The 1,131,931-nt window shown below is 47.9% G+C and overlaps 25 protein-coding genes and 5 long non-coding RNA genes across 125 annotated transcripts; 16 read left to right on the top strand and 14 right to left on the bottom strand.

The window, feature by feature from the left end:
• The first annotated feature begins 16,226 nt into the window (after positions 1–16,226).
• On the top strand, positions 16,227–23,718 carry RER1 (retention in endoplasmic reticulum sorting receptor 1). 7 transcript variants are annotated; one of them, XM_080564492.1, is made up of 8 exons: positions 16,227–16,365; positions 18,564–18,730; positions 18,959–18,985; positions 19,613–19,717; positions 20,904–21,003; positions 21,463–21,541; positions 21,648–21,783; positions 22,630–23,718. In XM_080564492.1, exons 2-8 carry the CDS (start codon positions 18,614–18,616, stop codon positions 22,717–22,719), a joined length of 654 nt encoding a protein of 217 aa, XP_080420618.1. In that variant the 5' UTR covers positions 16,227–16,365; positions 18,564–18,613; the 3' UTR covers positions 22,720–23,718. The 7 variants fall into 7 exon arrangements, with proteins under 7 accessions (XP_080420618.1, XP_080420620.1, XP_080420623.1 ...); XM_080564494.1 differs by having other exon boundaries at positions 18,564–18,679; XM_080564497.1 differs by having other exon boundaries at positions 18,564–18,643.
• Positions 23,719–26,084: 2,366 nt separating this feature from the next.
• PEX10 (peroxisomal biogenesis factor 10) lies at positions 26,085–31,629 on the bottom strand. The gene is made up of 6 exons (XM_080564504.1): positions 31,472–31,629; positions 31,220–31,300; positions 30,302–30,708; positions 29,317–29,489; positions 28,880–29,015; positions 26,085–26,323 (listed from the first exon to the last, which is right to left on the bottom strand). Exons 1-6 carry the CDS (start codon positions 31,581–31,583, stop codon positions 26,252–26,254), a joined length of 981 nt encoding a protein of 326 aa, XP_080420630.1. The 5' UTR covers positions 31,584–31,629; the 3' UTR covers positions 26,085–26,251.
• An 18-nt stretch (positions 31,630–31,647) lies between these two features.
• On the top strand, positions 31,648–117,132 carry PLCH2 (phospholipase C eta 2). Of its 14 annotated transcripts, none has more exons than XM_080564431.1 (26): positions 31,648–31,851; positions 32,864–33,004; positions 34,397–34,526; positions 34,962–46,489; positions 47,298–47,770; positions 84,334–84,480; positions 85,963–86,206; positions 86,761–86,890; positions 90,177–90,347; positions 92,441–92,534; positions 93,345–93,548; positions 93,697–93,817; positions 94,634–94,805; positions 95,098–95,205; positions 95,635–95,793; positions 97,073–97,165; positions 98,163–98,263; positions 99,012–99,109; positions 99,946–100,128; positions 100,574–100,681; positions 100,867–100,991; positions 101,983–102,067; positions 102,566–102,712; positions 102,842–102,921; positions 108,868–109,204; positions 113,998–117,132. In XM_080564431.1, the coding sequence occupies exons 5-26, from the start codon at positions 47,662–47,664 to the stop codon at positions 115,728–115,730; spliced, it is 4,749 nt and encodes a 1,582-aa protein (XP_080420557.1). In that variant the 5' UTR covers positions 31,648–31,851; positions 32,864–33,004; positions 34,397–34,526; positions 34,962–46,489; positions 47,298–47,661; the 3' UTR covers positions 115,731–117,132. The 14 variants fall into 14 exon arrangements, with proteins under 14 accessions (XP_080420557.1, XP_080420545.1, XP_080420550.1 ...); XM_080564419.1 differs by having other exon boundaries at positions 31,762–33,004; positions 47,298–47,503; positions 47,597–47,770; XM_080564424.1 differs by having other exon boundaries at positions 31,762–33,004; positions 34,962–35,349; positions 36,529–46,489.
• Positions 117,133–118,230: 1,098 nt separating this feature from the next.
• Positions 118,231–131,317, top strand: LOC308181326 (putative glutamate receptor). Of its 4 annotated transcripts, none has more exons than XM_080564464.1 (13): positions 118,231–118,876; positions 119,105–119,184; positions 121,265–121,465; positions 123,018–123,124; positions 124,997–125,028; positions 125,665–125,724; positions 126,255–126,434; positions 127,294–127,520; positions 128,231–128,328; positions 128,854–129,071; positions 129,375–129,600; positions 130,044–130,291; positions 130,825–131,317. In XM_080564464.1, exons 4-13 carry the CDS (start codon positions 123,052–123,054, stop codon positions 130,924–130,926), a joined length of 1,464 nt encoding a protein of 487 aa, XP_080420590.1. In that variant the 5' UTR covers positions 118,231–118,876; positions 119,105–119,184; positions 121,265–121,465; positions 123,018–123,051; the 3' UTR covers positions 130,927–131,317. The 4 variants fall into 4 exon arrangements, with proteins under 4 accessions (XP_080420590.1, XP_080420589.1, XP_080420588.1 ...); XM_080564463.1 differs by lacking the exons at positions 118,231–118,876; positions 119,105–119,184 and adding exons at positions 119,970–120,294; positions 120,449–120,527; XM_080564462.1 differs by lacking the exons at positions 118,231–118,876; positions 119,105–119,184 and adding an exon at positions 119,970–120,527.
• Positions 131,318–132,548: 1,231 nt separating this feature from the next.
• PANK4 (pantothenate kinase 4 (inactive)) lies at positions 132,549–154,825 on the bottom strand. Its single transcript, XM_080564446.1, has 19 exons — positions 154,692–154,825; positions 152,123–152,205; positions 151,159–151,367; positions 148,985–149,168; positions 148,364–148,456; positions 146,424–146,577; positions 145,275–145,456; positions 143,707–143,788; positions 142,430–142,530; positions 141,397–141,552; positions 141,140–141,252; positions 140,532–140,619; positions 138,437–138,588; positions 136,882–136,937; positions 136,264–136,313; positions 134,729–134,836; positions 134,172–134,272; positions 133,529–133,597; positions 132,549–132,962 (listed from the first exon to the last, which is right to left on the bottom strand). The coding sequence occupies exons 1-19, from the start codon at positions 154,810–154,812 to the stop codon at positions 132,749–132,751; spliced, it is 2,316 nt and encodes a 771-aa protein (XP_080420572.1). The 5' UTR covers positions 154,813–154,825; the 3' UTR covers positions 132,549–132,748.
• Positions 154,714–184,662, top strand: LOC308181336 (transcription factor HES-5-like). Of its 14 annotated transcripts, none has more exons than XR_013941417.1 (6): positions 154,839–154,849; positions 164,602–164,725; positions 177,889–178,000; positions 178,847–178,920; positions 180,343–180,494; positions 184,207–184,662. XR_013941417.1 is itself a non-coding variant. In XM_080564507.1 (5 exons), exons 1-5 carry the CDS (start codon positions 157,701–157,703, stop codon positions 174,598–174,600), a joined length of 699 nt encoding a protein of 232 aa, XP_080420633.1. In that variant the 5' UTR covers positions 157,634–157,700; the 3' UTR covers positions 174,601–175,480. The 14 variants fall into 14 exon arrangements, 8 of the variants coding, with proteins under 8 accessions (XP_080420634.1, XP_080420633.1, XP_080420632.1 ...); XR_013941418.1 differs by lacking the exons at positions 154,839–154,849; positions 164,602–164,725 and adding exons at positions 176,188–177,183; positions 177,273–177,370; XR_013941416.1 differs by lacking the exon at positions 164,602–164,725 and having other exon boundaries at positions 154,744–154,849.
• HES5 (hes family bHLH transcription factor 5) lies at positions 156,154–156,882 on the bottom strand. The gene is made up of 3 exons (XM_080564532.1): positions 156,808–156,882; positions 156,516–156,681; positions 156,154–156,425 (listed from the first exon to the last, which is right to left on the bottom strand). Exons 1-3 carry the CDS (start codon positions 156,859–156,861, stop codon positions 156,172–156,174), a joined length of 474 nt encoding a protein of 157 aa, XP_080420658.1. The 5' UTR covers positions 156,862–156,882; the 3' UTR covers positions 156,154–156,171.
• On the bottom strand, positions 162,235–163,693 carry LOC308181343 (transcription factor HES-5-like). Of its 2 annotated transcripts, XM_080564531.1 has the most exons (3): positions 163,605–163,693; positions 163,104–163,284; positions 162,235–162,940 (listed from the first exon to the last, which is right to left on the bottom strand). In XM_080564531.1, exons 1-3 carry the CDS (start codon positions 163,668–163,670, stop codon positions 162,681–162,683), a joined length of 507 nt encoding a protein of 168 aa, XP_080420657.1. In that variant the 5' UTR covers positions 163,671–163,693; the 3' UTR covers positions 162,235–162,680. The 2 variants fall into 2 exon arrangements, with proteins under 2 accessions (XP_080420657.1, XP_080420656.1); XM_080564530.1 differs by having other exon boundaries at positions 163,104–163,618.
• MMEL1 (membrane metalloendopeptidase like 1) lies at positions 181,278–210,300 on the bottom strand. Of its 2 annotated transcripts, none has more exons than XM_080564445.1 (23): positions 209,812–210,300; positions 209,449–209,612; positions 202,942–203,001; positions 201,955–202,116; positions 201,486–201,566; positions 200,982–201,077; positions 200,268–200,386; positions 199,548–199,613; positions 197,324–197,458; positions 196,706–196,795; positions 195,979–196,115; positions 195,393–195,486; positions 195,024–195,152; positions 194,648–194,746; positions 193,976–194,059; positions 193,610–193,713; positions 191,080–191,138; positions 188,867–188,986; positions 187,642–187,775; positions 187,290–187,355; positions 185,003–185,098; positions 184,669–184,745; positions 181,278–184,280 (listed from the first exon to the last, which is right to left on the bottom strand). In XM_080564445.1, exons 2-23 carry the CDS (start codon positions 209,600–209,602, stop codon positions 184,181–184,183), a joined length of 2,262 nt encoding a protein of 753 aa, XP_080420571.1. In that variant the 5' UTR covers positions 209,603–209,612; positions 209,812–210,300; the 3' UTR covers positions 181,278–184,180. The 2 variants fall into 2 exon arrangements, with proteins under 2 accessions (XP_080420571.1, XP_080420570.1); XM_080564444.1 differs by having other exon boundaries at positions 209,749–210,299.
• Positions 210,301–210,947: 647 nt separating this feature from the next.
• TTC34 (tetratricopeptide repeat domain 34) lies at positions 210,948–237,818 on the bottom strand. Of its 12 annotated transcripts, none has more exons than XM_080564441.1 (13): positions 237,699–237,818; positions 235,442–237,028; positions 234,447–234,672; positions 233,068–233,260; positions 229,626–229,792; positions 229,121–229,391; positions 228,638–228,852; positions 223,581–224,827; positions 221,106–221,623; positions 219,963–220,120; positions 217,356–217,491; positions 216,343–216,398; positions 210,948–211,141 (listed from the first exon to the last, which is right to left on the bottom strand). In XM_080564441.1, the coding sequence occupies exons 2-8, from the start codon at positions 236,971–236,973 to the stop codon at positions 224,306–224,308; spliced, it is 3,126 nt and encodes a 1,041-aa protein (XP_080420567.1). In that variant the 5' UTR covers positions 236,974–237,028; positions 237,699–237,818; the 3' UTR covers positions 210,948–211,141; positions 216,343–216,398; positions 217,356–217,491; positions 219,963–220,120; positions 221,106–221,623; positions 223,581–224,305. The 12 variants fall into 12 exon arrangements, with proteins under 12 accessions (XP_080420567.1, XP_080420558.1, XP_080420563.1 ...); XM_080564432.1 differs by having other exon boundaries at positions 221,106–221,679; XM_080564437.1 differs by having other exon boundaries at positions 217,356–217,571; positions 221,106–221,679.
• LOC308181331 (actin-1-like) lies at positions 237,035–368,963 on the top strand (the record flags this gene model as incomplete). Of its 6 annotated transcripts, XM_080564485.1 has the most annotated exons (18): positions 237,035–237,751; positions 271,612–271,687; positions 282,848–282,892; positions 284,018–284,097; positions 285,061–285,136; positions 285,938–286,070; positions 286,153–286,545; positions 289,192–290,746; positions 291,898–292,031; positions 293,819–293,896; positions 293,985–294,146; positions 300,792–301,115; positions 301,966–302,092; positions 305,411–305,571; positions 306,224–306,311; positions 314,322–314,394; positions 363,475–363,624; positions 365,604–368,963. In XM_080564485.1, exon 18 carries the CDS (start codon positions 367,830–367,832, stop codon positions 368,961–368,963), a length of 1,134 nt encoding a protein of 377 aa, XP_080420611.1. In that variant the 5' UTR covers positions 237,035–237,751; positions 271,612–271,687; positions 282,848–282,892; positions 284,018–284,097; positions 285,061–285,136; positions 285,938–286,070; positions 286,153–286,545; positions 289,192–290,746; positions 291,898–292,031; positions 293,819–293,896; positions 293,985–294,146; positions 300,792–301,115; positions 301,966–302,092; positions 305,411–305,571; positions 306,224–306,311; positions 314,322–314,394; positions 363,475–363,624; positions 365,604–367,829. The 6 variants fall into 6 exon arrangements, with proteins under 6 accessions (XP_080420611.1, XP_080420612.1, XP_080420614.1 ...); XM_080564486.1 differs by lacking the exons at positions 237,035–237,751; positions 271,612–271,687; positions 282,848–282,892; ... (7 more) ...; positions 293,985–294,146; positions 300,792–301,115 and adding an exon at positions 301,140–301,504; XM_080564488.1 differs by lacking the exons at positions 237,035–237,751; positions 271,612–271,687; positions 282,848–282,892; ... (8 more) ...; positions 300,792–301,115; positions 301,966–302,092 and adding an exon at positions 303,454–304,030.
• A 1,069-nt stretch (positions 368,964–370,032) lies between these two features.
• On the top strand, positions 370,033–376,580 carry LOC308181330 (actin-5-like; the record flags this gene model as incomplete). Its single annotated transcript, XM_080564484.1, has 1 exon — positions 370,033–376,580. One exon carries the CDS (start codon positions 370,033–370,035, stop codon positions 371,236–371,238), a length of 1,206 nt encoding a protein of 401 aa, XP_080420610.1. The 3' UTR covers positions 371,239–376,580.
• Positions 376,581–380,550: 3,970 nt separating this feature from the next.
• On the top strand, positions 380,551–693,955 carry PRDM16 (PR/SET domain 16). Of its 10 annotated transcripts, XM_080564619.1 has the most exons (18): positions 382,802–382,838; positions 383,244–383,345; positions 506,424–506,773; positions 548,905–548,955; positions 640,358–640,492; positions 649,333–649,435; positions 656,375–656,573; positions 659,223–659,370; positions 659,527–659,680; positions 663,853–665,254; positions 669,014–669,101; positions 673,018–673,187; positions 675,093–675,170; positions 681,176–681,345; positions 682,152–682,326; positions 683,578–683,808; positions 684,732–684,906; positions 686,791–693,955. In XM_080564619.1, the coding sequence occupies exons 3-18, from the start codon at positions 506,447–506,449 to the stop codon at positions 686,923–686,925; spliced, it is 3,741 nt and encodes a 1,246-aa protein (XP_080420745.1). In that variant the 5' UTR covers positions 382,802–382,838; positions 383,244–383,345; positions 506,424–506,446; the 3' UTR covers positions 686,926–693,955. The 10 variants fall into 10 exon arrangements, with proteins under 10 accessions (XP_080420748.1, XP_080420745.1, XP_080420742.1 ...); XM_080564622.1 differs by lacking the exon at positions 506,424–506,773 and having other exon boundaries at positions 380,551–382,838; XM_080564616.1 differs by lacking the exons at positions 382,802–382,838; positions 383,244–383,345 and adding an exon at positions 396,671–396,788.
• On the bottom strand, positions 387,901–396,505 carry LOC308181391. Its single transcript, XR_013941451.1, has 2 exons — positions 396,388–396,505; positions 387,901–388,248 (listed from the first exon to the last, which is right to left on the bottom strand). It is a non-coding gene; the product is annotated as an uncharacterized lncRNA (long non-coding RNA).
• Positions 693,956–694,228: 273 nt separating the features above from the next.
• ARHGEF16 (Rho guanine nucleotide exchange factor 16) lies at positions 694,229–704,669 on the top strand. 3 transcript variants are annotated; one of them, XM_080564634.1, is made up of 16 exons: positions 694,412–694,429; positions 694,475–694,570; positions 695,300–695,867; positions 696,559–696,610; positions 697,013–697,182; positions 697,821–697,877; positions 698,244–698,404; positions 699,580–699,732; positions 700,227–700,356; positions 700,720–700,794; positions 701,566–701,658; positions 701,889–702,043; positions 702,361–702,570; positions 703,018–703,091; positions 703,405–703,506; positions 703,847–704,669. In XM_080564634.1, exons 3-16 carry the CDS (start codon positions 695,325–695,327, stop codon positions 703,984–703,986), a joined length of 2,115 nt encoding a protein of 704 aa, XP_080420760.1. In that variant the 5' UTR covers positions 694,412–694,429; positions 694,475–694,570; positions 695,300–695,324; the 3' UTR covers positions 703,987–704,669. The 3 variants fall into 3 exon arrangements, with proteins under 3 accessions (XP_080420762.1, XP_080420760.1, XP_080420761.1); XM_080564636.1 differs by lacking the exons at positions 694,412–694,429; positions 694,475–694,570 and adding an exon at positions 694,229–694,382; XM_080564635.1 differs by lacking the exon at positions 700,720–700,794.
• An 879-nt stretch (positions 704,670–705,548) lies between these two features.
• MEGF6 (multiple EGF like domains 6) lies at positions 705,549–783,746 on the bottom strand. Of its 5 annotated transcripts, XM_080564611.1 has the most exons (37): positions 782,901–783,746; positions 781,108–781,242; positions 778,162–778,271; positions 772,010–772,114; positions 738,414–738,536; positions 730,541–730,666; positions 729,529–729,651; positions 729,026–729,148; positions 727,031–727,168; positions 725,953–726,075; positions 725,066–725,188; positions 723,816–723,983; positions 723,440–723,571; positions 722,609–722,737; positions 721,329–721,457; positions 721,026–721,160; positions 720,597–720,731; positions 717,777–717,902; positions 716,511–716,642; positions 716,282–716,410; positions 715,883–716,014; positions 715,458–715,586; positions 714,960–715,088; positions 713,388–713,516; positions 712,105–712,233; positions 711,861–711,986; positions 710,816–710,944; positions 710,425–710,553; positions 709,693–709,824; positions 709,342–709,470; positions 708,700–708,828; positions 708,451–708,579; positions 708,203–708,331; positions 707,693–707,821; positions 707,472–707,600; positions 706,895–707,026; positions 705,549–706,717 (listed from the first exon to the last, which is right to left on the bottom strand). In XM_080564611.1, the coding sequence occupies exons 1-37, from the start codon at positions 782,978–782,980 to the stop codon at positions 706,650–706,652; spliced, it is 4,662 nt and encodes a 1,553-aa protein (XP_080420737.1). In that variant the 5' UTR covers positions 782,981–783,746; the 3' UTR covers positions 705,549–706,649. The 5 variants fall into 5 exon arrangements, with proteins under 5 accessions (XP_080420737.1, XP_080420740.1, XP_080420738.1 ...); XM_080564614.1 differs by lacking the exons at positions 772,010–772,114; positions 778,162–778,271; positions 781,108–781,242; positions 782,901–783,746 and adding exons at positions 765,646–765,750; positions 766,056–766,159; positions 766,275–766,306; XM_080564612.1 differs by lacking the exons at positions 778,162–778,271; positions 781,108–781,242 and having other exon boundaries at positions 782,901–783,744.
• LOC308181388 lies at positions 725,184–733,281 on the top strand. 2 transcript variants are annotated; one of them, XR_013941445.1, is made up of 3 exons: positions 725,184–725,548; positions 730,446–730,735; positions 730,887–733,281. It is a non-coding gene; the product is annotated as an uncharacterized lncRNA (long non-coding RNA). The 2 variants fall into 2 exon arrangements; XR_013941446.1 differs by having other exon boundaries at positions 731,553–733,281.
• Positions 783,747–786,412: 2,666 nt separating the features above from the next.
• On the top strand, positions 786,413–790,641 carry TPRG1L (tumor protein p63 regulated 1 like). Its single transcript, XM_080564647.1, has 5 exons — positions 786,413–786,614; positions 786,710–786,801; positions 787,898–788,074; positions 788,681–788,834; positions 789,161–790,641. Exons 1-5 carry the CDS (start codon positions 786,432–786,434, stop codon positions 789,353–789,355), a joined length of 801 nt encoding a protein of 266 aa, XP_080420773.1. The 5' UTR covers positions 786,413–786,431; the 3' UTR covers positions 789,356–790,641.
• A 286-nt stretch (positions 790,642–790,927) lies between these two features.
• Positions 790,928–806,389, bottom strand: WRAP73 (WD repeat containing, antisense to TP73). The gene is made up of 12 exons (XM_080564644.1): positions 806,231–806,389; positions 805,651–805,803; positions 804,969–805,085; positions 797,955–798,027; positions 796,968–797,071; positions 796,145–796,231; positions 795,497–795,631; positions 795,332–795,409; positions 794,255–794,360; positions 793,114–793,239; positions 792,278–792,469; positions 790,928–791,366 (listed from the first exon to the last, which is right to left on the bottom strand). The coding sequence occupies exons 1-12, from the start codon at positions 806,297–806,299 to the stop codon at positions 791,257–791,259; spliced, it is 1,350 nt and encodes a 449-aa protein (XP_080420770.1). The 5' UTR covers positions 806,300–806,389; the 3' UTR covers positions 790,928–791,256.
• Positions 806,390–806,515: 126 nt separating this feature from the next.
• On the top strand, positions 806,516–844,113 carry TP73 (tumor protein p73). Of its 5 annotated transcripts, none has more exons than XM_080564639.1 (14): positions 806,516–807,985; positions 813,303–813,398; positions 814,123–814,246; positions 821,500–821,745; positions 835,170–835,356; positions 835,599–835,714; positions 836,157–836,266; positions 836,489–836,631; positions 837,360–837,448; positions 837,751–837,875; positions 838,546–838,703; positions 838,895–839,027; positions 840,005–840,098; positions 841,966–844,113. In XM_080564639.1, the coding sequence occupies exons 2-14, from the start codon at positions 813,340–813,342 to the stop codon at positions 842,284–842,286; spliced, it is 1,905 nt and encodes a 634-aa protein (XP_080420765.1). In that variant the 5' UTR covers positions 806,516–807,985; positions 813,303–813,339; the 3' UTR covers positions 842,287–844,113. The 5 variants fall into 5 exon arrangements, with proteins under 5 accessions (XP_080420765.1, XP_080420767.1, XP_080420763.1 ...); XM_080564637.1 differs by lacking the exon at positions 806,516–807,985 and adding an exon at positions 810,286–810,746; XM_080564638.1 differs by lacking the exon at positions 806,516–807,985 and adding an exon at positions 810,293–810,746 and having other exon boundaries at positions 838,549–838,703.
• Positions 844,114–844,631: 518 nt separating this feature from the next.
• On the bottom strand, positions 844,632–853,600 carry LOC308181382 (myo-inositol 2-dehydrogenase-like; the record flags this gene model as incomplete). Of its 2 annotated transcripts, XM_080564643.1 has the most annotated exons (9): positions 844,632–846,084; positions 846,722–846,878; positions 847,596–847,714; positions 848,641–848,748; positions 849,018–849,148; positions 850,999–851,107; positions 851,868–851,938; positions 852,546–853,013; positions 853,368–853,600. In XM_080564643.1, the coding sequence occupies 9 exons, from the start codon at positions 853,598–853,600 to the stop codon at positions 845,936–845,938; spliced, it is 1,545 nt and encodes a 514-aa protein (XP_080420769.1). In that variant the 3' UTR covers positions 844,632–845,935. The 2 variants fall into 2 exon arrangements, 1 of the variants encoding a protein (XP_080420769.1); XR_013941442.1 differs by lacking the exon at positions 847,596–847,714 and having other exon boundaries at positions 845,947–846,084.
• A 4,082-nt stretch (positions 853,601–857,682) lies between these two features.
• Positions 857,683–865,132, bottom strand: LRRC47 (leucine rich repeat containing 47). The gene is made up of 7 exons (XM_080564642.1): positions 864,427–865,132; positions 863,903–864,349; positions 863,306–863,422; positions 861,573–861,688; positions 860,579–860,681; positions 860,048–860,137; positions 857,683–859,105 (listed from the first exon to the last, which is right to left on the bottom strand). Exons 1-7 carry the CDS (start codon positions 865,066–865,068, stop codon positions 858,863–858,865), a joined length of 1,758 nt encoding a protein of 585 aa, XP_080420768.1. The 5' UTR covers positions 865,069–865,132; the 3' UTR covers positions 857,683–858,862.
• Positions 865,133–866,037: 905 nt separating this feature from the next.
• On the bottom strand, positions 866,038–885,073 carry CEP104 (centrosomal protein 104). Of its 4 annotated transcripts, none has more exons than XM_080564632.1 (22): positions 884,984–885,073; positions 884,012–884,158; positions 883,323–883,496; positions 882,868–883,006; positions 881,611–881,676; positions 881,160–881,236; positions 880,838–881,006; positions 880,464–880,622; positions 879,566–879,814; positions 878,533–878,736; positions 877,822–877,989; positions 876,483–876,656; positions 875,053–875,229; positions 874,552–874,758; positions 873,940–874,056; positions 873,498–873,534; positions 872,933–873,014; positions 872,212–872,320; positions 871,766–871,904; positions 871,218–871,285; positions 870,035–870,125; positions 866,038–868,776 (listed from the first exon to the last, which is right to left on the bottom strand). In XM_080564632.1, the coding sequence occupies exons 2-22, from the start codon at positions 884,044–884,046 to the stop codon at positions 868,640–868,642; spliced, it is 2,778 nt and encodes a 925-aa protein (XP_080420758.1). In that variant the 5' UTR covers positions 884,047–884,158; positions 884,984–885,073; the 3' UTR covers positions 866,038–868,639. The 4 variants fall into 4 exon arrangements, with proteins under 4 accessions (XP_080420758.1, XP_080420757.1, XP_080420756.1 ...); XM_080564631.1 differs by having other exon boundaries at positions 877,855–877,989; positions 884,032–884,158; positions 884,984–885,067; XM_080564630.1 differs by having other exon boundaries at positions 884,032–884,158; positions 884,984–885,067.
• On the top strand, positions 885,044–889,363 carry DFFB (DNA fragmentation factor subunit beta). 2 transcript variants are annotated; one of them, XM_080564645.1, is made up of 7 exons: positions 885,044–885,419; positions 885,659–885,847; positions 886,438–886,517; positions 886,670–886,840; positions 887,092–887,192; positions 887,426–887,680; positions 888,104–889,363. In XM_080564645.1, exons 1-6 carry the CDS (start codon positions 885,059–885,061, stop codon positions 887,640–887,642), a joined length of 1,119 nt encoding a protein of 372 aa, XP_080420771.1. In that variant the 5' UTR covers positions 885,044–885,058; the 3' UTR covers positions 887,643–887,680; positions 888,104–889,363. The 2 variants fall into 2 exon arrangements, with proteins under 2 accessions (XP_080420771.1, XP_080420772.1); XM_080564646.1 differs by having other exon boundaries at positions 885,066–885,224; positions 885,293–885,419; positions 887,426–889,363.
• An 837-nt stretch (positions 889,364–890,200) lies between these two features.
• On the bottom strand, positions 890,201–893,000 carry LOC308181386 (UPF0688 protein C1orf174 homolog). The gene is given in 4 exon segments (XM_080564648.1): positions 890,201–890,564; positions 891,352–891,852; positions 892,877–892,957; positions 892,959–893,000. Coding segments are annotated over 4 exon segments (717 nt in total). The 5' UTR covers positions 892,986–893,000; the 3' UTR covers positions 890,201–890,456.
• Positions 893,001–893,144: 144 nt separating this feature from the next.
• Positions 893,145–895,965, top strand: LOC308181389. 3 transcript variants are annotated; one of them, XR_013941447.1, is made up of 2 exons: positions 893,145–893,781; positions 893,875–895,965. It is a non-coding gene; the product is annotated as an uncharacterized lncRNA (long non-coding RNA). The 3 variants fall into 3 exon arrangements; XR_013941448.1 differs by having other exon boundaries at positions 894,013–895,965; XR_013941449.1 differs by having other exon boundaries at positions 894,040–895,965.
• A 16,360-nt stretch (positions 895,966–912,325) lies between these two features.
• Positions 912,326–921,532, bottom strand: LOC308181387. Of its 2 annotated transcripts, none has more exons than XR_013941443.1 (4): positions 921,413–921,532; positions 920,712–920,809; positions 919,357–919,449; positions 912,326–912,962 (listed from the first exon to the last, which is right to left on the bottom strand). It is a non-coding gene; the product is annotated as an uncharacterized lncRNA (long non-coding RNA). The 2 variants fall into 2 exon arrangements; XR_013941444.1 differs by lacking the exon at positions 912,326–912,962 and adding an exon at positions 916,963–918,353.
• A 19,891-nt stretch (positions 921,533–941,423) lies between these two features.
• On the top strand, positions 941,424–950,983 carry LOC308181119. Its single transcript, XR_013941327.1, has 2 exons — positions 941,424–943,073; positions 943,915–950,983. It is a non-coding gene; the product is annotated as an uncharacterized lncRNA (long non-coding RNA).
• Positions 950,984–973,494: 22,511 nt separating this feature from the next.
• Positions 973,495–1,045,100, top strand: AJAP1 (adherens junctions associated protein 1). 4 transcript variants are annotated; one of them, XM_080564163.1, is made up of 6 exons: positions 973,495–974,192; positions 1,016,243–1,016,841; positions 1,031,064–1,031,151; positions 1,033,180–1,033,422; positions 1,034,754–1,034,884; positions 1,039,675–1,045,100. In XM_080564163.1, exons 1-5 carry the CDS (start codon positions 974,062–974,064, stop codon positions 1,034,824–1,034,826), a joined length of 1,134 nt encoding a protein of 377 aa, XP_080420289.1. In that variant the 5' UTR covers positions 973,495–974,061; the 3' UTR covers positions 1,034,827–1,034,884; positions 1,039,675–1,045,100. The 4 variants fall into 4 exon arrangements, with proteins under 4 accessions (XP_080420289.1, XP_080420291.1, XP_080420290.1 ...); XM_080564165.1 differs by lacking the exon at positions 973,495–974,192 and adding an exon at positions 995,699–996,095; XM_080564162.1 differs by lacking the exon at positions 973,495–974,192 and adding an exon at positions 996,314–1,010,328.
• Positions 1,045,101–1,078,433: 33,333 nt separating this feature from the next.
• Positions 1,078,434–1,126,303, top strand: LOC308181231 (uncharacterized protein). Of its 12 annotated transcripts, none has more exons than XM_080564173.1 (13): positions 1,078,434–1,080,077; positions 1,094,888–1,095,040; positions 1,095,931–1,098,615; positions 1,101,165–1,101,378; positions 1,101,989–1,102,155; positions 1,102,912–1,103,035; positions 1,105,126–1,105,252; positions 1,106,812–1,107,023; positions 1,107,846–1,108,309; positions 1,109,698–1,109,873; positions 1,110,260–1,110,595; positions 1,110,696–1,119,875; positions 1,122,896–1,126,303. In XM_080564173.1, coding segments are annotated over exons 4-9 (681 nt in total). In that variant the 5' UTR covers positions 1,078,434–1,080,077; positions 1,094,888–1,095,040; positions 1,095,931–1,098,615; positions 1,101,165–1,101,377; the 3' UTR covers positions 1,107,896–1,108,309; positions 1,109,698–1,109,873; positions 1,110,260–1,110,595; positions 1,110,696–1,119,875; positions 1,122,896–1,126,303. The 12 variants fall into 12 exon arrangements, 10 of the variants coding, with proteins under 10 accessions (XP_080420299.1, XP_080420296.1, XP_080420292.1 ...); XM_080564170.1 differs by lacking the exon at positions 1,122,896–1,126,303 and having other exon boundaries at positions 1,101,165–1,101,374; positions 1,107,846–1,107,993; positions 1,108,190–1,108,309; positions 1,109,702–1,109,873; XM_080564166.1 differs by lacking the exon at positions 1,122,896–1,126,303 and having other exon boundaries at positions 1,101,165–1,101,374.
• The last annotated feature ends 5,628 nt before the right edge of the window (positions 1,126,304–1,131,931 follow it).

Genomic DNA, 1,131,931 nt, shown 5'->3' on the forward strand with positions numbered 1-1,131,931 from the left:
CATGTTTAGGACTAGCCCAGGGTTTCTAATTGCAAAATCAGCAAACATGTTAATCATCACTTTGTTGCCCTGTTGTTATGAAATAAGGTTACAGATGTGTATTAGAACTTACATATAGGAGAGTCACATAGCTACTATTTCAGCATGGTACTGTAAGATGCTTTTCCTTCTCACTTTTTTTAGATATACTTCAGTAAGGTTCCAAGTATACTGACACATACCTAAAAGGTGAGCCAAGTTACCAACTTTTACACACATCCCTGAACAGTTTCTGTACGAAGAGGACTTCCTTTCAATTTGTCTTCATTTTGGACAGGCTGCTTGCCTGCTATACAGATTTCTTAATATTAAAACATACTTGTTTTTAATGAATATTAAGACTGAGAAAAGCCTAGTTGAAGAAGGACCTCCTAACTGCAAAATCCTTAAGGGGAAAAAAAAGTGTGTGTATTGTGGGGGAGATATAAGGATAGTGGGAAAGAAGTGTTTGCCCTCTCAGTTCAGGACCTGTCATTACCCAGACATTTTCACCAGTGAAAAAAAAATGCCTGGAGAATATATAGTTGGGACTACTCCATAGTGATCACTGAATAGTTTTCAGGAGTTACTGGGGATGTTAACATGCACTGAGCCTTGAGCTCTTCTGTGTTCTTGCAGAATGCTTCCCTTCAACTACTGCATGCACTGGTTCTTCAGTGCTACCAAAAGGTTATGGGTGTGAATGCATACATCCAGCTCATTTCATTTGCCATAAGCAATCATTGATAATTGTTTCAAAAGTTCAGACAAAACAGAATAAATTGTTTGCAAAGACATTTTTATCAAAGGTTTTAATTCACTGTAAATACAAGCTTAAGAAAACGTACTACACTGCAAAAGGTTCACAATGCATTTGTAAAGAAGTTTAAAAAGATGCAAGATGTATGACTGAATGGAACACATTTAATTCAATCAAGTAAAAGACAAGGGTTTCTGTTTCTGTTTACCTTCTTCGTATATAAAATGCTTGAAACAATCAACCACCATCTCCACCAATAAAAGAAGAAATAGGTAGAAATATGCAAAGGTACAATATGCAAAATCACTTAACAGCTGTTCTCCTTAGTATCTTACCTCCAGCTAGGCTACACCTTCCTCTATAAATGGTTTATACTCTTTTTCATTGTTCTCCCTATGGAAATAAAAGAAAGTGTACTCCACCTTAACTTAAAAAAAATATTCTTTGCAATATAAACCTTGAATAAGATAAAATCTTGAGATTATTCATCCACACAAGCCAACACAAAACGTATAAAAATATGCTTAAAACTCTTTTAAAACACTTTAGATGGTTTATGAAAGTCTTTGCTGAACTGAGATCAAGGAGCCAATGCAGCTGAGCTTGACTGCAATGGAACTCACACCTTAAAGACTAAAATCCCTGGGTAAAGAACTGCTTAATACCAGGACGTGTTGCAGCCCACCTTATGGTACAATTCTGTGACTAAAATATTCAGTGAGACATGTCTCACAGCTGCACTGAAAGTGCACCAACAGAAACTTAAGTTCTACCTGCCAAAGGACAATCTATGAAACCTGATCATATAAATCCACATTCACATGAATTATCGCAGACTTGAAATTATTGAATCCTAGAAAATTTTTTTTTTTTTTGTAAAGTTTCACAGGCATTTAAATAAGAGTTTAGAAGACCATGGCTTTGCTTTTTTGAATTGATTTTTTTCTGCCAAGGTAGCAGCCAACTGAAGGTCCCAGCTTTTGTATTCCTTTCTCCCCATTCTCCACCTATTAGGACATGTGTCAATAAAGCAAGTTTCACTTGCTGGTCTTGTTGGTCTCTCTCCTCAAAGCCAAAAAATAATTATAGATGGTGGTGGTGGTTTTTATGTCTATTCCTATTTTAGGGATATGTACAGTAATTGTTTTGACATCTGGAAATAACACATTTTTCCAGCAGAGTGAAAGGTCCATGAGAAGTGAGAAAAGAAAGCAGACAAACACATACCTAAAAAGGATGATATTAAAGACAGACCTGTGTGAAGCACAGGGAAGTTGGTTCAGATTATATACAGTTGTGCAGAAGACCACAGCAAAGTCAGTGGACCCTTATACCTGTTCTTGTCAAACATGCAAAGTATGCACACTTTTACCTCCAGTGTTATTAAATTTATTTTTTGCAGTTTTCACATAGATTATGCCTCAAATTTGTCAAGATTATTGTGCACATACAACAAATAAAGGCTCAAACTAACAGTGTAATTTCTGTAGGTAGCTATAACAGTGCTTCTGACGCCAAAGATTTTTTTTTTTTTTTTTTTTTTTTTACTGTTCACATAAAACCCTGGCAATACAACAAAGATCTGGGATAAGCACTAGTAATATTTTGTTCCAGCTGCTACAGAGGCAGCTGAGGAAACATTCAACTTTTTTTTTTTTTTTAATTCCATTACAATAATCTTTTCATTATTGAGTAGTAGAGTTTAAAATGTATGTAGATAGATATTTAGAATGCAAATTAGGCCCTTTACTTTTAAAATATTAAGTCAATTTGTGGACTTATAAATCTGAACAGTATCCTTTTCAGTAATATTAAATGAAACTGCAGTGGAAAACACAGATGTTGCATTCCACTTACTGGTGTCACTTCAAAATCTTGAGATGAACAGCAACCTATTACACATTTTGTTCCAGCGAGTACAACGGATCTCAAGATACTACAGATAGTTAGTTATAAGACACCGTGCTCTGGCCATGGGATTATGTGGTATCCCTTGTCTGCCTTGTGGTGCTGGGATGGGAAGCAGGGATTCCCAAAAAGGGCTGCACATCAATGAAATGTGTAACTGTGGGCTCAAACGAATACTCATTCTTGTACCCTAACTAAGGTTAACTGCCTTTTCAAAACTTTAAGAGAAAAGAGAAACTGCTCAGAAAATAAAATTGTTGTAGACAGTTTAGATACTGTATTTATGTATGGATGATAAACTTCTTTCCCTAGATGACTAATTTACGCGAATCTAAAACCCAATAGTTCTTTTTCCATATCACATGGAAAAGTCAAGCTGTTAACTTTTGAAATATACTATTTCAGTGACAGGTTCACATGAAATTCCAGATAAAATGATCAAAATGACAATAAATATCCATAGGCTAAAAAGTAGAAATTGCTAGTTGAAACAGGTCAGATAATAAAATTAAACAATAAAATAGAGGAGAAACCTAATTATACCTGCAGTTTCCCCTTGCTGTCCACCCAACGGGACATATGAAATACCAGATTTATAATAATCTAGCTTCTCAGAAATTCTTTATTTATCAGTGCCCACAGGAAACAGTGGGTAGAGTCAAAAGCTTTTTTCAGCAGAATATTTGTCTGTAGTGGAAATTAATAACAAGTCTTCAAAGAAGTCTTTGACAATCCTCAGGCTACCTCTATTGATCATGTCAAGAGTTTTAGCACTTAGGGCTTCAGTGAAGAAGGAGGGAACACGGATGGGGGAAGTGGGCTTTGAAGTTAACTCAGAGAAGCTGACAAAATATAAAATGAATCATGTTAAGGCTTGATCATGCAAAAACAATTGTCAAAGGTAGAACTTCTATTGACTTCAAGCATGAACAGAATCAGGCTCTCAACAGTGAACGAAAAATAGATTGTTCTGAGTCTTTGAGATTAAAAAAAATAAGTAAGGCAAAAAAAGGCTCCTGATAGTGTTGCTACTCCATTTGTTAACACAAATACTGTCTGGTCAGCTGTCCAGACAGAAGACTATCTAAAATTACTAGAAATTAAATATTCAGAGTTCTTGTTGACTTTAAATAGACCTACTTGCTTCTGCTTCTAATAAGGGTCATAATTATCCCAGAAGCATGATCTTATTTTTGTTATCAAAACCTTACCTGAATAAGAAAATAAATCTTATTGTCCATGAAAAAATGTTTCTTTTTCTACATGCATTTTCACTGAAAACACTACTAAGATGCATGTGACTGACCTATTACATTTTCGATTATGATATTTTCTCTCAGAAATACAATCGGTGAGTCAGTTGTTATGGTAACTATTTTTTTTTAATTTTTTTAAACTAACATATGACAGCCTGTGTGTCATCTGATGCTGTTCCTGAATTAAGTTACACATTCATTTTTGTCAAATAGTCTAAAAAAGGCTTCTTAGATGAAGAAATAGTGGCCAGAAAGCAGGACATTTTTCCCAGGCACCCTGCCTTGGCAGGTATAAAACAGCTCCCAACTACATATAAATCCAACTACATCTGAAAACACGAAGGCTTAGCCTGACTCTACTGCATGCTCTGAGGAAATTAAGCTTACCCTCCCACTTCTGTGCAAGTTTCAGTGTATAAATGCCTATAAAAGAATCTCTCACCACATCAGCTAATATCTAACGCTACTTTAAGCAGTCATTATTATCCTGTCTGAAGAGTGCCTCTGAAAGTAATACTGAAAGAAAAATGTTGTAAAAATACATTGCTAGTAGAAAGAAAAAACCAGAGCTTCACAAAGCTTATTTGCTTGGCCAACATCATGAAACAAATAGAAACAAACTTTTACAGTGCATGATATACATTACTAAATAGTGACTAAAGAGACCTCCCAGTGAAATTGCATCTAATATGAGTTTCACGGGTGTGGATCTCATTACCTATCTGAAATATGGAAAAACATCCATACTTGAATGACAGTTACACAGATGCTATTATTAAACAACTAAACCTTTTGAAACTATTTCACTGACAGTTCATCAATACTGGACAAGACTGGCTGATTTTCCATCACTGCATTATTACATCCATACAATGTACTGTGACACTTGAAAGCCTCAAGGATATCATAATTTACTCATCAGAAGTTATTCCTGAGGCCTTGAGAGTCAGCCAACATTTCTCTCCAAAAGCAAAGATGAGCAGAATCAGAAAAATCATTAAAAAAAAAGACTAGAAAAAAAGAATCTTTCAATAGCTCTTCAGGCATTCTTCATTTTCTTTCTTCCTTCCCTTCCTCCTTCCAGTTTCCCAGGCATTTTTTCCCACCCCTTCTACCCCATCTACCTTACTTCATCTAACTTCCTTCTAGTACCAGCCCTTCTAATGTACCTGCCCAAACACAAATCCATCTGTTGCAATCAATGACAATTAGTTAATTCTGAAGAGTCCCACTCTATGGCTGCCACAAACACCTGTAAAGTCAACACTATCTTATGAAAAAATCACTCTGGACAAGACCTCAACAGAAGACTTAAAATTTCAATTAAAATATTCAAACATAAAGCCTAATTCTTCAAAATGCCAGCACCATAAAAATGTATCCTTAAGTACCATTCAGGTAATAAGAGAAGTGGGGTCCCGCTTACATGTTTGTTATCAATGTAAAATGGCTTTTACATGGAGATAAAAGCCTATCTGTCTGAGTACCTGTTTTATTTATTTATTTTTTTCTGTGTTTTTCTTTTGTTTGTTTGTTCCTTTTTTCCTGAAGCTAGTGTTCCCACAGTTTAAGGTACTGTAACTGTTCTATTTATGGTACCAACTTTACCTGCCAAAGTTGTTGCTGGAAGTATGTGAATTAACAGCAACACTTCTGAGCATAAATTGAAGGGTAAAAAAAAAAATCTTGACTCCAGTGCATTTCCACTTTTAGGCCCCATTTAATACTTGGTAAATGAATTGAGACTATAGGAATTATTGCTTGAATTCTCTTGACCTTACTGCACAGCAGTATGTTTTACCTGATTAAAAATAACTGAAAAGAAACACTAGGAGAGGTAGCTTTCCCTTACAAAGTGGAATATGTTGTCATGAATTTGTTTTTATTTATTAGAAATACAACACTGTGCTTAAAAAAAATCGCTTAAGAACCACCTGTTTGTGTTACAAAGGCAATTTCCTACACTCTCAAGTTATTTTAATGCTATGCAAAGATACTTTGTCATTTTTCAGTTAACTAAAATGTTGAGTAGTCAACTAATCCATTATCTTAAAAATATAACTACTTTGAGATTGAAAGCAATCATATGTTCAAGGTAAAGTAATATCAAAGCAGCTCAACAACTAAAAAGTTCACTTATATAGATAAAAATCACTGGAAGTTTTGGTACAAAAATTTCTTGAAAAATTCCAACAGAAAGCTAGCAAACACATATAGGTGAATTGCTGTCCAGAATATCCAGTCCTTGTGATGGTGAATGTCTTGCAAAGTGCAAACAATATCATCTGTATTTGGCTTGGGCAATCACAACATGAAAGCTGACTTGTCTTCCCAGAAGGATGAAAAGAACATATACATTCATTCCTTTTCATGAAGAAAGTTTCTTCACTTTTCTACTCAAATTGTCAGGAAAAAAACAGCCTTTTTTTTTTACTGTTCCAGATACTGCATTGTAAATAATCTTTCCCTTTTTGTTTTTGAAAAGCCGAACTCTCATTCTGCTTGGAATACTTATCTAGACATTTATTTTAAACTGAAATACTGCAAATAACCTTGACTTCCACATAAATGCACTTTAAATAGGTTAAAAAAACAATTAAGTTTTAAAGATAAACAGGAATACCATGCTTTCTTAATACAGAATGTAAATGATTGCATTGCTGAGAAAAGGGAAAATTGTCTTCTAACTACCCAATGAACAGGAGTGGAACAAATTTTCTCTCTTCAAATGTATCCTTATAGTAATCTGAAGAGAATACTTCCATGATTGTGTAGAGATTTCTTCAAGACCTATTCAATTCCTTATTGTTCAGCTTACAGTGCCAGAAAAAAGGCCTGTTAAAGTTAACATCTGCTAACTAATCATGAAACAGACCATCACAACATTTTATATGGTTTGAACATAGCTATGAATTTTGATTACTACCAACTTTGACTGGATTAAAGAAGTACTTTACTGTGAGACTCCTAAGAAACCTACCAAAACTTACTCACTTATAGGAAATGCTTCTAAAAATAAACATTTTTGTTTCATGTTCTGAAAATATGAATTTAGAATTACAAGTATATTTAATATTAAAGATAGAAATAAATGAGATTCATGATATTCTTCTGTTTTTTTCTTGAAATACTTCATTTTTAGGGTGCTAGCCTCCGACGAGTAAAGATTTTGACATACAAGTATTTTTAGGTAGGCCACTGCACAGTTCTGTTCTTCAGAGCTGTACTCCATACGTGTTGCTGCTTGACACGGAGGAGACATACATATACGCTGTATTTCAAGTTTTTCAGATCATATCCTCGGATGTGATCTGAGTACCTTCAGCTGCACTGAAGGTGTAACTACTTCTGTGTCTGTGTGTCTGTCTTCTGTGTATAGTACCCTCACGCAGAAGTCAATTGGATTGGAAAGGACCTCTAGTGAGCCGTCAAGTTCATATCTTTGCTTTATGAAAAGATTAATTTCTGTTCTGCAATTAACAAATTATAACCTACTGAGCGATTCTTTATATTTCCAATGACAATTTAAACTGGGACTACTCTTGCACACACACCTACCACGCATGCACATACAAAGTTGTGTTTTTTTCTATCTTTCCAACTTTTAAATTCCAAAATAATTCACCTTAAAATGAAAAATCCACAAGATCCCTCATCACAACAATAAAAAAATTACAAAAACATTTGATACCTCACTGTCGTTCTGCATTTAATTTGAATGAACAGTTCCCTCCCTTCAGCAAGGGTCTTGCTTAAACAGCTATTCCCCTTGCTCCAAAGAACTATGCATTCTAGAAGGAATACTCAGAGGATACTAAACACTATAGTCAGATCATATGAATCAAAAGAAGGACAACCAAAGCATTATGTCGAAGTCTTGTTAATAACTGGAGAGCATAATGAATGTACTTACCAGCAGGGCAGCCATTGATCCACAGTCTATCACAGATGTCACTGGAACAATGAATTATAGTGCCCTATACATTGAATACGTCATTTCTCCACTGCCCCTTTAAACAGAAATACACACAGATTTTAAATTTTGACTACAACACAGCTACATTATAAAGAAGGGATTATTTCAGCAGATTTTCAATAGCAAAGTGGGTGGTCCTCAAGGCTCTTTATATACCCTTCCAACATTTTTGTGAAAAGTTGAATGGGAGACCACACAACTACCAAGGATTATGTGGCACTCCTCTAAAAGGGATAGGGGGGAGAATCAAACATTTCTTGCCCAAGGTTTGTTACTGTGGGATACTATTATGTGAGGTCCTTCAGTTCATATATTACATGGCATTAATTTACACAGCAAGAATGAATAACTGCTTTGTCACATGCAGAATCATGCATTATTTTTGCTTTTAAAGATTGTGAAGGTGAAAAAGTATACCAAATAATTCCGAAAAGTTTCTGTGATTTAAATCTGGTCTGCATTTGACCCAAGATTCATGCTTCATGTAAAATATAAGTTTAAAGATTCCTAAGGCTGCAAAGCCAAATACTAAAACAGCTAAGGTCTGACCAAATTAAGGTTTCTAGCAACCTTACGTTTGGACGTCATCATGTAGTCTAGTACAACATCACGATGAACATGTTTATCCAGTGGATCCCTTCCTACCCAACACTGTAATGTTGAGATGACCAATTCACCGCCACAGTTTCACTGATGTTAACTAATAGCAGTCAGTGGTCCCAACAGAAAATGGTGAAAGTACAGTCAAGGGTCCAGGTCCAGGAAGTAGAAATCTCAGTAATAAATGACACTTAGTCTATGTGGCACTAATCCTGTTTAGCTATCAGACAACAATTCTTTCAATGTTAAAGCAAATAAGGAACTGTAGAACAAGGATATTTAAAATCTAAAGAGCTCCTTCTATTAGGTTGGATTTCTACTTGTGTGATCATAGCAGACGTACAAAACAAAGTGCTACTATAATTCTAAAACTTGCATGAACTCAGTTTAAATTCCAGTTAGTGGCTAAAATTCCAACACTTTGTTTACACCCTCTGCATTTATAGACTTAAGCTAGAAGATAAAATCACGGATAAAGAAGTTCTTTGGAAATACGCTTCTGTTACTATTTGCTTTGGTCTACTCTTTCCACCACTATTTAAACCACATGATGCTATCTTCAGCAGTTATCCCAACAGCAGCTGCACTGTTGGTAGCTCTAATGTACAGAAGTGTCAAGCTCCATTGGCATTTTCACAATCTTCTCTGTCTATTGGAAGAGACCTTCCAAAGAGCAGTCAGCTAGTCACGCTCCTGAATGCAGGCAACTGGAAAAAGGAGTCAAAACCCGCACTGTAACTGGAATTGTATAAAATGAGATACTAAAATCATATGGGCTTTCATCTTGCATCACCGTACATAAAAAAACATGCAGTAGGATTCAGCTGTGTGCTGCTTTCTCTGGGGAAGGAAAAGGCAGCAGGGGAATAAAATATGCTACCTTTCTCAACAGCTCCTTATCCCTACCTGTAAAGGCATTGTGCTCACTTTCAATCAATTCTGATGATTGCCTACTATTAATGTCACTCATTCTCTTAAGTAATTAAGCCAGCTCTTACTTAGATTTGCCTTTGTCTCTCTCTGGCACATTTCCTTGTCTAATCCTTTTTTTCCAGATGGCATAAGGACGAGAGATAAGTGTTGCTAAAAGTTGCTTAGCAATGCAACACATGCAAGGTTTGGAAATGCTGACGTCCACATAAGCTCTATCTATACATCACACATTTATGCAGAGAAACAAAGGCGTGAACAACCAGAGTGACATAGAGGCCTCCAGAAAAAGAGCTACCAGTTAGTACACAAACAGAGGAGAGCAGAAAATGGAGAAAAAGGTTCCAGTGATGGGCTGTATTATGCTGTGGATTTTATTGTTAGGAAAAAAAAAACAACAACACATACACACAAAAACCTACAACAGGAAATTCTGCTTTAAACAAAACAAAAGCCTTTGAGTTTTAGTAAGGCCCTGTATTGTCTGATTCAAAGACATACAATGGACTGGACAAATGCACTACAATCCACTGATTGAGACCAAAACAGACAAAGAAGTTCTTGAAAAATAATAAATGATGAAGGCAAAGTTGTTTATTATCAGTTAGGTATCAAACAAAGAAATCCTCCCATCCTAAGACTCAGTGGTAAGCAATTTATTCCAGTATATGCACAGCATAATTGTGAATTGTTTCTAGACTCAAAAGAAATATGGAATTTATTTAAACCACATTTAAATATTATGGGTGATAAATAAGAACGTAGTATATCAACAGCAATAGTTTTACAGGGTCATATTAACTCATTTCTGCGACAGCCTTCTTAAACACGTTAGTTTGACTCATTCTGTGTTAAAAAACAGAGATGTTGGGAATTTCTTCATCGTGGTTACAACTTTGGAACAACTAGTTCTTAGAAAATAGCTAAACAGTAAATTTTAGAAATTCACTGTCAGCTTCACTTGTGGTAGTCTATTACTAAGCGAGATTTTCAAATACTAGCTATATTAACTAGCTTTGATGGGTACGAATTTCACTATTTTTCAGGAATTAAAAGCACTAATAATGTTAGTTACGCCCAGCACTGTATGGCAGGGCAAATTGTTCAAAGACATCTGTTTATGAACAAAGAAAAGGTTTTGGAAATGGATTCCTACCACTTGTTATTTCAGGAAGCAATTTCTAGTTTATTGGCGTGACTTCCATTTCCCAGTTAGTGGCTATTACATGTTTTACTACGATTAATTTTATTTCAAACTCAATCCGCCTGCCTCTAACACTCACCTTGCCCACTTCTAACAGTATATGATTTCTCTGTGATCTAATTTGGGCTTTTATCAATCATTTTCAATATCAGGCTTCAACCATTTATCAATCTTATTTGAATGGTCCTGATCATAAATAACTTGTTACAATTACTTAACAGATTCAAGTAATGACTGGAACATGCTTAGATTTATAAAAAATTATAGGGTGCAGCCTCAGCTGATGTTAGTTTAAACTGTATATTACAGCAAAATCTAGGTAAACTACAGGCATAAGATTGTGGGTAAGATTGTGAGGTGGGTTTTTTTGTTTTGTTTTGTTTTTCTTGCATCACTAGTCTTTATTCTTACATGAATAGTTACATCTAATTACATCCTCCCACTGTCTTGTCACATCTTATTACCAAGCATCAGAACTACTTTTTGGCTAAAGATCATTAAGAAAAACACTCAAAAACAAGTGCACAGATTATACATTCAGAAGCATGTTGAGCACACTTCCAGGCCAATACCAAGACACAGGAACTTCTAAAAATTAGCCGAGCTATGAGTGATGCAGTAGCCAGTCATCCTATCCACAAACAATTAAAATAGAGCTCGTCGTTTACTAATGCAGAGACTCATTCCTGGTCTTTACATCAGCAATAGCTTCATATTTTTATATCATGTTATATTGTAATTGTAATGAAAATGTGGGCATGGAGATTTATTTTACCTTCAAATTACATACTATCTGCTAGTATAAAGTATAATTCTGATCAATTTAAATTCCAATCATTTAAATAATTCACGCAATGACTGTAACTATGACTTCCAAACAGGTAACAAAACTCAAATGGATTCTAGGGCAGACCAGAAACCCAAAAGCCTGCAGGTGAAAAAGCCCATAAGGCTAGCCACCTGTTTAGTGTTGTTAACAGGTGTATCAAACAGCAGGCCTTCCTCTGGGAAAGAAGACAAACTAAACACAGCCAAAACACACAAAGAAGTAGCAACAGGGACAGAATGGAACACAGCATCTGCTTACTGGGACTTATGCAGCAGCCAGAAATGAGAAATCGTAGAAAGGAAACACTTTTGAGGAAAACGAGTGTTGTTTTTTCTTTTTACTTCATTAACCTCTGCAACCTTCTTTAACATTTCATTGTTTACTTTTATTTTCTCTGTCTGTGTAAGCATGCCTACAAACACACTAAAACCAGACAGAATTTATTTATTTATTTAAGTGAGCAGCTTTCATGGGCTTTGTTATAGGTTTCCTAGAGTCCAGCTACAGTTTCTACCTTGCATCTCATATTTTTCCTCAATATGAAATGAGTTTAATGATTAAGCAGTGAATAAAACCGAGTTATTTTTATTATTGGGCTCAGTTCTGATAGAGCTATAACTGCTGCTTGTTTACTGGACATTGAATCAACATGAATCTTGACAATATGCAATTCACTGACAGCATCCACTTATTAGTAATTTATCACTTGCAAAAGATTGAACTAATGGGATATTTTTATGTAAAACTGAGAGGAAAATTGGACAAATTCAACACACATGCCATTACTAAATATATTCTATACCTCAGCAGAAACAATACTAAAATATCCTAAAGCTTGAAACATTTGTCCATGTTCTTTTTGCTCCAAGAAATTACTTCAGTATGACTGGGTTTGCGTCCCCCATGCTGCCCGGGCATTACTTCCCTAATTAGTTTTCACATATTTCCTGTTTTCTTCCATATTTTGTAGACTCGTATTTTGTTGGAACTGTGCCTTGATCTTTGTTAGAATTCAGTGAATACTGGCCTAGTACCGCATCTACCTGTCAGGAACATACTGGTGTAAATTTAATAAATACGGAGTATGCAAATCCAATGGCTAACCAATCTGAGCTTTTCTCATTTGTTCATCAACAGATCATTAAAGCAGGTGCTAGATTCTGCTAGGTGCATCTACTGTACCAAAACTAGCTGTCAACAGAGAAAACAAGCAGTATCGACAACTTTATATCCGTTACGTTCATGATTACTATTCTAAAATATATTGTTGTTAGTATTCTTATCTAAAATGAAAGCAGTGATCAGGCATACTAAAAATGTTGTCAGAGAATGACAGTGCCATAGAAGACAGCTAAGATCCTAGAGTTCTGTGCAGAAAGGAGCATAATACACTAACACCACTTATGGGAATTGCTCTAGAATCAGCATGCTGAAAAAAATCCCATTTTCAGAAAGCCTTGGCTACTTTGTCCATGTGAAGGTCGAGGTGACGAGAAGGTCTACTAGAACCTTTCCACAAGGCTAGTTAGCTCTTTTGTAATTCTACAGCAACAGGTTAAAAAAGAACACTAACCTATTATTTTATCTAAGAAAAAGTATTTATATGTTTTTATTGTTTTATGTTTAATTAATCATTTGAAAGCAGCATGTATTGAGTGAGTACTTGTATTAAATGGCTTCCTTTAAGCTTGTTTTCTGAATAATTAAACATGAAATAAATCAACAAGATACTTTTGTCAGGGATTTTCAAAGGATTTTCTTTTCTAAACCAAAGTATCTCGTCACTTTTAAGTATGCATCCAGTGTAAAGTTAAACCTAGTTCTTTATGCTTACAACACTAGAGACAGACCAGCTTCTAAACAAGTGTAAGCCTGAAGAATTAACGAATTCGGTCTCAAAACAGGTGCTAGAGAGACACCCAGTGGCACAAAACTGCGTGTGCACACATGCGCACAGAAATATACATACATCACTATTCCTGGCTTCAATGTCTCAGGAAGTGAGAGGCTGCTGTAACAGCACCATTTCTCTTGATCAGTTTACAGGTTATAACAGAACAATCAAATGCACAGAGTCCCTGCCTATTTTTATGATATTTGTGTCTTTATCTATGAAGTATTTATTAGCTTGTCCTATTGATTTTAATCCCAAACTTTCATGCATACATGGAATAATATACAAAGATTTTAAAACTCTATTCAATAATTAAGTTTAGATTACCGGATATAACTACAAACTTTTATTGTATATTTAACAGAAATTTGGAGGTGAGGTGTGGGGTGTTGAGAGGTGCAAAGCAATGTTAAAGTTTTATTTAAAAACAAAAAAAACATTTCTCAAGACAAGTACAGATTTGACCATTTAGTTTCTCAGAATTTCAGAGAATTTCTCAGAATGAAGCTTGGAATTTATTTTTCTAAATCCTCAGATGCTGATTGCAATGGTAGAATTCTATGCTTGACTTATCGTACAGTAATTGATATCTACATGCTACAATCATACTTGGTCCTTAAATCCCAGCCCTCAGACCACCTCACTGAATTAATATGAAGTAGTCTAAACCACATCTTATCCTGTTGTTTGGTTTATGCTGATTTATTATTTTTTTTTAATACATAAGGTTCATCAGTAAGTGGTATTTTACTTATAGACCATGAATAGAAGACACTCTAAAAGTAACTACCAACTACTTTTTTAATTTTTATTAATATTATTAATGCTGTCTAATGAAGACTAAACGTGCTTATTCAGTCTGTATTTTCAAGCTAATGAACTTTAACTCTCTGGTCTTCAAAACTGCCAATGATCTTCTATGAAAAGGCTTGTGCCGTGATCTTTTATGGTTAAGGAACATACAAAATAAGGTGACTATGAAATTAAGTATTTAACAGCTTTTTGATGGCTTGTACTCATCCAAACCTTTTGCATTAAAGCCTGAAAAAATAACTGCTTAGCACTAGAATTACTGTACTCTGAATTTCCTAATGTATATGTTATCTTAGAATGACAAGTAGCTATTTTTCTTTCAAGTATTTACCCAATTTATTTATATTATACAACATATTCTGTGTGGTCACCCTTTATTTTCTATGTCGGCCCTACAGATCGTTGACCAGAGTGATTAGGCAGATGGAGAAGTCACCAACTTATTGTACACGAATAAACAGAAACAGGAAATTTTGGTGCAACTTGATGGGACAGAGCTTTGAGTTTGCTTCTTTCTGCTCGGGATACCAGGAGAGAGATGAATTAATTAAAATATTCTCTTGGTAAGTCATACAGGAGATGTCCCTACATAACAGATAGTTTATTCAAGTTCTTTAAATCCTTTGATAGCTTTGGCCTGGTGTTGTGGAGCACTTCATATGAGCATGTCTGCATCTGTATACATCTTTGAAGGACTGAGACTTATCAAAAATTGACGATACATGTGACTGGTTTCTACCGTTAATACATTTGATTAACTTTCTGAGGTAATTGAATTCAGCCTAAGTTGAGAAGCCAGCAAGAATATCTGAAAAACATGACTTTTCAACAAGTGTCATGAAAGACCATCAGCGTAGAATAAATCAGCTTGGCAGCTTTGGGTATGCATTAAAATTTAAGGGGATAAGGACCTATTTAATAAAAAGATACATAATGTTTAACAAGTAAAAAGGCTCACATGTTGATGTCCTGTATTGAAATCTGTTCCCTGTAATTTCTGCACTGAGAAACTTGCCCTCACAGTCACTTCTATCCTTGGAGAACAGCTGGTCACGGCCTAGAAAATATCACAATATATTGTACAATTGCAATTTCCAACCATTCTCCACATACAAATGTCCACCTCTGTTTTTGACAAGTGTTGGAACTGTCTCATATTTTTCTCCTTTATATTATTAAATTTAGACCATGTTTTAAGCACCTTCACATGCTTTGGACTCACCTACTCAACATCTTAGCATCTAAACATCGACACCCAAAGGGATTTACAAAGTATACGAAGGCAGAAACCCTCCACTGATGAAACCAAACTTCTCCCTACTGCCTCTCCCAGATTAGAGTCAGCTTTTAGAAACTCTTGAAACCAAGGATTTGACTTCCACAGCAGTCTGCAAGTTCCACTGCTGCATTCGCTTTACAGCTGATTTATTACACTGTTTAAAAAGATATAAGCAAGGGGTGCTACGTTTGCCTTCCTGTTGTTATAGCATAACAGGTTTAGAGACTATAAAGGACACTGTATTTTAAAAAAGAGGAAAATGAACGTACTGGTGAGAGCTGAGCTTGTTCATACTCTGCCGGGATGCCCTGTGCTGAAGGAGAGGCTGGCTGAAACCCCTCCAGCTGTACAGAAGGAGCAGATGGAAAACCAAGCAACTGCCCTTAGAAAAGTGGTAAGAATCATAGAGTAAGAGCCCCAGGAGTACTGCTTTTACTCAGGGATATGCATTTCAGAGTTTCACTACGAAACGCTCTGACGGGGCTAACTGACAGGAGCCCGCTGCGGGCGGGAAAGGCGGGAAGCGCGAGCCCCTCAGCGCCCCTCAGGGCGTGGTCACGTGCCACCGCCCCCAACGCCCCGCAGGCACCGCCTTCCCGCCCGCTCCGTGACCCCGCCCCCAGCCCCACCCGCCCAGCGCTCATTGGCTCGGCAGCGGGAAGGGCGTGGCGTGCCTGCCCCTCGGGCCTCCCCGCGCCATTTGCGCATGCGCCGCCGCCCCTCGCGGCGTCCTCCCGCCTTCCCCCGGTGGCCGCCAATGGCGGGTTGGCAGCTAGCCCCGCCCCGCCCCTCCCGGCGTGTCCCGGAAGCGGAAGCGGGCCGGCTGCCCTCCTGCCGCCATCTTGCGGCGGCGGAGGCGGGGGGCGGGGGCGAAAGGCAGGGCCCGGCGCGGCCGCCGGTGAGTAGCGGGGACGGGCGGAGGGGAGCGGGGTGGCGACTCCGACATGGGCACGGGCAGCACAGGGGGCAGCCCCAGCGACGCCCCCGGGCCCGGTCCTGGTCCTGGTCCTGGTCCTGGGGCCCCCGGGCCCGCTCCGCCCTCCCAGCGACCGTTGCCGCACCCCGGGCCGGGCCGCTCCCGGTGGCGGGGCCGCTCCCGGCCCCGCTCTGCCCCTCCCCGCCCCTCCCCGCACCGCTTGTCTCTTTTATTTTTTTCCTTTTTTTCCCCGCTTGGTTTCTTTTGGGGCCGTTGTTCGGCTGCTTTGGTTACGGCGGTGTCCGGGGCGCCGGGTCCGCGGTGACAGAGCCGGGGGTCGCTGCCCGGTGCCCGTCTCCCGGCCCGTTCCGTGCCCGTCACCTCGGGCGCTGCTGGGCAAGGAAGCTTCCCTCACGAGATGAGGGAACTCGTATAAACTGCAGCGCTGCTTTTCCCAGTCACCTTCTTCATTTCTGCGTTAAGGAAATCCGCGTTCTGGTCAGAGGTTTCCCTGAGAACCCGGCAGCTCTCAGGGTAGCGTTGCACCAGCTGAGTTAAATGACTTCTGGCCCCAGGTCATGGCATTTTTGACAACTCCACGGTGCAGTGACATTCGTAATGATGTTGCCATAATAACTGCGGTTGAAAACACGTAATAGTTGGAGAGCTTGTGTTCACCCTCTCGGTATTTCTCATCAGAGAAAAACTTTTTGATACAGTTTAGTTTGGGTACGGTTCTGCTTCCTGCTTGTAGCAACCCGTTCGTTTGTTTCTTGTGTTAATCTCTGCGTGTCTTTCTGATCCTTGGCATTGCTGGTCTGGCCGGAGGGTTGGCACTGCTCCTTGTGCCGAACAGTGAAGTTTTGTGCCACATTCTGAAAGAGGAATTGCTATTGTTTGGGTTTAATTGTGCCCCTACACCACTGAGATCTGGCTTGGGTCCTTAACTGTAAGCCAGCTCTAATGCCAAAGATCGCTCTCCTTGGTTCTTGTTTTATTACAGGTCTTCTTTAAGTAAATATTGTAAAGCGGTGAGAAATAGTAAGTTAAATTCTTCAGCTCTGTCATGTGATGCTTTACTCTGTGCTGCTGAAACTGAGCCAGTGGGGGCTCTTCTGGGACACAGCACTAGCTGCTTGTGCTCCTTGGGCTGCTGGGGAAGAACTGCCCGCAGGATAAGCCGGCACATGTAATCCAATGTGTTACAACTTTTTACACCAAGCAAAGTGTCTGCCCCCTCAGGAAGCCATGGGTAGACTCGCATACCTAATCTGTCACTGGGTTTGCGTAGGTTAACGTTTGCAGGATTGGCATGTCAGGTCTGCTGCTGGCACAGATTTGGGGTGTGCGTAGCTGTAAAATGACCGGTGGGAATATGAGCGGTTTGATGTTTGACATCGTTAGAGAATTGTCGTCTGATCAATTGATCAGATGTTTTTTATTATGCCCTTATATTCCTGGACGTTTCAAACCCACCCCAAATAAAGCACAAAGTGCTGCTCAGCTCATAGTGCTGAATAATTTCTTTCCTCTGCAGTGCAGGGGATGGGGAGCATAATAATTACTACCTTTTTGCCTGTAATGAAAGTGTCCATATCTGTTCTGTGTGAGTTTCTACTTGATTTTTTTTTTCCGTAGTAATGTTTCAGAGATCTGTATGGTCACGTGAAGCACTCCGGCTATCCCAGAGTTGTAGTCCCACCCACAGAAGGGGACTCCAGGAAGTAATGTCAGGGATTACTTCTGATGATGTGGCAAAAATGTTTCTGTTTAAGATCCAGTTTATTTTGCTTGCTTTATATATTCAAGTGAGTGATAAAGCTTTGTTGAGCTTAACTGAAGTGAAAGGTCAAGATCTTAAATTGGTAGCAGAAGCACATACTTAAAAATAATTCCCTAGGTATTTTTTTTTTTTTTTACCCAAATCCAGAATCCTGCCCCTGGCTTTTATGATTACAACTTTACTTACACATAAAACTTTTCTGTGTCTGCTAAGCTGCTTGTATTCTTTAGATAAACCGGTGTGTTTTGATGATGTAGGTGCTTATGGTGAAGGTTTGTGTCTCTAACCACTGGTGTGCAGTTTGAAGTTAAAAACCGCTGTCTAGTTACTCATGTTTGAAAATCCAAAGCAGCTTTTAAAAATATGTATTTATTTTGGTTTTGTTCTTTGCCTTTAGACTCTGAGGTGACAGGAGGGTGGTGCTGCAGTACATATCTCAATGCTTAGATGTTAGAACTCAGCTCCTGCCTTACCAAGGTGAAGATGTCTAACGAGGCTCATTCCTGCATTTCTGTATGGACTTTTTTCCCCTCCCTAAAATGGATTGGATCCTCTCTGGCCTTTGTAAAAATATCCTTTTCTTTACTTTTTTGACAATTTCTTCTGGAAATTAATTTCTTTTGGAGTAAATGCCCTCTCTGTAAGAATACTTCAGTAAAAATAATTTTTCAAACAGGGTTATCCAAAAGAATGTCATAAGTAATTGTTAGTTCAGTTAATGTGCTGTGAAGTTTCACTGAGCTTAGGTAACGTTTAAAACAAAAATCTGTGTGTTGTGTTTTATTTCTACAGCAACCATGTCAGAAGGGGACAGTATTGGTGAGTCTGTTCATGGAAAGCCTTCTGTGGTCTATAGATTTTTCACAAGACTTGGACAGGTTGGTTTTCTGTAGGGTTTCTGTGACTACATCAGAAGAAAGTCTCAATGCAACTTCTTAACCGCGTTACTTTTTGGATCAATTGTTGAAATGCTACAGTTTGTACAGATTTCTTTTGAAATGTTTTAGAAATAGACGAGATATTACAATATGTAGCTTAATGGAATACTGAATGTTGGGGGGGGTGACACTGCACAGCGATAATGCATTGCTGTCCTCAACAATGAGGAGTTACCTTAGATTCCCTGCTAGAATGGTCTTAAGGAAAGTAAACTTAAGGAAAATAAACAATGAAATGCTGAGGACCTAAGTCTCTTTATGATGTCCCAAGCATTAGGAGTTGTTGGTTTTTTTCGTTGTTTTGTTTTTTTGGCCTTTGTGGAAACAGCGAACTTGTATTTTCAAATGCTCATAAGCATGTTTATAATAAAGAAGAATAATGCTTCATGTTTTTCTCCTTCCCAAAGTGTCTTTACAAATGCTTGCAATTTCTAATGCTACCCTGTAATATACACTATTCGTTGCTCATGATGTATTTTACTGATGTATACTTTGTATTTTTTCCTAGATTTATCAATCGTGGTTAGACAAGTCTACTCCATATACTGCAGTGCGATGGATTGTAACTTTGGGTCTGAGTTTTATCTACATGATTAGAGTTTATTTACTGCAGGTAGGGAAACTGGATTTACTGCTCAGATAGGAGTAGGTATCATTACTGTTCTATTTATTGTGTTAAGAGTATTTATAAAGTATACTACTTTGGAATTACTGTATCATTAAAACACACTAAATTAGATAGTCTGAAGTGACACCTTGTCTTGCTGGTGTTAAACTTGCAGCCTCAGACTGAAGAGCTTGTGAATGCTTAAGAATTTGATGGTAGCAGAAGGCAGAAACACTCCAGTAATTCTGATGAAATTACATAATAAAATTCTGAAAACTCTTTTGCAATTAAGGTTTTATTTTTAAAGCTGTGTAGCTCGTTCAGGAGCCAGTGGTTACCTTCTGTCATGCAAACCATAAAGAACTGCTTGTTCGGCACTTCTGTCACTGCAGGCCATCAGCAAACTATTTCTCCACTAATCAGATGCCTCTATTTCACGCCAATCTCCGATTCAGTTAAGAGCTTGAGAATTATTATTCCTGAAAACTGAAGATTACAAATTGAATGTGAAAATCATACAGATGGTAGTAATAGGAACATTTAAGTGATGGAAGCCTGCAGAGATTATTTTAAAAATTGTTGCTTTTATGCTGTTTACTTCTTTTATGCTGCTTTTATGATATCTACATCTTGAACGTAGAAACCAGACGCTTGAGAAAAGTTTTAATTAAATCCATTAATACATCAGAGATCTGCACTACTCATATTTTAAGGCTTGTATTAATTACTATATTAGGATTACTGTTATAAAACTTAGAAATTGTTTAGCTTACAAAGGGTGATAGATTTTTCATCTTTGTTTGTTTGTCTTCCAGCAAGTTTAGTTAATATTTAAGTAGCTTTTAATGAAAACTGTTATATATGTTAGCTGTCAGTATACAAATATCAGAAAACATCTTAATTAAAAGACAGGCCAAGAACTCTCACAGGGTAGATTCATAAAGGTGATTTCATCTATTCCTAGAGTCTGAATGTTTATTTTATGCAGTGAGAATATTGTCTTTTTTAGACAAATATAGAAAACTCATTTCTATATCTTCTATATAACTTCACATTTCACGTGAATGTGAGGATATAGAAAAGTGCTTCTTTGGGAAGAGGAAGAAAAAACAGTTTCATCTTGAAAAATCAGTATCTGAAAGTAGTTTTCAGTAATTCTTTAATCTTAGTTCTTTTTTCCTCTTTTCTTCAGGGTTGGTACATTGTGACATATGCCTTGGGAATCTACCATCTAAATCTCTTCATAGCTTTCTTGTCGCCAAAGGTAGACCCCTCTTTAATGGAAGATTCAGGTATGATGAACAGTTCATTCCGCAATAATTCTGAACTTAGTCAAACTGCCAGCTCATTTTGTCTGACCGAGTAATGTTTAATATGTGTAATTTCAGCCTGACCGTTGCATTTTTGAGCTTACAAAAACTTTATACTACTAGATATTAGGAGTTGTTAAAAGGTTTGTCTTTAAAATGTTTTTCTTTTTGAGGTTTGAACATATTCCATATTATTTAAGTGTTATGTATGTATACAGAAGTTTTATGTTGCTTAAATTCTCCCTATAATGACTCAAATGACCTTGCACTGATTTTTGTTATCTTTCTCTTATGGGAAATGAACCCTGTTATATTAACGCAGAAGCTGCAGTGGGATCTTTGCATACAATGAAAGTTCTTTTTTTAAAGATTAAAAAAAGTCTGTGAGGGAGGTTGATCTTTTTTTTTCTTTTTTTTTTTTCATTTTTATGTTTTCTTCAGATGATGGTCCTTCCTTACCTACAAGGCAAAATGAAGAATTTCGGCCTTTCATTAGAAGGCTCCCAGAGTTTAAATTCTGGTGAGTGGATCTATCTCTGTAAACTTTGTTTCTGAAATGTTTAAGTATCTGCATCAAATTAACGGTGACTGGGGTTGAAGGATTAATTGTTAACGTTATTTTTAAGGCACTCTGCCACTAAAGGCATCCTGGTTGCTATGGCATGTACGTTCTTTGAGGCTTTCAACGTTCCAGTTTTTTGGCCAATCCTCGTGATGTACTTCATTATGCTGTTTTGTATCACTATGAAGAGGCAAATCAAGGTAACTTGCCAAGAACAGATAGTAGCACTTGATGTCAAAATGTATAGTATTGTAACAAACTATCCATCCATCCGCTTAAGCACATTACAATTATTACATGTGTATATTTCTTTCACTTGAACGCCTTATGCATGAGCATTAGTTGTATATTTGCAAGTTTGAGCAAATATGGATAGCAAGAAACAAAAATACTTGGAAAAAGCTTCATACACTACATATACAACATTTGATACTTACTTCCAAACAGTTCTGGTCTTAAATTTCAGTCAGTTTTTTATACAGGATGTCTCAAAATGTCTGATTCACTTCCTTTCTTCAGTTACCTATGGCTGCTTTTAATGAAGAAGTCTTTTAGGGTCTCTGTTGGAGTAAAAGGGGTATTGTGACAAGTTTGCTCAAGCCAAGTGGATGGAGAGACGGGGAAGAAAAACATAGGCAAATCATTCAGACACATTTTTAAGAAACTACTTAAAATTTGTTGGGATTTTAAAAGGAGAAGCAATTTTTTTCCAGACACGCAGGATTTTGACTAAGTACCAGTACTCAAAGTTGTAAAGTGAAGGGTAGGAAATTAATATCTTTATATTATATCCAGTTTTCTGCAATCCCCTAATCAGTAAACTTCACTGTACTGTATATGTCGTTGGCTAGAACCAAATTTTATATTTAGAAGACTGAGCTCATGGCATTATTTAAATGTAAATTGGTTCATGATTTGCTATTACAATACTGAAGAACTGTTTGCATAGAGGACTTTGTAATTTATTTTGCATATTATGAAACATGTTTGTAAACATTATCTAAGTTTCTTGCCCCTAAAAATTGTTTTTTTTTTTTTCTTTACAGCATATGATAAAGTACAGATATATACCCTTCACACATGGCAAGAGGAAATACAAAGGGAAAGAAGATGTGGGAAAGACCTTTGCTAGCTAGAACATGCAATCAACCTGTTGACCAATTCTACTTATAACTAAAGGAACGATTTTGAGCCATTGTAACAATGCCTTTTTTCTTCATAAAATGATTGAGTGGTGAAAAAGCAGTTGAAGTTTCATTTTAAGAGGATCTTGCTATTTTTATCTGAAATATCAGTTTCTTGAAGAAACTGGCATTCTAACCAAATTGCATTGAGTTTGTCTTTTGTAAGAAGTTGGAGAAACTTTGGATAATCCCATGGATTTGGGATAACGGATTTCTTTCAGGATCCATTGCACTGGAGAGATTAATGGCTTTGAGTTGGATATTTTTACATAGTTCTCCTCACTGTCACCCTGAAGTGCTGTGCACGTATGTGGAGGAAGAAAAAGGTGGCACGCACACATGATGCTGTTTTCTGCTTCATGGCCATGTGCTATTTTCATACAAAAATTCAATAGACCTAAGTAGATGCAGAACTTAAGCCAGTTTGCTAAATGCATGGTATTACTGAGTCATAAATATAAATAGGAGTAATAAATCTACAAAATCATGGGTTTTTCAGTAGGGAAAAAAAAATGTATAGCTTCTAAAGTAACTCATTTCTGTTAGGTTTTAATGCCAGTTTCACCATTGCATCTCCTAGCAGATGCTAAAATTGGGCTCTTTCATGATGACTCAAAACTTTGTTCAAAATCTATGACCATTTCCTTTGAGGACCTGGAATTATAAATATATATATATATATATATATATATATTAATTGTTATTAGTTGAAATTTCTTTCATACCCAAGGGTTGCTTGATTACCTTAAGCTGACTTCATGCAGCCCCTTCGGAATATACCCAAACTGGCCGTAGGAGACAACTTTGTGGGTTTTAACAAAGGTTTTCATTTTCTACGGGAAAAAAAATCAGAGATAAATGACCTGCATGTAAACTTTTTCATGTGATACAACTGCAGTTTTATTAAGTGACTTTTTAATTCCAAAATTTATTAAAAGACAGTGTCCCCCTTTGCTTGTTCTCTATTATCTTTATATATTTATATGTATAGATAGATAGATGACAGTATTTATGGATTCTTTTCAGTAGTGATTACCCTCAGCATTTATCTTCATGTGATGCCTATTATAGTTCTTCAGGGAACATTCACTGGTAGAAAGGAAAAAAAGATTAGCTCTTTGAATATTCTGAATGGAGAATAGTGGCAATTTCAACAGATGTCTAATTGGCAAATGTATGTAAAGAACCCTTTTATCTGATTTTGTCAAATGAAGTCATTATGGAGCCCTGGAATTTAGTATTTGGTAAACCTGGAAAAGTTAAAGGTAGTTTAAGTTGACATTGGCCTGTTGTTGTTTTTCGGTTTTTTATGTGTATGTAATGTCAAACTTTAAGTTACAGAAACACTGTATCCAGAAAGGGCCTTACAAAAGTACCAGTCATGGATGTTTGCAGTTCATTGCCTCAAAACCTGAAAGTCTTGATTTGGAGGAGCTGCCTTCAGGTTTCCTGGAGTCTCTGAATATGAGGGCAAATCAGGGAGAAAAGTATGGTGTTTTTTCTATTTATTAATGTTAAAATTAGTAACTGGGATGATTCCTGCTAAACAATGGGGTATTAAAGACAGTCATTGCAAATTAGAAATTTCTACCTCCACTTAATTTCTAACTTAAGTGGCAGCATAAAGAATGAATGGCTTCTCATTCTTAGGTGACAGCTGTTCTTCCTTTGTCGGATTAGCACTTTTCAAATATGTATTGTAGATGACATCGAGACAACTGTATAGTTCCCTAGCTGAATCTCAGCTTGCAAAGGCCAGACAAGTTTGATGACACTTTGTTAAACTGCTCTATTTTTACCACTTACAAGTGCTAAAAATAAGTTACCCTTACAGAATGCTTGAAAAACTTGACAACTTCACAGTTACTTCAGTCATCAATTGCTTCCTACTTGTTTCTGTGCAATTAATTATCTTTCCTTGCTGTTTTCCTTTGTAAGGAGATGACTATAAGGTAGTCATTTCCTTAGCTGGTCACGTTTTGAGTCATATGGACCATTTTTCTGCCACTCTTTACAGTTTTAAGCAGGTGGGGCATGCCTGGAAGTTTTTTGGTGTAAGAAAAGGATGGTATCGAGACTGAAAACCAGCTTTTGTAAAGTAATGCTGAAGTGTTGGCATTATTTTTTACTGGCAACTCTTTTCATTCCATATATAGATACAATGAAATGTTCGACTAACTTTATTGGAGGATTTATAACACTTGAAGACTTAATTATTAACTAGCTAACCAGGATCTCTACGGTGTGAATAACTATCTTAAAAGTGCTTACTGTAGCATGCCTCCTCCCCACCCCACGTCCATATTCAGTGCTGTTTGTGAAAGACTTAATTAAACTAACTCATGATCCACAGAGGGGATCATTTGGATTTCCCTCTCCATTTGTATTTAAGAACTACAAATAAGTTAATCTTGTGTACTTTCAATCATGAAATCAGAAGATGCATTAACAATTACCTAGTTTTTTTCTCTGCTGCTCTACCTGTATAACTGAACGAGTAATAGCTTAAGGGAATGAACCTTGAAGAGGTGATGCTGCTGAAACCCTCCTCGTTTATACTGCAACATACTGGCTTAGCTTAATTAACCCCTGTTGCCATACAGAGGGGTAGGGGGCTTGTGGCTGAAGTCAGCTTCTTCCCTGTGTTAGGCTGTAGAAAATGCCACACAGACAAAACTTAAGCTGTGTTATAAAATTAACACTTTATAGTTGAGCAGTTTGCTATTAGTATGCATACTAGGGCTTTTTGAAACAACACTTCTATAGACTAAATGTCTGGAATACTTGATGAAAAGCCTTGATATCAATAATGGTAGAAGAGTGTTGAGTTTGGAAGCTCCACGTTAATTCATCAGTGTGCAGAATTATCTGTACTCTGCATTACTTTGGCCTCGCATCTGTTGCTTCTGTTGATCTTAGGGAAAGACAGTTTGTAAATCAAGGCAACCTGCCTCACTGTTAACCTTGGTAGGAAAACGTATAGTATGTGACATACATTTATCATCAGAAATTCCACTGCAGTTAAACTAAGGATCTGTGTACAGCTTGTTTTCCCTCTGAAGTCTACAGCAAAGAGCAGGACTACTGTAATGCAACAAGAGAAAGGGAGTCTTAGATACAGTAGAATTTTACTGATGCCTTAAGCATGTTATAAAAGGTTGGAAGACTTGTTATTCAGACTTTCTAAATGTAAGTGAGAAGATGACTTAAATTTTTCATTGTCCAAAGTGAAGAACAGTATTACATTTGTGGTAAGCACTTTTTAGATAGACATATTTTTGATATAGTCAAGAACCATGTCGCAAGAAACAGGAAAGTAGAGGCAGAAATAGATTTATTTTGTAAAACAGGAATGAAGTGCCACCTTGTACAGGCAGTTACCAGTTTTACAATAAAGCCTTGTTCTTGGACTAATTCAAGCTGTATGACCACTTTGTAAAGGGTATGAGAGTGAAGACCCTTGTCATGAAATGAAATTTTTCCTTTACATTTGGTAGTGACGTAGGTAGATCAGTTTCTGAGGATGAAACTTCTCTCTGCACAGTGGACATTCTGTCTACAAGAAAAGAAATTCGTATTAAATTGCTGTATTTAAAAGATTAAAAATAAAACTTAAAAAAAAATCCAAATACTGACTGCTTCTAGAAAATAGTGAGCTCCTGTAATTAAAACTATTTTTTTTAGTCTAGTTTGTGATACAAGCTTAACCATGAAAAGTCTTGTAAGCTAGCCTAACTTAAAGAGCAATTTGAGGTGCTGTTTAAAATATACCCTTAAGCCTTTGGCTATTGCACACAACATACAACATCTTACCTTGAAGCAACTTCATAACCTTAGAGAAAAGAAACCTTTTGGATTTTCACCTACAAGGAAGCCTGTCTAGCAAAACCCCTCAAATAGTCACTGCAATTTTATTCACATGTTCTGTTACCCTTGAATATTGACAAGTAATGCTGCCATATACTCTTTTCAGATGCAGGTTTTTTTCCCCTCTTTGTACTTAAAATAATTCCCGACTTTTATTTGCAGCTGAGCTAGTAGACTGCTAGTCTCTTTATTGCCATTCTTCACCCAAAATATCTATACTACATTATACACGTTTTTACTCAAGGTGTATTACAGTCCAGCGTCATTGCAAAGTTTGTTACAGAATTTCAGGCAGTCTTTCTCAGTTGTATTGTCCTGAGTTTTCCCAACAAATGCTGTGCTTTTACTTGCTATTTAACAGGCATTTCCTGAAGCAGTAAGTCAAAACAAAATGGATAGATTCTTAACAATTCTTCTGGTGTCTTTTTTTTTTTTTTTTAATTCTAGGAAGAAATACTACTACTTCAGTTAATTTTGCTATTATGTGAAGAAAAATGACAGGGCCACTATAAGGAAACATTCATATATGACAGAAGTATTATTTAAAGATATTAGCTGTGTGTTAAAAACTATTCTTAGCTCTCTAAGATCTCTTAAATTTGTGTATCTTTGCTTGGTGAATCCAGTAGGAGAGTCAAAGGATTTCATGTTGGCACATTTGAAAAGACTAAAACTTATCATTTTATAAGTGTTGTCAATGTTAAGAAAAATGTCACTATACCTGAAACAAACACACAAAAAAAGCTGTACCACTGACTTTGAACTGCTCTGGGTAAATTAGTTACCAAGTCTTTAGGGCAAAGAATAATGTAAAGATGCAATTATAGTGAAAGGATGCTTTCAAGTATGGAAAGTCACTGCATAATGGATTTTTAATACTTCTACCTACAGCTATGTGCATCTGGGACACCTTTAGAATAGGCAACAATGCAAAAAATAAGTCCTCTAACAGATTTGGCTCTATTCCCAGCTAGTACTCACACTGAAAACTGACAGCTGAAATTGTCAGTAGCCTTCTGTGTACTTCTATACTCAAACTTTAAAGCCTGGGCTTCAGTTGACACAACTTCATGCAGGGCAATTTTGAATGCGAACTTGTGAAGTTCTTCATTAATTTTGCAGTTAGAGTTGTTATGGGAAGTGAATACTGATCTTCATTCTAGATTACAGGAACAACTTTAAGATGCACAGTCCTCTAAGGGACCAAATAAGATTGAGTAAAGCCACAATGCAGAAGGATCATTACCTAAATTATTCTAATCTTTCCCTGCAATTAGATGGAACCATTTCTACCACAGCTTCAGGCAGCATTCACGCCAGACTGATGAACACTGGCTACATCTTTACAAACAAATTTGAAAAGACTCTGGATGTTTCCTGATGTGCATCAGGATGTTGTTTGTTTACAGGCTGCATTCTATTTTGTTTTCAAATCATCTATATATTGTAGAGCTTAAGAACTTGTGTAAGTATAATCTTGGTGGATGTAAATACAGGTCTTTCATAGTGATACTTTGACTATAGTGATTTTAGTGTCAAGATTCATACGGGATCCTTGGGAAGTACTCTGACGAGTAATATTTGTCTGATTCTACCACAGCTATACTAGTAGCAGTGTCAGAAAATTTAAGTAGGTTATACATTTCTAAAACAGCCACAGTGATGCATCAGACTTATAGCACAGACATAGCCTCTGAGGCAAAGATTTTATTTCTAAGTGGTAGTTGTATTTTTTTTCTGTTGAACATTGTTTATTCAGAGAATAAATGAATAACACCTTATTCCAAGATATCCATAAAATCCTTAATGGATGAACATTCTGTTTTATTTCATTAATCCAGAGCAAAACCCGAGTCTTTTCATGTGTAAGAGCTAGCTCAGTTCAGCTGTAGCTTACTTCTTTTTACTGGAAATAAGAACACTATTAAATTTGTTGTTTTTAGCCAGAATTATAACCAAGGTCTTCAGATAAAGGAATTACATTTGTGTCTGACTTCTGCAGTACGTCCAATTGCATTTCAGTGGCTGGATCAGAAAAGGGCTTACCTTATTTACCTAATCTATGTAACCCATAGTCATCCTAATTTAATAAAATATATGGGTCCTGGTAAAGTCTTGTGTGGGGATTTTGAGTGCCTTAGTGAGGGAAAAGGTATTACTTCAATAACCAGCCTGACAGGTATTTTCAAGTAGAAATTTCATAATGTTTACTCCTTCCAGCCTCTATCTGTCCCTCTGTACTTACTCTGGTGTTACACCATTCTGTGATGCATTCCCAGCAGAACAGATGGCCGCAAGGTGTGGCTGTTGTGTGTCTCCGTTCTTCCAAACACAAAGTGCAGCGGGAGTGGCGCCCAGTAGCTTTTTCCTTGGTCATATTTCTAATTAACATAGGTATGTATTACTTAATTTTGTGTAGCCTGTTTGCAAGAAAGAGTTGTTAACTTAGAATCCTAAAGTAACCCCCACTTTAAGTATTTAACCCTTTTTGTGAAAGTCTCATACATAAAAGCAAAGCATGAAACGTAATGCTTAGAACAATGAGGCAAGTGTCAGATGTTACATTACCTCAGGTTCTAACTCAAGTCCCAATGTAATTGCAGTGCTCTCCCTGTTCATGAAAGCTATTACATTTCCAACAATTGCTTCTACCACTTTTCTAGTAAGCAAAGATCATCATACTTCTGAGGAACCAGGCTGCGGTGTAGTTTCCATTCCTGCTTCGCTCTTTGCTTTTGTTTGAAGCTGTACATCTGAACACCGATTGTCAGAAGAAGATGAAACAGTGAAATTATTCCAAGAAACTTGTAACTTGATCGAATACTCTGATCTTCTTGCAGTCCTCCAAAGCGCAGCTGCATAATGCACACAAAGAGGGATGTTTAGTTGCTGAAGTTTTATGAAGCTACGCCTCTCCCTCCTCCGTATCAATAAATTACTGATTTGGGATTTTCATTTCTGTCAAAAGAATGACATGTTTCTAGGAGTGATCGACTTGCCAGTCAGCTGTTTCTTTGTATGTCTAATGTGTCTTGGATGCATCTCGTTCAGTTAGGCTACACTTAACTGCTGTTCGGGCAAGGATCGTTTGTCTTGAGTTGTCTGTCTGTCCATGTAAAGCTATTGCTTTAATCAGATTGCTGTTAGGTAGCTCTGAGCCAACAGTCAAACACTTCATTTCCACGCTGACAGGGTATTTTGACCAGGGAATTATTGAGAAGTCTTGTGTCTATGTGTTTCTAGGCCAGTGGCTGGGGCTGCCTTTCAGAAAGACACTCCTTGAAAAAAATGTGAAATTAAGCTCATCATACAGAAAAATACTATCTAAATGTGTACTTATTTTTGTTCAAAACTATAAGTATTTCCCATGGATTTATTAAGCTGCTTTTTGTCTATCTGTAGAAGACAGGCCGGATTAGACAGTATTCTAAGGTTATACAGGGTATTAACTTGTAACAGTGCATTCACGTTCATTAGTCATAACCCTTAACTGGAAGGAATAACCATTCTATAAGGTATTAAAAATTTCCCTGTCACCCAGTCTGCACTGCTTATATCATAATCAGATATAGCCAAGTTCTGTATCCCTTTTAAACATGCTGCATCCCAAAAGAAGCCAAAATACTGCAGTGGATATCATCTTCAAACAATAAATAGATCCACTTACGTATCTGATTCCTGCAATTCTTTTAGATAGGTGATAAAAAGTGCCATGGATGTAGAATACTGCCAGATGTAGTCGATGAAGCAAAGGAAAGGATTGTTTAAGAACATACACAATTTGTAAGAGTGTTTTCTTCTGCTGTTCTGTAAGCTCCCTGACTTGTCTCTGTATCCAGTTTCGTATTAAGGTCCTACTGGATAAGCCAAGCGCTGCGTTGCTCTGTAAGGTTCTTGCCCCATCAGCTTCAAGCTGCAGCTCGTGTTCCAGATGCAGCAATCCCTTTTCTAAGCAATAAGGTACTACAGTATGAAGAGAAATGAAGACGGCCCGTCGAAGAAAAGAAGGTACCCTTTTCTTGGTTGAGTCAACTTGGACAATGTTAACATATTCTTCACCCAGAGTTTGGTAACCTAAATAACGCGTGTAACAGAAAACAAGCAGGGTAAGACAGCAATCGTAATACCATTCTCTGTACGGCTGGGCAGTGCTGACAGGCTGCTCAGATCAGAACAGCTACTAGGTTTTGGATTTCAGAAGTAGCTGCGTTTTCTGTGTTGAATGAGGTGAGCACTGTATTTACATCAGCATTCGATATCTGCAATAGTTTAGGCTTAAAGCAGGGATACATTTTCATAATGTCATCCTCCCTTTTTTAAAAATAACTTTTGCTTTTAAAATAACATGTACATATCTGGATTGCTAAACTGAATTTGAACTCAAATTTCTGACAATTCAGTGGTTAGCATATTTAATAAAAGGCATTTACGGAAAATCAACTAAAAAGTCTCATTAAAAGAAATCACTGTCAAGCCATCTCATGCTAGTTGGTGGTCACCAAAACATAGCTCATATCCGGGGCAGAAAGCTCCTTTTTTACGCAGAAGAAACGCTAGATACTAAATAAATTGCTGGGCCCGTTACCTGACAGAGTGGTGAGGACGAAGTAGGCCACATCAGAAAGCAGTTCGATCTCTCTCCTCCACTCCAGCCACTTCTTCGCACCTAAGAGCAGAGCACCGTTACACTTATTTTACATAAATTCACGCTAAGCCCTCCTTCGGCAGTGACTCTCACAGAACCCTCCGCACCCGACCCCACAGAAGCCGCACGGAGCCGGGTGAGGGGGATCCGGCCCCGGGCCCGGCAGCACCCCCAGGCCGCCCCGGGCGGTACCCGCGAGGCCGTGCAGGGCGGCGCCGGCCCCGCTCCGCAGCCCGCTGCGGTACAGCTCGTCCTTCTGCCCGCTCCGCACCACCCGCGCCGGGCCGGCCTCGGCCAGCGCCATGACGGCGGCGGCGAGGGCGGGAAGCCGAGAGGAAGGCGGGGGCCACGGCAGCCACCGCCCCCTGACGGCTGCCCCGCCTCAGCCGGCGGCCGGTGCCCCCTCGGGGGTCGGTTCTCCCCCTCGGGGGTCGGAACGGCGCCGGTTCCCCCTCAGAGGCTGCCCTGGAAGCGGGTCCCCCCTCAGGGGTCTGTCCGAGTCCCGCCGCCATCCTCTCCTCAGCGCACCGCCATTACAAGATGCTGCCTATCTGCCTCCTGCCGTCTGAAATGTTTGTTTTTATTAAAACGGTTTTTTTTTTTCCCTTGGTGTCTTATTAATTGTAAACTCAGTTTTGCAAAACGTGTAGGCAGCGGGGAAGCTCAGCGCTTCGGCGGTGGAAGGGGTTTATCTGAGAACATCGCTGCCCTGGGTGGGTCCCAGCCGGCGTTTGCCAGCAGGGCTCGCGGATGGCGGTGCCGCAGGTTGCTCCCTCTGGCTGTGAAATGGTGCAAGGAGGGGAAATGTGAGGACATTCCTTCCAGCACGGCGGCAGGGGGAGCGCCTGCGTTAGGAAACACCCGCAGTTTCCCTCGGTTCTCCCAGGCACCGTGCGCCTTCTTCTGAGGCCTCGGTGCAGCGCCATGACCCGAGCTGTGCTGAGGTAACAGGCTGCAAGCTGCTGCCCCAGCCGACCGCGTCCTTAAAAATTCGAACCTAAACCTTCTGGCAAACCTTTCGATTATTTTGTATAAAATTCTAGTTTGCTTCATACTCCCGGGTGTTTTGATCTTGTTTCAAGTGAGGGCTGTGATTCCCCCCGTCTCACGTATTTAGCAGCTCTGTCGTCAACAAAAATAACAAATGTGGGAAGATACTGGTTAAAATTACAAGCCTTGGTAACCTCATCTTAAAAAATACTGGTTGCCACTTCAACATTGCATAGGCAGTGCAGCAAGTACATCTAAATTACAGTTTAATCTTCCTACTCTCTGTGGTAGGTTCTGTAGTCTCATATATTAAGATTTCCTCAAGCAGTCGAGGTTAATCTCTCTTGAATCGCTTGCACATGAGGGAATCTGAACATGAGAATTCTCGGGGGAGTTGGGAACAAACGGCGGCATCTTGGTAGTGCTGTTAGCTCAGCCTCGGGTGACACCTGAGAGGTTGGCTCGAGTGCTCGGTAAAATTTCTCTTGTGCTCTGTATGAGATGTGTTTTATTAAGTCTACAGGGTAAATGTTTGTTGCTATTTTACTGAACTTGGTAAATACAGTTTTTGTTTTGTTTCGTTTTGTTTTTTAGGTCAAGAAACGAAAGAAAGCTCGAGAGGTGTGGTGATGTTATTTATTTTTTTTGCAAAGCTGCTGAAGGTTGGCTAACAGGCACTTAATTATTAGACTGAAAACCATTTGTACAGCTGAAGATAAAGCTAGGATTCTGAAGGTCAGATTATCTTCCCTTAAAAAATGTTATGGGGGGGGATTATGGCAAATAGTATTCTTTCTTTTTAATATAGTTATTTTTAATATAGCTTTAAATAAACAGCATAGTCAAAGATTATCCAAAAGCTGTAAGAAAAATGATGTAATGAACCCTTACGGGCCGGTGCAAGGTTGTGCGAATGATTACAGGCTCTATTCCTACTTTGTGGGAAATAGCAATTTTTGTTATGGACAACAGAAACCAACCTTAATAACACTTAAAAATTCAAATTGTCAACCATTTTAAATGATTTATGGTCATTTCATTGTTTTTGTGTCTATTCAGTCTGTTCTTTGCAGTAAAGTTTTATGGAGCCAATTTGTTAATTATTTACTGATTTTCAATTCCCACATTAACTATTTCTTATCATCACCTGGGGTTTTAGGCTGCCAAAACTCTGTTCCTGTAAACATTAAAATGTGTTTAACTTCTCTGTGCGTCACTGCACTCAACAAATTGAATGGATTTTATTATATTCCAGAAGTTAGGTTGATTTGTGCTGTGACAAGCTCCTGAGTGCTCTCAGGAAAAAGGAAACAATTCACATCCACGTTACAGCCACTCAAATATGCTTTTGGGCAGTTAATTGTTATTGTAACATCATGAAGAAATGTACATTTGTGTATGAATGCTTTGCAAAGTGTGCAATATTCTCCAGAGTTACCTACGAGGTACCATTGACTTTTAGAATGTATATACTATAATAGGCTCTGAAATGTTGTGTAAAAAGCATCTCAAATACTTTTTGTTTCCTTTCTTTATGTTGTTGTCTGTAATAAGTTTAGATCTGAATGTAGGCCTCTGTTTCACACTGAGATTTTTTACTCCCTGTTTACTTGACAGAGTTTGCTAAGCACAGAATTTGGCGTAGCGCATAATGCACCAGCTCTAGGCAGTGGCATTTTGTACAGTGGGGAACACACACTCTGCCAATCTGTCTGGGGACACAACCCCAGACAACATCTCCCCCCAAAATTACTGTTGGGACTAAAAATACAAAACCAAACGAAGGTAGTTCGTATGACCTGGGATTATTCCTTGTTGTTCTGGGCCAAACCTGCTTCTCCCATAAAATCCATCCTTTGGCAAAACCGAAATCGTGAGTTAGAAGATTCAGAGTGAGAGAAGTGGCTGATCTGAATGCAGACTGCACAGGTGGTGTGCTTGTTTTAAGGAAAAGAAATGTGTAATGTCTTACCAGGAATGACAAACCAGCACTTTTTCCTAGCCCAATACTAAGCAGCTAAGTGCATTAAACTGAAAAAACAAGCTAGCCGTGCCTTAGGGACTCTAGGGCCTTTCAAACACTGCCTGCTGAACCTCTGACAGTCTCTTGAATGTGCTCTGTCATAGGAATGGTTGCAGAGACTACCGACCCCTGGGATCTTTTTACTGATGTGATGGTTCAACTGATAGTGAAGAGAAATGGTGCAGGCAGCCTGGTGTTGCCCCGGCCAGCTGTTCCCTCTGTCATGGTTACACAGTGAGTATCTCCGTTCTCGGTGGCAGCTGCCTGGACGCAGTCCTGGGCAACCTCCTGTGGGGGGCTTGGACCAGATGATCTCCAGAGGTCCCTGCCAACCTCAGCTGTGCTGTAACTCTCAAGAAAAATCTGTTTCTTCCATTTTGTATTCTGATTGATGTCTGTGATTGTAGGAAACTGCCATATCTCTTACAATTTATCTGCTGTGTTTGAGTTAAGCTTTTGCAAGATAGAAATTTCTGTGCAGATTTCATTTTTGTTGCATGCTTCTCTGCTGTTCCTTATAACAGACCTGATAAAGGGAGTGACTTGCTTTACTGACATTAACACAAGGAAGTCCAAAATGTAAAACAAACTTGGTGCACAGTAATGATTAACTTGCCCTCCCACATGATGCTTGTCTGTGCATTATTAAATATGGTTTTGCCTCTACAGACCTGTTAGTATAGAAGAGGTTTGGAGTGCAACTTTCAAACGGCAATAAGCAGATGTTTCAGCTTCCAACCTGAAGAACAGGTTCTGCAGATATAAAAGCAGCTAAGTGTCTGTTCAAGATTGTTACCACCCTCTGCCTTCTTTTGCCTCCTCCCACTTTGAACTTGTTACCCTGGAGCTGAACTGTTTGAATAAGGACTGTAAGAGCTGCTTTGTGATCAGTTAGCTGAGAGCCCTCAGCATGTAGAATGCAGGGGAGGAGCCTTCACCCTCAGATTTTGCAGTTCCCTCCTCTCTACTTTTTTTTGTTATGCTTATGAAGGTTTGGATGTACTGTGTGAAGAAGCTGGGACAGATTGACTGCACTGTCCAGAGAGAAGAGGCAAAGGTTTGTGTTTTTTTTGGTTTGTTTCATTTTAATTTGCTACTTTCTGTATCAGGAATAGTTCTGGTGTACTTTCAATGGTTCTGCTCACTCTTAGAAGTTAGCTGCAAATTTTATAATACGCTACCACAGGAACGTATATAGCTTTATGATGGCAACAGCGTTTGCTGCTTCTTTTGCTTTCCTCTATTTTAAGGGAGAGAAAGAATAGAAAGAACACGATGTCTAGTACTTGTTTGATTTTGGTCATGCGCTCTCCTGTTCACAAAAATGTGTAGGACCTTAGAATGCTGTTTGCCCTAAATTTATGGATTTTTCAGAGCTTGTAGGGATGAAAGGTATTGCACTTGTAATTGACAGTTTAGCCTTTTCTAACTGGCAGCTGCATGCTTCAGCACAAGAGACTAGGGCATTCATTCTGAAATGATAACTTGCGCTTTTACCGGTATACTGAGCCAAAAGTAAAACTGACTTGGATGAGAGAAGTTTATTGTAAAATAAACTTTAGATATTTAAATAAAATACCGGTTAAAAGTAAGTAATATATCCTGTCTGATTCCATGACTGAGCAGTTAGTAATTCTTGACTTGGAAAGGCACACATGACCTTTCAAAAGGGTAGGCATGGTTTGGATTATTTTTGTCATTGATTTGGGCTATGGATGAGGAATTTTCAGTTCTTTTCTGGCATAAAAATGTAGGTTAGGATTGCAGAGATATGGGCAATAATAAGGATGGCCAAACTGCTAGTGATGTGCATGCTGTAAATGCCTCAGGCTCCAGAGTTTAGATGTAGATCTTAAGCATACCTGAAATCCTCAGGGCAAGAAGTTCTAGAAACCTGTTTTGTTTCATGGTAGAGGTAGGTTCCATTGCTAAATAATAAAATAGAAGGAGAGTAAGATTCACAGCCTGCTTTGGAAAGCTTGGGCTAAGAAATAAATGCTGTCTTCATAATGTAGCTCAAAGTGAAGTTGTCTATTGTTTAAAATAAAGTGGTCAAAGTTTTGTCTATTAAGAGATTTTCTGTTCTTACTGAGGGGGGAAAAATGTTAGCTGTGGAGGTTTTTTTTTGCCTATTAAGATTAGGTACGAAGGAACTGTTCATTCCAAATGAAGGACGGATGGGTTGTGAGGGAAGGTCAGCGACTACTGATGAGATATACTGGTTATCTAATTGCAGGCAAGATTATACGTATCCCAGTTATTGCATCCTCACCAAAACTGCATTGTAATAACCTCAGTACCAGCGTGTGAAGAGCAGATGAAGAAATGCCACCTCATCCGTGAGCTCCTCAGGAGGTGGACTACTGGTGTTAGGTCGGCTGCTGCTGGGTGCTGAGGGCTGTCAGTGTAGACTGGAGACCATGAGCAGATGCAGGTAGATCTGACAAGACAGAGCAGTTAACAGTGGGCTTTTGTGTTTCATTTCGTAAGCAAACCTCCTGGAGATCCTCACCTAATGGAACCACAAGACTTTTAGGACTGCAGACTACAAAGCTTGTTTATTAACTCATGCCTTGTCACTGGTAAATGCAACTTACTAATGGAACGTCTTGCCTGTGAATTTGTGTAAAACTGTTAAATTCATGCCCTAGAGACCACTGCATAGTTTTCAGTTATTCCTTGCTTTTTTTTTATTTATGTTCTGGCTTTGTAAATGCGATTAAAAACTCTCTAGTGTATGGCCAGCCTCTTTTTACATGATCTGAAAAGGCTTTTGTTTTCTTATGGGGCATTCACCATTTCTGTAGATGAGGCTGAATTAAAAACTACTCTATCCTTACCCTGAATTGTTTAAGAGAGCATCTAAGTGAATGTTGCTGCAGGAAGTCCTTCCTCCTGTGGGAGCTCATTGATAACATTAAGAAATTGTGAAAAGCTGCAGGAGACTGAAATTCTTCTTTTAAAGAGTCTTTACTCTTGGTTAGGGATGAAGGATGCAGAGCGTATGCTTCTTTGTAAGTTCTGTGCTCAGTTTCAGAACACCAGAAAGGTACTTTTCTTACAGCTGGGTATAATCACACTGTTTGCTGCAGTATTGACTCTGTTTTTAAAGTAAGATATACAGAATGCATTCCTAAATCTAATGCAAAGGGGCCAACTTCTTTGTGAACATCACTGGAATTTGTTCCTGTTAGTCCTGTTAATTAATCCAGAGCTGAGAAAATGACTGTCTAAGTACATTTGAGTGGGTAATAGGATGAGGCTGAAGAGATTTTCAGTAAGAGTCTCTCAGTAAGGATCATCTGAATTTACTGCAACTCATTTGTCATGCTCCAAGACGCGTGGCAGATTAACATGGAGCCAGATAACTGAATGGAAAAACTCCTTAGGGATCCGCTTGGGTAGGGTTTGATTTCTTCTAAGCAGGCTTTTTGGGTAGCTGAATTTGTTTTGTATTTTTCCTGAAAGATTATTTGGGGTTTGAACTCTGTTCTAACCTCATCAGCCTATAAACACCCTCTCAATTGAGAGAAGTGCAGTAACGTGCAGCAGGGCATGTGGTGCATTAGTGGACAGCACAGGGCAAGTTTTCTGCTTGGTTGTAGTTACAAGCTCAGAACAGCTGAGTTCTAAGAGGCAGACAACACAACAACCTTTGGGTTGTCACCTGGTCTTGGTAACAGCTTTCTAATGTATTTTCATGTGTTTTAAAATTGTGATCCGAGTTGAACAGCACTCCTTTGCCCAATGAAGAAAGTAATTTAAATCAGATTTCGTAATTCAGAGAAGTTGTGTTCCAGGGTCTGATTCTCTGTTATCTTGCACTATGTGACAGTGCAGCTGGAATGTAGAGGAAAAATTTTAATACATGGTATGGTGGTTTGTACTGGTGGATATAATAATGCTGGTTCTCCAAGTTCTACTACTTGATAGTGAACAAAACTGTTTGTGAATTAGTTTCACATGGAAAATTATTAGATCAAAGTATTATAGGAAGAGAAGCTGGTGGAATGGAATACAAAAATTTGAATTTATTTTTTTAGACTCTGTCTGCCTTCATTTCCTTTATCAGCTTTGTTCTGTAAGCTGTCCAAGACCGTGGTTTTGGGGTTTTTCCTTTTTTTTCTTTGTAGTTTCAAAGTCATGCATTTTTATCCTCAGCTTCATGTGTGTGGTTGGGGGAGATGTATGCAACTATATGGGGGGGACTGTTTATAAAGAATGAAGAAATATGTATGTAGGTGTGTGAAGCTAGAAGTATTTCAGCAACAAATGAAACTTTCTTGAAAAGAAAGGGCCCGCATTGCTGTAGCTGGAAGGCAGTGGCAATTTTACATAGAAAATTATGGCAGTAATTAACATATGAATACACAAATTACCTTAAAGGAAAGAAACTTTCTGGGATATGCAAAATTGAATCAAAGATGGATCTTTTTTTTTCTTTTTTTACAGTTGATTGGATGTGGCTAGATGATTTCCATCCAAGGCATTTATTACTGCTTCTCTGATGGAAATAAAAATGTCTGTTTTACTTGTAATGATTCAAAGAGGTTTATTGGAATAGCACTCACCTACTTTTTCCAAGCATCCTTATTTTTATCAAGCCATCTAACAATACAAAAAATAGCCTAAATTCTAATTTCATCCATTGTTCCTGTTTCTAAAGGAAATGATTGAAGTCTGGAAGCTTGTTATAGTGCGTTATAGGTGGGAACAGTTCTTTCTATAGTCAAGGTAGACCTAATAAATAGCTATGTGGGGAAGTGGAGAACCCTTTTTATAAAGTGTAGGATCATCTGATGCGAAGTCCACGTCACTGCTTAGAACCCAGACCTTAAATCTGTAGGGAATTTCCAACCCTTTTATGCATCGTGTAATCTGTCTGTTCTGTTGGGGTGGAGCACTTGCCTTCAGCACATGCAAGTGTAGTGAAGGCATTGGATAGCTACATGGAAAACGGCAGGCTGTGACAAATCTTTACGCATGCTTAGACAAAGTTCTGACTTCCTTTTCTGTCGGGTGTCTGTACGCCGCTATCGGGCAGCCTGCACGAGCGTTCGCAGGCGTTATTTTGAGCGCAGACATCCAAACGATCAGGGCTAATGCTTCACGACAGTTTTTAGGTTCTTGGTTTCTGTTGTGCTGCAGGAGGCGTAATGGCTCACGGAAGAGCAGTGGTAGCTGAAGTCCATGCTTGATTCTTTTCTTTTCTTTTTTTCCAGATAGAAATTGAGCCAGAATGTTGAAGTTTTCACTTGAGAGATTGATTTTTGTATGCCTGCTTCTGAGCTGGCCCTGCATTCTTTTGTTTGTCACAGCCTCACCTGTTTCCATTTAATAAAAAAACAGCTCCTGGAGAATCTTCTGACATCTTCATAGCTGTCATGGAGCTCTGGACTGCCTCAGAAATTAAGAGGGAAATCAGGTGGGAAGGTGAAGGAGCTTTACATGTTAATGATCCTGGGAGAGTGCAGAAACCGTGCAGTTCCCATCTCTTCCAGGTGGCGTTTGCCAAGGGCCCTTGCACAGAAACTTGCAGTACCACTTTTTGTGTTGAATCTGAAGTTAAGAGGATGTGCCCTCCTTGCAGGACTAGTTACTATAAAATCACTTAAAAGAAGCTCCTGCCCCCCTCCTCTCCTTCAGCCCCCACCCCATACCATGCACGCTCCACAAGCTTGTTCTTCCAGAATTTCCTAGTGTCCTCCCGCAGTAGCAAAATCAAGTGTAGGAAGACAGTGTGTAGATGCTAGAACATATTTTCTAGATGTTTTCTCTGTCTTTAACTGAAGGCATGCAACTTATTTAAAAAAAAAAATAGCAAGGAATGGAGTCTGACCAACCAGTGGAAGGCTACAGTGGAGCATGTAACTGAGGTACCTCGAAGATGAAGCCCTAGAGCCTGCAGAGGTGGAGAGTGAAAAACACAGGACTCTGAACTCTGGAAACGTGTTAAATGCTGGTATTGTTTAGTGGGGTTGGTGCAAGAACTGAATGAAATATATTCTACTTGATTTGGTGTGTCAGGGATGTGACTGCACCGGACTCTATAAGGGTAGCTGGCTAAGAGTGGAGCTGTGCCAGATACTGAACAGAAAGCATAAACCAGGTTGTCGGGTGGCTGAGATGGCCAGAAAGGCTTGTGTAAGCTCCTCTGGCTTTGGAGTGAGTCTTTGGTAGAGATGGGGTTTGCCAGTTGTTGTAATGCCCACTTGGAAATCACTTAGTGGACTGGGCGCTGTTGGCTTTGGATGAGATTGTGGTCTGTGACTGGTTTGGGGGCATCCTTAGTTAAATCACTCAATAGTTTTGTGTCTTCTGCAGCGTACAGGATCCTACCCCCTTTCTTTCTTCCTATTCTATGAATTCAGAGAGATACTGAGTGAGACAAGAGGTGACTGATGTATGTTATTTATTGACTAACACAGTACTAAAGTCCAGGAAAAGGTTGTGAGCAAAGCAGAGCTGCCCTTTGACATGTATTTGATTAGGACCTAAAGGCATATTACATTGTGGCAAGTTCATTAGTCAGTGTTTGTGTGTGTCACTGCCCTGTAGTTCTCAAAGTGGAAATGGATCCAGTGGTTCCTAGGCCCCTTCCTGCTAATGGGGAGTGAAATTCTTTAATGAAAGAAAGAAATTTGGATGTTTGGGGAGGGGGGGAGGCCTTCCCTTTGAGCTGCCAAGTGTGAGCATGTTTTTCTTGTTTGCAGCATACAAATCTAGCAGTCACTTTCACCAGCTCAATTTCTGTCTTATAGTAGGGTGGTGCAAAGAAAGACCTGCTTGAAAAGAGCCCATGCTTTTGATTCTGTTTGGGTTCCTTACTTTGATGAATGAAAATGTTGTTGACTGTGCAAATCTGATGGAACCCTTTGCCCAGCCTTACATCCAAGATGAAGACTTACTGAACTTCTGTAAATGTCTGAAAGATCGTCTTTATAGATGATGGCATTAGGAGAACGCACACAGAACAATATTTTATCAGTATTTTATAAGTACATTTAATATATGTACTGAAAGATGGATGGAATCACCTTTGCTTTCAGTCAGTTTGATATCATAATTTCACTAGCAGTAGTTACCATAAATTGTTACTTTTTGCTTCTCCAGTTAACCAAATGTATTTATTTTATTATTTCCTGTCCTCCTCTCTCACCACCCTTCTGCTGCTTAGGGTTTGTATCCAGTCCTACTAAGCACCCTCAGGAGAAAGCTGAACAGTCACACAGACTTGCAAAAGGAAAACATGTATCACTACCTCCTTTTTACCTCCTCCAGCATGAGTTGCTCCATAATATCTACAAGGTGGATCACTACGGCAATAAACTTGTGTACAGAGCTGAAGGAGTTTGATTAAAGGTCACATGCGCTGTTCTTTAAAGAAACTCCTTTCTTTTTAGATGAAGTTTTACAGTATTTTTTGTAGGGCTTCTGGAAAGTGGCCAGGACTGCTAACATAATTAGGAGGATTAAGATTATCAGTATTATAAATCTCTTGAATACAAATGGCATCAGAGCCCATAATCTGTTTCTCTTCTTTTAATGTGACTCACAAATTCCCAAGTGCAGCAAAAGCTTAGTCGTCCCAGCAGGAGTCACTTCCTGCCCGTCTCCTAACAAGGAGATCTTCCTCTCCCCAATCCTTCTCCAAGGCTTTTTTGTCCTTTGCGGTATATAGTGTGAAACTTGCTGCTTCAAAGTACTCGTGAGCCAAGCTATTGGATGAGATTGAGATCCTTGTTAATTAGTTCTTTGGTCTATAATAAAAATTTTCAGTTCTCCCTTGCTAATATGAAATGCAGATGTTCCTTAGGACAGAATAGGTTGCCGTGTGCTGTTTCCATTGCCTTTTCCAATAGGTTTGGGAACTGGCTAGTGACAAGTAAAGCCTATAAGACAGTTTTTTGGCAGCTCTGGATAAATAGGTAAGATTACAAATTAGTCTGCCCTCTACATATCTTCTTAGAGAATTTGTTTCAATTTTAAGTTTAGCTTTGTAAAGTAAATGCTCAGGTCATATGACACAGTCAATATAAGCCTAGAATAAATATCCTTTGGTTTTAATAATGTCTCCTTACTTGCATAAGGAATATGCAGTTACATCATTCAGCAAAAATGCTGGGCTCTCCTGCATATGCAGCTCTAATTCAAGCTTTAAGGAGGAAAAACAGCTGACAAATGTTAAGTGTTCCTTTTAAGTAGGATGACGGTGTTTTGGGTATAAGGTGAGTTCATCCGGCTGCCAGGAAGATGTTCCAGTGTCCTTTTTTCTCGATGGCCTTTTCTTTGCTCCCCCTTATATTTTTAACTGTTTTGTTTTTGCCAGAGAGCTCTATCTGATGCCAGTTTGTTCTGTGCATGCTCTGTCCCTTGCGAAAAAGAATGGTGTATCACACCCTAAGGTGTGGGCTTACCCCCTTGTTCCATAGTACTGAAACAGACTTCTTTCCTTTTGCAGTTGCTTTGGATGTGAAGTAACTTGCCTGGGCGTGCAAGTTATCTCGAGTGGAATTGCCCAGTGAATGGAATTGCATTCTTTAAGATGAACAGCATTTCTTAGTGAACTGCTGTAGAGTTGAAAAGCAAACCCCAAGCATCGGATTTTAATGTTTCATTTTTTCTCCCGTCTGATAACATATTTTGGTCTTCTATCTTTTGATCTGCTTCCTGATAAAACTATTCAGGTCGAATCGATGACTTAGTTTTTCCGTGTTTCATCATCAGCATTGGTGCATCTGGTCGGGAGGACATTAGAGCTCATCTGAATTCTGGGGGGTGTCGCACGATGCCTTTCTGAGCAGCAAAACATGTCTTTGGAGCTGGAACCTTAAATATTACAGTGATAGGAAAATGGCTAAAGGATTGTTCATGGCATATACAGTTGTGTTTATTTTATTGTCTCCAAGTGCTATCTCTCCTGCCTCTGGGCTGAAGTCCTGTTGTCTAGGGGAATATGGAATCTGACACAGTACTTTGGTAGAGCTCTTAAACTGAGTTGTCAGTTTCAGTCTTGTTCATGCACCCTGACCAGATGCAATGGATCTCTCTGGGCTGTTTCAGGGACCAGAGTGTTTCCTAGTATAACGGAGAAGAAACGTTCTCAGAGAATGTGACTGGTGCTTTTCATCAGATGATTGTCACCAGAAGTTTTCCTAAGAAGCCAACTGACAGTTTCTCCTTTACCTTCATAGAAAGTTTGGCCCAAGAATCTTGTTTTGAGATACCAGGTTGCCTCCTGTTGCATTTATTAAGGATGAATTACGTGCCTAGGGCTTCCTAGAATTTATGGGAACATTCAGTTTGCTGTTTTGGGAGGAGGGAGCTGGGTTTTTTCTTTTTTAAAAAAAAGAAAGGACAGATATGCTGAAGACACATAGGGAAAAAGTCTCAGAGGACCTGGACAGAAGCTTTAGAAGGTGGGACTGAGTAAAGAAAACATCTTTTGCATGAAAGCAAGACATGTAGAGATCAGCTGAGTCACAAAAGTTTCACTTCCAAATCAGAGGAGAGCAAAGAATGTGAATTTGACATGAGTCAAGACATTAAAATACCCAGAAAGCCACATCCTCGTAAATGTGAAGTATTGTGGAGTGATTGCTTTCATTGAAATGATGTCAGTATATACCAGCACGAACGTCTGTGCCCGTTAAATCTTCCTCACTCGTGGATGTACATTTTGGTGTGTAGTGAGTCACAGTGATTGAACTTCCTGCACAGGAGATGACCTCTCAAATAACCCCTGAAGAAAGAGGTGAGAGCCTGGCAAAATAACCACCAACCAGTTAAGCTTTCCGAAAAGGAAGCCTATAGATCTTGTCTGTGTTACAGCAGCTTCATCTGGCCGACCAGCTGTGGCTTCCCTGCTGAATCCCAAGGTTAAAGAGGTGGTGTGGATGCACCAGGATGGGTGCTTTCAGAAATGCAATTGGGTGCTGCATGGGCCTTTTCAGGGAACACTTCAGTGTGTTCACTGCTGATTTAACTCCTGAGATACCTCGTAATGTCAGGTTTTGGTTCTGTCTTGAAGTTCTAAAGACTTCTTAGGTCTTTTCTGATTCACTGTAAATCAGGGCCAGGTGAAGTGAAAGCAATCTACAGAACAAATGCACATTTATCTATCTTACTATAGCTACTTCACTTCCTCCCTGTGTTTGACCAACCTTTCTTGATGCTATGCATTTTGTAACGCTCAGGAAATTTGGAAGATGCTATTTGAGCAGGATGGGTAAGTTAGATAAGGAACATCTGTCACCTTCCAAAACCAAAGCTAGGTGTAAGAAGCAGCTACAGGAGAGAGTGAGCAAGGCAGGATCACATGTTAAGACCTTTCCTCAGCTAAGCTCTGTCTCAGCACATTTTCTGTCTTCAGCGAAAGTTTATGCGAGTGCAAAGTATAAACAATGTATGGGAATAGCAGCCGCAGCAAATATAATAACAAAGGTTTAGTCTTAAGCAAGCGTTGCTCGCTATCAGAGAACAACTGCTTTATTGTTATAGCATTTGTATGCTTTAATGACATCACTGCTGGATAAGATGGTGCCGTTAAAGCAGTCTGATAACTGTGCTTTGTTAGCTTTCGGACATTTGAGATTTCAACAGAAGCCATTAACAGAATATATTTCTCTTGAATTTTAATCCCTATAAGGGCCTGGTGGTTATAGGATCATTAATTCTTATGATGAGTGTTCTATGCTATTTCTACTTCAAGTAATAAATTGATTTCAGTTCCTAGAATAATTCAGGTGTGAGGGGACCTCAGGAGGTAGGCTGTCTAGGACAAGCTTCTGCTTAAAGTAGGATCAGCACTGAACGCAGAGCAGGCTTTCACTTCAGGTGAGGAGCCTGACTTTTGCTAAATTGTTTGCACAACTGAATATTGAGTTTCAGACCTGTGTTTGCAGATATTTCCTAATCACTGACAGAAGTGGCACAGAGCAGACACAGAAATAACAGATATGCAGTGACTGTTTTCTGGCTGCGTAGGGTTTTGTTTGGTTTAACGTTGCTGTAATGCTGTTTGTGTGTATAAAAAGCAGTGCAATTCTCTTGCTGAGGTTCGTTATATTCTTTAACGTGTCCTAACTGAACACAGGCCACTGTGCCATTCCTATTATACTCATTGTAGAAGTTAGATATAGTACACAAAAAAACATTTATTTATTTTTTAAACAGATCAATAAGAATTGAAAGAAACGGTTCTAATTTCATGAAAACCTCCCCAAATGAATTACAGCAAGAGACACGCCCCCAGTGATAAGGTGTCTTGCCATGGAGGAGTTACAAATGCTCACTTTTTTCCTGCACTGGGATCAATTAATCCGATAAGCCAAAGAATTGCAGCTGGACTTCAAAAAGTATCAGAATAACAAATGTGCCTATGTAAAGGGTCTAGTGTAAAGTATACACAGGAGAGAAAAGCTTAGAATGAGCCTTGGCAAATCAGCTCTCTGTGTATATGTAAATATATTTTTGGTATTCATTTAAGGATTTAACTTAAAATATTCACATTGGGATGCACAAAGAAATGCATGAAATGTTTTTTTCAGTTTACAGCAGAATGTTCTGGATTCTTTTAACTACACACAGACAATGAGGAAGGGATACAACTGAAGACAGATGACATGGACAAGGATGTTTATTTTGGGGGCACGGAATATCTATTACATCTCCCCCTGCGACCCAGTTGGTTTGTGGAATCCATTCTCAGTGTTACTTTGGTTTTGGTTTCCGGCTGTGCTTTGTAGCTAATATATTCTTCATCAAATGAATTTCACCCACTTATATGCCTAAAATTATTTCAGAGCCACAGGATACCCGTTAAGATACTCCCCATGTAAATGTGGAAACAAGTGATTTTAGTGATAGTGGATTTCCACAGGGTTAATATTGCTAATCGCTGCTGTCCCATATACGAAGTTGCTGTGCGTTTGGCTCGGTGTGTGGGTATTACTTCACTGACTGACAGGCTCCCTCTCAAAAGAGGAGATTCTGACAAGATAGAGAATGGGGAAGGTGGAGCTTGGTGAAAAGACAGTCCTAGAGAGGAAATGACTTCCCAAAGCAGCTGCATGAGGGGCCAAGGAGAAGAAGAGAGGTACAACTCTCAGCTGGCAGGTGCTGTAACGGGGACATCGCTTTGGGCATCTTTTCCTGCAAAGCTCCCCCCTCACCTTCTCCCCCTGTTTCTACTTACTGTAAGTTACTAGTGATGCCTCACTGCCCTCTCTCTTCTAAAGTAACGTCAAACTGGATCTGTGCTTTCACAACAAAACATGTTAGGGCAATGTTTCAGAGCTCAACTGGTAATTACACACTGAAGGAGACTCCCATAGATTCAAACAGTTACCGGCATAAGGAAGGATCCCAGGTTTGTGCCTTGTGTGATTGCTCTTGGTGGAGGGAGTCTTTGACCTCCTTTCTCCGAGGAAGTTACTGATCTGAACGTTTTGGAAAGGTGAGTCCTCTGTAGCCAGTGGGCGAGAGAGAATTAGGTGGGAAAAGGGAAGATGGATGCCAGACGACTGAAGAGGTACAAGTATGGAGGCAGTTGACAGCGTGTAAGAGCGGAAAAGAGCTGTTAAGGGTAAGAGACGGAGCTGAATGAAGAAGCCAGCATCACAGCAAAGAGCTCACAAAGCTGTGCTTTGGGAGTTTAGCTGAAACTTTCCCTTATTCTAGAAAATGTCTGAATTAAGTATGTGTGTGTATGTATATATTATCTGCATGTATATATGTGTAAATACGTGTGTGTATAATTAAACCCAGCAGGAGTAATTTGATTTCTGGAGCAGTTACTGCAACAGCGTAATTTTGTCTGATTATAGGAAGTACCAGGGTGAGGGAAAGAGGAGTCAGTGCTTCTCTTGTGCAAGGAGCTATCTGGTTATAAGCAGCTATAAACAGGTCGCTCCATTGTATGCAATCCAGCTATGTCTCTGTAGTAAATGTTATATAATGAAGAGTTAAAGCAACTTCCATTATTAAAAATCTTGTCTTCTCCAGGTCTGTGGCGTGCAAGAGATCCTGGGAAGAAACACAGAGTGCTTGTAATGCTCGTGCTGCTGGGAAGGGCTGTCACATCCATTCTACAAAGACCGAGCTGAGCGGTAGTTCTTTCTCCTCACTGTAACTTCTACTCATCAATGTGTGGAATATGTGTCAGCAGGATTAAACCAGGACAGTCTCCTGACGGTGGAATTCTAGATAAGGTACTTGCTGCGATTTCTTACCTAAGCCAACAACACCCTCTGAAATTTTTCATTTTTCTCCGATTTTTATTACTTGACTGAATCTTCCTGCAGACGTACGTTCTGAAATACTTTGACTTAGAGCAAGCACTGTTGCTAGGTTGCTCTGAAAGCTTGAGATGGCTCTGACTTCTCCAAAATCTGTATCAGAGGATTTAACACAAAGAGAACTCATGCTCCATAATGAAAGCTGTTTCCATTTCCTCTCTGCAAACGTCATCACAGTAGGTAAGTGAAAGGTTACAATTCTTTCACCTGATGGTTTGGTATAGAAAATGTTTTCTTTTATCCCAAATTTATTTTTTTGGTATTGACATTTCATATGGTACTTCTACATTTCCTTAAATATGTTTGAAGGAATTGTACTTGTAAATCAGGGGGCTGAATTAATTCCTCAATTCCTTTTTTACTGTGTAGCTCATGTGGTGAAGAGAATTTGGTTGAAGAGCCTAGAAACTGGCCTGGTTTGGATCTGTTCCAGTAGTGTCCAGGATTTGGTGGTATATATGAGACTACAAACACCTGACATAGTCTGGGAATTAAATGAAGTGATGCCAGAGGGCAGAAATTGTAGCAAGTTTAGATTAAAAAAAAAAAAAAAGGAATGTTGCCCTCTATAGTATAGATTTGTCTGAATCAGTCCTTTCGGTCTCACTTACACGTGGTCTGTGATGTTTCAGAGACAAGTGGAAGGACTTTATTTGTAGAATCACTAAACTTTTCCCATCACGCATTCTTGGAGTTGATGTCTTGCGTGATGGACTTTACACGTGCAGTCTTTGGAAAGTTAAAACTGCTTTGATTTGTTTGTCAGCGCAGTGCTGTGTTCGCCCATCAGTAGCAAACCCTCTAATATGCAGGAAAATTGAGGTACTTTGAAGTTGTAGTCCATCCATTTGCAGGCATGATTAGAACCCAGCTATTGTTAGGCTCAGTGTTTTAAGCTGACCCCTGGACTAACCCCCCGATCCCTGACCTCCTGTCTCCATTGAAAAGAGTTGTTTCCATGGTGATTTTCATGGATGGTGAAATTAATATCTGGTTTTGTAATATATTTTGCATGAAGGAATGAATTGCTTTTTCAGTGTTTGTAGGTAGGCTGCAAATTGTGCTATGAGCTCTTTTTGCTGCATGATAACAAAAAACAACTGTAATGTTACCAGTGTTTCCCAAGACATGCTAGGCAGCCTGGTAGCTTTGTGTAAATGGTTTATTCTTGAATAAATGATTGGAGTCCTTTTGAGATGCCAGTTTCCCAGCTCTTCAAGCGCTTCCATTCCAGACTAAAGGAAAATCGTCTTCTGCGGCTGTAAATTATAATGGTGTAGCAATAAACTGGGACCTGGCAAAACTCACAGGTAGATGGAAGGAGAGCTCTCCACTTGCTTACCAGATCTTCAAGCAATGTGGGTTTGTGTCAATAACGAACTGGCTCTGAATCATTGTCTGACTTGTGGCTTAAGCAGGATAGAAATTTTATGGGCAGTGTGTATATGATCTCTTCTCATCTGCAACTGATCCCTCACGATAGGGAATGTTTGAGGAAGCTATTGGGGTGAAGAATTCAGCAAGATTAAATAAAAGGAGTTGGACACTAATATGCATAGCAGCAATTAAGAGTGTTTATAACCAACAGTGATGAATTTTGGGAGGTATTTTTAAGCCTTGTGCTTTAGGGCTTAAGCCAGGAACCAGCAGAGATCAGGACTACTTCTAGCAGGAGGAAAGACATACACATTCTCAAATCTGATATTGCAAGTGTTATTCCCACAGATCTCTGAGGCATCTCATGTTGGTAATTAATATATAAAGATCCCAAATAGGAGAGTCCTTAGTTTGAAATCATATTCTTAAGAACAATGAATTTGAGAGGGAAGAGGACTGGGGGGAAAAGCACAATTTGTAAGAACTGGAGAACTTGGTCTATACAGCTTTGCTAGAGCAAATATTGGTTTCTGACTGCAGTCAGAAGGCAGTGAGGTATGCTGAGGCTTTTTCTGAGACAAAACAATTATTTTTCTTGTCTGAGTAATTTTCCTTAAGCAAGAAATTCTTGTAGTCCTGTAACTTCATTGAGAATACAGCATTAGCCTTTTCTGTGAATGACACTGGTGTAGTTGCTTATCAACTATTTCTGGCTTTCAACCAGGCTCCTTTATTCAGCAGCACCAGGTGCTCCTAAATATTTTATTCTTTAATCTTTAACAGATGAATTCCAGAGGGAACACTGAATGCTGGGAAAACAAGGGGGAATCGTCGTGGTAGAATGCAGCTCCGAAGGCCATAAGAACAAGGAGAACCCAAATTGTTTCTCAGAGCAAAACATTTGGGGCCAGATATTTTTAAAATGTAAATTAGCATCATAGGCCGAGACTGTCAAAACTGATCGCAGCTTTTGTTCCTTGATTCGAGCGCTTCTGGAAAATCCTCCTTGAATTGGATTGGGGGGGGAGATTTCTAGCGCCTCGGGTTGTGGCTCTGTGCCATGAAGCTGTCTGAGTTGAGCTGCGAGTTGCAGAGCTCAAAGAATAACTATTGTTGGCTGTTGGTCTTTTCTGAGTGTTGACAGCTTGCTCAGAGGAAAGAGTTCTTATCTTAGGAAGCTCTGGAGATTACAGATGTGATTTTGCACATCAGGTGTTGATTGGAGATTGAGTAGGAGGAAGGGAATTGTGTAACTGATGTCTGTGGCAGATGAATTTGTGCTATAGGAGGGTTCCAAAGAAGGAGGAGCTGGCTCATTGCATTGAAAATACAATAGATTTAGCCCAAGTCTTTAATTGCTACTTAATGTATTCAATTCAGGACTCATTTGCTTGAAATATGACTGTAGGCAGTAAAGGAGAACATGAAGTAGACAACACTTTTTTTAGCTGGGCTCTCAAAGGAACTAATTCCATCATTTTAGCCGAATTTCCAGCAATTGAGATCGATTTTGTCTTCTGCTGGCTTACTGTTTGAACTGCCATGTATAGTTTTTACTAGCACTAATGAGGTTGAATATATTTGTTTTGTATTAAAAATAGCTCGCCTGTGCAAATGCACCCCATAAGTGATTGCCCGCATATTAGTTCTTAGCTTTATCTTCTCGTATATTTGTGCTTCACCAAATTGGGCCCTTTCCTAAGAGGTGCTCTTTATAGCGGATGAATCTCTTGAAGAATACCTAAGGCCTGATCTTTAGTGTTCCACTGTAGTCTTTTGCATTCAGTTCATCTTCACGTGCTGACGAACTGCAAGATCGAAGCTTGCCTGCATGCTCTGGGGAAGGTTGCCCCAGTCCTGCTGTATTACAGTGCAAAAGACATAGAGCGAAATATTTACTGCAGCTTGTGTTACCTGCCTCTCATCTGCAGATCCCCCCAGCTGTAGTGACGTTTCTTTCTTCTCGCTCTTTCTCATAAATTGTTTTGCAAGGGGTGTGAAAGAGAATTGCGGAGACCGAGGTGAAGCAGGTGCGTCACATCGGAGTGCTTTCTGGCGGTGCCGCAGTGCGATGGCAGGTTCCAGTTATTACTGCAGCATGGAGACAGACTTCTAGGGAACTACTTTTGATTTGTAGGATGAATTGTTTTAGTGCCTCTCGAACAAGAACTGCCCGTTATATAAATCAGGACATAAAGCTCTGTCAGTGGGTATGTAGGACAAAGTGCAAAGGGATGGCAGAACTGGCTGGAGGGGGAGAAAGTCATCTTTGTGCCTGTGCAGCACTTCCAGCATTCCAGCGCGAGTGGGTCGGAACCCAACAAAAGCTGGGCTCCTGCTCAGGAATCTGAGCGTTGCAGACGTGCTCAGAACACCCACTGGAGTTTGGTTTCCTCTTATCTCCCTAAGTACCTCCGAAATGACTCAGTTTAAACGCTGTGTATTGCAGTGACAGCTCTTCTCTTCGCTTATTTCACTTTTGTATTAAAATAAATGCTAAACAGTGTATACAGAAGTGCTAATACTACTGTTGAACTGCTTGATTGAGTAGTCTCTGCTTTCAAAAATGACACTTCAGCTTTATCAAGCATATGTTTTCAAGGGTTGACGTTTCAGCTTTCTCATTTGAGTGAATATACCTGCAAGAAAGCTTGGGAAGGGTGGAGCTAGCAAGTGAGAATCCTGGTTGGTGTAAATCTGTGTGGAGGATGTGTGGTTAAATCCTCCTCAGCTACCTACAATCTACTTCGGTCAGTACTGATTAATCTTAGATGGCTTGAAACTTACCATTCGTCTGTGCTTTCCTGGTTTGTCTAATCACTTGAGACAAGAACAGTTCTCAAAACTTATTGCTTCTTTTGGAATCAGGACTCCCTTTGTGTAGGCTGTGTCTGGATGAGGAATGCATGGAGTGGAATGCATTTAACTTGTACATCATTTTGCTGTATAATAGTGATTCAAGATTATTACAGCGGCATCGGGAAAGTCCAAAATCAAGGAGATGCGTGGCAAATTCAGTAATCCTCTATTTTTTAAATATGTTCTGGCATGTCTAGACTCAGTTTTCCGTTCTAAACTGATGAAAGAGTGCTATGCACAGACATGCAAAATCCTGTTTGCTTAGGTATATGGTACATCAGATTAGCCTGGAGAAGCACTTAAGATCGCCTTCAACGTGTGGCTCTAACATGCTGCCTGTTTGCGCGATCAGTGCTGCTGCCACGGAAATCTCCAGCGTGCAGGTTTAGCTGAGCAGACACAAGTGAGGTTGGGAGTTAGCATCAGCTGCCCGAAAGTAACTTTGAGTCGAGCTACAATGCTGTGAACTTGCCCGTCAGCTGAGGATGAAAAGTGAACTGATGCTCTACTAGTTTTGCTTGTATTAGTGAGTGACCAAAAAAAGACTTTTTCTTTTTGTTGATGCAGTTTGAATAAAATCTGAAAAGACACGCTGTTTATTCCAAGTGTTTCAACTTGAGCACGGCGGTCTCCTTGATTTGGTACAACGTAGACAGTGGATAGTACAGAATTCTGACATGAAATCCCGAAGTATTTGTACAGTCTCAATTTCAAGAATTGTTTTCAACATTTTTTCTTGCTCAATGGAGACTAAAGTGTAATGAACGCTGCACGCTGCCGTTTGTCCCACTTTGTGCTGCAGAGGCAGAAATGAACAAGTGAGGCTGTTAGAATGTGCTATTGTCTCCTTTGGCGATGTCAGTTTACAGTGATTAAAAGCTATCACGAGTCTGTGGACTGTTGGAAAAAAGACTTGACTCCAAGGATATCTAAAGATAGTTCTGATTCTGTCACCAACTTATTTTTTGACTGTTTTGGGCAACTTCACTTCCTCCTCTGTCATCTGTCTTATTTTGATAGTAGGTGGGATCTGCTACTCCTGCACAGCAGGCAGGTTCCAGTCATGTTTGGATCTCTTATCACCAGTGCTGAAACAAATAATAATGCTCCACCTACATTATTCAGTAATGAAATAACCATGGTAAGCTCTTCTAGACAGGGGCACTTGTGTGTACTTGATAGCAGCTGCCTGGGAACTGTCCTGCAAAATACCATCTCTAGAATCCAAGAGTCCGAGCCTTGGAAGTTTTGTGTGGCCACCCCATCTAGATAGCGGAGTTTATTCAAAATTGTTCAAATTAGCTTGCTTTTTATTTAAAAACAAACAAACGAAAAGGTCTTTTGTGAACAAAATTTGTTCTTTTTGCAAGAATATACATTGAAATCAGCAGCCAAACGTTTAGGTAGATGTTTTACTTGAGAGATCGCAAACTGATGTATTTTCACCTCGTGCATTGGTCTGGATCAGAAGGATCAGAGGACTGATGAAACAGCCTTCTTCACAAGCTGAAAATTGATTGTTTTCCTGTTTCTACCTTCTATTGCCCATGCTCATACAGCGTTCTTCATACTGTCAAAAACTTCAAATAAAAATCTTTTGAAGGAATTCAGCCTTTGAGCTGTTTCATGTCCCCTTACAAGGTGACAAAGTTGTAAGAAATTGTGCCATTTATGTAACGTACTATGTTGTCAAGGAGAAAGGTTCTTGTACTGATGGCAGTAACTTTGGTCCTCAGGTCATATTTGATGGTAATTTAACACTAGAGGGCAGCGGTGGTCTTCCTTTTATCCATCCGTTCATTACGTGTATGCATGTTCCTTCCGAAAGAAGGCAGGCTGAACCACTTGGTCCCAGGTTCAGAAATCTTTCTTGAGGTCGCTAATGTGCATGGTGAATTCCTTAAAACTCACCTGACTAAGCCCTACAAGTTTGCGACAGAATAAATCTGGAATGTTTCAGTCCAATGATCTTGATCGATGGTGCCATGATACAAAGCAACACAGTCTCTGAACTTTCTTGCTTGTGTTTAGCCTGATACAAGCACTCCACAACCTGGATTCCTTCTTAGCTGTTATCTTCCTTTACCTAGAGTGCCCTCACAACACTCCTCATATGTATTTATTTCTTTTTCCAATCCTTTGTTCTGAAGTATAAACGGTGATACAAGACACAGCTCAGCAGTAAATCTGGACCAAGCAGGGTCTGGGGACTTTGCGTTTTATTTTTACTGCTGAACGTTTGTGTCATCTTTCAGCTGGTATAATCCATGTACTCCTTTCTGATCTCTTTGAGAAATTGATATTTGTTTCCATAAGGATATTGGTTTGGATTAAGTGAGCTTTTTAAGCCTTGCCATCCCAAATAGTTTTTCATTGCCTGTTGAATGTATCAAGCCTCCTAGATTAATTTATTTCCTGGTTTTGTTTGATTGGGGTTTTTGCCTGCTTGCTTTAGTAAAGAGTTGTTGCCTGCCTGTTTTAGTACAGAGTATTGTGTTTCTCAGAGGCTCTGTGCCAAGATGCATAAAGGTGTTCAGTCTCCTCACTCGTTTCAGCTCCGACATCCCCGCTGAGATGCCTTGGCAGCTGGGAGTCTAACCGCGATTGAATTTGACACCTGCAGTGGAGCAGAGAGGCGTGCAGTTTGTTGCCTCCAATTCAGACATCCCTTGACCTGGTAGCAACCTTACTTTGTGAGTTTCGTGAGGACAAATGCCTGGGAGGTCGTGAAACTGCCAGAATAGCAATGGGAGCCGCAAGGGTACATTAAGCAGAGGTCAGGATTCTTGGTTCTTCTCCATTGCCGGTCGGGACATTGCGGCTTGGCCTCGCCTTTCCGTGCCGGGCAGTCAATTCAAGCACCAGCTCTGTTTCTTCTGTAGCAGTTATCAAGCGAAAGCAAACTAAAAACTACTCAGTGAATTATGTTGCGGAATTGGGGTCTTTTCCATGCTGGCAGAAACCATTGTACTGCACGCATAAGCGTAGCAGTCTGCTAACGTGATAGGAGAGACTTTTGTTATTGTAACTTAGATTTCTCGGTAGATTTATTTTTGTGTCACTTACAAGAGAAGTGAAGTAAAGCCTTAAGCACGGTAAATTTATGATGTGTTGATGTTAAGAGGGGGCTTTATGGTTGGGCACGGATTAGGAAACTCGATCACCTGAATGTTACCTTCTGTTTCCTCTCCAAAATCTCCTTCCTCAGCGATTTCGTCACTTTCTCCCTTCCTCCCACTCCCTCATTCTTTCTCCTGTGTATCTGTTGCTGCATGCAGAGATTTGGTAAGTGTGTGGAGGGAAGTGGGACACTTGAAGCACAGTACATAGTAGTGTTTATGCCCACATTCCAGAGAATGTTGCGGATCTGAGGGGCTGCGTGCGTCGCTGTTGCCATCTGCTGGATGGAAGCACAAACCCAGCCCAGAAGGAGAGAGACGGACAGACTTTGGAACAAGGGGATGTACGTGCCATTTCCACGGGTACTAGGCAGTTCCTAGGAACAGTACCATGACAAAGGTGATGCAGAAATATGGTTCTTGTACAGTATACGACCAGTACTGCACAAGTAGCCCCAGAATACTGCACGGCGTGCGTGCTTGTGTGTGCATAGCTGCAGGAACGGTTGCAAGAGGCTATTTGCTGCTGCCATGCAGGAGGAGAGATGTAGAACTGCTTGTTCTGGCTACGTAGTGGTTGTAGTTCGATTCTTAGAAACTAGTGAAATAGGGAAAAATAGTGCTCAGATGGTCAGAATAAGCGCAGTATGTTTAGAGGGAGTAAGCTGAGTGCTGGGTTGAGTGAAGCAGTGCTGGAGCAATCAAAGACCAAGTCTTTATAATGCTGCGAGAGGAAAATGTTCCTTTCATTCATCTGCGTGAGGCTTAGCCTCTGTGGCTGTTGAAGATGGGGGTGTGTGGGGGAAATGCAGTATTCCTTAACAAAGTTCCATGATATTGGCATTATCTGTGGGAAGTTCTTAAGATCTGGCTATTAAATCTGTCAGTCAAGCCAGCTCACAAAAGGATGCAGCTCTTGTAAACACTGTAAATGAAATCTCTCCCTCCTACACGTTCTCATAAGTGAATTATTTGTATCTGCTGATAGTTACAGTAAATTTAATCCCTCTAAAAATGAATGCAGATATAGCCAAGCTACTCTTAGCCATTGTGTCTTAAAACATGCGCTATTGCCTGGCTTTGATTTGCATTTAGAGTTGGGTAATTGGCTTTTTAAAATCCAAGCCATACCTATCTGTGTGATAATGTGAAACCTGCCTGGCTCTAGAAAGTGCTTACATTCTCAAACATTTAAATGCTTGTCAACTGCAAGGAAGAATTCTCTTTTTATCATTGTTTTTATCTTCTCTGCAAATTAGATCTGAGGTCAAATACCTCATATTTGAGAGAGGAACGCTTTGTTTCTTGAGAGAACAAAAAACTTTGACTGGTTGTCTTCTGAAGCAGCTCACAGTGGTTTTCTGCAGATAGTGGTAACAGCCCTTGCAAATAGTGGAGCTAAGGAGCCCTGTAAAGGAACATATATGGCGTGCACATGTGGTAATTCCGGAGCTGGAAGTTGCCTCTACAAACACTTGGCTTTTCTGGTAATGTCTCAAATGTGTGGGGTATTTTTTTTTATCCGTAGTCCTTATCTCAAATAACAAATAAGGCTTCCATTACCCCGACTGCGAGTGGTGTTTGGCATGCATTTTAAGTACAGAAACATTAACAGGTTTAGTCTTTTATTTTGTTCTACCCTAACAACTTCCTTTTTCCCTTCGGAATTGGGAGGAATTCAGGAGGTTCCTCTCTGAATGGAGATGAAGAAGCAAGGTTCAGGCAATAAGCTCACCAAGGATCTGAATATATTAAAATACGCCTTGGCGTTTTCCTGAATTTTATATGATAATGTCACCTTGTCACTCTGCCTGCGTACCTTCTCCCTGTATTTAAAGCTTCTTTCATTTCATGTTTTTAACTATGTGAGTATTGTTAATTAAGTACTGTATTGTGCTGCATTATATAATTGTGAAAGTTAGATAAGCATCAGATCTTCAAATACTGAGTTTTGACCATTTCCATAAGGATATGATCAGTAGAGTTGTTTCTGAATAATGCTTGCTTAACCACGCTTAGGGCTAACATGCCAAAATTTTAATAGAGAATTGAGACCAAGTGTTTGAACCATTCGGAAGGTATGAAATGCTGCTCCCTGAAATGCTGAAGTTCCAGACAATTGACTCCATGAAGGAGGAGAAAGCAAATGATTTTGCACCTGTTTCGAGACCATCTTCATCCCCTTGACTCTGGTGCATCCTGTACTGAACTTGAAGAGGCTCAACTTTTTTCTTCCTTTTTTTTTTTTTTTTTCTCATGCAGCTCTAGATAAAAATTACATTGTAGTAGTGTTACTGTGGTCAGGGATAAAAAGTTAAAACTCTCTCCTGGTCCCAGGTGATTAAGAAAAGGGAGCAAAACCCTCCATTTTTACATGAGCATAAATTCAGAGCAAGGGAACAAAAGTGATTCTCAGGTCAAAAAGTTAAGAGCTTTGTGATAAAGGTGGTAGAAAGGTACATTTCTTTGCAAATAATTTTGATCTGTTATTTTTGCTGTTCAGGGTTAGAGGCTTAAAAGAACTTTAACTGAAGACTAACCCAAATTAGTCATTTATTTTCCACCAACTAATAGAGATCTCTAGAATTTTTAGCTGTTAGTGACTAAGGATCACAGTAGACTTAGAAAGTCCATGGAATTTGGGATCCTTACTCCCTCTGGCATAATTGAAAAGGGACGCCTCGTAGGGTTGTAAGAAGTCACGGCTGCGGTGGTATCGGGTACCACTCCTTGATAAGCAGGGGAAGAGAAAAGCAGAGGCAATCTGAAAAGGAGCATGAGGATTAAACAGCTGTCATAAGGAATTTCCTATTGCCACGGAGGACCTGACACTGAAGATACCAGGAAAGGAGATGCCAGGCAGGGAAGTGTTAATTGTTCCAGCCAAAGTAGTTCAGATAAAATCTTACCTTTTCTCTCTCCCCCATTTCCTTGGGTGTTCTCTACAAGTAGAGGAGCTTGTACCATCGGAAAACTGACAGAGATTCCTCAGTGGCTGAGCTAATAAATGGGATGAAACTTAAACTGCCTTCTCACACAAACAGAAAGAGACTTGCAGAAGAGGGAGCATGACGGAGGGAAAATGCTGAGTATTTTTACGTTCTGATAGAGGCAAATGGGGAAAAAATAATCTTATCTTTAGAAGACAATGGATTTAGGAAGCCCACAGCAGAAGCACAGTAGGTGAATTTATTCTTTTTACCATATACATTGGAATTTTAGCTAGAGGATAAATTGCACTTGTGCTTATGGGCACAGTTGTTTTCTAGTTGTACTCTGATAACATAAGATAACTCTTCCTTTTCTCACTTGTCCAGAGATATTAATTTAGCTGTCGGTGACTGTGTTTAGAGGATATTATTTCTTAAAAATCTTACCAGTACACTGTCATTCAGAAGCTCTTTTATCTCTGATGGCATGTTTTATTAATTATGGCCACGGTATCCAGATGAATAAAAAGAGTGTTAAGTAAATTAAAATCCATTCCACTTACTGGAAATGAAATACGAACCACGTCAGGGAAATGGTAATGCTCAAGGTATAGCAATTCCTAATTCCCTGAGATTTGTTTACAGCAGAGCAGTTTCATTAGCTACAGACCCTACATTTACGTGTGCCTTGCAGACTGCTGGTGGAGGGAACAGAGGTTGCCTTTTAAATTAGAGGGACCACCCCACAATGCGGTGCACTGTATTTTACATATCCCTTCAAACTGTCGTTAATCATTGCTGTCTAGAATAGAAACCTTTATGCTAATTGCCACAGGGGTCTGACGTACCTGCATCCTCTCGGTGGTTATACAGGAGCTTTGCTGTGTAGGTTCTGCTGACCAGATTTGCTTGTGTTGTCCCTCTTGGCTTTGGCTGCGGTACATCGTTCATTTAAGCCATTAGCAAACATTTAAATTGGAAACTTATTCTCCAGCATTGTGTGTTTTTGTGGTTCTCTATATGCACGTGCCAGTTACATGTTTTATGACGAAGCATATATGTACAGAGGATGGCGTTACTTGTGTCTTCTGTTTGAGGGCAAATCTATCGCATCTTTAATGGTGGTTGTTACACTTCAGGTATCGTGTGTGATGAACCACTTTGAGTAGGCAATTAGTCAAATAAATGACTGACAAGTAAATTACAGCTAATACATGGAACACATCTAACTGTCGAAAGCACCTGCAGGCATTCAGGTGCTGTGCACTGCCAGGTCCTCAGCAAATGCAGAAGGGAGACCAGGGTTTGTTCTGAGCTCTGCGGAACGTGCACTTGCTGCTTGCGGGGTGGAACACTACCTTCTTTTTCTTTCTGTGTCCACAAAACCAGTGACCTTAGGGATATTCTTCCAGAGAAACAGTTCTATTCTTGTGTTTTATTTCTCTCTGTAGGCTTTATATAATCTTCCCTAGTCTTCTAGCATCCATTTGCCACAGTACTATTGTGATGCTTATAATTAGTCCTCCACTGGGAGAGATGTGCAAGTACCAGATGTTAGATCCTACAGACATCTTACAGACACGTAGGACATGGATAAAGCCTGTATTCTCTGGGTATTGCAGCCGTGATGGCTCGTAAATACAGTTTTGGTATCAGAATGATTTTGCCAGTAAATATCAACAAAGAGTCTGTGCTGGTTTGCTATCTGGTTTAGACCATAATTTTATTTGTTACAGTGAATTCAGGTAACTTGACTGATAGCACTGCGTGCAGTTTGCTCTTTGCTTCTCAGTAAAAGTTGTTAGCTGATTCCAAGTAACATCCAAGCTATGCAGCTTTCCCACTTCAATCAGAACAAAAAAAATCAAGGCAGTAATAAAAGTCAGAGGCTGGAGTGAGCTGTGTGACCGTCCCGTGCTATTTTTTCTGTTGTGAAACACGTGGCATAGCTAGGTAATTTAGGGACAGCAGGTTGTGCAGTGACAAATTGTTCCACTTCATTTCTACAACAGAGAAATAAATGATGTCTGTTTTCCCCAGCACCTGAACAGGTGATGCTTATGCTCTCGGTGGATGGGGCGTACTGAAAAAGGAGGCCTTAGCAATTACCTGGACACACTGTCCTGCATCGGATGTAATGGCAATGAAGCTCGCATGCATCCACAGGACGGAACTAAAAGTAGCACTGCCAAGATCAACCTACCTCCATGGAGGAAGAAAAATTATGTGTGTAATGCTGGTAGGGAATTCAACAGGCCGGCTAATGATCAGATATCTTTAGCAACACATCAGAGATTGTGCCCAGGGAACCAAAGTAGCCAGTATAATCCATGACTACTTGATTTAGACAGAGTTTAATCAGATAGGGCGTGTAAGAATGAGCCTAATTCCCCTTACCTTCTCTTTGTGACATAAGAATGCTTTTTTCATCCTTTGATCTCTTAGGGAAATTTTGGTTCATTTCAAATCCATTCAAATGTTGGTCTAACAAGCTTTAATTGGATGTTCTAGGAATGTACCTCAGGGTCGTTTTATGTGGAGATGCAGCCTAGTGCAGTATAGCGTTCACTTTCTCCCCTTTGCAAAGACATTGTTTTGAAATACAGATTTGAAGATGTATTTTAATGTGGATTCTTTTTGCCTGAAGCAGCAGTAAGATCTCTGCATAACAGAAATTATAAATTATTTGCACATGTGTTTAGAAATTTATGACATCTCATAACAAACTACTAAGAATAACAAAGTTTGTGCTTTTACTGGGCATAGCTGCGTGGTTGGCTTGACTGGGTGAATATTGTCAAGGACTGTTTGTGTCTTTAGAATAAGCTTAGAATTACTGAAAATTAGAATGAACTTAGAAGCTTCCTTGAGTAGCCATTTTCCACCTTTGGTTTTATGGCAGGCTTTGTGTGTTCAGATTGCATCACTTCTTTCTTCTTTCTACCCACTTTCTTCATTTAGGGTTTCATTCTCTCCCTCTATTTCTTCCATATATTTTCTGGGCAAGCTTTCATGCCATGCCCCTGCTGGTTAGCCATTCATGTTCATGGAGCTCAGTTCTAACCCTTTTAAAAAACAAAACCCAGCTGAGGTCAAACCTGATAGTAACGCTTTGATGCTTGCTGCTGTAGCACATCGTTCAAAGTTTGGTCCCCCACAGCTCTCTCCCCTAAGAGGAGTCTCTTCATTTATTCATATATTATTTAGCTGGTGATTTGAGTAACAGATGTGTATAGGGGGTATTCATAATTTATTACCAAGAACGAACAAACCATGGCCTGTGGATAGTGAGGACAGACTGAATTCGTTGGGTTGTTGCGGGCAGTGGTTACCCTTAAATAGATGGCTGGAGAAGCTTGAACAAAACCATTTACTTTGGATCTCTACAGTTTCACCAAACGTGAAATGTTACATGAAGTTGCATTTTACTGATTTTTATTTTGGATTATACTACAGAAGTATTTCACAATGTTGAAGTAAACCTATTTCTTCCCTTTTGGAACTAAATGTGTTTATTTTTTGTTGTTCTGAAACATCTCATTTAAGGTTATTTTGCTTAGTATATGTTGTAATCTCATGTGCTTTTAAAGTCAGTAACTATTTTGATTTATTAAACCAAATTTTAGCCTAAAATACACACGATCTTGGGCACTTGCTGTTGTAGAAATCATGAAAGAAAACCTTTCCAATCTTTTCAAAATTCTCTGCTGCAATGCTCTTCACTGATATTTCCAATATCTAAAAAGTGCTGAGAGATATTCTAGGCAAATACCTTTGTTATAAGGAAGAAGACTTGTAACAGGAGTAGAATAAACCACTAATTTGTCTCACTGTAGCATTTTATCTAATCTCTTGTGGTGTTAGTCTGAATTTTGGCTTTGGAGGCTGGTTAATCTTCAGGAATACAGCAACTGATGCTGATTTTTTTTTTTTATTTTAGTTGGGGGCTCTCTGTGGTTTGAGAATTATTGTGTTTTCAACTCATCCAGTGGCGTGATGATAAATCAAACTGCGGATTGCCGAAGCACTGTTATTTGGCGAGGCATGGTGTTACATAAAACCAGCATAATGAGATGATATTAAATATTGGAATTTGTGGTTTTATTGTACCATTCTAATTGTGCCCTGTAGCTTAAGCAGGATGCAGTAAAACATCATCAAGGTGAATTTCATTATCATCTTTCAGTGTGTTTTTCTTCATTGACATGCTACCTAGTTTTAAGCAGAAAAAATAAGAAACCCCAAGAAGTAGACAGAGAAGCAGCCCCGCTGGTTTGGACCAGGAGTATCCTGGGGTATTCAGACCCAAAGCAACAGCTACGTGCTGTTAGCAGGCATTTTAGCAGTCACCAGCATGTCGAGTTTGGGGATGCAAAGTGGATGTAGTCAGTCGGCAGGGAGGGGTTCATCCTCTTCAAAAGGCCAAGCTCGCTCCAAGGTAGTGAAAGCGGCATGGGAAACTCAACCTATTTCCATTCATATGATAAAAAAGTACCCGCTGTTTCCCTGTGGGGTGGCTGCAGCTTTGTGTGGGGTGCTGGGGGAGCTGCATTGCCGCAGGGCGCGATAGGAAACGTCAGGGTAGTGTAGCATATAAAGCTGTCTGGGAGTAAAAACTACTCCTAGCACGTATTTTCACTTGGGTCAGATATGCAACAAAGTGCATCAGACTTTAAAAATAGCTGGCTGCTATCACAGATCTCGGATATTTTATTTACATCGTTGAGAGCATCTCAGAGGCTTCTGTGCACTTATGGCACAGTGAGGCATAAAAATGCTGTCATCTATTTTACATGTGGGAAACAGGTATGGAGAAAATCAGGCTAGCTAAACACTTCGCTCTCCTACTGGTGTAGCTCTGGCTCGGGAATTGGAAGAGGTCTGGGACCTGAAGTGACGTTGTTGTGCTTGATTAAGTACTTATGTTACTCCTGTGAAGTGGCTTTGTTCTGAAAAAGACCCACAATAAAGAATGTTTTAGTATATAGCTTGTAGCGTAGGGACAGCCTGGGGGGTTAATGCAAGGTTATCACGGCAAAAGCAGATAACTGTAATTTCCAAGTTACGGTGCAAACTGTTAGAATGCTTTTCTAACTCCCTTCTCCTCAGCACCTTGTATTCATCCCCATTTCCTAATTCAGAGAGGTAAGGCAAAGATCTCTTCCTCTGGCAGTGACGTGCTTGGAGCTGCAGGAAGCGTTGCCTTAGTGGGTCACTGTTACACCGCCCCGCACGTCCTGCAGCCCGCCTGCCATTAGGTGCAGTTATATTTAAACCAGAATTGGGGCCATTGAACTCCTTCCTGGCAAAGCTGTTGCACGGTCATGGCTACGGGACATGTTGGCTGTGCACAACTGAAGTCTAGAGAGGAAAAAAAACACAATGCTCTCATTCTGTCATTCAACGTGATAAAATGCCAGCCTCTAGAGCAGCGGCTGCTTGTTGTGCTGCTCCACAAATGATTAATCTTTTTCAGTATTTTTCCCTGTTGGTGATACTTGGGAGCAAGTTTGGAGAGAATTCCTTTTGTCTTCTGGGATGTATTTTGAGTTTATACAAAGAAATAAGTCTCCTTCAACGCGTGTGCCTCCAAACATGCCTGCAGATAAAAGGCCTCACTTTGTGACATTGGTTCTCAGCAGATCCAGTAACTGGGAAGATTGCTCGCAGAGCACTTCCATACAGCTTGCTTTTATTTTTAATACAGCATTGCTGATTCTGGAGATAAAGAAGTATTGCATATTTTGCATATATATTTTGCATATTAATAGAGGGCTGTTTTTTTTTTATAACAAAGATCAAAATGTCACTTAATTCTGCTTGCGTGACAGAATGTGTATTTAAAATCAGTGTCACTTTATGTAATTCTACTTCGGAATCAGAATTAGTACAGTAACGGCCGTGTCTGCATGTGCATATCTAAGACAGCAATTACTGAACCGCAGCAGCTTCTTTTATGAATGCTTACCTTCTGAAGGCTGAGGAAGGACATAACACGTTGTCTGAGCAGGGCCTACCTGATTCCTGAGGACCAAACGACACGGGAGAGCACACCGTGAGCTGGAATCCTCGCCGTTCCTTTTCGGCTGCACAGCAGGAGTGACCTGTAAAAGGGAGCAAGTCTGCCACTTTGTAGGCAAGCTGGCGTGGAAGATGTTATGGAGCTGCTTGCGGATGACAGGGCAAATGAATACAATTACTTTCTATAAAATGGACCTGACATTTTGTGGTAATAGTCCCTGACTGACAGCTGGGAGCAGAGAGGAAAGAAGGAAGGCGAACTAGTTTTCTGCTATAAAACAGAGCTTAAGATGTGAGCCGTATAACAGTTTAAATTCCACATCTCTCTGCATCTTGCAGAGAAACCTAATTTTTTAAATCTCCACAGGCTTCTCAGAGGCAGAAGATGCTAATTTTAGAAATGTGGCAGCTCGTCTTCCTCCCCACCCCCTTCTATTTGCTGCCAGAATGTTTAACAATCCAGTAAACAAGCTGTAGGGAGGAAAAAAATAAAAGGGAAAAAACTCCAGAGCTTAGGGTATTGGCCGCTTGTCGATGGCGTTTCTGGGGAAGGGTCTGCTCCCTGCTCCCCACTCCCTTCATACGTCTTGAGTTTGAAAGCTATTTAAAACCAAGGAGTAGCAGTTCAGCTGACAGCAAAAAGGAGCATTTAAAGGGGGAGTAGCCAGGACTAGCAGCCTCCTCCCAGTGACCTGTTTAATTCCGCACCAGTGTTCAGGGTAATTTAAATTAAAGCATTGCAGAAAGAGTTCTTGGTAGTGAAGAATCAAGCCCTACGTTTTCAAGTAGGACTTGGATATCTTATTTGGGGTGTTCATCTGTACTCTCACTCTGCAAATTGCAGCCTTCTCCCCACGTTATCTGTTGAACTCTATACTTTCATTTCTGTGATATCAAAATGCACTGAGACTTTGTGCTCAAAGTCCCTGTCTCTGTTACAAGTAGTTGTAGGTATCTGTAGGCTCCTATGTTCACCTCTACTATATACAAGTCACGGAGTAATGTAGGTAAGGAATGCATGAGACCATCTCCCTTTTGGTCTTGTTCTAATTCTGCAGCTGGTGCTGCTTTACTGGACTCCATTAATATATTCACGTTATTCCATTTACCTCAAAATTTCCTTTCTCTGGCCAAGGTTTTAACATTTTTTTATTAAGTTGTGAGAAGTTTTTGCCACCCAAGTAATAGGAAGATGTTTCTTTTGTACAGACACCTGGTATGTTCTCTAGCAGAATTTGTCCATGGTTTGTTCCTGCTGTCACAAAGATTTTGTCATTACCAAAGGTCTATCAATTCATGTACAACTGATCGCACATACTTAAGTTAGTACCATTGCTGCAAAACTTTATCTCAAGTTTGTCAGTTCAGCAAAAGGGAGCTCATCCCGAGAAAGAACGTGGTTGGAAGCTGGCTTACTACTTGAGCTGTTGAACTGAAAGAAGGCAATGACAAAAGGAGTGTAAGTAAATTTGGGACGTGAATGCCTTGGAATTCATGGATCCACATTCAGTTGCCACAGGCTGTTTTTCTTGAGCCAACTCATCTCCCCTCCTTATATGCCAAAAGAATCTGAGCTGGAAGCCAGGTTTGGAGACTTCTCTTTAAATCTTGCCTAAGTGTTCCATGTAGAAACCAGGTACTGAGAAAAGTCAGATTAATTTGGCCTGTCTGCTTTTAATAAGCTGACAAATATGCACATTGAGTTAAACTGGTGGGAAGTAAATGTGGAATGCTGATACTTCTCTCATTTAGATACATGAATATGCATTGCTATCTGCATCTTCTACTGATTCAATATTTAATGGTATTACGTTGCAATACTAGAAATGGTATTGGCATATCAGGAAAAAATTGTGTAGAAAGTTTCTCAACAAGAAATTCTGCCATTGTCAGTGGAGCTGCTTTGCTGTAGATAATGTCAGTTCCAGACTGTTCTTCACATTAGCAAAGACAGTGAATTTATTATTCCATGGGACCTGTTAACACTTCCCACAAAGTACTTTAAATGAAATCTTTGGCCTTTTCATATTTGTGCTGTTATATTTCTGTATTTGTACTTCCATATATCAAGTTGTGCATATTTCATGTATGTGCTCATTGCCCTGCTCCAAATATACTGGCACGGAAATCTGCGTTGTAATAGCTGTTCCTCACGTCGCTTTCTTTATTCTAACAACAAAAGCTGGATTCTCTAACTAAGGAGCTTAGAATTGTTTGCCTTTCACCTGTAATGTAAAAATGCAAATTCTGTTGGAGTTTCCTTATCTTCCATTTTAGTAGAGCTGGCTGTGGCAGTTTGTAGTGGATAATTTCAGTTTCAAAACAAAATCTCACGTGCTCACAAATTCCTAATGCTTCAGGAACTGTTTTATTCTGACCACTGTTGTGGGCACTTGGATTTGTATATGCGTAAACAAAAGAAAGCTTTAGGAAAACATTTAAAATTACGCATTTGTTGCTACAGATATAATCAATGTGACTAAAGGATTTCTGTTTTTTTCTGAAACAAGATATAGGTGCATTTTCTCCTTAGGAAGGTTTTTGTATTTAAGCAGAAAATGCAAGACAGTGAAGTGTTCGTTACATTCAGAGCACATGGATAATAAATCTGCTCAAATTAACATGCATCATAATCTTAAACACCCTCAAGTGTCTGGGAAGTTTAACAAAGCGTGAAAGCTGTACCTACTTAGCTCTTTCACAGAGCAATGTGTTTCTCTTTTTCAATTTATTTAGAACAGTGGAGGTGAGTGCCACACAGCTGCTTTTATATATAAGAACACAGGTTGTCTTCTACTCTTAATTAGTCATTGAGACTACCCCACTACGTGTTTTTTTCAGCCCTTCCTGGCTCGACTACCTGAAAACTGCAGTGTTCAGAAATCCAGGCCATAGGTGTGACGGAGTGAATTACAGGTTTTGATGCTGCAAGGAGAACTAGCTCAGAATAGGTTTTACTTCCAAAAACTGCTTATTACACAACTTTTCATCTGTGTTATGCATTCTGTCTGTCTTCTTTTCTGAAAACTGCAAAGATTAACTTGTTGTGTCGTTCTGATCCTGACTTTGGGTATCTTCTCCCTGGCATATGAAAATGATTCAGTTTATTAGGAGGTGTGGTATTACTTAAGGCCTATTCATGCCGTTCAGGCAGTCATGATTCTTTTCTGATTGTCTTGTTTGCTCCTTCTCCACAGCACTGTCACAACGCTGATATTAGCTTCTTAGAGGAAACGGAGCTTTGCAGAAGATAGGCTGCTAGGGTAAAAGGGTGTCAAAAGCAGTAATGCGAGCAGGCACAGCGAAGAGAGCGATAACCATGTTCCCTTCCATTACCACCAGAATTAAAATGGAATAAAAGAGTCGTGCCGGGTTGCACGACTCCATCCTAGTATTCCTTAAAGATCTGCCATCCCCCGGGTGCCTGGTTCCTAAAGGCAGACAGAGGTTTGCCTGACAATTGCTGTTACAGACCCGGTGCATTTTAGGACCACCTACAAATGGAGGTGAGGCGTCTGCATAGTCACACTCCAAGATACTTTTTGCTGTTGAACGTGGGCTGTTTGTAGTTTGTTAGATATTTCATGATACTTCACTGAAAGTAATTGTACAGCAAGGTACAACACATTTGACTTCTTAATTATAAAACTGGAAGGGGTGTCTGAAACACAAAGAGGAAGAGCAAGCCAAGGGGGGTTTGTGTTTTGCTCTTAATGGCCTTAAAATAAGTAGCGCGCATTCTGGCGGAAAACAGCCTAAGCCTTGTATCTGTCTGTCTGCAGCTGTCCCAGGAGCAGCTGCAGATTTTGCTTCAACTCCTGCAAAAAGTGTAAACTATCCCCCCAAAATGTTTTTGCTTAAGCGAGGTGGAGCAGATGATGTGTCTCTCACTTCCAGGTTCTTACTCATAACTCTGCGAGCATATTGGACACTTGTTTATAGCACACGGCAGGGAGCAGAAAGGCAGCGTACAGGCGTACCGGCTGTGTTGCTGGGGCTGTAACGCCACGGAGTACTCAGCAAGGTGGTTGAGAGCTCAGCAGGATTGGATAAGTGGGGTAGGTAGCTTGGTTCTTAAGGCTAAGACCTGAGGTCCATCTGAATCCGTCCTTTTCGTTTTCCTCTATCGTCTCTCCCCCTTTTTGGTTAGGCATAAGCATCTTCTGACTTTGGCCAATACAGATTTTCTCAGATGAACGTGGGTTCCCTGAAAACGTTGAATGGGCAGATCGATTTGTGGGTCTTTGGTGAAGAAAATCTGCCAATGAAGTATTTAAATTCTTCTCATCTCTAAATTAGAAAAGGAACTAAGATGAAATTATAGAGCCAGCTCTTGCTGGCTCCTCAACAGCCATTTCTCTTCCCAGGCTGGGAGGCCCAGGGGCGCAGGGCAGCCGGGAGGGCAGAGCAGTGAGCCTGCCACGGCTGCTGCTGGAAGGAGCGAGCTCTGCTGTCAGTACCCATTATGGGAAGATTGTGCATTAGGTTAGTAGTTCACTTTTTTGCCTGAAAAATGACACGGGCTGTTCTTGAACCTACAGAACATCGCATCAGTAATTTGTGTTCCTCCTGATCTCCAGCATGGTGCTGTTGATGGTTACGATACAATGTGAATTATTAGTATGACACTAAGACAATATCTTTCTCTATTTTGAAAACCTCTTTCACTTAACGGGCTTTCACCCCTGCTAGCCCCTTGCATCAGAGTATTTCTCCCTTCCCTGTCCCAGCAGCTGACCCCAGCCTGTGCTGTCTCCTTTCTGTGCACTTCTCCTGCAGCATCCAGCAGCCGCTGCCAGCCCAGCAGGGGTCTGGGATGCTGCAGGAGATGGAGTGGTTTCAGCAAGAGCACCGCTCTGCTGGCAAATGTGGGTTTTACTAGGGACCCTGGGCTAAATTTGAAAGATGCTCTGTGGCCTACAGTAAGCAACATGGGTTTTAGAAAGATTTTGGAGCAGAGCCCGTTATCAGAGAATCCTGTAGGATTCTGGGACCTTTGAACAAGAGGTGTTGTCTTTAAAACTGATATAAAAGTTGCACAAAGCCAAAATATAGATGGATGAAGCTTCACAGCACTCCAGCCACACTGATTACGTTCTGGTGCGTGCACAAGCTGTTCCAAACCTTTCATTTGCTTTTGATAGAAAAGTGCAGAGCACCGTGCCATGACCTTAGGAGCCAGGTATCTAGGAGAATCAGGGAAATTGCAAATCGAATCTGTTCCAGATTAAGTCAAGACCAAATGGAGATTGATTTAAAAGTATATATATACTGTTGCCTTATCAGCAGTGCCAGAGGGAGAGGATTATTACCTGTGAGGAATTATTATAGGACAAGAAATGAATGGCTGCCTGGCAAGCTGGCAGATACTGGCTTTATTTATCTTTGCTCTTCTCAAGACTACATGGTTAGCACAACAAAATCAAGGGAAATGTGTACGTCAAATTAAAACAAAACTATTTCTGTACTGGCTTTGCAACCCCATGGCATCATCAGATACAAGGGCAGAACGTCACTTTTCTGCGGGTGGTTGGATTTCCTGTTGACTGAGTAATAAATGTATGGAAGGATCCTGAGGTTTGCTGATCTGATCGTGTTAGTCTTCATAACTATCTGTAAGCATTTGGCAATAAAACCTTTATTTGAAACTTCCCAACTCTTCATATGATAAAAGAATGGAGATTTTATTCTGTCTTAGCCACCTGCTGTTTCCTCCTGTGGTAAAGTACATTCGTAGCTATGGGAACAAAAACTGAAGAACTCTGACACCCACATGTGCTGAAGTTGATTTATAGAAGGGCTTGAAGTGGTGCCATGAATTGTGAGGTATGGAACTCGCTGCCGTGGAGTTTGATGGCTCTCAGTGAGCGCTCGGTGCCATGCTGTCAGAAGTTACTTAGAAGATCCGTGACGTTGTGGATGTTACGTTCCCCACTTAGTCTTAATTGCACAAAAGCAATTTAAAAAACAAAATAAACAAACAAAAACAAACCAAACCTGATGAATTGTGAATGCATTCAAATGCTTTTCTGATGCTTGTTCTGTGACCCTGTTCTAACTGCATAGTGAAACTTCCAGAGATAAAGTATTTTATTAAATAGGGATGACGTATGTTCAGAATCAGTATTTAGTTACTGTTTTCTAGGCTCACATTTGGGTAGTTAACATTAAAAATCAAAACTGAAACCGAAAAGCAACAAACTTTGATTGAAATTGAGTGGCTGATGAATTAATTAGCCTTTTTAAAGAAAGGCAAGATCATTTGTAACATTTACATGGATTATTTTCCAACACGCCAACAAATCAGATACAAATTTCGTCACGTTTGTGCTCTTCTCAATGGATGTTGATTCATAGTCATCATTAATTTTCAAGCTGCCTCTCTTGCGGACTTTAAAATAATTGTCACATAGAAATCTGTTAGCTTTGAAAGATGAACTGTTACCTCCTGAATACTTATTTTCTTGCTGTTTTACTTTGAATAATGCTTCAGTTATTGAAAGCCAGGTGCCCTCGTGGGCACAGGAGAACTAAATGTGATGTCCCTCATAAATGTGTTTGTATCTGGAATGCACTGTAGGAAGAGTGGCTCCCGTGAGGATTTGATGTGTTCATTCGGAATATACACAGCTGCTACACGTACTTTGCCTTTAAAATATTCCAGTCTGATCTAGTTTTTGACTTGCTTTTGCTGAGGATTGGTGTATTTTAATAGCAAATAATTCACCAGTGCATGAAACGTGCACTGCTTTCTGGATAGGGACTTAGCACCGCTTATCCTGGAGTAACTGGTGCCTCAGCAGTCAAGCAGGCTGTGTCTGAAATGATCGTCTCGTTCAGGAGCTTGGAGGACGTCTGCCAAACCTCAGCCTGGTGCGCAGCGTATGGTTTTTTGTATGTAAAGTTTCATGGTGATGTGTGCAGTATCTTTGTGCCTCCTGCCCCGCCACTGTCTTGTGTGTTGTCAGCCTGGGTTTGCGTGGTGCGGGACGGCAGCGAGGGTCCTGGGTGTTTGCCCTGCGAAGCACGCATTAAAAATGCAGTGGACGCAACAGAAAGCAAACGAATGCAGTGTGATGTAAATACAGGGTGCCCCAGGGGGCTCCTGCAGCAAACGCTCCTGAAGTGCACCTGAACCGGGTTGCTCTGGAGATGGCATCCCAGGGGATATACAGTTAGTGGTGAAAAAGAGTAAGCAAACGGGAATGTTTTGCTGAGCATAGGCTCGGGCCAAATCCTGGAATTGTTTATTAGATGGCGAGGACAGCGGAATTCACGCCTAAAAGAAAGGTGTAGGGTTTTCGTGTCAGGTCCTGCAGACTATCGATCCGTCTGGAACGCTGACTGGTGCCTAAGGTGCGAAGATGAGATAGCATCGAGGCTGAGCAGGACAGTCTGGCTCTCACAACTGGAAACTATGAACGAGACCTGACATTTCTGCTGCGGAAAGCCTGAATCAGAGGAAAGGTAACTGTAAGCATTGCACAGCCACTCAGGTACTTCAGCAGACTGAGACTGGAGCCTGACGCTTGCAGGGCAGCACTGCGATGTCAAACGGCAGAAATGCATCGACCTCGCTTGCTGTGGTCGGCGTGGAGGGGCGAAGAAGAACAGCCGTGTCTGACAGCTGCGGGGTGAAGGGCGGCAGCTTCTCCAGCAGCTGTGCTCTGCATTTTGAGCTGCGGACACATCCCTGTCATCCTGCTCCTTTGCATCAGTTTTCCTTATCTAAAGAAAACTACTTTTTCCATTCATTTGTCAGGCTTGTTTGTTTAGATTTCAAGTTCTCAAAGGCACAAATTGTCTTACCCTGTGTATTTCAATGGCACATAAGCAGGCAGGTGCTGTTCTGGTTGGGATTTCTTAGGCAGAACCCTCATACTTAGATGCACCTTGAGAATTCTCTCTAGAATTTAGGCAGACCTGAAGGCGTTGCTGTCTTGTGTCTGGGGACACAGCATGCAGTGATGTGCATCGCTTGCTGGCCATTTTCCCTAATTCTTCATTAATCTTCCCCTGCGAGTTAACGAGGGGAAATGCATTGTCTTTGCCAAGAAAAGGAATCAGAAGTCTGAAGACAACAGCTTGCATATTTTTAATCGGCAACTGTAGACTTATTTCTCAACCTAAGCAAGCATGGGAGTATACCTTAGCAGTATGTAGGATGCTGTTTGGACACAGGGGAGGCATTCAAACAAACAGGAGATTTTTTTTTTTTCCTTCTCAAATGAAGTAGCTCCCCATTAATGTTGGTTGCCTACTGAATGAAAACCATCCCTAAGGAATTACAAGTGAGTTATCTTTTTTACTTATTTCCTAACATACACAAGCATTTCCTTGAGTGCTTTTTTTTTTTTTTGAAGGAGTAAAACAAAATAGGTGCATGTATCCTATCTGAGAGAGGGGAAGCAAAGAGTTAATAAAAGATTATCCCAGGTGGCTGAACACTTGAGTTGCAGTGAAAGGCTGGTAACATTCATTTAGCTCCTGTGCTGGTTTCTACCTGTCAGCAGCTCCTGATACACTACTATACAGGGAATAAAAAATGAGCTTGCTCAGACCAGAAGCAGCAAGCATCCTTAGGAACTTTCTGATGTTGCATTAAAGACCAACCTGCAACGTTATTTTTTATTATTTAAAAGAGGCTTTGGAAATATCAGTGATGTACATATGGTCTTTGCTGCTTCCTCTGGTATTTTGTTCACTTGATTCTCTCACTGGAATATGGATGATGCAAGCACCATTAAATGCCTCAGCCCAGATAAAGGTAAGGAGAAATGTTATTTTAACCGCCTTAATATTACCTTAAACCACCTCTAGAGTGAGTTACACTATGGAGAAAAATAGAGTTAAGAGCTTTTTTTGGACGCTTGTTTTGTAATTCAAACTTAAACCCTTAAAACAAATACGTAGCAGTTTCTTAAGGCAGCCTTTTGCTGTACCATACCTTTGCCTCCTGTTACCTCCAAACCTTAAATAATACATGTATTTCCAATGGCTGCTGCTTCCTGCATGAGTGCAAAGAGGCACCAGGTATATTTATGTCCCTTTTCTGCTCGCTGAAGTAGCTAGCTGTCACCATAAAGAAAGGCTTTCTATTTTTAACTATAGACCTTCTGCTACCCACATTAGAAGAAAGAAAAGAGACTTCGTTATTATTGTGAGTCAGCTGTATTGTGTTTAATATGTGATTTGCTTCTAATTAGATAGCTTCTTTACACCCAGCAAATGAGTGCATAATATCAATTTGGATTGAAGTTGTCCCCGGTGGAGTTATACCGGGGATGAATTCAGTCCTCCAGTCCTCTCTGTGAACTGCCTCAGGCTCTTATAACTCTGCTGCAGAAGTTATCTGCAGCTGGAACTCGGAGGTCAAACCTCTGGCTTCTGAAGAAATTTGCAGTAATTCAAGACCAATTCTCTAAACCCTGCTTTTATTTATGAAAAGCTTTATCTTCTAGTTGATTTATTTAGGCAAATATTGGCGAAATCCTTAACTGCGGTATATTTTAATTTAATCAAGTGTCTACTTGCTTGTCTGTGCGCATTTTGTATTTTATGCCTATTAAGCTTGTGGTTTTGTGATAGTTACACAACAAGCCCTGTGACTCTGGTGTGTTGAGAAAAGCTGCTCCGTGTGTGCTGGGTGCTGTTCTTCCAACACCTGCACGGCTGGGGGAGAGCCGAGCCGTAACTGCCTCCCTGTGTTTTCAGCTAGTAGAGTACACCCTGACACGCTCGTGAGTATCCTGCCGTATCTGCTGGAGGACACGCTCACTCCAGTTTGCTTTCCTTTTGTAATGTTTGCTTAAGGATCTTCACCAATGCTGTGCTGCTGCCAGGTGGTGTCGTTGTAAGCTGGGTGCTGGAAGCACGCTGAAAAGAAGTGGGGTGGCTTAAATGAACAGAGCTTCAAGGAGCTGAAGCTGCAGGCAAGACCTTTAATAGAGTTACTTTTTGAAGGGTGGCCTCCTTCCCACCATTCGTGGTCTCAAGAGGAGATGCGGTTCCCCTCTCACTTAGGTATGAAGCGGTGGTGGTGCAGTGTGGTTGCTCTACTTGGGGTGAAAGTGGTCTCCTCCTCCCCTATACGAGGAGGCCTGTGTTTGTGGTGAGCTGGCATTTGGTTACGAAACATCTCTTCCCATTGCCTTAGTTGGATCTGGAGCTGAGATCTGACGTCTGTCTCCTGGAAAACACAAGTATTCTGCCTTCGGATCATCTGCTTGACATCAGGGTGACCTTATGAAAGCGACAGGATCCACATCATTTTAAAATTAGCTTACGTGTTGGTGGGTGACCGTATTGCATCACCCTGGGACGGCCTCAGTGCATTCATTGTCTGTTGGTGCTCCTATTTATGAGGGAGAGGAACAGCTCTTCTTTCATTGATTTAGCAAGAGATTTAGGTTAGATATAATTAGGTCTGGAAGATGAAAATGTGGCCAGAACTCAGCTGAAGAAGCTAATACATCCAGCCTTCTTTGCTCCACGTGCATGAGTGCAGTGGAGTGAGAGGAACAGTGCACATCGTATATTTGTTATGTAAAGGAAGGATCAGTGAACCAATTAGGTTAAAAAGGTTTATTTTTGTCTTTAGAAAACACTTCAAGCCTGATTTCTTACTGACTTGCACCTTGTGATGTCAATTGCACTCGTAAAAAGCAATTGAAAGATGTTTCTGAAGCTTAGTTCTTGATTCGTGTCAGTGGAAGAGCTCATCAAGCCCACTTCTCACAAGCAGAAATGACGACACAGTTGTGCTTTGCAATAGAGATTTGAAATTTGCTGGAATGTGCCCTTGGCTTTCCTTATGCAGTCCTACCCGTTTGTTACTGAAGAAATGACATCAAGTAACTAACATGAGTCTAAAAGTATTAAACACTGGGAAGTAGAAAATAGGGTTTCTTACTGAAAGTGCAGTGATTTGCCGTACTTCTCATTTAGAGAGGCATTTATCCAATTAATTAGAGGCCTTTAGCATATGAAATGATGAACGTCCCACTTCTAAGACACTTCTAACAGGGAACGTTTTAGTGGTGTGTTTAGCTGCCGTGAGTCCTTGTCTAACTCTAGGTATGTAAATTGGGAATTCTCAGTTGAGGAATTGCATTGTCCTTGGTATAAATCAAAAGCAGCTTCTATCTACGGCAAGGCATGTGAGAGGAAGGTGTTGCTACGGCTTGATGTACGTGCCAGTTCTTTTCAGGACTTCAGGAGGTGAATGTGAACCTAGCTCAGCTAGCAGGGCCGGCTTTCTGGCTCAGGGACTTACAGAAGGTGTTAAACAGCGCTGGCCTCTGCGGACCGAAAGCCGTTAGGTGGCAGAGCACAGCTCAGTTCTCTGGCATGACGTGGCCAGACACAGAGGGCGGGTGGGCCAGCCCTGTACACAGCAAAGTTCAGAAACACCATTAAACGTGGATCTCTGTAAAACGTTTTCCCAGGAGCCCGCTTTCAGAGGTGAGCCTGTAAGCCGGCTCCTTTCCAGCCTTGCAATGCCTGCTCGCCTCCTGGTTCTGCGCCCCGGGGGGAGCGAGGCTGGCAGGCTGCTTTGGGTCAGGAGGGAGGGGATAGAGAGACCACAGCTAAAAATAGAAATAACCTTTTCTATAAGAGCCCAGAAGCAATCACGTCCTGTATCTTTGCCCTATCTACAGAGTCCAAGACTAAAAAACACCAGGCAATGAGCGGCGTTGCTGACCTGCAGCCCTGGGTAGCCCTCGGCTCGCCAGCCCTGTGCGGGTGCTCCCTGGGCACTGCTTTTCAGCTTCCCCCTTGGGAATTTCAGCGGTTGGTTCCTGCTTAAGGACAGAACATAATTATGATCATCTTCCAAGCCTGCAGAAGGACTTGCAATTAGTTTCTAAGATGTGCAGATGCTAGGTTCTGTAGAGTGATGTATTTTTGAAAGGAAGATGAGAAGCCGATGAGTGAACATGCTTTCTCGATAATAGTCACAAATGTTAAAAATGTTTAAAACAAAAAATGAAATCAAACCAATCCCCCCCCCCCCCCCCCCCCAAAAAAAAAAAAAAAGCCCACAACTCCAAAGTAATTGGAGTGGAGCTTGAGGCAGGGATCTCACATGAAAGTGCATTTGCCTGATTTCAGCCTCCAGAAGACTGTTAACCTCCACCCTGCGCAGCCTGCACTGCAGTAACAGCACCGCTGGAAATGTCAGTGCCCTCCGTCGCTCTAAAATCAGGTTTCTGTCTTCATGGCTCAGAGCACTTCACGCTCCTGTTCAGAAGAGGCCGACTGCGTGTTGTGAACTGTGGCGTATGTTCGGGTAACGTAGTGATTGCTTTGCCCGTTCGTTTCAGTTTAATGAGCAATCATGTTTTCTTACAAGGCAGGAACAAGAAAAAAAAGCTTTATTTTCTGAGAATAGCTAGTAGTTAATGAAAAGGATGTTGTCACCTCCCCACCACTCCTGCTAGTCCAAAGAAAATGTCCAAAACCATTTAAGGCCCTACAAAAGTGTTTCCTTGTTAACAAAGTTGAAAGCCAAAACGTGGCTCTGAGCTAAATCTCATTTTCTTCAAGTCAGTGCGATATTGAAACGTTAGATAAATAATTCTTGTTCGTCATGCCTGTCAGTAGAGGCTGGAGCTCTGCCATGGCCCCCGTGATAGGGAAGGGCTGTGCCTGATCATCCTGATTCCCAGGAAGAAGTCACAAGGATGGGAGGCCGATACGTTCCTTTACTGAACTTGCTGGGCACAGGACTTCTGGGCTCCCAGGTCGTTTAAATACAAGCCATCTGCTTTCTCATTTTACACTGACGATTCTGATATCTGGCTTTCAGCAACGGATGGGCTGACCGAGGGGCTGCAGAGGAAGCTGGCCACTCTCACCGGTTTGGGAGAAGTTTGGGAGTTAGAATGAACTCCTTGTGAAAATACATCTTGGTAGCAGGTCTTTTCTTAACGCCTCTCAGTCTGTCTGGTTTTCCTGCACCACCCTGCTTCGAATTCTGGATTCTTAAAGGTATTTTCTTAGAAGGTGCTCAATAATACTGATGGATATCTTCCCTCCCAACGTGCCTTAATCTCCCTTTCAGTGTTTATGACCCATGGCACTGAACAGATGGTAAAGTGCTGAAAGATCTTTAAATGTAAAGAGTTTAAGCTCTTACTTCAGTCAGTGTGTGGGGGTATTTTCTTGTAGCCAGAGGTTGGAAGCGATGGCTTTAGAGTAACATTAAGTCTATCTCCAGAAGAAACTTAAAATCTTTATTTTACACTGACATTTGTCTACAGATGTACAAAATGTCATTATTACAGCTCTGCAAGAAAAAAAAATCAGTTTTTTCCCATGAGCTCAAGAGAACCGAACACCATGGAGGGAGATGGGCTGGCTGCTGCGATTACACGGGTGTGGGTGTTGCTAACAAATACTTATTCACACAAATAAAATAAGAGATTTGGGGATCAGTTCATTTTAATAATGCAGATTTCTAAGGAGCATTGGAAGGCTCTGGATGTGTCCGTGGTTGCTGAGCCAAGGCAGCTGTGTTGGGGCTGGCCCCTCGGGATCCGTGGCCTCGCACACCTGAACAGAGAGGTATTTAGGTAACACCTGATAGCTCGGCTCCGTTCAGAGCCCGTGCCGAAACGCTGCACTTTGAAGCACGCAGGGTGGGAAGCAGAAGGCAGTAAACAACCGTGCTTCCACCTGCTGCCGCGCGGCTTTAATCCCGGCGGTGGATTACTGCGCTTAGCGGGCTGCCCAGATGGCCTGGGCTGGCTGCCGCGGCCCCGTGCCCACGCCAAAGGTCAGTGGAGCGCTCCCCGGAGAGGCGAGGAGCCGGCCGCTCGCCTCGCTCGGGGTAGTGGCGTGGGGCGGCCGCCGCTCTGAGCGGCCGCGGGGAGCGTGGTTCTGACCCCGCACCCGTCCCGGTTTTTCCTGCCTTGGAAGTCAGCGGCACCAGCCCACAGGGATTGTTTGGGGAATTCTTAATGCGGCCGATGCAGGGTTTAGTCGCCTGATGAAAATAGAAATGATGACAGATGTGGTGTGTGCGCCGGCAGAGTGTACTCGCTGCATCCCTCGTGCTGGGAGGCGGGCGGTCTTCACCCAGCGGCGATGTCTGTGCCCCCTGTTGGGGTGTGTTGGGCTCGGAGCCGTACCCCAGCTCAGGTGTTGGTCTAGGCTGTGCTGAGTGATGTGCCTCTCGACCAGATGTTTGCTTTTGTTGTCGGCCTTCTGAAGCATCCCAGCACGTAGCGCTTCGGTGCCAGGAGCAGGCATACCAAGATGAAGATGAAGACCTCAGGCAGAGGTACCCAAGGTGCAGCGGTTCTGTGATTGCTGCAGGTTTTCCAGGCCTTTTGCCCAGTGTTTGCAGGAAGTACAACGGTGAGGAGAGAAGGAAGTGGGGAAAGAGCACACGGATAAATGGCACCGCACCAGATGGCATCGGGAGCTTTTCTTTCCTCCTTTAATTTTAGTACTTCTGCTGTGGGATTGCAATCGTTTTCTTGTTACTCTGCGACCATTAGGAGGAAGATTTCCCTGGATGGGAAATAGCGATGCCTGTATTAGAGCCCGTATCTGTGTCACTAATTGCTGCCAGTGTGTCTCTAAGTACTTTAGAGTCAGCCCTGGTGATGAGGTCAGGTCGGTAATCTGGCGAAGTGGGTCTGTAGTGTGAAGCATGCCCGTGCGAGGCCAGGCGGAGTGCAGAGCTGTGAAGTGACAAGCCTAATCCGTGCGGATTTGCCGGTCAGTTACAGCACCAGGCTGCAATGTTCAATGTTCCGGCAGTCAATATACTGAACGTTAAAAACCAATTCATTACGTACACCTGAGGTATCTTTTATGCGAGCCTCAGTAGCTGGCCGAAGGAGAGCAGTTGGCTGTGCACGCTGAGACCTGACGTGCACCAGCTTCTTGCTGCACTCAGATCTGAATTTACCTCTCATGTTGCTTCTCTTTCAGTGCCTTGTGCTTGAATCCTGGTGTGTAGGAGGCACTAGAGAGATCAGAGGCTGGACTAGGTATTGACATTTCCTTTACTGCAATTTTTAGTCTTTTCTACTCTAAGGACTACACCTGTTTCCCTATGTATTAAGCACTTTTTAATATGTTTCCCTTTCCTCAGCAGTAAATCATGCGTGTTGGAAAGGCATCCACCCGTCCTGGTGGGTTGCATTAATCATAAACCCATGGCTTGGTGAGGACGTTCATTTTACTCGCTTCCCTCTCCCAAACCATAGCTTTGGCAAGATGCTGTGTCTGTCTGATGGAGCCTGGCTCTCCTGCCACTGTTAACGTGAATAAGTTCTTTGACGAGGCCTTTGTCATTCCAGCATTGTTCTCCAGGTCTTCTGAATTCCCCTTTTAGCTAAGCCACGGGGCAGCCTGCAGGCTCGAACACTGTTGGTCTTCAAATCTTTTTGTGCCATGAAAACCCTTTGGTACGTTTGGAGAATAATAAGTTTTTAAAGTGCCATGGGGAAACGTCTTTCATCTGCACATTTTGTCAGGTGAGCAAGACTTTTCTGGGGATGTCAAGTGAGGCAAGGATAGAAACCCGTTTCAATAGGCTTATATCCTAAGTACTCGGCGCAGTATCTTAGGAGCTGGGAGAGGGATTAAGTCACGTTTAACCCTTTGTTATTTCCTGTTCCTTTCCCCAGCGGTTACCACTGTCCAGCCACAATCAGTACATGGAAGGGCTTGTTAGAACATTTCATTTTTCTCTGTTTGTGATCATCTTAACAGGCCTGAAGGATGGACTGATCGTGTCAGCTGAAAGGATTTACATTAACCTTCTCTTGGTAGGCCTCAGATTGCAAATCTGCCTTTAACTTGAGTGCCAGCTGCTGACATTTTGTTGCGTGTATAACCTGGAAGGCTGCAAGCAAGCTTTCTGATCAGGTTGCAGGAGGAAACAAAAGGAGCTAAACAAGCACAGTACTTCTGGCTTATTGCAGAAAGTTGCCTTAATTCTGTCTCCTTGTAACTGAGACCTTGGAGCTGAGTTGTATCTGCTCCCCTGTGAGGTACGACAGTGCCATCCTCCCTTTTTACCAGCAAAGTTCTCCTGTCTGCAGCAGGGAGGCTGCACACAGATACTTGCTGATTGAAGAAAGGCAGAGAAGTGTGTGGTGGAGCAGGTAATTAGGCTGACCTTTGTCAGGTCTCGTTCTGGCCCGTGCTAGACCTGGCTTCCTGCACCAGAGGGTTGGGATCTGCAGGGGCTCGTGCCTGTGGCATAGCGGTTTGCAGCCCCCCGTTTACATGCGGCTCAGCGCTGCACAGAAGGTGCTCCTCCTCCGATGGCAGGAGGGTGATGGGCTTGCAGTTGTCTCACCGAACTCCTCTTGAGAGAGACATTAGGGGAATGGAAGGCTATTTCCCCAGCGTTGGAACAAAGCTGAAAGCAACAGGGGTGTACACAGGCATGTTGCTGCCTTTGACCCTTAGCCCAGACCCGCTTTGTTTTTTCTTCAGGGTAAATCTCTGGCTGAGCTCTGCGGCCAGCCTAACATGCGACCGTCGGACACAGGTGGTGAAATAAACATCTTGTACTTGGGAGTCAGGCATCTCCACAATTAACTGCGATACAGCTTTCTCACACTGCGAAAGGAGGAGTGGGAAGCACTTAATGAGTATGTTTTAAACGGGCAATTTGTGCTCAGCTCGTCGAGCTAGAAGCATGTTGGGCTCCTTGTACAGATCACAGATGGCAAGAGCAATTGTATATTGTACTTAATGCAGATTAAGAGGTTGTGATAACATAAATGACAGATTTCTGTATCTGGAGTGTATTGGATGCATTTCAAAGGGAATGAGATAGTGACTTAGTGCTTTTTAAAAATTAATACTTACCTGCTTTTCTCTCTGCCAGTTTTCAAGTACTGTGTTCCTGGTTTCTGTGAGCAGCAGTTGTTCTGTACAGGGTAGCTGCCTGCCTTGTGTCCTAGGAGAGCATCCTCTATGGCGTTGTCTCAGTTTGCAGAGACATTTCTACACGGATTGTGAGATGGGAAGATGCCGCTAACTAAGGCAAAAAAAAAAAAAAAAATTTTTTTTTAACCTTCTTATTTTTCTACAGCTGCAACATGTGTCACCTAAATCCCTTGACTGGATAGGGCAGAACACGGCTTTAGGATTAGTGCATACGGTGGATTTAGGATTTCAAGCAAACATGTTGCTGTGTTCCCAGCGTATCTAGTTTTTCCTGCCTGGAGAGAAGTATTCCTTCTTTTATCAGGCATGCCCATTAAAATATTGAGGAGAACCTTCTGAGAAAAGATGAAGATTTGTACAGTGATATTTTGAAGAGCTGGATGAGAAGAGGATGTGATCATTCTTTTGTTTCAGAACTGGAAAGAGAGAGACCGAAGAGCTTAAGCACCTCGACAGATTCACAGCGCAAGGCAAGGGTGACTTGGGAGGGCAGGGAGGGAATGGACTGTGCTGTTAACTTTGCACTTATTTACTGCGATGGATATTGCTGTTTGTTTCTGAAGAACAAGTAAAGCCACCAGCAAGAGTGGGACTTGCAAAGCCGTCAGTCGTCAGATGTCGGAGAGGGGTCCGGCCCGCTGTGGAGCCGCCGCCGCCAGGAGGAAGCAGCATGGAGAAGGCAACAACTGTGAGCAGGTTCGGTGGCCTGGTGGCTGCTCAGCAGCTGGTAATGTAGCACAGGAAAAGAACGTCGTCGGGAGGCCTTTCTGTCCAGAAGTGGGTTCGTCTGCATGCCAGCTTGCCTCAGGGGCCTGCGTCCAGCCTGGGTCGTCTTTAAAATGCTGAACTGAAACCGACCCCGTCCTCCAAGCTGGACACATGGGTATGTCACCCCGAATGAAAGGATTTTGCTGGTTTTTTAATAGTCTGTACCTGAACTAGGAGGCCTGAATTTATTGTGAAACTGCTCTGTAACAGCCTGAACAATACCACTGGAGTTTGGAAATCAACGATTATCCTGAAATGTTTTTTCCTGACACTATTCCTATACCATTACACTGAAAAAATTGCAACTACAGGACCTTGATCTCTGCTAAGGCCTGCAGTGCTTGTGTTCACTTCTGAAGCTGCCTTTTGTCTTAGAAATGGATGCTCCAAAAAGTCCCTTGCTTCAAAATAAGTTTTCGGTTGCCCGCCTGGCTGAAGAGTTTTTCTGGGTTGGTGGCAGCATCGTCGCTTCTCCTCGATGGAAAATCGGCCATCTTGGTAAGATGCAGGCTGAGCGCCTGCTGCTTAATTGCTCAAGACACTATCATCTGGAAGGCTTTTATGCTTAAGTCTTGTTTAGTGACAACTTGGTCTAGCACTGGTGGAGAGGAAAATAAGAACTTGAGACACAACCCCGCTCCCGTGTTATTTTACAGCATTTGATTCATTGCCAGGGCGCTTCTTGGTCTTCGAGAATCTCTCAGTTATGTTTCCGTTATTGTTTTATTTTTATTTCTCTGGAAGTGTAGCTGCAGTGTTGTACCCTTTGGCTTGTGTGGACTTCTGAAATTTTCCATCCTCTCCCTCTCTCTCTGTACCCAGGAAGACAGGTTTGCCCTCTGGTCATAGTTGGAGAATTTGTACAACTCTTCACTCTGTTTTTTCGTGCAATATTTGTCTTGTTTTCCATCTTTGAAGTAAGCATTTGGAAGTATTCCTGTTGTCTTCTTCCATAGTAGGCCACTGAAGTCTTGTAAGGTTATTTTTATATATACTGGCATGTAGTTGCAATGTCCTTAAGCTTCACAACTGTCTGAGAAAGGTCACTTTTTTCTTCCTAGCAGAATTTCTTCTCCAAAGTTAATAAAAGCAGTACAGCTAGCTGGGAATGGCTAGAGAAATACTATATCTCCTGTTCCAGTAGATGGATTTTAATAAAAGTCTTCCTGTGACACTCGTGCCCAGTGAGGCCATCTGCAGTGGCCTCAATCAGGAACACCTGTTGGGTTGGAAGCACTTTCTGTCCCACTTGTCACCACCAGATATTTTCTCAGCAAGACAGTTGCAGGCATAGACGGCTTAGAAACTAACGGGAACTTCTGCAGAGGCTCAGAGACGCCGCAGCGCTCTGTTTCTGCGTTTCCTCGATCCAGATGGCTGAGGGACTCCAGCTCAGGAGCGATGGAGGGCTGACAGGCTGACCTCAAATTAAGACTTCAATTCCAGCAGGATTTACAGGATCTCTTCCCTCATTAACGTCTCCTTTGGTAGGGGCTGTGCATTTTTGTGACGTGTTCAGTCTTGCATTCTCTCTGGTGTGCAGCAAAAACACGGTCCCAACCATTGCTGGCAGAATTATCCAGATACCTGTTCTTTCAAAGATATTGTGAGATTATTATGATACTTTTATTTTAATTTTTTGGCCAATTAAAAGAATATTAGAGAGTCCTGAAATTTAGTGAGTCTTGAGTCAGTGAGAGCAAGCAGAGGAGTGAAAGTTCTGGCACTAACACTAAGATGGTTGATTTAAAGGAGAGAAAAGACCTGCTCACAAGGCTTTAGGAATGCAAAAGTCTGTGTATAGACAGGAAACACCTTTGGCTGACTCTTGACTATGCCACTGCTGCGTGACAGTGTCCTGTTGTCTGGGGTGTTTTGGGTTGGTTGGGGGGTTTCTGTTGTTTGGTTGGGTTTTGATTTTTCTGTGTGTGTGTGTGTACTGGACCTTGGTCGTGAATCTTTTGACAAAGCTGATCCGTGTTTAAAAATACTCAAGTGACTCAATCCCTCTAACTTCTCTTCATTTTCACATGCTAAAGTACTCCCACACCTCCCCACATGTACACCAACTCCCCAAAACTCCAAAAGGACAATAATGCTACTGAACCATAAATAAGTAACAGAGGTTAGAACATCTTTCTAACAATACGTGTGAAATGGGGCTTTTTTTCCATGTATCAGGATAAATTGTAGGGATTTATGATCTGCATAGTTCTGTTATTTCTCATTACTTTGAAAGTTTTAATAGTAACTATAAATGTTACTGTAAACTGTGAAAAACCACTCTGAATCTCTGCTGTATCAGTCCAGTGTCACTCAGAAAGAACACAAGAAAGGGAGCTCAGCACGCTAGGTTCCACCTTGCCCTGTCTGTATTTTGTCCAGATGCAAATTGAGGAGTGCAAATTGTGTGTCCAGCAAGGCTTCTACATATTGCAGCAGCTCAAATTAAGCACTTGGAATGGGAATGGAAGGGTATGTACCTTGTGCCAATTCTGACCTAGGACTTCATACTTATTGATATGAGAACGGAAACTTTCACGTTTACAGGTTAGTTCATGGATGCCAAGAGTCTGCTTGATTTCGTGATCACATCACATAACCTCTTCTAGCAGACAGTACAGGAAAGCTTACCCGTTGAGCTGAATTGGTAATTGAGCAGCTTCTTGCTATGTTTTCTTCCTGTAAAGGTGATTTTAAGGGGAACAAGATCTGACTGACTGATATCACTTTATTTTCTTTTCAGTGGAAAGATGTATGAGTTCCATGCAAGCTGGCACACAAATGATCAAGCTCCGTGGCAGTTCCAAGGGACTGGTCCGTTTCTATTACCTGGATGAGCACAAGTCATGTATTCGCTGGAGACCGTCTCGAAAGAATGAGAAAGCCAAAAGTGAGTGTCAGCCACAGAGCCTTTCTTCTGATCCCTCCTAAGATCTTGCCCTCTTTTAAACAAGCCAGCATGAAAGGTTCGGTGCAGGTGATCCAGTGAAATGTGCTTGGATTTAAAGAATGTATTTTATGATGATTAACGGTTGATGATTTACTTTCCCTATTCCAGAAGTATGACCTAGTGCAAAAGCAGGAGAAAGCTGCATTTGTTTACGGCTTGTTCACACTTATTTCTTTACATTAAGTTGTCCATTATTTTTATTTCCAGTGCAGTGCAGCTAGGGTTTTGTTGTGCTTTGGGAAGAGGTGATGAGAGACAGTACTGGAAGTTGTGTATGAGGAGGTGTTGGTTCATTATGATCCCAGTAAGAAATGCTCTCAGACTGCAGTTATGAAGCTGTTTAAGATGCGTGAAACTGCACGGGCAAAGAAGCAGTACAGGGGAGATGGCATGTCTGGGTGTAACATCAGCTGAAAATTGGTTTGGGGAGAGGGCCTGTTACCGCTCTCTTCCTTGCAACTGCTAGTTACCTGCTTTCAGCATAGAGACGTTCAATAATGCAATCTTTGTTCTATTAGTAAGTTTTTCCTTTTAAACTCTAGCCATTTGTCTGTGTATCATATTGTGTCCAGCTGCACAGTAGCCATACCATAGCAAACAGATGTCTGTTCCTTATAATCTCCAGAGAACAATGGAACAAAGCAAAACAAAATTTGTCCCTTTTTTTTTTTTAATTATTATTATGATTAGAATTTCTCTTCTCTCAGCTTGGGAACAGGAACATTACAAGAGAAATAAATTGTTCATGCAATTATAACATACCCAGTCTGTGAATGTTTATCATCTGCACATCTCTACATTAAACCAAAAAGTAGAAAAACTGGAATTTACTGATAAGATGAATCACTGTTCTGACCAACTGCAGTCTTTTTTTATGCTCTGTTTGACCTCTCGAAGAGGTAGAAATTTTGATCTTAGAGGGATGCATGGAACCGAATTCTCATCTGTTTTGTTCTTGTACCTAGGGAGGAAGTAAAGTGCCTGTCAGATAAAAGCACCCTGCCTGGACTGGGCATGCCTGATCCTCTCTGCCCTTAGCATGAATTAGAGCAGGGATGGTATTCACAGCGTGGTGGACTTTGACTGTGGCCCATTCTGAAGGAAATCTACAAGAAAATGGAAGCTAGAAATATTATCCTGTTGTATTAATTGCAGGTTGTTTCATGTCTCAGTTTTCTCAGGCTCAAGTAAAATCTGAATCTTACCTAGGCTAATTTTGTTATAGATGATTTTTCTCTTTGTTTGAATTGGAAGGTAGGCTCATTTGTTATGTTCATGGCTAGGCACCAGTGTGATTAAGAGAGATAACTTGCATCAAGACAAACAAAAAGGGATTTCTTTCTAGGACAGTCACACTGTAAGCCAGCCTTCATGGATATTCTCCGACAGTCACTAACGAGCTACACATTTTTGTCATTCTAGTTTCCATCGACTCTATTCAGGAGGTTTGCGAGGGGAAGCAATCAGAGATCTTTCAACGCTATGCTGATGGCAGTTTTGATCCGAACTGCTGCTTCAGCATCTACTATGGAGATCATATGGAATCTCTTGACCTGGTGTCTTCCAGTGGAGAGGAAGCACGCACCTGGATCACAGGGCTAAAGTATCTGATGGCAGGAATCAGTGATGAAGACAGCCTCGCAAAACGCCAAAGGACCAGAGACCAATATCCTTTCTATACTGCTTGAAAGAGTATCTCCCAGTGGCGGGGAACAATCAGCAGCATAGGGATTCCCTTAAGTATTTGTTTTACTAAAAACAAGCTCTAGGCTCAAAGCTTCAAAGTGGTTTCTGTTGCACTCCCTGTTTCCAGAGACAGAAGTCCTTGAAGAGGGTTGGTCTGGGAAAGAGAGTGGACTGAAAAAGGTGACTGGGCAAGAATGGACTGGAAAATGTACAGGTATATTCCTTCATCTGTTGCTCCCTGTGTAAAGTTGTCCCTTTTATTTGGTTGTACAAGACAAAATATGATGCAATGCTTCAATTTGCTCAGAATTGAATGTTCTGTGCAACGTTCTTAGTGTGGGTGAATAGCATGTGTTGAATAATGAGCGCAGCAAATCTAGAAACTGCTACAGATATAACACAAGTGGAATTATTTTGTGTGTTACCTTGAACTTTCTTTTATCCCTAGCCTCATTTACATGAAGAAATTCCTATATACATAATGTTCTGTAACATGCCTTGATATTCCGTTATGGTCCTTAACTCCAGTCCAATGTGGTTGAAGCAGACATTTGATGAGGCAGATAAAAATGGGGATGGCAGTCTGAGTATTAACGAAGTGCTCCAGCTGATGCACAAACTGAATGTGAACCTACCCCGACAAAAAGTCAAGCAAATGTTTAAGGTAAGAAATGAAAAGGTTGTGTTTTTTTTGTTTTTTTTTTTTTTTTTTCCTAAGAGAACAGTGCTTAAGCTGCTGGAGATTTAACATGAAGCCTTAATAGGAGAGATTGTAAATACCTCAGCAGCTGGTTCGTTTCCACGCTACTGAGAGATGCTATATCGTGCATTTGGTAAATTGAACAAAGTTCCAGAAACACGTCATAAATAAATTGTTATTCATAGAAAAAGGCATTATACCAGGTACTTTGTAGTGTTATGTAACACAAAGACAGTGCAAACGTTGCTTTTTGCTGTATCTGTTGATCTGAAATTCAGTCACGTATCCTCCTCTGATTACATTCTCTCTAGTGAAGTATCCAGTATCCTCCAGTAACCGGTACTAATGAAACACCCTGTATGCAGTCTTCCATGCCCGTCATGCTTTTTACACTGCTAAAACCTATTTGTTTGACATTAGGTTTTCTGCTGGCCTTGACCCAGTTTGTTGTGCAACTGAACTGTGAAGTTCTGTGTGCTTTCAAAATCAAAAAGTCTGGTGTGTGAAGGACCCAAGCAGAAGTTGAATCAATAGTTCTCAGTGAACTACGATGGCTTCTGTGTCTGAGTCGGGAACATCTTAGCACAGTTTTCCAGCAGCTCTCTATTAAAAAAAATGTATTGGATGTGCTGTGAGAGATTGCTTTAGAGAGAACTAAATACTAGAATTTCAGTAGAACTGAAAGGAATCAAACACATATCTGTCGATGGGATCTGGGTTTGTTGGTGTTTTGTTGGTTTTTCGAAGTCACAGTCTAAGTCTATCTAAGGCATTGTACGTAGCTGAATACATAATTTTGGCTTAATTATTTGAACGGTAGAGAGATGTTATAATCCCAATTCACAAAGTTGAAGCAGAAGTAAGTGATTTGCCCAAAGTCACACAAAGATCTGTGGCACAGCAAAGGTAATTCTGTTCTCTGCAGGTGCCTGAAGACTGAGCTGTCTTTTATTTTAAACACTTATTGTGGTTGTACAGGTCCTCTGCAGTTTGCAATTGATCTAAGACTGATTAAAGGTTTCTGTAAAGTTTACACCTTCATTTTTACTTGCTATTGGGATGAATGGTTGTAATCTCTGCAGGAGTACTTGCTGATGTGTTAGCTCCTGGTTGTTTCCACACCCAACTTTGTTACCTCCAGGGTGCGGGCTGTACCCTGTGGAAGAGTATGGGACGTGATGACATTGCAGCTATTTCAGTTTTTCTGATGCAATGTACGGACAGTGTGTACGTATCTTAAGAAACATAATGTACGTTTAGGTGCCTGAAGTCTCACAGATGGAAAGGCAACTGTTGGAGCACTGCTTCATGTTTACTACGAAGTCATGCTAGTTTAGTGATCATGTGAATTTAAATAATTAGATCTGGGACACGTTCCAGGCTCAAAAGCCATTGAGAATTGTGCATGTAATGCCTGAGAAAAACAACGTTTTTTTGCCTGTTACTTTTTATTCCTTTTTTTCTTTCATACCAGCAAATTCTACACTTATGGATGTAGCTCAGTGAAGAAAGTAAATTAAAAACTCATTAAAATCAGTAGATTATAGTGACTCTCTTTCCAGTAGGAGCCATTAGGCTTGCTAACTTTTGACTAATTTTTCTATTAATCAAATAGAAGAAAGCAGGTAAAACTTTTCTGCATAAAAAAATTCACTCATTGTATGCTGTGTTCTGGCTTTACTGCTTGTAATCAATGATAACTATTATTCATATCAAGTGCTTCGGAAAACATATTAGCAAGGAAGAATGGATTTGCTTTGTCTCCGTGCAGTGCATAATTGAACTCAACTGGTCTCAGCTGAAGGCATAATTGCTATTTGATGGCTTAGAATCAGAATATTAAGCAGCCTTGAACTGAAAAATCAAATCTTCCTGTTAATGAAATAGCTACTCCAAGTATTTTAAGATTAAAAAGGGTATATTATACGTAGGCCCTTAAAAAAGTTACCTTGAATATTAATTTTCTAGTTAAAAATAAAAGTAAGTGGTTAAAAAGTCTTGCCATAATTACAATGGGAAAAGTGGATTTTATTAGCTAATTCTTGCTCACGAGCGCTTTCATATTTTCACGTGGGGCTCTTTTCTAAAGGAGCTCCACGATTCCTCATTCTTCCAGCCACATCCTCCGTAGCAATGGCAGTTTCAGCCTTGTAGCTGATAGAGGCTCTGAAACTGCTGAACTGGGAGGCTGGAGAGGGGACAAAATAGTGAGGTCCGTCGAGGTGAAAGAGGGGGGCAGGTGTGGGGCGTGCTTTGGGAACGAGGAGGCTGCATAAGGTTTTAAAAATCTCTCTGGGTCCATTAGAATAAATTGCAGGGCTGCAGTAATACTTTGTGTTTGGGCAAATAACTGTGAAATGCTGTTAGCAAACCAGGGCAGAACTGCGCTGTGAGGGCTGCTCAGCGTTTTTGTCCATGGTTGTGAGAGCTTAGCGTCAGCCTTTTCCTCAGCTGATCCGCCTGCCCTTGCACGGCAGTACATGAAGGAAATTCAGTGAAAAATATGAAGATTTAGTCAGTAAGAAGGTGCCTTAATCTACTTTTAATTTTCTGGCCTGAAATGTGTTTTAACTTGTCTCCAGTGAGGCTGAGGAAAGCAAAATGCTGACAGCTCATTTACTGAGAGCACACGGGAATGCTGGCAAAGCGTTTTCAGAAAATATGCGAGTATTGGATATCCTGTTTGGGAAAGTTGCATCTTTCGTTTTCATACTTGTCCCCTGGCAGAATTTCCCATTCATTTTTTCATGCTTTTAGGAAATTTTGCAGATTGTTAGTTTACAGCCATGAATTTAACAGAGATCCTCCCAAATCCTGGAAATAAAATTCATTTTAGAATGAATGCGTTCTGATGATCCTAAGAAAATATGAATGGGTAAATCTGCCAGCCATATGCATGCTCCCTTCTGTGTTCCAGGGTACCCTACCCTGTCTTATTTCATTGCCACAGACAGAAGAAACCCTTCTGGGTGCCCTGTGGAACAAGAAAGACCTTAAAAGTGGTTTCTTGGCTCATGCACTACTGCATACATTTAAAAAGTTCAAAGGGGAAAGCGTTTGTATGACAAACATCAGTCTGTAAATCAGTCCGTCCTATCAGACCCTGCAGTGAGTAGCCATGCCAGGCAGCAACAACCTGCATTTAATTTCAGTATTGCTTACCCTCGTGCAGGGGTTTGTTTATTTGAAGTTTGCTCAGGCTGCAGCTGGGCAGTCGGGGATCTCACTGCCGTGTTGCTGTGTGATGCAGGAGGCCGACACAGATGACAACCAAGGCATGCTGGGCTTTGATGAGTTCTGCACCTTCTACAAGATGATGTCAACACGACGCGATTTGTACTTGCTAATGCTCACCTACAGCAACCACAAGGACTACTTGGATGCGGACGATCTGAGGCGCTTTCTGGAGAATGAGCAGAAGGTAGGCCTGGCCCAGGAAAAGCACTGCAGTCCGCATGCCTGCCTGTCTGCCCCTGGGCGTGCCTTGCCTTTCTAAAAGGCTGGGAACTTCAGTCACGTATGCGAACAGTGAGCAGCTGCTTTTATTTTAGCAGCTTCAGTCTGGAGAGTGTGAATGTTAAAAATAGCCAGTTAGATGCCTCTTGGTTCTCACCTTGTAGGCTGGGAAGACTGTTTCTTGAATCTTCGTGCCCTCACTACTTCGTTCTCCTTGTAGGCTCTTTGACTGTGCCCAGAACTACAATGTCTGCAGTTTCTTTATTTCTCTTGTATTCTTTTAGGACAGTCACATCAATATCTTTCTCCAATGTTAAACGTCCTAGTCCAAAGATGTTGCTTCTGGCTCTGCTTTTGTCTTAGGGCACAGTCCGTGATGAGACACTGAACTACGTTGTCACCCTTTCTCAGTTTGCAAAGTAGGAGATTATGTTCCCTGGAGCTGCTGAGAGGATTATTCATGTCTGGGGAAGTGTTTTGAGGATATGTAGTACTGCATATTAGGTTATCTCTTAGTGCTTTAACGTTGCATGGCTGGAGTGAGTCTTAAAGACTCTCCTCATTGCACTGATCTTGATAGGAGTGGGAATCTTTGTAAACCAAGCTGCCTGGAAGTCTGACACACTTACTCCTATCCCAGATAGCCCTTGGTCAGAACAAGTTTGGTTTTTTTTCTCAAACATGGTAACTTGGGGGGCCAGAAAGTGGCAAAGCGTGTGGTATCTGTATTCTGAGAAATGAATGACTGATAAAGCCACATCTCCCTGGCAGTTATCATTTTAGATAGAGGAGTGTGTCTCTGTTTCATTGGTCAGTTGATCCTACACATGGCGAGAGGAAAATGAGAGCTAGCCAGAGGACACAAATCAGCTCAGCTAGTCACTGACATGGATAGCACATGCCTCTAGGGTTTCTCTCCCTTGTCTAGTTCTGCCCTTTCTTATACAGTACATGCAGGGAAAACAAGTGTTCATTCTGTATGTTTGAAGCTGTACCAGAAAAACCTTCTGTTGCTTCAGAGCTTTTTCTTCTGAACCCAGCAAGCCTATAATGTATGGACAGATAAAGGGTTGGTTGGGTTTTATTTTGTTTTGTTCTTTCCTCATCTTTCACTTTTGTTTGTTAGGTTTTAAATTACTCCCAGAAAAGGCATTGATCTTGTAGCAAACACGTTGTGGTTTAATTTCCCCCCCCAAGGAAAAATTTCATGTTGCCAAAACCATCAACGTGGCCACTTGGCTCTGGTGTCCAGGGCTGTATTTTCATGTGTCGTGTAAAGCATCCGATGGAATGGATCTGCTTCATCGCTCAGGACAGGAACATTAAGTAATAGCAGGGATAATAATTTGATGATGAATCAACAGTAAATAGCAGGAATATTAAATAATACTGTTTATCTTCCAATGTTTTTATAATTCAACTTTAAAGTACAGATAAAAATACAGCTTATCATAAATGGCCTTTTTTTGTAAATGCTAACACTTATAAACATACATTTCCCATTGTACCCTTTTCTTTTTTTCAACTGAGCATGCAAAGAGACCTTGAACTTAGCAGATTTCCTCCAGCTTTGTGAGAGCAGTATGTCCTGATTTCCTTTCACCCTGCTAGTTAAAACTGATTTTTCTGCTCACTGCATAAAGATATGAGCTGTTTTCTTTTTTTCTTTTAAAGTAAAACTATTTTGGTAATGAAAATTTTGATAAGGCAAATCAATCATTAATTCTACAAAAGAAGAAATCCCATTGGTTTGTGACAGCGTGTTCAGTTTGGGTGCTCCGTGTGGCTAACAATGCTAATCAGATTTGACCTAGAAAGTAGACCTCTGTCCTTATTGGATGTGATCAGGCAGCTGCCAATAGGACAAAAACTTTTCACAAAGCAGTTTAGTTCTTATCTGACCTGACACTGACTGGCAGGAGTGAGAATCTCCCCTCCTAACTGGAAATCTTTAGTGCCACTATGGGTAATCTGGCCAGTTGATAAACCGTATACAGAGAAAAGAGCTAAGAGAAGCTGTGATTACTAGTTAACACCTCATTTTTGCTACTTCTACAGATGACAAATGTGACTAAAGAACACTGCTTGGAAATCATCAGCAAGTTTGAACCATGCCCAGAGAACAAGAAGGAGGGAGCTCTGGGGATTGATGGTAAGCTGGCTGGTGTAGCTGTTGAAGGAGAGGGTTAACAGTGTTTAAATTATTATGAGAATATCACATTTGTTTGGATAATAGGAAGTCATAGAATTTTATTATGTTGTACAGAGTAGTAGTTTGTTTTTTGTTGTTTTGTGTTTGTTTTTTTTTAATATCGTTCGCTGAGTTGAAATTGGAAGATTTTAGAGGGATGTATATGATGAAGCAGCAGTCATTACAGGTCGGCTGAAGCTGTGTGTGTCTTTATTTGTGCGTTTAGAAAATACAATAGAATTGAGTTTTATGATTCCTGCAGGTATTTTTGGAAATCCCTTAGACTTTAATAAGAGGAGCAGTCTGATCCCTTCCTTCAAACTGTGTTCGGCCACTGGAAACTGTCTCTAGGCAGCGCAATAGCGTACATCTTTCAACTCATTTCACTGAGGAGCGATGCCAGGATACGACCACAGATGTCAGGGGGCTTTTATTCACTATTCCACCTAATGTCCCACCATAATCCTTTGAATTGTAAACCTAAAGGTTTAGGTGAAGAAGGGATACAGATGAAGGGTAGATTAAATACAGACATGGTTTTTAGGAAAGTCAGAGTGGGGAATTGTACAAAACACCTGGAATGTTTTTGAAAGCAATAATCACAGTTGGTCTTTGTGACAGTTAGAATACTGTGGTTTTATTTACTTATTTTACTTGCCATGTTCGTGAATATGTTGGTAAAATGTCAGGATGCATTTTTAGGCTGGTTTTAGGAAGGCTACAGCAACAAAAAGGACAAATTGTATTATTTATGGTATTGTTTATTTACAGGTTTCACCAATTACATGCGGAGTCCATCAGGGGACATATTCAACCCAGAACACTACCAAGTGAATCAGGACATGAGTTATCCTTTGAGTCACTATTTCATTACCTCTTCACATAATACCTACCTCATGGGAGATCAGCTGATGTCCCAGTCTAGGGTGGACATGTATGCGTGGGTGCTACAGTCTGGCTGTCGTTGTGTAGAAGGTAAAGATCAAAAAGGAATCATCACTACTCTCCATACTTTTGTTTCTCTTCTGTAAAGGAAGACTTGTGACCTCTGCAGAAGACTTAAGTCCCGTGGTCTTCCACAGATACTATTTGTTTGATGGGTGTCATTGTTTCTATTCTACAGTTGACTGCTGGGATGGGCCAGACGGGGAACCAATTGTCCATCATGGATACACTTTGACTTCCAAAATTCTCTTCAAAGATGTGATTGAAACTATCAACAAATATGCCTTTATCAAGAATGAGTATGTATACAGTCTGCCAACTTTTGCAATCAAGCTCTAAGCTGGAGTAATCTCAGGCATCCTTGTAAAGCAAATGATTGAAAATCTAACCTGTTCCTGCATATGACAGACAGGCATTAGAATTCTGAGTTTTCTGTGGGGAAAAGGCTTTTAGAAAGAAATAACAAGACAAAACTGGCTGAGAAGGGGCATTCTGTGCAAAGTTTTGACTCAATTTTTCTAGCAAATAGATGACAATTTGGCCATGTATCTCTGGATGTGTATTCCAGTGATGCCATGGTCACACTTAGCCAGGATAAGGCTGGAGGCATAGCAGTTGGTTGGCTGTGAATTCATTGTCTGGCTCAAAATTTTGTTTTTCCTGATGAGGAGCTAATCAAGGCCAGATGTCAGGATAGATCTCTCTTTATTAATAATTAGTTTTTAATTAATGAATCCCTCATAATTCATACTTAAAATACATTGTATAGTAGTTCTTGTTCTCATTCTAAAATATATCCTTCTCTTCCTAGAATCTCTCTGACAAGAAGTGGAGGTCAGGACTGGGTAGTGTAGGAAAGTGAGAAGTGTGTTCTAGAAAAAAATGCATCAAATCTGATAGCAGAAATTTAATTATCCTGTGACTGTCAAAAATGTGTGGTTTGGAGTGAGTAGTGGGGTATCAGTTCTCTGCCCACACTGATAAATATAACCCCTGTGGATTTCATTGGTGCTGATTCCCCTTATGGGAATAGATCTGACAGTAATAACCCTTATCCTCTTAATGCTATAAAAGCTACATTTGTGGTTGATAATACTTGCTTATATCTCTGCCAGGTACCCTGTTATCTTGTCAATTGAGAACCATTGCAGTGTAATTCAGCAGAAGAAGATGGCTCAGTATCTTACAGAAATTCTGGGAGACAAACTGGATCTGTCTTCTGTGCACAACGATGATTCTACCAGACTCCCTTCACCAGCAAGTCTTAAAGGGAAGATACTGGTTAAGGTAAAAACATGTTCAGTTTATACCATCCCTCCTTTTTTGTGATGATTACAATCTCTGCCTGGTTATCACTTATACACGAATTTAAATCAGGTCATGAGAAGCCTTCACCTCCTTGACCTTCAATGAACATGGATGAGTCCAGAGAATTTTAGTGTTTGCTTGGAATATTACGATTTTCACTTCTGTAGGAATTAATTTTTATTTCACATTGGTAATGAGTTTTTGTTTTGTTTTAATATGTCATAGCATGAGCTGCGTGTTAACCTGCCTGTGTAATCATTTCATCCTCTAGGGGAAGAAACTTCCAGCCAACATTAGTGATGATGCAGAGGAAGGTGAAGTTTCTGATGAAGACAGTGCTGATGAGATAGATGATGACTGCAAACTAATGAATGGAGATGTAAGTTCAGTGATCGTTTGAATGTAAATGTATGTTCAGTTTTCCTGTCCCAGGGAGAACAAACCTTGCGTGAGTTCTCTGGAATGTGGATGTGGTCTAATCTTTGCATTAATTAGTTTTACTCTCTCATGACCTCAGACACTCTGTTTGCACTTCAGATCTAACATCTACTTCAGGGCTTCACATGCTTGCATGTCTTGCATGAAGTCTGATATTGAGCTGCAGGTAACTGCTTCACATTATGTAAATGATGAGATTGTTTAGCGTGCTCCGAAGCAGTTACTAGTAGTCAATTACGGCAAATCCTTTGGCTATATTTTTCTCTTCCCTCTTTTTTTCTTTCAAATAAAAATTTAGTTTTCATTAGTCCTGGTTATTAAGACTTTTTTTTTGTCAATACCTTGTTTAATAATTCTGTTTTGTTTGTAGGCATCTACTAATAGAAAAAGAGTGGAGAATATAGCAAAGAAAAAGCTCGACTCACTGATAAAAGAATCCAAAATTCGTGACTGTGAAGATCCAAACAACTTTACAGTTACCACTCTGCCATCATCAGGAAAGGCTGGTCAGAAATCAGATAGTAAGAAGGTGAACATGTCTTATTGTGCTTCACTCACCCCTTAGGCCTGACTGTTGTTTTGCTTGTCTCTGTAGCCACTTAGTACTATTATTTCATAACAACGTTTGTTCTTTCAAAGGCTGTCTAAGGTTGGGTTTATCAATCTGTTTTGAGACTCTAAATGAAATTGTATTAGCTTACTGAATAAATTATATATTATAGACTTCAGATTTCATAGCTGAATTAATTCAATTAATGGTGATGCCGGGTGAGCATCACTGTCAGATATGCAAAGCTTTTTTTTTCACTCAGCAATTAGAGCATGAAATGTACACAAGAAATGACTTTTCAACAGAAAGAGTTTGTTTCCCATTATATAAAAAAGTGAATATGAAAGTTGGGCTTTTTTTCCTCAGTTCTCTATGTTCTATGCATTTATATTTGTATTTTTATACTAACAGTTATTTATAAAAATGTACTCAGCCCACAGAGCACACTTCATGAACTTGAGGCATTGTCAGTTTAGAATTTGTGATAAGCCACAAAAAGCTTAGGAAGGTTGCTGCATACAAATGAAAAACATTGGAGTCCTGCCAATAAGCAGGTGTACTAACTGGGGATTAAAACTAGAGAGCTAAAACTCAGCTTTCCAAAACTTTCTGTTTCTATTGAGTTTTGTATGTACTTTTAAGCTTCATGATTTATGTGGTATAACAGACAGTATTCCTGTAAGATCTGCTACAATGCTGAGACTTCTGTGTGTTAGCCAGAACAATCTGTGTTCTATTAGACTGGAAAACAATGAAACTGTAAGGTCCTATTAAAGACTAGAGGCACCAATGAATTATATAAATTTTTAGGGTTTGCAAGAATTTTGTTTCTTTCCTACCATGGAGTATCCACATAAAACCATGTAATCGAGGTCACATCTCATGGCAGAATTAAGTCCTGTTAAACTAGACTTTTTAAATATTAAGCTACAAAACAGTCTGCTGTCAGTGAATGTACGTGTCTTGGCACTCAAACCTTGCGTGGATGAAAATAAACTTTCCTGGTGCGTGGTATTGGGTATTTTGGGGATTTCTGTCTGTTCTGAATGTTTCTGTGGACAAAAGTGATGTCAGTTATTGCTGGGATAAAAGGTCTTGTGCTCAGCTTGTGTTTAAAAACAACTGCGCTGGTCTGGTGAAGTTCTGTTGATGCTTTAGGGTGGGTTGCTTCACAAACTATTTTCGATTATGTTTAAATACAACGTCTGTAGCACCCTATTTGGTCTACTGCATTATTCTTTCTGTTTGGTTACTTCAGAATAAACTTGAGGATGATGCGGAATCCGGAGAAGATTTCAGTACCAATAAAAGGCATAGTCGAACGTTGATGGGCAGCTTTTCTAAACGCAAGGTGAGCCACTTTAGAAGATTAGGTCTACACTAAAGATTGCATTCTTGGATAGATTCTTTATTTGCTCACAGTGGTGGAGAGGAATATCATAGCTGCATTGCCTGGCAGAGGCTTGCCTTCAGACTCACAGAATAAACAGGGTGGATAACTGGTTGTAATTGTGCATAACAGGTAGTTTCAATTTACATCAAAGAATAAAGCATCCAAGATCTAATCTGAAAAACATTAAAACTGGTTTGCACTTTTTATGTGAGGATCTGCACTTCCTTAATAAAAAAACTTAGATGTTGGGCTGAGCCATCCTCATGTGCATGCATATCATTCTGCAATACTGCAGATAAATGGATACTCAAAATCAATAGTACCTTCAAAATGCTAAAGGTTTTGCAGAATCACAATGTGGCTGAGGTTGGAAGAGACCTCTCGAGGTCATCTTGTCTGCCCCCCATGCTCAAACAGGGCTGCTTAGAGCAGGCTGCCTGGGACCACATCCAGGCACCTTTTGAATGTGTCCAAGGAAGAGGACCCTACAGCCTCTCTGAGCAGCCTGTCCCAGTGTTCAGTCACTTTCACAATAAAAAAGTGTTTCCTGATGTTCAGATGTAACCTCACATGTTTGAGTTTGTGCCCGCTGCCTCTTGAAAGGCAAGTTTGCTGATGCATATTTACTGACACATTCATTTGTACCACCAATATGGAAGTGGTTAGTGTCATAACAGCTGCTGTGTGCTACCACAAAGCCGTCCACATATATGTAACTCGTGTTGCTTTTTTTAACACCATAGAACTTGTTAGTAGTTTCTTTGATTGCCTTATTCAAAACAGTTCCTCAGAACGAGCACAGAAAATTTTCTCCTCAATTTTTATTACAGACTGTTTTAAGTGTCTTGAGTTTATTTTTCTTGTCAATTGTTCCACATCATTTGTAGAAAAGGGTGAGTCTCTCTTGAATATTGATATCCATTGAATACAATGGTTTTATTTCATTCTGGCACAGAAAAAAGGAAGCAAATTGAAAAAGGCAACCAGTCTGGAGGAGGGTGAAGATGACATGGATTCTCAAGGAAATGTAGCCAGAGGCTCTGTACATTGCACCAGGTTTGTTACAAGTGGTTTTGTCTCTAAAAAGAAGATGCCTACATAAATGTGCCCACTGAATAGACATGCTTCAGCTCTAGAAGCCAATTTGTTGAAGGCTGTCTGTAGTTGTGTGACAGGAATCTGATATAAGGGTAGATCCAGTGTCTGCCACAACATTATCACAATGATCTCTTGGTGCCATTTGGCCTAATTAGCAAAGTACTGTGGACCTAATGTGTCTTTTGAGCTCTTACCATCTCATCCAGCTGACATACAGACCGTTTGATTGGTAGCCCAGTGAATTCATTAAGGTTGATTTGCATAGTGCATCAGCTCCGCAGCAGATTTTTGGTTTCTAATTTGCCACATGCATCAAGGTTCATGTGATGTTTTTGAGTTTGCTTTTGAAACAGCCTTTTCAAAAATCCTGACATCAAAGGTCCTTTGTGGAATGGCTGCATAAGATTCAGGCTATAAAAAAAAAGAAATCAGATCAAGCAGTTCTCTAGGATACTTTGGGAGGTTAGTTGTTAGTGATATAACCTGAAGCAAGTAAGGAGGATCAGAGACTTGTTCTGTATACTTTAATGTGGTTGTTTCCATAACTTCTGTGCTTTGACAATGAAGCTCTGTGGTACAAAACTGTTAAATACTTCCTTGGTGTAAGAAAAACTTCTTATTTGTCTTTACCCTTATTTATTTTTAAATATGAAAAGGAAAGTTTATCTCTTAATTCACAGAAAATTGATTTGCTTTATCGTCCTAGGATAAACCGACAGAAGAAAACAATGAAGCTGTCTCGGGCACTCTCAGACCTGGTGAAATATACAAAGTCTGTTGGCATCCATGATGTTGAAACTGAAAGTAAGTTGAACTAAAAGTATCCTATAAGTAATTGCTTTGTAAAGAAGTTGAAAGGTTTATGTTAACATACCTATCCGTATTAAAAGCTGTGTTTATCTGTTTGTTTCTCCCCTGCCCTAAGAAGAGTTTAACAGAAGAGCTGCGCACAATAAAGCTATACTATTTCAAAGTGGTTCTCCACTTGCTATTCAGAATCCACAAAATGAGTCTAGAATTGTGTGACAGCTTCCATAAAGGAGGTAAAGCTATTACAGGTAGTAGTAACACATGTAGTCTTCAGTAGCTTTTTATAAAGGTTGCTCCACACTATTTACATCCTGGGAAATATCAGAGGACTTAGTTATTTTCTTGGGAGGAAAGGTCTGAAGAGCATTTCAAATCAATAGAGGTGTCTCCAGAGTTTGGATTTTACTTCAAACCTGGTGAAATGTCCAGATTAAATTTCTGGGATATTTCAGTCCTCTTTCTAAGTTTTCTGCATCTGATTTTGACAGGAATCAAGATTTAGCTAAAAGTGTCAGAAAAAGAGAATTGCTTGCCAGAAATCATACTTTCTTTGAGCAAATTCAAAACATCTTAGAGAGTGTTTTTTTTAAACTTCTTAATAAAGATTCAGGTCATTCATTACATTCAGCTTCATTTTCCCAGCTATAACTTCTCCAATTAGCACAATTATTCTTCTGTAGTATAAGAAAAAGATAGTACCTTCTGAGTCGGAATTATTCAAATTATCATAGATCATTATAAGTAATTAGTGCTGTCTTGGTTTGACTGCTTTATTTAGATAATAAATAAATAACAAGATGACCTCTAATCACCTCCTGTCTTCTTTGTAGTCTCTTCTAGCTGGCAGGTTTCGTCTTTCAGTGAAACAAAAGCCCACCAGATACTGCAGCAAAAGCCTGCACAGTATCTACGTTTCAACCAGCACCAGTTATCCCGCATCTACCCATCTTCTTACCGTGTAGACTCTAGCAACTACAATCCCCAGCCATTCTGGAATGCTGGCTGCCAACTTGGTGAGCAGAAAGAAAGCTTATTTATTTTTTGCTTTATTTTGGAAGGAACTTTTTAATGGGAGCTGCAGAATTAACCCTAAAATACTTATGAGTTCTCTGCTCATCCAACTGTACTGACATTTGAGTCCTTCTTGCTATTTTCTATATTGTTACCTAGATAGATTACCTCAAAAATGTCTTACATACAGGCAATTGTCTGATAAATGAACATCCTTTTCAAATGCAAAAAGACTTCAGAGTTCAGACTCTTTCAAGGAGCTTCTCTCCCTGAAGCTGTGATGTATGCTATATAAGAGAAATCTTTTTCAGAAAAATATTTGAGTCTTTGCATCCAAGAAGTCAAATGTCAAAATATATTTAGGTCTTCTGCCTTTAACTTGTTTCTACAAACAGAAATGTTGTCAATGTACTTTGTTAGTAATATCACTTTTTCTTTTTTTAACAGTGGCATTAAACTACCAGTCAGAGGGGAGAATGCTGCAACTAAACCGGGCCAAATTTAGTGCCAATGGGAACTGTGGCTATGTCCTCAAACCAAACTGCATGTGTCAAGGTAAGAAAAATCAGTAGAATAAGTGGATTACTTATTGCCTGAGAAGAGTTTATGTGGATCCTTATTATAGTTTGTTGAAAAATACATTTCTGATGCTAGAAGCAAATAAGCCAGAAGGTATCTGCAACTAAAGCTATCCGCAGAATTGCTGCTCTTTCATATTCTATGGCTTCTCGTTCTTTCAGGTGTCTTTAATCCAAATTCAGAAGACCCATTGCCTGGTCAGTTGAAGAAACAGCTGATTCTACGAATTATCAGTGGTCAACAGCTCCCAAAACCAAAGGATTCCATGTTGGGAGACAGAGGAGAGGTATTGAGCTATTGGTGACTGTTCTTACATTGGTGAAGGCTTATTTCCAAATTAGCAGAGCTAAGTGTGAGGATTTAACTTCCTGCAGTTATCTGTTGGGAGACATTAAGCATTAATAAATAAGCACTTATTATCCTAGATCTTTAGGTGGTTTTCATGTCTACTAGGCATCACAGCAATAGTTTGAATTTTTTTCCTCCAATTGTCAATACAGTTCCTCCAGGACGAGCAAAAACGGGCCAATAAGCTCATCATTCTACTCACAACAGTACTTTAAATACCCTCCAAACCCCTCTGCTTGCATGAATCTGCTCCCAGTCCTTCATTTAGCACAGTATTACACATTTTCTTTCTGTCCGTCCTTTGGCTTTCTGGTGTATGATTTTTTAAAATTGTTATTATTTATTTTGTTTTGTGATGACCTTTTTTTTTGTTTTTGTTTTATAATGACCCTGGCAACTCCACTTAAGGAAATACCAGGCTGAAATGAGTCAAATTTGCAACTCCTTGGCAGCTTTTTTAACACTTCTGTTGATTTCTTGTGTTGTTTATCGGTGTTGCAATATCATTCACATGACTTTATTAGTCATTAACAAATGATAGGATGAGGCAATTTTGTCAAATTAAAATTTCCTTTTAGCCTTTTGCCTCTTAGAATCAAACCTCTCAAATGAGTTCCTTACATGCTTGGTTTTTATGTGGATGTTGCAATCAGCTTCTAAATATTCTTTCTCCACAGAACTGTTTTAGGTAAAATACCATAAAAAATAAATGTGGTAGAGTCATACTAAAGGTTTGGTGAACCTGCTTGGTTTTGATAATTTATTTCTTATTTTTGTTAATATCACATATGCAACAATATGGAATTTGTCCTAATTCAGTTTACACTCAGATTTCAGAAGATGAAGAATAATCTTTTAAACTGCCATTTTATCCTGAACAGCAGGGGAATTTCTTCTTATCTTTTCAATATTTATTTTCTGTTTTCCAGATCATAGATCCATTTGTTGAAGTAGAAGTTATAGGTCTGCCTGTTGATTGCTTCAAAGAACAAACTAGAGTAGTTGATGATAATGGTAAGATCACGTGTGTGTTTGTTGTTGTTTTTTTTTTTTTTATGGCTGAAACATCCTCTTTCAGGCAAGCTGTTCGTCAGGAGACAAACAGATGAAATTTGGTGCCTTATTATAGAAGAAAATGAGAAATTGATTTTTAATCATTCTTGCTGTTGATCAGTCTTGGGTCTTGAATTGTTCAAATGAGTTGGTATGATGGTGTGAAGGTCTTGGTGTAACAAGAGCCATTTGTCTGACTTCTCATTGTGTATGAGAAAAGGCTATTACAAGCTAGCGGTTGTCAAAGTCAAAAGAAATTCATCTTGTTCAAACACAACTTCTTGTGCTGTTGCACCTCCTACTGAAGTGAGTAGGGGTACTGGATTTTCAAAGAACAATGATTAAACTATTAGGAAAACTAGAATGTCATTGCAGTTTAGGCATTCCTTATATAGGCAGTCTTCTTTCTTCCTCTATCTTGTGAACAAAATACGTAAAAGCTAATTTTTTCATTCCTAGGTTTTAACCCAATGTGGGAAGAAACGTTGGTGTTCACACTGCACATGCCAGAGATTGCACTGATTAGGTTCCTCGTGTGGGATCACGATCCAATTGGACGTGATTTTATTGGACAAAGAACAATAGCTTTCAGCAGTATGATGCCAGGTAAGACAGAAATGGGGAATTACCAAATCAGTTGGCTAGGATTTTTGTTTGCAGTTTACAAAAGGAAAGTCTTTAGATGCTTTTTCTATCATCTGTTTCTCCTTGTCAGCTTTGCTCACTCTGTTTCAGGTTACCGTCACGTATACCTAGAAGGTATAGAAGAGGCATCCATCTTTGTTCATGTGGCTATTAATGACATCTGTGGTAAGGTGAGTGCTGTCAGCGCAATGCAATTTGGTCTGCATACGTAAATGAACTGACAAGATTTTGTATCACACTAGGGAAGCCTAGTGGGTGAGGGTCCAAGCTAACTTATTTATTTTAACTTCATCTTTGTGATTGTCATGGTAGCCTGAGATCTGTCTGAAACAGACAAAGGTTACATTATAAAAAGAGATTCTTGCAGCACATTTTAGAGGGAGCCACAGGGGGCACGTTATTTCATTGCAGTATATGCACATTGATATGATTAAGTGTGGTTATGTCCAGTACAGTCAGTGCACCTTGCTGAACAAAAGGTTATAGCCCTGAACCACGTGTGCTTTCTGTCTGGAAAGCTTATTCTTTGAAGGCTCTGTCTGCCTGATGTTCTTGCATTTTAAATTTAACTAAATTGTTAGACATTATTTGCTTAGGGTGTTTTTCCATAATAACACTTCAAGTGCAGAGGAAAGATGACCCTCATAATCATTGCTGGGCTTATTCTTCCCTGCTTATGTGTTAGTAATAGTGTGTTTGCTTCATGTGCAGGAAAAATACAACTTGATGGGTGCTGTGCCTAAATTTGTGTGAATAACTACCAAGCTTAAAATAAAGCCCTAACTTTTCCTTCGCCAGATGGCAGTGACATGGCTTATTTCCTCTTGGTGCACTGGAGTTAGTTACTTCCATGGGATTCATTCCAATGAGATTCAGGTAGCTAAGTATGTTGTAGTGCCTTGAGAACCTCAAAACCAGTTTATATCCACTCACAATGTAAGACTGAGCCCTCTTTCAGCAAGTTGAAATTTCAGTATCCTGACAGCAGAAGGCACCATTGAATAGGCCAGGAGCTCTCAGTTCTTTTTCTTGTGGTGTGGCTCATGTAAGAGGAATTAAAGTAATTCTTAAAAAGGAGAATAGCTCTTTAAACTGCTAGGTTTTAATGGGGTGAAACTAAAATAACTACAAGGAAAACATTTTCTTTTTATAGAAAGAAGGGCTTTTTCTGGAAAGAAGGTCACTTCAGATATTTCAGTTAATGTCTGTAAAAGGAATGAGATATTAAGCTCTGTTCCTGCTTTTTTTGTCTGATGTCTAACACAAAAGCCTTAGGGCAGATATAGCTTCATCAGGATAGGGATGGGAGTACTGCCTGAAACTCTGTGTGATGGTATTATGTATCTGTTTGAAGGTAGCTCTATGGAGCAAGAGGCTTTAAAAGCTTTGGGTAAAAGAGAGACAGTGCTGGTCTGAGTAAGACAGAAAAAAATTTTAATTTCTGACTGTAGGGTCTGTCAGAAATAAAAGGCTAACATGGAGGTCATGGTTAAAAGGCCAGTCCAAATCTTCAGGGAAGAGTGATGGCAATCTGAGTATTTCAATGCTAAGATCTTTCCTGACGTTATTTTTGGTCTCAAGGGAAGTATATCGTGTGTAAGTCATGCCCTTTATTGACAGTGGGTAGGGATGTGATTTGTCAGTAACCTTGCAGACGCTTGCTGGATGTGTGCATTTGCACAGATTCAAACAGCTTTAAATTTTATTATGAACTTCTTTGGAGTTCCTGAGTTCAGGCCTACTGCTCTTTCTTGAACAGCTCTACCAAACTCTCCAGGCTTGTTACGAGAAGGTCAGGTAGCTCATCCTTGCGCACAAGGCCAGTAGGAATTGATCTGATCTGATTAGTGGCGGTGTCCTTCACCTCTGTCCTTTAATGAAAACAGGCATCTGTTTGCTGTGTGGCTCCAGCAGAGAGGCTGACTGCCCTTACCAACCCTACTCATCCTTTTGTGAATTCTTCTTCTTAGTCAAAATGACGGAGAACATACAGATTCTCTTCTACCTCCCAGTGCTGTATGCAGTCTTTATGCTCCAGTTGTGCACTGCTTTCAGGTGATGTCCTCTGTGCTGATATTGTAAGGATAGCAGATATTTGAGTATTCTTCATTAGCAATCGAAGCCGGGAGTTTAGTATCCACTGTCAAATGGGGCAAAGACAAGCTGGGTCTGCCTGCCGTAGTGACTGATAACTGCATCAGCTTCCAAGTCACTGCTCTTGACTGCAGTGCTTTGTGAAAGAGATCATGTTCACAGTCATGTGAAAATATGAAGAAAATATTGAAGAAGCACTACATGGCCCTTTCTGCTTTGGTCTCCGGATCGAGTTCTGCTGTGAATTTCAGGCAACAGAGTTTTGCTAAAATAAGAACTGTTTCCCCTCTTCTAATTATTGGCAGAAAAATCACCACAGTTATCAGTCTGATTTTACCCATCCTTTATTAACGCAGACATTCTACTTCAAGCATTAACCTTTGGGGGCTTTTTTTTCTAGATGTAGATATTCCACCCTCAGTAGCTTAACATCACAAAAGCACAGACTTAGATTTCCTTCACCTTAACTAGTGTTTAACTGGTTTTTTTTCTAGATTGCACTGTTTTCTTGGAGACACTCCTCTTTGTCTGTGTCTCTTCTGTAGTCTATTCATGTATTGTGGAATTTCTTGTGTTTTTCTAGATGTGCATATCTTTGAGATTCTCTCTCACTGCTGTTTTGTGTCTTATTTGCCTTTACTCTGTCTGTTTGTGATTTCAGTGGGCTTCTCTATGTCAAAAAAAGTCTACTTTTAGAAGCAGAACATTTTTAGACGCCTTGAAGGTACCCCTCCTGCCACAGGGAGGTGTAGTGACCACCACCACACACCTGCATGCCTCTAACTCTGTTAGCATCAGTGTTCCCTTAGTAGCATTTTGAAGCTCTTCAACTCATGTAACGTGGATTGTGACATTTGGCTTGGTCAGTTCTATTGGGTCATTGATCAACCAGAGAGCCCTCCATTTATGAAGTAGATCCAGGATAAAAGTCCTTCTAGATCCTCTCTTTCTCTCTTCTTCAAGTCTCTACTTACTGTCTTTTCTCTTATATGCTGTAATTCTTTCACGTGGAAAAGAACATTCAACAGTGAATTGTTTGCTAAATTGTGGGAAAGCCTCATGCTGCTTTTTAAGTCTCCTGAAGAATTAAATAGGCCAGTGAAAGCTGGAGTAGAGGCTGAAAGCACATATTCTGGATCTCCGTCAAAATGGCTCTCTTTTTTCCTTTTTTTTTTTTGTAAGTTAACCAAATTTGTCTTTGCATTCTTGAATCAGTCCATTGATTCAAGCAATAGTGGCTAACTTAACAAAGATGCACCAAAGGAACTAGAACGATACCTGAGGTCCTGCACTGTGTGTCACCCATTTCATCAGTGCTTTTCTTTCTTTTGTTTTTGGGGATATTGTTTGTATGTGTGTATGACAATTTTTGTTCTGGATTTTGCAAACATTTATATTGTGTGATTTTTATAGCAATAAATATGTGTACTTGCCAACTTGCAGCAATTGGAGCAGAAGATTTTTTTGCTTCGCTCCTTAACAAATGCTGAATCTCATTTTGAAGCTTTCTAGTGGAAGCTGAATCCACCATGGTCCAAGCAGACTGCTCAATAGCCTGGCTCTCACAGGGCACGTATTAATATTTCAGTTACATTTTCTCTGCCATGTATTATTGGCACTGTTTCCTCCACAAATGGGAAAAAAAAGCACTCCCTAACTTCTTTATCTTACCCTGTATATATTTGTAAAGTCCATTTTATGTCTCCTTTTAGCCATCTCTTTCTCACACTGGATCTTGGCATGTGGTAGCTAAACTTCAATCAGAAACTGCTAAACTTCCAGCCTGAAATAATATTCTGAATGCTTTCACTCGGGTTCATCTCAGGCGAATAAATCATGATTCCACATGCTGGATTGCACAGGACACTTATGAATAAAAGCAGCTTTTAAGCTAGTGCAGCTTACTGTACGGTGCAGCTGATTCTATTCATGAGGTCCTACAAAGCAAAACTTGAAATATGTGAGCATGTACTCGAATATTTTGGGGGTGAATGATAGACCATTGTAATTTAAATGAGGTATTTCCGACCTGTTGTTTAGCACTGCAGAAAAGTGGCCTCACGTGGGACATCTCGGGGTAACGGAGTTGAACGGACAGCAGGTGCCAACAAGCACTGATGCTGATCACATTTATCATGGGTTTCTTACAATGCTTGTGTGCTGTATTTTTGTTCATTGTTTACGCTTGAGGAAGAGAACTACTGATACTAAAGAGTCTGATCTAACTGGGAAATGAAGGGAACAAAGGAGGAGAAGATTAGAAGGGAAATGCTTTCTCTTTAACTGATTTTTATGTATGGGGCTCTGTGCACAGAGCAAACCCCATCTACCCTTTATCATACATCAGCTTTAAAAGTTGGCAAGTACACCTGGAATGTTTACAGGAATGCTGAGACTCTTTCAGTTTCACTGAAATGTAAATCAGCCGGATGAAGGTGGGAGATCCTTAACAGTTAGTGGTTATATATATTCAATGCTTAAATAAGAGCCAAAGTGTGGGAAGTATTCTCTTACCAACCCGACTAACTTCCTTTGTTTATAATGTGTTTCTTCAGCGATGAAAACATACATGAGTGTCTTTGGATGTGTGGTGTGGTAGGAAATGATCAAATGTAATCACACAGGAGAAAAAAGAGAACTCTTTGAAGATCCTGTGCCACACACATAGTTGTCACACGTAACTGCTGCTCGTGGTAGTGCTCGATGCAAGTGCAGTGCCAATCTCGTTTATGCTGAAAGCCAAAATATGATACTTTAATGTCCACTGTGTATTTCCTGACAGCTTCTAAAGAATGTAAAGCTCCATTTGAACATCCAATTTGTTATTATCTGTATTAAGTCAAGAATATTCTTTAGCCTAAAAGGTCACTATCATTTAAATTCTGTAACTGCCCAATGTTGCATGAAAATTAAAATTGAAATGATTTAAAAATATCTTTTTAATTGCTGCCATTCTACAGCCTGTTTTGTGTGTGTGTGTGTACTGTGGTTTTTTTTTCTTTCCTTTTTTAGTTTTATTTTTGTGCTTCCTCCTGTCATTTATTCAGAGCATTCTTTTTGTTCCTGCTCGGACCTTGGTTGCATGCTACAAAGTCCTTGTCTAAAGTATGAGTGCTAGTTGGTATCTCCAGTATAAGAGACAGGAAAAGTTGGATTTGGCAGGATTTAATGTGCAGTTCTGCCCAAGTATTGTGTCCTGCACAAGTTGGGTAATTCAGCTCTGTGTTTCCAATTAATTTAATTCTTTTGCAATTCTAATTGGCCCTATCCTAACATTTTAAAGTCTACAAAATTGCATTTTTTAAAATTGAAAAACATGCTCAATTTTTCAAAACTGTTCTGTTTTCCTGGATTACTGTGGTGACTTGATTTCCTGTGCCTCCTCCATGTTCTGCTGTGTATCCACATGATGAATCTGTTGGGACAGAACTGTTTTAAACATGCACGTTGTGTTGGGAAAATGGCCCATACCTCACAGAGCTTTGTGTTTAAAAACAAAAAAACAACAAAACCAGAAAGCTGTATTGCTTGAAAGGAAACCCTTCAACTTTAATCTTAGAGTCTGAGTTGTGTGGCATTACGAATACCTGAGTTTTGTTACTTTCCACATGCACTGAGAAACTCTTCAGCTTTGAGAACTAGGCCCTTATACATGGAAGTATTTCCTTTTTCACTTTTTCTCTTCAATATTTTGTGATTGTGTTTTTGTTGTAAGTAGCTATAAGCTAGTAAGAAAATAATGGCAAGATAAGGCTGGTTGGAAAATTTTATGTAAACACGGTTCAACAAAAAAGGTGTGAAATTTTTGCAAAACTGTTGCTACTGATCTCCTCCATTTTTAATTCTTGTCCTATTTTTGGCTACGTTCTCATGCTGATGGTAGGCATATGGCAGAGGACTCCATGTGCATGCGTGTGTGTAGTGCATGAGTCTGTGTGATTTGATCATCGAACTTGAGCTCCTGTGCCCAAAGGAGGAGACTTGCACTTCCTAGTAAGTTTTTCTTTTTCTTGAATTTCCAGGTCAAACAAGCTCTAGGCCTAAAGGGCCTGTTTCTCAGAAATCCAAAGCAGGCCTCTCTGGACAGTCATGCTGCTGGTCAGCTCCACCGCAAACACTCCTTTAGCAGCCACATCTTGAGACGGACAGCAAGTGCCCCCACCAAAAGCCAGAAGAAGAAGAAGGGCTTTCCCGAAATTGCTTTTGACACAAAAGACAACAGCTCTGAAGGGGCCAGCGAAGACCGTGAAGCAGAAGCTGCCTCACAGCCTCGCTTTGAGCAAGAGGCAGAAAATGCTCCTCTGTCACCAGCTCCCAGAGATGGTGCCAGTGGGGAGGTACATGGCAAAGGGTTGAAAGGTAAGGCCTATAGTTCTCGTAAAGCCAAAAGCCACGGTTGTGCTCGAGGGGGTGCTGCTTTCAGTGAACCCATACAGAGGTCTAACAGGGTCCGGCTTCAGGAGCACCAGAGCGAGAAGCAAAGCGTCTTTGCACGCTGCGCCATCAACAGCTCTGGTAGGATTGGAGTGGCCACCAATTGCATGAAATGCATGATTGGTTCCAAAGAAAGCCCAGATCTAGAAAGCAAGTGGAGCGACCATCCTACCAGGCCTCTCGCTAAAGATACGCTTCACCATGAGCAGTATAGCAGTATAACTGGAGAAGAGAGGTTAGAGCTAAAAGACTGGGGTGTTAAAGGCCAGCCCAGACCGCAGTCAGATTTGCAGTCTTGCAGCAGCCCTGGAAATGCCGATGACCTAACAAGGAGCACCCAGTCTTTTGTGACCCCAGGGAAGAAAAATGTTGAATCTAAATGCCACGGAATAAAGGCTCATTCCCGGCAGCGGTGGCAGTGCCAGTCAGGTGGCAAGTACGGAAGCACTGTCAACTTGGTTCCAGCCAGCAATGGCTCTATATCCTCCAACTCCAGCAGTCTAGAAAGCCTTGGAAGCCCAGAATTCCCCAAGCGCTGGTCTGAAACTTCTCGAAGGCAAGTGGGCACCCTACAGAGGGAAATGAATGCCTTGTTCGTTCAAAAATTGGAGGAAATTCGAAGTAAATCCCCTATATTCTTTGCTGGTAAGACTAGATTTTCTTCACCCTTCTCCACCTTAGATCACATCATTGTCTCAGCTGCTACGTAGCGTCTTAGAACCTGCTCTATGTTGTTTTGCTAGCAAGAGCGCTTTTTCTTTATTTTTTGCAATGACAAGAAAGAAATTGCATAAATATTTTTATTTTACTTTTTTTGTAGATGTGTCTGGTTTAGATTAGTCCTTCCCACACCTAGCTGACCATCTGCAGTAGTAAAACTGTCAGTAGTCCATGAATGTTTGGATTGCTTGTTCAAGGTTTTTTTGTTTCCTTGTTATTTTGTGTTTTGTTTTTATTTTTTAGCGAATGTGGTATGATACTAAGTAAATTTTAAGATCCAAACCAGAGCATTAAGTAGAGATTGAATATGGGAAAACCATGTTAACAAACATTATTTCCACTACCAGTGTTTGTGTTTTATTGAGCAATAACCACAGCAGAGCTGCTATTTAATGTGCACTCCTCTAACAACAAACCAGTCCCTTCCTCAAAGAACTTGCAGTTTCGTGTGTAAGTTACTGAGATCAACTCGGGGATCAGTGGACGGAATTCTCTGGTCTGGGTTATTCAAGAGATCACACTTGACCATTCTGGCCCTACACATATTAATTCTCAGTATGCAAATACTTAGATGTGCTAAATGTTGTTTGCGTGATTTGACTGTGACCCGAGGGCACACAGTTACATAATATAAAGCAAGCAAGGTATGTGACCTGATGTCACTTGACATCAGCCAAGCTATGTGGACTGTTAACGTTTCCCAATTGCAAAGTAAAATCTGTGCGTTTAAAGGAAGGCTGCTTAAGCTACAGCATTTTATTTTAGAGTTGTTTCAAGCCAGGGATACGCATGTGCTCACTGGGATCGTGTGGCTGTATCTTTAGAAATGAACTGTACGTTTGTGAAAATGGAAAATAGGAACAGAGGTTACCGAAGTATACTGGCTTTTTTTTTTTTTTCCCTGATTTGGTAGGGAGGGGAAGAAATGGAAGAGATTTTGACAAGAAGAGATTTGACAAAATTTCCTCTCTTTAACAGAGCTGTGAAAAGGAAATAAAGAAATACAGCTTTTGCCTATGACTTCAGGAGTGTCTCTTCAGATTCCTTCCACTTAGTTGTCTAAGGAATTTGGGCATCGATGGTTACATTTTCAGGAACCCTTAAGTGACTTCGGTGCTTCTCAAAACATAATCCCTTTTTCAGTAATACATTCTTGTCCGTCTATAGTGGGCTTCTTTGAAAGCCTCATACAGAAATCTAAAATATTCTATTCCTGTGATCAAATTTCTTTCTTCTTTCTTTTTTAATTTTTCCCAGTATCTGCTTTGAGGTTTCAGGAAAATACCAGGGCAACAGGGGGAAGGAAGAAGTTTGCCAATTCCTGTCACTTGAAATTAATCCAAAACAGCAGAACCCTTCCTATGCCTAAGTTATTGGCATTGGGCTTTTCATAAGCTCTGAGTAGCGTGACATATGGAACCGCTTCCCATTGTCAGTGCCAGCTCCCCTGCTAGCCCCCTAAGTTACTAAACAAATATTGTGATACGCTTGAAATTTGATTAAATCCATCTGACTTCTCACGCATGGACTCAGCAAACCTTTAAAATTGTGCAATAGTCACTTGGCCTGGACGCTGACGGTCCGGTGACAAGCACTGTTGCACAAACAGCGTGCTTTCCCCATCCGCCCGCTCCTTTAGTGCCCTGGGCCAAGGCACCAAGGAAACCACTAACAGCAGCCTAACACGGCTGCATTTCATAATTCACATTCTGCTGATGGGAAGCGCCACAAGGGCGAGGCAGGAAAGTGTAGTCTCGTCTGTCCCCTTTATGGCAACAGCATTACAGATTCCAGTGTTTTGCCTTGTAAGCGCGTCTTGATCTTTGTAGACGACCTAGCCTGGATGGGGAGAAGGGGGTTTTATCAGTCTGACCAGCTCTGGACTCCTGCAGATCCCCCAAACTTGGCCATGTTGTGACTGGTGGATGCTTATGTACGTGTATGCCTTCAACAGTCAAGGTGCCTTCATGCCTTTTAAGACTCCCGACTAATGAAGTACCAGCTGTTCAGCGGCTGTCTCTCGTTCAGTTTCTTGTCACTTGGAAAAACTGCTGCTGAAAAGAAAAGACCTAGTATGCTCTTGGCATTTCCTGGCAATGCAGATTATTTTGTCTGTAGCATCGGGGAGCGGGTTTAGTGCTCGCTTCCTTCCCCTGGACCAGTGGAGTGCATTGCTCCTCAGTGTTTTCTGCTCTGGGGTTCGGCAAGCAGGAGGCCAAATGAACAAGTAAATGCACACATTTGGTTCTGAAGCAGTGCTGCCTGTGGAAGCTTTCTCATTACTTTCAGTGGAGGAAGAGTTTTACCTGAGCGAAAAAGAGCTGGAAAAGAGAAGACAAAGCTCTTTTGGATACTTAATTTTTTTTAATAGTCATCAAGTCCGAATCTGGTTGGGCCATAAAGCTTTTGGGCTCATGCTGGGGTCCTCCAGCCTGGTCTTACTTGAAGTGAACATGGGCTATCAGTTCCTGGGAAGCAGGTGTCGTTATATTTATGCCTCGTCTGACTTAGGAACGTGCTGTAAATGCGTGTCTCTTCTGTGGGGTCTCCATTTTGTCTCATTGCAGTGGTACGGCTTTATGCTGCACTGATGCCTTCCAAGCTCCAGTGATGACAGATGTCTTTTGGCCATTTTATTTGCACCCAGTGTAAATGTAGGCTTTATACCAAATTCTGTGTGGCAGGTGGGAATAAACTCATATTATGTTACTAAAGCTTTCTTCAGGGGTAGCAAAAATTGCTTTTTTTTCTATAGCAAAAGAAGTGGACTTAATATCTGTCCATTTATGGATTCCACTGAGTGCTCTGGTTGGTCAGAAATTCTTAGGATCCTACAAAAATGTGTGAATATTTGTTTCCCTTCCCTCCCTCAGCACTAATTTATCCTGTTATGTGCACCTGCCTTCCCTACATTAACTGGATTTTTCCTCTGTTCTGTCCCATTATTCTACATGCACACTCTCCCTGTCTAGTTAAGAACTGAAAGGACAAGCAAGTTAAAGGTAACTGTCAACCGAGTGTCACTGATTCGAGCACCTTGTTGCCTGTACTCCTGGTTTTTATTTGCTTCCTGCCTTAAAATGATCTGCTCCGATACTCCTGAGGTTGTTGTCTGCCTCGGTGCATCGCTAGTTCTTGCAGCATGTTCGTGTTGTGGTTTGGAGATGTGGGAGCAGTCTTTTTGGCATGATTGCTTGGCTTGTGGGATACAGGGTAGAAACACTGCAGGTGGAGTGGGGTTTTTTCAGGTAACTGGTGGATGTAGTGAGTCTTCAGGGTCGTGCTGTTGGCCTGGTGTTCATGAAGCATGCTTCTGTGTGTGAAAAAGAAACCGAAGACTTTTAGGAAAACAAAGTTACTGTTTCAAGTTTTTGGTCGGTTGGTTTGGCTTGGTTTTAAAAGGCGTATTGACCACATTTCATTGTACATACACAGATCGTTTTACTGCTAACCTGCTTCAGAAGTCCTATGGTGCTTCTCTTTTGAGTAACCGATAATTAGAATCACATCTATCGGTCGGGCAACGATGTTCTGATTATTGTATATGGTTTGGTTATGATCGGAGGTGCTGTCGTGTTTGAGTGCTGGGAAGAAGGAAAAGAGCAATTCAGCTGGTGCTGGATGGTGGAGGACGAAAGGTTGGATTCTAAGAGGGGATACAAAGGCAAAAAGAAATGGATGCATACAGTTACGCTCTGAATAAGACAACAAAAAATAGTATGTTGCCAGTATGCACAGACTGAGATTTTTCAAAAGCAAGAGGCTTTTGGGGCAGCTCAAATTGAATAAATAGAAATTTTTGCTTCCTTTAGCTAGGCATTTGAAATCTTAAGTTATTTTAAAAAATTATTATTACTGTATGCAACTGCTACCTTAAATGCAAAAGGATACCACATAAAGAATAGATCTGCAGCTAAACTGGTCTTCATAATGGCTAATTAACCATGTGTCTGTTTTTCTTGTTTCTTTCTTTTTCCTCTCTTTCATATCTCCGATAGATGTCTGCCACTTCTCAATGCAGAGGTCAGTCACTTCTTTATGCAGCCTAGAAACTATCACTGAAGAGCCTGTTGTTGCCAATGAAAACCATCATGCCAGCCTCTTCTTCCCCCTGCCCGTTACTTACAGTGATTCTGAAGAAGGGTCTGTGTCTGATCATTCCACTGAGTCTCAGTCCAAAGGAAGAAGCCCATCCAACCAGCCTCAAGAAGTTCTTCTCACTAGACAACAAAGACCAAATCTGGCTGCGGAAGACCAAGTGCAGGCAGCCATGAGAGCAGCTGACACAAGTATATCCGTCCAAGAAGATGAGAGGACAAGCATGGCAGGACCTCTCAAAGAAGAAAATGGTTGGACACAGGTATGCAGTGAAGCTGAAGGTCAGCCTAGTTTGGCAGTGCATCCTCAAAAAGCCCGGCCGGTAGTGGCAGCAGGTAAGGCTACTGGCCAACCTGTTGAAAACTGCCAGAAGCAAAATGACCAGACAGTTCAGGTATTAACAGACTTGAAAAACACCATTGAATTGAAAGGTCAAAAACTTGGTGCAGCGGCTGTCCTGCAGCAAAACAAAGTGATTAACGGCACACAGACAACTTTGCCTCCAGATGTTTTCCAGAAAGCCCAGGCTGTACAGGCGCTACCTTCTCAGACGAGCTCTTACGTGTTAGTAAGGAAGTCAAAGAGTGAAGGGATGAAGATGTCGGACTCCTCAGCTTTAACAAAAAACCCAAGTAGCATATCTCCAGCAGCAGAAGTATACTTTGATGCCACAGTTAATGACCGGATCTGGAGCAAGCTAGATTGCAGCAGTCATCGTGACAGCATGTCTTCCTCTTCCAGCATGTCCTCCAATGACACTGTGATAGATCTCTCTCTACCCAATCTAGCTCGCAAAAGCCTCCCAGATCTTGGCATCCGTCACGAGAATTTTGAGCCCCTTGCAGCTAGAAGGGGTATGCGCCCACGGTCTGCTACAACATCAGCTAACGAAATGCCAATGGTGAGCAAGAGCAAATCCAATCCTAACCTGAGGTCTGACCAGCTGCCGGCGGATGAGCTCTGCCCCCGTCCTCTTGCCAGGAGTCCTCAAGATGCGTTCTCATCCATTCCTAGGAGGCATACCTGGAGCAGGCTGTACATTGAAAGTCTCAGGCAATCTTCTAACAAATCCAAAGCCCAGGATATGGTTGGGAACAACCAGGCAAAATCCAAGAGTCTTGGAGACCTTACCTCGGATGATATCGTGTGCACTTTCGAAAGCAAATACCGTAGCATCAGCAGGAGTTTTGTCACTCGATCGATGCGGGAGCAGCGCCGCTCTTCAGGCCTGAGGTCCTCTGTCAAATCCCAGGATGAACTGACTGAGCAGCTAAAGAAGCTGACGGCCTTTCAGCAGGAAAATGATATCACTTCCCCCATCAGTCTTGATCCAACTGAATCTGAAGAGGAAGGGGAGAGCCTGGGACTCCTGCGCAGGTCCTCCTCCCGCAGCCAGAGCAGGGTGCGGTACATCGCCAACCGGGCCAAGCAGGCTCAGGAGAGGCAGCGGCTGCAAAGCCTCGGCCAGCTGGGTGGGAGCCCCATTGAGGAGAGGGGGAATCCAGAGGGAGCCTGCAGCGTTGCAAAAGCAGTTTGTATGGATATAGCTTCTCCTACCGTGTTTACAACCCAGCCTAAGAACCAAACTGATTATAACACTGACACAGAAGTCTTCTTTATGCTGAAACTGTAATTCTGGTGAGCACTGAGTAAGGTGATGTTTACATTTCTGTCAAAACAAAACAGGGACCTGAGAGGCACAAAATATCCTCGTACGGCTTAGTGCTTCCTGGCCCTCCCTTGATGGTAAAGGTACTTTAGACCACAACTCCAAAAGAATAAATGAGTGCTAAATTTGTCATCAGTCTGTGGAATTAGAACAACCGAGTTTAATCAGAGACTTACATTTTTAGTCTTAATGACCTGACCTCGCTTTTTTATTACACTTTCTCCAGCCTCAAATCTGGCCTCCTTTGTGTGTGAGCACTGCTTGGCACTTACAGTTCGCTCTGCGCAAAACTCACGTTCCGTGCTAATTTCAGTAATTGCTTTGTATAACAGCTAACCATCAACGTGATGTCAATGACTGCTAAGGTAAATGTTGCTCTTACGAGTTAGGGATCCATGAAAGGAGGCTGGATTTAAAATCATGTCCCTTGTTCTGTTTCTTTGAAAAGTTTGAGGCATCTGGGAAATGGTCAAAACTGCAGTGGAATTGTTTCCGTATTAACGCAGTAGATAAAGCCTATCTTCCATCATGGACTTGTTTATTTCAGTGAAAATCCATATTGCCTCACTCTTTGAAGAATTCTCACCATGTTCCAAAGCAATTCCTTTTTTTTTTTTTTAACTAAGCTTGTTTATATATATATAAATATATATATATATACATCTGTGTGTATGTAGGTATGTATGTCTGCCTATATATGTACACATGCACATAAACTGAACTGTGACTGTTCCTTGTCTCAAAGCATAATCTTTGGGAATGAGACAAGAGAAGGGAATTAGAAAAAAGAAACAGGAAATATCTTCTGACGCTAATTCAGAAATGGCTAAAAAGCACACTAATCTTTCCTTGAAAACAGAACCATTCCTTCTTTATGGTATTTTAACAATGCTGCTGTACATAGCACTTTTTGGATGAATTTTACTACTTCTGTATTGCACTGCCACGCAAAATTTTCAATGATATGTTTTAAAAAAAGATATATTTAATTTTTTTAGATGAACATATTTAGAGTTATATAGCAAGCTGAAGAGAATAATCATTTTTCCTCCCTTTTTTTTTTTTTTTTTACGTTTTATTTTTAGGGTATGTCCCCCTATTCTAACCCTCCCCTTCCTTCCCACTCCCCCCCCAAAAGTCATTTATTCTAGATGTACGTTTTATCAGTGATGGAGAGGAATGTTTACTGAGATGCATTTTAAAGAGAAACAGAGATTTAATTTTATTTTCAGGCTGCATAGAGTCCCTATTATTGAGAAGATATTTTGCTTTTGTTTGTAATGATTCTTCTGTGTATATTGCAAAACCTAAAAAATTGTTTGTAAAACCACCTTATACTACTAAAATAAACATATTTAATCTTCCAGCTGTTGACTATTTAGCTGTAACGTAATGCTCTTTTTTAATGCTGTCCAGAATTTGTGGTATGCAAACACGGTTAATTCTGTTTGTTTTGCTTTAAAAATTCCTTAGTGGATGACATTTAATTTTACTCTTTTTCAGAGCGGTAACCATTTCAGGTCCTGCTAAAATTTTCTCAGGTCCAGCAAAGCACCTGCAAGTTCTGGTACAGAGTGGTGTTCTGCTGTGGGACACGCAGCGCGTGGCTTGTGTGGGAGCAGTGTCTGGCAGCCAGTAGTGGCTGTGTAGATGAAAATTCTGGGAAGACTCATGTAATTGGTAGTCAAACAGACAATCCAAGGACCTGATCTATTCTGTCACAGCCAAAGCAGTGAATGTTGTATAGACCAATACAAAGATAAACTCTACGGTTTTCCATGTGAGATAGATAGCCCTGTTTCGTTACTGAGGTTGTTAAAGTCTGACTGAAAATACTGCAGGAAAAATTTTCTCTTTGCCAATTTCATTCAAAAATCTTTTCTCTTCCTATCCCAGCAAAGTACACAGCAAAAATGTGCATTACTTAGTTCATGCTCTCTCCTGGAAAGGTCTTGGGTTTACTTGTGTGGGTTGCAGGGCTAGAAAGGAGTTCTTGGTTCTAATTTTAGCATCATTCGGTTACGAGCGTTTCAACTCTGAGATATCAAAATGTGAGGCTAAATGTAGTTAATGATTTCATCTTGATATGGAGGTGGGGGCTGGGAGGGGTTAAATTCTCTGATTAAATCTTTTTAAATGATCTTCAGTGTGCTTTGTCTAAACATGCTCCCTCAGCTTTCCATCCTGGCTCTGATCTTCATTGCTTGTCTTCATAATTTGGAGGAGAGGCCCTTGAGGTTTGTGTAACAAAGGTTTGGAACATGCACTGAAGTAACCCTACAATATCTTTGCAGCCTTTGAAGAAAAAAAGGTAAATCAACAGCAGAATGTGTGATCTGCCAAGATTAGTCTTGCATTGTATCTTAACACAAAGCGAATTTCATTAACATTCTCGAGACGGAAAGTCAGCCTGTAATACTTCAGTTTTGAGCTGAAGAGCTGCAGGGAGTTGCTGCTTTTTTATCTTGAAAGCAAAAAAGTACATGCAAATTGACAGCTTTAGAAAGTTAACGTTTAAAAAGCCTATTTGTGTCTTTTCGAAGACCAAGTTTCACATATTTTTTTTTAAACCTTTTATCGATTAAGCAATACTTGTTAAATTAATGCACCTCACAGAAGGCAGCATCATGCAGCACTTCAAAACATCTTTCTTTGTTCACATTTTAAAAAAGCCGTGCTTGGATTTAACTTACTAGGGCACATGTGAATGTTGTCCTGCCTGCAAACTCATAGTAACTGCCTTGACAAGTTGTTTTGTTGCACTACATAAGACCATTAATGATGTATCCATTTATTTGTCTGAGTGGAATGTATTTCATGGCACCTACACCGCAGGAGTTTACTGTGCAGTTTTGCTCTTCATCTGTTCTTCTTCAGGGAAGAGGGAACACTCTCAGATCTGCTCAGCAGGCAGGGCATTGTCTAAAAAGGTACGGAAAGTGATAAAGATTCAGCCACAGCAGAGGGAGTCTGGAGTCAAGGTTCTTAGCAGCACTGATTTTCCTTTTAGGACTGCCTCTCTGCTCTTATTCTCTTGACAGTCTTCTCCACCATTCATATGATGACCAAGATGAAGAAGCAGATTCTCCATCTCCCTCGTGAAACTGCAGGTAGATTCAGCGTAGATACAGGTTGAGCATGAAACCACAGTGGGCTGTGAATGCCAGCTGCTCCGCTGGCAGCATTTACTTTGCAGTAATCACTGCTTGCCATGTAGTAGCTGCAAATATTTACTACAATCACACACCTTGGTACAGCAGGGTTGAGAATTCATCCAAGATTGAGGCCAGAAGCACTTGCAAATGCTGCACAGTCACTGGTATTTGTTCTCCCTTCAGGATGTCATGTAACAACAAAAGCCTGGCTGCAGGTGTGAAGGAATTCAGAAAGGCAGGTGAAAACAGTATTCTTCAAGAAGGTCAGTAACTGAGTAAAAAGCTACTGAGATGTTTAGAAGTGTCATTTTGCTCTGAAGAATAATTAGCAAAGTGATAATTTAACCAATAAGTTTATTTTATATTTTTGTTGCTGTTGTGCTTACAAATGGAAAGATTCATGCTGATTCTGGTATTATCATCAGATTTTTAAGTGCATAGATCTTTTAGGATTTGGGGTGGATTTTTCTTGTTGCCCTGCTCCACCCCCTGCCAAATAAATGAAAACTCCAAAGCCTCGAGCAAAATCGTTTTTAGCAACTCTGTTCTTAATATTTTTTCCTGTTGCTGGAATAGTCTCAAAGTCAAACTGCTGAAAGGATACAGAGGAGGAAAAGGCATTATGGCTGGTAGGGAGGTCCTACTAACATGTGAAAACACTTGCTTGGCTGTACCTCATCCAAAGCTGCAGGTAAGAACTCAGTGAGGTTTGCATAATGAACACAGGTTTTTAATGCCAAGGTATTTGGTTGTCATAAACATGTTTGGGGGGTAAAAGTAACCATCATAACTGTCTAGAGAAAGCTCATTTTATATTTTTTTCTGCTGGTTTGTAGAGTAACAGCAAGTATCTTCCCTTGACCAGAACTCATCCTGTGAGGTCTCAGCTTCCTGCCCTGTGTTTTTCAGCTCATTATGGTGTAAGATTAAGAGTCCAAAGTTTCCAAATGACAAACAGTACGTGGTTGGCCTTGTGATTTTATGGTCCGTATTTCTCCAATTTAGCATTTAAGAACACTGATGCTGAATGTTTGTTTGTGTCTTTAAAAACTCATTTTGTCAGAGCTGAGATGCTTTCAGCTGCTTGGAGTTGAGCTTATTAGTGGCTTAGCCCTCATTAGCTGCCAGCTGTGACAAATCACATACCATAATGTGCATCCTACAAAAGCCTAGAAAAATATTCATGAGAAGCAGCTGGGAACCTCAGCTTTATCTGCTTTTTGCTCACCTCTGTCCACATGCAGCCCTTTGCCAGACTCTCTAGGGTGAAGCTATCTCGCAGGAAAGTGAAAAACAAATGACGTGCTGGCTGCCAAAGGTAGTACCTGGCAATGCAGCTGTAAGCAGCCCACGGCATCTAAGAGAAAGCCGAGGTGACTGGATCTTACAGGATTCTTTTTGGTTTGGCTGAATAGAGAGCATGTAGTTACCGTTTATAACCTGCATGAGCATCTTGCCATGTTGTGGGGATGATTTGCACCAGCTGGTGTCTGACGTGCATTAAAAGTGAGCTCCCCTTAATTGCAGCGAGCTGTGAGTCAAGCCCTTTCACTCCGTTAAGGCAGACATCACCAAATGCATTATTGTAAGCACTTTTTATTGAAAGGTAAGTGGTTTTCATTGGCAGAAGACCAGTTGTGGTGATGTTTAATGATTGATTTGCTTAGTGGCATATCTAGGAGAAGCTTAGGGAAGAAGGCACAAGCAGCTGGAGTGTTTTCCATCTTGGACAGTGATGAAAGTCAAGTGGGAAGTAATTTTTTGTTTCTTACTCAAGTGTGGACATGTTCCAACTCCCCTGCAGGATGGGTTGTAATAATTTACTCTCTTCTGAATTCCTGTCAAAGCCCTCCTTTGTAATTGCAGTGCCTTGGTGTGTGTATTTATAAATGACCTGGCCCAGTGGAAGCGGCCGCTTGGCAGGGCTGTCCTGTAGCTCGTGTCTGACGTGGAACTAGTAACTGGAAGGGTGAAGGGAACAGGAATTTCACTTATTTGCCTGTGTCTTAAATGGTTGTGTGCAAGCCAGAATGTGTGGTTTACCTTGAAGCTCAGGCCTTTCCTCAGTGCTCTGGGCATTGGGAAGAAAAACACAGAACAGGTCTGAGAGGGTTTCGGTGTTACACCTGAGTCCCGCAGCTGATCTGAGACACTTAGAGTGAAGAAAGCTTTGAGCTTGCAGGACCAATAGACAGGGGAGATGGGCACAGCTGAAAGGACAAGGTTCAGTAGAAAGAAGGCTTTTACAGGGCCAAGTAGTAGCAGTCAGCTTTTCTGACCCTTGATGTGGCATCGAGCTGCTGGACTAAACTGCTTCCAAACGTCCTCCTCCTCTTTCCCCAGCCCCAGGTGCCCTTGGAGCCTGCGGTGCCAGCTGGCAGTGGGCATCCTGCAGGAGCCCCCCCGGCTCCTCCCTCAGTCCTTATAACAGCCCAGCGCTGCCACGCCGCCCGCTCCAGCAGTCCCACGGTGCCTGCTGCTCATCGGTGTTCCTGCTGGTGCCCAGCCAGCCAAGCCAAGCTGGGAGAGGCTGAAGGAGTTGCTGTAAGTGAGATGCTGCCTTCGCTCGCTGCTCTGCTTGTTCCAGCCTGCCTGCAGCAGGCTGTCTCCTTCCTAGCTGGTGGCTGCCCAGCTTTTCCATCCTGTTAATGCCTTCCTCCAGCACTGCGTGCGCAAGGATGGCTGAGGAGTGGTGGTGTCTCTTTTTTGTTTAGTTCTTGAAAGGATGAAAAGCTTCTGAGGAGTGAGAGCTGCTTCTAGCAAAGTAGCATCTTAAATCCTTAGTTTGATTTGCTGTAAAACTTGAGAAGGTTTTGTAGTACCTCGCCAGGTGGATGTGGTGAGTGGATGCTGCGGTTTAATTTAAGCAGTAGCTAAAGAACTCAGCACAGGCTGGAAGGTGCTGAAGCCCTCTGTGCTCCTGTTCTCTTTGTAACTGATTCTGTTTGTCCTTAAATCATTCCAGTACTAGATTAAAGGAAGTGTATTTGCCTTTGCAAAAATGCTTTTTTTTTTTTTCACATATTTAGACTTTGTTCTTTCAGTCAGTCAGTAGCCAGTGTGTTAACAACTCTTTCATTTTTATTACCAGTTCTGAATACCTTTTTTTTCTTTATTGAAGGAGGCTGCCTGAAGTAAAGATCACTTTATAGTGTATACCTAAGTGCAAGAAAAGATAGCAAAAATTTAGAGGTTAAATCTAAAGATTTAAAAAGAGAAACCAGAGAAAAAGAAAAAAGGAATTCCTCAGTGGCTCAACCAGAATCTCTGCTGCTTTCTCCTCTCTGTGCCTTGGTGGCTGATTTGGCTGTCCATGTGCTGCTCTCCCAACAGCTATGAGTATCTAGCATTTTGTCTGTATTCTATAATTACTTTCAGAAAATTTAGGTTGCTCCATAACTCGAATGTCAGTCCTCTCCTTTGATTCTTTAACACTAATCCCATTTTGAAGTATTTTTAACAATAACAAAAAGAGACAGCATTTAAATTTAACCCAAATAATCCTCTGTGTAAATTTTATTCACTTCTTATTCTTGGTATGAAAGTGAAAAATGTAGAGAGAATGAATGAGGAAAACCACTGAGCCTTTGTAATGTCAAGAGTTCTCACAGGTGTGCAGGTTTGGGGAAAAATTCATAAAAGCTGATGAGGTAAAATTAACTGAAGCAACCTTTCTCTCTTTGAGCACATCAGTCAGAAGCAGGTAATACCACACTGTAGCACCTTTTTCACCTGCATAGTCTCCTAAATGGTGACTTTTTTCTGGGCACTTTTTCAGTATGTCTTTTGTAGTTTCTGTGGTAATGGTATCCTGACCCTTTGTTGGCGCTGTGGTTACAAATACAGTCAAAAATACAGCAGAAGCTTGAGATGGAGTATAACATGGCATTGGCTGTCTTTCATAATTCAGTTGCTGTTTTTCAACGACACATGTACAATTATTTTAAGTCATGCAGAAATTTTGTTGCAGCGTTTGAAATGAAAAACAATTGGGACTCTTCCAAATGTGATGCAGAAAATCCAAGATAAACTGATTTAACTCAACTTTGAGGAACCCTAACACCAGCCTTAACTACTTGTCTTTCATCTCGAGCAGGAATTTCCTCTAGACAGTGACTGTTTCTGCTCCGATGGACAAAGGACTTCACTTTATGTTCTGTGTGCTTACAACCGTGCTGCTCCTGAGAGAATCAAGCCACGCAGGTGAGAATATTTGGCCAACAATGCTGGCTGCATCCAAATCTGATTCTGTTCTTCTTCACAGTCTTTGAATTCTCTCATTCTTTGATGACTAGTGCTGGATTAAGTCTGTATCTTAATCTAGCTGCAAAAAGGGAAATATGGGCGGAGGACACAAAGGCACGGGTATTAGCCTAGACAGGGAGGACAGAGTAGAAAATCGGGCTGAGGCAGTTCTTAACAGTGTTACAAGCCCTTTCTCGTGAAGTCAGGCAGTCATCTCCCATTAGAAGGCTGTTCGTGCTCAGAATAGAAGGGGTAAGGGCAAGGCTGATTTTTGCAGCCGCAGCAGCTTCCTGCCTTCAGGGCAGTAGTTTCAAGCCTTTAGGGGACAAGATTTGGAGGGATGAGTCCCTTTTATTTGTGTTATGTTTTTGTAGATCCTCACAAGGAGGACCTGGCTGCTGAGAAGTGTCACTGCCATGAACTTTGAGTTAGCGCTGCGACTCGATTACTTATGGTCCTTTCAGGAGCCCTTACAATGGGGCTTTGAACAGCTGCATCCAGTGCCGCTGTGGGGGAGCTGAAGCCCTCAGTACAGGCTGTTTTCTTCCAAGAAACCCTAGCAGGTCTTCAAAAAGGAGCCTCAAACGGCTTTTACTGGCTCTAATGAGTTTCTGAAGGGAGACAAAGAGAACTCCTTTGTGAAGATTTCCAGCTCCCGTGGAGAACTGTAGTGGAGAGGGAAAAAGCAGTTTTTGTTTTAACAATAATGCAGAGTTCAGCACAAGGCAAGAAAATGCAAAACCAGAGAATGAATAATACATAATGAATGAATATGTTGTTATATTTAATGAAAAACTTGCAGCTTTTGCTTGGAAGAGCAAGAACACCCTCAATTTTTGTTTTCTCTTGAGGGATTTTTGGCCTTTGTACTGTGTATTCTTTGATTGCAAGGAGCGATGTGCACATTCCAGAAAAACATCCTGGGCAATTAATAAGCCATATAGTGGCTGTGGTTTTAATTCTGCATCTCAATTATTACAGTGTTCTTCTGAGTGTTGTGAGAAAGGAGGCTGTGGATCAAATAATTTAACAGGATTTATTAAAAGAGCAGGGAGCAGAACCAGAAGCTCAATTAACCCCATTAATAATACTTCTACAGGTGGATTTTTACCAAATGGGAAAGTATCGGTGCCTTTGTTTTACAAATGGGGCGCAGAGAAGAGGCAAAACAAGGCAGGCTTCCAGACCCTTCTCTAGTGCTGTCCCTGTTGGTTCCTGGGTTTGGTCCTGATCCTTGTGGAGGTCTGAATTTTCACAGGAAAGAAAGAGTCAGAGTGCTGCTAATTCTGGGGGGGAATGCAAGAGGACGAGGTGGAGAAGGGTTTCTACCCCTGTGGTCGCAAGACGGTCTGCTTTGGCTGCTTTGACAAGAAGAACCTCTCATTAATAGGGGAAGGGAAGAATTAGAAACCCCGGTGCCTTGGAATGTAATGCTGATGAGCTTCTGCTTTTCCTTAGGGTTACGGGCAAGGGGGGGAATCTTGGCTGTGTGAAGTAGCAGGGCTCCTGGCTTTTCTACTTGTCAGGAGGGCAGTTCTGAAAAATCCACTCTTCAGAGTGTAAAAACCAGAATAATAAAGTTACAGTCAGAATCCTCTGAAGCCTGAGCCTGGCTGAGTACATTTCTGCTTCTGTTTGCTTCACACTAATACTGTGCTGTGAAAGAGGAAACAAAGTCAGCAAAATTGGTGCGAGTCAGCTGCGCTGTGAGCTTCTGAGCTAAGGGTAGTCATTCTGTGTAAGTGCAACGTGAAATGAGTTTTTGAAACGTCACTCTTAAGGAACCGTGAAATATAAATGCTGCAAGGAGTTGATTTTGTTGTTTTTCAGGAGCGATGAGGAATGATGATGCTGCGAGTAAGGTACGTTCAGTTCACTGGTGCAGAGCTACGAGTGAAGCTCTTTGTGAGAAAGGATTTTAAATCCAGAAATAGATGTGATAGTGTGCAAGGCTTTTCATCTGTGAGGGGAAGGTGGCTTTACCGGCAAAAGCTTGAGGTGTTCTGAAGTGGTACCGATCAGAAAGCACCTCGAGTTGTGTAAGGCTGGGAGACGCACTCCTGAATTCAGCGTGTCCACGCAGAAGTGAATTTATGTTTCCTCTCCCCAACATCTCAGGTTTCCTACTGTTCTGTCTCCTGCAATTACTCTCTAATGAGGCCTTAATTGGCTGCTAGCTGTTTTGTCAGCAACAAACATTGATCTCTTTTTCGGAAGACTGTATGCGCCGTGTATCTGAAGAATTGTGACAGCATCTAAAGTGATTTTTTTATTTGCACAGAGTATGCTGATAACATGCAATAACGCAAAACACTTGTGATTTATTAATTACTGTCACGGAACAGCGATTCCTGAAGGAGGTAGAGTAGTGGTGAGGTGACCTGCTGCAGCTTGGGGGGGGCAGATTTCTAGCTGCTTTAACTCACACACTAATGTAAACCCTAGCTGAGTGGGGCCAGTTCTGGAAAATCCAATTAATTCTTCACTTTTATTTGTAGGACACTGACTTGATGGGACCGGAAGAGAATCTTCCAACTTTGACTGTCACAACAATCCTGGTAAGGCAGTAACACGGTACTTACAGTGGCTGGGAGGTAGCTGGAATTATATCATTATTATATATATTATACATATCACATATTTGCCCGAATTAAAAACATGATATTAAAAAAAGAAAAGGGAAAAAAAAAAAAGGAAAGAAGATTCATTGCCACAATCAGGATCATTCAGAAGCAGCAACACCAGCAGATTTTCTGATTCTGCTGTCAGGCACCAGCAGGTAACCCTCAACTGGTGGGCCAAAGGAAATGTATTTGGGTGTTTAGATTGTGAAGAGGGTGTCACTTGCTTATGTAGTACATGTGCCTTGCAAAATGCGGCTGCCCTTCCTGGAGCTGTATGCTTTTACTAGTGGTGGCACATGACTCCTGTGAATATCTTTCAGGACTGGAAATGTTATCCTCCCGATAATGTGGGCAGAGGTCTTTGTGGAGGGTTTTTTTTGGGGAAAAAAAGGGTTAATTCATAGTCAATTGCATGCTGCAGACTGTGGTGGCATGTAATTGTGTGCATTTCCCTCTCTATGCAGGAAGATCCCTACGTCATGGTGAGAAGGGCAGAGCTGGAGGGATACTGCATTGACCTGCTGAAAGCCCTTGCTTCAATGCTTCACTTCAGCTACAAGGTGAAGGTGGTGGGAGATGGGAAGTACGGCGCCGTCTCTTCCAATGGGAGCTGGACAGGGATGATTGGAGAGATTTTGAGAAAGGTAATTTTCTTTGTATGTTTGAGAAAACTGCAGCTCTAACAGGAAAGAGGCCAAAGGGCTGGGCTGGCGCAGCTCTTCATTAGAATTTCCTCGGGGACTGAGCAACTTGGAGTTATTCTGCCTGTTGTGTAGGACTGATGAACAGAAAGACTTGTGGTTGGTTTTGTCCTACAGATAGGGACACTACAAAACAAGGAGACAATGGCCATAGCAGAAATCATTGTTACAAGGCTCTCCTGGCACAGTGCTTGTTTCAGAGACTGCCCAGTGCCTTTGTAATCTGAGAGGCTGCACAGACATCGTAGCTCTGTAATGAAACAAAGACTTTAAGGAAAAGTTACCTTGTACTTAAGCTCTAGGCCAAACCTGTGTCTTCTGAAATGTAACCCCTCAGACTATTCAAATAGGTGCTTGAACCTGCTTTTTATCCATGGCGTACCACTCCCTCCAGCCAGCATTCTGCCAGCTGTTGGGAACACTTGAATCGAATTCTCTCTGCTCCTCTGAACTCAGTAACGTGTCCTGTCAGTCATGTAGGTGCTGCAGCCAGAAAAAGAAAGGAACGTGCCTTCTGTTTTTTGTAAACAAACACAATGTGGTTCATGGTGCACAGCCTCAGCTTGTTTGGATGGTAGGAAACCAGAGGCCCCAGACACCAGCCAGCCAGCCCCCCCTATGAACAATGCAAAATGGAAAGCTGTCCTCTGGAGCTCGCAGCCTAAGCCCACAGCCGTCTAGTGAGACAGGGAAGCTGTTTGCCATGTAGATATCTGCCCACTCGGCCTGGGAAGTGTTCTATTTGAGTGCAGAAATCATCAGGTAGGCTGGGTGGTTGATAATATTTTTTTTCATCTTATAGGAAGCAGACATTGCAGTGGCTCCCCTGACAGTCACATCAGCCAGGGAAGAGGTGGTCTCCTTCACCACGCCATTCCTGCAGACTGGGATTGGAATCTTGCTTCGAAAGGACACCATGTCACAGGAGATGTCTTTCTTCCACTTCCTGGCTCCTTTCAGTAAGGAGACCTGGACTGGTCTCCTATTTGCTTATGTTCTAACGTGCTTCTGCCTCTTTCTTGTTGCCAGGTATAAACACGTTTCACAGGTTTTGCTCAAAAGTCGACTGTTTTCCCAGCTATGAGCAGATCTCGGTTTTAAAGAAAGTACAAGGGTTGCTAAAGGCCCGTGTGTTTGTACTTCAGCTTTTCTTTCTCACTTTTTTCAAAGTTTTTTTTTTTTTTTTTTTACTGTGACCACATTCCTACGTGCAGTTCTCTCTCCTGGTGTTTTTGTGCACTCAGTTCTGCACTGACTTTGGTGGAAGGAATTCTTCCCCTCCCTCTTCTTCCGAGGAGATTCAGCTTTCTCCCCCCTTTATTGATTAGGCTGCACTAAGGCTCTCAGCAGCTGCAGTCTTGAACAGAAGCTCTGGTGCTGCTTTTCAAGTTCTATGCATAGTCTTTTATAGATAAGCATTCCTTCCAAGGAGCGGCCTTCTTCTTATGCTAAAGAACAGAGCCAGTGTTGCCTCTTAGGTGTGCCAGGGAGACTAGGTGCAGTGGTTCAAGAAGAAGGGATCTGGCAAACCTGTAAGAGGAGCCTCCTGAGTCTTTACTGTTGTGAAATACTTGAGGCATTGAGCAGGAACATTATTCTCTGTACTAGTTGAACTGGACCACAGGTGGAGGAGGACCTACCATGGAAGGAAAGGGCATTTCTGGGCTAGCCGCACTGCTGCATGTCATGCGGCAGGGTTGTTTTTTCCTGACTGGTTTTATCCCGCCATTTCCCCGCAGGCTGAGCCCCTGCGAATGGAACGAGCCCAAGAATGAGGAGAATCACTTCACCTTCTTAAACAGCCTCTGGTTTGGAGCGGGAGCTCTCGCACTGCAAGGTGAGCTGGGAGGACTGCGGCAGAGGAACTCCGGGAGCAGAATGGTTTTGTAAGCTGCTTGCTTATCCAGCCCTCATCTGTCCGCAACACTGGGTGCTGGATGGCTGGGTGCTGCTGAGGGGAAAGACGTTGCAGTAGGGACACTCAGCAGTATTCAAACTCTCAGCTGGGGTTTGGGACTTGTTGGAGCTGTACAGGTGGCTGGCTGCAACTGAGGACTGCTTTTTCTGCTGTAACACTTACTCTGGGGAAAGTCAAGCTAGCTTTTGCGCTGATGCTTTAGAGTGGAGCCTTTTTATTGCCTCTGGCCACTAATGGTGCTTCAGCTCTCTGTGCAGCGCGCGGTATTGGTGCTGTTCAGCCACTGAGGGCTTTTCAGGCCTGTGCGTTTCCTAGGTAGCTGCAGGGCAAGTTTTGCAGTTTGGCCTTTATTAAAAAAGAAGTCTTGTGCCGGCTTTAACTCGAGCTGTCTCTCTCACTGTACATCACCTCCCTTGCTTTTTATCGGCTCCTCTGGTCATGCAGGTGTCACCCCTCGGCCCAAAGCGCTTTCTGTGCGGGTCATTGCCGCCATCTGGTGGCTCTTCACCATAGCCTTGCTGGCTGCCTACATCGCCAACTTCACCGCGCTGCTGAGCTCCGGCAGCGAGCAGCTCCCAATCCAGACCTTTGAAGATCTCGTGAAGCAAAGAAAGCTCGAGTTTGGGACGTTGGACGGCTCCTCCACCTTCTACTTCTTCAAGGTGCAGAGAATCTGATTGCACACACACACACGTGCCTTAGGGCTGCTAAGCTGGTGCCGAGATATCTGTAAAAGTTATTTTCGAGGGGTGGTGGTGGGAAATAATTAATGCTTATATCCCTGTAACACTCGAGAGGAAATCTGTGCCAGCTAGATGCTAATTTTCATTACAGAGAGGGCCCAAAAGGGGAATGATTTATGTGCTCTTATTCTCCAAATTGTTTCACAATCTTTGCATGTTTATCCAGAAATGCTGCACATTTGTTTTACTCTTCAGTCTAACACTTGGCTTTTTGGGCTGCAGAACTCCAAGAATCCCATCCATCAGATGATCTATGAATATATGGACAAGAGACGAGACCACGTTTTAGTCAAAACCTACCAGGAAGCAGTTCAACGCGTGATGGACTCGAACTACGCCTTCATTGGTGAATCAATCTCTCAAGACCTTGCAGCTGCCAGGCACTGCAATTTGATCAGAGCCCCTGAAGTTATTGGAGCCAGAGGATTTGGCATTGCCACAGCCCAGGGTTAGTCACGGTGCACCATTTCTGCCCCACTTCTCCACTTGGATTTCACGGGTTTGAAATAGCGGACTGAGAGCAAACAGCCTGGCACAGCTAAGTCCTGAAACTCAGGAACATTGGTTCCTTTAGGTAGTTAGTTTTTGGTTTTAAGCCTTGGCTCCAGGAATGATGCAGAAAAGATCCTAAACAATTTTTTCTTGTGAGCATGACTGCTTGTATTTATCAAAGAACCTTCACTCTGTTACTGTTCTGCAAGCGAACATGACAGGAATCGTTGCTATCTAAAAAAGCACTCAGCTTAGTCTGTGGCATTCTGCACAATGACCATTTGATAGTTGGGAATCAGCACCCAGCCAACCCTGCTTGGGAGGGTAGCAGCAGGCTGCTTTAAAATGTTGTAATATTCGTTATCTGTCTTATACTCTTTTTCATTCTACTGCTGCTAGCGTCCTCGTGGACTAAGAAGCTCTCCATTGCGGTCCTCAAACTGCGCGAATTGGGTGACCTTGACTACTTGCGTAACAAGTGGTGGGAGACCAGCTGCCTTCACAAAAGCAGAGAGAGATGGAGCCCTCTGCAGCCCCAAGCCCTCGGTGGACTCTTCCTTACTCTTGCAATTGGCCTCGCACTGGGAGTGATTGCAGCTGTGGTGGAGCTGTCGAATAAGAGCAGACACGCTGCTGGACATGTCAAGGTAGGTGATGGTCATCATCTCCTGTCCTCCCTCCTTGGATCCCTGCTGTTTAGCATGGACAGGTAGGTACCATTCCGCCCCACTGGGCAGAATGCCATTGTGATCTTGCTTTGTCTAAGGAAAGGAATGTAACGGGATTGAGGAGACATGCCAAGTATTCACTCTTTACAGCTTTGAAACGTTGTAGCTTGGACTGTGTGATAGATAGGTAGCCAAAACAGTGTAAAAATAATAAAATGAAGCCTAAAATATTACGTAGAAATATTTACTGTAATGCAGCCAAACTGCATTCCAACACTCTGAGTGTACAGAGGACAGTAAATCATCAATAACAAGTTTATTCTCGAGTATGGCTGTTTTCAAGTCATTTGACAAGCAGGAAACCACATGTAAGTAAAACTGCACTGGTATCTGAATGTGCAGCTTGGTGTTCTTGTTCTCCATCCGTTCCAGTGGATGGGTAGCACACGTTTTAAAGGTGGATTTTATGATGCAGAACTCACCCCCTTGTTTTCTCCCCTTTTGTTTTTCAGAAGTCTTGTTGCTCCATTTTCACAGAAGAAATGTGCACTCGTCTACGTATAAAAGAAAATGCAAGACAAAGCCAGGAGACTTCAGGAAGGGCTAATGCTTAAAAAACATGTTAAGGAATGGGCATGTCTTAGGGTTCTACCATATGTATTTCATAGGAACTACATCATTGTAGAAAGGTATTTTTCTGCAAGTCTAGAGTGTTAGCTTCCTAATCACAAACACACAGCACTTCTGGATTGGTGGTGGAGCTGGATTCAAAAGAAAACTAAGCAGCTGGGAGGAATTTAAGTTGATGAAGGATGGAGTGCAACTGTTAAAATCAAGGAAGGTTAAGATGGGGGATCACACCTAGATTTAGTTTAGAAGTTTACTATGTAAGTGCATGAATGCCTGTAGGAGTAAGGGACTTGGGATAGGTTAACGTGATGCCTCTGTTTACTAATTACAGTATGAGGAACAATCTTGAAAATTAAAGCTCTCATCTGACTTTTCTAATCACGAACAACTGCTTCTTAAATATTTTAGTTATAGACTACTTTTCCCCTCTTCTAGGCAGATGATGGTCACTGTGAAGGTAATTTCTGAATCAGAAAGGACAGTACTGTTGCATAATCCCCCAAAATGCAGGACTTTACTGCATTCTCTGCAGTGGCCTAAAATCCAACAAAGGGGATGATGCAATTAGGGAACTAGATTTAAGAAATGTCTGTTTCCCAGCAGATGTTTCCTAGTCTGTCTTAGTTAACCTGACCGGGAAGTATTTAGGAATAACATAATTAAAATCCACCAGCATGAAATTTGGAACCAGTCAATTAAAGAAAGTACAAATTCACTAGGCAAGGGTAAGTGAGTAATGGGTATTTTACATTATTCTCTTGCTGTCAAAGAAAAATTGTTGAACTTCATGGGGAAGTTACTTCAGTTGCATATTTAACAGTTTCCTAATCAAGCTGGTTTTCTTTTCAGAGGTGGAATGACTGATGCATGCACATGCTGGTTTGTAAATTCACAGTTAAATGACTGCATTTATGTACTGCACATCTGATGGGGTGGGAGGGGGCAAATTCACTTACTTGGAAGTGTTTTTTTAAGTGTACTGCATGAACAAAGAGACAAATTCAGATCAGCTCCAGCATTAAATAACTGAAGAAAGCAGACACTGATGTGCCTGTGACAGGGAAATAGCTGGGTGTTCCTGAATAAAGCATTACACAGTCACTTGGAGCATAGTGTAGACTTTAAACTTCTGATGGCTGCCCATAATTTAGTATAGGTGCAGCTTGCCACCCCTCAGTGGTAACAAGAGCACCAGTGGAAGCAGCAGGAGTTATGAGTTCTTCAAACTGCTGTAGTGCTGTTCAGTTATCGGCTATGTGCTCTCACACCACGACAGTTCTATTTTACATACAGCTTAAGCAATGGTGGTTAGATTAGGAGGTGGATCAGTCCTTCAACCAACTTAACTGCAAAGAGCATGAAACAGGTTGGGTAAGTTTAAAAGCTGACATGGAAAAATACAATGTCAGATTCACTTAGCACTTTAAAAACTATTTGGTATGTGCCATGGCATTGCTGGCAGAGTAGGCAGAGATGTATAAAAAAAGGTTTCATTGACATTTAAATATATTTCTATATGAATGTCTCACAGAACAAAAAAATAAAGTCTCTTCATCACAAATACTGCAGCATTAAAATAAACACTTACCAAAATAAACAATGAGTGAGATATACATATATATATTTGAGTGTGTATACTATAGAGTGAATCATATTGTTGCTTTAAGTCACAAAAGCACAATATAAATATGGAATTTCCTGTGACCTCTTTTCCCTGTTGTAATAAAAATACATTCTTTACAGTTAAAGTAAAACTAGTGCAAGTCCATTCTGCTGCTCCTGTTCACCCCGATGACCGGATCCATATCATTTACATGGCACTTCATACTTAAAAATGACACTGAAGATTTTCCCTCCGAGACGATCGGCAAGCCAGGAGTTTTTGATAACGGCAAGCTTGAGGCTCTCACACTTCAAAGCCGCGTAATAATTCGTGTGGATGGCACGACCCATGCCTTCAATGATAACCAAGTCCGTCTTCCGTTCTCTGACCAGCACAGCCAGACCTTTATCGAGGCGGCTGAAATGAGAGGTCTGCTTAGAAACAGTCATCCCTACACATGCTACAAATAAAGACAAGATGTTCTACGGGCTTTAGCTTTTATAGAAAAGGTGGTGGGGTATGGAATTTCTGATGCCATTAAACAAGGAACATCTTAATCAAAGGAAATGGGAATGAGATGTAGTTTTGAAAGCTTCATTAAATGCATACAGAATTGGGATTTCCCAGAAAACACAGGTTAAGTTCTCTCTGCCATAGAGATATATAAATAAAAAATAAATAGATTAACAACATGAAATGCTTCTTATGCTCAAGTTGATGTCTTGGTCGCACACAGTATTTTGCATCACCAATAATTAAGTTGCCTATGAAACTGATAACATATAATTGCTGAACACCAAAATGAAACAAGCTATAGAACAACTAGGAAGGCTTGATCAATATCACAAGTCTGCAAATCCAGACTGAGCAACTCTTAATGATTTCTGTGAAGTGTGGCTGAGATACTCCAGAGCACATACGAAGTCTCTGGTTATACATCACCTGATGAAAACAAATAACAATTGGGTACTTTGTCAATATACCTTAGGTCTAGACACGGAGAACTTGAACCTGTCTGGACCAACAGCAGCTTCTCTTCCTGCAGTGCAGATCTTTATTTAAAAAATATAAAAATAAAAAGAGTTACAAGATGGTCTGTCAAACATAGTCATACAACGCCGGTAATAAGCCAGACAGCGAATAGGTGAGTGTACTTTGCAAAGGTTTCTTTTCCTGCTAGGACTCAGAAACATGTTTCCTTGAGAAACAGGTTATTTAGTTTTATATATCTATCTATCTATCTATCTATCTATATATATGTATCTCTGTGTGTGTATGTGTATTTTATATATATATATATATATATATATATATATATATCCTCTACATAGGCTAGTCTGTGCATGATGTATATTTTCCTCTCTTCATTTTTAACATAGAAAGCACAGTGGTTTAGTAGCTTGAGTCCTTATCAGGGATGACACTAACAAGAGATAATGCTGTACCACAAGAACCACTTTCTAGATTTTTCACCTCAAGCTGATCAGCCTCTGTATCTTACTTCCAGGTTGCAGAGTTCAGACAGCAATAAACACAAATAACTATGTGTGTTAGAAGGCGAAGGAACTGGTTTCTTTTCCTTTCATGTTTTGTATGATATGTAATGAAGATGGGTTATATGCTTACTGAATAACTGGATCCATCGCTGCTATCCGCTCAGCAACAATCAGGGATTCACTGTAGGTGACATCATTCAGGGCAGGGCCAGAGTTACAAGCCAATATAACCTGAGGCAAAGATGTCAGAATAGTTCACTGATTAATGCAGTCCATACATGGTGTTAGAGCTGCTTGTTTGTTTAAAGACTGTCATTGCCTGGTTTATAAAATAAGAGAGGAATTGAGAGACGAGAAGGCCTAAGAGGCCCAGTCCTTATTTCCCCCCACCCCTCCCAAGTTAACCAGCTACTTCAGGTCTTTTGACATCATAAACCCTGGTTTAGCAAACTTAGATCTGACAGAGTCCCCCTTTGCTCTGTTACTTTTTGCAGTCTACTTACTTAAAGTTAGACCTCAGAGTACCAGGGATTTTGGGACTGAAGCTCATTGCCCTAAACTGGATCATTCCCAATTTAGGTGTGCTGAGCTGGTCTCACAAAGTGCACTGCTAGTAGATATTTAACAAACCTTTAACCAATTACAGAAGCTCCGTTACATGCTGACTCTACAACAAAAACCACTTACCTCTGTCCCTCTAGAGAGGAGCTCTCTCACAAAAGGAAAGACTCCTAAAATTATGTCTATTCCACTGTTATCTGCGAAAATTAAGGCACATTTATGAGGGGGACCCTCCTGCAAGAGAAAAAACAATGCATTCAGAATTTAGTTCATAATTTAGTTCACTGAATAGTTCATGTTATTTAGAAACACTCACTTTAAGACCCCAGGTTTTATACCCCTAAATGATTGGCAATTTTCATTACCTAGCAGCAGCATAACACTTCACTTACCCCTGATCTTAAGCAAAATCAGTTTCCCTAGGATTGTCTTTGCACAGTTATTTAAAACAGCCTATAGTTATTTCGCTTTATTTGAGAGCTGTCTCAAACTCTGTTAATTAACCTACAGCTGCCAAAGATGTGTCTGACTCCAGCAGCTGGGAACAGGAGCTTACTTCAGAGGGTTCTGAAGGGTGGGCAGTCACACCTATAATCCTACCATTGGGAGGCTAGATTAGAAATCCCATTTTGTTACTCCATGCAGCTGGAGAATAACCTTCCCTAAAACAGACGCAGCAGCATGGACAGCTGCCTACACGAACATGTTGGTTATCAGGGTGAACCTACCTTTGTGGACGTTTTAAGCTAGCATGCTGTAAGGTGAACAGGATTTCCTTCTGCCAGGAAAGGGCAGGATGGACTGCTGGGGGCAGTGACATCCTAAAATAAAGAAATATTTCCTATTCTCCATTAACCTTTTGATTTGTTCTAAATCTGATGTTATGAAGTTTAGTTCACTGCAGTTTGTACCAGCAGAAGAATTCCTACTGTAACTAATGCTCAATTCCTAAGAAAAAAAAAATGGTCAGGACAGTGCTTGAACTTCCTTAATTAGCACTGTCATGAAGGATTAGATCTTAGAGGTCTTTTCCAACCTAAATGATTCTATGATTAGATGATACTTTCAAGACACAATATGCAATGATTTGGAGCAGTCTACTTATACCAAACTTTTGTCTATCATTTCCAACATAGATCTACAGAGAGAACCAAAAAACATTTACGCTTTTCAGCGAACCTTAATTAAATAGTAATAAACATCACACAGAGCCAAAAAGCTTTGCTAATTGATTAATTACTTTCAGAAAGCTCCTTAATTAATGCAGGTTTTAGCTTGATTACTGAGATGGAGGAGCAATGCAGACATTATATTTGGGTTCAAGTTTTCAAAATTACAGGTCTAGCTGTGTAGAAATAAGTGCCCTGATAAAGAAGGGAACTATGGGTATGCTGGAAGAGCTCTGAAAGCAGCCGGGTTACAAACATTGCAGTTCCTGCAGGAATTCAGCTAAGAAACTTGGTAAGTAATGAGGTGTCAAATTCCTTTTAGTCCTTTCTTTATGGTAAGGCTGCTGAATTACTGGTACTGTATTGACAGAGTTTATTTTGAGTTGCCTGAACGGGGTTCTGTTAAATCTGTTAAAAACAAGCTAACAAGGTTTTTTTTCAAGATTAATGTATTAAATTACTCAATGGTTAGTAACAATTGTGGCATCGTACCTTCAGTCGCTCTAGCCACTGACTGTAGGAGTCTTCTAACCAGGGACGTTCTGCGTCACAAACAAAATCGTGTTAGTGTTACTTTTAGGCAATGAGTAAATCTGTATGTTAGGTCTTTTTAAAGATGCTGAAGCAGTTGAGCTCAGGTTTTGAATGTTAAAACTGTATATTCAAAGAGTTCTTAAGCTCTTAATTATGGGAATACCTCAATTACAGTGCTCTTGAAATGGAATTTTCATAATAAAGCAATGGAGTCACGTGAGCTAAATACCATTAGGGCTCATCCTAAGATGGATGGTGTTGTACTTGAGGGGACGCTACTGCTTTGACAGGATTAGAACAGTACAAAAATAGCACAGCCAAGATATTCCAAACACCTGTGCAGCTAAGACTTCTGTGCAAGGAGATAGGCTTTCAGGTTCCAGTTCCTTTGGAATACAAAGAGCAACGTTGCCCTGAAACTCTGTAACCTGTATTTCAGACAAACCCAGCAAGTACGAATGGGTCCTCATCATCTGGGCAGCACAACTGTCACAACAAACACCTTCCCGCTCTCCTCCACTCACATTAACACAACATCCAGTTCCAACCACCACCACCACACGTCTCCCCCTGTACCTTGCAGTTTTGATTTGGCTTCTTCAAATCCAAATTGTGGCTCAGATTCCAGAACGCTGTATCACGAGAGAAATAAAGGGTACACATTAAGCAACTTAATCACATAAAAACACAATTCAAACATTCCTCTAGCAGGTGGTCAGCAATTTTATTGCACTGATTATCATATGGAGTGTGGGTAGGTCCAATGACTGAGAAACAGACACATTGTTCTGATGTTAAACACAAAAAGCTCAGATGTGTGTTAAATTAGAGCGTTATTATGCTAAAAGGAAAAAGCTACAGCAATATACAAACGTTTGCAGAAACTACTCTGCAGGCAAAAAAAGAAACCTTCTGGTCTGCAGACTACCATAAATGTAGTCAGGGTCTAAAATATCTGCATAGGAAACCAGTGCTATACAAAGTCTGATTTGAAGATTAGTTCACAGAAGGTATTTTAAAGTTGTACCTGTGTAGGCAGGGGAAAAAAAAAAAAAAAAAGAACTAGGTACAGGATCTAAAAGCTATTGACTGTACGTACAGCAAAGTAGCTCCAAACACTTAGGTGGTGATGAGCATACAGGTAATGAGGCTAGATTCCAAGCTGCCAGTTAAAATGTTACACCGTGCAGGCAGTGCTTGCCAGTCATGTCTCAAAGTTCCTTACATCTAGTACTGACGCGTAACTCAGCCTGTACATCTCTTAGTTCCTTCCTCAAAGGGAGGGAGAGCTACACTTACCACAAGTAGCAACTAGACTATCTGCTCTGACAGGTGGCAGCTCAAGTTTCTGTGGCTGTGGGCAGCATCAGAAGTACCCCAAGTCTAAGAGCGCCAAGGCAGCCTTGAATCACCTTGTTTTGAGTGGACTTTTTTTTGGTTTACTCAGAGGGGAAAACTCCTTAAAGATGCAGAAAGGGAAAGGAAGAGCTGAATGTCAGCTGTGAGGCAGTGACTCTCTCCCATGTTACTGGATCTATGTTATCAACCCCACAAAAACAGCTGTAAAATTGAGAGCTTCAAAATCAAAAATGTTTTAAGACAGCTGGCATTTATATCCTCACGTGAATTCATAGCTGCTGAAAGCATGTGAGGAAAAAAGCTCTCAAAACAGCAATAGAAATGTATGTTGATCAAAAATACTTAGTATTTAGTCATCAGAAGAGACCACCCAACCTAGCTTACAGCCCATTGAACGAGTGATATCAGGACAACTGTGGGTTGCAGAAAAACAGCGTATTTTCTACTAGAGGCACGTAGTATCAGATTAAGTACAACACATACCCAATTAATTATTAACCATGCTACAAGCAAAGCAGCCAGGCTGGAATATTAAATGCTCTATCACTTAACTCAAACACTCACAGCAACGTGTCTGCCAGGTTTTTAAGGGTGGAAATGTAAACTTTGCTGCACCACAACAACGCTTGCAAATAAACAACCAACATATGATTACGGTAAAATACAAACTATAATTAAAGTTAGATGGGCGCACTTTATTTACTTATTTTTAAAATGAACAATTGGATATTCTGTATCTTAAAAGGGTGCTTTTAAAATATTTAACACCTACTCTGAGACTGCTTTTGCTCCCCAGTCAAAGACATTCCCCGCAAGAAGTCCTTTCACCAGAGCAAACTGCCTCTCCTCCCAGCCTAATGAATCCAAAGATTCGATTACGCTTTGAAAACATTTTAAGGCTATGCCATTTTCTTTCTGCTTTACCTGTAAGAAAGACATGAAACATCGGATTTATAGACAAAAAATTCTTACCCATCATTGGTTGTCTCAGTCCCAAGACCGCGTTCAAGCATTCTCCTCTACGTTCATGGCCTCTAATGGACCAACAAGTTACTGTTATCAGCATGCTTAGTATCAGCAAGAAAAAAGTTTCCTGGGATTCTAATAAAAATCTTTATTAGCGCTAGTATATGTTCTGTAGCCTAAGAATTACTTTAAAAAAAAAAATAGATTAGAGGTATGATAGATCTTGGGCAGACTGGGGAATGGAAGAACAGACACACAAAAAAGACACTTAAGCAGCAACATGATCCACCAAAACCAGGTAATCTGCACGAGGAGGCTTACCACTAGCAGTTTTACAAAAACTGGAGGTGTTTTTTTGTGTTTAATTTTTGCTTCAAGAGGTTCATCATTCTAGATGCCTAGAAGCTCTTGACTTTTTTTTCCTCCACTTCTACCTCCAGAGAGATCAGTGTTACACAGCTAGTTCTACTTAAAAATGTAGGAGTGGTATTAAGTACCATCTTTACATCATCTTTTTTTGCCACTATCTTGTCTGAATTACAAAAAAAAAAAGAGCAAACATACATAAAAGCCACCTCATACAGTTTTAACTCTTTCTTAGAGTGAATGTGACATCTGACAGTGCAGCTATGGAGAAGCTTCTATGTACTTTGTAGAAACAGAGCAACAGTCAAAAAAGTCTCTAACCAGACACTGTCACTGCTATTGTTCCTGTGTCCACACAAAAGTGGTGAGGATCAGACCTACGGAAAGCTATTTTTGAGAAATGATGACTTCACACGTCCTCTCCCCCAGCAAAATAAACCCCAAAGAGTGAACAGCTGCAGAATAGCAACAAATTCTTTTAAGAGCTTCAGGTTATGCATTTGTATTATATACACTCCAACCCAACTCAGCAAAGTATCTCAACAGTTACAAAAGCAATCAAGAAACTTTTTACAGCACAGCAGGAAATTAACCCAGAGACAAGATGCAGGAAAGTGGCACAGTTTGGTTTAAGGAGAGACTGCCTCAGCAATTAAGGAACACAGTGAACAGATTTGTTTTGTTTTTCCAGGCCTTTTTGGGGAGCGATGGTGTTGGGGAGGATGATTTTGCTTGTGAGACACTTCCTCCCTGCCCCCAATTTCCTTTTCTTTCCTTTTTGGGTCAGGAGAAGGAAAGAAAACACACTTTAAGGTAACTAAAAGAACACAGAAATTAACTTCATACCATTAGTGACTTTTGCATGGAGCTCTTGAGATTGTTAACTGCTCTACAAGGTAATACTGCCAATTGCCTTTTACAACTGTCTGAAAGTCTCACATTTATTCAGAAGTACTTACACAGCTACACGTAACTTTCCTTAATTTTGAAAATGGTTTTCGTACCATGAGGAGAAAAACAGGAAAGAAAAAAATTCCTGAAGTCAGCTAGACTGCAGTAGTAGCCTCAGTATAAGAGGAAGTAAACTGATTACTCAGAACTGAAGTTCTCAGGTCATTTATAAGGTTATCCATGAGCAGAAGTGGAGCCTCTCCATGTAGTCTCCTTACTTCTAAACTGAAGGAAACACCTCCTCACTGAAGGAGCAAGTTACAATAGCATCTGATGAAGGACACCATGTACTCATCAGGAGCGGGATGGACACCACCAGTTCCCTTCTCAGAAGCACAACACAACCAACTTTGTGTTAGCACTATCCTCACCACGACTGCATTCAGCAGGTTACAGGTCAAAGGCTTTACATCCCACCAGCAACTGCTGTTTCTCCTCAGAGCAGCAACCACCAACCAGTTACAGCTGCTGCAAGGTAGTTACTAATCTCCCTATATAAACCATTACTTATACAACGTTTTAGAGTATGGAAAAAGTGTCTTGAACTTACACGTTGTCCACCCTGTAAAACAAGAACAACTTACCTTTGAATAGGGATCCGGAAAATTGAACTCGTTTAAACAGTGTTCCCTTGTATCCAAAAGACTTCTAACTGTTAAGGTACCATATGCACTTTAAAAAGGGAGAGGGGAAAACAGATCAACTACTTCAAACAGAAAAAAGGTATTTTCTCCTGTTTCCTCCATAATTAGGATGAATTCCAGTAAGTCACGGCATGTAAGACAAACGTTTCAGTTAAAAGTCTTCACATGCCACATGTGCTAAAACAGTCTCTAAGTGGTGAATCTACTAAACAGACTACTTAAATAGAGAGGGAAAATGTTCAGAGCAAAGTTGCCAGACAATTGAACTAACACATTACTGCTTTTATTAACTTCTAGACCATTAGTCATTTTTCTGCTGAGACAGAATTTAACTGAGAAATTCTAATAGGGAAATCCCATGGTTCTGTTCAGAGGACCTGACATTTGGCACATCAACTTGCTCCAGCCTACGTAGCTTTCAGTTTGCTCTGCTTAATATTTAATAAAAGCTTTTATTTAGCTTTTAGTTAGTTTATAGCTTGCTTTTAATTTGCTCTGCTCAACAGAAGCAGCCAGGTGATGAAAGCAGGAAAATGAAAGACACTTACAAAGGCTGCTGTCTGAGCGTCTGGAGCTTGTTCCAGTATTTCTGTCGGAACTTTTCAGCTCTCTCAGGTGCATCAACAGAATCTGGTTGACTGGCTGCAGCACGCTTTGCCACCTGGTAGAGAAGAGGAAAAACTGAAGTTACCGATCAAATTACTCTTCTTTTTAACTGACCTAAAGTTCAGGCTGAAAAACAACCCCTCCATTTGCTTTACTCTTCAGTCATCACTCACACACACAACTCCTTTGTGACATTTACCCCATCCAGTGCCTCCTCAAAACAGGTAAGCCAGTATTTTCTGGCCATGGCATCATCCGTGAGGTCAACAGTGTCTGGAATATAGGTCGATGGGTCCTTTAGCAGTGGCAGGTTAACAAGTGGTCTCTCCAGCCTATCCATTTCAAACATGTCAAACTAGGTGAAAAATGAAAGATTTATTAGAGCTTTTTCAGAAATTGATTCATAACAAGTTAAACTAGCACAAGGCCTACACAAATCTGTAAGAGTTTTATACATCATCTTTGGGTCTAAAAATGCCTAGTAACAAACAGGAAATAACCAACCAAAGCCAAGTTTTCCCCCAAGTACATGAAGCTACTTTCTGAAGACTGGGAGGAGATAAACCAATGAGGGAGGAAATAAAAAAAAAAAAAAAAAAAAAACTTGACATGAAAAACACTGGCGTGCTGATCAACAGAAGACAGTAAAACATGCTGAGCTCCACCACAGTGCCTTCTTTTCAAAAGCACTTTTCAGCAGATCCAGACTTAGAATAATTTAAGAACCTTAAGGTATTTTCTAATTGCTTACTGTATGCCAGTTTCACTGTGAAATTGGAGTTACTGTATTTAAGAGATGACTGGGATCATGCTCTTCTGTGCAGTTATATATTTCTCTCTTCGTAGGAAGTAAATAAATGATGCTTAAAGACATGGAACATCAGACTCAAAATTCTCAAGCACAGTATTTCAATGATAGCAAATCCAAGCTACTTCAAAGAAAGGGCAGGAGACTAATATTTTCTCCCACCTTTGGTGAGGCAGAACAAGACAAAGTAGCAGCCGTGATCTGCTTTTATGAAGCATTACATCAAACCATCACAGATGACACAAGACATCATTGCGCACAACACGACACCATCACACATGATACAGGACGCTGTGTTAGTCACTTCTTTCGGTAAGCAGCACAGCCCCAGGGACAAGAAGCAACTAGTTTTAGAATAACTGTCTAGGCTCAAAGCACCACTGCCAAGAGAAAGCACGTAGTTCTAGGAAAGACAACCACATACTGTACCACTCCTGGTTCTCTGCATGGGGTAAACATCAGGTGATGTGCTCATGAGACCAGAACTCCCAGCGTAATTCTCTCCCCAGCTATACTGGTTTGGATCTAGAAAAGAGAAAGAGAGAGAGACACATAATCTGAAAATAAAACTGAAAATACTCCCATGCGCGAGTCTAGAGTCAGCACCCCTTCAGAGAAGCTGTTTCACTGCAAAAGCCATTTCTCCTTGACTTTATACATAAATCAGATTTTTTCCCTCTAGGCCCCAGTAGGTATGTTTTAACTTCTTGCTGACTTACCTACCTCTAAAGAGCTTCAAATTAAACTGAATGAGACACAAGACAACTGGAATTCTAACATCATTTTTTAAACCACTTTTTTTTTTTATCATTAATGGCTATAAAGAGCAGGATGTCTTCAAAGCATTATAGACGGCTACTTTTTCTGTCATCAGAGAACTACTTTCTTATTTCTGAATATAAATCCATTATTAACAGAATATACTGCAAAACTCTCAAAGCATAGTGTAAATTTCATATAAACACTAGTTATTTCTAGAATTTTTCTAGGAGTTTAATTAAGTTCAGATGTACAGAACATGCTACAGAAGTAATGTCTTTAATTCCTTAGTAGCTGGTTCCCTGCCCACATCTATAAAGTGGGTATGAAATGACTTCCACATCCATTGCTCTGAGGTACATTTGATATTTACTGAAACTAAGTATCGTTAACCACCTCATTCTTTTTTCCACTATTAGTAAGGTACTGAATGGCTTGCTAGTACATCAACAAGAAATTAAAGGAAAGAAAAAATACAAATGGCAAAATTCAACCAAAGCATCCTATACCCAAAGAATGCTGGAAAGAAGTGTCTCATCCTTCATAAATATCTGTGAGGCTTTTCACTCAAATGAGTAAGTTTTGAGATGCCGGTCTTCTGCAGTACATTAACTGAATTCAGAAGCTGGCCTCTTAAAGAGGAGGAAAGTTCTCAGAAACTCAATTTCCCCAATTTGATTTTGAGGTATGACTGCTCTTTGCAGAAATGCAGAAAAGAGAAGAGCCAAATCCTGCTGGATTCTCAAAGGTGAGCAGGAAAACAGTGAGAAATTAACGTGTTCTTGCCAGAATATATAAAAGCAAAGCCCAGCATCTGTGTTTATTAGTGCCAAATGTATTTATTTAGGCAACAACTTACATGCAGCCTCTTAAGAGAAACTTGGACATTACACTGACATTTCAGAACACAGCATATACAGAACATAGCAATGCTGTACTTACTGTCTTGTTCAGCTCCTTTTAAAAATGCCCCAATGGCTCCCAGGTAGCCTTCATGTCTCAGGAACAATGCCTGAACCTCTCCCTGCCACAATATGAAACATTGCAATTGGATGGTCCCTGATGGCTAACATGTACTTCTTCGTCACTAGATTTACACTTAAATTTAATAGAAACAACTGAAGATGATAATATTCATTTGTGCTACATTCTAACACATTCAGTAATTTTAATGGTGCTCCAAAAATGGTGTTTCTGAAACACAGCTTCAGGAGGACCTGCTTACATACATCATTCCACAATTCTAAGACAGCTGGAAAAAAATACATGCAGAAATGGCGCGTATTCTAAGCCTGCGCAACCACAGAAGCAGAGGGAAGCGAATGCTTCGCCAGGAAAGACCACTGCATCATTCCCTGAATATTCAACTCCTCTTGCTTGAACAGGCTGGAAATATAAGGTCAGCTGATCTCTAGGTCATCAACGTGTGTGCCACTGCGCATCCACCACATTCAAGCCACTCTTCATTTTCTTTATTTCATTACACTGCTGTTTAACATGCAACAATATACAGTCACCCTGTACATTCTCCATAGGCATTTGCCCCACCAGGTTAGTTAGCTTAAATGTTAACGTATAAAAGAATGCCAGGGAGAACAGGACCACCACCCACCCTAGCACCCGTAGCTTTCCTAGACAAGGCTGAGTGAGACCTCCTCTGAAGGATAGTAAGCCAGGTCTACAGCAGATAATATCAGAAAAGTTAACGCTGGGTTTAACTATAGTGGAGGGGGAAAAAAATAATTTACAGTGAGATTTTTGTACAGACTGAATCGCTGATAAGGTTGTGCTTACAAGAATCTAGAGCTGCAGTTTTGTGGTAGTTTTCTTGAAATGCAACCAAGGTTTTACAGAAAGACTGCAATGGTGAAACAAAGGAAAATAAAGCGGCATATAGGAGTCTCTTGCTTGAAGCACTGAGATGAGGTAAAAATAGCATCAGTGGTTCTACGAAACTGCGACATGCATTGCGAAGGTGCAGGAACCGATCTACCCGTACCAAGCATTAAGTGAGCTTTTGGACTGCACCGGTTTTCTACTGAAATATCGTTAGTATTTGCCACAGCCTCAAAACCTGGAAAGGATTACAGCTTTTTTTTTTTTTTAATAAAACCACCAACAAAAGCCCAAGCTACCACCACCAATATTAGCTGCTAATTATCTCAGCAGAACAATCCCACATTGCATAGCCTGGGGGGTGAAAAGAAATAGTTGAAGTCAGCAAGAGGAATTGAATAACAGTGGCAGCTATCTAAGAAAATAGTGAAAATTACTGTCAATCAAAAATAAATAGAGAGAGAGAGAAAGAGAGGCTAGAGAGAATTCCTAGGCAATTCACATTTATTTCACCCCTCCCACAACAGATCCTTCTAGCCCTGCCTTACCTACCTAAGAGCAGTCCTTTAAGCTGATTTAAGGTGGGAATCTATTTATTTTAAGTCCCCCAAACTCCTAGAAGAAGATACCTAGACACATGAATTTGCTATTAGGAGAATCTCTGTTTTCGTTACCTTTGAGAAGAAGTTGATACTGTAGGTTATTGTGCGCATGGTAACTGGGTGACCCCGAATAAAGAATCCTCCAAAATATATTTTATCTAAATTATGGAGTTTGGCATAGAGGCAGGCAAGTTGACCAATGTCATTGCTGATCATGTGTAGTAAGCTTTTCGCCATATCTTCTTTGGAAAACTCTTAAAAGAAGGAAATAGCAAGAAAAATTAAACACAGCTGAAGAATGCTCAAAGGAACCATACAGATTTTTTAAAACAAAGAACCTACAGCTAGAGAAAAAATATCCCTTTGTTTGACCAGGCTCTATGTGTGTAGAACAAAGGTGTTACCCCCCAACCCAAAATCTTGTTATTAACCAAGTACCAAACAACAAGCAGCATGTATTTGACTGAAAACACTGTGGAAAAGCACTGAGCTGCTGTGAAATATTGCTTGAAAGAAGTCTGCTTGAAAGGTCAATAGCAAATGGCACGAACTCCATTTCATCTCTAGGAAACATGGATAACGGTTCATCCATCCACCTCGATGTGTGATGTGCTGCAAGCATTTTATTAGAACACCGCAAATAAAGTCGCAGGTTACAGTAAATCACTGCCATAGGTGTTTTTCTGGACCAACACAGCCAATTGTATTTTCCACATAAACAGTGGGCTATCTAGACAGTTATCTTTGTTGTTTGCCTAGACTTATGGAATCCCAAACTGAAAAACTGAATGCCTGCTTGCAAGGCAGTACTGGATAGTATCTTTAATCAATAAAGTATCGTGCAGGCAAAATAAACCTAGGCAAGATCATGAGAAACACTGGTAGTTATTTTCCAGCTCTACTTGCCTGGAGAACGTTACAAACATCAGATTCCCAAGGGCTGGAGGACATGGTTGAATTTCTTCTCCTCATTAGTTTCAAAGAGCAACTCTAAATAACTGGAGCGACTCAGGCAGTGTTCAGTGCCCCCTCTCAGCCCACACACATAACATAGGGAAATGGATAAGGCAGCATCCATTTACGCTGATGAAATTGGCAACTGTTTCTCCATCCTGATAAGCGTTCACAGGAAGCTTGTACAAGTAGCAAATCCACGCTGACAGGCAATCTAAAGTATTAATTGTATAGCAAATCTTGGGAAGATCTTTTCTATACTGATACCTTTATCTGCTGTAGTAGATTTCCCAAAGCTGCTAGCTATCAGATTTCCACTTAGCCCCAGGGTCTGGCAGGCGCCTCCGTACACATCTTTCACCAACATGTCTACATTTGTGTGCTGTCCCTTTGAAGCGAGCTGCAGCAATTCATCAAATTTCTGAGGATGAGAAGCAGAGTTACTCTAGGTTTTTGGGACAGCCAGAAAACCTTGCCCACAAACTGAGTTCTGCAGCATCCTTACTGACAAAAATAAAAATAAATAAATAAACAAACACAACAAACCAAAACAGGGGCTTTGGCTTGGAACCAACCCTGCCAGTAAAAGAGACAGCATTTCTAATAACAAGGATTTATCCCAAGCCCACATCTTATCAAACAGACTGAGATTAAGTTGGGCCCCTTCCAACCTCAATCATTCTGTGATTCTGTTATCTACAAATAATTAGGTGAAGTTCCGCATAAAAGTAGAAGTGGAGTGCACAATTAATCGCTTTGTCTATCTTGCAGTATTCTGGAGAACTGAAAAGTCTCTGGCAGAATTATGCCATTGAAAACTTGAGCAGTACGAAATAAGGCAAAATTTGCCAAATTCTGCTCTCCGTGCAACTCCAGTGAGTATGGAATTGACAGTACGTTGTACAGGCATAAATAAAAAGGGCTTTATCCAGCATCACCAACAGGATTGGATTTTATAATATTTTGGCAAGTAAATTACCAAATGGTTCTCCTAGTCTAGCACCTTTAATCTCCTCCAGATTAGAGCATATTAAAGTCAGAACCCTCGTATATCTCTTGTCTTGGAATGAAGTCAGGAACACAGTAGCTAACAGCAAGCAGAATTATGTCTTCATGAGGCATATAAAAAAAAAAAGCTTAAAAACAAACAGTTGTCTGTCTTTACAAGTGAAGAAATGCATTAATGTCCCTGAAATTAAAACTTGCACAAAATCTGCATGATCCCAATAATCAATATTTATAGATCTGTTAATGCTAATTTCCACTTCTACAAAACCATAAAAAAATAGGAGCTGACATTGTCATATTCTACAATTTGTTTTTAAATGCATCAGACAAAAATATTTTAAGTATGGGTCTTCCCTTTGACATTTTCTTATTTGGTGCATATGTAACTCTAGCTTTTTCTACATTGGTGACATTTAGGAGCACGTATTTAAGTCACATGGATCTCTGAGACAGGAAAAAACAGCATGATTTAAGAGCTGAGTTAGGCAGAGTAGTACTAGATCAGGCCTTACTCTGGCAGATGACCAACCTGGGATTTAAGTGTTGAACCCCTGGAAGCGTGAAGTGTAATGTAAGAGAGGTGTAACTCCTCCCTACTTCCAGATATTTTGCAATAATTAGGAGCTCTCTCTTTTGCTTCTGTGGATCCTATTCCAGGTACTATGCAGGCATTTCATATTGAAAAAGGGTACAGAAAATTAGCAGGCCACTTAGAGCAGGCTATTCTTTGCATCATAGCCATTATTCATCCTTGTTGACCAACTCCTTGACTCAAGCAGGATCATTATTTTGCCACTGCTGAGCATCTTAATGTTTTTGCCTCTGTTCTACTAGCACTTTTTGCATTTAAAGCTTCCCTTTATACATCAGAAGCACAGAAAATGCAAACACAAGTCAAGGACTCAGCCTTTTTCTAACAGTTTACGACCACATGCACCTAATGGAGAGGTATTAAAATCGCCCTGAGCACTGCAGAACTGCCTGTTCCATGTCTGTACAAGGCCAGCAGCTCTCTGAATAAAACATAACGCCCCACAAGAGATATTTTTTCATTTTCTAGTGCAGTCATATTGGGTTTCTAGTTCCTTATACAAATATCACTTAAAATTGTTATTTCTCCTTATTTAAAGAGTTTTAGCAGTCCACCTCTTAGCACATCTTTTATCACCCCATGTCCCTTAAAACCGATGCTCTGATACCTTTGTTTTTGTGAGCAGTGCTCCAAGACCCCAGAAGGTTCCACCTCCAATTGAGCTCCCTCCTATCCATTCAAATTTGTCTTCTGTTTCTACCTGTCAATAAAACAAGGCAGATTTGTCTAGAAAGTCATATTGTAGCTATACACACACACAGTAAAATATGAGAAGATGTGGGGTTTTTGAGAAGTGGAACTGGTGCAGGCAGAACTATTTAACTGTATAAACATCAGGTGAGTTCTCCAGAGCTACATGTTCCACACACCTACAACACAAGTAGTATTCGAAATCTTTGTATTTAATTCTAGACCAAATATCCTACTTATGGACATTACATTTAATCCCCTAAACAGTGTATTAAAAGAAAAAAATAGTTCTGATCTGACAGCCTTTGTCCCGTCAGTTAATATAACAACTTCTCTAAACACCAAGTTAAATTTTATTTAAAAAGATCCCATTCACTATTGCAGGAAAACATTCATAACTATGTAAGAAAAGAAAAAAATATGTATTTTCTTTCTCAACATTGTATTACCCATGAAGAAACAACTACAAATCTAAAATAGTAATGTTTCAGACCATCTCTGTCAAATTCTACAACAAAACATTTTAGCAACCACTCACCTTCACTATAGAAACCCCAGAGCCAATATTCACCAGTAAATAAGGGAAAATATTTGGGTGGTTTGTCTGAAATCGGAATTCTGTATCTGAATCTTTCTGGTATGCAAACACTTCATGGGGTATGTTCCTTAGCACAAAGTTACATCCTTTAATGAGGCAGGTCATTACGTCTTCTTTATCTACTCTGAAGGGGAAAGAGAGAAAACCTTATTATAAATTTCACAGCCCTGCTGATAAGCAAGTATCCTTTGCATTAACTTTTAAGACTTTGTAAGTAGGAGATACCAACCCACACTATATGGCAAAAGCCCAGATCTCTTAAACCACAAAACCGAGATCTGCATATGTACTGACGTTCAACTTCAGTGGCAGAACACAGCCCAACACTGGACTGCAGTTACACAGTAACTTTGATCTTACATTAATCATGCTGTCAGTAAAAATAAGTCTGCTCCTGTTTGCTTGGTTCTATTGCCTCTCTAGTGTGCTAGTGCTAGCACAACTCTATGTGCACCCATGCAATAACGTAGGTCAGAAACTTATCTGGCAATTAATGGAACAAACTCATTTTCTAACACAGCATAATATTCTATTGCTCTTCTGCTGCCTTCTTCAAAAAGGACAAAAGGCCACCTCAACATTTCAGCGCTCATTTAGAGCAGATTATAACAACTGCAAGGAGCTTACTGCTGGCATTACCAAACACAAGAAAAGAGACTTCACAGGAATAATGGGCTTCACAACTGTACATATCCTGAGCAGGAACACTAGGAACATGACACGTAACTTAGATAAGTGACTTCTGTGAACTTCTGTATTATGTATTGTTGCTGACATGTGCTGAATTTCTGAAAGGAAATATCATAAGCCCTTTTTTGAAAGCACATAAGCAAAGCAAAACATACATCTCTATTAATACAGAGTACTTTAACTTTGTCAGGAAAGAGAAGCTGCTTCTACGGGAAAAAAAAAAAATCAGCACATGCCCCATAGTACTAGAGAAGAAGGGAACTGCAATCTAGTCTCGATTAACTGGCACTTAGTAACAGCCAATAAGGCACTGATTGAGGCTGGTTTGAAAAAAAAATGTTAATAGAATCCTACCTATCGGAAAAGAAAGATATTGAAAAAGCAGTGTAAAAAGAGATGAACGGAGTACTTCAGAAACTGAGGAATATGCTGTATGAGAGGTGCTCTGAAGTTCTCCCCCAGTAGCAGCAGGTAATGTTTTATGTTGGTGTAAGTGAATGATATGTTTATCTATATTTACAGTGGCTTTTTTTAGCATATGGCTTTTGATAAAGTTTTTGAACGGTAAACTTATGAGGCTGTAAATTCAGGAAACTACCATTCTGTCTCCTACAAGGCTATGCTGCATGAAGTTGAGGCATGATCTATGCAATAAATTACTATGTTGCCTCAATTATTTACTTCCGGGCATGCATGGAAAAACGTTAGAAGCTTCGTAACTTGAGAACCAGGCAACTGTAGCTATTAGGTACACACAGAATAAAAAGCATTTGCCAACAATACTTTGGCTTTTAATAACACAGTCTGCCTTTTGTAGATTTCACCTTTAGATCTTAAATACTGACTCATAATTAAAAAAACACAACTCAAGAGTAACAGATCAAAAGTTCTCAATTAAAATTGTTAGTAACAAGCTCACTCCCTACTTGCTGTAGTTCAAATGTTATTGCACTTTATATATTATTGTAGGTTTTGTGTAGTTGGGTGTTGACCAAGAGTTCAGAAGCATGCTACTGACATCTAGGATACCACCATTGAAATGCTGCTAGTTGAGAAGAGTAAAAAAATAATCACTGTAATTACGATACAGAGGAGTTTAAGTTTAAAAATAGAATGGGTGCAAGCCAAATCCTTTATACAAAAAGCTGTGATAATACCATGCTTTCTTCCTTGTTACTGCCTTTCTCCTAGCCCCCAGCTTCCTTCCTGTTGGCTCTGTTACTGGACCCCTGCTGCGTCAGTTCACGATACAGTACCTTTCTACAACTTATGTTCAGTCTGATCTGACCAAGGTGCACACACAAATTCTCCTGCCTCAACTTTGCTATGTATACGGCTTTTAAGGGTAAAAGGGAAAGTCAGTCTACTAAAACGCACTTCAAAGAAACACATTCCCATAACTAAATTTAAACAGTTTCACTTACTTCAACCCCAACTTCTTTTCAATAAGATCTTTGAATTTATAGGCGCCACCACCTGTAGCTTTGATGACTTTAGTCTCTGTATTGACAAGATGGTCTTTGATGAAATCTAGACAAGTCTCAATGTAAGTGTTCTCAAACTTAATGAAGTGAAGCCGAGCTGTAATCTCCTCCTGAACCGATATTTCATACAAAGGTTCATTTTCTATGTCCTTTAAAAGAAAACAATTTCTTACAGATTATTCAAAATCCTTCCTGAAGAAACAAGGATATATGTTGAATTATTAAACATCAATACTTGTGCTTCCTAGGCCTTATAACTCTGTTAATGCTACTAAACATAGTTTCACAAACTACTTTCAAAAAGAAATACCATTTAAACACATCTTAGTATTATTTAAGCTGGGAATATAATCAATTTTTTTGCATGTATTAGACATGCCTGAAATCTATGTATGAAACAGTTATGTTTACTTGTTTTTTCACAAGTGTCATACTAATTGGTCTAGCAAATAACTATTTCAAACATTAACTGTGCCATCCGTATGTATCTATGGTGCAAACAAGGAACATAACTGAGTTTGCTCATGTATGGGCTGTACAACATTGAAGCCTTGCAATTTCAGCAAAGAACATGTATGATGAACGTATAATCACGTGGATTTGTATCTAGAGATAGACTGAACTTGCAAAGCAAAAGTAACCACCAAACCCATGCTAAGGGTTGGTTTCCTGTGAAATACGCTAAAAGGTTTTTAACCAAAGCCACACTCTGAGCTGCTGTACGAATGCTTAAGGATATTGTGAGCTCTGTCAGTAGAAACTAGAATGTGTATTTTAAAGAGCATTGCAGTTTCAGATAAGATTTCTATTGTACTATGAAAAGCCAGCCTAGTACTTCACTTCCAGTCCTGGCTGTACCTTTCTTATGAGTCTATCATATGCAATTGACTGATGCAGTTCTCACCTTTCCAGAATGATCAAAGGATCTCACTCTTGCCACTTTGTGCTGCACAGTCGAATAATAAGCCAACTTGGTTAATGAACCACCTGTTAAGAAGATGACAAGTAATGATGAATGCCTCACCTTAGAGCAAACAATCTCACTTATGTTTATGTATACTTTGCCTACGAGTTCTTGTTTAGCTGAGTTCTCCTCTAGTAAAGCCAGATATAATTAAGCTAAGCGCCTACTGTAGTGACCCAAAGAACCCTTGACTGGAAAACTGATTTTGCCTAGTTAACTCCAAATGAACTACTCTACGGGTAAAGCTCCCCAGGATGAGCATGTGCCTACCTCATGTTGGAGACTGCTGAAGATGAGCAGAAATAAGAAACCTGAAGTTCTGCTCTATAGCTAAGTGAGAACTGAAGGTAAAGCATGGATTCATATAGCACCTACTTGCTTACCTTGTTAGTAAGATTTCTAGAACCCCCCAAATTTGCTGCTCGTAAGAGGATTTTATTTGTATGTTTGCAGTGATTGCATAACGTATGAAGTCAGACTGAGTAATTTCGTTAAGTCATTTTTCTTAGGGCAAAACAGTACCTGGTGGTAACTTACTCAAGTAGGTATTTGACCATGAAAGTCAAAGTCATGAAGCCATTAATTTCTTCAGAAAAGAGGGGGAAGCCTGTTAACCACTTCTGTGTTAAGGTATCAGTATGTTTCATAAAACTCTCAGCTGCTGTGGCTGTTTGAGGAAAACCTTAATTTTTAAATCCGAATAAAAGTAGCCTGGACTGCAGAACCACTCTTCTTATACAGAAAGTCAGCTCTGACTTGGTACCCATGTTGAGAACACGAGTACAAGGCAGGCAGAAGGTCCATACTTCTCAGTGCTACAGCTCTAGCATGTGAATTTAAATCTGTGTGCATAATTGGCTTCTTGACAAAGATTTGGCATGTTACCCCCCTCGGTAACTTTACCATGCAATCTCATAGAACATGCTGTAAGAAAGACCAACCAAATAATTATAATCAGCTTCTGGGTTAAAACTTAAGTCTTGACAGTAAGTAAAAATCTGTCTGTTAGGTCATAATGACTAAATGCAGTGGCCCTACACTCTGCCTTATGAGCAAATAAAATCAAGAAATGCAGTTTAGGCAAGTGGAAAAAATAATCGGTTAGTGCTTGTAGCTTTGCCTACATAGCAGTACTCTCAATTCTTCCATAGTGCTGAATAAACAAGGAATTTTTTGCAGCCTCTAAGAAAATGAAAGGCTTTCTCCAGCAAAATTCAAGTGAGGTCAATTCGGAGCAATCACTGGCAGACACTTATAGCAACAAAAGCAGTAAAGCTTGCCTGCCCTCAGATCTTGTTTCAGGTCACTAGCCAATGCTTTAAAGTTTCTGGTAAACAAAATCCAAACTGTTCTGCTGGCTTACTGCATAAAGGTGAGTTTTTTTTTCCCTTTTTTGTAAATATATATATATATATCTGCTAGGAGGAAAAGCTTCCTTTAAACCAATTGCAAAGATTGTTTTCAAATGCAATAGTTTGTATGGCACTGAGAGATGAATTACGTAGCATTTAGCTAGTGCTGCTAATGTAGGTACATTGGTAAATGTTCACCTAGTGATGCTTATACCTCCTTCCCTTCCTCAATCATTTTTTAAAGACTTAAATCCACTCGGAACACCAGCTGAGCCACGCAGCCAGGCTTTGTAACTAATCCTGCAGCTCTAATTCTGCTCTGACCCTCAGGAAGTGCCCATTCCAGCTGTTATTTTAACGGGAAACAAACAGCTACCTTCTGAGGGTGCAGAGAGCCTTGTGGTGTGGTAAAAGCCCTTGTATTACGGTGTGTTCTCCCCCTGCAAGCCCCCAGCACCCAGAGCAGGGCAGGACCCAGAGGATTAAGGGAGCAGTGTGACCGCATGGTGCCGTGATGGCAGAACGTTTCATTTTCGGTGTTTTTACGCCCTTTTACTCACTAGAACTTATGGAATGGAAGCAAAACGCGTGCCCGGGCTCTCCCCAGGGGGCACCCCCTCGGTGCGCTGGGGCCTGGGGCCAGCCCTCAGGCCCCGCCACGGGCTGTGGGGAGGAGCAGCCCCTGTTTGTGGGCCCCGCTGCTCCGGAGGCACCGAGGGGAAGGGAATCGGGACAGGGCAGGCCCCGGCCGCCGCCTCAGCCCGCCGGGCTCTCCTCGCCCCCCTCGGCCGCCAAGGGCAGCCCCGCGCTGTCCCTCAGAGCGCTCCCCCCGCCGCCCGTTAAGGGCCGCGCACGGCACGCCGGGACTTGTAGTGCCACTCCCCGCCCGCGCCCTGTACCCGCCAGGTGACGGGACTTCAACTCCCGCCGTGCCCCGCGCAGCCCCCCTCGCCGCGCCTTCTGCCGGGAGCTGTAGTCCCCCTCTGGCACCCCTCGCCCGGCGAGACCCCTCAGGTGACTACATTTCCCAGCGAGCCCCGCGCCGCGGTGGGCCGCCGGGCCCCGGTGAGTCCCCTCAGCGGAGCGAGAGCCGCCGCCCGTTCCTCCGCCGCCGCCCCCTCCTTGCCGCGGCCCCCCCGCGGCTCCGGCCCGGTTACCGATGTCGATGGCGAAGCGCTTGGCGTTCTCCAGGTTGCGGAAGATCTCGTCGGGCGGCAGGGTGATGCTCTTGTCCAAACTGCCGTGACCGCCGCTCCCTCGCCCGCCCCGCTCCGCCATTTTGAGCGCAGCCCGCTCCTCGCCGGGGGCTTATTCGGTATGCAAATGTATGCGCATAGATTTGCATGGCAATGAGGCGGGGCGCGTGCATTATGCCATGAGGCGGCGGGCGGCGTGCGCATGCGCGGGGGCGGCCGCGGGTCACCTCAGCGGGCTCAGGGAGAGGGCAGCGGCGCTGTCGGCGACTATCGGGCGGTATCGGGCGTTATCGGAAGATATCGAGCGCTATCGGGGGCCTCACACCTGCCCTGCCTGAATCCCCCCGCGTCAGGCTGATGGCGGACGCGGGTCGCTGAGCGCCCCGAGGCTGCTTCCCGAGCGCGATCGTGCCCGGGGTGGGCTCGGGGCCCTGAGGTGCTGAGGCCCCGGGCGGTGTGGTGCTGCCCTCCCCGAGCCCGGCCTCTCCTGCTCCACCCCCCAAAGCCCGGCACCGCGGGGAAACAATCCCTGCAAACCACACGATAAAGCCAGCAAGCCGTTCTTAGCCAGATTTTTATTTATTTTCGTGCCAGTGAAAGTTTGTGCAACTTCTGAAGGTCACAGCGGTTTCTGTCGTGGGTTACGCGGTTGGTGCGTCTCACATACAACGTGTCAGAGCATCCGCGGGTTGTACTGAATTTACATCCTGCCCTGGGGGTAGGGTACCCAACAGTAAATATAATTTGTACACCTGCCTTTCATAAAAGACTTGGATAAATATTTATTGCAAAATCGACAGCACAGCCGTAACTTCCTTTCCTATAAGGACATAAACATGAGCTGTTGCCTTTATAAAAGGCGTACGCATCCTGCACCTCACAAGCAGTACCCTGGCTTTGTGAGCAAGACATCCCGAGGAATTTCCTCTACGTCGTTTGGGTGATGGTTCGACCATTTTCAGAGCACGCTCGGTACGGTCTACAAATATCATAGAACCCTCACGGCACCCCGAGAGAGCTAGGTTTTCAGAGGTGTCTGGTGGACCTCAGGGGTCTCAGGGGGCAGGGAAGGGCTCCCGCTGGGCGGACACCCCTGAAAACGCTAGCCCGAGCGTCTCGGGAGGCACAGCTTTCTGACCAGAAGTACCCGGGCAACCTCACTAAGGTTAAGAACCGGCGGCGTTCCTCTCTGAACCGCTCGCTCCTCCTAGCAGGAGGGTTACGTCTCGCATTCCTGCAGAATTACTTTCTCTCCACGTGGTGGGATCGTTGCAGTCCTTCTGGAAGAAGGGAGGGGGGCATCCAAGCACCGTAATGCTCTGTGAAAGGAAAACATTCTTCCCTACTCATAGGAGAGGAGCTGGGGGACTTCTACAGCAAGTCACGGTCTCCTCTGGAAAATGAGCCAACGTCCAGGCCGGGTGGTAAGCGTGCTCTCGGCCTACCAAGGCCTCCAGAGGTTGCAGGAGGGTTTCGCCGGTGCTTGTTTTGCAGAGGGCTGGTGGCTGGAAGCAGGTGCAGAAGAAGAACCCGAGTCCTTGGGCACTGCTTGTGACCTCTGGAAATGGCAGATCAGCTTCATCTGGGTCTCTGTGTTTGCCGAATGGAGAGAGAGGAATTGCAGGGCTTCCTTGAGGCACCAGGCGTACCCTTCGCAATAGTCCTGCTGAAGGCTTTTGGCAGATGCTGCAAAAGCTGAACGAGTGGAAGAGACGTGTTAGACAGGCACGCTCAGGCTGGTGGTTTGCTGAAAAGTAAGGGCAGGTGATCAGGGAGCGTACTGACCTCGGCTGTACTTCAGGTAGCTGACGGTCATCTCCAGGATGTCGGCTTTCTCCAGCTTGGAGTTGGGCTGGTGCCTCTGGAACTCCTTCTCCAGGAGCAGCTTCAGCTGCTCGATGCTGCTGTTAATCCGATCGCGGCGCAGCTTCTCTACGATGGGTTTCCTGAGCTGTAACACAAAACAGGAGGACGGTTAGCAACAGGACTTTCCCCTTCCATCTGTGTATAACCCGCTGCTGAAGCGGTTCAGCCCTTCTCATCTACAAGCCCTTGTGGTCAGAGAGCGGCTACTTACCCTGTTCTTCTCTTTGGGTGTTAGGATTTCCAGGGAGAGAGCGCTGGGTGCCATGACCCCGCGTGGCTGGCTGCAGGGCCGCTGGGGAAGGCAGGGAGAGCTCCTCTATTTATACGCGATAGCTGCATACAAATGTCTGGGGCCGAAGCTTCTCCGAGTTTCCCACAGTCGATAGCCAATCCAGGCATGCCGCGGGACAATAGGGCCAGCATCTATTACAGCATGGTAAATTGACTGTGAATTGCCTGGGGATAATACCCTGCTCCCAAAGGAGCAGGTGGACTGGGGAGCGTGCGACACAATAGGGCTTGGCATGACGGCGCTGGGGTAAGGACGTGGGAAAGCGTTTGCCGGCATTATAAGCCAGCTTCTGCCTGATGTTGGGAGCGGCGACATCTCAATGCGCTGCCTTTTCCCAGGCCGTGGTGAAATTAAGCACAGAAGACTGATCCCAGGAAGAGATAATGCTCTGTCCCCATGACCGAAAGAGAGGCTGAAAAGGAAAAGATGCCGAACTAGAGGGGCTAAAGCCTCTCATTGACATTAAACCGTGCTTAGATGAATACAGTACCAGATAATTTTCAGGCAACAAGTGACTAAAATCAAGGGAAGAACCCTTAAAACAACTTGCTCTAATCAGCGAGCTTGAAATATTTCCCTCTCCCTTGTCTAAATGAGTGAAGTCCCTGCAAAGGCTGCATGAAGAGCTCTTCCTCGCTTTTGTTCGGCGGGCTGGGCTCCCCCGTGGCAGCCCGTGCCGTGTAACGATTACGATGCCTTCCCCAAACACGTCCTGTCTGATTTCGTGCCGCCCTGCAAACGCCTTGCCGTTCCCTTGGTTCGGAGCCTCCGAGTAAAGCCCTGCAAGGAGTTTCCCCGTACCCACAGCTGAGATGCAGCTGAAGGTTGGCTCTTGTCTCTCTCTTAGCTTGCGTTACCCCTGTTTGGTGAGTGGGAATAACCACAGGTGCTGGGATGTCCCGGGGCTCGCTGTGGGTGTGATCCCACAAAGTCTGTAGCTAGCCGTCAGGCTGGCACTCGCAGAGCCCCTTGGAACTTCCCGGCTTCCCGTGGCCGTGATTTCTGTTCTCCTTTCCTAGCCCAGAGCCACGTTACGTTTACTGGGCCACAGTTGTCGTTGGTGGTGCTTGGCAAAAAACCTGTCACTGAACACGGGGCACGAGCCCCGCTCGGAAAATCACCTCCCGGATTTATTCTGCCTGCTCGTCACCGGCGGCATCACCAGTGGCCGGAGCACCTCCGTCGGGCACGGGGCCTCATGCAGGACCCGCGGCGAAGGGCCCGGCCCGGTGGGAGCGCAGCTTCGGCCCCGTTTTCAGCTCTGGAGCTATGAAACGAGCGCTTTTAGTGCCGCCAGCCTGGCGCAGCGCCCCTGGGCCCGGGAAGGCTGCAGCAGCCCGCGCCGATTAAGGCTTTATCCCTCGCTCGGCGCGGGCAGATGGCGCAGCAGGCGCTGCCTTTCTGCTCGGCCCCGCGGAGGCACACGCCTTTTGTTGGCAGTTTAACACCGTGAACGGGACAATGCGGGAAGCCCTCGGCACCGCGGGCTCGCGCCGTCCGGCGTGAATGGTGAACCAGGCGAGCTGCCTGGCGGCCCTCTGGGGCTGCGGCCCCCGGCTTCTCTCCCCCCGCTGTTGGCTGAAGGGCAGCAAGCCCATAGCGCCTCCCAAGCCAGCCTCCCACCCTCCAGTGCCTTTTTTTTTTTTCCTTTTCTCCAATTTTATTCTGATTATTGAGGGCTGGGAACGTAGTGGCGACAAGATATCTCCCAGCTGATGTTTCAGGGTCATAAATTCTCCATCTGTTAGGGAGCTGGGTGCGGCACGAGACCAGGTGTGAGGAGAGGGAGGTCTCCCAGCCTCGCCCGGTGCAGATGTCGGAGGGTTTAGGGAGTCAGAAATCTGCAGGTAGTGCTCGTGGGTGCTGCGTGTCAGGCTCCAGCCCCAGCTCCCCCAAGGTGAGAGCTCATTATTTGGAGGAGCTCGGGGCCAGGAGCTTTCAGGCACTGTGTGGCAGGTGCCCATTTCAGCCCCTCCTGGGCTCTCAGGTGGCTTTGGAAAGCGGCCCTCCATACATCTGGGGCTGGGCTTTCCTTTCCCTGTCGCTTGCAGAGCGTTTTTATTCCAGGCCGTTTCCTACACCGATGTCAGCCCGTCTCACGAGCGCTTTTGATGGCGTTGTTGAAGAAATAATTACGATTTTTATTTTTTTTTTTTCTGGCCCTTCCTTAAATGGTTTAAAATCTTTCTGACAGGCCCTCTCAAGACACCTATTTAGTGTCAAAGAGCATAACGTTCCCAAGTTCTAAAAGGGCTCGCAGAATGCTGATCGATCAATGTGCTCCTTGGGAAAAGAGCTCTCCAGATGGTCCATCGGGACAGGAATTGCTGGTCGCCACAATGCGGAGCCAAAAAGCGTCACTAATGCGGGCTGTTGTGAGGCACGCTTCCTTTGTGGGCCCTTTGAATGTCATAAATGGGGAAGAAAGTGTGGGAAACTCTGCGAAACTCAGGCCCACACTCTGAGGTTAATAGGGGCTTTGTCGGGATTGTCCTCCCGGGCTGTGGGATCAGCATAATGAACAACATCTTCCCCAAGGGTGGGAATGTGTCGGGGCAGGGGAGCGTCACCCCAGGGGACGGAGCAGCAATAAGCAGCTTTGCGTCCAATTATTAGAAGTGATAATAATTAATAAACTGTAAACATAACCTTCGCTTCGCAGGGACCGCTGAGACCGGAGGTCTGCCTCTCAGCGCGCGAGTCACTGGGGAGCCCGAGCCCGGAGGGAGGCAGCTTTGGCTGGCAAAAAGCTGCACTTGTATGGCGGTGCTGAGCCCCTGGAGGGGCTGGGATCCACCCGCGGAGCAGGAGCTCACCCTCTCTCCCTTGCCCTGCCCTCCAGCAGCAGGTCTGGATCTCGCTTTTCTGCTTTCCCCGCGCGTTTCAAACAAGGCAGGGTGCAGAACAGCAGCGCCGGCCCCGTGCCACCGCTCCTGGTCAGGGTGCTGTGGGCCTCGGGGCCCTTCGCCTGAGTCCCGACTGCCCCAGCCTGCCTGTCAATCTGCTGCCTTAATTAGGCTTAATTTAAAAACAGAGGCGTAGGTGAACAGCTTGAATGTTGCTGGGATTCAGAAGCTTGTACTAATTGGCAAAGACAAGTTGAGCACAGCAAGGTGAAGCGACTTTTTCAAGATCACCAAGCAACCCGTAGATCTATAAATATCTCCTCTGAATTATTTAGGAGCTCGTTAGAAGGAACAAATCTGTCTGCAGCGCGGGTGGCAGCTCCCGACGGATTGCAGAGCTGTACAAAGAGCCCACCTCGCGCTGCGTTGGCAGACAGGTGAACAGCACTCAACCAGCTTGGACATTCAGGGTAAAATGAGAACCAGAGGGATCCGTGCAATCGTAGTGAGGCAGGGGAAGAGGCTCAGTGTGCCCAGGTGGTGGCTTTTGGGCCCTTTCTGCCTGTCTGACAAAGGGCTGCATCCCAAACCAGCTGAGGACTGGCCAGGTGCAGGTGGTGACGGGTGCATCCGCTCTGATCTGGTGACCCTAGGAGATCTGAGTTTGTCTGATCCCTAAATAAGCAGCCACTTGATGAGATCAGCTATTTTAGGTTTCACTGTGTTCAGGGAAAAAAAGCACGTGCTAGAACTGAAGTTTTTCAAGGGCATCCCTCCCAGGCAGTCTGGTTGGGGGTGGAGGTGTTGACCAGTGGAGTTCCGTGCCACCGTTGCGTCTTTGAAAGAGCGAGAGAATTGTCGTATATCCAAATCATCGCGTTATTGTGATTAGGTAATAGCAGTGTGAGCTGACGATTTGTGCAGGTTTAGTTTGCTTCGAAGAGAAGGGAAAACAAAAGGTGAAGAGTCCCAACCGTGCACGAAATGGGAACTCCTCTAAGGAGAAGTGAGTGACTGTTGCCGTGGGGAGCGCTGTTTTGGCGAGGCTGCTGGTGTTCAGGTGCTCTGGGGCGACTCGAGGAGCCCCTTCTCGGGCTTTTCTTCCTGCTTCTACCTTCTGAACCTGTTTGCTCACTCACCTTGCCCGGTCTCTCTGTGTAGCTGTGTGGGAGGAGGACAAGCGCATCCTTTTGGACAGGTGCTCATCTTGCTCACCTCACCAGCGTGCAGCTCTCACCGCCCTCAGGAGAGAGGAATCGTGCTGCTGCAAATCAAATCCCTTGCCATGGGTCGCCCAGCTGGTGCGAGCCGCGTAGGCAGCCTCTGGTAAATCTCCCCTTAAGAGGATATGGCAGGTTTGTGTTCTGGATTGGGCTGGGGTGAAAACATCAGGGGAGGATGATGTAAAAGTGGCGGAGAAGCCACCTCTTTAACAGGCTGGGTAGAAACCCTCTGAAGCCTGATGGAGCTTCTCGGCTCCGAGGTGTGTTTTGGACCCTTAGGTGGGTGTCAGAGGAAGAGAGCAACGTCCCTGAAGAAAGGATTATGGGGAAATAACTTGGGAGAGGAAATGCTGTTTTAATCTGTGATCGCTATCAAATCGTGTGTTCTTTTAGCCATATGTGGGTAGCTTTCACTTCAGCTTAAAAAAAAATCCACGTTTAGGTAGCAGAAGGTGCTTGCTGAGACAACAACTAGCTCACCCCGCTGTGGATTCAAGGAGAAGGGTAGGATCCCCAAGTACGGTCAGGTACCAAACGTACCAAACCGTGGAAGTCATTAGGAGCTTTGCACGTTATCACCTCTTAATTGGACAGAAAACGTAAGGCTGGGCTCAGGTTGGTGAGCAGATCAGTGGGGAATGGGGGAAATGAGCTGGTTGTGAAAGCAGTGATTTGCTGCAGTCTGAACGGGCTGCTGTTAAGTACCTGGGGCCACACCGCTCAGTGTGCCGCTTCACCTCCATCTTTATTTTTGTTAGCTTTTCCAGGGGTTGCTTCTTTGCAGGATCTGAAACCCTGTTCTGCCAAGTGAATTTCACAAATACTGGGGTGAGGGGCTCAAGAAATGACCTCTCCTGCTAGCTGCCCCACTGCGGGGTCTACGTGCAGGTCCTAGTCCCGGGACCTTATCCATTTTAATCATTTCAAACCAAAGGCTTAAGGACTCAAACTGTTTTTATTGTATTGTACAGCAAAGACACCAAAGTTGAGCATCACACAGGATGAACACATCACAACTTTATAAAAGCTTTTTAAGCTCGTTAGCATGTTCAGTGAATGCTTACACAGGACTTACTGCCTGCCTTCCTCCCCAGCCCTCACCTAAGATATATCCCAGGTATTTCCTTTACAAAAGGCATCAATTATCCCTCAAGGAGAGAGCACATCCTGGCCATGAAGAGATTTTTCCCTATGGCTATCTGTTATCGTAATAACGATCTGTGAGGAGGCATACTAAAAATAGCACAGGAACTTCAGAGGAATCAGGTTCTGAATGCCATCGTTCACTCAAAAGGTAAAGGCTCAATACTCTCTTTATGGTACACAGTACGTTCTCCAAAGTGCTCCTGCTTTAGGAAGGCCGGCACATTGTCCGGAGACAATGGAACACTTGAACCGGTGACCCGGGGAGTTCATAGAAAGATCTCCACTGACAGCCACGGGCTCAATAGCCAAGGGAAGGGGTGGTGGGAACTGGAGGGCATTTTGCTCCGCGTCCCCGCAGCGCTCGGCCCTCTCTTTGGCAAGGAGCCACCACCAGGAGCAGCAGCTTTGCTGCCAGATACAAGCACACTCCTTCACTGTGAAGGGAAACTACTGAGCGACCTCCCACCTCTGGAAAGCAATGTTTCCTACTGTAAAGAGGGACTGTTAAATCACAGCTCCCTCTATTTTTTTTTTTTTGTAGCAAAATACAGGAATAAAGCAAAGTTCATCAGCGGGTCTACCAGGGTCTCCAGATGGTAGGAGCCGGGGTCTTCTGGGCAGGCTGCTTTCTGGCGAGCAGACAGGGTGACAGAGGTGGCCTGCGCGGAGCAGGAGAGTACGTGACATCCGCACCCGTCTGGGCTTTGCAGAAATGCTTGATGAGCTGGGCCTGAGTTTCCCTCTTGGGTTCATAGTAGGACAGAAAATGCATCGCTTCCTTGAGGCACCGCAGGTATCCGCTGTTAAAGTCCTGCTCTGGATTCTTGTGGACGAATGCTAGAAAAGAGAGAGAGAGAGAAGCACGTTCAGGGGGTTACGGTTCGTGCCTGAAGCTTCTTTCAAGAGCCCGAGTCCACGAGCCTTGCTCGTGGGAGCAGGCCTGGCGTGGTGCTGCCCAGGGGAGTGGGCTGTGGGTTGTGATCAATGCGCCTGTGCTCACCTGGGTCCTGCAGCTGGCTCTGCTGTTTGAGGTAGCTGACAGCCACCTCCAGGATGTCGGCTTTCTCCAGCTTGGAGTTGGGCTGGTGCCTCTGGAACTCCTTCTCCAGGAGCAGCTTCAGCTGCTCGATGCTGCTGTTAATCCGGTCCCGGCGCATTTTCTCCACCACCGGCTTCCTGAGCTGTAAGAGACGGGGCAGGGTGTTCAGGGTTTTCTGAGGCCTGGCCCGCCGGCCCCTCCTGACCCAGGCCATGACATGCACAAAGTTCCAGGACGCTTTCTCTTGGAGACCTTTGCCATGCTGCCTACCTGTCGTCTCATTTTAAACAATCTCTGTATTTCCCTTTCTCTCTCCTTACCCTATTTTATGCCCCAAGAGCACCTTCCCCTCCTCATCTCATCTTTTCCCGTGTCATTCTTGTTTGATAGAGGCAGCGCCTTGCACGGGGCACGGGCCAGTCCTGACCATGTCTGACCGCTCCCGTTAGGGGCTCTACTTACTTTATTCTTTTCTTTTGGCAGCAGTTTCTCCTCCACGTGGATCATGAGGGCGTTACTGGGAGCCATGCCTGGTGCTCTCCAGCCTGGGCGCTGAGCACGCGGCTGTGCTCTGGCAGCGACCGGCCGCCTCTATTTATACCTCGGAGCATTTTGGCAGCTATGTGAGTCTCGGGGTCGCTGGTGTTTCCCACAGCCCTCCAGCCAATCCAGGCAAGCAGCCGAACAATAGGGGAAGCATCCATCAGTGCACGGTGCATTGATCCTAAATGCCCCGGAGAGAATAACCTTCTGCCCACGCCGACTGGTGGAGCGTGCAGCCTGGCTCTCCGGGGCTGCCCGGGGATCTGGGAAAGCACCGAGCCTCCAGCTGGTTGTCTGGGGGCGGTGGCATTCCGCAGGCCCTGCATGTGCCAGGCACATTCGTGGCGTGGAGGAGGCACGCTTTTGGGGGGAAGGCAGGAAAAAAAAGAGAGGGAAATGCCGTTTAGGGTGAAAATCAACAGCACCAGGGACATCTCGCTGCTCTTTCTGGAGAGGGCGCTTTGCAGCCAGCCTGCCCGCTGCAGTTTGCTGGGGGCTGTGCCTGTGTTTGTGCTGCTCCATATGGTTCTTACACTTTTTTTTGCAGCAGCAACAGGTGAGCTGAGGTGGTGGAACAACAGGTTTGTTGGCCCAACGTGTGCCAGTCAGGGTGGTGGGCAGGGTTAATAAATAAGGAATGGGAAGCCAGTGGAAATTGTGACCTCTGTCTCTTCCCCATTAACACACGGGGCAGTGAGCCCATCGCACCGGTGTTCCCTTTGCTTTCGTTAAGGGCAGCCAAGCACCCCCTGGCACGCCACGTTCTCGTCCCAGCCAGGAGCATCGCCCTGCTCCGCTGCAGGCTGGGCTAAAAATTAAGCCAACGTTACCTATTTTGTAGGAAAGGCAAGAAAAAGAGTGAATCCGTGTGGACACTTGAGTCAGCTCTGGTTTCTGTCTCTGGTTTCTGTCCCAGGGCAGCACTGAAAGCCAGCCGGGAGGCTCTGGAGCAAAGCTGCATGGAGGTGGGCTCGTCTGCTCCCTGCACACCTGGAAGGGTCTGGAAATGGAAACGCCCGGGAGGGGAAGCGTGCGGCGAGGTAAGACAGCCAAAGACACGTTCTCGCTTGGAAATCCCGCGAAGCCCGCTGAAGGGGCAGTTGACAGGAAGGAGGGAGGTGTCACCGCAATAGCCAGCTTCGTGGCTCGCATTGTGTGGCCTGAATGGGCTTAGCTCTTTGTTAAGGGCAGATGTTGTCCCCCGAGCCCTTTATCCCGGTGTTGTGGGAAAGCCAGGAGACAAGTCATCTCAGGAAGACTTTGAACCGGTCGAAAGATTATGATGCAAGATAAGATACGGCTCAGAGACCGTGCCCTAGGTTTTGCCAGCCACAATAAGGTGTTGCCCTTTCTTCTGTAGTCTTTGACTGGCCTTCCTCCGGCACTGGGCGTCCTGTGCTCACTCTCTCCTCGCAAGGGAGCAGCGGTGTCAGGCCTGGAAGCTAGGAGGTGACAGGTAGGCATGCACCAAGCTGGTTAAAGAGACACTTTGGTGTCAAAGAACATCTTTCTCCCAACTCCTGAGAAGCAGCCCTGACCTTTATTGCTGTATTATAACTGATAGCCAGATGGTCTTTTGGGAGTTGGATCCTTTCCCTTTAAATCATTCGGGTTCAAGCACCGTCACTAATGTTGTGAGTAGTTGCAAGGCACACTTCTATTGTCCCAACAAGAAATGTTATCAATAGGGGAAAAGTATGGGAAACGCAGAGAAATTCAAACCCACACAGCCTGGTGCTAATAACTCCTTTGTGCAGCCCGCGCTGCCGGCAGGGCACTCTGAACCCGCATGGCTTTTCCACTCAGCGAGGCTGAAAAGCGCGCGTTTGGCCGTGCGAGCAGGAGTTTCTCAGGGATTTGTGTTCCCCGGGAGAAAGGGGCAGCGTGGGGCAAGGGGGCAGGGACGCGGGTTCGCGCACGGGGTGGCCAGCCGCGGTGCTGGGGCGCCCCTCTGTCACCACTGCTGCAAAGCAGGGCCGGGCAGGATCTGTCCTGCGTGCAGCCTGACCCCTAGGGAGCTCCTCTCCCTCAGGCCAGCCCCCGGTTAGCACTGCTGGAGAGGTTTGTGGGCACAGGTAAAGGAGGAGAGATTCAGGACTGCACTAGCTCTGCCCTAGCTTTCACGGGTACCGTGATAGCAACAGTATCGCTGAGGAATACAGCGGTGAGAACACGTAGAACACGTAGACCGGTGCTGATAGATCTCTGCTGACGTTATCTTTGAATGCTCGGTGTAACTGAAGGGTCTGTCTGTTGGGCCACACTCGTGTGCAGACATGACCTAGGGTTCAGGGTTCCTAGGTTTTGGCACTAGGGGTTCAAATCCCCGCAGTGTCACCACGTCCCTTCAGCTCGATCCTCCTGTGATTCGCTTCACGGTGTTTTCTGGGATAAAGCTTGAGAAGACAGGGTGCTGTCTGTTGGAGGGGAACCCTAATAATTCTTTGACACTTTTTTTATTTATGAGCCACTGCTTGCTGTTGTGTCACAGAGGAAGATCCCTTCTCCCAGCCCTCCGGGTGCACCTCACCCTGCCTGCAAGAAATTACCTTGCAGAGCTTGCTATTCAGGATTGGCTTCTTCCACTAGCAGCAGCTGAGCATAATTCTGCTGTCTGAACCAACAGGGTGGAAGTGTAGTGAAATCTGCCTCTTCCAGGGGAAAAGGTTATGTTGCTGTTAGACCGAATGTTTAAAATATTCCATTAAACGTCATTAGCATGGTATCATCCTGCCTTCTTTAGACATCAGAACCTTGGCCAAAAATGCCTTTAATTACTGTAAAGCACATTCTTTACATGTTTAACCTTTAAAATTAGTTTTTCTTTGGATTCGGAATGCGTAATATGCTGCCATTCCCAGGTGCATAAGGGGAGGAAAGTGGACTTTGATCATTAAGAAACATATGAGACAACTCGATCCGCATTTTCAGGGTTGTTAGAGGCAAAAGCAATTTCCATAGCTGCTTGTGTGGGTGACCCTGAAATAGCCATGCCCCAATGACATAGTCTTACTACAGTGAGTATTACAAATAATTAAAAATTAAGGAGAATTTATTATTTTTCTGCCCAGCTGAAATTCCCACAAGTCCCCTCTCAGCATATTCAAGAGCGCACAAGAGGGATTTATTATTTCCTGGTATATTGACTCTGAAAGGTCTGGGGATTACAGCTGCTTTGCACATGAATAGCTGGAGTGTGTTGTACAAAAGGCATGGTCTGGGGGATAATGGGGTTGGATGTGGGAAAGCGCTGACCCTGGGGGAGAGCAGGCTGGTGCCTGATGGCAGGAATCAATTATGTCTCAAAGGAACACATTGCCCTGGGAGCAGGCTTTGCGGGAGCCACCATGTTATGTGTTTACCACCCTCCTCCTTCCAAAACCCATATAAAACAGTCACAGAAAATATCCTCTCCTCCCGCCCCTGCCGGGGACCCAGCCACGCCGGTTGGTGCTGCGTTAGGGTCTCGGTACCGCAGCTGGTCCCGGCTCAGGGGCAGCGCCGAGACCCAGCAGTTGTCTCGCACGTGCTGCCAGTTTGGAGAGCCTAAACCCCCCCCAAATACTGGTGACTCCAGTGGGGGCACACGCTCCCAAAGCCCTCCGAAATTCCCAGAGCCCATCAGTCACCGGCTGGGCTCCGGCCAGGGGAGGGGAGCAGCCTGGCACTGCCAGGGGGATGCACTTCCTTCCTTGTGTTTTATTTATTTTTTTATGACGGTGGTATTCAGTTTTTACACCGATCTGGTGTTAATGCCGACCTCTCAAATGTCAAAATTTGGGCTTCAGCAAATCAAGAAATGAGCTGAAAATCGTAGGGGTTTAACAAACCTTTTTGACATGAGTTCCTACTGAAGGCCGTAAGTATCACATAGCTCGTGATAAACTTACAGGACTTAGCAGGCGGCCTTGCCAAACGTTTTGGGGAGGAGGAGTTCTCCTGCAGAGAGCACATTTCAGAGGAGCAGCTTTAGGATTGGGAGGGTGGTTTCTGGGTCTGGTCCCAAGGCCCACTTGGTGTGGCAGGCAAGGTGGGCTGAGCTGGCAGCAGAATGAGGATGGATCTGCCTGGCAAGGGGGGGGTTCAGAAGTGAGATGACCTGGTGCAGAGCCGGGCAGAGGACTAGCAGAGGGACACACGCAGGAACTCACGGCACGTGGTAAGGCAGGGTTGGATGCCCTCACCATCATGCCCCAGGCAAGGCACGTTGTCAGATGTCAGTGTCAAGGGAACGTGGTGCAACAAACAGAGCCCAGCTCTAAACAAAACAGCGTAGAGAGGCGGTGAGTAGGACCACGACCCCCAGAAGATCCCCTGGGTAGCTGGCAGCATGAAGCGTGCCTACGAGCGTTTGCAGCACTAGGTTCTGGGGGGGAAACTGTTAGCTAAAGCAGCGTGGATCCTTTCTCATTTCTAAGCCCTGGTTTTAACCAGCCTCAGTGTCTAGGGCCTGAAATTCCCTTATAAACTCATTCCAGCTTCTGACAGAGTTGGTGTAATTCAGGGAACACCACATCCTCTCCTCCCAGGAGCCCCAGTCCCAGAACTGTGAGTGCTGGGAGGCAGCTGACTGGCGCTGGGTGGTGCTGACAGCCAGACCTGCACAAGGACTAGGGACAGCTGCAGCTTAGCGCTGAGGCTTGGTGGGTCCCCAGGAGCAAGAATAAACAAACCAAGTCTTGGTTTACTTTTCCAAGAGATCAAGTTCATTTCTTTTGATGAGGTTATCAAGTATTTCCTGATGGAGCATTTGAGTGCATCTTCCTTTTCAGCCAGTTCATGGACTTGAAAAAATTGTGCTGAACACCGTTCTCGAAACCCACTGCTGAACCTGAGTGCAAAGGAGAATTTTTGCGTCTGCTCATCTAGGAGAGGCACGACTCCAAGTGTGGTCTGGGCAGGTAATCCAAGTTCTCCCCCATGCTGGTGAGTTGGCTGCTTTTCAGAGCTGACAAAGCTAATTAAAACAAAAGTGAGCGCTGAGCATCTTTGCAAAAGTCCCGAATGGACCGCTTGGGTATAGAAGCACTGCAACCACGAGGCTGTTTGAAATATTGGGTTCCTCCTTTCTGCCTCATTTTCTTCCTTTGTAAAACATCGCTAATAATACATCCTCATCTTGCAGAGGAGGTTGCTGAGAATTCATTAGCTGGTATTTGTAAAGCACTTTGAAAATGCAAAGCCAGTGCATTATTCCTGGTCTTCTGGATGCTTTCCATGTTATTAAAAACAGGATTTCAGAAAGGCTTATAGGGGATCAAAACAGCATCCCAAACTTGAAAGGAAGCACGACTGTTAAACCATCAACTGTCGCCTCCCCCTCCAGCCAGATGTTAAGCCCTAAAGAAGTGAAGTGGCACAAGGAATTACTTTCCCAAGTTCCCCCAGCTGGGCTGACAGGCCTTGATCAATGGTTTTCTCCGCAGTGAGTGCTATGCAGATGGTCTACCCAGAGCAAGGTTTCTGTGAAGTACAAAGGGAAGTCAAACACCATTTCTAATTCAGCTTGTAGCATGGCACACTTCCTTTATCCTCCGCCTGAATGCAGTGAATAGGGGAGCAGTGTGGGAAACTGGAAGGGACTCCAAACTCACACGGTCTGAGGGGCTGTAAGACACTCCTGTGCTCAGGCCACATCTGCCTGTGACACGGAGGGAACAAGAGTGACAGAACGAAAAATCAGATTATAGAAACCTGCGTGATGCCCGAGGAAAAGGAAAGAGGTTAAGGAAGCTATGCAGGGAAAATGAAATCGTGCCAGGCTCAAAGAGGGGACTGCCAACAGCAGCGTGAGGCAGGGCCAGGAGGAAACAGCAGAGGAATGAGCTGCAGGAGCAGAATCCTTGCTCTTCCACCAGTGAGGCCAAAGAAAATTGCCCCACTGAAGGCAGCAGAGCGGGTGTCAGCCCACACCAAGGCCCCTGAGCCACATACTCTGTCGTGCTTCTTTAATTCCCCAGGTTTGTTTAATATGTCCCTGGAAACACAGACCCTTGCTATCAGCTGAGCTGCTCCCGAGCTTGTGCAAACTGTTGGAAACAGACCGAGAAGCTCGTCTGGTCCTGAAGTGCCCCGGTGTGTTACTCTGACCTGCTGCTTGTTGTAACGTACCCGTAGGGTGTCATTACAGGGTGGATTCCCCCCTGCCAGCCTGGGGATCCTGCTGCAGGTGAGGCGTTGCCACAGTTCAGCTTTGCCCTGAAGAGTAACGCGGTTTTGTTTTGCTGGGACCATCCACAGGGTCCCTGGCGGACACCAAGCCTCTGCTGCCGTGTCACAGGCACGCTGCCCCTTTCCAGCACTGCTCAGTCCTCTGTCTTGCTGGTTTTTACCAAAACCTGGCCTGCGCAAACACGACGGCAAACATCAGAGCACGTCACGGGTAGGGATATGGCAGGGCATGGACCCCTAGCTCCATGTGCCAGCCCGCGGGCTTTCCCTGAACAAAGGTGGAAACGCCCAGCTCTGGAACACCCCCAGGGCAGGCAGCATCACCGCACCTGGTGGTGGGATTCTCCCATCTCTATGCGCAGTGCTAAGGACAAAAAGTGACTCTTTTATGGAGCGTGAGGATGTGGTGATAGCTGTGTATGGCCCCTGTACGCTCACCCAGCCTCCTGTTCCTGAGGGGTTGGTGCCTGCCGTCTGGGCGGGCTCGTTACAGGTGGGCCAGGGAACTGCCCCTCGGCCCCGAGGCGTGCTCAGGTGTTGGCCAGGAGCTGCAGGAGCCGGGCTTGGCTTTTAAGAAAATTAGCTCAGATTTTATACCAGTAATACTGCGGGGAAGCTCTTCTCTTCGTTAATGCTGCTGTGGTGTTTAAAGGAAAGAAATGGGAAACAGTAACTGGTGCTGGTAATAATAACAAGATTCTGGTACTGGTATTTGGCAGGGGAAAATTTGGATAAATCCCCCTGTAGAGGTGATTTGTGTACCCAGAGACCCGAAAGCAGCCCTGGAGGTACAGACCCTGCAGGCCAGAAGTAGCAGCCTGCTCCCTGGAGGCCGGAGTGCCTGCTGGCTCCAGCGAGGACCTCCACCCACACAGGGCTGTTAGGACGGGACCCGTTTTATTTTCTACCTCGGTGTGGTGTGTAGGACGGAGCACTTAGCTGAGCCCCCTACATTTCGTCCTCCCGGTTCTCTGGGGCATTGCTCCCCAGCACCTTGGCGTTCCCAATGCCCCTGACATACGGCTGGGGAAGTTGGCGTACCTTGGAGTTTCCCACACCATTTCTTAACTGCATTCATGCCCGCCACAAAGGAAGTGTGCCTGGCTACAAACCGCATTAGCAACGCTGCTTGCCTCTGCATTGTGTTCAGTGGGAAACCCTGCTCCCAAAAGGCCATCTGGGCAGCACGGAGCAGGAGAGAGGCAACGGGGGCAAGGAGCGGCCCTCCAGACCTGGGAAAGCAGCAGCATCCTTAGGTCGTCCTACAGAGCTAACATCTGGCCGAGTTTCGGGGGGAAGGCTCTTGCTAAGGCCCTATTTCAAACACCCAGACCCAGCACCTCGGGATCCTAGTAACTTTTCTGTCCAATATTCTCTATGGGACCATAGTAGATGTGGGTAATTCAGAATTCATTACCCTTAGTGCAACGTCCACAGGCTCAATTAACTTTATACCAGGGGTGATTTCTATTACTGTTTTTCTTCGGGATTTCCATCCAAAGCAGAAGCAGAGCATCCATTTTGGGTAACCGGGCATCTCATTTGAGTTACTCTTCCAAGATGGTCAGTAATTGGCAGATTTCACCCCTCACAGCCTGTGAAACTACAGAGAAAAGTAAAAGCTATTTTAAATATATGCTTTTATTTGAGATACTTTAAAATCAACGTGTGACACAGAGCAAGGATGTAGGAACCTCCGTGGGACCACCTGGGGGGAGATCTTGTATCTCGAAAGATACAGGGCCGCCAGGCTTTGTGGTAAAGTGAGTTTCTCAAGGCTGCAGGAGATTTAAATAAGCATTCAGCCTGCTCAGCGGCAGGCTTCGGGTCAGTCTGGATCCTAATGGGGAAGGAACTTGGAGCACTGGCCCCTCTCGTGCCAAGGGCATGACCGCTGCTGCCCTGCGATCTGGCGAGGCGCTGGCACAGGCATCTCCTCGTTGCTGCTTGCCTTCGGACTGGCCACATGTGGGGAGCTGAGCTGCTAGGAAAGCTGAGACAGGGAAGGCATCTGACACTTGTAACGCCTTTGTTAGACTAAAACCTGCGCTGCAAGGGGAAATTAGGACTTCAAGCTGCTTCCTAGCGAGTTAGTCTGGGAAACAGAAATTGTCCCTAGCAAAGTTGCCAGCGGACCCTGCCGATTTTGGCGTTGCCACATTTCTTCTTCGTGCGCTTGATTAATGAGCTCGAGCAATGAGTTACTGCTCAGGAGTTTCTGTTTCAGGGAATCTCCCCAAGAGGGATGCACAGAGGGGAAGATTGGTTTCAGGGGTGGCATTACATGGGCTCAGAGATAATCCACCAGCTTTGAGGAGAACATGTGAAATGGTGTCACAAAAACTTTCCCACAACTTGACATAAAAGCCTCGGAGCCCAACAGCTGCTGCTCTGTACGGCACGAAGGGAGCCTATTCAGCAGCAGCACAATGGGGACGGAGCAGCAGAGCCTGGAGGAGGGCACTGAAGCCTTACCTGGACCTAGAAATAAGTAAGTTGCAGGGTGAGAGAGAAACGTAGGCATGTGTGTGTGCATTCACGTTAAAATCTATCAGTATATAGATGACCACACGTAAATTAATGTAAGCACAAACAGGATTTACTTAGAACCTTTTCCATTTCATTAAGAGACCCCCAACCAAACCCCAGCATTACTTTACGGACTTTATCTGACAATTACCACTCCTGTATTGGTTCTTGCAGAGGGGGTGCCGAAGCTCACAGGAAGGTGAGCTGCACCGATGGGGTCTCAGAGCACACGGGGAGTGAATCTGGGACCAGCACGGCTCTGACACACACACTGCTGGCAGCTTTCTCCAGGTCATGGGTGTAGGGGATGCAGGGAACACGCTGCTGCTGTTCCCTTCTCCAGCTGTTCGTGTGGCTGCAGCTTGTAAAAGCAAGCAGCACTCGCATGGGCAGGGGGCAGGATAGGTGCAGGCAGATCTGGTTCGAGTTTTGCAGCGTGAATCTCCGGGGGTGTTTATGGGACGCAGAGAGCAGCACCGTTAACACCCCCAGCTGCAGGCACTGCTGGAGCAGAGGCTGCATCTCAGTACAGAAACCGACCCCCTGCAAAACAACGAGGAGTCAGCAACTTGATTTCTAACAATTTGTTCTGTGCATAGATGAAATAAAGTACTTAGAGCAAAACAAGCTTTGGGGAAGAAGTGCGAAGGCAGCACGTGAGGCTGACCTGAGCCCCAGGCTCAGATCTTCCTCCTCTCGGATTGATCGTGCAGGTGTTTGGAGACAGCAACATCACGTGCCTGCTGCAGGGCTTGAGAGCGTTCCAAAGAGGTGCCTGAGATCTTGAGGAAAGAGACCAAAGGTCAAAATAGGAACTTTTTGGATAACGGCGTGTATGTACAGTTAGATGTATTGCTGTGCAGTGAGGCAAGCCAGAAAAGCAGTTTTCTGTTTCACTTGTGCAAAGCGGGTGCCGCGCTCACCTAGAGCAGCACAACCGAGTGCCTTGCAGTGAGAACAAGGCAGAGGGGCTTACAGAAACCGCTCGTGTGTGCGTGTGCATCCACGCACGTGTACGCGTGTGCCTCGGAGCGTCCCCGGAGGGACCTGCACGGAGCTCTCGGGGTCCTGCCACCGGCCTCCGCGCCCCGGCATGCGGGGAACGCCGCCGATGTGCAGCGGTGCTCAGCAGCCTCTGCCCCGGCTCTTTCCCAGCTTCTGAGACGTGATTCGGATCCCGCTCTTTCACGCCCCACGCACTCCCCACCTGCTCATCTGGGAGAAGGTCATTATCCCCGGGCTATTCACTGCCAGCCGAGCATGCAGGAACAGCAGCTTCTCCCTTTGTGCTGCCCATTTCTCTGATTGGCCCCGCAGTGTGGGAAACTCCGCCGAGCCGCAGACCCACAGGCTCTCGGGGAGGCTGCGGGGTATAAATAGGGGGCAGAGGCAGCTTCCAGCACCACGTTTCTCCTGGACTCCCACTCTGAGACCTTCCCTCCCCTCGGGACGGATGGCTCCCAGCGCTGTGTTCCTGGAGCCCGACAACCTGCTGACGCCGAAGGAGAAAAACAAAGTAAGTCCAGCCGCAGCAAGGCAGCTCGGAGCCACGCTCTCAGCTGTTCTCGTAGCAAGTTACAGCAGCTGAGAAACTGGCCCAGGTTGTTTGGGAACAGCGTGAGGTGGCAGAGAGATCTAACCGTGGGTCTCTTTTCCTTTGCTTTTTACAGCTCAGGAAGCCGGTGGTGGAGAAAATGCGCCGAGACCGGATTAACAGCAGCATCGAGCAGCTGAAGCTGCTCCTGGAGAAGGAGTTCCAGAGGCACCAGCCCAACTCCAAGCTGGAGAAAGCCGACATCCTGGAGATGACCGTCAGCTACCTGAAACAGCAGAGCCAGCTGCAGCTGAAGAGTGAGTATCAAGTTTACTTCAGTCTCTAGCTTACTATAAAGCTGTTACAGTTTTATGAATCTCTAGCCATGAACAACTGCTTTAAACTTCTCTTTCTTTCCCCTCCCTCTTTTCTCTTCTAGCTGTAGCATCCTTCCATAAAAGCTCTCAGTTTGACTTCAGAGAGGGCTACTCTAGGTGTTTGCAAGAAGCTTTCCATTTCCTCTCTCTTCATAAAGTCCGAACTGAGACACAGAGCAAGCTCTTAAGTCACTTCCAGAAGAGCCAGGCAGCAGCTCCAGAGGTCGCCTTTTCCCCCGGCAAGCCCAGCGCCCTGAAGCAAGCATCTCCAAAAGACGCCGGTACTCTCTGGAGGCCCTGGTAGTCAGGGGAGTCCTCGCTCCACGGACCTTTGCCTTTAGAGTCCAGAGGAAGGATCTGACTGCATCTGGTAGTCCAGCTCTGATCCTCTCTCCAGTAGGGAATATGATTTCCCCGTGTATTTTATTTATGTTTGAAAAGAATGGCAGACTTCTGACTTTCACGGGAGCCTTTGGCAAAAGTTGAGGCATTCTGCTGAGTGGCACTGAAGCTGTGGGTGCTGGTGGCACGGCACCCAGCGCGTTGCCCGGTCAGGGGGCGATGTCTTCAGACTGAAGGAGGGCGTTTTGTAGATGTCACAGTTGTGACGGACGAGAATTGCTGTAGGAGAGATTTCTCTAATGTGACGTGTACGAGCCGTCGGCTTTGCTCTGGCTTGACTAGCAGCGCCTGTTTGCTCAGTCATGCTGGAGGATAAATGTACCACCCTTCTGTTCACCCACACTTGGTTAAATGTCATTTCCCCCTGTTTGTTTATAACTTGTCCTGCATCACAGGTGGCTTTGTTCTGCCTTGGATTTCTCTCTATTGACCCTCTGATAGTCCTAGTATATAAAGTGTGATGGATGAGCAGGAGGCAGGAAACTATGTGGAATATTTCTACTGTTCTGCTGCTTTTTTCGATTTAGGAAAAGAGTGCGTTACTGCTTTATGTTAAAGAAAAGTGGTAGATAAGAAGCTTGATTGGTCAATGTTATACATTTTGGGTGTAAGCTATGCTTTTTCTATCATTTTCATTATAATAATGATTGCTGTCTGTACGAAGTGGTGTAATTCATGGTGGATGGTGTTTCTCCCACTATTGGGACAGCCCTATGGCATGCGTGCATACTGTGTATGCGTCTCTGGGTTTGTAGAGAGCAATAAAATGCATTTGTGTGCAACTTCTGGCTGGGTCCTGACTCTGTGGGATGTGCAGCCCCCTGAAAACACCACAATGTCAGCCTTCCAAAGAAGTGGGGCTTCCTGTAAAGTGAAAAGGAGCTTACATTCTTGTCTACTGTCTACATTCTCATGACTCCATCACCTTTACACCTTGAACCCCCTGAGGTAAGCAGGTGCTGCTCACACGTTGTCCTGGCTGAATCACACAGAGCTCCTCCCTAGGCACTGTGCCTCCCAGCCGCCCACAACCTCCTCACCTGGGTGGTAAAGCCTCCCGCCTGCCCGTCGGGTGGCCCCACGGGCAGCAGCTGGGATCCGAGTCCTCCTTTCACCTGATTTCTTTCACCTGGCATTGAGAGGAAGCAGCCTCAGTCGCTGCAGTGCTGGGCACCCTCTAATGCCTTCCTGTCATTTCTTCTCTGAGAGCTCAGAGAGTGCTTTTGTTGTGCTTTGTCATTTTTGTTTTGCCATGAGCTTGCTTCCTTGCCTAGCAGTGACAGTGTGCTGGTAACGCTTGGTGGCGGTCTGGGAGCTGTAAAAGGCAGGACCTGGATTCGGGTGAGAGGACCCAGCGAGGGGAGCAGATCCCTCCCCACATCGGTAAGCAGCTCTGGAGGAGGCACGGGGTCACCGGGGTTTCTTCTTTCCTAATAATTGTGACAACAGCCCGACCACGGCAACGAGCTGCCTTTGTGCAAGCTCATATTTAGGTGCAAAGCATTAAAAACAGGTAAAACAGATGTGGTAGTTCTGCAGCTTGCATGTGAACACGGGATGTTTCAGCTAGGAACCCCTCATCGTGTCAGCCAACAATTTTATCAAGGTAAAGCTCTTGAAAAGTTTGTAAGTATTTAATTTTTAGCCACCAGAGGGCACAGCTCCTGTAAAACCACCTTCCCCTGGGTGTGTTTCACATGACTTTGTTTTGTTTTAGTCATCAGTGTCAGCCAGTGCTGGAAAATCTCTTCCACCTTCCAGCTTCTCTCTATATGATGCTGTGATTGCTTGTATGTGGACAGAAGACTAGGGTAAGGCATAAAGCACATTTAGAGAGTGTATTTTTTCTAGCAGTGCTTCCAGTTACACTGAAGGGTTTTGCTTATGAGATGCCCACGCAAAATGTGTATGACTTACTGAATACATCACAAAAAAAATACATAGAAACACTCATTGGGTGGACAATTTTTTTTCCTTTTTTTTTTTTTTTCCTCTGAATTAATTCTTTGGAAGCTGGCTTATGCTTCATGGGGTTGGACGTTTGATGTTTTCCACCAAAGCCACATGGCCGGCTGTAAAACCTGCCAGTTGTTTATTCCTGCTTGTTCTGCAATGCACACGTATGAAGGGTCACGTCCATCGCTTAGTCAAAAGCTCTCGTGAACAAACTTTGAAACCAAAGCCCCAAATGGCAAGAAGTCGGAGAACTGCCCGGAGAGGAGCCGAGTAGCACTCGGTCAGCGCTGTCACCTGGAGGAGGGATTCGTCACAGCCTTCAGGCAGCAACTGTTGCTTTGTTTTTGCAAAGAACTGTGTCCTCCAGCCCAGACATTGTTTGGCGACCAGCAGCTGGGGATGACTAATGTAAGACAGGAATTTCCTGTGCTTCCTCTTCCCTGTCGTCCCCAGCACCTTATTTCCTAGGCACATACAGAGAGCTCGTGTTGGGAATCAGCTGAAGTGCAAAAAGTGCCACAGAAGCGGTGTGGGTGACATCTACAGCGGGTGTGGGTTTCATGTACTGGAGTTTGAAAAATCTTGCTGATGTTTGATGCGACTTTTGGTCTGTTGTAGGAGTTGGAGCCTGCTTTGTCGCCAGGTGGCAGCATGGGAGCAGGAAAGGGTTCCTTTCCTCTCCTGGAAAACATCAGAAGGGAATCTGCTCTTCCTGGGTGTGTAACAGAGCCTCTGTGATGCTTAAATACCCAGGAATGTAAAACAAAATCAGCTCTGCAGCAAAACGCCTCTGTGAACAGAATTTTCCACTAGGATGAAGTATTTTCTGCAGGAGCTTCTGATTTCTGCCCCGTTATGTGTATTTGTTCACTCTTGTGGTTGAGGTGCTGTGGAGGGGCTGGCCTGGGGGCTGTTCACCCAAGTCTCTGAGGACAGACACAAACAGATCTTACAGGCAGTGTAGCCTGGAAGCAACTGTAAATGACAGAAGTAGTACGGTGTGTGAGTGGCTGGCAGGCTTTGTTGGTTTTGGTAGGGCACAACGCGTGGGGTAAAATCCATCTGAAAGCTCTGCAGGTTGAACATGCATCTTGTTACTTCCTGGCATGCGTAAGCCCTGTTTCAGTAGCGAAAGCTCCGGGTTGTTGGGCGTTCCTTTAAAAAATATTGTAGACCTTGGTTTTGGGATAGTTTCTTTCTTAACTAGTGCAAAATGCATTATTTATTTGTGCAGGTAGAGGAAAAAGATGGTCGTGCACTGAGCTCCCCGGGTGACTACATTCCTTTGAAAATACCTGAAAAGTCATCACAGCTCTACAGCTGCTGAGGGAAGCGCGAAACCTCGGGTAGGAGCACCACGAGTTACTTGGTCAGGTCTCTGTGTGCTGGCTCCTTGCTCTTGCTGGCTCACACCCTGCTGCTTATGCTCTGTAAAACCGTTGTGTGAACGATAACTTTTTTTTTCCCAACCTTGTCTCAAGACTGCCAGCCAGACACTACCTCAGTCGTGTGTTCAGACTTATCTGTCCAAAACACTGTGGTATGCCAGGCTTCAGATTAGGAGAAGTTGTTGAAACTGCTGCAGCAATGCTCTCCAAACTTAGAGGGGGAAAATAGCAGCTTGTTGGACTCGAGCAGCAGCTTTCTAAACAAGGAAAGCTATCTGCAGTTCTTAGATGCTTACTCACACATGCATTTGCTTCCTGAGACCTGAGAGGTGGGAATGGAACAGTCAAAAAAAAATTCAACAAAAGTCACTGCTGCTTTTCCTATGGAGAAGGCAAGTTTTCTTAGGTTAACCAAGATGCTTAATTTGAGAGGCAGATGAATCAGTTTCTTAGTATGAGCACTAAATCTTTGCAAGTGTCCATGGGAGAATAGGGTGTACCCTACAAAGGAACTTTTTTTTTCCCCTTGGAAGGGTGCCCTTTCACTGTCCAGTTTTGATTTGAAAAACCTTGGCTGAGGTCTGGCTCACACTACAAAAAGTTTCTTCCTTCTAGCTTCTTCTTCTGTTTCTTAAGATGTAACTCAAAATAGTAAATTTGTTGTTTTAGTTATGTCCGCTTTGCCTCACAAAATTATAAACCCTTTTGATGTACTGTGTTGACCATGGACTTCTCAAATACTCTTGTAAGAGACAGGTGTGGGCCCCACAGTTTGAGGTGATTTGGGGTGTTATTCCTCTGCAGGTGGGACTTCTTCAACACACCATTCTCAGAGAAGACACCGTTGCTGCGGTCTCAGTGGAGTATGCTGCACAGAGGTGAGTAAGGGAAACGCTTTTGCTTTGCAGTAACTACTGGGGCCCTGGGGAAATGAAATAAGAGCCAAATTTGCTATCTGTAAGAATGTCTCCGGGGCAGAAAACAAATGAACAAAAGGTTCCTGCACCACAAGGTGCAGGAGTTTCTTGTATCTGTCTAAATACCTCTGTGTGTAGGCGCAATATTTAATTTTATGAATGCTTTTTTATTTTCCCCCTTCAGGCTGCTGTGTGGCTGGGATCCTAGCTTTTTGTGCGTTTCAGTTTTGGAAAAACTCGAACCCTCAGTCTGCCAAGTGCCAGAGCCCCCTGCCAATTTGTGTGGTGCCCTGGGGCAGCTGGGCTACCATCAAACCCACCCGCGGGGACCCCCCTGGTGACGGGGTGCCCCTAGGACAGCGAGATGCCCCCTTGCAGCCAAGTTGCTCTGTGAGCCACTAAGCACCGAAGTCTGACCAGGCTTCAGAAAGGCAACCTGCTGCAGAGCAGCAACTTACTCTGAGCTTTTATCTCTTCTCATGTCATCGAGGCCACTGGTAGCTATCGTGACATAGGGGCTGTAACTGCAGAGAGGATTTATGACTGCAATAGGGGTGAAATAAGAGGGCACGTGTGGGGCTGTAATGGGTGGTTGTAGCTTATGCACTTGGGCTGTGCTGGCAAAGGCAGAAAGCAACAGATGGAAAGATTCTTCTGCAGGTGGGAGGCATAATAAACTTAGAAGAAAAAAATCAAGTAACTTCCATGTGCTGTAATAATAACTTGGAATAAAACCTCCCAGGCACATTTTAATTATCCCTTTAGCAGTTGCATGTGCCAGAACTTCTAATGGCACATCTCCAGAGCTTAATGATTTTGCAGAGTAATTAAATTGTCAGCCGTGCGAACCTCCTCCACCTGACCTCTGCACGGTTGTGTGCTGTTTCCCTTGCTTGGCATATATATACTGTTGTCACTTGCCTGAGTTTCCCAGCAGTAGGCAACGACTGCCTAGCAGTCGGGTATCAGACAGTTTCACAGTCCCTCTGCTAAGACTTAGGTGAATGAATATAAAACAGTTCTCTAGGCCAGAACTGCCCTGTGAGTGCAGTAACAAAGGACAATAGCTTGTGCTTTCAGACAAGGATTATATGCAAATCTGACCAGCCCCAGGACCATTTCTAGTAATGATATAGTACCTAAGTTAATACCGCTGTAATATCTGTAGCATACTTATAGCTCTGATAGTCCAGTTAAAACTGTTTATAGCACGGTATTACTGGTCACAACTTTGGCAGACTCTTCTTTGTAACTGCATGGTTTTGTTCTTGTGCGTAACTCTGAATTGTCTTGTGAGTAAGGGACCTTTCCAGCAGGTTGGGAATGTGCTGGGGTATATAAACTGCTCCCCAGCCATCACCATTGCTCTTGTGTTTCTTACAGTGCAGACAGGAAGTCACCAGATAATGAAAAAAGCATGAAAAAAGAAGCAAAAATGAAGCCACAAGGACTCTGTTCTCTTACTGCCAATGTGTGGTAAACTTGTCTTCGTGCATTAGTAGTCCTGTATGTTAGCTGCACCACTGCAAACACGAGTACGTAAATATGCATCAAGATACCGTGCCAGATTCTGTCCTTGAGTTTGTGATATTGTTCGTGTTGGCAATTAACAGAACGTGTTGGTTTTGTGTGTGTTGGTTTTGTTTATTTCCATATATTGTCTCTTGGATTTTACATCAAAAGCTTTTCAAGTTCTTCCTCAGATTTGCTTCTCCGTACTGTCCCTTAAGAAGTATTCCAATTGCATGTTATCCAGAGGTACAGTTACCAGTGACTTAGCAGACAAATTACTGCTCAGTGTAGTATCTAAAATGTCACTCTCTTTGTAATAACCCTGGAATGAAAACGTTTTCATGATGATAAGTAAACTACCAAAACCTGTTATGAAATCTGTATTTGCCAGATTAATCTAGACCTAACTGTTATTGTTCAGCTCTGAGCAGAAGCTGGCAAAAGGAACATAATGTTCAGAGCATAGCAGGGCTCCCTTTAGAGCCCTAGGGAGAACTCCTTTCTCTCAGAACAAACTGGGAAAATGGGTGTCTATTACTGTGGTATGCAGGGGGCAAAAATTGAAGGCATCTCAAGGCCAGGATGCTTTTCTTGGAGAGTCTTGATGCACTGTGAACAGCAGGCTCTTAAAGGTACACGAGGACAGAGGAAAGAAACACACTTTGGCCAACGTAGCTTACTGGAAGAGTCATGTGAAGGTGTTAGATACACAAGGGAAACCTTTTTATTGCCTGAAAAAGAAATTTAGCTTTACTATGAGCATGCAGCATGGCGTGGAAAATCTGAGTAAGTGAAGATAGACAAAATGCAGTTAAATACAGTTTATTTTGCCTGCCACCATACACAAATAATCAAGTTACAAAAGCTGATTTGTCAGAGCACTTGACTATCTTGTGACCAGTCATTTAATGCTAAAATAAATTAAACTTCTTCAAATAGGAAACAGTAGTCAAATGATCTATCAGTAAGAATCAGTTTTAGATGTGGTAAGAAAGGTTAACCTCACTTAATGGCCAGGACAAAGCTTGGACAGCATTTCATTCTACAGAGGACTTTAGGTCGTGTTGGTAGCTATATAGGTAACACCTCAGAAACAATAAAGTTCCTAGCCTATTACATGCATAATCCAATCCAGAAGCAAATGCAAACCTAGTCTGTATGACAGTCTTAACAAGATGTGGGCCGAGAGCATTTGGATAATTCAAGAGCAAAACTACTTTGTTGTTGTTGTTGTTGCAGTGGATAAAAAACAAAATGGAAATTAGGCTTGCTTTCAACATCCAGTTGCAAGTACCTTGAAGCACTGTTGTCATGCAGGACTTAGTTGTCAGAATTCTCACTAGCCGGTTGGTATGCTGGCCTCTTACCTCCCTAATGATGGCCGGCATAAGGTAATGTAATACGCAGAAAGCCTTTTAGGACATTAGAATCCCAAGAGTCTCCTGCTACTTCTCCAGTCTCACGGCACGGTTCTGGTTCTGGATGGAGTCAGAAGCCAGCAGATAAGTCAATTTGAACTGAAACTTCATTAATGTCTAAGCCAGCTGCTTATTTGTGGACAGTCTGTTATTTCCTAGCTTTAACTTGCATCCTTTCTGCTAAAGGACACCAAGCAACGTCTAAGATAGGGGTCAAATAAACGTAACTGGGCAGAAATTGGAAGCTCCTGCAGAAAATACTTCACCCTATTGGAAAAATTCTGCTCATCGAGGTGTTTTGCTGCAGAGCTGATCCCATTTTTCCTAGGTAGAGGAATACGTGCCCGGTTCTGTAAAGGTTTCCTTTGAGAGCTTTCGAGCCATTTAAGTGAGCTTAATCCTGGTGTAGAATAACAATTTTTTTTGTTTGTTTTGGAAAGGGCCCAAGTGCAATTCTCCCCAGTTAATAGACACAGCTTTAACATAAAACCAAATGCAATTTAGGCTGCGTTTCCTTGAAGAGGCCTGTGTATGTAGTCATCTGAGGTGCAGCACAGAAGCGAATTAGATGTGAAACAATTTTCCTCTATTAGCTGAGGTGAAAGCCAAATTCTGTGCTTTGTGTAATACTTGTTTGCAGTAGGCAACTTTAGTGGTGGGTGCTGAACAGTCTGTTCTTAATCTTTTGAAGAGAGATTAAAGGAATAAACCTGCAACTCAACCCTATGTAAGTACTTATTCTCTCTTCTATACTGAACTCTCACACTTTGAAGGGCACAGATGAGTGGTTAATCCCTGAGGTAGCACTGATTCTCTGACAAAGTAATCTTCTAAGATTACTTTGAAGATAGAAGTAAGATGCCATTGAACTATATATTCCCAGCTACAGTAAAAGCTGCAATTTATCTACAACTTGATTTCACTGTAGCAGATAAAACATTCACAAAAAAATTTTAGAGGGCTTCATTCAGTGATCTAGCCAGCTCTTATTGTCAAATAGGCCAGAATACTTCAATGGGTCATCTCTGTTGGGCAAAGCTTTTTCTCTTAAGTGATTTTCACTTCCTTCCCTGTTGTTTAGGTGATCAAACCTCTTGTTAGTGGTGTGCAAACAAAATAAGTGAAGTGAATGAGCAGTGTGATTTGGCACTTCATAAGCTAAGTACTGGCAGTTACTATCTTGCTTTCCAGCGATTTCTGTGCTAGAAAGAAAAGCATTTGCTGGAAGAGTATTTAAAATGCACTACTAAGTGTTGGCAGTTTAAAATAGTATCATCATATTAGAAAAGTTACTTAAGAAAGCCAACCTAATGTTTCTATAGCAAAATCCTTGCTGAATTGGCTACTGTGACTTTGTTTTAATTAAAATTTAACATTTGTCACATTTTCAAGTGTAAATACTGAAAAATAGACTATGGCAAAATGAACAGGCTTGGGATTAAGAACTACTTAATTGTTTCCATTCAATTATTTGCCCAAAATAATTTTATACACTTCTACAAGAATAAGCATCTTTTAAAATATATCTTTGAAGGAAAAGACCCTGTAGTTTTATCCGTAACAACAGAATTTTGACTCCTAAAAGTTGATCTTTCTATCTAGTAATACCTCACTTTAAGGTCATGATACAGTTGCTCTTTGGAGCAGAAAAACTCAAATAGAAGAGTGCAGTTCTGCATTAAGTCAGCAGCTGACAGGCGTTTTAACATACAGCTCATTTTGTAACATATCAAGACAAATAGCAATCTCTTACATCAAAGCAGTAATCAAAGTGCAAGTAGACAGATAACATGAGAATTTCAACTAGCTCTAACCTGAACTTGGGAAGAATGCACCAGAAACTGAATTGGAATACTAGAAAACAGTTCAGTGAAACGCCTCAAACAGGTTTGCTGAATCTCAGAAGGCGCAGTTGTAGGACATATTAAAAGTATTGTTCCTTTCTGAAAAATAGATCTGTAGTTGCTTGTTGGTTTGTCTTTTATTTTTAAGAATTAGTCTTTGTAACCCTGATGTGGTATCTTAGTAACAGTCAGGATGTCATTTCAAACAGTCATGGCTGTTCTGGAGCATACTGTGGCTTTCAGCACAGCCCCTCAGTCACTGAGATTCTTGCGCGCTTCCCAGTGGAACCGTGAGAGCTTGAGTGCTGTAGTTTCCTTGATTCAAACTACAGTAGCTGCACCATTGGCCTTGGCTGTGACTGAACAGGAAAACATCAGGCACGTCATTGGCAAAAACTGTTCACTGTGTCACCAGAGTATCTGTCATTCTTGCCAGTATTCCTTTGGTTACCAAACTCTGCATTTCTCTGCAGGATGCATGGATGTGCCTTTTTTACAGTGGAACACCTCTGAGAAGGCTTCAAAGTTCTGCAGAGACCCCATCACCCTGAACAAAGAGAAGGAACTTATTTACACAGATGCAGTGCACGGAGCCCATTGCTCTGGAAAACAGAAAGCTATGTCCGTGATGTGATTTACAGTCAGATAACCCAGTTACAGTCTCAGAGCATGAGGCACCAGCTCTGCAAGAACAACACAGCTCATGCAGCTAATTAAGTGTTACAACAAGTATTCTGTATAAGTTGGCAAACTCACCAGGCTAAGTAAAGGAATGTACTCTTCCGTAGTGTCCTACTATGGCAGGACTTCTGAAAGTTAGCCTACATTTATCTTGCCTGTCAGCAGCCAGCTACTAGCAAGGAGCCGCTCTCTCCTTTTGTGCTGTATTGGTGCAAGGCGTTGAACCAAGCGACGCTATCAGTAAATAAACCCACCTGTATTTCAGAGGGCTGTGAACATCTGTCTTTATTGACTGGCTGGCATATTCTGGTCTGTAGGAACCACACCAAACCTAGACAAGGAAAATTGACAATTAGTGGGTCGCTATTAAAGGGAATTCAATTCCGATACCTTCTCCCTGTTTTTCAAAGCTTTTTCCTAAGAGCCATCCCATTTATGACAATATAATTGGGAGTATGTTTTACAGAGGAAGCAGAATAGCTACAACAGCTTTCCAAGCAGAACTCAAGACTGATTTTCTCCCTAAACTCTAGACTACCACAATTTATACTTTCACATAGCATGTAGTGGGTATCCAAGGGTTATTACCTGGGCAAAGTTGAGGAAGAAAAGCTGTTTGTGGGACAGATTCAGTCCAGGCAACTTCGGTTCCTTCCCTTCCCGTTCCAGCCATTTTAAATAAGCCTACAAATTATCACAGATTCAGTTCAGAGAAGGGCCTATTCAAACATGACGAGTATTTTGAACGTTACTTTAGGGCTGGAGATTTCAGTCACAATGTATGTAAACCCAGCATGTCTTCCGTTCTGTATTTTCCTAGTTTTCATCTTTCTGATACAAGAGAATGATTAATTTTATGGGGGGAAAAAAAGTCGTAAGTATTCTGTTGACTTCTCTATACAAACAAATACATCAAGATAATTTGCACTCAGCTTCTGAAGCAACCTTCGAACTGAAAGCTGTTCATGAAAAAGGGAAAAATATCATACTCTCACATGGAAATAAGAGTTTCAAATTAGTAGTTGTTACCGGCCAGAAGCTCTGTGCGTTCTTTAGGGAGATGCCTGGAGCTGTCTTCTGAGTTTCTTCAGCAAGGTGGTGTACACCATTTTACTGCTCTGATGGACTGCTGGTTTGCTGCTGTGTCTCAGAAAGCAAGCCTGACAACGTGTGACAGCTACCGTGCTGAAGTGTAGCTGGTGACAGATACTAGATCAATAAAGCAACTCAGACCGAATGCCTGTGACTGCAGTTTGAAGTAAAATCACCAGGTTTTGTCTGACTTTTTCTGTTGGAATTTTTGAATCTGGAAATAAAGCGTTAAGGCTTCTCCACACTTCTGTGCTGATGATTTCTATGTCTTCAGGTAACTGCTTATAAAATATCAGGTAATAATCTTGCTCAATGTTAAATCCATTACCTCTTATTGTTACACATTAATTGGCCAATTTTCTTTTTTTAGCTATATTGACATAATGGAGACAAGTTAATGTGTCCTCATGCTGGTTAATTTCAAAGGCTCTATTACCTTATCCCCGTAGATGCTGAGGTAGTTCCAAAGCACACAAAATATAAAAGGTAGAGCTGAGGGTAAAAATACATCCAGCTCCCCAAAGCCTCTGAAGATCTGTATGCAGGACATTATGTCATACCACACCACTCTTCCACGTTTGTAATACCTTTCAGAACCAAGTAAATATTCGCTTTAACGAAGTAGTTAATTCTAATGGTAATCCTCAAGAGTCAGAATTGTCAGTTTAGATTTCTAAAAACTCAGAATATTCTTCCATAAACACCCTTAACTATTACCATATTCAAAACACTGGAGAGGAAAAGTTTTCCCATGACAGCTGTTAGGATCAGTCTTAGAAAAGAACATTCCATGCTCACACCTGAGCTCCACATGGAAAGAGCCTTTGGGCCGATAAATACCGTGCTCCTGTTCGTGACGATGGTTTGTGAACCTGGAAGATGGTTCATCAGCATTACCTGATGCTAGACACTGTCTTCCCCTCATGTAGCGGGAGAAATAGGGTGATTATGCAATGGTGTTTTTAACAGATAATACCATGCTGAACAACGTTGGTTTTCAGCCACGGCATGGAAGTCGTGCCCTGCAATACCAGCTGCATTCCTCTTATTTTCAAAATAACTGAATGACTGACACAACCTTTTTACCTTGGAAATAGGCAGGCAGTTCTGAGACTAAATACTCTTGCATTTTTATTCTACTGACTAGCAGAATAAATAGCAGCAAGGTAGAAGAAACTTCTGTGCGTTATCTTCCTAAAGCTCGTAAAACCAAGAAAGCAACAAAAGGAGCTAGAATTTTAGAGACACATAGTTTGGTAGATATGCTCTGTATCCCTCTCAGGAAGGAGACGGTATATCTAAGTATTCTTTTCACATCCTACCTGACGTGTCGCTTTTGAGATCAAAGATGAAAAGTGTGAGAAAGAAATCTGGAAAAAAAACAGTTGCTCTGCTTCATAATATCACAAAATGGTACTGCCACGAAATTAGTGCTCTGTTGCTGTGTGACAAGCTGTTTGAAGTTGTAGCTGCCATTTTCAGATTAGAAGCTTTAGAAAACGGAGGGCGCTTTACCTTTTTCCTACCTAACACTGTGGCTATTTATGAACACAGCCCTTGTTTACCTGAGACCAAAGTATGCAGCATCAAGCATCGTGGTACATCAAATTGTGGCTGGGATAATTAGGTGGTGTTCTCCATAAGCTTCCAGATATGTAACTGAGGCTTTAAGTTTTAGAATAGGGCAGTAACATGTCAGTTGTCAAATTGTCTGTGCTATAAGAAGCAACCCCATTGCTGGATCTCAGGGGTAAAATTAACTCACAGTATATTTGAGAGTTACCTTATAAGCCTGTCGGACTCCTCCATTATCTGCAATGTTTTCTCCTAACGTGCTTATTCCACTGACCTGTAAAAGAACAATCATTTGTTTCCTCTACAGTCAGTGACATCAGTAACCCTAAGAACCACAAGCTGAAGCACAGTCATAAAGCACAGATAGAAAGTCATGTCTGGAACAGAAGGTAGCAGTGACTTTGTGCTAGGACAAAGAAATTAAAATTAAAAAATTAATAGGGTAAAAGCCATAGATTAGAAGAATTTGAACCAAGTCCTTGAGCTTGCTGTTCCAATATCCATTTCCTCCAAAGAACCAAAAGATCCTAAATATGCCTGTTCCTAGGAACCATACTTACATTTTGTCCTCCAGCCAGCTCCCACGTGTAGTTTCCATACTGATAAACCATACAGCGAGACTGCTCCTTGAAATGCATGGCTGAGAAATTGCTCCACCAGTCAAACATATTTCCATCTTTATCAAAATTCCTACCTATGTGAAAAATCCAAGGAAAAAGGATAGCTTTGAGCCAGAGTTTGTTAATCACAGCAACTGCTCTTCCAGTGCAGCACCTGTTGCTTCTTAATGCTTGAGTAACGCCACCTCCCCTTCTTTCCTCCTTTGATTTAGGACTGTGCGCTAGAGATTTATCAGAAATGTTGATTCTCCTCTGGCACAAGAGTACAGATAAAACTTACCGTGTTCCTTTCTTCTATTCTCTGTTATTCTACGGTATGTTGTTCAGCCAGCAGCCCTGACTTCAGTTATGACAGTAAGGTCCAGTTTTATTTCAAACTGGATTACCCAGACATCATAGAACAAAACTTACTACCTTCTTTTGAGGTGTCTAAGGTGTTTATTCTGTGTGTCCATGTGATTATACAAACTAAGGTTCATAAAGAATTAATTACTTTACCACAACAGAAGAAAGATAGAATTACAGTTCTGGAGTTGGTGTTCTCAGCTCTCTTGCTAAAGCATTCTTTTTATTTGCTAGATTACTGAGGCTCTATTGTATGCTTATGTGCACAAGCTTAATTAACATCAAAAACAAATTGAAGAAAACCCTTGTATAAGAACTTACTGGCTTACGGTATCACAAGTTTTTGCTCAAAACTATTTTATATAGCATCAAAGAAAGATAATAAGGTAAATTTATTTCAAAAGTTTATGTTGGAAAAAAAGTCTCCTGTTTTCAAGACACTACCAGCAGCTCTTTCATCAGAATGAATGAATGAGGAATGTAGTTCTCAGATTTCATTTTCATTTAGAAGCCAGAATATCTGCTTGTTCTGACAGTATTTCTGATGTGATGATGCTGTAAAAGTAAAAGGTTTTCCTGAGAATTGTGATTGACTCAATTCATTTTTAAAATCCTCTTACACCCTGAATGACCCGCTAAGTTCATGAAACATTCACTGCAAAATGTTCAACAGAACGGTTATAGTGTGCCTGTGTGGGTCCCAGATAGTTACTGAGCAGGTACGTATGCATGGATCCTTCAGTCACAGCAGTGTGTAACTTTAATTTTTTATAACGTAATGAGTGCAACTGAAAGAATGTTTTCTGAGTTATCTTCTCACCATTGTCATCAAAGCCATGAGTAATCTCATGCCCAATAACCATCCCAATTCCTCCGAAGTTCAGGGCTTGAGGTTGGTGTTTGCTGAAGAATGGAGGCTGTAGAATCCCAGCTGGAAAAACTGCAAGGAGGGGAAGAGAGAAAGAGATGCTATAAAGTAGCTTTTATTTTTGCATATTTCGCAAACTGAATGGTTATTTAGTTTAAGGGTCAGGAAAGAACCTAAAATATAAAATTATTAGAAACACCATCTTGCCTCCCCATGTGAATTTACTTCTCTCTAGATAAATGGAAAATGACAAGTTAATAAAGGTTTAATTTAGCACATCTGAAATGACAGTATCTCCTTGTTTGAGAACCAACCATCATTTACATTTCAACGTTAGCCTGATTTGGTCTATAATGTATGCTCCCACGAGTCAAGAACAAAATGTTTAGCAACTGAAGTTTGGAGATAGGTACAGTTTGTGCTTTAGAGACATTTTACAGGGGAACTAACGGTTATTTCATTGCTTTATTTTTGTTGAAGAAAGGTTAGCAATCATATGCTGATTACTGACAACGCTCAGTGTGTAAAATATGCACAGCAGTAACCTACAAACCTCTGAGTGTGCTTAGATCTGGGGGGGAGGAGAGGGAGGGCAGCTGGAGATATATCTTCAGTCTACTGAAGCCTTATATAGAATCAGTAGATTTAGTCTTTTTCCCATGCATGTAAAATGAAAGACATACATGCTTCTAGAAGAATTAAGACTGTAAGCACTTCATTCTAGTGAGACATTCTCTAAAAACTGAAATACTGTAATTATATAGCAAACACTTCATTCAAAGTCATGAGCCTTTTTGACCACATAGAATTTTCTATCCATGCGTTTTTGAGGAGAAATATATAGGACAGGCTGTAGTAAGACAGAAGCAGGAGACTGAAAATAGTGTGGAAAATTAGTTTCCTCGAACTAGAGATATAAAGAAATAGGATTTAATGGACATCTACACTATTGCAGGCAGCTGTGCTGGGATTTTGGCTTGAATATTCATCTTCAATTTAAGCCAGTTACTTCCACATTGTTTACAAGAGCAAAGCTGTAGAGGAAATAGACTTCTTCAAGGCCTGAGTTCACTGAGGGAAAGCTGGCTCACAGCTGATTACTATCAGAATAAAAACAGTATGGATAAATGGGGAGCCTGAGAGTAAATACACCTTTAGGTCTCAGAGGGTTTGGATCAGCAGGCTGCAGGAGTGTGCTACTGAGGCTGAAGGACTGACTGGTGATAGCTTTACTGTGCCACAACGTGGAGGTAAGCGGAAGCTGTGTAACTAGGAAATAGTCCTTTCTGATGAGGCTAGAGGACTAAACAATGGCCGCTTCGGGTGTTTCTACCTCTAGAAATTATCTAAATCTTTCCTTTTGACTGTGGTTTTATCCTGTCCTGCAAAAAAGATAGAGTTATGTCTGCTCAAGAAAGACACAGATGTGTTTCTTTTACAGTATTTGACAGTACTTAACAGTAGAAGCTCTTGGTGCCCTGGAAAATCAAATAAACGCTACATAACAGAAGTGACCGGGCTCCTCGCCTGTTTGAGGTGCTCAGAGTTCAGCAAAGACTGCTGTGTCTCTAGGCTTAACCTGGACTTCTGGTCATCTGCAGGGATTGGGGAGTACGTGGAGCCAGACAGGTTCATTAAGTCTTATAGCTGAGGATCTTCTTGTCTGCTAAGAACAAGAGAAGTCAGGCTAGCGACTCTCCAGAGTATCTCAGACCTAATATCACGTTAAGCTGAGGCAGCTTTCTTTAGTCTATTATACTCCTTAGCAAAATTATTTCTGTACCATCTGTACAGAAAACAAACTGGAAAGCTGCCCTTGTGTTTATCAGGAATGTGGAAACATGAGTAGAAACAGCCCAGAATACGCTATGAGCACTGGTTGCTGAAGCTGGCACTCACATAGTAGCAGTTACTGTCTCAGGCTTTCAAACATAAGGCTGTTCCAACTACAGTATATGAACTATGCCTGCCAAGTGTGTGTGTGTGGTGGGGAGTTGAATATTCATCAACAAAACAACATTTTGAAAAGAACAGCCTGTCTATCTTGCTCAGAATTTCCTCAAAGGCAGAGGCAGGTTTACCTCTAGACAGCTGACTTGCACTGTTGTGGTGCAATAAATGGTTAATTAGTTCCATACGGCTGTGTAAAATTGTTGTAAACCTACCTATCTGGTTCCGATTCGGGGAATAGAAAGCATTGACCACCGCAGCCCCGATTATCCATCTAAAAATAAATGTTGCAGACAAAGTTAGTCATCAATTATAAACATTCTTCTTACTGATTAATCTTATTCAAAAATGCAGACTGCAGATAAGGAAGGGATTGAGGTAGGGAAGAAGGCTGCCACTGCATACAGTTGTCAAGAAATAATTATATGAGGAAATACCTGATCTCTCACTCATTGGAATCTTTCATTCAAAAGAATAACAAGTTAAAGTGAGAAATGCATTTGCTCTGGAACGTTGAACAGCTACACTGGGGTGAAGTGTGGTGGCTGTTTACCAGGTCACTTTATATGAGTTTAAGAGGAAATGAGAAGTATTGCATTAAAAAGAAAATTAGCATCTAGATGGCGTTTTAAGCAGCAGAAGGCAGATACTCCAAATTAGAAGTTAAGACCAAACTTATATGTTGAAACACCTTAATTAAAACTGAACAATCACTCTCATTGCATATCTGACTCCAGATTTGCAAATGTTTGCATTTGGAGTCCAATATTTTATAGATAATGAGTACTAACTTTAAGTAATTCTTGTTTGAAGTAAGCTGCTCCTGGAAAATATTCCCAATAGCTTGACAACTTTTTTATTCTTTATATTTCTTCCCTTCTGTCCATCCCTCCATCTCTTCTACCTGACATACACTTCTAGTCAGCCTGTTTTACTGAACAATGCAGTTAACAGTTGGATCCATGAGCTCGTGAAAAGTGTTTAGCAGCATCAGCCTCAGACATTCCTCTTTCCACATCTCTCATCCCTACAGTTTCTTGTGGTGCCAATAGTTGCTGTATTTACCATTATCTTGATGTAACTACTTCTGGGCTGCTCTGAAAATGAAATCTAACTATGAGCAATGACTTACTAGCTGATCATTACATTTAAGAAAGTAGCATCAACATTGTCAGTTATACACACTCCTTTGGTTTAAATGAACGGTGAGCTGGAGTGGAAGTAGTTTTGTCTCCTTGGGAAAACCTTTCAAGACTCCGGGTTGATGTCACTCGAAAACTGTAGGTCATTGGGTAAAAAAGTGCAAATTACTGGTATTTTGTATATTGCCAAACAGAGGCAAAGAAGGCCCAATGCATTAATTGTTGAAAAGGCTCCCACAAATGTGTCTTCAACAACACTTAGAATGAGCAGGGGTATGGGGAATTCTTGCTGAAGGGCTATCAACGGTCTCTGCCTGCAAAAGGCAGCAGTGATCTGTAACACAGTTTGTGGATGAAGAAAACCAGTCCTCTGCAAGAATTCTTGCTATGAAGAGCCCCAGGATTGATGCAATCAAGTAATGAGGAAGCATTAAAAAAAGTTCCATTTAGCTGACTGATCAGAAAACATCCTTGGTGAATTATTCATCAGTAATTCACTTCTAAGTGTCTGCATTGTGTACTCTTGTTTTGAGTTATAAACTACCTCATAGGAAGAGCGATAGGAAAAGTATTAATAGACTTTGCGATGATTAACTTGACCTGGGCTTCCCTTTGGAGAGAGTCTTTTGTTTGCTTATTAATAACAAATAACTGTTGTTTTTACGTTTGGTCAAGATGTGTTGTTTCCTTTTCCCTTCCAGCATCATGCAGGCTGGAAGCCCACTAGTGCACAACACATCAAGTTGGTATTAGCTTCCTTTCTTCAGCCTTCCGTTACAATTGTCTCTGTCACTAATGCATTCGGCAGCAGCTTTGCCAAGTAACTGTATTGGAGCTGTGTAGCTCAGGAAGCCAAATGGGCTATTAAAAGTTCAAATTGGTTAGCTCATAGCGCTGGAAATTGGGTCATATTCTGGTGCATTTGTTGCTGCAAATAATATATAAGTAGCAAGTTTATAAATTATTATATATATTTGATTTTTTTGAGATGAGCACTGGTCTGAGGATTTGTCTAAGACTAGAGAACTATGAGGTAACAGCCAGGGTAATATAGGCACGAGACCTGAGATTTACTTGGATGCCTTCATGAGTCAAAGAAGGAATCACAAAGCAGCCAAGCCTGTACTTATGACAGGAAGTATCTGAAAAATACACTTTTACCTTACTAAGTGTAGTGTGAAGTTATCAGCTTGGAAGTAGGCGTTAACTGGATCTGGTGTTCAACTTCCTTAAGACTGAGCATATTTCCAACAGAATTCTGGCCAGAATACTTCAAGCTTCGTTTTCCTCTAATTATTTATTTTGGAGATTCCAACACTACTGATCTCCTCTCCTCCTTGCTGAGTCACCAGAAAGATCTGTTACTGCTTTTGTGTTAAGTAGCTTTAATCCTTCATCAAGCTGCTCTGCATTCAGATTCATTAGTGAGATTCCAAGAGAACTGAATGAACTCCTACTACAAGAAGCAATGAACTACTTGTTTAATTCCAGGAAATAACTTATAAGATCTCAAATATAAGCATTTTCGCTTATCCACAGCATATGACTAAAACATAACTGTTATTCCAGGACTTAAGATTGTGTATGTAGTCTTGAAACTTACATATCTTGGTCAACTCTCTCTCGAAGTTTTCTCAAGCTCTTTTGGGCTCCAGCTCTCAGATTTTCTAGGATGTTTTCAAAGTAACTGTGCTCACTGAAGTTTAGCTGAAGAAACAGATCTCTGTATCAGTAAACTGTGCTGAATGAGGAACTTCTTGTGCCAATGAATGTATCTTCTAAAATGTTTTGAATGCAAATTATCACTTCACTGCATGCAAAGAGCTAACAATTACAAAATGCTCAACACAATCAATGCTTTCTAGCCACTTGGAAATAAGTTACATAGGTACAAGTACACCAAATGGTGAGAAAATAAGTGTAGGCTTTTATATTGAGGTATTTACTGAGGTATGTACAGCATACTTACATTAGCATATTCCTGATCTAGTTTTTCATTGTGATCTTCCAAAATATAATCCGGGTAGCCAATCTGTTCTTTAATTGCCATTGCCTAAAAGAAAAGAGTTTACTTTTTCCTCATTTGATTCAAATTCATTTTTGCATTGCCCCCATGTGTGTAAGAATTTGGATGCAAATGGCTGAAGACAGTCTTCAGATACATCCTTTTGCCTAATGAGGTGTTTTTTTTTTTTTTTAAATGTGAAACAAAGCCTCCCGCTCCTCCAGCCACTGTAGTAGACTTGCAGACCCTATAGCACTATCTGACAGGGATCGAGCTTAACCCTCACCTAGTGCCTCTTTCTTAGTATTGCAACAGCACTGATAGTCTTAAAATCAATGAAAAGTTTCCTTTGGGGTCTGCATTGTATTCAGTTGTCACTGTAGCTGATGCATTGGGTGTTATCTTCTCTCCTTACTTATAATGTGGTTCACAAGACTTGTTGAAGGAAACAAAATGTGTGTGAACTAATAAGTCTTTAAAAAGAAAGGGACAATGTAACAGGATAATGGATAACAGGATAGTGAACAGTAAAGTTTTTCTCCTCTCATTTGCAGAGGAACTGGGAATAGTGATACAACAAAATTCCAAAGACTTCATATTCATGAAGGGATACTGAAGTTTCTTGTTTTCTCTGACCTTCTCACGAGCTTTCTCTTTAGATGCCTCGTCCATCCACTGTAACTCATCTAATGTCTCAATGAACACTTCACGAATCTTATCTATTAAATCTCGGACCTAAAAGAAGCAGTAAAAAAAAAAAAAGAATTATTTACATCCTATTTTTCCTAGCCACAGCAAAGGTGATGAAAGGCTTCCTACTGAAAGCTGACTTCTCCCAAATTCTGTGTTCTAAATTATGATACTTTGCATTTAAAAGAGCATTACAATTGAGTTCTTATGCTTTCTAATCCTTGGCTGATGGATCACTTTACCAGATAAATCAAACTGGGAGATCACATGGAGGGGAATGGTCACTGGGGGGTACAATAGTACAAAGGGTAAAACTACATACCATCCTCTTGCTCTCACCAGCAAATGTCTCCCTGACATACATTGCTCCCACTGCGTTCTCCATGTTGTTGTTGACATAACTCACACATTCCCTCCAGCGGGCTTCTTCCAGTGTTGTCCCATAAAGTGCCTAGAATGTAAAACACCACAGGATCAGTTCTGCCTACACATCTTTAATTCAAAATCCTCTGCCAAATTGCTGCCTAATGAGGAGGCTAACCTGAGACAAAGGTTTCTATCGTGATTGTTCTCAGATTTTTGTGTTTTATATGATATTACAATGTCTTTGTGTTGGCAGACTGTACGTGGTGACTGGGGGACTCTCTGCCAGTACTATGCTCTACAGTCTCTTTAGGAAGAGAGGAAATACCTTCCTGTAGTTTGCCCGTGCATCCTTGAAACGCCGACTCAAGCTGCTGACTCGGTCAATTATGAGTCGCCAAATGAGGTAGTTCTGGATGGTGCTGTACAGGGAAAGCAAAGCTGAAGTTAATCTCTTGTAAAAAGTAACAAAGTTCCCCTCCGACTGCACTAAATTTTGATGAGAAAGCTAGTGATTGCCAGTCATCAGTTTCACAGCATCTACAAGTGACTGTTATTATTTAACAGGCTGGCTAACTCTAGAAGCATCCAGACTGAGCACTGTGCTCTCTGGTCTGTTCAGGTATTTATTTTTCTTCTCTCCCTGCCCCATCCTCCCAACAAGAGTGTAACAAGCTAAAGCCCATGTCATATTTCTTCCCATTTAAACCCTCTCCCAAGCACATGAGCCAATGAGACACCTAGTACTGCAGTACTTTGGGACCCTTGGACCTTAGACGACGCTTCTCATGTTTCACAGTGAAGCCCTCTGAATCTTCTAAGAGCAGCTCTGGCAGAACTAGTAAGTGGGCCCAATAATCTGTTTCCACAGAATTTCTGTCACTGTTGTCTTGGGTATTTCCATTTCTTTTTACCTTGCTGAGTACTTTGAGATAATTGCCTTTAGCTCTTGTAGGTAGGGCATGCCATATACAACCACCTCTTCTTCAGGGTCAACCTGAACACTTACTGAAGACATGACACCTTGGATGAAGAAGGTCCAGTTAAATTCCTAGGCAGAGAGGAAGACATACTCATGCCAGGTGTTTACGTGCCTTAGTAACTGTCCAGAGTTTCTACAGTCCATGGTATGGAATGTTCTAGTGTTGGCAGTAGAGCTAACAAAATCACAAGAAAGGGTCTGCTGAATATACAGATCCTTGTTTCCTGCTCCAGCAATGCTGAGGTCCAGTTGCTGTTAGTAAATTTTTCTAGTAGATAGTCTAGGTTTAACCTTATTTTGACTGATTGTTTGGGGCTTGATCATGTTGTTATTATTTTTTTTTCCAGAACTCGGTTTGGAATGTCTGAACCAAAGATGCAGCTCACTTTTGTATATGACGGACTTTGAGGCACTTGTTTTTATCTTTACACCAAGTAGGTAATAACCATTATTAATCTAGAGACAGAAAATACAGTAAATACTTCAGCTGTAGTGTTGATCAGGAGAAAAATGCTTTTTAAGACTCTGAAGACAACATTAAGAATGGAAATAATTTTATACTTCTTGTTGCATCACTCTGACAAATTTACAAAGCTATTTCCAGTTTACATAGTAATAATAGGAGGCTGAAAGTTGTAGACTGCCTGTTAAACACTTACATTCAATGCAAACTTATCCTGTAGTTCTTTTAATGTCATTTTGTTGTATAACAAGGTTACATCGTGCCTTTCTTCTGCTGGGGTAGTTGCCTGAAGACAATCACAAGATTATTACTAGAATCAACTGACAGAAGTGTCAATGGTTGAAGTCACATGTATGCACGTGCATATAGACACACTTAAATAGTACTGAGAATAAAAACAAATTTCTTTTGGAAATGAATGCTTCTACACTTCAGTACAGCAACTCAGGCCCCTCTAAATAATGCGTCATTAGTACGGACAACCAAGCTTTTATGAGTCTACAACACCAAGGAAGATAGTTCTGGGGTTATCTTAGTGCATGCTTAGCAGGACATAGATTATCCTGCTTTAGGAGATTTCCAAAAATAAGTATGGTTAGGGTTAGAGCAGGCAGAATAGCAGTGTCTACAGTGGATGAATTATACACACAGAGGCTCTGATTTCTGGGCTGCTCACAGCACAAAGTCTCTTGCCCCCTCCTTTTCCTCTTGGCCATGAGTTCTGTGCTGTGTCAAGCTGCTACAAAAAACGGTGAGACACTTCTGCCTCACCCCAACCCAAACATCTTGAGAAATTCTTGATTTCTGTACTCACGTTTGCAATCTCTGTTTCAAGCTCCATAACCTTTGCCATTTCCTCCTGGACAAACAAATCATCTTTAGATACGTTCTTGTCTTCTCGGATCATTTTAGCAATAGTGATCATGAACTGCAGGTAAGCTTCTCTCACCTGCAAGAAATAGTTTTGTGTATAGAGTCATAAAGAAGAGGTTTGCTGTCTGTTGTTCCTCATTCAGCAAACAATTGCTTTAGCTTTACACAGTCTGCTGTGGAAGACGTTTGGCCCAGTGGCCACAGCCTCTGCCTTGGTCTCCAAAGCAACCCTCTACGCATTTTTTTCTTTAATGTAATGGATACTACTGCAATACCTAGGACCTTACTTCCCCCTGGAATACCTTGCAGTGCAGTTGATTCTCAGAACACATAAAAGCAGCACTTTTTGCTTCCCTATATGCTGTAACTCTAGAGTTTGAGGTTAGAATTTCTACCTGAGCAAGAAGAAAGCCCTGTGCTTTGAGTCACAATATGGGAATTAGTGATCCCTAACTAGACAAAGCACTAGGTAAAGGTAAACACGGAAGATTTAAGTTCTCTGGAAGTAACACTGTAAATTCTCCAAACTCTGGTTTTACTGCCTGAAAGAAAAGCTCTCTCAGATGGTTCCCAGTGATACCTTTACTTTATTTGTAATAGGAAGGTCTAGCTGTGAGTTATTTCTCAGAGTGGTCCCAATAAAGATATTTGACTGCTGAGTACTTATCTTTGATGGAGGAAAGCTTAACATTACCTGTTATTCTTGCATACTTTTCTTCCTACATAGACCTTGGAAACCAGATAAATAACTGTTGTGAAACTGAGTCTGGGCACTTACATGATAATGGCTTGTGTTTTTAGGCTGAATGCTGAGGCCTTAATCAGGCTGGACTCCCACAGGCCTCAGTAGGAGTCTTGCCAAAAGATGCTGGACTAAGCAGAGAGGGAGTTTGGGTCATCAGTTTGGTTCATTGTTTGTGGGAAGTGAGCTGTTAAATAGCAAATAAAAAGGGGTTGTCTCTCTTCCTTATTCATAAAAATTAAAAATACAGCTGTAGTCCTTCTTTATAGCCTCAAATTAAAGCTTCTTTAAATATTGTTTTCTTTTGCTAAATTAAGATTATCAGTGTATTATACCTGTTTTTCTACCCCAAGTTGTTTCAAGTCCTAATTTTGTGTAGTGATGCATAAATATTCTTTTCTAATGTAACTGTTACTACATAGGTGAAACCTGTAGAACAGAATCCTAGTTCCAAAAGCTACCAGTGAAATTCAAAGCAGCCCTCTATAGTTCCCAACACAACCGTGTGGGAATTGTATGTTTTGTATTACAAGACAGATTAACAGAAGTTGACAGTTTATAAAGCTGGCCAGAAGGTGTGGAAAAACAACCCCATGAAAATTTTACAGGGCTGTGTTTTCGACTATATTATGTATGGAAATATATTCCAGTACAATGAAGTCAGAAGAAAACTACTCAAACTGATTTTGTTTATCTGTCTTTTGAGCCACTAGCCAGAGCCTGAAATGCTGATTATTTTTTTCTCTGTATTCCCTTCCATTCATGTTAAGAAAACTAGTTTGATGTTAGGTTGCGAATCCTAGGGAAGAGTAGCTAGAATTTAGTCTCTCACAACTTTAATGTAATTTTGGGGAATGGTGGGAGGGAGGGGAGGAAGTAAGTGGCAGCAGATTCTTACCAGATGAGTATCCATTAATACTGCTGTTGCTGTAAAAAACTGTTTTTTTTCCTCAATGAACATGTGAACTTTTGAATATTTTGGTGTTGAATAACAGTCATTTTGTGGCATTGTATGCTCAAATATGGGAGAATTGTCACACTAGATCATATTTATAATCCACTTTCTAGTACCTTCTTTAATAGTAGGCAGAACCAGTGGTTTTAGAAGATACAAGCACTAAAATGTGAACCTATCTTTCAAAATTAGAGACTTTAAAGTTATAAAACACAATTGTATTTTGTTCATACAGACCAGAAGAAGGCTACGTGAGTTAGCCGGTTCTGGGGAGGCTTGGTGTTTATGTAATTGTTCAGTACTTCTGTAAACTTAATGGAACTTTGGCATAAATAGAAAAAAAGTAGCAGTGAATGTCAGTCTGTTGCAAGACATGAAGATTCATATATTTGAGTTTTCCGAAATATGGGAATAATTAATGATATTACTTTAGTAGCACATAGTAAATAAATCACAAGGAGTACTTACCCTTTGATAGTTGCCTCCATTAAAGTAGTAATCTCGTGATGGCATTCCTAAACTAGGTTGGTCAATCTGAAAGAAATCATACATTTCTTTAGTTAGGGATGAAATGGAACTGGTGTTGTCCTTGAAAGACAACATGAAATGCTGCACATGTCATACAATGTTGGAATAGCCAACAATATGCTTCTACCAAACAGTAAAGAACTTCAGTTTTCTAGAAACTGGGGTGGGATGGAAGACCCAACTTCTGTCTCTGAATTTCTAAATGACAACAGGATGGATACTTAACAAGGGTTATTAAGCAAAATCTTTAAGTAGTCATTGATATATAAGTTTAAACGACTTAGAAAAAAAGCTGCTTGACTTGGGGGCTAGAATTCATGCGTAAGAATACTCAAATGAGTTCTGAAATATTATTTACGTATCTACCTTAAAAACATGGTTTCCTGCTTTATATTAAACCTCATAATCATTTTGCAAGTCACAAGCATTTTCAGTTCTTAAGTGTTGTAAATCAGCAAAGGTCCATTGACTTAGCTGAAACAAAAACAAATTATGGTACCACAAAATGTTTCCCAATATAACTTTGAGACATATCAGCCACTTGAGAGTACAGAACCACTGCATAAATTTTGTCAGTTGAGTGCATGACTTATGGAAAGCTAATCTGTACGTATTACAATTCTGCTGTACATAAATAATTCCCCGAAATATTTTTCTTACATAAATAATGTGTCTGCTGGAATCCCGGTCATCATTCCATACAAACATGTCAATGAGGACACGTTTGTTAAATCTGGAGTTCATTATGGAGAGTTTCTCTTCCATGCTCCAGCCCGGTTCTGTGACATGAAAGGGAAAATGTACATTATTTATCAATATATTAGGACTGATAAAATTGTAGAGTCTGCAAGGCTACTGCTGAAATAGTTTAGAAACAGACTAGACATCAAGTGAGAATATTTGCACAGGACATCCCTTCAGTGGCTAGGAATAGCTAGACAGTGTTCTCACTGGTCCTACCTATCTTGATGATATTAATCAGCAGCTGATTAATTTATATATTGCAATATATGCATAATATAAATCACCATGACCTTGAATAATTAGGGTGTTATGCTTCAAACTCTAATTAGTATGCAAGTATTAGAACACATTGGTTATATAGCTTTTCTTGTTTTCAGTTTTCATGTTGGTCCTCTAGGTTTCCTAACTGTGCCTTAAAATGTCCAGTGTTCATGAATGAGATATTACAATATGGGTATTTTAATTTAAAGTACTTTACAGATCACTGCATGCCAAATGTGTATGCATTGCATCCTACATTTTAATCTTTTCTTTGTGAGCAAAAGTCAGGATATCAAGGACAGGCTGTCACCTTAGTGCAGTATCTAATTCAGACTTAGTGCTACTGAACTCTTTTGGGCTCAGCATTACCTTTGGTGTCGTTCCAGTCTGCAGAAGCCACTGGCCAATCTCCAACCATTGTTAAGACCTCTAGCAGAGGCAATGAATCTCGCTGCTCTATAAGACCTGAGACAGGAAAAACAAATACTGCATTGTTTTGGAGAGCCGTGGGAGGAGGGACGGAGAAAGGACTATTACCTATTTTTCTTCTACCAGTTTAAATCTGAAACTGAATCTGCCATAGTAGCAAATAAGAGATACCAAAAATCTGTTTTCTATATTAGTCTTCATAAAAGTAGCAGAAATATGTACAGATTCTGATTGAATGGCTTTGGAAAGAATGAAATAAGATGCACTTGTGCACTCAGAAGGAAAGGCTTTGCATATGAGAAGTTGGTAACCAGCATCTGTGCAACGTACGAAGACGTCCGTATTCATTTGAATGAAGATTAACTATCCAGGCAAGGACACTGGACTTTTGCTCCAGTTGTATGTTTGGTATTGAACAGGAGAACAGAAGAAAAAGGGACTCACTCTCATTCATGCATGACTTGTAAAGTATCTTAGCTTTCTGAAATGCTTCTCTGTCCCCTTGATCTGAAGTCTCCAACACACCTGTGGAAGGAACCACTGCAGTAAGATTTCTGCCCTGGAGAACTTTGATCTTTTCATAGAAATCACTGAGAATTCAGGGCTATGATAAATATCTGTTACCTTAGGCTTCGATTAGTGTTAAACTAGAGTGCTCTTTAAAGGAGCTATTAAAGGAAAAAAGCGTCAGGAAGAAGGACATGCACACAGCTTGTCCGTCTCCCTTTGAAGTTAGTACCAAATCACCTATGGCCATTTTTTTAATGGGAACAGCATGTTATCACAAAATGGATGTAGTCAGAGACAGATTAAAGGACTAGAGCGGAAAAAATCACAATCAACGCTTCTCTCCATGGTGTACTGTAAACAATATCTGAAGTGAAACACAAGGGTAGAGAAGGCTCACTCCTACCTTTTAAGATGATCTCCAGCTCGTCTCTCAAGATGTCAAAAATGCTGTATCTGGAGCTAGTTTCTGGGATAACGTGCCGGTTCAGCCAGCCCCCACAAGCATACTGATAGAAATCCTTACAAGGGTCAGCTGTGGTGTCCATATTCTGAAGTATTCTAGCAGCTAGGTATCAAAATAAGAGAGCTGAGTTCCACAGACTGCTCAGTAATCTCTGGGACTACCAAAGATTGGCAGAGAGGCATCTTTCTTATGCTGCTTATCATGGATAAGACTTATGCTCATGTATTATGACTCAAAGGATCCTATTCTCTATTTAAAAATGCGAAGAAGCATCTGATGGCAGACATCTGCACTGCAATTATAGTGCTTTACAGAAGGAGCCTCTGAATGACAGACTGATAATTCTCCTACAGCACAGTGCCTTACAACAGGCATGTAGAGCCTGAAGCCCTAGGTAAGGTTTCTACCTATGAAGCCAGCCTTTCCAGGGGATAACTGAACATCTATATTGTGGTCTTACCTCTCCTTGATTGTATATAATGGAGGTATATCAGTAGATGTTCAAGATAATAAGGTGAAGAGCCCCATGTGTACAATACACTCCCTTTCAGAGAGAATTAGATCTAAGGGAATTTTTGATATGTCATAGATACAGGCTATGTTGGTAAATCCACATCTTTGTGGCCAGAGAACTGTTGACCACAATGGAAATCTTGCTGTACTACTACCTTATAAATGATATTAAGTGATGATGAAGCATACAATGGAAAAAGAACAATAGTTGTGTTCCTTCTGCCCCTACCTTACAAGCCTTTACACATGGAACTGTTTGAGGACACTGTACTCGCTGCCTTTGACAGAAAGAGTTTCATTCCTTTTAAACTCCTCTGGTCTTAAAGCCTGCACTACTGTTTATTCAGATTGGGTAGAGTTAACAATTTGTAGAACACCACTTCTGCAAGAGTTATTCACAGTACCGATCATTACCTGCTGTAACACATCCAGGTGTGGTACATATGTTGCCTGAATTGGTGCCATAGTGAGTGCCTGGAGGAAAGAGGAATAAGAAAGCAGACACAATTAGTTGGAAATCGCTACCAATGCCATTCGCCAGCAGCCCAACCTTAATGCCAGGTCTGTTTAGTTTTAGAGCAAGTGAACATTACGTGTCAGCAAAAGATATCAACTGTAAAGACACTTCTTAGTGAAGACCTCTTCAGTGGAGATCCCCAAAAACCTATGCACTGCTGATGTCAGTGAGCAGGAACTGGAGCAGTGCCTAGCTCTCGCTGATTGCTGCTCTGTAATAAATGTACTGCTATGAGTCTTACGGCAGTGATACAGAGCATCTTGATGTGAAAACAAAAACCTGACACCCTGACTTTCCAACAAAATTTGCAATGTTTTAAAACTTTTTTTTATCCTTACACTAGGTTGTTTGCAGAAAAGTTACTCAAATTCCTTCCAAGGAAAACAAGTGTTTTACATGAGAGCAAACAAGATTACAGTAATTCAGATAGAAATAAAACAGTAGGGAAGAAAAGAGGGCTTTGAAGTTCATCAGTGGAAGCAACATAAAAAGCACCCACTGTGATCGGGAATGTAATATTCAGGGTTCAGCTGAGTGCTGTCGTGCTGCGTGGGAGTAGATCTGCATTAGAATAACTGCATGCCTTGTAATAGTTTAGTGTCTACCAATCTGAACATGGGATGAGAAAATACGTGTAACAATATGAAGCTTCACATGGAGGGGTTTAGCACTTTGGCACCAGAGGAGGCAAGCAGAATTTCTGGAGTTTCCTAAACTCTCTAATAAAATATATATTTAAAAGCCCAGGGTACTTCCAGGGGGGAAGGATATCTCTAGGGAAAAGCTAGTAGTTCAAAGCCATTCTGAAATTCTCCTAGAGGAGAAATACTACTGGGCAAGGTGGGAAGGAGAACTGCATTGAGTATGCTGTATTTCTTCCATCGTTTCTCAAGGATGGGATAGGACAGGACTCAGCTGAAGCCTGTTTTTAATTGAAGTTTCTCCCTTTAATATAACCTCACAATGTCTAACTTCAGTTTCTGGAATCCAGCTGCTTTCAGCAAGATTCTAACTCCCCTCATTCAAGAAGCTCTTGTGATTGTGAAAATGTAATTGAGATACATAAGCAGTGAAGCCAAATCTGGTTTTGAAGCCTTGGTTACGCACACAGAGCTCTGAAACTCGGCCATGAAAACAGATAATTAGAAATGGCTGGTGAGGGGCTCTCAGCTTACTTCTAAAAGTGGTTCCTTTGTTGTTTTATCAATTGTCTCTTATGCCTCGCTACCATTCCTGACAAAGAACCAAGCCAGCCTGACTCTGAGATATGACCAACGCTGCCCTGTTTTCATCCACAAGATATTTGTGGAGCCTTTGCTCACTTGGCTCTGGCAATTGCACCTCTCAAACCTCAAATAACTAGAAACAAATGTAAAAAGCACCTCCTAACACCTCATTTTCTCAACATGCTTTGTTTGAGAAAACCACAAGCAACAAACCTTTTGGTTGACAAAACCACAAGCAACCAACTGCTCAAGTTTTCAGTATAAATATAGGCATCAGGAGTTGGACTCGATGATCCTATTGGGTCCCTTCCAACTCAGAGATTCTACGATTTCTCTATGTATTTTTCTGGTTAAACATTAGTGCGAAGTTGAGCCATGACAGAGCCCCCTGTTCCCATGATGACAAAGCCTGCTGCGAGCACAGAGGTGGGAAGGGCAGCTTGCAGGTTCATGTTCTACAGAGCCTAGAAGCTGTAACAAAAGGAGCAGCTGGAAGGATTTAAAGAGCTGGGATAGGAAACTTCTGAACAGAAAATCCTACCAGTGGGGTGTGAACTCACGTTTGATGCTAATTTAAGGCATGAAGACAGTGATTTGTAGCAGAGGAAAATCGGTATGCTGAGCTCTGAATCCCACGTTCCCTCCGCTGCACGGAAAGTACACGCATCACTGGAAGGGCTTGTGGGGAATCAACGCTCGGCTCTTCTATCAAACCTTAACTCCCATTTGGCTTTCCTCCAGCCAACTTTGTCTAGGATCCAATTTCTTACAACTTCTTAAAAAATTAATCATTCCAATTTACCACTTTTTTTCTTCTGAGATGCCCTTCGTTGGGCATTCCTTCTAAAACAATCCAAGAGGGAAGTCAGACGAACATAAATGGGACAAAGATTTCAGCACTGCAACTGCTCTGTACAGTACCGGGTTCTTCAATGGCTGACAGAATTCAGCATTACCCCTGCCTTTGCTTCATGAAGTCACGCTCATGCCCTGTAAATAGTATTCTTTTTGGCAGAGAAGAGCCAGAGATCCTGCTGCAGACTGAAGGCATTCCTCACCTCCAGGCTGGCAGAGCACCATCGGAGAACTGATAAGGGAGGGTAAGCTAAATAAAAGGAACTTAGCTGCGGGGCTGCTCCAGAAAGAAGAAAATAGGGGGGAAAATAAGTACTCCAGACAACTTCAGAGGCAACTGCTCACCAGAAAAATGTCAGAGCTGGGGCATGCTTCAGACCCCACTGAATTCACTGTGAAGAATCCCATTATCTTAACGTGACTTTACAGGAAGCCACAGAGCAGTACTACATTTAGTGGTAAGCAGCAGGCTATAAAAATAATTTCTGAGACCTGTAGAGCACTGTAGTTCTTTTCAGCAGTTCATCTTCTGAGTGATGACTTTTTTTTAAAAAAAAAAGTTACTTTTTGCTGCCTTATTGAAGTTTCTTTCTAGACAACCAAACCCAAGCAAATAATTCTCTGAAGCCTCTGAAGCGTACAGTCTGTGTTTAGTGGTTTGCCACTGTGCTTTCTGAGGACCACAGATGGCTGGGGATGGCACACATTGAAACAATTTAGATCCACAGTTGTCATCAGGCAGTTGAGCGTGAGCTTTACCTTTCAGCACCTTATCTCTTCCTAACAGTTCTCACCTGTCAGCACTGCAGACTGCCTTTGTTGCTATATAACAGCACATTGTTTGCAACAAATAATGTCATTGTCAAATTTAGCTTCTGTTTCTCTGAAAGCATCATCTGTGCCACACGTTGGTGTCTTCAGATGGGCTCCATAACCCAGATGTTTTTTCTCTCCAATCTTCTCATGACTTTTTTTTTTTTACCTACACTCTATCTGTAAGCATGGCTGAGGCAAATTTAGGTGGGGATCAGTAGGCTGAAAAATTGCCCACATTGTGTGCGGCCTGTCACTCCTTAGTGGAATTGAGTCTTGCCACCCAAATGTCATTTCCTCATGACTTTTGTGTTAGCTACTACTTTAAATTCTCCATCTCCTTGACTAGATGACTCACTAATGAACATCCATGGAGCCAAAGAATGACGACACATCAGTCTAGGAGACGAGCCAGATCTCAGCCTTTCCTTGCTGTGCTAGCATTGAGTTTAGATGTCGCTCCTAGTCAGCAGGCTCTTGCAAACCCATTATTTAAATGCACATTAATTCCATTCACAGCACAGGAAATGCAGGGGCATAGTATGGTCTTCTGAAATCCACTCCCAGAACAAGGTGCTCCTTACTCCGAGGACTGCATTTCTTTGTTTGTAAACTGCCTAGGAGGTGTGTGAGTAGGCCCACTAGCTCCATGACAGCCTGTATAATAAATGTGAATAGTGAAAACCTGTAGGGAGGCAAACACAAACAAAAGATCTGCAAACCTTACCTGAGAAACCCTACAAGCTTGGCAGCCAGAAAGTGAATAAAATATCAAACTGATAATATATTTGAGTGGTTGGGACTGGCAATTAGGTGAGAATGCAAGTTGTTTGGAGAAGTCACTGACTATGACTTGACGTGCCAGCTACAATAAATGTTGAAATATTCTTCAAAATGTAACCTCTACAACAAGTGATGAGATTTGGAGGTTGGTAAATATTTGTGGAACATAGCTGAGAGAGAGCTGTGAAAAGGCTGCAAAGATGTGTGGGTGGTGATGGAAAGATGTAATTGAGAGCGTGCTGCAGTCAGATTCAAAAATGAATGACTTCACTTCTGTCTGCCTGCCTTCTGTGTTCACCCAAATATTACTCTGCTATTCTTACTATACTTTTAGCTTATTTAGAGAAGATTTTATGAGTGTGAAAACTACTTGGGATGTCAAAAATCCCCAAAGAGCTTCTAGAACTATATAACAACTGCTGTGTGAGCTTCAACGTGGCTTTTTTTTTTTTTGTCTGGGTATATAGATAAAATCACAGTCAGTATTCACGTGTATTACATATAGTATTGCTTTAGCCAGAGGCTCATTTCATGCACCACAACGCTTTTCTGCAGGATACATACAAGAAGAACGAAAATATGCTCCCTGAACCAAAGCCTATAAATACATTCATGTATTTAAAAGGAAAAGACAGATAAGCCTCTTAATTTTCCGTTAGCTAAATAGAATTATTTTTTAAAAGCCTGTCTGGGTAGTGTTAGTCTGATAAAGGATGTAAAAAGATGAAACAAAGAGTTCTGAACTGAATAGGCTTTTAGTGGTTTGTTTACTATCCCATACAGATTTAAGAATTCATATTTGAGTGAAATTAAAAAAAAAAAAAAGTAATTTAAAAAAAAAGGGTAGTACTCCTGGTTCTATCACAAAAATACTGTTCAGCTGCATTTTTTTCTGTTGCAACGTAGGATTTATTCTCATGTTATCCAGCTTTGAGCAATACATACTTTTCACTTGGTAAGTCAACGACAGACTTTTTGACTGGGCACGGATGCAGGCCTAGATATCAGAACAGAACCAAGTGGAGTATTTGGGCAAAACTTCTCAAGAAACAAAAACTGTTCCTGTCCTGCATTTGAACTTCCACTGGTTGCACTGAAGAGCTCTTGCTTCATCTGAAAGCTCATGCAGACTGAAGCTCCTGCTGCCCAGGTCCTACCTGTCACTTACACAAAGCTGATTGCTGCTCTGGGGTATGACGGCGTCTTGGCATCTCCTATTGTAGTAGGTCGACTGTGTATACTTAAACTCCACTGAAGACAGGGAGAAACCTACTCTAGGTCAGTGCTGAAAACACTCATTGAGAGCAGGAGAAAAGAGCAGGGAGTAGCTGCACAGAGCACAGGACAAGCAGCATATCAGCTCTGCTATCATTTTGCACTCACGTTCTGCTCAGGAATGTCTGGATCTGGGAAACATTTGGAATGAAAGCGTAATTGCTGACACAAGCCTGCAAAATATTTAGATTTTGGAATTCCTTTTCCCCAAACAAGCTTGCTATTTTTTTTTTCCCTCCCTAGTTCACACTAGCTTTGTGTGCACAGGCTCTTTGCATGGATCCTGATGTGAGACTGACATTTGGGCAAATATTAATAATGCCTAAATTCTGATTTGCCTGAACCCAAGAAGCAACATGTACAGCAGACTTCTCAAATCTTTTATACACCCAAGCAACAAAATTCTTCATAACCCAATGTTCTGATACAGAAATTCCTACTCTGGGGAGTTGTTTTCCTACCCAGCTCTGGGTAGTTTTGTTTTTTTCCTGTCTCCTGAGGTAACAGAATATGACCAACTTAGTGCTGAGTATTATGAATACCAAATACTCAGGGATCTCATCTAGCACTGGAACAAATGCTGGTAACATTCAATTGCTGGCAGTGAAGGAGTAAACAATAAGGCTTTTCTCATGAATTATTACTCAGCAATGCAGAGTGTTGATGTACTTACAAATACTGAAGAAAGCAGTTCACTGCAGGCGGGGGATACAGAGACAATGTAAGGAGAAAACAGTGCCTTGCTTTAGTTTTGCTATTCATGCTTAGGAGGTTTTGTCTCTAGCAGCTTAACAAAGCTCTGAAACCAAGAGGCATTGACGGAATTGATAAACACGAGGCAGGTGCTGCTACCAATCCTGGTTATTGCTTCACAGAATTTTTAAACAGGACTTTGCATGTGGTGTGCTAGTAGAAAAACTTGGTTTTGGGAGTAAGCATGCTCTGCAATTAATATATTGAGGTAAAGCACATCAAAGTAACATGCTTCTTTGTCAGGTTCCTGGCAAGTCATTCTCATGAAAGTCACTGAACCACATCTCATCTAGAGCTCAAACTGCCTGATGTAATATTAAAAAGTCTCTCTCTCTCCAGCAGTACCCTGACTTTTTAAAAAGCTCTCACATTGTACTATAAAATATGGAAATGTCAAGACACATAAATGTACACTTCCCCTCTAAAAACAGTGCAACTATTTTGACCTTTGTCAAAATAATGTTAAACTCAATAAAATGCACAGAATTGCTTAAAAACATCTTACTTCACATAATTAAATAATCAAATAAAATCCAACATAATCCTCTCTCTGCGTGAGCTTGGAACAAGGCAGAAATGGTGAAGTCCCTCACAGAGGTGAGCTCACCTTCTTCCTGCATTTTTGTTTTCATTTAGCTCTGCAGAAAAGACTTATGTTGCTTGCAGGGGAAAGAAGCAAATTATTCACAGGTTACTTACCTCTGCTGCTGGCATACAGGATTACCAGGGTGACCACAGAACAAGTCATGAGGAGCAGCAAGACAGCCAGACCAATTGCCACAAAGCGCCAGGATTTCTTTCCAGGTTTTGTTGATTTTTCCACAATATCCATCTGACTTTCTGATTTCCCCATTATTGTAACTCTAAATTGAGGAGGGGAGGGTAAGAAAAAATTAACAGCACAGCTAAATGAAAATGGGGTAAATGCATGTCAAATCAGGGAGAAAAAGGAAGCAGAATAAAAGCAAGGATAGGTAAAGAAAACTTCCAAATTATTACATGTATTTGTCCATTTGATTGTCCACAGATTTGCCAACCTCATTCTCCATTTTCCGTGCCTACCAGATTGCCTGCACTCAGGATGTGCTGCTGGGGGCTGCCCGGGGCTACGCTACCCCAGACTCAGCGGTGCAGTGTCATAACTTCAGAAGCCTGCTTTGGGAAGCGTGGAAAAGTCTCATGACTAGGTTGGGTAACTCCTTTCTCCCAAAAGGGGGGAAGGAGGGGAAAAACTGCCTCCTTCCACTCCCCACTTCAGAAAGTGTCTCGCTGCTTCAAAGAATTTTCCTCTCTTCCTCCGTGGATGTGAGTAGCTCTGCTGGGCTCTGTTTGCAGCAGTAGAATCCAAACAGAAATCCTTCCAGGTGTGAGTGTCTTTGAGCCGTGTCTGCTCTGTCCTTAGCAGAGACGAAGGGTTTGGGAAGCAGAAGGCTCCGAGAACACTTGTCGGCTCCCAGGCTTGCAGGAGCTTCTGACCTCCGGCTTCTCGGTCTTCTCAGAGCCATGCCCAAAGTTCTGAGCTCAGCTGTTTGCAGTTCCCAGCTTCAGGCAAATGCTCCTGAGCAGCAGGGGGAGGAGGGCTTGCATCACACAAGCAGGCTGAGGGCTCCGCGCTCGGAGCGGCAGGCAGCACAAGCAACACCCTCTGCTGTAGCTGCTGCTAAGTTTCCTCTAGCTTTCCCGAAATCTGCCACCAGGTTATTTGGCTGCTGGGCTCGGAGGAGGAATGAGAAGTTAGAGAGGTGCAAACCTATCGAAAGCTTCTGGCTCCGAGAGCGCTGGCAGCTTTTCAGTGTAATACAGGGAAACAGCTTCTAGTTTGAAACACGCTGATTTATAGAGAGGTGCGGGCTAGGCACACAACTTCTCTTATGCTGCTCCTTGGAAATCTATGTAACAGCTGGATAAGACAGTAAAAGGGTGGTTACGTGATTTCCCTTGGGTTTTATGTTACACTTTTCCAGAACTGAATGGAGGAAGAAGCAGGTTCTTTTTCACTACATTTTTTTTCCCCCCTTGGTCCTGCCAAAGTTAGTGCTACCCAAATGAAGGTTGGTACCTCTTGACCGGAGGGGTGTGCGTTGAGAAGGAAGGAGGAAGTGCTGAGGGCAGAGCAGGGATTTCTTTGAGGCAGTCCTGTTTGCTGGGAATGTACAAGCGAAATGTTCCAAGAATAAGAGCACAGACCTGTCTCCCTGAATGGGGTAGGAAACAATGAATGCCAGTTTCTTCTGCCAGGGGTCTAAGCCTCCTCTTCTAGTCAGTGCTCTGCCTTAAAACCTGTCTGAGAATGTGCCTTTCTTTCAGAGTCAAGTTATCTTACGCTTCTGTCAAGTGTGAAGGCAGCTATTCTCATCCCTCCATCTGAAGAGGAGTCTAAGAACACAAGGATCTGGGAAGAAAAAAAAAAATAAAACATTGCACTTGCAGATCCTGGGTGGCCATATGTGAAAAGGAGCTACAGAAGGGAAGGTTGCTTAGAAGAACAGAGCTAGAAATTTAATTGTGACTAAAGTGATCTCTTATTTCTGTTTGAAGGGGGTTCCACATCCAGTAAAAGATTAGTTTCTTGTGTATGTGAATCTTCCATCTCCTTACCGTGTAGTTTTACTGTTACCATGAGATGCTCTGGCCTTGAGGAAGGTCTGGGTAGTTCAGGTCCGTAACACTGCAGTAGACAAGCGCCTCACAGCTTCAACGTAGTTATTTTTGTAACGCGGCAGTACTATACCAAAGGGCATTATTTTGCCCGTTTGACAGATGGAGAATCAAGATGCCAAGAATAAGATCTCCATGCCTACTGCTTGCTGTGCACGCCTATCATAAGCACGGTGATTAACGTGGTGTCTGAGGCTGGGAATGCTGTGGGGGATTCAGACTGCCTGCTATTTGGGTGCAGACACTAGCTCCCCATATAATCAAGGGACAGAGGAATTACAAAGACCCAAAAACCAGCTCTAACGAATGACCTGATCGAGGCCAAAAGTGACTTAATTGAGGTTATGCGTGAGCCCCAAAGACACAGATCCCTTCGGTCCCTAGATAACTCATAGATTCCATTGAAAAATATTGCCCTAGTCATAAACAAAACCCTGCAGTTCCTTTTTATTTTATTTTTGGATGAAGTGGGAACTATATCAAAAATCTTTTCCTGTATCTCTACTGGCTTCGCTTGAGCTGAGAAAAAGGTATCCTGTTTCCAGTAGGAAATACAAGGAACTTTGGGTGTAGCAGATGGCACTGGCTTTCATTTCCTAAAGGTTATCTTAGGCCAATCTGAACTTTAGATTGGGAAGTCAACAGTGACGAGTATTTTCTATTTCTCTTACTTGTGCAGCTTAGCTCTGAAACTACTTAGTATTTGTACAGAAAATGCTTCCATTATCAGTCTTCAGGCAGGTACCAGGCTGGATGAGGCCCTGGGCAACCTGATCTAGTGGGTGGCATCCCTGGTTTAGGTAGCTCTGAGCCTTCTAACTTTTGGGTTAGAGAATGTGAAAAAAGGGAGGAAATTGATTAGTAAGTTTAGAATAAGACCTGAGAGAATGTGATAAATTATTTTTTAATGTTCTTCTATAGTAAGTCTGCACCTGGGTAAGCAATAGCAGTACACTACCCCAAGCAGTCATCCAGAAGTTGGCAGTTGTTGCAGAGATGTTAAGGTGGTATCTGACTATCGGTATCATTTTCCTATTGGGAAAAGTTGTTTCTACCTTCTTATGATTCAAATTTGCGCTAATTTGGCAAACACAGCTTATACTTTAAGTGTCTTAGGTATATACACACTGTATTTTCCAGGCAAGTATAACCAAGTCAGCTGGAAGCCCTAATACTGCTTGGCAGGGAGTGAGAGCCAGCAGAGGCTGTGAATACAACCGAAAGGCTCACAGGCTTAGGAGCAATCATTGCAACGAACGAGCACCCCGCCATTGCATGCTTTCAGATAATTAAATTATACAGCAGGGCAACAAAAATCATGTGCTGAACCTAAAAGTGAAATTGATTGTTGTTCTTAACATATCAGTGAAATAACCCCCTGAGCACTTTTGCAGATGAAATACACTGGGAATATCTGATGTTGACAGTCCTGGGGAGAATCCTTTCGTATCTTTAAACTCAGGGGAAATATTTATCACTTTCTTCTACTTGATGCATCTGTGGGCAAATTCCCCCCTTAGGAGAGGCAAGCAGAGCTACTCTTAAAGGCAGACAAGGGAGCTGTGAGTATGTGTGAGAGCAGGGTTATGTCCTTAATATAGACACGCTGAGGGTGGGGAGATGAATAATTTTTAAAGGTCCTTGGGTGGGAAAGGATCTTGTCATTGTTTGCATTATTGATTAGGACATGATACACTTCTGGTTGGTGATTAAGCTTTCAAGGGCAGACATGAGCTATAAAACATTTGTCTGTAGCTACAGAGACAGCAATACTAGACAGTAGGAGGGGTTTTGATTTACTGCTGATGTATCTTGTTTTTATTAGATGTTTCTGTTCATGATGGGAAAGCTGGAAACTAGCATTTAGGTTCCTGCGCTGTAAGAAAGTCCTTCTCTTCTGCATGAGGAGAAGTACCAGCAATTCTAAAGGGGGGAACATCAATCTGGGGATTTCTTTTTCCAGAAATTGAGAAACAGGAAGGTTTTCAATTGTTGGGATACATGCTGTCTTTTCCCCAAAGCAATTTAGTTTCAAAACACATGAAGTAATAAGGCATTTGCTGTTTACATTGGGCTACTTTGAAAGGATTTTTCCCTTTTTGCTTGCTTTAACTTCTTTTTTTTTTTTATTTAATATTTTCCACTTGGACCCTGAAGGGCTGGGGCCTAAGTAGACAATCTGGACGACTGCCTCCTCTTAGGGTGTTTTTTACTGTGAATGTTAAGACCCCACATAAGACTGTTTATTTAAGAGGTACTTCCTCGGGCATAAGACATCCCAAACAATACAGAACTGTTGCAAGACTGGTAGAGAGGGAGGAACCTAGTCTGGAGGTTTTATTAAAGGTTGTTTTTTTTCTTGGGAAAGTTTCTCAAGTCTGTGAGGAATTTATAGTCAGAGAGCTCAAGCCCAGACAGCACAGGCTAGCTCTTACCTCACTTGCTGGGAAGACTGTACTTGATTCAGGGTTATGAGTATTTTTGTTTTCATATTTTCCTTGGGGAATCTGTAATAACCATGGCTATACCTGGGACACTGTGCTGGGAGTAAGATAGATGGTTGTAGTATCCTTGAATGCTTTCTCAGAAGTTTGGTTGCTATGTCTTGCCCACCGTGTGAAATTGACCTTCGACTCTTGGTTTAAGAAGCATTTTTTCTAAAGATAAAAAATTGTGGGGGGTTCTGCACTTTTTTCTCCGTGCATACATTCACTTTACCATCAGTGACACGTTTGTCAAAACTCCTGTGGTAGGACTGTATGAGAATACATCACCTAATTCATTTTCTCCCATCCTGGGGTTTTGCAGTCATTCCTCAACGCCCTGACTATGACCTTCTCCCGACACTTACTCAGGTTATACTACAACCATTTGTTGTGTTTAGTATCGATGTAACTGAATGGGCTGAGTCATCTGAATAGATCTTCTCATGGTTGCTGCTCTCCATATACTCTAGGAAGCAGGGACTGCATGAATAATACGACAGCTGGTGCTTGGGGGTTCTCCCGCAGGCACTAAACAGCTACACCAAATGTACAAGCACTGCAACCTCCTAAAGTGATCAAACCCAAGCAGGACGTGGTGCTGACATCATCCTTAGTATGATGTGGCTTAAGTATTGTTCCCATGGAAACAAGGTATCCAACTCTATCACATTTTGTATCTCCTTATAAACCGATGCACACTGAGATGTCAGAGAAAATCCCATACCTCTCGATGCCAGGCTTCTGGGCTTTGCCCTGAATGCATGCAAAAGGTCACGTGTAAATCTTCATCTTTTAGGCAGCCATCCAAAGCCTTTACAGTGAAGTGGGCGTGCAACACCTCTCGTGCCATCACTCCTGTACGAGGTGGTCAATGCAGAGACTTTTGGGAAGCTGCAATGGGCTGGCCTTGGCAGCTACTTGCAATGTAATTCACATCCTTGGGTAACATCTTTAATGCTTAGAGATGCTAAAACAACCCTGGCCGAGCCTCCCGTGGGAATGTGGAAACACTGAGGAACTTTTGGCTTTATGGTGCAGTCTGTAGTTATTCTATGCAGTCGCTCAGCACCAAGCAACCGCTGACTTCTGGAGTTCCTTAAAGGCTTCCCTTCGGCATGAGCTGCTTGTAGCTAGCGGCAGGGGAAAAGCTATTCCTTCGAGTTGCATCAAACAGATGAGTAATCCAACACTGCTCTCCACCCAAAGGCATGTTCCACAGGAATTCAGGGCAACTTCTAGTGGACTATGATGATGCTCTGATGTGTGACTTTTTTGTACATCTAATCTCCTGAACTGGCCAAATGCTCTGTTCTGTGTTTCGCTGGGACGTTAAAGCATGCAGAGCTGCAGGGTGTGCAGTCAGAGGACAAGGGGGAATGGTTTTAAACTAAAAGAATCACTTGCATGTGAAATATTTTTAATTTCTTTTTTAGTTACCACCTCCAGCGTATGTGTGAGAGAGAAAGGTAGGGGTATGGAGAGTACTGTAAAACTTCCAAGAAACTGCTTTAAAACTCTCGTTACTTTTCTGTTTGTCTTCAGGACAATAAGGAACCGGAACTGATAGCTCATTTAATGATAGCTCATTTCTGTTGTGACTCGGGTTTTAATGTTCAGGTTACACAGGTACTCAGATGTATATATTTTTCTCTGTATGTGAATTAATGTAAATAAGAAAGCTCCCATGACCCAAGGCGTATACAACTGATAGATTTACTATCCACATCGCTATTTTGCTTAGTAACCGAAGCAGTATGCAACAGTACAATACTGCAGAATGTTAGCAAATATCTTCCTTAACCTCACAGTCTCAGTCTATGCTGTTGCATTCGGAAGAGTGAAAGGAGTATTTAAGAAACTGGCAGAAATTAGTCTAGTATATACACTTTCCTTAAATACAGCAGACAGTCTGAAGCTATAGGGTGATATTAAAAAACAAACAAAAAACCCCACAACAGCCTAATCCTCCGCAAATCAGCACAATTAATGACTCTAGGACAATGGCTACCCTTTGATTTATTGTAGCAGGGATGCAAACTACAGAGGATAACTCATTGTGCTCAAAATGATGGGTTTGTCTTTGAGAGCCAGCCTAACCCTGTTATCTGTCAACTAACAGAAAAAAAAAAAACACAACACAAAACAACAACAGAAAAAAAACAGTGCTCAAATATCTTCTCATAGCTGGTTGGCTACCAGTTGTGTGTAGAGTAAATAACCCCCAGTAGATGCACATCTGAAACAGATTAGAATCAGTAAAACCTCCAAGTTTAGATGCTGTTTCAAAACTCTTCCCTCACGAGACAATGATCTTTTGAACATCATCAAAATAAAAAAAATAAATCAGACATTAGTGGTATTAGGTATAAAAGGCAATGGCTTCTGCAATTAATTTCTAATTGCATGCATTCTGCAGAGAGAAACAGGTAAAAATAAGAACTTGTCTTACCTCTGCTTGGTGGAGAATGTTTTTCAGCTGGAGAAGGCAGGTAGTTTGTGTAGCTTCTGCAATATAATTAGAATATTTACATTTTTTGGCAATCAGAAACAAACACTTATTCTTGTTATTAGCACTGATCTCTTTAACAAGGCTTTTCTCAAGAAATGGTCTTGCAAACTACTGTGCCTACATCTCTCTCTCTTCCCTCGTACATTCACTCACACAGAGGTGGATTAGAATGCCCAACGAATTAAATGCTCTGCTTGGAGACTTATCAGGGAGAATTAACCCTTTCCACCATATTTGAAATCACTTGATTTTATATCTAGACTGGAGAAAACAGACCGTGCAGCAGGCACTACCAGTGGTGTCCCTAATGGGACAAGATGATTTACTAGCTCGTTAGCATTTAGAAAAGTCTCTCCTATTACAGTAATTCTTAGGACAGTTCTCAGTTTAACTTGACATGCTTTAATTCTTTCCCAAGAGATTTGAAAGTATCTATTGCAGGAGGACTTGTTCTGGAAGGCAATGACTAATTTTCCATACATTTAATTTCCATGTAGTGCTTAATATTGCAATTAGAATTTTAGAATGTTGTGTCATTAAAAATAGATGTGCATGACTTAAAAGGCACGTCTTTGCTTTATTTTGATACATGGAAAGACAGACTGCAAACAAAACGAATTTATTTTACTTGAAATGATTTCCAGCTACAAGACACACAAAATTTCAGCAGTAATATCCACTAACCATGCATTGTTTGTATCTTTCAAATTAAATAAGATAGTTCTGTTTTCAAAGGCAAGATATCAAGACCAACTGAAAAATGTAGAGTATACAACCAGTCATATGTATTCATATACCACATACGTATCATTTAATTAAACACAAAAGACCAACTTTTCAATAAATTCTTACACTTATTTTCAGCAAGACTATCCATAGTGTGAAGTTCTGGATTATCAAAATGCTCATATGTGTGCCTTTTAGCAAACATCCCATTTTCACCTACACCTCACCTTCCTGCATGCCCACTCATGGTTAGGACACCCGTGGAAGCTGGATGACTTGCATCGTTCAGGCTGAGGATGGACTGAGCTTGTGTTCTCAATGAACAACTGGTGCTTGTGTGGAAGGTGGCTGTAGTATCGGGAGCTGCAGCATAGAAGGTAGAGAGATCTGGTCAGTTCTTTCACAGAGTAACTGCTGGAGGTGCCATACATCAGGAATGGACCCTGGCAGCGAAGCAGAGAGGTACCTCAGTGCCCAGTAGGAAAGGATTTGGATTCTAGATGCACCTCTGCGGTTAGTTTCCCATTTGGTACTACAGGGTTGGCATATGGCTCGCTCTGAGAAACAAACTTAGGTAGTGCCATGCCTGTAAGATGGTACCAAAATGTTCTTATTGTTCCCCTTGCCATTGTCTACAACGTAAACACAAAATCTGTCCCAGCAGGCTGCATACTGTGGGATGCTCAGGGACACGTTCTTGTTCCCACTGAGGGCTGAGGCTCTGAATTTACTGTTGCCAAAGAGCTGTGCAAATAAACAAGGGGGTGTGCAGTACCAGAGACAGAACAGAGGGGTGACCTCTACTAGCATCACTGACTGGGGAATGGGTTTGATGAGAATCTGTAGCTCTTTTGCAGTAGCATGTCATCTTCAAAGTATTTTGTACCCAGAACTGAGAGATGCGGACAAACATCTGAAATAGAAGATTATCCCCATTTTACAGATGAAACGAAGTCACACAGAGAATCAAAGTCAAGATTAGATTAATAGGTGTTGATGCCAGAGGAACCATTATGTCTTGTCTGGCATCTGGCAAAATAGAGCAGAGAATTTCACACAAATTACTCCATTAAATCTACAATCTCTGAGCCTAGAAAAAGACCTCCAGAGCTGTCATAAAGACACCATGCCATCTTTAGGTGAGCTGCCTGCAGGGCGCTGTTGGAAGTGTATATCCTATTTTTAGTATGAGTTTATTTCACTTACATCTGCCTCATCTAGTGTTGTTTATTTACAAGCAAATAAAAATTAAAAAAAATATATTTCTAAATATCCCCTTTACCTTTTTGCTACCTAGTGCTAATTACAAACACTTTACCTTCTTCAGGGTAATATATTTCACATATTTGTTGAATACAACCCTATGACAGTTAAAAAAGTCTAGGAAAGAAATAATTTCAAAAATAAATTTTTAATAGAATGTTATGGAAGGGAGAAGACAAGTATAGGGGAAGTTCTTGGGAGGAACCCAAGTCAGCAACAAACAAAAATGTTCTGTAGATAGGAACAGACTTAAGCATGTGCTTGAAAGGTGTGTTGAATCGGGTCTTGGATACCAGATCTGCTGCCAGTTATTGTCAATTAGAAGCTTCACTGTTGAGAAGTGATTTGGGTCTTTCAAAATAACACAGTCTATTCTAAACTGTCAGTTCTGTGGCATTTCCCCCTACATCTCTACTTGATGTGTGATTATATTGCAGTTCATCAGCCAGGTTTATTAGGAGGCTTAATTGGATGGCATTAGCTGGCATTTTAGCTATCCAAAGCAGTCGAGAATGCAATCAATTAAAACATCCAAACACATTAATGATGTGGATACAGGGCAATTTATGTAGATGGCTAATTACCTGTTTTCTTCAGTAAGTAGACTTTATTGCCCAAGAATGGACAAATGATGCATGAGAAAAAAAGAAACAGCATTGCAAATATAATGTTGGCAAGGTTGCAGAAAATAGAAAGCAAATGGTGAAGTATAAATGTTTCTGTTGTTAAAACTCTATATTGAAAGAACTAACCCTACGTTGTTACCAGTACTCAAAGATGTTCCTATAATTGTAAGATTTTAATGTGATTTTTAGAGAATGTAGTGAGTATATTGCCAGTGTTTGAATCTTATATGACATCTGAGGTTTCTAAGCAATCAAGATGCTCCATAAAATGGTCATTTTAAGTAGGAAAACAATAATCAGTCTGTTTTTCATTTCATCCACTACTGATCTGGATCTAAAACTGTGGCTCTCCTGTGACTTCAGATCCCTATGCATCATGTTACGTGACACCCGTGTAGTATATCCACTAGGTCGCATTAGGCATATAAAACACTGACCTGGAGACAAAAATACAACTGAGGGGCATAACAAAATGCAGAACTGGAATGGAACAGAATCCTCCTCCTCCTCCTGTGTTTCCTGCTCCCTCCTATACTCCCCCTCTGGCTTTACTGCTAGATTTTCTCATTTACTGTGATGCAGTTCAGGACTGAGACATGTAAACCTACCTGATACTGTTCTTAATTTCCTTTACAATCTGTGGGAAATCCTTACGCTAGTTTACTTTCTATAGCACTTGATTTTCTGGAATCATGTGGGGAATGCACAAGTACAAAAATGATCGGGCTGAATGGTGAGACACCCACACCCACAGCTCATCTGGGAAGTGAAACGTGGCCTTGCATTGCACGCCGAACAAGTACTCAGTGCTCCTCAGGACCGCAGAGTAGACTTGTCAAGGTCTGTGGTAGGTCTTGGCCATGCATCATTTGTCCAAAGTAAAATTTCTGAAACAAACTGTAAATGAAACAGTTACATGGCAATTTGTTCCCAACCTGTCCTCACCGCTTCTCAGCTGCTGAATGCTACAAACGGTGATATCATCCTCGTCTTCTGCCCTCCAGGCACTTCAGTGACTAAACAAACCACTGGTCCTGTACTCGGGGTGTCAGAGATGTACATATCTGTGAGGCAGGTGCAGGTCCGCAGTATTCTTTGGCGTCCTACAGAACAAATTAATATGGAACAGTCATTCATGGAAGCCACAGCAGGTGCAGGAGAGCAGAGGAAGAGCATCCTGAACCCCACAGCTCTGGAGTGCTGTGCCTTCAAAGTAATCCTTAAGGTGTCATTGAGTAATGGCTGACTGAAGCAATGGGTTCTGACATAGACTAGTTTAGCTGAAATATGATTGAAATAGCCAAGACTCCAAAGGCAGGCTACAATGCCAGTGATAATTTCATGTAACACATTAAATTAATGATGGCAGTGACTCCTCAGAGCCCTGGCAAATTAGAAATTGCTTGATGCAGAAGCAGTACAATGATAACACAGTTAATCTTCCGCAGAGAAATGATAGTAAAAGAAATGGCTTTTAGATTAGCTGTCATTAAAGTGAAACATCTGCCTCTGCAAGTCAAGTGGAATGTCCTCACTTATAAACACAGAAACTCATTAAAAGTTACTGGGTCTGTGTGGCTGTAAGCCAGAGCCACATTGCCACCATGATGTAAATCTGGGAAGCTCAATGGATTAAACTGAAATTCAGGAAGATGACTTCCGAGGCAATATGTCAGCTTCAAAAATGCATTTGATCAGTTGCTGATGTTTTTCGATTCTCTTAGTATCTAGGAGCACTTAAGTAACTGAAATTGAAAAAACAATGGGGGTGATATGAGTTTAAAGGAAAAAAAAAATCTTTCGAAATCAGAAAAGTTCAGTTTAGCTCTGTCTGAGCTCTGAGAAAAGCTTCCAGTTGAATATTTAATCCCAACCAATCATTTCTAAACTGTTCCTTGCCTGCTCGACTGCGGCATATGAAGTCAGGAAACTTTACTTGTATAACCATGTGTGTGAGACAAATATTCTCACATCTGATATCCCTTTTATGTGTTTGTAAGAAATCCTGAATATTTTATAAAGCCAACGCTGGCAAGCGATCATTTGTGCAGAAACCATCAAGCTTTCAAAGCCTCCCTTGTTCATTACCTGGTGACAATGTGCAGCACGGTAGTCTTCTTTCAGCTTCTCTGCCTCCCCACGTAGATGAGTTGCAATTATTACAGCCTAGCTGGTGCATTGCTGAGGTTGAAGAAAACTTCAAAGGAATGAAATTCAGAGGGAGCAAAGGGATATTTGGTAGTGTCTGCATACAGCTCGGAGTTGCATAAACTACAGGTGTTTAAGCTTTCCTTGGGATGAATGTAGGTTTCAAATAAACTGGTATCCAGTTCCACTGTTGACACAGGTTGGTCAGGCCATATTCCCTTCCTGATTATGCATGCGTTGACTCATAAATATGCTTGAATTCTTTGTAGTTATCCAACGTTTACACCAGCATGCTGTAAGAATGTCTCAATGTGTGCTGCATAAGAGACTTTCACGGAACAGGTATTACAATAGTTTTTTCTGTAAACAATTTCAGCCATCAGCTGCAGGCACAGAATGAGTAACGCCTCTCAAAGCAGTTGGAAACAGCTCCATAATCTTCCAAATTGCAGCTTAACCTTAAAGAAACATGTAGAAGTGATCACTGCAGTTTCTTCTATCCAGATTCTTCAATCTGGAAGTGGAAAAAATGTCCTGTTAGCGAATGGCACGTATATAATGAGATGGTTGGCGATTCCACCGAACGGTCCCAGGCCCTGAGAGAGGCATGGCATCAGATAACAATGAGACTTATCGGCCTGCACTGGAAGGGAGATGTTTGTTGAGAAGTATTGATGGATTTCTGGTGCATAACTGTTGCTGGCGGGGGAGACTGGGCTGAAAGGAAAGCAGCCAAGGCTAGCTCCCTAGTGAGAGCAATGCCCTCTCTGATGGCTGCTGTGATAGCTTGTTTAACATTGCAGCAGTCTGGCCAGAGCCAGACTCAAGAGCAGTGATGCTATTAAGGCATCTCAAATGGTCCTCACGGCCTCCCTTGCGCTGCCTGAAGGATCACAATTAGCCTCAGAGTTATATCCACAGCCAGTAATGATGACTGTCTATTAGAAAATGCCCGGTACTCTGGAAGGACTCCAGTGGTTTCTGATTTTTTTTTTGAAAGATAGTGTCTTGTGGCAAAGCACAGCAGCAGAGCGGTGGAGGTACGTGAATGTGAAGGCACGGGCATGCTTTTGGCCGTTAGGTGCATGGGCTGGGCAGTAGCTGAAATAAATGGGTCACATTTAATCCTGCCTGCTCCTCAGGAGTCCGGGAAATGAGTGTCAGAATGGGTTGTGCTGACTGTGAAATTGTGCTAGGCATGCATAATGCAGCGATGCTGCTAATCAAACCCCTCTCACTGTGACTAATCAGAAAGATCTATTTGATATTCCAAGAAATTAGTTGGAAGAGCAAGCCTATAACGGAGAAATAAAGAACAAATCAGAAGCCTAGGCACAAACAGAGATAAGGCTTTGATCGCAGTGGTTTAATGTGCACAGAAAGGGGACAGAGAAGATAAAAGAAACAAATAAAAATGCTGATGAGAACAGTTTGGATCCACTGAGAGAAGCAGCCATTAATCTAGACCATGACTAACAGATAAGAAGTTATATGCCTTCCTGGTGCTTGAAAAAATAGCAGTCTTAGGCACCTGAAAGCAATTTTTTCCTCAGCATAGCTCTATAGCAGTCTTATAGGGGGGAATTTGGAAAACTAAGCTAACCTATTTTTACATAACGTGAAGACCTGGGTCTATATGAAAATCTCAGTTCACTATGAACGACATACTAAAATCCAGAAAGTTGGTTCCGCTTCTCTTGGCAGATTAATCCAGTAGGCTACTGTTTTCTTCTCTTTTTGATTTCAGCCCTGACTCTTTCTTCAGTTCTTGTACTGATATTCCTAACTGCCAGCATGGATAACTCGGAGGAGAACCCGATTTTTGGTCTCTCTGTAATGAAATTACTTTACTCGAGTGCAACCGAGTGTCTGTGTGTCTAGACTTGCATGCTCTCAGTGTTGTCTGTACAACATCTGCAATACTAACTGTGGCAAAGGAGAGACTAAACAGTGTGAGCATGTTATTTGGACAGTGTAAAAGCCACTGAAGGATCAAACTGCTCAAGAGAAAAAGATCAGCCAACTGGTATTGAATCAAACTTGCCAGTAAAAGAGGAAATGGTAGCACAACAGCAAACATGAAGCTCTAAAGAGGCTTATTATTCCAGTCAATCAAAAACCCAAAACAAAAATAAAGCTAAAAAATCCCAAAGCCCCAAAAAACTATCAAAACAGTTCAGTATGAGACGGAGAAATTCCTATCTAAATTACTATTTGAAAAAAAAAAATCAGCAGTTCTTTCTTTCAGCTTGCGTGTGTAGCTGAAAGTTGTTTAAGGACATAATTTCACACTTGGAAAGAAACTTTCCTATAGCATCTTGATGCCAATTAGGAACAAAAAGTACTCATCAACATCAGTAGGAATAGAATCAGAGTAACTTTTCTTGACTTTGAAAGAAAGAAGCCCACACTTACCTGTCCGTAGTACAGCTGTCTCTGCCCCACGAAAAGCAAGGTATTAGTCATTAGGTTGGATGTTTCATCTGTGCTGGATCTCATCCTTCATCTTATGTTGCCTGGGACATTAGAACAGTTTGCTTTGCATTTGTACTGCCCCACTTCCTTACGTTGGTGCTGATTATTGCAAATCCATTAGAATATGACAGCAGTTCCTTCCATTGAGGAGTGGGACATTTAACTGGTGTAGCACGTGATGCTTCACAACTTAAAAACACATTACAAATGTTACTTTTGAGCAAACTTTTTGGTCTACAAAAATAATGCTACCTAGCTGAGCAGTCTGTGTTTAAGCTAACCAGATAAGTAGCAAGGAAATATGTGGTTATTATTTCATAAACTGCAAGCTACTTGACTGCTTTCCTTTGCTATGATTGGAATCAATGTGTTAGGGAATGAATTATTCAGTTTAGCCAGCCAAACACATTCTTCACAAGGCTTATGCACATCCACAGTAATTTAAAAGAATTCTGAATAAAGATTGTCATTTGCCTTTTTCTCATAGCTCCCTTGGTCAGTTTTGTTTCACTATCTGAAATTTTCTACTTCCAGTCTTGCTGTGCTATGTTCAGTGCCATGTTCCATTCCATATTTATCATGAGCTCCTCGTCCTTCCCTTATTCTTGCAGCCTTACAAACAAATGAGAAAAAAACAGTCACTGGAAAATTCCCAAATGGATAAATTAATGTATGCTACAGCCTGATGCCTCTCGCTTGAGTCTTGTTTTCAGTTTCTTAAGTTCAGGATTATTTTTATCAATTTTAAGGCCATAATCGGTGATTTTCCAGGCCTCTTCATAATGCTGCATTTCAAAATTGTATTGTGCAGTCTTATGAAAAGCTCTGGCTAAAGTTTCACTGCCAGGGCCATTCATGATGCTGCACAATGCTGTAGATTCATCCAACTGCAGTGCTTCAATATACTGCTTAACTGCTGCTTCTTCCTCTGACACTGACAACAGCAGGAGTCCTTTTGAACAGTGGTCCTGAACTCGCGTTCTCAGACTGTTAGAGCCATGGTTCTGGATTACTTTCTCCATATCTTTTAAAGCTTTGTCATATTTTTTCAGGTGCATAAGGCAAGCAGCCCTCTGTCGGAGGTATCTTGGATTATCTTTGCTTGTCAAGATAGCCAGGGTAAAATAACCAAGAGCCTTCTCATAGCGATATTCTTTAATCAGCACATTTCCTTCTTGCACTGCTATCTGTGGACATAAAGTTGGTTAATATTAGTTATTAGAAGTTGGGGTGTATGTGTGTAAATTTCTGCCACAGCCTGCTCTAACAGGTGACTACAGGGAAATTGTGTTTTCTGGTCAGTAAAGAGTTAGCCCCATGCACTGCCCCACAAATATTTGCACCTGCTAATAATGAAAGATGGTTCCTACTGAAAAGGTTCCCCAAGCTACAGGAAAACAAACAAACAAAAAATAGCCAACTGGTGGCTTAGCTCATCAATAATCTCAAGTGCTAGTGAACTATCTGCTATTACCTGAAGGGAAAAACAACAACATGAAAATAGAGAAGGCTGAGCGAGCCACATAATTTTTAGGCTTATAAAAGTCAATAAAGAAAACTCCATTAGAACTATTTGCCTCAAATGGATTTCTCATTATTTCCCTTTATTGGTAATAAACAAAGCTTTTAACATGCTGCAGCGGATTGAATATTTAAGTTATAAACAAGACTGCCACCAGCAGCTTAGGTCTTACAGAGCGCTGAGCCAAACAAGCCGAGATAAAGCACAGGATAAATGTTTTCATCAGTCCCATTCCAGGGGATATCACGCATTGCTCTTGGATGCTGGTGGCTGCCCAAACTTCAGTTAGCCCAGCCACTGTCTCAGGAGCCACACTTGAGCACTCTCCAGAAGCCACATCTCAGGTCTTCTTCCAGTCTGCCCGTTTGCCTTGTCTTTGTGTTTTAATTGCTTAGATTAGCACTGCCTGATGTTTAATGCAACAAAGGAAAAACAGGTTCTCGGTGAAATGGAATAGTATTGCAGGTCAGTCTGAGAAACTCATCTCAGACCTGTGGTATGAAATAATTTAGCCACTCCTAACAATTTAGGAAGAACTCTACCCCAATTTGCCACAAAATGACAAATATGAATACATAAATGAGTTTTTATTAGAGAATCTCTCAGCTTCCACATGTCCAAATAGACAGGACCTCTCCTCAAATAGTGTAAATCGTTGGCTTTAATAATTCTGGCCATAAATTGTAAGGCAGCCTGTCCAAAACCATCAGATCTCTGAATATACATTTAAAAAGTAGCAAATTTAGTTTGTACTTTCAAGTGTTTTTACGGCAACTAGTCAGTGCAAGTGTTTTCTTAGTGGTGGGACTTTAACGAGGCTTGAGAAGGAACTAACTGCATCTGCATGTTCTCTGACAAGGGAACAACAGCTCTTGCCTAGAAAGTCTGGAGTTCTAGATCACGTTGTTCAAAGGAGTTCTGCAGTTCCTCAAAATACCTTCTGCTGAGGGCTTAATTTAGACAAGGGCTATATCATTTTTAAGACTGTTTCTGTAGGAATCAGCTCTGTACATCCTATGGCATGTCAACAGAATCTGCAGCTCCGAGGATCGGGGCAAGGAGCTGGCAATCAGTCCCACATCTAACCTCTGACATAGGAAACCGAAGGGTTGAAGCCGCACTAGCAGCAAGCAAACTCCCTTCCTCTGACCTTTTGGAGTTTAATAAATCTTTCAGATTCCTATTCCCATGTGGCTCTCCCCGTTGTTTACAGATTCCTTAGCATGGGACCCCTTGGACTATAAATAATGCAAGAATTTTATTACTTTGTTTTCATGAAAAAAAAAGTAGTACATCAAGGAGCTCTCCTTCCTCCACCCTTTCCTATGCAGCTCACGTCGGATTATTTTTAGCTTTTCAGACCAGACTCCAGGATAATGATGATACATTTCTATAATACCCTTAATCTCCAAGCGCTGTTCTGCTCGAGACACGCTGTGGGACACTGGGTAAATCCCTGAACTCTTCTGTGCTTGTCTCCTTATTTGTGAAATGGAGGTAAGAGAAAGAACACTCTCCCCCTGCAGTGTAGTTAGGAGCCATGGCACAGTAAGGACACTGTCGTTTTTTGACACAAATTCTCTCTAAGCGTTTTGCTTTTATGAGATCTTCCTTTCACACAAACTGGAATAACCTTGTGGGCAAAAGAAAGTCCTCCCAGAAAGATCCTTTGTGATGTTGTCCAGGTGAATTAGCCAATTCCTTCCCCACCCAAGCAAAGTACATATTTATCCCCTTCGTCACAAAATGCGTATCAAAAAAACCCCACAACAACCATTACTGATTCCAGGCTAATCAGTAATAAAAGCAATCATGCTCAGTAATCTTTGCAGATTAGAGAATATAGAAAGAGACCCCAGGTGCTTGAGTTCAAATGTTTACTTTGCACAAAAAGCCTAAGATTAAAGATTAAAAAATTACTCTTATTTTACTTGCAACACAGGTATTCAGTTCCAATCTTTAAATCAGTCCAGCCACCCCCACACCCCCATTCTCTCGCGTGGTGGAGAAATCTTTCATGATAAATAAGCCACAAGTAAGGGGTTTAATGCCAGACCATTCCACAGCTGATAAAAAAAAAAGTGCCTCTCCTCTTTTAAAGGTTTCACTAATCTGTACCACCAGTGAGTTCCTAATACATCAGTTTAAACTGTGCACATTTTTTTTTATTTTATTGACAGCAAAACAATCCCTCTGCATTTTCTCAGAAAGCAGCATGGACAGACTTAGCTGTGAGACTTCCACACAGGAAGAGCGATGTAGCAGCAAGGGAAATTCAGCTGTAAAACTTATCTTCATTTGTAGACGCCTCCTCAGGGCCTTCATAGACACATTCTTGAATGTACCTTTATCAACTTTATATAGTGAAAGATTGCAAATTGGCTCTGAAATCTCCAAACTCTTCCCCAGAAGACTGAACTTTCTACATTATTCTGAAGAGAGGGGCTCTTTTCTCTGTAATGGTGTATATCTAGGGACTGGTAAATTAATACTTGTTTACTTATATCCTCCTGCTGTTTTGCTAAAATACATACAAAGTACTCTTCTCTAGATGCATTTAGTATATCAGCATGTTGTTTGTTTTATAACCTGGGAGAAAGCATAACAATATAGCTTCTCACCAGGGTACACGGAATCTACAAATTGAATAAAAGGAAGCAAACTGATTCTCAGAACACAGAGCTTCTGGGTAATCAGAATTGCAGATGCCTGAGTGAATGTTAAAACTCCTCACCATCAATCTGACCTTGTCCTTTCTTATTGTTGGAGATGCTTTCTCAGAGCTGGATGCAATTTGGGGGAGAAATGTGGAGAAAAAAAAAAAGGAAAAATAAATACCCCATGGGACTGGAGCAACATGCTACTTTTGTGTCAAACAGTTGTAGCTAGGAAAACCAATACCAAACCTCCCCAACCTCGAAGGCATTTCATAAAAATGTGAATATATTTACAATTCTGAAGTTACATGAGTAAAAAGGATTGAAGCGTTTTATGTGATTGAATCAGAGCCTTCAGTTTCATCTCAGCAGGAAAATGAACAAAACATGAATTCCCTTTCCCCATTAGTCAGCTACGTGCACCATGTAACTCATACAGAGTACAATATTAACAACGATCTTGTTAAATCTCTAGCTCTCCCTCACATCCCCTGCATATTAGTGGTGGGATTAAATGGGCTGCGTGCTAGGGAGACCAGCAAGAAATTCCCCCAAGTGGTAAGAAGTGGTAGTGATGAATTATTAGAGACTGAACCAAGGTCACTGCAATGGAAGAAGCTGAATCCAAATTCTCAAATCTACTCTGACTGGCTGGAGAGAAGGATGGAGGAAGAAGCCAGTTTGTGTGTCATTCTTCTGATAAATGGCCTTCCCACATACCTCTGTACACTTCCTGTAAAAAATACTTCTGTACTTCTGTTACTCCCTTTTTCTTTCCCTGCTGAATGTACCAATGAGGCAACAAAAAAGGGTTGTACCTGAGAGAGATGCTGCTGTTGCTTAGCATCTACGAAGTTCAGGAGAAACCTCAGCTCCCTTTCATCCTTCCTAGCTAGGATGCTGAATGAGTGAGCTGCCACTGGCATGTTCCTCTTCTTCAGCTGCAACACAGCCAGTCTTGCATTAGCAAACTCATCAGCACGAGAGTGGTCAAATGCTTCCTGAAGGTGAACCAGGGCCTCTTCATACCTTCCTGTTGGTTAACACCAGTACAAGGTATGTAACCCATTCCACGGGGAGAAAGAGACATCAACAAAATTTACTAAAGCAGACTATCCGCAGTTCAAATCTAAGGGTATTATAATTACTTCATACCCTCTCCTGAAACTTTTGCAAACTTCTTTCTCTTGAGAAATGCTATAAAATAAATACATGCTCCCATTGCCACGGAACATTCACTTTTTGTGAATTCACTAATTATTCACTTATTCTGATGAGCTATGTAAAGAATTAGTGCTTACCATTTGCAGTCAAAACATCTGTATAGAAGATGTGATATTGTGCATCCTTGCAAATTTTGATTAGTGCTCCTGCAATCACGAGGAGGTCCCTGAGGGTCCTTCGTTCCTTTGAAAGGTCTTTAGTAGCAACAAGCTCAGCTAACACGGTCCTGCCATGCTGAAGAAGCCACTGAGCGATCAGCTCCCGGGCTTCATGCTTTAAAGACAAGATTGCTGGGATCACTGCTCCTGCCTCTGCCTTCAGTGCCGAGATCAAATCTTGTACTGCCTCCTAGGCAGAAACAAGACCCAAAATGAAATGGTGACAATAGCTATGCATTGATTATTTTTTTTCTCATTCTCTCAGTTGCCAGCTGTTCCACAACCAAAGCAAGGGCATTCACTGAGCAAATTCTACAGGAAACTCTTGACTCCAGTGAGTCCACGACACAGCCTGTGGTATCTTACACTGATATTGCTCAATACTGCCAGAAAATTCACCAGCAAATCAATACAGTGGTAATACCTTCTGCTGCTTCAGAGCAAGGTAAACGAATCCTCGTCCACTCAGAGCTTGAACATTCCCAGGGTCCTCCTTTAGGACAGCATTAAAATCAAAAATAGCAGTTTTCTTCTGACCAAGGCGCCCATAACACTGAGCCCTGATGAGGAGACAGTCTTCAGCAGAGCCACCTGGAAGAGAAATGTAGCTGTGCTTACTTGAAAGGTCTCCAGTCTAACGGTCTTAAGTAAGGTGCAGTAAAATCCCACTGTGTGCAGACTGCTAAGCCCCACCAAAGGGCTTCAAAAAGGCTGAGTGAAAATGATGCAGGAGATATACAGGTTGTGGAGTGCTGACTGCAGGGCTGAAAAGTAACCATTTTATTCAGGTCTGTGGCAAGGGTGGAATAAGAGGTGGAATTCTGCCAAAGAATGAATTTTCACTGGTGGAGCCTTGGATGTGTTTTCTGGAGTGCCTTACAAAGACAAGGCTGCTCTGATGTTCTGAGTCTTGTGGTGTACATTTCTCACTTACAGATAGATGGCTGACAGTAGAAACCAGTGCACCTTTATAGGCCAATAAGCGACAGGCAAGTCTGGAATAATAATAATAATAATAATAATAAATGTCTGGGCTGCCATATGGGCAAAAATCCTAGTCAGGGCATATATTTTGCCACTAAGATAATTTTTTTCAAAAAATAAAAATTCTGCATGCTATAAACAGAAGAATCAGTTCTGGAAAAAGCTAAAAAGATGTGTGTATATAATATTTATATACAAAGGAATTAAAAAGCATTCTAACAGGGTTTACAGAAAGCCAGGGCACTTTGCTGAGAGTAGATGTATGGCTGCAATAATTTGATTTATAACTGTAACTGTCCTACTGTGACTGAACTCTAACTTTCCAGACAGGAACAGGGACCACACTGTGCCAGGCACACCACAAACACAGGCCTTACTTCAAAGAGTCTTCAGTCTAATTAAACAAGTCAAAAGAACATTGCAATAAAAAAATGAGTGGAAAAGAGAATCAAAATCATAAAATCACACTGCTAAACTAGTTCAAAAGCTTCCTGGTTTCTAATAAAACAAATACACATGTCAATAAACATTATCTCTCCTCAAACAGCCACAACTGCTTTTCTGATTGCCTCAAGGTCTCAGCAAGAGTGTGCCTCCTCAGAAACAGTGAAAGGAAGCAAAAGGAGTGGCCTGCAATTATTAAACACTCAACCACCCCATGCAGGCGATTTTTTTCTGCCTTCTCTGGAATACCTAGACTCACACAGCTGATAGTACAGAGAAATTATACATTTTCCAGGTGTAATGAAACAACTTCTGTCAATTTTTGAGGAAGTCTGGAGAGTTTTGCCATTTGTTATTCTTGAGGACCTCTAAAAACAGCACTGTAACGCTGCTATGGAATGCAGTAAAAGTAAGATGAGGCTATTTATTGTAAAAGGGCATGTCTTCATATCTCCGCATCTATCCCACTATCACAACTGTCTCCATAGACATCATTAATGTGCCACAAATGGAGGCAACCTACCAATAACAGCCACTGCATAAGGATCTGAGCTGGATTAGGATCCAATTCATTAGAAGTAATCCTTGGAGATTTTGGTATGTTGGAGTAGGAGCAGCACAAATGAGAGAAGAGAGCTCTAAGAGGAAGGTACGTGAGGATGGAAGCACAAAGCCATTTGGCTGTTTTAATTAAGTGGAGTCAGAAGGTACACGCTGTTTTGGATAAAACAGTAATCCAGATGGGACTGTCTAATTTACTTCCACACTTCATTTGCACTGGAATTTGCATCTAAGATTATTTTTCTCTGCTTTCAAATACGTGCTGCCCAAATGAAAAAACATATAGCTGTCGATAACAAGTATGGTCCGTTCATCCACTGGATGCAAAGCGTGCATCCCTCCCCCATCCAGATGCCCCTTCCTTTCAAGGCATTTTTGATGAGGATCTTAATTTGCCCAGGACTGCAATCAATAAACGTGGCATCTCAATACTGGATGATAAATTATCAGTGCCACTGTAAATATTTTTTTATCAGGCAAATGCAGCATCTTGCACAGCTGCCTGCAGAGATGAGCCAGCAGACAGGCCCCTAGCAATTCTTTTACAGTAATGAGGCTTTTTCTCCCTCCTGATATGCTCCAAAACTTCTGTACTAAAGGTTATTATCGCTCTGGAGCTCTATCAATTGGCTCCCATAAAGACAATGTCTATTTCTTAACAAGCATCTGTTCTAGCAGGTGGGGGGTTGATAAGCTGGAATGCACAGGCTGTGAAATGGAACCATCTCAAAGCAATTAACAGTTTTCTTTTCCATTTTCATAAACCAATGTCTCTTCTTCTCAATGCTGCTGTCATAACATTTGCTCAGAGTGAAAGGCAGATTACCATAAAAATATGGTTTTGCTTGGAACATGCCAGAAGCATTTCCATATCAGCCTAATCTCTCTCCTTAGGAAAAGCTGGGATAATGATGCATGTAAGTGGGTGCATTCACTCTTTTGCACTGGAACCACACATTCATTGGTGTGTTGGAACAAGAAGGCAGGTTGTTTGCTGCAATGACTTATCTACAGCACGCTCATTATGAGGAACAGGAGGTACCAAGTCAATTTCATTGGTAGGAAGATTTTCAGGGTACTAACTGACATAACACACTACAGCTAAACAGGACCTTGCTACCACGAAACTGCTGATCTAAAATGGGCTGAAGCCGAACCTGTTTCAGCAGCCTTTCCAAATTGCTTACCAGCTAGCACTTCCCCTAAAAGTTACACAAAATAAATGGGATGAGGGCTTCCTCTTTCTTCTGAATCAGGGACTTCCTTCATTTAGATGACTTTGTGAAGTGCCGCCTCATTCAGAGTCTTTTAAGGACTAACTGCTCACAGGGACCAAATTCCCCTTTCATTTATCAGAAGTTTGGCTTTAACCTCTCTAAGAAAAAATTGTGTTTTAGAAGAAGCTCTCATCTCTTTCTAGATCAAGTTTGATTTTCTGGGAAAACTATGTTTTTAGACAACAATAGGATCAAAAAGCTCCGGCTTTTCTTGCAAGTACCAGCTTTCTGCCTTGCTTCAGTCACCTGTGTGCAGTTACTTGATGAAAATCACATTTATGGAAGGGAAAGCAATTCTGCAGGATTTCCTTGAGACATTTCCCTGTGTTTTGAGCATGTATATGTCGCTGTGCTGAAACTACATCCCTGAATCAAGTACAGAAAAATCCCTCTGCTACTTTGCTTTTCCTTTACCATCAAAGAACAGTATTACACTGCTAATCCTAAAAAGGTCTTTTTTTATTTTTACCTTCTTAAGTCTACTGTTTCAGTCTTCTCATCGGGGAAATGATGGATGGGAATTGTTTGGACATTCTTGCCTACCCACTGATGTGATTTCCCATAGAAGTACATCTCCTACCCATAGCTTTATAATCTTACCTGAAGCAATGATGGCAAAAGAAAGATAGGCAATGGCCTCTCTGATGTCAGCATCCTTCTGCTTGTTCTTCAAGATGGTCAGTGCTCTGAAACGGCAGTGAGTTTCCATCAGCTTCCGATCTTCATCTTTGAAAATGTCCATGATTGGCAGGAGGCAGGAGGTATCGCCAATTTTGATCACTTTCTTCAGCAGCTTAACAATGGGAGAGAAAAAGATGGGAGAAATTGACATGAAAAGATAAATGAAGCTAAGAGCTGCTAAAGCTTGAAATACTTCTGTCTAGGGATACAAGGATGCTCTTTCCCAATGCTTCCCCATGTTTTACTGGGGTGCTGGCTATGGTCTAGCCATAGACCATGAATCTCTTTTATTATGTGGAATTATTCTCTCTTTTATAATGTGGAAATCATTTTAGGGGATATAGTAATGCTGCTTTGGTTACTTTGGAAGCAGCTGTTCAGACTGCCAGTTAATGTGCTATAAATACAGCTGAACCACAGGACAACTGCTCCAAAAAGAGAAAGTTTCTGTGGAACAGGACTTTGCAGAAACTTTTTGGTTGTAAAATTGAAACTAGTGAGTTCAGTGAAGTGCTTCACCTTTCTTTCAGTACTGCTGATAAATGTACAGATTCAAATCCACAAACTACTGTCCTGGAGAAGAATCTTGCCTGACATATGGTATCTTTGCCTCCATTCACTAGAGTGAAAATCACCAAGCAGTTTTTACTAAAATTAATAAGGAAAAGAATCAAAAGGTGTTTCCTCCAGTCAAGCAAACGAGCTTAAGCAGGTAGTCAACATTCAAATCTAGGCCAGAGAAGCCAGAACGACAAGAACAGTTATGCTGATGCACCAGACGTATACATAGAACTTATTTATCTCTCTATTTTGGATGCTAGCAAGCAGGTTGAACAAAAATGTTTTGTTGAGAAAATTTTGGTGAGATATATTCCATACAGAAGTTGTAGCAGAAGCTGCAGATAAGAATCTAACTTCCAGGACCTACCTGCTGACTCTAATAAAGTCATGACATTCATGAGTAGCTTCCCAAAGGCTGCATATTATACAAAACCTTTATTTTTCACAAGAAATGGTGACAACAAAACCTGAGAACTTTTTTGGCTAGCAAAATTTATCTGGCATTTTAAAAAATGCAATAGTTCCCTCTGATGGCAGAACCTGGTAATTCAACTTTGTAATCCTTGGTAGGAGAATCAACACGTTGGAATTTCATCCATGGTTTCAAGCACAAGAAAGAAAACTGCAGACTGTTATTTGAGCTGCTGTTTTCTTGTTTGTTTGTTTTTGTTTATCCCCATTCACCATACCATCACCGATCAGTCTCTCATTCTCCCTGCTAGCCAGGTGCTCTTTACCTGGTTGCCATCATACAAGAAACCCTTCTTCAATTGCAGAAGTGCGAGTCTAGCCAGGATGGGAGATCTTTGTGGATTTCTGGAGAGTGCTAGTAAGAGCAGTTTGTGAGCTTCTTCTACCCAGCCCATCTGGTACAGAGCATCAGCACAAAGGATCTGTGATGCTTCATCAGAAAGATCCAGTTCCACCAAGAGAGAAGCCAGCTGGTAAACCCCAAGGGCATCCCTGAAGGAAAAAAAAAAAAAAGATAGAAGTAAAGAAAGAAAAAGACCAAAAAGACCACGTTCAGGGAAAATGCTAACAACAATAACAGAGCCTCTTTGTCTCATCTGGAAGCTAAGACACAGTCTAGTATCAAAATTGTTAATACATTTTACCACACACAGCACCACATAAATCTCTTGCCACTTAATTCTATAATTACTACACCCCTTTATAAAAATATGTTCTTAAGCAGCTGCGGATCTAAAGAAAGGCTGATAACACGTGATTCATACCTGTGGTTGCTGCTGATACTGCAATGGGAAAGGAAAACCTGAGTGGTAGTGAAATCTATCTAGTGGCCCACTACGTCCTTCAGTTCAGAGCTGAGACTGAAAGGAGCCAGCTAGCACTAACAAATCTGTTTTATTTTGGGTGTATTGACTCCTTTAGAGGAGAAATCTCTGTCATATTCCATCTAGCATTTTGCTCACTCCTAGCTTAGGCCAATTGGTGTATCATGGATTAACTTCCATATAAAGATTGAGCTGATTTGGCTATGTAGATCCTCTCACTTTACACCATACCAGCAGAAAGGTATTTTGCTGGAATAGCCTCACCTATGAAGTTTTATTTCAACCAGTTCTGTTAATCAGGAGCACTTGCAAAGGGTCTAAATCCTATTCTCAGTTATCTGAAGCAAGTACCCTCCCTACTACTCAAGCCACTCTGTTGGGAATCTGATCAGCTGTGTTTGTTTTTCTGTCCCCAGGCTGAGCTGCCTCCAGGGTACCTCTTCTTCTGGAGCATCTTCTGTCCCTCTTCTTGGAGAACCTTTAGCAGCAGTCCTCTTTGGTTCCACGGCACATAGGACTTGATTGTGAAGATGGTTTCTTCCAGCTTTAACTGGCAAGCCGTGATATAATCCAGGGCTGTCAAGTAGTGGCTGCCACCAGAAATCCGGATAAGTCCACGCCCACATAAGGCTTTAATACAACTGCTGGGATGTGGGGAATCATGCTCAATGACTTTTTGAAAGTCCTGCAGAGCTTGCTGCTGGTTCTGATTGTGGAGGCAGCAGAATCCTCGCAATGCTAGCAGAGTATTGTAATAAGTTTTCTGCTCTGCTGCTAAGAGGTGGTCACAGATTTCCAGTGCAGTTGTGATGTGTCCATGCAGGAGATGGCAGTCTGCCAGCCGAACACTGAGCTCACGTTTGGACCCTGGGGAGATGTGCAGGAGGAACTGGACTGTCTGGATTACGGAAGGGAGAAGTTCAGTACCATGATTGCTTCTGAGTTCAGGCCGAGCACGCACAGCCTCCCTGTATGCTGCAAACTTCACCTCCAGGACAATTCTAGCCTGTTCTTCTATCTTCTCAGTATCAGGTGGTGAGAAAAGCTCTTCAAAGTGCTTCATTGCCTGGGCAGGGGTAGCTGCAAAGGCTTCTGCTAAATCCTGGATCATTTCCTGCATCCGTCCACCCAAGAAGAAATATGCAGCAGCCCGTTCCAAGAGCAGACCCAAAGCTTTCTCATCTCTGAGATTATTACCTGCTGACAAGCCCTTAAGGGCCTTGCTACAAACTGCCACGCACTCCTCAAATTTGCTTTTCTTAAACAGGTAATCTGCCTGCATCCTGCAAATGCAGATATCATCTGGTGCCACTGCAGACAGGAAGTCATAGCAGTTGCCCAGCCATTGCTCCAAGGATCTACAATCTGGGCTTTCTTTCTGACATGTTGAGAGAAAATTAGAGAAGGCCTGGATGATCTGTGGCAGGTGTTCTCTTTGCCTGGTACACACATGGGCCACTGCCTCAGCGCGATGCATCACAAATGCTTCGAGATAGTCCACAACTCCCTTCCTTGTTTGTGCCCCTGACAGCACCCATGCCAACGCCCTCAGCAGCAGCAGTTCCATCGAGTGCTTTGGGTTAGCCTTGAGCAGAGTACTGCATTTACTCACCACCTCCTCTGAGCATCCTCGTCTGAGCAGGGTCTCCAGTTTATATACCGAGGACACCACATTGTCAGGACTTATGGTGGAGAGAAAGGCGGCAGCTATTTCTACTTTGAGGGACACAATGTCCAAGTTCTTGTTCTGGATCTTGGGAATCTGACTCTTGTCTTTGCACCACATCTCCAAGGTGGCTACCACTTTCTCCCAGAGCTCTTTGTCTAGGGAATTCACTTTCTGTACGGCCGTGGGGGCACTGCAGCTGAAGGCAGCCAAATAGAAAGCAGTGGCTTCTGGCAACTCCTGCTGGGCTAGATGGCGGTCCCCTTCTTCACATAGCAGTGTGGCAAGCCTCTGAGGTGACATTTTCAGCACCTGTATCTTCACCAAGGAGCATCACATTAGCATTTACAAGTAGAGCCTGTGAAACAGAGAATCGGCAGCATGAGGGGCTGTTGAGCACAATTTCTTTTTGCTTGGGGCAGTGGAGGGGGGGAGGAAGCTTTCCAACTGACAGATACCAGCAAGACCAAGTCCTGTGAAAAGCCAGTGTTTTGTCATTGACACCTTTACTGGGGAGCAAAGCCGAGAGCAGAAACAGGCTACAGAGGTTAATTAATAGTCCACACCCGCAAGTTAATTGCTGTTAATCAGAAAGCACCACACAAAACCTGCCAGTATGCACGACCCCCTTGGCTGCCCAGGCTGTGGGGCCTACTGGGTTTTGTCTCCCTGGCCGAGATGCCAGTTTGGTAAAGTTTTAATCATCAGATGTTTTGTTAGTCCTGGTGGCGGTCAGGGAGGGGGCAGCTTAACGCCCTGCTGCTCTGCCCTCCGTTTGCCTTTTGAGAGGCTGGAAAGGGAGAAGGGAACTTGCACTGAATTTACGCCTTCCCCCTGTAAGCCAGGAGTGAGCGGGGAGGGCGAGGGTTAGGGCAGAGGGCGAGGGTTAGGGCAGAGGACGGAGTCGCGGAGCCCCTTGCTCAGCCCCACGCACCCGCTGGGGTCTCGCCATCCCGCAGAGGGACCCTCGGGGCGTCTCGCCCGGAGAGAACAACTACCCGAGGGCACAAACCTGAGGACATAAATACCTGACGGCGGGCGTCCGACGGAGCTGCTGGCCTCTCGCTTCCCCTGATGCGAGGTAAGGGAAGGCGGCCGGGGCCGGGCCGAGCGCGCTGTTGCCTGGAGACTGCAAACATGGCCGGGGCCGGGCCTGAGGGCCCCGGGGCGGCCCCTCGGAGCGGAGCCCGGCCTGGGCTGTCCGCCGGCGGTGCGGGGAGGGACGGGGAGGGGGTTTTCCGTCCTGGTTTCCACTCGTTGTCGCCTCCCGGGAGGTGACAAAGATGCTACGATTGTATGACCCGCGAGGGGGTGGCCGGGGAAAGCAGCTGGTAGCTGAGGAGCAGTGAACGGGGCCCGCTGACCCTCAGCGTGACTGGGGCCTGAGTTACTCGCCCAAGCTGTCTGTGGGGCACCCTGCCTACCCTATCAAGGGTAAAACCCTTGATTTTTAGTAACCCAGGATGTTTTTAAGTGCGTTTAAACTGACGGCAAGCCTTTAAGCCAGGGCCAGCTCTGAAGTTCAGCCTTTTTCTTACATCCTTGTTATTTCTCATTCAAATGAGAGTGAAAAAAATCCTCTGTGATTAATAGAGATTTTTTGACATTTTATTAAGAGTTTGCCTGTTACTTTGATTTGATTACTTTCACTTTAATTACCCTAATTAGCCGTCGAGATATAATTTAGCATTGCTGTCACATCAGGCCACAGGTGATATTGCCAAGAAAGACTTGAGGGTATAAAAAGAAACGGTTCTGAAATAGAAATCACATTAAAAGGAGCTGCGTTGATCAAACGCGTGTGCCTCTTTGCCCCTCCACTGAGGTTCAAGCACGGCTTGTGGGAATAGAAACAAGACCGGTGCCTTCAATGGATCGTGGCCCAGGCTGCAAAAATCATTACCCATAATTTGACTTTGCTGCATGACTGAGTGGTGTGCAAGTTGCTTCCAGCCACGTTTTGCCTTGTAGATGTGAAGAATATGGAGGATGCTAGTATCCTCCATTCATCATTTCTAGCATAAAGATTCCCAGTTTAGTTAAAGATCCAGTGTGTTCACTGCATGGGTGTTGTGAGAGATGCTGCTGTGATCTCGATGTACAAGGCTGGCCAGAAAGGTAGCAGTAACTTGAAGAGATGGTTTTATTTGCTGAAGGTCAAATACCAAGTGTTATGAATGCAGCCGATTTTATGTTATGCATCAAACTTAAGCTCAGGTTCCTAACTGCAGTACTCAAAGGAGTAAGGGCAACAGCATCTACAAGAACTCAAAGATGATGGGAGAAGAGGGTATTTTTCTCATGGAAAGCACTGTGGTCCGGTATGATATGTGAGGTGTATGAGTAGAGGCTGGTGTGAAAACTCCTCAGTACAAGTGGCAGAACCAGCAATGCAACAGCTCCCAATCCTGGCTCCTAATGTTTTTCCCAAGTCACCGGACAATTTTCTGCTTGTCCTGTGGGGCAGATATGGCAAGCTCTGTTTCTAAGATCATTAAAAAAAAGCGAGAAAAGGAAAAAACAAGTATGGAGATGTTTATCTAAACATTCATTAAATATTAAGTATGCCACACGTTCATTAAATATTAAGTATAATACAATAGCTCCTCATAATGTCTTGACTAGTGATTAATTTTTAAAGGGAGGCGAGTGGGAAGCGAGTAAAGACACCACAACAAGTGGCTTTGTAAAGCAGGAGATGCAGTAACCCTTTTCAAGGAGATGTCTGAGAAATCTTGCACTTACTTTTTTTTTTTACAGTTCTCAGTGCCTGCAGCATGTGTAACGGGTTCCTCCCCTATGGGCTTTTACGTGCTAGACGTAGCTTGGTCTGAAAGTGAGAGACCAGAAATGCTTGCACTTGGTACCTGAGATTGGGCTTAGAAAATGAACTTTCTTTGATAGGATTGTAATGGGTTGGGGCACTAGCAACATAAAAAAAGGTATTTGATTTACTTGACTAATGTTCTTCATGCTAGGCTGTACGTTGTTTGGAGAGCAAACCCCAAATTCCGTTCTCATTTAGCCTGGTGTAAGCATAGGGTAGGGAATGAAGATGGCTTGTACTAAATTATACAGGCTGGGCGACTGAATGCCCACAGCACTGAAGTCAAGAAGCTCTCTGCTGATGTACTAAGCTGTTAAGCCACACGATGAAATTTCATCCCTGTACGTATTTAGTTCCACACCCACAGTCTGCCAGGAGCATTAGGCTGCTGGTAACTCTGTTGTCAAACAGAGTCAGGATATTCTTCTCTCGTGAAGGAAATCTGCACCCCGGCATTGTATCCCCATGACTGCAGCTGCTGCTATTCCTTTGAGTTAGACCAGCAGATTCCAAACGCAGACCTCTAAGCTTTGCTATTGACAGAGCTGCTTCCTAACGTTGTCTGGAAGAAAAATGTACACAAAACCTCTCTTTTCAGGTTGTTCAAATTCTCAGTTAGCCTTATATATGTTTCTGTTTATATGATATGATAGCCTGCTGTTCGGTCAAATCTTTCTGAACCCCAGGTAATCACAGAAGTATAACATATTCTAGGAAAACTGTAAGGTGATTAAATCGGTGATTGCGAAGAGCTCTGAAAAGTGTGAGTGAAAGGTGGCATGGGTCAGAGAAGTTGTAGTCTTGTTTTATAGTCCAACCCCATTACTCTGGATCTGGATGAATTTTTGTAAAATTTACCCATTTATTCAAGCTTATTAGTAAGGTCTTGAAGAAGTGACTATCCTAAATCTTCTCTTGGCTTTGCTATATATATATATATACACGCACACACACACACACGTACATATATATATATATATATAAAAGATATCCTAGAATTGTCTGTGATTGCAAACTTTTATATGCTCAGAAAGCAGCATGCTGTCTTTTATGCACTGGGCTATTTTCATCCGTTTACCCCAACGAGAATGACAATGCGAAGGATTGCAGGGCTCCCTGATGAACGGCAGGATTAAGATGCACTTGAGCAAGATTACAAGAAAAGTAGTTGTTGCTCTACTAGAGAAAAACAAAAGGATTATTTCTGTATTCCAGAGATTAAAGCAGGAAACCCCCAAAGGTCACCACGCACATACTTTGCTCTCGGTTATTGTCTCTGATTTAACTGCGGGATTCGGCAGTGGAATCGCATGGATTAATCAATTCTGGAAGCCCTTGCTCTGGGGGTCCTGAAGCAGCCCTCTGTATGAGGGAGTAAGGCAGGTCTGTGTACCCTGCAGACAGATAGGTGTGCTTGGGACTGAACAGAGGTCCATGATGTGAATGAAATGTTTCAGAGGAGTAATGGCAACTTTGAAGTAACAGGGTTTCTTGTTTGCTGAAGCCACACGTGGGTCTTGAATGCCTGGGAAGGGCTCGTCCTTCTGCACGGCTCCTGTTTTCCTCGTCTACTCTGCTACAGGTGTGATGTGCATGACCCTCAGCAGGAATTACCTTCAATAAGCCTGTGTTAATTGGATAGCAGTTGGCATAACCAAAGAGGACAAGCCTCTTGCATTGTCTGAGATTTGGGCATGATTTTTTCAAGGAGCTCAGCACCTCTGTGTCCAGTGAGGAAGCCATCAGAATAAGCTGGAGTGCACTGGAAGAGTCCTAAATGTGGCAAGCAAGTAGCAAGTCCTTCCAGTAGCGTGTCCTTCCTAATGGCCATTATCAAATCTTGTTTCTGCGGTGTGCTGTTTACAGTGTTTATTTAGGATACAAGCTTTTGAGGCTAGAGATACTGCCTGCTACGTTGAGTATGATGGGCTGAATCTCTTCAGAGATCTGCCAGCACTGATAAAACATGAGGAATAACAAACAGTGAGGGATAAAAAAGGATGCTGTTACAGCATCTTGGTAGATATGCTGCCAACTCAAATTAAACAGGCGGTGCTAACCAGCCCACTTTATTTCTCCTTTGTTAGTGTTGAAATGTACTGCTTTTATTTCCCCTTGTTCCTCCCCTGCTTTACAGAGAAACGGGGATCAGAGCGCATTGTTAAGGGATAACTTATTTGGCTGCGCCAAGTTTCCAAATCATATTGGTTGGAACTAAGTTTATCAACCAGGCATGGAAACATTAATCACCCAGAAAAATAACACACAGTGAAATGACTTTTCAAAATGTCGTTGGTATAATTATCATCTTGGCCATTACATTAAATGCCACAATTTATAACTGTTATGTTTAAGTATGCAAACAGTAATTAACTTGGTAATGAACTGAGGACCCCTGTGCCTCTCTTCCCTCAGCTAATTTGCATGTTAATTATCATTAGCAACCAGGGAAACAAGTTATAAACAGCTTAATTAGCAGCTTAATCATTTTTACAAGAAAACGCGCTGCACTTTGATACATGAGCAAGAGTTAGATTAATGAAGTCAGATGAGCGTGTTTTTTCGGTGCTGTTCCCTGCTGCAGCCTTGCACTTGTGCTCAGGCCCACGGATGTGTGCACGCTCGTGTTTCGGGGCTCTGTGCCTCGTTTTTACAACTAGGCAGTGTTTCCACAGCAGGCTCTATCAGTGTTTTAGGAGGAATTGCTTTCCTCTTCCATGCCTGGATGCATGTAGTTGGGTTAAATGGGCGCTACAATAGCTAGTACTCCAGCTCAACCAGGACGCTGTGAGGCTAGCTCTCGTCGCAGTCCTCACTCAGCCCTGTTGTTTCCAGGCCCTTTTTGCTACGATTTGACCCATTCCGCTTGTTTTCACTGCAGTGGGTGCCTGGCCACGCAGTGCTGTCCTGTTGTCTGTGCTGCAGCCCCCGGTGTGCGTGGTTGGGAGCAAGCTCTGGGCTTGGTGCTGGGGAGCCCTGTAGGGCTTTTGTGCTTGGGGCTCACAGCTGAGGGCTGAGCTTGGCTTCCTCACCAGCACTGTGAATGCCTTCAGCAGTTCTGAATTTATAGAAAAAATTATTTGCTGGTTTCCTCTTTTTTTTTTTTTAACTAACATTCAGAAGTAAAATGGAGAGCTGGAGGTGCGTCTTGTTGCTACAGAGGAGATAATGATGAAAGAGATGAAAACTTTATTAGGGAGGAGAAATGCTAGTGACGGTTTATGGCTGGTGCTGCCCACTATGTCTGACAGCAGCCGTGTGCTGTAAACAGGCACTGATCTGTGTGAAGTTTGGGTTTCTGTGCGTGTACTGAAATCCTTGATGGGTAAAATACCCAGATGAGGCTCCCTCTGTTGCTTATACAATGGATAAAATGTCTTTCTGGGAATTACTCCACATCAGATTGCGAAGAACACTTCTCATTCGATCAAGAATCAATCACCTGATAAAAGGCAACAAAAATCTTCTCATGACATGAGAAGATGTTGTCTGAGGAGGCTGTAGAATGGCTGTCAGCAGAGATCTTGGGAACGGGTTACAAAAACACCTGCAAGGGATGGCTTGGGTACTGATCCTGCTACAGGGTGGCGGGTAGACCTGAGGTCCGAAGCCAGGCAGGTTTATCTCCAGGGATTATCTCCATCATAAAGAAGATGTTGCATAAAGAAATAGCAGCTTGTACAAAATTAAAGGGCGTTACAACATTGATGCTGCTCGTTATTGGCAGTGCAGTTCCCATCCTTGTGCTATGACAAGCCGGTACCAGCAGAGGATGCCAGCACACCGTTTGTAAGGGTAACAACTGTCAGCCAGAAACCTTGAATTTCTTAGTTTTTTAGTTGCTGGGCTAGCACAAAAGGAGGAAGCTGCTACCTTGTGAGGCTCCGAAGTTCAGCTTGCAGAGTTTTCCCCGGGCAGCTGGCTGCAAAATCCTGCACAGACGGAGGGAAGGAGTTAGTGGTGGGGACTTCGGGCGGTTAGCAGCTTGCTGCTAGAGGTGCTCTGCATAGGTCTGGGCTTACCTGAGAAGGGGGAGGCTTGTTGAAGCGTTCACCAATTACCTAATAGCTTAATAGGCTGTTCTCAGGTACCTTGGGAAGCGCTGTCCCGTACTTCACAAATGCGCACACACAAGACAACCGTCCGGGTACTATCACAGCAGAAGGGTACAGCGGGGAGACATCAATTCTTGTAGGCTCATCTCTGTAAATTTATCAAAGAACAGACAGTAAATGCTGAAAGGGGAATAAATCATTGCACGAGCCCAGGAGTGGCAAGCCAGCCCTGTGGCCCAGCACAGCTCGGGCAGTGGCCCAGTCCGGGAAGCACAGCTGACTTACACCAGCTGAGGATCCAGCCCGTTTTCTCTCTTCTGCCACTGGCCCCCATCATTTCCTCACGAGGGGCACTGCCCTGCGGAATGGCAACCAGTAAAGAGAGCTTCCTGTGCTATGTTCCATAAATTCTTTATCAGCTCGTGTAATCAGATAGCATAGCTGGATGTTGACTTTGTTACGGTACCTGGAGCAAATCTCTATATGTTAATTTAAAGCCATAAAACTACAGCTTAGGGTTTCAGCATCCTAATTGAAACTTCCTCTTCTTGGAGGCATTCATGCTACAGCAGAATAATAATCATCATAAAAAAGCAAGATGCAGATAAAATGAAAGTGCATTGTTTCAAGTAACCCATAAATGCCAGGAAAGCTCTGACACCTGATGCCGAGCGTGCCGCGGCGTTGAAGGATCTCCACTGGACTTTCTGCTCTCCTTTACCAGCAGTCTAGTAGAAGCTCCACACTGTCGTTGTGGGGTACTTAGGAGCAGAGATAAAATGGATGGAATCGGTAGAAGAATCTCATTGATTTTTTCCTGGGAGAAACCAGCCCTTAGGTGGGTCTGAACGCCAGGGTCCTGTCTCCAAAAGCCCTTCGGTGCACAGGCAGGAGCACGGGAGCTTGTGCTGAGAAGTGCTGCAGGAAGGATAAGATGGCACCAGGCTGCTGGCTAGGCTGTGCACCAAATGCTGTCACAGATCAAAGGGAAAACTAAATTATAGATTGATACGTGCTTTAGTTTATAAGTTATTAAGCACCAGGTAACAGGTTAGATTAATATTGTGCCTGGAGGTTTCTTTTTTCCCCTTCATTCCCTTTTTTTCTTCTTTTCTTCTTTTCTCTTTTTTTTTTTTGAATTGGAGAAAACAAAATATTTTTCTAATTAAGTAAATCTACAGTGCTTGCTAATGGGGCCCGTCTGTGTGCTTGTCACAGGGCACAGGGAGAACTGGAATAATGATTTTATTTTTTCATTAAATAGAATTATAGGCAGTTACTCAAAGCAACTGTGAGTCTAATTGAAAGAAAACCATTTCTTCTTAATTTACTTTCACGGTTCTGGATGATAAAAGAGTGTGTTCGCTGGAAAATTAAATAAAAAACACAACATGAGGAAGCTTGGAATAATGTTGCTCAGGCACAGGTGGGCAGGGAGAGCCCCGTGGTGTTCCTGGCGGTGACCGGCGAGCTCGGAGCCGCCTCGCACCCCCTGCGCTTCTCCTCTCTGAGCCCTTCCCAAGCTCTGCTCCCTCTCAACTGGGGTACAAAGGGATGCCCTGAGGCCTGTCATCCACACCGTAACTGCTTCAAGGTGCCTCCTGCAGGGCTGTGCTCTTCCTCCCCGTCCCTCTCCGAGCACGGATCCAAACTTCAGCGCCAAACCGCGGCACTGTGCATGGGTATGGGAGAAGCACGGCACGAAATACAGCTTGGGGGTGCATGCAGGGCTCCCCAGGGATTGCTCTTGATGCGGTGGGGGAGATGAAGCGTGCCCGAGGGCATGCACATGGAAAGAGGGCACGGAGCTACCATCTGAGCAGGGCCTGGGGCTCTGGATTGTCCTCCACAGGTGTGCTGCTCCGGCCCCTCCTGGCCGCCCTTCTCTTCTCCTGCTAGGGCTGTGCTGGGCAGCTGAGGTTTGCCCTGATTTTTTTCAGGCCCCAGCAATCTTTAGGTCCCGCACAGGCGTGTGAGGGGTTAAGAAAATGGGAACTGATTAATTCCGTGGCGAGGGTCCTTATCTGGCCCTGGTGCTGCCTCTGAACGGACACATCTGGTAGGGTCACAGCGTCGAGGACTGGCTGCAGCACCGAGGCAAGGGTCTGTTTCCACTAACCATTTCTGCTACTTCTTACACTAAGTACTTCCTAAAAAAGGCACGGGATAATGTTTCACTGTGGCTGCCATTAGATTTACGGGGATACCATTTGCTCCGACTCTTGGATTCACTCAGCCCAGGACAAGATTAAAACCAACCCCTCAATTTCCTTTTTTTCTTTAGGAAATTAATTGTGGCTTTTCTGCTAATGAAAGTCCAGAGATACGAGCTTATTCAGGCTCTCTGCTGGCTCTGTGCTTGCTTGATATATCTTCAAGGCGCACCTGAAGGAAACAAGAGGCTCAGGCAGCGAGGCTGCTATTGGCAGCAGACACTAAGTCTTTACCCTAAAATCCACGTCATCCCAGTTTCGCCTCCATTTCTCCGTGTTGCGTAATAGAAACCGAAGGAGTCATTTCAAAAGAACTTTGGAAGCTTCTCTTCTCCTTAGAGTGAAATCCTTCCGAGAAATGCTTTTGGAACCAGCTGGGTTTAAAGGAGCTTCTTGCAAACAGCTCAGCTGCCGGTGATGCTCGAGGGAAGAAGTTTCCTGTAGCCCCCCGATGAGCTGCGGTGGGGCGGGACAGGGCAGCCGGGCAGGGTGGCTGGGAGCACTGGGACAAGATACCTGTATTTTCTCATCAGTGGACTCACTTGAGAATTTTCTGACAAGAAGGGTTTTCACTGGAAAATGCCGGTTCAGCCAAAATTAGTTTTCTTCCATCTCATTCCCGGCAAACACTAGCTTCTTTGTTCCTCCTGCTGCTGGAGAACCTGGGCCTCTGGGATCGGTGGTCCCAGCGCTGTCCCAGCTCGGCCCTATCAGCTCCTCCCTCCGGAAAATAGGAAGCCTTCCAGGCCGGCTGGAGAGCTGGAGACACCACGAAAATCCCCGTGGAGGCCGGCGAGCTGTGACTCCGGGATTCAGCTGAACCCTGGCTCGTGTTGGGTTTGCAAAGGATGTGCCAAAGGAAGGTTGTTGAGGTTTTCTGTTTGTTTTTCATCGGTATCTGCGCTGATGGGCTCAGTTAAAGAGAATCCCTGGTCAATGGATGCTCTTCTTTACTGACAGCTAATGCACTGGGAGGGCTGGCCAGGCCCTTTAGGTTAGTTTTAGGTCTGGAAACGTTCTCCAGCTCCATTTGGTCGAGTGAATAAAAGCAAAGGGAAAATGTTGCTGAATCTCCTGTTCTCACTAATGGGGAGCCTTCCCCCCTGCCGAACATCCTGCCCAAGGGCTCTGACAAGTAAACAGCATCCTGTGAGCTACCTGATAAATGCTGCTTTCAAAATAAAGATTTTTTCCAAACTCTTTAATACCTTCCTAATCTGAAGTACAATTTTTCTCCTGTATAATCACTATATTAAAATTTAATGCCAAGTATTAATACAGCATATTTAATGGCAACCTGCATATTATTCTGAGCATAGCTGCCTTGCAAAAGAGCTCTGTGAGCTCGAGCAGGAGAGTATTTAACCCTTCCCAGGCACTCGGTGGGTAGCAAAGGCACCTGGAGTCTGCTGCTACCACACAGAGCAAAGCTCGGCGCTGGGAAGCGTGCTGGCAGGTTGCAGGCAGCGAACACATCCTCCTCATTTGTCTGCTGGGTAACTTCTGCTTAAAAAAATGTTTATTCTGAGTCCGTTCTAGCAGGGAAAGTTGGACTGGAAAGGTGAAGGAGAACCCATTATGAAGGGAAGGCTGTTACTTAGGGGTGTGTGTTTAAATAGCAGGGTGTAGGAGGAATGAGGGAAGGAAGCTAGACCCTTCTGAACAAGAGAGCTGGAGAAGCAGGAAAGGAAGCTTGAGCTTGTTTTCTCAACCCTTCTCCTTGTGTGCCACATCTTCCCGGGCTCTTCAGCGAGCAGAGGCTGCGGGTCTTGGGCTCTGTGCTTGCTGGGGATGCTGCAGCCCCTGCACAAAAAGCTCCTGTGCTCAGCTCTGTTCAACACCAGGACCAAGGTACCTCCTTCTTATCCCAAGCCCGTGGGGCAGGAGTTGACCCATCAAGTTTCACTGGTGTGTCTAGGAAATCTGGATACCTGGCTTCTGGAGTCTGATATTTTGTAGTATTGGAGCATCACACACAGTATAATTACCAGGCAAGAAGCCTTGAAAAGTGGGTGTGCCACAGCGCGATCAGGTTGGCTTCTAAATGCAAGCTTCTTGTTGGAAGTTATGGTTGTACATTTTGGCTTTGAAAGGCGTGCATCTTTTGGTGTTCTAGCTTTCCTCCACAACATGGGAGGACAGCGGCACGTAAACACGGACGTGCAAAAGCAGCAGCTCAGTGCAAAACGCTGAAACTCCTGACAAAATCTGTGTGGTTGACAAAGCCGTAAAACCTCAGGTCCGCTTAGAGGAAAGAACAGAGGAAACAAGTATTCCTGAGCAGCTCTGGTTCTGCTGGTGCCCCGGCCCTTTTGCTCGATGGCTTTATGTGAGAGCGGCCTGAGGAGGCGAAAGCAGCAGGAGCTGCTCCTTTTACAATGTTTTCTTAAATAGAATCACCGAGTAAAATATTCTCACCTGGAAAGAAGTCTGTGCTGAGGTGGAGGGAGGGGGAAGAAATTAGAAAAAGAAAATAAAGAAATAGGCAGTGGGTGGCAAAAGGGAGAGAGGTACACAGTGGTGAGTGTGAAGGATGACTTGGAAAGTAGAGGGATGCTATTGAGGAACAGCACTAGGAAGGAAAAGGGGGGCTGAGGGGAAAAGCAGGAGACATGGTAAGTTAAGTAAATTCACATTTATTTCTGCAAGAATTTGCTTCAAACGCTCTTCCTGCCCTCGCTGAACATTTGCTGTTTGGACGCTCTCCACTCCGGGGAGGAACAAAACGGCTCTGTTAGAGCACCAGCGGCGGAGGTGAATGCCAGGTCAGCGGCAGGCGGCTGTGCTGGGGTCTGCCTTGCTCCACCTGGGGCACCGCCGCGCACGGGGCTGAGCTGGGGCCGAAGCCCCCCCAAACCTCCCCTGGGTCCACCCCGTGCCCACGGTCTGGTGCTGGAAGCCAAACTCCGCTGCGAATTATTAGTCATCTCCCCCAAACTCCTTGGCTTTTAGGGTAGCAGGCTGTGATCCCTGGGGGGCGGTGGTCGGGGTAAGGTTTATTAGCATCGTCTTGACAGTGTTTAAATGCGTAATGGACAAGCTAGACCATACAGCTGTAACTCTATCCTGCACTGCCAGTCAGATGTGTTCGGCAAGAGATGGTCCCTGTTTAAATTAGGGCCTTGAATATCAGTACAAATGAAAGGGTTTTCATCACCGAGGAGGACAGAATTATTTTTACCCTTAGCTAACCTCGCTGCTGCCTGCGCACCAGATAGCAGATACGTTCCAGCTTATTGGGACTACAACCAACCTATTGTTTCGGGCCAGCGTGAGCCGAAGGGAACAATTGGAGACATTGTCGAGGATCTGTTGCTGAAGGTTTTTAAATGCATGTTATGCTGTGAAGGCGTAGGGCATCCGCAGTGCGACTGTCTGGAGACGTTGCCGTACGGTCTCGGGGAGTCTCCTGTCCGCACAAATCACGCTTCTAATGAGGACGTCCCATTTCCTAGGCAGTCCGACATGACTTCAGCTTTCATTGCTGTAAGTTTAGGGGCTCCTCCAGTTTACCGATCTCATCCTAATCTGTTATTTCTTATATTGTCCAGTCGTGGTCGTGCTGCCTTGCAGTTGCTGTTCGCACCTCCCGTAGGCGAGGGATGTTAGCGCAGGACAGCTGTCCGGGCAGGAACTGCCCTTGTAATTAGAACCGGCGTGCTTCTGCTGGGCCAGCCTAGTTCAGCCCTCATTTATAAGTGTGAGGTCTTCCTTGCTTTCAAGGTATGGTGCATAATGGTATTCGAGGGAAGAGCTGATTCACGTCCCCTGTCCATTAAAACATCTCATTTCATTGAAATGCACCATTTAGTCCTTCATGCACGAGATCTCTCGCTTTAAAGAGAGTTTAGAAGTTAAATTTGAAATTCCCTGCAGAATTTGTTTGGCTTCTGCACCCACAGAGAAGGGCTCTTGCAGCTGAACACTGAATTGCTTTTGGAGCATACCTTGCTTCTTGCTTTCAGGGAATACCTTCCCTGCCACGTGAGCTAGAAGGGGACGTTTTGTGTAGACCAGCGTGGCTGGCTGATGGTCTGACAATTGAGCAAACCTAATATTTCATCCAGTGCAAGTCTCAGCGCCTGTAACAGGCTGTTCAACACGCTCCTTCCACGAGGTAACTTTCCTTTTGGATGTAGGATTTGCTGGCTCTTCAAACGAGACACTGCTACCCTGTATGCTACCCTGTATCTCTGGCATTTACAGTAATGCTGCAGTTATGACAGTTTGCTAGCAGAGTTCAGTCATGTTCTGCCATGAGAGCATTAGAAACAAGGACAAGATTTTAGAATATGACCAGTAATTTCTATTTTTATTATTTTGCAGCTGGGTTATCCAAGTTTCCCACTGACAATCAGGGTTCCGTAGCCAGCATGCTCTGAATCTCCGTAAGGAAACTGGTCCAGGTATCAGAACTCGGTGCCTGACTTTCATTGATCAGTTACTGAAGGTGGAGGGTGGAAGAGGCTGGAGCACGGGGTGCTGCTGCTCGTGCCGTTCATCTGCTCCCTCTGCAGAGTTGCTGCTGAGCCCCGAAGCCCTGATAAGTAGCAGCCAGTCGAGGACAGAACGCAGCTTACAGCTGGATGACATTTTACACACGTTTAGAGTGTCTCACAAGATGTTCTCCAATTAGTCATCATCACTCACAATATGTTTTACATATTACCACACAGTTTACAGTCAGTCAGACTAATACAATTGCCGTGCAGCTGCTCACAGCAAGACACAAAGGTTATGGCACTGTGTACATAAGCAAGCTGTGAAAGTTACAGCCATCCAGCTCCTTTACCCTCTCGTGCTTTTAAAAGCCAACAGAAGCAGAAACAAATAGCGAGTGCGCCTCTCATTTCAGCCCTGGAAAAACATTTGAAAGCATGGAGTGAAAGGAGGGATTTTGTTTTTATAATTTGATTCCCATTGCTGCAGCTGCAGCCAAAACCTTTGGATTTTGGAAAAAGTTCAGAAAGTGCTGCTTTTTGGAAGAGGCGGTGTTTATTGGAAAATTACATCTTGCCCAGTAAAAGCTGACAGTATAAGTACTCTAGTCTATTAAAAGCTACAGAAGACACCGTTAAGAGTTTATTTAATGATTGCTACAGATGGGCTTTGGGAACTTGGAGCCTGGCATTGGTGTATGGGCTCTGAGGTTCAGTTCTGAGAACACAGAAACCATCCTTGTCGTATTGGTGACCCCTCTCATCCTCCTACATGGTTACACCAGAGCTGGCTGCCGCAACTGGACTCTGCCCAGTAATTTGGCACGTTTTCCTACAGAAAAAGCATCAGAGGTCAGCACGGCAGCTGAGGGAGAAGAGCTGAGGCGCTGCGACCAAGAGCCTGCGGCTGGCAGACTCGGGATCCTAGCCCGAAAGCAGGCTCTGGCTCAGACCTGGGTTTGACCCTGTGAAGTTTCCTGGAACTCTTTGGATTACGGAACAAAAATACCTTGTGGAAAGAGAGGAGCCACCGCCTCAGAAATGTTAGGCCTGATCTAAACGCCATTAAAACATAACAAGTGCCACGGCCATTGGCAGACTTTGAGCTGAGCCCTTAAAACATAAGCCACGCTTGCCTCTAAGAGGGCTCAGTGTGGGGAGAGGAAGCAAACGTCGCCACCTGAGTACCAGGAAACACAGGAATCCATTTCTTAGAGCCTGGGAAAGGGAAAGGCCTTCCCCTTAGCTTGGGGAAGCCTCCTATTCCTTTTCTGCCAGCTGTCCAGTCTCAGCCTGCAGATGATGAGAAAACCTAGGTACATCAGATTGGGTCGGGTGGCTTCTGTCTCTGTGTTATTGGATGCCAATCTTAGCTGTTAGCCTGTACAATGAGGGGTTGGTGGGGCACTGCTCTGCTTTGTTGGCTCCTCTGCTCATCTCCCTGGAATCTGGGGGCTTTCCTGTAGTCCTTTTAGGAAGCAGCAATAATATATTTCACGTGTTTGTCGCATTTTTTTCTAGGAAATACTGTTATGACTTTGGAGCTGTTTTGGTAGGTATATGCACACATTGCACTTTCATTGAAGAAAAGAGGATGAAATAGTGGCCTTGGTCTTTATGACTTTTACTACAGAAAGAGATGAGCACTGTGAGGTCCTCACATCTTGCGGGACAGCTGTAGTCACAAGCACATCTTTTCCTCCTCTGGGGCTGTGTAGCGATGGCAGTGCAGAAGGGTGAGTGCAATGCAAACATCCCTGCATCATCTTGCGTCCTGCAAAGATCTTGCATCAGCCTCAATTCTGTCCAAAAACATCCAAGTCTTCAGCCAAGTGGACGCCTCTTCAGCAAGTCCAGGCCAGCCCTGCTGATTTCCTCTTTAAATTCCATCTGCTTCAGTGGTGCCCACTGTCCTGGGGCTGTGTGTGCTGACCATTAGCACTAAATTCTTGTGCCACAGGAGTGGCAGTGTTTGGGAACTCAACATTTTGCTTTGGGGCTGGGGTCTGGAGGCTGGATGAGATTCCAATGACCCCTGCAGGTTCTGCTCCTTGCCTCTGTGACTGACCTGGTGTGATCTACAGCTGTCTGAAGGCATACTGTCCTATGAATCCTCTCTTCTTGTTTGCTTCGCTGGCTCCTGTGACCCGGATTGAGTGGTGACTTCAGTGCTGTTGCAAGGAGCTGCCTCTCCCCGAGCATCAGCTGCTCCTTTGCCATAGCCAGCAGCGCGCGCGTGTTATAAAGATGCCGATGTCACAGCCGTTTAGAGCGAATTCAGTGTAATTCAGTTTTACAAGAAGTGCTAGGCTAAATCCAAATCAACATTGCTTTCAGCAAAATACAGTTATAATTCTTTTGGCCTGCTAACAACGTGTGTGTTGCCATATTTGTCTTTCGGAAGCAAAATAAAATATGACATTTACTGACAGCCTGCTTCAAACGTGGAAAGGCATGATCTCTCTTACGTGTCGAGGCTCTGGAGGAAATCCATTATTGCTCCTGTTTCCACGGGTAGAGCTGCCACCAGAACGGAGCCGCTGCAGAGGGGGAACTCGTGTAAGAGGAGGGGCTGTAGTCTCTTGCAAATAGACGACCTGCTCTGCTGGGCTGTGTTTCTTTCAGGAGCAATGTTTTCAGCATTTAGTTCATGTGATGGAGCCAATTTTGAAACTCAGCTTTGAGGATTTCTGGTAGCTGGCACTGAAGTCGAGCAGAGTGCTAGTGCTCGGCTCAAAGTTGATGCAGGGGCAGAAAGGCTGTGGATTTTTGTCCTTATGTGCTGGGCGCAGGCTACTTTATGAACCTGGAAAGTGTCAATGGCAGCTGTAATTCTGATTTTTAGAATTTTACAACTGAAAACAGGAGGGAACAGTGTGAGTTCAATGCCATGAAGAATGCCGTGTGACTCCTAGGACATCCTCAGGAGCATCCCCCAGATCCCAAGTATTCACTGCTCACATAGCACTCCTGTTACTGTTTGTAACAGTTCCTTCTGCTCTTGGCAATGTCTCTAGGGTCTTGTTTAGTCATCCCTTAGAGGGGTTCATCCTCCCCTGAAAACAGCCTTGTTAGCCTGCAATTTTAGATACTGTCTTGTGGATCTATTTCCCTCCCCATTTTTAAGCCTGGAGAGAAAAAAAAGCTGTGCATGTGCACATAGCTATGTTTTCTGCACCTCTTCCCTTGGTGATATTCACCTGGCATACGTACCTCCTTGGATTCCAGACCTCCTGTCCCTTCTGCACATGTGCTCGGAGGCAGGCACCCTCCTTTGCTCGCCCCACTTCGGCTCTGCAGTATTTGGGAAAGCTCACAGCTAAGACAATGTTGGCTGCTCTCCTAGCGTTATTCCGTGCCTCTTCAAATCTTGTTATGTTACTTTGGTGATAAATAGTCATAATAAATTCTTTAATAGTGTGAAGATAGGTCATTACTCATCATCGCCAGGCTGTGAAAAGATCATAAATCTGGAATAAAAGCCATTCATTTGGTTGGAGAATCCAAAGCTTCACTGTTTAGAAGGATTCATTTCCACCATCCCCCTCAGTTAATCATTCTCCAAGTCCTCATAAATATCACAGGCAAAGGAAAAGAATGACCTATTCTTGCCGTGCCATAAAATGTACGATGTTATGCTATGAGTTTTTACTTCTCAGCTCACATGTGAAAAATTCAGCAGCAGACCAGAGGTTGCAATGTGAAGTTTCTTGCTGACTCTGCTTGCTAGGCCAAAGAGGGAGGTGGGCAGAAATGGATTCAAAGACAATATAGTTTCCCAGAAGAAAAAGAAAAGAGACAGAAAAAGGATCCCGTGCGTACATACTTATGTGTTGATGTATTTTCTCTTGCTATTTTATAAAATCCGTATCAGTTGTACAAATTTTAAAATTACTGGGCCGGACTCCTCTGCCCCAGAGCCTCTAGACTGAAACCAGGCTGGATTGCTTCATAATTCTGTAAGCTTCTCTTTCTGGACTTTGTGGGGGAGGAAGAGGACATTTTCAGGCTTGCTCTCAAGTATAGAAGGCAGAAACAGATTTTTGCTAATTAAGCATAAGATTTTCAGGAATTTATGCAAAGTGTCTTATGAAAGACACTGAACTAATGACAAATGAGTCATGAAGATTTCCATACTGGAAGAACAACAAAACAAAATAAAAACCACTGGGCGAAAGCACATATTGTATCGCCATCACGAAGAAAGATTAGGAGCACTTAAAGCCAAAGTGTGAGCAGGCTTCACGCAAGAGTAACTGAAATAGCTGTAGTGCCTACTCCGTGGCTGAGCCCTTGAGGATCTGAGCAGGAGGCTGCTACAGGTGGGACCGCTGCTAACTAGACCACAGTTCACGAGTTAGTGTTGGCCAAGAATTCGTTATCCAGATGTACAAGTTATTTCATCTCAAAAATGCCAGTTTTCCTTGCGGGAAAGGTTTCTGACAAATTCTTAACTTGGATTGTGCTTTGGAAAAATGCTTTGAGTTTGTCAAAATATGCTACTTTGATATTTTAAAAAAAGAATTTGTCATTTTTCTGGTTTAAATGACTTTCTGCTTTGCAACTTGAGTGAACCGAATTAAATATACTTGTGTTGCAAATCAAATGTTTGAGTACAAAATGTTTTGAAATGATAGAAAAGATCTTATGGTTGACAGAGCGGTAAGTTTTTTTTTTTTTTTTCAAGTGTTTACTCCAGGAATTTCTAAATTTCTAGTTTTTAGTGCGTTTAGTCTAAGACTTTTTTTTCTTGGGGAAAAAAAATAATTCTGCCTGTAGAGCTAAAATCCAGAGCTTTTACAGCATTCTCCCCTTCCTGGCCCACGTGAAATTCCCCATAATTTAGGTCCCCCGACTCAGATGGATGAGAACCACAGGGCTTCCCTGGGCTTCTGTAAGAAGCCCTTGTGTAGGGAGGCTCCAGACCTGGAGGCTGACTTGTCTCCAGGTGGGAAAGGAGCCTCTCCTTCTGCAAAGCGGGAGAGAATCCCAAGGGCTGTATGAGCTACACTAGCTAACGAAGCTGGGCACGCAAAGCTGTGATATAACTTCTCCTAGGTGAGATGTCATTTGTGTTTGCCACAACGTGATTGTGCCCTTCGCTTTTTTTCCTTTTTCTCCAAAGGGAAATATATATATATATATGTAAAAAATGATATAAGGAGATACTGCTGGTCTTTAGGCAACTGAATAACCCAGATGGTTGCGGTGCTGCGTAATTTAGTTAGAGAAAGGCCTGACTGAACTGCCATCCGCTCGGAATGGGAAATGGACAGGTCTGTGTTTCCAGATCTGGGTTATCCCTTGGTGACACCAAGATCTGCTCCAGCCTCTGGTTACTGACAGCTATTGGTGGTTTTGGTTGCTTGTAGGCTAAATGACAGAACTGATGATGATCGTTAAGAGCATGGCAGCTGCTCGAGGAGACCGCCTCTGTCTTCCCTTCGTTTGTGCACGCCACTGAATGCCCTGCGTCTGCAGGGCCGGTTCCGCGGAGGAGGCCCCTGCCCTTGTGCAGCCGCTGTCCCGCTGGGGAAGGGGGCGGACGAGGCTGGGGGGGCCTCACTGGGACGCGAGCCGCTGCTCGGAGAGGTCCCGAGGGCTGGGGATGGGACGGGACGGAGCGAGGCGGCTGTGGTGGTGCTGAGCAGCCTTTCCCAGGCTGCAGCAGAGGAGTTCAAATGAATGTATTCAGGGGAGCAACCACCGTGATTGATTTATGCGCTAGCTTTGAACCAGAAACTATATAAGCAAGCAATAAATCATGGCACTGGAGGAACACAGAAGCTATTGCCTGGGACTCGGCAAGTTATGAGAAGGAAGTAGGAAAAAAAAAAACCAGCAAAAAGGAAGAGAAAGAAAATTGTCTATTTTCAATAAATTGTTTGAGCTCCAGCATTAGCGGGCTGGGCTTTGCCTTGGGATTAGGAGCCAGCTTGGGAACCAGCGAGCGCTATCTCTGCCTTCACGTAACCTCATTAACTCCGTAATGTTAAACACATTCCCCAGCCGGGCTCCGTGGTCGTGTCTCCGGCCCGCTCCCTCCCAGGGCCGCGGCCCATCTCGAAGGCATCTCTGTGAAACCCTTGTAGTAAACGTTAGCGATCCCTTCTGAGCTGTTATTGTCTCTGCCTTCAGATAACTAAGCAGGTATACGCTTAAGTCCAAGATAAACACTTCCTTGGCCTCTCATTTATTGCAGATATAAACTCCCATAAAGCTCGCCACTGTGCTAGCTATCATGCCCTCTATCGCCTTTTTGCAAAATGTAATCCATAAAATGCTTTCATGGTAACCTTATACATCGGCAACCAGTGATAACATCTCTAGGCCCCCGTGACAGACAGGAACTCGCAAGCATGGAGTTAATAATGCAAACTTTCAAAAAATGAAACTGGCAGAAAGAGACGAGGAGGGGAATAAAAGGGGCCGGTGTGGCTGTAATTGGGACCATGTGAGCTTCCTTAGAGAGGGATTAAGGGAAAGAGACAGGCCTCGCCCGCGAAGATTAGTTTCAATTAGACGGGCTGGAGGCGAAAGTCAGGACTTGGTGAAAGATTAAAACAAGAAGGGAGAAAGTTTCCATTGCTTTTGCTCCAGGCCTACACAAGAGGGTTCAGTGAGATCATGCTAATTGAAGGCAAAGCTCGCATGGAAGTTAGGAAGAACTCGCATTAATTGATTCGATGCTGCGATTTTTTTCTTTATCCGCAGTGTTCTTTGGGGTTGTTCTTTTTTTTTTTCTGTCTTTTTTTTTTTTCTTCCCCCTTTTCAAAACATAAAGAGGGAAAAATCATCCACAACGCCCGCCGCGGTTGTGCGGAGCCATGCGGGCAAGCGGCGGGCCCTCACCTGGTGCCACCCCGGCACGGCCGCGCCGCGGTCCCCGCTCGGTTTAGCATCAAGCCCTAGAACCAAATTGGCGGTGTCACTGCTACTACCGTACAGCTGAGCTCCTCGTTGCACAAATTAAGGAGCCCGTTCCCTTGACAGATTTGTTTTTCCTGCAAGAAGGTGCAATTTAGAGCATTAATTAAACGTACTCTCTGGAATCTACTGTATGGGAATCACCCAGGCTCGCGTTTTCCAGCCCTGGGGTTGAGCAGAGATAACACGTGGTTTCCTTCTGGCTACCATAAAGAGGAGCTCTTCGGGAAATGGCAAATGAGGTACTGTCGTCCGTCCCTGACTGGGAGAATAAAGCACTGGTGTAACTGTGGTGCTGGCGAGGGAATTGCATTGCTTTTCTCCTCCTGCCTCCCTCCCTGGCTTCTAGTTTGAGTGAAAATGGAAATTGGGGAATCACAGAAATTAGAAGTGGAGAAGATGGGTCCGTGCCGTCACCCAGAGCAGAGCTCCTCTCAGTGGTGTAGTCCTCAGAGCTTTGTCTGCTTTGCAGCGGAGTGAGTGCTGAAATTACAATTACACCATTTCCTTTAAGAGGAAACTATTCCAAATATGAATAGGTTTCCATGTTAAGAATTCTCTCCTCTGCCCCCTTGATAATACAGAGAGCTATAGCAAAATGTATATCCAATCTTTCTATATTAGATCAATATTTTTATTCCATTAAACTTGTCTCTGAGGGGCGAGATACATCATCTTTCGCCAGATTTTTGTATCAGATTGTCACTCTGTGGATTTTTGTTTCATAAAGCTTTGGAATTACAATGCCTAGTCAATTATAGTTAAATGCATTTTCACAGCCGGCCAGAAAAACATTAGCACTAATCAAAAACATCACACCAACAGGGATTCCCAAAGAGGTTTTTTTGTTTTGTTTTGTTTTATAAAAATGTTCTCTCAGCTAGAAACATCAAAAGACAACCATGGACGTGATCGGCTAAAATATGAGAAAGAGAATTTGTGCTCTAGCTGCAGCGAGATCCGTCTCTCTTGCAGATGACAGCTGATGCAAAATTTTTGCATTTAAGCTAATATCAATACCCAGCAGGGGAGGTCACTCCTGACAGCTCCAGCGCTCTAATAATGGCTTGCAACCATCCTCTGTCTTTGGCTTCACATACACGCATTATTTCATTTCGGTTTCTTGCTTCCTGTTGCATTTTTCAAATTCACAATGAAATTAGATACCGGGGGCTAATTGCTCGCTACCTTTTCATTTTTCATGTTAGAAAATGGCAACACTCCCTTGTAGGATCTCTCTTGGCCACTAGATGACTCTGTGTGATGTTCTGGTCACCAGTGAACCCAAGGCACAGCGCTGGGGCTGCGTGGAAAGCTGTGTCTGCAGCGGTGACTTCTCTCACAGGTATCGCGTCCCTTGCTTAATACAAGATGTGGTTTCAGTACGTCCCACAAACCTGGGGATAAATGCCCTGATGCTCCAGATGGAGCTTGGAGCACCTTTGCTGTCCCCATGTGCAGCAGGACCTGCCGATGTCAGCTGGGCTTTTCCAGCTATCAGAGTGACACCGTGGACATTGAGATGAATACGGTCGCGTCTGGGGTCTGGGGGCTGCAGCTGACTGAACATGAAATCTTAAAAGTTCTCAGACTGGACTCGTTCAGGTGTGGAACTGCTGAGCAGAACGAATTGACCTCATCTGCTACCTCGGAATGGCACCTAGACACAAACATCGCTTTGTCATTACGATATTTCTTTTAAATGGAAACATTGACAACATTCCAGTTTTTCCCAGTTAAAACCTGGTATCCCTGATTTCCTCTCCCCACCTCCCTCTGCCCTTCAGGCTTTTTTATTTTTATTTTTTTTGACCTGGAGTTATTGCATGGAAGCCTGATAAATGGATGCTATGAATGAACGTTTTCCAAACATTGTAGGAACTATTAAGAAAGTGGTTTTCCTTCTTCCCCTTTTTCCTTCCCACACTCCTCCCTCTCCCACCCCACAACTAATAGCACACAAATAGCACTTCATGTAAGTTTGGCTACTCTCCACTATTCCAGGCAGACTTCAGGAAATCTCTTGATTTATAGTTGGGGCATCCAAAGGCAGCATGCTGCCTGCTTCCTTAAGGGGTGCCTATTGGTGACATTTAGTAAGTTTGAGGTGCAGTATTTCAAATAGGGAAAATCCATATTTTAGCCAGATAACTATATGTTTATACTTATAAATTGATTTAGTAATGAAATGAGCTCCTTTCATGGTCCTTGCTGGCTTTAGGGTCTTTGTTATGGTATACTCAGACTGTTCTTGAAATTTAGTTTACCAAAGCAGAGCCAAAATTTTCTATCCGTATTCCCATGAGCAGTCCGATTGAATTGAATAGGGCTATTCACATTAATAGGTAAAGCAGGATCTGGGACGCAGTTCAGAAAAGCCACTGAGCACGTACTTGAGGCCTGCTGTCCCTCGGTCCCCTCCTGCTGCTGTTGGCTGCTCGAGGCCTACCAGCTCCGTAGCGCTCTGTTCGCCCCGCGGGTATGGGAGTCCTATGTCTGGTTTCCTGCGGGTGGGGTGCTTGGGATGGGTGTTGTTCAGGCCAAAGTTAGACCTACAGCCGAGCGATTTGCCCTTGTATTTGGGTTTAGTCCTCTATGGCTCGGTGATGTTTCGCTTACCAATAAATTCCTGTCCCCTGCCCTGGGGGCAGCTGCTGCCTGGCGGACCTAGGTGCTGCCTGAGGATCGCCAGAGAAAACGTGAAGAAACTTGTCGACAGTTGGAACTTTCTAATTTCCAGCGCTACATCGCTAGGTTCATATGTTAGAGGCATTTTGGAAAACGGCCTCGCTGATACACCGTGCTGGAACACAGCGGAGGTTTGCCAGGTTAGCACTGTGCTTAACTCAGGCTCATTTTCAGTGGGGACCTGTAAAATCTTTCCATAGGAAATGCTGGAATAAGTAGGACTTCAGTTTAGACTCCTTCACGTGAGACAGGGCTGTCGTTGTGCTTGGAAGGAGTTTCTCATGACAGCTGCTTTGTGCTGGCCCGGATCCGGCTGCACGAGAAACACGTTTGCAGAAGGCAGGCATTGTTTAACGCCGCGGAAGAGAGGTGTCATTGCAAGCAAAAAGGCACAGGTTTGGACTTCTCTATCCAGCTTCTTGCGTTGAATGAAATGTTAATTGAAGGATGCAGCTGGATCTTGCCTGAACCCCCGCAGTCCCAAGCTTAGCAGATAGGGCGATGGCTTGTGACCAAGGATCGGGGTGTTCGTCTCATTGGAAGCTTTACTCTGTTTGGCAGCGTTTTGGGGGAAGAGTTATTTTTCCTGTTGTTCTGCATATGAATGGTGCTGATAGCAATGAGGTCCTGTCCCTTGCTTTTTGGCTCTGATGAAACCAAATTCGTTTTTAAGGTTAAGAATAACTTCTGCAGTAATAATGGGTCATCACCATGATGCGCTCACCTGGCATGAAATTACCATTTTATAACAAGTGAAAACTTGCACGATTTTCTCACAGCATCACCTGAAAGAGGAGCAGGGTAGTGGCGAGCTCAGGGATCCAGGTGCTGTTCCAGTTTTAGTCCATTTTACAGATTTGACAGGTAAGCTGTGGCATTCACTTCTGAAGATGTTCTGGTTTTCCACCTGTAGAAAGGGGAAGCAGCTGTCTGTGAAAAGTGTCTGGAAGACGAGCACCACACAGCCTTGTTTCTAGCCAGTGCTTTTTAGAAGGTGCTCAACTTTGGGTAAAATAAAGGTTTTTACTGTGAAAGCATTATTATGCATTAGGCCAAACCGTGGCATCTTTGGACAATGCTGGGCCATCAGCTCCCCCTGAGAGCTGGGGATTTGCCTGGTCCAGAATGTGTCTGGAATTCTGCCCAGAGTTAAGGACATTTTGTTAGTTTAGGTTCGTCTTTGAAGGGAAAAGCACAACTGTGCTCACAGATACCTGAAACTCTCTTGGGGGTAGGACTTCAGGTTTCCCACTGTATGTGAAAAATGTGCCTATCAATAGGTAATATTTCTTCCTCCGTTTGTAATATATTTCTCTTTATGTTATTTCTCTTCTCCTTTACGATTTTTTCTTTATCTTATATGGGAAAACATGAAGCAATGCTAACTGGGAAACAAAAGAGTTAATCCTTTTCTGCAGCACTCTGATATTTCGTTTATCTGCCTTGCTTCTTCCTGGATTACGACAACAGGTAAATCTTCTCCCAAGAATAAAATAAACCCTGCTCACAGAGTTACAGAAATCCAAAAGTCTTTGAATTCAATTTGCAGTCCCGAAGTAGGCAAAACTCCCTGCCTGTTGTGCTCCCGAAAGCATAACGTGAAGATACCCAGTTGAAATTTCTTCTAGACAGTTTAATGAAGAGGAGAATTAAGTGAAGAAAGAGAATGCAACAAGGACGCTGTTCGAGCAGTCTCTTTGCAGAGGCCTTTGTCTATTGAAAACCTGGACCAAAAAGCCCCTGCTCCTGTCCCGCTCCTCCCACGGCTTCACTTAAATTCTCCGATCGTGAGGGCATGCAGGGAACAGCTGCTTATGATCTCTTCACAAGTGCTGGGTCATTGGTAAACAACCATCCCTCCACCCTCCCGGAGAAAAAAAAAATTATACAAAAAATGTATTCATTTTCCCTGATGATGAAGAGTAATGAAGAGCACGTGCATGCTGCACTAAGAGAGAGAGAGAAAAAAATGACAAATTAAATCATGTCTCGTTTGACAACCCTTTAAGTGTAACAGATCTGCACTTGTGCTGTCTGACAGGCATGATTGATACCACGGAGCACTCGTCAATTTTTAAACACACAGACCGAACAAAGAGTCACTTCATCCCGGTGCTTGTAGTTTACAGGCAGCCCAGTGCTACGCAGGGTAAGCACCCCTTCATGCGGCGGTGTTTTACTTGGCAATACACTGCATCTCACTGTTTGGACAACTATATTTATTTTTATGATCCTTAAAATATTGTAACCCAGTCAACTCAACAGTCATTTAAGGTAATTTCTGGTCTGAACAGCATCTATTTTCTGGACAACTTTACAATAATATATGTTTGCTATGGGCCAAATTCTTTGTGTAGGTACCTCTGTTTCTGTGCTTATTCATAGCTGTTAACTGGGAGGGAGGCGCAGTATCCAGTAATTTCTAATAACTTGGAATTTAAACCTCCCAGTTGTTTTTGACCGTGCATTTTGTAGGCGACGTTTAGCAAGGCAAAACAATATGCTTTTCTTTAACTTTATTTGTGTACAAGCAAGTGGAACAAAACCAGAGGTGGCCTTTTAAAATGATGTTTAGATGATGGTTTTAGATGAAAATTTATGTCAGAACAGCTCAAAATGGCAAATGTAAAATAAGGTCCTGCTGTAAAGAGTCAGACTTTAATTATCAGAGCTTTGCTATTGCACCAGAGTAACAGAGTTACTGGGAGGCTTTTAAAGGCACTGATAGGAACCGGAGGATAACGCCCTGTTGAATTTTGCATTTCCTTCTGAAATGTTGTAAACGTCTACACCTGGACATCTTTCATTCTGCCATGACTATACAACATCACCTGATTGTTTTTTCCATGTTGAATCATCCCTCAGTAGTGTTCATACACCCCCGTGGCAGGACGTGTCACAATATAAAGCCCTGCTCGGCACTTTAGAGCAGCCAGGGAAGCATTCTTTATGGCAGAGAAGTGCAAAGGAGAGCCTAAGCAACACCCCTGTAAATAGACCGGGGTGTATGTGATCCTGTGGGATCAGAGAGGTGTGTAATAACCTCTGTTTTCAGGGATTTTCATGGAGCAACATGCCATCTTTACCTGGGCAAGGAGCTCTGAAGTTGCAGGCAGCAGCGATGCTCTCTCTCATCTCTAGACGTCCTTGACTCATGTTTTTGGGTGAAATTATTTATTAGCAGGAAAAAAAGAATCAGGAAAGCCTTGGAGCATTCAGTGGGTGTTACGAACTAAACCTGTAGTCTCTGTAAATCCAAGGCCCTCTTTAGACTGGGATTTAAGAGATGCTTACATGCATATCAGCCGTGTCTGCGCAGGGATGAATTCCATCATCTAGGCTTTCATTCTGTGTATCTTTACTACTTGTCCTGGGCCCTTAACTCCATTAAGGGTAGATGCACAACTCTGTTTATTTAGACCTTTTTAACCTGACAGTTCCAATCAAGCTAATTCATCCGAGAGAGACCAACCATCCTTTTATTTATTTTAAACTATTTTACCAAGGTAACCCAATCCAGACCATCTCCATATCTTGTTTACAAGAGCAGCCTTGGTGACAACATCTGTCCTGTGTAAAATGTCAAAAAAAAAAAGAAAGGAAAAAGGAAAACCTAGCAAAAATCATAAAGCTATCAGAAATGTTATTCAGATGCATGCACCAGAGTGAGCTTCCAGCATCATTGCCTATGCTATCCAGAGAAGAAAAAAAGGTCAGAAGGAGGTATCAGGGCCATGAAAGCCCTTGTTGGGGCTGGGAGTCAGGCTGCAATAAGTGTGCTCAGGGAGGCTGTGACCCCCTCTGGGTAGTGGCCACCCCTACCTGCCGGTCTCTGGCAGGAGGTGGTAGCACTGCCAGCCAGGTGTAAAATTGCGGAGCGTATCACAGTAAGCTGTGTCTTCTGTCTTTCTCTGATGCAATTTCTTTGAAGGTTTAATGTTGATTTTATATATATATATATATATATTTGACTTTTAGAAATGTACACGTCTTCTACACAAAACGGAATGCTTTAGCAGATATCTGCACATGCGCAGGTAGAGTAAGCTGTGGCTGTTTGGTACTTGTAAAGGTGAATTGTTTAAGAGGCAATAGGAGACAGTCAGTTCCTGATGTAACTGGTCAGATACAGCAGCAAGAGAGGGTTAAAAGGCAGCAAAAGATGCTGTAAAATTCAGAATCTTTGGGCCTTGTACTGTCCGAACAGTCGGAAGGGGCTTTGCGCCGTGCTTGTGATTGTTTGGCTTTTAAACTACACTCAGTTTCTGGACTGCACGGGGGGAATTTTTTCATTTTTAAGTGGAAACCTACTTATTTCAAATGAAGGTATGAATACCAATATCCAATAAAGCAGGGAAAGTCTTACATATTTCCACTCTAAAAAGTCAGCTTATGCTAGAACGACAATTGCAGCACAACATTTAAAAGTCCCGCAGCGGTTCGAAGGAGATAGCTGGCTGACAAGTGTGACAATGCTTTGGGGTCCGCAGAGGCGGGGGAAAGCTGAGCAGCTCCCATTGCTGAGATGCTTTGGCAGTACTCGATGGCTTGTCTTGATCCATGCTGATCCCTGCAAGCTCTTGTATTTCAGGAAGAGGTGGGAGCCTGTGGAATTTATTTGTCACTTGAGCTAGCGATGACCATCAGGAATGAGACCTGTGTAGTCCATTATTGCTCGCCATTGTGCGGTGAGCTCTTGCTTAAGTTCGCTGCCGCACGATGTGTGGTTTGAAGTGGATTTCATGCTGGTGGAATGCTCCGCATCGGCAGACTGCAGAAAACATCTTCTGCCTGTGCACGGAGCAGGTACGGTGCAGATGGCAGGAGCACGTCCTGCCCCTGAGCCTTCCTTGGCTCAGCCTGGGGCTGGCAGCGCACCTCTGCTGTGTCTGAGAAGGGGCCCCGTGGGTAGAGCTGGCAGAAATGCAGTATCCCTGCACGTTGGGGAGCTCCATCACACCCTCAAGCCGAGCAGGAGTGAAATCATTACTTTACAAATCAAAATTAACATGTTTATTTTGGTCGAAAAAACACTTCTTACAGAAAAGGTAAATTTTCACATGAGCCGTTGAATATCTGACAAATATCTTTGCTACTAAAACTGCAAAATGGATGTTAAATTAGAGAGAGGGGGGAAAAACTACCCAGCTGATCCTTCCAGTTTCAATGAAACCTGCCAGAAATAAATCTAATGAAAAACATTGTCTGCCTGTTGTAGAAGCCAAACAAACATACCTGAGAAAGCTCTTTAAATTTATTATGACTGAGCCTTGCTATACACAGAAATGAGCCACATCTGCTCTTGGTATTGCACTCACATCCACGTGAAAGAAAAGATTAAAACAAGATACCAACATAAAAATAGATTGATACAGGAGAAGTGAGTGGGAACTCCTGGAAGGAGATTGTTAGATAGTGACTGCTTGGAATTAGTCCAGCCCCAATTGCGGCCGAGAGAAATTGGCTTTCTGCTGGGCCGTGTTTGCTGTAATGCAAACCAGTGTGCGCGGGGGGGTAGGTGACTGTCGTTACGACAAGCTTTTGCCAGCACAGTAGCTGAGACACCAGGGGATAATGCGTTACACTGTGATGCTTTCCAGGACATCAGTTCTGGTGGGTTGTTCCTGTCGGAGGCTGCGGGTTCCCGGGGCACGGTTTCCCACGGGGTGTTATCTCGGCGGCCCAAGGTTGAGATCCTTCGTGTGGCACTTTTGGGGAAATGCCCCCACCTCCCCGTAGTCTTCTGGTTTCAGCACCTTTCGGATCCGGCGTAAACGGAGGGCCCTTGGTCACTCGTGTGGAAACCCTGGGATGCCAGCTTTGCTTTGAGTAGCGGTGAGATCAACAATTGCGTTGAAAATGAGTACTCACATGCTGCCAAGCCCTGACCTTCCTTAGTTTCAGATTAATGCAGTATATTTAGCTTCCTGTCCTCAGCTAGTTTGCTGCGTGCCGCTGGACACTGCTGCGTGCCACGGCAGAGGTGGCAGGTGCTGATTGTGGGGTAACTCGATCCCTGTATCAGTTGTAACACATCTTAAAAAATTTAACTTACAAAAATATAAAAGGCAGTTAGCAGAATGAGATTTTCGTCCTTCAGACCTGGAAAACCTGGTGGTGTCTGTGGTTTTGTAAAAACCTCTCATACGGTATTTATTTTTATTTCTCTGCTAGCCCTTGGGTAAAGATTACTTTCAAACAAGCTGGTTTACTGTTTGCATAACACGGGCTTAAATTCAGTTAGAAATAGATCATTTTTCAAGTAAAATTCCCCAGAAAATAATTATAAGTATTTGGGGGTGTCGGGGAAACCATCAGAAAACTTTATTTTTAAGGTCTGGTGACACCTGGCAATTAAAAGTAAAAATCCATTTCTCAATCCAGACCTTCCTCCCTCTCCTTGGGGATAAATTAAACCGACCTGCAGGAGTTTCAAACGTGCTCCTAAATCCAGCATCGTTTGCTTCTGGGTAGATCCTACACTCTGCAAATTATTTCTTCCCGGGAAAGTGTCTCGGATTCATATTAATGAGGATTCCACGTTTGCGGTTAGGAGAAATTTGGTCTTGTGGCTTAAGCGGCCTCAGGACTCTCATTAAGGACAAGAGGTTAATAATCTAAACTAGCAGTTAACTAGCTCTGGTCAGCAGAACCTTGTTGCTTTTGGCTCAACCCGCGGAGCGGGTCCCCCGTCCGCTGCGGTGCTGAGGTGCGGGTGAACACGGGGAGACCAAAGGAGGCTGGCTGAGGACGAGCCGGTTCTGACTTAGCGCTGGGGGAGGTGTTCTGAGATGTTATGGCTGGGAATAAGATACTGGAGGAAAAACTAGAGTGCAAAACTAAACGTGCCCCCTGCGCAGGGAGAAGTGGTAGGGGAAAACACGGAGCTCCCGATGGGGGGGCATTTCTTGTAGGGTGGCTCCAGCACGTCAGAGACTCGTACCCGGACATCCACTGAAAGAAATGACGGAATTACAGAATAACCATCGGAATGGATCTCTGCAGCTCATCTGGTCCAACCTGCCGTAGTTAGATCAGGTTGCTCAGGGTTATATCAAGTTGTGTCTCAAACACCTCCAAGGACGCGGGCTCCAGAACTCCTCTGGGCAACCCATTGCAGAGATTTCCTCGGGTCTATTTGGAGATTTCCGTCTTCCAGCTTGTGTCTGTTGCCCCCATCCTACTGCCATGCACCTCCAAGAAGAACCCGGCCCTGTCTTCTCTGTGTTTATCAGGCAACAGCAGTCGGCAGAGAGGTTCCCCCTTTTCTTTCTCTTCTCTGGGCTGAACAGAGTCGCCCCTCGCAGGGTCTCGCTGTAAGATGTGCTTCTGTCCTGACCAGCTTGGTGGCCCGGGGCTGGACTCGCTGCTCCCTGCCGATGGCTTTCCTCTACCAGGTGGCCCCAGAGTGGACACGGTGCCCCAGGTGCAGGAGCAATACAGGGCAAGGATCACTTGCCTGGACCTGCTGGCTGCGTTCTTGCCTGGTTCATCCAGCTATCAGCGGGATTAAGTTTCTTTCTTGGTCAAGAGCTTGCAAGAAAGAGTGCAGGTATTCCTGACATTGAGGAATTGCTGCTGGAACTAGAGGGCAGTCACAAATTAGCTCTATCCTTCTACAGCCGGTGGAAACTTTAGTTTTAATTGCACAGACTCCAAGCAAATTAAAAAAGAAGCAACCAAATCAGTTATCAGGCTGGCTTCCTGCAGTGTCCTGACAGTTCAAGGTCCCAGAGGCCTCTGCAGAGACTAGAGGTTTGGCTGGCTTCTTCTACATCCTCCCTGCTTAAGTAGAAGAGAAATAAAAACAATTTTAATCTGGAAGTGATCTTTGTGCAGTTATGGATCAAACTCTGTTCCCAGTGGAAAAAAATAGGGCATGATCAGATATCATAAAATTACCCTCCTCTTTTTCTAACATGTTTTATTTCAAGGATGCAATTTATTTCACAGGATATCTCTTGTTGGAGCATCCACAGATTTATCTTCTGGTATGTTTAAAAAGATATCCCAGAATATCCAGAGAAATACATTTAGTCTCAACTTTTGGCTGGGAACGAGTATCCAAGACGTTGTCTAGAAATCCAAAATACCGGTCCACGAAACCCAGCAGAAGCATGGTCTGCCTGAACAGACGGACTTGAAAGACACGCCGTCTGTCATCCAGGCAGCATCACGTGCTGTCCATCCCACGCTAGCATCAGCCTACACACTGAAAAGCTTTGCAGCGTGCTCTCGATTTACTTCCAGAGGAGGCACCTGCTGTAAAAGAGGAAGGAGCTTCGTTACCTATTGTTTTGCAGGAGAACATGGTGCTCTCGCCGTCTGCAGTTCCCCTGGGACCGCGGTGTCCAGGACGAGTGGGCTCCCTCCGGTTTTATCATCAGGCAGCCCAAGTTGCCTTGGTGGCTGGTTGCAGGAAGGAGAAGTGCTCTAAATGCACGGGAGCCCCCAAGTTAATGCCGCTCGGGCCCGTTTCTGACGCCTCTCTCTTCTTGTGTCAGGAAAGCCGCCTCTGCACTCGCAGTTCCCCTTGGGAAGAAGTGCCTGGGACTCTAGCCTAGCCATACATCTCTGTCAAAATCTCTATGAATAAATTAACCTTTCTAAAGATTAGTGCACCCTAATACCTCAGGGTTTTTTTCTTGTTTTTTTAACAGAACAAATGCTAAAAATGCCTTGACAGACCTTGCTAGGTTTTGTGCTGTGGATCATCTACAAGGGATTATGCTGGGGCTAGCTTTAAAGGCACAGCCGTGAGATTCTGGAGAGTACCAACATGTCTCCTCCCTTGGAGAAGGGCTTTAATGCATGGCAAACATATGATTATGAGCAGGAAATCCTCGTTAGGGCAAATAATAAAGAAGCTAATGAAAATCCTCATGCTTCCCCTTCTGCAACACCTCAGATTCAGTCATCTCCCAGCGTTTCACAACTGTTAGTGCACCGGAGCAAAGAAATGGTCTGACTCGGGTGACTTTGAAGACTTTGGTGGCTGCACTTAACACTCAAACAGCTCCAGCACGGGCTGCCCGCTACGGCTGGGAAACAATGGGCTCAGTGTCAGCAGCCCAGCTGGCCCTTCTCCTGGAGACTTTTGCCCGTCCTTCCTTACTCGAGCCCTTGTTTGGTGGAGCGGGCTGCGGGGAGGTCAGGTATCTGCTGCTCTGTTCTCTTGCCGTTGAGTTGCTGGAATTGATCTGATCCTTTCCAGGCGGCTGGGGGCAGGGGAGCCATTCCAAAGATGGTAGGGAGTGTTTTGATTTTTGATCCTTTTGAGATGAATTATGGGGAGGAAGCTGTCTGCTATCAGAGGAATTAGTCAAATTCCTTGTCAGATGTGCAATCCCATTAAAAATGCATTATCTGTTTTCAAAGCTTAAGCATGGGTGTTGGTTGAGAGTCTTTAAAATATTATTGTAAACTTTCACTGAGAAGAAGTATTCCTGAGTCTTTCATGAAGGCTAATCCCACTTCAACTACCTTAAACCATCAACTTCTGGGGTGGCCTTCCCAAGCAACACTAGGCGAGAGCATGCAATTATTCTGGGAAAATCCCCCTGGAAGATGCGTACATTTGTTTTACCACATTGTTAGCAGCGCTCAGCATTCAGCTGATTTGTTCTGATAACGATTCTGTATCTGCTTGCCTCCTCAAATTCTCCCTTTGCTTTTCTGTCTGGCCTCTAGAGTTCAAATAGCTCTCTGAAGCCGGGTCTGAATGTGTCCTGAAGGAGACACCTAACAGATCATAAATGGTGCGCTCTGGCTGGCTGCATTCTGTTCTGTAGGGCATTTGCCTAGACCTTTGCTCAGGTGAGTTGTTAGTGCCAGAGAACAATGGGGTTTCCAGCATTTCTGTTTGCAGCTAACCTTTCAATCTCAAGCTTTCTGACAAGGCGCAGTTTAACTCACACACTGAACTTCCGAAGGAGATGGGGTGATTGATGGCAGCCCAGCCGCTTTGCTCGCCTCTGCAGTGCAAACGGGAGAAAAACGCTCTCGTTCTGTATGGTCTCTTTAACACCCTTGTCACTGCATCATCTGAGCACCGCTGGACTAGCTGAGAACCTGCTAATCGGTCTGTATAATTAAGCCATGCATTTTAGTGATTACAAAATCGGGTGATCACCTTTTGGAAGGAAAGAAGCAGCCTTGGCTAGCAAAGGATTCTTGCTAGGCCAGGACCGTGCCGGCACAGAGGGACATGTTTCGTGCTACTTTGTTTTTCTGTTCCATCAGAGGAGTTGGCAAAAAAATAGGCAAATTCCTCTGGTCTGGCTGAAGGCTCTGGCACCAGGCAGTGTCCGTGTTTCCTGCCTGGTTCTCTGGCAGGAGCATTAGTTTCTGTAACAACTCCGGGCCTCTGTGTCCCCGCCGGCAAACGAAACACAGCTTGGTGCTTATCTCTTGACATACCAGTGAAGTTACGGGTTCAATCACCATTAGGCATCATTGCCAATCCACCTGTTAAAATATTTTCCAGACAACAAAGTATGAAAGTAGTGCATGCACATCATAAATATTTGGGATAATGTGTTATGTTTGAAAGCTTTTAAGGAGCTCTGATTTTATTTTGATGGTGGCTGAACTCCCAAGAGACCGCACTGGGACTTGCGAACAAACGCTGCGGATTGAAATAAATTGTGCGGGAAGGTGAAAACCAGCTTCGCTCTCGCTCCAGCCAATCCAGCTAAAAACTCAGCCCAAAGTTTTCGGAGAGTTTCAAGAGCTCCCCTCTCTCTTCTGCTTGGTTAACGGAGGAGCACCAGCGATTATTCTCGTGCTCCCTTCCAGGGTTGGTAAGCAGTGAATCTTGAGATCCTCACCTGGTCTTTGCCTTGCAAAGCTTCTGCTCCCCGTGCTCTCGGATCGGAGAGTTCAGTTTGCTGCAGACATGCAGCTGTGATGCAGCTTATTTTAATGCTCTGAAGCAGAGACGGTGGTGGCACTTTAATGTTTTCTTTGCCAAAATAGGTTTATCTCAAAAGTTTGTTATTTCAACAACGTGCAGTGTTTACCATAAATAGTGGGGCCTGCAGAAAGCCTGTTGCAACCCTGTTCCTACTATGAATCAGCAGTACCTCAAGCCTGAACCAATTTAGGAGGGTATTGGCCATATGATTTTAATATTAACAAGCAGAGCAAATTTGTGAGTGGGTTGTTGGCCAGTTTCATAGTGAGGGGCACCTGCAATCCATCAACACGGCTCCTACAACAAGGTGTCGATGCACAGGCAGAATAATAACAGGAATCCGCTGCGTGCGGGGATCACTCAGCTCGTGGGGAGGTGTTAACATGAAGGAGAAAAGAAAACATTATGGTGAAACGTTTTTATTTGTTGGTGAGTCTTGCTCGGAGATGTGAAAGAAGCAGGGCAAGGGATGGAACGTGGCAAGGAAAAAGAGAAAAAGGGGGAAAAAAGGCATTACAATTGTGAGACCCAATCCAAGGGTTGGCAAAAGGACCCAAGTCCCAGGCTCCTTCTCCTTGGGAAGCTCAGGTGGCACTTCCCAGCCTTCAGAAACACCAAATGGTTGGCTAACATGGGTCAAGGAAACCCATCTGTGGGTAACATGGAGCTGTCGTGTCCTGCTTTAGTCGCTTTGTCTCTGCCTTTACCTCTGTTTCTTTATTTCTACATCATGTAGCGAGTCTTGACTTAGCAGAATACGTCTACTCTAATTCAGGCTGCCCATACATGCTATTGGCAACATGTGCTGGCTTTATTGTGTTAATGGCATGCGTTTCTGCAGATCTGAACTAACACCAATCTTTTTTTCTCCCTCCAGATGAAAAAGCCCTGAGCCTACATTCTGTTTTGCCAGTCGCTGTTTCCTGTCACTCGCAGTGGCCTCTTCCCAGGAGGTAAGAAAATAATCTTGTGTATTTTTTACCAACGGTAATCTGTTGTTTTGGCATTCTGTGAATGACTGGTTTCAGGCGATTCTGTCAGCGTACCTAGCCAGCAACCAGGTTTTGGATGTTTGCTTTGGGAACATTTTGTGGTTGAATGGCTGTGTTCCATTCCACATGTAAACATGGGCAAAAACTCATATTTAACAGTTCTAAACAGTTGGACACTGGTCAAAGAGGCTACCCCCCCCTTCTCTTTAATACACTGAAATTTTGCATGAAGTACAGAACAATTTAGTAGCAGGAATGCCCAGGTCCTGCCAAACGTATGATTTTGTTTTATTTTATTTTTAAAAATGCCTAGCACAAAGACCGAGCCTGTATTTGGAAGGAGATGTCAGGAAAGCAAAACTTAATTGAATCTCAGACTGTACAATTGGAGTCATGTCTAAAAGGAAAGCTGTCTTTTCCCTCAGCGTGCACTTGTACTGGAGGCCAGTTTCCACTCTCATCTGCATGAGTTTAAGCCACAGTAACTCCGCATGTGCCTGCACCAGTGGGGCTTGAGATCAGCATTGGGTCCTCAGCTATTTCAAGCTTTGTTTTTACTTGCTTAGACATCTGATTGATCCCAGCGATGCCAATCTAGTTACTTGCCTTGGCCACTCGGAAGAGTCTGGCCTCGGCAACAGGGCCTGGTGTGTGTTCAGCACTTTCCAAAATCCAGCTCTGTGTTACCAAGCGCTGTGTGCTGTGCTCCAGTGGGAGCCGGAGACCTCTGCATCCCGTAAGAAACAGTAACCGCTGTGGTGTGAGGAGCTTGTGACAGCCCTTTGCCTATGGGCAGCTTTATCTTCTGGGGGTTTTCAAAGCATCTGGTGGAGGCATCTCCCTCAGGTCCTCAGATGGTGGAGCCCGTTTTCCCCACACAGAGTTGCTTCTCCCGTGCTGCAGGGCTGGAGCCCGCCTGCAGCACCTCAGAGCATCTCGGCTCCCTCGTTCCCAGAAGAGGTCCCCGGTCCTTGCACCAGGCTCTCGGTGCCTACAGAAAGGATCCCTGCAGAGGGCTGCGTTAGTTCCTGGGGGAGATGTTCGCTGTACAGCAAGCATGAAAAGCATTTGGAAAGAGAGGGCTCCTTCGGTCTGACGACAGAGAGTCCTGTGCAGAGGGCTGTTTGAAGGGTGGTGAGGATAAAAAGGCCTTTGTTCGAAATCAAGCTTAGCCCTGGTCAAAATGGAGAAGGAAATGGATCTTTTCCTGTCTCATTTGGGCATGAGGCAGAAGATGAATATTTTGGGCCCGGTGTGCTTGGGCTACTAGTTTTATATGCTAGATCATTTGTTCAGAACCGGCCCTAAAACGTCTACTTCATGCTCCTTTTACACACTCACTGACGGTCACAGGAGTGCAAGCTGTACTACGTATGTCCTCACGTATATTTATGATGAGCTGACAGTCACTGTGTAATAAAACCCGCCATTTCCGCACCTCCTTTAGCTCCAAACGTGCCATTGAGGTCTCTGAAAATAGGCTCGTTTCTAGCAAGTGATCCAGGAATAGCAGAGCTCGGCCTCTCAGGCGTTTGCAGTGCCGGGGCACCCCCTGGCCTGCTGGATGTCCCCAGTGTATTCTGTCGGGGGGGTTCGTGCACAGCCTGTGGAGCACCAGTGATCTCTGGTAGCACTTGTTGGTGCTGCACAGATTGTCTGATCACATGCTGCTGGCACACTGCCTTATTTCCAGCTGCTAAATTGCATTCAAAGGCCATTTAAAATACTTTCCTAATAAAACTTGCCTATAAAAATAGTTACTATAGCTGCTGCAGGGATGTTCTAGGAGCTGATCCAAAAGACAGTCCCTACTGAGATGAGATCCACCCTACTAAAAAAAGCTGAGAAATTTCAGCCCTAGCAGAAATTCAGCAGAAATTAATGGCAGGGGAAGTGTTAATCAAACCATGTGCTTTCTTAGTTAATGCACGGTCAGTCCTGCAGCTGATGAATAAGATAGGGAGCGCGGCTTGTCGGGCAGAGTTTCTAAGCTGTTTAAATGTGCTACAGCTCTGCTATTAAAGTAGAAGAGTTTGGATTAATTGAGTAAGTGGCACTTAAGAGACTGCAGGTTAGGAGGATGCAGAGTGTGGCTACACGCAGCTTGGGTGTTCGCCCTCTTCTCTTTACGTCTGCGGTTGCACTTTCCCTGTAGCTGTGGGGTTAGGACAAAGCCGATCAACTGCAGGTTTTACTGCCAGCGAGCTGAGACATGCAGCTGTTTCAATTCTTTGATCACAGAAGATAGCAGCACAAGCAAACTTTTTTATTTGAAAACCCCTGGGTAGGAGCTCAGCGCAGCTGCTGGGGCTCCCAGGAGGTGGCCGAGGGGAGGGCAGGGGAGGGCTTGCAACCCTTGCTGGCCACGTCCCTGCAGCAGCAGGTACGCTGAGTCTTCCTTGTGGCCAGGTGTAACCCGTGCTCTGTTTGCCATTCCATGGCAGTGCCCAGGAGGGCTGGAAATGGAGCTTTTTAGGAGTGATTCCTCCATCTCCAGAGGAAGAAGCTAGCACGCTCGGTCTCAGTTTGCACGTCTTGTTTCCTTTCTCTTAGACAGGAAGCATATGTGTCTACCTCAGCCTTATCTCACCAGCTCGCTCGATGCTTGAACTTATCCTTCCGTTATCATTAGTTTGTCAAGGCAAACCCTTCCAGGACTTTCTGACTCATATCCTGGAAACCTTTTTTATTTATTTTTTTCTTAGCAGTTTGGTCCAAGATAGAGATTTTTGTTTTCTCTGCATATTTGGACATGCCTGGTGCATATGCCAGATACTACAAATAGCCCAATCTCCCCTCTTCGTCAGGCAGCATCTGGACTTTTTCCTTCTATGTCATTGCCGTGGTAGACATTGACCTGGATTCTCTGCTACATAACGGGTAAGAAAGAAGTGGCAGGGAGCTAGTCCCACTGCATAGCTTGCTTTTTTTTTTTTCATTTTTTTTTTTTCTTGTTTTGCAATGGGGATTGAAGGGCTAGCATTAAGGAACTCAAGTTTATTTCAAGACCTAAGTCCATACCAAGGATGTAAGCCGTAGAGGAGGCGGTAATTTTGAGAAGCAGAAGAGAATTTTCCCTCCGACAGCAGATTGAACTACTTCAGCAAGACTTAAGTTGTATAAATGGTCTCTAAAATGGTATTCTTTATTTTTGTTTTTAAGGGAAAGCTGGAATACAGGAAGGGATGGGATTTTTTTTGTAGTAAACTCTAACTGAAGTATAAGAACTACTTTCAAGGTTGTCTAATTCAGGTGTGGGTATTTGGAACTATATTTTTCCATCATGTTTAAGTTGTTACTCTCTTAATTTTTCATCTTCCATCAGTGGCCTAACATAGTGGAACGTTATTTCATCACTGTGCATTACCTGAGTGTGATACTTTGAACTTGTGGAACCGTTGTCTAAGTAAGGGCTGTGTAGGGCTGATTTGTTCTCAAGTATCAAAATAAAGGCCAAAATTACTTTTCTAAAGCTGAAACTTTCTAAAGTACCATATGAACTGGAAGCACAAGTCAGCTCTTAAGCAATTTTTGTGCCTTTCCTTGTGCCTTTCAGTGCAATTTGACATTTTTGATTTTACAAGTGCTGAGCACCGAGGTGCCCATAGTGGCTTCAGCGGTGCTCAGCCTGCATGGATCTCAGACCACAGGGTTAGGAGCCCCGCTGAAGGCGTGGAGTTTCCAGGCAGGGAATGAGCCCTGTATGGGTTCTTGTCCTGACATCACTATAACAGTCTTTGCCAGTAGGTGGGGTTCCAGTCCTATTAAAAAAACCTGGGAAACCTCTTGTCTATAAACGCTCGCTCCTCTTGCACTTCCATCCACAAGCTGGCCACATCTGGAAATGTTTGATTTGATATAGTGTCGTTTTACATTGCAGAAATGAGCGTAAGCGGTTTTTTAACCCACCAAGTGAGAAATGTGATCTGGGTTTTACTACCGACCCTTTAAATAAAAAACAGATCACTTATTAAACCATTATCTATCAAGGATATGGAGAGAGTTAGAAATATCCCAGGATCAGAATCAAAATTGAAACGGACACATTTCTGTCTACTATCCGGTCCTGACAGCGTGGTCCGGTCGTGCAGGAGCAGAGCTGAAATACCTCACGTGGGGAAAAACAAGCGCAGAGAGACAGGAGAAAGGAACAAGCTCACATCCTACCCCCGGGATCTGTGTTTGCTGTGACCATTCCCATTCAAGTACGGGGCAGTGCTCGTAGGAAATCACTGAAACGTATTATCATGTGTTACTTGTTGTCAGGATTGGATAAAATCTTCTCGTACGAGCCCCTTGTGCAGCAGTAGATGAGGGGATGCCAGCTGGGCTCCTTGCAAGTGCCAGTGTGTTCACCACTGCCTCCTCTGTGCGAGCAAAAGACTCTCGGTGGAGCAAACTCCTGGCTCGTGAAACACAATTCCGAGATACTGTGCTCTGTTCTGCCAGTTTTGACTCCTCATGTGTCTTTGCTTGAAAAGGACCTGCAGCTGATGCAGGGCTCTCTGGGTTCCAGCTTAAAGGATGCGTGCTAGGTTTGCTCACACGCTCTCACCCCTGTTTGATCAAATGCTGCTTCCTCGCTGGTCCGGGCACAACCCACTGCTCTGATAGAGCAGCTCACGTGAGTAAAACCAGAAGGATTTGACTCTCTGTGAATTATGACAGTTGGCATCTGAAATGAAACAAAGATCAGATCTGAGATGGATTTTTGCCATCATGTTGCATTTAAAAGCTCGTATTACTTTGGTTGTATTACATTGCATCACACTCGACCGAGTCAATGTGTCATAAAGCTGCCTAATGTAATTGTACACTGCATAAATGCAACAGAATGCCTCCGAAAAGTGATATTTCATGCTTGCTAGCTAACGCCTCGGCAAAGATTAAATCCATGAAAAGTAGGTATGTCCAATTGTTAGTTTGGATCAGCAAATAATTCATTACCCACATTATCTTTTTTTGAAATGTCACTCCGTGTTGTAAATCACGAAGGTCCTGCCTAAAATGCCAACGCGGGGATTTTTTTTAAAGAGCAAATTAAATTTGAGGGCCAGTTGGCAGAGTGCTTTTCCCCTTGAGCGGAGCTGCCCCATCTCCAAAGCTGACCCCGAGCACTCGCCTCCCTCTGTCCGTGGTGGTTCAGGACGGGCGCTGCTCGTTCACCCCAGCGCCTCCCTCCCAGGCACTGGCCTCCCCCTGGATGCTTTCAGGAGAGGAACCTCCACACTGGGCACCGTGATTCGGGGTCCCAAGAGCCCTCGCTCTGCTCTTTTTGGGGGAAGAGGAGCATTCGCCTCCTCGTGCCTCAGTTTGCAGGGCTACAAATGCTCAGGAGGCCTAAGTCATAGGGAAGGATACAAAGTCAGGCTTTCAGAGCTCATTCCCAGCAGCTTTGGGTTGTGGGTGCCAAGCTGGGGACAGGGAGGGCTGAGCTAAAGCGCTGGAGCTGCCGGCAGGTCTCCTCCCGAGAGGGCAGCGGCTCGGTGATGCTGTTGAGGCCGGAGATGGGCAGACCTGTGCACCCCAGCAGGGACCTGCAGGCCCCTTCCATTGATGCAGGGACAGAGGCTCCAAAAGGCATGAAAAAGCTGTGTAAATCTGAGGCAGTTGCAAAGGTGTTAGGCAGGAGGAAGGGCACACGCTTGTGCATCCGGAGGATTGCTCTGGAGCGCATGGCGAAGCGGTTACCTCCCAGCAGAGGAGGCTCCCCTGGCCCCAAGGAGCTGGGATTGTGCGGTGGGAAGGTTTTTGGTCCTGGCTGTCACCTTGTGAGCAGTGATCGCAGTGAGGGTGCCCCTCGCCTTCAGTTCGGAGAGCATGGAGCAGGGCGAAGGTGGTGTCCGGAGGGAGCCCAGGTGCCCAGGGAGGAGGGTTTGATCGCCAGGCTAAGGGCAGGTGATGGACGTGTGGAATCAGCTTTGGGATGTGCTTCTCACACGCCTCCGGGGAGCAGGTTCGCTCAGAAGGGGAGCTGGGGACGGGCACCTGTACCATTTAATGCCTCCCTGCAGGCCGGGTCCAAGCGCCCTGACAGTGGAAAGCGAACATCTCTGCTCGCCTCGTTGTTAGGGCGTCATTCAAACGAACGGGGGGTTGTTCTCAGGAATGTCAAGGAGCCACATTTGTGGCAGACAAAGCAGGATTTATTTCCTGCATTAGTTAATAGTACTTCCTTTCCCCAGTCGGCGTTCAGACTTGAGGGTATGAATCTCAAACGGAGCAGCAAAGCCCTTAGTAACATTTTAACAGGATTTATTAACTTTATTTGCTTGAATAAACATTGGGATCCTCGAGCACTTTCTTTTTTGAAGATTAACAAACAACCTGGCTGCCTGACGCTGGGCTTGCCATGTGTTGTGGGTGTCCTTCCCCTCAAGTTCCTTTACGGATCTCAACCTAAATCTTTTATTGGGTGGCACGAGGGACATCAGCCCCAAAGTACACACCTGTATTGGTTACTAAGCTCATGGGTAACACAATATTTCCACAGCTGGTTTGTAAGCCATTTGCTGTCAAGTAGGTTCAAAAGATTCCACGTGCGCGTAAATCTCTGTGTCACCAATATACACCAGGACAAATTTGCAAGATATTTGTACAGCACAAATACTGTTACATTACTAATTTTATGAGTCATTTTTATATCACAGAGAGGAGAAAACAACACGCGCCGTTACCGTGAGCATCAGTTTGGATGAAATAATATTGTAATTCATGTACATGCATAAAATTTTATAGCTATTATTTAATGCTTGTTACACCTCAGTTCCTATCTGTGTGTGGAACTTGTTTGCTCTTTATGTTCCTACTCGTACTTTGCGTTCAGTTTCTGACATCTCTCTCGAGCTATTTGCCTTGCCCAGGTAATGAGCTGTTTCACATTTGGTGCCAATTAGGAGACATTCCAGGCTACTGATACAGTTACAAATGCTGATTCCCAGAAATGTGTGAAACGTGTGGACCAGATTCTGATCCATTCGTTCTAACGCACAGCAACACCACTAACTTCAGATGAGTCACTTGTGATTTATAGATCTGATTTATACACAATAAAAGAGCCTGGCCCTAGCTATTTCCCTCTTACAGTTATGTTTGCTTTGGGGGACTAATTATACTGCAGGCTGCTGCTTGCGTAGGGTTGATTGTGAGCTCGTGGCCCAAACTCAAATCTGAATATGCTCTAGTATTTATGAGAAAGCCCCCTTGGGACTGGGCTTGGAGCTTGGGATTCCTAGGTTCCTTTCCTACTTGCTTAGGCAAGCTGGTAAATCTCCTTTGCTCTGAACCTCTCTATTCCATTTCTACAACAGGTATAATGTTGTTTACTTTTTCCACAGCACACAGGGATTGCCCAAGAATTCTAATTTTTGAAGCAATCTGAACGCCTTGGTTGAAACCTTTTCATTTTGGACAATCTTTTATGCCTATGTTGAAAATATCAACAGACTGTTTGTGAAAAAGCATTTCCAGTTCCATATGGAAAATGACTGAAGGGTACGCACAAAATTAAGACTTGCCTGTTGAAACATTAGCAGATTTGTCACACTGTTAGTCTCAGAGCTGGGCTATGCAAAGATGAGAAGAAAGCAATTCAGTGTGGGTTTGGAAGCTCTTGCTGTCTGCCGGGCTGTTAGGGTGCTGAGCAGGGATGTTCCTTGTGCCTTCTATATTGTCTTAGATGCTTTTTTGCAGCTAAAAAGTCACCTGGTAGGGAAATGTACTGTGTCTACTTATTACCAGACAACTGTTGTAGGCGATACACTTCAACATTCAACCTGTGAGGGGTATCTGGCTTTTAAGCCTGCCTCTGTTCAGCTCATCACAGAGAGTACCAGAATGTGCCAAAGGTGCCAGGATCCCTAGGAAAAGGGGTGCAAAGTGCTCCAGCGACCTGGAAACTTGAGAAAGGAAAACAGGTGAAATAATGCATTCGCACTTGGGTATTCACTCCTGGTGCCCTGCCATTCCTAGCAGCTGAACGGTCATATTCAAACAGGTTTTAATGACATAATCAGACTGAAATATTGTCCAAGTTGCCATCTGTCTTTGTCCCAGCTGACAATGAGGGAGACCCCAAAGCAGTGCATGTTTAATCTGCTCTAGATAAGTACTCAAGAGACCCAGTGCTCCGTAGTACCTTGTTCAGCAGTGATCAGGATGGAAAATGGAGTAGTAATCGGGAAGAAAAGTTCTCTGCCATGAAAACAGTCCTCCAATTCAATCAAAATGAAAGTTGACACAAAGAAATATCATGCACAAAGATTTGCAATTTCCCCATTCATATGTTGGAGCTGCAATCATGAAAACTTCTTAACGTGGTCTAGATTTGGGTAGACCCTGGTGCCTTGTGCTCCATCCCTGCTTTGCCGTTCTCTTTAATTACATTCAAGTAGGCAAAGAGAGCTAGCAGGGTCAAATCTGCTTGACAGATCCTCTTAGCCATCTGCTGTCCAAGCCACCTGCAAAAGGTTCAGGTTTGCCTTGATAAATGTGGTAGGCAATCCAGCAAAGTAAGTAGCCCTGTATGCTGAGATTACTGTAACCTCAGAGGGGGAAAACGAGGAAATCGGTGCATTTCGGTGCATACCCCACTGCATATGCATGACTAAAGATAGCAACGGTATTCCGTGCTGTACTTTGATCTCAGGGTATTCCATTTTAATTTCTGTTTTCTTAGCTTTTATCCCAAAATCTGCCTGGAAACTGGTTTTTTTTTTTCCTGCACACACCATAGTTTGTGTGTGCAGCATAGGCCAAAAGGGACAAAGGCTGAAATTTACAGGCTGCAGGCTGCTATCATTTTTCTTTTGTTTTGGGTGCCCTTTTTTTTTCTTTCTTTGTGTCGCATTCCAGTTCTGATCCTATCTGCTAATATCATCGTTTGGCTTCACTCCCTCATAGTTTGATGCCCCAACTTTTCCTTGTTAGCACAGGGAAATGGTAAGCTTGTAGTGAGTGATAGCCAGTAGGTCTGGGATTGATTACAAACAAGAATCCTAGATAAGATCATAAATTTAACCCATCCCTGTGATGTGATCGTATCAGGATTCAAGAACGTCTAAAAAGTTGTTTCCGATTTTCAGCCACTTCATCTGGTTTCCATACAGCCCAGCTGGGAGCGAAGCTCTCTCGCGGTGGACTCTAATCCATGCCAGCCTGGCTTGGAAGAAGCCCTTGTTTCTGTTGTTATTGTATTATAAAAGTGGATAGAAATGATTTAGACAAGATGGCCATTTCAAGGAGGATCAGTTCAAGCACTGCCGAGATAAAACTGACCTGATAATAAAACAGGGCTGCTTTCCCACCCTGTTGCCTTCCTTCCCTTTCCCTCCCCGAAGTTTAGCTGCATTTAAGCAAATTCAGAATGGTGCTTTAACACCCTGAAAGCCAACGGGGAACCATTAGTGAGAAAACCAGCACTTGATAAAGAAAAGAAGGTCAGCTGAACCGAAACATGGCCAGTCTCAGCAAAGCCAAACACGAGGGTGTTTAGTGCCTGTTCCTTCATTGTGGGCAGAGATACTTGTGCTCAGCTCACCACCCTTCTGGAGCCAGAGCCTGCCTGTGTTTGTCCACGTCCTACATCTGAGCCGCCTGCTTTCCCCGCTGTAAATGACCACTGGGATGCAGTCCCGTTGCCTGAAAGCAGATTGAGCTTTACACCCTCCGCAGCCGATGCTCTCCCATCCATCCCCTCGCCCCGTGGTACCAGGTGATTTAATGTTACTGTGGCTTTAACGGCCTCGTCGCTGCTCTGCCTACACAGTGGTTGTCTCCTCTGTGACTGTGCCTGGGAAAATCTATTACTGGAGTGCCATTAATCTGAGGCTGCCGCCTCTGGCACTTTCTGACTCTTCTATTTAATGGGCCTCTGCTTCCGGAGCTCTGGAGACATGCTGTTTTCCTCTCTTGATCAGCTTTGTTTAATTATCAAAATATTTGATGCAGAAAATTGACATTAGTTGTGAAGGTTCCTGCCTTCCTCCTCCTCGCGGCCTCCCTCCCTGCTTTGTAGTGACATTGAGATCTTCCGCGTGTACCACCTTCACCTTAAAATAGCAAACGGCTTGAACAATCATTCGCTCGTCCGGGCACAAGCCGCATCAGCGAGCCAGGGATAGGGCAGCTGCGAGCCCCCGGCTGCAGCGTGGTGCTGAGCACGAGCTGGCCCCGTGCACGGCTGCACCCCGCTCTGCCTCCCGCACGTGGAGCAGCGAGGGCAGCCAGCACCCTGGTCCTGGGGTGGCTTCAGGGTGAGCTCGTCAGCAAGGCTCAGAATGGCAAAAGTCCCTCCGGAGCTGAGATTTCCACTCCTGCATCCTGCTCCTGTCCTCAAAGCAGCCAGCTGGAGGTGGTGCAGGTGTTCCAGTTGCCCCAGTGCATTTTGCTTCAGTAACCACATTGCTCACTCCAGGACTTGGGATGGGCGCGTATAAACCAATATTTATTGCCGGAATGAATATCCAGTTGCAGTAAGGTTCCCACATACAAGGGTCTTCACAGTTAGGGAAGCTGAAGTCCTGAAAAAGTCCTCCCATTAGCAGGCAAAAAGCACGGTAAGACCACCGGTGGGGAGACAAATCTCAACAAGGTACGTTATTCTCAATGCTAAAAGTCCTTAGCTGCTGGAGCAGCTGTCAAAGGGAAGCAGTAAGTTTTCTGTGCCTGAAATCGTTCAGTTGAGACTGGATGCTGTTCTGGAAACTCCACTTTTCCCAAGGATAACATAACTAGGTTTAGTGCAGGGCAAGAGGGTGAAAGTGTCAGGGCTCCTGTCCTGGTCGGGCAGAGGAGCTGGCGTTCCCTGCAGGACTTGGAGCCTCTGCCACGCTCTCCCCAGCGCTGCCTTGTCCCAGAGGAAGAGGAACCTTAAAGATGGTCTGAAATTCGCGTCCTCCTTTTGGCAAGCCACCTCTCTTATTTCTGCTGCCTATCTGTAAAATGCAATGAAACGTGAATTACTGAGATTTGGGGCTACTGGGAGACAGAGCAGGGGAGCGATTTGTGTAACCCTGAAAGACATGAGTACCGTCGTTGTATTCCTCCCTCACACGGTGCCTGTCTGCTCCGCCGGGCTTATCCCTTCCCACTAACATTTACTGCCCTCTCTTTCTCCATTAGGCACGCCGTGCTTCCCTCACAAGACACAGGCAGGCTGTAAGGAAGGTGAGTAAAGTACAGATGGGGCCCATAAAAGTTATCCAGCTTGCTGTTACAGTGACTTTCAACAAGTAAATCACTTCCCAGCAAGAGTTATCCTCTTTTACCAGCACCACCTTAGATGCTGCTGTCACGATCAGACTGGGAATAATTGCTGTTTGGTGTTCGTATGGTTTGTTTGGGTCTTGCTATGTATATAAATATTTTCAATTCTGCTTAATAATTCATATTAAATTATATTTACTAATTAATTCATATAAGAAGGGTATCTGTGGTATTCAAACAAAACAATTTACAGTGAAAAATAACATTTAATTGAAGTCAGAGCATTTTGAAGATGGACATGGATTTTGATGAGGAATCTTGTCAGCAGCAGGGTACATTCCTCAGCCAAAGACAAAGGGACACACTGGAAGCTGCAGCACAGATGATCTGACAGCACTGAATTTTGCAAAACAGTTCAGATGCTTTATTGTCAACCCACGGAAATGGAAGCAATGTCCACGATCTCACAACGTGCTGTATCACAGTATTGCTTTCCAGCCTGTTCTTGTGCTCAGTGACCCCTGGCAAGAAAAGGAAAGTGTCTGGGCTACGTTCTTACCTATTGGGATGCTTAAGTGGCAAATATGGTTGCTTCTGCAGTCTTAGCCACTTTGAAGAGTTGTTTCTCCTTTATGGTGTATAAGAAACACATTCAGGAACAGTGAGATGTGCAGGCAAAGATCCTACCCTGTGCATACACCTGCTGAATGCCCAACAGCTTTTCTCACCAGCATGTCTGTGTTGCCATCGTTGTGTCCCCTCCCTTTGGTTTAGGGTACAAACACGCAAAGTGAGATGAGCACTGCCCCCAGACCCCCAGCCTGACCTGTGTGTAGCAAGCAACCCAAATGCATCCTTTTGGGCTCAGGTTTGTTAGCAGACTTTTCATTAAAGTTCCAACACTTCCTTAAATAAAGGGGCAGATTGGCAATTCATGCAAAGCCTGACCAATTTCACTAGCTAGTCCATAGCTGCATAATTTAAAAAAAAAATGTTTTTTTTTTCCCCCTTCTGTTTGCATGGTTTAATCTTGATGGTTTATCTTTTTCAACCTCTTATCTCTCTCTTGCATTACTTTTGTATTAGGAATATTTCTGGTGAAGTCAGTGGAGTTACCCGTGTGTAATTCTGGAATAATCAATTGGAGGCAACTACGGACTGCTCTGGTAAGTAATGAGCGCACCGCGAGAGGTAATCAGATTCAGACTCTGCTTGTGAATATCCACTGTTAAAAGATCGGTTATAAGTCTCCATGCTGTTTGGGACTCAGAAATGCAAAGCCAGTCTAGTAATAGGTGTTCATTGCATCACAGATTTGGGCGTAAGGAAAAGGAATATCTTCAGCTTCATTTATACTGCAAATGAAAATAATCAGAAAGATACAAACCACCAAGGTGCAAAATGAGTTTTCCAATTCATAAACACAAGCCACCAGGAGTTAAAACCTCTTGGTTTCTTCCCATAGTGCCCCAGGCAATAGTTTTCATATATATTTCTCCATGGTCAGAAGTCAGAGCAGACCACTGCTATCTAAGACCTTGACTTTTTTTCCCTGACAGTTACAATTATTACAGCCCGGGGGACTCATTTTCTCAGTCTGGCCACCCGCTGACCTAGCCTGCAACCAGAATACACTTTAAAACAAACAAACAACAGCTAGGCTCCCTTCTCCTCGCTTCTCCTCCCCCAGCTCTGGAATATTTTTACACCGCACCCCTTGCAAAAGGATATTAGCCACTTTTGCTGAAGGCACAATCACATTATCAGCACCATTCTCTCTCTCTTTCTCCCTCTCCTCCCCCAAAGATAAATTTTTTATGTTGCTATTTTCTTCTCTTTTGTATTTGGCATTCGATATTTACTTGATAAACTGCAGAGCTGCTACTAAATGGGCCCTGATACAACTTAATAAATACATAACAACATCCAGACTGCGCTGTATTACTTCGCTGTGTCCTGGGCTGCTAAGGAACCTTGGAGATAATGTCAGCTAAATAAAAGTTATACCTTAGCACAGGGGGAAAAAAAGATACTTACTTATTCTGGAATAATTATTTGTGCATTAAATGACTGCTGTTGTTGCTGTTGAAATGAGCTGCCTGATAATCTTTCCCCGTGTCTTTCTGAAGTGCACACACGCTCGGTGTTTCTCGTATACAGAGAACCTTGCTGTGTTGGAGCATCTATCCTTCTCTGGAGGAATACGTAAGTAATACACAACTAACAAATTTTTACTGGGAGACTTTCCACTGTTCTAGCCAGGAAATATCCACAAGCAAAACCTTGACATCTGCAGGTTAAACTTTTAGAAAGAAGCCTGTGTTTAGGTGCACTGCTGAACTGAGGTGTGATTCAGTGAGTGAGTGTGGCAAGACCCAAATACAGGGGCTGGGCCTCGTTAAATACAGATATGAAAGAAGGAGATACAGTAAACAGTTACAGATCAAAGCTGAAATGGAGGTTACTCACTCTCCTCTAAAGTGCACAAAGTTTTCTCTATTCTCATTGTCATATTATAACACTTCCAATTTTTTAACGAGTTTTTCACATCTTTAGATTATTATTTTTTATTACAGAAACCAATTTAAACCAGGTAATTGATAATCACCCAATGTACAAAATATTATTCCCACATCTGCCAAGCACTGACCAGTGAATATTCCCAGGTGTGGCTGAGTGATAGGAACCATCACTCGGTGTCCTGGAGAAGCACAGCATTCCACATCTCAGAGATCCTGTTAGACCCAGATTTAGAAACTATTCATAAAGCCCTGTTTCTCTGGGGGAAGGTACCCAGGAATTTCTTTAGCCTTAGCCAATGCTGGGAGGCCTTTTTGGGGAAGTAGAAGTTCCTTGTTTGATGGTAAGCCCTTCCTTATAATAAGACTAGCCAGAGAGGTGGAAAAATTTGAATGGAGATAACGTATGAGAACTGTACACCTATGATTTACATGAGGGAACGTCACTTCCTATACAGCACGTACTGGTGTTTTGTTACCTTTCCAGGAAGAAAGCAGAGATCATTCCAAAGTCTGTATTTAACGCAAAAGAGCATTGAACAAAATACCTCAGCAAACCCTGAACCACCTGTGGTTTTGAGATGACCTGTTTTGCCTTTAATAACATGGATGAAGAAGATGTATGCATGCATAAATGCGGACACACACACAGGTACATTCAGGAGTCATTCCTCTGACCTTCACTGTACTTTCCTTTTCCAGGAGGGCTGGATTTTCTTTACTAGTCTTTTCCAACTGTGTTCTAATTGCTGAAAGCATCAGCATAAAGTGCCATCAACCAAAATGAAGTGAGGCAGACTCCCACAAGCTGCAAAACTTTGCAACACAAAGCCACAGTACAAAGAGTTTAGCTCTATAGAAACCACAGTGAATGCTATGAAGAATCCCAGAAAACTTTGCACGATGCTTCAAAATGCGCCACAGGGATCCAGCGCTTGTTACCTCCTGACACCATCTCTCTGTAAAGCAAAAAGCGTGCAGCGCTCTGTGCAGCGATTACCCCGAGGTCCTACGCATTCAGTGCTGATGTTGGAAAGTTTCAGATCTCACAAAGAAGACAACAAGGAGCTTTGATTGCCCCCGTTGAAGCTCCTGGTAAGGAACAGGTCACTTCCCTCCAAGCCTCTGAGCCTCGCTGTGTGGATATTTTCATGCCCGCTTGACAGGTGACTGGTTTACCAGACAGGGTTGTCAGTGCTGCTGGGGGTTATCTGGATTTAGCTGTAGGCAGGAACTGGACCACAATGAGCATTAAAAAAGCTCGCTGTTCTTCGTTTGTTTAGAGACAAGCCATCTCAAACTTGTTTGAAGCCTTTTTTATTGAATTCACACTCTTGTGCCAAGCACTGAAAGATTTACTTTGGCTATTGCTGCAAGATGGAAAGCATATGAATGCGTGGCTGGCTGCCAGCCGTGGGTGCGCAGTGAAAGCTCTGGTACAATGGCCGGTTACATGGAACAAATGTGAATGCGCTGGGCAGACGTGACTAAAGAAAGGCCTTGGCATTCAAAGAACCGTTTGAGGTTTTATCCAAGTGACTGAAGTAGGGTCAAGAGATAACACTTCCAACCAGCAAAGCAGCTGAAAATTAGCGAGCTACAGGTACGTGTGCGTGTCACCTGAAGTCGCAGCTGCCTGCCTGTCCTTGCAGGCTCCAGCTCTTCCACAGATGCCATCTGCGAAGGCAAAGACCCACTTGGACTCACCCAGCGCGAGGCACCCCAACTGCTGTTGTATATTTCTTGCAGATGTTGCCATAATTTTGTTGTGGTACAATTTGACATACGACTCCCTGCTGCATCCGAAAGGGGCACATTATCTCAATTAATGTTTCACAGCAAACGTGGCACTGATAGTATTCATGGGACTAAAGACTATTACCATTTGCATGGTGACTAGAACAAGAATTATGACTATGTGTGTTTTCTGCAGCAAAATTTGCCCTTGGGCTCTTTTTTTTTTTTTTTTTCCTTTTTGGCTTGTGACAATGTTCTCTTTTTCTTCCTCCTTCTGTTTTGATTTCTACTTAAAGTTTTATGGCTCTGTCCCCTCCAGGGTGCTATTATCTTGTATGCTAATAGGGCTATGCATATTCTATTAGCGTTGTCAGTGTGAGATAAGAGGCACATTCTGTAAGGAGCACTCAGGGGGTAATAATCACAGCAAGGGGTCTCAATGTTAGTACATTATCAGTCATCTTCACATTTCAGTGGAGCCTGTTTATGCACCTCTTCAGCTGCGCAACTCAGACACTGAAAATTGCTGAATGTTTACGGAAGCTGTTGTAGAGGAACATAATGAGATTTGAGATTGACTTGATAAAGGAGCCTTCTCCCTTGTTGCTTCCAGATACAAGATGTTTGGAACTGCATGCAGTAAGTAGGATAATATGTTATAGGGCAGTTAGCAGCTAAAAGCAGGCTCGGATCTGTATTTCAAGCAATAGTGCGGCTATCTAGGAAAAGATTTCACAAGGGTCCGCATCGTTGTGCTTTCTTCAGAAATTTCTCTTTCCGTCTCACTTTTCTACGTGGTAACACATAAATGAGCGCACCTGGTTCACATCAATAGGAAGGCTGACAATTTTTACACCCCTTAGTCATGAACTTGAATGATTTTAAGTCGGTCCACAGCAAGAAAATCAGCGACAGGATGTGAAGGGCAAACGAGTGACCATATGCAGTGCTTAGTTAAATAACAGTCCTTGGTTGCAGCAATGGCCACTGGCATATGAAATAGGTGTCGTGCGAGTGTTTTTGCCAGCTATTGATGATGCTATGGGCTGGTGAGGCAGAGGCTTTGCTGCTGCTGGAAATGTCTGTTGTTTCTCCCAGCTGACTTGTGCTCCCACCAAATCGGGGACTTTGTAATAAATTCAGCGCCTGGTTTTGCAGACCATGGGAAAATAGCCTAATGAGGAATGACACAAAATATAGAGGTGAGGAACTAATCACGTATTCAGAACGAAGGAGCAGACAGTTCTTGGGGACAGATAGGGAACTTTTGCTGTAAAACTTTTTCTTTCTGCAAATAAAAATCTAAACATCCTGCGATGGGCAAAGCTTTTAGGAGAGTCTTAAAATGTTGCTCAGTATAAATATGCAAATTCCTAAATGCATAGATGCCTAGTTAGATGGTCTAAAATTAATTCCTGGGAAGCAGCAGCTATATGGTGGCTACAGTTGAACAGCCATAGCAAGAAGGAAAGTGCTATGTTTTGGATCACTTCTGTAGTACTTAAAATTACACATGGATATGAACACTCCTTACTTTAAAAATATTTGTCCTTGACATTTCCAGACACATGGCTCACACCAAATGTATTCAGCTCCATCTCCTGAGGGTCTTGAGATTAAAACCCCTGCTTTCTCACCTTGTGATCTGGCATTAATAGCTGATAGAAAAATCACATACATGACTGACATCTTCCTAGAAATGTGAGACTGTGGAATTAATGAATGCCATGCTGGAAAGCAGGGGTCAGTTTGGAAATAGGATTTCTGTTGCCAGCCATCCAGTCATGAACTGGACAATCTGCCGTTCATTTTTTTTCTTCAGCATTGAGGAAAATTGGTCTGGAGAATAAAGCAGCCAGAAAATAAGTAGCTATGTTTCTTTGGCCACTGGAGGTTGATGGACTTTCACGGCTTGTGGAAATCGGGCTGACTTCTGGTTTACAGAAGAGCTGTTAGCACATTCTTCCTGCCTTGCTAAGTTCTTTATCCCGCTGTTATCCACAGGAAAAAAACCTGCAAATCTGTAAATCTGCAACTTCTAGAAGCTTGGGTGGCCCAAGGAACTGATGGCCAGACACCGTGGTACTGTTAGACCAATGCCAGCGATACAGCAGTGCTAGCCGGCTGCGCTCCCAACCTCTGGATGGTTGGTGAAAGGTCAGGGGAAAAGATATCCCTGCCCTCTTTGGGGGAGAGGGGTGTTTCCAGCCCCAAAGTGCATCAGCTGATAGAGACAGCTGGAGAGAAGGGGCCATGGAAAAGTCTGCTCCGTATGATTTTAAATCACTTTCAGCAAGATAACATGCGTGGTGTACCTTATCTGATGTTTAGAGATCCCCTCTGACCCCAGCGGTGCTAATATTCTTGCCTGTTTTCTACCTTCTCTGCTGCATGTGTCTACAGTTTTGTCAGCACTGATCTTGTCAATGTGGCCGTGATGAAATCACTCATGAAATAATATTACTCGTAAATGAAACAGCACAGCCCCTGTACAACACTTTTCACTAGCATGGACTTAAATTGCTAGCAGCTCTGTGGAACTAGTGATGATCTCAATGAAAAAAAAAATCAGCACTTTCTAGAAAGTAGATGGTTTCATGAAAGAAATAATGCCTTTTTGTGTATTTTTAACATGAGATCAAAGCTTGGAAGCATTTGTTTTGTGGGAGATACATTTTCTTTTCCCTTTTACTTTCTTTCCAATTTTCTGTTCTCTTTTTTCAAGAGCAAATGAAGAAAAAAAAAGATACAGAGGGAGCTGGAAGAGAGAATTGGAAAGGAAAAACTTTTAGTTAAGACTTTTTGTCTTGGTAAAAAAAAGAAAAACAGGAATATTTGATTGAAGTGTTTGCAGGTGTTTTTTGGTTTTGTTTCTTTTTTGCGAATGACATGCTATTTCTCATTGTTCTGTCAAGGTAGCTCCCACTCCCTCTGAGCTCTGCTGCAATCATTCTTGTTGCTTCTGGGTGCACACTGGTTATTTTGGCTTCCACAGTGAAACTGCACAACTCCCGGTCTGTCAGCTAAGCCAGAAGACAAATGCAAAAAGGGAATTACATATCTTCTTTTGCTGCTCTTTTTACATCTCATCAGAAAACAGCAACAAAACCCTATCTGTGCCCCGATCCCTTTCTGCACCCACATTGTATGAATGCACTGAATGGCTTTAATCTGAGCGAGGGTTAAATCTCTTTTCTGGACTCCCTCTAACTGGATTCCTGACTATAGGTGTGATCAAAGGAAGGTTTAATTAAATCAAAGGTAGTTTGCATTCAGCTAAAGCAATCATTATAAATAGGTTTTCTTTTTAAAGGGTCATAATAACTGTGTTTGTTAAAAGGATAAAACCAGTGAAAGATCTGAAGACAAATTATCTTCTGTATTTTGTGACTTCCTTATTGTTTCAGAGCAACCTTTAGAAAAATAAATCCCAAAGCATCCTGTTTACCTCAGCCTGTGGGATCTGTAGGTGACAGAAGAGAAAAGCACTGTGCCACCAGCATGCTGCAGAGGGCCTTATTCTGCCTGAGCCGTCCCACTGCTCGAGGCAGCTGGGCAGGTAGTACCACGGGGCTGAACCCAGCCACTGCTGGGAGCTGTGCAGGAGTCCTGGTGCTGGAAGACGAGACGGGACCCACAGCCACTTGCATGTCTGAGAGCCATCCCATTTTGATCAGCGAGCTCATGAACATTGCACGGGGAGAAATGTGGAAGCAATTACTTTAAGAGCCGTCTTTTGGGCAATTCCCAAAGAGACATCAGACCCTGTATTTATGAAGCCTATTGCATCGGGCCCTAATGAAGCAATTAAGCAAAGGGTCCTCTGTGTTTGATCTAAATGTGGTAATTTTTACAAAAACATCGCCGAGTGATAGATACCCATAACTCAGAGTCCTTAATTGTACTTAATTTGTTTGGAATACGAATGTGCATTTAATTAAGCCAGGGCTTTGCCCACATGTTTAAAGAAGGGCTGTCAAGGAAAATTAAGACCCAGTTTGTTTTCAAAGTTACTGGTTTTTATCAGGCCAGGACAGCGATCTTCGAACAGAAGGTTACAGATAATTAGGCAGAGACCTCAAGCCAAAAAAAAATGCAGAGACACTGTACAGCTGAGAAAGCAGGAAGAAAAACTCCTTGATGAAGAAACATAAGAATCGGCTGTTCACATAGTAAAGTCATGCATGGCTAGGATTTGGTAAATGTGACCTGTTGGTTAAAATGTGTTTTGCGTTCTTAAACTCCAGCAATGTGGATGGAGCCTGGCTGTGGTTAATGGCAAAGCAGCTGGCTCTGGGACCAGAAGTCATGCGGCACTTAAGGACCACTGGGAGCTGATGGCATCTCCATCAAATGACAAGAAAGTGCAAAGGCCAAAAAGCACTTTTCTTGCTCACTCAAATTTACTGAACCTAAAGCAAGGACTTTGAAAGGTGGTTTTAAAATTGTCTCTTTCCCAAGCATGGAAATACCGTAGGTGCTTGTCATTCTGTTGGGAAGAATATTAGTCTGGTGCACAGAAAAGGACTTTATTCCTGGATAAGCAGTGCTTTTGACTGGCTGATACTAGTACAGAAAGCAGCAGAATGCACTTTTACACGAGCAAAAATATTTCAGTAGGAAAGGAAATATTTCAATAGGGGAGGAAAGATTGTAAATAAAAATGTTGAGACATCTGTGGATTTAAATATTTTTTTCTTTCTTATTTAGTGGAAAAATAATGAAGCTGGAAACAAATAATGCTTCAACACACATGAAGAAGAAACGGATTTGGATTCTGAAGAATTAGTATCAGCATAACAGCAAACAACATTCATGTGTGGACACTGAACCCTCCAATTTCTGTGAGTCCTCCACAAATCACGTGCTGGTTATCGGTTTCTCAACACTGTCATTTTTAATGTCATGGGGAGGCATTTATGTCAAGACCATTATTGGGGAAAATAGTTTCCTTGGCGTTATCTCGCAGTCTAAATAGGTTACGTGGCTGACAAGGAAAGCTGTGCACACATCACTGGTGAGTGGTGAGGTAAGTCACAAAGAGAGTGACTTGTCTACGGGAAGGTGGTGCATCTGTAACAGAGCTGAAAATTGAACCCAGATTCCCTGCACCGAGGGAATGTCGGGGCCTGAATTGCAAAAATCGTACCCTGGGTGTTTTGATGGGCTACCGCTCTGATGACAGCTGCAGTGGTTCTTAATTACGGATCACAAAACATGTGGAGAATCGGTAGAGTTTTTAAAGGAAAACTCACTATGGATGGTGTTATCTCCTGTTTTGGGATCTGCCTTTAACTGATTAGCAGCTAATTCAAGCTGGCATCTCTCTGTGAGATGGTACCTGGCCTTTTCTGCTTGGGTGGCTCAATTTAAAAGTTGGCAGAATACCCAGAACAGCATCAGACCTAATTTAGTATAAAATTATTCAACTTAAAATAAACAGAATAAAATAAAATAAATCCTATGGTATTAGAGTTCTCTTGGCTGGATTGTTTAATGCCTAGCAAAGATTTATGGCCTGCTGTTGCTAGAGCGTCAGAAGGACTGTACAGCGCACAAGTACCCTGCAAGCCCTTTACCAGGGGTCTCCTCGCCCCCGGTGTCATAGGCATGTGAAAATTTGGAGACCCCCCCAGAATGAGATGCTGAAGGGGAAGGATGCTGTGGGAGAGCAAGAGGGTGCTCAGTGGCACCGGTGAGGCAGAACAAAGGCAGGGAGGTGCTGCCATGCATTCCAAAGCCACTCCAAGGAGGTCTCTCTTTTTTGATGTATCTGCTAAGCACATTGAACCAGTTTGCACGCGCAGGCCCAGAACACAATTCTTCTCGTGGTAAATGAGTATGTCAGCCGTTTCACCCCCTTACTGGTGTTTAAAATTTTTGCAGCAATAACGGAGAATTTGAAAGGACATCAGAGGTGGATTTACGGGACTCCTGGGAAATCAACTGTTTCCTGTTTCAACAGCTTCTTCATCATAACTTGCTTTCTCAGTCACTGAATGATGTTCTATTAATCTTGGTGTGCAATGATTACTATTAAATGCAGAGCTGGATTGAACCTCAATTTGTGAAATAACCTTTTCTGTGTCTTCTGTGAGTCCAGCATAGTAAACTTTGGGTAGAGGTCTACTGACCAAGTGGATAATTGTGTTCCAATGCATCCTGTGAATAATGCAGATAAAAAAACCTGGAGTGAATAATTCATTTTGCCTCCACTCATTTTGAATTAGTCTATTCATGTATGTATCCTTTCCAGTCTGCCTGTCTCTATGCATGCATGTATTTACATAGCAATGTTGTAATTCTCAGGTACTTAAATATCAAAGCAATATAACTACTACTCTTTGCATATGTTCCTGACTATGCTGTGTGATTGCATATGTATAAGTCAGCATTGTATATTGTACCATAAAATTCAGGACTTGATTTTAAGATGAAACATGACACATCATTTCTGCTGCTGTGACGGCTATCTAAAATTAATATTAAAATCTTTCAAATGTGGGCAAATCATTTTGGCCTGGCTATAAATTACAGAACGCATATTTTGGGCTGCGTTCAGATGCAATGCTGTATGTTACCAAAGATCAGATCACATGCTCACAATTTTACCTTGCTTTTACCTTGCCAGCAACTTCTGGATCCTAGGTCACGCACAGCCTGTGAGCAGGAGGAAGCACTTGCCTTTGGGGATGGCGTTCCTTGAGGGGTAAGGACAGCAATGAAATTGTCTGTGCATCACGGGCACCTGCCTGCAGCTCAGGAGCCTTCATCTGAAAAGCTGATTTCCTGATTAGGTCGGGTTTGTCAGAAAAGTTTCAAGAAGCATCTGAAATCTTCATGGACAGCTGAGCAGCCCGTGGCTCTGGTCTGTGGCAGTGTATCAGCCGTGTCTGAGAGCTGTCACTGCCCCGTGGTGGATTTGTTGGCCCACTCGATGCACAGCTCCGGAGGACAAGGTACTGGGAATGTTCCCGAGGGAATGGGCTGTGTGTTCTCCTGCCTTGGGCAGCCAACAAGTTGTGAGCACGCAGCTCCTAATCGGGGCTGGCAGGGCAGGTGGTTTATCTGTGCCTGAGAGGTCCTGCTCTGCAGAGAGGCAGACGCTCGTTTTGACTCCTTGTTGTGGGCTTCTCAGTTTCCAGTCCATTACAGGTGACACAGCCGATAAGGAGCCTGTCTGTCAGTGCCGTCCCTAGAGGGGCGAATCTTCATCCCTTCCTGTACTCAAAGCAGAGCCGCCTGCTCACGCTTTTTTGGATCATGCTGGGCACTAGGTGGGGGCTGCCCTGCTGGAAGCCAGGTCACAGCATCCCAGCCCTGCCAGGCCCTGTCCCACACAGCCCGCACAGCACTTCACGGGCCACAGCAGCTCCAGAGCAAACCTCCTCCCCAGTGGGGATGGCAGTGCATAAAACGAATGCACTGCCATTTTCCGAGGGGGTCAGAAGAGGAAAGACTTGCAAACCTGTTCTGTGAACAGCTCCAACCCCCTGCTTGGGATCTAGGTTTCGTTGGTAGTGAATAAGCATGCTGTTCATTACTCTGAGCCTTACCTTTTTTCCTTTGAGCTGACCTCAATTCTAACTCAGCTTATTACAGTTTTGTGTCTGATATTTCAAAAATTATTTTCCTAGGGTTAATCCCTAACCCATGGCAATACCATTAGGAAAGTTATCTGGCAGACTGACTTGAAATAGTTACCATTTAGAGCAAGCAGTCTTCTCAATTCATAGAAATCTTTATTTATTATTCACGGATTGGAGAAACTGGAGCAGCATTTCTACAGAGCAAAGCATTGCTCCGCTCTAGTTTTGTCTGACAGACCTGTGCTAATTACTCTGTGTGGTTTTGATAGAGAGCCAAGAATGGGTTGTAGAAAAATGTGTATCACTAAAACTTAGGTCCCCAAAGTCAAAAGTAAAACAAACAGTGAGAGATCATTATCTGAAGCAGACCCTTACTAGCTGTGTACAGAAAAAAGTCATTCCCATGTTTTGTTTTCCTTTTTTTTTTTTTTTTTTCTCCTTTAGACCAAGTAGTATTCGTGTCTGTATCTGGAAATGTCTTGAGTTTGTACAGTTAGGGCAGACAGTACATTTATTCTGCTTTATCCCTTTTTCCTTCACTTTGAAAGGCTATAGCTGGCTCTGGGGTGGACTCTTTGTGTGGCCTTCAGTGAGTCACTTAACCTTCCTGTGCATCAGTTTACTCATTTGTAAAAGGAGTATTATAATAATAGGCACCCCTCGGGGGCTCTTCCAGATTTAAATAATTAATGTTGGTAAAGCAGTTTGTGAGTCTCAGATTAAAGGTGCTAAATAAAGGCAATATATAAGTATTTTTTACTCCAGCTCCTTATAGAAAGAGCAAAGCAATAGCCTGATAACTCTTGGATTTAAAGCTGGGAATTAATGTTACAGTGCTCAGAGTATATTTTGATTTCTGTGGTCCTGATTCAGCAGCGCTCTTAAGTCCATCCTTAATTTCGGAAAGGTCTGTTAATTTCCAGAGGCACGGATCCCAATCTGGAAAGCTTTGTTGAACCAGTTCCTGGTGACAGACGAGAAGGATCAGCTGTGCACGTATGTGCATGCATGTGTCAGTGTGTGTTTATCCTTTCGCATTTATGACCTCAGTAAGAACATCACTGCAACAAGAATATAATCAGCAAGCCTCATAAAGGTTGCAAAATTCATCCGGGATGCAAATCAATAAATGTAACAGGAGAGAAACTACAAGCTGTGCATTTCCACGGAGGCGCAGATTTTGTGGGATGGATAGACGCTGCTGAGCATGACCTAATGCCGCAGGAAAAAAAAGCAACCACAGACCTCAGCATCTAAACAGTATGAATATTGAACCAGAGGTCCTTGAGTAATTGTCCTTTCTTCACTCTAGGGGTGAAAAGGGTACATTAGACATTCACTAGCAGCAAATGGCACCTGACATCTCTTTAAGTGAAAGTCAGCTTGGAATTTTTTTTAATGGCCAAGCATAAATCTTTTAAATTATAAATCAATAAATAGTTAATTCAATAATAGGAATCTTTTAAATATTTAATGAGTCATATGCAGAATGGCTCTATAACTGGATGTTGATGGAACTGTGTCAGAGGAATTTGAATCAAACTTTTCTAAACTCCCCATATTAAAATAGTTATCGATTCAAACATAAACTATGAGGACTGTTGCAAAAGTAAGGGGGGGGGTGGAGGGGCTTAGCATACATTTTCTCATCCAAGAAAGTGTAGGACTAGCAGTTTATTTTTAATGATGTATTCTTGAGCTTTTCAGGTTGTATTAATGTTCCCAGAACAAAAATGAGTAAGAACCTATGCAGACGAGATTTTGTGTGTGTGCATATTCATTAAAATCTTGTTTTAGTGGCAGCTGTGCTCTTAAATAAAAGCTGTGGCAGTCTGCCTCTCATTAAGGGATTCTGCTAACTAGCAATGGCATTGGTATCCTGAACTACCTCCATCTGAAACTGCCCCAAAGTTTAATTTATTTACTAGAGTTTCAAGTGGAAGACAGTGGAAGCTGTACCCACAAATGCTAGAGCTCAGCTTGTTCCTGCACAATTTTCTCTGGGGAGATCAGTAGGCAGTGTTCACTCTCATTAACTCCGTGCTGCTCTAAGTCAACAACAGTGTTTCTAATTTCCCTGAACTGGAGGAATCTCCTGCTCAATCCGCAGACTACGTTCAGTGCACTGTTATTTCATAGCAGATACGGCATCTTCAACTAAACTGTAACCTAGCTCTCATGGTCGCAGTAAGTCCTCTAAACCAGTATAATCAGAGCCAGAGTTGCTGCCTCCTCAGCTGGCCCAGTTGTTGGTCTGGCAGGCCAAACATCAGCGTTCCTTCAGCATTTATTTCAGCATTGGTGCTAGGCACTCTTGGCAGCCTTGGTTTGAGTATCCCTGAGTAGTCGTTGACCGTATCTCCAGTTAAAAGGGTGGAAAGGATGGTGCTGAGAGCAGGATGAAGGTGTAGCTTCGGCGGGGGAAACACAGGCAAACAGGCAAGAAAGGTGCAGAGGCAGGAGAAGGACTGGCCAACAAGCTGAGGTTCTTTCAGAGTTGCTCCGTGACTGGTAGGTTTGCTTTGGGTAAGCTTATGTGCATTCAGTGCCACACATTTCAGAAACACGTCCTGGCATTTGAGGAACAAAAAAGGCTTTTATGCAAGGCTTGTTCACCATTTTAAAAGCTTCCGGCTTTTAAGCCACTCAGCAAAAATAAATGGTGTCTTTACATTCCTTTAACAAAGATAGCAACAAAGGTGTTTGATGTTGCCTCCTGAAACAATGAAACACGGTATCAGAAATGCCTTCTCGTCACACCTTATCGTACCCATTTTGCAGATGGCTAAATATGTTTGTATTCCGAGGGGACAAAACTTGACTGTACAGAATTCATCCTACTGCCTCTGAGGGGCATCCAGCCCTGATGCGGGCCCTGCCGTTTGCTCTACGCATGCATCTGTAATCAGATGGAGTTGGTTCAGTATTTGTAGCAAATCCGAGTTTCATTTGTATTCTGCACACCTCTTCTCCCCCTCTCCCTGTATGTACATCCAGAAAAGCTGCCTGCATATCCTTGTTTGGTTTTTGTTGTTTTGTTTTGTTGTTGTTGTTTTCCCCCAGGATGACAGATACTGTAACAATGACAGTAGATTAATATCTCCTTAATCAGCCAAATGAACATGACACACAAGGGTGACAGTTCAATTTGGTGCTAACAGATTGCGCCTATCAGAGCCCTTCCATTCCAACGGATGTTTATTTCTGGCAGAGATCATATGGTTCTGGGAGGACCCCAGCTCCCACCAGCTCATAGACACCCATTAAATACATCAAGTACCACATAGGTGTTACTCACCCGCCTGTCAGGACACTAGCTGCTTGGGAAATTAAATGAGCCTTGACACATGCAACGGAGAAACACTGTCACTTAGCCGGGCGAAGCGGCAGCATGTATTATTGACTACCCGCTGCTGCAGGTCCCTCTCTTTATTGCTTGCTATTTTTTGTTTGCTTGTGGACTGTTCGCTGCTGAAACATGGATCAGACACCGAGTCTGTCTCCTGGGGAGATGCGTAACGAAATGTAATGGGGAGGAAATGCAGACGGGGCAGTGGTTTAGGTAGAAGTGATATATTAAATCTTAGTCCCAGAACCGGCGGTGCTCAGAGTTTGTTTGCAGGTGGGATTTCAGGAGGATCTGGTTTCTAATTCTGAAATTCAATCCGCAGGCTCTAATTCAAATCTTTCTTTTCCTGCTTCCTGTGGCATTTCAGATGAAGTAGCCCCAGATACTGTACAAAGGAGCTGCAAGTCCTTCCGAAGGGCTGTCCCTGCTCCTGCCCTCGGCTTGGCCACGGTCCCTTCTCTCTTGTGCAGGCTTGTAACACAACACCTAAGCCTAGGAGGGCACCGCCATCAAGAAATCGAAGTAAAGCTTGGAATTTGTCAGGCTGCACTGTGGTGTGACCGTAGTATCAGTGCTTGCAGCCCCAGCCCCAGCTGCCTGCCCAGCACCGTGCTTATTGTCGGCTGGGGCACCGGGGTGGCACGCTGCGTGCCAAGGCCTGGCATTGCTGCTGCTGTGTAAATCTGTCCTCAGCACTTACAGGTCCGATTCTGCAGCCCTCGCTGCTCCCCACGGGGCTGTAATTGAACGGGAGAGTTTTCATTTGCTGGATGAACCCCAGTTATTTATTTTCACAGTGACTCACACCAGCCATCTGCCTGTTTTTGTTTAGACACCCTTGCAATGCCCTTCCCATATACGTGAAACAGCTAAATTTTGTGGAGTCCCACCCAAAAACAAATCGCATTTGTAGACCTCTGCAAACCTCATCCACATACAGGAACTGCTCCAGAGCTTAGCGGCAGGCTCATTTCATTACCTTCTGGTTTTCTTATGGAACTTGGTTGCACAACTCCCAGCAGTTTGCTTCAGAGAAGACAAGAGCCATCTTTATTTTTGAAAGATAAAATGCAAGTGAGTTTCAGCAAAAAGGGTTCCAAGACAAAATTAACAATAAATTACCCAAACAATGACATTAAAAGATATCCATATGATTGTAAGTATGAAGCCAAATCCTTCCAAAGGAAGGTTCTGTCATTTCCCACACTTGTTACAATTGCTGTCATACAAATATGTTTGGTATTTTTATCATTTTTTCCTTCTTATTACAGGTTTTGTCATAAGAATAACTCATCAAGGTTTTATGACTAATAAATTCTCTAAATTACAGTCCAAGGATGCATTACTTTAATTTTTTTCTTCGTATTCCGTATTTTAATTGCCTAGCTATTTCCCACGTGCCTTTTTTAATGACTCATTAGGCTTAAGGGGAAAGAATAGAATTTAGTCCACCTAAGATCTTGCATCAAGTTCTGGGCACCTTAGAAAGGAAGTGATATATGACGGGAGGAAAAATGTGACTTGTATGTCTCAGGAGAAGACTTTGGATTTTGAGTATGAAGGATCCTCAAACCCGACAAAATAAAAATACTCAAGAAAGCCCAAGGCCAGGAATCGATTATTAAAATTATTGGAACAGTTATTCCTAATAAGAAATGCATTCAAGAGGCATTTGTAAAGTATAGATACAGGCATAAGCTTTATGTGTAAGTAGGTCTACTGAGTTCATTGGAGAGTTCTGAAGCCTAAAATTAGGTGAGCCCGTAAGCACGCTGTGAAGCCAGGACAAGCAGAACTAGAGGGGACATTTTTGGTTACACGTCCCTTTAGGGACGGAGTACAGACAAGGGCAAACAGCAGCCCCATAGACGGCGCACCTGCTGGGCCTCTCTTCTGGAATAAAAAGGAAAAAAAGTGTTTTGAGTTTGATGAACCCCTGCCCATTCCAGCACTGCCGCATGCTATCAGAAACACGCTCCAGGATAACCTACCATGGTACCTGTGTAAGCCAAGAAGGCCCCAAAATGCCTCTCCAAATGCAACTGCAGGATCATTTTACCATCCTTCCCGTAAACACCCATGTCTCACACACAGAGCACAAGCCTGGCCTCGATTTTAAACATCAGAGAGATGTGAGCCACAAGGAAAATATTAGCTGCCAATTCCAGCTGCGCTAAGTCTTTTCTTCTAGGTGGTCCTGGAGACCTTGTCTCCTGGATGGACCATGGCTGCTGTGATCCTCCTGCCTGGCTTGCGGGCCATGCCCCGCTGACATGCATGCACACCCCAGCACGCGTGTGCCGAATAAATCGCAACAGCTTCTGCTGACATGTTGGCAGGATGCTGACCTGGGAAACTCGCTCCTTTCTCTACCTTGTTGTTAAATTGGTCCCAGATTTTTATGGGCCATCGCTGGCACGGATTTCTTCTCTGAGCATTTGGGTTTCAATATGAGGTCACTAACAAGCCGCTTTGGGGCAGAGCAAAGCCCTCGGCCTCCCGTTGCGTTTGCCAGGTGGGCACCACGGTGCCACAGCAGCGAGAAGGGCCCAGGGGGGTGAGCCCCTGCCCCACCACTGCCTCTTCCTCCTCATCTTTTCTTCACTGCGAGGGCACTGCCAAGCCCGAGCCCAGGGCGAGGAACGCTTCCTGTTATTGTCTTGCAGGTTTCGGAGGAGGGACACCTGACCTTGGCATTTTCCCAGTGGGACGTTGCTGCCATGGGCTCTCCTGCTCGACCTTTTCCAGCGCCACACAAAGGCCGTGCAGGGAGCTTCAGTCTCCATTGCACTGTACAGCTCAGAGAGGACTTCTCACCTTTGAAATTCACAGAAGTGCTGGCTAACTGCCCCATTTACAACCTGGAAAGGCAGTTGCTTGGCAGAGCAGTGCCTGTATTTTCAATACCAAGCTAACTGGAGCGGGAGAGCGACTGCCAGAGAAGCGGTTCCTGTGCCTGTCAGCACGATGCCCTTCTTCACTGCGCTGAGGTACTCTCTACCTTCTCTGTTCTATTCTGTAAAAGTCATCTGTTAGCGTAAACAATCACGATCATCAACGTTTGAAACTTGCAGATTGAGCCAGTCACAGAGAGCAAACTGAAGGCCCACACGTGATGGCTGCTTCCACGCTCAGCAGCGAGGGGCAGCGTGGGGAGCTCAGCCTGCAGAGCAGCAGGCCTCAGGTGGCGAGGCAGCGAGCACCCGAGACGGAGGGACACACCTGAGTGTAATGCTGGGTAACGAAATGCATTTGAGGAAGTGGGATAGCTGCTAATGGGCAGAGTTAAATCCCCGGCACCGACAGCCAGACGTTGTTTGCTGCATGGCTGTGGCAGGGATTTGGCTGAACTGTGCTGGGCCTCCTGCGAGCACACGAGGTTTGCCCGTGGTGCTGTATGGAGAGGCCATCTCGTGACGTGTGTGGGCCCGAACATGACAGAAGAGCTCAGCTGCTGTGCTCTTGTCCCCCTTAGTTAGGGGCTGGTGGTTTAATTTTGCTTTAGGCAGACCTAAAGAGCGAGATGAAGGCCCATTGACTGCATGCTAACAAAAGCAGGAAAATACAGCTCTACGGTAGCGACTACCACACAAATCTCTCTAGAGGGAGGCAGAGAGCTATTTCTACAGGAAGATTTGATAGTTTATGTGTGCAGCACAATCAGGAGCAACAGAAAAGCACTCTGTCAAGTGTGTTTCAGGTGGCAGCACAGGTTATGCTAGTGGCAAAGTCCTTAAATATTCACCTCCATCATCTGCTCAGCAGGATTTTTCTCTTGCAAAAGCTGCACAGCACTTTTCCTGCAATTGCAGCTCTCTGACCATAGCCCATCTTGTGCAGAACCAGGGGGTGCTTGCAGGGAACCAGCTCTGAACTGGGGGCTGCCTAATCAGGACTGGAAGTCATAACGAAGTAGCCTGGTCCTCGTGGCTGTGCTTCCAGGATGGCAGCTAATTATTTCAGAAATGTAAGTGTTATTCAAATGCACTTCCCAGCATTTTTCCTTCTTCTGCTGACCGCAAGCAGCTTGCTGCGAATGTCTTCTCCTGCATGTTCAGAGGTGTCACCGGGTGTCTACTTGGGTTTCATTCACAAAACCACAGATTTTGAAAATTGCTTTGTGTATTCAATGTGGGATACAATCCTGCCTGAAGCTGATGAAAAAATGTTTGTTAGCTTCAGCCTGGGGTTTCAGAAAGTCTTCTTTTCCACTAAAACAGTTGTTTTTGTTTTCTTTTCTAAATCCTCAAATCCTAAACTCACACAACAATCTAGTCACTAAATTGGTTTTACTTAGTATCCAGATTTTTGACAGCACAACATGGTTTTGTACCTTTTGAAGTCTGTCTTTTTGAAAATTAGACTCAGAGAGCACGCAGCTCACTGCAACACGGCCGTTCCAGATGCCCCATGCCCTGCAAACGCAGCCTCACTTGTGGGTGCTGGAGCAGGTGGAATTGCTCTGGTGCTCTGAGCGAACAGAGCACGGGAAGTCCCGTGTGTGCAAATCCGAAATTCAGTTCACTGCCACGCACAGAAATCTGCCCCTCGCTAGCTGGGAAAAGGCCGTACTAGTACGCTGCGGGTCACACAAAGAAGTTTGCAGAAGCAGTGCCCCAAAGAGGTCTGAATGCAGGCTCAATTAAAGGACTGAAACATCTGTGTGTGTGTTTGCAGGCTGTGTTTTCTCTCTGATAACTCAAGTCATAATGTACATAAACTGCTTAAAACCGATTTCGTCACAGTTAAAATTGAATATGACGGTTACTCTAGAAAATATGGCCTATTTCCTTTTACTAGTTAGCTTTTAAAGGTGTTTTACAATTCAAATGAGCCATGCAATTAAAGGTGACATTGCCAAAACTGGACAGACTAAAATTAGACATTCCTGCTGTGTGTTAGAGCTTGGCCCACATTTAGCTCACGCTGTCTTTGGGCTGTACCTGTCTGCTCCAATCTTATGAGTCAACAGGATACTGAAATGTTCCAGAATCCTGCTCTTTGTGTTTCTCTGTTCTTTCTGTCTTCTAGCATTATGCTGTCCTTCCTTCCCTTTATCGCATTTAATGCTCAAAACCACACTCATGGGCACACACTCGTGCACATACATGCACTCAGAGCAACATTTTAGCATGTTTGCATAGAGGACTAGGAAGCACTTCATTATTATTACACTTACCGACTTGACCACTATAAACCCATAATTAGAAACAATCCCTGAGTTTACAATCCTAATAGCAGGCAGCGGGGTGGCAGGCTGTTATCTGTGCTTCTTAGCTAATAAACCGAGGACCAAAGGGGAGCTTCAGCTGTGCTAGGTTCGGGCCACAGTCACTTACATGTGCTTTGATCTGTGTGGATTCAATGGAATACTTCAGTTACAAGGTTGTCTTGAGAAAGATGATATTCCCACCTGTGGGTGGGAGCCTGGAGCAGCGCAGAGGGTTTGGGGGATTTTGAGGAACACACAGGAGGTCACTGGCAGCAGCAGCAGTACCCAGAGCTCCCGACATCCTTCTAAAAAACCTATGCATTAATTAAATACATAATTATATGGTCCCTAAGTAATCAGTGACATGATTGCCATTAACATTTAACAATGCAAAGCGTTCTGCCACAGTTTGGGAACAATGTGTTAGTGTGGAGACTCCTGAAAATTCCTGTCATCAATAGCTTAAGGCAAATTAGAAAGTCAAGAGTGAGGGATATCTCCCTGAAAATGCCTGTTCTTTGAAAACAGGACGTGGCCACAGAAAAATTCTCCTTCATTTTGGGTGCAGCTCAATGCATTTAATAAAGACCGTCTTCAAGTCAGTGAAGTCTGTAAAGTCACGATTAACCACTCAGATTGGTTTCATATCAGTACAAGTGAACTGCCTGACATGATCATACTCCTTTATATCAGGTAAACAAGGAAAAATAATTATTTTCTTTGTGGGAGAGCAGGTTGGGTTTTAATCTTTATGGTTGTATACTGTGTGTGCACAAATATGTGTAAACTTCAAAATCTGGCACAGAAATTATACTGAAATTCTGTGGGTGTGAATGGCGCTAGGAGCTTGAAGAACATACTATACGTGTATTTTAAGTCACCCAGTATAGCTCCCTGCCAAGACAAGATTATATTCTGCAATACATAAAAGTGTAGTGTTTGCATAGCACCTATAAGGTACTAGGTGCTTTACAATGTGCTGTGGAACTCCCGTGTTATAAAATAGTGTATAAATATGCTAGGAACTAGCTGTATTGCCTATCTTTTTTCCTAAATGCCTTTTGCCGTGTATCATTGGAGCCCTAAAGCCTGTCCCACGGAACATGCCATCTGATTCCAGGAGCAATGAACTTCAAAAAAAAAACGGGAAAAAAAAAAACCAAAAAACCACCACAGTCACTTTTTAATGGCACCAGTTACAAGATCCAGGTCTTTTCACACCGGGCCAGTCATTTGAATCCAGACCAGGTTGGTAGTTATGTCTGCTGAGTGACCTATATGAAAAGAGTTCTTGGTTTCAATCCAGTTCCTAATGGAAAGATGCCCAAGCTGCTGAAACGAGCATCCCATCTGGCCGCGCCGCTAGCAGTGCGAGCACCGGGGCGAGCTGGGAACGTGCCATGGAGCCAGAGCCCGCGCCTCGCCCCCACGGGTGGTCTTCTTGGGTCAGGGCTGAAACACACTGGTGATGGTGACACGGGGTGGCTTGCATTACTCCGTCTGCTGTACAGATACACGGAAAAACTCTTTCTCCGACTGTGTTTCAGTGGCACTGTTCCGACTTGCTTTAGAGGTTATTAGGTTCTTGCTGCAGAGTGAACACTTGAAAAACTTAAGGACCGCTCTCTGATGCCAGATTTGGCTCCAACCGTACAGGGCTTTTCTGTACAAGTAATTTCTGGAGTGAATGAGATAATTGTGGACTGCTACAGCAGTGCCAATATAACAGAAAGCAGAGTGCACATAACTTGGATTGAAGGTGATTTACCACTGGAGCCACCTCCTGAGCGACATGGTGGATCTCCATCTCTTGCAGCCTTTAGATCAAAACTGATGTTCCAGAAGAGATGCCACAACCCAGACAGTTGTTACGGGTTTGATGGAGATATTTCTGCATGATGCATGACGTTCTTTGGTTTGTACTGTTCAAGAGGTCATCCTGAGTCATATTTTTGAGCTGGCCTTAAAATATGTGAATGTGGTGGCTGCTGCAGAAAGATTGACATGTGGCAATATTTACCCCAGAGATTTTATTGTCAGCACTAAAATGCCTTTCTGTTAATCCTTTAATAGCTGTCGGCTTCATATCTGAACTCGGAGCTCTCTCAAAGTCTGGGGTCAGCACATGCTCGCGCTCTCCAAGCCCCTCCAGCAGCCGTGGCAGCGCGGACCCTGACACGACAAGCCAAGAGCTCCCGCAGCATCTCCCCCCACCTCTGCCATCGTGTCAGCAGGTACAAATATATTCCCTGGCAGAAAGACACATAAATCCCAACTGTCAAGAAACAAAGCAGTTTTTAAACTTTAACGAGCAGACTAATGGAAATAAAATACAAAGAAAAAGAAAAAAAAGGAGACTAAAATGTTTTTTTTTATTTTAGTATTCTGCAGGAAAAAGTGTGTACACTAAATAATAAATAAGCCACGCAATGTTTTTACAGCTTCTTTCATATGCGTGAATATTTAAAACATGCAAAAATGTGGAATAGGCATTTACTGAGGACAAAAGAAGAGAACTTATTTTATGTAGAGAGAGCAAGATGGGGAAAGCAGAGAGATGCATGTTTAATGGATTGGTGCTCGCAGAAGGGAGGTATTTCCAAGTGTATTTGTAGACAAACCAAGCTGGCAAGTTAGCTTGGGGAAGACGTATTACAGCAGAATTGGGATTTTGTTGTGAGGGTGCTCGTTAGTGCAAACAGTGCCTGCTGGCTGGTGGCAGCCCTGCGGCCGGGTCCTCCAGCTACTCTGGAAGTCCTCAGCCCTGGTTTCTGATACCTGAGAGCTCCTTGTATGTAGCCAGCAAAAGATACACGACTTCTTTTCATACCTTTGTTATAATTGAAGCCAGAAGGGCCTCATTGCTGTGATCCTTGTGTTTTGTAGGAGGGAGAAGGAGAGCAGAGATGCAGGTACGGCCGCCTTGCCTAACGCAGACCAGAGAGGAGGAATATTTCCTTCATCTTTGTAACAGGTACTGTGTGAAGGGCAATTGCAGCTGAGGAAAGAAAAGAATATTTTCACAGTAGTAAGGAGAGAGACAGCCTGGAGAAGCGTGGCACGTGAGGCTATCAAGGGCTTTCTCCATGGCTAGCTGGGCCATGCCTTTGTGTTTGGAAGTCGCTGAAACCAAAGAAAGAAAGGCCTGTTGCCATGACTGGCAGGGTCTCATTATTCACTATTCCATGGCTTATGGTTTAATGCTTGTTTAACTGGATTTTTTTTTTTCCCTGACTTTTGATTTCTTTTTGCCAACTTTATATTTTAATACATGTTTTTATGGAAATATTTATAGTGCACATGTTGCATATAAAACACCATCATAAAGCTTTTTTCCTTCAGCCCTGTTGAAATAAATGATGTTATTATTATAATAATTTCATAGGGTTATATCTGTTCGGTAATGAAAAAGACCTGTGGCTGCTTGAACCATCAACCCAGGCAGGTTTTACAGCTTTCTGTAGCTGCAGTGACCTCATGGAGCTGCTGGAACTTTTAAATACCCCGTTCCCCAGCCGAGGGGGGCACGCAGGGCAGAAGAAGCAGCTAGGAGGTACGGGACACTTGCATGCTGCCCTGCAGAGGGGTGAGCATTGGTTCAGTGCCTACATTGCAGAGACTTCGTGTCCACCACCAGCTTAGCAGACTTGCAGGTGTGTTTCTGAACAAGAATAGGTCTGAACGAATGTGGGCAGGCAGGCACACGATGCGCGTGTTGGTGCTTTTCTCTGCTGGGATGTAGGCTAGAAGGGGAGCAAGTATCAGACTAGAAAGATAAGGACTGTGTATGTGAGCATCTGTTGGTATAGGCTTATGTACATGTGCATGCACGCATTCTCACAAGCTTTAATGATAAATTTAAAAAAGGCGAGGAAAACAACTGTAAAGTACGGTGGATTTACAGCAGATTTTAAAAATTAATACTCAAACATGAAAATGCTTTATACAAGAAAGAAACCTTTTAATAACTTCTCCGTCCTAGGAAAAAAAGAATAATGAATAATTCAGCTACCCACCAAGAAAACCGATTTGCTGAACAAGTGTAAAATAAATCTGAGGGAGAACTTGTCCAGATTCCCTAAATTAAGAACCTGGTTTGGGAATGATAAAAGTAAAGCTTCATATAGCATGAAAGTCTCTGTAATACTTTTGTTAGTAGTGTTATTTATTACCATTCATCTTATTTACTGCAGTAGAGCCAGGAGTGCCCCTGTTGTGACAGGTCCATCAGAAAGCCAGCGGAGGAGAGGGCTGAGCTCCAAACGCTTGTGACCCACCTGGCAGAAGGGGCAGAAGGAAGGGGCATCATGCTCAGGGTGGCAGTTCCTGATGTTGGAGTGGAAATGCACTAACACTGGCTTTAGATTGACTTTTGGTGCAAGAATAAAAAACATGGAGAGATAGACACTAGAACAGCACATTAATGCAGCACCTGTGACTCTCTGTAACTTGTCTGTGGTGTTATCCTGAAGACTTCACCGTGAGATTGCCTTCTATCTATGGGTACCCGGAAAGGTGAGCTTGAGGAAGAAGGCTGGCATTCTCTTATTTTGCTACAGATCACAGTTTGAAATACTTTGTGCCTGTGCACAGCCTCCCTCAGCAAAGTCACGCGTAAGCTGAAGTCACATGAAAAGCAGAGGGATTAAATCATATGCTGGGGGAGCTTTGCTAGTTAGAACTGGTTTGCCTGCAGAATAGGACCCAAATCTGATCTGTAAAGAAATAAATGCCTTAGTTATCCCGGAATAACCCCAAGACATAAGTCAGCAATGGGTCTTTAATACAGACTTCAACTTGCACTAGAGATTTTCAAAGAATTTCATAATCAATTGGTGGCATTTTAGAAGCAGCTACATCTGCAAAAACACCTGCTGGCTCCTATTTGTTATATCTCTGAGGGGGAGTAATGGTCAATGGCTGAAGCAAAGCTGACACCAAACTCCCAAGTAGGGAGGACAGTGGGGTGCCTCTGACAGATCAAGGTCATCATCCTTGGAAGCCCAATTCTCCCTTCCAGGAGAGGGTCTGTCCTTCTACTCCCAGTGATGCTCTGGAGCTTAGTTCCTAGCTGTGAGCGCATCACATCTGAGAAAAGCCACTTGAGAGGAAGACCTTGGAGACACCTTTGTCTGTAGCAAGGACTGCTGAAGGTTGGGCACGCTGTTCTGGAAATGGCACCGCTCTGGGCACTTCTTGTAGAAGGCCCCTGCTTTATGCACGCCGCCTTCTTTTCCACTTCTGTGGTGGGACTGAGCATAGGTGGGGTGTGTAGGAATTCCTGGTAGAAAGGACTAGTGTTTCCTTACTTGTCAGCTTGCTTCAGACACAAATTCATTTGCTGCCCCTGAAGCAACCCGGTCAAGGCTGTGTGGTCTGCTTGGAGGCCCAATCCTGTTTCTGATCCACGGGAGGTGCTCTGCATAGACTGAGCCCTTTCTCTGCCATGCTATAAAAGAGTTGGGCTTTGCGTACTGCGCTTTGGAATGAGCCCCTCGGAGGAACAGGCTCCATAAAGTTTTTATAACCCATATTTTATAAGGTATAGAGAGTTGGACGAAAGGAGTTTTTTTCATGTGTGTATGTGCATATGAATCAGAGCTAATGCACAGGTAATTCAGCCTGGCAAAGTAGGCTGGACCACAGTCCCAATTTCAGTCTAAGCTGACCTCTAGGATGTGGATGAGAATAAAGTTGATGGGGAACAGTATGGCAGTGGTTAGAGACGTGATAAAATCTGATCACCTTCAGAGCAGAAGAAAGAGCTCTCCTCGTGCTAGCCACCGTGTCCTCGAATAGTACAGTATGAGGGTTTTGCCAGGGAAGGACCAACCTTCTCTAGATTGCGTTTTGTGGGTTTGAAGAATTTCTTCTAAGTAATACTCAGAAAGTGACTGTTCCTTATGTATCAGTTTTTTAAACCTTAATGTAATTATGCAGCATGGTGTAGGCATATTAAGGCACTCCCTCTGTCATTGAGTGAGGGTGTGAAAGAGAAAACAACACAAGGGATTGCTTCTCTCTCTCTTTTTTTTTTTCCCCAAAATGAATATTTACTCCAGTAAAGCTCAGAAATTTTGTATCTTGTTGCATCTCTGAATACAGAAGTCCCTGTATTGAATGCTGAGCACATGAGACATTTATTTATGCATCTTTTTATCTCATGGGCTCCACAGGAGCAAATCTTTCCATTCCCAACCCAGCCTTCTCGCAGAAGCGTGAAGGTCGTTCACACGGAGTGTGGGTAGGAGTTACGTCTGGGGCAAGAGGCTGAACCATGCGATGCTCTCAGCACAGTCTGGGCCTGGGCAAAGCTCTGTGGAACCTCATCAGTCTGTGCATGTTCTCAGCGATCCGCTCCACGTTCCAGGTTCTCTTGTAAAACACCAATTTTGGTTGTAGGACAGGAGCCCAGTGGTGACCACTGGTAAGAAACCTGGTCTGATTCACATCGAAGCCCTCAGCTTAGTGCCAGCGTGAAGTAATCCCAAATTGGACCCCACACATTCATGACATTGCAAACACGGCCATTTGAAACGCTTTTAGAATCTGGGTTTTCGGCAGTCGTGTTCAACCTCAAAGGCTGGAAATGTCGGCAGTCTCTGCCACAAAGATGACCACAAGCCATTGGGGATCACTGGTGTCTAGCCACAGCAGGACGAGCAGGAGGCGCTGGCCCACTGCAGCGCCCTTTGCTCTCCCATGAGCACAAAACCTGTAAAAAGCTGCTCCTGGCTCAGGGTGGACTTCTGCTAGGGAAGCATTTCAGAAGGGTGTCTGCAGCAGTCCAGCTGCGAGACAGGGGAGAACTTGGTCGCAGTGTTTTGTAGTTAACAAAACAAAAACTAACGTTATTCTGCAACAGTAATTTAGACGTGGTCAAGGTTTTAGCAGTTGTAAGGAATATTACCTGCTATAAAGTCTGAATGGTGTTGAATTTACAAAAAGTGCCTGATGTAAAATCATACTGTCAGGAACAATTAGCCATGGTGCATAAAAAACCTCTTACAGAGATTACACTTCCCAGATTGTTTTACAGAGAAACTTTGTGTTAATGTTATGCTTTGAATGCCTTTTGCCGTGAAGCATTTAAGAAACAACAGTTTATAGTCTCAGATCTTTATGGTTTGGAAGAATGAACACTCCCCTCATGTTAGGCCAAATTGATGTTTTAAATTCAGGAGAAACCCCATCATGTTATAAAAAGGAGAGAATGTCCTAAGAAGAAAGTGGTCAAATCATTCCAAGATGTTATGGGTTTAAGGTTTTTTTTTGAGCATTTTTTTTTTCCTACGGAAAAATTTTCATGATCCTGGGCATATGGTCAAAAAACACAGAAGTGAGATATTTTTAGACAAGCACATTTGGGATAAAGTTACCCGCCCCAGCGTGCGCACGGGGACAACCTGGGCTGCCCGCAGCGATGCGGGCACCGTGCGGGAGGTGTGCCCGGCCGGTGCAGAAGGCGAGGGTGTGAGCATCCCCTGCTCCTCGCTTCGTGGCCTTTCTTTGCTCAGAGAGGCCGTGTGTGCTCTGGGAGCGCTGCCTGCCGTGGGGATGTGCGCACCGTCCTGGCACAGGGCTCGTGGTGCTCGGCAAGGCAGGGCTGAGGCCAAGCAAACTACAAAGAGCAGGATGGCTCCTCCTGCATGTCCTGCTCCAAGCCTTGATGCTACAGTGGGAAGGGGCTGAAGGACAGGGCTATGGGCAGGTGAGGAAGCCCCCTGTTCTCCTGGCACCGAGGGCACCGCCACAAAGCCCAGCCCTCGCCCCCGGCCAGCAGTTTTGGGGTGCAGCCACAATTCATCCCCGCCAACGTCTGTGCATCGCTGGAGCCCACTCCTGCGGCTCAGGCTCAGTTGAGTGATGCAGGATCCAACTTTGTAAGATCTGCCTGTAGTTTTTTTCCAGCCCTGTCAGCGCTGCAGAGCCAAGGCATCCCTGGCAGCTCGGGCTGGATTCTGTTTGGCCTCACGCATCATCACCAGGCTTGCTGGTTAATTCAGGCGGAGGGTGATGATGTGTGAGGCAGAAAAAGCACAGCCTGGCCTTCAGGTGCTGGGCACAGTCACCACAAAGGCAGGCAGGAAAATGCTGTTTCCATTTGTACACTTGAGTGAGCGTGACCTGGGAATCCTGGAGGCTGCAGCAGAGCCTGGACCACGGCGAGGCTGACAGCATGGCCACAGAGGCATTTGGATGGCTGAGAAACCTCTGTGGCAGCAGACTCGTCTCTCTGCGGGCTGTGTGAGCACCGGCCTGGCACCGCAAGCCCAGGTGAGATCCCTGAGCAATGTTTTCAGCTCAGTTACACGTGGGACACCTCAGCACCCCTGCAGCCAGCACCCCACATGTCTGCTTCATGGCTGCGTGAGCCCACCCTTGTGTGGATGCCCCCGTGGGAGGCTGTTCTCTGGTTGTGTCCTCCTTAACGGGTTCCCTAGCTGCGATGGATGTACGACTATTTTTAGGAGTGGCCAGCAGCCGCCTGGCATTGGATCAATAGATGCATACCAAGATGAACTCTGCAGGGTATTTTCAGTTCCCACTGCCCCATATTAGGAGACGCGGGACCAAAATAACTGGAAAAGCCTATAGCCACGCAAAGAACACAACATAAATGCAGACCAGGAAACAGGCTGAGGTATGATCGTCAATAATGCTTAAAACTCACAGTCCACACAGTTTCTGGCAGGAATGAAAAAGCAAACCACACAAGATCCTGGAATATGTGTGCAGGTATGCACTGAGTTTATTCTGGCGCGAGCTGAAGTATGGCCCTAATAAAAAGTCCACATCTGACATTGTGTGCTGTTCTTTTGAACTGACACGGAGAAGGTTTATTGGGACGGTGACCAAGCTACATTAGGCCTTGGATTTGTAGATGACTAAGCCAGACATTGGTCTGCACATGAATTTTGGAAGGCTGATGGCATCACATGCAGTCACAGCGCTGCAAATATTCACGTGTACGAAACAAGACCAAGGTGAGGAATGCCGGGGAGACGACCTCGGCAGTCCGCTCATTCTTTGGCTTGTAGGCTCAGGTTTGCACCTCCCAGAAGGAAGAGGAAGAGTGTGAGGAGGAAGACATATGCCCACAAGCTGGGAGAGAACGCCTCCTTTCTGTAAACGTGGTGTTTGGAGTGAGTCACGCTGCTCAGAAGGGCCAGGACTTGATCCAAAGCTGACTGAGATCAACAGCAGTCTTTCCACTAAATTTAGGGAAAGCTGGAGCCCTTGGACGAATGCTGACCACTTGGGAAGAACACAGAGCCCCGGCAGTAGTACCGTAGATGCAGAAAACCAGCCCTAAGCTCCCTTGGAAATGCTACTGTTTGCTCCTTTTTTTAATTAATTCATGCATAGAACCTAAAAATCTCATCACAAAAGGCTTCACAAACAGATGGTTGTACTGTGCCCCCCCCCCCCCCCCACTCGTACTTGTTTGTAAAAACACATGTAAAACAAGAAGTCAGATGTGAGTTAGGCACTCTGCCTCTTAGGTGGGACTCCTCCCGAGTCCAACAGGAGTGCCAGGAGAGCTTCTTTCAACTTCAGATTATGTGATATATTAGTTTGGTCTCAGAAGACACAGTGCTTCCTTATTTATGTAGCTTTGATCTAAAAAGCTGTTTATTTATGTTTTATTGAACTATAAAACATCCAGTAAACATGCCTTATGTTTTTATTATGTTCTACATGGACTCTGTCATGAAAATGTCAGGGAAAAATAATGAAGATCTTTATTGTGTTGCTGCTGGTGTCTTCCTTTGGAAGTTCCTACGCTTTGCGTTTCTGTTCAGATGACTGTAAAATTCATAAGGCCTGCAGATGTCTTGCCTGCTGAGCATCTGGAGGAGAAGGAAGTTTTTCCTTATGGAGTCCCAATGGATGCACTACTGGGGGCATTATCAGAAAATAATCATTTGGCATTTCTCTTTGGATGCCACTTGATGGGATCTCTATCATAGCTGTCTGGAGGTATGAATTACGGTGGTGGGAGCTGCTTTCTGTGCTCAGCTGCTTGTGAGAAGACGCAGGATGCGCTCTGTGCTTGCACCGTCCCACAGCAGCCAGCAAACTACCAGGAAAACCTGATCAAGGCCCGGGGCACGGGCTCTCAGCCTTAAAGCTGCAGCGTTAATTCCTGCAGTGTCCTTGGGTAAGGACTTCCAGGTTTTTAGAGAATCGGTAATATCCTCAATTATGTAACAGTGCTTCCTCCCGGCTTACGGCGTTCCCAACATTGTTTTAAAAGAGCCAAGGTAGAAATTTGTCGTCCAAGGGAGCAGAGCAGGAGCACGGCCCCCGCTGATCAGCCAGGGGCAGGCCCAGGTGAGCTGCAGGTGTGTGCTGACGGGGGCTCCCCTGTAGCAGGCTGCCGCTGGCCCTCCCTCCACCTGAAGCTCTTCAGGCCATGGAGGCTCCGTGCTCCTGGACGCTCTCTGGTATGTTCAGGCCTTTCCCAGAGAACCTGAAGGGTTTTCCGGTCTCTCAGCTGCCAGGCCCTGCAGCGAGAGGGGCTTTGGGTACGGAAATGCTGCTGTGGGTGGTGGCTTGTGTGGGGAGGGTGCCCGAGCTGGGGCTGGGAAGCCTCCTGGTGCCTTTGCGCTGGTGGCCCTGGGAAGGTGGGAGCTGTGGTGGTGTGGGGGCTCTGAAGGGCCTGTAGGAAGGCAGGGAGCCTGTGGATGTGCCCTTCTAGGCTGCGTGTAAGAGTCCCATGAGAAGTGTTATAAATGGCGTGTCAGGAGTTAGTGCGCTTCTTGTCTCTCTCACAAATCGATGTTAGGGTTTCTGTGCCCTTATTTCAGCAGGGTAGTGGTGGTTACTCCTCATCCCAGGCCCAAGCCAGCTGCTCCAAGAACAGAGCTTGAAGATGAGCAAGTCCTTGTAGTGGGAAATGAGTCCTTTTTCTGACGCTGCTTCTCACCGACTCTGTTTCTTATGTGTTGTTTTTTTTTCTTTTCCCTCTTTATGGTAGAAGTCTTCTCTTCCTGCCTGACAGAAGACAGCAGCGTGGTCGCTGGAGCCTTGTACCGCCGGTAGCTGAGCAGGTCAGTGCCCCGTGTGCGAGAGGAGAAGTGGGTTCTTTGAGGTGGGGAAGCCTGGAATGCTTCAGACTTACATGAGTATGATTCAGCATTTCAGAAGCATAATACCATGGCAGCCGGGATCTGGGCCTTGTGTTGATAGCTCTTTCTCTACAAAATGTGTTCTTCAATCCACTCTGAGACCCATGCGCACGAGTCCCGTCTGGGGGTCTGCAGCAGGAGCGATTCAGACATGTGAAAGTTTGCTTCCTTTCCATTTGAACGGAGAGCGAAAGGCTAATTCCATTTTACAGTCATCTTTGTACCAATATAGTTTGTATGTTGCATTTGACCTCCTGTAACAAGGTTAAACCACAAGGATCCCCTTGAGAAGTTGCTATTCATCTTTTATATGTGAAGATTTTCAAGTATAGAAAGGGGATAAACCTAATATGGTGTTTAATGGAAAAAAATTATGACACCAATAACACATCTGTGTCTGTAATTTCACAGGTTTTCTTTCTGTATATTTATATATGTATATATGTATAATTTAATATCAGCCTCAGGGTTGTGGTCTCACATGTCATCAGCTTGCAGGAAACTGGATCCTTGGACTAAGTATCAGATGAGTTGCTAATGTTTGGAAAAAAAGCAAAAAACATGCTTTGGGTCTCTGTTTTATGGCCGTTATTGAAGTAAGAATTTGTGATTGTAACCCGATGCTTGCTTCACCAACATGTTTTCATTATTGTCTGGATAATTGAAAGTCCAGGCAAATTTGGATGTTAGGAGATATTATACATGAAGGTCTCAGTGCTCAGCACAGCTGAATGTAGAGGTGGTTCAGATTAAGGATGAATGTTTCACCATTTTATGTGGGTTAGAGATTGTTTTATTCCCCACCAGCAGCAGTCCAGACACAGGCTGATTAACATGTACTTAGTTTACTTCCAGGGCTGCTTCTCCAGCACACCCAGGCTGTTGTGCGTGAGCTCTCGCTCTGAGCAGAAGTGTAACTTCTCAGGCTGACTTGGCAGCAATTCAGAGTAAACTACTCACAACAATACAACGATGTATTTTATCTTACTCTGCAAGGAAATGACCAAACAAAAATGGGAGTCGAGTCTGAGCTAGCCTGCGTGTGTCTAAGGAGCAGGGGGGGTCTAGAGGTGGAACTGTGGGAAAACTGCTTGCAAAATTCCTTTTAAATGTGAGAATGACTATTGTTGCTGCTTGTTAGGGTGGAAATCCCTGAAATGTCTTATCTTTCCTGCTATGCGCAAGACGTTTCTGTAGAAAGAAGCTGCTAGATCTTCCCCAGCCTGCAAAAAGGAGTCTAAGCCTTTCTGTCTGTTTTGGGCCAGTCCTCGCAGAAGTTCGGCTTGTTTTTGTTTGTTTATGTGAAATGGGTGGTCCTGGTTCAGTTTGTGGGTTCCAGGGCTATAAAAAAGCCCAGAACCTTGGTTTGTTGGCAGGAGCTGACATTTGTTGAAAATCATCAGAGCCGAAAGGACAGATGATGGGGACGTAACCCAAAAGGTGGTCCTCTGTGTCAGCGAGACATGATGACAGGGGCACCTCTCTGCCATAGTCCAGGCCTATTCCTCTTCCGTGGGTAAACACATGATTTAAGTCCATAGGATTTATGGATCTAGCGGTTTCCCCACTACGTTAACTAAAAGTTGACATAGAAAAAGGTAAATGAGGTTTGTAAGCTAATCCCTATTAACTGGGCATAACTGGAAAATTAAACCAAACAAAAACTTTGGGTGGCTTTGAAAAACACCATGAGACTTTTCTGCCAGATTTCTGAATCCTTTAATTAGATGCACGTGTCTCCACTGACTAAAAACCAGGGCTCGATCTCTCATTAATCTTCACACACGAGGGGCAACCAGTTCAGTGCAGCGTTCTGCCACGGCACGAGCAGACACTGGACAACGTGACAGCAGAGCGGCTTATTGCTGACCCGCCGCTTGGGTAAAAAGCCTTTGAACAATTGGAAAAACCTAACTCCATATTTGAGTTCTGCAAGGAACTAATTACTTGCCTGGACTCTGCCCACATACCAGCTTCTACCCCCATAAATCCACCGAACAGCAGGCATCCATGAAAGTCCTCCACACTTCTTTTCTGAATCAGGCTCTTTATGTGTATCTCAACTTGCTTGTGGAAGATTCATGGCCCAAGCTGCCTTAAGTATTTTTGTTATGAATAGGAACCCTTAAACATTTCCTTCTCATTTAATTTATCATTTTTTTTAAGCTTTCAACACTGGGTGCAAGCTAGAAATAATGGGAGGCAAAGTTTGTCCCTGAGAAAAGGGCTTTAAAATAATAAAGCGTGCAGTGGGGAAGGAGAGGAACAAGGGAAATAAATTAGCTACTTGCGAGATGGGAAGTTTTTTGTGTCGTGTGGTTTCTGCATTCCGTCCCGGTGTCTCTAAGTATTGACTTTATTCCGTGTTTGAGTTTGCTATTAGGCACAAACGAGAAAATGGCAAAAAGAGCAATGACAATTGGAGCAACCGTGTCCCGTGCTTGCTGCTGGCTTTGGGACGTGGAGGTGTGCAGAGGTCATTCCTCGCTGCCGGGACTTCTCATAAGGAAGACTGGTCAGAGATAAATGCAGCTCAGTAGTTCCACTTCTGCAAGGTTCTTGTTAATAATTAATTATTAAGCACTGGTGATTTATTTCCACTCGCACCAGTGTTTTTTCTCCATGTGGGCTGGGAAAGTTAAGGCTGTGTTTTGAATTAGGGGTTCAAACAAATCTGCTCAGCTCAAAAGGAAACGGAGTTGAAAACACTGACTTCCTCCTGGTCAGGCATCACAACAATAAACCTGTTGAGATTTCACTTGGAAATGGGTTGCGGATTTGCTAATAAGTTTAGTAAATCATTTTACAGCTGGATTTGTCCTTTAAGTTCATAACAGAATATGAAGTCTAATACTAGCAATAGCTCTAGAATTTAAACTAGAGCCATGTTTGGAATAAACGCTTTGTTTACTGCATCTTTAAAAGAATAAGGAAATTCAAATTAAATACAAAATAGGGTGTTCTGATCTATACAGAAATCCCTAAGATTATGCAGTGAGGAATACCTATATAGTCATCAGACTTTCTATGAAAAAAAAAAAAAGGATGAAATGCAAGTCCTGAGCAGTTGCTTCATGTGCAGCTTGGCCCTCAGATACAATAACGGGCTACTTTTCTCAGCCGCTGAAAGCCCTTTTTTACGGGGGCAATTTGGTTAGATGTCTTTTCAAAGGGAAATTTTATCCACCTTGTTTTTGACTGCGTGCTGCGTATGTGTGGCATACGGACTTACAAATGTGCAAATCGCTACCAGAGTAAGAACGAACCTTACCATGAGCAAACGATATGGTGTGTGTGATGTAAATTTTCAGGAGTTTCACGTTTGGTCAAATCGCACTTTATAAAACGTCAGTGACAAACCTCGAGTTGTCTTTAGGTGGAGCAGTTCTCTTCCTGTTGCTGAGCTCACCTTGGTGTTTGCAAGCCGGCTCTTCTGCTGCTCGGACACTCGAGCGTCTCTGAGCTGAGTGCTGGGAATGAGGTGCCCGGATGAAATGTGGTTACCTTCCCAGAAGGCGAGGCTTATCACCTCCAGGGCTGCTCTGCTTTCCACTGACTCAGAAAGAGAGCATTTTTCACTGCCTGTTCCAAACCAGCCAGGGAGGTGGAAGACAGCCTATATAGTTTCATCTAATCTGATGCTGGAACTCGGAAAGCATTGCGTTGGTTAGCTGTGATTCAGAACGTTAACCACTAAATCAGTTAGAGGAATTTATAATTCATTTCAGCTATTGCAGGATTTAGTACAATAAGATCATTATTGCCTTGAGATATCCTTCAGGTCATTAATTTAAATTAGAAATGCCTTCAAACAGGATATCACGCACAGCTCCTTCCATGGATTCTAGAGTTTAAGTTCAAGAAATACTTCCTGCCAGATATATTGCTTTTGCAAATGTGAGTCGCTGCTTCCCAGTTGTGTAATACCTGACTGTTTACAGTTCTCAAAGGTGGCATTGCGTAAGTGGCACAAGTATTCTTAATTATGCTAATTACCGTTGCTGCTTTGTAAAGGACTGAATTCTTCTGTAATTGAATCGCTCTCCAACATTCTGTGGCGATTTTGGTGTCACAGGGGTGGGGTTTATGTTGATTGCACGACTCACTTCTAACTTACATGCTAGTGCTATAAAGCCAGGGGATCTCCAAGATCAGTAGCAGCTCATTCCAGCTAGTTCGTAAGAATCGGCTGTGGTGGAAGGTGTTGGAGGAAAAATAACTGTGAGTGCGTGGGTGAGGTGGACATCTGCTGCGGAATGCAGCTCCTGTAATAGGGGTACAAGGCCTGGGCTAGGGGCAGGACATGGTGGTGTGAGGTGGCGAGGTGCTGGGGCTGAAGGAGGGGCCGGGGCCGAGCCAGATGTGATGGGACGAGCTGTGCATGAAGAAGGCAGAATGCCCCGATTGCCTGGGGCTGCGGGAGGCTTGCTGTGAAGGCAGTCCTCACAGCCAGGTGTTAGGCTGGACATAGCATGAAAACTGTGGGTAGAAATAATTTTCCAGAGTGAATCAATATGCCACCAGCCACCTTTAAAAGTAGTCTACAGTTTGAGCAATTGTTCTTTGAACAGAGTGGTCTTGAAATGGAAAGAGAACATCGAGATGTGGATATTACTGAGTTAGTTTTGTTTATCACCTCTTTAAGGGATTTTTTTTCTTTTTTACAGTGCTGTCATCAGCAGTTGATAATATTGCTGCTTTTGAATACATGTAAATTCTTTTTACACACCTGAGAACAGGCCTTGTGTAAAGCCAGGGAAAAAACTTTTGTTAGTTTCTGCTCTGTGCATCTGCTGATGGCTTCCTGAAAGGCACTAGGGATGTCTCCAGGAGCCCCTGTTGCCTTTGGAGGAGTATTGTAAGGGCTTTAGGGGGGAAGAGCAAAATACTGGGACTCTTCCATTCAAACCGTTGATCAGCTGGTAGTAGCTCTCTCCGTGTGGTGGGGATGCTTTTGCTGCACGATGAGCCAAGGTCTTGCACGTGCAGATCACTCTTCTGTGTCTCCAACTTGCTCGATACCTGAGCAACCTAACTTGCCCTAAACTGTAGTATAAAACTGTGTTGCACGGTCCAGCAGAAAAGACTCGGAAGTATTTAAGTGTTAATTTCTTTGGTGTTTTAGACAGGCCCAGCCTTTCATTATTTTTAGCCTGAATTCCCCTGTTCGGAATTAGGATTACCTCACACCCATGGTTTCTGTTTCACCCGGGTTTTGAGCAAAGGTCTTCGCTGAGCTTGTCAACGCTACAGGGAACTGGAGAAATCCAGCATTTGGGTCTGAGCATCCGTGCTGGGGGCTGTAAGCTTCTCTGCAGAGGTGTTTCCAGTGAGCGTTAGGTGGCCACAGAACCGCCAAGAGCTTGGGCAGCTCTGAAATCCTTTTAGGACCGGCCCATGGGAAGCAGTTCAGCCCCTTAGCAGAAATCTGGGCGTCGGAGTGGAGACTGATGGCTAGCTGGAGACGTGGCCGATCGCTTCTCCTCTGCCCCAGTCCTCCCTGTTGTCTTCCCACTTCTTGGCTAAATGGGGAAAGGAAAGCTCCTTGGCCGCTTGCCACGCTGAAACCCCCCAGCCCTGATTTATTATCACCGAAACCAGCTGCAGATGTTGGCTGGGCCAGGGCTCTGCTGCCAATTAGGGCGTCTCATGCAGAGATTACTGCTCCGCTCGCCTGGCACTCAGAGGAGAGCATGGCTGACGGGAGCGGGGCTGTGCAATAAAAACGGGCTTTAAAAAGATGAAAAATAGGTTTCACCTAGGCAGGTAAAAGACAAAGCTGAGCGGCTGGAGCAGCGCTCGGTGGCGGGGGGGCAGGGGGGGGCTGGCCCAGATTTTTAAGACTTGGTATGGGTTCCCTTTTCTTAGGTCTTTCACTGTGCTAATGAACCCTAAAATTCCACCCTGAAACTTGCCCAGCCAACTTGTCCATGTCCACGTGTGGTTTGGGGGCTTGTGATTTGTCTCGGGCTCACTGAACGTCTGGCCGGACCGTTCCTGTACTTACGTGAAACCCGCAGGAAAGCGGGCCTGGGCTTCCAGGAGCTCTGCCAGCTGTACGTGGTGGTAGGGAACACAGTTTTCAGGGAATGCATCTATGAAAATAGCTTTACCTAAACCTATGAAAAAGGGCAGGAGGAGGAGAGGACACTGAATGTCTGTGATGTACACACTGGTCGCAGGACAGGTATTTTCTTCTGCTAGTAACCCATTGCTTAACTCCAGCTGGCCACAGTTCCAGATGATCCAATTCAAAATTAGTCTGATGTAGAACCTGATCCTTTTTAATCCCTTTATCCCGTTTCTATTATATTTTGAGTCTACAATAATTTGCTGAAATTACAATAATTTTGTAATACGGTACTTCCAGTGCTATCCATATTGCCATGTGACCCGTGCATTTCTATGTATATGAATTTAAATATTGCCAAACTTAGGTTTCAATGGTGTGTGTAGCACTGCAATTGCAGTTTGACAAAGTTAAATATGACTGAGAACCAAGTGAATTAAATGTAGAAAAGGTTATTGGATTGAAATGAATATATGGAAAAACTGTAGAAGAATAAAATCTGAGACAGTCTTATTCACTGACACCATTATTGCCTATAGTGGTAGGATGCTCCCGTAGATAACAGTCATTGTGTTTCTTTTCACCCAAACAGGAAACCTAAATTTATTTTTCCCTAAAGCTGCATTTTTGTCTTGTTGCAGTTCAGCAAAACAAAGTCTGAAAGGTATTCTGTTACCTTGTTCCTGTCACATACCTTTCTAATATAGGCGTAATACTTTTGCTGTGTTCTGATGCTTCCTGGGAAAAAAATATTCCAGGAGGACTTAAACATGCCTCTGTTTCTAAAGATTTACCCCCTATATTGCATGGTCTTGTCCATCTTTTTATATGCTTGCTATCATTTTCAAAGCTAATAGGAAATGAATAGAACAAGTTATTAGAGTATTAGTTTATAACTCCTTCAGATCTTGATATTTTCTTTTTAAAGCAGCTTGTATTGACCTACTCAGGTATCAAGTGCTGAGCGCTCCAAATGAAATGCAAAAGCTAATCTCAACACTTGACTGGTTGGAATGAATTCCTTACATATACAAGCAAGATCAGAGCCCATTAGCAACCAATATTAGATTAAATGAGACTAAACATTACATAGTGTGATTTTCCTTCTAGAAGTAGTTTATTATTGCTATAATGCAAAGCACTTCTTCACTGCAGTGTAGCTCAAGTGTTTAGTCTCTCCCGGAGAGCTCGTGCGGTGCTGAGCACAGGATGCATGAAGGAGATCCCACAGCTTCAGTGGCTTATCTGGAGAGCAATCTGATGCAGTGGCCCCAGAAGAACAGAGGGATGAAATCTGATAACCAGGCTTTACCTAAACTTAATAGCAACATAAAAGACTTTATTTTCTCTTTTAAGGTTTGAAATGTATTTCGTTAAGAAAATGCGGTGTTGCGTTACCGTAATGCACAAAAGGATTTTTGCAAGCAAAGCCTTCAATAAAGTTTCACAGCTACTGTATCCTCTGGACAGTTGGACACTTGATGGGACACTTGAGAACAGCCGAAAACACACCTACAGTTAAGCCAGGAAAATAAGTGTGAAAACTGCTCAAGATGCCTTCCTAATGGCAAGCCATGGGGCTAGCCAAACCTCGGTGGGACAAGCAGGAGACGCATCCTCACCACTGGCACAAGTCTGGCTTGTTCACGTTCTGGGATGGGGCACTGGAAAAACGATTATTTCTTTTGTCTGTCGTTGTTTACTTGTGAAACTGAGAATTGATTCCATGTAGTAGGAACCGCTGCTTGCCACCAGGAGAAATTTGTGTTTGAAATGCCATTGTTCTGCTGCGCTGGGGGCAGAATTGACAAAGCGACGGGTGGCGTTTTCATTTCTAGTTTCTCTAAAGATAACATAAAAATCATGTCAGATCTCATGAGGGGATTATGTGGTGCTTGGCCAGGTGTTTTACCTAGACTTCTGAAAGCCACAAAGTAGAATAACAAATAACACTGACACAGGCGCTCTCCTGGTCTTTCCTGTCCCAATTATTGCGAACTGCCTTCCCCCCAGAACACCCCCCCCACCCCTTTAGGCTCTCCAGAAGCCTGTGATGTTGGGCTCTCTGGGCACCAGAGGTAGCTTGCAATCGATGATGAAAACCAAGCAAGGCAAATCCCACACTGTTCTGGGATGCATAGCTCGTGCTAGATAGAAATGGTGCCAGAACCAGGCTACATCAAAACACTTCATACAACTGGGGGAAGTTTTCCTGAATTTTTGTTTTAGAAGAAAAATGTAAACAAAAGCTGTAGCAGAATAAAGCAGTACATCTTCATGCTATGATCAAGCGTAACGATAGATTTTCAGCATTTATTCTAATATTGATGTATTTTCTGTAGGACAGTATGGGCGTATATTGTTAGACATTTGAAGGTGAAGTAGTGTCTTAATGTAATCAAATATTTCAGTCAATCCTGACTTTATGTTAGTTAATGTATTTTGGAATTTGAGTTTCACTCATCTATTATTTTTTTTTTTAATTTTAGAATCCCAGAGTTCTTTATAATTGGAGCTCCGTCTCCTCCATCGTCCCCTCCTGCGAGGTGGTACAATAGTTTTTCAGGAGGAACATGCGGTTCATACAGCACTAACCTAAACTCATAGTTGTAGGCAGCTTGTGGAAGGTGGCCCCATACGGGCAGGCTGTCTGTGTGCTCTAGATCAGAGGAGATGGCAGCAGTATGCATATACTGGGCACATACTGATCAACTCCAAACATTAAATATTATTTTTAAGATGAGGTGAATCATCCCATCTTGAAATAATGCCCCTCTCTTCCCATAGGCTGGGGAGGAATTTAAGTGTCTTGTTTAAGCCAGGCACCTATTCTTCTGGATGCTAACACGTGGTGGGGATGCATTCCTGCTAAGTGGTTTGCACAGGGTCCAAAGGACATCATCTGCAACACAAGGAATGGTCTTGGATCTCCCCAGACCTAATAAAGTGCCTTAACCATAACATTATTCTTTCTCTTGGTAATTTAGTGGTGTATGGAAGCATTTTATTAGTATGTGGTTTTGGACAAAACATAAAACATTTGAGCAGACCAACAGCAACTGCACTTGTACAGTTGGTAAAAACTGAAGACAATGTTTTATTAGTAAGCCTTCGTGGGTGATTTTAATCTCTCCAGCTTCTAATGGAAAGTAAACTGCAGCTGGGTGGTGAATTGCAGCAGGTTGGCTCTTCTGTTGTGCATCAACAGCGAGGTCGGCAGCTCTTGTCTGCTGAGACCTGGTCCTCCAGGCACCGAAGGGCTCTGCTCCTGCTGAGCCGGGTGGGAGATGCTGCTGGTTGTTTGGCAGCAGGAATGCACACTGCAGCATCTGCAGGTTGTGCGTTTTCCACATTCGATGTGAACCAATAAAACCAAGCCTATAATATACAAAAACAGGGGCTGGGTAGTTAATGGTGAGACTCTTGCCTGCTTTGTGCAGCAATATTTCATTTAATAGGGTGCTACATAGTGCAAATTCACCATTTAATTATAGACTGTCAGAATTCATGTTCATATTTGCAAAGTTGGGTTAATTCTCTTTACGGTATTTGTGCTTCCCAGTCAAAACAGGAGTCACTTTCTTTCACAGCATACAGGTTCATAACAGGGTAAGATTGATGGGTAGAGAAGTGCACCTACTATAGGTTGATAACCTAGGCATTATTTTGCTACTAGCAATTTATTTTGGGTAGACATTGAGAGATCAAGTGAAAAAACAGATTGCAAAGCAACATGGAGAAAAAATTCACCCTACTGAAGTATAATCCCTTCTAAAGGATGGACTTAGCAAAACTGTCCCTGACAAAAGAGAAGCCAGGAGAAGCTGGTGGGCCGGGGGTGACTGGAACATCTCGTCGGTGTGCTGGGCTTAATTGGGCTCTTTTGGTGCTTGCACGGTTTTAATAACATTTGGAGATGTAGAACTGAAGGCAGTGGCTTCTGTTTCTGATAGATTCCTTTGCACTGAGATTTAATGGATTAGCCAAAATGATGTGAAAAAATGGATCTCTGATTTATTACCTGCAATTTTTCGCTTACTGCAGCATTTTTTTTTACTCAATCACAGTGTTTTCCACCCTGTTAAAGTCTTGTGTGAATAAGTGCTATGTTGTGTTTCTGGATTTGCCCGGAGGGCTCATCAGAGGACCCTTTGCCTACAGTCCCCACCAGGCCATTTAAACAGGAAGTTTAATTTTATAGTATTAAAAAAGAGAAAACGGTACTTAATTATCTGGCTGTGAAACAGCAGTACTCTTTCTTAATTTTAGTAGCTAATAAAATGCTGTTCCTGCAGTTAACTACTTCTGGTCCAAATGCACTACAATTTTGGCTATTTGAATAGAATATTTTATGAACTGTTATATATTGCACTACAGTTTTTAAACTCCACTATGACATATTTCTCTCAAGATTTATTAGCATTTTTTATTTAAAACAATATATTAAAGAGAGGAGAAAGAGTAATCTTAGCTAAAATTCAAATATTAGAAAAACATAACATAGACCAAATCTTTTCATTTAACTTCCCCCCCTCCCTTCTCCTCTCCCACTGTTGCTATAAAAAAGTTTTTTGGAACAACAACCCACACCTGCATCATTAATTCAATATGTCTTCCAACATGACTCAAGCCATAGTATCAGTTTCAGGGGCCATTTGCTACTTAAATGACTTTATGAAAACAGAACAATGAACTGCCCCTATGCAGTCCTTGCATTAACTCTGGCTAAAATAAACCCCGGGATCGTTTATGTCCCAGTGTCTTTTATATCCCTGCTCCTTTCCTCACAGTTGCCGTTGTGCCTCTTGCCCCCCGAGCGCGCGGGCTCTCGTTAAGCGCGACGCTGTTGTGCTGCGTCTGTCCTCAGAAACTCGTTAGTGCCTAAAGCGTATCTGCGCCAGGGCAGGAGCCTGGCTGGGGGCTTTCTAAATTGGAAATGGTTCGGGGAGCAGGCCTTTTGTCGCAGCTGGTGCTGCTGGGGTTCCAGTGCGGGGGCACGGGGCGGGCAGCGGGGCCAGGAGGCCTAAATCTGGATTTGGACCAAATGCCGAATTTGGGAACGAGCAGCACCCTCAGCCTGGTGTCGCCCGCAGCAATGGAAGCGACGATCTGCAGAGAATTCACTTCAGTTTTTGAGCAGAGTGTGGGTGCTCCTCGTGTGGTGTATTGGGCCGGGGGCTGATCCAGGAGGCCCTCAGAGCTCAGTGGGGTCGGTCCTTCCCTCCGTGGGAAGGAGCCCCCAGGTCGCGCTGGCGAGGCTCTGACTTTGCTCCCAGCCTGGGATGCTGACAAGGAGTTGGCTTAAGCACGGAGAAGTGAGATCAGCTTCTGCATCTCTTCTGTTTCTGCCTTTGGTTTTGTTCCAAGCAGCAAGAGGGAATTCCCTTCGGAGAGATGGGGATCCTGCAGCAGGCGCTTTGTGTTTGTTCACCACCCTTTGAGCTGAAGCGCTTTCTAAATAGGAAAACCACAAGAGGAAAAAAAAAAAGTCAAAACAAGTGGAAGAAAGAAGAAAACCTCGTGCAATCCAGCACAGCTGTTCACATTTCCATGCCCTCGTGAGCGGGAGCACGTGGAAGATGTGCTCCTAAGGAGATGATGCCTAAAGAAACAGTGATGGGGCACCCAGCCTCGGAGCACAAGAGGGAGCACGCCTGGGCAGCTGATTTCAAGCCATTGCAGTGAAATGAACAGGAAACTCTAATCACAAAATGTACATTCAGTGTCGTATTCTCAGCTTTCTTACCTTGGAGAGCCTTAGACATTTTGCTTCGTGTTGTGCAGCACTTTTTTCTTAAATGACTCTAAATCATCAGCAGGAGGTTTTTAATGGGACATCAACTTCTGTGCTACCGAATCTTTTTTTGGCCGTTTTAAAATAGGAGGACATGTGAAAGGCAGCGTTGGCTCCATCACTGCGATGGCCTGTGTTCTGTTGGTGTGGCTGAGGATGGCCACTGAAAAATAGTTTGCTCTTTAGGTTTTGGATGGGAGGAAAGCCTCGTAGAAACTCAGTGCCACTCTCCAAAATTCACCTGCTCTTTCTCAGGAGCCAGTTCTCATGGAAGTAGCTCTCATTCCAGGTGTGCGTCTTTATGTGGTGTGGATGCCCACAGGTGGGGAGCCACCAGGCGTCCCTTGTGCTGCCCCTTGGGAGCACCCTGACCTGGCTTCACCCAGGCTGGAGGGGAGGGTGGCTGCGGCAGGGTCCTTGGAAACGGGACTTGGAAGGGGAAAACAGGAATCGCCTCCTGATGTTCTACAAATATGCAGCAAAAGCGGAATCTGCAACTTAAAATCATTTAACCAGATTTATCCTCAATTTAAGTTTATTCCCACCCATGTACTACACCTCAGAGATGAACTCGTCCACATACTAAGCCTGTAACTGTTCTCTCTGATCTGGGTATTTTATGCAGCTTTAAATATTTGCTGTTCATAATGAAAATGCTGTGGTTGTGAGTGCCTCTTATAAACTCTACGTAAACAGCAGCCTAATGGATGTGCTGCTCTTTGTCTCCTCAAATGTTTCTAATGTCAGTTTTTAACGAGACTGATCATTCTGAGGGCTCCCACGTGGCCGGTGTTGGTCCAGCTCCTGAAAACTTTCCCAGCTTATTCAGGTAGTTCTCTTAGGTGCCTCTGGAGACACTAACATGCCAAAGTTCTCCCGGGTCCCACTACCACACTGGGACCTTTCATCTTTCTGGCTAATGTTCACTGCAGTCCAATTAATGGCACATCAGCACGTCACGATGCTACCAGCACTGACACCTATTGCAATGGATGGGCGGGTGCTGTGAGGAGTGCTGTTAGCTCCACTTTACTGCCGAGAACCGAGGCCTGGGTCCTCAGATTATTTCAGTAGGGACCGTAGTGGTGAAAACAAATGGATGGGAAATCTGCTGTGAATTACAGCGTGCAGCTGATGGGAAAGTGATGCTTTAATGCATGTGAAGAACTCAGTGAGGAATTTGCCAAGTTATGTCCAAGAAGGCTGTAGTGTGGGAAGAGTAGGACTGTGGTCTTCAGAGATGCAGGTTTATGCTTGTCACAACTCCTGTCAAGTCCTTTATGCCCTTATTCCAGGCCAGTTTGTCTCCTCTTAGCAGACAAAGAATTGCATATTCAGCGTGCAAAAGCCATGAGATCACTGCCATCCTTTCACAAGGCTTTGTGACTTTCCAGTAAGATATTCTAGATGCAGATCCTCAGCTTCTCCCGTGCCAGGACCACACAATTTTCCTCCCTTATCCATGCACAATCTCCTTGACTCCAGCAAGGTCGTTCTTGAGCTGTACAGGCATAAGTGAGAGTCCCTGGGTGTCCTGTCTGGTGGGGAAGAAATTCAGAGTAAACGACACAGCCCATAATTCCTTATGAGTCAGGTCGCTTATGATGGAAATTATCATTTGTTTGCATAAGGGATAATACCCTAGTGAGCATCTGCTTAATCTTAGCTGTCACTTAGCAATAGAGGATATGCAATTCATGCTGCCCCCCACTGTATCTAGCAGGAACCAGTTAAAAAGGAAACTATTGTCATCAATTACATGAGTCAATGTTTTAGAGAAAGTATCCTCCACAGCGGTGTCTCCATAATTTAGATGAGTGTAGTTAGTTAATTTGCAGGCTTTAAGAGACTCGGGCAACTATCAATATTAGCCTTACAAGCATATTGTATACCAGCACAAACAAATGAGGTTATCATTAATATACAACAGTCTGTTAGAAAGCGTGCTGCAGTGGAGTGTTCTCCCCTACACATGCTCTTTCACGTGTACATGTGGAGGAAATGCATCTAACAGTCTCCTGCTCTGCATAAAACTTTTTTTTTTGTTAGTGCTGCAGCTTCCACACTGCTTATCACCTATCCCAGGCATGGCTATGAATTGTTTGGGGGAAAAAAAAGCTGCCTGTTCCCTTACAAAAAGCTGCTGCTGCTCATATCCATTCTGGTTTACTCACCCTTAATATAGACATCTAAAAATCTTCCCAGATCTATTTTGAGTACTGCCTGAACACAAAAATATTTCTGCAACAGAAAGCATCTTTTTGGAGTATTTAAGAGTCTTCAAGGGCTAAATTGGGATTGGATGAGATCCAAGTTTTTGAAAAGCACAGGCTTTGGGGCAAGGGTTTTACAAAATCTGTAGCAGGGAGGATGACAAGGAAGCTTCTCTGTTTTAAGGAACACCACCTTTTAGTTCTATACCTCTTACTTCTACCTGAACCAGAATTGATTATTGCTATGGAAAAAAAAAAACAACACAAAAACACCACCAACAACAAAAAACAACAACAACAACAAAAACCTCCACCAAAGCGGATAAAGTAATTAAAAGCAGTGATATTATTCAAAAACAGACTTAACATATCTGAAACATAAAGACATCCAAAATGGCTTACATTTAGCAGCAGAGTTTCTCATTATCTGTTATAGACACCTTGAGTTCTAGGTCCAGAATTCAGAATTGAGAGGAAATGGGTTAATCAAGAAAGGCTCCAAAAGATGTCTCTGTGGGACAAGGTAGCAGCAGGTAACTGTCTGCAGAAGGTCATGTGCAGCCCTACATTGACAGCTCCAAATCAATGAACGAAACCCAAACCAGGGAGTCTTAACAAAAGAAATCACTCCTTGAGTGCTCTCAGAGTCTGTTGGCCAAGGGCGTTGAGAGGAGCTGATGGACGGAAGGGAGTTGAAGCGGAGATCTTGGCCTTGCCGTGTGGCATATGGGGACCATTACCAACCACCTATAAACTCATCCTCTTGGCAAACACACAGAGTAAATCCAGAAAGAAGTCTGAAGTACAGCAATCTTTTTTGATCCAAACTATAGGATGGCAAACTGACTTGTTCGCAGCGAGGGGAAGCCTTTAAGCACTGGGGTAACACTAATCGATTTCAGAGGAGTGGAGGAAAGAGCATGATGCTAATTGGTAATGGCTGGACTTCATTAATTTTAGACAAAATGCCTGAGACGCCATGTAAATTGTTAGTATTAACCGTTGCAGTGGTGGTTGCTTAACTTAAGGGCATAGGATAAGGAAGTCTGGCTAAGGTGTAACCCGATATTAGATGTTAGACGATAAAAATCACGCACATCCTGCCTGGGGCAGCGGGTCTGTTCTTGGTTCTTCCAGCTGGGACAGGCTCTTTGGAGGCCTTAGATGCATCCTAGCACCTCTCTGGAGAAAAAAAGGCCTAGCTGCCATCTGAATAATGCTGGAAAGAAAGATATTTAATAGGCATGCAGTCCGTACGGAACGTGCAGTAAAATGGGCTGTAAATAAATAGATGAAGATACCCTTGTATGACTGTGGGAGAGAAAGCACAAAATCCCAAAGCTGGTCAAGTATTCTTGAATGTCAAACTTGACTGCAATTTTAACGAAAAAATTAACCTACGTTTCTGAAATCTGTCCGTGACTTTCCAAGCAAGTTCCAGGGAGTTTCGGTACAGATGATTCTGCTCTTGAGAGATCAAAAACTCCAGTCTCTAAGCTCTCCCTACCTTGTACGTCCTATCCTCCTGGCTTCTTCCTTCCCAGACCTACAGCTGTGCCACTGGATAGGTGAAAGGCAGGAAAATCCCACTGCTCTGCTTTGTCCCTTCAATATTCACACATCCTCCAATCAGCTTTAAAGAGAAGTCTGTAAAAAATTCAGCAAGACCAGATTGTCCCATTTTGGTCGATGTAACAGCCGTGCTGCAATAACTTAAGGACCTTGGTGAGACCGTGGGCTTTTCCATCAGTGTGAGTGCATTGCTGAGATGTGTATTGATTCATCTGGAAGGAATGACGTATGCAGCAAGCATTGGGAGAGTTTAAGACATACGTTTGGTAAAAATATTAAACTGTAGAATCCTGGTGGGCCCCTTCAGTGTTAATGTCTGTCTCTGAATGAGAAAGAGGTCTCAGAAGTCCTCCTAAATGTACTCTTTGTCTCCATACCATAGAAAGCAGCACGCCCTTTAAGAGCAAGTGGACTGCATAGGGGAGAACTAAACTCCAGTCACTCCTTTGGTTTTTGACTCCTTGTAATTTTTTTATTAAGATAATGCACCATTAAGTAATGCCCTGGCCAATATGCTGATTGCTTGCTGTTATTTCAGATGTCCGTCAGTGCTAAGCAGCCATTAGTATTTACCCACCTGAACGTTATCACTGTGTGCACTTAGTAACCCGGATTCATTTGCCATTATGTAGATTTCTTTTCTTTTTGTGGTCGACACGCTCTTTCTTTAAAGACAACAACCCAAATAAGCCTATTAGGGCTGTGAGCTTGTCAGTGATCCCTGCTAAGCGGGCTGAAATCAGAATGTTTGCGCTTCGAATTTGCTCAATTGGTCCTTTTCCATTATTCGACCTGGATTGCTGCTGTTCGCCACCCTTGTCCACTGCATTAACTGTCTATTACCCTGTTTACCATCGTTGTGTTAAATGCCAGCTTATGAATGTCAATTTGTTCTCCAATTAGCCATGCCTTATTGACTTGCCCTTAGACTTTCAAACATAAGCTTTCTGAAGTGCCTACCACTATAAAACTGATTTGTTTAATTTTTTAAAGGGATATGGCTTTAACGTGTCCTTTTAGTTTAGTTATCTCGGTTACCCGTGTTTAAGGTCTGTTGTTTTGGCAGTGAGGCTCATTCTAATAGCTTCATATCTGTGTTAATATTTTGTGACAGTTTATGTACTTACCTCGTGCAGGGGATGCATTCATTTCCTTCTCCTGGATGTGGCATGCTAGCAGGAACCTGTTAAAGATGCAAGCGTTTCCCAGAGGTCTGAAAGTTAAGTACAGGCGGGTTTTGTGGAAGGAAAATTAAGAAATCCTTTTGCCTGAGCATCTCTCAGATATTTTCCCTGCTATATCTGTGAGCGGGGGCGACCAGCAGTGGTCCTGAGAATGCGGCATGGGCAGAGGGCACAGAGAGCCCCAGCTCTTGGCCCTGCAGGGCAGGTGAGCACCCACATGCAGCACATCCCAGGCCTGCTGCAGCCTTGCAGGGCCAGTGTCGGTGCAGGGCTAACCCATTACCCTGGGGTGTTCGGAAATAAGAAACAAGGAATTGCATCACGAAACATCGAGACTCCAAATGATGTCCTGTGGGGGCCACCAGCAAACACTAAGCTGAATGTGTTCGTTATCACAGAGCTGCAGGAGAGGCTTTTCCTATGGGATCAGCCATATACTGGTTTTTCCCCTCTGTGTACGTTGGTAGCTGGTGGGGCTAGCTTGCTGAAGCACGACACATGCGTGTGCTGCTGTCACGTTTGCAACACCTTAATGGAAAAGCAGAGCAAGCCCTGGGCGGGCTGAGCAAGGGGTTAAAAACCAGGCAACCTGGTTCCAACTTTTCTCAGGTTTCTCCAAACAGTCTGCTCTGGACACCTCTGGCAATTATCTCATTGCTGAATGTACCTAGAGGTAGTGCTTGGTTTGGTGTTTGAGTGTTTACTGGGAATTATCTGCCAGGAGACAGAGACAATAACACACTGGCACAAATGGTTTATTTTTCTTTCCCCACTCCTAACTTCAAACATCCTTTTCTGCCTTAGCTCTCCTCCTTCCAGCTAGAAAGGTCCCCTTTGATTTAGAAAATAACTCCAGAAGGGATGACACCAGTAACTTTTTTTTTTTTTTTACTGAGCTCTCCTGGCTGTCCAAAGATTGTTTAATTATCCATTGTAAAGGATGCAAAATCAGAACCTTGTTAAAAAAGTTGTTAGGGAGGGAGGAAATCCAGCTTCTCCATCTTTTAGACTCAGTTCATGCCACCCTAAGGGAACCAGGGTTAGATCCCCACCTCCCAGGGCTCAGCCTGGTGTTGTCACCCCCAGGCTCTTGCACGCGGTGAGCTGGATCCTGCCTTTAGCCACCAGATTTTAATTGCCATCAACTGCTGCGTCAAGCATGATGAAACACATACGCTAAATTAGACTTTTAACATTTTAGCCTTTCATTTCCTCCTGTCTATGGCAGCTTGTCTTCGTGTTTTATCAGCGATGCTTTCTGCTCCGTCTCTACAAAAAGCCCTGTGCGGTTTGGTTCGTCGGTTCCCCCAGCACCCCAAATATTGCTTTCTCTTGTTGCTGTGTTCATCCCAGGTCAGTTCTGACCGATTGTATCAGTGCTACCACTGAGAAAAGCACGAATCCTGCTTCAGCTCAAGTCAATTAGTCCAAGATTTCCCCTCTTATGGAAATTGAATCTGCCCTCTGAAAATAACAAATCTCTCTGTCATCCTCAGAGGGTTTTTTTGTGTGTTTATTTTAAGCAAACTATCCACAAAGTTACTTAGACTTTCTGAAGAGATCTCTGGGACAAAAGTACAGAGAGCTCTTAGGAAGGAGAAGAAAACAAATTCTGTGGGTTTTTTTCTGCCTTTTTTTTTTTTTTTTTGGTGTAGAACCGTATATGACAAGTGTTTTTTGGCATCAGAACAGTGTCAATAAATGGCTTTTGCAGTTATCTAAATGCTTTAGCTGTGCTTGGGCGTTTAATCTCTTGTAAAAGCTGTTTATTGCCTTCTGTATTGCTCTGCAAGGCACATTATCCCTTAAGTATATGAATGACACAATTAGTCCTCTTAGCGACTTACCAAAATACTGTTGATTAAAGGTCAAGCATAAAAATTCAGATGGCACTCTCCTTAATTAAGAAAACTGGCCCTGCTGCATAAAGACCAGCGTCTGAAGGGAAATCTTAGGGAGAGGGGGAGAATCAAACGGGTTCAGCTCTGTGGTGAGGATAAATGCTCTGTGGCCACGTTTGGTTTCTAGGTAGCAAATTGAAATCACAAAAGGTGTTCATAAAAGTCCATTTGACTATTAGTGATCTTCTCAAAACAGATTGTTAACTTCAATATGCTGTAAAGTGTAAGTGGCATTTATAGGTGGCATCACAAATAACAGGCAATCAAACCTCATTAACACTGTAGTTTATAATTGCAGATTACTGTAATTTGTGAGGTATTCAGGATTTTCCAAGGGTGTTATTTCTACCATTGGGGGCTAATGAACAGTGGTAGAAATTTACTGTAAGTTTAGCCTCGTATTTTTCTGTAGAAAACAATTGACACTAAAGACTTCAACCGTAAGTTTTTTGTTTTGTTTTATGAAAAATCAAAAATCAAAACTGTTGCACTGAGTTTTGTTTGGGTTGGAGGGCTGAGAACCCAAACATTTCTGGTAAATGATGTTCACCTATAAAGGCTGCCTTTAATCCCTCCTCTTGCAAGGAAAGAAGTGGCCAGCAGATAATGCTCTAAGGAAGAAAGCAGTTCATGTCTGCACTTTGAAAAACTTTCTGATCATCTCTCTAGCAATTTAATAAAAGAAATTCATCTTGGCTTGCTTCTTTACTTTCTGTTTTTGATGTCTAGGCAGCAAGCTAAATCGTTTCTTGTAACTGTTCTTTGCAATTTCAACAAATGTGGGCAGTTCAGATGGCTATCCCATAAGTATTCAACTTCTGGCTATACATCCAAACTCTTAAATGTTTGAGGTTAGCCCTGCATTTATTTGCTTTCAAGTAGCATTTGATTGGTACAATAAAATGAATGACACATGTTCTTAGTATAAATTAGGAAGGTGTCCAAACCACAAAGGTTAGAGCTGAGTTCCCCCAAATTTTAAGGATGTTCATAATTAGGGATTTGAATGTGCATGGTGTTGCATATGTATGTGTGTCTGTGTTTGGGATCTAGATAGTCCAATTAGGAAGGAAGGTTTTGAGACCTCCAGATGTTACGTTTGCTCATTCAGGCCTCAATCGTACATCGTTTCTTGTGTATAAAGCTACCTGCCTAGTAAATTAGGTGTGTGACAACAATCGGGAGCGTGTAGCTGTTACAGATCATAGGTGCGACTCGAGGCAAGTCGTTCAGCTGCTTTTTAAAGACATTTCTGTTTTTTCAAATGTTGATGTGAAGTGTTTACTAAGGTCTTGCTTTTTTTTGAGGCGCCGAGTAGCTGCTTTAGCGAAGAGCTGTGTATGTTCAGTCCTCCTGAAAAGCTGGTGGTGGGTACTCAGAAGCTGATGCAATCAGTGGTCAGTTTTGAAATGTGGAAATTTCTTACTGTAAGTGTAAAACAACATTTTATGAAATGGGGAGAGCTGTAACTCCTTCCTGGCAGTTTGCTGCAAAGGAGAATCCACAAGAAACCTGTTGCATCCTCCTCTGTTTGTCATCACTTCTGATGCCACCCTAGAAAGCAGAACTGCATCTATTTGTTTTGTGTGGTCTTTAAGGGAAGTCTGAAATCAGGTCTTCTGAACTGTTAAAATAATTGAGGCATAAATTGAGGCTGAAAACCTTTCCTCCAAGAGGAAAAACAGCTTAGGTTTTGGTCCGTGGTTCCGCTCTTTTTTACCGGGTGTTGGTTAAATTTAATTTGGATGTAAATGCTGAGGTAGATTAAACATGTTAGGACCCAGTTGTCATACAGAACACACTTTTCCTACCCTGACATTTAGACAGTATTAATGGATTTCAAAGCCTCCTTTGTCCCAGAACCAGCTATGCCACAGTTACTAATGTGATTTGATCTGCAGAGCTGCCTTTGCCGAGTTTTTTGTTAAGTCTTGTCCCTGAGAATGCCTGAATTGTGAATTCAGTTCTTCCACAAACCTTCTCCTAAAGTTAAAAATAAAAGTCCTGTTTCAAAACAATGCTGGCGGGCTGCTGAAGAGACCTCTTTACGTGAAGCCTGCTGCTCAGCAAACAGCGTAGGGAAAATACCCTCTAGCAGTGGACAAATATTAGTGGATTCTAACCACCATCCACATACTCTGGGCACACACCAACTATTTAAAAGATGAAGACGTGTTATACGAATTGGTTTGATTTGCAGGATTGTTGGATTTTGGCATTGTGAGAACCACTGCAGCACATATGTACTTAGGTGCTTTGAGACTGAAGTTGTTTGAGGACTGCACCGGTGCTCCAGGAGCATCCTGCCAGGCTTCCAAAACATAAGATTCAGGCTTCAGTATCTACCGCCAACAGGAGCTGCAGCAGGAGTGAGCAATGCTGCTTAAAACAAAACTTAAAAACACCCAGTAGCGGCTGTGTACTTTCATCTAGCATGCCTCAGGACAGCCTGCAATTGCTTGAAGATTTGTCTGTACAACAATGACAATAAAAGATGTACGAGGTTTACTTTTTGACTGCTTTCATGGTTCACAGGCAGAAATAAAAATGAATTCCCTCCAATTTAAGTCCTTCAGCCAAAAACATGTCAATTTGCAAAGCAAAAACCAGTGACTGATATTCTTGACAAAGCTAGTTTTGCTAATTTTAGGAGATATCCCTAAAGGTGAGCTTGGAAGGATGTCATATCTGACTCTTATCTTTGAATCCCATATACTTATGTTTATTAAAATCAATATAATCCATTAGCCTACATTGTTTCCATTTTTAATAATCTATTGATATATTGCCTGGGCTTTTACGGGACTAAACAAATTTCCTCTTTATGTGCCCTGTAATAGCCGGAGGTCAGGCTGGTTGAGAGCAGTTGCTGTATATAAATGTTTATTTACTGCCTGACTACTGATTGAGAACATATCTGGTCCACAGGCTTCAGATGGCTTTTAAACTAGAGATTTATGGCTTACTTCCTGTTTTCCAGACATAGTACACCATTTTTAAATAAAGTAATGAATGCAAGCTATTGTGAGAATAATAGGCAGGGATTGCACCAAACCCCACGTTTGAGAAGGTGGGTTACCCGGACCCCTGTTATTTCATCATTCATTTGTTTTCTGTTCAAGGGGGTTTATGTACGTTAAACGCTTCTGATTCTCTCTCTGTGCTCGCTGTCTTTTTAGCCAGGAGCTGCCCTCCTGCAGCGGCTCAAGTGCCCGCCCCAGCCACTCAGTGGCCAAGGCGAAGCAAGCTGGAAATGCGTAACGAAGAACCCGACCCGTTTTTGCCCAAAAGCTGTCACTTTCTAGCAGCTTCTCTCCTCTTGGCCCCCGGCACAGTGAAGCATTCCCTTGGGGGCTTGGCTTTGAGCGGGAGTCCGGGTCCCTTCTTCACGTGGTTTCCTGCCTTTTTGCTCCCAGCTGACAGAGCCTCGCAGGATGTGCTTATTTTTAAGCCTGTGAAAGTAACAGTTGAAACGGACTTGTCTGGCCTGTAGCTCTGTTTGTCTGGTTTTTGGGAGCCACGTTACACGACACACCAATTAACCAGGCTCGTGTGGGTCCTGTATCCCGTGTGGGATACGCATCTGCTTCATCTGTTAAACGGTACGCGTGCTCTAGACTTTCCTCTTCCACGTAGAGCAGTAGCTGAAGAAAGTTTCAAGTCCCTTTTAGCTTTTTGTTCTCCAGAAGTGTGAAAATTCACCCACCAGCAGAGTGCTGATCGCTCCTTTGTCCCTGCTGCTGCACGACAACGAAATCACGGTTTTATCATATTGTTGTGAAAAAAGCCCTCACTGATAGTTACCTGAAGTTGATGACAACAAACAAGTAACTAATATTGTGTCACAGCTGTGACAATAGGACATTTGTAACCTTAAGTCTTCATAAAGTTCCTGGTCTCAGACTGGAATCTGCTGCACAGCCGCAGTCAGTGGGTTTCAGTGACGAGGCATGATTTCTTATGGGAAAATTTGCCATCATTCAGGACATTCCTGCCTCTCAGGGACCCTTCCACGTGTAAATCCTGATAGTCTGAATTTCTTGGCGGCAAATCAGATGCGAATACAAGAGCAATTGACTGTAATTGTCCCCTGGGGATGGGATCACTTATTTATTTGTTTTTACAGTTCTCATTCACGCGGTGAATATCACTTCCCTCTGGACACGATGCGGTTTAGAATCATCATTGTTATAAGGATGTTTTACATCCTTGCGAAGATCTGAGGATTTAAGAGTCGAAGCAGAGCTTGCAGGAGGCAGCAATTTAAACAGACAGGCGAGCAGAAGGTCTGCTGCTGGGAGCGCGGCTGGCCATAGCATGCTTGTCTCGTGTGCTGAGCCAGGTTTCCCACTACTGACATCGGCGGGGGAATTTTTTGGCTGATTTCAGTGTGTGTGTTTGTGGGGATTACACGTAGTGCTGTGATTACCTTTTCTCCCAGGCTGTTCCTTACTTGACGGCAACCTTGAGGGGCACGGGCCGGGGGACTGGCCGCTGCCTACTGGGCAGCCTGGGGAAAGCCAGCTCCGGTTTGGACGTCCCACAGTCACATTAGCCAGCTCTCTGGAGGCTCTTTAAGCAAGTTCTGTCGCAATATTATCATGACTGTGGAAGCTCTGAAGGCTGCTTTGCGCCCCTCTGGCTCAGAGGCAAAGCACTGTAGGCTGCTTTCTCTGGTCGGGGGTACGAGCACCCTGCTGGAGCATCACCGAATCCATAGACCCCTTTCTTGTGAGGAGCTCCAAAGAGCTGCAGTAGTAAAGTTGGCTTGTAAGAATGAACCAGCTCAGTCCCAGTTTTTCTTGACCAAAAACATTTCACAGTGTGTTGCTTCAAATAAGAATAAGGCACTGGATCTCTCCCTTCAGGATGAACTGTGGCACTCAGGCAGAGATCTGTAGAAAGAGCTGCTCAGGCTTCATTGTTTGTTACGGGGGGTTCCTAGTGTTGGTCTCTGGTCCCTAGATGATGCTGTTCATCTGCCAGGGAAGGTTTTCGTGTTAGAGATCTAAATAAGCCTTTGGCAATTGCAGAATTTCGGCGACACTGCAGCATGGCAGGAGTTGGAACAAACGTGCCAGCTCCCTGCTTTCCTTAGAGTGAAATGGGGGTGAAGAGAGGTGGCTGCAAAAGCATCCTGTTGGAGTAGCTCTGCATCACAAATGTAGGCCGTTTCTGGGAGTTTTATGTGCATTTTTAACCTGTTATGCCATAAAAGAGTCCTAATCAATGCAACACATAGCACAGTGTGGATTGTGTGCTGCCTGGGGCACACAGAGCTCCTTCACGGAGAATATGCTCATTAAAACGTGTAATGACAGGCATAACTCCCCAATATTTTGTGTGTTCGTTAAACGTCTAATTATATCAGCATTTTCTATAATAAAAAATGTGGCATTCTTTATGGACGTACTTGGCACCAGCAAGAAAGGGGCAGGGAGGGGCTGGGCCACTGGCTGCCCCCTTGCACTGCTCGCAGGAGTTCCTGGAGCTTTCCCACCGTGGCTCTGCGTAACGGCAGCACAAATGCTATGGCAAGGGCCTTGCTTTTCTTTGGGCTGTGAGGGATGGAGCTTGTTGCATGTGGGTACTGAGAAGAAGGAAGAAGCGAGGGAAAAGTCAGCATTAAGGGCTTGATTCAACACCCATTAAACTCAAGTTGAGAGTGATAGATTTTAAAAGGAACCTACAGATGCAATAGCTACTTAACAGGATTTTCAGGAGCACTTGGGTGTCTAATTCCCATTGATTTCACATGAGGGAATTGGCCTTCATTTGTAGGACACGATTTACAAACAGAGGTTCTTCCATGTGTAGATCCCACTGATCTGCAAATTGCTTGGCAGCAAATTGAATGTGAATATGAGCACAACTGGCCATGATTGCCCCCGGGGCAGGGGATAATTTCTTTGTTTTTACAACACCCACAATGTCCAGTAAACACAGTTTTCCTGAAGGGATGATACAAAGGGTTCCAAGGAGAGGGAAGATCCTGGCTGCTCTTGAAAATCCTGGAATGCGTTTTTAAACGTCTGAATAGTTTTAAAATTTTGGGAAGCTTTCCATTGTCTTCTGGAGCAATACTCAAAAGTTGAGAGGCGCACCCCAGCTCTTCAGACACTGTGAGGAGCTGGTAGTAATTCAGAGGAAGATTCAGCTTTGGCAAAGTCCTTCCGTTGAGGAGTAGGAAGGAGAGGATTTGTCTAAACTTCCAGATTCAATCTGCTGCTAAAAAATTCTTGGGCTTGTAAATAAGTACACATTTTCATTAACATTTAATTTTTAGTTAAAAATAAATTCACAGAAATATAAGTTCCAGCTTATCTGCCACCCTCAAAAGCAGAACAGGACATCCCCTGTCCTGATGCATGTTTTACGTATTTACCATTTTACATATTTAGCCTCCACTTTATTTTGAAGTGATCACTAGCTTGAGTTTGCAGGGTTAGGGCATGGCTGTGACCGTAACTCCTCAGAAACCTGCTGGAGGTTCTTTAAAGAAGTTGGAGAGCACTGTACATGGGAGGCAGCTGTGGACTGTTACTGAAATGAGGAAAAATCTGCTGAGCATCTTCCCTGTACGCTGAGCCCTGGCCCGTTCAGCCCTTCCCAAGCTGCTCAGGTGGCCAGAAGCTGGGGGTTTACAGGGTTTCTCTGAAATGCTGTATTAACTGAAAATAACCCACCTTCATGGTTCTTTCACCTTTTGTGAAAACGTCCCTTTTAAAGAGTTTTATGGAGTAAGCTGCCTGCCAAGTGTAACTTTGTGTGGTCATGGCAGCTAGGAATTCGCCAGCCCGGCTCAGCAGCTAGCAAACACCACTTTGTGAATTCGCCAGGCTGACTCCAGCAGTTTGGGTATCTTCAGAGGGCAGAGCCAGAGATGTCTGCCCTGGGGGCAAAGCTGCTCTTGCCCCTCACTGCCACCAACGAGGTGGACTCTTTCCCCCAAGTAGTAAATGCTGCAAATGCAAGGGCTACCACTGAACCTGCAGAGTAGCAAGCTCTGACACCCAGTAATCCGATCAGAAACGTAAAACCATCGCATCACGGAATAATGAACAGCTTAGTAACTGGAGCAAAGCAAGCCAGACCTTAAGGATTCGCTGTGGATGTGCGTGCAAAAAGAAGCAAACCCCAAATAACCTTTTTTTCTGTCTCCCAAATACAAATGATCGGGTGATTTGCAGGAAGTGTTGTGCTGAAATAGGATGCACCAGCGAGTTGAAAGTCCTGAAGGAGACCTAGTAATTATCGTGGTTTGAAAGAAGCGGCGTAACTGGCCCCGAGATCCAGGAAAGCTGAGAACAAAAGCAAATGAATTAACTTGTTATTAGCTTTAAGAAGCTAAAGATAGGCTGGAGCTGAGGACTAATGATCCACCTGCAGGTCAGTCCCAATGCCCTCATACCGTAAACACGTAATCTGATTTCTGCAGGGAGTGAAGAGTGGAGTAGATGAATTACTGCTACTCCACCAGAAATAATTACTCGTTGAATCTAAATCCCTTCCTCCGACTACAAGGGGAGTCTTTTTCTCTGTGCCATCTCTGCCATGCTCAGAAATTTCTTTAAACCAAGTCTGTGAACATTTCTTCTTCACTTTGTCTGGCATTAGTTCTAGTGACTGCCAAGGCAACTAAAGCCTCTGATCACTGTCCTGCCCAGTATGGATCCACACGGCTACATTTTTCTGCATTAGAAATGACCAGCAGACATGAGAGTGTTTGTTTATGCCAGTATTTGTTCTACTAAAGAAAACCATCTGTACAGCGTTAGGCACACCTCGGAAAGCTCTTCCTGAGGGTTTGGTCACACACACAGCCACTTCGTTTCTTGGAAGAAGGCCATTGGTTTCAAAGGAATCCAGTCTGTCTGCAGGCAGGTTAAGCAATTATTCAAGGAATTAGGCAGTAAGTGTCTTTTCAGTCACTGCAAATGGCAGGAGGTGACCTCAGTGCGTTTAGGTGGGTTCCTGCAGAACCCGACCCCTGGTCCTGCTGGAGTCATCTCACCCGGTACGGATGTCATATCCACTTCGCTCCTCCAGGGCTGTTCTGTACCATAAGAAAGGAATATGCACCAGCTTTCACTTGCATTGTTCTCGGTTCCATCTCAGGAGTTCATCTTTCCCATCCTTAATTAGGAAGCACCCGTATAAATTATCCCACAAAGAAAGCTCCACGAAGCCTGCAGGTTCACTAGCGGATATCGCTGCCGCAGACTGCTTGTTTTAACCGTATTACCAGGAACATCAGAAGAGGATTAGGGCACTGCTCCACCAGAAGCTGTGCAGTTAAGCAACAGGCAGGCAGTCCCTGCTCCTGCTGGTTCCCAGTCTCTTCCACGTACAGCCAAACTCATCGTCTGTGGTGGAACTGAACTCATTTTAAGAGTTTTACACCCCGGATGAATTTGGCTTAGAGCATTTCTAACTGTTTACTTTCTCCCTTTTCACAGCCCGCAAGCTGTCAAGCTTCTATCCTTTGTTTGGATGTTAATTTGGATTATCTTGTCATCGAGGAAATCATTAACTTATTATTGCCGTGTAAAATCAGAGTAGGCAAGGAGCGCACCCAGTGATTTTGGACCTCAGCAGCAGGGCAGCCTGAGAGCTGTCACAGCCGGCTTCAGTGTTTTTCTCCTCCCTCTCTTTGTTTTTAAGAGGTCTGGGGCTGTGGGTGCTAGAATGAACAATATCCAGCAAGTGCAACGTGTAAATTTTGAAAAAATATTAAACATGTGGTTTGCGTTTCAAAACCCGGAAAATATTATGAAAGCAATAAAATATCCCTACTGCAGGCAGCCCGAGAGGGCTCTCCCTTTGTGAGTACATGCACTCGGATTTAGCTGCGTGTCATTCTCCAGCCAGCGTCGTTCCAGGAAAGCCAGGCTGGGTCTGTGCCTTGAACCGAGCTAGGCAGAGAAGCCGTACAAAATCTGGGGGCAGCAGCTGCGTGGTGTCCCCAGCGGAGCCCGATCCAGACCGGGAGAAAAGGAAGGTAGCAGAGCTCCATCTCCGTCCACGGGGTTTGTGTCGAACACCTGTAGCTGCTCCACCAGCGGGGAGCCTCGTAAAGGGCTGGTGCGTGAATTTTCAGCCAGACCAGCCGAGAGCACAGGTGCCTCGTTAAGGCCTGCGGTGCTGATGATCATAATTAATAACGGTCAGGCAGCTCACACTGTCTGCTCAATGGCCGGGCACTCAGTAGCAGTCAGTTGTCTGGCTTCCTCAGGCAATATAAGCCTGCTCTGGCATCACCCCTGGCTGTCCTCAGGTGGGGATTCACGGGTGGGCTGGCCCCAGCAAATTAGAGGGATGCATTTTGGCTCAGTGACGAGGTGTTTTGTACTGCAAACATGCACGCAGAAACTCAGTGGCCTGAGGGATGGGTAACAGTGGCATGAAGTGTCATACAAAAGCTTGGGAAGATGTAATTAACTCATAAATACCGCTAGCAGATACAGTGACAGGGTGAGTACGTTAGCAATAGGGTTCTGCTATCCTCGCGCCTTCAGATTTAACCAAAGCTACACTTAAACAAATCATTGTTTAGGGAGCGTGGACACTTTATTTTTTAATAGTCTGTGACCTGCAATAGACTTTAGGTTGGGTGTTAATGACCAAAGGTTTTGCAAGTAATTAAATCTGCGGAAAGCACTATCCCTGAGAGGCTGAGGGGTGTTTTGGAGAACAGGCGCGCGTCTGTGCATGGCTGCAGTCCTAAACTTCGCTGGGCTGGCTGCACGCAACCTGAGCGGAGCCGATGCTCATTGATCCAGGTGGCTCTTTTAACCAAAGTCTGGACGTGGACGTGCTACTGCAGTTGTGCTTTATTCATGTAGAAACCAAATATTACAAAACCATGACACGCACGTTTGTATCGCAGGATATGGCCACCTGATTTTTCTCTTTGGGCAAAATAAATGACATGAGTAGACATGACTTGAGGTATAACTCATATACATCACAGAAAAACTTTTAATATATTCCAGCTGAGAATCTCATGCATGTATATATTTATATATATTAAGCTAAGCGTATATATATATATCTTATACTCAGACTTTACAAAGAAAAGACATGGGCTGGTGTGCATGCTACCCTGCATTCCTAAAACGTAGCTCCGTAACACGCTGTTTTGGGATCTGTACACAAGTCATAATGAAACTTATCTTTCAAACATTGTGCTTTACAAAGTCACTGACATCTTCATCTAAACCTTTGTGCTATTCTTGGTAATCAGGCCACCATTTTTCACGTAATGTATTGGGCCTGTGCAACCATACTTCAAAAATAGATGGATATCTATCTAGATGAAAGAAGGAGCAATCCAAGTTTCACCCAAAGCTCAGATCACACCTTTTCTGAGGGTAGGAAATAATACTACTAAAAAGTCATAAAAATAAATATATATAAAATTTCATTTCCATGCTTGGTTGAGCATCGGGGTTCCAGCAAAGGAACTTTTGATGTGTGTGCTTGGAGAAAGGGCAAAATTTGGAAACCTCACAAGAAGGCCAGTTCTTCTAATGGCTCAAACCCACTTTTTCACACCCTGCAAGGCTGGATTTATTTACTTTATTTTATGTCATGGGCTGCTTTTACTAAGGTCATGCATTATTCATCCATTTCTAAGTGTCTGATAGAGAACAACCTCTTGCATGTGTGATGAAATCTGTGGGGCCCACTCTGAAATGCTGACTTATGTGGAGTTAATTAGGCATGAATTAGAAAGGGGGGGGGGGGGGCAAAAAAGCCACATAGGTGCCACAAAGCGAACATACTGCCAAGACAAGCTAAGCAGCAGCCCGGGGTATTATGGGTTAATTATTATGTAGCATTTCTAATGAATCAGAGAGGCACGCTCAGCTGGGGTCTAATTAGTGCTGCTGAGCCCTGAGGTTGCAGAGGCTGTAAGAGGGTGCTGAGAGATGGCTGCGGTGATTGGGGAGGCGTGAAAAGGGTTGGGCTGTGACGGGGTGGTGGAGGATGGCACTGTGAAGACATAGAGGAAGCTGGTGTTCCTATTTTATTTTTTGCCTTTCCAGCAAAAGGGCCTGACCCTAATTCCTGGGTAAAACCGCGCTAGCAGTGGGGTCTCAGTTAAGGCCTTAATTTTTTACCGCTCCCCCTAAAGTTTTAATTCATTGCCTTTCCTCAGTGGTTGTGAAGTGTCCAACAGGTGATCTTTGCTGGCTGAGGCACTGCTAAAGTAGCTGAGTGCTTCTCTGGCTCTGCGTTACTCTTTGCAGACTTTGCCTGTAAGGAGCCCAGTTGGTGCTGACGGCCCATGTTGGCCAAGTGCATCGTCCCAGAGAGCTGTGAAACAGCAACGTCTCGGGGCAGAATGCGGCATCTCCTTCTGCTGCCCTCCTGATACTGCCTTGCCGAGTGTGTTTTGCATCACAGGGTTCCTCGTTCAGATTCGTCGTCCATCCCTCTAGAAAAGCTGTTTGAACGGTACCTGTAACACTGCTATTAACTGAAACTAGCGAATGTCGAAACCATTCCTCTTTTCCCCGTGCCTGCCGGGTGGTGTTACCCTCAGTGTGCTCTGTTCCCATTAACTGGCTGGTCCTTTCCCTTCAAACCCTCAAAGCTCAAGTGAACATTTATCCAGTCAAAACACCAGGCTTTGTATGGTCAAAGGATTAAAGCGCGTTATTAAGTTTCAGTAAAGAATATTAATGGGTATTCACGGAGCAAGACTTGTATTTCACCTTAAAGGCCAAAAGCTTGGGGACTGAGTATGATGCCAGGGCCAAAGCCGCAGGGTTTGGACCCAAAGGCACCAGGTGGCTCAGGCGATGCTGCTCCTCACCCAAATTTCGATGCTCACAGCCAGGCACTGTCCTCACGGCCGCTTTGGTCAGCGGCCAAGGCACTCAGCACCCAGGACTGCAAAACAAGAGGAAAGTCTTGTCTTTTCTTTTTTTTTTTTTTTTTTTAAATTTTTCCCATCAAAAAGGAAGGGATGGGGAAAGGTTGTAAGCACATAAAATGGGTGCATTTACAATGTTTTGTGCTAAAGCTTTGCATGTAAGATTACCTACTGTGTACTGTGTCTTTAAAACACTAATGGGCCCACTAAAAAAAAAAAAACAAAACCAAACCCATGACAGTCCACTAGCAACTAGCACACTAACAGGTTCTCATCTGACACCAGTAGGGAACCAAAGATATTTTATTATTTGGAAACTCCATATAGGGAAAGCCAGCCTTGAATCTGTCATTACTCCAAGAACCGCACCTCCCCTGGGAGTTAATTATTTTCTTAAAATGCAACTTGTACTGTTAGTTTAAAACATTCCAACTGTGTTCGCACTCTTTAAATCTTCTGTAAACCTTAGAGTTTAAATCACTTGCAGATAAGAGTAATTCTATTAGAAAAAAAAAAAGTTCGGTGGAAGGGGAAAGAGAGGGAAATAAAAGGGCATTGATAGAAGCGTCCTTTGGGTGCCCATTGCCCTGTCACCTTTAGAACTTGGCAGGAGCTGCAGCCCGCAGTAACTTTATAGGTCCTGGCACAGAATGAAACAAAATAGGTGCATGCCACATTTTCCTTCCAAAAAAACACCAGAGAGAGACTTGCCTCCTTTGTAAGAGGCTCAATATCTGAAAAGGTATGCTAAATTTAAAAAGAAAAAAAAAAAAAGCTAGTGGGACTGACAGGTCGTAGCCTTTTCTGGGCTTCTATTTTGAAAGAAGGTATTGGGCAAAGAGCTGCATCTGGCTGGGAGCACGTTTGGTAACTGAAGGGCTTGCAGAAGTGTTTAAATATAGGGCGCTACTGCAATGTTTGACCATCTTAACTCCTCTTGCTTTGGCTCCTTTCGCTGCTTTCATGGGAATTCCGGGGCATTAAAAAAAAAAAAAAAAACCTCACTGCTGTGGGCTTGCCATGAGTGAGCCAGGGAGAGAGCGTATGTGTCATTTTTGGAACTGTCTGTGCAATCGTTCTTATGTTGTATTGGCCGGGCTCCTAGAATTAAGGGTAATTCAGTGGTTCCAGAGCTGGGCTTTTTTTTTTTTTTCTTCTCCCTCCCCTCCCCAGCCACCCTTTCTCTCTCTAATTTGTTTGGGCTGCAAATCAGCTTCCCGAACTCTGTGAGTGCTGTTTTTCTTTCTGACCGGTTTTCTCGTGAAAAGAGCACGTTGGCTGAGCTGCGATTTTAGCGGTGATGCGAACCCAGCGCCACACACCTGTGGGAACTGTCCTCGAAAGGAGATGGGTAAAAGCAGAGTGTGCATCGTTGGTAATTCTGGCTGTGGCTTTAGTGGCCTGGCTATAGAAAAAAGAGGTTCCCTCTACCTAGTGGTCTTCTGAGAGACACCACCAACTCCAGCCCCCCACAGCTGGGTGCTGCCAGGCTTCAAAAGGACGAAGGAGACCCAGATCCTACTGAATATTGCTTTCTGCAGATAAGAGCACTGCACAGAATTGGCCTCTCAGCCCTCAGAATCTCAGCTTCACAGAAGTGTGTTGATTATTGCACACATACATAACTTCAGCACTTATTGGAAAAGGTATGTGCTGCTGAACATCTGAGTCGGAGAGCCCAAACGCTGGGGCCTATCCTAACAAGCTAATTTATGAGTGACTCTAGTAGCAAACTAAACCTTAGGACCTTGGGGTTTGTTACAGTGAGACAGAAAGAAAAAAAAACGGCCTATGAATTTTAGGTCTTTTATAACTTGTTCTGAAAAGAAACACCCATGAAGCAATAAATAAATTTGTCAGATGCTTCCGCTTTACTTTAGGCGGGTGTCTTTATGTATATTCCTAATTTAAAACAGATGAGATATCGGTACTGAATAAGTCAACGTATTTGTTACACACGTTGCTCGTGAACGGCTCTGTGCGTAGGGAAGCCTTTGGGCTGCAGAGGATGAGGGTGACCGTGCCACCCCTGCACACAAGGGCCGGGCAGGGTGACGGATTCCCCTGCGCACTGCCTCGCGTGCTGCTCCCTGCGACTCCTCTGTGATGCAGCACGTCAATGATTTATGTCCCAAGGAGTCCGAGCGTTGACGAGGTGATCCCCTGGGCCTGCTGGTAGCACTGTCACCTGCAGGCCAGAAGGTTGTTGTACGTGCTGGACCAGGATTTCCAGGCCTGGTGGAGCTGCCCTGCGAGCTGTGCTGGTCGGGATGACGTCCCGGCAAGGAGAGGCGGCTCCCGTGGTGCTGCAGGTGGGCAACAATTCCTTGGCGCCTGGGGGGAAAGCGGAGTGTCAGCGAGAAGTGGGGATCCCCTCTCTCAGCTGTAGTTGTGTCACCTTAGGTTTTTTTCTGGCTTTTTTTTTTTTTTTAATTTTCCCTAAGTGCCCTGTTAAGCGTATTGTGACTGGGGCACTGCGTGTCAGCTTGGAGTCACTGTGTGCTGCATCAACATTTACAGAACCGGTAAAATCTCATCCCTTCATCTGCGTGTGCTCCTCGAACACACTGCTCCTTGAAGACGCCCATCTCTGCCCCTTGCACCACCACTTTAGAGAGAAATGAGGCAGGGACAGAGCAGGGGGCACCCCCTCTCCCGTGGGCTCCGGTGAGGATTAGATGTGAGGGGCTCTGTGTGACTGTTAATTCAGATTCCTTGTGCCACACGTAACCAAAGGGCACCTCAGACTTAAGGACTTGGGACTTCGAGAATCTGCAGAAAGAGGTCCGTTCTGAAAAACTGGCCCTGCCAGCCTTTCCTTCCTGGATTGATTGGCCCCAGAGTCAGACCGTGGGATATGGGAAAAGAGGCTTCAGAACACCTTTGCAGTTCGTGCCTCTCGTCTGGGCCAAAGAAAAAGCAGAAAGAGCCCCAAAAATGTTCCAGCTGAGTTTCTGGTCAGACTGGGTGATGTAGCAGTGAAGGTGCCATAAGAAACATCTGTTTCCAGAAGCTTTTTTTCATGATTTTGCAAATGCCAAATTTGTGTGGTGCGTGTGTCCGGCTGAAGCTTCAGCTCTCTTGCCTCTGCGTGTTGTCTGCCTACACCGACCTCCTCTGCTGCGTGTTCTGTGCTTGTCCTGCAGTCTCTCGAGCAACCTAGCAGGGCGATTAGATTTTGTGATGCAGATAGAGTTGTGTAAGAATACCACTGGCAATATAAGCAATGAAATGATTTCTCCCCCATACTAGTGCTGTTGAATGAAAATTTCTTGGCCATAATTTAGATCAGAGCAGATCAAGAATATTTTCTGGAGATCCTTGTGTGATTTCCTCCAGTTCAGTTAAAGCACGTGAACATTTCATACAAACTGATTCTAATATAATGCACGGGATACCCTTATATAAAGTGCTATCAGCAGACCAGGAAACACTCGAGATTACGTTTTTAGGCAGAAATAAACTCGTATAAAGGACAAATTCCCTCTTAAAACCGTGCGTAATGAGACACAGGAGCCCACTGAAAATAATGAGCTGCTGAAGGAATAAACACGTAAGGAAAAAAAAAAAAAAGCGACAAAAGGCCAAGCAGCTTTGGAAAGACAAAGAGAAAAAAGCCGGATGCGGTAGGAAGAGACGCTCGGTGGCTTACGGAGCACGGAGATGGGCTGGAAGCGCCGGGGCAGGGGAGGGAGAAGCCGGGGGCGGGTGGCGCAGCCCGGGCGCTGCCGGCACGGGGCGCTGCTCCCCCGGCTGCTCCGGCGGCTGCCGCCCGCGGGGCCCTTGCGATAAGGGCTGCGGGTTATCGGACAGCCTGACCGGCCTTGCTGCGGACGTGAGGTGCGGAAAGAACACAGATTTTTTTTTTTCTTTCCTTTTTTTTTTTTTTTTTTTTCTGGATGCGAAACCTGCGGGAGCTTGGCTGCGTTGATTGTGGCTGAATTCAAGATTTATTTGCCTTGATTTCACCTGTCTCAGCGTATTTATTGAATACCGTTCCTGCCATAAACACTGCCTTCAGAAGATTATTTCCTGGAGAGAAAGCACTTGCTCTCCTTATTAAAAATGCACATCTAGTAGATTTTAGGCGCCGTGCTCATCTAGCCAAGAGATGATAGTCCAGAGACATTCCCCCATCCCTATATATGATCTGTGGTCACCTTCTGAGCATGGCCAGCACCCCGGCTGGGCCCTGGGCTCCCAGCAGCGGTCAGTGGATGCTGCAGGGGGGTCGTGCGCCCCTCGGCCACGGGGGAGCCCCGTAACACATGGCACGGCTCCTGAAAGCTCTGCTGCTGAATGCCGCCTCGATCTTTCTTTCTGCACAGTAAAAGTTGTCCTCGGGCATTAATTCCTATCCTAATTTAATCGGAATTTCTCATCCTACTGGAGCATAAAATAAGGAGTAATTAGTTTTAATGTATCTACAGCCTCTTCAACAGAAAAGAAAAATCTCCTACCCTTGGTTCTCCTTGGTGTGAGTAAGCCTCATTAAGATTCTTGAAGTTAAAAGAATATACAGAGAAAGGTGCTTTGTATAAAGCAGATGTGCTTTTCTGGTTTACTTAGAGCTCCTGAGGTCTTCTGGGGACATGTTTGTCCCCCTGAGCATCCAGGACACCGGTGGCACAGAGCAAAGCTGTGGCGGCACCGAGCAGGTGCATTGCAACGGGAAACGAGCGTCAGGGCCTGCTCCTGAAAAGCTCGGGTAAAAAGGCTGGTGGGGCCGGGGGAAGGTGCCCTCGGCCTCTGGTGGGGCTGGGCCTCGGCAGCCACGCTCGACAGACTAAGCCGGGCGCACAAATAATCCCAATATTCACAGTATAACCACAAAAAAATCACGCTTTTGTAGTAAGGCACCAGCAAAGCCTTTATTTTGCCATGCCTGGAAGCCACTTGATTGCTTTCTTTGTCTGTCTTGATATTTTTAACATGAATAAGGTGGGTTTTTTTTATGCTTGGTGACCGGAATATTGAGCACAGAGGCCTGGGAGCTGGCCAGCCAGCAGGGTGCTCGTACTGCAGGGCTGGGGCATCCAGCGACGTTCATCCCTGAGCCAGCTTTCTCTTGCTGGGTCTACTGATACGCTGAGCGCTGTTTAGATTGCATTTGCTTGGTTTTGTGGTTTATTTCTCCTGCTGGTTCCATTCCAGGAGCACTGGTATGGGGTTGCAAGTAAAGTACCATTCTCTGTTGCCTTAATTTTGTCATTTGGAAAGCCTTACAAGTTAATATGTATATGAAATGATCTAAAATTCATCTTACTTGATGCATGTTTATTTAACATATTTAGGTAAGGGCTGTATTTATTTTTTTCTAAACTACTTGCATTTTAAGGTACTTCAATGTTGCAATTTTAACAAAACCTGTCTTTGTCTAAGCCTTTATCCCAGTTGGTAAGGATTTTTACATTAGTTCTGTAGTTATACTTTTTATTAAAAAAAAAGGGGGTTTTCTCGCTTCAAGACAAAAAAACTTTTAACATAAAAGTCCTGTGGAGTGAATAGAAAATGCTAACTTTTTTTTTTCTTTTTTTTTAAACTGGATTTTGGGTATTTGAATAGGTTTCAGGATAAAATACATTTCAGACGCTTCTGAAAGTCGTGGTAAATTAAATTCAGTAGGCCAGTTCTGCAACCCGTAGAAGTCATTGCAGCTTCCTTGGTCTGTGCTGCACGGCGCAGAGCCAGACCCAGATGTGTCCCCTGACGGCTGGTGGCATAGCTAAATTCTGGGGTTGCTCCGCGGGTCAGAGCTGGAGTTCCTTGGGCTTTGCTGTAAGGGAGGCCGGCGGGTTCCGGCCTTCTCAGAGAAAGAGGAGCAGTACGGCATGAAATAACATTCTAATCAGAATTCCCTCCTCACTTAAACTCTCTTTAGATAGACAGTTAATTTATCTCTGTTTAACTGCTGAATCAATCCATCCATCAAAGCTACAAAAGCTAATTAGCTGGAGTCGAAGCAGCAGCAGCTCCGATACTCGGTAGGGTATGTAATACCTTATAAAATTGCAGCAGGGGATGCAAGGTACATTTCCCTGCATATGCCTTGGAGCTGCCCGAGAGGCCCAGGCATCCACTCCCTGCTGCGTTTGCGAGCGCCGGCTTTGGCCAGAAGCCTACCTCGTGTGGTCGCTCGAGGACCTTCTCCTGGTGGTGTCCCCGCTGGGCGCTTGGCTGTCCAGCAAGCTGAGCACGTTCTGCAGCACCCGCAGGTGGTCCTGCAGAGCTCTGGGGGAAGGAAAGCCAGGCTGAGGGCTTGGAGACCCAGCCCAAGTTGTTGCAGAGATTCCCTGGGATGTTACTGCTCACCTGGCGTGGGCTGCAGGCTGTGGTGTGCTCCGAAGGAGTATCAGCAGAGTGCTGCTTGTTTGCCATATGGCTTGTTGGTTGGCATTGAGGCTTCTTTTGTGCAAAGCCCTGGTGCTACAGGGTCCTTCCACGGTGTTGCTACTGCACCAACCCGTCTTAACTGACTGTAGAGGACACAGAGCTACGAGCACAATGTCCACGGAGGCACCAGGGGAAGAACAGCCTGGGCGTGAGGGGCAGTTGTTTCCCTCGGGTGTTTCTCAGTGGTGTTTGTATGCAAACTTCAGCTGCAGAAGCAGGGAACAGTTCTTAAGAAACATGAACCTTGTTTTTGTGCTATCCGTTAATAACTATAACACTCTCAACAGCTCTTTCTTAGCAGCATATCTTAAATCTTTCTCACTCCTATAGCCTTTTCCTATCCCTGTTCATTAAACTGGAGTAAATATGTACCAATTACTAATCTCTGCTCTGGTATCATATGCAGTATGGCATTAAGTCAGCTCGTATATGTTAGCATATACCAATATCACACATATACCCTTCAAGCTGTCTGCAATAAATGTCCCCTTTTCAAGTGCTGAACATCCTGGAAAAGTCCCACTACCCACAGTGGTCATCAGCCTGAGGTCTAAAGCTTTCTAATGCAACACCAAAGGAAGGTGAGCACAGCCCTTGTCTGTTTTAATACTTCGAGGATTCTGTGTTGCCAAGCCTCGAACAATTATTTTCATCATGTGGAGGCAGCGTGGTTCACCATTCTTGTGCATTGTTTTATGCAGTCACTATAATCATTAAACTCCATGTCCATTAGATCCTGATAAATTGCTTGATGCTCCATTTGTCATGCTCCACGACAGCATGCAGTCTGTGTTTTCTTAACACATGTTCCACGTTAACTGTTTTCATTGACTATGAATCCATAAAAATACATGTGGAACAGAGGGTACATAGTACAGTCATGTCTGTCTGACTCCTTCCCATTCTAATTGGGTAGCAAAGTCGTTTAATAGAGTCTGTGGAGTCTGTTTAACTACATTCTGCCAGAACAATGCTCTATTCATGTTTTCAACAGAACACTAGTGATTGGACTAATATCTTTAAACTAGAAAACAAGTCTTAATTGGAACAGATGCTGCAAATACCAATGCAAATGGCCAGCTCTTGTGTGATCAAAACCAGGTACAGTCCATTGATTTGTTTTTAATAGCAGCTTTCATTTTTTATTAGTGTACACAAAACTCACTAACACTATACAAAAAGTCAGTAACAATATTCTGAAAAATCATCTTGTTTAAAACAGACTCTGCCATGCATTGTTTCTGGCAAGGTGCTATTAAAGAGTTTCCGTCCTATTTTGGCAGATCATGTTACTGAAACACTCTTCTTTACTTTCCTCTCTTCTAGAATTTGAATAATCCCAGTGCTTTTCCTAACAAGCTATTGACGTTACATTTAATAATCTGTTTAGATATTCACTTACATTACAAACAGGCATTCAGGTTAGATTAGGCTAAATAAATCCACAGTCGTGGTAAGCATGTGTTAGATTGTGTTCTGCTTGCTCTGGGTACATGCTTTAGCAGAGCAGAGCACGCGTTCCCACCGCATAAACCTTTTGTCATGGCACTGTTTGGGCTGGGGAAGCTCTGAAATGTTAAGGAGACAGTGATTTTTTAAGCTAAGAATAAAGATGTGCTGTGATTTTCTAGAATAAATTGGCCTTGTCTTTAGGATATATGAAATATCTGATAGCAACAAGAATAGAAAAAGCCATTCGGAGTAGAGCAGAGAGACATTCATTGCGGCACACCTGGCACTTGTGAATATTTGTTGGTCTTTTTCTGAATGCAAATATTTTGCGTTACCCTGCGCTGTGGCACTGGAGCATCAGCAGAGACAGGCTGGCCTGGGGGTGGCCCAGCAGCATGCCCAGGTGGCCGTTGTCCCTTTCATCTGAGGGTTTTGGAGCCTTGGCCGTGGTCACAGAGGTGCAGCTGGGGAATGCTGGTCACCAAACACAGAGCGTGTGACCTCCAGAAGTTTTCGTACCCCAAAATAACCTTATTTCTGTGAGAAGTGCTCCTAGAAGTGCCCCTGAAGAAAGGTGCTGTTTCTCAGCACAACCTAAGTCTTTAAAGAAGGGGGAAAAGTGCATTTTAGCAGGTTCTCAGCTTGAAAACAAGCATGCTATTGTGAATTTTCTACAAAGGGAGTATGGTGCTGGGAGGCACTGCAACCAGAACCAAGCAGATCTCCTCGTGAAACTCCACAAACCCAACAGTGTTCACTTCAAACAGCGCTAAAAACCCATCCAGTCTCCAGCTTAGAGCATAGGAAGCAAGCCATGCACGCTGACAACCCAGCTCCCACCCCACATCTGGGTCCCTTTCGCTCCACTTCTGCTGCTGGCTGCCTCTGACCCTGACTGCAGAATGCCACTTCTAATTCCTCAGGCAGGAGTCATCGCTCCAAACGAGAGAAATGAAGATGACGACTGGTGATAACACATGAAAAATGTGCCGGCCAGGCAAGGGTAAGGCCACTTCCAGTACAGCTGCAAGTTGTATGTGAAACTGGCTGCAAGGAGGATGCACTATTTCAGTCCAAATGGAAAGAGAAGGTGCAAGCAAAAGCAAAAACAACAGAAAAATGATGGCTCTTGTCCCTGTTTTGAAATCTGTCAGTCTTATTTTGGAGAACTTCATGTCATTTAGCTTTAGAAATCAGTGTGTCGCAGAGGGTTATCAGACACAGGTGCCTGCTCTTGGTGCCTTAGTGAGGTACAGCCAGGGATGTGGGTTTGCTGCGGGTGAAATGAGCCTGGAAAGGTGAACTCTGCAGCTGCAGTTTATTTAGAATAACTGAGGGCCATGCTCACCAGCCCACGTGGATGCTGCTCCGTGTGTCTCCGATAACCACACGATGATGCACGGGCTATGCTGACCACCGGCTGCCGATATGAGGAGCATGGTGTTCGGGTACAGCTCGAGGTCTTCCAAGCAGAACAAGCCTGCAGCCTCGCTCAGCTCTTGTCGAGCTTCCAGCAAAGCCATTTGAGCGTTCAGCCTCAGCACGGGCAGAGCCAAGGCGTGTTTTGCCCCGTCAGGTTTGTTGAAAAGATGCGACATTTGAGGAGGGCTGGGGATTGACTTGATGAAAAAACGGCTTTGCTGGCTACCTACCGCAGCACGGGCAGGTCGGGGACGGGGCTGGCGAGACGAGGGTTGCGCTGGCTCAGGAGGGGCGTCCCAAAAGGGATCTGGATTGAATTTGGCCTCCTCAGGAAAAGGAGGGCCTGCCAGTCATCCCTGGCTTTGCAGAGAAAGAAAAGGCATCGTGCTCGGCCAGGGGCCACGGACCCAACACATGTACAAGGGCTTGTGGTGGAAGCGGCAGTGGCCGTGGGCTGGGCAGGTCTCCTCCTGTCCTGCCTGCTCAGATCGGGGTTTGTACTCCCCCAAAGACAGAGGGCATGCTCTGCCCTGGCTGTTGCTGCAGAGGACTGTGTTTTTTTGTGCAGGGCTTTTCTAATGTTGGCTTTCATATTTATCCAAAGAAAATTCGGTCTTGTGGCTTGATGCACTGAGAAAGAATCTGCTCTGAAAGGACTGGTAGAAAAGCATTAATTGCATCAGATAATCAAGGGGCAGTGGGTGGCTGCTTGAACGTTGGGCTCTTTTGGGATAGAAGCAGCTCAGTACAGACACAGTGAATTTCTCCTTTTATTCTGAAGGACATATGAAAAATTACAGGCCTGTAGCCAAAGAACTAGCTTGGTTTTAGGTTAACCAGTTTAGATAAATCAACGTATATGTACATGAATTAATTAATCCTACATAAAATTATTCAGAGGCTTGAAATAGATGATGTTCTGCATGGATATGGTGAGCTCTTATTTAATGCTAACATTGCTGTAGGTGTGCACAGAAAGGATCACAGATTCAAGGCTACACAAATCCAATTGTAGGCAACTTGCTGACGGTTCCCTGTCACTGCTTCAGCTTCCCATTTACTGGTTTTTATCGTGCAGCAGATCATGTTGTACCACTCTTACAAGTTCTTCATACCATGGCCAGCGACACAGGTTTCCCATTCCCGCTGATTTTTTCCTCTTTCCCAAAGAGCAGAGCTTCTGCTCCTGCAGCAGAGGACAGGGCTGTCATCTTCTGCTTGTAGGAGCCTGATGCAAGCCAGTGTTCAGCAGGCTTTGGTTGAAGCTGTAAGTAACGAGCAAAGTGGTGGTATTTTGTTTTAATTAATAACTTTTAACATTTAGACACCCGTGCATTTGATGTGTGTGGAGTTTGGCAGGGGTTGTTCCCAGAAGGTCGTGCAAACATTTTCCTTGGTCAAGCTGTAGGCGACCTCCTACTGCCTGAACTGCACTTGGAGATTTTGGTTGAACTTGACCCAAAGTCTTCAGGCCACAACTGGCAGCTGCTTTGCTGATGCAAACGTGCAGATTTTCCATGGGGTAGGCACACAGCCTTGTGTCACCTCCGAGTGTTCAGCTGGGTTTTGCTCATGCAGAAGGACCGCTGCTGTGAGATACAGCTCGTGGCGGTGAAGTGCCATGCATGGGAAAGCATTTTTACCCCATATGGCTGGAGTCCTATTTTGTGACGACACGGGATTTGCAAATCCTCCCTGCAAAGCTGTGTACAGGCAGGGAAGGGCAGGGAGAGGCAGAGCTGGGCCTGGCACGATGGAAGGGCAGCGGGCAGGGAGCTGCTTCCTCCACACACCCCAGGATGGATGGATGCAGCTTTGCCTCTCCTTAATGTTTTTTTTTTCCCTGTTCCACTTCTGAGCTAGCAAATTCAGAAGGGCTCTTGCAGAAGGAGACTTCAGAAAGCTTTCACCGAAGCGAAGCTTAGAACAGAGTGATGCTAACTCGGAGAACATGGTCTTCTTTTTTCTCTGAAACCACTTCCTTCTTTCCCTAGGAACTGGGCTGCACCCAGCCAACCACACTCGAGCAATAACCATTTTGAAATACAAGTGAAAGTATCAGCAATACTGGGGAATAAAAATACCAGAGCCATGGGAAATGCTAGGAAGGTGGCCAATGGAAAGTACAGTCACTCCGGCAGGGAGCGGGATCCAGTTGCTGAATTGCTGAATTAATGAAATCTTACCAACGAGGTCCATTTCGCGCAGCGCTGAAAGGAGCCCAGATTTCTTGCGTTGTCTTAGTGGTTGCACTCTGATCCCAGATGGGCGGGTAATAATGTTATAAATGATTTACTGCCATACAGTATATGTTATGGGAGGTTTATAGAGATCAAATCGCACAGTGAGCTGGAAAATCCTCTCTATTGTTGAGGCTGTTCCCTGGCTGCTGTTGGCAGTAGTACATTAATGGCATGTGAGGGAGTTTGCCTTATTCAAACAATAGTGTAGGCATTATAATTTAATTACTCCCATCATTAGGCCAGTTTTGTTAGAGAGAAAAAAAACAACAAGTAGAAAAAAAACACTGAGTTTTTTCTTAGCTGCATTTAATGAAGGACTCCCTGTCCTTTCTGTAAGAAGTCTTCTTTGCTACACTGTATTTTATTAATGGTGTAACAGAAGATTTTTACTTTCCACTCCTAATATCCTGGACTGGATTTCCACCCCGGTATCTTTATTCCTGAAATTCATTGTCTTCCTGACAAGGATTTGTTGGGCCAAATGTAGTTGCCTCTGGGCAAGCTTGGGGTGGCAAGGGATAAAATACATTCTTCGGGAAGGGAAATCTCCAGTTTGGGAAGAGAAAACTCCAGTGAATTTTAAGTATTACATATGCAGTAGAACAAACAGCAGGTATATCAAGTACAACACACAGGAGCAAAGTGTTTCTTGACCTGTGGCCCCAGAGGCACAAGGTGAAATTCATCCCTGCTTCAGAGCCAGGATCCAGCAGGGCAGCTTGCGTTGATCGTCCCACAGATAGTAGCACACTTTCCCTTTGATGTACTTAAAGACTCCTTTCATTTGTTTATTTTTGCTGTCAAATTACTTCACTTAGTCCCTTGTGCAAGCCAGATACCGCAGGATATTATTACATTCAGTAAACAAGGAAGTGGAACCTGACACCTGAATGACAGTAAATTAGGTTATTTGCCAGTCACAAGGGGCCAGGTTGCATGTGTGCTGGACTTTACTCCGAGGCATGTCCTGTCCACAGCCCTTCGAAGAGACCCGAGCCCAGGGCTGTGGCCGAGCATTTCACCTGCTGTGGGCTCCCCAAGCTGCTTCGTGCCCCGCGGGGGAGCTGCAGGAGAGCGGGCACTGGAAGCGCTTCCCGTGCGGTGCACCCGATGAGCAGCAATGGTCCAGACATTGTCTGGGACAAAGGATTTCCTCTGTAACCATTGTTTTGGTTTTTTTTAAACCATTATATGAAGATTCCCAAGTGCTACCATTGTACATAGTGACATAGGTATGCTTGCTGTCCAAGGAGGGCAGGGGATTGAGGACAGATAGAGCAAAGCCCCCGAATTCCTGTTGGGCACTGGTCAGCCAGCACTGGGATGTCTGGTCAGTGACACAGTGCTCTACTGAACCGTATCCCGAGTCTGCCTCAAGACCTCAGCAGCCCAAAGCAGCGGGTACCGTTTTTTTCAGGTATTTAGGTGCAGCCAGAAATCACAGGAAGGCCGTTCTCCGCCTTTCCAAATCGGACGTGGCCTGCCCGTTCTCATTTACAGGTGCACGTGGCATTTTATTTCAGTGCGCCACCTGCTAGCACCACAGGCACACTGGTTATTTGTGTGGAAGACTTGTATCAGTAAAATATCTGTGTTTTTCATTGCTTTCCAGTACAGTAGAGCAGCTGACAATGTTCAAGGAGAGTGCCTTGGCGAGGAGGTATTTGTCTGGAACGTTTTGAGGCTCCTGGCTGTAAGGTGCAGCACAAAGCCAAAGTTACCATTATTATTGCTTTTGACTGCTGGTGTCATCCTTTCACGATCATTACTATTTCACTAATAACACCCCCAAAATGATTTCTGGTGGCCGTGGCTCCAGAACGAGGCCATCTCTAGCCCCAAGACACAAGCTGTTAGTGGCCTTGAGTTTGACACCAGCACGGGTCCACCGCGTGGTACCGAGGGGCGCATCCTCTGCCCTTACCAAAACCAGAGGGCTTCCCACTGAGGTCTTGGTGCAACCCCTCATGACATGGGATCAGATTGCTGGTGTTTAGGTGAGCAGCCTTCATCTGCCCAACGCACAGAGCGTGCCGTGCCGCAGGTCCCGCGGGGCTGAGAGCCGTACCTGGCATTACCGGCGTGCTGGGGCAGGAGGCCGGGGCTGTGCTGCCAGCTGTAATCACTGCTCTAGGCCGTCGTGCAGCATGAGGCTCTTATTTGCTTTGTTTATTCAGTCTCTCGTCACCCTGTAGGCATTTATTTCTTGCCCCAGAGTCACGATTACCGCTTTAATTATTAGCATTTCCCTTGCCAGCAGTTCCATAGCTTTCATTCCCTGAGTCAGCAGGGCCTGCTGCAATTGAAAGCCTTGAGTGCCTTACCCTACCGAGACACGACTGTAACTCGATGAGCCATTTGCAATGGCAAACCCATTTTTAAACTCCTAAACCTGAACAGCCTCACTTCAGTAAGTGCTGCTACCAGGAGTCCTTGCAAATAATGACTTTTCATGTCAAAGACTTGGATAATTTGATAGGACAATGAGGAATAGTTCAAGGTCTAAACTTTGAAATACCTCAAAATTATTATAATTGGACGTGTTGCAAGAGGGAGGAACCTCCATATTTTAAGTACCTTTTCAAAACCCAACTTCTTGTTATTCTCAGAAATAAGCAAGAAAATCCCGTGTTTATTTAGGACCTGGGCAAAAGAAGCAGCAATTGGGCTCACTGTATTGGTTCTGCAGGAGGGATTAATATGCGAACGCTGGCCTGGGTTTTGAAGTTCTTGGTCAATTTGCACTCGGACAAAACTCTTAGCTACCTCTAGATATATGGTTGAGCAGTTGGTAGATGAACGATAAAAATAAACTAGAGAGTGATTTTTTTTGTGAGGACAGGATTAAAACAGTAGTCTCCCCATGGGGAAAAGCTGCCACAGTAGCACTCAGTAGTTGCTTGGTGCTTTCTCTTTAAATGGCTCATGAGATTTTAGCTTTGGAATTAAATTTCCTTCTCAATATGCCGCAGTCTTTTGACTTCTGGGCTGGTTTGTGCAATCACTCTTCTGGTTTTAATGGTCTTTGTTTGGTGGGACACCATACTGAGTAGCTACTTAAATGTCCCAAGCTATCAGAGAAAAATAAATCTAAACAGATGCATTAAATGTGAGAGCTTGAAGATATTCAAGGGAAAACCTTCGATATCCATCCAGAGACAAATCTTCTAATAAGCTGGTACTTCCTATTAGAGGAAGTTTTGAGTAGCACCCACAATACTTCTGATTACAACACGACAAATTTTACCTAATGAAGTTCCCAATTGCTCATGACTTTTCAGTCAGGTGGACCTATTTCTAAACTCATCCATTTGCATTAGGTGCTTTTCCAGTTTCCATAGTAACCGGGCAATTCATCATCTTTAACATATCTAGCCTTACAGTGTCTTACAGAGCGAAATACTATGTCCGTTTTATAAATGTGCAGCCAGAGGTGTAGGGAACTTAGTGATTTGCCCAGGGTTACAGAGTTCATCTGCAGCTGAATAGGGTAAGAACATTGCTTTCCTGAGTTCCAAGAAAATGCCATGCCTGCCAGGCTGTCCTTTCCCAGGGAGGTATTTCCTCTATCAGATCTGCACCAGCCGAAGGTTGTTTCCCAAGTGTTCTTTTTCTCAGACTTGGAAAAAGAGACTTTCAGAAATGAAGAGGTTGGAGTTTGAGTGGTACAGAACGGGGTGAGTAATGAAACAAGAAATCAAAACTTGCAAGTAATTTATTCAGCATAAATGCCAGCCACATTCTTTGGACAAATAACTCGCAATGAATAATTCAACCAGCGTCATCACTACAGGGCATAGGAACAGGATTGTTTTTGAATCGTTTGGCCTTTTTCTTCATGTAAATCCACCCTAAAAGTCCAGCTTCAGCCCTTGGTGTGTTCCAAGTCTGGATCTGGATTTTGCTTGTGGTTTGGCCAGAGGAGGGTCAGGGTCAGACCTGGGCCTGTACTGAGCACACTCTTTTCTCTCAGAAGTCCAAAGAAACTCCAGGAATTTGGTATCTTACAGGATAAAATTCAAAGCTGCCCTTCAAAAACTGCATCTGTAGCCTCAAAACCTTGTGAAAATAGCAAAACATTGAAAGCCATTGAGGAATCCTGGATTAACACAGTGCACAGTAGGGAAAAGGCTGGTGGCCTTTGGAACAACTTCTCACATTAATTTTCTTCCAATGCTGACAGCTTTGATTTATTGCCTTAAGGCTGGTTAGAAAACACCCAGACATGAGGGAAGCCAAGAATTATGGAAGGCAAAGGAAAATATGGTAAACGTAGTGATGAATAGCCCTGGTAGATAGACAAATACTGCTCTGCACTCCTACTGCACCCAAATACTGTCTTAAAGATGGGAACAGAGGTTTTGCTTGCACTTTCACTATTTCTTCATTCACTTCTAATGTTGAATATTCTGCTAGAAACCCCATGGGAACCCCGATTTTGTTTATTTTATGTCAGCTGAATGCCAGCTGGAGCACCAGCCGAGGGAGGACTTTGAAAATGAAAGAAAGAAATACGCACCAGCTGAGAAAGTTCCTGAAACCGATTTGTTGTGAGAACCCGGTGTATTGATCCCCTGCCTCTCCTCCCCTCTGGCACTGAACAGCCGCCCAAGGGGCTCAGCACGCTGCTGGGTGCACACAGCTCCCAGCAGTGCTAGCTGGATTTACTGTCATTGCACCCGCCAGGACAGGAAGCTTCTCTTCTGATTTGCTGCTTTGCCTTGCTCAGATAAGATTTAGTGGTGGGATTCTGCATCAAAGGAGGTGTTTGAAGTTGAACTGATCACTTGAAATGGTTAAAAACCAAAACGAACACAACCCACAGAAATAGGAACTTGTTTTGCTTCTCCTTCCGCTGCTTCTCTCAGTGGGTGTTTGTCAAGAACACAACTAGTGGTAGCGTGTAAATAATGCTCTGGTTAATCCCCCGAGCTCAGGAAGTACCAGACACGGGCAAAATATGAGACACGTGAACACGGGTAACAGTGCTGGAAGTCTGACCGCCCGTCTGTGCTGGTAAAGAAAACATTGCTTACACGTGGTTCTTCCTTAGAAATCGAATCGACGTAATATTTCCCAGCAGAAATTTGGGAAGTTCACTGAAACGGTTTTCTGGGTTACCAGAACTGTTTGCTGAGAACCCCCCTGTGCCCTGACACCCCTTTTGCTTTACCAAATTTGAGTTTACAAAAGAACCACACCAAAACAGACCAAATAACTGAGGAACAAAACATTGGGAGAGTTGTCTTTAATTTCATCAATGGCTTTAAATATTTAGAAAGCACAGTGTAAACATCTGAGGAGAAATCTGTGCGCTTGGTCTTCGTGTTCAGAATTGTTGGGATTTATAAACAGAAAGGCTGCTCTCAGGGTGTGGAACTGATGTTTCAGACTTTCCACCAAAGTTATATATGCTCATGTCATTACAGCTCTTCCCTCAGCCTAAATTGCTGGCACGGCGTCCTGAAATGTTTCTCATTAGTAAACTTTACATAACCTCCAAAACTGCAACAACTGTAGAATAAAATGTACCAGGATGCCAGCTGGAGCTGGCACTTGGCGCGGGGCTCTCGGGGCTGTTTGCTTAGCTGGATTTGAAGGATGTTCCAGACCAGCTAGCAGGGCATGTGACTGAGTTTTGACCTGAACCGCTTGCCCAGATCCAGAGATCCTGCATACTTCATGGGAATGCTTTCCACTTGTCGCTTTCATACCTCAGACGCAGCTTTTAACAATTTGTGCGCAGACCCAAGCCCAACAGCCATTGGAATATAGTCAGAGGTAATGGCACTTGGCTCTGTAAAGGAACAATGAGATTCCAGAGCAGCTCAGTATGTGTTTGTTTAATGCTGAGTTAACAGTTTCCCAAGAGTAAGAGGGCCCTGCTTTCCTTTTTTTTTTTTTTTTCCCCTGTCCCAAAAAAACTGCGACATCTCTGATTTCTTTTTCAAAGGCTCTTACCTGAGCAGACACAGAGCTGTACGTGGACAGGGATCAGGATGCAAAGACATGCTTGTGGTCAGGCAGGAGCTGGGAGACCTGGAAATAGACTGTGCATCTCTGTTGGCTAACGTTCCCATGCCTTAATCCCAAAACTTTCCCTTCCTTCTATTAGTATTGTGGGGCAACCTGTAGGAGACGGATAAATTTCAGGGAGCAGAGCTGCGAGGCCTCAGCTCCACCACTTCCCCGGGAAAGGTTAATTTGTGGCTGAGTGATTGGAGCTCAGCTTGGTGAAATCGTTTTACCTGATTCCGTTTCCTGGACTTCTCTTCATTTTCAAATAATCAAGCCTATTTATTTTAAATATATGAATTTTCAACCAAGGCTTTAATGTATACATAATTTATATCACTTCCTTGGTATGGAATTAATTTTCTTTTCTCCAACATGGAAAATAACACGCGAACTCTTGAGTAGTTCTCCGATGCTGAATTCCAAATTGTCTGAATTAAATTTGAATCCCGGTGGGTTCGGCACCTTCCTAGTTGTTCATCACTTGCAGGGTTTATTACGTTTTAGATGATACTATTAAATCCAGCCACCCCTAGAGGTACCGGCCAGACTTTGTGAGTCTAAAGAGTAGAAGACCATGAATGAGTCCTCAGAGCTGTTCCAATTTAGCAACGCAGTAATTTAAGTTGCCTTTAAGTGGACAGTGAGTTGTAATTTTTTATATATATTTTATAATTTGTTTGCAATTTCCATTTCCCTCCCTCCAATACCTTTTAAGAATTAGAAAATTAATGCATTTTCCCCCAGTTTAGATCCTTTTTTTTTTTTTTTTCTATTTAGTGAACATTGATTTTACTCCCTTCCCCAGTGCTTTTGTTCACCTCCAAAATTAATGCATCTTTTTGTCTTTGCTTTGCAGGGGGTCTGTCCGGGGGGCCGTTAATGGGAGTGGATCCTGCTGCCTTCTTCCTGGTGAGCTGAGGAGCACTGTGCCCAGAGAAGCTGTGGTTGCCCCATCCCTGGAGGGGTTCAAGGCAAGGTTGGACGAGGCCCTGGACGACCTGATCTGGTGGGTGGCATCCCTGCCCATGGAAGGGGGTTGGAACTGGGTGGTCTGTAAGGTCCCTTCCAACCTGACCCCATTCAATGACATGGTTTTATGATATGAACTGGAATCAGCAGCCAGTGTCATGCTCCTTGGGCCAAGGTGCCCTCATGGGATGGGCCAAGGGAAGGCTGAGCTACCCTAACCCTTTCTGATGGGCAACTGTGTGACCTCCTAAAAACTTGTGATGTGATGCTTGGAAATGTGGTTTAGTGGTGGACTTGGCATTGCTAGGTTAACGTTTGGCCTTGGTGATGTTAGAGGGCTTTTCCAACCTAGATGGCTCTTTGATTTTATCAGGGCTGAGCTGCTGGAGCTGCCCATCACTGGGCTGGGCTGGGCAGCAGCTCTCCAAACACCGAGGCCAGCCACATGCACAGGGTTAACAGCGGGGTTCGAGCATGGAAAGCCAAGCTGCAAGTCAGGGGTCTTCAAGGAAAACTGAAGAGGAGGATTTGGGCCATGTGGTGCCCATAAAAATGAATGCAAAATGTATCAGAAGTATATGAAATCTGCAGATAGTTGTTTTGTGTTTCAAAAGTGTTGAATATAGGAAAAAAAAAAGCTCAACGGGAGTTTAAATAAACACAGGCAAGTGAGTCAGCAAGAAGATATAAAATCATCAGGAAAGGCTGAGTTTGTTTTAATGTGGGGATTACTGTAAACACTAGGAGTGCATGGTAACAATTTGTAGGCCATATGTTTTGAAATATCATAACTGGTGTCAATAAACACATTAAAATTCAACTTCAAAGAGTATTGTGGATGTTTGGAGTGTCACGAAGACATTGCAAAATGGGGATTTTAGATGGAAACAAGTATGGGAGCAATCAAACACAGCTCCTATGTGAAGAAAGGGATCTTGTCAAGTTGTTAGAGCTAAGCATCTGTGATGGTGATTACTGCTGCTCGCTGGCTAGGAGCTGTGCTCAGCCCCTGATTTCTTTCACACCGTCTCCCTGGCCTTCCACCCTGACCTGCCTGTTTGTCTCGCCCACCTGCTGCAGCTCAGTGCTGGGGCTGAGCTCTTCTGAGCAGGGATTGCCGTTCACTGCTCGTTTCCGCAGTTCATAGCCCGCCTGATTTCCTCGTATAAATAGCAAATTCATTTCGTGTCTCTACAGATCGACTTGTGGCACAGACGAAGCGCTGTCCTCCTGTGCTGACAGGCTGCCCTGTAGGGGCATCTGGCATCACCGCAGCGTTGGCTGCATTTGTTTCTTCCGTGCGCTGCCAGCCACCCGTCGTGGGGTTTAGGGCATGGAGAAGGGCGGGCAGCCCTTCTGTCCTCCCCTCTGGTGGTGGTATCCTGAACATAAGGTTTATGTTGCTTCCTGAATCCCTCCTCATTCAGACCTCCACTGCCCGAAACGCCCTCTTTTCCTCACTTTTTCTCTTGTAACGCTTCTGATGCGGTGGGATTCCCTCGGCAAATGCTCTCCTATTTGCGCACAAATCGTTTGTTTACTCCACGGAGATGAGACCAGATCTGTGATCTTTCAGCTGTAAAAGCGCAGACTTCTGACACTGAAGCTTTACTAGCGTGCTGAATAAATCCTTTGGCTTGTTTCTGGGATATCCCATGACATGCTAAATTACTAGTGTACATACAAAGGCGGTATATTTGTTTACATGGCTGCCTGGAGACTCATGTCCACCATATGCCTTGTTCTTTCTTATTTTCACCTTTTTAATGTGTTTCATTTCACAACGAGAGCCCGCCCCTCCTCTCTTCTTCCTTTTTTCACCTTTTATTGCTGAGTATGACATCATGAAATGTATGAAATGACACAGTATGAAATGTATGTCTCTTTTTTTTGGTATCCCTTTCTAGATTTTTATTCCTGCTGCTTTAGACGTTACACGTAGCCAGGCCCTTGGGGTTTGCATGGGCATGCAGACTGAGAGCTAGCTGATCCTTTTCCCTCTGGTTTTACCCCTAGGAGACTCAGACCTTCCAGAGCTCAGCGCCGTTTTCCAAGCGCTTTCCATTCCATCCTGGTTCACTCAGAGTCCACCTGAGCTGCGTGTTTGGGGCCGGGGACTGCTACGGAGAAGGATCAAGCCTTGGTTTCCCTGAGGAAATCCCTTCTATGGAGGTGACACAGTACAGCACAACGTCACGTTTAAACCAGTAAGTGAAAGCGTGTGCTCAGCACCAATGTATAAAATGAGCAAGAATGGCCATAAACAGCACGTTTAGCTATCTATGGATTTTTACAACCCAGTGACTGTGGGACAGTCCTGGTCCTGCCAGCCTGAGCCGTGCCTCCAGGGAGCACGAGAGGCTTCTGGTGCCTCGTGTTGTCCCTTCTGCGAGGGCAGCTTACAGGGCTTCTGCTACACAAACAGCAACTTCGCTTATTTTATTACCAATCCTACAGGAACAAAGTGAACTCACACATACCCTTTTTAACGTGATTTATGACAGGAGCAATATGAGGGAACAGATGAGCATTCCTGCGCCTAGGTTCAACTCTCCATTTAAGAATCACAGTCAATATTCCCTTGTTTTAATACTAAACATCATGTTCAAAACTGAGTACTTCACTGTAAACTGCAGGCAGACCACGCAGGATTAAATGGGGCTTCTAGTGTGATGAATATAGCAGCCTCTTAAATGATTAGGACACCTGTTGACATTAATATAGAAGCATGCATGAAAACAAGTGTGCCACACACTGAAATATATGTACACAAATATTAAGAGGATTAGAGAAATTGCTAAAATGGATAGAGTGGCATTTAACACGAACATGTCTGGAATCTCAGCGGAATGGAAATAACATGCACAGAGCTGTTCCCTTGTTCGATGGTTTTTTTTTTTTAGTGGTTCATCTGGGGTATAAACGCAGTACAAGGAGGTCATTTGCTTACATTTAAAAATTTCTGTTTAATATATGTCTTTGTTTGGAATCTGCCTCCGATTCATAACCACCTTCCTTTAGTAGCTGGCACCTTTGCCATGTAAGCTGCAAGAAAAAGTAATTAAATTTAATAGAAGCCACCCTCGCTTTGAAGCTGCCCTGGATTTAGAGCCACAAGGAGAAGCAATTAAACTGTGGCAGCCAAGGATTCAAACTGAAGTTATATAGTGACTTTTTTTTTTAAAGGAAATTTTCTCTGTAAACGGATTTGGATTGTCAAACCTGATTGGATTCAAAAGCATAGAAATTTCCTTCTGTGGGAAACTTTCTACTGAAGCAAAAGGAAAAAATAATTAGATGTGAAATGGGGGTCAGTTGTGAAGATCTAGGATATTTTTAATCCTTTCGAACAAACTTCCAAAAACTAGTTCAGCAAAGTGCTGAGGGGAAAGGGGAAGCATGGAAGGAGGACAGCTGCATGTCTGTTTATTTGCAGGCGGGCCAGCTTGTCAGCAGCCTAGGGTACAGATTCATTAGGGGAAGGGATTTATTTGCACTAAACAGTATTATAAGCATTGTTTAAAGCTGACAGGATTTTTTAAACCATCAAGAGGCAGAAATTATTTTTTCATTTCTGTGCTTTTACCAAAAAATTGTCTTTAAATTAAGGAATAAGCATAGGAGAAAAAAATCAAAACAAGACTCCCAGATGCCATAGCCAATACCAAACACAATTCTTCCTACTTAAAAGTATGTTTTAGAAGTTTCCTATAAAATATCAGAAAGGATTCAGTTGAAAGAGGTTTTCTTCCAATGCAGATGTTAGTCAAAAAAAAGCAAACTGGCAATTCAGTTAGCACTTACAGGCAGGCAAATCTGTCCTAATCTCCACCAGCTCTTTGAATTAAATGTAAGTCTTAGCTAAGTCAAGGCACATATGAAAATCTTAATTATTTTCATAAATGTATTTTGCAATACCTGCTTTTCTGAGAAATAGATGCTCTTGGGCTCAGTGTAAGGATACAGTTGATGGTCTGTGACCTATGGATCTGACTTGGTGAATGAGAGTCCTCTGGCTGGAGTCATGGTAAAGCTAAATTTCCAGGGCAGTGCCTGGAATGTTGTAACTTGCTGGGAAAATATATTATTGTATCACTGGCCATTATGAGGTAGCTGGGGGCAGACATGCGAGCTGCATCCCCCCCAGAGAAGACAGCCCCGGCGATGGTGACCAGCCTGTAAAAGAGGAACGGGAAAACACGGCCAGAGAGCTGCTCTGGGGCACCGTCAGCTCTGTGAACAATGTTTGACCCCAGCGTTTTGGATGTCCCAGCAGTAATCTTTGACAACGGGTCTGGGTTATGCAAGGCAGGTATCGCAGGTGACAGTGGCCCAAGGTCTGTTATCACGGCAATTGTTGGTCGCTCAAAAGCCAAATCTACAATGCTTGGAGCTGGGATGAAAGAATACTACGTTGGAGAAGAAGCTCAGTCCAAAAGGGGGATCCTGTCTTTGAATTATCCGATTGACCATGGCATAGTTACTTCCTGGGATGACATGGAAAGGATCTGGAGACACGTCTATGAGTACGAGCTGAGAATCAAAGCCACTGAAAGGCCAGTGCTGTTGACAGAAGCCCCCCTGAATCCTCTTCAGAACCGGGAGAAAATGACGGAGATCATGTTTGAAGGCTTCATGGTGCCCGCTATGTACGTGGCAGTCCAGGCAGCTCTGGCACTCTACGCCTCAGCCCGCACCACCGGGATCGTCATGGACAGCGGGGACGGTGTCACCCACACGGTCCCCATTTACGAAGGGTACTGTCTGCCCCATGCTGTCTCCAGGCTGGATATTGCTGGCAGGGACATCACCGAATATTTCATGAGGCTTCTTCTGGAGAGCGGGCACTCTTTTATTAGCACAGCTGAAAGGGAAATCGTGAGAGATATCAAAGAGAAGCTGTGCTACGTAGCTTTAGACCCCATCCATGAAACGAAAGCAAAGCCCGAAGAAGTCATGAAAGAATACAGGTTACCTGACAGCAATGTCATTCAGATAGGCAGCCAGCTCTTCCGTGCTCCAGAGGTCCTCTTTGTGCCTGCAGACATCGGCATCGAAGCACCCGGCGTGCACAAAATGATCTTCAACAGCATCATGAAGTGTGACATCGACGTGCGCAGGAATCTCTACGCCAACGTCCTGCTCTCGGGTGGCTCCACGCTGTTCCCCGGCCTGGAGGAGCGGATCCTGAGGGAGATGCACCTCCAAGTGCCTGCAGGCATGTTCGTGAGGATCGTTGCCCCCCCAGAGAGAAAATACAGCGTGTGGATCGGGGCCTCCATCCTCACCTGCCTGACGTCTTTCAAGCAAATGTGGGTCACCGTGAGCGACTACAAGGACTTTGGGGCAGCCATCGTCCATCGAAAATGCTTCTAAGGAGACCATAAGACCAAGTGAATGCCTTGCTGCAACAAAGCACGAGCAAGAAACCCTGGCGAGGGCTGGCTGGTCCAAAAGGTGCCACAGCAGTTCATGTCTTTACTGGCTGACAAAACCTTTATGGAGATAAAACATTAAAAGAATTGGTAACCAGGGCATCGAGCCTTCTTAGCGTTCATCGCCTCCAAGGGGAGCACTGTGTGTTCCCACCTCCCTCGTGCCTGAGCCCGGAGCCTCATTTATCTGCACGTGCTCTCCCAGCCCCTGCCTCATGCTCAGGCTGTGACACCACAGCCTTGCTGTTTCTTTGCCCCGGCCTCACGGGGTAGCCTAGAGTGATCAGGTCCATTGCCACTATTTCCACAGCACTCCTACCCCCAGCCACTCCTGTTTATGCCATCAGATTAGTAATGGAATTAACGTGCACTAATGGGGAGAGTGGGAGAAGTGCTGAGAGAGGCTGGTTTTGAACTTCAGGTTAAAAATTCCAGCAGTTTTCCAGCAGCAGCTTCTACACAAATTTAGTCTGGATTCTGTGCTTTTCCTTTTTCCTTTTTCCTTCTTCCTTTTTCCTTCTTCCTTTTTCCTTTTCTGTTTCCATTTCCTTTTCCTTTTCCTTTCCCTTTCCCTTTCCCTTTTCCTTTTCCTTTCCCACAGATTACAGGGATGTAGTAACTAACCGACTCACCGCCTCACTTGCAGCCATACGGGGAGTAGCTCACCTCCTCTGCTGGGGATTCTTCCCTCTAAGGTCTTTGAGATATCTGGGTTTTGTATTCTAAAACTAGATCGCGTGTTATTTTCGACCTCATTAAAAATGTTTCCTTTAGAAACCCAGCAAAACCCCAAACAGAATCCAAATATAAATCAATGCAAATGCAATTACTGTAACCGACCCTCCTCTGTGCCTGAGGGCCTGAAAAAATTCATTGATTCCCCGCTGTAATTTATCTGGGAAGCAAGAACACCCAGCCTCCCTTCCAAGCACCGGCCCCGCATCGAATTGCTCGGTGGAGGAGCAGGGCTGGGGCTGCCCCGTGGGCCTTGTGAGCTGTGCCCGTTTGTGATGCGGGGTCCGGAACATTTCGTGGTGCTGCCAGAAGATCGCTGCCCCCCGACAGCACCCGTCCTGCACGCGATGTCGCACGCGGCGGCGGCGGGGACCCCCGCGGTGATCTTTGACAATGGCTCTGGGCAGTGCAAGGCCGGGCTGTCGGGGGAGCTGGCACCCCGCTCGGTTATCTCTACTGTTGTGGGGTACCCCAAGTTCAGGTTCGTCATGTTTGGGGCCGGTCACAGGGAATGGTACGTCGGAGAAGAAGCCCAGTCCAAACGGGGCATTTTGTCTTTGAATTACCCGATGGAAAACGGGCTAGTTACATCCTGGGACAACATGGAGAAGATCTGGAGATACCTGTACGAGCACGAACTCAGGCTGAAGCCCAGTGAGAGGCCTGCGCTGCTGACCGAGACCCCTCTCAATCCTTTGTCCCACCGGGAAAAAATGGCCGAGCTGATGTTCGAAAGCTTCCGCGTGCCTGCCCTCTTCGTGACGCTGCAGGCACTCGCGGTCCTGTACGCCAGTGCCCGCACAACCGGGCTGGTGCTGGACAGTGGGGACGGCGTCACCATCGCGGTCCCTGTCTACAAAGGCAAGTACCTGCTGCAGGGCATAACCAGGGTGGATTTTGCTGGCAGAGATGTAACCAAATACCTTGCCAGGCTCCTCCTGGAGACCGGGCACTCCTTCATGAGCGCAACAGAGAGAGAGATCGTCAGGGATATAAAGGAGAAGCTGTGCTACGTTGCTCTAGATCCTAAAAAAAAAATGCAGGAAAAGCCTGAAAATCTTACGTGCGAGTACATTCTCCCTGACGGAAGGTCTGTCAAGGTGGGAGACCAGCTCTTCCGAGCTCCTGAAGCACTTTTTGTGCCCAGAGAGGTGGAAGTCCAAGGGCCAGGGGTTGTGGGGATGGTCCTCCGGAGCCTTGCCAAATGTAGCAGCCGTATCCAGCTGGACGTCCTAAGGAACGTGGTGCTCTCGGGCGGATCGACTCTGTTCCGAGGCTTCAAGGAGAGGCTTCTGAAGGATCTTCAGGCGGCAATCCCCAGCACAACCCCCGTCAAGATCTTCTCGCCGAAAGATCGGATGTACTCCGTGTGGACTGGCGCGTCGCTGCTCGCCACCCTGACAGCGTTTAGGAATATGTGGATTACCAGGGAGGACTATTACGAAGTCGGGCCAGCAGTACTCCAGAGAAAATGCTTTTGAAAAGTAAAAGTATGACCATCCAGGAATTTTTTTTAAGTGCCAATCTGAACAGCTGGAGAGCAGTTAATAAATCAGTACAAAAATAATTGATTTGTAGTAAGTGATTTTATAGCTTAGTAAAGAAAGATCCCTTGTGCATTGGGCTGAAGAAAGAGTCCTTGTTCTGAGCATTTTTGCTATCCAAGATGTTGGTTTTAATTCTAGAAATGTGTTGATCCCTGCTAGAACTGCAAACAGTTTGTCAGACTTTTAAACACTTGAGAACAAGCCACCTCCAGCCCATGCCCGGGGGGGCTGGCTCCCTGCCACGCACCGTAAACTTCCAAAGAGTGGAAAGAGACCTCTGACGGAGAAATAGAGGGCTCGTGGGTATTGCTGACCCTTCACCATAGCACCGGAGATCGCTCGTAGCAGTCCTGGAGAAGCTCAGAGAGGACCGAGCTTCTAAATTTGTTTTTGCTCGCCAAATGAAAATAAGTTGGTCTGGCTGCTAGAGCAGAGCTCTCAGACCGAGCACACCTCTGCGCTGCTTGTGGCCTTACCAAGGCATTCGCTATGTCACATCACATAAAACATCGCTTCTGTTTGCCCATCTGTGGAATTCAGCGAATATTCCAGCTTAAGGACTGTGTGAGACTTCATTTAGGTAATATAGTGTTAAGATCAGTAATTAATCAGAGAGCACAGGGTGAAAGATATTTAGTTTGGGTTTATTCTTAGAAGATTTCTGAAGAAACTTTGTGACATCAGGCATCTACGAGAAGGTGGAGGTGGTTGTCCCTAGCTGGCACTGGTGGGAAAAGCTGGACACGTTAGGAGATGGTGTTATTTCTCTACTTCCTCAGCGGCAGCCAGGGGAAGTGACAAAATAACCCTGCAGATATTTGCTTGAATTACTAAAGAAATCTGCCGTGCTGAGCTCGTTGAGCATTTTTTTTTGAATGCTGAGCATTTCCAAAAAAATAAGCTTAACTAGAGTAAATATGGCTAACTAAAGTGAGCTATGAAATTCATAACAATTGTGTGAATTTGCAGCACTTAAATCCGCATTCAAATAATCTGAAAATCATGTATTTACAGAGATTGTCGTCATCCACTTCTGCAAATATATGCACTACATCGAAGCAGGCAATGGAAATCTTCTCATAATTAAACTAAATAACACTATACTATATGTTGTTCAAAATTATTTCAAAAAGCCCTCAAGATATAGCTGAGAACTTACTGGATTTGTTCAAGACCAACATGAAAATAGGAAAAGAGACGCAATCTGCCTTCTGAATGATTCGGTGCGGTGTCTGGCTATTTTCATTCAGCTCTGGAGAAGAATCTTCAAACTCATTGATGCCCTCTGCTGCCTTGGGACTGATTAGTCATCCCTCACCTCCTCTCCCTGCCCTTCGGAGACTCACAGCACCGCTTTGCTTTCCGTCCAAGCATTTACAAGTGCTCTGAATGCAGGGATGTCCAGCCCTCATGTTCAGCCTTCACCGAGCCCTGGAGTACCTGGAGTGGGAAATTAGGACGAGCCGGAAGATCCAACTGCCGAGGGAGGTGGGCAGGGAGGGGAGGATGATTTCTGGGTGACTCCAGAGTCACAAGGGGATTTTTGTACCTCCAAAATGGGAAGCACAGGAAAAGAGCTGGGGGCAGAGCAGGCTCAGCTCACCTTTTTATTATTGATCTCAGCAGCGGGTGTAACACAAGACGCGTACATCCCAGAGCACATTTATATGGGTCGGGGGAGTAGGCGGTGATAGGATGTGGAAACGTGCATGAATCCGAACAGGGGATCAGCGTGCAGCGAGGCTGTGTGGTGGGCAGGCTGTGTGACGGGTCGGTGTCCGAAGCAGTGGCAGCGGCACCACCTGTCCCCGCAGAGCAGCCCCGTGCAACGCGGTTATTGCTGTTTGGGGACGGGGGCTGGCAGTGGCTGTGCTGGGTATTCCAGCAGAGAGGAGTGAAAGGCTTTCCTGGCCGTGCCAGGCATCACCACCTTCCTTACACCGGCCAGGTGCCTCTTCTGCAGCTCCTCCGGCCGTGGTGGCAGGAGTATCCAGCAGCAGCAGGACCTCATTTCCCCCAGAGATCAGAGCGAAAGCATAAAGCAACGAGTCTGGAGTAAAACACACAGCTCTCCTGCTCCGCTTGGGGCCCTAAGGCTTCAGAAAGTTGAGATACGTATTGCTCCATCAAGTTAATGCAAGTATTCAGAGAGCTTTTAGAGCTGTTATGAAATCTGAATCAGCAATCTCGTATCTTTCTTCCATTGCAGTATGTTACCTTTTAGCAGCCCACTGGAAATGTGTAAACAAACGAGGTACAACTGTAGACAGTTTAAATATTTTACAGCTCACTGACTTCCATATGAGGAGGGATTTGCAGTAACTTAAGTGTTTAGACTCCTGCTCCAATAATCTAATGCAAATAAAAATGCAAACAACTGTGTGCTGGAAAGCAGCGGGAACCCCAGAGAACGGTGCAGCTCAAGGTAGCTGTCAGCAAGGAGAAAAGCGAGGCAGCAAGCGTGATAACTGCACGCCCAGGTGCAGACACAAAGCGTGTTTGGAGAGTGACACCTAGCAGGGCTCTGTGTGTGCTCGTAGCAAGGCGTCACCCTTGCAGAGCACATTGCCTGGTGTAACCCGGGACGGATTCACTGGCACCAAAATCGTTCAACATCCAGGGACCTGCTTCAGCTCCTCCCAGCCGGAAATCATTCAACAGACCGTGATTACAGGTAGGTAGCACCCACAGTACTGGTTTGGCCCGGCTCTTTCCATCTGCCTCCGAGACACGACTTTGCCCAAGGACACACAGCAGATAGCAGGAGCTGGCACGTGTTCCCAGAGCCTAGGCTCTTTATCAGCCTCTTCAGTCTCTTGGTCACCTTGTGCTCCCATCGCTGTGCAGGGCACTGGGAATTCATTACTTCCCTTGTATTTCATTTTCACCTTGAAGAGGTCAGTTGTGTTAATAATCGTTTGGGACCATGTTCCCTTGGCCCTCACGCCACAGAAAATGAGCGGCAGGAATCCTTCCTCTGTCTGCCTCCACCTGTCCTCTGGACACGTACAGGGCTTCAGCTGCAAATGCCTGGGAGCCTCCCAGCCTCAGGGAAGTCACACAAGCCTGCCGAATTTGGGAATGGTTGCAGGGAATGAAGAGGCTTGAGTTAACTCCTAGGTTTACCAGTGACTCTTTGCAGAATGGGAAGTTTAACCCTGGGCGAGCCAGGCGTCAGTTCCCACTTACAAACACCCTTCTTCTGTTCTGCCCTGTGCCAGCCCTGCAGGCTGCTGCTGGTGAGGGCCGTCTCTTGCTGGCTGCTGTGCAGCACTGGGTTGGGCTGGGGGTGAAGTGTCATCACCTTTCTCCCAGGAAAACCCTACGTTAAGAGTGCACATCAGTGCAAAGATGTGGGACTTTAGGGACCCGAAATCAGAAACACAAAACCAAGTGTGAAGTTTGCACTAAAATTACATAACCATCTCACCCTGCTCCTGGTAATTTTTCCCTCCCTCCCCAAGTCTCCTTTAGCTTTCAGTCTAGCAGCAGTCCTTTATTTTCTTTTAAATGTCAAACAATTCATCATTTTCCCCATTCCCCATGAATCTAAAGGTTTTATTGGTATGCAGCGGTGTCAGCCTGGGACAATGCACACTGATTACCCAAAACAACACGGTTCTTGTCACCCTGCCCGTTTTCGGTTGCAAGCTCTTGAGAAATGTACAAGAGCTCTTGCTTTCTCTCTCTCCTCCCCGTTATCATATGCACAACAAGAAGGCTGGGTTCACATACACACTAGACAAATAGTCATTATCTTTATTATTCACACCTCCCGCCCCCTGCCCTCATCCACGCTGAGCACGCTGCTGCAAGAGGTGGGCTCACCCCTGGGCTGCAGAGCGAAGGTCTGGGGGAGGCCGGTGATGGCCGGGTTGTGGGGAGGGGTGCCGAGCCATGAGGGGTGCCAGGCCATGAGGGGTGCCGAGCCATGAGGGGTGCCAGGCCGTGCATCTCTGCAGCAGGGGCAGGGAGGAAGGTCGGGACTCAGCCCGTTTGTTTTTCCAGGCACGGCGATGCTCAGAGAGGCTCCGTAGTCATCACACGCACACATGCACCCACACGTACGCATATGCACACACTGATTTTATTAAGCCATTCCATACAAGTATTTTATATATGTACTTTTTTTTGTTGTTTTTTATTTGGAAAACTTCAGAGTGCTTTTTTTCACACACAGTAAAGTTAGCTTTGCTGAGATTCATTAGTCCCCTTTCCCCCTGTGTGTAAATGGATCTCTCTCAGTTATGCAATGCAAGGGTACACAACCATGAAAAGTGCAGAGGCAGCCAAAAAAAGCATTGTTCTGAACTCGGACGTGTAAAATATTCATATTCAATAATAAAAAATAAAAAAAACAGCCCTTAATAAAAAATTCACAGGGTAAAATATGCATTGTCGCTCCATCCCCAGGGCTGCAGCAGTTTCCAGACCAACATGTTACGTGGGTTTTCACTGCCTTGTTTTACTCGATTAATTCAAAACCAATTCACTCTCAGACATCCCAGTATTAGCTGCCTAAATTGATTCTGATTTCTCTAAGGGCTGTGTCTCTATGACTACAGTTGTAGCTGGTAGAAACTGTTCAGAGCATCCGACGTGCAGCCCGCCCAAACAAGACCGTCCCTGATGCCGAAGGGGTGCCCACACCGTGCTGGGCAGCTGCACAAGGCAGCTCCGAACGAGCCAGGAGCTCCTTCAGCACGCTGCTCAGCCTGCCACGGCACACCCCGCTTCTTGAAGGGGCAAATTAGCCAAATGTTAGCATGGCGAGCCGCTCTGCCAGGGGGGCGAGCACATCTTGACCAACGGTGGTGACTGCGTGCAGCACAGCACCCCTGCAGGGCTTTGCAGAGGAAAAGAAATAATCCAGAGTGCTGAAGGGAGGCAGAGGCAGGTGGAGATAAATGCCCGGCTCAGGCCCTGACCAAAGCATGCAGCTGAGATGGGAATTTAATTTATGTTTTTCTGCATCCCCATCCAGCGCCATAGCTGCAAGGCCAGCCTGCCTCAGGCCATGCACGTGAGTTAGAAACGGTCCCAAACAGCGAAGAAAGCAGAAGGATGGGATGGGGACTGACACACTGCTTTGACAGGACAAGGACATTTGTGCCTGCGTAGGAACGTGGCAGCAGCCGCGCTGGACTCAGCAGCTCTGCTGAAGAGCTGCGGTCCCACCGTGCCCCTACAGACTGATGCCAGCAGAAGCTGCCACTTCCTTCGTGCTCTGGTGTCAGGGCTTCTGTCCCGCACCCCCAAGTGGCAAAATTAAAGCTAAAGCACGGATCCCTTGCTGCAGTAGGTGTGCCGTGCTGCCTCGTGCATCCGATGGCTACGGTGGTGCTGCGAGCCCAGCAGCAGGGGAGAATGCTGGAGTGGTGGCGTGAGCATTGCTGGAGGAAAGAGAATGCAGGAACGAGAGGAGAGGTTCTGAACTTAAAATATTTTGCCTGGCGCTGAAATTTTATGAAGATATATGGGAGAAAAGAATGAGAAACTCCAAAACAACCAATGCTTCAGATGTTTCTTTTATCTAAAGTATAGCTAGTTAAATGTTTTACATAGAACGAGTCCCAAGAAGCATAAATCAGGGGATATAAGCTATGTTTTATAAAGACCTCAAAATATAAGTTCTTTACCTCCCACATTCTCGGGCCAAATATTTTAACTGGAAAAGCATGTGGGACAATCAGCGTGCATATCACCCATGTCTTTAATGACCCTTCCCACCAAGGTGATTTGTTCTGTGTCCACGGTTTGATACTTACATACAAAAAAATGGAAGAACAGAAAAAAAAAGCTTCAGAAATTCTGATTTTGGAAAATTGTGATAACAACTGACAATGTGGAAGTAACAAAATATGCTGTGATGTGACAGCTGTCAGAAACATTTGAGATTTTTCTTCTTGGGGGGGGGGGGAAGGGGTAGAAATTGTTCCTTCTCTCTGCAAGCTCCGGATTACTTCTGATGGGTGTCAAATATGAGCCACAGCACCAAGCTGCATAAAAGGGGGAACGGAAGAATTAAAAGACCTTGCTGAGTACCCTCCTCATTTGCCTTTCCCTAATAATTTTCCAATGGCTTTGGACAAAAAGCATTTTTATTCTTGAATTGTGTTTCTTTGTAGTTCACAGGGAGAAAATAAAACTAGCTCACCGTGAATGTAAGGGCTGCATCATTTAGCCTAAATAAGGCCAAACCCCCAGGCCCGAGTCCCGCTGCTTGTGCACGTTGTTAAAAAGGCAGGGAAACCGGGATGGATGTGCGAAGCAGGAGGGGAGTCCCTCGGGTTCACCGTACGCCGTGTCCCAAGGCTGTGCTTGCAAGGTGTCGGACAGGGGTGGTCGCAGGGGGCAGCCGGAGGATGCTGCTGCCACCTGAGGGCTCGGCCTCCCTCCAGAGAGCTCCGTGATTTTCCCCTTCTCTAGTCCTTGTGGCTGTGGCTCCTGCAGAGGCCGACGGCTACGTGCTGACAAACCTCCCTCCTTCGCACGACTTCCTGGCAGATCTTTTCCCCGTCTCCCGCGCTCTTGCTCCTCCCTTGTATTTCTCAGGCCCGTGCAGCAGGAGTGCACCGAGCAGCACGCATCCAGCCGAGCTGGGGGCTCCGCTTGCAGGTTGGCAGCCCCACCCAGCCCAGCCATCTCCTGGATTTATTGTGTCTCCTTGCATTATCTGCCTCATTCCTGTGTCTGAGAAGGGAGGACGTGCTGAGAGCCTTCAGATGGCCGGCCGCACGAAACCACATCCTCGCTATCCCAAAGTTCAGAACATCTGTCTTAATTTGTCTGGCCCTCAGCGCTGCGCTCTCGCAGCCTCGCAGGATTTACTGCTTGTTTTTGCAATGAATCTCGCTCACCGAGAGCAGAGAGGGGAATTCGATGGTGTTAAAAAACATCGCTCTCTCTGCGGTTCTCAGGACATCTTGGACCAAATGCAGCCCTGCTGGTGTCAGAGCCTCAGACTAACGGAGGAGCCACTGGTGAGCCACTTAGTCCTCGTAATGCAGATGAGCTGAGAAGATTTGGAAACACTCAGCTCTTCAGATCCTTTGCTACCTCGAGAAATCCAAAGGGAAATACATGTGCTGCCAAAGTTGTTTCTATGGGTCATTCCCGAATTCCTACAGAAAATAGTATTTCTCAGAACAACACAGCAGAGCTATTAAACTGTGCTGGTGGTCTGATGACATTCTCTGAAGTACTGTCTTTCAGCCAAAGTAATATAGGTTTCCTCGAAGCACGTGCCCCTGGAGGGAGAAATCACCGGCTTTGAAGGTATCCAAGACAATAGTCCAGATGCTGATTTCAGCTCTGCTGTCTTAAACCCCCTGTATTCCGTGAATTTACGTCAAAACTGATTTTTTTTTTTTTTTTACTGATGTGAGATCATTATTTCTTTATAAGAAGGGATCCCTGCGTACTCAGAGTAACTGGATGGCGGCCAGCTTGCTCCCTTGGAGGTTTTCTTTCCAGAACTGCCGCAGGTTTGCTAGGGCAGGTCACCACGATCTGGATTCTTCCCATCTAATCTTGCACAACGAAAGCAAGTGACTTTAAGCTCAGGTTAAGAAGAGAAACAGCAGGGAGGGAGAGAGAGAGAGAGACTTAAGAAAGTTCACCTGCTTCTGAGCTGCTGGGCTTTTATCCCTCTCCATTTACTGAGAAATTCCTCTGGTGGTAGTTCCTAAATCAGTCAAACTCTTTATGCACGCCCGTGGAACTGAATCTGAGCCTTCATGTGCAGCGTGATGCTTCGAGGCACGCTGAGACCGGGGATGCTCTTCCCCCAAACACCGAGCTGGAATTGCAGAGCAGGAACCACGAGGCTGCTGCATGTTACGCTGATGCGTGCAGCCGAGCACCGTGCTGAAGGCGGCGTCTCACCCAACGCAGCCGTGGAAACCCCCTGGGTCATCTTGTGTCCTGTTGTTCGTCAGTGGAAGGAAATGAGCAGATACTGAGTGCACAGACTGAGAAACGTGGATGAGTCCCAGCATATTTAAAGGGAAACATTCCCGTACAGGCACTAGCGTGCACTGTTCTCCTCTGCTTTGGCCCAACTCAGTCCCTAGGGAGGGGCTGCCGTGAGCCCCGCAGCACGGGACCTGCCCAGCCCCGGGATCCTGTGCATGAGCTCTGTGCCTGCAGAGCAAATGTGGGTTGGGGGGGTCAGACCGTCAGGTCCCTTGGCATCACCTGCTATTGCACCCTCGAGCAAAGAACGGAGGATGACGCCCATAAGCAGAATTAGCTCAGCCCCAAATTGCCAGTGTTATGCACAGAAATAACCGGTCTCAGGGATCAGGCTGCCTGAGTCATTTAATAGCACTTCCACCAGTTTGACTCGTGTCCAACTGCTTTTATTTCCAGTTTATGTTTACAGAGAAGTGTCCATGTCTGAGCAACTAGATGTGTGGGGGTTTTCTTTCAGAAGCCACAGAAGGGATTAAAAACAACAACAATCCATGAAATTACTTCGGAATTTTTTTCTCCTCGAATGTCCTGAGGAATTCCCCAGCTCCTGACCTGTTCCAATTGGCACCATCGTGCGCTTGAGCTCTAATATCAGTGCAGTTTGTAACATTTCCAGGTTTTCTGGTGAGGGATTACATGAAACCAAAATAATTCTTTCCATGGGGGATTACATAGCTACTTTTGTTTCTAATATTCCAGTCCATGAGTGAAGAACATTTTCTTGGGTACCTGTTTCTTCTTTGGCTGTAGGAGCTGGTGTCATTTAGAATATCTGGGCATAAATCCATTTCATTAATTTCATTCCTAATCATTTAGTTCCTAAAGGAACCAGGTTAAATGCTCTATCGTAAGGCCAGTCTTTACATGTTGGCTGAATGCTCTTGGACAATTAAATTCACATAAATGATGTGATACAGTGTTACCCATTTCAGTGATAGGAATGCATCTGCCTAGTTAATTAGATAAAAACTCACCTGGAGGAACCTTCACCCACTGATGCAAATGACTCATATTTTAGGGGAAAATTGCTACTGATTTACAAGAGTCTGGATCAAATGTCTGTTCTCAAATGTTTTTATATGTATATATAAATTTATTTTTTTTTCTATTCAAGTACCAAAGTGTGCTTCAGGGATTTTTTTGGCAGGGGTTTTAGAGCAGGAAAATAGGAAATGAACTGGAAAATTTGAAGACTACAGCAAACAAGAAAATCCTGGAAGGAACATACTCTATAGATCCACCCTAGCCATTAATAATATGGAAAGATTTCATTAGAAAGAGAGAGGGGAAGAGAGCAAGAAGAATGTAAAAGGAGGCAGTGTTAGTATCAGCGTGCACAGGGCCAGGCAGGGCTGCTGCAGTGCTGCACGGGCAACAGGCTCTGCGTTACAAGCTGCACCCCTCCTAGCGCCAGTAAACCACAAGCTCTAACACGTGGCAAGTGGCTCTTGAAACAGTCTCAGAGGCCAATTTGCTGGGGACTGCGTGGGATGGAGGCGTGCAGGTGAGAAGCCTGTTTGAGTCGGTCGTGTGCCAGCAGCGTTGGTGCTGAACTTGATCTGGCCCGGCTGCGGCGCGCCTGTTCCTCCCCCTTAATCAACACTTTTCCTTTTTTTGTTTTTAATGTAAAGAAGTCCAAGGGCTGACATACTCACTGAGCTGTGTATGGAGAATTTGTTCAGCATGACATGGCCAAGGTTTGCCTGCTACAACAGCAGGAGGATCAGGCCAGGTGCCCTCAGTCCGTTTTGTGATGCCCCCCAGCAGGTGCAGTGCAGGAGGCTGCGAGCATCTGTGAGCATCTGTGAGCATCGCTCCTGCTTGAACACAAAGCTCACTCACCCTGATGGGTCCGAGAGCTGTGGTTTAACCGTCCCTAAATGCTCACCTCTAGAGGGAACTCTGTAGAACAGATTCCACTCTGGCTGATGCTCGGAGGACAAACCACCACCCCAGCTCCTGTGCTTTGTGCCAGCACGTGGCGAATAAAGCAGACAACGCCGCTTTGCTGGCGCTGTGGCCATTCAAAAAAAGCCATTTGTCTGATGGCCCCCTCCCTGGCCCACAGCCTCCATGTGCCCCTAGGTCACTGCCAAGCTGCTGACCCTCTGGCAGCACCCCTGTGCAGTCCCTGCTGGGACCGGAGCTGGTTCTCTGCACAGTGCCGCAGGTGTGCAGGGGACTGTGCCCGTGTTAAAGCACAGTGCTGTCTGCTGAGCTCTGGCGGGACCCAGGGAAATACACAGAGCCCACAGAATTGTTTTGTAAAAAGGAAATAAAGTTCTGTCCCCTCTCACCCCGCCGCAGCTCATACCTGCCACCCCGTCACCGCCACCTCCCTCCTGTGCGCCCTCGAAAGGTTTGCCGGTAGCCACAAAGCATCCATTACACCGAGCGCTTCTGTTTGCTGTAACCTATGAACAGCGTACTGAACTCAATATATTTTTGTCTGGAAAATTGTTTTGTTCTTCCCTGTAACACATTCTAGATGATTGTCTGTTCTTTCATGTCAGTTCTAGGCAAAGTGCACTGCATTAAAACTCCCACCACAGCAAAATAGAGCAAAGCAATTTAAAATCCCTGTTTTTGCCAAAAGTTTTTGCACTATTATGTCACATCCTATACATCAGCATTTGCTGGGAAAGGCTTTTTTTTTCTCTTTTTTTTTCTTTTTTCCTTTGCAGTGTTCTTGCTCCCTTCTTGAAATAGAAATATCAGCAGGTGAAATGACATTGAGTTGTGTTTTATGTATTTCCACAGTATGTAGGAGGAAATTCACTCTTTATACTTATGAAACATACGGTTACTGCAAATAAAAGAATCCGAGCATTGGAAATGTCACGAGTATTGAAAGAAGACCCTTTGGGTTGCCTGTCAGTGAACTCGGCTAGGGGATGAGCTCTGCCTGGTGTGGGACACAGCCACCGGTGCTGCTCTTGTGGCCTTTTCCAAGTAACCACCAGCACACAAAGTGCACAGGGGGCTTCCATGGGTGCCACACGCTGAGCTTCACACGTCAGCGAACTATTGACCGCCCACCTAGAATTCACTAATTGCTTGCTCTTCTGGCTAGGTGAGCTGAACTGCTTGTGTCTCCCTTTGTAATACCGTAAATCCCCTTTTCTTTCTGACATGCAGTAGGAATCCATCTGCTTAAGCAGGATGCTTGGAAAACGTATTTATTGCAGCAGATTCGTCTCATCCCTCTCAGTCACAGACAAATCCACACAGAAATGCACTACAGGTGCAGAGCTGCCGTTTCAGGTGCAACGTGTGCTCGCTGCTCCCGCAGCACAGGAGCGGCCCCATTGCTCTGCGGAGGGCTCCCCCTGGCCAGCTGCAAGGAGGGCAAGGCCCAGCCCAAAACCTGATGAATTTAATGAAGTCCACCTAGCTCCACTCACCCTAATTGGAGTACCTGTGGCAAATCGACTAATTCTATATAGGCAGGGCTGAACTACTTCCCAGAAGGGTCACTCTGCTGTTGGAGAAGGGTTTAGCTGTCTCTGGAGTCCTGATGTTTGAGGCTTCAGCAAGGAGATTTTGCCTTCTTTGAGGTCTGTATGCTCTTCATCTACTTGGAGGTAGTTAACTGAAAGCTCACTTGCAATTATAAGAAAGAGAATCAAAGCCGTAATGACAAAATACAAGCTGTTTTACGTTCTTTCTTTGTCCATCTGTTTTGTGTATGGATCAGTAAAGCCTATGCTGAAAACACTGCTCATGGGTGGTGCATGTCAGCAAAGGGCTGGGCAGCCTGCAGTTCTAGCGGGAACCTCTGCAATATTTGTAACCTTCTTACTGTGTTTTAAAAATAATAAAAAAAAAAAAAGCTTCCAAATGGGTCTTTAGAGTCCCTACTCTTCTACAACATAGATGAAGCTGCAATGGGATTTGGAGGGGAAGCTACCCTACTGCAAGGAAAGAAACTGCTTTAGTCTGATGAGAAACATTTCTTACAGGTTTGCTGGGCTCCAATGTTGTTGGTGCGGGTGCCCAGTTCCCATGCAACGAGAGAAGTCTCTTCACTGCAGTGGGAGAAGAAAGCAGCAGATGCAGACCTTGTAAGTAGCAGTTTTCTTTCTAAAAACCTAGAGCATGCAAAGTAAAGGCTGAAAGCAAAGTAAAAGCAGGAGCAAGTAGAACTTCAGAATTAAGATAAAGTGATTTGGAAAGCGAGAAGTACTGCAGGAGCTTCTGTTATCTGCCCCAATTGAAAGCTGTTGCTTCTGGGGTGAAGCATGGTGTATATTCAACAATTCAGAGTTCTGGCTTTGGCCAGGTGGTTAGGGTGATGGTATCTGTTTGAAACATGAAATGAGTATAATTGATAAGTGTTGCTGGGCTAATTAGTGAAAACACCTGTTTAAAACTGCAGCAGAGTCTCCTGTGGTGCCTCTGAATGTGCTGAGCCTGTTATGATCTTAGTATTGCATATATGCTCAGAATAATTGCTGGAGAGTTGCTAGTGTTCATCTGAACTGGTTACTCTGGAGCTTGTGCACCTCTGGCTGCTGGCAGGATGCTGTGAGGCTTAGGGATTTCTGAACTGAGTAATTGCAGAAGGCCTGGAGGCTTATCTGCAAAGGTGGAAGATAAACAAAGCCAAGTGTTCGGTCTCTGGTTGCTGTATGGTGATGGTGGCCCTGGCTTGACTACTGGGGAGGGCCAAGCATCTCTCCTCCCATTCCCTTGTGTAGCCTGGGGGTGATGTGCAGAAGGGAGCTGAGTAATGTGGTACTCTGTGCAACGAAACGTGGGATTCCTTGATGGTCAATAGAGTGAACATTGAAGCTTTTTGTGATGCTAGAGGGCAACTTGTGCCTGAGCCAAGGTCCTGGTACAGGGTGAAAGGAAAACGTTGTTATTATCTGGGTGAGACCAGCCAGGAATTGTCCTTTTCTCTCTGAGAACGCAGCCATGTTTGAACTACAAATTCATCTGCTTCTATTAAAGAAAAATACAGCTGCTTTCTTACTGCATTTATTGTTTAATTCATTCATGCTGCTTGTTGGAAACACCATCATTAAATTCTTTCTGGGGCATAGTTTGTTTTAAAGAAAACTCTCCATGGAAAAGGCTTTCCTTTAAATTTAGTACAAAAGAAAAGCCCAACTAGCTTTATTTATAGATTGGGGCATGAGAGACTTTCAACTTTCAAACAAGCTCTGTATCTCTGTTTCTCACATAAAAAAATGTTTAACATTTTTCTCATCCTTCCAGAATAAAATTCTTTTATTGTGATCTAATTTTTTTGCTTAAATGCTGCCACTTTGATGACAAAAATGTTGGTTTTGCCTATTGAATAGGATGCTCTGTGAGTTGGGATTCTGTTCTTGGATGATGTATTCTGGGTTTGTTATTCTTTGATGGACCATCTTGTGCTTCTGTGGGTTTGTGAAAGCTCTTGTGTCTGAAGTGGTTTTCTGAGCATTTCCCAGGTTTGGACCACAGGTGGGACAAAGTTTGATATATCACTAATATAGAAGCAACCAGAATTTCACTGGGCAATATAAGCTTGTATGGAAAGTGAGAAAATGGCTAAATGGTGAAAGGGTCAGGAATATGAATCTCTAATAACTTGAGAGATGGGAAAATGCATATGAACTAATGTGAAGATTGTTTGCTTAATAGGGGAAAACACACTGAAGTGTGGTTTGCTTGGCAAAGCAGCGGTGCCTAGGTGAATGACATCACTGAGGATATAAATCCTATTTTCTATGATTTATATTAAGATGCGAAGCTTTAGTTTTATTTAAAGGATAGTTTTTCCTTTTTGGTAGAAGTTAGGCTGTGATAAACAGGTCCAGCTGTAATAATTACAGGTTGAAGTGCAGCTGAGGTGATTGCAATGCAGAAATGCTGACCTGCTTTGTGGCCAGTGCTTTCATGAAGCTGAGTGTTGGTCTCAAATTGAGCAGCAGTTCTTCCTGACTTTGAGAAGATGTCAGACATCATTCACTTTTACTGTTATAACCTCACTGGTTTTACTTTCTCAGTTGCTCTTTATGCCCTTATTGTGCCCTGCCAGCCCAAATTTAGTGGTCAGTATACTTGGGAATAAAATACTTCCCTGCCTAAATGGTTAATTTGGCTGAGCTTTATGACAAAGTAATTAAGACTCAAATTCCATTGAAAATGTCAAATCCTTTTGTGTTCTTTAATTGATTCTCACTCTGGGTTGCTTAAAAGTGGAGCTAAAAAGCTGTTGGGAACATTTCCTATAAAATTATTACTCCATATGAAAGAGCGCTGTTCCTGCTTGTAATGCACCCAAATGGCTGAAACTGAGAGACTTCTGTTCCTCAGGATGTATGTGCTAAACTTAAGTAATGCTCTTATTTGAGTCATTTAAAATCATTGTATGGGTGATCTCACTCCATTATTTTTAAAGAAACTTCAGTTCACTCTATTTAACTTTACACTTCAGAGAAATGAAACTATTTCCCCATCTCATTTATATGGAAGGAACAAAACTGCAGCTGAATGGTAGTCAAGCAGCTCATGACACATCTGTTCCAGGGTACTGAAGCAATCTGAAGTGAAAATGAGAGACAGTCTTGAGGTATATATCAGGAACAATATTACTGGTACTGTGGTGAGGTTGTAGCTAACAGCTGAGAAATACAGAAGCTTTCCTCTAACAGCAGCATTGTGCAGGGCTGCTCTGTGGGGGCTCCAGATTTTGAGAACACCCTGGGTAACATCCAATGCTGACTTCAGGACTTGAAAGCAGAATATTTGTGTTGCTGGAGTATGCGTTTGTTTTGCTGCAGTGTGCTGGCCTGCTCTGCTGGCTATTTGCTGTTTACATGGCAACTTCCAAAGACTTGTTCTGAAAACTTGGAGCTCATTTAGAGCATCGTGCATACAGGGTGTGAGTAATGTGCTGCAATACCATTTCACTCCTGTATTCTTTCATTAGAGGCTCTTCCAGCCAGCAGAGTGAGCAACTCACGTGCAGCAGATGAATGAAACGAGCTTCCAGAAGAAAGGCCTGCAGAAAGGTCCTTTTCTCCTGGATGTATTTGGGCTTGCAGCTCACTGTGCTGCTTTTATATCAGAAACACCTTGTACATCTGAGGGAACTTTGTCATGCGGTATTTCCTTCTGTTAGTGGTGACAGTCTCCAGAAGACAGAAGAGTTCTGCCTCCACTTGCAGGCTTAATCTGCTGACCAGCCAGGGCAAAGCGGTGCGTGGGACTCCCACAGTAGAAGGGTGAAGGCAATGGGCCTTGATACCAGGGGAAAATGAGAGTGGCCAGGATGCTTTCTGCCTTGGAAATGTTTAAACACTGCATTCGGGTCTTTGGTTTTGCAGCACTTTCCCTGTTGAACACCCTTCCCATGGCAGACCTCAGGAGCGGCTCTGCCTTTCTGCCAGGGCCGAATTTGGGTTCTGCTCCCTGTGAAGTGCCTGACACAGGAGGTGACGTGGTACAAGGGAGAAGGGCAGGGGGCTGGCAGCAGGTGCCTTGTGCCAGGCAGTGGCTCTGGTCAGTTGTTTAGGAACATGGGCTCTGGGTGCACACTGCCTTGCTTGTTTTCAAGCATCTTAGATTGCTCTTTTTTCCTTTTTTTGGTGTATAAAAGTGATGTAGGGTTGGAACTTGTCCTGAGAACAATATTTTTTTCTTTCAATTGATATTAAGAGGGTAACTAAATACTAACCTCATTGTGTGGATAGTGCTGGAGATGCTTGATTTTTGAAGGTCTTGTTATTCAGGTACAGTTGTACCTGGAGGACTCTGCCAATGCAGATGTTTTGTAGTGGTTCAATATGTGCTAAAACTAAAATCCCAGTGCCTGCAAAGTGAGGGGCTTGAATGTGCACCCCTTGCACATCCCAGACTGCACAGCTGGTGTCTGGGGTGGTGAGCTGTGGCAGCTTAAGCTACTGGGCAGCAAGTTGCTTGCTGCCTTTAATTAAGAAGGTGGGGAAGAAATTGCCCTGCAGAACCTAGGAGCCTGCAGCATGCAACCAGGTATGTGGCTTTGCTTGCAGTGTGCTGCTTGGGAGCTTCTGCTTGGAGACAAAGTGATAGGTGCTTAATTTCTTCTTGAATTCAGCAAATGCTGCCAGCAAGCAGTGTGGTAAGCTTTTTCAGGGAAGTTTGATTGGAGGGGTTTTGGATCAATAGCATGAAAGTAAAGTTAATCTACCATGCCTTGGCTGGGTAATTTATGAGTTTGTTTCCTCCCTGAGTGTATTCCTCTAGAAAGACTATTTTAGGTATTGAGTAAACACTACTATTCAGCAAGGTTTTCTTTGACCTGGGTATTGAAATAATTTTTACTTTTAATGCTGTACCAGTTGTAAAAGCTTTTCTCCTACACAGGATTTAAATCAGTGCTTTTGGTTTTTTGACAGGGAATAGTGTCTGGTGTTTTCCAAAATGTAGTGTTCCTGCCCCAAAGGTTCTGCTCTTTCCTCTGTTTTAACACAAGTCTTCACAGGAATAAACCCAATGGAATATGAGTCACTGGAGGAACAAGCATATGGGCAAGGTGGGCTACTGGCTTATAAATGGTACAATTGTAGATACAGAAGTGCAGAGACTGCACTTGTTGGAAAGCTGGCTGGAAAATAGCAGTCATAAGGTACAGGGACACTTCTATATATTCATAGAAACCATTAAATATTTTGTATATTTTTGCATTTCATTTTCTAACAACTTTTTAAAAAAATGGAGCTTGCGGTTTTTTAAACTATTTGTCAATGAGTTTGTTGCTAGCTGTGTGCCTTGCTGCTCCAGCAACAAAAGCGCTGAACTCCTTTTGTCTGCTGCTGGATTGCCACAAGTTCTCACACAGACAATTTGTGGAATAAAAACCAGAAAGGCTGAAAAGCCTAGTGGTCTTCGTTGTAGATCTTCAGTCTGCATTGCCACTTGATCACTCCCATCACTGACTGAGACTTCAACCCACCCATATCCCTTGGAGCAAGAAGCAGATTTTTCTTCCACCTGTAAAACAAAACACTGTTACCGCAGTGAATGTACATGTGTGATTGGAGAAGGATTTCTCTATCAATTACTCGAACATGCTGCTTTTTCCTCTGAAATGGATTGTCTCCCTCCGTAGTGTAAGAATAGAGCTGGTTAGGAGACACTTTAGTGGCTTCAATAATTATCTCCTCCAGGGTGATTAAACCAAAATCTTGTGATGGTTGGCAGTAAGTATGGATGAAGGAGAAGGAATTAAGACTGTCAGGAACATGGGTGTTTCTGCACTATGTGGAAGACCCTCTGTTCCTTCCTCCCTGTGCCCCAGCCACGGAGCTGCCCTCTCCTGCATTGGGACATGTCTTGTGTGCTTCTGTTAGGCTGAGCGATTGCTCGTACCTGATGTGGTGCTGGGAAACGATGGCGGTTGCTGAATCATTGTTTTCCCATGATGAAAAGCAGTTTTAAGAACTCCCATCCAGCTCTGCCTACCCCAGAACACCACTGAAGATGATTAGCTGGATGTTACATGAAATGGGGGGGGAACAAAGCCATCCAAATTCATGCCTGGTGCAGTTCTCGTCAGTGAGTTTTGCTCGAGGAATGAGGTTGACTCATTCTTCCTGGATGCAATCCACCTCTCATGGAAATCGATGAAATTCTTTCTGTTGCGTTTTAACACATGTTCTTACGGTTGGTTTCTACAGTAAGCCTTCATTAATTTGTAAATCTAAATGAACCCCTGGTTCCCTATGGCTCGGAAAACTTATTTTTGGTCCTGGTGTGGCTTTCCCGTGGGCCGGGGTGTGTGGAGGTGACACCGGTAATGCAGAGGGTGCTGTACGATAGTTCCCCGCTCAGGCTGCGATCTACCAACCGAGGACAGGAGCTCTTTGTGCGCCCTGACGTTATTTCATGGGGGGGCTGGCACCGCTTGTAGGGCCGGAGAGAAAAGCCGGGGGGGCTCCCCGGGAGCTGGGTTATGCTCTGGGGTGAGGATGGGGACAAGGGGCAGGGACGGGCCCTGCTGGGGCGCGGATGCTCGGCGGGGTCCCGCGGGGCTGCTGAAGGCAGCATCGCCGCGAGTTCACCTCGCACCCCGTCAGTTCCCTTCCTCTGCCCCCAGCCCTCGAGCCATGCTCTGAACCGCGTTTTTAAAGCTGTCTTTTAAAAGCTGCTTTGTGTTAAATGAGTAAAATACGGTGGCGTCCCGTCGGGTCCCCGTTTGCGCCCTTTGTGCGCCTTTATCAGGAGCTGGGCATGGAGGGGGTGCCCGGCTCGCTGCGCTCTGCGTGTTGCCGGGGGGAGCTCTGCGTCCCCGGCTCGTGATCGTCTTCTTTTAAGGTTAAAGGGAAAAGTGTGGGGCTGAAGGAAGCGATCCTGTTGCTTTTTTTTAAAAAAAGCTTTCGAAAACTCATTAGCAATTGTAGTCGGCGTTTATTTTACGCTCGCAGAGGTGCTCGAGGCTTTGCCGGGTGTGGGTGTCTCACCGCTTTAATTCGCTCCGATGGAGACGAGCGACACCTCCTCGGCACCCGGGATGTTTCCAGGTGGATTTGTGACAGATAAAGCATCGCTGAGGCGCTGAACTCTGTTAGTGCTTAAAGAAATAGGAGCATTTGGAAAAGGGGTTGATTTTTTTTTTACTTTTCCTGTTTGCTAGTGAAAAAAAAAAGTGTTCTTAATTATGACTTGGGGGGGTATGCTTGCAAAGCTCTTCCAGAAAAGTAATTCTAAACAGTGCAAAAAGAAAAAGCTCTATGATGTCTTATTTTAATAATCTTTTGCAGGCATGTGAGTCGTGTTCTGAGGGGAAAAAAAAGTTTGCAGGGAAAAGGCACGAACAATACAGCCTTTAAAACAAAATCTACGAACTTCTGAGAATATGCCCTCTTATTGAATACACCGGATTTCTCTCCCGAGCAAAGGGGAAGGTTTTGTTCGTTTGGACAGTCTTTGAATACTGTTCTAAAACTTCTTTCAAGTGGGAACTGAAGAGAGAAATGTTAAGTTCTGAGAGGAGACAATGCGTTAGCATCTTTGAACGGAGTCCCTTGCATGCAAATAAGGCTTTTGGCAATTTGGGGAAGTTTAATTGGAAGGTGGAAGCGTGTAAAGATAAGGCTGGATGGAAACGGCATCGGAGGGAGCCCCGCAGCTCGGGGGGGCGCGGGGAAGGCGAAGGCGCCCCGGAGCGGGGGGGGGACCCGGGGCAGGACCCCCCCAGCCCCGCAGCGCTCCTTCGCTCCCGGGGGTCGCCGGTCCCGTGGTGGCGACCCCCGCGCACCCTCCCTGCCGCCGGGGGGGCTCCCGCACCCCTTCTCCCCCCCTCCCCCAAGCATTGGAGCGTCAGCCCCCGAAGGGACCTCGTAAATAAATCCATCGGTTTAAAGTTTCTATAATTTTCACCTAATGAATTTTTTTTCGTTAATGCTTCCCCCGCCCCCAGGGGCATTGTGTCAGGCCGGGCCCAGCCAGCCCTGGATGGCTTTTTCATAGCTCTTGGCTGTGCGCAGCCCCTTCTCGGGATTAGTGGTCGGACTCCTCATTTCCCATAGCCATAAAAGGTCTTGAACTCAATTAATAGCTAATAATTACACGGCCGGCACCGCTGCAGCCATCGGCAGCGGGGGATGCTCGAGCAAAGCGGGCGCGGAAACAGCGCGGGGGGGGTCCTGGGGGGGCGCATCCCCCCGGGGCTCCCCTGCTCAGGGCTGCGCTGGCAGCCCCAGGGGGGGCTCCGTCGGGGCTGGGAGAAAATGGGGAGGGGGCGCCCGGTGCCAGAGCCGGGAGCACGCCGGGCTTGGCAGGACAGCGAGGGAAACGGGGAGCGCTTTCGGTTCGCTCCCTCCCCCCCTAAAATCGAATTAGAGGGATCTCCCCCCCGGGGGTCGCCAGCCCCCGAGGCTGTGCCGGGCCGGGGTCTCGCCCCGCTCCCATCCGAGCTGCCGCCGCTCTCCGGGATGCTGCGGCTCGCTTTAACCTTTAGCGGGGGGGAGTCCTGTGAATTTCCAGCGGCGAGCCGAGACGGCCCGGGTCAGTGTCCTCGGAAAAACGCGTTTGGGTCGAAAAACGTTGGATCGAAAACCCCTCGCCCGGCCGCGGCTGCCCCGTGCCACCGCGGCCGCCCCCCGCAGGAGAGGAGAACTCCCCCGGGCCCCCCGTCCCCGCAGACTGCAGGCTTGGGCTCTTTCCATCACAAAACTGTTTACTGAATCGCGGCGCCCATCATTTCCATTTTGCTTTCATTTGGCAAGCATTCTCCGGGCAAAAATATTTTGATCCAACGTCTAAAAAAATTGCTATAACTCCTTAATTTCTCTTTATTCCAAGAGACCGTCATGATTAAAACTGCTGTGTTTACATCCTCCAAAAAGTATTTCTGTTCATAGGCTGACGTTTTAAAGACAACAGTGCGCGATCTTTTACGATGGTAATTATAATACTGTTCAAGTTAGATATTCAAATGTAAATGTTGCTTTTCTTTTTACGACTTCTTATTTTAGGGCATGCATTTTTACCTTTCCCCGGACCCGCAGCGCGTAGCCTTGCACAGTGGAGTGTAACGAATTCGAAGGAATTCTTATAGCTGGACGTGTTTTTTGAAAAATCCTAAATGGCAATTTACACGGTATATTTTCATGGCCAGAGGAGCCAGTGTTTTCTTCTGGAAATAAGAGAAAGTCTGATAAATGTATTTCGATGCGCGGGCTGATTTCAGCGCAGCTTATGTATCAGGAAAGTGAGCTTCGGGAGAGTAACACGCACACAGGGGTTTTGCATTTTTATATTAATCTTCCACCCCCACCCCCCTAATTTATTCGCTAGGAGAATCACTAAGGTGGTTAAAACGCTCTGCGCAAAACGCAGGCATTTCTGCCTTTCCCGGCCACGTTCCTCCTGGACGTTCCCGAAGGTGTTGGGGTTAATAAAGTAAAAAAAAATAAATAAATAAAACAGCCCGAGGTGTGGGCACGTCGGCTGCCTCCTTCGGGGCTGCCGGCGGCGAGGGCCCGCCAGGCTCCGGCCTCTGCCCGGGGCAGGGCGAGGGATGCTCGGGGCCGGTGACCCCGCGGGCAGGCGAGCGGTGGCCCGGGCGCGCAGGGCTGTCCTTAACCGCCCCCTTGCGCCTGCTGCACGCAGGGAGCCGGGGCTGGAAGCCGCGGCCGAAAGGTGTTGAAATTCCTTGGCACCGGCGGGGATGAAAGGCAAGCTGCCCCTCTGATTGCGTGGATTTCAGGCGGCCCCTAATTACAATGCGGTTGTTGTGTGCGCTTCCTCCGCTTATTAATGGCAGATTAGGAAGGGAAAATCTCTAGGGAAGCGTGTGACATTCTTAGCGCCTAATCCGGCCGGGGCTCGCTGACCCTAAGGGAGAGCAGCCCCGTCGTATGCCACGGGGCTCTTGCGCAGTTTCCAGTATTAATTCTCGCTCTGATCTCCTCGCGACGCCGCGCAGAAAACAACGAGCAATTTATGCGAAAATCCCTGGGACGGGAAAGGGGGTTACTCTGCGTGTGCGGCAGCTCCCGGCCAAGCCGGACCGTCTCAACCATTTTAATCTTCTTTAGCGCCTAAACCCGCCGGGGCAGGGCGGCCGCGCAGCGCCCTTCTCCGCGCTGCCGGGGCAGGCGCAGCCCCGCCGCTCGCCCCCCGCCCGGGGCCCGGAGGAGCGATACGGGAGCGTTACAGCTGCTCGGGAACAACAGCGATCGGGGGAGGCTTGCGCGCAAAGCTTCACCTGGAGCGTATTTTCCAGGCTGCCTTCATAAAATACCTGGGAACGCGGGGCTTTGTAGTGAAAATGCCAGGCAAGCCACCCGTAAATTACAGCCGCTCCAGCGCCCCCCCCTTCCCCCCCCCCTTTAAAGGCTCGCGGTGAATCCCCGTTGAAATGCATGTGGCACGCCACGGAGTTTGTGTGTTGAAATGTATATTAGCTGGGCGAGGAAGCAGAGATGAAGGTGCAAACAGGAGCGAGGGCGGATTATATAAACTCTTAACAGGCGCCGCTCGCTGCCGCCGCCTCGCCCGTGCCCCCCGCCGGGGCTGCGCCGTGCCCGGCCGCGGGGGCTCCCCGGCCCCGTCCCCCCGCCGCTCGGGGCCGCGGAGGGCGAAACAATTGTGGCGGAGCGGCCACCGCCGTGGGGGAGCCTTTTTTTCCCCCCTCCAGCCGGCTTCTGGGGGGGGCTGGGGGCTCCTTGGCCACCGCTTCCCTGCAAGCCGGGCAGGGGCCCCCGGCTCCCCGGCGGCCACCTGGGCTGACCCAGGGGAGCCCAGGAGCTCCCCGGCCCCTCTCCCTCCCTCCCCGCTAATGAATTCCCCGTTCCCCGCGGCAGCGATAGGCGCTCAAACAGGTGCAAACTGTAAAAACCGGGTAGCAGCCGCGGGATGCTCGTCCTGCCGGGCGGCAGGATGCGCCGCCGGGAGCCGAGGGTGGCTGGGGGAAAGGCTGCGGGTTTTTTCCTGGCCCCCAGCTGCCCTCCCCGCTCCGGGGCTCGGCCGGGCGCGGGGCTCCGAGCCCGGGGCCAGGGCCGTGCCCCCGGTCGCCCCGGGGAGCGCTCGTCCCGGCGGCCGCGGCTCGGGCGCCCGCTGGCTCCGGGAGCCTCCCCGGATCGCTGCCCTGGCTAAGAACCAGGTTCTGGCGAGTTTTTGGCTTAAAACGAGGTTTGCGGAGCGGGACCCTGCTCCGGCCCGGGGGAGCTGCAGCCCCCTGCCCGTGGTGCTCGGTGCCGGGCGGGACGCGCTGCTCGCCTCGGGGCTGTCCCCGCGCACCCCGACGCTGGGGCTTGGCCATTCGTTCCCCTTTGGGAGTTTCCTTTTTTTTAAATTTATTTTTATTAATTTTACCTAACTGCCTCCCGGCCCGCCACAAGCGGTGCAGCCTCCGCGGGAGCCCCGCTCCTGCCGCCGAGCGATTCTCGGCGGCCCGTGAGAAACGCGGCCGGGGCGAGCGAGAAACGGCAAAGAGAAAGAAAGCTGAGCGCCGAGGGCAGCCCCAGCTCGGCCGGGCTGCCGCCGCCTCGGCCGGCCGCTTTTCGATCCCTTCTCGTTGGCTTCGTTTGCAGAAGCCCCAAGGAACCGGGGAGGGAAACTCCCCCTCGGCGCACACACACCGCGCACCCCCCCGAACCCATTTTGCGTCTCTTCCAGTATCTGCGAGCGGCCCCGCTAACTGCGAGCTTATTTCTCGCCCAGCTCTGGGCCGGGGGGGTCCGGGCGCAGGGGCTGCGGCGGCTTTTGGCCCCAAAACCGAACCGGGGGGCTGCGGGCGAGCCCCGTGCCCGCCTCTCCCCGTGCAGAGCTCCGGGCCCTTCGTCCCCCGGCGCGCAGGGACGCGCAAAGCCCGCACCTGAGCGCGGCCCGGCCGGGGGCTGCCGGCGGCCCCGGGTGTCCTTTCCTCCCCTGTCCTTCCCTTTTTCTCTCCTGGCCTTCCCTCTCCTCCTTGCCGGCTTCGCGGCTTTTGCTCGGCTCCGGGGAGCGACCGGCGGCTCCCGCGACAAAACCGCGGGGCTAATGGGAAGGGAAAAACCGGGACGGGGTTTTAAAACTGAAATGTGCCTGTCCCATTAGCAGCTCGTTGGAGGGATAGGGGAGGCAGCCAGCGTCCAAGGTCGTTGGGAGAAATATTTCAATGCGCTGGAAACATTAGGGCTCCTGTTTCACCCGAGGAGCTCGGGAGAGCTTGTTTTTCCAACCTCGGGGTCCCCGGCACGCCGTGAAGCGGCTACCTGTGCGCGTTCCCGAGGAAGGAATTCGCAGGCACCATTTCAACATTTTAGGCGACACGTGGCTGCGAGCTCCCTTCAAACGTATTTATTTTATTTGGACTCCTGCTCCACCACCCTTCCCTTTAACGCCGGCTCCTAGGTAGCATCTGAAAGGGCCCTACTCCCATTTGCAATTAAAGACTTTATTGAGGAGGGGAAAACCGGTAATTAGCGAGAATATTCCCCCCCTCCCCAGTTCCACCTGCAGGGCAAAAGTGCAGCTGGCAGAATGGCTTCCAGCAGAGACCTGACGCACCCACAGAAGTTTGGCTTTGTTTTTGCAATGCCCTTCGGGGAGAGGGCTCCTGATTTTTCTGCTCGCCGGGTCCCGGTATGGGTTAGCACCTCGAGCGCAGATCCGAGCGCTCGCCCTAACCCGATTATTTTATTGAATGTTTATGAAGGCGCGCGCTTTCTCTCGCTCCCTCTCTCCATATTAATCTCATTAAATCCTACCTTTCAACCTTCTTCCGTGACCATCTGACCTGGCCACTTGAATTAAAATAGTGCTTTCTCCGCAGTCAAAGACAGCACATCAATCATCGGGCTATTTACACTTCGCTCCTTTCTTCAAAGAGGGGCTGCCTGGTCTCTCTCTACCTTCGCTTCCGGGGATGACGGGCAGGTCCTGCGGGTCTCGCCGGCATCGCTTGATTTTATTATTACTATTATTATTATTTAATATATATATTTTTTTCCTCACCCCCCTTTTCTCGGCTGTCTGCGCGGCTCTCGGCTTCCCCCAGCGAGGCGGCCGCCTGTCCCTCGGGAGCGCTGCCCGGCCGCGCTGCCTCGCACCTGAAACGCACAAGAAATGGGGGCTGCGCGGGGGCTGCGCGGGGCCGGGACCCTCCGCGCCCCGCTCCGCGCCTCGGCCCCGGGGGACGCGGGCACGGACGGCGGCGGCCGCCCGGCGGGTGCTGAGCCCTGCCCGCGGGTGCTGAGCCCGCTCCGCGAGGGGCCCGGGGGGGGTCCCGCGGGGTCGGAGGTTTGGGTCCGAGGGGTCGCGAGCCAGAGGAGCGGGGGCGGCGGCGGCGGGGGCTCCGCTAGCGCCGGTGCGGAGCAGAACGATCGCGGTACAAAAGCGAGCAACGCCGGCAGCACACAAAGCGCAAACTGGTAGCTCGAAGTTACGCGACCACCCCCCCCCCAACCACCCCGAGCCCGAGGGGGCGAGGCGGAGAAGGAGGGTAAAAAAAAAAAAAAAGGAAGAAAATAAAGAAAGCGATCGAAAAGTTACCGCAGATAAATCTATTTTTTTTTTTCAGGTTAAAAATAAAAGCGCGTCTAAAACATGTACGGTTACAGGATGACATCCGTTAACAAACTCTCTACGGCATTGCTATTTAGTAATAGTAGCAGTAATAAGAAGAATAATAACGATAATCACCTCTTTATAGGATGGCACCTTGGTCCTTAAATATTGTCCAGTGTGTAGGGTCAGTGTGCGGAGGGCTAGGAGCCGCCAGGGCTGATTTTTCTTAAAGGGGCAGATCAGGGGAAGGCTGCGATGGTGCTGGGAGAGAGGAGGGGGGAGAGATAAGTGGTCTGAAGAAGAGGATAGGACAAAAAAAAAAAAAAAACTGATGATGATGAATACATTGGAAAGTTTTTTTGGCCCTGGTGAGGGTGTCAGATTGAATGCTCTGTGCGCATGTGCGAAGGTGTCCAAACTGACAATGCTTGGGAGATGAAGATAGTGTGTAGCTGCTTCTGGGCTCAAGGAGGAGGAGAGGAATCCACAAGCCGACACGATGAGATCCAAGGCGAGGGCGAGAAAACTGCCCAAAAGTAGGTCCTTTCTCTCCCTTCTTCCGCGTCCCACCTCCGCGGCGGCTCGGCCAGGACGGCGCGGAGCCGGCCCGGGGGGCTGCGCGGGGCTGGAGCCCCCCTCCCGGTCCCCGCGGCGGCGGCGGGAGCCGCGCTGCCCGGCCCCGGCTGCGCGCAGAGCGGGCGCTCCGCTCCGCGCCGCCCCGCACCACCCCGCGCAGCGCCGGGCGCGCCGGAGCCGGGGCCGCCGCGGGCGAACGGCGGAGCCGCGCGGGGCCGGCGGCCGGGGGGAGAAAAAGCGAAAGTTAGCTCGAAGTTGACGAAAGGGGATAGCAACTTTTTTTTTTTTTTTTTTTTTATTGAGTCGTTCCAACAAGTCTTGTGAAATAATATTCCTGGCTTTTGAAATAGTGGGCGCTAGAGGTCTGCGTTTGGCATCTGCCTGCGCGATCCGGAGAGACTGAACGCTGGAGAGAGAGAGAGAGGGGGGGGAGAGACAGGCAGACAAACGGAAAATGAAAAAAAAAAATGAAGAAGAAGAAGAAACCCTTCTGGGCTCGGGAACAATTATCAAGGAGAGGGAAGGAAGAGAATTTGTAGCAAAAATGGATCCGCTCTCAGTGAGGGGCTTTGGATTCGCAGGTCCAGAGGGAAGATCCTGAAGGCAGCTCGGGTGTCCCAGCTGGGGGTTAAGAAGGTCTGGGGGAGGGGAGTGTGGGGGAGTGTCTTTAATTTTTAATTTTTTAAAATTTACTTGGGGGTGGAATTGCAGCTCGTAAGTCTTGCGCAGCTTTTTCCTCCGTCTTCCGCTGGACCCCTCTTTCTTTCTTTCTTTCGAATTGTTTTTAGACTGGATTTTCGGCTGAGGACAGCGGGCTTTTCGTAGGGGGACGGCGGGGCTTTGGTGCCCCCGCAGAGCCCCGCAGCCGCCCGGGGGGCTCCTCGCCGAGCAGCCCCTGGGCTCGGTGCCGCAGCGGTGCCCGGGCAGCCCGTCCGCACCCCTCCGCCGCTCCTCTCCTTTAGTTTCTGTTTCTCTCCGGCTCCGTGCGAAATCTCTGCAGGCTGCGGGACTTCCAGCGCGCTCCGCGCCCGCTGGGAGCTCCGCTTTTAGGGCTTGGAGGACGCTTCGGAAAATAGCGGCGCCCGGCTCGTGTAACCCCGCGGGCGTTTTCACGGGGAGCCTTGCGGGAGGACTTTGTCGCGCTCGGCCCCGGACGGTGCAGTGGCGTGGAGCTCCGCGGCCGCCCCCATGGCCGTGTCCCCCCCCCACACCCCTGCCCGGCCCGGCGGGGAGCGCTCAGGTGCGGCGGGGCCGGGGGAGCCGAGCGCGGGGCGCCCCCCCCCCCCCCCGCGGGTCCCCACGCGTGGGCTCGGGGGGCTCGGCCGCAGCTCCCCCCGCAGCTCCCCAGCCCTCCGGGAGGGCATCGCGCTGGGCAAAAGCGTGCCCGAGGTTGCGGTGCGGCTCCCCAGCCGAGATGCTGCAGGGTTTGGGGTTTTCCTGCCCCCCCCCCCAATCCCCTCCTTTCCTTATTTCTGTTAAAATCGCGCCGGGGCCGGAGTTTTCTTTCGGGTGCGGGCAGGCGGAGACGAGCCCGGCGGTGGCCGAGGTGGCAGCTCCCCGCGTTTCTTTCTCAAACGACAAAACGCCCGGGCGAGCCCGAGGCCCAGCGCTTTGCCTTGCTGCGGCCCCGTTTTACGCTGCGCTCCGTTAAGGTTCCCCGGCTCCCCGGGCAGCCTCCGCACGCCCCCGGGGGACGGCCACGCGCCTTCCCGGCCCCCCCGGCCGCGGCTTGGGGCGCGGGTGGCTCTCGGTCCGTGTGCTCGGCACCGCGCGGCCGCGCTCCTTGGGAAGTTGTCTTTCGGTTAATCCCGGGATTTTATTTTTTTTTTCTCAATAAACACACGCTTTAAAGGCCCCCGCTCAATGACTTTTTTTTTGTAAAATTCAGTATTTTTTTTTTCGTATGAGAAGTGTAATTTTCAGAGCGCTCTCTCTTTTGGCTGTGAAAATAGTGGAATATTTCTTTCCTTTTATTTTTCTTTTATAAATATATTTATTCTTCTCGCTTCCCCGCGGAGAAGCGCGTGTCGGGTGCGAGCCGCTGCTGATTTTTGCGGGACTGCGGCCGGGAGCGCGCCTCCTGCCCGGCCCGGGGCTCAGCCGCGCACACCGCCGGGCTCCCCGGAGCTTCTGCGGCTTGAGGACAGGATTTAAAGACCGGCAGGTTTTAAGGACCGGCGGGTTTTCTATTCCCGGATACCTCCAGCGGTAGGGCGATGAGCTGGGAGCGGGGTGCCCGGAGCCGGCCGCTTCCCTTCGCGCACGGAGCCGCAGCAAAAACCCCTCCGGTGTCGGCGGGAGCCGCTGCTACCGCGGGCTGGAAGTGTCTGTTCGGTGGGGCTGAGCTCTGATTAAAATCAGGTGTTTAATACAGTACAAGGCCCAACGGTTTATGGGGTTTCAGCTGAGGATTTTTTAGGGATCACAGTTCAAAACAGTAGTCCGAAGCTAAGGTTTCAGTATCCCAGGAGTATTTATTTGCACAACAGATTAAACACGGACACGAGTGTGCGGATCTCGCCGTATTTACAGCGGCGAGGTAGTGGCAACTTCAGTGACCGCACGACGTCCCCAAGGCCCCCTTCCCGAGCCCCCCCCCGCCATGCACCCGCACCCCGGGGCCCTGCGGGTGCCCACGCGTGTCCCGGGGCCGGGGGGCGTGCAAGGGGGCGGCGGGCAGGGCGTCCACCCCCCGCGCTGCAGAATTTCGGTCCACAGGGCGATATTTCGAGCAGATGCGGAGCTCCTCTGGGGATTCGGCTCTGTTACCTGCCCAGCGTGCGTGTGCGCGCTGCGGTGGGGTCACGCCGAAATTCCCGGCGGTTTTAGGGGAGAAGCCGGGGGCTGCCCGAGCCCCGCTGCGGGGGGGCCGCAGGTGAGCGCGGCCGGGCCCCGCTGCTCCCCCTCGGGGGCTTCTCTGCGGGACGCCGGGGGGGAGAAGTTTCCTTCCGTGGGCCTCGTCCCCTGGAAAATAAAACCCCCGGCGGCCCAGGAGAAGCGGCTGCAGCAGCCGGCAGCCCTTGCTCGGAGGGAGAAGGCGGAGGGACGGCGGATAAACCGGTGCGGGGCTGCGCTGCCGGCAAACCCCAAACGCCCCCCGCTTCGGGGGCTCCCGAAACACAAACGCCGCTGCCGGCCGGTCCTAAATAAACGGGGTCCTAAATAAACGGTCGTGCTGGAAAACGGGGGGCCGGTCTGCTCGCAGCCGCCTTCCCTTTTCGGGGCGAGGAAAACGGCGAAGTTCAAGTTTGGGGCTGAGCTGCAGCCGGGGCTGTTCCCTCTGCCCGCCGAAGGGGAGGCCGGGCCCCCCCCCCCCCCGTCCCGGGGGGTGCTGCAGGGCAGGGGGAGCAGGAGGGAGAGAGGAGATCGCGGGGGCTGGAGCCCGAGGACCACTTCTCAGGGGGCCAGTGTTTGCGCTGGGACAGGCGCTTCCGATATCGCAGCACGCGGAGGCCGAAAATTTATGGAGGATTTTTTTTTTTTCCTTTTTGCGCGTGTAGTCTTTTTATTTTTAACCATCTTCAAGGCTGCCCACCCCTCTGCCCTGTCCCTGCCCGGGGTCCCTACAAGGGCTGGCGAGGGGCTGCCAGCCCGGCGCGGGGTGCGCGCAGGTGCCTCCCCCGGCCTCCCCCGGCCTCCCCCGGCCTCCGGGCCCGCCGCCGCGGCAGCCTCCGCCGCCTCGCCCTCCCCCGGCCTGCCCCGGATCTGTTCAATTAGGCAATTAGGGATCCTGGGCAGGGAAAGGGGGGTGGGGGTATGGGGGAGTTGATCCGCTAATTAAGGTGATGTGTAATTAGCGCTTCAACAAAAATTAGCAAGGATTTAAAATCGGTTTAGGCTTAAAAAAAAATATATATATATATAATCTAAATTCTACAAATATAATTTATCAATTCACCCCCCTCCCTGCCTCCCCGCGCACGTTTGATTTATTTGAGAAAGTGCGGAGGGAACAACTGCAAAGAGCTCCCTTCTCCCGTGTCCTGGGAAGAAACTTGGCAGAAGGGAGGGCTGAATTGGTTATTTGCCGAGGGAGACTTTGTTTGAACTTGCCCGTAGCCTGGCGGCTTTAAGGTGCCAAAGCGCTAAGGCTGAAGAAGACACAGACGGCGGGGATTTAATTCTGGCCTGTAATAAAGTCGATGCTCGTAGGTGTCCGTGTGCGGTGCTTGTGATGTTTTATCCACGTGTGTTTGCATCACAGGACGTTCGTGTGCGCGTCTATAAATGCAGGTTTGTGCAGTGCCTCGCAGAACGGCACGCTGTTCCCGTCCCCCCGAACTCCCGTGTGCTAAAAGGAGGCTGTGCAGATGCAAAGCGTGGCTGTGCAGATGCATTCGTCTGGTGGGCTGGTAGCGCTTGTAGAAAGATCTCAAAACATTGCGGGCTCTACGCGTTGATGAACCTGTGAGCTACGCGCAGAAATGCGGCGACTCGTGTTTTGCAAACTTTATGTAACAACAAGTAAAGCTGCCTTACTTTTAGACTTTGTTTTGAAACCGCAGCGTAAAACCAAGATCAGCAAACGTGGGTCTGTAATAAGCTAAGGGGACTCGCAGAATAAAGCAGGCGTGCTTCCAGAGGTTCCTATGTTAAATATCCGAGGAAGGCTGCAGTCCGGAGCAGAGAATCGCTGCTCGGCTCCCCACACGCACGCAGCACCCGGCGCTGCGCCGCGCGCTCCCCGCCCCGCAGCAGGCTGGCACGGGCACGGTCCGGACCGCACCGCGCGGGAGGGAGCCGCGCGTACCTGAAATACACACAATCTCCGCTCGCTTCTGGGCAAAAACGCAATGCGGGAGCTAGGGTTTCACAACAGAGGAGCAGCGTAATTCATAGCTGTTGCTCGCTGTAATAATATCCCCGCTCCTCAGTCGGATGTAACCGCTCCGTGACCGGTGATAAAGGAGCGCCGCAGCCTGCCTGCTGCACGCAGCTTACACCTGCCCGCACGGGCTGCGCCGCTGGCTGCAGGGCAGCCTCGGCTGTGGAGCGAAACACCTGAAGTGACTGACAAGGGCATCTTCAGTTTAAGAGGGAAATATCCTTCTGTGGCGTGGCGGCGCTCATTAATGTTTGTAAAGCACCCTGAGATTCTCAGAAGGAAAAGGCCCTGTTGAGTGAAAAGTATTATTATTGTTATTACGGCTCCGATTATTATGGCTTATATATTTTATGAAAGCTCTGTACTGTTTAGTACAGTGCTTCAAAGACAAAGGCCGGGAGAAGTTTGCAAACACTGATGAGGTAAGTCTCGGTGGCCGCCTTTCTGGTGGGGAAGCGTTGTTGGCTGCCCGTAGCGCTGGGGACGTGGGGCAGGCTGCGGCCACTTGCCGGAGGATCCCTGGCCGCTCCTGCTGATGGCATCAGGCAGAGAGGCCACGTTTTTCAGACTTGCTTTCGCCCTTCCAGCTGCAAAAGTTGCATTCCATTATTATTATTGTTGTTATTTTTTTTTTCCCGTCGCCGTAAACTTCTGGTGTGTGAAATTGTCTAAATGCAGATTTTAACTCCACTGCAGCCTAGGCCTTTTCTATGGTGTAAGGGGGCAGCACGTAGGAACGTGCGTGCTCTGCGGGCCAGGGAAGCTCAGGCTGTGTTTCCACAACGTGATGGCTGTTCCACTCTCACTGGACGTGTTTATTTTTTTTCCAGCCGGATTATTTAAATGACAAACTCACGCAATTCTGAACGCTAGCTGAAAGGGTCAAAATCTCAGCTGCATAATGAATTTCTCATGCCTGTTTCTCAAGCGATATTTTAAATCCTGTAGGGGTAAGTTGCCAGCATATCGGTAAACGCGTACACATACAGTGTCCATCTGCAGTTAAGAATAAAGACATCTGAAGGATATGTGCAAACACATTTGTTTCCACTCTCTGGGTAACAGCCTGTTGATATGTCAGTGCTCTGCAGCATTCCACACCAAAATTACTGCTGTGTTTTCGGATCTTAAATATGCCCTCTTTTTCTGGAGGAATTGCAGGTCAGGGATGTCGTAGTGGAAAAGATCTATGACCTTATTATTTCTTTTATTTTCTTAATGGATTTTCATGCATCACCAGTACCTACTCACGGGCTGTTTATTTTTATTTTTATTGCAGTAGGTTGTGCGTTGTGTAGCGTCCAAATCTGTAACAGAGTGTCCCTGTCCCGGCGAGTTTTTTTTCCTTTTCTTCATTCAGTGAATGATGTGACCCTCTTTGCTAATAAAAATGAAATACGACTTTCATCCCTGGAATAAGTGTACTTCTTCGTGCTTCTGAACGCTCGCAGCCTGAATTAGCTGCTCGTGTTTTTTTTTGCGATCGGAAAGAAATTTCCCTGCGGTAAGGGTCACGACGTGAGCAGGTAGGGCTGGGACCCAGCTCCTTTTCCACGGAGCAAAGTGCTTCTCGGCGTGAAGGCACCCGTGCTGTGCCACAGCAGCACGTGGTGTGCGGGGAGAAGGTGGGTGAACGTCCAGCACGTTGCCCCGCGGATGTGCTTGACCCTACAGAAAGCCAGGAAGGCGTTTTTGTGCCGCGGCACCCGCTCTCGTTCTGCAAACGAGGCCGCTGGTTCTCCGGGGGAGACGTTTCCCGGCTGGCAATGGATGGAGGCGGCCAAATTACTTCCAGTAGGCCTCAGAATTCTGCTTCTATCGCGGTAAATCTTGGTCTCTGTTGAGCTGGTGTGGAAAGGCTTCATCCTCCCTTAACTGCTCGCTGCTTGTAGTGGCACGGGTAAATTGGGGAGCCTGGGCCGCGGCTCTCCAGGAAGACTGCACAAGCATTCGGGGTGAAAATGGTGGACCAAAATAAGCTGGGCACCGATTTATTTCTGTCTTGATAGTTTTTTACATCTTTCAGGTGTTTTGCTTTAAGGTCTTATTTTGATATGGCAGGGGTTTTTTTTTTTTACTGGTCTGTTGTTTTTGGCGTATGGGCTCTCTCGCCAAAGCCATGAGACACAATGCCCTGGCATCGGTTCTTGGGGCCAATTTAGCCATCATTACTAGATAACACTGTCAGCCCGTTCGAGAAACATATTTGTTTAATAGTTAATGTTCTGTACAAAATATGGAGGGTGGGGAGAAGTCAAACTGTAGTGAATGCTCTGCTTATTTTATATCCACTATAACTATTTTTGTCCATGAAAATTGGCTTAATTATATCAATGGAATGTTTCTTTTTCAATTCTGTATGCAATTAGTCCATCTTGCTGGCTGCAATTTATTTTAATAAAAAAATAAACCAGTGGCGTGTTCAGTTCCTCATCCCCTGGGGACAAATGCGATTGGTGTGTTTAATTTCATTAACTACAATGCGGCCTACTGGAAAAATGTATAAAATCAGCTTTATACAGCTTAAACACTGGCATTTGAAACAAATCATTACTGCATTAGCTGTCACACTGGTAATTCTAGAATCCAAGACAAAAATATTATAGCTGTTTTTATAACCCTCTGCAAATACACTGTTAAAATAATTTGTAATCATTTTTTAAACATGCCCTGATGTTTTTAGTTAAAATATCTTATCACCACCAGAGAAGGTTGGCTATTCATTATCACACGTGTGTTTTACTGAACGATTCGTGGGTTGCTTCCACTGTAGAAAAATCCACGCCTGTCTGCCTGAAGCTCCCATCCGAAGATGGGCAGTCGGTGCTCGCTGAATCACACTCCCTAGTTATTTATTTTTTTCATCTGAATTTGCTTGCACCGGTTTGCAAGCCTAGCTTTTGGTACGACCTGTGCACGGAGCAGTTCTTCCTGGCAGTGTAGGTTAGGGCGTTACAGAATTAGACATCATTTTGAATATACCTCCCTCTTCTGCTAGCTTTTCTTGATCAGCTACCCCGGAGCAAGCCCTTCCTTACAGCAGTTCTGAGTTTTTCTGTGGTCCTTGGAGGCTGGAGGGGGAAGAGGAGAGGCTGCACCCTGCAGAGCGCCGTGCTCACCGGGACCTTTCATGGGGTGTGGGGCAGAGCTCAGCACTCAGCTGGTTTGCAACTGGGTTTTGGCACTTCGTGAGGCAAGGTATTGTTCAGGTAGCGTGATTTAGCCAGAAAACTGTTCTTTCCTTTTTTTTTTTTAATTTATTTTTTTTAGTATGTGTGCCTTTCATATGGAAGTGCATAAAATGCTGGTTTAGGATGCGTGTGCAACCAGTGAATAATGCTGAGCAGAACACATTCTAATTCTTCACGTGCCTGATTCTTCTGCAAAAGCTGAGGTTAAACCGACAAAATTCAGGATTTTTTTTAGATGAGAGGCCAGATCTCAACTCATGGAAATCAGTATCAGCATCGATGATGCTAACTTTCACCAGCTGAGCACATGACCCCAGAGATTTTCTGTGTATGTGCAGAATATATACAAATATTGGTATACAGCTAGTTTAAGCACATTCACTTTTAGCATTTGCAGATCCATATTCAGATGGAGGGATGTAAACTGTTTTTTTCTTAACTAATGGAATGATCAATTATATAACCTTAGCATATTTTACACAGATTGCTATTTTCTGAAGTGGCATGGACTTCCTTTTCAAAGTAATGTACAGAAGAGGGGCTATATTGGATAGAAGCCATCTGTCCCCTGCATGCATTGTGCTTTTTTTTTTTTTCCCCTTCCACCACTGCCATAAACAGTAGTTAATTTTCTTTTCCATATCTTTAACTTTATAGCAGTGGTGTTTTGGTACAAGCGATACCCAGATATGTTTTATTGGTATTGCGGGAGGGGAAAAAAAAAATCAGCTTTGTTTCCTTCTTGATATAAAATCGCTTTGGGAGGACTCACGCAGCTGGGCACGGTCTCCGAAGCCAGGCTGAGGAAGCGGCTGGGCTGTGGCAAGGTGCAGGCAGTGGCGCTGAACCCCCTGCAGTGCGGTTCTGGGGCTGTTTCTGTGCCGGGGGTGAGGCTCCAGCCTCGCTGCACCCCGGCCTCCGGCGCGAGGCTGCGGCCAGCACGTGGGTTTGTTCCCTCAGCCCCGCGCTGCCGGGCTTCCATCCTTTGGCCGTCAGAAAATACGGAAAGTTGGATGCAAAGCTGTGCTCAGAGCATGGAAAAGTTGTAGAGTGATGGGACTGGGGGCAGGGGCCTTTGCTGCTATTAAGAAAAGAAAAAAAAAAATAGAAAAGAAAAAGAAAAAAACCAACAACTTTGAGCATTAGTTGACCAGAGATGAGTCTAGGGTGCAGAAAAAGCCCGAGTTGCTTTTTGGCGGAGCTGATGAACTAGCTTTACTGCCTTAAGCAAATAATTTACCCTCAGCTACTTCATCTGTAAAATGGGAGGGATTTTGTGTACCTGCCTTTGTGATTTCAGGATAAACGTATCATTAATGATCTTTGGGTTTGCTCCAGCTCCCGCTGAGGTCACTGGGAGACTTTTGCTGAATTTACTGGATCAGATTTTTTTTGTTCTTGCAAGTTTCAGTTTTTGCTAAAAATCTTTTATTTCCATCTCAGATGCTTATAAAGAAATGCTTTTGTTTACATGCAGCCTGGCATTTTCTGTCCTTCCAGGATAGTATTTAGTGTTTTTTATTTCACAGTGAATGGACCTTTTGGGCTCAATCAAGTAAATTAATTTTTAAATGGCTGTGCTTGAAGTTCATGTAGTATAAAATTGCTTTACCATTTTTTCTGTTTATAGAAAAGGACTGGTTTCATTTTATATTTTATTACGTAAATGTGAAATAGAGAACAAGCGCAACTAGCAAGTGATCATGTGTTTTATTTCAGAATTATCACGTAGGAATAAAATAAATTTAAATCCCTACATGGCACAATAGTCATATTTAAAAAGCAGCTGATGCCTCATGGATAACTTTGAAAAGCCCTCTGCTCAGAAACAGTTCTGCTCATATATCCCATATATAATGAATAAAAAACAGATCTTTGTTACTTTGGGAGTTCTTAAATTCTTCCTGCTAGAGCACTCTTCAAGTATTTAGCCAGATAAAGTTCAGAACAGAATTTCTGCCTTTGTCTTCTGGTTTTGATTGCACCTGTTAACGAGTACAGTAATTTTAACAGCTTCTTGGTAGCGGCAGCTAAAGGTGAGCCGTCAGGAAATCCAAGCTGATTTCATGGATGTGTCCTTGAGGACATGGCTGGAGAGCTACTGATGCTTTCCCAGGCTCCGGGAGATGTGTGGTTTTCCAGACGAGCAGAACGTCTCCGTCCCTTGGGTAAAGCCTCGTGCTTCCTCCGATAGTTTATTGTCGGGGGGTTATGATTATTGATTTAAAACAATACAACAAAGCACCTGTGAAGCGAAATGGCTATCACCCTGTTAAATATTCTTCAGAAAACCCGCTTCTGGGTTCCTTGCAGTGGTTCAGATAGGCAGACAGGTGGATGATCCGGGCGTTAGACCTACACGTATGTATTTCATTTCCTCTTTAAAGCTGTGTATTACTGTTTAACTTCCATTTCAGATAAAACAGCAATTTTGTGTAGTTCTCCAGTTAATGTGTAGTTCCCTGCATCCTGACAGAACACAGAGGGCTCGGTGTAAATATTCACGTGCGTAGCCTCCAGCCGTAATCAGAAAGTTTCTCGTGTGATCCAGTAGTCAATGCCCCAGCTAAATATTGATTTATGTAATAGTGCTGTCTGTTCCAGTAGATCAGAAAAAGGAGTGTGCGTTTAACACGCGTCTATAAATCTATTTTTGCCCAATGGACAGTAACTGCTTCAAAGCGTTGTTGTTCAGCAGTTTGAGAAGTAAGTCTGGGGGCGCTGACCAGAGAAATGTCCTGCCCCAGAGTTCACGTTATGAAGGGTCTCTCCTGCATGTCTATTGCCGTGCTGTCTGGGTGAAGGAAATAAGAAACTATGGAAGATTTCTGGGGTGTTGCTTAGGATGGGAACCCTCTTTTCTTCCTTAATGGTAGCGCTGAAGGCATCATTTGGGGCAAGCTGAGGCTCATGTCTAACCCAAGCCCAGGAGACAGGGGTTCCACAGTGGAAGTTTGCCTTTAACCTTGCACACTCGTCATTTCTCCTCCTGCCCGCTAGTATCAGGTTTGTCCTGCAGCTGGTTCCTGGGAATGTGCAGCATTAATGACAGTGGTTTGTGACCGGCTGGAGCTTCGGGCTGGCTTTGTCACTTGCAGCAAAGGCGGTCGCAGGGGAACCCTCGCCGCAGCCGCGCAAGGCGGCACTGCAGCCCCGGCACCTGCCGAAGTTCCCGGCAGTCCTTCCATCGGCTTCATTGGACTTTGGAGCAGGCCCTCGAGGCACTGAGCTCCTTGGGACATCGATGCTGTTTGCATATAAAGATTTTTGTTATATCTGAGTTTGTATGTAACGCTCGTTAATGATTAGCTACCAAGGGTCCGGTGTATGATAGACCTGTTTGCATGGATCAAATCAGCTGTGCCTTTGTCTCTACTTCTAAAGTCCTTTTCCTGATGTGACCCGGCTCTTAAAATATTGATAAATACATATTTTTTACCTGTAACTTGAAGAGCTGTTAATGTGGCTGGTTCTACTCACCCAGCCCCGAGGAATGTGTAGTCACTGCCCCTCCGGGATCCCAGCGTCGGTGGAGCAATCCCGTCCCATAGTCACGTCTCAGTAATTGAAGACTGAAGAGACAGCCTTGAGGACTTGACTGTCAATATATGCATATCTGGTTCTCAGTCTCAAGCTGTAACTATGTAAGGGGTATTCTTGTGAGTAATGACAGATTCTTAATCTTTCTTTTTAGTTCTTTCAGTGAAATTGCATCCATGCATGTTTGAAATGAGAAGAATCCATGAAAACACAGACAAATATCTACCTGCTGATCTATCTATCTAGAGACTAAATATTGGAAGAGTGGTCATTTAGATCAATCTTGTGCCTCAGTGCTCGCATTAGAACAAAAAAAAAGCACTCTTGAAAAATTACTGAATTCTCCTTGCAGTGTCAGGTTCCAAGATAATGATGTGTCTGTGTGTGAAAATATTAAATTGCAATAACATGCAGAGTGAGTGGCTTTCTGAATGGGGTATTCAGTTCACAGCTTGGACTATACATAAAGCTAGTGAGTGACAGAATACAAATGGTGTCATAAAACATCAGGGGAATTTACAGGCAGTCTCAATCTTTTTGATCTATATTCTATCTATGGAGCGCTCTCAATCTATCTTTAGTTAATGAAACAGTTAAATATATTTAATTATTCAGCACTGTTTAATGTCAGAAGTTATCAAAACAGATCGTTTCCCCCCCAAACACTTAAAGGTAGTAGAAGAACTCTAAATTGTACGTACTGAACTCTGGGATGATTCCTGCCCAAAGAAAACACATCAGAGCATCTCTGCATGGAGGTGTTTTTAAATTGCAGTTGTTTGATGAAGGCAAACCCTTTAGTTTCTTTGCAAGAGAGTGCACTTTGTTTCTGAAACTTGCTTGTTTCTTACGCAAAGTGTTTTTATCCTTCATAGAAAAAACAACAACAGGGAAATCAGAATTTGGTTCCACTTTAGATGAGAAATGAAATGTAATGGGGCAGTTCTCAGGGGATATAAGCTGGTACCTATGCGATGTGGCCCAATAACATGGAGCCAAAGTGAAAAATCATTCTGAAAGTAAGTCTGCTGTGCTGCACCACCTCTCCCACCTAGAGAGCAGCCCGGCAGGTTTATGCAACTCCCTTCACGAGCATCGCTACAGAGCAAGCATGCAGCGTGGTCCTGGGGCTTCTTCTCACCCGTGCACGTATGTGAAATATTTCACAGAAATTCTGTGAATGGACCTTGAAGCCGCCCCCCTCCCCCCAAAATATCAGGCGTGGGGAGCACAGCTACCCGGTGAATCTCATTTCCTATTTTTCTGGATTTCGGAATTCAGACCGCCCGTGACCCCAGGTCCTCACTTGCCCCCTCGCCCCCCACGGAGGCGTGAATCGACCCCCTCGGAGCCGGGCCGGGCTGCCAAAAGCCCGCTATCGGGGCTGGAGGTGTGGGGGTCCAGGGTCTGACCCTGCCATACTGCCCCGATCTGCTCTGGGGGTGGCTTTGATAAGGGATCGCTCTTTCTCCTTTACCTAAGCTCTCCCTTTCCCGGCGGTTTTAAATTGCTCCCCGGCCCCGACAGACGACCCTCGTTCAAAGGGAAGCGTGGAGGAGGCCGGTGGCTGCCGCGAGCGGTCGGAGCGCGTTACCGGCGGGCTGGACCCCGCTGGGATCTCTCGGGCAACACCCCTCCGCGGCCCACCGAACAGAGTGGCATTGTGAGCAGGAAGGCAGCCGGCCTCGCTCCTCCCTGACAAAGGGTCCTCAATACTTTTATTCAGCGGAAAATGGAATAATACTTCGGGGTTTGCTTTGAAAGCCGCAGCCGCCGGCTCCTTTGCACGCTGCGGATGGTTTCTGCAGGAGGGAGAGCTTTTCTGAGGGGAGAGGACTTTACACGTGGAATGAGATTAAAGGCACCTCCGTGCCAACACGTTGAGCGTGGGGTTTACGAGGAGTATCGATGTTTCATTACAGCCATGTGTGCCCGTCAGGAGCACAGCCCTCGCTGCGCTGGTGTACAGCCCCGGTTACTGCCCAGATGTGTAGGAAGCAACCTAGCCTGCTGGAAATAAAAGTTTTATTGTATGTCTTGTTCCCCTTAAAACGCACCATGTAGCAATGCTGTTTTGGTAAAGGTAGGTTGGGGGCTGCTTCGGATATTACGGAGCTCTCAGCTGTTCAGAATCAGCTTTCTGTAAGGGGCATCCCCGCATGGATAAGGAAGCCAGCCACAAAAACCTACACTAGCAATTCGACCATAGCAGCAAAAGGCTTGAGCAATGTGATCCCCCTTGCTTTTGTTTGTAATAGGCAGCTTTGTGCTGTAGGTACCAGTAAGAACATATGAGCTAAACTTGAAGCTTTGGGTTTTTTCATGTCTTGATTTCTGATGTCCTTATTTCCATTTTAAATGGACTATTTTGTCAGGAAGTGGAGAAAATCATGAGTGTGTCTGCTGGTTCGTTGTGTCAGCTTTTGTTATTTTCGGTGTCGTGGGACAAAAACTTAATGTGCTGTTGGATTAACCTGGGTATTAGATTTTATGGCTACAGCTGATGAACAGCAAAATGTTGAACACAAGATGCCAGAGCTAAGGGGAAAGATGTCTGAATCAGAAGTGGACACTGAGTGGCTCCAGAGGGGGTCTTCTGCCTTTGGTGCCTTGCGGGTCTTCTTGCTGTTGGTGCCCTGCTTTCCCACCTGCCTACTTCATGCTCTCAAGAGCAGGTAGAATTAAAGGAGGTAAAGAGAAAAAGGCACAGCTCTTAAAATAGCTTTAAGAGCTCTTAAAGTAGCTTTTCTCTGTGTTACATAGATGCTGTTTTGCCAAATCTTTCTCCCTACCCTTTCCTATCTGGCTTCTGAATCTGTTGCTGGTTTGCTTTAAGCAGTGTGAAGTTGTTGGGAAGCACTGGGATTTTGCGAATGCAACTGAAACTGTTGTGACCTTCGACCCTCCAAAACCCGGCCCGGGAGGCTTAGCATCGCTCTCACTGGTAGCTGCCTTCTTAAAACTCGAAAAATACCCATCTGAAAACCAAGCTTGATCTTTGAAGTGTTTGAGCTAGGTCCCTCTGATCAAAGTGCACCACTTTCTCTGGCCTCTAGAATTGATGTTTTCATTTCTAGCCCCTTAAGAAATTGCAGCAGCTTTGCTTGGCAGACCCCTGCTTGCATGCCGAAACACGGGGCAAAGGCAAGAGCCGATCTCGCAGGTTACACCGTGGGGGCTGTGTGGTGCCAGCTGGGGGAACTCCTCTCGCATTCAGAAGAGGAAAAGATCAGCGGCATTTGGTGCATGGGTATGGAGGATGTTGGGCTTCTGCTTCCCATCAGGCTACAGCTTCAGTTGGTCACATTTCCTTTAATTTTTGTCCTTTGGAGCCGAGAGCTGGTGCTTGATCTGACGATTCCAGAACGTTGCTATCCCTCTTCAGCTCTCTCCTGTGGTGAAATAGAACTGCTCAGACCCTTTGCTACAAGCCTTGTAGTGTCTGACGTAGTAAAAGGTGAGAACAACTGCTGTTTGAGGCGCCCGTCTGGTAGGATCAATTCCTTCCTGATGCCCTCTTTTCCTAGTTAAAATGGGATTTTTTTTACCTGTTCAGCTATGAAATCTAGAGAACGCACTTCTCAAACGAAGCCAGTGCGAGCTGTGCTCAGGATCAGGCATTCTTCTAACTACTCAAGCAAGTTAGCTGCATTACTGGCGCTGGCTTTACGGGGAAATTGCAGAGCGATTCAGAAGTAAGGTGTATCACGATGTGCACGTGCCTCAAGAAATAGTTGTTATTGAAGAAGGTTCAAAAATGTGCTCCTATTTTCTGTGTCGTGTTCCCTGATACCTGCAAGTACCTGGGGAAGGAACCTTCCCTAGCCTGGCCGCTACCTGCGGTGCTCTGCTGGCGCGTCGCAGCACACGAGGTGAGCCGCGGCTCCCACCCTGCTGAGCACAGGGGTCAGTGCTGCAGTCGGACCTTCCTCTGCTATGGGAGGGGGGTTATTTATAGTGCTGCAGACGTCTCAGTGAAAGAAAAATCAGAGTCCATAATGCCATATTAAAAATATTGATAAAGTATCGATTATCGCTTAGCCCGGGCTCCAAGCGCGAGTAGCTGGCTTCCATAAATCACCCGATTCCTCCAGGACTCCAGAGGAACCGAATGTCGCTGTTCAGCCAGGTTTCATTTAGGAAGTACGAGTCTGGCAGGGTTTCAGAAAGCGATGAGTGAGGCCGAGCGCTCGGTGCCAGCTGCCACGGCCGACACGGCCGCGGAATCCAGATGCTCGCATTGTTCGGCTGCCGCTGCTCTGCCAAGGCAGGTGATAATTTCTAAATGGTTTTGATGTCTGAATAAAACGGTGCTCAAAATAGGATCTTTCAGTAAACATATTCATGAGCCTGAACACAGCGTGCTGCCGGCCAGGGCACAGCTCCCCGGAGGCAGCGGCTGCGAGGGTGCTCCCAGCTCCGTGCCCCGGAGCGAGGGGAAGCTTAGTCGCTGGGGGATGAAGTCAGGGCACAAAATAGCTTTTAAAATGTTGAGTAATTGTAACAGTTAATAATTTTAAGCCTTTATTTTTTCCATTGTTAAACTTCAGAACAGTTGCAAAAACTTCTGTGCAGAAGAGGAAGCAAATTTAAGTTAAAAGAAAAGATATTCTCACCACTGACCTAGAATTAAGGAATTTTTTTTCCTCCTATTGCTCACTTTCACTTCTTGCTTTTCCTCGTCATCTCAAGAACGTCTCTTCTGTGTGCTGTTTCTACACTAGGAGTGGGAAAATGCTGTACCATTGTCCCCGTGTGCTACCAATTTTTTTAAAGCCCTGTAACCCAGTCACTTGTGTACACGGTGATCCCCTAAAGAGAAAAAAAAAGAGGATGAGAAATCCCACCACCACAGCAGTGAACCAAACTGATCCTCTACCCTTTTTGTAGATAAAAGCCTCGATAGAACAACCTGAATCCAGAGCAGATTTCCTGGGAGACAGGCAGTGCATCAGTAAGGAATCTCAGACTTTTGGGTTGCCTGATGTGGAGCAAAACGGGGATGTAACCGACCTTGCCGTGGAGCAGAGGGACTGGCCCCAGGCACCTTCCTTCCCTGGGCTCTCTCCCCCTTCACACTGTGGGTGTTGTCACCCCCCCCCCCCCCCCCCCCCCCCCCCGTTTTAGACCAGCCGTGCTGTTCTGCAGGGCATTTCTGGAGGCTCGAGCAGATTTGGGTAGTCTGGAGGAATACCCAATCTCTGGCAGTTACCGGAAGCAAACGCCAAAGCTTTTGGAGTTTCCCCATTTACATGCAGCATGAATTTCCCATTTGATTAAACAAATGATGCTTTGCTTAATTTGTCTGTGCTGGCTATTTTTATGAAATATGCACTTAATTAAGAGAAATACAGAAACATGTTTATTCTCAAGATTTATGCGAAAAATGAGAACCCCACTGAAATTTCCAGTAGTGAAGCAATTAAGTAATGGAATTCCACAGTATAAACATAGTATAATTCAACTATAAAAATGATGTCTAAGTAATGTTAATGAGCTGACTTGAAGCTACGAAAGCGAGAAAAGTTCACAGTTACAGATGAAAATTGAATTTGTGCTGAATTATGACTCAAGTAAGCTGGTTTGCATGAGAAATCGTCCCTGCCCACGTGCGCGATGTGTCGGGGCTTTCGCTGGGCTCTGTGTGCTCGGCCCTGCTCCGTGACGGTGTTACCCCACCAGTTGTGATGTGCTCAGCCTGTGAGTGGTGTTTGCTGAGAGAGGCAGGGGAACAGGGGTCCTGGAAGAGATGGTTTTACGGGGGGCTTTTTGAATTACTGGCTCTGAGGAGCAAACAAGTCAGGTTCTTGTTGATTCCTTGTTGAAAGCTTGCATATGCAGCCAGCCACCTAAAACTGCAGAAGTACATAAAACAATAATAAAAAGCATCACTGGCACCACCCCCAATAAAACAAAGAAACACACCTCTCTGCCATTACGACCCCAAATAACTTATCCGAGGTTTGGGCTGACAGTCTGCAAAGTTTGCAGCTGCTCATTTTAATATTTCTCACAGTGACTCCTTAAACATTCTCCTTAAATATTCTGTTTGCTGAACTGTAACGCAGAGCCTGAGAGCAATAAATCAGTAATAAAGCACGTGGAAAGAAGCTCAAAGCAATTTGACATTTTAGCGAGGTTCCGACCCGAAAATTGACAAAACGTTTTTTTGGATCCAAGCTTGAACTCTGAATTTATCTTGAAATTTGGCCAATGTTGGAGCAAGTGTTGTAGCCAGCAATGTTACCCTCGCTTTTCTGTGTAATCCCCGTGCAAATGCTGGCGTGGCTGGGGAGCTTCAGCAGGACAGCAGCGGCCCGCCTGGAGGACCTGACTTTACATGCATGATGTTCTTTTCCTTTGAATTCCGACCTGATTTTTGTCGTCGTCTTTCTTGCCTCTCCTGAACGCCCTTTGCCCGAGCAGTTTGCTACGCAGGCGTGTGCGGCTCCCACCGGCCTCGCATCTCCTCCGAGCCGCGTTCCCCCCGCTCCCCGGGGGCTTCCCCGCGCGCCGGCTCCACACTCCCTTCTCTTTCCCCTCCTCTTTTCCCTTCTTGTTCCACTTCAGAATGTTGTTTCTGTCACCTCCGCAGCCTAGTAAATAGCGCGCTCGAGATTTATGATGTTTAAACTTTTAATGCCATAACATATTTTATATATTTTTCACAGTATTATTCAGACGTGTGATGTTATGGTTAGTTCGCGTTCTGGTGTAACTGCCCCGAGGAACTCCTTGCTTGCGGGTAGCTCTTCTCTGCCAAGCGGTATTTGCACTTGCTTCAGAGGAGGAGGAAAGGAATGCTCCATAAATGTTGCACGGGATTAAAACCGTGGATGGCCAAGCTGTTACGGATGGGTACGAGCGGCCTGAACTCCGCTCCTGGCCTTGGGAGGGGTTTTTGACACAAAAATATTTAGGAAAATATTTAGGGAAATATAGGAAGATGAATGTGCAACACGCAGTGCTAAGGGCAGCACTGAGCATCCATTCTGGGAAACGTCCTGTTCTTTTCTCTTGCATTCTCCTTATTGCACATATGAGTATTAATTTTAGGATTTTTGTTGTGGTTTTATTATTATTATTTTTTAACTAGTGTTGTGGTTTTATTATTATTATTTTTTAACTAGTTGTGGGGCACATCTGCCTGCCCTCAGTTCCTTTCACAGCCATACTAAGTCTTGTGTGAAGTTTCTTGAGTTTGTAAACCATCAGGTCCTTCTGGAAGAACAACAAGCGTTGTTCTCTGCTCACGTGGGCCCTAAAACCCGGCTACCAGACGGACCAAGGCCTGGCCAGGGAGTATTAACTTTGATGGAGAGAGACTTGGTGTTCTGGGTATTAAATTATGTGCCTTGGGAAATGCAGCACAGTAGATGTGTGTTTGTGCTGAGTAGCGTCTTTGTCTTTCATATATAAAAAACACTAATTAAAATATAATGTAAAAAACTGAAGTATGCTGGTTATATTTTAGTACGCTGCTAAGGTAAATAAAAATGAAACAAAAGATATATATATTGGGTCATTAAAAGTGCATTGTTAAATCGCTTTATGCCACAAAATTTCCGAATTAAAAGCTGAACAGAAATACATCTGGAATTGGACACAAAGGCAGATTACTGTTACTTTATCCGGAGCTCTGCATTTGGTCTATGGTTCATTTGCGCTGCCGGTAACCACTGTGCAGAGAAACACAAGCAAGCCCAGCTCCTGGAACTGTACCTTGCAAAATTTCCTTTTTACAACATCTCCAGTGGTCCAGCATAACCCCTGGAAGTTTTACCCTAAGGCTCGGAGAGCTGAACTCCATATGCCGTCTGGTGCTGGGGATATAAGATCCCTTTTAATATGCTGAAAACAGAAACAGCTTGGAATATTAACTTAGCTGTACCTTACAGCTTACCGTGTGTAATGAGGAAAGTAGACAGCTGTCAAAGTTAGCAATTAAGACTGATTCCTTACGATTTAAGATGTGGGATACTGCATATAAAACCGAGCTATTTGATGCTGTTAAATCAAAGCGTGATACTGACGGCAAGCTGTCGTGGGCTTACCATGGCAAATGGGCAATGCCTTCTCACTTGGATTTCAGCTCTGGTCTCCTTTACCTGCTGGGGACCTCCTTTACCTGCTGGGGACCAGTAGTCCCCTCGCTGCAGCCCTGCCTTCCCTGGGGCTGAAGGGGTGCGGGTGTCCGGCGGCTGCCCCGACGCTGCCGTGGGCATCGCATCGCAGCTCGGCCCCAAGCCACGTGGAATAAGCTGTCCTTCTGGTGGCAGTGAGAAATCGAGTCTGACAATTTGTTTGAAATACTAGGGTTCTGGTTTGAAACGCTAACCCCAAACCAGAGGCTTCCGTCCTTATTGTTGTAAGCCCAGAGGGGCGAGGGGATTGCCTGGTGTCACAAAAGCCACCAGAGCCCACAAAGACCTTTCCGCTGCAGTCGTCTGGTTTTGGATTTGCTCTTCAGCAAGCCAGCGCTGTACCTCATCCTCCGTGCTCGCAGCATTGGCCTCCCCGTTAGCAAATGTCTGTCTGGGCAGAAATTCAGGGTTTGAAGGGCTGGGTACAGCCGCGGGTGCAGGAGGTCACTTCACGCCACCACACTGCTTTAACAGTATTTATTTAACTCCTCTCCAAAATCCTCTCCCACTTTTCCCGGCACAGGGTATGGCCACCTTGGTAAGAAAAAAAGATCTTTCTTTGTGCCACTATCCCCCTGCAGAAAAAGCTTAACATCTGATTTAAGTTTACTGAAATAACAACAGATGTTTATCTTGTATTGTATGGCACATGGCACTACATCTCATAAACCCCCTCCTGGAGCTTAAAGCAGAGTTTCTGGTCCCTCATTTGGACACTTGCAGGCTTTGTGCTCTTTTTTAAATGTTTTCATTTCTCTGGAGCTTAATCTGCTACCAAAGTATTTATAAGTATCACGTTATAAACCGTGAAACAAGGAATAGCAAAGGAGATTTTCAATACTTCCTTCCACTAAGCACAGGACTATGCAGCTACTTACCTGCAGCTTCAAATAATGAAAAAATTGTGCAAACTTTCTGCAGTTTTTCATTAAGAGCAATCCGCTTGGGGTATGGGATTGTGGGCAGATCAATAAGGGGGGGAAAAAAAAAAGCTATGCCTCGGGACAGCAAACCTAGGAAGTAAAAAGGTAGAAAAATTCTGTTTTTCTGGGACTTGTGAAAAGTAAAACACTTTCATTTGTGAAATTTACGTGTATTTTACTGTGAAAATGGTGGATGCTTGTAGCTGGTGTAACTTTATTTTTGTAAGCACGGATACTTTGTTCCCCCTTCATTGCACTGTAGAGAAGCGATAGAAATGCCAGCGCCCTTCGGGCACCGATCTGTTGGTGCTTGTGAGAACGTGAACGTCCTGGTGGAAATGGGAGTGAAATTCAGGCTAGCAACATCACGGTGTTCTTTCTGATGCATTAATTAATGCTGAGGATTAATGCTGGGTTAACTAGAGACACCATACCTGTCAGAAGGCAGGTTACCTGTGCTTCAGGTGACAAAATAAGTAGTAGGGATCGAGAAGATGCATCTCAAGAAGCTGTTGTCTTGGGAAGAGGGACAGCAGGTAAGCATCCTGACACTGCACAGCTGGTGTGGCTCGGGCCAGCCCAGCACTGAGCTAAAAAGGAACCTGCAATATCTCAGGGGTGGTAAAAGGCATAGAACAAACTGCCAGGAGATAATTTAGTTGTGGAAGGAAAAGAGGAAGTGCATTGCCTACAGGCAGCTCCTCACTTAGCCTTAGGTTAAGTGCTCTTTCTGAGCGAAATGAGCGGCTGAAAGGCAGAGCAGCGAGATGGCAATTCCTTATTGACCGTGCCCGGACATCTCTTGCTGAGGATGCAGACGGACGGGGTATACACAGCGCGTTCCTTCCTCTGCAGCGTATTCTCTAGGTGCCACATCACTGTCTTACATTGAGATGGATTTTTTGCTGTTGTCTGGATGTTTCTGAGTCCCCCCGATCCAGGAACGTTGTGGCTTCTTTTCTGCCCTACTCTCTGAAGGCATGGTTTGTTTTATGTTTGAATAAATGCAGTCCTCTTTTGTTTCCTCCACTGAATTCTTTATTTATTATTTCCTAAAATGATTTGATTTTCCCCCTCCTTCAAAACACATATGATTGCTATAAGCAGATACAAAATAGAACCAAGAAACAAAAGGCTGAACATGCTGATAATGTACATTTGGTTTGTATTTATCGTTTTAAGATGTGTTTTAATTGGTTCACTACCAACATCCTGTAACTTGCAGTCAGTCAGAGGAGAAACCTGTTTCATTTTAAAGCCAGTTCATTTCTTCCCTCTTTCAGCTGAGAGCAGTGGGAAAGCCCCTACTGCAGTATCTTCAAGTTTAATTTAATCAAAACGTTTAAATAAAGAGGATTATAATACATCTTGTTTTGCTATTCTCAGTTGATGATTAGGGGCTGGATTTCATTGTGAAATGGGTTTAAAAAAAAACAACAGAAAACACATTTTGTTGCTTTGTAACATAAACCTTCATGCATAAATTCTAACGAAAACGTGTAACTATAAACGTAGAAATAAACAGTTTGCCTGTTATTCCAGAAGCTCGATCTGTTTAGTTTAATGAAGAGAAAGTGAAGAGGTGACAGGACTGCCATCTCAGAGCGCCTACCTGACAGCAAAACTGGATTTGATAGACTAAAAGTGTGACAGCATCTGATGTAATGCAAGCATTACTTGGGAAGAAAAAAAGAAAAAAGTGGGAATCAAAGAAAACAGGGAAGGGAGGGTGAGCTGGAAGATCACCTTGTCTGTCCTCCTGGGCAACTGCGGGACAAACTTCGCCGCTCTGCTTCTGCCAGATGTTTGCTGAGCGTGTTCTTAAAAACGCCCGGGACGGTTTCCACGCTCGGACAATTTGCCAGTGACTCGAGGAAGTTTAACTATTGCTGACAATTTAAACGCTGAGGTTGGACACCTCCTAAAAGGTTTGCGTGTACCAAACAGGAATTAATTTGAGGAAGTGTTGTTGTACAGGAGGTCAGCCTGGAGAACCACAGCAGTCCCTTTTGACCTTGCATTTCATGAATTGAAATGACACCAGTTAATTTTCTGGTGGACAGGAGGGGAGAGGTGTCGTCCCCTTTTAGCAATCCCTCTTGCTGCAAGTGTGGAGATTGAATCTGAGGTTTGATACGGTGTGAGCCTGGACTGCACAAACCTGAAGGGTGTTTGGCTTTGGTCCCTCAGGTCCCCAAAGTTTTCACCCAGAGCGAGGGCTTGGACCTGGCTGGTCCTGCCCCGACCCCGCGCCCTGATGTTTTACCTCGGTGCTTGTCTCACCGAGGGAGGTCAGTGCTGCTATTTTTTTGGACCATCAGCTTAGTTTCGGACTGAGAGTTTTCACAGATGTTTTTAAAATGTAAAAGCGTCCTTTCAGCCTTTTCTCAAATCAGAGCAAAATACAAAATGCTAGGCCTGACGGGACAGTTGTGGGTGTTTGTCTTCCACCTCATCGCCGCGCGCTCTATCAAAGGTGTAGGCCTTGTGTAAGTGACTGTTCCAAAACTTGTGTTTAAACACAAAAACTCTTTAATCACCTGCCAACATAGAAAGGGAGCCTGTGTCTGGCAGAGTTTGCAGAGGGCTTTTAAATTTGGGTCGGTGTCCATGTAACTGAGGTCGGAACGAGAACCGCCTTGCTGAGGGGGGTCCTCCCTTTTAGTTAGCTTTGGCCTTTGCCCACAGCAGCTTTTGGGCGATTTCACAGCTCTTGCTGCCTCCCCCGGGTAAGCTGGCGGCAGGCAGAGCCCTGTGCACATCGGCTCTGCCCTGGGAAAAAGGCGTCCGTAGGCGCCTGCTCCCCTGGGCAGCCGCGGATGTTTCTGCTGCTGCGGTAAAACTGCTCCATGTGGTTGGGCCATTTCAAGAAGTTTATTAACAGAAGTGGCGATGTGGTGGAATTACCTGGAAGTTCACCTTGGCTGGTGTCACACGGCGGTACAGAGGCCACGGGCAGGGCACGGCTGGCCCCGGGTGCTGCGGGGTGGGCTGGGTGCGCGGGGGCTCAGGGAGGTGGTGGTGTTGGGGGGCAAACCAGGAGGGATTTCCCTGCAGTGGAGCAATTCGAAGCTTTCAAAGCTAAGGTCCCCAAAAGGAATTTTTGCATCTTTGCGGAGGGTGGGCAGATGGATGTTATTGAGAAAAATATAGGGAAATTTTTGCTTTAATGCTATGAAATTTCACTTTTCCCTTTGGCTACTGGATATGCATGTAGGGGAAAAATAGAAAAAGACCACTTGCTGGCCACTTTGGCCAAAAAGAGAAAAACTGGGAAGTGTATTTTTCCGTGCTAGCTCTTACCGAAAGCCTCTGTCCAGCCCCGGCTCCGTGGGATCCGAGACCGAGAGGCTTCCGTCTCGCGCTCCTGCAGCCTTGCTGTGGTTTCTGCAAAAGTGCGTGGGAGCAGTGCAAAAGCAGTGAAATGAGCTGAATTCGAGCTGCAGTTTGGGAGGCCTGAGTTAAAAATGAAAGGCCATGTTGCACTACTGTGGTATGTAGAGTTACTCCAGGAAAGAGTTATCCCTCAGGCGTTGTGATGACAATATAAATAGTTCTCTATGCTATAAAGCAAATACAGAATCATTTATTTAGTTCAGCATGCTGGAAGCCTGCCAAATCTGTGCTAATTATATTGTACCTTGTTTTTATCATATATATTATAAATGATTTGTTATGCCAAAATGGCTGGATACATTTTCCCCGGTATCCTATTACGAGTTCAGATTATCTCTGTGTTTCTTCTTCTTGTATTGATTGTATCTTCTTGTGTCTTCTTACTTGTATTGATTTTCCTGTAGTTTTCTGGAAAATGCCATCTTGTTTGTTACCTGCCACCATAGCAATGCTTCTTATTCAAGTTCTCTAAAAGTGTGACCTGTAAGGAAGGAAGAAAAAAAGACTGAAGCGCACCATGAGACAAATGCACCCTGAAGCATGTCAGTCTGCGTGAACCTGTAGCATGCATTTTTCCTTTTTTTGAAATGATACAAGCTTTACTGTCTATGAAAATGTTACAAACAGCATTAGACCCAGGGCAGCTGTGCAATGAAAGAAATAGTTTTTTCTTTTGTAATATTCAGTGACGAGGTAGTTAAATGTCTACAAAAGTGAAAGGCAAAGTGTGAGGACTTGGGCCAGAGCATTGCAGAACCTGGAGAGAGAAGAGCTGAAGTGATGGCTAAAGATGCAGACTATGGTCAGATGCAAAAGGAGAATAAGGGGAAAAAAGTTGGCTAGAGCAAATGAGTCAAAAGGGTGCAGAAAGCAAGAAGTGGGAAGAGGGGGAGCATTTCTATGCTAGTTTATAGTGAGTATTTCATACACATCAGCTGAACATATTAGCAGTAAGAACCTCAAAAACAAAATTTAGAATTTCAAGGAGAATCAGATTTAGAACAACTTTTATTTTTTTTTTAAGTTTAAACTTTTTACTTCCAACACTTTAAGAGAAGAGGTGGCTCTTGCTGCAGGAGATGCAGGCCGCAAGAGCCCCCAGGCTGGTCAAAGCCCGAGGTGCTGCGTTAGGTCAGGGCTCTCCTGGACTACGTGGCTCAGTGTCAACAGCAGTGATCAGTGTGGGAACAAAATCAGCCCGAGAGTTTTGCAGTGGATGGCAAATCTGTAGCGTGGCTTAGGAAGAATGATTTTGGTGTAACTCCTCTTGAGATCCTCTGTGCGTATCGCGTTCGCGGGAGAAGTCAGTCACCCAGAGATGACAAAGGGGTCCTTACTCATGAGGACTGAGACTCTGATGAAACACCCTTTGAACTTTTTGAGGTTTCTTTGGCTTCTTTCTTTTTTTTCTTTTTTTTTTTTCTTGTGGGTTTTTGCTTTCTTCCTAAGAACAAAACAGTAACTTCCCATGCAGATCTAGTCTGTGCAGGACAAGGACTCTTTTGAACTATTTCACATACAGCCCCCATTCAGAAGAATCTTCTTGCAGCTTCCTAAGGAGCCCCGACGATATTGCACAGGGTAAGACAGGGCGAGCCCCTCCCTGACGAGGAGAGCAGCGACGGCAGCCGGGTGAGCAGCACTGGGGGATCCCTGACCGCTCGTGGAGCCTCTTCCGCTGTTGTCCAGCAGTGAAATAGATCTGGATACTGAAACCCTCATGATTTTCACTTTACTCATCCAGCATACCTAACAGAACTGCTGTCCTTTAGTTTTAGATACTGTCACACTTTATTACAGCGGGTGCACAGCTTCCTGCTGAGCCGCATCCAGGAGGAGCTCCCGGACTGAAGCCGCTCAGAAAGCCTCGGGCGTGCTTTCTATGCAACCTTCTCGAAGTTATGCTTTCTTCAGCAAAGACATGAAATCTGTTTCTATTCCAAAAAGCCTATTTTTCTTCTGGGGATAAAAAATAAATAAAAATTATAAACCATACTGGTATTTCCTTCCCATAGGATCCAAACATCTGGGTGGTTGCTCTGTGCCAATTCTCCACGAAGAGATTTGTATCCAGAAGGAAATTGTCCTTGTGCAAGCTTGTTTGGCTCAGATAACTTTGGGGGATGAGGGTCCTCAGCTCTAGTAGAAGCTAAGTGAAAGATGACAGAAAAGCGATACTGAACATGGAGAAAATAAAATGCAAGTGAATCTAGAGATGTGCTTTACAAGTGAGCATGTTCTTCTTTTTTTTTTTCTCTTTTTCTTTTTTTTTTTCTTCTGTGGGGAAGCAGTACCTATTGTGGAAAAAACATTGCTGTTACTTCTGCTTGGCAGGGTTAGTTGAGAGTTACATTAATGGAGACAACGCGAATTTGCTGGTGATTTTTGGTGATTGCTGCCCTCGAGGAAGTTTGCCAGCCGATTCACGCGGTGCACGCTCACCGAAATGGCCAAGAAGCAATCCCGGTGGTGCGGCAGGTGCCCTGCCAGCTGGTCACCGCGGGTGCATTTCATCCTTCGCAGTACTTAAGTCTTGTTTAGCAGGTCACTAGATGGTTAGCAAGAGCTTTGTTTGATAAGAAGTTGCCTAAATTAGGCTAATGATGGGATCTCCTGGGTAATGCAGGGGAGAAAAAGTTCAAAGCCCGGTATTTATGCACACAAAGTCCAAATACCTGCCAAGTCTCTTTGATGAAGTGTCTTTGTCATAACGATTAAATGAAGGTTAAAAAGGCCAGACCTTTTCTCAACATATTTGACTTGCTCTTTCTTTCCCCTCTTCAAGGTGTCTTCATGTTACATTTATTTGCTTCATGAATTCCTTATTACACTAATCAGTCCTGATGTACAAACTCATTAGAAAATGAGCTGGAAATGTAAGATCTGTCAAATTTCAGAGACTTCTGACATGGTTAGGCTCAAGGGCCTTTTTGCAAAGAAAGGAGAGAAAGGAAAGAAGCTAATGAGGAAATGTCAGATAATGTAGAAGTCAATCCATTTGGGGATGAAGTTTTGCAAAGTTCATAGAGAAAAGTTGTAGCGCTGCCAGGGTAAACACCTGATTTTTTATTTATTTATTTTTTTTTCTGATGTAAATTTTGGCACAGAGGAATTCGTTTCTTACTGGTGTTACTGAGCGCTTCTGGTTTGGTTTTGCACCGACATCTTAGAGCAGTTTACCACACTACTTTTTCAATGATGATACAGAAATTAAGAAACATAATTATACAAATTACTAGTTTGTTTTTTGCCTCTTGTGCCAGTCTCAGCTGGAGTCACTGTCCCAACACGCAAGGTGCTACAGACTCACGGTGAAATGAGTGCTGCTGCAAAGCAGGCTCTGTTCCGCTCCCAAATAAGCTTTGATGTGTAAGATCTGTCAAATTAGGTGGCCGAAGATCCCATCACTGGCCTAACATGAGAAAAAAAAAAAAGGTGAAAAAAGAAACAGCGATAAAGAGAGAAGTAAGTTGCCTGTGGTCGTGCGCTGGTCTGTGGCTCAGATAAGCAGAGTGGCAGCGGGGGCCCCGCTGGATAAACCATCCCAGCCCTGCCTCTGTCCGCGGGGAGCGGGGGCACAGCTCCCCTCCTGAGCCGTGCCGAGGGTGAGGCACAGCATGGCCTAACACCCACGGAGGGTAAGCTTGTCGGCCTTTATTCACCTGAGCCTGTGTATGTGCAAACCAGGCGTTTGATCAGAATGTTTGGTTTATTTTATTTGTTGATTAAAAAGCTTGGGGTCAGGCGGGAAAATTGCCGGCGATGCCCTGCGCTCCGAGGAGGGGTGGCTGCCGCCTTACTGCTCTGTGCGGACTGCGCCGCGAGCAGGGGACTTGTCGCATTCACCCGTCAAATCCTTTTTTTTCCTTCTTGTCGATTGGTACACGGGAACGCTGGAGATGTCTGCTGCTCCCATCACCTGCCTTACAAACGCCAAATACCGCGAGCTGGCAAGGAGCGCGTCCGTGTCGCTCGGTGACGCTGTTATGCACCGGTGGAACTTAATCGTATACATGAGTTGCCGAGGAAGAAAATGAAGAGTTATCACGTCTGACAAGGGGACTGGGATGCAGGACGTCTGGGATCTGCGCTGGGTCTTGTTATCAGCTGCGTGACCTTGGGCGCGTCTCGGTGTTGCTGCAGGCTGCGTGTGAGGTACCCGTGCGTGCAGCACGGCGCAGCCCGACCCGGAGCAGGGCCGGCTCGCCCGGGCACCGTGTGCCGCGGAGCAGCGTGGCTCTTGTGCTTGCACTGCTCCTCCTGTCCCCATCCTCGCGTTTCCTGGGTCCTCAGGGTCTGAACGCGTGGACAACTCGCCCAGCAGCGGGGGAGGTGTTTGTTCCTGTGACTTTGGACATGGGAACAAAGGAACTGGATGTTTTCCACGCTCTCGACAGCAGCAGGCTGCCCAGGGAAGTGAGAGGGGCTGGGTTCGCTGTGTGCGCCTGCCAGCGTTACCTTTGGGGAACGTCTTCACCCCTTGCCTTTCGTTACGTTACCACACAGGGCTTAGAGCAGGCAACTTCTCTGTTCCCATAGAGCCGTGTGCCAAGAGAAACCTTTCTCTAGAGCTTGTTCCTTCTCTCACTCATTGGTAAGGAGCCAGGGCACAACCCGGGCGGGCAGGTCTGGAGGACAACATCATCTCGGGCAGTGTGAAGCCGAGGTCCCAGCCGCAGGCCCCCCGTTGCTCACCCAGCCTGTGTTCCTGAAGGATGTGCCCAGCATCCTTCCTCGGGGGCCGAGCATCCCAGCTCCACCACGCCAGCCGCAGCACGAGGCCACGGGAGCTGTGGTTGCTCAGCACCTCATAAAAATCAAGCCCCTGTGGGTTTGGGGGATAAATGAGAGAGAAACTGAGCTCGGCGAATAAGATAAGTTTGCTGGCAAATTGTTAGTAGCAGTGAAAGCAAAACCCGAGGCATTTACATACCCATTAGAGGGGGATTTCAAACCTGGACTCTGGCCTGTTTTGAGATCATTGCTCTCTGGGGGCCGCCTCGCCACAGCCCACAAATGGTCGCTGAGGGGCAGCTGCCATTTGTGTTCATCCCGCTGATGGCACCTCAGGCACCTGCATCCCAGCCTTGCCGGGGGTCTGTGGCCACAACGGCCCCGGTGACGCAGGGGCACGGGGTGCAGCTGAGCCCCCGGCGTGCAGCCCAAGGGTGAGCGGGCAGGACCGGACCCCGCCGCAGCACCCGTGGCGGAGTGCGATGATTCATCGCCAGGAGCTCTTTTAAAATCAGATTAGACCGAATAGGCTCCTGAAAGGGAAGGGGGTATGTTCTGCTTTGCAAATCTCCATCCAAAAGGTGTCAAAGAACTGGTACTTCCTTCTTGGTTCTTCCCCCTCTTTCCTTCCTCTTTCTGCCTCTAGCTGCTGTCTTGCCTTTTTTGCAGACAAAAACCACATTTCCAATTCCTCCTATTTGAAGCCAATGGCTGGTCAGGTAAAGCAGTTTCATTAGTCCCTTAGGAAAAGAGTCTTGGGTATTTTCTGCACTCAAGGGATGTGAATCTGACTTCTGAGGGGCAGCCCAGGTTTCTCTGCTGTGTCAGACCCATACGTGCAAGATTTCCAGGGCAGTAAGACGTGAAGAGCACTGGGTCGTGCTGGCTGCTGGCAGAATTCTGGTACGTGTTTCTGTTTGATTTACCAGTGACTCTATTTTAAAAGTCCCTTTATTCAGAGAAACATTGTAGGTGGTTTTTTTCATGTCTGCTTAAAATCATCTTAAACTTTCCCTGAGCGTCTTGCATCACGGTGGCGTTACCAGCTGCTGCGTGAACGTGTCTCACAGCCTCCTTTCATTTCTGCTGTTCTGATCTGCGCTAGCTTATTTGTCTTTGAGCACATTTGCTTGATAGCCTGTTAGATCCTACTGCTCCAGGTATTTCTCTCGCCAAATAAAAACCACTTCACTGTAGGTATGAAACTTAAATGACTTCAAACACCTAATTTGTTGTTGTTGGCTTTGGTATTCAGCAGCCTCTGGCTATCCTTTATTTTGTCTTTAGTCTCAATTAGAATTTCAGCTGGTGACAGCTTTGACTCTTGGCTCTGATCTTCCAAATGTGGCAGTTGTTCTTCCAGACCGAGCGCCAGCCTGGGAGCCACGGGGTTTCTCTTTGGCTGCCCTTTTCTGAGCCACCGTTGTTGCCCACGGAGTTGTTCCAGGTCCTTCAGCCACTGCTCTGTGCTCCGGTGCTCGCAGGGTGCGCAGGGCAAGGGTGGCTGCAGAAACAGGGGAGGAAGGAATATGCCAATACATCATTAGAGAATTGCCGTGTTTTCTTTCACCAGAACCCTTTTTTTTACTTTTTTTTTCTTTTTTTTTTTCTGTTACATGGAAACTTCAAGCTCGAACTTTTTGAAAAATTTTCCTTCAGAAAGCGTCTTGTGGAGAACTGAAGAAATGAGTAAGGCCAGGAACTTTCCAGAGCCTGGTTAGCTCCTAGTGATCTATACGTAGAAATGTTTGGCACTGCTGGTTGTCTGTCTTGCTGTTAATCATTCCTTTTTTCGATAAGGCTGCTCTTCACTTGTGTTTATTTCTTGCCCGCCTTATCTGCTCTTCCTTCATCTACCTTCTGCAACTGGCACAGCCAGCAGTGGGAGGCTGACCAGACGATGCTGCATAATTTTTTGATCTGGATTTGCACAAATTGATTATTTCTGTAAATAACTATGCAGTTCACTACCAAACCATATATACTTACGAAAAAAAAAATAATCTTTTGATGTTTTCTTAAACTCTTCTCCATTAATCCCTCCCTGCAAACTTAAAACCAGAGGATGGACAAAAAAATTGAATTCCAGAGTATAATGTACCTGTGTTGCCTTTCTCGCTCAGAATCCAGGGTTGAAAGGGCCAGTGAGTTTTAACTCCTTGAGACATCTTTAGCTGGTTTTCAAGTAAGTTCAAACAAATTTATGAAGCCATATATGGGGAAGTTTACATTTCTGCCAAGTGTGTGTTGATAAAGAGGAGACTTTGATCCCCTGGGCTGTCAGTTGTGCCTCGTCTGTGCTAGGTCAGGACAAAAGTCTAAGTGTGTTTCCCTTAACAAATGGGTTATGCTACTTCTGAAGTATTGCATCTGTATAACAATCAGTAGTGAGCTGGCATGATTACATTTTGAGAGATTTATCTGGAGAAAATTCTCAGTGTAAAAACTGATTCATAGCATCCAGCCTTAGCCAGGTTGATACGAATCGTCAAACAGCCGATGATGAGAAATAACCTCTGTGCAGAGACTCTGTAGATATTTAGAAGTAAAAGCACACACGTGCATGTTTAGCCGAAAGGCCTATAAATAGAACACCTGGCACTACCTCGTCTGGGAGTTGTTTTTGCAGTGACTGCAGCTTACATGGATGAGTTTTTATAATATGTATTTAAGTGGATTATTTGAGGAAAAGGAGTCACTGCATGAAGAGTTACTGCCACTGCCAAAATGCAGCAACTGTAAGGCAAAGAAGCTTCCTGAATACTTGTGCTTTTATGCTGGCCTGACCTGGGGCTTGGGAAGTTAAGGATGCTTGAAACCAAAACCTATTAGAAAAACAAGGTGAGCTTCTGCGTATAACAGCCGTCGTGTCACTTAGTGGCTCTGGGCAAAGACTGGTGAAGGGCACAGGGCTTTACACTTCCCATCAAAGTGCTTTCTGCTGCTAAACTCCAAGGCAGCAAACAAACCGCCAAACCAGTTTAACATTAGATGTAACCTATAATGCAAGCAGGGGATGCCGAGAGTCTGTTTTGTTCTATTTAACACGTTTTTGTCTGCACTCGGGGCAGGCGCGTGTGGCTCGGGCTGAGCCGTTCCCGGCCAGGTCAGCTCCGTGGATGTGGGAGTTAGGGCACTGTCAGCAACGAACAGCATGCCTTAATTTCCTTGTGGGCAGTGCTACGTTTGATCAGAAATCCAAACCGTGTCGTTCATTTGCTCATTGCACTGTAGGCATGAGACAGAGGATGGAAAACTCAGCTGCAAGGGGGGGCATGCAGAAAGCCACTGCTTTCGGCGTCAGGACCGACTGCAAAGGCTGGGCAGGGTGAGAGAGCTGCTGTGGCCACCGTTAGCCACGGGGCTGTGCCTGCTGCAGAGGGAGAAGTCCAGCGGTGGGCACGGCGGGGACCGGGCGCTCTGCGGGCTGCAGGATGAGCCCGGCTCTTATGGCGCGTTTCTTCTAAGTGCAGACCTGCCTCACCCCACGGCTGCTACCGCAAAAGTGCCTCGTAGTTTTCAGGAAGCCTGTGCAGAATAATTTTCCTTCTACTTTCCCCACTTCCTCTAAATGCTAGGCCAGACAAAGGTGCTGCAAAATTGCAAGCCGCAGTTTGGTCTCTCCAAGTTGAAGGGAGTGACTGGGTTCACAGTGGTTGAGACGACATGGGAATCGGGCCCTGACTTTTGTTTCTCTGTGGGCCCCCTGTGCAGGCTTTTATTTTAATCTTATTTTTGTTCCTCTCATGTTCTTTCCTCCCTCCCCTCTCTCCTCCCTGCATTCACCGCTGAAAAATAGTGCAGAAAAACACCGCTTGAAGTAGCTTGGAGGCAAGATAGTGAAAATATGCCAGGGTGAGGGAGGAAAAAAAGGCCGCGTAGCCCCAGTTACTCACTGCAGTGGGCCTGATGCTGCCGGTGGGCACTGGTGCTTTGCAGGGGAAGGGCAAGGCCGTGGCTTGTTGGGCTACAGCAGCACCAGAGGACAGCATCTGATGTACGTCTCGGTCCCACGGGGAAGACAGGGCCTTTATCTCCTGAGACAGAGGTGCAGCAAAAGCAAGCCAAAGCCCTTCTGCATTTTTAGAGCATGCGAGGAGATGTATGGATGTGTTTCAGCTCAGCCTGTTACAGGCCCATTTCAGCTCAGCATAAAGGTGTTGAAAAGGTTCCCAGGGGCTATAGCGAGCCCTCAAAGGAGTCCTGAATGAGTTCACAAGAGTCACAGACAAAAGGAAGAGGGCAGAGAGTGCAGACGGGGACGCGCCGGTATGAGATAGAGAACTGTGTTAGTTGTTTAAACCCCTCCTGATGGCAGTGCCGTGGTGGACACCTTATTCCACGAGCTCCTCATGCCTCCTGCCCTGACGGGTCCCTGCGGGGGCCCACAGAGCAGTGGGTGGCAGTCCCCAGCCTGTCCCACCATGCAGCTCAATTGTGGTCAATTAAAAAGAGAGAGAGAGAGAGTATGCTATAAAACCCTTCTGCCCGTTTACATCTAAAGGCCACTCAAAAAAAAATAAATGCATTCACTCAGCTGATTGCATTAAAAAGGCTGAAGAACTCAAATGACTCCTCGGGGACTTGAACTTGTGGTTGAGGGAAGTAAAAAGTCCCAAATGTGATGTTAAGGAAATCTTAAGCTATACCCCCTACTGGCCCCATATTAATGTGTGTTGAGGCTTAAAGGCTCTGATAGTCTTCCACGTTAATTTTCTTGTTGCAGAACTAAAAGCAAAGTAGTAAGAAAAAAAAATCCACCATGTAGCTACCTGTACTAGCACCGCAAGGTGCCATTATCTGCAGATAACGCACGGGCTGCCCTCAGCTGCTGCCCGAACCAGCTGGCAGCTTCTTGGGTTTGTGCTGAGAGCTGAAACATGGGAGTCTGGACATTTGGGGATTGAAAACATGGGAAAAAGGAGGCAACTCCGTGATGATAGAGGAGGCAGTGTCAGGTAGGAGCTCACAGGAGGCTCCACTGTCAAGGGCGAGCATCTCCGTTACTGGCTTGGTGGGGCCAGGACCACCCCCGGGACCATGCAATGGCTCCTGCCCCGGCACAGAGGGCAGCCCACGCGTGTCCCTCGGCTTCTGCAGTTTGTGCCAAAAGTGCTTCCAGCTGGAGAGAGCATGGCATGGAACATTTTGCTGTTTGCAATGGTCCTGGAGCAGCAGCAGGGCAGTGCCCCCAGCCTCCCCGTGCCGCGGTGCCCAGCTCACTGCTGGCTAACCGGAGCGGTGGGCACCTTGCTCCTGCGGGGCTGAGCGTGTTCCCTGAGGGGAATAATCTCTGCTGCCCGTCGGACATCCCGCACACACGATGCGTGCGTGTGAGCGGGCATGTCAGTCTGTTGGTGGCCTCGACTCAGCTGTGTCTATTGGATTACACACTCCCCTCCACTCTCAGTGCGGGGAGGAACATATGCTTTTGCTTTTTGGCTCAGCTGCTCCCAAACATTCACATCAACAACAGAGAACACTGCAGCATTTTTTTCAGCTGATTGAGTCATCCAAGTATGCAGTTGTAGGGTCAGAGAATGAAAGATGTGTGATAGCTGAAACAAAGCATCTTTCAACCGGCGCGCTGCGCTGGCTGTAGGAAAGAAGCTCTGCGCCGACACGTCTGGCAGAAACCTCCCGTGCCAGCAGACTCCAGAGCTCATCCTGTCCTGGATGTGCAAACACAGCACCTGAGGCTGCGGTGTGTGCCTGATGCCCCAGGTAATGAAGCACGGGTGGTGTGATCTGGTGAGATCGCGCCCCTTGGCCAGCTGCTGGTAAAAAAAACCTGTAGGAGAGCCCTCTGTCCTTGTATAGCTTATTTCCTGGCTTATTGCAAGGTATCTCCACTAGGCAGGTCTTGAGTGGGGAAAACAATTCCTCTTTCAATAGCAAACCTGCTGATTGTTATTTTATTTTAAGCTGTTTGTGTGCAGCGGTTCTGTTCCGTTTGTTGCTCTCTTCAGCAGGTCAGGCAGCAGACACAAAGCTGGGCTTGCGGAGACATTTCTCAACCAACCACGTGGGCCTGCAGAAGCCCTCTTGGTCCTGGTCAGGAGCTCAGTGATGCGCATGCCAGCCTCGCTTTTATAGTAAACAGAGCTCCCAAGCACAAACTGACAATAAAATTCCAGCCAGACAACAAACTACAGTATTACTTTGGCAGGAACTTTTTCCATGTAGAAGGATCTTGGCACTGCCATGCGTTAACATGGACCATTAAGGTTGCATTAGCATAGGGTTACTGTAACAAACACAGCAGATTGTGTTATTATTTTGAGACTAAATCTGTATTTCTGTTCATTATCAGAACTGAAGCTTTGGTGTTCATGGTATTTTAGTAAGAAGGACATATTTATTTATTATTTTTTAATACAAAGACTAATCTATAGAATACAATAGCAGTAATGGTTGCTCCTTGTGACGAGAACTTACTGGTGATGCTCCTTCCAGTAATGAAATAGTCTTCAACAAAACGAAATCATCCATCGCTTTGTGCAGCGCATGTATGGAGATAAATGTCTGTCGTAAGGTGCTCAGGGTACCTGGCGTGTTCTGCGGGTGTCCCCGATGCTCTCGGCGGGGTTGTCCTTTGCTGTGGCATCTCAGTGTCTTTGCTAAGCGCAGAGCTCAGCTCCCTGCTCTGGGCTGCGAGCACCGGGGCTGGTTTCAGAGCAGGCTTCAGTGCGCCCGGATCCCTTCGTTTTTAGAGAAGCGCTTCTGCTTAAATTTAAGCAGCACGTATCTAAGGACCGGTGGATTTCAGTCTGCGGCAAGTGCTTTTCTAAATAAAGACCCTAATGAAATAAATTAGGAGCTTCTGTTTGTAGAAGCAAGTCAACAGGGCTCTGCCCGCGGCCCTCGGGAGGTGACAGTGCCAGTATCCATCTGCTTTGTCACCGCCCTGCCTGCCGCAGATAGCGCTGGCATCCGTCTGGGCCCGGTCCCCGGCCTCGCAGCATTGCTCCTGGATGAGTTCAACTTTTCCCCCCCCTCCTCTTCCTTTCTCCTCTTCCCACCTCCCTCCTCCCTCCCTCCCTGGTCCTTGACAGAGGCGCAAACACTCTTAAATGAGAGATAGTGGCTTCCATCCAATGGAGCCCCGGTTAATCACCGAACATCGTGGGAAAAGCACAAGATGAGGGCCGAGAAACAGCCCATTGTCTGGGCAAGATTAAAGCCCCAAAAGCCGTATTGTCTACTGAGGGGATAAATCTTCCTGCTGTCACTCAAGCACTGAATTAAATTCCCCTTCATTTCTAAAGGGGCTTATCTGTACTGAATAGGCTGTTGCGCCACAAGCGTAAGGGAACGTATTAAGTGAGCTCCTGTCTTGGGCACCTTCACAAATAGACGAAAAACAGGAGCAAAATCTGGACGGGGCGGGCGGGAGGGGGCCGAGCAAGAGAGCTTTGGATGGGGGGAAAGAGGAGGGATGGCAATTGTCGTCATTACAGGACGAGGTGGATGAAACGGCCACTTGGCTTGACTCTCCAGCGTCCCCACCGCTGAAACGCAGATTAGGCGGAGTGTCAGGCGCGAGTGTCGTTCAGCACAAGGATGGTTCAGGCAATGGCATGCCCCGGTGCTGTGCAAGGAGTCCCAGAAGGACAGAGTGATCCTCTCCAGGGGTCCCTGGTGGAGGAACCGGGCTCCAGCAATGCTTAGTGCAGCCCCAGAGACCCTCCGCCACCCAGGTTGCCTTGGGAGGAGGGATGGTGAGCGAAAGGGGCTGCGATGGACACGACACAAATGTTTTGTGGGGGCTTCCTAACTCATTCGCTTGGCTGCTGGCACTGCCTTACCCTTAGCAGCCAGGGGGCTGGACTCCAGTGGGATCTAGGAAAAGAAACAATATTTTGACCACATGTAACGTCTTGAGGAGCCCATGGGCAACACCACCACTGCTTCTTCTCTAAACGCTCCTTGTGGGCCTTGCAAGGCCCCAGCACTGTGAGGACACAGGACATGCGGTCACGTCTCATTTCACTCTGATCCTCTCTTCCTCCTCCTTTTTCTCCCCTTGCAGCATTCCTCACAAAATACCAGCAAGCTCTGGTGTTTCACCTGCAGATACCTCAGTGGGAGCAAATGTTGCCCCATTCAGTACTCCTGAAATGCAGCAAGTGGGGCGGATGCTTGGTTGGTGGACCAAGGGTTAGCTAATGAGCTTGATGTGTCAGAAAATAGGGCATTGCGTAGGGGTCTCTTGTTGTCTGTGGGGTCCTAGCAGCTGAAGGCTGGGTGCACCCCAGGTGGTGAGCTGTCGTTCTTCTCCAGTATGCTGGGAACCCAGAAAAAGTCAGAGAGTTTTAAACAGAAATCAAGTTTTCTTCATGTCAGCTGTTATTCCTTACTGCCAAATTTTAATGGTTGCACCAAAATATTTTTTAATATTTGCAAATTGAGGGTGAGCCATTATAACTCTGTGCAGGTGAAACTGAATTCTGGCTCTTTTTTGATAGGGATATATATATATATATATATATACTTTTGTCTGGTTGGTATTTGTTTTTTATTAAACACTACTTTGCCTATTAGTGTGCTTGATGTTGTGCCTGTCTGCAATCTTTATTGGTAGCCTGCTCAGTTTATGTTTTGGCCAAATAAAATGCACATGAAGAAAGTTCTCCATTGCAGCTCAAGTTTGGATATTCACTGTTCTTGGGTCAAAACTGAGCATGCTACTGACTGCAAATAGAGCCAAATCTCAAACGACAGCAACATGTATATGTTTCTATTCACCATGTAAAGCATTAACTATGCAAAATGTATTCAATATAGCTGGTCAGACTGTTCAGTCTAAGAAAACAGATGATTATACTTCACCTTCATGTTAGTATATTGGATTAGAAGCAGACTGTGTTTTGCATTTGGTACGATTTGGTAAGTGCTAAACAGGATTTTCTGCATCCTGAGTGGAGTTTCCTCTTGTTGATAGGGTTTAATGCTCCCTTGTACAAATCTCTTACTGTGCAAATACCTCCAATCTCTCCTTTTAGCAACCCAAACCATTGCTTAAACAAGTGGGTTTACACCTGCTTACCAGATTAATTTAATTAGCCAAAAATAGAGTGAAAGAACTGGCTTGAGAACAATAGTTTGCAAAGAACACTTTTTTCCATTTCTTGTTGAATCTGGTAATCTGGGGAAAGCTGGATTGAAATATTATTCCTCTTAGTTTCCTGCCTTCTTGTTTGTATATACTAATAGAGAAAATAAACTGATCAAGATAATGTTTGGATTTGAAAGAATAATAAAGAAAAAAATATTGTTCTTCTTCTTTTTACCTTTGTACAAGAGATGATCTTGTCCTTTGCTATTTCAGGAAATATGCTTTATTTTCTGCCTAAAATTGATGTCTCAGTTCTAAAGTTTTGCTCATGAAAAACCTAGAGCTGATTTTTCACACAATGCTTGTGTTATTTCAAGAGGTCCGTGCTAATGCAAAAATGTTTGTGCTTAAATTGCTAGCGCAGCGATGCCTGTTGTGGTGTCAGTTTGTACCCATTGCTCAGTCCTGAATGTTGACTGATGCTGAAGGAGGGGAAAGGCGAGTTGGGCACCAGCCCCGAGCCCCTGCCTGTGCGGTGCCACTTGGTGGCTGCTGCTTCAAGTGGTTGGAATTGGGCTTGACTGTGGTTTTTTGTTAGTTTGTTTTAAACCTCAGGTTGTTAATTATTTAAAACATGGATCTTGTCAAAAGAAACATATCAGTAGTGTTAGATACTTACTTCAATTTCACCCATCCTTTTAAGATTTTCCTTTACAAATCAGATCTCCCTTTTCAAATAGACAGCGTTTTGCAGCAAAAAAGGAGCTGTAGAGTAAATGTAAAATTGTCTTTTCACAGTGATAGTCCTTGATCTTTTAAAATTTTCTTAAAAAGACACCAGACAAATTCCTGTTTTAATAAATCCCCATTTTCTAATAAATACAGTTATTTAGAGGTGCACTGGATTGGACAATTGTAAAACTACTGAATTATATACATTAATTTGGTTAGAAATCAGCTGGTATTTTCCTCCTGAATTGAGATCACGGTCTGTTCCATTCATTTTTCTTCATATTCTGCAATCTTTTGGAAGAAGCACAAGATTTAAGTAAAGCACCTTCAGAGTCCTACATAATGCTACTTTTAAAGTAATTTGTATTTAAAAAAAAAATAACAAGCAAACAAACTTGTTAGCCCATAGGATGCTTCTGCCCTGTGGCTTAATGGCACAGGTCTTTATACATCCAAATCCAGCAGCTTTCAATAACAAAGGATGAAATTCACAAAACAAATTGCTTCTCTCTTCATAAGTCACACACTCGTATGCCAGGGTAAAGATGTGTTGATAACATTAAAATAGTTTGGTCGCCGATGAATTGTAAATTCCCACCGAGCCTTGGGCCTCGCAAGTGAGCTGCTAACAGCATGATGCTGGACACAGAATGCATTCAGATTGTGGCATTCACTACTTCATTTTTTATAATATTTTTAGGGTAAGAGCTAAGGAACACCACTGAGAGATTTTGGTAGGCAGCCTTGAGTGGGAAAAAAAGAGCAAAATATGCAGAGGCGATTTAATGAACATCCACGGTTCTTTAAAGCCGCACTGTTATAAATGTGATCTCTGCTGCCTGTGACTTTTGGGGGCAGAGGGAACAAAGGAGGAATTTACATGAATTTCCTTCCCGACAAAAGGTAGCACACTCGCACTCTTTAAACAGAGCCGCTGTTCATCCAGAGAAAAAGCAGAGCAAGCAGGTAGTGCTTACAGAGGCTTCGCCCCGCACTGCTCCGTCACAGCCCCTGCTTTGGGAGGAGCTCTCCCGAGGGCGAGACACGAGTTTGGTTTTTAGCACCCCGGGACTATTGCTGATGTGATTAATGGAGCAGGAGAGCGGTGCTCCCCGCGCTCGTCCCACCCGGCACCCGTAGGCGATGTCCTTCGGTGGGACGTGTCCGTACGGCTGTGCTAAGGTCTGTCCGTCCGTGTGCTCCCGTAGCACCACACGTGGCCCTGTTTTCCAGGGCGATGTGACAAAGAAGGGTGGCTAGCTCTCCCTCGAAGGGCAAACGGTGGAAGTGCTGTCGGGTGGAGCCGCCGCTGCACCGGGGCGGACTTGTGCCCAGGATGTTTGTTTGCAGGATTCCATACTGCATGCTCGAGGAACCATGCGTTTTAAATAAATAAAAGAATAATGCTGTAGTTCTGCTCTTTAGTTTTTCCCAGTTACTGTTTTAATCAGATCTTTGAATTATCCAGCACAATTTGAACCCAACCAATCTACAAATGAAAAAAAAAAGGCAAAAAAAAAAAAAAAGGCAGTAATAGATGGCTTGCTATGCCAGTTTTGGTGAATGCCACGCTAATTTCAGCACATTTGGAGGACGGCATTCAGCCCGCCCTCTGCAATTAGAGCCCCGAGGTCTGCGCTAGGATGCTGCCTTCAAACCGCGGGCAGGGAGGGGACCCTGCAGCGCCGAGTCCTTCCCGCAGGTCGGGACACTTTGGCAGGGCCCAAAAGGGTTAACAAACAAACTGCCTGAATTGCTTTGTTCACTGGAAATCTAATCAGATGTTAACCTACAGTCTATATCCAAGCAATCCTTTCCTTATGATAGTGATTAGTATTACACTCGGAATGAATAGACCAAGGAAAGATTCCTATGGTAACCTTCAAAATGCATTCCATCGGCAGGCTCTGCCTACTCACAATAATTACATTCTTAACTCGTCTAACAAACGGCATGCTAATTAGCTGCTTAACCAGCCTCAGCTCATTATTACCAAGGTTGGGCAGGCTTGAGTAAAGTGACCCAGAGAGAACAGGCCCACTTAAAAAAAATAATAGTAATAATAAGACATTTGCCAGGTTTGCCATCAGGACGGACCTCCTCCCAGCGACAGGACTCTCTGTGCGTGCGGACTGGCCTTTTGGCAAACCCGTGTCCCCTCGGTGAGCTGGTGGCACGTTTCGGCTTCCTCTGGTTGCACGGACCGTGCATGCTTGGGTTGGCATCTGCCAGGCTTTGGGGTTTGCCCCAAGAGCATCTCCAGGGGTCATGCCTGGCTTGTGAGATGCCCTTGGAGCGAGCAGCCTGGCTCTGGAATGGGTTCCCTGTTCATGCCCCAAATGTGCCCGGCCCTCACTGCTTTGGCCAAGCTCTCCGTGTCTCCAGACTGATGTGATCTGGGTGAATCATGCAACCAACGCTGAGCACACCTGCTTGTGCCCGTAGGTTCCTTAATGTTTCACAGAAAGGTTGTCATTTCGCAGGGAGAGGCTTGAACCCGGCACCTTTTAGGGTTCAACAAAGCAAAGAGATCTCGATCAGGCCAGAGGCAAACCTCATCTAGATGCGTGGTGCGGGCTAAGCCTGTGCTCGCGGGATTGTAAACGTGTTGGTTGGAAGGGATCTCTGGAGGTCATAGGCCTGAAAGTCAGCGTCTGACCAAGTGCATCCATAGCACTGACCTGGGGAGGAATCCTTTCCTCAGGGCAGGATGGGCTCCTCGGCTACCGAAACGCACGCACTGCTCTGTGTCCTTCCCGTCCGCCCTGGGAGAGCCTCTAGGAGCTACCCTGAACCTCACCTTGTCTTTCGCCAGCTGTGTTTGCTTTGTTTGTTCCCATTGTTTCCTCACAAAATGTTTAATTTCCTGCTGGTCCGCAGTGGTGATACGCTTTCAACACGAGGAGGAGGAGGAGAATAGCACTTTCATCTCTTCTTTGGGAGAGTTTGGTTTTGTTTTGAGTGTTTGTTGTTGTTGTTAATACCTGAGGTGGGGAAAATCCCAACTGTTCCCATTTGGGCAGCCTGTGCAGGGGCAGAGTTCCCAAATGTGAGTGTGCATCTGGGAGGCCCTTGCTTAAGCAAGCCCTCCAAATCCGGTTGTCTTTATTGCTTAGCTGGGTTAGCTGTAGAGTAGCTGATGTGGTTACTGAAAGGTCACAAAAGTGAGGGTTTTAAAAACTCTTTTTTACAGTTCTTCAGTGTCAACCCACAAAGTTAATCCTAATGCAAACAAAGAATAATAGGAGCTACATGCCGCTAAATGCAAACTTGTGATAGTGCAGAACGCTGCAAGGGTAAGACTTGGTCTAAATACAATCTGTCCGGTTTTCATGTCCTTGTACCAGCTGGAAATGCAAGCTCTTACAGCGATTTCAAATACCGATTCGGTTAGCATACATCAAAACACTACGTTAGTAAATTAAGCAGAATGTTTATTTCTGGGTTTCACACTTCCAACCCTTTTAACACCCTAATGCACTCTTGCATTTTGTTGCACTCCTAATTATTTTTTCTCCTCTTCACCTCCGTAGTTTATTTTTACGTTGTTGAAATCCAACCAGTTGAATAATGAAAGAAAGCTATGCGTGCTGCCTGACAGAATATTATTTCCTTCTTGTATATGCACACAGAGTAGAAAATCCCAATTTAAATAAAATAAAAGTAGTTGTCTTCACAGTTTCTGATACATTTTACTGTCACAAGATAGTCTTAAGTTGAATAAGAGGAAATTTTATGGTTGAGTATAGGATGGATTTCATAGTTCGTACAGTTTTAATTGTGTACTAAGTATGTGTTTCTCTTCCTGACAATAGTGACTTTCTTCATCTTTGCCTAACTGGGTTTGTCAGTAGAACAGAAATGCACATCCTACTACAGAACGCATCGTTGTCCCTCTCTCTCTTCCTCTTCATAAAACATTGGCAAACTTTCTCTACGCTGTTAAAGCCTATAAATGTTTTTTGTCCCCATGGGTATATGTGTTGATTTTTTTCAATTGCAGATTCATGACCTCCTTTGTAAAGATGAGTTTGGAAAAGGGCTGTGTGCAGCTCTCCAGACAGATGCTAAATCGTAGGATTTGTGGAGTTACAGGAAGTCAGACATCTTGTAATAACCCTGTAGGTGCTCAGAGTTTTCACTGTTCCCACGAGCCATGGCTCCTCTTGGACCGGAAAATATCAGTACCAGGATATTGCCAGACCATCAGCTAAAGGAGGATTGTAAGGGAGGAACGCATGTTTTGTATCAACTTACTTTTCTCCAGTGTAACACCTAATTATATGTACCGTGCTACATATATCTTTATGTTGGCTAGATGAGAAATGCTTACTAGTGATCATTTTCATAAATATCTGCTTGGATTTTGACTGGTTTTCATTGTCAATGCCTGTCCTGCTGGCTGGTCTTCCCTGCAGGTGGAGCAGTGTTTGAGAGTAGCACGCATCCGTGGTAACAGAGCCTAAATTTGTATTTGGATAGCAAAACAACAACAACAAAACAAACAAAAAACCACCACTAAGAATTTACATCTGAGTTCCTGTATGTTCGCCAATTGCAGAGGAGCACTGGTACCATGTGAACGATGCATCCAACCAAAAGGGAATAGCAGAGCTCATGTTTCAGCTCTTGCTCGGAAGCTGCTTATTGCTGCAAGTTGAGAGCTGGAGCAGTAAAGCGGTTCTGGGAAACGACACGTTCCTTGCAGGACAACTCGCACGTAGAATTATTGTTGTACGTAACTGACTGGGTCAGCTTTAACAGCTGCAGCTATGCACCATGGTACGAAAGGGAGAAAAACCTATTTTTATATGAAGCATCCTATTTTTACCTAGGTTCTGTGTTGAACGGTGAATATGGTTTTAACCACTGCAACTGGCTTGAGACATAACAAAAGGTTTCCACTTACTGAGGGTCCTTATTGGGCAGTCATGGGGGCTTGGTAAAGGAATGCAGCTCGCTGGATTCCCATCTTTCCACTGGCACGTAACAAAGGCTCAAGTAACGTGGTCAGTGGAGAAAGGTATTTTTAAAATCATGCAGGGAAATACAAGCTATGTGCTGGTTGGTAAATTTGGGGGGGATGGTGCTTGTATTTTGTGCTGGTAACAAGTAGGGCAGATGAGTGCTTTCTGGAAGACTGAGCAGGTTTGTACGGAAGTAATTCTGAGCATTGCATCCATTTTAAATCTGCAATGGACCTTCCCAAATGTATTTTGGTATGGCTTTGAAGAGGCCATTGACTACCACAGACTGACGGACTGATTCAGAAATGAGGTTTCATGCAAAACTTGCGCAGGCGAACCACCCGCCCGTATGGTTACCCTCCCTCCTAATAAAAATAATAATTATATGTATATATAAATAAAGGCACCGTCCCCACCTGAAAAAAAAACTATCAAAGAGAAATGTGCATCCACCCACAGAGCCACGAAGGCAGTAGCAGGGAGCATGCACTGGGAAAACAGGCATTACCTGGTTGAAAGAGAGGAGAGGAGGAAGTGCCTGGCTTGCCAAGGTAAGCAGGACACCCCACATCGAAGGAAGGTGACGTCCCTTCTCAGCTCTGTGTGGCACAGTGACAGGGCATGAAAGTCTCTCCTGACGAAGGATCCGTGTTCTGGCAGTGACCAGAAACATCATCATTTGTCCGAGTCCCACAGCCGGGAGGTGTGGGACTTGAGGCTGGGATGGTGTCCTTGGCTGACCAGTGGTTTCTCGTGTGATTTTTGTACCTAAGAAATTCCCCCTCCTGCTAACTCGGACAGTGATGTGTGTTAAGAACCAGCTGAAAGCTCTGCACCAAACCCTGCGAAGCCCCCATCTGCTGGGCAAAGCCTCTTCCCCTCTCCCAGACGAGCTGAAACTTCTGCGCTCTGCAGCAGGGTGGGGAAAGCGGAGTTACTAGCGAGGAGACAGCTTGTTCTCCAGAAGTAAAAACAAAGTGCTGGAAATCTGCTCTGCTGCCTGAAAACGGGTCAGGTTTCAGGGTGCTGGGCTGCGGGCAGCAGGGCCCCGCAGACGTGGGGTGCTCAGCCTCCGAACCCTGCCGGAGCTCGTGGCTCTGGAGGAGCACATTCACAAACCACCCCCGTTCGAGCAAGGCAGGGAAGGAACAAGGAATACGAAAACACAGCTTCTGAGATCTCTGTGAAAGATTCTTATTATCCTGCCCCAGATGGCACCAGCTGTACTCCTGGACCAATACTAAATGACTGTAGCTTGTGCCAAATATGTACTTGAGTGGGTTGTACATGCCCTTTACAAATAGAAGTTGAATGTTAATAGATACTGAATGAAACCCATTGCCAAACCAAACAGAGCCCCTGGATATATACAGGGCATGCAGGGAAATTATACATTTCAGCAACGCTTGCTGCAGAATGCGTGCAAAGGATTTCAAAGTGTTGGTGGATTTAATGTGGTCGTCGCTAATTCTCCGTATGCTAATGGCCGCGCGAAGATGCAGGAAGAAGAATGAGCGAAGGTTAAAAGACCACTGCACTGATATCATGTAAATTCGGGATAGGGTCAGCGTATGGTGTTGTAAACAACATCACATCTCGGAGTACATGGAGTTCTGATCCTTTCAGGTATTCGAGCCTTTGTCTGCTGATATAACGCTTGCCTGTCAGCCCCACGGTCAGAGGCCCAATCTTTTTTTCTTCAGTTGCTGAAAAGGTCCCAGCGCCACATCGGGGCAACACACTGGCTGCCTATTCTCCTTCCCTATGGAACGCAATCACTGGACAACTCTGCTATAATTCACTCCCTGGCCAGCCCTTTGAAAAGGTGGGCTGCCTCAGTGCTGTTAGCCCAGCAAGATAAATCATGTACTCGAAATTAACTTCCATTGAAAGGAAGGGGTGGAAGAAAAGCCGACTGGTCAGGCGGAGCATGCTAAAGAAAAGATGACTAGAGTTGATAAATGTCATTGCGGATAATTTGGGGGCTGTGATTAAGATCTTATCTAGGTAGGAAGTAAATAGAAAAGACTTAATAAAAGTCCTACCCAGGGATCCGTCCTTATGAAGTTGTGAAGTTTTAATTTTTTTTTAAGTGAATATTGAAGAGAGCACCAGAAAGGTCTTCATTAAAGGGAAAGTTGTTTTCAGGGTGCTGCCTAGAGAGATTTAAAAAGCGCCTGGGTGAAACAGCGCGTCTTCCCCCACTCCTTTTTCTTTTCCAGAGGAGAAAGAAAGCATCTTTGTCTAAAAATTCCTTTAAAAAGTTAAAGGATAAACAACTGAGGGAGAACTGATGAGGATTTCTGGGTAACGATCATCTGTTTTTTCTCTTTTCTTTTTCTTTCTTTAATGAATGGGCTTTGCTGCCATAAAATTCCCTACAAATAAAACGTAACCTTATCCCCAATATGTGTAAGGGAGAGAACGCAGAGGCCTGCTTGTCCATAAATTCACATGCTGTTCGCTCAGAAAGCATAAACTGCCTCCTATTTTTATTGCACCGGGCAGAATTTGCTTTTATTACGTTATTAGCAGCAGCTCGCTCCCTCGGTCCCACCGATCCCTGCAGCAACCTGCGCGCAGGGAGAGGAGCGCGGCAGCGAGCCCCGGGGGGCTGGAGCACGGGTGGGTGCCCCCAGCAGCAGGGGCTCCCCATAGCCAACGAGAGCAGCTCACCTTTTATCGAAGAGTGTGATCTCCGACCTGCCTAACCCAAACCTCTCGGGGGTGTGGGGCTGCTGGAGGTTTGCAGGACCCTCGAAATGCCACCTCTGAAAGAACCCAGCTTTCTTAAGCACTTCCTCTCTTTTTAATGCTTTCCCCAATGTACAGGGCATAAAAGTAAACTGGGCAATGTACTTAGGGAAAAATAAATAAATAAATCACCCCCCAAAAAAAACAACTGAAATGCAAAAAGAAACAGATAAGGGCACATAGAGAGGAGACGTGAAGAGCTGGGCACTGTAGTTACCTAGACTGAAGCAAGACAATTCTGGAGAACGTGAGAGAGGAGAACCATACTGGTGAATCTGTAATCCCTTTGTATCCCCAAGCCCTCTTCCTGCTGTCCACAAAACAAAAGGGGAAAGGCGAGAGGAGCGAGTCCCTTGCAAGCAGTACATCTTTCAAAAAGTCCCTGATACAGAGAAAATGATTATGCCGTGGCGAAGGAGAGAAGAGCAGAAGGTGCAGTTGCGAAGCGTTGCTATTGTGCATTCAGGGCGGCAGCTGCGTCATGAAGGGAGCTTTGGTGTGGTGGGGACGTTTCTGCAGAGATGTTCCCAGTGCGTGGTGGAAGCTGGTGCTTGGTGGTGCTGGTGCTGGTGTGTGCTGCCTGCGCGCGGCGCCGAACGTGCCCCCTGCAGGGCTGGGACGGGCAGGGCCCCATCCTGTCCCACCAGCGGCGCTGGGAGGCTCTGCTGAGCCCTGGGGAAGGAAAAGGAGAGCCGATGCTGGGAGGTTTACGAGAGCTGGGCAGGTTTACCAGCTGCGCTGGCTGGAAGGTGCAGGCTGCAGCTTCAGCTCCTGGGCACCCGCAGCTCGCTTTGTAATTAAACACGTACTTAAGTGAGTGGCTGCGCTGCGGGTTCCTTAGCCCGGGGACGGTTGTCTTGCTTGTATTTATTTTAAGATCCTGCAGTAACAAAACTTGTGAAGTTCCAATGGAAGCTGCAAATTTTAAAAAGTGCATCTCAGAACACAAACACTGAATTATTTTGTAGGAGAGCTGAAAAATTAAGTCTTTTCTTTCTAAGTTCCCTGTGAGCTGATCCAGAATTCTACACGTGCATTCACGATTTACAAGTCTGATCCAGAATTTAGAATTGAGTAGTTTACTAAAACAAATTAAAACAAATGTCTGCCCTGGGGAGCTGGCTGTGTGCTACGTGCCATCGGGGTGTCATTGGTCACTCGGGGCATGGAGACTGCAGCTCCAAAATGGCTTACCTGCATTTGAAAAAATAAATCATAAAATGGCCATAAATGTTGGCTGTCAGATGATAAGTGGGTGATGTTCTTGTGATGCTTTTCATGCCTGGTAGTGTGGAAATACCCGTAGAAATGATAACAAGAACTTCTGTGCAGACTGCCTACTATTGCTAGCAGGTAGCAGGGAACAGCAAGGTTGGTGACAACGGGTCCTTTGTCAGGTTTTGGAGAGATGTTTGTGAACTGGGCTATGAAATGCAAACATCTCTTACATATGAAGTGTGAAAAAGAAAACTGAAAGTTTGCGCTTTGTACTACAACAAACACGTGAAGCGATTGTGTTTTATGTAGTTCAACATCTTCTGCACGCTGGCTGCTCCACTTCTCGTAGGTGGTGCCGGAGCAGGTATGTCTCATCTTCCTCTGAAGAATTCTGAGGGCAGTGACTGCGTGGTATTCTCATCAAATAAAATCTTCTGCTGGCCTTTTTCAGACATTTGTTGTAGAAAAAGAAATACTCTTTAGATATTTCTCGACTGAAATCTAGTTTGAAATGCAAAACGCGTATCCCCTTTCAAAACATGTGTAGTCTAATTCATGAATGCTTTCCAAGCTGTCGACATCATCATTTTCCAGTGATCTCATCAGCGTGTCAAAATCCCCCTTGTTAATGACTCTGAGAAAACCGTGGACCCAATAAACTCCATGTCAGGTAAAGAATACAGTGAGGATTGGAAAGTGACAGATAAAGCAAATATCCTGCTCCTAAACAAACACAGCAGGACAGGAGAAGATGACAAATGATGGGATTGTGTCAGCTTGAAAACAGATTGGACTAATGGCATGCTGGACTTTGCACTCCAGGGGATCAATACTCTATCAGGCAAGAGAGCTCGAGACCTTGTGAATAGCGTTTGTATGGACACAAGAAAGATATCTGCTGATAGCGTCTGCGTCGGCGGCTTGCACAGCGCTGTCTCCTGTGCACAGTAAAACTCGAATTTAAGCCTGAAAGGGGCATTCTGTGCCGTGTGGTTTCCGCAAGCAAGGGAAGGTTTCTTCCTGGAGTTCGTCCCTCGGTGCTGCGTGCCGCAGGGCTGGGGTCTCTGCAAATGGCCCCGTGCTGGGGCTCGCTCGGTTCCCCTCAAGCCGCCTCCTTTTTGGTTTTCTCTTGGGGGAAGGGAGGTGGAATTGAGTAGGAAAGGAAAAAAAGGTTTAGTTCTTGTACTTCAAGGCAGAATACATGCATGAAAAAAATGCGTTTTTTCTTCTCTTTGTTCATTTCCATTCCCCAAACCCTCCAGCTGGTACAAACGGGGTTCTGTCTGTGTGGGACTCAGAACAACCGATGGGATGTGATTCTTCTGCGCTGTTTGGCTGCCTGATGCAGAAACTCGCCCTTTTACAAATATAAATGGAAAAACCAGGTGGCAGCAGTTTGGGCTAGGCAGACCTTGGCTGCACGCTCGTTGGTGTTTTCCCCTTGCTCTGAAGGAAGGCTCTGGTGCCTCCTCCCCTCCCATTAGCAAGTCCAGAGTCCTGCCGCGATTGCTGCCGCGGCTGCACCCTTCCTTCCTCTCCTTCAGCCTTCCCGTGGCACCTCGGGGGCCCGAGCCTCCTCGGGGCCGGGGGGAGAGGTGCAGGCGATGGCCCCGTAAGTCCTGCGGGCAGGAGGAAGGGGTGCTCCCTGCCCGCCGCGAGCTCTGACCGAGGTGAGGCCCCGAGCATCTCCAGGACAATGCACCTAATTCGCCACGTCCAAGTACATTTTGTTAAAAATACATACTTCTGTTGTTTTGAGAGGGTTTTTTTTGAGGCACGGCTGAAAGGGTTAATTATTTTTGGATGGATTGTACTCCCCTTAATAGCTGTTAGTTGTTTACCTGAGCTAATAAGATTAATGTCGTGTTGGATAAGGGGAAAAAAATCCCTTGGACAGACCAACACATGCTTTTAGATTTATATGCTAATCATCACGAGCATGAAATTAATGCTAAGGAGACATTGCAGGAATGCCTTGGCTTGATCGGGAAAACAAAAAGAATTAACAAACTTCAGCGTGGCCTTATACATCCCACCCTCCAGATCCCACCGAAGGGCTCACAGCAACGAAATCAGTAGGACTGCTCTTGTGAGCAAGGGTCTGTAGGATCAGCCTTGAAAATGTGTATTTTTAACTTTGAAAGGTCAGGTTCAGAGCCCGGGAGATCTGTATATTGCTTGTGCTTTTCCAAGGTGTTTATTCAGCTTTAAAGTCTCTTCAGAAAGAGAAGGAAAGAAGGCCTCTTGTGTGCCTATCAGTTTCTCTGTTGATACTTCTCTCTACCCATTTGATATTTTAGATAAATAGGCATTATCTCACCTAAAGGCACCCTTTGGAAGGCAGCAAGTATTTTTTATTAGAGTCTAACAAGCTGCTATTTTAGAAATTATATATATAATTTATGCTATAGAAAGGAGGGATTTATATGAAGGCCATATAATCAAAGAAGCAAATTAAAATCCAAGCAAAATATATAGAAAAAATTCATGGGGAAAGTTATCTGTGAACAATGTAAACATTTTTAATGGTGTGGTATTTAGTTAAATGAAGTATTCTCCATTTTTTGGAGGTACTAGAATGCACAGGAGTTGCAATAGCCTATACGGACACTTTGTAGAACAAAACAATTTTAAAATAATTGCAGCTGCCCTGGCTGCAGACCCCGCTCCTCGTGCGCCGAACGTGTGCTGAGGGCAATACTGATGCTGGAAGGGAATTGCTGAGGGATCAGAGCCATTACGGCGCTGGAATTTGCTTCTTGCACGCTTTTTTTGACTGACATCCTCTCCCCAAGACTGCCGTGGATGAGGGAGTGCTCGTCTACCTTGCTCTTGCTGCTGGAGGCAAGGAGGTTGCCCAAGAGCCGCCGGTTTAAGGATCGCTGCTCCATGGGAGCTGACCTGGCTTAAAATCAGATTCGGGGAGGGGTGCTGGGGAGGGGGTCAGGCCGAGAGGAGTTTAGTCTCAGTATTGTCTGGCTGGCTTGGTTACTGACATGATCTCACTGCTTCTGGTTGTCAGACAGTACTAAAATAATAGAAATGATACGCTGAGAAGGAGTAAGTGAAGCCATTTTACGTGTATTTCGAATGTTGTCTCTGTTTTGCTGAATTTTCTTGCACACCAGCAATTTAAACCAACAATCAGAAACCCCCTCTAATTATCTTTTCTCTTTTTTTTCTGTCATTTATGCATAATATGTGCTCAAAGAAGTTAGAGGAAAAGGATTGTTTTGCATTTATTTTGGCTCGTCTTCCCTTGTAACATGCTTGCTTGGGCCAGAGACGTTGCATGTCATGGGGTGGGGGGGTGGGGGCAAGCTTTGAGCATCCCAAGAAATGCTTACATCCTTTATCTGCTTAGCTTTAATAATAAATGCCTTGCTCCACTGAGGCATTAATTGGAATCAGTTGATGTATATAATAAATTAAAGCTAATTCCCCATTCATATATCTCAAAGGACTCTCGTAATTCTGTTTTCTTTAAGAAAATTAGAAAGCTTGGATGTGCCTGTGACCAAAGCTAGTGGCCAAGGGATCCCTCACCTGAGCAGCAAAGGGGATTTGCATGCCCCCCTATGTGTAGCGCATAAAGGTTGTCCAGAAATAAGGACACTTACCATTTTCAGAAGCATTTCGTACAAAACAAACTCTGAAAAGAGCCTAGACGTACATTATAACTTATCTGCGGTGTGCCAGGCTACTGCAGCTAGTTACCTTAACAGCCAGCTGCACATGAGGGAAAGTATGCGTGTTGTATTTGACAAGTAAAAATGCATCGAATCTGCCACAGTCATTTGTCTTTATTGCGGCCCTAATTTGAATGAAAGCAAGTGCTAATAGAGGGCACGGTTTAAAAAAAACTCTGCACATTGGCATAAATATCTTGCAGAGGGAGAAACCAGCAGTATGATTTAATAGCCCGGCTTATCTTTGCTCCTGGCAAAGTTTGCTAGCAGGGTGATGCTGGTTCCTGCTGCAGTTTTTATCAGTGCATAAAGCTTCCTATTCCCCCTGCCCCCTCCAAACTTCCCCGGTGAATTCATCTAGAAACATATCGATTCCATGCTGCGACGGAGTGGGACAGTGCCCTGCTCTGCAGAGAGCCCTCGCTGTTTCCCTTTTATGAACAGCCACAGACTGTGTCTGTCAGCACTGCTTGTCCTGCGCTACGTCTTCCTCGCGATTCACAATACGAGCTGCTCATCAAGGCGAGATAGACGTGTTAAATAAAGTGCCATCAGGCCTGCTCGCCTGCACAGTGGTGGCCCATTGTGCTGCCGTACGGGTGAGCTGGGGATGGGTTTGTCCCTTTGGAATCCTTTTTAATTATCTTTAGCATGATTCCAGCTTGCAATGATATTTCAATTGAAAAGAACTCGGGGGACAATTACCTTCTTCCGCATCTTTGTAAATATTCATGTGCCGATTTGTTCGGATGAGGAGCGGGGGTAGGAGGCAGGGACAGGGAGCGGTGGGCAGAATCTGGCAATTTGGAGAGTAAACATTACGACCTTGGATGGAGTAGAACTAGAACTGAAAGCCACTTACTCTCAAAGATGTGCTTTGTTTTGTTTTCCTTTTTCTCCTTTTAACTATTTTAATGCCACAAAGTGAAACGCAGCTACCCTTTGACCAAACTCAACAAGTGCAAAGAGGGCTGTAAAGATCTGTTGTGGTGTTGGGGAAAGCAGCCAAATGATAGAATTATAGGAATTCGCCTCTCCATATATATATATATATATATATATATGTTAAAAAAAAAAAAAAGAAAAAAAGAAAAAAAATAACTTCCAATCTGATATAGGTCCCGTATTGAAGACCCTGATCCATGACTCCTTAAGGTCTCTGAAATAGGTTCAGGAGTTCTTCTGGCTTTGGTGACCCCCCGGAGGTACTCGGACAAGGCTGCTGTTTCTGCCTTTCAAGTTCTGCTTCACCCCTTTCCTCCTCTCTCCCGGTTTACCCATCCCTGCACGACAGTGGGTGGTCCTTTCGAAGCGCAGAGCTATCACGTCGCTGTGGGCGCTCTGAGCCGCGGGCATCCCTCCAGCAGATGCTGCTGACTACATGCTGAATTCCCTTGCGACTGCGACATCGCAAGTTTGTGCTGCGTAGCACCTGAAGAGCAAGACATTAATTTGAATTCAGATCTCCAGAGAAAGATGCTTTGTGCAATTAAGCCTCTACCCTCTAAGGGCAGTGTTAAGGCATTTAGTATCATGCCTGCTGGGTCCCATAGGAGGGTGGGGAAAATAGAAATTCTTTTAACAGTCCAGTTCTATTAAAAAAAAAATATCCCCCTAAATAATTAAAAAGATGGATACAGTCTGTTTTAGACCTCTTGTTTATCCAGTATTATTTAATTTCACAAATATTAAGTTTCCCTCTTCCATCATCAGCACCCCTCCCATGGGACACAAGTTACCACCGATTTCATTCTTCTGATGCCTCATTAATGTCACCAGTTGTTCACTTTGACTTATGGCTTAAATTACCAGAGACTGAAACAAGTGTAAATATAGTTGGGCTGCCCTTGAAAAGCCCATCCACACTTAAAGCTCCTGCAGCAAACAAAAGCTGAGAAAGTCAGGAGGCTCCAAATGCGGCTGGGGTATGAAGATAACGCTGGCAGAACAGGCAGACCCTAAACCAAACAGCGTAACCCCACCGGCTGCGATGACGTGGACCAACCAGCAAATTCACAGGTATCGGACACGCAGGAAAATGCAATAGCAAATACCTAAGCAAAAGCAAAGTAGACGGATAATTGCTGGCTGTTCGCTCCACTCGTGTGCGTCTGCAGCGTGAGGACTGTGCTGCTGACGAGGAACGCAGGTGTCGGCTCTTAATTACACAAAGCATTCACCACAGAACTTAGCGGGGTAGATGAGACGTGAGCTTCGCGTTAACGACAGAAAAAATCACGGATTAAATGGGAATGGTGAGGGATGTGAGACACGCCTCACCCTGTGCTTCTGAAATTGTTTCACCTCGCAGAGAAAGCGCGGTTGGAGCCCACCCGAAGGTGCGGGTACAGCACCCGGGGTTTCCCACGGGGTTTTTTTGTTGGCCCCGGGAATATTCGCGTAAATGCTGGAGGAGAGGCTCGCTAAACCAGCAAACACATAAAACTTGCTGTCATTCTTTACTTTCTCCTTAGACGTAGTGGTTATAAAAGTACATGTGTTGTTGACTTTTATGTTCTAAGCCTTTTAAAGCTTCAAGCTGTAAAACAGAATGTAATTGCTAATGAAACATATGTAAGTATCAGGGGTACTCGAGACCATCGGATCAGATGAGCTTCAAAGAGGGGGAGGCTGCCTTTAAAGAAATATGGCAAGGGAAAAAATGGGTTGCAAATAGAGAGCATCAGTAATTTTGGGCTGAGCAATGTACGCTTGGAAATCGCTCCTGAACCTCATGGTTTTACGAGGGAGTTTATAATACCGGCACCATAGTGGGACAATGATTTAGTGGCAAAATTGTACTTGACTTGTGCTTGTGGCATAATGAACGTAGCCACAAGAGTTAAATAATTTCATGTGCAGACACTAAGCTGTTAGTACAAAATTGTCAGGAGCTCCATCCCTGTTTTTCCTTCTCTGAAGAAGAGCTCTTTGGTTTAGATTAGCAAAAGCATGTGACAAACTTTTTAACAGGTCAGAAATCTTGTGCTGGGGAAACGTACGTGCCTGGTCCCTTCTCTTTAGTTGTGCTGGGTGGCACAGCGCAGCAATTAGCGTGTCCTCCGGGCGCCGTGCTGGAGCGAGCAGCCCCGAGGCTGCCCGGGATGACTTGGGAGGCATTTTCCAGGCAGTCCCACCCGGCTCCCAGCACCACGTGCACCGAGCCAGTGAGACGTGAAAATATACCTTAACGGAGCGCTTACACAAGCACAGACGTATAAAGAAACCGGGATCTCGGTAGCAAAAATGCACTGTATTTGCAGAAACAGCCAGCGACTGCTGACATAAAAGGATGAAGGACAAATGGGGTTTTCTAGCAGAAAGTTTGTCTAGAAACAAATACTCCAGGTTCGTGCTGCACCTATTTTCTTTTTATTTGTTTTAAAGTTTTGTAAAAGTGAAATTGCAAGCTGTTTGAGCAATTTTCTACAAACTAAAAATATTAATTAACAAGAAAGAGAAAAAAACAATGCCAGCCAACAACAAGCAGTAGGAAAAAGTTCCTTGATAGGGAACAAAAACATTTTTGTTGAGGCCTAATAGAAGTTTGAGCTTTGTCCTAAAGCTCTCTCTAGTCTGCAGTGCCTCTCACTTATTGAATAAGTGAAATGAAGCCCTTGGCGAGAGCTAGTAAGTGTGGGACAAAGGGCAGCAGTGAAAAATGAACACAGTTTCAAAATGCAGAGAAACAGATGTGAATCTGCAACAGAGAAAAGGAGGAAGGGAAGCCCATTACAGAGACCATACCAAGGGCAGAATTTAAAGCTGCAAAACATTTTGCTTACTGTGCTTGCTAGCACCACACAGTATTTTACAGACTCGTCCTCATCGTTATCCCTGATACCAGGGTACAGAGAGGCCACTTTTCAGTCAGCATCCAACATCTGAAGATTCTTGAAGAATATGCATCAAAAGACCCCGGGCAGGGTGGGGGAAGGAGAAGGTGGGCGCTTATTAAGTCCTGCTAATGTTAGTGATGTATTGAGTGAAACATCATGAAAAATGAAAGCAAATCCTACTATAATCTTGACAGAACAAAAGGCTTTCAGTTAAAATAGAAAAATGCTAAGGCGGTATATATCAAACATAACTTTTATATTAAATGTGCATGTGGCAGAATATGGATCACATTATAAGAAATGTTGTTTGGCTTTTTTTTCTTTAACAGCACCTAAAGCTCTTGCTTGGGAAACATTTGGACATTGCCCTGCTTTCTGTTGGTAAAATTAGATTTTCTTATGTTTTGTAATTAGGAAGAATTTGCCCATCTGCACTTGGAAGAGAAAAAATTTTGCTCATCAGTCATTAAGTACAAGGTTTACATGTCTAGCCTGAGTGAAAGTAGCTGTACTTCTCATTCATCTTTTCTTGACGGGGTAAAACCAGTATATTGGAGCACTTTTTCTTCTTTTTAAAAATCCCTCCTTTTATAACCACTTAATGGTATCAAATTTATCTGATGACTCAGTTTCTTTGAGCACAATTTCCCCAATTCTAATTACTGCAACCTTTTGTTCTAAGAATAATAAAATATAAGCCAGAGTTGGCACAGAAGCAAAGTGCCCCCTAGCAAAAGTCAAGTGCTTGCAAAGAAAATAAAACTCTCCCAGTTCCTCCTTGAAGTCCAGTAGCTCTCGCAACAGCAGTTGTTTCCTTTAATGCATTTAATTTGTCACAACTGGAAAAAAAGTCTTTTAAAATAGCCTCTATCCTTAAAAGTGAATGTGGCTCTTTGGCTCATCAAGCCTGGTGCCGAAGTCATCATCTTGGCAGTGAAGAGAATTCATGTATTAGTTTAGGGCTCAAGCAACATAAACAAAACTCAAGTGGCTGGAGGGAAAAAAGGATCATTATGTGAGTGAAAAAAATTAAACATCTTGACTCAACAAATGTTACAGTCCTGTCTTATACCAGACTCTCTGTATGCCAAGTTACAAAAAAGTCATCTGACTTAAGCTGGGGGGGTTGGGGGGTAGGGAAACAGGGTGTATGTTTCAATGTGCAGAAACGTAATACAGTAAAAAAGTGGAAAGGATTTTTCTAAATATATTTTTTCAGCTTTTTTTTTCTTTTATGTTTTTAGAACTGTTTTGCTTTAAATATAATTGTGCCAAATTCAAATAGGGGTTTAAAAGGAAGTCTGTATTCCTTATGATAGTGGGGGAAAGCAAAACAAAAGAAAACTTAAGCTGATTTCTTTATGAATGTCCAAGGAGGGCATTGTCACATGTTGGGCCGTCTTCTAGAAAGAAACCATGACAGATTGGAGGGAAAAGATTTCTCTATCCATCTTGTTATGTCACCTCTTATAAATCAACATATCTTAATTAATTACATTCTTTTCATACCAAGACTTTAAAATTGATGAGGGTGTGCCAGTGTGTATTTATTGCTCATTAGCTGCATGACTCTACAGAGTTTCTGTACTTTATTCCCACATGTTTAAAAACTCCTCAGCACACTGTGGACATCTCATTTTACTTACTGTACGGATAATTGTCTCGGTCATGGTGACTTAATTGTGTTACTATCCTGCAGCAGACATAGGAGATGCATAAAATTATTCTCTGTGTGTGCATGCATTTTTACCTGTCACATGTACGCACATAAATATCTGTACCTAAATGGGCACGCATAGGGGACCTCAGATTAATTCCACTTAAAGACAGCAGCATATCTGGGAGATCACAGATACGTGTGTTTTAATTGCTTTTATCATTTATAAATTAAATACAAAGCCAAAGGGCTAATTCTGTGTGTTCTCAGCAACAGCAGTTCCTTAGACAACCCCACAATGCAGAGGGACACATACTAAGTATTTTGTCTCTCGTTCTAGTGTGCCAAAATTTACTTGTAAAAGAAATTGAAATGAAGCTGAAATGGGTCTTTTAACTTCGCTAATAACTAGGCACATTTGATATGAGCTAGAGTCTAAACTGCAGAGATTGATTCAAGCAACTAAAACAAAAAGTTTAAAGGGAAGCTGTCGAAAACGAGTTCTGCTGGTAACATTGGAACAGAAATATTTCAGGCTGTGGGTATGGATCAGTGTAGATATCTGGGCAGAAATGATCGTCCTGTCTCATTACTTCGCCAGTTGTTTGAAGAGTGCTAGCCATTCCTGCCAGAGCCGCAAAGGAAATGGTGAGGGGAAGAGGACAACATGGAGAGTTTCCCAGACTACAGCTAGCATGGGGAGATAGCAACCAGATGGAAACTGTCAGTAATAGTGAGGATATTGCTACTGCTGTTTGAAAATGGACAGAGTAAGGAATGAAGGAAAAGAGAGGGGGGAAGAGGCTGAGTGAAAGATGGATTAGACTGATGAGCAGAAAAGGAGATAATGAAAAAGAAGTGGGGAAGGGGTGTGTGAGCAGGTCTGGGTTAGAGAAGCCTGGCTCCACTGTGAGCTGACAAAAAATAATTTGTTACTGGAGAAAAAAAAAAGTTTACAAAATCTATTTTGAAATTATCCTGAGACAAAATGGAGATCTTTCAGTATTTGCATTAAAATCCAGACAGATCTGCTCTCCAAAATGCTTAGTAAACAGGGCAACTTCTTGGGATGAAGATGCAGCTTCAGATTTCTGTCTGCTTAATCTGGAGGTGGAATTTAAACTTGGGTCTCCCTCAGCCTGTCATGTGCCTGAAAACAACCACGTGCAGGGAGATGTAATGCCTCTGGTGCAATAAGCACCAGTTCCCTGGGGTGGGAGGGCACTGGGGAGAGCAACTTTTACGCTTCAGGCTGGCAGTACAGCATTTACCTGCAATGAAAAAAACAGATGTTCAAGTTCCCATCCTCTACCAAGCAAGGTTCCCTAGACATAACATTTGCTGTTTTGAGGTGGAGCCGTGGTTTGGATAAGAAATAGAAAGTGTAGACAGAAAATCCTGCCAGGTGTAGCCGAGGACCCTGTCTTTATTCTCGGAGCTCAGAAATGAAGAGTGGCTCCATGCAGGCACCTATTAAGTTAATGTTTTTTTTTCTGGGAACTGAAGCACTGTGACTTGCTATCAGCTTAGACCTAGACTTTGTTTTGTCCAAAACACCAAATTTCTGCACCAACAGTCAGTAAATGGTCTGACAATAGAAAACAAACATCTGGTCCTCAAGAGAAAAGAGAAGTCATCCCTGATGTATCTCTTAATAATAATTCTATGTTGTTCTATTGATTGATGTTTTGCATTTTCTAAAATCTACTCCTTATTTCATCTCATTATTGGAAATGCCTGACTTTTTAGTATGCAAGTTATTTAATTTATTTAAATGATGTCAAAACAAAGACTGAAATAAGAACAGTTAATTTCAGACACAACCACTCCAACTTGCACTTTGGTTTAAATATTTTGCTTTGATTCTGCTTCACTGGATCTCACTTTGGTCTTGCAACTTGCTCATGATTTTTTACTTCATCCAAATTTGTTTTGTTCAGAAACATAATGCAATTTATGTATTCTTGGTATAACTTAAAATATTTTGCATGTGTTAAAAGAGTGAATATAATTACAGTATAATTCACTGCAGTATAGTTCTCTCAGATACTAACACATTAGGAATACCAAGATCTTTGTGCTATCTGTAAACATTATTCCCGAGAGGAAGAGAAATCAAAGCTGTTTTCTAGCTTTGCTTCCTGCTTGTTTATTGACATGAATGATGGCTATTCAGCCACCATGCGGATCAGTGCGTTTTTCTGGTGATCTCACATTGAGTGCAATTCCTAACTGTATGTCTCAAGGTCTGGAAGTTCTCGCAAAGCAGAGTTTTAACTTGACCTCTTCTGACTAAAGATCGTGCTTGGCTCTCGGGACAGCATAGAGCAGGCACTTTGCAGAGAGGTCCCTGTAGCTGGTGCCTCCACAGCGCTGCGCAGCTGTGCCTTGTCATTACAAAGACAGGGTGGCAACACTGAGAAGGGATGCATTCAGTTGGAGCGGTCTGCAACCTGTTTAATTTGAAAACAGTGGTAAAAGCAGCTTGTGAGGACATGCAATCTCCAGCTGCAAGGCTGAGGTAGGGGTGTACACGTGAAGTCCCTCATGCTCAGAGCTTGCAGTGCCTGATGGCTGGATAATAAGCACCAAGACGGCCCTTCAGGACTTCTGCAGAGGTGTCCGAGCGGCACAAAACCCCTCTGAGTCTGTGTGCTGTCCTGCTCGCAGCAGACCAGGCCTCCCCACGCCCTGCAGCCCTTCGCCCAGCGCAGGCCTTGCTGCCCGTGGCACCCCGGGCACAATTCCTCACACAGCACTGCATCCCCCGGTCCCTGCTAGGATGTGGCCCTGGGTGTTTCACACTGCTAGATGCCACTTTTCTTCCCTGGGAACCTTGAAAGAAAGAAAGAAAAATAATAATGTGGCTTTGCATCTTTTCGTGTGTGCGTGTTTAAATAAAGGCCACGGTTAAACCCCTCCGGGGTGCGGGCAGCCCTCGCCCCCTGCCACTGCCCTCAGAGACTGATCTGTGACAGGCAGGCAAGGCCCCTCACTCAGCGCTTCACCGGTGGAATTTCTCCCGGACTAATGGAGTGCGGAAACTGGAGTCCCTCAGCTGGAGCCACATGTTATGCTTAGCCCCCGCCCGGGAGATGGGGCCCTACCCTCAGCCAGCCTCCCCCCGCGGGGCAGCCGCGCTGACCCCGCTGCTCCCGGCCCCTCGGGCCGCCTGGACACGGCAGCACCGGGGGGAGCGGTGCTGAGCCCCCCGGGGGGAGCGGTGCTGAGCCCCACCGAGGGGAGCGGTGCCGAGCCCCCCCGGGGGGAGCGGTGCTGAGCCCCCCCGGGGGGAGCGGTGCTGAGCCCCACCGAGGGGAGCGGTGCCGAGCCCCCCCGGGGGAGCGGTGCTGAGCCCCCCGGGGCCCCAGGTGCGGTCCCGAGGGCGAGCAGGCGGCGGGCGGGTGACCGTGGGGAGCGGGCAGCCTTTCTCCCGAGGTTCCGCACTTTTTGCTGCCCGCCCTGGTAAGTGTTGAACATTTGTAACTTGCTTTTTTTTTTTTTTTTTCCCCCTTCTCCTTCCGTGAGGGATGATGAAATGATAATGAAATGCCGCCCGCTGGAGGCGACGTGCCAGTGCCCGGCTGCAATGCCGGCATTAGCCTAATTCAGTAAGTGCTAGATGCCCGCTTTGTTTGTGTGGAGCTTGCAGCCCTATTGATGTCAAGCAGGCTGTTAAAAAGCATAATGACATGGCATTAGAGACCCCGAGAGCAATTAACAGGCTGCTTAATTAGCAAAAGGAATTAGAATTTGAGTGGCTGATCTTTGCTTAAAGACTTGTAAAAAAAAAAGCTGGAGCAGTTATCTGATTATGCATTGATCAAACAGGCTAACCCTGTCCTTAGGTAATTCTCTTCCCTCCATTGTGGTCTTTGAATATACAACTGTTTAAATATTCTGACCTGCCCCAAGGAACCCGAGGGGAGCAGTGCCCACAGGGCCGGGTGGCAGCAGGTCCCCGAGCATCAGCAGTGGGGCTGGGTGCTGCTGGGTGCTGCTGGGCGCTGCTGGGTGCTGCTGGGTGCTGCTGGGCGCTACTGGGTGCTGCTGAGTGCTGTTGGGCATGAGGACCGGGGCCAAGACCTGGTCTGGGGCCTGTGGCCAGGCGAAGCGTCCCCACCTGGCTCAGGGCCCAGGCCAGGCGTGCAGCCCTCCATGCGGCACCCCCTGGGCACTCATGGTGGCCCTGGTGCCCAAGGCCCACCTTGGCCCAAGCACCTCGCCGGGCACCCCCCTGCTGCCAGCGGCCTGGGCTGGCTGTGCCCGGGGTTAGCGTTGAGCTGGGGGGCGGCTTGCGGCCTTCAGCAGGGCCCAGACGACATGATGTGCTTGTGAGGGGCTGCCGCGGCACGAGGCAGGGTGAAACCCTTCCCTCCCTCTCGCTGCTGCTGGGAGAGGTTTGCAGGCCGCCCAGGGAACAGGCTGGCAAAAGGGAATTTTTTTGCAGCCAGCTGTGCGGGCCTGGTCTCGGGGAAGCCGCGGGAGGGGATGGCAGGCCCTAAGGGTGCCGGCCGCCCCCCTGCGCAGGCACACGCACACGCTCGCCGTGTCTCCACTCAGCTGTTGGCAGCCGAAAGCCGGAGAAACCCGGAGTGATTGATTTTTACACAAACACGCACGCACACACTGTATTGTTTGTTCTGCCTGCCTTTGGGTTTGATTCAGTCCAAGTGTGTTATGACACTCCTCTCCCTCGTCAAATAATTGTGGGACCGCAGTTGGGGCAGGAGCGAAGAATGCTGGTGGGGAAGGGGAGAAACGTGGGCATCGTAAAATGCTTGTGTTGATTTTAGGTGGTATTCGCAATAAAATAAACGTGTTGAGGTAAAGAGAAAGAAAACGGAGAAAAAAGTGAACCAGAAACCTACCATGCTACTAGAGGAGGCTGTTGCAGTGGTGGTTGCTGCAGAAGGTCAGACTAGATGATCACAGCATTTCTTTGGCCGTAACGTGTACGTGACACTTGCTTGACCTTGCTGTGCTTTTGGCAGGTGGTTCCCTATTACTGTGTGGCACGGAGTTATTAAAAAATCCATTAACGGCTGTGTTTGTACTTGCCAGAACCCCCCCCCCCCCTTCCCCAAACTTTTTACACAGTTTTTCTGGAATATTGTTTTCTTGTTTGCTACGCATAATTTTGCCACATTGGGAAGATATTATTTAACGCCTTGTGGTACACTTGAATGCATTTCTTTTTTTTTTTTTCCCCTGAATTTATGTGGGTGAGGAAAGAGAATTAACCTTTACAAGGTGGGGGAATTCTGCTGTACCCAGTATAGCTTTCATTGTTTTACTCGCAGAAGTTTTGTTTGATCCAAGCTTGATTGTGTTTAGTTCCTGACAATTTTATTTTGGAAACATTAGTTCTAAACATAACCACCCAGTCTCTAAAAGGCCACCATTGTTTATTGTTTTCCTTCTAATAATCTAATTTTCTTCCTGTCTTCTGGATGGCCAGAAAGAGAACCATAATCAGTCTCCCCCTAAGTAACTTTGTGAATTAAAAGCACGTAGCAGTTTTCATACTGCGGGTACTATGTAGTAATTTTCATACTGTGGATACTGTTTGGAAGTGTAATATTGTGGAGTCCTCTTCCAGTTCTTGTGAGAATCTGATTAGTTTTTAAGGCTCTGAAATGAGTAAATTGCAATTTGGGTTACAGTAAATCTCTGCTTACAGGAAAATTATTCTGTAGGGAAATATTTATTACTTCACTATGAGTTCACGTGTTAGAGAGATCAAATGCGTATTACATTTCATGCCATAGAATTCACTGAAATGTTGTAGAATATTATCAAAATGAACTGAATCAACTAGCCCTTAGCTCATTGACAATACATCTCTCATTCAATCCTCGCACGCTAGCGTTGCTGTGCTGAATGCAGCATTTAGTTTATTTTTATTTTTCTGAAGAGGTACAAGTCACTCAAATAGAAAGAGGAGGGTAATGCTTGCAAGTACTATAGCTTTTTCATATCAATAGGCTGTGTGATGCAATTGCCAGGGAAACTTCAAAGCTGACATTCCAAGGTCTTGATCTAGACATCAGCTCTACGTAGGCAGTGCTCTGCCCACGATTTAATTGGGATTGCTTATGTCTTCAGGGATCTGTCCAGACGGGCACCAGTCTGCTATCAGAGCAAAGCCTGTTACATACAAGCATTTTCCTCATCCTTCTCCTTTAGTGACATATTTCTCCAGGAAAAAAAAAAAAAGCTGAATCTTTTCCAATAACTGCAAAAGTGTATTTGAAAGAAAAATCCCATTCCTCTGGAGGCTTTCCTCACTGATAAATGGACTATTATGCTGCTCAGCCAAAGAAGATATTCATATCTTCCAAAAATTGAAAGAACATATTAATAACTGATCCCGTGACTTAAATTCCACATAAGTTGGATAAAACATATTTTTAAGAAAAGGAAATGACAACAAACCCAGGTTTGACATGCATCGGTGGTAAATAAGTATGTGAAGTTCTGCTTGTGTTTAAATGCTTTTAGGATGAAAAATGAGTTGCTTTAGGGCTACCGTGTTCAAATTCTGTGGAAGTTTTGGCTTTCCTGAAGGCTTTACCCTGAAGGTAACGAGAAATTTTGATAAAACCTTTTCTAAAGGACATTTCTAGTCATCTGAATCAAACTGCTTGTTAGAGAGGGAAGCAAACAGCCGGCCTGTCACCTGAGTCAAACCGGGGACTCACACCTCCTTTCTCCCATGGTCTGATGATTGTTTCTCATGGAGTTGTTCTGGTTGTCTCAGTCATTTTAGCGGAATGTAGAGGTTCAAAATGTTAAAATTTTTATTTGGAGGAAAGGACAGTTTAAAATATCAACGGGATGGGAAAATCACCTTTGTCCTGGTTGTACTTCATTTTGCGCTGCTTATTTGGTGAGCGGATGCTTTTGGTCTTAGCACGAACTTCATCACGCAATTTATCTGATGTTGCATTGCCTCTCCCAGGTAGCACTGTGCTTCCATCCCCGTTTTAGAAGGGACACAGAGTTCAGCTACGACACTTTTAAAGTGAGCTGTTGCAGCTTCTGATTTTCTTTAAAACATCTCATCTGGCAATTCAGCTGCTCATCCGATCGCTTCGTGGTCGGGGCTATAACGAGTGAGTCCTTTAGGTTATTTTTGTGCAGATCATTTGATGGCACCAGTGAAAGCAGCAAGCGACGGGGCAATAGGCTAGCTGCAGAGGTAACGGGGAGCAGTCCGTGTGAACACTTGACCTCGCTCAGTAGCATTTGGGCCAGCTGATCTTACTGGTGAATTAGCAAAGGTCAGGAGAGACGTCCGTGTGTGCTAAGGGAACGCTTCGCCTCTTTCATGATCTGCCCCTGTCTCTGTGCTCGTAGTCCCAAACTGCGCCTTCCCGATATTTTAGCATCTGTTTACAATTGATCTGTATTACAGTACATCGAAACAAAACAAAACCCCACACAACAAAACGACAAAAGGATCCCAAAAGCCGGCAGTCTGAAAATGGGGCAGTTGTTCAACTAATTGAGCCTAGGGTAAATCCGTAAAAATCGATGGAGCTTTTAAGACAGTCAAATGTGGATTAAATTGTTAGCATGAAAAATTGGTAAAATAAACACATTCAGAAAAACAAGCCAGGCTCCTTGGAAGCAAAAACATGATAGCACTTAATTTATAGGGACCTGGGAAGTTCCTGACATAATGTGGAGCTCGCCAGGCTTGTTCTTTACCTAAGCTGGACAAAGTGCAAGTGGACAAAACTGTCCAAATAATGAAAATAAAAAAATGTTGGGGGATACAAATCTCTCAGGTCTTAACATTCATTTATATTTTGTGATCCAAGATGCTTCAAACAATAGGAAAGTATTGTTTTATAGGAGCTGATGTTGGTGAATTCTGTTGAGAACCGTCACACCTCGATGACACATCTCAGTAAACAATTTAATTGGCAGCTAAGTCCTGCAGTTTCCTGTGTGCTGAAGCACATCTTATCTCGTATATCAAACCATGGCCAGTGATGTTGATAGAATTGGTCCTGTGAATAAATTTTACCATTTTTTTTAAATAATACCAGTTCATTGATTTAACCTTAGCAGTTAATGTTAGTGACATTCTGCTTAGTCCAAGCAACAGCAAATGTCATCGTCATTCTGTTTAGCTTCTTCTACCACCTCATAAGTCCAGTTTTGGTAGCACAATATGATGCCGTTTCCTTCCAAAATACTAGAATTTAGGGAGTACGATTGTTTGTAGTTTCACTTTTTTTTTTTTTAGACCCAGACTACTGTATGGAGAATTTCAGAAGCTGAGGCATGACTGAGGCTAGAATTATCTGCTGTGTTTCTGTTCCTTTGTTTTGATAGCTATGATTCACAGAAATCTCCCCTCCTTGTTGAAGGATGATTTGGTAGCCAAAGGTGTGGCTAAAAGACAGGCTTCTCTGAAAGCGTCCCTTATCTGCAGGGCTTTTTAATTTCACTGGCGTTGTAGAAAAAAGATTTCTGTAGTTCCATGGCACTTAAATCAATGCTGGATGGTTTCTTACAATACAATTTCTAGTCCCTTGTCTGTCTCAAAGGTAGTAAAATCAGCAGTATGTTGTTTTGAATCGTTTGAGTTGGAAAACATCCTGTTGTAATTTAGCTCGTCGTTTCTCTGTGTCCTTGCCTGTCTGTGGGTCTCTGACGGTGGGCAAAGTGTGAGCGTTGGTGCAGCAGCTGAAGCGCTGTCTTGGTCCGCGCTCTCAGAGGCAGCGCGTGCTGGGCAAATTGCCCTCTCCCAGGAACTGTGTGCTGCTATAAAAGCTTGTCAGCGTTACATCCTCCTGATCTTAAAATTTTGCTCCGGCTTCAGTTGGTCAGCTCAAGTGAAGGAGCTCAGGAGCTGCGTTTCTGCTCAGAGGTCACCTTCTGCTCTGTAGGGGATTCACAGCCACGGCCAGGATTCCTTTCATTTCCGTGTGAGACGTTAGGAGTAAAGCAAGTGTAGATAAAATCACAGCAAAATCCGTCAGTCTGGGAAGAATTATATAAGCCCGTGGAAAAAAGTAATGCTTAAGATTGTTCATGTATGTTCTGAAGGATCCCAGATAAAAATAAGTAGCCTTTGTTTTATTGCCTTGAGTAATTAGCGATGAGGCTCAGGTGATGTGAAATTTGAGGGACTGTTCCCACAGGTGTCTAAAGATGCCTTCCAGGAGGTATTCGATTTCCGTGAGATTCAGATTCTGCAGTGAGTTGGGATCCTTTCTGGGGGGAAACATCCTTTGTTTTCTTAGGTATTTGCGTTAATCTGGAACTGGTGAACCGAACAACCCACTGTTGTCCAGCTATGAGAACGTAACAAACCCTTTGATGGAAAAATGCAGAAACTGAAACCCGTGCACGTTGTTCTGAGTGGCAGGAGGATGAACGGACAGGGCAGGCAGCGGTGGCTGTTCTGGGGGGTACGCAGTACAGGCACATCTTCCCAAAGCTCTTCTAAAACCCACAAAATATTTTACATCTTGCCTTTAATTCATTATTATTTGCTTTAATGGGTATAAAACATTTAAAAATTTGTCACAAAAACTGAGAATAAAAAGAACAGAAATTATCAGCTGTCTTTTTCATTAACAGGAAACTGCTCACTAATAAAAGTGTGAAGTGTATCAGTGTTGTGAATGAAGCAAAGTACAGGAATATAAGCAGACTTTGTTTTTTAACCAGGGTAAGTCAGCACGGTTGTCCTGAAGTCAGGAAAAGATAAAGTTCTGTCCAGTTTGGACTGGTGTTGAGGACCAAGAGAAGAATCCCTTCGATTTCATTGCAATTTTAATTCACTGTTAATTAATTGCCGACACAATCTGTGCTCTCTGGGGTAGTAGAGAGAAAAAGCGAATAAAATCCCAAACGGTGCAACTTTAGGGACAGGAGGGGAGGGAATTTAAATTGAGTTGGTGGAGTCATACCGTTTTAGGTAATCTTGACCTAATTAGTCTAATGGAACATAGTCCAGCACTAAGCATCTGTGCTCAGATTTTTCAGAAAGTAAAGATTAAATTTAAAGAGATTAGACAACTTCCCCCCCCCCCCGCAAGATATTAGCTGTTCAAAAATGACAAAAATGTTCTTAAGCCTCTCTGAAGGAAGGGTGACCAAACAGACTGCCTTTTGTTTGGCGATGGAGCTTGCTTGCAAGCCACTGAGAGGTGGTGTCCGGTCACTGTGTGCGGGACCCAGAAACATGACTTATCTATCGCCAGCAAAGCGAATCAGGCTGGGGTATTAGCAGGGGGATTAAAAGTCGAAGTTGCTAGTGCAGCAGTGAAAACACTGGCCACCCACAAGGTCTGTTGGAGAGACAAGCTTGTAAAAGCTTTCTCTAAATGAGAGAAAAGGTTGGGGCAATGATCTTCCCAGTGCTAATGTAAATGAGCCTTGGATTCATTATATTAATACTGACCTGGTGTTAAGGTATGGAGAACAGATGCCACTGACTTTAAATAGCACTTAAGCTTCTGTATGTTCGTGTGACCTCTGAAAATGAAGGCAGGCTCCTAAATCTTTCCTTTAGCTCGTGTCGAGCCCCTCACTGTACGCATATGGAGGTGGTAAATGTTTTAAGCAGTTAAAGGAGGAAGGAGTTTTGAAGATAAGGTGCTGCTTTTGTGTGAGCTGCTGCCTGTCCCGTGATTTCTTAGATGGTTTTCTTGCCTAGCTGTATTGCAGTGTAAGATTTTGGGATGCATTAGAGTTGTCTAAAGACAACCTCTGCTGTTTTCTCAGAGGTCGCTTATTTATTTGAAGCCTGCTTACTTTCTGCAGAATATATCCTTCCAGGCACCCAAATTTGGCACATATTCATCCTAGGAAACAGGGTCTGGAACAAACAACTCGCGGAGCTGTGGATGGGGTTATTTCTCAGCCATATCTGTAACATGCTCTGGAGAAGTGCAGGGTTTTCCTTCGGCTCCTGACAAGCGCTGCAAGGAGTTCTTGGCCCACCCAAACCTGACCGTGTGCTGTGCAGCTCCCCAGTCCCACCAGCTCCGTCCTCTTCCCTGCTGTCCTAGGGGCTTACCCAGCACGGTCGGAGCTGCAGCGCGGCCTCCGTCCTGTTCTGGTTCGTGGTTACGAACATGACGTCTCAATTTGTGCCCGTCTCTTCTGCCCCCCTCCTTTTATTTTATTTTTTTTGGTATTTTTAAATGGACAGATTGCTGGTGGGGTTTGTATACCTCGGGAGTGGAATTGTCCCAGTCATTTCCGTATGGGGTAGGACTAGCAGTAAGGATGTGCTCGAGCTGCAGTGCTATAGCATTTCTTTCTGTACAAAGTGTAGGTCTTCAGGCAGGTGTGAACATTGGGGTTGTACACTCAGACAGAGAGGGACCTCCTCCGCTTTCCGTGGGAGACAGGTGAACTAGTGAGATGCTCGGAGTGCTTCTTTCAAACAAAACAGTTTGTGTTAGTTGTGTGTAGGTATTTTATAGTCTTGATTTTTCTAAAGCACATTGAAGAGTACAGGAAAACATTTTTTTTTTTGCTTGTTTGTTTGTTTTTGTATTTTTCTAGAGATCTGATTATCTATCCTACTTATCCTATTCTGGCTGTGGTCTGGTTGAGCGTGGTGTGTAACAGAAGTGGGAGCGGTGTGCGCTTCCACACATTTCCAATAGCTCGTGATTGGGATGGATGACTTGAGGGGCTCGGATATGATTTTGAACTTGTTTAATCTTTGCATTTCTTTGCTTTTGGAGAGGTTTGAATAGATTTTCTGCACAGCTTTTGCCCTGTCAGGTTCTGATGGGCCAGAAGCAAAATGCAAACGTCTCAGTTCAAAAAGTATTGTTATCTGCTAAAAATCCAGTGAGAAACCACTTTCTCTTGACTTAGCACGTTCTGTTGGACTTGGAAGGATTTAAATTATCCCAGCTTGTTTGGAAGCTCGGTCATCTAAGGTGGGAAGGTTGCAAGACCCTTAACACTGCCCCTGCGCTCCCCCAGATAAAACCTCACACTTGCACCTGTGCCTCTTGGGGTCCTTAAACGTATCTATACAAAAGAGTAGAGAATGTTCACAGTACCTTTATGAAGTGCTGATTCTGTCAGTAGGATATATATATTTTTTTTATTAACAAACCCTTTGACTTTGAAGCCTCAGTTGAAATACTTCTTGACCTTTACAAGTGGATCGGCGAGACACTGAGCATGTGAGGTGGGTCATATGGAACAGATTTAGATACAAACTCATATCATCCTACCAGAGGAATGCAAAGTCCCTCCCGATCCCTTCCACAAAGCTGCATCATGTGTGTGAGATAAATCCAAGGGACGTAAGGGGTTGCCAGACAGCGCAAAGGACAATAACTTCGCTATCTCAAACAAAGCCGCGCTGCTTGGAGATTTCCTTCTTAAAGGTGTACTGACTTCTCCCTTGACCAGGGTTATTCCCAGGGTGGGAGAATGGAAAGAAAAAGGGGTCTGTAGCTGTTTTTACTCCGTGGTGGTCTGGCAAAATGTCTAAGGGACCACATGAATATTAAGGTGCCTTTGGAAGCCGGTGTAAGATTTTAAGAAGTCAGAAGCAATAAGGAGTTCAGCTTCTTTCTGAACACCAGAACATCTTGAGAGAAAGTTCCATCAGTTCTTACTTTACACACATCAAATCATTTCTTCCTGCAGCAAATCTACAAGGGTAACGAGGGCTTTCCTGAAAGCTTGGAGGTGAATTTTCCCCCCCATGTCATCACTTGTCAGAATGCTGAAATGCATGCTGTTTGAATAGTCCTACAAGAGAGCGTGAAACGTGTGCTGTGCTCAGAAGTACGGCTAAAACCTAAGTGGAGTTTAAAACAAAGAAAACTTCTCAGGTCTGAAGTTCGTGGAGTAGTGGAAACAAGCAACGGTGTGAACTGGAGAGGTTGCAAAGTAGCATCCCCTTCAGTGCTCCAGGTGTGCAGCGAGTGATACGGATCTTCCAGAATGTCAGTGGTAACAAAAGTCACTAGTTTGAGATGTATTTGTGTAACTTTTATACAATAACTCTGCTAGGTACTCTCCTAACACAGGGGGCATCTCATCCTCTGTGTTATTTTGATGATGCTGGGTAAAGGTTCTTTGGATTTCATAAAATTATTCTGCTTGCACAAAGTCTTTTAGCGGAAGAGCATCTTTAAGCCATTAGGCATTACTTTAGCCTATTGGGACATTTTTTATTGTCTTGCTTTCTGCAGGAGGAACTAATTCAGCTGGAAAGGTTGACAGCATGCAGACCCTGGTGATTAAGACATTTTTCCCCAGAGAAAAAAGGAAATTACCTCTTCCCTCGGGCATGGGAGGAGGAGTTAGGCAATAGAAGACCATTTTGGTTGTTGTCTGCTCGTTCAGCGCTTAAGCTTTTGATGGCGTAAAAGCTTAAGGCAAACCCATTCTTTAGTGTTTTATTGTGACGAAGTATAAGGGACTAATTATAGAAGTGCTGCTCAGTGTCCTGGCTCTTCACGAATCCTCATCTACCTTTCCATTGCTTTGTCAAGGTCGAGTAGATGTCTAAGAGCAGTAGTGTGTCTGACGCCTGGGCACCGGGATGTGTCGTGGTGCTCAAAATCTCTTTAGGCACCCAAGTAGCAGCCCAAGCTTCCTGAAGATTTGGGCAATCAGCGGGTGCGGAGTTCTGTTGAGAATCTGGCCATCAATATGTTACAGGAGGAACTACTGAGGCACAGCGCTTCAGCAGCTGGCTCCTGGTGGGGCTTCTGAACCGTGGGTAACGCGGTCCTTGTCGGTGTAAGGTAGGGAAACGTGAGCATCAGGCCGGCTGAGACAAACGCTGCAATTGTAGGTGGAGAGGTGTCAGGCTCTTGACCAACATCATTCTTCATTCCCCTATTTCAGAGCTTTTTCTTTCAAACTGCTTTTGCCTTAGGACTGTACAACTCTGACCTCTAGCACCAACATTATACCTTTAATTATGTCTGCTAGACAAATGTGTCACCTTCAACTTACTTGAGTCATGCCATGCTATGAATCTCCCTCGGCCAGCGTACTGTAAGGCTCTGCTTTTTGACAATGCTATTAGCAGGGAAGCATTTTAAGCCGTTCATTGTATAATCATCCCTGTAAGGTGGTGGTTTTCTCTAAATTAATCAGCAGGGTTTGTATTTAATCAACAGTGATACATGTATATTTTTTCCTAAGATTACAAACTGCTGTCTCGGTGTTTCATGGTAAGCTGCGTTTTGCAGTTTATCTGATTTGTGGGATTTTAATAAGTTTGGCCTGCACGTAAGTAAATGTGCACTTGACCTTGAACGTAATAGCAGAAGAGGAGCTATAGCCCCCGTTTTTGTTGCTGACAAAGCAAACAGTTTAAACATAGAAATTAAATTTTTCTTTCAGTGTTTATCCCTTTTTAGTTAAGCTATGGCAGAAGAAAAATACAGCTCGGGCTACATCTGAACCAATCCTCACGTTATTAATATTCCTATTAAAGAGCAATGAGGATAAAGAGCAAATGGGAAAGAATAGGAATTTCCTTTGCTTGCTGGCACTTGAGCATAAAACATTATTAAGATGATTTGTTAAATAATAGAAAGGGTTTTTCATTTCCTAATTTTCCAGCTCCAGCTAAAGCTATCTCCCAGCAACCTGCTTCTCATTCCTTAATATTTAGACTTATGGACCAATTTGAGAGTATTTTCTTTCCTGCTATGATTAATGCTTCTATGAAACAATGTCATCGCAAGCCATCTACCTACCTTGTCAGCTTGGCATCAGTCTGGCTGTGCTGTGCAGTAATTTATGGCTTCAGCCAGTAATTTGCAAATCTAATGTTGGGGAGGCTATGAGGATCTGAAATTTGAATGCTTTTTACTGATTTGGTAAATATCTCCCCCATTAGTAAAACAAATGGCACAGGGATCAGACATCATCTCCAAGGCTCAATAAATATTTTATCAGCCATAATGGAAATTGTCAAATTGATCTAATTGTACAATACGTTATCAACAAGATATCAAAGTTGGACATGGCCTCTGCCCCTGTCTATCATTTGCAGGCTTTTGTCTTCGATTGCGACTTCCTGGAAGGGAAGCAGGAAAGTGCAGAGTTCATTGCAAAGTAGTGTGAATAACACACCAAGTGAATATCCATTCAGAAGATAAATTCTGGAGAAATAATTAACTCTCCCCTGCTTGACTGTAAAGCAGGACTGCGGAAGGTTCATGTAAATCTCCCGAATGGTAACTGGTATTTTTATGTTGAACCTATATACGTTGGTCTAATACAGAAAGGCAAATTATCCATCACTGGTACTGCTTTTGAGGTAACATTCATGCCTTCGTTCCTTTTAGACAGGGCCGAATGAATGAATTCAAAAGCAAATTTTAGTTGTCTGGCAGCTGCTGCAGGGATTGTGTAATTAATTTATTAATAGAAGTGTAGGAGAAAAAATGGCCTTATTTAGTGAAAATTGAACATAATTATTACTCTGCTTGAATTCAGCGCAAATGACCAGTCACAGGAAAAACAAATTTGTAAATAAGTAAAGATTTATTTGGATGTTTGATTTTAGCCAGATAAAATTAGAACACTTTGCTGTGTTAAAATTCATGGTGGTAGGTAGAGTCATCTCGTTCAACTTCAGCTTGTAGGGGGTCCTGGAGAGATTTTAATTTAATATAGGTTTTCTCAGATTTATTTATTTATTTATTTGAATGGGGGAGGGAATCCCATCCACTGATGGAGCGAAATCTATTTACATTTCTTATTTAAGAATTTCCTGAAGAGTAAAAAGCAGGGAGGGGGGTGACAGCGACGGGATCCCGATGTTCTCCCGCTGCCGGCTGGTGCGGATCGAACCTGGCAGCCAGAATCCAGCGGGGCTGCGAGGAGACTTGTATCTACTGGAGAAAATGCCTGGTAGTTGTCGAGGTGGAAAGGTTTGTCATCTTTTCCTTCTGAAAGCATCCAGTTTTCAACCAACGAGTTAATATTTAATGGATAAAGAGATAGGAAAATACCAGGGCTGTGCACAGGGATTCACAAAAAAAAGCTTGTGACTGCCTTAAACTGGTCAAGCAGTACTCAGCTTTTTTTTGGGTCATTTTTCTTCCAAGCACAAATTGTCCAGGAGAGATAGGATGCTGTCTTAGATTTGTTTTCTCTGTGTCTCAGGTTGCTTGCTGCTAAAAACCAGAACGTGAGTGCTTCGGTGCTTGAGGTTGTAGGCATCGGCAAGGTGCTGAAGGTCTCTGAACAAAAGGTGTAGTAGAAATGGAAGTGTATTCCTTTCATTTTCTTGAAATTATTGCTTGGGTCTAGATGTACCCAGACTTGTTGGTGTCTCATGCTAGGTAACAGCTGAAGAATTTCAGCAGCCTTTTCACAGTTAGAGAGCCGTAAGCATATTGTCGGGTACAGCCCCTAGTTATGTTTCTCATTAGATCTCTTGGAGGCTTAAATAAAAAGTCTGCACTTGATGTTTTTGGTTTCCTGTCATTCTGAATAAAAATAAGAATAGAAAATGTGGTATCTTAATAGGAACCTTGAGTTAGAGTAGCTTTAGGTAGCGCTGTCTTTGAGGAAGTGCTTAACATTTAAGCTAACAAGCTGCAAACATCCCCCAACACATTTTTACCGGAGTTTGTTGGGTACTTTCTGCATTGTAAGCAGGAAACAGGAGTAAATGGAAGTGTGTGTGGAAGTAGAATCAATTTCAGGTTGTTAATAACTGAGCACAAGTAAGATCATAAAGCTCATTAATTCGGTGAAGACCATTTTAATAAAGTACAGCAGACAGACAACCGAGAGCAAGTTAAACTTGGGCTTCAATGCAACCGGTAGCCTCAGGGTTGTTGAGCCAAGAGAGGTTTCTAAACATAAGCCATATGCTTGCTCCATCTTTCAAATATTCTTTCAAAGTCTATGTTCAGTGTTCCACCCCTGCGCTTGGTCATTCTGTTATGCACAGGAAGCACGGGACTTGTTCAGCGTGGTTTTCTCCAAAAGAGTTCTGGATATGAGGTTTTATTTTTTATTTTTCAATAGAGTATCTGAGAGTGATGGGGTGATAGCTCAGTGGATAATATCAAGATCTTGGTATTATTCAATTTTTAAAAAACATGCTGTATTCAGGTAACTTTAGACTCTATTCTGCAGCAATGCAGTAGCAAGAAGTAGATGCAATTCGCTTTTTGCTTGTGAGGTGATAGCTCTAAGAATTTGGTTGACCCCGGTACAACACATGCTCACTCGCAGAGCCGTGTTTTCCTAGGTCTGTTTTCAGACCGGTGCCTGTTAATACAAACGAACACGAAGCTGCTTTTGTTAACGATTCTTTCCTGTTAAAATTTAGCAGTCGGTGAAAGTAACAAATCCTTGTTATCCGGGAGCTGGAGGAGAATTGGGGGAATGGTGGCGCCCACCGTGCCCGCCTGTCTTGGAGGAGGCACGCGGTCCTACCCGTCGGCCACAGACTGAAGCCTTTGCACCCACCTCGCTTGGGGCACAGCTGCTTTACAGATTAGGGATTTGGGAATTTTTCCCCCACTTCCCTGTCCTCCCCTCTCCTGGTGCCGACTTCCCTGAAGATGCGTGCTTGTGTCGACTCTGTGGACCCGTGAAGATTTAGGCGTAATTCCCACTGCACTGGTGGGTCCTTTTTTGGTCTTGCTGGGGGGGCTAAGAGATTGCCAGTCTCTTGCCTTCCAACCATTTCATTCTCTAGTATCTCACGAGCACTGCAGTGTTGTGTCTCTATTTAGCACACAACCGTTTGGACTGAGAGACTCAAGGGATGGCAAATTGTGGGTGTGAGCAAGCACGGTTTAGCGTCAGTGATCTGCCTCCCAATTAACTCGGGTAAAAGCGCTATTTATTTTTGATGCAAGGTTCATGCAGTCCTTTTTTTCTTTGCATCCCATGCACACTCCCACCTCCGTATCAGCAGACCTAGATCTTTATCTGTAATGGCTTCTGGTGAGAGAAAAAAAAACAACACACGTTGTTCTTAAGTATTCATTTTCTAGGCCAACAATAACCCTAGCCTAGACAAATAACTCCCTCCTAGTTCCTACGGAGAGAAGTGTTAGACTACACAGACAGTGAGGTCATTCATAGTCACTATTGTTTCTTGATAACCCAATTAAGAAAGTGCAATTTATCTAGCCTGTTTCCATTTAATTGTCTAATTTGTCTGACTGAGTCGGACTAGCTATCTCCTCTGCACTCTGGGGTTGCTATCACACCGAGGACTTGTTCCTGCAGCATGCTCCCCAGGTGCTTTTCATTCATTTGACCTATAGTCATAGACAGTTATAAATCAAGAAGGTAGAAAGAGCCATCGCATTGCTTTCCCTTACTTTATCATTAGGGGGGAAATGTGTGCACTAGATTGAGAGTCACAGTGCTATTGCCCTCTTACTAATCTAAGAGCAAACTTTAATAAAGATATTTTATAGGCTTCCATTTAGAGCTAAAGATGGCTTGAAAGAAAAGGTTTGTGCGTGGGGAGAAAGATTTGTCAGTGCGGATGTTCCCCAGCAGAGGGTCAGACCCACAAAATTCATACCAAAAGCGGCGTTATTAATACCCGTGTGTCACTGTTTCTAACACGCTCTAATTAACGTGTTTGTAAACACTGTCTTTATTGTGGTTGCGACCGCTGCCATGCGCTTCTGGAGGTACCTGTCTGAAGCAGAGGGATAATTTCAAACGAACAGCCCACGGCAGCCCTCTGAAGCCGTACAAATTAGCAGCTGGACTGCGGGAAGGAGCTGGTGTCGTCTGTTTCTCGAAGGTTTGTTCTTCTGGTTTCCTTCCTGCTCCATCAGTTCAACCAGAGCGCTCTCGTGTAATGGGGGTCTGGTTGGTGCAAGATAGCGAGATCTGGGCTCATGGGTTTTGTTTCCTGTTTTGTTATTTTGATGAGTTATTTGTCTGGCTTTGGGTGCTGGGCTCCCTGCTCGGGCACCTGCTCCCCTGACGCGGTGTTTTGGGGGTGCTCAGCTCCAGGCTCCCCGCAGGGGAAGCGGCGGTGTCCTCGCTTTACCTGCTGGCGGGCCGGTGCTGGTGCTGGGGAGCCTGCGAGGGAAATTCAGCTTCACAGTGGAGGTTTCATCATAATGCAGATAGCGTTTTTGCGTCTTCTTTCACATTCAAACGTGAATTGTGTAAGGGCAGCAGGAGTAGCAGCACCGTGCCCTTCTGCTCCTCCCGGAGAGGGCCGTTGCCTTTGTGCCTGCTGTTATTTGGGGTTCAGTCCTCTCGGAAAGGCCTGCTGTCCCATGTCAGTGACCTGGCTTATATCGCTTTTTGATTCTTGGAAGCCAGGGCCATCCACCCTTTCTAAGGCTGTGGGCGTGTGGGTTTTCTTTTTTTTCTGAAGCTGTTTGAGCTGCTTCTATTTCTGCAGAGGTGTGTCCTGCGCTACTTGAAGTTAACCATGAACTGCGCTATCTGCTGCTATCGTGGAGATTTTGTTTGCTTTGCTGCAGCCCTGTGCGGTCCAAGCAGGTGGACAAATACCGACGAAGGGTTTGGCTCTGTTTGTGTTGTGTTGTGTGGGTTTCTTCCTCTCCCCTCTCCACCCTTTAACCCTGTAGCAGCAGCGCTCCCACTTCCAGCGTCTGACAGCGGGGTCGGAGGCCTGGTGCCCTGCATCTGTGTCCGGCCCCGTGTCCACTGAGCACATGGGGTAATGAGCTAAAAGCTGTTCGTTTCAGGATCTGGGTAGTTGAGTTTGGCATCTACTGGTCTGTAAACCCTATGAGTGTGATGATAAATGACTGGGGGCGTTGCGAACCCGCACACAGCACCCTGATGCCTTCTGCTCTAACACCAATTCCAAATTAAAACTGAGAATTATTCTTGTAAACTGTTGTTGCACCGGTTTAATGAGAGCCCTACCGTTGTTGAAAGTAGCAAAGGTGTTTTTCTAAGGTGAAAAGAAGCTGTCATAGTCTCTTCAGTAGCAAACAGGCATCACTTCTTCAGTGAACTCTGCTGGTGGAGGCAAAACCGAAGCATCTCCATCCATCGAGACTGTCTCCAGACAGCATTTGAATACAAGCTTTGGATAGTTTCTGTGTTTCTGACAAGTAAGGTGCAGACTTCTCCACGGAGTATTTTCCTAACTTTTTCTGATGGAGGAGGAGCTATCTGAATTTGTCTGATATAATGACAGATGAGTATCTCATGCCACGTCCGTAGGATAATTCAACATAAGTGTGTGGTGTGATTTCGTGTAATCTCTGTTTAGCAGGGATTATCAGCTCACATGGCTTACACAACATACTGGGAAATAGCTTTTGGGAAGTGTCTGAGTGTGCTGATTTTGTATTACATATTCCTAAATCCTGAGATGTTTGTCATATTACAGTGATGATTATGATGTGCTGGTATTCAAATTTCAGCTTCTGCCTGTCACTGAGCCATGGGGATAGGCTTCAGATTTCATGGAAGCTATTAGTAAAGCTTAAAGCCAGTTGCTAATGATGCAAAATTCCTCCACTTGATATGCTTGTGGCTTTTTTTTCCTTACTCTTCTTGTGCAAATACTGGGTTATGAAATAGAAAGTAGTTTTATATTGAATTAATCTACCCAGCTTTCTTGAAGTGGTCATTTATGGCTAAAACCAGACTTGCATCATGTTGACGTGGTAGTTCCCTCTCAGAAGTCTGTTGCCAGCCTAGTCAATAAATGATTATTTTGTGACAATGCAAAATGCTTTTAAAATTAAGATCTACTTTGTTGTTCCTTTCAAAAAATTGCATATTTCTCTTGAAATACGGCCTTGTTCAAGAAAAAGCGATCAAGAAGATACTGCTTTCCATGGAGCAGCTGGTATAGGTCTCTGTGGTTTTGCAAATACATCGCAGTTCTGACTTGGAACCCGTTTGGCTCTCTTGGGCTTTGGGGTTTGTCCTTTTCTGATGAGGCGGTGTCTCCCAGGAGCAGGCAGGAGGACAAACTTTCTCTTCCTCGCGTTGGGATCAGGTGTCCACCCACAGGGCGTTCTGATTCTGAGAGCAGCAATTTGTTTTACACCCAACGTGCGCGGCGAAGGAGTGGTGCTGGACGGTGCTGCTGCTTCCTGGCTGCCTCCTGCCCGCTAGCTGGGAGGGAAGTTGTGTGTCTGAAGGTCCCCGTGCCTGCCGTCCTTTCCCAATACATGCACCAGTTAGTTTGCTCTCAGATGTAGACAGTTAAAGGTGAGACAAAGCACTACAGTGGGAATCACTCCTGCAGTGCTGACTATGAGATTTGTATTCACCTGTAAGAAGTGGGTTTCGGTGATTTGTTCCCTTGCAATTGGTGCCAGGAGTCACGGGTTTGCCTAATGGGTGTTAGAATAGGAACAGGTTTACCAGTTGCAAGTAGTCATACACCTTCTCCTCCTTTGTATTCGCTTCATCCCTTTGGACCAGTGTTCCTGGGAATGTTTTGGCTGGCTGCGCAGGAGGAAGGCCAGTTGCTTGCGGAGGTTTGTGAAGCACAACTCTGTGCCCCCTGGTTCAGGTGTTGTCTAGCTGTAACACGCCATTTCGCACCGATTTGGGACCTCCATCCTTCCTGGAAACCGTGCCGTCTGAAAAACTGCTGGGGGTGTTAGTGCTGGAGTGTAACCGAAATGGGGGGGAAAAAAAAAAAAAGGAATGGTTGTCATTTTTGCATCTGTAGTTTGGTTTGTGCTTCGTAGCACAATATTCTCTGTTAAGTGCCTGGCAGCAAGCCAGGAATTTGGAAAAATGTTTGTAAATCCTGAAAGCTTCGCATATTTCTCCTGAATGATTATTAGTTCAAATATTTATACTGTGAAAAGACAACAGTGGCTATTTGTTGTTGGGCTCCGAAACGCGGGCTGGGGCGCTGCTTCCCGCGGGCCCCGCCGGGAGGATGCAGGTGAGGGCGGCAGGTCCCTGCCCGGGGCTCGCTGCTGGGCAGGGCTTTTGCCATGGGCGATTGCCAGGGACCTCAACAGCAAAAAGCTGAAATATTTCAGAGAAACCAACGAACCGAGTGTGATTGTCCCAGCCGCTCGGCAAATACTTGAAGAACTAAACACCGTCAGAGAAATCGCGCTCTGTTAATGCGGTGAGGGGCAAAGCCTGTAAGGAACAGAATCTGTCTGGATCCGCAGTGGATTTCATCTCCAAAGGCAGAGGACATCCTTGTCGAGGCTGTCATTTGAACCGTAGCAAGGGCTCTTTTGGGTTACTGGGGAATGACGTCTAGCACGTTCTGTGCAATACTTACGCACACACTGATTCATGTAGCCCAAGAGTAGGTTTTGGGGTTTGCTAGCAGTGCAGAAGTTGCTGGATTACCCTCATTTAGGCATCTTATTAAATCCTTTTCTCCCTGCTTTCCCTTCCCCGTTATTCGAAGGAACCACGAGAGTGAAGTCTGCATCCTTTTATATGGCAAAAAGCCTGAGAAGGATCCTGTGCTCATTTCCATCGTGATAAAAGACAAAACAACTAAATTAAATTGGAAGCAATCTCTGCATTACACAAGTCTGCATACTCCAAAATTCTCAAAACAAAAGAGGTGCAGGGGAAGCCAATCACCATCGGAAAGGAGGAAAAAAGTGTCTCTGGACTAGAACTTTTACTGTTCCTTAACTCAGAACTGAAATATTTTAACTCTTCCACAACCAGAGCCATTCAAGCTGCAGAATGCAAACAGCAAAGCCAAGGAAGTTGCCGTGAATCTGGATGTTACCCGAATTTGGTGCTGTTGAGAAATGGCATAATTTCAGAGTAAATATGCCCACAGTTAATGTCAGTGACTTTGTTGCAGTGGAACTGTCTGAAGCTGCAATTTGCACGTGTTCACCAGGGAGATGTGTTAGCTAGCTAGAGGGAAAATGTGCTAGTGACTTGGCAACGTAAAAATGCGGAGGAAATCCAAACTGTCTTCTAGCACTCAGTTTCTTTTTTTCCCTTAAAAAAAAAAAATCTTTGAAACTTTGAAAGACTAGACTATTATTTGTTATGGTTAAGTTGGCCACTGACCCACTGGCATAGAACACAATCTTTTGCAAAAACTTGTTGCTAGATTTTATTTCATTGGAAATGGAGGAATGGAAAAGTTAACTGATCAGGTATCTTGCCTCATCCAATTTAATTATTTTAAGCAAAAAAAAAAAAAAAAAAAGGTGGTTGCAGGGGGGGAGAATTCCTTGGAGCTCAAGTCACAATGTTATTATCAATTCAAATTCAGTGAGCTTTTCTGTCTGTCCCTGGACTCTGGATGGAACATGATCTAATGAAACAGAGGTGCTTTACCTGACTCCGTGCGTGTGTGCGTATGTGCACTGCAAGTTGTTGGTAGTATTTTTATCCTTCTTTAATCTTTGTTAGAAATAAATGGAATAATTTATATTTCTTTATTATTTTACATTAAAAAAAATTAAAAAGTGATTTGTGCTTGAATAGGCTGGGAGTGAACTTTCAGCCTCTTCCCAGATCCAGAGATGGTCTTTGTTGTCCACTTGTGAATTAAATTTCCTAAAGGAACACAGGAATATCAGGTCACCCCATGGCACGTAGTTGCTGTTAGTGGAAATCTTTGCCAGTGCAATACCCCTAATCTTTAAGGAGCCTGAGAGCTCAGTGCTCAGAGAAGGGGAACTCTGCGCCCAGCAGTCTGTGGTGTGGGGCTGCTCCTCTCCCCTTGGACTTCACAGCTCTGACTTCTCCTCCCTGGGTAAAGCTGGCAATGTCACCCAGCAGTAGCACGGTATGGGGAATGCATCAACAGCTGTTTGCGGAATAATGCAGAATTTTGAATCTGGGGTTTGCATGGTGATAATTCACCTTTACAGGTTTCTCGGGAAGCAGTTGTTGCAGCAGTTCGTTCAGCAGTGAGGTCAGCTTGACATTGTGTTCAATAGATCTTGAATTATCCAGGATGGGATCAGAGGTAAACGGTGCAAGTGTTACAAACCAAACCAAACCTTTGTTATTTCTTCGGGCTTTGCCATTTGAGATGACTCTGATAAAAAATATTTCTGCAGAAGTGATGTAATCCCTTAATAAGTTTGTGATGAAAATACAATATTTGCCTTTAAAAAAAAGGGGGGGGGGGAAGTATTTGCATTTGGAAAAATAAGTCCTGGTTTTTAAAAGCTTTTCAAACAAAACTTGAGAATTCCAAGTTCTCTTGGTAGACACTGCAGTTACCTAGCTGCGTCTCCCTCACGGCTGATAAATTACAGCTTCATTTTGATAATGTGCCCATGGTGAGATAGCTGAGACAAAGGAGGGGCTTTCTCACGTTACAGAAGTGGCTACCCTCAGGTAAAGCAACTCAGTTGTTCATAAGTTGACCCATTGACCTTCTAATCACTGACAAATTGTCCATGCTTTATTCTGCAGTCTTCATTATGCACTGTTATTAAACAGACTAATTTCTTTTTTATTAGGACAGGATCGCTGAGGTGCAATAGTAACCCTTTTCATCAACGTTAGGTAGGAGTTATGGAAGTGTTAGTGTGATCTGGACATAAATTTCCGCGTGTTGCAGTAGTTCTTATGGCAGCCTTTCACATACCCGCGATGAGGAAAGTGACGCCGTGGGCTTTCGGGTATTGCATTTTATGAAACGTTAACGTTTTAAAAGTCCCCGCAGAAGGAAAGTCGTCATACAAGGCATCCCCTGTGCCGGCAGTAAGGAAACCACCCAAGTTACTTCCCCAGCCTTCCTCCTGCACCCTCTGGAGCCCCAGCCCTGGTGAGACCTTGGTGCGGCGCTGCGGCCTCCGCAGCAACAATGGAATTTGCAGCCGGCTTCACGCGTGCTGCCGAGCCGGGCTCAGGCTCTGCGCGGCCCTGCGCTCCCAGGGTAAACTCTAACTTGCGCTGAGCAGCGTGCTGTGGTCGCTGTGCCGACACAAGGGCTTTGTACAGGTGAAGCTACTTCCACAGAAGGAGGTTTGTACACGGGTAAAACCCCAATATGAGTGACCTCTCTAATCGCTGATTGACAGAATAGTCTGAAGCCTGAGCTCTGCAGCAGACTTTAAGTAAGTCTGAAGGGAAAAGAGCAGGAAATATGTTTTGCCTAAAATAACAGAGATAACTTGATGTTGCTTGCATGATATTTTTCAACGTTTCCCATCAGTCTTTTCACTAAAGCATTTCCAGTTTTTCAAAGGATTTATTGTGAAGGTATAGGGAGCATGGGGGAGGGCAAACAAATTAGGGGTTTAAAATTACTATTAAGTATCTTATTTTCAACCCCCTTGACTGAGATCCTCAGTTCAGAAGGAAAGAAATCAATGAACCATAGTCTACATTTTGAAAGAGTACTAGTGAGCTTAAGTTTCCAATATTAAACATCTTAAAGAAGCCCAATTTTTCAGAGGCTACAAGTACCTGCATTCTACACAGACATCTCCTTCAGGATGTTTCAAATGGGGCACCAAACCCTGGGACATCTAAAATCACTCCTGAAAGTTTCGAACAGTATATACTGTTTGATAAGTGTTTATTTCCCAGTGCCCTTTCAGCTATCGAGGGATGGATTTTCTGTACTTGGTAATTTTCAAGGTGAAAGAATTCCAAACCTAGCTATTTCCACCAAATTCTATTTTAAAAGTCGTTGAGTGGGAGTAACTACCAACACCTCTGAGTGAACAAGTAGATTAAGTCAGAATTTAGCCCTTACCAGGCTTTAGAGGAGCTCAGTGTTTGATTTTTTTCCTTTTCTGTGTTCATTTGGATTCTTTTGACTCTGAGCTGTGTCATCAGGAGCAGAAGCAGAACTGTTTTATACGCTGGGTATTTTCGTGCAGTATGTTCTGTCCATAAAATCAAAGAATTTCACAAAATATTTATGCAAACCTTATCTGACCTTTCAGAACAAAATTTCCACTGTTCTGGCGTCTGTTTTCACCAAGTAAGTTGGTCCTTCCATAGTCCCTTTATTATTGGCATTAGAAAGCTGGGATTTGTAATGCAGAAGCTCGGCAGAACACCCAGGCGTGCTGGAGCCAACGCCAGGTAGAGTGAAAAAAAAAAGGGGGGGGAGGCTTAGGTGACAACATGGAGTTCAAGTACTGTGGCACAGCGTTACTCTTGCGAAGGACAGAGGCCTAAAGTGCAAGAACCTCTCAGTTTGGGTTTGTTGTTAATCCCTTTAAAACTGGGAGATTAGCTTTTTTTTTTTTTTGACAACAGGAGTAGGACTCGGTGCTTAATCTACATCGCTGTAATGCGTAAATGGCTGTATGCTTAAACCCTCCGTTTTCAAGCAGAGAGCCTCAACTCAAGTGCCTAAACCCACGCTGATGGCAGAAATGGAGCAGAAAGCTCTGGTTTTCAGGTGTCCCAGATGTGTGCTCCTTCCAGTACGGCAAATCTCGGCAGCTGCTGAGGGGCTCGTGCTCCCCTTGGGACAGGCGGAGAGAGCATCCCACCGGCGTGTTTGCAGCCTGGTGTTTCATCACGAAGTGTTTGCAGGATTGGGCTTAATCAGAGCAATTTCGAAGCCCATCAGGGAAGGCGCAGAAACCTAGGCTAGATGTGGTGAGTAGATGAGCTGCAAGTAATACAGTTAATAGCAGCATGAGAAACGAACTGGTGATAAATTAATTCCTCCAGATGGGTGGTAGTTTTTAAGCCACTGGTAGGCATAAGCTATGGGTATTTTAGTCTTAAGAAGTCTTTTGTCACAAGATTTAAGAAAAATAAATCAAGTGAAATCAAAGGCTTGGTTTTGCATGATGGGAGCTATATGGAGATCGTGGCCGGTGATTAGCATCTCTCACAAAAAGTACTTTCAGTTCAGGTTCACAGAATTATTTCCCTGTTATCTTTGTTGTCGATGGCATGATTGTATATAGATTTCCACAGTAGCGTTCTGTTATTTTGGAGTAAAAGGGACCTGTTGTATTGTTTGAAACGCACTTGTTCCAATTCTGAGTACTTTCCATCTGTTTTCCTATTTCCTTCCTCTAGATAGGAGCAGCATTTCCTCCCCTTCTTACTCTGCTGGAGGGGTGGAGAGGGAGACTGCGTGCAAGGCTGTGCTGAGCTCTGTAGGATGTTGCCCAAGATTTAAGCCCTGTCTTTGGGTGAATTAAAAGGGAAAGAGGTTAGGAGGAGTTATTTTTATTTCAGAGGTTTTGGAGAAAGGGCTTTACAAAAAGGGAACCCGATGGAGTAGGATCACCACCTTTTGCTCCCGAACAGCTTGCGGGCGGCCCGCGTGGTGCCAGCTTGCACCCAAGCCCAGCTCATGGAGAGTGAGGGTCTGCAACAGAAGGAAACGTAAAAGTGAAGAAAGAAATGAAAAGGAGAATATGAAAGAAAAGCAGATCTCCTGGAAAGGCAGCCGGGGACTTGCCGTCGCCTCGTGGTGGCAGCGGGATTCTGTCTCCCGCTGACCCCCAGCTGCCTATAACAGTTCTTATGTAACCTTGTCTTCCCCTCAGAGCTGTGGGGTGTAATGGATTTCTTTAAATTAATAATGCGTAAAAGGAGATTTACACCGCAGTGCTAAAATATTGTCTTTGCCTTTTATTCATGCATTTGTCACTGTAATCTCTAATAGAGGTGTTCAGTGGGGGGATAAATAATGAAGGGTAAAAAATTCTGTCATAATCCTGGACCATTTGCAAATTCATCACCAATATTCTTTTGGAAGCAAAGACAGAGGGAAATGAAAAATATGTACTGGCGCTAATATATCTCACTGATTTCCTTCTCCCATTTATTCACAGAACCTACTTTGAGCTGTGATAGAATGGGAATCCTAGGAATTGCCATTCCTTTTTAAAGACGACTCTGAGGCTGCTACCGAGCCTCTCAAGCAACAGATTAAATATAGCCATTGAATGCTAGGTTAATGTACTTTATTGTAGGACATAAAACACTTAGCTGACATTTTTTGAGTAATTAGGTTTTAAGTTATCATGTACAAAATAGTAAGAAAATTGTAGCAATCCCTTAGTGTACAAACTGTTGTGAAAGCTTTTGAAGGCATGTTCCAAAAAGGCAAGGAAATAAAACCCAATATTTCAAGGTAGAAATCCTGTAAAGAAATTTTATTCAAAATTAGAAGTAAGAATGACTGAAATAAGTCAGAAGAGCCACCCTGAAACAGATGTAATTTCTCATGAACTTCAGATTCCTTTAACCTTCATTAAAAATGTTGCAACTCCAGAATTTTGAAATTGTGGTCTTAGGACAAAGGAAAATGTGTTATTGCAAAAGAGATTCCCTTGTCATTTTCCCTGTCTAAGCCTATGAGTTATTGCAAAATTTACAGAGTAAAGACTTTTTTTTTTTTTTCCAGGGATGATGTGTGACATTGTACCGGGGTTATTTGGGTAAGGTCGGGGCGCAGCGTGCTCAGGCGTTCAGTTACAACTACAGGCAGGAGATTTTGCGTCTTTCAGGGAATCTTTTACGATCGCCCCGGTACCGGCTGGGGTGGTTCGATCTGATGCAGCTTGGCTTCTGCGGTGCTCCTACATCCCAAGGAGAGAGCTGCGAAGCGAGAGCGAGCAAAGGAACTGGCAGGACGGGCCGGGTTCGCAGGTTTCCTTCAGCAGATAGCGGGGCCGCGCTTTTACCGACTGCGCTGGGCAACCGCAGGGCTGCCGGGCTGCGGCCCGGGTCTGCCAGTGGAAGATGTTTCGGGGCGTGAAAAGTTTGGGCCTAACGCGTGTACGAAGGCAGTGACATTGCGTTTTGTAGCTTGGGAGCTTGAAAGTGCCTGGACTTAATGGAATCTGCTGTTCGGTGTGTGATTGCTCCCTGCTGCCAAGCCAGGGCTCGCTTGGAACCAGCAAGCAGAGTGAAAACAGAATGTAGTAGCACTCTGAAAAGGGGGAGAAGATGAAATATATCACAAGATAATAAGAAAATAAACCATTAAAAGGCTCTGTTTCCTATTATCATGTGGTTTTATGTTAATGAAGTTGTTCCAGGCCTGTTTGAGTTTAACTCAAGCAGGGGAATATGAGTAATATGAAAAATATGTGGGGATGAAGACCCTAAGTTAAAAAGTCTGTGAAACATTTAATGTTTTCATTCACCATGCATTTCAGAAGAAGATATAAAGCAGCCAGAAAGTGGTACGGAAAAAACATTAAGCGCCAGATTTTCCTTTTTGTGATCTCCAGATTTCTGAATCTGTGTGTACGAAAACAGGCAAACTTGACGTGGATGCTGGTTTGGACAACTGTGAAGATGCCTGAGTGCAGATTCGTTTACCCTGTTTACCTGTATTTATGTAAATGCCTCCACGAATCTTAGAATACCAGAAAAATGACATGAGTAGTAAACTGCTATCTCTATATAGTGTATCTGTCCAGGATTAAAGTAGTGGTGGTGGTGTTTTTTAATAGCTGATTGATTTATAGAAGAAAAAAGATATTGGAGGTAAAATTTAGAAAGTAGTTTTGATCAGAACAATGGAAAATCATGAAAACATGAAAAGAGGTATATTATTTTTTTGAAGCTTTTTATTTCACAAAAGCTAAAAAAAAAAAAAATAGTTCTGACCTGAAATGACCTAAATTTAAAAAAAGGAAAAGAGAAATCGTGAAAGGACTAAGATGTTCCAGATTTAGAAAATAGAGATTCTATTGTGAATTGAGTTAGGCTTTTTGGGTTATCTAAACAATTTACATTATTCTGTTTTTCTTTTTCTTTTTTTTTTCTTTTTTCAGTTAATTCAAAACCTTGAAAAAAATCTGCTGTGATTTTATAGGCATTGATCTCTTTAACTGAATTTTTGCTTTGGGAATGAACTAAAACATTCACGATCCAGGACAGCAAGGATCATATCCTGGAATTGGTTGGAGAAAATTTCTTGAAGTACCTTGTGGGGCAGCTGCAGCGTGCTTTCACAGCTTTTATCACTTACTGTCCATGAACATCCTAATGTTTTTCTCCTCACTTTGTTAGAGGTGTAGAGCACAGACCTAAGAAACACAGGGGTGCTGCAATTAAAACTGGGAGCTGCGTTCAATTGGAAGAGCTCATGAATGGCTGAGAGCTCACAAAAATAAACAGTGAAAAGCTCATTTGTTCACCGTCTCAGAGCTGTGCTGGCTGCTAGTCATGCATCAAACCTGGCGTTTGCTCAGCCAAAAGAGTTTTTTTTAACAAATAACTTTACTTTCTGTCTTCTTGCTGGATGGAACACGAGCAGTGATGCTAACTACTCTGAATCTATGCCTTGTCCCAGGCAAGTAAAAGATGGTCTTTTTCAAAGCCAGACATCTATTTTCTCGAAGAAAAATATTTTAAAAATCAAAAGAGATAAAGAATCCATCACTGTTTTAAGTAAAGTAATTTTCTGAAATGTTATTTCAGCAGAACCTTCTATGGTAATTTCCATGCTAATAGTATTCTAAATCTGCTGCAGAATTAAGCAATAGGTAACAGAGGAAGAAACACAAAAAAGACACGGAAAAAAACATTTTCAGGTGAGATGTGAAATGAGCTCTTGAAAGGGGCTGGAATGGAAATAGCCTTGAAAGGAACGTAAAAGGAAAGGCTTAGCACCAAACTAGGTGCAGAAGTGGAGTTTGCAGAAGTTTGGTGCTGTGCAACCTAAGTTTAAATGCTGGAAAGATACAGAAGATAACAAAAAAAATATTTTTTTTAAGTGTTCTCTACAGGGCATAGAGTTTTCTTGAGCATCTGGGGAAAAGGGTATTGGTTTTTGTTTATCCAGGCAGATGATGTTATTAATAGGTAATATTAGAAGACAGTAGCAGTAGCTGTACTTAGTTCTAATTGAAAAGGAAATACTAATATTGATTGGTATATTTTCAGTGCATCTGCATTTTTTCCTGAAAAATAAACAGAGAAATATAACAGCCGTTTGGACACCTGGAGGAGAGCATAAGAATTTTTCCTCTTACAGAGAAAACTTTTAAATTCCCTTCAGGAACAGTTAATACTTCAAACAATGTGGGACTATTGCTTGCCAGTCAGAAACAAAATATAAAAATATTTTTGTCTTAAATATTTTTTGTAATAATAGCTTCAAAGGCAGGAAAATTGCTTGTTCAACTGCAGTGGACTGTTGTATGCTGTGGCCTGGCAGCGTACAAGTCGCAGGGAAGAGAAGACCTTGCGTTTTGGTGGTGTTTTTAGCCAGCCTGCAATGTGAACCATCTCGCCACGGTGTATGGCTGAACCAAAGGGTTTCTGGGCCATACAGGGGGAAAAAGTGTTGTGTCGTGCGTAGTTATATGTGTGGGGATCTCGCCAGGACTTGGAGTTGCACCAAGTTTTATAGGAGATCCTTCTGGATTTATCTATTGAGACTTAATGAGAACCTTCAGAGGCGATACCGGGGAGTGTAACCAGTGTGGGTGCCACTGGGCTGAAGGGGCAGGAAGGCTGACAGCTTCTTGCCACGTCTTTCCATCCTGTCCCCCGCTGGCTGTGCTCGCTGTGAGCCCAGGAGCTGGCTGGGGAGGGAGGAAGGGCCCTGCCTGGGCGAGAAGTTTCAGGCTGCCTGGCGTGGTGTTCACACTTAAAGCCTTGTTGGGTGACACTGCTGGGCCAGTCCTGAAACAGCAGGCTCCTGACAGGTGTTCCACGTGGCACAGATTGAAGGTACGATGCTGATGCAATTTTTGCATCAAAACTAATTTATTGAAAAATGGCAGGCGGTCGATCGTACTGTGCAAAACCCATAGGAAACTTCGCTAATCCGAATGGGAGAGCAGCGCGCTGTAGAAGCGGGGTTAGTGGTTTGCACCTAGATCAGTTCTTGTTCCTGCTTTGATGTTCAAATTCTTAGAAGTTGTAAATGGGACAAAATGGCTTCAGGGTGGAGGAGTATAAATTGGCACAAGGTGGGTACTCGGTGCTGTCAGTAGTGCAGGGAAAATGGCAGCAGATGGAATCCCTTACAGCCCCTGGTTATTACTGTATCTGAGTTGCAACATTAAACAGGAATATCACCTTGCCTTCTGTTTTGCTGAAATGAATTAACTGACAGGAAATCATGGATTTCCGAACCCAGCTTTCCTCATGACATTCCTCGCTGCAAAAGGAGAATTAAACCGGTGAAAGTGAGTAACAAGAAACAGGTTCTAAAATTATTGTGCGTGGTAAAAGCGAAACATGGTCAACCTGCTTAGGAGCAGTTCCACTGCTTTTAAAAAAAGATTTTTAGAGAAAGATAAACTGTCACTGAGGGAGCTGAGAGTGCAGGGAGCATTGCTGGCCCACGGCGTGTTGCAGCAGTGCGGTTACAGCGTCCCTCTGTATGTGCTTTCATAATTGGGGGAAGAATCCACTGAGCACTTCTGAAAATTCTCTGTTAAATCCCCTATTAGGTCATGAATGGAAAAAAAAAAAAAGCAGCAAAAACTTTCTAAACAGATTTTTGGAATTCTCACCATGGTTTTATTATCTTCATAACTTTGAATGGTCGCACTGTTGAGGCTGCCTTTAGTGGGAGTTACGCATTGATGGTACAGGGCAAGACTGAAAGAATGCAGTTTCTTAACCACTGCTTGTACAATACAGCGGGAACATTCAAAATTATTGCAAAGATTCGTTCTTTTCCCTATTATTCCCCTACCCCAGTGCATGTGTAGGTCTTTCCTTCCTCATGCATTCATACGAGGACTGTGTTTCTTCACATTTCCCTTTTTGGTTGTTTCTGCTGACAGTGTTTTTCAATTAAAAATTGCATTCAAATGCTCGTATTGGTTTTGATTACCACAGCGCTGCCATAAAGAACACAGCAGGCTGTGCCATTTAAAAAATAAAGCGTTTTCAGAGAATTGTAGCGGTCAAGTTTGGTGGGTATCTTTTCCGAGTATTTTGTGCAGTGTTCAGAAAATTGAAATTAGAAGCCGTGTTAAAACAACAACGGGGTCTGTATGCCAGGAAGCGCCGCGTGTTACACCGACGGTTTCTTTCCAACTGTTTCCAGGCACAAGTGGCTGGCGCTGTGTGAGCCGAAAGCCAGCAGCTTGGAAGTGGGATAGGAGCGTTCATTAACTTCGCTATGAAATGTGGTTACTTGAAATTTTCAAGGGCACAGCGCAGAGGCCTTTGGCAATGAGCTTTGGTCAGCCAGCTGTGTTCCCCAGGGCCGCCCCGGCCAGGCGCTGCTGGTTCGGTAGGCCGGCACCGCGGCCTGCTCTGGCTTCCCCTTGGAAGGCGAAGGGGCAAGGAGCGGTGGTGGTATCGGTGCTGGGATCCTCCTGGCCAGATCCTTCCATCCCCAAGCATGGCCTCACGTGCACGAGGCCGCTGGCGGTGAGCAGGGATGCTGGCGGGGCAGGCAGCCCACGGCACGTCGCCCGCGCTCCTCTGGGGGCTCGCTGCGGCCTGGTGAAAGTCGGTGGATTGGGCTCCTTGAGCTCCCTGGACAATTAGAGAGGAATTAATACCTTGTGCTCTGAGTTACAGGAGGTGACTCGATGCTTCTCCTTCCCTCCTTCTCCTGTAACCTCTGTGCCTTCCTCGATTTTCATGTGCAGCGTGCTCCCGCTCTGCTGTTACTAACTATCTAATTTCTCTTTCTCTATCCCTTTTTTTCCCTGCCTCAGCAGCTTAAAAAAAAACCAATCCTTTCTTTCCTAGCCCTGTGGCTGTGCTCTCCTTTCCTCTGCTCGTGTCCCAGAGCCGTGCTCGGGTCAGCAGCAAGCTAACGCTTTTGTCAGCGTGATTAATAGCGCTGTGGATTGTCGTTAATTCACTGGCTAATGACTGCAACTCTGGCCGCTCCTGGAGTAATCGGGTGATGTATGTGGGGAGCGCGCACCTCATGGCAGAGGTGAAAATCATTTCGACAAGTCAAATATTGTCACAGGGAACAAATGGCTCTCCCTGTTAATAAAAATTAATGAATTTTTTTTACCACTGGCCTGCTAAATGAAGCTGTGGAGTGACTGAGTGGAGGGGACAAGCTCGGTGGAATTAAGCACTTTATTTGATGGTTAAAACTATAAACATCTTTATTACGGTTGTGATGGGATGTGGCAAGCGTTGGGGATTTTGTTTGTGCTCCAGAGGGGTCTGTTCAGATGCACATGGCCTTTTTGAAAGTTGTGTCCGTGTTTGCATCGGGAGAGGGGAGAGAGAGAAAACAAAAGAGATGTGATCCGATATGATGGAGATGAACGTTAAATATTAGTAAGTGGTCCCTCCCTCTGGTCGTTCACACCGTGTCCAGAGTGCCTGCCTGTCCTTGGGCTCACGCGTCGGCAAGGCCATGGAGCGCTGCTGCCGGCGGCTCCCTTCCCACCGGTTCCTTGCCCGCCGGCACTCAGAGCCCTGGGTGCTCGCTGCCGAGCCCGGTGCAGGATGCTCCTCTGCTGGGGAGGCTTCCTGACCCCACAGCTTCCGAGGCTGGGCTGGAGAAAGGGGCAAGAGAGCAAGAGAAAGGCGTAATCCTTGAGTCAGCAGCGTGTTTTGGTGTTGCAGGAGGAACTGGTACTCGATTACCTGTTAACTAGCGAGCTACCCGGCATGGGTAATGGCAGAAGAGTTTGGCTTGGTTGCATGAGGACTTCCGATTCTGCCTGTGCTGCTGAGCAGTGTCGTATTATTGAGATGATTGCTGTATAGGTGCCCGTGTCTCTGGAGTACGCAAGGTGCAGCCCATCAGTGCCTTGGATTCCCGAGGGACCGGTGGGAACCCCGCTCGGTTCCTGGTGGCGGCGGTTCTCGGAGCCGATGCACTCTCACAGAGGGGATCGGGAGCTTTGCTCGGCCCCTCGTTACGTGCCTTAGCTGCAGTCTTTGTACTCTTGCCAAGCAGACCAACGAAGGCCCAATTGAAAATCCTAGTATTAAGGACAAAACAAATGTCTAATAGCTCGGCCATAAAGCTTTATTTGTTCTATCCGATACATAGAGGAAATCTTCTTCAAGCGATTTTACCATTATAATGAGTCGCGTATATGAAGAAAAACAGCACTTGACCTGTACAGAAATCTTTTACATTTTCCAGAATTTCATATTCTTGGCTATCTGGGGTGCAGAAAAAATGGGGGGATTAGAGGTTTTTTTGTTTGTTTTGTTTTTTGGTTTTTTTTTAAGTTCTGGAGGAGAGGCTATGTAGCATGCTGCATTTCTTCTGTTTTCTGCAAAGATGTCCCAAGAGAGTCTATCTTCATGAACACAAGAATAAATATTTATACTTCTTTAAAATGCATTTCTTTTAGCAATATGGCATAGATACTGTCTTGGGAGAAGTTAAGGGTTTGTGCCCTGTTGGGTTGTGCTTTGCTTAATGAACTTCTTTCCTGCTGAATTTAATCTGAATTTAAACATTTGTTGCTGCATCAAAGAAAACAATCTTGAAGAACCACAAAAACACAGAAAGACATTTAAAAAGTTTTGTGATTTTAATCCATTTTATGTGGATATGATTTTATGGGTAGCAAGGTTTAGAAATTTGTTTAAATTGCTGAACAAAACTGCTGAACAGTAGGGAAAATTCCTGCATTGGAGTTTACTAGTTGTCATGTAATTCAGGATGGAGATGCTCTCTTTCAGATGAAACATAAAGCAAAGTTTTGGTTGATTTTGATTGTTAAAGATCCCGTTAGGTTCTTAACTCATGTTTTCCCTGCAAAAATGCATAGTTTATTGGATAATGATTTATTGTTAATGTTTTCTTTGAGGTGAAGTGTTCCTCCGTTATGCTCCCAAATGTGTGCAGTGATTTCCAGTGCTGGTAAATGAGGAATTTGATTCCAAACCTGAGCAGTTTCGAGGTGTCTAAAAATATTGCAATAGTTTATAATATATACAGCGTACTATGAGAATGGTATAAGTGCAGAGACCAGTGAACATCTTGCCACAGCTTTTACTTTTGAAGTATATTTTATTAGTGTACTTGGACACAGGTTTTGGCATGTATTTCGTAGGAAAATCTATCCTATTTGTCAGTGAGAGAGAGAGAATAAAATAAAATTTGTTTAAGCAATACCAAATCTGGATTAATTGTTACAGTGCATAAAACCAAATTCTTTCTGGTACATAAGACAAAGAACCTGTCTGTTCATTTGAAAAGTCCACCGGTACTTCCTAAAATGAAACAATCCCATATTTAATAAAATGCATGTTATTTTGGCTTTGCCCAGGAAGCTGCAGATCCATTCACATTTTTGGTAACTTATCAGTGAGCTTATACGCAGGTATTTGGTACGAGGAAAGTAGGCCAAGAACCATGCGTGTTCAGTTGCACAAAGTTTCTGGTGGGGCTGGACAATATTTGTTGAATAAATCTCACTTGCCGTGTGGGAGTTTATTAATATTATTTAGCTTCCAACAAGAAAGGGATTTTTTTTAAACAAGGCTGAAATGTTGGCTGTTCCGTAAAGTCATGCTAAATATCTTGAACTTGAAATGATTTGGCAATGTTGAACGGAAATATTTTAAAGCATACTATTAAAAAAAATAAAAATCTGAACTTTCTTCCCAGTGAAATAAAATTTCAAGATTGTGTGATTTCTTGTGGGATTGCCATGAGGAGTTTTTGAAAGAATAATGTTCCTCCAAGAGCTTTGGTCTCAGTTCCTTGTTTTGTCGGTAGTGACGCAGAGTGGAGCAGCCCCAGTTGCACAGCAAAAGCGTCGGATCCCGTCTCCAAAATCTGTTTCACAGGGGTTGGCTGCCTCACCTGGTAGGAAGGCTCCTGGATTTACTCGTCTCGTGCTGCCAGCGCTCGGTGTTCCCTAGGGCAGCAGTTTTGGTGCTTCAGTTGGAATCCGTAGAGGTCCGGGAAGCTCCCTGCCCAGCGCGCTGCGGGGCTGGGTTTGTCTCCCGTTTCCACAAGATGAGGTGGAAGCGTAATGGCACCTGGGGAAGGGTTAAAGCTTCCCTAAAGCCAGTTACAGCGCATCTCCTGGTGGAGCCAGTCTAGCAGAAGAATGGTGGATCTGTAGACTCAGGTTTCTTTTCCCTGTTCTCTCATGTTTTTTGTTTTTCAGCTGCAATTTTAATCATGCCTTTTACTTGAGGGAGCCCTTTTTTCTTTTTTATTTATTTATTTTTAACTTACTGCTATGGGCCTCTGCTTATCATACAATCACAGAACGGTTGGGTTGGAAGGGACCTTAAAGACCACCCAGTTCCAACCCCTGCCCTGGGCAGGGATGCCACCCACTAGATCAGGTTGCCCAGGGCTCCATGTCCCTGTACATTGTTATCCAATGTATATCCAACGTATTGGAACCCATTAGCTATCTTTACCCCTCTTTTTTTTTCTTTTGTATATTTTTTTTAACCTGCACTTTTTATTTGAAGAGGACATTTTTTAATTTTTTTTTTAAATAATTTGTGCTGTAGTTAAGTCATATCAAGCTGCTGCAATATAAATTTGTGAGAGAGAATTGTTTTCAGCATGGAATAGGAGCTTCCACAATGTCACATCTAAATTCCTAGTGGTTCACTATGTATTTTTCTATGCCTATTACATTCTAATATGCTTTTCTGTGATTATCCTTGAAAAGTGTTTTTTAAACTACATGAATCAGACTGAAAGTTATCAGCTGGGCAGCAGATACTTGTTTTCAGATTCTATTAAATGAATGCGAGGCTGACCATAGCTCTTCCAGAGATGGCTGCATTTGCTTCCACTGCTAAATAACATCAGCCAGCGTTCCTCCCTCCTCTCTTGCTCGCAATCGCTGCAGTCTTTTGCTACAGCAGATTGACCAGTCCTGACGTGCATCTGTTTAACGTGGCCGTGTGCCTGTGAAAGTCCAGGAGTTGAAGAGTTAAGGCACAAATAAAATCTCAAGTTCAGACTGTCAGCTTAGATAGTGCTTAGCAAGGGTCGAGGAAAAAAAGCCAGTTGTGATTTAGAAGAAAAACAGTGAGATTTGACCAATTCCATGGAATACCTTTCTTAGCCCCAGGGCAAGTGGAAGTGGTATATTAACCAAGGAATAGAGCAGAGGAGGAAAAAGGCCAAATCACATTTCTTTGAAACAAAGAGGCTTTTTACCAGGAACAAGCCTTGATAAAAATTACAGTGGCATCGCAAGTCATTTCACCCGCTCAGCCTCAGGCTATATTAGAGCAGTGAGGAAATAAGGGATGCAGCAGCCCTGAAATACAAATACAGTAGTCCCGGGAGCGTTTTTAGTATAAATAATCCTTTTTAGAATAATGTTGTGGCTTTAAATAGGGCCAGGTGGTGGGTGCAACACACCAGGGTTGGTTTGGAAGCAAGCAGGGGGAAGCAGGATGCTGTGCCTCCGTACGTGGGTGCGTGTGCTGCAAACGCCCCGTCGTCCTCGCGCTGCCACCGCTTCCCCTATGGCGACTTAAAACCGAACCTGATGAAATCAGCTTAAAAATAATGATGCTAATGGATCTGTCAAGCTAAGCCATAAGAATACTGTGGTGTGACTGGGAAGTTGAATGGCTCTAGAAGTACTGCAGAGTTCCCAGGAATCGGGTGAATTTCCATTGGAGATCACGGGATTCCGACAAATGTCGTGGCTGCGGCTTGGCATTTCTTAGCAGCTGCTCGGGCAAGTCCCGTAACCCATCTGCAAAGTGCCCCGAAAGCCCACCTGTTTAACAGTATTTGTCACAAAGCGCTAGGGGAAGGTTACGTAGTAGTGTTACCTCCCACTGCCGTGTGTTGGACTTACCCCTGTTCCTGTCCTAAATTTTACCCAGAATAGGCTAGGAGTACTTTCTCGGTCAGAAGTGGCTTGTGAGCAGGTTTCGGTGGAAAAACGCACTCGGATTAAACAGATGCTTAGTGCTGCGTCAGACGCTTTCGCTTTTCTAACAGAGAGGAAAGCCCGTCTTTAAAGAGCACTTGAGTGATCAGGAAAAAAATGCAGAAAGCGGTAATGTCTGCAGAGAGGTGCTCACCGTGCAAACACGGAAACCTTTTGAGGATAAATAAAGATTTCTGCAGAGAACCAGATTTAAAATGAAAATTGTGTTCCTTATTGTCATCGCCTGCCCCATTGAAATTCCACTTTTTCATATTGGTTAAACATTTCTGTAATCCCTCAGAGCACTGGTAGCTGGAGGAAGGGTGCCTGGTCAAGGAAAGGACTTCGATTTTATTCCCATAATATCAGTAACTTGATTCCCCAGCTTAATGGTGGGAAATATTTGCCAGACCTCTAAGGCAGACTTTACCAAATTTTCCTCATTTGCATGCTTGAAACCTGGTTGCACACGAGCTGGAAGCTGACGGGATGATTTAGCCAGAGGTGTGCCTCAGCCACGAAGGTCAGATGCAAATCTTGGGTTCAGTTGCCATCCGCAGTGCTTGATCCTTGCGATGTTTTCCCCTCTGTGAAGCTGCATCATCAATTTCTGGGTAATTGCGTACCTGACAAATCAGCTGGTAGCTCCTGCTTCTAACAGCTCCGGAGGAAGGACTGGCAGTGTGGTCACAGGGCTCTCCAGATGCCCAGGAGCTGCTCAGACACAGAGAAAACACAAATATTTGCGGCTCTCATGGTTTCAAGCCCAGCACCGGGCTTTGCGGACTCTAGAGGAAAGTTAAGGATGTGCAGGGGCGCTGAAAGAGAACCCAAGGCCAGGCAGGGGCTGACGTTAAAACCCCACAGCAGTCCGTGTGGTTTGGAGGTGAATCCATAGATAATGGGCAAGCCGTTTCCAGTTGAGGAGGCTCAGGGATGCAGCAGAATTTGTATTCTGCCAAGAGGTCCTGAGCTGCAGTGCTTTGATTTGATTTAACCAGCACGGGCATTACGCAGTGGATAATATGGGAACCTCACTAGTAACAGCACTGTGCATCCATCTTCTGGTGTTCGTCTGCTGCTTGTCGTTAAAAGTATGTGAGATAATGATAAAGACTTTCAAAAACTGAATTTTAAAAAGTTTACTGGGATAAATCATTAGAAAAATGCAACAAGTTATAAAGATTTTTTTTTCTTTACAGTAGAAAGTGCAGCTGGTAGAAAATAACCTGAGTACAGGGCAGGCTTCAAATACCAATCTAGAAATTGGGTAAATTTTTGCATGTCTGAATTAAAAATACATATGTAGGGTTACGAGTGCTGAGGAAAATACAGTTTGCAGAGCAGAGTGTTACTAAGGATGGCAAAAATAGCACGAAGCAGTTTTTCACTGTTTTTGCAGAGCTCTGCTGTTTATAGCGTGATATAAAGTTGGTGAGCTTCACTGGAATTTTTTTTGGCCAGGGATGGAAAATCCAACTTATACCGTGGCATTAAAATGTGTGCCTCTGTTCCTCTGAAAACAGAGCTCTGCTTTTGACACCCACCTCACGGCTCAGTCCTCTGTCCCGCATTGATTCACTGCTTCCCTTTTATTCCGTACAGTCTGTTGGCACTGTCCCTTTCCTTGCTCTGCCCTCCCTCCTCTCCTCCACGCCTGGGGTATGTTTGTCTGGCTCACGTTAGGAAATATAAATTGTTATCGATTAATATTAATATTTAGCATGTTTGTGAAAATGTCTTTTCCCACTGCTATTAATCTGCTATGTTAATAATGCCGGGACTCCTGTTCTGGACCCTGGGGAACCCACAGTGAGTGGAATGACAATGAGACGGTGACAACAGCCGAAAAGCTTTCACTTGGCAAAGATGTGAATTCCAATTGCAAGGTCTCCTTTTGGAGACTTGCAAATGCTTTATTCTTGTTCTGTGGTTTGACATCCAGGGCTGAGAGAAATATCCAGCATCATTTGTTAGTTTTTGGAGAGCTGCTCTAACTGCGTTTATTTATTTATTCTAAACAGGTAAAATTTCTCTTAGCGGAGAAATTATCTTGCGGTTGTTTTTAAAGTTCTACTTTACTGCATTTCCAACAAAGGAATTTCTGTAGAATTGGAGCATTTCCATAGTTTTATAGATTTTCAAGGGGAGGTGCTTTGAAGCAAAAATAAGCAAACTACTGAAAAGCAATTAGGATTTTTCTTTACGAATTGGAGCGTTTTCTTCAGGCTTTCATCTCTGATTCCAGATTTTGTTGTTGTTGTTATTTCTATAGATTCTTCCCAGTGTTTGTTACAACTATATGTGTAATACAGTGTACATTTCTTGTGACGCTTCATTGGAGCTATTATGTTGTAAATAGTTTAGAGACAGAAATCCCAAAGGCTAATATTTTTTCCAGTGGCTTTAATAATGAGATATTAGAGGTGGGGTTTTTGTTGTTTAAAAGTGCCTTCTCTATATACTTGCATCCAAATGTGCATTGAATTAATTTTTTAACATAGCAGAATTTGTAGAAATGTCATCTTAAGTTCAAATATAAAACAAAACATTGAACACAGGGATCAGGTGAAGTGTAGTTATGGACAACAACGTTCTCTGGAGAGTTTGATTCTAAAAGGATCTGATGTGGAAATATTTTTGATGCCTGGTTGAACTAGACTTTTACTGGAAATATAATACTGGCATTTAGTGGAGAGTAATTTGGACACTTTCCCTGCTGGTTTTACTAGAGGAAAATGCGTATTAAGGAACACATTGAAATAGTGTTTCAAGCTTTATTCTTCATTTCTGCCAGCAGAAATCCTGTAATAAAAGAAAACACTTAATTTTTTTTACCTAAAACCAAATGCAGTTTAAATCCCTAATACCTGTTGTTCTTGCAGCCAAGCACCGAAGTGACTATTTTTTAAAACACATTGAAAAATACGTCTGACTCTTCTGCTCTGCACTCAGTCATTATCTGTTCTCAGAGCTCACTTCTGACACAAGTTGTTTCCTGCTTCTATTTTATAAAATAACTTGAATCAGCTTTGAGGGGTATAATTACAATCAAGGCAAAACAGACGATGAATGTGAAACTTGAAAAATGAATATACAAATTAAACATGGAAAAGGTGTTTTCTTTGCAAGTGTTTGTTTTTCGTAGCGCTTTTCCTTTCGTTTGTCCTGTCCCCCTGTCCTGGCGCATCCCTCACTGTCTCGGTCTCTGAATAACCCTGCAGTTGGATTCTCCGGGACTAAATTGTTTTCTAATGCGTTCTGCGGCAGTTCTGCGTTGAGTCGGGGCAGTTACGTGCATTGTGTCCTTAGCACCAGTCGCAGAGACCGAACAATTCGAGTGCTAGGCTGGGACACTTGAATACAGCGCTGACTGCGGAGGTTTCCTCCGGTGAGAGAAGGGTTTCTGGGAGGCTCTTTTCTGAAATTTTGCACAGGAAATGTGTTAAAACTTGCGTCTCCTCCTGATTTCAATGGCATATATAAATATGAGGTTCTGGGAATAGCCCTCCAAATGTGTGTGTGTGTGTTGGGATCGCTTCATTTCCCGGTTTGTCAGGCCAGGGGTTAGGGGACTACACCTGTCACAGCCCTGGCATCCTGGGCTGAAAACGCAAAATATTGGGGCTTTGCCTAGCCCCGTGATCGTCCCTTGCTAGTTTTAACCAGCGCATGCCAGCTACTTCAGATAATAAGTTCAGGAAGACTGAAAACCTATGGATATTTTCTATGGAATAAATAGGCTTGCTTTTTCCAGACCTAAAAGCTTGTGAAGATGAAGGGTTTTCGTGAATGAACGAGAGACGTTCCTCAATGACCATTTAAAGTAAAATCAGCTTTTCCTCCTGCGGGAGCTGGAGGTTACCCCGTAGGCCTCTGGCCCCGCGTGTGCGCAGGAGCCGGCCCTTGGGCAGTTCCTGTGGCGGCTGCTGGATGTGCCGCTTTCTGCCCCGTATTCGCCAGCAAACGCAGCGTGTGCTCCTACCAGCACAGCCCCCATGAAGGGGAGAGGTTCCTGCAAAGAACAGAAGAAACCTCGTGACGGGTTCAAGAACCTGAAGTAACGTATTCCTTATCGTCCTTTCTACACAGCCATTAAAAATTAAGCGACTGCGGTCTGTGGATGGAGGAAACATCATTTTAATACAGATTTATGCTTTGTTTAATGCTTCAGCCCCGCTCTCGGTGAGTTAGGACTAATTCCTGTCACCGCAGCTCTGGCAGTACTTCGCATCCTTCCTGGCGGTAGGAAAGCCACCTCAGGCTACCTTCCAGAGAGGGTCTCGGACGGAAGTTTTGGTCCCTTGTCTTACCCCGCTCTCTGGGCGTTATAACCCCCACCACCCCCTTGTCTGTGGCACTGGGTCAGTCGGTGGGGACAGGCCCTTGTGTGAGAGCTGCCTTGTGGCCGGGCACCCCTCGTCCTCGCCATCGGGGTGTCAGGGAACTGCTCCTAGGGGGGGGCAGCACGGTGGTGTCCTGCGGGGGATGCACGTCGGGCACCTCAGCTGCGCCGTGTGAGCCCGTGAGGCGGCGTGTGGCAGGGCTCGCCGGCCGCTGGCACGTGGAGCTTGAAACGTCTGGAAACCAGCCTGTTTGTAACCGAGGACAGACAGATTCAGCGCAGGCAGGTTTCCGGTTTTCTATTGTATTTCAGCTGCGGCCATCAGGTGGCAATCTGATCTCTGCGATCGCTCGCAGCTCCGAAGCCCCCGCTCGGGTGGGTGCCCGGGTCCCGCTGCGGCTCCCACCTTTGGGCCCGTGGCTGCCGGGTGGCTTGGCCCTGTCAGGACACGGCGGGACGGGACCAAGGCTCGTGGGGTGGCCGTGGTGCAGCTCCTGGGTGCGAAGCACCTCGAGTAAACCGTAGGTGGGCAGTGTGGTGCCGAGAGGTAATGAGCCCTGGCAGCTGCTGGCAGCAGTTAAGCACATGGTTGCTTAAATGTGAGTGTTTGCACTCTTGGCTGAATTAGGCTGCGATGATGATTTGGTCCAGCTCTACCGGTCTACAAATCAGTCATAAAAATGCTTTTTTTTTTTTTTTTTCCCCTGATGAAACATCCTGAGTGTGCAGCAGATAGGCACAGACTCCTGTCACCCCGCTCTGAAATGTGTACGGTCTTGTCTCTGGAGGTGCGAAGTGCTCCGTGCCTTCTCTCTAACGTAGCACTGTAGCCGGGCTTTTTCCTGTTTGATCGCTTTCTTTCTCCCTTCTGTCCTGGGGAAAGTTTCTAAAGGGAAATCCACACAGTGCGGGAACAGGGATGCGTGCTGAGGGGCCCTAAAGGTGGTGCCGATGTTCCTGGTCCCCTTGGGGCAGCTGTTGGACATCACCCAGTGCCCTCCTGGCCTCGGACCAGTGAAACCAGGTCCCAGGGAGCTCCTGGCCCAGTGTGTGCTTTCTGCTGGTACCTTTCGCGTTGCACTAGCCCAGGAACAAGCACTTCAGGCAGGACCCCGGTGCCTTCCTGAACTTAGAGCTAGGAATGAGTTGCAGAGTTGGAATAATGGAGTAAGAAGACTTTCACCTACCAGTTAATCCCTAAGGCCAAGAGTCTGTCTATTTATCACTGTGTTATTTCAGTCTCAGACACAAAGTCGTAATCCCCTGTGCATATACATGTGTATTTTATTTTGTTTTACCATTTTGCTCAAACTCTTTTCTTGAGACTGATATTCCGGGTGAGCTTCCGAAGCGGAGTATGAATTCAGTGGGAGCCTGTAATTCTTCTCCTTGTCATTTAGAAAATGAAAATATCAGCTTTTTACATGTATATTGTATTAATACAAACCGATTCTACAAGAGAATCCTCTGACCTGGCAGCATCGTGGACTTGAGCCGGTTGTTATTTTATGCGCAAGTAAAAATGAGCTGTTTTCTGTGAACATCCCGTTCTGGAGCTGGCTGCCAAATTTCAGCTTGGAAAGTCACCGAGTGTCAGCCAACAGCATAATGCCATGGAGTATGACAAAAGTGTTATGGGCTCAGTCCTGTGTTCTCTTTGCTCTTAATATCCCCAGTGCTCTCAATGGGAGTTCTGCGTGCGGGAGGAATGTGGGATTGGGCCCAGCTTTATGTTTATTTCAAGGTCAGTGCAATCCACGGAAGATTGTGCTTACTGGTCAGACGTTGGTTGCCTGAGAGGAATTCCTTCTTGGTGTGCTCCGAAAGTTTCCCGAGCTGAGGAGTCGGAGATGGCCTGTGAATATAAAAGATGCTTTGTTGTTTCAGATGAATAGATATTTCCTCTGCAGAATTTTATATAGTAATATTAATAAGCATATTAAAAAATGAGTACAAACCCAAGGAGAACCCTGCCCTGAATCTACCACATTGTTTCTTTTACAAACATTTCCTTTAACATTAGATTTTTTTTCTTTCATTACAGCTGCTAAAGAGATTATTCATGAGGTCTCTCACCAATACCAAAGCATCACTTTCATTGTTGCAGGAACCTCATTGGTGTCACACAGATTTTAAGCCTGTGCCCATATCTGATTATCTGTGGAAACAACTTTTCAATGGGTCTTTTTATTGAGCAATTTTGCTAGTGAGCTTTGAAGGACTAATTTTAGTTTCATGACAATAACAATAAGGTCAAGTTGTATTTCTGTACTGCTTTTCACATAACCAGACATTCCAGAGCACTGAAATACTCGCCGTTGGAAGAGGGGCAGATGTAGGACAGCACGGTTGTCGGTGAATGCAGCATCCCATAGAGCTCTCGAATCGCAGCCAGCTAACTTATGATGAAACTCGGCAGAACTGAAGCTTGTTTCTAGACAGGAAAATGTTCTCTGCTCTAGCTGTACCAGTTGTGCTACGTCTAGAGTAAGGTGGAGGAACACTGAGGTTGGTAAATGGCATGGTGCTCAGCGAGGGTAATGTGGAAGGCTCTGCAGCGCGATGCAACGATTGCAGTGCTATCAGCAGTGCCATAACCAGAAATTCAGGAGGCATAATCCATACTGGAGAAGTAGTGTGAGTAGGTGGCCTTGTCCCAGGTACATCAGGTCTAATCAAATGTAAACCCCAGCTGCTGAGTGTTCCTAAAATCCCTGGAATAACCATGACCTGAGGAGATCTGCCAGCACATCTCTATGTTTCGGGGACGTCAGATGCAGCTGTTCTCTCCAAGCAGCTCTGCTTGGAGCGATAGGAATGACTCTGGCTTCCTCTGGCAGCCCTGGTGGGTAAAAAATGCCATGTAAAAGCTGCTGAGCTAAAGAGCTGATGTGGTGCACGCACTTGGGTGCTGGTTCTGCTCACGTGGATCCCCTGTGCTCTCTTGTATCAGAACTGTCGTGGCCCGAAAAAGTTAATTTTTGTTTTCACTTTGTGCCCGCTGCCAGCCCCTGATAACTGATTTTAGCAGCTGAAAAGGCAGAAGGAAGAGATTACCTGTGTTTAATGATTTTTCTTGAAATGTGAGGTTAGTCAAATGTGGGCTCGACTTCAGAGTAAATTACAATTTAATCAGAACTGGCCTGATTATCCCGTATAAGAGATTAAATTAACAGTGTTCAGAAGTGAGGTGTCTTTATACTCGTGTCATTTGAAATTTTTCACAGGTCATGCTCCACTAAACCTAGTTTTGCTTTTCAACTCGGTTGGAATTCCTGTTTCTTAAGTGCAAAAGAGGCTAATCATAGAGTAGAAAATAATTTGACTTGCTAATACCAGGAGAGAAAACATTTACAGCAACCACAAGTATTTTCAGGATTATGGAGCATATAATACTTATGAAAGCTTGTTTCTGGTGACATGTTTGAGTAAGGAGGGTTGCGCTTTTTAGCAGAGGAAACATTTGTAAACCCTAGCAGGCAGTTCTCTGTACTTCTCCAAAGCTGGAGCAAAAAATGTTGGCAAATGAATCAAAATCCTCTTCTATCGTGCAGTCTGCCACCAGGTTTCTTAGGCATGAACTCAGGAAAATCTGTATTAGCCATAAAAAAAAAAAAAAAAGAGGAGGAGGAGATGTGCCTTCCATACAGAAGGTGTATTCTGAGGGTACAGAAGAGATGCAGTATGCATACCCCGCCTGAGCCTGGCCGCTTCAGCTGCTCTCCCCTGACAGTTTGTGTCTGGCAGGGAGAGCTGCCTGCCATGCTGCCGTGAAAACTGTAATTTTTGTTGGGTGCTGCTTTCCCCCCGATTACATCAGAGGTCAGTCATTAATATGCACTGTGGGAGTCCCTCTCGTTTCTGCACGGCCCACAATGAGGCGGTTGTTGGACTTGTTATCATAGTGGAAACTACTGTGCAATGAAAGCACAGTCATGCTGCCTCATGTTTAATTGAGAGATGGCAAATCTGTTCCCAAAATACTTCAGCTACTTGTATTGTATGACAAATGTGTTTTTCTTTTCCCCTTCATCTGTTTCCCTCCCCTGCTTTTTTTTTTTTCCTTTCTGGATGAAAAAAGCCCCGTTTCCGTTACATTTGAATGTTGTAGCTCCACGATCGACTCCTCCTGGAACAATCCCCAAACTCGATTACCCCAACTCTACCATTTTCACTCGAAATCTTCCTGTCTCCTACGTCCCTCAGGCTCCCTGGGCTGGCCGTTTGGGGTCTGTGGCACGTTCAGAGCTGGTTGCGTACCTTGCTTCTCAATCCCGTGATTATTTCATGTTCGTGATGGTGCTGGCACCGTCCCAGGCAGGAGCGGAGCAGCAGGGAGGCCTCGGCACCTCTCGGCAAGGCGGCCAGCACCAGGCATGGCCGCAGCATGCAGGGTGCTCATGGGGCTGTGGGCAAACCTCAAGGCCCCTGGAGCTTTCCGTACCCTCCCGTGCTCTGCTGGCTCCTCGCAGCACGAGCTGTGGGGCTGGCAGCAGCTCAGGCATCTATCCCCGTGCATGGGCCTGCTTGAGATTTACTTAGGATATGCCTCTTTGGTGGCAGTATCTTTTTTTTTTTTTAATGAGGGAGGAGCAGTTGTTTAGCCCATGCGTCCTTTTCTGTTCGGTGACAAACTATTTAACTTTAAATTAATAAATTAGTCTCTGTCTAATACCAGTTTTATTCCCATCAGGCAGGATTTCCAGAATCTGAAATGGAAATTTCAGCTGATTGCTCGGTTGGTGCTCAGCACCTACTCAAAGCCTGCCTTTTTCCAAGGCAGTTTATTCATCCGCCTTGGTTGCTTGCCACTTCTTTTGCACCGTTCCCTCTATTAAATTCGATTCTGCATTTCAGCGCACCTCTTCCAGGAGTTCTGCTCCGCGACTGCCTTCTTAGAATAACATTTTGGTGCATAGCTAACCACTGCCTGCGATACCTTGAGGTGCTTTTCCCCTTCCACACACACAGTATCTTCTGTTTGGTGTAGAAAGGTTGGGTACTAACAGACATCACTTTTTGCTCTGTGAACTCTGGAACTGGAAGGAAATAATCGTCCACACTGGTTTCAGCCAGTGGTTGGAATGTGTGCTACAAAGCTGATGGCGCTAGCTAATGGGGATACTGGTATTTTTTATTAATTAAGGAATGATTTTAATGATTAATAACTATGGATTTTTTTATGTTGCAGCTGCAACTAACTTCCAGTAACTGTAATCCGGGTGGGAACCATTTTTGTTGTACACAATTTCTTACTGACTGGTATTTCAGAATATTGCTTTAACATTTTACCAAACTTTATGTTGCCAGCTAAACCCCCATATTTGGAATTAAAATCAGTTCTGCTTCAGTTTGGTATGGGGTAAGTGAATATTGGTTCGTCACACTCAGTTCAAATTGGATATTCTTATATACAAGCCAGCACTCCAATTAATCTGGCAGAAAACTTTGAAGACATACATACAGTAATTCCGTTTTCATTTCCTAGGAGCTTTCAGGGAAGATGTCTGAAACTTATTTTCTTCTTAATCTCAAACCATGAGAGTGAAAGCGCTCTTTTTTAATTAGAGGGAAATATAATTAACAGCCTTTGTGCACTGGGAAGTTGGAACTAAATGTATTTGCGTGCACGTGCGTCGTTAGTCAGATACGGGGAATAGAGGACGTGAGCCCAGTTCTGATAACTCTGTATTTAAACAGGTTCGTGGTGCCTGAATAACTCTGCTCACTTAAGTACGGTTTATGACATTAAAGTGTTATTCCTTGTATGAGAAAGATCTCAAAATCTGGAAAAAGCCCTGCCTGGCGCTAACAGTCTGAAGAGGCAGATGCATCCCAAAGATGAAGCCTGCTGCCTTCAGCAGAGTCCCTTTGGGTCACTGATCTCTGGGTCTAGCACTCACTTGGATGATCCTATAGCGAGTTCTGCCATAGGTAGTTCAAAAAAGTTGTTGAAAAACCACAGACGGTTCAGTCAGGAGTCTTAAAAGGGTTGCAAACACACAGTTCAGCGAAAGATATTCTATCCTATGTAGCTTATTCAAGAGGTTAAGAGGTGACATCCTCAAAAATTGAAAAGGGGGAGATGTTGAATGCAGAAGGTAAAAAGGAGGCAGACGGCTTGCCAGGGAGAGAGGAGACAAAGGGCCTTACAATTCCCCCATTAGCACTTGCTGCCGAACTGCTGCTTTGTGCGGCTGGGGGAAGGCGTACGGCCCTTTTTTATCCCCAGCAGGAATTGCTGTTGGGCCAACGTGAGGCAGGGCGGTGCGACCGCGAGGCGCTGTACCGGGCTCGTTGGCCAGCGCTGGGAAATCTTGGAACGGGGTGGTTTGTTCAGCCTGAGATAAGCTACGTGTCACCTTTTGATCTTGAAGATGGAAGTAATTCAGGGGAGTCCTGCGGTCTGAGTTATGCAGGAGGTCAGGTGGAATTAGCACAAATCCGCTTTTCTGTCCTCAAAATCTGTCAGTGCCATATCTGTTGGTAAATCTGTTTGGTCCGTTCGCCTCGTGCCTGGGGTCTCCCTGGCGCAGCAGCCCCGCCTGGCTCAGGGGTCCGTGTCGGGCTGGAGGTGCTGGGTGGGTACCAGGAGCTGCCAGGTGGGGCGTTGCGGGTTTTCTGTTCTGAGGAGGCAGCTTGGGTATTTTTTTCTTTTCGCCTCTGATTTGGTTTTGGTATTGGCTGCCCAAAAAATGTTTCAGAATGATCACTACAATGATAAACCTCTAACGTCAGACCTTGAATAAATAAATAAACAGAACAGAATTTCAGAAAAGTAAACAACATGCTGCTGGGTAGAGTATTTGGAGTCATAAAGAGAACTTAAAAAGTTCTTGGCCCTCCAGCGAGCGAGGAGAGGACCAGTTACATTGCAAACTGTGGCAGTGCTCTTACAAATGACCCTGCTCTGGGTTTGTCACTTTACTGGGGAAAAACCCAACAATCTCCTCCCGTCACAGTTACCATAGGTGTTTGCAGAGGTAGAAGTTCTGGCGAAGGGCGCTTTATTCAGACAGGAGCTGCGGTGGAAGTCCGGGGGACTGACGGCTTCTCTTTGTTTAGCCTTTACTGGGAGGAGGAGAAGGATTCAGACACGATAAGCTAAGGCCTGGGGCTCGTTTTCTAGCTCCTGGTAGCAACCTGTGTGTTCTCTCCGTGGCTGTGTCCTGTCTGTAAGGCTGCAGCAAACCGCTTCCCCTTCCATCTGTTTGTAAATTCTTTGCAGAAGGAGCTCTCCCCTAAGCAGGGCTGGCTAATCAGGCTCAATGGGAGCTTTCAGCATAGCATCACAATAATAATAATTGCATCTCATAAGTGTATGCCGAGCAGAAATGCGACAGAATGTGGTTTGACTGTGGGAATTTCACCATATGCGAGTCCAAGGGAAAGTTGGTCAAAACCCAAAGTTTTCTTTCTCTGTGGAATTTTGTTTAAAACAAAACAAAACTTACTCATTTTGTAATCAAAAGACTTAAATTTCAAAATTTCGTATGGTCAGGAAAGCAAAGGAATTAAGGAGACAATTAATTTTGAAATTTTTGGAGCGTTTGGTTATGAAAATAGGGAAATGAAACGCGTTCTTGGGATCCAAGCTCTGACATCTGCTCAGCTTTGATTCTCCGCATTTGCTGGCCTGGTGGCAGGGAGGGAAGCGTCAAAGCAGAGTGACGGCCGTCCTGGCCCGGCTGCCGATGTGCGAGCGTGGCCAAGTCTCCGCTAGGAGGACAGCTCCGGGCTCCTCGGGGAATCCTGGCTGCGCAGCAGGGAACGGCTGGAGGATGCCCCGCGGGTCCTTGCGGCGAGGCAGCCTTGGAGGTTTGGCCCTGGGCTGCTCCGGAAGGGGGGCGGCAGGTGGGGCAGCCCCCCGGCAGGGCTGCACCCAGCAAGGACAATTCTGCTGCGAAATCCCTGAGTTGAAGCACTGTGGATCCAACAGCCTGACGTTTTCTGCCTTAAAGTGTCTTCCTGAAAACGTCTTGGCCCAGTCCGGTTCCCTGCCCACAAAGCTTTCTTCTTTGGTCGCCCTTCCGTGCGTTCTGGTAAACCTGTCTCCGATTATTTACTTGTTTTTGGGAAGTGATGGAAGAGGAAGGGATGTTTGAAGAATATTTTTAGCTTGTACAAGCCAATATCAAACCAGAAGATGGATGCGTGTTGTTACAGGTTTAGTAGTGTAATTGACTTGTAATTCTCTGAAGTGTAATAATTTGTGCTTGCTAACATTGCGCTCATTTCCTAATTGTCCTGGCAAAATGAAGCTTGAAAAAGCCTTGCAGGGTTAAGGCTATTTACTCTCGGGGTTTCTGGGTTTGGCCACTTTTCCCCAAACACACACACGTGCACACCTATGCAGTTCCTTCCTATTTTCCTATTTTCCTAATTTGATCCCCGGCCTTTTCATAGGCACAGAACTGAAGGGTGCTGCAGTCACCCTGAAGGTGCCAGGCATCAAAGGGCTGACGTGGTATTTCTAACAGGATGTGGGTATCGAGGCTGGCTAGTGGTGTTAACTCCTCCTCCTTACAATTTTGCCTTTATTCTGTAAACGTCCTGTCCAAATGTGTTTACGTATTTTTTTCCTACCACCTGTACATCTGAAGAACTCGAGGCATGGGAAAAACAGCTGCAGCTCTGCTGATGCTTCAGTGGGAAGACCACACAAATCAGTTTTTTAAGCCTAATGTTCTGAATGGTATGAAATAAATACTTCAGGCCTGTGTTTTTAGGTGTATGGGCTTCTTTTAAACACTTAACGTTACAGTAGGTATTGGGTTGGTCTGATTCTGTCAAGTTTATGAAATGTGGCGTGGAAAATCATCGGTTCCAGGGTGCAGCATGCAGCTTCTCCCTCGCTTGGTCTCTGAGCACCGTGGCACTGCTGCAAGATCCCTGTCCTGGGAGGTTGTGAGATGACCTCTGGACTGGGCTTGAGAGGGTAGCTTAAAATGCTCAGTCTTTAAGCACCTATGGCACATTAGTCTTAAAATAGTACTGTAAACTAGTGATGGTTTTGTTCTGCCTGAAACGGGGCGTTCATCCCGGAGGTGCAGTTGGACGGGCACAGCAGCCTCTGGTGCATGGCGCACTGAGCCCCGGCAGCCCGAGCACTGGGCAGGCAGCTCCTGGGAAGCCGGAGCAGTGAATTTGGGGCTGTCAGCTCTGCGTGCAGGGGTCTAGCTCCTACGAGGTCCGAGATACCTGTGCACGAGGTCCCTCGTGCATTGCCACGCACTCACTGTGCCTCCCAGGTGCTTTTTGTACGAGGGAAAGCCATGTGCGTGGAGCAGCGCTTTTTGTACGTGGAGCGCCGTAGGCACCTGCGGTGCTCCTGGGGGTGGTTTTGTCTGGGAGCTGCTCAGAAGTGAGCAGCTGTGCCCAGAAAGCTGCCTCTTGCTGGGCTACAGCAAGCTGAAAAGTGAGCATCTGCCCTTCCCAAGCGTGCAAACACTTTTTGCTTCTGCACCATAAAAGATGAAAGGTCTTCAGACGGCTGATGCTTTGTGACTGTAGAATCTTAACCCAAATTTTATCTGAATTGCTCCTTTTCTTTCCTCTACAAAATGTGCTGAACCAGTTAAAACAATAAATGGTTACAGCAAACCTGGAGTGTACTTCTTCTGTGTTTCTTCCCTCTTTCTGTTACTGAAAGACAACCATTACAGTACCCCTGGCCCAGTATAACACGACAGCCTCCAACTCGCTTCCCTTCCGTCCTTACATAGCTCTAAACGTTGTGCAGCCGGTGTGGATATTCTCACCTCAGGTCCACCTGAGCTCCGTAGGTGATGGTTGCCTTTTCTCCGCCGCTGCCCCTATCCCTAAAGTGTGTGAACTAGACTTAATGAAACTTTGTCCCGAGAAGAGATTAACTGATGTTCACGTGAGTATTTCAGTGTGTTTTGTTCTGCTGTTTCCCCTTTTAGGTGACAGCGAGATTGTAAATAATATGTACGAGACCGACCCTGATCTCCTTGCTGGCGAAAGTGCAGAGGAGGAAACAGAGGACAGTATTATGTCCCCCATCCCTGTCGGACCTCCATCACCCTTTCCCACCAGCGAGGACTTCACTCCCAAGGAGGGCTCACCTTATGAAGCTCCCGTCTACATTCCTGATGACATTCCAATCCCACCAGATTTTGAACTCAGAGAATCTTCGATCCCAGGGGCAGGGCTAGGGATTTGGGCCAAAAAGAAGATTGAAGTTGGGGAAAGATTTGGACCTTATATGACAGTACAAAGGAGCACATTAAAGGAAACAAACTTTGGATGGGAGGTAAGCGTGCCGAATGTGATAATCACATTCATTTGTCTTCTCTGCAAACTGTTCGTAAAGCTAGACTGAGTCCTGGCTGGCCTGGGGACAGAAGCAGTGACTTTGCTAATGCTGTATTTCCCCAGGTTATTTTGTATCCCACGTTCCATTCGTATTCAAAAAGCAGCAGAAATCCTTTAATATAGCTTCTGGGGCTACAAATATTGCTCTAGCACCATTTAAGAAGGTTGGTTTTAAATGATGTTGGGTCACTTCTTTAAGTGCTTGTCATTTTCAAATTGTGTTCGGAACTTGTCGCAATGGAAGAAATATGATTAGTCGCGTCATGTTTTGTGGTTGGGTGTGTTACCTTTGACTTCCAGTCCATGTTAGCTGTGCAGGCATTATTAACTGGCCATAGAAAAATAACATGTACCCATTAACACCCTAGATGTTCTTGAGCTCCTGTTCTGCAGCAAAGATAAAGGAATGCAAAAGTCATTTTCCTCTAAGAACTAAAAAAAAAAAAAAGAAGTCTTCAGTAGGAAAAACAGCACTATCCCAGAATTCCTCCATCTTTCTCCCTGCTTTTCTGGGATTGTCCCAGAAATTGTGTCAGTCTCCTTTACTCCCATATATTCTTGATTTGCAAATATCCATACCTGCAAGAATTAACATAAATTAAAGTGGGTTCTGGGGACAGTGGAGCGTAGCCAAAGATTTACGCTCTGTGTCTGCAGTCCTATCCCAGTGCACCTGTCCAAGGTATGATATATAATATATAACCACTTCTCTGCTGTAGCCCTCACGTCCACCCAGCGCTATGGGACACCTACTCACCCGTCGGCTGGGTTAGAGAGGTTCGCCAGACCCACTCACATGCTCTCTGATAAGCCAGCTCTGTCCCTGGAAATATGTGGCAGTGTTTTACCTCCCTTTCCTGCCGCGTGAAGCACGGCATGGTGTCTGGTCCATCAGCCACTACCGGCGTGCAGCGGTCGGTGCTGGAGTACGGCGGTGGGAAGGAACAAGGAGGTGGGACAAGGCTGTAGGACCTCAGTGCGCAAGCCGGGAGAGCGCTCACAGCAGCCTTGTTTTCTTAGAAATATGGCCCAAGAGGCCAAACTGGAGTATTAACATTGTGAATTGTCTGATTACATTTATTACACTCCTGATTGTGAAGCCTCAGAAATCAGTGAACAGTGAGGTTTTGCGAAGCCCGGGGAAGTAGGTCCCGATGTTTTTGTTTACTTGTGAAACGTGTCCGGAGTGCATGTGAAAGCAGAACACACTTGCCATAAAAACAAAAGTCATTCTGGTGCAGAGCTCGTTCTGGTTACTTACTGGTTATTTCAGGGAGCCTGTAGGCACGGGGCACCTCGAGGTTACCTTGAGTGTCGCAGCGAGCTGCTGCTGAGGGAAAGCTCGGCCGGTTCCTCCAGGAAAGTGCAGTACTGTCTGTAGGCTGCAGCATGGGAATCGCTCCTGCACAGACGGGGGAGCTTTCCTTTTCTGAGCATAGTATTTAGAGGTGATCTTAATTTTTATTTTTATTTTAACAAAGCTTTCCTTTGAGCAAACAGCAGTCCTCCTTGGCTGCTAGAAATCAGACAAGACCTGAGTAAGGCAAAGCTTTGTTCCCTGTGACCTTGGCGTAACTTTGTCCTTGTCTTTCGTACTGCTGGTACAAGTTGGTATTTACTTTCAGGTTTTTAAGAAACGTTTCCTATCTCCGTTACACACTGGATGCCTGATACAGGCCATACCCATTCCCTGCAGTCCGCGTTGACTTTGCGATACGGTTTGGTTTTGCGGTGTACCTGAGCAAACTTCCCTCCTCCGTGGCGCGTCTCGTTTCTGCGGCACGCTTGTGTTCTCCGATGTGGCCGGAACGTTTCATACCTGAAAGGAAGGAGTATTTGTCCTCCATCAGATGTCCTCAAACACTGTCTTACACCCACCCCGGCACTATTTCTTTTGACCTTGCTCGTGCTTGCAGGTACCTCTTGGAGCTTTTCCCTTCCTGGTGTGCCTGAGGGCGGTTCGGAGACGCCCGCTCAGAGCCTTCAGCATTTCACTTGGGAACAACTGCACGAGTGCCTTGGTGCTGGGCAGGGACCCGTCATAAATACTGCCTCTGCCTCTGTGTTGGTTTCTGAGCTGCTTCCTTTGAGCACAAGGCTCTTTGGAACAGCCTTTAAGAGATGCTCTAAGCAGCTTTCCGTGCTGTGCCTTGAATGTGTTTCCGTCCTCGGTCAGGACTGAGTAGGCAGACAGTTGGCAGCAAGAGGAGAAAAGAAAAATGGAGGAATTTGTCCTCGCTCTGTAACATGTTCGCTAGGCTTTTGCCCAGTTTCTTACAAATTTTGCCTTTTGTTTCTTACAATAGTGATGAATCTAACAAATCTGCTTTTGTTGTATGCCAAGAGGAATGTCCCTGATGCAGTGTGACATTATTTTTTGACAGTACATCTCTGTAATTTGTGGGTTTGACTTGACAATGACTTGAACTTACTCATAACTTCTGATTGCTGGCTTATTGACATAGTGCTGTTACTCTTGAATTGTTCATTTTATTAGTTATAGTCATACTGTTTATTTCCGGAAAGATAATTGTTTCTTACACCCAAACTACTTCTTATTGATGGCCCTCATTTCAGTTCCTGTAGTTTATACTCTTGTGTTGCAAAAAAAAAAAAAAAGAAAAAAAAAAAAAGCCCCAACCCATAATCTTAAACATTCGGGCCGTTTTTTGGTCTGTTTGTAATGATCATCAGTTTCTTAATTTTAATGCTGTTTCTGCCTTTTGCGCAAAAAGTTCTTGCCCTCCATCGAAGGGCAAACTGAAGGTTGGACCGGGTGATCCTAGAGGTCTTTCCCGACTGGAAGGTTTCTGTGGCTCTGGATGTGGTGTCAGGCTGACTCAGCGGAGTGCCCCTGGAGCTGGTACAGGCAAAGGATGTTTTACACCGTGTTTTCAAGTGGGCGTTCGTTACCAACGCCTCTGATTCAGCAGGAGCTCTTGCTCATGTCTTTGTGCTTAAAAAGGCTCGCCTGGCTCTCGAGCTCGTTCAGCATGCGAGCGTCTTCCCACCTGGAGCGGGCCCCAGGCGCTGCGGGTAGCACAGGGGGTGCAGAGCACTGCTGGGTGCTGAGCGGGCTCTGTACACGTGTACGGGAAGACAGCTTTTTATTGCTGTGGATTCTTTAAAATTCTGTGGATTTTTTTTAATTAAAGCTTAAGCATGCTGTTTCAGCATATTAAAATACAATGCAAATTTAAAAATGCTTCAGTTTGTACTTGCAGTTAAGATTTATTTCGTCTGAAGTCTTTAATTAAAAAATAAATTTTGGACAGCTAGAAATTCTGCTGTTAAGGGCTTTGATTTCACAATGGATCTCTGCTCTATCCGATCCATGAACACTGCAGAAATAGCTTTCTCTGTTCGAGTTCAGTGGGACCAGATTTGTGCGAAGGAAAATGAAACAAAACAGTGAACTGCATTTCTTCCAAGTCCTCAGGAAACACGGGCTCCTCTTTGGGGGTAGAGGCCAGCTCTTTTTTCACCTAAACTCTGATCCAGGCCTGGCCTGATGTACAACATCTAGATTCAGTAGGCAAAATAAGAATGCTGTTTGTTGAAACTTTCTGCTTACTCATTATTCCCTATGATATTTTAAGGCTATTAGGGGAAATACAGAATGTTGTGCCTTACCTTGAAAAAGAGATGTGATATTTAAAATTATAGATGTTTTTTTTTTCCTTTAGCCAGACAGGAGTGACTGGGTAAATACATGGCCTGCTTTATCTGCTCCGAGCCTTTGCTATCTTGTTTCTTTCTACGGTTTTCCTCCAACATTTGCTTTGCGGGATATGTTTTCAAAAGTATTCTTGAAATTAGGCCCCACCTATTATTCAGGGACTGTTTTAACATGGCATGGCACTGCGTGATTCATTCTCATTTCATAAAAAGCAACGAGATGTGTCGGTCTTCCGCCCCCCGCCCCCTCCCAGGGATGATTCAGTGAGTGCTTGTATGGGACGCTGTGCCCCGCGCTCCCTGCCAGTGCCGTGCTGATCGTGTTTATCTACTTTTTTTCCTTAAAAGACACCACCCAAACTAAAAGCCTTGTGATTATTTAGTGTGACGTGATTGCATTTCTGCTCTGCTCTCCTGATCCTATTACTTCCTTGCCTGCTGACACAGAACATACCATTCAGAGCACCCCGAATAAATCACAGCGTGTTTTCGCTTTATTGCCTCTGGGACCTGGAAAAAAAAAAAAGCAGCATAACGATTTTGGTCACTTTGTTGAGTAAATAATGATATTTATCATAGCACTGTTTATTTTGCTAATTGAGAGAAGAGTGGGAATCACATCCTGGAGGAAAATAGAGCAGCTGAATTCTAGGGAATTTGGAAGCAGTCAGACATGCTTTCAGCTCAGTTTGCTTCACAGGGCAACTGCCATTAATAAAATACAATTATTAGTTCCTTTGTTTTGATCTGTGTTTTAAGAGGGAGTATTTGCTGAAACAAAAGAGACTTCTGTAACTCTAAAGTTCTGACTCTCCTAATAACAAGGTAGGTTTCTTTTTCTGCATATGAAAAATAAGTGCTTTCATTTCATACTTCAGGGTGAAGGTAGAAACTGTCCCATGAAGGACAAATAACTGTGGAAAAAATAAGAGCCGGCAGCTAAGGATGCAGCCGGCATTCTTGGCTCCACATCTGGGCCAGTGGAAAACTGCTGGTTTTGACCACGCTTCATAGTGTCAGCGCTGCACAGTAGTTCCACCTTCTTGTTCCCACAAAGTACAGTACTTAAATTTGCTGTGGAGCTCTGCTTTATTTTTGTTTGCTTTTACAAATGGTCATAAATGCCAAGGAAATTTTACTTCACAGGACTGGCATTGGTTGATGAGAGAATTATACTGCATTTCTGTGAGTCTCATTAAAATAGGAAGGAGACTCTAAACATTCTTCTAAATGTGATGGTTTTGTCGTGCTTCCCAGTTAAAAGAGCTCCCAGTCCAAATTCCCTTGTTTCACTTTAAAAGCCGATACGGTTTGTTAAAAAAGCACGTCCTCGTCTGTCCTGTTTTGAAAGAAAAGTTGCTAAAAGAGGAAGATGAGTCCTTTGGATGAGCAGAGAAATCTTAAAACCTCTTTGTACTCATCCCTTGGTAATGTTTCTTAACTTTTAGGCTGAAAGGATGTGATGACATTTCCCTGTAGTTTTTCTTCATGTGTCTTCTGATTCATTCATTTGCTCTGGCCTCTGCCTTTCCCTTTGGCTTGAGAGCAATGTTAGGATAGCAGCCTCTGTCGCTGAGGGAAGGGGCTTAGGAACTGCTGCTCTCAGCCCACAGCTGAAGCTCTTGCAGGGAGCGAGCAGTGTTGGAAAGCTTGCAGAGCGGTGTGCGGCCATTCCCGGGTGGAGCATGGTACCTGTGCGCAGAGCATTTCCCACAGAAGGTTGCTTCACAATTTCTCCAAGTTCTCTTTGGCGAGAAGAATTCTGACAAAGCAGGAATCTCCGGGTTCATCTGGTGAACGGAGCATGAGAGCACCCTGGGACTGAGAGCTGCTAGCAGCTGGCCAGTCGTCATCGTTACTCGGTAGTTAGAATTTAATATAAATGCATTAAAAAACTGCAGATAAACTTTTGCTTTAGCCTGAAACGTGGCGCGGGGGGGAGGAAATGAATCTCAAGGAGGAAAAAGAACTTAACTGCACTCTGCGTATTCTAAATATTGTGCAGTTTTGGGCCAAAAAAAGTCGCTCAACTTTGCATGCCCTGGATCCTGCCCCCTTCCCAGAGAAGAAGCATGGTGAGAACATCGGCACTTTATTTTTCTCCCCCCATCTGGCCTTTGTTCTGGTGTTGAGTGACCAGCACGAGGAAGGGGAAGAGTCGGCCTCCAGGTCCTGTCGATTGTTAGGCGGTTTCCTACGGCTGGCACTAAACCCACGCCAGTGGGCATGCTTCTGGCCGCTGGGTCACGGAGGAGAAGCAGCAACAAAAAGCCTGAGAGGGTTGGGGGGGGCACTTCTTGTATCAAAGGCAAAGCCCCGTTCCCTGCAGTTGAATCTGCTGAGGGGGGGTGTCCTTCAGTTTTAGTGGTGGATAAAAATGAAAAAAGCGTCTAATGATACCCAAGTGAAAGGACTGAAATTTGTACCATTTTTTGATGTTTCACCAAATGCTTCAGTGTCGGGGTTAAAAGAGTAAGTCTTTTTTAGGTCCAAGAATGCCAAGATATCCTGCTCTATCTTAGGCACTTCTCTAAAACATGGGTATATAAGGAATTAAGAAAAAAGCAAGAAGAGACAGGGAAAGGGAATGACTAAGAATACCTCCTGATATTTCTCCTTTATTTCCATAAGGGGTAATAACTCATGAGCAATCCGGCAGAGGGCACTTTCTTTAAATAGAACATTCTGATTCACAAGCAGAAAAAGGAAATAAATATTTTCTTTTCGTCTTCGAGAGACATCCATGAATACCAGCTTCTGAAACAGTATTTTATCATCCAGCACTTAAAAAAAAAAAAAAAAAAAGAATGAAAGGGAAAAGAAGAAAGGATAAAGAAAATCCCATAAATAACTCAATGTAGACCACAGGATTTGAAAAACGGCTCTTTTCGTTGTCAGAAGACTTGCAGAATGCAGGATGCTCATTTCTTCCTCTGGAATGCTAACCTTCGTAGAAATCCCACCTTTGTTTTGTCCTCTCCCAGAAATGCCTGGCCGGCGGAGCATTGGAACACAGTAAGCTTTTGTAGAGGGAATAAGCAATAAGTTAGAATTAAACCATAAACGTACGTGGGACGTGGAGGAGGTGTCACTCCGCACACTGTTCTCATTGCAATTTCAGAAGGTGGAAGCAGTGCGAAGGGTCTCGCTCTGCAGTTCCTGGCTGCTTTCTGCGTGGCCGTCGGGGATGCGTTTGCTGTCGGAGGAGACCGTGCTGGTGCCGTGCACTGGTGGGCAACGCTGGCACGCTGCTGGGCATCGAGGACCCTGCACGGCTCGTGGGGCGGTAGCCCAGGCTCGCTGCTGAGCTTGTGTCCGTGCCGCTGCACCGCTCCTGCTTGCACGCACCGCTTGTATTTGCCCCTTACTGCTAAACATTTTGGGTGTTCACCCTGTTATTCTCCAGCAGTCCGTTTCCTGTGCAGCTCATCCCTGGGCCCTGAGTTCCAGTAACCTCTGTGGTAAGGCACTAGAGGAACTCATCAGGCACCTTCGAGTCAAGGCTTAAGCACGCAGAGCTGGGTTCGGACTCCAAAGGTTTGTGACATGAGCGAACCTTGTTTGAGGTCCTGGTGAATCGTGGAGTCTGCAGGTTTTAAGTTAGATTTCTTTGCCTCAATCTGTACGATGCAAGAAGTGGAGTAACAACAGCAGATTTTCCAGAGGAAAACGTTAATTGCTTTCATAGAAAGGGGAAATCACGTTCCCTGCATAATTTGGCACTGTCCTTCTCTTCCCATAGCAAATACGGAGCAGCACCGCAGATTTGAACTGCTAAATATAGCACCTCTTACTTTGTGGGATTTTAGCACTTCTCACACTTTGGCACTTAGGTTGCTTCTTATTTGGCTCCAGAAATGCAAAGGATTTATGTTGTTGTATATGGAGATGAAAATGAAAAGTTGGGTCTATTGCTTTTTCTCCAGCAGCGGGACATAGTTGGGTCTTTGTTCCTCACCTGTTAGCATGTCAGTTAATTATTCATCCCTTCCACTTTTTGTTTATTTCATCAGAGCAAAGTAGTGGGACCTCTGCAAAATGAGACAGTCCTCGTACTGAAAGTTTACAGCTTTGAAAAACACGGGCTGTTTATCCAAGGAAGGCGTGAAGCTCATTTCGAGTCCCATTTAGCAGCATTAACGAAGAAGTATGTCTGCGGGAGGATGGCCGGTGGTCGGACGCGGTGGGGAATTGGGCAGCCGGAGTGGAAGGAGCGTTTCTGGGCAGAGGGGAGTCTTTGGAAAGTTTCCTGCTGATCCTGTGCCTGGTTTCTCAGCTCGTGGCTAAGGCCAGCTGCTCTGCGAAGCGTCCTTGTGGAATATCCACCTCGAGTCACTCGTGCATCGCTCTTCATTTCCTGGTTCTCGCTGTCCTCTCTGAAAGTAAACAGATAACGAGATCATTTGGGGCACAGGCCTAAGTGGAAGCTGGTTAGCTTAATCGGGTTCCAGACTGGTAGCAGTGCGCTGCGACCGTTTAATGTGTTTGCATTGATCAGAGACATGCACATTCAAGTGGGATGTGTAAATAAAGGAGAGGCATCTCTCTCACAAGGAAAGTCGGTTTGTGTACACATGGGGAAGCACAGACCAGAGAGTGGTTCGTCAGAACTTGCCATCACTCACCTCTCTGCCTCAGAAACGCACAAAATGTGCTGAAAAAAATGAAAATGCTGCTTGGTGAAGGGTGCGCTCAGCCAGGTGTCCTGCTCACGCACACACCTTGGCGGGGCTTATTTAGGCCGCCCCTGGCAGCACGCTGCTAATGAAGTAAATCTCCTGTAGCTCCTGGAAGCAGCGTAACGTATAATAACTGATGCAGTGGTTCAGAAGCTCTGGTCTTTAAGAAATACCTTTGTTTAATGTATTCCACAACCTGCCTGGTATAGAGGCTGCGGTTCCCAGCCCGCTTGCGCCTGTGTTTGCACTGCGGCGGTTCGTTCAGCACACAGGAGTGGGTATTTTCTTCCTTTTGATCTGATTAGTGAGCGGTATGTTTCTTCGCTTTCAGATAATGCCCGGGCAAGTCATTGCTTTAATTGTACATCTTATTGTGCCATCCCCGTTCAATCATGTTCAAAAATACCTACATTTCACCCTTGTCCCCCACCTCCCTTTTCCCATTTAGATCTCACTGAAGTCCATTCTACCTTATCAGCACAGTAATTTCATGAGCAGAGCTAGGATTTCTGCCGTTTAGGCCCCGGCCATTGTCTGTCGCAGCTGCAGTCAAGATAAACCCTCACCCAGAACAAAGTTGGAATGACCTTTTACAAGCAGAATCTGCCTTGTTTCCCTCCAGACTAATTTATCAGCCTTCATTTCAGCCTAGTCTCTCAGCAGAGGCCTGAAAGAACATTACAGAGAGCATGAATGAACAGGGGGATTAAGATGCTTGGCTAGTCCCTCTTTTTCATCAGACACCTTCTGGATTTGCTGAGATGTAAGCTGTAAATGACCGTAAGTGGTGAACTGCCTTAAACTTGGAGTGAGGGGAAGGGAAGGGGCGGGGGGAAGTCCCGAAAGCCAAATGTTTGGAAGAGAAGAGCGATGTGGGGAACTGGACAAACTTCCTACCCCGAGCTCCCTGTCCCGGGGGTGTTGTGCCAGAGGCTCGGTGCGACGAGGAGCTCTGTCCCTGGGGAGCGCTGTCCCCAGGGAGCACACCACAGACCCCGTCAGGGCCGAGCAGGGCTCCAGCTGCTCAGAGCAGCCAAGGAGGGCTTTCCACGAGCTGAAATCAAGTTTATCGATTTGAAGCAAATATTAAAAAACCGGGTTACATCTCTCTATGTACTGAAAGTATTCCTGTGCAGCAGAGCAGCAAAAGTGTTACTGGGAGCATGATTTTAACGCTGCAAGAAGTGTTTTTTTTTTTTTTTTCTTTTAAAGGTGAACTTGGTAAGCGTAGAAGAGCCCTGTGTGAAATAAAAGATCCACTTGTAGCTGACAACAGCCGTAGTCCAAGGGACTTGCTGTGAGGAGGGGAGTAAATATTTGTCTCCTGAAGGAGGGGGGAGTTGTCGACCATGGTGTGGGTGAATATCCTGCTGTACAACACCGGCAGCTGCTAGCGGCAGTGGGGTTGGATAGTTCCACCCCTAACGCCATAAGGCATCAGGTTTTTTTAGTGCTTCCACCTTTTAGCTTTCTTCATCTTTTATTTAACGAAACAAGGAGCTGATAAACAACTCAAACATTATTGTTAACGCACAGGTCGCTCGGTTGAGAGGAGGGAAAAATCCTCGTCTGGAAAACTTGAAGCATTGTGGTGAATTACTTTAATTGCATCGAGCTGAAAGCTTTAGCAAGGGAAGAATTAAATACAGCTCCGGTGACGTAGCCTTCGGTGTCGGCGGTGGTGGTTATTACCTGGCCCCGGGCAGCAGGGCTGGCGCGTGCGCTGCCGCGGGACTGCTGTGACGGCCAAGCAGCAGAGGTGTCCTGTGCAGAAACGTGATGTGTGGGGATCTGGGGCTTTTGGAATGTTGTTTGAACTGTTTGGTATATCTGGCCTGTAGGTGGAAAAGAAGGAAGAGGCAGAGGATGGAATCGCAGGTGGAGGGGGTGGGAGGGGGACTGTGGAGCAGTCAAGTGAGCAGCAGGGCAGAAATACTCTGAAGAAACATCTTGTGACAAGTGCTTGCAAACAGCAAGCACAAGATGTTTAGAAACTGGCTTCAGATAAAGGACCAATGCTGTGAAATTATTTTAAGGTTACGAGGACTCCAGCCTAGGCACTAGACAAGCTGAGCGTTTTGGCTACGAGAATTTGGACCTTCCTGTGTCCACACGTACCTGTAAATCCCACCGCAGGCATTGACATTTTCCTTTCTGAGCAAAAAAAGCCCTTGAAATGCAGTGCCTTGTGATTATAACAAAAAAAAACAACAACTAGACTTCTATAAACCTTTGGAAGACTTCTGATTTAATTTAGATATTTGGGTGAAAGTTCAGGCTGTGATTTCTTTATATCTTCTGTGTTGCTAATCCATAATGTATTTGTGCTTTTGCAGTCCTTTAGCTAGTAACATGGAAGTCGTAGTTTTAGAGTTGATGCAATCTGTTTTGCACTCAGCAGTGGTTGTGTTTAATCTTGTATTGAAAGAGGTTAATAATGCAAAAGTACTTCACTGTTACAAAGCTTGCACCCTGTCCTGTATTTACGTGCGTTCAAGGAAAAGGTGCGTGCATCTCGTCTCTTAAATATCAACTACAGCACGCTTCTAAATACCGATTTACAGACGCTTCCACTCTCAGAAGTGTCTTTTGCTATTCCTAAGTGCTTATATCATATCAGAAAATGAATTTCAGCAGTGTGGAAGAGAGATAAAAAGCTGCCTTTCTGGAGACTTGTTGAGGCAAAATGCAGATACTTTAAACAGGGCAGACTGCTCGTGGCTCTTGTCCAGCTCCCTGGGAAATGGACAGAGAGAAGCTTAATTTCTTGCACTCCACTGCAGCTGCGCTTAGGCTTTAATAAGCATGCAAACTTCACAAACAACCAAAAAAAAAAAGGGAGAAATTAAATGGTTCTGGGTAGCAACAAATGACATAAAGGGAGGAGTTGTGGGGTCAAAGGACTAAAGCACAAAGCACACCAAGCAGTGCTCCCAGGTAAGGGGGATGCTCTGCCCATCCCGTGTCCTTAGGAAGATGCAAGTCTTCCCCTCCACTCCCTGCACCTGGAGAGGTGCAAGGTGGAGTGAGGGGAGGAAAGAGGAAATCTCCTCTGTCGTCCTGTTCTGTGACCCTGCTCCTTTGGCTATATGAACTGTACGAGTTTATGATGCTTCCGAAGTTACTCGTTCATTTCTGTTTACTTTCTGACGTTGATGTGTAGCTTGCACCTCCTAAGCTGTTGTTTCTGCAAGAGATCTTATATAGCGATATTTAAACCTATAAAAACATAGTGGGGTTGATGTTACTGGTAAGTTGGGAGTCTTCTCCTCTTTTTCAGAATTGATTCATTTTGTAGAGGGCTTGTGCCTGCGATACGTATCAGTAAATGCCTGTGTAAATTCACTGCTCGCTACAAGCTGTAATTGGCAAGAGGAGGAATATAGTGAATTCAGAATGTGGCTGATAAAATACTGATACTGTATCTTTTAATTTATTACCTGTATTATCCACACGCTACGTTTTCCACTCTGTTCTCTCTCCTTCACGAGTTGTGTTTTCACTAGACTGGCATTTTCCTACTCTGATGAATTAACTGTCAATTGAAGTTAGTGAGATAAATCAAAACAAATGGACACGCTGCTCCATATTGACTTTCTCACTGCCTGATTCCGAAAACCACTTTGAGCGCCGTGCTGCTATTATGCTCACTTGGTTCTAAGCAAATGTACGAGAAAGAAGGAACTGGGGGAGGTAGGTGTTTAACAGCCATCAATTACATTTTCACTATCTCTGTTTCATCTAGGATCTTGTCAACAGGGAGATTTGTGCCATTTACCTCGAAAGAAGACACTTGGCATTGCGTAAGGAAATGAAATGTTAAATGGCTTTCGGCAAACATACATTAAAGTCTGGGGCTTTTAAAGCGTGGTCTTAATCTGTTAGAAAAGTGTTTTTTGGAATAACTGCAGCAGTTTAAATAAAAAGGAGAACATTTTTGTCAGACCCAGCACAGGCTGCGTGCAGGACATCTCCCCGTGAGAGCGAGTGAGTCTCCAGTGTGAATCCAGGTGGGGTTTGCCAGCAGTTGGGAATTTTCTGTACGTAATTAGGTACTGGGTAGGGGGCTTCACCGTGTCGAAGTCTTGGCTTGTCTCCCAAGACAGGAGAATCATTTCTGGCCTGATTCATTCTGCTTGCACAAGCAGATGAGTGATGATCAGGTGTCTGATGACTTGGATTATCTGTGTCCCTAATTAGGGAAAACAGTGCTGAAGGAATCAGTAAAACAGATGTGAAGTACGGCCGTGTTTGACAGTTACCTCTTGCAGCCATGGTCAGACTTCCAGAGTAAAGAGCGCACGGGTGCACGGGCACAGGCATTGCTTCTCATCACCAGGGCTGGAACTCTGTGATAGAGAAGTGACGGATTGTTTCTAAATGTGAGAATAGAAAATCCATCTCCACGTCCTCAGCAGTGCTACTGCAGGGCCGCGTGTATCAAATACCAGCCATACCTCTGGCTGACCTCAGTTACTCTGCATGGTTTCAGCAGGAAGAACAAGCATATGCCTGTCATACAGCAAGTGTTGAAATTCCTTTGTTATTTGTTTACTTGTATCTTAAACATCTGCGCCTTAATACTTGGCTTTGAAATGCATTCTAGATGAACCAGATTATGTTTTCACAGCTATCTCCCGATTGCCTGTTATGTCTTCCTGCGTAACCAGCACCACGTTTAGCAAATAAATTTAACGCCTTCTCACCTGGAAGGGATCTTATAAACTTTAATTCAAGAAGTAAAAGGTTAAAAAAAAGAATGTATGTGCAGAGGAATGGACGGTGGAAAGGGGTAAAGCCTCTCAGCAGTAGGTTAATTGGAGAGTGGAATACCAGCGTAGATGGGAGCACATAGTTTCCTTGGACAATGTGCTAAAGAAGTGGGAGCTGGGAAGGACCAGCTGGGATTGTTAGTGAATTAGCTGAAGTCAGAAACCACTGAATGGAGCAAAGAAGTAAAGGGGAAATGAAGGTTAGGGTATAATTCAGTCTAAATTAGGTGGGCCATTCACAATGCATAAAAGGGCTCTGAGCTTCCTTTCTAGGGGAAAATGGGTAGGAAAGCTCACTTTTATTTGGATGCGGGTTGAGTGGTTGATTTTAAGAATGTGCATACCTAGAGCCTACTTTTTGGAAGTGCATTATCCCACATGAGTTTGGAGGAAGCATTGAAAATGCCATGAGCCTGAAAGACAACAGATTTAATAAGACAGAATCGCAAGCATTATACTGCAGAAGCATGTAACTTTAATCTCTTAGGAACTGAAACAAATTCACTTACTCAGTCTTTGCTTGCCTGTTGTTAACGATGAAAACTCCGTATCTGATCGCTTCTGAACCCTGGGTGCTTGCAAGCCACTCTGCCTTTGGCCTATCTCTACTCGTTACTTTTGAAGAAATTATGGCATTTGTGTACTTTTATTAATTTCTAAGTTTTGTTTCTAAATTGCTGTGCCGTGGAAGGTGATGCTGCAGTCAGGGCAAACACGCTTGGAGGAAAGTATTTGTTCTACCTTAAATTACAAAACCTTTGGAGAGCCACTCTCTCTTTTCCTGGGAGGAGTGAAGGAAAACGGGTAGGAGAAAGAAAATGTAAACTGGTATTGTAGTTGGCCTGCTTTATTTATTTATTTTAAGTAGGGAGAGTCTTGAATGAGTCTTGGAAAGCCAGCTTTCACTTCAGTCAAGCTAGAAATGAAAACAAAGAACAAATCCCTTGTTTCTCTGGTGGAGTCACATTTACGTCTGCAAGTACCTTACCAAAGCATTTTATTTGTCAGGTATTGTACTTCTGTAGCACACGCAGCTTTGTGCCATCTACTTCTTGTGTGTGTCGCTGAGATCAGCAAAGCAGAATTGACAATTGAAGTCAGCGTTGTCGTTGCTCAAAGGATGTTTAGTTAGGTTTAATGAACTTCTGGTGTTAGTTACAAGATCTGTAGTTTTCCAGTCTTGGTAGTTCACCGATGGGAAGGCTGTGTAGGCTGCCTTTCACTTTGCTGGCTTACATTTAGCACAAGGTAGGCAGAGCCAGCTGGGCTAGCTGCAGCACGAGGGATTGGTGGTCAGTGGCTCTGGTTCGGGTGCCAGCACTGCGAGGTATGGGGGGGCTCCAGACATGGTGGGGCATCAAGAATCGGTGGGAGAGGAGCGCTCAGCTCTACTAATTACATAAATTTATTGCATTATTAGCTAATTTCAAGTGGCACCTGGTCCTGTTTAAGGCACCGAACATGCAAGGGGGACCTGTAACTCCATAAAATCTCCTGAAATGAAGCAAAATTAGAAACAAAGGCAATAAACATTGATTTGTTATTAGGAAGTGGCAAGTCTGAAAGCCTCCGTGGTATTTATTGATATAAATCTGTGGAGGTTAACGTGTGGCCTCACCACAAGCGGCAGAGGCTGTGATGAATGAGAGCTGCCAGACGCGAGCAGTCGGCTGCCAGCGCCGCTGCGGCGCTCACGGCCACGCGCAATCAGCGCCCGGTGCAGCATCCATTTTCTGCACCAAAATCCTGAAGGAAGAAGCGGATTTGCAGCAACCTTGCGGATCAACAAATGTTGGCTCCTTGAAATGCTTTTATCCAGTTTATTTGGAAGCCGAGGGCTTCTCGCAGCAGGCTGCGCTGAGAACCTCGTGCTTGTCAGAGCTGGGCCAGGCCTCTCCTGACCCCCGTGTGTGATTAGCAGGTACATAATCTCTGGGGTCCCCCCGACTGCTTCGGTTCACTCATCTATTGACTCACATCTTTGGAGCAGGGGTAAAAACAAGGAACATACCAGAATGGGTATGCAGGGTGTACACTTCGTACAGGAACACGGAGGTAAATGTGAAGAGAGTTTGTAGCTACAGATGTGTTTTTCCTTTTCCCGTTAAACAACGTATCTTTTTAATGATCTTTATCTGTGGGGCATTGCTTTCTAATTTGATGGGAAGAGTTTTGCTGCATCCCTACTGGTGTTGTGCCATTAGATTTCTGTGTAGGTGTTCCCACTCACTTGCCCTCCATTTGCCTGGTATCCTCCAGAAATGTCCATCTGATGACAAAAATTCCCCATTTTTCAACTTTGTAGATACCTGAAGCTTCCTTGGAGCTCATTGTGATACAGAGCCCTGATCTCTATGTTGTCTGTGAGCGCAAAGTGACGGTAATTTCTACTGAAGTGGTCTTTGTGGCTGTGCAGAGCTTACCCAAGTTGTGGGGAGGTGACGCCAAGCTTCTCTTCAGCAGCCTGGGTGATGCTAGGTGTTGTGTGTGTCACAGACCTACCTGCGGAGACATTACGCTGGATCCTTGATAAGCCGAACCGCCTGCTTGTGGGTATTCTGGTTTTATCAGAGTTAAAATGCTTAACGGGGAACATGCTCCTTGGGCAGTTTCGTCAGCGTGCAGCTCCTGCGGTGCTGTGGCTGGAGGTGGAACTTGTTTTCCCCCCGTGCTGTACCTGACACAGCCTGGACTCGTTTCTGTGTTCACTCTAAAGGCTTATGTCAAGCCCAGTCAATTTAAATGAGATTCAGAACTGGAATGGCAATAAGTGTTCAATCAAAGTATTTGATAAATCACTTAAACAATCTTGCAGATTGCAAATTCTGTAAATGCAAGTTCTGCACTTATTCAAAACTAGTGAATGTGACAAGAGTAAGAGACAGCAAAGTCAAAACAGCAGGAAGAAAAACTCAGATTCTTTGATGAGATTAAAATACCGGCAATTTAAGTGGCAAGCAGGTAGGACTGTGCTGCTCGTGTAGCTTTCCAGCCAATACTTGAGCATTTACAAGGAGAATATACAGATGGGATAAAGAAGAGAAGGCTGATTTGATGATTACAGCATAATTTTACCTTTACTTCAGGGTATGTGTGTTTTCCTTAATATCTTGAATGGCATAATTTAGATGGTCAGGAAAGTTTTCTCTCTTATTAAATGGAATGGCAAGTGACTGTAAAAGTAGGAGAGGAGAAATCTCAACAAACCCCAGATTGCTTTGAATGCTAAACAATTTCTCTCCGGTTAGTCAGACCGTAGCATGAGCTTCCTCAGGGGGCATTTACTCTGATAAGTGTCTTCACGTGAAAGGTGAAAGCAAAGCAAAATGTTAAAACAAACTCTTTGGCTTGACTTTAAACCGGTTTGCTACCTACTGCAGCAATGAATGTCAAACTTTGTATTTAACGATTTCTTTTTGTCTGCAATTCTGATCATCTCAAAGAAGGATGGAAAAAATTAAAGCAAATCAAAGGGTTTTTTTGAGTAACTTCCAGAATGAAAACTTGTGCTTTCTTCTTTAACATTTCCTATTGTCACTGAAAGAAGATTGCCAATTAGGACAGGAGAGAAATGCACTTATTGTCAGAACCAACATAAAGGCAAGACGCAAGGTTTGAAATCAGGGTTTTCATGTTTACCAGGAGAAAAATGAAAAATTGCATCAGTTTAGACTGTAGCTGGTTCTGTTGGGCTTTGGTTCGATGTTCCCTTGTCTTTGTCCCTAGTTATAATACTATGCGTGTTTTTATTAAGACTATGGTCCCAACCTTCCGTGTACAGTGCTCTCTACTTGCTTCTACTGTTAATGTAGTTCTTATGAGCAGAAATTAGGAGTTTGATCGCTTTTCGTAAAGATTACCATAGGAGCCAGGTGACCTGAAGTTTGGTCTGGTCTCCTCCCAGGCATTTATTCCTTGGACATCTGCAAGGGGCTGATCTCTTTGTCTCCTTTTCCCTACCTGTCCTACCACAGACATGAAATGTTTTTACTGGTGCTTAAGACGTGCGTTCTCAAAAAATATACATTTATTTTCAGGCAGCCTGAGTGCTGATTCATGGAAGTTTTTAAGGACTTTGAAATTCTCATATGAAAACTAAAATTGCAGCACATTACATGGGATAATGTTTTGTGTTCTGCGGTGAAGTTGGACAGATTTGCGTTATGCTAGACATACATACATACATATATACACATATACTTGTAAATATGATATATCCCCCCAGACACAAAAATGCTAAATGGGTCCTAGAGTTCTTTTCCATCACCTCTGTGAGAGGCTTGGCATCGCTGGTCCTGAGAATGTTTCAGGCAATTCTCCCTTAGTTAAGCTAGTTTTCCAAATTCATCCAAATAAAAATGATTTTAATAAATTAGTAAAGATTCACATTCTAAATCAGTAGCTACTGAAATGCCTTATTCTACTGACGTAAAGTTAGTAATTTTGAAAGAGCAATAAAATCTTAACAAATGTGTATACAATCATTAAAATTGTTTCCCCTTAAGTTGAAATATTTTTTTTTGCCCTTTAAAAAACAGTTTTTGAAACTTGCCAGCTCTCGTTATTCTTTCTCCCACAGAATGCATGTGTTGCACATTGAACACGTCATAGTTGATGGAAATCAGCAGTTGTAAGGATTCTTATAAAACTGCACGTAGCGTGCAAGGTGGAATTATCTTAAAAATCTTGATTTGCTTGCATGATGCCGGTGCCTTTATTTTCTGGTATGTCTGTGGCTCTGTCTAGCAGATTTGGAGAGGTTAAGCTCTGTGTGTGCGTGCAAGCGTGTGTGTGCGTGCGTCTGTTGTTTCTTTCTTCTTGAAATGCTTCACCACAGTAGGCAAAATGGATGAAACATAGAAAAAGGGAGACAATAAATAGTTTCCTAACCTGGCTTGGATAATAGAGAAAGTTCGTTAGATTTATTAATCCTCATTTTCCTTTGGACTGTCAGGCTTAGAGTGACAGTAAAAAAGCTTGTGACGACTTTGGCTAATTTGCACTCCATTCACTTTCTCATGAAAACCCATCAGGATGACTGAAGAACTGCTCTGCAATTGACCTTATTCAATGGCAGAGTGATATACTGGGAAACAGGCCAGTTTTTACAATGCCGAAAAGAGCAAATTGGACGGAATCTTTGTTCCTCTCTTTTTTTCTCTTTCCTTTTTATGCCAGTCTTGCTCTAGTTAAGCTCTCTCATTTGTTCCAGCAGTAGCTCTAGGGCTCAGGTCACCCTCTGTGGCTGCCATTGCAGGTGATCACCGCGCCGCTTGTCCGCGGCGCGGAGGCAGCGGAGAGAGAAAGGGAGACGCTGGAGGACTCTGCCACAGCGCAAAAGGCCGAGGCGTTGCGTTCAGCCGGGCTGTTCGGCGACAGGAGGCTGCTTTTGGCCTTGCACAAACCCCCGGTGCCCGGACAGGTCGCGTGCATCCAGCAGCCGGAAGGCGGCTGATGTCTGCCTGCCGTGTTTTGGGGTTATTCTCGGGGAGAGGCGCTAAGCTGGTGGCCGGCTGGTGGTGGTCACGGCGCTGAGCGAGAGGGAGGACAGTCCTTACACATCTGTGAAACTCTGTGTGCCTGTATGGACACACCAGCAAAGCCGGGGCCTTTCGCTGTCCTTGATGTAAAGCAGAGCTGAGACCCGCTTCGCGTGGCCCGCAGGCTGGTGGCGAGAGCGCTCACGGAGGGCGCGGGGACAAGCATCTCCCTAAATGAACGTCTCGTGTTTTGTGCAAGAGAGAACAGCCCTGAATGAGAGGCTGAGCTGGATTCGCACACAGTCACCAGTCTGGCAGGTATTGGATTTGTCTGGGACGGTGGAGAACGGCAAAACAACTGGAATTTGGGTCTGAGAACTGGGCTGCTGCTGCTTTGGGGGGACCCCACCCCTCTTATATTGACTGAAATTACGGAAACCGCAGCTTTGTTTCCAGGTTTCATCAAAAGTGGTTTCTATAAAGATTTCTGACTCGTCAGACATTGCTCTCAGTGTATTTAATAGCGGTAATCCCAAGATGTAGTTACTGTAGGTCCTGCGTGTCTTTAGTGCTGTACGAACTGTGCTGCGTTTCACTCCTGTACCAGCAGCTTTTCACGTGGTGGCCGAAGTGCTCGTGATCGCCTCGTTTGGTGAGCCCCTGCAGAGGAACCAAACGAACATCACAGGAATCGGCATAAAGCTGGCAAACTCTCGTCTCTCCAAGTGGGACCAACCCAGCCCTCCCCTGCAACCTGGGAGCCTTGGCCTGCATGTGGTTTTTAAGGACGGACAGACGCGTTACAGACTCCTGCCGAAGAGGTTACAAACCTCAGTGGCTGTAGGTTTTGAAAGTAAACCAACAGGGTGGAGGCTGAGGTATGTGTGGAAGAATGGAGGAAACAATAAAGCTTTTTCTACAAGCTTTTTTGGGGGCAAGCGTTCGTGTGAAGGGAAGAGCCGTATTGACACAACAAGCCTTGACCTGTAGGATAAACCGCGAGAGCGCTGTGATACTCCCGGAGGTGCCCCGCTGCCGTTCCTAGGTATTCCTCGTGGTATCAGGAGCCTGGGTGGCGATCGCGGGTGCGTTTCGGGCAGCTGGCCCTGTGCAGAGCGATTTCCGCCGCTCGCTGTTCCCATATGCTGCGCAGTCACTGGCATCGCTGTGGCGCGCTCTGTCATCTCCTTGCCCTCCTCCTTCTGGTGCCCTCAGGTCCTCCAATTTCCCCTTCTCTCTCTATCAAATTCTGCCCATGTCCGCACCCTCATTAATCAATGTCAAGTCACAGAGTGTACAACAAGGGCTGTATTCTTCAACTGCCCCCTCAGCCCTCATACATCCCATTGTTCCAAAAAACTGATTCAGATGGCAAGAAAACAGCCGATGCAGCACATAAAAGAGATGAGACAGAAATGAAAAGAATCAAGGAGGGGAAAAAAAAAGAGGAGGCATTTTTTTCCCCTGAAACACTCGAATAAATACTCGGCAATGATAATTTAAATTATTCATACATTTATGAAAACATCCATTGAAAAGTGAAGTGTATGATGCTCTTTGTCTACTTTACTTGTCTCTTGTTTGTGATTAACCTTTACTGTAACTTGGGCTGGCAGTGCCACGATCACAAAGACCAGACTTTTCCTTCCATGGGAAAAAATGTTTCATCGTATCCAAATGAAAAATTAAGTGGAGGTATTTAGTGCTGATGTGGCGATTTGTTGCGAGGCATTAAAGATGCAGTATTATCCACGTCTGTCATCCAAACGCTGCCTCTTAAAAAAAAAATAAAAAAAAATGCACAAAGCCAGCTTTTAGCAGCGTGTTCCCTTACAGCAGCGTTTGACATATATTCTACTTCCAGTACCATGACGTCCTTCAGGAGCCAGAGCGCTCGACACCGCGCAGCACACGGGATTTGCTGCTCTCAAGGAGGGTTAGGAGAATCCCTGTATACATGTGGACACTGACAAACAGTCTCAGAAAATGGAAACGAATAAAAAGGCAGCTCAGACTATTTTAATTTCAGCTCCTCCTAAGATGTGCAAACTATGTAGGGCGTACTCATAGTGTCATAGTAATAGTTTTGTCAGAAAATGTGAGGCATTTGTGACCTGACAGCCTGTGAAAGTCCAGAAGATTGTTTCTTTTGCCTTTTGAGTCGACTTTTTTGCTCAAACTTTGTGGTCGCTGGCTTGCTTTGTAAAACCGCAGTTGTGGCAAGATGAGTAGAAGGATATTAAATGCCAATAGTGATAAACAAACTAATATTGGGAATAAGAATAATAACTTGGGAGGTTTTGGAGAACTCGGAGCTGTGGGTATTGTATTTTTTGGTATATTTCTGGAATTCTTACTTTTTTCAGAGACCAAGAGAAATAGTCAGAGCAAAGCTTCTCTTATAACGTTTGTGTCTTGCTTGTAATTCATCAAATTTCTATCCAACTTCCAAACCAGAGAGGTCTGGATAATGTCACATAATCTATAGATAATCATCCAAACATTTTTATTCTCAAGTGAACATATTTCGTCCTGCAAATATGCATTTATGCCTTTCCATAACTGGTTGATTACATGGGAGGGGGAGCCATTGTCTAGCAGTCAAAGCCAAGGGATTTTAAGCAAAGATCTAGTTACTCTTCTGTTGACTCTGCAGTTGACTCTTTGTGTGACCTTGGACATGTCACTTATACTTTGAATGCTTCACTTCCTTCTGTAAATGGATATAACAGTTTTGAGTACATGCAGAAAAGTGTGTCTGGAACTTAATAATGCATTTTGAGATTTTCCCTCCTAGTAGGTGCTATTGGGGCTCGGCAATTGAAACTAATGGCACTCTTTTCAGTAGTGGGGTTTTGTTAAGCGTCGTTGTTGTGGAACTCATCTGGGGAATTTAGTTTGTTTTTTCTTCAGTGCCCTTTTCAGTCGCTTTCCACTTTTGTATTTTGTCTTCCAGCTTTCCTACCTAGCAATTTCTGTACAAAATGACTCCGAAGCATTTTATTTGCATCTATCTTGTCTGGGATTTGCTGCCTTTGTATTTTAATACTGTCTCTGGATGTGCCTTTTGCTGAGGTGAAGCATATGCCCTTGTTTCAACAGAAAACATTTTTAGTAAATCCACCAACGGATAAATCTCCTAAAAGAGGCTGTCAGCCATAGGATACAGTATTTATATAGAAAGTGTGGTGGAAAACTGTATATTAAAAGAGGAAAGGAGCTGGAGCAAAAGTCCTAAATCAAACTCCTGGCAATGTACTGTCCTGGTGTGTATTTCTTGTTAGGCTGTGATTCCTTTTTCTTGGAAATTCTCCAGCAGTTCCTGGCTCGGCGATCAGGGATACTTTTCAATATGCTGGATGTATGGAGCAGCGGGCAAACTTCAAAAGGGTCTGAGATTTTCTTTGGGCACGGAGAAGGATCCAAGCTTTGGGTTCCTTCTCTCTGCTGATTTGTTCCCGAGCCTTTCCGTAGCTTCTGACCGAGTACAGGCACCCGATCCCTCCCTCCCTGCCCACCCCGGCCCAGGCCGCCCTTGTCCTGCAGCGGGGCTCGCGCCTCGGCCCCGCTCCCTCCTTCCTCATCGCCCGGCGAGGAGAGGACCGTGCACAAATAGCCTATGTTATCCCAGCTGGTAACAGGAGCAGGAGGAAGGAAGTTTTTTGTCCTGTGCACAAAAACCACCCCCGGGCTTCTCAGTTTTAGGTTTTGGATGAAGATGGCTTAGCTGGGGCCGGTTATTCTAAGCACGAAGCCGTCACGCTATTCGATTCGCGGTGCCAGCAATTTGTAAGTAACCGTCGCACCTCTTTTTTTTTTTTTTTTTCCGCCGGGCCTTTCTGTGGCCGAGGCGTTAGGAAGAGGCCGTGCCTCCGGCCTGCGGTCGGCAGGGCTTCGGGGAGCGTGGCTCTGTGAGGCCTGGCCTGCCCCGCGGCCCCGTCCCCATGGGGGCTGCCAGCCGCGGCCCCCCGCCCCGGCGCGCTCTGCCCGAGGAAGGGATGGGGACGGCGGTGCCGCGCTCCCTCCTCCCGCCCCGCCACCGCGGCCGGGCTCTGGGAAGGTAGCCAAATGCCACCGAGGACACTGGAGCAATAAATCATCCTCCTTCCAACATCTGCAGGCCCCAAAGGCTAGCCCCTTGCCGATGATGATCTCGCCTCCCACCCCCTGCTTTTTATCCTGTCCCTCTCTGACAAAACACCTATTGTCACAGCCTGAGTGAAGAAGAGTCCTTTTTCCTTCACAAAGGCCCTCTGAAGCCAAGTGGTGAGCTGCCAGAGAAGATGCCTATGTCTCCGCAGGGAGCCTATATCTCACTCGCTTTCTCTGTAGTTCATACTTTTTCTCTCTCACGGGGGTCACCCAAAGCCTTTCACTCTGGCTTCATATTCACATAAAGACATCAAGAAAAAGAAAAACCACACCAGAAAGAATTATTAGGCATGGCTGTCAAATGCTTTATGGGGGGGTGGGGGTGGTTCGGGGGGAAAGAACAGTAACTCTTTATGTGCTGGCATTGTTGGGAGGGCTAATGTACTCCTGCCTGAGAGCAGTTTGCAGGAAGACATTACATGCCTTAAGAATTACGGAGAAATATTAAACTAACATATTGTATTTCGGCAAAAGGGCATTTCCTTCTCATTTCTGGGTTTCAGCAGGTTTTCCTAGGTTATAGGAGGCTCTTTCTCGATCCCGCTTTCTCAAACTTTTTTTTATTATTTGAAGGAGTCTTTACTGACTGCCCTTTGCATGCCATTTCTTAAAAGCAGAGTGGTCTCTAGGAACAAACAGATCAAGATGTCCCAGGTCTGCATTTGCTTTTGAAAGGAGTTAAACATCCAGGCGCTGTCACCACCAAACCCTTCCCAACATTTGGTGTTTCCTCACCGAATGCACTCGAGCAAAGGAGCAGGACCACGGCAGGGAGGAGCCTCCTGCCCCTCTTCCCTACCAGCACAGGCAGGAGCCAGGTTTTTGGCTGTATTTGCTGCGAGCACAGTGACCGGGCGGCTGCGCAGATTCACGGGTAGGGAACCACCCGTTCGTGACAGCCTGGGGGAGGAAAAGCCCCCGTGAAGCTGCTGCCCACCTCCCTCCATGTGCTCCCAGGGGACCTGGGAGAGCCTCGCACCGCAGGCCTTGCACACAGCCTGCCTGCCCCATGTCCATCGGGTGCCGCGGAGCTGCGTGTGCTTTTACCTCTCCGGAGCCGTGCTCCTTCTCCGGGCTCACTGAGCAGCGGGCCGGGCACTGTTAAGGAAGACCCTGCTGCCTTGGAGAGGAAGATAAATTAAAAACTTCATTTAATCCTTTGGACGGCCGAGACTGTAAAGTTAACAGTCGAGTAACCTATTAAAATTTACAGTGCAAGGCATCAAAACAGAAGAAAAGTGCACATGTATAAAGTTTAAAGCATCCTTATAAAAAGCCGGAAACCTAACACTGCATTCCTACAAATTATTCCCTTAGCAAACATTTTTATTTCCAATTAGTAAAAGAAAAATTGCTAATTTGCTGCAGTTGGACAGGCCTGACGTCTCAATCTGCAAAGTGTCAGTGCTGTGAAAGGAAATGTTTCACACTGTGCTGGAGAGAGAGAGCAGCTCTAAAGAGGGTCAGGGCATTGGGCCCAGAAACCAGATTGACTGGCCATAGTGCTAAATTACTCACACAAGACATACATTGTCTGCAGTGCCAGCTACAGAGTACTCACTTTCTCATTCTTTCCCTTTTTTAGCTGGTGCTTGTGGGGGAGGAGAGGGACGGTCGGGCCCGGGGGATAGGGGAGAGGGGAGGGGGACGCCTTCGGCAGGGACGCGGGGTACGGGCTCATCTCTGCCCTCATCTGAAGGCAGCGCTTGTAAATCATCCTGGGGAGGCTGAGCAGCGCTCGGCGACTTTTGGGGGGCGGCTGGTGGTGCCAGGCAGCCCCGAGGTGCCGCAGGGCCATCGGGGAGACCGGGGCTAGAGCTGGCCTGGGTGGCAGAGGCTCAGGCTGTCGGTGAGCTGCCCCTGCCCGTGCGTAACAAACAGCTCACCCAAGAGCAGCGGTAGCTGCTTTTTAAGGGCAGCGCTGTTACTGGCACACGCTGCTTGTGTACGGGTAACGTGCACACGGTGCGTCGTGCTCCGCGAGGGGGGAGCCACCGGAGCGTGATGGGGCTGAGCACAAGGCAGGCTGCGGACATATGGGGGCAAAAGGTACCTCGTCTGCTGCTGAGGTTGTCCGTGCTATCACGGTTCCCTGTTTAAAGCACCCATGCTGTATTTATGTCATGGTCTCATCAAGGGCCCTTGAATCCAAACGCTGTTATGGGTGTGTTTTAATACACTAACCAGGATGTAAACCTGGATTTTGTGAAACTCATATAGGTGAGCTGAAAAACAAGTCAGGTCTGAGTCCTCCACGCTGACCTTTGAGAGATTCGGGAGGCACCAGCGGTGATCTCACGGCTTCACCTTGGCGTTTCCCTGTTGTACGGCTGCCTTGAGCTGAGACTAACAGACTGACAGGGCCCATTTTTATGTTATCGGGGCTGGTACTTTAATTTAAATAATTACCGTAATTGTTTTGTTAATCATGTAAGGAAAAAAAAGTCAAGGATCACGTTTCCGAGTAATTGCTGCTTCCTAAATTGCAATCTTCTTAACTGCCTATGAAAAAGTTTCTTATGCCTTTGGTTCCTCCTTCCCCCGGCTGCTCCCACCCGTAGCAGCGCGCTGTTGGGTGCTCAGCTGGAGATGGAGCAGGGCAGCTGAAGGTGTAAGGTGCTTGTAACCTTCAGACGCTCCTTACTCGACTCATCACGGTGGGCAGGGCGTTGCAGCACGCGGAGGTATCACAGGGCCGAGCTTGGTGTGCTTCCTATTAAGCAGCTTAAAAATAAAATCTTGTTTTGCTAAGATACTGCTAGCTCTTGGAGAGGAATGTCAACATCAGAGACATCTTAATTTTTCTTTCCTTTCTGCAAGGAACCAGCGTGAGACAAGAACTGATTTATTTGTGCTAAAGATCTTGCACGTGGGCACAGATTTCCCGTTAATTCTGTGGAGGGGACCAGTTACAGAAGTGGCTTTTAGCTGGCCTGGGAGGAAGCTCTTGCACCTTGACATAACAATCTCCATAGCCCCTTTCCTAACCAGACAGGTTCTGGGTTTCTTTCTGCTGATAATCCCACCAGGACCTTTGTTTTCCGATAAAGCTAGATTCCGCCGGAGAAACCTAAACACATTAGAGGCTCCATTACATCCTCTGCATACTTCTTAAAACCTGCCCTGTGCTTCCTGTGCGTTAAACAGAGCAGATGCCTGCTCGGTTCCTGTGGCACAGGCCGGTCCAGCCATCACGGTTATTACTGATAGCTGCGTACAGCTGCCGTGATAACGCAGTAACATTCTCAATGTGTCCCTATAAGAAAAGAAAAAAAAGAAAAAGGAAAAAAAAAAAAAAGAGGACCTTGCCTTTGGTGAGATAACTGAAGTAGGACTGTGATGGTTTCTTTTTCCGGGAATGCAGACGCTGAGCTTTTGGGTCACGTTGCAGCTTCTTCGCTGATGGGAATCTCAGCAGGCAGTTGTTTGTGGTCCGATACCAAAACAGCTCTTCTCTTAGCTGCTATGAGGAAAGGGAGGGAGAAGCAGCGCTTTATTTTGGATTCCAGGTGGGGCTTGCAGAACGGAAGGCCAAATACACGCTTCCTTTCTGAGGCTGCCCTCTCACAACGCTCATGGCCAGAGCAGGGAGCTCCAGCACTTCTTGCGTGGAGCTGAACCATCAGCACGTCCCAGGGTTGCTTTAGAAGGGGCACATCCTAGCTTCTTGTGCGGGAAGGAAAGGGAAGGAGAGAGTGATCCAAACTTCTGGGAGGATTCGGGAGGTTCTCTTTGAGGCGGGTGGAAAGATCTGTCAGCCCCAGTCTGAGCTCAATGAGCAAGTAACCACCGTTGCCTCCCTTTCAGTTTTCCTTCTCTTTGCCTTTTCTGGGGCTGAACTTTGCCCCATACAATTTGAAAAATAATTTTCAGAAGAAACTTGTAAGGGAAACAGCAAGAAATGCTCGAGTGCTTCCCTTTTCGTGACCCCCCAGTCATTACCCTGCTATCTGAGGAATGCAGAGAGCGAAGCGGAGGACGGGGTCCCGGAGCTGCACGGCTCGCCGTGACCCTGTGCGTGCATCACTTCGGTGAAAGAGGGGAGCGGTTGTGGACCGCCAGTGCTGAAGGGGCGGTTCTCATGCATCCAGACCTTCCCAGGGTGAAGCAGTCTGGTTATTTCTCCAGTCAAACGAAATAAAAAACACCCCGTCCCCTTGAGTCGCTCAGGTTTTGCTTCTCGTTGGCCAGTGGAAGGAAAGCGCCCAGAGTGAAGCGAGGAGCGACGCGGGATGTGCTTCCCCGTGCTCGGGGGCTCTCAGCCTGTGCCAGCAGCCGGGCCCGGCGGCAGCACGAGCCCGAACACCGTGTTCCTCCTGCGTCCGCACGCACCGCTCAGCGCCGTGCGCCTGGAAGCGCTCCAGGGACTTTACATATGCAAACACCTTCCCGGCCCTGCCGCCCCACAAAGGGCACATTCTGCCAATCGCTCCTCGCACCCACGCGGTGCCCTCACCCGCGCCGCAGAGGTTACTTGGAATTTGTTTCCGTGCATCCGAGAGCTTGTGATGTGTGCTGAGGAGGGAAGTCGCGGCCCTTCATCCTGAGGTTTCCTGCTTCTTTCTTTTTTTAATCATCGTTTTCATTGTTCCAGGCCTTTAGGATCATCCTTCAAGCCATAAAAATATCCTCGTGCTGTCTACAAGGTGTAGCTGTCATTACAGCTGTGCGTGGCTGGACGGAGATCCTTGGGACACCAGATGTCACGTTTTCTGACCTCTACTGCAGGGGCAGGGGCTGGCCACATAAACCTTACTGTGCCTATATTTGTTTTTGGGGAAACAGCCTTGATGTTCAGCACAGCAAATTGCCCTCAGTCTGGAGCTTCAGGAACTCATCGTACTTCCTAGTTGCTTGTGGCCTTTCTCATGTTCTTTTCCATGAGCCGCGCGGCTCGGTAAGTCAGCACCGGCTGCTGCTGCCGCCGGCGGTGGTGGTGGCAGCCGTGTGGCCCAGCAGCAGGATGCTCGGGGTGACTTTCCTGAAGCCTCACCTTCAGTTTTGGGAGCCTGAGCTATTCAAGTTGACTTTTCAAACAGGGATATGTCAGCAACTGGTCCAAGGATGTGGTGCTAACTCGTAGCTGCTGAGAGGGGAGGCCTTCGCTCTGGTTTGATGGCCAAATTTAAGCTTGGGTTATTACATTTGCCTTTTCATGTGCAGCTGGTATTATCAAATGGAAATGTTTCCTTCATATTTGCCCTTACCTCGTCTGCAGAGTTGCTTTGGGCTGTTAGATTCCCCAGTTAGCTCCTCTCCTGCGTTGGTCAGGTGGTGATTAAAGCATTCCCCCACACACAAGCTATAAAGCCCTTTGGGCTTTGCCGCGATGGAGGTAGCCCACAGCAAACGCAAGATAGCGATTTCTGCCTGAGCTGCAGGGTTTTGTTTTTCTTTTCTTCTTCCTTGGTAGTTTGTTTTTCCCTCAGCCAGCCCTGTTGGTTGCAGCGGAGGGGACAGTTACACTAGCGAGAGATAAGCCAGGCTTCAAAGTCTGAATTGATGTGTGCATAATTCTGAGCTTACCGGGGTCAAAGGTGTTTGCATCTGAGGAGGACTGACAGCCTTATTGTTGAGATTAGCTCTGAGGAGCTGGAAACTCAATTTCTGAATGCCGGAGACTGTGTGGTTTTGGCACGTCACCTAATTTCTTGTCTCAGTCTTGTCTGTAAAATGGGGATAGCAATCTTTCTCTTTTCCCACCATTTATCTGCTGTGTTTACTTATTATCAAGGTCTTCTAGGCGGACTCATCGCTGTGTTTTATGTAGCAGCTAGCACAACGGGGCTTCGGTCCTTTTCCTGGGTGCTCCCGATAATAAATGGTGGGAAACTTGGTCAGGGGAGTGCAGCACCAGGAAGTTTAGTCACAGGGTTATCTGACGTGGTGCTTTCCCATTACTTGGAAATACCAGATGTGGGCAATAATGGAGAAAAAATTGTCCCTGCTTCAAATTTGAAGTCAATGGCTTAGCAGTACTGGATTATTTCACCCCCCCCCCCCCATGGAAATGATGAGTTTTGGTATGGAGATTCTCTAAGTCGACCTGCCTGAAAATGTTTTTACATAATTTTCTTCATAGCTAGCAAAACAGGCATATTAAAGGAGAGTTATAATTTTCTCATGCTTATTTCCTGCATGCCTTGGTGAGTGGATGAGAGGCGTTTTTGAGGCAGATTTGCTTTCTGAAACAGGTTGGAGCAAACTGTACAGTGCTGTGAGGAAACAGCAGCAGCGGAAGCTGGTACGAGGCCGTCCTGCCACGTTTGAGGCGTTTCTTCAAGTAAATTATCAGATAGAGGTCAACTTGTGTCACCTTAACCATGACACAGCTAACAGAAGCCTTGTTTGTGAAGCAGCTGCTGATTATTATTGGTGAGCAAATGTCTTTGAATTTTATAGCTCCTCTTATCTGAAACTAATAAAAACACAATGCCAGTGACGAGTCGAAGGTCATCTCATCCCTCTGTCGAGGTGCGTAGTAAGTAGTCAACAAAGCTCAACATTATACACACTTTTTGTCTGATATAGTCCATAAAAAATAAATGTTTCTGAAGGAGGGATGTAAGTCAAGGATGTATTCTGTCTTTCCCTTAACACCTAAACCAAAGTTTTCATTTTCTATTTTCACATATTGGATCCTAACCTCCGCTCTGCAGAAGCCAACCAAACAGGTGGCATATTTCAGACTCGATGAGGTGCCATTGCAGTTAAGCAGGCACTCGGATGGTTGTGAGTCCCTTTTAAAAAATCAGATTAATAGAAAATCTATTGAAACAATCAAAATATTCACCTTTCAGGGAAGCCATTGTGCCAAGTGCAACGTAAGGAGACAGCAATAAATCACCATGCTATGCACCTCAAATAGATAATCAATTTAATTGAAAGCATCAATAATCATAGTTTGACATTTATTACCCTGTGGATGGTTTATCTTTTAGGCTAGGGGACAGCAGGGCAATGATGAATACCAGTTCTGCGATGGAACACAATTATATGGTGCAAGGAAAAGGATTTTATATTCTGCAAAAAAAAAAGCAGTCAAATTCATAATTGAACCAGATTGCATGAAAACTGGGAAATAAATGACTCAAACGCATATCACTTGAATCCTAGTGTTACGGTTTGTGAGATAAAGTTGCAAATGCTGCTGTGTGTATGCTTTTTAAGTGACTTAAGACAGCGATGCTGCAAGGCCAAATCTGCCAGAAAGTCATCTTTTTTCACACCTGCCTAGAAGAAAACCCCGAGCACAGCTGGATTGGTTCCCACTGCTGTGTTTTATTGTTTGTGCTCACCTGGTCATTTCCTTGTGCATCCTCCGTGGTGAAAAGTACAAGAACAAGCAGCACTGGTTGTACAGGCAGAAGGCTCCGAGAGCAAAAGAGAGGTCAAAAAGTAATCTCCTGTTTATTTTCCAGCAAAGGAGGAGTGCTCCTTTTCACCTCAGGAGCTGTTTCCATGTAGCGTGCCCAGTGACCTGGCCAAGTGAAGCAGTGGAGCAGGAATAGCTGCTGAGCTTGGAGGCAAGTCCCCGGGACGGCCAGCAGACACCCGGTCCTTGCGCGTCCCGGGAGGCTTTCAGGAAGGTGGAAGCCCCAAACGTTTAACATTTAGAGCTGTAGAATAAGTTATTGCAAAAACCAAATTGTCTATGTTGCTTGGAATGGTGCACTTACTGTGCATCAGTCCAAGCAGCTTATACCTTTTTTTGGTGTGTTTTTGAGGCCTCTGTTGAATAGCTTGGACTTCGAGAAGAGTGAAGCACGCTCTTAGTGCTTTCACCAAGTAGTGCGGCCCGTGTAAGTTATTGTAAAGTTCTCTTTTTGCGATTTGAACCAAAACACGATTTAGAAACCACACTGACTGGCACTGTGCTCCTGGCAAAAGGGAGAGCACAGCAGCGAGCCTCTGGGAAGGGAGGGATTAGTCAAGCTGAAGTAGTGTCCCACCAAGTGTCAGCCAGATTATTGCTTTTGCATTTAATCTTAACTTTCATCTAACCAACAAGCTGCACGTCTGAATTAGGGAAGGGGGATAAACAACTGTGAATTATAAATATATGGACAAATTGACAGCCTTGGCTGTAGCAAAGCAGGCAATTGTATAACAGAGTATATTATCTTTCTTGGTTCTCTGCTTTATTCCATTGCTTATCCCAATCCTAGAAATCATTATTTTACTGCTTTAAAAGAGATTCCTTATCTTTAAAAAACAAACCAAAAAAACAGCCTTACAAATTCCTTTTGTATTATAAAAACACACATCTGAAATACGAGGGATGATATTTAGGGAGCCTGGAATGGAAGGATGTGGTGAGGAGACGTCTTTGGAGAAATCCGAGACACCACAAACTCATCCCAAGCCTCAGAGTCCCCCTTGCAATTTTCTCAACTTCAGCACAATCCGCAGCACAACGCCAAACTTTCAAAGCAGTAAAATAGCCCTCGAAGAAATGTGTGTGAGCGTGCAGTCGAGGGTGAGTGCGTTTTTCTGTGTAAAACCCGCAGCATTCGCCTTCCAGCTGTCGCTGCGTTTGCAGCAGCCGGGGCTTGGGCGGCGTCCAGCCTGGTCAGAGCAGGTGCCACGGGCAAACGTGGGGAAACGGCTGCAGCCTGTGGCTAATGACTTCATTGACTTCATCCTTCCCTTCCTTAAGTCAGAGCAGGACCAATTGACCCCGGTGACCCGGCAGCACGGACTGACAAGCATGCGGGAGTTGTGTAGCTTTTGCAGGGCTTGCTTTACTCTTTCTCAGTCCCAGGAGGTTTGGGGTGTTGAGGAAGACAAGAACCAAGTTTCTAAGAGTGTTAAGGTGCTGCTGTGCTGTTTCCACAAAGCAGTGGTTTCCTCGATGGCACGTTCAGATGATCTGGTAAGGTGAAATCTCTTAACTATGCTCAAATCGGTGGTTATTTACTTTGGGCTGGCAGTTAAAAAAGCACTTTACTTCATTAAACCCTCTTCAGTGGCTCCAAGACATTTAATTTCCAGCATCTGGATACGTTGCGGACATTTCTTTGTCTATGAACCCTTGGTGGTAGTTTTGAAGACATAAACAGAAATGCTATTTGGCAAGATCGTGTAAGGAGCCATCTTCAAACCTCAATGTTCCTTTTGGCACAAGATTAAAAAACCCCTTGCAATCAATGCTCAGAGCTGGGTCTCCCCAGATTTTCTTCAGAACTGCACTTGGAGTGTTTAACGACCAGGAGGGCTGTGTGTGCTTTCTCAAAGCTTGTGATGAAAAAAGAAAAAGTGTGGGATTTTTTGGTAGTGTTCTGAGCGGAGCTCCAAATGAAAAAAATCCGTTTTCATTTTGGTGGCGAACAACTGGAATTACTAAGGATAATAAAGGTGATTTTTTTTTAGAATCTAGAATTACTAAAGATAACAACGGTAATTTTTTTAGGATCTATTAGCCATTTTGGTTTACCTCAGGAAAATTTTCTGCGGAGATTTCCGAATTTTCTGAGCAAGCACTCTGAAAGCCGGGTGCCCACGGCTTGAACCGTGCGGTCAAGAGGGAAGGAGCTTCTGGCAGGTGGCTTTTTGAAGTGGTTGGCCGCGAGGTCTTTTTGCTGGGAAGATGTCTAATCAAGAAAATGTGAGCAGACAGGTAATGGTCAAGTTTTGTGACCTCAAGAAATGAAGTGCTCGCTGCATTTATAAGCTCATTTCTCTAGTTATTCATTGGCTCTTTTAATCAGTGTTCTCTCTAGGTTAGGACTTGCCTCTGTCTCGGGGAATAAAATCCCATTTCTGTCTCGGAGGCCAGAAGCGGTCCTGGTGCAGAGGGTGGGTGCTGCTGGCTCCTGTAAGAATTAACAGGTCTCGTTTGCTCCAGCACACGCACGTCGGTAGCGGACAGCCCCCAGCGGGAAGGGATGTTGGGTGCTGGAGGTGACGTTGGAAGGAGAAGCGTTACGTGGAGAGATGGGAGGGTGCCGTCTGCGTGGTGCCCTTGTGATTCTCTGACCCATCAATTCCTGAAGTGCAGCTGGCTTGCAAACTGGGTGCCAAGTGAAGCCACGCGCTCTCCGGTGGCATTCCCTGCAAAGAGGCTCCGGGCATTTACCCAGCCCTGTTACATCGAGGCCCCGGACACAAATTCCTACCTGGGGAAGACATCAGCAGCCCAAGGAAAAAACAGAAACCGATTTCCGTTCGGACTCCCTGAATTCCTGTCTCAAGAAAATGCATTGAAATTGCCACCCACTCTCTGTCTGGCTGATTAAATAAAATATTGACCTTTTCCAAACACAATATTATCATTCCAAGCATAATATTATCCAGTTCTGTCTGAAACTGTTCCTACAGCTCTTAAAAGGGAACTCACCTGGCACCCCCTATCAGCTCAGAAAAACAACACTGTGTCCCTTTTAAATAGGAGACTGATTGTGCCAGTGTCTGAAGTTAGTCTGCAGAATAATTCCATGGTAACTTTTCTTTACAGAGAATATAATTTCTTTATATTACTTCTGAAAAAAAAAAGGAAGACAAAGTGCCCTTTTCTGTCCCCCGATTGTTTTTTTCCTCGCAGAAAGCGTTACGACAGGGAGTTCCTCCCCGGGTTAACCAGCCGATTCGGGACAAGTCCCTGTTCTGGGTCTGAGGGGCAGCGAGTCTGGAGGACAAGAGGCAAAACAGCAGCACAGCCTCTCCGTGTGCTGGTCACCATCCTTCTGCTTTTCTTTCAGTAGCTACCTCCGAGACGGGCCCTGCAAAGGAGCACTGAATATCCGCGTCTTCCCCTAAAATAAACAGGGCTTGAACCTCTCACAGGCAGCCTTATGTTTCTCTTCCAGTTCTTCTCAGGCTTTAATGGGCCATTTTTCTTGCTGCATCGCGGTGCCTGGCTACGACCTTGTCATGTTAAAGTGGCAGTTAGGTTATCCTGCTGATGGGTATCAAACTGACATATCCCATCCTCGCTGTCTGAGTGCCAGGCAGGGATACATTCCCAGACGGCCCGCGCTCCCCCTGGGCGGTACCAGCTATTAGGCAGGCTGCTGTTTTCATTCGGCCCTTTCACAGCGCGAGCGGCAAAACTAAGCCGCTAAATGAGACAGTGCATTTCCCACTTTAAACTTTTGAAATTGGTGGGAACGTTGCATATTGGCTTTATTTTCCTTCAAGTGTGATTAATGATCAAAAATCTACGTGTCACAGCCTAGCTATTTAGCTTTGGTGCACTACTATGGTTACAGGGAAGGCCATTATTTTGATGGAACTGGGGATAAGCTCTAGATAGAGACACAGTTTACTGAGGAGGATTTTTGGCAAATTCTGTATGCAGTGAGCTGCAAGTTTGCTTTAATGTTTGCGCTTGTGATTTGACGTGCTTGCATGTGGGGAGCTAGAGCAGTTCCAGCGAGCTCAGCCACGCCGTGTGTTGCTGGGGCAGAGAAAAGACTTGGCTTTTGGACCGAGGCAGGAAAGCCTGCCCAAGGAAAAATTTATTAGTTATATACTCTTTAAATGTGGTGAAACAATTCATAATTCTTATCAGTGTCTCTTTAGGCTGCGAGGAAGAGAAAGAAATGAGGTCATTTCTCTCTGTTCTTTCTCAAGTCCTCAGCTGTGAGATCACTGCACTTAGGCACAAGCGCGCAGGCTGCGGCGCTCGGAGCGGCCGGTGGCAGAGGCCAAGGGCAGCTGCCCCGCTCGTGGCTTGAGACCTGGGGCGGAAAATCTGTTACCTGGGTGCCCCTTCTCCCAGCCCCTCTGTTTGTCAGCTGCAGGCGTGTGGAGATCGAAGTGCCGAGACTTTCCTGCTTCCTACAGTAATGATGCTGGTCAGCGTCAGTGACAAGAGTTTGTATGTGACGAAGGGGATTTCGTGAGAAAAAAGGAGTAGTGTCGATGTTGCCGCATTGGTTTGAAAGTATTGAACCTCTGCCACTGAAGGAAGAGGAGCAGGGAGTTTCTGGAAGTCCTGCCGTCAGAATTGGAAATGAATTCAGAGATACTCGTACCGAGAATGGGGCAAATCAGTCGGTTAGCTGCGTACGAACCTCACCCAAAGGGAGACACAAATGGCTGGTGCGCAAGTTGTTATATGTTAAGTTATATGCCAAGTTATTCTGGGGACTAGATGGTGTATTTGTTGAATCCATTTCAACGCACCTCTTCCATGTGAGAGCATCTTGCAAGAAGCCTTGGTCATCACAGGTGTGGTTGTGTATTAGGATCTGAGCGCATTGCCCTGTATAGATCTGTATGCCCGTGTGTGTCCTGGATAAACAGGCTGCAGCGCAACGTGAAGGATGAGCTGTTCCGCCAAAGCCCAGAGGTCCCCATACGTCAGACCAAGTGCGTGTCAGCACTGCCGTTACCAGATGATGTATGGTCTCCCTATTTACTTATGATATTAGTGATCATCTTAACAAGCAGGTTATCAATATGGGAAGTACAGAGGAAGTTCATTTGTATTATTCTGTCAATATCAAGGTCATTTTTTTAACTAAAAAGGGTCGAGAACAAAAGATAGATGGATCGTGTATGACTAAAGCTAACCGCCCAATCTATTTACATTGCTGCAAACAGCAAAGCTTGATCTGCTAACCAAAACACTGCACTTCACTCTCCAAGATGATTTTTTTGCCCGGACAATAACGAGCTGCAGATCCATTAAGTGATTGTCTCGTGTGATCCTGCAGCAGGCACGATGCAGAGCTGGGGGCCCGACACTTCCATTCCACTGCTATTTTCTCTGTGGATCGAGTGAAAATACAAGTGTTTTGCAGTTCAGAAGCACATTCTGTCACAGGATCTCATATTTTCTCAAACTCTCCTAGTTATGGTCCCAGTTTTGAAGACGAACAAACCGAGTAAATGCAGAAGCACTTCAATACTGAGGATGTCTGTTTTAATCCTTAGGTTGCACATACTGCTCTGCGAGGCAGAGAGAAGTGTCCCTTCTTCTTTTCAGGATTGAATTTTATAATGGAAACATGCACCAAAATAATACTGCTTGGTCTACGTTCATAGGAATGGGGGAGGTGAGGGGTAATTCTTCCACCTGCACGCTGCCCACACCTAGTTTCATTCTGGTGAATGCGACTCCCAGTGCACACGTCAGGACTAGGAAAGGTTGCACAATTTCTCCCCAAAAAGTCAGGCTGCAGTTTATTGTAGTGGGACTTTGACCTGCCTGCGCTTTGCTAGCTGGGTATCTAACATAACGCTGCCATCTCTGCCATATTGAGACACAGTCGTGTTCTCCAACCGTGCCGTCCCTCTGGGTTTCCTTCAACTCCTGGGTCACTCAGAATTTGAACAGGATCTGCACGTTTATTGTTACTGGTTTTGTGGTTTGTCCCAGTCATTTACCATCCCTGGTACTTCCTCTTCTTTCAAGAACCGCTTGCCTTGCAGAAGGGAATGCAGTGGGTGCATCTCCTTGCTGGAGCTCTGAAGGATCTTGTTCTCTGTGGTTGGTAAAGGCCACTTCATTTAAGCAGTGTGAATAGGTGGCTATTAAAGGTGATGTCAGGTTGCTGAAACGGAGAAAAAGAAAAGAAGGAGGTTACACGTGACGGCCTGTGAAGGGGAAATGCATCTCTAGTTTGGATCCAAGGAACACGTGCAATGAATGGAATACATTCTCTTTTAGCAAAACTGCCAAATTATCAAGTGCATTTCTCATGCTCATTAACGCTGGACTTTTAGAACCTGATAAGAATGCAATATAAAATCAAACAGCCCCTAAAGACTGTGAGATTATATTAAATGCTCTCCTATCACCAGCCCCTGAGTGCTTGGCAAGAGAAATGGTGACATTTACTAATCAGTAGCCTCTCTTATTTGTCTTGGCTGAAAGTCTCAAGTCCTCAGCTTATTGAAGTTATTACAAATGCTCTCCATTAGATTCTGTTTAACTTCCTGGTATTTGCAGTTGAACTTGATCACAATGTCACGGAGGAGTTATGTCTTCAAAAAGTGATACAGAAGTTGTGATACCGTGTATGTAAATTGCCCGTTTATTTCCTTTCTTCCAGCCTCTCTTCCTAAGCGTATCCTGAGTGTCTGACTTTGCCTCTTTTCACCATTAACTACCCCTGACACCTCCCTGCTCCTGTCTGACTGCAGAGAAGTTCATTTCTTGTAATGTGAAGGTGATATTTCTTACTGAAACACGACTTGGGATATCCCTTTCTTTTGAATGCCCTTGAGGATGACCTGTAATGGTTCACCTCCGTAAACTGCATTCAGCGCTCCTGGAAGTCAGCAAACAGCACAAATTCCTCCGTAAGGCCACCCAGGACATGAGACACGAGCAAGTGCAGAGGCGTGCCCTGGGGCAGATTACCAGAAATTTGGGGCCGGGGATCCCTGCTAAGTTTGAATGTTTCTCGTGCAGCGCTGGATCACCTTTTTGTTCAGACTTTCAACTGAAAAATAAATGGTTATCAAATGGTCTGTGGAGCGCATACCGTGGCTTTGCAGCCTGTTACTGGTCCACAAACCGCAGTTTGGCTGCTCTAACTGTTCACAGTTGTGCTGATTGCCCTTAGCAGTGACTGGTTGGTTTATTCTTTACGCTCTTTGCAGCCCTTGGCTTGTTCCTTGCCAGGCAGGGCAGTGCTCTTCGTCCTCCTTCCCTCACCAGCCAGGAAAGGAAATCCTTCCTCTCAGACAAGAGCTTCCCTCCTTTTCCTCTTAATTCCAGGCACATTCGGTTCAAATTCCCAAGACAGGATATCGAAAATTTCCTCGAGTTAACAGTGCTTCGCCAGTTTATTTACTACAGAAATTCTAAAATTTTGTAAATTTTTGGCCAGAAAGGGCTGTAAAATCATTATATTTTAAAGACATGGCTAATAGAAACGAGCACTGTAGTGCTTCTACAAAACCTTAGTGCTGCTTGCGCAAGGTGTTGCAGCTCCTGAAGCAGTGCTTGGCCATCGTATAACGTTCAGGCAGAGGAGAGAACTGATATTTCCATTTGTATTTCAGGACTTGATAGCTCTGGTGACGGTAAATCAGATTAAGAATTATTCCAATGTGTTCAATAGGGAGGCTCCACAGTCAGTCCGGGCAGAAGGTTGAGAACTTTGCCTCCTGATTTACCGTATAACTTCAGGCAACTTTGGCACTCGATTTATGGGCTTTTCAAATAGTTATGTCTTCTGCAGAATTCAGAGCTTACAAAATTTACTGTTCAATGTTTTATTTTTATTTAAAGGTTGTTTGGAAATTGGTATATGGGGTTCAACAGATTTTGTGCTGGTTCTGTGTGCTGTTTTGGAGCCCTGTGGCATCCGGGATAACACCGGCGCTGGGTTCCTGGTTAGCAGCAGCGCGTTGCTGCTGGCCTGGCTCCGTGCTATAGGAGACCTTCGAGCTAATGCCAAACTTCTTCGAAGAGCTAGAAAAGCGACAGCTGTTGTGACACTGTTACGTTTTGCACAAATCAGCTTTTCGGTTTCGCTTCAAAATTGGCAAATAGATTGTTTTGAGAATTGTTATTAAATAAACAAAGCCTTTCCTGCTTGTGCGTTTGCAGTCCCCAGAGCTGCTAATGGCAGAGTAGGTTGGCTCTTCGCTGCGGCAGCAACAGCGTGTGTCAGCGCGATGAGCAATGGTCTTCACGTCCCAGGCAAATGGTAACAACGAGAAACACATCGCGTGCTGCTTTTTGTGTGCACGTGTGTAAATTGTCCTTGGGCACCAGGGGGTGGGGGAGTTACCAAGATAGCTGCTACGGCCACGCAGAGGGGCGTAAGGCTGGGAAGATGCTCAGTCAGAGCCACGCGAGCCGGCGTCGGGAGGATTTGTGGGTCCTGCGGCACACCAGGACAGAGCTTTCAGAGGAGTAATTCATGGGATTATGAAGAACAAGAGTTAAGCGTATCAAAGTGCTTAGTTAACTGTGTCTTGCCAACCTGTGATGTGTTGAGGTCTTCCTGAAGGATCAGCCGAGTTATTGACCAAAGTGCTGTTATCCCCACGCCAGCTTTGCGGACCCATTGGGCTTTCTCTTCCCGTTTTAGCACAGTGTAAACATGGAAATGCTTCTCGAAGACCAAGGCTCACAGTGGAAGAGCAGGGGCAGGTCCTAGTCTGTCGTCGTCTTTGCCTTTCGGTTTGCTGAACACATCAAGCCATGCCTATTCAAGCTTTTTTTTTTTTTTTTTTTTTTTTAAATGACAGTTTATCTGAGCTCACGGAATGAATGGATAACGTTACTATTTACATAAGCTCATTGTGATCTGTCTCGGTAATGTAATCAAATTAGGGTTAACTGCAGCTGGAGAATGCCAGCTTGTAAACTGTTTTTCAAAAAGAATCACATGGTGTTACTTGACATGTTTAGTATACATTCAGGAGGCTTTGCAAAAATTATAGCACATCCCTAACTAATGTAAGTAAGGCAGGGTTCTGTTGCCACCAGTTTGCTGAACCCAGGAAATGAAACGCAATGAAATTCATCATCGGTTGGAGGAGAGATGCCTCCAACCGGATCCCTCAAACAACTTCTTCTGACGTGGCTGCTGCTGACATGTTGTCTTTCTTTTGGCTAAAATCAACATATCAGTTGATAGAAAAAGCATATGGTGTAAATTTTGAGTACATTTAAGAACATCTGTGTTAACTGCAAAACTGCAGCCCACTGTACACGTCAAGCACTATATTTAGTATTATGGCATTCACATAAGATGAAGTCCAGCCTGAGCTAAAATTACCCAATGAGTAGATTTTCAAAGTATCTTTTGTTATTCTTATTAATAAACATCACATCTGGTACTTTCTCCCTCTCTCCCTCCCTTTCTCTCATTTAATTAGGAGGTAGTATTTACATCCCAGCGTTGCGTTCATTGAGCTCCCCTTCTGCTGCGGAGATCTCCCGGGGAAGTCTTCGCCCCGCAGAGCTTGCAGAGTGCAGACACACCTGATGTGGCTGTCAAATTTTCTTCCGTCTAGAAAGGCGTTTTCAAACAGTTTCCATTCCAAACTGGGAGTGCAGAATAAGGATTTTGTACTTCCCTTCTGAAGCCGGGAAGGTTTCTGAAGGCTCTGTCAGATCCCTGGTAAAGGCTTGACAGCTCTGGGCTTTGGCTTGTGTCTTCTGACAGCCTCGCCCCCAAATACCAAAACTGTCAACTTGTTCTAACGACGTGGGCAAGTAGGAAATTCAGGTGCCTTCAAGAAACGCAGAAACCCTGTGGCAGAACCTAGTCCCGTGCTTTTGCACTGCAGACGTAATCATCTTTCTTTTGTAAAGTCTGGTGCAAAGGAAGGATGGAAAACATAATCTAAACAGAGTTTGAAATCTCCCACTTTTGCTAAAATACCTTTCCCTGCGTGTAAATGCATACAGCTCGAGTGTGGAGATGGCTCCATCAGAATAAAAATTCTTCGTGAAATCAGGGTTTATTTCCCTGGAAGTTCTGTAATGGAAGGAAACTGAAAAACTATTTCGCTTTGTCAAAAATCAACCATTTTGAAATACCACGAGTGAGCATTTAGATAAAAAGCCATGATGCTTTTTCTGCAGAATTACAATTTTTGAATGCGTATGAAATACTTTTTACAGAAATTCTGTTCTCAGAGAATTTTAAAATTTGGGATCTGCTATGAATTGAAGGGGGAAAAAAATGCTCTGAGAAACATAACTTGCCCCTTGAGCAGAGATCTCTCCAAACCAACAAAAGGAAGCTTGTGTTGGCATTTAGATTCAGACTCAGGAATTCCTGACTCTTAAGCCTGTTTATATAGGACTATACCACAGCCCAATTTGCACTTCATTTCAGTTTTTTTTTCCCCTCTACGTTTATGGTCATGATGAACGGGTGGATTATGCACTCTGAATGCACATACTTAACCAATTGTATTTAAAGATATTTTACATACAATAATTACAGCGAGGTGTCTTCGTTTGGAAGCAGCAGTGTTTTCGTGAAGGCTTTTCAGTCATTTAGCATCGTCCTATTTATATCACAGCTCTGAAAGTTTCGTGGCCTGGTTCTCAAAGGCTCTCAGCAGTTCCCAGGGAAAGAAATGGGAGCTGGGATGCTCTGAGCCTCCGAGCAGCCAGCCGATCCCCCGCGACGTGGGGACCCATGCTCCCAGCTCTGTGGGATAGATTTTCGTGGTGGTATTTCAGCGTCTGCATGTGCACACGCAAGTGCACGAGCACACAGATTTTTATTGCTCGGGTATTCACCTCTTGGTCCTGTTTGCTTTCAGCTACTTTCCAAACCACAATTTCAGTATCTATTAAAGCTGTTGTAAAATACAGAATGGCTTAGGATTCTTACTATTTAAAACATGGCACGCTGTTATTACAGCTGAGCTTGGAAACATTTGCCAGCATTTCTGAAATTTGTAAATCGGTCGATCTCACCTGGGCATGGTCAAGGGCGTCCAAGAACTTTGTGCCAAGTCCTCAGCTGCTGAAATGCAATAGAGCGGCCTTGATTTGGTGAGAGTCAGCTCAGCGTGCACCAAGAGAGGACTTGGCCCTTTCCTTCCTTCCTTTCTTTTTTTTCCTTCCCTTTTTTTTTTGTTTTAAATAAATCTTTACAATGTACAGCTATTCTCTTTGTATCTTGGGTTTCCTTGCAGTTTGATCTCTGTTCCTTTGAGCTTTTTATTATTTTTTTTTTCTGCTTTCGGTAGTCAAAATACATTGCCCAGGCCTGGAAGTCCCGAGTACCTTGACCCTACCCTAGCACTTGAGCATGTGCTTAACCTCAGACATGTGAGATCCCCGCTGAGGTCAGAGAAGGTACTTAAGTACTTGGAGCCGGGCTGCTCCATCGAGCCCTCGCGTGGGATGTTTATCCTGATGGCGCTCTCCAGCGTTGCACGAAGCTTGGGTACTTGACCTCCCTGAATGCCTGCTGACCTAGATCTAATCTGAGGTGGAACACAGCCGCTGTCGGATGGTTTGTGTCACCACACCTCTGCTGGAGGAGGAATTAAAGAGCTTCCTGCACGGCTGCGGGAAGCGCCCAGGTGCCGACGCGCCGCGAGCCCCGACCTCGCGGCCGGTCGCTGGCGTGAGGATGCGGCTGCTCGGAGCCGTCTGGGAAAGCGGTGTGTGCTCCCATCAGCCAGGCCTGGAGGTGTTTTTACAAGCCACAGAAAACCGTAATGTGTGGGAGAATATGTATTATGGAATATGGAATATGTAAGCGCTCTGCTGCGCGCCTTCCATCTGACTTCCCAAATGTCTGCGTCACTCAGTTGCAATTGAGAGTTTTGGCCTTTATATAGTAATAATCATCATCATCTTTATTATTTTATTATCATTCTTAGCTGCAATTCAATTTAATTTTTTTTTCTTCTTTTTTGCAGCAAATACTGACTGATCCTGAGGTGACCTCCCAGGAGGGCAATATAAAAAAGGTAGGATATGGATTAACCTCGTGCAAGTTGTTTTATTGTCTGGCTTTGGAATACACCTGGTTTCTTTTACCTCCTCTTAATTTTGAACAAGGGTGTGTATTGCAATAATGTCATGAAAGCGTTCCAATATTTGCTGTTGCTTTTTGGGGTTAAATTTTGTGGTTCCCTTGCCATATTTTTCTGTCTTTCTGTGATTCCAGTATTTATGAAAAAGAAAATAGCAGTGTGAAGTGTTTCTTGATTCAGCTACAGTATGAAGAACTACCAGTCCAAATCTAAAAACCTCATTTACCTCTTTTCCAGTAAAAGAAAACGTTGGTCCTTTGTTAAAAGTGCTAAATTTTTAGAGGTCACTCCACCATGTAAATGTGGCTTACGTGAAGTCCAAGGGAATAGGAATAGATATATGGAAGGATAAAATTTAACTAGTATGATGTATTACCAGCGCTTTTCATCACATTGCGATGCTTAAACTGTAATACTGACCAGAGAAAAATGTGCTCCAAATACGGCCCAGCTGTATAAATTTCTGCATGGCAACTGCGAGGCAGCCTCAGCACTACATATTTCAGTAGCCAGGCTGCTGTGGCGGGTGGGCTGCTCTTGTAGCGCCGAGGTGGCGTTCTTTCCCTGGCTATCTGCTGGTTAACAGCTTTCCTAAGGGAAAGCGTTTCAAGTCGTATTTGATTATAGCCTGTCTGGATGTCTGCAGAGGTAGCGCGTCCTTGTTGAAACAATGATAATTCTTTTCAGATGTGATGGTCTTATCATAGCTGCTCACGGTCCTGTTCAGAAAGTACGAGTTTTTTAAAGCGGAAAATATTTTAAATGGGAGCTTGCAACAACTGCCTTTTTTATTCGTGCGTTTAGGCCATCTTCAGGACTGCTTCTGACTCTGAAAGTTAAAAGGAAACACTTGTGTCACTCTGCCAAACACAGTGAAATGCAATCCTTGTCAGGCTCCAAAGTTAGTTTGGGAAAAGATATTTCGGCGCATGTCCGTTGTGGGCCGTTCTATTCTTACCGTCCTGAGAAAAAGAAGCTCTTATTTTAGAAACCCGGGCTTCCACTAGGCAGTGTCCCTTGACCATCCGGTGACCTTGCGAAAGGACCTATCGCAACACTGCTGAACTTTTTACCTTGTTCATCCCCATAACTCACTTGGTGTTTGCCTCTGCCTCTGTGGGATCCTTTTGTCTGGGCAGACGTGGTGACAAGGTGGCAGGTTCTTATTATCACAACGCGCTTATCACAGCGATGGAGAAAATTCTCCGTGGCCCACGACTGCTCCGCTGTTTCTTTCTCGGTCTTTAAATACAATATCACGAATAAATTCTGCATCCCTATTTCGCTGAACCTACATTACCCTGAAGTGAGCAGGCTTTGTATGAGACAATGGTGGAAGGAAACATTAAACTGGCAGCTTTATGTGTTGAATACATGTTTTTGTATTTAAACTCCATTACTTTTGTTTCAAAGCAGAATGTTGCAAAAACTCCAGGTCTTTGAAAAACACCGTGTCCTTAAATATTTTCCTGGACAGCAGGTATAAAACTGGACAATTATGATATTTGACAAGGGGGGGAGAGGATTGCCCTTCCACTTCTTTCTTTAAATGCATTGTAGAGAAGCACTAGTGGGAGTTTATGAGGTGATAAATTTATTGAAGGATGGGCAGTAGGGTTTTACAGCTAGGGTAAAAAAGGTCAAAGCGGTAAGGTAAAGAGTTCAAGTCTAAACTTTATGGCTTGTGAAAAGACTACTGCTAGACAGCTTTTCAGTCAGGAAAAAATGAAAAAGAATGAAAAACCATTCTGTACAATTTTTGAGGTATCTTAGAATAGTTCGTAAGCACCCTTTGCTATGTAGCGTTTTGCTCTGGTGGCACAAGCCCTCTTGGGAGAAGATTTCCTTTTCTAGCATCTCTAAATCATTCGGTTGTCATATCCCTAAAGACACAATAGTTGAGATTTGACTTCAGTTTATTCCTGTTCCTTCAGAGATGTGTTGGTGGTGAGAAGGTGACTGAAGACAGACGCAAGTGCAGCGGGTGGGCCAGTCTAAGGCAGGGGGAAGGAAATGAGAGCCCAGCCAAGGTGCCGCGATCTGCAGCGGCTCGCTTGATGGACTGCTGTATCACGGGCTCAGGACTGGGTGGTAACAAGGACTAGGGAGGGAAAAAATTGCTAGAATGAAGAGAGAACCTGTAAAACAGTGAAAAATAGATCAGGGAAGGCCAGCGTGATAGCAGAGAGATGGATGGAAGATGTACAGGAAGCAATCGCTGCTTAAGAACTGACCCCAGTGTTATTTCTGGTGTTAGGTTGCCAGAAAATAACGCTCTATTATGTAACCTTTCATAAATTAAAAGGCAGTGAAAAGTCTGAGGACGCTATTATATTGTATAATAAAGCAGGCCTTTTTTTTGCTTGGAGCAAAATAAGAATGATTTTCCCACTATTTCCAGTATTTCTCAGTTTGCCTTGCTGCTGTTTCTGCTGGGACCACTAACACCAGAAAGCTGATGTTGTTGTTGTCTCACAAGAATTAAGATTTCTAGCAATGCTATTAAAAGACCTGTGCCCAGGGTCATTTTTCTGTATGCTGTGCCATGGAACAACACACGGTGTGCTCCTACCAAGCTTCTCTTCCATCTGCTCTGCTTGCTGATGTTCAGTTTGACTTGCGCAAACCTGCATTAACTCCTCACCCTGGTTTTTTCATTTTTAAGTCATCAATTGTGAAAGTCATTGGCATTTTTTTAGCAAACTGAATGCGTACGCTCAGAGAGGCGCACAAACATGCGAGCTATACGGTGGGTGTACTGTCCCATATTCCCCAAACTCTTTTTCTTTTTTTTTTTTTCCCAAGCCATCTTCCTGCGCTCTGTTTATTTTGCTTACGGAGCAGCTCGCGCGTTCTCTCGCTCCGAATTTTCTAAGCATCTCCACCGCGTTGACTGCATCGAAGCACTGGCCCGTCACCATTATCTCCGTTGTCATTTTGATTTAACGTTGCGAGGGAGATGAAAGATGCGGACTTCCTCCGGCAGGAAGCGAGGCCGGTGCCCGTTACGAGACGTGCTGTCCACGAGGAGCTCGGCGAGGTGTTGGTCTCCCCTCCCAGCGCCGCCGCGTGCGGGTTTGGGAGCCGAGCACGCAGAGCTCCCGGCCCCTCCGGTCGGGCTGTTTTTCTGCTGCGGTGACAAGAGACCTCGGGGACTTCTCTCTTCAGTAGACTCTCTATTTAGTTTCTGTTTACTTAGAGGGAATAGCCTGAGGGGCTACTGGAGAGAAAACATCTGTGGGAGATAATCTATAGAGTTATCTATCTATCACTCTTGTCGACCCTGTCTCCCTTGAGAGCAAGCTGAGAGACTTGTAATAAAAAGGCATCGCTGAAGAGGCTTTAGGGACAAATAAAGAGACATGTTAAGGGCCAGCTGAAAAAGGATAGAAGACATTATTAAAGCTCAATAGCCGTCTTATCAAAATCCAATAGGATAGGCATTTGGCAAAAGGCTTTAAATTTATTCTTTGACTTTCTCGAGAGCTCGAATTTATCCATTAACAAGAATGTACTGCACAGGGAGCGGGAGATGCTATCAGCTTCAAAAGAGTTGGATTCAATCTGGCATTGTTAAAAAAAACAAAACAAAACCCCAAAACTGAAGACAAAAACAATTTTTTTTCCTTTGGCTGACTTCATACTTACATTGCAAACTACTAGCAGCCCGTAATATAATGCCGATGACATTATAAAGTAAAAGTAATGTATTCAGCACCTTTGCTACTTTTCCCAAATCGCGTAGATTTTTTTAGAATAACGTTATGCTTAGAAACTGTGTTAGATTAGAAATCTCGACCTCTGAGAAAGTACCAAGTAGTAAACGCGACAGAGGTAGACGGAGAGCTTTTATTCCTAAAAGAAAAGTAAAAAAGAAAATAACGAATGTTTTGGTTCTGCAGATACGAGGCAGGATAGGTCCATAAATCTCTCTGGGTTTATTATTATATACAAAACGCTACAGGTCACAGGAACCATCTGATACTTCAGGAACACATTGTTCACACAAGATGATTGATTGATAATTATGATAATTTGCAAAATGATTATTTGGGTATTATAACCATAGTTTGTCCCACTGGATTGCTGTGAAGACATTTTCTATATCATGGGCCGTCAGAAATGGCCTCTGGCAACCGGGGATATGGAAAGGTCTGGTCGGTCTCTCCCGGTGGGATCTGTGGGACTGATGAATGATGACCCAGAGGAGTAAGAAATCAGACTTCAATAAGCAGTCAGGAAGGTAGTTAGAGAAGAGCAAGGGAACTGTTAACTGTCTTTGGTGGAGCAATTACGAGCTGGGCCATACACCCTCAGGCCTCGGCACAGTCTGTCGAAATATTACCCATGCAGGGAGAGATCGCCTTTAAGATTCTCGCTCGAGCTGTTTAAAGTTCCTGGATTTGCAGCACTCTGCACAAAACAGATTCCCATTTCTGTGTTTAACACGTATTACGTGTTACATGTTCATTATATCTAATGAAAGACGTTCTAAAGCTGTTTCTAAATTTGATATAAGAATCCAGATCTCAGAGCTGTTTCTATATCGTTTAGTTGTATATATTGAGGAATCAAACCCAAAATGTTAGTGTCTCAGAACAGCCTTCATACTTACCAAGAACCACTATTTACCAGCCTGAATTTAATTATTTTGGAAACAGCATGTGCTTTTGTGCTCTTAGATTGAGCCGAAAGAAGGGGAGCGTGCTCCCGTGGGCTCGAGGGCAGCGAGCGCCGTGCGGGGACCGCGCCGCGAGGAGCCAAAATCCAGCTGCAACGTGAGCGCTGCCGTGCCGCTCCTATCTCCTGATGAGCTTCAGCTCGCCTGTTTTATAGGTTGTATCTTTATGAAATAAAGGTATGTTTAGCTGCCACAAACAGGGGCAGCTTTGAGTTGATTTTTATAATCTTTCCGTGAATAGGCTTGCGTCATTCCAGTAAGCCCTGGACAAAAGAGTGGACAGTTGTCTGAGGGTCTTTTTTATAACATTTCTCTCTTTCCATTGTTAGAGGGCTGCTAATAAAAGAACCAGGAGTCCATTAATTCAGTGAATGAACATATAGTAAAGTCAGTTCCCTCTTGAGAACAATAATGTTGCGGTCAGCTTAGGTTTCCATGGAAACTAAGTACTTCTAAGAAGTTTGCATCCTTGATTTTGCTGAAATGAAGCATGTAAAGCAAAAAGAAGGTGTAAAGCAGGCAGGGAAAAGTCGGCGAGGAAACCGATGGTTAAATTACGTTGCAGGAGGAGCACCGCGCGTTTAATTTCTGCGGTACAGTTGTTTGGGCTCGGTCGCGGAGTGCGTGTGCGTGACAGCTGAGTCCATAAAGGGGCCTGGGGGCCGAGCCCATAAATCAGGCCGAAAATCAGGCCGACTTAGGGAGACCGGCAGCGGCTCGGCTTGCTCTGCCCCGACGCGGTGCGTTGCAGGGAGCTGAGCCGCAGGCAGCACCACGAGATACACCCGGTGCGCCTCGGCACGGCTCCTGCCCCGCTTGCTTGCCGTGCTCTCAGTTGGCAAGGCAATGCGGAGCATGGGCTGGGTGCGAACTTGTCATGTTGTTTTTTGGTAAATTAAGTTGGTTTTTCCTCCCTTCCGCTCCAGCTGAGTTCATGCTTGAGTCACTACGCCCGGCAGTTTTAACCAAAGAGCAGTGATGGGGATTTGTTCTTTTCACGCTAACGCATATAGCCCGCTGCCTTGTTTTCTTGGGTACGTGAGTTAGGGCGATGAGGGGAGAGCGTCTGAGCCCCGTCGCTGAGCTGTTTGTAGCACCTCTGCTGAACTCTGACGGTAAGTGTCCACTGAACCCCAGGCACGGACAGCTGCCCGGGGCCACCTCGCCCGCTTAGAGCCCCTCGCAGACAAACAGCCTCCGGTTATAACGGAGCCAGCAGCGAGAAGGCAGGAGGCTGCCCCTGCCCCAGGACCTGACACGGGTCCGGGTCTGGTCCGCGGGGCCTCGGTGTGGTCCCGGCCCCGCTGCGGGGGCAGAGAACAAAGACCAGAGCGTGCCGCGGGAGGTACCAGGAGTGTCTGAGTCGTATTTCAGCATCGGGGCATCCTGAGCTAATTAGGGCAGAGATGATAACTCATTAGCTAGCTGGTCGTGTGATTCCTTCTGTTCCTGCCCTGGTAAGCGGTAACAAAACGCCGCACGCTTGGTTGGTCGGTGGCTGTGGACCCGCGAGCGCCCACCCGAGCAGCCAAAGTCAGCCGGAGCTGGGGCGCAAGGCGAGCAGAGCGGGCTCCTTGGGACATTTTGGCTGTTTTTCTGCTAAAGACATATGAACGTTTAAGGTTCATAAACATGTTTGTAGCTAAGAGCTTCCTCGATTGCATTAAGCCCACATGTCCCAGAGAGTGACCCTCTCCTTAATTTTTTACTTTCTTTGTTCGCAAAATCATTCGCAAGCACGCATTGACGATTTGACACTTCCCTCAGCCCTGCTTATCAGTCTGAATCTATAATTTCAGTGATTCCCTGCTAAAAAACCCACACGTGCTATCCTATTGAAATTCCAAATGCTCCACGTACGTGTTTATTCATTTAAATCAAGCTTTGTTTTCAAAGGTTTGCATGTCTTTGAGCACATACTTTTTTCTTTTTGCTAATGAAACGAACTGCAGAATGAAAGGCTGGCATTTACGTGCCGCCTGTAAGACGATTACCAGTGAAATAATATTCTGGATGATTAGGAGGTATTACAGCCTCCACTCAGTTTAAAAATGCCAGAATGCCCCAGAGAGCCCCATGAATCTGCTGCCAGCCGGCCCCTGTCAGAGCTGAAGGCAGCACTGTCTGGAGCCCAAAATCAACTTCAGGAAGGTCATGTGAAAGAAAATCCTCAGTCATCAGGAAGCCCTTGGCCTCGTGGCCTTTCTGACATTTTCTGACAAACCTTAAATCACCAGAGTAGACAAAACATCACAAATTTTGGAATGATAGCCTCTGGGATTTCAGAACTGTATGCGAGCTTCGGAGGGAAACCCCCGCTTGGGCTGCTCCGCGGGTCGGAGGGCGAGCGTGCCGCAGGGGCCGGGATCGGGATCGGGATCACCACCAGGTGCCGGGGCAGGAATTGTGGCAGAGCAGGGCATGGGACAGACAGTGGTGGTGCTGCCAGCATGCGTGGGTGTTGCCACTGGTGATTTACACCATGCCGGGGACGTAACATCAGAGCTGCGAGAGCTGGGTGCGCCGAGCGGGGCGGGTTTCTGCCCCAGAGGGAAATTTGGGATTGGGATTTGTTGCGTACGTTGCGTACGGTACAGAAGCCAGGTGGCTCTATTAATAGTCAGGGAGCTTGAGGTGCGTGCAGTATCCCGTTAATCACATTGTGCAGCTATTAAAGAGAATGTCTATCAGGTAGGAGGCCTGTTAGGGCTTTCCAGCTAAAAAGAAAAACCTGGACAGTAACTGGGGAGGAAAAGAAAGGCGGGGAAGGAGCAGGGAGCGATGTGGAGTTGCCTCTCGGCAGCCGCGGTGCTGCTTGGAAACAAGAAGCCAAAAAGCGGGGAACAGGACGCCAGTGACCTATAATTAAAAAATATATGTATCATAGCAAAACCAAAAAATGCTTCTGCTTCTATTTGATTTTTTTTGTTCACGTTTTGCTCGAGAAATATATCAAGGGTAAACAGCAGTAAAGATATGACTGTTGTCCCGTGCCCGTTCCAGGAGCGCAGTATATTTTGATGATGCCAGTTAGATGGCCTTTTAGATTAGATTAGATTTTTATGAGATTATAAAATATGTGTTCTGAAAAAAAGCCCCAATTTATTTTTCACTGGGTGGTTTTGAGAGGAAAATAATTACTGGAAGTCCACTCTGCGGTGATGTTCAGTAGTGCCTTCTGTCTTTACCCATGGAAATTTCAACGTGCAGCGGGAGCACATCACAAGCAAATAAATTAATTCCCTGCGCTCTTTGTAGTAGATGAAGGGGTTGGGTGGAGGAGCACCTAATGCTAAAACCTGCAGTACAAAACCTGACTTATTTGAGGGTAAGGATACAATTTTGGCTCTACATCTTGATGATTGTCCTCAACATTTTTTTTTTACTCCATATGGATGTTTCTTTTCACAACATAATGAGTTTTCAAAACTTTATTTTATTTTGAGTTGGGCCAAAACCACTTCACTTAAACCTAATCGAGTTATGTTTTCAGATTACTTCCTTTAACTTCCGCTGAATTTTAATTTAAAAACACTTTGCTTAAATAAATTGCTACTTATCAACAGAGAATGTTTTGAGTTGGGAAATTTCCAATCAATTCCAGTCTTTAGCTGTAATTTACTTGTACGATAGCAGCGAGCATTTTTGCGGTATTTAAACTGATGAGGACTTTCCAGGTTCGGAGCCCCAGAAACTACTTCAGAGCCACGAGAGCAGGGCTGGTCGTGTCCTTCCACAGCAGGAGATGGAGCCGCAGCTGAGGAGATGGCGGCGGGTCCAAGATCCCGCTCTGGCACCATTTGTTTCCAGCTCTGCCAGTTCCAAGCCAGTCCCCGGCTTGCTGGGAACCGCCGGGGCTGCCCCGGGAGCTGCAGCCGGGATTGCTCAGCACCGGGCGTAGCCTCTGCAGGCCTGGATCCACTCCGCGGGCTCCTTGTAAAAGAAAGTAGCAAGGGACGGGAACTTTATCCTTCCATCTTCAGCCATGACACGAGTAATTTTCACTAAATGTCCAGATCTATCTTGCTCTTGTGTTGAAAATCCCCTGATTAAATTCCTGAGCTGAGAAGAAGGAACCTTGTCTCTCTGAGTGCTGTGGAGGATTTTGCTGACAATTTCTGTCTACTCGGGCAGCCGTAGGGGTTTCAGGTCTGGTTACATTTCTTTGAAATTTACAGTTCTACGTGTGCCTTGACCAGCTGTTAATGCATGCAGAAAGGTCTCACATTAAAAAAAAAAAAAAAGTATAAAATAGTAATAATAATACAGGAACCTAAATTAAGTGCTTAAATCCTTACTTGGCTACCCGAGCGATTGATCTAATTATTCTGAAATCCTGCGTTGGCTACCTGCTCGAGCAGTGGGCTTAAATGCAACTGTCAGCATCAGAGAAAGGAATCTGGCACCGAGAGCTCCCACGGTACTTTGGGGAACTTTCCTGTACAAGCAAAGCTTGCGTGTGGTTTCGCAGTGTTTTTGCTAATAGGAGCAAGAGAGAGAAGAGGAGGGTGTCAGAGAGAAGCAAGAATAGCAGCGCTTCTGTCCGCTGACCTTGTCTAATGCTGCGTGCTAGAGCAGCTGGGAGCTTCCTGCAGAAATAGTGCCTGGCTGAGAGGGGAAGGCAGGCACTGCTCCTCTCTCTTTCCTTTTTTCTTGCCTTTTTAAAAATAATATTGAAAGGTACAACGTATACAGAGGTATAGAAAAGAAGCAGAGAAATCTGCCGAATAGGTTATAAGCTAGTTAATAAACTTCATAAGCTTGTCTGATGCTTCTGTTTCGGGTTCCTGTAAGCTTTAATGTAGGCTTCGTGTTTCTGAAATTAAGGAATCTTTCCTACCGAGGCACCTGATCTCCTCCTCTCCGTGCGTTAGCCGATCACTGCGGGGCTTTGCCCTGGTGAACGCTGGCCTCCGAAGAGGGAGCTGCGCTCGCCGCTGAGCGTTTTTCCACACCGTTGGTAATGGCTGTAGAGATAGTCAGGCACATCTGCTGTCAGGATGTCTCAGGCCCTGCTCGGTGCAGTAATTCCTCCTGCTCCAGGGGAAAGAATCCCGAGCCCTAACGGAACTGGTGCCCTTCGTTTCCAGTGGGATGCCAGGCTCAGAAGTCGGCCCGCGCCACGTGCAGAGCGGTGGGAGCTCTGGGAGTTGACAGAAACGCGATTCCATCCAAGTAGTTTTTCTGGAAGTGCTGTATAATTCTTCTCAAGAATTAAATTTAAAGCTAATCAAGAGGAACCTTCACTTTCTGCGTTGCCTCCTGAAGTCAGACAATTTCTTTCAGGCTTTTAGTCTTCTGAGGAACATGTCATCTACTTTCCAACGTAAATCTATCCCTGGCAGTCTCTGTTTGCTGGTCTTTCTGCCAGTAAAAACGATCTGAATGGTGCCCCATCCTCCGGTCCTGTCCCGCGGTGGCAGTGGCAGCCCCTCGGGGCTGGGTGCTGAGCTCAGGCCCCTCTCCCTGAGGTGCTGCTGGGTGCTGGGGGCTGCGCATCCAACCCCCACCCCTCACCCTGCGGCTGGCATCGCCTCCTTGTCTGCATCCTATTCACGGACCTGTGCCATGGGTCCCTTTCTGAAGGGATTTAAATCCGAAAGAAGAAGCCGTAGTAGTAAAAAAGTGGGGATTTTATTATCGCTATCCAGATAACACGATTTTCTCAGATTAATGTAATCAGAAAAACAAGGATTATTATTGAATCCTGGTAAATGGCTGCTATTCCTGAACCCCGACCAAGGCTTCAGCCATTTGCTCTCTGAATGTTTGTGTTCTTGTGACTTAAAAGTGTTACACAGACGGAGGCTGGTAAAATAACCGTGACCGTGAAAGCAGGTTACTGCGAGATGATTTCAAACGGCCCTTTCTGCAGTGTGATAGGAAGGCTGGCAAAAAGTCGCCGATGAACGTCAGAGTTCGGGGTCTGTTTGGCTTGGATGCTGGCTCAGAAGTTTGGATGCATCTCTGCAATTCAGCCTGAACCCCTCTGGTCTGATAAACAGAGATGAAAATCTTGCACATGACATTTTTAAAAATTAATTCCTTCTAATTCCACAAACTAAGTGGACTGGAAATACCCAAGAAATAGATTTCCTTGTTATGTTTCTTCTGTTCTGCTTCTAATTCCAGCCAAAGCCTTAAAGCGTTAGAAGCCTATGTACATAAATAATGAGAAAAGAAGCTAATGGATTTTGTCTTTTCCTCCAAAAGTTCAGAAGTGTTTTAGAGCTGGACGAGACTTTGAATGTGTTTTCTTTCTCGTGGGACGTAGCAGAATGAAAGAGCAAGGAGTTTTCTTTTAATACATCTGAACGGATTATTCCAGAACCAAGCAGAACCACAACCGTAGATACAGCTGGTATGAAGAGCAGGTTTCAGAGGAGGACTAGAGTACGCTGAAGGTCAGATAGTAAGTGAATGGTAAATATTATGAATAACAAACCCATATGCCAGTGATTTATTTCAAAAAGAAATAGATAAAAGAGTCTAATTGCAGCGCTGCTACGTGTGGCCCGCAGCTCAAACTGCCTGCAGACGGCCGCAGCCTGCGCAGCTCTGCCCGAAGGACTGGGAACGATTGCTTTTACTGTGAGAATGTTGTGCCAAGGGAGGGAGAGGAAAGCCCTTAACAATTTTAGGTCTTGAAGGGGGAGAACGTATAGGTGGTTAAATTAATATTTAGTGTCAGTCTGAAAATGTGCTGTGCTCTTTGGATAAAAAGCATCTGTTGCTCTCAGCCACCGTACCGTCCTGCATCCCTGCCTGTTCGGGTAGTCTTGTGCTTTTCGTACTTTTTCTGTGATGCTTAAATATGTCAAGCACTGAATTAAAACAGTCATGCGTTTGGCAACTATCTGTCCCCTTTGTGAATAACCCTGCCCGTATTTGCTGCATTTGGGCTGTAGTTGGGCTGTATTTGTTAGTAGCTCTTCTTCCCCCAGTTTGTTTTCACCCATATAAAGCAGTTCACCTGCATTTACTGTGCTTACACAGTGCTCCCCCTTTTCATGCTAACACAGCACATCAAATATTTGTTCGATTTTTCTTTAAATGTCTACCTAAATGAATAACCATTTCCTTAAAAGAAAAAAAAAAGGCGAGAGGGGAAACGCTGAGCATCTTAATTCACAGGTCAGAGCTGCAAAGCCAATATGGTGGTGGAGGCAAACCCTGTGTAAAGGAAACAGAAATAGTTAAAATAAATAAATTAGGCCTGATCATGCTTCTAGTGGAGAATTTCCTTAAGATAAGCAGACATCCTTCTGTAAACTAAACAGCCAAAGCCAAAATTCTTGTTCTGCATTAACCTAAAGGGGGATCATCTGCATCATACATCCATCAGAATAAGACAAGATGTAGCCAGCCTTGTAGCAAGAAAGATTTGTGTTAGATGCTAAGAAAAATGAAATACCAGAACAGTTTAGTACTGGGCGGACTCTCTAGGGGGGAGATAAAATATCTGCCCCTGAAGGCTCTGCAGAGACAAACGCCTGTCAGCTGGACTCGTCGTACACAGCCCTGCTTTAGAGTAAGGGATAACCCGGGTGACTCCTGAGATCCTTTCTGCGTTTTTATGGTGCTCGTAAGTTTGTCTTGTTGATCAGCATGAGAGAGAGCAGCCGAGTGGAGGAGGTAGGGAGCCAGAACCTGTCCTCTCAGTCTCTACATACCCTGCACCGGCAGGTTGAAGCATACTGAAAAAAGCGAGATGCGGTGCAGTGAAAGCTTCTCTTCTTACTTTTAGGCATTCTGCTTTTCTTTAAAAAGTGGTGCCTGGTAAGTTTTGTGCTCTTTGTTTTGAGCATTCCTTATCAGTCAAACATTTTTCTCCATTTTCAAGTGGGTTTGGTGCTGAGGAGAGCTGGCAGGTTAAGGAGGAGGTTGTTCTGAAGGGCTGAAAGTTACCTCCTAAACTTGTACCTAGCCAAGTTCCCTAGTGTGGAAACTAGTCCATCCAGATTCCAAAACATGTCTTTATGCACATCTGAACGACAGAAACCCAGAGAAAAAGAAATGGGAGGAAAAAGAAAAGAAAAAGAAAAAAAAAAGCCTTCGTATGTGTAACTGTAAGCCAAGGTTCTGAATTAATGTAATAAGGGGAAAAAAGAGATGATAGAATGCGGAATACCAGATGCAATTAAGGATAGTAAATTACTGCTGAAATGCATTATGCTGTCATAAAAAAGCCTCAATGTGTCAAAATATTTTTCTGTTTCAACATGGAAGTTATTTGTCCTTGTGGCTGACATTGCTTAGTTTCTATGTATCGTTGCAATGGGTGGAAACATCCTTTAACTGCCAGACAGCACTTACCGATAAGCCAGCCAATTAATAATGTTGATTTGAAAAGCCCAAGAATAGGTGAGAAAGCAAAGTCCTTTGGTAAGTCATATTTGCACAGTATTAAGAGTCCCCTTTTACCTGATCTAGTAAACATGGTATTAGGAACTCTGTGCTATTGAAAAGTTGAGAGACTATAATGATATGTGTCACTGATAATTGCCACTCCTAACTATTCAGCACCCACTTATCATGCCTTTTGTACATACATACCTTTGAAATAGACAGCTTATGCTATATGTATTTCTCTTTCCTAAATACTGATGGGGTGATTTTTTTTTTTTCCTGATACATTGACCTGCTTTATCAAAGAAGTAAACGGGGGAGAAGAATCAGCATTTCCTTCCAAGCTGGTGGCCCTCACGCTGCAGGCTGTGCGGCAGACCTGGATGTACAAACATCTCCGTCTGTTTGCTCAGCTGATGCCACAGTCTTCTCGTGCTGCATTGCTGCATGCACTCCACAGACAAGATGAATATAGGTTGTGATGAAAGCAAAAGGTGATCTGGGTCTAAAAGCAAATGCAAAAGTGATTCCCTGCGGTACTTCCCCTGTCACTAACCCCACACAGCCACAGCTTTTTACTTTCAGTCTCCGGCATGAATCTGCTGGGTCTCAAGCGGCAGAAATACCGAAGGCGTAGGATCGTGGAACAGAACGGGGCTTAGGCGGGAGGGAGGCTCGAGCAGAGCGGTTGTCAGCTGGCAACAGAATGCACTCTATCATCTGTATCTTTGTGTGTTCCTGTACTCTTAAAAAGGCATAGAAATTGAATTAATTAGAAGTAGCTGAAGCTGTTTGATTAAAGGGCTTACTTGTTGCCTAGACGTATGTGTAGGTATAGAAATGCAATTAGTTGAGGAGTGCCATTAGCAGTGTCAGAGACCAGAAGTAATAGAGCTTAACCCTCACAAGAGCCGCGCTGTCGAGTTGTGCGGAGCTCTTTGCAGGACTTTGTTGTACTGCAGGAACCACTTTTACCTCCTAGCTCTTTCTGCAGGGCGAGTGCCCGGGGGCCGCCCCGCTCCGGGGGCGCACACACAGTGCCAGCTCTCCCCTGCCTCCGACAGCCAGGGCTGGGAAGGGACGCAGGTCGAGGCTCTCCTGGCGATATGTGACATACAGGATTGCAGCAGCTTTTGGAAATCCCGTGGAAGTACGGCTCTGAGGATGGCACAGGGGAACGAGCTCCTTGCACCCCTGGTCCTGTGTCGCTGAGCAGTAGCTGTTTGGTGTGAGTCTGATCAGAGCACGTGTGAGATTAAAAATCAGCCCTTCAGAAGTCATGGTGTTCGGATACCGTACAGTGTTGCTGCCTTCAGCAAATTAACTTTATCAGTGGCTGCCTAAGTTCACGTAGATGGTATTAGGACTTATCTGCACTTCTGGTCTGAGCGTGGACTTTGAATGCTGCTGTGATCTGTTTTAATGAGCGTCGTGCAGCCTTTGTGCTGTTCCTGGGTTGTCTTCCTAGACCTGCAGAGTAGGAAGAGGGAACATTGACTGGATTTAGCCAGGGCCAGCGTTGTGCTTGGCTGGGTGACTTGCGTGGTTCGGTATTACTGCCCAGTGCATTGCCTCTTGCTGCTCTTTCACGAAGATGCTCTTGACTTAAGCGCTGTATTGTTCACCCACACTGTCCTCCATGAACGAGTTAATAATGTGCAGTGACCATCCGTGGGTGAGAAATACTAAAACGCTTTCTGGGGGAGAAATATCGGTGTATGTGGTACCCATCATGTGAGAAATCGTCCACCAACATCAGTCAAGGTTGGAACAAACCCACCCTTAATCATCATAAATGTATATTAAATATCTGTTCTTTCCCTTGAGAAAGTGCCTTACTTTAGATGAAAAGAAATGCACTTCATATTTCAGCTGATAATGAGAAGTTAATAAAATTGGGATTTTGTGCAATGCAGGACCTCTGACATCTTAATCTTTATTAAAGAGACTTAAACTACCAGGAACTGCTGGTGCTGACTGGCACAGCCAGACTCAAGAAACACCAGGAGAGACTGGTCAAATGAACTGTTAAACAACTCTTCCTAATCCATCAGGAAGAAACAATAAGTGCTGGAAACATCTATTTACCATGCATCAATCACGCTTACCTAAGCAATTTCTAAGTAATTATACTTCTGTTATGTAGTTCCTCAGATGACTGGTCTGAACAAGACATTTTCTTTATTAAAACACAGAAATTTACTGTACTTGACATATCGAATGTTGTTTCACATTCTGACAAAGCAGTAATTTTTTTGGACATAACCTCTGCTAATTGTTGTATTAAAATCCTATCTGGAATTCACTTAGCTACTTTCACCTTTTAAAAGCTTTACAAAAGGATGGTTTTTAAATGTTTTAATGGTAGAGATTTTGTCTGCTGAGTTTTGCTAAGTCAGTTAAAAAAGCATTTGTGCTAGCTTAACAAGATGTGTAGTTTCAGCAGACCTATGGGAAGGAAATTTCTTTTTTTGGGGTGGGGAAGGGGTAATTGATCCTTTCTGCAGTAAAAGCTCATTGCTTTTCTTCTTTCCTTCTTTTTGTTTCTTTTTTTTTTTTTTCCTGCTTGCTTCCATCCCGAAGCATCCACTAGGTGCAGGGAGAGAGACGCTTCTGTAACAGACCGATGGTCTCCAGCGCAGAGCAGGTAGCATACCTCTGGCTGCTCCTGCTCGGAGTACCAAAGATAGAAAAGTTTTGCTTATAATTTTCCTACCAATGTAACATTCTAGACTACTAGATAAATTAATGAAGAGCGATTTGTGTCTTCATTTTATACAGCTAGACAAGCGCGGTATGTTGCGTTTTGTTGACCTTTGGTGTTAGAAGCTTGTGGAGTTACAAAAACATATATATATATGTGTGCGTGTGTGTGTGTTTAACAAGCCCATCGTTGTGTGGGGCTTTGAAACGTCGTTTTCTAATCCACTCAGAGAAAGGGGAGGGATAGAGTCTTTGTCAGTATCCAAGCAATTAGGATAATTAAAAAAGAAAGCTTATTGGGTAAACATGCTCTTAGATTGTGACCTCTTAATTAATGGACTACAGGGAGAAATTACAGCAGTGGCAAGATAATTAACACATGCATTTAAAAAGAACTGTTAGACAAGGGTATTATAGGATAGTAAGACACAGATTTGAATCACCGAAGGACTATGGAGGTGAACAAACACAGTTGAACAAGACAAGATTTGCATGTATGAGTGCCCCGGCACACAAGAGGGAACAGATTAGGTTAACTTCGTTATCACATGTGGGCGGCTCTCGCAGTAATAAGGTCCCTTCAGCGAAGTATTTTAGAAGTCCATGCTGATTTTTGTACAGTCTCCGCTGAGACGAATTCTGCCACAGAACGCGTGCTGCCATTTCTAGTAGTTGTGCCTAGCCCTAGTAAAGCCTTGCCGTTTGTCCTGCTCCCCTTGGTAGGAATGCTGGCAGCCGCCCGTGGCCACCAGCGATGCGCTCGGGGCTTGGGGTTCCTAACAGAAGTCCCCGTGCAGGGCAGTTTTGTGGCGTCTCGCACACCTTGCTGGTTTTCTTACCCTCGCTAGTTCTAGCAATGTCAGCAAATATTTTGAAAACTCTATCAGTCATTAAAAAAAAAAAAAAGAACCAGATTGTTGTGTTTAGAAGTGTTCTGTACTGCAGGAGGCAGAGGACATCTGTCACCCCAAACAGCCCATGCTTTAAGAACCCTTCAGCTTCGTAACGTCCCAGATACTGTGTATTTTTCTCTCCTTTCACCTCTGTGGTAAGACCGCCATTTATTTAAATGGAAACTTTCAGTAGATCTTTGCAGGCAACATAGAAGGATCTTTTGAAAACCTGGTTGCAACCAGACAGAGCTCTGCAATTTGAAAACCTCTTGGGAACAAGTGAAGGGTGCTTTGTAGAGCCTGGGTCACGTCCATGCTGTGGGGTCCCAGCCTCTGATTACAGGGTAACCGGTGGGGGGCTGGTTCAGCCCCAGCACTAAATGTACCCCTAGAAGCCATCGTCCCATCCATTTGTCTCTTTTGGCACTAAAACGTTCTTGTACTTTGTAGCTATAAAAGGGGCTGTGCAAGGTGCGGAGGGGGGATTCTCTGTGCCTCTGTACGCCAGCAGCCAACCTGCACCAGCACAGCGGGAGGCAGGCTGCACGCGAGGTTTGGATGGGGCGTGGAGGTGGTTCGTCTGCGTGGGATGTACCTACGTACACGGTGCGCGTGTCAAAGCCATTTTCTGTGCTCTCTAATCGTTAAATTCCTAAACTCTACTTTATAAGAGAACAAACCGCAGAAAAGTCTAAAAGTAAAATTATTTGTGCGAGGAGATCAAGCCTCGTGTTGTAAACGCGTACGCGAGCCAAACCGAGTGATTGCGTACAGTGTAAGGACGTGTGATTTGCATAACTCCCCACTCTTGCCGGTACCGCGGGGAACAAAGAGATGCTCTGCCAAGCCCACGGTGCGCGTCTCCAGCCGTGCACTTGTCCCGGGTCCCACCCACCTCTCGGTAAGTCTTAGCTTTGCTGCTTTTGTCTGAATATAAATGTCCCCGCTCAGTGCTCTCTTCATCCTACCTGGAACATTAGAGATGCAAGTAGACAAAAAAAAAAATAAAAAGCTTTATGAATGTTTGATTAGTGACTTGGGCCCCAAATTTTTAACTAATTGAGAACATTAAATAGCATGTCTCTGAAAGACTAATACAAGACACTTTTCAAAGCTTCTTTAATAAAAATTCTATTTGGGATTTGACCATAATGGCTATCCTTGCTTGCCAAAACATGACTTCTTAGCAGGTGACTTTCATCAAGTACATCTGAAATAGTACCTAAATGAATTAGCAATAAAATGGACTTAGGCCTAGCAGTAGGAGCCTCCATTAATCTTGGGTTAATCACTAAAGAGATGCCATTCACTTTTCTTAAGAAGTCACATTTTTCTCCCCTTGCTGGCGACCAGATTTCATAAAGTAACATATTTCTAATGAAAGGGCTCTGCTTGAATTAAAACCCTGAAGGTTTATGCAGATTTTAGTTTTGATTACTGCTGGCATGGGCTCTTAGCAGACTCCGGAAGGTAGGTCCGCAGTGAAAGAGTCCCAGCATGCAGTTCATAATATTCTTTGAAATAAAATAGTGCACTTGTACTTAGTGGCTTTAATCAGCTCTGACTTTTGATAGTCAAACAATAGCTAATTACAGTAACACCTGCCTTCTAAGTCATGTCATGTAGGTTATTGCCAACAAGAGACCTTGTATCTTAGCTGCATGATTATTACAGAGTCTAAAACCTATCTGTTAAAAAAAGGAGGGGGGAGAAGAACTGAGTTTGGTAGCCATTATACGTGTTTTTATTGTCTGATGCATTGCTGGCTTTTCTGTTTGCGGTTCTCTGTGTCTGAAAGGCAAAGAGTTGGTGTTTATGACCAGGTTAGAGAGCTGAGTTTCAAGGAAAGATACGTGTTTGCGGCTCTCACTTTTGTGTGAAGTCACGATAAACGATGCACGGTCTCCGAGCATATTTGAATGCCTCTCATTTTACAATGTAAAAACACAACCCAAAACAAAAACCCTGCCATTGCGAGTTGTTCGCATCATCTAATCGCTGGCACGTAGCCCCAGAGCAGAGTTTTATTTCTCTGTCATTAAATGTAATCGTACAGTGAGGGGGAGGGGGAAAGGCCCATTTATTTCAACCTCCATCAAATTTGGAAGGGCTTCATAAAATAAAATGCCTAGCTGAGAACCTGAGTTTCAAATAACAGTCAGTATTTCGGAAAATAAATCCACGCTGCTTTTCCTATCGTTCTCCTTCACGTGAAGAACAGGCAGATGAATTTCGCTGTACTCGCCGGCCGCTGTGGAAGCCATAAATTATTGTCTCATTGAAGACTCTCTTTCCTCATTAATTTTGCTAGCAAATAAGTCTTCGTTTTCACAAGCCCAGTCAAGTGAATAATATCAGGTGTTTGCCAGAGGCTGAGCAGCCGCTGCAGCAGCTTCAGGAGCCGGAACCGCAGACGTGCGCGGACGAGGCGAGGGATGCTCCCTCCTCCAGGCGGAGGGGACGGGGCTGCCCTGCTCTGCGCTGCGTGAGCGTGGAGCTAAAAGGGCGTTTTAATAATCTGAGCTTTCAGAGAAAGCCTGCTGGTCACAAAGGGACAAAACCGAGCCACGAGTAGATCTTGTTTTATAAAGTGTAATTCCGCGTGCGGTTCACAAAAGCCATCTCATTGCGTTTAGGTTGGGCAGAAGTTCACCGTCTGCACTTTGGTTTTGCTAAAACTTATTTGTATCGCTTTTTTGTAGTTTTTTGTTTGTTTGTTTCTTTTCCCCCAGCAAACCTCATCTTAAATACTTTGAGAACATATATGCATATATATATATGCAAAAGAATTCTTTATCATATAATAATAATTGACAGTACTGTCGTGGTGCCTTCAGTCCTTGTGCTGCTGTTTAAATGCACATGAAGATAGCAGTCCTGCCTCAACTGAGGTTTGTTTTTTTTTTAATAAATAATGTGAGATATGGAATGTTTTTATAGAAAAATAGTCTTTGATGCAATGAAGTTGTATATTTAATGCTTTAATTTAATTCAGCAGCTGTCTAGGAAACCTTAGTGTTTAGCTTTTCCTTTTATTACTTATTAGACTTGAAACTACAGTGACCAGAAGAGCAATGCTAAGCAGCTTGCTCAGTGCCTGCAATTGCAGATGAGCCTAGGATGTGTGTCTGGTTGGGGCTTCCAAGTAACTCCCATAAAAATTCTATTTAATTTATTTTGGATTCTGCCACAGTTGTGCCATCAGTAAGAGAACCCTGACGGCGCAATTCCTTGTGCAGGGCAGTGGCACAGCAGAATTTAATCATTATTTCTCTGTGGTTTTGAAGGCAAACGGATGAAGTTTTGGGGAAGGGTATTGTTCTCAGATTGCTTGCTCTGAATGACAATAGAGTATTATTTTTTTTTTTTTGGCCTGAGGTCACGTGTGGGTTGTGCCTGAGCTGTGGCATCCACAGTCCCAGTACCTGGGACAAGCGGGAAGGGGCAGAATCCGCTGTAAAAACCGAGGTCCTTCATCTCCACGGGTGGAGAAACTCAAGTGCGAGGTGGGAAAAGCCTGGTCAGGGCTGAATGTCAGCCGATGGCAAAGCAGGGAGCAAACCGCAGAGCTTTCCTTCCCGACTTCCAGCCCAGTACTCTGTCATACCACTTCCCTCCGAAAATGTAAGAAAAGACAGGCGTGAAGCTGTGGGGGGGATCCTCTGCTGCCTATCGGCGTGTCAAGGCACCAAACTTCAGTGCAGGATTCGGCCAGTCCGTAGGGTGGGACAGTTTGCTGTCCGTTCTGGCACCTAGGAGTGTGGGCTAGGCCATCTTAATACAGATTTTGCTGGTTTATTTAATGGTTTATACAGAACTGGAACGTTAAGCTGCACGTTGGCCTCTCTTTGCATTTTGAACAAGCAAATCGCAGCCTCACCCGGTGCAGTGGCTGCAACATGCCGCCTAAAATGGGCGCTGACACAAGGCGTGAGCTGCACCGCGACCATCACGTCGGAGAGCTGAAGATGTGTGTAGGTTGTTTAAAGTTTCTCTTTAGAATCAGGCTGTGTGGTCGAAAACCATTCCTCCGCGTTACACGAGTTGCTTGCAAGGGAGCACGTTCGGGGTTACCTTGATGAAGAGGGAATGAGTGCATGTTAAAAGGAATTGGTGTTAACTCTGCTTCCCAAAGCTGCTTTAAGTTCACCGTTTAACGGGCTATTTTTTCCCCGTAAGTTATTCTTTCTCACTCTATCATTTGTCACGTTAACCTCAAACCGTGTAGTAAGAAATCTTCTTTATATCAGTTACCATGTTTGCCATATCTGATCAGTTTGATTGATCATGGCCTCAGCCACAGGTTGGTAATAAGCTGTTTTGAGAGAGACACACATTTCCCATAGGACAAAATTGGCATGACAGCATTATAAACTGGCCATTTATCAACCTTCTCCCTGGTGGTCACTGTCTGAGCTCTGCTAGGCAGGCAGGCGAGCGGGGCTTCGGCGGCGCTGCAGGGGGATGGAGTCGGGGCCAGCGGACGCCGCGGTGCAGCTAACGCGGGGACAGTAACAAATGACGCTGTATTTGAATCAAAATTGTCGGTGCAAATGTCACGCGTAAAGTCGACTGAGTTCCTTCTCTGGCAGCGGCTCGTTAGGTGCGTGTCAGGTCGCGCTGGTCCCGCTGCAGGCGGAGCAGGGCAGCGCTGCCAGCCCCGGGGTGCCCGTCCTGCGGCACGAGGTGCCGATACCTGCCGCCTGTGGGATACTGACGGTAACAAACCGGGCTCCGTTACAGCTGGGCATGCATCAGGGTTTTATAGATCCTGCGTGCGTAGAAAATTTGGATTAAAACATTTCTTCCTTCATTATTGCCGTACTTTGCCATACGCAGACCAGGTAAACTTCCTAATGAAAGAAATTCTTGTATCTTGCAGTATCTTCTTCTTGCAGTGTCTTCTCGTATCTTATAGTAACAAGTGGGGACCTGACTTTGCACTAAAATACATATTTTATAAGATCTTTCTTGATCTAGAAAGGCATTTAATCCCATGCCTAATTTGACTGCAGTGGAACTGCTCCCATGCGTACAGGTAGCTCATGCTTATGTTCCCTGCTGGTTTGAGACCTGAGCTGTCGCCGATAGGTATCGTGCCTGCTTTAGTGATGCTGGTATCTCACAGCCCTCTAGAACGCAGGATTTCCAAGTACTTTAAGGAGATCTTCCCATAGATCTTGCTTTCTGAGCACCTTTGACAGCGTGTGTGATGCACGTTAGAGGGAGAAATCCGTCTTCGGAGCAGAACCGAGGAAGGTGTTACAAAACTTTCCTTCTTTTAATCTGCGCTTAGGGCGTCGTGTTTTTTTCCCAGAGAATTTTGGTAAAGTGATTTTATTTTACAGGTTGAGTGTGAAGTTATTTCCAGACTGCACAAACTGCAAATTTTAATCTTAACGATAGATTTAGTGACCACTGAAGTGTAAAATAAACTACCGTGGCCTAATCAATCAAATCTGCATAGTTCAGAGAAAGCACCTGTATGAGGCTGTTCTATCCGGACGTCTGTAATGGTAATAGATGTTTATTAGCAACCATAAAGCTGTTTGAATTTAATATCTCTCTAAATAACACCAACAGCATTAAAACAAATCTCTAAAGCAAATGCAACCACGCCATAAACAGCCCACAATGTAAGGTTTAAAAGCCATTACAAGAATCCTGCAAGATTCATGGTTTCTGCTGTGGCTTTGGACACTCAACTGTGAATGAAAAAACACTGCAGTTACTGTACTGAGCCCTTGGAATAAAGCATTGCCCGGACGTTAATGAATTGGCAGATTTCGTATTTCAGCACAGAATGTACACAGCTATCTTGTTAAATTGCATGGGCAGCAGAAGCTTCTAACAGGGCTGCGTTCACAGCTCAGCTACGTCTGAAATGTCTTCAAAACTCAGCTTGTAAATGGGGTAAGATCAGCTTTTAACCCAAGAAACAGCTCCTGGGAAGTGCTGAGGACGCTGATGTCATTCTGAAGCACCAAGGTGGCTGTGAGTACTCCAGACTTGTAGGCTTACTAATCCCTCATGGTTAGAAGTGAACCAGAATTACCTCGTGACCGGTGGTTGTGATTTTCTTGGCACTTAGAGCATAAATGCCGAACCCTCGGTAAGCCATCGGGCCCCGTGTTAATGAACTTCCAAGGATTTTAAAAACGTTCAGGGTTTTGAGAATTAAAAAATAGGTTGGGTTTTCCTCTGCTTAATCAAGACTTCTTTGGCCCCTTATTTTAAGCCATCTCCAAGGATGGCTTAAAAATTCCAGTATTTTCCTGCCATCCTTGGAGATGGCAGGAAAATTCTTGGACCAGAAGCTTTTGACTCCTGCCCTGCCTCTGCTTGCTGCCCGGGTCCTTCCCTCGCAGCGGGGGCGCAGCGGGGCGCAGGGCTGGGGCGCTGCCCTGAGGCCGGAGGCGATGGGCGCCAGACCTTGTCTGTGTCCGTGTCTGCTCAGCAGAGCAATACCCCACCTTTCATCTCAGCCCATTTTAAAAAATGTGATAAAATTCAATTTATTTTTTTTTCCTGAGAACACCGTTTTGGCTGGAGCAAGGCAGTTTGTGGACCGGGCCCTTAAGTGTTTGAAATGCAACCAGGGCCCCGCAGGAAGGTTGTGCTTGTCCCTCTGTCAGAGGGTCGGAGCGGGTCGGGAGCTTCCCACAGGGGTGCGCGGCTGGCTCCTGACCTGGCGGGGATCTTGCTGAGGGGCGCAGCGCTCTCTTCCTCGCACGGCGAGGCCGGCTGCTGCTCTCCCCTACATTTATGGGGCGGAGAAGCCAATAAAACCTCGTTTTGTGGCACTGACGCAGTCTGAGGTCAGGGCCCCCAAGACGCAGTTGTTTTTTTGGGGGAATGCGGTCGGATCAAAGTGCCCAGGAAGAACAAGGCGTTCAGATGACAGGAGGTGATGGGCGCACCGGAGGATAAGGGGCGGCAGTGTTCGGTGCGGGCTGTGGTTAGCAGCGGGAGCGGTGCCGGCAGCGCGCTCACCGGAGGGCAGCCAGCCCTGCCCCGGCCCGCGGGGAACATTGGAGGGCTCTGTGCTCGCAGCTCCGACCCTGCAGCGAGGCCGGGGCAGGGATTTCTCAGCACGCGGGAGGGAAGAGAAAGGAAATCTTTCTCGCCGCTGCAGCGAGGTGACGGGCACCTGATGCCTAACGAGTGGGACTGAAACCCCGTCTCTGCCCGGAGGGACTGCAGTAGGAGGAACGCTGTCTTGGGAACGGAAAGTGAAATTTTGGTAAAAACCCAAGTCAGTCTCAGTAGTGCTTTCAGCTGGGATGCTCGCGGCTCCTGGTGGCTTTTGTGCCGCGGCTGCTGTTTGCAGCCACCGGGCCCCATCCCGAGCTGGTGCCCAGGGCCACGCTGAGCGCTGCGGCGGGTGCTCGGACGGCAGCAGCCTTGCAGGCGTGCTCCGGGAAGGGCCCCGTCCCTCGCCAGGGACACGCAGGGGTCACGGGTGGCTGTGGGAGGAGGAGGAGAGAGGCAGGGAAGCCCAGCAGATACCAAGTCCCAAAACGACTGCAAATAGTCAGAGCGTTGCTTATCATTTATAGGAAGTTAAGGATTGACATGTGGCATATGGAAGGTGTTAAGAAAAAAAAAAAGCTGTTTGGGGAGATCTGCTGCCCACCTCCTGTGCAGGAGCAAGTGAACAACTTTTCCTCAGCTTTCTTAATGCAGCTAAGTAAGAGCTCTGCATAACAAGAGAATGGTTTCTCTTGTAAGAAATAATTCTTTTTCTTTTTTTGCTATGAATTATAAAACAACACACCCCCACAACCAAAAAAAAGAGGTCTGGCTGGAGCAGGAACAATTGCAGGAGACAGCTGACGGTGCTGCCACGCTGCGATAACGCGCCGTGATCTCAGCCAGGGAAGCCGAGGGTGAGACCGTCCCCGAGCAGGAGAGATTTTCTTTTCCATCGTCGGAGAGAGAGAGAAACTCAAACGGAAGGCAAAGGAGGATGAGATTGGATGCTAGGAGCCTTAACCCAGAAAGAGAGCCAGTAATTGTTTAAGGGAATTAAAGTAACGGAACTAGTTCTGGACATTTTGTGTTTTATTGGGAAACCCACAAATAACAGGACCAGCATTCCCCGCCTGTTTCGTATTTCCATCTTCCAAACTCTTCACCAGCAGCAAGCTTAAGTTTTGTCCATCTTTTCAAACTGCTGTTTCCTTTGCACTGCGTTCATCCCTGCACCCACTGGCATTTTTTCTGATCAGCTGTCACTTTCTGATCAATTTTTAAGTCTGTGAGTTTGCCTTGATCCCCGGGAATCCCCCAGCTGTGATCCTCTGTCCTAAAGCTGCCCAAGGAGCTCAGAAATGTGCAGGAGCCCAGCAGCCTGCACAGGCTGGTTACGCTCTTCCCTGTTCCTTTGTTGTGCCCAACTTTTACGTCTTGCTTTATTCCTGCCTTACCGATTCCTTGCAACAGGACCTGTTTCTGTTGTCACTTGACTACTCGGCACTTCCTACAAGGTGCCGGTCCCTGACCGAGTTTCCTAGGTGCCGTGACAGGACACTCGGGAATGCTGAAGAGCTTCTCGCTGGAAATACAGTTATTTCTAGCGAGGCAAGCGTGAAGCGCTGAAGACAGGAACAAGATGTTCTGGGTCTGTTCAGTGGTTCCTCTGCTTGTCGTATAAGCGTTTGCAGTTGGGTGAATAGCTGGGTGCAGAGCTGGCATTGTGTCTGCCAGTTTTCAAACTCCCTGCGGGATGATAAATGAGTGAACTTAGCTCAGCAGGTAGCGGACTTATTTTGCAGTGCATCGGGACAAGGGAAGTAAAGAAAGAAATGGAGAGACTAGTGTCTGGCCTTCCCTAGGCGTAGAAGAATTCAGTCATATTTCATTTATCCCTGCTTTCTGGACTCGCCTTTTAGTGCAATTTACTGGTTTGTATGTCTTGTCCAGAAACATCATCTTTACCATATCAAAGTAAGTATCCTTTGCAGACAAGTTCCAATATGAAATTGCAGTGCCGAATAATAGCTAGTAATGCCAGCATCCAACCGTAAGCACGGTGCACTAGCGTGTTGCTTGATTACAAGAATAATCGTTTTACCAGTGCTTCAGCGAGGAAAAGGCTTCTCGGGTTTGGGGGAGTGAGTGCCTGAGAGAGCGGGGCTTGGGGTTCACACCTCACCCTACCGCGGGCCAGCTGTGACTGCTCGAGCAGCTTGCTCACCCCTCGGAGCTCGTCGGGCCCCGTTCACAGACCGGGGAGGGCTCGGCTGGCGGTGTCGGGAGGCGCAGGGCCGGCAGCTTCCTCAGCAGCGCCGTGCTGCAGCACCTCGGGTCGCCAGCCTGCTGCTCCGAGGGCTCCTGTGGTACAAAGCAGCACTTCCCCCGAAATCTTCCCGAGTTGCGCGTCTGCGAGCAAGGTCGTGGCAAGTAAGTGCGGGCGTGCTTCAGGGTGCCTGCTGCGGTGCTGAGCGTAAACGGCGCGGGGCATGCGGTACGGCGTCAGCGCACTGCAGTGAGAACTCGGTAATCTGAAAGACTTTATATGAGTTTTGTTAAAAAATAAATGTACTGTCCAACCACAGCACTCGTTTTTCCAAATGAAATAATTTGTATTTAAAACGCATTTTTTTTTCTATTTCTTCAAGAGGAGCCAAAGGCCTTAGTCTGCCTTCAGGATTAGCAGCCAGTACAATTTCAATTTATAATAGAAGCCCGTTTTGATTTGCAAATAAAAAGCATCTGAAACCACTAACCAACTTGGCTTTCATTTTTATGCCTGTAAAAATGTCTGAACCATTTGTTTTTTAAATTTTCTAACTGTAAAATGTGCTCCTATGGCCGAGTATGTCCAAGTTTCAATTGGAAGAGAACTTTTTTTTTTTTTTTTTTGATGAGAGGAGTTAAAAAATCCTCACGTTTGCAAGGACTTCGGAATGATCGAACCGTTACAAGCAGACTAAGAAAGAATTTGGTGCGAAATAACCTCCCTTATCCTGTTGCTTTACTTGCGTGAGTGACACGAAGGCCTAAAGGGCTAGCTGCGTTTAGATCCAAACAGCCGGGCAGTGCAAGGAGAACTCCTCCCGTGGCTCTCCGTGCGGTTTGCTGGCCCGGCACGTGGCCGGTGGAAGGCCCAGGTGTCCCTCTGGAGAGGCAGCCCTTCCCCAGGAGCCGCCGCACGCTGAGAAAAGCTCCGCGGCACCGGGGTTCTTATTGCCTTTCTTTGGCTGCTTTGCCTGGGGAACCCTTGAAAACCACCAGAAATGCTAACTTGTGGCAAAGCGACTGCAGTTTGGTTGCAGCTCTATCAACAAAGCCTTGTAGCAGCGTGAGAGCGCTGACCGCCATGAGCCAAGCGCCACCGAGACCTCTGCTAGGAAGGCTGAGCCTGCGTAAGGGGTTTTGCTAGCCCAGGTGCGTCAGTCCTGCTTCATGCCTTGACTCTGCCCTGATCTAGGCAGGTATTGTCGGGATATTTTCATGGCCTTGGTTTCATATGAAAACAGGAAAAGAAAAGGTGCAAAAAGCAAAGCCAAACACAGTAACTTCTTAATCCTTAACAAGTTGGTTTGGGCTAGGAATGTGACAGAAGTGAAGGATGCCTTTTGTTTTGTTTTGTTTATTTGTTTTGCTTCTTTCAGTCTGAACAGTTTCAGTAGTTGCAGCTTTTCTCAGGTCCCAATTTTGTAATTTCTTACAGGCCAGTATAAAACTGTTTTGGTTTTTTTTTTTTTTTCTGACAAAAAGTGAACATTGCTCTGCCAGGCAAAACACCTGAAATGGTTTGAGAAGCGTTCTCTGGTAGTGCAGAGCTGAGGCACAAAAATTGGACAGGTTGTCGTGTGGTATAGGATGCGTTTGTTTTTACTTGGTACTTAACAAACAAATTTAAAAGGAAAAAACAAACCCAAGTCTTTCCTTCCACTTTGTATTTTGCTAGTTTCAGGCAGTTATTTTCACTCTTTTCCCAGCTGGTTCATCAGTTTCGTTATTGTTTGTGTGCATCCCAGGGAAGTGTTATTGTAAACCCGCAGTAAATTAGCTGGAGGACTCTGAAGTGCATATAATCCCTCTAGGCTATTTCAGTTCATTTCTTCCTCTGAAACAGTTTAGATTTCATCGTCTCCTAACACTGTTTTAAAATGTTTTTGCTCGGTCTATACTGCCCTTGCGAACAGCTCTTTGCAATAGATGTGTTCTTAACCTGTGTTGGAGAAATGGATCTTTAAAGTAAGCCCAAAGGGCGGTAGGGCATCTGCCCTGCGGTGTCTGGATGTGCTGCGGGGCGGCTGCACCCCGGGTGGGCTCCTGGTGCAGAAAGGTCCCAGCTCTGGGTGCAGGAGAGCTCCTGGTGCAGGAAGGCCCCAGGTTGTGGTGTAAGGGAGCTCCTGGTGCAGGAAGGCCCCAGGTTGTGGTGTAAGGGAGCTCCTGGTGCAGGAAGGCCCCAGGTTGTGGTGTAAGGGAGCTCCTGGTGCAGGAAGGCCCCAGGTTGTGGTGTAAGGGAGCTCCTGGTGCAGGAAGGTCCCAGCTCTGGGTGCAGGAGGGCCCCAGCATCTGGTGCAGGAGAGCTCCCGGTGCAGGATTGCTCCCAGCTCCCGTCCCCAGCCTTTGCTGGGTGCCATGCAGAGCTGCGGCCGAACATCCCCGGCTTTGGTGCTTACCGAGGAACGTGTCAGAATTTGGTAGCTTCGGTCTAGGATTAAGCTGAACTATTCCTAAAAGAAATCAACGTGAATGTCATTAAAACTGTACATTGTTAAACTAGAAATGCGATTTCAGTGTGGTGTGTGAAATAGTACACGAGCAGAGGTGTGTAGCATCTTTCCCAGACGCTGGCTTAGATCCCCCTGCTCTGTAAATGCAGCCCTTCGTGAGCTGCAGAGCCCGGTGGCAGCGCAGCACCCCGGGGTGCGGGGCAGGGCGCCCGCCTGGCCCCCTCATGGCGCCGCGCCGGGCCCGGGCGGGCCGCAAGGCCTGTGTGAGGGCGCCCCCTCTTGCCCTGGCCCGGCAGTTGTCGCGAAGCTCAAAAATAAAACGTCCTTCTCTTCCCTTTCTCAGGCTCCTCGAACGCTGCCAACATTTTTGGAGAGTTTAAAAAAAAAAGCGAGGCACATGTGTTTTCTGGCTGGGCAATAAAGGGCGACGCGCACGGGCTGCTGAAGAACGGCGCGCCTGTTCGGGTGGCGGGGCGCTGCCCTCCCTGCCAGGCGCGGCCCGGTGGCAGCGCCCCTGAGCCCCGTGGCTCTGTCAGGGGGTCCCGCTGCCGTCCCGCTGCCGTCCCGCTGCCGTCCTGCTGCCATCCCGCTGCCGTCCTGGTGGCACCGAGCAGCTGCCCGCTGCCGGCCCCCTCCGTGCCCTCCCCCAGGTGCCATGTCCCAGCGCAGGGCCTGGCGCAGGCCGGGGCACCCCAGGGTGCTCACAGGGCACCCGGTCTCCCTTACCTGCTTCAGGAGCCACTCAAGCTAAACACGCTTTGTTCCAGATGGGAACGTGGAAGTAAGTTTTTTCGTTTAACAGCCCACCCTTGGCTTTAAGCAAAACCATAATAAAATGTAGCTGGTGCCTCCTGGCAAACACAAGTGTCAAAGTTCCAAATATTCTGGTCACCGTAACCTTATTTTAATGTTTTTCTTTGGAAAAGGAAAAGTCCCATCTTTTTTTCTTATTTCTGCAGGTCAGAGGTACTGTTACTAAAGGATGATTAAATTCTGACCTTGATTATGCACATAGTTCTGGTATTGGAAGAGTTGTTCCTGTTTACGTTGGTCTAAATGGGAGAATAATTTGTTTCAAATAATACGCTCTTTTGTTTTAAAGTGTCAGCTTCAGGAGGGTTTGGTTTCAAAGGAGCCATGTAGTAGTTTATGTCTCTATCAAGTCCTTAAGGGTTGTGGTTCTGTTCCTAATATTGGATCTGTGAACACTACATCAAAAATGACAGCGCTTTTCTGGAGATTATTATTCCAATAACATAAACTGTTCCTGGATACATGACTTCCAGGGCACTGGGAGTTGGGCTGTGCGGGAAGATTTGTTAGAAGAGAGATACAGCTCAGAAAGTCATTTGTCCACATTTACAAACAAATTCTAAAACAAACAAACTACGCAAAAACAACAAAAAAAGCACTGTGCTGCTTTTAGTACTGAAATTTTGTGCCAGAACGGTGATTTTCAATTTTGCCAAAACGGCAAAACATTTAACTAGCAAATTGCTCTGGAAGTAGCTAGATGTCGCCTTATAAGCCAGTATATTAAATTACTCCAAACACCACGGAGAAAACATCACCTTTTGCATACAGCACTAAGAAACCGGCAGCCTGGCTCCTGTGGAGCCGTTTGCTTCGCCCGATGGTCGTCAGCTCCCGATGGTGTTCGGGGGTGCCTCGGAGAGGAGCCGGTCCCGGGGCGGCAGCGGGCACCCCGCTCTGCGGGAGCCCAGCCCCGGCCGCGCTGCGTGCAGCGGCAACGCAGGAGATGCTGCGAGACAGGTATCGAGTGGCTGGGGCAGTGACAACACTTCTCTGAAATTCTAGATTGATTTCTCGAGATATTAGAGCCTGCAGTATTTTGGGACGCGTTCCAGGTTTTGAGAATGTTGAAATGTTGTTAGACATGTTCTGAATTTGTGGTTAACTCGGAGCTGCCTGAACCGTGTTTTAATGCTGTGTGGATCCCTTTAACCCCTGAACCATAGGAGAATAAGGCCCTAAGCTAACAAAATAACTGCGTAGTACCCTGTTCCAAATTGTTCATATTTATAATGACGCTGGAAATATTTCTATGGCATGTGTGTGTGACATTTGCTAAAATTTTATTGGACCTACACTTGAAAATTAATTCACAAAGGGCAGAGGCAGGAAAATCTTGATGAACCGTTAATCAACCCCTCCTTAACAGCAAAAGCAGCCACATGTTTATATAATAAGTTGAATGTGTTCAGTGACAGTTTTCTTTATCTGGAAGTACTGTTTCTGTTTCAGAGTAATGGTGAATGCAATTCACTTATTATTACTACTTACACCAATATGTTTATTCAGTCTTTTATTTTTTATAACTTTTACTGTCTGGAAACACTCAGGCGGCCTTCTGTTGTAGTGGTAATACGTCTTTACCCACACGTGCACCTATGTCGGGAAGCACACAGGTATGTGTAGGTGTTTATTAATACCTCCAAGTTATAAGTTGGGTCCGGCTCAGCCTCTCCCCTAATGTTCGCAATCTCATACGTTCGTGAACCAGAATTAATCTTGTTTAGTGTGAGGCACATTTCAGGTTTTAGGAGTCATGAGAGGAGGGAAAGGTGCCTGTCTGTGGGTCCGGGTGAGTCCCTCGGTGAGTTTCTGGGGGTGAGCCCACAGGCCGTCCGCCTCGCACGGGGCTCCGCCGGCCCTGCTCGCCCAGCCCAGGAGGAGCTGGCGGCCCTGGCTCCGCACCTCTGCTGCTGAGCTGGCAGGTCACAAAGTGGCTGTCTGCTGCTGGTGATTGCCTTTAACCACTGAATTTTTACATTAATGTGACGGATTTAGGAGTTATTAATGGCTTATATATATTACCAGTATGTCTTCCTAAAAGCAGTAATTTGGGAGTCAGGAAAATCATAAACCGTGAGAAATTTCAACATGGAAGTGCACGTCGTGACTGGTCACCGTGTGAGCGAAGGGATTCTGAGCTGGCCCGGGAAACCTCACATAGAAAACCCTTAGTTACTGTACAGTATGTGCAGAAGTGCCACTTCAGTTTTAATCTAAATAACTTGAATAGTTTTTTATGGGCCAACGTGGACTGAGGAGTTGCAAAATGTTGGGCTTTATCCAAGATTTTTCCAAATAAAGACCCTCTTCAAATGTTACATAGATGTTTGTTCTGGTTTGGGTTTATTTTATTATTCTAAACATCATTTGTGTATACCGAGCCTTACAGACAGTTACAGATAACAGGCTCCCAGCGTGAGAGGTTGCACTGAGTGCAATGCAAATACAATACAGTGTACTGCGATATGGCACAGCAAGAGAAATACATCCTCATTTTCTTGCCTTTTCCGCTTGCTTTCCATTAACTTGTGAGCCATTCTTAGGCTATTTTAGTGCACCTGTAATAGTCGGTTTGAGAGGTGACAAACATCTGGCTGCAGATACCTGCCCCAAATGTACGCATTTACCTGCCTGCGTTCGTTGAGAATTGTGCCCAAAGTCTGCTGAGCACAAAGGAGCTTCCAAGCAGCTTTTCTCAGTGAAACGAGCAGAGTTTGCAAAGACAATTTCAGGTCACTTGATCATCAAAGGGTTAATTCTAATTTTGAACTTCCCAAATGTCAGTGCTCTTCCATCCAAAAGTACAGCAACTGGCTTTATCAACATATGCTTTTCATTACCTACAAGACTTACAATATTTTTGGTGTCTGTATCAACTTGATTCAATTACTGGTACCACTGTGAGGGAACATTACCTCCAGGGAAAAGGGGGTGAATGCATCAGTGCCCATGGATACAGTGTACAGAGCAGATTAATATAACAGATTTACATCAAGACTGCTGACTCCATTACTTTAAAACTCCTGTAATTGACTTTTTTAAAAATGACATTAGCATTTAAATGGTACTATCGTTACAAGGGTGAAGGTTCAGCAGAATATGATCAATTTATTGAGCTCTTCAAATGTTCTTTTGATATTTATTTTTTGTTGTCACGCTGGAGGGGTTTTTTAGTGTTTTGTCAGACATGAGAAAAAGTCTATACCACCGAGCTCCTGGGCTGCACTGCTGCGGAGTGGAAACGCGTGAAAAGCTCCCCTAAACAGCGCGTGACCTGCTCCAAGTTATCTTCTCACCTTCGCTCCCCTGCAGCTTTTTCTAGTACGTAAAACGGCAGCATGGCAGAAAGAAGGGGCGAACAGAGGCTGCCTTCGGTCTGTGCGAAGAGCCTGGGGCTTGCGCTTCTCACAAAGGACGCAGCCAGGGAGGTTGTCCTGCGTGAAGCCCCTTTTCAGCCCTGCACGCGCGCCAGAACTCTTCCAGTTGCATTCAGAGCACACGCAGCTGAGCTTTGGTCGCTGCAGCTCCCCAGAAATTGCACGCTGGCTCGGGAGAGTTGTACGCCCAGTGCCCTGCTGCCTTTTGGTAGGAGCTGAACGCCCGCTGCACTGCCGGCCTTGTCAGCGTCTCGGCACAGCGCCTCTGCTCCCGCCACGTTGGCTCTCTGGAAGCTCCGTCCCAGTCTCAGCTCTTTGGCTTTCCCGGGGTGAGAAGTCACCGACCGGACAAAGCCACACTAATAGAAACTTGGAGGAGTTTTGTGACAGCAAATGGCTTAAAAACAGTAGTTAATATTAACAGTGGGCTCCGTCCTCCTGTGCCCTCTCATTGCACAAAGCCAAGCAGGGAATGCAGCAGTCCACGGGGCTTTGGTGAGCCCACTTTTGTTTTCTCCATTTTGGAAAGGAAAATTTCTGAAAGGAGAAGAAAAGAACAACAACACTGTTAATTTGTGTTTGTAATCGGCGGTGTTGGGCTGCTGCTGATACCGTTGGTGGGTCCCAGTCCCATTCTGCGTCGCAAGCGGCTCTTGGGTGCAGAGCCAGAGCTCAGGCTCCAGTGGCAGTCAGGACTCGGTATCCCTCTGCTCGCCTCGCTATAAAAATGCTTGGTAATGACCCGGTTCGACCCTGCCAGCTCTCTCTGACCTCCTCCTTTTCAGGATGCTGCTTAATTTGCACTAATTGCATTCCATTCTGACAGGAACTTGGACATTGTCTCCAGCTTGCAGGTATTGCCACTGCCGTGTTCCAGTACGGAGGACTCTTGAGGCTGAGTAAGAACATGGCAGTAACAAATTTATGAAAAGACACTTTAATATAACAAGTAAGTGGTTTACATGTTCTGTAATCTGTTTGCATAAATACACCTTCAAGTTTGACTTCGTATTTTAGTCCTGAACTTTCAGTAGGATTCAGGAGGGTTTGCTAAATCCAGCAGCAGCGCTTTTGGAGAGTGATACATGTGTTGGCTTTGGGTTTTTTAGGTTTTTCTCTAGAGTTCCCAGGTTAAATTCCTAATAGGAAGCCTAGGGTTGATGGCCGCTAGAGGTGGCTCTGCTTCGGGGAGGTCACTGGCATAGGAGGGAGCTGCACAGAGGAAAACTGATGGACAGATCCAGCCTTGGTGCTTCCGAAGTCACTGTGTGCGTGGATAGACAGATAAGAACAATTCATTCAATTTTTCTTTATTGTTTTAGAATAGAATGACTGGAAAACTGTCCAGCAAGTTGTTCACAGAATTGGTTTGTGTCAGAATGTCTGCTTTGGCCTGAATCTGCCCATGTTACTGGGAGATATCAGGGGGCTGGCACGTGTATGTGGGGGGGGGGGCTCCTGCCCTGCCCCTGGTTTCCCTGCTCGGCTGACCTGCCTGGAGGTTGCCAGCCCAGGCCCCTCAGCCTCACGGAGAGAAATTTTGTAAATAAAAAGTTCCAAATCCTCCCCTCCTTGCTGGGGCATAGACACCAGGAGCAGCTCAAAAAGCGCGTGTGCTCTCGTGTGCCTGTGTCAGCATTCACGGCTCATGAGCTCCTTTTGCAAAGAGGCAGCAGAACTCTTCTGGGGCTTTTTTAGCAGTGAGACAACTGAACCTAGCCTCCAATAACAGCAGTGGCCGAAAAGGCAGCTTCTGCCGTGCAGGAGAGTGGCCGGAGCTGGGAGGAAGGGCCACGCTCCTTATGGAAGCAGATTTCAATGTGAAGTCTCAAAGCAAGGGATAAAAAGTATAAAGCGCATGCCAAGGCTTTGTATTACTTTCACAAGAATAAGATACGACCATTGTTGGAGCTCCAGCTAAGGCTTTTAGGCACAGACAGTATCAGTAAAGTAGTTGCATGTTTCAAAATATTGTATCATTTTAAAGTGCAGCGCACATGAGATCACTGAAACGGGATACGCCAATTTGAGCTTGGTCGTATAATGCAGCTCTGTGTCTGCAGAGACAGAGGCACCCTGAACCCGAAATCCCTTGAGCTGTCTTTCAAAGAGTGATAGTTACGGAAATTAGCAGTGCAGAAATCCACACGAATCATTCATCGGGAGCCTTATTAACCATCCTGCCCCTGCTCTGGGAGCGGGCCCGGCCAGCAGCGCTGGGCAGGGGCTTCTCCCTGCGGCGTGCCCAGAGCGGGGATGGCCCCTGCCCCTGTCTCTGCCCCTGTCCCTGTCCCTGCCCGGTGCTGGAGGAGCACGGCGCCTCCAGGGCAGCAGCCCCAAGGCCCCATGACCGCATTGTGCCGGTGACACCGCGCACACGGGGAGCTGGCAGCCCTCCTGGTAACGGAGCAGCCCCGTGCAGCACCCAGCTAGAGAAAAACCACGAATACCTGGCCCAGCTGCGCTTCCCCTAGGGAATTCCGTATCCAGCTTGGCCCCCCCGTTTTGTCAAAGATTCCTTTTAATGTCAGCTTGAGACCTGTGTCGGAGGGAAAAGAATGCGTTAGCCTTTCAGAAGTGGGAGGTAGGAGTCTGACCCGTGGCGTTCCCATCTGATGTGAGTTTCGAGTGAAACCAAATTAAATCACACTCTTGGGTTCAAGGATTTAAGTCTGTGGGTCTTACTCCCGCTAATATCTCCACTGCAAGGGAAACAAAGGACATAGAGGAGATAAATAATACTTGAAAAAGACAGAATCTTTTTTGTCTGCTGCTTTATCTGTAGCATGACTGTGTGCCTTAAGTGTTGAAAGGGGCACTTTCTTGGCAAGTATGACACAAATAACCTTCACCCTTGACTGCACTGTCTAGAGACAGTTATAAATTTGAGGATAAAGGACGCGAACAAGAGTTACTTTATACGATCCTTTCTCGTGATAGCAGGGAAGGGAGAAAAGAACGGGTATTCCCGGCGTGAGGAGGGGATTTGAGGTCTGGTGGCGCATCTGTTGGGCACTAAAAGCTCGCAAGCATTTGCCCAACCGGGGTGTTCCTGGGCTCGGTTGTGGGGCCAGAGATGGCTCCGGGGAGGTTTGCTTGGGCAGCCCTCGGTGTGGGTCAGGCTGGGGTTTTTTAATCTTTTCTGCTGAGGGAAAACGCATCATGTGGAACTAGCACTGAAGAAAGATAGATATTGCTTGCTAATACTTTGAAATAGTTCTCAACAGATACAAACGTTGATAGTCGTTACGTTGGTCTGTTCTGTATTCTTAGAAAATTTCAAAATTCTAAACATTCTCTTAAAACTACAGCAATCCCTACCACGTATTTGTATTCGTATGCTGTGAATAAGCTTGTGAATAGAAAAAAAATATTGTACAGGTTTTGGGGGGAATTTTAAAGACTTTCATAAAAGCTTTTTTTTAAGATTTCAAAGATGTCCTTTATAGCTGAAAACATTCAGGGTCTTAGACGCGACAATCAGCGCACACATTTGCATCTCAGCCCCACACCTACGCCTGGTATTATAATGAAAGCTTCCAGACTCGCCATGGACACTGGTTTTGATAATAGTATCTGGCTCAAGCGGTGCTGATGTCTGCGCGGCGGCTCATCCAGTTATGAACCAGGACGAGGCATTAATGAGGGGCACGGCATTGCCAGGGGCAAAGCTGGAGCGCAAACTTATCAAAGGCGCTGAACTTCGGTTCACTTTAAGTACAATTCCGTGATTACTTCGTAAATAAAGAGATCAAGGTGCCCAGGCCGTGAACTGGCGATTACGTGGGAAAGCACTTCAGGTAAATTCACGGCAGTATTTGGTTTGAGGAACTGTTTGTCTCGAGCGATATTGCAGAGCTGGTTTTGAAGAGTTTTGTTGAAAAGGTTTGAGGATTTTTGTGTACATGGGGCTTGGCATCATGGGTGCCCATTGCTTTAGATTCTCCATCCATCCATCCACCCATCCATCCACCCATCCATCCATCCATCCATCCACCCATCCATCCATCCATCCATTCATCCATCCATCCATCCATCCATCCATCCATCCATCCATCCATCCATCCATCCATCCATCCATCCATCCTTCTCATCTGTTGCCTTTCCTCTAAGAGCTGTGATGATTTCTCATGAGCCTTTTTTACCGTGCAAGCTTAACTCGTGAAGCAGAACCCAACCAAAGGCAGTACCGCCTTCAGCTGCGGTTTCTAACCTGGAGTTCCTTGAATAGTAAAACCTATTCCCACAATGAAGAAAGCTCTCAAACACGTAGTCTTAGCTAGCTGCCCTCCTAAAACACGCATGTTTTTTATCCATGGTATGGTATCCTTGGGCGGGGAGCTGGGCTGTCCGGGACCTTCTGTCAAAACCAACCAAACCGAAAACAAACTACGTTAGGTTCTTCAGATAACCCTAAGAAATGAGGTTCTTTTCCCAAAAGGCAGCAGGAAAACATCTCTTTCGAGGACTGTGGAAAAGAAGTCTGTTTTGCGTATGGGCTTTCATAGCAATACTGCTGTGAAATAGACGTTCCTCTTCCTCCTACTGCAGTCTCGGTGCTGCAGGTGGCAGCTTCGCTGGCAGCCCGTCTGTGTGCCTGCTTCCTTGCAGAATGGGAGCAGTGCAGAATTCTGCTCCCGAGCGCTCCCCTACTCGTGCTCCGCAGCTCTCCCTGGGAGGGTGTCTGAGCTTGGAGCCAGCCTAGCACGCGTTCACAGCGTACGCCGCTTTGTTAGCGCTCTGTTGAAATAGATTCCTGGGGGAGATGGCTTGAATGAATTTCTCACTTTACAAATGTTTTTGAGGTTGTGGAACTGATGCGCTTAGTTCCAAAATGTAAGCCAACGTTTTAATACAAAGATTAATCTTATTTGATATCGTCTCCGGCTCAAGTCAGCGCAAATCTGTAAAAGCCTGCTGCAACTGTTCAGTACAAGTAGGAATTTCTTACCGTGCGTGGCAGAGAGCTGCTTTCTAGGCTCGGAGCCCCAGAGCAAAATTAGAGGGGGGGTGTTACAGGGCTGGGGGGATCAAGCAGAGACTTTGTCCAACTTCAGCTCTAAGTTCGGTGTCTCTGCACAGCTGCTTGAATGTGACCACATTCAGGCCTTATCCGTTAGATTGCTTTCCTACTGTAGGATTATTTTACTGACTTGCTGTTTTAATAGTATTACAGCTGCCGCCTAAGTTTGTTCTGTTGCTGGCACAAGTGTAGCAAACTCTAGAATAGCTGTGGTAATGTAAAGCCGGTAGCGTATTAAAACATTGACTGGGGAAGGAGTGCCTTCCCATGCGGTCCTCTCACGCATATCGCAGCCCGCGTAACCTTCCAGGCTGAGCCGTGAAGGGGGTCCTCCGTTTGTTCCTGATGAGCCTCATTTTTTGGAGGATTATCCATAATTAGCGAGGCCCAAAATTTCTGAAGGCTCCGATCAGGCAGCGAGAGCCCCGCGTTGCAGGCCAGGACCGCTGGGTCTCCCGACACCCCCGGCTGTGTCCTCCTGCTCCTCACCTCGCCGTCTGCGCAATGGGCACAGCAGCTCCGCGTGTGTGCCACCAGCAGCGCCGCCCTGAAGCCGTGCTCCCAGCGCTCAGTTCCCTGGGGCATCGGGCGCTCGCGTTTCTTCCCTGGGAGCTCCCCCGGTCTCTGTGAGCCGCCGCGACGTGGTGCAGGGACCTGGTGTCCTCCAGCGAGTTTTGATATGAGGGAGCTTATCACCTGCCCCAAGCGGAAAAAAATCTATCTCTGGTACATATACGCTTGTTCTTGTTCTACCCTTCCACACACTCATAAGTTAGACCAATATACCATCGTGGTGGTTTTATTTTTTAATTTTTTTAATTTTTTTAAAATCTTTCTGTTTTTCCTGTGGTTAATTAAAGCTGAATTTTGATCTGTACACGGAGCTGTACATATATAGCTGTGTATGGAACTGTATTTTAATATAAAAGAGATACTGCAGTCGAAATTGCGGTCAGAAAACATAGAAACAACCAGAGGCATTGCAGAGATTGTAGTGCTGATTAGGAGTGCAAATTAGATTTAGATTTCCTGAATATCTAACAGCAGCTAAGCATTTTTTGTCCTTTGTGTATGAACATTTCCATTAAAATTTACAAAGGGTTTGAACTGGATTAGACTCCCACAGTCACTTTGAAATAACAAAATACAACTTGGCTGACAGGGGCTGTTTAGAAACCTTTTGCAAAAATTATCTTCAGAAACGTTAGCACTTAGCAGTTACAAAATGTCTACTTTTGTCTTGCCCCCTCTGCCAAGTTCCCTTTTTGTCTTGCCATGAGGAGGATAAATTATCCGACTTGCAGAGATAAACCGCAGAGAGGTGAGATTACTGAAGCTGAATACCAGAAACTCCCAGCACTCTGTCCTTCTATACAGTTTGTATTTAAAGCCCTGTTTCTGGCTGTGTCAATCAGTCGCTTAATGAATGCATTACTAAATGCACTTGTTTTTTTCCTTTCTAGAAGATGCAATTAATGTTTTGGCTTAAGACACCTAGTTTGTAATAAATGTATGGAGTGCAGCAAAAGATCTTTGGAGTAATTCAAGGAATTATCTGAACAGAAAACAGGCGCACAGTGCGGTGCTTTGAGGAGTCTGAAATGTGTTGGCACGGGGAGAGGAGGGGAAATGCCACCTTGCACGCTTTACCGTGAGTCCTTCCCGGCCTGACACGCTGCGGTTACGCTGAACACTGGCCGAGGACTGGGCTAAGGGCAGGAAGACAAGCGGAAGGCTGCTTTGCTGTTACCGTCTTGGTGCTCTTTGTGGGGAGCGTCCACAAGGATGTGCTCAGTGTAAAAGCGGGGCCAGGGGCTTCGCTCCAACAAAGGGGAGAGCAGGACTCTCCTTCCAAGGTAACGTCCTGCAAAGCCCAACGAAACGCAATCGTAGCATTTGTTCACGTCAAGATTTGTGCTCTGAGGATGCGATAGTGGTCACGTCGTAGGGGTCAGAGGTTTTGGGGGGGTTCCTCTGTTTTTCACGGGCAGGACTGGAGCCAAGGGCACTGCAGCAGGGTGGAGCCGGCTGGAGCTAAGCAGAGCTTGGTGTGAGCGCTGCGCTCCCGGCTCGGTGATGGGCTCGGCCGTGAGAGGAGAGGCGAGGCCAGGCCAGCTCGTTTCAGGCAAACCATCATCCCGGGGCGTGCTGCGTAACTTCTGCATCCCGCGTCGTGGGGGAAGCAAACCTAGTGAACAAGGCTTGGACATCACCTACGTGTTGTGGCTAATTCTCCCATTTAGCGCCAGACACTGACCACGATTCTCCTTTGGGTCTAGCATATTATGTACCTGAAATCTGCAGCATCGGCTCACTCTTACCCTCTTTCCACACTCGCCCCCTTTATCTCAGCATGTTTTTTCTCGTCTTGAAAACATTTCAGCCTTGCAGTGGGACGCTCGGTGTGTGTGCAGGGTGAGTGTTGTGCAGAACAAGGAACTCTGGCTAAATTCCCTTGGCAGGCACCGTGCTTCCCTGCGTGCGAGGAGCACGGGGGCAGTGGGACCTCGCAGGGGCGCGCGGCTTTCTGAGCGGGTGCTGAGAGAAGCGGCGAGGCGCAGAGTTACCGCTGCGAGCGGCACCGCAGCTTTCGCTAGCACCCTGCTGGAGCTTGCGAGCTCCTCGGCAGATTTGCGTTGGATTTAAGTCTGTAAAGAAAATGAAACTGCAAGTTTCATGTTTCAAAACACGAGTTCTGCCCCGTTCTGTTCGGAGGGCTGCGGCGTGAGCAGTGCTGTATGAAGGTAGGAGATCATTCGTAAAGCTACCACGAGGAAAGCTTTAGGGCTTTGTAACCAGCTGCAGGTGATACGATTTTCTTACATACTGAAATACGAAAAACATGGGAAAAGTTGCCACATGTAACTGCCTTCATTTGGGCTGGTTACTGCGAAAATGATGCATTTTGAAAAATCCTGAGGTTCAGAGTGTGCTGGTACCCATCTGCCATTTTTTAATGAGGTTTTATGCCCCCTTCAGGGCCCGATGTGTGTTCAGTATGAATTTTGCAGTCCTTGCTGTGTGGTCCCCAGACTGACTCGCCTTTAACACATTAAAAACAGTGGCAGAACGCTTGGGTCCGCGTCTTGCAGAGCTTCCCTGAGTGCGCCTAGAAGAGTCTCTGTGGTGCTCTGCATACTGAATGCCTTCAAAAAGGAGCGATACATTAAACCTCTTGTGCTGACTGTGTTTATACCCATTCATTTATTCCATTTTTATTAATAAATAATATAAATGATGTTGCTGATAGTGATGAATTAACTCATAAATAGAGAAAATTTCAGTAGTTGTACTGTAGTCTTGTGCAAATCGCATGCAGTCACTTAGAGCTACTCAGCTATGGGAAGTTTTTATCAGTGTAAGGAGTAAGGACTAAAGTGAGATGAGCTCCTGGCAAAGTGTCTGTGAATCGAGGCGTCCACACACATGCGCAAAGCCAGCAACTGAGCAGCGAGTGCATTTCAGAGTTTGACAGCTAATAGATGGAAATTAGATGGTAGGAAAAGCGCAATGAATTCAGCAATTCATTACAGTTGTGTGGCCGCGGGATTTTATTATGTCTGGGGACTGGGAGAGGGAGCGAGCGCAGAAGAACAGCCCGCTGCAGGAAGCCGTGGAGGTGCTGCTGTGCCGGCAGGACGGCGGCGGACACACGGGCTGCGGCCCCGTCCGGAGAAAGGGTTAACTGCCAACACGGAGCACAAACAAGGGATGCGAGCAAACAGTCCCGAGCAGAAATTGGACCCATCGCTTCCCCCTAATGAAAACCAGATTCACTCCCGCAACAATCATTCCACTGTTCCTAGATACCGGTCCTGGTTTGAGAGAAGCATTATTGTTGTTTCTGTTAAAAAAAAAAAAGGTGAATGCATACATCATTTCTAGAGTTGGTCTATTTTATCATCTGGTTTTCCTTCTAGAAAAGGAAAAAAAAAAAAATAAAGCGAAAAGGTTTGCCGGGTCTGGGCACTGAGTCTCAAAGCAAAGAACAGGGGAGGGAGTCCGCAGTGCAGGTCCAGATCCTGGTGTAAATTAGGTAACCTGAAATAACCGAGCTGGCGCTGGGTGGAGTATTAAATGTGTCTCACTGCCCTTGAGGGAGAAAAACTATGCATACGGGCTGCTTTCAGGAGCGTCTTTGGCTTTGTTAAGCACGCGTCGTTCTCCTGCTGTCTGCCCCAGTCCTTCCTGCCTGCGAGCTTCCCTCACACACCCGCCGGCACCCAAAGGCAGGGCTGGCCTGGGGCGGTCGGAGTGGGGATAAAAGCTGGGGGGGTTCTGCGCTGGGTCTCATCGACCAAAACGCTCGTTTCTGATCTCATTAAGCGGATGCAAAGTGACTACAACTGTGACAGATTTTTTTATGCTTAGGAAGAAAACAAGTTTAAACCCAATCCTGTTGATAGTTTTAGTGGGACCTTGCAAATACAATTTTCTCTCACGCTTTTGCTTGAATTGCGAATATTTTTGCACATCCTTGCTAGGACCTCGCACCTCTCATGCCTGTGTTTCTTGGATGGCACATGAAGGCTTTTGTGTGCCTTCAGCCAGCTGACCCTGCAAGCAACGTAACCGTGGTCTTCGGCGACCTGATCAAACGATGCAGTGCCGAGGCCTTTTTTTAGCTGTTGGTTTGGATTTCATGCTTTGTAACCGACTTGGTTGAGGATAGAAAGGGACTCTGATCTGACTGCAGAAGAATCAGAATTCAGACCTTTATCTTCCAGAGCGTTTCCTTTAAATAGACAAACCAACTCTGGGGTCTTTATACATTCTCCTTCTCCTTGCTATCTCCCAACGGCCAGGCTGTTCTCCTGTGCAGGCTGGCATTTCAGACTTACACAAATATTCCAGGGCTTTTTAAACCTGTTCCAAATAGACATTTATTTTGGCTACGACAATATTTTCCTTTTATTGCTGTTATGAGATTCAACATTTCCAGAAATAACTTCTGAAAGGTGCTCGAGGGTCTCGGTGTAGGTGTTGTCAGATACGGTGGAGAGGTATTTTGAGATGCCCGATGTATCCTAACAGACGTTTTGGAAAGTAAGGAGTACATCTGTGGAACCAGCGTAGTCTCTCAAGGTAAGTCTTGGGAGTCACGGTGGAACAACAGCCCTCCCTGCACCCCACAACCTTGTTATTCCGTAAATTCACTGCGTTAGAGTTTACATGGTGCGTCTGATGGCCGCTGCTAGGAGATTTGCGTTTCCCCTGAATACGCTTGGTCGTGTCTCCGCAGCGAATAGGATGCTGCGAAGCTTCCTTTTGGGGTGTGATTCAAGGCGTGGCGTGATACTTAAATGATGTAAATGAAACAACAGGTCCTTTTCTCTCCTCCACCTGACGTGGCCTGAAGGGCCAACATTTGGCCCTTCCATGTCCAAGGCGCTGTGCAGACGTCAGCTAACCCCCACGCTGCCCCTGCTGGACCCGTGGGAACTTGGCCTGCGCGCTGTGCTGGTGTTTTAGTGACTGGCTTGGGTCGTCCTTCCAGGAGCACGTCACTGGGAGCCGGACAGTGGCACTTCTGTAGGACCGAAAGAAAACGTGCAATGGTACGCTGCTCTGCGTTAATTGTAGGTTTTATTCAGGGCGTTACCTAGGTGTGCAGATGTGCGTGCCCGTGGATGTGAGGGCATAGTGCACGGAACGTACGTTATGAGTATCTGAGCGTGTAACGTACGCTACGGAGAGCTCCCGCTGTTAGCGCCCCGCGTTTGAGGAGCACTGCGTCACTTCCCATTCATTCCCGTAACACTCGGAAATCTGCTGACCCAAGCCAAAACCTCTCCACTCTCCTCTGCTCGTGGGGAGGAGTTAGGGATTTGTGAATGTGTGAAAGTATTAGCTGCCAGTTGGAACTGGAATGGAGCCTAGAGGAACCCAGATCCTTCAGCGGGAAAGTTTGTAATACATTATCTCTGGAGCTGGCCCAGCTTTCAAAACCAGGAAGTATTAATGGGAATAAATGTGAGCACCATTAGCACTTCCAAAGCCGTGATTTATTACCCATTTTGGTTGCAAAATATTGTTTAGCTGCATAACCTTGTTCATTTAAATAGGAAACGTCATTAATGGGTTAGCATATTAAACACACGGACCCAGAAGTGAGGAATTCCTTTAGCAGGCAGCCCGAGCAGGCACTTTGCATCCTCGGCGTTCGCAGGCCGAGCGTTACAGCTACGCGGTGTCTGCTCTGAGAGAGGGGGGAAAACATTTCTGTGTTCTGCCTAGAAGAAACTCCTGTGCTCTCCGGAAGCGGTGGGTGCTGTGCGCACGCTGAGGGACCGGGAGCTGGGTCCAGGCAGGTGCTGCCGCGGTTTCCCCGGGGTTCCCCAGCGAGCTGCCGGGCCCCCGGGTGCGCTGAGCAGCCCGGGCGGTGCGGAGGACACAGTGCCGGCTCCTGCCCCGCCTTCAGTCCTCCCAGTAAATGAAAAGCAAGTTTTCCAGCGCTTGTACGAGACTGGCTGTTAGGACTTCGTAGAAAAAAATGACTTGGTGAAACATCCCCGTGTTCTGCTTATTGGGAATAAGCCGCTGCCCGGTGATCGTTACATTTAGTTGTCTGCTAAGTTTTACTTAGTGTCTGACTGATTCGTGGAGGCATCGCCAATTATCCTGGCTATTTTCTATTGCAAGATGTTTTTCCCTAATGTTCTGCCCCTGTAGCCGGTCTGTTCGCTGTAAAATCCTCTCCTTCCCTCTCCTCCTTTGATCTGCTGGTTAGGGTTCACCTCCTTCATTTTTTGCAATTACCAGTCTGCAGTGAGGATGCCCCTGACCTTTTGCCAGCAGTCTGGCAGACACATGGGACAGGAAGCCCGGGTTTTATTTCAGGCTTTTTCTACTATTCATCTTGGATGGATTACAACGGTAGCAGCTCCAACTGTCTTGCAGCCCTTTTTGTGATACAGTGGGGGTAACATCCCACGCAGAGCAACGCGCAGCCTGCCGCTCTCTGCTCCGGGATGGGCTGAATGGGTGCGCGGCTCTCGTGGGTAGTCAGCTGCAGTAGCCCCTCGGGTTCTATATGTTGCTATACGGGGAAGAATTTCTTTTATGTCAAGTTCAACAGCAGTTACCCCAGAGCGCGGTCCGGTCTGGGGAAGAATCTTCGTGGATGTCAATACGGCAGAGGAGTCATTTGCTCCAAAAAAAAGGGCTGGCTTCTGTTCCTCTGCTGCTGTGCTGCATTCTTTTGCTTTCAGAGTTTTGAACCTACAGCAGCAGCAGGACAGGCAGAATCGATCAATCTGCCAGAAATACTTTGCAGAAGATTAGGAGCTTGGGATTTGCGTCTGAGTTTCAAGAAGATGGGTAAATCTGTCATAAAGGCGTGCTGCTTCTGCTGCTGTGAAGTATTAGCTCAGCCGTATTTTTCCCATGTTGCAGGAGCAGCCGGGAGAGCTGACACTCGATAGCTGACACCTGTGCACCTCCGCAGTCAGGAGCAGCAGTAACTCTTACCTTCCTCCTTCATTTGTACGGCTTAAAAATAAAAGAGTCAGCTTTCTGTAGCTACTTTTAGCGGACAGGCGGTTAAGAAATTATGTGCGTGAGCTTGCTTTTGTGTGCTTCGTCGTTTCGCAGCACACCGGGTGAGAGCAGGCGGGCGTCTCCGGGGAGGGAGCTTAGCTCCTGCCCGGCACTGCCCGGCCGGGGGCAGAATGCGTGCGGGGACGGGGCGGGAGCCGCAGAGATGCGTCCGCGCAGGGACATTGTGGCTTCACCTGCCTGCTGAATGTGTCTGCGGACTTAAATGACATCTCAGGGGACGGTATCAAACTTCTGAATTCCATTCAGCCATCAGATGGGAGAACAAGACCCGGCTTTCAGTCGGGCAGGGGCTGGAGTTTTCTCCTGGAGTCAATGAGCTCAGACCACACAGATAAAGGGCTTCTTCTGTTCCGCTCCGAAACACTGCAGGGCAGAATCATCTGTCACCGGGCCCCGGCTGCAGCGTGCAGCCCGGCACAACAGTGATGCTTTTCAGACTCTTTCCAGTCCCCCCCGTCCCGTTCCAGCTTCCCGGCCGTGCTGCCCAGCGTCTCGCAGCGTAAAAGAGGCTGCCTGGTGCCGGAGGCTGCGCCCCGCCGGCCGGCACCGCTGCCGTGCTTCGGGGATTTCATCCTGCTCACCTTCTTTTCCCTCCGGCAAGCACCTTTCCATCCTAGCCCAAACCCCAGATGAAGAAAAGCAAACGGCACGTTAAGGGGATGTTGTGGGGGGAGTTAGTTTTCCTGGGTGGAACCTCGTCTGCCTTGCCTCAAGCTTTTATCCAGATTCAAATACAAATGCGTCTTATTAGAATGAATTAGGGTAAATCTGCCAACTAACACAAATTTCCGTGTAGACAGTGACCAGTATTCTTACTGCAGAATTCTGTCTAGGGAAGAACCAGAGCCTCGTGTGTTAGCCTACATAAGAATGTCTGTGACATATTTTTGGAAAGTTTTAGCCCAATTTACTTCACGGCTTGCGCTCACCTAGTCCAGACAGGCCTGCTGCTCCCCCAGACTGTGCCAGCTCTTTTTTCATGGTAAAAACTGTTTACTCACCAGGAAGTTCCATTTCAGGATGTTGATTTGGTCCAATTTAGTGAATATTTTTAAATGAAAGAAAGATGGATGGTAAAACGTCGGAACCCCACAGCTGGTTTCAGAGAAGCGTCTCGGGCGCCGTCCCCCCCGGGCACTTTTCCTTCCCGGGGGGGGCTGGGGCAGGCCTGGGGCAGCCCTCCCAGGCTGCCTCGTTCGTCCTGGTTTTTGGGGGGGGGGGGAAGCTTTCCTTTGACCGAGGGCAGGAGAAGCGCTTGTATGTGGTGGGACAGGGGGAGAAGGGATGCGGGCACCAGGCATGGCGAGGCGGGGAGGGCAGTGCGCTTTTACCTCCCTCCCCTTAGGACTTGCAGGTGAGGGTAGGGGATGTTGGAGACTGGAGAGAAGCCCCTCGAGCTGCCCTGCCCGGTAAAGAGGGGGCAGCATCCTCAGCTCCCCGCCGGTAACAGCGGCTGGTTCCTCCGTGAGCAGTGCTGCCAGCCCCGGGCACAGGTGAAGCAGGAGGGCTGCTGGTGGAGGTGCAGGTAAATAGCAACAAGGAGCTCAGAGCTGTGTTGAAAAGGAGAAGTGAATATAGAGAAGGCAAAGAAGTTCTTCCAGGACAAAAGGAAATACATAAAAATCAGCTCCGGTCTCTCTGGTTTCATACTGGAAGAGAAGGAAAAGCGCCAAGGTGTAATGAAGTGCCCCCGCGGTCCCAACCTGTCAAAACCAAGAATCATTGGGAAACTCTCTGTATTTTTGTTAAATATTTCATCTTGATTTCCAGAACAAATGAGTTTGGGTAAACTTGAGATAAGGATCTGAAATGTGAATCACTGGCTCGTTTCATTGAGAGCTGCCATGGAAACATATCCCCAGTTAACTTTACTATCTACAAAGGCTCAATCGGCACATATGATCCTAATGATTTCCACCCAATTCACAGCTATCTGGGTCAGACACAATTTATGTTGTATCACAAAAGAATGTGTGCCTCGTGTTTTTGTAGGATGTTTTTCCATGCAGAATGAGAAAAATACACGGTGAGGGAAGAAGGGAGGATATTTAAAGCAAAATTTCATTTTAATTAAAATAAAAAGCAACTTTTCCAATATGAAATGTCAGGCTGGTTAACCTTGCATCCTGAGTCTGGAAAGATACATTTTCATCTTTGCAATGCCTTAGTTAGTGGTTCCTGGCACATTACATTAACTAATTTGAGATCGAATTATCAAATTTGCTCATTGCTGCTAGCACTAATTTGAAACCTTACAATAAAGAACAGTTTGAGAGGCAGATGAAAGGTTGCCACCCACAGAGGCTCCAAGACCTGTCCCTGGTGTATCACAGCAAGGTTCGGAAAGATTTGGGGTAATTGCAGTCATGAGCTGGAGTTGATTGAAGAAAATTATACCCCGGTTTTTTACTACAAGCATTTTTTTCCTTTTTCTTCCCTTTATTGTGTGTGTGGCTTTTCTTAAATTATGCTGTGAAATACTGTTACGAGGAGGACAAAGTATTACATTTTTAATAACTTTATTAAACTTCACTTACGACTCTTTCTGTTTTAGTACTACTGAACTTTCTGGAGTTTATAGAAATGCTACCTGTATTTTCCAGGGGGTTTTCAAATTTTATTGTGTCTGAGGTTTTTGTTTTTGTTAAACTTTCCAACTTTTAGCCAAAAATACATTAATGGACTTCAAAATGACGTAAAATGTTTTTTTACATTCTTATTAGAAAAGATCTACTGACTCTTCTGAGTCGTACAACTTTATGAGAAGAGTTTTGCAGTTGCTAGCTTTACGAATTACAACAGGGAGCCGAAAGCAGTTCTCCAAACGTCGGGATCTCCGGATCGTTATAAAAGGGATGCGTCATTTTTTTAGCTGGCTTGCTTGAATTACCATCCTCAAAGAACTTGAATTTTAACAAGTTATAGAGGCTGAAGCAGCAGGGGTCCTGAGAGAGGCATTTTCTTTCTGACCTTCCTGAGATAAATAATTAAGATGGAGCCTAGATAAAGATCACTGTCAAAGGTGAGGGGTCAACCTGGCTGGCTGACCCGAGAGGTAAAATTGCCCTGCTTGCTGTAGCAGCAACTTGAAGGCAGCTGTGTGTCAGCAGGAAACAAAAGTTTTTTGCTCTGTTGAATAGGCAGAGCATTGAAAAAGAAGAGATGGGGAGTTAAAGGTCTCCTATTTACAGTGTGTATCAACCAAATTGTGTCTATAAAAAAAAAATTCCTTCTCTGGTCAAGGTTAAGGGAGCAGATTAGGGGACGGTAACAAGGCTTGAAATTTGAAGAGTGCAAAGGTTAAAATGTTCTTCTAATTTGGAGCCCGTAGGCATACCTGCTTTCAGAGCAGGGTTTTCAGCTGTCCAGATTTTGCTCTGTGAAATAAGTCGTTACCAAACGCGAGCTCCCGCAGGGAGCCCCCCTGGGGTCTGCGCTGCCCTGAGTGCGTGCAAACCCTGCGCCTCCCAGGGGCTCGGCCGCGGGAGCGAGGTGCAGTGGGTGCCGGCCTCCTGCCCGTACTTCTCCCTCCTCGAGACCCTCGATCGAAGTCTCATCATCATGGGGAGCATCCTGAAGAAACCACCGCAGGCCCTCGGGTGGGGATCCCCAGTTGGGATCGTGCTGCTGGGGCTGGGAAGGGACCCAAGAGGGGGGGGCACAGCCAAGCACCCGAGGGTGCTCCTGGCCCTGCTGCGGGGATGTGGGGCTGGGCAGCGCCCTGTGGTTGGGGGCTGCTCACCCTCTCTGCTGGCAGAAGGAAATTTTATCCAAATGAAGGTGCCTTGGAAGGAAAGTCATCCTCCTTTGCCCTGTTTCCAAAGCCACGTTGCCTGTTAGATACCGCTTCGTGAGCCAGCGGGCACTAAGCAGCAGTTAAGCTAAGCTAGTGGTTTCGGAGCAGTTTTGAAATTGTTTATAATGAACCAACCCATTATCATCAGAAAACCAGATGCAAGAGGGAAAAATGGGGAAAAAAAATCCACCTCCCCCTTGCATCCCCCCCACACCTTTGTTTCCAGAGCTCAGTCCCGTTTGCAGCACCCTGCTTTGGGACGCCTTCTCATCGGACAACTCCAAAAGTTATGTTTTGACCCCCTGATGCAACTAAATACTTGTAACCGCGTGTGCGCTGACTCTCTGCGGGCAAACATCAGGCTTGCAAGCGCACGAGGTCGGCACAGCTCCGTGGTGCCCAGGAGGGGATGGGGGCACAGCGCTCCCGGGGTGCGGGCTGGCCCCGCGCTCCCCCGGGGCACGCAGGAGCCTCCCGCTGCCGCCGGTGCCGGGCTGCTTCCAGAGCGCAGTGACAGGGAGGAAGCAGGGCCAGGAATAAATGGCCTGTTGATTTACTCAAGTTACATCATTTTCTTCCCCTCAAGAGCCTATAAATCTCACGCTCCTTGTAAAAACAGAATTTAAAAACAATTGAGAGCTTCTGAGACGACCCCATAGCTTCCAGCCGCTGTGGCCTCTGAATATAGAGCTGCCTTTCACAGGCTGGGCCACTTGTTTCATATTAGATACTAGGGGAGCCCTGCTTCCAGCTAAGCAGCAGAAGCTGTTAAGATATTTTATAGTCGTCCTAGTGGTTTAGATAACACTCTCCCCATACATATCACGGGGCTTTAGCTAAATAGCAGGCTTCCTGACTCGGCCACGAAGCTCGGAGAGTCATTAATTCACACATTCAGGTTTCTCCTCTCTCCAATAATATTTCTGATCAAAGACACCCAGGCTGGCAGAGGTTCCTCTGCTAAAAAGTGCATTCTTCTGATTATTGTAAAATTTATGGCCTTTTTGCTCTGAGGTTTGCGTTTTAAGAAAAAAGCTCAATTGTTAAGCTCGCTGCAGCGCTCATTAATTTTGTCTTCGGCCTCCTGTCTGAAGAGATTTTTTAATTCAACAGGGATTTTCCTTTTATTATTTTTTCATCGCTAATGGGATACAATGGGCTTCAGCTCTCTCCACAGCCGGGTTAATCTTTTGGATGGTTATCAGCCTTTGGGAGGGTGGAAAAGGGACTTAGACAAAAAGTGCATATTTTAGTGTTGCAGTGCTCCGAATGAATGGCAGCGTGCCCCTTCTCACCTACGAGCTGGATGAGAGAGGAGCTGGCATTTAATCTCTCTTGATGTTAGAACCCAAGCGCTGGTGATAATTTTTATAATTACTACGTGGGGACGTGGAGTTTATGGAGAGAGGAGCGCGGCGACTAAAGCCGCGTCCTCATTCGGAAATCCCGGGCCGTAAAAGCTCTGCTCAGAAGCCTCCGGGAACCTTGCAGAAACATAAGGGGCTTTGCTCAGTCTATTTACAGCCTTTTGCCACCGCGTGTAACAATGTGATATCCTACGTAATGATGTCAAAGAGGCATTTCTCAGCCTGATCCCAGCTTTCGGGTGGCTAACATCCAAGTCTTAGCACCGAAGCCCCGACGTTCTGCTCTCCCTTATTGGAGCTGATAAGCGCTGAAGTGGCTTCTCTGCTACTGGGTACGCAAACGTACGAAAACCGGCAATTTAAAAAGACTTCCCCAGGCGTGCGCTGTGAGCGGGTTGTTCTCTCCGTTCAGTACGAGGGAGAGGAGCACTTCGTACCCTTGGCCGTGCCGTTGCTTGCTGAACTTACAGATGGCAGCGTTTGTAGTTAACTTCTCGAGGGGTGCTTTGATAACAGCACTGTGGTTAAGTGCAGGAAAAGCAGAACTAAATAATGAAACCAGCAATTCCTTATAGACTGATTTCTTTTTTTTTTTCCCAGAGAAAAGAAATAAACATACAAGTTGACATAATTCAAAAATGCTAGGATTTGCTCATTTCTGGCTCGCTGCCATCCCCGATTTAGCACAGGGGTGAGGAAGAAGGAATCCCTGCAGGCACAATCCACATAAACTAAGTGGATTTACTTATCATTTATGAAAACAAAAAGAAGGTATCTGATTAATCACTTTGTGGATTGAGGTCTACGTTTTGATGGCTTAAGCGGCAGTTTATCGTGTGCTGTGTCCCCCCCCGGCTCTGATTCCAATTTGCACTTTCTTTTTGGAAGTTTCCGAGTGACTCGTGCCTGGCTTGGCCATCGGTGGTAGAGCTGGCACTGAGCAGCTGCAGGCTCCGAACCCGCCCACGGGGATCACGCCGGCATGCCCAGCTCCCGGAGGCAGATGAAGGCACTTTTGGAGCCTGCACTAAGACACCGCTGCCCCGGGAGGTGGCGTTAGGCAGAATAATGCGAGGGTTGGTTCCTGACAGCTGCCGCTCTCAGCTTTTGCCAGGGAGGAGGAGATCAGTTTACCTGGTAGTAGCGTATAATTACGGTAGCATTACACTGCTTTCCTACGTCCGCCCATGCCGTCTGTGATCTTTCCGAGGACACGTGTACAACCTGTGCACGTGCCTCACTTGCAGTTTCGGTGCCGAGGACCTGCCTCGCTGCCCAGGTGCTCCCAGCGCCGCGAAGCAGGTTGAAAATCTGGAGCTGCCCTCTCTGGGCTCTCTTTCACCAGGGCGTTAAGCAGCGGCTAAAAGGGAGACCTCACAGATGCCAGGAGCTGTTGAGCACTGAGTCGTAGCCTCGACGGTGCTTCGGTTCCTCTGCTCGGTAGATAGGCAGCGTTTTTCATGCCGTTTGACAGTTATCTCCTCGGCAGCATTACCGGGCTTATACATCTCCTTTCAGCAGCTCCAGATAGAGCTGACAGCAGGGGGATTCTGTTTTGTCTCAGCGAAGAAAAAAAAAAAAAGGTGGTCTTTTGGCAGTAGCCAAGGCCACACTCGAGCACCAAGGGGCACAATGTCTCCTCTGTCTCCGAGAGAAAATAGCTTCTGACAGGAATCAGCTTTCAGTCAACTGCCAGGCATCTCTCATTATGGGAGGCCCGACCTGCGGGCTGCTATGTAGATAACCTGTTATCGGAGGAGATTGAATGCGGAGTTAAATTGCCTCGTGCTGCTGTTTCTGCAGGTTCCGGAAAAAAAAAAAAAAAAGAAAAATAAAGAAGAAAAAAAAAACACCGTAAAATACATCCTAAGGAAAATTTGTCAAAGTCGAAGAAGTGGAAGTTGAAGGAAGGCAGCAGAAGGCAGAGCCCGGCAGCAGGCGGCCCGGCCCCAGGGGCTCTCCCCTGTCCCTGTGCCGGTGTGTGCAGAGCTCGGGGCTCCTGGCACCGCGGGGACACCTCCTCCACGTGCCCATCGAGGCGGGACCCGCAGCCCCCCGATAACCGCAGCCCTTCACGTCACGCATCGGGCATCTGAAATAGCCAGGCGCTGAGAAAATCCCAGCCCCAAAAACAAAACACAGAAGGGGAAACTTGTTGTGACTTCTGCAATATCAGTGGCGAATGCAGCAGTGCCTCGCGACCGGTAGCGTTAGGCCAGCTTCCATAAATCTACGCTAGTCTGGAGCCGAACACTTCCTTTACTCCACGTCTCTGCACCTGGTAGGAAAGGGATCGGCTGCTGCAGGCCTTTGTGGAGCCTCACCCCCACACCCGTCTGCGCACTGGGAGCCATTTTCCTTGAGGCCATATACAAGCAGGGCCAACAGAGTTAGACGGGCCTATTGTAGCGGTTCGGTTTGTGCTGACAATAAGTTATTTGACCTCCAGGCTGATCACGTTTCCGAGAGGGATCGCCTCAGCTCGCGGGCTCCCTGCTGAGAACTGAAGTCCGTTGCAGCGACACCAGGGATGCTGCAGCCGGGCTGTGCTTATGGGCAGAGAGGGAGCGTGGAGGAAGAATATCCCACCTCTACAGGGCTTTTCCCTTCCTCTAGTGAGCGTGCCTCGAGTTAGGGCATTTATCTTTCTCCCGGCCGGGAGGAAGGTCTTCTGAATAATTCATTCCAGATTAACTGTAGGAGCCGCTTGCTCAGGCTGCCTGGAAAGGGGATAAACCAATTAAGAGGGGATGCAAGTGAAGCTGAAAACCTCTGCTAATCACCTGTAGATGCAGTTGAACATTCTTAAGAACTGGGATGCTTTAATTACAGCAGCATTTTGAAAAATTAATGTTTGTTAATCTCACCAAACACGTCCTTCCAAACCCTCCCGTCAGAGGCTCTGATCCTTCCCAAGTGTTTTATGCCAAAGGGATGCCCGCTTCCAGTTTGTGTACGTCTGCTTGAGCGAGCATGTGGAGGGAGGACTTTTTTTGCAGGGACTGCGGGGTTTTGTTGGTGCAACGAGTGATGCCCCACGAACCGAAGCTCGGGGCTCCGGTGTTCTCCTGTGCTCTGTGATTTCAGGCGAGGTGCTTCTCTTCGCTCTGTTCCTGTGCACAAATCGCTGCAGGATTCTCAGGGAAGGGCAGATGCTTTTGACGTGGTATTTATGTTTTTCTGTCTTCACGTTGAAGCAAAGGAAGTAGTTGAGCAGGCAGAAATGTTCTGTCCTCTGTTGCGTGTTCAAAAGGACCCGTCCGAAATCCTCGCGTCCTGGGACCGTGCTGGTATCAGTGGCAATACCATGTGCCTGCTCGGCTCTGTTTGCCCTCAGACCAAGGGGCTGTTGCTCCTTGCAACCCTGCCTCGATTTTTTTTTCACCACCTGCCTCAGGGTCCGGAGCAGTTATAAAAATAAAGAGGAGAAAACACACACAGCTCATCACGAGTTCAAAGGAGTAGGGACACTTTGTTAGATGCAGGCTCTTCGTGCTATCTTGTACATGACATAGTTTGCTGAACAATTTGGTGGCCACTGTGCACTGTCAGCTCTCACTGCTCTGCCATGGGACGCGAGGGAGCCCCGAATGCGGCAAGGAGAAATGCTTTCATGTCACTTTTATCTGACACTGGACGCCTGAGACAAGTTTACGGAGGTAGCGCTGAATTCTTTTGAGTGAATCGTGGTGGGACCCGCACGGCCTCCCTCCAGCGTCCCCCTCCTGGGGTGTCCGTCGGCCCGGGGGTGATGCCCTGGGAGCTCGCTGGGCTTCCAAGGGGCTTTTCCCTGGCACCCAAGTGGCTGCAGGCCACATACTTGCTAAATACAGGTTGGGAAAAAAAAAAAAAAAAAGACTTGTGAAGGCTAATAGTTAATTTTGCAGGGTAGAGGTTTCAGTGTTGTCTCACAGGGAAATGGCATTTCTTCTCCCACACCGTGAGCGTAACGCATCCATTCCTGCCACTTCGCGGTTTCGTTGGCACTCACCTTGCAGTTGCCTCGGTTGTCTCGTGTCCTTTCCCCACCAGAGCTCCTCAGCTCAAGTGGCGTGGCTGTGAGACCTGATAACGCGCTTTCAAAGTCAGGCCAAGTATGAAAGTGCGCTGTGATAAGGGCTGCTCCCTAGTGTGTCTTCAGGGAGGGACGGGGAAACGCTTTTCATTCCTGTTCGTAGCAAAAAGAATAAAACAGAATATGGAATATTTCCAGCGAAGCTTTAACTCCTACAGGATTGTGCAATAGGGAACTGTTTCTTTTAGAAATGCCATAGATTTTCCTGATATTTTCTTAAAATGTTGTTGTTAGATAAAAAGCACTAGAAGGCTCTTGCTAAGCTAATGGAAGCTTCTGTGTTCAGCATCTCGCTGCTGTCGGGTGCTTCGCTGTCCTTGGGATTTTGATGCTTTGCACTTATTTTGCCTTTTAAAATGCAGCATCATGTCACGTGCTTAAGTGAGTGCTTAAGGTATCCCTTGTACTATTCTTTGTAAAATAGGAGTTTTCTAACAAAGGAAATCATTCTTCTACAGAAAAATGCATATTTCTCTGAAACATAAGCAACTATATATATTTGTGATTGTTTTCATTCATTTCTATTTTTCCACTAGTCGCCTCACAGCGACTTTGAATTTTAGGCTTCATGAAAGAGAAAATTCAGCAAAACCGTCCATTTTTATTGCTGAAAATTCTCAGAATTCAAGGTGATTCTGATGAGGGATATGCAAATGTATTCCTAATTTCTGTTTATAAAAAGTAGATGGTCTCAAAGGGATTTTGCGGACCTAGACAATGTATTCAACGCAACAAAAATAGGTTTAAAGATGATGTTCCTTCGTTCTTTAAAAACAGAGCCAAAGGACTTTGTCACCTGCTAGCTGCCCGGTAGGAATAAAATCCCCTACCCGATTTGGGGTCAAGAGGTGCGGAGATAAGGCGTGCCTGCTGCACGTGTGAGCTTGACTTTTGGTGAGCACGAAGTCGGCGTGAGCACGGGGAGAACGGCAGGAGCCGGGTGGCGAAACCCAGGCTGCCCTCGTCCGACGAGGAGGAGACACCAAGGTGGGCACGGCCGGAGGCTCTGCTCGCAGGTGGTGGGGCCTGATGGGGTTCGTGTGGCGCGTCCCGAATCCGGGCATCGATAGCATTTAGTGCTCATCACAAGGAGGGACGGTGAGCCCTGCTCCGCTCACACCTCCTCCTGCCCTCCCGTTTCGTTTATCGCTCGCTTTGCTCCGAGAGGTTTGCTTGTGCTCAGGCAGGAGCTGCTCGGGTGAAAATAGCCCAACGTCGCTTCAAAATCTATAATGGGCTTTCAGTTTTTTCCTAGGCTGGGTAAGTGTAATTAGAATTTGTCCGCATCAAGCAGCAGCTCCCAAGAAAATCATCAATTAATTGATTCCAATTACTCGTAATTGTTTCTCATACATTTCAATTAGTCTGCTGTGTTGTTACCAGCAGTACCAGTCAATTATACAAGTAATCAACATGCCTTTAATAACTGTCGTGAAAAGAAGTTGTGAAAAAGAGTTCGGGGAGGAAGGACAACATTCTGGGCGTCAGAAAGTGCCTGTTTCACTGACGTGCCGTACAGCTGCAGTGGTTTCTAGGGACAGAGCAGAGAACTGAACCCTACGAGCCCGATGCTATTTGTAGGGAAGGGGCTCAGACCCCGAGATGGAGGCAGGCACCCCACAGCCCCATTACACCACCAGTAATGGGAGTGGTTGAGGCCAGAAAACAAAGGTGCTTACTAGTAATCAACATTAATACAGTTTCTCGTCACCCATGATGGGCAAATATATTTATTTCATGTATTTTAAAAAGTAACTCGGGTTTGTGCGGGGAGCTTCGGAGCCGGAGTTCTGGATGTGTCAGGAAGTGTTGTATTTCCCCCTGTGCCTATCGCACCAGTCACAGTGACCTATCTGGAGTGGAAAAATAAGCAAATGACAGCCCCGCAGACCTCCCAGTAAGTTAAAAAGCTGCAGCACAAACCTAGTTCAGTGGAAGATGTTTTTACCCGCCGGCTTCCAGCACTGCTTGTCCCTCCCAGCCCCGTGCTGCGCAGGGGCTCCCCACGCACCCGGTGTCACTGTGCAGCCGGGCAGGGGCTCCTGCCTCTGCACATGTGAGGCTCTACAAATGTAAAGCGTTGGGTAGGGAATGGTTTTGCTGAAGTCCCCCCCATGACAAGGCAGTAACACGTGCTGCGGGTACGCCTCGCTGTTTGTAGGGCCCTTTGGGAACAGGGACAGCATGTCTCAACACCGTGTTGTGCCATTCTTGCCACAAAATTTTGTGGCCTTGTGGTTTGAAGTCTTTGTGCCTCGGCAGCAGCACACAGACTGACATCCGAGGGCTGGCCAAGCCTGCGTGCAGCGTGCTCCACGCGCCGGAGGCCTTTCCCTACGTGGCTGTGGAGCTCCAGCCTCCAGGAGGCCAGGGCAAGCAAAGCCAAGGTGGAGGCCAGAAGGTTCAGTGTCCTCCTGAATTTTGGCCTTTCCTGGGCCATGTTTTTGGTTCCCCAAGGGCACTACTTTGCGAGAGGCCTTGGGGTCCGTGTCGAAGTGCGACAGAGGCCTTGCGGGAGATGCTCTTGGTGGCAGCAGCCTCGCACTGCCACACCACCACTCGTCAGGACCCAGGTGTTTCTCTGTGATTTCACCGAGGAGCCCAAAACCTCCTGTGTTTTTTGGTGCTGTTTTTTCCCCCCCAGTTTTATTGGTTAGCGTGAGGACGGCTGGTGCCCACAAACCGAGCGCCGGGGAAACGCGGTGTCAGCTCCCCGCGTCTGGCGGAGGGACAGGGTCGCGGCCTGCGGCGTTTTGGTGGCTGCCGCTGCGAGCCGACGTGTGGCAGAAGCGTTCAACATCCAGGCGCCCCTCAGAAGTGGAGAACACGTCTGAGGATCGTATTAACTCGCCTAGGCTAAATTATTCTCGTGTTTGTGCCAAGTCCTTTGAATATGTAAAGTGATCCTTCAGGTTTACTCAAAACCTGTCGGCGAGAAAGGTGGTTTCTCAGTCACATCACCGTGCATGAGCAAATTGTTTAAAAATTATTCGACAGCAAAACCAAATGCGTCTTCAGAGAAGCCTAGCAGTTCTGCAGACCTGTGGAATTTAACCTTTAAGTTTGGACACGTTAATCTAAGAGGAAATTCCAGTGGAAAACCATGCACATTGCTGAATGTGTCACGTTAGGTTATTTGGCTGCTTATTTACAGTAGGTGCTTCTCAGAAAAGGGAAATGCAGATCAGTGCTAAAGATTAAACGAATATTCTTAAACGTCTGCCTCATCTGAAGTAACCTTTATGTTAGGCTCTAATCTGACTCCAAATCGTCTCTAATATAACTCAGTTTTATTGGACTCAAGCTCTTCCGGATTGTACCAAAGCAAAATAAGGCGTCCTGCCTGGGCGGCTCCCTGCCAAAAAATGGCAAACATCTCTCAGCTTTGTCCCAGCCTCTGATCCATCCAGAAATCCGAAGGACTGAAAATGCAGGAATTTATCAAACCAGTAAAAGCAATGAAATAATTAACAGGAGCACTATTGAAGTCACTGCAGTAGATATTTTCATATTGATTAGAGATACGGTTTTATGTTGAATATTTAAAAATCGACTCTTAGCTACAGCAGCAGCTTCTGTTCTCAGATGTTCTTGGAGAGCTCTTGGGACTCGGGTCTCTGGTTCCAGAGAGCATTCCTGGTTTCGTGCCTTGCTGCCGGGGTGAGCGTGGGACCGCGAGCACGGGTCGCTGTTCTGGGGGGCGGTGTTGTGCCTCCATAACGAGCCGTGTTCAGCAGGCTGCAGAGGGGAAACGAGTTTCTTCAAAGTCAGGAGGTATTTTCCGTCTTCGGGATGTGTTTGAGAAATGGCAAACTCAGACTGGTTCCTCTCACAAATTGGTTAGGCCGTAGAATTCCAGCAGAAATGTTACGCCTGTGCTGAAATAACACTGAATTCTTTGTTCTGCGCAGCATTAGCCGTTAACTAAGATGCTTTGTTCGTGCCTGCAAACTGTTCCTCTGGCTTCCCTGTGCCTGGGATTGCCGAGCGGTGGAAATGAAGCAGATCACCTGGAGACCCTCCATCAGTCCCAGGTCAGAGCCTTTCCGCCCAGTTCAGCAGGCACATGAGGTTCCCAACTGCAGTGGTGGTGCAGCCATCGCGAATCCCAGCAAGACGGAGTTGCTCTGTGTCGGGGATCCTCTGCTAAAGCGACCCTTGAAGGATGGGCAGGGGAGAAGGAGTCCGTTCGAGAGCCTAGACTCAAGAAGTTTGAAGGTCCCCCAGACAGCAAAGGACCGATCCAGCGTAGTGAAAGCACAGCACTGCGCTTTGCGTGCTCGTGGACAAATCCGTACATGAACAGAAACCCCTGGGTGTTATCGTCAGCCAACAGAGGCCTGAACTCTGGTCTTAGGAAGCCTGCTTCTGGGGTTCTCATCCCTTGAGCAGTGCCCGCATTCACATTCAGCACACACACAGGACGCTGAAGCTCCCAGCTCTGGTTTCCATGCATCAGAAGTCACAGTGAGCAGTGGCACACGTCTTTTTCCATTTCTTCTTCTGTTTCATTTTGTATTTCAATCAGGTTTATTGATTCTTTTTTAAAAACATTTAAGTTAACCACGGTTTAGATGTTTAAAATAAATAACATCTACGAAGAAAACCAGTAATAGTTTTTTGAAGTAAATTACTGAGGTCAGGCTCTCTGCTAACACACTGAATTAGTCAAGTGTTTGCTTTCTTTACAGTTTGCTGCATTTATGTCTCTTTGTACCTTTACTAGCTCATCGTCCTCCCCCCACCCCACAAGTGACTCTAATGCTGGCCAAAAGTATTATTTCAGGCTTTTTATTTTCATGCCAGATACTTGAGAGATCAGTGAATGACATAGAGGCTTACAAGGGACCAGAGAATGATTTTTTGGAATGTGTCACTTGTGTGTGAGGTGAACCTTTCTTTCCATTAAATCCCTCCAGGTGAGAAGATAAGTCAAAATTACCCAAAAGGCTCCTTTGCTGACCATAAAGTTGATGTTTTTGGGGTTGTTAGCATTGCATCGCCGTGCTGCTGGCGGTGTCCGCTGACAGACACCGAGGTGTCTCTGCTCTGCTGGTGCTGGGCTCTCTGAACAAGGCTTTACCGTAGCCCATTTCCTATTACTGCATTTTTATGTTTGAGTTTCTTCTCTTTTTCACCGTTCTTGCTTTTGGAGCGGAGGTAGGAAAGGGAGCTGCATTTCATTATTTTTTTATTATTCATGTTTACCCATTTGCAGTCATTTTCTGTCTCCAAATAAGTCGCTCTCACTGAAGGAGGTAGATGGAGTTGGCTGACATTGGCTGCTCCTCTTCTGAGTAATTACCGAATTTCACATAGCAGTCATCAGTGGAAAGCAAGCCAGATAGCTCTCACTGCTGTGACAGCGAGACCTGGCTGTGAAGTTTTGGAAGGAAATGTCTTCATTCTGGATATTTGCTCTAGATTTGGACAGCACTGAAAAAAATTCATCATACTTTAAAAATTCACTCGTAAAGGTATTCTCCCTTAACTATAGTAACTGTAGTACCTGTGCCACAAAAGGCTCCTACAGGTGCCTAATTCTGATGTCGTGTTTAAAAAAGTCACCCCGTAATGAAGCCGGATTCCCAGATTCTGCTCCATTTTCTCTACAGCCTGGCAGAGCCCGTACAAGTCTCCTGTTCCCATGGGCACCCTGCTCCATCTGGCTTTAGGGAATCCCAGGACTGGATGTTTGTGCTGTGCTGAGGTATCCCTTCAGAAAAGTATCACCAATACGTGGTTACACTGTTATGTCCATTATATGCACTTAAAACCTCCAAATTCTCTTATTTTGAGTCTGTTGTGCCAGACATTACCCAAATTTCCACATTGCCAGAATATCTCAAGTGGCCAGAATATCCATTTTGTAGTCAGACTGCTGATATTTACGTTCCTAACAATTACTTTTTTTTTTCATTACGAAAAGGATCTTCATACATGTCTGTAAAGTATGTGCTGCGTATAGACAGGGTTTTAACAGGTTTCCGAGTGCTGTAATGTAATAGACGCTAATTTGAATAGGTTGTGGTAAGATGAAAGAAATTACTGGAAATCTAACATTATGAACATTGTCGGTAGCAAAGCATTGCTGAGGCTACTCGATGTTGCTTGGAAAAAGCCCATTTTTCAGCGGAGTGATAACGGTATCTGTGATTTAATTAATACTGGTGATGTTTTGGATGTGTATGGAGCCCATTCTCGGCAGAGTAAAGATGTAGCACCGCACAAAGCCTGGGGTCCTTAGGTCAGGGACTGTCACTATGGAGCTGATATCAGTTACAGAACAGACAGGAACAGATTTCGTTTATCTGACACTGAGCATTGTGTTGGGAAAGTTGGCAGTGCTAATAATTAGAGATGTGAGTGCTTGCTAAAGAAACCCTGCTTAGCATGTAATCAATCTTTAAGGAAAAAAAAAATGAATCAACCCACACCTGCAAGGTTACAGTGAACTTAGCAGGAATGGAGGAAGGCAGATCCCGTCTTACGCAAACACCAGAAGCTTTCTGAGCATTCAAACCCCAGCTCTGAATATTTGAGAGAAAACAATCTGATTCATGTTTTGGGGTCATTTTCCCATACTGGTTGGGGTTGTCATTACTGGAGGGCTTTTTTTGGCGATTCCTGCTCGCTTCAGGAACATTCAGCGGCACGACAGAGTGTTCGTTCGGGCAATTAGAGGATTCAGAGACAACAACCCAGTGAGATCTACATCTTGTCGTGTTTTGGTCCGTAGGAAAGCAGGAGGAAGAGGTGTCTGCTCTTCGGCTGAGGTGCCGGTGTTAGAATTCGTGACCATCTCTGTGTGAGAGGTCGCTCAGCAGTTCACCTGCTGGTAGGACGCGCTGCGTTCTGGAGGCATCGCTGCGGTGCTGGGCTCGCCTGCGTGCTGCAGGCCCGCCTTCACCTCTAGCTGTGCACCTTCTCCTTCCCCGGGCTGCTGCCTGACTGCGCTCCTGCTCGGTGCTGACAGACACGCGGCACGAAGGGGGCACCCCGAGCAGGGCTCCTCTTGTTGCAGATAGAGCCGCCCGAGTGCCGTCAGTTTATCTGGAAGAGAGAAGGAGAGGTTCTGGGCCTTTCTGCTTCTGCCAGCACGATGTTTGCTCACTTGGTTTTTCGTATTCTACCTTCCAGACACGTCCTTTTCAACCAAAAACATAAAAATTAAAAGTAGGCTAATGAAGCATGGATGTTTATTGGTGCTAAGAAAACGCCAAGACAAGCAAAAGTCCTTGCACTTCCCAAGATCCAGCTCCAAGAGGTCTGCGTTTCAGAGAATGTCCTGAACATTCCCTGAGAGAATAATTATTTTTGGCAAACTTGCATCGATCGAGTGTAACTTTTCAGCAGCGTGCTCTACACAGCAGGCATCCTTTGCACTCTCTTCCATGTCTTCAGGAAACAAAACTGACAGGAAACTCAATAACCCAACTGCTTTCCCATTGATCATATTTTGATTCAGAAAATTCGGCAGGCAGCGTGGTGCTAAATTATTAACCGAATGTCATCATTCACAGGGGATGCGTTCTTTGGCACGGTCTGTAGAAAAAAATGAAGCGATCCCTTGCATGAAACAGGCAAAGGAGTGTCATCAGCTAAGCAAGCTGAGCTCCTGTTGGGGGAAGGTGTTGAATCCACCTTGTCTGGGTATTCAAGTGCAGGGGACGTGCTAAAGGAAGGCGGCGCGGGCGGGCACGTGCACGGCGAGTGATGGCTCCGGATGAGTGCAGCAGGCCGCGGGGTGCTGCTGCCCCTCGCCAAGTCGGGCAGTTCCTCACCGAGGGCTGGAAAGTGCCGTACGTTCATGTATGGGGGGGGAACCACATCCAGGCTTGCTCCGGGAGGCTGGGCGGTGGCATCCCCCCGTGCATGGAAGGGCAGAGCCAGGCCTCTGGGCACAGCCTCCCGAAACCTCGCCGAGGTGGCCTCCCGCCCGGCCTCCCAGCTCCGCGCCCCCCGTCGGGTAGTGCTGCACTTTGGCTTCTCAAGGAGGCTGTAGTAGGCCCTGGAGACATTTGACATCATGTGAGAAATATGACTTAAAGAAATTCCATAACCCTTCCAAGGCCGGGAAGCCCACGTACCTTCGGCAGTAATGTAGGTAACAAGGAAAAGAAAAATTCCTCCGCGTTGAGGTAATGCGTTAAATGCGATGGCCACGCAAAAGTTATGACCAGATATTCTTTTCTGGTCCCTTCTGTTTTCCTTTCCGGGTAAAAAGAAAAGTTTAAAGAAGAAGGAATTGGAACCAAAAAAAAAACAACAAATAATTTGATGTGAAGTGAAATGTCGTTTGGGGTTCGGGTTTTCCCGGAGGAGGCCTGGCCAAAACCCAGTGCTGCAGCTCCCACTGATTCTTCCTGGGGGCAGTCGGTGCCAGCGGTGGGCCAGCCCTGCTGCGACCAGGCGAGCTGACACAGCTCACAAAGCAGTCGAGGCTCAGCGTGACAAATGTACAGCACCAGGGGGTTTTGGGGCACCGTGGCACCGACCCCGCCGAGGCTTCCTCGTGCTCCCGCAGCATCCCTCGCCGTCCCAGAGCGCTCCAAGGACGGCAGCCGCCGGTGACGGCGCGGCCCGAAGGAGGTGGGTGGCGATGAGCGGCCCCTTCCAAAACACCACCGAGGCTGAGATGTGGAAGGGCGAAGCGAAATGCCTGGAGGTGCTGGGAAAGCCGGGTCACCTCCTGGCTGCTGCCTGCATCCCTCAGACAATGCTGCCTCTAGAGTACACAAAGGTGCATTGAGCGCGCGCGGATCCCAAACAATGTGGGCTTTGTGGCACACTTAGCTACTTCTGCTCAAGTGGAACCTCCTTAGAGCAGCGTGATTTTGCTGGAGTTTTCAGAAACGACTTTTCCTGGCGTGTTAGGTATGGAAAATGTTTATCAGGTTTTGCTTTGTTTATACCGTTTGAGAAAAGTCATAATGATGTTCCTGGTCAGTTTAATCCACGCAAAATATGTCAGCCCGATGTGTTTATGTTTTCTGTTCTGTGCATTTAGTCAGCCTCTTTTACAGCTTTCAGCAGGACACTGAGTTTTTCTGGCAGCTCATGTTCTGACATGGTGTTACCCAGCAGGGGAGAAATAAAGGGAGGATGTTTAGGTTAATGTGGTTTAATAAAAGATCTGGTTTTAAGTCTGGAAAAGGCATAGTGAAGAGGCTTTATCCCAGTGTTGATTGTAGGGGATCTTTTAGTCTCCAGACTCAGTAACGGTTTTTGGATATGAGAAAATAATATGGAGGACCGAGTGCTTTTTCCTGGTGTAGCCACTGGGAACTGAATTGTCAGACTCGGGAGTTTTACAGCCGTTAGATCCCACAAGCTGCACTTTCCTAGTTCTGCTGTTAAATCAGGTACAAAATAAAAAACATAGCTGAGAACAAGGTGCTTTTTCTAACAGCAGAGAAAGGAAAACAATTAGAAAGAAGGGAACATCCGAGTTGGGATGGAAATGACACTTTAGGACTCCACAGATCATAAAGAAGCAAGAAAAGCTTCCCTAGGCATTTAAGATAAATTGTACCTGACCGGCAGAGCCACGGACACAGTATGCTCCCTACGAGACTTCAGCTGTCCAATTCTGTGACCATTTCTGATGAACGTATTTAGCTCACCTCCAGTACTGGACAGAAATCAGGCCACATTAGACGTGTTTTACAACGTAACGCCAGATTTCATTTTTTTTTTTTTGCCTGTTTGTTTGTTTTTAACCCTAAGTGGTAAATTCATTTAGCTAAGTTTGGCTTTTGTCTGTGCAAGCCGATGACGTGGTCTGGGGCTTGCACCGACTCCGCATGTCCCAGGTGCGTCGCGGCGGCGCAGCGGTTCCGTGCAGGAACGTCCCCCAGCCTTGCACCTTCACATCTGTGCGCTTTCCGTTTCCAACCTGCAGAACGGGGACCGCAGCTTGTACCGCCTGCCGCAGCGGTCCCAGGCTCAGCGTCCTCCCGTCACCCTCCTGCCAGCTCCGTCGCGTCCAGCGAAGCAGGTGCGGACGATGCGGGGACGTAGCAGGTGATGGAAGGGAAGGAGCGGATGAAGGACAAAGCTGGCGCTGAGCCACGGCGCTCCCCGCAGAGCCGGGGGGGCAAGGCAGCACCCTGCCCGGGGGAAGGCTTTCTGCGTCTCACGAGGCAGCCCTGCGGGAGCTGCAGGTCTCGCTGTGATGTGCTGCTGGTTCCAAAAGCTTCACCTCCTTGGAAAACCGGGAGAGAGGTCTCATAGACACTGCATGCCCGTGGCTTACACTTGGCGGTGTCTGTCTGTCTGTCCATTGCGTTGCGGTGCGCTCTGAGATGCCGTCAGGATCCTCGTGTGCTGGCACCAGGAAGGTCGAGGGCACGGGAGAGGGACCGCTGCTGCGAGCACGTGGTCGAGTCAGAGCCCAGATGGAAGAAAGAAATCATTATGGACACGACCTTATAGCTGAGGCCTTAAGGAGAAAACCACGGAGCTTCCCCGAAGTTGCACAGAAGGGCGGTGACACATCAGGGAACTCGCCCTGGGTTTTTGTCCTGGCAGGCCGGTGCCCTGAGCGGCGGATCGCCTTCCCTATTCATGGCTGCAAGCAGCGCGGCTCGCCAGCTGCGCGCCGGGTAGCGAAGAACGCGGGGCATTGTTCCTGCGAGCTCTGGGAGGAGGCCTGGTCTTTTCTGGGGCCGCTGCCTATTTTGGTCTGCTTTGCACTCCTGATGCAGTCAGTAGGCACCAGCTCTGTATGCTGTGCTAGTTTCACTTTGATTTAAGTCTCAGGACTTTTTTCCATGCCTTCTCACTTTCATTTTTTTTCCCCCATACCATTTCACAGGTCCATTTGAGTTACTTACAGTATGTGTGCCCTCTGTCTTGTGTTTTAACCACAAAGCAAAGCGTGTAGCAGGTTCCCCGTCACTCTGAATACACGTGCTGGAGACTGGAAACATCTCCATCCCTGCACTTCTCTCCCTGCCACACCGAGTGCTCCTTGGACCTCAGTACAGCAAACACAGCTTCTGCCCCTTAAGTGTGCCATTTGCCTGGCAAAATACACCTTTAAAAACCATCTCTAGAAAAGTAATACTTGGTAAAACAAGGTAGGACATCCTGGCATCATTTTAATCTCCACTGCAGCTGTTGGGGAGCTGCCGTACGTTGGGTGTGCTGCTTTTTTCCCACCGGTATCCGATTTGTGAGATGCGAAAGAAGGATTTTTTACGTGAGGAAAACACCATTGCTGTGTTCAGATAGGAGAAGAGAACTCCACTGCCCAGGAATAAGTCTGTGTTTCTGTAAATGGTACAAACTGGGCTTGCGCTTGTGGTGGTGGTGCCGGGGGAGTAGAGCAGCTCTGTTCTGGATGCAGTGCTGGAAGTGTCCCAGAAGCTTCGGCCTGAAACTGCAGTAATAATTCCTAAATTATAGCAGTCAGAAGTTAATGTATTTCTGCTCAGCGTTGTCAGTGGCAAACCCAAGCCCATTAATTTCCCACTCGGTGTTTGTTTGAGAAATCATCCCCTGTCAGCTGCTGCTGGTGAACTTGTCTCCTCGCCGCATTCCTAGACATGCTCTCTGTCTCCCAGCGAGGGTCCTATCCCTGCAGGAGATAAGATACAACCGGTATTCACTAGGAGGTGTCAACGGGCTGCTTTATGACACATGATGAGCGATAAGGGCCGTGGAGAGGTGCTGATGTGGCCACATTAGTTAATGAGGTCAGAGCCCAAGTTGCTGCCCCACTGATAACCTGCAAATCCAAATAATGCCGAGATAGCAGCGGGGCGCTCGGCGTCCCGTCCCCATATTCTCTTGCCGTCCGTCACGCTCGAGCTCCCGATCACACGAAATGAGGATGCTTCCCGAAGAGCAGGGCTCGTCCTCGCCGCTCCCGGGGCTGGTCCCGGCCGTGGGGAGGCAGCAGGACCCGAGGTGGCGGTGCTGGGGCTCAGCGGGGCCCTTTCCCATCTGCTGAGAGCACCGCGACACCGAATCAGCAGTAATAGTAACAAAAAATGCTAGGAATTTGGAAATCTGCGAAATCTGCTGGTTTTCCCCCTTTTTCTCATCGTAAACAAGCCGAGACCTGGCAACGTCTCGTCATGCTGGCAGTGAACTCTCTGTCCTTCCCTGCTTAGAAGCTCAGGTCTAATTTATTTAATTATTGGAGCAAACTTTCAAAGTGCTCCGTGCCTCCTCTTTTGTTTCTGAGGTTCAGATGTATTTTTAGCGCTTGTTACTGAACTGGTTCTGTGCATTGGAGAAGAATTAATTATTGTTTTGGGTTTGTTGTTATTCAGACACTCGGAAAAAAAAGAGGATTTTCGGACTTTGAACACCTCAGGGGCTTTGTTATATGCCGTTTGCACGTTGTTGGCTTTTTAATGATGATTTGGTTTCTAAAGCAAGTTCAGCACTGCTGGAAGGTGGCGGCCCCAGCGCACGAAGCCCTCTGCTGCCCGCGGCCCTTCCAGCCCCGCAGCAGCGCCCCGAGCGTGGCAGGAGCTCGCCCTCGCTCTCCTCGGGTGGCAGAGGCTGGCTCGGGGACCTCGTCTTCCTCCAGGCGCTGCAGAAGTCGCTGGAGCTCCCCCTTTTCAGCAAAGAAAAGTCAGAGATTCCTCCAAGCTTCGTGCACGTTGGTAGCGGTGCTAAAAGCAACGTTCGTCCGCTGATCGATGTGCTGTCAATTTCTCTTATCAAATCCTCTGGTTATGCTTTGGGTGGATGTCCCGAGCTGTACGGATCCATGAAGGCAGCTGATAGGACATGTACGTGGTCTCAGCTGTGTGCCTTTGGGTTTTTGTTCCATGCTGGGGTGACTGTAAAAAAAAAAAACAAACCAAACACATTTTGATTGGCCATTCACACGTGAATGCAGCGTGCTTTTTCCAGATTTGAGTGAGGATTTGTACATTGTTTTTGTGATTTAAAGTTGGTTTTGTGAAAAGCCAAACTGGAAAACTGGAGACTGGTGTGGTTAAACAAACAACAACAACAAAAAAAAAAAAGCATGGGGAGAAATCAGTAAAAATGGTTGGAAATTTAAAGAAAAAATATTTCCAGTATTCACCAAATTGTTATTTTTACTTTGTTTTCTCCGGGAAGGTGGCAGGAGCCTCTGGGACTTTAATGGTGGCGATGGCTTTATTTCCTCGGAAGCGTTGTTTCTGGTGAGACAGGCACGCAATCTGCTACTTAGTGCTCTGTAAGAGGCTGGGATGTACGGTCTTAGAGGTCTTTTCCAACCTAAACGATTGTGTAGGACTATTTTCTGAATAATGGGGTAAAAACCCGGCCCTTGCTGAAGCCCCAGGCTCTTCAGTAAGACCAGCTTGGCATCTCCACGGGGTTGGTTTCCTCCTGTGGTGGAGGCTGAGTTCTTCAGTAGCCGCCAGCCCTGCCCAGAGCCGCCAGGAGCACAGGGAGCGTGGTGCGGTGTTTCAGGGATCACCAGTACTGAGACCTCCGAACTCCGGAGGAAGGGATGAGAGGAAAAGCTCGCCCAAGGGGAGCACCAGGCGTGAGGGAGGACCAGCACCAGGCGAGGCGGCACCCACCGACCGCCCCCCGTGCTCCCTCACCTCCCGGTCTGAACAAAACCGAGGTCTCAGCCCGGTTCCCCGGGGCTAAGCCGTGCTCGGAGCTCACACCTTGCTCCTGGCGCCTTCCTCTGGGTGGCTCCATGGCTCTGATTCCCCTCCTCAAACAGCTCCGGCACGTCTCTCCAGGGCCCGCGGCCGTACCAAGCATGAGCGTTACCTGTTCTGCTGCTGGGCTGTGGTTTTTGCTGTTAGACCATAAGTAATTCTCACCTTCAGCTCTTTGGTGTTTTCGTGTGAACTGTACCTGCTTCGGCTTCGCGAAGAGGTTTTGTGTTTAAGAGACTTTTTGGGCACGGATTTTATAAAAGCCTCTCCCAGCTCCACTGCTGGTTTGAGCGTGCGTGAAGCCGCGCTCTCGGCACCTCTGCTCTATCAGTCTATTCATTCTCTCTTTTTTTTTTTTATCTCGCTCTTCCTCCCGCCATGGGCCCAGCCTCTGTGATTAAGTCTGCAGCTCTCCTGCTGTTTTTAATAGGCCTGTAGACCTGACCATCTGATGAGAACCAAACTGCACAGCGTGCTCCTGAATACTTTCACTGGAATCTCCTAATGCAGGGTATTAATCATGACTGTCAAACCATTCAGGCCCTAAATATGTCCACCCAGTATAAAATCATACTAAACGGGGGGGAAGGACTTGGCCCGTATTAAAACCAGGCATTAGGCGGTCCCCTGACTTGCCAGGCGTGATGGCCCAGGGCACTGTCCACTTGGACAAACAACGGCGTATTCAGAAGGGGCTGGTGGTGATGGACATTCAAAAAAGTTTGAGAAAACAAGCATAATGAGTTAAAGGAAATGCAGCAAGGCGTGGCTTCCTCCTCCCTTACCAACACGTATCCCTGGGAAATCGTTTGCTGGGGTACGTAGTTCAGATGCATCTGCCTCGGTGCTCTTAATAAATATTTTGTTGGGTCTGCTGCTGCTGCAATTAAAAACCAGTAAGTGCCAAGCCAGTCGCTGTCGTACCGAGTTATTGTGCATACAGAGCTTGGGGATTTCTTGCTCCAGTATCACTTGAATTTGATCCTGGGAAGCGCAGAGCCCAGCGTGGTAGTAAAGCATGGGGTTGCTTGACAAGTCACGAGAAAGGTAAGGCTCCTTCTCTGTTAGCCGTGAATTAGACGTGCACATTTTAAACTGTGTTTGTTCTTGATGTTTCTAAGCTGCCAGGGAATGCAACCCCTAATATGAGAACGCACCTTCCTCCCCTCCCCAACAGGCTGTTTCTAATTCTCTGCAGTAAGAATGCCTTTATTCTTTGGAGTCGGCAATAAAACTTAATCGAGTGTAAAATAAAAGTTACATAAGGTGAGTGGTAAAATTTTACTATTCCCCATGTCGGATTTATTGGAGCCTCCTCTCGGCGCTGGGAGCCACGCGCCTCCTGCGCAGGAAGGCCCCGCGGTGCGGCGCGGCCCTGGGAGCGCTCGGCAGCCTCTGGTGCTCCTAGGGCAGCGCAGGGGCTGTGCCAACACCAGCAGGACCCGCTGCCCGTCCCGGTAAGGCTCCCTGTGTGCTTCGACCGACAGCGGTGGTGGGAGAGGTGGCAGGGGGGAGCCTGCAGCTGATCCCGGTGCGAGCAGCCGCTGGCAGCGCTCCCGTGCCCTCCACGGAGCCTTCCAGGCCAAGCCGGGCTGCAGCGGCCGAGCGAGCTTGGCTCGAGGCTCCCTGCCCTGCGCACAGCTGCCTTCCACTTGCCCTGCACACACGGCTCAGGTCTTCCCTCACCTTCCTCTCGCCTTGCTCTGTGCCTGGCGTAAGAATACTTAAAACCAGTAGGAATAAAACATCCAGGAGTGCTGCTGCGCGCACAGTAAGGAAGGTGGCTTCCCTTTATGCGTGTCACTGGCGGCATTAATTTGGTGGCATGGCTGACGTGATAACGTGACCCTTACAGGTTTCACCTATGCACCTAGGGGACTGATTCAACGTTCTGTTTCCCATTCTGTTGTGTCTTTGATAAATATGGCTTAAAACGTCGGGCTAATTGGCACTTCTGGAAATACAGCAAAGTTTTTCTTTATTTAATAGCTTTTGCGTTTGTTCCTCTAAAACCCAATTGAAGCAACAGTGACAAATAAGGCAGCCGATCCTTGCGAGAACAGTAACAGTGCAGCGTTTCCTACCCTGACTGGTGTTTCATATTTCCCATGCTGTGAAAGAAAAATCCTCCTAGAACTGCGGAGCAGTAGTTTGTCGTCATTGATCTTGGCAAGAAGGCTTCAAACTGCCAACTGTGTTAGACGCTTGAAGTCTAGACTGGGATGTAGCAACCAGGCGTCTTTCAGCTGCGTTTGGCTTTTGAAACGAAGCGGAGAGTCCAGAAACGGGGGCGGAGGGCAGCGCCCAGGGCAAGAACTTCACAGCTCTCCCGGAGAAGATGCGGTCTGTTTGCTTGTCTGAGAGGGCCCAGCTGCCAGAGCAGTGAATTTGCGGAGGAAATCAGAGGAGCATCGTCCCTCCCTTTCCCCATCGCCTCCGAGTGATACCGCTGAGAGGTGGGGCAAGGCACCTCCGTGGTGGCCACGGGCAGTTCCTAGAGAAGCTGGACGTGCAGGGTTTGGGCGACCGTGGGCACAGCTCGGGTAGCCGTGCCTGCAGTGGCGGTCAGCTTTCAGTCCCCCACGCGACAGAGCACAAGTAGAGCACCCGGTAAGCAGTGCACAGCCGAATTCCTGTATGGGAACAGCCTTAGCCTGCCCCTGCGGCACGGGTGGCTGCAGGGATGTTGGAACGGGCCAGCCAAGGCTGCACGCCCCTGGCTGTAAAGCACAGGGCGCCAGAAGCTTTGGGCATCTCTGTCTCAGTGTGTTCTTCCCAGGGGTAGTTTCTGGGTGCACTTGGCTAAGAATTGCCGCAGCACAACGGGTGTGAAGAAGGGCCCCGTGTCGTCAGATGCCGCGTTTGTACCCGTCGCTTTGGGCTCACTGCGTGACCTTGGCGCTCTGCTCCTCTCCACCTTCCGCAGAGCTCCAGGTCGGGCTCCTGCCGGCCCCGGTGCTCCGGCAAGAGCTTGGTGTGGCACTGCACACCTCTCCGGCACGTCTCTGCCCTTCGTTGCAACACCGGGCTCTGCTCCTGGTGCTCTCCAGACCCTTCTGAGGGTTCACAGGTTTGCGTCGCTCCAGTATTTTAAGAAAGCAAACGGTGCTACTGATGAGGGGAACCAGGCAGGGTTCGTGCGAAACAAAACCGTGCTGTACTTGTGCGATTGTTCGAGCAGTTAGGGAAATAATTTGACCTTACAAAAGGGGAATTATATATGATTTTGCCTTATTTCTTTCTTCTGCAAACTGACTTATGGCACGCGCGATGATTCATGCCAAGAGAGCGGCGAGGATATCGCACAATTCAAACCGTTTCGAAGGAAATGGACTCTTGGTGCCCTGAATAAAATAGAAAATTGTTAATAGCTGAAAAATGGCCAGATGTTCCATTCTGAAAGGTCATTGTGGAACAATTAGAGCCACTAGTGCTAATATTGCTGGCTTACGCTTTCTTTTAGCAAAGGCGAAGGGGGGGGGGGGAGGGAATTGCCAAATGCAGCCTTTAGAAAACAGAGAATTATTATTTTTCAGGATGAAAAGATGGGTGGCACACATTAAACGCATGCCAGGGCCAAACATGTCCATCACACACGCCCCCACGTCCGCACACACGTGTGAAGGGCGATGCTTTTCCAGCCGGGTCTGCGTGCGCAGCGCTGGCGTGCTGTTACCTGCTGAAATCCGCGTGGGTGCCTGCTCCAGCTTTGTGTCTCTTTAGCAACATTTCATTGATCCTGTCTGGCTCTCATAGGGGGATAACACATGTATATTAGAGGCCATTTATTCCTTATGTATCTGTACTCCTGAAACATGTTTCTGTAACTGCATTATTAGTTTTGTCCAGCCTACAGGAAAAAGTGATACCGTAGCTGGCATCCCAGCGTTAGGTCATATTAAAACCATCTGTAACAAATCTTTATTTGCAGTTACTTTAGAGTTCAAATTTCAGCTTCTACTCCACCTGTCATCAGTGTTTATCCTCATAAACTTTCACAGCTTCTTTTATTCTGTTTCTTTTTTTAGTTCTGAGAGACCTTTTCAGCATTTTTGGCAATCTTGCGCTTAACTTTGCTTAGCAGAATTTCACTCCTTTTGATTCAGAAAATGCATAGGTTTAATGCATCTAGAGTATTTTTAGGAGAAGAAAATGGTTTTTAATGTGATTTCCAAGAATAGCACTGTTGTAACTGTGATCTCCATGTAGACTTTGGCACAGGAAAATAAAATGCTCAGGGATGCTGTCTGTGAACTGTTGCAGCAGAAGCACGCCGTTGTTTTGGTGGGGGTAAATAATTCTGCCCCCTCTCTGAGCGGCTGTGCAGAGGGGATGCCGACACGATAACGGTGTGCTCGTTCAGACCTTTTGGCTTGTTGATTAAGATTATAGCCAGCTGTTTTTAGTATTGTCTAAAAAAAGGCAGCAACAAGTCTAATGAAGGATGTTCTCAATTAAGCATGCAGCATGCGTTTTAGAGTACCGCCACATCTGAACTTATCAAGAAAAAGACTTCGACCTCTTGAATGCAGACATTAAAAAAAAACTTTGCTTGGCATCATCCAGGACCCATTATCTCCAAGGCTGGGCACAGCTCTGAAATGGCAAACGTAAAACCTAGCTTGTGTCTGTGGCTTCAAAGTGTGGCTCGCCGGTAAGGAGGTCTGCTCTAGCAACTGCTCGGTCTGCAGGGACCTTTGTGCGCTGGGCTCACGTGCTGGAAGAGAAAGGTTTTAAAGCCTTTTTTTTTTTTCCTAATTTATGTTTTTTAATCAGCCTACTTGGTCTTCCAAGCAGAACCATTTGTTGACGTTGAACATTTCTGATGTAGTTTATGCTGTCAGATTGCTGCGGTGAGCAAAGATGGGCATGCCAAGGAAAACAGACGTTCTACTGCATGGGAAGAGCTGCGGTTCCAATAATTCTCTATAAAGTGTGTTTTCCACTGTGATATCTGCTGTTGTTCTTTCAAGTGGGATCTGGGGAGCAGTTAATAAGCACATGTTTTCTCTCAGCGTTTCCAGAGCTGCCCAGAGAAGTAGAGCCAGTGACTGAGGTTCCTGCATCAATGTGGTACGGTCTCGAAGGAAATAGGACACCCTCACAACTGCTGGCGTCCTTACCAGGTTCTCAGTAGTGCTGTAAACACGCTGTGAATCAAGTGATTGATTTGAGGATCTTACAAGATCATATTAAATGAATGAACCCTTGGAAAGAAAGCAAAACAAAAGTCATTTATTCTAGAGAAAATTGCACTTGAAATAGCTGGTGATTGCCATTGATGAGCCATTGAGATGCTTGTTATGCACACTTGTGTAAATAATTTGTCACGTTGACACGGTGCAGCCAAAGGAAGAAGACCTTGCTCAGGCTCCTCATAAATTGGGTCTGCCCAGTACCCGGAGCGAGTGTCCTCGCCTGGTCTTTTCCTCCTCTCTCCTGGTCTTTTCCTCCTCCATCTCTGATTTCTGTGATGCAGAGGACGTGTGAGTCTCGAGGTGATGGGGAAGTCTTCCACGATTTCATCCCACCTGCCACAGGAGCAGTGAGTTTTCCACCTTGAGACATACTGTATTTTCTCACGCATAGCTGCATATGATCTTTTCATTATTTTCTGTGATGCTTTCTGCCTCTTACGCTATGATTATGGTTCCTAAGCACTCAGAATGTCCAGATTCACTTGACACTGAATCTCCTCATCTTTTTAGATGGTTGGCATAGCAGTACCTCATCCTCAGGCCAAACAAAAACATGTTTTTGTTGGACTTACTGTTTAATAGAAGCAAAAGGAAGCAGAAGACCAAGTTGTTAAAGAAACCACTGGGTAAATAGTGCATAGCTGAGCTCAACAGTGTGTGCAGAGCTATTTGTGGAGATAAGAGCCTTCCAAAAATTTGACGTGAGAGCAGTGGGGTTCAGAACACAGAGCAGACAGGTTGTTCACATGGCGTTCAGTGCACTGCAGCTTGATAACAGAAATACCGTTTGCATCGTAAGAAACCCTATACAGGTGTCCTTTGTCTCAACTGCCCTGCTACGCGCTGGGCACGGAGAGAAGACCAAACACTGGATGGAAAGCGAGGCTAGTCAGTGCATGCGTACATATTTTGGAAGAACGTGAATATGTGAACAATTCTGGATGGTGGTTGACATGCCTACATCAGGTGGTGCAGATTTTTATCACTTGGCGTCGTTTGCAGGGTGCCTGATAGGGTCTTTTTGTCTCCGCTGGGAGACAAAACTGGCGAAACAAAGAAATTGCACAAGATGTTGTTTAAGATGTAAACTAAGCAATCTGTATTTAAACGGACTTCTGTGAAGCTTGTAAAAGCCTAAGGGCTTCTAAGAAGCTTCTTGCTCATCTGTGCGTTTCTGGGTACCACCCGGAGGAAGGGGACACGGGCTGTGCGGCTCAGGACGGCGGCAGGGCCCTGCAGACACCAGCAGAGGAGCTCTGCTCCCGTCCCCACGTCCCCGCTTGGTTCCCAGCCAGGCTCGGTACCGACAGCCGTGTTTGGGGTGTTTAAGCAGAGCTCCGGAGCCTCTTCTGTCACCACTCCATCTGTGCTGGCTTTCTGTTGGCTTGCTTCTATCTCAGCGTATAAGCGTACATAAGCACGCGCGTGTATGTCGTTGCCGTCGTCTTTCTTGGGGGATTTGGTTTGTTTTTTAATGATCCCGTTCGGGGTGAGAGCAGGGAGGCAGGGGAGCTGCCGCGGCCATAAAGCGGGCAGAAAACGAGCTTCATCTTTATAGCACAGAAGAGCACATTATGGATGTTTTTAATCTCTTTGACCTTGTGGCGGAGAAGGAGGGAAGTGAAGAAATCGTGACAAACACCAGCCCTTTAATGCCAGGTTTGTTACTGCTCGGAGTGCCCTAAGGGTTAATGTAACAGTTTTAAGTCCTTCAATCACACCCACCCCCACCTACAGAACACTTCCAAATAATCCCTTTATAATAGACCCTTTTCCACAGATTGTATCTAACCCGTGCATTAATGGGGCCCGTTGGTGTCAAGCATTTCAACAAATATGGGCCAGCAGCCTGCTCGGGGAGCCCCTCTTTCTGGCTCCATACGTTAATGATCTTTTGCCCCTCTGACTTAGCTCCCCTGCTGCAGGGACAAAATTAAACTACTGCGGATGGCAAAATAGTTATTTGCTGCCCAGGCAATTACATACTTCCAAAACTCTCCATCGCGGAAGGCCAGATGGACTTTATAGAAACCAGACCCAGGCCACAGTTTTAATTATCATAGTCCTGTCAGAAATGAGTGAAATTCTGAATGACCGCATGAAACGAACCAAAAGCCTTACACATGGATTTTTTCCTCAATAAAATTTTATGGCTTCTTAAAGAAACAGCATTCATATATTTTACGAGGCCTAATCATTCACTAATGCCTATATTAGTGCACCTGTGGCACTCGGCCCCATGGAAATTGCAGCGCCGGGCCCAGCTATGTTCTTGTGCATGTTATTGCAAACCCCTTGTCAGAAAGGCAGCGCATGCTCCAGGGAGAAGCCGGGCTCGTTTCTGTTAGCCAGCAGTCGGTGTAATAAGGCAGAGAGATTTATGGACGTTTATCTGCTGAAAATTTCGTTTCATCGCGTGAATAAGACTTGCAGAAATGGAACGACGCTCCGAAAGAGGAGTATTTTTAACATTCGTCGCGGGGCAGTGTGGTTATTTGGAGGGGTTGGAGACGTTGTGTCCCTGTGCTGATTCAGTATGAGGCAGGATTTCCCCTGAATACTCTCCCCTGAATACTCCCCCTGGATACTCTCCCCTCTCCTCGCAGCGTTTGCCCAGTAAGTGCCCGGGAGCCGCGTGCGGCGGTGCCAGAGGTGAGCGGGGCGCATGAAAGCGCACGGCTTTGTGTTATCGGGCTGCTGGCGCAGGTCACACAGCCTCGATTTTGTGTTTGAGTCGCTGCAGGGCTCTGAGGGGCAGTTTTGCACTTTTCTGTCCTCTTCTCCCCGAACTCGGCTGGGTTTTGGGTCAGGAGCGGGGACGGGAGCAGGAGGCGCGTTCCCGTGCCCTGGGCTCTCGGTGCCGGCCGGTGCCTCCCGCGGTGTCCTCTGCTGTGTCCGGAGGGACCCCGTGCACTCAGTGTTGTGGCTTAGGATTTTCCCCCATTGAAAATGACTCTGGGTCCTGTGAAAGCCCTAGTTTAATCAGTTCTTGTTCATTCAAAGCAGGCGGCCCGGCTGATTTATTTACTTCCGTGTATTTAATCACAGTGTCTCTAGAAGCCACCGGTCCCTCTCCCAGCCAGCACAGGATCTCCAGGCTATTTGGGCAGATATTTCTCTGACCTCTTCTTCACAGAGACTCCACAATCTCTGTAGCTGCTCTTTCCTTTCCGCATCACTCTCCTGACTGTCGGATGGTGCCCTAATGTCTGAGCTGGAGCTTGTTACCAAATCCCAGCGCCCGATCCCAAGGCTGGGCAACTCCGGATCCTTCCAGCTGTCATTGTGCACCACGTTTCTAGTCCTCAGCGTGTTCCTACTGCTTTATACCGGGCTGTCACTGTTTGCTTGCCTCTTTCTTGGCACGTGCAGCCCAGCCCAGGCCCTCCCAGCCCTGCCGTGTGTCTCCCGAGGGCTGCGGAGCGTTTGCACGCCCCGGTTGCGGAGCAGCCGTGCGGTGCCCGCTGCCGAGCCGAGGGGAGGATGAGCAGGTTGGAGCTAGCTGGCAGCAGAGGGAAGGTGGCCCGGAGGAATGCATCTCGTCTGGTCGTTAAAGGCAGATTTGCTAATGAGGTCCACCTCAGCAACGTGCTGACAGCCGCAGAACATACTGGGTGTGTTAGCCGCAGCGCGGCTGGAATGAAGTCAGCTTTCTCTCCCTATGCTTTCTCATTACTTCATGCGCTTGGCAGCTGCTAACAGACTGGATGGGCTTAGCCAAAATCAGACCCGATGTAGAAACATGGAAAAGACTATTTAGCGTTTCCAATCGGTCGTGCCGGGGGGCGGCGGGGCTGCCCCGTGCGCGGATGCTCTGCCCGCGGTGCCGCCAGGTGGGAGCGGGGCGGGGGGGGGCTGAGCCCTGCGCCGCGTCCTGCCGGGGGGACAAGTGTCCTCCGATGGAGCCGGTCGCTTCCAGGGGGGGCTGGGAGGAAACTGAGAGTATTTGGATAAACTCGGCGGCCCTTCGGACTAGAAAAGGACTTTTGTTCGCATAAAGAAAAAGACTGTTACATTACCATAGGATAACTGGACCCCGGCCAGTAAAAACTGCGCTTGAAGTATAAAGACGGACCGGGAGTGTCAAACGAAGGATCTTTTCCTTGAGGTCAGGTATTTATTTTTATTGATTAGAACGTGAGATCTACATCTATGGCGCAGCCTGGCCCGGAGCACCGTCTCCGTGGAGGATTGTCCGTCCACAAAGGGCGCGTTGTGCCCAGGAGGGCCGCGGGTCTGCAGCACCCTCCTCGTCGCTGCGCCTCTGGCTTCCCCGGCGCGGTCACTGCCCGGCCACAGGTGCCCAGCACGGCGCTGCCAAGCTTCCTGCCATCCCCAGAGGCATTTCCAAGCACGTCTGTGGCCGCTGACGGCCTCCTTTCTGCCCAAGAACCATGCCAGGGATGGCGAGCTCAGTGGTGCCCGCCGGCCGTCCCCAGCACGGGATGGGTGAAGCCCCATCCCACTGGGAGGCTCCCCTGGGAAGGGACAGATCCAGGAGCGCTGGGGGAGCGCCTTCAGAGCATCGGGCTCCCCGCCTTCCCCGAGCAGAGGGTGAGGCTCGTGCGCCTGTCCTGGCTGCTCCTCTGAAGCTCTCGCGATGCAGCGGAGCGGTTTGGGGCGGAAGAGGTGGCTTTGTTAATCCAAACAGAGTGAAAGAGAAGAATTGAGAGCTGGAGCCATACAGAAATCACCCTCGAGGGTTCCAGCCAACAGATTATTGGGTTCGTGCTCCTGCTTAGGTCTTTTTTACAATAATATGAGACGTGTTTGGTGCAAACGTTTTCCTAGGATTTATTTGTATCTAATCACTTATGAAAGTTTTACTGACTTTGAAGAACAGATTTGCTAACCACCCATAAACCCCGTTTTTCTGCTTTAATTAAACCATTTTTGTCCATGAGGTTTTATTCACACACTGACAGCATCAATATAAATATGTCTCTGCCAGAGTAATTAATAAAAGTAGGCAGCGCAAGGGAGAAAAGCATGTGTGTCGTATCATCCTGGTAGGCTCCGCTGTTGTATAGTTCTTCCAAAAAAGTTAAGAACAGCCCCAATTAAAATGTTATGCGGCTTATGCGTGTTCAGATTTAATTTGGTATAATTGAATTTATGTTCATCCTTGGAGAACTCACGGGGCTGCCAGACAGAGACAGAAATCATTTATACCGTGGAAATACTGCACTATTAGATTTTTTTAAGGCTGTAGGATTAGGTCTTAATAAACTGTTTCAACAGCATTTCGAGGCTTGTGGAGTGGCTTGGGCTTACTGTGGGGGCATGTGCAAAGGGAATGAAGACAATGTTCTTGTTTTCGCCATATGTTTCAATGGTTTTGTGTGCTAAAGAACTGCTTGGAAATGTGACACGGTGCTTCCTACTTAGCATTAAATTAGTAATTTTTATTGCAGTTTGAAGGAGTTTTTGCAGCCTACATGCTATAATCTCTGATTTACAGCTTCAGACTAAGAAGCTGCCTCAGAAAAGTGTCTCTGTTAATGAAGAAGACTTTCAGATTACTTTCAAGTGGATTTTCTAATACCTGAAGTCTTTGAAATGTTTTCCCAGCAGTATTTCACTGGAGGAAGGGTGTTAGTTTTGGAAAGAAGGGGAAACCATCCTCACAGTTAGAGTGCCTGAGAGCCGACTTGAGAAAACAGTGTCCTTTTCTGTCCCACCCATCCCATTAACAAAAATCCTGCTCTCTTTTTGCAGGCATTTAGCCTTGCGTCCTGTCTCGTGTTTGACACGAGTGGGATTTTTTTGCAAGCATTCTGGGGAGGTGCTCACGTGCTGCAGTCATGGTGGCGATGCCGAAACCCCAATAATGAGCAAACCCTGTACAAGGAGCAAACATTTTCCTGCTTAGCAGGTGGGAAGGAGTGGCCCAGGTAGGGTGCGGGATCCCTCTCCCGGCCTGCGGGGGCTGATGCAGTCCTTTATTCCAACAGCACAGGCACGTTCCCATGCTGCGTGGGGCCGGTTTGGTGAGCAGATGCCTGATGCTTGCCGTCCTCGGCTCTGCCTTCTGGATGGCCCTCTGACTTTCTGGTAGTTGAGAAAATCCCTGTACGAGGTTGATACTCATCTTTATTTTTCTCTTCCTATTTGGCTTCAAAAAAACTCCCTTTAAAACCAGAAGGAGTCTTTTCCTGTTGGATTGGAGGGCGGATCAAAATGCAAAATGTTGGCTTCGGTTGTTCAGCCGTGCCTCTAGGAGTTGTGAAAATCGTCCACAGAAGATAAGCGATTCTGCGCGGGGGTTATCAGAACCTCCCTAACTCAAACCTGACGTGCTCAGGCACTGCAAGATGCAGGGTATGTCAGGGCGTGTTTTGTTTTGAGACCCTCTGTGAGAGAACCAGATGTGCTGGAATCGCCTGAGTAAAACAACCTGAGCGGAGGCATCTGCGGACCTTCGGCTGGGCACCGCCGCGCCTCCGGCCGGGCATCGTTCTGCTCCGCTCTCTCCTGACCCCGAGCTGCCCTGAGGTCTGAGCTGGGGGTTTTGAAACGGAGTCGCTCAGCGTATTCAAAGGGCAGATTTATCATTAGAATAAATTCCCTGGAAGACATCGTTTCATAAGTAGGTGAATTGGCTCGGGGTAAAGTTCACCCGGGCGGCACTTGGGACTGCGCAATTGACCCTTGCACATCCTTATAACGAGGGTTTCAGTTCGCGGTGGCAGACAAGATACTTGTCTGGCTGCGGAGAGGTCCGGTCACCAAGATTTAGAGGGAAATAATTGGATCAGCCCCTCGTTGCTTGTCACTTTGAAAGGAGCAACAAGTTGGGGCCCGAAGAATTCTGGAGCTTGCTTGAAAAAAAAAAGAGAAAAAAAAAAGAGATTTCCACATGTTTGTGTGAGAGAGGGTAACAGGAAGCTTCTTGGAAGGATGCAGTGCCAAAAGGAAGGCGTTTGCCAAGAGGACAGCGAGCGGCGGGACGAGCCCGGGCTGTGCCAGGAGCCCAGCAGGGACAGGCAGAAGCGGGGGGACAGGACCGGGCTGCGGCTGCCCCCAGCGCGGGGGGCACCAGGGCTGGGGCCGTTTGGAAGCCTCTCGGAGGAGGGCTGGTGGATGGTCACGGATGTGTGGGGGATGCTGGGGTCCGTGGGCAGCTCCAGCCCAGCCTGCTGGCCTGCGCAGCCCCATTACGAGTCCCAAAGCCCCGGGGCTGCACAGACCAGCCCCAGTGCCTCCGAGCCCCAGCACTCTTGCCTTCGCGCACTCGAAGTGTACCCGAGCAGGCTTCGGAGCCTCTGCTGGCTGCCAGGCTGTGAAGCTAGTGGGGGTGCTCTCGGTCCTGAGCTGCTGCTGGGAAACGAGTGCCCCAGAATCCTGCTACGGCCTGAGTCCCTGTGTCAGAGGGCAGAACCACCGTGCTCAGCCTGGGAGTTCGAAGGGAAATGGCTTTGCTCGTTTTGTTTGTGTGCATCTGTCGAGTGAGACTGATGCTGACTCGCAGGCAGCTGCCAGAGGGCTGCTCCCTTCTGTAGGAGACCTTTGGTATCTTCAGGCAGGCAGGGACTCCAAAAACAGGTTTTTTTCTGGTGCGGAAACGGCTCACTTGGTGCAAAGATGTCCAGCCCCGGTGTCCCAGGTTCTCCTTCTGGTGACGCCGGTGTTACAGACGAGCTGTGCACAAGAGTTATGAAGGGAGGAAATTCTCCGTTAAGATGCTGAGCACATGAACGATCTCATCTCCCCCGGGAGGCGAGCTGGCCCGCGAGCAGATGCTCTAGCAGCGCTCTGAGATTCTCCTTCTCTACCTTGCTTTTGTAATTCAGCAAATACTCCTGCTGCCCACGCTGCAAGGCAGACAGATGGGATAAGCCCGGCCGCTTCCCTGCTCGCCGCCCTGAGCTCAGAGCAGCGCACCTCCTGCCTTCGTGCCGGGCTGTCCGTGTGCACCGGGCACAAATCAGCGGCAGCGTGCGTGCAGGACGGTGCTCAGGGGGGCCGGAGCCCCCCGAGCTGCTGTGGGACGGGTGCGCGGGCTGCGGGCGCCTCGTTTTTGCACCTTCTTTTGGTGATGTTTTCGGTAAATACCAGCTCTGAAGAAATCACACGTTTCGGCTTTGCGAGAGGTGAGCAGGACGCTGTTACTACATCAAGAGGAAATTTCTCGTTGGCTCGGCGCGAGATGGCTGCTTTGTTTTCCGAGCCCTTTAAACAGGGCTCTGCTGTTCCTGTTTTTGATCAGCTGCGTTCAGGAGGGAAACCTATAATATCCTTTCATTCTTTCGCTCAGTGCCAACCCGGTTCACAGACTCATCTATTTCACACCTTCTAAAGAGCACGAGAATAGTCTGCAAAGCAGCTGCCTTGCTCATTTCTGATAAGAAAGGTTCCGAGGGCTGTGCTTCCTCGCGCGATTGTGGCACCTCTGGGGGGGTTTCCTGTGTAAATGAAACCTCGGTGCAGCTGCGCTCACGGCAGCCCGGGGACGGGAGGGCTTTGCTCTGGGTCTTTGCTTTTAAAAATCTCTGCTCGGAAGGCGTAAGGTCATGGCCAAAGCGCTGGTAACGTGCACCCTTTTGGCCCGTAAATTCAGGGCATTTAAAGCTAATATGCGAACAGGAATGCGCTTCCAGATGAGTATCGCTGGGCTGCTTGGCTGCCGGCACATGCGGCGATGTGAGACGGGAGGGAGGATAATGGCCCTCTGCACCGGGTATGTTGCTGCTGGTGAATTTGGGCCTTCGCCTAATTCAATTTTTAAAACTCTTAGCCTACGGCTGGCGAGAAGTCGGGAAGAGGCAGGTGAGAGCCCCCAGGACGGCGTTGTTCCGTGTGGGCCTTCCCATGGCAGGTCCTTCAGGGGACTTCGCTAGGGCTGTGAAAAGGCTGGCGTTCTGCAACCGGTATTAGCGGTATGAATGGGCATTTGAAGTCTCTGCTACTTTTTTGGCCAGCGTGTAAAATGCGGCAAATGGTTTTGGCACCCGGGCGCCTTCAGTAAATCACTCTGAAGAGGCCTGCATGTTAGTGGTGTTCCACAGCTCCGTTCCCAAAACGTTATTAAAATAAAGTCGCAGTAATAAGGAATGATTTAAAACAAGCGGCAGGAACCTCCGTGCACGCCGGCCCAGCCACGCACCCAGCACACGCCTGAAGAAGCCGATCAGAAACCGTTCCTAAGGCCAGCTGCGTGCTCCTTGCGGGGGCAGCACCTTTTGGGAACGAGTAAGGGGAAGGAGCCGGTTTCTTCGGTCTGGTTTCGGACGTGCCAGGTGATGCACATCTTGCCACTCCTAGCGCTTAGTGTACGGCCCCTGTTCCTGGAAGCAGGGATCGGGACAGGACCTCAGGTCTCTTAACTGCCGAGGGGAATCCCAGGGCTGACTAATTACAGACAGCGTGCTTGGAAAGCAAAAAGAAAGGAAAAAGAATGCAGCAGTAGTTCTTCCATCATCTCATCCATTTTAAGACAACCGTGTGATTTTGCAGCCCAGCCTCCTAGCTTGCAGTATTTGCAAAAAGAAATGGTTTTGCAGTGCATCCGTTGTCCTGCATACGAGGATGTGCAACGCTCGCCTCAGCTCCGTCAGAAGCGGGTCTCTGTGACTTCTGAACACAAATGTTCATTTTAGGCCCTCAGCAGCACCTCTGCGGGTACCTCGACCAAAAGACCCGATGGGGCTGGCATCTCCACCGTGCCACCACACTCGGCCTCGCGAATACCGGGCAGGCACCGAGGGGAGGTGACCTGGGAGGGCAGCCTCGCCTTCGTATTTCTTTGGCACCTCGCACCAGGCGGGGGCTGTTTGCAGACATTCACCGTCTCCAAAAAGCACGGGCGCGTGTCCGAAAACAGCAGCATTCCCCCAGGCCGTGCATCCCTGAGATGCCTACAACCGGCTCGTAGAGCAAGGAGGCTAAAACGTGGCGTCCTACGGCCGCGTTCAGGGCGATGACAAACCAGAGGTTCTGCTTAGCGAGCATCCTGGAGCCGTCAGCCCCCTCACCTCGCTGCGGGCGGAGGTGGCCGAGGTTTTTCCCAGTGTGACGGAGCAGGGTGCCGCTTCGGGAAGCGCACGGAGAAGCCCTCACGTGTCTGGTTGTGCAGTGCCTTCAGCGGGGCTTTGGGAGTCGCAGCAAAGCTCATGTAGCTGGGGCGCGGGGAGAGCCGGCGGGAGAGAGCTCAAGTAGCAAGGGGCCTCCGGGAGAAGCTGGGATCGGGAATTGTTCCAGCCTGGCTGCAGTCGGGTTCTGCTCGGCTTCTGGGCCTGCGTGTTGCTGCCAGCAGCGCTGCTCTGGTCCTGCTTGCCCGTGGCTAGTGGCCCTCCTTCCTTGGAGGGAGCCGTTTTGGTGCCAGATCTCCCTTTTCAAGCAGCACCAGGCCAATCGTACCCTACAGCGCTTTGTACCCCCGCAGGAGCTGCGAGGTGCTTGCAAGCCAGGTCTGTTTTGGTGGAAATTCAGGGCTGCTGGACCTCCTGCTTCTGCTCCCTCTTCCTAATTAAAGGGAAATTAAATGTCCTGGAAAGCCTCATCTGCCTGCGAGTAGTCTGCCTGTTGTTTATCAGATCCAGACTTCTCTCAATTTCCCATTTATTTTTATCTACTAAGCTTTTAGAACTTCATTAATATTTTTTTAAATGGGTCGAAACGAAGTGTAATACGAAAGTGTGATGTCTTGAGCTCTTTCTGTGGGGAGGAAAACTTCAAAGTTTTAGTGTGTATATATTACAAAGAACTGGAAATCCCTTTCTTGACTTGTGTGTACAATATCTGAGGCAACCCTGTGATTTGATTCAAGCATAATTTTTTACGGTTTACTGTTTAATTTAAATCAGCGTGGTATGAATTACGTTACTGGTGAAAAATGAGCTTTTGTTGAGATAAATGCTTGCCATCATCTTGAAAGTCTTCTTCTGTTTTGACATCTTTGCGTTTCTCTGCGCGGGGATCCGGTGCTGCGCGAGCTCCGCTCGCCGCCCTCCCCGAGCACGGGGCCGGGGGCTGCGGGGAGGGGAGCACCGGGGAATGGGGCCGGTTCCACGCAGCGGCGGGGAGCAGCGGCGGCAGCGCCTCCCTTGACGTCCCGCGTGCTCAGCCTCGAGGCTCCCGAACCCCACGGTGCCCGCTGCGCACCGCTTTGTGGAGCACGAGATGCTTCCGTGGAGATCCACACCCGTGGGAGCCGCGGGCGGTGTAAGAGCACCGCATCGCTCCTGCGGCTGCTGGGTGTGCTGCGGGGCTCTGCGCGTGCCGGCTCCGGCCCACCCGCACCTGGGGCTCAGCTGCCCTCAGACATGCCGAGGGACGGGGCTGCGGCTCTGCGCGGCTCGCCTCCTCCCGCAGAGCTGGCTGGCAGGTAGGACGCGCTCGCTGGCAGCAGCGGTTGGCCACGGGCAGGCCCTTCGGAAGGCTCTGTGTGGTTCAGGTGCGCTCCCGAAATTCAGGCGTGCAAAGCCCGTGCCGCAATCCAGGCTCCTTGGCTTTGGAAACGGAGCGGGGCGTTTCGGGGGAGCAGCCTTGGTTCCGTGCCATCTCGTGCTCTTTGGAAGCGGTCTCGTGCCCTCTGTCCGGGTCACCCCGCTCGTGGCACCTCGGGTGCTGGCGGGGCCTCAGGGTGCTTCTTCCACGGCAGGAGATCCTGAAAGGTTCCTCCTCGTCTCCTCCGAGCCGCCCCCGTGTCTGAGCAGCTCAGGCTCTTGGCACCTGAGGATGTCGTCGTTTTCTGATCCTGCGGTCATTTAATAGCGCCACGGGTCAAAGCGCAGGCTGTAGAGGAGCAGTATTTTCTCCAGCCCCCGCTCCCTTACCACCAGTTTGCTCTGGCAGGGGAACTGGCCGTGAGCTGGAGGAGCTGGAGCTTGCCGGGCGCTGCGCAGCGCGGCGCCCGCTGAGCCCCCGGGGCTGCTCCTGCGGCCCCAGCCCGGCCGGGTTTGGCTCGGCTGCTGCTCCCATCGGTTCCCTGTGCTGTGACCTGGTTTTGTCTGACACGTTTCTCATTAACTCTTTGTCAAATCACCAGGAAGCCTGGTTAATTGCAGGCAGAGTGCTGAATTTATGAGTTCCATCTAGGCTTCGTGTCTACACATTGACAGAGGTGTTTCTCTGGATGAAATCTTTTTCTCTTCATTTTGAGGCAAGAATGGACTTTCTGTTTCACTTACTTCTGAAAGTCATAAATTGTAGCGATCCCTCCCTCCCCTTTATTTGAAAGAAACACAACAAAACTTCATGGCAACAGTTTATTGCTCTAAATCAGCTTGTGGGTCATTAAAGCAAAAAGCAAAAAGCAGAAAAAAAAAAGGGGGGGAAAAAAATCTCCCTCTAACTCCTGCCAAATAAAATGCGTACATCAGCCAAACTGTCAAAGGCAGATCCTGCAACTATGGGATGAGAAGGTTTATTACACTTTCGGCTTCTGGGGAGGGATGTTATAGCAACAGGACGCTGGGTCACTGATGGCAAACTCATGGTTGCTTCGTTTCTTCATGCACACTAGGAATCCATTAAGCTAACTGACGACAGATCCCTAGGCATTCCAGTCCTACAGCACACCTCTGCGGAGGCCAAATGTTGGACTCTGCCCATTAAAACGTGAAAGAAACAACCCAACAGAGAGCCCACAAATTAGAGAAGCAGGAAACCTCAAATGATGTGCAAAAAAAATGGTTAATGTTCAAGAGAATTTTTCCATAACTTTTGCTTCATAACTCAGCATCTCTGATCTTAATAAATTATGAGACAGAGCCTTCGCAAGATCAATGAGCCCTTTGGATTCGAGTCCCGAAGGCTGTGCAGCAGAAAGCAGATGAAGCTGCAGAGCGAGCCCTGGACCGTGACAGCCATTTCCTCTTGGCTGGCTCGAGATGAGCCCGAACCACGACCACAGCCAGCGTTTGGGTCCGGGTCCAAGCTTCGTGTGTCCGCAGCGGGCCAGGTTAAAAACTCGTCATCCAAACGAGCACGAAGGGGCATCTGTCCGAACCAAACCGACTGAAGAGGAGAGGGATGGGGGCTTCGGGGTGGGAAAAGAGACAGCGCTCCGTGAAAGGATAGCGAATGCCTCAGCAAAACGTAATCGTGGCACCGCTACCAGCCGGGACGCGGAGCTGAGAACTCTTGGATGAAGACAAAAGAGCAGGGAGGCGCTTGGGGTCATAAATCCAGCGTACGCCCGGGGCTTGCCATCTGCAGCAGAGGGAAGGGGGAAAAGATGAACTTGGTTTGACGCGGTCAATGAAAAAAAAGAAAAAAGGCGATGAGAAACCCACAGCAAGGGATGGGATGGGATGGGATGGGATGGGATGGGATGGGATGGGATGGGATGGGATGGGATGCGATGGGATGCGATGGGATGGGATGGGATGGGATGGGATGGAAGGATGGATGGATCAGGCTGAGCGGAGGGCGGCGAGGCACTGGAAGTGCTGTCGCAGTGCTGAATTTGATGAGAGTGCCCACAGGCTGCAATCCAGATGAAAGCTGATTTTTCCAGCAGATCTACGAGTGCATACGTCTGTCTGTCCCAGACCGCCTGGAGATTAGCTCAGGGAAAAGGCGAGGCAGCCAAACGTGCTCCTGCCCCGGGCACGGCTCTGGGGGCCGTGATGCCGCAGTTCAGGCTGTAGGTAATGCAGATGGTAACGTGTGTTGTCCTGAAAGTGACCGCAACACCGATAGATGATGGGGTTTGGTATTAAAAGTATTACCGATTACTAATTTTAAACTTCTTTTCCCTTCCCTTTCCTTACTCTCCCCCCTTTATTCTCTTTTTCCTCTTCTCTGATAATGTCTTTTAATGTCTGAGCCAAATTACCCCTCCGAGATGCCTCAGTGCAACCTCGCTGATGTCAGAGCTGGGCTGAGCACAAAGAGCAAGCAGAAGTACAACGAACGTTTCAGCGCCACCAGCTCCGACTCCTGCGAATTCCACGTGTGACTGTGTGATTTTCTGGCTTCGTTTTGGTTTTCTGTAGCTTTTTTTTTTTTTTTTTAATCCCTTTTCCTTCTGCATTTGGACTTGTTTGGAGCATCAGTTACCTCTCGGTGCTGGTCGTGCTTCTTCTAAAACACCCACGACCGAATCATTTACGTGCATTCCAAAAACAAGCCTTCAAACCGAAAATCTTTTTTGTTACTGACAGTGACTTGTAAACAGTTGGTTTGAAGAATTTCGGCAGAGGAAATTTCTGATTTCCTTCTGGTCTAAACTGGAAGAAGATGTGGTAAAAGGTTTCGGTTTGTTTTTCTGGAGTTTTTTAGGGCAGGGGAAAGAGGGGCTCAGGAAATTATTTGTGCGGACACGTGTTTGACAGAGGTAAAATGACATCATGGATAATAACTTGCAATTAGTGTTGGGTTTTTTAGTATTTTTTAAATTATGATGTACATTTCATATAGAGAAAAGTGTGTGTATGTGATCTTTATCTTGCTCGAGGTGTCAACCACAAAGAGCTGGACCGGCAGCACTCGGAGCAGGTGCTTACAGGGGCCGAATCTCACCACGCCTGAGAAAAAGCGTCCTTTTCTGGCAGCTTGACATTTTGTTGGACAGATACTGAAACATCCTAGAAAACTAACATTTAAGGTATCGTGCAGGATCATGGGTGCACAGGGAAAAAAAAAAAAGGTTTTAATCAGGCAGATGAAGTTCCTTGAAAATTAGAGAGCTGGATAAATCTGGACATGGAAGACTGCCACGGTGTAGGGCTGTCTGCTGTTACAGTTGCAATTGCAAAGTAAAGATGTGTTAGCATGAGTCCCAGGAAATTCACATGGCAAAAAGAATGCCTTTTCCTTCTATACATAATGGGATGGGAGAACTTTTATACCTATTTCACTGCGGTCAGCCAGCAAGCGGTAACTTACTGCTGCTTGGCAGGTGCATTGCTGCCGATGATCTGCCTCTTCTGCCTCTGTGACAGCCCTTTTATTTTCCAGTTTTTGTTTTTCCAGAGGTTCTGCACCGAAAACAAGGAAGGCGTGCTGTAGTGTAAGGGACAGCGTCGTGCAAAAAGCCCTCCAGGGACACTGCCGGGCCTCGGCTCGTGAGACTTTGTTTTATTTACAGAGTACAGTGAGTGTGTGAGAAAAACAGGGGCTCGAGTTCTCAGGGTTTGTACAGACTCGTTCTTTCTCATTCTGATCTGTGAGATGTCACACCCCCAGTTTGGGTGCTAAAGCTCCACTCAGATGAAACCACAGAGTTTCAGGTGATTTTTAGCTAAGACAGGACCTCACTCAGGCAGGGCTGGCAAGCCTGGTGCGGGGGGCCTGCAAAGCAGTTGGTGAATTTGAGCTGAATTCTGGTTTCTCCAGAGCTATCTGGAGCATCTGCACCTAAATAACTCCAGAATATGAAAGAGGGCGCCTGCAACATATGGCTGTAAACCAAGATGGGATTTGCCATCTCGCTGATGGCTGCTGTACAAACTAATGGTACTGGGAGGTTGTCCGGGTGCTGCTTATTCAACTGTTAAAACCTACGGGCTGCACACCCAAACTGTTCGATGGCTTCCAACCAGCAGCCGAACATGGACACTTGGGTTTGTTTTCCAAACAATTTCCTTGGGAGCTGTTACCCCTTCCCGGTGAGGTGTGTCCCCGCAGGTGCCGCCTGGCTGCCCACTGCCCGTCGCTAATTTGGGGTCAGCGAGGCCAGGGCGAGAGCTTTCATCTTAGCAGCAGTCAGCAGCTTTAGTCAGCCTCCATGTTCCTAGAGGTTCCCTGAGATAAAACAGAAGTTACTGTTATTTTAGCTTGAGTAAACTCGGTACAGTTGTTCAACGCACATTAGGAACGCTTTTATTTTTTTCATTTTTTCTTGCAAAGTCCACACCCCCCTCATCAGCTTCCTCTGACGGAACGGCCTTGTACCAGGCCTGTACAATTAGGAGTAGAGCTGCAAAGTACCAGGCATGGAGAGAGCCCTCTTAGGGCAGAGCAGGGGCTTTCGTGTGCTCTCGCTTCCCCTCGGAGTCACGGGAGGGTAAATTCAGCACGTGCAGGTGGTTCTGGAAAGCGGAGGTCCCTGAACAAATGCAGCCAGTTCTGAGGAAAGCACCTATGTAAAAATAAAAAGCAAACAGCAGTGAAACACGCTTGTAAAAGCCCTCTGCGTGGGATGCACCTTCCGTTTGGTTTTTATGTACGTTTAACGTTGGACATAAATTCCAAACCTGGAACAAACCCATGGCACTGGGTGACATTTTGGGAAATGGTGAAGGATTTGTGCTTGCTCTCCGGGAGGCGTCCCTTACCCCTTCCTCTGCCCCAAAACCTCCGAGGGCCCCGGCAGGAGCAGCGGCTGCGTGTGTCCGTGCATGGGCACGAGGAGGGGCTGGCGGCCGCTGCCTGCTCTGACGGCGAAGCGGAACGAGGCGAAAGTGAAACCAGCAACTGAGAATTTGCTCACATCAACCCGAATTTGCTCATATAACTTTTACACGGCTGCCAGCAGGCAGCGTCTCGCGATGCAGCCGCTGCTCGTAGCGGGGAGCGTGCTTCCATCTGCAGCAGCTCCGCTCTAGGAGCGAACCCGGGCACCGTGGCAAAGGACGTTGCCTCTGCAACTCCTGTTTTATTTATTCTGGAAGCTGGAATGTGAGGAATGAACAAGGCAGGGCTTTCTGGAAGGGGAAGGATGATGTTTCGTGGCCAAGACAGTTGAACTGAAAGCTAAACTCAGTCGCTGCTTCTGCTGCGGTGTCCTGAGGAAGTCATCGAAGGCAAATTTGCCTGAAATGGCCACTGATGGCGTGCTCCTCGCCGCCTGCATGCCCAGCTCTCAGCTCCCTGCTCCGCAGAGCAGCCGTGTGCTCACCTCTGCACCAGCACCAGGTGGGGCTCGGCTCGAGTGCAGGACGTGGGAATTGGCCTGAGAAACGGGCTGAGGGCAGCACCCGAGGGGCATGCAAAAATACCTGGGGTGTCCAGCGTACATCTCTGCATCTTACTTCTTGGGCTGTAAATGAGCTTGTTCGGAACCCCTCACGGGTGTGCTACAAGCAGAGCTGCAGTGGCTGTGAAGCACTTGGGTGTTTTCACAAGCACCCCAGAAAAACCTGTGCCGGGACCGACATGCTAAGTAAAGCCACAGTATCAGCCCCTGAGCAGTGCGGGGAAAAACCTGAGTAAGCGTGGGCTGAACACGCGGGAACGATGCCTGCAAAGCTCCGGGTGCGAGCCGGGCTTCGCGGCCTGAGCCCAGGGCGTGCGCAGCAGGGAGCTGAGCTGAAGCGCGTGGGCAGCCCGCAGGCTTGGTGCTGAAACTCACTGCACTGGGATAAAATAATCCTGGGCATTTTTCTAGTACAGCTTGGCCTTCTGTGCTTTACTGTTAGCAAAGACTGGGCCTATCAGTTTAGCTAAATCCGCTAGGTCTGGCTGGTAAGCAGCAGCCAGGGTGTTCCCAGGCAGGGTGGGAATGACGCTGAGCACAGGGAGGGTTGTTCCTCCTACCAGTTCTACCCCATCCAAACACTCATTCTGGGAGAAAAGGCAGGATTTCCCTGAAGCTTCAGTGCCGTGGTGTGAATTGGGAGGAATAAGCTGAGGACTGATGACGTGATTTTCCCTTTGTCCAGTTTAATGCAAGTAGCTTGAGATCAGGGGTTAGTGCTGGAGGTGGGAGGGCCAGGCACGTCTGCTGGGCAGGCGCAGGAGGTGGGGACCTGCGGGTGTGCTTGGGGACCTCCAGGTGTGCTTGGAGACCTCCAGGTGTGCTCAGGGACCTCCATGTGGTGCTCGGGGACTTCCATGTGGTGCTCGGGGACCTCTGGGTGATGCCAAGGGACCTCCGGGAGGGCTTGGAGCCGCAGGTGCTGGCAGCATGGAGCGGTTTGAGGGCCGTGTCATTAAAACGAATGCAGTTCAGAGAAGTTGATCTGTTTTGATTATTTAAGCTGATGTGAACACTAGAAGCGTGCTTTTGCCTCCATAACAAGTGTAATCCTGAGCCGGTTACTCATGGAGAACTCTGATAGAGGTCCTTGGAGGTTCTTCTAACCAGGAACTTGTGATCATGGCTGAAGAGCTGCTTTTAGGTTTGCCATATGTCTTTATCAGTTTTACCTGCCAGCCAGCTCACGCCGTGCTATTTCTTGTTGGGAAACCTGCACTGCAAATAATTCGCCTTTTTTTCTTCTTTCTGCATCTACCGTTTGATATCAGATGACCCATGTGTTTCTTCCTCCTGTTCTTCTGCAGATTGCTGATGACCTGGGAAATGAGAAATTCTGCATTGATGCTAGCCAGAGCGGAGCTGGGAACTGGCTGAAATACATCCGCGTGGCCTGTTCCTGTGACGAGCAGAACCTCGCCGTGTGTCACATTAACGACCAGGTAATGACCTTGGCAATTAGCGAGTTGCTGCGTTCACCCGTGCGGGCTGCGCAGAGGACGGAGCGCGGTGGCAGCGCCGAGTGGAAGCGGCTGCGGCGCTCAGCCATGCAGCGGCTCTGCTGCCGTGCCGCAGCCCGAGCTTTCCAAAACCCACGTTGTCGTCCAGGCCTTGGCTCCTCTCGTGGTGGGGAAGGTTGTGTGAAATGTTAGCACCTGCTGGGAAGCGTAGGTAATGTTACCAAAGCACAAACCAGGCAAATGGAAACCAGTGCTGGGATTTCGTTGCCATCAAACCTGTAAAAAGTTCGTGCCACAAGTTGTCGGTGCTGGGCAGAGCACGTGGCTCCAGGCCGTGAACGCAGGTTTTGTCTGTATGTGAGAGGGGATGAGAGCGGGGCATGGTTTGGGAGCCTGCAGAGCAAGGAGTAAAAACCCAGTCGGCACATTGGAGAAATGCTGGTGCAGCAGGCGGGGGCGAGGGACGTCACAGGGGTTGAATGGTTTTGATAATGTTAGTCCCAAAGACGCAATAACCTTTCCTCTCCGTGCAGATGACAGGGTGTTCCAGGGTTTAAAGAGCTATTGTTTCTAACGTTGTTTGAAACATAAAACCAAAACTGGATTCAAGACGAGCAATCCAAGTCGGGAATTTCACAAACCTCAAACTGAGTACAATTCAAATATAAGTTACTGGTTCAGACCTAACTTAAATGAGAAATGCAGTCGCGTTGCTGCCAGCTAGCAAACAGGAGGCATATTTGGATGCACACAAAAAAAGACTTGAGGATGGAAAACTAAACTTCTAAAAAACACAATAAGAAATCTGTAGCTGCGAGGGGCGCTGGAGGGAATCTGAAGTAAACCAGCTCATGTCAAACGAGAATAGCTCGGGCTGTGCCGAAGTGTCAGCCCGCTTTGTGAACTTAGTTCCTGTTTTAAAATGCTTTTACATCATTTAACTTTGGATGCAGAAAGAAAAATACAAAAATACCGCATATGTTCCTAACTCAGGCAACCTAGAGGAGATCGAGGCACAAAGCTCTAAATTTCAGCCCGCCTCGCTGAAATGAGCTGCTGATTGCTTCAGTGCCCACTCACCACTGCTCACAAGTGCTCTTACAGCAAGGAGCCCTCCAACCAAGAGCCAACATTTATCATCAGCTCCTCGTCTTACACCGCGAGCGCCGAGGGGCTCTCCGTGGCGCGCGGGGCTGGCTCCTGCCTCTCGGTTTCAGGGAATGACAGGGTCGGTGTCTCAGCGGCCCCGACGCTTCCCCTCGCCTGTTAGCGAGGTCTTGTGCAGTGCAGGAGGCTGCGAGGACCCGGCCTCCTCGCGGGGCCTCCTGCAGGTCCCCGGGGCAGAAGTCTGGGACGGCACGGTCCCCTCGGGATTGCCGTATGTTGGCAGCGTGGCTGTGCTGCGTGTCATCTCGTGCTTTCCAGCAATTGCTGGTTGCGTCCAGTCGGATGCAGGCACTTTTTTTCTGCTCAGCGTGAGTTCCGAGGACTTTTTGCCCAGCGTTCATCCTGGCAAAAGGGCGATGAAGCTGTTCCTGGGAATTTTTACCAGCAGCAGTAGAAAGGCACAAATATTAAAGGGTAGAGAAAAGAAAAATCCTTTTAATTTGGGTTCCTTAAAACAATTTTAGAGTGGGGAAAGAAAAGAAGTAGAATTGTTCTTTTGACATGAATTAACGTTTTTTTTTAAATGTTAACTTGTAGGCTGCTGGCTTCTCCCAAGTTCTTATAAATTAAGGGTTGCACACGTATAAATTTTGCCAGAAACCTGAAGGCTGTATCACGTTTTATTCTCAGCCCAGTCCCCTGCATGTCCTTCTGTCCTTGTCCCTCATCTGGAGATGTTTGGTGGTGCATATTTTTAGTGCGTGCAGCAAGCTGATTGGAAAGACCAGCTGTTTATCATCCACACTCATCTTCTGTCCTTTACTATTTCCTTGTACTGACCTTTCTTTTATATCTTCTCAAAAAATAAACCCACTAAAACTTCAATAAAAGGGGGTAGGTAGCAAGCAAATGTTTTTTCGGAAGGAATAAAAGGTGCGGAATGTAATGAAATGGTAGCAAAGCAAAATGTTTTCTCCCCCTCAGCTTTCTTCCCTGGAAGACTGGGGAGTCTTAGGCCAGGCCAGCTGGTGGGAATGAGAGAATCCGGCCTACGAAACGCGGCGGGTGCTGGTGGTGGTAACTGGAGGCACTGGGTGCTCAGCTGGGCGAGGAGGAAAGGCCAAGTAAGGACGTACTTCTTCCTCAGTGACTGATTTTGAGAGCCCGTGGGCTCAACTGAATGGCAGCAGTACTTGGAGCGATCAGCAGCATGTTAAACTCAGGGTAGATTTTTCTATTTCATTTATGGAGGAGATGATTTAGCCATGGTGGTTCTGGAATTTCCTATTCATTCCTCGTTTCCCTCGCTGCTACGCAAAACCAAGTCCCATGACTTTCTCTCCTGGAACCCTTCTGGTGTTAGCTGATGGTTGCTTCTTTTAGTGAAACTGATAGCGATTCTTCTGCGTGACGCTCCAAGGGATAAGGATGGCTGTGGGTGTAGCTGGTTGTCATGAAACCAGGAGTGTCAGGTGCCGGTACCACCAGAGAAGAGAAATGCCGCACACTCCCAAGTCGGTATGTCTGTGAGCTGATACGTGCTCTCATCAAATTCTGTCATAATTTGCAAGTAGCCCTGGTGCCTTTTGGATACCGGGCCCTGTATTTGGAACTTCAGACACTTAAAATAAAATTAATAGATTGTAAAACCAAATTCTTCATCCTGGCCATAAGAGGCATACATTTTTCAAAGGTACCGTAGCTGGTAGAGCCACTGTGGCTGGACCCGGCTGGAGATACACGATGCTATCACACAGCATCACTTTTTACTTAGCCGATACCAATGTGAGTTTCCTCCTAACAAAAACGGGGGAGAGCTCAGTTTGTGGCCAGGGCCGCTGTGTGCTTTAAAAATGAATGCCCGCGTTCTGCCTGCGCAATGTACTCAGAGCACTGGCCTCGGCCTTGCTCCCCTGTGCACGAAGCCGCAGGGCAGAGCGGGGCTGCGGCGCCGCGAGCATCCCGCGGGTGCGAGAGCGGAGGGCTGCGGCCCTCGGCGAGTGGCTCCCGAAGCAGGAAACCTGCTGCGAGCGCCATGCGGCGTGACTAAGCGCTGCTGGTTCCTACCTAGTGCTATCGCCTGCTGCTCTTCCTTCGAACCCTCCTTAATTCACGTTGTTAGCAGGGTGCATTTTTTTTTTTTTCCCCATAACGGGGACTCAAAAAAAAAAAAATAGGGAGAAACGGTTTATCTTTGCTGGTCAGGAAGCATAAAGATTTATTTTCTGTTTGTACATGTGCAAAGAAAAGAAAAGCCTTGCAATAAAAGATTACCCACAAAATAACCAAGCAGCATTGTGTTGATGAGAGCCAGGACAAGCTTTTAATCAAAACCATTTGCTTTTCAGGAAAAAAATAAACATGTTTACATGGGGAGAAGGTCCTCTGCGCCTTATTTTTTTTTTTCTTTTCACAAATAGACCACATTCTGTTCTTCTTTACATTCCTGTAACTCGGGAACAATCCCAGGAATATCCAGAGATTTTTTTCTGGATTTTTAATGAAGTAATTGGCAACAGAATCTGGACCTCAGAATGTGTTTTTTTTTTTCAATTAATATATTAAAGTGCTGAGAGGTTAGTTGGAGACATTTCATTAACTATTTTTCAATAATGAAATGATTTTCAAATGCAAAATAATGTTAGCCAGTTTTCTTTATATTTATTCTCATTTGATAGGTATTTGAAAAGAACAGAAGATCCTTGTTTGACTGAGATGCTTGTGTTTCTAAAGGAGGGCTGGAAAAGGATGGTAGAAAAATGAAACGATTTGGTGAATGCATCTGGAAAATGATACATGACTTCTGTTTTATTTTTTCGTGTCGCTACTGCTGCCTTCATAGGGCAAATACTTCAGCAGTTTAGCTGTACTTATTCAGGAGACTGTAATATTAAACAGAGTATATGTAATAAATATAATAGCCATGAGCTTGCTTTCAGTATGATAGCTGCTGCTTTTGTTTGTGTTACATATATTTTTTAAAGGGCTAGCAGGAGTTACAGTGCTGGAAAAAAAATGGGCCTCTGTTTAATAAATCAATCTTATATGTGTGTGTATATAATACAGATTTTTTAAAATATATTTTTACATATATAACCTCATACTGTGAGTCTGTGTTCAGGATTCCTTGCTATGTAATACAATGCCTTAAAAAGAGGAAATAAAAAGCAATGTGGTGTAGTGGAAACAAAGGGAAGGCTACTCCAAAGGAGGAAAACGCTGAACAAAAGCAAAATGTGCAGTCCCGTTCTGGCCAGAAATGCACGAGGCCAAACTTTTACGTATTTACTCCTCCTTGAGCCAGGCAGCCGCATAGATAGGTCTGAGCGTGGTCTTAGACGAACAGTAGGTAGAAACATTTGCCTTGTAATTTTATTGAATTTTCGGATAGTTAACTACTTGCCGGGCCAGCAAAGCAGCAGCTTTTTAGCTCGTTTTAAATTGTCTTTGTGCATCCCTTCCATGGCACGCTGATGCAATTAGTGGGTGTGTTTTTTGATCTTTAGGTAAACACTGCAGCTGTTCTCTCAGTTCTCTAATGCTCGTTTTGCCTGAAGTACAAACGTGTTACCGCGCCGAAGCTAAGATAAATAGTAGACATAACTCATGCAGCAGGTAAACAGTGCTGTTTCTTATGAAAGATACTTAAATAATGAGGTAATACGCGGGCGTACTTCTCTCACTTCATGTGTTTCATCTCCATCTCTTGCCCTGGTACTGGAACCAGTTAAACAATTACCACATCGCTTCTGAGCCGTGGCCGCCTGTCTCGGGAGCACTTTTTCTCAGAGAAAAGATGTTCAGCTTGGGTTACTTCGTGCTCTGCTCCGAGGAGATCGGCGTGCTGCGGTTCTGCGTTATTAATACTTTCCGTAATTGTTCCAAATTGCTTTGTTTTGCGCTGCGAAATGTTGGAGCCAGGGCCAGCTTTCTGTGACACCAAGTTTACGTCCGCAGAAGTCGTTACAGGGCAGATCTGTGGATCGAGCCCAGACTAGGAAAAGATTCCCCTGTTCTTTCCTTTCTGTTTTTCTTCTGCCTTTAATTCTCCATGCCTAGAAAGCAGAATAATTTTTATAAAAATAAAGAAATGTAGTATTTTCAGATCTCTGTTAGAGCATTACCCAAAACTGAGTTATATTATTAACTGTTTTATGTTTAAAACTTACTGATAATTATGAGATTACTGATTTAATATTTATTTGGTGCCCTTTTGTGGCGAGAAACGAGAAATGATAATGTGTGGTATTTTTATATAAATGATGAATATAAATGATATGAATGTAAATGTTCTGTTGGATTAGTAAATCTGATCCTTTTCAGTTCACAACAAATAAAAAAGGAAAGGAAACACAGCAGTAGTTTTAATTAATTCAGACCATCAGTAACATGATTGCAAGATGAAGTTAATTATTATAATGAAATGTTTGATGAAATTAATGTGACTCCAGCAGAATTCAACTTTTTCCTAATAATTAATGAAGCTTGCACTGTATTTCTTGAAAGACTGTTTGCAGCAATGTGTTTATATGCAATAAGCTACTTTGTTCTGAAAACAAACAGGAGGGAAAAAGGAGTTAAGGTTATGATATAGAGGTAATGTTAACCATTTAGTATTATAATTCTGACAGATTTTTCCCAGGTAAAATTCATGAATGTATTTGTGAAGACCTAGGTAGACCTTTCAGATTGTTGTTTGTATTTCGGTGCTGATTAGGTTTGGGATTACTAGCTGAAAGAGAAATGTTCATTAATTGCTATATAGCTATATTGAGTTATTTTCTTACTTCTCTTAGGTAGCTCCAAGTGATAGTGTATTATGAGTTCTGTTTTACTGAGCCGAGCCCTAAGGTCAGTGTTTATTCCTAGTCTTTTTCTTTCTTTTTCTTTTTTTTTCTTTTTTCCAGGCATATTTACCATTAAACTCAGGGTGGTTTGGTCCTGAGAAAAGCTTGTCTTGTTGAACAAGCAGGCAAGAAAAAGACTTGAAGCGCAAATGAAAAAAGAAACGAGACAAAGGAGAACGTTATCTAAATTTCTTGTTTGCAGTGGAATCTGCAGAAGTGTAACTCCACAATCGGTGCTAAACAAGTCCAGCGCAACCTTTCAGAAGCACTTCCAGCTCCTCGCATCTGTACGAGAGCACCCATCTGTATCGGGTTGCTGTTGGAGGGGTGCCGGCCGAGGCTCGCGGTGGCACCCAGCGAGCTGCCAGGCCCAGGTTTCGTGATCGTGCCCAGCTGGAGCGGGTGGGTGTGTGTTTGGCAGACGAGTTGGTTATAGAGCAGGGGAATATTGCGCTGACAGTTGTGCTAAGGACGCTGGCAAGTGCAGGGAAGGGTTTCTGTTTGGCTTGGGACATGTTGTAGAGTCCCCGTGGCACGGTGGCTGTGCCACCGCGTGGTTTGAGGCAGAGATTTTCTGTCCTTTTCTGTTGGGTCGCCTCGCTCTGCTTGTACACGAGCCATTAATACTTCAATTAGCACGCACTGAAATCGCAGGGTTTTCAGAGCGTGCTTTACAGAGGATGAAGGCAGGCGGCCGGGGCGATCAAACGCCGAACTTAGGTTATCAGAAAGGGGCTCTGCCAAGCGGCATCAGCCAGGGCCCCCTCAGGGCCGCCTCAGGGCCTCGGCTCCCCTCCCCGGGGCCGGGCCGGGCCGTGCCGCCATGCCGCTGGCCGGCGGAGGGGCTGCAGGCCGCGCTCCCCGGGCCTCCCCCGGCGGCGGGGCCGGGCTGAGGGGAGCCGGGGCTGAGGGGAGCCCGGCGGGCCGGGGCCGTGCGCGGGCGGAGCCTGCCCCCTGGCGGGCCGGGCCGGGCCGGGCCGCGAGAGTCGTGCTCGGGTTTCGCCGCGGAGGAGCTCGGCTGCAGCCTCGGTCCCGGCCCTGGGGGCGAGAGCTGGGGGAAAAAGGGCTCGGGGTCCTTCCCCGGAGCTGCCCTCCCCGGGCAGCGGCTGAAGGACAGAAGTGTTTATGGAGAGGTGTGTGCGTGTGCTCGGGGAGGGGAGCATCGGGGGCAGCCTGCTGGCTCGTGGGGAAGGGATACCTGTAGGTGTGGGCTGCCAAGCCGCTGGCGGCTTTCTGAATTCGGGCCGGAGGGAAGAGCCCGAGGAGCAGCCGGAGTCGCCTTCGGGCCGGCAGCGGGCACCTGCTGCGTGCGAAGGAGCCGAGGGACTCGTGGAGAGCAGCCACGGAGCCACGCCAGCAGCGCGCGGGGCATCGAGCGCTTTCTGTCTTTGTTCCCCGCAAGATGACTTGCAGCTAATCCAGGGAATAGTTCTGGGTGAACTCTAGTTGATGTCCCGGAAAAGAATTTGATGCGTTGCTACTCAAGGGAGTGCAAATAAAACTTTGCAGTTAGTGACTAATATCGGTTGAATTCTCGTGGTGTCGTTTGGAAGAGGACAGGGTGCAGCATGCTCTAAAAGTCTGGAAAACTCCTGTGGAAGGCACGGCGGCTCGGGACACACGTAGTCGCGATCCTCCCCTTTGTCAGGTATGCAAAACTCGCATCCTGCTGCGGAACGCCCACTGCTGCCGGTTTTCATGTTGTTTTGTGCCGAGGATTCTCACGAAGGCACCGCCCGGCTCCAGTCACCGAGCGCTTGCACCCTGGTGACCCGCGAGGCGCACAGACCTGGGTGTCCGGCAGCACCAGGAGCCAGCGAGCACTCTGCCGGCTGGCACAAGCAGGCCGCTCTCAGACACCCTCCTTCCCCGCGTACTTTGCTGTTGTCTCCCAAGGCGCGAGGCCAGTGGGGTCCGCTCGTGTGTCACCCATCGGTCACTGGACGTGCTGCCCTGGTCCCTGTTTGTTCTGGGGGTAGGACAGTGCAGCTGAGTGCATGGTGCGTGTGTGTATGTATAAGAAGAGGAGCTGTGAAAACACGCACTGATGAGTTGATGCCTTGCAACCTTACACCTTGTTGCACCTTGGATAATGTCGATTTCTCTCTTTTTTTTTTTTTTCCCAAAGAAATGCATCCTTGGAATGCACACTGTGGTTCAGGACACCTACATAAGGTCTAGATATCATTTAAACCAGATTCTACGCAGTCTTAAATGGGTATTTAAATGGCGCACGCGGCTGGTATGAGGTCTCTGCCCTTGTCTGAGTTCTGTTTCCATTCCGGGGTTTGTTCTGCAGTGCAGTAGCAGAGATGCAGGAGGCAAGCACCGTGTCCTCATCACACCTCAGAACACACAGGTTCCCTCGTTAGGCAGTGGGTGTGAGCAAGGATAAACTGCTCGTGTGCTGTCATTAGGAGTCAGGTCCTCGGGTTGCAGGTGGGAGTAATCCACAAAATAACGGTGTGAGGGATGCTAATTCCACTCTTTAATCATTAGGCCAGTTTCAGCTTAGAGAAGCAGAGACTTAACTGTGTCAATTCCATCAGCTTAATTTTCCCTTTGCTGTAGCAAATACACGAAGCTTAGAGGAGGTAGGAAAAACAATTGGAAGATTTTTGTGTAATATAAATGAGAGAGGCTGTTACTGTAAATACTACTTTATGGTCCGAACTGCATGAAACTCTGACATGCACAGAGTAAAATAAAGGCAGGAAAAAAAAGAGCTCTCAGCAGCAATTATGCAAATCAAGTGACAGCCTCCCCTATTAGCTGGAATAATTTGAGTTATTGGTTAAAAATGTAAAATGCAAGTCTTTGCATATTTAACGTGTCTCTCAATTTTTTTTTTTTGTTTTTGATTCCCAGATCTATTATAAAGTTATTAAAGAAATTGAGCCAGGAGAAGAGCTCTTGGTGTATTTGAAGGAAGGTGGTTATTCACTTGGGAACATGGCGCCCAGCATGGAAGGTAAGGCCTTGTTTTGCGAGCTAGGACCTTTCTGCACCCCTCACCAGCCAACCTAGGAATGTTCAAGAACCTCGATTAGTGCTGAACTGGGACAAAAACTTGACCTGGTGCCCGCCCCTTGTGCAGCTGTTCATATTTTCTGCTTATTTTCACCCTTTCTCACTGGTGAGAGTAGTTATCTTAGTCAATGATAGCAAACAAGCTTTTATTACCTTCAAAGCATGCAACCGATTCATTTAATTCTTGTTGAGGAACGTTGTGCCATAAAAATGTGCCAAATCATTCCAAGGCTTGCAGAACTCTGGTTGTTAGAGCTTTGGATTAAGTGAAGAAGGGGACCTGGCAGGGGATGGAAGAGTCATCACTAGAATTATTACTAGAACAAACACCTCTGAAACCATGAACTGATGCGATAAAGGGGAAGAGAACAATTATTTTTAAAAGAAAGCTCCCGTTTTTGTTACCGCAGTGTCTGTCCTGCCTTGCAGCGAGTTGGTATTGCAGGACAAGGTGCACGGCTCAGGTAGGCTCGCTCAGGGAGAAGTTTCCTTGATTGCACGTCTCGTGTGGAGCAATGTGACAGACTAAGCATTATTCACTTCTTCATGTATTTTCCTTTAAATAGCCTGCTTATTACTGGATTTCAGTAATCACGCAGACTATGTAAAAGACCTTTATGCTCTCCACATTAGAAGTTTTCTAGTAAGCTAGGGCAAAGAGCAATGTGCTAAATTTTGAGGTTCTCTTATTACACGAAAACTGTGCTATGTGAAATTCGAGAGGATGTGTAGAGAGGGATGGGGAAAGAGAAGAGTTTGAGCCCTTCCTTTTTTATGGTGCACAAAGATGCCTATAAAATCCTTACCTTTTTAATAAAAAGAAAGAATCATGAAGCTTTCTGCTCGCTATTCTGTTAGACTGTTGAAAGCCTTGAGTTCAAATCTAGTTTCACAAAGAAGAGAAATGTGTTATTGCAGAGTAAGAGTAGCCAGAACTCTCACGGTAAGATTAACTGGCAAACTGAGGGCTTTGGGAAGGAAGAACAGACTGCGCAGGTTCTGTAAGAGGCTGTTCTGAGGCAGCCAGGAGGAGCTCCCTGGGGACAGGTTGCTGCTTTGAGGGTCCTTGCGTGCTTCTCTGCAGTAGCTGGTGCTGGCGTTAGTCAGCAGCGGGAGAGCAGGCTGGCGGGACACATGGCCTGAAACAATCTGGCAATCTGAGAGTGTCTCTTGGATATTTTTTGCTGGTTAAAGTGCTTTTCTCAGTATCCGTCTGACTCTGACTAGCGTTTGGTGTCCCACCTCTTTCACTTCAAGTGACAGAGCTGCTCCATACAAACGCTCTGCAGTGGAAATGATCTCTTAGGAAAACGAGGAAAGAGTTGCTACACCGTGCCCAAAAACGTTACAGAAATAAGGCAACAGCATAGGCATGTCTGAAGTAATAGAAAACTATACACATTTCTTAAACTGTTCATTTGAAAAATCCAAATCATTTTCCTGAAATGAGTGCAAAACTCTATCATACTGGAGCAGTCCTCAGTCCTAACCTACTGTGAGGTACATTGTGATCCATAAATGAAAATCAGTCCGGATTTGCAAAGTTCTGCTGTATTTTATGAAGTTCGTGGTTTTCTTGACTTCTGGTAACAGTGAATGTTGGGGAGCAGTGTAGAAGGTGCAGGAATTATCTCAAGTGAAGAGATTTGTGGAGCATATTATTTATGTCTTTTTCTGTTCTTTCACTGAGTTTAGAGCCTGTTCCAGGTTTCTCATTATTATTTGATGATTAATTTCTAAAAATACATTCTCATCTATCAGTCTTTTTTAAACTGTTAGTTGGAACTATTGCTCTATGTGATTAATTGCTGGAATTTGAATTATTTCATCTGGACATCCTACAACACATTTATTTTTCTTTCACCTGTATATGAATATAATTTTCAGATTCAGATTTGCAGTAAAACTCTCTAAGAGCGTATAAGCGATATGAGCAATTAGCCTGAAACGCTTCTCAGAATCCTCTCAAGTTGGAGGATTAGTGCTCTTTATGAGCAGGCATTGCAGTAGCTGCTGCCTCACTGAGATGTCAGGTTTGGAATTATTTTTTCAGTGTTCTCCCCACAAAGAAGTTAATAATTTTCTTGAGACCGACACACAGACATGAATAATTTCTGTACTCACAGCCATGGAGTAACACATACCTTTTTTGATGCCAGGGAGAAATCAGAAAGAAAATTCGTCACTGTTTAGCATTTCTGTTTCTAACAGGCTTTTATTTGAACGAGCAAAAAGTGCCCCTTGTTTTCCATCTTTGTCATTATATAACATTTATCTGTATCTTCCTGGTAACGTCTAGTGCTTTTGCCACATAATTGCTTTCAAATTATAATAGGCCAACATTAAATATTTGACTTCTTAATACTTTTTACTTTCAGTAATGCTATCTTCCTGCTGCCTCGCACCCCCATTTCGATTCTGAATTAACAAGAAAGAAAATGCAAAATTGTTCCACACAAAGATAATTATCATAAAAATCTTTTATCCAAACCCCAGCCAAACACAGCAGACCCCTTATCACTGCAGGAATTTTGAGTAGGGCACTTGAACTCCTTTGAGATTCAAGTCTGGTAGATTAGCATGTAGATGCCACATAATTGTGTTCCCCTTGGTTTCTCTGAAAGCTATTAGGCACTGATTTATTTTTCTGTTACATTCCTGCTTTGTCCTGAGTGTTACTGATGGAACTTAAGATAGACACATATAACCATAGATTTGACAAACAAGACACAGAGAACAGGCAGCAATTTTTTGTTACTGGATTTTTCTTTTCTTTCTATCCCCTTCTCCTCTGTAAGGTACTGAGGCAGGAACCTTCTTTTGAAGGGCAGTATTTTTATTTGTGGTGCTTGAAGAAGGAACAAAAACTTTAATGAGAACTTGTTTTGAAGGGTGATATTTTTATTTTTGATGCTTAAGGAAAGAAAAAGAACTTTAATGAACCTAAAGCGTAAAAAGTGGGTGTCTCGTATAAAGGCACAAAGCAGACACCAGGTCTTGTTAGTTCAGTTCTGAGCTTCCTTTGTTACTGGGGATTTTTTTTTGCAGGGTGATGACCTGGCCCTTGGTCTGCAGGTCAGTTCCTTTCCCTGCAGCAGTATTTATTGAGAAGTCTGATTTCTAATGTTCTGAAATTCAGAAAACAGAACGCAATGCTGGATATTGATAAGAGATAATCAGCTGCTCTACCAGCCAGTCCCTGCTTCCCCTGCTTAGCCTGTGTGAATATCAGAATAATATTTGCAGCCAGTGATGACGTGTAACATGTGACTACAGGCCTTTTAATCATATTTTTTTCAGTCCTTTAAATCTGCTTTTCAAGAAACATTCCTTTTAAAATCCAAATGTTCTGAAAAAAAGCATTTCTTTTCCTATCATCCGTCTTTTCTACCTACAAAAAGGCTGTTGCACTTGCTAATAGGAGAGGAACGTTGTTACTGAAGCAGGAGCCGTACAAAACAGCTTTGTTTTTCAATTAACTGATGTGCGAGGGCTGGATCTATAATATCTGTGCAGCACACAAGGTATGCAAAAGCAAAAAACTCCATGTCTCATCCCAGCTGTCTTGTTTCTTCTGTTATTTCTTACATTTCTTAATAAAGTCCGAAGGGGGCAGCTCCTCAGCTGGTGTACGCGTGCCTGTGCCAGCTGCTGCCGACTGAGGCTCGCATTATATTGTGTGTAGCGGTGTGAGGTCGGTAATTCTGCTCCAAGGACAAGGAGAACTGGAAGCAAAATTACTTCTGTAACAATTATTAGTGAGGTTATTAACGTATATCATCTGTCTGTCTATCTACCTAAACTGTAATCTCAATGAACAGGCAAAAAAACGTTATTCTTGTTGATAACAACAGGTAGCAGAAGATCAGGGTGTGAGCTGTAGGAGGGTGCCTGTGAGTCATCCATCTTCAGCCGGGTATGCAATAAATTATTCTCTGAGGCTCATTTGCCAAACTCCAAGTGGATTTCTGGTTCCTAGAGGATAGTCTGGGTAAAATAAGATACGGTTAATTGCATAAATCCCAATCCGAGATAGGAAAAATCTTGTATGGATTTGGGAAGTCATTTTGATGTATTTTCTCGAGTCAGAAAAGAAAAAAGAATAAATGTTTTTCCCTTCCAAGTTTATCATCTTGGGGAATTGCCACAGTTTTTGTTTGTGAGACGCTGAGTTTTGTAGGAGCTTCTCAAGAGGTGAAGCCATCTGGGAAGCTCCGGTCCAGAGGGCTTTCAGTCGCTTCTACAAAAAAGAAGCCTTGTTGCATTTAGCCATCAGTGTGTTTAGAAGAGAGCAAGGAGGAGAAATACCAGGATTGCCGGGTGGGTTCTGAGGCAGAGGATCACTTTGCCAGGCTGCCCCCTAAGAGGCTTTGTCCTGCTCCCTGCAGCGCAGCAGGCTGCGCGAGGCGATGAACTTCTGCCCCACGTGCGTCGCTGGGAGCCCGGGCAGAACAAAAGTGCCGTCGCGTTTGGCAGCGCCGGAGGCACTTCAGAGCGCAGGCTGACGTCTGAGACTACAAAACCTCAGCGTTGTAGCAGCTCAGCATTCGTCTCGGTGCGCGTGAGAGCTAACGTGAATGCTTTGAACACTGAGAGGTGGCACGGTGAGGCTACGTCCTCAGCCCGTGCAGTGCGTGTTTGGGCACTCGATGTTTCGTGCCCGGCTCTTCTCACCTGCACTTCGGATGGGTCACGAGTGAAAAGGGCAGCACGCCTCAGCCCTTCCCGTGCCCCCGCACCGAGCCTGCCCCTGCCAGGGACGTTGTCAGGCCATAAACACAGATGAAATCTTAAATTTTGCTAGTTAACATCATACGCTCCATGCTGTTGTTAGAAGTAAAATGCAGTAACAAACCATAACGTGATACTGTAATTCCTTTTTTCTTTTTTTTTTTTTTTTGTATTTTCATAAAAAGCAGTTTGGATTATTTTAATGATAGGTAATGCACAGTCTCTCAATAGTGCTAGGTAGTTTATTATGCCCTAATTTCCAGGTTTTCTTCCCCGGGGACCTAAAACACACGAGATGCATATTAGTGCTGTTCTACAAAATGCTAATAAACAGAATTTTTCTAAGGAGCAGAACAGGGGCTAATCCACTTCTCTGTGAGACTGCTGATACCAGTACAGAGTATATGAATGATCTGTCAAAACTAGTTGGAATGGGAAAGGCACAGGTATTTTCTTCCTTTAGGTTGGCTTTTTCAGTCAAACCTGTTCCCCCGACCCGTCCCCAAAAAGGAAGATGTTGCCCTGCTGAATTTTATTTCTTCTTGCATCCCTCTCTTTCTCAGTTGAGGAAATCCTATAGCGTCTCTCTGTTTGGTTTGTTCTCTGCATAAGCTGGGTTCAGCACCACGAGGCGTGCTGCTCGGATAAGTAGCAGGGCACAGCCGCTTGTGTCTCAGCGATATTTTCTCTTTTAGCTCTTTGACTCGCTCCAGCCCGTGGGCACGCCGATACTTTCCACGTAGGTGCGACCTCGGGGGTTTCATCTGCCCACGCAGTCCTGCAGCGGCTGCGGGACCTCTGCGGGACCTCGCCGGTCGCTGTCACCTCAGGAGCAAGTCACGGGCTGGGTGCAGGCACTGGGGTGCAGGGGCACGGGTCAGAAACCACAGCCCGGGCTGAGATACGCCGTGGGGAGTGGGAAAGGATACGGCCGCCGGAGCGCAGGCAGGGACGCCGCGGTCCCGGTGTGCGACGCTGCCCACGTTGGCGCTTGCGTCACGGTGTTAGCAGGGTGGCAGTAGCTGTGTGAGAGCTGGAGCAGGCGGGCGCGTTCGGTGCTTTAAACCGAGGGTTTGCTGAAGGGTGGCGGGTTTTGAAACCGGCTGCAGGCAGGTAAGCGGCCAAGAAGAGGCGAGGGCGGCCCGGTGTCACCCTGCTGCCCGCTTTCCAGCAGAGCGGCGGTGTGGGGACGGACCGGCTCCATCCCACGTCTCCTCCTGGCTCCACCTCGTAGGAGGCGTATTGCCACTCTTCCCTCTGAAGCAATGCATTTTACCACGTTTTTCCTTTAGAAAGTGAAGTTATCAGACAAAGAGAATAAAGCTTCATACGAAACAGAGCTCCAGAGAGCAGAGGAAGAGGGCAGAGGGACAGGGGACGGCAGCGCGAAGGGCCGAGTGGTCGCTGGAAGCTGCTGCTTCGAGCTGGCTGCTGGGTGGAGAAACCCCGAGCTGTCCCGACTCCCTCGCAGAGGTTGTTCTCCTGGAAAATTTACAGCTCTGAGCTGATTGTTTGACTTGGCACCATGGTCAGGATGCTGCCTTGTAAACTTAATAATAGCTGCCCTCTTTTTAATTTGTTTGACCTTGACTACAATAATTTATTATGTGCATTAGAACTTTTTTTTTAAAAAAAAAGCCCAGCACAACAACAAAGACTTTGGCTCCCTTTCCTTTCCTCCACGGTGCTCTGGTTCTGAACCCCTCCTGTCTGATGGCGCACCGGGCTCCTCAGCGGCGCGGGGCCGGCCGAGAGGACAGCGCTGGGAGGGCGTTTGCTGAGAGAGGAGCGTCCCCAGGTTGCGCTGGGGCTGGGATGTGCTGCTCCCAGCATCGGCCGTGATCCCAGCGTGGTTCGTTCCTGTCTTTCCTGGCGGCCCCCGCTGAGGAGGAGCTCGCTGGTGCTTTCCGAAAGCCACCGCGCACGAGGGCTTGCTTTTAGTGCTTGAAGAGAAACCCTTCTGCCGTCACAGCCTGCCTCGGTTTCTCTGTCCTGTCACTTGCAGATCTCCTGTTTGTTTGTTTGTTTGTTTGTTTGTTTTTAATGAGAATATTACATTTGCTTTACAAGCACAACATTGGGTAAAATAGCTAGAATCGTTCGAACGTCCTGGTCCACGAGTCCAAATCCTCTTGTCTGTCTGTTTCAGAGGAGCACACGTTTCGCTGCGAGGACTGTGACGAGCTTTTTCAGTCAAAGCTGGACCTGCGGCGACACAAGAAGTACGCCTGCAACTCCGTCAGCTCCCTCTACGAGACTCTGAACGACGAGATCAAGCAGGAGGGCCTTGGCGATGGGCAGGTCTACGAGTGCAAAGACTGCGAGAGGATGTTCCCCAACAAATACAGGTACCGGCGCTCTCCAGGCGCAGCCTTTGGCACTGGTTCGTGGCAGTGCAGGGTGCTGGTGCTCGCTTTCTGAGCGCCCTGAGCCCTTCTGAGGGCTGGGACAGGCGCCTTGGTAGGCCTGGTCAGCATCTTCGCAGCAACTCCTCCCACGTGATGTAGTTGTTAGGGAAAACAGTGGTAAGGCATTCCGCCCGTTTGCATGAAGAGTGTGTTTTAAATATAATCCTCGGCCATTTGAGATCAGTGGGTATAAAGAGGCATTGCTATACTGAGAGCTCTAACGGGGTCATGAGCTCCTACTTAATCTTACAGCAGCAATTAAAAAATTCTGTTCCAAGCACATATCAAGTGTAGTTTTTTTAAAAAGGAAAAAGTTCGTGAAAATACTTTGTGTTTACCAAGCGTTTTTTTAATAGAACTGTGGAAAAGAAAAAAAAAAGAAAATAGGATATTCTCCATCTTTTTTTTTATTATTATTATTTGCAATGATTATTAAAACAGAGATCTTTGAGATTTCTGATTCATTTGCAATGTGGGACTCATTCGGTATTAGGTGCCAAATTTAAAAAAAAAGTTGAGCTTTTATTTTTTTAATTATTTCAGGAATGTGGTTCTTTGCATCCCGAGCCTTTACCATCCAGGCTGTGTTTTCAAGGTTTTCTCCACAGCGTGTGAGGGCTAGGAATGTATTCGTTTGCACAGTGTGCTGTCTTAATTCCTGTACTTTTTATGTTAGTTTAGGAAATACCCTTTGGAGATTTATGTGTATTTGTCTCTTTGTAATGTTTGTGTATTTCCTGGTTCCTCTTGAGAGCCTAGAGTGGCAGTGAGTCCATTTTACAGGAGTTGAGAGAAGCAGAAGGATTTTAAGTCCCATTTTCCCCTTCATACTTGTTTTACCCCGTGTGGGTAAGATGTTCAGGGTCTGCAGGTGAAGCTCATGCCAGGTATTCAGACGATGTGGCTCGGATAAGGTCCCAGTCAATAGCCCTCGATTTCTTGGGAGCAGTGGGATCAGACAGACCTTGACTCAGTTGAAGACTTGACTCCCCTTGGGACATATCTCCACTGCAAGCATTCCTGGCAGCGTAGCAGAGGCTTTTAAGTGTCGGTAGGTAAAAGGGACGAACAAACGACTTGTTCAAAGTCAGATGGAATACCTGTGGAAGGGCCAGGAACAGAACACCAGCTTCTTTTTTAAGCAAATAATACAAAGCGACTTTTTTTCAACGGGGAAAGATAGAGTCAGCAACATCACCAGTCTGTGTTGTACACGCTGACGGATTTACTGGAGCTGGAGAGAATTTCCACATCCATCCCTCCCCCATCAATCTACTGCATTTTATGTACTGAAAAGCCCACTAAAACACAGAATAAATCCAGTCAGCATACCTAGATGGTCTTATAATTTTTCAGAAGTTAATACAGATCAAATCAAGAGTGCCACTGGGGAACTGAAATTGAGCATTTAGCAGCTGACTAAATAAATAAATGTTTTGCTAATCCCAGTAGGTACTTGCCTCTAAACAGCATATTAGTTTGTCCATATTTGCTCTAAATAAACTCATAAATCACAGTTAACAGGAACATATTTTTATATATGTATATGAAAAGTATGTATTTCTTTGTAGGTGTAAAAAATTTCGTGGTGTTAAGAACACCATTTCTTTAGCAAAAATGAATATTGCTTCTTTAAAATGAGTGGATTGTCAGTTTATACGGGGCATGTTCATGAATATTTACTATCACAACTTGAAAGAGGAGGAGGTTCTTCGAGGGAGTAGCAGGGTGCTGGCTGCTTGCGTTCACACGCAGGGCCGTGCAGGCAGGCAGCCTGCCCCCGCCACCCTCGGTGGCCCCGCAGCAGCGCCGCACGCCGGCGCTCAGGACCACGAGCCAGAGGCAGGGCTGTGGCGGAGGGGAAGCAGAGCGAGCGCCGCGTTTCCCTGAGCAGCCATCCCTGCCGTGGCCCGCCTCCAGCAGCCAGTTGGGTTTGCCATCGTCCTCCTGGTCCGAGGGAGGCTGCCAGTTGGCAGAAGCTGGAATTGCCGAGTTAAGTCATAAAAGATGTCTGACATTTAGAAGTGAAATGTGTTTGCACCCTATCGTGTTTCTTTCCAACGTTCAGTTGCCGTGTTCCGGGAAGCTGTGGGCTTTGTGCCCATGAAAACGGCAACGCGATAGTCTCAGCAGCAGCAGCTAATATCTTGTCTTTCCCTGTGGGGATGCCGTAGAAATCTTGGTCACAAAGTGCTCATTTTTCCTGTCGGGACCCTGCGGGGTCAGGTCTGGTTTTACCTTCCCTCTCCCCCTTGTAAATGGACTCGGGTATTTAGTAAGAAAAGTCACAAAACCCAGCAGCGTTTTGAGGCGGAGAGGGCAGTTTCCATCTGGGAAATAAATGCCAAAAATGTGCCTGCGGCCGCACCTTTCATTGTTGCTGTGCTGCTCACCTGCTTTCTAATAGGGCTTCTGGGGTCGTGCGTGGGGGCCACAGTCAGTCCTGGCCCCCCACCACGAGCCCTGGACAGTTTCTCTGTCGTCCCCATCGGTCGTGGCTCCATTTCATGCCCCCTCGATGCCACGGACAGGGTGCGTGGTGGTGCGGGCCTGGCTCAGTGGGCCCTGGGCCCCTTTTCTCCTTTGCAGCCTGGAGCAGCACATGGTGATCCACACCGAGGAGCGGGAGTACAAGTGCGACCAGTGCCCCAAGGCCTTCAACTGGAAATCCAACCTGATTCGTCACCAGATGTCTCACGACAGCGGGAAGCGGTTTGAATGTGAAAACTGTGTCAAGGTACGGCGCAGACCGCGGCGACCGCGGGCAGCTCTGGGGAAAGAGGGCACTGGGGCTGTGTGCTGGTGCTCGGGCCAGTTCCCATTGTACCAATAATGGCCCCAGTCTTCTCCCTCCTGCTTTGTTTCCGCTCCCTGAAGGTGTTTTGTCTTTCAGGTGTTTACCGACCCAAGCAACCTCCAGCGGCACATCCGTTCCCAGCACGTTGGCGCGCGAGCCCATGCCTGCCCCGACTGCGGCAAAACCTTTGCCACCTCGTCTGGCCTCAAACAACACAAGCACATTCACAGTACTGTCAAACCTTTCATATGTAAGTTGTCACGGCCATCACGGAGTTCTGGCTCTTGCTATAATTGCACGTATCCTGCGGGGCCCCCCAGTACTAGCTGTCCCTCTGTGAGCAGCCGCTGTAATTTTATAGGTCAGAGCACAAGATGAAATTCCGCAGCAATTTTTTTTTTTTTTGCATGCTCCCTGTTTTTTTAGTAAACATTCATGGCAGTTTTTGACTTTCTTGACAAGTTAAAAGCTGAGTCTCTCAGCAGTCCTAGTGATGCCATTTTCTCATATCTTTTCTTTCTTCTTTTTTCCCTTAATAATTTTTGAATGTTCGTGTTGGTGACATAAATAAATAGCTGGCACAGCCTGATCGAAGTGTTTTTCAGGGGTGCCTCAAATCCTCTAGCTGTGGAACAGAATTTGGAGTAGTCACGGAGACGAGAAGAAGGTGTTTTTAAAAAAGTTTTTTTTTCCTTCTTTATTTACTGCATATTTCATCTAGATAGTACTTGGAAGCCAAATAAATAGCAGATTAACTGGGCCCTTAGTGCTCGCTTTAGTGGAATATTTCCAAAAGAGCGTTTTCCCTCAAGAGCCATTCATCTCCTTTCTTGTCATTTTTGGGGTTGTATATTCCTTTAATTGACACAGCACCTATTGGATTTTGATAACTGTGCAGAAAAGTGGATTGTGTCACAACAAAGCTACAGAAACTTTAGGGACTACTTCCTGACACTCTTCAGAAAGTGTCATTAAAGCACAGAGCAGGATCTGGGTTTGATTCCAGGCTTTGATGTTACGGTAGGGAAGCCACTGAACCCCCTTTTGCCTATTTCCCTATTGGTATAATGGGAACAGCATGCAAGGGTATCCTGGGAGACTCGTTTCATTAATGTGTTCTGAGATAATCAGATGGGTGTCAGCGGAGGAAGAAAAAATACTCTTATTGCTCATTTTGATGCAATCTTTCATTTGATGACGGGCACATGAAAGAGATAATTTGAATCTCATAGTATTGCTGCAGCGAGATGAATGATTTCTTCTCATAATCTCCTCACTCTCACCTCATAAGAATTAGGGAGTTGTCAGTCTAAATCAGTGTGTAAAACAACTGAGACTGATTCTGCTTAGTTCAGATGTACCAGGTGGAGTCACATGCGTTAATATGGAACCCATTAGCAATTTTAGGGGAGCCATGAGGCAGGATTCCCTGGAAAGATTTTCTTTCCTGTTCAGTGGGGAAAAAAAAAAGGTGGATGGTTCCTTTGTTTTTTTGTTGTTGTTGTTTTCCCCACAATATTATACCTGGCTTTAAAAAAAATAATCAAACTTTATAACTGCAAAATGCAGAACAGCAGGGGAGGACATTACATGCAGAGTTACTAAATCGTTGTATAATTGGGGATTTAAACATTTTTTTTCCAGTTTTCCTTATTTTAGAATGATGATGTGAGCTCTTATACCTGTAACGCTTTTATTCAGGGAAATTTATGCAATATTGTGTGTATGAGGAGGCTGTAGCAACTCTTCCTGGGGTGGAAAATGGAAAAAAGGAGCCCGATTCTCTTTGAAAATGTAGCTTTTGTTGTCTTTTATTTTCTTTTTCTTTTTATTTTTTACAACAAAAATAACGCAAGCAGCACGAGCACAGCGTTGAGCCAGTGAAAACTGACAGAAAGTGCACTCGGTTGTGATACCATCTGCTTAGGCAGATTAGCCATTTATTATAAACTTGTGTGTATCTTCCAAACCACAATACAACATCTCTTGGCACATGTCAAGGGAGATGGTTAAAATTAGAAAGGGGTAATTTTGTTCTGGAAAGAAAAATATACAAACATCTTTTAAATAAATCCACCCAAATGTGACATTTCTTCAGAAATTATCAGTAATTCGAGAGGGAGCTCACACAAGGTGTCCTTACACGGAAGCATTTGCACAAACCTGTTCACTTGAACGTGCACAGTCCCTCCCACAACCCTGAGGACGGTGGCTTTGCACAGACAAGCAGGATAAGAAAAACACCCGTTCTGGAATTAAAGTCAAGCATTTAGAGTCAAAGCAGAGACACGCAGCAGTGCAGCTGGGTGCCCTGACTGTAGCCGACAGTGCTCGTGGGGGGCCAGCACGTCTCATGGATCTGAGGCTGTCGGGTGGCGAGTGCGTCTCCTGCAAGGACAAGGGACAGGGACAGCCCTGAGAGAACAGGGCTGCGGGACGGGAGCGTTAGGCAGGTGCTGGCAGATCCCTCTGCCTACATCTCTCTAGAGTCAGAGGCTGTTGTATCCAACAGATCCTTAGTTTTAAGGAAAATAAATGGAGAAGTGTTTCCTTTCAGTTCTCTGTTTAGATTAGTTTTTAAGAAAATATTTTTAAATGAAGTTAAAAAAAAATAAAAATGCAAAAGTCCTTTCCTTGAAAGTCTAAGGGATGGCTTGAACAGAATCATTAAAGAAGGCTGTTGCTTCAATACTGCAACTTGTCTGAGTTTAAAAAAAGAACTTTGAGGAATGTTTAGTTCTCCCTCTGTTTGTGCTTCCTCTGCAGCTCCTTGCGGTATCAAGGCCCAAAGCAGAAAGGCTGAAATTCTCTGAGTTCATATTAAATTTGTAGTGCAATCAAAAGCCAGATGCAGCAGACCCTTCAGTGACAATCCACTAAATTTTGTGATGCTCATTTCAACTGAAATGGCAATTTTGTCCAATTTTAGTAATCTTTGCTTTGAATTTTACTGAAAGGGTTTTCCCTTCTATTTTCAGAGCTGCCAGTGATATATTTTGGCTGTCTTTTGATATTCAAATATCGATGTAAATCCAAATAATTTAGAAAAAAAAATGGAGGGAAAATCAAGCTTGCGTGTACCTATCAGTAAAAGCTGGGAGGAAGGAAGGACGGACAGACAGACTGCTTTTCACTGCGTTGGAGGGCTGGGTGTTGGGAGAATTGGATTCAGGTCCTTGCCTGCCCGGCCCTGAACAATACGCTTTCCCTCTCTTTGTCTCAGTTTCCATGTTTACAGAGGGGTGATAACAGCAGTTCTCCTGTGAAAGAAGCGTGTTAATTCACTAAGAAGTAGGATTTACTCCTATGTTGAAAGAGGCACTAGATAATAAAAAGTTACAGTGTTTTGATATATAGAAAAAAGTTTGGGTGTGTTTTTTTTTCTTACTCTGTTCCTTTCACACCAACAAAGTCTGTAGGTGAAAGAGGCTGTAAAAATTCACGTTGTGAAAGCTCTGTGTTTACAGGTCATTAAAGAGAACGGAGATGTAGGATTAACTTGGCATTGCTGGAGTGTCCTGCTAATTCAACGAGTACATCTACCCCACTTGTAGCTGAACTGAGCTCTGGCGGGCAAAGTATTTATAGAACATCCCCATGGAGTGCTTACTTACTATTAATGGCATTAAAGAAAGGGTAGATTTGATTAAACGAGGCAAAGTTCTTCTCCCTCCAGCCTTCAGTACTTCCTGCCATGCCAAGACTGGAGGGAAAGCGGGCTAGTTAATGTAAATAGATATTATCATTAAAATGTACGATTATTGTAAATAAATTTTTAACAGCGTTTGAGCAGGAGTAGCGCATCACCTCGGATTTCCGTAGAGAGAGATTCTCTGGCGAGAAGGTTTGTCTGAAAGGAGCGGTGGTGTTGTTTCTAGGATTCCCTCCGCGAAGCCTGCCCGTGCCAGCCGGGCAGCGGCTGGGGCCCGGAGGAGTCGCTGCTTTCTGCCAGCTGCTCTGGGGGTCTTCCGGCCTCCCCCCAGCCTCTCGTCCAGCATCCTTGAGCAGGGTTCCCAGGGCTGCCTCTTCCTTTTCTAAATGTAGCCAGGATCACGCCCTGGTGTTGCTGCGTCCTTTGTCGACCTTTAGGGAGGGGGATCGCTTTTCCCACATCCTCGCAAGCTAGAGAGACCAGATGGGCTCCTTAGCCTCGTTTTGTACGGGGGGAGCTGAAGCACGAAGAAACTTTGTGCCTAAAGGCATACAGGGAAGCCTCAGCTGGAGACATTTGAAGCTGGGTTTCTAGAGATCCAGACCAGTGTACGCAGCATATAGCCTGCTTTTTATCTCTTCTCCAGGGAATCAGGATCTTAGGGGCAGGGTGAAAGGAGTGTGGGACACTGATGAAGCTCCTAACGAATTCCATGCAATTTCCTGTTAATTTCATATTGCTTTTGTTTTTGGTTTCTGTTGATGCTTTAGGTGAGGTCTGTCACAAATCCTACACGCAGTTCTCCAACCTCTGCCGTCACAAGCGGATGCACGCGGACTGTCGCACCCAGATCAAATGCAAGGACTGTGGCCAAATGTTCAGCACTACCTCCTCTCTCAACAAACACCGGCGCTTCTGCGAGGGCAAGAACCATTACAGCCCTGGGGGAATCTTTGCCCCAGGCCTCCCCTTAACGCCCACTTCCATGATGGACAAATCCAAGCCCTCTCCCAACCTCAACCACGCCAGCCTGGGATTTAATGATTATTTTCCGTCCCGTCCCCACCCAGGGGGTCTTCCGTTCTCACCTGCCCCCCCAGCATTTCCTGCCCTCACTCCAGGATTCCCAGGGATTTTCCCCCCGTCCCTATACCCCAGGCCCCCCTTGTTACCGCCCACACAACTGCTCAAAAGTCCCCTCAACCACACTCAAGACGCAAAGCTTCCGAGCCCCCTTGGGAACCCGGCACTTCCCCTGATTTCTGCAGTAAGCAACAGCAACCAGGCCACTTCGGGAGAGGAGAAATGTGAAAGCAGCCTGGAAAACTCCTACCTGGAGAAGCTAAAAGCCAGGAACAGTGACATGTCCGACGGCAGTGACTTCGAGGATGTCAATACAACCACGGGCACAGACCTGGATACCACCACTGGCACCGGCTCTGACCTGGACAGTGACGCAGAGAGCGACAGGGACAAAACGAAAGATAAGAGCAAACAAATTGAGAGCAAACCAGACTTTGTCAGCAGCTCTGTGTCTGCAAGCTCCACCAACAATACCAGTGAGATCCCTCTCTTCTATTCTCAGCATTCCTTCTTTCCGCCCCCAGAAGAGCACCTGCTACCCACCACAGGAGCAGCCAATGACTCTATTAAAGCCATCGCCTCCATTGCAGAGAAATATTTTGGGCCTGGCTTTATGGGGATGCAGGAGAAAAAGATGGGTTCACTCCCGTATCATTCCATGTTTCCATTTCAGTTCCTCCCCAATTTCCCCCATTCCCTCTACCCTTTCACGGAGCGGACCCTCAATCACAACTTGCTGGTCAAGGCAGAACCAAAGTCACCCCGGGACCTCCACAAGGTAGGCAGCACCAGCTCGGAGTCGCCCTTCGATCTCACCACAAAGCCAAAAGAGATAAAGCCAATCCTGCCACCACCTAAGGTCCTGCCGGCCCCATCCTCAGGGGAAGAACAGCCACTGGATCTGAGCATTGGCAACCGCATCCGAGCCAGTCAGAACGGAGGAAGAGAGCCACGCAAAAACCACATTTATGGGGAGAGGAAACTAATGGCAAGTGAAGTCTTACCCAAGATTTCCCAGTCTCAGCTGCCTCAGCAACCATCCCTGCATTATGCTAAGCCATCACCCTTTTTCATGGACCCCATATACAGGTATTAACATACCCTGCCTTAACTTTTTTCCTCTAATGAGCTCGTTTTCTAGCTGACATCACAACCTGAGGCAGATCTGGATGTAGGTTATTCAGAAAGAGCAGTGAAAAGCTGATACAGCTGATATACCAGTACAGCCTGGCAGTACTTCTCTGTCCTTTGTCACAGCACGTTGAATTTTCTGAACCACAAGGGCTGAATAATTGAAAGGAGTACTCATAATCAATATGTATAAAGAACACATCTTTATTTTGATAAAGAAGAAACTTGACCTATTTAAGGACTCTCCCACGAGCCAACGCTAAGATGGCACTTCTGCTGGGGAAATTCCAGAGGTTTGATTCGATAAGAATGCAGAGTTCAGATGCCTCAGAGCCTGGGCTCTCATGGCTTGGGAATGAGTCAGGAGCCCTGGGAGCCTGCAAATACAGCTCTCCCACTCACTTCTTTGAAGGCCTTTTGTGAGCCACTTCACCTTTTTTTCTCCCCGCCCCCCTTTTTCTTTCTAACTCCTTGGATTTATTCAGTTCATAGGAACTGCTGTTGCGGACCCAGGCTTTTGAAACATTTTTAAGTCTGGAGTAACAAGTACTGAGTAAGTGCATGGTAGCACGTTATCTAGATCTCTCCCAGAAATGTTTCGTGCGCAGTTACCTTTCTTAGAAGATATCCAGGGTTTTCTAGTTTCACTTTGAGCGGATGTTTTTGAGGAAGACAGATTCGTCATGTCTCTCCTAGAATAAGTCGTACGTGGAGGGCATGCGTAAAGCAGAGTAGATGAAGTTATCCAAATGCCAGCTAAAAGTCCAGAAAGAAAGAATTCAGAAGAAGATGTAAAGGAAAGGTTTGGGTCTTTTGTTGTTGTAGAGCTGTTTATGGATTCTGTTTCTAAAGTACAATTCTTTCGAGCTTTAAGGTGAGCGTACCAGTGATTTGCATATTGCCCCCGCAGGCACTGGCACTACTTCTGTTGTCTTCCTGCTGCTGCTGAGACACCTTTGTCACATAGCAAACGCCATTTGCTAGTTCTTAGCAAAGTCCAGCGAGAGGAGGTGTCCCAAACCAGTTTACTTTAGTTGTTAACGTGGCGATCAGTGCTCTCTTAGGCTACGCGAACTGCTTTATAGCCGCCCATTTCGGTACGCTGGTTCGGCCAGAGGGCTCCCCTGCTCAGTGCCTAATGGAGCCCTCAGCTCCTGCCCAAGTTAAAGGCTTGCCCTCGAGCTAAATGTGAATATCGTGCCGCAGGGCTGCGCAGCGAGCCTAGGGGTAGCCCAGACTGCTGGGATGTTAATGGCAGTGCTGCAGAAGCCAGTGTTTTCTAGCGCTGGAAAGACTCATCGTCACCGCCGCGCGATTGTGTCAGCACCGGGACGGCTCGCTTGAGTGTTCAAAGGACTGCGAGCAACAACGGGTGGCGTGGCCTTCCCTGCTGGGTGGAAAAGCAAGCCAGGAGAACAGCACCTATGTCACTGCCTTGCTGCTATTGTATGCCTGATAACTGTGGGAAAAAATGATGTCAATGCCTAACGGGGCCAAGGAACTGTCAGCTGAGACGAGGATTAGTGAGCCCTTGTTGCTTGCTATTAAGAAAGCGTCTCTCGCTTTGCCAGCGCTCTCAGGGTCGATGCCGTGTTGGTTGCTTACATGCTTACCATCTGTGATGGAAACGCTGCATCACAACCTGGGACGTGTAATGCATTCTGTCTGGGGCCCATCGTGGTCATCTCCTCCTGGAAAAATAAGTAATGATGCAAATAGTCCGCTATTTATTTTCGTAAAAAGTACTTCTGTGAAAAAATAAATGGGATAGAGAGGCAAAAGCGTAGAGTTAGCTTAGGATTCTGCCACCTCTGGGCATTCTCAGTAGGAATGTTAAAATAACATGGGCTGAAAAAGCAGTTGCCAATTAAAATAGCAGCCTCGGGAAAACCGTAAAGGTCCAGAAGACAGATGGAAGTGAAGGATGGGGGCATCATTTGTTGCATTCCATGGGATGCATGTAGTTTTAGTAATACATTAAAATAGAAAGGCAGTGGTGGAGTCGCTTGCGAATCAGACTTCTGATGTAATGAGCTAAACAGCAGAGCTTCCAAGTCCCAGCTTAAAAAATATGGAAATATTTTGTTTCTAAACTTCTCTTTATCAGACTCTCTCACATCATTTGGCTCCTTCATTTTTCTCCCAAAGGCCACTTAAATCCTTGACATTTTCTCCTGGTGATATAATTTAATGCAGCCAGACAGCCTGAAATCAGAGCAGTTTTTAGCTCGGCCTTGTTAAGGTAACGTTCTCAGGCACTGGCTGGGCAGATTAGCCTAATCCCTGAGCCACGGCAGAGCTCGGCTCTGACGGGGCTGCTTGTGCTCCTGCCGCGTTCTCCCTGCTGGGAGATGGGGAGGCTGTGCGGATGCCATCACTCCTCCGCGGGCTTTCCGTCCCTGACGCAGGTGGGGCTGGCTCACGGGGGTCCCAAAGGCATCCCTCGTGCATCACAGCTCCCTGCGGCGCGTCGCGGACAGCGCAGCTCCGCTGGCGAGGTGCTGGGAGCTGCCCTTTGCTGCTGGGCCTCGTGTCAGGGAGAAACTTCCTACGTCTTGTTTTGCAGGCTGCTGTTTTTCTGAAAAGTCGTGCCCGTCAAATCGCGCACCTTCCGAAGCACAGTAATTATGACTGCATTTCAAATCCAGCTCTTCTCTTTTCTTCTACCTAAGAAAAATTAAATGCAGATTAACTGCAGTTCACTAAATAGCACTCTGCATGACTCTTCGTTTAAACTCTTTGGTAATTTGATCCACACACCAATCAGCTGAAATGCAGCAAAATAATTTGCTCTCATTTATGCTGGACTAATGTAGTTAAAATTACTCTTACTATTGGACTTCTGCTGCTTTAGCCGGGATGGACTCGGTTCCCGTAATTTAAAGATGCAGCTGCACTTATTGGAGCTGCTTTCGGACAACTTTCCCACAGAGGACATTCCTGATTCTCTTTTTGGGTGATTCCACACCATGGTTTTCCTGCAAGTGGAATACTTTCTGAAAGCAAAGCCAGCATTTCAAACACCAGAGCCTGCCTTTAGGGCTGTTCCTGCGTGGTGAGGTGCTCGAGCGAGCAGTACATGAATGAACCGCAGCGACACGGGAAGAGCTGGGGTTCCTGACTCGCTTCAGAAATCGCCCACCAGTTCCTAACTTTTTAAACTGTTGTCTGCATACGCTTGCCAAATAAACTCAATGCAAATTATATCTCAGCTGCAAGGGAGGAAATAAATATGAAACACCTAATGATTTCAGCACACATGGGGCTGCAAAGTCTGGCCCGGTGTTAACTCTTAAGATAAAGACAAACTCTCAAAGAGAAATCTTTTCCGTGCAGCGGCTGCCTGCTGTGGACTCTAGAGCTTCTCCCACTAAAACATTGCTTTTGCTGTGATTTTTTTTCACACGGTGGCATATAAACCACTGTAGCAGAGACGACAGGTCTCATGTAGAAAGAGCAAAATGTTTTCTTTGCTATCAGTCTGGTGGCTGAAAAATACTGCCCAAAGGAGATCAGTTTCATATCGCTGCCAGTACCTTTTGTGGGGTAATGTTTGGGTCATCGTGTGTAGCATTCGGTAGAAGAGGGAGAGAGGCATTTGTGTCAATAGGAGAATGGCCTCATCTATATAATTTAAACACCTCTGCAAATGACTCGGCTGTTTCTTTTCCTGCCCGTATCCCTGGAAGGTACGTAACCCTCTGTGTTGTTGTCCAGCAGGGTGGAGAAGCGGAAGGTGACAGATCCTGTGGGTGCCCTCAAGGAGAAGTACCTGCGACCCTCCCCGCTGCTATTCCACCCCCAGGTAAAAGCAGTAAAATTATAACGCAGCGTTGATTGAATTGCAAGAAGTTTGAGATGGAGCTAGCACGAACAAGTCTCTCGCACCAGATTCTTTTCGTCCAAGGGCCTGAATGGAAACTCCAGCATTTTCCACCAGTTACTTTTAAGTACTTTTAATTTCATACCTAGTTTGAGGATGGTGGCAGTAATATCTTGCTGTTGCTTTTGCATTAACAGAAGAGCAGGGATAAGGTCTGGACAACTCGTACAGGCTGCCAAACTTTCACATGCCAGAATGCCTACATAATTTTTTCATTGGAAACACCTGGTGCAGGCATTTGCAGTAGTGCAAAGTGGAGTAAGACACTCTAGCATCTAGGCAGTAGCATTTTATACCTGCCCGACACTCCCTTTACATCACTCAGAAAGTGTAAAAGTGGGGCGATGGGTAATTAGAGTCCAAATCTACCTACTCCGAAAGGTGGTGGTGGGTCAGCCCACAGTGCAGCCACGCTAGGTCCTTAATGCACAACTAAGTCCAGTGCTACAGAGACTGTTCATGAGAATCAACCCCAGTTCACCAAAAAAAAACCCTTATATTTTAAGCGGTAGCTAAACTCTCCCGTGGCGAGAGTGGTGTTACTCTTGCCCGTACGATTCCTTGCTTCCTAACGATAATGCAGTCGGTTCTGCCACGAGCTGCCTGATGGCCTTTCGGTGTGACAGTCACCAGCCGTCCTCCGTCTCTCCTGCCGTGAGCACTTAGTGGGAGCTGAGCTCTGCGGTCATTATTGTACTCTCCTTTATATTCACATGCATTGTTCTTGTCTGATAATGTTTCCCACCTTAGATAAATAACTTGCAGGTTTGTGAAAGCTGGATCCTGGTTGTTTTCACAGCTAAACTTAGTTTCTTCATTGTTTTGCATCAGCCTCAGAGTTTGGTTAACAACTTCCCCTGATTTTTCCTTCATACAGGCTGGATAATGGTGACAGGCTGGCCAGGAACATCCTGTGTTTGTGTGAGTTAGAATAGTGGGGATATCTGCCTGTAAAGAATCTGATAGCAGGGAGGAGCTAGTGCAGCAAAGCAACCCAACAAGACGATGAGAAACGTGCGGACCCTGAGCAGGAGCAAGCATTGGGTGGAAGGTTATTAACATTGTTCACGAAATCCTGACCACGTCCTCTTCCCATGGCAATGAAAAGATGTGGAAGGTCTGGTTATCTCTAATAGCTTATCACACAGAATAGCCTAAAATTTACAATCACTCAAGCCTGAAACTTCCTGATAACTAATTTTTAATGAAGGACTTACTGTGTAAAGATCACTCAATCTTGACAGCAGCTGATATTTCAGATATTTCAAATACTGAAGGTGAATGAGGGCAGGTCATTCGTTCAAGAATACATGAGCTTTTTACTTACCAGATCCCCATCCAATATTATCCTGGATGTTTTCCTAAAAAAACTCACATTTTCAGGGGCTCCTGCTTCTGTCTTCTTCGTTAGGACCAACATCCATACAGCAGACGAATTAGAGGCCCCCTCTACATGTGTTTCTCTCACTCAAAGCCCACGTCTGGTCCAAGTCTTTTCTTCTGTGAATAATTCCCCAGATCTCAGAGAGGGCCCTGGGTGAGATGTGGCTAAGCCAAAGGCTGTGATAAAGATTGAGCATTCAGAAGATGCTTGCTTTCTTAAAATGAATTTCAGGCAACTTTTACTTCTTACCCAGTCGTTGACAGCAGTTCCTCTGCTATGGTGTGAGTTATTCTTACATTGTCTATTTTAAATGAAACTCTGGACAACATAAATAAATGGTGTAACTTTTTGATAACTTAATGGAAAACCTTTTCTCACCTGTTAAGTTTCTTTTCTTCTCCCCTTCTTTTTTATTATAACCAGGCAGTTGTTCCCTAAATAGCAAAGTGCCTTTACCACTGGAGAGGCTATGGCCGGTGTTTAGAATTTTAAAATAAGCCTACGGCTATCAAGCCAGCAAACATCTCTGACTAAGTGCCTAAAGAACAGGGCACAACAAAAGATATCTCCAGGTACTCCAGCAAAGGGCTGAGTGGCATAGCTCTGAAAGATCCGGATAGCATTTTAACGTGATGGTTTTGTTACATGACTGGCAGCTGGGGCAGAGCTTTTGCTGTAAATGATCAAGTAACCTTTTCAAGTGGCTGGCGCTAAGTATTACTTACTATTTATCATGGGCTGGGAGCCTCCAACTAAGGGGCTGTGGATCTATTATCGAGAAATGGGTTTTACTACTCCTCTTTTTTACAGCTTATGAATGGTTGTCAGCCTTCCACAATGTATTCTTTGGTGATTAAGACAACTTTTTTTTATAGTCATACATTTTAAACAATATCTTGGCTCTCTTCTCCCCCCCGAGCCCAGTTTAATAAAGTGTAAACGTGCAAAAGGTCAGCCCTTCCTGTACAATAGAGCATCTACTTTTGATATATGGCTTCCTACTGCCTTCCGCTCGCTCGCTGTCTCCCCGCTCGCTGTCTGACTCCATTCAGGCTCCCACTGCCCCCTCGCTCCCTCTCCCGGTGATGTCAGCTGCAGCCAGGAGGCAGCTTTATGGCTCGCTTGTTTGTTTTAGCCCCGCTTCAGCTGGGTATCGCAGAAGTGCTCTCGAGAGTGCACAAAATTGAGCGTTGGAGATGTTAGTGCAGTCCTCTGAGTTGCTTTCTCTCTTGGATTTGGATTTCCTGTTTTGCTTTAATGAAAGTAAAAATGCTTTTTTGTTGTTGCTTTTGCTTTGGGGTTATTTTTTAGGTGTCCTTTTCTTTCCACGCAGACCGACTTTCTTCTTCTTTCTTCTTTTTTTGCTTTCCACTTCTGCCATTTCTCAAGGATTTTCCCCTTCTCCCCATTTCTGGTCTGGTTTAATCCCTGTGTGTGTGAGATCGGGGCTCTGCTGAGTCACAGAAACTCCAGCTGGAAGGGGTGTGCAGAAGCCTCGTACTCGTGTCCCCTCTCCAGGCCTGTTTGCCTCCCACTCCCATGCAGACAGGCTTTCCCTGTGCAGACTGTGGTCCTCCTAACCACAAGTTATCCAGCTGCTGCTCACTTCTGTTTTATTTTGGCTGGCATTTCCTCTCCTGCCAGGAATTTGGCCATCCTTCCGTCACCTTTACTGACTTCTGAACCTTTCTTACCTGTAAGTAACACGTTGGCCTCTTAGCCGCACAAACTCTCTGTGGACACCCTCGGTCCTGAGTCTGATCTTCACCCCACCGCTCCAGCTGCTGCCTCCTCCCTGAGGCTCCAGCCCCGTGGCCAGCAGTCGCCCACTCCCCTGCTCTCTCCCGCTGCACTTTGGCCAGGATCCTTCTGCCTCGTGGCCCACAGCTCCCTGTCCTCTCCCACCTGGGGCCGCCTGCCTGCCTGCCCCGTGCTCGCTGCTGCTCGCCCTCTGAGCCTGAGGGAGCGTAACGTGTGTGTGTGAGAAATGGAACCTCCTTGCTTCCCGGGGCTGGGTGGCTTTGGGGGAGAAGAGGGGTTGGGCTGTGACTTCTGCTCTCAGCAGCTGCCCATGTTGCCTAAATTTCAGTGTCATCCCTGGGAAAAGGGAAGCCGAGTGTATCCTGAGACAATTTTTAATTTGACATGCTGAAGGTAAACACAGGCACGTTGCAGAAGGTTAAAAAGTTTTCTAATCTCTGCGATCTGATGGTTATAGCCTGGCTTTGTCAGCTGTACCTTTTCTGAATCCTCCGAACCCGATACGCTACTCCTCTCTTTCCTGGCTGGATTCAGTGACTCCGTTTCACGCTGTGCTGCCGGCTCCTGAGAACAAGAGCAAACATCAGCAACAGGCTCTGAGCACCATACCAGTGCTAAAAGACATGTTTTATGCATCAGAGATTGTTCTTCCTGTGGATTTTAATGACACGAGGTCTTGCCTTGTACTTGTAGATGTCAGCCATAGAAACGATGACAGAGAAACTGGAGAGTTTTGCAGCCATGAAGGCAGACTCCGGCACTTCCCTGCAGCCCCTTCCACATCACCCTTTCAACTTCCGATCTCCACCACCCACGCTATCCGACCCCATCCTGCGCAAGGGCAAGGAGCGTTACACCTGCAGGTAAGGGCCTCGGCACCACGGCAGCAGCGGGAGCCTTCTCCCAACGTGTTGGGGCACAGAGCAACATCACAGCAACGTCATCAGGCACTGAGCGACTTCACGTGGTCATCCTTACTGTCTGGATGCGGGTGGAGAGGAAAAACAAGAAGCAGCAGAATTAGAACAGAGCATTCTGGTGACTAATTCGCTCTGAAATAGCTTGTTTTGTCTGGTAGAAAATCAGCATCTTCTATTTTCTTTGTAATTTTTAATAACCTTGAGAACAGATCTGGAGATTCTCAAGCAAACAGAGTTCTCCAAGCCAAGTCTCTTGTGTGTGGTAGCAAATGCCACAGTTTCCAGTGCAAATGCATTACAATCTCAGCTATGCAAAAAAGAAATGGAACTTTAAAAACAGCGTGCAGTAAGCCTCTCTGTTCAGACACAACTTTATCCGCAGAAATACTTACATATCCATTGCAGTTATCAGAGCGTATCACCAAGGGAATAGAAATCTGTATCTGCTTACACGGTTTTACCTGCAAGTACCAGAGGTTCTTGTGATGGCTCCTGCTTCATTTTTCCTTGGGGGCAGCAAGTGGGTACAGATTTTGTTTGATGCGTCTCTTGTGTTCTACTGCCTCAAAAGCTCTGGGCTCAGATTTCAGTTGTGGATTCAGAAATGTGAGGTTTGTAGCTCCAATAGGGACTAAACTTATATGTAGATACACAGTAGCAAATTAACATTTGGATTTTCATTATTGATTAATGCTCCCATTAACTATTCATTTTAAGGACATTTGAAGGTGCTGAATGCCCCTGAAATTGAGAAAGTCTGCCCATATTTTCCTTCTACAACATTAAGCATCGGGCTTCACAGACACAGAACATAACCTTTCCTCCTGAGTATTTTATTTCCCAATTAATGTTTTTATTTATACCTCCCTTCCTTTTGAGTTTTCTATGACTCAGATTTATTGTGGATCACAGTTCATTCTCTTATTTTATTTTATATTGCTGCATTTCCTTATTCTAAGCAGACTGTTGGAGTCCCAGCAGTATATCCTGATAACAGCAATGCAATGCTTCATCTAGAAGTGAATGCTATGAATTCTGGGGATGATCAAGTAGATTCTGCGTGATAAACAACCAAATAAGAATATAAGGGAGATCTATAAAAATCTCAAGCGGTGGGCAGTGTGAACAGTCAGTGATTAACCACTCTGTCCTAATGCAGGAATGAGGTAGTACCAAATGAAGTTACGAGTGCCAGGCTCAAACAAGCAGGAGATTCTTTTGGACACGACACAATTCAGCAGAGGAACTCATTGCTGTAGGAGGCTGAGGACATCAAAAGCTTATGTGCATTCTCAAAGCTTTTAGAAAACTAGATGGAAGAAGCTCAGCAAAACCGTGTTGAGTGAAACTGCTCAAGTTCAGGCTCAGAAGGATCTGCAACTTCAGATTACTGGAAGCTGGGAGAATATACTGGGGATGCGTCAGTGCATCCTTTCTTTGTTCTTATATACTTCCCCAGGCCTCCAAAATAAGCTACTAAGTCAGAATTTGGGTCTGACCCAAGTCTTCCTATAATAGGCATTTGATTTATTTTTTTTCCTGCCCTTCCCAGTGTTGCAGCATTATTGACTGCTGTTCTGTGTCGGATGGAAATGGGTTTCAGCAGTATCTCACCACCGTAAATCCTCTTATTCTGAGGTGGACGTCATGCTGTTAGTTCTTGCGTCCACATCTTCTGCCCTCAGTACATATGTGCCCAGAGTTATAAATGCACAAAGTGATTTTCTAATTTGGGGAACGGTATCAAAACAAGTCAGAGAGATAGCAACTGGTGATACAGTGTTTGTAATTTTGGTCTTGTGGCAGAGCTTTCATGCACTGATGGTTACTTTGGCTTTCACTGTCTAGGTACTGCGGTAAGATCTTCCCACGCTCAGCAAATTTGACAAGACATCTGCGGACACACACTGGAGAACAGCCCTACAGGTGATGTTGTCCCCCAGATACTGCCCCTTTCCCAACACGCTCCTCATTCACCACTCTGTGGTTTTTTTTTCCTTTCTATAAAGTTGTGCCAACATAATGCTGCAGTCCTGTAGCATTACATATAGTGATTCATAGGATTGTATATTATGTGTACCAGCCAAAAATAATCAGGCTTGGCAGCTTGAAGATAGACACTTAACTTATATTTAGATGTATGCTGGCAAATGAGTGGTCTGATTTCCAGTGTTGTTTAACACTCACATTAACCATTCATCTCAAGGACAGCTGAAGGTGCTGAATGTCTCTGAAAATCAGGCTGTTTTGAAGGGCTTGCCAGTAAATTAACTGCTGGATCTAGCTAGATTTTTTTTTCTTTTCCTAATGCATGTCAGAGGGGCCTGGGGTAGTAGATCAAAAAAAAAACAAATGCCCTGTGGTATATGTGTTTTAAAATCTGAGTTAGTTAGTGTTCCAACTTAAGTGGCAAAGTTTAAAAAGAGTGATCGGGGGTGGGAATGCAGACACCGTTTGACTGACTTAGGTGTCTAAGGTAGAAGCCTGTACTATTTTCTTCTAGTTGTGGACATAAAAGTCTGATTCTACACTGCAGTTTGTGTTGTGTATAGAAAAAAGGGCACGTACAGACACTTTTATAGAAAATGCAGGCAGTGCGTTCCAGCCTGGGCACTTGGCTCTCCTGAAGGGACTCCTGTTTAAGCGAGTCTTTTAGATTTCAATAAACCTTACGAGAAAATATATGTAAGTATGTGTGAGTATATATATGAGGGGTCATTTGTCATAGAATATTTTTGCCCAATATTTTCTTACTGTTTTGCAGTCAGTTTCAAAAAAACTTTGGCCAAAAATATGCTTAGGTTCATTTCTTTTTAGAATAGTATATGAGCAAAACTGAACGAATGATGAATAGAGAGCTCACTGAAAATCAAGCATTGTGTTTTCCATAACATGAGTAAGTGTTTTGCATGTTGTCAAACAGTAGTAACAATTCGAACAATTTCATTTTTGGTAGCTAATGTTATGGTATTTCCATACACAGTCGTAAGTTCACAACAAAGCTAATGTAACAGTTATTATATAAAGAGAAACAAACAAATTTATGAGCAGCAAAAGGCCATCTGGTCAAATATATCAAATTTTTATGCTTAGTTTAACTTAAGAAGCCACTTTCTCCCACATTGTAATCCCAGGTACGTACAGAGTCAATTTTTTTTTCCATATGGAGCCATACAGAATTCTGAGTGTAGACATTAGGTAAATTAAAAATAATAAAAAAAAAACCTCTCCAAAGCAGACATATATTTTGGAACCATTCCCTGTTCTTCTGATTTTTCAGTTGCGTTATTTGATATGCCTTGAATGAACGCTGTGTATTCACCATACACCCCTGTCTGAGTAGAATGCTCACTCCCAATTATTCAGAGATTGTTAGTCCAGTTTTCTTCCAAAAAAGGAGACCTGCAACTTAACAAAGGTTAGGAAAATACAGATTTATTTGATCTGGTCTTCTCCCAGAAAATGGCCCGTGTGTTTTTTTTTGCAATAGAGGTTTGACTTCTGGACAATGTTGCATTATAATAGCACTCCTGAGAGTTAGTGCTACATTTACAGAAGAGCTTAATTATCATTGATTTTCTTTTGCTCTCAGAGAACTGAGATTTCCAACTTTAGCAGCAGTAATTGTTTTGAAAGCTTGTTTTCAAAGTGCCAACTTTATGCAGGTAAAAGCAGGTTGCTGATTTTTCAGTGTTTTATTGATGTCTTGCTTATAACTTTTCATTTGATTGTTTAAATGTGTTTTTTTTTTTCTGTTGACTTTGTCAGTGTTGGAGTTTGTTAAAATATGAATTAAAATGTTCATAAATCTACTACACACTGACCAAATGTCCACATATAGATTAAGAAAAATGCAGGCCAGAAAATCAGATGCTTTGTTTTTTTGATTCCTGATTGTCATTGATAAGTGGTGTGGCTTTTACAAAGTCATTTAAAGTTAGTAGCTGTCTATTTAATTAGGCATAAGGTAGGAATAAGTAGTAAATGAGCAATATGAAGGTCGATTAATTCTTATTGAAAAGGGAAAGTGCTACATGTTTTTTGGAGAGTGAGAAATAACTGCTAATACACTGTGCTTTCTAAAAATGAGAGTGATTTGAAATGGCTTAAAGACAACATGCTATACCATGGAATTAGACACAATTCTTTTCATTCTTCTATACCGTATCTAAAACTCAAAAATATGTACTTTAAAACCCAATGGTAAAAAGGACTATCAAGCTTAAAACTGCGTCTTTCAGAGAAATGCGAACTATCTCGGGCTTGTTGAGAGATCACGTCAGACTTACGTGGCGACTCAAGTTGTGAAAAGCAGGAGGTTGTTGTCCTTCCGAGGTTACAAAGCAAAATGCAGGCAAGGCGATTTTTAATGAAGCTCCTTATGCTTGGAACACATGAACATAAGGGTATACTGTAGCTGTGAGTTTGCTTCTTGTTTTTGTTTTCAGTCCCTGGAATCACAGAATCACACAAACTACATAAAACTTGGACTGAGAACAACTAAGAGCTACTCGATTCAGAAAGGCTTTTTTTTTCTTCTTCTTTCAAATGTCCCTTCCCTCCAGGATGCCATCTAATTGATTCTTGAATTACACCCAGTCCTTAAGCACTGCCTGTAAGGCTGTGATTCCTCCTATAAAGATGTGCTTCCTGACGTCTGTTTTGAATTTGTTTTTCTTTAATTTCCTTTTAGGCCCCCGTGTCCTGTTATCTGCATTAAGCTGAAGCTAACAACTAAAGCTGACATCTACCCTGGCATTTCAGATTGCACACAGTTCAATATGACTCTCTTCTCTCTCATTTTCTTTTTTTTTTTTTAATGTAGGCTAAATTCATCCCTGCTGTAAGTGCACTTGATATTTAGGAAGAGTCACTGTCCGTGTGTTTTATGCTTTGTGACTGTAATTCCGTTTTACATTTTTTTTTATTTTTTTAATTTTGCAAATGCAGTCACGCTATTGAAACTTCACGAAGTATGTTATCAAATGCCTTACCGTCACCTCTGTAGTGTTACCAAACTGTCTTTTTCTTACGGTGATTAGCTCAGTTGCTCATCCTTACATTGTTTGCTGTCTGTTTTCCCCCTTCCCGTTGTTTGTCATACCGAGAATCCAGGTTGCCTCCAGCTCTGACTTCGCCCTGTCTGCTGTTCCTTAGAGCTCCCACGTTCCAGCTTTGGCTCCTTCTTAGCTATCCTTCAGTCCTGCTTTGTATTTTTTTAGCCTATTGGTGTGTTACTTTAAACTGATAAGCAAGAAATTTTACTAGCATTTTGTCAGTCTGTTTACAGAGTAAATACAGCTTCTTTTGAGCTTTATTCTTCTCCTGCCTCTGTGTTCACCTCTTCCCTGAATTTAAGTTGGTTCCTCTGTCTGGGTCATTTATTTAGATTAAAACCAGCAGAGACCCAAGTACCGACCCCTCTGGGACCACAAATAATACAGTACGTCTCCCTCGTCCCTTTACTTTCAGACGTTAGATATTGCTCCTTTCCAATGCCCCTCTGTTTTCTATTTTTTTAACAAGCTCTTTATCCTTTCTCTGTATCTGAACCTGGATCCACATAGCTCATAGTTAGAGCGAGGACCTGTCAAAGGGAACTTTTCAAAGACTTCCTGAACATCTAAATAAATTGACATACGGGAGGCCAGATCTCTCTTGCCTTGCTCATGCGAGCTCTGCCTTTGAAGTCCCTGGAGCTGCCGGCGTGAGTGATGGGCGCGGGGTACGCGGGGCAGCCGCACGCGCTCGGAGCCCCGATGCTCCCCTCGTGCCCGGCCCTCGGCAGCACAAAGCCGAGGCTGGACCCAGGAGGGCAGGTTTGAGGAAGAGGGGTAAGAAGGGTATGGGAAAAGCAACCCGGAGCGAGCAAAGGTGCGTCTCGACGCGGGATCAGCAGTGATCTGATCTAGAAATATTTCCTGCTGACGAGGTGCAGACAGGCAGGGAGGGAAGACCAGAGCATCAGCAGAGAGGAGGGAGCTGGTGGTACAGTGTCGGTAGAATCAGCTGTGCAAAGCTGCTTAGGAAAACCCCACAGAATAAGAAGGATATTGGGTATTTGTTTTGCACATTGCAGTTTTCTGAAATGCTGAACAGTAGAAGCTGCAGAAGCCTGGCAACTCGTGAAATCAGACTCGTTGGGTGCTGGCAGGTAGGGGGGAGAGTAAGAGCTGGAAACCCATGCATGTTTAACTTGTCAGTATATAAACTGCTTGTCCAGCTGATGTTCAAATAATGTCTTGTCTTCTGTAGTTGTTCACAATTTTTGGAAAAAAAAAAATCAAACTTTTTAAGTCTGAGAAAGCTATGGTTTAATAAGAGATTTGCCTTTATTCCTATGTTAATAAAGGTTCATTATTTGAGATATCTCAGTATTTTTCAGTGATTTAGCAGTAGGAAATTCAGAGGTGGACATGGAATCCATAAATATTCAGAGAGAGAGTGTTTCATAAATGTATCTCTGCTATTTCCAAAAATAATATCAATTTGGTTTTAGAGACTAAATAAAAATCACAGCTGTAGCACATCTGGAAATTGTGTGTGTTTCACAATATAGATTTTTTACACTTACACCCCCTTCTCGCATTTGAATCTGCCATGTTTGCAGGAAAGCGATACCACGTCCTTACTGTCAAGACAAATCTAGCTTCATACCTGAATGACGGAAGCCCGGGATACATTTGTGTGCCCTGTTCGAGCAGTGGAGCAATGGCACTCCTAAAGCATGCCCACCGTCCTTGTGCCTTATCACATGGTAGCTCAGCTCAGTGGGACAAATGCTGTTCTTGGAGCAGTTCAGCTAAAGCGAGTGGCTTTGTTCTGGCATTCCGGGGGCTTGGGAACAGTTTTTATTTTGTCCCGTAAGCGTGCAAGATTTGCAAAGGTCGGTAGCGGAGAAGGGATTCAGCTTCCCATGGGCTTTGGAAGCACAGCCACGAGGAAGGCAGTTTTGTTGAGGTACAAACGATGCATTTAAAGGGAGACCTAATGAGGGACTCAGGTTGGTTCAAAGAATTAATTTTCTGTAGCTCTAGTCCCGAAACTTTTCACTGCGGCTCGAAGCTGCCCTCTTCTGTACAGCGGCTGCAGTGGTGCCGGCGCTGGGGGGGAGAGCAGAGGTCCGAGCTCACAGCATCGGGGTGCACAAAAGCCTTGCTTTTATGCTGAGGGAATCTGAATCCAGAGAGGGGGATGGCAACTTTGAACAAGCTTCCAACACATCTACCGTGGTTCCTGCCGAGGGAGTTTTCAGAGACAACATTTCTTCACTCAACAGCTTCCCTAAACATTCTGGCCTGGCTCCTTATGCTGCACATTTTTTTCATCCGAAACCAAATATTCGCTGCATAGGAGTAAATCTTATCCTGTTTGGAAACTACAGTGTATTTCTTGGGAGCTATTGTACTGTAATAATAACCATAATTGCCTTTAAAGGCATGTTCTGCTGCCTGTATCTTGAGTACCACAAGGAATTTCAGAAATAAATCTAGGTTTGTCTGTATGTCCAGATAACTGTGCCGTGTAGGGATGTGCAAGCTAATAATGGTTTTATATTTTTAACCTCCCTTCTTTCTTCTCATTCTGTCTTCTTTCTCCTCTCCCCATATTTCACCTGCTTCCCCTACAAAATGAGAAATAAATTAACTCTCCTTTCTTATTTTTACATTGATGTGTGGAAAAGTAATTATTTTGTTTAAAAGTCTTATTTGTTTGGACGGCTCACTTCTTAATTAATCCTAATCCTTTCTTTGTGCTCCTTGAGTAACAATAATATTAGATTTGTCTGGAATGATTAATGCCTCGTGCGTTCCAGGTCCTCAGCTGAGTAAAGATTTATAGACCAACATTTTCTGGTTTTCTGGTAGTCAGATTTTTCTTTTTTTTTTCCTCTCACGTCGCACTCTTTGGCATTTGCTTCTATTTTTCAGGTGTAAATACTGTGACAGGTCATTCAGCATTTCCTCCAACCTCCAGCGGCACGTTCGAAACATCCATAACAAGGAGAAGCCATTCAAATGCCACCTGTGTAACCGATGCTTTGGGCAGCAGACCAACTTGGACCGACATCTTAAGAAACACGAACACGAGAATGTTCCAGGTAGCAAATGGCATTGCTGGGCGGTTCTGCTGGGGCGCCGGAGGGAGAAGACACCGCGGTCTCATCTCTCTGGTCACCTGGGGAGGCCTTCATGGAAAGCACTGTGTCTTTATGCCGAGCATCCTTAGGTAGCAAAAACCAAATGCCACCTCCTCATGCAGCCAATGATACGTGTGGCTGCAGTGCATCACGGTAACACGGGCACACATGCAGAGTACTCAGCTCTGCCACGCTCCCGGCAGGTCCGCGTGCCCTTTTCCACTCATGAAATAGCAGTGATGACACTAACCTCCTGGGGACGCTGTCCGGGGAGCGTAACCTCCCATCATGAGACCTTTTGGTACAAAGTTGTTGCAGACACACCAAACTTTACCAGGGGTTTTCAACCTGAAATGTATGTGTAGCTCTATGTGAAATCCAAGAAGATAAATAGACTTTGTCCTGAGAGAAAAACTGAAGGAAGAAATTCCTGTGCTGAAGCCAGCTAAGTGATCTCTCAGCCAAGGGAAAAGCTTTATGGTAAAGTCAAAGGCAAACAGCTATACAGCTATGGATAGTGGTTCCTGATTTGTATATACCATCCGTAAATGCTAAATACCATCCGTGTGTCTCTCTGTAGTTCAAGTCTGGAAAACATGAGCCTCTGTTGGCAGCTTTGGTCCATGAGATTTCTCTTAAATATTACATTCTCAATATATAGTGAGGGGATTGTTGCATAATGTTCCTCCTTGATTTTTCCTCTTAATAATAGCTTTGACAATATCTGATTGTTTCTCCTGTTCTCTTTTCTTGTTTCTCTCACTCAGTGAGCCAGCACTCTGGAGTCATTACAAACCACCTTGGGACCAGTGCCTCTTCCCCAAACTCGGAGTCAGACAACCATGCACTTTTAGATGAAAAAGAGGATTCGTATTTCTCTGAAATCAGAAATTTTATTGCAAATAGTGAAATGAATCAAGCATCAACTTTAGCAGATAAAAGGTAGACAAGCAAATAAAATTACCTGGTGTCGTTTATTGTTAACATGGTTAAAAGACCAGTCTCAGCCTCTGTCCTGCAGTACGTGATTTAAAACACTCAAAAGAGAGAAATGTAGAAATGTAGCAGTTTGGAAGGAAAATACAATCAACTTTAAGCTCTAAGCCTGGTATTAAATCGTTTCAGAAAGTGATTTAAGTTAGGAAGGCTTACACGAGAGATGCTAATATTCAGAGATGTAGCTGAAACCGGCGGGGACAAGTAATGGGGTTGTGCTACCAGAAGGCAGGCAGGCAGGTTGCTGCAGAGTTAGCTCCAGTGCAGCAGTTGTCATAAAATGCAATTTCATCACTAGATAAAAATGTCATTAGTGATCCGTTGACCTTCTGCCATAAAATCAGTTGGCCTGTTCTGTCAGAGATCAGAGGCACCTGCTTTTCTAGTCTTTCAGTTTGTTTCAGATCCGTCTGTATCTGTGGATTTCAGCAAATCTGAATGTATAACTCACACCTGCAGCTCTCTTGCTTTCACAAATAGCTATTCAATGCCAATATTAAGGTGCAAGTCCAGAATGTAAGTATGAGAAATCCACAGAATGATACAACCCACGTAGGGAACAGTAAGCAGTCTGGAACGTGCTGGCATAAAATTTCTGGTAAAGATGCTACGCTTACCTTACGTCACTTGGTGGCATCCTGTTGGGGTCTTAGTCCATAGCGCTGTTGATCACACTCTCATTCTCGTAATGTAATTTAAAACTCCTGATCTCTTGGAGTCTGCTCTGGGTGTGAATAAGCAAAGTAATGTGAGAGAGAATTTAGGCTGGCTGTTGGGTTATGCTGTGAGGAAGCTTCCTGCATCTGGTTGCTAAAAGGGAGGTTGTTCGAATACAGAAGCAGAGAGGAGGAAAGCCCCGTGTCCCACAGATGTTATATTATGAGATGGAAAAGCATCATTTAGATCCAGACTAGACAAAATTCTAGTTTGAAAAGCATTTGGGTTGGTATATACTTGACGTGCTCATTGGCTGTTAAGAAATTGTGAAGGCTGATTTTTAACTGCCTAAAACATGTCTGTTTTCCTTTTCCTTGCAGTGTAAATGATATGTGTATGTACAAAGATACATCTCTATATGTTTGCATGTATACACGTATATAAAATTAATAGTCTTACGTTACAGTGAAAAGGCACGACTTACTCATTTGGTATCTTTTCTTTTTCTTTTTTTCTTTCCCCCTTGACCAAATATTTCAGGCCAGAAATCCAGGATATTGATGGCAATTCCCAGTGTCATGGATTATCAAATGAGAAAACAGAAGATGTGGATGATGAAGATGAAGAACTGGAAGAGGAAGACGATGACAGCCTGACAGGGAAGTCACAGGATGAAACAGTATCACCCACCACAGAGCCCCGAGGAGCGTATGAGGATGAAGAAGATGAAGAGCCCACATCTCTCAACATGAGCTTTGACCACACCCGAAGGTGAGGTGGGCTGTTCCCTTTGAGAAGTCAAATGTGGGCCAGACTTCTGACCCTGTGTCACTGGTAGATTGTGAGTGCTACTGTTTTATTTTTCAAGCCATATATCATACCTCCAGTTTGATTTAAGCATTCACTTGAAAGATTCCATTTTCACCGTGGTGGGGGATACGAAACAAGTGGACTGCAAGGAGAATCTGTGATAAGATGGATATCCAAGACTTGAGGAGTTAATAACAGGAAAAGAGTTAGTCCAAAACAGAAAACACCTTTTCCGCATACCACAGTTCAGTGGATAATGTCCGTCTCTAAAACCCTGGTCAGGGCAAAGGGAGAGGCATGTGTATACAACCCAATTTGTACTGCGCAAAATGTTGACTTCAAGTGAAGTCACCAGAGCGCTGGGAAAAAGTGATTTTTTCTTCCTGAGGTCAAGCCATATCTAGACACCTTCAAAATTAATTTGTTGGACATGGTGTAGGCTTAGCATCGCTTTTTCTGCCTCAGTTTGATATTCCTAACAAATGTCCTGTGATGCAAAGAGCAGCCTCTTATTTAGTCTCAGTGCATCGCTATTTTCATTGCTACTCAGAAAGCAGCAGCGTTCTGTGGACACGGACACACTGTCGGACGTGTTGGGGAGTGGACAGCAACTGGACACCTCCACACAGTGAACTGTAGTCAGGCTGAACCACCAATATTTAGAGCACTAATGCTTGTACGTGCGTAGTCATGCTCTCCACTTTTTCTTTACTCCTTGCACTTTGTGTCATTTCTGTGTTCGTCTGTCTGTCCGCTCACGCATGTGGCTTTGAGACCCCCATGGGATGTGCATGCAGGCACTGGGTTAGCACCACTCACATCGGTCTGTGAACGGTGAGACGAGCTAACAACAGGTCAACCCCTTCCCCTGGTCATTGGTACAGGTGTATTGAGGAGGACGAAGCCGGCTTGTTAGATTTGGAGCAGATGCCGAATTTTGGGAAGGGGCTGGATCTTCGCAAAGCAGCCGAGGAAGCATTTGAAGTTAAAGATGTGTTTAATTCCACCTTAGACTCTGAGACAATAAAACAGACTCTGTACAGGCAGGCTAAAAACCAGGTGGGTATATGACAGAACATTTTATCTAGCTTGCCGCCAGCATGTACTATAGGATTAGCAAGCAGCTGGCCTCCTTTAGCTAAGGTTTATTTTCCCCTTCCAGTGAGCAGGAATTCTGACTGTAATAAGTGAATCGTGTGGGAACTGTGTCTTGTTGCAACTATACAGAAATTGAGAAGAAATGGAGTGGGCGGCAGTTCTAGGTCACCAGGTCAATTTATCATTAAGCCTGTGTTGTGAGAACGTGCTTATAGAGAAAGATAGCGGCATCTGTCTGTTTCTATCTGTCTGTATAAATGTCTTTTTTCTGACTATTATGTATTTATGCTTCACTGTGCTGGACAGGAGAGCTCACACTCAACACTTCTAACTGTACGCCTCTAAGAAAGGTGCTCGGTGTTACTGCCCAACTGTCATCGTTGGCTATGTAGGGAATTTGGGCTTCTGCTTTCAGAGAACCACTTTGCACCTAGCTAGGAACGTGGTGTAAAGTGAAGGGTGTGAATAATGTCCATCCTGACAAGTGTCAAGTATGTTAGTGGAGGCTTGATGATATTTAATACGGGGGATAAGCTCAGCTGTTGCACTGGAGTCCTTTTCTAACCTTCAAGCAGCAGAATGTGTCTTGAAATCTGTCCCCAATGTCCAGCAAAGCAGTAGCTTAATGCAGCCGCCATGCAGAACAAGATTTTTGATTTATCATCAGCTGGAATTTGTGAAGTTTTGTCCTCCACGGTAGGTGCTAGGGCTAAAGCTGGGGAAGGGACAGGACGTGGCTTTTTTTCCAGGGGAAACTAAGTAAAGCACAAGCCACTTGCCTAACTCTTACATGTGTCCTGTTACTAATATGGCAAATGTACTAACTACCTGGGAAAGCTTGCTCCTTTCAAATTCATCCTACTTCGTTAGGTCTGTCTGATGCTTGGCAGGGGTCTGTGTTTTTTGAACCAGGCTCATACTGTATGAGGTGCAAGCCTGGTTACGCTTAAATGGCAATAAGTAATTTAAACAATTTGAACCAGGGAATGCAGTCGTAAAACACCATTTGTGTGAGCAGCACAGCGCTCCTTGGGAGCTGTCTGTCTTTTACACACTTTGAGAAGCGTGCATGTCCTTAGCGCTCCCAGGCTGAACCTCTTTCAGCACGTGCCTCCGGCAGATGGTGTGTTGACTTGACAAGTAGGTCTGACTCTCAGCCTGAAGAGGCTGAAGTCGGACGACCGGTTGGTATTGTCACCATCACAGGAGCACTGCTAAGGGCCCTGCTGCACCGAGTGTTGTACCAGTGCCCCAGATGAGGTGTGGTCTTTGGCTGTTGCCCCGCAAAGGCTTGTGCCTGGGTGGGTGCAGCCCCAGTGTGAAGGAGAGGGCTGCACAGCCACCGCTGCACTCACACCTGGGAGCATCCATCGCACCAGCTGGCGCAGGATGGGGGAAGCTGTGTCCTCCGCTGTTTCGTGTCACAGGTGGCACTTACACAGGCTTTTACCTGCAGTACGTGAGGTTATCACCTACCCAAGGCTTCACATTTGTTTGGGCTGTGAAAGGACGCAAAGGGCGTATGAGTCTTGGAAGAGGGAGAGCATCTGGGTTGGAGAAGCAGTCAGGTCCTGTGGTAGCAGACACAAGTCTCCCTGCAAATTTTCAGCAGACACTTAACCGCTTCACTGCAGCAGTGACCCAACAAGAACATACGAGCACACTGGGAACACCAACGAGCTTTCCATGCCTGTGTTCCTGAACACCGGCAAGATTCTTAGCCCAGGCCAAAGGCTGCTGGCAATCTTATGTTTTGGTGAGGTCGTGCTGTGCTTCGCACAGGTTATTGTGGCCTGTCCTGCGTGCATATTCACACGTCCCCTGCGTTGCTCTCTTCTCCTGCAGGCTTATGCAATGATGCTGTCCCTGTCTGAGAACGCTCCCCTCCACACGTCCTCCCAGAACTCCCTGGGTGCTTGGTTGGACATGGCAGGAGCAGCTTCAGAGTCGGGGACCTTTAACCCTATCAACCACCTCTGAGAGGTCAACAAGGCACTGGCCAGAGTCCCAGCGAGGAGGCGGTGGTGCTGCAATTATCCTAGCAAAAATCCCAGCGAGCAGAAGATGGATGAGAGGGCCTCAGGAGTCGCCTGGACTTTTGGCTGAGAAAGAAACCTGTCGCATCCGACCTACAAGTCCTGCATTTTTACCTGTCCAGAGTTTTCATTTGTAATTTATCAGAACGAACCTCTCCAGAACTGGATAACTGATGCAGCCCCAGGATTTCAGTCTGTAGGAATAGCATAAGCAAGACATGAATTGCAACAGTGCAATCAAATATTGATCCCTCTAACATTACGAGAAGGTATCACTGCGCCAGTGAAGCCCGCATATAAATCACATCTTGAAACCATTCGGTAGCTTAATCCCCTCAACTCAGCCAAATAATGGGATAGCAAGGAAGCAGAGCCGGGTCGGACCTATCCCTGGTGCAATTCTGACAGAGTCACGGGAGTTACACCAGGGAAGGGTAAATTTAATTGACCTCAGAAAGAATCTGAACTTGTGCACTCCCACAGAAATACGCCCTATCCTTTGTTCCCAACCAAACCTACTGGCACAGCCCAAAGCTTCTCGAGCGTGAGGCCACGCTGCCTACAGTCATGCTACGCTACATGCGGTGTCCCGGTTGAGAAATCTTCAGCCTGGAGCATTGCTGAGGCTGGGTTGTTGGTGTATCATGCAAATACGTGGTTCACAGTCATCGGCTGTGCCCTGAAAGCCCTTCTGCCTGTGCCTGCGCCGCAAGGCTGGGAGAGCTTCCATCTCTGGTAGTGCCTGCGAGCCCGATCTGCTGCCTGCGCTCGGAGCATCCCGAGTGCTTCAGAACAAAATCCGTGCTCAGAAAATCTCCGGCGAGCGGGGCGGTGGCATTCGGCCCCGCTCTGGCCCCGTGCCTCACGGCAGGGCCGCTTGGACCTCCCCAGGTGTGAGCACCCCGGGTAAATCCGTGCCCGAGAGGTGCGGGTGTGTGCGGGGAGGTGCGGGGCGGGCAGGTCTGGCCTGCGGCGGGGCGCTCGCGGCTTCTGCTTCACCTCCCAGGGTTTGCTTCAGAGTGGTGTCTTTTCGGTGTCGGCAGTATCTGGGAATTGTGGCAGGCATTTCTGACTCCTGCCGTTGTTTTGGTTTGCTGGATGGTTGTTTGTGGGCAGCACACTGCCGGTTGGCCGGTAATTTTAATAGGAAGGTTAAAGTTCCCTTGCTTCAGCAGTGTCAGGGGTCCAACCCACTATTCGAGCACATATAAGAACAGAATTGTCTTTCTGACTCTAAAATTGCTCACAGATATTTTATGAGTGATTTCAAATTGCTTCAAAGTCTCATCTTTTTTTTACCGACACAAAGCAGCCTCCAGAAATGCTGTGGCGTTCGTGCCGTTGTGCGTTGTGATTACAGTCCGGTGTTGCAGCAGTGATTTTGCAGGTAAAGCTGAATTTCTGAATGGTCTGGGAAGTGATGAGACCTATTGCAAAGAACAACATTGGCTATACGGATAAAATTTAGGATGCGTGTCCTGAGAGTTTGCTATTTACCACATGATAAAAATGAGAATTTCCGAGGCTTGGACTGCTGCTACCACCGAGTGAACGCCGGCTGGAGCCTGGGGTGCTCTGGCAGCCTGGCTGTGCAAAGCCGGTGAGGCCAGGAGGAGCCTTTCCCCTCGGGTCTGCAATATTTTAGTGCCAGTGTGCTTCTGGCAGGTATCATATCTGGTAGTAACTGCCTGCAGGCCGGGGTTGGCGGCTGGTTTCAGAGGGGCAGCACACGGTGGTCAGTATATCTGCCTGTAAGTACTTGACATGCTCAGGCTCTGCCGACTTTGAAAGAAACCAGAGAAGAGCTCCTGTGCCAGTCCAGGATGGAGAAACACAACACGGGAGCCCCGTTCCAGCACGCTGAAACGAAGGAAACAGCTGCTCAGATAAAGCGGAGGTCTTGTTAGGGACCCTTCGTGATTCGCTCTTTGCAGCCCGGAGCACACCTGGGGCTGGCTTTGGATAGCCAGGAGCCTCAGACCACCTGAGAAGCAAAGCGTCTCTATACGTCGGTATAGGAGGAACAAAAGGTAAACTGGCGGCGTCGGTGTATTTTCCGAGAAAATTTACCCTTCCCATTTGGTTCTCCACATCGCCCTGTGAAAGTGCCCAAGGCTCTGAATCCACCAGGCAGCGGAAGCCGAACTGCTCCATGTATTTGCACAAAGCTCCCGGGCGGACACGGCCCAGGACCCGGCACTGTCAGGAGGCACCGGTCTGCGAGCGGCGCTGGGACGCCCCCAGCCCCTGCTGCCCGCTCGCTGCTGCTGCAGCACCGCCCTGCCCAGGCGCTCGGCCTTTAAATTATTCCCCCAGGGGCCAACTGAAAATAATAAAAGAACTGTTTTCTCTTCCGGAGGGAATTTATTTTAATCTGTACATACCTTGTAATTTTTTGCTAATTCTTTTCTTATTTTATTTCTTCCTTAACAGTATTTTTTGCATTAGATATCATTATTGTGAAGAAATAATGTTAATATAAGTATGTAGTGAAGGACCAAACTGGTGTAATTGAGGTTGTATGTTGTATGATCGATAACCAGGGAGTAGGAAGAGTTTGTTAACGTGCCAAACGACCCCGATTAATCCTGCTATTCTTGCCGCCCGTTCTCCAGACAATCATACGTTTTGTTACCCTCGCGGTTAGGTGCCAGCTGCATCCGACTCCGGTTCCTATTTATTTCCTTGGTGGGCTGGGAAGCAAAAGCAGCCTCCGCCGAGCCAGCCCTGCGCCGGCGGGGGGACGGGGAAGCGCTCGGCCACGGGACGGCTCGGCTCCGCGGCACCCAGGCGCCAGGAGACACCGAGCGGTGGCACGGATCCGTCCCTGCCCTGGGGAAGCCCGAACGCCTGGCTCCTGCTGCTGGCCTCCTGCGTGCCCGGAGCGAGCCGAGCCCCCTCTGAGCGGGGAGCGCGGCCGCGGCTGCCTCGGTGGGACGTTTGCTCGCCCTGCCCCAGGGCTCTGCGCGACACCGAAGGCAGCTTCGAAGAGGTCGGCATCACACTCCTCGGCACGGGGAGCCCCCGGAGCAGCAGCGAGCTGGTCTCCAAAGCGGGGGCCAAGTACTGAGCAATGCAAATGTTACTGTGGGGTTTGTGGGTTGGTGTTTTTTGTTTTTTTTTTTGGTCTTCCCTTCAGCATCTCAGCCCTCCGTTCTGTTGCGTCGTGTCTCCAGAGGAGCAGGTCGGCGGCTCCCTGGGGGCAGCTCCCCGTGGCTCTGCCTCGTGCGGCATGCTGCTGGCCAGGGGCACGGGCCAGGGATCGAGGACATGAAAAATAGAGCTTTTTAAATCATGAAATGATTATTTTTTTCTTTTTGCATTTTCCTAATTCAGTTTTCTTCCCGTTTTCTCGAGCTAGTGCCTCTGCTTGCTTTAGGACCTCCTGACTCCTCTAATTTAGCACTGATGACAAGTTTTAATTTTTCCACAGTTAAATAAAGAGAAAGCCTCACTGAATTTCTATTTATCTTGTAGCTCTCATTCAATTGCACTTAAAATGTGTTGCAGCTCGTAGCAGATGTGTAGGTTTTGCTTTGCGATTTTGGACAAAAGCGGTCACTTAGCTTTGAAGGATGTTTCCCAAGACGTGCACGTGTCGAGGACGGCTCTGCCGTCAGGACGGAGCTGGCTCGCTGGCACGGGCAGGTCCCCCCAGCTCCAGGGGACACGGAGCTGTAGTGCCTAAGGACACCCGGTGCCACCCGGTGCCACTAGCACGGCGTGCTCAGGACCCCCCGATGGCGGTGCGGTGCAGCAGGGCGCGTAGTTGCAGCGGTTTCAGTACGGCCTGGCGTTGGTGTGAAAGCGCGGGCAGCACGCGAGGGGTGATGCAAAGCGAGGATATCTGCGCAGGAGCTATTTATTACGTGTAGCGCCACATCTCGTAGCCATACTGCCGCGACAGCAAGGGGCCGGGGGCAGGCTGCGGGATGTTTCCTATCCCCAGCTGTGGCCGAAGGTCGCTGCAGCAAAGAGCAACTGTAAGGGTCCCGTGGGGCTTCTGAGCGCCGCGGGGCCGTGTCCCCCCCCTGCGAGCCCACCACAGAGGAGGACGCAGGCCCGAGGCATGCGCTCGGCTGCGGGGTTTTGAGCAGCAATGGGAACGGCCGGGGCTGGGGCACGGAGCTGGCAGAGCAGCGGCAGTGCCGAGGGTGTGGGTGCACCCAGGGGAGCTGTGCACACCGGCAGGAGCTGCCTGCGCTGCCCTTCGGTGCCCGGGGACGTCCCGCGGGGCAGCCGGCTGCGCTGCCTGCGCGCTGTTCGTTCGTGGTCGCAGCGGAGAGGAGCAGAGGCGCGGGGCTGGAGAGGCGCGGCTCGGTGTCAGCAGCAAACCCAACCCAGGCAGGGTGCGACAGCAAAACCCGAGCTGGGTCTGCTAAACCGCATCCCAGGACAAAGCGCGGAGCTCGGTTTCTGTCTTGCTTAAAACAAAGTAGTGGAAGCGTTCGGGTTCTCCTTCAGCAGCACTTAGGCTCTCGGTAGATGTTCCTGAAAGCGGCTTCTCACTTCCTACGAAGCATTTCGAAAGCACTTGCACAACGACGTGAACGTGTTTAGACTCTAAGCATCAAAGCACTGGATTGTGAGCCCCCTCCCCTCAGCCAGTTTCAACCTACTGACTTACATTCGATTTTTACGTGCTGTACTGTGTGTGTGTGTGTGTGGCGGGGAAGGGGGAGCACCGTGGTGGAGGAGCCTGCGCTTCGCCGCCTGCCTCAGACCCGGCGGGGAGCGCGGCACGGTGCTGGTAACATCAGGGCAAAACCCTCTGCTCCTGGGTGACGGTCAGTGGTGTGCTCACAAAGCCATGAACCTTTTTCTCTGTAGTGTTGAGTGATACTGTGATTAAAATGTTATTGAATGATTCCAAGATTATTTTTTTCTTCTGTCATTAATTCTTATTACCACTTTGGAAAAAGAATGAAAAAGAAAAAAAAGGCAGCTTTGATTTCCAAATGTGCAATTCACATGTGAACAAAGTAATTCTGAAAGTAATTCTCAATGTCTTTTACATTCTCGTTGCTCTCTTCAAAGCAAGAGATGTTTTGCCCTGATGTCATTTCCAGCCTGCAGAAGATGTAATTTAAAACATATATATATTGTGCTTGCAAGAATCATAAATCTGTGCATCCCATGTCATTCCTTTTCCCATTGTTACAATACAGATATGATTTAGTTTTTTTTTTTTCTTTAGAACTGTATAGTGTTTTTTTTAAATCAATTGTAAATGTCTGGTTTTCATATAATGTTTAAAAAACATTGAGAAAGAGGATGGTGCTTGTTCCATATCATTCTTGATTGTATATTGCTTCTGTTATGTTTATAAGTAAACTGTGCATGACTTGTGTTTAGCAGTCATTATTGTGTCTGTTTGTGAAATTTTTATTAAAAAGAAAAAAATTCCGTAGATGCACTTATTGTATATGTGATTAGATTTTGCGTCCGAGGCTAGAAGCCTTGAACTGCCAAGAAAGAAAAAAAAAAAAAGTGTTGGCAGTTATTAATTAATATGAAATCGCTTTGTTGGGAGCATAATGAAATAAAAGATATGAAGTGTAGAAAATAATTAAAAAAGCGATTTTACAAATTTCATTTTGATGCTTGTGATAAAAGACAAATGTACTTGTGTAGAGAAATTCCTTTAAAATAATGAATAGAAAAAGCTGATTTTGAGGTTAATGCTGTAGAATAGGAATGTATACCAAATGTAATCTTTCCAATGCTACAATGAATTTATACATGAGATTGATATGCAATAAACCTGTGTGCTTTTATAAGCAGTGGTCCTGCGAGCTTTTTTTTTCTGGGAGGAGTGGCAGAGGCACAGCACCGGGCGCAGCGGTGGGGTGGTGTAAGTTGTGTGTAAGCTTTGGTGTAAGCTGTACGGGTGTAGTACGGAGAGCACGCCCTGAAGGCAACGCAGTGCTACTAGGGATGTGTAGGGGGAGAGTTCATCCCTCCTGCTGCCCGGCCGTGCCTGCGTCCTCCTCGGGGGAAAGGTCCCGGGAGGAAGAGCGAGAACGGGGCCGGGGCCGGGTTGCCCAGAGGCTCGGGAGCTGTTTGGAAGTGGCAGGGACTCTGTCCCTTCACAGCTGAGAGCGGCGAGTTAGCGACTAGCTGGTGATAGCGGTCAGAGGTTTCAGCGGGGGCACCGGGAGCAAAAATGACTTGAAAGCAGGGCCTTTGAGCTAACAACGCGCATTACAAAACCGGTGAATGGTCTCTGCTTCAAAAAGTCATTCAGCGTGATCAAATGATGGGATCCCACATCCCGCATAATAGCACTTCCCTGGAGTTTGCCATGCGAGGGCTTCAGTCGTGGCTGAACTCTTGAGTAGGAGCCCTCTGCATCTCTGTGACGGCTGGCAACCTTTCTGCTTATTAGCCCCGGAGGGAAAGAAAAAAGTCTCTCGGATAAGAAAGCCCTGATAATAGCGCGATTGTCTGGCGAGGGGAGAGCGGGGTCTTTTAAAAGAATATTGCCGACAAGTGGACTTTGTCATCCAGAAGGCACTTGAGATTCACCATAAACCAGGGAGAAAAAGGCTCCATTTTTAATGGGGAAAAAAAAAAATCAGAGCGGGGGGCACAAGAGAAGGTCAGGGAAAAATCTGTTCCCAGTAAACACCCGGCGCGGAGCCCGGCCTCAGCAGGCAACTGGGCCCCGGGGCGGCTGCCCCCAGCCCGGCCCTTGGGCCCTCCCCACCCCAAAGGGCAAAACGCCGCTCCGGGGCCCCGAAGCGCCGGGGACGGATGCTCTGTGCCCCCACAGGGACAGCCTGGGGCCTCTTCCAGCCGCTGGAGACCCAGCTGCGAGGCTGAGCCTCGTGTGCCCTTAGTGAGGGACAATCCCTGGCCCAGCTGAGCTGCCTGTGGCTGCTCAGGCGCCGAGGACGGTTGGAGGAGCAGCCTTCGGTCGCCCATCAACGCGCCGGGTGCCCCCCAGCCTCCCCGGGAGGGCGGCTTTGTGGAGCGGGGATGCCCCAGGAGCATGGCTTGGGGCTGGGGGCGACGCCCTGGGGACCCAGCTCCTCGGTGGGGCATCGAAAAGCGGGAGGATGTCGTGGGGCAGCGGCCTTCGGCTCCTGCAGCCCGGCGGAGCGGGGGGGGGGAGCGGGGCTGTGCTCAGCACCAGGCTCCGGATGGGACCGGGATGGGGACCGAGGGAGGGAGGGAGGGAGGGAGGGAGGGAGGGAGGGAGGCCGGCGCCCGCGGGGAGGAGCGGGCGGCCTCCAGCCTCCAGCCTCGCCACCGCCTCCGCCCCGCTCCTCCAACCCCGGGCCGGGCTGGGCCGGGCCCCCGGCGGCTCCTGGCGCCTCCTCCTCCTCCTCTTCCTCCTCCTCCTCCTCCCTTTTCTCCTCCTCCTCCTCCGCGGCTGGCGGGGCTGAGGCGGTGTCGGTGAGTAGCCGGGGGCCGGGGCCTCCCCCTGGCCGGGCCGCGCTGCGGGGGCTCGGGGGGCTTTTGGGGGCTTTTGGCACAGGAGGGGCTGCGGGGCTCGGCTCCGTGGGGCTGCCCCGAGCATCCACAGCCGCTGCCCCCCCACCCGCGGGGTGCCGGGGGTCCCGTCCCCGTCCCCCGGGAGCGGGGTGAGGAGCCTGGGCTCAGCCGGGGGGGGGCCCTCGGGGCTTGGAGCGGGGCCGGGGCCGTCCGTGTCCCCTGGGGGTGGCGGGGCCGGGCAGGGCGGCCTCGGGTCAGAGCGGCTCAGCCCTGGGGTTTCCTTCAGCTCTGTAACGGGGCAGGCGGTGGGCGTGAAATGCTCCACGCTGCGGGACGGGGAAGGAGCTGGGTCCCGTCACCCACCCCGCACGGGGAGCGCTGGGTGCTGGGGCGGCTGGTGCTGAGTGGAGGGGCTTGGTGCGGATGTGGGGAGGTGCAGGGGGCCCTGGCTGGGCTGGAAGGCGGTGGGGAAGGGGTGGGCTGCGTGCCTGGGCCCTGCAGGGGGTCCGGGGGGGGCACAGAGCGTGGGGAGGGCAGTGAGGCGTGGGTGGGTGCACCCACAGTGACCCTGCCTCCACGTGATGCGGGGAGCAGAGGGCGAGCACCCGTCAGCCCCATCTGTCCCTTGTTTTTCTGGGTCTGCCGGGCTCCCACCCACACCCGCTCAGCACCTGAGGGGCGAGGCCATGCCCCCGGTCAGAGCGGGGGTAACGGCACCCAGGCTCCGTCCTGCTCCTCTCCCAGCCCGGGCCCTGCGCTGTCCCCATGTCCCCACGCAATGCTGTGTGATGGCCCCAGCTGCGTGCCCGTGCCCTTGGCCTTGCTGGGAGAAGGCATTCAGTCCTCTGTCTGTCTGTCCGTCTGTCTCTCTTGCACAGCTCTCTGGCTTCCCGTGCTGCCACCATGTCTCGGAGCCCCCCCAGCAGCAATGTGGAGGACAAGCCCTTGCTCCTGGAGTACCGATGCCACCCGCTGCGGCAGGGACCCCCCACCTCCACCTCCCCGTCTGGCACGCGCAGCCCCGACTCGGCGCCGCTGCCGGCAGCGGGCCCCTTCCCCTTGGCCGAGCCGCGCCGCATCGTCCTCAGCACGGACAGCCCGGCCGCGCTGAAGGTGGGCACCCAGCAGCTCATCCCCCGCAGCCTGGCCGTCTCCACCAAGACCAAGAACCCCTCGCGGCACCCGAGCACAGGGGCGCCCGGCTCCGGCCAGGAGCCCGCGTGGCCGGACCAGAAGCGGGCGTCCATCCCCAGCATCTCCCTGGAGGAGGAGGAGGAGGAGGAGGACGGCCGGGGGATGCTGAAGCGCAACCTGAGGAACATGTCGTACCGCGCCGCCATGAAGGGCTTGGGCACGGAGCCGGAGCCAGTGGCCGCCGTCCCCTCGCTGAAGCCGGTGCTGGAAGACGGGGGTGCCCCCCCTGCCCGCAGCCCTGGCAGGAACAAGGTGGGTTTGTGCCCGCTGCTACCCCGTTTCTTTTGGGCCCCGTGGCCGTGAGCTGCGTCCAGGGGCTGTACTTTCCTCCTGCATCTCCTGCCTGCACGAGCGTGGAGCTGGCAGGGCGCGCTGAGCCCGGCGTGCTGAGCCCAGGCAGCCGGCCTGTCACCCACGGGAGCTCTGGGTCCCCAGGGAGCCTGCGAGCAGCTGACGCCGCTTCCGTGAGGATCGCGGCTCCTGTGGGGCTCCCGCGGGCCTGCAGGGCGGGGTGGCCGGGCGGGGGCCCCGGGCCTGCACCCAGACGTGGGCGAAGCAGGGCTGGGAGGGCCGAGACGCCGAGCAGGCAAAGTCCAGGTGCGAGACAGACGGATGGGAAAGGCAGCGGAGTAACCAAAGGATTGTTCAGATCGTGACCCCGATAATGCGAGGTGAAAGCTGAGTCACTTCGGTACGGCAAACAACAGTGTAGACAACAATCGGTCTGAGACAACAGGGTGGTGTTTGCAAACGGCCTGCCCGGGGAGCTGCTCCCCTCCTCGAGGGAGCCGAATGCTTCCCAGGGCCCGGAATACAGCCGGTGGGTGTCTGACCATGGCACGTGCTTTGTGGCGAGAGTGCTGTGGTTGTGTGGTCCTGCCGTGGCAGCAAGATTCCCTCGCGGTGGTGGCAAGCTCTCCTCTTCCTCTTCTTCCTCCTGCAGAGAACCTTCGGGCGGAAGCGGGTGCAGAAGCGGGGCGGCTCGTTCAAGGACCGTGAGTGCTGCTTCTCCTCCTCCCCAGCCTCTCTGTGGTGCCTTTTTCCAGCCCACACAGAAGGCGCAGGGAATCCCTGGCAGCCCCTTTGCCGCTTGTGATGCTGGCCCAGGGCAGCTGCTTCCCCTGCGCTTCCCCACCTGCAGCAGCGGCGCCGTGGCGCTGTGTCCCCGCTCCCCGGGAGGGTGCAGCCGCGCTCGCAGCGGGAACGCTCCCGGCTCTGTTTGCTCAGGGCAAACACTGCGGAGGCTGGCGGCAGCGAGAGCTGCTGGTTAGCTGGTGCCGTGCAAAGTCCTCAGCGGGGAGGTGCTGGGCCCGGCCGCCGCGGGGTGCTGGGGTGGGGAGGTGGTGGGAGGCGAGGCCGGAGGAGGCTGCTCTCACCCCTGGTCCTCCCCGCTGCAGAGCCCCGGCTGTACCAGGAAATCCGCGAGCGAGGGCTGAACTCGGTCAGCCACGAGTCGGACGAGGATTTGCTGGAGGAGCCCATCCCCGAGGAGCCGTCCCCGCCCGACACCGCCATCGTGGTGCAGAGCTATCGCCCCGCGCAGGTCACCTGGAGCCAGCTGCCGGAGGTAGGAGCGGGAGCACAGCTCCTGGCCGCGTCCTGCGTTCCCTGGGGGAAATGGATAAGCGGTGGCTGCAGCCCTGGGCAGCAGCACTGCCTCACCCAGCCGCTGTCCTTGCACCCTGCAGCAGTCGCGCGAGCTCGCCTCCTGCCTCCACATTTCCCCAGGCCTTCTGCTGGGTTTGGGAACCCTCATCTGGGAAGGCAAGGCTGCACCTCGAGCAGTCTCCGTGTTGTGAAAGATTATTTTTCTGCTTGTCCCTTCCTGAAAGCCCTTATTGCACAAGTAGGCGACCTGCTTATTAAAAAGAAATAGAGCAGAGTGTATTTTAAAAGCTGTCCAAGCCGCCAAACAAACAGTGAGCGGTGTTACCCTGGGTATGGGATGCTTGGGGGCAGCCCGGTGCTGGTTGGGACACGCCAGGCTCCTGGCAGGTCTGTGCGGATGCCGGCCGAGCTGCTGCGGTTGCGCTCGTTGAGATGCCCCAGCAGGCTCGGGGAAGGCAGGCAGCTCTGGCCGCTTGTGTTTTCGGCAGAGAGCAATCCCTGCCTGCAAAGCACTCCCACTGCCGAGCGCAGGAGCTGCTGCTGTGGTGGGTTTGGGGCTGGGGGGAGCCGGAGCTGACCCCATGCTGTCACCCGCAGGTGCTGGAGGCGGGCGTCCTGGACACCATAACCCCTGAGGAGCGCAAGCGGCAGGAGGTGAGAGCGGCCCGCAGGGGCACGCGGGTGTCTCGCTGGGACGGGTGGTGCTGGGGCTTCGCCCCAGAGGCTCCAGGTGCTGACGGGGAACGGGCACCATGAGGGAAAGCATCTTGGTGGTGTGGTCGTGGGGCTGTCCTAAAGCATGCAGCTGTTGGTGGAGGCCAAGCGATGCATGAGATGGTATCGGGGAACGCTTGGAGAAAGTTTCCAGGCGTTATTAATGTAAATGGTGTGAAGTCATTATTAAATACTATACGGGCGTTATTAATGTAAATGAGGTGCAGCGAGTTTGAACTCACCCCTCGTGCTGCCGGTGGTGCCGCAGCCTGCCTTGCTGCCTCCTCACCGCCCCGCTGCTTTCAGGCGATGTTTGAGATCATCACGTCCGAGTACTCCTACATGCACAGCCTGAGCGTCCTGGTGTGCCACTTCATGAGGTCGGAGGAGCTGAAGGAGACCATGACGCAGACGGAGCACCACCACCTCTTCTCCAACATCGGCGACATCCTGGCCGTCAGCACCAGGCAAGTTCGTGGGTGCTGGGACCGCGCTGGTTAAGCTGTGCAGTTTGTCGTGTGCGAGCAGCATCCTGATGGTGCTGAGGCAGCCCAGCTGCTGCCTTTCATCCTCGTGCCACAGCACACACCCCTGTAGCATCGTCCTGGTGCTGGTGCGCAGGGTGAAGGGCTCCGTTCTGCCCTGCTGCCCATTTTCTGCTCACCCTGAGGTTTTGTAGCGGGGAGCAGTCGCGTGGCTGCACTCAGGCACTGAAGCAGGGGTGCTCCTGTTGCTCCATCACCGTGCCCGGGGTGCTTCTGTTTGCCGAAGTTCCCAGCTGGGGACTTCCCGGACAGACGGACAGACAGACAGGATGCAGGACCTGGAACTGCCTCCTCTGGGAGCCAGCAGAAGCGCGCCCTTTGCTCCCGGGGGTGGGAGCTGCAGCGGGTGCTGTGGGAACACCACGCGGGGGCGGCGCAGCGGCACCGTGAGACCCAGCATAGGGGTGCGGGGGGCTCCTGCTCCTGCTCCCCGCAGCTGGGCTGGGCATGGGGGGGACCTTGTGGGGGCTGCAGCACAGGGGACCCTCCTGGGGGACAGGGACAGGCAGCTGTGGGGAAAGCCGAGCAGCTGGCGCACAAGCAGCTTCTCAGCTGCGGCGATTTGGGAAAAACTCCCAGCGTGGGAACGTCGCTTCAGAGCGAATAATTCGAGGAATTGTTCTGCTCCGGGACACTTGGCCTGTGGGGATGGTCCCAGCAGAGCCTGCTCATGGCAAAGCGCCCCGAGCTTGGCAGCTCGTGTGTCGTTCTGGTCTGTTAGCTCCCCCGGACAATCTCCTTCTGTAACTCATAAACCAGGAAACTTTTACTGCCCCAGAACTGCTCTGCTCCCGCAGAGACGCTTTGCGCAGATGCCAGCTGTGGTCCCAGCCCCAGAGGTGGCTGGTGAAGCTGGCAAAGAGCTGCTGGAAGACAAAGCAAAGGCCTGAGCTGAGGGGTGACCCCTGGGAGTAAAGGTGCAAGGGGTGCTGGAGGAAAAGGAGCGAGGCACCAGGCCTCCGGCTGGGTCATGCCGCGGGACCAAGAGCAAGGCACCCGCTGGGAAGGACGAGCCGCCCCTGAGCCAGGGAACTGAAAATCGCCTCGGTCCTGCCCTGGTGAGGCACGCAGCGAGGCTGTTGGCTTTCTGCCCCTAGCTTCTTTGAAGACTTGGAGAAGCGACACCAGGAGAACCTCGTCATGCCCGACATCAGCGACATCGTGGAAGAGCACGCCTCGAAGCACTTCAACCCCTACGTCAGTTACTGCTCCAACGAGGTGTACCAGCAGAGGACACTGCAGAGGCTGCTGTGAGTCGTGCTGTGCGCCCGGGCGCCTCGGGAGCTGCTCGCAGGGCTCCGGGCTGCGCAGGGCTGTGTCCTGCCAAGCACCGAGCCTCTAAGACCTACCGCGTGGTGTGGGGCACGGTCTGGGCTGTGCAGTGAGAAGGGTGAGGGATGGGGGCCAGGTGGGGGCAGTGCTGCCCCGTGCTGAACCGAGCCATGCTGCAAACGGGTCCTGCCGAGGGCGGCGTGGGGTGCATTAGGGGTGCCCAGGGAGGCTGCTCGTCTCCAGGCCGTGCCGGTGGTGCCGGACGTTTCTGACAGCTTTTCCCAGCTTTTGGCGGATTCAGCATCTCCAGTCGCTTTTCCACCACCTGCCCGTGGATCGATCCGTTTTCTGTGCACGCTGAGCAGGACGGGCTGGTGGTGGAGCTGCTCTGCGGTCCTCACGTGTGGAAATCCTCTGGAAAGTCTTGATAACCAAAGAGCAACGTTAATGGAGGTTTCTTGTCCCGTTCCAGAACCACAAACCCCTTATTTAAAGAGGCCTTGAAACAAATTGAAAGGAAACCAGAATGTGGAGGGCTGCCAATGATCTCATTTCTCATTCTCCCTATGCAGAGAGTAACGCGGCTTCCCCTGCTGTTAGATGTAAGTAAGTCAGAGGTGGCACCGCTTGGCACCTCGCGCTGGTCCCTTCGTTGGCTCGCTGAGCCAAGCAGGAACCTACCAGGGGGACCGCTGGTAGCTGTGGGCTGCGGGAGCAGGGCCAGGTGGACGCCTGGTGCACAAGGTGATGGCCACGTACGTGGCTGCTGTTAGAGCCCTGCCAGAAACCAGATTCGCAGCCACCAGCAGTGTTAAGCCGTGCTTTGAGCGCGTGTCCTGTCCTGTCCCCCTGCCAGGCCGACGGCCGGTCCGAGCAGGCATCGCCTCCGTAAAGCCCAGGGAGGCAGTAACGCGCAGCTGCTCTGTCTTGCAGTGTCACTAAAGCATCTTGTCTTGACGTTCTAGACTGTGTGTCAAAAAACAAAAGCATGCACTGCAGCGTACGGGGCTGCCACCAGAGCTCTGAAAGCCATCAGCAAGGTGAGGACGGCCACCACCACCTTCCCTCCCTCGCGGCGCACCGTGTCACCACCCCGGTCCCCACCTGCGGGGCTGGCCTCTGATTTTCCTTCTTACACAGGGCCACTTGAGATTTCTCTGCTCCAAAGAGCTGTTGGATGCACACATCTTCTCCCTTGCCCAGCTTTTTCACTTGATTGTGGTTTTTTTTTTTTTCCTTCTTGTCATCTTTTCTCCATTCCTCTTTGGTGATCTTTTGTCCTTCCCTTCACTGTCGTCTTCTCCAGGGGTGCTCTCCCTGTTTCAGAAGCCCCGTGGCGGTGTCGTTGTGCTGCTGCTCTTGCCTCATTTCTGGAGATGCAGGCGAAGAGCAGGGAACCAAGCAGGGCAGGGGCGCAGCAGGAGCAGCGGCAGCTGTGGTCCTTGTGCTGGCAGTGCAGCTGCCTCACCTCCGTCTGCCTTCCCCACTGGTTCTCACCTCCTCGTGGCTCCCTGTCTGCTCCATCGCCGGCCTCCTCTTTATCTCCCCTCCTCGGATGATCGGTCCTTCCTCTTGGTCCTGCCCCTCGGTGAAGCTCGGTGCTCGGTTTCTCTGTGGTCCTTCTCCTGGCGGAGGGAACCTGCCGCCTCTCCTGGTGATGTCCTGCGCAGGAAATCCTGGAGACCTGCTCTGGGTCTCCTGGCGGAGGCGGCGGGCAGCAGCGGGACCTTTGCCAGCCGTACTCAGGCTGACACAGAGGCAGGATGCGCCGAGCCTCCTCCATCCTCTCCTTCTGCTGTGTTTTTTTCCAGCTGGTGAAGAACTGCAACGATGGAGCTCGTGCCATGGAGAGGACAGAGCAGATGTACACCCTGCAGAAACAGCTGGAGTTCGGAAAGAAGAAGGTGAGGCCTGGTGGCGGTGGGGGCTGGTTCCATCCACACTGATTTGTATTTTTTATTTTGGGTGATCCTTTGGGGACCCAGGGGTTGGACCCGATAATCCTTGTGGGTCCCTTCCAACTCTGATATTCTATGACTCTAGATTCTCCTGTGAGCTCAAATACAGCTTTCTGACTTAGTGTTCCCTGCCACACGAGACATCAGTCAGTCATTTATTTTTTTTTCCGTTTCAGCCTTTTCCACTGATCTCTGCCTCCCGCTGGCTGCTGAAGCGGGGTGAGCTCTACCTGCTCTTCTCTGAGGAGGCAGGAATCTTCCGCAAGGGCTCTGGCAGGGTTTGCTACCTCTTCCTCTTCAACGACGTCCTGATCATAACCAAGAAGAAAAGGTGAGGCTCGGGGGGCACCCCTGCCTTTCGCTGGAAAGGGGCTGGGTGGATTCAAGCCTTGCTTTCCTGAGCAGCCAGTAGCCTAAGAAAACCTCAAGGTTCCCCTGTTGTGATCATTCTGGAGGTGTTCCTTGTTAGGGCAGCAACCAAATTCTGCTTGGGAATGGCCCACAAGTGCACAGAGCAAGTTCAACCCCAAGCATCAGTGCCGTGACGGGCACCAGGGCTGTGGGTGATGCCTGCATGGACCCCCGGGCCAGCACGGGGAGGAAGCGCCTTCACCCAGCCCTGAGGTGCCCGTCCTTCCATTGCTGCAGCGAGGAGAGCTACACCGTCATGAACTACGCCACGCTGGACCAGGTCTCGGTGGAGAAGGTGGAGGCGGCGGAGCCACCTTCCCCCCCGCCCGGCAAGGCGGGGAGCGGGGGCAGCGCGCGCGGCGCGGCCGGGGGGCACCTGCTGCGCGTGGTGCTGGAGCGCGACAGCGAGGGCAGGCGGGAGGAGGTCCTGCTGGCGGCCGACACGCTGTGAGTGGGATTTCATGCTCCTGCACGGGGGATGAACCCTGGACATCACCCCGGGGGCTTCTGCACGGCACCCTGCCCCTCCTGCTTGTCCTCCCGGAATGGGACCTGCGCGGGTGTCTCCCCTTGCAGCGCTCCCTTCTCCCCCTTGCAGCGCTCCCTTCTCCCCCTTGCAGCGCTCCCTTCTCCCCCTTGCAGCGCTCCCTTCTCCCCCTTGCAGCGCTCCCTTCTCCCCCTTAGCTTTCCAACCGCCCCTCCTGTAACGCATTCCCCACGCAGTCAGCAGTGCAGCTGCTTCTGTGCTCTGTTGCGCAGTGTCTCTGTGCTGACCGCTCGCGTTCGGTCCGCCTGCCCGTGAAAGCCCTCGTGCTGCTGGGGAGGTCTCAGCGACTTCCAGCAGCCGGGCTGCTGCCCGCGGCTTTCCTGGACAGCCCGGCTTCCCTCTTCTAGGAGCGACCGGGCGCGGTGGATGGCAGCACTGATGCACAGGGAGAGGGAGCAGCCCGACACCACGCCGCGAGGAGGTACGGGGGTGCAAATCCCGCATTTCTGCCCTGTTTGTACCCGCTCCTGCCAGAGATGGAGCTGGGGACACGCATTGATGGAGAGGAGAGCTCAGGGTACCGTGCCTTGCTTGTTAGGAGTTGCTCCCGTTGAGATACCAGCCTTCTCCTCACTCAGAGCACAGATACACACAGTGGGAAGCCCAGGAGGGCCTGAGGCTGCAGTTCAGCATCCCACACACATGGAGGGCAGGGCAGGAAGCAGGGCTTGCGTTGGCCGGTGCGGCGCGGCCCTCCCTTCTCACCCGCTCCCTTTTCACGTCCTCCCCTGCAGACCTGAGCCAGGTGGAGATAACCCGCGCCTACCTGGCTAAGCAGGCGGACGAGATCTCTCTGCAGCAGGCTGACGTGGTGCTGGTGCTGGGCGGAGAGGACGGTAAGCGTCGGCAAGCGGCCGGAGGTGGAAGAGCCTCAGCCAGCCGGGGGCTGAGCGATTTTTGGACGCTTCCAAGAAGCTGTAGCAGGGGCTGAGGTCCATCCCCTTGGCTGGAGCTGTGGCCCAGCAGATGAGAGTGGGGCACTGGAGGAGCTGCTGCTGCCACGGGTGGGCAGCCGGGGAGCCCCGGGATGTGAGAGCAGCGCGGCTCGGAGCAGCCGGGGCAGAGCCCCGCTGTGGGCACCTCCATGGCAGGGGAGCCCTGCGGCTGCCGCCCTGCACACACGTCCCCAGCCGCCACCGCCCTTCCCCGTGGTGTCAGTGCTCGTTCTTCGCCTAGGCTGGTGCTGGGGCGAGAGGCTGCGGGACGGCGAGAGGGGCTGGTTCCCCCAGTCCTGCGCTCGGGCCATCACGAACCGCACGGCGGTGGAGTGCAACGTGCGGCGGATGGAGAGGCTGCGGATAGAGACCGACGTGTAGGAGCGGCACCAGGGGGACGTGCCTCGGCCCTGACCAGGGGGCTTCAAACCTCCACGGGCTCAGCCCACGGCAAGAAGGGAGGGGAGAGCCTTTCTTCTCGAACTGTGCTTGCATGGGGCGCTCACGGGCAGCAGGTTTCGTGGCCGGGCCTGGTCTGCAGCTGGAGCCACGGCCACAGCAGTTAACGTGGGACCTGGCAGCGGGGGCTCCTGGCCACCCCTCCGATGTGACCGGCCTGGAACAGGCCCCGAGGAGCAGCTGAGGTACCAGCTCAGCTTGGAAGGGACAGGGCTCAGCCCCAGGCCCTGCGACAAGGCGCACGGTGCCGCCTCTTTCCCTGCGGGCTCCAGACCACGGCCTGGTGGCTGCGGCTGGGCTCTGTGAGTCGGGACACGGGCCGGGAGAGCAGCCCTGAGTCGAGACCTTTTAGGGACTTAAATCCGTATGCTAGGCTTATTCCTGGACTTTTTTTTTTTAATCTTCCTGTTTCTTCCCCCCCCACACACACTTTGTCGTGGTCCTTTTGATCGCAGCTCTGACTTGCCACATCCCTTTTAATGGGTGATCCCCTGTTGGCAGCGCCGCAGGCTGCTCGGGCTCGGTGTCAGCACTGTGCTGACCTTTCTGTTCTGGTCACGCTGTCAAGGGACGAAGGGGACCAGCACTAAATCCTTGGACCTGAAGGAGCTGGGTGTTCTCCTTGCCCGAGGTGCAGCAGGGCGCGATGCCGGCGGCGGGGCCTGCCTTCGTCCTGCTACCATCAATAAAAAGAAAGTTCCTTTCTGGCCACTCCTTGCTATGGGGCGGGTGTGTTTCAGGAACCATCCTTCAAAAAACCCACTTCAGGTTGCTACAGCATTCAAGCTTAATTGAGTGAGAGACCAAATAAATGGAAAGTCACTGAGGCTTTCTCTTTATTTCTCTTAACTGTGGAGTAATTAAAAAAATTTACCCAGTGCTAAATTAGAGGAGACAGAGTCTAGGAGAGAGACACGAGCTATGTGAGAACAGAAAGTTTCTGTAGTAAGAAATAAAAATGGTAAAAAAAAAAAAAAATTATGATTTGAAGAAGTTTCTGTGCTCCCTGCGCGGAAGGGCAGGGGATGGGGCCGGGCACTGGCACCCGCAGCTGGCTGGGGACAATTTGCCTGGTGGGGCCGAGCGCTTCCCCGTCCCCCCGCTGGCGCGGGGCTGGCTCGGCGGAGGCTGCTTTTGCTTCCCAGCCCACCAAGGAAATAAATAGGAACCGGAGTCGGATGCAGCTGGCACCTAACCGCGAGGGTAACAAAACGTATGATTGTCTGGAGAACGGGCGGCAAGAATAGCAGGATTAATCGGGGTCGTTTGGCACGTTAACAAACTCTTCCTACTCCCTGGTTATCGATCATACAACATACAACCTCAATTACACCAGTTTGGTCCTTCACTACATACTTATATTAACATTATTTCTTCACAACAATGATAGCTAATGCAAAAAATACTGTTAAGGAAGAAATAAAATAAGAAAAGAATTAGCAAAAAATTACAAGGTATGTACAGATTAAAATAAATTCCCTCCGGAAGAGAAAACAGTTCTTTTATTATTTTCAGTTGGCCCCTGGGGGAATAATTTAAAGGCAGGGCTGGGGGCATCCCAGCGCCGCTCGCAGACCGGTGCCCCCTGACAGCGCCGGGTCCTGGGCCCTGTCTGCCCAGGGGCTTTGTGCAAATACATGGACGGGGCCGGGTTAGGCAGCTGGTGGTCCCTGTTACGAGGCTGATCCCCTGGCAGTGGCTCTCCCTGCTGCTGCAGGTGGCAGCCTAAGCCTTGCAGAGCTCTCGTGCCTGCTGCTGGCCCAGGGCTGACCGTGGCTGTGTGGCTCCTGGCAGCTCCTTCGGCCCCTTCTCGGCCTCTGGGCTTCCACCGCAATGTGGAAATGTCACAGGGGCCAGGACGGGGGAGGACACCTAACGAGGGATGTGCAGTCACCAGAGCATTTCAGGAGCTCTGTGCCTTGCCGTACAGCATGATGATTGCACCTGATTCAGGCTCGCTTTTCCCTGGAGCAGGTGATGTGGGACGCCCAGGAGGGCTGGCAGAGCCCTGGTATGGGACCGGCTCTTGGCTGCTGAGCCCAGCACCTTCTCCCATGGCAAACGGGAGCTTACAGTACAGGATGGCTGCAGAGTCCAGAACGGCCAAGTGACGCGGTGCCACACTGGGCATGAACTCTGCAGAGCTGGGAATGTTCACCTGACAGTTTTGACAACGCTGTTGTGCAGCTTCCCATAAATATTCCTGCATAAATACTTTTTTTGGCTATAACATCAGCCCCTCCCAGCCCCCCCTTCACCCCCCCCCACCCCCAAACCCAGCACCCAAACCCAAAAGGTGAAGGCCAGCAGTTTCCCACGAGCTATGGAAAGCCACCAGCTGCCGAGCAGAAGCAAACACTCCTGGGGTCTGGCACAAGGGGCACCGGCTCTTGGGGTCCTGCATCCAGCCCCAGCGGTGCCCAGGTGCCCTGGTGGTGCTCAGCACACCAGCCTCACTCGGAGCAGCAGCGTAGTCTGGCACGGTGGTGATAATTAATGCGTGTGGCTTGTAAACAAGTTTGGCAATAGGTCCTGTGCTTCTCCAGGGGGTCCCGCACCGAGGGCGCTGCTGTCGGCGGCCGGACCTAGTGCTCCGTCCACTGCAGCTCCCCTGGGGGCAGCGGGGGCCTGGTGGGCACCTGGGCTGGCACAGCTGGAAGGGAAGCAGGGACACGAGCTCAGCCCTCACAGTCTGCGCTGCTGGCTGCAGGTGTGGGGTCAGCAGGCACAGGGACCCCAGCACCCCCACACAGCAGCTGCATATATGCTGGGATCCCCCCGCCGTCAGCACTCAGCACCTCAGCAGGGTGGTGCTGAGCCCGGGGCTCACCTTGCCGGCAGGTCGGGCCCATGTACCCGTGGAGGCAGCGGCACTGCCCGTTCCGGGCGCTGCACTGGGAGCTGCGGGGGGCACAGGCGCAGCCGAGCGCGCAGTCGGGGCCGTACTTGTTCGCTGGGCACTCTGCGGGGACAGAGGCGCTCAGGGCTTGCCACGGTGGCCCCATGAAACACAAGGCAGGGAGCTTTTTGCCTCAACCTCCTCCCAGCCTGCTCCCAAGTTCTGGTGATTAGGGACAACAGCACATCCTGGGCCCAGTGGGGTGCTCCTGCTGCACTGGATCCTCAGCCTTTTGACTTTTAGGTGAGTTAATGCAAGGGGACTGCAGGCTGGGGGCATATTTGAGTTCAAAGCTGGCTATAAATAGAGGCCGAAGGGGTGAACACCTTTGTTCAGATGCCATCTTACTTTCCAAGAGGATGCACACCAAATAGAAAGGGCTCTTCCACGAGACTACAGCTCCAACAAGAGGCTGCTTGCATCCATCTTAGGCCTGTCCTTCTGTCTGCTGTCAATGCCCCCAATGCATTTTCCCCCTCTCACCTTCCCAAGCTGCAGATAACCTCACCTGAGCCGCACTTGGGGCCAGTTTTCCCCGGGGGACAGAGGCAGCGCCCCGTGGCCGGGTCACAGGTCACATTCCCTGCGCAGTCGCAGAGCTGCCGGCATCCCTCCCCATACGTTCCTTCCTCGCAGCCTGTTTGGGGAGAGGAGAAGGGGCAGGGACGTGCTGCCCGCCTGCGCCAGGGGCTGCTGCCCGTGCCGGGGGGCGCGGCGGGCGCTCGGTACCTGCCTGGCAGCGCTGGCCGCGCACACCCGCGGGGCAGCGGCAGCGGCCGGTGGCGGGGTCACAGGCAGCGCCGTGCTCGCAGTCGCAGCGCTGCTGGCAGCCGGCCCCGTGGAAACCCGGGGGGCAACCTGGTAGGGGCAAGAGCTCGTTAGCGAGCACAGGCAGGGGCTCGGCTGTAGCCGGCCTCTGCAGCAAAGCCTTTGGATGGAAGCAGTGAGCTTCTCTTTGAGATGTGCCAACTTGCTCGGGTGGCCGGCACGCAGGCTGCGCGGTGCTGAGCGCTCCCAGCTGAGCAGCACCCTGCAGCCCGCGGCCTCAGAAGTGGGGGTCCTCGGGAGCACTCCGGGAGGGCTCGCTGCGAACACAAGCAGAGGGAGGAAAGGAAAGGCAGTGCAAGTCCACCCCCACCTTCACCCCACCGTCCTGCTCTCCAGACCACCCTCAGAAACCACCTTGGCAAAGCCGCAGGTGATCCCCCTGCTGCATCAGATCCCCCCGCCGCAGCTCACCGTGCTCGCAGAGGGGCCCGTAGTGTCCCGGGGGGCAGCGGCAGGCGCCTGTCGTGGGGTCGCAGGTGGCGTTGTGCCGGCAGGAGCAGTGCAGCCGGCAGTCAGCACCGTACCTTCCCGGCGGGCACGCTGCAGGGGGCACCGGGGCGGCTCAGAGGGGCCAGCAGGCACAACGAGCCAGCACGAGGTGCTGAGCCAGCTCAGCGCTTCCTTGCTGGCACAGGACAATGCCTGCAGAGCTGGGTTACCTAATTCACAGGATTTCCCGGTCCATCCGAGCCCGCAGGAGCAGGACCCGTCGGTGGCATTGCACAGCCCCCCGTTTTGGCAGGAGCAGGTCTGCTGGCAGCCCTCCCCGTAGCGCTGCTCCTGGCAGCCTGTGGGACCAAGGAACGGCGGTGGGCACATGGGCAGCAGTGCCCAGGGGGAGGCAGAGGTGTCAGGGCAAGGAAATGGGTTCCTGCTTGGGATTTTTTCCCCCTGCAGCTCGCGTTTACCTTGCTCACAAGTGGGACCGACTCTTCCCGGCGGGCAAAGGCAGTCTCCGGTGACGTGGTGGCAGGTGGCACCTTCCCCACAGACACACGCGTGCACGCAGTCTTTGCCGTAGCGGCCGGCGGGACAGGCTGCCAGGAGGAAGACCTTTACCTGCCTTCATCAAACCCATGGGCTACGTGTGCAGGCCAAAAGGGAAACACTTGGCCATGGTGCACGAGCAGAGCAGGGGGGCAGCCGGGGCAGGCAGGAGGGTTTTCAGGCCCTGGGGCTCGTGCACAGGGGGACTGGCAGGGCAGGGAAAGAGCTTTCACATTTCCTTCTGCTGGAGAAGCAGAGCGGTGGCAATACACGATGCAAAAACCTGATGTGCCATGCCTTTCACATTGAGGAAATCATTTTGGCACAAAACAGATGGAGTAAGAAAATGTTTCCATGGCTAAGACAGACAGCAAATGAGATCAGCTGCGCTCCCACAGCACCGCGCACACGAAGCAGCCTCTGTGCTGGAGCACTGCTGGCCGTGCGGGGTGAGACAAGGAGCTTTTCTCCTGCAGATGGGCCAGTGCAGGAGTACCACTGTACCATCATTCGCCCCCTGCTGAAGCAGCCCCTGGGGCCTCCCATTCTCCCCGGGCACTCACCGATGCTGCAGTCGGCGCCGACGTAGCCTGGCGGGCAGTGGCACGTCCCCGCGGTGCACTCACACCGGGCCCCGTTCTGGCACTCGCACGGCCGCTCACAGCTGGGCCCGTACCAGCCCGCAGGGCACTCTGCACAACAACAGAAACTTTCGCACCGCCGCCTGGCAGGGCGAGAGCAAAGCCCAGGCGCTACAAGAAATGCACCGCAAGGGGCTGTGCCGGCACGGCGGCTGCTCCTGTGCAGCAGGGCACAAAGCTGACCCAGGAAAGCACCTCAGAGCAGCCCTGGGGCAGCCGTGGCCAGCCCCACAGGTACCCCACGAAGCACGGGGCAGGACGCAGTGGGCTCACCCAGCTGGCAGGCCGGCCCGTGGTAGCCCGGGGCGCAGACGCAGGCGCCGGTGACGGGGTGGCAGTCCTGGGTGGCTCCCGCGCACTGGCAGCTCTGGCCGCAGCTCTCCCCGAAGGTGCCGGGCGGGCAGGCTGCGAGAGAGAGGACAGCAAGGCAACACAGGCACAGTTACTGCCCCACCTGCTCCGAGAGGCTTGGGCTTTTCTTTTTTCTGTTTTTAAAGCCATGATTTAAACAGCCTCCCATGGCAGTGGAGGTTTTCTGCCACACGGAAAGAAAAGGGAGGTGGTGCTCAGCATGCAAAGGGCTCCTTGATTCCAGGAATTGAGGTGTTAGGTGCCTTTTGCAACACCAGCCCTACCTACCCTGGTCATATTCCTGCAACCTTCCATCCCTCCACACAAAGACATCGCAAACACACCCCCCGTCCCCAGTGAGGAATGTGCTCACATGCTTCCGGCTCTTCCAGACTTGCTTGTACCCACAGGAGCCCATTTTAATACCGATTTATCGCTAATCCTCTGGACAAATACATGGCTCTGATTTCCCGCTTGGCTCCTTGTACTTCGCTAAATTCTGTGGGCACGCGCCCAGCTGCCAAAATGTGAGTTGCTCTTTGGCAAAGCTCACTGGTTGAGTTTTTTTTTCTTTTTTTTTTTTAATTATTTTAAGTATCAATTGCGCGACCCGTCATGCTCCCCAAGCCCATCAGAAGTTCGCTCCCTTCCTACGTTTCTCGCATCCGGCTCCCGTGAATCCCGGTGGGCAGGCACAGCGGCCGCTGACGTGGTCGCAGGGCGCTCCCGGGGGGCAGGCGCAGCGGCCGGCACAGCTCTTCCCGAAGGACCCAGGCAGGCAGGCTGCGGGGACACGGGGGGATGCCAGGCTCACAACCGGACCGCGAGTTAATGCCTGGAAGCGTCAGCTCAGAGGCCCCAGTGCAAAATTTAATTAAAGGTTTGGTGTGACGCAGTGCCGGCCTGCTGAGAAATGCCCGAGACAATTTCCTCCCAAATAAAGGAGTCAGGATGCTGTGTGCTGACGGGGGAAGAAGCTCCTCTCCGTGCCAGGAGCTGGGGTTGCTGGGGGTGCTCGGGGTGCTTGGGGCGATGCCGCTCTCACCTTTCTCGCAGCGCCGGCCCCTCCAGCCGTGGGGACAGTCACAAGCGCCCGTGATGTGATGGCACGGCACCTCGTCCCCACAGTCACAGCGCTCCTCGCAGCGGGCCCCGAACAGCCCCTCCGGACAAGCTTCGGGATGCAAACACAGGAGAGACGCCAAGTCAGGCACCAAGAAGGGGCGGCGTGGGCATCAGCACGGCACGGCCAGCAGGATGCACCCACGGGAGGGAAGTCTTGAGCAAAGCAAACTGCTTTTTGTGCAGTCTTAGGCCTAAACCAGTGTGGAAGTCTCTTTTTAACCACGCCGAATGTTTGGGAAGTGTTACGGCTCGCACTGTTTAGGGACGGTTGGGTGCCAGCCATATATTGTTAATCACAGCTGCGATCGTTTGGTTTTGCTGCTGCTTCTGTCGTCACAGGAGGACCCGGTGCCTACAGCAGCTGCAGAACAGAGCAACTGCAGTACCAGCGCCATCCAGAAGCCAGCACTACAGGTGCAAAAATCTGCACACTCGGTTTTCACTTCTGTTTCATGAATGAATACAAAAAAAAAAAAAAAAAAAGGAAAAAGCAATTCCCGTACAACTGTCAAAACTGGCCGCTTGTCTCTGCCAGGGCTGAGTTCGCATAGGTGGCTGTGGGGAGCGGGTCTGCGTGGCACATGGCAGGCATTTGCATGGTCATGCATTTTGAAATGTGGCTCATTAGGAGGCCAAAGAGAGGATTTGAGCTTTTTTTAAAAAAAAATCATATAATTGGGAATGTTTTTTTCTTATTCATTTGTATCTGAAATAAAGTCTAAAAGTGACTGAATGCAAACTCGGTGCCCACCCCAAACCGTGGCACCCTCCCACGTTACGGCACCCACCTCAAACACTGACACGCACCCCAAAACCCCAACACCCACCCCCAAACCCCGACACCCCCCCCACAAGCCCTCTGGGGAGTGCGGAACCCCAGGCCTCAGGCCTGCCCCTCGCAGCACCGCGGGTCCCAGCCCCTCGCCGCAGCCCCCCGGCGCTCCCCCCCTGCAGCCCCCACTCACGGCTCTCGCAGGCGGTGCCGGTCCAGCCGGCGGGGCAGAGGCAGTGCCCGCGGTGGTCGCAGAGCCCCCCGTGCTGGCAGGCGCAGCGCTGCCCGCAGCCGGCCCCGTGCCGCCCCTCGGCGCAGGCTGGGAGAGAGCACAGGGCAAGGCCGTCATCCTGCGCACGTTGTCCCTTCAAAACCAGCCCCAACGGGACCGGCTGCTGGTGGAACCCATCCCTTGGTGCTGCTGGTTGTGTCCTTACCCAGCTCGCAGGCCAGCCCCGTCCAGCCCGCGGGGCAGGCGCAGTGCCCCGTGGCGGGGTCGCACGTCCCCCCGTTCTGGCACAGGCAGCGCTCGCGGCAGCGTGTCCCGTAGAAACCCTCCGGGCATGCTGAGGGGAAAACAAGGCAAAACCCAAGTCAGAAAGCAGCTCCGAGTGCACGCCAAGGGCAAACCCCAGCCTCCAGCAGCCTTCCGAGTGGTAGGTGGGCATGAAATGAACGATGAGCCAGGAATTGAGCTAGCAGCCCATTTCTAGCTAGCACCCCGAGTCTGCCTAGCTCCCCGTGTAAAGCCATTTGGTATTTTAACCTGCTCAGGTAGGAGGCATTGAAGGCAGGGGCCTAGGTGGAAACGGGACTGAAAAACCCCCAAACCTGAAGCCAAACCCCAAACACACCCTTCTGCCCCCAAACCAGCGCCTGGTAATTGAACGCAGGAGGAAGCCTGTGGCCAGAGGTAAGAGCTGTAATTAAACCAGACTGGGCACCGCTGGAAAAAACAGCCCACGCTGCAGGGCCGGGGCTCGGCCTCCAAACCCCGTGCTTCCAGTGCCGTGGTGGTGCTGGGAGCTGTGCTCCTCGTCCCACGGGAGGCTCGCAGCCAGGGGGTTTGTTGTGGCCTGCCCTGCTGCAATTAGTGCGAGCTGGGAGGTCCCAAAGGGGGACGTGCTGCAGCACTGCCGGCCCTGCTCCCCTTACCAGCAGGTAAGGGGAGGAAGAAGGCATATTTTGGGAACTGTGCTCCTGTTTCTGGGGAGTTTCCTTAAAGACGAAGCTGGTGTAAGAACCTCTTAGCAACACTGAGTTTAAACACCCCACTGGTCTGCCTGATCTCTCAGAGACGTCTCAGCTGGGGTGGAGGCAAATACAGGACGCACAAACCACTGGGCGAGCTCAGCAGCCATGAGAGGTGCTCAGGTGGTGCTGAGCGGAAGAACCTCATCTTCCAGACCTTGACAGTGCTGGTACTTGGGCAGCAAAAAAAAGCCATTTAAACACATGAATAACTGCTCTCACGCACAATTTCACTGAGCCCTGCCTGAAGGCACTGCTGACAGGGCGATGTCCAGCACACTGGGTGAAGGCGACCTCTTGGCTTCTGTCTTGTGAATGCATCAATAAGGTTACGGTCTTGCTTGCAATCTTGCATTATCTGTCTCTATTTTTTTTGTAGCTGCTACTCCACTGAAAGCTCCAGCCCGCGCAGAGACATGGCACTTTATCACCCGCGGGCAGGGCGGGGAGGTGGCCCCAGGCGCGTTACCTTGCTGGCACGTGGGGCCCGTCCACCCGGCCGCGCACAGGCACCGGCCGCTGACGTGGTCGCAGGTGGCGTTGTTGTGGCAGCTGCACGGCTGGCTGCAGTCCTCGCCGTACCTGTCCTCCTGGCACGCTTCAGGGGATCAGAAGTAGGCACAAGAGTTAATACCGGTACGAATTATGGCGTCAAGGCTCCTACTATGGTCCCACTTGTCCAGGAGAAGAACCAGAGACCGACTGACCAAAACGGGCCCTGGCTGCGTTGGGCCGCTTGTGTGGCTGGGTTTTATGGTGTTACACGGAGAAATAACGTGTGTGGCTGATGTTCAAACAGCCAGACACACGTGGGCACTGTGGTTATCCTTAATGTTACCACATTTATCTGCTAGGACGCCGTTCTGCTGGGTGCCCAAGGCATCGCCACGTTCAGCAGCAACGTGCTCAGCCCCCCAGAGAGGGGACATCCGCCAAAAGAGCACCCCCAGGGATCTGCTTCAGGTAAACACCAGGAAACCCGGGCCCAAAGCACCCTTGAATTGTTTTAGTCTACAAAGCTTGGATAAAGTGCGTGTAAGAACAGAGCCCCTTCTAAGATTTTTGGCATTCCCTCCCCTAATGGATGCGGCACAGGACATCGCCCGTGGTGGCACTCGGATTTCTGGGCACACGTGAAAACAGCTGCAGGAGTGACAAGGGCTCCGCCAGCATCTCAGTGCCTCCCTCGGAGCCTGGGATAATGTGAAGTTATGTAGGGCACGGGATGGTGGGGGGCACGCTCTCCGTTTGGCAGGGCTATTCTTAGCGCAAAAATACAATCAAAAGGACACGAACTAGAACATGCCTCTGAGAGGGAAGCCAGCAGGGCGGCGGGGGCTGCTATGTCTGCTAACAATCTCTTTCCTCCCTTGCAGAAAGATTTAAATGCGGTTCTTAATGCCCTGAGCACAAGCGACTGCATTAATTCTTCACGCCTGATGCCAGAGCAACAGCAAAGCTGCGTGCATCCCGCCAAAAAAAAAATGCGTCCACTTTTTTTTTTTTCCACTTTTATTTTTGTTTTTCCCTCTCATGTTTGGGTCATCGGTGCCAACACTTCATGAAAAAAAATTGCAGAATATTCTGTGCAGTGAGAATTTCTTCCAGGGTGTTTATCTTTGGTTGTGTACTTTTGTCAGCGGTTTCAGCTAAACACATGCACATAGGAAATGCATGTGCACGAGCACACACACGCACACGTATTTGTAGCTGAGGCAGCTGGCGAGGCCGTGCGAGGCCACGCACACTGCGGTCTGCACAGCTCCAGGCTCCTCTCTGACGTTGCTCTGGGCGAGGAGCAAAGCCAGTTCCTACTGACGGACACCCTGAACCTACTGCTGGAGAGCTGCATCGCTGCACTTAAGCTTTTTGATCCAAATACTTCTGTGCCACACAGAATTAACTCCCACACAGAGACAAAGAGCTGACCCTCTGCTCTCTGTGCCCTACCAGTGCAGGGGATGGCCAGGGCTCCACGTGCAGGGCCATGGGGACACCTACTGTGGCTGTATGACACTAACTGTGGCCGTGGGACACTTACTGTGGCCGCAGCGGGGACCGGCCCAGCCGGGGGGGCAGCGGCACTGCCCCGTGACGTGGTCACAGCTGGCTCCGTTCAGGCATTCACAGGCTTCCCGACACTCGATGCCGTAAAATCCGTCCGGGCAGGCTGTGGAAAACACAAGAGAAAAGTCCCAGAACATCTCCATGCAGAAGTCCAGCACCAGGCGAGCTCCTGGTGAAGTGTAGTGTACCAAGGCCTGGTGTGCAACGTGTGCACGCACGCAGGCAGCCGTGCACACTCTCCTTGTCTACGTTTGGTCAGTCTTTTTTCCTTTTTTTTTTTTTTCCCAGACCTTTTCCCTTCAGAATTAAAAGCAAAGACTTAGCAGCTTGTGGGCATGCGGCCACCCCCGTCACCACCCTGCTGGATCCCCTGTGCCGTGAGGGGGTCCCAGGAGGATCGCAGCCCCTCGGCGAGGGGACCGGGGGCTGTGGGAGCCTCCAGCAGCTCGCGGCCCCCGGGGCGGGTACGTACGGTGCTCGCAGAAGGTCCCCCGCCAGCCCGAGCTGCACGTGCACGCCCCGCTGACGTGGTCGCACGCAGCCCCGTGCTCGCACTGACACCGGTGTCGGCAGCTGGCCCCGAACCATCCTTCTGGGCACCCTAGGAAGCAGAAGCAAACGGCATTGAGGAGCCCAGGAGCTGGGCTAAGCAGGGAGCTCAGGCTGGGAACAGGAAAACAGGCTCTGGCCACTGATTTTCTGTAATCAGGGGGCTCCTCACAGCCGTGTACCCAGAGCACCCAGCCACCCACCGGCACAGCACCACGGAGAGCCACGAGGACTGCCCTTCTGTGCCCAAAAGCCTCCCGCAGCACCCACCTTACACCTCCCCAAAATGCCAAGAACCCAAACCCGTGCCCTATGCCCTGGCCTGGGCATCTCACTGGCCACACTCACGCTTCTCGCAGCGGACACCGGTGTACCCAGCGTCGCAGGCGCAGCGCCCCGTCACCGCGTCGCAGCTCCCGTCGCTGCTGCTGCAGTTGCAGGCGTTGGCGCAGCCAGGGCCCCAGCGACCCCCGTCACAGGCTGCAACGGGAGGAGCACGGCCTCAGCGCCACCCCTTGTGCAGCCCCTCGGTGGGCAAGGGCACGGGAACAGCTCTTCTTCCCCCTCGGGGTTTTATCCCATTGCTTAAAACAGAAGGCAGAAGGGCTAATAAAGGGCTAACGGGGCTGTGGGTCTGCAGCAGATGCTGCGGGGACCGAGGGAGTGATGCTGCACGAGTGTGGGATTGCCGTGGTTGATCCTTGGTGTCCCCTACAAGCGATGCGCGGTGAGCAGAGGGCACCGTACCTCTCTGGCAGTCGTGGCCCGTCCAGCCGGGCGCGCAGCTGCACGTCCCCGTCACGGGATGGCAATGTCCCTCGTTCCCGCAGCTGCAGCTCAGCTGGCAGGCAGGGCCATACCAGCCGGGCGGACACACTGCCAAGGCAGAGACACGAACCACAAACCTGCTGTGAGCCTGGGGCACGGCACTCGCTGCCACCACCCCAGCACCCAGCACCGTGACCCCAGCACTCACCATCCTGGCAGCGGCTGCCGGTGAAGCCCGGAGGACACACGCACGCTCCCGTGGCGGGGTCACAGCTGCCGTTGTTGGCACACTCGGGACACAGCTCCTGGCAGCCGAGGCCCCAGCGGCCTTCGGGGCAGGCTGGAGCAGAGGCAGAGGGGGCACGGGCGGCTCAGCACCTGCACCAAGCAGTGCAGGCAGGGCGAGAGCTGCCAGCTGGAGGCAGGAGCCGTGCCGGCTTCCTCCACCCAGCAGCACGGCAGGACCACGGCGTGGTCCGAGCACCCCGAGGGCACGCCAGGAGAGGTGCTGCTAACCGAGGGGCTGCAAAGCCCCGGGGCAGGGGGCTGGGACCTACAGCAGAGCGGTAAGGGTGAGACGGCCGGTTTCTTGTGAACGGCGGTGGGTTCCCTGTCTTGTTCGTGCCCAGGCTTTATGCAGCGCCCGCGCTTTTGTTTGGGAGCACATGGCTAGGAGTAGGGACAACACTGTCCCGTTTGTTTTATAAACAGCACGGGAGTCCTCAGTAAGTGCTGGTCTGACCTCACGCCAGGGATCTCATGTCAGTTTTGGATTCGCATCTACTGCTGGGGAGCTACAACTGCTCCTTGCTAGGAAATGGTGTCTCTGGCCAAGAGCCCTCAGAGCCGTTGTCACACTGCTAGCGAGCACGCTGCTCGCGCTTCCAAGAGCCGCCTTCAGCTGCGCAGGAGACTCAAACTGCTAGAACTGATAAAGGCAGGGCAGGACGCCTCGTCTCAGCGCTGCGGGGCCTGGAGCCAGCTCAGACTGCACGGTGAGCGCCGCGCACACGTGCTTTTATTGCTCAGTCGAACTATTACGAGCAGGACATCCATACAGGACTAATAACTTCCAGCTGCTGTAATGCTATATAAGAACGTAAAAGTTTTTAATTTAAGATTCTCTTGTTTTCCAGCAGTTGAAGGCTAATTTGGTGAAGGCAATTAAAAAATCCACAACTGTAAAGAATGATTCCTTGCCTATGCTAAGGACTGCAACAACTGAAAATATCTTCGTCTTTTTTATTGCACTTTGTTTGCTTCCTTGCTTGTGCTCCCTTCAGCTCCAACAACAGAGCTAAACTGAGGCTATTGTTCAAGACCTACCATCAAAAGCTGCATTTTTTCTAAATTTCCATGGAGATGGTCCTAACCGCATTAGATGTTTTTAAAACGAGTTTTACCAGAATAAAAATAACAGCCCTACGTAATAATAACAGCCATAATAACAATAATAGCCCTGTCACCTCCTCACCTTGGGCACAGTCGTGTCCCGTCCAGCCCGCCGAGCACACGCACTCCCCGGTGGCGCGGTCGCAGGGCGCCCCGTTGCAGGAGCAGGGCAGCAGGCAGCCAGCTCCGAACCTGCCTTCCGGACACTCTGCATTGAAAACAGCAGTGGGAGAGCCGTGGGTTACCGAGGTGTGGTTGCGGAGGGAACAGTCACAGGCAGCCAGCGGTCAGAAGCCCTGGGTGCTGCGAGAGATCTGCTCCCCAGCCCCTGACCGAGGCGCTGCCAACCCGCCTGGCGCGGCAGGGACCCTGGTGAAAAGCAGTAAAGAAGGAGCATCCTCACCCAGGGGAGGAGTAAGCGCTTCTCCTTCTTGCTGCTCCCAGTGCTAGAGTGATGCTGCTGGCAGGAGAAAGCTCTGTTTGCTTTCTGTGCCCAGTGACACGGTCAGCAGCTAAACGCACGCAGGCTGAGGGTCTCAGAGATGCTGAAAACCTAGCTGAGCCCCCCCCCGAAGCATTCCATGCTTGCAGTCCTTTTCGCTTTCTGAAGCCAATGTTTCAAAAGGTTCTGGCAGATACAAATGCACCAGCGTTCATAATTAATGGAGGAAAAAGCACACTAGCTTGTAGATTTCAAGTGACACAGTGGAGTTTTTGTTATTCCTGCTCTGTGCTAATTGATGGCAGATGTTTGTCTTCACCCTTTAATCATTTCCAGATCCGAACAACAGCCAAAAGCCTACTATTTCTATACAAATATTTGTGTTATTTCCTGTGACTCCCCCCTACAGGCTCAAGCTCCTTTCTTATTCTTTTTAAAAATATCCCTGGCCGAACGCGCCGAGCCCTGGCGAGCTGCGGCTGCGCGGGCACCGAGCGTCCCGCCACGTGGAGGACCTGGACCGGGGGCTTCCCGGGCTGCCGCAGGGCCACCAGCATCTCCCCTCCTTCCTCCGGCCATGCTCTGCAGAGGGGAAGCCTGTCTATGGAAGGGGTGACATTAATGGTCGCAAGGGGAGGATTCACCTGCAGCACCATCGCTGTGCCCGCGCTGCGTCGCACACCAGGCTCTGCAGCAACGCCAACGAGCCCAGAAGAAGGAGGATCAGGACCATCCCTGCCTTCACCAGGGCCAGGCAGATTGGGCAGCACGGCTCCTGCTCCCCGTCCCTCCCCATTGCACGTTTGGCTGCCCAGTGCTTCATTTCTGCCACTTCTTTTCTTAAACCAGAAGCTAAGCTACCCCATTCCTCGGTACGAGGACGTTAGGGAGGGAGAGCAGACTGCAGGCATGCGGCTTAGCAAAAGAAACTATTTGCTGTCATTTGCTTTGAAGAAAGAACAGAGAACCAAGATTGATATTACCAGAAGTAAAACTTGTTTTGTTTCCTCGGAACTGCTCGTGACAATCTGCAGCTTTTGCTCTGACCAACAGAACAGCTATGTTCTATCAGCTATGGTGTTGTGCAAGATAATCACATGCTAGTAACTTAATTAGGCTAATAGTTATAATTTCTGGGTTGGGTGTGGATGGAATGTTCGGGCAAATATAAGTCAGTGCAGAAACTCCTGGGATGCTCGGATCAAAATTCAGATGCCGAACACCAGCTCCTGGGTGCAGCGAGTCTTCTCTGAGTGCAGCACGTCAGACACTGCACGAGTCCAGCCTTGCACATTTTCGCTTGGATCCCACCAGCTGAAGTGTGATTGAGAAGGAAGGAACCTCACGAGATGGGAGCATGGTTTTCAGTGGCTGCTCAGCTCCGAGGCTGGCACAAGCCATTATTTTCCAGGAACTGTGTTCGTGCTTTGTAATCATCACCTCAACTTTCACACCAATGACTCATTGCCTTTAGGTACACTCAAACACCTTCGCAGGAAGACAGTCGAGCTCTCTGACAGCCCACCTATCTCCCAGGATCTTAAAAATCTGCTCCCTCAGTGCTATACTGCATGCCCAGAGCCGTGTAGTTCAGTTATCACACTGCCAACTGGCCTTTACGTGAGGAGCAGAGAGCTGCTCTGGAGGGTTCATACAGAGGCAGAAGCTTAAATCCTAATATGAATGAAGAATAAAATTTTCTTTCACACTTGCAGATCAAATAGAACTTCAATACGGGATAGCGAACAGAACGGAAAATATGATACCATTCTCCTGGGGATTGATTGCCTGGAAGCAAAAAGCCATCAAAGGGAGGAAAAAAGATAGCTAGATAACTATCACCTTCATCTGCAAAAGCAGAGATGCCCAAGTGGCAGGATAAAGCGAGACCTTGTTCTTTTCTGAATAAGGATCATTATGCCTGAGAATTCCTGTTTCCCTGCTCTTCAGAGATCACAGGCTTTTCATAAAGACCTGCGAGTGGCAGCTCTTGTGTCATCTGAAGCCATTTCAAATTTCCACTCACTAGATCTGGGCTAGGAGGTCTGAAAGTCGGGGAGGAAATGTGGAAGTCCTTTCATGTTGTTTTTGCAAAGAAACAGTTTGTGTGTGGGAGGAACACGGGGTGTACACGGCTCCTCGGGAGCGTGCAGGCTGGGGAACCTCGGAGTGCTCCAGCAAGAAGCAGGAGCTTGGGACACTGGTGGCGTGAGAGATGAAACGCCTCCAGCTGTGCTTCTGGAAGTCACAAAACCTTCAGAGAAGGAAGGAAGAAGTAAACAGGAGCTAAGTGCTGGGCCCCTGCAGCAGTGTCCGTGTGTCATGGCACAGCAGCGACCACCCGATGCCAGGTGAGCATCGCTAGTCCAGCAGCAGCAACTCTGATCTCCTCCAAGCAGCATCACACAAAAATAAGCTTATGTTTGCCTTGCAGGGCCCCCGCTCTTCACGTGGCCTTACCTTGGTCGCAGTTGTCCCCATGGTAGCCCTGGGGACACTCCTTCCTGCACTCTCCGGTGACGTGGTCACAGGGCACTTCTGGAGAGCAGCTGCATTTCTTCCTGCAGCCATCTCCGTAGTAGCCAGGGTCACATTCTGTTAATGAGGAGAGTTGAAAAGAAAAGGTCTGGTATTAGAGGCTGGGAGAGGCAGGAGCACCGTGCAGCACCCTGCCGAGCCAGCAGCTGGGCACAGCTCCAGCACCTGCTTTTACTGCCAGGATCGCTTCCCTCTGATAACAAGTTCTGCTCCTAATCGAAGCAGCAAGAGGCAAGAAGGTCTTAGGAGGACGGAAAGTGAGCCGAGCTTTTCCCCAAGGAAATCAGTTAGGGGAAAAGAGGCTGCGGGAGGAGGGAGGGGGATGACAGTGAGCGCTCCTGGACAACTCACCCTTCTCGCACCGCGTGCCGTGGTAGCCGGGCTTGCACCGGCAGGAGCCGTCCCTCTTGTCGCAGTCCTGCGTGTTCTGCTGCACGCACTGGCACTCCTCGGAGCAGCCGGGGCCGAAAGCCCACTTGGGGCAAGCTGGGTGGGGAGGAGGAGGACAGCAGGTGACACAGAAAGCCAAATATCACAGACAAGGGACAGAACCATTGCCACCACCCAGCACTGACCCTTCCCAGGGAAGGAACCTAAAGGGGCTGTAATCTGAGAATAATATTCATCTCATAACGAAGGTAAGGACACGCATACCTAGATGGCAGTACCGTCCGTACAAGCCAGGATCGCACAGACAGGCGCCATAAATCCGATGGCAACGACCGCGGTTGGCACAGTTGCACTTTTTCCTGCATTGTTTCCCAAAAAATCCTTTAGGGCACCCTGGTAACAAATAAAGAGAGATTTTCTGGGAGGATGAGGAAATGCGGGCCTGTCATTTTATGTCCATCAGAGCACAGGAAAAACACACAGCAAAACCAGAGCCGTATGCCATGAACTTAGGCAAAGTGTGCAGCGAGGGTGGAATTGCTTTCTGACCACAATGTGCCCGTGTCCCTGTGCAACAGGGGATGATAAGAGCGATCAGATTCCCTGCATCAGCTCCAAATCGAGCCTGTCCCTGTGGCAGTACAGACTGCCTTACTCGCCTGCCCTTCTGCAGCCACCTGCGGTGTCCCTGGGGCACCCGTGGGTGCTGAGCCCGGCTGGGAACGGCAGCGCTGTGCTGGGCACCTGGCTGCAGGGCTCTGGGGAGCCGGCTCTGCCGTACGTGACCAAGTAAACCATGAGGCTGTTCCTATCGATAGGCAACAGTGGTGTTTGCACTACTAAGGGAATACACGGATTGCTCTTTCTCTTTCGTGCTGAAGATCCTAATATTAGAAGCAGATGGCAGACGCTCCGTGCCAGCAGAAAGCTGCAGCCAGCGTCTGGCCAGGCAGCACAAGCCTTCCCCTGCGGCAGCAGCGTCAGGCTGAAGAGCAGCAAGTGCCACCCTGGGACATCACATCACTTCTTCGCTGCCGACGTTAATATTACCTGCCTGTTCTTTCCCTGTACCCCTCAATCACCTCCTTCCTACAGAGAGAAGAGGTCCGGGTACCTCCAGCATTCATTTATAGTCTGCCTCGGTCTCCTCCTTCAATAATAGTTTCCATATGCTCTGAACCGTTTGTCTGCAGCCACTTTGTCTGAATCCCTTATTGTCTCACTGCTTCTGTGTTTTTAGATTGTGACCACCAGATTTTAACGCTTTGGGAGAGAGAAACACTGAGCAGGGATGGAGCAGGGATGCATCGGGGTCCCTCAGACACTGGGATGATCCAAGGATGCTTTCAGCCAGCAGCTCCAAAGGGACCAACACAAGGCTCTGTGGAAAACCTCCCAAGGCCCCAGAGAAGCCCAGCAGGAACATCTGACGGCAGCAGGGATGGCTGGGCACCCGCTCACCAAATCTCAGCAAAGGCGCTGCTGACGCGTGGAGAGAAGGACACGCAGAGCCCCGCTGTCCCCCCCTCTGCCCGGGCTCTTACCGTCCTCGCAGCGGGGCCCGGCCACGCCGGGCGGGCAGCGGCAGGCGCCCGTGCTGGGCTCGCAGGTGCCCCCGTTCATGCAGCGGCAGGCCTGGCTGCAGCTCCTCCCGAAGGTGCCGGCCGGGCAGGCTGGGGACGGATGGCAGAGGTCAGCGGGACGCGGCGCTGCTCCCGCGCCGCCGGAGCAGGGCAGCAAGGGGCTACGGGCTCGCAGGCGGGGAGCAGGCTCGGCTGTTTTTGGCAGCAAGCGTTTTGCCTTCTTGGGGCAAAAGAGCAAAGAGCAAACGGACAGAGGACATCGGATTTTCATAACTTCAGTTCCTTACTTTGGTTGCAGACATAACCTACCAGCAGACCTTATCTGGGTCACTAGAAAAGCAGGTTAATTCTTTCTCAAGCACAAGAAGGCTTCTACTTATGGCAGAAGTTTATGGGAAGAGACACTGAAAGGGTTCTTATTAATACTGTAAATATTTTTTGCATATTTTGAATGCAAAGCCTAATACACTGGCAGTAGGTTTACATGCAGCTGGACACTAACTCAGATTTAACACCAAATATGTATATTTGCAGGTTTGACCCACAGACTAAAATGCCTTAGGGTCTATTTGGGAATGAGAAGTAGGAAACTGGGCGTTTTGGCTGGTGCCTGGAAGTCAGGCTTTGCCAAGATAAACACAGCAAATAAAAGAGAAAAAAATAAAGAGAAGCAAAGGGCTCCAGTGCTACATCTGGCCAACTGGAGGTTGGTGCATTCTCCTCTTTTTCGCCTCAATTTTGGCAGGCAGGGCTGGCAGGGCAGCCGGCCTGCCCCGCTGCAGCGCCACTCACTCTGGTTGCAGAGCAGCCCGCTCCAGCCGGCCGGGCAGTCGCAGCCGGTCCCCTCGGCATTGCACGTGCCCCCGTTTTGGCAGTCCTCGCACGTCAGGCTGCAGTCGGGGCCGAAGGTGTTCTCCAGGCAGACTGCAACAAGAGGAGCCGTGGTGAGACACCATCCCCAGGGCTGCTCCAGCAACGCGGGGAGTTTGGGCAGAGAAACCCTGATGTTACAGCCCCCAGCAAAGCTAACAGCATCTGTGCTGTGCACGGGGTCTGTGTGCACAGAAAGGGTACCTGATGTATGCTGCCGGTGTGCCCAGCATGTGTGGTTAATTCTGGAGGCTTACAAGCAAAAGTATACCATTTACCACTGCTGTGAAATGCCCACCAAATTTTTCTGAAAGTGTGTGCTCTCCTCTTGCTTCCATCTCTTCCTCCTCTTCGTCATAATCCTCGTTAAAGAGCTGGGTGAATTCATCCCGCAGGATTGCAACGTGAGGGATCGGGCGGATAACGGGGTGCTGAGCATCCAGAGCTTCCACTGGGTCATCTATGGCTAGGGAAGCAGTCATGGAGATTACAAAATCAAGGGGTGGAAAGAGGAAAGAGCTCATCTGAGGGGTGGATAATGGGGCAGAACCTGTGTGATAAGACGGGAACCAGAAACATCTGTATGGGGTTGGTGCATCTGATTTGGCTCTGCCGATCTCTACATTGACACCTCTAAAATAGCAATCCGTTCCTTTCTTCCACTCAGGCTTTTGCAGCTTGTTTGCTTGTTTTGGCTAGAACGTGGCACAGCCAGCTAAGTGAGAAACTTTGCTCCTAGCCTGGATGGGCAGCTCAGGGTAACTGGGACCGCTACCGCTCCATCACCTTTGCCCTGCAGGTTTTCTGGCCAGAGCCACTCAGCTTCCTTGAGTTTTCAGATAAGTTAACCTTTCTCCAGATAATTTAACAAGACTGCCCATCTAACAAAACTAAGCAATGCATTTCAGCTTGGTCCTCCTTTAGGAATTACTGTGTGTCAGCTACAGATACCAGCTCCCTTCCTTTGCAGGGCGACAAGGGTTAAAAGTCATGCAATCAAGCTAAGCACAGGCACTTGGAGCAGGGCTGGCACAGCTATAAAAGTGGGCAGGGCACGGCAAAGTAGGGCTGGCACTCTGCTGGGGTGGGGAGGCATGGGGTGCTGCTCCTCTGGGTGCAGGCATCACAAGCTCTGCCAGGAACAGGGAGCTGGGCAGTGCCTGGGGGTTATTTGGAGAAGAGGATAGGTGCTGGGTGCCCTGCTGAGCGAGCTGGATGGCAGTGCGCTTGGGGGTGTGATAAGGAGGCCACCATTTAGAAAAAAATCCTCTGTTTATTATAAGGAAAAACTGTAGAGGTGGGTGACTGGAAAGGGTTAGGTCCTTTGGTTAGTGTGGGGTCAGGACTGCAGGCTACAATAAATGTAGCTGTACCAAAATCCCTAGGCCTCTTTGAAAAGCTGTGTGTGGCACTGCTGAAACTGGCACGGTGCTGCTGGGGAACCTGCTGCTGCTGCTCACGAGTGCTGAGAGAGCAGCGAGTGTCTGCACGTGTGGGTCCTGTGCCCGATGGGGATGGGGTGCTGGCAGTCCAACAAGCAGCACTTACAGATGCAGCCCCTTCGGTCTTCGTCCAGTTTGTACCCAATCCGGCAGCTGCACTGGAAAGACCCGAGCTGGTTCTGGCACGTGTGCTCGCACCCGCCGTTGTGTGAAGAGCACTCGTCCACATCTAGAAAACAAGGGGGTTGCTGCGTGTTTGCAGAGCAGTGAGCAGGCTGGCAGCATCCCCTTAGGGGCTACGTGAAGCCAGCTGACCCCAAACATTAAGGGAGGCTACCAAGTGACCAGGGAGCCCTGGGTTTCCAAATATTGAGCACTAAGCTTTAGCTCACTTCTCTGGGTAGTTGTGTAGAAGCAGGTGGATAAGCTTGGTTTTCACCTGTGAAGTGTTATTGGAGAGCTTTCCTAAGGAAAAAACTCATTAGGAGGACATAAAAGCCCCACATCCATTCTGCTGAGAAGGCTGCTCATCAGAGCCAACAGGATGACTGGGAGAAACTGGAAGAAATGCCTGGCTGTTCACGAGCAGGTAGGACAACTTCTTGTTCTCTTTATTACAAGATTGCATTCGTCACTGAGTTAGCTGGGTTTTATAAAGATGCTTTTTCTCACCTATATCTCTTCCATGGTGAAGTTTTTGGCAAATGTTGGCTCCAGTATTGAACAGACTAATTTCTGTGAATTGCTGATGCAGTCAGACCCGGAGCAACTCTCTCTGAGAGATCCCAATTTGAATTCAAAGGGGGTTCAAAAAGCCCCATGGCTACCCTACAGCTGTGCTGGCCTGGTGTGGGGGTTAATTAGTGGAGTAGCCTTAACTCCTACCGAGGTGAGGAGGCTGACAGAACAGAGAAGCAAACCAGATCCCCTGCTGTGCGTGCACCTCGCCATGGTGCAGCGCCGAGGCGCGCAGGGCCCCACAGCTCTGCTTACCTTCACAGCCACAGCCATCGGTGCTGAGCCGGTACCCGGCATGGCAGGCACACTCGTAGCCTCCGGGGTAGTTGTAGCAGTCCTGGTGACAGCAGTGAGAACCACTGTCACACTCATTGATATCTAAATGAAAAGCAAAGGGTGCTGGGTGTTAGTATACACCCAGCTCTGCGGTGCTGACAGTAATTGTTAAAATCGCTCCGTGACTAGTTCTGGTGGATTTTTGCTGATCTGTCACAGGCTGAGCTAGGATTCGTGCTTTCCTCTTGAAACCAGTGAGCTTTGTGCTAACAACCCCCTTGACAATGTGCTCCCCAGCCAAGGGGGCTCCTGAGGCCTGGGGGAAGCTACCGCGGCTGGCAGCCTGAGGTGGCTGGGTGCTCACAGGGGGGTGGCTCCAGCCTCAGCAGGAACTGGCGTTTGTTTTCTGATTTGCCCTGTTACAAACACAATATACAGAAAGCTGGGAGCTGCGTGCTTCCTCCCAGCTGCACAGGAACGTGCCCACCGGTGCAGGAGAGGTCTGGCTGGTGAGCACTGCAGTGAGTTTTGGGCTTGGTTATTTTCCCCCAGAGGAATGCTCAGAGGAATGCAATGTCGAGTGTATACATCCACTTCATGGCACTTAGAGCTCAAGGTGGGTTTCACCCTAAGCCTCTCCTCTAACACAAGTTGTATAAGTGATGGGGCTGAGCTATGCTAGTGCCTTACATCGCTCACTTGGAAATTACACTGCTCACTTTAAGGTAATAGGCCAGACAACGCACTTCATACATCACCCCTTCTAGATGTAGGCTTACAGGATTCTGAGATGTGAGCTGCTGCATCTGCCAACACCTTCCTAGGTCTGTTCTAGCAGGAAAAGCTGATTAGCTCTGAGGTCAACAGCCACTGTCCCAGTAGGTCTTAGTGAACCTCTTCAAGCTGAGCAGCATCTCATCTCCTTTTACTTGGTGTCTGTTTCTAGCCTTGTTAATTTGCTTGTTTTGTATATACATAAAGCATCTAATCTGTGGGGATCCTCATTACTTGAGACACATTTGTAGTAACAGAAAATGCAATGTTTCCCTTGCCTTACCAGTGCATGTCTTCTGGTCCTCCTCAAGCTGATAGCCAAAGTTACAGGTACAGACTGGGCCAGAGCTGGTGTGGTGGCATGTATGGGAACAGCCACCATTGCTGGCTTCGCAGCTGTTCACAATCTCCATTTCTATCCCTGGAAAAATGCGCACTGGTTAGGATCCTGCAGTGTTTGCTGTGCTTGGTGCACGCTGGGCAATGCCTTCCAGCAGGCACCCGCACGGAGCTTCACTTCTTGAGCCCCTTGTGTGTGCCTTTTTGTGCTCGCAGTCCTGTTGAGGCCAACAAGCTGCAGCAGGGAAAGGATGAAAATAGCTCTGCACAGGGGCCACCACCGGGCCGGGAAGCCCAAATAACAAAAATAAACGGACGGATCCCAGGCAACGCCCCATGCGGCCTCTGCGGGCCTGACTTGTGGGGCAGGCTCTGGACAGGCCCTGAGATGAAGCAGACTGCAGACAAAGCTGCTTCCATTCCTGTCAAGCTGCAGGATGTGCTGCCAACCAAAAGTTGGCTCAGCCTTCTCTAGTACAGCGCTGTTCCGATGCCAGCTAGGAATGGGAGCAGCAGAATGCAGCAACTGCAGAAACCTCCAGATGCCTGCAGCTAGAGAAGCTAGCTAGGGACATGTCAGAAACGGCAGGCGCAAACATCAACAGCAGCCACGTATCTCAGCTTGGCAAAGCTTATGTAAACTCTGTAGTCTGGTTAATGAAGCCTTCTTAGACTAAAAGGAACTCGTACCATGGAACTTTGATTCAGTCTTGAACCTCAGGAGAAAGTTTCTGCCTACAAGAGCATTTTTGGTGCACTCAGGCCCAAGAAGGATGAAAGAAGGGGAGCTTGATGTTCCCCAGTGGGTCTGTGCATTTCAAAAACAAAAGATGTTCTGTGGTGGAAAGTTTATCTTTCAGATTTCACAGCATGAATTTATTCTTTGTTTTCCCCTTTCTTACTGATGCATACTAAACACCAAAGCCAGGCCTTTGCACAGGAGATACTAAAAAATGTGGGGGCGGGGGAACATTGCTCATACAAGAGGGCTACATAATGCTGCAGCTAAAGGAGAGGTATTGCCAAGGCCTGTGGCAGTCACAACTGTCCCTTCCCTTCTGGAGCAGCAGAACATGAGTGGGGCTTGCTTTTCTGCTGCCCAAAGTGACCCTCCAGGGCTAGCATCACCTACCTGCAAAGCCAAGACTTGAGCAGCAGTAACTGTTAGGCTTTTGGTCACCTGTGGGCCAGCTGGATGAGGGCACCAAGGGTAATTGGTGAAAGAGGTAGCTAAGATTTATTAGGCACAGGCCTGGCTTTCTAATCCAATACTCGATGCCTTCCAAGACCCATCTCTGGTCTGCAAAGCCCTACCTTCCCATTCCCCCAAAAGCACGGTGCCTTGGCAGGCTCCTGGTGAGAGCCTCACAGGTGGAGCATCACGGCTTCCAGTGACGCTGGCTGCCTGCACTGGGATGGCCATGGAGGCTTCCCTCTGTGAGGGCTGCTGGTGCTACATGCTGATAGCTCCGCTTCAGACCCTGCTGATGTGTATTAGCTGAGCAAAGACATATGCGCAGTCTGGCTCATTCTTACACAAAGCTGTTTATTTCCTTTCCTGATGGTAGCAGATGTGATCACATCATTAGCTCAATTCCTTCTTCAGTTACACATCTGCAGCTGACCAAACTCATCCAATGAGGTCCCCAGGAGCAGGACTTAGCCTTTTTGGAGCCAAATGGCCCCAAATAAATCGCCTAAACTAGAGAAATTAGCTTCATGGTAACTTTAAAGATTAGAAGTTCTTATCTTGGTGGAAGAAGTGAACAGCCCCAAACCTGCTGGTGAAGGTTGCTGTGATTCAGTTGCACCAGTTCACAGAAAATGGTGCACAAATGGTGCCAGCTGCAGGTTTCACCTCTTTCTTTCCTTTTCCAACCTACAGAAGTGACCCTGCCTCCCCCCCCAGCCCGATGAGGGGGCTGCAGGCAGTACTCACGGTAGCATTGCTTGCCGTCTGCCCCCAGCTCGTAGCCCGGGCTGCAGGTGCATTTGAAGGAGCCGCGGGTGTTGAGGCACTGGTGAGCACACATGGCCAGGCCTGCCAGGCACTCGTTCACATCTGCAAGGGACGAGCAATTAGGAAAAGCAGGTTGTGTGCGAAATGTTCCTTTGAAGTAACAAGTGTTTACTGTCTTTGAGTTTTTCCAGCAATTTCTTGTACCCTAAATCCTTCACTGCGGCCCAGACCAACACCGTTAAGGGTTCAGAACTACTGTGAGGCTTCCAGGGAAATCCAATCACATGAAACTCAGGTGTTGGTCCCAATCCTTGAGCAGGGCTCCTGGGCAGACCCCAACCAAACCTCTTCATGCTGCCCCTCTGGGAGACTCAAGCTTCGCTCCATTAAATTCACGAGCTGGCATTTGCTAAGGCTGAGCACTACTTTAAGCGGTGAGAAAGTTGGTTTTCTCCACAAAAGCTCTGCTGTGGGGCACTTACCTTCGCAGGCCTTGCCATCGGGCGCCAGGCTGTAGCCGGGGTGGCACTCGCAGCGCGCGGCCCCGCGGTGGTTGTGGCACTGGTGCATGCAGCCCCCGTTCCTGTCGGCACACGGGTTCCTCACTAGAGGTCCAAGAGAAGAGGCAGGCTTATTTCAGACCAGTCCTACTATTATTGGCATTACACTTAAGAGAAAACAAAGCATCAAGCAGTTATGGATAGCGAAAATGTCTGCAGCCCATGGAAGACCGTTCTCCACCACGGCAATCTCTGCTGGTGTTGGCTGATCAGAGCAGCCTAGAAGTTAGTCTGACTGCAACCTTGGTGGGCCTCCAGCTCCTAAGAGTCTCCTGCTGCTGGTGGAACAGCGTAAAAGCCCACAAGGTTTGGCTATGGCTGACAGATGGCTGCTTCTGCAGATTTATGGCCACACACTCTTCCAGCATACTCAGGGCTGGAAAAGATCAAATGCAGCAATGTGCTACAGGTGAGGGCAGAACTGTTACGGTGATGTGGGGCTGTGTGTGGCCATGAATTTAGTAGGTGAAAAGGGGAGAAGATCCTGTCCCACTGTGACATGCTGCTGTCCTCCACCTCTCAGCAGTGTGTGCCCTGATACCATTTCGTTTTAGTTGGCTGCACTCCTTCAGCTCTTCCTTGACTTTTAGAATAATGTGCAGAACGTGTCTGTGACAGCATAACGTGCACAGTTTTTATGGAGAGAAGCAACCCCACCTGAGCAGGTAAGTGCAGCATCCCCAGGGGTTTCGTCTTAACCATTTAACTCTTCCCCTTCCCTTCAGGGCAGACAGGACTCAGAATCTGGCATGGCCCTCGGCTGCCTCTGAAATACTCTAGTTATCTGAATGAGGCAGCAGAAAGCTGGGGGCTCATATCCAAATCTGTCTGCATTTCAGGTGGGAGACCCAAGAGAAGAGGGCTGTCCATGCCCCCGCCCTGCAGAACAGCCCACGAGAGGGCTGCCCGTGCCCGGGGTGCCGCGGGGACTCACGGGCGCAGCGCTTGCCGTCCTCCCTCAGCTGGTAATTGCGGCGGCACCGGCACTGGTGCTGGGTCAGCGTCACCTGCACGCAGTCGTGCTCGCAGCCACCGTTGTTCAGGGCGCACGTGTTCACCGCTGCGGGGGGAAAAGGACAAGAAATTCATTGGGAAATGCCATGTCGCCTGGCGAGGCTCTTCTCAAAAGGTAAGGCAAAGCTCACACATTTATGAAGAGCACCGCAAATGAGAATTTAAAACTGGGGCGTGTCCAAACTCTGCTAAATGAAAAGTTCATGGCAAATTTGTTAAGTGTGCTAAATGTGAACATTACTATTTCACTGCTGAAATCCTCACAGGTTTGCTCAGACAGCGCAGGTGTGATGCCACAGCTAGTTCCACTTAATTACTGCTCAGAGAGCAGCACTCAGGCATATACAAGATTTTCTTGCAACAAAATAACACAGAAAATTAAGTTTCTGGCTTCAAGCCATGCAAAAGACACCAATTACCCAGGGCAAGGCCAAGCAGGCACCATCAGCTCTGGGAGCATTCAAGGACAAGTGTTTTCAGGTGCACCCTGCACATCTGTGCTTTGATCTGGTGTAAAGCTGCCCAGCTCGGTCCTTCGGCTACGGGACCTCTGCAGGAAATCAAGCTGGCTATGCTCGCCCGCATCGCAGGAGACTGATGCTGAGCCACCTCCTGAGCCAGGGCTCAGAGATGTGCTGGCAGGAAATGTGATTTCCCAGTAAGTGCAGGCGGGACTGGGAACTGGGACTCCTGCCTGCTGCTCCTGGCCGTGCCACAGCATTTCTGTGTGGCCTTGCGCAAGGCGCTCTCCTGCCCAAAGGATTTCAGACAACCAGAAAACAGAAGGTTTTGCCTAGGTTACAGCAGAAAACAGATCTTATGACCGAAGATGTGGACTGCCTTTTTTTTTTTTTACAAGCTTACTTTGATTAACTAGCTTTAAAACAGCATTTCCCCCCACTCTGATTTTACAGCCCAGGACTGCTCTGCAGGATGAGCACCGAAGGCGTGATGTTTGGCTGGAGATGTCTGCACCTTGCAACCAGTACGTGGGCAGAGTTTACCTGCAGTGATCCAGGAGCACCGACCTGGAGAAACCTGAGCTAGGGAACAGCGCAGGGAAGGGCTTCCTGGACTGGCATTCACCAACTCATGACATTTTCCAAATTGATGACGGTCATCTCGTGCTGCATGGGTGGGACACAGCCAAAGCCCTGCACAGCCTGGGATGGAGATGCAGACCTGGTTCCCTTAACCAGAGGGGCACAAGTGGTGGCCCCCCACGGTTCTGACCTGTCCTTCACACTGCAGAAGGAACCAACGTGCTGACTCTGAGAAATGCTGTAAGGAAACTAAAAATCCCTCTAATGAAGGCCATGTCTCTGCAGACCAATGCTTCAGGTAGTGGCAGTTCTTGCATGGCTCAGAGTGGGCAGCGTGCATCTGCCAGCAACTCTCATTGCAAGGACCGGCTCCTGCAGAAGAGCTCATGAACAGACGGGACGAGGGCCAAAGGAACATGTTCATGGGGGAAAAAAGCAGCCAAGAGATTAAATGAGATGTCAGTCTCCTGCTTTTATTACTTGTTGGTCAAATACTTGCAGCCTTTTCTCTCTGCTATCAAAAATCCTCTCTGGACTTGAATTTAAATAGCAGGAAAACAGATTTTTCAGCTTGCTTAGTGCCTTACATTTACTCTCCTGTTTCACCTGAGCCTTTTAGCCAACTACAAAATTTAAAGCGTATATTCTCTAGATAAAGTACCAAAAGTAATTTCATTAAGCCTCTCCTGTACATTACTGAACACCAAATATTTGGCAGGGTGCACAAGAGGGGGAAAATAAAAGGCAAAACTGTATAGTCATTTTTTTCTGCAAATGCTTCCCCTGCAAAAAATATGCCTTGACTCAGAGCTGAGAGCTCTCTGATTTCACAAAGTGAACTTCCCTTCGTATGCCTCTAATTAACTAAACAACATTTTGGAGAATAAAAATGACTTAATAGGGTCAGAGTATTGCCATACACAGTGTACGGCTGGAGCGAGAACTATCGGTTTGTGTTAGCTTTGCTGACATTGTTTCCTTTAATCCGTTTGGAAGGAAACAACAGAAGTACTTGACGTTACTGGAAAGTTATGGGTCAGGCTTAGAGTGCTTCAGCTTTAGCAGAGATGGGTGGTCATTTAAGATATTCTGATATATTAAAGTGTCTAATAATGCATATTCTGAAACACACATAAATAATGTGTTGTTCTTGGAGTGCTTTTTTTTTAAATAATAATAAAGTAAAACAATGCTAAAGCCTGCCAAAACATTCCTTCTTATGGGAAAAATACTTGGCCAATCTATAACAAGCCAACACATCTCACATTTAAAATAACCTCCCAGTATGCAGTTATTCTATGAATGTGCAATCTCAATAACTGCCTTCCTTGCATACCTTTGAAAGACAAGTTTTTAGAGTGGAAAAACCCAAAGTTCAGATCCTTCTTCATTACACAATTGTATTAAAATAATTGAATAGGCAGACAGAGGATGCCAACAGAAGTTCTGTAAGGTTCAATACAGCAGGTTTTCTAAAAAGGCAACTTGTACATGCAAGCAATCAGCCTTTCCCCGGGCTGCCTTTACCACGTGCTGAGGCATGATGCCCACGCAGTACCACGGGGTAGCTGCGGCGACAGATCCTTGCAGTGGCAAAAAGTGCAAAATGCCCCTTGCACGACAGGAAACATCAAGCTCTCTCCGTGCATGAGATGGCAACGCTTGGCCACCACCAGCAACTTAGGCAGGACAAGAACTAAAGGGACCCGCACTCCTGTCCCCACAAGTCCTCCTCACCCAAAGTCCCCAGAAGCACCGACCATGGGGCTCAACCAACGCCGTCTGCACACCACGAAGAGGCATCAGAGGTGAAGTGGTGAGAACACAGGGGCCTTGCAGATCATTTTGTGTCCCTTTGCGTTTCTTTCAGTGTAGGTTATTTGCTAGCGAATTTACTCTTGGAGCCTAATAACCCCATCCGAGCCTCACGATTCTGCGACTGCACACGATGAGTAAGAGCCCTCGTGCTCCGTGTGCCTCAGCCACCGCGGGTACATTCCAGACCACGACGGCTAATGGGAACCAGAAGTCCTCCCCTGCCAAGAGATGTATGGATGGGGAAGGAGCCGCTGGCATCACGGCCTGTGCAGCGCTTGCAGGCTGTTCGGCGCTCGTGGCACACGCACGACGAAGGGAGCAGCGCCCTGGCGTCCCGCCGCGCTCAGCACGCAGCCACAGCACTGCACGGGCTGGCAGGGGTGCTCCTGCAGGTCCAGAGCTTTGCTGAGATAGGAACGAATTCGAGTTAAGAACAGAAATAATGAGGAAAAACAAATGAAATGTTAACTTTGTCTTGGGTGTCATTCCATCAAAGCGAGGGCCTTTAGCTCTGGGTCTCCTTAGCTGGCTTCTGGCAGAGGAACAGCCTGCAGACCTCGCTGCTGGCCTTGTTTTAATTACGGCTTTTTTTCTCTGTTTACAGAACCACTCTAAAAATATTTCCATTCCCAGATGCTTTTCCTAGCTTAACTTTTCTGTGACAATGCTGCCAAATCCAGTGTCATCTTGTACATCACGCAGCTTTTTGTAATTAGAGTTCAGACAGATTTTCCACAGATGATATTTCATCGTCTGCAAGAGGATCGCTGCTGCTGTCCCCTCTGTCTGCAGGGATGCAGCGTTGCTGAAAGATGTTAAACCTGAGCCTGGCCCTCCTGGGCCCAAACAGACAAAAAGGGAACAAAAAAGGCACAGAAAGGGTCCTCCGGGCTCCTCCAGGACCGGGGAAGAGGCGAGCCCAGCAGATCTGAAGGCACCCAGGCACTTCGCTGCTTTGCGAGGCAGTGCACGCACGACTCAGGCTCTTCCACGTTCCCATCCCTCCAATATCTCCTTTCCTCCACATCCAAGTAACCTGCCATCAGAAGCAGCGAGCTAATAGCTGAAAAATAACTGCAAACAGACGTCACTACAATTCAGCATGGCATTTGCCTTTTGCAGCTCCATAGAAAACCACTGACTCCAAGGAAGGGCTGAGTAACACCGCTGGACAAGGAGCTCGAGCTCTCTGAAATGTGCAAGTTGCCTCTATAATACATGCAACTTAAAAACCTCTGAGAAGTACAATTACCCTCCTGTGCACACAGTTCAAGCCTGCACAACCCTTGATGGCATCGTCCTTCTGTTCACTATAAATCCCTGCTATACTCGAGATTTCTTCACTTGCAGCACTCTTAATATACAGAGGGCTACACCATGTAATCCCAGACTGATTTATTCTAACCTCAGACAATTTCCAGAAACATGTGTGTTAATACAGACCATCTCGCTCCTCTGCAGGCCAACGAAAGCAATTGGCTCACATTAAGTTCTTTGCTTTGGACTGGAGCTCATCCCCCCACTGAAGCCGTCTAGAAGGACCTGAAGATGTCAGCTCCCTGCCTCCTGCCCATGTGGTTCTGATAAAGAAAGAGGTAATTTCAGGACGTCCAATGACTCTTTTTGCTCTATTTCACTTTCAACAGAAATGCCTGCTCCTTTTTCCCCTCTCTCTTTTGCATTAAAGTCATCAGCAACTTGCTAGAATAGGACGACAAAGACACAACAAACGGATCTCACACGACCAAGCTGCAGGCTACCCAAAGCGCCGCCGGTGGCTGGGGTCCCCGTGAGATGGGGAGCAGGACGTACGGAGGGGCTGCAAGCTGTCTGCAGCACCCACACGCACACAGTGACCTGCGTGGTTCCAGGGGGGCAGCCGCACCCCGAGAGCAGCACAGCGGGGTCGCAGCCCCCGCTCAGCTCCCGACACCCTGGCTCCGTCCTGGCCGTGGCTGCAAGCCTTTGTTCTCCTCCTGCACCACAGGAATCACTGCGAGGCTTTCAGAGCCAAGCAGCTATTTATACAGAACCGCAGTACACTTCGCAGTAAATTGCTTTTAAAGGTGCCTAAGCAACTTCCGAATTTTTGTGCTGATTTGTCCCTGCGTTGTGCCTGGCTGTAACCACCTGCAACACTGAGCACAAAGGGGTGAACATCTACCGAGGGTGCAAAGCCATCAAGAGAAAGCAGCAAAAGATTTTTACCTGGTTTTCAACTCTTTCACCTCTTCAGGAATAAAAGAGACTTCGTGCTTCCCTCGCACAGCTGGGGTTAATGGAAGAGGGCTCAACACCTGCACCGGGCCCACCAGCCGAGCTCCCCAGCTCCAGGGGAGCTGCACGGCATCGGGCAGTGCTGCAGGTTAACCAAGGCTTTGTGGCTTGTGTGGCGATTGGAAAACATTTGAAGAATTACAGCCGTGGTTTTATGGACTTTAACCAGAAAACTCACGGCAACGATCCCTGTGTGCCGCCAAAATGCTCTCTGCAAAATCCTCTCCTGTGCTGCCCGTGGGACGCAGTGGCTCTGCAGAGCGAGGGGACGGAGCGGGGAGGCTCGCTGGTGCTCTTATTCCCATCTGTTTGATTCTATTTAGTGGAAATATTTAAATTGCAATTTTTAGCCGCACCGATTCTTGCCTGCAAATTCAAGGAGATCTCAACCTTAAGCAAAACACATCTTTTATCAGACTGCAGAGCCACACAGCGACTGACCCCCGGTGCAGCTCCAGCGCTGTGCTCAGCCACGACCCGAGAAAGGGGTCAGGGTGGTGTAAAACAGCCCCCGGCCAGCTGCAGCACTGGCGTGAGACCACCGCTGTCTGCAGCACGCAGCCCAGCCCGGCAGCAGAAACCTGCCCACCGGCAGCGGGGATGGAGCCAGCCTTACAGCTACGGGGCGTCGCGGGCACTCCAGCACTATGCCGAGTATTTGGCAGAGAAGCAACCGCTGATCGTGCGCTCTTTTCTGAGCTTTTACAAGAAAAAGATGTTTACGTCCATCCCTCGGCACAACTGCCTTAATGGGCCCAGCACCCAGCCGTACTGACGGCAGGGTATATATATATCCGCGCACGCATACATGTGTATTTCTGTCACAAAAGCGCAAAGAACAAAAGCCACCAGTCCCCAGGCAAGGAAGCCAGATTGTGGGGGCTGCTCTGTTATTTTAGAGGCCGCGGTGGGCAGCGGTGCAGCTGGAGCTGGCACCCGCTCCGCACCCCCTGCAGCGCGGGGCACGGAGCCTGCCAGCAGCGCTCCCCGGGGACCTGCCCCTGGGGTTCCCGGAGCCGATCGCGTTTCACCAAGAGAGACCCCTTAATTCTGGCGGGTGCATTCCAGTGCCGAGCACGCTGTGCGCGTTAAACTCAGAAGTTTAATGCAAAGCAGGTTTGCAGCGCTCAGAGCCAGCGACACGGCGTGGGGATGCCCTGACACCCGGACCCCACCGGGCAGGCTCTGGCATCACAGCCGCATGAGCAGGTAAACCCGAAGCACAAAGAACAGACATTTAAATGTTTCAAACACGAGGCTCCTCCCTGCAGTGTTCCCTTTTACACTTTCTTTGGAAATAGTTTCACCTTCTGGGGCTGACCCTGCTGGGAACAGCAAAGCCTCCCAATGGTCAGCAATTTTTTTCCAGTTTGTCTCCTGTGTTATTCAGCGAGGCAGAGGTGACAGGATCACCGTATGCCACCAGAACTACATGCTATAAAGGCAATTATTACATGACAGACCACATGCTTACATACAATCAGTTGCAACACACTGCCATGAACACAAGCTCATGTTCAGTGCTAAAGCACTGGGAATATCTGGCTTTTTTTCTTTGTTTGCAACCCTTTTCTTTCGGGTTCTTCCAGTGACATGCACGGCACTCAGTGCCTCGCACCCTAAGTGTCCATCTCCCTGAGACTGCCAAGTGTGGCCACAGAGCGAGTGCAGATACTGACAGAGTCGTGTCCTTGCTGTCCTGGACATGGCGGTGCCCCTTCCCTAGATGGTTTTTTTCTGCTCACATCACCATTCCCAACTGGAGCACACATGCCCACGGTTTTTTTCAGCAAACTTCAGAACGTGACTGCATTCTGAGAAAATCCAACAAATGGGCTCTGAAATACCATCGCCCAGGAATTCTTTCCACTTGTATGAAAATATCCCTCAAAAAAAATGGAAAAATGTGTCAAATAAAACTGTAAGAGAGAAGTGGTTTAATAAAAACAGCAGCAGATGCTGGAAGGCAGACTCCAAGCTCCACCCCGGTGTCTCTGAAACACTGCTCTGGGGCAAGAAGGCAACGATATTTCAAGAAATCAGCCCAGAAATCAGCCACAGGCCTGACCTGGCACCCAAGTTACAAGGCCTGGACATGCACTGTCCATGCGGGCTGCTGACTCACACCTCAGGGGAGCGGGTTTGGGGATTTTTGTGGCCACAGTTCCACACGTAGCCATGCTCATTTTCAGTTGTTTGTTGCACCTAGTGCCTGCCATGCACACAAGACAAGCTGGCTGAGGTAAAAACGAAGACTGACTTGAACCTTTGCCTCTAAGAACATCTATTTTATGAATGAGATTTGAAATTCCATATCTGATGCTCCCTGTACCGAAAGCAGACGCACCAAAGCACTGTGAGTTATTTCTCTTGAACCAGAGTAGACTAAGGAACCGCAGGAAACCTAAACTGCACACGGCCATTGTGAAGAACAGGAAATATTATGAACCCAGCCAGAGAGACATATCAAAAAAACCTACTGGGATCCTGAGAAATAAAGGAACCGGTAACCCATCACTGTCATATCAAATTTCCTGCTCAGAATATGGATGCGAGTACATAAGCCAACATAAGCCATTTACGAAAACTTTACAGGTATGAAGAACGATACAAAGAATTAGACATCTCCAAGAAACTGAAAAAACTTTGGCTTACCGATGCAGGTCCTGCCATCTGTGTGCAGGCGAAAGCCTGGCTTGCACTCACAGTAATAAGATCCAAGAGTATTCACACATCTGTGCTGGCAGCCCCCATTGTGAACCTGGCACTCATCAACATCTGCAGAAGAAAAGGGAAAAAGAAAAAAAAAAATCAGAGAAATGGTCATGACATTATCTGAAGGCAGAATTATTTATCCTCTGTTGAGCGACTCCAGATTTGAGGAATGAATGCAAAAGGAACAAGATAGTTATTTCAATCATGTTTAATCAGCCAAGCTATTTAAGAAATTTCAAGGACAAGCATGCAATCAGAAAAAAATTCATCTTATTTGTCAATCAGCATAAACCATCCTTCCTCTTGCTCAACTTGCAGCAGTCCCAACGCCCAGATGGAGGCACATCACCCTCTCACCAGGGAAGAGACTGACCGAGCCAACTGCTGCAATGCTTTCCAAGAGGCATTCCCTCTCGGACAAGGAATTTATTAATATTTTCATTTCCTTGCTCTTCCTCTGTTGAAGATAGGCTGGGCTAAGTCCATTTGTTACCTAAATACTGCCATTAGTGGTGGGAGCAAACACCTAACGTTAAGGGCTGAAGCGAGGGGCAACAACACGACGCAGCGAAGTTTAACAGCTCGGTGCCTCAGCTGCAGATGTGGGGATTCTGCTGAGCCAGTCTCATCCTCTCCCAGCATAAAAACCACCTTCTCTGGAGCTCAGCGACGTGCTGAAGGTGAGAGCATCCTCATTCACCCAGCAGCGCTGAAGTTCACCCAGGCAATTCCTGCCCTGACATCTGACGTCGAGCGTGTAGGCAGCGAATTTGCCAGCTGCACTCGTACAGTCACAAACAAGTAACTGGTATGCGTGGTTATATGCACGATTCTGAAAGCAGAAACTGTTAGCAGGGTGAAATGCAAAGTCTGTATGTTCTGCACTAACGCTCCCCTTCCTCCTTCATAGTTTTCATGGCTGAATGGAGAACTGAAGAAATGGTGTTTACACGACACGTGAAATGAGCTGACATGTTTCAGGATGAAAGACTGAACTTGCGTGTTTTACTATCGTGTTTCTCATCTCAGTACTTCCCAAAGCCTTTAACGCATCTCACGCCATATGTGCCTGGAACTCTGTTACCTGCTGCCGAAACGCAGCAGAACCTGGGCTGTGTGGCGAGGAGCTACGCTCTGTATTGCTCTGCGGCTTTAGAGACAAGAAAGCAAGTTAATACCTGCATCAAGTCTACGATTAGCAAGGATTTGTTCATAATTATACGATATTCAAGAACATGATTAAGTCCAATTTGACCCCAAATCATTTGCATTAGGATGCAAAGGTGAGAATCCCGACCACAGCTCCTCACCTCCCTCCCCAGCTCTGCGCAGCTCCGTGACCAGAAAACCGAGGCACGGCTCCTACAAGAAATCCACTTGGCCAATAAAATTTTGCATGTCTATTTCTATTGTTAAAACTATATGCCCTTGAACAAAAGACAGTCTCTGTGCCAGAAAAGCCTTCTGCCAAATGCTGAGCAATCTTTCAAGAGCTGAAATGGGAACAAGCCCACAAGTTCTTGATAAAAAAAAAAATCTTGTTATATTTTATTATCACAGCTCCAAAACCAAGGAGGTGGACAGCAGTTGGTTAGAGAAAGAGATTAATTCCTGTTTCACAGACCTTAAATTGCCCTTAAATACTAGGAATAATTTCCAGAGCTGAGAAGAAATTTAAAAATCTGTGGAGCTCCAAGCTGCACAGCGCTAAGATGCATATCAAAAGCTTGTCAGAGGCAATCTCAAGTTCCTGAGATGTAAGATTCCTCCATATGGCTATAATTAGAAATAATAGCGATGTATGTGGTTGTAGCCGTGCAGCTCCTTAATTCCTGCCATGCGGGTGTGCGTGTGTACACATATACATGTGCACTGCTTCTCAAACCAGAGGGGATCAAAGATCTCCAGACAGATGGAGGAACCAGATCACATTCACAAGAGCAGCAGAAAAGCCAGCCACCGATTCCTTTTTTCAGGGAGAGAAAACTTGAGCAGCTTTGGGTCTGTTAACGTTTCTGTGCACTTTCTGCATAGAGGAATCTCTGGAGGCTGCTAAGTATCGAGCACAAAGCTCTTTCAACCCAGCCTCTTTGGTCCACAGGTGACATTTCTAAACGATTTCATAGCAATACACAGAGTTCAGAAGCAAAGTAAAGGGACTGGGATGAGAACTGACAAAAGTAATGAAATTAGCAACTCACAGGTCTGCAACTCACAGTGGGCATTCAGGGTAAGGGTATGTATTGCTTGAGTTTACTCAGGGCACTTTAAACAACACAAAAAGCCATTACTGAAGCTAAACCAGAGCTGAGACTCTTGCTTGAGGACGCAGCACTTTGAGACTGTGCTGCCGAAGAGCGATTTGAATTTGCCATAACCAAAACCCACACTTTCAGTACTGAAAATGTCATCCTGCAAGTACAAAGCTCCCAGCCCTGACAGCACCTGGCTGCTCTTTGCACACTCGGTTCTGCCTGCTGTGCTATCACCCACCCCGACCAAACCCACCTCTTCACTCGTCAGAGCCTCCCCGCTCTCACTGGGCTCCCCAGAGCTTTTTGAGCGGTACGTGATGGAAGGATTGAAACAACTAGCGCAGGAGCAGGACTTCTGTGTGCACGGCTGGTAGGTGTCCCAGGTGCAGGAATTAAAGCGGGTGAGGGATGCTGGTTCCTGCAGTGCCCCCGAGCTCCTGGATGGACAGACGGACGGCCGACCTGTGCGCGCAGCAGGCACGGATGCCTCTGGCACAGCGCAGCACGTTGAGCAAGAGGAGTCGTACAGCTCCGTGCCGAGCAAAAGACGAGCACATATTTGTCAATGAGAGTTACTGATGAGATAAAGAAACATTTCCCCAGTGAATCACGGCAGGGCGTTGCCTCTAGCTGTGTCTTTGCAGGCAAGCGGTGCAAAAACCTGCTCAGACCTCGCCCCGGCCCCGCGGCTGCGTTTCGGGGCTCCTCGCTCCTTCCTCCCCGCGGGCAGCAGCTCTGGGGACACCCGGGGCATCCGAAACCACGGGAAAAGGAGAATTGGAACCTCCACCGGAGCCATTGCTGAAATTTTACCTTAATTACCATCAGGTTATTTGCCAAACGAAATTAAGCTAGCAGCAAACGACTGGGGTGGGGAGGGAACAGGAGGCCAGGAGGGAAAGGTGGTGGCTGCTCGACTGCGTGTTTGGGGTCTATGCAGGAACAACCCAGCCGGTTGTCTCCTCTGAACGCCTTGCAAGGAAGGCTTCGCACTGCTCAGTGCACCTAGGAAGCCCTGAACAGAGAAGGAGGACAAGGGAAACAGAAGAAACCTGAGGAAACGGAGACTGTTTGAAGAATGAGTAGACATAAACAGTTATTGCGAGTTGTTATGAACTATTATTATTTCCAGAAATCACAAAAGCATACCATGAGTAAAAGCGACACTGCAATTTCTATTCTGCGGGAAGTATTAAGCACTCATTTTGCTGGGGACCAACATTTTCTGTTCTGAATTTACTCAAGAATGGGAAAACTGGGGGTAGGGAAGTTTTTATATGGAGTAATAAAGTTATTTAAAGGACTGAATTTAAAGGACTGTTCTACCGCTGCCCTTCAACTTAATCTGAAACCACGGAGTTTTACTGTCAGAACAAGTTACTGATGTGTTGAATACACATCTTACTTTCACCCCATTACTCGTGCTCAGCAATTAGACGTCTCCTCTCTGAACGTCTGCTCTCCTCTTGTGCTTTTCACACCCTGTGCTCGCACAGCACCGTGCCCACGCTGCCCCTGCCCCTCATCCCCACCCTGCCCTCGCTCTGCCTCCGTCCCACAGCAGCACCACCACCACCTCGCATAGCCAGGCACGTCCCACTTCTCCTGCTGGAGTCTCATCTCCTTCTGCTCCGAGATTTTTGGAGTTATACCACGTGGTCGTGAGGCCAGAAACCTCCAGCCCCTCACACCCCTGTCGGGAGGGCAGCGATGCTATCCCCTAAATATCAAGCTTGTGTCTTTAGGATCAGCACCACGGTGCGCTTTGCCGAACCAACGCGTGCAGGTAGGAGGGCGCAGCGGGAGGAGCTGGGAGAGCTGCAGCGAGCCACCGAGAGCTGCCTCGGAGCACGTCCTGGCAGCGAGGACTGGCAAAAGGACGCGAGGCTCCGTGCGACGCGGTCTGTGACATCCCGAGGTGATTTTCCTGCTGGAGAGCTGACAAAGTCTGGTTGAAATTAGCGTGCCAAGGAAGGAAAATGAGAAGCACGCAGGCTTCTCCTCCACACGGGCACTGAGCAGGCTGCAGAGCACTGAGCACTGCCAAAATCCACCGAGGCAGACCCAAAAACCAAACTCAGCAAGAACCTGGAGCGGGGCTTGGCACACGGGGTCGGAAACAGGAGCTCACGCTGCCATCCGCACAGGCACGAGGCTCACCGGAGCAGCAGTGGATGCTCTCGCCACCCTCTCCTCCTAACAGAAAGGATCCTTCCCACCTCAAGCAGCAGCCACACCGGCCAACAAGGGTCATGCCGCAGTCTAACTGAGGGCAGGCAAGAAGAAAAAAAATGCAAGACCAAAAAATCACAAGACCAAAGCAGTGCAAGACCAAAACAAGCAGAGGGTGTGAGGAGGAGGCTGTGATGACGCGCGCTCTGACCACACACGGGCCCTTCATGAAGAAATACTGAGATTTATCTTGAACAAGAACTCCGTCAAAGGAAGGAAAGTGGCAACAGCAGCAAATTACTGAATGTTTTGTGCAGATGCAGTTTATCTCCTCTGAGAGGCTGAGGAGGAGGAGAGGAATCCCAGCTGTAAGCAGACAGCAGATAGGCTGTGAGGGTTCGCTCGGTCCGGCTAACCAGGCTCTAACCCCTGTGGCAATTAGCCTGGATTACTGAGCAGAGCTGAAGGGAAAAGGTTAATTAAAATCCGTCGAGATGAGCACGTGTGGGATTCAGCTCCTTTATCTTTTCAGTACCAGTTCGTTAAAGCTATTTCAGCAGTTTTAGGGAACGGTGAGGCTGGAAGGAGACGACCCAAGCAGGGTGCTGGGGTGCCCCGCAGTGCGGCACGGCCAAGGGGCTGGGGGCACAGCCCCATGCCAGGATGTGTCAGAGCAAAACCAAACTGCATTCCTTCACCTCTTCCTTGTACTGCGTGAATCCACCAGGAACTTGTATTGCACAGTCCCCACAAATAAGCTGCGGACACCAGTGCCCCTTCATCCACTTTGGATGGCCAAAATGCCCCCAACAGCCTCAGCCGGTGTCTCGTCGTAAGGCAGCCTTGGGAAAGCCCTCAGGGCTCACACAGCTCCAGGGAGTTACACCAGGCTTGTTTCCCTTCCACAGCAGCCTCGCCTGGGCAGGCAGGAGGAGCTCGTGGCTCTCTCTGCACACACCTCTGCCAACCCCCGGTAGCAGCAAGTTTCCAAGAGCACTTTGAGAGCAGATGCACTGATAACAGCCCAATGCATTCCCAATCATCTGAGGACATGGAAACGGGTCCGGGAGCTGTTTTGCCTCAGTTGCAGGCTTTGTCCTCAGCTCACCTTTCTCTGCCTGCAGGCGCTACAGCAGGGAGCGTCGCCCCGCTCCCGCTGGTGAGCCTTGCCCATGTTTCACTCTCCCAACGGCACCGATAACCGCGCGGTGCTCGGAGCGCAGCGGAGGCGCACGTAACGACGAGCAGGCAGCCGCCTCTCGACTTGCCGCGGCACTCATCCTCTCAAACCTTCCTTCACAGCTTTACTTCATCCCGCTTCTCCGTGCGGGGTGTCATTTTGAACGGAAAGCAAACCTGCGCACAGGTGCGTCGGTGCAGATGCTGCGCTGTGCGTGAAGCTAGGAGCGCGGTGCCCAACACAGAGCTGGCAACTGCCTGGCTGATGAACGCACAGGGCGCCCGTAAGGAGCCCGCAGCTGATGGAAACCCTGCAGCCAAACAGAAGCACCCAGCTGTGCCATATGCTGCTTCCTGACACACATTAGAGGGTCACGGAGAGAACGCCAAGGTTCCAGCTCTGCTCCACTGTGACAATTTCACGCAAGTCCCCGGCAGAGAACAAGGGTCTCTCCTTTAAAGGTTAGCTGCATGAGGACATAATCGGTAGCACCGCAATCAGTCACCCTACACGCACACGAGAAGCAGAGCACTGTTTGTACACAGAACGGATTTTAAAACACTCAAGGCCCCAGTGATACGCACACCACCGTTACACAAAACACCTCTTTGCTCGCCGTTAGTACAACAACAACGCACGGTGCAACGCAACCACAGCAGCTCCTCGCGCTTGCTTCGCTTTTGCAACCATCTGACAATGAAACCACGGCTGTGTACAGGCACGCACTGCCAGGACTGGCAGACGGGGCTGCTCTCCAGGTAAACCAGCGCCTGCTGCTTCAAAAATCATACAACCAAAACGTCTAATGCAACCTATCAAAGAGGCCTTGCCACATGCCCCCGAGGACTTTGTTGCACGCAGAGCCGCCAGCTCCGCTCAGTGACGACCTGTCCCGGGCCGGGGCTCCGTGCCTCGGATCAGCCACGTGCACACCAAGGCTCGGAGGGCGGCTGGGCTGAGTGCCGCCTGGCGACAGCAGCACCGGTGGTCCTGGGAGATCCGAAGCCAAAAAACCTCGTGCTCGGTGGGGTGCGTGTCTGCGGCTGGCAGGGAAAGGCTCGCCCTGCCGGAGCAGGCAACCGAGACGTTTACCCGCGGCAGTCCTCTCCCCTCCACCCGGTGGCTTTGTCAGACACACCATTCAGAGGAAAGGTGATTCGTGCTGCAACATGTCAAAAATCCACTTTTCAGAGAGGGAAAGACAGAAAGATGTTTTTCCTTGTTTTTTTGCTGCTGTTGTTCTCAGCTAGGTGGGACTGAAGATGATGGGATGGGTCGGGTTTGTTTTGTTTTGTAATCTGCCCCTACTTCTTTGTAAACTGTGCAGGGATATTAGACATACCTTCTTGGAAGAAAGACTTATTTAGATTATCTGCCAGAATTTTTCTTGCAAACGCCTGGACACTCGTCTTTTTTGAAGACGATTTAAAAACAAAACGAACAAACAAACAAGGAACAGGCTGCTGGAAAAGGGAGCTTAGAGATCACACACTTTGCAGTAGATGTTGTTGGTTTTTTTTTTCCCCAGGTTCAGAGAACTTAACCCTGGGAAGAACAGCCAAAAGGCCTGAGCCAAGGCTTTTTGCTCTTCCAGTTGCCTGCTTTAGATGACATTCCTCCTGACCACGAGAAAAATACCGCAGCCTTGCCAGACTGAAAGACACCCCCCACAAAAGCCGGGATAGACGCACAAGTGTGCATGGAGCTGCAGACCTGTGGACCCAGATCGGTAGGATGAGGAGAATTAGGATCAGGACTGGGGAAGTGAAGGCTGGAAGTTTATACTCCAGACAAAGCTTGATCTCATGAGCTTGTCCTGGAGAAATCGTATGAGCTAATGTAGTTGGATGGAGACATCAAATGCAGCTGGAGTTTGAGATAATCAGCTGATCTACGAATAACACAACAGTAACTCACCCCGCTTCCAAAGGTCTGCCACATCTCGCACACACACTGATATCACTTTTATAATCGACAGCTTGGGGCATTTATTTATTAGGATTATCTCATGATGAGATAATGCATTCCTTGATGGCCGCATTACTCACAAGCATCCAGAGTCTTTAGTGGACTGCAGCCTTCACGTATTCTCCATTATTTCCTACATCTTCAAGCAACCTCAGTTGTTACCTGCTGCTAAATCAGCTGAACACACAAGGATGGAGAGGCAGGTGTATGCGTGCCTGCAGAAGTCACACCTCACTCGACACCCCCAGCTACCACCACGCAGAAGCCAGTGCACATAAATGCTCCACAAAACCTCCTGGTTGTGTCATTGCAGTGCCTGACCCCGCACTGCACGGTCCGCTCATGCTTGTGAGTTTCTGCTGGAGGGAGGAGATGTAAGAGGCTGCTCTACCAGCCCCAGCAGAGCCGCAGGTGAGATGGAGCAGAACGGCTCCGTCCCCTCCACCTGCTGGGTGGAAACTCAGGCTGGCCAGGCACTAGTCGCAGCAGTGGGTTTGAGGAGCCTTCGCTGGGACACTGCTGCTAACAGATACCAGTAGCTATGGAGCCGGGTGCCGAGGTGAGCTGGGAGCCACGGCTGTCCCGAGCGCGTCCCCCAGCTGCAGCCCGCGGCTGCCCCTAGCTCCCAACTGCAGCCCCTCGGCCAGAGGACTCCCCGCACGCAGAAAGTGACACGGGGTAAAACAGAGCTCTGTCCTTTACCAGGCTCCGCCACAAAGTGCTCATACGACCCAGAAAAACTCAGTCTTGCAGAGAGAGAGCCAGATCTGCTCACGATAAGCAGTATTGTATTTCGTTTATTGCCCTGGACCAGGGGGAGAGCCTTTGGAGCTGAGCTAAAAACGGATCATCACAACCTAGCAGAGCACATATATTTATATCAAAACGAACACCGCACAGTAGCTCTTTCCAACACGTTAAACCAAGCCGCATAGCTGTACAGCGACTGATGGGAAGAAACTCTCGTTTCTTCCCCTCTCTGCCAGAAATGACTTCTCAGAAGAATAAATCTGCCAGAGGCAGAGCGCGGCTCTACGAACCCGAGCCGGCTACACAACCGCGGTCAGATGTACGGCGAGGTCACCGGGCTGCGCCTTCAGCAGCCGCCAGCCCGGACCCCCACCTGGCCGCCGGCACCCCCCGCGCCCCCCGAGCCCACCACGTACCCGGCCTCCTCTCGGGGGGGGCAACGCCGTACCCCGCGCGCCCCAGGTAGCAGCGGTAGCAGTTCCTCCACAGGTAGCGGTAGTGGTTGCCGGCAGCCCCGCGGATGCCACCCAGAAAGCCAAAGCACCAGAGGAGCACCCAGACGTGCCTCTGCTCCTGCCCCATGGCGAGGAGCTGCAAGGAGCGAAACAGCAGGGGGGAAAAGAAAAAAAAAAAAGAAAAAAGAAGAAAAAAAAAACACTCCACGAACTGCAGTCCCGCAGCAAGATAAAGGCGAAAGAGCGTCAAGCGGCGGGAGGCGGAAAAAAAAAAAAAAAAAAAAAAAAAGAAAAAAAGAAATTAAAAAAAGGAAGCAGGCACCGAACGAGCGCGCCCGGGGTGCGCTGTGCGCGCTGCCCCCGCCCCGCAGGTACGGGGCGAGCCCCGCAGGCGCCTCCCCCGGCCCCGGCGCCCCCCCGCGGAGCGAGGCAGCGGCGGCAGCCCCGGGGGGGGGGGACGGGACGTGGGCGCCCACCCGGCTGGGCACGGAGCTGCCGCCAGGACGGACGGACGGACGGACGGACGGACGCCCCCGGGCAGGCTGCCCAAACCCAGCACCTCCGGGAAAATCCAAAGGCGCTGCGAGCCCCGACCTGCCCCCCCCCCCAAAATCACCGGTACCCGGCCCTACAACGAGCCGCCCTCCGCCCTATTTCTGCTTTGTGGCAAATGGGAACATCTCCCCCGAGGTGCCCGGTGTTGGACGGGCTCCTGCTGTCACCGCGCCCCCCGCAAGCAGCCCACGCCCGGGGAAGCCGCAGCCGAGAGCGAAAGCTGCCCTGCGTGTTTCCTAAAATTCTTCATCGGCGGAGCTAAATGAGGAACAGCCACCGAGAACGTTACAGAGAAAACCGTAACGTTACCGTTTCCTGTAATAAGGAACCTCGCATTTTATTTTACCTTTTTCATTAAGCAAGAAGTAAGAATAGCTTATTGGATTTTCCAGAGGCGGGCTCCAAAGCCTCATTTAACTTTCTGGAATGTTTTGAAACAATGTGCTCGCGGGGTTGAGCCGGGGGGAAGAACGGGGCCTGCCACTCTGAGACATTTTAGAAGTATTATTTGGCTGTAGTAAAATTCCAAATTAAAACTTGTGGTTTAGGCTGCAATGAATAGCATTCCACAGAAAATTTTGAAGCACTGCGAGAAGCCGAATCCAGGAGGAAAATAACAGTTTAAGGCTATTTCTGCAGCGGTTTCCGAAGGAAGGTGGACTCGAGTCACGAGGCCCATTAGCAGATCGATCCAAGCAAGAGCAGCTTCCTAGCATCCCGTGGACCGCTTCAGCTCGCCCTAACATTCGCCCATTGTAACAGTCCACATGCTTCTCATTAATATTTTGAATTCAACAAAAATATCCAACCCAAAAATTTGTCAGTTGCTTTGCAGAAGAAAAATGCAACGTTCCCAAAGGATGCCACACATTTTTGGAAGCGATTGGCACGAGCGATGTCGGTGCAAAGCGCTGGTGTGACAGCACCCTACCTCGTCCACAAACGCCTGTCTGCCACCCCCCCGTGTCTGCTGGAGCCCCCACGGACACGTGTACGTGCAGCCGCATGCTGCCATCCCGCAGGAAGCCACTTTTAGATCTCCTAAATTCTTTGCCCATTTAAAAATATCACACCGCCAGACATCGTGAATTTTCCTTGGTGGCCAAAGAGCAGTTCCTGGGGAACACCCCTCTGCACGGCGACATTTAAGCCATTACAATGGCCAGTGTTGACACTTTTCCTGTAAATGTTTTTAGTAGTGTCGACATGCAAAAATGAATGTTGCCACAGAGCTATGAAAAACGTTTTAGGCTGACTTCCTCCGTTCGGCAATGTTATTAACATTGTCTATATTAAATTATCCTTGCCTGGAATGCCTATGAATCACAGCGAGCGCAGTTCTCCGAGTGACTCCCCGGCTCTGCAAACACAAACCCACGCGACCTTTCCACTGGCTCCGTGACCCAGAAATTCCTCCTGGTCAGGCATACCCAGCTCCCTGCAAACACTTCTTGCCCTGCAGAAAGAAATGCTATCATAGCTGCTGGCGCTCAACAAATGATGTGACAGACTTGTTCAATCTCATGTTTCCTTAGACTGCTAAAAAAAAAATAAATAAATAAAGTCATGCGAGGCTCAGACGTTCCCCAACGGCTCTGTGGTGCAGCACATGTATCAAAGGCAATTCAGGCTTGAACATAAACTGAATCCTGCATATGTAATAAGTTATGCTTGGCCAGGTTTGAGCCAGCTCGAGCTTCCTTGTCACCTAATTAACTTCAGCTGATTAGGTACGACGAGCCGGTTTGAGTATGGTAACACGTTCCAATCAGCAGCAAATCGTTCCGCCTTCCCGTGGCATTAGCTGGCCGACCACTGGCATCAAGAGGGGTTCTGTACGCAGCGGCTGAGCTGCACCAAACCCTCACCGTCACGGACTTTCATTCAGCCTTAATTCTTAAATGAATTCTTAAAAGAACTAATTCTCAACAAAATGAATAAATTCTCACAAGAGCCCAACCGAGTTACAACTGAGGATGCGGTACTTCCTAGTCCAACGGCGCGTTAGGTCCTGGAGTTCCTGAAGTTCACTCGTCCCTGCACGGCCGCAGCTCAGCCAGCTGAGGTGAACGCGAGCGGCCGAGGCTTCAGCCAAAGGTACCCAGCTTCTGAACCAGGTTTCTTCTAACCAATTCTACAGTGAAAAGGAAACAGCCGAACAGGCAGCGTGCGGAGCCCAGGAGGACGAGCAGCGTGAGACGACTTCCAGACGGGTGCTCGCACATCCCCGCCCAGCGAGGGCTGAGCGCTGGCTGTGTCCCACCGAGCCCCGTTGTGTCTTTGAGCTGCTTTGCCCTTCCGTGGGGATGCTGTCCCTGCCCCAGGGCTGGCTTGCCACCCTCAGCTCCCTGGCTGCTACCACGAGCAAGGTTTCCATCTTATTGATCAGGCGTAACCAAAGGAGATGCCACAGGATCAGCTGCGGCGAAGAAGGAATTGGGACAAACTGGAAAAGTCAGAAGGTTTTTGTTCTTCCAGTCTGAATTTCCTCTTTCGGTCAAGACATGGCTTGTTTCAAAGCAGCCATCGAGCCACCCTTGTTCCATTTCAAAGGGAATTAAATAGGGGAAAATTCCCACATATGGCATTCTGTAATGGCACCTGGGTTAGCAGCAGAGACCTGTTAACAGTCGCTGCTCTCAAAGTCCTCGTGGCCAACATGGAGCCAGCAAAGGGGCTGAAATACTTAACCTCACTTTTTGAAGCCCCAGATGCTTTATTCAAGCTCCATCAGGATTTCTATCAAGAAAAGCCGAATATTTTACAAACCGTAAACATTAATCAGTGCCTTTTGTCTTTTCTAAACTCCCCCATCTGTACAAACATGGATCTAATCCCATCCACTCTTCTTCGTGCGTGCATTATCATCCAGAGTATTTGCAAAGAGTTTCTTATTTGGTGAAAAATAGGAAAAAAATAATGAAAAACATGTTCAGGAAGGTCCACCCACTGTCACAGAAGTAAGAGTGATGGAGGAGGGTGAAACACTCCTGAGACCAGGCCAAAGGGACACGCACAGGCTCTGCGGACACGACCAATTACAGGAACACATGCAGAGGGATTCACATCGTCTCCCCTAAAAAAAAAAAAAAAAAGGCGGAGGGGGAGGTACGGGGACAAAGAATTGTTTGTTTCCACCAAAATCCCGAACCTCTTTATCATCCGAGAAGCTGATCCCCGTCCGGGGAATTCTGGGGAAACTGAAAATATTTTAGCTTGGCTAAGATAAGGGTAGAGCTGTTTATTTCACACATCTCTACGGTGGTACGGAGCCAGGAAATACTTTTCAGTTATTTTCAACAAAACATGACAAATGTACCAAATTGGCAAGAAAGTGACATTTTTCTACAGAATTCTTTAATGTCCAAACCGATATCCACAGCAATGACTCTTTCCCAGTTTGTCAGTGATCTTAGTTAATTATTTTGAATTCTTTTGGACCTCTGCTAAGCAAACCAGTGCTGAAAATATCTGAGAATGCCACCAAAACGCAGGACAACCCTAAGCAGGCGACAGTGCAGTGGGAATTTTCGTGTTGTGCTAGGGAATACGCGAGCTTTGAATTCCTAGTCTGCAGGAACCTAGCAGAGGTGTCTTTCCCTGATATTTCAGTGAATCCTGGAACTGCAATATACTCCAAAAAATATATCTTGTTCTTGGCTCTGATAAGCAAATAGCTCTTTGCATTTTTCTGACTCTCAGCTCCAGCCGCCTCAAACACGCAGCACTTGCCCAGATGATAATTCCCAGGGAGAACGGGATGGGAAATCTGCTCGGTGCATAACAGCCGGGGTTCGAGCTGCTGGAGGTGAAAAGTCCGCTTGATGTAAGGCTTGCTCTGGGTACTGTGCTAACGCAAATCCCATTTTATGCTTTACAAACACAAAATTGTGCTGTCTTTTTCAGTCTGGTTGGGAAGCAGGAGATTTAAAGGGGAAGATGTGGAACAGTGTGATGATACAGACTCATGAGGAGAGCATTCATCTCTTTTGAAGCAATGGAAACACAACCTCAAGAGACCCAAGATCTCACTCTGAAAGCTTCATTTTTACCCACGCCAAGCTTTCCTTCTGTTACTGGTATCGTTCATACATCTAAGTGTGCAGCAGAACGAGGACACTTTTTCTAGATGACTGAACACCAAAAGCGTGCACGATGTGTGAGAGAACAAGAAAACCCCAACGCCTCCCCTTCAGAAGCGTGGCTCAGTCGGGACAGCTCTGCAGCACGTGGCTTCTGGGCAGCCAGCACAAACGTGAAGCTCCAGACTTCACAGCCACACCTGAGACTCTGATGAGATACCAGAGTGTCCCCAGGGTCTAGGGCGAGAAGGCAACGTCGGAGACATCACAAGCCTCCTCTAAGAAGCATCAGCAAAATAATCCTCTACGCTTATCATTAGAAGAAACGTTTCTTCTCCGCAGACTGGCAACGCCATAGCGCTTTTTTATCACAGTGTCAAACTGCTTCCATGTGCAATAGCAAACAATCCATCCTGAAGGTAATTCAAACAGCATGTGCGCGAACGCGGGGAGGTGCATTGCGTTGCTCGGAGGTAATCTTAAAAAAGATTAAATTAATGCTGAACAGCAGGAGGCTGCAGGCTCGGTAGCTGTGCTGGGAGAGGCACTCCAGGGCCCGTGACAGTGCCATTAGGAAACTACGCGGGCTTGGGGGGTCTCAGTGAGTCTTAGAAAGGGAATCAGGCAGCAGGCCCTGGCAGCCTAAAGTGCTGCTGGAAAATCATTTGTGTGTGAACGTCAAGTAAAAAGGCAATGTATAGAGAAAGCAGGCACGAGGTTGTGCGAAGTCTGTGGCTGCTGCAGACATTACAACTACACGTTCTGCTCAAGCCAATATCCCAGAACTTGGGCATCCTGGCCAAGCTTTACGTTCACATTCGTATTCCATTTTCCACTAGTATCCTGGCACTTCTTGTCTTCCTAGCGGAAACAGTAGTGGGACAACTAATATTAACAGCAGAGGCTGATGAGATTTTAGAAGTTTTACTCTCGTCTTCAATCAAAAGGGTAGATTTATGATACCTTTCCACTAAAATTCCTTCAAGTAAACCCACACAAGTTGTCTGAATAGTATTAATCCAGTAAAGGCAAAACTAAAAGGCTGTGAAAATGAAAATATTCACATATTTTCTACTAATTTTTCCGAATCAAGTGCAGAATGAATCATGTAGCCCTACCTCCTTCCACAGCCATACCAATACCAGCAGCATTAATACCTTATTACAAGCATTTTTCATTTCATTCATATCCGATGCCATTTTGCGTCAATTAAAAAGATGGAATTCTAAAACTACATCATTTCAAATATCAGGAGAGAATTCAGATTAATTGTGCGTTAATAGGCAGTAATTTAAGTAGAAGACAATTAGTACTTTCATTTTCTACAACGTGATGGAAAAGAAATCTCTATTTAAAGTGACGGACGCCTCTGCTTAGCTTCTGCTCCCTCTGTCACCTCCAGTCACCATCATCATTTGAAAACTCGTTTTGGGGCAATAACGCAGCGGTGCACCGAGGAGGTCCTGAAGAACTGGGACAGGTCCAGCAGGGAGGCCACCAGCGTCCCCACCGGCAGCGATAAGCTGGCTCTGTGCCACTGCAGTCCCCAGCAGACAGACCAGCCTCCCTCGCCCTTCTACACCAAGCCTGCTGAAGCCAAAGTTGTTTCCTCGCCCTGGTGGGGGCCAGGCCTTTGAGGAACACACCACTTACATCAGCCTGCCTCCCAAACAGAGGTGAGCCAAAACCTCGCCGAACCGTCAGGCGAACGTGGAAAAATCGCACCCCGCTGCCTTCCTTGTTACTTCGCCGCAGGCTCCCTCTACTCTTCGGCACAGCCCTGAGAGAAAATCCCGCAGCAGAAAAAGAATCTGGCGGGGAAGCAAAGATGCCACCTATGGGATCCGAACCAGGCCTGGCAGCTGGGGGCCCCCACAAAGCAGAACCTGAACTTCCCTCCTGACCGAGGCCGTGTTCTCCCCACAAGTCCACCTGGAAGCTATTAAGATGTACTGGAGACATTTTCCGTTCAAGTGTTTTCACGCCTCACCAAAATACATGACAGCCACTTTAATTAGTCAAAAAAAAAAAAAAGACTGTATGCTGCCAAGGTTCCCGTGCACAATATCAGCTGGCTACAAGAGCCCAGGCTAACAGACCCAGAGCTCAGCACCCCGCAGAGTGAGCCCAGGACTCAGATCCCAGGCTTCTCAGGAAGGCTCACGGACCTCCTGGCCAGGGAGCCTCCAGGGGACAAGGGCTTCTCTCACCAACCGGGCTGCAAAACCCCTGTCCCACACAGAATACGCATCCTAGGGAACAATCCTGCATGTTCAGCTGGAAACACCAGTCCCTGCAACAACTGCCAACACCTCCTGCACGCCGGACAGGAGCAGGACCAGAGACTGGCAGAGAGACTGCAAGGAGGGAACCGTTGGGCTGCATCAGTGTCAGGCCATTCTTTTATCTCCAGTGACAGACCAAAGTCAACCCCAGATTAGGAAATGCTAAGTTTCAGTTGGACATGTGAAATATATGGGGAGATTTCAAGAAGATGTATCAGTTGCTGGCAAATTCTTGACGTTTGGCACTAAACAAGGCACTCTGAAAATGTATTTGTACTTCAGAAGCTACTTTTTTTGTTCTGTAGAGAAGCATTTCCTTCTTAAAGTTGAAAAATGGAGACAAATGCCGTTTTAAGGCATTTGGTCTGGATAGAAGAATAATGAGCTGTACCTTTGCCAAAAATGCATGCCTCAGCCATACTGTACTCTGTACATTTCCTTCTGCTACTGCAGATAAATCTCCAGCTCCTTTTGCTCACCGAGTGCTGATGGAGCTCCGTGTCTGCTGGGAGCCAGCCCCGCTTCCATCTGCTCCCAGCCTGCCCCAAACCCTGCATCGACGGCCAAACCGGCACCGAATGCTTCGAGGAAGGGGCAAGCAGAGGGCAGGCCCACGAGACGGAGAGCGGGTGGTGGGCGATGGGCGCGGGGAGAGGGCGATGGGTGCGGGGAGAGGGCGATGGGCGCGGGGAGAGGGCGACGCATTTGGGCAGCCTGCAGGTAGCCCAGCACCCAGACAGCGATGCAGGCGCTGGCAGCACATCAGGAAGGACGGATGCAGGCAGTGTCGAGGTGAGCAGCCGCTGCAGTACTTGAGGTCCTCCCCTCTGCATCCCGCGCGTCCCGGCCGAGGCGCTGGGGCCGTGGCACCGCCGCCCTCTGCGGCTGCCCCCGGCCGCCCCCAGCCCCGGGGGAGGCAGCCCCTGAGCGGGCTCAAAGCAAGGCTGGTGTGATCCTGGAGCACCCACGTCCCATTCCCTGGGCATTCAGCGCCCGAGAACTCGTTCACGCACGTGTCACTGGCTCACGGTACCCACTTGGTTTCTGTGCCCACCGCAGTCCACGCTACCAAATCCCAGCGCAGGCATTGCTCACGCAGGTACAGGCACCAACATTCACGTTCTGCACGCTTGACCAAAACGCTTTGTCGAACGCTAATGGGCTATTATAGGGCTTCTGAAATGAGCCTAGAGAAAGTAGAGACAGGAGTTTCATCTTTGTTCATGAACTGAGCTTTTAGAAATAAACTCTAATGTATGTCTTAAGTGTAAGAAAAAATTCCACCTACAGAAAATTAATATTCTGGATAAGAAAAAAAAAATCACCTGCTTTAGAATTTAACAGAAATCTCTGACTTGTACATTGCCTATCAAGAGATTCGCAGAAGATCTCAAATCCTGGCAGGCGGAGACTGCAGACAGGCAGCTTGTTTTCTGCTTTTCCCAAACTCATGAATCAAAAGGACTGACAAAAATTACATTTTGTACCCTTTGAGGTCTGCTGGGCAGATTACCTCAGTTTTTCTCTAACTGCCAAGCAGCAGCTTCTCCTGTCCGTGGAAAGATGCTGCACGGAAAACCTCTGTGCAAAGGCACCAGGCCTTGGCTATCTCAAAACATCCGCCAGCACAAGAAGGACATTTTGCCTGGCAGTCTTCTGGGTGCTGGCCTCCTGTTCCCCCAAGGCTAACGAATCGTGTGATTAGCCTGTAATTAATAACTTCCATCCTCTTTATCCACATCAAAACTGGACTGACGTGGCTGTCTGGGCTCAGAGCTCCCTAACTACTTCTGAAACAGACTGTGCAGGTTTTGTTTTACTTTTCAGAAATCCTAAGACCTGCTAGAGCTTAGCAAAATCCCCAAGGGTTTGTACTTGCTTAATCCTCTCACTGCAGCTACCCGCCAGGGTTAGGAACTCCACAGCTCATTCCAGATGCTTTGTGTGAGATAAAGGTTTCCAGGGCTGCCCTGCAACAACTTCACCTGCTCTCTTAAAATGGATTTTCACACTACAGGTGTGATTTCTATGAGATGCAACAGCCTAAACGCAGTATCTGTTTGAAAAAGAATGGTATGTTACTGTCACAACCGTAAGAAGAATAGGTTTTTAAACCAGTTCTGGAAAATAGCTCTGCATCAGTTAGAGGCTTTCCTGTTTTCATCAAAGATCTGGCAAAACTTACAGTTACTGTCCTACTGTGAACTGCTCTCAGGACGGATGCCAGCTCTGGCAGACACACAACCAGGTGACACGACAGCCTGTGTTTTACATGCAGGAAAGTAATTCAAAGTGCTGTGAGTGCTGCTTACAAATACAAGGCAAAACTCTTGTTCCTCTGCCCATTGCTCCCGCAACCATCATCACAGTTTTCATTCACACAAACAGCAACTGCAGCTGGACGCATTGGGCAACACTGGGTTTCAAAGAAAGGCTTGCCGACTTGTTAAGGGAAGCAGAGGAGGAATTAAGAAGCATGACCCTGCAGGATTGTGCAGAACTTAGAGGGAGCTCGAGAATTTGAAACCCAGCTGATGTTTTAGGAACTAAAAGGGCATCAGCTCTGGCAGGAACATCCGTCCTGCTGGGCTAGGCAAGGAAAGGCTTCCACAATGGAAGTAACCCTGCAAGATCATTCAGAGAAGTGCCTTCTGGGCACTGCCTCGTGCTTCGGAGGCACACGGTGGCAAAATCCAGCTGGCTGGACAAGCACAAGTCACGGAGGGTCCTGCGCTGAAGAGCTGACCCATTCAGAGGGGAGCCTGAGCTGGAGGGGCTCTGTGACTTTCCTGGGTTGCTGAATGCAACTGAAGTCTAGCACATTAGAAGGTTTTAAATTATTGCTATTATTTAAACAGACTTTTTTTTTTTATAAGGCTCCCTTTAATCTTTCAAGTGGACACAATTTAAGCAGTTTCCACATAAACTGTAAGTTTCCCCAGAAGCACAGAGAGCAGGACTTACCCTTGCCTTCATGTTTTGTAAAAATAAGCATTGTGGTTACGCTCTACAAACACTACTTTCAAAATTTTAAAGCTTGTATTTATCAAAGCGTTATGAAACTTCCTCTTCCCCTGACTGAAGCATGCAAACCATAAATAAAACGAAGAGCATCCCTCATGCCCGAACTCACACGGTTCTCCAAGATCTCCAGACAAAGGATACCTGCATGGGATAATTTTTCACAAGGGGAAAAAAATAAAAATAAAAAGTGTCCAAGGATACTGACGAGCAAGCTGAAGGCTCGGAAAGGAAAGGCACTTTGCAGGCCCAGCCTGCTCCCACGCTTCCGTCCTCGCTCCCTGTGGGTTCCCTGCTGACCCTGGAAACCAAGCATGGGTCGCCTCGCGCCAGGCCTACAGGCTCCACCGACGCTTGGTTTCCACGGTCGGGTGCAGCTCGTGTTGAGGGTCTCCAGGAAAACGGCCCCCAGAGAGGCGTCTTGCTGTTCTCCGCTTCACTCGGATGTTTGCCGAAGTGCCACGTGCGTGCAAATAAATCCAACGGGAAACCTCTTACAAGACTTCCATTAAAATTACCTGTTATTATGTAGTCTCAGATTATCAGAGACTCAAGATTATCAGAGTCTCAGGTTATCAGAAATTTGCTTCAGAGGGTGATAGCACCATGAGTAAAACAGTGCAAGAAGGCTGGTGGAGGAGGAAGGGAAGAGGGGATGTGGTGCACACCACGTGGATAAAGGCTGAAATTGGGATTTGTTGTTCTTTCACGCCTTGATCAGTGATCTTAATAAAGAAACATCATCGTATTAGCTAATTTACATGTTTTTTGCTATTTTAGTTCCACTTTGACATTAAATCACCAAACGGAGGCAGGCGGGGGTGCTGGGCCCCAGAGGGCAGGACAAGGCCGAAGGCAGCAGCGGTGCCCATCCTGCCCCACTAAGGGTGCTGCGCTGCAGCATTTGGAAGCTCGCTTTGATGCCTTTTACTAGGAAAAGCTTGAAATTAAATACTGATAGCAGCAGGTATTCCTGCTCTTTATGAGAATCCCTAAGTCATTTTAAGGAAATCAGAATTCAGGCACATCTGGTATTTCATTTACAGGGGTCACACACTCCCACATGAAAGAAAAAAAACATCTTAAGCTGATAACAACAACAACAAAAACCAACACTTTTCCATCTGCCTCTGGGCTAAGAGACCATTAACGTTCACAGCCTATTGTCAGGGGACTTTACAACATCTTGTGGAAGGCCCTGAAGGAAGCTGAAACCAGGAGAGGCCCCAGTTGGCTTTCTCTTGAACAAGGGCTGCCCCTTCCCTGCATAGCAGCGAACACACCACAAAGTCACGTTTCCCAGTTCTGAAGCCCACCTATAGCCACGTTCTTGGGAAGAAGATCAGGGAACACGACCCTCAATAGAAGGAGGAATGTCTTTGTGCATCATCCTTATGGCCCGTAAAAAGCAAGCGCATGGCCGACCACACAAACCACCTCAGCTATGAGCTGTGGTAGCACAATGCCAGCATCAGGCTGGGCTGCACCTCCCCAGCAGAAAAATGATTTTGAGTCTTTCAGAAACCATCAGTCCTTCTCGACAGCCCTGCGAGACGCCTGCTGCTGCCTGGGAGAAGCGTTGGCGCTGGGAGAGCACCGGGGCTGCAGGATTTGTGGTGTGGCTGGAACTGCTGCACACCGCTGCCTAGTGAGAAACACTGTCAGTGCCTTTTCCCATCATCTTTTTTTTTTTTTTTAAAGAAGACTTTTAACTACCTAATTATTTATTTTTGCAGAGGGAAATTTTCCATTTCCTGACCGTTTCAGAATCCAAGACCTGCCTTTTTCCTCTTCAACACCTACCACCGCAAGCGAGCACGAGCTGACATCAGAGAACTTTGCTGTAAAAGGCAGGTCGGACCAGTGGAAGACTGGACCCAGGACATGGAGCCTCACGGACAGATCCCTTCCTTCACTGCTCAGTTCTCACCACTGCTGCAGAAAAAGCAGCTGAGGGAGCCCCTGCTTCAGGAGGACAGAGCTGCTTCTGGTGGGAGGGCATTGAGGGTGGGAAAGGCGAGTTGCAAAACACAAGGACATAACCAGACATGTAGAAAAGAGAAATTGTAAGGATATTTTATGTCATTTCCCATCTTCCAGAATGTCCTTAGCAGATTCTCATCCTAACCCAACTAGGCATCTATAAACTCAGTCTTTTTCCCCGGGTTATACCGAGTGCTCAGATGAGCTCAGCCTGCCTCCTCCTGATCCACAAGATGTAGAGATGTAATAAAACACCCATGGCAGACAGCACCTCCGGGAAATCTGGGAAATCACAGCCTTTCAAGAGAAGATGCCTGATGAGATCCGCTGTGGTCTGCAGGGAGCAGATTATCTTTCACAACTCTGTAGCTTCCTGTAGAGCCCGATTAAAACTGATGCCATGTACGTATTGCTATGGCAATCTACTGCAACCAATTGTGATCTCATTTCACAAAATGACTCCTTGTTTCCTTGTTGCCCCTGTTTTTCTGCCATCAAGTTTTGCAGAAAACAGGAAGCTTGACCTTGCCTGCAGAAAATCTCTCCAGAGCATCTCATGCCTTCAGAACCCGCGGCCAGGAGGAGTCCGACACACTAATAGATAAAACGGCCCCGCAGATGACATAACCACCGAGCAGGAAGCTAAACAGTTGGAGGCCAAACTGCATTTTTGACCTCTTTGTAAGAACAAACCCATGTTACCTACAGTCATTAGTGTGGTAATGCAGCAGAAATGGCTGGCGGGCCACAGAACTGCGGACCCTGCCACCATCACCGCAGTGTCACAGCAGGAGCAGCCTGGCACCCCGGCAGGCACCTCGGCAGCCTGCACTCCACAGGTCAGCCAAAAGCAATCGGCAGACCAAAGGCTACAGCCGAAAAAACAGGTTACAAACGTGCCTGCTTCAGCCCCACATGGTGAGGTTGGGCTCAGTACAGCTCCTGGGGAGACTCAGCTCAGGCTCACCTGCTCATTTCACACGGAATTACAACCGAAATACATCTTTAAGCAGAGATAACATAGCTTGACTGACACCTGCAGGTTGTTGCTGCTGTCCTCGGTCACCCTGCTCCTGCCACCTGCGAGGCCTGAGGACACCCAGCAGGCAGGGCGGCTGGGTTTTCCTCTGTCGGAAACCAGGGCATAGCCACTTTCATTAAAAAGACAGCAGGAAAAGAAAAACCAGAAAGTTGCAAAGGCAAGCTCCCCGGGAGCACAGAGGGTGAGCCTGTGCCCAGGGCTCACAGCCGTGCTGCGTCTCTCTGTGCCTGGGAGAGCATCTCTGGAGACACCGGAGTTAGGCAAACGACCGTGCTCGCCCAGGAACACCGCGTCTCTTTGCTACAAGGAGAGAGGGGCAAACCTCATCTCATGGAGACTCAAAACAATGCCTGTGACCTCTTCATCCTCCTAATTCCTAAAAGCAGCCGTATGTCATCTGGCTGTGTCTCAGAGCGTGAAAACCCTTCAGTGCTCCCAGGAACATCTGCTTAAAGGAGGAAATAAATAATAGAACAAAAAAACAAAAAATGTCCTGATAATCATCCCTGTCACCAGCTAATGGCCGAGAAACCCATCTTCCAGGAACAGATTTACTCGTCCTCAAGAAAAAAAGAGAAATGAAGTAGCGAAGGGCTCGCCGGATCCCTCCTTCCCCCGGAATGCGTGTAAATACCTGTCAGATTAGCATGAATTATTTCTTTTAGGTTGTGCAAATGCTCTGGAAGAGGGAACATCTGCAAGAGATAATAACTCTGCAGATCTGCAAGTACTTCCACGCACATAATGAGCGGTGCCATGTATCTTCCCCACAGCCTCCAGTAAGGGGTGAAAAAGATTTTCATCAAATATTCTTACTCCACTCAGAACAAACAGATTTACTTATCTTGATGTCTCAATGATTCTCTGTTTCCTTAGCTTCCTGCCCCCTACAAGACACCCGCAGCCCCACAGACGATCTCCTTCTGCCAGTTCCTGTCACTGGGGTCTTTTCTACTTTTTCTACTTTTCTACTGGGGTCTTTTCTCTCTACTACTTCACCCCTTTCACTTGCAGCTTAAATCTTTAAAAAGTGGTGTTGGTTTTGCGCAATTTCTCCTGTCTTTGGGCACGTGGTAACCCCAGCCCACCTGTTTTGGCAAGTTTCCACTTTGTTTTCCTGAATGTCCTCAGAAGACTGAGCACTGTTCACCCAGGCTCGTTTCTTCCAAAGGCTGCCTCGTGCTTTGAGGACCTTCTCCCACCGAGTCAGAGGCAACAGTCTGCCTCGTCTCTGCGAGAGTAACGTTAGACTCTCAAGCTCTGCCATAAAACCTTACTTTTCCTCTTGGACTATAAATACCTCTCTATAATGGAGAGAATTTTTCTCTGACACTTTATATCATGGATGCAATATAAAAATATACTGCTCTTGGCAGGCTTTGCAAGACTTCCCTTTGGGAGCTCAGCAAATGGGCTGGTGTTTGATGATTTTTTTTCCACTCCAAGGCCAAAGCTGCATTTCATGGAAAGACAGCGAGATGACTCCCATGGGAAAGAACCTATATTCCTGTTCTGGAGGAGCTGAAGAGACTTCCTTCAAAGTTTCCAGATCTTTGAAGTGACCTCAGCTCCATGAGATCACGTCTGTGCTTGCCAAGGCTGAGTACGAAGGTGCGAACGCCGGCAGCAGCTCTCTCCTGCTCTCCTGCCAGGCTCTGCGCCGTCTCCAGCCGCACATCCCCTCGGTGCTCCGCAGGCTACATCAAGCCCCGTTACATCTCCTGCTCCAGAGCAAAGCCACCAGGAGAGGCCAGTCTGACAGCTACGTGCCTGATAAGGCAAGGCAATCAGGGAGCTGAACCCCAGGCCCATGCTGGGCTTGCACGTCGCCTCCCCACCAGCACGTCCTGTAACCCTGCCGCTCTGACCTCTCCAGCTCGAACTCCGTGGTGTACCTACTGCACGAGCCCCTCTGCCTGCGATGCTCACTGCACTTTTAGCCTGCTTGTGGCTTTAACAGTTGTTATACACAAACCGACCTGTGGAACTCACTATCCTGGAACATCAAATCAACACTAACGTTTCTTTCTCCCAGACACCTGTAGTTACACCGAAGATAAATCAGGATAAAGAAACCAAAGTGCTGTTCTCACAATTGGTAGAGAATCATTCCCTTTACCATAACCATTCCTGATCTGTAATATTGCACCCACAAATGACAATTCTGTTTGTTTGGTTTTTTCCCCTGTAAATACAAGCAAAATATAGATGCCTCTGTTTTTAACAGTACTGCAAAATGAATGTAGTCAAGAGAATTTCAAGGAAAATGCTTTCTGGGAACTAACTAGGTGCATTTTTAATTCACCTGAACTCCAGATATCATGAGCTTATAAATGTATCATGCCCAAAGTCCCCAGTCAATTCAAACCAGAAATATCCTAAGTGATGCCTGTTAAGACCTGAGGGTTTTTTTTCCCAACTTCTCAGTTATTAGATTTGGTCTTTCCCCACGAGGAGGATATAGTACTTATAAATCTCTGTCGAGCCCTAACAGTGCAAACAACATAAGCCCCACAATTTATGCTTAAAAACAAGCAGAAACCAGAACCACTACCTCTCATATAGTGTTTCCCTAAGAACACATGATAGCTATTTTTTAAGACACTATTATACACGAACATAAATAATGCAAATTTAACCATAAATGCAACACAAACAGAAGTATCCACCGACGGTTTATCTGCTGAATATCCCTTCTTTGGGTAATTCATTTTTGCTTCTGGGCAAAATGGTCCAAACCCAGTGATTTGACAGATCCTGTGATGAGCTCATCATAATAACTAACTCGTGCAGTCTCACAGGGCACTTACATTAAGCTCCTCCAGCTGCTGGCTTTGTCGGGCAGGACTGCTTAAGAGGCTGACAGAAGATAACGTGAATTACAGTGGGATTTCGAAGTATGACTTACGGCCTTTTTTTTAAAGCCAAAAGCTTTAAAGAAAACTGCATTGAGCGGACACTGATAATGACCTGGCAAAGAATGCTCAGCTGGGCAGCTGAGACTCAACAAAGTATTTTCAGGAGCAACAATGATAAAGGAGAAGGCTCTGCTACCAAAGTAAGAAATGAAAGCTACAGGCACTGGAAGAAGTCGTTTGACACTCAGATGTTTCACTAATTGGCTTTAAACTTACTCATATGAATAAGAAGCTCCAAGAGCCACACTCTTTGTTTTTAGGGAATCCTAAACCAAGCATCTTCCAAAGCTCTGCAGTGTTGACTGTCAGCTACTCCTTCCAGCAAACATCCATTTTTTGGCTGGAACAGAGTCAGAAGTGATGAAATAACCCAAAGATGATTGCATTCTCAAGTTAAAAAAGGTTAGAACCAGAATGCTCAGCTCTGACAGGTCAACAGACCCCGTCTTTCCAGGCACTTTGCAGACTTCTAGTCATATGTGACCCTAATGCAAACTGTACCTCGTTTTTTGGGGCTTGCTCACTCAGCTACTAGCGCACAATGGGCAGTGCACATTTTGTTCTGAAGAACTGGAGAGTCCCTGGGAAAAAATAATCTTCTCCTAGTCTCTTTGTCTCAATATAATTAAGGTCAATACTACAAAGTGGCCGAGGGGGGAAGCACTTTGTAAAGTTCTCAAGAGCTGCAGTAGCATTTATAGTACAAGATTGTCTATGTAAAACTGTTGATTACTGATCTCATTATTTAGATTTCATGACAAAAGCCACTTCTGTTCCCAGATGCATAATAGGTGTCAAGAGTAAAAACCTTGAAAAATACATGGAAAAAGTTACAATAACAAATGGCTTGTTTATGCCATAATTGGTATTAGGCAATTAATGGTGGGATGAAACACCACATTGCTTCTGAAAACAAAAAGCAATACTGTTTAAAGAACGTTTAATGAGCACGTTTTATGTTGTCCTCAGCAAGTTTACTGCCAAGCCACAAAAGACATTTATACACACTTCCTTTTGTCTCTAATGAAAGGGTCATTGCTACTTGTTTCTTACTAAATTCACAAGTTTAAAAAAAAAAAAGCCAAATGTAATGTTTTAAACTTGAAATTCATTCAGCTTCTCAAAGAAGCTGTTGTTTAAGTTCAACAATGTTTTTTAGGCACAGACCCTCACAGCGCTGTGCAGACTATGAGAATCACAGGGGCAAACCCAACACCTCCATGCAGAAAGATGTGTTCAGGGCCCGCCTGCCACAGAGACCTATTGTACAGCTCTGAGACGCAGATACTCCAAGATTTTGACATTCTAAAACGTCCACTATTAATGGGGTGAGATCTGAGTGACTGGAAAAAATGAAGGCGGAAATAGTGTATTTATTTACTGGGAGCAAGTCTTCGGCTGTGCAAGTCAGGGGAGTTTCCCAGACAGCGTCGGAGGGAGATGATGCCTAAATCATTTTAACCTGGCTAAATTACTCGATCTGCTGTCTCCCCAAACCTATTTTCTACATCTGTTTCTCCTACACGTGTCAAACATCACCAGTCTCTGCTGTGACATTAAAACAGATCTCCAGTGTGTTTTGTTTTTTTTAATCGAAGCCAACGCGCCGCACGAGAAGGGTTCTGCATTTCCAGCTACGGAAGGTTTCAGCACTGCGGAATGGGAAGCGGTGGTACAAACATCCCCAAAGGCTTTCCTTTCCAGAGCCCAGCGTCCTTGTTTCCTCATCTCCTGCAACGTGACAGCAGGAGCACCACGCAGCAACCCAGACAGCTTCAGCACCGCATGAGCGTCGGTCTGAGCCAGATCAACCCGAGTGGAAGTTCAACAAAGGACAAAGGTGTTCAGAGTAGTAGAAAAAATGCAGCAAAATAAGTCGGTGGCATTGTTTCCTTTCTAATGAACCAATTTTGTAGGTCTGGAAAACTGACCTCACAGACCATTTCAAGAATTTCTGTCTGGAAAATAAATGCAGGAAGGAATGAACTTCAAAAGACTTAGAAAACATAATATTCACAGAACTAAATAAATGCACTATGGAGATGTATCAGACAAAAAGCACAAAATCTCACATGAGTCTCAGATTCCTTCCGATTAAAATCGTGCATACAGTATGAATATCCTCATGATGAACTTATCGCTAAATATGCTATGATGCATTCTGTATTCATACTGTCTACATCATTTAGTGTCCTCTTTTTAACCACTTACATTCTTGAATTTAAAAATATGCATTTTTAAAGAACATATCCTGTTATACTAGAGACAGCAAAGTGAAAAGCCATGTCTTATTCTCACGTAAGTGCAAAAACATCCCTGGCATTCTTTCACTTAAATCCTTGGAGTTTTCTAGGGATTCGTTTTACAAGTTAAATGTAGAATATAATTTTCCAGGCGAGTTTACCAAGGCAAATCATAACTGAGCTCCTGAACAAATAGAAATCAAAATACATTATTTGACTTTTCCCTGTGTGGCTGGTTTGGGCTACACAAGACCATCACTTACCAGTTAAAGAGAAGCCTTGTATCATCTGAGATACCAGAAGATTGTGAGAATTCAAGCTTCTCACGATGAAAATGTACAGTAGAGGAAGCAGTGGACAATTTGCAGCTGGTGAAAAGAGGTATCCTCTAATTACATGCATCTGGCATCCATTATCTCAGCATCTGCTGTACTGAAATCCAATATGCCTCACAAAACACAATGGTATGCTGAGGAAAGGCACAATATCGCCTGGATTCTCTTTAACAGCTCAAGACCCACCCTTCCTCTTTATCCACTGCACGCTGCATTGTTAACACAGCAAAAGGAACCCAGCGTCCTACCGATCAGCTGCCTTTATTACAGCAGACGGTATTATTTTGGCCCTTTGATCTCTGACAATCAGATTAGGACCATGAACCAGCACCACTGACCTCCATTATCAATGATTCGAAACAGCTCCTGCATGCAAAAGCCAAGAACTGGCTTGGATCCCTGGTAACGTCCTATCCACTCCTTAAGCACACCACTTAAATCTCTTAAAAAAAAAAAAAAAAAAAAACCTATTTCAGTCTTCAAAGCATGGGCTATTCTACTTCTTTGTTGTCACTGTTTATTTGTATTAGCATGGGACATATGGACTGGATTCCCACCTCAAATCAGTGACGCAGGTTTTCAGCCTCTCCTGCTTACAAAAGCTCTTTGAGAGGCCTGGGACGAAGGCACCTGAAAAAGGCAAACTTCAGGTGAAAAGCATCAGAAATCATCTCCTGTGTGAAACTACAGATGGCCACTGACCGCATGCAGGGAGAGCTGGAGCAGCCTGGTGCTCTGTGTGGGTACAGGCGAGGCAAAAGTCAGCAGCTATGGGTCCGACTGCATCCCAAGAGCTGCAGGACGCTCGGCTTTTCAGCTCATCTGCCAGAACAGACGGCAAGAACACCACAAACGTGCTGCATTGCCAAAGCTCAGCAGCGCAGGAGCGTGCTGGAGAGCCAGCCACGCAGGAGGGAGCCGGTCTGGGCTCCCTGGCACCCACGGCAGGGCTGCCTGCTGCTCCGGTGCTGCCTGCAGGACTTCCAGACTCGGCTGGGGTTTTATTTGCCGGAGTGAGGGGGGCAGAAAGACAGTTAATGTGCACTCACATACACCAAACTAGAAACACCTGTTGGCGTTCAAAAACAGTTTTTTGGCTGGCTCGTAGAGACCTGGGGTCTAGCAGGTGTCCTTGCAGCCGATGGGAATGTAAAGGGGGTTACAGAGGCCCCGTGAGCACTAAATTATGCAAGAAAAAACGTCTGCACAGCCATACACAGCACACGTGTCCGCGTGAGCAGGTTTAACCACAAGAAACTGAAGTGCCATAAAATTAAGCACGTCTGGGAGGAAATCAACCCAGCGAGGACTGGAAAATCTCAGCCCCGAACAGCCCCGGCAGGTCGGGTGCTCCCTACGGCTGCTGCTGCCCCCGGCGCTGCCCGGACCCCGGCCCTGTCCTGCCAGCTGGACCCGGCCCCGCGGCCCCAAGAACAAAGGAGCTGCACGGGCACGAGCTCGCGGTGTCCCGGGCTCAGCCTCTGAACTCCGGGTCAGGGACTCGCCGGTCTATTTTCAGAGATACCATTTCTCGTGTGAGTTTTGTAACAAACTTGGCAGCGAAGAGCGATCGTAACAACCCCTTCTTCTGGCTGGTGCTACCCTCGACGTGTTTGTGGGGGTTGCCAATGGAAGATTTTCCTCCTCAGTTATCAGATGACTTAGTCTGGTGAAAGGCTGCACAGAACAGCAAGCTTCAGCTCCAGTTAAAAGAAAAAAAAAAAAACAAAAAACTTCGGAGGACAACAGGAATGCGCAAAGCATCCAAGCACTTGAATTTGGAGCGAGGGTATACGGAAAGTGTCCTCCCTTTCTCACATAACTCTCATTAATTACACTTCTGGAGCTGCAGTCCTCAGAGCATCTTCCTGCAAAAAAAGTATTTGCTATGACTGGAATCTCAAAAGAGATGTTTCTTGAATTATTACTTGAATTACGCTGTAACACTGAGACCATACAGAAGAGGAGAGCGAAGATTGAAATGCAACAAATGAAGCAAAATTAAAACCCCTGGCTGCAGTAGAGATAAGGAGCTCCAGAAACTAGTTAAGAGATGTTATCGGCTATTGCAGAGCACAGCTTTTAAAAAAGGCCTCGGAGAAGGCAACACATAATGAATAGAAAAATGCTTTTTCCAACCTTTCCAAAACCAGAAATTGAAAGCATAACACACTGAAGATTTACGACAGACCGTGCTGCATATTTAAGCATAAGTTAATTCTAAAAATTCCAGGAAGGTTTGCAGCAACGCTTTTCTTTCCTGCTTCTCCCTTCATCCCTAACACCGCTCACCAGACCCATCTCCTTGTGCCCGCGGCCACTTTCTCTAGTTTTGTCCCCTGCACAATACCCAGTGTACTTCAGAGGACAGCCTCCCTCCTCCAAAAACAAACCGGTGCAGTTGCATTTCCTTACCCACATCCTTACTAAACTTCTCCACTTGCCCTCCTTCCCGGTAAAAGCCTGCGGGGCTCTGAACAGGTCTGCAAGGAGCCCTGCAAGGACATTTTGGGCTCTGACCTGCAGATCCTGCCAAAAAGCACACGCTGGCATCCAAATCTGCTGAAAATATCTCAAGAAACGGTAAAGAAAAGCTTTTTAAGAACCCCAGGTCAGAGCTCACGATTTGCACAAATTTGTGAGATTTTAAAACTCGGTATTTCATAGAGCCTGAGCTTCTCTCGGTCCCCATCACCTGCAGTGGGGAATACAGACTTGCTCCTGCGCCTTTTTAACGCAGTAATAAAGATCTACATGAAAATTTCAAACTGTTGCAGTGCCAATGGAATGATTCCTCCTTCCTTTATTTGCCAAAAATCTCAGCATAGCACCACAAGTCATCTAAAGGACTCGAGCCGTGCATTTTCTTTCACCCAATATAATCACCCCTTATAAACGATAATGAAATCCTTAATTCTCAAGTTCAAAGTAAAGGCCTGACCCAACCCAGGGAGAGCTTGAACAGAACAAAGCAAGCCGCATCCTGAACTCACGCCAGCCTTTAGGATGTCAGTCTCTTCCACCAGCCGTCCCCTTTCACCCACCACCAGGTTCCTTCACACAAACCTGTCGGTGACGCTTTTGCCGCATCTCTCATGGGCAGAGCCACACAGCTTTAAACGTGACGGAGCACATCCAAAGGGCTTTTTGCTGCACTCTAGTTAACCTTTAGAAACTCCAGCCATATAAACCAAGAACATATTCCCAGTGCTGTGCATCTGCACAGGGTTTGAAAGCAGCAGCAGGCAGCGCTGTGGGAAGCTTCCCACGGGCACGAGGGCAGCACCAGGAACCCTGCGCGCCGGCACCAGCCCGGCCCGCGGCTCCAGCACGCTTTCCTTTTTCTTCAAAACTCACTCCACAGAATTGATTTTTTATTTTTTTTTTAACCGAATAAACCCCTGCACAACCTTGGCTCGCTTCCTCTCGCTGACTTTTTCAAAGAGCCCGGCGCTACCTGCGTGCCAGCTGTTAAATACCTCGCCTTTGGCCGATGGACAAGCAGATAGCGCAGGACGAGCGGAGCTTTGCACAAGCTGCCCTTGTTCCGCGGCCTTTCTGAGCCAGCCAGAGAAGTGATCCCAGCCAGGCATCACTGCACAGCGGGGCTGCGGGCTCGAGAAAGCTGCCCTGGGCTCAGGCACTTCTCCCCTCCCAGCAGCAAGCCAGACCTGCGAACCAGCAGGGTGTTTGCAAGGAAAAGTATCTCGGCTTCGTGGCTGCTGGAGAAGGGCTCTGCCTCATTTAGCCTGGCTGTCATTAACAGCGGAATCTGTCCAATAAATTGACGGCCAAGGAACAATTGCTGCTATTTGACCTCACAGACGGATTTTAAATTGGCCTCGTGAACTGTGAAACTATGAAACATCAAACACAGGCTCTTGCTGTTGTTCCAAACGTGGCGCTGGGAGCTGCTTGGGCTCGAGAGTCACGCGAGCTGGAGCACGAGTCGGTGCGCGCACACGCCGAGGTGAGGTACCGCAGAGAAAGAGTGCCCAGACGGTCCCTCGTCCCGCAGCTCGGGGGACAGGGAAGGACAGCTCCTCGCCCCCCAGGTCGGGCTGGCCCCGTGCTGCCAGCCAGGGTAAACAGCGGGTGGCCGCGGCCCCAGGCTGGCCAGCAAAAACATCTTATGATAAGGGCCTGTTCGGGACGGGGAACGTCCTGCTTTTTAAGCAAACATTCCTGTATTTCTTTCCAGAAAAGAAGCGATACCATTAGGATCAGACACAGATTGCTGGGAGACGAATGACAAGAGCTTGGTTCACCCAGGGCTGACTCGTGCTGTGTTCGCCGAGCAGCCTCCAAAGCCTCCGGACCACATCCAGACTCACTCGAGTCAAATGCTAACCAGCTCCATTTGGGGGAAGCATTTCTCAAGAAGATAATACGTATCAAGAAGATAATCCCACCTGTGCCTGGCACCGCAGAACTGCCGATGCGAGCTCCAGAGCACTGGGGTGGCCCCGTCCCGTTCCCATCCCTGCTGCCGAGCAGCCCTGCAGAAGCCCACGGCAGAGGCAGAGCATCCCGAGCATGCCGGCCCCACATCCTGCTGTTGTCCTCCCTTTCTGCCTCAAAAAGCTTTGGAGGACAGTAAAACCTAATCCCCGGCCTTCCAAGTCTGACCTAAAGGACTGACTTCAGGCTCCTCCTCCAAGGGGGGCAACGTTTCTAAACCCGCAGACGTCTTGTATTCCTCTCCCAAAAGAGCCGGTCCTTTCCCTTTTAAAGAAAATGTTTGGGGGTCTCAGAAATGTGTTCCTTATTTTCAAAGCTGCAACCAATTATAATTGTGGGAACTGCTGAACATTTCCAAATGCGAAAATGTTTTTTACCTCTCAGGTTCTGTACAGGAAGACATCTGATGTTTATTTTATTAATTCGTGTGACAGAAGCTATGACAAAAAAAATGCAGGGACAATTTAAGGACTGTTTGCTTCCTGGAAAACCCCGCAATGTCTCCTTCACGTGTGCAAACCTGAACCTAAGCAGTACGGGACCATGTACATGAAAATCAGCCGTGCTCCAATCCTCTGCAGGTCAAAGGAAGAGAGAGAAGCCGTGCTTTAAGTCCTGGCTTTAAACTGAAGATAGGAGAGTGTCACCGGGTGGATAAATCATTTGGACTCACACTGCTATTATGTCTGCGGTTTGACTGTTTTAGAAACAAAGCAAAACAGCAAAACAAACAAAAAAATATTTTTAGACGAAGCAGTCTCCTTTTCATCTCAGCTGAACTCATTGAATGGAAACCACTGCCGCCGACACCGCCCCGGGCAGCGAGGGCACAGAGCACGAGCACCAAGGCACAGCGGCCCCAGGGGCAGGAGCTGTGTACATGGGCTCAGGATGGCTTTTTTTTTGGGGGGGGGTCATCACCGAACTGGGGGCTGGTGCCACCACCGGGCATGGCTGGGGCAGATAACCATCGCACACAAACCCACACATGGTGCCTTGGGGTCTGCTGCAAGCACGCAGCTTGAGCTTGGTTAACAACGCAGAGCAAGGGGTGGAGGCAGCCCAAAGCCAACAGTATCGAGGAGGTTTGGGCCAACCTACGGTTTGCAGCTGATTGAGAGAATCCTCTTTCTTTGTAGGCTTTGTCTAAATGAGACTTTCGGGCCTTTTAAGCACCTCTGAGTTGGCGCTGCCCCGAGGCGGGGGCTTTGGGCAGGGCCCCCCAGCCCTCCTCGGCAGGAGTCCAGCTCCTGCGGCACGCAGACACATCCCGCTTAGTGGTCGCTTGCCATGCAGATGTTCTGCTACCAGATCAGAACATCTCTGAGTTACCAAACGTAAGAAACTCAATGGACTGCGAGAGGAATTCGTGTATTGCACAAACATTAATTAAATAAAGCTTAGTGGCTCCCAAGTAGACCTAACCAAAGATATAACCGTGCAGTTGGTCAGAGCGCAGCTATTTTCCCCCCTGCTGTGGCAGCCCTTTGCTGGGCTCACTCGGACTGAGTTTCTGTTTGAGCCGAGGTGAATCGGCTTCCTCCTGGCCCCCGGCACAGCCCCTGCTGAGGGCAGCCCGCTGCCAAGGGCGGCACGGAGCGATGGGGCTGTGCTTCACAGCCAGGCCTGATAAGCGTTTCCTTTCCAAACATCCAAACTCCCCAAACTTTACAAACAGTGGCCAAAGAAAGTAGAGGGAAGATTATTGGAGTTTGACAGATAAAAACAATGGCCAGTAAGGATAAAAAAAAAAATATCGGGGCATCCCTCATTCTTTATCCTCTCCACTTCCGACCCAAAATCAAAGGAAGAACTCGAAAAGCCGACTCACCGAACTGGCAGCGAGGGCCCTGGAAGCCAGCGGGGCAGTGGCAGAGCTGCGATGAGCCCTCGACGCAATTCCCACCATTGAAACAAACTCCGGCACTGCAGGCAGCTGCAAGGAGGGAGAGAGAGAAAAATTCTGGAGATCAGGATCAGAAGTGCTCATACGCTAAAAAAAGCCCGCGCGCTGACCGAGTTCCCAAAGCCCTGCAGCAAACCTGAATAATTACAAAAGTCCCACTGAACATTTTTGAGGGGCATCTGTTCTAAAACCTCGCGCAGAGGTGCCATAGGAAGGGAAACAGCTCCCACCCCAGGGCCAGCGCTGGCTGGCTTTCAGCCGAGCACGAAATTAATCTCGCGCCTGTCTCCTCCTTACCTCGCTGGGGCGTTCTGCAGAGTAAGTAATGCATTCAGAGCACAACGAAGCTGTCAGATGGAAAGCGCAATAAAACCTCCACTTGGTACCTCGCTTGGTCGAGGCGGCTGGAGGCAGGGAGCTCGCCTCCCTCCCCAGCCCCTGCTGCCAGCCGAGCCACTCGCTGAAACAACTGGCTTACAAATTTATTTTATTTTAAGCTATTCTCAAAAACCAGCCCGGTGGTGGGCTGGATGAAAGAGCACTTGCATCGGAATGGACACTGCCCCATATCTTGCGGTGGGCAGGCAGCGATACAGCTAATTAACCTTCTCATCAAGGCTCAGATTATTTCTGCCCCCGAGAGCCAGAGATCAAACGTGCAATTAACTCGCTGGCTCCCCGGCGCACGCTTCGTCCTGCCTGCACGGTGATGTGCGCCCACAGCTGCTCTCCAGCAGCCAACAGACCTCACTTTCTCCCTCCTAAAACAACGCAATTCCAGCCAGCAAGTGGGTAAAATCGTCAGGAAAATGGCTCATGAGGAATCGTACCCAACCTTGTAACAGCAATGATAACTCGCTTTGAAACTGGAGGCGTCCTTAAGGAAAACAAAAAGCACCAGAAGCCGCTTTCCATTCCTGCAGAGCTGGCCGTCCAGACGTGGTGTCACCTTTTGAGTGGACCAGAGAATGAAACGGAGCTAAACTGTAAGGAAGCCCGAGCAGCCACATTTCTCTGTTCTCACCAAGTGAAGTGTGAAATGTACACAGAGAGAGAGAATGCTCAATTAGGCTTTTGAAATCCACCTTTTCAAACCATCCCAATAAAGCCACAAACAGGGACAAGTTTTCCCAATGAAACACGCGTCTTAAAACTCGTGAAACGCAGCAAACATTTTGTATTTCCCCCTAGAAAGTGCTCATCTCAGAAGTGCTTTTAACAAACGGTGCCACGTGCGCCGTGCTTTGTCGCAGTGTAAGGACGCAGCACAACGCCTCCCTTTTGAAGTCTGCTTAAAGGTTGGACAATGCAATTTTCTCTGTTCACAGACCTGCTGTGCTGCTGGCCAGCTTCTCTGGTGTTTTTTTTTTTCCTATACCCCGTCTTCTCCTTCCCCTTTTCACCGCAGGGTGCCCGTGTGCTGTGCCGGCACTGGGGCCGTGGCGGTGCCGCCGGTGCAGCCCCGGCAGGGACGCGGCGCTGCTGCCAGCCCTGTCACGGTCACCTGCTTCGAGGCCCTCGTGTCCTGGAGATCCAGAGCCCGTAATTATTTCAAGTAGCTGAAGTTACAAAAGACAGACCTGGCAACCCTCAGCCTGTTGGCTCAGAAACACAAATTTACTAGAAAGAGCAGAGCGCACGCAGCTGAGACGGAGGTGGAGGGAGCCAGGCGCAGCCTTCTGGGGCTCCGTGCTGATGTCCCGGCTCCAGCCCTGCATGCCATCCTTACGGAGATGCAAAGGGTGAAGAACATCTTTCAGGGTTTCGCTGTATAAGAAAAAATTGCAGGACATCTTACGCAGAGCGCAGAGCCCTGCGGGCTCCTGGCTGCTCTCATCCCACGTCTGCAGCTCCTCGCACAAAATTCACGTGCGAGGTGAAACCTCTGCAGTGGTCAGCCCTTGGGCAGGACCTTGGGACGTGTTTACACAGCTCACACCACAACGCAATCAGCCGCAGCCTACCCTGCATGGAAAGCTAATAACCGCATTACCAGATTTCCCACTATTCTCATTGCCCCACATATCAAATATTGGTGCTGTTTTTTCCTACAGAAACACAGTTGACTTCCTAATTTCCCCCCTGTGCTAAATCTCAACATTGTCTTGTGCAACACTTTCCGTCTGGTTAGCACTGATTACGGTTTTGGCAACGTTTCGGTGAATATTACATTCCATACATTTGCACTTTTGCTACCCACACACACGCCCTTGCTACGCAGACACACACCTATTCTAACGACGTGTGCTCTGTCGCTTCTTTTACTTTCTCAAAGCCAAGCGAGCAGACGGCGTTCTCATGAGAAGCCCTGGGGACACCCGACCGCTGTGAAGCCACCAGACGAGCGGCCCCACGAGGGAAGGCTGACAGAGCTCGGGGTTATTCGTTTCTAACACGCCAAAGCAAAACAGATGAAAGGCTGAGGGACCTCCTGGTTAAACCGACTGGATCGGGCTGGCTTCCTCCATATCGTATCTTACATTTATGCCAGAGAAATCAGCAGTAACGCTGGCTTCTCTCCTTACTCCCCACGTGCTGCTCATCTTTCTGTTAAACCCTCTGTGCTTGGTGATACGTTGCCACGGGATCAAACAGGAGCTCGCTTTCTCCTTGCACATTCAGTGCCATTACTGTGCAGCCACGGGGTGCAGGGTGGACGTTGGCGGTTTGCAGACAGCCCTCGCTCCCCGTTGTTATTGGGGGTGCACAGGAGGGCCGGGGTGGGTGCAGCTCCTGCAACACCTCCGCCTCCTTCCGAGTCCCCTTCCCGCCGACACCTGAACTGCCCGGGCTCTGCACCTTGGCTGCATTACAGATAAAATACTTAAGCCTCGGTCTTGGCTTTTTTAAGAACCTGATGATTTTTCAAATCCCTCCTCCTCCAAAAAAGATTATTTACTAATACAAAGGCAGCATTGAAGTCCACACACTCACCTACCCGAACTAATGAGACAGTGACGAAATGTCGCTTCAGAAAGCCAGTTATCTCCTGACCTAATGCTTTAGCCACTTTTCATAGCCGTGCAGCCCCAGGTACCGAGGTGACCCCATACCAAACAGGCTGCCCGGCTGGTGCAGTTCACTGCAAGCTGGGAAACCACCACCAGCCCCTGCCCCGCTGCGCTGTGCCGTGCCTGGTATCACACACGCTTCCCAGGGTGTTTCCTCCTACACGGCAAGGCAGAGAGCACTCACAGCAATGAGCCTGTCATTGGCTCTTCCCGCGTCCAGCTGTGCTCCAAAACCGCAGCTTTTTAGCTCACTCTCCACATCTGCAAGAAGCACAATCCTAAGTTTTCTTTCCTTCTTTCTTGCCTCATCGCTATTAGAAATAATGAAGTGATCAAACCGCACATCAAGGCTCTTTAGTTTTCCCTGACTCCTTCACCTTAATCGCCGAAAAATGAGACTTCAGGCAGTGAATCCCAGCCTGGCTCCACGGTGCCCATTTGCTGGCACTGCTCAGCCCATCACGGCAGTCTTGCAAGGCTCACAGCACAACCGGGGATAAGATATATTCGCTGGAATGGTTCCACCTCACGGCATCCGACCGCTGCAATTGCATTGTCAGCAGTGATTCCCACCGCCGTGCTGCTGGAGCACCACCAGTGATCTCTGGAGGCGTGTAGGAAAGGCCACAAATCCCGCTGACAAAATTTGGCACAACCTCGCCGCCCTTCGCTACAGCAGCGAGCGCAGGCGGGCCTGTGGCTGCTGCTCACAGCACCGATCCGCTAACAGCACCGAATCCGCTAACGCAAATAACACCCTGGTTGTGTTTGCCTGCCTCAGCACTTCACCGATCTTTACTGACTCATTTCCTCAGCCAGCCCTTCCTACGCTCTCTTCGGGCCCAGAGGAAGATGTCCCCGTGCTCGCACCGAGGCCCGGCCACCAGCAGGAAAATCCATCACGCCCCCGCCAGCGCCGAGCCCCTCGGACGGGAGATCTGCTGGCACAGAAACCAGATCCCCAGGACGGGCTGTGGATCACGGCAGCGGATCCCAGCCCCAGGAGCCAGGCAGGACCCGGGGCACAACCACGGATTCCCAGTGAGGCTCGGCCGGGGCCGTTCGCCCCAGCCCAGCCCCGGTGCGTCGGGCTGTCTGGAAGCGCGCAACTCGGGAGGTGATGCAGGGCGATGCTGCAGGAGCTTCCCACCCTGGGCAGCCTCTGGAGGAGCCCCAGGCTGTGCAGAGGGCCACAGAGACGAGCTCCCTACGGCATATATTGCACCTGAGGTGCGTGAATGCCCCTGCTTTTGTCCGGGGAACTTAGGCTCGCCTGTCGCACCAGCAGCATGAAATGGGTACGGAGAGTCCCGGGATTTAATCCCCACGTGTGCTGGAGCTCCCCTGGCTCCTGTTTGCAGGAGCCTGCTCCGAGCAGCTTTACTGCCTTTTCCCTGCTTCCTTCCTGCTGGGATCCCTCGCTTCCCCTGCAGGAAAACCGCTACGCAGCCACCGTTCGGGGTTCACCTGAGGTTGTTATCTGCTCGCTGACGGCACGTCGCTTGGCACCGCAGCGCTTCCTTCGGCACAGCGGGGCTGGGTTACGGGCTTTTCAACAGGAAGAACGAAGACTGGCTTGCTAGACACTTTTTTTTTTTTTTAACTTTTTCTTCAAGCATCAAAGTGTGAGGAAGGTGCAGGCAGCCCACCTGCAGAACGAAGGGCAGCCAGCACAGGAGCCATTTTCCTATATTGTATGTCAATTACAATCAAAACCACTTCTACAATGGGGCTGGAAACTGCTAGCTTTCGTCCCCCTGATGGCAAGGCAGGTCGGATCCCAAGTGCTTTGTTGGTTTCCCTGCCTATTACTTGAAACGAAATCTGCTCGTCTGTGGTGTGAGCTGGAGAGCACCTCCAGAGCCTGACCCCGACTCGCAGAGCTCTGTTCTGCGCCAGGGAACGCATGAGATTCTGCCTTGACAGTGACGTCTGTCTACACGTACACCTAGACAAACCTTGGTCTGATTCAGAGGAAGATTTTGTTTGGCTTTCAACTTCTCAAGAGCGATGTCTGGAGTTAAATATTGCCCAGCTGGAGGCAGCTGCAGTGCTGCAGGGAGGCGGGAGCAGCGCTGCCCCCCTCTCACCCACCAAGCCCTGCAGCCCCAGTGGGAGGCAGGGATACGGCCCACGAGGATAATGCTGCCTCTGTCTTCAACAACAGCAACACAGAATCGTCACATATACGAATATTTGCATATCCATAGCCTGACTCATGCAAATCTGAATACACACGGCAGCTTCCCCGCACAGCTGGGAGGTAAATGCTTCCGCGCCTGCTTTGCAGAGAATTACACCAGAGCAAACGCTGCAGAGCAGAAAAGCCAACAGAATCCCAAAGTCCTGAGTTCTGTGTCTTTGCCTCAAATCTTATTCACGCCATCCTTTCACCCACGCTGGCAGCTCGCTTCCTGCTCCGAGGCTGATGCTGCGGCACCCGTGCTGGCCCCCCCGGGCCTGAACGCTCACCTTTCGGCTAAAGCAGCGGGCAGACGGAGGGGAAGGAGTGCAGGGACCTCCACCCTCTGGCAGGAGGCTTTCAAGCTCTGTCAGTCTTCAAAGCAGCAGAAACGGGACCTGGCACACAAGCCTCTCGAAACGCTGAGCGAGAGCAACCGGGGGCAGAGGAGCCCTCGCCACGCAGTCACAAGGGCAGCAATTACGGGGCTGGATAGCGAAAAGTCCACTCAGGACTTGGATCGTAGCTTTCCAGAGCTTCTGCCAACGGCACCACTTAAATCACCACTTTGGGCTTTAAATGTTTAATAGCGTTTGGCAGCCGGATAAATGAACGCACCTCTGAAAACCCTGTCATGCTGCAAGGGGGAAATTCTGCAGAAACGGAAAGCAAACACGGGGCTTGCTGGGGAGCCAGAGGAAAATCTGACACACAACTCAAATACACAAAAAGTAAAAAAAAACACAAACAAACAACAACAAAAAGTTCCTTTTAAAGACATTGTTGCAGCACTTCCTGGAGGCACGGGACTTGAAATGAGCATCCTCAGCCAAAAGGACACCGCTGACGGCACCGCGAGCCGCAGCAGAGCCGCTGGTACTTACGGTACAGGCAGCCGGCATCGCCTGCGAGCTGGGACCACCCCGGGCAGCACTTGTACGCCGTCTGGTACTGCAGCTGGTACACCTGCCTGTAGCCCGTGTAGTACACGGTCCTGAAACAGAACAGACACGGCCCAGACAGCATTAATTCCTGCAGAACGGGGGGCTGCAGGCAACAGAGGTCGTAGCTCTGACTGGGGCAGGAAAGCAGGGATTGATCTGGAACATAAATAAATAAAAGCGACACTTTTTTCCCCCCCCCCGGAATTCTGCTGTTGTGTGTATGTGAAAATCGAAACAGAGATAAAACTTTTGAAGCTGAATTTTAAAAAGCTTCTTTGGCAGAACATGAAAACTGCTCCACCAAAGCAAATCAGACAAACAACAACAAATATTTGGCACAGCAGATGTGCTGTACATGTCCACCGAAAATATTTATCCTAACTCATTCTCGTTGTTTGGTTTTGTCTGAATGTTGCTACAAACAGAGCAAAACAACGGTGAACCATCGATTCCCGCGAAGGAAACCTTCGGCTCCCCTTCTGTGCCAACCAGCATATGGAAGCACAGCTGAGGAAAATGAAAGCAGATACCAATTTTTGTACAAGCTGTCGACAAATTACAAAGGAAATGCTCATGTTCCAGAAGCAGCTGAGAAAGCAACTCGCAGTCACCGGGGCAGCAGAGCAGCTCAGCACCAGGACCGGGTCCATGCGGATGCCCTCGGCAGCAGGAGCCAGCTCCCGGCACAGCGTGGGGCTGTTAGCACCGTGGCACCGAGTGCCAAAAGGGACAAGAGAGCTCTCGGGGCTGGGGCAGAGCTGGTGGGATCGGGGAAAATGGGATCCAGAAGAACTGCACGGCAGCCAGCAGCCTCTTTCACCTGCCCTGCATAAGCTGAGGAATGATGAGGAAACGGCGTTGCAAGAGTCTGGAGAAAGAACAGCAATACTGACCACTGCGTTTTTGTATCCTCAATAATTCCCTTGTTTCCTATTTACATCAGGAGAAAGTGGGTAAAGGAACATGTTCCCCAGCTCTGCCATTGCTACCTACGAGAACACTAGTAGATTTAGGTCAAGAGGGCTGAAAGAAAAAATATTCTTCACTTGTCTTCCAGGAGAAAAACATGATAAACCACAGGCTCTCTAAAACCAGTCTTTGTCAGAAATAAGGAATATGAGAAACAAAAATGAGTGCCCTCGTGGTAACACGAAGCTCCTACTGGGTCCTCTTTGTCCTGTCCCTCGTGGGACAAGGAACTGGGTTATCCGGTGTGCAGGAAGGGAATTTTCTCACCCTTTCAGGTCTAACGCGACCCGGTGAGGTCGCAGAGCTCAGGACGAGCCCTGGGCTGCTTTCTGCTCCCGGCAGCACCCGAACGACCTCACCTCCACGGCCTTGGTGAGCTCCACCTGACACGTTCACCCCCGGGGGTTCTCAAGGAACTGCAAATATTTTGACAACCCCGGCTGCCTGCGGGTATCTGGATGCTGTGGGCTGGAAAGAACCACAGAGCAGATAAAGTATCTTCGACGTTTCTCTTTTCCTTTGTGTTTTCAGGAGTCCCTGGCACAGACAAAGTTGAATGAGCCAGAACTAATGGAACCCAGGCTTAAAAGCTCCTGCTGTGTCCTGCTGCTGGGAAATCCACTTCCAGCCCCCAGGGACAGCGCCGTCACCCCCCACGTTCGGTTACTGGGGGCTAAGGAAAGTCACCGCCTGCTGTCACCTCGCTGGGGAAGGCTGCACAACCGGCAGCAGAAGCAGCGCTTTGCCAGGAGCCCCCAAAAGCACGGCCCAGGAGCTCCCCAGAGCCATTCGGAGTGGAGGGACAGGGGGCAAAATCTCGCCTGGGGCAGTTTGGCTGCAGTTCCTTTTATTCTGCTAGCTTTTAAAACTCCACGGGCCGAACCTCGCTCTGCCTTGCAGCACCTCCAGGCTTCACCTCCCCGCTTCTGGCAGGAACCGAGTTTTAGCACAGGGCTGCTCTGGTATTTATAATGAAGCACAACAGAAGGTTTTTGCTTTCAGCTCCTTGATTTACAGTGTCAAAAACACACACTAAAGGACTAAAGGGACAGCTGGGACTGAAGAGCTCCCAGCCTTTGAAGTGGCAGCAGACGAGGCACCTCTCATTTCAAAGTCCTCTCTTAAACATGGCCAAAAGCTGGACTCTGTTTGCTCCCTCACTCCTGCTGCACAGATATCATCACCGAGGTAATTACCAGCAATTACAGGTTAGGAAGAATTCCTGAATTCGAGACTTAAAAGCTGTCTCTAGTCCAAGACGCTTCTTTGAAATCATTACTGTGATATTGTAAAGGCTTGTAGCTGCTTAATGAGGCCAGGAAAGCAGGTGGAGTGCAGGGGGAGATGGGGAACACGGCCGTTTGGGTGCCGCGGGGGGACGGAAAGGCGATGGCACATGCACAGCCCTCCCCCTGCAGCCCCTCCTTGCCTCCCAGCTCAGAAACGAAACCCCAATTACCTGAACAACCGCAGCAATTTGCTGCTCAGTTTTCAGCTAGGAGCAGCTGGCTGGGGGGGGCTGAAGCACGGCTTTGTGGAGCCCTGCAGTGGCTGCCCAACGGGCTCCTCTCTGGCACGGATAAACGCAGCCGCGCCGCCCACCCCATGGCGCCAGCATGGCAAAGCGCGGTGAGCACCGGCACGACGGCAGCCCTCCCCAGTAAAGGTTCAGGATTTATACACGTGACGCCACGGAATCGTTTCATTAACACGGCACGATTGCATGAAACAGACGCCGTACATCAGCGGACTGGGAACAGTGAACCCCAACAGAACTCCTTGACAAGGCACCTCTCCGCGCGAGTCCCTCGGCGGCGTTATCACCGAGCGGCACGACGCTACGGCACGAGTTCCTTGGTGGTACAAAACCGAGCGGCACGACGCTCCGGCACGAGGCTGCGACGGCGGAGCACCTACCTGCGCTCGTAGCCCGTGCACCAGCGCCGTCCCGCGCAGTCCTGCCTCCACACCCTGACGGTGCGGGCGCGCGCCCGGGCGCAGGGCTCCCGCCGCCCCACCAGCGCCAGCTCCGGCTCCGCGCAGACGTGTGGCCTGGCACAAAGAGACAGCGGCGTGGGGCTGCGGCCGTGGCAGCGCCGGCTCCGCCGCCCCACGCCATCCCCGGGGACAGCGGGAACGTCCCCGGCCACGTGTGGTGTCTGCTGTGGGTAAATCACAGCAGACACTGAAAGCTGCCGGGCAGAGCGCCTGGCACCGACGTCGTCCCCCTCCCAGGTCGGGCGTGCAGCGGGCAGCCAGCTCTCCCCCAGGGGAAGCAGTGAGCCCAGCGGGTGCCTTTTTGTTCGGGGCACGGAGCTGGGACACGCTGGAGAGCTGCCAAGGGCGCAGCACAACCCGGTGTTTCACAGGTGGGAGCTGAGACAGAGAAAAGGCAGCAGGAAAGCAGCGTTTGTGCTGTATTACTTTCCTAATCCTAGCTCTTCCTCTGCAAATAGGAGTCAGTAGTTTTAACTAAGGACAAAGAAGGAAATATTTGTTCCTGAATTAATGTTACGGGCCATTTGTTACCTGGGTGTGCTTCTGTTCCTTCGGATTCCCCCCAAGGGGCTGCGTGTTTCCACAAAAATAAGTTAAATCAAGTAATTTGGATATGGTGGAGACTGGAGTTCACAGCTGGCATCTCACTGCCCCGGGACAGTCAGTGACACCGCTGCAGCAAGCCCAGAAATGCCGCTGGGACCCCGGCACGTTCCCCCTTGGCAGGGCTCTGCAGCCTCCCCGCTCAGCCCACGCGTGGCTGGGGCGGCTCCGCACGGCGCTGCCCTCCCCGGGCGCCCTTTGCTGGTACCTACACGCCTCGTCCCCGAGCCCTCTGCACCTCCAAAACCGGGGCTGAAAGAAGCACAGCAACAGCGTTTGGTGTAATTTGTCACAGTGAAGGAGGTTTTTGTGTCCCCAGAGAGCGGGTCTGTGTGCCACAGGCATCGTCAGCGGTGCCTATGGGAAGGGGCAGCACTTCCAGCCGCTGGCGTTTTCTTTTCTCTGACGCTTTGGCACACATCTCATCTCCAGTGCCTCGTCCAAGAATCCTAAAAGTGCTTGTCAAAGCAGAGGCACAAAATCCCTGACATGGGGGGAAAAAGCAACTGTGCCAAAGCTGCTGAAAGGGACCCCGCTCCCCCTTTGCTGAACCCAAATGTCCAAAACCTCGGGGGGGGGCAGCTTGCCGTGAGAGCACCACGCAACATTCACCAAAGGAATGAGAGCAACCCCCTGCATCCAGAGATCATCTCCTGGCAGGGGACCAAGCTCGCGAGGAAGTTTTCCAAAGAAGCTAAATGATTAACACCCAACTGTAACTGTGAAATTCAATTACAAAGAGAGGACTACGTGCTCCTAGAGTAACGGGAAAAGGGGGGGGAAAGAAACAGGCACTGAGGAGACACAAAGTGCAATAAAACCAGCAGCTCTGTGAGGAAAGGTCAAACTATTTGCACAATAATCGCCTCTTGTGCTCACACAATAGCAACGCTTCAGTCAAAGACAGCGAATTACCTTCTACAGGCAGGGACCGTCTAAGTTTCTTTTTACCTTTACATACATTTGGTACCAGATAAAGAACCACAGAATAACCCCCTTTCCAAAAAAAACCCCTCCCTGCACCTCCCCTCATCCTTGATTTTAAAATCTTGCATTTAGCCTCCGCTTTGCAGTCCCCTGCCCTACAAAGCCCCTTGGGATCTACTCACATGTAGGGCTGGAGCTTGGTCCCAGAAGCAAGCGAGGATATTCGCAGCGCGAGGATGAGGGACAGGGCGAGCGCATCCATGGCACCAGCTCCTCTCTGCTCCCCAGGTGCCGCCAGTGGGAGCTCGGAAACCTCCGGGGCACCTGGAGCACACGAGCAGGTCCTCGTTCCTCGACGGGCAACAGCTTCCCCCGGCCTCGCTGGGGCACGGGGAGATCTCTGCTGGCTTCCACAACCGGGGAAGGTTTATCACCCCTGGAGGCTTCCTCCCGTCGGGCCGGGCTCAGCACGGATCCCCCGTCCGTGGGAAGTGCTCACGACGCAGATTGCCGCTGGGCTGCTGCCAGGACCAAACCTGGCTCCTCGCGCCCGTCTGCTAGTGGCGAGGAGCGCGGCGGTGACTTTTCCTTCTGGCGCCTGCTTCCCGGCAAGGGGCAAAGCCCCGGGGGCTCGCGGGGGCCGGGTCCCGTCCAGCAGCGAAGCCCCATGGGGGTTTTGCTGCTCTGCGGCCACGCGGCCGGGCAGCGCGCAGCCGGCACCCAGCAGGGGATGGGGCGAGGCGGGGTGCTCCCCGCGGCGTCCCCCAGGCACCAAAACCCCGAGGGCTGCCCCGGCAGCAGGCGGCGAGCTCGCTCAGCCCACCTGCGGGGCCGCGGCCATCCTTCCTTCCCTCCTTGCTCCCCGCCAAGACGGAGCCAGCAGCTCCCCGGCGTTTCCACCGAGCAGCCAAACTTCCCTCCTGCTTTCCCAGGTCCAGCTCCTCTCGCTCACATGCTCTCCTTTCTTGTCTCGCTGACAGCCACAAATCCCTCCCACCAGCTGCGTCCAGCCCCACCAGAGGAGGGGGAACCCTGTGGAACCGCAGCACGAGCGCTGTGGGTTTGTTTCCCCGACAGCCCTTGTGCACTACCGAGGGCAACTTCCATCCACACCGTCCCGAAGCCCTTTGCAGCCAATCTAAGGCATCCTGCGAAGATTTACTCTTCCCGCACGCTCTAACAGAAAGCAAAACCTGCTCTCTTCCCGAGGAAGTCGCGCTCTGCGTGCAGGGCTCTCAGGGAAGGCGCAGCGCTGGAAGGGCGCTGAAGGAGCAGTGCCTCGGGGGCACTGCACTGGGCAGAGGGAGCTGGGGAGCAGGATTAAACAGCTACCTGCCTGCTCCTCCCCAGCTCTCTGCTCTGAGGGGGGAAGCACAAAAAGAGGAGAGGACACGGATTTTACTGCAGCTGGGTGACTGCAAGATGACCCAGACCTGCCCAAGCCCAGGTGGCTCGCAGCCGGGGTCCCTCTCCCCAGCCCCGCCCCGCTCTCCTCCGAACATCTCCACCCCAAAAACTTACCAGGAGCATCAGTGGAGTTACCACCGCTCTTTGCAGACGCAGCGAGGCCTGGAGAGCTGGCAGGCTCTGTCCTTCCAGGACGGATGGACTCGGGGTGGCTGACACCACGGGAGGCGAGGAGCAGCGGGGCAGCAGCGCTGCGGTGCGGTTCTCTTCCCACCCGGGGATCCCACCAGTTTTCTCGCCAAGGGAGAGTTGTTCTGAGGGTCACAATTACCCTTGCACAAGCCCACGTCCTTCCCCTCGCAAACAAGCAGAGGAAGCACCAGGTACACCTCAGTTCTGCTCCGAGCAGCGCTGAAAAGGACGGGACCCGCAGCACCCTACCCGAGCAGCACAGCGCCACGTCGGGCTGCCAGCAGGGAACCCGAGTTATGATAAACACATGCAGGGAAGAGAGCTGTGATAATATCCTTTAAGAAGGCTTTATTAATAAATACTTTATTTCGGTGAGAGGTTTTGGTAGTTTCAATGGCCATGGTTTCACCGCTGTAAGCCAGCCCAGCAGTGCCCTCCTAAGCCCCTTTTCCAGGCGAGGTTTGCCGTCTCCCTGTGCCCGTGGGAGCGAGGGTTGCAGACGGGACAGCAGAGAGCTCAGGAAGCACACGTGAGAGGGGGGTGTCTGCAGCCCAGCGCCGTCTGCGGAGGCAGGTCAGTACGGTTTCAATTCCGTACCATTCCCAGCACAACCGCCTGCCGAAGATGTCATCTCCTGGCTTTGGGGAAAGCAGCCCTGGCAAGCAGTCAGGGATACAGCAGGGCTCTAAAAATAGTGATGGTAATATCTGCAATAAAGACGGAGACTGGAGAAATACAAACGTTAACTTGCCAGTTGTTCCCCAGCATAATTTAACCTTTGCTGTCGAGCGCACTGAGCACGGCAGGGGCCGGAGGGCTGCAGCTCGTGGCTGTCCCTTGCTGTGCCTCTGGTTAGCGGGGTCACGGCTGCGGGCTGCGCCCCTGCCCCCTGTGTCCACAGCACCAGAAGCAGACAAGGCCCTGGATCGGAACAAGCCCCGCTCGGTGGCTGTGAAACCATCGCCAGTGCAGCCACCCCAAACCCAAACCCTAACCCAAACATAAACATAAACGAAAACCAAAAGCAAAACCTGAACCCAAACCCAGACCTGAAGCTGAACCCTAACCCTAAACCTAACCTGAAACCTAACCCTAAACGCAAACCTAAGCCAAACATTAACCCTAAATTTAACCCAAACCCTAACCCTTCTAACCCAAACCCTAACCTGAACCAAAACCCTAACCAAGCTAACTCTAACCCTAAATCGAACCCCTGACCCTAAATCTAAACCTAACCCTAAATCTAACCCTAACCTTAAATCTAACCCTAACCCCAACCCTAAATCTAACCCCTAACCCCAAAGTTAACCCCTAATCCTAAATCTAGCCCTAACCCTAAATCTAACCCCTAACCCTAACCCTAAATCTAACCCTGACCCTAAATCTAAATCTAACCCTAACCCTGACCCTAAATCTAACCCTGACCCTAAATCTAAATCTAACCCTAACCCTGACCCTAAATCTAACCCTGACCCTAAATCTAAATCTAACCCTAAATCTAACCCCTGGCCCTAAATCTAACCCTAAACCTAACCCTAAATCTAACCCTAACCCTAACCCTAAATCTAACCCCTGACCCTAAATCTAACCCTAACCCCAACCCTAAATCTAACCCCTAACCCCAAATTTAACCCCTAATCCTAAATCTAAATCTAGCCCTAACCCTAAATCTAACCCCTAACCCTAAATCTAACCCTAACCCTGACCCTAAATCTAACCCTGACCCTAAATCTAACCCTAACCCTAACCCTGACCCTAAATCTAAATCTAACCCTAACCCTGACCCTAAATCTAACCCTAACCCTGACCCTAAATCTAACCCCTGACCCTAAACCTAACCCTAACCCTGACCCTAAATCTAACCCTGACCCTAAATCTAAATCTAACCCCTGACCCTAAATCTAACCCTAACCCTAACCCTGACCCTAAATCTAACCCTAACCCTGACCCTAAATCTAACCCTAACCCTGACCCTAAATCTAACCCTGACCCTGACCCTAACCCCGACCCTAACCCTAACGCCGACCCTAACCCAGCACCCAAGCCCCGCCCCCTCCCGAGTTACCCCAAGCCCCGCCCCCTCGCGCTAGCCCCGCCCCTCCCGCGCCGCCGCCATGTTGCCGCTGGGCGATGCGGCGGGCGGCCCCCCGGGGGGCTGCGGCCCCGCGGCCGTGCTGGGGGTGGCGGCCCCGGTGCCGCTGTCCCCCCGCGGCCCCCCCGCCCGGCAGAGCCTGCGGCCGCTGCCCGTGCGCAACGCCACCCGCCGCGGCCGCCTGCGGGACTTCTTCGTGTTCCGGGTAGGGCCCGGCTCGGCCCCGACCCCCCCCCGCCCTCGGTCCCCCCCTCGGTCCCCCCTCACCTCACCGCCCCCGTCCCGTTCCTCTCCCCGCAGCCCGGAGCCGTCGAGCAGGCGGTCGGCGAGATCCGCGCCGTGCTGACGCCCGCCGAGGACGGGGAGGTGCAGAGCGTGTGGCTGCTGGCGGAGTAAGGGGGGCTGGGGGGGGGGTAAGGGGGCTGGGGGGGTCTGGGACGGGCTAAAGGTGGGTCCTGCCCCTCGCCGGTGAGCGGGGCTGAACGGGGAAGAACGTAGTGTGAGGGGCTGGGGGCCAAGCAGGAGCTGCTGCTGTCTGCAGACAACACCAAGCCCCCATCTCTGAGCCCCCGGCCCCGATTTCCAAGCCCCCGGCCCCAATCTCCCAGCCCCACCTGCAGGCAGCGGGGCCAGCTCCAGGCCTTCCCCCCGGCACACCTCAGGGCGGCAGGGAACGCGCCCTGTCACCTAGAAAGGCTGTGTCCAACCCCTGTTTGTAATTACCGTTACACTACGAGAATGATTTTGCTCTCATCCCCGGTGAAACAACGTTTATTAATTTTTGCAAGACAGTGAAAGCGGTAAAAATAAGCTCTAGTAGGTTTCAAGTTTGAATGCTGAATTCATCGCCCTTAGAGTGGAAGTAGGACCAGCTTTAGACGCCCTGAGGATGAGATTGTGGCACAGCTGTGGTGGTTCAAGAAGGTAGTGTGGCAAAACACGCAGGGAAAGGTAAGATCTGATGTTAAACGTGAAGAAACTGACCAGTTGTGGGTGTACAGATGCTCTTACAGATTAGTACGTTAAGTCACACCACAAACATAGCAGTTATAAAAGACTTTTTCTCCCCTGGACATGCACAATTGCAGTTATTCATTTAGTAAACGTGGCAGCGTGCTAAGGGCACAGCATTGAACCCTTCACTTCCTGGAGAGCTGTTGGAAACTCACCTGCCCCAATTAGCACTGGGTCCCTGAATTGTAGCAGTTGTAGCACTTGGGCTCAGGCAGCATGAGATAGCGCTAGAGCTCTTCCTCAGTATCTTCTGGCCTGCTCTGATGTTCTTAATGTTTTCTGATGTTGTTCCATTTCTGTGCTGGGACATTCAACCTCTTACCAGACTCGATGATTCCAAGCAAAGGCTACAATGGAAAATGTGGCCTAAAACTTCAGTTTGTTCTCCTTAGCAGCTCTTCCGTCCCATCAGGCTGCACAATGTTTCTAGCTAGCCAAGACGCCTGCTAAAGCTCGATCTTGTTACCTTACCAGAATTGATCACTGGAACAACGAGAAGGAGCGTCTCGTTCTCATCACAGATCGGTCCCTTCTGATCTGTAAATACGACTTCATCAGCCTGCAGTGCCAGCACGTGACGAGGATTTCACTCAATGCAGTTGATACCATCTCTGTAGGAGAGTTTGAGTTCCCACCTAAATCTCTGAACAAGTAAGTTGATGGAGTAATATTGTAGTGTTACCCTAAGTAGCTTGAGCTGACAGCCTTTAGTTTTAACCATTGGACACGTTTTGAGGATTCTTCCTTTTGCTGGTGTTAACTCATTTACTGCGTTTACAGTTACTGAAGCTTCATTGGAAGATCAGAGTAGCTGTGGTCTTGCTTGGACACTTACTAGTTGCATTAAAAGCGAGTTGCTCAAGGACAAGACTGGTAGATTTGGGAGAAGTTCACTGCCGTTTTGTAACGCAGTAAGCAGTAGCAGTACTGTAGCATTATTAAAAAGCCAGGTGTAAAGGTCAGGTCATACGTCAGTGTAGGTTACTACAGACAGTACGGTTTAGCCTTTGTGTCCAAGATGTCTCATCAGCATAACCTTTTTGCACTCAGCTTATAAGAACGTATCCTTACGTGTTGCAGGGATAGAATTATTTAGATGTTTAATTATTTTATCACTTTCCTAGAGAAAAAGCGTATTACCGTACAGTTTAGCTGCCAGTTTTAAGTAGGACTCTTTCAGAAGGTATGCCGCTAATGAAACTCACTGCAAAGAGTAAAAAATTCTTACTGTATCAATTCTGCTGTCTTCAACCTCAGGCGAGAAGGTATTGGGGTTCGTATTCAGTGGGACAAGCAAAGCCGTGCCTCCTTCATCAGCCGATGGAACCCATGGTCGACAAGCGTCCCGTATGCCACCTTCACCGAACATCCCATGGCAGATGCTGATGAGAAGATCACATCCCTTTGTCTAGTAAGGGAATCGCCTCTTCTATTCTAGATGGCTTCTTGGTTTCGTAGGCTGGATACTACTTAGATTATTTTGAAAAGACACAGCAGGTAAATCAAACAGAAGCAGCTAAATCAAAGACAGAACTTAGAGCTGCAAGCTGTGTTTCCCCATTCTCCATATTAAATGTCAGAAGGTAAAGATTATGACATGCAAGATCCATGACCACTACAGCTGTAGTGTTAGTGCTTTACACTTCAACATCAGCAGCTCTTTGCCTGTGAAAGCATAATGCTTTTTAAAACAATGGAAAAACATCTTGGTGTTTTGTTTGTCTTTTTTTCTTTCAGTTGGAAAATTTTAAAACCCAGCTAATTCAAGCTGTGAAGAAGGCCCATAAGGAGTGTCCGTTGCCAGGAAGGGCTAACGGTGTGCTAGTGCTGGAGCGTCCTCTTCTGATCGAAACCTACCTGGGATTGATGTCCTTCATCAACAATGAAGCCAAACTCGGCTACTCCATGACAAGAGGCAAAATTGGATTTTAAAATTCATTGCATTTAATCTTTTCAAGGGAAGGTGATTTTATATTAGTCTCCTGGGGAGAGTACACACTGTGGCAGAATATTTGATAATCAAAGGGGAAAAGTTACAGGAATGGAAGGGGGTGGTTGTAGAACTAATAGGTCCCAGGAGGCCCTGCTTGTTAAGGAAGTCACTAGAATGCACAAGCCAGCTTAACCTGAAGCGGACACAAGGTGGTGTCACTCTTGTTTTGTATCTAACTTACAGTTCTTAGTGGGTCTTAGACAGGGCCAGGGAGCAGTTATTATTTCCTCTTCCATTTCTAACTACGTGTTCTTCCTGGTTAATTCCATGTGATTGATTTCTGCTGCAAACACTCTACACAGCTATCCAAGATACTGCAGCATGTTCATGCCATATTACAGTGCCCTATACAGTGCCAAATCATGTGGTGTGCTTGAAATTGTTTAGAGAGGTATTAGTGCCTCAGTTACAGTAATCTTAGCATTTTGATTAATGCCCATTAAGAATTTTGAAAGCTGTGTCAGTCATTCTTTAGGAAAGCAGTCAGCAAATTTTGTTAAAGCTGTACTGCTGCATCTGCTCAGGAGCAGTGTACACAAACCATTACTTTGTAAACGGAAGTATATGGCTGAATATATTAGCTTTTTGTAGAAAAAAAATAGTTCCCTCTCTCAATGGAGTCTAACTTGCCATTTTCTTACATGTTTTCTTGCTGCAGCCATAGAATAAAGACTATCTCGAGAGCGTTGCCAAAAGCCTCATAAACATTTGCCTTTGAAGTTATTATTTACAGGAACAGTTTTATAACTTAAAGTAATTCTACTTTGATTAGATTTATATTCTTTGTAATTTTTTCCTAAATTTACTGTGGTTTGGGACAGCAGCAGTACAGGACTTCCTAATACCTAAAAATTTAAGCACTGTGTGTCAGTCTTGATATATACATTTCTTGCACTTACCCTCAACTAGTCTCTAGTACCGCATTCCAGGAGCGGTGCAAGAGATACTCAAACCAGAATTACTCCTGAGATTACTGTAACAAGCTTTGCCATTGCATAGGACCTTCTATGCACCCTGTTCTATCAGAGCATTTGTCTGCGTAACTACAATACTGAGTAAGTGCTGTGCTGCAGTGGTATTTTCTTGAACTTAAAGTAGATGTGATTTCTGAAATTTATATAAAGCTGAAATCATGATGGAATGCAACAATCTGCATGCCCCTCTCAATGCATTTTCTAAGGTATCTATTTATTTTATCTTGCAATAAAGTTAAATGCCAACTAAATTTGTTCTTTGTTCTTCATTTTGTGGAGACTGAGCCTGTCAAATTAAGTAGCAGAAGAAAAAAAAGAGGTGCTCCCTTCCCTTGAAGAATCATAGGCTGGCTACTCAAATGAAAGATAAAGGATGGTCCAACAGCTCTTTCCTTACTGAACATTAGATAGTTGGTTCAGAAACTCCCCTTTCAGTTCCCTAGAATATATTCTAGGGCATCAGGTATGATCTTTCTTGGAAAGATTCAGTGAAGTAAATCTAGGGTAGTACAGGTTTATAGTTAGAGTCATAAAAAGTTTGTAACTATCAAAATATTTATTGGAAATTATCAAATTTAAATAACAGCTATACATTATATACACTCAGATACAATTTTAGGAAGTAAAATTCCCTAGTTGACAAAATTTCAAAGGAAATTCAACTACATGAAAACTAGTTTTCTTAAAATCCAGACTTCATTCTCTATGCTTTAGTTGCAACACCATTCAAATATAAACATAGTGCTTTACAGATTGGAGTTTGGTTACACTCCTTCAAATAAATATAAGTACAAAAACCTTCAGATTGGGCAATGGGGTTTGACCCTCTTCCCCAAATTTGAGAGCATTTTTAATGCAGCTGACAGTTATTTCACCTCTTCTCTTTCCAAGTAACACATACAAAAGTTCTCCTTGCTCAGAAGTGCCATGGAATCTCCAGTAGGATGCCAGCAGAGAGAGACGATCTGGAATTCACCTGCAGAAACAGATCACAGTTTGTCAGCAAGAAACCACCTCTTATTCCAGGCCTTTTTGTAGGCTAAGTCACACACATTGCAAAAAAATATTCTCCTACTTTAGAAGCTTTAACAGTGTTTGATTTTGTTCCTGTTATAGTGGAGCCAATCTGCTCTCCAGTATCTCAGTGCAAGTAATCTGTGTTATTGACCATTTCCCCAAAACTGACAGTTACTTTGTACTCCATATACAAGCATAATCAAGTTTGGAGACTCATCATTTTAATGCAAACAAATGCCACAAGACTGTCCACTGCTGCAGAGCTGCATGCTCTGATGATCCAGCTGCTACTTGTGGAGAGAGGAAAAAGTTGAATCTGATTTATTTTCTGTTTAATAAGCAGAAAGACGTTGTGATCTAGCTAATGGCCTGGTATCACTCACTGCAAACCATAAAGCTTCTCATAACACAGGCTGACCTAGAGTTCAGGTTCCCATATGTTCTTCCATCTTTATATAGCAGACTTAACACATTTTTCCCTGCTTGTATTTTTGTAGTTGTAGTTCAGTTGTTTTCAGAATACCTCAAGACATTCTAGTCATTTCAGAGTATTACAACTCTTGGCATTCTGCACAATGACAGTTCCTATCTAAACGAACTTATGAGAATGTAAAGCTTAAGAACTCAATATATCACGTGATTAAAGTGACAAGTAAATCATTAGCCCCTGTGCTCCGTCCATGATGTATTTTACTGTGTTTGCTGTCTCATTTCAAATGTCTTTTCAAAGGGTAGAAACCACCTGGTTTTAAGAAGCTCCAAGAACACAGCTAAGCCTTCACACAGTAATGCTTGGACCAATATAAAAGTGGAAAAGAGGTTTATAAGAAGCTGATGATTGCTTGTGGAAGTAACTGCAGAAAGCTTTACCTTCCATTGGAACCTGCACTGACACACATCCAGCTGGGGACCATAAGTAGACTTTGCTATTTCCTGTACACACAGCAAGTCGAGGTTGTCGTGGGTCCCACTGGAAAGATTGGATAGCACACAGCTGCTCTAGGACTACAGATAGCTTCAGCTTTTGAATGTCCCAGATCCAGACAGCATTAGGAATGTTATCTGTCAGAAAACAAAGAGGCAATCACATGAATAGCAGAAGGAAAAACAGATCTCTCAGCCTTTTTCGAAGCAACTCGGTTTGTCTTCCAGTCCGTCACTGGCTTTTATCAAGTTATTCACAATTCTGCTCCTGTTAGCAGGCTTTGCCTCTGAACCACAACTTTCGCATCCTGACATAAACAGCCCTCGGGCCTGTCAAAGGGAAAAATTGAATGTTAATCCCACAACTTTTACTATTCGTGTTAATCAAAAGTCACACTACGACAGGTTGTGAAGAATTCCGCCTTCCAAAAGACACACTGCATAAATAGAGGAAGTACACAAATCCTTCATTTTCCAATACAGTGACCTCATATAGATTTGAGGAAATACAGAACAGACTATTTCTGTTAAATATAAAGCCCAAACCAAGGTAATGTAATGGTAAGCAGGTCTCACAGCTCGCAATACTTTACACATGCTACACACAACATACGCTGAATTTCCGCTGCAGTTAAGTGTTTACGTAGTAGAGATCCAATTTTAAATAGGCCCTGAGTCTTTCCACAGAGCAAAATAACTCACCCATTATTGCCCGTTTCTGTAAGAAGACACCACATATAATGAGGAGGTTTCCCCTTTACTAGGGGGCAGTAGGAACTCACCATTTTTGGTTGCCAGGAAGCAGTTATCTGAACTGAATGCCAACATCCCAATCCCCATTTTGGGATTAGCCCTATCAGCAACTGGTTTGATATACTGGAAAGAGACCGGCACCTGGGAAATGTCATCTGGAAGTGGAAATAAAAGTGCTTTACTAAACAAGCCTGCATGGACAAAATATTTTTATTCCAACTGTTAAAAAACTCTCAAATGATAGGACAGGATTTTACTCTTCTCCAAGATGTTTCAATCAGAAACCTCAGTGGTTTTTAATACATTGCATCTTCATATCGACAGTTTATTGTTCTTACCCTTCTACAAAAAAATAGACTAGAAATCCTAGCAATTCTGAAACTAAACTATGAAGAATATATAAGATGAAATTTTCCACTAGTATCTCTAACAAATACCAGTGCAAGGCAAAGGTGAGTTACTGTTACAGTACCACAAAAAATAAGACAGTAAAAACAATAGAAAAATGCTAATTATACATTGTCTACTTTCTCTTTAGTATTTCAGAGTCTGTTGTCTGGGGGTAAGCTTAAAGCATTGCTAGGACTACAGCTTCCCAGACAAAAGCCAAATCCTCTTTTCTTGCTTTTTTACAAGACCTCATACTAAAGGATTAATCTATCCTAAAACAAATAGCAATGCTGCAACACCTTCCAATTTTTATCTTTTTTTTTTTTTATAAAAATCACTAAAACTGCCACACACTATGATAAGATTCTTAATTACTAGTCAGGTGAACTATCACTATTATCTGCCACAGTTAATTTAACTCCAAGGCGTGAAATATTGCATGGGTTGAACAGATCAGAAAACCACACAACGTTAAGATAATTCTTTCAAGCAACTCCAGGATTGAGATCTAGCTATGTCTCCTATGCCCAAGCAATTACAGTTTTCTTGTACAATACCCCACTAGCCTTAGCCTGCCTTCAAACCATCCTGCAGACAGCACCCTCGCCAGCAGGGATGCTTACTGCCCTTGAAGCCCTTCAGTTAACTCCGGAGACTTGAGCAAAGCATCCAGAGGATCCATTCCAATATCAAACAGGCAGAGTTTACCTATGATGTTTATTTATAGAAAGACTTCAAATGGCAAGCTCAAGTGTTTCATTTTAGTAAACTTTGGCTTACATTTACTTTGTGTGCTGAAGAGAGAACTAGCCAATGCTCTTGTCGGTGGGAAAGAAAGCCTCTCCGTTTCAACAGATGGAGGTTTCTCCACTTCTTTATACACAACCTACAAAGAAACAAGTGAGAGCTCTACAGAAGGGCCTAGGAGCATTTAAACATGGGCTATTAACAAATTCACATTCCACTGCTCAAGCGTATTACATCTCAGCACCCCCTAGTTCATTAAAAAAGGAAAGGGTTCCAACAGGCAAATACTGAGTCCGACATTCTCAGTGAATCGTTTGTTTGTTGGAACCATGATCAAGAGAACACTCCTGTGACAAATAAATGAAAGTGAAAATAAATGAAAGGAAAAGTTTTTGCTGAGGTGCGTTTAATGGATCATACCTTGCTTCTGGTTAAGAGGCATCAGCACTGCCATGGGGATTTTGCAGACTTAACAGTCTACACATGTGAACTCTTAAAGGATATCTGTCCAGACACAAGACTAGGCTTTCCTCCTCAATGGCACGCAGCACTACTACACTGTTCTTTTTACCTTGAAGAATGAGAGCAGCTTATGATTTTTGGAACAAGAGCTACAGCTCTCTGCCTGCAGCCAACTACCCAGAATCTATGGGGCCAGAGACTACGCATACATGCGAGGATAAAAATAAACAATGAGCTGGATGAGCTTGTAAATACAAGACGAATCTAATCACAATCCACTTCAAATGCTGTTTAAAGTTGAGAAATCGCTTCTGTTAAGTTCCCCCGTTTGTCATCATCTGCACAACCCAAATTGGTAACACAATCACCATCTACATCAAAATACACTGGCATATGACAGAAGTCCTCTGAGAATCTACTAGTGCCAACACTGAGAATCATATGTGCGTATTCCAAAAAAATTTGAAAGGATTCCTCCGTTTCTCTTACATCCCCTAGTTTTCAAGGGAGTTCTCAAGCACTGTCCATACCTTACAAGGAAAAAAACCTACTCTCCAGCATGAAATGGACTTATTGGCATCTTCAGATACGAATAGCTGCACCAACAAAGTGCTGGCAATTATCAATAGATTTTGGATCCGTACTTACAGTCTTTGTGTCAGCAACCATTGCTGGATGTTCAAACTCTGCGATCTTTTTCCAAGTTACGTGGTTCAAGATACGCACCTAATTCAAGGAAGCATTGCAAGACAGAACTGTTATGACAAAATTCTGCAAATGGTTTAGATGGAAAAGAAAAAACCTACTTCTTACCTTTTCGTCATAGCTGCCAATTGCCAAAAATTGACTGCTGGGACTCCAGGCAATTGATTTTATGCCTAAGGACCACTCATACGCCCGGTATGTGGACAGCAGTCTGCCATCAAGGGAGTACAGCAATATTTTATACTGAAAAAGAAGTTGATGAATTTTAAATACAATATCATTAAAAGCCATAGGCAGGCAAAACCACTCCTGCCAAGCTCTCCCTGGTTAAAGCACAGAAATTTAATACAAAGGGCATAGTGTCTTATCTGCGATATGAGGCGAGGCTCTAGGCATAGATGCACAAAATTATTGTGCAACATAATGTAAGATTTCTACAATATTACTTTAAAGCATAACTCATTATTTATCTGAATAGTTGCTTGCACAACATTCACAATCAAAACTAATGTATTTTTAAATAAATTAGAAATTTAATGTGATAATGTTATCATTAAATAAAGACCTACATAACAGTTTGACATACACTTGTAAGGATGCCCATTAACAATATAGGCATATTTTAAATGTTTCATTTGAGTTCAGCTTTTGTTATATTTGTTTAAAAATATTACAATACTAGCTATTTCAGTTACTGCTACACGGCAGCTCTAAAAACCAACCCAAATTCTAAGAAAATAAGCTTTTTCATCATACCTCAAGACATGTATCCCACACTGCCAGAACACAGCCATTGGGAGCCCATTCGATCCCAAAGAGATCTTGTGTTTCAGTGTCGAAATGCTGTCCCCAAAAGAGAAAAAGTAATTAGAAACATTGTACTACCAAATACCGTTGCATCTGACCTAAACATAATCCTTAGTTCTATACATTTAAGATCTCCCACAAAGGTAACAGCATTTTGTATGCTAATGTAGAAATAGATACTTTACTATTATGAAAAATATTCCAGAAAGAGAAATCAAAGAAACTGTAGAAAAAGGGCAAAAAGTTGCAGCATCTTAAAATTAACAGCATTTCATAAAAAAACAAAGGTAGTTACACTGACTCAGCCAAGAAGTCTGGCTAACCTAATTCCTTGTCTCAGAAAGGGTTTTAATTTCTCAGATTCATCCAGTTCTCCAAGACATGCAAGCATGTATTCTTCATAGACCATTTTCATCTTTAAATTGAAAATAAAATGATTTATATGACAATTTAAATGATCACTTTGTCATGCATTAGATACCTTCAGTATTACTGTAGAATAGTTTGTTGTAAAGAAGCTCATGCAGAATTTAAAGGTGGAAGCTCTGCATTCCGTCAGAAATTCTTTACACACATGCAGCATACACAGCTTCCTGAACGGAATCCCTCTGCTACGGAAGCACACCTACAGGCCAGCAAAGGAGCCAGATGCTGGCTAGAAAATACACCGGCAAGTCTAAAACCAGTCTACCCAAGCGACGGTGTTTAAAGTAGTGTACAACAGATGCTTGTCATTTTTGCAGAAGCCGTGGAAGACAGGGACATGCCTTACCCTGAGTAGCTGCCAGTCACTGCATACGAAGAGGCTGACGAAGTCTTTGCAGTCGCGTCTTTCTGCTACTGCCATATAGCGGCCGTCCTTAGTGAAAGCGATCCCTGACAAGGAGACAGAAAGGTAACGCTAAGACAAAATAAGGCAGAATAAGTGATGATTCTTCAGTGAAAAGCAGTTACTCCTAATTCAAGGGGGAAGTAAGAGGAGAGGGGAAAAAAGTTTTACAGAAGATCCCATTAATTAAGTCAATAAGTAGTTTCCACTAATTTGCTTATGCAATTCTTGGACTTTGAATATATGATTTCTAAGGATGCAGCTTTCCAGCTACTGCAGAACTTCATCACGCTTCTAAAAAGACTGTTAGATTATTGACAGACAGTTGTTACAAAAAATCCACAGATTTCAAACAAACAGTTCATTTAGCCTAGCCGCATGTGTTAGGTATGCAATTACCGGCATCCCATCAACTTCCAGGCGTGTGTCCTGTCCACTCTTATAAAAGAAGAAATACATTGCCATCTTCAGCACGCGTGTGACTATTATATGCAAACCTCAGCCAGGAAACTGCTAACCACAGTCACGCTGCAGACAGTTCTGACAGGAGCTTCCCTTTCGAATCTTTTCACGTGTAAAATGAGGCACTTTGGATTAGTGCTTTTCATCACCAGTGCATCCAGCTTAATTTAATGTCTTACAGGACCTTTCAGAGGGGACCAGGACAGAAAGAACAGGCACGTAGATCAGCTGTAATCCTTCTCTCAGTGAGGAAGAGGACCTCAGATCCTAGGGCAGCACTTGCAGTAGGTGGCACCTGGGTACTGATTTCAGAGCCGTGCAGCCCTGAGGGCGAGCCAGCCCTCCCAGCAGGGAGGGACTAGGAACCTGCTCTGTTCAGAAACATGCGCTTCATCTTCACACATCGGCTTTGTTTCTCGTAGTGCCACATTAAAAATAACATCCCCCTGTTCAAGCTGTGACACTCACCTTGCTGACAAGCTTTGGGATACTTGATGTAAGACACAGACTTGGTGCACAAGGACCACACAGTTATCCGCAGCTGTTGCAAAGAGAAAACGAGGAAGTATTTGCTTATTTTTGTAGATTAAAAAATAAAAACAAAAACCCAAACAACCTAGTTCAACAACAAAGTAGATAAATGCATCTTCTGTGGTTTAATTAAGCTTTGCAATTATTCTACATGGCACAAACAAGTCGTAAGAAAACCTGCAAGGAATTCTCTCCCGACTCTCTTCAATTCGAGCAAGGACACTTATTTCAAATTAACATTACACACGTATCGAATACTCTAGAGGGGTACAGGTGCCTAACGCCAATACGGACGCAAGCACTTTGTTAATATTGAACTTAGGGATGTCAGCTGGAATCTAGCAACACAACTGCCAAGGTATTGTACATAGATGCTTTTCAGTTGGAAAAGCAGTTTCATCACGGAATCTGGAAGAGAGATGAGGAGTTTATCACATTTATGAATAGATGAGAAATTGCTGCAGCTTACGGGTATCGTATCTCTTGAGACAGGGCTACTAAATGACAAGGCTTTCTTTCAAATTCACACTCAGCTTTGACAGCTAATTTGCATTTTTCTCTTCCCTCAGCCACCCACAGGAAGGCAACATTACATAATTAAAGAATTAGAAGAGAACTACAATACAGCGTGCAAAGAAACGCATTTAACATCCTATCTAGGGTATTTCTGGAGACCTGTGCATCCACAAAACAAGAACTGCAGAGAAGGCAGTCAGCTGCAAAACAAGCCTCTCCACAGCTCTTCAAGGTCACAGCCTGCATTCTGGAAGCTCTGCGTTGCCATCTGCAGATTATTCAATTAAAAACAAATACTTCCTCTGCCTTAGCAACGGCAGCCACACCAGACATATGTGCATTAATCAGGATGTCATGTGAACCTTCGCATTTATATCTGGAGCAAGGAATGTTTCCAGCGTAAGTTTTTTTCCTCGTGTTTTCCTACATTTTATTATACCAAGGTAAGAGAACAGGTAAAACTATTTTTGCAATAAAGAGCCATGGTCATAAAACCTTCTTTCCCAAGGCTACTGAACAACAAAATTAGTTCTGATTCATTGCATAAGTAAAGCTTTAGCACCATCTACCATTCTCTCACCCACCCGCATCAAGCACAGACCAACTACCAGCAGAAATGGAACAAGTTCCTGCTGCATTTTTTGTGTTTGTCCTCAATACCTACTTTCCTTCTCTGAAGCAATTGGTACATGGTACGGTTCTTTAGTGAGAGAGGACCCCAAGGTAGCATCCTGTGTACCTGGTCTACCAGGTAACCCTGCACACTGTGCATTGTAACAGGACCTGGAGGTTTTTCTCACCGCTGACACGAGCCACGCTTTCTAGCGAAAGCGACTGATAGGTGTTCAAACCAAGCTGTAGAATCCTAACAAATGCTGCATCTCTCCAGAGATATGTGGAGTCCAAAAGCAGGACAGCATCATTAGCTAGTTCTCCTACTGCTTTTTTATATGCAAAAGTTTGCGAGACTTGAAAAGACAACACAAGAAACATTATTATTTAGTAATAACAGGAAAGAGCATAACCAGATCCCGGTCTGATTGTAAAAAAGGCACTGTTGGACCCCTATTTGATGCAGCCTTTATTGTTCTCATCCTTTATTTAACAGCTATGAAATTACAGCTAGGCATCTACAGTACCAACCTGGCAGTTTAACAGATCCTAGAGGAATGCACTAGATGAGCAACATTAATCAAGTTTTATCACTGCAACTGCCCACTTCCGGACATACAGAAATACCACATTGTTAGTCTGCTCTTCAGGCAAGATTTACTTTAAAAATACCAACACGATGCCTACTCACATTCTTCTACAGCAACTGCAATAGTGATATGCTGCTTGCTCCTATTAATTGCAGTGTTAAATGTACTTGCTGCTGTTCCTCCCCAACCAAAACATGCAGGACACACAACACATGCATTCTACAGCCACTTAATACAAGCTTAGCAGCTGCAAGCTTTGAATGCTGAGGTCTGGATCGTAATTTTTCCTGACAAAGGCATCCAAGCTTACATTTGTGTTCCTACTTGGCCTCACAATCAACTCACCTTGCCTGCTGTGTGTCACACACTTCTATCCTGCACCGTACAGACTGGCTCAGAGCCTCAGAAAACACAAAAACATACTGCTGAGTTTGTATGAAGAGGGAAACCTCTACCAGAGAGAAACAGCCCAGGGCGTGCAAGGGCTCTTACCTCTGCCTTGCCCGAGACTGCACCTCAGAAGAGAAATGGCAAGTACGCCTTCCCTTTGAGGATTTTTCCGCATCCATCCCTGCTACGCCCATAGGTGCAGTCCTCCCGTGTGCTGCTCAGGAACCTCCTCTGAAAGGGTTGAGTCTGACAACTCCCCCGAGAAGACATCCGTAATGGTTTCCCTGTTCATTCCTGTACTGCCGCACCTAACAGCTAGACGTGAGCTTACTTCACTGCCACAGAAAGCTTCAGCAACATTAACGTTGTTGGAGTAGTACTGCATCGCTCCATTACCTCCCTAGCACATCATTTCTAGCACATAAGGCATAAATTGTAGGAATGCCCTCTCCGCAGTACTTCAGAGAGACTACAGAGCTCAACCAAGAAGCACCCAGAGCATGTTTCTAGACAATCGCACAAAAAAGCCCCCCGCTTTTGAAGACAAAGCCTATTGTAGGTACCAAGTATAATAATACTTTGATAACCAAGGCACTTCATCTTCAGAGTTGATCGAACTCAGTTACAACACACCCACTAACTAAACGATGCTCGATTCAGCTTCAGCATCTCCCTTGTGCTTACCTTTTATTAACTTGCAGCCTTTTCACAGCTACGTTGGAGTCCACGTGTAAGTGCTGCAGTAACTTCACCGCAACCTCTTGCCCAAGTCACACGACACCTAACCCGAACGTTTTGTCCCAGCATTAAAGCATGTGAAAGCAAACTACTGACACCCAAAATCAGGATTCTTTTCAGTTCTATTTGTCTAGAGACAAAAAACATTTTCTGAACCGAGAAAGACACACTGCGTGCTTCGCCTATGGACCTGACCCCTGTCTTACACAGGCTAGCAATGTTCGCAATTAGATGTCCCCAGAAGGGGGAACCTTCATCTTTCCCGCTGGAAATGAAACATTATTCCACAATCCTGCCCAAGCTGACAACATGAACTAGCCCAAGGAGGTTTATTGCCCAGCTGACAGAGGTGATTGAGAGACAGAAACAAGATCACAGACCGGCTGAAGTTGGAGGGACCTCTGGAGATCATCTCGTCCAACCCCTGCCACGCACAGAGGATGAAAAGAAAGCCAAACACACCACTAAAGTCACAATTAGTTGTGTTCTTCTTAATGACTTTTTTCTCAGAGAGTTCACGGGGAAGGGACAATTGTTTTTCCAGCAGAACAGGCTGCGGCCAGCTAAGTCCATGGCAAGCACTGCTTGGCCAATCATTTTGAGGGATCCTTTACTACAGGTGACTAAATTAAGTGGAGTTGTCCAACTCAAATCCAAATAATAATGGTGTCTGAGAAGTTTTCAGCTGTTGTTTTGCAGTGGAAAAACAAACCAGAAGCAGAAGCATTTTTAAAATAGCCCAAAAACAGCTGAGAAATAAAAAGTATTTAGATGGTAACGTGATAAACAGTCTCCAGCGCTGGGTTCAGGACTGCGTCCCGATGTTGACGGCTATAGGCAGGTGTAAGACTGGTGATTTTCAATAGATAAAAACACACTTTTAAACAACCTTGCATCTCAAATGACTGTCAACTTTTGTCCCAGACTTGACTGGGTCACAAAGCCTCCTTACATAGCAGTGTCTGTCAGCACCGGATTTCAGAAGATTATTCAGAGCACATTCCTCGACAGAAAGCATTTTTCAACCAACGTAGCCATTTCCAGTTACCAAGGATTAGCTCCAATATACACAGAAACACACACATTTTTTCTGCTGCTGGAGTTCTAAAGAAGTTCCTTAATGCTTCAGCACTAAAGTGGAACTAGAGAGAGCACAGCACGTGCGGTTTGTAAGTATGGGTCTTAAAAGCAGCACTCCAGAACAACGCTGATTATCTTCAGATACTTATCACAAAATTTGGAAGTTTTAAAGACGCAAAAGCTCCGTTTGCTTTCTCTGCATCTTCTACTCACAGCTCGTTTAAGCTCTACATGTGCCTATCAATCTGACATTCAGGTGGAAGGACAGCACTGTAAGAGGAACAACACTGGGCAGAACATCTTCCACAGGACAAACTGAAAACAGGGAACCTTCAGGTAATCAGCTTGCTGTGCTAGACACGCTACAACGCAGCAGGAGCACAGAACTGCCCCACAAAATGGAGAGGATTTCAGCAGGAGAGGAAGCACCTGCTGCAAAACAGAGCAGCAAACAATAGCCATGGGATGACAAGCTGCTCTCCAGGGCTCTACGTGAATCACTAGCGTTGACTCCGTGTGCCAGCTTTTGCAGATTCCAGGTAGACTTTGCTTAGCAGGCTTTCAGAAAGTGCTTTTCTGATTGTCACCAAGTCTTTATTTATTAAAACCAAGAAAAAAGTACCTTCGGAGCACTATTTTTCAAAATTGCTTTTCCTAACAGAATTGTACTCTAGCTTGGTATGAACACCAAGGTGATGAAAGAAATCAAGCTGTAATTATTCTGGCCACTTGTCACGTGCAGCTATAAGATGGAAGCAGATGATTAAAAAAATGCCTTTCAAGTCTGGAAGCACCTTTGAATACTTCCAGCTGCCTGGTAGAACTAGTGACTCTGGATATACTTCCTCTCATAAGACTGCACCATCCAGTGGGCTTGCACAGCATGCTGTTTATTGCAGTGATTGTAAGATTTAGATAGCTACCTGTACCATTCTACATCACTGTCCTCTGCAAAATAATTCTGGGACCCAGAAAGCCTACACATTTTTACAGACTCATCCACAATAAAATGATTGTATTTGCAGACTTACGTTACTGTCAGGCAGCGATGCTCTCTAGCTATTATTATTTAAGGTAATTGAGTCAAAACGGATTTCAGCAATGTCAGAATCCTGATGCACTCTTCTCCAGTCAGGAATACCACACCCCCCACAATTAAAAGCCTCATAAAATCATTCACTCTAGCACTGACTGCAAAAAGAACTGGACAGCAAGTTAGCTGACGAATAAGTTTTCTGTGGCACAAGTAAGTATGGATTGCTGGAAATAAATTAGCAAAACCGTATGCTTTTAAAAATTCTAGTAGGAATAAAAGTTATTTGTGAGCTTACAGTGGAGCTCACATGCTGACCTGAAGAATTACAAGTATGAGTAATTAATTGATGCTGTTTGAAAGTGCCACGCTACCAAAGCCAAGCTGCACTGGTTCACAGGGAACCTTTGAGCCCTCCAAGCAATCTTTGAATTTGCTAAGGTACATTAATACACCAATATTAAGTGTCCTGACAATTTCTGTGTTGAGCACCGCTCATGTCTGCCCCACCAGACTATGGATTTAGCATGCTATAGAGTAAACACAACTCAGACATCGGCATAACCCAGGCAGCTGTCTGACAAAAGCTAATTTAGCAACCTGTTTACAGCTGGAAAGAAAACTTATCCCAACACAGATGCCAACTTGGCAAAGGCTTAATGAAATCCTCTAAGGTCAAACCAAGTTCTGTTGGGAGGTAATAAATACTTGCTCGTCCACCCCCACACGCATGTGCCATACAAAACTCACTTGTAGCACATAGCAGCAGCCCTCAGTTTGGGTTACACAGACTGCTACGCTTCTGCCTGAGTAGCGAGCGTGTCTTTACTGACTGCAGGTTGAAGCTCTGGGCTCTTTTATTTTAATCACCATCAAGGTGAATCATTCCTGGAAAAACTCAGGCTGAAACTCATCACTCCTCCTAGCCCATGATCTAAAAGGGTGGGGGAGAATGGAAGGAGACTGTTTTATAGCCAGAAAAATCTCTACCTCAGTCAGCACTAAAAACCCTGGCCAAACACTAAACAGGCTTGCCAGAGAATTCCACAATGTGTGCACAGGGAACTACACTTCAGCTGCAAGCATGTTTCTTTGGAGGTTTCCTTGAGAGCATCAGCACTTACACTAACTATAGTATGCACACATCACAAATTCCCCCATCTATCACCGAAATCTTGGTCAGTGGGTTAAAACAGGGAAATCTTGCAGTGCAGTATTTGAATTCAGTGCAAGCGAGGATTGTGTCACAACAACGCGTCATCTAGTTTTGAAAAGATTAGATACAGCAAAGAAAAGTTTCTTGCACGTGGTTCCTAGTTATTTTCTGACCGTTCCTCTCTGCACTGAATAACATCAATCATCAGCTATAATCCAGACTATAAAGGTGGAGAGTCAGACTTCCACACGCCTTCCAACAAGCCCATTGTGTCCAGCACACACAAACCGCTTCAGTTTCTACACCTAGAACACGGCTCTTAATCAATAAGCACTTGCATGCACTTTAATTGTAATTCCACAAGTGGTTCTATCAACAGCCTTCTGACTCCTACCTATAAAATCAAGCATTTCTGTAAACATTTCCAGGATCTAGATATAAACCTATGAGCTTATTTTTTAATTCCACAGCCAGTCTTAAATTTTTGTGGATGTGGTTTTGTTATGCTTGTTTGCTAGAAACCCTGAGCTACCAACACCACATTTGATTACTAAAAATGCTTTGATAAATGCCAGTTATCCCTACGCTTTTCTTAACAACACAGTTTTACCTGTATAACCTGAAGTGTCCATTCTCTATCGTATCAAATGCAAGAGAATAAAATGTTAACGGAGTAACATCTAAACTGGAATTCACCTAGATTACATCTGTGAATATAGGAAAACATTGTGTTCTTTCCCACCACTACAGCTTTAAGAGCTTCTGGTTATTTTAAGAGGCAAAGTGCAGACAGCAACATCTGATACCATCGAGAGTAATCATGACTTCACACTTACATGAAACTCAGTTGTATTGAGAATGTGACGACCATCCGGACTCCAGCATGAGGCCACCAATCCTGCTGAGCCTTCGTCTATCTTACAGTGCCAGTCTGGCTGCTCCAAGGACCAGACCTAGGACAGAGAGGAAACCAAACAGACTGCACCAAACGAACACTTCATCTAAACCTCTTCTTGCAAGAACACGCCACAGCTGAGGAAAAGTTCCTGCATCACATACCAGAGAGGTCAGGAAACCTCTGAAAGACCGCAGCCATGAAGGACTGGCGCTGGATTCCGCTACAAAAGTAAGCCCCACACCTCTGTGTGTTAATACAAATTGTAAAGTGAGTTTTCTTCTGTGATAAATATTCTAAGCGTCCAGCAATTTAAAAAAAAACATGCTTCAGCCCACTTGGCAAGCTTGCATGTATTTGTTCCCTGCTGAAATAAGAAACTTCTAAGATATTCTCTAGCTTTGGTTTAAATTGGTTTGCTAAGTATTTTATTCAAATTTTGGTTGTTTTCAAACTGAGATGTTTGTGATAGTTTTGTAAATATTAGCCTGCTGGGTTACAAAGCCTCAAACCATGTATTAGGAATAACAATGTCAATTACTTTAGCAAAAGCACCGAGCAACGGCTTGCTGTTACGCTCTCACTCACACCACACGGGAAACATACCTGGTTCGGGTGCTTACCTGGACGATCCCCCGCTTGTACATGGCGCACAGGATGAAAAGGGAGTCGGACGACCACTCGATGTACTGAATCTGATCCAGGCAAGTGTACAGCTGGAGGAGCTGGAGGGTGGTCACGTCCCGAACGATGAGCCGGTACTGCACACACGAAGCCTGGGCAGAACCAAGAGCAGAGCTGAGCCGGTGTGTCAGCACCAGAGCTAAAAACCGCAACTTTTGCTGCATCCCAACGAAACGCTGCTGACCCAAAGAGCTTTAGCTACAATTTTTTTTATTTTTTTTCCTTTAAAAAGGCCTGACTGACATAGCTGTTGTAACACAAACCGCTGTACGAATATTTAAGCCAGCAGGGGGGCCTCTCGTCATTCAACAAACCGAGCTCATTAGCTCCCAGACCGCCCGTCGGGCACAATTAGCCCTAATGCCCCCAAACAAACCCATCTGGGGGGGTTTCCTCGCCAGCCCCGGGGTCTGGGCAAGGCGCCGCGCTGACCGCCAGCCCCTCGCACGGCCCCGCCGGACCCCAGCGGCCGGGGGGCGATGCCCCAGGAGGAGCCGGCCCGGTACCGGGGGCACCCACCAGGCACCGCCCGTCGGGGGAGATCCTGCCCAGCAGCCCCGTCAGCCGGCACGGCTCCGAGAAGTTCATGGCGGGCCCGGCCCGGCCCTCGCCCCGGGCCGGCGGCGGGAGGAAGGGGCAGGCGCCGGGCTGCCAATAAGGGCGGGGGGGGCGCCGCGCTGCCCGCCGGGAAATGTAGTCCCGGCCCAGAAAGTAATTATCATGCAAATTAGCTGGGTAATGAGAGCCCGCGCCGGCTTCGCGCCGTGCCCCGCGGGCTGAGCTTCCCCCCTCGCTGCGGTTTCAGGCGGTTGGGCCCAGGCGGCTAATTACTGGCGGTAATGAGAGGCCAGGCGGCCGCCACCTGCAAATGAAGCACCTCAGCAAAGGCGGTGCTCGCAGGATCTGTAAAAATTAAAGATCTTAAGGGTTGTTTTTGAGAGAAAAAGAGCCGAGAGTCGCTGCCGAGGGGGGAGGCAGGCCTGCCCGCACCGGGGTGCACCCCCCGGTAGGCCTGGGGCAGCTGCAGACCTGCAAAAGGCCCAGGATCCGATTTTCTGCCCCAAAATGTGCAGAGCATTGGCACTGACAGCCCCACAGGACGATGTCCCCACACTGCTCAGCTCCTGCTCTCAAATCCTTGTCAGTTCGGTGCCTGTACACAGCCCCGGCATGGTTGCACAAAGGCAGCACGCCCCGTCCCACATCCACCTTTGTGAGCGATGTAAAAGCAGCCTCAGGATCAGAGCACGCGCTCGAGGCCCATTCTCGGGACGCTTTATGGATCGTGCATTTAGGCCCTAAAACCAGCTACAGTGACTCCAATGTGTTTAGGGTCCCATAAACCCATCTGTCCTCTCACTCTGCCCGCGCATAAAGCCTGCGGGCTGGTCTGAAGCCAGGGGCAGCGATTTTGGGGTGCCTGCGGGCAGAGCTTTGGCTGTTCGTCTCTGAAGGGAGGCGGGTGAGTCAAGCACGCGACCGACTTTTTAAAGGTCACGAACACCTCTCGGTGGTTTCACCCCAGTGACTGAATGCAGTCGAAAGGGAAAGTCAACAGGAGAACTTCAGCTTATGAAAATGGGTGTCAGTAAACAGATATTCGAGGAGTCTGCAGAAGGAAGACTAATGCTTGCCGCCTCCTTGTGAGTGCTGTAAAATGCCTGCCAGCCTGCCGGTGGCCCTGGAGCTGTTCTGAGCAAGGAAGAAAGCTCTCAGTCCTGCTGACCTCTGGGGAACAGTCTCCCACTGCAGGCAGTGCCAGGCGAACAGCGGTGCCCTTGCACATCCCGAGCACGGCCTGTCCCAGGCCAGTAATGCCCCAGGAGGGATGAGCTGGACATTTTAACCAATGCAAGCACCAAAACAACTCCAGAGCAGCAATCTGGTGGGGTGCAGAGCTACGGTGCACATGGAGTCTCCTTCCCGACCCAACAGCAGCCATCTCGGGCGAGCATTGCTCTGTGGCTCTGCTGCTGGAGCCCCAGAGGGCTGGCTTGCCCCGGAGTCACTTTGGCACTGGTGACCAGCTTAATTCCCCAGCACGCTTGGCTGAGCATTCCCCACCCCCTTGTAACTGCCTCGTATTCCAGGAAGGAGCGCACAAGCCTTTGCCTCACTTTTCACATAGCTTTCAACAGCTCCAATGTCATTGCCTAGGCGACCGGGACGCTACTAGATTGTAGTGCAGTAAATAACATAGATCCTCAATCCCAGGCCGCTCCTGTCTGCGGGAGACCTCCGGGGGAACTCGAAACGCTTGGGGAGCCAGAGCAGGTAGGAGGAAAAAAGACAAAAGGAAACCCCTTGCTATTTGTGTGTGTGCGGTACTCAGCACAGACCCTCTCAGTAGCGCAGCCGGCAGATGACTCGTGGCCGTTTTGCTTTGTAGGGTGCTTATACAAAATTAAGAAATCTTCGAAAGTTTGCTCCAAAGTGCCTTAGATCCAGAGTTAAAGCACTTGAGGAAAGACCAGCCAAGTGTGGGATGAAGCAGCAGAGGAGGGGATGGACACACGCGGGATGCTGTGGCTGGTTGCCTGCTGCCCGGCTCCGGCGGGGTCGGGTCTGCGCTCAGGGCTGGTGCTTGGCTGCCAGGTGCAGGAGGGACAGCCGGCTCTTCTCACCTCCTGCCCATCACGAGCTGCGAGGGACTCCTGTCTGTCGACTTCTGAGTCTGTCAGAGAGGATTTGGTCTCACTCACTCCTGCTCACTTTTCTAAGCATTGTTTTGCATGTGTGAATTTACTAATCAGGGACAAGTGAGCATGAGCACAGGTGATGTTGCGACCTTGGAACCTATCTACATTTTGTAAACGTTAACTTTGCTGCAGGCTGGATGAGCCGGATGATTCTCAGCGTGCAGTGGAGGGGAGGAGAGGAGGCACAGATACAAGTCCACAAAACATCAAGCAATGCTCTGCGGCCTGGTCTGAGAGCTCTCAAAAGTCCCGATCCCAGCACTGTGAGCTCAGTGCAGTGCACACTACGTACTGCATGGGGACAGAGCGATTCCTTACTCAGTATCTCAGCAGTGCAGATTTATAGACATGTATGGCTTGATCGGGTTCCCGAGGTCTTCCTTTCTCAGGGTGGGCCAAGAGCCTCTAGAGATTAGGAATAGCCCTGTTATGCAGGTTTGTGTGCATTTATCTCCCTGTAAGGTGGCTGAAAAAATGTTGTCACATTTCATTCTGGGTTGTTGGAGGTGGCAGGATAGTGGTGAATATGTTACTGCTTGGTGAAATAGCTGCAGACGTTTCCAGGTATCCAAAACTGAGGCTTAAAGTTAATGGTGAGATGAGGGGTGCTCCTTCTAGAGACCACAGGAACGCAGCAGCCAGGCATCACCTCCCAGCAAGGCTTCATCCCCCTTGTTACACTTCTGGTACCCCTTCCTTACGCTGATGAAAGAAGGACGTTGAATTTGTAATAATTCTAAGAATATTTTCAGAGCCAGTGGTCAAAATAAGAAATTGTGCCCCTGGAGTGACACATCCCATCCCATGCTGCACAGTCCAGCAGCTCGGTGGAGGGAGGTGGCAGCCCCCACGTCACTGCTAATCTGGCCATGTACTGAGCTAGGTCCCCAAAGCAAGCAACCGTGGGCTGTTTCCTCCTTGCAGGCTTTGTCTCTGTACTTCCAGCTGATTTTTCACTGTGCAATTTCCCTGCAATGCACTAACTAGCAACAGAGGGAAGCAACAATCCAGTGAATGGTGGAGGAGACTCGAGAAGGCATGCGGAGAGGCAGCTCCCACGTGGAAACAAGCAAATCGCGTAAGCAGCATTAGCTCCACGCACCGAACCCCCTAGTTTGCATGTTTCAGTCTTTCTTCCTCTAAAAGCCTGCAATAAATCAGGTGAATGGCCTGCCTGCAGACAGCCCCCAGCTCTGCATGTGCCCGAGGCCACAGCCCCCTCGGTCCTGTGTCGCAGCCGTCACCGCACGTCACTCCAAGCAGCCTTGCTGCCCCGTCACATCCGTGTTGCTCTGAGACAGAAGGGATGGAGGACCCCTGCTGCACCGTTCCCTAGATGAAGAGGTCTTCAGTTTAATGAGCAGATGTGGGTCTCTGGGGGTGTCAGTGTGGAAATCCTCCCGGTGGTTTCACTAGAGAGCTCTTCTGTGCAGAAGTCAAAGTGTTATCTCGGGCCTTTCCTCAAACGTTGGTGCTGGGAAGAGGTGTCAGGGCGATGTCGGGGAGCTGGTGCTGTTACAGCAGAGGCTGCGGATCCTCCAAGCTGCTGTGGGAGACTGGAAGTGACAGAGGCTGAAGCTGCTGGGGCTGTTTCCTAGCTGCTGCCGGTGTGTTTAGCCTCGGGGTAGTCACCTCCCAGTGCTATTTGCATAGTTTACAGGCACTGGGAGGTAATTACATCCAAGTGATCTAGTAATGCTGCTCTAGCAAGGCAGAATTAGTCCCCACAGCTCTTCCTAGCTCACCTCCATTTAACCTGTGCCAAGGGCCTCTGCGGCTTCCAGTAGGACATGATTTCCTTCTGCTGGACCTCACCGCAGTCACTTCCCTGCTTCCCATCCAGCTCGACTGCAAACGCCTCCACAGCACCTCATTTTAGAGCAAATTACACCATGAAAGTTGCTGCCAGCTTTGGGGGATGCTGTTTGCAGTCTTCTGCAACTCCTTATCGTCCCAGAGGCCAGGACTTAGACTGTCACTATCGCTACAGGGAAACCTTCCCAGAACGTGCAGTAGTCACTGCATGAGGGAAGCTGACAGCCAGGATGCTCTCTGTACCATGGAGTGTAAGTGTTTGGGTGTGAGAGGACGCTGGCCTGGCTTTGCAAACACCGATTGTGCTTTGAAAGAGAAAGGGAACTTCCAAAACGCCCTTAAAATATTCAGATTTTTTTTCTGTTGAAAGCGAGTGCAGCCACGTGGTTAGAGCTGGTGTCACCCATCATGACCACACAGCACGGGGCGGTGCAGAGGTGCTTTCTCTGCTGAAAGAAAAGGCCTGGCTCGTTCTTGACATTGCCGACACCTTGGGCCATGGAAAGCAACATGGATACAGGGTAAGGCCCCCAGCAGAAGCCCCGCGGCAGCTCTAAGCTTTTCTCAGAACTGCTGCTTCCATCCTTTTGTTTCTCTCCATTTACTCGTGGGACGAGGAGGGGTGGGTGGACACGAGACTTTCACGAGCTGGCTCTTCTGCGAGCAGACGTGTGGGGAGCGAGCTCTCTGCTGCTGTGCCGAGCCCTCCTGGAAGAGCACCTGCAGGCGCTGTGTGACTCAGGTGAGTCACAGATGTGGCAAAAAAACAGCGTGGGGGTCAACTTTCAGGGGACACCACCCTGCTTTCGTTTTAACGCCTGGTGCAGCGCCTGTTGCTCCCGAAGCCGCCCAGCCTCCAGCTGACTCAGAGAGCCCACGGAAAGGGCCCCAAGGCCGGCCCCGCAGCTGGGCTCACCCAAACATCGCCCGCTTGGAAAGCGGCTGCTCTCTGCGGCCGGCAGCCTGAGATCGGAGAGCAGGAAGCCTTCGGGCTTTCAGTATTACACGGCGGTACTGAGTTGAAACAAGATGGTAACCCTCGGTTGGGTAAAAGGAGTAGCCAGGTCTCGGCTGGGCCGTGTGTGTGTGTTAGGAGGGGCAGGGAAGCCGTCCCTGTGGTTCCTGGGGAGGAGGAGGATGGTCGCGCAGCCCGGCTGCGGGCAGAGGAAGGCAGCAGGCTGCTCAAGATGGCTGCAGCCCGGCCCTCTGCAACACGCTGCCTCTCCCGGGGGCTTGGCAGGGGGCACAGGCACCCAGGAAAGGCCCCGGCACGCTCAGAGAAAGAGGCCGGGATGCTGTGGGCCCTCGGGCTGTCTGTGGCTCCCGGCACATTGCAGCTGAGCCAGGCGTGCTCTGTCCATGCGGTCACAGCGGGTTTTGCCACGTATCATCACCCGTTTCTCCAAAGAGCAGGTCGTGCTGGCAAACAATGCGGCTTCCCTGGGGGTTACAACGCCTGAAGCACCTCGTGTGCATTGCCTTTTCCATCTGAGCATGTCTGCAGGCTCTGGAGCAGCCACAGATCGCCCTTGCTCTTACAGAACCACGCTTTTGCAAAGCAGGACCAGACGGTGGCCACCCATGGGCACTCGTAGCCATACATATTTCTGGTGGGTTTCCTCCGTGCGTCCTGTTCACCATAAAAGAGCCTGGCCGTAGGAGCAAGTAGGAGCACTGCTGAGCACTCGGCGCAGGTGTAGGTGCCCGTGGCATCGCGTGGCTGCTCTGCAGGTGGGACATCTCCCTCCCGATCTCACGGCCAGGGGCAGGAGGAGCAGACGGGATGAAGGATGGCTCAGTGGCTGTGCAGCACAGCAGCATTCAGAAAACTTTCACCGAGCTGGCTTTCCCACATATTTCCTGTATGCAGTTCTGGGTAAATGGTGCACTTCTCTCAGCTTTGCTTCTGTACCTTTACAGGAGAGGCAACACTTCTGCCTTGGTTTACTTGGAAAGCATAATATAACATTCAATAATATTTGCAAGCTGCTTAGAATTGGGAAAGTCATTCTGATGTCTGAACAAGTAAATTGAAGGGTGCTGTATTGTGTCTCCTGCGTGAGTTTACCGAGCTGTCTTTATGCCTTTACAGATTTCTGGGTATTTGTAACTAAATGTTCACAAGAAGAATACATCAGTCTGTTGGCAAATAACATTCCTGGGATAAAAATTGTACTGTGCCTAAAATGGACAAACCAGGCTCCAGGAGCTACACCATAACAGAGCACAGGCAGGCTTCTTCTGAAGTTGCCACTGGGTAGTGGAGACGCCTGAGCTCCGGTGCTCGGTGCTCGGTGCTCCTGCCTTCCTGCCTTGCCTTGCTCGGAGCAGGTGGAGATTCCGTACAGCAGCCTACGGGGGCCAGCCCTTGTCTTGAACTCCTGGCACTGCCCTGATTCAGGGACACAAAGGTCTGCCCTGCGTGCACCAGCTTTGCAGCAGAGGGTTTCCCCCCTCCTCTGCTGGCCACTGAGCAGCCGGGCAGGCAGGGCGCTCTCAGGGGAGCAGCACCAAGGGCGCCTTGGGCTCTGATTCTTACTGTAAGACTTTGTTTGCTACCTAACTTGAGGTTTCGGTTTTATTCAGAGGCCTCATACTCGAGAGTTTGGTATATCTGAGAAATCTAAGCCCTTTTCTGAATGAACCTGGTCCAAAGCGATTGCTAAGAATAGCTGTCAGAGTACCCCAGGGCTGGGGAGGCCGCGTGTGGCAGTGCTGAACGCTGCTGGAGCGCTCTGTAAGCATCTCAGATGGGAGCCCTGAGTCACAGGATCAGCGTTTAGCAGAAATGGGCTGACATCCAAGCACCCTGCCACTTTGGCCCTTTCCAAAATACCCACATCTGTGTAAGAATGCTGTCATCACCCGAAATACCACCCTTACGAGAAAGCTCCTGCAGCCAGAGGGCTGCTGCAAGGACACGGCCGTGGTGCTTCGCTGGCCTTTCTCTGTGCAAAACCAGAAGCCAACGCTGTGCTGACGGAAGGCATTGAGCAGCTGTGGGGGAATCCTGCTGCCCCCCTCGATCAGGTATGGCTCTCCAGCAATGCTAACCTTGTTGTTTTTCTTTGCCCCAGGGTGATTTATCCTTTGTCAGACTCCCCCTCTGCGAAGATGTCTGAGTCGTCTCCAGCTGATGAAGGTACAACATTTGAGCACCTCTGGAGCACACTGTAAGTGGTATTTGATCATTTGTGTTGAGGCAGCGGTGCCCCTTTGCTGTGCAATCTGTGTTAGCACATCTCATCAATACGGCCTGGAGGGAGACAAGTTTCTTTCACATGCTCCAGTTTTCACATATTCCTTTTCTGCATTCAGAATTTTGCTCCCAGGCTCCAGTCTCTCTGCTCAGACTATTTCATTTCCCAAACCCCTTTGCCTCGGTGATGCTAGACAGTCAGAGGCTGGGGAGTTTGCGTACACCGAATGCAGGGCCCCACAGAGGTTTTGGAAACTGTTTCTGAGAAGGGTTGTGCAACCAGCAGTATTTCCAACACGCAACATAAATCCAAAGGAACGAACGCAACAAAGGGTGTTCTTGTACATCAGAGGTCAGCATCTGGGCACGCTTTTTGCTCGAGGAAACGAAGGTGTTTGGGCAGCAGGGTCAGTAATGCCTCCACAGCAGCTGGGGAGAGGAGACTGACTCATCTCTGCTTAGAGAGGAGCAGCCCACGTCCGTTGTACCTTGCCTGATGGAAGCTCCTCTGGCCCCAGCAGCACAGCACCAGCCCCTGCCCATGCCCCTGTAGCACAGCGTGCTGGGGAGAGGGCATCTGCCAGCACTGACCAGCCTGGGCTGAGCACGGCCTGTTATTGTGATCTGTGGCCCTTCGAAACGGTGCAGGCTGTGCTGGAGAGCTGGAAAGCTGACTGTCTGCCATCGCTTTCTCACAGGGAACCAGACAGCACCTACTTCGACCTCCCTCCGTCCAGCCATGCAGGCAGCAGCGAGGTCTCCAACCGCACGGAGGTGACAATGGACGTCTTCCAGCTGAGAGGCATCAACGACTCCGTGATGGTGAGTGTACGTCACATACAGGCTTGTCTTCCTGCTGGTGACTGGGTGCCTTTAGGGTAGAAAATGGGAACTTGGTGATTCATAAACCAAACAGAAACACTACAGGTGCAGCACTGATATTATTTGTTTAGTGTCTGATAAGGGACGTGCTGCAGTTTTGCAGCCCTATGGTAAAATGCTCAGTAAAATAGTGGGTACGTATTCATAGATTTTTCTGGACTCTCCTCTGTTTGGAAAGGATTTGCATCTTAACAGCCTGGCAGGACAAGCAGACAACACTAGGCTGAGGTTATTGCAATCTTGCTTCTGCCAGCATGGCCATGATATTTCTGTCAGGTGGAGTTTCAGTGGCTGGTTGGCCAAGTAGGGGCAGTGCCAATGAAATACTCCTCAGGTGCAGCAGCAGCAGAAGCTGTCTGCTCATCCTCTAGGCCGTTCTCAACAGCAGCACCGACAGTCGCAGTTCTGGGGCTGGGAAGCAAGAAGGCAGCTCTCACAGCCGAGGTAAAGTGCATGGTCACAGTGACTGTAGGAAGCAGGCTCTGTGCTGGGCACTTGCATCTTCCTCCTGCTTGCTTAAACACGCAGCAGGGCTTCTGCGCTGTGACGACGGTGGAGCTCGAGTACCTCGACAGAAATAGAGTATAATTTGCTCAGGTATAAACATGCTGTGTAGTAAAAGTTGTTTGCAAGCTGCTCTGCAGCCAGGGCTTCTGGAGGGCCACGTCATTCCCTGCTGCGGTGGGGCCTTCTGAACGGACCTTCAGAGAGGAAGGGCACGGCAGGAAGGACTGTCTTCGGTAACAAAAAGTCTCTCCGATTTGCTGGTTAGGATGTGCTCTGTCAGGAACAGGCTCCTCAAAATTATTCGGTTTTAAAATTGCAGAGGCCATGCTTCTCTTTTCATTTCCTGAGTGCTGGAGGTGCACCAGGGATAAAACCCTTCACAGACATCAGCTTGCCATCTCTTCTGAAAGCCGAGGGCTTGGTTCGCACAGTGTAACCACTGCCCATCTGGCATCAGGATCTCCCCCTGCCCAGCCAGGCATTAAAAATCCTCTACCAGACATCTCAAAGGCAGCAGGAGCCTCTATAATGCTCTCAGAGTGTGTGCTGCCGCATTCACGCTCCTCCCAAGCCCTGCGGCCTCCCAGGAGCATCCATCCCTTCCCCAGCATGAGGCAGCTCTGGCCGTTTCAGCATCTCCCTCCACAAAGCCCCCGTTTCCCTCCTCGCCAGCTTGCATCCCCTCCCCCAGCTCCCTTTTCCCTCGCTTTTAGCTTACTTTCCCTCTCTTGCGGGCCTTTGTCTGCAGCGGGGCAGGAGCCTGAGCCTGGCAGACGGCTCAGGTGGAGCCCCCTGTGCTAATAACCGTGGAGCTGCCCCGGCACTGATGTTCGGCCGTCCGGCTCCGTATCGCCGCCGTGACCGAGGCCACCCGCAGCAGACGCTCGCTGTGAGCGGGCTGCGGGCTCGCAGGGGCAAGGAGCAGAGAGGCAGAGCCAGCTCCTGGCCCTCGCTCACAGTAATGAGCCAGCAGTAAATATTTGTATTGGCCCCATCGTGCAACCACTACATGCTGTAGTGCTGAGCCCGGAGCGAGCTTCTGCTAGCTGCTGTCACCGGGAAGTGTGGCAGGCTGACGTGGGTAAAAATAAACGCACAGGTGAAGTGATGCAGCCAGCTTGCCGCGCAGGTGGGACCAGGGAAGGAGCAGCTGCTGAGTACCGGCGGTATCCGGAGGATGCCAGAGGCAAACACGTGGGGAGCAGTGGTGCTGCAGCTCCTGGCTCTGGGGCTGGTGCTCGGTGGCTGCCCGGAGGACACCCCCGTGCTCGGTGACTGGACTCCAGGCGGCTGGGGCGCTCCGTGTCAGCAACACATGGACGTTGGATCGCTCCACCGAACCTGTAAAACATCTCAGGGTCCTGCGGGAGGAACTGCTGTAATTAAATGTGAACAGCTCCTCAGCCACCCTTACTTTTTTCCCAGCTTCAGGACTGGCAGCTTGTGCAGTGCTTAAGGCTTTGCCTAGGTGCTGCTGCGAGCTGGCTGTGCACGGGTCCGTGCATGCACACCGGTGTAGACAGGGGGGTGATCCACACTGGCTCCATCGTTGACAATACAGCCCACCACTCTTTGAATTCCCCCTCTGCTGTAAGACGCAGACTTCCGCAGCGGGCTCTGGCTGAAGTGAGGACCATTCCAGCCCCTGCCTCGAGTCATAAGGAAACCTGACTCATCGCGGGGTTTGTGCTGTAGCCGGCGGTCCTGCTGCTTCTGACGTCGTGCCCTGCTTTCAGCCAGATGTTGGGTAAACATCTAACCTTGTGAGGCTTCTTCGGAACATCTCTCGGTGAAACAAATCAGTGAAATAAGACAGGATGGCAGGGAGGAGAAGAGCATGTATTGGCAGATGTAAGGCTTGCGGCGCTGGGGCACGGGTGGCTACCTGGCCTCCGGGTGTTTGTGTCAATGGGACCTCCAGGACGATTCGAGCCAGGAGAGCCCTGATGCGAGCTGTTGATGGGGTTTGTAATGCCACTGGGGTGCACCTGAAAGACACCCCCCAGGGCCCAGGCTGGGGTGGATGGAGGGACAGAAGGACAGAGTGATGGCCGTGACTGGCACGTCCAGCTCCACGAGTACAAGCTGGAGTTATCCCAGCCACAGCCACCCCGGTCTGTGAAGAAAGGCTTCTCTGGGGATGGGGTTTGACTCCAGCGACGCTGCAAGCGGCTCTCCGGAATTAAGCCTGGCTGGGTTTAATTACGGAGCAGGACCCCCGCTCCCCTCGGTGGGGATGGTTGGTACAGCCTAGTCCATCGCTGGGCAAGCTGGGGCCTGCCCCGCGCTTTAATGAATAGTCATGAGGGACAGAAGGGGGTGGGCCCCGTTTTGTTGTTGGATGCAGCTAGTTGACAGAACTAAGGGAGATGAAAAAAGCAAAAAAGCCAACAGACCGCACACAGGTGGCCAGCGCAGCATCCCTGGCACTGCCTCCGCGGCCCCGCTCCCCATGGTCCGGCACCGCAGCTCCCCGGCCGCCTGCTCCATCGCCCCCCGACCCCATGACTCCTCTGGCGGGAAGGTTCCCACTGGTCTGTAACTCCCACGAAGACTAAAATGCTGTACATCAGCGACCCGATGCAGCATTATACCACGGTAGGTGCTTCTCTTTGCTAGCGGGTTTTGCCTTGTTGCTCCTTGCCTGGAGTCGTGCCCTGCCGCCGTGGCAGGAGCATGCTGCGGCCGCGTGCCCTGGCTCTGCTCGCGGAGCCTTCGTGCTGCTGCTGCCCGGGATGTGCTGGGGACACGGGGCTCCGGAGGGGCCCACCTCTGGGACCCGGCACTCTCTGCACCGGAGGCAGTCGGCAGCATGAGGAGAATGAGCTGTGCCCACTTGGGATGGTTGCAGCTTCATCGGCTCGCTGCGCGTTTCTCCCGTGTTTTCCCGTGCTGTGCATTGCAGAGGGTGACTTAAACCTTTTGCGTAAATGGGCACGGGCTCCCTAACCCCTTGTATATGCAAACCGGGGTGTGCCTGCACTGGAGAAACCTGGCTGAAGGCGAAGGGCAGCTGTGAGCATCCCTAGGAGGAAACGCTGCCTGCGGAGCCCAGAGGTGCTTGGCACCTTGAGCCCTGCAGGCACTGCAGCTCCTGGCATGTGTCACATCCCCAGGCAGCTTTTCCTTTCATGGCTTGGAGGCTGGAAGGATAGAGCAGACGAAATAGCACCTGTGCTTGCGGGCAGCAGAGCTTCATCCCTATCCTTAAGAGCTGAGGCTGCTTTCTTAGTCAAAAGGTTTTTGGATCTGCTGTCTGGTGTTCAAAAAAACTTAGATACAGATGCAGTTATAGACAGAAAGGTGCGCCGTTGCACTTCCCAACCAGGAATTATTTCATTTCTCCTTTTTGTCTTATGTGAATAGTAGAAGCATGTAAGTACTGGGTTCTTTGTAATGCTGCTGCTTGGGATGCCGTTACTGCAGCCATGTGGATATTTATATAGGTGTGTGTATGAACACACATACATATATTTGCATATATACACACACAAGCACTGCGTTGGATTTGTTGACATACATACACACAAACACCCATGCTTGGATTGGTCTGCTAAGAGAATGTTTCCAAAATGTACTCGGTCTTAAAAGACGAGTTAGTCATTTACTCACTTGGCTCTGCGTATCCCTGCCGGGTATCTGCGGGCTTCGCCTGCTGCTTTGTAACCAGAATGTACCATGAGCCAGATAGACTAGTGAGACTGCTTATAAAAACCCCACCAAACACGCAGAGAAATAGTAGTAATTGGGGTGAAAAAGGCTTAAGGGGATCTTCTAATCAGCAAAAGCGGGCTCTCCCACCTTTGTATAGCCCGAGCATCAGCTGGCTCAAATGAACCCGATTCACTTAGTTCAGGAGATAAATTTTCTAGGAGAAAGCACTTTTTTATGTCATACATCTTCACTTTAACCAAAATTAACTAGAACACTGCAGTTGAGGACGATGGCCTAAGTCGGCCCCTTTCTCCAGCTGCCCTTCCCTCTGCACATTTCCAGCCACTCTTCCTGCCATTTCCAGGGGAGGCCTTAACTCTCTACACGGCAGCTCCAGAGTGCTAGCTCCCGAGCAGCAGGCATCGCCAGGAGGCAAAAAGCTTCCTGTTTATTTCCCATTTCGACAGGATATGAGTAACTGGGACGGCACCCGCTCCTGAGCTGCCTGGCGGTGCGAACCCAGCCTGCTTTTGTCTGGCTATGTCCATGCGTGTGCAGTGTCAGTGCTAAAAGTCGGCTTGTTTGCTCGTCGAGGGAAGTGCACTTTCTCCCTGTTCATTCCTAAAGAACCGCCCGTGGCTGGGTACAGGGCGTGTGCTCCGCGTGCTCCCTGCAGCCCTTCCACGTCCCGGTCACTGCAGGAGAACAAAACGGTTCAATCTCAATTTCCACGGGTTATTCGGGCTGCGCTTTCGCAGTGCTCCCCTAAAAAATAACAATCCTCTTTCCTCTTGTGTTTCTCCTCCTGTGCGATGTGCCTCACACCTCCCAGCCCCGCCGAGTGTCACCGGTCACCAGGGCTGCCCCGTCCCTGGGGTCCTGCTGGCAGCCGGCTGCGGCGGGGCAGGCTCCCAGCTGGGTGCCAGCAGCTCTCCACGGGCACTTTTAATTCCCATTTTGCTGAAGTTTCTTGTAAATTTTTCTCCAGGTGAAGTCAGGGATCGTGGAAAGCCCGGATGGGCGTTGTTTATCGTTAGCAGGGCTATTTATAGAGCAGCGAGGAGGAATAGAGGGGTTTATGCACATGTTTTTAGGGGAGAAAATGGCTGTATTTGTAAAAGCAAGTCGGATCTTGTTCAGCATTCCTCCAGTTAGTCACAGACTCCAACGACCTTGCGAGAGATGCAGACAACAGGAGAACTTTCCTGGAGAAGGCTGATTGCGTTTAAGCCATTATACATCGTACGCATTTGGGTGAGGTTTGGCTCCCAAGTCAAAACACGTCTCTTGATTCCTAAGTTGTGAGCCTCGCAGCCCGGCAGCCTGCCGAGGGAAAAGGCAGATCACCAAGCCTGCTGCTCGTGGCCAGGGGAGGGCTGGCAAGCATCGCTGCCTTCTGGTGACTCCTGGCTTCCCAGGGCTGCCCTCGGTGGTGCTCAGCAGCCGGGGGGACAGCCCTTGAGCAATTCGGGGATTGCAGACTTGGCGGAAAAACATTCTACCTGCTTGGCGAAGCAGCCAACTTTGGGATTTTTTTCTCTCTTTTGAGTATTAGTTTACCTGTCTACCACAGAAAAAGGAAAAAAAAAAAAAGGTCTGATTTTCAGATGAAAGGTTAAGGCCGTTTTAGCCATGCTAATTTTGAGAATGTCTTTTGCTGAGGCTACACCTGCAGATAAAAGAGCTGCCAGCTTTTTACTGGAAATATCTGATGATAATTGTTCAGAAGATGAATAAGAATAAGAATAAAAAGTAAAAAGCCAGGTTTTGGCCCAGTGTGCATGGAACAAGAGCCAGTAGATGTGTAAATAGGTAAGTTTGCTCTGTGACCTTATTTGCAGTGTGCTGCATCACAGCTATGCACTTTGTAGGTTTGAGGTTTTCCCCAAATTAAACTTGCATCAGTGAAAGCCACTAAAAGCAAACACCCCAGCTATGAAATGAATTACACAAACCACCATTCAGAGCTCCTTCTTCGTACTCATGGCAGGGAAATCCTTCCAGAAACGGTGCGCACACGCACATGCACGAGAAGTGAATGAATGCAGAAAGTATGCCTGGATAACAGGTCGGATTTTCAGCAATGCGATGGGAACGATCTGTTGGCAAAGAAGGCGGCTGCCCAGAGGTTTCAGGTACCGAGCAGCTCGGGCGGGCAGTGCCGCCACGCAGGGCTCTGCAGAGGCTGAGCTGCTCGCAGGGTCCAGCTGGAGGCATCCGGGGGCTAGCGCCGGGCGCCAGAGCCGTGCAGGCGATTCACAGCACCACGAAGCCCCGGCTGCTGGGGAGAGGGCATCTCCTTCCCGCTGCAGGAGCGAGGTCTTTGCTCGGGGCAGCCGGCATCCCGCATCCCAGACGGAGCCCAGCAGCTCCCAGTGGCTCCCAGCAGCTCCCAGCGGCTCCCAGCAGTGCTGCGGGACCCTCGGTTCCCTCCTGCCCTGCGTGAGCTCTGGCCCTGCTTTAGGGGGCATGGTTTTGGCTGGTGTTCCTGCAGTGGAGGTGCGGCACTGAGCAGTCCTTTACTGGCAATGAGTAACCTTGATGGGTCTGGTGGGGTTCCGGAAACCTCTGAGAACCTGCTTAACTTTGGGGACAAAAAGAGCCTTTCTGTTGTCCTCGCCTAGCAGAATTCATAGTCTAATGGTCATCGTTCCCCCCGCTCGGTGCAATAGGACATTGCTCCTATCCTAGCAAAACCCCAAAAACGCGTGCCTGCTCCCTGCTAACAAAAAAGTTATCTGCAGCCAAACGTGCGAGAAATCCGGGGGTCTCGGCATCTGGCTGCCTCCGGTGAGGACGAGGCTGGTAGAAGGGGGCGACTTACACGCATTAGGTTCATCCTCGACACAAGCGGTGACCTGTTTACAAACCACGCCGACCCAGAACAGCTCCCCTGGCTCCCCGCACGCTGGCCCTTTAAGGAGGCTGTAACAGGACACCCGAAGTCCTGAAGAAGTGCAGCTGAGGTTTCCATGTCTCTAAACTGGCTGGTGTTTTCTTTTTTTCCCTCCTCCCCTTTTCCCTTCCTCCAGTCCCAGTTTAATTTGCTCAACAACAGCATGGATCAGAGCATCGGCAGCAGAGCAGCCTCCACCAGCCCCTACAGCTCCGAGCACACCTCCAATGTCCCCACGCACTCGCCCTACTCGCAGCCCAGCTCTACCTTCGACGCCATGTCCCCAGCTCCCGTCATCCCCTCCAACACCGACTACCCGGGTCCCCACCACTTCGAGGTGACCTTCCAGCAATCCAGCACCGCCAAGTCGGCCACCTGGACAGTAAGTTGCATGCCTTCCTCGCCCCCCCGGAGAGATGCTTGCTGCTCCAGGTTGCGTTTTCGGGCAGCCTGCCGCAGACACGTGAGCGCGTGCCCGGGTGCTGTTTCGCGGCGGGATGCGCAGGGCACGCTGGCTCGTGCGCAGCCTAAAACGCGGGGGGCTCTGCCTGCACAGGTGACCCTGAAAAGCAAAGCGTGCAGGAAACGTCAGGGCTTGCTTTTAAGCTGGTTTTCGTTTGTTTTCCCAAACGGATCGTTAAACGCGGTGGTTGAATATAACCGCCGGTGCAGGAATTCCCTAAAGTGAGGATAAATGTCCATAAAAATCACAAAGCTGGAAAAACGCACAGGGAGAAGTGCCTGATGCGTTCTCGTGGCAATTCCCGAAGCATTTCCCAGCAACTGCTGTCAGAGGTGAGGCAGGAGGTGAGCTGGACCTTTGCTGTGGTCTGATGGGGCCGTTCTTAGCTTTGTCTTAAGTTCTTGATTTTCATGTATAGTCCCCGTTCATCCTGTATCAGAAGAGGAACTCAATCTCTAGAAGTCACAACAAAATAACAACGTAGATTTTTAACCACAAAGGGATGCCTGCACAGCATCAGGCGCCTGCGATGTGGGCTCAGCACCTTGGTGCTTCGGAGCTGAAGCACAGCTTTGGGCCAAAAGTCCTCCCGCATGTCCGCAGCCAGGCAGGGGAGTCCTCTGCACCGATCAAGAATTAGCCTGAGCGTAGGACAGCTGTTTTTGTGGAAAAAAGGTCATGAAGTCCGGCTCCCGGTTTTGTGTAATGCTGTCTGTATTTTTAACAGCAGCACTTGCAGCTGTTACCAGAGGCATTTCTGCCGTGGAGGTTTCCCTGCCATGCGGCGAGCGCCTTTAGCCCTCCTCACTGCCACCTGAACGCCTGCAAGAGCTCCTCGTGGGCATGCCTGTGGCGGGCGTTTGTGCTCCTTAGGGAATGTTTCGGAGCAGAGAGGCTGAGATGAGACAAGTGACACAAAGAGGGAGCGACCAGGCTTCCTCCGAGGCTGTCATTTGACATTATGGTGAGACGGGCAGAACCCACCAGGGGCGATGCGTCAGCTCAAGGTGCGATAATGACTTTTATTTTTGGAAGCTGATGTGTTTAATTGCTAAGAAAGTCCTTTCCATAGAAAGTAGGAAGCGTCTTGGGATGCTTTTGTGCAGGGACGCGGCGAGCTCACTGCCCTGTGGGTGCTGGCACAGCGCTGGGACTTGTGCCCACGGAGCATATGGATGGGATGGGATGGGACAGGATAGGGTGGGTTGGGATGGGACAGCCTGCAGCAGCCTCCTCAGCGCTGTGTCCGTCCCTCCTGTGAAACCAGGAGCTGACCTGGGCAAGAGGAGCCCCCTGTCGGGGTGCTGCCCGCCCCTGGTGCTGCAGGGACGGTGACACCGCTCCCTGCACTCAGCGTAGGTCCCCCCGGGCAGGGTGAGGAGTCCCTGCCTCCCCCCCAAGGGAGGGCAGAGCGGAGCAGCGCAGCACCGCGCTGACAGCTCGGCTCGCTGCGGCAGCCACGTCTCCAGCAAGCTGTCAGCGAACCGGCACTTGAATTCAGCCGAGGCTGCGGCTTCACTGCTGACTTGTGCTGACCCGTGGCTGGGACGAGCACCGTGATTAGATACAGCTTGCCCTCCTGGAAGTGGTTGGTCCATCACTTTTTTCAGTCTTCCCTTGCAAGCTGCTGCTAAAGGATGCATTTGTTAGGTCTGAAGGTCTTCGGGGTAGGAGGTGGCTCCATCCCACTCGTACCCGTGTTGGGGGATAGCTCCTGCCAGTTAGGTGTAAAGCTGCACAGGAAAAGAGGTGTTCAAAAGAGGTGTTCCCGTGCCTCAAAACCACAGAGGCATCCAGAGAGAGGAGCAGCCACGAGCCAGGACATCCTGCTGAACCACTCGGGGGTGATGCCAGCCGCGATGGGTAAAGAACCAAAGGAGACAGTTGTGCTCCTTGGTGTGGGTTTGGAAAGCAGAATATCGGAATGGAAACCAAGCACACACCGGTGCAGTGTGTCTCACCCCGCTGTCCTGATGTGGAGGGAAGAGACAGGGAAATGTCGTGTGCTTGCTTGCTACTGTCCCTGGCTGGACAGGCTTGGGAGGCAGCTGGGGGATGCAGCGGGCACGTCTGTGGGGCTGGGGCAGGCTGGGCACTGCAGGATACCCCTGGGCAGCGCTGTCAACAGGATAGGTTGGTGCATTCCAAAATATGGAGGGTGCACCTATTGAAAATACACCGTGCTCGTCTTTAACGTAGTAGTAAGACCCTTCCCTTATCCCAGACAAGGTGCATTGCAACTGTAGAAGTGAATTGAAAAAGCCACAAAGGTCTTTTTGACTGGTTGTCCCCAAAACGGCAAAGGAGGGAGCAGCAAGAGGCTTCCCGAGCTGGTCCCACGCAGTTAGCAAGCCCGTGACAGCACCTCTCCCCCGCTGGAGCCATCCTCGGTGGTGATGCCGCGTCCTGCTGGTGGCTGCATCCCAGCCTGCGAGAGCCCCAGCGCTCCTGGGGCGGGCTGGGAGGAGAGGCTCCGGCAGGTCCTGGTTCAGCTGCTGAAGTCTGCGCTGGGCATCACCTGCACAGCGCTGACTCCTGTCCAAAGCCTTGTCACGAGCACAGAGAGCTCTGCAGACAAGAAGTGGTTGGGAACCAGGGTCTTTGACTCTTGCTGAACGTAGCCCAGCCTGTCTGAGCATCGCCCTGTGCTGCCTGCGATCCCGTAGCTGCTGTGTCCTGCTGGGAGCTGTGCTGATCAGGAAGGGCTTTTATTCTCAAGCCTTTGCATTAAGATCTCCTTTGGATGTTGGAGCACCCAGTGCTACACTAACCTCGGGGAAGCCCTGGGACACGAGAGATCCTTGGCAAACACGCTGTGGGCAGCCGTACTGCCCCACAGAGGATGCGCCCCACCAGCCAGCGCCAGGAGCTGACATTTCTGAGCCCCAGCCTAGCTTTCACTGCACCACTGCTGAGCCTCACGGCGAGCAGGAGGGCCAGCAGTGCCTTGCACCCAGGACAGCGTGGGGGATGCTTGGTTTGAGACAGCGGCACCGCAGGACCTCTCAGGGACCGCAGACTGCCCGGCTCCCTGAGGGCGCTGCCTGCCCGAGGTCCTGCCGCGCTGACAGTCGGATTTGCTGCCACTCCTGTCCCAGCCGTGCCGCTGTATATTTGTGCTGGAAGAGAGGGCCGCTTCCTTCCTCCCTCTCAGCTCAAAATCTGCATTGAAACTGCCATCTGAAGAACCCATCCTGGCTGAAAGCAGGGACGAATTCAGCAAAACATCGTACGTTATATATTGCCCATCAGTCGGTATACAAATACTGATGTTTGTATGCAGCGTGATTCTCCGCATAAGTTGTGAACATGAATACAGAGGCATGCAAGGAAGAACGGGAAAGCTGTTAGGAAATACAGGCACCTGGCAATGAAAGCTGAAACTTGTGGTCAGTAGGACCGGGGACAGTGACACCGGACAGCTCAGTAATGGCCCAATCCTTGCCAAGAGTCGCTGAATTAACAATCCTGGTGTGATAAAGGACGTGCATGGTTTGCACGTGGAAAGAAAAAGCGGTAAAATACATTCCCTATTTCATTGGTAGCTAAGGAAGCCTCATGGCTTCTGAATATTTTAAGACTCACTGCACCAAATGATGCACACTAAGAAAGCTCCAAGCCACAAATTCCCCTGCACGGCTTTGTCCCGCATCATTTCAGAGCCCCGGGGAGCAATCCACCACGAGAGCAAGGCTTTGTCAGACCAGCAGCTCCAGCAGCCTCTTGCAATATTGGGCTGAACTGTTGACAATCCAGCCAACTGGCGGAGCACAGGCAATGCCAACCCAAGTAATTCAGTGTAAACAGCCTTGTCAAAAGATTTGACATGGTTTTTTGATACAATCATAGCATGTAGCCTAACACACTCCGATTTTTGAAGGGTTTAGCCTGAATCCCTCTGGAGGATATTCCTCTGGGACACTTACAGTTATCCATCCTCGGATAGCACAGCTCACACCGATGGATAGGTCACAGCTGGAAAAGGGAACATGGCAGGGAATCACATCCCATATTCTGCAGTCCCATGGAGCCCTACCACGCAGTTACCCGTAGGCTTGGAGACCTGTATGTGCAGCTCAAGCAAACAGTGGCAAAGAGGTGAGACAAAAGCGAGGTGAACGTGGCTCCCACATTTAGGAAGGGAGAATCCCGAGAGCGTAGGGCTCCTGGATGAGAATCCACGTGGACACGAGCTCTCCACGCCGCGGGTGGTCTGGGCAGGACGGTGTCACCGACCGGGAGCGGGGCTGCCTCCAACCACGGCACCCCCGGGACCACGGCCGCAGCGTGTGCGCAGCTCGTGTCCACACCTCAAACAGCCTGTTGACAAAATAGAAAAGGTTTGGGAGGGAGATCCAAAGAAGATGAAAGATTTGGAACAGATGCCTTGTAGGGAGATACCGTACGGCATAAAAGGTCTCCTAGAGAAGAGTAAGGGTGGCTTGATCGCAGTCTGCAAGTACCTGCACAGGAGATGGTTTCTGATAGCAGACAGCTCTTTAATCTAATAGAGAAAGACATAATGAGATCCAGTGCTTGGAAGCTGAAGCCAGGCAAATTCAGACTAGAAACACGGTGGAAATTTTTTAGCAGTGAGGATAATTAACCATAGGAACAATTTACCAAGGAATGTGGTGGATTCTCCAACTTGTGCAGTATTTAAATTAAGAGTCTACATATCTTTTGAAAGATAAGCTCTACTTCAAGCAGATATTGTTGGCTCCATCCAGGATGAGTAGGCACGGGGCTTAGGCAAGCAGTGCAGGAAATCCAACCAGAGGATCAAAATTTGTTCTTTCTAGCCTTAAAAAGGTGAATTTATGAAATGGACAGATGGATAGAGCTGAAGACTTTGAGAATGAATTTGGGGGCCCCCATTTGCTAGAAACAGCTCTGTTTTTGCAAAAGGATGCCAGGCAGCTGGTGGGCAGGGGGGTCCTGAGTCCCCGTGCTGGCCCTGACCACCGCATCCAGCCCAGCTTTTGGGAATCGCACCGAACTCGGAAGCGAAGTCACTGTGCTAGCCTGTTCCATACGAAGCCCTCAAGGCTGCCACCGCCTTCGTTTTCATTTTTAATGGCCTCTTATCAGCAGAGAGCGAAGAACAGATGCTGAAAATAAGGTTTTCGAAGCCCCCCTCCAGCAGGCTGTGCCGATGGGGCTGGGAGGAGGACAGGGAGCTGGGGCTGTGCAAGACGAGGCACGCCGGCAGCCTGCCTGTTTGTTGGAAGCTATCAGGGCTCTCGGTTCCCCGGAGCTGCCCGTACATGCAAGAGCCGCGAGCCGATCTTGGCTGTTTTCTCGCAGGCAGCCCCTCGCCACGCCGGCCAGCTGGTAACTGATAGATAATTAGTATTTTTCTCAAGTCTGCTTTGAGGTGGATCAGCGCGCCCTCCCCTTCAAAATACTCGCAGAAGCGTTAATGGGGTCTTTGGCCTCCCGTGGCCTGGCTGCAAAGGGGCAAGGCCTCGGTGCTGGCAGCTGGGGGCTTGTCCTGCTGCAAGAGGGGGACGAGCCCCACGCTACGCAGGGAACGGGGTGCCCCTTACCCCAGTGAGCGCGCACGGTGGTGCCCAGACCACGTCCAGCATCGTGCCTGCTGCTCCGGGGCACCGACAGCCGGTGATGGAAAGGCTCCGTGGCTGGAGAGGGTCAGAGGCAAGGTGAGGAAGCCCTGCCACCGCGGATGTCACTGAGCAACTGCTCAAAGCAAACCAGTCGGCATGCCGTGCTCGGCCCCCGGGAGGGCTTGGCTGGCCCCGTTCTGGTGGTTCCATAAATATTGCACTGGGAGACAGGGAGCTGAAATGGTTCCTCTGATGTAGCTGAAAGGGGAGGATGGAAACAACTGGTGTCGTTGGAGGGAGGTTCTCCTTGCTGGTTGCTCTCTGAAGTACGTTGAGATAGGCAGCCGTAAAGAGGAGGAGGAAATCTTCAGGAGAATCTGTAGAAATCGCTTCAAACTCTGGCAGCTTACCACATTTTCGAGAGTATCTGCACAACAGCAGTAGCCTAGAAATGAACAAGGGCACGCGTAGCTCGGTGCTCGCCATCTGAGCCATAAACATCTTTGTTTTGATGTGAGTAGCTGGGCAGAAGAGCATGGGTATTTTGGCATGCCAGAAATAGGAAAGCAACCTCAGCATCAGCCTGCTCCAAAGCCATTGAAGCCAGCCCACTGGAGGCTTTCCATGAGCCTTTGCAGGGCGTGGATGAGGCTCCAGGAGCTCCAGACACAATGGAATTAAGAAAAAAGGCGAAGGAATTTGGTGCGCGGTGTTCCAACACGATCACACTATCAGCCCCACTATCTTGAACGTGTATGGTATGCACAGGTCAAGGGAACGACTTGCTGGCAGCCGCCTCTCCAGCGGGAAGGTAGCGCTGTCCCGCGGGGACGGCTGGGAAGCAAGAGGGGACGGGGACATGCTGCGGCGAGGCAGCAGCAGCGGCTTTGGCCAGCTCCCTCCCGGTCTGCCAGGAGCCCAGCCAGGCACTGGCACGGAGGAGGACACCCCCCGGCCAGTCGTGCCACCTCGAGCACAGCTGGTGGGGACCCGCGGAGCTCTGTGAAGAGCCTGTTACCCATCGGCTGCACCTGCAAGGCTGCTCGGGGCCCTCGTTGTCCAGGCACCTTCTCGGGCTGGCTGCCTGGAGGAGGAGATGCCGTGCGGAGCTGGGCACCGCAGCAGTTCCTGGGCTGCTCCCGCGCGTGCGCGCCCAGAGGAGCCAGCAGCGGACCCTGGAGGAGACGGCTCCACGCGGGCTCGCCTTCCCTTCCTCCCTGGCTCTGTCCCACGTCCAGTCTTCGTAATGCAGCATGGAATAACCGAGCTGGTAGATTTCTGGTCTCCTTTTTGGATGATGCTGAGCTCCGGTGTGGGCTTGGTCAGAGGACCCGAGTACCCAGATGCGTAGAGGAGGCAGACTTACTAGAAACGATTAAAAAATCCCCCAGTGTGCCAGCACTGGCTGCTGAGGCAGTGACTAAGAAAGGCAGCGATCCCGGCTGGCAGTTATTTTAGGGATGTACGCACCGGGGAAGGAAGGGAGAGGAAGGGAGGGGGTGAACCAAGGGATTTTAATTAGGAGTAGCAGCACGATAACGAAGGTAGAAGAACGCCGGGGCTCTGCAGGCACCTGGAGAAAAGCCCAGGTCCCATCACCGTGCCACAGGGACACGCGGGCAAGTGGGTGCTGTCGCAGCCCCTTACAGCCACCCCCGGCACAGCACCTCCGCGCCGAGCCCCGATGTGTCCGGCACCCGTGGGGGCTTTCCTCTTCGGCACCGGTGATGCTCCGGGCGTATGCGAACCCCAGCTCGTAGCAAACGGGCAGCGGGGTCACACCGGGAGGAATTTCCAACTCAGTGAGAAGTTGTATAGGCTAGTGATTAAAAAATGGTTATTAAAAAAAATTAGAAAGGGAAAAATAAGCCCTGCAGTCGGCATGTCTTCCAGGATCTGTCGTAACAGATTCGTCCGAGCCGGTTAACGGTATTTGCGGTTTGCAAGATGCTACATGTCTGGGGAAGATGACAGACACATTATTATCACCTCTCCGCTGCGATCTGTCCAAACCTGTCCCAGGATGCAGCTCCGCAGCTGCTTGCTAGGGAGTGCAAGGAAATTAGCAGCCGGAGGCAGCACTTTTCTTCTCTCTCTCTTGCCAGGCTAGTGGCTTTATTGGGATCCATTGACTGCAGTCCTGGACACGTCTTGAGTAGAGCTAATGAGGAGAGTGGAATGTAAAGGAGGAGGAGGAGAAGGCTGGTAGGGAGGAGGGGGGAGGATTTGTGGAAAAAGTAATTGTTGAGCAAATCATTTCCTTCAAGAGAGAAAGGAGGACTTGGCTGCAGCCCTCCCGAAGCAGGCAAGTCTAGACGCTTCGGTGTCAACAGTTGAAGATAAATAAGATTTTATCAGCTCCAAATCTGTTGGGACACATCCTCCTAGCGGTTCTGCTGCCCTGGGAGGAGTGCAGGCAGATGGACTTCTCTGCTAGGTCTCTCCACGCAGAAGGTTCAGGCTATTTCTTGAGCGAGGCTCTTAGCATACGCGGGGAAAACACACCTCTCCCAGCTCTCGTGTCCTGCGTGGTAGCTGCAGGTCCAAGCAGGGCACTGGCCTCTTCCAGAGCGGGTCTGGGATGTTTGCAGGGGGTGAACGGACAGTCTGAAGGCTTAACTCAGTGCCGTTTCACAGCTGCCACCGCATTAGTCTCCCTGAATTTCTGTGGGGCATGAGGTCCCTTGAACCCTGTAGCGCACAAAACATTTCCTTGGATGCAGTGGCAATGGTACCGAGGTAACTGCTGGAAAGGAGAACTGAGGGGTCTCCACAGGGGCCGATTACACCACGGGGCTTCATCACTCTGGCGTGTTTGTGTCCCATTGCGTTCAGCGTGGATACAGCAGGGTCTCAGTCTCACCCAAGAGCAGCTGCGTTTCAAACACAGGGGTGAAGCAAGTCCCATCCAGAGACCCTTTGGGATAGCAAGTCCCTAGAAAAACAGAGGCTCATGCTGATGAACTGCTAGCATTTAAATAATTTTGCTTTTCCGTTAATTCTTCCTGCTCTGGACTTGCACTACAAGACATTACAGTGGCAGGGAGGAAGCAGCAGAAGGTGCCGTTGTATTTTCACTGCAGCAAACGAGGGTATGCGGACACCGGGAGCCCCGTGACCGTAGGAAGAAAACAGGCACGTACATCCTGCAGGTTTGTGGAAGCGTAGGGCAGGCTGCTCCTGTTTGCTGTTTGTACTGTGCTGTCAGCCACAAGCCACACCGAGGCGAACCTGTTGTGCTCCGCAGAGGTACGGTAACAGGCAGTCCGACGTCCGTCTGCGCACAGAGGTGACACAGTCAGAGCTGGAAGAACAATACCGACGGTCCGAAGCACAGACCGGGAACTGGAGGCACAGGAAGGAGGTGCCCAGAGGAAGAACAGACTCAAACTTGTGTAGGTGTGGAAGAAGTCTCAGGATCGACATCTTTCAGCCTTGCTGCACCGGCGCCGGTGACGCTGGGGACTGCGCTCGGGCGTCCCCGGGGTGCTGCTCCCGGCCGAGGCTCCGACACCGCCGCGCAGACACAGCCCCGGCCGCGCTCGCTTCCCACATACCAGGGACAGCTCCTCTGGCCGGGGGCCAAGGAGTTTCCGCAGCACGCTCCCACCCCGGCGCAGGAACCTCTGCTCCTGGGGGTGCAGCCCGGCCTGGGACAGCAACGGGAGCTTTTTACGCATGGACGAGAGCAGAAGTCGCGGCTGCTGCCAGCTTGCAGAGCTGTGAACAAACAGGCAGGACACGAGGGAACAGCCAGAGGCTCGCCCTTAGCCCAGATGGCAGAGAAGTGGCCATGGCAAAAAGAAGGCTGTGAAGCATCAAGGTGACGGCACCAGTCCATGCGATAAATGCTGGTATTTCGGTCTCCTGGGTTCTGCTTTTCGCTTTGCCACTGCCCTGTTTTGTGCTTGAGGAAGGCTCAGCACCTTTCTGTGCTCTCTGTAAGCCAGGTGCACGCACTTCAGCTGCAGCTCATGAAGTACCAGCAACTCAAAGCCATTACACAGCACAAGCCTGCACATAAATCACCTGTGCTGGATTACTGGTGATAGATTAGCAACTATAGATTACCAGAGAGCAGCAGAGGCACCTGTTTGCCTCTCTGCTTGGAGCCCGAACAGGACACGCATTTTGCTGTCCCTTAGGGAGAGCGCACATTGCTCTTCTTGGCTGGAAATACGGCTGGGGATGGAAAATGTGGCTGGAAATATACTCTGGGGATGTAGAGTCTCTGGATTGTAAACACACAATGAAATGTAACGCTCGTTCCCGTGGTGGCCATGAACAAGCTGGGGCTGCAGGACAGGGAGCGCTTTGCTCCAGCAGCTGCGGAGCGTGCAGGGGGCCCACGTGCTGCCGCGCTCAGCCTGTGCTGTGGGCACAGGCTCACGGGACGCAGCCCTGATCCTTCTTGCCCAGAGTTATCAGCACGGAGTTCCTTAAAAGAATAGTTTGTTATTGTTGAAGGATCTTTGAAGGCAATCCTGGAGCTGTTAAGACACGATAAGGTTATCAGCGGAGGCATGCCTGTGTTGAGCGGCAGCCTTTCTCCCTGCGGGGCAATCGCTGTGCTATTTAACAGAGATTTATCCATGTCATAACATGGTATAATGAGAGAATTTGTTACCAAAGAGCTTGCCATAATGCACCTCTGCTCCTCCAGAGCAGTTTTATTTCCCAGGCATGTTGAGGACTGCCCGGGAATGTCTACATGAAAGGATCCTTTGACAGGAGTTGTCAGTATTTTAACACCTGGCAAGGAAGAGCCCCCTCCAAATAACCCTTGTTTTGCCATGGTGTCTCCTCAAAATGGGGGTGCTGAATCCTGAGTGCACCCCTCAGAGCAGGTTACGTGGGCTCAAGCTTCTCTTCCACCCAGAGAGAGGGGACCCAGGGTGCTGCAAGGGAGCCGCGTTCTCCATCTCGGCACAATCCCTGGTGGTACACAGGGAGCTGATCCGACCCTGGAGTCACTGTAGTCAGAGTTAGCTGGCATCCAAGCCAAATGTAGGGGTTTTGGTGAAAGGCACTGTTACTGAGCATCTTCTGTCTGCTGGCAGGTCCGTATCCCTCAGATAATCAGGGTTAATTCTTGCTGCAGGTTCAGCTTCACGTCACATCTCCACATCACTGACAGCCTCCAGCAGCCACAGCATCCTCCTGCTCTGCCTCCTCTGCCCTGCAGCTTGCTGTGCTGGAGTTGTCGTCTTGCTGGAAACATGCTGCACCCCTGCCAGGCTCCCGTTCTGCCAGAACGGGCCCCAAATACCCTCGTACCCTGCGTGCAAGCTGCTTTGTTTGCTGCAGAGCCCCAGTGCCCCCTGCTTCAGGGCAGGTCTCCTGCCATGGGGAAAGCACAGCGGCCGTCGCACCACACCACGCTGGCAGCAGGAGCCTCACTAGCCTTTGCACACCTGTATTTTGATGGCTCAGGACAAGCTTTAACATCCTCACAAATATTCTGCACGGTGGTATTTTTTTGGCATAAAGCGCGTGTTGTGGGGATGAGATAAAACCCTCTGAGCAGAGGCATGCCCTGCCATGCAGGAACTAGCTGCGCTCCGTGCAGCAGGGGTGGGCTCTCGCACAGCAAACACATTCCTCGGGAGATGGAAAACAGCATGGCACTGGCAAGGCGGAAGGGAACCGCATCTCCTCGCACGTGTGCCCCAGACACGCGTTTACGGGAAGGCAAGGGATGAGTTGTGCCCTCCCCACCCCTGCTCAGCCTGCAGCTCCCTCCTACCCTGGTGTGCGCTGAAACCTCTCCTGGCTGGGACAGCCACTTGCCACTTGACCCCGTGGGGACCCAAATCGCCCCCAAGGGGTGTCCTGGGGCTGTGCACAGGGCAAGCACCAACAGACCCAAGAGCAACCCCGTGTTGGGACCCATCTCTGTGGGCTGTCCCTACCTTTAAGGGCTCAGAGCCCCCCATGCTCTCCGGCTTCCTCCAGCGCCAGCAGAGATGTTTCCCCCGCTGCCCTGGGGAGGTTTGGCCTCACAATGCAGCATTCCCTTGCTTCTTCTTGTGCTCCATCCCCAGCTCTCACACATGCTGCCACCCCCCTTGGAATTAGGGTGCTGCCTGGTGCCTTTTGTAGGCTCTGCCCTCACAACTCAGCGCACCTGAGCGGGGAGGGCAGGGGGCAGCAGTTAACTGAGGGCAGGGGGCAGCAGTTAACTCCTTCCCGTGCCAGACGGGGCTGCACCGTGCGGGGACGATCGCTGCTCTTGCAAGAGGAGTTTGTCTCTTGCTGGTGATCGAACAACCCCTGTTGTGTCCACACAAGGAGTGTTCTGGTGCTTAAGACCCATTTCCTACAAACACACCACTCCAGGGGCGATCCCCAGCTGCTGCCCAGCATCCTCCTCCAGTGCCGGCCCTGGCCCAGCAGCTGCCCCAGCCCGTCCCTTTGTGAGCTGCTGCTGTCACTGCAAGCGAAGAATTGAGTCATGGTCAGGAGAAACCCCGTTCGGCATCGCACTTGCTAGACATAATCAAACTCTGAGGTCTTGCATAATTAGCTGTAATTCTGTTATGCAATGGTAAGCACGGTTTCCTCAGCCGGCTGGGAAACCCTCCCCTGCGCTGCATCAAGCAGTTGGTTGTGTCTGTGCATTAGAACTGTATGTTTCTAGGGAGACAAAAGTACTGAGCGAGAAGTTACTGCAGAGACAGCTTCCACACGAGCTCCTCTGTCCTCTCCCCGACACGCACGGGGGATGCGTGGCAGCAGGGCAGGGACCTGCTGCGCGGCGTCACAGCAGCACGGGCAGCGCCGCCGCGGTTCCTCCCCCGGCACGCAGGGAATCTTCGCGCTGGCACAGCACCCCCGGAGTGGTTACGATACAATAGGCAGTAATTGGTTTTGTAACAAGCCATTATTTTAATTTTCTGGGCTGCTGCCACGTTGGCGGTTCACTCGGAGCATTCAGCAGGCAGACGGTGGCTGGATCCGAAGGGCTGCGGCGAAACAAGCGCTGCCTGGGCGCGGGGCGAGGTGCTGCGGCGCTCTGCCCGCACTGGTGCCTGGCTGGATTCGCACCGTAACAGCTTTACACCACGGAAGCAGTGCTTTGTGGCTAGAGGCAAGCTCTGCACAGTGCAGAGTGAATTTAATTCCACTTACCAGAAGGATGGAGGACAGCCGTGCGCACTGCGGTTAGCACCGCAGCAGAGCTCACAGTGCCTCTGGCCTGCACGTTTCATGGTTGAGCTGGTGGACGGGCACGACAGAGGGGGAAGGAGTGCTGAGAGCAGCTCCTTCGGGGGCTCGGTGCTTCCCGTGTGCCCGTTCGAAGCAGAGCTGGTCCATACAGAGGTTGCTTGAGAGGACGTGAGGTTTGCTCGTGGTACTTCTGGCTGCCTTGCAGGGCTCTCATTCAGACAGACGCTGCCCTAGGAATGCCTGCTGCTCTTCCCTCTCCCGCTGAAAATGTGACTGCTGGCTGCTGGCAGCACCCCTCCTCCTGCCGAGGACACCAGGGGAGCTTCCAGCATCCTCGTAGGCTGGGAAATCCCAGTCCCACTCAGTGAGAAGCCAGCAGCTGAAGAACAAACGCAGGGTGTAGGCGGGTGGCTGGGGCAGGCTCGGCCGCTGTGGGCAGGGCTGGCCGAGCTTGAGCCCTCCGGCAGGGACACGGGTCCCAAGCACACAGCACCCCTCCCACGAGGGGCAGCAGACGTCCAGGGACCCTGCTGCCCTTACTACGTGTTCGTGTTTTCCCTTTCCTGCTCCCAAGCTCTGCAGACACAGCTCTCTCTTCCTTTCCAGTACTCCCCCCTGCTGAAGAAACTCTACTGTCAGATCGCCAAGACATGCCCCATCCAGATCAAGGTGTCCACCCCACCGCCCCCGGGCACCATCATCCGGGCCATGCCCGTCTACAAGAAGGCCGAGCACGTCACAGAGGTGGTGAAACGCTGCCCCAACCACGAGCTGGGCCGAGACTTCAACGACGGTGAGTGCTGGCATCGCCCCCGCGGGGAGCAGCCCCAGCCCCGGCCGGCAGGCCCCAAAGCTGGGCAGCCACGTGGCATCGCCGGGCCCTGGGCCCGCCGGGTCCTGGGTAGCTGGGACCAGCACAAACCCCACAGCCCGGGCTTGCTCACCGTGCTTCTGCACCTGGACGGGGGCCCCTAGGTCTCGGGGGGTTGCTGCGGCTCTCACGCGGCTCCTCTGACTCCAGCACTTGCCTTGCAGGCCAGTCAGCCCCAGCCAGCCACCTCATCCGCGTGGAGGGCAACAACCTCTCCCAGTACGTGGACGACCCCGTGACGGGACGGCAGAGCGTGATGGTGCCCTACGAGCCCCCGCAGGTACCCCGCCGGCCCCGGGGGTGGTGGGGAGCAGACCCAGCGCCGGGCCCTGTGCCGAGGGGTGAACCCGCTGGCGGCACGGCTGCTTTGTGGGAGACAGATCTGTGGCTTGGGCAGGGGGCCTGCTGCAATGGCATGAGGCCACCCCTGCTTGCTCCCAGCTCCCAGAGCAAGCCCAGCTCCTGGGAAGTGGGGTGCAGAGGGAAATCCCTCCTAATCCTGGCCCTCAGAGACCCCACAGCCCTTGCAGAGTCTCCTCTCCCCAGCTGGGACTGTCACCGTCACTGCAGGGCCATGTCACCACCCTTCCCCTCCCTGGTGCCCCCACGGTAGCACCCCCCAGGGCTCCTCTGCTCGCCCTGCAAAGGCGCTGGGGGCACAGCCCTGCCCAGAGGGCTGCCCCCGGCTCCCTGCTCAGCGTCCGCTCCCCTCTCCCGGGCAGGTGGGCACCGAGTTCACCACCATCCTCTACAACTTCATGTGCAACAGCAGCTGCGTGGGAGGAATGAACAGGAGACCCATCCTCATCATCATCACCCTGGAGATGAGAGAGTAAGTGGCCGTCCCTGCACTGTCCCTGCTGGCGTGGGGGGAGAGGCTGCTTTCTGCTGGCTAGGAAGAGGGTGGGTGGCAGGGAGGGACCCAGCACGGCGCTGGTTTCTCCCCATGCAGCTGAAGCCTTCCTCTGCCCCACACCCAGAAGGACACTGCTGGACTGAGCCCAGCTGAACGTCCCTAGCAGAAATAAATTCATTGGTTTCTCTCTCCTCCCAGCGGCCAAGTCCTAGGAAGGAGGTCGTTTGAGGGACGGATCTGTGCCTGTCCTGGCAGGGACCGGAAAGCCGATGAAGACCATTACCGAGAGCAGCAAGCCCTGAACGAGAGCGCAGCTAAAAACGGCAATGCCAACAAACGCAGTGAGTCCCCTTTTTGGGATAGGGAGGGTGTCTCAGGGCTCTGCTCTATCACAGGCCCAAGCTCCTAGCCTGCCTTGCTGCTCGGAGGGCTGCAGACCCTTCTGCCTTAGCACCTTTCCCATTACAACCAAAATTACCGTGCTCCAGAAGTTCAGGCCCAAACCTGCACTGGGACATGATGCTTTGATCTTGCTCAACTAAATTTCAGATCCCAGAAGTAGGACCTATTCCCTCCAGAGTGCAATGACATTAGTGCAGAGCTTTCCTGTCCAGATATATTTGTTGTTTGCTATTAGTCTTTTAAAGGGACGTCTTCAATGCCAGAACACAGGTAAACAGCAAGCACCTTGCATGGCTTGAGCCTAAATGCTGCAGGGAAGCAAGGTGTTTTCAGCTGTGTTTGCTCTCCCAGGGACAGCCTACAAATGTCCAGGAGAATGGAAAGGAGGGAAAAGGGGAATTTTCATCAAAAACACACACAAAAATATCCTAAAGCCACAAGCCCTGAATGAGAGCACACGTTTGGCATGTGTCAAGCTAATTCTCTTAGAAGTGGTTATTTCACTCTCCCCAGCGAAGGCTTGCAAACACTGCGGGGCATTGCTCTGCTCCTGCCCCACGGCTGCGGGCTGCACAACCCCCCCGTGTGCCTGGAGGACACAGCTGTTCCCCCAGCCAGACTTGACTTTCATTTTCCACTAACATTTTTCCTCCTCTTTCCTTTCCAGCGTTCAAACAGAGCCCCCAGGGGATCCCAGCACTGGGGACTGGCATTAAGAAACGGAGACACGGGGAGGAGGAGATGTATTACGTGCCTGTAAGTGTCGGTGAGCCGCGGTGGGGAGCAGCTGCCTGCCGTGGCTGGAGATGCTTTGGGCCCTCTGAGGGAAACCCCTTGGGGACGCGGTCTCAGGAAGGATGGGGCTGCAGGTCTCCCACGTGCCAGCAGGCACGGGGGTTAAGCAGAGAGAGCTAGAGGACAAGAGCATCTGTAAATGCCTGCGTTGCGGGCCCTGGAGTAGTCCCTGGTTGCGGTGACACTGTGCCTGCGTGGCTGGGTGGAAAAAGGGTCCACGAGGAAGGTGGCCAGGTGAGACCTGGGCTTGTTCCATCCTCCAGGTGCGGGGCCGGGAGAACTTCGAGATCCTGATGAAGATAAAGGAGAGCCTGGAGCTGGTGGAGCTGGTCCCGCAGCAGCTGGTTGACTCCTACCGGCAGCAGCAGCAGCAGCTCTTGCAGAGGCAGTAAGTGCCAGCCGGTGCGGCTCTGCAGCGGGCAGCGCGGTGCAGGGAGGCTGCGGGGCTGCCCTGGCTCGGCCGTGTGGTTGGGGGAAGCCCTCAGGCAGCCCCCAAACCATCGCAGTGATGAGACGGAAGAAACCTGGGCAGTCTAGTTCTTCCTCAAAACCAAGGGTCTTCCCATGTCTGTGCCTGTAGGTGCCCAGCAGCACCAGAGGCACTTGGTGAGGGCACCTCCCAGTGCCGACAAACACAGGAGTGATTTACCAAATGTCTGCCAGGAGATGCCAGGGCTGGGTGCAGAAGCCCATTAAATGCATCTGAGATCTGGTCCCCTGGAGTAGCCTTGCAAGCAGTAGCAGCAACTCACAGGATTATTCACAGGATTCTGGGAAGCATGAGCTAGAGCATCGGGTACGAACCCTACTAAGGGGACTGCCCCCAGTGAATTCTCCACCTGCAGGGGTTTCCGCAGACACACGTGGCTGTTACCTGACAAACACGCAGCCCAGCCGATTCTGCAGTTTGTCCAGGGCTGCTCTCCATGCAGACCAGCCTTTCTCAGAGCAACTGCCTGACAGCTCAGCACAGAAGCCTGGTCAGCCCGCAGGGAGGTCTGGGGCGAGGCCGGCTGGCTCCTTGCCTTCCTGCTTACCCCTGCCTTCTTTCTCCCGAGCAGGAGTCAGCTGCAGACGCCTTCGTCCTACGGTCCTGTCCTCTCACCTATGAACAAAGCCCACGGAGGAGGAATCAACAAGCTGCCCTCCGTCAACCAGCTGGTGGGGCAGCCACCGCAGCACAGCTCCAGCTCGGCGCCCAGCCTGGGGCCCATGGGTAAGGTCCCCACCGCGCCCCGAGCTGCGGGGCCGGCAGCTGCGAGGCGCAACGGAGAGACGGCGCTCCCCACTCGTGGAGGCCCTGCCTGCCCACCCGGCAGTAGGCTCCTCGAGGAGGACAGGGTTGTTCTAAGTATGTGGGTTACGTCTAATTGATCTGTCTGTTGCGTTGACATGGCTGCTGCCTAGGACCCGGAATGCTAAACAGCCACCCCATGCAACCCAACGGAGAAATGAACGGGGGCCACTCGTCCCAGTCCATGGTCTCGGGATCACACTGCACCCCTCCTCCGCCCTACAACCCTGATCCCAGCCTCGTCAGGTAGGAGAGGCATCTGATGCCCTTTTTGTGTTGTCCTCTGATGTTTCTTGCTGTTGTCCCTTGCTCTAACCTTCGGATCTGTCTAGCAACTGGTCAACTGGCCACTGGTTCCAACTGAGAAATCACTGCTCATGAAATCACGTAGTCCATTCTTCTCATCTCAGAAATCAAAGCCCAGCTACCTACTAGTTAGAAACATCTATTGCCCTCATAGACCTCTGCTAATCCATCCTTGCTCAATTAAAAATCAAGTCCACCTGAACAAGAATCTTTTCCTGCATGTCAAACTGCCACGTGAACTGCTTTGTGAAACTTCCCCTTCCTTATCAGTGATGTCTGGAACTCAGTCCACGTGGTTTATTTTCCATGAGGAATACGGTAACGGTTCTGCAGACACTTGGTAATGTTTGTCTTTAAAAAGAACACAGATGTTTCAACAGACATCCTACCAAGGCTGGGGAGCCTGTACATCCAGTCACCAGTTGCACAGCCGCAGCCCAGCGCTATGTGCAAAGCACCCCTGCACCAGGCATGCCCCCCTCTCCCTCCTCAGCTAGCTCAAGCTCCCTCCAGTTATTCAGCGTAGGTTATTCAGCTGAAGCCTCTGAAGACGAGGAGAGGGAAAAAGAAAAAGAAAGTAATATTTAGAATGAACATAGTCCCATTCTTCATTTTGACATTAATGGAAATTTAGGTCACGCTTTAGACTGCAACAGCCAGAGAAAAAAAGAAAAAAGTCAGGCCAAGCATTCACAGCATCCCCAAGCAAGTTCCCTCCTACACTCATTTGCCCACATCCCATCTGTGCTGCAGGGGTTTGGAAGTGTTGCCAAGGCTGGAGGCAGCAGCAGCTCGCTGCAGTCTCCTCCTGCCTTTTCAATGAGCTGAACACGGTTTGCCACTACAGTGACGGTTGAGAGCACAGCTTATATTCGTGAGAAGTTAATGCCACTTTATTTTCCAAATTTTTTCTGCAGTTTTTTAACAGGATTGGGGTGTCCAAACTGCATCGACTATTTCACCTCACAAGGGTTACAGAATATTTACCATCTGCAGAACCTATCCATAGAGGTAAATGCTTTGGGAAGATCTGTTCTTACCACTTGTTTCTATCAGCTGTTGATCTTAAAAGCGAGGACAAAACTGTTTTAAAGGAAAGGAAAAACTGTGCACCAACCTGTTACGGAATTATGCTCCCCAAGATTTGTGTTTTTCATTTATTCATCCCTTCTAGTCCTTCAGATTTAGCAGTAGTTCAGCTGTTGGTAGCAACCACAATTGTCTGTCCATTGTTTTTTTCCAGACTGTTAGAAATGAGGTCTGACAAGCTCACAGGCTAATGGGGAGAAACAAATTAATAACTCAGTGCACTTGTTCTTTGTGGGACATCTGAAAAGAGCTAAATAATCCCCAAACCAGACCTCAAGTAGGTTTTGAAAGGAAAGCTGAGGTACTCAGCAAAATAATCCAAAGCCCTCTGAATCAGCAGAAACACTTCCATTGTATCTTAACGTGTTTTAAATCAGACCTTTAGATCTGATCTGAAGTCTTCCCCTGTTGACATGTAAGACAAAAGAAGGTGAAGAAGGGAGTCAAATGCAGGGTATCTGCATTGTGGGAACTATTGTTTCAACCCCGGAATGAAATAGCACAGGTTAGGCAAGAGCTGGAATGAAAATAGGGATACACGTGTTAGCTGTACCTGCTCTTTGTGTGTCAGCCCTCCGCTGCTGGGAGAGGAGCTGGCTACTGCAGTTCTTGGCTAAAGCGCAGTCTCTCGGTGACGATACTGAGGCTGCTGAGCCTAGGACGGCGTCTAGGCAGGGACTTCCCCATCCGTCAGGGTAACGAGAAGAAAATACTTAGACCCGTGGAGCCATAGCAAGCCCTCTAAATCCTTTTCAGTATTTTGGCCAAGGCAAAGCTTCTGCCCTGATACTGTTTTGCCCCCAAGTGGTTTGTTTGTAGTAGTTATCTTCCACCCAGCTGCTACAATAAAGTAAGAGACCACATTTTGGCGATGCAGCTGTTGAAAACACAATGATTTTTCATTGGTAGCTGGGGCCAGTTGCATAATCCTCGCCTGGTTTTGGACCATTTTCCGAACTAACGCTGTTATTACCTGTGAGCTGTCAAAGGAAACATTTGGTATGGCCAAAACTTTGTATCAGGTTGCTGAACTGTCTGTCCAAGTTGACATTTGTAATTACTAATTGCATACTCGCTGTCTTCTCCAGTTAACATTCACACGAGTCTCTGTGTTTGGCATTAACACGGCGCTCTGGCAGCTCTCCACTACCAGGGGAGTTGTGGTGGTGCAGCCCCCCATTGCTGTATGATCGAACTCTCAGCATTACAGCCACAGCCTGTAATGCCCGTTGAAGCCCCCTGTTGCCTGCATCAGTGGCACAGATGACACAGGAGGGACCCGGACCAGCCCCCATCAGCGGGGCTCAGGGAAAGCACCAAATCCCACAAAGCCACCGAAGCCCACACGCGGTGGCTGCCTGGTGCCAGCCCAGCCTCCTGGTCCGGGACCCGAGGAGACGCGGGGATGGGCAGCCAGGCCCCTGGGTCGGCGCCCCGTGAGCAGACAACGTGCTGCTCCACGCGCTGCTCCGCGACCTGTATCCAATGGGATTCCTCCCATTTTCACTGTAACTTGATGTGAAACAGTGAATGTACAGCACCACCCCCTTGTCCCCAAGTAAAAATGTAAGTGGTCAGCTGGCAGTCGGTTACAAGCGAGAAGATGCCCCTCGCGGAAGCACCCCTGGGCTCAGTGCTGTGGCATGGGGAGGGCCAGGGCCAGGACCTCGTGCTTGGTCCTGGTGGCCACGTCCCCTCTGAGCCACGAGCCGTGGTCCTGGGGCCCCTTCCCGGCGGTGCTCGCACCTCTGCCACCTGTGGGCACGCCTCAGAATCCTTGTTCTTCCAGGATCTCGGAGCACTGAAGATCCCGGAGCAGTACAGGATGATCATCTGGAGAGGTCTTCAGGAACTCAAGCAGAGCCACGACTACGGGGCCCAGCAGCTCATCCGCTCCAGCAGCAACGCCTCCACCATCTCCATCGGCAGCTCCGGCGAGCTGCAGCGGCAGCGCGTGATGGAGGCCGTGCACTTCCGTGTGCGCCACACCATCACCATCCCGAACCGCGGCGGGGCCGACGAGTGGGCGGACTTTGGCTTTGACCTCCCAGATTGCAAGTCACGCAAACAGTCCATAAAAGAGGAATTCACGGAGGGAGAGATCAACTGAGGGTCTCCGGGGTGCGGCAGTAGGAGACCGGACACAGTAAAAGGAACGGGTGGGGGGGAACCAAACCCCGTATGAAAAATGGGAAAACACTTTCGGCCTTGAGCGTCTGGAAAAGTGTAATTTTGCTGGACAGATGGGAACTCTAAGCCGTGTGAGAAGGCACGGCCCTGATCCGTTCTCTGGGTACCTTTCCAGAGAGGAAATCCCAGCGGTTTTGTCAGAGGATCGAGGGAGAACAGGGCGGCTGAGACAACTCATGAAATGGAGGACAGATTTTCTGACTGCACGTGGCAGAGGAGTCACCTGCTGGCTCACGATACTATTTTGTATTTTACTGGAAGAACCTTGCATCAAACAGATGCAGCATAAAGATAGCACATTTTCTGTTAGTGAGACTGGCCTTTCCTTCTTACCTATCCCTCTTCTGTGTTCTCAGTGGCGTCAAAAACCAGCGGGTCTTTATCATCGTAAAAATTGATTTAGTCCTTACCTGCTCCATTTTCTGTAAAAGTATCTGCCATTGACTGATGACACAAAGCGACAAAATCTGCTTTCCTTATGGACTGCCAAAAAGCATCTGTTCCATTCAGTTCCTTGTAGAGCAGGAACCAACCCATTTGTCAGTTCCAGATGTGTTCATGTACTTAAATATTTGTGTATATAAACAGAACAAAATGTACATACAGTATACTCATTGCGCTGCAAGGATAAGAAAAGATTTATTTTCATGTAAGCTATAAAAATTGATACTTACTCCTGAAACAATATGGTGTCAAGCAAATTAATTTCATGTTCTAGCATGTAAACATGCAGAAAATCATGTCTCAAGCCTTATCCATAATTCAGATGCGTTTTTTCCCTCCTCTGAATATCTATCACACAACTGCAGAGGGGGCAGGCCTGTGAATTCCCCTCAGAAGTCAGAGCTCTGCACAATTACTCCCTGCACCGTAGGGGGAGTTTGGAGGCAGATTAATGAGGTAGGTGCAAATTTGATCCTACCTTGGAGCGAGGAGATGGACTAAGCAACCACGTGAGGTCTTTCCAGTTCTGTTTGCTGTTTCTGGTCATTTCTTCCCAGGCATACGTAACTTGTCTGTTGATTCAAGCTGAAAAAAGCTCAGCAGAAAGCAATGACGCGAGTGAAAGCACTCCCTTCCCTCCCACCTCTTACCAGCGAGCTGGAGCTGGACATTTCAAGAGGTGAGATCTCCCGACGGGTCCCCACGAGGCACAGCACCAAGGCTCGGGACGCGCAGAGGGAGGAGGGCAGCGAGCTCCTTCCCGCAGCTCTGGCAGCGCGGGGGAGCCCGTGCAGGAACGCTGCTGCCCGGCACCTTCCCAGTGCTGTGTCTCATCCCCTGCCCTGCCCCTGGGCCGGAGACCACCGAGGGCAGACCCGCAGCTATGCCCCAGAGCTGGCACCAGTCGCTGCAGCAGCAGCATCCCCGCCATCCCTGCGCCGCCTTCCTCTGGGTGCCCAGGGCAGGGGGCTGCCACCTCTCCCCCGTCCCACCCGGCCCCGCGCTGCTGCCCCGGGAGCGGCAGGGACGCAAGCACCTCAATGCCCTGCGCCCCCGTACACTACACCCAGGGGGATCCCAACCCCGCTTTGGCCTCGCTGAAATGTGAACGTGTCCTGCAGCAACAGCTAATTAAAGCACTTTAATGCTTTAAAGGTTTTGAAACAATCAGTCATGTCTTCAAAGTTAACTAAGGCTTCTTCAGCAGTATTAACTGATACACTCCAAACGTGTTACGAGTGGTAATTTTTGTAATGTTATCTTTGGAAAATGTGTTATTTTTATAGCTGTGGTTCCTTTTTTTTTTTTTTGTAACACAATAAAAACATGTCTGAATTACAACACCTGGTAACTAAAGTCTTGCTTATATTGTACTGAAAATGTTCTCATAATACTACTGCTAAATCGTGAACCATGACCTTTAAGGGCCTGAACTTTTTCTTGCTTCATCAAACAACCATGAAGCTACAAAGACACAGTTCTGCAAAGAACACGAGCACCTGGCAAGGCAAGAGTGCCACAGAAAGGCCATTTGCTCCCCCAGGCAGCAGGACGGCAGCTTGCTCTGTGGATGGACGCAGCCTTACCCAGTTTTGCAGAGCTCTCTCAGCCATGCTGCTTTCCATTCCTAACGCTCTCCAAAAGGAAGCAAATGTCTCGGAGCAATCACATCTGCACAGCGCCTGCCTTAAAACGCCACCAAAATGAGAACGCCACCCTTGCTGTTAGTAAGTTACTGTTGGGATTGAAAGAGGTAAATGTCTGCTTCGTCATGGGTGTAGGTTGTTCCCCCCCCCCAATAAATGACTAGAAAAGAGAGCATGAAATTAGTAACAATCTTTATCATTAAGACATCGCTTTTCTGAGTTTGAAAAATTACACCATTAAAAACAATTTCCACAAGAGAGTTGTCTTTAGTTATAACTGTCATAGCTCTAGTTTTAGTAATATACTCTGCATATATTGGAATTGGAAATCGATTGAACTAAAGAATCTTCCAAGGAGGGATGTCTATAAACACTCAAGGCAAAACTGTTATTTTAATACAATAAAAAAAACTTTCAAAAGGTCTTGAAAACTGACATATGAGAAATAAACGACAGCCAAATCTATACACCGGCAACAAGCTCAAAGGAAGAATAAAAAGGTACAAATAACCTGGTTTAAAAGCAGACTTGCCTCTTGTTGAAGGCACTATCCTTTTCTGTGGTGTATATTCCCAGTCTTCTAGACTGTAAAAAAATATCTTTAAGATATGCAGAGTGCCCTTCACGCACTCAAGGAAAGTGATTATTAGTTCAATTTTGCTACTAAAATATTAACGTATGTGCTTGCACTTAGGCACAGAAAACAAAAGCCTCCAGCCAGCTCCCCCGCCTCGCAGCAGGCGCTGAGGAACCCATGCAAGGGACATGTCTCAGTCACAGCTGTTGTACAGGGCCCCTGTACAATTCACAAATTGCATTCTGATTTTTTTTTCCTTTAAATAACACAGTGCTTATTATCAAAATGCCCAGTGTGTTGCTCCTCTATGAAATAGTCTTAATTTACGACCTTACTACAAAGTTTCTCACCTCTCTTAATTCAGCACGGTTGGAGGTTCCCCTCCCTGTTTTTTTCACTTCTCTCCACTATCCCCCAAGAAAATTGGACCCTAACTTCTCAGCTATGCATTTGCAATCTATAGCATAGATTTAGAACGCCCGGTAAAAGCAACAAACAAAACAATAAATACGAGGCCCGGGTCGAGCTCAGCACAGCAGTCACACTCCGGCACACACCGATAGGAAGCGCGCGGCCCAGCCGGGTGCTCTCCCTCCCTCTCTTGTGAGCACGGCATCACCTGCACAAAAAGCTGCCACGAAGCTGCCGGCGCACACGGTGCCTCCTGCGGCAGGGGGCAGTTTATGGCACCTCACCACGTCCTGAGGAGCGCTGGACGTGCTACGAGGCACCCGCAGCAGCGCTGAGCACTTTTAGTTCAAACTTGCTTCCGTGCTCTGGGCATTTCCAGTGGAAACGTCAAAAACGCAAGTCTAAGGTTGGAGTGGAAACATCGCCAGGTGAAAAGACTTCACCGTAGCGTAGCTTAAAGATTATCCTTCACCTTGGAAATCAGCAACGTGTCACATTATCTCAGTCTTGATCACAGCCGAATCTATTGCTTCGTTGCGCAGGTCAACAGCGGATCCGTTTCTCCAGGACTGCTCGGCGGCTGCGGCCACCTGGACGGCCCAGAGGAACTGCTCTTTGGTTATCGCGGGAGGCTCTTTGCCTGCAGAGACAGAACGGAAAAATTCATCCCCCTCTCTTTCCTGTTCCTGAGGCTCAAATCCTGTATTTTTGCCACTGAGGTCAACAGAACGGAACTGTTTTATTCCATATGGACGACGAGGATTTTGGATGAGGCTCTCCCACGCTATTGTAAACGGCTGCTTCCCTCGTAGAAGACATTAAGGTCCAACACAGTGTTTCCTCCCCACTTTCATTTATTCTCGGAACACAAGTTTTCAAATCAACACTCCTTCCCTCACCCGTCTCACCGACTCGGAAGCAAGAAAAGCAGCACGCCCCTGCCACGCAGCCGACCCGTTCAGTCCCAGCCACTGAAACAAGAATTGCTGTTCGCTCATCCATCGAGCTGCCACCTCCTCCTGCGGCTGTCAGGACAGCAGGCCTGCGTGCTAACGCCTGGGTTTGCTTACAGGGAGCTCTCTGACCACTGCACAACGCTGGATTAAACCTAACCACGACGAATCTCACTCCTGATTTTCACGTCTACGCATATTTTTTCTGGGGATTTCAGACACAAACACCAAATTGCAGTTGCTACTGGAACAACTTCCCAGTGAAGTTTTCACTCAAGGTGAATCCAAAGCAATATTAACCATTAATGTAAGCTTCCACCTTACCTTTCAGGGTTCTCAGAAAGTGTCGAAAGAGCCCCCGGTGTGCCTCTCTGTAACGATCAGCTTGGGTCTGTGTACATATGGACACAGAAGTTCCGTGCTCCGTAATCCCCAGGGGATTCTGGTTATCTACCCGTAACGTTCCTTGAGAACCGTGAACCTGCAGGGAAAGCAAAAAGTTAGAAGAACGAGGTTTTCAACTCACTGTCCGTTTGATCTTAAACTTAGCTAGTGTACAAAAGCCCAGGTTTGTATGACCAAGTAAAAAGCAGCTGCTGATTTTTGGAGTTGCAACTGACACATCCTTTCTATGGATCACTCCAGACAGAAATACGAGGCACAGGTTGTAGCAGAGTGGCTTCTGCTTATACAGTATCTTCGCTTTTTTTTTCTTAGTTATTTAACACACACTACACTCCAAATCCAGCCCACTATTCTGTTGTAATTCATGACATTAGGAATTGACAGAAGATAGGCCTCTGATTTTACACTTCTCTTCCCCTTTAATGCCTTTTATACTTGTAAGGCCTTAGCCCTTGCTACAGTCCTAGCCACGTCCTGGAAAGACAACGAACAAACTACAGAACAACACTGCAGCCTTGAGAGCTGACATCAATTCCTGCTCTAGCATGACTGCGTGCAGCTAGTAACCCCAGCAGAATACACGTACAGGAGGCAAAATCTGGGTAACAAGAGACAAGTGGACTGTAAGTTAACCAAACGTAAGCAGCTGCTGAGGTTCAGAGGTGTTCTGTGACACGGGTCTGCAGGTATATGGACGGGGCACAGCACGTGCTGCCCCAGGCAAATGTACACAGGGAAAACTCGTTCTAGCCTGTGGCGTCACGACAGATGTACCTTAAAAGCAAGAACGCACCTCTAGTCTCTGATCACAGCTTTTAGTGCAGTGCTGACTGATGTCCAAAGTAACAATTGCTCCGCTAGGAAATTTCATGCTGACTGCTACAGTGTCTGCATCCTTCAAGCAGGCCATATCTGAGTGACAAAAAAGGCACTCGCTCATACCAGAACAGCAATCACTACTACGACACAGTGATTTTCTTCCTTTAAGAGGCAATGCAGGTCTAGAACACTTTCAAACAGGAAGCGAGGAGACAGCAAAGTGCTTTTGGCAGCGTGCGCCAGCTGGTTTACCTTCATCGTCTCTTCTGGAGGAACACTGCCTGGACTCCACTATGCAAGCCCACGGCTTTCCCTACAGATGACTTCACTTCCTCCTCCAAACACATTTGCTTTTGCAACTTAACAGTACCAAGAATAAGCAACTTTCAGCACTTTGCTAGAAAGAGGCAGATTGTGTAAATTCCTCTCTGGGGCATTTTGCTTGCTGCACCTCATAGATGACAGCATTGCATACCTTACCTTCTAACACCAGCAAGCCAATGTTGGCAGCAGCTGACATTAATTACAGCTTTAAATTTCCATTTAAAAACTGGAAGTTAATTTAAATTTGTCTGGTAACCCAGGGGGTGTTGGTCAATCCAGCATAAATTCACATTTTTAACTGTGTTGAGCTCAGCAGGAAAGCACTGGAGAAAAATGAAAGCAGAGAACTGAGAATACTGCATTAACATTTGTGTGACCATAAGGCTTTGCTGATTATTTTCTGTATTCTGGTTTTCAAGTGGCAAACCATCAAAGTTCAGCAACAGTTCTACAGCAACTATTTCACATCAGTGGGAAAAAGACGACTCAGAAACATTCGGTAAATATTCTGTCTAAAATGATATTTTTTTTTAGAAACTTGCTTTCTACTTCACTGACTATTTTTGCGGCAGTTCTATCATGGAACAATCACAGCACGGCTACCACGCTATTGTAACAGTTCTTCCCAATTTTAGTACTGAAGTAACTGAGAAGCCCAGAGGTACACAACAAACTATCAAAATATTTGGTCTTACCTGTGCAGAACGCATGCCCCAGTGAAAATATCGTGTCTGGTGCACTCTCTCCCAACAACAAACTGACAATATCTATATCGTGCACAGCAGCATTATAAAAAATTCCACCTGGAAGAAGCAAAATTGGGCATTAAGGTCTTTGCACTGAAAACCCATGGTTAATATACATTTCTGAACTGCCCTGGGATCAGTATTAAAGCCACCTACGTCCCAGAAGCCATTACAGGCAGGTAGCTGAAATCAATTCTAGTAGAGAAAATACTCTTCCAGAGAAAGAGACACGCACCTTACAGCTACACAGACCTAAAGAACCTTCCACCAGCACACGGGGCAAGACCCGCTTCCAGCCCCTTTCGGATGAACGAGCCGCGCAGTACCTGACGTTTTGAGGAAGCCCAGGGAAGCCGCCGGGTACACGCTGCTGGTCGTCGCTATCCGGTGGATCCTCCCCAGGGCCTGGCAGCCACGCACCTTTTTGCAGAGGAACTGCAGCGCGGGGTCAAAACGCCTGCAGAGGGGAACAAGCAACGTGGAACATTGCTGGGGCACAAAAAGGTCGCTGGGCCCCTGCTGCCAGCGCGGCGCAAGAGGCTGACTCGAACGCAGACAGTGGCGAGCGTGCGACGCCTGAACCTCACCAGACTGGCAGGGTTACACCCCGCTTTCTAATTTCAGCCCCTCAGTACTTATTAATTCTGCTTCTGGCAAAAGCGCCTAATATCTGTACTTTGAAAGACTTAAGCTAACAATTTTATGGAAGAAATTAAACTCTGGGGACTGAAAGCCCCCCAGTAGTCCAGCAAGTTACCTACAGTTCTTCTCAGAGCCCTACTTACAGGTTTAAATTCAGTTGAGTGTTGACCAAAATCTCAGTTCAGATTCAACTTTATGGCTGGGGAACAGACCTGTACATGTAGCACTCAAATGGAAAAGGCAAATGTTAGGGCAAGCATTTTGTGTAATTACGCATTAGTATATATAATATACTAATATATATTATGTATATATATGCTAATAAATACATATATTTCTCCAAGTAAGTTTTGTTTGCAATGAAATTAACTGCTCTCAAGAGAGAAGCACTAGACAATCATAGCTGTTTACTAACAACCCACATCCACACTCACCACAGGGTGGTAAATTCTGAGCATAAGTTTAACAGTGCAGAAATTAATTGAAATTAATCTACTTTCCTTCTCTTTCAATTACTTAATCTTACGGGTCCAGATGTAAGGTCACAAGTGGAAATATCACTTTATCAAGATTAATAGGTCTATTTCTATCAGATAGGCCAATAATTCTAACGTCAACCAGAGGTTTCACAGCCTTGGAGTTTGCTGCGAGTGGCAAGTTGAAGTAATGGATGAGCTCAATGTCTCCCTGAAGACAGCGCTCTAAGAGGAACTGAAAAGGTTGCTGAAAGGTTCTTCTCTTAGAGTTACTCTACGCTTTCATTGTTATTTGCTAGCACAGGTACTTCAGTTTCACAGGATCAACGCTCTTCAAGTCAGTACAGAGTTAGGGATCTAATTAGCAAATCGGTGAAAACAGGAAAAAGTTACAAAAAAAATAAGATCGCTTTTCAGTATTACAAAGGCACATTCAAACTTTGAAAGAGTCTTTTTCTACGCTATTGTGAAGACCACAGCTAATTAAATGCCTTCTTCCCATGTTATTTCTAGTGTACTGCAGCAAAGCTGTCAAACAGGAAAAAAGGATATTCTCAGAAGTTTCATGAAGAAGTCTACTTCATGAGCAAAGTTTAATGCCACAGTGTTCCTACGTTGAGCGGGGTTGCAAACCAAATGCTTTCTAGCACAGCACTAACAAACAGATCTCAGTAGCTGTATGCTTAGTAAAACCACAGATCTGCCTGACCTGGTGGTTGTATGTGCACAAAACAATACAAAAGAAAAAGTTCCTGTTTTCCCTAAAACCACTGAGCAAGGAGTTGTCTCAGAGAATGGCACAGCATCACCAGAATATTTCCTCCTCTGAAGCTCAAACACGAGCTGTAGCATTTGCAAAACCTTGAAGGGACTGATGAAATCTGGACCCCCCAATTACCAATGTCTATTCTAAAAAATAAAAATGGAGCTTTCATGCCTTGAAAGCTTTGCTGTTTGACTATCACTCCACTAGCTTTTATTTTAATCTCACGATAGCTAAGATTTTATCTCCATTAAGCATGAAGAATTAATCCAAGCCAATTAACTCCCAGATAATAAGCAATGCTCAATAAGCAGTAGCAAAACTAAATGTATCTGAGGACGAATAAAGGACAGCTTGAGAAATCAATGCTACTTTCAGACATGAGCTTCTTAATGAGTACAAATCCTAAAGAAAAATCAGTCTTACTTGTAGAAGCCACAAACCAACGGTCTTCCACATCTGTTGGCTTCATCAAAGCACGCTTCTGCTGTCTGCCTGTCAAAACTGGGCAGCCTCTCACAAAATACACCTTTTCCTGTGCAAAAGGTCACAGAACATAGAATTAAAGGCAGAACAGTCTGCACTAAACATTTTCATCTTGAAATACTGTACTTGTTGTTACATTCTAGAAAGTCCGTTTCACGAAACCAGTGCTTCCTATCTGTTGATGCCAATAACTCCCTTTTCGCTGCTAGCTACGATCATTTTGTTAGCTAGTTACACGCCACAGGAAGCACGGCTGTTGGGATAAACAGCTTTCCTTTGATTCCCAGCTGTATTTCTAGGACTGGGCTTTCTGAGTGAGAAAGGCGTAGTACAGACCCCACTGGTGTTCAAGCCATCAATGTCAGTGCAGGAGGTAGCAGTTAGTAGGCTGACTTCTCTTCAATTGCACAATTAGTTTGCACAACTCAAGGGAGACTGCTGAAATGAGAAAGCAGTAATTTTTACTTTTTTTTTAAATTTTAATTAAGGAGCTGCTGCAGTTGCTATGAAATTAGGAGTGGAGGAGACAGACAAGTAAGGCAAATGTAAAGATGCTCCCAGTTTTGACAAGCTTCACAGCAACTGCATGGGGTCTGCAGCTGAGAATGGAAACAGGAACTCTACAGCCCCGATCTGGACACTGAGCTCTCTTATACAGCCATCACAAGCAGAAAGTTTGGCTGATTTCCTTTCAATCTTACATCAAAACATAAACTTTGCGTTCTGCAAGCATTTAGCAAGCACACAAGGCCTCCTTCAGTGTGCGTTACACTACAGATAAAAGCTGCATTTCCAGCAGTTCCTCTTACCAGCTCGCAAAGCATCTATCACAGTCTCAGAAGCTTCTTCAGGCGGTGAACAAACGATGACTCCAGAAACTCTGCAAAAGTCAAAAGTTCTTCAGTGAAGACAATTTTTAGAGGAATGAACAGTCAGCACCTCCTTTCAGTTACAGCTGTTTTTATGCTAGCTTTCTTAACTTTTGAGGATGAATTTTAAAAAGGCATAAAACCCCATCACTCTGGAAGAGCATATTATGTTACAAAAGGAACTCAGTACCCACTTGCATGGATGCATACTGTAGGGCACTGATGCTCAGAAGTGACAGCAGCACAGGAAGGAGAGTTTTAACCTGATCTCTTAATTCAAGGTCAGTAACTTCATTAGGTTTTCTCAAAAACCTGTTGTTAAAGTACACAAGCCCTTAGCTAAAACGAAAACCCGTACAATAAAGCTGCGTTGTTTTTCCTGCATCTTAAAGGGGATAGCTTTTCAAATGTCTCCGACAAGACTACTTGCATTTTGCTGGTTAGAACATACAGTGAAACCTAAAACCATTTACGTGGCAGAGCTGTTGAAGTGACGGGTACATCTTAGCTTATTTTCATTTTGTTAATTTCTAAAATCAAGCCCATCTTTTTTAAAAAAGCTCTGCCTTTCGGTTTTGCAATGACATTTAAAATACTAATTTGAGAAGTGGCTGGTACCGCTGGTCGTTGAGCACGATGTCGGCGTCCTGCTGCCGCAGCACCCGCGTGCTGGCCAGGAACTCGGCGCTGAAGGCACGTTCCACCTCGTGCAGCCGGTCCTCCACGACGTACAGCAAGCAGCAGCCGTTTTCTTCCACTAAGCTTTGGAACAAGGCTTTATCACCGAGCTCCGTGCCAAAGAGGGCGAGGCCGACACCACCAGCACCGCAGCGTCCCAGCACCGCACCAAAACGGGCCTGGGGCACGGCAGGGCTCCGGCTGCTCCGCTCGGCGGGTGTGATCCTCATGTGTAAGGCGGTGAAGGCCGAGGTGGAGGGTGCCTGGTCTGTGGTCGTGGAGGAGCCGATGGCACTGGCGAGCAGCGAGGGATCCCTGGCGGTGGTGGCGGCGAGGATGAGGGGCGGCTGAGTGAGCAGGGATGGGGCATCGAGCTGCAGCGGCAGGCTGATGTCGGGGCCTGCGGAGCTAGAGGGGGCAAAGGGGGCAAGGTGAGGGGAGAGGTGAGGGCGTAGGAAAAGGGGAAGGTGAGGGGAGAAGTGAGAGGAGAACGGGACAGGTGAGGGGGCAGCTAAAGAGAACAGGTAAAGGGGTAGGTGAGAGGAGAAGTAAGGGAGTAGGTGAGGGGGCAGGTGAGGGGACAGGTAGAGGGGACAGGTAGAGGGGTAGGTGAGGGGACAGGTAGAGGGGACTCGCCCTGCGCCCTCCCTCACCCCTCGAGGTGCAGAGCACGAAGGGGCCCGGCCCCGGGGCAGCTCGGCGCGGAGCCCCCCGCCGCCCCCCGCCCCTGCCCGGTCCCCCCCCGCATCCCCCCGCTCTCACAGCAGCAGCGGGGCGCGCTGCCGGGCCAGGCGGCGGTTGCGGTAGTGGCGGCCGGAGGCGAGGTGCTCGAGGATGCGGTCGCGGCGCACCCGCAGCGGCAGCTGGCAGGACGAGCACCACAGCGACTCGGCCGCCGCCTCCCCCCCGCCGCCTCGCTCCGGCCGCTGCCGCTTCACGGCCAGCTCCGAGAACTCGGCGGCGTAGTCGTGCAGCGTCTTCTTCCTCCGCCCCATGGCGGCTCCGGCCGCGGAAGCGGAAGGCGGTGCCGGGCACGGCGGGGCGGGGGCGGCCGAGGCCGGGCCCGGTTCCCCGATGGGTTCCCCGGTGGGCTCCCCGGTGGGCTCCCCCCGCCGCCGGGACGGGGCCGCGGAGCCCCCCTGGCCGTGGGGAGAGGAGCGGGACCCCCCCTGGCCGCCCCTCGCTCGATGTCCCGGCACCAGCCACAGGGCGACGTCGCCGTCCCCGCCCGGTAGGGGCGGCCCGAACCCCCCCCCCCGGGGCCGTTGGGAGCCCCCCCCCCGCCCCGGGCTGTTCGGAGCCCCCCGGGGCCGTTGGGAGCCGCTCGGTGCCGCCTCCTGAGCCCGGCTCTCCCCGCAGGTGGCCGCCGCGACGCCCCGGGTCCCCCCGGGGACCCCAAAATGGAGCGGGACAGGAGGGAGGCGAGCGTAGGGGCAGGGCCCGGCCCGGCCCCCTGTGGGGGCGACCCGAGGTGTGCGAGCACCGTCGGTGAGAAGGTGAGGGGGGGCCCGGCCGTCCCCGTCCGTGCCCTCGGGCGGCCTGGCTGTGTTACGGCCACGCCGGTCCCGTGTTCCCTAGGGAGAGGAGGCTGAGCATCTCTCCAAGTACAAGGCGGAGTGCGCGCAGAAGGACGCGGTGATCTCCGAGCTGCTGAAAGAAAATGAAAACCTGAAGAAAGAGCTGGAGCTGCTCAGGGGCGGCGGAGATGCGGAGCCGGTAACTGTCGGTGTCCTGAGGCTGCTCCCTGCCAAGCCGTCACCCACTGTAGCTGTCACGGAGGCAGAGTGCTCTTCACACACCAACATCCCGCAGGCAGGAGCGGCGGACAGGCGGGGACATTCAGACGAGCCACTGACTGGCTGTGCCAGTGAGACCCCCGGGACGCGGGGATGCGATGTGTACTCCCCCGGTCGGGGCTCATCGTCCCAGCAGGGCGGGGAGCACAGGGCTTCAGCCCCGGTTCTGAAACTCCCTCTCTCCACACAAGGCTTTAGCACAGCTTCGTAAGTCCTTATTTCTGTCTTTACAGTACGCAGAAATGGAACAAAAGAGCTCAAGTGAAGAAGCCGCTGAAGAAGCGCTCAGTGACACGAGCGCTCCAGAGCTCTTTCTGGAGCAGGCAGAAGGAGAGGAGGACACACTGATTGCTCAGCTCATTGCGTTCCAGGATGCCAATGAAGAACTCCGTGCACTACTGCAAAATGCACATGATGACTACAAGATAGCCACAGGTACCATGGGAGAAGGCATCCCCAGAACAGACTATTATTGTACTAGAGACCAAGTTTATGTTCTTGCAATTCTGTTTCTCTTACCAAGAAAACATATCTAGGTTAGTTTCTCATGAGGGTGAAACCTCCTGCTTTCAATTGTTACTTACAGGGTGAGTCAGAAATGCCATGTATTTTGAAACCACTTTCGCTCTCCCCTTAGAAGTACAAGAAAATCATGCAGACAGGCCTGACTGGTATTCTGGGGTGCTTGCTAGTGTTTCAGCAATCTGGCAAGCCCCTGCGCTGGTGTTACTGGCTCTGGTAGTCCTCAGAATCGCTTCTCCCTCACAGTGAATTTACTTAAGTAAATATAAACTTTACTATATATCACAGCAAAGTACTATGAAATGCATTATTAACCAGGGTCATCATGGCTGTACATTAACTTCACCCACAGTCCATATGTGGATAGCAACAACAGCTCTGCTTCTGCTTACCTTAAAAAGACTCCACGAGGCCTCTGGCAGGAATTCCGTTTGCTTACAGTAGTACTCCAACATTACAGGTGTCGTGTGTTCCTTGCAACGACAACTGGAGATCCAAGAATCCCAGCTTCGGAAAACCGAATCTGAAAAGGAAAGGCTTGAAAAGGAGCTCAGAGAGCGAGAAAGTCAGCTGCAAGCCATGTCTGCCAAGGTACTACAGAGCAGAGCGGCCACAATTAAGAGAGCTGGCAGCAGGGAATTCAGTTTTTATGAAACAGTTCCCTTCCTAATGAGACAGGAGTTGATTAGTGAACTACAAAACTGTAAAAAAAGTGTAAAATATTTTCCCTTAAGTTTTGCAGTCTGAGAGAAGAACAGAAACATGAAGAAATGATGGTGACAACAGAGAAGGAGAACTGCAGTCTTCGACAGGTGAATCTGGTGCAAGCCCGCATGCTTTTATGGAAAACTCTAGTGTCATCTGCTTCATTGTGCATGTTTTAGGCTTGTAAGAGTGAACTTGCCCCATGAAAAAAACCCACACAGTGAAGTTACTTTGAAAATCTGACTTCTTGAGTTTGTTTTACCACTCTTTTTTTTCCTAATAGCAAACTTGCCCCTTTTAGCTATTCAAGTACTCGATACAGTGGTTTTGGAGAAAACCCCAAGTAGTAATAGTTACCTGTACTGACAAGATAGTGAGTCTGTAGACTGTCCAGGAAATACAAGAAGCATTTGACCCAGATACTGGGAAGATGTGGCCAAGTCTGCTCATTTTCTTCCTCACTGTAATGGCTTGATTTATGTATCTCCTCAGGTTGTTACAGAACAAGAATCCAAACTGGCTGAGCAGAACAAGCTGATCAGTGATTTGCAGGGTACGGTCAGCCAGCTAGAGGCAGAGGCTCTGACCAATCGATACCAGATCCACAAGCAGCAGCGTGCCCAGGAAGAGATGCAGAGCCAAGCTGAAACACTGCAGCACACGGAGCTGCAAACTAGAGTGGCACTCGAGTGCCTCACCAGCAGGGTAAATACAGCCTCTTTCACTTCAGATTCCTACCTCCCTGGTAAGAGATGCTTCAACCATTTCAAGCAGAGTCTGAAAGCTTAGAAACATTCTCAGGCAGAAGCCCAGCAGGAGGCTCACTGGGGCACTGAAATCCTTTGCTCCCAGGACTGATTTGCCTTTGCAGCTACAGGGCTGAAGGAGAAAGAAATTCAGACCATTTGCTTGCCTGCTTTCTAGCATGCAGCCCATATATGAATGACAAAGCACACTAGCCTCAAATACTAGAAGCCCTCAAGAAACAGTACTGAATTCACAGGAGTTCCGTCACCAGATTTCTAATATCTTCCTGACACAAAGTAATAGATAGCACCTCAAAGCCATTTCCTGCAGGCATACTCACTCTGGGCCTGACTCAAGGTTGCCACAATGAGCATAGCAGCCCAAAAAGGGTCTGGGTCCATCCAGAAACACATCATTAGCACAGTACGTGCAGTGAAGCCCAGTAAACCTGCCCATGGTTTCACATGCACAGACTTCCCATTTCATCATCAACTCGTACTTTTTCTGACGGTGTGGTCTCTGTCCTAGTCAACTCCATGCAAGTGCCAAAGAATCATATATAAAGGCTTAACGCACCTACTTCTTTCCTCTTTTATCAAAAGTTTGAAAGATTTCGAAGCAAAATAATTCAGGCTACGTTCAGTACAGCAGGCAGCAAGCCTCCCCAGGCGGAACTCACTGATGAGGAGGTGCTGGAGGCAATGCAGGTACGTAGCTCGTTGGAATTCTGCTCTCAGGAGCCCACGGGGAACTGGTAAGAGAACATTACAGCACTGCTGTACACCCAATGCTTTTCTATCCCTTTACATGTCTTTGATTTTCAGAAGATAATTAACGAGCGGATAGAGTTTCATCAGATGCTGAAACAAAAAGGTGTCAGGGTCCCATCTCTCTACAACATCGACGCGGCTACTTCATCACCTACCAATTCTAAGGGTAGGAGGAAGAGTCCTGCAAGGTAGCTTCTCTTAATGCCTGCAGAACAGCCCTAGTGGTTAAGTCACAACACGCCACCAACTTCAGGCTCCTGTTCGTTTGTTTTCTGGTGGTGATTTGATAGCAAATTAAACTCATTTTACTTGATTCAAGTTCTGCAGGAATTCAGTTGTTTTCTAATTGTTGAAACTGATTAAACACCATTCACTGTAAATCGTTGGTCTGTAGAATTATTCTATTTCACAGGGAATTGTGACGTACTACTTAGGACTGCTCAGATACAAGTAGCTTAAAAAAGTTACCACTGTGCCAAGTTTGTACAGTTACATGGCTGGAAAACTCCCCAATGCTCAAACAAGTGACAGTGACATGTGACTGCAAGAACCATTTTATTTTCCATTCAATATGCAACACGTTGACATATTTGACACAGTATCTGGAAGTTTTGTTAGAGCTCTACATTGTTTTTAACGGGGAAAAAAAGTAAATCCACGGGTCACCCTAGCTTATGGACAGGTCTGCATTCATACAGTTGGCAGCCAGGATGTAAATAAAAATCACCCAGAGACTGCAAAAATTAGAATCACTCGGACTACATGTGTTTTGGAAGGAGTCCCCAGCACTCTCCACACTGGAGTGTGACTGAGTGCTCCACCAGCATCACTCTGGGCAAAAACGCTTACCTTCTGGGGAGGGGGGGAGCTCTAGTGCTGTCACCGTAAGCCAGTATTGGCCCTCTGAACAGAACTGGACTTCATAAGCAAGAACAAATTCAGATCTTGACCAACAGCTAAGTTGATGAGTGCACAACAAATTCACTGTGACTGGTATTTCCACATGGTTGGATTATGGCTCTAAAACGCCCCGGGGAACACAAGCCCCTGCAGTCATTACCTGACTTCACTTAAACATGAAAGCTGTGTTAAATGTGTTAACACGGAAAAACATCAGAGTAAAACTCATTGCTCAAGTTCTGGCAGTGGTTAGGCTGAAGATCTTTAAAATAGGCAGAATTTTCAGTTTCATGGTTACTCCAGATATAAAACTATGCAAAATGAGATGTTAGCTAAGTACTTCTGCATCCTGTCTTCAGAAGTGGCATACAGAACGTAGCTTAGTGTCAGTGCTGTCACCTACTGGACTTCTCAGTTCAGCTACTAAAATAATCCAGATGAAGCATATCGGGAAGAAATAGTTACCTTGCAGAGAAATATGACTGTGTTCATTTTACAAACCGCTATGATGTCGTAAGGATTCTCCTTACATGTTTGTACATTCTGACTTCGAATACGTTCTCTACTTTTCCGTTTGCATTTGATGACGCTCTTGTCTCCACCTAGTCAGAATACTGACGACTTCCTATTAAGGCTGAGAGAATGCAACACTCCTTACCACGGCTTGATCAAACTTTAAAGTTTTTACACACCCAGCCAGGATGCACTCCATCTTTTCTTTAAAACAAACAATCTCACTGCGTGCAAGTTGCATTATTGAATATGGAAAAAAAAAAAAAAAAAGAAAATTGAACAATTTTCTTAGCTTTGACAGCTGCTAGCGTATTACAGTCAGAAGAGAAGAAACTGTGGTTAGGTCAGTTTTTGAAGGATAAAGTACTTTCAAGTTCCCGTCTGTGTCCACCACTCGAACCTGCTCCACTACCAACGGAAAACTCGTCTGCTGTGTATTTTGGCTGGGGTTCACATTCACTGGTCCACAAAGAGCATCAGGTTCGTTATCTGAGCCTGAGTCTTCTTCCTTATTTTCCAAGGTGAATTTGTTCAGTTCTGCTATTTTCTGTTACAAGCAAAACACAGAAAGCAAGGTTAATTCTGCAGCTAAGCCCTTGGAGCAACTCAAGGTTGTTTCCAAGATGCGGATCTGGTTGGCCTCTAGAGGAATATTTGCATGAAAACATTCTTCAGCGGGTTAGAACGTTTCAGGAAGCATCAAAAGCTCTTTCAGCTATCGCTGCTGTTTTCTCTGCGAGGTCCTGCTCCTTCTGAATAGTTATTTCCTTACATTTAACAGAGAAGTTGGGCTTTGTCAAAGCAATGGATCTGAAGCACCAAGAGCGCGCGGTAGGATCACCACTAACACATTTGCTTTCAGTGCATTTGAAATTGTCTCTGTTACTGCCTCACATCCATTATGCTAACCTTCACTAACACTTCATTATGTTAATTGGACAAGAAAAAAATACATTTATTTTGCAAAATATTCAACAGCATACTATCCTGTACTTGCCCTATACCAAGTTTTACTATTTTCATAAGATAGCTTTAATTAAAGAAAGATGTTGAGGAGCATTTAGCGAGATTGTCCAACTGTTAATAAAGGATCTGAAAGGTAATTCTGTAATAATGAGAGGAGCAAGCAAACTAATTGTCGGGCATGCTGAGGTGAGAAACCTCCCTAGAAGAACGTACTGGTAGCAGCTGAAGGCATAAGCTCACTAACAAGGAGAAAGTGTTGAAAATCAAACCATATATTTCCCATTGTGGTAGCACAACATTATTTACCCTGGTGAGTTTTGAGGTCTGCCTCTTACTCATAATATAATACAAAAACCTTTTGAGATACAGCAAGAATGGAAGGAGAGGGAGGGGAGGAAAGAAAAAAAACACCTCCTTCTCCCCCTCAAAAAAAACACAGCTTCTGTATTCTTCTACACGCGAGCAATTAAACATTTTGCTGAGAAGCACACCAAGGACAGGATTATTTTACTGCATTACTTACCAGAATTAGAGTGTCCATGACATCTTTGCATATCTGTAAACTGGTATCACTTGTCACTTCCAGAAACAGATCACGGGTGGTTTTTCTAATCTGTAAGAATATCACAGGTAAAGTAAGTAATGAATCAAGCATACTCACCCACAGCCACTTGGCAATATTTCAGTACAAAAACAGGATTAAAGGCTTTCATTCAGTTCAACCACAAGCAAAGTACTGCCTTTCCTTACAAGTCAAAGACTATACCCCCACCCTTGTCTTGGCCATTCAATAAAGCCTCCTCTGCAAAAGCAGGCCGGTGCCTTTGGAACAGCTTGCTAGAGGTTTACAAATTTACAAAGGTAAGAATATAACTGAGATTCATCGCAATCCAATAGTCTAGTGGACAAGAGTAAGGCTTTGGAGATTTATATTTGGAACACAATCACAAGTTTCACAGAACTGCACAGAGCTTTGAACCTGGAGTTAAATCTCTCTCAGTAGAAAGAAACACTGTTTAATTCTGATTAACCTATTTTCACTAGCAGCTAGTACCTTTGTTTTCTCACTATTGGTTATTGGTGGGAAAGAAATCACAACACCTTCAGCATCCACAAGACACGGGTAGTTATCTTTGCCATCCAATAACTGGAGATACCTGCCAAAGAAAGAAAGAAAGAAACAAACAATCAAAAAATAACTGGAACAGCAGCTGGACAAAGCGGCACAAAATGGTGACAAAAATGAATTAGCGTGCTCCTGATCTACCACGTGACAAAAACAGAAGTCAGAGCACTAAAATTCCACCAAAATTCAGCAAAATGATGTCATGGTGATGCAGCTAATAACACAAAAGCCACTAGCTACAGGAACTGATGGGCTAGAACCATAAAATAACTCACATCTTCATATCCACACTGTTAAAGTAGTCAGACAGGCTTCTAGTGCCTTCAGAGATCCCAGTGCTTGAACAGGAGTATCAGAGTCCATCGTCTGATTCTTCCAGATGGCTTACTTATTTAATTTTCCCTCTTACTTACTATGGCGGTACACAGTTCTCCATTATGTACCTGGCAAATTTCTCCAAGCTGCATGACTGATGGATATGGGTGGTGATCTCTACATGAGCAGTAAACAGAACAGGGTAGCGTGATACTCTGCTTCACAGCTCGTCTGCTCTTACACGCAGATTTACAGCACCTCTGATTGCTTCAGTTATTGAACATGCATGACAAACTTCATTTCTCTTACTATTTTAAGTACACAAATTACTCTTAAAGGTGATAAATATGACAAGAATTTACTCTTGATATAACTAGAAATAATGGAGGTCACTCAGCAACATCATTTTACTACGGGTTACTCTTCAAGCAAAGATTCAGCTCAGTGTTTTTCATATCACCACCTAAAATCTCACGCTGTTTGTTAGCCCAATCACCATTACAGAATGTGCTTCATAATACATTTGAGCACATTTCTTTCAGTGCTGTTTTTCCACGCAAGAATGAGTTGCCAAAATTCACATGAAGAAAAACAACAAAATACTGACTTGTGCAACCCAGAAACGTTCTGACGCTTCTTCTGTTTCCTCTGCTCCTCTGCTTCTAGCTGCAGCTGACGGAGAAGATCCTTTGCCTTGATCTCCTTTCGGCCCAGGGGCGTTATCTACACCATACAAGGAAAAAGAAACGTTTAATTTTATGAGTGACTCAAACACCAGGATTATTAAAACTCCCTTGTAAGCAGGATGAAAATTAAAACCACGCATCAAGTGGAATTTCTTGCAATCAATTTTGTATTTCTACACGTTGCATGGAATTAAGCAACAGCAAATTCTCAGGTGTTCACACGCCTCACCGTTCTCCTTAATAAACCTTCTAGCTTTTCTGGTGCAGTTATATCGTGTACTTTAACTTGTTAAGGCAGCTACAAAATGCAGTTCTTTAAAGCATGTTCTATTTTTTGGAGCAGGAGTTGCATTTCCAATCATATTGCAAAATATTTGCTGCCAGTGCTTCTTCATTTCTGCTACTTGATAAAAGAAAACCAAAGGCCAGGCATTATTCCCAGTTCTTTTCCAATACTGAAGACTGTTCACCAGATTTTGTTACTATTCAGACTGTCCAGCAGACTCTACATCAGGTTAATACATTTCACACCATTACTCAAAACCTCTACGGATTGAAGATATTTTCTATTTGATCACGCAGCACATTAGACCAAACAGCCCAGGCAATGGAGATAAATGGCTTTTCACCCTAACCTGGGGCATAGTGTTACTAAAACTAAAGTTTCAGTAAATCCTGTACCTCTTTGCAACAGGATTTTCTCTTGTAGAGGATATCAGCAACAACAACAAAAAATATCTCCAAGTTTCGGCTAGATCTCGTACACAGAGAGGGTTTTTGTTATCGAAGATGTGCCATCATTCTTAACAACTTCTTCAGGCTGGAAATGCACTTTCTAGTTTACGTGCACGGAGCAGTTACAAGTCTAGAGAGCAGAATGCAATGGAAACTTTGGGTCAACCCCAAAAAGTCAGAACAGCCTAACAGGTCAGTCTTACAGCGACATTGCTTCTGGAGGCAGGATATTAAAGGGCCTAAATAAATAAGGATCGCAAATTTGAAGTAACATTTTGGTATTCTGGATTGCAAGTACAGCCTAAGAGCTTGACACACGAATGTACTGCAATCTTTGTTCCTTTTTTTTTCATTGAAAGCAGCAACATAAATAACCCAAGATTGGGTAAACCAACAAAACCTGAATTATTTTAATTAGGTTACCTGGAAGGCTGCTGCCGATCGAGGCACACTCAATGAATGAGCACCTGCTCTGTTGTATGACACTCCAGGCACATCCTAACACATACGGACCTCCAGGGAACATTAAGATGGAAACACCACAACATAGGAGAAAGGATCAACAGTGAAACACCAGTACCTCAACCACCCTAAGCAAAGGCACACATTAAGCTACACCAGAATGTCTGCAGAGGCAAAAAAGCCTATGCCTGCTTCCCTCATTGCTTTAAGTCCCCAGACAGATGGACTCGTAACTGGTCCTGGAGTACCACCAGGCAGCTCTGCAAGGCTTGCTCAAGCAGGGCTCAAGACAGCAGGATGGCAAGAACATTAGCTTCAAAATTCCTGGAGTTATTTTTTTTCCTTGCATCTATGGGGTAAGAAGAAAGTTCTTTCCACTCTACAAAGTTCCAGAAACTGAAAGAAAAAAAAAATGAAAACAAAACAGGGAAAGATCCACAGCTGGCACTGCCCCTACCTTCAGCTCACCAGGAGGCTGAACATCGTATGTCAGGGGACCTTTGATCAACTGCAAGTCATGGGTGGCAATGGTGGCCGCTGTCCGCTTTTCACAGATGTCTTCGTGCAGTTTAGTCTAAAACATAAAGGACATAATCAAACTAGAACAAAGGTATCAATGCGATTTATCCCTCCTAGGCTCGGCGTTCTCCTCTATTGAATGTCTGCAGCATTTCCGACTAGCTGAGTAACCCTAATTTGAATGGCGTCTGGGCGCGTCCTCGTACAGCACTTAAAAGCTCTGCAGTCTGTAAATTTTGTTTACCCTTTTGGATTAAACCCAGCGTTCCTCTTCACCTGCAGAATAATTTCATCCAAATTACAACCGAAGCGTAAGGGGAGCGAAGCAGAGCACACGACATGTTTCCCAACCGGGCAGTAAGCACTCTGAGATGGGAAAGCAAGCGCCCAGCACTCGAGCCTCGCAGTCTGGAAGGAGCTAACATCTGCCACCTGAAGGACCCAGAAGCAGCCTGCCAGGCCACAAACCATCTCCTTTCAGAGCTGCTGACAACTTTCCCCTCATAAATGAGAACAAGGAGGCCCCGACAGCTACCTGCGCGGTCAGGAACCTCTTCAGGGCATTGCCCGGATTTAGGTTTACTCCTTTCAGCACGCAGCACACGATGAAGGGCCGGACATCTCTGACGCCCGGGCTGACTTTGACAACCAGCGGCGTGGGATTTTCAGAGACGTGCAGAACCTTCACCAGCAGCTTGCTGACGGCCTCCAGCTCGGCCTGCTCCCCTTCCCCGCCGTCCTTTTTCTGCTGCTTCTCCCTTTTCTTCTTCCTGGCCTCCTCCCTGGCGTTCTCAGCCTTTCCCTTGCCGCGGCCACCGGCCCGCAGGTACTCCAGGATGGCCTTCGTCTGGCAGCCGTTGACCATCTTCTCCAGCCGCTTGTCCCTCAGCTGGTTGCCCCTGAAGTTGGCCTCCTTCAGCCTGGGGCAGTCGGCCAGCGCGGCGGGCAGCTCCGTCAGCCGGTTGTTGGCCAGGTCCAGGCTCTGGAAGAGACGGCGCGGTCAGCGGGGCAGTGGTACCGGGAGGTACTGGGGGGTACTGGGGGCCGGGCTGCCCGCACCTTGAGGGCCGGCAGGGCGGCGATGTCGGCGCCCAGCTCCTCCACCTCGTTGTCGGCGGCCTCGAGGCGGCTGAGGAGGGGGAAGGCGGCGGCGGGCGGCAGCAGGCGGCCGGGCAGGGCCCGCAGGCGGTTGCCCGAGAGCAGCAGCGCCTGGAGCTGCGGCGCGGCTCGGGCCAGCCCCGGGCCCAGCTCCCGCAGCCGGTTACCGCTCAGGTTGAGGCTGCGGAGCTGCGGGAAGGCTGCGGGCTGCTGCTGCCGCCGCTCCCCCTCGGCCTCCCCGCGGCCCTCCGCGCCGCCCAGCTCGGCGGGCAGCGCCTCCAGGCCGTTCCCGGAGAGGTCGAGCAGGCGGAGGGCCGGCAGCCGCCCGCCCAGCCCCTCGCCCAGCCCGGCGGGGCCCAGCGCGTTGCAGCGCAGCACCAGCGTGTGCAGGGCGGGCAGGGCGGCCGCCAGCCCCGGGCCCAGCTCCCGCAGCGCCGCGCAGCCGCTCAGCTCCAGCGACTGCAGCAGCGGCAGCCCCAGCAGCGCCGCCGGCAGCCGCCCGCCGCCCGCCGCCACCCGCTCCGACACCGCCGCGCCCGGCAGCGACAGCTCCCGGCGCCGCTCCCGGGCCGCCGCCTCCAGCTCCGGCCACGCCGCCGCCATCCCGAGCCGAGCCGTCCCGTGCCGTGCCGGGCCCTGCCGACCCGCCCCGTGCCGCGCCCGCCGCCACCGAGCCTGCGCCGGCAGCCGGGGGCGGGCGCCCCGCTCCCTCCTCGCCCGCAGCGCCCAGCCCGGTAATCTGGTTTTAAAGAGTTTACGGGTGTAATGTAAGTGACTTTTTGTCCCGAAGTGGCGGTGACAAAAGGAAACGCCTTGTTTGCTTAGCCAGGGACCATGTAACGAAACCGCTGATCCCGCGTGAGGGGGACGCCAGCAGGTGCCGGAGGTGGGTGATGAATTCCCGCGAGCAGGGGCGCTGCCGGCTCTCCTCTAGTCTCTGCTGGCCGGAGGGACGAAAACAGCTTAGCAGACCATCGGGTACAGCACGTAAGAAGCGACCAGATGGGAAAAACCTCAGGATAGGGTCCACGGCTTCATTCCTGCTCTAATAGCGATGCTCCATCGCTCCAGACTCCAGTCTTCCGCCCTTCAGAGACCTCCTCTCAGTTCACCAGACCTGCTCACCTGTAACATGTCTTACTCTGGCCCATTTTATGGCACAAACTTCACTTTGTTCTTTACTCCAGTGTTTATTTTGCCACAGCAGAAAAGAGATGTTGTTTGTTAAATGAAAGGCAGCAGCCCAGGCAAATTGTCCCTTAAAAATGACACAAAGGGCACTACTTTGCCCAAAAGAGGTCCTTTCAAGTCTTAAAACTGCTTCCATTTTCTCACTTCAAAGTATTTCTCATTCTTACAGTTGAGTAGTTAATATTCTCTTTATACCTTACTTTGGGGGTGTAAAGTAGTCTAAAGCTACTTTCCACTCTCACCAAATGTTACACACTATAAAATACTTAATAACAGATTCCTTTAAGATGTTGCTAGAAAGCTATTCCAGGTTTGAAAAAAAATTCCACAGATCAGCCAGCAGAACACCACCCTCACTCCAGTGAACAGCTTTTTAAACTTTGTTTAAATCAAGCCATTTATTTATTTATTTTTAAAAACACGTTTAGAAAGGTTGGTACATAATATTACCAAATAAAAGGACACATCCTGCTACATACAGGATAACTGATTAAGTATTTTAATTACGTTTTGTTTGACTGGGTTTAAAAGCCATGCTTGAGGAGCAATGGAGAGCTACATTTACCAATTTAAAGTATGCACTGTATTGGCCAGCGCAGAAAATATGGAGGACCTTTGCAAACAGTTTTTTTTATTATTATTCATTGAACTTGCACAAGGGAAAGCTCACAGCTTTGCTTCCAAAAGGAAAGAAAATGCTCTGGGCAAGAGCTCATGAGCCTGCAGTCCATTGCACAGCCTCATCTCTGAGCAAAATCAATGGTTACTTTGCTTGCATAAGGAATAAGGTTCTAAAGTAGGAACCTGTGTCACTAAAGTAGAAGTAAATATACATACATATATAAATATATATATTCATTGTGGTTGCATATTTATTAATATATATTAGGAATAAAGAAAATTTATATAAAGACTTTGAAAATATAAGTGCACTGATCTACCTGTAAAAATCACGAGCTTGTAGATAGGCTGCACGCAAACTATAAAACCTGTATATTATAAAATCAGTGTTATATATGTACAAAGCAACACCGCAAATTCACTCCGTGATAGCAAACAGCACGACCCCCAGACCTCCCGCTTATATTACCGTGATCACTCATTCCTGTACCTGTGGTGGCCATCAACACGGGAGCAATTAATTCTATCCTGGAAAGCGGTTGCCTAAACGCTACCAGTAGAAGTGCTAGGGGTGTTGCTTTAGGTCCAAGGCTTCATACATTGTGCCTTAATATAATTTGTTCTCTTTGGAGCTATTAAACAGTCACATGCTGATCTAACAGATCTAATTAGAGAAACTCCATATTAGAGCTGCATTTAGAAGGGAGCTGAGAGGACATACATTAAAGCAGAAAAAAAGGACTAAATTTACTAATTCAAGCTTTTCAGTCTTTTTTTTTTTTTTTTTTTTTTTTTTAAGGGGTCAGCTCTTAGGTAAATATCTCAGTATTAACTGTATGAGATTTTAAAGCACGACTTTAATTTTACAGTAGCTCCATAGGTACACACGCTTCTTATATACCAAATGGGATTCTTGCAGTTTAGCTTAATCCTCTTGTCGAGCGGACTAATAAGGCACTTAGTGCACAGCGAGGCAGCACGGCATAGCTATTTCATGTTACTGCCTACGTAACGGCATGTCATGCAGCAACACCCAGCCAGCCCTTCAGCTTTTTTATTTGGTGCTAATTCTTGGTGTCGAGTAGCACTCTGGGTACCGTGCTACTGGCTTTAAGATTCTAAACGTGAAATGTATGTAAAGGCCAGGCGTCAGCAGCGAAACCGATTCTCAGCCATGCATGGGTTGTGTTACTCCTGGAGCCTGGGCTGACCCAAGGAGAGAGATCCATTCACTGGACATTATTAACATGCTTGAACTCAAAAAATTACAGGCTCTGGTATTCCTAAGGAGAGTGAAGTTATCTTTCAAATTAGTGCGTGCATTTTTCATTTCACCTTATGCCAAATACACAGCAATATCCTCATTCGTCTGCTACAGTAAGATACTAACTCCATCCCACCAAGGAACCTGGGCAACTGCCACAAGTCTATTTTGCTCACTATATATTCATTTTTCATTGGTATTTCCTCAAGTTTAATTATGACGAAATCTCTGTAAATGCACTGATGTAGTGCAAAAATACATTCACGAGACCTATCTCCTAATCCAGCCAGTACACACAGTGTAAACTCACAACCTATTTGTCTACCGCCAGCATCTGATGGGACGACAAACAAAAATTGAAGCTAGTTCTTTCAGCACATTATAAAGTTAATTTTGGCAGCAAACTATTAGCAATATATGCTGCAATTTTTACACTGAAGTGACCAAGTGGTAAATATAAGTATTATTTCCCAAACTTACAGAATGTATAATGTTAAACAAGCGTTAGACTTAGCTCAAAAGAAAATTTCTTTTCAGCTCTGTCCTGAAAGCCTAGTACAATTTCTGCTTGGTAACTTTCTTGCTGTTCTCCAAAAAAAAAACCAAAAAAAAAAAAACCAGAAATCAGTGGCTTTTGGATCTTAAGGAAATTCCCTAGTGGATCTCAAAACCAGACTGTTAGAACCACAGCCTGAGACTAATCCACTAGCTAGGGCACAGCTCTGGTGCTGATTTTGCTCCACATTAATTCTATCCTATTTAGATTTTTTTTTTGTTATTTTTTTTAAATGTGAGGAACGAGTCATTGACCGATGCAGAGCCTTCCTTGTGCCATGCAGGGAATGAGGCAGGATAGGTCTGTCCCAGAACACGTGCCTATTTCTAACAAGCACATTTCTAGGACAAAACCACAGTGCTGCACGGACAGCTACCAAAGAAGTTACGGATTGCAGTTCTCAGACGAGGCAAGTACTGCTCAAGGCTGATAAACAACTTTGGGTAGTCAAATGAAAAAGATGATACGCTGCCCACGATTTTAAACAACTATTAATAACTACATGCCCAGTTATTACGACAAAGAATACCATACTTGTCCTGTCATCGCTTTGAGTATGTTTTGCCAGTGCCTTTATTTGGGCCCCCTCTTGGAGTTGGGATCTTGCTTCCTATAGAGGGAGGTCGAGCTTTTGCTCCTGAAGGATCTGGTTTCCTTAAATAGTGGCCACCTATTTTGCCTGTGAAGAGATCATACAGATCATTATTTGCAAGCACGTCTAGTCTGAGCCTTGAATTTTATTTACCATTTTGATTCTCAAGAAACATTAAGTCTGAACAAGTAATATCAGTAACTAAAAGTTGGCAGGCGTCCAGTCCAAGAATCCTTACCCTCTCAGTGTGTCAAGGTGCATCTCATACCAAAAGCGGTAGGACTAAATGCTCAAAGTTCCTATCTCTAGGAAATTGCTCTCAAGTTTTAGTTTTATTGAGGCAGGATTTAAGTTCCTTCTGACATCTTCAAATTCTAAAAAGCAGCAAACTAACTAGCCTTCTCATCAGTGAGTAGCAACAGCAAGGCTGAAGACAGAAAGACATGACTGTAGGTGGCAAACTGCACTCACTTACAACAGCTGAGAGACAATTTAACAGTTCTTTCCAGGAATTTGGGAGCAGTTGTGAAATGAAGATAGGAGCAAAGCAAAATTCAGACAGAGAAGGTTAACTCTAGTGACGGCCTGAACATGCAATGGATTAAACCCTGAAAATAGCCTGAAGGGAGGAAAACTTTGGATGATACCTGCCCAAAACAGTTTTGGTGCTGCAAGCAGTGAAAATAGCTTTTTTACTTATTTTCTGTGTTCATGCAATAAGAGGATTTTGCATGTACTAAATAAACAAAGACAACTTTAAAAAAAAAATATCTGACGAGCATCAGTTTTGCTTTGCTGGTGAAGAAACCGCACAGTCATAAATTCAGCCCAGTTCCAGGCTGCAAGCTGAAAAGGAAAAAACAGTATACAGCACTAACTATTCAATTCATCTTGTGGGTAGGATTAGATTAGCATTCTCTGATGGGACATTAAAAGACAAAACAGGCTCTCAATTCACCATGTCAGTGTTCAGGGGCTTTCTGGAATGGTAGCTGGTTAGCATCATTGCTGATTGTTCTATCCACGGCCATGCTATTAAGTAGAAAGAAGACTGAAATAATAAAATTACCAGAAATGCCAGCTTCCTCTATCAATTGACCTTTAAATTATTGTTATTGAAGTTATTGTTACTGAATGATTTTGAGAACTTGCTTCCTAAGTGTACTGTAGTCTGTAACAGCATAAGAAATATCACTGACGTTACACAAACACAAAAAGCATGTTAAAAAAAGCCAGATTGCTTTCAAGGGTGAAATACTTTTTATAAGCAACATAGTAAGAAAGTAAGCAACATAGTAAGAAAGCATAATCATAATCCCCCTTCCCCCCCAAAAAAAACTCTTACCAGGCTGCACCAGAAGAGTTTTATTTATTGTGGATAATCTCCGTAGATTCATTTTACAGCCATCTTTGCCCATTAGGTGAGACTTCCAGGCCTAAAATCAATTAAAAAGAAGTGATATTACAAACCCAGCAAAATTACCCAGTCTTTTATCTAGTCGCATTGTATGCACATACATTTTTTCTTAAACATGGGAAAAATGATATGGTAATAGATAAAGCATTCAGTGAATAAAAAGAATATGAGCTGCTATTACTAGAAAACATGAGAGCCCCTTCAATCTAGAGAAGAATTTGAGCAGAAGTAAGAAAAAATTATACACTCCCCAAATTCAAACACTACATGCATTTCTCAACTGACATTCCAGGCTTGGTTACAGTATTTTCTGGGCTCCCCACTCTGGGCAAAGCCAGAAAGATTTAGGAAAAAAAATTATTTTTGAGAATAGAAGCACTACTCAATGGTCATACCTTGCTGGAAGGAGGAAAACGACACAGATTATGTATCACACTGACATTTAACTGGAACTAACACTCAAAATAAAGTTGCTGTTTCGAGTGTTAGATGATTCACATAAAGGACAGAACAGATATGTTAAATGTTTTCTGAACTACTAACTTTTGATAGATTATCAATAATTATTTTCCGTTGCTGGAAGCACATTTTAGAGCTGAGATTTCACAGCATTACGCTGTTAAAGGAAACGATATGGAGGAAGTAGAGAGAGGCCATCTCAACTATCTCGCCAATCATAGCCAGTCTTGCTTACTTCCCTCGTGTCAATTTTTTGTGATACCCATATCAACAGCATCTTAATCCTGAATGCCCTGTTGGATGTGCTCAGTCCCGCTGCAGTACTTTAAGCTGCATAATTCCACTCGGAATATTAGGGGTGGTAAATGAACACACAGAGCCTGGTAGTAGTTGGGAATTGGAAAAGCTGTGAAGTGTACAGTTGCCTATAGAGGAGGAAAAAGGGCTTGTAGCCCTGTGGCTCCCATATACACCTGGGACAGTAGAAGACCCAGTTTCAAATACAGTACCCAGAGTATGAGGTAGCCATTACAGACCCCAGCAATAATCCAGGCAATTTCTTAACTCTTTACTTTTGAGCCAGTGTTATAAGGGAGCACGTTAAATCCCCACGGTGTAACAAAATCAGACCAGTCTGGAAGGCAGTCCTTACCTCCTCTCCAGGAGAAAAGTTGTCATGGCACAGCGGGCAATGGTTTGCCACTTGTTCTGGTTTGGCAGCTGAAAGGATTAGAAAAATAGTGCAATGGCAAAGACAAGCTGATTTCAAATATACAAGGAGGATCTGCACAACAAAGAGCGTAAGGCTGCCCTATGACTAAACCAGCTCCTCCTCTATTATCATTAATTGCTCCCAAAGAAGTTCCATGTTTAATCATCAGCTATATAACAAGATCAAAAGGAATGATGGACAGTTATCACAGAAGTGTATGGGCCTTAATTTACAAGGATGTGACGCAGGCTTTCTTTTCTGTTCTCACTCATCCTCCCCACATGCATTGATGGAAGGAAAGCAGTTCAAGCAATGAAAAACACGGGGATTTATTCTAAAAATGTTCTCTCCTGAAGATTTATTAAAATTCTAAATCCATAGTGCAGTACCTAAATAGAAGTGGTTTGACTTTCCAAAAATATACCGTACTTGAAAGTCTGACAGACTTTACTTTTTAAAGTTCAACCTTCCTGTTTGAAATCACTCACCATTGCAAATCTTGCTCTTAATATGTTTGGGCAACTCATCCTTTGGAAGGGCCTCACTGCATCGCTGACATTTCCCAAAGCTATCCTTTTTATCACACTCAGTCAACAAGTGCTCCGTCAGGCTTGCTATTTCCACCACCTGCAACAGAGCAAGAGGTACACAAGAAGATTTGTACTGTAGTGAGTAAATAAGAACAGTATTTAAAAAAGCTGCTCATACGATTTGTGGAAGTTAAATATCACTTTTCAAAGTGACACACAAAAAAGTGAAATTTTAGTCCAGTTGTTGATACAATTTATAAGGCTGTTCTGTTCTAAAAGCACTATCCAAGATCACACAATTGTGTTGAGAATTCATCTACCTTAGTGTTATATGTTTTATACCACCTTAAAAGCAGAATAAAAAGTTAACGACACGTAGTCGCTCTGGAAAGTTTATGTCTGACCTGTCTGCAGTGCTCACATCTGGTTAACATAGGACAATGTTTCCAGTAATGGAGATCCAGTCCTTCGTCTGTGAAGGATTCATCCCTTTCACCACAAAAAATGCATAAGCTGGGGAGGAAAAAAAAAAACAGACATATATCACAACAGTATCAGTAACACTATATACTGAAATGGATGATCCCCACTTCTCTTAGAAATTATTCTGAAAAATAGCTAACATTTTGATAGGCCTTATTTTCCCTGTGTAGTGCTGACCTTAGGATAGGACAGGAACACATACCACTATATAATTTATGGTAAATAAAATTTAAAAGCATTTGTTCATATAGAAAGACAATTCCACAGAATCACTGAGATAAGCTCAGTTAACTGGCTTTCACGACTCCAGAATTTTCAGATGCTTCCTCTATGCCCTTCTCCTACAATACAGATAAAAACTTGCAATATGTCTTTGCCTTATTTTATACTGGTAGCGGAACGTTAAACTGTGGCAATTTTTCATCCCACAAGCAGCTACTCAGAAAACAAGTTCAAGGTTGTGCCATCCAAGCAATTAAAAATCAACACCTAGGATTGCTTGGTAATAATTCCATATCTATTAGAAGAGATTTTCTTTTTCATTGTTTAAATGTTGAAGCTTTATCTACTAGAGAAATGTTATTGTTATTAGCAGGTTATACACAGTACTTGAGGCAATTAGCAGCTGCTCATCTAACTTACTTATCCAAGTAATTTGCAACAGAGGAATGATCATCTGGAATCTCTGCTGCTGCAGACTGTGGACTTCTGTTTACTGGGTACCCTGTAAAAAGAAAACTATTAAAACCAAGATCACATTTTAATTAGTTTTTGTGCATGCACAGAACACTCCTTCTCCAGATCTCAAAAGCAAGGCACCTACTAGAAGAATAACACTGCCACGCTGGTAAACAAGCACAGAAGGACAACATACCTATACGGCAGTTGTGAAACAATGGCTTTAGAGATCTACAATAACAACATATTTTGGTGATTATTTTTTAATGCAGTAGATGATCTACTTCAAGTCAGGGAGAAATCTAAAATGGTTGCAAACCAAGTCATCCCTGTTTCTTACTAGAAATTAACTGGCTCATTGATAGTAAATTTTCTTTCATTAACTTAATTGTTATCACTATAGTAGGCCGAGACTCAGCTAGTCCAAAGCATTCAGGCATATTTTTAACTGAGAAGATTCAGTAGCACACTGTTTCAAAAACATCTAGAAATTTCTCTACCTTTCATAATATTACTTGAAATTACCTACCTTGATCCTTTGGCTTCTGAAAATCAGACTCTTTTTCCTATTGAACAAAGACATTTTTTAGTCACAAATGTCCTTAATGACTGTGATGCTAACCACAGAGAGAAATAATAGACTGTATCCTGATTTTCTCTAGAACTAAAGCTTAAGAAGTAGAGCCAGCAGTTTACAACATTCATGCCTCAGGTTCTAAAATTGGAGGGATCCAAATTTTAGACTACATTAGGAAAAACAAACCCCAAAATTAAACTAGACTGCTAAGGATGAAAATCAGTCTCTTAATGCACGTCATGGAGTCTCTCTCCTGTCTACTTCCGCATCCCCTTGCCCCTCTTAAAATTGACATTACTGTTGTCTCATGGCAAACTATCCAAGCCCAGGATACTTGAGGAACAAAAACGGATTGGAAAAACATACACCAAAATCAAACCCAAAACACCCTGACCTTTCCAGCTTGAACTTCTGCTTGTATCTCCTTTAGAGCTGCCAGCTGATCTTGTAGAACTTTTATTTCTTCCTTCTTCTGTTTCTCTGCTTCTTCTGTTGCTGCCTTTTTCTGTGCCTGTCAAGAAATACTCTTTCAGTCACAAAAGTTTTTGAACCATCTGTCATAAAGGAGAGACTACAAAACATAAAATATCAGCGTAGAACAAATGGTCAATGCAGCAGAAGAAATAGCCTGGTTGGTTAAATGACTGGAGCAACACCTCCACCCAAGTTCTATTCCTCTGCACTATCCTGAAAGGAACACACGGAATTTTCTCTGTGCTTACTGTTTTCAAGGCCAGCCAACACAGAAAACTAAATGTGATTTTTCCAAAATGATTGTGTATTATTTCAGAAGGACCATCTCTCTATTCTTTGTAGACTATATTTGTAAGAGTGAAAATACGTAATAAACTAAACACCTGCTTTTTATACTAAGTAACGCTAACAATGCTTTTAGATGCTCTCCTACGTGTCATTCAATGTCTAACATATCTATGAAATTGGTACATTGCTCAGTTGCATGCAATGTTTGAAGTAGCCAAGTATCTTCTACGTTCTTATTACGTACCCTGATTTCAGCTTCAGAAAGTTTCCCATCTATTTTAGTAAATCCATCAAAGAGTGTTTTATAGAGAACAGTCTTGCGAATGCTTGCATCATCAGGAGGAAGATATTCCAGTATGGCAGCTTTGTGCTTCCTATACATATCGAAGATAATCCGCAAAGCTACATCACGAACTTCATAAACTCTGTGTTCCAAAGCTCCTGTTGCAAACTGAAAAGAAAAAAAAAAAAAGAAAAAAAAAAGGCCTTGTTTACTAGTTTAAGACAGCTATACTGCAGTGGCAGAAATCTTCATACAGAAATTTTTTTCCAAACAATTTTTGACCTGGTGATTATTTTTTCCCCCATATTAGCATTGTGCTTCCTCACAAGACTGTGTGGTACCACCTCCAAGAGGCTCATAAATTCTCTTTAATAATTCACCAAGCACTCCAAAACAGACAAACAAACACAAATCCAACAGAAACAGAAAAGAACTGAAAGTGCTGTAAATTCAGACTCCTACCTTCATGACGTTGCTGATGGTAAACCCAGAGTTTTCAGTTCCCATATCTTTCAAGAGGCATTCCACTAATTCCACTTGACTCATTGCCAGATGTGTTGGGGAATTCGGTTTTAATGGTTGAACCAAATGAACTGGAACAATCTGAAGAGGTTTAACTTCACTACACAATGCCATTTCCTATAAGCAAACAGAGAGTCAGTGTGCATGTAGGAATACTAAATACGGAAATGAACCATCTTTGCAAAGCAGAGTTATTTTAAGTTACTTATAAAAAGTTCAGTAAAATGAAATAAGACTTCCATAAAAAGTGGCTGCCTATTTGTTATTTTAGGAGAGAGAATTTCTATTTGGTACCTTCTCTAGGGAACTGCTTATTAGGGCAGTGCATCCTGTAGTAGCAGTGATACAAAACACCTCGCATCTTTCTTCTCTTCAGGCTACCTCCAGTCTATGAAAATACATTTGTAACCATTTCTCATTTTCTCTCAAATATTCAATTACAAATCCATTGCAAAGAATCCAAACAGTAGGAATAAAGTAATCAGTCATTTCTGGGGTTTCAGTGACACGCTAGAGCATTTCATACAATGACCTTGTTGAAATTTTAGTTACATCCCCAGTGAAAAGAAAACACTTTTTCCCTCTTTGTATGGATGCAAGCAAGGATAAATAACCCAGAGCCGCTGACTCACCTACTGCCCTCTTGGGACTGAATTATCACATTTTCACACAGAATTACTAAGTTTTACTGGAAAATAGAGTCTGTAATCCTCTGGCAGCTACTTACAACTACTCTTTGCCAACATTTAACATGGAATGGACCATGTCTTTTAAAACAGCAAAAACATAAAAAAATGCTTAAGTTGACTTTTACATCATCTATTTCAACTATCTAATACAATCACATACTTCAATACCACATATTTCAATGTAATGCCCCGTTTGCTAATGAATTTATGTTTAAGTGACTCTATAAAACTCATACTTAAATGCAAGAGGTTCTTTAACAACCACGTACCAAATATTTTGGCAACAGATTGGCTTTTACATTCAGTGAAAAACACAACCAAATTGCAACAGAGAAGTCTGAGAAGAATGTCGGTACTTTCTTGTTCTTATCTCTTTAGATCACTTGTAACTAATAAGGAGAATACAAGAGTAACAACACCATTCTTGCATCTGCAGCAGCAGATTACAAGATAGCAGGCATCTTCCCACACTATCCCCCACAACAAAGCAACAATACACTGCTAGAAAAAACACTGGAAGGATCCTAAGTTGGTTCTACCACTTTATTTTCCATATGAGGCCCAACCCTTCACACTAGCAAGCGCTGGACTTGAAGGCAAGTCAGCTTAGATGTTACCCAATTGTTCCCTCTGTGATGTTCTTAATGCTAAACAAACTGCAATTTGAAGAAAAACTCCAACCTGAATAAAGTTAGAAGCAACAAGGCGAAGACGGGATGAAGAGTCTCCTGTTCTAGAAAGCAAACTTGGAAGTGTTTTTTCCACACAATGAAAAGTTTCTTGTTTTCCTAGTTTATGTTTTGGTATATATTGTGTAATAATCATTTTTAAAAGTTTCAGGGAAGCTTGAAAAACCTAAATAAAAAAGAAAGAAACACTGAACAAAAATACCATACATATCCCTGTTTTCAAAGAATACTGTAAAGTCTTTCCTGTGGTTCTTAAGAACAGCAGCAACAGAAATCTATAATTATGGTATCACTGTTAATGGAAGCTACTTCAGATAACTCTCCTCCAGAAAGCATGTTGTTAGGACATAGGTGAAAGGCTTCAGAATTTATTTTATAAACAGCAATATAGCTCTTTTTTTCTTTTTTTTTTTTTTTTCCTGTTCGACCCCCCTTAGGCTAACTGTAGTCTCCAAAGTTGGAAACTAAAAGTTGCTCCATTGCTGTATTTCAACTTCATTTAAAAACAAACAAGCAAAAAAACCTCAACCACAGTATTTACTGCATCAGCAGTTGTTTCTCAAGCTCATTACTCAGCCCAGGATGCTATTTTCCACGCTGTTGAATGCCAGACTTTGACAAATCCTTGATTCTAACTAAAAGCTGACATTCCACTTTTTTGTTTGCTTTTTTAAAACTCATTTAATAGTAGTTTTACAAACTACTTTTTAAAATTATTTAAAATATCTTAACTACAGTTCTACAATTTTTGCTGTTCTTCACTGGAGCATTGTACATTATTTAAACTGATGGTTTTAAAGATATTCAGCATCTTTACTGCTGCAATAATAATTGCTTATCAGTCTCTGGAAAAGATACATAATGTTAGGAATAGTACTTTACACAGATTCTATGAAAATTATTCCATACTACATTTGTTAATTCAGTTGTGCTACTTTTTTCAATGATACGAAGTGTACAGGATCTAGTCTGCAGCAATCACAATTTAAAAGGGGGAATACATAGCTGCTCTCCTCTTCTATGCGTGCATTTCCCTACATTCCAAGCGTTAAAAAAGTATATTAATATAATATATATTTTGTTAATATATAATGTTAACAAAAGCATTAACACTTTTGTTCCATTATAGCTGTACTTGAAAAAATACATTTCATACCATGTGACAGCATTTTTGTATTTAAAATTATTCTGCTAGTTTGGGATTTGCTGCTGAGTAATTCTGGTACAACACTGTGTGGGTCCTTGCTGATTTCACTGGGATAGAGCTGATGTAACACACGGAGCAAATTGCAGGCTAGGGACCTTTTCTTATCAAACATATCACTACTTACTGAAGATACTATGTCTTTTATGGCTCTCCTTACAAGAAAAATGGCAGCCCTCATCATGTTCTTTAAATCCTCCTTTGGAGTGCTCACTGACATTTCCATCAGCTTCTGATATACAGCTAGTAATGCATCTTCTCGATATGACCAAGTTTTGGAATATGCTCCTGAGACCTGAACACAGAACGAGATTATCTTTTAAAAGGTCGGTACTGATACTTCAATATTTATTCAACATTCATATACAGAAATGGCTTCAAAAGAGCACATGAACCTAAGTACCCAATCCCCAGGCATTTTCTACAGGAATCTGCCTTTTATTAAAAGTAGTGTTTCTGCGCCGAGTTTTTGAGAAGTGAACAGTAAAATGGATTAACAGGTCAGGCTCTAGGAACCACTTCAGACACAGTAATGGTTTCTCTCCTTACAGAAGGCCATACGCAGTGGCAAGTTATAGATATTCTGGCAGGGGGTGCCCCTCAAGCTGACAACCAGACAATATATGCTTAATAGCTTATCAAGTAATCAATCCTAAAAGCTACATTGTCATACCACTGGTGAAAACAGACATCCATATATCCCATTTTTAATTTCAGAATTTTAGGTAACAGCTTTGAATTGTAAAATTCGTATCAGTGAGTCTTTGTTAACTGAGTGAAATCAAATCAAGTCAAAACAGGTCACAATAATCTACATGCTTATTTTGTTGTTCTTTACCAAGGCTTCTCCAAAAACTTCAATAGCAGGGCTGGCCTCCCTCAGTGCCTTCTCAGTTAGCGGTTCTGGTTCCCCGGTAATGCCACTTCTTGGAGTATTATTGATATCCCTTTCAGTCATCTCTGGCTCAAGGTATGTAATTGCTTCCTCAGAATGTTTACGGACAGCTGGAAGAGGTCTCTCATCATAAGGTAAAAATTCAACCTAACAGACAAGATAAAAATCTCCCATTCTAGAAATAACTTAGATGTGACGTGGTTTCATCGTTAATCACATTTGCCACAAGTCAATTCATTTTTTCCCCTCAAAGCAGTAGCACTTTACGATTAAGTATGGATGTTGAGGTTCCCGTAAAAACATCACAAAGAAATGGAATCAGTGTTTGTAAGCAGTACTTATTTCTTATATACAGAATATCATAAAGCACACACAAAATGCCTTTTGTGGAAGTGCACACACCTACAGAAGAAATCATCTCTCAGTAGGAAGCCAGCAAGTCTCAAAGCTTTATTTGTTTGTTAAATTATTTTATGTCAACATTCCATTAAGAGAGAACATTACTGCTACTAAAGTCAAAGCAACTCTTCATTAGATTTGCAAAGACTGTGCTCCTTACCTTACAGTCACATTCCAATAAATTTGCTTCCTGCTGTAGATAAAATACGATCTCCAAGAAGGAGATTTATTACGCCACTAATGGAACAGGCAGAATTCAGCTGCCTGTCCTGCTCCTAAATTGGCCGTGTGACCTCTGAATATTTATTTAATGTCTATTTTTCATTCATTTGTTTGTAAATCAGGTATAACCCCTTTTTGCCTCAATCTCGGTGAACATTTGCAACAAGCTTCCCAAGAAATTCAGGAGAGAAAAGCCAATACCAACTGTCAGATTGGCACTGCTCAGCAATACAGTCAGTTTCAGATACTGTCCAAGCAATGAGGATAACCACAACAGACCCTGTTGTTTTGGAAGGTTGAATGCAAGATCATTTGCTGTGGTAGATTTCTGTGGTAACAGGGGTACATTACTCACGTTTTCTTTGGGAAACACTTCCCTGGAAGTTGTGGGATGAGCCACAGCGGGAGGAGAAGACTGATGGGGAAAAACGGGCTCAGGAGAAGTAGGCTGTACTGCCTTTTCTTCTAGCAAAGACTCTGCATTCCAAAGCTCTTCTTTTTGTGGTTCTATCTGCTCACAAGAAGGTGAATTTGTAGCTTTTATGTGCTGAGCATTGTTAGCATAGATCACAGGCTCCAAAGGCAATTCAGCTGGCTTTCGAATCTGAAAAGGAGACAAGACAATTTGAAAGTAAGGCTAACAATGTACTAAAACCAAAGTTGTTACCATTACAGCTTTGACAGTAAACAAGATTCTGGGGCTTTCTAATAAATATCAGACCTTACTCACAGATGTGCAACTATTTCCACTGGATGAAGCTTTATGAAACAATTTGAAAATAATTCCCTGTTGGATGCGTGTGTGGAGAGATTATAAATGTTTCCATTTGAGAACAACAGAAAATTTTAAACATTTTACGACATTTTCTGTATGGTTACTCATCATGGCAGCGTAAGCCTATTATACCCCCAATGAGAAATACTTCAAAATAAGAAGAAAGTACTTTATGAATCGGCATTGGGTAGCCCTGGAATAATGCAGAACATTCAGCAATCTAATGTCATTTGCTTTAGACCTTAGCATTGTAACGTAATGTAATTTATGGAGAACTAAGCATGTTCATAAAACGAGATGTGCAACTCTTTGGTTAGGGAAATCCACAATCCAAAGAGAAAGCTTAAAATCCTTATGTAATTATCATAAAATATCTGTGCAATGACTCTTATTCTCTAAATTTATTTTGGTTGCTCTGCCATTTCTATTTACAATACCCATGCGACTGAGTTCCTGAATCAGGAATAACAGCACTCACCATAAGCTCAGCATCCATAAGGTTGTGGAGCTGCAGTTGCTGATACACTTTCAGGCGGTATGCTTCCATTTGTTGTTTTTTCTTTTTAGCAAGATCATAATCCTCTTTCTCTACAGCATAGCGCTTCTCTACTTCATACCGTCCAAGTCGTTCCCCTACCTAGAAAACATTTTAACAAGGTAGCTTGGAATCACATTATTGTACATACATACACATAGTATTTCTTACCAAATTATTAAATCAAGTTGTCTGAATTTACAATTACTATTTTTACAACATATTGGAAGTAATTACAATACCACATTAAGCTAGGGCTCCTGATGGATCACTGGAGAACCATTTGACTTCAGAGATAAACAATCTTTTAACAATACCTTTTGCAAGTCTGCAATTGCTTGTTTGAGTTTCTTGGCATAATCGTAGCGTTCATGATGGACAGCTTCACGCTTTTTCTCATCTAGTCTACGTATTATCTGAGCAACTTCTGGATCCTGGTACATATCAAAAGCCAAATCATCCAGAGGCGAAATGAAATCAGGTTTCCTGAAGATATAAAATGAAAAAAATAAATCCAAACTGACCGATCAGAGAGTATGTTTTCTGTTTTCACTAGCAGGGAACCAACAAAATACAGAGACTGAGCACTAATTCAGACCAACAAGTTTTGGCAGGGTATATACAAAAGAATATATTTACCCGAGGTATGTTCCATCTAAGGCAGGATCATCTGATTTACTTCCTAAGTAGTGGTCTATCAGCTTTTCTCTGGAAGGCTTTGTGGGGAAAGAAATAAATCTTAATACATATTCGTCAACAACATGTATGTTCAGGACAGAAATTCTGACTTACAACAACCAATGTAAGCTATGCACCTCCTCCTACTTCTGTGTTGGGTCATATTGAAATATGAGAATTTTACGAGGCTGAAAATGCAAATGTTCCAATTAATTATCTTTTATTTTTTTTGCGTCCACAAGTTAGGCTCAATTCCTGAGATCTTTCTTGCTTCAAAGTAAGATAAAAATCAATACAGGGTAGCTCTGCTGAACCATGAAACTACCAGAAGAAAAATGCATTCATTATCTCAGAAACCCTGCAACTGAACATGCGCAGCAACAGTAAAAAGACAGGGGTGCTTTGCACTTACATTATTATTGCCGTCATTACTGTAGTCTGCTGGATCTCCAATGATATTTATAGCAACTAGGGCAACCTGGGATAGATTTAAAGAAGATGGAAACGCAAAAGGTCATTAACTTTTCCTCATCTTACAAAAAATTGAAATGGCATGCTTAAATACACATGCACAATTAGTCAGGAGATAGTTTGTGCTGATATTCCTTCAAAAGTGTCATCATCTGAAAATTATCAAGTAGTGATTTATTTAAATTCATATCACCTCTCCCTTTTCCTTATTTTTACTTAAATATAGGAAAATGTGTAATGTCAATATTGTCTACAAAATTAATCTGAAAACAACCATTTGGTAAAATACCTTTGGATGTTAACATTATTGTTTGTCCACTTGATTGCTGAAAGTTAAAAACAAGATCTGCTTTGAGGTTGTTTTGTTTACTTGTTTTGTGAAAAAAACACAGATCACGTTTCTGTTGTCAAACATGCCCGTTTTATTTTATATGAAGATTCCCAAATATTCTTCATATAGACACACATATTGTGTGTTACTCTTCATCGTACATGAATTTGACATCAATGAGTTGGTAACAACATTTTTCTTAAACATGTTTTCACTTACAAAATACCTTAGGCAGTGGAAATATTTTAGCCAATATTTTAGCTCAGTTGGGACTGTTGTGTAAGATCTCCTGCAAAATCTTCTTTATAGTGTTGTGGACAAACAAATTAGGACCTGTGATCTCCAGGGTGGTACGCATGCAAAGAAAAGCACTAAGTGAAGTGCTAAACGCACTTCATGCTTCATTAAAAATTTATTACCAAAACTATAGATCACGTTGTCCAGCCATCAGTTGTTTCCTTTTGCTGTCTGGGATGGAAGTGAATAGTCACTACAGAATTAAGAGGCCAATATTCACTTTTTCTGTATTTGGATGGCTGTACAACACCTTTGCTTAATGCCACATCAGACCCTAAAGACTAAGAGTAGGTATGAAGCGACCACAAACCTGTTCTCAGAGGAAGTACTTTGTCTTCAGCACAGAACCTGCTTTGCATGCTAAAACTCAAAATGAAAGATAGTCATACAGCATGCACTTCACTTGTTTGTTCTAGATAAGTTGCATGCATTTGATCACGAACATAAGTAAACCCAGGAGCTTTCAAACAGCATTTTCAGCTTCTGGAAATTAAGGGAGCAGATTTCTGTGTCAGCTCTGTGCTACTGAAACCTCATCTAGCTTACAAAATAAGGACTAACTCAACTTACCTGACTGTACAAGTTGTATTTATTGGCATAATTTTTATGGAAAATCAGCTTCAGGTACTGGCCAACTGCATCCATATAAACAGATTTTAACTCTCGTGCTTTGAAACCAGTCTTTTCATTGTCTGAGAGAGGGACATAACTGAGAAGGAAAATGTACCAAGTAAGCAGACCAAATGTACAAAAAAAGAGATGTGCATAAAATAAAGAGAGAGAACTCTAAAGCTAAAGTGTTTCAGAAAGAGCTCTGTTAAAGACAAAAGGTAACTTGTGTGATTTGAACACCTGGAGTAAAATTCTATCCCCAATTATAGCTGAGCCTCCTATTTAGCCTCCAGACCCAAGGAAGTATGGTATGCTTTGTGTATCAATGTTGCATGCAACACGTTATGGGTTTTATTTCCTTCTGAGGCCTTTCTGATTAAGGTAATACAACAATTTAGAGCTTTTTGACTTACCCTAGTCTGTGAAACCTCTCTGACTGATAAGGAGCAAAGTATTCAGGTAAGCTTTCACTGATGTAGAACTCGATTTTGCTTGAAATCATGTATTGGTGGGCAAGCAACTGCAGTTTTCGTATTCGGCATCTTTCCACGAACTGCAGAACAATTTCCTGTGGATACTGACAGAGTCTGAAAGCATACACAATTTTGAGTCATCTTTTTAAAGGAGGACTTCACTTCCAACTTGAATAACATTTAATTATGAAACTTTCCAAAGTTTGTCAGTTTGTTGTCATTACATATACTGTAAAAACAGAGTTTCAATGAGTTAAAATAATTTTCCTCTTCTCTTTATTGCATGCATGTGTATGTTAAAGTGCCCCATATACCTCAAGAAGATGTGCTGAGAAGACTGTACTTATAACACTAAGCCAAAGCAAATTCTAAGATGACTGACAAGAACAAAAATAGCTCCTTTTTTTCTTTTAAAGGTCTCTTTTTAAATGTAATGCTGTCTTCAGGTGGTAACCAAGTCTTTTTTTTTTTTTTTATTTTAAAAGCCAGGATAAGGATTCCATGAGGTTAAAGTAACTTAAAGATTTTTTAGTTTTATAATGGATTTGCTTTGGGATGTGGTAAACTACTCTGAACATGCATGCTACACCTCCCGTGCCTTTTAAACTCAGTGCTTTAGAACAACGCACGTTCCTCTCCCTGGTAGTACCGTGGTGATCGCCATCCGTTCACTGTTGGTGCGTGAACCATCAGCTCTTTTGCACTGAAGCCATCTTCGTGTCCTGATGAACTAACGACTATAAAACCGATCTTGTGTGGCATCCTGCAGAAGTGAGCTAGACAAAACAAAGATGTTTTAAACTTAAGCAAATCCCTAGAAGGGCAATAAAGGAACACTGAAATACTACAGGCCAGGAATTCAATCTTGTGGTCCATCAAATCAGCAGCTGATGACTATAAATCTAATTTTTCTTTAATACTAGCACCATAAAGCACACTCAGCATATTCTTATGCTGAGTGTTTTATTAATAGTAAGCGATTGGTTAACTTGCGCAGCAATTTGACTATAAACTCAATTAAATCTACTAGTCCAAGACTTGAAACTACTTGCTCTGATGTGCCCAGGAGCAACCCTTTGGTCTTCTGGGCAGGCTGAGGAGAACAGTGCGCAGCCAGATGTATGGAGTGCGTTTGAGCCAAGATGAAAATAATAAAATAACGACAATAGAAAGGAATAGAATGAATTCAGCCAAAAGCTGCCCAGCACTGCTTCACAACTATGCATGCACCCAGGCCGCTGACAGGGACAGCAGCAGAAGGAAGGTCCTGACGGGCAGGACAGGCTCCTGACGGGCAGGACAGACCCCGCTGACCCCCAGGACCTTGCCGACATTAAGTAATTAATTAAGTAATTAATTTTTCCCCCTCCCTTCCTCCCTCCGCGTCCCCAACCGGCCTGGTGAGAGGGGGGGAGGACAGCGTCCCGCAGGCCTACTGCGACAACGGCTGGGGGGGGGCCTGGCCGGGCCGCGGGCAGCCCCAGCCCCACACAGAGACCCGGCAGGGCCCCAGGCAGGGCCCCTCAGCGGCCCCCGGCCCGGCCGCCCCCCGCCATGCCCCGTCCCCCCTCAGCCGGGCCGGGCCGGGCCCGTCCCCTCACCTGAGCGCGGCCGCGCGGCCGGGCCGCCCGTCGCCTTGGCAACGCCTCCCCCTCCCCCCCCAACCCGCGGGGCGCATGCGCACAGCGGCGGCGGGAGAGCGGGCGGGAGGGCGGCAGGAAAATGGCGGAGGAGGCGCCGCTGAGGGGGTTCCGCCTGAGGCGGGCGGGCAGCGCGCAGAAGTTCGGGGTGGCGGCCGGCAGCCTGCGAGGGCTGCTGAGGAAGGGCTGCCGCCTGCTGCAGGTGCCGGCCGGGAGCCGGGGAGAGGGTCCCCGGGCTGCCGGCACCCCCCTGACCCGCCCGCGGGGCAGGTTCCGTTGGCAGGCAGCCGGCTGTGCCTGTACGAGGACGGCACGGAGCTGAGCGAGGGCTTCTTCCGCACGCTGCCGCCGCAGACGGAGCTGGTGCTGCTGGGCGCCGGGGAGAGCTGGCAGGGCTGTGAGTGGGCCGGGGGGGTGCGCTGGGGCGGGCTGCACGGAGAGGCTGGGGATGCGCCGTCCCTGAGGCGTCAAGGCTGGGTTGGGTGAGGGGCTGGGCAACGTGATGTGGTGGTGGCACCCCTGCCCGTGGTTGGATCTGGTGATCCTTGAGGCCCCTTCCAGCCCAAACCATTCTATGCGTGTGTGAAGGGCCCACACCAGCATCTCCCTGAGCCGTCCCCGCTTCGTCCCCCGCAGGTGTCAGCGACGTGGAGCGGCTCCTGGCCGCCTTCCACAGCCAGCGCGACGCCATCGTCGAGGCCGCACAGAAGCTGCTCTCCGACGAGCAGGCACCCAGGAGGCAGAAGCTGCTGGCGGACCTCATCCACAACCTCCACGAGAACATCTCGGCGGAGGACAGGCAGGAGGACAGCAAGTGGTTCGAAGGTAGGTGCCTCAGGAAGGAGCCAGCTCCCCCGGGAGTGGTGTTCATGAGGAGTAACAGAAAGATTTTAAAGTTTCTTTAAAGTATGTACGTATTTCTATATCAGGAAATGGCTTTAAAAAACCCTCTCTATTGCTTTATCCAGTACAGTTCTAAAATACGAGTAACTTTTTCCCCCTACTGACATTTCATAGAGCACATTTAGCTTCATTTAATGACTTGCTGATAACATATTGATAATTTGCATACATCAGCCAGCCAACCTTTCTTTAGACTTTGTGAGTTCATTCTCCAGTTTCCAGGTCATTGTCACAGGTCATTCAGTCACCTTCTCACAGTCTCTGATTGTTCCATGTGTGCACATTAATGAAAAACATTTAACAACTAAAACATCAACTACTGTTCTCGAAACAGATGGTCCTTTTAAGTCATGACAGCAGGATAGCCTTGAACCAGTAAAATAAATATGGAAAGAAAAAAATACCTGTGCATACTGATTTTGTGAAAAGAAGGGATAAATACCCAGCTAAGCAGATGCAGAGAACTAAAAGTATTGCACTAAGTTACAACTCTCTTATCTAACTCTTTTTAGGTCTAGAGTCTCGTTTTAAGAACAAATCAAGCTATATGCGGTACAGTTGTGAGAGCAGAATACGAAGCTACATGAAAGAGGTAAAAGTTTCTGTTGAGGTAACTTATTTTCAACTTGCTAGTAAAAGTAATTCTGTGACTACATATATATTAAATGATTTATAGTCCAACATAGTGGTTGTAAAAGAGCCTCAGCCTGCTACAAGCACTAAGGAATTTTATTTTTTTTTTAGGTTAATAATTTTATTTCAAACGTTCATCCTACAGCAAGAGATGCATATAAAAGGATAACTGACCTGATGTCAGGCAAACTGAAATCTGCGAAATATAATGGCTGCTACTTTGACAGGAGAGAGGAGGAAGCAGTCCGCCTGTGCACTATGGAGGGATGGTTCTCCTGTCAGGTATGTTCAGCCCTGACTAAAGCAGAGTCTCAGTGCTAACATGGCTTGCAGTGACAACATTAGATGTTAGGGGAAGGAGACGGTTATTTGGATGTTTGCGTAGAGAAATACGAGGTTTGGCAGGGTGGTGTTATCACAGCATGCATGATCTGTCTCTGGTCACAGCAAGTGGAAGCTGTGACAGTCCTGTGCTAGGAGCGAGCTGGCGTGATGAACAGTTCGCCTCTCATTGTAACTACTTTGTCTTACAGGGACCTTTTGACAGAGATGACTGCCCATGTAAGCATTCCATCAACCCTTACAGCAACAGGGAAAGCAGAATCCTCTTCAGTACCTGGAATCTTGATCACATGTAGGTATAATGTGTCTATACGTGTCTCTGGTGAAAACCATCAGACCTGTTTTCAGGCATTGCGCACTTGTGAAGCAAATGGGATTTGCTAAACTAATTTCTTCAAGGAAAAAAAAAACAACAAACCTAGTTATGATGAAGAATTCAACATCTAACTTGCCCTAAAAGGAAAATGAAGAAATATCACGAGAGAGTTTTGCTGGCAATGTTGCTTTCTCTTTTGCATTTTACAGAATAGAGAAGAAACGTACTGTTGTCCCAGAACTGGCAGAAGCTGTCAAAACACGAGATGGAAGAGAAGTGAACTGGGAATACTTCTATCAGCTACTGTTTACCATAGATAATCTAAAACTTGTGCATATTGCTTGCCATAAGAAAACGGGTCATAATCTCAGCTGTGACAAGACTAAAATTTACAGAAAAAGGAAGCAAACCCACGAGATTTCATAGTGCTGTCTCCGAAAGTGACTTGCTTTTTACAAAATCATGTAAGATGGTGGCATTTTTAAATAGCTTATTTCTTAAAAACTTATCTACCAAGTCTCTTCTGGCAAGGACTTCTTCCTTTATCACCACCAGTACCTTAATTCAATTGCAATCTCAAAAAGCATATGTTCAGATCATGCCTGATTCCTGATTCTCCCACCTTCTCACTTACTACCAGTGTTCCTTAAACGACAGTGTGGTAGTCTGACTCATAACTGTATTGTGTAAAAATGAGGCCAGGGGCTGACACTGATGATACCTTATGATCTCCTTCTTGGTATGATAAGCGTAGGCCTAAAACTTACAGTAAACAGAAACTTACACAAAATACTTCTTAAAAACTAATCTGAGTAGACAATTTTTATGAACATTAGGCCAAACAAAGAATACTTGAAGGTAATTGTTTTGCTTTGTGCCTTTTCCAGGTAGACAACCTGTGTCATTTCAGAGGTGCTAAGTGATTCAGCAGCAGAGCTGCTGACGTTTCTGTTGCAAAATAGCTGCACTCATCCATGACCCTTCCATTTACTGCTGCAGAGATGCAGATCCTCTAGAAGGAATCGCAAGGCTCTGGTGCATCTTTGCATTTGCCACCTTTGTTCTTTGTCATCCCTCTCCTTGATTTCCCTCTCCTTTCAATAGTCTTCGCCTCTTTAGCTTGCTTGAAGTAATGCATGCAGTTTTATTATATAATAATCATGTTTGCCGCTTTCAAGAATGTTGCTTCTGTAAAACGCTCCCTTCCTCTCAGGTAACAAAATCCAAATAGATCATTTTCTATTTTTAAATACAGGCTGATCACAACTGAACATTCAGGGCCCGTCAATGGGAACAACATGAGTATTTTTTTAAATAAAAAAATCACTGCCATCTTTGTGTGTGCGTATGTGGAGGTAGAGGTGCATGAGTAGTTAATAAGGTATAATGTAGCATGACCAATGCGGTCTAGAAAGATTTAGCATGGGGAAAGGTGCTTATGAATGAAGCAGTAGATACTTGGTGCTGTGTAAATGACATACTTCACTTACCTCTGTGGAAGAGCTCTGTTTTAATTCCTCTTCTTATAAGTGGCTCTGTTACTTCCCCAGGTAAATTCAGCTAGTCTAGACAGAACTGTATTAAGATGATAGTGCTGTGTGAGCCAGAGCTTATATTTCTAGGTCTTGGAAATGCAGTTTTGCTACAGACATTATTAATCCACTTGAAGTAAAAAATGTGATCCCCTTCCCAAACATTTCAACATGAAATGTAAGTAGGTGCATTTTCAATACAGGATTTCCAGTACCAATGTATTGAATTGATCCTTCCTGATCACCTTACGGAATACACACAAATTAACAGAGATGAAAACACACACTGTACTGTTCTGACATTGGTGAAGGAATCGCAGCAAGGATTCTGAAACAATGTCATCTAAAACACCATTTTGCACTGTGTGAAACTAAAATGAGTGTCTGTATGTGAAGCCATTGGCTAGAAAAAAGGCAACAGATAACGTCATTTAAGGAAAGCTGGGAAAACTTCAAGATGGAGTTGTGCTGAAAACCATGAACACACTATTAAAATATTAAGATTTTTCTGTGTTACAGAATTAGAGTAAAAATGAGCCAAGAACTATCGTTGACAGAAACAATGCATCAACTGGAGTGGGAATGTGAATAAATTAACATGTCATGCATATACAATTTGTTTGGCTTATGATTTTTGAATGTTTTAACATGCTATAGCTGTAGAAATTAATATTTATTTAAACCATCTGCTGACTATATTTTCTCTGTATTTTTAGAAATAGTTTCTACATTTATAACAATAAATATCTGGAAGCCTGTTGCATAATCACACTTTCAAAGTATTATCATAAACATTGGATGAGTTAGCAATTCCTGAAATCATCTGAGGTTGCTCATTATTTTCTAAAAATGCAGGCCAGAAATAATACATTTGGAGGACTGACCTACATCTCCTTAGCAATCAATATTCATTGGTCTATTGATAAAGTCCTACACTGAGAGGACTTTATTCTTCCTTTATCACCATCAATGCATTTGTTTACAAAACTTCATAACCCTTGGAAGTAAACTGAAAATACTGCACAAGCTGCATTACAAAACTATTAAAAAGAGCAACTCTTAAAGCTGATCTGATGGAAGAGGGATGCAGTCACCTTCATTCTATGTGGTGGTTGTTCAGAGAACTGAGGAGCAATACAAAGTTACTTAACGTCCAGTGATTAAAAACACTGAACTTCTGTTGGCATACATGCATTGAGTTTTGCCAGCAGAACTGCATTTTAAAGGTTCAATTGTTTTTTTCAGATGAAAATAATGCAGTGCAACATCACTTACACAGCAGAGGCTGGTGTCCCTCTTTGAACTGTGTTAGCTGGTTGCTTTACTAGCTATAATGGCAGACATCGCAGAATTAAAAAGGACTGTGTTCTAAGATAATTTTTAGAAAGGAAGGAGAATAGGCCAAATGTTCCCTGTAAATATGAACTCAAGTTTATAACAAAATAATAAAAATTTGTGTTTTCCGTGCTTTATTATAAGTACTAGTGATAAAATGATAAATCATAATTTATTTTGAATTCACTGAAAATTCAAACTCTGCCCCAGAAAATTGTGGGAGAACACTGCATCTGACAATTCCAGAGAAACAAACTATACCTGTTCTCTGTTTTAAGAAAAGGCAAACGCTGACAAATCATGCTAGTGATACAGCCAACCACCATTACACCATCAGAAAGAAAAAAGGTTTCTTTTGTTTTACAGTTTCTTGCTAGAGAACATCCTCTTCCTCCTCCTCATCTTCCTTTGCAATGAAATGTACCCTTCTGAATTCCCGCCTGCTCACTGTTGTGCTTGGGAGTGCAACTGCTGGCTGATCCTTTAAGAAAAAGGTAAAATTATTACATCAAGTTGCTGCAAATAGCAGACCTCCTACATCTCCAGCAGTTCCCATTCTTCCACACCGATACACGAGGCATTAACACACACCTCTTCACTTGGAAGTGGTGGCATCCAATTAAACCCTTAGCTAAAGCATACGAGCTTGGAGGGGAGCCTGTCTGAATCAGCCAAGGCTCACGGTCAAAGTGAGGGCTGGAATTCCTTCTGCAGTCTTGAAAAGGATTCAGAGAGGGTTAAGCGCTCTACAAATGAATCCTTAGTACACCCACTAAACCATAAGTTGTCTCCCACTAAACACCAATCCTCATTAAACACCTGAAAGATGAAAGCATCATTTGTCCAAAAGTTTATAATGTTAAATGCAGACCAGAGATTCAAATTTACCCTGAGCATTCCAAAAGCAGAGATGGCCATAAACCAATTTCCATCCCAAAGAATTAAAATATTCATAGTTAGGAACCAGTGACCAATGAAAAACTGTTTCGAAAGGATAACATTCTTCCACCATAATAGAGCTATGTATATCTTTGTGAGTAAAAAGGCTACCTTAGAGAACTGGAGTAATAAAATCTAACCAAGAAGGATTTTGCATCTGAAATAAACTCGGCTTGTCTGTGACAGAGACAAATCTTTCCATTTGGTGGACGGGGATATTTCTTCATCCGACTACCAACACTGGTCAAGCTTGCCGACAATTTTGAGACTAATATTGAAACAGAACAGAACTGAGTCTATAAAAAGTGAACAGACTTTCACCATCTTACCTGTATAAAGTCAATGTTTCCAAAGAACCTGTCCACAGGCATTGGCTGGTTACTGTCTTCATCCAAGAAAGCACTGTTATCTTGTTCCGTTGGTTTCTTTGGGACATCTCCATCCTTCAAGCTAGACTCATCTGAAAGTACAGTCTCACAGCTGCTCTCCTCTTCACTGCTGACATGATTTTGCAGATTTTCATTGCTTTCTGTTTTTGAAGGAGCACTACTTGATTTCTCTGCAAATGGCTTCAAAGAAACATTATGCTCCTTTTCCTGTCTCTCTTCACTAGTCTCTGGAATGCTTTCACCTTTTTTCTGTTGAATTATATTACAGTCTCCTGAATCTTCTGAATGTGAATCCTCAGCAGATGTTTTCGGTGCTGCTTTCCTCACTGCAAGGTTCCCAGTCCCACACGTACGACCTTCTAGTTCTGATTTTACTAGACTGTTGTTTTCACATTTTAGCCTCTTTGAGGGTTGTCTGTCAGCTGCTTTGAGTGAAGAAGACTGTTAGAAGAAAAATCAGATCGTGAAGCTATCAAAAAAAAAAACCTAACTAAATAAATAAATCACCAGATCTCATTAGTTGCAAGGCTAGATGTGAAACTGAATGGCTCCATCAGGTGAGCAGCCAGTGTTTGTCAAGGAGCTGCAGCCCGATTCAAACCTGCAACACTCAGCAAAATAATTACTAGAAAATGCATGTAAAAAAGAGGAGCAGATAGGTTACACTAGACCACAATGTATAGCTCATCACCAACAGAAATCCTCTCAAAGCGTAAACTAGTGCAGGACGTGGCTAATCACCATCTTCATGTTTTCTTAGGGACGCTATAGATCATAATGAGCGTAACAGAACAAACTACCATCTGCTGGCAGAGCCTGCTGGCTGGGTAACAGCACACTGCACAGACTCGTTCCACAGTATTTCAAACAATTAATTATGAATACAAAAATTAACTCTGTAGCACACAGCCCTACTCAGGCACTGTATTTTTGCACACACGTTTAATAAAGGTGGGAAAGGTGAAGCGTTCACGTAAGCTCTGTGGGTAAATCTGACACAGTGTCACTCAGCTGGCAGCTGTTTATAATTAGTCTCCCTGCAGTTCCTAGGGCAGATTTTAAGTCTTTTGGAAGCCACGGTTCGCAGAGCAGCCGTGTACACCACGCTGTACGTTCACACAGCCCACACCACACACAGGAGTGAGCGGCAGCGATGGCAGGGAAGGGGTCGATATTTCCTTACAATTAGCAACTTACACGGGGGATTGAGGGGCTATTTCACCAACCATTAATTGCACAGAACTGCCCGAACGGTTACAACCCACGACACCACGTGGAAAATTAAGTTATTTTACAAAGTGCAAGGCAAACTACATCTGTAGGAACCGCTCGCCAGCCGGAGCCACACCACCGAACGCCGCCAGGAGGGCCAAGGTCTCCCCGAGCGGGCGCAGGGAGGCACGGCCGGCATCCAGAGGCCGCCCCGGAGGCTCTCCCCGCGCCCCGGGCCCGCAGCGCCCCTCACCTGGCGGCTCCTCCCGCGGCCGGCCCCACGCGAAGCCCCGGCTCCCGCCCGCCCCGCCGGGCCTCCAGCCGCCATCTTGGGGGAGGGGGCGTGAGGCCGCGGCCGCCATTTTGGGGCCGGGCCCCGGCCTCGGGCGGCCCCCGGGGCGGAGGGAGGGGGGCTCCGGGCCGGTATGGGGGGGGGGGCACCACCACGGTACGCGGCTCAACGCTGCCCCCGGCTTTACCCCCAGTCAGGGTGGTGTTAAAACCGGCCTTTGGCACACCAAAACCGAGGAGCTGGCGCCCCGCTCCTCCCCGGTGGGCTGCTGCCTGGGAAAAACAACGAGTTGTGCCCGCTGGCTGTGCGGGTTATAAACATTTCAGGTCTTGCACTTGCCAGTGTCTTGCATCTGGAACGGCACTAGCTTCGGTTTTAAGATGTGCGGTTGGGGACTTATTATTCAGATATGCCTCTCGGTTCGCTTCCACAGCCCTCAGGGAACAAATTATGTTAGTAACTCAAATCCCTCTTTAACTTCAAGGACTCTGACGATAGCAGATGAATTTCTGTGTAGCAAAGCAGCGAGACACCTAGATTTAAGTATGTAATTATCTTCACTCATTTTACTGGGGGAGGCAAGGTAGGATGCTCACCCGCTGCAGGGAATCGAAGGTCCAACGCTGCTGCAGGCAGGGTCCTCCTGAACCTTTTTATTTATTTATTTATTTATTTATTGCAAGCCGTTAACATTTTCACTCATTTCAGATCCATACCACAATTCTCTAAGGTTTGAGGATGTTTCCTGTGCTCCTCAATCCAAGTCAGCAGGCAAAATTCTTGTCCGTGCAACCTGCCCTTAAAAAACATGAGCGACAATTTGAATCTCAGAAATGTGGCAACAATGTACCTCTGAGAATATTCAGGTAAGACATTTTTTCTCAAAGCCAGAACGTCTCCCAGTTAAGCTGCTGAGGTTCAGAGACATTCCTGATATGTTGTTTTGCAATTTCACTTAGTGCTCAGGGGTCTTCTGCGCTTTGTTCTGCGGCTAAGATAATTCATATTCTCCTCCAAAAGCATCAAGTCTTGCTCCACTCTCTCACAGTGTTGTTGCTTGCAGCCAAAGAATACAGATGATTGTTTTTATTATACAGTGAAAACTTATATTGTCTCGTAAACAGAAGAGGACTGGAGCTGGCTGCAGAGCAGCATTTCTGTTGCTGGAAAACTTGGTTGCTGCTTTAATTCCCCCCATGAACTGAAAATAGTAAGAAAAAAAGAATTTTGAGGATTTTAATAAATTCTTTCCATAACACTTTGCATTTCTCATTCTTTACGCTGCTTTGTAAAGTTGACATGCATATTAGAGCGACGAGGGCAGTGGTGGCTCAGCCCTCTGCAGCCTGGCATGCTTCGGTGGCCCAGCACGGACACAGCCATACAGCAGGCAGCACCCGGGACTAACCCTTGCACCTCTGCCCAGATATGGATCCAGTCGTCTATTCTCCTTTTAAAATTCTTCTCTCTGACAGCGAAATAACACATGCCAGAGCACCGAGATGCTTTCTACAAGGGATGTCTTTCCCCTCTATCTTTCTGGGTGCCAGGCTCACCAGGGAGTAAGGGGATGCAGCACCTTGCACACACAAATCCAGAATGCCAGGGCTTTTTGCAGAGCTCTTGTATTCTGGTCACTGCATTCTCTCCCCAACAATAACCTTACTTCATGAGAAAATGATGGCAATTTCACAACTGCAGATGTTGCATTTTCTGAAATACAGCTGATCCCTCTCTGAGAAAACATCCATCACACAGTGCAGAGAGCATCCCAGGAGAGGCAGCAAGAATGGAGACCCCCTCCAAGATCAGTCCACATCTCAACAGCATTGTCTCCTGAGTGACTTGAAAGACTGCGCAGAGACTGCTAGCAGCCAAGAAGCCCTTAAAGAGAATCAGAGCAGCACAAACTATTTACATTAAATTCACATTTCCACAGAAAAGAGGACTTAGTCTCAACAATATTATAAAGTGCTTTTTATTAGAATCTGTTGTCTAAGCAGGCAGACCAAAAAAAAAAAAAGGAGATTTTGTGATCTCCCTCATTTTTATGAAAGCTGGCTGGCGGGTATAAAGCAGCAGCTGATGAGCTTATTGTGCAGGAAGGGAGGGTCAGGCTGTGAAACTCGATGTGTAAATTAGCTTCTTGCAGCACTTGTCTCTGTGCCTGTCACTTCCACCAGTGTCCCTGTCTGTTATAATCCTCCAAGTTCATTTGGTTAAACATTGGTGACATGCTGGGGACGGCAGCCAAAAATAATGTTGCCTGTAAACACAACGGCTGTGAACTGTTGAATGAGAGATCTATCAAACTAACCAAGCATCCAGCAGGAGCGCGGACTGGTCTTTTCCTGCTATGGAAAAGTTATTTTTAGCTCAGGTGGCTGCATTCTTCTTCATTAACGGCACCTGGGGAAAAAGCTGAATGAGGTTCCCCCGCCTCGTAGCCGGGATAGGGAGACCTGGGCTGCAGCATCCTCCTGTGCTCAGCGCCTCCTCGCAGAGGCAGCTCTGGCAGGATGAATTAGTCTAGCTGGGGCTTTGGAGACAGCCCTTTCGCCACCGTTCCTTCCAGTCGCGCTGCCACGATGTTGTCATGCCAACTCAGGTAACGACTGAATACTGAACTGCTGATTTTGGGCTGCCAGAGCCACTGTCTCCTGGAAGAATTGCTGATGAGTTGATAGAACTAGCTGGAACTGAAACATTCAGGCGAGTCTGCAGCCCTCCGACACCGGCTGCCCAGGGCAGTGCTATCTGGAGTACCTTTGCACCACTCAAACCCAGATAAAACCTTCATATTAACTACCAAGGAATGTTCACACCGTGAACTAGAGAGCCCAGACAGAGCAACAACAGGGAACTGATGACACAATTAAATTTTGTGCGTGCCAGATGAAAAACCTCTTTTTGAGCCTTATTTTGGATTTCTTTCTAATACCTTATCGAGAGCCAAATGTGGCATGCTAGAATCTGAAGAAATTAATACAACTGAGCAGAGTGCATTGGCTTTGCGTGAAAGAGCAGCAAAGAAAAATTGCAAAATTCATTACTTTAATGAAAAACCTGAAGGGATAGCTGAGAATCCAGAGAAGCAGCCTGCAGCGGGGCAGCTGTGGTGCTGGGCTGGCAGAGGAGCTGCGCCACGCTGCCCTCCCTGCTGCCCGTACAGCCACGGATGCCAGATCCCAACCAGGGCTGGCAGTAAGATCCTCCCCAGTTCTGATGCAAATACCTGGTTTTTGTAACTATCTCTAGAGGTTATGTGGCAAACCCTTCCCAAGGCACTCAGCAAACACCAGCCCACGAATTCAGGGCACCTGATCTGCCCAAGGCTTCCTCCCCTTCCAAGGGCTTTAACTGCTTTAAGCAACGTTGATTTTTTTAAAGCGTTTCACAAAACCCGAGTAAATCTCTCCCAGCGCAGAACATCCCACTGAGACCAAATCATTACCATTGCTCCAGGAGCCTGGCTGATTACAAGGGCTGCGGCAACGCAGCGCTGCTGCTACAGAGCCGAACAACAGCTTACAGGGGTTTTTTCCTGTCTCCATCTAATAGCTGCTCAACAGCAGTCGTGCAAACAGGCGTTCTCTTTCCAACACTTTATTTATTTTTTTCAGAAAGGTTGGTTGCAGGGTTTGCCATCCCGCTAAGAGCTGGGGGAGGCGGCTGCGGACACTGGGGGTCACTGTTACACCGGAGATGCAGCGCGGCCGGGGGAGAAGCAGCTCCCGGCCCCGGCCCCGGCCCCGGCCCCGGCCCCGGGCAGCTGCCCTCCCTCGCAGGAGGCCGCGCTCATCCCCAAGGTGTGGAGGCTGCATCACATCACACCTGGGAAACCTCTCGCTTTTCCCTCTCCCCTCTTTGTGCTGCCCTCTCCGCACCCCGCAGAGCGGCGGGCAGCCCGAGCGCCGCGTTAAAATCGGGTCGGGAGCGTTACGTGGGAGCAGCTCAACCCCAAAGGGGCTGGGAGGTGACACGGCCGCCCTGGTGCCCGCTGCTCCCAGCCGGGATCAGAGCAGCCTCACCACCTCCTCCAGCCCCTCGCTGCCCGCAGGTACCCACCAGCTGCCCCGGCCGGCCGTCAGTGGGAGCAACCCCGCTGCGTTCAGCCCAAAACACAAGCCCAAGGCACTCCCAGCATCATTTCTTTGCTTAGTCACCGTTGCACTGCTTTATTAGGGGGAAGGGGGTGAAGGCAGCTCTCACGCAAACCTGCGGATGGTGCAGAGGTGGCACAGCTCAGGCTTGCCTCCCCTCCCGAAAGCATCAGAGTCATTCAGGTTGGAAAAGGCCTCTAAGATCATGATGTCCAACCCTTACCCCAGCAAATCCTCCGTGTGTGCTCGTGGCAGCTTTCCCCACGTTCATCCCAGCGCACGGCCACCCCAAAGAGCCTCCGTGGAGGGGTGGGTGTGCAGGGACGGCCCCGGGGGCTGGAGGAGAGCCTGGGCAGGGGCTGCCGGCTCCTGCATCCCAAACAGAAACCCCACTGCGAGCCCACCCTGCTCAGAAAGTGCTGCCCGAGCTGCCCGGGCAGCGGTCACAAAGCAGGAAGCCTCCTCTTCCTCCACCCTAAGCACCGAACTTGCTGAGCCCTACGCAGGTTCTCTACCAGTGACAGGCAGCGTTTTGGTAAACGCTCTACATTATTTAACGCTGTTTCTTTGGGGAGATTAAAAGTGCTCCGAGTAAACATACCTCTCTTCCACGCACACCTGACAGTGACAGAAGAGGCTGTTTTACAGAAGGCTCATTAAAAATAAAAACACTGTGTTGATTTCAGCAGCTTAAATTACTTAAGCCACTGTAATGGGATAAATATTTGATGGTGAAGTTTATTAAATTTCCACCGATATTATGTTGCTGCTAAAAATATAAAGGATTTTTAAAGCCTGCTTGGCGTCTCCGAAGGGAGATGGTTGGAAACCTGCCTCAGAATCTGCCTGCAGGGACCACTTTTGGGATGCAAACAAATTATCTTCTTGCCTCTGTCGTCTGCAGGTAGCAGCGAGCGCTTTCTGCTCCCATCAGAATTTGTCAAGTCCCTGCTAGCCACAGAGAAGTAGCACGGGGCAGCCTGCAGCTGCTGGAAAAGCGTGTCGCTGTGTGATCCCGCTGGGGACTGCTCCGCTCCACGGTGTCCCCAGGCCCAGGACAGCCCCGGCAGCAGCGCAGGGAAGCAAGGAGCCTGCTGCAAGCGGGGGGCGAGGGGCAGCTGCCCCCAGCTGAGCATTTGTCGGGTTTGGAGCCTGCCTCTCAGCACACGCAGGCTCTCGGGACCACGTTCATCACCCCCCAGCACAGGGAAATCTAAAGAGCCTGGACGTGGAAGGCTGCCAGGATATTTCACATTCTGATTTTACAGCGTTTTACCTGATCTTAACACACGAGCGCTTCCCTTTGAACCCAGCTTGAGACGAGCCTTGCCTTTTAGCCGAGCGATGCCCGCGTGCCCACAAAGCCCCGTCCTGAAGCGTTGCCCTGGGAATCGATAGCACAGCTCCTGCCAGGGTGCTGGCAAGTCGTGCAGCCCCGAGTCTACAGACGTTTCTATTTGCCTCTGAAATGATTGCTGTGCAGAGATAGACTCTCTGTCATGGAATTAACTCGTGTTCATTTTGTCACTTGTGATAATTCAATACATGAAGTTATAAAACCTCAACAATTTCTTGCCTGGCTCTCACGAATCACCAGTTGCTGGGCAGATGAGCGGTATCCCCAAGGACAGAGCAGGTCCAAGCAGAGGTGCTGGGCCAGGGCTTATCAGAGGACAAAAAACTATCAGCATTTTCATTGAGAGGCATCTTTTTTTCCCTGGTATCTTACAGGAGTGGCAGTTTAAGCTACTTGGGGAATATTGCTACAGTTCAATAGCTCCCCAAATTAAAAAAGGATAATTACAGCTGAAACACCCCAGAGAGGGACCATGGAATGGGCCACCGAGGTCAGTCTCTTGCCAAGTCTTACCAGCTTCTTGCAGAAAAGGAGCAAGCTTCACCTGCAAAGCACTTAAAGGGTTTTTTTTTTCCCTTCCAGTACTGATACCAGAGATTTCATGTAAAAAGCTGCCTCTGCACCTCAGAAAAGACCTTCTACCAATGGGGCTCCTCAGACAGCATCTATCTCAAAAGAGCAGGGAAAAACAATCAGAGGAGACATGTTCCGTTCATGCAACAGCAAGCAATATTGTTCCATTGGCAAGATTCACGCTAAGACAACTGCTGCGGTGCCCTCGAGTGCAGCGCGCTCATGCATCCATTCCAACGGGGGATTTAAGTGCAGCAGGAACGATTCAGTTATCAGCCCTACAAGGCTCCAGTAATGAAGCCAGGCCCTCATTACAATCTGTTTAAATATTTTCTACGTGGCAAGCACACCTCCACCGCCTCCATTAGGAGCTCGCCGGCGGGTCTCCTGCGTTCTCTCTGGGAGCAGCTCTCCAGGAGCAGCTCCGCTACGCGCCGTCACAGCGCACACGTCACCTCCCGCCTTGTGAGGGTTGTGCCTTGCCACCCTCACACCTGCACGCCGTAAGGAGACAGCAAGCACCCAGACACCGCCCTGCGTGCACCGTCTCCTTCCCTGGGCGATCTGGCTGGTTGTCCTCAGCCAAAACGTCCACCCCTTGGGTACCCGCCACACAGCCAGCAGCAGCGCCGGCACGCTGCGGACGTCCTTCTGACAACTGGGTTTGATGTGAGGATGCCTGAATAGGAAACCACCCATGAGCAGAGGAATAACACCACATATTCTGTGCTGTCATTTCGACTAGAAAGCAAAGCTGGCAGCTCTCTACCTTTGGGGAATTAGAGGCTGTTTGGACAAAAGTTTCCCCACGAGTAGCACACTTGCGGGAACAAAGCCATAGGGTTCACAGCACAAACAAGTTTCCTACAGCCCGCGTGATCAAAAGGCAGCACTGAAGCAGTGTGTAAACCAGGTTAGGCAGGAAAGATTAAACAATAATCAGGCTACACAAGAAGTGCCTTCTGATATCGGGTTCTGAGAGAATTTAAACAAGCGGTAGCTCCATCATGTCCAGAGACGACCCTGCAGACAAGAGGGGTGTTTAAGGAGAAGCTGTGCGACCCCTGGGGCTGTAATTCTGCCATCCTGCTTGCCAGGGGAAGGAACCAAGTCACCAGGCAGGGCCGTGCGAGGCAGCTCGGCTCACCGCTGCCACCCCAGCTCTCCTTGTGTTCCCATGTGGCTGCTGAAGCTCGCTGTCACTTCTTTAGGTCCTGCGGAGGAACGCCCACAACGCGACCAGGGGCTTCTGCTGCCGTGCTTAACTCAGCACATTTCAACATCCAAAGTTTTTTCAGGGTGGATGTGAGGGTTAAAAGCAGCAAATGGCAGAGCTGCACCGTCATCCCAGTTCTGACCAGTTTGGGGCGTCCCGCGCTGCTCCACGCTGCGCCCTGGGGAACGCTCATCCCCGCCACCCCAATGCCTGCAGAGCTGCCCTGAATGGGAGCCTGACCCTGACACCAAAACACCCATGTGGGGCTGATCCTCCCCATCACAGACTTCTTCCTGCAAACAGGAGACATCAGACGCCCCTCATTGCCCCTGGCCAGCCCTCAGGGAAGCACTGGCTTCTCCTCCTTTCCTCAAAGCTCTCCAGGGACAAGCATCGCTGGCCAACAAGCCCGAATGCACATTAGCAGCTCTTCCAGCCCCTGGACCTTGTCACTCCCCAGGGAACGTGTTTTTACCTCTGCTCGATGTTTCCGCTGCGTGGCCAGGGCCAAGCTCCGTAAGCTCCGTGTGCTCGATGTGCCGCTTCCCCAGCACTTGACCCGCGGCCGTGCTCTGCCTGCACGTTTCTCGCCGCTTCGTGCCTTCGGTCATGCTCCTTGGTAGGAAACATGCGAATCCTTCAATTTTGCCTCTATGCTTAGCGGTCGGGGAAGGAAAATCCCCTGAAGAACTGCCTAGGTTGCATCTCCAGGAAGCAGAAAAGTACAGGTGTGCACTTCCATAAATATTTCAGGACGGAGTTTATTAGATTCAGTAACGTGGCAGCTGCAGCAGTACAGATGCTCAGGCTTTGGAAGGAGGCCAGCCACCCGTCTCACGACGAACACTTGTAAAGGTAACACGCTGGGCAGAGCGGGGCCGCCTCCTCTAGGCACGGATAGCTGGCCAGGAGGGAGAGAGGGGCCACCAGCCTCCTGCTGAAGCTATTTTTCCTTCTGTAGTTTAATCCTCCTCCTTCCCCTTGATATGCAGTTTATTTAATTGCAGAGACAGGATGCATTTCTTTCTTGAGGGATTGTGGGAGAATATTTGTAATCCAGGGGCTGTAATTGAACTCCGTAATAATAATTATACTTCTCTTCATTAATGTGTCTTAAAGCTCATTACAAACTATTCTGGTGCCAGCATCTTTGCCAAATCCCTGCAGGGTTGGAGATAACTTTTTATTCCACTGCAGTAGCAACTTTAGAGTGCTCCTACAGTTAGAGGGTAACAGCCATAGCCCACACCAGAAACCCAATTTTAAGGGCAGGGGAGCCAAGCCCCAGTGAGCACAGGGAATTGCCAAAGCGTCCCAGGTGGCCGCAGGCTGGCCCGGGAGCAGTGAGCAGCAATGCTGCTTCGCTGAACACCGTGCTTGGGCTCGTCCATGCAGGGGTCTCGCCGGAGTCACCCCGCATTTGGGGATTTTCTGGCTGGCTGAAGCGAGCACTGAAATGCAAAGCGCTGCTGGGACACAGCCGGGTCCCCACGGGCAGCGTGCAGACAGCAGAGAGCAGGGACACGCCTGTCGTTACATACCCCGAAGAACGCATCTGAAAGCGGATGCTTCTCAGTACAAGAATGCCTATTCCAGATCGCAGGTCTGCAATTAAGATGAAAAATTCAAACTTGTTTTACTTAGACAAGAGATACCAGGGAGACGGCACATTAGGATATGTTCCAAACTCACAAATCCCATTAACGCTGAAGTGAGGTCCCCATGCAAATCCCTGTGTGCGGAGAGGAAAACATGCCTCAGATTTAAGATAATTTTAAGCCCCTCTCTGATACAGGGATGATGCTCTTTCAATATTTAAGCTCAGTCTGTGAAACAACACAAGTTATCTAACATTCATTATCCCGTTCGTGCCAGCATCTTTGCCAAGTCCCCAGTGCATTGGGGAGAACCATTTTCTTGCTACGGCAACAGCACTGAGGTGTGCCGTTGCAATTACAGGGGAATATAAATTTATAGCTCTCCTGAAATCACAGCACTCCTGTTGCAGCAGCCCACTGGCTATGTGCTAAATTTGCCCAGACAGCAGCACGGCCAGACAATGACGGCCTGTGGAGATATTCCCAAATAGACCAGGTGCCTCCGAGTTTTCTTTTGGATAAAATGAACTCCTCTTTCACCATCTCCCCAGCTCATATCAATTTCAAGAGAAAAAGATATGAAAAAGGAGCAGAACGAGTGACAGCAGCCACAATAGGCTCTCTCTGAGACGATTCTTCCAGGTATATATGCACTTGCTCTAGGTCTGCAAGTATTTGTCATATAAGTTCAATTAATTTTCCCCAACCAACCCTCACTGCCTTTCCTCAGAAACTCTCCTGTTGAGCTCATCCACGACGCTCGGAGCTGTCACTCCCTGGGCCCTGCCAGCATGCTGCACGCTCCTGGTCGCGTGAGCAAGGCAAGCCCCGAGCTGCACCAGGTGCAGTTTGCAGGGGCAGAAGAGAAACAGATGAAAACATGCTTAAAATGATGAAGCTAGGAGGTTTTACCGGCAGGCACAGATGTCTGGAAAATCCTTTCTGCGTTTTGGAGCAGAGCAAAGCAGAAGACGTGTCAATGGGCATCCCGGCTGCCAAGGACCATCCCCTCCTCTCCATCCCTGAGACCTGTGGCTGCACAACCTGGAGCTTCAGGGAGCCCCAAAGCACACCAGGAACATCAGAGAGCCCCAGCAGCAAAGTCAGCTGAAGACAACGCCGTGCACAAAGCAACAACCCCGAGATCATTTCTGCCTGTCTTAAAGCTGCCTGTCTGCTGCCTCTGCTGCTGCGGAGAGCGGCAGAGAGCAGCGCCAGCCTGTGCGTGAGCCCGACAGCTGGGTCCGGGCAGGCACAGCACTGCCGAGCTGAGGCCCGTCGGTGCTTTCTGAGGGGATGCTGAGGAGCACAAGGCGCACACTCCTGACCTTGCTGGAGCCTCTTCTCCACCGGGTGAAACACCAGCGAGCCGTCACCTGAGGGACGCTTGCACGCTGTCCCCTTCCCTGTCCCGGTGCTGGTGGCAGAGGACCAGAGGACCTGATTCTCCAGGAGCATCGCCCACACCCCACCCCTCCCCAAAGCAGCCTGCTCTTCAGGGATTTCTGTCTTTCTGATTTAGGCTGAATTGTATCCACCCGAAATGATTTCATTGCTTGAATCCCGAGTCTAGCCTCCAGAGACTAATTACCTGCTTCCTGCATTTGCATCATTACATTCAAGTCCGTTTAAGGGATATGCAATTTCTGGAAGGGGAACTGAAACCGATAGGTGAAAATCTTCTAAGCAGCAAGTGGCTTGGAAGGGAGAAGCGAGAACGCACGTGTGGTGGGCACAGCCATTTTGAGATGGGTTTGGTCCATCCCCCCCGAGCTGGAGCTGCAGGCACTGTGCATAACCAGGGCCTGACTGGGTACCGGCACACGGAGAACACGGGTGAACCCCTGTAGGCTTTTCTGAAAGGCTTTTAAATACCAAAAGCAAGGAGAAAACCTCGACAGGCTGCTGGATCACGTTTTGTTTTTCCACCCTTCCCAGCAAGAAGGCTCTCAGATGTAATTGGTGTTAAAGTCTCTGCTACACAAAGCAAAACACGAGGCCGGGCTCTGGAAGCCCAGACGCTGCCTCCCGCACCCAGGTGCTCACCCAGCGGGCTCCGTGCTCCCGACTGCCAAAAACTTCTGCCCTCGGCTTGCCTTGGGGCCCCGCGAGCCATCACCCACCCTGGACCAAAAGCTGCAGTCAACTGGCTGGGCTCTCATGCTCCAATCACCCTAATGGCACTTTGGAAATGCAAACGAAAGTGAGTTTATGATATTTTACGTAAATAAGCAATGTGGCAGTCCCGTTCTGCCTTGGCCTGCCAGGGAAACTCACTGGAGAGATATTAACATTGAAATATGTGACCATGTTCACATGGAACATTTATTGTTTAACTCTGGGCTCCAGTAACGGCTCGTATAAATTATTCATTTTGGAACTGAGATGAAATGCCAAAAACCCCACCCGCCAAGGGACCACTTTTATTGCTACCAGAGATCCAGACGGAGTTGGCAGCGAGGCCACCGAGGCGGCACGCGAGCAGAAAGGAGCAGGCACCTCTCTGCAATGCCGCTGCCCTGCACGGGCTTCTTGGCGCTGTGCAGCAGCTGGGCCCAGCATAACAGGGCACAAACACTGCCGCCAAGCTCCTCGGGGCCCTGCGAGGTGCAGAAGCATTTGCTGGAGGAACCACAGCAGGGGCTGGGCTGCGCTGGGAGCCCTGCGCGCTGAGCGGCCACCTCACCAACAGCCCGGCTGCCCGGAGCCCCGTGCAGGGCGGTTGTGTGAGCCAGAGCTGCTTGGATCCTCAGGGCCAGGCGTAGAAATTGGCCCCCACATTTCGGGAACCCTCTGCAGCACCAGGTGGATAAGGCAAGGGCACGCACAGCCCCAGACACCCGCCCGCTGCCCTGCAGGACGCCGGCTGCACAGTGCTGGCGCGGCCCATACCGGTACGCTAAAAGAATGCCTGGCAGTTACCATGGCAACTCTTTTTTTTTTTTAAACCCTGCTGTTAAGCAGTTGTGTCAGCCCTCTGCGAGCATCACCACGAGCATCATCAAGGGGCCGTGGTGACCCCGAGGTGGCCGCGGTGCCCCACATCCTACCCGGCCACGTCCCAGGAAGGCGAGGAGAGGCGTCCCACCCTGCTGCCGGGGCCACAAGCACGGCGCTGAGGGACCAGGTCCTTGATTTTTGCACGGGGAATGCCCGCAGCACCCCCAGCCCCAAGGTGCAGCTGCAAATTGCCCTTCCCTGGGCCCCCTCCCTCCTCATGCCTCCCCCTCTGCCAGGGACGAGGAGGCGCAGGGAGCCTCCAAGAACCAAACCCAGGTGACGGAGCATCCCCCAGCAGGTTGTGGCCACCGCCTCCCCCCCAGACTCACCTCCAAAACACCCCGCAGGCAGCAGTCCCATCCTTCCAGCCCCCACGCCATCAGCACCATCCACCCGCATCCTCCAGGCTGGGGAAAGCAGCTCTCCGAGCCCTGCTCCCACCTGCAGCCTTTTGTAACCTTGCTCCTGAGGGTAATTAGGCCGTCCTGGTGCCTCCTTTAACCCTCTCCTGCCCCCCGTGATGGGCCTGTTGCTGGTCCTGTCCTGAGATACCCAGCCCCGCGGGCACACGGCGCTCCGGGAAGCAGGGGGGGCTTCACCAGCTTGTGCAGGAGCAGCCACCCCCTGCGACCGCCGTAACTTCTCCTTGCAAACTGCAACTTTTTTTATCGGCAGCTGTCTCTGCCTCCAGCAGCATTTTACGGACCATAAGAAAGGCTAAGTGGAAGTTTCCCTTTTTGTCTTTCTATTTTTTTTTTTATTTTTTTTTTTTTATGACTAGCAGCACGAGGCGAACAGCTCCGCGTGGTCTGGAGCAGGAGCCGTGGTGGCAGCCCCCTGCTGCGGGTACCCCCGGCGGGCAGCAGCGGCACAAGGGCAGAGACAGCATCGTGGGTGCATGCACCAGCCTGCGCCTGGCTCAGTCCCTTCAGGTGGGGAATAATCTCACCGCGGAGAACGCTAATGAGAGTTTTGTATGGGAGAAACGGAGAGGTGAAGCTACCTATCACAATACTGAGCAATGAAATTAAGAGGGTAATAATTATCCGTGCATGAGATTCCAAGCAGAAGAATTATCCCAGGAGCCGTGTGACTAACTGCCTGGGGTTCCCACAGGTGCCTCCCACCCCCGGGTTGTTTTCACACAACGGCTCCCGAGGCTGCCGGCCCCCGGCTCGCTGCCGTGCGCGCTCCTGTCCGGCACGCGCAGCCGGGCACGTTCCAGGCAAATCACAGCACGCAAATGTGTAGGATCCAAGGAAATCAATGGCATTAAAAATTAAATCTGGAATCATCCCGAGAGTGAGAAAACACTTGCCAACGTTTTGTTTGCACGGGCAGATAGCGGAGCTGAGGGCAGAGCGAGCACCGCAGGCGGTGCCAGCCCGTCCTGCTGCACGGCGCGGGTGTCGCAGCCGGAGGAGCCTCTCCTCATCCTGCTGCTATCGTGGGAGAAGCAGCCGAGCGGTTTTTCCCTCTTCTAACCCTGTGTTTAGAAGCTGAAGCCAAACAAGGCTGTGCCCAGTGTCGGGTCACAGCGCAGTTAGGTTCATCAGGCACAGAAAGCACCTCCTGCAGCTCAGTGCCCCTCTCCGGAGGGGGTTTTGCCCTGCAGCCCCCGTCCAGAAGAGCACTCCCTCATGTGCAGCATCGCTCCCCGGCTGCCGACGTCTCTGTGTTGGGCTGGGGACAGGCCCTGCAACGCCCGCTGCTCCAGTGCTTTTACAAGACATAAAGGCACAAAATGCAGCCTGGGGGGCACGTGCCCGTGAAGCACAGCTCTGCTCCTGCTGGCCTGGCCGGCGCTGCAAGGAGCCGCTGGCACAACCGCCCTGCGGGCAGAGCCCGCGTCTCCCCGGGATGCAGCCCAGGTGCGAATATTGAAAATATGCTGAATATCCCTGAGAAATGCATCTTCAGGGGCCGAGTCGTGCCATCTCACTGTGTGAGGAGAGATGATATAAGTCTAGTTTGTGGCTTCTTTAGTGGGGATTTTATTTCTTAGCCTGTGGCAGTGTTTCTCTGGAAGGGCTCTGCGTTGTGTCAGCGAGATGATCAGCCGGCTCCGAGGACCTGGGGACAGACGGCGACACCAGCCTCCTCCCCGAGCTTACCTTCAAAGCCTGCACACCGTGGGGGAAGGCTGATGGGGGCACCTCTGGCTGCCTCTGCCACCTCTGCCCGGTGTCCACCGGCGGGGCAGGGGCAGAGGAAGGGGCTCGGGGCTGGGGCCGTGCCAGCTCCAGCATCCCAAGTGCACCGCTGCCAGCCGGGGTGCGTGACTCTGCCCAGAGCAGCCTCGCCGAGAGTCAGCTCCGCAGAAGCCAAACAATGAGGGAAAGTATCAATAAACATATATTTTTTACAGTCCATTATCTTACCCTTGCCAGCTTTTAGGCTGTTATTGCACCAAGCCATTAAATCCCCTCCACGAGCACCACGCGCCGTTTGTGTAACGCCGCGTAATGGGACCGCTAATGCCTCCCCCCCCGGCTGCCGAGCGCTTCAGGAGAGGCATTAATACCAGCGTCCGCAGAAACAATCCCTTCGTTCCAGGTTATTTGCGCTTAATGCCACAATATCGCCGAAATCCCTCCTAAAATTAGTACAGATGATTAAAAGAAAAAAAAAACACACTAAAACATTAATTAATAATCTCTATGACGAACGCGTGAATAGAAACAGGTCATTACAGCTAGCCATAGGCCCCTTCAGGAGCAGAAGGGCTTACAGTTTCTTGACAACGGTCACAGAGGACACGAATAATTTGTAGCCCAGTGGCCGGCCCACGTCACAGCCAACTGGCCCTGAGAGCAGAGGACACACTTGCTGCCGAAGGACCAGCAGCACGGCCCACGTTCACTGCTGTTTCCACCCACTTGACCTTCCAGAGCTTGTTTTTTTTTAAAAAATAATTAAGTGACATTTCCAGTTCAATAATGTTTCGCTCTATTAGCGGCAGGATCTAAGATGCAGAATTAAGGTAATGAAGTGCAATAATCAGCGTGCACAGCCTCACGACACCAGCAGCCTCCCACCCCGCCGTGGCCCCGTCTCCCAGCCTCGTGGCTGCCCCTTTCCCTGCTGAACCAGCTCCCCGTTTACTCTTACACGGTTCCCTGCAGTCGTTCTGCTTTTGAGGCACGATTAGAAGGGGGGTGAGGGTCCCAGCTGCAGGGCACACATGCAGCCAGGTGGAGCTGCTGCGGGTCGGGAGCACAGCACCCCGAGGACCCCAGCCCCTGCTGCGGGACCCTGCAGCCCGCCGCGGTGCGGGGAACCCCACGCTCGTGGCCTCGGCTCTTTGTGCTCACGTTTTATTTCTCCTGAGCAAGACTCCGTAACTAACATTTCTCTCCAAGCAGCCTGGGCAGAGGAATTAAGAATTCATGGCGCCGTGGTCCAGCTTAGCCTTTCAGTTTGCCCCGGTTCAGCCGCAGCCTGGCTGCTGCAGCATCGCCCTGTGCGCGCTGTCCGGGTGCACACGCAGCATCCCCAGCGGTGCCAGCCACCACGCCGAGCACCCTGCCAAGCCCAGCAGCAGGCTGAGGGAGGGGACGCACCCCCAGGAGCCTCCCTTCTCATTCCCAAGGCTCCCTTTGTGGCATTCGGCCACCGCAGCCGTGTCCGCGGCCACCTGAGGCCGGCAAAACCATCTGGCTCAACACCCGTGGCTGCAAGGGCTGCATGTCAAACAGGGCGCGGGGCTTCAACGCTCATCCCTTAATGTGTTGTTAAGGCCTCATTATTAGGCAGCAAAGCTCAGGCATGCTGGAATTTGCAAGATTTGTATGTACATGCCGCCAGTGTTTGTTAAAGACCTCTCAAACAATTGACAAGAATTTGAGAAAGATGTTGCTGCCTTTCTCCTGTGGCATCTTGAGGACGCTGAAAACAAATTGTCTTGCCGCAGACAATGCCCTTGATGCATAATAGCAGAGCCGTTTCTAAACAATTGGGGGTTGATTTTTATTTTGGCTTTAACTCAGCTTTCCCAGTGCAGGTGTCCAATTTGCTCCTGCCTGTGTAAATCCCACCATGCGAATAGCTCAGCTGTAGGCACGGATCAAACCGGGAGATATTTCCTGGTCGGGCTTGCACCTCATGAAGGCAGAAGCTCCACGCCTGCGAACCAGGCGGCTGGGATATGTGCATGACCCGCAAGAGATTCATCAAGGAATCAGCACGTGGGGCTAAAGCAGGCTAAAGGGACCCTGGAGAGCACCTCTGCAGCCTCCCAGTGGGGCGACGAACCTGCACAAGGCTCACGCTGTTCCCTGGGGGTTATCCAACCTTTCTCTTTCAGGGGAGACCAAGACACGCCTTGTTTTACGATTGACAAAAAACAAGGGCAACCTCCCTGGCACAACTACTCAGAGAAATATTAGGTGAAAGGGTTGTGCCCAGCCTGCCCACACCTGCGAGCACTTTGCTTCCAGAGCAAACGTTGGTATTTGAATGTTTGTGTGTTGCAGCTCTCGCAGGGGCTGTAATCCTCACCGTGCCCTTGGCTCTGTGCAAACCATGGCTTAAAGCTGGAGAAACATCACAAAATGTCGAGGGGCCTTTTGTTTTGCTGGGGGGGTCTCTGATGCGCTACCTTAGATCCTTTTGCAGAGGACACGAAGCCGTGCAGGCACACTGCTCAGCCCCACGCCGCTCGCAGCCCCAGCGGGGAAAGCCTCGAGCCTCCCTGGGAAAGCACGGAGGATTTCTCATTGTTGAGGCTGAGAAGCAAAGTCTGTGTTGTGTAAAGTAATTAAATAAAGCTATCGGTCTTCCCTGTGAAGTGGCTCACACTAGCTGCTTCATTATGGTTTTTACTCTTTAGAATATGACCCAGACAACACTTACACCATAGTAAGGTTTCACTTCAAGGGTCTTAAAAGGAAATCAATTATTTTTAGAAATATAAATATTTTACGAAGCAGCTTCTCTTTCTAATGACGGAATAAAGAAGAACACGGCCATTTTGCTCTTCAGCGGTAAAAAGCAATGCAGCAATGCAGCCTCAAAGCCTGCAGCACTTCACCTGAGTCACCTTCTCAAGGCATCTTAGGAAGGATCCTGAAATACAGTATTTTCTGCTAAATTATGCACATTGGAGCTGGCCATGCTCCACCACCAGCACCACCACCAGCTCTTGGCTTTCTTCGAGGGGTGGTTTTTATAACCCCACCCGCCTGTTTGCTCCCTGATGCTTTCAGAAGACCGGGAGGAGCGCTAGGCAGCGAGCTGCTGCCCGAGCCCGGGGGGTGTTGGCTCCAGATGGGCTTTCTGCGTTCAGAACAGCAGGCAAAGAGTGGCGGAGGTGGACGAAGCATGGAACTGGGGCACGCTTCAAGGAGGCCATCACAGTTGTGCGTGCACTTGAACCTCGTGGCCCCGGCACCCGGCAGGACTGAGACCGGGGCAGGCACTGGGGGCGGCTTTCCCCCCCAGCCTGGGGACCAAGCACAGCTGAGGAACGCCGGTGTTTAGATTTTTATATTATTATTGTTTATATCAAATGAGCGAATTCCCAAGCGCTTTGGTTTGCTCTTACATAATTTAGACCAATCAGTGCACTTCCTAATGCAACATGCTCTTAACTTTGCTGAGCCCTAAGGCATCAAATTTATATTCTGTTCTGCCGCTGTGAAAATGAATGGTGTAACAGTGACAGGAGGAAGAAGGGGCTTTAAAGAGGGAGAAGCAGCAGAAGGGAAAGAAAGATAGTTGAAAGAAGCAGAAAGACAGGGAGAGGAGAATATACAGAACAGCAAAGTGGTTTATAATGGAAGGACTGTAATTTATTTTGACACTAATCATGTATTATTCATTTGGAACAAAAATAAACCTTATTAACCAGGAAAAACAGATCTCCCATCTCCAGCCCACGTTGTGACGAGCGATTCGTGGTGCTGAGGATGCTGACAGCCGCCGGGCTGGCTCCGTGCCGCATCCTGCGCCCACCGGCTGGTTCTCGCCTGGCGGAGCAGCACCCATGGGTGCCACGGGCAGGAGTGGTGGCGCGAGGGGTTATTGTCCTCGGTCACCGGGCGGAAAGGTGACCAGCTCTCAGGGAGGGCAGACGATGCACTTGCATTGCTTCCACCCCCAGCTGATGTCCCCTATCTCCGCGTGGACACGGGGCCAGACAGGTCCGCTGGGAAAGTGCCGGGGGCAGGAGGTTTAGAACGGACCACGTCCTGCAGAAGACAGGGCGCAGCGCAATCTCGGAGCAGATGCTGCTGAAGGAGATCAGAATCTGCCTCTCCCCAAGCGCGGCCCTGCTCACAGAGACGTGCTGCCTTCTGCTGCACCCCATGCAGGTAGCTGCGGAGTGGGGAAACGGATTTTTTCCCCGGAAAGGACTGCCTGCGTGTGAGTTTGCTGCGCTATTTGCAGCCCACGGGCCCTGCTTTAGATGAAGGATCCAGCTGGTAGATGCTGGCCAGCCAAGAGGAGCACCGAGGCTGCCGTGAACCTCGTGCAGAGCTGACCAGAGGCAGCAGCTGCCCCGGGAAGGCTGTGATGGCATCGGACAGACAGCAAGGGACGGACGGACAGCACGAACACGGGGCCGCGCTCTCCTCCCCGTGCTTTGCAGCAGCCACAGCCAGAGAGCACCTCTGAGTCTCCTCGTGCTCTGCGCAAACAAGTTTTGTTCCTGCGAGATGGGAACGGGCAGGAGAAATTAAAACCCCAGCTCATTTACGGGTAATGGGCCCTGCGAGCATCGGCTGCAAGGGAGGGGGAATCAGCAGGAAAGAGCTGACAGGGCTGGGAGCGCTCCTTCCTCGGGCTGCTGGCTTACAGAGGTGGCCGGCACGGGGTGGGCAGTGGCCCTGGTCCCGTGCCCTCCCATCTCCACCCCAGTACTTCTCCGCGCTCGTCTCTTTGTTTCCTTAACACACTTTGTTCACAAGACATAAAACGCAGCTCATCGGCTCCCGGTGTCAAACAGACCCTCCCTTGCTCCTGGTAAGATTTAGGATGGATTTTAAAGTGTTATTACTGGCTTATGAGGCTTTAAATAATATTGGACTCTGCATATCTTTCAGATCTACTTTGTTTTAATATCCCTGATCACTTTTTAAGGTCTAAGTCTGGAGATTTATGGGGCTGTCTGCTCGGTAATTCAGAATCATGTGTGGCTCACGAATTCAGCGTTTATGTTCCTGGTTTGTGAAGCAAGTTTTGCTTCACACTTTGGGGTTTCTATTTTAAAATGGAAAGCAAACACATTTTCAGCAATGCTTCCTTGTTGTAGGAGTGGGAAGAGTCCTGGAGAGGGTGTCGTGTGTGACAGCGGCGCTAACCCTGAGCAGCAACGCTTTAGCCAAATTAAAACAAAGTCAAAGCAATTTATGTTCTCAGCTTGTTATTGGACTGATTCAGGAATAGCTTAGCCTGAAGTCCGAGAGGATCACCATTCCGTCTGGATTTTAACACACACCTTTGCTATCAGTGTCTGCAAGGCACCACGAAGCAGAGACGGAGAGCAGAGGTGCTGCGGGGAGCCCTCCTCAGGGCCTGCTCCTGCTGCACCCCACGATTTGTGCCTGGGGCTCAGCAGGCCAGGAGGGGGACCTGGGCCACGACTGACCCCAGTCACACAGCAAGGAGAGGCCATTAAGCACTGGAGTGTTGTCTGTCATTAAAACCTTGAGAATCGGCCCTTCTCTCTGCCTTGTCACTGCGCGGTGTCCACGTCAGTCTGCGTTTTTAAGTTTTGCCAAGCTGTTGCTTGAGACATGGACGAAATAAAGGGGTCTGCTGGTACCCAGCTCAGAGCCAACACGCACTAGCACCAGCCCAGAGCTAGGGGCAGCAGCTCCGAGCCCTGCCAGCAGCGGACACAGCAATACCCCATGCTCTTGATGCTCGGTCCCAGCTCCACCAGCAGCTCAGCGCAAGCCGTGGCAGCACGGAGCACTGCTGGGCTTTGTATTTGCCCACTCATCTCTGCACACTTCAGGCCATCAGCCGACAAGTTTATTTACTTCTTATAGCACAGAACGAATGACAAAGGGGCTCATTAAGTCCCTTAGGCAGAAACAAAAGCAAGCAGCGCACATGGTAGGTGCGTAAGGCTGATGGAGCACTGGTTGGAGCAGGCAGTAGGCAGCAGGACAGCGTGCTTCGGGAAGCGACAAATTATAAACTGAGGTATTCAATCTCTAGAAAGCTTACACATTTAATTATCCAGCCAGACCTTCAGGGAAAAGAATTAGAACAATAATTATCAATTTGTTCTCTGTGTCCAAGGGCAAATTTAGCATTTAGAGGACAGAGTTGTTCTGTTTGGTTTTTTTTTTCCTACTCTTTGTAATTCTGATTAGCAAAATGCGCTTTAGTCTTTGAAATGAATGATTCTTCCTTTCTCCTCCGTGTGCTGTTTCCTTGGAAAATGGCCTGGGCCATGGGATGTTCGCAGGGGCAGTGCTGGGTTTGGGGACAGGGTGCTGGGACACCGGGACATTTGCCCCAGCGCACCCTCCTGTGAGCGGGGCTCAGCTCTCCCACTTTCCTCAGCCTCTTTGCAAGGACTGCAGCATCGCTGAGGCGCCAGGACAATATTTCTGCTTTCTCTGCAGCGAGTGGCCCAGGCAGCTCCGGGAAAGGCACCCAGGCTCTGCGCCCACCACCCCGGAGCAGGAGCACTGCCCATGTCCCACTGCCACCCACCAGCTGGCACAGGGCAGGGAGGCAAAGCACTGCCCATGGGCTCTGCGGTGATGGCAGGGCACACACGGTGCCACCCACCGCAGGAACAAGCCACGGGGTGCCTGCACGTGCAAGCACCAGGCAGGCCATCGCCATGCAGAGCATGTACACCCTGCTGCAGCTCGGCGCTCCGCGGCCATATAAAACACCTTTCTGCAATGGGATTTCCATTACACAGAGCATTCCCTGCAAGTTCTCTCATTATTGATTCAATTTCATGTTAATGGCCACCTGTCATAAACCACATCGACAATAATGAGCCATTTTATGTTGATTGTTGATCTATGGTAATTTCCAGAAACTGTATTCTTTATTTATTCATCAGCGTAATGGTAATTCAATATTGCAGCTATGTAAATTAAGGGTCTTTTTTTTTTTTCTTCTAGGGTTGGAAGCTAGGCAGGACATGGTTTTCAAAGGCAGAATTGCTCCTGAGCAGAGAAACGAGGAGTTATGTGCTGAGGCGTTGTCAGTCCAATGGTCTCCCTCTGCATTTCACCCCATCCTCCCAGGATGAGGAGCGTTGCTCTTCCTCCCCCCTGCGACACAGCAACTCACAGCCCCACGACAGGCTCCCCCCAGCTGCGGCAGTGCCCCTTGGGTCAGGAATCCCACCTTTCCCAAGTGTTTTTCTGGGTCACAAGGAAATCCTGCTCCTGCCAGAGCAGCCCCAGAGCCCTCGGCCCCCTCCCGCCGAGGCTCCCCGGGGCCGTGGGTGCAGATGGGGAACCCCAGCCCGACGGCGTGAGACGCCAGGGCTCACTGCTTCGCAGCTATCTGCTCCTGGCAGGCTTTAATTTACAGATAATGGACACTTTTTACAGTTAATATTTGAATACATCAGTTTCCACTTGACCTGTCTGAGCAAATTCTTGATGGATATTCAACCTCTTTCATAAACGGAGCTTATCCTTCAGCTCGAGGAGAAAATGAAACATTAACAAGAAATATAAAATGCAATTCAGGCTCTTCACGAGCAGAATAACTCCCGGTTACAGCCGGCTGTGCAGACCTCCTGCAGCGCGCTGCGGGAGCTGCTCTGCCCGCTGCACAGCACCCCAGGGACCGCGGGGCTCGTCCCGGCTCTCGGCCCCATCCAGGCAGCATCGCACCCTCTCACCAGCACCAGCTTCGTGCTGGTGGCAAGAGCAGAGCCATGCCAGAGAGCAGCCAGCAGCAGGGGTATGCCAACACACGCTTTACTCTACGCACTGAACCCAGCGGAGCTTTTGCTGCTTATTTTTTTCCTTTTGGGTAGTTTTTAAAGGTATCGAAAGGATAAAGATGAATCCGGCATGGAAAGCCTCCTGGAATGAGCTCCATTATTAAAAATGCTCTATTTAATTCAGATTGATAACTGCGTTAAAGTAGCGGGCTTTCCCTCCCGTAATTGAGTTACACCTACAGCATTGAAGTCAAAGCGATTTTAATCACCGCCGCTGTTAGGTGTTGTATGCTGAATTCATGGTGTCAAGGCGAGTGCTTGGAAACATCAGTTAAGGACGCTGCTTGCCGATTCCCCCTCGCCTGCCTTCAGGCACCGGGCGTGCTCTGGTCAGGGTGGCTCAGGACCCTCTCGGTGACCCACCACGAGCTGTGGCCCACGCAGGGAACAGCTCAGCACAGCCCCCTTCTGAAGCCAGAGCCCCGTCCCGATTCCCTCTCCTGCCCCCATCGGGGTTGGCTGCATATTGCAATGTTGCATATATTCCATATATCCCATACCTCTGGGTTTTGTTGCTACGGCCTGTGTTCGGGACTCAGCTGTACAACATGGACAGGCACAAACACAGCGTCCCCCGGTGAGTTAAGAGAGTCAGGCTCTTTCATTTTGACATCAGATAACCTTGATAAATTTTCTTATTAAATTTAATATCTTTGATCAATCACAGTAAAACTTGAGAGATTATTAAAATGAGGAATCGCTTTGTAGGGTTTATGGTTATTGTGCTACCTAAATTAAAAACGTAGGTGCTGTTATTTAAAGGAAGAAATACTCCCACCCTCCCTAAAGCCACGTATATCATTTTAGCTCCGGCCAGAGATCTGCGATAAGCAGAAATCTCTCTGCATGCTCCAATTAACCAAATGCACCGCTTCCCAAGGCTGTGGGCACCAGGCAGAGCATGGGGGATCCCCATCACCAGCTGGACCAGTGCCTGCAAACCCCTCAGCAAGGGGGAGCGGGGACTGCCCCAGGGGCTCGTCCTGCACACCAGCCCCTCCTGCCCGCCGGGATGCCCAGAAGGAAAGCAAGCGTGTGTTTTAAATTCAGCGACGTCATTATATGCTCATATATAATAGTTATATTTCATCATATAAGTCATGACCACAGCACCACACCGGAGGTTTCATCTCAGGAGAAGCTTCCCATGCTCATGGCCCTGTCTGCACACAGGAGAGGGACACGGGGACAGCAGGGGTTGGACCACTTGCCAGCCTCCCCCTGTACCCCTGAGCACAGCAGCTGATGGGAATCAAGCCAATTTAACTAAAAAGGAGCCATAAAAGCAGAGCCAGAGGCTCTCCCTGCCTGGTGCCGAGCACTGGCAGTGTCTGTGCGTGCTCAGGGAGCAGAGGGAGGATGGGGAAAGCTGCTCGCATCCCAAGAGCCCAGCGCTGCTAACCGCAGAGCGCATCACACCCAACAGAAGCCAGCATCCCGCCAATAACTGGGTGCCGTTTCTCAGAGCTGGTCTGTTTGCTCAGTACCCAACCCCGCCACCTCGTTCCCTCGTCGCGTGCCTGGACAAGGCATCATTACAATGATTGAAACTAAATTCAATTTCCTGGAGGGCTTCTCTTTGCTCCTTGCTGCTGTAACGCACGCGGTCCCATTTTCCCAGCTAAGTACTGATGTCTTTTCTTGGTTATTATTCTAATTTGATAACATTATATATATATTTTTAAAGCTTAATTGTGCCAAATGTGATGGAAGCAGCAAGGACACCAGCACCAGCATGGCAGGGGGCAGGAGCCAGCAGGATGCAGGGGACATTCAGTGCCCAGCACGTGGGTGCTGCTGCTGGGGACGTGGCACAGGGCTCTTTGGGACAGCTGTGCCACCTCAGGGCAGTTGTAAGAGGAGGACGGGTGGCTTTCTGCTGTGTTTTATTCTTTACATTTCACATCCCGCCAGCTGGGAGACATCCACAGAAGCCTTCCACTGAGGCTTTGCCTGGGGTTTTGCAGGAGCAGAAATAGCTGAGTTCAGCCTCAATCTGTTGTGATGAAGACAAGAGTTGGCCAACAGAAAGGGCAAGTCATCCTAACACGCCCAGGCTGCTGTCCTCCTCGGTTATCTCTGCCTGTGCCTAATCCTGGCTGCTACGGCCCCGCAGAGCGCACACAGCTCCCCCCCACGGGTCTCACTGCTGCCTTTTGGGCCGCTGACATTTTTAAGAACCTCCACTTCCTTAGCCAGTGTTCCGACAACACTTTGATTTTCTTCGCTGAATGTTTTTTGTACAAACCCTTCAAGACATCAGTAAAGAGAGACACCATGGAATTATTATTAGATACTGTCATCCACCCTTCCCTTCCCCCCAAAAAGCTTCAGGGCACAGAGAGCAATTACTCCACCCAGGAGACCCCAAAATGTTTAATTTCTTCCAGTGTTACTTCAGCGCCTGGAAATCCAAGACTACTTTTTTTTTAAATGAAAAGTCACAGAACAAGTTAGATTTTAGGGCCATTGGGCAAAGGAGGAGGAGGAGGACTGGGCGAGAAGTCACCCACAGAAACACCCAGGAAGCGGAGCGAGCTGCACAAAGCTCTCTCCCAAGCAAGTGGGGCTCAGTGGGGCACACATCTGGGTGTGCCCCGCACAGACAGCCGTGCTCACACCTCTGCCAGCAGCTCTCAGAGAGGTGCACTTGAATCTGGCAAGACTTTGAAGATCCAGCTTCTTAGACCAAGAAGCTGACAGCTTTACATTTACAGCTTCCCCCCTACCCCCCCCAGATTGCAGGCAAAGACAATTAGAAGGGATAAAATCAGATGTTTCTTTAAAAGAAAGCATTATTAGGCTTACGCAGCGCTGCTTTGTCAGAATGAGCTGCAAGGGACCAGCAGGGTTCATGGGTGGATTATGTGTTTAGAGGGATAAAGAAAATCCACAGCCACAGTTCTTAGCAAGGGAAACTGCAAGGGTATAAGGAGAGGAGGAGGGAGGAGGCTGCGGTGCAGCAGGAAGCTGTAATTGCCTGCTGTCACATCTGGAACTGCGTGCAACATCACTTACTGGTTATTTTGGGAGACAAGACACTGAATATGATGGACATGCTTCTGCCTTTGCTACCTGCAGAGAGGCTTGGCAGAAAGACCGGGGTTGGGAGATCTGTTCCCAGCACCTTTTCAGTTCAGGAAGCTTTGGCAATGTCATAAGAAATAACGATCAGCCCAGCTGCTAGAACAGAGCAGCGCAGCGAGCCCCTGTACTCCAGGTTAATCAAAGTGAACTTGTACATTTCTCACCCATCACGAATTTTCTGTCCTTAAAACCAGCTCTCAGCCACCAGCCTGCAGATATTTTCCACCTACCACTTCCCGTGTTGGTTCTCCCCATCGCAGCCTGCCACTTGCTCTGTGGGCAGCTGCCCAGCAGCGATGTCCCAGCAAGGGCTGGGGACAGAGCTGCGGGATGGGTCAGCGCAACACCGGGCGTGCTGCAACATTTTGAACATTTGAACAATTTTGTTCCTGACAGCAACACATCCAGCAGCTCCTGAGAACCATGACAGTGCCTTTTAGGAGCTCCTGTTCCCCCGTGTACCCTCACGGCTTTAGGTCTTGGGCTGAAACCGAAGGCAATAATAATCACCATGGTCACTGGTACAGGCAGATGATGCACGGGTGCTTGGCTGCATGCAGCTGGCCCCTGCAAATGAGACCATTACATTAACTGCTCTGCTGCTTTGGCACCTCAAACTAATTTTGTGTTTGTTTGGGCCATGAGTATTTTAACCTACAGTAACAACAAACTTTTGCCAACCCAAGGCAGTTTAATAGCCAAAACCGCTGATTAAAATTTTGAGTTGTCCCAGAATGATGGAACAGCTCCTGTCTACAATATATTAAGCTTCTGGCATTCAAATTTATATGCAGTGTAAGCTTCCTTTATGAGGAAAAACAAGTTTCCTTTCTCACATCCAAAGCAGAGCAGGCTTCTCCTAAACACTGGCTTAACCAGACAGCCCATGCCAGCAGGCAGATGCATGCCCATTTAGCAGTGGCCACAGCTGTGCAGCACAGGGGATCTCCTGGGCACACCGGGACTTTCTGAATGACCCCAAAGCAAGCATATTTCCAGTGGAAACTGCACCGGGGAGTTCTGTGCCATCAACTCAGTGTCCAGCCCAGCTCTTGTGCCTGGGCTTTGCTGGGGACACACCAGGCATCCCCCCAACACCCCATGGGGCTGCTCTTTGGTACCTTGCACTCAGGTGCACTTGGTAGGAGCCTAAATAAACTCTTGTCACTGCAGACCTCAATAAATTTTCATTACCATTTGCTTCAGCTGTTGCCAAACATTTCTCCTCTCCCTGAGGGTTCCCAAAGTGGCCATAACTCCTTTCTGAGTCAAGGAGTTAATGTTTTATAGCAGATGGATACATTCAGTTTATCCTCTATTTCTCAGCCTCGAGTCTTTAGGCAAACACAGTCATTTTATGCAGGAGGAAAAGTTGACCAAAGATAAGAGCTGGGGCCATTTCTCAGAAGAGGCAAAGCCCAGCCAGGCTCAGCATGGGGCAGAGCAGGGAGGAGGACCCAGGGACCAAGCCAGGAGCAGACCCTTTGCCACGGTGCTGGCACACAGCAGCTCTGCCGCCTGCAACCCCCCCTGCTTCTGCAGAGGCACCCGCAGAGCCTCCCCCGCTCACCTTTATCTGGAGAAGCTGGCATTTAATTTCACATCGCTCTTAATCCTCTTACTCCTCCAGGCTTCGCAAGGGCAGGTTTGGAGCTGTTTTTAGCTATATCATAACGGCAAGGAGAAATGAGGGCTATAGGCTTTGCTGTTGGACTGAGGGTTTGTCCCCCCGGAGCAGTCCCAGTGGGGGCAGAGCCCCCAGCTCGCCCTGGCCGAGCAGCACCAGCAGGAGGGCTGCAGGAACTGAGCCCGTGCAGCTGCCGAGCTCCTTCAGCTACACTCCATTAGTGCAGAACAGTTCTTACACCGCCCCAATTGTCTTCCTTTGAATGAGACTGCATGAGATGTTGTGAAATGCTAGTGCTATGAATTATTATCCCAGAAAGGTGTATACATTCGTAAACTCACTTTGCTTAAAAAAGAAAGCAAGACAAGCAGGAGATGTTGGGTAATTTATAACACTTGCTCTGCACTGCTGCTCCTCCCCAGCCACACCAATGCTATCACTCAAGGATTTGGGTTCTGCACTGGGAAAATGCTTGGCTTGAAGTCCTTCAGTTCTGTTGTGCAGGCTACAATAGGGCTTTTAAAGCTGAAGAACAATTTGGAAAGCACACAAACCCCCTCCTGATAATATCATATCCCTGGGAGGAAGCTGCATTTATACCTGTTTTGATATACAGGCTAATTAAGGATTGCCAAGAGAACTAGAGAATTTGCATCAAAATGTTGTTTCCATCATGATAAATAAGGCTCTCGTAGCTATATTCTACCTAGAGGACAATCTCATGCCATTTATAGTCACTGTGCATATGACTTTAAGCAATAGTCACTCAGCTATAGAAAATTCATTTGTTTCTCTTAAGATTTTATTGCATGCTGAGGATCAATCGCATGTCTGTAACTCAGGCTCAGACGAAAAACTACCTGCTTATAGGTGACTTCTCTTGATAGCTATTTCATGTAGTACTGCAAAAGCTGTTACTGAAGAATAGCTATTGTTTGAATCCTACAAACCCAAGAACTTATCAAGAGCAGCCCCTAGCTCCTAGCTGCCACAGATGTTTCCAAGCTCCCTTTCACTGCTTAACTGCATGTCCTTCAATGCCTCATCATACTGCTTTAAAGTTTCATTTCCTCTACAAGAGGCCTTGGATTTTGCAGGTGGACCTGGCACTGGTTACTGTGGCACACTGCAGAAAGCAAATAACTTAAGTTCCAAGCCCAGCCTGACCTGGCAGGTAAGTTTAGCTTAAGAAGTTCCATCATTTCCAGGTTTTGCTGACCACTATTTATACAATGCAGCGATTTAAGGTCTCCATTTCTGGGAGAAAGCAATTCACTGTCAGGCAAAGCTGGCCTCACCTCCAGGCTCTGCAAGGGCTTTTCCTTTCCCGGAGCAAACAGCATGGCAGCTCTCTCTGTTTGTTTTCTCTCCCGCTCACAAAATTGAATTATTATCCCTGCAGTGATATTCTTAAAGTTAAGAACAAATAAGTGTAGGAATGTTACAGAAAATGTGTCCACTTAGAAGTCAACAGAATAGCACAATATTTAAAGCTGTCTTAACAGTTCCTCCATCTCTGCAGCAAGATTTTTCATTTCATTAGCACTAAGTGCACTCATCAAGCAGTTATTTTAAAGCAGGATCCTGTATAAAAACCAGAAGGAGCCCCCATGTCAGGCCACGTGCTGTGGGGCACCCCCTGAGCTGAGCACATCAGTGTCCTGCACTGTCCCCAAAGCAGGACAGCAGCAAAGCCAAACCAGCACCCCCACTTCTGCAAATCAAGCTGCAAGAGCCTAGAATTAGGATTTATTGCAAGATACAGACATTTCTTCAATACTTTAAGTCAATGACCTTAGTGTTGGTTTTGAGCTATTGTTCAATTTGCACTCATTGCAATTTAAAACTCACCACAACAATTAATCATCAGCCCAGAACATTGCAGGGCTGCACTAACAGGGATATGGAGATTAATTAGCAGAGACTGTTTGAGCACGCTGTTCAGAAGCCCAGACCACCAGAGCTGCTGCACCCCAAGCCCCGTCTGCACCCCACTGACCTGCCGCAGGAGCACACAGCTCCTTCTGGGAGCTGCTCTGCACACACGATGAGTTGGATGAAGATGGAGTCCTCCAGCACAACCCCCACAGACAAGGATTCATCCCTTACTAACTGGGAGCCCCCACCCAGCCCACTTTTATGCAGTGCTGGGAAGCATTTCAGCTGTGGCTCACAGGTGTCCTTCCTCCTGGCTGTTATGACACCTGTTTAAAAGGGAGATTTAAATAAAAAAAAAAAAAAAGGGAGATGTTTAGCATTAGCATTAATTGCAATTTCCCTCTTCTGCTCATTTCTGGATTTGTTATTCTTTATTGAGAGAAAAAAAAAAAAAAGAAAAAAGAGCATGTCCAGAAGGATGAAGTTATTGTTTGTGTAGCTCCAAATAAATACTCTTGACAATGCACCTGTCAGAGGTTTCACAGGCCTGTTTTCTCTGAGCTAATAACTCAAGCAATGAGTTGTGAGACAGTGACTTTTTTTTTTTTAAAGGTCATTTTAATAAAGTTGTCATTGAGATTTATACTTGCAGGTTAAAAGCTCACTGCCGATTTCCTCCGGCCGCAGAGGGATCCCCTCCTGCTGCCATGGCGCGGGCACCTCCCTGGCGAGCAGCTCGAGGGGACGCGCGCTGTCCTCCCTCAAAGCAACCCAGCTGGCGGTTCGGGATTGCTGGATGGAGGAGGGAAGCATAAGCTCCTCAGTGGTTACAGTGGGTGTTTTGGGGCTAAAATATTCTCTTGTTGGCACCGCTCCGCGCTGTCATAAACACAAAGTGCGTTCTCCTCCTTGGTGAGCCCGTGGGGCGCACCAACACGGAGCTGTGCATGGCAGAATGGGAAGCACCCGGCCCACTAACGATGTCTGGGGTTTCTGGAGCGGTGTTTGGGTCCCTCTGGGCCAAGGGCAGAGTGGGTACCCGGGGACTGCGGTGGCTTCTCCCCGAGGCTGTCCCGCACAGCACCGAGCGCCGGACGCAGCAGCGCCGGGGCCATCACCGGCAGCACCCCGCATAACGAACGCTGACTCCCACCCTGCTTTTATTAACCGTATCCATCACGCGGCAGCGGGGCTGGGAGGACGGCAGGAAAATCAATAGGTGAGGACTGAAGTTATGGGAAACAATCAGGCAGTTTAAGTTGCTTCTCGCTCCCTTTCTCACCCACCGCTCGGGAGCGGTGCGCAAACAGTCCATGGATCTTCCTGGCAGCACCCCTGACTGATGGAAAGTGTTGATTTACAGGGATTTGTGGGCACTTCCTGGACCGAGGCCAAAGCCTTTTCTCTGCTTGCATCCTTGCAATGGAGCACATGAGGGGAGGCTTCCTCTGGAGGGAACATCCCTGGGGGGGCACAGCTACAGCCTGGCCCCCTGCAGCCCCGGCCGCAAAGGGACGGGGATTTCTCCTCCACTGGTGCCAGGTTTGCTGGTGACATGTCCCCTTGGCTCAGTGCCTGCCAGAAACTCCACAAGACCTTGATTTTTAGCCCCCAGTCCTCTAAAGACCTATTTTTTTTCTTTTTTTTTCCTTTTTTTCCTTTTTTTAACAAAAATATAAATTATAATCAAAGGTAATGCACGGGAATGATCAGAGCCCAGAGGTGGTGTCAGTCTTGATGGCTTTATTAAAGTTTTAATATTCTCTTCACCTTCAGCTAATCTTGCAGTCATTATGATTAGGGAGAGGAGACAATCAGGCTGCCGAGACCACCCGCACCGTGCCTGGAGCAGCTCGGGGGGGCTCACATCCCTCGTCCCTGGGCATCTGCCTGGCCCCGTCCCACACACCTCGGCCCCCCGGGTGCTGGAGCGGGGAGTGAGCCAAGCCTGGTGCCAACACATCCAGTAAAGCAGGCAGTTCTTGATGTCTGAGAGGCAGAAGTGAAGAAAACCTGTGTTTATGCTCAATCATGTTGTATTACCTAAGCACCAGATACTGCTACAAGTGGTGTGGTGGCTGCGAGTGTTAATAACGCCGTTAAAATATAGTTCAAGCAGAATGTATTGATTTGCTGAAAATGCCCGCACCTCTCGCAGCTTCTGCAAGGACATATTTCAGAATGGAAATGAAACTCCGAACAAAACCTAATTTGCTTAAAATAACTGCAGAGGGTGAATTGTTTTGTATTGGAAGAACAAATAAACAAATGGAAGATATGGAATTTGAGTAACGAGTGCAAGCTTCATATGACACTTTTTAATATAGAATTATGGATGAAATCCATCCAGAAGTACATCCGATTTGTATTGTAAAACATGCCTGCTTGTTTAAACAATTGCATCACGGGCCCGAAATCCAGCAGTCTTTGAGAGATTATTAATGAGTGCTTCACCAGGACTTTCTCTTTCAGAGTTTCTAATAACTGTTTAATAAATATGTAAATATGGATCCATCCATTACCGCAGCACGTGGCGGTGAAGCCAAGCGCTCTGCTGCGGGAGGAGCACGCGTGGGTTTTCTGGGGGTGCTTCTGCAAAAAATGAATTTTCCTTTGCAGGGCAGACACGACACGTGGACAGATTTGCTGGGCTGTGTCCCCCCAAATCACCAAGGGCCCCCCCTCGCTCCCGCCAGCTCCGGCGGGCATCGGCCACTCCGTCCGCAGGCAACACAACGCCAGGTTCTCCAAATTGCTTTTTCATGGTCACAGCTCCAGGCAGTAAGAGGCTGGCAATAAAAATAATTTGTCGGAGGAATGTTGATAAAACCCTGCTTATTGCGAGCTGTAAATCCAACGTCGACACTTCCACCTTTATTTCCCACCCAGGGAACAATATCCACTCGCAACAAACTTGGAGGAGAGGGAAGGATATACGGCAATCATTCTGCTCCACCAGTCTTACCAAGGAGCTCGTAAAAATTAAGGAATGGCTTTTATTCAGAGAGATAAGGGCTCTGTCATTGCCAGAAACGAAGCACAAAATTGCTCCAGCCCGGAGGAGGTGACTGTAGCGTAGCAAGGTTTCCTCTTCCATCTCCAGTTTACCAAACTCGTGCGAACTACAACTAAAGAAGCTGCAGCAACCCCAGAGGTCTGGACTGGTGATGTTTCTCTTTCACCCTCACTTGGGTCAGAGGAGGGCGATTCGTGGCGGGCTGCTCGCGCCGCAGCACGCCGGGCACGGAGGAGCAGGCGCTGGTGCCGCTCGCTTTGCTCGCTGCGCTGGCAGGGCCGCAGGGTTTCCCGGCGCGCACGGCACTCCTCCAAGCAGCTGATCAATTACCCTTTATTAGGTTTATTTCTTTCATTAGTCATTTCTTCAATGCTTTCGATGTTTCATTAGTCTCCTCTCAAGTTACAGTGGATTTTGAGCACTGTGTAGAAGAGGATAATTCATTTTATTAGGTCATTTATTTTGTGGGTACATTTTTAAAGGTCAATTAATCAATCTAAATGGGGGAGGAAGTATAGAATACCATATAGAGCCTCCTTCCCCTGCTGCCGGGGGAGCCCGGTGCTGGTTTACTTGTCCAGGCAGGGAGAGGCGCATCGGTAGGGGTGAGCGCTGTACATTTGTGTGTCCTTCCAACGGGGCCGGTGCTGCCACAGCTGCCTGGGGTGCTCGGCGGCTCCTCCTTGGTGATGGAGCAGCTCCTGGGGCCCGTGTGAGTGCAGCCCACGCCATCCTGGTTCGCTGAACATCATCGATTCAACTGCAAAAGCTTTCCTGTGGGGTGGCCCCGTGCTGCAGAGGGGGCTGGGGGCAATGCGGCTCCTCTGGGGGGCTGGGGCTGGCCGAGACCTCGCTGCCTTCACCCACCCATAGCACTGCATCGACTGGGATACGTATTGCTGTGCAAGGAATCAGAATGGTCGTTTTATACGTATTTTTACCAAAGCAAGTGATTTATTCAGCCCTAGAGCCGTGGTCATTACAGAAATTGGGAAGCAGAAGGCTACTCACCCTGCCGGTGTGAACCATCCCATTAATTTCCAGATGAGAGGAGCTGGCAGGGCTGTGCACCGGGCAGGACGCACGAGGAGGGACGCAGAGGGAACCCGAGTGCTGCCACAAGGCTGCCGCACGAGTCAGGGCTGCAGCAATAATGAGGGGAAAAGAGGCTCAGCAACAAGAGCCGAGAATCTGAAACGGCTTTGGTGAAACATTGGTAATGAGGCTTAATCAAGGAGCTGGCCGGCTCCACTTAGACATTTCATTATTATTCTCTACGGGGAATCAAAAATCTGCAAGTTCAACCCAGGGAGCAAAAGCCAGAAAATCCATTGCTGCCGCTGCCTTTCCTGTTTGTATTTACATTTTTATTGATGCCATACAGTGAAAAACACCCATTATTTTAACCGCAAAATCCACTGAGCGGTCTGATAAAGCTTCCCTTCAGGAAGGTGGAGCGTGATGGAAAGCACGAGCAGCTTGACGCCTCCACTGAAAAGTAAGAGGTGCGCTTCGCTCAGAGTGGGAAATGCCTGGGAATCTCGGGAAAATCCAGTCTTGCAGGGGCTGAGGCGCCCTTTGGCACAGCTTGGCAGAAGAACAGCAGCGAGGATGTGCGATTAATGCCGGTTTATGTGAACGGCCAGGGCCGGAGGCAGAGCCATGCTGGGGTGCCAGGGTGAACCCCAAAAGAGGGGGTGAGTAGGGCAGGACTTTAGCAGGGATGAGCTTTTCTGTCTCAAGAGTGGCCAGGGCACGTGAAGCAGCACGCGCACGAGGGCCATGGCACAGATGAGTTTTCACTTATTCTGTCTTTTCTCGTTCTCATTAAATGTGTTAAAAAGCTTTGCCAAGGGCTCCTTAAAAAAACCACCACTGACAGATAAAATATTTTCTGATATTCGCTGCAGCGATCTCAGTGTCCTGCTTTGGAAGAAGAAACCCCTGGGGGCCTGGGGCATTTCGGGGCACCGGGCGGGCGCACCTCGTGCTGCAGAGGTGCCATGCGCTGCTGAGCCCCGTGGTGTAGTTATGCTGCATGGATTTATCACTCCCCTGACCTCAAGGGACCCTTGCATTTTCTTTTTTTCCTTGTATTCTTGTGGTGCTTTTGGCCACCATCAGCCACAAGCCACCCGCCCAGTGCAGCTGGGGCCACCTCAAGCTGCAATGGGGAGGTTTTTGCAGTTGGCAAAAACATACACACTTTTTCCTCTTCCAATGTAGGAATAATTTTTAAAATCTTATGATGCAAGAAGGGTTTCAAACCACTTATTAAATAATGCACGAGGAAAACTTAAAAATTGATGCTAAACTTTATTTTCCTTGGTCTGCTGAGAAGCTGCTCAACTTGTTACAGCCCAGCATCTTCGCAGGTTATCAAGAGCTGTATCAGCACTTGCAGCATGTTAATGCTCATCCAAGTGTTTGCAGTAAGCTGGTGGTAAATCTCCTTTCCTTCATTTACTTTCCCATTCCTGGCTTTTTCAGTGCAATAAAATGATATTTCCTGATGAACCCTGGAGCAACAAGGCCAGAAGATGCTCGCCGTGCCGCGAGCGAGCAGCACCCACTGTGCGAGGGGCACCCTGGCTCTGCTCCTTTCCATAACAGCAGAGGTGGGATGTTTTCTGATCAGAATAGGTGCCCTACAAATGGGAGGGAATCGAGGGTGGAAAGCAGACCTCCGCTGAGAGCCGCCTTACCTCCGGGTGATTTATCCTGCTGGCATTGTCACCGCACACTTCTGTCTGCACGGTGCTAATAGCAGCCTCGTGAGTCCTCCGCAGGATTATTAGGCAATTAGGCTTCCCCTTTCCTCAACGCAGTGCCGATGCCTTCAACATTTGGGTTTATAGCCACGCAGGCTTTAAATAGCGACGCGCTTGAAGTAGGACAGTAAGGAGACAATTTAACAGCCAGCCAGGCAGTCGCTACCCGGTACAGGGAAGGCAGAAACATCCCATCAGTGTTAGATGACATTGAGGGCTTACACGTGCCGAAGACAAACACTGTGTGTCCCCCTCTATGTGTTCTCTGACTGCAAGGCCCGCGGTGTCTGTCCCGGTGGTGCAGGAGGAACAGGAGGGTTCTCCAGGATCGGGCAGGCAGTGGGGTGGGGGTCAGAACCCCGACCACCAAAGGCGGCGCCCTTGTGCAGCCGGAAAAGATGCCCAGGACACGTGGGACCAGTGTCCTGGGCACAAGAGATGCTCCCGTGCAGTGTGTATATGCTCAGTGTGTCTGCCTGCCAGCCGCTGAGCGAGGAAGTCCTTCTGAGAACAGCCTGCGTGACCCTCCGGGAGTGCACTGGGCTGAGCTGGGAGCTCGCATCATCACAGACGTGTCACAAGTCTCCTGCAACACGCTTACGTTTTAAACAGGCTAAATAAATATTAATAAACCATAAAGAACACAGGCTCCGCTAGGAAAGTAGAGGATAACAGATGGTCTGTAGTTAACCATAGCATTATTTCCAGCCGAGGAGCCGTGGTGGTACCGCAGAGCGTGGGAGCGGAGCCTGGGCTCGTCTCAGCGCTCCTCAGACGGGGAGGTTTGTGCGCCCTGCTGGGCTCCGGCCCTTCTGCTGCTCCACGGCACGTGGACAGCGAGGCTGGGCACATGGACAGGGTGAATTTGTGCACATGGACAGGGTGATCCTGTGCACATGGACAGAGCAATTCTGTGCACATGGACAGGGCGAATTTGTGCACATGGACAGAGCAATTCTGGGCACATGGACAGGGCGAATTTGTGCACGTGGACAGGGTGATCCTGTGCACATGGACAGAGCAATTCTGGGCATACGGACAGGGCGAATTTGTGCACATGGACAGGATAAATTAGTGCACATGGACAGGGAGAGCCTGTGCACATGGACAGGATAAATTAGTGCACGTGGACAGGGAGAGCCTGTGCACACAGACGGGTCAGGTTCGTGCTCCGTCTGAAGGGTGGAAGTTTCCTCTCTGATGCTGCTTAGTGGTGAGTGCAAAAAGCAATTAATGGGGAAGGAAAATTCCCTCGGACAAGAGTGGCCAGAAACCAGCCATAAGCAGAGCAATTTTCAAAGAAGCCGTTGAACCAAATGAGAGGAGAAAAACCCATTACACTTTTTGATACTTTGTGCCAGGCTTGGAAGAAAAAAAATATTAATGTAAAAAGGAGCGTAATGTAGCATCCTCTAAATTATCAAAAGAAATATAATTCAGGGCCGAAAGCCTTTAGTGAAGGCCTGCGGGGCTGAGCTCCGAGAAGAGGCTTTTTCCTTCACCCACGAAGCACAGAACAAGATGTGGCCCTCCCCAGAGGCATGCCCAGGCAGGGCACAGGCTGTCCCAGTGCCACCTCTGTCCCCAGAGCCTCCTCTGGCACCTGGGGCCGTGTTGGTGGCGACCTCCAGGGCTGCCGTGGGCTCTCGTGCACCTGCAGAAACGCTTTGTGAAATCTACAGCTGGGGAAAGGATGAAAAGGGAGTGGGAGGGAACGTGTTTCCTGAGTTTGTTTGCTGTTTTCTTCTAGCGAGGCAAATAATGTAAGAAAAATGGTCTGGCCACCTCTAATAACCATCAGAGGGAGATCAGAAGGATCCCGGGTTTATTACAAGTGTGTAGGAGACGAGCAAACAAGAGAGAGGGTGGCGTTTATGAATTGGAGCTGTTAAATCCAAGCGGGGGGAACCAAACAGGAGGTAATTGAGCTAACCACTTACTATAAGAATAAAATTTAAATTTAAGCAGTCAGCAAGAAAGTTTTCACAAGCAGAATTACCAACTGTTCAGGTGGAGAACTTACAGATCTCCGTGGAAGGGAATGATAAAAGAATTGCTTGAATATATTCAGAGCCCATTGTTCAGAAAAAGAAAGCAGTAAAGAAGAGGAAAATAGGCCTCAAAAAAGTAATGAGTGGAGCAGATGAGCGAGAACAAAGGCCTGGCAGCTCTCGCACCCATCTAATTTGTTCCTATCTCATTGAAGAGAATGAGAAGCCGGGCGAGGCAGAAGCGTAGCTGTTTGATACGACAAAGAGGGTGCTGTTATTAAAGCTTAGACAAATAACCTAAAAGGCAGTCAACGGCTGATAAAACAGATCAGGTCTGAGAAACTGAGTTTGGCGAGCAAGTTCTTGCCAAGGGGGTTTAAAAATCTCAGCTGTATTTACCAGGACCTGGCTGCATGGAGATGTCTGCCAAGGGGACGCAGACGTTCGGCCAGGAGATGGGCACAGCCTCGAGCCCCGCAGAGCACCCAGCCCTGCCCAGAGCCCCACAAACCATCCCCGGCTGCTGCAAGGTGGGGAGGCAGCAATGAATCAGGCAGGTGGCTTCATTTTCAGAGCAGAGCAGAGCCCAGACACCTAACTGTGTCCAGTGGCTTTGAAAGCACCAAGCTCTGGGCATTTGGGGCAGTGGCGAGCGCTGGCTGCAGGCAGCACCGTCCCTGGGGCTCCCTGGGGAGGTGGAAAGGGGAAAGCTGCCCTCAGAGCCCCAGCTCAGAGCCCGCTGCCCACAGCCTCCCCTCCCACCGACTTTATTGGGCTGTGCTACGTTTATTCCCAATCACGATTCAGTTTACCCCAATTAAATGCCACTTTTACTCCAACGTAGTTATCCAGTCCAATACTCTTAATTAGTTTGTGAAGTATTAAAAGTCAATTTTAATTATTTCCAGTGGGTTTCAGTGAAATCTCAATTAGATATCTTATGCATTTACTCCAAGCAGTAGCTCTTCCTTCATGCCCCTAAATGCCATTTACAGGTTTCCATTCACCCTCTCTCGCAGCCTCAGCAAGTGAAACCCGCGGGCACACGATGGGGACCGCAGGGACCATCCTGGCCGGCCAGATCCCCAAAAATCACAGGAGAGAGTATGGTCCAACCACCCTAACCTGCCACAGGGCAGAGCATCGCCGGTGCAGGACGTGGGGAGCCACGGCCCTGCTGTGGGGACCTGCAGGGGCTGGGGTGTCAGGGACGAAGGATCCGGCCGGGCATGGGGTGAGCACCACGGGCCTCTGCCAGCTACCTGGGGAGCCCCTGTGCTGGTCGTTATCTCATATTCATATGGCAGCTTTTTTGGTAATTGCTTCATTTTGCATGGAATTTAATTAAAGGAATCCACATGGGGAAAGAGCTACACGGTTCGATTTTATGTGGCTTGTTTGCTTCCCGGCAGAGCTGTGGCGGGGGAGATGGCACACGCTTCCCCTTCTCCTTCAGGCAGTCCTGGAGCCGGGAGCTGTGGGTCGCCCCTGCCCACTGCGGGGTCCTTCTTGTCCCGGCAGCCCTGGGAGAGGAGCCCAGGCCTGGCATCCACCCACGCAACTCCTAAATCCCTCAGGATCCACTTTTTCCTTCTTATTCCATCTCAGATGGGTAAAATATTAGGGAGGAAGGAAGCAGCTGCCTTCAAGGTTTCCCACAGTTGAGCGACGAACCCATCTGGAGGCAGCAAACTTGAGCAGGATGCTATTTGTTCGGCGCAAAGCACAACCGCAGGCTGCATCCCAACCCCGGGGCACCCGGCCGGGCTCCTGCACAAAGCCAGCTGTGGCTTCTTGCTAAAAGTCTGGCAATTTGGGGCTGCTGCTTTTGATGTAGAGCCTGACATTTCTACCTGGAGCAGGCCCGGCATGGGGTGGCGAGGCCAGCGCTGAAGCCTGATGGATATTGATGATATTTGCAATGCGGACCAGCTGGGGGTGTGATGCTGAACAGATTGTTCCAGGCTTATTTTACAGCGAGGGCTGCCGAAAAGCGGCTCCACGCGGGGCCTCGCTGGCAGTGGACCTCGGGCTTGGGCTTTGTGCGGCGAAGCTGCTGCTTCCCTTCCCTTACAGGGCTGAGACCCACGGACCCGGCTGTGGGATGTGGCCAGCGAGTGCATACCTAGGGATCCGGTCCCTGTGCCATGCCATGACACATCGTCTCGTGCCATGCCATGCCATGCTATGCTGTGCCGCGCCAAGCTGTGCCGTGCCATGCTGTCCCACGCCATGCCGTGCCGTGCCACGCTGTGCCGTGCCATGCTGTGCCATGCTATGCCATGCCGTGCCCCAGCTCCAGTGCACAGGACGTGGGAAACTATTCACGACAGCTCCGCTTGTCAGCAGTCACTGGAGAAGCAGTTATAAATGGAAATGAGGGGGAAAGATGACTCCTTAAAATGATGAAAAATAATCTCCAAAGTGCCCTTTTAAGTGTTATTTAAATGTAGCCTTGCTGTGCAACATCTCTGCAGATGTCCAAAATCATTTGTGGGAACAGCACGTTAAAAACCCTGTCGCTTCAGATGCTGATGAGCGGCTGTCTGGCAATCGTGTCTTCGCATTCGGATAAATGCTCCTCGCTTGATCTTTGTGGGCTGGGAAATCTGAGCAGCAGAATTCCCCCTTTAGGGTAACAAAATAACAACACCAAGAAAAGATAAAGCAATTCTCAGCTCTGACTGAAGATGAATCCTCCTTTCTGCTCATTATAAAATACCTATTATCTCCCTTTATCTCCTAGCCAACAGTGTTATTTCAATTTAACAGTGTATGAGAAATGCAAGGAAATATAATAAAAGAGCCATGGATGCACTATTTAATGTCAGAATGACAGATGCTTCAATTAGGCAGACAGGGCTATTTCTCCCCAAAATAGATAAAGATGAAACTTTTATAAGATTGCACTGTTTGTGTTTATGATACAGTACTGTTACAAGCTTTCATTACAATATAAATTAAAATAAAGTCTCCGGGTTCAGTGGAAGCCCGAATGGATTCCCCGGTGACTCCGAAGCCGGTTTGCCCTGGCCGCTGCGAGCACGGGGCGAGGGCTGGCACGGGGACAGCAGCAGGGAGGTGCTCAGCCAGTGTTGGGCAAAAAGGCAAACAGACCGACCCCAAACCAGCTGTAAGTTTTGTGAACTTAGACCCATTCTCCTTGCCGAAATTGCCTTTTTTCCTCCGTAGCGCAGTTGTGTCACCTCCAGCACCCGGTGGTGCCCTGCCAGCGGTGTGAAGGACACTGGTGCCACTGGCACCAGGGATCGGGGCTGACACCTCCTGGATATTTGCTCCTCCTGGATGTGCACAGCTTGCCTGCGAGCCCTTGAAATTTCTGAAGGTCTCGCCTTTTTATCACTGCTAAATTCCAAGGCATATTTGTACAGTAAGTGGGTCAAGGAATAGTCAACAGAAAAGTTATGTCTGTGTTTACCCTGGAATTATATATGGCTTGAATTATGCATGAATTAAAAAAAAGTCAACATGAGCGGCACAGTAAACATTGTGGCTTTGCTGGCTACTCAAGCAGGGGGATTCGGGGAGGGCACCGTGCCGGGAAGCCCACGCGCTGCTGGAGCCGTAGGTGGAGAGGTGCCGGAGGGTGCTGGGATGCAGGTGCTGTGCCTGGCCGTGCTGTGCCGTGCCGTGCCATGGGGCTCTGCAAGGAGCTGGTGCTTTGGGGTCAGTATTGGGCCTGGGGCCCCCTCACTGCCCCGTTCGGCCCATGGCAGGGCCAGGTTTGCCCGGCACAAGGGCAGCGCAGCGCCGGCTCCGCCTTTGCGCACCCCCTGCTTCGCCCGTGTTGTTGAGATTATTTATGGCTTGAGCCTGACTTTAATTGTTTCCATCTTGTATATTTTAGCCATTTAGCTTGTATCTGATTTGTCACATAGTGCTGAGGATGTTTTGGTAACTAAGCACTATAAACATTATTTATTATTATATTTCAGCCAAAACAAGCATTACTCTAATTTATTTATTAATCACTTTTCAAATTCAAAGGAAACATCTGTGCGGATTTGCAATTAAGTGGGTTTATGGCTCGAGAGAGATTTCCCTAGAATTTCTATAAATAGATCCAGTGTTTATTCTTTATTGTCTTAATATTTCTGAACAATAATAATAATCATAATCCTTTCAGCCTGCCGTAACCCATTCATTCTCATAGCCCATATGACCCGGCTGCATTTTGCCAGCAGCATGTAATTATGCAGCAGCGCTGTTTTTTCCTTTCCCCTCTTCGCGTGGATCCGCAGCAGCCCAGCCGGCGGCTTCTGCTCGCCCCGAGCCCCCCGGCAGAGGCAGCGGCAGCTCCCAGGGGAAGCACGGGCACCCACCGGGCAGGGATCCTCGCACAGAACAGCCCTGAGCCTGCAGCTGGGCTCCCAGCACTGTCTCCAGCTCTCTCGGCAAAAACCCCATCCCTGCTTGCCCTGATGCCCGGGGACGGGAGCAGGGGTGCGCTGCCTGACCGTCCTCCCTCCCCGGCATCACACTGGGTAACCCCAGCCGTGCCAGCAGCACCTCTGCTGCTTCAGGAAGTCTGCAGCTGCTCTGCAAGTCCTGAATAAGTAGCTGAAGCCCGGACGCCACATTAGTGATGTCCATTTTAATCTGTTCTTACTCTCACCTGCCTGCTAATTGAGCCCCAACGTGTCACCAATCCATCACGGCCTGAAACTGCCTCTCCCCGTTGGAGCAACGCGCTTTGATAATCAATGGCCCCGCTTTCCCCGAGTCTTCGGGGCGCACCGAGCTCCCAGCCGCTCCTCGGAAACGCTGTTTTATTCATGAACGAGCCCAGACCAGGCTCCCCAAAGCACCACGTGTCATCTGCCATTTGATACGGGATGTGTATTTATAATCCGACAGCGTCCTTGGGGACACAAATTATAAACGAGGTGTTACAACTCAGCAGTTTTATTCAGTTCTCAAACTTAATAGATTTGTTAATGATAAATATATTAATGCTATTAGCATTTCAGAGAAAGAGAGGATGATTGAGCGCAAGAGAGACCTCAGGATATATATACGGCTTAATTGCAAGGCGGTGACTTTTGACAGATGGGCAGACGCTGCCTCCGCTTTATAAGCCAGCGAGCACCGTGCTGCCGAGGATGTGACTTCAGCGCAGCGCTGGCGCTCTCCAGCCTCATCCTCAAAACCTCCACGTCGAGGACCTAAACCTCTTTTACAGTCCTGGTAAACAGACACCGTATTTCAATTTCTTCCATTTCACCTTCGGGCCTATCAATCACGCTGTTTTAAACAGGAATTTCCATATTCCGGCCCTGCTCCGATCCGCCAGCCAGCTCCCCCGTGCGGGGCTGTAACCCAGTTTGCTACCTGCAGCCTGAAGTAACACGTTTAACCTTTTTTATGAGGCATATTTATTGCTTTCAAAGGCCACTCTTTCAAAAGCTCCTCCAAACAGACATTTGTCTTTCCTAGGTTTCCAGTGTTTCCAGTGCAAACCCTTAGAATCAATACATCTCGCATCTTTTCAGCTTTCCCAGATGCGAGATCCAGATTGGATTTAAGCCGGGCCTCGGCCCCTGTTTACGTTTTAAGTATCCCAAGACGGTGCGAGCTTGCACAGCTTTATTGACTATGGTGGGGAAAGCATGATTTATCCTTGCTGATGATCAGTTCAATTTGCCCAAAGGAACCCCTCCTCGGGATGGTTGTAAGTAGGGCTATAAACGTATTTCATACTCTTCTCCTGCAGTGGAAGAGGTAAAATATAGAGTAGATGGCTCTATTATATCAGCCTCCGGTTATTTTCTCTAATATTTATTTCAGAAGTCCTGTGCAAAAAACACTTTGTGCAGAGAGGAGATAAACCTGCTTTTGAACTAATTGCAAATCACTTTTATTGGCAGGGAAGTCGTGCAAGGGAGGATTTACTCAGACAATGGCAGGGCTCAGCCGTTGGGAGGCTGGCGCTGGGCAGCCACCGCGCTGAGCCCCCATGAATTCGGAGCACAATAAGGGGGCACCATGAGCGTGGGCAGCCGGAGGAGCGGTCGCAGCTCTGCTCCTTGCTTGGTGCATGTAAGGCTCCCATGAAGGACGGGCTTGCATGGACGGCAGCTGACCCGGTGTGTGAAGCCTGGAGACATTTGTTGCCCCAGTGTGCTCCGAGGCCAGGCTTTGCCTCTCCGCCCGCCAGCTCAGACCCATTGCCACACCATCATCTAGGAACAAAGCTGACAGCAGCATCGTCTCCATGCGGGCTCGGGATGCTGAGCAAACGGCAGCTGCGCGCACAGCTGGCTCTGCCTCTCCCGGCACGGCTCCCTCGCCGCCGCCGGAGCTGGCCGTGAGATGCGCCATATGCCTGGCGCGGGACGGCTCCGAGCTCTGCCGGCAGCGCGCCCGGGGGACAGCGCCGTGCCGGGACGCTCCGTGCAGCTGCTTGTCCTCGCTGCCGTTTGCACGGAGCCCGCTTTGGGAAGGACGGCTGCCAGCGCTGGAACTGCAGAAGAGCTGGCACGCGGGCGGAGGGAGCGTGGAGGAGCGCCAGGCCGGCTGCCCGCCGCTCGGCTGCTCGCCCACGGAAATTGCTCTGGGGCGTCTCTGGCCGGCGCAGAAGTCAGCGTGCACCGCGTGTGCGACTGCGGCGTGAGCAGGGCTCCCGTGTGGGGCTGCGGCTCCTGCGGCAGCTGGCGGCGTCTCGCTGCTCCTCAGATCTCGCTGCGGATGCTCTGGGGGCAGCCGCCCCGCGTAGCCGCTGCCCAAAATCTGCGGCCGCGTGGGCTGGCTGCCGGCACGATGCGCTGCGCGGCGTCCTGCAGCACCCGTGGGGCAGAGCACAGCTCTTCCACGTGCGAGCCTCGGCCTTCCGTGGTGCAAACGGGGAAGGGGACCCGATGTCGTTAGAAACTGGGCTATCAATGACAATTGCCATAATTATTTGTTTGCAAATAGTTTACCCAAGAAGTTCTGCTTCCTCCCAGGAGAGGGCAATAACGCACACCCACGCTGGCCACCCGTCCTGCCGCAAGGCCCTCGGCACAGCCCGTGCACCGAGCCGTGCTGCCTGCTCGCGCGGCTCCTGTTGCTCATCAGCAGCTCGTACCGGCAGTCCCAGCACAGGAAAATTTAGTTAAAAACCAACTTTCATCGGTCTTGATTGAAGATGGCCAGAAAATCCCTGAATACGTGTGCTTTATCAAATCAGTGGAAATTAAAACAGCTTATTCTCAGGAAATCATTCATTTCCCAGACAGTCCGAAATGACTGCTTCTGGCTTCCACCCAGCTCGTAGCTAACAAGCAAGCCTTGAATATGTGGCAATGATATCTGAGGGAGAATTATTTGTGTAAAGCTGGAGGATTTCATCTCAGATGAGCTGCCAAAGTGGGAAGTTTTAATAAATGAAATCCTCTAACATAATTAGGCAGCCAGGAGGTTGGTGCTGGAAGGTTTGAGCACCAGGGGCTCGTGGAGCTGAGGACAAGCGGTGTCCCGGGGCTTCTGGACAGGGACCTGGGGCTGGGGGCAGCAGTGGGGCAGGAGCTGGCCGGGGAAGGGGAACCAGGGGCAGGTGGGGCAGGGGGCAGGGGACGGGGGTCCTGCAGCATACAGACCTCGGGCTGAGCACGAGCCCAGCACTGTCCTTACCTCAGTATTGCTTCTCATTGAGTTTAACGGTCTGGTTAAACACACATGCCCTTAGGGACACCTGCTCTCCTGAACGCTGTCCTGGTGTGTCTGTTTTGAAGAGAAGCCAAGAGGAAAAAATAAGCAGCAGCACTATAAATACCTGCTTTTCTCGTTCCTCATTCATTTCCTCTTTGTCTCAGGATCAATAACCACCAAAAATAGAGGCCAAGGACAGCAGCAGCAAACAAGCATGCTGAAGCTCAGCCCCGTCCCCAGGAGCACCCCGGTGATGCTGCCTGGCTGCTCGCAGCCCCTGCAGGGCCGGGCTGCAGGGGGGGACACGCTGGGCTTGTGACAGGGGCACCGAAGATACCCAGGGCTCAATTTAGCTCTAGCTGCAGTCACAGAAACATCCCATCTCCAGGGGCTGAGGAGCTCCCATCAGCTGGTTTTCAGGCGCAGACACCCCCAGCATCTGGTGCTCTCAGCCACCGTCCCCAGCAGAGGCAGGACAAGGACATCGGTGATCACCGTGGTTTAAACGTATGCGAATGGCTGCCAGCGACACACCGCACTCGCCTGACATTCCGAGATGAAGGACAGGTTTCCTGCGCACGCCGCGACACAAACAAGCTGAGTAATTGAATTATCTGTGCTAGGAAACAGGCGGAGGAGCGACCTGGGGCAGAACTAATTCCACGTGGCCACGGGGCTGGCGCCTGGTGCTGCGCTCCTCGTTTCGGGGCCAGGAAGCGGGACGCCGTGCCTGGCCTCATTCTGCTCCTGTTGTTTCACCACCTCCAGCCCAGCACGAGCCGTGGGAGCTCTGGCACAAGCAGGCCCCGAACTTTCCCCCAGCGTGGTGCCAGCAGCAGGACCTGAGCAGTGGCTGCCTGGTGCGGAGAAGCCCATGGACCCCTGGTGCGTGGGCTCCCACCGACATTTTGGGGTAGGACAAAGCCCAGAGCAAAGCGAGCTCTTTTGGTGCGCAGAGCCCTTTGCAGGAGGGCTGGAGGCAGCCGAGCCCCGTCAGCCTCCAGAATGCACAGCGCTGGGCTAATTCGCAATCGACATGTTATTAATTGGGGTTTTGCCTCCTCTGCTGCTTGCAGAGAGCAGGCTGAACTCCTGACTTCTCCTCTTGTTTGCTAATGCATGCATTAATTTGCTAACCAGCTCCCTCCATGCAGCCCGCTGTGCGTTTGGGTGCAAGCGCCCCCACTGCCAGCTCCCTAGGTTTTTTGCAGCCAGGGGTGGCACTTTGCTGACCGCCAGGAGGTCGGGCTGAGGTCCTGTCCCAGCACAGGGCAAGTGCAGGAGTGGGCCTGAGTGAGTGAGAAGCAGAAATCAGATAAATCCTGCGCTGCCCAGTGCAGGCAGCGCACACTGAGAGGAACCATTTGATTTTTTTTTTATTTTTTTTTTTGCTACAAACCACGCTTCAGGGTTCTCAATTAAAGTGAGCTCTTAGGAGAAAAATATAACAAAGCTTCAATTTAAGCAGCTCAGTAGAAACATCTCTTCCCTGCAGAGCACAAACGAGGAAGCAGAGGTATTAGGTTGTATAAAAGAGGAAGAGGAAGCAGGACCGAGGCGGCTCCGTGCCCTCAGGCGGGTGCGTGCTGCGCCCCGCACCGCCTGGCCTGGTCAGCCATGCCTGGCTCAGATAATTCGGCCTCTACCCAAGCAAGAGATTAACACAGAGGGAATGAAACCTGCTCACGGAATGGGAAATGAATTGAAGGAAGGTGGTAAAATCAGCAAAGTGCTAAATGGAAGGACTTTTACTGGGTCAGCCACCAGGTACCTGCATTAAAAGGCTGCCGGGTGACCCTGTTGGAACTTGGCCGGGGCGGGCCTTTCCTGGGGAGCGCCTCTGTGTGCCAAAAAACAGTGGCGAGGATGGGCACAGCTTTCAGGCTGCTCGTGGAGCGGGCTTTGTCCCCGCAGGGTGGGCATGTGCAGGGCACGTTGCCCTGGCTGGTGACCAGTGGCCAGCCCTGGACACGCGCAGGGATGGGGGGCACGGGGAACCCCATCGGTGGGGCTGCGACCAGCACCGTGCAGCTTCTTAAATCCAGTACGAGAGCAATCACCTCGTTGTATCTCTTCTGCTTCTTCACACCCAGCAAGTCTTCCCTGCAGCGGGCAGCAAGAAGGGGGAAGCAAGGAAAATTACCAGATTTTCACCTTCGTTGAAACAGCTGGATATTAGCTCCTGACGTATAAGACAAAGTAGGAATAAAGGGTCACATTTCCATTAGCTCTTCGTAATTGGGCTTTTCCCTGAAAGAACAAAATCAATGTTTTCATCTACATGAGCCCAATAACCTATTTGGGTCTGCTATAATAATGCAAATCTGGGCTCTGGGCGTGCGGACGGATGGGGACAGGGCAGATTCCTCCTACAGTGCTGCCAGGTGCACACTGGGGACACGGCACGTCCCGGGGGCTGCCCCATGGCACCAGCCCCACGGCACCGGCCCCACGGCACCGACCAGGCCCTGCCAGCTCTTGCAGGCTGCGTGCGAGCAGCCGAGGACACCAGACCTGGAGCAAAATCTTGTTCAGAGCCTGGCGATCTCAGTCAATACCTGCCAATTTATAAGAAATTGGCTACCTCGAAGCAACCGAAGTGACAAAACAGAGCAGATTAGAAAAATTAAACTCAAACTGAGATGGAGAAAAGGCCATTCAGCTCACTGAAAACATTATATGCTCTAATTGGGAGATTTGTTTAATTTGGCTTTGAAATTGAATTCTTTTTCCTTTCTGGAGAACTGTTATTACCTTAATTCTCTGCTTGGAATAAGACCATTTATATGGTCAGCTACGTCTCTTTTCAGCATGGCACACGCACCGAGTAAAGCAGCTATTGACCTCTTGTATGGCAGCTGGCTTTGGGCAAGCCGGGTTCATCAGGCCCTTGCCTTGCTTCTTAATATTGATGCATTTTCACCCTTTTTGTCTTACCTTAGCTTGGCAATTGCATTGTTTGAGAGACGAGTGATGAACTCTGCCCTCTTTCCGTGGGATGAGGCGCACGCCCAGCTCCCCACCAGCGCTGTCGGTGACGGCAGCAGCGCTGCTGCTCCTGTGCCTCCCAACGAGCCGCTCGCTCGGGGCACGAATTGCACGGGTTTCATGAACTGAGCGGGTTTCACCAGCCCCTGGAATAGCTCGTTTTACAAATTTTAGTTGGATGAGCGTAACTCATTTGCAGAATGGCAATAGAGTGGCAACAACAGCATAATGAAAGTATTGCGTCCCAATTTCAAAGTATGGCCAACAAGATCAATCAGGCACTTTGGAAAAAATCAGGAACTTTATCTCCAATCAGGCAGCTTTTATCTATTTAAGAATAAACAAGGCTGAGGAAGCTAGTGGTAGCAACAGCTGCATCATAAATAAGCCTGAAGCCAGACCCTTCTGCTGGAAGTAAATAATTGATCTCAGAAAAATTCTGCTTAGGCAAAGCCATTTCAATTACCTGGCAGATGACAATGAGTGCTGAGAGAGGTTAATGGCTCTAAAATATTTAAAGAGAAGATGTTTCTCTGGGTGCACCGTAGTTTGTCTTTCATTTACCCAATAGATGGAGATTATTCGTGAAAATAAATGGCAGGTAGGTGTCCCTGCCTGAGCTGCAGACAGGCCGCCTGCTCCAGGGAGATTTACGGGGACACCCTGCTCACCAGGAGAGCAGCGCCTGGCACCTGGTGTATGGGTGCAGATCCAGATCCTCCTCCCAGAGCGCTGCCTTGGATTTTTTATTCTTTTCCACGAAAAAAAATGTAGCTTCAGCTTCCCATTACGCTGCCCAGCTGCCTGTGTCCTTTCCTCCTTGCTCTGCTGCAGCTGCCGCAGCTGGGGCAGTGTCCCTGTGCTGCTCGGCGTGGCGGCGATGCTCCGCTGGTGCCTTCCCCATCCCTTACAGAGCCCCCACGCGCCTTTATTTGCTGCTTCAGTGGGAATAAAGTAGAAAAGTGGAAGTAAGAATCCTTCCAGGCATCCACAAAAAAAAGGCAGAATCAGTCTGAATTTTGATCTGAAGCGCTTTGCTGGAGATGCAGCCCTTCATTCTGTTTTGGGTGGCTGTGTAATACGGACACCTGCCCGGGACAGAATGGGAATTCCAGCTTGCTGCCACGTCCCGTCGTGTGCAGGTGCCTGTAGCTGCTCCCTCACGCAGGGCCATGAAAGGACGCGGAACCTGTTAGCATTTCTCAGCCCGCGCTGCCTCCCGCAGCAGCCACTTCACGTGGAAAGAGCTGCTGAGAGACTGCGTCTGAGGGACTCGCTGTACAGTCATTTATAAAAATATGAATTAACAGAGCATGATTCTGTAGTCCAGCAGCATTTCTGCTGATGGTTTTAGGTGGCTGCGCCAGCCTTAACTAAGACTTCTCGAGGCCCCTGGGTGCATTCAGGGCCGTGAGCTTTTTCTCTGGATTTATCTCCAACGCAGCAGCAGTCGGGCACTGCTGGGCCAGGCGGGTGAGACATAAAAGGGAGTTACTGCAAGCGAGGAGCCGCTGTGCAGAGTGCCCAGGGGCTGAGAGTTCAGTGCTGCGATATTTCTCCCCCAGCATGTTCAACCCATCATGTGCTGGGGCCGTCCCTGCCCTGCACCAACCTGTTTGCCTCGGCTGGGACCAGGCTCAGCACCGCGCCGAGTGCTGCTGTTCTGCTCTTAGCACCACCAGGAGCAAACCTTTTTTTTTTTTTATGAGGGGGAAGCAGTGGTTAACCCTCATCTCATTTACATTTAGGTTGGAAGAAAAATCAATTTTATTGCAGAAGATGTTAAATAAGATATTAGTGAAACATTGGCTCTTGATGAGCACAGAGGCGAGGAGCATCCCTGGGTCGGTGAGCGTGGCTGTTGGGTGCCGAGGCAGAAGAAAAGCCTTCCTCCTCCTCCTCCTCACCACCACGTAAAGCCCAGGGGAAGGCTGCAGCCCCTGACACAGTGCTGGGGAGCACACAGGACCCGGCCTCACCATGCACGAGGCGCTATCAAAGCGCTCGGCTGATGGCCGCAGCAGGTGGCTCCATGATCAGCTTTGGTTTTGCGAGCGCTTTGATCGCGATACCTCAGCTGTGGGAAGCGCCTGGCTCCCTTTGTTTCGGTTAACTTTCCCTTCTTCGCTTTCATCCTCGTAAATCATTTATTCTTGTTTATTCTATTCACTTTCATATTTTTGTTTTCTTTCCCCATTAAAATTCTGCTTCACGGGCTGGTGGTGGGACTTTGAAGCTCTCTCCCTGCCCTCCACCTTTCCGAAGACACAAGTGCCCCCCCCAGGACCCCGCGGGGAGGGGAACACAGGTCTGTGTGCAGGGAGCTTGCCCCGCGCAGCCCCCAGCCCCACGTGCCCCGGTCGGCAGCTTCCTCATGAGGCTGTGCCCAGCATGGGCAGTGTAAGGAAGGGAAGGGAAGGCGCTTCTTCCATGAGCTCTGCTGCTTCCCATTGAGGGCAGCATTGGCACGGCAGGTGGCTCGGAGCACCCCAAGCATCTCCGGGTGTGCACGGAGAGAGCCTGGGCAGGAGCAGGGCTGGGCAGAGAAGCTGGCTGTGACGACGAAACTATTCCTGTCGTTTATAACATATTCAGCTTCTGATACGCTAGGTCAATAAAAGCCCTCCCCAAGGATGTTTTGCTTCTCTGATGTTAAAAAGATTTAAAATTTTCAAAGCGAAACTGCCCTTATGCACAGCTACTCAGGAGGTCTCTCAAAACCACGGTATTCCTTGTCCCCTGCTGTAACAACAGCATCCCTTGGCCAGTTTCTCCTTTCCCTGTCCATGCAACCGCTTCTCTAGTTGCTCTTTTCTAGTCGAGCTTTATTTTTTTTTTAATCTTTTGTTATTTTGTTCCCAATTGAAAGACGGATTTTATTACATTCACCTTTAAGCGAATGTTCCATAAATAAATGAGGTGCATCTGCCACTTCTCATCACGCACATTGTACCCACGTGCCCGTTCTCAGGTTTAGTGACTCCACCTGCGTTCGCTGTGGAACCTGGGTGGGTTTGTTTGCAGGTGGCAGAGCAGCAGCAGGTTTCCCTGCTCGGGCAGTCAGAGCCCGGGCTTTAAAATGCCCGGAGCTGCCAGGAGCCCTCTCTCTGGGAGCGCAGGGGGTCCTCTTCTGTGATGTGGGGGGTGTGGTGCCCAGCTAAAGGAGGGGATGAAGGATGGCTCTGTCACGGGGAGGAAGCACTTTCCAAAAATGCTGTTTTGTGGCACCAGGACCGGTAATGAGGCACAGCCCCTGGAGGCAGGGCCAGCGATGCACGGAGAGGAGGACAGCCTGCAAGCAGAGGATGGGCCCTCTGCCGCCCTGGATAAGCAGGTCATTTGCAGCCTTCTGCAAGAATCACGGAGGTAATTACTTGGCCACAAAGTGAAATGCCTTTGCGTTAGCAGGTATCATTTGTTCTGGGGTAGCAAATTACGCTGCTGTTGCCGTTATTGTTTTGACAGCAGTACCCAGGGCCCTTCCGAGGAGGGAGGCAGTGCTCCTCGCCTTGATGAGCGTGGTGTCTCCTGTCTCATCTCGTTACCATCAATATTTATAAGTGTATTGTAGAGAGCCGGGCGCGCTTTCCAGTTTGTGGAGGCTCATTGTGTGTGCCACCTCAAGCTATCCAGTACAATAAAAGAGCAATTAATTATTATCAAACATTTCAATGACACTTACCTCAGGGGATCTCAGAGTGCTTCTAAAACTACTGTCCCTAATGCTGCAGCCTGTATTCAAGGAAAAAACCCACGAAAACTGGCTGAGAGCAGCTCTGACCTGTTGTGCAGCACAAAACATCTCTGTGCTCCTGCAGGGGTGCCCGAGGGCAGGCTGCTCTGCCTGCAGCCTCTCTCTTTGGTGCCTGGGCCACGGTTATTGATCAGGATCACTGACCCTCAGTGGGCTCTAGTGTCTGTAATTCATGGGTCTGCTGGAGATGTTGCTGGTGGATCGCTGCATTTTTCTGTCCCTCCCTCACCACTTTATGAATACCACTGTAAGTGTCTTTCTATGCTTCCCAGCCCCTGCACAGCACACCTGGCTCCCTGCCTCGTTCCTTAGCATGCGGTACCTTAGCCTGGTATCGCTGCTGGTCCGCAGGGCTCTGGGGGAGGTGGTGTCTGAACCTGAGGTGCTGTCACCGATGTGTAGGTCTCCATCTGTGGCCCTGAATGAAGCCTGTGGCATTGCCTTCTCCCACAGGAGAGAGGATGCAACCCCACTGGTGAGAAGGCGAATTCATTTGTAGGCAAACTCATAGCCACGACTCTCCTGGCAAAGATATTTCAAGCTCAAGGGCTTACGGCAATAATAACCCCTTGGATATTTCCTTTTCTTCATGTCTTTGGGATTTATAGCATCCAGAACAGTCTCGAGCCCAGGATAGCACCTTCACCAACACGTATTATGTCACTTAGCATCGCGTTACCCTCCCCGCACGCTTCCCATAGTAATCGGATTTGACTGTTTCCTTGCAAACTGACGGAACATAAGGGAGCGAGCTGAGCTCACAGGCTGGCACATAGGCAGAAACAAGTCTTTGAATTAAAAATAGTTCTCTGTCAGGGCTCATCTCTGGTAATCAGCGCCACCGGGGAGCTTTGATCTCAATCCCATGCAAACGGCGCCGAGTGCAGCTCCTGTTGCACGCGCGCTGGGTGTGCAGGCACCGAGCGGTGCTTGGCGTGAGAGGTGCTGGCAATGTGCAGAGCGCTGCTGGAGCCGCAGGTTCTGCCCTGGTGACAGGGGCGCACGAATTACTGGCGTGTCAGGCTCGGCCACGGGGCGCTGTGTTCTGGGCACTGCTGTAATTCTGCCGTTCATCACGGCGAGCACTTCGCTACCTGCAAGGCGGGGGAAGGTCTCCTGAAAGCAGCCCTCCTCCCTTTGGCAGGCTGCGGGGAGAGGCAGGTGTATTTTGCATCCCGAGTTCCAGCCGTATTTTGTTGTGATGGGCAGAGAAAAAGGCATCGCCAAGAACCCAACTCCCAGTTGCGATTTTTTTTCAGGAATGTTGCCTGGTTTCAAAGAAATTGGAGTTTCTTATCCCGCAGGAGGGAGTAAAGACAATAGATACAGTTCAGTTAAACAGTAATCACAGGTTGAGCAAAAGAGCTTAGAAAATTAAAGCTAATTAAAAGTATCTGAGGTTTTCTAAAATCTCTTCTAAAGCAGACAAATGGAAATAACCCACCAGGTGATGATGAGCTTTGAATTTTCTTAGAAATCAAAGAAGAATAAATTTAGTAAATCACCAGGAAAGGATAATGCAACACTGGAGCTACAGCACACAGCAGGTACTGGTAATTCTCCAAATTCCTGACAATTATACATTTCAGGAGACATTTCCACTTATCTGGCTTCACCTTAAAACCTTCCTATTGAGCCCTGTCTGAGTAATACCTGTGCGTATTCACCTCTCTCTGCTCTCCGTTATTACTTTCCTGTTTCTCGGCACAGCAACATCCATCCTCACCTACTTGTCCCTTCTGCCATTGTTCCACTTGAGGAGGATTAGGCTTTAATTGTGGATTTCTTCGCCTTCGTGTCCTGTCACAGAGCTGTCTGGTGGGGACTGCCCTGTGGTGTGGGTCAACTGGCGTGTGCTTTTCCCCTCCCTGGGGCTTTTTTTGGCTTTGCTGCTGGTAGAGTTGAACCCCCGAGGGGGCAGGGGGTCCCGTCCTGACCCCAGCCATGCACACAAGTGAAGACAACAACTTCTTGGACTTCATAGCTAACACAGGGATGCTGATTTCTTCTTCTGAAGGCACATGGAAGGGGGAATTTTCCAGAAACTGTTTTTTAAAGGACAAATGCAAAACAGAAGGAATGCAGAGCGAGCAAGAACACCAGCGTCTGGATGTCCCAGCGTCCCTGCTGCAGGCTGGGGGATTGAGAGCGAAAAAATGTGATGGCATAGTAAGGGAGAGGAGATGATAATAAAAAGGGAAATGAAATAAACACAAGGAAAAAAAAAAAAAAACCAGCCAAGCTGCATCTCAATAAGCTATAGGGTTCAATGAGCAGCTGGGACAAAAAAAAAATTTCAAACATCGTGCTTTCTGAATAATACAGAGATCGGAGTACAGGTGATAAGAAAATGAAGGAAGGAGGAAAAAAATAGGAGAAATTACTGAAGGCAGAAAACTGCAGGTGATGTGCTATTTTGCTATGCTAATAAAGAGATGAAAGCAAATGGAATAGGAGCAGAGACTGGCAAAAGTCTTACTTTTGTTGGGAAGACTAAGAGGATAAACGCTTTTAACATTTATGAAGTAGCAAAATAAAGCAAAGAAAGGCTCAGAACATCAAGCTCGTAGATGAGGAAATTAAAGTACATAAAATATTTATTCATTTGTGCTTAGTGGCTGTCAGCCATGCATGCATTGGAGAAATGGTATGTTTCTAGGCACAGTTTTATTCTTTCTCCTATTTTTTTCCCTCCTCTCCCAGAGATGAACAAGAACAATTTGCTAAATAGTGGCTGAACGCTCAGCTCGTTTTCTACATTCCATTAATGTTTCATTTCTTAATACCCTCGAAACAAAAATGGGAAGTTGGTATAAAACATTTTTCTCCTTTCAAATCATGGTAAAAAGGAACGTGGTTCCAGGCCAATAATCAAGATTATAAACTGGCATCTGTATTAAAATGGGACCGTGGTGCTGATAGTACGTGCCAGCTTGGAAGAGGCCCTCTAACGAGCCGCAGAAAGAGATGTAAGACAGGCTTTCTCCTGTCACCAGCTGTCTCCATCCTGGCCCATGAGGACCATTTCTGGAGGAGGCTCTCGGCTTCCTGGCCAGTGAAGAAGGACCCGATGTCCTCGCCTGCACGGCGAGCACATTTGTCTGTTCGGGTGACGTATTGGTTTGTGTGCTGGAAATGAAAGCAGCTTCTTAATTATAATTCTTAATTATGGATGCTGGCCCTGGTGGATGGAGGGTCCCTGAGATCTCCATCAGGTGCTTCTCGTGGGGGTGCTGCTGGTGCCCCCCTGTCCCTGCGGGGCAGGGCTGTGTCCCCAGGGGGACCCTCACCTGGGGGGCATGGGGACGTCGTCCTCACTGTCAGCTTGTCCTGGTGCAGTGGCAGCAGCAGCGGGCAAGGTGTTACCAGGTCTGGAGACACGGCTGTGGCTGCACGCAGGGGGCTGGTTTATCCTTTCAGCCCAGCTCAGCTCGCTGGCTTTGGAGAATTACGGGTGCTAAAGTTACACTGTGTGTTTCCTCTGGCCTCTTGGGATTAACGGAGAAGCTGCTGCCTAGTCCAAGGGATTTTCTAAATCCTACCTTTCCAGGGTGTGTATCACGGGAGAGCCAGGAACAAGCCGTGGGCAGGGCGGGAAGCAGGGGAGAGCCTGCCTCCTGCTTGTGCGCCTCCGCAGCTCTCTGTGAAGCATGGAGAGGTCAATATTAATTTCATTATGAAACTCAAAAAAAAAAAGTCTTGGTTTTACTGGAAATAATAGATTCTTGGAGAATTTCTTGGTCTGGATATTATGGCTTTCGTTGAGATACTTGGAAAATATAAACTGAAGTCACTTAATTGACTTCCCTTGGATCTGCCAACTTATACCAGCTGAAAAGATGCTTTTTTGTCTTGGTTCCGGTGACAATTTTATCTAAGTAAAGCTGAGCCAGTATGAAGGAAATAAGGAGAAGCTGATAACCACAACAAGCAGCTTACTGCATACCCAGATGATGCAACTTTCATCTCCGATGCAGGATCAGAATTCTCTCAGAAAGGGAGAAAAATAGAAGCACCAATTTCTCAGGATCACCACTGAGAAATCACTGTAACAGCTTATAATGGCGCTTTATGGAAGGCACACATGAACTCCCACATCACCGAGATTACAGAGCTTCAGGACTGGGGGCTGTGTGCTGAGCATCCCAATTTCGTGGTGGCTGGAAGCTGCCTGCCCACGAGGGCTCGCACGCCATCGCCCGCAGAAGCATTTGGTGTTTGGGCTGTCGTGGGGTACTGCAGGGGGGTCCCAACGTCTGCGTGGCAGCGGGGTGCAGGATGTGTGCTTTGCCTTCCATCTCCACTAACTCTTTTTCCCTCTCTTCTGAAGGATGTAGTGCTGGGCTCCAGAGCCCTTTGTATTTCTCCCCTGGCCTTTGTTGTCCATGTTCTGTATATTGACTATCTTGCAAGCCCTTGCACTTTATTCTGTCACTGCTTAATTTAATCCTTGAATTTAATCAATACTTCATGGACCATGTATTTGCTTAAAAGAAAAAACACCAATAAATAAACAAAAAAAAATAATCTTTTTTTTTGGTTGCTTTATGCAGGTACTATTAGGCTAATGCAATCAGTGGTGCTAAGCTGCCCTCCCTTTAATGAGCAAGCAGCCTTGTTCCGCGTGCCCTGGAAGGGAGGGAAGCTTGGAGGAGAAAACCACACACTCCCAAAACTGGGTGCTTGGGGGACTTTGCTGCTGGCATCAGACTCAGAGGTGATCCTTTCCGCTGCAGAAGTGGCTGGAGGGCACCAGAAGGGACTCCGGGTCCTGGGCTCTGCCCACCTGGAGCCCGCGGGTGGCACTGGTGGGGCAGCATCTGCGTGACGAGCCGATGTGCTGCTCCTGATAAGCACAAGTCCTTCAGCAGTTGTTCCATCTTTAATCAAATTTGTAGAGCCTCGGGCCATTTATGGGGAAAAAGTGTTTTCCATCTGTAATAAGGGGAAAGTTTCTGTCGAGTGGAGCAAATCCTGATAATGACGCTATCCTTTCTTGCTGTATTTTACTATGAATTTCTCAAGAATAGCCTCAACAAAGTAATGATGCATGTAGAAGATTATTCAAGCTCTATAAGCTGTCTGATAAACGGTAGCAGCAGCTTCCACTTCCAGGGCTTAGCAATGAATTAACATGTCTGGCTTTCTAAATCACACTGCGCAAAGGAGGCAGGGAAGCCTGCTCATAAAACTGCAGCGTGGACATGTTTTGTTTAAAGGGACAAGCGTGCCGTTGGACACGAGGCACTGCCTGTGCATTTCACCTCTGCCGAAGGAAACCATCCCCAGCGAAGGCAGTGAGGATGTCAGCCCCAAAGGGAGTGACAATAAGCACCGGGGGGAGAATGAAAAGCAACAAAAACACCTCTACTGTTTTTTTGATAAAGGTCGATTGACTCCCTGCCACCTTGGAGCCCATAACAAAATCAATGATACTTCATCTGTAATTTGATTTTTCCATTCAGTAAGGGTGGTAAGCATTAGTGTCACTGTAATTTTACAGAGTGCCATTGGATAACAGAGGCATATCCAACGTGAAGATTATGTGCGATATCGGTGGCAAAATATTATACCCAGCAATGATTTAGAAGAACATTAATATCTTAGGCATGCTATAAGACATGTCATGAATTAGACAATAAAATGTCTTGTTCTTCAAATAATTACTCATGGGCTGACATTTTGCTGTTCTGGAGACAGATTAGCACCTATGGAGCTGGAGCTCCCATCAGCAGCGAGTGACCTGCAAACATTTTTCCTAAAGCAGGCACCTTTATTCTTCTGTGGATAATCCCTCGTGTCAGCGAGCCGGGCAGGTGACGCCGCCGGAGGAGTGAGTGATGCTGCACATTTTGCACAGATCGATAGCGGGATCTGGGTAGACTGCGGATATTTTTGTGTTTAATTCACTGCGTAAAATGAAACAGGTAAATCACTCAGAAGAGATGTGAGCTGATGTTAATAGCTACATTTGTAGCACTATCTAAAAATGAATTCTGCAATTACTGACTCATAACATCATTTGTGCTCCACGGCATGAAATCTCTGCGGCGAGGCCTCTGCACCCCGCCAGCCTCCCCAGAGCAGCGGGAGCGATGGGCACGCCAGCTCCGGCACCACGGGAGAGGGACTGGGGTCTGCTGGCACTGGGGCAGCAGCGAGGGCGATGCCTGAGCGTGGCGATGTGCCACAACTTGCGTGCTGTCCTCGGGGCTGCAGGGCACGGTCTGCTTTTCCATGGCCTTGCAGGAACTGGGCTGAGCTGGGGTGCAGCGGCAGAAGCACCGGCTGGGTTTGGGGCTGTGCTGAGCACCACGGGGGAGCCAGCCTGGTCTCTTTACTTTTCCTTCACGACGGCAGGGATGTGAGCAGCCGGCGTGCTGTGGCAGGGAGGCAGCAATGCGTGTAGCTCTGTTCAGCTCTGCTCTCCCAGCTTTCTTACCGGAGGCTTGTACTGAGCACGGACCACGGAGCTTGGCTAATGGGGAGCCCGTTCAGCCAGGGCTGCCTCATAGCAGCACGTACCCAAAATCTACAGCGGGAGAGAATAACCGTGGCTGAGGATGAGAGACTCCAGGATTAGCATGAACCTGGATCATCAGAGCCATTCACCACCAGCTGCTGCCGGCACAGAGCCGTGCCCTGCTCTCGGGGCTGTGGTTGTGGGGGTGCCTGCATCGAGGAGCCACGCTGGAGTGACGGGCAGCGGGGATGTGGTGCCCTGCAAAAGGAGGAGTAGAGGATCAGGGGCCCAGATGATGCAAATATCAACCAATTTATCAGGAAAGAGCAAAATTAATCACTCGGATCAGCAGAGTCATCGTGGTTTACTGAAAGCAAAACAAAACAAATTATTATTTGACGCTTGTTGGGGGGCTGTGGCTAATCTCATTACACCCAGAGCAGCCGAGCACTGGGGAAATCTCACGCTGCCGATGAAGTGCTCAGCAGCTGCACGAAGCGATTAGGGCGAAATCTCCCCCGGTGTGCTGGTGCTTTCGGGCTGGGTGCAGGGCACGCGCCTCCTCTGGGAGCCCTCTGCCCTGCAGGGGAGGGATTCTTGCTGACAGCAGTGCCAAGGGCTGGTGAGCAGCTTCATCAGGCAGCAGCTGTGTTTCCCCAAGTCCATCCCAGAGCCTTTTCCGTGTGTCTGTCTGCTGATGCCTGGTGCGTGCAGGATGCTGTGACTCTCAGTTACCCCATAAGGCTCAGGTTAGCGCTCAGCCAGAGCCCTGGTGCCACCTTCCAGCCCTGCTGAGCTTTTGCCGTCTCCTCCTCCGGCAGCGTCAGATCCACACCTGCTGCTGACAGCGCCAGGCGCTGGGGCTGGCTGCCGTGTAACGTGCCGGGCACCCAAAGGCGTCAGGGCCTCAGGAACCTGCTGGCGCTGCCCTTCCCTTGTGGCCTTGGGGCTGAGCACTGCTGGGCTCCATCCCCAGCCAGGAGCTGCTGCGGGGTCTTGTGGACGTGGGACAGGACTGAATGGCGCTGGAGGAGAGCGTGGTCATAGCTGGGATGAGAGCACGCAGATCCGGAACAACTCTGGCAGAAGGAAAGCTGTTTCACGTGGATTTAACCGTCTCTGGAGTTTATTGAAAAATAAATCAGCTGTTTGTGGAGAAGAGATTCCAGAGAAAGCAGTTATTCAGGGGCAAGGAGTTAGGTGGGACTGGGGATGCGTGTGGGCATGCAGGCACTGTTGGGTGCCTCAGTGGGGCTGGGGGTCCCATCCCAGCCCTCGTCCTCGCCCCGTGCCCCCAAGGACACCGCTCGGCAAGGGGATGGCGATGGGAGCGTGGAGAGCTACAGGCGATAGTGGCGGGATGGCCATCGGGCACGCAGAGCTCTTTGCACTGCAGAACAAAGATGTCTTGTCCCAGAGGGCGGTAAAAGATATTTATGGGTTGCCGTGCAGGCCGTAATTGAATGGCATTAGAGTGGTGCTATTTTTTAAAAAAACCCTAAATCATTCCAGAGCTCTCACTACTGTTTTAAATTGTAACTTGGCTTTTTAAAAGTTTATCGTGCACTAATTCATCCAGCTCGTTCATTTACATTCTGCTGACAGGGTATAAAACTGCTTCTTTTTTCATCCCAGAAAATTCTAACTTTGCAATTTATGGGGCCCTTTTGATTTAATCAGGATATTTCCTAAATTCCATGGTAATAACACGGCATTTTTCAAGAAGCACCTGAAAGACGGCTGGGTGTTATTTACACCCCGGTGCAGGCGGTGTTTCTGATGCATCCCCACGAGCTGCCGATGGCTGTACCCGGGCTGGGGCGCTCCCTTGGGAAGCACCAGAGCCTGTCCCCGTCCCAGGGGAGCATCACCTGCAGAGGCCCTTTTGCATCGCTCCAGAGAGCCGGTGTCATGCCGTTACATGCTGAAACACTGTTATTTCACTCTTCCGAACGCTGTCAGAGCAAGTCACAGGAGGGATTATTTTTGGCTCTCTCCAGCGTAGTTACCTAGCAATTTGCACGAGGCTTGGCATTACTGGGTAGTTACTCGAGCCGTGTGAGCTGCCTTGCAGCAGGCACTTCATTTGTCAAATTTAGTTCCTTTTACTGTTCGCAAATAGTCCAGACACCAGCTTGGAGTCTTACAAATTTGTTCTCTGCTGGAAAAATCTCAGCCCCGTTGGCTGTTTGTGAAATATTTCCTCTGATCATTGCTTTTGAGCGCCTGCCTGGGCGCAGCCACCCGGATGGTGCCTCCATTCCCTGTACGAGGAAGGGAAAGCCACAGCAAATCCTGATATGAACGCTCTTTAGGACATTGCTTGGAAATGCCTTCCAGTATTTGACTTTTCAAGTTTCTCAGGTTGAAAAGAAATAACGTGCCAACTTCCTCCTCTTCTGGCTTCTCGCTGTGTTCTGGCTTCTCATGGATTTCAGTGCACACAGCATCACTGCTTTAATGAGCCATAAATATTACTTACATTTGGCGTATTATCTCTGGGGCAATTTGTGTTGTTTTTTTTGTTTGTTTGTTTTTTTCTCACCCAGGGCATTTACAGGCCTTCTTTTTCCTGCAGAACTTGAAGAATAGTAGCAAAGAGTTGTTGTTATTCAACTAATAAGCAATATTGATTGCTCGAAAGCAAAAGAGTTGCTGCCTTCCGTTTTCCCAGCACCTCTGTCGAACTGGAGGGAGAAAGCCCCAGGGAAAATGCCAAGTGGCAGAATAGTGAAAGTAAAATCCAAGTGGCAGAAAGCCACAGCACTATGGTAAATGCTCAGGAACGTGCTTCAGCTCTGTGTGTACCACTATGGATGTTATTAAATTACAGCTGAAAAGGAAGAGAAAGCAAGTCGTAGACCTCTGCCTTCATGCAGACACCACAGCAAGGAGCAGGACAGCCCAAGCTGGAGCATCGTTAGCCATTAGGAATCAGCAGTGCTTGCTGCCCAACACGGACAGCTGAGGAGCGCGCGTGTGCTTGGCATTTAGCGGGCAGCAGTTGAACGCCCTGGTGAGGTGCAGAGTGCAGGCAGCATCCTGGAGCCACCCTCACTTGCAAGAGGTTTCTGCGCAGGGTCCTGCTTCTGCGGGTGTGTGCAGCTCCCGCCCTGGCTCCTGCCCCGCTGTGCTGCCGCCCGCGGCTTGGGCTGCAAATTCAAAAGCCGAATGTGCTCCGCTCGCGGCCAGCAACTCGCCCAGCTTCCCCTCCGCTCCCCCGGGCCCAGCGTGTGCGGCACCATGACGCGAGTGCCGTAGCTGAAGGACATCCATTTAATCTCATCAGCGTCACAGTGCGCTTGTTCTTCTGCGAGCAGCTTTTGTGCACGCGAGATGATGCTATCAGGTACACCCGGCGCTTTCCAGAGGAAATGTGTTTATAAAACTTTGCTCCCACGGCACATAAATGTTTGTTAGATCCATTATCCCCATCATTTTGTTCTCCAAAGTGTTGCAAAGAAGATGAAATGAGAGTGATGGTGCTTTTGGAGCTCCAGTGCACGCTGGATGTTTGCTTTAAATAGAATTAACCATGCAAATTGAATCATGTGAGTGTAAATTAGCGCTCATTTCGCTGGTGTTCTTGGTACCGCTTAACCTACCATTTACCCCAAGACATCTGCTAAGTGCCATTCTTTCAAGTACTTAAACAGCACCTATTGCTACCAAAAAAATCCCGGCCCCACTGAACAACAAAGCTGCTGGAAAGCCTGTAATTATCATCAGAGGACTATTGTGGCTGCAGGAGGGAGCGGGTGCGCGGCTCCCCGGCGCTGGTGCCCGCTCACAGCAGAGGCAGCGCGGTGCCGGGCGCCGCTCGCACGCTGCTGCAGTTTGCTGGGGTTTGCTGGGGCCTGGGAGGGCTGGATTTGGCCCCAGACCCTGCTCGGCTTCGGGCTGGGTGCTGGGAGGTAGCCCCGGGGAGGCAGCGCTGGGGCAGGGCCCAACCCAGCACGGAGACTGGTGCGCGATGTGCACGGCAAACGGATGCGCGGGAGCTTCTTTCTCACCACCTGCCCCGGCGAGGCTCTGGCACGTGAGGCACAGCACAGCCCCCTAACGCAGCGCAGCAGCTGGGGGAGGCAGCCACGGCCTCCCGGTGGTGGTGCCAGGCCTTGGGTGTAGGGGACTGGAAGCGCTGGAAACGTGCCACAGGAGGAGTGCTGCTGGGCTCCCCGGCCAGGGCCTCCCTCCTGCGCCGGCCCTGGGAGGAGGACGCAGCCTCCAGGTGAGATCTCAGCGTCCATTATCTCCCGCTGGCATCTCCTCCTCGCCCACCGGTAAAGGGAGAGCCCGAGGCTGCCGCCAGCTCCGAGCCCTGGCGGTGTGATCTATTATTTACACCCTTATTTAAGCCTCTGTGGTCAGAGCTGGGAGGACGAACGCGGGAGCCTGGCCGGGGAGACGCGGTGCGGCGGGTGGGAAGCCGCAGGCAGGGCCCTGCAGGTTGGGTTTGCTTCTGCAGATCCGGCCACGGATAACAGCAGGATCCGTGGGGACAAGGACGGGAGGGGATGGTGCTGGCCGTGCCAGCAGCGAGGGCAACGGGTCCTGCTGCTGCTGGGGACAGCCGTGGGCACTGCACCCAAGGAGCATCCCCGGTTCCTCCCTGGCTTCTCCCGCGACTCGTGCTGCCTCCCTGCAACGCGGGAGAAGTCACCGCGCCTCGCACGAAGAATTGGGCGCAATTCCTCCAAAGCATTTATGCAAATTTCAGACCGTAATGACACGTCGTCTCATGTGATCCTGTTAACAGATGGTCCGAAGACAGGCTCAAGATCTGAATTAGTCCTGGGTTCCTGTAACATAGCTGGGAGCATATGGTCCTAATGGATTCGTATTTGAGCTTTAATAGCGAAGCAAACTATTTCAGATGAATAAAGGAAAAGGAAGAAGAAGAAAACACTTCACCAGCACTCAGCCTGCTGAAAGGCTGCGGCAGTCCCTCATCCAGCTTGTGCTTCCTCCCAGCAACAGACGAGGCTTCGCTGTTGATAATCCACGCAGAAGTGAGCAGCTCTCCGCTGCAAAAGCACAGACTGCTCAGCCAGGTGACTGTCCCTGGGCGCAGCCCGGGATGGCAGATGTCACAGCAGCGCGGAGGAAAGCCTCGCTTGCCAGCAGGTGGTTGAGCTGGCTGTCACGCTCGCGGCCAGCGGTTCACCCGCCCTGCCCAGCACGTGGGCTTGTTTCACGTGGACGCGTGGACGGAGCCTTTGCCTTGGTGCTGTGGACCGCAGGAGGAGGGCACAAATGCTGGAGGAGCATTGCTGCACTTCGGACGGGGCTGCCACCGAATCCCTCCCACGCAGGACGTCCCCAGCGAGCCCCAGGCTTGTCGCCCGAGGAGCAGCTCCACAGAGGCCCTGCTTGTTTCTAATTCCATCTGGCATTTTGTTTTATTGCAAGGCTGTAGGAACGGCGGTGATAGATAGCTTGTTTTCTGCTGTTTGTCACACCGGTGCTGCATGTTTTATCAGTCGCCGGTTTCAAACTCCAAGCCGTCAATAGGGGTACTATTTCGGAAAATGGGGCATCATACGTTGATTTCTTATGGTTTTGTGAATCCAAAAAATAGCAGGTTTCTTCTTTTTATTTCAGTCTCAGTATGTTTTTAAAGCAGCTTGCCTGTGCTGCTTGGGATTTCTCTGAAGAACAAACAAGAGAGTAATACATATGGTGAAAACGCTGAGCGATGATGTTTGATAATGCTAATTAAAGAGCATGTGAATATTAAGCAGCGTCCCCTGCAATAGCTGCATGCCCTGTGCCATCAGGAGAACCACGGCGCTCCCACCAGCAGGTGAGCTGGTGCCTCAAGTCCAGAAGGCAGCATCTGGATGAAAAGGGAAAGTTGATTTAAAGCTGTGCTGGTTTTAGTCAGCTGGAGTCTGGATCCTCACCTAGTGCAAGTTCTTCCAGCAATCCAAATAACCGGTCCCTAAATAGCGTTTTCCGGCTAGGTGCGATGTGCTCTCCCTTTTTCTTGTGAGCTGCCGGTGGCCCAGTCCCCCCGCTATCCTCCAGCCTCACCGAGCTGGATGCATTTTCAGTTTCCATGGCGATTGCATGGCTACGTGGAGCGGGACGGGGCTCGCTGTGGCACCACGAGCCGGTTCGTTTGCCATCCCACGGGGCCGGCGCGAGCTGCTCGGCGGGCGGCGGAGCCCCCGGGGCTGAAAGCTGCACACCCGGGCACGGGGCACAGCCAGCACCGGGGTTATTCTTCTGCAAAAAGAGAGCAGGGCTCCCCCTGCGCTGCCAGCAACGTCTGCAACCCTGCAGAAAAGCACAGCATGTATTTATATGTATGTACATTTATTTACCAGGGTGGCGAGACAAACGAGCCCGGCTCTTGGAACCATTCATCTGACTTGTTTGCTCAGGACCCCTGTTGTCGCTGTAACCTTTTCCAAGTAAATTAAGCCCTGCGCTTGGGCTGTTGGCTCTGCTGAGCTGTGCTCGGAGGAACAGCCACCCACAGGAGGTTTGCAGGTGCTGACAGCGAAACCCCGCTCCGTGCAGAGTGCTTGGAGAGCAGGGATGCCCCGGAGCAAAGTGGCCGGGCTCTGTGCTGTGCAAACAGCAACTGTGTCCGCATCTTCCTCTGCTGCTGGATGCCACCCGTGTCCCCAAGAGAAGTCTCAGCATGCCGTGCTTCCCGGCCTTCCTGCTCCCAGCAGGCTGAGCCACAGCCATCGTGCTGGACGATGCCACGAGGTGAGGGAAGCAGGTGCCCACGAGGAGCAGGGGAGCCACCAAGTTGTGTCGCTGTGGGAAAGGCTGCTGCTGGCTTTGTTCTGCAAGCACTCCTGATTTACGAGGCTCTCCTCTGCCTTCAAATCACTTTGCTGACATGCAGCAGGAAAAAGCAAGAAGAGGTTGCAGGCTGAGGCTCTGGCTGTGCTCTCTGCACGCGTGGCCGATGGTGCTCCAGCTTCTCATTGCCAGGCAATGGCTGGCTGCACCGGCGTGAATTATTAATGCCTGGAGCTGAAGGGCAGAGAGGTAGATTACACCTCTTCCTCCGTTCTCGGGAAGGTGCAGGTGATTGATGCTTGTCTGTTGTCTTAATTTTCGTGTTTCCCATTCCCGGGGCAAAGGCAGCCAAGGGCAGCACGCCCAAACCCTCGCTGCCACCAGCTCGTGGCCTCGGCTGCTCTGCGCGTGCTGCACCTCCGAGCTCCGACCCACGCGGTTCCCGCTGGCTGCGGTGAGGGTCCCTCTCTCCTCGGCCTGAATTTGGTGACTGCGGGTGATGGAGGGAGCTGGTTTGGTGAAGCAAGGCACAGCTGAGCCTTCCTCACCCCATATGCTGTTCTGCACCTGTTTTGGGGCATGGAGGGGGACGTGAGACCCTCCTGCCCCCACACACATCTCTGTGTTGTGTCGGGAGGGATGGTGTTGTTGTTGGCAGCCTCTGCGAACCGGAGGGAGCACCACAGGGTGGCTGCGGGTGTCCCCTTGTCCCCCAGCACGGGCTGGGACATGCTGAAACCATTTGCAGCTCAGCGTCAATGTTAACTAGAAATAGCCCCAAGAACAAAGTTGCGTTCACGAGTCTGGCTAATTGTCTTCTGGCGAGCGAGGATTCGTCAGATTAAATCGAGCTTCTGAGTCCCATCGTAATCAGGATTTTTGAAATGAAAATGGAAGAGAAATGGTTGGGGGGACATCAATAATGGAAACCTTGTAGGCAGTTTAAAATGAGTGAAATAAAATTCTCCGAGGTAATGATTAACAGCGCTGTTAGGGACCGCTCTGTGATGTCTGAGGCTTTTTCTGTACAGTTCTCCATGGGGACCGGTCCCATGCCATCGTACAGGTTTTGGGGGCTGTGACACCCCTTTCTGCTCCCCTTTCCCTGAAGGACAGCGTCCTTCCAGCAGGGCGCCGCTCCCCTGCCGCCTTCCCTCCCAGCCATAACCGGTCACAGTTATCTTGGATTTCCTGTGCGCATGATAAATACACCTCATTCCCTTTTTAACAATCCCACAGCCAATAAAAGAGAATAAAATGTGAAGTGACACACAAATTGTATCCCCAAAGAGCGGTAAAGTGCTAAACTGCTGCTCCTTGCGATAATCGGATGAGATTTTTGTCTTTAAACAAATAACCCTAGTTAACAGAGAAGAATATTCAGACAGTGGGATGCAGGAGCAGGGGCGGCTCATTGCAGGCAGCGGGTGCATCCTGCTCTGGGCAGCGCCCACGTCCCGGGGTGCCCCCTCCAGCCAGGCTCCCCCGGAGGGCAGGATGCGGCCCTGCGGCCCCGCGCTCTGCCTGCCACAAGGAAATCACTTTAATTCCTCTTTGTGCTCCGTGTGAAGCAGCAAAGTTCCCAATCCTGCCTGCTCGCTGCTGGCCACAAAGCACCTACACAGGCCGTTTTGCTGCACGGTGGGGAAGAGGGGGCTGCAGGCCGGGCTGGTGCAGCAGGAGGGGAGCACGGTGCTCGCACATCACCTGGGTGCTGCCGGCCCCAGCTGAGCCCCGAGATTTTATCCCCTTGTTGCAATTGCACGCGGGCACCTGGAGCCAGGAGGACATCAATCAGCCTGGGCTGGCCCTGAGACACTGACGGCAGCAGTGACTTCGGGCCCTTGCCTGGAGGAGATGTTGGAAACGACAGGGCTGGCTCCCACCGCCAGCAAGGGCAGCAGAGATCACCCACGTGCTTGCACCCGCACAGACCCCGCACGCAGAGCCAGGGAGGGGAAGCCCCACGGCAGCGCCCTGCTGCCGTTTCCGAACGCTTTACAGACGTCACGCGAGCACGCGGTGCCTGTGCTGTCCCCGTGGGACCTTCCCACCGGTGCCACTGGAAATCTCCAGGAAGGAGCCCTCTGAACAGTGCGTGGAAAAGAATAGGAGAGGCGCAGCAAAGCACAAAGACAAAGGCACTTCAGGAGCATCCTCGCCCAAATTAGCTTGCCTGATGGAGGTACCCAGCGCACCGCAGCGGAGAGCTCGGTCTCCCTGGCAATGGTTGCCATGCAATAGCTTCTGTGGTGCTGCGTTCTCCTGGCTCCGTTCAAATAAGGTTCTCTTCCTAACTGGATTTATTTGTTCCAACGTCCCGGGCAGGTAGGAGTGATGGTGAGTCCTACGAGACAGCAGCTCGGTGCTGGGGGACGCACGGCCCTGGGGAGCTGGCACCCTGCGGGATACTCCTGGCCCCTTCCCACTGACACGGAGAGGAACACAGTGGGACGAGGAGAGCTGGCGTCTGGCGACAAAGCCACCCCAGTCCTGGAGCAGAAAGACAAGGTCAGTGTCACGGCAGGGACAGCCTTTGGAGGGAGCAGACCCTGCCCTCAAACCAGCCCTGCCCAGCCACGGCTCCTCCGAACATCACCACCAGCCACAGCCCTCCCGCAGATGCAGTTTTGCAAACACTGCGTGGCCTGGAAGACGTTTACAACCGGTATTTTGGTCGCTCAGCCCCTCCAGCTCGGCTCAGAAGCTGTTTTTGCTGCTCCCCTCTTGCAGCCTGCTCTCTGCTCCCTAGGTTGATGGCCAGAGAAATTTACAGCAGAGCTCTCTGTCCCCCAGCAAACAATTAGAGTTGCACTGTGAGATAACTCCACTATTTTTTAAAATAAATCCTCGGACAGGACTGTAAGTTTCTTACTTTAAAACCAAATATTAACAAAAAAAAAACTTAATGCAGGAAGAAAAGAAGAAAGGAAAAGAACTGGGTGAGAAGAGGTAACAGCTACAGATGAACAAGCACTTTGTCTCTTGGCATCCAATAAGTATTTTAGCTTTAGAAATTACATCAATTTATACTTGCGCTGCCACTTCAAGCTGTGTTTTTTTTTTTTTTAATGAATAATGCCTGGAGTGGAACAAGGTCTCTGAGGCTCCCAGAAGTCCATTTTTTAATCGTTATTGTGCACGGAGGGGTTCTGATTTGAAAAAGCATTTGATCATATATTGTAAAACGAAGCAAATATTTAAAGTGTGTGCAGAAATACGCGATGTTGGTTAGAGCAGGGCTGCAGCCACGTGCGTGCCTGGGGGGTGTTTGAGTCCGGAGCCTCTGGGCACTTTTCTGGATCTGGGCTCAGCATTTGAAACGCGCGCCTGTGCCCAGCGCTTCATCGGTTTGCATCCTGAAGAAGTGGCTGTACTTGTGCTGCTGTCCCTGCCCACCGCCACCAGCGGTTCGGTAGCTGTCCCGCTGAAAATAGCCTCGTGTGTAATGAATTACTTGCGTCTGATTTTTGTATCCACTTTTCCACATGAACAATGCCGTTGAACTGAACGTCAGTCATCAGACAGACGTAATTGGATTTGGAAAGTGTTATATTGTGAATTAAGTTGACTGATGGGGAAATGTCAGTTTTATTAACAATCTTCCTTCAGATGATAATTTTATATCTATAAGGATGAATTACAGAAGAGTACTTGAAAGCATGCGTTCAAAACGATGAAGTCATTTTAATAAAGGCTGACTTTCCCTTTCATATACTTGTTTTTAAATATTTTATCTCCTTGTGGGAAACTATCCAATTAGGAGGCAAGACCAGCGTAAAAAAATGCAACATAATTGAGCGATTTGTCTGCATCTGGACGCTGGGCACAAGGAGCCACGCAGCAGCACGAACAGACTGCGTGCGTTCGGCCGGGGGCAGCGGGCTCCTGGGGGCAGCCACGGAGCATCGTCTTGTCGCAGGAACCAGGGCGCGTTCACCTCCTTGAATGCTGAAATCAAACCTGACGTCGAATACTGGGAGTTCCCGATGAGCTGAATCTGTTCCATTTATACAGCCCACGTCTAATTACATTGCTCCAGACCTACAAATAATAAAGTGATTACTTACTAACAGCCTGCATAATCATAATCTGATTGACTTGGTGGCAGAAAAGGACGACCAAAGACCTGCCCATGGGGCGCAAGTGATGCCGGGCAGAGGTGCTGGCTGTGAGCTCGGGCTCAGCTCTGGGCTGGGTGGGAGTGCTGGTGCATCCCCTCCAAAGGGGTCTCTTGCTCCACTTTTTGCATTATTGTCGCTGCAGGAAAAAGCAAACGGGCTGAATTCTCCAGGCAAGAATAGCTGGACAATGTGCTCTGCTTCCAAAAGAGTCTTTGTTAGAGGAATTCATTGCAGTACGGTACCTGAATAAATCCAGGGATTTTATCAGTGTGAGAAAGCTGGAGCTTTGCAGTAATAAAGACGGTTTCTGTTCCGTGGTGTGACAAATGGCGATGCGGTAAGCAGATAAGATCGAGCAGTGCGCCAGGACACAGGCTGGGGGTGTAGTTAGCGCCTGACCTAACCAGCACTGATCCCAAATCGCGTGGAAGGTGTTGGTGTGTCTCCGTGCCCTCGGCGGCTCCGGGCTCTGCCTCGGCTGCCGGAGCAGCGCTGCCACGAGCCGCCCTCCTGCGGGGCCACCAGCAGCGGTCTGGGACGCTCGCAAACACAGTGCTAACGTGTCTGGTTGCAGCCCTCGGTTGAAACACTGACCTGAAGGAGCCAGCCCTTGCTATTGCAGCATTACCGGGCTGGTTTGCATCCCGGTGCACGGGTACATACAGCATGAAATGCTCTGAAAGCCAGGGTCAGCACAGCCTGAAGCTGCTCTGCGCCTGCATCCGTAGAAGCCGGGGTGGCAGAGGAGGAGCAAAACACCACCAGCTCCCTCCCTTGAAGGAAACGTATCACCCGCTTCATGGCAAGGGGACACCTCTTCCCCCTCGTCACCTCCGTTCCAGGTGCTGCTGCAGCCAAAGGGCTTGGGGATGCACCGCAGCGCCAGCAGGGACAGCTCGGAGCCCTCTTAGAGATGCAGCTCACTGCTTTTCTTCCCTCTCCTTAAGCCTATTCTAATTAAGAGTGTCTTAATAAATATTTGATGTACATTTCAGTGGAAATTGAGGTTGGGAGACATGCCTGTTGCAAACAGTCTGGTCAATGCAATTTGAAATCCAGGAGTCACCTTTGACCACTCATTTATAGCAGGACAACGTCTACTTCATTAGGTCTCTATTGATCAGGTAAATACTTGGTGCTTTATTTATCCCGCCGATGGAAAGAAGCATCGCACACAAAAGCAAACTCCCAGGTGGGACTGAAATCTAAGCGAGAAAGACGAGCTCAGAGGAGCTGGATGACTCCTTGCATCCCCCCCCCATTTGTATTTGGAGGTTTTTTACTAATGAAAAAGCAATGGCTGCAAACCTGCAAATGACACGATGCAGGACCCATTTATTTTTGTTTTCATTGAGAGATGAATGAAAACAGCTCACTGCTGAGTTTGCCAATAACACGATTAAAAATGTCTGCATAAAGCTTGGAAGCTTAAACACTGTACAGAAGGGCTAAGCACGATCATTACTACCCCGACTACTATCGCCAAGATAAAAATAAAAAAAGGCATTTGCTGAGACCTGTCCTGACCCACCGTGACGAGTAGTAAGAAGCAACATCTGAGGCTGCTATCAAATATGCCTGCCAATTCTTGGCCTCACAAAAGGAGTCCCAGATTTCAAAGAAAAATTATAATTCAGGTTTTCCTTTGGTTAAGATCTGAATCTGTCTTCTGCTAAAATGGTTTTGTGTGGAAATGGTTTGAAGTCATGTTTTAGCAGCACAGAGAGCGTGAGGCAGGATTTGCATGTGAAATGAATCACACGATGTGATTAAAACTCCATAAAGGTTGAATTTAAGACTTTTTTTGTTACTTACTATTATAGTTTTCAGTAATTTTCCACCCCCTCAGATGAGCACTGTTCAGCTGAACCAGAGAGAAACTTTCTCTGCAATTCATTACTGAGGGATCTGAGGGGAATTCTTCATTTTTAAATGAAAAAGCAAAGCTAAAAATACATTATTTTTTTTTTCACCAGATAAGTGTTTTTGTAGAAGTTGAGATTCTGTAAAACACTTTGTCTTTTGAATTCTTAGTGGCAGCTCCTTTGGAAAAGGAGACGGTGTGGGCACGGGGCGATGCGCGGTGGGCACCGGCTGCTCCTGAGCATCCCCGCTGGTGCCGGCCGGATCCGCCAGCTGCAGGCCGCACAGGCTTCACTCACCGTTTTGACTGATCCCGGTGGTTTTTTCGCATTGAAATGCCTGGAGCAGCAGGAAGCACTTTCCAATCAGCGAAGGAAGGGTTTTGGAGAGGCCAGAGCAGGTGGAATTATCTTTGGCTCAGGCTGAAGGAGGTGACTCCTCCATGCAAAGCAATGGCATTGCTGAGGCGGCGAGCAGAGGAAAATGACTCTGGGAACGGGGAACTTGGGGGAGACGTTAACAGAGAAAATCAGCAAGGAGTCATCGTGGCAGAAACCATTTCCATGGGTGCTAGCTGGGGTGCTTTGCTGCTGCCCAGAGCAGCGTGCCCAAATCCCTGACCAGGATGCAAAATCCATGCTGGACCCCTCAGAAGCAGCACGACGGATGCTCTGCTCCTCTCTGGCTCCATTTCTGGTATAACCATGACCACAGAGACGTGTATTTGGGAATAACGCCCACCTGGCACTGCAGAGGCAGTGATTTTGGCTGACCTTTCCCTCTCAGCGCTCCCATCCATGTCACCGTGCCCAGGGACTGAGCAGTTTGTCACCAAGAGGGACGATTTGCATGGTTAAAAAAGGGGGAGAAATATCACAGCGAGCAGACCACAACCCTTGAACGTGGTCTGATGACACAGATGCATGCCAACATACGTCTTAAGGTGAGCGTCCACAACAGGAGCAGCAGCATCAATCAGCAGCTGGAAGAAAGAACTCTATCTGTGTAGATATGGAGCTGAAATCGTATTTGTATGTAAATGTGTCTTGTCTAAAAGCATGCTAACTTAGCAGTTGCTACAGGAGATATTGCGTATTCATAGCAGGAGAGCTTTTTAACAGAACAGGAGTTTTAGAAACTATTTTGCATGATTTTTTTTCTCTTAGTGTCAGAGTTTTACTAACACATTGGAAATTAAAAAAGAATTGAAACAGATCATATGCAACCCGGCACAGGCATTATTTTCCAGTGAGTGGCAAGGGAATGGTGGAGCGGTAATGTGTGGCTTTTGTAGCCTTGTCACTTTGATGAATTCTTTAGTAACATCAGACTGCGAAGCAGGGAGACTCTCGCTTTACACTGCCTTTCCTGTCAGTGAAATGCCAGCTGGAACAACAGCTCTGGCTGGAGTCAGAACGCCTAATTTCGGAGAAGAGCATATGTGTTTTCCGCTAATCGGCAATATACTTTTTCCTTGTAAACACAAATTGGACATGGAAAAAGTTGTCTGATGGAGCACGGATCCGTGCCCCCAGCACCACGTTTTCCCCAGCCCCGGGCACCTGCAACCTATTGCTGAGAAATGCCGGTGGCGAAGCCTCCCGTGGCTGCGGCTAAAACCAAAACCAGAAGCAGTGAAGTGTGGGACCTCTGAGCAGGGGATCGATACGAACAAAGACTTATCTCCTGATGAAGCGTGGATGCCGTTCCCCCAGTCAATGCCTTATCACAGCCGAGCGCGGCGCGCTGAGGTGCTCCTCGAAGGGCTCCGGGGAAGGGCTTTCAGATGATATTTGCTGGTGGTTTTGCTCTTCTCCAGCGGCACTTGTGAAGGAAACCTCCGCACAGATGCTCCAGGTTTTTCTCCTCTGAAGAAAGACAATCTGAATATGAAACTTTAATGGCAGCATTATGCTCCCTGGGATTTCTTGCCTTATCCTCTCAGCCACGTTCCCGAGGACACGACTTGTGCGTGCCGTTTGCGTGCCCATGGCTCGCTGGAGACACTTTGGGGTCACTGCTTTTTCATCAGGGAGCTCCCTTTGCTGTACCCTGAGATGAACAAAACACGGGCGAAGCGGTGTGCTGCGTTTTGGGGAGCCAGCTGCACCCTCCTCTGCCGAAGAGGTGTTTGGGGGAGCGCCGAGCCCCGGGAGCCAGCTCGGTGCTAACATATGGGCTGGAAGCAACCGGGTTTTTCTGCTCCTGGAGCGCTCACAGCCAGGTTTGCCCTGGGCTATGAATTATTCAGTGTTTGTTGTGAAGCTCTATCCCCACTGATGACCTGCGGGGCAGACGTGTACCTGACGTGCTCCAGCTCGCTGCGGTGGGCCCAGCAGCGCCACACGCGTGGGTTTTGTCCTTTCAGTTTGTGTGCAGAGCTGCGAGATGTGGCTCGTTATAAACCTCCCTGGCTCGGCCTTGAATGCTGTTTTCTGCCAGCATTGTCTGCGAAAACAAAACCCAGTCCCTTGAGGGTCAGAGAAGACAAACTCGGGGTACCTGAGCTGAGCACGGCAATGGCCAGCAATATCAACCTGGGGCAGGGTCCCCCCGTTCCTGCTGGGATCCCCCGCAGTGTGGGACCCCCCAGCCCCTCCTGGCCCCATCCCGCATCCTCGGGGCTCCCACGCTGCAGGGGGAGGTTGGATGGGGACGGCTGTCCCGGGAAAACCAAACCAAACCACGGCTTCGAACCGTCTCTGCCTGCGAACATCTCCATATCACATCTGCTGCTGTGAATTAGGACCTGAATATTCATCTCCAAAATGTATAATTTATAGTTACAGCAGACAATTCATAATTTAAGAGTTATTGCTCTAAATTAAGCATAACATTTAAGCTGGCTGCAGACCAGACAACCAAAACCAAGATGCCACGAGGAAGGTGGCGTGCAGGCGCTGGCTGCTCCCGGCTGCCCTGGCCGTGGGGTCTCAGCACCAGCGGTGCTGGGCCGGGGATGGCAGGGAACCAGCCCTGGCTGCTGCCATCCATCCTCCGACGGCAGCTGCGGGGGGACAAGTAAAATGGCAGAAATGAAAAAGGAAAATTAAACATGAAAATTTAATTAAATCACCCTTTGATCACTCTCTGTGGAATGGACTTAGTTCAGAAGATTATTTGTTGGAGAGCAATAATAGCTTCTAATTAGGGTAGAATTCAATGTGAAATTGAATTTTTTTATTATTTTTTTTTAAACAACCCTTTTTTCTCCATCACAAATCAACAAGACTCCTTGCCCATTACCGGCTAAATATTATTAAAGTTGTATTTTATAGCCCCGTTACTCACCATTGTTTATTGAATCGGAATTTCTGGTTTAAAGTCAACACAGAAATATCATCAAAGCAGTCCAAGGAGAAGAAGTTCGGGTTTTGATTGCGAACAGTGGGTGTGGGGGGCAGCTATTTGCTCCGACAGAAAGCAAAGTGGAAGGAGAGCATTTCGGTATGCAGCTGCCCACGGGGTGAACACGAACCCTGCAGCAGAGGGGCAGGCACGGCGTGGTGGGCTCCAACCCCAGCCCCAGGTCCTGGGGGGAGAGTGGGAAATGCTCAGGACACCCGTGGCGGGGCTGGCAGCACGCTGACTGCAGGGCTGGTGAAAAGCAGGGACTTTGGGCACAAGTAATAATCCTTAAGGCTTTTCCTCACATACAGTAAATTCCATGCAAGAGCGTCTGTAGCTGCCTTGGCTTTGTGAATGAGGCCCTTAAAGATTTGCATATATCATAATAAATGTGAGTCATAACCAGCCAGCATTTAAAATGCTCACTGAAAGAAAGAACCAAATATCCCCATTAGAGCTTTTATCCCCTGCTATTTCATATCACAATAAAATGTCAAAAGGAAAAGAGAAGCAGATTTCTGATATTATTACTTTGAACTTTTCTTGGCTATACTCCCCTGAAGCATGACATTTACTGAGGAGAGGAAAAAAAAGAAGAGGCTGGAAAATCTCCTTAATCATCTTTATTTCAGTGCCACGGCCTCGAGCAGCCGGACCTCGCCTCCTGCCCATGCACTTGCAGCGAGTGGGGCAGCACCGCGGTGGGGACCCTGCCCTGCCCTACGGCATCATATAATATGTGGTACATTATAGCATGGTATAGCAATTAACATCACAGTAATAACATCTTGTGGTTTTCAAGCTGCCGTCCGGCTGCTCCCACTGTGCTCCCGGGTCAGGACAGGCGCCGGTCCCAGCAGTGCCCCTGCCTGGCTGCACGATGGGGTTCACACCGCCCTGTGAGGGCCTCTCCTGGGGGTTAAAAATGAGTCAGTTTGGGAAAAAATTGCAAGTCGTTAAAAGTTCATGGTGGAAGGAAAAGCATGAATAGATGCTGTAAAAAGAGTTAGAGGAATAAAGTGCTTCTTTCGTCAAAAGCTTTTACAAATCCATTTAAGAAATCCATTTTAACTGCATTTTAATTTCATTTATGGACATGGTGGAGTCAAATCGTGTAAGGGATATTCACAAGGGTGGGACACTGTCTCCATATATGACTAATTTCTGGAAAAAAGAAAAAAAAGAAAAAAAAACACCTGCCATGAATCAACAGCAACTGAGTTTCAGTGGCTTTGTGGGATGTGAGCGAGATTTCCAGCTGCCTCAGGCTGCCGTGGGAGCGCAGGTACCAAGGACACTCAGTGGTGTCTGCGGCTTTTGGTGGCCTCCAGTAGGCAGCTGGAGGAGAATTGAACAGCAGAATTTAAAAGGTAAGCCCAGGGGCTGGGGCTTGAGAAACTTCTCATAGACTTGAAGAGCCTGGACCCTGGAACAACCCCAGATAAAAAATCCTGAACTCTCCTTAGGGATGCTCGGAACACTTTAAGGTTGGGTGGTCGATCCCAAACGAATGTCCAGACACACAGATGAAGACTTAATTGTCTCAGCTGTTGGAGCTCACTGGAGACTTGGATCTGTGAGAGCACAGAGCGATGCATCGGGCGTTCCCCTCGGGTACGGTGTGTGAACCAGCAGCTCTGCTCCTGCAGGGACTTGTGGTTCAGAACTGCCACAAAGGTCTCTGCAGACCGATTCCCAGGCTGAGGGAGTGTTTCCAATCAGTTCGCTAGGAATATTCCAAACCCGTGCAGCGCTGCCAGGTTGCATAAATCACCGGAGATTGTCTTCCTTCCCTGCGCGACAGCTTGTGAATGCAATCAACCAAAGTTTCAATTTCACATCACATTTTTCATTCAAAATTTGCTCGGTTGTTGGTTAATTCTGCAATTCCAAATGTTGCCCTGCTAAGCATTCAAGCATGCGAGCTATTTTTGTGTTTCCACCTTAGCAATGGCCAAATCACGGCAAGACTTTCAGAAAGTGAATACTAAGAGGGCAAGGAGACGGGTGAAGCGAGTTTATTTGATAAATAAATCAGTCTTGCATGGAAAGAAAGAATGGGAATTAACACGCATGGTAATTATCTGGCAGCATTCAATCTCGTCTTCCCTTGACGGGCAGCTTCTCGCCCTCTGCTGCTGAGGAGCTGGCGGGTGCCTCCCCGAGGAGGGGGCTGCGGGGCCGCGCTGAGCTCGGGGGGTCCCACGCTGCTGCCCACTCATGGACCCTGCCAAGGTGGGAAGAGGATGTGGGAGCTCCCCGGGCCCTTTCTGTTCCCTCAGGATGTGCCCATTGTTGTAATTAGATTTTGTTTTACGTTTGCAAACCCCCTGAGCAGCAGACAGTGCTCAGCCTTCAGCTGCAAACAGCTGTTTACAGGGATTTGTCCCGAATTCCTCTCTGAGAGGCTGAGCTGAGCTCCCTCACAGTGCTGGCTTGGCTTTAGCCCTGCTGCTGGTGCTGGAGCGATTTTGATCTACGTAGGTGAATCCAATTTAGCAGATTCATCTCTTGTGTTTAATTTTCGTGTTAACATAACAAGGTTATATCATAGCACAGCAAGGTTCCAGGAGCAGGACAGAGAATTTATAACAGACAGCAACATTAACAACCTCTCACCAGTTCTGTGCAGGAGGAAGTTCCTCTAGCAATATTTTCCCCCTGAGGTTCGGGGAGCTTTCAAAGCCAACAACAAAAAAAATTCCAGAGCTACCAGCGTTGAAGAATCTGGTGCAATTGGGATTAAGCCATAGGTAAGGAACGGTGGTGTGCTGGGAAAACGAGTTGACTCGGCACTTCGAAGGTGAAAAGTGGGAAGGAGAGAGCTGAGGAGGGGATGCTGCACGCGGGGACCCTTGCCACCAGCTCCAGCATGGGCTTGGATATCACCCCTAGGTGTGCATCGTTCTGCTGCCGAAGAGATCGACAAAATCCGTGACAGCAGCTGGAGCAAGATCTGCCCGTGGGGAAACCTGTGACAGCCCCATCTTCGGTCCCATGCTGGCATGAGCGAGTCCTTACCCAAAACCCAGGCCAGGAGCTGCAGTGGGGCAGGGCTCCAGACACATGGCGCTGGGGTCCTGCCCTCGCCAGGGATGTGTCCCCCCGGCCGGGGGCTTTGCGGGCTCGGAGGGACAAAGCAGGGCGAGGGAGGCGGGGGCACTCGCAGCGGCGGAGGAGAGGTGTTGTTATGGAAACAAATCACTTGTATTCTCCAAAGAAAGCACAAGTTCTGCTTAATAGGAGGAAAATGCAGGGAAGAAGAAAAGGATAATATTTCAAAAAAATTTAATGAGACATGGATTGTACATTCTCATTCTCCCGGAGTGCGTAATGGTTCGAGAGGGAGGACGGGCGGCGTTTACAACCCGGCTCACGCGCAGCGCGTGGCTGCTGCTCCACTGCCAGCGCCACGAGTGCCCATGGGGAGCCCAAACCTCAGCAGCGCTGCTCGGCTCCTCCGACACCTGCGAGCTGCAGCGGCCGGGGCACCCCCGGGAAGGTGCACTTCTTGTCCAGCCTCCACCAAAGGAGGCTGCTCCCTTGGCAGTGCCACGAGAAAGTTCGAGCCGAGTCCCTGGGGTAAAGTCTGACCAAAAAGGCGAAGGGGAGCATCGCAGGATGGCGCAGCGCCGTGCTGCTGGGGCTGCCCCTGCTGAGCCCTGCTCCGGCTCCTGCCTTCGCCTCTCTCCTGCCCAGGAGCACTGATTTGCTGAGGAAAGGCGGTGGTTTGATAAGGAACGCAATAATTTGGAATGCGCCAGAAACCAGGTATTAATAGAAGCACTATTAGAGAATTTATGGATGATTTAAGATGCAGCCCATTCTCCCTGTGAATGCCTCGTCTGTTTAAGAACAGTAATTGCCTATTATCTAGCAGCTTCTGATGTGCTTGGCTCGTGCTGGCATGACACACGAAGATGCAGCACATATTTAAAGAGCTAATGCCAATTCAAAGTACCTGCTTGTAATTTTAAATGCAAGAATCCAATAAAATCCAAACAGCAGCTGGGAGGTGAAAAAGCAAAAAGCACACACAAAGCACCGAATCAATAAACAGGTAAGTGCCCCATAGCAAAGAAGTGGACGCAGCTACTGGTAACTGCTTAAGCTGCAGAAGACAGTTCTGCTTATCTCTAACGGCGGTAAATTTTTCCCCTCCGTTACTTTATGCCACTTATTTTGTGCCCTGTGGCAAAGGCAGCTTCATTGATCAAACAGAATTCACTTAATGGCTAAAGGAACGTGAAAGGGGATGTAATACCGAGAAAGCATCCTGCTTGTTTATCTTCATGAATGCCTTTTGAAATACACAGATTTGATTTTTTTTTTTCCATAAGATTATGCAACTTTTTGCTCCTTGAAGAGGGCAAACATCACCCCTGGTGTGCTGCTGCTTTTGGAGCAGGCCCTGGGTGCGCTGCAGCTTGGCTGCTGCGGGTTGTGCTGGTGGCACGGCTGTGGGTGCCAGGGCAGAGGCACGCGAGGCAGAGACGTCTCAGCAGGGCAGTGTGAGGTCTCTGTGTCTGCCAGAAGGGGCCTTCAGGTGGCACAAAGCTTTCTGGGCGGCGAAGGGAAAGCTCATGCTGCTAGGCCTGCGTGGCTCCAGCCCGCTCTGCGGAGAATAAATGCCTTTTGAACAGCGGCCACCCTGCTTGGGAAGCAACTTCGACTGCCTTCTCACGGGCTTTTAATTTATCGTGGGTGCACTTTGGCATCTTGATCTTGGTGATTGCACAAGGAATTGAATTTGATTCAGATTTATTTGTTCTAATTTGTGCCTCCTGTTACTTATCACTGCAGCATCGCAGGCCGCAGACAGCTTTTGTCCAGCTGTCAAAACGAAAGCCTGCACATTGCAAACACACACAGAGGCAGCTGGAAATGCAGTGAGCAAGCAGACAACCAGCCAAAGCCCACAGCGACGGCAATGCCCTTGGTGAAATTGCACTGAGAGAAATTTCAGTGGTGAAATTACTCCTGGTAATTCTCCAGGAGTCTGTCCTGCTGCCCCACTGCCTTGCTGCTGCTCCACCAGCTGTGCTGGGATGTGCTGGGCCATGCTGGGCTGTGCTGGGATGTGCTGGGCCATACTGGGCCGTGCTGGGCTGTGCTGGGCCGTGCTGGAATGTGCTGGGTCGTGCTGGGATGTACTGGGATGTACTAGGCCATGCTGGGCTGTGCTGGGCCATGGTAGGCCGCGCTGGGCTGTGCTGGGCCATGCTGGGCCATGCTGGGATGTGCTGGGATGTGCTGGGCTGTGCTGGGCCATGGTAGGCCGCACTGGGCTGTACTGGGCCATGTTGGGCCAGGGGCAGGCACCCAGCCAAGGTACAGGAGCTGGCCCAGGCTCCGCTGCTGCTCCTGCCCTTCGGGTGCAGGGAGCTTGCTCGTGGCACTGCTGTTTGCCACCATTAAATATTGCGAGATGCCTCTCCTGAGCTGCAGTGTCCGTTCTGCTGCCCTGGACAACTTCCCACTCAGGTTATTATATCCTGCCTCCCTCAAATCCCCTACAGTCTCGGTTATTTAGAGCCTCATTTTCAAAGGGCTAAGCACCGGCAATTCCAGCTGACTTCAATTTCCTTGTCTGCAAAAAAGGGGACAATGATAGCGACCTCCTTTATAAAGTACTTTGAGATCTGCTGATAAACAGCTGCATCCAGGAGTTCAAGATCAGTAATAATGATTCAGAATAACGATAAAAGGCCTTCGCACCTCTCAGCGCCAGTCCCTCTCTGGCTGCTGTGCTGTTTTTCCCCCTTGCGGGGTGGTGGCACTGCAGGACCCCGTGTAGGGTTTTCCAGGGGCCATGTTCCCCCCAGATCCTGCTGCTGGCACAAGGGCTGGCGCTGGCGTGTGGGACGGTGCCAAAACCAAGCTTCTGCCAGCCTGGGCAGGGGCTGCCATTTACAACACGTGGTCCAGTCTCATTACTTCCCACCATGAGCATCCTTCTTGGGCTGGAAATACCAAGAGTCCACCATTTTTCTCTCGACATCATTAAATGCCCATGCTGCTATTAAAAAAAAAAAAAAAAAAAGCCTTTTAAACAACTAGCTTTAATTCCCATCTCTTGGTTCTTGCTCTACTCTCCTGTAGCTGAAAGCCCTGCCATGTCCTTCCTGTGCAGGTACTCTCAGAAAGGGTCCAGGTCATCCCTCAGTCCTATTCTGACAAGCTCAATAGACCGAGCTCTTTAATTTCCTATGGGGGAGAGGGTTTTCCAGCCCTCAACTCATCTGAGACTGCCTTTTCTCCAGCTCTCCACAAAGAAGTCTGCCTTTTTTTTTTCTTTTTTTTTTTTTTTTTTTTCCCTTTGAACATTTGCTCTGTTTCTGTTTCCATCAGGTGGGATTTTCTTTTCTCCGCTTTGAAAAAACTATGTTCTCCTTGTAGGTGGCACTATAGAAATCCATAAATAAATAACAATACCATTAAAGGGCTCTGGCAGATCGCATCATTATACTTTGTTCTCCAGAATGCAGCAGCGCTGACGGCTGCTTCCCCCCCGAGCGTCGTGCTCTCTGCGTGACCCAGAGTTGTACCTGGCCCTCCCCGGCGAGATCTCAGCTCCACATCGTGTGCAGTTTACTTCTGCTAATGTAATCTCAGTCCCTCTGGCCTTCTTTTGTGTCCAGAAGTGACAATGACATGGCAATCAATGGCAATGATCTCCCAGGTAGCCTGGCTGATAAACACGCTCTCAAAGCCTCTGCAAGCATGTCTGGGCTGCTGCTTCGGAATAAATTGGGTTTGATGTACACAACCAGAGATGCGTATACTTTTAAATGTATTCCTTCGATGCGCGTTGGTTCTGAACCCCTGCTGCTCTCAGGGTGGAGAGGAGCGTGGATGTGCTCCTTAATGGCCCCCTGGTGCCTGCCTCTGCTGGGGCAGAGGAGGAAAGGGAGCAGCGGGGCACGGATACAGGCACGGGCGATATTGGTGGATGCAGTGCAGGCGATGCTGTGGATGCACCCGGTGCTGCACAGTGCAGCAGGCAGTGCTGGACTGGCTGCACCAGTGCCTGGAGACTGACAGTGCTTGGCAAAACACCCACACATGCAAGGTCAGGCCCCTCACGGCAGCAGCCGGGTGCTGAGCTCTGCTCTCTGCGGTCAGGGACTGTGCTGACAGCCCCATGTGCTCAGCAGATGTCTCCCGTTAAGGGATCTTGATCAAAAGCCTGTGTAAACCCAGCTGACAGCAGTTACACTGCCTATTTCAGAGTCGGCTAGGTAAGTACTTGCAGGTCAAATGCTTGCATTCACTTCCACTGAAACCATTTAACAAAAAATGGGGTTTAACGGCTGCATTAAGCCAGCAGTCAAAGTAGCAGCTGTGGGAGCACTGTGGCTTTCCTCCATTAGTTAGACTGCCTCGGCTGTTACCCCGATGGAGAGCCTTGAACCAGTCTGAGCCGTGAGCTGGGGCAGGCTGGAGCTGCTGCTGCTGTCTGGCGGGTGAGTGAGGTGGGCTGGGAGGTGGCGTGGAGCTGGACTGCTTTCCCTGAAGGTGATAATTGCGGCCGTGCATCATACTGAGACAGCGGTGCCTTTGGCCTCATTTGGCTGAATGTTTTGTTTGTGTTCACTTTGTTTATGGAACACGCATGAAAAATGAATGCAAAGGTACTAATAGTACTTGGTCCTGAATATGGATCTGCTGCAAGTACAAGCTGAATAGCAAATGGAGGGGATGATTTTGCTGGAAAACAGGTTTTTGTTTCAGCAGAGGGGCTATAACTTTAGCTCAGGTCTGAAAGCATCAGCAGGTACTGGAGTCAGAGCTGGGAGAAGCAGATGTGCATGGAGAGGAGCAGGGCTGGGAGGCTGCAGGGATCTCCCCAGATGTGGGCCACTCACGTTTTGGAGAACTGGTCAGGAAAGCTCCACTGTCAGTCCCTGAGTGGCTGCTTTGGGCTTTGCTCCCTGAGAATAGCCCTAACCTGCTTCACCCTGATAACAGTAGCCCTGGAATCCTGCGTGGGCAGAAGGGCTAGGGGTGGAAAAGAGGAGGAGGAAGAGGAAACTGCCCATGTGCCGGGGTGCAGCCCCCTGTGGGTGCCTGGAGCCCCCTCGCAGAGACACGGGGGTGCCTCTGCCTGTCTGCACCCACCCCTCAGCCTGCCTCTTGCAGCCTTGTGGAAGAGCACGGTGCTTGCACAGGTGAGGTGGCAAAATCTCTTTTGTCTGGGCATCTTAAATGAACTTGCTATGTATAGCTGGGTATTGGAACCAGGTCGAAGCTGCCGAGGTGTGATTTTTGCAGGGAAGCACAGGGCCAGGTGCTTGGTTTGGCCCCATGGGCGGCAGCACCGCTCTCCTCTGGGGCAGGACGTGCTGAACCCAGGCCCCAGTGCTCCCAGGGTCTCACGTCCCTGCATTGAGCAGCATTTCTGTGCCACCTTCACCCAAGGAGAACGCCTCTTAAACCTGAACTTAGCTTTTGATTTACAGTTTTGTTCTGCAGAAAATATGCATTAGCCTTTTGATCTCCAGAGTGGGCTTTTGAGAAGGATTGTGGTCCAAAATGCCCAGGATCTGAATACTTTGCTCCGTAATTATCTTCCTGGTACTGTAATGAATGGCCGCAGCCAGCCATTCTCGTCGGGTCTCCGCATACTTCAGCTGCCATTTAACACGATCATTTCCTTTTGCTGGCTATAAATATGTTTGAATTCTCTGACCTCGCGAGCCAGCATTATTCTCAAAGGGAGAATTATTTCTTATTTCTTCGCTCTTATGTTAGCTCTGGCCTCGAAGCTCCCAGACGAGCGCGTGAAGCCTGATTTGCAAAACAAACGAGAGGTGTGCAGCGGATCTGGGGGAGGCGGTGGAGCTGAGCAACCTCTGACCCAGCCCCCCGTGACAATTAGGTGACAATTAGCAAATGGTGGTGCCCGCAGCCCATGCAGAGGCACCAGGCATGTGCCCACCGGCACAGCTTGGCTCTTGCAGGCAGCAGCCCTACCTGGCGTGCAGTGCCTACTCTTGCTGAAATCAAATACTGTGCTCTCCTCTCATCCACAGCAATTTGTTTGCATAAATAATTAAGACTATCGTCTCCTATGACTTGCTCCTCATATTCACTGCTAATCCCAGTATTTTGCTGAATACCTGTTTCTTAATAATTGCTTCTGTTTTACACTAGTTCCTAGCTGTACAATCACTTATTAGCAAACCTATTAATGCTCAGATGTTCTGCTCGCAGTGACCTTGTCCCTAAACCTCTCTACTACTCCTCCCTATTAAATCACCGCACTGTAACGGTGCTAGAGTGGAAAGAATTTACTGCTTAAATAATTTATCTAGATTCAGTACAGAAAGTCTTTTGAAGAGATTCATCAGCTAATAAAGAAAATTGATTCTGGAAGCCAAAGTCAATACGGGGTTAGAGAAACACCGCCGCCCTCGCGCGGGCTCTCTTCCAGAAGCCTCCGCTCTCCTCTCTGGCTCGCGCTCCGATGTGCCCCCGGAGCACCTCCAGCTTTCCCAAACCGTATCGCATCTCTGCGCCAGCTCCATGCCCGTTAACTCTCGCCCATGTTTCTGTGGCTCGACAAGGCATCGCTCGGTGCATCTCAAAGGCAGGGCAAGCTCGAGCCTGGCACGCGGGCAGGGTGCTGGGGAGTCACCACCCTGCCTGCAGCAGCAGCCCCCTGCCCTGCCCAGCCGCCTTCTCTTGTTCTGGGGGAATGCTGGTTCTCTGGACAATCTGGAATGCAATTGCAAAAATATTTAAGTAGAAGCAGCCAGGGAACAACTCAAACTTGCCCTTGGGAAGAGAGAGAGGAAGTGGCGCTGTGATGGGGACGTGGAGAAAAGTGGCGCCTTCTGTGGCAGCCCATGGAGGATAAAAAATAAAATAAAATGGCCAAAGGAAAAAAGATAAAATTTGGCAGCAACGCTTGGACATATGGCTAATTTGTGCTTCATGTGTATGTCTCCATATGCTGTACGTACGTGTGTTTGTTTACCCCCTATACAGTTTGCATGCCAGTGATAGTCTCAAAACTATCAAAATTACCTTGTAAGAGACTGAGGAGCTTAGACACGCTTTTCATTCCCTTAGGTGCTCCTCACCAGCTATTTATCCAAGCCACCTTGATGGCTCTGAAAAATTAAAGCAGTCCTCGCCCTGACGCGGCAGGTCTCGGAGGGCTGGGAGCGAAGCACAACGTGCGTGGGAGGGTCCCGCTGTAACGGCGTGGGGGGCTCGGGGTCGGTTAATTTCCTGAAAGCCATCTGCTGCCTGCTGGGAAGGGAGCCGCGCTCACCGGCTCTGCTGGAAGCTGGGTACCTATCAATAATTCAGGTCCACGCGTGGTGGCTGCCAGCAGGTCGCTGTCTGGCTAGCGGGGTGCTGGGCTGGCTGGCCCTGCTCACAAAGCGATCCGGGGGTGAGGAAACTGTGGCCGGGACCGAAGGTGTCTGCACAGCATCGCTCCTGCAGGAGCACAAGCACTGCTCTGTCCTGCCCTGGAGCTGGGGGCACGGGGCTGAGCTTGAGGGGCTGCAGGAAGGCAGCGGGATTGACCCTGAAGGAGAAGTTCAGCACGAAGCTGGGAACGTGGACGAAAAAATCTGAACTCGCTGTAATCATTAAAACAGAAAAAAAAAATATCTCTGCGAGCCAAGTCTGCTCTCCGAGCCTGATTTAAGCTGAGAATTCAGACCCATTTCCTGGGTACAAATCATTCGAGTGGGATGAAACAATCAATGGGAGATATAATCTGCAATTCGTCTCATCGGCCAAAGCCATCTCATCTGTGAACACAAGCTCATTAGAGACACGATTAATGGGGTCTGAAGGCAGGCGCTGGGGCAGCCCAGGTACCTGCACACCCTGCCTTGGCTCCACCAGCAGGTGAGGAGCTCTGTGCCACCCTGGCTGTGCCGGCACTGCCGTGAGGCTCTCAGTCCCCCCAGCTTTTCCATCCCAGATCGAGTTTTTCCTACTCTGGAGCCAAGGGAAACAGCCAGAGCCCTCTGCCACAGGAAAAGTGAATCTGAGCTGTTAAAAGTAACAGGAATAACCCCACGTGTTATCAGAAATGCCATGTGTAGGTGCCTGCGGGATCCACAGCCACGCGTAGACCAATTCCCACTCTGAAGGGGAAATGGTGGGCAGCCAGAGGAGGGGGGTGGCCGGCTCAGAGGTGCACCGGTGAAGCTTTAAGCGATGCAAGAGGTGATGCAGAAAGCAGGATTAACCTCAGAAAGGTGTGAAAGGAGGAGAAAAGCGATCAGTTACGAGGTGGCTGGCTCAGCTGGGTGGGGAGCAGAGCTGGGGGGGCTCTGCCCAGGAGCACGTCCCAGGGACACAGCCGATTCCCAGCGCTGGTGACGGTTGTATTCAGGAGGGATCCAATTTGGATTCTCTCCTAAATTGTCTGCTTGGTTAGATATATCCAAGGTGCGCTTTGAGGAACAAAGCTCCTCTTGCCCCTGTGACCTGACACCGGCAGGAGAAACAACCGAAGCCTCTCGGCTTCCTCCCGCAGCTCTGACGCTCGCCCAGCCCCGGCTGCCTGTGGGCACAGGGGGGGCAGGGGCTGCCCGTCTGCGTGCTGCGCTGCAGGAGCTGCCAGCCTAGGCCAGGTCAGGCAGGTCTAGAGGAGAAAAAGTGGGGTGATTTTAGGAGCAGGCTTCGCATAGTAAGGAAATTAATTCTGGAGATGCCGTGGAAATGATGGCCCATAAAGTTAATGAGATATTGCTGAAGAAAGGGTAAACAATTAGGGCTATTAGCCGCGTAGATAAACCGAGACCTGTTGCCCCCAGAAACACTGAAACTAATTAAATTGAAAATTATAGCATGGGAGTACAAAAACAAAAGCAAATAAATTCAGAGAAAGAATTAACTGGTTTAATATCACAATGACGATAATATTAGCAATAGCAAGTGAGGACGGTATGATTAAAGCTGCTTATTCTTGTACCTTGCTAAAAGTGGGCAGCGAGGGACTCCAGGCCGGCAGGAGGGGATGTGGCAGAGCGGCTGCTTCTCGGTCCCTGCGCAGTGCCCCCCATCGCCATGGGGTCTGCTTGTGGTCCTGTCCCCAAAGCCAGCTCCAGGCTGCTGGGTGCTGCAGGGGGCCAGAGACCACTCGGGTCGGTCACAGCCCCGTGGCTGCTGCCTCCCCCTCGCGCCCTCCCTGCTGCCAGCACCAGTGCCACCCCACCACCGTAAGCTCTTCCTCACTGACAGTCTGCCCGTCTCCCGTTTGTAGGTGCTCAAAGAGTTTGTGCAGTTCCCCAGGCCTGGAAAAAGACAAGCGAAAAATTGTTCCCTAGGGCGGTTAGAGAAGGGCATCCTGAGACTGAGCTCGCCTTGGCCAGAAGGTCCTGAGCAAGTACGCTCCCAAAGTCACTCCTTGGGATGTAATTTATGGGACCGTAATAATTCTGTCACCCGTTAAGTAATATACGCTGCTAGCAAAAGATGTTAACCTTAAGGAGGATGATCGGCTGCGGATGCGTGGTGAGGTGCTGGCAAGGAGGGATGCAGCGGCACGTACCGCGGGCAGAAATGTCCCCGAGCGGGCGCGCTCGTGTCACTGCTCATCGTCCTCCTGGCGCGGGTCCTGCTGCCAGCATCAGGTGCGATGGTGGCAGCTGCTGGTGCTGGAGGAAGGGCTGCTCCGCCGGCAAACCTGCGAGTGCCCTCGCCAGCACGGACTGGGAGAGACCTCCAGAAGAGTCATTAGCACTCAAATAATTGGTTCCATTTAAAGGGATTAGAGCCAAATTAACTTTGTGGTTTGCCACCCAGAAATAATCCTGTTTTAAGTGGACAGATTCTTCTTCAGCATCCAAGGAGGCTATGAATGGGCAATGTACTGCTTGAACGAGTTCTCAACAGCGAGCAGGGCTCTCGGTCCTTTTTTTAGGGAACCTCTGGCGTGAACAAAACTCATCTAATCAGGGTTGATGAGGTGGAGGGCCGGCGGGTTAGCAAAGGTCTCATGCGGCAACCAAGCGTGTGTGACAAATGAAGAAATAAAACCCAGGCTGAGAACAACAAGAGGACGCTTCGGGCAGGAATTTGTGCGCTGTGGAGGGAAAAGAGACCAAACAAATGTGAGCCGTTTGCAGGGCCCCGCTCCTGCAGCCATCTGGCCCTGGCCCGGCTGCGCCCCGGGGAGCGCGAGGGCATCGGCGGCTCCTCCGTGCCAGGCAGCAGAGCCAGCTGCACCTTCCCTGGTCATTGCCAGGGGATTAACTCACTCGATGGAAGAGTGCAGGGCAAGTTTACACGTGTCTGAGATGCTCTTCGAGAATGTCAATAAAGGGGCTGTGGATGCAGTGACAGCCGCAGTTCGATTTCGCACTATGCACGGCTCCTGCCCGGGAGCAGGCTCTGGTTCCAGTCCTGGGCTAAAATCTTGGGGCTGCTCTGCTTGTGCAAGGCTCCAGCTGACTCAGATCATTTATTTTATTTTACTTAGACATTTTTTTAGAAGTTGTTTCCTCCCTTTCCAGGTTTGGGAGACTTATTGGTGGATCTGAAGCCATACATGATGTTCATAAGACCCTCATACAGGTTTCCAGGAGCGGAAATCAAGCCGAGCGAAACGCAGCCAACACACCAGAAATAAAACAAAAGATGAGGCGTTCAGGAAGGCAGAAAGCGCCTGCAAACTTGGGTCGAGTTTATCGCTTGGTGCACCCAACCTCTGCCAGCTGAAGCTCAGCAGCCTCGGGCAGCCCAGGGCCAGGAGCCCGCAGCATTATTTCGGGGCGCTGCCTCGGGGGCAAAGCAGGGCAGGGGGATCAGCCCCCGGAGCTGCCCCCGCGGGGGGCCAGGGGCTGCCCCCACGCTCGCCGTTCTCACCCTGCGGGGCTGCGGTGCCCTTGCACACAAAGTCTAAGACGTTTGCGATCTGTTGATGGAGAACAAAGTCTCTTTTTATAGTCGTTTCATTATGATGCTTAATTCCTTCTGCAGAAGCAATTACATTCTATGGGCGGAAAGCAATATAGGAGACTTATTATTGTTATTGCCATCCCACCCGCTCCCCGGCTGGCGGCTGCCTGTGCCCGCGCGCTTGCGGTGCTGCAGGAATGACAATCAGCGCGCGGGGCTGTGCCTGCCTGCACCCTGACAAATAACCGGCTGCAAACCCAGAGCGAGCCCCGTCCGCCCACCAAACACTCACCTGGGAGGAGCGGATCGCATCCGAGAGCAGCTTGACAAGGGCTGATCAAACATTTGGTGACCTCTGGGAAAGGGAAAAGATTGGTAACACGCCCCTCGGCTGCGCTCGCTTGTTTGTTCCTTATTTTCCTTACTAAGTTCTCTAGTTATTCGGGAAATACATCTGCAAATGTAGCGTGCGTGGTTTTGGCTTTGTTTTTTATTTCTTACGCTGTCTTCACCTAACAAAAGGAATTAACACCAATACATTTTGTTTTCTATTTCTCCTAGGCTAAGTAAAGTGACTTTTTCATCTGGTTAAATTAATCGTGCACGTCAAAAAGTTTTGTGCTGGCTGGTGGCCTGGTTTGTGTAGGTAGTGAGAGGGTCTCAGTACAAACCATCCGAATCAACTGGGTGCCTTGCCACCATCAAACATGAGTTTGTTTTGGAGATTAATCTGCTTAACAATGTTTTCTCCATAATTAAAAGTGATCTTGATACTGTTTTCCATTGGATACGTTTTGACAGAGCCTTTCACTTCCTTTTGCTCTTGCAGACTCGCAGCTTGGCAAGTGTAAAACTTCTGAGCATCTTGTTAATCGCATGCAAGGGTGCATCAAGGGTTACGCTGCCTTGTGTGCTGGAAAGGAAACTGTGAAAGCGGAGAGAAGATGTTCCCAAGGATTTGCATAGCCTCCATGTCACAAAACCACGCATGCACCCAGTGCGCAGGAGCAGCGCGGGGCATCCTGGTGCGGGTGGGTTCTCCGAGCCAGCCCCAATCTGATGCATCAGAGCAGCTCGTTGGAGTGTAATGGCATTTGTGGAGCTAAATGCTGACACGAGGCAGGGGCAGAGATCTCCAGGCAGGTATGTCGTGATAGATGCTGCCCGTCAGGAGGCAGCTCGGGCTGAGGTGCAGGCAGGGCTCCACTTGCCATCCAGTTGTCTGCTTTTAATGGATATAAATGGTTACCTTTAGTGCTGAAAAAGCTGAATAGATACAAATATTACCAATATCTTAAGGGTGCACTGGGCCTCATTATCCTTGGGTAATCGAGGTTATGTGGAGCTGTTCTCCTTTATCTGTCACTGTCTCTCTTGGCAACGTGCTGAAGCAGAAAAACCTCAAGGATGAATTGCCCGGAAAGCTGAAGAAGGGCTGGAACCCAAAACTGCACCGGGGAGGGCAGAGGTGTCCCCACATCCCCTCCTGCTGGGGGTGCAACCACACCCTGAGTTCGGTCCCCAAATCCCCCTGCTCAGATCAAAAAGGTTTTTTGGGGGAGCTGCCATGGGGGAGCGCAGAGCAGGAGGCTGCGGCAATCAGCACTGGTTTCAGTTAATCTCCTGCACGTGGTTCAGTGTGTTACGTATTTGGTGCATTTTATTTCTCTCCGTCTTCTTGAATCACTGGTGAAAAGCCAGTGTCAGTCACGCATGGATCCACGGTTATTTCTGAACTTCTTTGGAAATGCTGCAATCGCACCGTGCTCGCTGATTAAGTACCACGCAGGAACGTTTCTTTCCCTTTACTGGGTAAATATCTACCTACGTGCTGCCCATGGCTGTGTGCAAGAGCTGTTCTGGTTACCTGCAGAAATATCCTGGTAAGCAAAAGCAGTGCTGCCGGGGCTGCCAGCCGGCAGCGACTTGCAGGGATCCTGGTTTGGCGGAGCCGCGTGTGCCAGGGAGTCCCACGAGCCACGCGCTGCTCCTTCCCCTTCTGGGAGGGAGTGATCTAACAGCACACGGCGGGTGTTTTACAACCGAATGTATAATGCAGCATTTGCAAACACCGAGTACACAAGCATTCAAGCTTAGAATCTGTTTTCTGCGAGTATTCTTACTAATGAAACCGAGGCTGTAAAATATTCCTGGAAAGTGCTTACAAAAGGCTTTCAGATATGCGAAATGATGTTTTTATGTTATCTCAAATTTGCTTTCCATTTCTAAGGAACGCACAGACTCCCAGCTCCTCCTCTCCCCCCCCATGCTTGTGGCTTACGAGCTGGGTTTGTGACAAGGACTGAAGCAGTGCGCTGCGCGCATAATTACACACCGCTGCACCCACAGATGTTCTTACAGAAATCTTCTAAAACTCCATCTCTGTTTACTTCGCATTAAAAAGAAATTGAAAAGCAGAGTTTCAAATAACCAGCCTTACACTCTCTCCTTGGCAAAGTAGGCAAATAGTCCACAGAGGCCAAGTCCCAGGGACAGGGCTTGTCCCTGCCCCTCTGCAGAAGCCACGCGCACCTAGAACCAAGGCTGCCTCCTAAGCAACTGCTTCAAGTTTGTCGCAATCTTCCTCAAAATCCACTTCTCTGCAGAAAAGCGATGTCATTGAGGAGTCCATCCAAGCCTAGGTCCTCAGCTTGGCTTTTTTACTGTAGGCAGGAAAACCATTGATATGATGAAAACGACCTCAAGTTGCCACCACTGGATTATTTAATCTGGCCAGGCTCCTTTCGACTCTCACCTACCATAAAAGAAGACAAATTGCCTGTCTCGTGTTTAAAGGTTCTGGGATATAGGACAGCATTGATTTTGTGTATCCGAAAAGGTGACGTTCATTTGGCTTGCCAGCGAGCGGTGCCGTGCGATGACAAAGCACCTCGCCGTGCGACCCTCGCTTCTGCCCGAGGCGGGCGTCCCGCAGGTGCAGTGGTTGACAAAGCAAAGGCTTTGTGGTGAAGTTCTTGTTTTCCCAGCCCTTTGAAGAGCCGTCTCCTCTCGGAGAGAAAAAGAGCATCGCCAGCTGGGCAGGAGCTCGTTTGCTTCAGATGTTTTTCTGGCCTGACACTTGTTTCCCCCGGTGCCAAATGCAGTGGCTGAGCGTGGTGGGGCCAAGGAAGAGGGACGGAGGGGAGGAGGTGGGATGCGGTGATGTATGAGGATGGAGGAGGAGAGCATTGGCTCCCTGCTTCGTCCTGCTCTTGCTGTCGTCCACCTGGGGCTTGCTCAGACCCCGCTGGGCTCCCAACAGCACTGCTGGGGGCTGCAGAGCCGCGCCGTGCCTGGCTTCCCTCGGGGCAGGCGGTGCGGCCGCCTCTCCAGCTCACCCCCCACAAGCCGAGCAGACTGAGCAGTTTGCCTCTCCCCGGGAAGCATTATTTCCAGTCCTTGAGTCAAATGTGATAAGCACGCAGCATTTCAGGCGTTTATCAGGAGATGAAGGCAGCCTGGTGGCCCCGGTGCCTTGCTCGGGGTCACAGCAGCATTTCTCCGGTGCATCCCGTGCTGTGGCTGTGCTTGCCCCAGCCCTGCAGCTGCACAAACCACCCAGGAGTCTTCATCGCCAGGACACCGGCCCAGGAATGCCAGCTGCAGGCCTGCTCCTGCCACCTGGGACAGGCTCTGGGAGCCTGCAGGGGACACGCACATCCCCGCCGGCACAGCCACAGCCTGCCCAGGCTGCGTGAAAATAAAACAAATCCCTCATTCTGATTTCATTTGCAGATTCCCAGGGATAGCTCACGAAAGGGAAGCTATGAAGGAAAAAGTAGTTAATTCTCTGTGGCACATTTAAACATCGTTTTTATTACTGTTCATCCTTTCCGTGCACTTTGCCCTTTTCTGATTTATTCCCGCTCTTTTCGGGTGGAACAACGTTACTGTTTTGCAGCTCCCGTTTCTCAAGAGGAATTGTTACCTCCCGATGTGCGTGGCCGTGTGTTAGCGGTATCAGTGAGGGTAAGTGTTCCCAATTGCACGAGCAGAGGTGGCAGCATCCTGGGGCTGCTCCCCCTGCCCAGCTCAGCTCCAGCCCCAGCACTTCCCAGCGGGCAGGATCTGGCCCGGGTGCGATGGGGCCTGATGGGGTGTGTTGGGGTGCCTCTGCACACAGCGCCTGCATGGCTGTCTTTTACAGAGCAGCACAAGCCTGAAATGTACTGGAAATAATTCTTGTATTGAGTGCATTCATCTCGGTTTGTTTGTTTTTAAATTAACATTGGGTATGAAATAATTCACTGAACTACAAAGAGATCCCCTGACTTGACAAGAATCGCGGGGAGGATTTCTTCCACTTCCAGTTATCACAGAAGGAAAACATTTCAACATCTTGTCTGCTCAGTGCAAGAAAAATAGTTTTGTACTGTATGCCTGAAAACAAGGAGCTTATCAAAAAAAAAAATCAGGTATCAGAGGAACTAGATGGCAGAGGAGAAGACGAGGCTCCGTCTCGTTGAGCTGTGTGTAACCTGTGCGTTGCTGCGGGGGAGGACAGGTCCCGGAGCGAGCTGCCGTGGGACGGGCGCTGCTGGGGATGCTGAAGTAGCCTTGGCTTGCCGGCCCCTGGCTCTGTGGGTTTGCTGTCTTTGCAGAAGGTGACCTGCACAGCGATGGGAAAGGGCTGGGGCAGAGAGACCCTCGGGGCTGGCGGCTCCTGTTGTGCTGGGGCTGGCACACGGGCCCCCGGCAGCAGGTCCCAGGCTGCCTGCGAGCTGCTGCTGGCAGGGGTCATCCCACCAGGCTGCGGCACTGATGGCTCCCAGCAACACGTCTAAACCCCTACTGTGGCACCGACTGCACAAATTTACCCCAGAAAGCCCCGTCTGATTCTCAAACGCTGCCACCAGGTATGCCGAGAGGAGGGAAATTGTGCGTGTCCCTGTACGGGAGGCGCCTCTGGGGCTGGGGTTCCTCAGCGGTCTCCTCAGGACAGCAGCTGGTCTGGGGCAGTGGCAGTTTGCCTGAAAGTCTCTGTGCCCCGTGTCCTGTCGGGAAGACGAGGGCAGAACTCCTTCGGGTGTCGCAGGAGAAAGGGGAGAGCCAGGGGTAAGCGGCAGGGGAGGCCTCTCGCCCGGGCGCTGTGCAGCAGCGGGCGCTGCTCTCGTTACCTGCTGGCATCGTGATTAATGGGACCGGTCCCGCGAGGGCAGGAGGGGCCGTGGCAGTAACAAAGTGCTTGGGGCCAGCGGGGCTCTGGCAGCCCAGAACCGAAGGAAAAGGGGAAAAGAGCATGTTTCTTGGTGGTTTTCCTGCGGAGGAAGGCGGTGGCACAGGTGGGACAAGCAGGCAGCGGGGTCCCTGCCCGTGCTCCATCACTCCGTGCCCCGTCACCCCCTGCCCCACGTGCAGTGCCCACCACAGATCTGCCCCCTGTGCTGCAGGCAGCCCCCGGCCGCTCAGCACCCATCCTGTCCCTGCCAGCAAGGAAGGCGTCTCCCCCTCCCTGGCACCTGCCTTGATTAAATTCCTGCCGGCAGCCTCCAGCACGCGTGTTTCGGGTGGCTCTGATTGTGCTTTATCCGTCCTCCGTGTACGCGCGTAGGGATGATAGGGATGATTAGGAGCCGCGGCTAAGAACGCATGGGGGGATAAGCTGGGCTAGTCAAAGAAGACGTAAAGCGCAGGGTAATAATTAGAGATGGGGAGAGGAGACGTGACCTTGCAAAGCATTAGGGAATAGAACTCCTAATTGGGAGGCAAAAGGGTCAGGCATTGCTTAACCTGTTTCTGAAAGTCATTAAACGGGTCCCGATGTCTTTATCGCCGAGACGATTTGGAGGAAGAGCTGACGAGCTTCAGCCAAACTGTCCCAGCAAGAGGAGACAGCGGGACGGGGGGGCAGGCGCTGCCCGCGGCCGGCACAGCTCCGAGTCCCGGGTGGAGACCCCGGGGCAGGGGGGCCGCTGGGCACCCACGGGCTCCTTTTGCCAGTCTCTGTAGGACTGGTTAGTATGCGGTAAAGGTTTTGGGGGGGTGGGAGCTGGAAAGAGACGTTTAGCTCGAGGAAGAGATGGCGAGGTTTTGCTTCTGGGAAAACAGACGGAAAGCTGGATGTCCAGGAAAGTTTTCCAGAGAATATTAGGCTAAAATCGTACATTTCCGAATTATTTTACTGCATAAAACCCCTTAATTTGGGTGCCTTGGGACCAAACGCTGAACAAACCTCAAAGAGTGAAATGAGTCAGAGGAACGAAACCTTTCCCCCGGGTCCTTGCCCTTCAGGCAGCTCACCGCTGCTGCGCCCTTCTGCTGCAGGAGGCTCCGGGCAGCGGCTGAGGAGCAGCTTCTGGAGGCGGCGTTTCTGTGGCAGGGAGGTGACCTCTGGGGAGGGCTTTGGGTGGAACTCCCAGCCCTGGGGACTCGTGAGCACAGACAAGAAGCTGAGGGGCTTGGAAGTTTAGGTTTTGGGACAGTTTTCGTTTTTTGAGCTGTTTTGCTAACTCCTGTTTGAAAGCTTCTGACTTTTCTCGACAACAAGGTTACTCGATGATCAAGCTCTCTTCTTCTGTTAGGTCTCTTCCACCCACTTAATGAAAACAAATACCATCAGGGACAAGGGCCATCGTTCTTATTTGTCTTCCCCAGGTCCCTCGAATGGGCTTGCTTTAGACTCTTTTTTATACATGTTATTTTAACAAATGAACCAAATTATATCCTGGCTGCTCCCAGATATATCTCATTCCCCAAACGTAATGGAGCTGTTTCTGTGCTCCAGTCATTAATCCTATTAGTGTCAGGCTTTGTGCTCAGTCCTGGACATGTGAAAAACAAGTTGCTGTAACAGGGCACAAGGGAAAGGCTCCTGGAGGCCGCTTCCTGCACCGGGGCAGGAGCGGGGCCGAGCAGCCGATCCCCTCTTACTCCTTGCCCCAGTACCTGCTCCCTGAACGAGACCTCTGGGGTTGCGGAGGAACCCGCGGCAGCAGGGAGCTTGGTGCTGGAGGGCGGCGTGGGGGCAGGAGGGGAGGGTTCCTCCTCTCTTACGAAGTTTGTGATGCAGCCTCGTAATAAAATCCAGCGTTTCGGCTGGTAAAATGCAATCTCCTTCTAAAGGCAGAGAATTAAAGCTTCCTAGATGGCTTATGGCAGAACCTTAACAGGAGACGAGCACGGAGAAGTGAGACAGCAGGAGGGGATATCTGTGCAATAAGCCAGTCTTAAGACCATGTAGGCAAGCAAATAAGAGTTGATGAGAATCAATTTGTTTGCAATGGGACCTCAGCTGCAGCAGCTCATATTTCCAGCAGCATCAAACTTCATTCCCTCGTAAGGACCTCAGAACTTTGAGATCATATTTTCCCTGGGTACTCAAGTGATCACTCAGTCTCCAGCTTGCCAGCCCCACGGTACCAGAGGGCTGAATGAGTGCGGCGTGAAACAAAGTGGAAATAACAAGTTACTTTTGTTGTGAGATTAAAAAAAGAAAGAAAAAAAAAAGACAAGGTGAGAGCAGAGAAGTGCTTTAAATAAAACTCTGCAGCTCCATCTGGAAGCAACACGATGAGACAGACACCTGAAGCACAGACACCTTTTGCCTGGGAAACGACCCCAGGTGCAGCAGAAAAAGGTGCTGTGGTTAGGGCAGAGGCCAAACTTTTGTGGGAGTCTCCCAAACTTGCTATGTTTGGTATTATTCTGAGAGCGTTTACTTCCTCTGTGTGCTGAAAATTGAGATATTTATCAAACTGAGCAGAGCAGAGAGAGGACAAAGATGTATTAAAGGACTAATAGGAGATAAAGGGTTTTTTTTCTGCCTGTTTTGGAGACAGCAAGGCAGAGCTTGTGTCTCTGAGGGCTGGGTGCTGTCGGTCCCCTCCCAGTCTGTGCCAGCAAGCTGAAAAGAAAAAAAAAAGAGCTGTGGGGATGGGTACAGGCAGGAGGGACGGCGGGCAGGGGGCTGTGAGGGTGCCAGCACCCCGCAGGCAGTGCCCAGCGCTGCTGTCCTGGTGGCCGCTGGCGCAGGGTTATCCTTGAGCTCTTGTTTTGCCTTTGTTCTCTGGAGCAAGACACCTGCTTTTCACACAAACAAAGCTATAAATTGTGGTGCAAGCAGGTTTCAAGGGAAAGAAAAAGCGGAGCTGTGATGACAGCGACAGGGAGTTCTGCAAGGAGGTGAATTACTTGAAATATGGCTGAAAACTTCCACGCCATAAATACACTTCTGATCACAGCTAATAAATCATGGTAATTATTCTATAAATAAGGGAAAGGATTGCTGTATGGTACCTGACTTTTTTCCACAGGCCTCTGGAGCAAATTTGTTAGCATCTTAAAATAAACTATTTGCTCCAGATAGTTTGTTTGTACTCCCCAGGCTGAATTGTCTTCTCGTTCATTTTTCATCGCCTTTGGTTTGGTCTCTGCGAATCTTCTTGTTCTTTTTTTCCTTGTCTGGCTCTGACAGAGAGATATTGGGGGGGAGGGAGCACGCTAAAAACAAAAGGAAAGAAAAAAAATAGAAGGCAGTTTCTTCTCTCCTCTGTGTCATCAGGGGCCTTGACAGCAGATAAAAGTTTCCTTCCACATCCCTGTGTGGCCGACCTCTGTGGCTGGGGAAGGGAGGAGCAGGAGGAGAGGTGCTCGAAGGATCCTGTCCCGTGGCGCGGGGCCGGGAGCAGGCTGGAGGCTCTGCCGCGTCCTTCGTGGTGAGGATGGAAACGCAGACACGGAACGGGTGAAACGCGAAGGGTAATTTTGTTTATGTCCCATGTTTATGTCCCAGCAGTTGCAGGGAATTATGTCTTGCTGCTGGGTAAGAGGAGACTCAGCTGGACGGCGAAGCCCGTGCTGAGGTTTTCCCTCGACATGTAAATTGCAGATTTCACGACCGGTTTGCTTCAATATCTTCTCTCCGTCAAGTCGTTGCTTCTGCTGCAGGAAGTCTCCCGGTGATGTACGGAGTGACAAACACCCTGTAATGCTGATGTCAAGTGATGAACAGATCCTGAACCTTGTGTCAAACACGCGGAAAAATGAAGATGTGGAGCCCCGTGCAGAAGGAGCAAGATTTCTATCCCCACCTCGCCGAATCTATTACCGGCAGGAGCCGAGCTGACACCTGGCAGCAGCTGCGCCGCGCGCACCGGTGCCGCGCTGCGACCGAGAGCAGCGGGGGAGCGTCGCTTCCGCAGGTGTCAAATGTTATTTATTTCATTTCGGTTTTCTTCGGTGGGAAAATTATCAATCAGCTCCACTTATATTTAAAGTGGCTGTTAGAGGCAAAGCCTGCGCACAGGCATACCTCCGTCCCTGCAGCCCTCCCCGGCTCCGGGAAGGAGCCACGGGCTTTCGGAGCGTAATTCCCGGAGGGGAATGCAGTCGCCTCTCGCTGTCCCCGTGTGTGTCCCTGCAGCAGCCTCCTGTGTCCGTCCTGCGAACCTATTTCTGTAAAAGAGGTTTATAAGTGGTAGGGGCAATAGCAGCCTGCGATGAGACAAACTCTCTTCCATCACATTTTATCCCGGGCAGAGGTAAAGGATGCTGAAAGCCCTTGCAGCCAGCAGGTAAGCCCAGTTCCCTGCAGGTATTACATATTCACACCGAAATAACAGTTGGCCTGGTGAACTAGAGGATAACAGCCCTCTTGTAGAGGAGGAAAGCACTCGAGGAGCCGGTGGTGATGTGCCACCGGGCTGCTCGCCCCAGGGCGGCCGGGGAAAGGAGAGGCTGCAGCCTGGGCATCCAGCGTCCCCGAGCACACCGTGCTAAGGAGGCCTCTTTCATGGCTCTTCCTCATGGCTATAAACTTGCAACAAACCATTTTTTTTTTCCCTTTTATAGATCAGCATTACTAATTTATTGGAAGTTTACTATTTGGAAATGTTCCCATATAAATTAATGGGAAGGTAATATTAAACTCGGTCCCTGGGGGAGGAGAAAGCCAAACAAAAAACACATTCGGTGTGCTTGAGGAAAGGCAGGGAGCTAAATCATCCCCTTCATGGTGCTCAACTGTCCCGGAGGGTCAGGGCTGAGCACGATGGGTTTCCTCATCCCACGGGCATGAGGGGTCACAGAGGCAGCCCTGGCCACAGTGCCCCGTGCTGCCGGCTGCCCCCGTCTCCAGCTTTCACCTCTGTCTTTCCTTCCTGAGATTAAATCCCAGCTCCTGGGATGAACACACAGCTCGTGCTTTTCTGCTGGGCAGGGACACCAGCCCGCAGCTGATGTCCATGTGTCTGCACCCCCTGCCTGCAGGATTTGCTCCCCCCTGGCACCCAGCTCCGTGCGGTCTTCTTCCTTCGCGACCTCAGTGGGAAAACACCCTCGGACTGTTCGCCTGCTGTAGCGCTTCCCGGGCAGGCAGGCAGCTCAGAACACTTCACCAGGCATTTAGCTGTAAGCCAGAGGAGGAAGCGCCCCGCTCAGACAGTGAACCAGCAGCATCCTAGAGGCCCCAACATGCAGCACAAATACGTGTCATTACATGGCACAGAGATCTGCTCATCCCTTTGCTGAACAGACAAACCTGCGTTGAGAAGAGGGGATAAGGAGCTGCTATGTGCATGTGAGGAGGAGGAGTGGGGCTTTTTCCAGAGTCTGGGGCTGTTACTAGAGACTGCTCATTCACTGCATGTGCTTCAGGGGCTAGCTGGGGGCTTGGGCACATGCCCGAGGCAGGAGGACCTGGGGAAGGGGGCGTCCGGCTGCTGCTGGGCATGGGGCCCCTCAGCACCGTCTGCAGGTGTTTGGAGTGATGGAGCTGAATGGCAACGCTGTGTTAATTTACACGCGCCTCCTTTCATTTGATAAAACTATTGCCGTTTATGAGGAAAGCTTATTGAGTTAAATCACTTATCCTGCAGTAATATAAAAATCCTGCAGCTCAGGAATACTGACATGCATGAGAGTCGGGCTCGCTTTTCTTCCTGAGCAGAAGAGGAACAGGAATGATTATTTCGTATCACTTTACGAAAGAGACCGTAGTGTAATATACCTGCTGCGCATTGATAAATAGCACCAGCAGATAATAAGGGCCCTAGGCAAGGAGCAGCAAAGAAAAAAGGCTTTCCAGCATGTGAACATAAATGGTTTAAATGTGAACTAAATTGGCCCGATCATTTCTCAGATTTGCAAAATTAAACCATGCCCAATTGTCAACACCACTGAGATTTATGAGACAAATATAGCCAGAGCAAGAGAAATCTATAACAGCCTTGCTAAAGATGCTTGTAGGGTTTAAGAAGCACACATTTATGAATCTAAGTGTTATAATTTTATTGCCGTATGTACAATGTTCAGCAATGCAGGGCCTGAAAAGTTCATCAGCCGGGGACGCTTGGCACCAGAGTGCTCTGGCACCAGAGCTGCAGGTGAGCCTGGCTCAGCTTCACGTCTCCGCTCTTAGGAAAATGTCTTTACACAAGGAGCTGTGGAGCTGGACGTACGTGCAGGATGCCACCACAAAGGTAAGCACCAAGTACAAACAAGTGTCCTAGGAGGGAACCTGCCGCAGACATGACTGTAAGTGATGGAGAAACCTGCAAAGGGAAGTCACGGACCTGGTAGCTCGCTCTCTCAGGCTGTGCCAAGCACGTTTGCTAATGTCCCTCTCTTTCTCCGCGCCCTGCAGCTGCCCCGCACCCCCTGTAGAGCCCCTCCTGCCGCACATCGCCAGCAGTGCCATGGGGGAGAGGCGCCTCGCTGCTCCTTGCTGCACCTCGCTGCACCTCGCTGCACATCACTGCGTCTCGCCGAGCTCCCTCTCAGGCCCGGGGAACCCATGGCGAAGCCACAGTCGGTGTAACCTTCTAACCAACCAAGGAGCTGGGATTTCTCAGAAGAGAAATTGCCCATCCCATCCCATCCCACTCCACACAGAGGCTAGCTGAGAATCAAACTACCCCACCCCTAAATCCCACCAGGGCCCATACGTTTTTTAAGCAAGCACCTGAAATAAGAACTATAAAGCACCTCAGTGTTGTTGCTAAACACCAAAAAAATAGAAAAGCTTATAACTCCCTAAAAGCAAAAATACTTTATTTCCTTGTTAGCTCTAAGAACGCCCTTGTTACAGGGGCTTCTGGTGTCTTTGTTCAGCTCGGAGGATGGGCAGCAGGCAGAAGCGCCCCCCTAAATTCTCCCCAGCTCTTTCCCAGCTTCCCAGATCTGAAGAGCAGCCCCGGGGCTGTGCCTCCCGCAGCGCCATCAGCACCCCCAGAGGAGCCTGAGACCTCGGGAGGCTTTCTTAGTGAATCCACGTCTCAGAGTCGCTTAAGAGCCGCTCAGGCTGTACAATCTGCTAGGTGCTTTCTTTCCAGAACACTATTCCCTGTTAACACAGGTCTGAAAAATCAAAGTACAATCATAGGAGGAGGTAGAAATTGCGTTATAGTCCTCTCTTCTTCACAATCTCTAAGTAACACTTATGTTTTTTTCCATATGAAAGGGAAATGGGTAACAACAACCTATTCGTATGAAGAGACAATTTTCACTCCTTCTTGGCAACTGTAGCCAGGCCAGCATCCTTTTTTTCCCCCTCCCAGGCAGATTAACCCATTTCTCCTTAAGAACAGGACCAGCAAAGCGCGGTGCACCCGGCGGCTTCGCCCAGGGACGTTACCAGGACCCAGAGGTGCCCCCAGCCGTGAGAGCCCACGGTGGGTGGGGGTGCCCCAGGTGCTGCCAGGGGAAGCCTGGGGCTCGCAGTTGCTGCAGGGGAACCCCTCTTCCCTCGCAGCCCCCGGGGCCGGGCACACATCTGTGAGCCGCAGCCTGGCAGCCGGTGCCTGGCAGCACTCGGAGCTTGGCTCCAGCCATTAGGAACTTGACTCTCTTGGTGAGATGACTCGAAGAAGAACAAGTTAGACAAATGAATTCGCTAATGACTTCCTTCCCTCCTACTTTAATTGTGGGATAATTCACACTTCCTGCTCCCGAAGTGGGCTGCTCCCTCGCGCAGCCTCTCTCCGGCTCCCGATCCATTCACTGCTAGGCAACCCCAGCAGTGCTGCTGAATAAATGAGCCAGACAAATAGGGCCAAGATTGTCAATTGGCATCAATCTGCCTTTTAAAGCTCCGCTAAAAATTGTGTGCTTGTTATTTTAAGAAGGCGCAGAACCGAGTGCCTCACGTGTTGCCTGGCCCGAGGTGCGGGCGGCAGCTGCAGCTCCCCGGGGAGCAGCGGCGGCGGGGCCCAGCCGCCCGGCTCTGGCCAGGTACCTCTCCCCACGAGGTTTGCATCTCAAACACCTCAAACCAGCCCTGAGCCCAAATAACATCCTATATAGAAATGCTTTGTGTGCATTCTTGCTTTGGTGCTGTTGAAAGCCTCAACTCTCCTTTGATATCTTTTCTTTTCTGGCTTAAAAACATTGGGAATTTCGGGCTGGTGCCATTTGGATGCAGGGCAGAGGCAAGAAGCTCTAGAAGAGACTGGGGGCCAGAGAAAGCTGTTGGGTAGGGCATGGCTCCCTTCCCTACCACGGTTTTCTTGCCTTATTAGCGTTAATGTTTAGAAGTCTAATTTATATATTAACGTTTATAAATACCATACAGCCACATAAACACAGGCTGCTGACTTCTCACCCCTTTTCCCAAGCCTGCCCTGTGCCGCTGGGCCCTGAGCCCCCTGCACGTGGCTCTGCCCCAGGAGGGGTCCACGAGCGTGCAACTGGCACGCCAGCTCCGTGCGCCTGGCACAAATGGGGAAACAATATTTTTTTAAGTGGGGATGAGTTAAGAGGATTTGTTTCAGATACAAGATAGCTCTCATTAATGTTTGCTCACTTGGGTTTATTTAAGTCTTAATTGATCGTCTTCTACTTAACCGCACTCCAGTATCTCTCAGGCTCCAGAACAGACTCTTATGAGACTGAAAATTGCCCCTTCTTCCCTTCCTCTCTGTAGAGGTCTTTCATGTTAGCTGGCCAGGTTTAATGGATGATAAAGTCACTGGGCTTGCACTAGAGCTGAGGTTTCTCTTTCAAGTCACTACACACAGCCTCCAGAAAGACTGTGCCCTGGTGGATGCTGTGCTTTGATAGCTGTTTTTGCCGTGCTAATTTGCAGCGATGAAGTTCATCGTGTACAAAATCCGGGGTTTGCATGTAACGAGTACCGCTGTGTCTCGTGGCTCCCCCCCGCAGGCTGCGGGGAGATGAGAAGTTTGGGCAGGGCTGAGCTCCGGTTTGTGCCCGGTCTTGCTGCAGAGGTGGGGAAATTTGTACCTTTGTGCCCTACAGCTGCCGTCGACCCCGCAGCTCCACCGGGTGTGTCAGCACCTTCATGTGCACTCTGCCCCAGCAGCTCCGAAATGCGCTCAGGAGAACAAAGCAAACCCCAGCTTTAGGGCACCTCTGCACACCTGGCTCCGCTGTGTTTGCTGGGGGGACAGCCCTCTCTGTGCAACTGAAATCTGACAGGATAAGCTGTTCCTCAGGCCAGCTCCTCAGAGTTCATCCTTCCCAGAACAGGTTCCCTCTGACCAGGAATCCAGCCCAAAATAACGTGGGGATTTGGATGCTGAGCTACAGCACTTGCAGTGGCAGCTGCGGCTGATCCACTGGGAGCACGCGTAACGAGCAGGGACTTGTTAGGTGTCATAAGGACAACAGTGACCTTTAATCTGGCTTGCTTGCTTAAAGGAAGCTATTTGTGTTTCTAGAACAGGATTATATGGAGCCAGAAAAATCTCGAGACTCAGAAAGGCTGTGCAGAGACGTTCATTTCTATTTAACCTTGCTTTTGGCGTGAGTGCTTTGTACAAAGTGAGTTGTGGCTGTTTAAATGCCTTTTCCTCGCTGGCACCATGCACTGGCACTGAGGAGCATTGAAGGTTTGTTCCTGCAAGGGAATTGACTCTGACTCGGCAAAACGCAATCCTGTTTCTCACCTGTAGCCGGGGCAGCTTTGTGGAATCCATTGCCAAATTCATGCAAAAATTTATTACAGCGATTGAACAGCAAACATCCAAAGCAGCTTATTTTTCTTCCTCCCCCAAAGAGACGCCTTCCTTTCGGTATCCTAGCTATAGGAATAATTCCGTTCCTTACTGTCAGCACCCCCTGGAAGCAGAAAACATACCGGGCTATGATGAAACACCTCCTAAAATAACCGGAGCCTTTCCTGACACATCCGCTCGTGTCCTATTGTCGTTAAACGAGCACGAAGGAAAAAAAAAAAAAAGGAAAAAAAAAAAAAAAAGCCTGAACTCGCGGCTGGCGGAGCTCCGGCGGCTGCTGCAAGTCCCGGCTCGGGAGCCCCGGGGGAGCTCGGCGGGACGCCGCTGGCCGCCGGGGCTGCCGCTGGCGGGGCGTTGTGCGGCGGCTCGGGAGGAGCAGCCGAAACTTTGGGCGCAGGACCGGGCTGCGGCGGCCGCCAGGAGCCGCCCGGGGCCGCGCCGAGCCCGCTCCGCCCGCAGCCCCCGGGGGTTCCGGGAGCGCCCCGCGCCCCCCGCCCGCCGCTCGTCGCGGGAAGGTCCCGGGAAGGTCCCCGCAGCCCGGGGTGCCCCGAGCAGCCCCGAGCCGCCCCGCGGGGGCCGGGCGGGCGGCGCGGGGTCCCGGCGCGTCCACCCGCCCCGCTCGGGGCCGCGGAGGCTCGGCGGGGCCGGGGGCGCTTCGACCGCCTCCGCGTGCGGGCAACGGGGCCGGGGGCGGGATGGAGGGGAGGGGGCGGCCGGCACCCGTCCGCGGGCGGCGGCGGCTCCGTCCCCGGGCACAGCCCGCACCCGCGGCTCCGCGGCGCGCAGTGGCCGCGCTCCGCCCCCGCCTCCTCCCCGCGCAACTTCCCAAAGCCGCGGCCCCCCCCCGCCCCCGCCCCGCGGGCGCGCGCACACACACGCGGGCGCGCAGAGCCGAGCCGAGCCGTGCTGCTCCGAGCCGCGCTGCTCCGAGCCGCGCCGAGCCGCACCGCACCGCACCGCGCCCGCCGGAGCCCCGCGCCTCCCCCGCCGCCCATGGGGCGCGCAGCCTCCGCGGGCGCGCTGCTGCCCCGCCGGTGCTGAGCGCCCCGGGGGCCGGGGCACGGGCACCGAGCGCCGCCCTCCCTCCCTCCGCCGGGGGCTGCGCGGCCTTGGGGCGGCCCCCGGGCATGCCCCAGCCGCTGGGCGCCGCCTGCCCCGCCGCTGAGCGCCGCCGCGGGCGCGGGGCGGCGCGCACGGATGGAGAGCTGAGGCGGTGAGCCCCGCCGGGCCGGGCCGGGCCGGGCCGGGAGACGTGACCATGTGGATACGCCGGCTCCCGGGAAGCAGGTACGGGGCCGGGGGGGAGCCGCCCGCGGGGCTGCGCCGGGCGGGTGCGGAGCGGGAGCGGCGCGGGGCCGCCGGAGTTGGAGGCTGAAGTTGCTCCGGCGGGCGGCGGAGCGGGCGCGGGGCGGTGCAGCCCGGCGACCCGCGGCCGGGAGCGCCGCGAGCCGAGCGCCTCCATCCCGGCCGAGGGGGAGCGGCGCCCGCCGCCGCCCCGAGCCCCGCGCGGCCGCCCCGGCGGCGGGGATGCGCGATCGGGTTTTCTTTGCCTGTTGTTGGCTGCACGCTCCCGGGGAAAGGCAGCTCCCGGGGAAAGGCAGCTCCCGGGCCGGGCACCCCCCCCCCCGGCCGGGCAGGTGCGTTTTGGGGGGAAGGGGCCGGGAGGGGCGGGCAGGGCGCCCCGGGCATGTGGAGCGCGCACGCAGACAGACGGCTGGATGTGTTTTGTAGATTAATCGAGAATTGCAAAGCGGAGGAGACGGAGGCAAAGTGTTATGTAACACATTTTCATTACCGCTGCGAAGTCATCTGAGCTGAAATCTTGTTATTTTCGTGGTATTGTGTTTGGAGAACACTAGTTACCCAGCCCCTGCCCGCTCTCTGCGTGCCTGCCCTTAAAGCCGCAGGAATGCCTATTTTTGTTTATTTTGCCCGGGTTTCAGTAGGATATGTTTAAGGCGGTGGTGTGCCAAACGAGTAAGATGATACGGAAAACTATGCTGCCGTGCGATGTGCACTACCTTCCTCTCTCCCCAACCCAATTCTGTATTTTTAAAGTCCTATTCTGAACAATTAGGTGCTTGATGTGGGCATGGGTCAGACAGCGCCGTCTGCCTCGACCCTCTCCTGCGTCTGTGGCGCGTGAGAGCGGTTCACGCGCCGCGTTGTGCTTTCTGGGCGTGCAGAGGGTCGTGCTGCAGAGCGGGGTCCCGGGGCGAGCGGTCCCACCCCAAGGAAAAGGAAAATCGGGCCGCACGGCCGCTCCCCGGGGAGTGGGACTCGGAGGTCTGCACGGCTGCGGGGTGAGCGGACGGATGGATGCGAGCACCGGCGGCAGCCCTACCCCGAGCAGCAACTAGGGGAGCCCATCAGCCCTCTCCGCCTCTCGCTGCTCTGCTCCCCGCTCCGAGGTGCTCGCGGCAGACGCTGGCACGAGTCCTGCTCCCGGCAGGGCAGGGTGCCCCGGGCGCTGCGGAGCAGCCGTCGGGACACGGACGATGCGAAGGGCGCTTCTCCGCGGCCTGCCGGAGTCGCTGGAGGCTTTGTCGCTTGGCTCGAGCTTCGGATTAAGTCCTGGAAGGTGAAACTTGAGCTGAGATTTTCTTCCGTGCTGGAGAACTGGGGGAGGCCCTTGGGTTTTGTCTTCGGTGGCGTTCGGGTTTGTCTCTGATGTGTCAGGGCGGTTGCACGCAGCCGTGTCCCGGGGACCGACAGCCGTGCGGCACGTTCCAGGTGGGCACTGCAAGCCCAGCGAGCCACCCGTGGCCCTGGCCTCGTCCCTCCGGCCGTGCTCTGATGGCCCAGGCGAGCCAGCAGCTCGGCGCCGCCGCTGGAGACGTCCGCCTGGCAAGGCTGCGCCGTGCTGGGGGAAGGACGGAGCCTCCGCGGAGCCTGCAGTGGTGCCGTGACCTTAAGAATTACTCCTGGGCGAAGCACCTGAAACATTTTTCAGGGTGCCTCCCAGTTTGGATTTATTTGGTGGAAGATGAAAAGACCGCTGGAGCTGGAGGGCTGCTTCCCGAGGCTGGAGCCAGCAGAAGACTGTAATCTTAGAAACAGAGGACGCCCTCTGCTTTTTTATTTTGTGAGGAGTTTAGCAAGGAAAATGGGAGCCTTCCGGTCGCTTCTCTCCTCGAATTGCCTCACGAATTTCTTCGCTGTGTACCCTGGATCCTCACTGCCAGCCTGTCCTCTGCACCACCTCATCAGCTTGCAGTCCCTCTGCGTTTTATTTTTAATAAGAGATAACTTTCCTGCTAACCTTGCCTGCTGCTCTCGCTTCTCTCTAACTCTAATTGCTTCTGGCTTTATTTCTGACATTTCCCATGTCATTTCCCCTCATTTTCTTGAAGACTACCAGAAAAATAGCTCCGAGAGAAGCAGCAGACCTTTCCGGTGCCCGTTTCACCCCGTGCGGTCTTTGCCTCCGGTTGCTGGATGCGCGGGGAGGTGGTGCCTCCTGTCCCAGTGCTCCTTCCAAGCCTGGTTCCTTTTGCCCCAGGGCAGCGGCGGTTTCATGACCTTACAGATGAGCTGTGCTATCCTAAGCTGAGGAAAGTAGCACCTACAAACCTGTATTGCTAAAAATTATTCTTGCCTTGCTTGTGTAAATGGGAACTTTCAGCTCCCCCGGCTGGGTGGGAGAGCAGCAAGGAGCCGGGTGGTTTTGCAGCGCTGCCTCTCGAAGCCGCTGCGAGCTCCCGGCGGTGCTCCGGGCCCGCTCTGCCCGAGCAGGGGCCGCAGCCGCGGGGGTGCTGCGGGGCCGGGGCTGCCTCTGGGGCCGCCGGCACCGAGCGTGCACCGGCGGACGTGTGCGTGCGTGTGCCTGTGTCAGCGCGTACGTCTGTGCGTGTGAGGGAGTGACAGCTCTCTGTGTTGTGCTGTCTGCTGGCTCTGCCCGGTGACTTCCCTCCCGTAGCCACCAATATCTTATTTTAAACAATATTGCCGCGATTCTTACGGCATTTAGCTCCGCAGCGATTTGCAGTGAGAGTAAGAATACTGTTTGCAGTTTGTTTGATTGTATAAAGCAACTCATTAAAAGCATACGTTCCTGTATGTGCGCGCCGCGGAAACTTTATGGGCCCTATAGTTCCTGCCAAGGCAAATATTTCCCATGAATTTCACTCATCAAGTTCACGCTGTCAAATGTAGATTCAGCCGCTCGTCAAAGATGCAAGGCTTGCAGTCTGGGAAGTAATGAGAGCAGTAAGCAGTGGGAGTTAATGGCCTCCGCTGAGGAGCCCTTACTCATCCCGCATCCACGCAGGGGCTGAGCTGGCTGTTCCCGGGCGAATTGATTGCCACAGGAATTCATCTAGTGTCACCGGCTATGACACTTAACAGCCACAATAACGCTCGAATAAACTGCGCTTTTATGCAGCGGTTTGTACCTCCGAGCCGGCAGCAATTTCACCGACGAGCAAAAGGAGCTGTGCCGACGCCGCGCAGCCTCAGCCCCGGCGCACGAGCAGGTGTTGCGGCAGTGCCGGTGGCGGGGGCACGGCGCGGCGGCCGAGCTGCTGCCGCCCTCCGAGGGCACGGTGACGGCCCCGGGGGGTGGCGGTGGCATCGCGGCTGCCCCCGGTCCCCGGCAGCCTCCCGGGAGGCAGCGCCCGCGTCACCGCCGATCATGCCTTCGTTCGTCATACGGGTCCATGGGATGTGTGAACGGGCTGCCCATCTGCTCGCGGCGCCTGAGCGCTGCGGCTCGGGCTTGCTTTATGTAACAGTCACCTGCTGGAAGCGAGGAGCGGCTGAGTTTTCTTCAAGGCGTCGCGTGTAAACAGAAAGCAGACCGAGGTGCAGACCGGCTCGCCAGGTGGCCCGATAACCTTGTGCTTACCTTGCCTCACCTCACACTGATCCGAGAGGTCTCCCAGCACCGTTTATTTGTATTTATACCGGTGTGCAGGGCGGCAGCAAGCAACGGCCGCAGCTCTGTAGGGTGTGAATAATCTATATGACCTTAGACAGGTCTGTGATGCATTATGAAAATGTATGCATGCTTAATCCTCTAAATAGAGCTAATAGGGGCAGCACTGGGAGGACAGAGGAAGGCATCGATACGCTGAGCTGGGGGTGCGGGAGCCGTGGCTCCGGTGCTGGAGCTGTGCCGCATTGCCGTCTGTTGCTCTGCGGTGGGGGAGCGGGCCGGGGAGACTCAGGCCCGACGTCGTTCGAGTTTGGGACCAGAAGCTTTTGTCGGGGGAGCTCCAGGCTGCCAAGTGCATTGGGCAGCATCAGGGGAGGATGGGGTGTGACTGGGGGCAGACCCCGGTCTCCTCGGTGCTTTCACATCCCCAGCTAACGCCGAGGTTTGTCCCTTCTTCCCCAAGCTGGGCGGTGGTGCTGGGAGGGGGCTTCGTGGCTCGGCACCCACCCAGCGGTCTCCTCTGGGTGCTGCCGCTCGGCCCCCAGCCCAGTGCGTGCTCCCCATGGGGGTGAATCCTTCCCTGGAATACCACGCAGCTCCAGACCCGAACTGCCTCTCGCACAGCGGAATTAGGGTGGATGGGAACATTTCCTGTGGCTCTTCTTACCAGGACCTGCGCCTCCAGACTTTGATAGCTCACCTAATTTCCTGTGATGGAGACGTACTTCATCTAATTTCACTTTGAAATGCATTGATTAAATCAGAACTGCTGGGAGATTTAAACTGAGCCGCTGTGGCCTGAACTTAACTGCGGGAGGTTTACCTACCTTTATCCCTCAGCGTTAATTTGGTTTTGTGAGGATTCCTCGTGAAATGAGGTTTTGCCTGGCACTGAACTGCTGCTGCTTTACCAAGTTCCTTCTCCGGCCTCAGCCTCCCATGGAGGCCGCACCGAAGCCTCCTCTCAGAGTGGAGCTGGGACATCGCTGCATGGAGTCTGACGGGGGGAGGCGAACACTGGGGCCGCAGTGGGGGCACAGGAACCCCCCGGGGAGGCTGCTGGCGAGCTGCCCCCCGACACCCGCAGCGGGGCTTCCTGCGCCAGGCGATGCCACAGGCACCCTGCTCCGGTGCTGGGGCAGCGACCGTCACCGCCTCCTGCCCGTGTGTCCCAGCCCCGTGGCCATGTTCTGCCAGCGACTCCCCACCAGCCAACGCTGCCAGAGCCCCTCAGCCCCCCTGCAAGTCTTCGCTTTTGGGGTTTCATCCCACGGACGGGGCTGCTTGGAGCGGCCGTCGGAGCGCAGGGGGAGGTGGAGGCCTCCAGCGCTAACCCCGAGCGCAGGAGGATGCGGCACTTCTCCGGCGCTTCCTCAGCGCTGCTGAGTGATTCAGCCTTTCTGGTACCAAGCAACAGCAATAAAAGGGAAAGAAATCCGGCTTGGCTGGGGATGGATGCGCAGTTGCATGGAAATAAGCACCCTCCAGGCACCACCTGGCCCCAAGGAGCACGGCCCCGCGCCCTCCACCTTCGCTAGCTGCGGGGGAGAAGGTACATGGACTGTGGCGAGGAAACATGGAATAAAGCTCGTCGCTCACAGGAGTCGTCGTTTCCAACTCTGATGTGGGAAATGTCTCGGGATGACTGGGGAATAACGTTTGGGGGGAGGTACAGCATGCAACGCCTCGTGCTTGAGTTCCCTCCGAAGGTCTTGCTCCCGTCTCTGGTTTCCCACAGGAGGTGTCACAGCCCCAGAGCTGTATTTGTGCTGCCGCAGCTGCTGGGGCATCCAAACAAGCGGCGCTGCCAGCGTGGGCCCGCGCAGTGGCTCCAGCAGTGCCCAGCCCTCTGTGGAGCCGTGGGGAGCCGGGGCCGTCCCTTGGCGCTGTCTCAGGGGGACCCTCGCTGGAGCGGGTAATGAGAACAATTTGCCCTTTCCTAACGAAGCAAATGGCTGGCGGCGAAGAGAGCAGAGCCTCTGCCGTGGACCTGCCGTCAGCCCCAGGCCGGGGTGGCCGGGGACAAGGCGTCGCTGCCGCGGGTGGCAGCACAGCAGGCGCGGGAAGCCTTCCTTCTGCTGTCCGGGGGCGGGAGCGTTGCGAATCCCACGGAGCTCCGAGTTTATCGCTCAAAATAAAGGCTGAGTAAAAGCTGCTTCAAGAACAACATGCAGTCAGGGAGTGGTAACATGGTTCTTGCAAAGGGAACGTGACCTGCGAGAGAAACGCAGGCGTGGACCTTTGAGAGGGAACAACCAGAGCCGTCAGAGCGCGTGTGCCCTGGCGTGGGAGGACACGGGAAAAGAGCCTGCCGGCGCGGGGCCCCGGGGAGGTGGAGGTGAGAGGCTGCCTCAGGACGTGGCCCAGAGCAGCAGAACACCTGCGGGTGCCTGCACTCGGTGTAGGCAGGAGCGTGGGTTTGCAGAGTTTGGGTACGGTCTTTCAGCAATCAGGCTGGCTGTACGTCCCTTTCTGCAGCACCCCAGGATGTTCGGGCGGAGATCTCCATGATAAACGCTCCGGCAGTGGTTTACAGCTCTATAAATAGGGAATGTGAATAGCATAATGGTGGCTTCCGAGCTGTACATAAAGCTATTGTTGGTCGGTGTGGGAGAGCTGATGGATCGTCGCTCACAAGACGACACTCAGGGCTCTCGAGAGCAAGCAGTGCAGATTTATGTTGGCGTTGGAGCACGTTTCGCTTGGATCGAGGAAGCGGCCAGGCTGGGGGGGCAGCGCGGCGTCCCCCGAGGCTGGGCTGGCCCCGGAGCTATCCCGCGGCCGAGGCGTTGTGTCCCCCCGGGGCGCGTTTCTCTAATTGCCGTGGTCCCGTGCGTGACCCCATCCATGCTCCCGGGGCTGCGGTAGCATCTCTTTGCCTCCGTCCGCAGTAATGAAGCGTTAGTTAATTGCCATGGATTAGGACATCCACTTAAGTACCCAATGAAACGTCGGTGATTGATGCCGGGGACCAGCAGCACGTGGCCGCGTTCCCCACTTGTGCCTCGACCCTCGCCGGGCTCTGCTCCTTCCCCTGCAGAGGGGCCTCGGAGGAGCAGCTCCGCGCGTCTCGAGCTCCAGCCGAGCCTGGAGTGGCTTTGCATTAAACAAAGAGAGCATTACAACCCCAGATGTTGGCGTGCATCATTTTCAAAAGAGCTTCCAAGAAGAATAAACTTGTTTCCTACAAGTAGTTGCCTTTCGTACGCTTTCTTATTAAGTTTTCTCTGGGAAGAGCGGGGACGTTATTCATCGCCTTGTTTCCTGGTTTTGTAAGAGGCTCTCTACTCCTTTCGCATCCTCTCAAGCGAAATATGCAGAACTCACTGTGTCAAAGTGACATGTTCGCTGGCAAAGGAAGTGCTGCTCATTTTGATGGAAGAGGATGGAGCTGCTTATTACGGGCGATTCCTTGCGGGTGCTGTGCACAGGACACCCTGCGCAGGATGGGACCCTGCAGCCCCCCAGGAGGGGACGTGGTCCCTTGGTGGTCCAAGCCCTGTGCGCACGGGGCTGCTGGCACACGGACGTGTGCTGGCATCAGCTCAGGCTGTCGCTGCATGCTGCTAATTAATCCTCTCTGTCTTCAGGTGTGAATAACTTTTGGCCGAGGTTGCTCTTATGAGTGTTGATGCTGAGGGATGAGTTTCGTCTTTTTTTTTTTTTTAAATGAAGAGAAGTGTTTTTGCAGGAGTTTCTGTGCTGCTCCCACGAGGACATCAGCAGCGCCGTATGCAGCAAACGGGGGGTTTCTGGGTGACGTGGGGTGGGCACGGGCAGGGGCCACCTTTCTGCTCTTTTGCAGAAAGCCGAGATAACGCAGGAGATGGAGTGCATCGCAGAGGGTTACAGAAAGCAGCAAGGGGTGAGAAAAGTCTCCTTGTCATTGCCGATCTGCCTGGCTGGGACCTTCGTCTGCTCTGGAGATAATGCTTTGAAAATCACAGAGTCACAGAATCGTCTAGGTTGGAAGAGACCTCCAAGATCACCCAGTCCAACCTCTGACCTAACGCTAACAAGTCCTCCACTAAACCGTATCACTAAGCTCAACATCTTAAGATGTTAACATCTCAACATCTTAAAAGTTTAATCTCTCTTGCGAAAGGGATTTTTTTTTTAATGAGATGCAAAGCACAGTGCTATCTGACTCACTGGCAATTAGCCTCCGGAGGGTGTGTGCCCACAAACAGCACAGTGTTTTCTCGGTGCTCGCTGGAGAAGGGCCGCTGGTGACTCATGTTCACCTTTATCCTGCAGGATCGCGCTGCTGCTCCTGCTCCTGCTGCTGCTCCTGCTCCTGCTGCTCTTCGAGGTGCGGCTGTGAGCCGCTGCTGTGCGCGCGCCGAGGTGGCCGTGGCAGGGAGCACTGCTCTCCTCCGTGGAAAAAGCAATTGTTTGGTGCTAAAAGGGGATTTAAACCTCTGTATGAAAGGATCAAGAGTCTTTGCCCTGGATTTCATTCCCGCTTTCTATTTCTATTTCCTTGCTTTCTATTTTGGTTTTGCTTTTTCTCCGTCTTTTCAGCCCATTCTCTTTTTTCCACTAAGCAGGTCCAGCCACGAGCCTGCTCCCGCAGCGCCGGCCCCCGTGCCCAGAGCGGGGCAGCCCCGGCGGGGATGTGCTCCCTGCCTGGCACCGGGATCCTGCTCGTGCTTTCTCCCAGCTTGTGTATTGACTTCTGATACTTTCAAAGCGTGCTTTGCTTCTTCTATTTTTTATTGTATTTCTTGCTCCATAAAAGCTATCTGTCTGTCTGCTTTTAGTGGTTTGATTTCTCTCATCTTCTCCATTTCTGTAGCGGTTATTGCATCTTTTGAAATTCTTTACACTTTCCCTTTGTTCGTTTCCTCGTACAACTGCTGGGGTTTCATGATAGACTGAGCATCCGTGGGCTCGCGGGGCCACCTGGGAGTTCCCATGAAGAAAGCCAGGGTTGGATCTTGATTACAGCGGTGTAAATCGAGAGCAACCCCATTAAACAGCGCACCGTGCTGGCCCTGCAGCCCAGTTTGGTTGGGCTTCCCAGGGGAAGCGGGACGCCTGGGGAGATCTTCCTGACAAATCACGCTGGCAGATATTCTTTCCTTGGGTATTTCTCACAGTGATAATGTTTTCCTTTATTTGGGATATCTCGGCGGGCAGAGCTGTGAACTCCGATGCGCCTGTTCCTGTGAAGTCGTATTGTGTTACAACAGTATAATGAACCCATTTTAATTATTTTGTTTTAAAACTCGTTAAGCTGCTACTTAATGCATACTGAGCTAACTTATCTTATTTTTTTTAGATCAAAGTGTTTCCTGTGTACGCTGTAATGACACGCCTGAGCACATTAATTTAGAAAACAAGATAAGGGCTCGGTTATTTAGCAGGGAAGCCGTGGTTCCCTGCAGCCTCGTCCTGGCCGTTGCCCGGCCCCGAAAGCAGCCGCTCGCTGCCCCGGGGGCTGCACGGAGGCGTCCCGAGCTGCGGGGCAGGGCAGAGCATATCAGGACTGGGGGCTGCGGCTGTTGGTGGGGCAGAAAGCACTTTGGCATTAAAAAGTGCCATAATCAGTAGTTCACACCATGACCTGGGTTCGTGGAGGGCCTTTCAGAGATGGGGTAGGTTGCAGTCATCGCCGTCTCCTGAAATCCCTGCACCTCTGTGGGAGTGGGCTGGAGGAGGGGGAATCCTTCCAGCACACCTGCCCCAGCCCCGAGGATTGGGGATTGCTGGAGTCCCCAAATTTGTCTGGTCAACTCAGCAGCCTCCTGCCACCGGGGAAACCCCGGCTCCTGCCTCCCCTGCAGGGCTCTGGGTTTACGTCCGGATTTTACACGTCGATGCCTTTATTTTGTCGGACTAAAAGGCCTGATCGTTCCCCGGATAAACTGCTTTGTTCGTGGATCGATTCCACAGGGGATAAACACGTGGAAAAGGAAGAAAACTTGTGAGCGAAGCAGGGAAATGACCTCGTTCTTCGTTTATGGCTGTGGGGGAAATGCACGTTCCCATGTGAGCCCACATCTGGAAGCCAATGGACCCATCCTGGCAGCTCCGGGGGCTGGAGGAGCGCAGCACCGGGGCGTGGGGGGGGTCACGGGGGGCTCTGGGCTCCCGTCCTCCTCCCCATGCCGGGGTCTGGTCCGGTGGGACCGGGCCCGCAGCTGAACTCCGCTGTCCTTATTTATTCTTCACAGCATTAGGGATAATCTCTAAGCTGCCGGGTTTACTGCTCTCGTACGCGTGTCGCCATCCCTTCCTGTCGGCAGCACCGTTTTGTAAATGAGGAGCGGTGACGCGGGGCCACGCGTGTGCCAGCCCAGTGCTGGGCATCCCAGCCCCAGCTGCAAGCCGGGGGCTCAGGTGAGAGGTCCTGCCCTTGGGTTACCCAAGGCTAGATCTGGACACAGGAGTACAAGCAGTGTTAGGTGGAAAGGCAAAATAACAAAGAGCTAATTTCCTTAGTTTTATGGATTTTTATTTTTCCTGAAGAATGGGGCTTGAGCCTGTGACTCTTCCAAAGGATTTTTGGTGGATTTGGAGATGGCATTGGGAGAAACTTTCCAGCAGGTTGTATCTGAGCCGGAGCTCTTGCTTCTGCCTGATAGCCAGCCCTGGTGCAAAATTCTGGGGGGGAGAGTGAAATAAATGGGAGACAGGTGCAGGTTTTAGCTTGAAAGCCAGCTCTCACAGCACCCCTTTGTCCAAGCGGGACAGACGGCGAGTGTTAGTGCAGACAGTTTGATGAAATGCCCTACTGTCCAGCCCCGCCGCGCTAAATACGCGCAGTGTTTGAGGCCGCGTTGGCAGAGGCGCTGGCAGAGTTTGCGGGTTGCAGATCCTGGGCGCTGCCTGTGCCAGTTTGTTCCCTCGTTGCTGTACGTGCACCTTCTGCGGGTCGGCAGCAGCCAGAGACCTTTCTCCGTGCTTTATCTGCTGGGCTGGACGCTCCCCGGCACCTGAGCTGCTGCCGCATCGACACCTGAGGAGCGGGCACCAAGGGAGGCTGAAGCAGGCGAGGTCGTGCGCAGCTCGCCTCCAGGCTCTGCTTCTCCTGGCTTCACGCAAGCCTGCTCCTCGCTGCCGTAGCAGCACACCCGGGGCAGGGCCGGGTCCTGCCGGGGGCAGCTCTCGGTGCCCGTGACCTCGGCAGCAATGAGCCGAGCTGCTCGGAGCGGAGCAGCTCCCCGGGGGGCTCCGTGGGAGCCCCTCTCCCGGCCTCGCGGCGTTCGTCAGCTGAAGCTGTGGCCTCTGACTCTCAGGGCAGGCAGCTGCCTGTCGGTTGTTTTCTGCCGGCTGGCTGGATGCTTGTCAGAGCAGCAGCAGGTGAATACCCGAGCTCAGGTTTTACACAGAAACTTGCTGAAGACGTTTCTCTGCCTGAAGGCACATGCTGGCTTCCCGGGCTTCTCCCCCGCCCGCCCCCAGTGCTTTTCAAATCCTATCTGAAATAATCCCACACGACCAGGTAAAACAGCCTGTAACAGCTGCTGTGTCCTTGTCAGAGCCAGTCAGGCTATGCCGGAGATCTTTGGTGGTGTTTGCTACCCCCGTGCCAGCCGTGCTGGGGGCTCCCCGTGCCGGCTGCGCTCCTGCCCCACAGGGCACCCTGCATCCTGTCGGCATGCATCGAAATGTCTGAAAACGGGGGGCCGAAACCCACGCAGGGTGGAAGGGAGGAGCACCAGGAGCCCTCTGGCACAAGCTTGGGTTTAGGTGGCACAGACCCCAGCAGGGGCAGTGCCGTGGCCTTGGGCTCGACCTTCCCCGGGCGCTGGGAGGCCGGGGCCCAGCCGTGCGAACAGACGGGGCCGCGGCACCGCCGAGCCAGCTCCGCTCCCTGACAGCCTTGGCAGGGTCTGCGCCTACCGTATCAGCATGTTGGAGATACCGCTGGGTATTAATTACGCCTTCCCCGCTCGCTGCTATTCAGATGTTAAAATTACTTTTTTGCAGCTGGGTGAGCTGAAGGCAGTTGCGGGAGGGCTGTGGATGCGAGCGGCCCCGCTGCCGCTGTCCGGCCTCCTGCTGGAGATGGAATCGCGTGTGGTAGCTGTGAAACCGTGCCACTTCAATGCTGTGAGAGCCTGGGTTTGGGGCATGCTGCTGTTCCCCTGCTCGGTCGGGTGACTGGGGCTCCGCTGGGTGTCCTGGCAGCGCTGGGGGTGTGCAGCCTTTGCCCTGCACGCACGTTGCTCCTGGGGGGCATGCACACCCCGGCACCGGGGCTGCTCCTTCCCCAGTCCTGCCCCGTTTCCAGCAGGAACGCGCTCTGTCTGCCTGGCTGCGAGAGCCTGGCAGTGGGAATTCGGTGTGCTTCACCCCCTGCTAATTTTCGTCTGTAATAAATCCCCTCTCTTCCACCGCACGAAGTGTTGTCAGTTTAATTACTTGTGGGGAGAGGGGAGAGGGAAGGAACTTAGGAATTGTTTTAAATACCACTTTTATTAGTATGTAATCCTGAAGCTCAGTTCTGTAATATGAATAGGTAGCGATGTGGCACGTTTAATTTACCTAGGTGCTACTGTACGTCAGCGTCCATGCCTTAATTCCCAGGCCCAGCTTTAAAGACCTCGGCAGCCATGTTTTCCTAAATTTGTAATTAACTTGGAGGGATTTGGGGCTCCAGACAACGCGTTCCCAGCTCGGCCAGGCCGGGCAGGGCTGGGTTCACAGCGACGTCCAGGCAGCGGTGCTGGGCACGGGTGCTCCGTGGAGCCCTGATGGTGCTGAGCCCACACGTGTCTCGTCATCTGCCCGTGCATGGGAATTTGCTGCTTTCCTCCCCCCCAGCCCATCCGAGGGGCCCGTTCAGCCCCGGAGTGCAATGGCGCTCCTCTATTTCCATGGCAATGGCTTGTAGCTGTAGCTCACGACAAAGGACAGTCGCAGCGCCGCGGGGAGCACCGCGCACAGAACCGGGGCTGGGGAGGGGAAGGGCTGCGGCACGCACCAGTGGCTGCAGTCCCCACCTGGGAGAGGGCACGCGGCTGCAGGCGGGTTACCTGCTGCCCTGGGAGCTTTCCCCTCTCGTCCCGTTGCTCCAGCGTGGAAGTCACCCTCTGAGATAAAGCAGCATTTTTTCCTTGTGAAACCGGGGAGTTCTTCTACATAATCTTGTGATGTGTGGTGACCTGAACGCCCGTGTAGGACGCAGAGCTGCACTGGCAAAGACTCTTCCTGAGCCAGGCACCCAGGTCCGTGCCACAAGGATGCTGCACCTTGCCTGGGACGAGCCAGCATCGCCCTGTCACATCTGCTTGTCCTCCTGGCGGTCGTGGGAATATTTTTGTCTCTGTATTGCTTGCTGTTTGGAGATGTAAAATGCTCAGTTCGTAAATCATCAAAACAAGGACATAACCTTGATTCCCTGTGCAACACCAATACATTACCTAACATGAGGCATGAAATGGAAGAATGGTTCCATTTGTATAATTCTGCATTAAAAATCAGCCTATTCTGCATTTACGGCTGCCTGTGAAGTGTCTCCACAGTCATGGGAGAAAGGGGCCGTTTTTGGAGAGAAAACAAGTACCTTATGAAAGGGATGCAAATCAGCACCTCTGCCTTGCTGCCCTATAGATTCACACTCGAGTGAGTCTTTTGAGGCTTCACTGAAATGGGTTATTTGCAAATGGCTTGCAAGCTGCTGACAATTTGTATTTTGCAGTTTGTCAAAGCCACTCTGTGGCCCTGATCCTAGTTAATTGCTTTGACAGATGACCAAATTCAGGGATTTCCAGGCGTGCAGCACGTAGCCTGGTTTTGCAGCTGCTGGATTAACCCACCTCCCACCCGCGGGGCCAGCGGTGCAGGGGCCCGTGTCCCCGGAGGGTCAGTGGGACGGGGACGTCCCCAGCACGCCAGGGAGCTGCAGAGGGGTTTTGTTCCCGTGTGGCTGCGCCCTTCCTGCACGTCAGGTGGCACCTGAAGAGAAAGGGCAGGGGAGCGTATGCAGCCTAAAAACATTTTGCCTTGGAGCAGTACGAGATGTTTTCCCTTCCCATCATGTTCCTCCTCCTGTTCACCAGCCGCGCTGGATCTCCCTGCCTTCCCCTCCCGCACGCAGGGATCGGCACCAGGAGCTGGCAGCGGCTGATTCCTGAAGCAGCACCCCCGCAGCGCTGGGCTTCAGGGGCTTTGGGACAGCACAACTACAGCCCCCGCCCTGGGCTCCAATGGCAGCTTCTTGGGAAAGACCCGGCTCTCACCAGGGGCAGTGCTGACACCCCACACCCAGCAGGCATGAGAAATGGCGAGGTCGAGGTGGCAGCGAGCCACATGGGGGCCCGGGCACCCCGTCCCCGGAGACACGGCACTGGGATGCCACCAGCCCCAGGCACACTTGGGCTCAAGGCAGCGCGCCCCATCACATCGCTGGACCTCGTGCTGCTGCAGCCATCTCTGCCCTTGGGGCGCTCGTGCCAGGCTGTCTCTGCAGATGGAAATGCAAAATAACGTGCACGGAGGGCACAGAAGGCGGGGGGGGTTATTCTGATTATCCTGCCTGCTCTCATCTTCCTTCATGTGCTTTGTTTTTCATACACATTTCTGTCCAAACTCCATGATGCAGTTGGAGACTGCTATGCCGCTGCATACAGCTTCGTCGTTTGAAAGCAGCACCCAACCCCTCCCTGCTCTGTACTGGTTTGGAAACATAACGTAATTAATTTTCTGCGCCCGTATGGACTGGGCACGTGCCTCAGAGCTGCAAAGGTGTTCCAAGAGCCTCGGCCTCTGCACGCCGGCAGTCCCTGGGGAGAGGCGTCCCTGCGGGTCTCTGAGCGGCGGCGGTTCGGCTTTTACAGCTGGGAAAGTGCTCAAAGGGTATTTGGGACCGGGTCTGCCAGCCCCCTATTGCATGTGTTTGTGAGGGAGGCCCAGGAACAGAGGTGGTAACGGCAGAACAGAGAGGATCCTGAGATTTGAGGTTCGTCCACAATCTGGGAATACGAATGAGCAAAGCATTTCTCTTGCGTGTGCTTGATTCACAAAATGCTCGGCAGCTTCTGGCTGTAAATGAAGCTTCAGAAGGGTCTGGGTATGGCCTTGGTGTGTCCTGCGGGCAGGAGCTGATGGGAAGAGCCCCAGGAGGAGCCCTGGGCACGACAGCATCTCCGGCACAACGTTCCCAGCACGAGAGCGCAGCGAGATCAGACCCCTGTGCCCCCTCGAATTAATCTGCTTCTGAAGTGCCAGCTTCCCTGCCCTTCAAAGCAAATGGCTGCATCTGAGAGGATTTACAAAGGGATTTTCGTACTGGGGAGAAAGTATCATGCAAGGCAGGCAGCGGGGCTGTAAGGAATGCTCTCAGCACCTTCCACGTTGGTAGCGCCATCACCTTGAACACAGAGACAATTTCTGTTCTCAAGGTGCTCAGCAAAGTCATTGGAGTTGAAAGACAGAAAATCCCCGCAAGCAGGGGATTTAGGCTTTTCTGCCAGGCTGGGCAGGGAGACAGCCAGCCGGGAAGGAACAAACTTCCCCGGCAGGGGCTGGAGGCCGCGAGCAAGGCGCTCGCTGTGAGCGGGGCAGCAGGAGCCCAGGTGCCCCAAAACGGCCCCAAACCTGGCACCAGCGCCGGGTCCAAAAGCAGAGCAGCGAGGCTCGTCTGGATGCTCTGGGTGATGCCTGGGCTGCAGTGCTTGGGGCTGGGGGTCTGCAATGTGGGAGTTAGTGCGGGCTGTCCTGAGCTCAGCGCAAAGTGCAAAGCCTGCTGGTTTCTCCCCCTCCCTGCTGTGCCTCCAGCTAAGGGATTTAATCTCGCTAGCGGGTGTTTGTTGTTGGTGTCTGAGTTGTCCCTTTCTAAAAGAGCAGGGGAAAAGGGAGGGAAAACAAATGACTAAATATTTGTGTGTTTTTATTTCTGCCAGGAAATTAAACTGGCTAATAGTCCCATTTAACTTGCTCTGGAGAACCTGTCCTCTGGGCTGCTGGGGCAGCGCGGGGGCTGATTCGGGGGGCTGTGGGGGGAGAATCGCCCTCCTGGAAACGGAGGTGCTGCATGGAGAGGAGCGTGCCAGGCTGAAATGCTGCGTGTCCCGGAGGGGTTCACACCCCTGTGCCCCTCCAAGCCAGGGTCCTGCCCTGCCATGGCTCTGGGAGCACCCGGCTGCAGGTCCTCGTGGGTGGTCGTCTGCTGGGCGCGATGCTCAGGAGAAACCAGCAGCTCGCCTCCTTCTGCTCATCCCCACACCATCAACGCCCTGGGGACGAGGGGTTGGAAAGCCCCCTGCACCTCCCCGCGTGCCCATGGAGCCCACCTCCCCCAGCCCCCCCACTGCGCCTCCTGCGCTGCCGAGCTGCAAGGAAACCTAATTAAAATCCGCATAACAGGCATGTAATTATTCAAGTGTTTAACCCAAGTTTTGCCTCCGACGTACCGACACCAGTAATTTCACAACTAATTATGAGGCACAGGAACGCGCGCCTCCTTCTCCCGTTCTCCTCCTGAAGCCGTGGGGCTCCAGCAGGGCTCTGTGGGGGCTGCTTCGGCGCAGAGCTCGGCTGGGCGCTGCCATGGTGGTCAATGGTCCCCGCAGGCCCTGCGTGCAATCACTGTAATTATCGGAGCGGTTTCATTGAATTCAGTCAACTGCTCTTGTACTCGCCGTTAAGCACGTGTAAATATTTGTAGGAGTTTCTCTTACTGCGTGAAAATACGGCCTGCTCACCGTCCATTAAGCCACGGGAGCGGATTTGTGGTGCACGGGAACAAAGGCTCCTGGGCGAGGAGGCAAAGAAGGGATTCCGGTGGTTTCAGATCTCTCTGCTGCTCTTTTCTTTGCTTAACTGCCTTGCCAAGTTTTGTTGAACTTTCCCTCGAGTTTGAAGGACATTTCAGGATAACGCTCTCATTCACCTCCAAGAAGGGAAAAGAAATAATTGCCCACGCTTCTCCCTGCGTTCTTTGCAATGAGGAAAATAGTAGAGGGTGAGGGAGGGGGTTGTGGATAGTCAAAGCCCTGGTCTCTCGAGGGTGCGGTGAGCGGTGTAGAGGACCCTGCGGGTCCCTGTGCAGGTCGTGGTGCCGCAGCCGTCAGCACCCTTAGCAGTAAGTTCCTGCGGGTGCTGCGAGCAGTTATTGTTCCTCTGCCCTCTGCTTCCCGCCTGGCGAGATGCGGTGCGTGCAGCCGGAGGAGGATTTGTGCCATTTGACGCATCAGCAAAGATCGTAAGTCCTCCGAGAGCCGTGCCTCAGAATAGCTGCGCCAGCAGCGAGTTGCTCACGGCCGCCTGCGACCAGCAGTGACTTTCTACTCGCGCCCCCTGAGAGCCGAGCAGGGGCTTACACCCGGCTTGGGGCGGGTGGGCACGGGGGGGTCCCTGGGGGCAGCATGCCGGGAGCATCGGGCTCCTGAGGGATAGCCCCGGCTTTGGACAGGCCCGTTACCGGGGCGAGGCAGGACCTCCGGGGTGGATGCATCCCCAGCTGCCCCGCGGGACACTTCTGTCACCCTCAGCGCTGGCAGGAGGCTGGGTTGGGGCCGGGGGACATGGGGGGAGCGAGCTGCAGCCCCCGGCCTGGTCGGGGGTGGGGGATGGGGGCTGCTCCCACCAGAGCCCCGGCACCGCTCGCCGGCGGCCCCGCTGCGCTGCCGCATCCCCAGCGCCGCTCTGCGCGCACCGCGCTGCGTTGCCTGGACGACGCCGACTCCCACACGCTGCTATTTGTGCTGAAGGACACTCTCTCTTCTCCGTCGTTGCAAAAGCCTCAGAAGATCGCGTGCCACACGCAATTCCTGCGAGCTGACCGGCCTGGCAGCCCCCCCCTGCCCCCCCCAGGAGCCGTGCCTGGGGCTGTGCCAGCCGGCGGGCAGCCGGGGCCGTGGCTGGCATCGCCCCAAGGGCTGCGGCAGGCAGGTGACCCCCCCACCCTTGGGGTGCTGTCGGGGACAGCCTTGCGCTGCCCCAGAGGAGCCCTGGATGTCCCTGCCCATCACCAGAGGCTCGGGGGCCAGACCGAGCCTGGGGAGCGATGCCAGGAGCGAGGGACGCCCCCGCCTTTGGGCATCACCCGGTGGCACCGTGCTTGGGCGCAGGGTTTCTGCATGACCCGCACGGAGGCAGGGGCCGTGTTCTGTGCGCTGCGTCTTCCCCGCGTCCTCCCCGCGCTGCAGGGAGCAGCCCCGGGGTGCTCGGGCATGGCCTGCGCTGGAGCCAAGCCCCACGAGCTGAGGGCTAGCCAGAGCCAGCCGTGGTGCTGCAGAGTGCTGGGGCTCTGCCACCGCTGCTGCGACTCGAGAATGTCATGAGCAAGCAGGAGGAAATAGGACGAGGGGAAAAATCTGCTTTCCTCTGGGAGCTGCCAATCCCAAGTACTGAGGACCGGTATTTTGTCTTTGAGGAGCTAAAAGACAACAGCTGGGATTCAGCGACAACCAAGTTTGGGCTGGTTTCATTTTCCTTCTCCCCATTCAGCGGCTATTAATAAAAGTGCATCATGTGCACTGCTTTCTCCTGGAGGGCCAGACCGGCAGCGGAGAGGTTTTGGTGTGCGCATGTGCGCGCATGGGTGCTGTGGGCGCGCTGCTCGGGGTGCGTGTAGTGCTGGGGAGGTGCCTGGCACCCCTCCTTCCTCGCAAGGGGAAATTTCAAATCGCGTCAGGAGTTGAGTTAAGCGGAGGCTGAAATTGAGCCTGGCGTGCCGCTGGGGTGACAGCGGGGCTGTGAATATTGCTGAGGTGATCCCACGTGTGATGCTCTCGCTGGAAGCCCGACCTCCCGGCTGCTCACCGGCTTTGCCCGCCGAGCTGGGGGCGCACAGCACGTGGGGACGTTCTTTGTGCCCAAATCCGATTACTTCTGCCCCGTGGGTTAGCGTGTGGCTCGGCTCCCAAAATCTCACAGGGAACAGACCCACGATGCTAGCTCACGAGTGTGAACCCGCACGTGCCCTCCCTTAGAAACCCGTGGCAGAGGCAGTTTCAGCAGGAGCAAAGATAGCTCGGTGCCCCCAGCGCAGCCGTGCCTGGGGGGATGGTGCTGCCTGGGTGGGGCGCTGCACCCGGCCCAGCTGGCCTCTGAAAAAATGCACCAACAATGTATTTTGTGTGCTTTTTTTTTTAACATCTTGAAATTTTTCCTCCCCCAGCCTGAACTATTTTGGTTTATGTTGTTTGTTGCTGGCTCTTCCCCTTCTCCTTCTGCGCTCTTTCCGTGCATCGCCTTTTTCCTCCCCGAAATAAATGCTGTTATGCTTTGAAAAAATAGCCAATTAGGAAGAAAAAAGAAAAATGCTTTGAGCAGAAAAAGACTGCGCCTCAGAGTATCCAGGTCATCTCCATTGGCTTCATTTGCTCACGCACGGAGGGAGTATACAATTCTTCTGTCAACTAGATGCACATTTTGTAGTGCTACCAATGACTTTACGGGGTACAGTGCTGTGGAGGATTATCTATTTAGCCATATAAAGCTCTCATTAACTCCTGCTGAGTTCGACAAAAGTCTTTCTTGTGTAAAAGCCGAATAAAACGGAGTAAAGATTTTTGGGCTTTGGCCTATTAATTTTTTTTTCTGAAAAAGCGAAAAGCCCTGCATATCTCAGGCATTTTCCTTCCGTGAAGCACTGCGCTTCACGTGAAATAACATCGTAGGGGAAGATACGAGTTAGAGCAGAACTTCTCAAGGTACGACATAACTGAGAAAGAAAGAGGGATTTGACATGAAATAATGGTGGCACTTCACATCAAAGCAAAATTTAAAATAATTAACCTGCTGACAGTTCAATGCGATTTCCAGCGACTCCATTTATCCACAAAGAGCGCAGCTGAGCGGGCTGCTCGTCATTCCCTGCCACGCTGGGGGCTTCGCTGGGGGAAGGAGCAGCGCGGGCGCATCCCGCGAGGCAGGCGCGCGGCCGGGCACGGAGCTGGGATTGCAGGCGCGCCCGGGGAATAGCTGCTCCTTTTGAGTCACAGCGACCTGATTAATAAGAAGTGGGTTACACACGCAGAAGCGAGCGTTCGTGCGCTCTCCCGCACTAACTCATTGACTGGTTAGCGCCGCCGCCGCCTGCCGTGGGCTCGCATGAGGCGAGATCGCATCCAGCGCTCGGTGCTGGCGCGGCGTGGCTGCCGCTCGTGCCGGTGGCTTCCTGGGCTTTGTGCAATCAAATGCAGGCTGCGGTGCACACACATGTCCTCCACCTCCTCCCGCCTCGCTTGTGCCCCTCTCGCACCTCAAACCCCTGAAATGAGGGACGGAAACGTCCCCTGGGCCAGCTCGATGGCTGCTCCCAGCGTTGGAGATGGGAGGACGTCCATCCACGGCTGCTCTCCCTGCTGCAGCCGTGGCTTTCACGCAGCTCTTGGGATCTGTGCCGTTCCGCTTTGGCAGCTGGAAGGGGAGTGGGTGGCCAGGGCATCCTGCATTGTTGTTGGGGGAGTGCTGCCTGGAGCACGAGGGGGTGGCAGCGTCCCCTCGCAGCACTGATGGGGCTGGGGGGTGTCACCGGGTTGGACATGGCCAGGCTGCAGCGTTTCACTCCCCACCTTGGGAATGGGGTCGCAGAAAGCTGTCTGTTGTGCCAGCCGTGCTCTGCCTCTCTCTAACACGCTCCACTGTCTGTCCGCAGGTCAGGTTGCCCGCTAGGAAGCCATGCTTGGATGTTGATAGCCATGTTCCACCTCGCCATGGACCTCGCCAGCTGTGAGCCCGTCGGGGTCCGGCTCTCGCCGCGGCCGGCGCACCGGCACAGACTGCCCCACGGCGCACTCTGGGGCATGGGCGGGGGCGAGGAGCCGCGGCGCCCCGTCCCCCCCTGGCCCTGCACCCCCCGCTCCCGCCGGCCGCCCCCTGTCCCCCTTCCCCGCGCCAGGAGGCAGCTGCGGGGCCGCGGCTTCGCCCCCCGGGACGGGCGGCCCACGGCGCTGCCCGAGGTCATCGTCTGGGGCCCCACGGGCGAGGAGGACTCCCTGGAGAGCAGCACGCTGCCCGGCGCCTTCACCACTACCGCCGCCACCACCACCGCCGCCACCACCACCACCACCGCTGCCACCACCGCCGCCGCCACCACCGCCGCCGCCGCGCCGCCCCCCAGCAGCCCGGCTCCCACGCCCGGCGGCGAGGCGCCCCGCGGCAGCCCCAGCCGCCCCAGCACCGCCGAGCCGGCCGCCGGCCACAGCAGCGGTGGCAAGGACGCCCGCCCGCCCCGCGGCCTGGGAGACACCTCAGGTACCGTCCCGGGCACCGAGCACAGCGCCTGACGTTCCCATGGGGTGGGGTGTGCTATCCTGTACCGCGGTGCTGGGGGATGCCCGACCCTGGAGCGGGATCAGCAGTGCTTGTCTGGCTGATTGGGATGGTTTGTCCGGCCGTTTGGGGTGGTTTGTATGGCCAGTTGGGGTAGTTTGTCCATCTGTCTCGGCTCTTCTGCGTGTGCCAGAGGCTCGGGGTGCATCACGGCTTGGGTGCTGCGCTCTGCTCTGGATCCATCCTGAAACAGCCCTGGGTAGCGGAGGCAGTGCCGGGGTCTGGGTGCGGTGCTGAGCGGCACAACCGAGCCTCGGTGCGCGGTGGAGGCTCGCTGGGGATGGCAGATCCGTAGCCAGGGGATCCTGGCACGGGGGTGTCGTGGCACGGGCTGCCATTGCGGAAGCGCCGCCCGACTCCGAGATGAGCGATTTCAAATGAGCACTTGGGAAACAAATGGAAGCTCTGATTCATCACTTTTATCTGAGACATTTTCTAGCAGCTTGCTGTATTCTTCCTATTATCAGTACACATCCACAAACCATCTTCCGTAATCAAATTTAGTGCAGCACTCAGTTACTGTAATACGTTCCACCAGCACTATTTGCTGCATGGACATGGATGAGAAAGCAGGTTCCCATTTATTTCAAATTATATTTGTTATTACCAGTATTAAACTGTGGGATACTGTTATACAGTTTACAGAATATATTCACTGTGCATTGACTGCTTTTAGCCCACAGTGATTTTCTAGTCAAAACGAAAAGGAATTTTATGATCTGATCTTAATCCTGATGAATTTATCTAGCACGCCCTGCTTGGGAGAAAGGGGAAAAACCAACCATGATGTTGTTCCTAACTTGAAGTTATCTGTGGCAGCGAAAAATCGCCCAACCCACACATCTTTTTGCTAATAAATAAATAAATAAGTAGAATCAGCTGGATGAATTAGCCATGGAGCATTGATAATTCCCAGCACAAACCGCCGGCAGCCTGACGTCCCTGGCGAGGTGCTGAGCCTCACGGCCCCGCGCTGCGGCATCGCCCGGCCCGGATCCCAGCCTCCAGCACGGCCCCAGTGCTGTGGAGCTGGAGCTCCCTGGGGGCTCCCACTGCCGCTCTGAGCTCCCATTAGGGGCTTTTCCAGGATCAGAGCTTTTGTTAGTGATCTTCTTTCCACTGAATGGTGGATACAATAAACTCCTTTCCTGGGCTAAGGGACCTTCTTATCTCAGTCTATCCGCCCTAAATTGAAAAGTGCCTGAGCTCCAAATTTGCTTTTGTTGCCGTTATCCGTGCTAAGCACCCAGGAAACCTCCAGCGAGGTCTTGGAGGCGAGCACAGAGCCCTTTCTTGCTCTACATCAAATCCCAGCGAGGAAGCTGCTTCGTCAGAGCGAGCAGCCCCGGTGAGCTCCTCGGGGGGAAGGCTCCGTCACGAGGCACGAAGGCTCAGGATGGGGAGGAAACTCCTGTGCTGCGGCTGCCTGAGAGAGGACGACCAAAAGCTCCACCAGGACTGCTGCTGGGGCAGGCAGGACACCAAGGAAAAAGGCGTCTAACCTCTTACTTACAGTCTGTATTGCTGCCAGCTAACGCCCCATGGCCAGCCTGACCGCGGGGTGACGGCTCTGTCCAGGATCCCGCTGCTCCATGGTTCCCTTCAGGCACAAAATGGCAGGAGGGAGCTGCAGGAGGTTGGGAGCAGCGTGTCGGTAGAACTGGGGTCCCCCTCAGCCCTTCGCCGTGGCAAGGAAGTGGCCAGCAGCACCCCAAAGCGCTGGCCACGGTGCGCACGTGGAAGCCCATGCGTCGTGCGAGCCCTGCTCCTCTCCGTTACATAAGCTCTAGCGGCTGGAAGTGTTTGTTCTCTGCCTGGAAAAACATATGGCTACAAATTAGGATTAGGTAACTTGTTTGTACTCTTGATGTGCCTCAGTGAACATCACAAATCGCTGTCCTGCAGCCCTGCGCGGCGGCGCCGCCGGCGGTACGGGAGGGCGAGGTGCGGAGGCGTCGCGCTCGGACGCTGCGGGCCTGCAGCGTCCCCGGGCCAGGGCCTTCACAGGGGCTCCCACGAGCTCCCAGCCCACCAGCGGCACCCTCGCTGCTGTCCCGTGTGGTCTCGCATGCACTCGGAGCGGATCAGCGGCTGTGGTGCTGGTGGAAGCACTGCTTCCCCCCCCGCTGCCCTCCCTGCGCGCACCTGCAGGGAGCTGCCGCGGTCTGGGGGACAAAAGCTGTCGCCTTCCCTTGGTGTGGGATGGCGGCTGAGGATGGTCAACAAAGTCAACAAAGTGACTGGGAGGAGAACGTTAATTCTCTCCTGAAATGCTTTTAGAAGCTGGGAGGTGCCATCGCTGTGCCTTCCATCCACCGTGTGCATGGCCAGGAGGGCCTGTGGCCTGGTGACAGGGGCAGCGAGGACGGGGGGCCTGGTGGGGGCCTGGTGGGGACCTGGTGGGGGCCTGGTGGGGGCCTGGTGGGGACCTGGTGGGGGCCTGGTGGGGGCCTGGTGGGGGCCTGGTGGGGACCTGGTGGGGGCCTGGTGGGGGCCTGGTGGGGACCTGGTGGGGGCCTGGTGGGGGCCTGGTGGGGGCCTGCACACTCGGCTCCCGGCACGGCACCGCTTCCCACACTGGCAGACGTGGTGGCATTCGGTTAGGCAAGCAATTACAGCAATCTTGCTCAGGTTTTCCTCTCGCCCCACTCCTTCTTGGTTAAGAAGAGAGAAAAAATAATAAGAAACAATCTTTATGTGACTCACCAGCAGAAAAACAAGCCTAAAAATTTCAGTGGAATAGCAAAAATCCTGCTTAGGAGGAGAAAAGATAGACAAGTGATTGCTTCTGGTGTCCAAAAAAGAAAAAAGGGAGATAGTGCGTGCAGCTCTGTTTGTGGTGGGTGTTATCGTGCAAGATTTTTTTTTTTTTTGTAGCAAGTAAACTGAAAATCAGGTGTGTTTATCCCTGTGCCACCTATGTCTGCTCAGCGCCTGGCAAGAGTGCTGATGGCAGTCAGATGGGGACTCAATATGTTCACCCATGCGTAGTTTATGCTTATGGTTTTCAAAAATGTGCTTCCTTTTTCGGGGGCTGTCATATTCATTTTACGATGGAGCATGTAAGGAGAGAAATAATTAAAATTCCATAGTGCTGCGAGAGGCAAAGGTTGTAACAGAGCTTTTGTCGCCGTGGCGGCGCGGTGCTGTCTGCAGGCTGCTGGCCTCCGCAGGAGCGAGGATCTGCTCTTCCGACTGGCTCAGCCAAAAAAAGAAAAGGAAAAGCGTGAATCAGGGGCTGTCGAAGTTTAAGCATGAATTGCACTCGCTGAGTTGTCTGAGGCCTTCCTTTCAGTATTATTAGAATAAAGCCGTCTTTAATTAAACCTTTAAGTGCTTTATAAGGCAGAAGACTTTATGTGCCGTCTGCTGCTCTTAATGGTTATTTGATGGCCGGTGCGCGGTGAATTTGGCATCGTACTCTGCACGCAGCGTGCTCGTAACGGAGCCCGTGGTGGTGCCAGTGGGCACCTCCTGGTGCATGGCCGGGGTCGTGGGGTGGCGTGGGGCTGTGTGGGCATCCAGACCACCATCAGTGGTGCTGAGCTGGCGGCTGCCCCCAGCACCCCCTCCCTGCGCACTGGCTGGGAGCACAGCGTGGATAAATGATGGCGCGGAGACGTGCGCCTCCCCGCCGGGAGGTGACCCTGCCTTCAAAAAAGAGGGTACGGGAGAGGGGGCGCTGGATGCGACGAGATAGCGTGTGCGAAAGGCTTCAAAGGAATTAATTAAAGATAAAATGCGTTTAAAAGAAAACCCTGGGCGGCTGGGAGGGAGCTGCCGCTTTGATCCGCCGTGCAAAGGCGTCGGGAGCCGCCGCGGGCTCGGCCCTGCAGGGGCAGTGACGGAGGGGCCGTGGCACGGGGCGTTCGCTGAGCGAGCACCCGCAGGTGGTGTGCCAGTGTCCCCTGGTCCTGGCCCTGCCCCGCCGTGCCACCGGCACCCCGGGTGGCTGGGCTCCTGCCCGGAGAGGCAGAGCAGGGGCCTCTGCTTTGCGTGCGGGAGGTGCCCGCGGCCGGGTGCCTCCCCGAGGAGGGGGCTGTTTGTCTGACCCCCACATCTCACCATCTGCAGAAGAGGAGCCCGAGGCAGCACAGAACGGCTGAATATTTATCAGTTTGGGCTTGGTCTCTTTGGAGTCATTGCTCCCAAAGCTGTCCACAGCCGTGGCAGGGGGCTCCAACCGGGCTGTGCAGAGCGGGCAGGGCAGGGACCTCGCCGCAGCCCCCACCCCTGCCGCCTGGCACTCCCACCAGCTCCGTCTCTTTGCCTGTGTGCAGTTAATGAGGTGCAGCCGAGCAGGCACAGGCTGACAAGCCTCAGGACGGAGCTGCAGAGCCAGCAAGGGCTGGGATGTGCTGTGGGAGGGCTGCGTCCCTGCCCCTCTCCCGGCCTTGCATTTGGGGCCACAAGCAGGATTATCAATTATCAATTCTGCAATTCTATCAATTCTATCAAGCAATTCTATCAATTCTATCAAGCTTTCAATTGAAATCTGTCCTCTAAACCTAAAATAGCTTCTGCCGAGCTGGAGACAAGGCCATGTTTTGTCAGGCAGCCCGTTCGCCATACCTGCAGGAGGGCTCATCGGGGCCAGTGCCCAGTGGCGGGGCCGGGCAGTGCCCTGGAAAGAGAAAAATCAGGAAAATCCATCTCTTCCCCTGTTACCCCAGAGGCACAATGTGTGTCCCACCCAGCAGCGTGTGCAGGGTCCCCGTGTCCCCACCAGCCCGGGGTCTGTGTCCCCTCGCTGGCACAGCCGGGGACCCACGGTGCCGCACCGAGGGGCACTGGTGAGGCACAAGAGCCAGGGCTGGTGCTTGTCGTGGGAGGTTTCCAAAGGAGGCTTCTTAAGGCCACGCATCAGCTGCACAACAGCACGGTTTTCCTTAAGGGTGGAGGAACTGGGAGGTGAGGATGGCACCTGAAGGAAGAAGCTCGCGTGGCTGCAAGCCTTCTCTGACGAAGGAGAAGGGGCTGCTGTTTTCCCCGGGATTAGCAGATGTTGTGTGTGCTTGTGCGCCTTCACCCACGTGTGGCTAAATGAGCCAGAAATGCTCCTCTCCTGCTCTCAGAAATATTTATTGCTTGGTGATATTTGCTGTAACACCTGAGCAGATAAGTCCCAGTGTCTTTATCGTAAGCCTCTAGGATCTTCTTTCTTGGCACGAGTATTTCCAAGCAGCGGCAGGATATTCTTCTCCTTTCCACGGTCCAACTCAAAATACCAGGAGGTTTCCAGGAACCATAGCTTTTTTGTTGCTGAGGAGCCGCATTTTAACTCAGGGATTATTGGTGCTCCCTCGGCGGGGTTTCGGAGCTGATCGGGGTGGTTTTGCAGCCCTGGCCCCGCGGGGCTCCCCAGCAGGGCTGGGGGCGCAGCATCCCTGGGACAGCCCAGGCTCTGCTGTGCTCTGCGAGGGGCTGAGGTGTTAGCAGGAGCCGAGCCAAGGACATTGCCCAGCACACCGGGTCAGCCCTCTCGTTTATTGGAGATTATTTTTCTTAAAAGCTATTAAGCAGCACTGTGGGTAGAATTATGGCAAAATCACGCTGATCCCCCCTGGGAAAAGGCTATTTGTGGCTGCGATTGCTACGGAGCGGTCACGCCACTCTCCCCATTGAATTTTTCTATCTGAAGGCATTTTTACAGGCTAGATGAGACTTCTGGGGATCGGGAGCAGCATGCATCTTGAGAACGTTAATGCTGTAGCCCTATCACTTATGTCGCTGAGGTGAGAGGGACAAAGGCAGCAGCTCAGCTGGGCTGACCTGGGGGCGCATCCCCGCGTGGCACACTGCGGTGTGTGTTTTCGGGTGGCTGGGGGAGCCGTAATGCCTCTTCAGCCAAGCCAGTTTTCCCCAAACTCTCCGTGATGGTCACGAGGGCTGGATGTCGGAGCCGTAAGGTTTTCTCAGAAGTGGAATAAGGGACCAGGTGCTAGTGTGGGCTGTTGTGGAGCCCTGGGGACTCGGAGGCAGGACCCCACAGTGGGCAAGGATGCTGGGGGTGTGCGTGGAGATGTCCCTGGGCACGTGCTGGGTGGTCTCACCTGGTCCACTGCTATCCCCAGGGGTCTGGTGCCCAAACCTTGGCCGTCCTGGAGCGGGGGCCACATGCCTGCTGCCTCCCTTCTGCCGTGGCGTGGCTGCAGGCTCAGGCTTCTGGCCGGGCTCTGCCTGCTAGGACTCAGGCGAGGAACCAGGCCAAGCACCATCGATAGTTACCAAGCCAACAGTGAGAAATCCTCTGCTCTCTCGGTTATTTAAGGTAGCGGGTTCCAGGCTGCCGGTCAGGCTGGAGGATGCAGCGTGACCGACTGCCTGATGTGCTTCTGCTCCGAGCTGAATGCGGGCAGAGCAGCAGCAGGGCGACGACACGGGCTTTTTGGCTTCTGTGCAGGTTTTGATGCTTTCATGTTAACTCGCTGTGGAAATGACTTAGGAGGTTATTTTGGCTGGGGAATAATTCCCACAGGCACCGATTCCGTCTGCATTTTCATCGTTTCCCTCTTTTTAAGTTCTTCAGCTGCTCTCATGAGCCGGTTCCTTTTTTTTTTGCTGCCGGCAGCCTGTTTCTGATGGTCTCTCCCTGACCGGAGGTGTTGCTCTGATTGATGAGCGAGAGGCGGCAGGGCCTGACCTCGTGTGTCTAATTGCGGGCTGCAATCAAGCTCTTCCCTCCCCAGCTCGCCCCGTGCCATTCACGCCGTGCCCTGTGCGCACCTCCGGCAGCCCCTCGGTGCCCCCCGCACCTCCCGTGCTCCCCCCGTGCCGGCAGAGCCTGGGGGCTCCTCAGGGATCCTGCCCCCATCCAGCATCTCGACTGGAGTCACCCACGAGCTGCTGGGGGAAAGTGTGGGCTCGGGGTCGTAATTAGGGTTAGGGTGGGGGAAAAAGAGCGAGCGGCGGAGCTCCGGGAGGCAATCATCGGGCATATGTGCAGGAAGGCACTTAGGTGCTTAATTGCAGCTCTCCTGGCTGAGATGTAGCAGGTAGTCGGAGCAGCTGTTGTTTTTCCACCGCGAACGGTAACTCAAGATTATACTCTGCAAAACGAAATGAAGCTGTTTCCTCTTTTTTAATTTCATGCAGCTTAGAGGCCTTGATGAGGGTCTTCAAAGAGCTGCGGCTCGTAGCTGTTTTTATTGGGAAAATGAAAAATATGGTCTCCCTAACCAGTGTTGTTGAAATAAAGGCCTTGGGGGATAGAGGTTCTCTTTGTTTTTAATTAAGAGCTTATATCTCCTGTTCGCTGCCATTGCACACTTCTGCAGTAGCGACACATTAGTCTCAAATGGATTTTCTCATGGAATTAATTCTGTTGATGCAGAGCTGTCCAGGAGCTGTTTCAAAAGGTGGACAGAAAGGCCAAAATTCAGCACTTTCATCTTGGTAGCAAATATATGGTCTTTAACATACAAAAAAAAGTGTCCTCGCATCTGCTTTCTTTGAGAAGATTGGATTTTTTTCCCTTGATTTTGGGAACTCAAAATCCCATTTTACAGTTTGATGCATGTCTCCTGTCCGTGCATCTGAACAGACGAATCCCTCAGCCGCTGCCCGCGTGGGTGCTGGAGGTGGGTTTCCACAAGTTTGTGTGTCTTGTTCTCAAAAACAAGGAACCAAACACCGAGATTTCTCCTAAAGACCAGGGCGCTCCGGGTGCCAGATCTGAGCAGCTGAGGCTGGGGCAGCTCTGTGGTGGGGCAGCCGTAGCTGTGAGTCGGGAAGCAGGCTGCACGGGCAGAGTGCTGGATCGGGACCTGGAAATGCCAGCCTGGTGCTTTGGGAGTGAGAAGTCCCAGGTGAGAGCAGTGCTCAGCAGGGCGATGTGCAAATGGAAAATCCCAGGCATATTTCAGCATTTCCAAGGGTTCAAAGAGCGCCTTTGAAGAGCTTTCCCTCCTGGCATGCGACACATTAAATTCTGCTGCACTAGCAGAAGCACAGGGGTTTGGACACACTTTCAATTCCATTAAATACTTCTCCTGTAATTACCCTCGAGTTAAATGGTCACTGCGTCAAATTTACTAGTAAAAGCCTTGTAACAGTGAAGTGCTTGCAGTCCCCGTGCCGGGAGGAGGTCTCTGCGCTCCGTGCAGCTGCAGCCGGCTGCACCTGAGCGGCGGCGCCGTGCCGGGACCCAGCAAAAACCTGGCTGCTGCTCCGGGTATCAGCGTGTCATTAAATGACCACCTGCTTCTGTAATGAGGTGATGTCAGCCCTGTGTGGTTTAAAATGTTTTCAGCCTTACTGTTGCCAGGGAGAGGGGACTTCAGCGGGGCTGAGCTGGGTGCTGGCAGCGCCCACCCAACGCTCACCTCTGCGCGCTGGGAGCCCGCGGTCACCAGATGCTCCATGAATGTGCCAGAAGTTCACACTCCCCTAGGAAAAGTGATGCCAGAGCCAAGCACCTCTGGGATTACTTGAGGCAGAAGAAGAAAAAAACAGGAAAGAGAAGGTGAACGGGGCCCAGCGACCTCCTTGCATCAATTAGAGCAGAACCACTCATCCCCAAGCACCTCTCCCTCAGCAGGCAGCCTCCCGCCTGTCCACCCCTGTGTCTGCAGAGCTCTCCGGTGATGTTCCTCCTGCCTGTCACCCCTTGTGTCTGCAGAGCTCTCCGGTGATGCTCCTCCAGGAGCAGAGGCACCAGCCCGGGGAGGTTGGACGCTGCCTGTCGGAGCTGTCATTCCTGGCACGCTGAGCGCAGGGGACGTGTCCGTAGCGCTGCGCTCCGTCCTCGGGGAGAGGAACCCGGGCGGCAGAGCGGCTGCAGAGCAGGAGAAACACCGAGATGGTGAGGTGGGCACCGAGTCCCCGAGCCTGGCACATACCGGCCTGGAAATGAGGCACGAGGCACTTTCCAGGCTTTCCATGTCCACACCTCTGGTTCCTGGTGCGAACGAAGCTCCTCTCCATGCCGTTTGTTTGTGCCAGCTGCCGAGGCTGCCCGTCGGCACGGCCCCAGCCCCACGTCCTGCTGCTGAGCCTCCGGCTCGGCCAGAAACCTCCTTGCAGGGGGAGCAGCAGTGGGGGAGCTGTGGGTTTGCCTGGCTTTCCTCAGGAAAATTTGGGTTTTTCTCTCGTTTTTTATTGGTTGTAAAGGAGGAACAGAAAAATCCTGGAAAAAAACGGGAGGATTTTTAGTAAGAAATTAAAAAAAAATCTGAGCAATTCAGCATGCAAATGTATTTTGTGTTGAAACAAAGTGTGGAAGCATGATGGTGAAGGAGGAAACAGTTTTCCATTGAGAAGAAGCGGCCTCAGCAGGCTCTGGACATGGGACACACGTCCTCGTGCACATGGGTGCTGGTCCTGGGACCTGCCCGGCCCTGGGCAAAGCTCTCCGACCCCAAAGCCCCTGTTGGGGATGTCCCCGGGCGTTTCTAGGCGCTTGGAGGAAGGAAGGAGAGCAGTGCATGAGGAGCAAAGGGTGGCACATGCAGCAGCGTCCTGCCGTCCCCCGCTGCTGCTGGGGCTTTGCCCGCAGAGATGCGAAGTGATGGGTTTTGCTGAGGGACCCAGTGAGTGAAGGCGCCTGTGTAAAGAAATCGGGATGATATTCCTCCAGAAGACAAAGCAGAGCAAGGGGAGAGCGAGGCAGCTCGTGGCTCCTGGCTGCGCAGATCCGCACTGACGCGGGGAAGGATTCTGCCTTGCTGCTGCTGCCCGTGGGATCAGCAGCCGCGGGACCGAGCAGCCCAGCCAGAGCCACGCGGCAGGGGGAGCAAATAAATCTGCCCCCTCCCGGCATTACTGCTTCCAGCTCGGTCCCACCGCTGCCCCAGCAGCTCCGGGCCTTGGGGGCCCAGTCCTTGAGCTGAGTTATGCGCTCAGGGCTGCGCACATCAGGGGCTGCCAGCGCTGAAGGCGGAAGGGTAATTTTGCTTTATGAACTATTGATTTTATTCTCCAGGTCCCTTTCCTCCAGACAGATCGGGTTCCTACGGCTGTATTTAAAATAATGCTCTGCTCTTCGTAGCCTTCTCTCTCTGTCATCTTGCCGCACTCCCTCAGGTGCTGTCCCTTACGGGATGTTCCCGCATCCCAGAATGCCCCATCCGTTAACACCTTATCTTGCAGATTGGATAGTCTTGATCGATTTTGCTTTGTGCAGTTCTATATATTTCTTTGAAGGCCCGGAGGAAAGGATTTGATATATTTGCTAAGTAAGAACAGAGACAAATTAGTCCTTATTCTAGTGGGTATTGCTGTAGGGCTTCCCAAGAAATCATCTCAGTTACCTGTCAGGTCCTGTCCCCAGTTTCTAGCGCTGCTGTGGTTAACGCTCTTGGGAAAAACATTTCCCATCCCCTTGAAATCCTCCTAGACTTCGGTGCAGAATTAATATGCAATGCAAAGGAACTATACTAGTACATATGGCAACTTATGTATGTGCCGGAGTCTAAAATTATCCAGCTCTTCTTAAAATCCATGTGTCCTGCTCAGAAGAGATGCCATCCTTCCCAGAGCTCTGCCACCTGCAATCTGTTCTGCCTGCGTGTTTCGGGTTATGTAAGCGGAGCTTTAATTGCATCGTGGGCTCTCCCGCGCCCCTGCCGCCTCTTCCTCGGCTCCCGTCTCTGCGAAGGTCTGCTTTCCGAGGCTGCTTGTTTTCAAAGGAATCGGGCACTGGGCTGGGTTTACTTTATTTTTAGAGCCTTTCCTTTTATCTTTCCCGGCGGTGTCCCACTGGGAGCTGCTCCAAGACCGCTGCGAGCAGTGCGGCTGGCGGTTGTGCCGCCGCTGCCGGGCTCGCCGCTGCTGCTGACCTCGGCACGCGCGGGGCACTGGCGCAGCACAGCGCCGGGGCAGGCTGGCTGCGGGAAGCACGGCTGTCCCCGCGCCCCTCGGGACACCTCTCCCGTCCGGGGGGATGCTTGGCCGCACGGTGGGTGCGCACCCTCCGCTTCCCCCGACCCTCGCTTTTGTTTCGGCAGCTGCCGCTGCCAAGTGTTCTCCAGAGGAACCTTGTCACAGTTTGTTTGAACCAATTGAAGTGTAATTGGGAGTAAATGAAGGAAATGGGTCATTTGCAAAATAGGTGCTTGAGTTGAGGGAGAAAAATAACCCTGACTCATCCCTCCTGCTCCGTCTCCGCCAGGACGCTGGCAGGCAGCCACCCGCTGCGTCCCCGGGGAGGGAGCACGGTGCAGCTCGCGGGGCGGGGGGCAGAGGAAGACCCCGAAGTACGTGTTTTTCCCAATATTCTGCCTCTCCCTGCGTTTTGGTGAGCCATTGCTGGGGGTTCTGCCTGCTCGGGGGAGTGAGTCAGCTAGGATTTCTGCTTGTTGCTCAGGCTCCTCTCCCAAACTCCCCCACGTCGCATCCTCTGGCAAAGCAGAGTGTGAGCACCAGAAGATGCTGTGTACGGCTCCTTCCAGAAACACTTCTGTTTTATTTGGAGGGATTTTTATTGTTTTGCTCTTGCTTTTACTGTTCTTTACGCCAGCAGCTCTTAGCTCATGGCTGAAATCCTGGCACCTGGTGTTTCTGCCGCTGGCAAGGAGAGCCGACCCCTGAGGGATGCAAAAGGTCCCCCCCAAATCCTGGTGCCGCAGCTGTGAGGGACACGACGCGGGCACGAGGAGCCCAGGGCACCCCTGTGCTGGTGAACCCCTCTGTCTGAAGGATGCCCTTCTGTCTCCGCTTCAGGTCTGTCCCCCAGTCAGGGGCACGGGTGACACAATCACTTTGTATTGTGCATCATCAGACAACAGCAACCAGAACAGCTTGAGGTGCAGAAGCCACCACATTGTGTCTGTCTGCGGGACCTGACCTCATTGCCAACTGCCACAACACAGCTATCGCAAGGGAAAAGGCAAGGATTGATTTATAATGTGCCAATCCACCCTTCTCTGGACTTTTTTCCACTTATAATTTCATTGCTGTCTCAGGGGAGCACAAAGGAGTGCCCAGTGCGTTGGAATAACTGCACCTGACCACGGGACCAGTGCATCCCTGGCATCCTGAACCCCTGGGGACAAAACCCGTGTGCTTGCCAAAGGGGAATGACTGTGGGGCAGCAGGAGCAGGGTGCCCAGGTGCCTTGCATGAACATGGTGAGGGGCAGGCTGGGCCTGCATGGATTCAGGCCAGCTGGAAGGCAGCTGGAGTGGATTGGGGGCCTTATTTGAAGCCCTGAAGGCTCCTGTGCTGCTTTTGGCCTTTGGCAGCTGGCTTGCAGGCTGGAGGGAGGGCTCGGGGTTTGCTTGTGCAGCCTGCAGGGCAGGGCTGCTGCTTGCAGTCGGTGCTGGATGCACTAACACGAGTCTTAGGGCAGAAAGACAACACTTTGTGCCCATCTGGACCCAGGAGCCTCTTTCCTGCTGGGCTGCAGCAGTGGATAGGTTTCCTATCAAAGAAGAGCCTTGCTCACGAGCAGCATTCGGAGGAAATTTGGGGTTGCCTTGAAGCACTTTGCTTTCAGAGCAAGGAGCTCTGGCTGTGCCGTCTCCAGGGCTCTCCGGGGAGGTGAGTGCTCTGCCTGCGCCGTGGGCTGTGGCTTCAGCTGTGCTCCTGGCACCGCTGTGCCGTGGGAAGGAGGGACCTCGCTGCGAGCCATCGCTGGCACCGGCTGCTTGGTGAATCAGGCTGGCCAAAGGTGACCTTGGTTTTATTGTATTAAACTGTGAAGGCTCACATCTCTGCGCGTTTGATTTGCGCTTGGGATGCATCCTGGCAGGGAGAGTCTGCAGCTCCCTGAAAAGGTGTTGCTCCTGGCTGGCGTGTCTGTCCTGTGTGGCCGTCGGGCTGGCGGGGGTCCCCTGCCCCCGGGCTTTGGGGAATCGGCAGTTCTCCAGCGCTGTGTGGGCTGAGGAGGCTTTGGGCACCAGCGTGCTCCTGGGAGGTGGCAGCTCTGCCCTGGGAGCCAGGCTGCGCTCGAGCGGCTTCTCTCCTCTGACAGGTCTTGTTGGCAGCGCAGGGGCATCAGCGGGGACGTGAAACCCCTGGTATGTGGGCGAGCAGGGGGAAGACAAGAAAACAAATCTGATGGGAGCCCAAACTGTTACCCTGTGCGAGAAGGCAGCAGAGCAGCACCCAGATGTGGTGCAGATGGCTGCCGCTGCTGGAAGTGCAGCGCTGAGCTGGCTCTGGAGGGCTGCTGCCCTGGCTGGCCACGGTGCCACTGCCTCCTCGCACCCTCCTGGCACGATGCTGGTGGGGCTGGGTACATCGGGGCAGCTCCACGAGCTCTCCCTGGCTCCACCAGCTTCACCTGCAGGCAGCTAGCTGGGGCTTGTCCTGCTCTTGCATGGGAAGAAGCAATTTTCTTGCCACGCACACCCACACGAGCCAGGAACGCTACGTATGTATTGTACGGATACATATCTATATCTATATATAGACATAAATATATAAAACTGCTCATTTTCCTGTCATGCTAACATTTATTTATTTATTAAAAACATCATCCATCAGGAGCTGCAACATCTGTTTGTGAAAAATAGCACATCCTTGGGCTGCAGCCAGGAAAATCATTTCATTACGAAATTGCAACTGTAAAGCAGCACAAAACCACAAACATACTGTACATTGAGATGCTTTTGTTTCCAAACTGCTCATTAGGAATGATACACGAGCCAAAATTATACCCTGTGTAAGGTGAATTAGGAGAAAATGAGCCCATCCGACCTTCTTAAGTGAGCAGCAGTTAGTACTGTAATTATTATCTCTGGTTAATCCTGCACCCACTGCAAGGCTGCGCTCAAGTTTGCCGTTCCATCCCAGAGGGTATGCGTCTTTACATTTCTTCCGTTCTTCGTGCCTAATTCATGCTGACAAGGAACATACTTGAGAGGATAGAAAAGGAGAAGCCCGGTTTAAAGATTATTTTATGTAATGCGGGAGGGAGAATTGCGCTGCGCTGCCTGCGGGCTGCTCACCAGCCCCGTGCTGGGGAAGGGCTTTGGGAGGAGGAGGGCAGGGGGTGCGATGGGGCTCCCTGGGGCTCGTGGGAGCATCCCGGAGGCGTGCACACAAGAGGAGCTTTTGTTTCCTCCTGCTGGAGCTGGGGGGACTGGGCCGGGCTGGGCACATCTCACGAGGCTGTGGGCTCTGCTCGGTGTTACCCTTTGGCCACTGGGTTCCCATCTCCGCTCTCTTTGATGCCTTTTTTTTTTTTTTTTTCTTTGCAGGTCTGGCGGTCCATCAGATAATCACTATTACAGTGTCCCTCATCATGGTCATAGCTGCTCTGATAACAACTCTTGTCTTAAAAAACTGGTAAGGCCTCTCGGTAGTGGGCTCGGACGGGGTGGTGCTGCTGGGGCAGGCGGGGGGCGAGGGCTGCAGCACCGGGCGTCTTCCGTGATGGGAGCACACAACAGCCGAGACGGGCTGTGAAAGGCATCTCAGGAGAAAGTGGTTTTTACATGGAAACTGCCCCAAGGGTCCCCCTCTGCTCCCTGCGCCCCAGCTGGCGTTGGGTGAACGCTGCACTTCTTTCTCCAAGCCTGTGGTCTGACATGAGCAGGTGGTGAGGATCGGGGGGCCTGAATTCACACGGGGGCACTTGCGTGCCGCTGCTTGCTGACTGACTGGTGCCGGATCCCTGCAGTGATGTCATCTGGTGACGTCAAATCCCTGCCTTCTACGGCAGCGGGCGGTGAGGCCTGTCCTGCGCCCCGGTGCGCCCGCGTGGCTCCGCAGGCCGCGGTTCTGCTCTCCGGCCTCTCCTGCAGCTCCGGGGCTGAAATGCTTCATCCCAGTGCCTTGGATGGTGCCAGATCTAAGTGTGCCCATCCCCTGGAGTGCTCGTGTGCTCCTCTAGCTTAATTTGCTCTCATTTATTCTCTTAACGTGGCTGCGCGTCTGGTAAAATAGGTTAGCTTTTCGCTTCAGGCACTCGTGGCTTTACCTATTTTCCCAGAGAAACTGGCCTACTTTGAGGTCAGTGTTGCTGGGTGTAATACAGCTGGTGCACCCCTGGGACCACGAGGATTGCTGCGGCGTGGTGCTGCTGGCCCAGGCAGTGCTGGGGTCTCTGCCTCTGGGTTTCTCCCACCACTGCTGCCCCCAGCCCCGCTGCGGTGTGCCCCCCGCTGCCCACGTGAGCCTGGTGCTCCCTGCAGGCTCTGCGGGAAATCAGTCCCTGATCCTGGAAGTAAATTAGAAAAACGGGTTGATTAAAAGCTTGCTTGCTTACTGGGACTGAGAGGCAAGGCTATTTGAAGTGCCACAGAGCAAAAAGGGCTGGTGCCAGGTGCTGCCAGGCAGTCCCGGGGAGCTCTTTGTGTGCCCGGGTACCGTGGCTCTGGCAGGCCACAGCTCAGCGGGACAGCTCGAGCAACTGAACGCTGAAGCCGAAAAGGAGAGGGGAAGAAGGGTGATTGGTGTGGGTGAAGAGCAGAATTTGTTTACAGTGAGTGAATTGGGCACCTGCTGGGGAATGCATGCAGGCAAGCTCAGCCCGCAGGGAGCTGTGGCACTGGCAGCAAACCGGCACCCCATGAGCTCAGCTCTGGCATTTCCCGGCGCGAGCTTGGTTCCCTCGTGCAGGTCGGGCTCCCCGTGTGCGAGAGGCAGAGCAGCGAGGGCTGGGGAGCAGCACGCTGCGAGCTGCTTCAGGGGCTGGCTGGCAGGGCTGACCCAGATCGCCCGCTCAGTCACCGGCACCAAGTGGGACACCGTCTGCGCCTCCCGCTGGGTGCTGCGTGCCCCCCTTGGGCAGGGCGGGTGGGTGCCGGCTGTGTGCAGGGCGCGTGCTTTGGGTGCTGCTGCTCCTGCAGCAAATGTGCCAGGAACCCCTCATGTGTGAGCAGTTCCACCCGCTCTCCCCCGGGCTTTTGGCCCCTGCTAGCCGTTGGGCCACCAGCCGTGCCCAGGGTGCTCACCCTGCCCTGCTGGGGAAGAATAGCACTGGTGTCAGACACGTTTCTGGAGTTATTTGTCCCAATAATTAAAGCCTTTTGATGCCTCCCAAATAGAAGGGGTTTAACTTCATTGTTCTCATCTGCTTTTTTTTTTTTCGTTTAAAATAAGGCTTTCATTTCCCGCAGATATAAACGTGTGACTTGCTAAGTAATTCTTCTGGTAGTTAAAACCTTATATTTAAAATTTAAATTTGATCGTTAAAAAAATAAATAAATAAAGCAAAATGACTGCTTGATTGTGGCTGATCTTTCCAAAGTGCCTGAATTGTAATCCAATATTGAGTGATGTATAATTAATGGTCGATAACGCGAGTTCTTCTTTCAAGCGTCAGCGCCGTGTTTTGTGTCGTGTTTCTGTTCCTCTCCTTCACCGCCCCAGCTGCGCGCAGAGCGGGACCACGCGGCGCAACAGCCACCAACGCAAAATCAATCAGCAGGAGGAGAGCTGCCAGAACCTGACCGACTTCACCCCCGCCCGCGTGCCCAGCAGCCTGGACATATTCACAGCCTACAACGAAACGCTGCAGTGCTCCCACGAGTGTGTCAGGACGCCGGTGCCCGTGTACACGGAGGAGGCATTACACTCACCCGGAGATTACAAAGCGACGTACAATGGAAACAGGTGAGGCGATGCCCGTCGTGTTCCCGTGCACCTCTGGCACTGGGGTCCCTGTGCTCTGGTAGGGAAGGCTGCCCCGGTCCTGCTCAGCTCCTGCTCCCCTGCACGAGGACAAGCAGGCGTCTCCTGCCGTGCCCCGTCCTTGTGGTGTCAGCTGCCCTCACCCTGAGCACCTCTCATCCAGCCCTGACAGCATTCAGCACCGCACGTTTTTCAGTTCCCTGCCTCCGCCTCCGGCAAGTAAATGTTCCTCAGATCCATCTCGCGGAATTTGTGCTGTCTTCTAAGTGGCACCTAAAGAGCTGCTCGGTTGTGAATGAGCGGTGTGATTAATGAAGGAGCAGGCTGCGAGAACCAAATGAACCATTTGTCTGGCACGAAATAATGATACGTTAACAAGGGGGCATAATGGGAGCTGACAGCGAGGTGCGAGACCGGCGAGCCGTGGCTCTGCGTGCCCCTTGCTGCAGGAGGGAGGACCGGGGGGACCCTTCCCTGTGGCTGGGCTCGCTCCGCTGCAGCAGTGCCCTTGGCTGCTCCGCGCGGTGCCCGCGTGTCTGCTGGCAAACCCAGAGAGAACCGGGAGAGCCTTGCAAGGAGGAGATGAGCAACTGGTGCTTTGGCCCCACAGCCTGCGTGCGCTGTGGCTGGGCTGCTGCCCACAGCCGGGGTCCCGCCGCATGAGGGACACAAGCCTGGAAGGCAGCAACTTACCAGGCACCCTTCTGACCATCGTCTGCGTGCACGTGGGGTTTGCTCCTCTGCGTATTGGCGGTGTCTCCTCTGATGTTGGAAGGCAAAGAATGTGCCTGATTTTCAAACCATTTCGTTGAACCTGTGTGTGTGTGAATGGGTGGTGGGGTCACGGTGCTCTGCTTCCCCCCCCATCTGCGTGGTGCTGGGGAGGGTTCGTTACTTATCTGCCTCAAGGTGATGCTTTCTGGGTGGTTTTATTGGCCTGGGCGTGCTCCCCGCAGCCCCATGGAGGTGATGCATGGCACCGCCCGTGGCGCAGGCATCGCTGCCACCTGGGGGAACTGGGGCTGCCCCCGTAGGGATGGCCCCGCCGTGGCCTGGGTGGGTGGCATGTCCCCAGGCCAGCTGGCTGCGCTACAAGGTGCTTGTTCACAGGGGAAAACATGACATTGCAGGCCATCCTTTTCTGCTTCTTCCTCTGCTTTGCACCACCCTGGTTTCCAAGGCCAATAAGCCCCCTGAAAGCATTGCTCCAGAGGTTTGTTCTTCCTCTGAAAAGCTGATTTGTGCAGCAGGCCTCCGCGGCTTGCTCGTGTTGCGCACCAGCACGCGCAAGCCCATTTTTCTGCTTGCTGCAGACCCTCGTCTTCTGATCGGCATCTTATTCCTGTGGCCTTTGTGTCTGAGAAATGGTTTGAAATCTCCTGCTGACTGGCCGAAGCCTGTTTTACTTCCCGGGGCAGGGCAGACGCCGTGTGGCTGTTTCCTGGTAGGTACCGCTCCGAGCAGCCCCCACGCGGTGCCTTCGGTAAAGGTCTCCCTTGGGAAGCTGTGTCCCGAACGGCTTTCCCCTGGGGGAAACGGCCCCAAGCTGGGAGTCGGGAGCTGAGGTGGATGTGGGCTGCAGAGAGAGGGACCCCTGCGCCCCAAGGGTCAGGCTCCAACGTCAGCCTCAGCTGTTGATGCCAGCCCGCCCCCGTGCCCTCGGTGGCTCCCAGCAAGTGATGGTAATTCCAGTGCTGCGAGGTGGCCTGATTTGTAATTAACCTGGCGTTGCGTGATGGGCAGTCTGCGTTGTTCAAGGGTCGCACAACCTGTGTGCATGCCCCGTCAGGGCACTGAAGCTCATCTGACCTGCAAAAACCACTCCAGCAGATTTTTTTTGTTTTGTTGTTTGCTTTGTTTTTTTTTTTAGTTAGCTTGGGCTGTTTTCACCTCCTTGTTCTGGTGAAGGTGGCGCCGCTGACAGCGGCAGAGGGAAAAGCAATTAGGCTTAACCGTGCCCCATGGGATGGGGGCTGGGGGGCAGCCGTGCCAGCTCGAGCCACGCGCTCGGGTACATTAACTGGTGTGTCCCAAGTCCCCGCTGTAATGAATCACATATTCCGTGTAAATGAAATTTCCAGTCTTCTCCGGCTGGAGCTTACTCGGAATAGCCTGTTTAACATTACGCTCAGCTACTGAACACAGAGATATAATTAGATTAGAATGAAAGGGAATAAAAAGTTAATGGTCTCTGCTGTGCTCGTGGCTGTGTCTGGGCAGCCCAGGTGAGGTGCGCACCTGGCTGGGCAGCAGGCAGGGGCTGGGCATGGAGGGAGCCTTCTGGGGGGAGCCCAGAGAGCTTTTCCTCTTCAGTTAAAACGGGCTCTTACTCCCCCATCTATCAATGATCTCGTGTTATTTCTCTGGTTCTGTGTGGCCACTGTCTAGGGGAGAAAAAGTGTAAAGGTACCTGGCCGGAGAGCTTGTGTTGGTGAGCAAGGATCGGCTGCAGGACACGTTTGGGATAGGTTCTGCACTGTCTTACGTGCAGACACACACTTAGAAAGCAAACAGCAGTAGCCTACTATACCTTTACACCCTAAGCTTTGTAGATTGTGAAGTCTGTCCCTTGCCTTAAAACGCTTTACAATAAAGCAAAACAAAACCCAACCCAGTCACACTTAAATGTCCTCAACAGCTTCTGGTGCCTGAAGGAGAGCGACTCGCTGTGATGTTGCCCACTGTACAAACCAGGCAATCCCCACCACTGGTTTTCAAGGTCCTGTGTAATTCTGTGCCAGAGAATGAGTCCTCATTCATTTCAATAGATTTCTTTAAATAGTCTAAAGCCGGCCCATTATTAAATCCTTGAAATTCTCATTGACCTGTTTTCATGGAATCCATGAAACACGTATTGATGCGCTCTGGAAAAATCTATCCATATTTTACCTGGATCATTAGCTCTGTAATAATGCTCCAATTATTTATAAAGTTCTGTTTGGTTTCAATTATAATTAACAAAATGAAATTAGTCCAAAAACCCTTCTCTGCATGCGCACACCTGTGCGCACACCCCTACGCAGATGTGTGGGTGCACCAGGACAGCTCCATGTCCCAGCGTGTGCCTGCACCTCCTGCCCGGGACGTGTCATAGACCAGGATTTCTTGTTTCCCATGTCACTGTGTAAGGTAACATCTGAGAGCAGATGGCGTAGCTGCCGGTGGTGAGGAAGCTCGGCGTGTAGGTTGTCCCCTGTTGTGGTCTCGCTGTACTGACACCGGGTGGGCACTGCCACGGGCAGGGATTGCTGGGGGCGCCTTAACAGCTCTCGTTCCTGGAGCGGAGGGTGCTGGAAAAGGTGCTTGGCAGCTCTGGGCTGCTTCAGGCTGCACTCCTCTGGAGGTGGGAACGTTTTCCTGGCTGGCTTTACAAAGCAAGCCAGCAAAGCCGCCTGCAGGTGACTGATTTTAACCGGATGCACCTCGGCAGAGGTGGAAGGCTGCAGGTTGGTCACAGCTTTCTGTTTCCCACCCATTCCTTGCGGTGTTTGCAGGGGATGGAGGGCCACGAGGCAGCCCCTGAGCAGGGCACCATGCAGCCCATGGGGTATAGAAACCACACCAGCCTTGGTGCTGGAAACGTCTTCCCTTGGAAAGGCTCAGAGTACTTTACAAGTATTAATTGATGGCACTTCACAGCTCTTAGCTCTCTAATAAGCAAATTAGTACTACCAAACGTGTAGATTCAGAGCTTGAGGCACAAGACAGATTACGTGGCCAGGGACAAGGATGGCAGGAGCTGAGAGAACACACAAATTTTAAATAGATGAGCACCGGGAGGCTGGTTTGAGTTTAACATAGACTTTACAGGTACACTCCGTCGGCAGTCGCCCAGCACTGAGCGCCATGCCGCCGAGGTGCCCGCTTGGTCTCTGCAGGGTCAGGCTGCGAGGGGCGGCACCGTGCAATGGGCTCCAGCTCAGAGAGCTGCAGGTAGCACGGGGATTTTGTAAGGAAACCTGGCAGCACACGTCTGGTTACATCGCAAGCAGATGTTGATTTTGTTTCCTTAGGTCAAGTTCATCCCCTGCCAATATGAGCTGTTCTCAGGTCTTACATGACACCGGAGTGGTCCCTGCCACCACGGTGGCCCTCTGAAGAGTTCCTCCCGTGGTGAACAGCTGCTGGAGTTTTCCAGCAGACTTCATCTGCCTGCCGTCAACCCCCTCCGGAGCACTCGCTCATAGATGAATGTCACACCTATGCAGAAGGCAGCGCATCAACTGTTTCTGCAGCTAAAGCGGGGGGCTTTGCCCGTTCCTGGCAGCAGTGGCGTGGCCCAAGGCTGTTTTCTGAGAACAGTAAAGTGGTCAATTAAAGCATTTGTGCCAGGCAGCTGAGTGAAGAGTTAAGAACGTAGAGGCAGAAGCAGCAGAAACGCCTGTGCCCTCACCAGGCCGGGTGCCCGTGGAGATGCGGAGGCAGGAGCAGCCCCTACGGCGCAGCCCGATGCTGTCCCCGAAGCCTCTCGGGGCTGCGGGCAGCCCGGGGTGACTCCTGGCGCTTGGAATCCAGGGGCAAAGGCTTTGCAGACCCAAAGGAAAAGGGTGGCGGAGGTGGCTGAGGAGCTCAGCCCTGGCCTTTGCCAGGGGGCACTGCACAAGCCCCCTCCAGCCGTGGGGTCCTGGGACACTCGTGGGCTCTGGACTTCGGCTGGGAACCGCAGCAGCGGAGCTGCTTCGGTTGGATTTTGCTCTGGCCTGGGCTTTCTGAAATCAAGTTTGGTATTTCGCATTATTCTTGTCCTTAATCCCACTCTCTTTGACTGAAAAACCCCATGGAATGAGATTATACAAAAATCTGTAAGGTTGATCAAGCGCTGACCTACTTTGCACAAAGAGGCTATTTTGAATACAATATAAATTTTACATCCTGCAATGCATGCATTAAATAGTATTCATTCAACACCGCGTACATGTTCAGCATCAGTATTAGAGAAGTGGTCCTGTGAGATTTTGAAATGTTACTGGTATTATAACATTGATCTGACCCTAGCTTTTTCACAAAACAGTCAAAATTTACAGTATTGTATGGTAATTCTGAGCTTTGAACATGGCAAGCAGCTGCTGCGATGTCCTCATTCTGCCTAACAACAGCAAATGGTTTGTATTAACATTAACAGATAATGAGTCATCATAAAAAATCCAGGCTTGTCTTCTGAGAAATAACAGCATTCCCAGCACAGCCCTGGTACAAGAGATTAAGGATTCTGTAAAATCTGCCTAGCTAATTAGTTCGGTGTTTGTATTGGAGATGGTGTACGCTAGGCATTTTGCTTAAAAATAGCATTGGAGAAAAACCCTCGAACAGAAAATATATTGCATTTCTGAATGCTCATTGCCGACTAGTCGGAGGTCACAGTGCAGGTTAGTGCCTGTATGTCAGGAGCACACTACGGGCAGCGCTTCCAGCGTGCACGGGGCTGTAGATAAAGCTCACACATAGCAATCACGGGCATGCTCAGCGGTAATGCAGCACGCAGTGATATACGTAGAATCCCATACACAAAGCAAATGGCCACACTAATGATGGGGAGTAATTGTCTTCAGATAAAGGTTTAAAGATTACGTAGGGAGAGATCTGTCAGAAGATGGCAAATAAATAGCTTAAGAGGAACTTCAATAGGCTTTCTGGTTTTGATGCTTAACCACTTCTCTATTGATTTCTTTAGGGCATTTAACTTTAGAAAATCTTGTTAGTGCTCATCATCGCCTTCTCATCTGCCAGAGCACTCGATGCTCTTAGCCCAAGTATGAAAAGCTCCAGAATCTGAGAATTATCAGCAATAAATTACGCTTTGGAAAACACACTGAGGAGATAAAAGTGTGCAGTAAGGCACACCTAAGCCTCTTAGTCACTCCTACCGTTCACCAGAAGCTTCCTCTGTACCCCCCACGTGTAGGAAGCCGCATCCTAATTCTGCAGGCTGCCCTCGGAACTGATGAGAGGCGATTCGTGCTGAGCTGGGGCTGCCCCAGGCGGCAGGAGGAGCGGGCTGGTCCCAAAGGATCGTCAGGAACCTGGGGGGCCAGGGGGGCCAGGGACTGTCACCTGCCAGGGGGCACCCGGGCCATCGCGTGAGGGTGGACACCGCTGGGTGGGGGGGCTCGTGCTTGGTAGCGATGGTTTGGGTGCAGGTAAAAACGGGCACGCCTGCAGCGTAAAAGAATTGATGCCAGTCAATGAACTTCCCTGTTCTGACTCATTCTTTATTTTTCTTTTCGTCCTTAACAGGATTCCATTGGTGAACCTGTAAAAAAAAAATTAAAAAATAATGGGTTACCTGTACCTACCATTTCTGTTTACCAGTAGGAGACTCAAAGAGCAGCGTTCTATGGGCCAAATATATTTTTATAAAAATGAACACGCCTATAGGTAACTGCATTTTTCAAAGAGCGCGTTTTTTGGAGAAGAGTAGAAAACGTGCGAGCGAAGAATCCCGTGAAGGAAGAGGAAACCGAGAAGAACTGAAAGGAACAGGACTGAGCGTCTGGAGCTTGGGATACGGACTACGATTCTGAACCTGTGCCAATAATACCATTATGTGCCATGTACTGATGCAAAAGACTTCGCGAGAAAGCAGAAGCTAAGTCAGTAACACACAGAAATGCTACAGAGGACAGGGGTGGGGCGTCTCTTCTGATGGGGTCATTAATTCTGGTCCATATACATACATACATATGATATATACACAGAGAAAATATATATACACACACAAACACTTTTTGTACTGTAGCAATTTTTGAAGATCTTAAATACTCATTTTTAAAGAAAATGTCATGGGCTAAAAGTCTGATTTCTTTAACATGCATAGTATGACCTAGTTAAACCGATGTTTTCTACTTTGGCAGCTTGCCTTTCAAACCTATATGTGTATATATGGATAGACATATACATATATATATGTGTGTGTGTATGTATAAACATATATATGTATGTATACATATATATAGAGTTTTTCTTTTTTGTTTCGGGATCACATTTCCAGCAGCGGGCGGGTGACGGGCCGTGGTGGCGGTGGGTGCGTGGCGGGGGCCGGGGCTGGCTGTGAGCACTGGGGACAGCTCGTGCTGTGTGTCCCCCCCCCGGGGACCGGCCGGGAGGAGCAGGAGGGCACACGGCTGTCCCGTGCCGTTGTGCTGTGCTCCGTCCAGTCTGCCACCTCTGCTGGCACACGTCCCCAGGAGACGGGTTGCAGGGGTCGGAGAGGTCATTTGTTTTCTGGAGAATGACTTGTGAATTGAACGTGACATAAAAAAATCCCTGTTGTTGGGAGGGAGGCCAGTGAGGCTGGGGAGCCCGTCCTTTGCTCTCGGGGTCTGCAGGGGCAGGAGGTCACTGAGAGCATCCAAAGGGAACTGCACGTTTTGTGCAGGGGACAAGTGCGAGCATCCCCGGTGAGGTTCCCAGGGGAAGACGATGCGAGGGCGACGTTCTGCCCAGGGAGTTGGGTTTTGTGGCTCAGATTCAGGCTGCAGCGGTAGAAACCCGTTCCTGCTGGGCTGGCTCAAGCCGTGCACCAGCCCTGCTGCTTGGGTCTGTCCGTGCGGGTGCAGCCGTCTGCTTGTGGCCGGCCCTGAGATGGTTTCCCCTTGTGCTGCTTCGGAGTTACGTGAGTGGAAAGGACAGATGAGTTCAGACCAAAGTCCTCCAGTTCTTTTTGTAAACCGCCCTTCCTAAATATTAGCAGTTTTTTAGAATTATCCGGATACGCATCCCTACTCATCCACTAATTATCCAGCTCCATTTCTTTATTGTAAGCGTGCAGTTCAAAAAAAAAAAAAGGAAGTAGGAACTTCTGGTATTGCGCATAGTCTCTTGTTTCTGTACCGTTTTCTGTCCTTTTCTGATGGGGTTATATAGTCCGGATTGTTTTCCCCTCGTTTTTGGAAGCTGTCCCGGGAAGAAGTCTTCCTTGCCAGACACGTGGATTTGAACCAAACGTCTCTGAAGGTGCTGGCAGTATTCCCTGTGGCTTTGATGAACCTGGAGGAGCATCTCGAGCCCGCCCTGCCGCGGTGCAGAGGCTCCCGCCTCGACTTCTGATGGCCGTGGGGGGCGGGAGCAGCCAGACACCAGGCGCGGGGTTTCCATCCTGTCTGGGTGGACCTGGTGCTGTGGCCAAGCCCGTTCCTTCTGCGGCAGCGGTGCCGCGTGAGCGCTGGGCAAGGCGGGCACGGGCGGCCACGGAGATCCGCACCCCGGGGCTGGGTACCGCTGCTGGGCCAGGTCCTGCCGGCCTCGGGGTGCAGCAGGCGCAGGGCAGCTCCCCTGGGTCTGCCGGAGCAAACCTCCCGTCCCCAGCCCCACTGAGGGACCCCCAGCGCCGCGGGAGTGGGGCAGCCCCTCGGGGGGGGCAGCGAGGTTTCGGCATCGCTCCTTCCCCGCAGCCTGCACTGGGGCTTTCGTGTTTTACTGATGTAAACGGTGCAGCCCGTGCAAATTCTCCCTGCTATCACAGTGCTTGAATTTTCCTTCTTTGTCTCACTTCTCCGGCATCAGTCCGCTCCAGCTCTGCAGTTGCGTGTTGTGCTTTACCCATTGATCTTTCTATTTATTTGTATCTGCCGGCTGCACCGCGTAGTTCTTGTGGGTATTCCAGTGTAATCTTGATAGCGATTTGACATCATGAAATATATCTCGACTCCCTCGTTCCCGGCCGTTTTGAAGCATCGTTATGTGTTTCTGCATTTAGAGAAGCCGCCGTCTGAAGCAGCTCGGCCAGGCGGAGCCGCGGGGTGGCAGGGACAGGGAGCGGGGCCCCCCCCGAGCTGGTCCCCATGGGGGAGCCCCGGGGCAGGGGGGGGACGCGTGTGTCTGTGTGTCTGTGCGCGTGTCTGTGTGTCAGGGAGAGAGAGAAGGCAAATAACTCCAACCTCAGATGGCTCGGGCAGGTTTCCCACAGCAGGACTTGCGTGAGCCTTCCACACAGTTGCAGAAGGACACGTTCTGGCCACCCAGAGGCTGCTCGGCGGTGAACCAGGAGACAAAAGTAGATGCACAATCTTCCCTTATTTATAAGGACCAACAGCACTTGCACTTTATCAGAGAAATCCTCACATCCCTATGCATGCCAAGCACACCAATAAAAGGAACAACTGCCAGTAAGAAAGGAAGGAAGGAAAGAAGGAAGGACCAGAGCTGCAAGGGTGGTGATTTACAAGGCAGGACTCTAGCACCCCAATGTTTTTTGTAGTAAATAGAAATGAACCGTGTTTATTTCATCCCCTGCTATTGATGAAAGCCAAAAAAAAAAAAAAACAAACAATCCCGAAATGAAAACACTGAGCTGTATTTCCGTGGAATCGACCTGTTGAGCAGATCTTTTAGATGAGGGAAAAAGCAGGCAGGCGTGGTACTTGCAGGCGCGTTCTCCCCGTTAGCTTTGCCACGTCGCGGCCACCTCGTCTTGCCCCGAGGTCTTTCGGCTGCTGCAGCAACAGGTTGTCGCGCCGAACGGACTCCTTCAGCTGCTGCCCTTTCAGCACAAAACGCTTCGTCCTGAGCTGGCGGTAATTGCTCCAGGTTTCATCGACTTGCGCCAGCCCAAAGCTTACTCAGCAATAACGGGGAGGTTTTGCAGATGCTCGTGCCGCCAGGTACTCGGGATTTGCTGGAACTGCTTGCCTGAGCAGCGGGGTCTGGCTCCTGTGCTAGGACGAGAAGGACTCGTGCGCATTTGGAGAATTAGGCCTTGAGAAAGGATTTTTCTGTTGTCATTCAGCAGCTGAGCCAGTTTTCCAGCCAAGTAGCACTGCATCGGCAGCAGGAGATGTTCCACCCTTGAATGCGGCGCGGTGTTCTGCATCCTCTGTGCCGGGGTTCTTTGAGTGCTGGGGCTGGCGCCGCTCCCCTGCGACATCCCCGGGGTCCCAGGGGCGGTGGCACCCGCTGCAGCACCGTGCTGGGCGCGTTGTGCTTCGCCCTCGCGGGTCGGATCGCGCTCGGTGCGGCCACTTGCTGGTCCAAGGTCCGGCAGCTTGGAAAAAGAGTTTGGGTACTTGCTCTGCCATAAGCTTCCAGCTAGCTTCTTTTCTTTTCGGTTCGCTTTATGGGTTTCTTAGTCCCTTAGCAGTTATTGAGAAACGGATCACAGCTGCCGAAAGACTGTAACCCCCCCCCCCCCCCAGCCGTGTAGTGGTGTACTTGTGTTTTGCTGCGGCTCTGCCCCGTCAGGGGGAATGGGAACAAGCCCCTTCCCCGCGTGCCCTCCGAAGGGCCGGGAACGCCTGCTGGCCTCTGCGCAGGGCGGGCAGCCCCTGGCGGAGCCCCCCCGTGCCCTGGCAGCAGGCAGGCCGCGGGGACAACCACCGGTCCCGTCAATTTGGAGGTGGGGGCACCCCCGGCAGGCGTTGGGGCGCAGCACGTTGGGGGGCGGCAGGCTGGGGGCACCAGAGATGGGTGGCGAGGGTCGCAGCGAGCAGGAGAGGGGAGAACAAGCCCTGGTTTGTGCACGTCCCCGGGTAGCTGCCCATCTCTCCGAACCCGAGCGTTTACCTTCGTTCTGTCTTCCCAGCTAGAGAAATGGGCAACCTATCACGGATGTAATTGGAAAGCCGTTCGGAAGAAGCACTCCTGCAGGGTTCTCGCGACTCGAATTTGTTTCCAGCGTAGGCAGAAATGTAGAACAGCGACGGCAGAAACAGGCTTAACAATGAAAAAGAGCGTTGCAAAGACGGATTTCAGGTTACCTCTTCTCCGTTGGCAGCTTGTTACAAAGGACGGTAATTCAGCTAAAATGGTAGTTAAATAGTAGATATTCTACACATATTATATATTTTGTAAAAAAAATAAAATAGAATAAAAATATATATATAATAACTCAGCCCACCCATTTCAGGATGAATGTGGTTGGAATTTTCGTTCAACCAGCTATAAAATCTGTAAGTGATTTTTCAAAACCAGCAAGAAATCCCTCATCATTTCAGACGTCCGTGGGTCCGGTTCGGTCTCCAGATCTCATATAATGCTTGTCACGCATTTTTAAGGATTATTCTCAGCATTTGTAGGTACATTTTTAACAGTGTCATGAGTGGAGATAATATTTACTTTGAGAAAAAGTATACGTTGCACAAAAATGTACACTAAGGGCACAGATTCCTGACCCAGATTCTTCTATTTTAGGTTCGGAGGGGTTTATTTTTTTGTTTGATAGGACATGTACAGCGAAGTTTACAGTTTATTTTTATTTTGCCAAAAAAAAACATTTTCTAACATGAGACAGCTTTTACTTTGTAACCGGTTTTACATCACCGAGTACTTCTTTATTTTTTTCTGGGAAAATTCTGCGAGGTGAGACACCGGCCCCGCGCGCCTGCGTGCGGCGGCACGTCCCCGGGGCCCCGTCCTGGCGCACACGGCCGCGGCGCGGATGCTGCCCGGACAGACGCCTCCCGTGGGAGCCTCCCGTGGTCCAGGCGGCCCGGCCCGACCCTCGTGGCGCTGCTCCTCCGTTCGTGAGCCCGGGCAGGGCGCGGGGCTGGGGCGCCGGCTGGCTGCGGTTCCACACGGGTGAACTATTTTACTCCGGAGTGTTTTTTTTAATTTGTCTCTGTACTTCGAAGCTGTGTATTTGGAAGCACTGTAAATGCGACCCTATACCGATTTCCCTGTGTATATTTAGTACTCTGATGTTGCTATTAAAACTGATATGAGAACAGCGCGGCGGGCTCGTGACTCGGTTCCTCCGCGCTCCCTGCGCCCCGGGGGGGACAGGGGCCTCTGGGGGCCGGGGCTGCCCCTGCGGACAGCGCAGACAGGGCCGGCAGCGGGGCTGCATCCTGCACGGGCACCGCTTCGTGCTGCTGTGTACCTCTGCCGCATACCTGCTGTTCCCACCCTGCCGCACAAGTGGCCTTTTTGGGGAGGCTGACAGCAGATTGCCCACCCCGAACCCTGCCCGTCCCCACACCGTCGGTACGGCCGTGCCCCATGTTCTGGAGAGGCACCAAGAGCGCCTCGGGGTCCCCAGCAGCTCAGCACCGGCCTGAGACCCCGTAGCAGAGGCAGAACCACGCGGGGTCCTTGGGTTCATGGGGACACGTGTGTCCTGCAGAAGTGACCCTGCCGGGGGGAGCCGCTGGCACCCGTTGGACACTGGAGGTCCACAGAGCCGCAGTGGGAAAGGGATAAAGTGCTGGAAAGAGGGAAGCCATTTAACTTTAATAGGACAGTTAGCGAGTTAATTAAACATCACTAATGATGTTTTAAATAAACAGCTATGCAATAAGGTAAGCAGGCATTGTGGAATAGCTTAACCTAGATACACGTTTTACATAAAGATAGATTTTTGCCGCCAGCAGATGCGTATTAAAATGATATTTATTGTATGCAAATCCCGGCTGATAGGGACGGCGATAATTCACACTCGGGCTGTCGAGCTTGCAGGCTGGGCCAGCCCCGCGGCCGCGCAGCTGCACTCTGATGGCACGACAGACAGACAGACAGACAGACAGACAGACAGGAGCCCGGCGGGACAGACGGCAGCGGGACGCAGTGTGCCTGTGGATGGGGAGCTGCACGGAGGGGCCCTTCGGAGCTCGCAGGCACCGGGACAGCTTTGGTGGCCCTGCTGCACTCCTGCCGGCATCGCCCCGCTCCCCAGGCGCCGAGGGACAGGAGGACAGCATCTTCAGCGCCATCTGACCTAGAAAGGGGCAGAAGCCTCCGTTCAGCCTGTGTCTTTGGAGCGGGGATAAACCGAGGAGGCAGAGGGACGGCTCGGCACAGCTGACTGCTGGTTGCAGTTCCAGGCGGTGGCAAAGCCCTTCCTGCAGTGCTGCGGAGCTTCCTGGCTTCTGCGTCAAACGAGCAGCCTAATGGCATGCGGCAGCGAGGGCCAGGGATGCTTCTGTCCCCAGTCTGCCGAAATTCTTCCCAGAAGCTCTCTTCTATGGGAAAATATATAGGAAAATAGGGAGGGACAAAGCGAGATGCTCTTCTTTTTAGGGCCAAATTGCCATCTTAAATCACCGTGACGATGTGTACGAGCTAACAGAATGCGAATGGCCCTGATGCTGCATAGATCAGCCAGAGCGCTCGGTTCGTTTCCAGATACAAGTGGGATTTCAGGGAATGAAATACAGTGTCGGGATCTCGTTCCTTTCCCTGCTATTCATCACAGCCGGAAAAGTACTCACCAGCTTGAATTGTTGCAAGCGTCACTGCTGTGAGAGAACAAAGGAGAAATATTGTGCTGAGCTGTGCAGCCCGGGAGCCGGGAGATGCTGGAGCCCAAGGAGGAGCTGAAAGGCTGGAGCAGCCGCTGCCATACATTTGTGCGTCGCTCGCACAGGCTGCAGCCTCCGATGGCCACGGGCAGCCCATAGGGCTGCAGGAGCAAGCGGCCGGCACGGCGCTGGGCTGTTATTTGGGGACTTTTTGTGCTTCGTGCTCATGCCCCATGATGGAGCACTGCAGTGGGGCTTGGCTTTCTGCATGACAGCCGAAGGGCACGCATCCTGCTCCCGTGCTGAGCTCCGGGGCTGGGGGCCGCTGGGTGGTGCCCCCTGCGGAGCGGCGCCCACCGCTGCGGGCTGACTCAGCCCGGCAGCAGGGTGAGATTGCAAAATGAGACTGAAAACAAAACACAAGCGCGCTGATGTCGCAGCGCACAGTTCTGTTAAAAAGTAGGACTAAGCATTATCCAAGTTTAATTATTATAATTATACCGGGGCGAAGTAATTACTGGAGATATTTTAAGCATCAATCAACATGCTATTTTGAAAAATGGATCCCTGATTTATCCAGGGCTAGGTAGTAACTATCAACATGCAACAATGCTGCCTTCAGAAAGAGGAGCCGACCGAGCAACTTTTCAAAATCTGGTTGCAGTTTCTTAGTAGCAAATAGAGATTTATTTATTTTTTAGTTTTGTTTTGTTTTGGTAGCAGGGAGGAGAGGGAGAAGGGCGAAAGTGGAGAGGGGTCCCCAGTCCCTGTGCCCTGCAAGACGTGCGGCGGAGCTGGGCTCCTGGCTCCAGGCTGAGGATGCAAGAGGATGCAAGAGGAGCATCAGCCCGGGGAAGAGGAGCTGTGAGCGGTGGCGGTGACCCCTCTGCGGTGCGCTCGCGGTGGCTCTGAGGGAGATTGGCTGGGGCTGGGTGATTTAGCAAGGCTGAAATCATTTAAGCTTGTTATTGTGGTTTCTATGGCTCTCTGGCTGGATGTAACAAATTGTCTGCATCATTTTCCAGATGGATCATTCTTAAATCATCCAGGACAGGCTTCAGGGCTCAGCACTGAAGCAGTAGAAGGCACTTCAGTTCAATAAATGCTGGAAATGTGCTATATTGAGTGCTATTTCTTATTAAAAGTTTAAGTACATCATGCGAGCTGATGGGTCTCACAGCCAAGATCTCCATGTTTCACACCGCTTTTAAGTGCCATTAGCTCCCTGTGGGCACGGCATCGCTGGGGATCAGGGACACGGCCTCGAGCAGAGGGGACGGGGAGAGGGGTGGGATGTGCGTGGGTGTCCCCAGGTGTCCCTGGGTGTCCATGGGCAGACAGCAGGGTGCCACAGGGGTGTCCTGCCCAGGTGGGGTGGCTCTGAGTGTCCCCCACTCCTCCCAGCACCATGCAATGCCCTGGGCCGTCGGCAGCTGCGGCGTGGGCTGGCGAGCCCGCACCAGGCTTAGCCAAAATCCATCCCAGCCCCGCTGCGGGGGCCGAGGGGGCTCATGTGCACGGTGCCCAGGTCGCTGCGGCTCTGGCTGCGGGTCTCGCGTTCGGAGACGTCCGGGCACGCCCAAAACATAACGAGCATGGGGAGAGTGTTTTATTACTGCGAGGCAATTTGTGGTAATAAGCGGTTTGGAGCAGCAAAGCCTCTCAGCAGAGAGCTGAATTATGGCAGAAATGCGTTGAAAAGGAAGAGCCCGAAGGCACAGCAGTGGAGAAGGGCACAGAAGGTGCCGGCAGCCACGGATTTCGGGACGGGAAGGTCGATGAGGGGGTCCCTCCAAAAACCCAACTGCTCACCCAGAGGGAAACGGGGAGGGGAGGAGGGGCGGTGGGAAGGGGGAGGAAGAGCGGGCTGCAGCTCCTGTCTGAAGACGGGGCTCGTGCCCAGCCGGGGTTATTAAGACGAAGACTTGGGAAGCCCAAGCTGATATGATTAGCAGGATTCAAATGCCAGGCTGGTGTTAGAGCTAATCTTGGGGTTTATTGACGCTGATGTGATTTGATCCCTGGGACTCTCGGACCTGCTCACTTCTGCCAGGAGTGACACGTCTATATATTTTTAATAAACTTACCCGAATGAAATCCTCACTGTTCCTGTAGCTCTGTTCACACTGCAAGCAAGATATTAACTGAGAACTCACATTTATCTGAGTTCCTTGTCAGACCCAAACGCTGCCCGAGTTCCTTTGGGGTTATAATCATCCTTCCCGTGCAGATTTTGAAGAGGAGGGGATGTGGGCTGACACAGGGCGGGATGGAGGACTGGCAGGGAGGTGGGATGGCAGGGGTCCGGGGGGGATGTCAGGGCACCCCAGGGGTGCGGGTGAGAGGTGCCCCCTCGGGAGCAGCATTTATTGACCTGTCCAAGGGCTGAGGCACGGCTGACCACTCTCCTCCTGCAACAATTGAATCCTGTCGGATTGGATCAGAGAGCAGCTGATTCCTCTGCCAGAGAGCCGCTCTGTCCTTCGGCTGTGGGTGGGCAGAAACACCTCGCTCGGTGTCACTGCCTGGGGAGCACTGCGGTGTTTCCAGCGGGGAACACTGCGGGGTATGGCCCACGTATGGCCTCGGGGCTGTAGTTCCCTGAGACAGGCAATAGCGAAACGACGTTAGTTCAGCCACGGAAAAATTCTGTGTTAGCCCCAAGGACTGCTCTGTCCATGACAGCAACAGGGGCCAACTCTCATCCTGCTTTTACCTTAAAAGTGAGAGCCACTCGCTGACAGCTCAGTGCCTCTCTCTGAGCCGCCTCTCCTGACCCCCCCCCATCGCCTCCCAGCTCAGGGGTCTCTGCAGACACGCACCTCCGACCCCCGGCACATCTCCCCCTGCTTCTCAGAGTTTAAAAGGCTGGCCAGCGTTTTGCCCTCAGCCTATAAAACGCACAGCTTGACATTTATTTTTTTTCCCTATCTGTATCTCATTCGTATTTCCCTTCCTCTTGCTTCGGACTCCGTGCTGACATCCAGACCAACAGCTATAAACATACCAGTGGATCGCGGCCAGACCCATTTATTAAATGGTTTTGCGAAGCCATGAGAAGAGCAATATTCGTGTAACAGCCCATAAACCTGTACATTGACGCAATTAGCCACGATCACAGTCCCTGATAAAGAAAAGCCCCACGTTGACCAATTTGCTTTCAATCAACCCATGAGCCGGTCAGGTGGGAACCATCCTGCAGTCCGCAGCAAGCCTCTCCTCCCTTCACGCTGTGATTTCTGCTCTGTTTTCTCCTGGGGTTTGGAAAGGCAGGAGGCAAATCTGGCCGGGAATGGATGATGCTGGTGAGCCACTGTTGGCTTTCCTCCGGCTTGGCTCCGTCGGTGAGTATCGATGCGCATGCTGCTGCCTACCAGAGGGACCCACGCAGCACCCGTCCCTGCGGACACAGGGTGGGAATCCCCCGGTGCTTGCCCCCTGACCACCAAGAGCCCTGCCTGTCCCACCGGCTGCACAGCGAGTGCACTCACGGGAAACCCATTTTATTTTATGGTTTATCAGCAAACCGAGACGTGGCTTTCCTGTACTTCTTAAAGATATTAAAAAATATATAAAAATCCACACAAGACAGTGAACCTTATCTCTTTTCTGTATATATAAATAATCAGTTTCTCAAAATCTGACCCTCCTGGGCAGAGACACTGGGGTTTTCTGCAGCCATGCACCACACAGCACAGGGGCAGGAGCTGGCTCCTTGGGCTCGTGCGTGCTCAGCTGTGCTCCCATTTCCCACCAACTTCTTGTGCATGTCAGGTGAAGTGAGTGGCTGGAAAACGAGAGCCACAGCTAACGTTTAAAATGCAAATAACACCTTTACTCTCAAGGCTGGCTGGTTTTAACACTGTCTGGTGTCAAATAATTGATTCCCCAAACTCTCGATGCCACCTCTCCTTGAACAGAGCGGAGGGCAGGGCAGTGACCCCCCAAATTCTCTGGTGTGAACCAGCAGGGTATCGGGGACGAAGCAGCAGGGGCGCAGGAAATCACCTCCTGAGCCTGCTGCAGAGCTCTTTTTCCCCTCGCGGACTGGTGAGAAGGAGCCGGCTGTGCTGTGAGGGACGAGCGCTGGGCACCTCCCCGGCAGCACAAGCTCCGTCCTTCCCTGCGCCGTGCTGGACGCAGCGAGGTGCCTCTGGGGCGACTGTGCCAGGGAAAACTGGCGAGCCGTGAGAGAGCCCTTTGGAGCGAGCCGAGTCCTGGTGAGACACTGCTGGAAGGAATCAAAGCCCGGTGACAGCTCGATCCCGCAGAGCAGCAAGCGCCGGAGCCCGGGAACATCCTTTCTCTGGGGTCCTGGGAAGCAACCAGACAGCACAGACTCACCAGTGGCAGCAAACCAAAAGTCTTCAGCACATTTAATGAGGAAACAAAGCGGCAGGACAAAAGGCCAAAAAGATGCGCTGCTTTCTGGAGACCACTGGACCACATTTTAACCCTCTGAATTGATTTTGAACAGTTTTCTGTCCAAGCACAGTACTCAAGGCACTCTGGGGACAGAAAAGCGCATTGTTAACTTGGGCTAGGTTTCAGGACTACAAAATGAAGAAGAGAAAAGAAAAAGGGGATCTCAAGGTCCGAGACATCCATTCCCAGAGTCCAGCTGGGGCTCCCCGCGAGGGGGCCGAGCGGGGACACGCAGCAGGGCCGGCAGCAGCAGGGCCAGCGGGGAAATTCCCAGGGAAACAAGGAAAAAGAGACTGTCTGCAAGCAGAAAATGTGAGATGGGGGAAAGGGGGTGGAGAACGGAAGGAGAGGCAGCAGGAACAGCACCAAATGGGTACTTCTCAACTTAAACAAAGTTTGGAAGAACTATTAAAGCAGGAGATCAGTGAAGGGGGAAATTGAAATGTTAGGGGATGGAACGGAAAATTAGGCACAGATAATGGGTAATAGCACTAGAGTTTAAAGTACCCTCAAATAATTTGTTGTGAAGAGCTGTAAAACGCTCCCCTGTGAGGCTGTGCCTGCATCCAGGCTCCCCGTGAGCAAAGTGCCCGACGCAGCGGTGTGACGGGCACGGCGCCCCGGGGCTGTGGTTCCATGGATGCATCCTACAAAGCCCTGACACCAGGAAGGGATGGGAGAAGCTGGGATGAAGCAGCAGCAAGAGCTGAGGGGGGAGATTTCCACAGCCCGTTTCAAGCGGCAGGAGCTGCTCTGGGTGCCCAAAGCTCTCTCTGCTCTGTGCCCTCTTGCTCAGGGCTCTGCCAAGCAGCGCGAGCAGGGGCCCTTGAAGTGCAGCTGCAGCTGGGGATGGGGACAGGAACGGTGGCAGGGACGTGCCAGCCTGCGATCAGCACCCTCTGGCAGCAGCGGGGATTAGTGCTCTGCCAGGAAGCCGAGAGATTGGGCTGGGGATGCGAGAAGGTGCTTTGAAATTAGTCAGAGTCAAATGCCTTTTGATCTAAAGAGGATTTCGAGTGGAGTCAGAAGCACCCGTCCCCCCCTCGCGCGTGCTGCCAGGAAGGGCTGGCAGCCAGCTCTCTCCCACCAGCGCTTAATCCTGGAGGTGCGGCCGCCCCGGGCAGGGGGTGTTCCAGTTCCAGTGGTCACGGCACCAACGCACGGCACCAACACTTCGCGCAGATGCTCAGACGCACTGCTTGAGGGCTCGGACAGTGTTTCAAAGTGCATCGCCACCGGGAGCGGGGGCACTGCCCCACAGGTACCCCACGGCTGTAGGATCTGTGTCTGTACGCGCTGCATGGCTGCGAAGTGCACGCGTAATAAATCCCTCCTGCAGCCGAGGGACCCCGCGCCGCCACCAGTGCTCTCACGTAACATGCAAGTGCACCGTGCAGCGTGGATGTTAACACGGAAACCCTCCCGCAGACCCGTTCCTGGGCCTGTGGGAAGCAAAGCGAAAGCGTGAACGTAACGCACACGGTGCAGCAGAAGCCGGGTGAGGCGCACACGTGAACTGCAGGGAGCAGCCAGGTGTGGCGGCGTGGAAGCAGCGGTGGGGCTGGGCAGGGAGCGCAGCGGCCACGCTCGCCACCAAGCAGGGCTTTTCCACGGCCAGCGGGACCCGAAGCACCCTTTGCTCTGTGAAGCAAGAAGATCCCCGCAAAGCAAACCGCGCCGCTTTAGCAGCCAAACGCAATTACAGCTGGGCGCGTCGGCCGGAGCAGCAGCTCCCCGCAGCCCCAAGGGTCCGTGCAGGGCTCACAGGGCTCAGGACCAGCTGCCCCCGGCCCCCCCCGGCCCCCAGCTGCCCCCCGGCCCCACCCGGGTGGGGAGCATCAGGAGGCTGGGCCGGGCCCGCGTGGTTCGCAGCGGGGCTGGGGGGAGGCTTCGGGGGCCGGCCGAGGGCAGGGGCTGCCCCGCTCAGCCCCGCCGGGCCCCGGGGAGCCGCTCGTCCTCCGGAGCCCCGCCTGCAGCAGGTACGTGCCGGCCGGGGGGGCGCCTGCTGTGAGAGCAGGGCAAAGCAGAGCAGGGCACAGCACCACGCAGCACAGCACCACGCAGCACAGCACAGCACCACGCAGCACAGCACCACGCAGCACAGCACCGCCTGGCTGGGCTTTCAGCCCCCCGGCCCCGGCTCCCTGCACGGGGGGCGCACGGTGCCCCCCGGGGCTTCAGCTCGCCGGGGGTCCTGAGCTGCTGCTGGGGGCTCGGTGCAGCCGGGGGGAGACGTGCACGGTGTGGGCTGCTGGCCTGTGTGCTGCCCAGTGCTCGCAGGGATCTCCAGCAGCTGTTAGCTGCGTGCAGGATAATCCCAGAGCTAATTGCAAGGAGGGGAGAGCCCAGTGTGTGCCCCCCTCCAGGTAAGCGCAGCACCCCTCCGGCTGCAGCCCCTCCTGCCAGCGGAGCCAGGCCGCCCTGCACAGCTCCTCCAACAGCACCTGCGGAGGGAGAGCTGCTGGGGGAACCGGGGGCTGCGCCAGGGCTGGCGGGGGTCTCGGGACAGGGGTCCCCCCCCCCTCAGGGTCCCTCCGTCCCCAGTTTGTCCCCTGCTACCGGTGGGGGAGCAGCGACCGCGGGGCAGAGCACTGCTGCTGCCTCGCCTCGCGGCCGGAGCGCTTACCGGAACGGAAATCATCGAAATGGGGTTTCTGGCTGTGGCATTTGCAGTATGTGCGGTAACTTATGTAACTGATGGAAGGAACCAGCGCAGCAGAAATTTTTAATTATGTATTTGACTGTAATATTCTCAGTGTGAGTTCATGCAACATTGGTTAGTTACCTCAGTTAATTAGAAATTTTACAGATGAATAAAAAGTTCGAAAACCACTGAAAAGAGCAGGGCATTTGAGATGACAATGGTCTTCCTGTCCGTTTGTTTTGGAGAACTGAGATGCTCCCCATAGAGAGGCCGCACTGCAGCTGAGCCCAGGGAGGAGGCTGTGGTGCTGTGCGCGGGCTGCATGGATTTGGCTTTGCTTGGGGACGTGCAGGCAGGTTTGGGGGCTCCTTGGTTCACAAGGTGCTGGCTGAGCCTTGTCACCCCCTGGAGACCTTAAATGAAGGCTAATCCAGTGGTGACCACAGTCAGGTGAGGTCTGGCTGGGCTCTGAGGGTGCAGCCAGCCTGCAGCGTTGGAGCAGCGGTGGGTGTTACCCTGCTTTCCGTGGCAATAACGCGTCTGCCTGGAGTGCTTTGGTCCGCTGGGGAAAAGGGATTCAAGGAGGGAACCATTAAAATAATATCTTTTGTAAAGGAGTGTAACAGCATAGGCTATTATTTGCATTTGAAATCGCAGCTCTGTGCTGTGGTAGCTTATGGCAGTGCGAGAGGCGTCTCAGGACTGTGCAAGAGGAATAAAAGTGATGGATGCCCACACTTCGCGTGTACATGGCTCATCACGTAGGGGTGTTACTGCGACTTGCAGGAGCACAGCAGGCACTGCAAGTCTGCTGCCAGCCCTGTCTGGGTTCACAGCAAGCGCCCTGCCAGCAGCCAGTCCCTGTCTGTCCGTCTGTCCGGCCGGCAGGTGTTTGCTGCTCTTTCCTCCTCCGGCTCCTTGTAGCTGTTCCCTGGCCCAGCTGGGCCACTGCTGGCCCTGGCCCACGTGGGATGTCATTTGTCTCCAAGTGAACCTGCAGAAGATCCCTGCCCAGACAAACGCTTGTTGTTTTGTTTGCTATATTAAATGGACGACAAAAACCCTAAACACTTCAACCCTGTGTGATTTTCAGATTTGGTGCAACTGATTTACAGAGATGGTTACCACAGACGAAGGTTTAAAGTGGCTGGTGGTTCATGCAGGTGCTGAACTCTCCTCTGAAGCTTACAGCCTTGCAAACTGAATTAGTGTTTCTTAAGGTGTTTGAAATCAGTTTTATTTGTCATTTGACAAGTTATCGTTATGCACAGTCTCTATCTGACTTCATGATTTATGGGAAAGACCCTCAAATCTATATTTAAAATTACAGTTGAAGAGAATTGCTTTTGCCTCTTCCATTGAGATAGAACCACTATTAGCAGTTGTTGTTGGAGAGCTCAAGGACTTCATTAGTTTAGGAAAACTATCTTTTTTTTTTTTTTCCATTTAATCTTCCTAGGATTCTGATGCTATATTTCCTTGTAAATTTTAAAGATAAAAAAAAATCTGCCAGTTGTGATCTTTGGTTTCCTCCTCTCTTTAAAGTCTCAGGCCTGCGGCTGCATCGTTTGGTTCAGACTCACACGAAATCAGGGGCGAGATGCGTGTAGGCAGAGTTGTACCGTGCTGTTCGGGGGAACCACCACACCTGATGCGGAGGAGCTCGTCCACGCTTGGACTGCTTCTTGCTCAGGTTACTGTAACGCTCTTTCAGAGGGTTACTGGAAAAGCTGAAATTCCCCTGGATAGGCTCATAATTCACTCTAAAAAGCCTAAGCGTGTTTCAGCAGCCTCATTATCCAGGCTTGCTGTTAAAAGCCGTCTTGCTGCTGCGCTCGAAGGCATTGCAGGAGGACGCGGGGGCTTGGCGAGGCGGCTGCTTTCATCACCGGGACATTGGCACCGTTGTGGTCCCTCGGGATCTCCCCGAGGGAGGCAGCAGAGCCCGGGGTGCATGCAGGCTCTCCACCCATGCTCGCCCTCCCTCTGCACCCCTTTCTCGGGCTCCCCGAGGTCTCTGCGGGGCTGTGTCCCTGCAGGTGCCCCGGTCCCCTCACTCAGCACCACGCAGGATGCTCAGGTGCAGGCGTTGAGGGGAGCAGGGGGAGCAGGAGCTGGGCAGCAGTGCCCGGTGCTCCCCGCGTGAGCAAAAACCCATTTGTAACGGACTGCGCTTCACCATGGGTGATGTGGGGCTGCTTTCCAGAGATAACAGGTTTTATTTAGCATTGCGTTATAAATAAAAACAAAATTGAAGGGAGGTTAGATAAGGGATTTTAACCATTTAAGATCAGCTGATTGCCTAAGTAGCAGGTGCTCCGTTCATACATAATAATGTACGTTATTAAAGCATTAGAAGCACAGTGTGCCAGTCCTGACCTGCGACATCTCCTCTTGTACGCCACGAAGGAGCAGCAGCCTCCACCAGTCCTGCAGCACCGTCCTGCCCCTGGGAGAGGGGCCGAGGGGGGAGATGCAGCGTGCTGGGGGGGTTAAAGCGGCCACCTCTGGCTGCAGTGAGCTGGTAAGGGTTGTGCCGAGGGGTTCTGCCGAGATTCGGGAGATCGGAGACTACTAGAAAATAACTGAAATAGATTGTCAACAGCCTTTGATAATGCTAACGGAAAGAAGGCAGCGCTGTGGGATGAGCACAGTGCAGTGAGGTTTCTGCCTCCAGGCAGTGCTTAAACAGCCATCTATTATACATAGTGCCGAAATTACATTCCTCTGGTCTGCGGTGGGGAGCTGGCCGAGGAAAGGGGTGGGATCCTGCTGGTGCGGAGCAGGGAGCTGCGGCGGGAGGAGATGCTCCGGGGTGTCCTGAAGGTGTGCGGTGCTCCTGCCCCGTCCGTCTGGTGGCCAGACCTTGCAGAGGTGGCTCTTCAAGTGAAGGGTAATCTGGGTGAACTGGGATTTCTATTTAGGAAACAAGAGAAATAGCTAGAGACTGCTCATGTCTGAGGTTCCTTCTGGCAGGTTCGAGGTTCTCAGAAAGCACGTTACTGCTTCCACGCTGCTCTAACTTCATAACAAAAGAGCTGATAGCAATCATGCATATATACACACGCATATTGTTTCTAGCCTGGAATAATGATTTTTATTGAATTCTATCACATTTGCTTACATCTTTCTGGTTTAACTTCTTTCTTTTCCTACTGAGACATTATTCCTAAACGTTGATTCGAATGTTGATAGTGACTCAGTGTAGGTGCCTTCAGACACTTGCATCTCCCATGAGGATGCCTTCAGCGCTTTTACTTGGCATTGCGTAAGGGTTGCAAAGGTGAGAACTCCTGAAGCTGAGTTTAACAATGTGGCAAGAGTGATTTTTTTTTTTTTTTTTTTTTAAGGGGAGCCAACCTATACAGTAGGATTTGTAGAGATATACATTCCTTTATGGACAGCACAGTAAATTTCTCTTCAATAGAGCCTTAAATATTCACTCGCAATATTTACATAAGCTTTGTAACAGCTGCAAAAGAGTCATTGAGGACTACTTATGGAGATAATCCAGATTTTAAAATTCCTTTAATGTGCGTTTCCAGAGAGATTACAGCCACATCTATCTGGTCAATAAAATGCATATGCTCCTCTGTAGGGTTTGAAGGCAGACTGGGAAGGCACTCAGAAATAACTAGGCAAAATGTATCCGGATTATGCTGTGTTTGTTTCTGGCTTCTGTTGGCTTAGTTTGCAGCCTAATGCCATTTCAAAGTAATATCATGTGTGCTAATTAGCTGCTAAGCCTGGGAAATCAAATGCACAACTGATAAAATCAATCAATGCCCCCGAGGAAAGGTTTTCCCCTTCCAGTTTGGTTTGTTGGAGTTATTTACGCTAGCAAAGAAATGAAATAGGGTTTCCTATCTGCCTTAAATATCTCAGCTTCTAAGTTACTGCACTTATATGATGCGAAGCAGGGCTCCCATGGCAGCGATTTATTGATCATTAGGGTGTTGCCGGGACCGTTTTGTTATTGTAGGTTAGTCGGTTTCTTTATTCGGTTTCCAGTTTTATGATCATCCTTAGCATCCCCTGGCCAGGACAGGCTTTGTGTGCATCAGGCTCCCTCTTGCAGCACGGAGTTCTGCCAAACGCCGTGCTCAGTGCCTTTAACCAGGCTGTAGTGGCTGCTGCTTCTTGTCTTAGTATAAAGTTTAACCTCCCTTCAGGGCCTCGCTCGTGCTGTGATTCTGGTCCCCCGTTCAGAGAGGCTTTCTTCACGGCTACTCCTTGAAGAACAGCGTTCCTGTTGAAGAGGAGATAAAGGCAACTGGGTTGCCAAATGCTTTCTCAGAAATTTGGCAATAACATGGTGTTTGACATAAGTTAAACCAAATATAAAGGTTTGAAGATCCAGATTCCTTCCCCGCTTGTAATATTTCTGTTCACCCTGTGCAGAAAGACACTAATTTGAGCTGGCAGTAATTCATGTTCACTTTTCAGGACAACAAGGCATCAGAGAATAGTCTGGAGCGAGGCTCAGCTAAAGAATAGCTGACAGGCATGGGGAAGAGGGATGCGAATGTAACTGCTCGTGATGGATCGGAATGAAAAAAAGGAGGAATTAGGCTGCCAGGCTCTGCCGAACCACGCTGCAAGGCTTGGAAGCGTTTTCACAAATGTTCTCGTGAGGCTTTGCTTTCTGTTCCTGCGGAGGTGCGGCTGCGGGAGGAGCACCCTGTGCTGGCGGAGGCTGTGCTCTGCAGCGAGGAGGAGGAGATGCCTTGCCGTGGGTGTGTAATTGCCGTTGGGAGAGATGTCGAGCAGCTGCCAGGTCTGTCTGGCATGGCCGAGGGCAAAGTGCCTCCAGGCATGTACAGATCCGGGTGCTCAGGGCTGTGGCTCCAGCACAGCCTCGCCGGGATGGCCCCGGGTCACTCCTGGCCATGCAACAGGGACACAGCAGTGGGGCCGGATCCAATTGCTCGAGCAACGAGCTTTTGCTAAAGGATGCCTCCATCATCTCCCGGTTTTAAAGCAAACAGGGGAGTGAAGGCTTGGTTCCAGATCCCGTGGGCATTCTGCTGGCAGCAGCAGCATGAATCTTTCCCTTTAAGCTCACAAAACGGGGAAATTTCACTTAGAATCAGGAGGAGATAATAAATATGGAACGTGTTTTATGAGTTTTCTGCATGGAACAGCACTTTAAATTAAGCACTCTAAAGCACTACTGAATGTAATGGGAGAACAATTTGGAGCTGAGCAGACTGCGTTATCATCTTTCCCTTGCTTCTTCTGCCAGGCCAGTTAAAGCTGGGACCCCCCTTCCCTCTCCTGCAGCCGGGTGTCTGAGCCTGCAGCCCCCTGCACCAGCTGGGTCTGGGCACAGTGGGTTTGGGGTCGGGTGCCACTGGGACACGTGGCCCAGCCAGGGCAACGTGGGGATCCTGGTGCTGGCCTGTCCTCCCCGGCACGCTTCCCAGGCACACAGGAGACCGATGCTTCTCGGTTTCGCGTACCGTTATCTTTCCTGCACAAAAGCAGCACGCTGTGCAGAGCCTTGGCTCTGTGGGTTTGCCGTGGCAACATTGATTTTGCTAATTCCTAAACTCCGTGAGCCTGAGACTTCTGAATCTCTCATGTATGAAAGATGAGCTCGGGTTGTCGTATGTTTTCTGGCTTGCCATGGGAAGGTGGCAATGTACCAGCCTTACTGCTCCAGCGCTGCTAGCACGGTGCTTGTCAATTATTTATGGGTCGCAGCAAAGCCTGGGTTTGCCTTTCCATCAAAGCCCCTCATCCTGCAGGACGTGTATTTCTGCGGGTTGTAAATACCGCATTCTGGCTGAGGCTTTGCTGTGTCTTGTGTTCCCGGGGAGGGGTTCATCAGCCCCCTGGGTGCTTGCTGCTCCCAGCAGAGCTGTGCTGAAGATGTGGTTCAGGCAGAGATGCTGCTGGCTCCCAGTTCCGGGTCCCCTTCTTCCTCCTCCTCCTCCTCCTCCTCCTCCTCCTCCTCCTCCTCCTCCTCCTCCTCCTCCTCCTCCACAAGCACCCGCAGCATCACGGCGCTGCCGGCGGCGCTGAGCTCTGGGCTGCTGCTGCCCAAGTGAAGGGCCGAGCTGTGAGACCCTCGGGGCCACAGCTTGATCCCGGGCACTCTCCTGAAGCAATTACACGGGGTTTTACGCAGCAGTTTAGACCAAAATCTGCCCAGTGAGAGCGATTCCTGTAACTCTGCCCTGCCTCTGAATTGCAGAAGTTTACAGAAATAAACCTGTTCAGCATGAGAGCTGTTTGAAATGGTTTCGCTGAAAAATACTGGTTCACTGAGCCAGAAATGCTTTGTTTGAAACTTCTCCAGTTCAGTGAACTTTTCCTGCATCCAAGGCTGGGGTCTGGGCCTGGCAGGCTGCCTCGCAGCGAGGGACTCGACTTGGAGCAAGCCCAAATTCAGAAAAATGTGTTATTTCCTACCCAGACAAACCTTGTTTTCTTTCTGCTTCAGCCTGCGTCGCACCACGCTCTGGCTTTAGCTGGCGATGCCCCATCGCTGCTCGTCTGCAGCTCCTGGCCCTCGGAGGACGGGCTCTGGCCGTGAATTTGCCCCTTTGGCCCGGCAGAAATTGTCTGGGGCCGCTTCGGGCTGGTGCTGGAAGGCGCCGGGGAGGGAGGCCGCGCAGGGACAGGCCCACGTGTGGGTGCCAGCTCCCGGCTCCGTGTTCAGGTGCCCCCCGTCACCCGCTGCTGGGTGCTTCCCAGCGGCTGGCTTCGAGTGTCTGCGTCTGCCTCCCTCCAGGAGTAATTTTCATCCCTGGTGTAAGCAAACAGAAATCTGCAGAAACTGCGTCTTTCCTGGGCTGTCAAATATTGTTTTGACTGTGCTCCTGGAGGAGACAAATGAAAAATTTCAAAGTAAACACTTGGGAATAGGTGTAGGGAAGAGAACCAGGACCTTCTGGATATTCTTCCTCTCTGCCAAGACTATACATGCTCCTTTTAATTTCAAGAAGTATTTATAGCTCCTTCCTCCTTTTCCAATTATCACCACGAGAAGGCCGTAAAAAAGAAAGCGGCGAGCAGGAGAGACCCGGCTGTGAAGCCTGCGGAAGGCGGACGGGTCCCCTGGGTCCCCTGGGACCTCACTGCGTGGTCCCTGGGGCACCCGGGAAGACCCCGAGGGCCCAGGCGAAGCAAGCACTGGGTGGGCTGGGTGCTGCTGTCCTCCCTTGGGAGGGAGAGGGGTCAAAGGGGGGGGCAAAAGATGGGAAACGGGCTGTGCAATTCAACCTGGTGGCTGTCTTTGGTTTGTAATAGCTGAAGCCGTAATTGTATTTGTGGAGCTGAACAGTGAAAGGAGACAAATGGTTTAATTTGAATCAATATTAATTTTATGCAATTTAACTTTTTAACTTAGCAAATACAATTATCGTACTTGGGATCTATCGAGAAATGGAAAAAAGTCCTTTTAGTGGAGAAAACGCGTAGCTAACTAGGCAAAGTGTTTTCAGGCTGCGAGGAGGGTTGTTTGTTAGCTCAGTTTTGATGGGCGGCACAGTCCCGTTTTAAGGGAGACAGCCCGTGCAGAAGGGCACAGCTCCCTCAGGGTGGCTCTGGGGACACCAGCAGCACCCTGTGCCACCAGCTGGGTGCTTTGTGGCACCCAGGGGTGGGCAGCGCCCAGGAAAGCGCCCCGTGGGGAGCTGCCCTCAGGGTGGTTTTACACCATCCTGGTGAGCCCTGCCAGCAAGCGTGGGGTTCCCCGGGAGGCTGTCTGCTGCATTAAAGGGAGGAGGAACGCTGCTGGGAGCCGGAGCTGAGCCTGGCAGCGGCACAGAGGAGCTGGGCTGGCAGCCTCTGCAGCGGCCAAGCCTCTCCCAGCCGTCCCATGGCTGTTTGCAGCCCCATCCATCTCCGAGGCTGGCAGACTTCCGATAAAATTTATTGGAAGTATCAGTTACTGGTGTACTTCCCTGCCTCCTTTTCCCTGACACATTGCACTGCCGTAATAACGGAGATGTCTGGAAATAAGGAGTGAGGCAGAGTTTTTCGCATTTGCTAAGAAAAATAGAAGAAAGAATCCATGCCCCTTGTCTTTCTGAATAGACATCCAAGGAGCAAGTAATTAAACTGCCGCAGGCTAAAAAGAAGCCTTGTTTGGATCTCTTATCTCCCTCTTCACCAGGAATCGCACGCGGGCACCCTGAAGCACTGCACAATCTGCTATTGCCCAGGGGCTGCGCAGATACAGGGATACCGATCGTGCACCTCACCTCAGCAGCAGGCGTGCTATAGATAACAAAAGGCTTTTTAATTACGGCATCCCCTATCTGTGTTCGCAGTTTCAGAGATACATTCAAAGCTAAATTGCTTCTCGTTATACAGGAACATGGCGGAAGGCGTGCTGGTGGAACGCGTCCTGCCTTCCTCCTGTTTGTGCAGCCTGTCCAAACAGAACAGGGTGGGGGAAAACCCTGTTTTGGGGTTTTTTGCCGTCTGGGTTCCCTGGTCCGCAGCATGGTGCAGCCCCGGGATGGGGTAGCGCTGTCCCCTCTCAGCATCTGCTGGTGTTGTAGGTGCTTCTGATTGCACCCAAAGGAAGAATGCTTGAGTCGTGTAACGGGAGTTGAACAGAGCATTTTGGCTCTGTTGTGAGCTTTGATTTCTTGCGATCACCTTTTCAAAATACCGTAAGGCTGCTTTAGACAAAAAAAAAAAAGTCTTTTTGTTAAAAGTCAAAGCTGCGCGCTGGTGAGGAGGCCACCAGCGTGGCCCCGCCTGGTGCCGGCCGTGACTCCATCCGAGCTGGGGGATCCTGCACCGAGGCAAAGCAGGGATATGGGGCCGGGGAGCTTGGCTGTGTCCCACGGGACCCAGCTGGGGGCTGGACCCACTCCTGTGCGCCTGTCCAGTGAGCCAGACGAGTGGCAGCGTCCTTTAAAACCACCAGCATAAACTGTTTTTAAGTGCAGTCCTCACGGGTGCGTGTTTTATCTCTTCTTAAAGCCTCTCTCCTCAAGCCGTTCGCCAGTCAAGGGGCTGTGTTACTAAAGCGCAGGCTTTAATTGGGAAACGCTGGTGCCATCTCCTATACACCAAGGACAGCCTCTTGAACAATCATCGCTGTAAAGTATTAAACACAGCATTTATCTTTCTGAAAATTGGTACAGGCTTTGAACATTGATTTTTACCTTAGGGCTAACGTGTTACTTTTGGGAAATGGCAGTAGAATAAAGGATGTTTTGATCTGTTTTGCTTCAACCTTTTTAAATAAATCTCGAGCACAAATGCTGACTGCTCGTTCATTACGCATTTTTGATCGCCTGTAATGTCTCGAGGAAGACAAGAGGATTAGAAGGACGGGAACTGTCGTTGCTGCCGACAGACGTGCGGGTCTCCTCCTGGGGCATCCCTGGATGCATCGCTCGAGCCGAGCTCCTCGGCGTCCTGCGGGGCGGTCAGGCAGTGCCCGAGCCTTGTGCTGGCAGCGAAGCCCGGCCTCGAGCAGCCGGGAGCCCGCTGTTGGGCTGCAGCCAGCCCCCAGTGGCGTCGGGAGAAAAACTCCCCTTTGACTTCAGCAAGCTCTTGAATGGGCCGCGCGGGTGAACGCGGCGCTGCAAAGGGCATTTCTTGACTCCCTGACACGGATGCTCGGGCAGTGACGTAGCCAAAGACTTCTGGGGTAAAAGCAGAACAGCCCAAATAACAAGCTCTTTTTGCGTGGGCCTGGTAGCTTGAAATGCCATCGGGGAGGTCTGTGTGCACGAGTTCCTTGTGACTTTTCCGAGAACAAAAGAAAAACCCACCAGAGACAGATGTCCGAATTTTAAGGTCTTTTTATATGGTAATTTGTTAGCTGAGCAGGAGCAATCCTTAGTAAGTGCCAAAGGACAGAGGAGCTGTTTTAGGGAATTGGCGTTGAGGTACTATATTTCACCTAAAGTGCAGTAAATAAATGTGCTTCCCTTTTCAGAAAACATGGAGAAGCTATGCCATGAATCTTCCAGAAAGTTAGAACTTTGAAACAAGGTTTTGTACATCATCACTCATGTTATGCATTAAAAAAGAAAGCAAACTAGGAAACCAAACCAAAAACCTTTCTTTAATGTATAAAAGTTTGAGAAAGTTTCATTTTTCACAGTGACTGATGTTCGAGCGGGCCCAGTCTCTTGCTGAGATCTGCATAGAGATTGCATTACGGTTTGAAAAGAAATAATTTGATTTCATAACATGTCTCTCACATGCTCCACTAAATTCCTCGTGTTTTACACCGCCACCTTATCACCACCGAGCAGGTATTGTACAACACCACAGCCCTGTAACATTAACAGACGGCTGGACAAGCGCGACGGCTGCGTGCCGCCTCGCTGCGGGTGCTCGGTGCTGCGGGAGCGACGTGCAGGGATGTGGCACGGGGTGGGGATGAGCCCCGCAGAGCCAGGCTGTGACACTGCATGGCCACAGCCCGGTCCCACTCCTGCCTCCGGGCAGAACAGAGTAGCTTCATGTTCTTTTAAAAGAGGAAGAAAAGAAAAAAACTCTTAAATGAGGCTGCACCTGATTCCCTGCAGATAGCCCTCATTTGCAAATAGAAAAAAAAGGAAGAAATGAGCATTCTGGAATTAGCCAGACTTTTCATCCAGTCCCTCCTGCAGCAGATAGGATGTTTGATGAATGAACAGGTAACTCTGGGGTGGCATACTTGTAAGGATTCATTAAGAAGAACATGGAAGGGAGAACAAAACCTTTTTCCTTTAAAATAGGAATTTGCTTGCGTTCCCATTTGTGCGGCCGTGGTTATGCCAGAGATGCAGAATCTTCTGGTAGGCAGCCCTGGTGCCCTGCGGTGCTTTGAGCCTTGCCTTCTGCTGTGCTGACCTAAATATGGGATGGGTTCGCTTGGGAAGCATCCCCATCACCTTGTGCCTCTTCTCCTGGCGATGCCGGGTGGTACAGGCTCCTGGGGAGTTTCAGGACCGTGCACCAGTACTGGTGCTGGGACTGCCTCTGCCTGGAGAACTCCGACTTTTAGTCCCTTGAAGAGTGTGTCCCAAAACAAGAGCGACTTGTGTGTGCCTGGGCACACCTGAGCATTCGAGGACATGTTTTAGTGTTCTGCGGTGGTGACCCCATGCAGCCGGGGTTTGTGATGCTCCTGCACCCACTGTGGGGCAAGCAGAGCTGCGGGAAGGGTGGGAGAGCAGCACCGGGTGGGAGAGCAGCCAGCGAGGGTTTCTCAGGCCAAAGCAAGTGGGCACAGGAAGCGTATTTGGAAATAACTTATTTGGAATTCATTGTTCCCTTGGAGCAAATCTCACTTTTAAGGTAGAAACGCCCTTTGACTAAGTGCAAAAGCATGTACTGTGTCCTTCTGAAAAGAAAAATGTGTGATTTGCATCGCTTTCTGTGCGAAAACCCCTGGAACGGGTGCAGGAAGGCCGCGGCAGCGTTCTGTTTGCGCCGTGCAGCTGATGGGTGCACAGCAGCTGTGCCCGGGGACACGGCGTGGGCCGGCGGGGCCGGCATCTGCCACGCTTCCCAAAAACGTTAACAGGGAGGCCAAGCAACCTGCTCAGGGGCTCAGCGGGCTCCGCAAAGCCGGGGATCAAATGAAGGGCTTCCCTTCATCTCCTGTGTCTCTCCTCGGTCTAATCGTTAATTAGAGTGTGTCTGCGCTCCTGGCGCGGCGCTCCCGCTTCAAACGCGGCCGAGGTCAGGAGCGCACGAAGCCGAGCAGCCTGCCATCGCTTTCCGTGGGATCTTACCAAAGGGAAGCAAAGCAGGAAAGTATTTCAAGTATCTCCGTGAGATTTCTCGTCAAGTTTTCTCACGAGGGAGACTGGGAGGAAGGCAGTTGTTCGGTTGTTCCTCCCACCAAAGATGAAGGGGGGAGAAGGCAACCCAAAGGATGCCGTAGGGATTGGGGCAGGGGTCTGCTGGTGATGGGAGCTGCCCGGGGTGGTGGACGTGGCCGAGGGCCAGCCTCAGCTGCAAGGCATGAGGATGATAAACCTGACGGCCAACAAGCACAGCCCTGCGCCTGCAGAGGCTTTTAACCAGCACATCTCCAGAAGCGTTCCCCAGGCTCCAGCTTCGGGCTGGGAAGGGGGGAGCTTCCCCGGGGGGGCTTCCCCGGGGCTGCTGCGCGGGGCTTGCCCCGGAGCCCGCAAAGCAAACACCTGCAGGGCTCAGCTCAGCACTCATCCTGCTCCACGAGCCCTGAGCTGGTAATTAACGATGCCTGGAGTCCAAACTAATGACCGAGTGCCGCGTGTTGTGTCAACAGCTCCGGCTTCCTGCGGCATTTAGCGTGCTAGGGCGGCAGAGTGCACAAAAACCCTGAGCGCTGAGGGGAGCAGCGCGAGGCGGCCTGTTTCCTGGTATTTCCCAGCGAGTTTCTCCGATTTAAATAATGTAAAAACACTTCAGTATGTTTCTGACATTTTCACATCAAAACGTAATTATGTTTCATTATTCAAATATTTAGAAGAAAGTTCTTACCCAATGCTTGCTGCATTAATTATTCCTATTAATTATGTATACATTTATAAATAGCAATATAATTAATATTTAACAGTATTTTTATTAGAGAGTTTCAGAAATGTGTTCAAAATCTGAATATCTGAAACGCTACCTTTTAAGTCGAAGGACGGTTTTCTTCTTCATCTTCTCTCCCATCTTACCGGTTTAAATGCTATCTGTGCTCCTCCCCAGGGAAGATATTTTTTTAGGGGGGAGAGGGGATGTTTCTGTGTTTAAACCATCATTTTTGGGCACTGCTAATCAGAACTGGTGCTGTGCAAGTGTTGTCCCTGTGCGGAGGCTGAGCCTCTGCTCCCATCCCACCGGCAGCGGTGGCAGGCGGCTGCTCCCTGGGGGCTTGGTCCTGCCCGAGGGTCCCTGCCAAGGCTGCCCGCGGTCCTGGGGTGCTGGGGAGCCGGGGTTTGCTCGAGTGGCTTTGCAGGAAACACAAAGCAGAAATCGGTGCGTGTCCTCTGTTATGTGTCCTGCCCTGCCCATCCTAGCACACCCCCTGCCCACGGTGCGTGCGGTTATTTGAGTTGCGGTGCCGTTTGCCTTCCGAATGCCACCCCTCGCACCCACGCAGTATTGCTCGCCTCTGAACACGAGTTTGGACGTTTCCAGCCAGCACGCTTCCTCCAGCTTGGGGACGTGCCCCTTCTGCTTGACTCATCGCTTTTGTGCTTCTTTCTGGGAAGAAAATCCAGTTCTCGTTGCTGACTGTGCGCAGAGGGTGAGGTCCCAGGAGCAGCTGGCGTACCGCGAGCGGGGCACAGCATCTGCCTCCGTCTCGAAGTTCAAAGTCTGTGCCTGTGCTGCGCCGTCCTGTGTGCGTGATCAGAGCTGCGTGTGCGTGCTGTGCGCCTTCACAGGGAGGTCCCCAGGCAGGCAGCTGGGCCAGGCTAGCACCCAAAAGCACAGCTTTGATAAAGCAGCTTATTAATTTCCTTTTGATAGAGGTGCATTCCTAACAAAATAGTTTCATCTTTTTTTTTTTTTTCCTGGCCTGTTCTTTAGACCAGAACAGAAGAGAAAAAAAAAAAAAAAAGAAAAAGGAAAAAAAAAAGTATAATTTTAGCTCAATGACAAGGAATTAAAGCCTGTTTGTTGGCTTTCCTAATTGCTGTAGATGCTGTTTTTCAAGCCTGCCGTTCCCAACTGCAGTTCCCAGAGCCTGGGAGCGATCCTTACCGGGCGCATCACTGTGGCGCTGCAAGGCTTATAGCATTGCCAGTCTTCACCTTGAAAAAAATCTGCATATGCTGATGACACTTGGGTCATCAAGATTAATAGCGATAGACTTTTGCTGATGTTTAGTCAGAGAAAAACACCTGGAGCTGTTCTTTTATGACTGATTAATTAGGGGAAAAAACTCAGTGGTTCTAATTGGCATTTGAGTTCTTTCTGAGTTTTAACATTCATGCTATGCAAATATATCAATTTCTAACAATGTCTAACAAGATCATTTGGAAATGAGTCTCCCTAGGGGATTGCAATCATGGCTTTGGGAAAGGCCTGTTCCTTTGCTTCGCACGGAGCCGCAGAAGGCTCGGTGTCTCGGGCAGCCCTGCTCCTGCCGATGGCGTTTGGGGGGCGCACCCCGGCACCTCGCTGTTCCACACGAGAGTGGGCACCCCACGAGCTGCTGCCCCGTGGCACCACACCACCGGGCTCCAGCACCGGGTACCACGGCTCTGTTCCGCCCATAAATATCACAGAAGTGTCGCTGGGGGTGGTTCGACCTCAGAAACAGGACAGCCTGCGCCATCTCCTGCCCTGAAGTGTCCGTGGAAGGTGCCGGTCATCTAGCTGCTGTTGGAGAGCCTACCTGTTAGAGCAACAATGGGTCCGTGTCCTTCGTTGTCATCCTCCCCGCTGCTTTCCCCCGCTGCTCCTCGAGCCTGGGAGCTGAGCCTGGGCTGCTCCTGCCCTGGCTCCTCGCTTGCCTAGCGCCAGATGTTTCAGCAGAGGGAACAGAATAACTCATAATTAATTTATCTTCGTTAGAAGAAGAAAAAAAAAACACACCACATTTCTGGCTCCAACTAATAGCTGGTTTTAAGGCTATTGTGTAGCAGGGAGGGATTTTTGTCATGCAACATGACTCTGGATTCACTCGTTGCCCACTTGGACATCCATCTCTCTCCGCTGCCCTGATCCCCAAAGTCTTTCAGCTGCGATGCTGCGGTGTGGGTGCTGTATTGAAGCTTCCTCCTGCTCTCTGCTTCAGAACTTGCTTCTCAGAGCCACCGCTTCTCCCCTTCCTCTGCATCATGAAGATGAAATAAAATCGCCTCTCCCGTCACAGCAGCCTCGCGCACCAGGCTAAGGCTGGCTGAAACAGCTCCATCGCGCGCTGCCACCCTCCTTAAATCCACATCAGAAGGCTTTGTCTGTCCTTTTCGGGGAAAAGGGAAGAGCAGCGGGACAGCACTCCTGCATGAGGCCTGTTTTGAAATTCCGTTCCAGAAAAATAATAGATCAGGATCAAAACCCACAGCTACAAAGCGCAGGGAGGGAGGCGCGACCCCTGCCCCTCGGGGCTCCGCTCCCCGCTCCGCTTGTGCTGCTGCAGTACGAGGCCCGACCCAGCCCAGTGCTGCTTCAGCACACGGAGCACGTGGGATGAACCTGCTCTGCACAGACCCCATCTCAGCTCCTCGGGAGATGCTGAAATCTCCCTGCTCTGCTGGGAGGGCGGCCCGGGGCCAGAGCATCTTGCTGCAGCTGCGCCGGGGCGGCCGTCCCGCTGCGAGGGGACCCCCTGTTCTGCTTGGGTACCCCGTGGCTGTTGGAAGAAGGCTCAGGGACCATTGCTCGTGGTTAGCAGGCAAGCCGTGGCACCTCTAACGGCTGGTTTGGTGTGAACTCAGTTATAAAACACGATTGAGTTTTAAAATTAATTCCCTTTGCTCTTGGAGGGAAACAACTGGTTCTGTCTTGTCAGTATAAGGTGTTCCTGAAGGTTTTGTTTACACCGTAATGATTGAACAAGTCTTCATCATATTTTAATGTGCTAATTGGGGGTTATTATGGCCCATTTTATTTACGATTATATTACAAATATAATACTCCGTCTCATTTTACTCTGAACTAAGAGCTTTGAAAGGATGATAATTACCTCTCATGTAAACCTATACTTATATAGAAAAAATGACATGTGGAATGAAAGGCCTGAAGAAATGGCATAATATGTTTGCTTTGCATAGACATGCAGTATGTACCCGCACTTCTCTCCTGGATGTATGCAATATTTACACTCAGATCAGTTCATTAGCGCCGCAGATACGCTGCTGTATTCGGGCTCCAAAGGCAGAGCGAGTGGGCTCCGCGCTCCGCCACATCTGTAGTGTTTGTTTAATATTAAGCCAGCTCTCTGAATGCTAATGCTGGCTGGAGCCGGATGAATAATTCATCACCGCCACTTGCCGTGGATGGATTTTGCCTTTTCTCCTGCACGGCAGAAATCCTGTCTGGGTGCGAAGGACCCCTGGAGCCCCGCGCCCTGGCTGGGGAGCGCAGCGCTGGACCCGCGGGAGCGGAGCAGCTCCGTGCACCCAGGGCAGGGCAGGGGCCGTCTCCCTTGGGGGGGATCCGTCCTCAGCATCACCCTGGGGCTTGTCACGGCCTTGGAGGAGAGCCCACACCTCCAAACGGCATCGCCTCCATCTCTTATTCCCCAGGGTTTTAACTCTCTGAAGTCACTGGGAAGGCGGCTGGCTTGGAGGGTTTGCTGGCTGATGGCTTGCGCTGCTCCAAGCTCAAGATTGCCTTTGCATCTGCTCGTCTCATTATACTGAGTGCTTCGTGCCACAGCTTGAAAGATTAACCACGGATTAAAAAGTAAAAAGCACAAGGCTGTAAAAGCAACAGGTTGGGAAGGAGAAGAGGATGCCAAAGTACCCGTGCACCGCGACTCCCTCGCCCCCCAGCGCAGCTCGCTCTGCCTGCAGGGAGCCGGTCCTGGTGCCAGGGCTGGTGGGGACCTCGGTTCTGGGGCTTTCCCACCTTTCTGCCCACCATGCTCAGGAAAGGATGTGTTTCAGTCCCCAGGGGGACCTCAGACCCTGCTGTCTGCCTTCACCTGATGCAGGCAGTGAGAAGGGGCCTTCCTCCCACACCCCGAGGGGAGGGGATGCTGGTGCTGCTCTGGACACCGATGTCCCCAGCACTGGGGATAAGCTGGGCACAGGGCACTTGGCTGCAGAGCTGTGTCCTCCTTGCAAACATGCAAACAGGAGCTTTCCCACCACACGTATAACTGCCATCCTGCCTTTTCTGATCTTTTTCCCTGTTTTTCCTTTTATTTTTTTTCCCCACAAGACCTTAGGGCTACAATTATTTTTTTGGGCTAGATCAATACACCGAAGCTCTGCAAATTGCAAGGATAATTTTTGTTTGTTATTTAAGTGACTAAGCTGATTTTCTTAATGCTCGTCTCCAGCCTGGGATGCAGAAGGGGCAGCTCAGCTCAGCACTTCCCCGGGCAGAAGGAAGGAAGGCAGAGCGCTTCCTCCAGCCCTGGGAGAGGCGGCAGCCGCACACAGGTGGAACTTGCTGATGGGGACACTGGCCCCAGCACCGTCACTGCCAGGACAGCCCAAAAGCCCAGGGGATGGGCAATTACTGCAGAGAAACAGCTGTGAGCTCAGGGCATCGTGCTGGGAGCAGGGCCGGAGCCCCACACCCAAAGGCGTCTGGTTCGGCGGTGCTGCCAGCAGGGACGGCTCCTCCGAGCTGCATCAAGAGCGAAATCCTAGCTGTGTTGAATGTATTTTCTTCTGGTTTTGAAGTTTGCGAGGCAACTTGCTAAGGAGGCTAATGCTTAGTTTTAAGCCTTTCAGAGCAAAGCCATCTGACCCAGTTAAGTCACCTGTCCCGCAGTGTAACAGGATCTCTTCTAAACCCTTCGGCTCTGCTGAGAAAGCCACTGCAAATCCTCCTTCCCGAGGCACGGCGTTCCCCAGGGGATGGAGGACAGGGTAATGGGGAAAAGCATCTCACAGGCTCCCTGCATGGTAGCATCCCTCACTGCACAATTTATTTTGGCCCTGGGAAGGATTTAGCTCCGCCCCCCCCTCCCATGGATGCGTCTCCATCCCTGCCTGCGCTGGCGGCTGTGGCTCCGCGTGGCTGCGGGTCCAGGTGCAGCAGCTGGTGCTGAGCTGAGTGCTCCAGGGGCATTTGACAAGGACAGCAAAGCTACCTCTAACATTCAGATGCATCGCTTGGGTGCTTTTGGGGTGCTTCAGCTGGGCAGAAGAGGCTTTGCAACAGCTACAGGCTCCCTGAGCATCCTTTGGTCACGCTTGCTGCAGGTGCTTTGTGTCCCACTGGTAATTCGGGGACGGTGCTGGCAAACCACAGCCGGATAGTTTTACATGTACAACTGGGCTAGGAAGTGTCTCTGGTATGAGCAGCCACGATCCTCCCAAATATTTGCATTGCAACAGATGTTACTTTATATATTTTCTTTCCCCTAAGTCTTTGGTTATTACTGAGAGGCAGAGATGCCAGGTGTGACTCTAACTACCAAAATCAGGGCTCATTCAGTGCCTTGATGACATCAATTAGCTTCAGGGTGCAAGTGCCAAGATTTTTCCAATTAAGGCAGGTAAATTTCTCTGTCTATAATAATCTCATTTGAAGTGGTTCAAATTAGTTCAATTTCTTTTATATGGAGCCACATACATACACATATATACATGCGTGGTAGAAAACTGCTTGGTGCTTGTAACTTCCAACTATGAATTCTCTGTCTACATATGCACTGATTTTCCTGAAAAATATCGGCTTTCTGCTGATGTCTGCGTGTGATCTACACGCAAATTGTCAGCCAAGGAAGATCTCTGCAAGCGGAGAAATGCCTCCCCATAGCGAGCTGAAGCCTGCCAAGTGGCCACTGGGAACTTGATTCCAGATTAGTGTGGAGTAAACCTGCAGAATTATAAGGAGAAAAAAGTTAACTTTCAGTGTGTAGAAGGTGAATTTCATGCTGTCTAGGGAGTTTGATCTTTTGAGGACTGTGTAACTAGATGAGTAACAGCAGTTTTCAGGTGTTTCTGAGGAGAGGGCTCACCTAAGCCTCCTGGGGTCTGCGGTGTCTGGAGGGCACGGGGGCGGCGGGCGCGTGTTCAGGGCAGCACCTCCCTGAACGTTTCAGCCAAGCAGGAGAAGAAGGGAACTTCAGAAATCAGCTCTACAGAGGGAATAATTCATGGGCACTCTTGATCTGGAAAGTGATTCATTTAAATGCAGTCAGGAAATCTAAACAGGCTCGTGCCTTGCAGCCGTCCTGCGCAGCGCGCGGGAGCTCGCGGGGCAGTGAGGAATGGCCTTGTTGTCCTTGGTGTGACTGCGCCGTGGGTAAACAGCAAAATGTAATCTTCAGCGCTTTCCTTCAGACACCTTTCATCAGAACTGCATTAACTTCTTTTCTTTTTTTAATGAGAGGGTATTAAATCCGAGAGGATTTGCAGTAGAAGTGAGTTTTATATCCCAATTTCCGCACCCAGGAAATCAACTACTGAGTCCAAGTGTTGTCAGAACAGCTACCAAAAAAAAAAAAAAGAGGAGAGAGAAGAAGAAACTTGCAATCTGCACAGAAGAAGAAACACAAAGTCTTTGGTGTGAAGGGAAGAGGCGTATCTCCCTGGAGAATATGATAATTTATAATGAAACATTATCTACAGACCCATATGTTACATTTTCTATTTATGGCTAATTTGCTTAAGCATTTATAACGTGCACCCCAAGGGAGGACAGTTTGTCTTTGGGCAGCTGGCTAGCCAGGGAGGGAGGAACCGAGGCGCTTCCACCCGAGCGTGCCGGCAGCGAGGAGCCAGCAGCACCCGCCGGGAGAGGGGCTGGGGAGGACACGGGGGGCTGCTCGTGCACTGCGGTGCCTCCGCCTGCAGCGTGTGCAGGGACCCTGTGGGGCCGTACCAGGCTGTGTCCGGCACGGGCTGGGGCGAGCCAGCCCCCGGTACGTGGGGGTCAGCCCCCATGTGCCATTCCTGGCGTAATTCCCTCCTGCGGCGATGAGCCCGTGCCATGGGGCTTGGGGCCAGCTCCTCCCGTGCTGTGGGTGCTTCATCTCCTTCTGCCCCGCCAAGCACTGCGGGCAGGCTGGGGAACGGGGCCACGTCCCCTGCAAGCCTTCGGTGCCACGGGCTGGGGCCGGCACCGCCGCTGAGCGAGAAAGGCAGGAGAGCGTGCATGAAAATGATGAATGCTCCTTTCAGCCTTGCTACGAGGCTGAGGAGATCCTGGGATATAAACATGACAGTTTATGCACCGGGTATGACGGCTCTGCTCTTCCCGGATGATATTCAGCCACAAACATTTCAATCACAGCCTCAGCGAGGGGTGGATAACCCAGATGACTCTCTGAATCACTCTCTGCATCGCTAAAATATTTTCAGATCTGATCCCAGACGTCTCTACAAGATGTTCACAAATCAACCCAGGAATACTTCTCCTTTCCTCTGATGCTCAAATTTTGCCCTTGAGTACCCTGAGGAAAAAAAAAATAAAAAATTCAAGATTTCAAGATTTCCTCCTGCTATTTGACCCACATGTCTGCTCACGAGCACGGCGAGGTGCTGAGGTCAGTCCCGAGCAGGCTCGGCTCAGTGCCGCGCAGCCCCTGGGCCCACGCCAGAGCCGCTCATCGCTTCTTTTCGAAAATGGCATCAAATGTTCCTCCTCGGCAAGGCAAAAGGAAACAGACAGCAGAGGAGAAGAGGAGAGGAGGCTGCAGTGCAAAGGAAGCAAATGACCGCGGAGCTCTCTGGAGGCAGCTCTGGATGTGGAGCCAGGCGCTCGCCCCAGCCCCGGCGCGTTGAGTTGGAAGAGCGCCTTGAAACACGGGTGGTTTCTTGGTGGCACCGCCACGCTCTCCTATCCATTAGCATGGCATTGAAAGCTGAATCAGTGATAACACTGATTAAAATGTTTGTTACTTTCTAAACCCTCCATCCTCAGGGGCCAGCACAGAAGGTTTTGTAGACAGACTGAAGTTGAGTCAAGCCAAACTTGCCTCCTGTCATTGCCCTGCCTTGGAGAGATCACTTCATTTTTCTCAGCGAAGAGGGCTGCTGTAAATTAAGGCTTGTCTGGACAGCAACAAACTGTTTGCTGGAATTATAGGATTTTACTTCACACTTACGTGATCGCTGTTTTCCTGAAGCCAGGCTCCTGGGTGCTTTGTAACTGCAGGTCTGCAGAGGTGGTTCACTTGTAATTCCGTAATTTGTTCTCTGCTCGTCTGGTACAATGGCTAATCACACACGTCTGGAGAAAGATCATTAATTTATCGGTTATCACTGTTATCAGTCATAAATTCAATCACACTTTGCTTTTAGGGAATAGAAGATTACAAGTCTGAATTTCTGCTTTGAGGTGATTGTGTGTGTGTATATGTGCGTGATTAGGCTGAATGCAGCTCTTTGATGAAAGGACCAGGTACAGCGCTGGAGCAATACCTAAGTACACATATCTGGCAGTAACGTGTGCACTTAATAAATGAAGTAACGCATCAGATCATGCTTTTCTCTAGACAGCTACGTCTCTGCTCAGCTAACCAACAGCAGACCAGAAGCTCTAGAATAATTAGATGACAATTTTATGGATACTTCATACCCCTGTAGCATCAATTCAGCTCTCAGCTTTGCCCAGATTATTGATTTAAAGCATATTAAGGATCAATAACCGGTCTAATTGCACGGCTGCCTCTCGCAGCTCTCCGCGCTCACCCCAGCCTAGACGCTCTGCAGCAGCAGCAGCAGCAGCGCGGCGCTCCCGTCCTCGCCCCCCGCGAGCTGTGCAGCTGTCTGATGTGTGAGTGGGGATCCAGCATCTCCCTGACACAATATCAGCCTCCTGGAGCTGATTTCAATGGAGGAAATCAAAGTGAACCATTAAAACTCATTACCATTTTTATCTCCAATGCTGCAGATTCTATTTGCTATAATTTTATTTGAATTGGAATGGATATTGTATTTACAACATCCTCTCTTTCACCTCCTCATTTTTGTTCTGAGGGAAACTTGGTCACAACCACAGCAGTAAGAACACCAGCCCAACGCATCCATTTTGTAGCCAGACTCCTGGAAAAATGCAGTTTTGAAGTGCTGAGTATCAGTGGGCTGCAGAAGTGCTGGGAGCTTGGGATAGCAGAGAACAAAGTTCAGTCATACGTGCGAATGTTTTAGCATGCTTTGAGTATTTGTAGCAAGGCAGCTGATGTACTCTCCAGTGCTTGGCCTCGTCTTGTTCCCCGTTGAGGTGCACGAGGACAGCATGAGAAAAGAAGGAGCCGTGACGCCGGTGCTGAGCTGCACCAGCGCCTGCCCCCAGCTGCCCGCTGTCCCTGGGCACAGCCAGCCCAGGGGCTCCTTGAGACTGTGCTGAAAGAGGCGCTGGAGTCGCTTCCTTTTGCCAAATTCAGAGTTTTGTGTCTGTTTTTAAACCTGTCACTGTTTCTCCGATCTCCTTCCTTGTTCTGGCGTGCTCCCGTGTTCCTCCCGCAGGCTTTGTGGCTGTGTCGATGAGAAGAAGGCAGCGCCAGCCCCGCTCCCCGGGCACTGCTGGAAGGTGGGACTCGATCCCCGTTGCCTTTGGGCTGGCTCACAAGCCTTTGGCACAGCATCTGACACGGGCTGCCGGTGCTTGAGAGCAACACCGAGAAACCAGACGTGTGCCACCAGGGCTGCTGAGAGCAGCAGCGGGGAAAGGCTCAATCCCCTCCTCTGCGGGGTGCTCTCAGCGAGCAGCGTGCTCGGGGAGCCAGCCCGGCCGTCACCGTGCCGCCAGGCGCTGCCGGGGTCCTGCTCCCCCATGCAGGTTAAAGTCAGGAAGAGATGAGCGTGGCTCCAGCGCCGAGGCTTTGCTGCGAGCAGCACGGACGAGCCAGCAGCGGGCCGGAGCTGTGGTGACCCTGCGAGCCCCCCGAGACCCGCTGCCAGTGGCCAGGATGGGGCTGGTGCCCGCAGCCCCCAGCCCTGGTGTTCCCCCAGCGGCAGCAGGTGGTGGCTGAGCGTTTCCTGTGCTGCTCAAAATGACCATCAAATGGCAGCTTAATGTGCGCCTGTAAAGCTGAAGACCTCAGATTTTTCTCCAGGGCTGTGCTTTGATATTTCACTCAGAAACAGAAGAAGAAAGAGGCAGAGAGGGGAAGCCACACACCGGTATTTTTGGAGCTCAGCGTGGGGCTGGTACAGCTGCTGAAGCCGTGGTGCGTTTGGGCTCATTACAAACGGTTTGTGCTTCTCGGACCACAGCCGGGCTGTGGGATGCAGCGATCGCAGCCTGCAGGAGCGGATCCATGCAGCCCCAGCAGGAGCCGAGGCACAAGCATTGCCCAGGAGGGAAGAAGAGCCTCAGAGAGCCCCGGAGCTGCTGTGCCAGGGCCCACAGCTTCCAGGAGCCACCAGCGGTTGCCTGAAGAGAAAACACTAGTAGGAATTACCATGTAAAAAGTGAGAATTGTGGGATGAAACGTTGCCCTGGTAATTCACCGTCAGAGGCACAGATCTCCACCGGAGGATTTGCTCTGGCCGTGTCTGCCTAAAACACTACAACTGCTTTTGGCTTCTTGGAAGCTCAGCAGCCGCTTGCCCGGCCTCCCTGAACGCCGGCCGTGCTGCGCCGCCCCTCGCATGGGTATGAGGCACGGGCTGGAGGCTCGTCTCCCTCCTGCCTGAAATAAATGATCACAAGTTGTGTTTGTACTGCACGCTCCCCGAGTAATTCATAACGGCGACAGAAACATGACAGCGGAGAGAAAAAGAGCAATGTCCTCGCCACCCTCCCGCCCGCCCAGGCGCGATTGCTGGAGCTGCTCTGCTGCAGAGGTGGCTGGCGGGGGGACGGGGCTGGGGGACGCGCGGTGGCCCCGGCCGGTGCCAGCCCTGCGGCCGCAGCCCCATCGGCTCCGTCCCCAGTGCGGCGGTGACGTGCCCGGCTGGCACCCAGCACCGCGGCGCGGCTGGGAACCGACGCTTTGGCTGATAGCGAGAACCCTCTCTGTGGTTTCTGAAGATGTGGACATCGCTGCAAGCCTCGTCAGATGGAGCTGGTCGAGATACGGGTAATGGGAACAGAGAGAGGGACACAGCCGCAGCGGGAGGTTCACATATTCCTTCCCGTCTCTTGGTTTCCTTCTCTATTCAATACCTGTATGTTGCCATTATGTCTTTTATTATGAAAACAATATATTTCATAGTTTGCCAAAGGAGAATAACAATATTGATTTACACACAACAGCACATTTCATTTTCCATTAAATTTTTATGGAGCATAACAAGCTTTGTGGTGGGTGTGATCATTCCTGAGCATTAATGTAATAGCTGTAGTGGATGTGAACATCCCTGGTGGAAGTGCTAACACGAACAGGCTGCTCCCTGCTTGCCTAGTGAAGGCTGCTCGCCCCAGGACCCTTTCCCACCAAACATCCCTGGGCACGCTCATCCTGTCTGCCTGCAGAGCTGCACCCGGCACAGGAACAGCTCAAAGCAGCAGCAGGAGTCTTATTCTCAAGGAAGTACAGAATTAAAATGCTGTGGTGCCGCTTGCTCTCCAATACAATGGGCGTTTAGTCTCCCTAACAGTTTTATACCTTCCAGCTATTTACGAGTTTCACTGAAACGTCGTCCTGTGTACTGATGCAAAAAGAATTCACTACCTTCCTGCGTACTTCGGGGCTCCGGCTCGCTGTAGTTAAAGCTTATGGCTCACTACTCTTAGGATTTGTTTTTCCAGCACTGGTTGCTTTGAAATTTTCTTCCTATGGGCCACAGATGTTAATTCCAGCTGTATCCAATCTAAGAGAGCAGGTAAATAATTTACAGCTAGGAAAAGGTGTTTCGGCTGGATGCAGGTAGCTTTCACAATCTCTCATAAGATGTATTAGGCAGCTTTTTGTGATTTCTCCATACCATTCATCATTGTTATGCCCCTGCAAACTCTGTCTGGCAATAGGTGCAGCAGATGGTCTGTGGCGATTTATATTTTAATGCCTAGGACACACACAAACGTACCATGTGTAAAAACAGGGGTCTAGGTGTACGTCGGCCTTCTGCTGAGAGCAGTCCTGGCTTTCTGGCCTGCGTCTCACTCGCTAACAACGTCCTGTCTGAAACGATGGCTCTGGTGTTTCGTACTGGGCTGTGCTCCTCTGGTGTGCATGTTGCGGGGACACGCCACACAGAAAAGTAATAGAAACAAAATAGTGAAGTAGTAAAAAAAATTAAATAAAAAAAAAAGAAAAGAAAAGGCAATAAGCAAGGCAACTCAGGAGGCACCGCGAGGAGGCTGCGAAGGCGGCACGGGGGCGTCCTCTGCTTGCGGGGGGGGACAAATCCCCGCGAACATTGCATGCACACACCTACGGACAGATGCAGACGTTACACGGGGGATGCAGAAAATAACCGGCATATGTAGCGATGCGCCATAAATTCCGTGGGATTATTGATGTGGCGGCAAACAGCTCGTAAAAGAGCCGCGCGCGGTTCTCCCACTTCAGGCGCTCCCTTTCTGCAGCGCGTTGGTTGAGGATTCCTGGTAGTGCTGCTGCCTGTGCCTGCGGGATGGAGCGCCGCAGATGCCTGAAATACTGATGCTCGGTGCGGCTGCTGCCGGGCAGGGGCTCCCCAGCCGCCCTGGTGCCGACCCAGCACCACACCGCGGCTCCTGCACAGAGCCCTGGGACCGTGCCCTTGGAGTCAGCTTTCCGCAGGGCCTCGCTGTGCAGGGAAAATACCTTAAAAACCGAGTCAGCTCTTGCCTGCACAGTCTACATAAACCGAGTGCTGGCAGGTTGTTCCCTAACTCTGCAAATCCAGGCAAAACCTCGACACTTCACTGACTTACTACTGGACGTAGTGCTGGCGTGGGTCGGGCTCATAGAAAGCTGCGCCTGCTCTCTCCTGCGCAGGTATGAACAGGAGGAGATGCAGGCTCTCCCAAACTGCCGTGCTTTTCCCCAGGTTTTAACAGGGAAATCTGATCTTGTGCACCAAGCAGAGGTTCCTTTCTGACAGCCAAATTAATATTCATTATTCATTAGGGAAGAAAACGCTGAGCTGTTTATCGTTGCTTCATTAGATTTAGCCAAATACAGGCTAAACATAATTGCTTGCACAAACTCCTGTGGCAAGGCTTACAATTCATAGTCAAAAAGGAAAATCTAGGGACCCTGCATGGGCACGCGTGCAGGCAGCTAAAACCGAGCAGACACGGGCTTTAAGAAGTATTTCTCCAGTCTTTGTCATCTCCTGTTCTGTTTGTTTATAACCAGAGAGAAAACATAAACTAACCACTAGCAGCAGACACACCAAGCTGCTCTCTTTTTGTCTAGCCATTTTGCAGTTCCAGAAAGAGAAGTGCTGGCTCAGAAAGCAGCTCAAAATTCATAAAGAGGCACATCCAAAGCTTGGCGAAACTATTGACAACTGCGTTTTTCCTGTCTTTCCTCAACATTTCCATGAGTGCGGCATCGTCTGGCTGGAGTTCAGGCTCACATCTCTCCCCATAAAGGTGGGGGAAATAAGGCAGGGGAAGAAAAATATTCTTATTTTCTCTATTTAACTACAGTTGTATTTTGTTCTGTTTTATTACAACTGTGCCCATGGTGGAACCAGAGGAGGCAGGGCTTCACACGAGCCCACACAGGGATGGAGCAAAGCGGGGCCAGCAGCATCCACCAGTGCCCACGCTCGGTTTTAGGGATGGGGAACTGAAACCCAGGCTCTCTCCTGGCTCCCAATTCTCGCTTCCCACACTTAATTAAACTAATCAAGGCTTCCCCCTCCTCCTCAGCTTCCCTGCCAATAAAAGCAGCAGCACAGGGCCGGGTGATGGATGCAGTGCCCTGGGAAGCTGCGTCTGACCCTAGCCCTGCGGAGGAGCCGCTGCCCTCGGGTGCTGTGCGGATGGTAGGTCAGCTCTCCTCCTCCCCGGGTCTTGACCAGAACTAAATACCTACGAAAGGCACCTGAAGGGAAAGCAAAGGCTGTTCTCTGCCTTTCAGATCCACTTGCTAATTACAAAGTGCATTCATTTTAGCACCCTGCTATCCCGTAATTGATGTTGGATACCTCTCACAATGAGCCTGATTTAAATGTATACATGTTTCTCCTTCTCCTGAAACCCTGCTGGCTGTGAGACACCTAATTAACAGCAGAGCTTTCAAAGTCTCCCTAACAAATGCATCTCTGTGTTTCTTAGCACAAGGACTCTCATTAGTGAAGCTGTGCTTTGTGATTATTTATACCCCTTCTATAATTAAAAATTCTGAAAGCTAATTACAATTATCCATCAGTTTTTCAACATGCCAGGACTGGAGATCTTAACCTTTTTATGCCGTTGTTTTTTTACGAGCATCCCCTTGTCCTTGAGGCAGGGGCGTGCGCCTGCCCCCTCCCAGCCCGCGCCTGCAGCCTCCTCTTCAGCCGCTTTCCTCTTTCCCTTCACACTTCACAGCCGTCTGTTTATTTGTTTTCATTATGTGCTTTACTTCGTTGTTGCCAGCAGTGGCGTTTGCTTGGGTAGCTGAAAGCGGAGGAAAAGGGCAGCGATGCTGCGGGGGCTGGCTCTTGGGGCGCAGCCCCAGCGCTGCCCGAGCGGGGCTGCGGAGCGGGGGCACGGCGCGCGGCTGCGATCGCGATTCCCCCCGTAATATTGGTTGGCCCACGTGGTGCTTTCTTTTTGGGTTTAGGCCAATTATTCCTATTGCCATGGCAACCCAGAAGTTAAGCTTTCCCTGCTCCTGGGCACCCAGGCTGTCTGCCCTGACCTGGCGTCGGTGGCAAGAGCCAAGCGGGTGCCTTGGCAGGGACGTGGGGCTGGGCACCCATGGGCGCGCTCACGATGCCTGGGTGCCTCGGCTTTGCACCTGCGTGGGTTGTGCCTCCTTCCCCCCATTTGGGTGGGAGCCGGTGGGGGCATTTGCTCCACGTCCCATGTCCTGCACCAGCACCCAGGCGCCTCGTGGGGCACGGGGCTGCGAAGAACGGCTGCAGAGCTGCACGCGTTCCCTGCGCGGGCTAAGTCTGGGAAGTCGTAATCTTAATATGAACATCTTTAAATATCCCTACTAATGGGCTCATTCTTTAATTTCCTGAAGCAATGACAGTTTCAACAGACCCTATATCAAAGCTAAGATGGGATCTGTCACTGAGTGGCTGAATTATATTTCATCCTTTATTTTTATCAGCTCCACTGACTTATTTATTACATTTAGAGTCTCGGCTGGCTTTTGTCTGGCCTGTACTTTGCTGCTGCTCATAGAGAAAAAGCAATAGTTTATAAAGCCATTTTCACAGTGTCCCCATAATTTTAGGCCATGTCTGAGGCTTCATTTTGAATGAAACTCTACAGATAAACTGTTATTCATGGTGATGCCTGTGAAGTCCTTGGCAGCCCCCAGAGAACACTGCCTGCTTATAAAGGGCTTTCCCTCAGATTTATTTTTGTAGAACAAAGGGCAATTTTCCCATCTTCCCAGCAGCAGCAGCCCACGTGGCAGATGCCGCTCAGGGTGTTATCTTGCAGTGCTTTTTTTATTTATTATTTTATTGAATATATAATAAAATTCCAGGCCACATGTGCTTTGAGAACAAGCCCTGGGAATCGCCTCCAGCGCAGGAGCTGGGTATGGTTGCTTGTAGGTGGCTGCTCCCCGGGCTGGAGCCGGCCCCGTTTCCAGCTGGGATGCTGGGGGTACCCAGGTGGGCAGGGCCATGGGAAAGCCCCCGCGGGCCCAGGCTGTGAGCATGCAGCCCATCACGATTACAAGTATTACCAAGCCAGCAGAACATTTGGTTGTGCCATCCTGGATGTGTTCCCCGCTCTGCCCTGCCAGCTCGGTGCTGCGCTTGCCCCGGGGATGCTGGGCTGGGCGGCTGCACGCGCTGGGCTGCGAGCCATCTGCCCGCGGCCGGGCACGAAGACGATGCCTGCAAATGTCGGTGACCTCCAGCCGGCCACGATTCAGGGGCAGGGAATTCTCCAAGCAGAAGAGGAGAGCAATGAGCCGCCCTCTGGGCGCTGGGGAGTGGAGTCGAAGCACGTGAGCAGCTCCGAGAGCATCTCCTGAGACCCAGCAAGTGCCACAGTTAATATATTTAATATATTTTGTGCAGACTGCCAGTCATTAGAAATGTGCTTGTTCTGTCATTGCTCTGAGGCAGTCACGGTGAAGCATTTGTCCTCCGAGTGCATGGGGAAAAATTAGAGTGCCCTGAGCTGAATTGGTCAGCCAAAAATAATGTACAGCTTTATCCTTGGAAGGAAATTGGACATTGATTGGAGGACAGAGGTTCGGCACAATAGTTAAAGCAGTGTGACATTTCCATACATTAGGGGAGCGTGTGCAGTAGGCGTAATTCAGTGTGTAAATCATCGGTCTCTGGTTGCACGCCTTTGTGCGTCTGCAGGAGGAGCGCTCCTGCCAAGAGCCCTCCCCTGGCTCCCGTCCTCCGCGCGCTGCCCAGAGCAGGGCTCCCCACCCCGGGGTGCACCCGGCGGCAGCATGGGGCTGGCTCCCCTTGCCGTGGCAATTGGTGCCCCACCAGAGCGGGTGGGCTGGGGGAATGGCTGTGAGCGGAGCAATGAACAAGGGCGGCTGGTGGGGCTTGGCAGGGTCACCGCGTGAAGGCGTGAGCACCGTATCTCCGTGCTGCCAGCGAGATGGGAAAGGTCTGGGGAAGCAGGAACCCGAAATGCTGAAACCCTGCCAGGTGTGGCACCGCTCCCTGCCTCGGGCACGGTGCTGCGAGGCCAGCTCTGGAGGTCGCGGCACGGGTCAGTGATTTAGTGCTGCAGTGAAACCTTGAGTGTGGAAATTATGGGAAAGCCACTGCAGTCATTACACACACTGATTTATCAGCCATGCAGGGAGGCAGCGGATCAAAGTACCTTGGTGAAACGCAAGAGACTGTAAACCTGAACCCAGACTGACCCATGGATGCTGCTCCTGCCCTCCACCACTGCTTTACAGCTCAGGTATTGCACATCTCGACGAGGCACATACAGAGAACTGCTGCAGTTTCTAGATGCACATTTTTGCATCAATAGCATATTTCTAAGTCTTTTAATGTAATAATCTCCTTTAAAAATCTCCTTAGCTCCAGTGTTTATATGCCTTCAGTTCCTGTGCCATATGGAATGCATATTACAAGGAAAAAAGCAACTTCTGGCTTAGGTAATTATGAGATTGCTTCTATTGCTGCTGACACAGTGGTGGCAGTGTGTGGGCTTGATCTCTTCCCTGGCTGCTCCTGAAGGAAGTCTGAGCACAGACCCAGGCAGAGCCCTTGCTGCAGGCTCGTGCAGCCCACGCCGGCTCCCAGCCCCAGGCAGCACACCAGGAGCAGGGACGCTTCCTCTCCCGGGGCGGCAGGAGAGCGACCTGTTGCCACTCATGAATAAAAAGCCCATAGAAAAACTCCAGCCACAGATATCCCCGGGAACTTGTCCAGGATGACAATTCCTATCACCCGTACCAGGCTGGCGGTGTTAACGGCATTAGTTCCGCATGCGTCAAGCCGAAGAAGTGCGAGTTTAGATTGTGCTGGCACTTGCAAGAGAAAATTCCCAGTGAGTGGAACGGCAGCCGTGTTTGTGTTACCGCACAGCAGTAAAGCCACTTTGTGCCCTTGGGCTGTGTTCCTGTAACAGGGGTGCACGTGAGCTGACGCACGTCGGGTCGAGACTGTACCACTGCTCCTTCCCAAGGCCAGCGCCGTGGCGCAGGGAGAAGCTCCCGGCCTCTTTGGTCAGAGGCACGTCCCCCCTCACAGCACATCCAAACCCCGAGCGTTTTTTCTCAGCTCTATGAATATTTAAACTAACTTGCAGGATCTCAAGGACCTCCCTATCTACCCTTCCTAGGGATGGTAATGATCTCTGAATATGAAATTAGGAATAATTACGATCCATTCATCCCATTTAATAGTGAGTCAAATAATTCCAGTGCTTGTTGGCAGAAGTTCTCTGGAAGTTTTCTGGCCTGCTGGATGTGAAGCAATTTCGATGCCAGCTGAATTAGCAGCTTTTCTCCGTGCTAGCTCGCGCTCAAGGCCGCCGGGACCCGCAGTGTCTGTCCGTGCCCTGCTGAGGCCCTGGGCTCCCCCTGCCCCTGCCTTGGCTTCCAGCGCTCCCCGTGAGCCGCGGGGCATCCTCGGGGAGCTCCCTGCCCACGGGGGCTGACACTGCCGCTACACCAGGAGCACTGCGTGGGGCTGTCGGAGGAGCCCGGCCATTTGCTCCCGTCCCCAGCACAGCCACCGCCGCGGCGTGCAGAGGTCCGGGGGGGCGAGCAGGGGGCAGCGGCTCGGGGGGGCCGTGCTGGGCGGGCAGCGCAGCCCCTCGGCTCGGCGCCGCCGGTGGGCGAGCTCCCGGTTCCCTCCCCGCATTACTCTTGGTCTGCGGGTAGCGGCGTCGAGAGTCTCCTTGTTTTCATTTAATTGATTTCGCTCCGCTTTTAATTAGCAAAAGTGGGATCAAACTCCAACTCCCTGGTAATGAGGGCATTGTCTCTAGCTTGTTTACATTTTCCGTTTAAAGTGCGTTGGTTTTTATCTCATTTCGCTTTTCCCCTTCAAACAGCTCGCTAGTAATTACCTGTTCTCGTATTAATAGGTTGCTTTCATTCCATCACCTGTGTTTTTAAAAGGCTGCTGATGGAGTAAGTGCCGGAGAGACTCATCACCGAGTGACACGAGCCGCTTCTGCGCTCGCCTTCGGTGGGCTCCTTGCGGTGGTGCCGGGAGCCCTCAGCCCGCATCCCCCTGCCCTCCTGGTGCCACGGGAGGGTTCCCAGCCCCCCTGCAGCCCCCTGCCTGTCCTGAAGGAGTTCTGTGCTCTGTTTGATGGGGCCGTTACTGGGTTCGCTCACTCACAGGCACCAAGTGGCCGAGAACAGCGGCTATAAAACAGTCTGGAAAGGCCGAGGGTTTTTTTCTGATAGCTAACTTCCAGACTGCAGCAGTAACTTTAGGAATTCCCAGGCACGTCCGAGGACAGCAAGGCAAGTGCTCCGTTCCCAAAGCTAATATAGATACAAGCAACAAAAGGAAAAAGGAGCTTATGACTAAACATTACCATAGCCTGAAGATCACAGCAGTATTTTAAGCTACTGCTTGCTATCTTTGGACTGTGACTCTCTGATGAGTAACAAAATATTTGCCTTTTTTTTTTCCCCTTTATGGATCTGTCATTCTACTGGCAGAATCTTGTCCTATTGACCCAAAGAACCTCAATTTCAAAGCTATTAAAACCTAATTTTCTATACCAGGCTCCTGAGACAGGCACTAACTTTCACAGAATAATTCATTTCTTCCCCTAGAAGAAAAAAAAAAAAAAAGAGAGAAAAGAAAGCAACGGTGAAGTGTTGGTACAAAGAGAAGCGCAGGACAGAGCCACGCCGCCTGGAAGAGGCTGCCTGTGTGTTTGCTGCTGATATTCCCCCGCAGTGTCCTTCCAGAAGAGGAGCACAAACGCTCCTCAGAGCGGCGGCGGCGCGGGGCGCGGGCTGTTTGCAGAAGACGACTGCCACCGACTGATAACGTGCGGCCACCGTGCTGTTCTGTGGGCAGGGCTGGGCACCAAGGGGTGGCTGCTGGCCCCCCAGCAGGGTACATGAGTCCCACGGGGGCATTTCTCTTGCATCTGGGCCCGTAGCACCTGCAGAGCAGGACGGGTATCTCATGCTCATCCTGCACCCACTGCTGTCCTGGGAGGTTTGGCACGTCTCTGTCTCCTCTCTGTCCTAGGCTTGTGCTAGCTTGTGACCGGCCCTGAAGTCTTAAGTGGCCAACATCCTATGCTAAAGCAGTGGCCACTTGGCTGGTGATATTTCTGCAATGCTCGTGGGTTCTGGTGAACGGTTCGGGAGGGATCACAAGGAGTTTGTGGCTGCCAGCTGAGCCGGTCCCGCCGTACTGCTGGTTCCCTTTCCAAAACTTAATGAAAGGGAAAAGCTTCAAAGAGTAAGACTTAAAATGAATTTCAGCATCTGGAGGAAGGTTTACGGACAAGAACAAAGCAGCATTTCTAGCGGGATGCGGATGCATTTTACCAATTCGTCTCGACAGAGCTGATTTTGAAGGCTAACACCAACCTTGCTGCCAGGGCTGTGCTTACGAATTTCATTACTGATCAAAGCGTGCGAGGAGGAAGGGGAAGGTCACGGCAAATGAAAACATGCAGTTTTCTGGGGCTGGCATCTCACTTTGATATCTAGGGTAACTGATAATTGAGAAAAGACCACAAGGCTGCTGTTTGTAAGAGAGACAAGGGGAGCATTTGCCTGGACAACGAGGGGCACACGGGGGTTGCAGCCGCGCCGTGCTGGGGCTGCGGAGCCCTCGCCGTGCTCACCCATGTGCCAGCAAGTCCATGGCCTGCCATGCGCTGCCGAGCCGCCGTTTAGTATTCTTAGTCGTGGCAACACTTTGTTGGATAAGTGCTGTTTAAACCCTACAGATAGATAGAGTATCTGGAGTGGCATTTTAAAAGAGAAAATTGAGACAAGATTCATTACAGACACCAGTAAATGTCAAACATTTTATCAACTGTGTAAAGTGCCGTGTTAAGCTGTCTTTTCCCCCAAAGCTTGATTAAAACCATAAATGCCTTTTTAATATTAATATTATTCTCTGCTACTTGCTGCTTGTTTGGTTACTTATAGAATCATAGAATCAGTCTTGCAACAGCAAGACGCAGCTTGTGGCTGCGGCGCGGTGCCGGCTCCGCGCTGACGCCTGCCTCTGGGCTGTGCTGGGGGCTGTGGCGAGGGGCCCTGCAGAGGACGGCCGCCTGCTAGGTGAGGGAAAAGGAAATGTTTCCTCACCAGGAATCACGCTGTAATCCTGAGTGGGAAGGGAAGGCTTTTAGGGTCGTCCCGAGGCAGCATCTCAGCCCCCACTGCTCTCAGCCCACGGCTGCTGTTGCATGCAGCGCTCTTTGATCTCGGCAATGTTTTGCCTCGAATTCTCCAAAGGCAGCATCTCAGAAAACCAGTCTGCACCCAGACTTCCCCTGAATTAAAGCCGTGACTCTGCAAATAAGGTGGTGCTTGCAGCACAGCTCAAGTGGCCCTGGCCTGGGTGGGTGGGGGTCTCCAGAGGCACTGCCCCGAGCTGGGGTGCAGCTGCCCCCATCTGCTGTGGGACCCCCTCTTGGGACCCCTGACCAACGCAGCCGCTGCACCTTGCTCCATTCCAGCCTCAGCCCTGCTCGGAAACCCTCCCGAATGCATTTCTGTCTTGCAAGGAGAGTTTTCTATAACAGGTCTTTCTAGCTAAGCTGTATTTAATTAAAAGCTGGCTTTTTGTTTCATGTACTAATTAGCACTCTTTGCTTGCAGCCTCAGAGTCAATCAATATCTAAATCCGTGGTCTAAATCTAGCACAATAATAGCTGTATAAAGTATTTCAAAAGAATCCCAGAGTTGTTGCTGTCGTCATCTTCTGCATGAACATAACACCAGCAGCACAGCTCTGCCAGAGATGTCCCATGGGGAAGCGAAGAGCTCTCCGGTTTCCCCAAAGACTCTGTGATTTTGCAGAAAATGTGCGCTTTTATGTAGTTTTCAAATAGTAGCGTGCCTCGGAAAGCCGTCCGCGGCGTTTCCCAGGCACACCTCGCTGGCAGGGCACTGCCTGCCCTCCTGCTAGCGCAGCCGTAGCCGCGGTTGCTGCTCCCCTTCGTCCCCAGCCCACCCCTTTCTGCTCTCTGGGGCTCCTCGGGGACCAGGCTCCTGCCTGGCCTTGCAGCATCCCCCCCGCCCCTGCAGCCGAGCAAAGCAACCCAGGCTGCTTTTTTTATTTTTTTTCATTGAGATGATCAGAACCCGCTTTTCAAACAGATTATTCATTACAAAAATTATTTCTGTTATAGATGCATCTGATCCTCTTAAAGGGTGCCGTTTCTGATAGCATAATGAGCTCATGAAAAATACATAACCTGGAGTGTCTCTAGAATATTTATTTATCCAACAAACCTCGCTCGTAGCATTAAACAGCTGACGAGGGTGCGCCGCGCTGCCAGACGCAGGCTCTGAAGTTTGGGGACAGTGCTGGCTGTTCGGCGGCTGCCACCTCCGGAGGCAGGGCCCCGGCCCCGCAGGACCTCGCTCGGTTGTAGGACGTGGATTTAGGGTGTGAGTTGTGTCTTCACCGTGTGGGAAACCTGGCTTTGTGCAGGGATTCCTGCTGCTGCGGGGCATCGCATGCTCTGCTGGCGTCCGCAGCGGGAGCTGGCTGGCGGCTGCAGCCTGGCTTCCTTCCCCCGGTGCCGTTAATAACAGCGCCGCTCCGTTCCACGGGCACGCCGACACGGTGACTTATGCTGGGCTGTGGCATAGCAACAGGGCTGTAAATTAATTTCGTGGGGACTGATAGGTGGAATAAATGATGGTAAATGAATTAACTCTGTTTGAGGATTAACGCAGCCTGGGCGCAGATGGAAATGTGCTCCCTTGCTGGCGTTTTTGGCTCACTCGAGCCCTGCTGCAGTCGGGTGGAGGATGGTGCCTGGCTTAGCCACCAGCACCGGTCCTCTTGTATCATTACAGCATCGCTGTTGTGAATTGATTTCAGAAATCCATGCTATTGAGCAAACTCATCCTTAAAGATTAGTAGTTTACTAAAACTGATGTGTTTACCTGGTAGAGCCATTAACCGGCGCGCTGCTTGTCCATGTCCTCTCGCGCTGATGCCTGTGCCATGTACTGTAGGCAGGCCATTTGGCAGAGTTTCTTAAAAAAAGGTTTAGACATAAACTGGGATGGAAAGGGATGAACGGAGAAGCTGAGTGAGCATTTGGGGTGCTATAGGGGTTGCTCAGCTGTGATAAAATAGATGTTGAATTATACTGGGTACGACTGACGTGCTCCCCGTGGGTAGCGCATGGTTCTGTCTCCGTGACTTTGCCTTCGGTGCTTGCACGTTGTCGGTGAGGCCACCGGTAACTGATTTGCTGTCCTGTAACCACCGTGCCAGCATGGGGTGGAGATGGCACGGCTTGCCTGATGTGTGCCTTCCTGGTGGGGTCCCGAGGAAAGCAGGACCCCCCAGCCTGAGCCCCCTCCTGCAGGGCGAGGGCAGGCACCAGCCCGGGGAGGGCACCGTCCCCGCTCGGCATCAGCTCTGGTACTGCCCTATCAGGCCGGAGTAACAGAGACTGAAATCCCCCACAGTGGATTAGAGTCAGCTTTTTGATTATCTTAGCAAGGTTTTTATTTATTTTTTTAAGTATGGGCTGGGAGCTGGAGGTTAACACGAGCACAGAGAAAACTGATGGCTGGCAAGCTCATCATCTGTGCAGTTATCCAAATCACGCATGATTCACAGTTATATAAAGCTTCTTATATAGTAAACAATCTTGTTAATAAAAGCACAAGTGCAAGGTCCAATGTAATCCAGTAAGTGTGACTAACTGGATTTATAGGCTCACTCTCAGCGTTCAGTGCAGAAGCAGACAGATCCCTCAGATCTTACAGGAACTAATTTTTGTGCAGATCCTCAGCATTGATTGTTCCCCTCCAGAGAAGAGGAATGGCATGGAAATAGGTTAGCAGGATTTTTTTTTTTCCTTTTTTCCTTAGAATAAAGCAATGATTATTGGGTGGCTGTAACCTCCCAGGGTGCTTTCACGGAGACAAACGCCTTCCCCTGGCCGGACCACTTGGCACCCTCCCTGCAGTCAGAGCTCTCCCAGCTTTCCAGCTCCGGGTCTGGGTGGGATGGCTTGGACTCCACGTTACCCGAGCTTTTTTCTTTGTGCCATTTGTCGCTCCTGGGAAGGCAGCAGTGGGCTGGGTGGATTTTGTGCACTGTCTGGAGAGAGGAGTGGGCTTTTGGCAGGTGGGCAGCGTTGCTGAGAAGGAGGCTTTGAGAACAGGGAATATTTATAGAATATTACAGTAACGGCATTTGCAGATAATTTTGGATATTGAGGGAAAATAGTAGCGTTCGCTTTCCTAGCCATGAAAGGTATTTGTGATGACAAGTTTCCCTGTCCCCTCAGGATCAGCCAAGCCAGTTCCCATCACTCACTTGTAAAACCAAAAAAGGATGATTTTTTGTAATTCTCGGAGACAGCAAGTGCTAGTTTTCTGCTCCCAGACAGCACCCACAGAGGTTCCTAACCCCACGCCGAGGCAAGCAGCCTCCTGCAGCCTCTGCCCCAGCCGTGCTGCACACAGATCGAGGAGAAACCACATTAACTTGAAACCTGCCAGACCTCTGCCTTCGCTCAAGTGGAATAAAATCTTATAATTATGAGAGCGTGCTTTTAATTATATATTTCAAGAACAAGAGGTTCGGCTTTGGTGTTGGCAAGGAGGAACTTGCTCGTTGGCTTGTTTTTAGCTCCAGCGCTTCCCTGCCCGTGCGGGGTGCCGGTGCCAGCGGCGTGGTGCTCGCAGCCCATGGGGGCTCGGGAGCATCCCTCCTCTCCTTCCCCGGCCCCGCCGGTGTCGATCCGAAGGCTGCGAGCTGAGGTGCCATATGTCACCTTCTCCCACAGCCTTTTGAAAGTGCGAAGGGAGAGACATCTGTGAGAGATGGCATTTCCATGCTCGTACCGCAACATATGCTTTTCATGAATAAACCGAGCGCTCTGCTTCAGGCAACAGGTAGCGGGACATATTGCCGGGCCGCCCCGGGGATGCCGAAGGCACGCGTGATAACCTCCTGGCAGGCCCTCGGGAAGGCACGGGCTTCCCAGCACGCGCACGGGCCGAGCCCTCTCGGGGCAGGGATCCCACACACGGACCCAGGCGAGACCCCGGCGGGGGCTCCAGCCTCGCCACGACCACCATCAGCGTGACGCAGGACACCACAGGGCCGTAAATGCGCCCTAACTCACCGCCGCGACCCGTCTTTCCAGCTCATTTCCCTGCGATCGTTCTGCTGGCTGCTAATGTACAAACCCCAGCCGCTCGCCGTGGGCTCCTCGTGCGGGGGGAGCCGCGGTTGCCTAATTTGCTATTTCTTTCTTTCCTTTCTTTAAAATTCTGCTTAATGCTTCCAGTGCTTGAGATCCGCAGCATCCCCCCGTGGAGGCTGTTCGTGCGAGCGTGTTGTGTGAGGGAGGGAGGGACTTCATAAAACTTCCTGCATTCTGAAGCTTATTTAATTAAAAACTAGTTTTATGGTGCATGCGCTAATTATAACTTTTTAGCCTCGAGGATCAAAATGAACTTGTTGCTTATAATTCTGTAATTCAGATCTACTCCAATTGGTTTGAATGCTCAGAAATTTTCAAAATAATTCATCTATATAAACGCGCTTTGCTGATATGATTTTTTTCTCATTTAAACTTTCTTTGTACTCTTATATGCAAAAGAAACTGCCTGGGGGTATGTTTCTTGAAAAAAAGCAGGGATGCTGATTTTTGAAGCTATGATGCCGCTGAACAGTAACAATTATCCGTGTTTTTTTTTAATACAGCAGCCTAAGATTTCCCACGCAAGTGAGCAATGCAAAAGGGGAAATTGCTCCAGGGAAGCGCTGAGCCATTTTCTGTGGTGAAAACGGGGATGATTTCCCTAACACCATCGCTGTGAGGTCTTGAAATTTTAACCTGGGGCTTTCCTTAAAAGCACAGGGTGGCTGGAAGGATGGGCCCTGCGGAGGCTTCGTCCAAGGCGGCCCCTGGGGGTGGCACGGCCCCTGTGCTGCTGTCCCTGGGTCCTGGGGGGTTGGCCTGATCCTGCACTTCCCTCGGGCCCTCCAGCCATCCTCTGGTCTCACACCTTGATGCCAGTTTTGCTGTGGCTGGGCAGCCACCTCCCAGCCGCGCTGCTCCGATCAGCCTCTTCACTTTCACGGACCCATCTTTTACGAGAGTCCTGGGGATGCATTATTTAGGGATTTCTTTCTTCCTTCGGCCTTGCCACAGGGGCAGGGGTTGGAAAAGCAGAAGGGCTTTCGTTGGCCCCTTGTTAATGCCCTGTCAGCTGCACTCACGGCTTGCCCCTCGGCTGCTGCCCTCCCTCCCCACGTGGCTGGGGCCGGCCGCTGTTGTCTGATGCCGGTGGCAATGCCGACGGCCCGGCGGGGCTGCTGCACCCTTGTTCCTCACGTTTTGCTTATTCACGAGCATCCTCTTGCGCTGTAGGTGGATCACAGGCCTTTCTGTGCAAAGATCCTGTTTTCTCAGCTTGTAGTCCCTTTGCCACAAGACAATAATGATTCAAAATGACATCTGCATCCCTCTTGGCACACACGGTACAAATCGCAGTCATTCTGTGTCATAATGAAGCCAATTAGCGCCCGGCTCCGCTGGTGCGGGAGCCCTGGGAAGGCACGCTTGGCAGGGATGCTCGCGTTGCGCCGAGCACCGGGGAGCGACCCACGGGGCACCGACCCTGCCGGCCCCGGAGCAGCAGCCCAGGCGTGCAGCCTCCCTCCCCCTCGTGCACCCAGGGGAGGAGCAGGGAGGAAGGGAAAAGCAGACAGGGAGAGGCTCCTGAGCCAAAATGCCAACCGTGGGGAGAGAACAGAGCAAGATCTCCACAGCCACGAAGCACAGAGCCGGAGGAACCAGAGGGGTCTCGCGAGGTGGCGGCACGCTGCGTGCTCCAGCCGTTGGGGTCTCAGCTGCTGCGGTGCACAGGAGCAGAGCAGAGGCCCCGCTGCAAGCACCAGCCTGCCCTGTGCGTGTGGAAGAGACTCTCGTGGCCTCTGTGTTACTTATCTTGGGGCAGACTGGGGGAACTGAAGGGGAAAGAGAAAGACAAGTCTAAATCCGGAGTGGAAAAGGGCGATGCTGAATTCATTCCGGAGAATGGAGCTGGGTCTCCTGAGCACAGACAGCAGCTGTTCTTCCTGAACATGGAGCGAAAGATTTGAGCAAACTCTCTGGGGAGTTTTTAATTTTCTATCCACTGATTTCAGAGCTGTTTTCATCCAGACGTGCGAGTCAGGGCTCGGGGAGGCTGCGTGCATGCTGATGCGGCGGGAGGCTGCGCGCAGGGAGCCGAGCTTGTGCAGCCACGCCAGTGCGGCCCCGCGACTTCTCGTGGCACAGGTCGCACCTCTCGGCTCTGTCCAGGGGAAGTTTGACAAGCAGAGGATGTGAAAGTGTTTTCCACCCAAAAGCAGCACAAAGAGGTGGTTTTGGCACAGAGCCCAGCAGCTACTGGCTGTGCAGCCTGGTGCAAGCACACCGGGAGCACTCTTGCCTTTTCACTCTTTACTTCTTCAAAATTCCTTATTTTGATAAAGTAGATTGCTTTGGAGAGGAAACAAGACATCTGTCCTTTTTCAGGCTGATTTGGAGTAAATTAAACAACTTTTTCCCTTTAGCATGATGATTTGGGGATGCCTAGTTTTGTTTGCCGTGCCTCCTGAAGCCTTTGGATGAAACCAAAGTGAAAAGTGCAGTAATCAGTCATTCTTATCATCGGTGAGTGAGCGCCCAAAGCAAGGGCACCGAGTCCCGAACTGCTCTCTGCAGCACGACATCCATCAAACGCAGCGGCGTGTGCCAGCAGAGGTGTGGACAAGCCAAGCACACGCAAACGTGCATCGGTGCCGAGGGCGATCGAGTCCCCTTGGTGCTGAGCAGGGCTCTGGGCAGAACTGGTCCTTGCAGTGACTGCAGCTGGGGCTGAAGCTGCTTACAGCATTTGTGCATCTCAGCACACGCACATGTTTTCTGAGTACTTCTCCAGAACTGCCTGGAGATAAGGAGGGTGTTTGTTTAAAGTCCATACAGAGATGTTCTCCAGTATGAGCGGCGTGCTGTAATCAGAAATCACATCTGCAGAGCGCTAATTGGGGGACAGGAGGTTGGGCTGGGCAGAAACTGCCAGGAGCTGGGCTGGGAGCTGCGGGTGCGTGGCTGCTGGGCACCTGCTGGTGATACCGTGGTGGCCCTGCCGCTGGCTGCTGCCACCAGCCTCTGCCCCGGTGCCACAGCTCCGGGAGGCAGCGAGCTCAGTGCTCCCTGCGAGGGGATTTCGTGTACTCCTGAATCCTCATTCTGCGCTTCAAAGAGTACCTGCAATTAACTGCTTGCTCCACTTCCACTAGGGAAGATGATATTTTTTCTTCGGTTCATTATAAATAAGCATCCCGGGAAATATTAAGTCAGGAATTAAATTCCAGCTACTTAGGCATTGACACAAGAGTACATCATCTGAGTATCTCAGTCTGAGAAATAAGACGACAAAAGCTTGTGTAAATAGAGGAGCTTACGCTCGGCGCTGGCTCCTCGCTCTGCCAAAAGCACTCCCCGAGCCCTCAGATGTGGGGACGGCCACGGATGCTCCCCGGGTGCACAGGGACTGGCCCAGCCCGTGCACCCCTTGGAATAAACCTCCCTTCCAGATGGACGTGACCCGATTTGAGCAGGGGTTTCCATACCCAGCGCAGTGCTTCGGCTGCCCACCAGCCCCCTGCCCTGCAGAGCAGAGCGCAGCACTGCAGCTCGTGCTGTGCAGGTCAGCTTTTAAGTGCATCCTGCCTTACTTCTGGTGTATAAGGAGTTTAAATTCGGAGGGGGGAAACCTGCTAAATCTTGTCGAAAAGCTTGCAATCTGTTAATAAGTAAATTGCTCATTTAATTAGCTTGATTGTGGTTTTGCTGAGCTAATGTCATTGCAAATACAAAGAGAAAAAAAAATGAGAAAATAAAAAAAATCTCCTGGATTAGCAAAACTTTGATTATGGGTTAGTGGGTAAGGTTTCTTTTTAAAGCCTCGGTTATTCTCTGTTGCACTAGATAGGCACCCATTGAAATGAGGGATAAAGGAAGGCCAGGCTGTGCTCCCCACGCTGTGAGCAGCGCTGGCCTCACCAGTGCAGACCCAGGGCACACCAGGGCTGGTTCTTCGCGTGGCTTGTCAGCGGCACGACCTTCCTTGGGTTGCACGATCAAGGTACGTGAAATAAAGACGGCTGGACCCGATGAAGAATGCCTAGTAGCCATGTCTGCACGTTTGGTTAATGTGGTTGTATGTGCTCTGTAGTTTCTGTTTTATCCCTCCACGATAAGGCAAACTCGGCCGGTGTTGCTCTCAAACGTTACACCGTTTTTATTTCGCGGGCTGCACGCTCGCTCCGCAGCACTCACCGGCAGATCAGTAACGCTTGCCAGCTAACTGTTTTCTCAGGTGGGATTAGAGCTGCTTTATTTCCTCCGGTTGCCAGAAAAGGGCAAATGAGCAGCGTTTGGCCTGGAGATGCTGTCTGGGCACAGCCCCAATCCGTGGGCTCAGCGCCCCTCCTCACCCCTCCTCAATTCGGCTTCCCGGCTGCCGTAATCTCTTTAGAGCAGGCTCGGCATGAAGATAACAACGCCTTTGATGGCTGGAACCCGTCATGATCATGCACTGCTTGGTCATGTCAGGGATAAAAATAACTTCTGTATTTTCAAGGTGTGCAAACGTCAGCTTTTGATAAAAGCAAAGTGAATTTGGAAGGGCATGGCCCCAATTCAGCTGACTGCCATCAGCCTGTGCAGAGCCCATGTTCAAAATGTGCTTAACTGCCATCAAACAGGCACCTGTTTAAGCATATACTTAAATGTTGCACTAATTAGGACCTGTGAGAACTTGTGTGGTAATTACATTTTTCCAGCTAAACTGCAGCTACTATTATTTTATAAATAGATGGAGCAAAAGCAAATGTCTGTTGCTACCGTACCTTGTGCTTTAGATTAAGAAACACCAGCTGCCTTAAAAAAAAAAAAACACGTTTATTATTCACTCAGAACACACTTTTAAAAATCAGTAATAAATACCAAAGTCAAAATATTTGGTTTCTACAGAGAGTCAAGGCTGCTGGAGGACTTCTTAAGGCACGGAAGCTGAGGAGGTGCGTGCTGCAGAGCCGCGGTGCAAAACGAAGGGAAGGGGCACAAACAGTTGGAGATCAAAAGATTCTCTTCCAGCTCAGATTCATGTGGCACCGAGCTGTTGCAGCGCTGCGTTACGGCGTTTCAAGGACACTGATCCCCAGCGTGCCACGGGGAGAGGCGCCCTGCAGCTCCCAGGAGCAGCGCGGCTCTGCTGCAGTCCTCCTGGCGGGGTGGTCGGGACCGGAGCTGCAGCCAGGCAGAAGTGGTCTGCTGGTGGGGACCTTGCGATCACCGGCGAGCAGCAGGGGGGCTCAGGGGTGGTGGCATTCCCATGGCAGTGTTCCCACGGTGGTGTTCCCACGGTGGCGTTCCCCCGGTGTTGTTCCCACGGTGGCATTCCCACACGGCACCGTGCTGGGCACCGTGCAGGCTGAGGCATCGCAGCGGTAGCAGCAGAGGGGACGCAGGGGAGCACGAGGTTACATCGAGCCTGCTCGTTCTCATTATTAGAGTGACATCCTCAGGGGGAAAGGTGGACGGGAGAAGTCGGGGCTGACACGTGCTGACAAGGGAGCTACGAGTAAGGAATGCCCAGATGATTTATTTCTGAAGTAATTAAGGCACTAGGTGACCTGTCCTGAATTCCTGCCCTTGCCACCTGCCCCGGGTGATCAGCTGGAAGTCGCTTTGCCTCTCAGGGCCTCAGACCCTCAGCGGTGACCTGGGCATCGCGGCCTTCCCCGCTGCTACCGCGGGCGGCGTGCACGGCGATGCAGCCGAGTCGCAAACGCTTTGCTTGTGGGACGTGAAAGCACTTGGCAGGATTTATGCAGCCGGTACCCGCTCTGACACGAGGCATGTCCCTGCAAGCATTACTGGAAGGTGCTCAGATCCAAGGCTGGAATGAGAGCTGACTGAGCAGCATATGGGTAAATGATTTAGACACTGAGCAATCACGCATTTCTGAAGCACGCTTTTGTTAAAGGCCTAGCGGGAGAGCTCCCCTGGTCTCATAATAAGCCCAGATAGCGTGTTTATGGCTGTGGTACGTATGGCAAATATAGGCGTTTTGTCTGAACACATTTAAGCATTTTCTCCCATCAGGCCGTGGCCATTTTCAGTTTAAACGATGATAACGCTTTTTGGAGAATGAGTTACGGGTATCGGGGAAAGCTCTGTAAAACGAGAGCAAACGAGAACCCTGCCTCGCATCAGCACTGTGGCAGCAGGATGAGCGCCGTCAGACACCGATGGCATGGGCACGTCCCAGCAGCCACCCTCGCCCCGCCGCCGAGCCGAATAATCCTCTTTTCCCCAGCCAGAACAAGCACTTCATAAATATTCATCTGCTCAAATGAAAGCATTAGCCCTTGTTTCCTCGAGTGGAACTAACTGAAAATTGATGATAGTTTTCTGAAAATGCAAGATTATGTACACAGAAGCAATTATATGTAAACTTATTAATTATTTAACAGCTTGTTAATGAGCAAGGTTTGTTCTCGTCGCTCGGGTTGGCCCCACGTTTGGTGCTGCAGGCGACCACGGCTCCACGGGACGGATGGGCAGGTGAAGCCACAGAGCTGGAACGTGTTTCAGCTGCTAGTGTCTGAAAAAACAACCTTTGAACCCAGCTTGTGGGGTGCAGGCAATGCTCAGGCTCGCAGGGAAGTGCAGGAGCTCAGAGCCCGGCCTCCTGGACACGGCGCGGAGGCAGAGCAGCGCTCCTCATCCCCTGCTCAGAGCGCCTGCTCGCAGCCTTGAAGCATTAGCTGCATCATATGCTTTTGAAATCCTCAGTAAACATGTATAAATGGAAATAATTTGATTTTCTAATGCAAGCCAACCATTCACATTCACACGGGCTGCAGGCCCCTCGTGCAGCGGCCGTGCCCAGCCCCTCGCACCCTGCTGCAGAGCGGGCTGCGGCCCCCCGGTGCTGGGGGCCCCTTCGTCACAGCAGGCTGGCAGTCTGCGGCACACGGTGAATATTCTTCAGTTTTATTAAACTTCCCAAACATCTCGAGCTCTGTTATGTGCTATCAGTGCCTAACTTCTTTATCTGGCTGGATGTCAGAGGCCGCAGTCAGGTCAGGTCCTATTGTGTCATAAGCACGGCACAGTCGTTTGGCGGGTGACAGGAATGACGAAATTTTATTCAATAACTGCTCTAGCGCCACTTTCAGAAATATTTTTTACATCATTGTGACATGTGCCAGAACTCAGATACGCGCTTGTAAATTAGTGCACAGCACTCGGCAATTTCTGGCTAATGAATTCCAGCAAGCAATTTTCTTTGAGATTTGTGGAATATTTTTGCATTATGGATAATAAAAGTAAAAACTAATAAACACTTGCCCATGTAAATGAGGGGAAGTACATTACTTACGCTAAGTAGATTATGTGCATTAATTACAAGTAGATTAATTCCATGAGTGCTAGTGGACACGGAAAGCAAAACATTTGGTGTAATTGCGGATGTGGGCTCCTCCACGTGTTAAGCCCCCAAGCCGAGCCCCTGCCGGTGCAGTAAGGTGCAGGACGATGATGAACGCCAGCTGAGCAGCTGGTCTGGGAGCTCACCTGTGAAACACAGCTCAGATGGAGAGGAAACTTTTTGATGGCAGAGGGTGAAGCTATAAATGATCCCATTAGAGGGTAAGTTACATCTTAGCACTCTCATGGGCGCTTTTTTCCCCTATATTTTGTTCCAGGGTAGAAAACCCTTGCTCTTTTTTGTGAATCAAAACCTACAAGTCTGGGGTAAGAGCTGTTCCATCCTGATTCCCTCTTGAAATGATGTTAGAGGAGGAAGAGAGGAATGTTTCACGAAGTGAGTGATAGCAGGGAATGGTAATGATAACAACAGCAAGGCAGGGGAAAGAAGAAAGGGAAATGATAAAAGCTTTGGCAGGGCTAGAAGAGGGCCCGCAGTGCAGCAGGCAGTGCTTGGTGTGGCAGCAGCAGCTTTGGTCCCTGGGCAGGGGGTGCCCCTTTGGGGTCTGGGTGGCGGTGAGAGGCTCGGGGTTCCCCTCCGTGCCCAGCGTCTCCTTTCTCTGCCCTGCAGTGCTCCTTCCAGGAGCTTGTGGCAATTTGACCTGCCGGGGGGACACTGCTAGCACTCGGGGACATCGCTGCCCAGCTGGGCTGCTGCAGCAGAAGGACAAGGACGGGCAGGAACAGCAGGCGAGGTGCGAGTCGCTGCCTGGCACGGGCGCAGCGAGGCGGGATGGCGAGGGGCCGGCGCGGGTGGGTTCGTGGCTCTGGTGCTGTATGGCAGACACCAGCAATCATCCCTGTGCCGGGAGCTAATCAATTGGTTTGTGCTTCAATTCCGCCTTGCCTTTAAATTTTAGTTTCAAATTAAATGTAATCTAGATTATTTAAATGGAATACAGTCTGCTTCCAGATTGCAGAACCAGCTTGATGGCAGCGTTTTTCCTCATGATCTAATTTGCTTATTCCTAAAGGAAGGGATGCAAGATCTTGTTAATGGAAGTCTACAAAGATTGTGTTTTAATTTCAGCAAACAAGAAAGCTGTCACACTGTTATATGAGCAATGGAAAAATTATTAGGGGCATTATTACAGACACGTTCATCCCATTAGCACAAATGGGAACAGATAGGCAAGGCTTCTGATGTCTCAGTGATCATTACGAGGGAAACAGGATTCCACATCAGTCTCTAAAATGTATTACCATTATTTTATTGATCATTATGAACATAAACATGATGAGCAAAGTGAATGCGACTTTGTCAGAAGACACGTAGGTTCCTGGGGGGAAGAAGCCCTACCATGTTTTTAAATACATATCACTGATCAAGAGTTTCATCGTGTTATTCATTCTGGAAACTGTGAACCAGGAAAGTTAAAAAGAAGAAAATTGCCACCGTAAACCTAGGTGTTTTAACATGCAAATGATGTCTTTTATTCCCAGCAATAGAGCTACTAGATTTTTAATTTTACACACTGTATGCTCAGTTCGCTGCCTGTGCAGATGCTGTAGTCCTACAACTCTGACTAGGCTCTATCCGTATTTTCACGAGTAAAGCATTGCCATTAAACATCTTTCAGATCTGTGATAATTTAATTAACCTACCCTATTCTGCCGCTTCTCTTGTAGCAGGGGAAAAGGATTCAGACATCCAGGGAGTTATTTCATTGCCTGAGCACATACATCTCCAATACAAAAAGTCACAGAACAGTAATTTCCCCACCTGGAGATCTCATTGTGAGAGTGTTTAAATTATAGATCGCTTTCATAGACATGTGTCAACTGCTCGGGGTAAGAAAGGAGGTTGGTCTCGGAGGAGCAGAAGCCGAGCAGCAGCGTCGGTGCCTCTGTGGGGACGTGCGCCGCGGGGCTGCCAGCCGGGGAGGGCGGCCGGTGCCCCCCGCGCAGCCCCCAGCGGGTCTTTGGAGGAGCTGTGTGATTGCTGCAGTCAGACGCGTTCCTCGGAGTTATTTGCTCTTGCTCCGTCTTGTTTCTCATCGCTGTAAATGGTTCTCAGGGAAATGTCACAGAAGTAGGAGCCGTGCCCGTTTAGACACAACCGCGGGTTTTCTGCCCAGCTTTGGCAATCGCCTGCTCGCCTCCGATAATCAAATGTCATCAGAAATCCCTCCGGCCTGCTCTTGTGCGCACAGCCAGGACATGGCCAGGCAGAAATTTTCATTTCAGTGAAAAAGCCTGGGCTCGATATCTGCCCGTGGGTGGGTGGCAGCCACTGAGCCTGAAAAATCCTGTTTTCTCTCGCTGTGAGAGCTGGGCTGTGAGCGTGAAGGAGGCAGCTGGCCCTGCCTGGGCCGCAGTGCTGAGCCCTGCCAGGCGGCTGTGCCACCGCTGCGCCCGGCGGTGCCAAAATGGGGATTTCTGAGGGCACCCCAGTGCGAGCAGGCATCCAGCCACCCCCTTGCTCTCAGAGAGCCTGCGTCCCTGTACTCCTGCTGCCCCCGCAGGGTGACACCTCTACCCCATGGCAAGTGTCCCCTGGGCTGGTCTCTTGCCAGCTGCCTGCAGGGACCCCCCCGACCAGCCGGGGACCCCAGGGTGCAGAGCCCAGTTCAGCAAGGAGCTGGCAGCTTGTGGCCCTCCCTGCCAGCCCCTGGGAGAGCCCAGCTGGACCAGAGCTGACACCTGAATGAGATGAGTACAATTAACCAAGGCAGATTGGAATTGACACCTATTAATTATTTATTGAACAGCAAGAAGGCAATCACATGGACGCATCAGCTAGTGACCTCGTAATGAACATCGAGAGCCTTCGGGAGCTGGGGGAGTGATGTTCCCGGGGGGAGCAGTGCTGCGGGGCACTCGGGGCAGCATGGTCAGGATCAGCACCCATCAGCAGCCCAGCAGCGGGAGCTCGCTGCTCCGGGGACACGGCACAGGCACCTCCAGGCACAGAGCATGCCGTAAGTACGTGGTGTTATATTGAATTGACACACGTTATATTACAATGCCCATGCAAGCAATCTATTAAACGGCTGGTGCCTGGTCACGTCAGACAGAGCTGAGCCTGCCCAGGCAGCTCCCGGGAGCTGGAGATGCAGGGGAAGCTCAGAGCCAGGTGCCACCACCTGGGCTTGCCGGAATCGCTGTGTGTCATTGCGTTTAACAGCCGGCTGAAAAACCCAGATGCTTTTACAAGGCCAAATGAATTTTAAAAGTTTAAAGGTAAGCTTTGACCCTGCCACTTGTCAATGTGATGCTTTGCAGCTCTAAAAATAGAGCATCTCTGCCAGAGGAAAGATATTTTTGGAAAAGCTAGTTACTGCAGCCAATCTTGCATCGTTACTGGAGCCGTGCTCAGAGCCTTCTTTTAATTTCCTTCTGCACATAAGTTTTATGAAGTGCAAAAAAATAACCGGTGCGTGCCCTTGAGGAGCAGCAGTGCCCACCGGCACACAGGCAGGCAGCCCCACGTGTCTGTCTGTCTGTCCGTCCGTGGAGGGCTCTGCTGCACTTGGACAAATGTGGAGCTGGGTGCTGGTGTCCAGCCTGACACGAAATATTGTCTGTGCGAAAGTGCTAACCAGGAAGGCCGTCACACCAAACCGTAAAGCACAGCTGAGGATACCGAGCCTGGCAAACCGTGTGTCTGAACATCTGTGCTCGCAAGGAGAGAAGGGCACGCAGCGTGGGAAGTTCAGCAGATTTGCACAAAGGCGGCAGCACAGGCAGACGCAGAATGCGGTAAGCAAAGAGTCAATACAGTAACGTTTTTGGAAGGTGACTTTTCTACAAGTAGCTTACATAAAAATAATAGGCAAGTGTACAGTGCTGGCTATCACTCATTTGACATAAAAAGAGCTTTTATCAGGGGTCACTGTCATGTTTCAGTTCTCCTTTAGCCATGCTTTTGTCAGCTTTAATTACACGGTGTGTCTGCTGGGCTGGTGCACGTCTTGCTGAACGAGGCCAGGCTGTGCTTCCACCCTCGGAGAGTAAATCTGCAGCCTCCGTGCCCGCACCTTCCCTGTGGCTCCCGTGGTGCTGCGGTGCCCGTCTGGGTGCTGGTGCTGGGGCGGTGGTGGAGCCTCGGCCGGCACCGTGTGGGGGGGGGGACGTGACTCCCGGCCCCCGCTCGGAGGTGACAGGCGTGCGGTTCTAAAAGCAGGCTAATGAGCCGCTGCAATCAGGTAGTAGGGATGGGAAGTGGCGGGAGCCCCAGGAGATGCAATTAGGCACCACTTCAGTGCAGTCACTAACGCGAAGCCTGATTCGAGCCATTAGAAATTCTGATCCCGTGGGTCGTTCACGTGCCTTCTAATGAACTGAGGGGAATGCCCCTGGCAGTTTATTTACTGAAGTCATTGCTGAAAACATATTTTGAGAGGGAATCTAAATATATGGAAGTAAGTAGAAATGATGAGCTCCAGCTCGAAATGTATTCAGAAGGAGCAGGTAGTGAAGAGCATTTTTCCTTCTGTCAATGCTGGCTCTCCGCAGACAGCTAGCTCAGCTCTGCCATGGCTCCCTAAAAATAATGGAAACTGCCTCAGATGTCTCTTGCAAGAACTGAAATTAATACCATTCTTCATTAGAACTGACGTGTCCAAGTACTCCCCAAATGGTGAGTGTTAATATTCTGATTTCCAGTTATGAGATGCGTGCTTTGGCCTTTGTGTCGTGGAGAGGTGGGAATGATGGAGGTGCCGCACCTGTGGCTTCTGCAGCGGCATCGGGAGGGGAGAAGATCCCATGAGGTTTGAGCCCGGAGCTGGAGGAGGAGGTGTGCCACGGGCAGTAAGGCTCCTGCTGCTGCAGGGAAGCCTGCCCTCGGAACCACGGGGAAATGCCAGCCGAGCAGCCGCCGATGGCTGAAACGCGTTGCTGGCGGCTCTCTGACAATTTTTAATTATTATTTATGTCACTAAGCACTCAGCATCTGAGGACATCAAGCAACTGCAACAGGCTATAGATAGGACTGTCTCCTCCTTCGCATCCTTTCCCAAAAAAGCTTGGGGAATGTGGGCAGAGCACACGACAGCACCCCAGCTTCCCTGCCTCCCTGCTGGCAGGTGAAGGCTCCTCCGTGCCGGAGGCTCCACGAGGCGCCTGCAAACTCCGAGTCCTCAGCATTCAGCTGGCGTCTCCAGCCAGGGCGTTTTCCAGGTTGGAAAGATTGTGCCACGACAGCTCCCACATCAGGAGTGTTTTCAATGAAAGAAATGAGAGATAAATCTCCAAAGATGCGGCCTCATTATCTACGTGGCATTTAAGCGTAATTTATGCCCAGCATCTTGCCACTTCCCTCGGTTGGAAATTGCATTGTTGGTTCCCCAACACTCAGCTTCTACGGCAGCCGTGTCAAAAATATTGAAACAAATTGATCCAACTGGAGTTCTCTCTGCATTTTTATTGCCAATTTATCAATGTGGGCGAGGCACGGTGCGCACTAAGTGAGTTGTGATCCCTGAAGGAGACGGGTGAGACCAGGGACACTGACCGGGCTGGGGGCATCTCGGCGGGCAGCGCGCCGAAGTCATTCCACACGTAGCCATGGCCCAGTCCAGGGATCTGGCTGAATTATCCTTACCTCGAGTTTTCCTTATTTTCCTTTTTAATCACATCGTAATTGGGAGAACCAGCAAAAGCATTAAAAAAAAAAAAAGAAAACAAACAAACAAGATTAATGAGCAGCATCAGGGGAGAAAAAGCGTTTTTCTGGCCAGAGTCCTTGGCAGCGGTAGGAAATAGATGCTTCTCTTGGAGAGTTTTTAGCCGGCGCTGAGTTGCCAGCTGAGGAAGTCAAGTGAAAAGCAAGTGCCTGGAACCCGAGTTCACCGCAGCCTCCCTCTGCTTAGCTCATTTAGTGCCTCAGCCTGAGCAGTGGGTATTTGGATGTTTATTCCCAGACTAAATTGCTTTTGGAGCTCCGGCTCGTTTGTCAGTGAAAGAGAAAACAAGCTGTCGTTTGGACTCACGGCCCTCGTGGCTCCTTCCCCTGTTTGCCGGTGCCGCGGAAGCAGGCAGCGAGCGTCCTCAGCCGCGGGCCAGCATCCTCCGGCTGCTCTCGCCTGTGCTGGACGTGGCTGTGCATCGCCCTGGGGGTTTTGGCATCCGGACACTTTCCCTGAAGGCCCAGGCTGGCAGCCAGCCCCACCACGGTGCCAGAGCTCACTCCTTGGTTGCCCACGAGCGCCAGCAGCGCCGAGAGCAGCAGCTCCGGGGAGCCCCGCGGCATCCCGGTGGCCTTGCCTCTCGGCAGCCCGCGGCTCCGAGGTGCCAATGTTTGTGACTGTGGAAAGCGCGGCTCCCGGTGCTGGCACGCAGCGAGAGTCTCACACATGCAGAACGGCGCTTTGAAGCTGCAAATTTTTGGGGGAAAAGTTTCACACGTTCATGAATAATCAGAGTTTGTACCAAACTGCGGAGCTTCCCGGATCCTTTGAGCTTCATACTTTGCTCAAAATAAACATAGCCAGGTGTTCGCACAAATTAGGAGGTTGTCTGATATAGATTACGATCTAAGTAAGAGTTGGTAAGTCTCTAGCAGTTGCTTATATGTGGCATTCGGTAGCAGCTCGTGGTGTAAAATTCCCTCTTTGCTTGCATATACACCAGTAAAATCTGGGGGCTCAGCTTTCTCACCCTTGTATTTGATGCTTTGTTGTCAGTGTATGTTTGGGGATTTAAATTTCATGCTTGTTTTTGCTTCAGGGGTTTCCATCTCCTTCCACCCCGCCTGCGGGGACAGGAGCAGGGGAGGCTTCGCCCGGCTCCTGGGCGCCGCTTGCTGCTGCAGGCAGCCACGCTGCTCGGCCCAGGAGCATCTGTGTGACCGAACGTGAGTAAAATCGGGCTGAGGCTCATCCCAGCAGGGATTTGTGGGGCTCCTGGAGTTGTTGCACTTGTCTTTAAGCCTTTCCGTGGGACAGATGCTGATATGGCAGCCCTCCTTGTAGCCTACACCCCATTACGCGCGGTGGCATTGCGTTTCCTCTGCCGTGCCTGGCAGTGAGCGTGTTCCTTGTAGGCTGTGTTAATCATGGAAAGCTCATTACAAGGGAAAGATTCATAAAACCTTATCTTCGTTCTCAAGGTCTGTTTCACAAGAGTAGTAGAAGGTAATTTACTGCTCTTTAGTAACTGCCATATGTTGGCCCGTGAAAGTCCTTGCGCAAAGAAGAGCTCTTCATACTGCATTCTTCCTCTCTTTCTCCATCCCAGCGCTTTCCAAACCACTCAGCAAATCACTTCTGGTCTGCAGGGAAGTGATACCAGATTTCTTTTTTAAGCCATGCTCCTTTTGCATAGAACTTTCAGTATTTACCCCAAAGTTTTGGGTAGGAAGAAGAATATGGTTTCCTTGCTTTTCAAGGTGCCATGAAGTTAGGGACCCAAATGGAGACATGTAATGCCCCACAGGGATTATCAGAAACAAGCAATGTAAAGAAAACATGCCATAAATCCAAGCCTTTCTGTAAGCTCTAAATCTGTTACACATTAGACTGTACTCTTCTAAAACAAAAGTGACTGCACCAAATAGGGACCGTTATTGTTTAAATATTTCTGCTGGGAAATGCTGCCTGAAGAGAAGACACAATAGCTGGCCTGACGCAGGATTTATTAGAGGAAGTTGGCACCAGTATATTTGTAGCGAGCAGAATATGCTTGTAGAGATTATTCCAGATTTACAATGATTAATAATGGATTGGACATGGCAGACTTCAAAGGGTTTGGCTCCCTTGCCGTTCGGTGGTATGTGGAGTTAAAATAGCAGATTCGCTCCAGAGGTTCGAACGACTTCTGTCTCAGGGAGCGTGGCTCTCGGCCAGCCGGCATCAGCTCAGCCTGGCCCCACAGGAGCCGCGCGGGGTGGTGCTGCGGGATGGGAGCGCGCTGCCACAGCCAGGGGCAGGGGCTGTCAGCAGCCGAGGGCTGAAACCAGCCAGCGGGGTCGGGCATCCCTCCTGCTGCAGTAATATCTGCATGCACGCGAGCCTCAGGCTGATTTTAATGACCTCCCAGCGTACGCTGTGGCTGTAACTTGTGGTGTTAAACAACGCAGCCCTTCGAGACTTGAAGTCTGCTCTGTGAGGCAGGAGCTCTGTCTCTCACCTCGTCTGGAGCCTGTGCAAAGGATGGCATAAGAAACTAAAGACTTGTAAAATTAGTATTAAAATAATTATGCTCTCAAAGATCAAATTAAATCCTGCATATGCTCCACCTGCATCTGTTTTCCTTCCCTGCTTGCTTGCACTCTTGTGTGTGCGCGTTAATGTCGGATCACTAAGACGAGCTAGGGAAAGGATGGAAAGCGTGAGTTACCGCAGAGCGTCAGAAAAATGTCCTTCGTAAGTGATAAATGCTTCAGTGTTAATCAAACGTTATTGTGTGTTACAGTTGGGAGGCATCTCAACTTGATGAAGACATTTTCCCGCTATCTGCTGTTATCTGGGTGCCTGGAAGAATTCCGGAGGAGCTCTCATCCTGCCTCCAGGCAGGGCTTATGGGATTTGCACCGGTCCCAGTTGCCATGGAGAAAGTGTTAGATAGCTTTAATACATCTGTGCGAATTTCTCCCTGGAGTTTTCCCATGACAAGCTGGACTGGAGGTAGCACATAAGAAGCTATAATCTTCCAACTGAATGAAAAAATGATGGATGGAGCATGAGGGGTGTAAACAGCTTAGTGAGGCTCCGACAGCGCGCGGCGCGGCGAAACAAGGGCGCGGGTGAAAGGGGGCTCCTAGGCTGCACCTCCTGCGGACGCTCCCCCAAAAGAGGTGCTGTGCAGGGGAGGGGCCGGGGAAAAATATCTCCCAGGGAAAAACGTGGGGGGGCTGGGGTTGGGGAGCTCCATGCAGCCATGGGACAGGCGTGAGACCCAGCCCGAGCCTCCTTCAGTTCATCGGCTCATGTCAGCACGCAGTTTCTCCTGCTGTCTGCACTCTGGCCTTTAGCCTCAACTGGGTAAACCTCCTCCACCCTCCGCGTGGCTCTTGAAGCGTCCTGGTGCCCTCTAGCAAATGTCCCTGCGGGGGCAGCCACTCTCCCCTGCCGCACCCCGAGCCCACCCGCACCACGGCACGGCCCCGCAGCTCCTGCTCCCCGTCCTCATCCCCAGTCCAGGCGTGTGTCTCATTATTGCTGCTTCTGTCAATACAGCTAAGTGTTCCTGCTCCGCCGCCTTCTAATTAACATGCATTCAACTTGAATTAAAGGAAAGGAAATTAAATATATACTTGTTTTTGCATCAATGTATTCCAATTTAAAAATCCCAATGTTTACATTTGCTTGTTTGCTTTTTAAGCTGATGAAAATATGAATGATTCATAAAAACAAAGGAAAAAATAATTTCCAGCTCAGCGTGCCAAGAAGCATGTCATTCACCTGCCTGCATACCCTGAGTTCTTGATTTTGCTTTTTTTCCCCCAGATCCATCAGTTTGCCCTGCCTTTAACCGGAAGATAGTTGAAGGAACGTGATGGAATCAAGTAAATCCAAGCTGGAAATCTCCAGTGAGAGGAGACAGTAGGAAAACTAAGAGGAACAGAGAAAGAAGTGCTGACTGTCAAACCCTTCGGTGGGTTTCTCTTCTTTGTGTCCAGAAATCTGGAAGGCAGGCGAAGCAGAGCCGGTACGCTGCGCTCAGAGCGAGCCTCCTCGTGAGCAATCCTTCTGTCAGTGCCTTCACTTTCCTCTTCCTTTCTGCTTTTCTTCTAACCCCCCAGTGGTACTTCTAGCTGCTTTGGTTTCTCTAAACATTATCTTTTCCGCAGTTGATGGGCTGTTGAAATATGAAGTCCATAAATCACTGGATAATGTCACATCCACTGCGGTGTCTGTCCTGTTCAGCCTCAGCGATCGCCCTGCCCGGCACGGAGGGAGCGCAGGGCCCGGTGAGCAGTACCCCCGTGCCACGAAGTCTGGTTGCCTGCTGCACGGGACATTGCCGTTATCCCGAGAGGAACACCCGGGGTGGGTGTGCTGGAAAACCAGCGCTGGGCTCAGCTGCCTCCACGCGGGTCCCCAGGGGTTGCTGAGACTTGCTGGAAAGCTGAGTTGCTGAGGTTGCTGGAAAATTGCTGCCCAGCATTAAGAAGTTAAGAGGCAGACATGGGGCTGGCGGTGCGGCGATGCCCGGGCTGGCACCGGGACCCCCGGCTTCCCCACGTGGGAAAGCCTGGTGAGAGCAGCAGTGCTGAGCACAGCATGAAACAGAAAGGCAAAGCCTGCTGCTTCCTGCCTTCCAGTTCTCTTCTCTCCCAGGGAATGTGGCGAGGCCAAGCCCGGCTCCTTGCTTTTCCCCTCCCTTGTTCTCCCCTGGTTTCTCTGCAGTCCCCTGCAAATTCCCCCACTCTGCGCCGGGGTGCACGGGTGCTCAGCTGGAGGATTGCTTGCCGTGGAGAGGAGAGGTGGCATGGCAAAGCATGTGCTTCTGCTGATATGCTGGGGTTAAAAAGTAATTAATTAGCTAGTTTATGGTGTTTTCCCATCTGAAATTAAAAACAAAAATTATGCAGAACATACAAGGTAATTAGGAAGCAGCAAGCTACAACACACCTTTAAATGAGAGCTCTAAAAAGCATGATGTTCGGCAGCAGATTTTTAATGTAACAGCTATTAAAAGCTTACACCCTCGATCGCGTTCCTGGGAACATTCATCACGCTTCGACCTTCCCTTACGGATCCAGGTAGAGCCCTAGCAAAACCTGAATTTTTAATATTCCTGGTGCTTATCCATGATCAGATTTCCCATTTAAAATCTATTAGCCAAGATGAGAAAATTGGTTCATATTTTATGTGCCTAGTTTAATTTTTTTTTCTTTGCATTTACAACTGGCCCCTAGTGTTTCATCCACCCCCTAATGATTTAGCTGTGCAAGATGTTCCACCAATTTATTAGAGTGGAGTGTATGGAGCAGGTCATGCATATTAAACATGAAGTTTTTACTACAGTTGGTTCAATAATCCGAAAGAAAAACATTATTGTATTTTTTTATTTTTTTTTTACTGTGTTACCAGGTGCCACTTGTGGAAGGGCAGCCCCTCCGCCTGGCACCCGGCACTGCTGCAGGATGTGGGGCACGGCGGGCAAGCAGCAGCCCAGCCCCACGCGGGTGTGCCTCAGGACGGGGCCCGGTGCTGCGCTGTGCTTGCCGTGGTGAAACACGTGTGGGCTTCGCAGCCTCCTCTCAGGAGAGGAGGCGACTATTGATCCGCGTGTCTCTCTTTTGTCATTAAATCAAAGTCGGAAATCAAAGCTTTGTGCTGTTATTCGTTTCAGCAAGGTCTGAAACACCAGCGGAAGAGGTCTGCGCGGTGCTTCGCTCCCCTCGGGTCCCGCCGCAGCAGAGCCCGTCTGCGCAGGGCTCGGAGGGCTCTCCTCCCGGTGCCTGGGGCTCTGCCCACCTCTCGTTCCCTCACGTCGCAGCGGGTGCTGCGGGTCCCGGGATGCAGGAGGTAGGTGTTCATCTGGGGAGCTGCTGGGCAGGACAGCCCGGGGATGCTGGGGGCTGTCGGGGGCTGTAAGCCCACCCGGTGACGCTTCCCCTGTTCCTGCAGCCCTGTTTGTAGTCAGCAGCCGCTCGCATTTCCAATTACACTTTTGTCACCCATATCAGTCATTGCCAGTGTGTATTTGCTGGCCCGGAGAAAATCTTTGGTCAGATTGGGGTTGGATTTATGTTAGTTTTCTCAGGCTGTCCTGCGAGGACGTGGCCGAGACATTAACCCCAGCACGGCACCGGGGGTTCGTTCCCATGCTGCGAACGCAATCAGGGATGAAATATTCCTGAGATAAGGCTGGCTCATTAGCATACAGTCAATTGCTGCTTCTCTGCTTTCAGATGTCTTTCACTTGTCAAGCTCAGAATCGTAACATAATTAGGATTTTTACGATTAACGCTTTTACACGGAGCCCTGCGCTTCCTCTCTGGGCGCTGGGCAGGCTCGCCGTGCCGCACGTTTCCTTCCTACCGGGCCAAAAATAGTGGTGGGGCTGTGATTGGCAGCCTGTCCTGGTAATTAGCCACAGGATGTCTGCTGCCAGTGGAAGCCAATGGAGACATCAGCAAAAGGGAAATCAGAGCAAACAACCCGAAACTGTGATCCGAGCATCTGCTGCTGCTGCAGTGACCGAGCTGGGTCCCCAGCCGGCTGAGGAGGGGCCCTGCATGAGACCTGTGAGTATTATGGGCAGCAACTGAATCGTTTCAACTATTTCAGAGGTCATTCTGTTTCCGCGTGCTTCTTCATGGTTTTCCCTGTTTTTCCTGCTTTCAGCCCGTGCGGCTGGGTGCAGCACCCTTGCAGACAGGGGGATCGGCACGAGCAATGGTGGCGACGCGGGCTGAGCCGAGCGGGCAGTGGGAGAGCAGTCGTCCTCCCCAAAACGCCAGCACCAAGCCTGGCAGTGAGGAAACGAGAAGATATCTTCTAAAGCAGAGATAAATAAAAGCCACTGCATAAATAGTACCTATGCAAGGAAATACTGCGCCAAAAGCCAATGTTTGGGGGGATGTCAAAGGTAATTACTCTTCTCTGCTTTATTAGCTTCACACATGCTCGTGCTGGGTAATGACTGATCATGTTTATACTGGTGTTTCCACAGTTTTCTCTGCGTTCTGTGTTTCTGTTCAATTTCTCCGCCTGTTTCCTCCCTGCCTTTATCTCTTTCTGGTATTATCTGTCTCTTCCTTTGATTTTAGGCTGCTCCTTTCTAAAAATGACAGGCGCATCTATATTCCCTGCAACAGCATCCTTATCTCCTGCCACTGGTGCGTCCTCTTGTCAGGCTCGCTCTCCAGATGGCTTTTTTGTATCAGTCCCGCAGCGGTGGCACGCTGTGCCCGTCCTGCGCCGAGGCGCGGTGTGGGCTCTTTGCTGCAGGAGGAGGAGGAGGAGGAGGGCTGGTTTCTGCCTGTCTCCCCTTTTCCTTCCTCCCCCTCAAGGGCTGGTTATCCTCCCTGGGGATCGCCTGCTCAGTGTGCTTGCCCTGCACAGGCTGTGCTGTCTCACGCCGCCCCTGTTCCAGGCGTGCCTGCGGGGCTGCCCTCGGTACCGAGCCTCGCGCCGTGCCGTTAGCACCAATGCAGCCGAAGCGGTGAGGGCTGCCAGGAGCGGGGGATTTGGGGGCTGGATCTGCTGCAGGCAGGGGCCTTCCGTTCCATCCCACGGCTCGTGAGTGGGAAGAAATGGAGAAATGTAACTGAGAGGTGGTTTGTCATGGGTCTCCTGCAGTGGTGGCAGGAGCGTGAGGAGTGGGTTCAGGCAGCGGGGCAAGGATTAGGCAGGGGCTCGTGCTGCCCAAACCCCTCGCTGGTGGGGAGTGGCAGCACCACGCGGTGTCTGCGGCTTCCTAAATTCACCCGGCACACCGTAAAGAAAGAACGACGTGGAAAACATTTCCTCCCTAAAGGCCATTTTCCCCGAAGTATTTAGGCAGCTGCAGCCGCAGATAGGTGACATCTCCCGTTAGCACAGGGACGGGTCTCTGGCTCCCGTGAAGATAAGCGCCTGAGCTTCTCAGTGCCAAGATTAGGGACGGTGTGTCTCTGAAGGCATTATTTGCTGGAAGCTTTGGGTGCCCTGAAACAGGAAAAGAGCTGGTGTTATGAAAAAAGTTATGTTAGTTATGGGAAAAAATGGTACACAGGAAGGGAGCTGCTTTTTTCCAGAGAGAGGAAAGTCCCTGGACGTAGGGGTCCTGTGCCCCACGGCGGCGCTGGCACCGGGCAGCTCCCATCACGGCCGGGAGAGGCTTGCCCGTGGTGCTGGTGATGCTCCACAGCCCCGCGAGGAGCCTGGCACCCTGACGTGCCGGTGTGTAAGCTCTTCTCTAGTTCTGCACCTGGAATCAGTACGGGCTTGCTTGGGGTATTTGCTTGTCTTTAGAATACTCTGTTTGGTTTCTAAAGTGCTTGTCTTGTAGAGTAATTTCTCAAGCCTTGTCAGAGCCTCTTGTCGTGTCTGCACTGAGTGAGTTTGAGGGCTATTTTCTGGTCTGCTTTCTTCTTTCTGTTTTGTTTTTTGGTTGGCCTTAAATTTACTCTGGTGTGTAACTCTGCTTTGTTTTGCTGACTTGGGCATGAAAAGAAAAACGTTATCATCATCCAAAACCCCCTACAAGGCATTCGTCTCTCAGGCAGCCAGCTAAGCTTTATGGGTTCTGCTTTTCTTGCTCCCAGTCCTATTCCCTCGTTATGAGGGATTCCCTTCCCCTTTGTCGGGCTGGGCAGTCAGGGGTGCAGGGGCACGGGGATATGGGGGTGCTGCATCCCCACGGCCGTGCCAGCCCGGCTGCCCCTGAGCCCCTTCTGCAGGGAGAGCGCAGTAAATTGCAGGATGGCGAGGGAAGAAAACCCTGATATTTACAGATGACATTTAAGCCTGCAGAAGGCCTATGTATTTTACCCACTGTCACATTTAAAAGGCACTGAATTCATTATACCATTGAATAAATCTTTTTTTCCTTTTTCTTTTTTTTTTTTTTTCCAAATGTATTTATCCTGAGAAGAGCCGCTGCTTCTCAGTCAAGAGCTCATCCTATTAGGACAAAGGCTCCCGGCTCGGGAGCGAGCAGCTCAGCTCCTCCACTGCTGTGCTGCCCCAGCTGGGGCTCAGCCCCACGGAGGCCAGGTCGAGGCGCTGCTTGTGGCAGGGCTGGGGGCTGGCAGGGCTGGGGGCTGGCGGGGCTGGGGGCTGGCGGGGCTGGGGGCTGGCGGGGCTGGGGGCTGGCAGCGCGAGCCCCTTCATCGCCGCCGCTGCCCGTCGGAGGGGTCGGGTCACTGGGATGGAGCTTGGCGAGTCAGGCAGGAAAATAATCAGCTCCAAACCGAAGTGATGAAATGCTCGGTATTTTACAGCTTCTTCTGTGCACTTTACAGAAACTAATGGTTACACAAATAATACCTAAGGGATGATAACAGGCTACAAATAATTCAGGGGTTCTCCAGCACAGAGCTGCACCGTGCAGGTTTGTGGAGCGCGGGGACGCCCTGGGGCTGCCTCAGGCCCCATCCATCCACGGGGGGCCCAAGTTGATGCCCTCGGTAAGACGCCCCTGCTGCTCTCCCCGCCTTGGCCGGCTGCAGCCTCTCCCTGCAGGTCCAAGCCCTGTGCCCCCTGCCCACCCCTGCCCCACCACGGCCGTCGGCGATGCTCTCCTTCAGGCGCAGCCGTCGGTGTGTGCCCTGCTCCGTGCTCGAGCTGTGTGTGAACTGCCTTGACGTCCGTCTGAGCTAAAGCAGCAGATCTATTTCTACATCCCACACGTGTGTCTGAGCTCGGCGTGCAGTGAGGATGGCTGCCTGCTGCTAGCTGTGCGTCACGGCGTGCGGGAAACCGCTCTGCCCGTGTTCGCATGAGTGTGGCAGCATTTTTTTTTTTTGCATACATTTGACTTTTTTTTTTGAGAGCCATTGTGTAGAATTTCCCCATCTGTGGATGTAGCAGTTTCAGCTTAACTCCGGCTCTAAATATTGTGACAGCCTCTCTTCTGCAAGCCTAACGCGGAGTGTCGTGCACGGTGACAGCCCCTCCGGCTCCCCCGCCAGCCGCGCACCGCCTGACGGAGCTTCCCGCAGCTGGCGGCTCGCCCCAGCACCACGCTACCGTCACCACCGGCAGAGCTGGGTGAGCTGGGGCTCGGGGCAGTGCTGGGCAGGCAGGGCTGGCCCCGGGAGAGCACGCACCCGGCACAGCCCAAGCGGGGCTGGTGGGGTCTGCAGACAGCCCCACCGCACCAGTGGTCCTGCCAGGATGCGGCCCCTGCACGGCTCGGGTCGCACCGTTCTTCCCATGGTGTGCAAGGCTTGGACTTTGTGACGTGTGTGGCAGGAAGCAGGCTCCCCCTTTTGCGTGCATGCCATCACTGAGGGCCTGAAATACGTGGGGATTTTTTAGATTGAGGAGACTCGTCCCTTGACAGTAACCAATTCTGCATGACTTATGCAATGAACTTGATCTCTTAATAAAAACATGAGCAGAAACGTTGGTGACAGGACCCACGGCTCAGTAAGCCAAGAGAACAAAAATCTTCTACATCACAACTGGGAAACTGCTTTTTCCTCGGCCCATTTTGTGGGGAGAAATTGATCTGTCTAATCTCTTATCTGTGGCTATGAAATTGTATTTCCCTCTTAATAGGGCTACAAATGTTACAGATGAATAGTTCATAGACATGCTGCAAATGGCAGGAATACCAAAAGGAGACGTTGGATTTGTTCACTTCTGGTTGCAGAAACCAACACGCACAAACATCTGGAACTGCAGTCAGCTTTAACCCCCGCCATGGGGACCTGTCCCAGAAATGATGTTTTCACCTGATTCCTTCTTAAATCAAGTTGGGGATGTTTCTTAAGAAGTTGTGTTTATTTTTTTCTTACATTCTGCTTGATTCAAGAGTATTGGGATTGCAGATGTGGACAGCCCACGGATCCTTGTCTTGCACTGAATATTTTGATAGCTGGGGGGAAAGCTTGCTACAGGACTGATGAGAAAAACGGCAGGAATCAAGGCAACAGCCCTGATTGCTGGCTCTGCTAATTTGCTTTGCGTGTGGAAAGCCACTGCAGGCTGGTCTTCCAGCCACCAAATGCCCCAGATATCTCAGGTCCCCATCAAAGCGACAATGAGCACCTTCAAGGCGAGGGGCTCTCATGTTCTCCTCCGCTGCTGCTGCCTCCTCTTCACTCTGTGGGTGTCCGTCGGCTGGTGCAAAGCGCGGTGACTGCCGCCCGTGTGGGCACACCGAGGCTTTCCGGGCAATTGCACTTACAAGTTTGCAGGCGCTGGCTCTGTGCTTAAATATTTGGGTTGCAAAAATGAGATCTGACAATGTTCTTTTAAACCTAAATTCCCTGTCTCGTGTCTGACAGATGCTGTCTCATCTGCCAGCATCTCCAGCACGAACGCGATGTGTCAATGTGAAGTGCTCCCAGCTGCGTCCGTCCACTCCGCTTTCGTTCCCGGGAGAGATTCCTGGGACGAAAACCAGGTTGGCGTGGTGGATCCGGCAGAGGTACGAAACGCTCGCTCCAGCCAGGGAATGTGGGGCTACGGGCGAGAACCCCGGGCCACCGAGGAGATGGTTCAGGACGAGGGAAGCAGTGGCACTGTGCCCAGCTCCGGGGCTGGCCTCTGGCGTTACGTGGGATCTGAGGTCAGCCCGAGGAGCGCCCACCGCCCCGCGCCCTGCCGTCTCCTGGGCCCTCGGCAAGCAGGAGACTCGGGAAGCGTGCCGAGCCCCCTGGCGTAGTCTGGGCAATGGGTTTGGAGCTCCCACAGCAGCCATTTGGGGAGGCGTTCCCGTGTGTCCCCTGCCCAACCCAAGGGACCGGGCTCCTCGAAGGAAACCGCTCCGCAAAGCGTGCCTGTGCCAGGGCCAGCTCTGCAGCCATCTCTCCAGCAGCAGGCGGGATTAATCGCTTTATCAGCCAAATACAGGTGGGTTAACACAGTCATTTAATCTCTGTTTAAGCAGCTGATGCTTAAAAAAATAGCCTAAATTGTACTTGCCAATGAAGTCTTTACAGTAACTGTTCCTGTTGGTGTAGCTGAGTGCTGTAATTTAAATGTAATGAAGAAGGTAGGGAAATGGGGGAAGGGGGAGTGGGGTGGCTGAATAAAAGGCAAAGCACTGTTATTTTCTCTATATAAATATATTTTTCTGGCAAAAGTTATATCAATAAGCTGTCATTTCATTCACTACAGCCCGTCTTTCCTCAAATAGCCCATCTGTTAATACAAATCTGGTGACACTCTGCTTCATTTGTCTTGATTGTGCTCAGGGCAGCAAAGCCAGCTCAGAAAGCATTTGGATTTTCAGCCCCCACTATTGGCATTCATTTATCAGCTGTGGGCAAAAAATAAAAAATAAAAATAAAAAATATCCAACAGGTCTCTGTCCTCGTGTCAGCAAGCAGAGGCACGTGGCGGCAGGGATGTGTCCTCAGCTGCCTCCTGCGTGCCGGGCGATGCCCGGGCTGAGCAGCGGCCGCCCCGCGTGTTGGTGCTGCCCACGTGCGAGCACGGCCCGGTGCCTCTTCCCCTTTTTTTTTGTGTGCTAATCACTCGTACCTTCGTTTTTGTTGTGCGCTTCTAAAGATGAAACACCCCTGTCTGTTTACAGATCGCTCTGTATGCAGAGGAGTCTCTGCTGTCTCCTATTACCGCTGGATAAACACTGCTTGCTGCACAACATGACTTTGAGCGATGACAGGAAAACACTCTGTGCTGTCACACAGATAAAAGCCTGGCGTCCTCGGCACAAAGAAGCTGCAGCAGCAACGCAGCGATGGGGTTTATGCAGTCGATATTAAAAAGTCATCTGACAGAAAGCTGGCGGGAGAGGCAGCGCGTGTGGCTGGCCACTTGGTCACAGAGCTCGGGCGTGGGAATCGGGTACGGATTATTTGGGGAATCGGGTGCAAGCTGCCCCACGGGGCAGAGCAGCCCGACGCTGTCCCAAAGGCAGTCCTACCGCAGGGTTTGGAGCGGAGCAGGGAGGCCGTGGGCTGGCCCCGTCCCCTCCTGGCCCAGGCCTTGCTGTGTGGCCGATCGCCACCTTTGGCTTTCATCACGGTGACTTCCCCGCTGCCGTTTTCCTTTGGGCAAGGAATTCGCGTTTTCTTTTTGCAGATGGAAAAAATGAGGCACAGGCTCAGGTGGCGAGGAAAAGGGCAGACAAAGGTAAGCTTTTTTGTGGGGTGCCTGCCTCAAGTACAGAATCATTGCCCGGGAGAGCCAACGCTGGGTGCAGCACTGGCTTAGGAAGAGCTTTGGTCCCCGAAATGCAGCTGTAGGACAGACAGGGACTCCTGAAGTCGCAAATCAGTCTCCTGCTCGGACCATTACAGACAAGACTGAGCAGGAAAATGTGAAAATAACTCTGTCATCTGAAGAAACAGGCTTTATCTCCTCTGTCTGTGTTTTAATACAGGAAATATCACCTGCTTCTCCAGCTCCTTTCATAAGCAGAGAATTTATCTGTGAGCAAGCTAAACCAATATAAGTTGAATAATATTTGTTGATTAATGTAGTCAATGAATTTCATATTTTCTTTAAAATATTTGCTGCATATTTCTGTAAATTATTCATCCGGTTTATAAGGCAAAGCAAATATTTGTGAATAGATATGAATTATGTGATTTATAAAAATGAAATATTCATGAGTCATTTTCATTATTCACCTCGTCCAGGAATTGCTACATAAATCTGATCAAGCAAATAGATTTGGTGAAGCTCAGCCCAAATTTATGGATGTTGTGGAGCTCGCTGGCTCCCGCACAGAAAACCAGAATGCGTTTGGACCAAGTGTTTGCCTCGCGTGTTTGACGACGCTTTGCCTCTTCCAAGGTGGGCTCAAAACCAGACGTGCAAAGTCCAGAGCAATAGATAAAAGCAGTTTGGGGTTCACAAAACAGCTGGTTTGCTTGGCTGCATGAAGCCTGCCCTGGCACGAGTCGCTCCCCAGGAGCTGCGCACGGGGTCGCCGTGAGCAGTGCCCCGGGAAGGGACACGGTGCCCACGTGTGCTGCACCAGTGGCCATTGCCTCGTGCCCACAGTAAGGAGGAAATGGAGTTGCTGCACAGGCTGCCATTTCGCAGCTTAAAGGAGAGGTAGCAAAGGACTTGGAGACCGAGCCCTCAGTGTTCTGCAGCACCCGCTTCACGCGAGACGCCTTCCTCACCCTGAATTTTAGTAGAGGCAAGGGGGAGAGGAGGCAACAGATCCTCTTCCCAGCACCAAAGCCCCTGACAAGGGCAGCGAGGACGCCGGCGCTGCTGGGAGGACAGGCAGTGCCGCGGGGAAGGCGCAGGGAGAGGTGCTGCGATGCGGAGGTGGCTGGGGAGGGACAGGCGCGGGCAGCGAGGCGCCTCCTGAAATGATTGCAAAGACACTGGAGGTTACAGAAATATATGAAAAAATCCATCAGTAGGACAATGGCAGCTCAGAGATGAGCTGGGTGTGAGGCAAGCTGCATCCCCCGTGCCAAGGGCTGGGAAAATACAAATGACACCCAGCGGTGCTATTGCAGGCAGTAGTGTGAAGCAAAGCCCAGCTGCGATGCAATGGCCTACAAACCTTTGGATTGCACAGTGAGGAAAAGTATGGAAAAAGCTAATTGCAGAACATGTGGGAAAGAGCTGCAGCACCACGGGAGAGCCTCTGCGACACCCCCAGCCCACCCCAGCCCTGCTGCAGCAGGACCCAACCTCACAGGGTGGGAATGAGTCTGGAAACGAATCTGGTGCCAGCCCTGGTTAAAAAAGTAAATTCATTTAAAAAAACTCGGTTAAGCACATGCTTAACTTTTAGGGTGTGAGTAATGCCTTCGACTGCACTGGGACTGTAGATCTGCTTGAAGTTATGCATACTCTAAGTGCATCTTGGACCGGTGCCACCCCGCTCACTGCTGTTCCATAATGAACCCGGCTTTTTTGCAAGCTGCAAAATGAGCACTCAAAAATTCAGCTTTGGGGACCTTCATATTTTCCAAAGTGTTAAAGTGCTTTCTTTTTAAATAGCAAGCTTCCATTTAGAAAATAGACTGTTCCACAGACAGCATTATACATCTTCTGCTGCCGGGGTGTTTTGCTCAGCACTGCACGGGGACATCATAAAAACCATGTGCTTAGCGGAGTGAAATTGCTGACTCTATTACCCTGGTCAAAGAAAACTGTCCGTCTTCATCGTCTCTCTTATTAATCAGGCTGGCGATTCGGTGCTGTTCTGTGCCATGCATCCCAGATGCGGAGCCAGAGCTGAGAAAGCTGATTCAGTGGAAACCCTTTGGGGAAGCAGAACCTGCGGGCTCGGCTCCTCTCTGCCGGAGAGCTCAGGTCAGTGACTGCCCCTCGGTGACCTCTCCTTGCTGCTGAGCGGGACGGGAGGCAGCAAAGGACCGAGCCCCCAGGCGAGGGGTGGGCTTGGGGGGCAGCGGGGACCACGGCGGGGCTTTGTCTGCCCGAGGCAGCTCCCTGTGCCCAGCCGGCACGCCAGCTGGCAGCCCCTCTCCGGAGGTCACATTGCTATCAGACAAGGCAGAAGAAGTGATGCTTTATTCTGGCCAAGGCAGTTCTTGAATTTTCACACTAAACTCAAAATCTGCTCAACCGTGGGATGGTATTTTTCTCCTTGCCGTCTCTGGAATATCCACAGAGAAGCCATTTATCAACACTGTGTGCGCATCCAATCTCCAGGGCCCTCTGCTTCACCTCCCATTATTGGCCATCTCCACAGCACTTAATGAGGCAGGTATTTAGAAGAAAGTGCCTAATGAATTTGAAAAGTTTTTGACCCTTTTATTGCAACATCTCAAATATCATGCATCTGGAAAATGGTTTTAATGTTGCATAGACTATTATAACCCAATGTATTTATTCTAGGCATTCTGCTCTGAGATGTTTAACAGTTTTGGGAACGCAGCCAGCAAGCTGAGGCAGTGAGACATTCAGCTGGTAGGACTTTTCTTTAGAGGGAGGCTTCCATCTAATGCTCCTTTCCCGTACACCTTTCATCCCCTGCCCAGCACGCTTGGTGCTTTGTGATGCAGCTGGAGGTGGAAGTCAGCGTGTGCCTGCGGTCGTTGCAGGGAGAGCCAGCACTGCTGGAGAACAGGGGCTGGTGCAGCTCTAACGGGAGCCGTGCCTGCCCGCCCAGCCCATAAATCCTAGAAGGGAAGCCTGCTTTGGGAGAGGTGGGTGCCTGACCAAAATCTCCTGCTAAACTTTTGCAATTCGGCCTGAAACAAATGGGCTTACACAAAGCCTCTGAAGCACAAAGTCTCACCAGCAGCGGGGCCCAAAGGGCAAGCAGAAGCCATCTGTGAGTGCCTCCCCCCTTTGATAAGAGGCTGCAGTGCTGACCGTGGGTTAGAGATGGGCTCGGGCACCGGTAAGTGCTGGCCAGCCGGCCTGCAGGCTCTACACGGGCACGCTTTGTGCTGGGGTGGCAGCACCCAGGGAGGTGCTGGGCACAGGAAGGGCAAAACCTCTTTTTCAAGAATATCAGTGTTCCCATAAATACGCCTTTCCCATCAAAGGGCACGGCGGCGATGCGGCAGCGCTGTGCGGGGCAGGGGCTGCTGGAGCAGCAGGGCTTGGCGGCACCGGGCACACCTGGGTCTGCCCCTGAGCCTGGCCCTGCCTTTTCCTGGGGCTGTATTTCCATAAAGGACGAGTTCCTGCGAAGTGAATGCTTTGTTTGGAAACCAAGCACCAGGTGGGGACGTGAGCTCGGGCTCAGTAAGGGTACACGGCTTTAGCGAAGGAGAGAAATTGCACCCTCGGGTTAGTGCAGCTAGAAATACACCTTCCAATACCCGTCTGCGTTAGTTTGTTTTTCTTCCTGGCTTTACATCATCTTGACAAAATAAAGCACAGCATGCAGGTGAGGTATCTGAACTCGCAAGTCAAACTTTACAGTAGTTTTGGATAATCCAGAACTTTGTACACGGAAGTGTTTGGTGACCTAGAGGTGACTGAAGCTTTCAAGGGCAAGGCAGTAAATTGTCCCTCGTTCAACAGCCGTGCTCCAGCGAGACTCACGGGCTGCGTCTGAAATGCATCACTGCTCCAGTGTTATGGGATGCTCACTGATTTATTGCGAGCATCTCACAATAAATAGAGGATCCCAGCTTCCCGGAGGCATGCTGCAGGCAGGGCAATGTCCTCACACCTGGGCTCGTGCAGTTGGGAAAAATCCCTCCTTGGCTGAGTCCTAGGACAGGAATCTCCTGTAAAGCTGCTGCTGGCGGCAGGTAGAAAATCACAAAAAGCAGCTGCAGCAGCCTCCGGCCTCTGGAATTTCATTTTTCTTTTTTTAATTTCTTCTTTTCCTCCTGCTTTGTCAAAGTACTTTGTTCCTGAGTCATTTATTTTTTTAAAAGAAAACCAAGATACAATCTCCAGCCCTCCAAGGGCCATTAATTGCTGCAACTTTAGAGCGTGCTGGGGGGCCTATAGTTATATCTTGGCTCAGCAGCTGGTGGACTTGGCGACCACTTCTAGCCCTCAGAGGGAAGGGAAGGGCATGCCATCGCCCAGGTGAATCAAGTGCATGCCTTCAAGCACCAGGAGGATGTCTGCCTTCTCCATAGCAGGTGGAAATCCCATACCAAGTGCTGAGAGTGGCAAAACCCTGTGCGGCCCTGGGCTCGGGACCGGCCGGCGGCCCTGGGCACGTCCCATCGGGATGTTTGTTTGTCAGCCTGAGGAAACAAATGCAGCCAAAGTAATCATTAGCTCGTGGCGATATCTGCTATAATTTTAAGGTCTGTTAAATATGATTTAAATATTTTTTTACTCATTAGCAATAATTTAGAACGGTCCTCTTTTTTTCAGAAACTTCAAGTATGATTGTAATAGCTTTGTAATTTTGGGCTCTATCATTAAAATTAATGATATCCTAATGCTCTATGTGCACTAGGAGAGTCTGATCAGTTTTTTTCCCTTTATATATCATTACTAATAGAACATTTTAATGGCTGTAATTTCCAGCTCTGTAGATGGAAACCTAAAAATAGGAAGAAAGCCTATTCCATCACGCCATGCCAGCCCCTAAATAATTCAATTACATAGACTGGAATATCTGTTGCTGGGTGTGTTCCCAACTGCAGATAACGATAAGTACGAGATATTACTTTTAGAGAAGGGCTTATTAGTGCAAAGTCTTGACATCCCGACCCCGACGAGCCGCCGCTGGGGATGTCAGCGTGCTGCTGGGCGCGCAGACCGCTAGCACCGAGCACGGGGGACGTGTTGCTGCTCAGGGAGCTGGAGGAGCCCTGAACCGTCCCAGCAGCCCGGTCTGATTTGTGCTTTGCCTCTACCAGGTCCTTGCTTCAGTTTTTGTACAGCTGATTTTTGGTCCTTTTTCAGGTCAAAATACTCCTACTACCAACATACTGTTGCCTTGTCAGTCTCACCGTTGTTTTTCTGTGTCAAAATATTCTCCTGCAACCTGCTCTCCTCCAGTGTCTGCCACTGCCATGGTGGTGGCAGTGCCGTCGCAGCCAGCATCGCCAGGAAAAAGACAGGGAGGTCCAGGATCTCCCGCAGAGGAGAGGAAACAACTTTTATACATCTTTATTAACTGTTCATTAATCAATTCTGAAAGAGGAGGATGTGGTCTGGCCTAGAGCGGCAGCAATTCCACCGCAGCTCCAGCCACTCAGTAACCACCGCCGGAGATATCGGATCGTTTGCAGCTAGACATGACACAAAAGGCCAAAATAATTAATGGAGAGACAGCTCACGGTTCACAAGCCTCTGCAAAAAAGTCCCCAGTGTCCTCAGGCACTTGGCGGTGCCCACCACCACCTCTTGGAGCAGTTACCCACGGTGTTTCACTGGGAGCACGTCCCGGAGTTCTCTGTGATTTTCACATCCACCTGGCTCCAGGAAAACAACACAGGGGCGTATTGTGTGCTACCTTAAATACAATGGCTAGATTCTCTCTTTTATTCTCTCTTTTCCAGTTTTACACTGCCCAGATGCACCGTCCCAGTGAGCAGACCCATGCCGGGAAGGATGTATGGAGACTGCCAGGTCTTCGCTTTTCTGTGGGCTCCCCTGGGGTGCCTGGCCTGAAAATCACTTTGTGCCACTGCATGGGGAGCGACGGTCAGCCCCCAGGAGAGACCAGGACAGCGACTGGACCTCACCTCCCCGTCCGCAGTGAACCCTCACCAAGGGGGTAAGGTCGAAATAACTATTTAGTGGGATGCACCCAGCTCTCCCCCGACGCCCAGCAGACTGGAAAGTTTAAAGTGTTCCCTCATTTGCACCTACGTAGGCACGGCCTGCTTTGTAATGCATATTGGCAATTAAAAATTGCCTTTTTGCCTCTCTTGAAGGGCCCCTCAGACTGGGATGTCATTTATTGCCTAGTAAGGAGACCTTTTATTTTTTGGTGTTTCTTTTCCTGGGGTATTTTTCAGTATTTGGGAGAAAAAGAAAGAGGCAAACAATAACAGAAAATTAGTGCAGCCGTAAGTTATTGGGCTCAGAGCAGGAACTGGTGCCTCCAGTCTGTGCTGCGAGAGCTCGGGCTGGCTCACGCAGCCTGGAAGCCCTCAAGGATGGCGAAATATGTGCCTGGGAATGGCGCGCAGCGGGCAAGCACAAGCTGAACCTGTTAGCCTCCCAGCCTGCTAGCTGACGTCCATCCCGTCCAGTAGGCGGGGGAGGTCTGCAGTGCTTTGAGACATTGGCTGAGGAATGAGAGCGGAGGAACAGGCATGAGGCAATTAGGGAAACCTCAGAAAATGTGAAATCAGATATGAAATCGGTCCGAGAGCAGATCGGTGCGAGCTGGTTGAAGCGAGAAGCTGAGCCAGCCCCGGGCTCGGCAGCTTCGTAGGGCGATGGCTCTGTGCAGAGGAGCCAGCCCTGCCTGGCAGTTCCAGCGCGTAAAATCCAAACGCAGCACGAGTCACAGCTGCCTCGCTTGCTGCCCCGTTCCCCTGCCTGCAGGCTGGCAGCACCGTGCGTTAGATGCAAAATGTGCTAGAGCGGAGCCCAGGGGCTGTTAGCCTGACTCAGCCGCTCTCGGGTGCCAACCTCAGGGCATAAAGGGGCCGCACAGGGAAGGAAAAATCAAAGAAGCTTGAGGAAAAAAGTAAATTTGTTTTCAGATGGGACATAAGCGAGGGCAGACTGGCAGTGTCTGGTCTTGGTAGCAGAGTATTACATCAGGTCTCTGAATCAGTGTTTACCACGGGATGATGTATTTAATATAGGTTATTGCAGGGAGCTAATATTAGCCAGTTGCTAACTGTGTGTTCAGAAGAGAAAGAAAACACTTTTATTCCACCTTGTCTTCAGTTCCCAGCATGGCAATGCTCTTTCAGTTTACTTTTAATGTTAAAGTTTGAGTGCCAAGGGGAATACTTTATCCCCCAAAGAGGAGCATCTACAGCAGCAAACTGTAGGATAATAATACATCAATTTCAAATTGGCAACAGCACACTAAGTAAAAACAAGGTGCTGCTCTTTCCAACGCGCTGATTTACAGTATATCAAACCTGACCCTGTCTGCACTTTCCCTGCAAAAGGAAGTGATTATCTGCTTAAAGCCATTCACTAAAACACATAGCTAGGAATTTTAGGTGCAATATTCTGTATTTCAATTACTCTACAAAAGTGGCTCGCCTGAGTCCCTAAATTATTCAGGCTGTGTTTTGCCATAAAACTGCCAGCTCTCATTCAGTGCCGAGTCCTACCCGGGGCTGGGGGGGGAGCAGGGGGACACGGCTCGGGGCAGGGGGACACGGCTCAAGGCAGGGGGACACGGCTCGGGGCAGGGGGTGCAGCTTGCAGCGAGTGGAGCTGAGCAGGGGATGCGGCCCCGAGCTGGCACCGGGCACCCACTCGCCAGGGCCAGGCCGGGTTTTGCCACATTAAAAGGCAACACATATTTTAAAGACACGGTTATCTAAAAAATATCAGGCTTATCTATTTTGATCATTTGAAAGGCACAGGTCTGAAAAATTGACATTCTAGAGGAAGGGTTTATTCTTTATCATGTTCATATTAGGATATTATGATGCTTTTCTTATCAGTCTATTAAAGTCTCTCTAGCTTGATGTCAGCTATGCTCCTTGCCAGTGCATCCAGCCATCCACAGACTCCTGATGTTTCTGCTTCCCCACTACAAGGTCATGGACTGCAATGGTAACATAGCTGGAAAACTACAGCTGTCACTTTTCAAGGCGCTTTAAGCAATGGTGATTCAGCTCACTCTGATTAGCAAATGTACGTTGCTTCTCACTTTGAAAAGTGCAGAATAAAAACTTTTAGAGAAGGTAGATTAGATCCATAAGATAAAAAAACTTTAAAAAGCCCTGGCCAGATTCCCAAAGGGAGTGTTGATTAGCTCAGCACCAAGGGCGACATCCTGCAGAAGGGACGTTGCCAGCAGCGCCGCGATGCTGCGCTCCCTCCCAGCGCGCTGCGTTCACGTTTCCTGCAGGCCGCCGTCCTGGGCTGCAGCTTGCCCCTTGCCCACGCTGCCGAATCCGTAGCCAGCAGCTGTAGTTAGTGGCGAGGCAATTGCCATTTGAACTGCAACCCGTGTGAAGGAGAAAATGGCTTTATGGTAACCGTGGTGGGCAGCGCAGGGAAGAGCGCAGGAAGCCTCGGTGCCGTGCTGCTGAGCTCCGGGTGTGCGGTGAACAGCCGCAGAGCCTTCGAGCTATCAACGTAATGTGTTTCTACAGCGATATATTCAACCTCTGTGTTCCAAACAGATATACTTTCCTATCTCAGAAGTACAAATCTGTTGTTATCAGCTGCATCAGACTTCTCCTTCAGAGTATTGTTCCAGTATCAGTTATACGAGTGTTGTGGTGTTATTAAAGATGTTAGAAAATATTCAAAGCTGTGCTTTGCTCTTCTTCTCTTTCAAACTCAGGCCCAAGTGGAGTTTTCCAATGCCAGATCTCCATGCTAGGAACACAGCCCCAGAGTCCCCGCCACAGGGAAACCTACGACCGCAGGCAAGGTGGCAGTGCTACAGCAGCAGATCACAGAAAGGCTCCATCTAATTGCGCTTTGTTTTGCTTAATACATTCCCGGGTCTCAGCTGATGCTCTTTGAATGAGATTCCCAAGTGCCTGATTTCATATTTGTTAGAACCATGTAGATAGGGGATCGAGCATGTCCGACCGCCCTGCATCCCGTTAGCACAGGAAAGCTTCAGAGAGGTAATTTCCGAAGCGGTGCCGAACGCGTGGGGGAGCGGAGTCCCCAGCCAGGAACTGACGGCCGTGCTTGCACGCTGCTGTTCGGTGCCAGCAGTTGCAGAGTTGAAAGCTGGGGCCGAAACCTGGCTCTCCCTGGGGAGCTGCCGGAGGGCGCCTTTGCCCCAGGGTGCTGCCAGAGCCCCTGCCGGTGCCGTGGGGCTGCCCTTAGCTGGATCCAGCCCTGTGCCCCTCTACGGGGTGCTCCGGGAGCTGGGGTGTGCAGGAGGGATTTACATGGAGAGAGCTGGACTCCTGGCGGAGGCGGTGGTGATCATCCACCAGCAGCAGCCTCCTGCCCACAGCACTTGGTGTAGTTATGAAAAACTTCTTTACAACCCAGGAGAGTGCTCAGGGCAGCTATTAGAGCGTAATCAATCAGTGTCAAATAAAAGCCATCAGAATATGACTAAGAGTCTGATTGCCTGTAACCAATATAATTAGACAGTGAGGATTTTCTTTCTTTTCCTCTTCTTTAAAAAGGCTAAAAGCCTCCAAAATTGGAGCTAATATCCTGTGTCTGGAGCAAGGTGAATTCACATTTGACCTATTGTTCAAATAAAAATTCTCCTCAAATCCAGTCCAGCTCAGAGACTGCAATCACAGCAGGGACTTCAGCACAGACCTACCTGAAGAACACTAAAAAAATATAATCTCTAAAATTTGTTTTCGTTTAGTATGCGCAATCAAGCAGATTTCAAGGGTGATGGGGCAGGGAGAAGGTCTTCGTCTTACTCATTAATCACCACAGCGCGAGCAGCGTTTGTCCCAGAATAGGTGAGTATCACACTGAAAGCGTTTGCTAAATAAAGTCGTGTGTGCATCAACAGCACGGCAGAGAAGGTCAGGACAAAGTGGGTCGGAGCAGGCGGGAGGAGGCTGGCAGCAGGTCCCCGTCCCTGTCCCCGCCGTGGCCCCGCAGCATCGCGGCACAGAGCACGGAGCCAGGCTGATGGGCAGGCGCAGGGCAGCTGCGAGCACGGGGGCCCTGATGGGAACAAATCGCACCCGCTGGCCGGCTTCCTGGCACCGACAGATAGCCCTGTAATGAAGCAGGAGAAGGAGGGTGAGCTGCTGAAAACCTCCCACAAGTGAAACAGGAAAATCAGCTCCCTGGCTCACCAGGTCCCACCTGGGAAGCCCTGGGCTGGGATGCAAAGCCTGGCAGCGCTGCGTTCAGCAGCAATGGCAGCAACAGAGATCTGTGTTGTCTGCTTCTTCCAGGCTCAGAATCAAGGCTTAGGCTTAAGGGCTTCCCCTGTGATGATGCGAGGGCAGCTGAAGCTCCTGGCTCGGTTACGTGGGAACTGGAGAGCTCGCATGGCCCTGGCTGAGGACTCGCAGGGACAGAGGTGTGGGCACCCCCTGCACACCTTGCCTGCGCTCCTGGTAGGAACCCTGTCTTCTCTGGGGGCTTTTGGAAGCAAAGGACGAGGCTTAAAATGCAGCCCCACGATGCTGCCATGGCAAGCAGGTTCTTGCGGCCAGAGCCCAGCGCTCGAGGGGCAGGCACTGCCTTTCCCAGCTGATCCCTGGGTGGGAGTCAAAAGTGTCCTGTATCAAAGCGGTCTTTTTGCCTCTCTAATACCATTGCACTGATTTCCCCAGGCTGACAAAAGTAGGCCATGTTTCCATATTCCCTGTCGCTGCTTATCTGTCGCCTCTGTGTGTCCAAATCCTCTTTCCATTTATATTGACTTTAATGAACTGCTGCTGTCCCGCGATGCCGGCTCCAGCAGAGGAGCGGTGCTGCCGTGCCCACCCTCGCCATCCCACACCACGTGCTGCGTGGGATTATTGGCTTCTTAGTTTTAATTAACAGAAACTTTTAATTTTGAACCATTGTGCTAGCCTCATGCTCTTTAAAGGCTCTCAGCTTCCCCACACGCAGACGGTCACCAGCCAAATCCCATTTCAGCCTGCAGGGTGAACATTAAGCGCAGTCGCACAGCTGTCACATACATTATTAGGTCTCAGATGGGTTTGGAGAACCTTGGATTTGAGGTTTTTTCAGGTTCACCCCTCTGTGTGAATTAGAAGAAACCCAGCCTGGGCTCCCTCTGCTCTCTCGTTGCCACCCTCTGGGGCGGTGCCGCCGGTCCCAGCCGAGCTGGCTGCCACCAGGCTGGCTGCCAACGCAGACACTCAGCACCATGCTTGAGTTCCCTGTCACCTGCCTCCCCCCAAAATTAGGTGCCAACCAGATCCTCAGCGGTTCCCTCCTACCCTTCCCCCCCTACCACATTCAGAGCCAGCTCAGGATCTGCGCACCCAGCCCCAGCACACTCAGCACCCTCGCGCAGGGGCTGCCCCCGGCACGTCCTTAAGGCCACGTCTGCGGTCGGCACACGCCGACTTTGCAACCCAGCAAGGTTTTCCCAGGAGCTTAATTGCAGGTCCATGGCAATTACGAACTTGTCTTTCCGCTAACGCCATCTCCCTACTGCCCTCCCTCACTTACCAGCACATCGAAATTTTCCAGTGGAGCCAAAGGCCAGAGGTACGGTTGTTATCCTGGGTTCGTAGAGGTGAGGCATGTGGCTTTCTGCCTGCTTAGCCACATTATCTGCCTCTGTTTCTTTTTCATCAGTTATTTGATGTTTTTCTCCTGTCGCTGTGCCTTTAAGGTGACCTGCGGAGGAAACAAACAAATGGGGCTCTCATTATTTTTTCTGTTTTTCTTCACCACTTGAACATTTTATTGATCCGTCTCTTCCTCACCTCGTTCTTGCTGCTTTGTCATGGTGGTTGTGCCTATGGTTGTTTGGGGAAGGTTTACGTAAGAAAGGCCAAGAAACTTTCCAGCTGCACTTGTGGTGAGGGTGGGCAGATCCCCCGGGGGCTGGCAGCAGCAGGGTCCCCTGAAGGAGCTGAGTACTGGGGGGAACGAGCCGCCAGCCCCAACTTCTTGCCTCGTTGCACCTCCAGGATCTTTTACTTGGCAGCTTTCGTAGCCCAGCCCGCGGGCTGGCCCCACGCACCCCTGGCTTGCAGCCACAGGCAGGGGGCCAGGCAGGGCTGTGCCCACCTGCGCCGAGCATCACCGGTGGCTGCAGCCTCAGCCGTGCCTTCGAGCTGCTCTATTTTCCTAAACACTGAGCAATTAAAAAACAAAAAACACAGAGAATGGAAGTAATTCCCACTTACTAGAAAGGACCTGCTGGAATTCATAATGGGAAGAAGACATTCAACAGATGTGCATTAGCATAATGTGGAAATCATGTGAAGCACAATGCTATTTTTCTCCCCATGCCACTTACAGTAAGCGGTGCTTCCCTCCCCTCTGCTTCCCAGAGCTCAGGTTTTTCTAGCAAAAGGGAGATTTAGAATAAATAAACCCAAGCAACTGTGGGGCTGAAAGTCCTGGTGAAGTGATCACAAACCTTTTTTCCGCTGATCTCCAGCATGGGAACAAACCAGCTTAAAGTAAAGCGTGAGAGGCTTCCTCCGGAGGTGGGACACGTGGGCAGGCTCCCGCCGGAGCCCCCCCAGCTCCTGACATTTCTCTTCAGGCTCTGGCATTTGTTTTAATCCATGCAGCTTTCACATCTACCTCTGGGGATTAACAGGCAAAGGAGCGAGCCATCAGCACGTAAAGATGAATTTACCCCGAGCAGGAGCCCCTGCTGCCAGCACAGCCCACGGGGCTGCCCGGTGAAACGCTGGTCACTGCGCCCCAGCTTGTGCCGAGCACCTGAAATGGATTTTCTCCTCAAACACTTCTGGGAGACTTTTACTTGTAAAAATTCTGGGTATCTTCCTGGATGAAGGATTTTTCCAATTTCCCTGATAGAAGCTGTGGCTGACAGTTCCTCTCCGTTCCGTCTGACCAGCCAAACACCTGATGTCTGTAAGACAGGGACGTCCCTCCACAAACACCCCCTCCCTGTCCCCAGCCAGCATCGCTGCAGGGCCAGTCATGACCCACATTTTGGGAACCAGGGGACTGCTAGCCAGGAGGCAGCGAGGGCAGCACCACATTCAGGTGCTTCCCTTCCCCGTGCCGAGCTGGAGGCAGCAGTGTGCAACTGGCCTGGCACAGCCCCGGGAGTGGGTGCCCAGTGGCACCCGGTGGGGCCAGCTGTGGCATGGACGGGGAGCAGAGGCAGCTGCAAGGGGGTACCCAATAAAAGGGGGGTGAGCTGGCCAGGACAGCCCTAGGTGCTGGCAGGAGGGCAGGGCGTGGGTGAGGTCGGGGTGATGTGATGCTCGATCCTTTGGCTGTTTGCTCAGAGCAAGGTGGCTTCTGCTGGGTTGTGGCTTGTAGCTCCGATTTGGTTCGAGGCCATGCCACAGCCAAGCAAAGACCTAGGCTGAGCTCGCAGGACGCACTGCTGCCGAGTGCCCCTTGGGTCCGTGCCGAACCTGAGCAAGAAGTGCTGCTGGGCAGGCTCTGGTGCCTCTGGGTCCTGGTGGGTGTTGCCTGTGGTTAAAGGCTGGGTCTGGCACTGGCTTGCAGCACCCCTTGAGTCACCCCCAGCTGAGCCATCAGGTCTGGCCGGGGGTGGCTCATCTGTGCGGCTGAAGGATGCACGCGCACACGTGTGTACACACGAGCACACGCGTGCCCACAAGGGCCTGCACCAGGTCTCTTCGAGCTTGCACTGCAAAGCGAGACACGGCAAGGCAGCCGCTCCCCAGCCCTGTCCTGGCACCACCCGGGAGACAGACAGACGGACAGACAGACAGGCTGCTCCGCCTGGGAGCCGGACGGACAGACGGACAGCCAGCCCACCACGCGCCGGGGCAGCCGGGCGGGCAGGCAGCCTCCCCCCGGCCCCGCACCCACCTCCCCCGGCGCCGCCGGCTGCGCATCGGCTGCCCGCAGGCTCCATCTGGTGGAAAATCCGCGCCCGGGGGTGCGCAGCAGAAGCCGCCCCTCGGTGCGGGGCCCGCGAGGGGCTGCGTGGCCGGGGGGACCCCCCCGGGCTGGCGATGCCGGCACCGAGCCGGCACCCGGCTCCTTCGTCTGCTTCTCTGTGCTTAGTAACACATTGCGTCCCTGTACGGTTACTCCGAGAAATAAATGTGGTGGAATTTATTTCAACAGATGGAGGACAATTTTCTTCTAGTCATTTAACTGACACATCATGCACCTCCCTTTGCCAGTGTCCCTGTGCGGCAGATAATTTATATGGAGAGCAGGTGTATTATGCCGTGTTCATCCTGCCCGCTCCGTTACAGATAGAATTTATCTCTCCCCATTTAGGGGAATTTAGATTCAGCAAACAGGAAAAAGAAACGTAAAGTGGTGGCGGGTCCCGCTGTGCCATAACAGATAGCGGTGCCTCAGCCGGCGGCGTGGCAGCACCGGGCTCTGCTCCCGCTGCCCCAGCACCGGGTGCTGAGCACCCCGGGGTGCTCTGCTCTGCCCCGGCTCTGCTGCTGCGGCTCAGGGCACTGCTTCTGCTGCAAGGGCAGAAAAACAATGGAGAGGCCGCCCTGCACCTCTCCACTGCACTCTATGTAGTGTTTTCGCTGTTCAGGGGTGCAAAAGGGCAGGCAGTGAGTGCTGCCCCTGTCCAGCAGCAATGGCGAAGGGCAGCTGCACCTCGTGGGCACGAACCCCGGCCCTTCCCGTTGCAGACTCCGTGCCACATCAGTTCAGGGGAGTTTGGAAGGAGCCGGGCAGGGGCCCTGCCAAAAACCAGTGCTGTAAGATAAAACTGGATGTTTTTCAGTGTGCCGGATGTTCAGCTTCCAAGCCCTGCTGAGGTTTATTTACCATATAATGTGACACAGTAATTTCCATGTATATAAGTTAATGACACA

Source organism: Anser brachyrhynchus, assembly GCF_964034855.1.
Source record: "Anser brachyrhynchus genome assembly, chromosome: 21".
Classification (NCBI taxonomy): domain Eukaryota; kingdom Metazoa; phylum Chordata; class Aves; order Anseriformes; family Anatidae; genus Anser; species Anser brachyrhynchus.

Excerpts from the sequence above, each read along its gene's own strand:
- RER1 (XM_080564492.1), top strand. The coding sequence starts at position 18,614 with ATGTTAGAACTCAGCTCCTGCCTTACCAAGGTGAAGATGTCTAACGAG. Across the intron at positions 18,986-19,612 it reads GTCAGAAGGGGACAGTATTG|ATTTATCAATCGTGGTTAGA; the intron begins GTGAGTCTGTTC and ends ATTTTTTCCTAG. Across the intron at positions 21,784-22,629 it reads CTATGAAGAGGCAAATCAAG|CATATGATAAAGTACAGATA; the intron begins GTAACTTGCCAA and ends TTTTCTTTACAG.
- PEX10 (XM_080564504.1), bottom strand. The coding sequence starts at position 31,583 with ATGGCGCTGGCCGAGGCCGGCCCGGCGCGGGTGGTGCGGAGCGGGCAG. Across the intron at positions 29,016-29,316 it reads CGCAGCCTGGTTCCTCAGAA|AAATATGACCAAGGAAAAAG; the intron begins GTATGATGATCT and ends TATGTTAATTAG. Across the intron at positions 26,324-28,879 it reads CAGAATGGTGTAACACCAGA|ACAGAATGTCCACTGTGCAG; the intron begins GTAAGTACAGAG and ends CTTTTCTTGTAG.
- PLCH2 (XM_080564431.1), top strand. The coding sequence starts at position 47,662 with ATGGCTCTGACTTCTCCAAAATCTGTATCAGAGGATTTAACACAAAGA. Across the intron at positions 86,891-90,176 it reads AAGTCAAGCAAATGTTTAAG|GAGGCCGACACAGATGACAA; the intron begins GTAAGAAATGAA and ends TGTGTGATGCAG. Across the intron at positions 109,205-113,997 it reads ACATGGCAAAGGGTTGAAAG|ATGTCTGCCACTTCTCAATG; the intron begins GTAAGGCCTATA and ends TATCTCCGATAG.
- LOC308181326 (XM_080564464.1), top strand. The coding sequence starts at position 123,052 with ATGGACAAAGGACTTCACTTTATGTTCTGTGTGCTTACAACCGTGCTG. Across the intron at positions 125,725-126,254 it reads TGACTGTCACAACAATCCTG|GAAGATCCCTACGTCATGGT; the intron begins GTAAGGCAGTAA and ends CTCTCTATGCAG. Across the intron at positions 126,435-127,293 it reads TTGGAGAGATTTTGAGAAAG|GAAGCAGACATTGCAGTGGC; the intron begins GTAATTTTCTTT and ends TTCATCTTATAG.
- PANK4 (XM_080564446.1), bottom strand. The coding sequence starts at position 154,812 with ATGGCGGAGCGGGGCGGGCGAGGGAGCGGCGGTCACGGCAGTTTGGAC. Across the intron at positions 143,789-145,274 it reads GTATCAACTTCTTCTCAAAG|GGAGAGGTTCAGGCATTGTT; the intron begins GTAACGAAAACA and ends ATATTGTGGCAG. Across the intron at positions 132,963-133,528 it reads TCTCCGTGTCTAGACCTAAG|CCGCCTCGATAAAGGTCTGG; the intron begins GTATATTGACAA and ends CTCTCATTTCAG.
- HES5 (XM_080564532.1), bottom strand. The coding sequence starts at position 156,861 with ATGGCACCCAGCGCTCTCTCCCTGGAAATCCTAACACCCAAAGAGAAG. Across the intron at positions 156,682-156,807 it reads CACCCAAAGAGAAGAACAGG|CTCAGGAAACCCATCGTAGA; the intron begins GTAAGTAGCCGC and ends TTTGTGTTACAG. Across the intron at positions 156,426-156,515 it reads CTACCTGAAGTACAGCCGAG|CTTTTGCAGCATCTGCCAAA; the intron begins GTCAGTACGCTC and ends CCACTCGTTCAG.
- LOC308181336 (XM_080564506.1), top strand. The coding sequence starts at position 162,231 with ATGCCATCGTTCACTCAAAAG. Across the intron at positions 162,252-163,628 it reads TGCCATCGTTCACTCAAAAG|TTTCTCCTCCACGTGGATCA; the intron begins GTAAAGGCTCAA and ends TTTTGGCAGCAG. Across the intron at positions 174,237-174,358 it reads GAGCCAGCTGCAGCTGAAGA|CTGTAGCATCCTTCCATAAA; the intron begins GTGAGTATCAAG and ends TTTCTCTTCTAG.
- LOC308181343 (XM_080564530.1), bottom strand. The coding sequence starts at position 163,356 with ATGGCCTGGGTCAGGAGGGGCCGGCGGGCCAGGCCTCAGAAAACCCTG. Across the intron at positions 162,941-163,103 it reads GAGCCAGCTGCAGGACCCAG|CATTCGTCCACAAGAATCCA; the intron begins GTGAGCACAGGC and ends TCTCTTTTCTAG.
- MMEL1 (XM_080564444.1), bottom strand. The coding sequence starts at position 209,798 with ATGGAGAATGAGGTTGGCAAATCTGTGGACAATCAAATGGACAAATAC. Across the intron at positions 197,459-199,547 it reads ATGGAGGCAACTATCAAAGG|GTGAGAGAAGCTTACCTGCA; the intron begins GTAAGTACTCCT and ends TATTTCTTGCAG. Across the intron at positions 194,747-195,023 it reads CTGGTGAGAGCAAGAGGATG|GTCCGAGATTTAATAGATAA; the intron begins GTATGTAGTTTT and ends TGCTTCTTTTAG.
- TTC34 (XM_080564433.1), bottom strand. The coding sequence starts at position 236,973 with ATGTCACCTCAGAGGCTTGCCACACTGCTATGTGAAGAAGGGGACCGC. Across the intron at positions 229,392-229,625 it reads TTGCTCTGAAGCAGCAGAAG|GAGGCAGTACAAGATTTGAT; the intron begins GTATTACCACTG and ends GTTTCTGCCTAG. Across the intron at positions 228,853-229,120 it reads AGATGTTTTGACTGCAAATG|GAAGGTATGAAGAGGCCCTG; the intron begins GTAAGCACTAAT and ends GTTAACCAACAG.
- PRDM16 (XM_080564616.1), top strand. The coding sequence starts at position 396,752 with ATGAGATCCAAGGCGAGGGCGAGAAAACTGCCCAAAA. Across the intron at positions 396,789-506,423 it reads GGCGAGAAAACTGCCCAAAA|GTGACAGCGAGATTGTAAAT; the intron begins GTAGGTCCTTTC and ends TTCCCCTTTTAG. Across the intron at positions 683,809-684,731 it reads AGCTTTGACCACACCCGAAG|GTGTATTGAGGAGGACGAAG; the intron begins GTGAGGTGGGCT and ends TCATTGGTACAG.
- ARHGEF16 (XM_080564636.1), top strand. The coding sequence starts at position 695,325 with ATGTCTCGGAGCCCCCCCAGCAGCAATGTGGAGGACAAGCCCTTGCTC. Across the intron at positions 700,357-700,719 it reads GGCTTCCCCTGCTGTTAGAT|ACTGTGTGTCAAAAAACAAA; the intron begins GTAAGTAAGTCA and ends TTGACGTTCTAG. Across the intron at positions 702,571-703,017 it reads CTGCTGGCGGCCGACACGCT|GAGCGACCGGGCGCGGTGGA; the intron begins GTGAGTGGGATT and ends TCCCTCTTCTAG.
- MEGF6 (XM_080564611.1), bottom strand. The coding sequence starts at position 782,980 with ATGGATGCGCTCGCCCTGTCCCTCATCCTCGCGCTGCGAATATCCTCG. Across the intron at positions 710,945-711,860 it reads CGGCACCGCCTGCGAGAGCC|CTTGTCCGGAGGGGCTGTTC; the intron begins GTGAGTGGGGGC and ends TGCATCCCGAAG. Across the intron at positions 706,718-706,894 it reads GGGCCCGACCTGCCGGCAAG|CTGTGCCAGCCCAGGTGCCC; the intron begins GTGAGCCCCGGG and ends CTTCCCTTCCAG.
- TPRG1L (XM_080564647.1), top strand. The coding sequence starts at position 786,432 with ATGTTGCCGCTGGGCGATGCGGCGGGCGGCCCCCCGGGGGGCTGCGGC. Across the intron at positions 786,802-787,897 it reads AGCGTGTGGCTGCTGGCGGA|AATTGATCACTGGAACAACG; the intron begins GTAAGGGGGGCT and ends TTACCTTACCAG. Across the intron at positions 788,835-789,160 it reads AGATCACATCCCTTTGTCTA|TTGGAAAATTTTAAAACCCA; the intron begins GTAAGGGAATCG and ends TTTTTCTTTCAG.
- WRAP73 (XM_080564644.1), bottom strand. The coding sequence starts at position 806,299 with ATGAACTTCTCGGAGCCGTGCCGGCTGACGGGGCTGCTGGGCAGGATC. Across the intron at positions 796,232-796,967 it reads GTGACTGGCAGCTACTCAGG|CATTTCGACACTGAAACACA; the intron begins GTAAGGCATGTC and ends TTTTGGGGACAG. Across the intron at positions 792,470-793,113 it reads CTTCCTGGCAACCAAAAATG|ATAACATTCCTAATGCTGTC; the intron begins GTGAGTTCCTAC and ends GTTTTCTGACAG.
- TP73 (XM_080564637.1), top strand. The coding sequence starts at position 810,724 with ATGGAAAGCAACATGGATACAGG. Across the intron at positions 814,247-821,499 it reads GCATCAACGACTCCGTGATG|TCCCAGTTTAATTTGCTCAA; the intron begins GTGAGTGTACGT and ends CCCTTCCTCCAG. Across the intron at positions 839,028-840,004 it reads CCTGATCCCAGCCTCGTCAG|TTTTTTAACAGGATTGGGGT; the intron begins GTAGGAGAGGCA and ends TTTTTTCTGCAG.
- LRRC47 (XM_080564642.1), bottom strand. The coding sequence starts at position 865,068 with ATGGCGGCGGCGTGGCCGGAGCTGGAGGCGGCGGCCCGGGAGCGGCGC. Across the intron at positions 864,350-864,426 it reads CCGCCCTGCCGGCCCTCAAG|AGCCTGGACCTGGCCAACAA; the intron begins GTGCGGGCAGCC and ends CGTCTCTTCCAG. Across the intron at positions 863,423-863,902 it reads AGAGGTTCCTGACCGCGCAG|ACTAAACTGCACGAAGACAT; the intron begins GTAGCTGTCGGG and ends TTTATGTTTTAG.
- CEP104 (XM_080564630.1), bottom strand. The coding sequence starts at position 884,144 with ATGCCACACAAGATCGGTTTTATAGTCGTTAGTTCATCAGGACACGAA. Across the intron at positions 881,007-881,159 it reads TTAGATGGAACATACCTCGG|GAAACCTGATTTCATTTCGC; the intron begins GTAAATATATTC and ends TTATATCTTCAG. Across the intron at positions 874,759-875,052 it reads CCATCAGCAACGTCATGAAG|TTTGCAACAGGAGCTTTGGA; the intron begins GTAGGAGTCTGA and ends TTTTCTTTTCAG.
- DFFB (XM_080564645.1), top strand. The coding sequence starts at position 885,059 with ATGCGCACAGCGGCGGCGGGAGAGCGGGCGGGAGGGCGGCAGGAAAAT. Across the intron at positions 886,518-886,669 it reads TACGAAGCTACATGAAAGAG|GTTAATAATTTTATTTCAAA; the intron begins GTAAAAGTTTCT and ends TTTTTTTTTTAG. Across the intron at positions 886,841-887,091 it reads AGGGATGGTTCTCCTGTCAG|GGACCTTTTGACAGAGATGA; the intron begins GTATGTTCAGCC and ends TTTGTCTTACAG.
- AJAP1 (XM_080564162.1), top strand. The coding sequence starts at position 1,010,192 with ATGTGCTTTGTTTTTCATACACATTTCTGTCCAAACTCCATGATGCAG. Across the intron at positions 1,010,329-1,016,242 it reads TACTGGTTTGGAAACATAAC|GTCAGGTTGCCCGCTAGGAA; the intron begins GTAATTAATTTT and ends GTCTGTCCGCAG. Across the intron at positions 1,033,423-1,034,753 it reads GCGACGTACAATGGAAACAG|ACCCTCGTCTTCTGATCGGC; the intron begins GTGAGGCGATGC and ends TGCTTGCTGCAG.
- LOC308181231 (XM_080564166.1), top strand. The coding sequence starts at position 1,101,242 with ATGTTCCCGGGGGGAGCAGTGCTGCGGGGCACTCGGGGCAGCATGGTC. Across the intron at positions 1,102,156-1,102,911 it reads ACAGGCAGACGCAGAATGCG|ACAGCTAGCTCAGCTCTGCC; the intron begins GTAAGCAAAGAG and ends GGCTCTCCGCAG. Across the intron at positions 1,107,024-1,107,845 it reads CATGACAAGCTGGACTGGAG|ATCCATCAGTTTGCCCTGCC; the intron begins GTAGCACATAAG and ends TTTTTCCCCCAG.